The following is a 1,153,433-nucleotide window of genomic DNA, read 5'->3' as shown; positions in this document are numbered from 1 at the left end:
AATTTAGTGGCACAGAGCACAAGTGGTCAACAAAGGCTGTCAGGCATTCAGGTCACAACCACAGTTCGTGATGCAAGAGGACATACCCTGCAGAACGATGAACTGCAGGCTATGCATTGTGGTTCTGACGGCGCTCAGGGTCAAAGTATGGTGACAGGTTGTCAAGTCACAGATGATGCAGAAAGATGGACAGACACATAGTGGAAAGGTTCTGGCGAAGAACAAGAAAGCGTGGTATCGAGCAGTACGTGAAGGCCTGTGTACCTTGTGTACAAAGTGCTGATCTTAGTCATAAAAAAATCCATTTGCGAAGAATATCAGACGCATCTAAACCTTTCAGATGATTGGAATTGATGTCTTTAGAGCATTCGGTAGGACAACCACTAGAAATAAATGTGTACTAACAACACTGTGTATATTGGTCTGACTACTAGTTGTAGGAATGAATGCAGCACCGGTGTTAGTTGATCCGCCCTTTTCCAGTAAGATAGGAGCCAATGGGTAAACGGGTACAACTGAAGACACGAGAGGTATTAATAACTGCTGAGCGTGGAGACACACAGGCTCTTATGTTACTAGGTTACCTATAGGAGTGTCTGAAGAAAAACATCACCATTTGTCCAGCCAGAGAAAGCAGACTGATAAGCAGATTTGGTAAGCGCAACAGTTTGTAGGGAAAGCAGAAGCAATGGAATGTCAGAAGGAAATATTGACCAAATAATTTCATTTTCATAAGGTAAGACCGCACTGAATCTACTCAGTTTTTGAACTGGGAACTCTGATCACCAATTGCTTTCAGAATAGGAAACTTAAGGGCGTGGCGAAGTTCGAGTTATGTAATAGTAGTATTTTGGTGAACAGCACAACCGGTGAGATAGCTGAAACGATCTTCTACCTCCCAGCTACACTCATGGCGTTGTATTGGTCGAGAAGATGTTGAAATTACTGCCAGTACAAAATCTAACCCATTTTAACGCTACCCTAATTCCTGACCTCATATACTCTTTGGAAACACTAACAGCAACTCAGCAGCGGAAAATTTCCGTGGGACAAATGTATCGACGCAGTCAACAGTACCAAGAGAAGTGGTGTCAACATTGGTAACTGTAGACGTTCCAGCCACAAGTCTTGCTGTGTTTCTGATAGCATTCTGCATACTGTACTTCCGTCTCAGAAGTAGAAGTTTCGATTCTCCAGACCTACTGGCATATCAGATACCTGTAGAGAGGTTTATGGACATACTTGGGAAGCATAGTCTAAGAAAAACTTATAACTTTATGTTAGCAGGTAAGGAATGAAGTAGGAATAATATAGTGTAGGTTTGAAAAGGGTCGGAGACAGCTTGAGGACAGATGGCAACTCGACAATCGGACAGCCAGAAAAGGACGTCTGAGACCGTTGTAGTTGAGTAAATGATGTGTGTTCTACACTGTGTATACGTCAGTCTTTGAATTTCATCAGTATCTGACGGACGCAATGATACTGGTCGCGTCAGACCATATTATTTGATGAGAATTACGAGGCCCATCAACTGTACAGATGTTTTTCAGAGTATACACTGAAGTTATAAGAGGGTTGGAACTGAAAAAGTGGCAACTATTTATTCACAACCAATACTAAAAAGTTACGTGCTTGCACCTGTTATTGTCCTACAAAGTAGTCAACAGCGTTGTGTAGAACTTGTTGCCAGCGATGTGGAAGGCGTAGTACACCGTTAGCCGAGCCTGTTCTGTTGATGGTGCAGATGGAGCGGTCTGCTGCCTGCCGAATCTCTGGAACAGCTCTGAAGCGAATGCCACAGTCAGTGCATAGTATTACTGTCCGTTTTTGGAGCATCACCTGCGGCCAGCTTTGCGAAAGAAGCGGTGACACTTTTTTCGCAACCCACACATCATTTTGCACGACAGTGAGCGGGTCATGCAGCACAAGGTGTGGCTGCTCTGTTCTGTCGATGGGACTGGGAGGTACTGTACCATCCACCATACTCCCCGGACTTAAGTCACTGTGACTTTTATTTGATTCCGAAGATGAAGGAACCACTTCGTGGCATTCACTTCAAAATTGTTGAAGCGGTATTGAATAACATATTTCATGACAGGTGGATTGGTCGTCTAAGCACCGCATTGAGGTTGAGCATTTATTGCGTTAATGTGGTATTCACAGGTAACAGCATGCGTTCTCAGAAATGATAAGTTCACAAAGGTACATGTATCGCATTGGAACAACCGAAATAAAATGTTCAAACGTATCTACCTTCTGTATTTTAATTTAAAAAACCTACCTGTTACCCCCCCCCCCCCCCCCCCCAATGAACCGTGGACCTTACCGTTGGTGGGGAGGCTTGCGTGCCTCAGCGATACAGATGGCCGTACCGTAGGTGCAACCACAACGGAGAGGTATCTGTTGAGAGGCCAGACTAACGTGTGGTTCCTGAAGAGGGGCAGCAGCCTTTTCAGTAGTTGCAAGGGCAACAGTCTGGATGATTGACTGATCTGGCCTTGTAACAATAACCAAAACGGGCTTGCTATGCTGGTACTGCGAACGGCTGAAAGCAAGGGGAAACTACGGCCGTAAATTTTTCCCGACGGCATGCAGCTTTACTGTATGATTAAATGATGATGGCGTCCTCTTGGGTAAAATATTCCGGGGGTAAAATAGTCCCCCATTCGGATCTCCGGGCGGGGACTACTCAATAGGATGTCGTTATCAGGAGAAAGAAAACTGGCGTTTTACGAATCGGAGCGTGGAATGTCAGATCACTTAATCGGGCAGGTAGGTTAGAAAATTTAAAAAGGGAAATGGATAGTTTAAAGTTAGATATAGTGGGAATTAGTGAAGTTCGGCGGCAGGAGGAACAAGACTTCTGGTCAGGTGACTACAGGGTTATAAACACAAAATCAAATAGGGGTAATGCAGGAGTAGTTTTAATAATGAATAGGAAAATAGGAATGCGGGTAAGCTACTACAAACAGCATAGTGAACGCATTATTGTAGTCAAGATAGATACGAAGCCCGCACCTACTACAGTGGTACAAGTTTATATGCCAACTAGCTCTGCAGATGACGAAGAAATTGCTGCATCAAACCAGTCTCAGGACTGAAGACCACAACAACAACAACCTGTTACCAAATGTTTGTCTAAAATTGTGAGCCATATATTTGTGACTATTACAGCACCATCTACCACAAAGCGAAAAAGTGGTCCAACTAAAACATGCATATTTCTTTACGTACTACACGAATATGTAATAAAAAATGGGGGTTCCTATTTTTAAAAAAAACGCAGTTGATATCCGTTTGATCTATGGCCAACCATAGCGCCATCTGGTTTCCCCCTTCAAGCTAGACTAGTTTCGTTCTTTGTAGTTTTTTCGTTTGAGGCTTATTTCGTGAGATATTAGGCCCGGTCACGATCGATGGACCACCCTGTATACATTTGACGATGTTAGCGTTGACTATGTTTAGCACTTGATGACGCCATTATGGTTCCGGTATCTTAGGACATGTTTTTATAAAACAGATCTGAAGATGGTCATTACAGACCGAAACCGATAGTCTGATGATAAAAAATTTGTGGCAATAGACGTAAGGTAAAGGAAATTTATTACATAAGAGATCTATTTGGTGCAAAAAGTGGAACTTAATTCTAAATAACGAAAAGTGTGAAGTCATCCACATGAGCGCTAAAATTAATCCTTTAAAATTCAGTTATACGGTAAATCACACAAATCGAAAGGCTGTGAACTTACCTAAATACTTAGAGAGTACACTTACGAATAACTTAAACTGGAACTGCCACCTAGATATTGTGTGGGGAAAGCAAGCCAAAGACTGCGACTTATTGGCAGAACACTTAGAAAATGTAAAAAGATTCCACTAAACAACCCTCTTCTGGAGTACTGCGTGCGGTGTGGGAAGCACATCAGACAGGAATGACGGAGGACATCGAAAAAGTTGAAAAAAGTGTAGATCGTTTTGTATTATTGCGAAATAGGGGAGAGTGTGCCACTAATATGATACGCAAGAAGAACATACTGTAGAGCTATAAACCATCGGTATAACATTTGAAAAATGTCGTAGCTGTGTTAGGAAAGTACCAGAGCTCCATAAGCTAATAGAAACCACTGATGCTCAAATCGTTATAGGCACTCAAAGCTGGTTAAAGCATGAGATAAGTTCAGCCAAAATTTTTGCCAAGGACCTAACTGTTTTCAGAAAGGATATCCTAATTGTGTTGGCGGTGGCTTGTTTGTTGTTGTTAAAAGAAGTTTACGTTGTAGGGAAACTGAGGTAGATGGTTCCTGTGAGTTTGTTTGGGTAGAGGTCATTCTTGGCAACTGGAATAAAACAATAATTGCATGATTTTATCGACCTTCCGGCTGAGATGAAACAGTTGCTAAAAGTTTCAAAGAATACTAGAGTCTAATTTTAAACTTGTACCTGGTTCATAGCTGGTGGTGGCTTCAAATTACCATCAATATTGTTGGCGAAGATACATGTTCAAATCAGGAGGTATGCATAAAACACTATCGGAAATTGTTTTAAATGCATCAATTGAAAATAAGCAGACAAAAATTCGCTGGACGCCTTCCTGAGAGAAAGTCTACACTCCTTCCAAATTAACACTGAAAGTGGAGAACACATGTGGCTTGAATTCAAACAAACAGTATCGACAGCAATTGAGAGATTTATACCAAATAAATTAACAGAGCTGATCCTCCATAGTGCACAAAACAGGTTAGAGCACTGTTGCAGAAACAACGAAAAAAGCATGCCAAATTCAATCCAACGCAAAAACCCCAAGAGTGGCAATCTTTTACAGAAGCTCGAAATTTCACGTGGACTTCAATGCAAGATGTTTGTAATACACTATGTGATCAAAAGTATCCGGACACTCCCAAAAACGTACGTTTTCCATATTAGGTGCATAGTGCTGCCACCTGCAGCCAGATACTCCACATGAGCGACCTAAGTAGTCATTAGACATCGTGAGAGAGCAGACTAAAGGCTCCGCGAAACTTACGGACTTCGAACATGGTCAGGTGATTGGGTGTCACTTGTCTCACACGTCTGTGCGCGAGATTTGCACACTCTAGGTTCACTGTTCCCGCTGTGATACTGAAGTGGAAACGTGAAGGGACACGTAAGCACAAAAGTGTACAGGCCGACAGTTAAAGAGGGTCGAAATGTGTAAAGAGTGTAAACACTGGACTATTGAACAGTGGAAAAACCTTGTGTGGAGTGAATAATCACGGTTCACAATGTGGCGGTCCGTTGGCAGGGTGAGGGTGTGGCGAATGCCCGGTGAACATCTGCCAGCGTGTGTAGGGCCAACAGTAAAATTCGGGGGTGGTGGTGTTATGGTGTGGTCGTGATTTTCATGGAGGGGCTGGACGCCTTGTTGTTTTGCGAGGCACTATCACAGCACAAGCCTACATTGATGTTTTAAGCACCTTCTTGCTTCCCACCGTTGAAGAACATATTGGGGATGGCGATTTCATCTTTCAACACGATCGAGCACCTGTTCATAATGCACGGCCTGTGGCGGAGTGGTTACACGACAGTAACATCCCTGTAATGGACTGGCCTGCACAGAGTCCTGACCTGAATCCTACAGAACACCTTTGGGGTGTTTTGGTACGCCTATTTCGTGCCAGTCCCACCGATCGACATCGATATCTCTCCTCAGTGCAGCACTCCGTGATGAATGGGCTGCCATTCCGCAAGAAACCTTCCAGCAGCTGATTGAATGTGTGCCTGTGAGAGTGGGAGCTGTCATCAAGGCTAAGGGCGGGCCAACACCATACTGAATTCCAGCATTATCGTTGGAGGATGCCACGAACTTGTAAGTCATTTTCTGACAGGTACCCGGATACTTCTGATCAGATAGTGTATTTTCGACAACGAGACGTTGTCTCGAAACCTGGCAGAAAATCTAAAGATATTAATGTTACATGTAAAGTATGCTAGATGCAAGACACGATCATTGCCTTTCTGCTCGACAATACTATGGATGACAGTACCGCTAAAGACGAGTTACTTGACACATGCTTCCAAAATTTCTTCACCAAAGAGGACAAAGTAAATACTCCCAAATTAAGGACAGCTGCCAAGATGAGTAACGCAGAAGTAGATATCCTCGGAGTAGTGAAACAACTAAAGCACTTAAAAAAAGCAAGTCTCTCGGTCCATATTGTATACTGCTTAGGTACCTTTCAGGATATGCTGATGCAATAGCTCTGTACTTAACATTTCTATGCAACCACTCGATCGACGAAATACCCGTACCGAAAGACTGGGAAGCTGTACAGATCGCACTAATATTCAAGAATGGTAGTAGGAATAATCCACTACGTTGCAGGCCCTTACCATTAACGTTGATAAATGCTGTGTCGTCCGTGTAAGACACAGCCAGGGCAAATGCATCACAGGCACAAAGATAGGAGCTGGTGCCAGAGTCATAGAGACTCGCCACTTCGTGCGAGTTCCACCAGCTGCACGGGTGAAGTTGAGGATGCGGATATCGACTTCGGTTAGGCCAATTGCCGGCCGTGTACAATCCGCTAATGACCGGACGACCACGGACAGAAGCCTGCTCGGAAGACAGAAGAGCAGCTCTCGCCCACGTGGTTATAGGTTAGGGAACATCATTTAGTGAACCCTCGGAAGTGAATAGACAGTTGTCGTAAACTGAATTTGCTATGTACTGTGAAGTTTACCTACGATTATTTCATCTTAGTCGTTGAGGGTTTCTTTTTGTTGTGTGTTATACTAGCTCTAGTGTTGCAGACCTCCTTATTCGACAAGTCACAAAGATAAGTTAAACTTTTTAACTCATTTGTGTGACTTTGTTACTAATTTGTTGGAGTGATGTAGAACCTTTGTTCTCCTATCCTGTTACGTGATCCTGGGGCACGGCTGTGTAATAGTGGCAGGGAGCAATTGTATTAGCGGTGCACTGCACTAGAAGCCGTTTCACGAACTCACAAACTCGGGATTCCGTAACAACAGCGTCAACTCGGAATCCACAGCTGTAGCGGCGAGGCCTTTACAAAACTGTCGACGAGGGTTTACAAAACTTGCGACGAGGGTTTACAAAAATATGCAGCGGGAATTTTTGGAAGATACATTGAATTCGAGCATTATGAATTACCTCGAAGACAACGGTCTATTCACATATAGTCAAATGGGGATTTAGAAAACATCGTTCTTGTGCTACACAACTACATCTATATCAGCATCTACGTGATTACTCTTCTATTCACAGTTAAGTGCCTGGTAGAGGTTTCAATGAAGAACTATCTTCAAGTTGTCGCTCTACCGTTCCACTCTGGAACGGCGCGCGGGAAAGACGAGCACTTAAATTTTTCTGTACGAGCCCTGATTTCTCTTATTTTATGGTGATTATTATTGCTTCCTATGTAGGTGGATGCCAACAGAACGTTTTCGCAATCGGAGGAGAAAAGTGGTGATTGAAATTAAATGAGAAGATTCCGTCGCAACGAAAAACGCCTTTGTTTTAATGATTGGAACTAAAATTCACGTATCTTATCTGTGGCACTACCTCCCCAATCCGGGATAATACAAAAAGAGCCGCCCTTCTTTGATATTTTTCAATATCATCCGTCAGTCCCCCCTGATACGGATCCCACATCGCACAGAAATACTCCAGAATAGGGCGGACAAGTGCAGCGTAAGCAGTCTCTTTAGTAGATCTGTTGCACCTTCTAAGTGTTCTGCCAATGAATCGAAGTCTTTGGTTTGCTTTACCCACAATACTATCTGTGTGATCGTTCCAATTTAGGTTTTTTGTAATTGTAATCCTTAAGTATTTAGTTGAAAATACAGCCTTCAGATTTGCGCGACTTACCGCGTAATCGAAATTGAGCGGATTTCTTTTAGTACTCATGTGGCTTCACACTTTTCTTTATTCAGGGTCAATTGCCACTTTTCGTACCACGCAGATATCTTGCCTAAATCATTTTGCAATTCATTTTGGCCATCTGCTGACTTTACAAGACGGTAAATGACAGCATCATCTGCAAATAATCTAAGAAGGCTACTCAGATTGTCCCCAATGTCGTTAATATAGATCAGGAACAGTAGAGGGCCCATAACACTTCCTTGGGGAACGCTGGATTTCATTTATGTTTTACTCGATGACTTTCCGTCTATTACTACGAACTGTGACCTTTCTGACAGGAAATCACGAATCCATTCGCATAACTGAGGCGATATTCCGTTGGCATACAGTTTAGATAGAAGACGCTTGTGAGGAACGGTGTCGAAAGCCTTCTGAAAATCTAAAAATATGGAGTCAATTTGATAACTCCTGTCGATAGCACTCATTGCTTCATGAGTATAAAGAGCTAGTTGTGTTCCGCAACAACGATATTTTTTGAACCTGTGCTGACTATGTGTCAGTAAATCGTTTTCTTCGAAGTACTTCATAATTTTCGAATACAGCATATGTTCCAAAACCCTACTGCAAATCGACGTTAGTGATATCGGCCTGTAATACAGCGCATTACTCCTATTTTCCTTTTTGGGTATTGGTGTGACTTGAGCAACTTTCCAGTCTTTATGTACGGAACTTTCTGTGAGCGAGCGGTTGTATGTAAGTGCTAAATAAGAAGCTGTTGCATCTGCATACTCTGAAAGGAACCTGACTGGTATACGATCTGGACCGGAAGCCTTGCCTTTATTAAGTGATTTAAGCTGCTATGCTACACCAAGGATATCTACTTCTATGTTTCTCATCTTGGCAATTATTCTTGATTGGAAATTGGGAATATTTACTTATCTTCTTTGGTGAAGGAGTTTCGGAAAACCGTGTTAATAACTCTGCTTTGGTGGCACTGTCATCAGTGACTTCACCGTTGTTATCGCGCAGTGAAGGTATTGATTGCGTCCTGCCACTGGTGCGTTTTATATATGACCAGACTCTCTTTGGGTTTTCTGCCAGTTTCCGAGACAGAGTTTCGTTATGGAAATTGTTAAAACCTACTCTCATTGAAGCACGCGCTATATTTCGAACTTCTGCAAAACTTTGCCAATCTTGGGGATTTTGCGTTCTTTCAAATTTGGCATGCTTTTTTCGTTGCTTCAGCAAAAGCGATCTGACCCGCTTTGTGTACCATGGGGGAACAATACCATCACTTATTAAGCTATGTGGCGTATATCTCTGAATTTCCGTCGATACTATCTGTTTGAAATCATTCCACATCTTTTCTACGCTTACGTGAGAAGATCGGAAGGATTGGACCCTGCCTCTTAAAAAATCGTCAAGAGCATTTTTATCAGCTTTTTTGAATAGATGTAGTTTGCGTTTCTTTTTGATGATTGTGGGTGATACGGTATTGAGCCTAGCAGCAACTGCCTTGTCGTCGTTAATCTCTGTATTCGTCATAATAATCCCTATTAGTCCAGAGGTATGCTTTCGCAACCATTTACGCTTCGAGTAGGTTCATGAACTAATTGTTCAAAACAATTTTCTGAGAAAGCATTCAGTACAATTTCGGATGACGTTTTATGCCTGCCACCGGCTTTAAACGTATAATTTTTCAGCATATGGAGGGTAGATTGAAGTCGCCACCGACTATGATTATATGAGCGGGGTACTTATTTGAAACGAGACTCAAGTTTTCTTTGAACTGTTCAGCAACTACATATTCTGAGTCGGTGGGTCGGTAAAGCGATCCAATTAATAGTTAAGTGCGATTGTCAAGTATAACCTCTACCCATACTATTCCGCAGGAACTATCTACTTCAATTTCACTACCAGGCAAACTACTTCTGACATCAATAAACACTCCACCACCAACTGTATTTAATTATCCTTTCTGAACACTGTCAGATCGTTTGAAAAAATTTCCGCTGAACTTATTTCCGGCTTTAGCCATCTTTCTGCACCCATAACTATTTGAGCTTCAGTGCTTTCTATTAGGGCTTAGAACTCTGGTTCTTTCCCAACAAAGCTACGACAATTTACAACTACAATACCGATCGTTTCTACAACTACCTTACTGTGTATTACCTGCCCCATTTTAGATGGACGCCTTTCTATGGCGGACGCTTAAGCGGAACACGGAAACCCACCACTCGATGGCGCAAGTCAAGGAATCTGCAGCCTACACGGTCACAGAACCGCCTGAGCCTCTGATTCAAACCCTCCACTCGGCTCTGCACCAAAGGACCACAGTCGGTTCCGTCGACGATGCTGCAGATGGTGAGCTCCCCCTTAATCTCGGAAGCAAGACTGGTAGTCTTTACCGTCTCCATTAGCCGCTCGAAACCAGAGAGACTCTCCTCCGATCCAATGCGACACACGTCATTGGTACCGACTTGGGCTACCACCTGCAGTTAGCTACACCCTGTACTCTTCATGGCATCCGGAAGCACCCTTCCCACAACCGGAATGACTCCACACGGAGTGCACACTGGCTTCCTTCCCCTCCTTGGCAGCCATGTTCTCAATCGGCCCCACCCATTACGCGCCTAACGTTGGAGCTCCCGACTACCAGCAAACCCACCCTCTGTGAAGGCCCAGACCTTGCGGGCTGAGAAGCTTCCTCTGGAACAGGGTGGACGACTGCATCCGGCTCAGAGACTTCGTCAGCCACAGATAAAGCCCGAAACCTGTTCGTCAAACGAACTGGGGAGGCCCTACGATCGGCCCCTCGGAAAGTCTTTCGCCGCCTGCCAGACTTTGGGGAATGATCTCCCTCTCGACCACGGGTGAGGGGTCAACCTCAGTGCAGGCATCACTCGGGGTGGCCACAGGAGTGGATCGATCGGAGGACACGTGGGTCGTGCTCGACTTCGCCCCCATCCCCGCGTCCGACCCTCCACAGTAATGCTCCTTGGCAGCAGCCTCAAGCTGTGTGACGGAAGCCAACACTGCCTGGACCTGTGGTCGAAGGTTCACCAACTCAGCTCGCATCTGTACACAGCAATCACATTGGCTCTTTACTCGCAAGAAGCGCCGAGTGCTGTCGATAAAGAATACCAAATTGATTCAGTACATCTAGAGTTACAGAAGGCTTTTGACCCTGTTGCTCAGAAGTAGCTCCTAATCAAATTGCGTGCTTACGGAATATCGTCTCAGTTACGCGACTGGATTCCTGTCAGTGAGGTCACAGTTTCGTAGTACTTGACGGAAAGTCATCAAGTAAAGCAGAAGTGATATCTGACGTTCCCTAAGTTACTGTTATAAGGCGTCAGCTGTTGCTTATGTATATAAACGATTTAGGAGACATTCTGAGCTGACATCTTAGGTTATTTGCAGATGATGCTGTCGTTTATCATTTAGTAAAGTCATCAAAAGATCAAAATCATTTGCAAAACAATTTAAATAAGATATCAGTATGGTGCTCAAACTGGCAGTTGACCCTAAAAAATGAAAAATGTGGGGTCATCCATATGAGTGCTAAAAGGAATACGTTAAACTTCGGTTACACGAAAAATCAATAAAATTTGAAGGCCATAAATTCAACTAAACACCTTATAATCACGATAACGAACAACTCAGATTGGAAAGAAGACACAGAAAATGTTGTGGAGAAGGCGATCCAAAGACTGTGTTCTACTGGCAGAACACTTAGAAGATGCAACAGATCTACTAAAGAGACCGCCTACACTGAACTTGTCTGTCCTCTTTTCGAGTACTGCTGCGCGGTATGGGATCCTTGCGAGATAGGATTAACGGATTACGTCGAGAAATTTCAAAGATGGGCAAACGTTTGTATTACCGAGAAACAGGGAAGAGTGTGTCAAGAATATGATACAGATTTGGAGGGTTTTTCGTTGCAACGGGATCTTCTCACGAAATTTCAATCATCAACTTTCTCCCCCGAATGCGAAAATATTGTGTTGAGGTCGACCTACAAAGGGAGAAACGACCATCATAACAAAAAAGGGAAATCGGATACGAGAGTGGAATAAAAGAGAATTATTGTGACGGTGGTTAGGTGAATCCTCAGCCTGGCACTTAATTGTGACTTGTGGAGTAATCATGTAGTTGTAGATGTAGAATGTGGCGGCTAAAGGTGCCGTGCTCCTAAGCGCACAAGAGCCAGATGATCTTGTCTCACTTCAGAGACCTCATTTTTGCAACATCCTGAGCCTAGCAGTTTCCAGAAGGCAGACTTACCACAGGGGACGGGGCATTGCGCTACTGCGCTGCCCTTCGCTGTTAGCTCGCGAGGTGTCTCCTTGGTGTCAGTGGACTTCCCACTTCGAAAACAGCGCACAGTCGGATTCTGTCATTTTGGGTGCAAAAAAGGATGGCCCCTTCGCAGCGGAGCTTGACCTGCATATAGTATATTTGTACCAATCACACTATGTAGACTTTCACGGTCGTCGTCTTCAGTTAAAACTTCCGGGCTGAGAGGCCGTGGTCGATGTATAAAACTGTTTTCTGGTGCTTCGTCTCCGACTGCAGCAGACAGCTTTCGATGCAAAATGGCTCTTGGGAGCCCATGGTCGATGTATGAAACTGCTACTGAAAGGCCATGTTCAGTGTATAAAACTGCTCTGTGGCGTTTCCTCTCCAACTGTGGGAGGCATCTTCCGATGTAAAACGGCTACTGAGAGGCAGTGGTCGACGTATAAACTGCTACTGAGAGGCCGTGGTCGATGTTTAAAAACTCCTTTCCTGGCGTTTCCTCCCCAACTGCGGGACACGTCTTCCGAAGTGAAACGGCTGCTGAGAGGCCATGGCCCATGTATAGAACTGCTACTGAGAGGCCATGGTCGATGTATAAAACTGCTACTGAGATCCCATGGTCGATGTGTAGAACTGATTCCTGGCGTTTCGTCTCTAACTGCAGGAGACATCTTCTGAAGTGTAATGGCTACTGCAGTTCGAGACGAAACACCAGGTAGTAGTTTTATATATCTTCCCCGACCTATTAACTAGAAGTTTTATCTGAAAAAGATACTGCTCCCAACTTGTATGTGGATTCTCCTGCCAATGCCGTAGGGGCGGTGTCTGTCCTTTGAAAGGCAAAGCGGGGCCCCCTAATAGCCAGACACTGACTCACTCTTCGCCGTTCGGCTTGCCTGTGCTCAACATACAGTCGGTAGGATTCCCAATTGTGAAGTTCAATTACCTTCCACAGTAAGTAATTACTAGGAAAATTTGCTAGTCACATACGTCAGTCACTGACGTTAACTGGAACCATGCTTGTACTCTCATTGCTAGCTGGAAATTAATTTAGAGTGGCAAAGTTTATTAATTTAATGGAGTATGACTACGGTACGTGGCAGTTTTGACAAAAGCTGCCGGCAGGAGTGGCCGAGCGGTTCTAGGCGCTTCATCTGGAACCGCGCGACCGCTACGGTCGCAGGCTCGAATCCTGCCTCCGGCATGGATGTGTGTGATGCCCTTAGGTTAGTTAGGTTTAAATACTGCTCAGACCCATATGAACCACGTGACAAAAGATGTCGTGTAACGTCACCGTCAAGAGTTTCGAACTTTCAAGAAAGACCCAAAGAAACTGCTGTCTTGAACAGAGAGACAACAGCGGTCCTTCCTAACGGGGGAGCACGCACGCCTTCCCTTCGCTTCCCGTGCCACGAACAGGCCAATTAGGAGCTGATCGAGGGACAGACAGCCGGGCCCAGCTGTCTTCCCGTCGCGGAGCCCATCCGCGCCAGTTCTCCCGAACGCTTCCTGCGGAGCTGACGGACGGGCCCTGGGCAGCGACCAGATGCCTGCCTGCCTGCTTCCCAACTCCACCTAACAGGTGCTGCGCTGGATTCAATAAAGCGGGTCAAAGTTCGGCGGCGCGTGTCAAAGCTTCCTGTTGTCAAATTACGGGGCCCAAGCGCTCCTCGTGGAGACTTCGCTAATTCGGGTGGCGGGCAAACGAGGTTACCTGCCGCCTTCCGGCGCCGCCAGTTGTCTCAGCGGCTGACGGCTGCGCGATTAGGGCTGAGGGCGGCGGTGGGCAGCGGCTGGCTGGCCGGCTGCCTTCCGTGAGCAGCCAAATGAGGAGCCGATTACAGGAACTGCCCTTGTCGAGAGGAAAGTATGTGACAGGAGGGCGGCAAATATAAACCTTCTGATGTCGCCTTGTTCTCAATCACGTTTTACCTCCGCCTTCCTCGGCATACTTGTAACGTTCTTGACACATTGTAATGTTGGGTATTTTTTGTGTCAACTGTTCAGCAGCTTCGACTGAGACGGGTGTTACGGTTAATCAAGCAAAACCCCCAGTTGGGAAACGGGGCCAAAATTAGTTGTTTGCTGTCGAGTTGCAATTTACAGTTTCTTTATTGATTACTTCAACCATTAAAAGTCATTTCTTTACCACTTGACCAGGAACAGATCGAAAAAAGCTAGCAGCCATGAGTGCCTTTTCAAAACAATTTACTTTACAGTTAACGGCCTAGCCATTTTACTTAAAACCCGCTTCGATAAAGCATTTAATAACAAAATTAAAACTTTCCAAGTAATGAAACAAAAACACCAATTTGCATACAATTTCGCTACCGAACATGTAGGGAGCCACTTCTTTAAAATTTTGCCACAACAAGATATTAAATTACAATGGCTCGCTAACAGGGAGGCAGAACTAGCATTTTCAAAGGATGCCAAATAGATTAAAACAATAAAAGTAAAGATACAGTCATTCACCTTGAAAGGTGTATGCTTCGCCGGCGATGGGCGAGGCATGACAGAATCTCTGACCAGAGAGTAGTTTATTGTTAGTTGTTGCTTGTAGTCTGTCTGCGCTTCTCTGCGCGAGTCTGCAGTGGTAGTCAGTCGGATAGAGTAGTAGTGGGTCGGCTTTAGTAGCGAGTGGACAGGAGTAGTCGGCGGGAGTCGGCATGCGTCGGCTGTGTGCTCTGGTCGCGACTCTGGTCAGGACTCTGGAGGATGAGTATTGTTGTAGAAGGTAAAGAAGCAGCCTTGCGCATATTTAATAATGTATGTTAATTGTAATTCAATTTGTTCAGAAAAATGTCCCAATAATAATATTTTTATAAAGTAACTCTTTTAAAGAAAAGTAATCATTTCAATTTAAAGAATTTTTCCACTCTTTTGAAGAAAAAGCATTCATTTCAATTTAAAGAATTTTTCCTATGCATTCCTTCCAAGAACAGCAAAAAAAATATAGATAAGCCAGCATTGCACTAAGCTGTGTCGATAAATAAGAGCAGATATAGTTGCAGTTTTTATTGGGGTAAGAATTTTTGCTTTTGTTATTCAGAATACAGGGCCGAAGGTCAGCGCTGCTGTCCTTATAAAATTAACCAGATATTATTATTTCTGTTAGGAGGTTACATTTCGTTCATGGTTGATTATTCAATTAATATTATTGTGTGGTTCATGGACAATTTTCATTCCTTAATTTTTGTGGGGAGTTTAAGCTTGGCTCCATTTCACAATATTTATTTAACAAAATTACGTGTGGAGAGGGTACACTTGGCTCCATTTTGCATTATTTTTAAATATTATTTTTGTTGGGAGGTTACACATGGCTCCATTTCAAATAAACATTTATTAAAATATTGCGGGGAGGTTACAACCTTTTACAATGACTAACAATTTTAAAGCCACGTAATTTTTAAAAAACCACCAATGAAAGACAAACTTAACCTTTTTAATCAAATAGAGTAAATTACAACCATTTAACATTTTACAATAACTAACAACTTTAATACCATGTCCTGCCACCATAATGTCCTGGGATAGAAATAATTAACCGACCAGGTGTAAGGGCGGCCACAATTGTCTCCCGAAGGATGCTCGGGCTAGAAGCGGACTAACAGACCCACAACGCCTCACATTCAGCTATCACATCGGCCTCACGCGACGGCAGGGGAGGAGGAGGAATCAAATCAGGAACCATAATCCCTGCCCAAAATACACTTCCTCTCAGGCAGATCACTGTCTATAAATACACCGGAGACAGGGACAGGAAACCCGAACCCAGGAGGCCACAAGGCAGAAAAAATGTAATCTAAAACAATAATCCCTGCCCAAAAATACACTTCCTACCGGGCAGTACTAATAAGAAGCGGAAAATATCACTGTCTATAAATACACCGGCGACAGGGACAGGAAACCCGAACGCAGGAGGCCACAAGGCAGAAAAGACGCTGGTTGCACAAACCAAAATTCCTCAATTAACATCTAAACCTTTAACCAACTTAACTTGCAGTTTATCAGAGTAACAGCAGGTGAACTCCGATGCAAAGGTTCCTCACAACCGACATCTACATCTACATCCATACTCCGCAAGCCACCTGACGGTGTGTGGCGGAGGGTACCTTGAGTACCTCTATCGGTTCTCCCTTCTATTCCAGTCTCGTATTGTTCGTGGAAAGAAGGATTGTCGGTATGCCTATGTGTGGGCTCTAATCTCTCTGATTTTATCCTCATGGTCTCTTCGCGAGATATACGTAGGAGGGAGCAATATACTGCTTGACTCTTCGGTGAAGGTATGTTCTCGAAACTTTGACAAAAGCCCGTACCGAGCTACTGAGCGTCTCTCCTGCAGAGTCTTCCACTGGAGTTTATCTATCATCTCCGTAACGTTTTCGCGATTACTAAATGATCCTGTAACGAAGCGCGCTGCTCTCCGTTGGATCTTCTCTATATCTTCTATCAACCCTATCTGGTACGGATCCCACACTGCTGAGCAGTATTCAAGCAGTGGGCGAACAAGCGTACTGTAGATGTCGCCAGCGTACCCAACTGGGCACAGTCACGCAGCCACGCGCTCTGTCACCGGAGCCCTCGTCTTCTCTGCACCCACGACGGCGAAATACCACTCCTCAGGTTAGGCGAGTTACTAGTCCATCATTCCAGGCTCCACACGGAAAATTTACAGACGTCCGTTGCCGCTCCCACCAAGTAGTGACTCGGAACCACAGCCGTGGCCCCCGGGTGTTCACAGGAAGAGCTTACAGACTTGTCTCGCAACTCGTCCCACACGTCTCGCACTGCCAGGATGGACCACGCGGCTTCTCGGAACAACAGCCAACTCTCCACTGCCACGCCACGCCGCAGTGTCATCGTTCGTCATTCTCTAATTCCCGATTTTAAAAACCGACCGACCGACTCGTAGCCGCTAGGCAACCAACCGGCCATCCCCCCAAAGATCTTATTCCCTTACACAAGGCTAATAGGAAGCAACGACTCGAAGATCGATAGTACAAGACACGCCGCCAGAGGGGAATCGCAACAGAATCGTACTCAGCATAACTATAAATATGAAAGAATCAATTAACGATGGAATGGAAGTACTCAGAACAATCTTAACAGCGCGATATATGTTGAGAGCCGACACACGGCTTTTCTTGTGTTAACTGTTCTGCAGCTTCAACAAATTGTGTGAAATAACATTTCAGCTTCTATGACGTACGGCTTGAGGATGATCCGTCGTTCGAATCTGGCAGTAGTAAATCTCTGTATATAAAAGTCAGTGTACCGACTGACTGACTCACTGACTGACTCATAATCACCCAGCCCAAACCACTAAGGACAGAAAGTTGAAATTTGCGCAGGGTGTTGCTCATAAACTGCAGGCGTCGTCTAAGAAGGAATTCTTTTGAAATTCCAGCCATACGAGGGTGAAATATGGGATGAAAGGTTTATTTGTAAATATGTCGCCATTCAGACAATTTTGAAGCCAGACGTACGAAGTCTGACATTTGTTTTCTGGGTCAGAAATAAAGAAATGCATGTTTCAGCATTTCAGGATATTTAACCTCTATTGGAGCGAAATACCTGGTGAAATTTCTTTTTTTTCAAATAAATGATTACTAAAATCCTCCCAAAGTACTTTTGAAGCTAAACCTATTAAAATTGGTATTTGACTTCTTGGTTGAAAATAAAAAAATCACGGGTTTCAGTGTTTTTGGAAATTCAACCCCTAAGTGGATGAAATAAGGGATGAAATGTTTTATAAAAATATTTTCCCAAAGCACTTTTAAAGCTAAGTCTATTAAAATAGGCATTCTGCTTCTCGATTAGAAATAAAAGACAGTAGTTCACAATTTTTGGGTATTCAACCCGTATGGCGGTGGAGTGGGGGATGAAAGTTTTTATGAAAATAATTCATTGTGCAAGCATTTTTGACGCCAAATCTCTGAGAATTTGTATTTGGCTTCTCTGTTACAAACAAAAAAACACGCATTTCACTGTTTTCTGGAATTCCACCCCTAAGAGGATGAAAGAGACTTTGAAGTGTTTTATGTAAATGTTTCATTGTGAGAGCACTTTATCTGTTCAAATGGTTCAAATGGGTCTGAGCACTATGGGACTCAACTGCTGAGGTCATTAGTCCCCTAGAACTTAGAACTAGTTAAACCTAACTAACCTAAGGACATCACAAACATCCATGCCCGAGGCAGGATTCGAACCTGCAACCGTAGTGGTCTTGCGGTTCCAGACTGCAGCGCCTTTAACCGCACGGCCACTTCGGCCGGCCCTTTATCTGTTAAATCTTTGAAAATCGGTAGTTGACTTTCCGTTTGGAAATGAAAAAATTCGTGTTTTACTTTAGGGTGGAATTCACTGACTCATCATTACGTAGCTCAAACCGCTAAGGATAGAAACTTGAAATTTCTAGAGGGTGTTGATCTCACGCTGTAGGTGTCGTTTACTAATGGATTGTTCGAAATTACACTTCAAAGGAGATGAAATAAGGGATGAAAATCTTCTAGGAAATATGTAGCTGTTAAGACAATTCTGAAGCTAGGACTACGAAAATTGGTATTTGGTTTTTCAGTCAAAAATAATGTACGTACTACACGATTTTTGGAAATTCAATGACTAAGGGGGTAAACCAATGGGTGGGAGATTTTTTGAAAATAAATAAGTATAAACTATTGAAGCATTTTCATGGTACATCTATGAAAACTGGTATTTAATTTCTCGGTTGGAAACAAAAAAAAAGGTCTTTCATTGTTTTTGGAAATTCTACACCCTAAGGCAGAGAAATAGGGGACAAAAAGTTTTATGAAATTGATCATTATGAAAACCTTTTCAAAGATAAGTTTGTGAAAATTGGTGTTTAGCATCACAGTTAAAAGTAAAAAAAACATGTGTTTCATAATTTTTTTAAATTCAACCACCAATTGGGTGAAGTAGTGAATGAAAATTTTTAAGAAAATATTTCGTTGTAAAAAAAAGTTAAAAAAAAGCTAAATCCATGAAAGCTGGTATTTCACTTCTCAGTTAGATATAAAGAAATATGTGTTAGGGGACGGAAGTTTCTATCGAAATATCACACCAAGAACGTAAAAGACATGATTAACAAAAACATTCTACTCTAGCTACCAGAACCGCAGTTTGGTCAGAAGTACATTCGGAATAGACCATGACATAGAAGCCTTAATTTTCCTGAAAAGTTTAAAAGGTGTTGCAGTTTGTGAACTAAATCTAAGAAAACTATTTAACAGTCTCCACGACAAACTGAGTTTTTCAGAATTGCACGAAAAAGAAACGGCCCATTGATAAATTACTTTTTAAATCGGCTTAATGTATGTTTATAAAATTATTGCCACAAAAACGCAACGCAAACTAAGCAGCGGGCGCTAAGCTAATAAAATATAAAAAAAAGCATCCTTGCCCAATCGTTATTACAATAATATGTATGTTGACATCTGTCTGTTATAGAATCCTAGAACATATTCTCAGCTCAAATATAATAAGGTGTCTGGTATATAAGAACCATTTACACCCAACCAGCATAGATTTCGAAAACGTCAGAGATGAGATGCAGTACTCGCGGTTTTCTCACATGACGTTCTGAATGTCATCGACGAAGACAACCATGTTGATACAGTTATTCTTGACCCCCGAAATGTATTTGACTCAGTATAACACCTACTTTGATTAAATGAATTGTGAACGTGTAGGATATCAACGGAATTTGTGACTGGATTCAGATTTATTTACAGGGAGGGCGCTGTATGTTGCCTTGAATGGAGGGTGTGCTGGTTTCATGTTCTGTTCACGTTGTATATCAGCCGCCTGCTAGACAATATTAGTAGTAACCCCAGACTTTCTTGCAGGTAATACCGTTACCTATAGCTAATTACTGTCCAGAAAAAGTTGCACTGATTTTCAACCTGATTTTGATAAGATTCATAACGGTGCAATGATAGACAAATCGCTTGAAATGTACAGGAATGTAAAACTCTATCTTTCAAGTTATTCAGAAATATAGCATTATGTGACTGCAGCAGGCCTGTCAGTGAACCACAGTTGGAATCAGTCAACCCACGTAAATACCTTGTTGCAACAACTTGTGAATATATGAAATGCCATGATAATGTGGGCTCAGACTTCGGTTCATTGGTAGGCTGATAGTAAAAAGCAATCACCCTTCAAAGGTGGCTGCTTGGAAAACACTGGTGTGATCGAGCCTAGAAAATTGCCCAAGTGTGTGGGACTATGTTAAAGAGCACTAACAGGTGATCCTGAAAGTATACTGTGAAGGGCAGCGAGAATGACGGGACTGAGTGTTTACTCCTCACAGTGTGACAACGTTGTAGACATTTTATCCACATTCGTTCCTTTTCATTTTCGTAAGTGCGTTTATAACCTCTCCATTGAGCGCACCTAAACTTTAAACACAGTCACACACACACACACACACACACACACACACACACACATACACACACAGACTGTTTTATCCATGGTAGAGCGTCACGGGACTTCTGAAAAACATGAACTGGCAAAGGCATGACGATAGACGACAACTATCCTACTGAGGTACTTGCAAATTATGATTTGTGAAGATGTGGTTTGAGCCATCTGTCCATGCAAGCGAGCTATTTCCATCTCTTAGGTTGTAAAATAGTCAATCAGTTCACACTAGTACATCTGTTATTTTATTAAGCGAGTGGTTCTGTTACATTGTTAAATATTCTGTCAATTAATATTAATTGAACACTGTATGCAACTATTATTTTAATCAGCGAGTACTTCATGTGGCTGAAATAATCAGCTGCATAATTTTCACATTATGTGCCTATTACCACAAATAAAGTACTATACATATAATTATATTCCTGCATACAGTCAGTCTACGTTTTACGGTAGCATTATGGTTAATATATCTCTGAAGGCACTAGAACCTCAGTGGTAATGTAGATATATAGTACATTAAGCTAACGACGCCCCATACATACGTGTACCGTTTTGTACTCCACTGATTCTGAAGTGCATTGTATCCCTCAAGGGTCGCATTAAAATGAAAACAACGTGCATTCATCAGTAAGGTGCAGATTATTTCGTTTAGACGAAAGGCGTAAGTGCAAGTCAATACTAATTTGCACTTCAGTACTGTCAACGCTAGATCGCAAAGTTTTTATACAGGGTGTTACAAAAGGTACGGCCAAACTTTCAGGAAGCATTCCTCACAAAGAAAGCAAGAAAATATGTTATATGGACATGTGTCCGGAAACGCTTACTTTCCATGTTAGAGCTCATTTTATTACTTCTCTTCAGATCACATTAATCGTGGAATGGAAACACACAGCAACAGAACGTACCAGCGTGACTTCAAACACTTTGTTACAGGAAATGTTCAAAATGTTCTCCGTTAGCGAGGATACATGCATCCACCCTCCGTCGCATGGAATCCCTGATGCGCTGATGCAGCCCTGGAGAATGGCGTATTGTATCACAGTCGTCCACAATACGAGCACGAAGAGTCTCTACATTAGGTACCGGGGTTGCGTAGACAAGAGCTTTCAAATACCCCCATAAATGAAAGTCAAGAGGGTTGAGGTCAGGAGAGCGTGCAGGCCATGGAATTGGTCCGCCTCTACCAATCCATTGGTCACCGAATCTGTCGTCGAGAAGCGACTGAAATGTGCAGGAGCTCCATCGTGCATGAACCACATGTTGTGTCGTACTTGTAAAGGCACATGTTCTAGCAGCACAGGTAGAGTATCCTGTATGAAATCATGATAACGTGCTCCATTCAGCGTAGGTGGAAGAACATGGGGCCCAATCAAAACTTCATCAACAATGCCGGCCCATACGTTCACGGAAAATCTGTGTTGAAGACGTGATTGCACAATTGCGTGCGGATTCTCGTCAGCCCACACATGTTGATTGTAAAAATTTACAATTTGAACACATTGGAATGAAGCCTCATCCGTAAAGAGAACATCTGCACTGAAATGAGGATTGACGCATTGTTGGATGAACCATTCGCAGAAGTGTACCCGTGGAGGCCAATCAGCTGCTGATAGTGCCTGCACACGCTGTACATGTACGGAAACAACTGGTTCTCCCGTAGCACTCTCCATACAGTGGCGTGGTCAACGTTACCTTGTACAGCAGCAACTTCTATGACGCTGACGTTAGGGTTATCGTCAACTGAACGAAGAATTGCCTCGTTCATTGCAGGTGTCCTCGTCGTTCTAGGTCTTCCCCAGTCGCGAGTCATAGGCTGGAATGTTCCGTGCTCCCTAAGACGCCGATCAATTGCTTCGAACGTCTTCCTGTCGGGACACCTTCGTTCTGGAAATCTGTCTCGATACAAACGTACCGCGCCACGGCTATTGCCCCGTGCTAATCCATACCTCAAATGGGCATCTGCCAACTCCGCATTTGAAAACATTGCACTGACTGCAAAACCACGTTCGTGATGAACAATAACCTGTTGATGCTACGTACTGATGTGCTTGATGCTATTACTGTAGAGCAATGAGTCGCATGTCAACACAAGCACCGAAGTCAACATTACCTTCCTTCAATTGGGCCAACTGGCGGTGAATCGAGGAAGTACAGTACATACTGACGAAACTAAAATCATCTCTAACATGGAAAATAAGCGTTTCCGGGCACATATCCACAAAACATCTTTTCTTTAGTTGTGTGTGAGGAATGTTTCCTGAAAGTTTGGCCGTACCTTTTTGTAACACCCTGTATACATAGAAGGGAGGTTTATCGTATTTGGTGAATTTTAGTGTTGACAATACATATTTTACTAAATTATATTACAAAAGGTAACGCTGTGTGTGCATCACACTGAAGTTTTTCTTTACAGTAAACACACTGTCAGTCCTATTACCTTACGTGGAATGTTTTATTTTCACTTACCTAAAGCGAATTTTATGTTAATTAACGCCGTAAATTTTGAGTCGCAGAATAGTGGTTTTAAATGTTTTGTTCGAGTATATGACATATTCTTATTTGTGTTTCCGTGAGAATGTACAGCATGCAGCACTACATTGACAGTTAAATATGAAATACATTTCACGTCATCTCTCCTTTCCTATACAGGACACCTGACAATACTCTACTGACTGCAGCTGGTCGTAATAAAGGAGTACAAAGGACCTACAAAAAGTTTTGCACAGTCAGAGTCGTCTCAATTTTTTTTTTTTTTTTTTTTTTTTTAGGGGAAGAATGAAATTTTTTGTGAACATACTTGGAACATTTAGCTGGTATATGAAAGGATTTTTTTTTATTTACAGGTGAGCCATAATGGACCGTGAAGTAGATGTCAGGTTGCGACAACAGACGGTGATGGAGTTCCTCTTCAAGACCGGCGATGACTCTGCCACAGTGATTCACAGGAAGTTGCTCCCTGTTTATGGGGAGGGCACAGTGGATCGCAACAGTATCCAGCCGTGGTTGCAGATGTTTAAAGAAGGTGATTTCTCTCTACTGGACAATCCACGATGCGGTAGACCATCGACGGCAGTGAGTGCTGTGAGTAGGGTTCAAATGGCTCTGAGCACTATAGGACTTAACAGCTGAGGTCATCAGTCCCCTAGAACTTAGAACTACTTAAACCTAACTAACCTAAGGACATCACACACATCCATGCCCGAGGCAGGATTCGAACCTGCAACCGTTGTGGTCGTGCGGTTCCAGACTGAAGCGCGTAGACCCGCTCGGCCACACCGACCGGCGATGTAAATAAGGAGACCATTGGTCAAATCATCCAAAATGATATGTGTGTGACGACATTACAGCTTGCTGAAATGACTCGTTTGTCGTTTGGTTATGTGGTATCACTGGTACAGTCACTAGGGTACAGAAAAATCTGTGCACGTTGGGTGCCTAGGTTATTGACAAGAGAAATGAAGACGATGAGGAAGAATGTTGCGAGGGTCTCATGAAGACGTTTACTGAATAGTGGAAACAGTGTTTTGACGGCGTCATTACGCAGGAAGAAACTTGGTTGATTTTGTCCGAACCTGGGAGCAAAACCCAGTCCATGCTGTGGACTCATCTGGGTTCCCCTCGGAAGGAGAAACCAAGACTTTTGTGAACAGCCGGCCGAAAGGTGATGGCCTCCTTCTTCTAGGATCAATGTTGTATCATTTTCATTGACTTTTTGGAACCTGGCTCCATAATTAACCAGGACCGTTATTATTTGTTACTGGATAAGCTGCGACGTGCCATCAAGACCACCAGACCACAGCTTCAGGGTCAGCTCATCAGACTGCACCACGACAATGCCAAACCCCATGCAGCCCTTATGACGCAGGAGAAAATCAGGATAATGAGTTGGAAAATTGTTCTTCATCCTCCCTGTAGTCCGGACTTGGCTCCGTCTGATTTTTACCTCTTTGGTCGTCTGAAGGTTGTAAGAGGTATGCGCTGCCTGCGATATAGAATCGCTGACCAGAGAGCAGTGTTGACTGCAGTACGAACTGTGTAACTGTAGCAGTTAGTTGTGGCTAGTCGCGTGTATGGGATTGTCTGCGCTTGTCTGCAGTCTGATCTGGTCGGGAATCTGGAGATGGAGTATTATTGTATAAGGTAAAGAAGCAGCGTCGCGCATATCTAGTAATGTATCTGAACTGTCATCCAAATGTTTTTAAAAATGTCCTAATAATAATTTTGGTAATATAAAGTAATTTTTTTAAAAAAAAGAAGCATTCATTTAAAAAAAATCAGTTGCTTCCTTTCACAAATCACAAGTGTATAAGCCAGCATTGCACGGAGCTGTACCGAAAAATTTTTTAGGTAGGAGCAGATATATTCGCCGTTTTTTTATTGAGGTAAGAATTTTTGCTTTTTATTCAGAATGATCTTACAGGGCCACGACGCAGCACTGCTGTCGTCCAAATTTTACCAGGTTACTGAATTTATTTTTTTAATGAGGTTTAGGAATTTTTCTGTTTTGAGCTTACATTAAATGAGAAAAGAATTTTGTGGGTACATTAAATGTGAATGCATTTGTGCATGGAGATTATAAATGGGAACCAATTTTCTTCTGAGGCCACACAAAAATTAGAATCATCAACCAAACAATAATAGATAAAATTTTGTGGGGAGGTTCTACTTGGCGACTCCGGCCAGGATCGTATTTCTTTGTGAATCTCTGGGAAGTAGTCATATATCTGCTCTTATTTACTTAAACGTAGTTTGCATCTGGCGCAACGCATTTACTAATTTGTCACGCTTTCTTTCACAGATCATCGGCAATTTATTGCTCTTTGTTGTAATTGTGTTTGTTCCATTTTTGCTTTGTCTTTGTTTCATTTTTGTGCTTAATTTTGATTTTTGAAAAATGCCGCGAAAAACTGTTAACAGTACATCGCGATGTGTAATGAGTGAAATAGCCGACTTGAATAATTTGACCGATAATACTTGCGACACTCAGCGTAATAGTGATAATCCCCTAATTACAGATAATCAGTACATGCCGATCGCTAGTAATGATTTTCATCCTAATGCTGAACAAACAAATTCAATTACGTCCACAGTAAAGGTAACAGTTGATGACGTGGCACGTTCCGTTACAATGAACGCTGTCCAGCATGACACGCCTAATTTGCAAAATTTACGTAGCGAACAGATAATTGTTTCTCATGAAGATGAACAATGTAGTCAAAATACGTCAGATTTGTTTAATTCCGGTGTAGTGACCAACAGTGCACGTCCGATTGGCAAACCTTTTCAAGAATCACAGAATAACCAAATGGTTACACAAAACGTGACACATTCAAATACGCCATCACACAGTACAGAGAATAGAGTAGGTAATATTGGCTGGGATCAAGTTATGGCATTATTACTACAAATGAATGAAAATTTCGACAACAGCAACAACGTAATGAAAATCTCAAACAACTAATTAATGAAAGTTTCAAACAGCGGAATGAAATACTAGATAACCATTTCAAACAACTTAATGAAAATTTCGACAACCATTTAAAACAACTTACTGAATCGCGCAAACAACTTAACGAAAGTTTCAAACTGTCGAATGAAAAACACGACAACCTTAACGAACAGAACAAACAACTTAGTGAACAGATTACAGCCGTTTCCGTGCAATGTTATGACACTAAAGAACAACTACGTGACAAAATTGAGGCTTGTGCTAGGAACAGTAGTGAAGAAATTAGATCTGTTGCACAAGAATTAAATAATACACATGCAGCCACAACAGAATCACTTAGAGATGAAATTGATGCAGTCACTGAACAATGTTCAGAAAACACAACACAGATACGTGACGAGTTTAAATTAATGTCAGCAGAAGTTTCACGCACTCTTGATGCGAAAGTCGATAAGAAATGTGAACAATAGAACAGCCAAATTTACGAACGTTTTAAAGTGACAGAAATAAAAAATGTTTCAGTTTCTAACACGACACAGCATACGCCACATTCCGAACATTTGTCACACTCACACAGCCAGTATAACTTAAGTAATTTACAGAGAGTACGTGACTTAGACTCCGAACAGTCACAGACAAACAGATTGTTACACAATCCTGAACCTGCTAAAACATACAGAGACGGCAACGTTGATTATAAGCAATTTTTAACCGTAAAAAAATCTAAAGTATTTAAAAATGACAGAACACAGATTCACGCTTTGGACTTGATACGACATTTTGCTTTTGTATTTTCATCAGCTTGGCCTGTAGTGCAGAAACCAGAATTGGCATGGATACAGCAATTTGCTTTTGAATTTTCACCGGCATTGCCTGTAACGCAGAAACTAAAATTTATTTGTAGCGCGTAATGGACCTCAGGGGATTCGTTACGCTTCGATGAATTATGTGCCGTAGCGTGCACAGGGCCCTGAGCCGTAGTAGTGCTGTTTCATCTTTAGTTTTCTGCACTGCTGCCTTCTACTAGTCTTTATATCTATCAAAATAGCTCTTTAACTATCGGTCTATCTAGAATTAGGAATGAGTAAAGAAAACCTGATACGACAAATTTTACCGAAAGTGACAGTTCTCTTTAAACACTCCCGAAATGACAACTAACGCCGTAATTTTAATAATAGATAAAATTGTAATCATCAGTATGTACAACATTTTCAGCAATCGTCAAAATTATCGGAACCACATTTTGGTAACAATAGAGGTTTTTCCCAACAACAGCAACAAAACCAGCCGGTTAGCATACCTAACCAACAATGCAGTCTGCAAGGTCAACCAAGCTTTAATGTTTCGCCGCCTACACGTATAGCGTCAGCTCCAACAAATAGTAACACACAGCAACAAGGGAATCAGTACGTACAGAAAACACACCATTTCAATTCCTATCGCAATGCAACATATAGAAATGACTATCATGACAGACGTAAAAGTAATGTGCACAATTTTCAGCGTACGTTTAATAACAGTCGGCCTTACCAGCAGCAATATCATCCGCAACAACAAATTATCATGAATGAACCAGACAGTGGATATCATCCCGAACGTAATTCGTCAGGACGAAATAACAGAACAGTTCAAATAGTTGAAATGCCATAGCATCCTCCCGCAGATAATAGCACGTCAGATAGAATTTGACCAGATACAGTACAGGTTGCATCTTTCAACAACGTAAGCTCTACTTTTGACACGCAGAATGTTGTTCACGAAAATGTTATTACTTTTGACGCCATCCGACACACATTTTTGCATGAAAGACATTATCACAACGTATGTAGACGACATTCTTATTGCAGAAGCTAACTGGTCTGAACACAATCTGATTCTTGAACAACTGTTGCAAACTTTTCGTGCACGAGGACTCACAGTTAATCTCAGTAAATCGCACTTTGGCAAAACTTCTATAACATTTCTTGGACATGTAATTTCAGCAGAAGGCATTGCGCCCGACCCGGAAAAACTTCAAGCTTTACTTGACATTACTGTTCCTACGACGAAGAAACAACTACGCAGCTTTTTGGGTTTAATTAACTTTTTTCGTAAATTTATTCATTACTCTGCTTTAGACACCCCTAGATTATGTCAACTGACGGGTAAAAACACTATTTGGTCCTGGGATAGCCAAGCACATTCTGAATTTATGAACCTGAAACAAGCTTTGTTGAATGCACCACTTTTATCACATCCAGATCTTACTAGAAATTTTTCCATTGCCACCGACAGTTCTAACACGACTTTAGGCGTACACATTTTTCAGGAAATTGAAGAAGATGGTACTACAGTAATTAAAAACATCGCCTTTGCAAGTCGCATTCTGTCACCTGCTGAACGCAATTATTCTGTTATAGAACTTGAAACATTATGTGTTGTTTGGGCATTTACGAGATTTCGTCATTTTCTTTATGGAAGACACGCTACCGTTTACACAGATTATAGAGCTATACAGTTTTTACTTTCCGCTAAATTTACACGCGACAGATTAAGCAGATGGAAACTTTATTTACAGGAATTTAATTTTACAATTGTTCACATTCCCGGCACACAAAATATTGTAGCAGACGCACTATCCCGTTCTCTCAGCAACAATAAGCAAGACATCGCAACCAACTTCTGCAAAGCAAATTTCAGCGTCATGTACATTCAACAAGTTGCATTTGAAAATTTCATTTCGTCGTCATTACAAGACATAGCACAAGAGCAGGGTAAAGACAACGTATGGAAAGAAATTAAACACCTTTGGCAAGATAGGAATAATGTTACCATTAGAAACCATTACATTGTACGGAATAATATTCTGTTTCGCCCCTCTCACCCTGACAGCAACAATTAGTTATTATATATTCCTGACGAACTTGTTAACAAATTAATTTGGTATACTCATTTAAGTTACGCACATTACGGAGCCAGAAAATGTTTTCTTATACTGGGACAGAACTTTTATTTTACCAACATGGAGAAACGTATTCGACGAGTTTTAGCGTCATGTAAAATCTGCCAGAAAGCTAAGTCAGATACGACTTCACATATTCCTGCGTTACATCCCATTGTACCTGTTAAATTGAGACACATGGCTGCTGTAGATATTTTTGGTCCGATTCCCAGAACTAATAGAGGTTTTTGCTACATCTTTGTCGCTGTTGAACTCACTTCAAAATTTGTTACCTTCACTCCGTTACGCAAAGCTACTGCTAAAACTGTTTCGAAAGCATTTGTAAAACATTTTCTATTCCATGTAGGGCATGTATTGAAAGTAATTTCCGACAATGGATCACAGTTTCGATCTGCTATATGGACACGTATATTACGAGCTAGAAACATTTCTCCGATCTATATATCCAGGTACCATGCTTCTTCGAACCCTTGTGAACGACTAATGAAAGAAATTGGTAAACTGTGTAGAATATACTGCCATAAAAAACATATTGACTGGGACACACACATACTCTCATTCCAGATTGTAATTAATTCCATACCAAATGAATCTACTATGCTCTCTCCGACTGTTATACTGAAAAATGTTGTACCACCTAACAAAATTAAAGAATTAGTAACCTTTCCTACGTCTCGTTGACTATGACACCATGAAATAATTGACATTGCGCTGAACAACATCAAACGTGCCGCAGAGCGCCGGAGAAGACAGCAAAGACAGGTTTGTACACGCCATGACTTTCACATTGGACAGAAGATATTAGTACGCACACATTATTTATCCAACAGAAGAAAGAATAGGTGTAGTAAATTTGAGCTTCTATACGCAGGTCCATATCGAATTCGCAGCATTCCTCACCCCCAATGTAGTACACGTCGAAACTTTGAGAACCAGAAAAAGTAAAGGCAATCACCATGTCTCCAATATTAAGCCCTTTATTAAATGAATATACTTTATGATTTATCACAGTGTAATGCCATTTCCTGATTTTTATATGACCAATGGTGGAATTATATTTATGTGACTACTTAGTGATGATTATCGTATTTTTTCTTGGCAAGTGCCCGGCAAGGTAAGGTTAGCAGTTCGCTTTTCTTGTCGTTACGCATCAGACCGTGCACATTTTTCCAGATAAACTTACATATTTTATGACCACTTACGCAATTATATTTATATGAACACTTACTGATGATTATCATATTTTTTCTTGGCAAGTGCCCGGCAACGTAAGGTTGGCAGGTCGCTTTTCTTGTCGTTACACATTAGACCGTGCACATTTTCAATTCTTCATGTATGCATGATTGTTTTCCTGTTTTGTTTGTATGTACTATAAAATCTTTAAGATATAACAAACACCAGTTGACTTTGACATTTTTCCTTATGATATCTCAACATCGTGACTATTTTACATTTTTTTGGCTGCTACATTGTGATACTCTGTGTACATTTTTTGCACCTGCACACTGTCTATGTTTTTGACATATTACGATTTCTGTCATAGTATGCTGTATGCTCAATAAATATCACTAGAAACCAGTTTTTATTTAATAGGTATATGATTTAAATGCAAGACATTAATCATTGTTCATCATTTTCAGAAAGCAATAACGTGTAAAAGAAATTAATTAAACAAACCACAGTGGATTACTATGAAATGGGAATTCCGCCTTCGCAATGAACGAAAGAAGATGCAATACCTCGTCACAAAGAGTAAATGGATCAGAATTAACAAGTATTAACAAAAATATACTATACGTATCGTATGATAGCGGTCTTAACCAATTTTTTCTTTCAGAATCCGAGGCGATTGATGCAGGCTGTCAGACAGAACTACACATCTTAGTTTTAGTGATGAAATATGCTAGAAATAAGGAACTCTATACTACGAATAGTTGTAGGAAGTAAATGGTAATATGAATAATGAAGTGTCTTTTTGCAGATGATAATGAATGGTGATGAATAGTGATGAAGAATATGGTAATATGAATACTGAAGTTTTTCTTTACAGGTGATGATAATAATGAAGTTATGGTGATATGAATAATGATGTTTTTGTTTACAGGTGATGATAGTGATAAATTTTATAAGGCCACTAAACGCACCACTTTTAAGTTTTTCTTTTCAGATGAGGATAATGATGAAGTTTATATATTTACTGTTAGTTAAGAAATGCTATGTAGTTATTTAAGTATTTGTTGCAGTTCGTTTTGACAGTATGTCTTATGTCGCATGGTATGATGACTGAAGGTTTTGGAAAGGACAGCTAGAGAACATATATATTTAATACACATTTCATTACCTGTTAATTCGAAGTTCACTACTTTTCAGCATAATATGCGTTCCTTCTTTCAGCTTAATAGTCCATTTTGTATTTTTTTTTTTTCCAGGAGAAGCTATTCATGAAATTAATGTGCTATAAGCAGTTAGTCATTAAACCTGTTCTAGTACTTGCAACTTTTTACCCATTTGTGTGTGTTATTCATGAATGTGATCACATATACTCTATTTGTTTCATAACCTTGCTACAGCTGACTAATGACGAATGACGTTACCTATCCTCATTTGCAGCAATAAGTCAAGAGTAAATATTGTCATGCCCCAGCAATTAATTATCGATCCCAACGCAATGCATTGCTAGTATAAAAAAATGTATTAACAGTCCCAAATAATGCTACCAGTTTAAGAGAGTTCTGAGTAATACTGAATGATGTTTTTCTAATCACACCTTGAGTAATAGTTACAGTGTGTTACATTTTAAATATGTCATATGTCACTTGAATGATGAGTTCTGAGTAATAGTGAATGAAATGTTGTAATAATGCATACATGCTCTACACTCTTTAACTCCTGTTTTGTATGATGACTTCTGATGATTTGTAACTGGCCAATGAGTGCCAATAATTATTTTAAATATTTCGTATGTCACTTGAATGATGAAAAATGTTTTGTAATATTTAATACTTGCTATATGTTTAGTAACTGGCCAATGAATGCCACTGTTTCTTATATTTGTATTATGTCACCTACATGCTATTATATATGAATACCAGTAGCTTGATGCTACACTCATTAACTCCTGTTTTGAAGGATGACTTCTGATGATTTGTAACTGGCCAATGAGTGCCAATAATTATTTTAAATATGTCATATGTCACTTGAATGATGAAAAATGTTTTGTAATATTTAATACTTGCTATATGTTTAGTAACTGGCCAATGGATGCCACTGTTTCTTATATTTGTATTATGTCACTTACATGCTATATATATGAATACTAGTAGCTTGATGCTACACTCTTTAACTCCTGTTTTGAAGGATGACTTCTGATGGTTTGTAACTGGCCAATGAGTGCCTATGTTCACTATAATCAGATGACTTATGAACATTATTCTGTAATACTTCACACATAGTGCAGATATGTTCAGTAACTAGGCGATGAGTGCCACCAATTACTCAAATCAGTTGATAGACTAGTGTAATTCTCAATTATGACTGGCATAAGACTTAATGTCCTTCACCTTCTGACCTAATTACCAGGAATTACTGCAATATCCGCTTGTCCTGTCTATCCTCATGATCATGGAGCACTATATTTGGTTTTTGCACTAATTCTACGTTGTTGTACCTTACAAGGACGTTGTGTTGACACGACATGCTGTCCACCACCTTGAGCGATGGAGATGTTATTATGGTCCCACTGTTTGGTGTACCTAATGTACTACCAAAATGATAACATTGAATATTAATACGACATTTCAGTGTCTTGGCTACACTGATTAATACTTAAGGGAAGAGAACTTCAGATTGTCTCACTTGGTGTTGTGCTTCTGTAGAAAGATATGGACTTTCAGTGCAGCTACGTGCAACCTACTGTGCTACAACCATGATGCAATCTTTCCCTTTCCTATCCTAGTTCTTGTAAAATGGTAAAAAAATACTACAGTGCGTATGCACTTTATGTCATTTGTTAATATGATTTGTACTCATTGCGTATACATTTTGTGATTTCTTGATATGTTCTGTACTACAGTGCGTTTTCACTTTATGTCATTTGTTAATATGATTTGTACTCATTGCGTATACATTTTGTGATTTCTTGATATGTTCTGCACTACAGTGCATGTGCACTTTATGACGTTTGTTAATATGACTTGTACTCATTGCGTGTACATTTTGTGATTTCTTGATATGTTCTGTACTCAGCGCATGTGCAATATATTTAATTTCATGTTCTGCACTTATATATATGTATATATTCTGTGACTGTAAACTTAGTTAATTAAGAAAAATTTGTTGCTCATGGCAAGTCCAATTCACTCACCATCGCTGCCAAATTTTTGCCCCCCCAGTGGAGGGTTATGTAAGAGGTATGCGCTGCCTGCGATATAGAATCGCTGACCAGAGAGCAGTGATGACTGCAGTACGAACTGTGTAACTGTAGCAGTTAGTTGTGGCTAGTCGCGTGTATGGGATTGTCTGCGCTTGTCTGCAGTCTGATCTGGTCGGGAATCTGGAGATGGAGTATTATTGTATAAGGTAAAGAAGCAGTGTCGCGCATATCTAGTAATGTATTTGAACTGTCATCCAAATGTTTTTAAAAATGTCCTAATAATAATTTTGGTAATATAAAGTAATTTTTTTTTAAAAAAAGCATTCATTTAAAAAGAATCAGTTGCTTCCTTTCACAAATCACAGATGTATAAGCCAGCATTGCACGGAGCTGTGCCGAAAAAATTTTTTGGTAAGAGCAGATATATTCGCCGTTTTTTATTGAGGTAAGAATTTTTGCTTTTTATTCAGGATGATCTTACAGGGCCACGACGCAGCACTGCTGTCGTCCAAATTTTACCAGGTTACTGAATTTTTTTTTATGAGGTTTAGGAATTTTTCTGTTTTGAGCTTACATTAAATGAGAAAAGAATTTTGTGGGTACATTAAATGTGAATGCATTTGTGCACGGAGAGTATAAATGGGAACCAATTTTGTTCTGAGGTCACACAAAAATTAGAATCATCAACCAAACAATAATAGATAAAATTTTGTGGGGAGGTTACAAGGTCCACCTGCACGATAAACATTTGATAGTGAGAAAGACCTTACTTCCTGTGTCAAGCAATGGTGAAAAGCCAATCCCCAGAATTTTATCAAAGTGCATTTACATCATGAAAAGAACGTTAGGCCAGATACGTCACAGCTGATGTAGGCTACATTGAGTAGGCTCAATGTATAGTTAATATTCCAAGTATGTTCACAAAAAATTTCATTCTCCTATTGCAAAAAATTAAAAAAAGGAGACAACTGTGCAAAACTTTTTGAACACCCTTTGTATTTACTATCATATGCTGGCAGTGAACTGTGATGTTTCTAACCTACTTGCAAAGTTTCGAGTGCCATAATTAAATGAGGAAGTCACGAATACACTCCAGCCCCTATGTATCGCTCCCGTAAAGGTCATGAAGATTAGATTAGACTAATTACGAAGTTAAGAGAATCCTTTATGCAGTCATTCTTACCGCAACCCATACTCAAATGGGATTGGAAGATTACCTAATGCGTATTATAATGGGAATTATCCTCTGCCAGGCACTTCAGAACAGATGTATGCTGTACCCGGTGTCCAGACGAATATTTGATTCCTGGCCCTTCGAATACGAAGAGTAAATTATGTAGATATAGATTTTGCAGCCCAACAACGAAGAAAGATTTCTGTAAAGTACGTTTCTTACTGATATACGTATTTTTTTCAGAGATCGTCCAGGAAATAATTACCCGATAAATGTTGCAATTAGACATCAGGACAATTAATGTGTGCTGTCGTTTGTTAGAAGAAGAGCAAATTTCATTAGAAATGCTGATAACTCCACAAACCATCAGTCATTATATCGTACGACATCTACAACATCTATTACAATGGAAATAATCGAGTAATTATAAGCAACAGCTAACACTGCAAATTAACGGCGCATTGGGAAACAAATCCTTGCTCTCCACAAAAGTAGCATGAAAACCACATATTAAAATTGCATGAACGCTATTCAGTCGATTATAAATGACGTATTTTATATTTCACAAAGGAAATTTCTAGTAATTTCGCCGATATGAATTCGAAGAATGAAATTGAAACGGTCGTGGTAGACGACAAGATCATCAGACAATCTAGATTATAGCGATTGGGTGTACTAAGGGTTTTTATTAAACGATCTGGATCATCTCTGTGTACGTATTTCTGAATAATAACACACTGGTATAATTTGCAAAACATGTTATCCATTCGAATATCTTATAAATTTTGATAAAGTAGTTTGAGTGTATGTCAGTTGGCACCTTCAGTTAAATGTTTTCGCCGGTAGGCATGCTGCCCGACCACGATATTATTGCAAATGGCTCACCGTGGCCGTCGTCGGAAACACACAGTGACGATGCAGTAAACAAGTACAGTGGTGACCAAGAAAAACGCATCGCACTGTGACTGATTTCAAAACAGTTGTGCACATATTACCAAGTGTATGAGCGTGCGCTCGTGGAAAATCACATTAAAATTCGCGATAAACAGATCAAAGCGCGCTCACTGCCAGGTGCAATTATGTTGTGGTCTACTAATATATGACTGCGTAGTCATGTTGTTTACACGACAAATGTTTTGGCCGCTGTTACAAGTCGTTTTCATCTGGTTGACGTATTTACTGTAAATAACTTTAGCTCAATTTAATACTATATGTTAGTAAAAGTGTAATGTCGCGAACGCCAGTCGAAATATGAGTTGTAAAAATGGAAACTCTTAACTTTGAGGGTTTATTATTAAACATTATTTGATACATCCCCTTAGAAAAATTAATAAATTACTGTGCTGATAAACCTCTTACATTATTTGATTTTCAAACAGCTGAGCAGAACTGAATGTACTCAGACATTTCGCTCTTTACCTATTCTGATCAACACTAAACTGACACACAATATTTTTAGCGCAACGCAATCTGACTTTCAATAATCCCTACAAAAGAATGGCCCTGACTAACAATAACCTATACCTTTCACAAATCACTTACCTCACAAAAATCTTCATTACTCGAACTACTGCAATACAGCGAGCGCCACTACTGCCAGCTAAATAAAAGATTCATACTACTGAAGGCACTAACTACTGATAGGCATAGTTAGCAAATGAAAGATTTTGATAGAGAACAAACTATGTATTTACCTTAATAGTGTTCAAAGGTCATAATATATATAGCAGTTCATGACATCCAGTCTTACAAATTTACTGTCTCTGTCCTGATCATCCGCTCTCAAAACTCCGCCATCTAACTCCCCACATCCACCACTGCTGGCGGCTCACCTCCAACTGCACAACGCTACGCGCTGTTAACAGCCAACCGCTCAACACTACACTGGCGAATATTGAAACAATGCCGACCAGCCTCAGACTGCACACAGCACAGTCAGTGATTTTCATATAGAGCGCTACATGTCGTTACCAATATAAAAACCGAAACAGCCTACTTACATATTTAAATGAAAAATCATATGCATTCCTGTAAAAATAAAATTACGTAAACTGTACGTAAATGATAGAACTTATATGTTCTAAAAATCTTCAGAGTTAATGTAAGTGCCAGCAGTGATGTGGTGCAGAATTTACCGTCGATGCCCTCTTGTGTAGTAATAGTCCGCAAATATAGGGTATTCTTTTGATATACGAGTGTTCTTTTAGTGCCAATATGAGTGTGTCACTATCACGTTAATGATTATTATTTTTATTTATTTGGAGGGGCTGAGCCTGTAGACAGACACATTTTATATTCTAAGTGATTTTGTGGCTCATCACTGTGGTATTTGATATATGATTAACTCTCATGCGTTACTGGAAACGTTTTATGTGCATCGTATGTAGCTTAGAAGTTGGGTGATCAAGACTAAATAAATAAAGTTGGAGAAAAACAATGTCATAATATTAGCGCCCTTTTCCTAAATATCTACATCAACAGATAGGCTGTCATCCCTGTAACAGACGTCTAGGGACTGTAGAAGGGATTTACCAGCCAAAGGTTTACGAGGAACCCGTGTCCGGAATGTCCCGTTCGAATGTAACGTAAGTTTGCAAATAGGATCTCTTTCAGATTTCCCGCTTCACGCTACGCACACAGCGCTGGCAATGAGCTCCGACATTTGGGCCCTATAGAAGCCCAGGGCATGGGCCTTGCTTTTCGAGTACTCGTTGTGGAGTTGTGATCCAGTCTACATAACGAAGAACGTTCCCAACATAGTCGTCAGGTGCCACAGTCAACCCTCCTGTTTGTGAACGTACCGGTTTCTCGCAGCAGTTGTTGTCAGACGAAGATGATATGTGACGTCATGTGTGACGTCAAAATAGGGAATGAGGATATGCTCTTCCCAGTTTGTATGCGTACCGTGAAGCCGGAGATCTCAAAGCGATCCTATCTTCAGACTTACTTCATATCCAAGCCGTATAGCCGGAGCTGGTTGCTCATCAAAAACTTTATCTACTATGTTCCGTCTACATCTCGTAGAACCCTTCAATAGGAATTGTGAAAGACGTTAATATGTTCCTCAAGCAGTTGTACATGGCAGATGGTACATCATACCAGTATTACCCATTTCCTTTTCGTTTCCATTCGCGTATTCTGCGAGGGCAAAGTTAATTTATATGCCTCTTAATACGCACTAATATGTATTACATTATTATCGTACTAGCTGCGCAAGATATGTGTTGGCGGGAGCGTAATGGTCGCACAGTTTTTTTTCGGATACAAGTTCTGAAACATCTCTGCAGGGTTTTCGCGTGAACTACATCTTTTTTAAATGTTTTCAGACATATTATCGTTGTTGTGGTCTTCGGCCCGAAGACTGCTTGGTTGTAGCTCTCCATACTGCTCTATCCTGTGCAAGTCTCTTCATCCCCGAACAACGACTGTGACCTACATCCTTATGTGCTTAGTGTATTCATCTCTTAGACCCCCTCTACAGTTTTTACCCTCTGCACATCTCTCAAGTATTAAATTGATGATACCGTGATTTGCTCAGAATTTGTCCTATCCACCGATTCCTTTTTCTAGTCAAGTTCTGCCACAAATTTCTTTTCTCTCGAATTGTGTTCAGCACGTCCTCATTATTTACGTGCCCTACCCATTTGATCTTCGGCATTCTTCTGTAGCACCTAATTCCCAAAGCTTCTGTTGTATTCCTGTCCAAACTGTTTATCGTCCACATTTCCCTTCCATACATGGCTACACTCCATAAAAATACTTTCAGAAAAGACTTCCTGACCTTTAAATCTATGTCCAATGTTAATAAATTTCTCTTCTTGAGAAACACTTTTCTTGCCATTGCTAGTCCACATTTATATCCACTGTTCTTCGCCAATAGTTATTTTGCTGCTCAAATAACACAATTCATCTGCTACTTTAAGTGTCTAATTTTCTAATCTAATTTCCTCAGCATCACCTTACTCAATTCGACTACATTATCGTTGATTTGCTTTTATTGACGTTCATTTTATATCCACTTTTCAAAAGTCTGTAAGTACCGTTCATCTGCTATTCCAGGCCCTTTGCTTTGTCTATTTCTTTCTCCTGGAAAATTTATACTCTAAATTTTTCTTTGACTTACTGCTCAGTGTACAGACTGAATAACGTCGGGGATGGGCTACAACCATGTCTTACTCATTTCTCAAGCACTGCTTCCATTTCACGCCCCTCGAATCTCGTAAGTCCCGTCTGCTTTATTTACAAGTTGTAAATAGCCTTTCGCTTTCTGTATTTTACTTCTGCTATCTGCAATATTTGAAAGGGGGTATCCCAGTAAGATATAACTGCAGCCAATCTCCTTGGGTATTGTTTCATTTTGTATTATACCATGACCATTTCCGAGTCGCCTAGCGACTCATCATCATTTATCATGCTACAGGTACAAACTTCTACAAACAGTCATGAACAGTGTCGCTACGCGACTAGAAACCGACCACTGTCACAAAAAGCGACTGGCTGCGGTTATTCATCACAGTCGCAGTGTTCCGCATCCATAATGAATCATCTTTCGCCAAGGGTTTGCCATTTAAGTTCCCCGAGCATCACAGTTACACGTCTGTATGCGTTCTACGTACCTGTTATTGTCCTGGTAGTGCGTCTCTAAATTCGTTCCATGCCTGTCATCATTCACACTTGATAAAAACTCCAAACAATGGAATAATACCCTTGAATTGGTGATACTGGCGTCTTTTATACGATTTCCTTTACAACCACACTGCATTTTTATTGAACTTTCCCAACAAACCTAAGTCTACCATCTGCCATCCCTAATACTGATTTTTCACGATCTTCCCACTGCATATCGCTTCTTAGTGTCACACCTCAGTACCTACATGATGTAACATGCCCAACGTGTTCACCACTAATCTTGTAATCGGTCACTATACGGTGTTTTCCCTTTTCTGGAAGTATTAGGAACCATTTAGTCGGCAGAGTCAATGTCATGCAAAGAAGATGATGGCGGGAAATACAGATAGGTACAGATTAAGATTTACATGAAGCACGCAGGTACTCTTGCGGACGCGATTTATTAAAAACAAAGAATATCTTTACTAGTGTCGAACTGAGATATTCATTATCAGGTGTGTGTGGCTGTGCAGTATTTGTCTCTCCGACGTTCAGGAGAGACCTCAGTCTAACGTAATATACAGGGACAGTAAAATTTAGCGAGACCGATAAGGCGAAAATGGCGATTTTTAGTGAAGTAGCGCGAAATTTGCGATTTCACGAAATATGACGAAATTTGTCACTATTACGTACAATAAATGTTACATATCTGAGGATGACAGTTTAATAATTTACGTAACTGTTGGTTACTAAATGTTGAAACTGAATTTTTTTTCTCCTCAGTGGTAAGATTCGTGAACTGTCTTTAAATGAGAGTCCATTTCTGCGTGACAAAGTATCATGTGACTTCAAAAATAGCACTGAAATTGACAAAAAAGGAACAACGAAATTGTTAAAAAGACACCGAATTTGGTAAAAAATAGCATGACGTTGGCAGGAAATACCGAATTTGATAAAAAAATTACCTAAAATTGGGCAAAAGGAACACTAAATGTAGCAGCAAATGTAAGACAGAATCTGATGAAAACAATGGCAACACTGAATTTGGCAAAAAAGTAAAACCGTGGGAAAAAATTAACATTGGATGTGGCAAAAAAATAACATCTGATTTGGCAAAATACAACACCGAATATGGCAAAAAATAACTCGGAAACTAGCAAAAAATATCACCGACACTGAAAAAAATAAGCACCAAAAACTAAGAAACATAACAACGCAAATTGTAGAAAACAGCTAAACTGTCAAAATAGACCCGGTATTTGCAAAAGTAACAGCGAATTCGGCAAAAAATATCACCAAAATTGCCAAAAAACAGTGAAATAAACAAAAACGATTAGGCAACAGAAAAAGCACTGAACTGGCAAAAAATAGCACCGAAATTGGCAAAAAATACTGAAATAGGCAAAAAATAACACCGAACTCGGCACAAAATGACACCGAATTTGGCCATAAAATAAAAAGGTTTTTTGCTGTCGCTAATGACGTCATATGAAACTCTGAAAAAATAGTCAACAGTGCCATAGAAATGACGAAAGATTTCCGACGAAAGCAGCTAAAAACAAACTTAATTGTCATCTTAGGAAGTTGTTTATGTTCGTTGACACTACATCAGGCCCGATTAAAGTAAAATAGTAGTTTTTGTGGTATTGGTTCTCGCTGTAATGCACCACCTTTCGAAGAAAGATACGTAGAAAAATTGGCCAACATGTGGCAGTCAATCTAATTTAAATGAAAATAAAATTAACGTAAAAAGTAATCTGATTATGAATTGCCTTAATAAATGACGCTATTAACAGAGGATGGTGGCAGTTTCTTACCTTACATAACTGTTAACATGCAGCACCGGTCTCGCCAACTCAGTTTCCAACAAAATAGCAGATGCATAAAGACTTGTTCCGCCTTTCGGACGAAACGATCTCGCTCGATAATTCTCCACGAGCTGTATTGCGCAATAGCGGCGCTAAACTTGAAATCTGCTATTACAGTCCGTTCCCACGCTCGCTAATCTCGGCCAACACGGCCACGGAGATGCAATCAGAAGTTTCTCTGTCTGGCGGACTTTCTACAGCATTTGCATAGCGCTCGCGATCCATCCCCTTGACATTTGTTCCAGATGCTCCTGGAAGCGATGTGACGGGCCCCTGCCCGCGCCAAATGCACGCCTCGTTGCTTTCACAACACCTGTTTACCACTTCCCATCTGCGGGATTCAACTACCTGTCGGACGGAGGTCTCGGGGCAAACGGCTGGTGGCCGCACGATCGCCGCGAGTCGGCCGCCACTTACGGCTCGACAGCCCATTTAGATGCAAGCAGCAGCAGTGCTGCACGCGAACCCGGCTCCACGAAGAAAAACATTAAGCCGACAGTCATAAACAGTGGCTGGTGCAACAGAAACACCGCACGGAGTGCATGCCGCTCCTGAAATTGTTTCCCGATGTAGACTGGCTATGATTATCGAACGATTTTCGATCACTACGTGCTCGGGCCATACACACAAATTACATTACACTTTCCTAATTTGTATTATGGTTCAAATGGTTCAAATGGCTCTGAGCACTATGGGACTCAACTGCTGTGGTCATAAGTCCCCTAGAACTTAGAACTACTTAAACCTAACTAACCTAAGGACAGCACACAACACCCAGCCATCACGAGGCAGAGAAAATCTCTGACCCCGCCGGGAATCGAACCCGGGAACCCGGGCGTGGGAAGCAAGAACGCTACCGCACGACCACGAGATGCGGGCTAATTTGTATTACATATTGCAAACTTTGGGTAATTTCACATTCTGCACTATAAAACAATTGTACTTTTATCATACGTGTGCTTTCGCGTGTTAAGCCTAACTGAGGATTTTATTTTTCTGCACGATCATGCCGCCCGGAGTGGCCGTGCGGTTCTAGGCGCTACAGTCTGGACCCGAGCGACCGCTACGGTCGCAGGTTCGAATCCTGCTTCGGGCATGGATGTGTGTGATGTCCTTAGGTTAGTTAGGTTTAATTAGTTCTAAGTTCTAGGTCACTGATGACTTCAGAAGTTAAGTCGCATAGTGCTCAGCGCCATTTTTTGCACGGTCTTCCGACGACCAGGTGCACATTACCGTGTTCAAATGGTTCAAATGGCCCTGAGCACTATGGGACTCAACTTCAGAGGTCATCAGTCCCCTAGAACTTAGAACTACTTTAACCTAACTAACCTAAGGACATCACACACATCCATGCCCGAGGCAGGATTCGAACCTGCGACCGTAGCGGTCGCGCGGTTCCAGACTGTAGCGCCTAGAACCGCTCGGCATTACCATGTTATTATGGGTATTCGCTACCTAGGCCTCAAGCAGACTGCGTTATGCTGACGCAATCTGCAGAAAAATTGGTACAATTCAACAAAAAAACGCAGTGTACATTTTTCCGTCCTTTATTACTGACTGATTGGACGGAAATGAGATGTCTTGCCTATCCCTGTCTCTCTATCACATATAAAAACATTCTCACCTGCCAGTCTTCTGAACAGTGGGTACCTCAACCTTCCTCTCCTGCAGCATGTGTTTCTATTCTAAACTAGAAAACTCCGCCCGAACAGGCCATGAAGGTCCAAGGGTACCTACCGGCCGCCGTATCATCCTTCGCCCATAGGCCTCACTAGATTTGGACATGGAGGGGCATGTGGTCAGCACGCCTCTCTCTCGGCCGTATGTCAGTCTACGAGACCGGAACCGCTACTTGTCAATCAAGTAGCTCCTCAGTTTGCTTCACGAGGGCTGAGTGCATCCCACTCGCCAACAGCTCTCGGCAGAACGGATGGTCACTCATCCAAGTGCTAGCCAATCCCGACAGCGCTTAGCTTCAGTGATTTGATGAGAACCGGTGTTACCACTGCGGCAAGGCCGTTGGTAGTGTTTCTATTGCCGATATTAGTAACTTCATCAATGACGAGCAGGCGGAAAGTCATAGACCAGTAACAGACAGTGAAATGAACATAAATCGGTTATATTGATGCCAAAACACGATAATTGCCAGGTGGTCTTGCCACATGGAATGTAACTTGGTCAACCCGCAATTTTGCTATATGTGGAGAGCCACCGTCTAACAGTATTTTTTTTAATAGTATGTGTTTATTTTTGGCTTTGGGCATCAAAGACCATATAGTCAATAGTAACTACGTAAGTACGATATGAACGTAATTGCAGTTTCCACATTAGGACACAAAAAAAAAGAGTTCGATTTACAAACATGGGCATTTAATGTTCAATGAAAACACTAAAAGACGAACTCCAACCGACCACCAGTAGTTACAACAGTGCCAAAGTAACATCAGTGCAGTTTCCACAATGTAACAATGATAAGAGTGTCAAGTACAAAGATGGGTTCGTCTCACGTGATTAAGAAACGTAAAATTTCGACCAAGGGCTCGAGCTGAGCCAGTTCCGGAGCAGAATGACATACACTGCAACTTGTAATTGAGAGCTGGACATCGGCGTCTTTTACAAAGATAAGTTCTTAGCGCAAAGTAAAAACCCAAACAGATGACCAAGTTTTCGAACCGGACTGGTTGCACGGAAGGACAAGATGCACACAGCATACAGGTCAAAGATGCCTACTGCGGTATTTTAAATAATTCGCGAGGCAATATCTATATTTCTCAATACCTAGAGGTCTATACACTGAAATGAAAAAGAGACTGGTACACCAGCCTAACATCGTGTGGGCACCCGCGAGCACACAGAAGTGCCGCAGCACGACGTGGGATGGACTCGACTAATGTCTGAAGTATTGTTGGAGGGAACTGATACCATGAATCCTGCAGGGCTGACCATAAACATGTAAGAGTAGGAGGAGGTGGAGATCTCCTCTGAATAACACGTTGCAAGTCATTCCAGATATGCTCAATAATGATCATGCCTGGGGAGTTTTGTGGCCGCAGAACTGTTTAAACTCGAAAGAGTCTTCCTGGAGCCACTCTATAGCAATTCCGGGCGTGTGGGGTATCGCATTGTCCTGTTGGAGTTGCCTAAATCTGTCGGAATGCTCAATAGACATGAAGGGATGCAGGTGATCACACAGGATGCTTACGGACGTGACACCTGCCAGAGTCGAGTCTAGACGTATCAGGGGTCCCATACCACTCCAACTGCACCATTATAGAGCCTCCACCAGCTTGAAAGGCCCTTGCTGACATGCAGGGTCCATGGATTGATCAGTTCGTCTGCATAGCTGTACACGTCCATCCGTTCGATACAATTTGAAACGAGACTCTTCCGACCAAGCAAAGTGTTTCCAGTCATCAACAGTCCAATGTCGGTTTTGACGGGCCCAGGCGAGGCGTAAAGCTTTGTGTCCTGCAGTCATCAAGGGCACAGAGTGGGCCTTCGGTTCTGAAAGCTCGTATCGAAGATGTTTCGTTGAATGGTTCGCACGTTGACACTTATTGATGGCCCAGCATTGAAATCTGCAGCAATTTGTGGAAGTGTTGTACTTCTGTCACGTTGAACGATTCTCTTCAGTCGTCGTCGGTTCCGTTCTTGCAGGATCTTTTTACGACTGCAGCGATTTTGGAGATCTGATGTTTCACCGGATTCCTGATATTCACGGTACGCTCATGAAATGGTCGTACGGGAAAATAGCCACTTCATCACTACCTCAGAGTTGCTGCGTCGCATTGGTTGTACGCCGACTATAACACCACATTCACCTGAGCGTCCGAGTACCTCGTTCATGCTAGTGTGACGTTGTTCATATTCACAACCTCCATTGTTTCCTGATCCCAGTGTCCAGAAGCGAAAATTTTCAACCGGTAACACACGCGTCCCAGCGTCATGTGGGTGAGAGAGGTCACACGATGATTGCTAAGCTTCACTGATGTGAATCACAGTCGAGAAGACACTTTCGGTGGCCGGTCTCATGGTGCTGGGACAAGTGCCATTCACAGTTGCAGCCGTCTATCAGTAGTGCAGGTTCAAATGGCTCTGAGCACTATGGGACTTAACATCTGAGGTCATCAGTCCCCTAGAACTTAGAACTACTCAAACCTAACTAACCTAAGGACATCACACACATCCATTCCCGAGGCAGGATTCGAACCTGCGACCGTAGCGGTCGCGCGGTTCCAGACTGAAGCGCCTAGAACCGCTCGGCCACCTGCGGCCGGCTGCAGTGCAGGAAAATATATATTGTAGACACTGAGAAACTAAACAGAAACATGGTTAACTCGTCCAGTCTATAGAGAGAGTAATTACTGGGCAAACTGAGATGAAATCCGGGAAGTGAAAATCGCGAAAGCATGTTGCTAGCCATGAACAGTCATTTAACACCGACACATAGACAGGGGCAGCACAACAAAGTTTACCCCGTTAGCATCGATGTAATGGCAATGCTTATTCTTGCGGTGTATACTGCGTAACTGCATGATAACCATTTCCAAAGCTGCCACTTGTGCTCTGGCGTGAAACAACTTTACTAAAGCTGACTGGTCTACACAGCGTTGCGTCCAAAGTGATGGAATCCACCACACATACAATAGAACCGCTGCAGTTTCCGCACTACTACTAATAACAAAATGAAGCAAACCTAAGAAGAGGCAGCGGACGGTTCTGGAGAGGGTTTTGGGGGTGCTGCGCCAGGTCGTCGCCAGAGAGATGGAAGTGCTTCGCAGACTTGTTCACCTAACTTGTGAAAGAGGAACATACAAGAGCAAGTATAGCCACGAGCTCTGCACTCTGTATAAAGATCGACCTATTAGAACAGTTCCGAAATCGGCCACATTTATGTGGACAAGGCACGTGACAAGGATGAGTGATCCACTAATAGCTAAAAGGATATTACACTGAAATGAGAACTTCTTTCAGAGCTGGTATTATACTACGTATGGCCAAAGGAGTCCCTGAAAACTAGTGCCCGCATCTCGTGGTCGTGCGGTAGCGTTCTCGTTTCCCACGTCCGGGTTCCCGGGTTCGATTCCCGGCGGGGTCAGGGATTTTCTCTGCCTCGTGATGGCTGGGTGTTGTGACTGTCCTTAGGTTAGTTAGGTTTAAGTAGTTCTAAGTTCTAGGGGACTGATGACCATAGATGTTAAGTCCCATAGTGCTCAGAGCCATTTGAACCATTTGAACCTGAAAACTAGTAGCGCAGATGCCAGCTTTCGAACGACCGCCTCATCTGTGCCTGAAAGTCACAGTCGCCTAACATTGTGGCAACATTGAGACGTTATCACAGAAGCATAGACATAATCGCGTTGGGTAATTTTTTCGTGGCAAACGCGCGAAGCAACCGCACCAACCAGGGACGTTCCACTGCTGTATCGACTGTGACGCCCCAGAACAGCCGAACACCGCTTCAGTCGGCTACCAGCGGCCCTGCGAAACAACAGATTCTCCGAAGTGGCGAGTCCTCCTCGATCATGTCGCTGGCGCCACGTGCAGTTCCCCGCAGCGGCCACCTGCCGCCCCATTACGGGTAGGTGCGGAGGCTCGGGTTCTTTAACGAGCAGGCGTGTTGGTCGTTACGTCGCACCGCACCGGCGGCACGAGATCGTTCTGTAGCGTGATTACGTGCCTTCAATACGGGGCCGTGCAAGAACTGTAATGAAGAAAATTAGGCGAGGCGTCGTCACCAAATAAACGTACGGTACACTAGTGAACTGAGACGGAAAACAAGTACAGATGTGGCTCCCGTAACACCTCACACAACTATATTTCGGAAGGAAAGCACATATTTTTACAAATACGCAATGAGAATTGTACGAGTACTTTTCCTTACTCGTTACTAGTGACGGTACTATAGTCAGAGACATCTTCTCGAAGTATGGTAGTCGTAGATCTAGAAATGTAGTGTGGTAATATTGACTAGAATACACTGCTTGAAATTCTGAAGTTATCCTGAATAAAAATACATGGAGCAAACTTGCACTGAAACCAGACTGCAACTCTAAACGTACACGAACACAAAAGGGACCAATCTCTACATAGAGAAACCTGACATCTGGAAGTGGAATTTAAGTTCCAGGAGAAGAAATAAAAATGTCAAGCTTGAGCGATGATATTTCTTCTCTGTCGGACACGGCAAAGGACTTGTAAGATCAGCTGAACAAACTGGTTAATTCCTTGGGAAGAGGTTATAAGATGGAATCAACAAAAGTAAAACGTAGGGAATTGGGTGTAGCGCAATAAAATCTCGCAGTGCTGAGGGAATTAGGTTTGGGAGTAACACACTGGAAGGCTCTAATGGCTCTGAGCACTATGTGACTTAACTTCTGAAGTCATCAGTCCCCCAGAACTTAGAACTACTTAAACCTAACTAACCTAAGGACATCACACACATCCATGCCCGAAGCAGGACTCGAACCTGCGACCGCAGCGATCGCACGGTTCCAGACTGTAGCGCCTAGAATCGCTCGGCCACTCCGGCCGGCACATTAGAAGGAGTAGAGTGTTTTGCTACATGGTGAGCAACATAATAGCGATAGCTAAAGTACAGAGGATGCTAGATCCAGATGCATAAAAGCTAGAAGGGTGTTCCTTAACATAGCATTTACTAACGCTGAATATAAAATTACGTATTAGAATTGGTGTGGAACAAGGATTTAGTTTGACTGGCAAGCGTCTAGACCATGAAAATATTTAACAGAACTAAACAGTCTCTTTATTGGTCCCTGAAGATATTTAATACACCGAGCACACGTGAACAAAGAAGGCAACATCTCGTCACCAAATTTACTATTTCCTAACAGGAAGAACACTTGAAATATAATTTTACAATGATGCAGTTCAGACCCACAGGGAACGAATTCTCAGATTGGCCCTTTGAACAGTTAAGGCACAAATTGAACAGAGAGAAGGCACTTCGTAAAAAGTGCAAAACAATATTTTAAAGACAGCCAGAATCAGCCATAAATAACCTACATGGTGAAATTCTGATTCCTTTTAAAAATTGAGCAACAAGATCTTAAATACTGAACCTTTTAAGTTTAGCTCTAGATGATAAGAAGATCTTTAAAACAAAGAACCTTTAAAAAACCAAGCAACAAGTAAAATTTAAGAGTTGTGACCTTAACTGTAGGTAATGAACTCTTTAAGAACGTTTAAATAGCTTCGACTTACTGGAAAACTTCAACTTCATGAATTTAACTAAGCTAAATTTTACAGCAGACTCAATAGCTTAGTTCCTACACTGCAGCACACAAATGATATATAGCTAACAGCTTCGTACTTGCGAAAATGCACAACAGTTCACAATGAGGTAAAATACAAAGCTGAGTTCCTCAACGTCCAGTTCGTACTAAGATTCGTGTTCAACAAATTAGAAGTTAAGCAGAGAGCAAATGGCTCTCGGAAACTGATAATTAAGGCCACAATAGAATATATAAACGGTATTCAAAGTGACTCCATATTCAACGTGACTCCTTAGGGCAATAACTCGCGAGGGAAGTGTCCCGGAAAGGCGTCTCGTTTGCAGAGAAACAGCTCATGCATCGAACAAACGCGATGCTCACTATTAGCCAACAGCACCTGGTCGAACGATGCGTCTAGAGGCTTGGGTCAACAGTTTCCGCAAACGACCCCCTCATCTGCGGCCACCACACTGCAGAGTGTACCAGGTTACACCTCGTCCCAAAATAGTCAAGTTCGTTACATGTGCAATAGATGACTCAGCACGTAAGTAACAAGTGATGCCGGGTACGAGGATACACAGGCTGCCCGTCGCTGAGTGAGAATGAGGTCTGCCCATTTCACCTGGTAGACTAAGGCACCAGCGGTATAACGGCTGCACCTAGGCTCCTCACAGACTCGGCGCGTGACTCCATAGGAAAACATTGACTAATAGCGACAACAGGCCACAACCATGCAGGCAGAACTCCACTGTTTCGCTTCTCGTGTCAACTCCTCGCGAGTACGTCAGCTCACCGTTAGAAGCCTCGCCTAAATCCTTAGAAGGCGCCACCAGAGCGGCCGCTGTCAACTGTAAGTGAATGATAGGACACGTAAAATCAAATTGGGCTACCGTACTCGAGATCGAGTCAGCACCAAACTGCTCAAGGACGTTTTCTCTGAAAATATTTTATGAGAAATCTACACTTATACGTAAACAAACCTGAACGTTTGTAATCTCCCCCTTCCTTCCTAATTCCATCTATTGTCCACATTAGTCTTTTATGAAGGTTTGAGAGGAGCAAAGATTACAATAAGCTTTCTAGTTTACTTAGCTTGTCATGTTGAGTTGGCTCCAGTTCTTCTTGTCTAGGCGTCTGATTCTTGAAGCGGAAATTCTCACATTTTAGGTCCTCACGGCTGAACAGAACTGAATAAATTTGAAGACTGTTGTTGCAGAATTTTTCGTTTTGCATAAATATATTTTCTCACATGTTAGTATGTTATACAATCTTTTCATTTTCCACTATAACAAAGCCGAAATTACATTGTTCGCTCAAAAATACGTCCGATCACATCAGAGGCATGCTTAAGCCTCCCCCACTCTGCGTAAATAAAAACATTCCAAACGATTTACAATTTCTATTAACAAATGAATTTCTAGTATTTCCTGTCACATTATTACTTTCGATTATTATTTCATAAATGAATCCAGAAATAAACATAGTAACAAATACAGCATTTCGTATTTAATAATAGAAATTTCAAGTTTGCCAATAGATCTTAATTTCAGATGTTTCTAAAAAAAATAATTTTGGCTCTACATCCAGAGCTAGTACTCAAATGGTTCAAATGGCTCTAAGCACTATGGGACTTAACATCTGAGGTCATCAGTCTCCTAGATTTAGAACTGCATAAACCTAACTAACCTACAGACACCACACAAATCCATGCCCGAGGCAGGATTCGAACCTGCAACCGTAGCAGCAGGGCGGTTCCAGACTGAAGCGCCTAGAACCGCTCGGCCACAACGGCCGGCGAACCAGTACTCATCGATTATATCATCGAGACTAAAACACCTTATAATTAATTCATTCACATACATTTTAGCTCGAAGTGTAACAGACTGCGTATAAAATTATATGAAAGTTTTCAGAAAAGGACTGACATAATATTAACCAGTCCAAAATTCGAAAAAGAATACTGTTATCGACAACTGCAGTTGAGGAAAAGTAATGCTAGAGGAAAATGTCCTGTTACACGTTCAGCAGTACAGACAAGAGAAAAATTTAAGCTTTTAATGTGGCGCTATAGAAAAATGATGATGATTAGTAGGATAGACTAGTAACAAATAAAGAGGTACTGTACTGAAATAGAAACAAAAGCAATTTATGGCACAACTGCACTATAAGAGGGAACATCGTGAGGCATTAGGACCATTTAATTTGGAAATTAAAGCAGAGCAGAGAGCGAAAATTTCAGAGAGAGACTGAGGCTTTAACTTACAATTGGAATTGGATGTAGGTTGCGGCTGTTATGTAGAGGAGACTCGCACTTGGTGGACAAGGGTAGAGAATTGCATGAAAAGAGCCTTCAGGCCGAAGGGCACAACAACACAACACTGGTCCCTCACAACACGGCATATGTGGAAAACGTGTGTTTATTTCCAGAATATACAACGCAAGACCCGTGAGAGTTTGTTATTGTCAACTGCAAATTTGCCCTCATAGCAGTGCGTCTCCCTTCCATCTGACTTGTTGCTGCTCACTTCGCAGCAGCACTGCAGAACTTCGTAGTAAATACACAGCGTCTATTCATTTTCTCTACCTTGGATTTAATGAGTACGTCTCCATTTCGTTTCGCAGCGCTACGGCTAGGTGTCTAAAGAAGGTGATGAGTAGGCTTTCGTGCTCTGATGCTAGCGTCTCCGCACTGTATAGTGGGAAAGTGGTCCCGAGATCTGCCTCTGGCATGGCCGTCATGATTCTTTAACTTGAAAGGCGGCTCTGCTCTCTACAGGTATTCTGACAAACGTAAATCACACCAACTTCCATCACGCTTCTAGTACTTCGTCAGTCTTCAGCAGACGAAATACCTACTGAAGCAATGATACCCTGCTCGTGTAAGTATTTGTGCACAAGAACTACGTTCATCTGTATTAATAACCACTGTCGGAGAGAATGGCAGCGACTTGGGGAACTGCTGCATTCTTTCAAAGTTTTGGAGAGGCACAGCGGTGTTACTCATGGCGTTGTGGTTTGGTGAATCCATCGGGCATAGCTTCTTGTCATGTCATGTAATGATTGAGGAAACTCTACCGGCACAACAGTAATCAGGGATATCTTGCGTCCTCATGTGTTACCTCTCATGCGACAATATCATGTTGCCATTTTTCGAAAGGTCTGTCTTCATCCACACAAGCCTGTGTCTTTATGGAGTGTCTGCATGATGTTGAAGTACTGCGGCCGGCAAGATCCCCAGATGAATTTGTGTGGGACCGACACTGATGTCAATTCTGTTCCAGTTTCAGTATCCACTACACCAAGGATCAGTTACAACAGTTGTGGTCCAGCTTCCCTCAGGAGACGATACAACGTTTTCACCGTACCATTACCAACCGAATCGGTACATCTATCCAGGCCAGACGGGACGCAGCGTCATACCGATAAGTGCGCCCATATTGCTAAATACTTGTAAATTGGGCTTGAATTTGTAATCGCTGAAATAACATCACACAAGCCCTCAACATGTTAGGTGTTATATCGCCCCCTCCCCCTCCCCGTTCTGAGGCATTTGTCAGGCAATGTACACTCCAAGACAAAGAAAACGAGACACTACGAAGGAATTCTGCGAATGGGAGAGATCGGTAGAGGTGATGTACATGTACAGATAAACATATGACTACAATTGATGATTTAGTCAACACGAAGAGCTTCCCAAAATCAGGAAGTCAGTAACTCGTTGATCCACGTCTTTCAGCCAACACGAAGAGCTTCACAAACTGAGCAAGTTAGTAACTCGTTGATTCACCTCTGACCCTCACACAAGTATTTATTCGGCTTGGAACTGATTGATAGAGTTGTTGGATGTCCTCCTGAGGGGTAGAGTGCCAAATTCTGTCCAGTTGGGGCCTTAGATTGTCAAAATTTCGAGCTGGCTGGAGGGCTCTGCCCATAGTACTCCCAACGTTCTCAATTGGGGAGAGATCCGGCGCGCTTGCTAGTCAAAGTAGGGTTTGGCAAACACGAAGAAAAGCAGTAGGAACTCTATCCGTGTTCGGGCGGGTATTATCTTGTTGAAACGTGTGCCCAGGAAGACTTGTCATTAATAACAAAGGGTGTAAAATACCGTCGCCGTACCTCTGTGCCTTAAAGGTGCCACTGATGACAATCAAAGTGGTCCTGCTATTAAAAGAAATGGCACCTCAGACCACCACTCGTAGCTCTCGACCCTTATGGCGGCCTACAGTCGGGTTAGTATCCAGCCACTGTCCGGGACGTCTCCATGCACATCCTCGCTGGTTATCTGGGCTCATTTAGAAGGGGGTCTCATTCCTGAAGACATCTCTGCTCCAATCAATAAGATACCACGCCCTTGACGCGTCAGTAGACGCCCCCACAGCATTGGGCTACCAACCTGACCTTCGCCCGCCGTTTGGCACGACAGCTGCGAGTGATGGCCTGGAGTACCATCACTTTTCACAGCAGGACCCCTTCGGCTGTCATCCGCAGCACCGTTACAGCACAGCGATACGTCGACAATATTCTAGCCCCCGATTCTTGCCGTTTATGGTAAGCCATCCTGTCCGATTTCCCGCGTTCCTGCAGGCCACACACAGCTGTGAGTCGCGCAATGCTGGAACGTGGCCACAAAAATGCAAACGAACTTCTACTTCTTCATGAGAATGCAAAGCGTCACCCAAGTCTGCGCACCCGAAATGAGCTCACGAAATCTCATTGGAGTGGTGTTCCTCATCCACCGTATGTCGAGATCTCGGAACTTTCGAATTCCATCTGTTTGCCCCAATGAATGATGCACTTCGCGACAAGTAATACGTGGGTGGTGGGGAGATTAGTGATGCAGCAAGACGTTGGCCTTGTAATGGTTCTTTATTTACGTCACCATTACGGCACTCCAACCCCAGTTCTCGATATCAGTAATATCGTACTACTTTTCTGCGAAGTAACAGACATATTTTTCTGGCAATATTCACATTTGGTTTTATTAATGTATAGGTACTCCGATGTATCGATATATGAACAGTGATATCGTTCTTGTGTGTATTCATTTCTGTGAGACTGTCATAATCTTTGACTTACTTGTAACCGTTTTGGCGCGAATGCGCACAGACCAGTCTTTGCTTCACTTTGCAGACGTTAAGTTGTTATTTTGCTTTGTAAAAGAACAGTCAAGTTTTGTGTTTGGTTAAAGTGGAAACTAAATATATGAAGATTGATACAAAACTGTTTTCTTGATTATGTGACAATTAAGAAGAAGTATATGTGAATTTACAACAAGTTTAATAAAAATGTGGATCGTGAACACCAAGTCAAAAATTATTTCTACCTTACCACTGTTCTGATCTGGGATTGTTTGATCATTAAGAATTTCCTGAAAAACGCATTTGTTCGGTCTTCAAATATTGCTAAAATACAGATCTGGACCTTCTAGCAGTCAAAGTGGAATTACCCTAGAATCAATAAGATGAGCCATAACAACTTCGACGAAATCTACGTGGGAATCCATTCAAGATAAGTGCCAAAATTAATGATTTTTTTTTACAGTGACTTCATTATTTCCATTCTGACGATACCATCCGCAGTCAATAACTTTGTTGTTGCCCGATAAAGCGAACATATGCAGTGTGAGCAACATTATTAATCTGATTTCTAACCTACTTTGCAAGTGGTGGTATTGTTAGAGCCTCGATGTCGATCAGTATGGTGGTGCCATGCGGGCATACAGGTACTGCCAGTAACCTGGAGTAGGACTGCCGCATTGAATGAAAACTGTATTAAAAATAGGGGTTTGTAGTCAAAAGAGTGAAGAACAATCTGGTGTATTGTAATTCTGAATAAAACCAACTTGCCTTCAGAAAAAAACCTTGCATTTGTTATTTAATTATTTGGTTGCCTGTCTTAGTGTTTTACCCTGTACCAACTTACATGCAGTCGCCCCTACGAGATGCAAGACAATTCGCGAACGGAAGACTGTGATTCTTCGGGGAGGGGGAAGGGGCGGCCTCTCAGTTCTAACAGTAACACGAGTTGCAGCCTTCCTCACACACTGGCTTGTGGGGTATAAATGAAGATATAGCTTTCTGTGGTCCAGAAACACAATAAAAATCCGTTTATAATATGCAAACTGAAAACTGTGCGTAAGGTAACTTGAGCTGATGTATGTGCAGTATTAGACTCCCATTAGCGTACAATGTGATATTAATATGCGTAACTTTCGCCCTTTTTTGGGCTCAGCGCGCTCCGAGAGCCACTGTTGCACCCGAACCTCCTCTCTGGCGACCCTCCGCGGTTTCCGGCTCGAGTAAATCTCTTTTAATAGTCTATAAGAGCGGCGCGCATGGGTACCCCGGCTAAATGCGCGCGTTTTATTCGTATTTAAATGGCGCTCGCATGACGCGGCGGCTCATAACGCGCATCCCACGACCACGCCGGGGCCCGGACAGAAACAATTAGTCACGCTCGGGGATCCGGACACACAAAACAACGGGGGGCGCTCATTACTCGTGCGGCAGGGACAGCTTAATTGACTCATGCAATATGTATCAGCCGGCGCGGGTCGGCGCGGACATCTGTCTGCGAGGGCCGAGAGGAGGTGCCTGCCTGCCTCCGCAGGTAAACCGCCGGCCGTCTCATCTCGCTCGCGATGTGCACTCGTTACAGCGTCCGAGATGGGGCTCTCAGAGGACCAGACGAGTTGGGAAGACGAGAAATACGAGGCTGCAGAGAAGTTAGGCGCCGAATAGAATGAAACCGGTGTGACCTCGTTGCAACAGGCATTCTGTATTAGAAGTACTCAAGTACGACGTATTCCAGGGTTCTGCCGTAGGTCCTTTGATGCATATTACCAACCAGGACAAACGTACTGATACCGGAGTTCTTCAGCGGACCAGTAGCTTAAGCCTACAGGCGATGTTAGCTCGAGTATTCTACATCTACATCTACATTTATACTGCGCAAGCCAAGCAACAGTGTGTGGCAGAGGGCACTTTACGTGCCACTGTCATTACCTCCCTCTTCTGTTCCAGTCGCGTATGGTTCGCGGGAAGAACGACTGCCGGAAAGCCTCCGTGCGCGCTCGAGTCTCTCTAATTCTACATTCGTGATCTCCTCTGGAGGTATAAGTAGGGGGAAGCAATATATTCGATATCTCATCCAGAAACGCACCCTCTCGAAACCTGGACAGCAAGCTACACCGCGATGCAGAGCGCCTCTCTTGCAGAGTCTGCCACTTGAGTTCGCTAAACATCTCCGTAACGCTATCACGCTTACCAAATAACCCTGTGACGAAACGCGCCGCTCTTCTTTGGGTCTTCTCTATCTCCTCTGTCAACTCGACCTGGTACGGATCCCACACTGATGAGCAATACTCAAGTATAGGTCGAACGAGTGTTGTGTAAGCCACCTCCTCTGTTGATGGACTACATTTTCTAAGGACTCTCCCAATGAATCTCAACCTGGCACCCGCCTTACCAACAGTTAATTTTATATGATCATTCCACTTCAAATCGTTCCGTACGCATACTCCCAGATATTTTACAAAAGTAGCTGCTACCAGTGTTTGTTCCGCTATCATATAATCATACAATAAAGGATCCTTCTTTCTATGTATTCGCAATACATTACATTTGTCTATGTTAAGCGTCAGCTGCCACTCCCTGCACCAAGTGCCTATCCGCTGCTGATCTTCCTGCATTTCGCTGCAATTTTCTAATGCTGCAACTTCTCTGTATACTACAGCATCATCCGCGAAAAGCCGCATGGAACTTCCGACACTATCTACTAGGTCATTTATATATATTGTGAAAAGCAATGGTCCCATAACACTCCCCTGTGGCACGCCAGAGGTTACTTTAACGTCTGTAGACGTCTCTCTATTGAAAACAACATACTGTGTTCTGTTCGGTAAAAACTCTTCAATCCAGCCACACAGCTGGTCTGACATTCCGTAGGCTCTTACTTTGTGTATCAGGCGACAGTGCGGAACTGTATCGAACGCCTTCCGGAAGTCAAGGAAAATGGCATCTACCTGGGACACTGTATCTAATATTTTCTGGGTCTCATGAAATATTAAAACTAGTTGGGTCTTACACGATCGCTGTTTCCGGACTCCATGTTGATTCCTACAGAGTAGATTCTCGGTTTCTAGAAATGGCATGATACGCGAGCAAAAACCATGTTCCAAAATTCTACAACAGATCGATGTCAGAGATATAGGCCTATAGTTTTGCGCATCTGCTCGAGGACCCTTCTTGAAAACTGGAACTACCTGTGCTCTTTTCCAATCATTTGGAATCTTCCGTTCCTCTAGAGACTTCCGGTACACGGCTGTTAGAAGGGGGGAAGTTCTTTTTCGTACTCTGTGTAAATCGAACTGGTATCCCGTCAGATCCAGTGGACTTTCCTCTGTTGAGTGATTTCAGTTGCTTTTCTATTCCTTGGACTCTTATTTCGATGTCAGCCATTTTTTCGTTCGTGCGAGGATTTAGAGAGCAGTGCGGTCTTCCTCTATGAAACAGCTTTGGAAAAAGGTGATAGATTAATTCTGTCTGACTCTCCATCGTCACCGTCCACATAAAAATTCACTACTAAGGACTCCGTTCGACAGAGATCGAACTTTTCACGTGAGGAGGTCCTCGCCGAAGAATTACAACACCTACAGCGTGACAATTACTGAACTGTATGGAAAAAAACGTAAATTAGTTACAAACTATAGCGTGCACACATTTTTTTAACAGGTACACATCACTATAGATATTCAGATTTAAGTTATGACATGTTGCATGTTCGATATGCTTGCCATCATTGGCGATGATGTGGCGCAGACGAATACCGAAATTCTGCATGATTCGCTGAAGTGTCGGAACCTCGATGCTCTCGATGACCTCCTGAATGGTGGTTTTCAGCTCAGCAGTAGTTTTGCGGTTACTGCTGTCTTTAATATCGCCCCATAAAAAGTAGTCAAAACCGGAGAATATGGCGGCCAGTCGAGGCCCATGCCAGTGGCCTCTGGTAGCCCAGAGACAGAAAGCGGTCCCCTAAGTGCTCCTCCAGGACATCAAACACTCTTCTGTTTCGATGGCGTCGAGTTCCGTCTTGCATGAACCACATCTTGTAGAAATGAGGGTGACTCTGGATAATGGGGATGACACCATCTTCCAAAACCTTCACGTACCGTTTGGTAGTCACCTTACCGTCAAGTAATATCGCACCGATTATTCCGTGCCTGGACACTGCGCACCACACAGTCAGCCGCTGAGAGTGAAGAGACTATTCGATTGCGAAATGCTGACTCTCAGTCCCCCGAATCCACCAATTTTGCGTACTGACGAACGCTTCCAAATGAGTGTGAGCTTCGTCGCTAAACCAAACCATGCATGAGCATACTAATTCACCACGCATGCCCATATCAGTTCCCACCATACCCCGCGTCCAACCGTGCAGTACGAACGTCCTACCGCAAACCGTTTAGAATTTATGACGGTTTTATTTGATATAGCTCAATAACAGTCTCCCTGTATCTTATGCTGTTTCAGTATTATGGTTCAAATGGCTCTGAGCACAATGAGACTTAACTTCTGAGGTCATCAGTCCCCTAGAACTTACAACTATTTAATGCTAACTAACCTAAGGACATCACACACATCCATGCCCGAGGCAGGATTCGAACCTGCGACCGTAGCGCTCGTGCGGCTCCAGACTGTAGCGCCTAGAACCACTCGGCCACTTCGGCCGGCGTTACAGTATTAGAAATTATTGATTGGCGACTCCATAGTGTCCTGTGCACAACGACCGGATAATGTGTATACTTGAAAGGAGAGACAGCATTGGCCGTATGTTTTTGTTTATTATCGCAAAATCGATTTTCGGTCACTTAGTGACCATCTTCAGTGCTAGAAGTTAAAAATTTTTTCACATTACGATCAGAGAGTATAAAACAGAAAATCACAATTACATCTGCATATGAACATAACACTTGTTAGGAACATACCTGTAATACACTCCTGGAAATTGAAATAAGAACACCGTGAATTCATTGTCCCAGGAAGGGGAAACTTTATTGACACATTCCTGGGGTCAGATACATCACATGATCACACTGACAGAACCACAGGCACATAGACACAGGCAACAGAGCATGCACAATGTCGGCACTAGTACAGTGTATATCCACCTTTCGCAGCAATGCAGGCTGCTATTCTCCCATGGAGACGATCGTAGAGATGCTGGATGTAGTCCTGTGGAACGGCTTGCCATGCCATTTCCACCTGGCGCCTCAGTTGGACCAGCGTTCGTGCTGGACGTGCAGACCGCGTGAGACGACGCTTCATCCAGTCCCAAACATGCTCAATGGGGGACAGATCCGGAGATCTTGCTGGCCAGGGTAGTTGACCTACACCTTCTAGAGCACGTTGGGTGGCACGGGATACATGCGGACGTGCATTGTCCTGCTGGAACAGCAAGTTCCCTTGCCGGTCTAGGAATGGTAGAACGATGGGTTCGATGACGGTTTGGATGTACCGTGCACTATTCAGTGTCCCCTCGACGATCACCAGTGGTGTACGGCCAGTGTAGGAGATCGCTCCCCACACCATGATGCCGGGTGTTGGCCCTGTGTGCCTCGGTCGTATGCAGTCCTGATTGTGGCGCTCACCTGCACGGCGCCAAACACGCATACGACCATCATTGGCACCAAGGCAGAAGCGATTCTCATCGCTGAAGACGACACGTCTCCATTCGTCCCTCCATTCACGCCTGTCGCGACACCACTGGAGGCGGGCTGCACGACGTTGGGGCGTGAGCGGAAGACGGTCTAACGGTGTGCGGGACCGTAGCCCAGCTTCATGGAGACGGTTGCGAATGGTCCTCGCCGATACCCCAGGAGCAACAGTGTCCCTAATTTGCTGGGAAGTGGCGGTGCGGTCCCCTACGGCACTGCGTAGGATCCTACGGTCTTGGCGTGCATCCGTGCGTCGCTGCGGTCCGGTCCCAGGTCGACGGGCACGTGCACCTTCCGCCGACCACTGGCGACAACATCGATGTACTGTGGAGACCTCACGCCCCACGTGTTGAGCAATTCGGCGGTACGTCCACCCGGCCTCCCGCATGCCCACTATACGCCCTCGCTCAAAGTCCGTCAACTGCACATATGGTTCACGTCCACGCTGTCGCGGCATGCTACCAGTGTTAAAGACTGCAATGGAGCTCCGTATGCCACGGCAAACTGGCTGACACTGACGGCGGCGGTGCACAAATGCTGCGCAGCTAGCGCCATTCGACGGCCAACACCGCGGTTCCTGGTGTGTCCGCTGTGCCGTGCGTGTGATCATTGCTTGTACAGCCCTCTCGCAGTGTCCGGAGCAAGTATGGTGGGTCTGACACACCGGTGTCAATGTGTTCTTTTTTCCATTTCCAGGAGTGTATATAACTTAAATTAGTAAGCACTGGTGTCAATAAGCTTACGGCGATCACATAGACTGAGGTCGCTGTTTACATGCACTTGTTCAGCAGACGTCGGTGTGACGGGGCTTGACACGCCCTCTATGTGACATCCCCTACACCCCGGGATGCTATGTCTTCACGTGACACATGTCACATAGATGGCGTGTCAAGCCCCGTCACACCGAGGTCTGCTGAACAAGTGCATGTAAACAGCGACCTCAGTCTATGTGATCGCAGTAAGCTTATTGACACCAGTGCTTACTAATTTAAGTTATATATTACAGGTATGTTCCTAATAAGTGTTATGTTCATATGCAGATGTAATTGTGATTTTCTGTTTTATACTCTCTGATCGTAATGTGAAAAAAATTTTTAACTTCTAGCACTGAAGATGGTCACTAAGTGACCGAAAATCGATTTTGCGATAATAAACAAAAACATACGACCAATGCTGTCTCTCCTTTCAAGTATTAGAAATGATTGGTAGATTCCTAGGGATATATGGCGCCCAATCTGTTTCTTCCCCGTCAACAAGGATAAAGAGTCTTCTTTGTAATGTTAAAGACAATCTACGTCTCCGAAATCCGAATGGGTACTACTTTCCATGCGAATGTGGTCTGTCTCACGGAGGAAAGTCTGTCAGAACAGCTCAAGGGAGACGCAAGGACCATCAGTCACACACCTGTGTAAGACAACCCAACTGGCTGGCGGCGAGCACTGGCACGAAATCATGAAAGGAAATACAAGGAGCCCAATATCGTGAAGCAAGGCAAGGGGCACCACAAATAAAGTGGTCAGAGGTCTAATAAACAGGAACAGGGGGTTCATTTATAAAGGACAGGGGGCCAGCACTCAGTAGAATATCTCGTTGGACATCACATCCAAACGAGCTGGGACAAGCGGAGTGAATGTTCGTTTCAGTGAATGTGGGAGCGGGTTCTGAAAAACAAAAAAAGCACCCCGGGGTGTAGGGGATGTCGGAAATAGAACGCCCCTACAAACAGCGGCGTGAGACCGACAACAGTTTACAATCGGGTTGGAGTTCAGACAGCGTAACTCGCAATACCTGGTGAGGACGACTGGGTCGCGAGCCTAAAATGTAAACAAAAATTCGGCTGAACACTCGGAAGCACATCATTAATGTTAGCTCAACATCAACTTCAACGTACAGGATGTTGGACCATATGTCCGATCTATGCATTTCAGGACGTGATTCAAAGACGTGTAGTGAGACCTCTGATGTCTTCGCAGATAAACACTTCCTCATATACGCTCGACAGCACAGTGGATAAGAGTGGAAGATATTTTGTAAAATAAATTATTTTCTCAAGTCTGTTTTACGCTGTGCAGAACTTTTGAAATGACTATCGTAGTTCCATTTAGTCTACTGGACGACAGCTCTCCTTGAATATTGATAAATATTAGATAATATTCTAAAGAAGAAAAAGAACAGGACAAAAAACGAGGGCTATTCGGAAAGTCAGTTCTAATCGGTCGTGAAATGGCAACCATTGTGAAAATCAGTTGATGCTTTGCACAGATGTGTTGGGCGGTGTGTCTAGTATGCTCGTCGACCTCGTCACGTCGGTCCTTTCAATTCTGAGCGCACACCGAGCAGCTAAAAACGCCTAGAACATAGTGTCTCCCGCCAAGTACGAGGGGCTGGTGAAAAATTTCGCCTGAATTTATGCATTGCACATAACGCAACTGTCATGCGTTTCCTTCTTCGAGACAATTCTCAATACATTTTGTAGGGACAATGAAGATGCTCCTGCAGCGTTTTCGGTGGAAAGTGTTTGATTACCCACAATACAGCCCCCTAATTGGCTCCCTCTGAGTTTCGTCTCTGCTCACACGAACCGCTGGCTATGAAAACATTTTCGCACAGACAACGAACTGTGGGCCAGCGTAGATTGTTGGCGAAAGCACTGACGGCTGCCTTCTATGACGAGGGTACCGGGAAGTTGCTACTACGCTACGACAAATCTCTAAAGTCGGAGCGGCGACTATGTACTCGTATAAAAGTATCTCGAAGTTGTAGTTATCTGTCGGCCGGTGTGGTCGAGCGGCTCTAGGCACTTCAGTCTGGAACCGCGAGACCGCTACGGTCGCAGGTTCGAATCCTGCCTCGGGCATGGATGTGTGTGATGTCCTTAGGTTAGTTAGGTTTAAGTATTTCTTAGTTCTAGGGGACTGATGACCTCAGATGTTAAGTCCCATAGTGCTCAGAACCATTTGTAGTTGTCTGTTGCAAATAAAACATTTTTGGTTCCACAGCCGTTTCCATTTCGCGGCTGAACGGAACTTACTTTTCAAATACTCCTTGTATGATTATGAGGTTAGTGGATAGCTGCTAGATTCCGTATCTTTATTTTAATACAGCTATGACTGATACAGTGCTATGAACGTGATAAAAGAATCGTAGGATAGACGAATGGAATATTTCTCTTCGGAGGTTTCTACGGATGTCTACTGTATCTGAGAATAAGGTTAGATTTAACATCCAGCAGACGTCGATCTCACTTGGAAATGTGCAAGAGATCAAACTAGACAGGGTGGGGAACGTTGAAAGTTGGGATCTATACAAAGTGTCTTAGAGACATCAAGGAGAAAGTAAATCTGGATGCCCAAAAGGGCGCCTGAAGCGCTGTTGCCCCGGATACGAGTCAAGTAGCCTTCTTATGGTACCATCTCGCTCGGTGGTACTACTGGAAAGGGCACTGATAGAAAACCAAGTATGATAAATCTCATGAGGAATTAGAAGCAGAGCACACACTAAGAATAAATGAAGAGACCCATCCGTCACAATGACAGAAACAGTACAACAGAAACAAGCAAAAATTACAATCCCAATCACCTGACACTACGTAACATAGGATGACACGGCGGCCGGTTGACATCGAGTGGCCATCAGACCCTGATCGTGGAGTTCAGTTTTGTTAGTATCAAGTCAACAAGTGCGTCGCACCAAGGCTGGAGGCCAGATACCTGTCACTTACTTTCCAGCAAGATAAGCAAGCATGCGTCGCCAAACGTTTACAAGTCCGACCGGCAACAAAATCAGTTTATCCTTACCCAGACAGAATCTTAATTTCAGAACCAGAGAAATTAATATAACATTGTAGAAATGGTGGTGGTATACACCTATATTTCAAGGTAATTTTGTAAATTACACCCGGAAAATCATGCAGACTGCAGTTTAACGTGAAATGTTCATTGTACAATGTTGATATTTCATCAACGAAAAATCACAGAATTTTAGCCACTTTCAATATGACAGTAAAGGCCCCAGACAGAAACGGTATTTGACCTCTAAGTGTTTTTCTCCCTACTGAAATTTTTAGTAGCCTTTTGTAGTTTCTTCAGTTAATTCTAGAAAACCTGAATCGCGATACGCTAAAATTTTGTGGTGATTATGGGACGGATAAGAAAATGGAGCTAAGTTGCCTTTTTTTTCTTCAGAGGAAAGCTTTCATTAATTAATTGTTCCAAAGCCATTTCCTGTACCGATCTCATTTCAAGAAAGTTCTGTTACAAGTTACACAGCGTAAACTGAAAGATACACAGGAACGTTCTAGCCTAAGTGTATGTTGTCTAAAAAGGACCAGTGAGAAACTTTGATTTGCTTGAGGAGAAGTCAAAGCTACTCTATTGGGCACATCGGCACTCCACGAATGAATCAAGAACTTTGATCTTCTACGAAACTGATGAAGCCGACGACAACTAACACTACATACTTACAATGTTTTTATGCTTGGGCCCATGAGACAAACTGATCGTTTAACGAAATATTTGAAAAAGGTACGAGAACGTATTCACTAAGCTGCAGATAAAAATCTGTGACCTCTTTCTGGACCAGAGATTTAGTGAGTATTTTCCACGAAGAAAGGGAATGTTCCCCAGGAAGTCAGAACGCACATTGGGAACATTTTTCTTCGGAAACGCAGCTTACCTTTTGCAAACTGAAAATTCTTGCAACACCAGATAATGGAAAACAGGTGCATTCCATGTTCCTATGGTTCTCAGAAGCTCGGCTTCTCTAAATCACTGCCGACTGATAAAAAAAATGTGGTCAACAGGATGAGTTTTCATTCTAAGAATCTTTGACTAGTAGGGTCCAACATTCCCGTATCATGCTGTAGGATCAATATTCGACAGAAACGAAAGCCTTTTGAAAGTTTCGAGGTGTAGTCAAATAAAAACGAGGCAAATCGAAATAACTAAGTAAACTGTTTAGTATGTCAAAAGTAATTACCAGAACTATTAACACATTCATCTCACTGTGAGCCAAGACGGTCAGTGTCTTCGTGGAAAATGTGTACGGTTGCCTACCGTACCATCATAGTACCCAGACGTCCACCTCTTTGTCCGAAGCAAATTGACGGCCAAGAACGTCTTTCTTTAGGGCTCCAGAAATACGGAAATTGAATGGAGAGACTTCGAGACTACTCGTATATGATGGATGTATAAGCGATTCCCAGATAAACTTGTGCAATGGACTCGAAACAACCTTGGAAACATGCGGGCTGGCCAAAGACATTCGTGGCAGTAGATTTTCTTCAGAAGAAGGCAGTAGCAAAATTTATTACGTGAAGGCATACACTGTCTTGTCTCACCGTAGGATAAATATATTTACAGTTTCGTCGATTACTTTTGAAATAGTAAACAATTTCTTCACTTTTTCCATCTGTCTCTTTTTAATTTGATCGCCCCCTGTACTTGGCAAGATTTGCCATGACGCCATGGATCAACAGCAAGTGGACAGACTATATTATGGAGCATACAGTCTCAATCCCACATTATGATTTATTAATCACTGGTGTCTAATAGCAATCACCCATTATCGAGTTTCCGTCAAAAAACCAAAATCTAAGGTTACTGACAATCTTTCTACAAGAAAGCTGCTTACAAAATCGATTCCTTAAAATGTTTAAAACTTACATTTCCGATATTTGTCGTCAGTAACTTACAAGATGCAAGAGAGACTGTATACTACAACTTGTGTTGCAGTATACAGTAGCACTTTTTTCCTCTAAGAGAACTGTTTCCGTTCGTTCGCAGAAGATGTTCCGTATATGGACGACATCAGTTATCACTGTTGAAAAAGTGCATCTTTAGACGGTAATGACATACGAAATAAGTGCAGCATCAGGCGTACTCCTGGGAAGCGTGATAGAACCGCTACCGTTCGCAATGTGCAGAAATTATTTACTGAATAACGTTGTCAGTAGTCTGTAATTTTTAATCGATGTTGCTGTTGTGTAGGGGAATGTAACAGCCTCGATTTATCCTTAGAACTAGTTTGACAGTTTTTATATGTCGCCACTGAGTAACAGAACTCAGTAAGTGTCGATAAACGCAACACAGTGTCCAAGAACAATGGGGAATAACTGACAGTACCTATTACTACATTACTGGCGAACTTCTAAAACCGGTAACGTCTCTTAAAGCCTTTGGGATGACGTTACTAAACGTTATGATATTCCTTAACATTTGAAACAAACAGTCGTAAAGGAGTACGGGAAGTATATAGTATATTTAAACGAAGAGATATCTGGTTTTAACATTTCGTTGACGAGTAGGTTACATGAGACGGAGCAAAATCATGGATTAGTGCAGAATGGGAACGAAAATGCGCGGTGCCATTTTCGAAGGCAACATTTGCTTTAAGTAATTTTGTAAATTCAGGGAAAATGTATATTCAGATGACTGGATGACGAACTTAATCCGGTCCTTTCAAAAGAAAATCCTGTGCCTTGGCGACTGCGTCACCTCGCCTGTTGGCATAGTTTCTTGGTAGAATTCGGAACAAGTGCGGAAAGATTTGTGAAGAAAAATGTACACAACTGTGCGATGTGACCTGTTATACAGTAGTGCTCCAGTAGACTCCTTATAAAGTTAGGTAGACAGTAGACAAACAGAAGACGTCGAAGGAATTCACTGCTGGACCGCAGCGTTCAATATGGGCCTTACATATATTTAACAGAGACCTTCGGCGGTCTTAAATGGGAATCATATGACGAAAGATTACTTTCTCGCGAACCTGTTAGTAAAGGTTTGGAGAACAAACGTTTGTGGAAGATAGTGAGACAAATCTACTTCCACCATAATAATAAAACCAGTTTGACTAATATTTTATACACATAGTAAAAATTAGTCCCTATGAGTTAGTGCTTATGTCTGAGCAGACGACAACATATTTGTATTAGTCAGTAGAGGATTAATGGTGAACCCTAAGTGTCAACGTTCTCGTAAGGAAGAGAGATTGATTCTGGACACCACAAGATGGTGAGAAACTAACACAAACCAGCACTAGAATATGTTAACACTGTATCCGCATATTACCATCTCGTAGCTGGGTAATGTGAACATATCTATTTTTTTCCTCTTTAGGGTACAATTTCATGCGTTTTTCCTTTAGTAATTGGTGTAATTCCTATATCTTGGCTATTACGTGATATTTCTTTTCTTCCTGGTTTATCTGGAGCTTCTCTTAGGATCAATGTTTTTTTTCAGTTTGGTACAATTCGTCATGCTTGTTTTTTTTCACATCTATTTTCTTCCTCTCTCCCTACTGACCCGGCTATGGCGTTGAATTAGGTGTGATCGTCATACACATCTACGCTATTTCATGCAGGTAGAAGAGTCCATGAACGTAGAAGGGTCCTTGAACGGTCTTCTCACCACGCGCCCCTCCGTATCCGCATCCAGTGATGCCTGTGGACTGAGGATGACACAGCGGCCGGTAGGTTTGGGAGTTTACTTTCCGGAGTTTACTTTTTAGAGGGGTCCTTGTTTCCCACCAGAGTTATATTCAAAAGTCTTTCTGAATAGTTTTCTTTCAGAGTTATTAGTTAGCGAGCGCCATCACATCCCTTTTGTAACTATCATGCGGTGTGATGAATGTTTCTGGTGATGAAAAAGGCTAAGTTTCTATATTAATTGCAGTGTTCTATTTAATTTTTTTTAAACTGAAAATTCAGTGTGTCACACTTCGTGATCCAGAGGGACGGCTGTGACTTCCTTTTCCCTTGCTCAGGACATGCCCTTTGACTTTGAGTTTTGTTGTTAGCTACGTGTCGCACATAGCATTTGCAGCACCAGGTTTTACGGCGCCGCTGTGGACGTGTAAGCACTAAAGAAGAGTAAGATCATTTCTGAAGCCACCGGCCTTTCATTGTTGCACAGTGAAGGCTTACGATCACAAGAAAACTCTCTTAAAAAGTAGACGCACCCCTTTCAACATATCTCGCTTACATATCGTAACACTGATATAACAGAAATAAGGAGTAAAAGGACGGAGACAGTCTTTCATATGTCTGTTGATGTACTTGGTGTTAAAGAAAACGTGTTGAATATTTTGAGAGGTAATAGTACCTACGCAAACGTGGAAAAGAAGTCCAATAAACATGGCCCATAAACTGCGTACCTTACTACATATGAGCACTTTTCCATCTTCGCTACTTTAAATAAATAAATAGAAACACCTCTTCTACTGAACAAGTGTTCATAGCTCTTAAGGTACGAATTTTACAGCCTTTGTTTAAGGACATTTTTTTTCTTGTTTTGGTCCATACTACTTCCCAAAATATGGAAAGCAAAGAACTTACAGTAGGAGAGATTTGTTTTACAGTACCAGGGATGAACAAGTGCTCATAGCTCTTAAGGCACGCTTTTGGGGGCTCATCATTGTTAGTGTTGGTATTACCACTTCGCAAAATATTCGACACTTTTTCTTAACACCATGTATGTGCAAATGTAATTACAGCGGCTAATATGGTTACAAACAACCTCCCTGACGCATTTGCATGGGGGGGAGTGAGGGTGAACAGGTACATTCCGTCTGTCTGGATTTTTGACAGGCCATCGACGCTTTTCCACATTGTCTCATAGTAACTAAGATAGGATCATAATACAGAGTAATTTGGTAAACATGTGACAGCACAGAGGAATGTTTGATTACTATAATCCACGTGGTTATAATGGACAGTGAATGTTGTAAGTAAACAATGATAACATTGGGTTAGCCCAAGGAACCTCTAATGTTCTCAATATACATAAACGATTTATCAAATGGTCCAAATGGCTCTAAGCACTATGGGACTTAACATCTGAGGTCATCAGTCCCCTAGACTTAGAACTACTTAAACCTAACTAACCCAAGGACATCACACACATCCATGCCCGAGGCAGGATTCGAACCTGCGACCGTAGCAGCAGCGCGGTTCCGGACTGAAGCGCCTAGAACCGCTCGGCCACAGTAGCCGGCTAAAACGATTTATCGCGTAGCATCAGCAGCAATGAAAGATTGTTCATTGAAGATGTTGTTTGTTGTGTACTGGAAACTATCGTCGTTGGGCGAAAGTAAGAAACTGCAGGAAGGCTTGGACAAAATTTGCATTTGGTGTAATGAATGGTAGCTCTCCCAAAATGTATATCAACAAAGAGGAGGAACAGAAAATATCTGATTACAAGATAAGTGGTGAGCGTCTTAACCACGACAAATCGTATACTAAGAAGCACAACGGCACTTTATTGTGAATAGCAGAATATTCACGTAGATTTAGATGGAGATCAGTTGAAATCAGTTTTAGTGGAGACGAATGAAAGACTTGGGTTTGTCGGAAGGGTTCTGAGAAAATACAATGCATCTATAAGAGAAATTGCACACTAGACACTAATGCGACCAGCCATAGAATATTATTCGCATGTTCGGAGTCTTTATCAAGTAGACATTACAGCAGACACCGAGCGAGTTTCAGAGACACGCTATTTAGACCTTAGCATGTCGGTATGTCTAGCCGATGCGAGAGTATGGCAGAAATACTCGGGCAACTAAAATGAGAATCCATTGTGGAAGGGTGACGTAGTTTTCCCGAAACTGTTTTGAGTAAATTTAGAAACCCTGTATTTGAAGAAGACTGAGCCACAATTAAGCTGCCACCTTCGCAGACAGGTTGCCCATCTGATCTTGACCACAGCACATAACATACGTCCAGAAGCAAAGTAAATAAAATAACAGCCAAGCAGGTGTTTTTATCTGTCAGTGGGTCTTTAACCAATATGGTGCGAAACTCAGCTTGCCCTTTTCTCGCACGGTGCCCTACGAACAATGGATGGAGGTCAACAAGCACAGTCTATATTCCTAGATTTCTGGAAAGCGTTTGACTCGGTGCCCCACAGTAGACTGTTAACGAAAGTAGGAGTATACAGAATAGGTTCCCAGGCACAGACTTCTTAAGTGATAGCTCTAAGTATTTATTCCTCGATGGCGAGTGTTCATCAGAGACAAGCGTATCGTCAGGAGTGCTCGACGGAAGTGTGAGAGCACCACCCTTGTTACCTTTAAACATAAATGATCTGACGCTCAGGGTGAGCAGCAACCTGAGGCTGTTTGCTGATGCTGTTGTGGTGTACGGGAAGGTGTCGTCCTTGAGCAGCAGGAATTCTCAAGCTGGCGTGAAGAATAGCAACTTGCTCTAAATGTAGAAAAATGTGAGTTTAATGCAGAGTAAGGAGAAAAAAAAGTCGAGGCTTTAGAATGCAGCAATAGTTGTGTGCTGCTTGGCACAGTCACGTTTAACTATCTGCGCGCAAAGTTGCAGAGCGATATGAAATGTAACGCTCTACGGTCGCCGGTTCGAATCCTGCTTCGGGCATGGATGTGTGTGATGTCCTTAGGTTAGTTAGGTTTAATTAGTTCTAAGTTCTGGGCGACTGATGACCTCAGAAGTTAAGTCGCATAGTGCTCAGAGCTATTTTTGAAATGTAACGAGCACTCAAGGACGGTAGTTGGGAAAGCGGATGGACGATTCGGGTTCAGTGGGAGAATTTTAGGAAACTGTGGTTGATCTGCGAAGGAGTCTGCATACAGAACACTAGTGCGACCCAATGTTTAGTGCTGCTCGAGTGTTTGGGACCCGCACCAGGTCGGATTACCGGAAGACATCGAAGTAATTCAGAGGCACAGATACACACTGCTACATTTGTTGCCGGTATATTCGATCAACTGGCGAGTACTACGCAGATGCTTTGTGACCTGAAACGGAAATCTCGAAGAAGACGGTGTTCTTTTCGAGATACACTTTTAGAGAACCAACATTTGAATTTGCTTGCAGAAAGAACCCACTGTCTCCAACGTACATTTCGCGTATGGAGCCCGAATATAAGAGAAAGAGAAATTAGGTCTCGTACGGAGATGTATACATAATCGTTTTTCCCTCGCTCTGTTTGCGAGTGTGTAAGTAGGCTGTTTAGGTTTCTATGTTGGTAACGCCACGTAGCGCTCTGTATAAAAATCACTGACTGTGTTGTGAGCAGTCTGTGGTTGGTTGGACTCATAGTTGGAATATTGGCTTGCGTAGTGTTGCGCAGTTGGATGTGAACGGCGCGTAGCGTTGTGCAGTTGGAGGTGAGCCGCCAGAAGTGGTGGATGTGGAGAGAGAGATGCCAGAGTTTTGAGCGGACGATCTGGATGTGTGTCCGTCAGAAAAAGGAAATTTGTTTAATTGAATGTCTCAAAATTATATATATATATATATATATATATAATGACTTTTGAACGCTATTAAGGTAAATACAGTGTTTGTTCTCTATCAAAATCTTTCATTTGCTAACTATGCCTATCCGTAGTTAGTGCCTCCAGTAGTCGGAATCTTTTATTTAGCTGGCAGTATTGGAGCTCGCTGTATTGCAGTAGTTCGAGTAACGAAGAATTTTCTAAGGTAAGTGATTCATGAAAGGTATAGGTTATTGTTAATCAGGGCCATTCTTTTGTAGGGATTATTGAAAGTCAGATTCCGTTGCGCTAAAATGTTGTGTGTCAGTTAAGTGATGATCAGAACAAGTAAAGAGAGAAATGTCTGAGTAGGTTCAATTCTGTTCGGCTATTTGAAAATTAAATAACGTAAGAGGTTTACCAGCACAGTCATTCATAATTTTTCTAAGGGGACGTTTCAAGTGGAACAGGACAAAGAATGACTACTAGAGGTCTCAGGTCCCTCCGCAATGCACCTTACGGTCGCTTGAGGAACATGTATGTCGATGCAGATGTACTACGGTATTGCAGTACTTCTAAGCACTACAGTGTGTACAGTAAAGGTAGTTGCTATTTAAAAGCTCCATCTTCATCACTTTATTGTGTTAGAAGATAGGCATAGTGCTACCTAGGCAAAAGAACTCTGTAGGGAGCGATATCCGCACACGAAGCTACATTCCTGACGTATGTTACTCACCTTGTGACGGTTGAGGGAAACTGAAGTTTAAGCCCAAGTCAACGCACTCTTAGCAGACTTCCCACAGTCGAATAATGGGAATGTGAGTTCTTCTCAGACTATCGCTTATTTTTAAGTACAATATAAGAATAATGATTATGATTCGGATTTTAATCACGGACTGCCTTTATTGTAAACAGCTTATCGTTTGAAGAAACGCAGTACTGCGCAAAAAAAAAAAAAAAAAAAGAAAATGGTTCAAATGTCTGTGAGCACTATGGGACTTAACATCTGAGGTCATCACTCCCCTAGAACTTAGAACTACTTAAACTTAACTAACCTAAGGACATCACACACATCCATGCCAGAGGCAGGATTCGAACCTGCGACCGTAGCGGTCGCGCGGTTCCAGACTGAAGCGCCTAGAACCGCTCGGCCACGACGTACTGCACTACAGTATTCAATATCCCGCTGAATTTCCCTGCAAAATTATATCATTTTATGACACACAGATCAGGAGACATGACGGCATAAACAGTGAGATGCTTGAAAAACTGCCGCATCAGGCACGGCGTTTAAATTTACTACTTCTTCGCTACTAACTCTATTCGCAACACATTTCGCAGACAGTATACACACATGCCGCTGAATGTACCTGCTGCACAAATACGTCATTGTTCGACATTTAGTTCAAGAGATTGGACGTCATAAGCGCTGATATGCGTGAACAATGCCGCATCGTGCTTGAAGCTTTAATACATTTGTTCTTTACTGCTATCACACTCCTACAGTCGGGTCAACTTAAGGGAATCTTTGACACCTGGCAGCACTTTTGATAGCTTTCAGCTGCGAAGTGCAAACGTCTGTAGGTGACAACAATAGCCGTCTACAGAGCTATAAAGAGGCGTTCCCATAGAGACGGTTTCCAAAGTAGTGTTGTAGACACGCGAAGCAGCTGTACTTACACATTTGTACATTAGGCATATTTTTTATATGTCTGTTCCACATTCAAAGGTTTTTAAAAGAATACATGGAAATGAAATTTTTTCGATATTATAATACGAACATAGTTTATTTTTTGTTTCCGTTCGTAACGGAAAATTGGCAAAATCGATACCCAGACACTACCGGTTTTGTGAGTTAGTTGCAAATAAAGAAGCACTATTGCAGTTACTGTTCTGCAGGCCTACATTCTCCACAGCTGAATACACTAGTGGCCATTGAAATTGGTACACCAAGAAGAAATACAGATGATAAACGGGTATTCATTGGACAAATATATTATACTAGAACTGACATGTGATTACATGTTCACGCAATTTGGTGCATAGAAATTAGTACCCAGAACAACCACCTGTAGCAGTAATAACGGCCTTGATACGCCTGGGCACTGAGTCAAACAGAGCTTGGATGGCGCGTACAGGTACAGCTGCACATACAGTTTCAACACGATACCACAGTTCATCAAGAGTAGTCACGGCGTATTGTGACGAGCCAGTTGCTCGGCCACCATTGACCAGACGTTTTCAGTTGGTGACAGATCTGGGGAATGTGCTAGCCAGGGCAGCAGTCGAACATTTTCTGTATCCAGAAAGGGCCGTACAGGACCTGCAACATTCTGTCGTCCATTATCCTGCTGAAATGTAGGGTTTCACAGGGATCGAATGAAGGGTAGAGCCACGGGTCGTAACACATCTGAAACGTAACGTCCACTGTTCAAAGTGCCGTCATTGCGAACAAGAGGTGACCGAGACGTGTAATCAATGGCACCCCATATCATCACGCCGGGTGATACGCCAGTATGGCGATGACAAATACACGCTTCCAATATGCGTTCACCGCGATGTTGCCAAACATGGATGCGACCATCATGATGCTGTAAACAGAACCTGGATTCATCCCAAAAAATGACGTTTTGCCATTCGTGCACCCAGGTTCGTCATTGAGTTCACCATCGCAGGCGCTCCTGTCTGTGATGCAGCGTCAAGGGTAACCGCAGCCATGGTACATACTGCAGCAAACGTCGTCGAACTGTTCGTGCCGATGGTTGTTATCTTGCAAACGTCCCCATCTGTTGACTCAGGGATCGAGACGTGGCTGCACGATCCATTACAGCCGTGCGGATAAGATGCCTGTCATCTCGACTGCTAGTGATACGAGGCCGTTGGGATCCAGCACGGCGTTCCGTATTACCCTCCTGAACCCACCGATTCCATATTCTACTAACAGCAATTGGATCTCGACCAACGCTAGCAGCAATGTCGCGATACGATAAACCGCAATCGCGATAGTCTACAATCCGACCTTTATCAAAGTCGGAAACTTCATGGTACGCATTTCTCCTCCCTACACGAGGCATCACAACAACGTTTCACCAGGCAACACCGGTCAACTGCTGTTTGTGTATGAGAAATCGGTTGGAAACTTCCCTCATGTCAGCACGTTGTAGGTGTCGTCACCAGCGCCAACCTTGTGTGAATGCTCTGAAAAGCTAATCATTTGCATATCACAGCATCTTCTTCCTGTCGGTTAAATTTCGCGTCTGTAGCATGTCATCTTCGTCGTGTAGCAATTTTAATGGCCAGTAGTGTAATATCTCAATCTTGTTTTCAATTGTGTCCACTGTATTCACAGAAATCGTCACCTAAAGACAGTTGGCTGATTGACGGATGTACATTTTTCTTGTGTCTCCATTTCTTTACCGTCATTTCCAGCAAGTGGATGAGCTCAGTCACCCCGCGTTTCTGCGCTTGTACGAGTACACGAGAGTCCAAGTCAGATTTGTATTACGTTTCTAATAACGTCTTGCTTACGTAAATGGTACTCTGTGATAGTCTCTCAACAGGTGTCGAAAGAGGCGAAGTGGATTACTGAATAAAAGTGATAGGTTGCTAGTTAAAACGAACACATTGCAAGAAAGGCAATGATGGTTAATGTCTCCTTGGTAGCTAAACAGCTTTTTTTTAAAGACTTTTCTGGGGGAAAAGTTATGTAGGATTTGCAAGGTAAATGAAATATTTTGTATATCAAGTAGGGGTCGTGAGAGTAAGACAAGAGTCATTAGGGCACATTCGGATGAGTATACAAAGTTTTATTTGATCGTTCTGTATGTGAAGGGGATAGAAAAGGAACTCAGTAATGTTGGTATGGTGTATTCTCCGCCGGGCACTATATAATGTTTGTTTTGTGGAGTATGTGTAGATAGAGATGCATAAAATGATCCGTCAAAATAATCCTCCGCCGGCCCAACGTTTGCCACGGAAAGGACATTTAGGAGTGGTGCTGACCTCTGCAGCAGGGAGTGGAGACAGCAGAAGACGCGTCCTCTGCCAGAGAACTCTTAAGCTGCAGACGGCAGACCGGGCAGAGAGGAGCGTTATCATTCCAGAACGGCGAATGCTCGCCCCCGGAGATTACAAGGATGACCTAACGGAGCGGAGATTTATGGTGGCGCGGTCCCCATAACTCACGGCTGTCAGGCGGCAATTTGGAGGAGCTGCCATTACGGGGAGTTTTGCCGGACCCCCAACCCGTTGTGCGGGGAGACAATTGCAGGGTGCGCCTTCATATATCTGCGACGCGTCAACCGCTAATTGCGTGCCTCGTCGCCCGTTTACGTGTCGGCCCAAATTCTTCCCAGCCGACCCTCTTCTGCCCCGAGGCGCCTCTCCGTATCCTGTGCCGTCCACGAAAATTTCTGAATTTCATTTCCGCCGCAGGAGGGCACCAACTGTTCCTTCGGAACAGCTCAAAATCCGCTCACCGATTTAATAAGAGCTCACTATGCGCCCCAGATCACTAATGCTCACCGAGCGAGATGGCGAAGTGGTTAGCACACTGCACTCGTATTCGGAAGGACGGCGCTTCAAACCCGCGTCCGGCCATCCTATTTTAGGTTTTCCGTGATTTCCCTAAATCGCTCCAGGCAAATGCCGTGATGGTTCCCTTGAAAGGATACGGCCGACATCCTTCCCCATTGTGGGGCGGCGAATAGTTTGTAAAAAATAAATCTAATTGCTGTATAAATGCTTGCATGTTGAATCAGTTTCTGGCTTTTAGAATGTGGTTAATGCTGTCTTTCGCCGTTCTCAACACTAGCTCTCTATTTACTTTTTAGCACCCAGAAAGTGATTTAACAAAACGTGAAGCCAGTAATTAGAGATCCTAGTGCCCACTTCATCTGAGAATACCATTATAGCTGCAGCTTATCGCTCTGAGGAATTAGGAGATTGTCCGGGATTTTTAATCAAAAACGGTTTTCCAAAATAGTTGAGTATATTCTGAAATTCACTGATAAAAAACACAAGTATCCCTACAACCTAACTAACAGAGCAGTTCAGAGTCTAATGCGCTGATGCAACTATAAATGTCCGAATTAAATGTTAAAAAGAATGCTCGCCATGATTTGATGAAAATATTTCATCAAACGCCACGCTAAATATTTGGTAGAATGTCTGTCCCGCGACGGCACGTGAAAATACGACAATACGCAAACTGAAACTAGATAATGAAAATCATCCCAGAATTAACACTTCACTTGAAATGTTTTCATGGTTCCGCGTATCTCTAGTAACTTAATACGGCACCCGAGGCTGTTTGTAGCAGTGATACCGATGCGACGCGCCTCCCGACACAGATGGCGTGTCTGGAGAGAACTGGGCCTTGCTTCCGCGCGCAGCGTTCTTATTTATAAAGCCGCGGTGCTGACGGCTAAGGGAACGCCTGATCAAATCGGCTCTCCCGACTAGCCGCTGGGCTAGTAACGCACCACTTCAAGTTACGAAATAATTTATAGCTTCTTTTGCTGATGGCCGATGAAGCTCTTAATTTAAACGTGCATTCAGCACGCAGGTAAGTATTGATAATAAAATTTTGACGTGGCTAAGTTAAATATTTTGGGCGAGAGAATTAATTGAATTACACTGCATGCAGTAGATAACCTCTGAACTGGCCCTTTTGAGATCCGCTATCGCTATAATTTTATAGGTATTCAAAAGAAACTTTTCACATCTTCATAGTCATAGCGGACCTCCAACCTATTTAAATCTAAACATCCTAGCCTTGTCCGCCCCAGTAGCTGAGTGGTCAGCGTGACGGATTGCCGTCCTCTGGGCCCGGGTTCGATTCCCGGCTGGGTCGGAGATTTTCTCCGCTCAGGGACTGGGTGTTGTGTTGTGTTCATCATCATTTCATCCCCATCCGGCGTGCAGGTCGCCCAATGTGGCGCCGAATGTAATAAGACCTGCGATATGGCGGCCGGACCTGCCCCGCGAGGGGCCTCCCGGCCAATGACGCCAAACGCTCATCATCATCATCATCCTAGCCTTATTTATTAGCCTACTTAATCTATCTTGCTTCCTTCAGTTTTGAGACGAAAACCAGAAAATCATGAATTTCCACTAAAATCTTAATTTGTGAAATCCAAAGTACTGTTTTTATTAAATCATTATGAAAGATGAATCTAAATATAAATTTTGAAGTCTCTAGCTCTTTTCTGTTGCGCCAATGATTTTTTCAGAAAAACGTCCAAATTTCGAAAATGGCTGAAGTTATCGAACTGATATTTAACACACATTAATTTAGTATTATTCCTGACATGCTAGAAAAGTTTTAGGTCATTTGCTTGATTTTTAAGGTATTGCGCAACATTTATGACGTCATAGCTAGTTACAGCAGACTGGCTGGCACACAATGGAAACTGATGTGAATTTACTACAGCGTGAGTAGGCTGCTTCCCTACACCATCCTTCCCTAACGGGATGGGACCGATGACCTCGCTGTTTTGTCCCCTCCCCTAAATGCACCAACCACCATCACTAATGCTCGCTCCTGTGGTGGTGTTCTAACAGGACAAAGCCCTCCAACTGCTGTCGACGGAGGGGGTCTTTTATCCATAAGCATTAGCTGGCTAGAGGATGAGATGTTCTGGTGTAAAGTTCCCGATCTTCAGATTATGATTAAATTACCCTTCCGTCTCATGATCTGATGACAAAATACGTACAGGAAGGCCATACGGATATAAACAGTACGAAGTGTAGGAAGACCTGAAGATGATCAGCAGTTAGGTACATACTGGCAACAGATCCTCCAAATAAAATAAAAGTAATGTAATGCACGTGAATAGATGAAAGCATCAAACATCACCAAGGTACATATGAAACTTAATCTTCTCCCGGAGCATTCGATCTGGGAATCTCATTTTTCACGTAGTTTACCTCTACAACCAATAAATGTAACGTAGCATGCAGACACAAGAGTGAGACTGGAATGTGCACTTTCCCGTTGCGGTCTCGAGACCGTGATGCTGTTCCAACATTCGTTATTTTGTGGTTGTCGTGTAAATCATAAAATTAAAATTTTATGAGTTAGAAAATTGGCTATTGGCACAGTTTTGTAGATGGGAAGGTACGCTTTGTCCTGGGGAGAAGGCAAGTGATCTTGTATGCAAAATTTAGAGGAAGTTGGTAGACGCCCTAATTGGGTCGCGGGAAGCGATCGAATGCTTAGTTAGGCTAACGAAGGTCTCTACGAGTGCAAAAATTAACGAGCATTCCGTACATGGTCTGTCCTTAGGAAGGTTAGAAAATTATGGACTAAGAATTTTTCGACCAGGCAGCGACGTGTTGTGAAAGTACTATAAAAAATTCACTGTAACTTTCAGACTATGTTTCTGGAGAGTTGCACGGAATGGATACTTCAGAGTGATTCTGTGGTTCGAACTGCGCTGGCGAACTTTAACTTTCATGCGTGCCGGAATTTGATTCAGAACGATCGGATTATACATGTTCAAGTGTGGCATTCTCAACACTTTCGTGATAGTACTAACGCATTTTGGACAAATATAAGAGTTTGTGTTTCAAAGCGAGCAAAACTGCTGTTAATTTTTACTACTCTTCATTCAACAGATGTGATATTTACATTAGTTTGATCAGAGTACATCTACATCTACATCTACATCTACATGGTTACTCTGCAATTCACACTTAAGTGCCTGGCAGAGGGTTCATCGAACCATTTTCGTACTACTTCTCTATCATTCAGCTCTCGAAGGGCGCGTGGGAAAAAGGAACACCTAAATCTTTCCGTTCGAGCTCTGATTTCTCTTATCTTATTATGATGATCAGTTCTTCCTACGTAGGTGGGTGCCAACAAAATATTTACTCGTTCGGAAGAGAAAATTAGTGATTGAAATTTCGTAAATAGATCGCGCTCTAAAGAAAACCGCCTATGTTTCAGTGACTGCCACCTCAACTCGAATATTATATCAGTGACACTCTCATCTCTATTGCGCGAAACACGAAACGATTTGCCCTTCTTTGCACTTTTTCGATGTCCTCCGTCAATCCTACCTGGTATGGATCTCATACCGCGCAACAATATTCCAGCAGAGGACGGACAATTGTAATGTAGGTTGTCTCTTTAGTGGGTTTGTCGCATCTTCTGAGTGTTCTGCCGACAAAGCGCAGTCCTTGTTTCGCCTTCCCCACAATATTATATATGTGGTCTTTCCAATTTAAGTTGCTCACAATTGTAGTTCCTAGGTATTTAATCGAATTGACAACCCTTAGATTTGTGCGATTTATCGTTTACCCAAAATTTATCGGATTTCTTTTAGTACTCATGTGGATGACCTCTCCCTTTTCTTTGCTTTGTGCCAATTGCCACTTTTCGCACCATACAGCAATTCTCTCTAGATCATTTTGTAATTGGAACTGATCGTCTGATTATTTTACGAGACGGTAAATTACAGCGTAATCTGCAGACAATCTAAGGGGGTTGCTCATATTATCACCTAGATCATTTATGTAAATCAGAAAGAGCAGAGGGCCTATGACACTACCTTGCGGAACGCCAGATATCACTTCTGTTCTACTCGATGATTTACTGTCTGTCACTACGAACTGTGACCTGCCTGAGAGGAAATCACGAATCCAGTCACACAACTGAGACGTTAGTCCATATGCACGCCATTTGATTAATAGTCGCTTGTGAGGAACGGTATCAAAAGCCTTCTGGAGATCTAGGAATATGGAATCGATCTGAGATCCCTTGCCAACAGCACTCATTACTTCATGGGAATAAAGAGTTAGCTGTGTTGCATAAGAACGATATTGTCTGAATCCGTGTTGTTTATGTATCAATAAGTCATTTTCTTCAAGGTGATTCATAATGTTCGAGTACAGTATATGCTCCAGAATCCTACTGCAAATTAAGGTCAGTGATGTGGGTCTGTAATTCAATGGGTTACTCCCATTTCCTTTCTTCAATATCGGTGTGACCTGTGCTACTTTCCAGTCTTTAGGAACAGACCTTGCTATGATTGCTAAGAAAGGAGCTATTGTGTCTGCATAATCTGAGAGGAACCTGATTGGTATTCCAACTGGAGCGGAAGACTTGCCTTTCTTAAGTGATTTGAGTTATTTCGCAACACCTAAGGTATCTGCTTTTATGTGACTAATGCTAACAGCTGTTCTGGTTTCGAATTCTGGAATATTTACTTGGTCTTCTTTCGTGAAGGAATTATGGAAAACTGTATTTGGTAACTCCGCTTTAGTGGCACCATCATCGGTAACATTTCCATCGCTATCGCGCAGTGACGGTATTGACTGTTTTTTGCCACTGGTGTACTTTACATACGGCCAGAGTGTCTTTGGGTTTTCTACCATATTTTGAGACTATTTCATTGTGGAAACTATTAAAAGCATCTCGCATTGACGTCCGCACTAAATTTCGAGCTTCCGTCAAACTTAGCCAGTCTTGGGGATTTTGCGTTCTTCTCAATTTGGCATGCTTTCTTCGTTGCTTCTGCAACAGTGTTCTGACATGTTTTGTGTACCATGGTGTATCAGTCCCGTCTCTTATTAACTTATGGGGTATAGCTGTCGATACTGTATCTTTGAATTTGGGCCATATCTGGTCTACACTTACATAATTTACTTGGAAGGAATGTAGACTCTCTTTAGGAAGGCATCAAGCGAATATTTATCTGCTGTTTTAAATAGATGTATTTTGCGTTTATTCTTAATGGTTTTGGTTGATATGGTTTTGAGCCTCGCTACAATGACCTTGTGTTCATTAATCCCTGTATCCGTTATGAATCGTGCATTTTGTAGAAGAATATATGAAGTATCTGATAATAAACTGTGTTTCGCTTTGAAATCCTACGTCATTATCCTGCATCCTACTGAATAAACTTTGATGCAAACGTGGATATCATGGCCAGGCACGGTGTTATTTTTGTGGTAAGTTAGGCGGCATGTGTCGCACGCTTATGTGGAGCTGAATATGGTCTGAGAGAATATACATTTATTATAATAACTACAGTATCCATGCAAGGGCATCCATCCACTATTTTGCACTTTCGACCTGCCTAGATGAGTAGCTGAAATCAGTCATTATAAACTAGAATCTTGTTTTATAGTATTTGATAGACATTTGATAGACGCGGATCACACGCTACTGTTTTCGACTTCTTAGAAAGTCATTATCAGCTGCTTTGCATACATTACGTAGTAAATCATCAACTCAACAGGCCAGGAGGAGTGCCAATAATGTGAACATACCTGTGATTTGCTAATGGGTTCCTAAGAAGTCGGAATCGCTAATGAAAGTATTCGTGTGTTCCGAGTCGGTAAAATAGGATAAAAGAATCTCTTCACAAGAGAGTCACAAGTGTATCACAAACAGGCAGGATGCATCTACCAGTATTTGTCCAGAGTAATTGAAATCAGAATGACTACAAAGATCTAGCAGTTCGAACTAAAACTAGAATCAGATTCGTAGCAGAGGTCCTAATGAAAAGTAACTTATCAGTGAGACAGGTCGTTTACAGAATACTTGTTGGATCAACTAGGGAGTGTCTGTTGTGCGTCATCTGGAAACCGTACCAAACTGATGACAGCAACGACAAAGCTGTACGTTGTCTCTGAAAATGAAAAGCCGTCCTGATAGCTGATTCTCATATGAATTCCACGGGCTTAGTCCTTAGCACTCTATTATTATCATTTTGTGTCAGTGGCCCGTAGAATCCTCCTGTAAATACACTGAAGAGCCAAAGAAACTGGTACACCTGCCTAATATCCTGTACGGCACCCGCGAGCACGCAGAAGTGCCGCAACACGACGTGTCATGGACTCGACTAATGTCTGAAGTAGTGCTGGAGGGAGATGATGCCATGAATCCTGCAGCGCTGTCCATAAATCCTTAAGAGTACAAGGGGGCGGTGATCTCTTCTGTACAGCACGTTACAATGCATCCCAGATATCCAGAATGAGATTTTCACTCTACTGAGGAGTGTGCGCTGATATGAAACTTCCTGGCAGATTAAAACTTTGGAAGGTAGGAGACGAGGTACTGGTGGAAGTAAAGCTGTGAGGACGGGTCATGAGTCGTGTTTGGGTAGCTAAATTGGTATAGCACTTGCCAAAGGCAAAGGTCCCGAGTTCGAGTCTCGGTCCGGCATACAGTTTCAATCTGCTAGGAAGTTTCACCACTGATATGCTCAATAATATTCATGTGTGGGGAGTTTGGTGGCAAGCGGAAGCATCTAAACTCAAAAGAGTGTTCCTCGAACCACTCTGCAGCAATTCTGGACGTGTGGGCTGTCGCATTGTCCTGCTGGAATTGCCCAGTTCCGTCAGAATGCACAATGGATGCAGGTAGTCAGACAGGATGCTTACGTACGTGTCACCTGTCAGCGTCGTATCTAGAGGTATCAGGGGTCCCATATCACTCCCAATGCACGCGCCCCACACTATTACAGAGCCTCCACCAGCTTGAACAGTCCCCTGCTAACATGCAGGGTGCATGTATTCAGGAGGTTGTCCCCATACCTGTATACGTCCATCCACTCGATACAATTTGAAACGAGATTTGTCCGACCAGGCAACATGTTTCCAGTCAGCAACAATCCAATGTCGGTGTTGGCGGGCCCAGGTGAGGCGTACAGTTTTGTGTCGTGCTGTCATCAAGAGTACATGGGTGGGCCTTCAGCTCTGAAAGCACAAATCGATGATGTTTCGTTCCGTTGAGTGGTGCTGACACTTTTTGATGGCCCAGCATTGAAATCTGTAGCAATTTGCGTAAGGGTTACATTTCGGTCACGTTGAACGATTATCTTCTGTCGTGTTGGTCCCATTCTTGCAGGATCTTTTTCCGGCCGCAGCGCTGTCGAAGATTTGATGCTTTACCGGATTCTTGATATTCACGATACACTCGTGAAATGGTCGTACGGGAAAATCCCCACTTCATAGCTACGTTGGAGATGCTGCATCCTATCGCTCGTGCGCTGACTATAACACCACGTTAAAACTCACTTGAATATTGATAATCTGCCACTGTAGCAGCAGTAATCGATCTAACAAATGCGCCAGACACTTGTTGTCTTATATAGGCGTTGCCTACTGCAGCGCCGTCTTCTGCCTGTTTTCATATCTCTATATTTGAATATGCATGCCTATACCAGTTTATTTGGCACTTCAGTGTGCCATTTCCATGTCGATGACCTCTGGCTTTATAAGCTTGAGACCTGAAGGCACGAATACTTCCTTCTCCCAGGAATATAAACATAATTAGTGAAATCTCATTAATATTTGATTTTTAATTTGCTCTAATATAAAAAGAACACAATATTTATAAAATCCTGAATAGCGCTCATGAACAAGAATGCATGCAGCAGATTTATGCTGTTTGTATACGGGTACAGAGGTCTCAAATCGTCGTAATTTCATTACTACGTTTCATTTACATTACGGCAGTACATATTGTGAAACGTTCTTCTTGTCTGCAGCTGGTTAAGCGCGCGGTAGACAATCAATACGTTCACATTCCGTACAGTTCACTGCCTACACCCAGAGTGCAGCCACTGTACTTAGGTGCGGGACAATGGGACGACGTGCTAACGTCCTTGAAGAATTTATCGATCACCATAATTAAGGTGGTAACAGACGCGGTGAGAGCCGAATCCATAACAAACGGCAATAAATTTTCAACTATCAGCGGGAACGGACTGATACATTATTCCGATCAGATAAGTCGTGGCCGGCAATTAATCCAGCAGTCCATTCATGAGTTAACTGAGGTGCCTCCTGCTGTTTATTTAAATATTGGGAAGCCCGGTAAAAAGCAGCAGGCTGTCTGGGGGAAGAGGTGTGTGGAGGAGGGGGGGGGGTGGAGAAGGGAGAAGGGGGGAAGGTGGGAGGGGCACTTCTGGAACACGGCGAGCAGAGAGCGAGATGAGCATGACAAAGGCGGCACGCGTGATTGCGTTGTCAGCCGCCAGGGACGTACAAAGCGACTTCCTTGCGCCCTTATTGGTTCACCCGGACGAACTACACTCAAGTCGCATCTAATGGGTAGAGAATAGCGAAGAATTTGGAAAATGGAAATCATAGCCAGTGCTAAAGCTCTGCATAGCAATGACGTGAATATGTGGCAGCACTTTGAACCAAGTGTGGAGAAAATGTTGACTTGTCAGAGGAAGTACGTGAAATTGTAGAGTAAGGCTAGCCAATAGGCAGGGGGGAAACAGATAGGGATGATGAAAGTATGGATGGTTTACAATGTGACGACAATGATGTAGGCAAGTTATTTATTCATACATTTACGTGATCTGGCTTTAATCTCTCTTTTACACCTAACCAGACATTGTTAATAAGTTAACATTACAAATTGCATACTAATAATAAATGAAAAGCACCAGTTTGCTTTTGTTCTACAATATTATTTTTATTGCTAACAGGTTTTTGGCTTACAAGGCCATCTTCAGACATTTACTGAGTATTATCACCAAAGAAGTTAAATGTTAGCAGACAACATTGGAAGAGAAGTAACACATCTATAGTGAAGTAGAAACATACAGTGAGTAACGTCTTTGCAATGAAATAGTAAAATCCGAACAGTACATACATTGCATACTACATGAGAACTATATTATTATAATAATGGCAATAATAATACTGGTAATTGTAATAATAATAATGATAATAGAGGGAAGTCCCAAAACTGTACCCCATTTTGATTTTGAGTTTAAAAAAATAGAAAACAGTAAAAACTTATGTTTTAAACGTGTGCAATATTTATTTTAGAACGTTATGCACCATATCCATAAAAGAATATGCGTTAGAGAATATAATTAACAGTTATTATGAAAAAAATTTGTCCACAAAAACCTCACAATCAGCGAGTTGTAGAGTAATTGACAAAGCTAAATCCTTTCTAAAGACCATCAAAATAGTCCTGAAAAAAGTTGGAAAAAGGTATCAAATCAGAGAAAATATAATCTAATTTGCCACTAGGCATGATATAACATATTCCAGGTTACCTAATTTCTCTATTTTTCGTTTGCTGTACGTAAGAACTTTCTGTAGACTTTCTTTTTGGCAGTTTGATTTCGTGGCGTTCGAGAGGAAGATTAACCAGTTTTTTCCCAGCAGTTTCATCTCTGAAAGGGTATTCAGTGTTGTTTCTCTCTGCAAACTGGACTGTTGTTCTTCACACGACATTACGAGTTAGCCCACAGGAAGAAGCTTCCATACCCAGATGGTACGAAACCAGCTTTTCTTCAAAAGCTTCGCCCAAAATTGTAGGTCTGTCTCTTTTTCTTTTTACTGCTTCCTCAGGTGTACTGCATTTGATGTAGGATACCCTCGTTAGTGATCGTTGGAACATTAGAATGTTTACTCTCCTTCTTGCAACCCATTTTCTTTTTCTGCTGCATAAGTAGCGTTAGTCATTTTAGAAGGACTCCGCTTTCTTTGATCAACCCTTCCTATCACAGTCTTCAAATCTGCAATAGAATTCCAAGAGAATAATACTGTGTACTAGTAAATGAAAACGATAAAAGTGAAAAGGTAAGGAAGGGGTCCAGATTAAGCAACTGAAGGGGTTCCAGTTCATGCAACTAGAGCCTGCATTTTGTTAACTAAATAAATTGCTAAGCAAACATATAAATGAGATGCCTTAAATATTAACCCTGAATATTACCGTTCAAGAATGCGTATAGGTCCAAAGCCTTACCTGCCAATATCTAGGAGACATAAGGAAAAGTGCAGGACAATGTACACACTTTTGTCAAAACGTAATATCTAACAGATAAGTAACAACTGAATCGAGCGTCTAGTTGTCTGTGGTATGGAGTGGTAGAAGCCTAAACTACAATTTACCCTTGGTCTCACTAGAGTCCACGAGAGTGCAGAGCCAAGAGGCCAAGGGATCCGCGCTTTTGAGGCGGGGAGGGGAGGGTGGGGGGAAGTCCAGTTTTGGACATTTTCTCATAGTAATAACATTAACAATAGTAATAATAATAATAATGGTCTAATATAGAAATGTAATTTGAGACATGTCAGTCCTACTACACAGTATTAAGCAATATCCTCATTACGTTTTTGTCGTGTATAAATAAAGTCTTCAAAAAGAAATGTCTGGTAGCGCTTTGAACAAAGTGTGCAGAAAATGTTAACTTGTCAGAGGAAGCACATGAAACTATAGAGTAAGGTTAGCAGATAAGAAGGGAGGAAACAGATAGGGCTGATAATAGTTTACAACGTGACAGAGATACTGGTTCCTGGTTGGACTGTAGGAGAACAGCTGGGATATGCCAAAATGGAAATTGTGCCAATAATAACAAATAAAGTTGTAACATCTTGAATGGAGAATCGTTTTGTGTAACACGCAGGCCGCAGGGCAGTTTCTTCCAGAGGCGTATGGCTGCAGTGGTGAAAGATATGCAGAAATATTTGGTGCTAGGCGTAGATACGGCCAAGATATTAGACGTACCTGACGTGATACTGCAGCGATGGAACGACGATAGACTACGACACGGAAGGTTGAAGAGGAAACATTAATCGAAATACGGCGCAAAAGTGATCCTGTCAGTATTCTGGATCTATTCTATGTGTATACTCCGTAAGCCACCTTGCAGTGTGTGGCAGAGGGTAGTTCTGACACCACTATCTGGTCGTCCCATCTCCGTTCCATTCAAGAATTGGGAGTGGGAAGAGTGACTGTCGGTATACCTCTGTATGAGCTCTAATTTCTCGGACTTTCTCTTTGCTATCATTTCGCGAAACGTATGTGTAATATGTTGCCCGACTTTTCCCGGAAAGTACTCAATAGTAAACCTCTCCGCAACGCACAATGTCTCTTTTGCAGCGTCTGCTTTTGAATATCTCTGTAACGGTTCTGTGTCGACTGAACGATCCTATGACGAAACAAGCCTCTCTTCGCTGGATATCGTCTACCTCTTTTGTTACTCCCATTTGATAATGGTCTCAGATGACCGGTACTTGAGAATCGATCGAAAAAGTAAGGCACGTCTTTCTTGAATGCATTTATTTACTTAAGATTCTTTCTACAGTTCTCATCCTGGTAACTGCTTTTCCTACAGTTTATTTTAAGTAGTCATTCCATTTTAGGTCGCTTAGGATAGATCGTTCTATGCGTTTTACGGTAGCTAATGTTTCCAGGGATTTGTGTAATTGTACAGTAGTTCACGTCTTCGCCTATTCATTCTCTGTACGTTATATTTATGTACCTTCAACGCAAACTCTGAGACGTAATTTTAAACTGTGAGACATAATTTCATAATCGCTTATAAATTATTCACGAAAAGTCCATCGCGACAGTTAGCAGTAGACTCTTTGACCCTAATCCATACTGGTATCACATGAATCCCATTTCTTATACGTAAGATAAATTTATAACTCGAGTAGAATCAAACCATTGTTTATTCCTTTATGATTCCGTTGATACCATACAATCCTTCTGAAGCCGTATTTTAGGATTCCTGTAAGAAATCAAAATTCGAACGTTAAATTCATCACACCATATTTCCCTGCCATAAACTGAGGATTTATAACATATAAAATTAGAATAGGATAACAGGTTTCGTAGGAAACTATTCATTAGGTTGATTACAAAATTGTATCACATACTAGCAAAGGAATCCACGGTGCAACATTAAAATTAAATTAAACTAATGTTTTCAAAAGTAAAATTCATTCAGTTAGTGCTGGAGGACAATAGATCACGCTTTACTCATACGACCGTAACGCAAACTCTTCAGCTGAATTAATATTACTAAAACATTAATCATAATAGACTCCGTAGTTTCGAAAATATGACAGACTGGAAAAATCGAAGACCAGTTTTGGAAGCTGCACGAAAATTCTTTGAAGATGCGACATTTTACACATCTGTTCGCAGTGGTTTTAAATTTTCAAAAAAATTGCATTTATTTTGCTACAATTATTGAGCGTGTTGTGAAAAGAATAGTGGAATCAAGTACAGTTGATACCACATTAATATACATTCCGACTAATTGAATATGTAAAGGAACAGCTCTTTTAAGCTAGTACTTCCTCTTCACTATCCATAACATTGCATTCAAGTTTACCTCCCTTGTATAGCCTATCTAATTATATATTCCTTCCACGTTTCAACTTTCCCTTCTTTGCTTGGTACTTGCTTGTCATTTGAGCTCTTGATATTCATACAGCTGCTTATCTTTTCTCCAATGTTATCTTTAATTTCCATGTAGACACCATCTATCTCTTTCCTAGTCACCCATGCTTCTACAACCTTGCGTTTCTCGTCGAACCATTCTAATTCACTAACCTCCCAACTTCATTTTTAGACACCTGTATTTTCCTTTGCCCGCTTCTTTTGCTGCATTTTTATATTTTTATTCTTTCGCCAGTGAGGTTGAATATCCTCTGCCTTATTCAAGGATCTCTTCTGGACCTTCAGTTTTTGATCTTGTGTTTCCTACACACTCGCCTTCTGTTGTGCTCCTCGCCCCCGTTAACTAGTGCTCCCTTTGAAATTTTCAACAATCTCCATTTCTATAATTTATCTCGGTCCCACCCCCTTAATCTCTTACATGTCTGCAGTTTCTTCAGTTTAAATCTGTAGATCATAAGCAAAATATCATGTTCAGAGTCCACATGTGCCCCTGGAAAATATTTGCGGTTTAATACCTGATTTTGTAATTTCAGTTATTCCCATTATGTAATCGATGGAAAACCTTCAAGTATCTCCTGTTCCTTTACACGTATACAGTTCTCTTTTATAATTCTTAAACCGACTAATAGCAATGACTATAGCGTGCTCGATGCGAAATTCTACTGAGTGGTTGCCCCTTTCATTGTTCTCCCCCATTCTATGTTCTACTGTTCTTTTTTCTCCTCTTCCTTTTCCCGCTATCGAATTTTCGTCTCCCTTGACTACTTTAATAATTTATTTTGCTTCATTATATATGCTTTCAATCTGTTCATCTGCTGAGCTAGTAGGTATATAAACTTGGACTACTGTGGTGGGTGTTGGCTTTGTGTCTCTCTTGGGCACGATAATGCGTTCACTCTGCTGTTCGTCGTAGCTTACCATCATTCCTATTTTCTTGCTCACGACTATATCTAAACCTGATATTACCAGAACGGCATGTTCTTTCTGCCACCACGCTTCACTAATTTCTACAACATGTAACTTCATTCAGCCTGATTCCTTTTCTAAACTCTCTATCTTACCTACAACGTAAATGGATCGAACATCCTTTATGGAAATTATAGGAAGACCAAACGCTGATGACCTGACATTTGTTTGTCATAGTAACCATACCACTAAATCATAACATTAATAATCATGATAATGTATACGGAACTGAATACCAGAGGGAATCTTTAAGGCTACCAGTGTGAAAACGTTGTTCGTTTCACTCGTACGTTCTATTTTCCCCTAGGAAATGAAAGAAAAACGTACTGCATCCTAGTTAGTTCTGAAACAGCAGTCATGATGTTTGTGAGAGGATCTGCGATCTACAATAAATAGTTTTACTGTCCACCTCACAGAATTCTGTCCCTGCAGAATGGGGATGGTCAAAGAAACCGAAAGCCATTGCACTGGAAATCAGGCGGTGAAGAAACATCATCTGCGCCTCTTTTTTTTAGGTCCAAAAACATGTTAGAGGCTTCTAAGAAATGGTATCTTTTCGCTGGTTTACTTTCGTATTCTCTGTGGATGAAACTGTAACAGTAACGTAAAGAAATAAAGCTTCTGAACTCCGTACCTAGTATCAGTAATGTTTCTTTTTATTGGTAGTGAAACATATTTTCTTAAAATTGTAATTAATCAGTTACGTAACACGTAGTACAGTATACGCTGTATGATTCATACAATGAGAGGTGATACAGCTGAATGGTTTAGTAAAAGTTGTATGAATGACAATTTTTTAGTTTTGTACGGAAAAAAGACCAGTTCCAGATACTAAAATTTTTGAATGTATAGGAATAAATGCATTTAATAAAAACACACATCCATATAAATACAATCAAATGTCACCATCATGACACATGTTACATGACTAAGAAATAAGATCGAAATACCCTGATGAATATTACTTTCTCATCTTTACCGTGTATCACACACGCAAAATACAGATATGTTACCAATACATTTCTGAAACCTACGCACGATTGTATCGTAGTACAAACTTTAAATGCAGTATCTTCTGAACTACACTCTTTCCTGAGTGTCACCATATTGCTTCAAATACAGTCGTGCTAACATTTTCTCTTACAGTTCTTGCGTCTTTATCTTTCGCTTGAGTTCGAAGCTTTCAAAATCGAGTTCATTAGTTATACGTCTTGGATACTCGATGAAATCATCACATCCATACCACCATCAAAACAAACAGTATTTGATTTCTAATATCTGCTGACCCAGTAATGTTGGAAATCCACGCACTTCGTGTGCATCCGGAACACAATTGTTTGAACAACAGTTTCACTATGTTCTTTGAGTAGTTCAAGAATTTACGAAACGTTTCCATTGAAACTTCATCCATCAGGTAAAGATTTTGGATCTGTGCATTGCAATATATTGTCATTCTTCACAGACTCAAACTGAAATACGTTCAGTTCGTGATGTTCGCTGTCCTCAAGATTCTGTTACTCCAATATTTAGTTCCTTTCAAATTTTTCCCATCGTAATATTCACTTTATGCTAACGAAAGAAGAAAGGTGTGTGTTATCTCTTTGATGGTGTCCCCTGTATTAATCCAGACGTTTGTCCAAAACGCGCTTTTTGGGTGTACTATATCTGCAGAAATGCAAGCAACATTAAGATCAGACTCCCTTTCGGAAAACTTGCAACCGTGAGAGCCGCATCATCTGTATACCCCTGGCATGTCCTTCACAGCTATTTTCAGAGTCTGGATGTAAATCAAATTTTCAAACGTAGTTTTTGATACTAAACGCCTTAAATGTGTAATCACTTGTGGCTCACGGTAATTTACGGTACCATCTATTTCCTAGGGATCACAGGAATCTGCGGACACTGTTACATTTCGGAAAATTTTCAGTTTTGGGTACAGAGTGACTTAATTTTTTACAAGTTCCTTTTCCCGCTTCAGTTCATCTGCAGTAGGTAACGTAACTTGACTTTTATTATCTAAAATGCTTTAGCGTGTATAACGGTTTAAGACTTTCGCAATGACCACACTGCGAAGCATAGAATACGAAATCGTCTAATGATCTTGCAGCTGAGGTGAGAAACCGTCGTCAAACAATTCGGGAACGTCCTCTCCTACAGACAGTGCTGCGCGAACAAACGTAGGAATTAACCGCCGCCTCAATATTTTTTACTTCAATTCTTCCGAGGATCTTCCCTTGAACACCTCGTCACTCAATCTCGTTGGTACATGCTTTTCCAAGTCCATTGTTCACCGGCTTCTTGTAACATTGCAATCCTGACTCCAACCTTCAACTTCAAGTTTCTTTTCCAGAAGTCTAACAATGTTTACAATCAGACGGCGCAAATCTTTCCAAGTAACCTTTATAGAGTGTCCTCTTATGTTACGACACAGAGACATAATTTTTATTTTGTTTTAGAAATACAAGTTCCGCAGCTATTCTTAGTATATACTGTATTTATTTTTGATTTCTTTGCGACTATTTCATTAATAAAATCAAGTTTGCCTCCACGAAAAATAGTCCATCAGTTTCGGACCCGCAAACGGAATTCTTCTCCGCAAATATTGGAAAAGATCATGGAAGAAGTAACTTCTTTCATCGCACTTTTTTTTACACTAGGTTTGACATATGCAAGGAATGGAGCACCCTAGCAGAAAGTTAAATATCTTGTTTTAGCATCTTGTCTTTCAGTCAGTCTTTTAAAAATTTGTACATTTATGTCTAACGGGAACGAATTATGTTTGTTGATCACATCGCAATTTTACTCTGTGAACAAACTCATCAGGTCAGTTTAGAATGTATTTTGTAGTTTTATCAGGTCTGTTAAAACTAAAATTTATCGCTTCTGTAAAGCATGACGCTTAAATCAGAGTTCAGTACTGATAATTTTTTGTTTTCAAGAGCAGTTTTTCATGTTCTACTTCGTTTTCTTCTTCTTAGTCTCCCTCAGCATTTGTCCCGAAATATCTGCCCTTTTGGCTCTCTATCTTCACTTGGCTCGCTTTTGTGCTTGGTCCGGATGGAGGTCTGCTGTGTTTCCAAGAACATTTATTGCAGAAATATCTCTCAGTGCCATAAAACAGACGAAACGACTCAGACCTCTAGGTATTTGCTGCTCAAAAAAATTGTAGATTTTAAATTATTGCAGAAGTTCATATTTTCAGCAACACTAATCACTAATGCTGAATGTTAGCTTCGTGAGCAACGCAGAATTTTGAAGCTTTGAAGCAACTGCTTTCATTTTAGATGCCCTCAAATGAGCAATTTCATATTTGATGCATGAAAATAGGGTGACGTCACTGACTGATCATTGCTGTGACAATCTTACTTAAAGATGCTGACTTTGGTACTATACAGCCGAATCCATAGAGATATCAACGAACGTTCTGTTACAAAAACTGTTAGATTATTAATGATTGGGAAATTCAATATTTCCAGCAATATTGGCCATAGGTGCTATATGTTTGCTCCATGACAAATGCAGAATTTTTAAATTTTTTTAAATGTCCTCAAACGTGTGTTTTCGTAGTTGGTGCTGGTCAGTAAGGTGAGGCTATAAGCTGGTTACATTTGAACGGTCTTGCCTAAGGATTCTGACTTCGACAGAAACGATCAACCTAGATACGAGTCGTAATACTGGCCAAAAATAGTAAGCAGTTTTAATGTCCGAAAGTCAATTATTCAGTATTATAACTTTTCAAAATTGTATAAGTAACATAAAAGATAACTTACATTGAAAACCTGTCAGTTGGATGAACAGAAAGACTGAGATTTGAGGTTGGGTCTGGCCCACTCGTCTCGTATACGGTGGCTAAGGGATGCTGCGTTCTCGGTATGCTATACAACAGTTCAAGCAAATAACATTAGTAGTGTTATTTCTACAAAGCGGATTGACAATACTTAACTTTAATGTACAAAGGTGTCGGAAGCGATGAGCTGCAGGCAACATAAATCCAAGTCCTGGCTATACACTAGGTTCAAACAAGCAATGGATATGGATCGCTACAGTCCGTTACCGTAGCACTCTCTGCTAGGCCCTGCTAATACTCCCCTAATGTCCTGCCGATGGTGGCAGGAGCGGCGCTTATACTCACTTCTTTCAGGTGTCGCTCCTGTCGTGAAGTGGTCCTAATCAGCGCACCATTTGTCGACAACGTTTCACCGCCTTCTCTGATCTTGCGTTCTTCGATTTCGTTACGGCGCTTGTGGCTACGTCGGAACAAGTTCAAGACAACATTCAACGAACTCGGTACGTCTTTTCGGAGATTAAATGAAAGAAACTCATGAGGGAGACCTTTTGCAACCTGTAACAAATGTGCATCAGACTTTACTTTGTCAGTCTAGTTCAGAGCACAGAATAATTTCGTGTGGCTGATTGTCCTGGCTGTGAGCTTTTCTGCTGGAAGCCACTTCTGCGAGTTGGGTATGGGTGTTCCTAATTTACCGCAGGTATCCAGCCGAGGAAAAAGGACCAACAGTCTAACGTGGAATGCGAACCACGTGCCTTTTCTGGCGACTCATCACATCGTTGAGAGATGAAAGCTAGTTCAAAACGCAGACTGAAAAGTGCAGGGTCCGACCCGCATTCGATTACCTCTTTGTTTCCCAGTCTCTCCCGCAGGAGGTTCGAGTCCTCCCTCGGGCATGGGTGTTTGTGTTGTTCTTATCATAAGTTAGTTTAAGTAGTGTGTAAGTCTAGGGACCGATGACCTCAGCAGTTTGGTCCCTCAGGAATTCACACACATCTGAGCACACACATTTGTTTCCCGTGAAGCGCTTTACCATGATTTGGGCTGGGCGGACGTCACAAGACAGCCCTTCAAGTTCATCGTTGATTACTTCAACCATTTTTTTAATTTTGTACTGAGAGCAGCCAGCCCTCTGACCCAACACGCTGAGTTATTGAGCCGGTGCCACTAGACCACCAGACCCTAAGCCCAGAAGAAAAGCGGCTTAAGGTCGCTCCTGCATTACTAATGTCGAATACAGCTCGAGTAATTAAAAGACTTGCATTAAAACGAACACATGGTCCAATGATGCAATGTTTCAGAACGAAGGTGATAGTGGTCATTGTTAACGAGAAGTGTTACTTTACTTTGCGGTTGTGATACGTGGTTTCTAAACTATTACTCGTATAAAAACTAAGGATACTCAAAACTCCACGTCACTGTAACAAGAAACAAACATAAATATTGTTGTTATGTAAATCCAACTTTCATCATAAATCTCACATTGAGCTGTCATAACGAAAATCAATAAAGCCCCATACATCGTTAAATTTTATCCTTTGCAGCCATAGCAGCTACGCATTACTTGCAGTGTAACAGTTACTTTAAGAAATACATACCTTGAAAACAGTTCATGATTTATGGTTAATTATTTCAGGTTGTTTACTTCTTCATTCCGTTCCCTCAACACTGACTTTAACCCATTTTACACCTAAAAGTCCGAAACCTTCATGTGCAGAAGTAATTAGCAGCGAAATAAAGGGACGGAAGGTTATCTACAAATTATACAGAAAACAGATGGCAATTCTAAAGAGCTGTAGGAAGTGAACTCAGCAGTAGGCAAGAAGGCAGTGACACAGAGCTGTAGCCTGTCCCCAGTGCTTCTACATCTGTACACTTAGGAAGCAATACAGACAAGCAGCAAGATAATTTGAAAACTGCGTTAAACTTCAAGAAGAAAAAAATTAGAACTGAAAGGTCTTCGGATGACATTCTGTCAAAGATAGCACATTACTTGGGAGGCCAGAAGCAGGGAATGGATCATGTCTTGAAAAGAAGTCAATCTTGACCTAACGACCGTCGTGTCATCCTTAGCCAAAGGCGTCATTTGGATGCGGTATGAAGGGGCGTGGCATCAGCACACCGCTGTTCCACCGTTGCCGGCTTTGCGGATCTGGGAGTCTTTGTCCCTTCCAGTCCTCCCACGAAGGAAAAGCCCTGGCAGTACCAGCAACTGAACTCAGGTCCTCTGTATAACAGTCAGGCACGCTGACCACTTAGCCACTGAGGCGGGCGAAAAGAAGTGATTAGATGAACGTAATTACACGTGATACAGAGAACGTAAAAAAAGTGGAACGAGGGTGAATCAGTGTAATCGAATTAAGCCAGTTTATTTTCTCTCGGGGTCGTAGCAGGGTAGATGCCTTGTAATGACATTGTAATAATAGCATTGAACCAGAATGCTGCTATAATTGACGTTATTTTATTGCTGTAACAAGAGGGCTCTTTCAGCTCTGTTTTTACACCGTACATCATTACGATACATAGACAAATAAATAAACAAATTGAACACATCCGCATCGCTGGATTTGCTGTCAATCGCAGTTGTGAAAACTACAACAGTATATACCACGACAAAAGACCGAAGCTCACATTTTCCAACTTCATCACTCATAAGTAAAGTAAATGATTATTAAATAAAATTAGACTCCAATTGAAGTTTCCTATACGGCAATAAGATTATCAGACAGCGATAGCACCACGATGCAGTAACGATCTTAGTACGAACACACAGTCACAGAAAACTGTTATTAGTGATCATTCTACAACTGTTAACAAAGCATATATGTCTGCAGATAGCGTGAAGATGGCCACAGAGCTGAAATAGGCCTATTGCTACGGCAATAAAATAACATCAACTATAAGAGCATTGTGGTTCAGTACTACACTATGTGATCAAAAGTATCCGGACACCTGCCTGAAAATGACTTACAAGTTCGTGGCGCCCTCCATCGGTAATGCTGCAATTTAATATGGTGTTGGCGCACGCATGGCCTTGATAACAGCTTCCTCTCTCTTAGGCATACGTTAAGTTAGGTGCTGGAAGGATTCTTGGGGAATGGCAGCCCATTCTTCATGGTGTGCTGCACTGAGGAGAGGTATCGATGTAGGTCGGTGAGGCCTGGCACGAAGTCGGCGTTTCAAAACATCCCAAAGGTATTCTATAGGATTCAGGTCAGGACTCTGTGCAGGCCAGTCCATTGCAAGGATGTTATTATCGTGTAACCACTCCGCCATAGGCAGTGCATTATGAACAGACGCTCGATTGTGTTGAAAGATGCAATCGCCATCCTCGAATTGCTCTTCAACAGTGGGAAGCAATAATGTGCTTAAAACATCAACGTAGGCCTCTGCTGTGGTAGTGCCATGCAAAACAACAACGGTTGCAAGCTCCTTCATGAAAAACACGAACACACCATAAAACCACCGCCTCCGAATTTTTCTGTTGGCACTACGCACGCTGGCAGATGACGTTCAACGGGCATTCGCCATACCCACACGCTGCCATCTGATCGCACATTGTGTACCGTGATTCGTTACTCCTCACAATACTTTTCCACTGTTCAATCGTCCAATGAATACAGTCCTTAAACGAAGCGAGGCCTCGTTTGGCATTTACCGTCGTGATGTGTGGCTTATGAGCAGCCGCTCGACCATGAAATCCAAGTTTTCTCACCTCCCGCCTAACTGTCACAATACTTGCAGTTGATCCCGATGCTGTTTGGAATTCCTGTGTGATGGTCTGGATAGATGTCTGCCTATTACCCATTACAGCAGTCTTCAGCTGTGGGCGGTCTCTGTCAGTCAACAGACGAGGTCGGCCTGTGCGCTACTGTGCTGTACGTGAACCTTCACGTTTCCGCTCCACTATCACATCGGAAACAGTGGACCTAGGGATGTTTAGGAGTGTGGAAATATCGCGTACAGATTTATGACACAAGTGACACCCAATCACCTGACCACGTTCGAAGTCCGTGAGTTCTGTGTAGAGCCCCATTTTGCTCTCTTACGACGTCTAATGACTACTGAGGTCGCTGATATGGAGTACATGGCAGTAGGTGGCAGCACAATGCACCTAATATGAAAAACGGATGTTTTTGGCGATGTCCGGGTACTTTTGATCACATAGTGTATTGTTACGAACTGAGCCTGAGGACAATGAGGGGATCAGGTTAGGAAATAAGGCGCTGGAAGGGGAAGATAAATTTTGCAATTTGGCCCATGACAGCAGTAGGAGGATATAAAATCCTGTCTTGTAATAGCAATAAAAGCATTTCTGAAAATGTGAACTGTGTTATCATCTACGCGGGACATTTAATAAGTAATGCAGTACTTTTTTTCTGAAAGCAGGTTGATTCTGGTCAGGACTCCAGTACAGCAAAGTATTTCCCACCCTTCCGGCCACAAACTACTGCTCAACATAATCTCTGTACAACGCGGCGGCCTTACTCCACCTGACTGGGAGGCCCTGTATGTCAGCCTAGTACCACTCTGCTGGTCGACATTGAAGCCGACGTCTTGCTGCATTAGTAGTCTCCTCACCATCCACGTACTGCTTCCTGCGTAGTGCATCCTACATTGAGCCAACCAGATGGAAACTGGAAGGTGCGAATCTGGACTGTGTGATGGATGAGGAAGAAGTACATTGAAGTTGTGGGAGCTCCTCTCGGATGCACAAACTTCTGTGAGGCCTTGTGTTGTCGTGGAGAAGGAGTAGTTTGTATGAATTTCTGTAACGACGAACACACACCTTCGCACTTTGCAGGAGTCACAGCTGTGTGCGGTCGGCCGGCACGCGGGAGATGGGACAGGTCTGCGCGGCCTTGATGCTGTGATGACAGACGCCTCGCCCAACGACTCATCGTGCTTTTGTTCACTACCTCGTCTCCGTACACATTCTGCAAGGGCCTATGAATATCTACGGTGCTCTGGTTTTGGCCAAAAGAAACGCTATGACAACTCTTTGCTTGGAACGCAACTCCATTAAATTGCCATTTTGAAGGCTACCTATATCTCCAGCACCTATCGGAACTTCATTAAACTACAGGAGCTGAAATAGGATTATTCCATGATGTTCCACAACAAACTTCGAGATTTTTTAAGCAAAACTGGCCGAGAAAAATGTGATGCATCACTTATGGAACGCCCCTCCTAATATAGGTTTAAAAGTCACGAAATCTTTACGAAAATGTTTTTGAAATATGAGTTACGTAATTGTGTTGAAAATGGGCATATCAAGTTTGGGAGTAGCACAAGATGACTATAAGAAGCTATTGGTTGATAGGACATATCCTGTGACTTCAAGGAATAGTGAATTTGCTAGTGGATGGATATCTGGTGGCTAAAGATTGTATAGGGAGACCAACACTTCCTAGGATATGGGCTGCAGTAGCGATTCAACTATGGAAAGCTATGCACACGATAGATTAGCATGGAGAGATGCATGAAATCAGTCTGGAAAATGATAACTAAATCATCAACAATAATACTGATAAGTAGCTAGGATTAGTAGGTATAGTTGAATTCAGCCCGAAGCGTAAAAAATTATGGAAATATTAATAATCACCGTGTACTATTTATCCTATGCGTATACGTGCTGTGCTGCGACGTGTCCAGTACTGGAAAATGGAGCGGGCGCTGGACAGCCCTGGAGACGACAATGCTGACTGCTGGCCCTCAGACTGGCCAACGCAAACAACGAGGCGCCACGCCACGGTTTCCTAGGAAAGCGGCCGGCTTTTCTCCTGAAGATGACGAAGCCGTGCCGGCTGCTAATGGGAATTCCCGCCCTACAGGTGCCTCCGTAAGTCCGGGAGTTGCCGGTCAGACATACAGTCGTCCCAACTGCGACTCTCTTCTCTCTTCCGAAGCGGTGCTGCAGTAAACTGGAGCGAGGTTATTGCGAAAGTTATGGCTGCAGACATCATATCGAAAAGGTATTAAGGTATTGCAAACACCTAGAAACTTGACAAATACAAAACTGGAGCTCTTACAAGCTAAACTGCTGATAAGGCTTAAATCCATCACTAAGAAAAACGGCGGCGGCGGCCCTAACATCAATGAAATGTATGGCACCGTTTGTTAGAGTTCACATATCTTGAAAAGATATTGTTATTACCTCATACAGAGGGCAACAGCAAGTGCGACAATCTAAGGATGTGTGGAGTATAATGTATATTTTCTTTCCACAATACTGCGAATTTTATATTGCATGTAGCGACCCTCTCAGGATATTTCATCAAATGAAGGACAAATATTCATTGATGATGGAGTGTCCTCATATCTGTAATTATGCCAATCTGCTATTGAGAGTTGAACCCGGAGTGTGTTTTGTTAATAGCTCAGAGAAATAATAAAACATTTAGAACGATAACAGGAACTCAATTTAATAGACATCCAAATATCATCCACCCTGAAAAACGACATGAGCAGGATAACAAAATTACGGAATCGCGATAAACATTCTTAAGCTAATACATAAAGTAATCCATAAACAGCTGAAACACGCAACCTTCATATAATATGCTCTGAGAGTTGCAGAGGAGCACAACTTAACAAACCAGTGCCCATAACACAGGCACCCTTAGAGTGAGAAGTACGTTGGTCGTTCCACATCTACGTAATTACTCTGCTGTTCACAATAAAGTGCCTGGCAGAGGGTTCAATGAACCACCTTGTTGCTGTCTCTCTACCGTTCCACTCTCGAACGGCACGCCGGAAAAACGAGCACTTAAATTTTTATGTGGGAGCCCTGATTTCTCTTTTTTATCGTGATGATCATTTCTCCCTATGTAGGTGGGTGCCAACAGAATGTTTTTCTCAATCGGAGGAGAAAACTGGAGATTGAAATTTCATGAGAAGATCCCGTCGCAACGAAAATCGCCTTTGTTTTAATGATTGGCACTCCAATTCACGTATCATGCCTGTGACACTATCTCCCCTATTTCGCGATAATACAAAACGAGCTGCCCTTCTTTGTACTTTTTCGAAGTCATCCGTCAGTGCCACCTGATGCGGATCTCACACCGCACAGCAATACTCCAGAATAGGGCGTACAAGTGTAGTGTAAGCAGTCGCTTTGGTAGACCTGTTGCACCTTCTAAGTATTCTGCCAATGAATCGCAGTCTTTGGTTTGCTCTACCCACAATATTATCTATGTGATCGTTCCAAATTAGGTTATTTGTAGTTGTAATCCCTAAGTATTTAGTCGAATTTACAGCCCTCAGATTTGTGTGACTTATCGCGTAATAGAAATTTAGCAGACTTCTTTTAGCACTCATGTGAATAACTTTACCCTTTTCTTTATTCAGGATCAATTGCCACTTTCCGCATCATACAGATATCTTATCTAAATCATTTTGCAAGTCGTTTGTATCATCTGATGACTTTACAAGACGGTAAATGACAGCACCATCTGCAAACAATCTAAGACGGCTTCTCAGATTGTCGTTATTATGGATCAGGAACAATAGAGGACCTATTACACTTCCTTGGGGAACGCCCGATATTACTTCTGTTTTACTCGATGACTTTCCGTCTATTACTACGAACTGTGACCTTTCTGACGGGAAATCACGAAACCAATCGCACAACTGAGGCGATACTCCGTAGGCACGCAGTTTGGTTAGAAGACGCTTGTGAGGAACGGTGTCTAAAGCCTTCTGGAAATCTAAAAATATGGAATCAATTTGACATCCCCTGTCGATAGCACTTATTACTTCATCAGTATAAAGAGTTAGTTGTTACTTCAATTAGCAATGCAACACATTTTTTTTCCGAAAGCAAGTTGGTTTTTTTCAAGATTCATATGTATACCACATTATTCCTCATCCTTTTGGTTACACTATTTTTCAAAATAATGTCAGTTCAATGCCATGGCCTTACACCAACTTACTGGGAGAATCTGTATGTTCATATTACCACTGTACGGGTCGACGTCGGAGTCAATGTCTTGCTTTATCAATAAGCTGCCCATCATCTAATTACTGCTTCCCACAGAATGCATCCTTTATTGCGCCAGGGAGATAGAAGTCGGAAGGTGCAAGATCAAAATATACGGGAGTGGTGGGAGGGAAATTAGGAAGAACAATCCAATGCTATTTTGTAATCTCCTCTCTGATGCAGAATATCGTGTGAGGCCTTGCGTTTTCTCATGTTGTTGTGGTCTTCAGTCCTGAGACTGGTTTGATGCAGCTCTCCATGCTACTCTAACCTGTGCCAGCCTCTTCATCTCCCAGTACCTGCTGGAGCCCACATCCTTCTGAATCTGCTTAGTGTATTTATCTCTTGGTCTCCCTCTACGATTTTTACCCTCCACGCTGCCCTTGATGCCTCAGAACATGTCCTAACAACCGGTCCCTTCTTCTCGTCAAGTTGTGCCACAAACCCCTCTTCTCCCCAAAAATGGCTCTGAGCACTATGGGACTTAACATCTATGATCATCAGTCCCCTAGAACTTAGAACTACTTAAACCTAACTAACCCAAGGACAGCACACAACACCCAGTCATCACGAGGGAGAGAAAATCTCTGACCCCGCCGGGAATCGAACCCGGGAACCCGGGCGCGGCAAGCGAGAACGCTACCGCACGACCACGAGCTGCGGACTGTTCTCCCCCGTTCTATTCAATACCTCCTCATTAGTTATGTGATCTACCCATCTAATCTTCAGCATTCTTCTGTAGCACCAAATTTCGAAAGCTTCTATTCTCTTCTTGTCTAAACTACACTCCTGGAAATTGAAATAAGAACACCGTGAATTCATTGTCCCAGGAAGGGGAAACTTTATTGACACATTCCTGGGGTCAGATACATCACATGATCACACTGACAGAACCACAGGCACATAGACACAGGCAACAGAGCATGCACAATGTCGGCACTAGTACAGTGTATATCCACCTTTCGCAGCAATGCAGGCTGCTATTCTCCCATGGAGACGATCGTAGAGATGCTGGATGTAGTCCTGTGGAACGGCTTGCCATGCCATTTCCACCTGGCGCCTCAGTTGGACCAGCGTTCGTGCTGGACGTGCAGACCGCGTGAGACGACGCTTCATCCAGTCGCAAACATGCTCAATGGGGGGCAGATCCGGAGATCTTGCTGGCCAGGGTAGTTGACTTACACCTTCTAGAGCACGTTGGGTGGCACGGGATACATGCGGACGTGCATTGTCCTGTTGGAACAGCAAGTTCCCTTGCCGGTCTAGGAATGGTAGAACGATGGGTTCGATGACGGTTTGGATGTACCGTGCACTATTCAGTGTCCCCTCGACGATCACCAGTGGTGTACGGCCAGTGCAGGAGATCGCTTCCCACACCATGATGCCGGGTGTTGGCCCTGTGTGCCTCGGTCGTATGCAGTCCTGATTGTGGCGCTCACCTGCACGGCGCCAAACAGGCATACGACCATCATTGGCACCAAGGCAGAAGCGACTCTCATCGCTGAAGACGACACGTCTCCATTCGTCCCTCCATTCACGCCTGTCGCGACACCACTGGAGGCGGGCTGCACGATGTTGGGGCGTGAGCGGAAGACGGCCTAACGGTGTGCGGGACCGTAGACCAGCTTCATGGAGACGGTTGCGAATGGTCCTCGCCGATACCCCAGGAGCAACAGTGTCCCTAAATTGCTGGGAAGTGGCGGTGCGGTCCCCTACGGCACTGCGTAGGATCCTACGGTCTTGGCGTGCATTCGTGCGTCACTGCGGTCCGGTCCCAGGTCGACGGGCACGTGCACCTTCCGCCGACCACTGGCGACAACATCGATGTACTGTGGAGACCTCACGCCCCACGTGTTGAGCAATTCGGCGGTACGTCCACCCGGCCTCCCGCATGCCCACTATACGCCCTCGCTCAAAGTCCGTCAACTGCACATACGGTTCACGTCCACGCTGCCGCGGCATGCTACCAGTGTTAAAGACTGCGATGGAGCTCCGTATGCCACGGCAAACTGGCTGACACTGACGGCGGCGGTGCACAAATGCTGCGCAGCTAGCGCCATTCGACGGCCAACACCGCGGTTCCTGGTGTGTCCGCTGTGCCGTGCGTGTGATCATTGCTTGTACAGCCCTCTCGCAGTGTCCGGAGCAAGTATGGTGGGTCTGACACACCGGTGTCAATGTGTTCCTTTTTCCATTTCCAGCAGTGTATTTATCGTCCATGTTTCACTACCATATATGGCTACACTCCATACACATATTTTCAGAAACGACTTCCTGACACTTAAATCAATAATCGATGTTAACAAATTTCTCTTCTTGAGAAACGTTTTCCTTGCCATTGCCAGTCTACATTTTATATCCTCTCTACTTCGACCATCATCAGTTATTTTGCTCCCCAAATAGCAAAACTCCTTTACTACTTTAAGTGTCTCATTTCCTGATCTAATTCCCGCAGCATCAGCCGACTTAATTCGACTACATTCCATTATACTCGTATTGCTTTTGTTGATGTTCATCTTATATCCTCCTTTCAAGACGCTATCCATTCCGTTCAACTGCTCTTCCAAGTCCTCTGCTGCCTCTGACAGAATTACGTCATCGGTGAACCTCAAAGTTTTTATTTCTTCGCCATGGATTTTAATACCTACTCCGAACTTTTGTTTCGTTTCCTTTACTGCTTGCTCAATATACAGATTGAATAGCATCGGGGAGAGGCTACAACCCTGTCTCTCTCCCTTCCCAACCACTGCTTCCCTTTCATGCCCCTCGACTCTTATAACTGCCATCTGGTTTCTGTACAAATTGTAAATAGCCTTTCGCTCCCTGTATTTTACCCCTGCCACCGTCTCATGGAGAAGGAGAAATACGTTTGCATTTTTGTGGATACGGACACACTGAAGTCGTTCTTTAATTTCCTGAAGGTAGCACCATATGCTTCAGAGTTAATTGTTGCACCAAGTGACCGAGCGGTTCTAGGCGCTTCAGTCTGGAGCCGCGCGACCGCTACGGTCGCAGGTTCGACTCCTGCCTCGGGCATGGATGTGTGTGATGTCCTTAGGTTAGTTAGGTTTAAGTAGTTGTAAGTTCTAGGGGACTGATGACCTCAGATGTTAAGTCCCATAGTGCTCAGAGCCATTTGAACCATTTTTTTGTTGCACCAAGAGGGAGACAATCAAATAGAATAACACCTTCAGAGCCCCAGAAGTCGGCCGCTATGACTTTACCGGGTGAAGCTGTCGCTTTGAATTTTTTCTTCGCAGGAGAGATAGTGTGGTGCCACTCCATGGATTGTCGTTTGCAGTACCGTTCTAGGTGATGTATACATGCTTCATCGTCTTGACGATGTTCGACTAAAATTTCTCAATATAAGCCTCGTAACGCGCAAGCAAATCTGCAGAGATGGTCCCTCGTTGTTCTTTATAGTCTTCTGTTAGGCGACGCAGAACCCAGTTGGTACACACCTTTGACTGCCCCTGCTGGTGGACCAGTGTGTCAGCACTACTAGCAGAGCGCTCCACTTGAACAACAAGCTGTCTGGTTGTCATCCGTCGATCACATTAAATGAGAATGACCAACGTTCGCACATTGCAGAAGTCACAGCTGTGAGTGTGGCGGCTGGCACGCGGGAGATGGGACAGATTTGCGCGACCTTGTTGCTGCGATGACAGATCCGTCTCCCAACGACTCGCCATACTTTTGTTCACTGCCAGTTCTCCGTAGATATTCTGCAGGCACCTTCCAAAATTTGAAATGCTCTGGGTTTCCTCCAAAACAAAAAAAACTCAGTGGCGGCTTCCTGCTTGGAACGCACCCCAGTTACCAGTTACAGACGCCACTTTGAAATCTACGTAGGACACCGCCACCTATCGGAATTTCACGAAACCATAGGGGTGGAAGCGGGAATATTCCACGATGTTCCACAATAAATTCCTGATCTGTTCAAAGGAAACTGGCAAAGAAAGAAATGTGTTGCATCACTTACTTAAAGTCCTCGTAGTACGCATCAAAAAGAGTCACATTGACAAAATGCAAATCCCAAGCGCGATTCATAATATCTCGTTGCTGTTATTATTATTATTATCTGTTTACAGCAAACGTTAAATTAGTATTACACCCCGTTTTATTTTTCCCTACCCTCTTTTCCCCTCATCTGTCTGGGTTCTCCACCCCCCCCCCCTTCCCCCCGCCCATTTGCTTTAGGCCGTGGTGTGTTTATCTTCGTCTCTAATCTATGATGCAGTGTTTGAGTGTTCAGTGTTGTGTGCCCCCTTTTTAAAGTGTTGCGAACAGAAACCATACTGTGGCTGTGTTCTTTAATTGTGCCTGTGTACTTGCTGTGTATCTTCATTAGCGTCGTCAACCCCGTGTGTTTTTGTATTTTAACTTCCGAAACTTTCCGCCATTTTACTGTTTTTAACACAGCCACCGTTTTATCGCCTTTACATGTTGTTTGTAATCTTCCCATTATGTTTTTTAACTCTTCTATCGCCTGTAGAGCGGCGTATTATGCTGCTGTCAGCCGAATCGAAATTCAATAAAGGAAAAGAAATTATTATATATGTACATGTATCGGACGGGCGGTCTCGTCATGTTAGCTATATTATGAAGCATCTGATTTATTAAAATTGAAGAGTAATAGGAAGTATAAGAAATGCAGTCTTCTCATTGGCTTATTCGAAACATCCCAAGTTAAAGTTGTTAAGGTTCGAATTGAATTTTCTAAGTATCTGTACGGCTTGTGAAAATTTGCGCGGTGCAGCAAAGTTTTGTGTGTGTGTAAACTGCCTTCTTGTTGCCATAGATATACGACTAGCCAATACTGCCTTCGAAATTTATTTACTGCATTTTACAGACTCGGATCACACAAATACTTGCATTATCAATTTCCAAGTCTTAGCAAGTTTCTTTAGGTGCCGTGTTTAGAAGAGGAAGAAAACAGTGGAGAGTTAAATACTAGGAAATTAAATTGCGAATCAAGGTACCTGCTATCCACCTTGATACGTCACTTGGGGACTTGCATCGACTGAACAGGCCAATAGAGGCACTGTGGATGTAAATACATATGTGCCCTGATTTTTGGGACTGAAAACTGTTGTTAACTAGGTTGAAAAATGGTTCAAATGGCTCTGAGCACTATGGGACTTAAGATCTGAGGTCATCAGTCCCCTAGACTTAGAACTACCTAAACCTAACTAACCGAAGGACATCACACACATCCATGCCAGAGGCAGGATTCGAACCTGCGACCGTAGCGGTCGCGTGGTTCCGGACTGAAGCGTCTAGAACCACTCGGTCTGTTAACTACGTAACAGTACGTGGTTGGTAACACTTAAATCGCAGATATAAGGTTAAAAATAATCACAATATGAAAAGGATTGCAAGAGATAGTCTAGTCAGAGTAACACGATACAACGGTCTCTGTTGCACTAAGGAAAATTAAACTCTGTTTATAGAGCGACTCTCCTCTTTCTTGTTGAAGTTGTTGTCGTGCCCCTTAAGAAACTGGTGTGACAGCTCTCCTCAGCAGTGAGGACCTGCTGTTTATATTCGTCGATAATGGTAATGATCGATCGTCCGATCATTCCAACACAGAATTTTGCGTGTATTTAGGATACGCGATACACTCCTGACACTGTGAATGGACCCCTTATGTCCTTCGCCGATCTGATAACCTCTCTGATCTTCGTGGTCGGTTTAAAATAGCTGCGTTTGCACTGTATATGGCTGATTCTGTCCGTCATCCTGGAAATATGTGTAAGAAAAGCCATACCCACCCTTCCGTCTTCTTTTGGTCAATTCGCCGGATTTTAGGTACCGTGCCCCTTCTTTTATCTCTCACTGAGTACCCATTGTTAACCAGCATGCATTTCAGGTTTTCTATATCGTGTCCGGTGTGTTGCGGTTTCTGTGTCTGTCTCGCGCTAGTTATGAGAGGATTTATCATAGTTCGTTTCTAATTCGGGTGAAGAATGTAAGGTTGTGTAAGTATCGGTCGTTGTTTTTCTGTTTCCAATAAGCATTAGATGGCTGTTGGCCAAAGATGCCGAGAAGAGTGCCAATACACCAGACGTCAAAGAGTGGTCGTGAAGTCGTCAACCATTTCATAAGAACTTTTCATAAAATATAACGAAATGGAGTACATGCATCATTCTTCGTACGATGGAATGAAAGAAGTTTTGGTAGAAATGCTTGTACTTGCGATGTCTTCGAATTTTGTGCTGCTCACTTTCCAAATAAGAGATTTGTTGTTGTAGGGGAGGAGTCTTGCAACAGAGGGCATAATATGCGAACTGACCAGCTAAACAAGTATGGGCGTTGTGTTTAGAAGTTTCTAAATCAACGAAAGGGAGGGTTAAGCTATTTATGAAGCTGGTATGTAAGAATGTGTGGCCCCATTTGTGACAACCAGTTTCTTATTGCTCTAATGCACGGTGTCTGCTCCTTCGAAAGAACAGACACCTTGCAGATCCAGCAGCTGTGAAACACAAGGTGTGAATTGAAGGGGGATTACTGCTATCAGCTGCAGCGGGACATAAAGCGGAATAAGCGGCGACGAATGAAAATGTGTACCGGACCGGGATTCGACCCCGGGATCTCCTTCTTGCTAGGCAGTTGGGGTAACCACTGCACCGACCGGGACACAGTAAGCCTAGCAAGCAGGAGATCCCGGGTCCGAATGCCGCTCCGGTACACATTTTCATTCATCGCCCTTATTCCGCTTTATTTCCCGCTGCAGCTGATACCAGTGATCCCCTTTCTATTTACGTACAGTTTCTCCTTGTTTCATTTCCAACAATGTCGTCGGGTCCCAGCATAATAAGGTATCGGCAGTTCGTGTTAGGTGGCGGTCGACAGTACACGCGGGCTTCGTACACTGGCTCCTCACAACATCTACACTACTGCCCCTTAAAATTGCTACACCACGATGATGACGTGCTACAGACGCGAAATTTAACCGACAGGAAGAAGATGCTGTGATATGCAAATGATTAGCTTTTCAGAGCACTCGCACAAGGTTGGCGCCTGTGGCGTCACCTACAACGTGTTGCCGCTCCGGTACACATTTTCATTCATCACTCTTATTCCGCTTTATTTCCCGCTGCAGCTGATACCAGTGATCCCCTTTCTATTTACGTACAGTTTCTTCTTGTTTCATTTCCAACAATGTCGTCTGGTCCCAGCATAATAAGGTATCGGCAGTTCGTGTTAGGTGGCGGTCGACAGTACACGCGGGCTTCGTACACTGGCTCCTCGCAACATCTACACTACTGCCCCTTAAAATTGCTACACCACGATGATGACGTGCTACAGACGCGAAATTTAACCGACAGGAAGAAGATGCTGTGATATGCAAATGATTAGCTTTTCTGAGCACTCGCACAAGGTTGGCGCCTGTGGCGTCACCTACAACGTGTTGACATGAGGAAAGTTTCGAACCGATTACTCATACACAAACAGCAGCTGACCAGCGTTGCCTGGTGAAACGTTGTTGTGATGCCTCGTGTAAGGAGGAGAAATTGGTACCATCACGTTTCCGACTTTGATAAAGGTCGGATTGTAGCCTATCGCGATTGCGGTTTATCATATCGCGATATTGCTGCTCGCGTTGGTCGAGATCCAATGACTGTTAGCGGAATATGGAATCGGTGGGTTCATACGGGTAATACGGAACGCCGTGCTGCATCCCAACGGCCTCGTATCACTAGCAATCGAGACCACAGGCATCGTAACCGCATGGGTGTAACGGATCGTGCAGCCACGTCTCGATCCCTGAGTCAACAGATGGGGACGTCTGCAAGACAACAACCGTCTACACGAACAGTTCGACGACGTTTGCAGCAGCATGGACTATCAGCTCGGAGACCATGGCTGCGGTTACACTTGACGCTGCATCACAGACAGGAGCGCCCGCGATGGTGTACTCAACGACGAACCTGGGTGCACGAATGGCATTGGAATGAATCCAGGTTCTGTTTACAGCATCATGATGGTCGCATCTGTGTTTGGCGACAACGTGGTCAACGCACATTGGAAGCGTGTATTCGTCATCGCCATACTGGCGTGTCACTCAGCGTGATGGCATGGGGTGCCATTGGTTACACGTCTCGGTCACCTCTTACTCGCATTGAGGCACTTTGATCAGAGAGCGTTACATTTCAGTTGTGTTACGACCCGTTGCTCTGCCCTTCATTCGATGCCGGCGAAACCCTATATTTCAGCAGGATAATGCACGACCGCATGTTGCAGGTCCTGTACGGGCTTTTCTGGATACAGAAAATGTTCGATTGCTGCCCTGGCCAGCACAATCTCCAGATCTTTCACCAAGTGAAAAGGTCTGGTCAATGGTGGCCGAGCAACTGGCTCGTGACAATACGCCAGTCTCTACTCTTGATGAACTGTGGTATCGTGTTGAAGCTGCATGGGCAGTTGTAGCTGTACATGCCATCCAAGCTCTGTTTGACTCAATGCCCAGGCGTATCAAGGTCGTTATTACGGCCAGAGGTGGTTGTTGTGGGTAATGATTTTTCAGGATCTATGCACCCAAATTGCGTGAAAATGTAATCACATGTCAGTTCTAGTATAATATATTTGTCCAATGAACACCCGTTTAACATATGCATTTCTTCTTGGTGTAGCAATTTTTATGGCCAGTAGTGTAGGTCTGAGGATGGCCTGGACTGCCATTTTTATTAAAATATTTAAAGGTAAAATTTCATTATTTGCAGTCCTGTGTGTTGCATTTTTAGTAGCCAGTAGTGTAGTACGACATGACGTGTTGCCCACCATTCGACTTCGTAAGCTTCACGCTTATTTTGTAGCAATTATGTAAAATACGTGATAACCAAGATGTCACAAAGGCGGAAGAGTGAGAGAGGGAGGCTTGTAGGACGCGGGGAGCTGGGATCAGCTGGCGGGGCCCGGTGCCCCACATCGGCTGAGTTATAGCTAATCACGGCGCCTCCCCTCCGGCGAGCCCCTCCCACCCTCCGCACAGCCAATCTGTTCCTGCCGAGATGCCGGGGCGCGCCGCAGCGCCCTCCTTACCCTTGAGTAGCGCCGTGCGACCACAGAGCGATCTCCAGAAGGCCGCTGTGAGCTCCCACCTTACTTAGTGGCTGCTCCGACACCTGCGAGAGTCGCCTATTTAAGTGTCACAAAAATAATGAAAAAAATATTCTCGGCTCAGATCGTTTTATTTTATTTTATGTATTTTTTTTTTCAAAACATTCACCCTTAAAAGAACAGTCTTCAACGTGCGCTCGAATCAATTTCTGAAACATTTTACCTATTCTGGTGTTGGCACCACAAAAATGTGGCCTGTTTTATCCCCACCAAACCTCTCCCTACCTCCCTCCCCCCACCCGAGTCCTTTTGTATTCCCCTCCTCTGCCTTCCCCACTCCCTGTCGCGTCTGCCTGGCACCCCCCACCCCTCTTATGGGTCCTCATCCTCCATCGGCTCCTTTCCCGCCTCCTCCCCCTTCACTTTTCCTCTCCTTCCCCTCCCCCCCTTTTCATTTTCCCATCATCTGTCCAATTTTCCCCCCACCCGCTCTCGGCTGTGGTATGTCACATTTACCAACTTTTTAGTGCAGTGTTTCAGTGCCTGTACAGTGTTGTTCGTCTTTCTCGTGTTGCGAACAGAAACCATGCTGTCGCTAGGTGTGAATTTTATATCTTTTGCGAACAGAAACCAGACTGTCGCCGTGTTTTTTGATTGTCTGTCTATTGTTTTACCTGTCTGCTTCGTATGTATTTTATCATACCTATGTTCTTTGTTTTAAGTTCCACGATTTTTTTTCGCCATGTTATTCTTTAAGTCTCCGATTTTATCGACTGTTTTTTTATTATTTATTCTCTTCATCTTTTTAACAAAGTCTGTAGGCTGAAGAGCGGCATACTAAGCTGCTGCCAGCCCGCCCCCTTCGGGGGGAATTGAAATTCGATAAAGAAAAAAAAAATGTGGTTTTGGAAGTAGCACCTTCTCAGGTGTTCAAAACCAGTGTCCGCGTATTTTTTGTTTGACATAGAGGGGCATGAAAGGGAAGCAGTGGTTATGAAGGGAGTGAGACAGGGTTGTAGCCTATCCCCGACGTTATTCAATCTGTATATTGAGCAAGCAGTAAAGGAAACTAAAGAAAAATTCGGAGTAGAAATTAAAATCCATGGAGAAGAAATTAAAACTTTGAGGTTCGCCGATGACATTGTCATTCTGTCAGAGACAACAAAGGACCTGGAAGAGCAGCTGAACGGAATGGACAGCGTCTTGAAAGGAGGTTACAATATGAACATCAAGAAAAGCGAAACGAGGATAATGGGATGTAGTCGAATTAAATCGGGTGATGCTGAGGGTATTAGATTAGGAAATAAGATGCTTAAAATAGTAAATGAGTTTTGCCATTCGGGGAGCAAAATAACTGATGATGGTCGAAGGAGAGAGGATACAAAATGTAGACCGGCAATGGCAAGGAAAGCATTTCTGAAGAAGAGAAATTTGTTAACATCGAGTATAGATTTAAGTGTCAGGAGATCGTTTCTGAAAGTATTTGTATGGAGTGTAGCCATGTATGGAAGTGAAACATGGACGATAAATAGTTTGGACAAGAAGAGAATAGAAGCTTTCGAAATGTGGTGCTACAGAAGAATACTGAAGATAAGGTGGGTAGATCACGTAACTAATGAGGAGATATTGAATGGGACTTGGGTGAAGAGAAGTTTATGGCACAACTTGACTAGAAGAAGGGATCGGTTGGTAGGACAGGACCTGAGGCATCGAGGGATCATAAATTTAGCATTGGAGGGCAGCGTGGAGGGTAAAAATCGTAGAAGGAGACCGAGAGATGAATACACTAAACAGATTCAAAAAGATGTAGGCTGCAGTAGGTACTGGGAGATGAAGAAGCTTGCACAGGATAGAGTAGCATGGAGAGCCGCATCAAACCAGTCTCTGGACTGAAGACCACAGCAACGCGGACAAAATGCAGTCGCCAGACAATACACGGACGTGACAGAAGTCATGAGGTACATCCTAATACCGCGTAAGACCTCCTTTTACCTTCCATAGCGCAGCAGTTCGGCGTGGCAAGGACTCAACAAGTAGTTAAAAGTTCCATGCAGAAATAATGAGCCATGGTGCTTCTACAGCCGTCCAAAATCGCCGGTGCACGATGTCGTGCACGACCTGACCTATCGATTATGTCCCATAAATGTTCGATGGGATTCATGTCTGGCGATCTGGGTGGCCCAACCATTCATTCGAATTGTCCAAAATGTTCATCAAACTAATCGCGATCAGCCATGGCCCGGTGATTTGAAGCACTGTAAACCATAAAAACTCCATCGTTGAATGGCTGCAAACGGCCTCTAAGTAGCCGAACATAACAAGTTCCAGCCAGTGATCGGTTCACGAGGACCAGAGGATCCAGTTCCTCCTACATGAACACAGCCCACACCATACGGAGCTCTAGCACAGTGCTTTGTCGACGACTTGGGTCCATGCCTTCACAGGATCTGCCCGTACTGGATACCATCATCTCTTACCAACTGAAATCAGGACCCATCCGAGCAGGCTACGGTTTTCCAGTCGTCTGAGGTCCAACCGACATGGTCACGAGCCCAGGCGATGTCTTGCTCTTAGCGAAGGCACTCACGTCACTCCTCTGCCGCAATAGCCCATTAACGCCACATTTCGCCGCACTGTCGTAACTGATGCTTCCGTCGTACGTCCCAAATTGATTTCTGCCGTCATTTCAATCGTGTTGCTTGTCTGTTAGCACTGACAGCTCTACGCAAACACCGCTGTTCTTCGCCGTTAAGTAAAGGTCGTCGGCCAGTACACAGTCCATGACTCCATGGTGAGATGTAACGCTTGAAATTTTGGCAATCTTAGCACATTCTTCACACTGTGTATCTCGGAATACTGAATTCCCTAACGATTTCCGAAACGTAATGTCCCATGCGTCTAGCTCCAACTTCCATTCCGTGTTAAAAGCCTGTTAATTCGCGTCGTGTGGCCGTAATCAGATCCGTAACCTTTTCATACAAATCATTTGAGTAGAAATGACAGCCCCTCGAATGCACTGTACTTCGTGTAGACGATGCCACCGTCATTTATATATTTTCAGATCGCTAGCCAATGATTGTGGTGAGCTCAGTATAAATCATGTGTATTCGGACAATTAGAAATTAATTTGGTTTCTTCATATGTCAGACAGTAAATTGTTTGGCTTTCTTTATAACAAACTTCCTGGCAGATTAAAACTGTGTGTCCGACCGAGACTCGAACTCGGGACCTTTCCCTTTCGCGGGAAAGTGCTCTACCCTCTGAGCTACCGAAGCACGACTCACGCCCGGTCCTCACAGCTTTACTTCTGCCAGTATCTCGTCTCCTACCTTCTAAACTTTACAGCTTCTCTAAAGTTTGGAAGGTAGGAGACGAGATACTGGCAGAAGTAAAGCTATGAGGACGAGGCGTGAGTCGTGCTTCGGTAGCTCAGATGGTAGAGCACTTGCCCGCGAAAGGCAAAGGTCCCGAGTTCGAGTCTCGGACGGGCACAAAGTTTTAATCTGCCAGGAAGTTTCATATCAGCGCATACTCCGCTGCAGAGTGAAAATCTCATTCTGGATTTCTTTATAATAGTTTGCAATGTCATGATGAATAACGATGTGAAGTTCTCCTCATTTCAGTGATGGCTTGTGGCAAACAAATTGTTGCATACCATTGAGCATCAACGTTTCGTCGAACATCTGATTTTTAAAAGCAAGAGGGCTCAATTGTGTTTCGGGCATGAGATGAAATTATTTTTAAAAGATCATTACTATTATCACTATTTCGTAGGACTGTAATACTGATTACGTAAGTTACATACAATTACTTTTTTAAGGCCACTAGGATTAACGCACGGTGATACAATGTGAGGGAACTGACAACTTCTGAAACGAATGTATGAACAACATCATTCGCACATAGTCCATTCACTGCGCAAGTGCATTTTACCACGGGTGTACGGCAACACTACTGAGACGTATGCATCAGTTTTCTTAAATGTGTCACGAAAATTTCTTCTACGAGTTGTAAGTACACTGCAGTTTTACCATTGTTATTATTATTAGCGCTAGTAGGCATTCACAAAGCACTGATAAATTAAAATCTTCCATTTTCAGCCAATCAAGAAGTAATAAGTCCAGCAGTCAGGTGGTTTACAAATAACTGGCCCAGCCGCAGCGCGCGTATTTTAATTAGGGTGATTTTTAATGAGGGTTGGATGTGCGAAAGAATCAAATATCGCTACGGAGAGGTATGATGCAAAGGCAGCATGTTTAGCAGCAAGTTTCTACCCTCTATGTGTCTAGTTACAGGGTGACAATCATTGAACTATGCGAAAAAAATCGTCATAAATTCTGAACGGTTTGCGTTAGGACGTTCGAGCTGCACAGTTGGCAGCGGGGCATGATGGGGTTTAGTATGCGCTTTATGGTTTGGTTTAGCTTCATTTGGATGGGTCCGTCAGTAAGCAAAACTGGGCCATCTGGGGGACAGAACTCTCTTCTCCCTCAACAGGCGACTGTGAGGTGTCCAGTGTCAAGCCACGGAAAATCAGTGCGATGTTCCTTGATGGCATGATGACTACCAAACGTTATGTGAACGTTTTGGAAGATGATTTCATCGCCATTATCCAAAGTGACCCTGATTTCGACATGCAAGACGGAGCTCGAACCCATCGAAGCAGGACAGTGTTTGATGTTCTGGAGGAACACTCTGTCTCTCGGGTACCCAGAAGCCTCGATTGTCCACCATGTGCTCCGGATTTGAACACATGCGTCTCCTTTTCGTGGGACTATATTAAAGACAAGTTGTAGAGCAATAGCCCCAAAATAATTGCTGAGCCGAAAACAGCCATTCAGGAGGTCATCGGCAGCATCGATTTTCCGACGCTTCAGGGGTCATGCAGAATTTCACTATTCGTCTGCGCTTCATCATCGCCAGTGCTGGCAGGCATATCGGATATGTCATAGCCTAGATCCGAATATCTCTAGTGACGTTTACATATTGAATAAAGGGTGCGCAAACCGTAGTTTGTAACCAATTTACATTTTTTTTCATATAGCCCAATGATTGTCACTCTGTATCTTTCTCTTGTGAGAAAGAGCTGTAAGTAGCACACACGACGCACTGAGAGTTGCTTCATCATTCTGTGAAAGTAGGTTATTAGAAACAGTCAGTGCCAATTGTGTCACTGAATCATTAGTTCGTGGTCTGATAACAAGCCTACAAAAAAATAAATATAATTTACCTTTCGCCATTTGAAAGATGAAAGTATTCAAAGAAAATTCTTTTTCAATATAAAGTTTAGGTAGGCGCTGAGGCGCTAGTGTTGATACTGTTGTGAGGACTTACTTCAGTGTTTACATTATTCTTGGCCCGTAAGATTATTCCAAGTATGCAGTTGGATTCAAATATTTCTTCTCTTACAGCAGTGTTGTACGCCACCCTTTTCATGTATATATTCTAGTTAACAAACAGTGTCTTACTAATTTTAATGACGAACTAGAAATAACTTCGCTGGCATCGTCTCCGTCTTAGAAAGAGAGAGAGAGAGAGAGAGAGAGAGAGAGAGAGAGAGAGAGAGAGAGAGAGAGAGAGAAGACCGAAGATGAAGTGAGCCTCTGTCCTAATATCATCGTAGGTGGTGGAAAGTATATACTGAATCCCAGATACGACATCCCATTAACCTTGTCTTATGTCCTTTAGATACAGCATCCCAGACTTACCACAAGAATTCTCATCAGATGTTCAGAGTAACGGCAACGCCATCATGCGATCAAAACCGTTTTCTGTAAAAAACCATTTTTCGAGATAGATATTCTTCCAATTTGACAATGTTATATTTTATTCATTTGTCCTAACTTCCTTCAGGAAGAAATTACTGCCTTTTTTGGTTTTTGTGTCGCTGAGAAATGTGCTTTTGCTGGTATGTGACTGACATTAAACTTATGACAGAGAGGATAATGGTCGTTTACGTAAATGATCTGATATTGATGTGACGAACGAGAGACATAAATGCCAGTTTAGATAGAAATGATGTTTTTCAACGTATGTATGACTAGAAGGATCGAGTAGAGGACAATAAAACTAGCAAGTAAGCTGAGGTCCGGAAATCAATGGTTTCCCTAATGCGAGGTATTACGACTGAGTACATGAAGACCTTATAACAGAGTCCCCGAGGACTCAAGCTGCAGATATGAACTTGGGAATAAACACATTACAGCAAGTATTCCACATTAGAGAGCCTATATAGGCCAATGATCCGGGCTAGTTCCGAATGCACATCCACAATGTGGTACCCGAGTTCACGGACACAATATTAATAGTGTTAGAATTCGCCAAAGCTTTTGAATGTACCCGCACCAAAAAAAATAAAAAAACCAAAAGGTTCAAGTCGGGGGACTCTTGTTGTCGAAACTCTTTGTACCAGTATTAGATATATGAAATGACGGTAAAATCAAATGAGAGCAGTTTATCATTTTGTAAGTCAGGCCTCACCTGTCTTTAGAAATAAATGTAGCCTTAGACATTAAAAGCGTTGTATACATTGGCAACACTGCACTTGTGCATTCGTTGTATCGAGGAAACAATTGGTTTCTTGACCTGGGTTTATTAAGACTGCTTGCTTGTTTCATTTTCATTCACTTGCTCATTTTCTTTGTTACTGTAGTAGTCAAGCTCCCGGTACAGGATGTGAAAAAGGGTTTGGCCAAACTTTCAGGAAACATTACTGACATGTAGAAAATACGTTGTACGGACCTGGGTCCGGAAGGGCTTTACTTCCATGTTGGAGCTCATATTCTGCTTCTCTTCATAATCATATTAATCATGGAAACAACACACAGGGAAAGAGTAATGATACATGCGTCAACCAGCGTCTCACTGAATGCGTAATGTGCTGTCCCAGGAACTGCGCATAGTTCCACAGCTTTCCACAATACGGGCACCAACGCACTGCCCATCTTGAACCAGGGCTCAGTGAACAAGAATCTCAAATGCCCGCACACACAAAAACCTGTTGGATCCGGAGAACGTGGAGGTCAGAAAATTTGTTCACTTCTACCTATCCATCTGTCACAGGATTTGTTACTTAGAAGCCTACGAACATTAACGATGAAATGAGGAGTAGCTCCACTATGCATGAAGTACATGTTTAGTCGCACTCGCATAGTCACATATTCCAGCATAACAGGCAGAGTATTCTCTAAGTAAACATTGTTAGTTTCTCCTTTGAGCCTGGTTGGAAGAGGCATGAGGCCCTGACAATCATTCACCAACAGTGCCACCCCAAACGTTGACACAAAATATTTGTTAATGATGTATGTGGATGCACAATTTCGTGAGGATTCTCGGCAGCCCATAAATGCTCATTTCGAAAATTTACAATCTGACCACGTTGAAACGAAGCCTCATCTGTGATCAGCACATGAATGCTAACGTAGGGATTGACGCATTGTTGAAGGGACAATTCGCGGAGCTGCCCCCTTGCAGGCGAATCAGCTACGCATAGTGCCTGCTCACACCGTATATAGTACGGATACAGAAGTTTACTATGTAGTACTCTCCAGACAGTCATGTCGTCACACTACTTGTTGCAGCTAATGTCTTAATGCTGACTAGCGATGTATTGAACTGCATGAAGAATTTTCTCCTCCAGTTGAGGTGACCTTGTCCTTCTAGGTCTCCCCCAATTCGCCAGTGGTAGTCTTAAACGCTCCGTTATCCTTAAGACGACGATACATTGCATCAAACGCCCTCCTGCCGTGGTAAAGTCGTTGCTAACCTGCCAACTAAGCATTTGAGGAAACTTCCACTGTACTGTACTGGAAACCAAGTCCGTGATGAACACTAAACAGTTGATGTCACCTGCTTTATCAGTGCTTAATGAACACTCAGCAATTGATTCTACATGCGTACACAGTCGGTAATGAGCACTAAACTGTTAATGTTGCGTGCTTGATGTTAGTAGTGCAGTGAAGTAACTCACAAGTCAATACAAGCAATGGAGCTATTCGCTCACCAACGCAAGCAATGTAGTGAGTCACATGTCAACATTACATTCATTCGATTGGAACAACAAACAGTGGCGGTGAAACTAAGATTTACAACTTACTGTACATTCTAATCAAACGCAACCAAGAACACATCTTCAACATTTCACGTAAGAAAACTATGCATGTAATGCTGGTACGTTCTGTTTCTGTTTGCTTCCTGTGATTATGAAGAGAAGTAGAAAACGAGCTCTAAAATGCAGATAAAGCGTTTTCTGACCCATTTCCACGTAACATGCGATAAAGAGAGGAGAGATAACGCATGTTTCGAAAACATTGCCTAAATCTAACAAAATGGACATGTAGAAGTATAATTGCTTGCTAAATGTTTGGCACACATTCCTCGTCTTTGAAAGATCACTTCCGTAAATACATCAAGGAAACTGGAATTTTAAGCAGTATCTAAAAAGACTGTATTATGCCAGCTCTCCTCCTAGGATGGGTAAGACGGCACACCATGGGTAGGAGAGATACCTCAGGACTTACTTTCGAACAGGTTCTATTCCTTATAAACCCAAGTCTAGCCTACGGCTTTACAACGGGCTTAAGAAGCTTTTATTACAGTTTCAAGCAAATGGTAGTAATAAGAGTGTCAGAATAACACTCAACTACTACAAACACATGTGGTAACTGAAACAAACGTAAGAACTGAATAAAACTGTTCATAGGCAGGTAACTAAACAAAAGGAGAAGTTAGAAGACAGGAAGTATTGTTCTGCTTTTGTAAAACTGGACCTTCTGCTGCTTTTTCTTTTCATTTCTTCCACAAAGGCCACAAATGTTGTAGTAAATTGACAATCATCGCGCAGTCACCGTTTGCACACTACACATTGTAACCAATCAGCTTTAGATCGCCTTTGAGAGTTAAGTTTAAGACATGCTACAAATTCACCATCATCGAATTCCTCTGAGTCATTACAGTGTTGACCGCATTTCTCAAATCATCTTCACTCCAAAAAACTCGATTCGTTATCCGATTATAGGTTTTCGGTAAGATTTATTTAACCTGAAAGCACAAAAATGACTGTTTTAAACCAACTATATTATACCATAAGCGCGAAATTGCCGCACAGTAAACTGATACTCGTTTCAAATTTGCGTTTCCTCTCCTACTGCTTTCATGCGTCAACTGTCCTAAAGCGGCAGTGAAGAAGACCACCTTGCCTATCGGATGTAAAAATGTCAGACCAGCATTAAACACTCCACAAGCCGTTGCCATTCGCTTGCACTATATGGTTTTACGTTAATTTCTTTGCATGCCCATTATTTTCTTCCGCTTTTACGGCCTCATTGGCCCATTTCAGTCAATCATTTTCTGGTCATCTTCTTAAACAGGTTTTTTTTTCGAATTTGCCAGTATCTTTTCATTCGTTCGGATCTTTTTGTCGCTCCTCGTCTGTGAATACCCTTTCTATTGGCTGTCGTTTCGTTTAAATCTTATTTTTATGTATTTCAGTATCTTTAAATTTTCTGTTTTTTTTTTTTTTTTTTTTTTTTTTTTTTTTTTTTTTTTTTTTTTTTTTTGCAAATCGTCTGGTGTGAATTCTCTCTTCCATATCCTCCTGATTTTCTGTAACCGTCTTTCTTGTTGCCTCATGTTCCAAAGGTTTTCTGTAATCTTCCTTGGTTATCTGAATTCTGATGTCCTCATAATGCGGCCACAAAAAGAGATCCTTTGTTTTGTGTAATATCTGTAATTGAATCCACTTCATTTTTCACCACTTCATTTAGCACTATCTGCCATTGCCAATCTTTTTGTTATGCATATTCTATTTATTATTCTCTCTACTTTCAGGATTTTCTCGATTCTGTTTATGTGGGTAGCTTTGAAAAGGGTTTCACTGCCGTATGTCTACTCTGGTTGAACCATCGTCTTGTAATGTTTTAGTTCAGTTGCATGTTCATTATACGATGGTGAACTAGAACATCATGACCACCTATCTAATAGCCGGTAAGTCCACCTTTGGCACGGACAACACCGGCAACGGGTCGAGGCATGGAAGCAATGAGACCTAGGTAGGTCAGTGGAGGGAGTTGGCATCAGGTCTGCACACGGAAGTCACCTAATTTCCGTAAATTACGATGAGCGGGGCGATGAGCTCTAACGCGACGTTCAGTCACATCCCAGATGTGTTCGATCGGGTTCATATCTGGCGAGTTGGGGGGCCAGCACATCAACTGAAACTCATCACTGAGGCCCTCGAACCACTCCGTCATACACCTGGCCTTGTAACATGGCGCATTATCTTCTTGAAAAATGCCACTGTCGTCGGGAAACATGGTCGTCATGAAGGGATGTACGTGGTCAGTAACCAGTGTACGATACTCCTTGCCCGTCATGGTGCCTTGCACGAGCTCCACTAGACCCATGGATGCCGTCGTGAATGTTCCCCAGAGCATAATGGAGCTGCCGCCAGCTTGTCTCCGTTCCACAGCACCGGAGTCAGGAAGGTGTTCCCATGGAAGACGACGGATTCGCAGACTCCCATCGGCATGATGAGGAAGCTATCGGGATTCATCAGACCCTCCAACGCTCTGCCATTGCGCCAACGTCCAGTGCCGATGGTCACATCTCCATTTCAGTCGTAGTTGCCGATGTCGTGGTGTTAACATCGGTCCATGAATGGTTTGCCGAGCAACTGGCTCGTCACAATACGCCAGTCACTGCTGTTGATGAACTGTGGTATCGTGTTGAAGGTGCATGGGCAGCTGTACCCGTACACGCCATCCAAGCTCTGTTTGACTCAATGCCCAGGCGTATCAAGGCCGTTATTACGGCCAGAGGTGGTTGTTCTGGGTACTGATTTCTCAGTATCTATGCACCCAAATTGCGTGAAAATGTAATCACATGTCAGTTCTAGTATAATATATTTGTCCAGTGAATACTCGATTATCATCTACATTTCTTCGTGGTGTAGCAATTTTAATGGACAGTAGTGTATTTTTGTGGGTGATATGTATCTGAAGGAAAAGTATTAACTATGAGTCATAATAAAGTACAACAGTAATTGTGAAAGTCGGTAGTATTTCTATTTTTCAATGCGGGGTTACCACGCGATTTCAGTACGAAGACACTTTGCGCAGAACCCTGGGTACACGTATTCAGCATTTGAGGGTCCCGGTCTGTACTGGCTTGCTCGCACAGGCAGTGCCGCAGAAAAGCTGCCATTGCGGAGCGGAAATAAATAGAATGGGCCGGCCACGTTTGCGTCTGCAGGAGCGGCGGTCTGCCCGCGAGGTCAAACAGTGGCTGGCCCGTCTCGCTTTGATTACCGAAAATGAGTAAAGGACTGGAAACCGCCTCCTGATACTTTTAATCCTTAATGCGGTCGGGCCCGCGAGCCGGTGCACCCCTCCCCACGCGAAAACTTTGTGAAAACGCCAGCCGGAATCAAAGCACAGAGGGAGGGACGCTGAAACACATCCGCAGCGCGGCGCGGCGTGGCGCCGACGAAGTGGCCGCGGGCCAGGAGTCGGACACGAGTCCTCTGTAGTCGCTCCGGCTCGCTTCGCCTCGCCGTACTGTTCCTCTCCATTCGCTCGACTTGCAGGAATAATCTCTTAATGCCCTGGGCGGAATCCGGAGCCATCAAAAGTCCATCAGAGCCGAGAGCCGCGCGGCCGAGGGCAAAGAATAAATTTTAATAGGGGAAAAAGCGGGCGGACTCCGACACGCCGAGCCGCGCCGGCCCAAAGGCTCTGCGCGCGCGTTTGATGTTAGGAGCGGGCGGGCCGTGTCCTCTTGCTGATGGACTCTGGTCGTGTTCAGCCGCCGGGCTGGCAAGGTGAGACCTTCCCAGGCAAGTGGGAGGCTTCCGGTACACTGTCTGGTTGGCAATATATCGCTGTTCCCTACGGTGTAATAACAAGCAAGCACAAGAAATTCGATGTCTCGTTTCCATCAGAGCATTTCTGTCAAAAATTATTGCGCTGACTGAACTAATCGAGCCGCTTAAGCATGCGGTCACAGTAGCACTGACAACAGACATCAGAAGCTGTGGCCAGAGGTCGCCGGATGACGTCAACACCACGGCGTCCTAGCACTGCGTCCCACTTCCTTCGTCAGTTTTTGACTGGATCCAGGCCGGCCGGAGTGGCCCAGCGGTTCTAGGCGCTACAGTCTGGATCCACGCGACCGCTACGGTCGCAGGTTCGAATCCTGCCTCGGGAATGCATGTGTGTGATGTCAGGTTAGTTAGGTTTAAGTAGTTCAAATGGTTCAAATGGCTCTGAGCACTATGGGACTTAACATCTGAGGTCATCAGTCCGCTAGAACTTAGAACTACTTAAACCTAACTAACCTAAGGACATCACACACATCCATGCCCGAGGCAGGATTCGAAACTGCGACCGTAACGGTCGCGCCGTTCCAGACTGAAGCGCCTAGAACCGCTCGGCCACACCGGCCGGCCTTTAAGTAGTTCTAAGTTCTGGGGGACTGATGACCTCAGAAGTTAAGTCCCGTAGTGCTCAGAGCCATTTGAATCATTTTTGAACTGGATCCAGGATGTTTGGAGCACCTATACCTAGCTCTAAAAGAACGTTTGCGACTACTGTACGCTCTTGCCTCAGTAACTCGAATAGCCAGACAATTAGTACGAATTTATGAGCTCAAGAAAGGAACGTTCTGTTACATACTCGAAACGATCCATGATGACATTGAAAAGCAAGATTACAAGCACTCGGCACAACTTCAAACAAGTTTAGCAAAACAAGTGGTAGTGCCCTCTATGCGTTCTATAAATGCGAGAGTACCTGGAGCCTCAGAGGCAGTAGCCGGACGACCTCAGATGATGTCTCCCGAAGATGGAGACGAAACGTCAGGTGGTAATTTTATACATCGACCACGGCCTCTCAGCCCGGTAGTTTCAACTGAAAAAAACAAACATATCTCAATTAAACTTCACTAACTATCGTTCAGCATACTTGTGAAATACAAACGTAAATTTTATAATAAGATACGCTGAACAACAAAGGCAACGAAAACGGAAAACACATACATTACATTTGAAAACCACCTCTCATAGAAGAATCGCCACCCTATTGCTGTTATAATACAAGTGAGCAGTAATAATAGTGCGTAGGTATCTAATACCCACCTACCAAAACCCAAAAAATACCTACGGTGTAACATTAAGCATCAAAATCGACATACATCACCTTTCTCACTTGAACACAGTTTTTTGAGGCCTAACACTATCGATACACATTTTCCCTGTGTTGCAAATGACTTGCCGTATTAAGTATATAGTGCTGAAACTGTTAGACACCTACAGAACGTACATAATGCAAATAAGGTAACATTCAGTAGGTTATCATTAAATTTTGAAATTGTTCCAAACTTGTCGTTTCCCATAAAGTAGTGATTTCAGACCATAGTTTCCGACTTATATCCTTCTTATCTTATTTCTCGTCCTCAGGATTCCACAAACTTCACCTTCTTGGTCCTAAACTTCAAATTTCGCACAGTCCACCGTTTGCGTGTGAGAACGTCCCCCGATTCGACCAAAGAAAACGAACTCCTTTCAGATACACCGACTGTTGTCCAGAATCTGTACATACTGTAGCTGGGATCGGCTGCACAAGGACTGAGCACGTATTGGCATATTCATTTGAAAAGATCGGCCGTCGTCGGCCGATGTCGGTCGTTGGCGGAACGCCGCTACGTCTCTCTCACTGTGAGCACAGCCTATAACGTCGCGTGCGGGAGATCAATGCCCGTGTAGCCATAGGTACCTGGCAGTGGCAGAGTAGAGACCGCGCAGAATACCATGGCGAATAGTGTGCAGACGGCAGGGGGTAGTGCTGGCGGTTGCGGGCAGGCGATGTAGTGGAAACGCTGAGTGCTGGAGGGGAACTTCCGCTCATAACTGAAACCTGCACTTACATTTTTTGTAAATATTAAGTGAAGCGACTCAACACACATACACTTGCATGGTGGCCATCCAAAAAAGATGTGTCACCTCTTCTTTGGTTAGTATCCAAAAAGAATTCCGCCGAAAATGCTGCGATTTATTTTCGACTAGCTTGTCAATCATTTGTAGCTTTCAGAGAGGCGTCATGAGTGGCGAATTATGAGTAAAACTTACAGATTTCTCTTCCAGCAGTGTTAAAATTTGTTTATTTTGGCAAATCCACAGCGGAATTACACAGTCTCACTTCACTAACATATTGTTCACACGCAATTGCGAGAGAATTCTGAAACAGTGGTTTATTAAATGAGGAACTGAGGAAAGGCAAGGTCAGTAGCTTACGAAAAAGCACATCCTCAGTACAAAATAAACGTGTAAAGTCTTCACAATATGTGGTTCCAAAACTTATAGTATTTCTCGTTTCACCAGCTATCGATGGCCCTTAAAAATACATTATTTCTTCAAAAAAGTCGGTAGTTAGTAGAATAACACGATAGATAATGAATTGGAAATTTTTTGTAAGGTCTTATGGGACCAAACTGCTGAGGTCATTGGTCCCTAAGGTTACACACTATTTAATCTAACTTAATCTAACCACACACACCCATGCCCGATGGAGGACTCGAACCTCCGACAGGGCGAGCCGTGCAGACCGTGACAAGACGCCTCTGACCACGTGGCTGCCTCGAGCGGCAGATAATGAAATTTTGCATAATAACCATATGGCAAAATAATCTCCTCTTGTCGTGCTATCATTAGCCAAAATCTTATTTCTATTTCTCAAACTATTCATGAAATGCGAGGAATGTTGTGGATGTTTTACTCCGATTTTCTGCTGTCTGATGAGGAAAATGGTACAGCCCCGGGCATTAACACGTCAGAGATGTAACACCTGCTGTCCACATTACCGACTATGAGAACTAGAGGTTATCGTGCTGCGTACTGAATCGCCGCCCCCTGCCCTCCCCCCTATCTCTCCACCCACGTCCCCAGTACCATCACTCATGGTGCTGAGCGAATTATTCGAGATTCGAACGGTAACACGGTTATAAGAACCCTCCGCCAGTAAAAAAAATTAAATGTCTCTGCCTGATGACATTGGCAAGTAATTCAAAACCCACTGGCCACTGTGTTGTCCTGTGTCCTATGGAGGGAGGTGTTCAGCACACCTGTTTCACGCCGATAGTCGGATTCCCAGACCTCTCATCGAAGCAGCCCCTCGGTACGCATCACGAAGCCGAGTGCACACCCTCCTGTTCTGCCTTCAAGGAAAAATCCGTTGCAGTACTGGAAAATAAACGCGGGTCCTCCGCAAGGCGATCCAACCCCATTAACACTCAGCAGCGAAGACGGATCTTCTGTCCAACACTTAGTGTGAACTGCAGGGTAATCATATAGGCCTAAATGTGGAGTTGTTGCAATAACTGATTCTAGGGGTACGCTCTTCACCCTTATGATGGCTTTGAACTCTGCAGGCAACACTCTAGGGGAAGTGTATAAATGTCTGTGGAGGAGTGGCAGGCCATTCTTTCTCAAAAGCGGAAACTAGAGCAGGTGGTGATGTTGGACTCTGGGATCTGGAGCAAATATGACGTTGTACCTCATCCCAAAGATATTCCATGGGGTCCAGGTCGCGGCTCAGGGCAGGTTAGTATTCAGAAACTGTCATTGCATAGATGGGTACGCATCCGCTGCAAATTTATAGGCTCTGAGCACTATGGGACTCAACTGCTGTGGTCATAAGTCCCCTAGAACTTAGAACTACTTAAACCTAACTAACCTAAGGACAGCACACAACACCCAGCCATCACGAGGCAGAGAAAATCCCTGCCCCCGCCGGGAATCGAACCCGGGAACCCGGGCGTGGGAAGCGAGAACGCTACCGCACGACCACGACATGCGGGCAAATTTATTGAGGGAAGTCACTGTCCTAAGTAACTTTTACTTTTCAACTTTTATTTTTCAACTACACACATTATTTCATGCTCCAGTACTAGGTGATTTGGCCCCCTTGGGCATTTTCAAGCTACCTCCGTCACAGAGACTCTGGGCTGGCCAGTCCCTTTCAGGAGTGTTACTATCCACAACGCATTGCGTCAAAGATGCTGCTTTATGACTGTTTGCGTTGTCATGGTAATGCAAACAATCATCGTCTCCGCACTGTTCATCTACTGTACGCTCTACTGTAAAATGGTCGGCCGTAGTGGCCGAGCAGTTCTAGGCGCTTCTGTCTGGAACCACGAGACCGCTACGGTCGCAGGTTCGAATCCTGCCTCGGGCATGGATGTGTGTGATGTCCTTAGGTTAGTTATGTTTAAGTGGCTCTAAGTTCTAGGGGACTGATGACCTCAGATGTTAAGTCCCATAGTACTCAGAGCCATTTTTGAACTGTAAAATGAATAAGTCACTCCGCATTAAGCATTTTCTTAATCATAATAATGAGCCACATTCTAATCCCGAAGAACATCCACATATCGTCACACCACCTCCTTTGTGCTTCACTGTTGGCACTATACATGATGACAGGTAGCTTTCCCTGACATTCTCCAAAAACAAACCCTTCAATCGCGTTGCCACAGGGTATAGCCTGATTCATCACTCCAAACCGCTCGTTGCCAGTTACCTGCCGTCCAGTAGTGCCGCTCTTTACAGCAAGTCAAGCGTGACATAGCATTCACTGGCCACAGGAGTGTGTAGCCCACGAGGTGGACCCCGTCCTTTTTAGCTCCCTAAGCGCTGTCGCTGTACTACCTGTATTCCTGGTAGCACTTTGGAACGCACGAATCAGTCCTTTCTTTGATATCATGCGACTTTTTACAAGCGGCCTCCACAGTTCTTGACGGTCCCGGTAGGTCAGTACGTGAGACCTGCCTGATCTAGTTTTAGGTGTGGTTGTTCCTTCGCCTATCCACTTCACCGTCACATCACCAACAATCTACTTGGGTAGCTTTAGAATGGTTGAAATATCACTGATGGATCTGTTATTCAGGTGACATCCAGCGACTACTCCATGTTCGAAGTCTCAGAGTTCTCTTCAACGACCTAACCTGCTGTTGCTGCTGCTGTACTAGCAAAACGATACTTTCTCTATCCTTTTATATCGGTGGATCCGTCTCTCGTGACATCTAGTAGTCAGTTTGGCATTACATATGCTTGTCCGGATACTTTTGATCAGAGATTGTAAATTAGAGCTGCTGATAGCCTTGGAAGAGCAAGCCATGGCAATACTCTTCCATGTTGCGTGCAGAATGTACGAAACAGACGAAATAACCTCAGACTTCAAGAAGGATGTAATAATTCCATTTCCAAAGAACGAAAGTGCTGACACAGGTGAATATTAGGGAACTATCAATTTAATAAGTAGTGGTTACAAAATACTGACACGAATTTTTTAAAGAACAATGGAAAAAGTAATAGAAGCCGACCTCGGGGAAGATCACTTTGTATTCCTGAGAAATCTAGGAACACGCGAGACAATATTGACCCTTCGGCTTCTCTAATAAGATAGGTTAAGGAAAGAAAAGCCTATGTTTATAGCATCTGTGGGCCTAGAGAAAGCTGTTGACAATCTTTACTGGAACACACTCTTTGAAATTATGAAGGTAGCAAGTGTAAAATATACGGAGCGAAAGGCTATTTACAACTTGTCGAGGAACTAACGGCAGTTGCAAGAGTCAGCAGAACGAGAGGTTAAAAAAATGGCTCTGAGGACTATGGGACTTAACATCTGAGGTCATCAGTCCCCTAGAACTTAGAACTACTTAAACCTAACTAACCTAAGGACGTCACACACATCCATGCCCGAGGCAGGATTCGAACCTGCGAGCGTAGCGGTCGCGCGGTTCCAGACTGTAGCGCCTAGAACCGCTCGGCCACTCCGACCGGCCAGAACGAGAGCGAAACAGTGGTTGATAAGGGAGTGAGACAGGGTTGTAGCCTATCCCCGATGTTATTCAGTTTGTACATTGCCATACAATGAGCATGCAGTAAAGGAAACCAAAGAAAAATTTGTAGAAGGAATTGAAGTCCACGGTGAAGAAATAAAAACTTTGAGGTTGGCCAATGAAACTGTAATTGTGTCAGAGACGGCAAAGGACTGGGAAGAGCAGTTCAACGAAATGGACATTGTCTTGAAAGGGGTCTAAAGCTGAACATCAACAAAAGCAAAACAAGGATAATGCAGTCAAGTCGAATTGAATTAGGTGATGCTGGCGTAATTAGATTAGGAGACGAGACACTTAAAGCAGTAGACAAGTTTTGATATTTAGGCAGAGAAACAACTGATGAGGGCTGAAGTAGAGAGGATATAGAATGTTGACTGGCAATGGAAAGAAAAGCTTTGCTGAAGAAGAGAAATTTCTTAAAATCGAATTTGGATTTGAGTGTAAGAAGATGTTTCCTGAAGGTAGCCATGTTTGGAGGTGAATCATTGACGACAAACAGCTTAGACAAGAAAAGAATGCAGAATATTAGTTGGGAGATCATGTAATTAATGAGGAGGCATGAACAGAATTGGGGAAAAATACATTTGTAGGTCAAGTTGACTCGAAGGAGGGATCGGTCGATATGACTCGCTCTGAGACATCAAGGGATTACTAACGTAGTATTAGAGGGAGGTGTGGAGGGTTGTTGTTGTTGTGGTCTTCAGTCCTGAGACTGGTTTGATGGAGCTCTTCATGCCACTCTATCCTGTGCAAGCTTATTCATCTCCCAGTACCTACTGCAGCCTACATCTTTCTGAATCTGCTTAGTGTATTTATCTCTTGGTCTCCCTCTACGATTTTTACCCTCCACGCTGCCCTCCAATACTAATCTGGTAATCCCTTGATGCCTCAGAACATGTCCTACCAACCGATCCCTTCTTCTAGTCAAGTTGTGCCACGAACTCCTCTTCTCCGCAATCCTATTCAGTACCTCATCACTAGTTATGTGATCTACCCATCTAATCTTTAGCATCCTTCTGTAGCACCACATTCCGAAAGCCTCTATTCTCTTCTTGTCGATACTATTTATCGTCAATGTTTCACTTCCATACATGGCTACACTCCATACAAATACTTTCAGAAACGACTTCCTGACACTTAAATCTATACTCGATGTTAACAAATTTCTCTTCTTCAGAAACGCTTTCCTTGCCATTACCAGACTATATTCTATATCTACCTACTTCGACCATCATCAGCTTTTTTGCCCACCAAATAACAAAACTCCTTTACTACTTTAAGTGTCTCATTTCCTAATCTCATTCCCTCAGCATCACCAGACTTAATTCTACTACATTCCATTATCCTCGTTTTGCTTTTGTTAATGTTCATCTTATATCCTCCTTTCAAGACATTGTCCATTCCGTTCAACTGCTCTTCCAAGTTCTTTGCTGTCTCTGACATAATTACAATGTCATCGGCGAACCTCAAAGTTTTTATTTCTCCTCCATGGATTTTAATATCTACTTCGAATTTTTCTTTTGTTTCCTTCACTGCGTGCTCAGTATACAGATTGAACTACATCGGGGAGAGGCTACAACCCTGTCTCACTCCCTTACCAACCACTGCTTCCCTTTCATGTTCCTCGACTCTTATAACTGCCATCTGGTTTCTGTACAAATTGTAAACAGCCTTTCGGTCCCTATATTTTACCCCTGCCACCTTCAGAATTTGAAAGAGAGTATTCCAGTCGAAATTGTCAAAAGCTTTCTCTAAGACTACAAATGCTATAAACGTAAGTTTACCTTTTCTTAATCTAGCTTCTAAAATAAGTCGTAGGGTCAGTATTACCTCACGTGTTCCGATATTTATACGGAAACCAAACTGATCTTCCCTGAGGTCAGCTTCTACCAGCTATTCCATTCGTCTGTAAAGAATTCGCGTCAGTATTTTGCAGCCGTGCAAAGGAAGACCAAGAGTTGACTGCACTGAGCAGATTCGGAAGGATGTAGGTTGCCGTAGTTATTCGGAATGAAGACGCTTGCACAAGTTAGAGTAGCACGAAGAGCGGTATCAGACCAGGATTCGGACTGAAGACCACAAACAACAGCGTAAATATACAAAAGATACTGAAGTGAAACGGGCTATATTTGCAATTACTCGTCACTGCGTCCGTGGAAAGTTACAAGCTCGATCACAAGCTTGTCGGAAACATCAAGAGGCCGGTGAATCCGGGCCGAGTCCGCGCGCGGCATTTCGTAAAGGAGCAGGCCTGGTCGGGGTCCGCGCCCAGATCGCCAGCGGCGTCCTCTGCCGCTTGTTATCAAATGGAAATTTCGGGTCCTTTTGAGCAGCGGGACCAAAGGCTTGGGATACGCGCGATCCGTCGCCTGAGTGAGGGCCGGCGGCAGGTAGGAGGGACGGCCCTTTACAGCCGCCATAAACGGCGCCGTGCGGCGGTCCTCTCCAATAAACGGGCGACGAGCGAGGCCGGGCGGGCCCGCTGGAATGTCGAGCCTCGGTCTGCGACATCGCGAGCCGAGCCGGGCAGGCCGTAACTCGGGATCGCACTCCGCTGCTTCATTAGTGCCGACTGGGCCGCGTGTAATCAAAGCTAACTCGCTATAAAGCCCTTGTCAGGGGACGCCAGGACACCATTATTACGGTCCATGTTTTTCCTTTGCTCGTTCACCGTCGTTCACCGCATGCGCAGAGAAAGTAAATAGGCCAGACGGCTCTAAGTAAATGCTAGGAAGGCTGCGCGTGTTTTATGGAATAAGACGCGCATTAATACAGATATATACTGGGTGAGTCACGTAAGGCGTAACACTCCTTTTATTTGGTGAACGGTTCCAAGTATCGAAACAAGGTTTGCGACAAATTATAGCACGCTGTATGGGCACAATGAAGTACCAAAAAGCTGGTACACCTGCCTATTATCGTGTAAGGCCCCCGCGAGCACGCAGAAGTGCCGCAACATGGCGTGGCATGGACTCGACTAACATCTGAAGTAGCGCTGGTGGGAACTGATACCATGAATCCTACAGGGCTGTGCATACATCCGTAAGAGTACGACGGGGTGGAGATCTCTTCTGAAGAGCACGTTGCAAGGTGTTGTGGATTGGCAGGAGAGCCAACCCAGGAATACTAGAGGAAGCCGAAAGGCACGCGTTTTAGCTCACGCAGGCTGGCGTGAGGTCTGGAACAGGACAGGGAAATTAGACTTTAGAAAAACGGACGTGGCTGGTGGAATACTTAACTTTAATCCATTAATGGCGAACGTCGGTCTGACGGTACATGCATCACAATATTAATAGCAACTGATAATGGCGCCTTGCTAGTTCGTAGCAAATGACGTAGCTGCAGGCCATGCTAACTATCGTCTCGGCAAATGAGACCGTATTTTGTCAGTGAACCATCGCTAGCAAAGTCGGCTGTACAACTGGGGCCAGTGCTAGGAAGTCTCTCTAGACCTGACGTGTGGCGGCGCTCGGTCTGCAATCACTGATAATGGCGACACGCGGGTCCGACGTATACTAACGGACCGCGGCCGATTTTAAGGCTACCACCTAGCAAGTGTGGTGTCTGGCGGTGACACCAACAAGGCATCTCAGACATGCTCAGTAATGTTCAAGTCCGCGGAGTTTGGTGGCCAGCGGAAGTATCTAAATTCAGAAGAGTGTTCATCGAGCCACTCTGTAGCAATTCGGGACGTGTGGGGTGCGACACCCCTGCCCTGCTGGAATGGTCCAGGCCCGCAAGAATGCACAATAGACATGAATGGATGCAGGTGACCAGAGAGTATGGTTACGTACGCGTCACCTGTCACAGTCGTATGAAGACGCATCAGCGGTCCCAATTCACTCAAAATACACACACCCCACACCATTACAGAGCCTCCACCAGCTTGAACAGTCTCCTGCTGACATGCAGGGCCCATGGATTCATGAGATTGTCTCCATACACGTACAAACGAGACTCGTCCGACCAGGCAATATGTTTCCAGTCATCAACAGTCCAATGTTGGTGTTGACAGGCCAAGGAGAGGCGTAAAGCTTTGTGTCGTGCTGTCGTCAAGGGTTCACGTGTGGACCTTCGGCTCAGAAACCCCATATCAATGAAGTTTCATTGAATGGTTCGCACTCTGACACGTGTTCATGGCCCAGCTTTGAAATCTGTAGCAATTTGCGGAAGGGTTCCACTTATGTCACGTTGAAAGATTATCTTCAGTCGTCGTTGGTCCCGTTCTTGCACAATCTTTTTACGGCCACAGAGATGTAGAAGAGTTGATGTTTTACCGGATTCCTGATATTCGTGGTACACTCGTGAATCGGTCGTACGGAAAAATCCCCATTCCATCGCTACCTCGGAGATGCTGTGTCCCGTCGCTCGTGCGCCGACCATAAAACTACGTTCAAACTCGCTTAAAACTTCAAAACCTGTCATTGCAGCAGCGGTAACCGATTTAACAAATGCAGCAGACACTTGTTGTCTTATACAGGTTGGTCCATTCATCGTGACCGGGAAAAATATCTCACGAAATAAGCGTCAAATGAAAAAACTACAAAGAACGAAACTTGTCTAGCTTGAAGGGGGAAACCAGGTGGCGCTATGGTTGGTCCGCTAGATTGCGCTGCCGTAGGTCAAACTGATATCAACTGCGTTTTTTTTAAAATAGGAACCCCCATTTTTTATTACATATTCGTGTAGTACGTAAAGAAATGGACCAGCCTGTATAGGCGTTGCCGATCGCAGCGCCGTATTCTGCCTGTTTACATATCTTTGTATTTCAATACGCAGTTTCTGTGGCGCTTCGGTGTACGTTGGTGTGTGATAAAAAGTCTTAACTCTTGTGTCGATCTAGATACTGAAGCAAGTATACAAGCATCCAAAAGCGCTTGAAAAGACGAGTACAGTGTTAGAATGCTTGTTAATGTTGACGTTGAAACTTTTAGCAATAGAATCCGAGGGATGGTCTACAACTGGAATGCCAGGCGTACGGAATCGATTGTTGCGTTTGAAACGCGCTCATGTCAGGCTACGCCGTCGTACTAATACTTTCGAGTGTTTACTTGTCTGCACTGCAGAACGCAGAACCAGAAGGAACTGAGGTCATTTATTTGTCACCATTCCTTGCATGCAGACATGTACGCCCATGAGCTGAAGTTAGACATACCACTTTTAATTGGCGTATGGTGGTACGAGGCGTATTGTCAAGGATTGTGGGATCAGCTAGAGGCATGTCATTCTCATCTTGCATCGCCATAAATTGCACCCTTATCATCTGACCGTCTACCACTGCATCACGCACTCGTAGGACTTGATTTATTTCAAGAGTAGTATAGAATTTTGTTGGTTTACTCTGCATTAAATCTCCCCAGACCACCGATGCTTTCAATATAAACACAGCGGACAATAGCCAAAGTAACCCAACCCAACCGCAATCGTGTGAGGTAGCATCATTCTTCGTAAAAGTAAGGTTCGCTACTCCACCTACCCAAACTGCATGACCATCCAAAAGATTCTGATCTTACGAAGTACTGGAGAATGAGAGCACTTAGCGACTTGCAACAAAGTTTGCGGATAATTTCATACCGTTACGAAATTTTTCTCGCTGAAAACCCTATGAAATGATGAAAGGAAAAAGGTTTATCAACTTCTACTTTTCAGCTTTTCGTGGAGTAGAAGCACTGCACGAGGCCTGACGTTAGAATTCATCACTTCTTTACTATTCGACACATTTTGCAGACAGAATGCACATGTATCACTGGATCTAACTGAAAAATTATGTCATTGTATGACAGATAGTTCAGGAGATATGACGTCATAAATTTTGAGATGAATGAAAAACTACCGAATCATGCATGACTTTTAAATTTATTACTACGCAGGACAGTATCCACATATATATATATATATATATATATATATATATATATATATATATATATATATCACTATACGTCACATGGTTCAGGACATATGACGTCATAAGCAATGAGACGCTTGAAAAATGCCTCATCGTGTATGACGTTTAAGTTTATTACTTCGTTGGTGTTAATTCCATTAGAACCACATTTTACAGAAAGTATCCACATTGCCGCTAAAAGTACCTACAAAATTATGTCTTAGTAAGACACATAATCCAGGAGATATGACGTCATGAACATTAAAAACAAGATCAGACCATGCGTGCTAAGGGCGCGGATGTGCAGCTGTTAATAAACAGCTGGACAACGCCGGGTTTCTGTGCTAGTTGAACGCTAAACTTTGCCGACTTGTTTCAAGGGATGGGATGATCAAGGTAATATTATTTTTAACAGAAACAGGTAACTGACCTATTGAGAATTTTTACTTTGTACAATCACAGCTGTTTCTCATACCTGCTTAATATCAATTGCATATCTTAGCTGTGTGGCGGATGTGCAGGGGTTGCGACGTGCACGGTGCTCAGTGGGGCTGTTCTGCCTTGTGATGTGGTCGGCCAAAGCTCTGACGACGGGCATGCCTGGTCTCACCTTTCCATGCATTCCAGTGTCGGACCACTGTCGCATCCGAGTGCCCTACAACTCCGGATACTGCACTATTCGACCAGCCAGCCAGACGGAGACCCACAGTGAAGACCCTTTTGACAATAGTGTCTGACGCGAGTGCGAGGCCTGTCCGTCCCCACCACAGTGATCAGCCAACATCTGACGCTGTTCACGCATCTTGTACCGGGCGGTTATAACTAAACTTTGCCTATTTAACACGTTGTAACACGGAAACTACGAGGATCAAACTTGGTAGCAGTAATGTCAAGAACACAGGGAAGAGAAATAGTACAGAATCAGTTAACTGAAACATTTTTAACGTGCTGCTACAGCATATCATATCATTACACACTGGTTCCTTTGCCGCTACTACAGGGGCTTAATATGGCATCCATAAGTGTCCAAAGAGTCTGAAAGCGCAGGATTGTATTTTGCACAGCAGAACGAAGCAAGTCCATTGGTAAGCTTGTAGGGAAGCAGCCTACTCACGCCGTAATAAATTCGCATCAGTTTTTCCATTGTGTTCCAGCCAGTCCGCTGTAACTAGCTCTGACGTCATAAATGTTGCGCAATACTTTAAAAATCAAGTAAATAACCTGAAACGGTTCTGGCATGTCAGGAGTAATACTAAATCAACATGTGTTGAATGTCAGTTCAATAACTTGAACCATTTTCGAAATTTTGACGTTTTTCTGTAAAAATCATTGGCGCAACAGAAAAGAGCTAGAGACTTAAAAATTTATATTTAGATTCCTCTTTCATAATAATTTAATAGAAACAGTACTTTGGATCTCTCAAATTAAGATTTTAGTTGAAATTCATGATTTTCTAGTTTTTGTCTTAAAAATTAAGGAAGCAAGATAGATTAAGTAGGCTAATAAATAAGGCTAGGATGTTTATATTTAAGTAGAATGGAGACCCGTTATAACCATAAAGATGTGAGAAGTTTCATTTGAATAACTATAAAACTATAGCGATAGCGTATCTCCAAAGGGCAAGTTAAGAGCTCGTCTACTGCGTGCAGAGTAATTAAATTAATTCTCTCGCCCAAAATACTTAACTTAGCCACGTCAAACTTTTATTATGATTACTTACCTGTGTGTTGAATGCACATTTAAATTGAGAGCTTCATCAGCCATCAGCAAAAGGAGCTATGATTTATTCAATAACTTAATGTGGTGCATTACTAGCCCAGGGGCTAGTCGGGAGAGCCGATTTGATCAGGCGTTCCCTTAGCCGTCCGCACCGCAGCTTTATATATAAGAACGCTGCGCAAGGAAGGAAGGCCCCAGTTCTCTCCAGACGCTGAATAGCACACCATCTGTGCCGGGAGTCGCGTCGCGTCGGTATCATTGCTATAAGAAGCCTCGGATGCCGTATTAAGTTACTCGGGATACGCATAACTATGAAATCGTCTTCGAGTGAAGTGTAAATTCTGGGATGACTTTAATGATATATCTTCAGTTTGCGAATGTCGTATTATCACGTGCCGCCGCTGGACTGACATTCTACCATTATTTAGCGTGGCGTTTGATGAACCTAATTATCAAATTATGGCGAGCATTCATTTAAACAGTTAATTTGGACAGTTATAGTTGCATCAGCGCATTAGACTCTGAACTGCTCTGTTAGTCAGATTGTGTGGATTCTCTGTTAGTCAGATTGTGTGGATTCCTTTTTTTTGATATATGATTTTCAGAATATACTGAACTATTTTTAGAAAATCGTTTTTGATTATGAATCCCAGACAATCTCCTAATTTCTCAGAGCTTTAAGCTATAGCTATAAGTGTATTTCTCAGATGAAGTGGGCACTAGGAATTCCAATTACAGGCTTCACGTTTTGCTAATCACTTTCTGGTTGCCAATATTGTAGTTAGAGAGCCAGTGTTGAGAACGGCAAAACAACAGCATAAATAATAGGAACACTTATATAACAATTAATTCCACCCGCCGCCCCACATATGGTTAATCGGCCGGGAAGTGTTTCAACATTCAAACATTTATATAACAGTAAATTTTTCAACCAGCCACCCCACAAGCTGGCTACCTCTCTTGATATGCTCCGCTTCATACCAGCACATTTGTGAATCTTCCCCCGGTAAACCCTGTCGTACAGGTAGCCCCACAACCAGATATCACAGGGAATGAGATCAGGTGATCATGCCGGCCAAGCGTTATTATCAGCCGATCGTTTCCAAATGCGATTCGGAGAAGCAGGTGAATTTCACGAGGGATGTGTGGTGTGGGCCCATCTTGCATGAGAACTGTTGAGTTCAATGCGTCTCTCTCCTGCAGGGCGGGTATGACGTGCTGGCGAAGCATATCGCATTACCGCTGGCCAATCACACTGCACGTCTTTGTTCCTTGAGCGCCAACCTGTTCAAGAAAGACTGGGCCAATGATGAACGTAGACGTGAAGGCACGTTCACCATACACAGGAACTTAATGCACAGTGATTGGAGGTGAAGGTATCCACACTTGGAAATTCTGTGTGTTCACCTCACCCGTCAGAGAAAAATGAGTTTCGTCTGGCAATAGGATGGTCCAGGGCCAGCCATCCTCAACTTCAGTCCTTGCGAGAAAGTGCAGAGCAAAGTCAACACGTCCTTGTGCGTCCTGTGGTGCAAGGTGCTGGACGATATGGGTCTTGTACGGACACCATTTGAAAATGGTTCGAAGAACCTTCTGCACAGTGGACCACGGGATTTTATACTGTCATGACACAGCACGCGCACTGACTGACGATCGGGAAGCGTTGTCTGCCACAGCAAAAGCGATTTCACCAATCACTTGTGATGCAACCGGTCGTTGGCCTCTTTCTGGAGCGACGTCCAGTTCTCCAGTTGATTCGAACTTCTTCATCGTGCTCCACACAGCATACAGAGGAAGTGGACCCTCCGTAATCCTTTCAGCCGGCGATATTCTCGGAGTGCAGCTGAGTATTACTGTTGTTTTGATAACAGAGCGTCACCAATAATGGTTCAAATGGCTCTGAGCACTATGGGACTCAACTGCTGAGGTCATTAGTCCCCTAGAACTTAGAACTAGTTAAACCTAACTAACCTAAGGACATCACAAACATCCATGCCCGTGGCAGGATTCGAACCTGCGACCGTAGCGGTCTTGCGGTTCCAGACTGCAGCGCCTTTAACCGCACGGCCACTTCGGCCCGCCACCAATAATGCCCCGCTCCTTTTGTCCAAGCTCATGTTAACATGTCAACAAGTGCACTGCGACTGGTCAGGGGTGTGAGACTATGAATCACGATGACTGACCACGGCACCTGGTGGCCATTGGTGGAACTGTACGGTAGCGCTGTGATGCTTCGAAATCATGCACCCCATGCTTTGGACATTAATGCTACCATGTTTGGAATTCGTACGGTCATTAGTTTCCATGTTATAACGTGTTAAATAGGGAAAGTTTAATCATAACCTCCCGGCATATCCTACCAAGTCTGGTAGCAACAGTAAAGACGAACAACGCTAGTGCACCCTTTTTACCATTTAACCAGGAACAGAGAATTGCAACTCTAACATTTACACGTCCGCGGACGGTATGTACGTGTACGAAATTAGATTCACGTGTAACTATTTCTTCTGAATGATACACTTCTTTTTTTTTCAAGCTGTGTATATCATCCTTTTATTCAACCTTGCTTCCAGTGGTCAAGGCAGTTCAGTACTGCTGAACAATCAGCAATACACGGAACCACGAAACGACATACATTCTTCTTCATTTGACTTTACTCATACGACTTGTGGAGGCTCCAATGCGACTACATTGCTTCCTAAGTCAGATAGTTCCGAATGCCACCAATAGCCCTGGAGATCACCTCTCTCTTTCTTTAAGACTGATGTCGTTATAGCTTTGTTACTAACTTTGTGCGTCTTCGTAAACTCCCATGGGAGTTGTATTTCACAGTATAATTCAGCATATGATTATTCAATTGTATTCATAACGGATTTATGTATCACTGTGCAGTCTTTTGACGATTACTGAGACTTTCACTGTATTTTCAGGTCTTAGAGTGGACTGTTAGCTTTTTTTTTTTTTTTTTTAATATGCTTATTTCGCGTCATTAGCTGCTCGGTGGCTGGCGTTGTTGTACACGTGCTTGGCTCTGTCAACGTACATGTCCACGCAAACCACCTGTCAGAGTCCGCCCAGGATACGGTGGGCGATGGGCAGTGATTACTTTTCGTCCAAAAGAACTGGGCGAGTTCAGTTGTTTGCCCGGAAGGGGAGGCTGGCAGTGTTTGCCACCTTTCGGCCGGTCGACGGTAACAGAATCGAGGCGCAAGCCATGAAATCTTTCTCAAACGATTTTACAGGTACTATTCGGTAAAAAATTAAATTTTGCTTTACTTATGGTTTTGCATGTCAGGTTCATGATGATGTGACCATCATTTCGTTAATGGCCATGGTTATTGTGATATTTCAATGAAAGCAAGACACTGCGCGAAATTGGAAAAAGTTTGCAATGAAAGTCAGACGTCGCTACGATTTTGCGTGTGGTGCAAGTTACATAATATGTTGTTGCACCTGTAATTTTGCTAATACATTGAATTTTTCTTTAGGAATTGGGTGGAGGTCTCTATTTGGCACCAATCTCGAGAAAATTGATCTGATGTAAGTCACTCATCTGCTATCGCGCAAACGTTTCGACTGGTGGATGCAGGCTTGGACACGAAGCAGCACGGAATGACGTAGCTGTATCTGTGATCCAGCTAAGTACGACTTGACACCCAACTGGTTTGAGCCGTTGCTGTGTGCTAAATTTCGCGTCCTGTGTACAACCAAATCAACTACAAATCCAATAATGTGTTGTTCATACTGTGGCGTGCGCAGTATTCGTGGCTTGATTATGTGTTGTGCTATTTCAGCAAGATGAATAAAATAGTTACCTGTTATCAACGTCACAAGTCGTTTGATCTCAACATTGCTTTTCCCGGCTAATAACCGCCACTTTGCTAAAGAAATTTCCACCTGAGATTTGTGTAGCAATGTTGTTTGTAAAATAGTGTAAACCGCACTAAATTGCAAATCGTTTATAAACTTTAAAATCACCTCTGGAGAAAAGAGAACCACTTGTATGAATATCAAGAGCTCAGATGGAAACCCAGTTCTAAGCAAAGAAGGGAAAGCGGAAAGGTGGAAGGAGTATAAAGAGGGTCTATACAATGGCAATGTTCCTGAGGACAATATTATGGAAATGGAAGAGGATGAAGATGAAGATGAAATGGGAGATATGATACTGGATGAAGAGTTTGACAGAGCACTGAAAGACCTAAGTCGAAGCAAGGCCCCGGGAGTAACCAGAATTCTATTAGAACTACTGATAGCCTTGGGAGAGCCAGCCCTAACTCCATGATCTGGTGAGCAAGATGTATGAGACAGCCGAAATGCCCTCAGACTTCAAAAAGAATATAATAATTCCAATCCCGGAGAAAGCAGAGGTTAACAGATGTTATAATTACTGAACTATCAGTTTATTAAGCCACGCTGCAAAATACCAGCACGAATTCTTTACAGACGAATGTAAAAACTGGTAGAAGCCGACGTCGTGCAAGATCAGTTTGGATTCCGTAGAAATGTTGGAACACGTGAGGCAATACTGACCCTACGACTTATCTTAGAAAATAGATTAAGGAAAGGCAAACCTACGTTTCTAGCATTTGTAGTCTTAGAGAAAGCTTTTGACAATGTGGACTGGGATACTCTCTATCAAATTCTGAAGGTGGCAGGGATAAAATACAGGGAGCGAAAGGCTATTTACAATTTGTACAGAAACCAGATGGCAATTACATGAGTCGAGGGGCCATGAAAGGGAATCAGTGGTTGGGAAGGGATTGACACAGGGTTGTAGCCTATCTCCGATGTTATTCAATCTGTGTATTGAACAAGCAGTAAAGGAAACAAAAGAAAAATTTGAAGTAGGATTTAAAATCCATGGAGAATAAATTAAAACTTCGAGGTTCACCGATGACATTTTAATTCTGTCAGAGACAGCAAAGGACCTGGAAGAGCAGCTGAGCGGAATGGACAGTGTCTCGAAAGGAGGATATAAGATGAACATCAACAAAAGCAAAACGAGGATAATGGAACGTAGTCGAATTCAGTCGGGTGATGCTGAATGAATTAGATTAGGAAATGAGACACTTAAAGTAGTAAAGGAGTTTTGCTATTTGGGGAGCAAAATAACTGATGATGGTCGAAGTAGAGAAGATATAAAATGTAGACTGGCAATGGCAACGAAAGCGTTTGTGAAGAAGAGAAATTTGTTAACATCGAGTATAGATTTAAGTGTCAGGAAGTCGGTTTTGAAAATATTTGTATGGGATGTAGCCATGTATGGAAGTGAAACGTGGACGATAAATAGTTTAAGCAAAAAGAGAATAGAAGCTTTCGAAATGTGGTTCTACAGAAGAATGCTGAAGGTTAGGTGAATAGATCACATTACTAATGAGGAGCTCTTGAATAGAACTGAAGAGAGATTGGTGGCACAACTTTATCGGGATCGGTTGGTAGGACATATTCTGAGGCATCAAGAGATCACTAATTTAGTATTGCGGGTCAGCGTAAAAATCGTAGAGGGAGACCAAGAGATGAATACACTAACAGTTTCAGAAAGATGTAGGTTTCAGTAGGTACTGGGAGGTGAAGAAGCTTGCACAGAATAAAGTAGCATGGAGAGCTGCATCAAACAAGTCTCTGGACTGAAGACCACAAAAGCATTACTGTTATATGAGGTGGAAGCGTTTCTCTTTAGCAAAATGGACAGTTTATCACAAAATACTACAAGCGCATAACACTGACATATTTTCCCTGTTAAAATATTTCATGACAGCAGTGCGAAATAATCAGCCTTCATACATTAGCTGATAAGAATTTTTATAACGTAAAGTGCTATCTGCACTGTATTTATAGATTCAATCTAAGTAGAAATTATCTTTTCAAAGTAGGTTCTGTGCCACCAATGCACAATTATTGTAGTAAATATTTATAACCAACAACATTCGTGAGTGATTTCTATTGAGAACTGCAGCTGCAATATTTTACTAAGATGGAGGCTGACATGTGACAATCTCTTACCGATTGTCGCTTCCTGTTTCAGCACAAACGAATAATATATACTAAATCATTTTGCTTTAGCCTCACTATGCATTAACATTTGAAAATATTCTCAATGAAAATTGCTTATTACTTTTCTACCATTTACTAAAAAACTGCGCTGTAAATCACTAACGCTAAGGGCTGCGCTCCTTAGCAGCTGAGCGGAAAAATAAACACTCACATAGGGTGAGAATTACAATGGATTAAACTTTGAAATAAATAAAAATCATTTAACACCCAAAATAACTCTATTTTGAAAATATTAATTAACAACACATTACAGTTTCTTACAGACCTGGTGTTATATCAATCGCGTCCAGTCACTTGAATGGTACGAAGAAGAAGCGTCCTTGATCTACGATTATCACAGATAACAAAGATGATTTGCATTGTCTATTTTCGATTAACATTGTCTGAGATATTATTGACACAAATAATTAAATTATTACACAAATAATAATTATTTATTATTATTTTTAAGTTTCGATGAAGTCCTTTTGATTGATAACACGATAATGTTCGATCAAATTCCACACACAATTCTGTCGTGAAAATTTTTCTGAGTAAAATATAGTCGTGGTACAAAACTGCACATCTTCAATAAGTAAAATTTCCTTCTTTGATATCTGTCCTACTGTTGCGATTTTAATGGCCAGTAGTGTTTCAATCCCTACTAGATGTATTAAAATTTGTCCTTGGAGCGTAATCCAGTATAAAGCAAAGCTCCTCATCGATAAAACTCAATTAGCCAAACTTCGAAATTAGAATGGATTTATCGATTGGGATGGATATCGGTAGATGTGATGTACATGTACAGACAAACGAGTTATTACAATTTCAGAAAAATTGAATCATTTATTGAAGAGAATGAACTTAACAAATTGAGCAAGTCAATAAAGCGTAGGTCCACGTCTGGCCCCTATGCAAGCAGTTGTACAGCTTGGCACTGATTTGTATAGTTGTTGGATGTCCTCTTAAAGGATATGGTAGCAAATTCTATCCAATTGAACCGTCAGAGCGTCGAAATCCCGAGCTGGTTCGAGGGCTGTACCTGTAACACTCCAAACATTCTCAGCTGGGGTGATATCAGGTGACCTTGCTGGGCAAGGTAGGGTTAGGCAAGCATGAAAAAAAGCAGTAAAGAATCTCGCCGTGTGCAGGTAGGCATTGTCTTGCTGAAATGTAAGCCCAGGATGGCTTCCCAAAAAGGTAAACAAAACAGGGCGTTGAATGTCGTCGACGTACCGCTGTGCTGTGAAGGTGCAGCGGATGGCTACCAAAGGATTCCTGCCATGAAAAGAAGTGACACTGCAGAGCATTATTCCTGGTTGTCGGGTCTTATGGCAGGCGACTGTCCGGTTGGTACCCCACCGCTGACCAGGGCATCTCCAGACACATCTGTGTCCTGGAATCTAATTGACTGGAGTATAACTGTCTTCAGTGATGAGTCCCACTTCGAATTAAGCCCCGATGACCAGTGAAGACGGGTCTGGACACTTTCTGGACAGCAGTGAGGTAGCTACCTGACTGTCGCTCACCATACGAACTGACATCTAGGAGTGAAAGTCTCGAGTGCCATTCCTTTTCACAGGAGGACCCATTTGGCGGCAACCTTGCAGCACGGCGGTACGTCGACGATATTCTCCTCCTGGCAAGCCGTCCTAGGCTTACATTTCAGCAAGATAACGGCCGCCCACCCTCGGCGTGAGATTCTACTGCTTGTCTCCGTGCTTGCCAAACCCCACATTGGCCAGTAATGGCGCTCGGTGCCTCCCCAGTCGAGAACGTTAGGAGCAGTATGAGCAGGACCCTCCAGCCAGCTCTGGATTCTGACGATCAAACATGCGGATGCACTGTGTGGGGTGCTCGGAATATGCCCCATAGATATCACGATCAAATGCAGAGCTGCAAGGTAATGGTTCAAAGTGGGGAGACTAGATAAGGTACACTCAATAACCGGTGTGCCGATAGAGATGATACGTCACCTTACAAGTTGGCGCTTGGATACATGGCATGGTGAGTGGGATGCAAGTGATAAGGGACGTAGACTGCACGTCTTCCTCCCTGACATAAGGGAGCGGTTGAGAATGAGACATATCGATCCCAGCCGCTGTATGGTGAGTCTGAGGCAGACACCTACATGCACATGCGGGGAAGAAGGTTCCCCAGAACACACTGTCTTTTTCTGCGGGCAATACGCGAACAATAGACATACACTACACTTAGACTACACAGATACAGACATAGATATATACACCGCAATAAGAGACGAAGAACAATGGTCACAATTAAACGCACTGGCAAACAGTATTTCAAAAACAACACATGAAGAGTACATGCGGACACGACATTACATACATGCCTATGTGCAGCGTAACAACAATCTGCAAAGGGGGGACAGCGATACCCACAGTGACAGCGAAATTTTTGGCAATGAGTAGGAACTGGAGGAGGAAGCTGACATGTGACAGTAAATAAGCATAAGGTGCTGGCGATCTAGCCAAGGAATCACCAAATGCTTTACACGGATGGGCACTTAAAGTAGTTAATACATAGTATTAGCAATAAACAGAATAAGCAACATCATTTCTCCACTAATAACAATTTGTGTGTGTGTGTGTGTGTGTGTGTGTGTGTGTGTGTGTGTGTGTGTGTGTGCGTGTGTGTGTGTGACTGGCGGTCAATGGCTCGAAGAAACCATTCCGAGGTATTCACCGTCAGTCACATTCGGTGATGGTACTAACAAATCTGTATCCTATCTTCTTTTTATATTATTCTTAAAAAACAACAAAATTTTATTTATATTTCAACCTTACATTGTTGTTATTTTGAAAAGTATCATTCTTTGTAAATGCTGTAGATAAAAAAGAAAAGAAAACTGTAAAAAGATGAAAAACGAAAATTATAAGATGTATGACCTGTTTTAAACATCTGGTAAGAGGTCTATAATTTGGCAATAAATAAATAAATAAAATAAATCAAATACGCCAGTTGGTCAAGATTTGGCACGAAGAGGAAATCCAACAAGCCTGCCAATTAATACCAAGCCTAATAACTACATGCTTGAGACCAGAGATGGAACAACGCATCACTGGCTTGCTCAATTTATGAAGGTCTTTTTCTTAAATAAATCAATCCATTTTGCAAGTTTTCAGTAACAACATTTGCAGTAAGCGGCCTTGCATCATTGTGGTACAACATCCAGCCTGTTTCACGATATGCGGTCTTTCTTGCCTAATACAAACTTGGAATCTTTTTGGGAGATCCACGTGGTATTGTCTAATTATTGAGATGGGTAAAAGTAATTACTTATGCTTTCTTGGCGGTTGATGATGGAGATTTCTACATCAAGTTTTGCTATTTGCTCACAGGATCAAAATTATTTAGCCAAGTTTCATCAGCATTGATTACCTTTGAAAGAAACTCCAGATCTTCCTCTAACAACAACTTCAACAAAGTGCAAACCTGCATGCGAATGGCCTTTTCTTTGGGGATCAGCAGTCTTGGAACCCATCGTGCACAGATGTTAGATTTTGTCACCATAATGTGGGTAGCACACAGCACAATTTTCAGTACTTCAGAAAATGTTCGTAAGGTCATTCGTCGATCGTTTCTCACGATGACAGCAACCCTGCTGATGTTTTCTTCCTTGAGCAGTAACTTGGGCACTAGGTCTACCCTCCTTCGAAATTGATAGTCTTCACAGGTAAAACAATTTAAACATCTTCATGCTGTGCTACAGGGAAGAACGGATTCTCCCCAAGCCTCCTGCAACGATGTTTAGGACTCAGCTGAAGATGAGTTGAGACGAAAGAACAGTTTCAAAGCCGCATATACATCATGCGTCACCACTATTGCTGCTGTAGGCGATACGAAACATGTCTCAATTTGAAACTTCCTGGTAGACTAAAACTGTGCGTCGGACCGAGACTCGAACTCGAGGCCTTTGCCTTTCGCGGGCAAGTACTCAACAATCTGAGCAACCCAAGCACGACTCACGCCCCGTCCTCAAAGCTTTACTTCTGCCGGTACCTCGTCTCCTACCGTCCAAACTTTACAGAAGCTCTCCAGCGAACCTTGCACAACTAGCACTCCTGAAATGTCTGGAAATGTCTCAATTGGTTCGTCTCTCACAGGCTGGAACCAAGACCTGCAACTTACATCCTAAATAATTTGTTGAATGTATTCTAATCTCTGCCTTCTTCTGCAGTTTTTACCCTGTACAACTCCCTCTAGTACAGTGGAAGTTGATCCCTGATGTGTTAATATAAGCCAGCCGGTGTGGCCGTGCGGTTCTAGGCGCTTCAGTCTGGAACCGCGTGACCGCTACGGTCGCAGGTTCGGATCCTGCCTCGGGCTTGGATGTGTGTGATGTCCTTAGGTCAGTTAGATTTAAGTAGTTCTAAGTTCTAGGGGACTGATGACCACAGATCTTGAGTCCCATAGTGCTCACAGCCATTGTTAATATAACGTCCTACGATCCTGTCTCTTCTTCTTGTCAGTATTTTCCCTATACTCGTATTCTTTTCTTGAGCGAGTCTGCGGAAAACCTCCTCATTCCTTACCTTATCAGTTCACCTTATTTTCAACGTTCTTCAGCAGCACGGCATCTCAGAGGTTTCGGTTTCCTTCTGTTCTGGTTTTCCCGCAGTCCTTGATTCACTACCATACACTGCGGTGCTCCAAACGTACGTTCTCAGAGTTTTCTTCCTCAAATTAAGGCCTATGTTTGATACCAGTAGTCTTCTCTTGGCCACGAATGTCCTTTTTTGCCAGCCCAAGTACGCTTTTTATGTCCATTTTGCTCCATCAGTCATGGGTTACTTTGCTACCTAGATAACAGCATTCCTTCACTTCACCTACTTTTCCGGCCGCTGTGGCCCAGCGTTTCTAGCCGCTTCATCTACATCTACATCTACATTGATACTCCGCAAGCCACCCAACGGTGTGTGGCGGAGGGCACTTTACGTGCCACTGTTATTACCTCCCTTTCCTGTTCCAGTCGCGTATGGTTCGCGGGAAGAACGACTGTCTGAAAGCCTCCGTGCGCGCTCTAATCTCTCTAATTTTACATTCGTGATCTCCTCGGGAGGTATAAGTAGGGGGAAGCAATATATTCGATACCTCATCCAGAAACGCACCCTCTCGAAACCTGGCGAGCAAGCTACACCGCGATGCAGAGCGCCTCTCTTGCAGAGTCTGCCACTTGAGTTTATTAAACATCTCCGTAACGCTATCACGGTTACCAAATAACCCGGTGACGAAACGCGCCGCTCTTCTTTGGATCTTCTCTATCTCCTCCGTCAACCCGACCTGGTACGGATCCCACACTGATGAGCAATACTCAAGTATAGGTCGAACGAGTGTTTTGTAAGCCACCTCCTTTGTTGATGGACTACATTTTCTAAGGACTCTCCCAATGAATCTCAACCTGGTACCCGCCTTACCAACAATTAATTTTATATGATCATTCCACTTCAAATCGTTCCGTATGCAGACTCCCAGATATTTTACAGAAGTAACTGCTACCAGTGTTTGTTCCGCTATCATATAATCATACAATGAAGGATTCTTCTTTCTATGTATTCGCAATACATTACATTTGTCTATGTTAAGGGTCAGTTGCCACTCCCTGCACCAAGTGCCTATCCGCTGCAGATCTTCCTGTATTTCACTACAATTTTCTAATGCAGCAACTTCTCTGTATACTACAGCATCATCCGCGAAAAGCCGCATGGAACTTCCGACACTATCTACTAAGTCATTTATATATATTGTGAAAAGCAATGGTCCCATAACACTCCCCTGTGGCACGCCAGAGGTTACTTTAACGTCTGTAGACGTCTCTCCATTGATAACAACATGCTGTGTTCTGTTTGCTAAAAACTCTTCAATCCAGCCACACAGCTGGTCTGATATTCCGTAGGCTCTTACTTTGTTTATGAGGCGACAGTGCGGAACTGTATCGAACGCCTTCCGGAAGTCAAGAAAAATAGCATCTACCTGGGAGCCTGTATCTAATATTTTCTGGGTCTCATGAACAAATAAGGCGAGTTGGGTCTCACACGATCGCTGTTTCCGGAATCCATGTTGATTCCTACATAGTAGATTCTGGGTTTCCAGAAATGACATGATACGCGAGCAAAGAACATGTTCTAAAATTCTACAAGAGATCGACGTAAGAGATATAGGTCTATAGTTTTGCGCATCTGCTCGACGACCCTTCTTGAAGACTGGGACTATCTGTGCTCTTTTCCAATCATTTGGAACCCTCCGTTCCTCTAGAGACTTGCGGTACACGGCTGTTAGAAGGGGGGCAAGTTCTTTCGCGTACTCTGTGTAGAATCGAATTGGTATCCCGTCAGGTCCAGTGGACTTTCCTCTATTGAGTGATTCCAGTTGCTTTTCTATTCCTTGGACACTTATTTCGATGTCAGCCATTTTTTCGTTTGTGCGTGGATTTAGAGAAGGAACTGCAGTGCGGTCTTCCTCTGTGAAACAGCTTTGGAAAAAGGTGTTTAGTATTTCAGCTTTACGCGTGTCATCCTCTGTTTCAATGCCATCATCATCCCGTAGTGTCTGGATATGCTGTTTCGAGCCACTTACTGATTTAACGTAAGACCAGAACTTCCTAGGATTTTCTGTCAAGTCGGTACATAGAATTTTACTTTCGAATTCAATGAACGCTTCACGCATAGCCCTCCTTACGCTAACTTTGACATCGTTTAGCTTCTGTTTGTCTGAGAGGTTTTGGCTGCGTTTAAACTTGGAGTGGAGCTCTCTTTGCTTTCGCAGTAGCTTCCTAACTTTGTTGTTGTACCACGGTGGGTTTTTCCCGTCCCTCACAGTTTTACTCGGCACGTACCTGTCTAAAACGCATTTTACGATTGCCTTGAACTTTTTCCATAAACACTCAACATTGTCAGTGTCGGAGCAGAAATTTTCGTTTTGATCTGTTAGGTAGTCTGAAATCTGCCTTCTATTACTCTTGCTAAACAGATAAACCTTCCTCCCTTTTTTTATATTCCTATTAACTTCCATATTCAGGGATGCTGCAACGGCCTTATGATCACTGATTCCCTGTTCTGTACATACAGAGTCGAAAAGTTCGGGTCTGTTTGTTATCAGTAGGTCCAAGATGTTATCTCCACGAGTCGGTTCTCTGTTTAATTGCTCGAGGTAATTTTCGGATAGTGCACTCAGTATAATGTCACTCGATGCTCTGTCCCTACCACCCGTCCTAAACATCTGAGTGTCCCAGTCTATATCTGGTAAATTGAAATCTCCACCTAAGACTATAACATACTGAGAAAATTTATGTGAAATGTATTCCAAATTATCTCTCAGTTGTTCTGCCACTAATGCTGCTGAGTCGGGAGGTCGGTAAAAGGAGCCAATTATTAACCTAGTTCGGTTGTTTAGTGTAACCTCCACCCATAATAATTCACAGGAACTATCCACTTCTACTTCACTACACTTCATTCCGGAACCGCGCTGCTACGGTCGCAGGTTCGAATCCTGCCTCGGAGACGGATGTGTTTGATGTCCTTAGCCTAATTACGTTTAAGTAGTTCTCAGTCTAGGGGACTGATGACCTCAATTGTTAAGTCACGTAGTGCTTAGAGCCATTTGAACCATCTACTTCGTGGTCACCAATCCTGATTTAAGTTTATCGCTATTCTCATTTCTGAAACTTCTCGTTGCTTTCGTCTTTCTTCTCCTTACTCTCACTCCGTATTCTGTACTCATTAGATTGTTCACTCCTTTCAGCACATCCTGTAATTATTCATCATTTCCATTGAGGATAGCAGTGTTATCAGCGAATTTCGTCATTTATATCCTTTCACCATGAATTTTAATACCAGTCTTGAACTTTTCTTTTATTCCCGTCATCGCTTCTTCGATGTGCACATTGAACAGTAGTCTCGAAACACTACGCTCCTGTCTTGCACCCATTTTAACCTGAGCACTTCGTTCTTGGTCTAGCACTCTTATTGTTCCCTCTTAGTTCTTGTATATATTCTATACTGTCCGTCTTTTCTTACGGCTTAAACCCATTTTTCTCAGAATTATGAACATCTTGTGGCATTTTACATTGTCTGACACTTTTTCCAGATCAAAGTATCTTAAGAAAACTTGTTTAATTTTTTTGCTTCCATTGTCAACTGCAACGTCAGAACCGCCTCTCTGATGCCTTTACCTTTCCTAAAGTCAAATTGATCGTCTTCGACACGCTAAGCTAACAGAATATCTGCAGGATGAAATTCTAGTGGGACGAATTACGAGAATGATTTGATAAGTATGGAGAAAAAGCAGGGGAAAATGTTTGTTTCGTAATCGGTTCATATTTGAGGGATATGCACTTGGTCCAGCGATCCTCCATCTGATAAATAGGTTCTCTCAGATTCTACAAAATACTCGTTGAGCGCAACTATCAGTTTCATATTTGATGAAAGCTTCTTCCCAGCAAGCAATCGTTTAAAGTTAGGGAATATGAATAATTCACTTGGGGCTAAGCTTGGTGAAGAAAGTGCATGAGAAACCAATTCAGAGCCCAGCTCATGCACTGTCGTCATTGTTATCGCTGATGTGTAGGATAGTTCATCACGCTGGTGAAAGAGCACTTTTTTGCCTGCCATCCTTGGCCCTGTTTTCAGCCAGTGCAAGTTTCAAACGATCCAAAAATGAAGCATAAGAAGATCCAATTTTCCCTCTTGGCCTTTCCGGCGCTCTTTCATCAACCTTTGTCCATTGTTTTGACTGTCGTTTTGAATCTGGTGGCGAGTGATATATCCAGGTTTCATCAACAGTCGCAAATCGGTGCGATTAAATATCGCCGGACATTGTGCTGGAATTTTCTATCCAATGCACTTTTGGCCGACTGAGACCTCACACACAGTTTTTTTCATAGCCAATTCTCTGTGCAGGATATCATGCACTCGCTCAGTTGAGATGCTTCCAGTCTCAGAAATCTCACAAATTTTTATTCGGCGATCTTGCGTTACCATATCATGGTTTTCGTCAATGATTCCTACAATGGTGATCTCAATTGGACGGCCGAACTCGCTTCGTTTCCGGTGCTTGTCCGACCACGTTTAAATTCATTAACCCAGAATTAACTGGTCTTCAATGATGGCCGTACCGGAGCCATAATGGCATCATCAGATGCTAAACACGAAGTCAGTGCTAGCCTCGTCAAAACAAACACTCCGTCTTCAGGCCACAAGTGACCCATCGGCGCCATCCGACCGCCGTGTCATCCTCAGATGAGAATGCAGATAGGTGGGGCGTGTGGGCAACACGCCATTCTCCCGGTCGTTATGATGTTTTTTTCTGACCGGAGCCGCTACTGTTCGGTCGAATAGCTCCTCAGTGGGCATCACGAGCCTGAGTGCACCCCGAAAAATGTCAACAGCTCATGGCGCCCAGGATGGTCACCCATCCAAGTGCCAGCCATGCCCGACAGCGCTTAACTGCGGTGATCTGACCGGAACCGGTGTATCCATTGCGGCAAGGCCGTTGCCACCACCGTCATCACACATATGTAAATAATAGTATATGCAAGAGTCATCTTGCCAGCAGCACTGCTTTTCCAGTATATTAAGACATATTTTTACAAAACACACCTGAAGATGGTCATTGCAGACCGAAACCGGTAGTCTGATGACAAAAAATTTGTGACCAAAGAAATGAAGTAAAGGAAATTTATTCTATATTCGGCTCACTGTTCAACTCGCGACCATATCGCAGCTTGTGTTCACGGTATGTTGTTGACATTTTATATATAATCTTTGTTAAACTATCAAGTTTACCAACCACAAAGCAGCAACAATAATTTCCATTCCTTCATTGAAATTTACCAGAGTTATGAAATCATCCTCGTATTCGCCTCCCCCCCCCCCCCCCACCCCTCCACTCACTCACCCTCGCACCCCACCCCATACCTCCCTCCATTACCAAATTAACATTTCCTTGGTGAATCAGCAAATGTCCTATCATCTGAACCCTCATCCTCTTTTAATCAGCAGACGTCGAACACATCGTTAGCCTGTGTCTGAAACCTGCCTTACTGTTCGAGATTTCAGCAAGTTCGCTACCTTTCCTCGCAGGTGCACCGAATCTGGTTAGCATTTGCGACCTGGAGAAAGCCCGCGGAGTACGTAACAGGGGGAGCAATTGCGACTTCCGACGCTGCGCAGATTGCTGCCGGCGTGGTCTGGGAGCCGCCGGAGAGAGACCGAGCGGTGCCGAAGGCTGCGGCTCAAGCCGAGCCGATGCTTCGATAATTGCGGAGGCACAAGAATGTGCGGGGGCCAAATTGCACGGACGGCGGCCATATTTCTCCCGCTGTCAGCGCAAACAAGCAGTTAAGCGGCCGCGACCCTGCGCAGGTAACGTTACGCCAGAAAATTTAGAAAGCGCGCCTTTTCCACCCGGATAGCCAGCCGTCGCCGGCCCGCGCCGCGCTCTTTTAGACCTCTAGAGCATTATCGAAAGTCTGAATTGCCGTGATGAGACGCGTCGCCCGTTATTTGCGTTGATTTATTTGCGGCCGGCTGGCATCCGTAAGTGCGTATGAATATATTCATAGCGAGCTCAGACCAGTAGTTGTTTCGAAGAGCTTCTAATTCAGCAGACGTGGTAGTTCAATAATAATTAAAGTACAAGTCGTTTAAGGGCTATTATCTCCGACCTGCGCAAAGAGAAATTCTGTGTTGAGGTTTCTTGCACTTACCATAAGGACGTACCAGGATTTTGCCAAAGGGTGCAGGGAGGGGGGGGGGGGGTAGGGGTGCAAGAGGACCTTAAAATGCAAAATGGCTCACGTTTGTCATTTACTCTGAAAACACGTTTATTTATTTTGTAATTTTCTATATATAATTTGCTTTCGGGAAACCTTTATACAAACAGCGTTTGGTCTATAAAATAACTTTAAAATGTATAACATAAATTTAGTCGGCTTGGACGATTTCGAGCAACCCGCTGGAAAAATCTTTTAGGAGCGAACGAATTATAGTGTGTGCTGTAATCAGATACACTTCCGCTCCCACAAACTCCTTCCCATCAGTCCGTTTCGGAACTGGTTTTAATAATTGAGGAATGCTCGGGTCAGAAGATTGTGTGACATTTTGGCATTTGGGCTACAAATGACAGAATTTAGAGCAAATTTTTTAAAAAAATGCAGCCGTCACCGTTTGGGCCATATTTGTGTTGATTATCTCGATTTTTGGGTGACACAAGCAAATCCAAAAGCATTTTTAAGCACTGATTTCAGTTTAATGTTATTTGTAATGCTGTTTAACGCCCCGCTGCCTTGTTAAGTACCTAAATATTGTAGCCCCCAAGCTCTACCAGTGTCCAAATGGCAACTCCAGTACTAGCGTTGAACTGCCACGGGTAGTTACTTAGGCTGTTGTTGTACTTCGTAGACATTTTTAAATTACAATAACACAAGTGGAAAAATCAAAACAGGTTTTCATCTTCTTCCTTGTTACAAACTTCTTCATAATGATAAACTACCACAACAGCTGCAGCACAAAAGCGATAAATGGCAGCAGTTGTATTTAATTCAGCGGCACCGATCAACAAAACAACAACCGAGCTGAAGTAAGGCCAAGAATGTACAATATTACAGCAAATTCATCGATAACCTTGTTGATTATCGATAGTGATAACGCTTTTTCTTCGTCTGATCTTTCAATTTCACTGCACGGCATCCAGGTCGAGTGACGTTTCATTTAGACGATAGAGGGGTCCAGGCCCCCTCAACCTACCTCCCCCCCCCCCCCCCCCCCCCGCCCCTTTGGCTGGGCCCTTGTCATCAAATGTAACTGCAGCAAACAGAGCGAAATACACTCACTGCACACATTTCCTATGAAGATACAGTAGAGAACTAAGATCAGCATTTCATTTTTAAAACACGGTAAATGTCCTTAGGTGCACTAACTGTAACCGGTAAAAATCTTGTAAAATTACAGGAGGTGGACAAAAATATGGGAACAGAGGAAGAAATGCATTCTGGAACATATATGCCGATGCTAGACAAGCCTGCCGATTGTGTCGTTATGTTGGATCATGAACGGCGTCTGTGTAACGTCCTCAGTACACTGTGTTAGTCAGAACAGTCTTACATCTAGTAGTGAGTGCATTATGTCGGAGGTAAGTGAATTCGAACATGGGCAAATTGTTGGTGCTTGTGTAGTGGGTGCTTCGGTAACCAATATAGCCGAAGTTTTTTGTATTTCAGTAGGTAACGCATCAGAGATTTATACTACATACAGGGCCAGCGCAGAAACATCATGCGCTAAGTCACATCGGCGCACTGAATGATCGTGACGGACGGTCAATGAAGAGGATTTTGGCGACAAGTACAGACACGACAGCTGCAAAATTCACTGTAAAACTAAATGTCCCATTGACGAACTCAGTCAGTGCCAAAACAGGACGAAAGGTGCTCCGTAAGCAGGGAACTGCAGGGCGAGTGGTATTAAAAAACCAGCCATGAGTGATGTAAAGTCCTGTAAGAGTTAAACGTGACCATGCAGCAGTGGAAGAAAGTAATTTCGTAGGTTGTTTCTTATTTCACGTTGCTTCCAACTTATGGTCGAGTTACATTCCAAGAATAAAATATGGCAGAGGTTCGGTGATGATTTCGGCAACCATATTGTGTTAGTCGTTGAAGATGATTAGTTTAGTCGACATGAGGATGAATTTCACGTCTCTCCTGGCATCCACAGGCTGAGCGCGTGGTCACTATCGATCTCCATATCGTTACCTGAACTGGCCACTATTTTGCAGGAAGAAGTGTATAGGATTCCCTTGAAAACAATGCAGAAGCTTTATTTATCCATTTGGAGGCTAATTTGAATGCCAGCGGTTTCCCTACACCGTGATGTGTTGTGTTTGAGGAGTTCCCATAATTTTAACCACCCCTGTATTTTTAAAGAGTTAGTGATCCTTATTTCACTGTGTGGCTGCATCTAGCAATTCGTTATACACATTAAGAAAAACATTAAAACATGCTACGTTGACAGCTCTGTTCCTGATCATGGACCATTACCCCGAAACTGCACATGACGAGCGGTCGTTGGTTCAAATGGCTCTGAGCACTATGGGACTTCACTGCTGAGGTCATCAGTGCCCTATAACTTAGAACTACTTAAACCTAACTAACATAAGGATAACATACACATCCATGCCCGAGGCGGGATTCGAACCTGCGACCGTATCGGTCTCGCGGCTCCATACTGTAGCGCCTAGAACCGCTCGACCACTCGGCCGGCAGCGGTCGTTGAATTCAGTTTGTATTCACATAAATAAATGCACATTCGTGTACATAATAGACTTCCAGTTTTTTTCCCTTTGACGCATTCACTTAAAATAGTTCCCGTCCTACAGTTCCGATCAACGTTTTCGAATGATTCACTTGGTAGTACGGATAATGCCGTGGTTGGTAACCCGTCCGAAATATTCCTGTCTCGGACTTCCTCTGCCTCATTACCAGCTCTCCTTCTGTTTGATTGAAAACTACCTCACTTTGTGGGCTTCATTACTCGCTTACTCTGTCTAGAAAATGAAAAGAATAAATTAAACATCATGGATAATACTGAGGTAAAGAATTGAAAGAAAACCCCGAAAACAGCACTTTAGACGGGGTAATAGAAATATTCGCCATGAATAAGCAGATATAATTAAACAAACTCAATTAGAAGTTAAGTCTACCTATCCTATCTCCTTCCTAAATTCGACATTTCGTTTTCGTTATCAGTACGTGCTGACGGTAAATAGGAAGACACGAGGGAATAATTGAATTGCCACAATAGCACTATGTTACATACGGCAGCCGAAACTACGAGCCCGCGTGCGAGTGTGTGTGTGTGTGTGTGTGTGTGTGTGTGTGTGTGTGTGTGCGCGCGTGTGTGTGTAGATTCGATATAAACGACTTGTCTAATATAAGCGTTGACATTGACATTATTATTAGTGTTATTACTTAATTCTGAATTTATCTTCTATTAGGATAGATGAGTGTGCGTTGGAACACTTTTCAAACTTTAGTCAGTCCTGTAATATATTTTCTTATGCCCTTTTCAAGTGAAAGAATCGATTTTATGTCTGCTGCAGTCTTTTCCTGAAACTGCGGAAATGACTGGGAAAAAGTAAGATTTTTCCAAATGTCAAAATTTTTTCCAACGTACGATACGGTCATGCACCTGGGAAGAAACATTCCATTCTAATTCAAAAGTGTTGTACTCGAGAAAATTTAGTTAATACTATATTTAATAGTGTATGTGTTACATTATTACTCTACTAGGCACCAGTAATCGGTAAGTGAAATCATATTATGAAGTATTAAACGAGTTACAAGTGGGAAACAGTTTGAAACAAAAGCTATTGGCAACAAACACGCATTTCCTATTTCAATATAGGGAAACCGTTAAGACATTACGGAAATTCAGTCCATCTGTGAATATCACGTGCTCCATGGTGGAAGACCTTCCGTTTCGAGAAACGCGATAGCGCGCGACTGACGGCGGATTGCGAAACTAGTTTTAAAAAATATACAGAATTTTACTTACCAATAAACTCTGTATATGCAGAATTAACAATATCCTACAAATAGTTTTAATATGTTATACTGCAGTTTAATACGTAGAAGTCGTAATATTTAAAAATGCTACACAAGACACAACCTTATGTCTCACAACAATGAAAACAGTGGAAAATGCCAGAAATGTCAGAAAACCGCTTATGTCAGTTAGTAGTGTGCTGTCGTTCATGTTATTCTATAATCAGTAACTAGATTGAAACACTGACCAGGAAACTTAATGTGTTCCTGAGTACACTATCCTCTAGGTACAACACTCTTTCCGACATCTATGGTTAGCTACCTCGAATCAAAAGTAAGATATAAATCTGCTACCACAGTCATTAAAATGAGAAAAACTAAAGAAAAACACGAAAATGAATTTATTCGCATCCATACATGCTGCTCTTACTATGCCATCTATTTTAGAAACTTCTCCATTGCCCATTATCAATCACAAATTATATACCATTTTAAATTTTTACGTGCAACGTACTTCTTATTATCTCGAGTTTATACGGCACCATGGATTAAAATTTAAGAATTATACACACAGTGTCATTCCTTGAAGCTCTTGAACAGAATGTGCAACTTATATTCTTATAATATTATCACATCACGCTATTACATTTTCTTCATAGTAAATAGTTTTGACCAATTGTCATCTACTACCAGATCCTGGATATATATGCAAACAAGAACACAGAATTTATTATACTAAGAGAAAAGAGAAAATAAGTACTGCAATATGACCCCATTAAAACCAAAACCACTTATATTTAATTTTTTTAATAATTTGTTGGTGAATACCAGATATCAACACCTTTTAAAAGTATTACATCTGAACGAATATGTGGCACTACAAGCGTAAGTAGGATAAAGAAAGAACGTGTGTTACAACCACAATCACATTTACTTTCAGTCATAATATAACTTGCTTATAGAATGACATCGACAAGTTTCTGAGTTAGCAATCTACTCTCTTACTATTTATAGATCAGACAGGGTGTCTCTAACTGTCAATATATGTGCTAAGTCGCATTACAATCAAAACATTATGTACTTTCATTCTACATTATACTACAATTTACATGTATATTCCCCCAAGGAAACTGTACGCTAACAAACCAATCCGAAACTGTACAGTCTTTGTTTGTGAATTAGACTTTAGTGGCTTCTGTTAAACATATCAAAAAGTATTAAGTTATAAGGTACAGTATCTAGAAAATTGTCACAGCTTCAGTTCATATGTTCTAATGCAGTTATCAACTGAATAATCAGCCAATTTCATATTGAACAATACTGTCATTATATCAGAAACGAAACATTAGCGTGATATAAATGTGCTGCACAAAATTTAAACCTTCAAATATAAGTAACCGAATGGTTTATTAGCGGGCATGGTGCCTATAACACTTGTCACTGACTTGCTGAAATGCACCATGTGTCACGCACACTGTGCAGATACGTTGACTGATGGGTCATAGCCGCTAGCACATCACACGTATTGGGCACTATGCGTAAGTATATCTGTTGTATGCTTGTGATATATTACTTAATCTGCTTCTCCTGCTACGAAATGTATCTCACGTGTAACGTTACTTTCACATTAACACTTGACACTGGTACACTCTCCCTCACAAAATGTTGGGGTTTACGGCAGAGGCTGTGCTCGTTGAGGACTCACTACAGTTCGTCAGACTGTTAGGAGTGAACGAGATCCCGATCGTATCTCACTCTTTATGTGTACTATCGGCTCTCAATATCTCAACGGCGAGTAAAGCCAACAAATACATCCGATGAGCATAATACAGTAGGCGCTTGTGCTGCAGCGGTATGAACTTAGTTGTACATTCTGTGGGTACTTGCACAATGCGTCCCAGAAAACGAGTTGGTGGACCCTCTTGCGAAGCAAGCTCTGCACGATGTGCACTCGATGAACAGCGATAATAATCTAGTCTTTATAATTGTCAAATGGAATTTTGGACAAAATGTGATAAATATTTTGATTTTTTCCATCAGACTTGGCATACGGTGTTGCTAAACATTTTTAAGCTTTTGTTATCCTTTAATTGTATGACATTTGCTTCAGTACGTTAATATAACGTTTGGCTTGTGAAACTATGATGATATATACCATATTATAGCTTACCTAATGAACTTTAGCATTATTAGCTGACTCTAAGCTTAAAGCGCGTTTCAGTAAGTCATACGTCTTTACATGTTGTCTTTTTTTTATGGTTTTCACTAAATTTGTACAGTTTACCTGAATTATTGATATGTATTCACGTTTGCATGGTTTCGATGTTTTCACTGATGGAACTACTATAATCTAATTGCGTAATTAACAGTAGCTAACGAAGAAATAAGTAATTGAAAGCTTAGTTCATGCAATGGCCAGTTGACTTTGAGTGGATTATTACATCTTTTACTTGCTGGTAGGCTGACTATGTAGATAGTCATATGGAAGTCTAGAACCTCTAATATAAGCTCTTTGGCCAATTTAGTTCAGAGTGAGAGAACAGGAATAACGCAAGCATGTTTGATGTTTATGTGAGACGACTGTTAGACATGAGCAGCCGTTTTATAAATGAAACTTTACAAAGAGTTTTACTGGGTATTGCAATCGTGCAATGCATAGCTAAATACCTTTTTGTAAGTACCACCTTGTAAAAATATGTGACATTCAGCGTGTGAAGTACCTACCCATGAAGAATAATATTCTGTAAGATGCATTATATAATAATTCTACACACCCACCTGTTATTTGGTTACTCTCGTTTCGGTACAGGTGACCTAAGGGTGGTCAGACTCCTGTCTGAAATAGATCATCTTTAATAAAAACAAAGTGTTACAGCTGTGGATTGTGCAATCCAATTACATGCTTTTAAGGACTTACGATCAAATAAGGCAGAAGGGATAGACAACATTCACTCGGAGTAACTAAAATCTCTTAGGAAAGTGCCTGCCAAACGACTATTCCAGTTGGCATGCAGGATCTGTAAGACTGGATTCTCAACACCAGACTTCCGGTAAAATACCCACGCGATCCCGAAGATAGCCAGGACAGATAAGCGTAACGTCTACCGCACAATCAGCTTAACAGCTCATGAATCTACGTTAGTGAGGTACATATACGCACGAGCAATCCAATCTCAAACAAATGCTGTACTATAGAGAGAGACAGCACACTGGGGGATGAAACACACCATTCACCAGGACTTCACGGTAACTCGCTGGTCCTGCAATGACAGTGTAAACCAGAAGAAAAAGAAGAATAGCTCACTCCTCTCCAATAATATGTGAGCTATAGGTATTGACTGTCCGACTGTCACAAGACGAGTGTTATTATGTCATTGCTAACATTTCCTGAAGGGATCCACATGGAGCATGAGTATGTATTTTCAAAAAACATTATTTCAGCTCAGATAACAGCTACTGCTGGAGATATTGCATGGCACTGACTGTGTAACACACACAACATTCAGAACAACTGGTGATGTCCTAACACCTGAAAAAGCAAAGCCTAGCAGTGTATTTATATTTAGCTTAGCGGCAGTGGAAAATCTGGATCAAATACGGAAATACATTTGTTCAAGCCATCATATTGGTGTTTTGTTTAAGCGCAGTATACCACAGGAGTCTGAAGCTGTTGTCAAAGGATAATGTAAACCTTATTATCGCTTCCTAGCAGGAAAACCTGAAATTAAAAACACATTTATCAAGTGCATGCAGGAAATGACACGATATTCAATGAATTTATAACAATATGTTGGGATTGCTGTGTAAGGCCGCCAAGCAGAGACGCCTCTACATTCTACATTCTCAGCATGGTGTTGTGGAACCTGTAGAACAGCTTTCAGTCCTAACAAAACATAATTAGCAAGTTCAAATTTATTCATTCAGATTTACAGTCTGTGTCTTCTTCTCATCATCATTGTCTGACACTGTGTACCAGTGACACAGCTAAATTCTGCTGACTCCTGTTATTCTCTCAGCTGGCCACGCAGCTGATCCAGCAATCTGGTCAAACTCTTGTGGGCTGCCATCTGAAAGGTGAAGCTGTAATGTGAGATTATGCCCCTATGCTCTGTTAGAGCATCTCAGATCCCACTCTGGAAGATGACAGTGACTCACAGTGACCCATTGGGATCTCCTGCACTGCCAAATGTCATGTAGTCTGATGATTCTGGCCTCACTAGATTGCTGGGTCTTGTCATCTGAAAGTACCAGCAACAATGATCAGGAACAGGTGCACCAGATTGCCTTCTAACCCAACAGTGACAATGTTAGCCCAATAAGAATCACGACATGTACTGGTGTTGGAAGACCCTCAGTCTCCCCATCATCCATGTGGTAGGTGGTAGCCAATGTGAGCTCCCACGAGTGGCAGTTTGTAGTTATTTGGATGCATCATCTTGGGAACAGCAAGCAGTGTGTTAACCAGAAGTGATGGAGCATCTAATACACAGATGTTACTACAGCATATCAATCATCAAATCATGTTTTTTGATATGAACATCATCAATCCTAGTGACCAACTTAATTCAGAGCTGCAGAAATGTGGTGTTTATGGAGATGGGTGGGAGGCTATGGGGTGAGGCTCTTTTCATTATACCTAAATGCTACCTCTTTCTTTACTACTGGTCAGCAGCTCTCGCTCCACGGTGTTTGCTTAACAGCTTGTTATACACTATTTACTGTACTGTCAAGTCTCTGATGGGTGTTACTGCTTCAGAGGGATAGCTTGCTCTTCCATGTAACAATAGCTGACAAATGTATCTCTGCCTCTCTCTCTCTCTCTCTCTCAGTGGAGATCTTGCTGAATGTGTAATTTGTGGCCAGTGATTGGTACTGATGTAGCAACATGTGCTCATGTCCACAAACGATTTACAGTGTTGATTGTTTCTTTCCACTCCGTAGCTATATCACCACCAATGCCTGGTGTCGTCTGTAGCTGTGCTTTTCTACCCTGTGGCATAACAGTTGGAATTACACATAGTAAAAGTTTCTAGTTACTGATAAAACAAGAAAACTGGATGATGTCTCACACAGATGAAACTTCCAGGCCTTTGTTTCAAGGATTGTGTGTCAGTATATAACTGTGTGAATATATTGCATGCTATTTATAAGTTAACACACATGTCATGCACCAGTTCAGAGACAACGAAGCATGGGCCAAACTGATGCATCGATACAAAAATTGAAATAACATATCGATGTCTTAAAAGTTATACTATGGAAAATAAAAAATTAACAAATACCATAAATGCCATACTATAAAAATTGAAATGTTGGGATATGCTATGAAAATGGCAACCATATAAATCCATGAAATGGAAGAAGCATTAGAAGATATTAAAAAAACTCCTCTTGCAAACATTAAGGAAATATATTTTCAGGACGAAAGCTCTAGAACCATTCTGAAGTTAATCAGTGTGGTAAAGACCAAGGTTGACAGTAATGAAGGAATTTGAGACGCATAAAAAGACATGTTTAAGTTTGTGAGACTGTGTATGCTGAATACTATCTTGCAATCAGTTTAGTACACATCGGAATGTCTACAAAATGCAAAGACATCAGTGCATGGAAGGACATTCGTTGGAAACTACGATTTCTTTAATTGGGACGGTTTGAGAGAGTCAACCCTCTATGAGAAACATTTAAGCCCTTAACTGCAAGTCTTAAACGGCTCTCAAATATAATAGTTGGAGACAGAAGAGGAGGAGGAGGAGGAGGAGGAGGAGGAGGAGATGAAGAAGATGAAGGATATGTTATAATCGATTACATTATTATTCACAGTGTCAATGAAATAGATGTGACATATGTGGTCAATAAGGATAACCGCTTAAGCTGGGTAAGCATCCTATACGTTTTACCAAGCATGCACTACAGGATGAGGCCAAAGAATTTCGACGTACGCATAGTTTATTGAGTCTAATATTCTTAAAAATTTTGAACTCTGACAAGTATTTGCAAAAAGAGATAAAAACATATGTTGAAATATGACATGTGGCTAAGCACACGGGCCAAAAGAACACCCCAGATGGACGAATAAAAAAATCAAACACTAGGAAATACAAGATTACTATTAGACCTACATTAGCTTGTATACACAGCGCAGGTGAAGCTACTGACATTCAGCATAAAAGAATCAACAACCGATTTGGGGAGTATGTCTATTACGCTGAAACCATCGAAATAATAGAACAACTACGACTGCTTATGGCATCATATGCAACAAGGAATATATTTCACATGAATGAAAGCAAGTCAATCATTTTGGACCTTCAAGAAAGGTGCATTATTGAATAACAACTATGAAATGGTATGCTGAGATCTCCACAAAGCGTCTCGCAAAATATTCCTGGGAAGATATGTTAATATGGGGTTTAGATGATTTATGGTGGTTAGATCTCGAATAGGTCTATTTGAGGGACTATTCACGAGTGAATAAAGGTTTCAAATATATTTTAACAGCTATAGATACATATTCCAAATTTGTCTGCGCCCTATCTGTGAAAGCACAGACTGGAAATGAAACTGAAGGAATGTTTGAACAGTTCCAGAAGATGGGGTGAGATGTCCCTTCAAGCTCCTAGGGCCTGACTCAGATTAAAGGTGAATACAAGGTGAATACATACAAATGTAATAATTGACATTTCTTCTAGAGTAATAATCATTTATGCTTGCATCTATTTCTTATGGACTGTTCTTGTTTCTAGATGCTATTGATATGTAGAATTACTCATCATAAGCTATGACAACTTTCTTCATCATTAAATCTAAGGGATGGGCTCCAATTATAGACAAACATATATGTAAGGAATAATTGATATATGTTATACATTAATGAAAATTTGCACTTCCTTGCATTGCTTATGGGAAGTCCTTGTTTCTGGGTGCTATTGATAACAATATAGCCATGGGGGAGTGGGTTGATGCCACAGTTGCGAAGTTTGAGCAGAGTGATTCATTCTTTCTCCCATCCAGGCAATGATGCCTTTCTCCTGCATGAGGTCCCATGGATATACTCCTATCACAGATGGGTAGATACATTAAAGTAGTTATAATCCATTTTTTCTTCTAAAATAACAACTTTACATATACATACAGTCCTTGTGAGATTTTATTTCCTCTTCTTTCTTTGATAACGGCATCATTATTGAGGAAAAAATTGATCTGGATGCAATTCTAAGAGTAACACACCAATACATGAATAATGAGATCCACATTTATCAATACAGATACACACAAATTGCTATGTAAGTATCAGAAATTATAATTATTGACATGAGTATGATCGGTGTCTGAATCCATTACACACATGTGCACACACACACACACACACACACACACACACACACACACACACACACACACTCTCTCTCACACACACACACACACACACAGTCAACACACACAGTCACACACACACACACTTGATGCTCATCAACACTGTTGTTTCTACTTGTCTGCAAGAATTTTGGGACTGTCTGCAGGTCTGCTAGCTGCAAAAACTCTACGTTCTGAGCCATCATTGATTTGTGTGTTCTCATGCCTGGGCATTTCAGTGATGGCTTCACCTCACCTTGGCTTGCTGACGATGTGTTGACCGTGCCCTCGACATTCAGCTACACAGTAACTTCACTCTGGGCAATCTCCCTCACTTTGGCTTGGACCTAGATTTAGTAACACTGTGGATACCAACAATTCTCTGGCCCATTTGTTGAGAAGACCAGTTTAGTTGCATGCCAGCTTTAAATTACTCCATATTTGCAGGTGTATTTGTGGACCAGATCTCATATGCCCACATAGATAACACTTCTGAAGGCTATTTAGACTCTACCACTTTTGTAAAAGCATGTCTACCCATTTTGAAAAAGGAACTTCTGAAAGTCGTTAACGATCCGAAGTATTCCGCCATTTAGTGTAGTACAGTTCTATGCTGCGATCTCATGTACTCTCACAAAGAAAGTTGTAATGGTGTTGAAGAATAAACCACTGGCATAATTTGGGGAGGGAAATGATGTGATACTGCAGGGACCTCAATTGCAGAGTGTTCCTGAATTTGTACCTTGAGATCATACTGGATCAGTTTTCCAAAATGCAGGAAAGGAGGTCTGGTGAAGCATTCAGCTGTATACTACACCTGGACGTACATTCACATGTTTATGGACCAGTAACTGGGGGGTGCAGGTTTATGCCCATTCCAAAGGATATTGCCGCTAAACAGTCCTACATTAATTTCGAAAATCCAGATCAGGATGACGAATTTTGTTTCGTCTGGTCACTTCTAGCTTGCAGTAGAAATTATAGTGTTGATTCTGATCAAACATCTAATGGTAATGAGAATTGTAACTTCAAAGGCATCACATTCTCCATTAAACTTGAGGACACAACTGAATTTGAGTGGTAGATTTCAGGCAGACAAGTTGACGTTTATGGCCAGAAGGAAGAAGAAAGCAAGCTAGGCGACGAGCACAACTGAAACTTGTTGTACTGTTCCATATTTTCTCATTAAACTTCCGGTACAAGAGAATTAATAACGAGAGTTTTTTTTTACTCTGCAGCAATAAATCAGTCGGTAACAGTCAGGAGAGAATGGACCAAACGGCGTTTATTTATTTATTTATTTATTTATTTCATTTCATGTGTGCCACGTTTCCCTGTATCCTTTCCCTTGTGCGATCTGGGCTGCATGAATGAGAAATTATGTTAATTAGCAGAAAGCTTTAGTCAGACGTTGTAGCATTGCATGAGCAGAGTTGTCTTGTGGTAGGGTAGTACCAACCCCTAAACGCGAACAAGTTTGGCGAGGACAAAGCGAGCAAGTCAGGTTAGAGAGTTCACGAAGGCACGAGTATTAGCACTGTCAGGTTGGCGAACCACCACCTCCAGCCCTGCTTTTGAACGTGCAACAGTTCGGCAATGTGGCCCCCAGGCCACTGGTTCCTGGGTCTCAGCGCTGTGCAGACGTTGAGGACTTAGCTCTCGATTTTATGGTAATATTACCAAAGGTATTAGAACGTTACAAATCTGTTCGTTACTAAGCTCCAGATGTTGAAATCAAGAGTGAGATTACCGCGAAACTCCCATAAGGGAGTTTATAGTAGTAGTTTGTGTATGTATACTGTTTAAATATATGTGTATCTACGCACCATGTGCATCATGTAAACAGAATAGTTTTTAAGTTTTACCTGCCGCTAGCTGACCAAGATTGGTTAGTTTTTAAGTATATATAGTTCACAGTCCATCAGAATTTCCGTTTAACCTAGTGCGACTGTGAAATTCAACTGAAGTAAAAAATGTATCTCGAAATTTGTTTTTAGCGTAGATTTATAAAAAAACTGTAAATATTCTCAACCAGTGGTACTGCAATAAAACTGTGAAATATATTCTCAACCAGTGTTACCGTTGATAGAGATTTCTTTTCTTCCTAGTTATTAATAATAGTGTGTAAGTTAAAAGCATCTCTGCATTGAAATATCAGAGCCAAATTGTATCTCAAGAACTGAACTATTCCTCAGTAACTCAATTGTATCTCAAGAACTGGACTGAATCTCAAAAAATCAATTTGCGTCTGTGCGGACTGAAGAAATGAAAAAAATCGTTATCTTACATCTTTGTTATTCCCTAAAAAAAGAAGTATCCCGTATTGCATTGTGTATATAAAGGACGTACATGAAAACAATGACATTTGCTTTTCTGGAGGTGAATGCTACTAGGGAGGTGAAGTTCATGATGGTAGATAACATAATATACAGGGTGTCCCAGCTATCTTGTCCACCCAAAATATCTCTGGAACAATAACAGCTATTGGAAAACGACTTTCACCGGTACCAATGTGGGGCTAGGGCCCATTAATGTACATATTGGGAAACATTCTAAAACGAAAGCTTATGTGTTTTTTAACACAAACTTATATTTTTTTTTAAATGGACCTCCTATAGTTTTTCTTCAGAAATCCATAGCATGACAAAGCACATACACAATGGCGTTGATTGCATCGCAATAATCCCATTACATCCCGAGATATTGAGACGCGAAGTTGACGCTTGAAACACCCGACATGCGCTGCTGGCGCACGTCCTGAGGCTCAGGCGTGAACCCCACGCTGCCCGTAATCGCGATGTGATTGACATGTGTAATCACACCTCCATACTTATCAAGAGGGACACTTACTTGTCAATCACATCGCGATTACGGGCAGCATGGGGTTCACGCCTGAGCCTCAGGACGTGCGCTAGCAGCGCATGTCGGGTTTTTCTAGCGTCAACTTCGCGACTCAATATCTCGGGATGTAATGGGAATATTGCGATGCAATCAACGCCATTGTGTATGTGCTTTGTCATGCTATGGATTGCTGAAGAAAAACTGTAGGAGGTCCATTTAAAAAAACATAAGTTTGTGTTAAAAAAACATAAGCTTTCGTTTTAGAATGTTTCCAAATATGTACATTCATGGGCCCCAGTCGTACATTGATACCGGTGAAAGTCGTTTTCCAATAGCTGTTATTGTTCCAGAGATATTTTGGGTGGACAAGATAGCTGAGACAGCCTGTATATTATGGTTGCATGAGATTTTGTGTCTGTCATGTAGCACGAATTATTTTTAGAGAGCAAGATGCATGTGACCATGTCCACTTCCAAAGATAGATGCGAACATACCTAAAATTATGTGTCCTGTACTTGGAGAAAACCACAGAAATAGTATCTGGGTGAAACAATATACTATAGTACTACTACTGTGTACTAGCAAAGTGGGAACAGGGTGAAAGGAGATCATACACAGGTTGTGTGGTATAAATTTCGTTTATTTCTCACCCAACTTAAAAGTAATTTTGCATTTTCATAAGCGGATACAGCACTACTATTTTCATACATCTTCTTGAGTCGATAGAGAGCAGGACACCCATAGAATTCCAGGTCTTGAATAGCAGCAAACTTGAAGATTCGATGTGTCAATGCTATCTTCTCCTTCCACTTCATGTAGAGGATGGTATCCATGGTCGAATAATCGAAGCGACGTCACCATTTCTTTACAATACGTACCAGGATCATCGTAGTGAATTCTATGGGAGAAATGTGTTACCAAATTTGCAATCTTCCATGTTTCAGTGCACTTCACATCCTTGAAAGGCCTCGGTGATGCACTGTTTGCTGAGAATGGCATCTTCTGTGTGGAGAATGAATGCAACATCTTTAAATATGAACTCTCTATGCTAGGTGTTGCAATGTTTGCTGAGAATGTGTCTATTACACCTGCATCTTCTGTGTATACAATGAATGCAACATCTTTAAATATGAAGTGTCTATGACCATCATCAGAGAAACCCTGACCGTCTGCAGTGATGTTCACACCTTGAGATACCACTGTGGAATGCTCTGGGTGTGGCGCAACACCTGTTCATTTATACAGCTCGTTGCACAACACCAGTGAGCGGGCAGTAGTTAACCACACGGTCATGTAGGAGTAAAGCGTACGCTGCAGTCTGTTCCAGGAAATTTTCTGAAGTTTCAGATTGAATTTGCACATCTATAGGCCTGGATTTAATTATCTCGCTTTGATTTGAGCAGTTATTACAATGATTGGCACCAGGATCTTGGATTTGCATAGAGACATCCATTCTCTTCATAATATGAAGCACAGAATCTTACACACCTGTCATATGCTAGGCGGTATACATTTTCATCCCACTGCAAGTGTAAATTACCATACAGGTAGAATCAGAGTTCAGGCAGCCTCTAGTTTTAGTTAACCTGCTATTATAAGATTTGACGGAATCATTTGCTATATTCCCTCTTGTATTGTACTGAAACGCATGTATGACGAACCCGGGGGTCTCCAGCTGAGCGGAGGTTTTAATAAACCACGTTTGCTTGGAGTCAGTAGCACTGGGCACTCGGAAACCTCCCGTGAATGGAAAGATAACGTTAGAAATACACCAGAATTCAGAACTTTTAATGACTTTAAACGCTGCCCGTTCGATATAGCGATGTGTGGCATTCTCCACATCATTTTATTGATGGTGATCTCATTCTCCTCTTGAGCTCCTTGAATGCATGAGTAGTTATCTGTAGTAGCCCGTACCAGTATAAGCTCCTGTTCAGCATTCAGAACAATTCGCTGCATGTCCTCAAAGTATCCCAAAAGCAATTTAAAAGATATATATGCGGTAAATCTCCTGTACTCTTTCACTGGCTCGTCAATGAACCATCCAGCATTTTCTGAATCGTTAGAATCCTATAGAGAAGCACCGACATGTGTTTTAAAAGTTGATGTTATGCCTACATTGTGTGTATGATCAGCCTCGATCCCGGTAAGTTCATATCGTATCTCATGAAACAGGAACGATAAAGCAATACATGTATGGTACGATACCACTGTAGCAGCACCACCTCTTTTTGCAAATGATCCATCAAGATATATGGAACTCTTACGTGGGAGGCTTAAAGCGTTGGGGTGTTGGATGACAACCGTAATTTCATCGTTCTTGTTAAATGTGGCTGATGTGTAAAGTTAATGTGAGAAGTATTTCTCGTCATATTCTATTGGGCCAGTTGACCAGTTATATCGAACGACATCACTGTGGGGCTTTAACCGCACTGATATAAGAAACTCATAGTTTGCACATGTTATGATCTCCCTGTTCACTTATGAAGTGCCACGTTGCACGTTGTGCACTTTGGCTTTATACCTTACGCCCATCCTGTCTTTGTTAACAATGTGGGGCTGCTGTTATCCCTGACTGGTTGAATCGCGCTGCCGGCACTTCCTGTCCAGCAAGATATTGGTCACCGACTCTACATCCAACAGGTCCTGACTGGTTCAAGGGCCGCCACTGCATCGGGGTCTCTGCATGTTCAAGGTCACTGCTGGTATCGCTTTAGATGTAGCCGTACAATGACTTCCTCGCAGCAAAAATCGACAGCTTGATTCGCCTAACATACAACTCGCAGCTCCAGATAGTCCAAAGCTTGAAGAGTTACTGGGAGGTAAGTAGCACTGGTAGGGGACTCAACTATCTTGTACCCTGAATGAGATTCTCTCTCTGCAGCGGAATGTGCGCTGATATGAAACTTCCTGGCAGATTAAAACTGTGTGCCCGACCGAGACTCGAACTCGGGACCTTTGCCTTTCGCGGGCAAGTGCTCTACCATCTGAGCTACCGAAGCACGACTCACGCCCGGTACTCACAGCTTTAATTCTGCCAGTATCTCGCCTCCTACCTTCCAAACTTTACAGAAGCTCTTCTGCGAACCCTGCAGAACTAGCACTCCTGAAAGAAAGAATATAGCGGGACATGGCTTAGCCACAGACTGGGGGATGTTTCCAGTTTGAGATTTTCACTCTGCAGCGGAGTGTACGCTGATATGAAACTTCCTGGCAGATTAAAACTGTGTGACCGACCACGACTCGAACTCGGAACCTTTGCCTTTCGCGGGCAAGTGCTCTACCATCTGAGCTACCGAAGCACGACTCACGCCCGGTATTCACAGCTTTACTTCTGCCAGTTTCTCGCCTCCTACCTTCCAAACTTTACAGAAGCTCTCCTGCAAACCTTGCAGAACTAGCACTCCTGAAAGAAAGGATATAGCGGAGACATGGCTTAGGCACAACCTGGGGGATGTTTCCAGAATGAGATTTTCACTCTGCAGCGGAGTGTGCGCTGATATGAAACTTCCTGTCAGATTAAAACTGTGTGCCCGACCGCGACTCGAACTAGGGACCTTTGCCTTTCGCGGGCAAGTGCTCTACCATCAGAGCTACCAAAGCACGACTCACGACCGGTACTCACAGCTTTAACTTTAGCCAGTAACTCGCCTCCTACCTTTCAAACTTTATAGAAGCTCTCCTGCGAAACTTGCAGAACTAGCACTCCTGAAAGAAAGGATATAGCGGAGACAAGGCTTAGCCACAGCCTGGGGGATGTTTCCAGAATGAGATTTTCACTCTGCAGCGGAGTGTGCGCTGATATGAAACTTCCTGGCAGATTAAATCTGTGTACCCGACCAAGACTCGAACTCGGGACGTTTGCCTTTTGCGGGCTAGTGCTCTACCATCCGAGCTACCGAAGCACGACTCACGCCCGGTACTCACAGCTTTGCTTCTGCCAGTATCTCGCCGCCTACCTTCCATACTTTACAGAAGCTCTTCTGCAAACCCTGCAGAACTAGCAAGGCTGAAAGAAAGAATATAGCGGGACATGGCTTAGCCACGGACTGGGGGATGTTTCCAGTTTGAGATTTTCACTCTGCAGCGGAGTGTACGCTGATATGAAACTTCCAGGCAGATTAAAACTGTGTGCCCGACCAAGACTCGAACTCGGGACCTTTGCTTTTCGCGGGCAAGTGCTCTACCATCTGAGCTACCGAAGCACGACTCACGCCCGTTATTCACAGCTTTGCTTCTGCCAGTTACTCGCCACCTACCTTCCAAACTTTACAGAAGCTCTCCTGCGAACCTTGCAGAACTAGCACTCCTGAAAGAAAGGATATAGCGGGACATGGCTTAGCCACAGCCTGAGGGATGCTTCCAGAATGAGATTTCCACTCTGCAGCGGAGTGTGCGCTGATATGAAACTTCCTGGCAGATTAAAACTGTGTGCCCGACCGAGACTCGAACTCGGGAGCTTTGCCATTTGCGGGTGAGTGCTCTACCATCCTAGCTACCAAAGCACGACTCACGCCCGGTACTCACAGCTTTACTTTAGCCAGTATCTCGCCTCCTACCTTCCAAACTTTACAGAAGCTCTCCTGCGAAAATTGCAGAACTAGCACTCCTGAAAGAAAGGATATAGCGGAGACAAGGCTTAGCCACAGCCTGGGGGATGTTTCCAGAATGAGATTGTCACTCTGCAGCGGAGTGTGCGCTGATATGAAACTTCCTTGTAGATTAAAACTGTGTGCCCGACCGAGACTCGAACTCGGGACGTTTGCCTTTTGCGGGCTAGTGCTCTACCATCCGAGCTACCGAAGCACGACTCACGCCCGGTACTCACAGCTTTGCTTCTGCCAGTATCTCGATTAAACTGTGTGCCCGACCGAGACTCGAACTTGGGACCTTTGCCTTTTGCGGGCTAGTGCTCTACCATCCGAGCTACCGAAGCACGACTCACGCCCGGTACTCACAGCTTTGCTTCTGCCAGTATCTCGCCTCCTACCTTCCAAACTTTACAGAAGCTCTTCTGCGAACCCTGCAGAACTAGCACTCCTGAAAGAAAGAACATAGCGGGACATGGCTTAGCCACAGACTGGGGGATGTTTCCAGTTTGAGATTTTCACTCTGCAGCGGAGTGTACGCTGATATGAAACTTCCAGGCAGATTAAAACTGTGTGCCCGACCAAGACTCGAACTCGGGACCTTTGCCTTTCGCGGGCACGTGCTCTACCATCTGAGCTACCGAAGCACGACTCACTCCCGGTATTCACAGCTTTACTTCTGCCAGTATCTCGCCTCCTACCTTCCAAACTTTACATAAGCTCTCCTGAAAACCTTGCAGAACTAGCACTCCTGAAAGAAAGGATATAGCGGATACATGGCTTAGGCACAGCCTGGGGAATGTTTCCAGAATGAGATTTTCAGTCTGCAGCGGAGTGTGCGCTGATATGAAACTTCCTTGTAAATTAAAACTGTGTGCCCGACCGAGACTCGAACTCGGGACCTTTGCCTTTTGCGGGCTAGTGCTCTACCATCCGAGCTACTGAAGCACGACTCACGCCCGGTACTCACAGCTTTACTTCTGCCAGTATCTCGCCTCCTACCTTCCAAACTTTACAGAAGCTCTTCTGCGAACCCTGCAGAACTAGCACTCCTGAAAGAAAGGATATAGCGGGACATGGCTTAGCCACAGTCTGGGGGATGTTTCCAGTTTAAGATTTTCACTCTGCAGCGGAGTGTACGCTGATATGAAACTTCCTGGCAGATTAAAACTGTGTGCCCGACCAAGACTCGAACTCGGGACCTTTGCCTTTCGCGGGAAAGTGCTCTACCATCTTTTTTTTTTTTTCGCGGGCAAGTGCTCTACCATCTTTTTTTTTTCTTAGCTCCAGGCTGCAGCGCCTCTTTTTTTCGCGCAGACAAATGCTCTACCAACTTTTATTTTATTTCTTTAAATTTTTTTATTTATTTATTTTTTTGGGAGTGAGGGTTTTGATTTATTTATATATTGTATATGAAGAAGGTAGGAGAAACAGAAACCTTTATTATTCGCAAAATATACATATTACGTCCTGACACATGACAACTGTCCTGGAAGGAACCTTGCTGCCGTCCTACCATGCAGCATGAAATAACAATAAAATCAAAGTGGGGCCACCTCCGGCACCCTGAAGAATAGTATTTATGGATATGATAACAAAATTTGAAGTACATCCATTTGCTAATTGTTCAAGCCTGTGTTTTTCGTAGGTCGCATACTCGCATAGTGTTCTTAGTCGATCACATTACTTGGTCGGTTTCATAACGAAAGCACCGCCGCTCATCTTTGCGCACCCGGCACACCCCAAGTATATGGCGGGTCCGCAAAAACCGTTACTAGGAAATTGGCACACCAATCCTTGTACTTTTGTAACCGTAATAGTTTTGTGTGTCCATCTTGCAAGTATTGCCAGTAATCCAGGACGTTCAGTAAGTTTGTACGTGTGTCTCTATAGATGTAATGGTCCGTCATACCTGTGATCCACGCCACTGCGTTCGTCTTATGACGCGGAAAATACGTTTCCTCTGGAAAAAATAGTATGTCAGGAGAGACTGCTGTGTAGACAGTGCGCCGCATGAACGCTATTATCTTTCTTGCGAGAGTCCAGACAGCCAATGCCTCGTCGCAGACCAGCCGATGGTCGTCCGTATCCAGCACGCCGCATTGCTGAAACAAGGGCGAATCCGACAAATGTATTGCGTACTTTTTATCATTCGTAGGGTATTTTCGGATCACGACAATGTACCATGTTGATCTGACTGATGTAGGTAAGTGGGGGTGGTGGACCGTGCGCCACACCACGTGCCAATTAACAGCTGGATGTTTGCGTTCCACCCTATTCCGGGCGATCTGTCGAAGAAGCAGATGGTACACGTCCTTCGATGTCGACTGTCGGGTCGTCGGTGAACGCTCTCGAACGTAACTGTGTTCCACGATGAACGTGCGCACATACGTTAAAGGGGGCGATATATGGCCGACACTGACTGGAGGAAGATGCGATGTTGGTACGAGTTCTTCGATGATCGTCCCCGGAAGCGAGTGATTCCTGTTGCGCCACCGTTTGAGCATAGTATTAATATACATGGCACGCGCCTTCTCGTGCACGTTCACTAAACCAACGCTTCCCTCTCGCGCTGGGAGGGTAAGCGTGTTGCACTGTACCTTAAAGAGTTGTCCCAGGCACACATAGTACCCAAAAGCCGCTTGAAGCCTCATAGCCATCGTGCGCGTCAAGGGGAGAAGGTGTGTCAGGTGGCACATCATGGGCGCGAGATAAAGGTTGACGAGTAACACTCGCTGCAGCATATCCATCGACCGTAGGGCGTTTAGTCGTACTGCCGTGCGGACTCTGAGTAACAGTCTTCGGTAGTTGTCCGCAGCCGTTCTCGCTGTCTCCTTATGAAAGGTGATACCCCAACAGCGGAGGGTTTCCACCGCAGGTAAAGGTCCTTCCGTTCCTGGTTCTAGTCCACGCCCCACATGCATGAATTGTGATTTTCGGTAGTTGACTACACTTCCAGCTGCCATCCCATACGTCTGTAGCCAATCCAGTGCTGTTTGAGTCTCCCTCTCATTCCGTACGAGGAACACAATATCATCCGCGTATGCTCTGAATTTGAATGACAAATGCCGTAGGGAGATCCCGGTAAGACTGCGGCGAAGGCCTGCGAGGCACGGTTCTAAGGCGATCGCATAAAGGAGGATCGACGAGGGGCAACCCTGTCTCACTGATCTTAAGATCTTAAAATACTCAGTTCTCCCTCCGTTGACCACCATCGCTGATCTGGTGCCGTGCAACAGCCGCATCACAACATTGGTCAATAATGGCGAGACACCCATCCTGTTCATCACCGCCGTGAGGTACACATGATCCACGCGATCAAAAGCATGATCGAAATCTACTGCAACCATCGCCCCCCGGAGGCGGCATGCAGCCGCGAGGGCGACGACGTCACGATAGTCTCCCAAGGCTGTGTGGATATTACTGATGCCGCCAAGGCAAGTCTGATCGGCATGTATTCGATTCTCCAGCGACTTTTTGATACAACTTCCCAGGATGCGCATGAAGATCTTGTAGTCACTATTAAGGAGGGTCAAGGGGCGATAATCACAAGGCCGTTTGCCACCACGGGGTTTCGGTATCGGTATCATGAGCCCTTCCGTGAATTGAATGTGAACCGGTACTTCTTGCCAAAGAAGCTCATTAAACATACATAGCCACATCGGTGTCATAATGGTCACAAAGACACGGTAAAATTCCAACGGGAATCCGTCTGGACCTGGGGACTTGCTGCAAGCACCTCGTGTAATCGCTTCCTCCTACCATCTGAGCTACCGAAGCACGACTCACGACCGGTATTCACAGCTTTACTTCTGCCAGTATCTCGCCTCCTACCTTCCAAACTTTACAGAAGCTCTCCTGCCAACCTTGCAGAACTAGCACTCCTGAAAGAAAGGATATAGCGGAGACATGGCTTAGCCACAGCCTGGGGGATGTTTCCAGAATGAGATTTTCACTCTGCAGCGGAGTGTGCGCTGATATGAAACTTCCTGGCAGATTAAAACTGTGTGCCCGACCGAGACTCGAACTCGGGACCTTTGCCTTTCGCGGGCAGGTGCTCTACCATCCCCCAGGCTGTGGCTAAGCCATGTCTCCACTATATCCTTGGTCTCAGGAGTGCTAGTTCGGGAAGGTTCGCAGGAGAGCTTCTGTAAAGTTTGGAAGGTAGGAGGCGAGTTACTGGCAGAAGTAATGCTGTGAGTACCGGGCGTGAATCTTGCTTCGGTTGCTCAGATGGTAGAGCACTTGCCCGCGAAAGGCAAAGGTCCCGAGTTCGAGTCTCGGTCGGGCACACAGTTTTAATCTGCCAGGAAGTTTCATATCTTGTACTCTGTTCCTACTGATGGGAAGAATCCATAAATTGTATGAATCAGACTGTTGAAATAATAGTTTGTCGCGATGTTGCACTCGACACGGTTGTACTAACAAGTACTAGTCCGTTCTATATTTATTAGCATCGTTCTTCAAAACGTGTCCTTTTGTGAAACCCAATAGCCGTCCTATTGATCCTTTTTGGTTAAAGTCAATCATTGGACTCATTACCTTTATTTCAGATTTAACTGTATTGATCCCTGTTGTAAGTCTTCACTCCCCATTGCTTAAATCAATCGTTGGGAAATAATTCGCGCCTAATTTTGGCGATCGTTCTTTTAAAGTCAGAGTATACGACATTGCATCTTAAACTAGGCTGACAGGTAGATGCGTAGTGCATCTCCTTATGTATATGATTCTTCGAAAACAGTATAGAGACAATTATGCATTGATCTTGAAGCACGGCTGGAAGTGGATTGTTTCGCAGACAGGCTAGTGTTCTCTGTAGAAGCCAAATTTCACTTAAGTGACGAAGTGAAGAAGCATAATTTGAGTGTATGAGGCACACAAAACGCGAATGCAGTCATGGAGATGAGCGTGGTTCTTCGAAACGTAATGCATTTTGTGCCATAACCAGCCACAGAGTCTTTGGTCCTTTCTTTTCCGTAGAATCTAGAGTAGTAGCTTTAACCAGCTTCGACATGCTTTCTCACTTGTTGTTGGCTCAGTTGTTAGAAGAGGTACCCGAATCCATTTTCCAAATGGATGGAGCCCCGCCACACTGACATAACCTCATACGTGATGATCTCAGCTAAGACTCTTATAACCTCAGCTGAACTTATGTAGGCATCACACTTTTCTTACGCATGGGTAACGATACGAGTGGAGATTTCTAATTAAATCTACTGAAGAATTCGTCGTAAATATGGGTGGCTGCTCGGGTGTGAACTGCACTAACCTCGGCGAAAATGGCTTTTGCATGCTTAGATTTCCAAGCAACTCCGAATGAAGGAAAAGATGGGCCATAAATTGCCACAGAGACAACAGGGAACTAGGACCTGGCGTTCAATTGTGTCTTGTAAACAAATGTTAATGAAAGTAGTTACAAACATGAAAAGAATTGTGTACTTTTGCGTTTCTTCCTCCAACGGAAAACTACGCTAAAGCACAAAATTTTTCGATAACTGACTGATATTCGCAATTGGCAAAGCGGAGAGGAATATACACTCCTGGAAATGGAAAAAAGAACACATTGACACCGGTGTGTCAGACCCACCATACTTGCTCCGGACACTGCGAGAAGGCTGTACAAGCAATGATCACACGCACGGCACAGCGGACACACCAGGAACCGCGGTGTTGGCCGTCGAATGGCGCTAGCTGCGCAGCATTTGTGCACTGCCGCCGTCAGTGTCAGCCAGTTTGCCGTGGCATACGGAGCTCCATCGCAGTCTTTAACACTGGTAGCATGCCGCGACAGCGTGGACGTGAACCGTATGTGCAGTTGACGGACTTTGAGCGAGGGCGTATAGTGGGCATGCGGCAGGCCGGGTGGACGTACAGCCGAATTGCTCAACACGTGGGGCGTGAGGTATCCACAGTACATAGATGTTGTCGCCAGTGGTCGGCGGAAGGTGCACGTGCCCGTCGACCTGGGACCGGACCGCAGCGACGCACGGATGCACGCCAAGACCGTAGGATCCTACGCAGTGCCGTAGGGGACCGCACCGCCACTTCCCAGCAAATTAGGGACACTGTTGCTCCTGGGGTATCGGCGAGGACCATTCGCAACCGTCTCCATGAAGCTGGGCTACGGTCCCGCACACCGTTAGGCCGTCTTCCGCTCACGCCCCAACATCGTGCAGCCCGCCTCCAGTGGTGTCGTGACAGGCGTGAATGGAGGGACGAATGGAGACGTGTCGTCTTCAGCGATGAGAGTCGCTTCTGCCTTGGTGCCAATGATGGTCGTATGCGTGTTTGGCGCCGTGCAGGTGAGCGCCACAATCAGGACTGCATACGACCGAGGCACACAGGGCCAACACCCGGCATCATGGTGTGGGGAGCGATCTCCTACACTGGCCGTACACCACTGGTGATCGTCGAGGGGACACTGAATAGTGCACGGTACATCCAAACCGTCATCGAACCCATCGTTCTACCATTCCTAGACCGGCAAGGGAACTTGCTGTTCCAACAGGACAATGCACGTCCGCATGTATCCCGTGCCACCCAACGTGCTCTAGAAGGTGTAAGTCAACTACCCTGGCCAGCAAGATCTCCGGATCTGTCCCCCATTGAGCATGTTTGGGACTGTATGAAGCGTCGTCTCACGCGGTCTGCACGTCCAGCACGAACGCTGGTCCAACTGAGGCGCCAGGTGGAAATGGCATGGCAAGCCGTTCCACAGGACTACATCCAGCATCTCTACGATCGTCTCCATGGGAGAATAGCAGCCTGCATTGCTGCGAAAGGTGGATATACACTGTACTAGTGCCGACATTGTGCATGCTCTGTTGCCTGTGTCTATGTGCCTGTGGTTCTGTCAGTGTGATCATGTGATGTATCTGACCCCAGGAATGTGTCAATAAAGTTTCCCCTTCCTGGGACAATGAATTCACGGTGTTCTTATTTCAATTTCCAGGAGTGTATATTGAGATGTATTTATACGTCCTCATCATAAACTTACATGCACAAACTGAATAATACATAACCCCATGTCTTATGTAGATACGGTGGGACGAGTGATCATTAATATATTTTTGTAGTGGATTGGTCATTGTAAGGGAACCTTCACAAGTAACATAGCCTTAGAAAAATGAAATTTTGAGCACAAGTCAACAAGAAACAAACTTTTTGTCTTACTTTTGTGCTAATGGTAACGACATTCAATAATAGCGTGAATTCTAGATACACACAAAATTTAGAGTTGGCACTTCGGGGGAGCGTTGGGGGGGGGGGGGGTATTTTGTTACTCAAGCCTCCCTGCTGAGCAAGAAGTAATGTAATTTAATGAAAAAATTGCATACAATGAAAGTTTTGGGTAATTGGCCTATATGAACATTCTTCCAGGGTTGTGTTCAGGCTTGGTACAATTCTGGGGTCTTCACGCATACAGTATATACAGTACCAAATATTTTATGAGAAATTTTATAAACACTTGCGTAAATAGGTTAACCATCCACAAATGCCGAATCCTCAGAGTTGTGAAAAACATGGCGGACTATTCAGCTGTAATCTCAACGAACGTCTTCCACAGAGTTGGACTTTCCGTGCTGGATCGAATGATGTACCGTTCATATTGAGGCCCCAGGTCGCGTGACCCTACACCAATGGGCTTTCTCTTGTATCGTTATTTTCGCAAGACTTAAAAGCAGCTAAGACACCGGATAGTCATCGCAGTTAACTCCATTGATAGGGCTCTATTGGAACGGGTCTGGCAGGAAATGCTGTACGGGGAAGACATCTGCCGTGTCACAAACTAACCCCTTATCGAACATCTGTGAATGTCCAGAGGAACTGTGAGAGTTAACCTTACAGTCTATATGTGTATTTCTGAAATATAGTCGTTACTGAAGTCACGAGTATACTCTTTATTTTCACATTTATTTTGAATCATCATGTACTGTGCCGTTCTTGGCCTCGCTCTTGGGTCAGTAATACTGAAAGTGTGAGACTGTGACGTAGGGACGGCGCTTATCGCTGAAACAAGCGGTTTTCTGTTGCATCTGTTCATTTCGTCTCGAGTTTAACCTGAAACATACAACCGCTCGAAAGAACCGTTTTCTGAAATGAGCGATTTTCGGTATTTTAGTGCTATACTTCTTGTAATAAACATAGACTTCGATCAAAGAGTGAAAACTTCTAACGAAGATGAAGGAGATAGGGTTGAGGATGCTGCAGAAATCGGTCTCTTTATCTCCAGCAAAGATTTCAAAGATGCGATTTTCGGTATTTTAGTGCTATACTTCTTGTAATAAACATAGACTTCGATCAAAGAGTGAAAACTTCTAACGAAGATGAAGGATATAGGGTTGAGGATGCTGCAGAAATCGGTCTCTTTATCTCCAGCAAAGATTTCAAAGGTGAAGGAGATAAGCACTGAGACAACAAGGACGAAAAGTCACAAGCTGGTGACTTCCTTGTATCGTCATTTTCGGATGGTATCAGTTTTTCAGCCTGAAACAACTAAAAAATTAAAGGTTCAGATGTTATACCAAGTTTACAACACGCCAATAAAATTTTAAATATATCAATCAAATTTACCTTCTGTTTCAAGAAACATTGTGGATGTTTTTTCCTCATATGGTGTCTCAAGTTTGTTGTGCCTCTTTTCCTTTTCAATCTTTTAAAGCAAATGCGGCATTGCACTTAATTGCTATCATACTTCATAAAATATTTCTAAACTAGGGATGGAACCATTCTGCAATACCACTGATGTCCAAGGATGACAGCGAGAAACCACCGTATAGACCACGTGGGTGTAACTCTTGCACCCTACATGTATACGCGAACCGTATGACAGACAACACCACACAACAACAGGTACATTAGTGTCTCTGCAATGCTGTACCGATATTAGCTCATGTGTTACTGCTAGTTTCTAGCTGTAGGCTTTGTCATTGAACCAGTACTGATCGCTTTTCGCAATTTCCATAATAATTCTGTATTTCGAAGCAATAGGAATTTTACGAATAAATATTACTAATTTTAAAAAAAACATAATTTTGGCAGTCGTGGTATTGCAAAGTTATATGCCGGTTTTCTATCCGACTGTTAGCAAAAAATTGGCCAGGTGTGAGCAGGACGCGCGCCGATGGCTCTGTACAAACTTAATAGTGATGTAGACAGTTCCTTCATTCCGGGATGCTATAATGGTTCAAATGGCTCTGAGCACTATGGGACTTAACTTCTGAGGTCATCAGTCCCCTAGAACTTAGAACTACTTAAACCTAACTAACCTAAGGACATCACACACATCCATGCCCGAGGCAGGATTCGAACCTGCGAGAGTAGTACTCACGCGGTTCCGGACTGAAGCGCCTAGAACCGCTCGGCCACCGCGGCCGGCGATGCTATAGTCTCGAGTACTTTTGCCTGTTATCGATATTGATACCGGCAGGACATCGGTCCCAGAGATTCCAAGATTTTCGAGAATGTTTTGATTTAAACAATGTAAATGCCACATGAAATCATGCTGGAGGCAGGTGAGCATTATTACAATAATCACAAGTTCTCCATCCATACTGACTGAGTCGCAATGGTAAAAATCAAACACGAAGAGGGGAATAACTAGTCTGAAAATGATTGTTTCGCGTAAAACTTGAAATACAACAATGTCTACATGCAGCAATCTCTCCTGGATATGTACTGATGGATAAATTCCGTCGACTTTTACCATTGCCACCCAGTCAGCCTGAATGAAGAACGACTGATTGTTTTAACTTCACGTTTGAATGCTTGATTAAAAATTACAAAAGAAATTTGTTTTCGTACGATTTAATTACGAATTAATATTTTTCCGATTTTTTTCTATTAGCTGTACTGTGGAACGTTGCTTCTTGACAAAACTTACGATGCAAGTTCAACAGTAAGTACCCCATATGTTTTGGTGAGTGAGTTTGCGAATACCAAAATATGCGACATAAATAGCCGTATCTTTTGGTTGCACTGACTTAGATGCTTATATTTATAACACGGCAAAGGGCCTATAGACCTTATTGAGTGATATAAGTTTCAACTCGGTACGTCTTCCCACTCCTGCGAGAAAAGTCTCGTAACAGACATACGAACAGACAGCTACTCTAAGAACAAACGACAATGTTTTTCGTGTGATACAATTATAAATTTACAGTTTTCGGATATTTTTCCTTTGGTCTTACTGTGAATCCTTGCTTCTTGCCGAATTTCAAGATTCTAAGCGAACCGGAAGTACGCTGTAGGTATTAATGAGTGAGTCGGCGAATACAAACTATGTGACGTAAATGGCACTATCTTTTGACTGCTCTGACTTAAAAGCCTCAATTCCTTACATCGCCAAGGGACCATTGACCTCAATATGTGACATAAATTTCAGTGTGACATGTCTACCTCTTCCTTTAAAGCAGAGATCTTAACCGACAGAAGGAAAGGGAGACAGTCCGACAACAAGTGGCAAAAAAAAAAGAAAAAAAATGTTCTTGTGATATAATTACAGATTTACAGTTTTCGAATTTTTTGATTGGTTCTATTGTCAAACCTTGGTTCTGGCTAAATTTCACTTTTATAGATGAACCAGAAGTTTAGGTTTTTGATGAGTGAGTTTGCGAGTATCGAAACGTGCGGCATAAATGGCCGTATCTTTTCTCTGCACTGACTTTGAAGCTCAAGTATTTTATACAGCCAAGAGAACGTGATACGCCGGTCCGTTCCTGAGAAAAGGATTTTTAACCAGTCGGACAGATGGACGGACAACAAAGCGTTCGTACAAGGGGGTGTGCGGACATTTGCCACGCCGGACATTTGCCACGATTTTACCTGCTCCGAAGGGTTGGGTCTCTTGTCTCCCCCTCCTCCTCCTCATCGCTGTCGCGCAGTAAAGGTACTTACTGAGCCTTTCTGCTGGTTTACTTAACATAGGACCAGAATCTCTTTGGATTTTCCGCCACATTTCTAGAGAGACTTACGTTGTGGAAACTATTAAATGCATCTCGCATTGAAGTCCGCACTAAATTTCGAGCCTCAGTAAAACTTCGCGAATCTTGGAGATTTTGCGTTCGTCTAAATTATACGTGCATTTTTCGGTGCTCCTGCAGCAGTTTTCTGTCGTGTTTTGTGTACCATGGGTGATCAGTTCCGTCTCTTATTAATTTATTTGGTATGAACCTCCCGAGTGCTGTTGACACTATTTCTTTGAACTTAAGCCATATATGGTCTTCACTTACATAGTTTGGAAGGATTGGAGACTGTCTCTTAGAAAGACGTCAACCGAATATTTAGCTGCTTTTGTAAATAGATATATTTCTCATTTAGTTTTAGTGAATTTCTTTGTTACGTAATTGAGTCTCGCTCGACTGTGTGTTCACTAATCCCTGTATCCGCCGTGTTGCTGAGGATTATTTGTGGCTAAGAGGTCAAGTGTGTTTTTGTAACCATTTACATTTTGAATGGCCTCGTGAAGTAATTGTTCAAAATAATTTTAAAAAAAGCATTTAGAACAATTACAGAAGTTGAGTAAAAATCTCTCAGTGTACATGCCGCGTCAGTTCAGGATAAAACTCCACGCTTTCGACCACTACCTCCATGGTCGTCGTCAGGGCTAAAACTGACTGTCGTGAACTATTTTTTTTTCTTTGTTGTATTTCAATTCCTCATCGGGGCGGGCTGGCAGCAACATATGCGCTGCTCTTCAGCTGAAAGACATAGGACAAACAATAGAAGACAATTAAAAATAACAAAGGAGAGAATATGGTGAACATAGATACAAAAAAGGGGGAACATCATGGAAGGCAATAGACAAAAAAACAGGGTGACCGTAAAATGGAGATAAAAAACTGTTAAAACTGTTTAAAAGTAGCACACACAAGAAGCCACACACTGCGAAAATTAAAAGAACACAAGGCACAGTATGACTGGAGCATAAAAGGTATCGACGGACGGCGTAGCACAGAACAATCACTGACGGCGAACCTCAAGGCAGTACACAATTAAAATCACACCTCTTGACGCACAGGAGAAACAGCACTAAACACAACACTAACGTGGCACACTGACGATGATCAAAACAGAGGATCTGCCAGGCGCAAGGAGATGAGGAAGACTGGAAGAAGGGAGGGAGGGGAAGAGATGGGGGAGATGAGCGGGGGGTGCGCTGAAGAGGGCCAGGTAGGAAGGGATGTGGGAAGGAAAGAGGCAAGTATAGGGTGCAGGGTCTCAGGGGTGGGGGGGACGGAGGAAAATCCGCTCTGGGAGGAGGAGGAAAGAGGAAAAGGGGGCCCTGGGGAGGGGGGGGGGGTGAAGAAGGCCAGGTTATAGTTGGAAGGAAGGGTAGATGTCACGGCGAAGTTCGTCATCCAGGAGGGGGAGGCGTTGGAAATTGCCCTGATGAAGGAGATGGAGGGTGTGGAGGTGGAGAGAGGGAGGGATACAGCGATAGAGGTGCGACAACGGGTGGGGTGTGGAGAGGAAGGAGGAAACCAGAGGGTGGGTGGGATCAAGCCTGCGGACAATGTAAAGGATGCAGAGATGTTGGAGGAACAGGAGGAGGTGGGGGAAGGGGATCACTTCATACAGGAGCCATGTGGGGGAAGGAAGGCGGATACGGAAGGCAAGGCGGAGTGCATGGTGTTCAAGGATTTGGAGGGCCTTGTAAAATCGGGTGGGGGTGGATATCCAGGCAACGCTGTCATAAGAGAAGATAGGACGGATGAGGGATTTGTAAGTGTGGAGGATGGTAGAAGGATGCAATCCCCATGTCCGGCCAGACTGGAGTTTCAGAAGGCGGAGGCGCTTTCTGCTGGATGGTCTGGAGGTGAGGGGTCCAGGTGAGGTGTCGGTTGATGGTGAGGCCAAGGTATTTCAGGGTGGGGGTGAGCTGGATGGGACGACCATAAAGGGTGAGGTAGAAATCATGGAGGCGAAAGGAGCGAGTGGTGCAGCCTATGATGATTGCCTGGGTTTTGGAGGGGTTGAGATGGAGGAAGCACTGGTTACACCAAGTGGTGAACTGGTGAAGGTGGGTTTGGAGGGTACGTTGAGACCGTTGAAGGGTAGGATAGAAAGCCAGGAAGGCGGTGTCATCAGCATACTGGAGAAGGTGGACAGGTGGGGGTGGCTTGGGCATATCAGCTGTATACAAGAGATAAAGAAGAAGATAGAGGACAGAACCCTGGGGGACGCCAGCCGTGGGACAAAAGATACGGGAGTTGGTGTTGTGGAGGGTGACATAGGAAGGACGGTGCGAGAGGAAGGAGGCGACCAGATGGACAAAATTGATAGGCAGGGCGTAGGTTTGGAGTTTAAAGAGGAGACCGGGATGCCATACACTGTCATAGGCATTTTGGAGGTCAAGGGAAACAAAAATGGCAGAGCGACGGGAGTTGATTTGGAGGGACAGAAGGTGAACAAGGTTGAGGAGTTGGTCTTCAGCAGACAAGGAGGGTCGGAAGCCACACGTCGTGAACTAGCGAGGTTCCCACTTTTATATGCAAAGGACGGCTTCTGATTGGCTGGAATACGTCATAGCAACAGCGATATGGCGCGTAGTGAAGTGGTGCCCTCTACTTCCGTAGATGTAGTTACTATCCCGCGTTGCTTGCAGCGCCATCCCTTGAATCAGGAGGTAAAGTGCGAGAAGTTTTTCTCTGCGATTTTTCTTTATCCAGTGCACTCTTCCAAGTGTTGCTAAGTGCATAGCCGTTGTCTCTGTTAAAGTTATCATCGCTAAGTCTAATTTCGACTGCTTCCCGGATCACAGAGTCCCAGTAATTCGATGCGTGGGCTATTACTCTGGTTTCTTCAAATAAAATCTTATGCTTGTTGAGCAGGCTATGTTCAGCCACCGCTGATTTTTCCAAATACCTGTATTTCAGGTGGCGTTGGTGCTCGATGCAGCGGTCGGAAACGGTTCTTACAGACTGGCCCACGTAATTCCCGGCACTCTTAAGCCGAGACTATCTTTGACTGGTCTCAATATTTCCTTAATTTTCCTAGGTGGTCGGAAAACTGGTTTTATTCCTTGCCTCTTCAGGACTCTGGCTATCTTGCTCGTTGTAGCACCGCAAAAAGGAAGCCGCGCTATGTGTTGGTCCTCTTCTTGTATGTGGCCGGCATCGTGTCTTACTTTCTTGGACAATACTGATTTAATTTCACCGGCAGAATAACCATACCTCTTGAAAACAGTCGTCAAATGGTTACTCTCGGGACGGAGGTGGTCCTTGTCGGAAATAGTCCTGGCTCTGTGTACTAAAGTATTCAGCATAGCTCTCTTCTGAGACGTATGATGGAAGCTATCGTTATGCAGATATAAGTCTGTATGGGTTGGCTTCCTGTACACAGAATGGCCCAGTCGTCCATCCGGCTTTCGCTCCACCAACACATCGAAAAAAGGTAACTTCCCTTCCTTCTCTACCTCCAATGTAAATTTTATGTTTGGATGTACACCATTCAAATGTTCGACGAACTGCTGCAGCGTGTCGCTGCCGTGCGGCCAGATTAAAAAAGTATCGTCGACGTATTTGTAGAAGCATGATGGGCGGAGGTGAGCACTGCTCAGCGCTCGTTCTTCAATGTCCTCCTTGAAAAAATTCGCTATTGCTGGTGACAGTGGCGAACTCATGACTGTTCCATCCGCCATTTCATAATAATTTCCACTGTATAAAAAGTAAGTGGTCGTCAAGGTATGCCGGAACAACTTCAGAATTTCTGAGGGGAAATGAGCAGCCAACAGTTGTAATGTGTCATCCACAGGTACTTTGGTGAACAGAGAAACCACGTCGAGGCTGACCATGATATCACTTGGGCCTGTCTTCATCTGTTTTATTACATCAACAAACATTTTTGAATTCTTAATATGATGTGGACAGTGACCATCTACAGGCGCCAACAATTTAGTTAAGTGCTTTGCCAGCTTGTACGTAGGAGAGCCAATAGCGCTAACAATCGGTCTCAACGGATGCAGTCGAATAACTCAGTTGTCTAAAATCAGCGTTATACAGAAATAAGTCAAAGTCGTTTTGTTTATGTAGGCCCTCATAGTAGCTCACGAAAATTAAAGAATGTAAGAACGCCATAAAGTAGAAATGCCGAATGAAAGCAGTAAGATATTTGCTTATATGACATATTTCGTTAGTATTTGCATGGGTAATTGGTGAATTTTAAATTGTAATTTCTTCCAATGCCATACTTGCGCATTATAAATAAGGTTATGAGGAATTGTGGCTGTTTCTGTGTGATTAGTGTCCTATATGCTGTTGCAAACGTCTCAGAAAAATAACCTGTCGTTATTCTTTCTCCTTTCTGTTATTAACAAAAAGAATTATTAATTTCGTAAATGTCATTCAAACCATTTTTTAAAAATAATAATGATGATGTGTATGTTTGTCACAGAGCAGTTATGGAGAAATAAATGCTGGAGTGTTTCATCGCTGTAAAGCGTCCTTGATGCTGTGCTAGTTCTTCTTCCATCCCTAAAACGTCTTAGCAAAACTATTCAGTGAGTAACACTCAAAAGCAGCTTGGATCGATCTAGCTAGAACAAAGTAATTTTGATGCTCTCTGGAAGTATACTGAACATTGGTGCTTGTTTCACATATACTGTCTGAGTTCTGAAACTTAAGTGTCAAGTATACTGTGGTTTCTCTTTCTCCAAGAAAATTATTCTTTGAGGGTAGGTTTTTCCGGTTTTAGCTTTGGGTGCTTTTTTTCACATAGAAGTATGTTTCTTCATTGGCTATTCATCTGAATGCTGAATTCTCGTATTTAAAGAATTCAGTGCTAAATTGTTTTCTCTTACGTTTGCTGTGGAAGTACCTGGCACAGCTGAGGCCAATTGTGCACGTTTTTTGTAACGTGTCTTTTAACTATCTGGCAAAATTTAAGATCTAGCAAGATTATAATTTAACATTCACCCCAAGTGCAGCCGAACGCGGTATACCACGTCGGTCAACTGAAACGATGCCCAGGCGCCGAACAAAGACCGGTAAAACTGGGGGTTGAGTGGGCGGGACTTGCTCCGAGTGAAATCCTAGCGCTAACGATTCCTGCAAGTGTGGCAAAGGTCCGGCGTGGCAAATGTCCGGCGTGGCAAGTGTCCAGCATTCGTACAAGGGTTCCGTTTCTCCTCACCGAGACCGAACAAATACCGAAAAGTACCGGTTATTCCACAATGCAATACCCTTATCGGTTTTAAGCGGCATGTTTTTCCCACCGTCGCTGTGAGGGTCACTTTAGAGTAAATGGCCGCAGCATCGGAGGCTGCGAGACGGGGTGGCTTCCGAGACCGCCGCAGTTCCAGCCGGCGCTGTGACAGGACGCGCCCCCGTGGCGGGGAGGGTGAGGGTTGGCAGGGCGCAGGGAGGGGGTAGCGGCCGGCAGGGAGGGGCGGGCGCCGCGCGCGACTGTCGACTGTCGCACAGTGCGCGCCTGACGTCAGAGCCGGCGCCAGCTCCAGCAGCACGTGGCCGCTGCCGCCGCCGCTCAACACGCCTACCTGTCACGCCGCCGACATGACGCCGCGACCGGCGACACTGCTCCGCCCACACCACCGCCTTCTGGACTCCAGAGCAGCGACAGTTAGTGTGGCGACTGCGACACGGCGTTTCGTGTGAAGTTAGCAGCTGACTCTGTAACTACGGCGGGCTCTTACCGCGACTGCACTGTTTCAATGACAAGCGGCGCCAAACAGAACTTTGATACATGCTTCCTCTCTATGCAACAATGGGGACAGGTAAGAAGATCCTCTTTATTCTTACCTTCATTTCTGACAACCAGTTGCCATTGTTATGCTGCTGCAACGTAACTTACTAGTTTGTTTACAACAAATAAAACGCCTTCAGCGTATCGTAATGTAGATACTTTTTAGCAACATACGCGTCTCATCATTGTATGTAGAAAGATTCTGAGTGAACACTCTAAATATTATTTAAGGTTGAAAAAAACTGCATTTTTGTTATATTTGCTTACCTCGAACCGGTTTTCGGCTTGCCGAGCCATCTTCACGAAACAAAGGAGTAGTGTCTTCAATTGTCTGAGAAACCAAACGTTTGAATCAAGGGTACTATCAACATAGGCACGGGATCGTTGGCCATGACGTTAGGTGACAAATGTCAAATCCCGTCGTCACTCGTATTATGCACCGAATATGTCGCCTTATTGGCTTCAAGTAGAAGACTTGCATCATGCAACCGAACTCCCCGAAAGGGGACACCCTGCAAAATATGCCACATTTACAAAGGCCTTAATGGCAGAAAGCTTTAAATGTGTGAATATTTTATTTGTGCCTATCGCGACTCAGCATCTCCGCTATATGGTGAGTAGCAACTTTCCTTCTCTGGTATTGCTACATTCCATCCTGGGTTTTCCACTGTTTGACATTTACAAGTTGGTTAGTATCAAACGCACAATACGTAATGAAAATAAACAAAATTAAAGTTCGTAAGCTGTAGGAAAATAACAAATCTTTTTAGAATTGTGACTGAAGACATAGTAAGTTCTGTTGCGGTACGAGTTTGTGCAGATGAGTGTCAACATTTTGACTGTGTTCTGGGACAGTGTGGGTGGCTGACTGCATCATGTGAAGCTTAAGAAGGGGATGTACTCAGCTGTAACTGATGATTCACAACTAGGGTGGTGGTGTGGAGGGGGGGGGGGGGGACTGAGCTAAATGCTTATTTACCTCAAGTGCTTCTAATAGATTAAATATTTTCCCCCCCTTTGTTGGACTTGATATCTACGGCTTCCCTTCAGCATATATTCTGCAGAAATGGAGGCTGACTTACGCAATCTCCGTTTACATTATAAATATTACACAATTGGTTGTGTAGTAGGCCTAGTGTCTATTATAAGCAAACATAATGTTTCAACCAAGATACTAAGTTTCTTTTACCATAAATCTGCGTAAGTTGATCATTCAGAGAAATATTTGCTTCTGCACAACCGTGACATAGCAAAGTAAGCAAACTAACGTGGTTTGAGGTGAGAAAATACTTCTGCGTGCCCGATGTGCATCATTATATGCGGCTAATGCTGCTGTCACATATCAGAGACTTGCAATTTAGCACAATAATTGTAAATGTCGCTAAAGTACGCTAATGTGTGATCTACGGTATTCTGCGCATTGTATTCACATTTCGTCGGTATAAGTAACTTATTAGATTATTTACAATATAGAAGGAGCCAAACAAGGTAGTAATAGTTATCAGCTACACAAAAAATTTCATAGCAAGTAAAATTCTTATCACTTCATCAACTTTATTGTTTTCACAGATTCTGACGTTCCTCTCCCTCCTTACAATTGACTTTGACAACAGGCAACACTGTGTGTAAGATACATCTGTTTTCCTTTTCAACTACAGTTGGTAATGACATTTTCACGTAATGAGACGTTGCTCTTTAACTGAAGATCAACAACTTGTTTCGCTCACAGAAATGGCAAACTCAATACATCGAGATTTTTGAAGCGATTTTACTCTGACATTAGCTTAAATTATTTCATTTACAGTTGCTAGAGCGAACTTTTGAACAACAAATAAAGATGTTCTAAATATGTGCTCCTTCCCGTCAAAATAGAAAATTTCCTTCTAAATTTCTGTCAGCTTTTCAATTGCAGTGACAAGAAAGTCGAGGCTGTATCTTTCATACTTGAAGATATCTCGGAGCGATGCGAACTGCTAACGACGTAGAGTCCCAGATGTCACCACTTGTACTATTATCTTGGGAAATATTTCGCTGTAAAGGACTCTTCTTGAACGTGCCGGATCATTTAATAAGCACTTATAAATACTGTGGAGAACAACACGTAAGCTGGCAGCCACGATTTCTGACAGCAGCAGCTCACCGCTGCATGTGTTCACATTATCCGTAACGTTTCTGCGCATGCGCGGTTCTCCAGAGAGCGGCGGATAGCTAATCACTGCTTCTGCGAAGCGCCACAGTCGAATGCCAGATGCACTCGACAGAAGCGAAGCGTTAGAGGAAGAACTATTAATCTAAAGAAATACGAAAGGAAGAGGACTGAAAATAACTACGATATCTCCTCACCCTATTACGATACACAAGGAGCACTTGATGAGCATATAGTGAATGTATACCGTAGTTATAAATGTCAAAACATCTCATTGTTCAAATGCTACTACTCGTATCATCATAGATTCCGCCAATCTCGACAGAATTTTCTGTCTCTTCCATTTTCTATATTTACAGTATTCAACACAACTCAAGAAAGGCAAAGGAATCGTAAAACCAACCGCAATTTCCTTTCACATGAGTGATTTCTTAGACCAGGTAACAATAGGAAGACAGTGATGCAACAAGTTGTAGCTCAGCTCATCCGAACTGTGCTGCCACATCGGAAAAAAGCAACAAGAATTCTGCTTTCTTGGTCTTCAGAATTTTTATTTTTCTCTTGATAAATTAAATAAACTTCTGTTCTATTTAGGAGTCATATAGGTCATTTGAAGCTAACTCAACGTCACAAAAGACCGTTAGAGGTAATTTCATAAAGAGTACTCGAGAGTCACGGGGTTTGAGAAATACGTCACAGCTGGCTATCCTGAGAAATGTCTTGTTATTTGTTCGTGGATGTAGGTCACCTTCAGAGTACGCAAGGAATACTCTTTCTAATGTGTTAACTCCGTGACTTCGAGGTAGCTTTGTTAAACAGAAGTCGTATGTTCGAAATCCATCTCAGCTATGTACGTGGCAAATGTGCCACTACTATGTGTGTATTCTGTGAATGTAGAATACAAAATAAAAATACGAACATCTTTTGCCATAAGTAAATTAATCTATTTATTGAATGAAGCTGAAGATTTAAACGATTTCAAAATTGATGTGCTCCCTATATGAACGAGTAAGCAAATAATATTTAAAAAGAATAACGACAATAGTAATTATAATAATAAAATGTCTCGGTGAGTACCTGAGGACCATTGACGTAGGTAAGATATCCATCTGCCAACTACAAAACCACTTTATTAGGGTCTGCACGAATTATCAGATGCACATCATGCAGTCGGGGGAAGTGCCCGATTAGTGGCAAAATACAGAATCCACATAGTGATCTTATTTGCTTTGTTTACTATTGCCACAATAACAATAAAAATAATAGTCATAATGTGTTGCCAAAATTATGAGTGTCTGCGCATTCATAGGTGCCATATCGGAACTAGTAAAATAATTTCTTAAGAAATGTTGATTATTTACCCGCACAAGCGCTGGTTCATGGATTCGTCTGTCGAATCTGGTAAAGACGGAGCAATATCCATTTCTTCGTCGTCAATTTTAAGGTATTTCCCTAATTTGCGACCTCAAAATTGGTGTAGCACTCTACATTTCTCGAAATTATCTACAACGCTGCTTACAATTGTGCCACGTGACGTCCTGTATTTCTGCGAGTCCTCGCGCTATTCGACCGCGGCGTTCTACAACAGAGACGCGTGTTTCCTGCCAGCGGTACAACGTTCTAAGCGTCGCTCCCTTCCGTTCGCACTTCTGTGCTGCGGTAGCAGCGGTGAAGTCTCCCAAAACGACGCGCCTGCTCCTGACATCTGGCGGCGTGTCGGAGAGTTGCCTAGATTCGCCCACATTCTTCACTCCTTGGCCCGGCCGCAGTCACTTCAGAAAAGGCGATCACGCAACTCACACACAGTAAACTAAGGCACAGTTTCAGGGCATCCGAAGTATCGTCACCATTAAATGACAGTGGGCTCACCAGAACAGACCAACAAAATTAGCTGATGTACTGTAACTAAAAGTCCTGGAGTGGCATGTTATTGTGATAAGTGTTTAATTTGGGCGAAAGAGTGAATTTTTAGAGTGTACTTAACACGACAGTGTGTTGCACTGTGTTGAATTCTGGCGGTGGCTGTGCTCAACTCTGATCACACAACCATAGAAATGCTTCTGGCAGTGTTTGTGGATTGCAAAGACTCAGAACCGCTTCATAGTTCGACAGTTCGTTCATTTTGTTTCCCCTGCTCCTTTGATCGTGTTGCATTCATAATACCAGTCCCTTGTGTAAATGCGTGTCATAGACGTTGTTATTTGTATTTGTAAATGTACTGTTTAAATCGACTAGTAGAACTCATTACGCCGGCCGCGGTGGCCGTGCGGTTCTGGCGCTGCAGTCCGGAACCGCGGGGCTGCTACGGTCGTAGGTTCGAAACCTGCCTCGGGCATGGGTGTCTGTGATGTCCTTAGGTTAGTTAGGTTTAAGTAGTTCTAAGTTCTGGGGGACTTATGCCCTAAGATGTTGAGTCCCATAGTGCTCAGAGCCATTTTTTGAGAACTCATTACGGATAACGCAGTTAAATGCCTCCATAACACACTGTAGCTGTGAATTTTTCAGTGTTTCTGGCAATGTTAGTCTCACTTAAGCATTGACACACTATGGATAGGTTTGCGTATGCAGTTGTAGCCGATGTTCACCACTTTCATGGAAAAGAGTACAACAATGCCAAGACGATTTGTTCTCAGCTTCGGTAAAGAATCGGGTGAGCATTATTGTGTGCTGCACTGTACAGAAACACTGTTGTTTCATCGCTACTTGTTTGGTCAGTTTTTACCTATTGTTTCTACACATATAACTGATGGTTAAATGAGTGTCATATTTCAAATCAAAAAGGCCGACGGTTCAGAGCTCATTCAATCCCAGAATTTCCTTCTGTCTCTTCCTCCTTGACGCTCATTCGTATTTCTGAAATATTCCAAGTTGTTGAGAGCTTCGGAGCCTACATCAAAATGCAGGTCGCAGTACGTCAAGACTGGAAGATATCACAACCAGTACGATGACGTCTAGATAAGCGCTACTGTCTTGTGTTGAAGACAGCTTCGTTATATTACCTTTTTTTTTACGCTTGATAATCTGTTTCTGTTCTCTGATTTCAAGAGTGAGCGTGAAGAGGCAAGAGGCCAGCTAAGTACGTTGTCAAGAGTGAGTGTCAAGCGTCCACCGAAAAGTTTTCTTCACAAGCAATACCTGTATTACACGCGGTTCCATCCGCGTGCAGGTATTCTGGGTTCATTAGTCACACGGGTAAATATGGTAAAAAAAACGAACTAGACATTTGGTAACCAACCACTGACCACTAGAGGTTTCTTGTGTACCAAAAGTCTCAACAATAACAAAGTAATGGAGTTTGTCGCTGGAGTACGGCTTCAGTCTGAGTATCTCGCGATATACAGGTTATTATTTTTGGTAAAACGTTTTTACCTGAGACCCTGCTGCCCCCCCCCCCCCCCCCCCGTGGTAATATATTAACGTTACGTAATTGATAAAAATTAACTAATCGTTAATTGTGTGGTGGTATAAATACACCAAGCCGTAGGACGTCCCTAGAATCACAATTCTGTAACATTGTTTTATGCGAGCCAAGTGCTATGGCTGCCGTTAGTCCCTTTACCAGATGAACTTGTACGTGGTTGTCCAGTGTTGATGCACAAAATCGGCAATTTCTGAAATTGCTTACCTGTGTTATAGAAAATGTGCCATGTGTGTGGACACACAGTTGGTGGCACCTCGTCAGACATCTCTCATCTACTTGCTGCGTCTAAGCTGCACCGTTCGTTACGGATTTGTTCTTCGATTATCGTGTGTTATCTAAAGAAAACCTTACATCATAGTTGATACACTAGTAGACCGTGCGTGGTGTCGTTATACTGTTATACTGGAACCAACAACGCTATGAATTGACTTGTGCCAGCATCTATTTACAAACGACGTCCATATGTTAACTATTGTACTTTCTGTAAAGGTTTCTTTATTTCAGTGGTGAAATCTTGTGCAGCGTTTGGTCGCATCGAAAGATATGTGAAAGGAACAAATATTTCGTTCATCGGGTAAAATTGTTTTTAGAACACAAAAAAGTTGCGAATATCTTTTTGAAAATTAGGATGTACGTTGGACCGCAGATCTAAACCCGATGAATGACACAGATTTAGAGACAGTAGAATGTTAATATCTAAATTCACTACAAGAGTTTTTCATTTAACCAATATTTTGTGCTTCTTAACTTGATATTATTTAGGTATCTGTACTGAATTAAACAAATGCCGTAAAACATAAACGTTTATTTTGTGTAAAAACCAGAATTATGGATAGACACGGATGTATTTTCATACAAAATTATTGTGAAGCACTTCACATGTGGTATTGAGGAATCGTCTCTAGCTTTCTGCCAAACTGATATTTCATCTTCTACTCCCGTCTATGCGGCGAACTCAATATTTCAAAGAGGAACAACAGCAGAAATTCGCTTAAGAAAAGTAATTCTACAACATTTCAAACTGTTCATTACCCCTATTTGGAAGGTAGAAGATAGGAACTGGCAGAATTGAAGCTGTGGGGAGGTCTGCTGAATCGTGCTTATTTAGCTCAGTCAGTAGAGCAGTTGCCCGCGAACGGCAAAGGTCCCGAGTTCGAGTCTCGGTCCGGTACACAGTTTTAATCTCCACGGAAGTTTGTTTGTTACCCTTCCGCCTGACAAAATATAAAAACGAAAACTGTCGCTTTTGTATTGAGTATTTCTGAGAAATTAGGTTAACTGCACTACTAAATACGTAATACTAAAACAACAAACCGTTAAGTTTTAAAATCAGTCTTACGAACGAGAAAACGGTAACTGAGAGGTCCGCTTTGTATAGTGCGAACTGACAATGACAGAGACTTTTCTTTTTCTCCTTCATCATGTAATTTAGATGTTGGTTTCAAGTCCTAACACAGTCGCAGATAAGGGGTGCGCAGTTATATCACCTATGACCTAAGAATAAAACATTCGTCAGTGTGCAGGTTGTTTTGATCGCCGCTGTTCTTCGCTAGACGTAGAGTTACTGGGTCTAGCACGACGATGGCTTCCTCTGTTATAAGAACATATTCAGACAGACAATTATACAGCCACCTAGAAATTAACGTGAAGTACGGGTCACCACGTTAAATGATATTTATCATATTTCAGAAAGAGAACAAGCAATCAAAATCATTTGTACAACAAACTTTCGTCTAAAAATTTTATAAACAGGAAATAAAATTTCTCTTCCTTTTACTACTACTCTTTGCCGCGCGGTATTAGCCGAGCGGTCTGCGGCGCTGCGGTCGTGGACTGTGCGGCTAGTCCCGGCGAAGGTTCGAGTCCTCCCTCAGGCATGGGTGTGTGTGTTTGTCCTTAGGATAATTTAGTTTAAGTAGTGTGTAAGCTTAGGGACTGATGACTTTAGCAGTTAAGTCCCATAAGATTTCACACACATTTGAACATTTGAACTACTACACTTTACTTAATTGAAGAATAACAAGAATCAATAAAAATCGTTAAGCGCTGTCATCAGTAATATCTGGATTGCCATTCAAGCTAGAGAGGAGGGTTTGCTGAACTACTTGTGTCTTTTGAGAGTCCTTTTAATACATTACACATAAAAGCTGCGTCAACTTGCGTTACTTCCACGCATTTTTACTTTAATAGAGTACATGGTTAATAATTAGACAGGAGAGTGAAATTAAATCGAGACAGATGGAAGAAAATAAATGAACTGTCTATTATTTTAAAAGTAATCGCCACAACTGTTAATTCACAGCCGGCCGGGGTGACCGAGCGGTTCTAGGCGCTACAGTCTGGAACCGCGCGACAGCTACGGACGTAGGTTCGAATCCTGCCTCGGGCATGGATGTGTGTGATGTCCTTAGGTTAGTTAGGTTTAAGCAGTTCTAAGTTCTAGGTGACTGATGACCTCAGAAATTAAGTCCCATAGTGCTCAGAGACATTTGAACCATTTTTTTTGTTAATTCACCTACCCTGCAGTGAGACAAGATCGTCAATACCTTCACGAAAGAAGTTTTTTCTGTTGCCGACGAAACCATCATTGTACCCAGGAATCCACCTCTTCGACCGAAGCAAATCAACGGCCTCGAATGTCCTTCTTCAGGGCTCCAAAATCATGGAAATCCCATGTGGACGGAGCGGGACTGTATGGAGTATGTGTAAGGGCTCCCCAGCGAAACTTCTGCCTCCTATTCGAAACAACCTTGGCAACATGTGGGCCCGCTCACGATCTTCTATACAGTCCCGATCTCACGCCATGCGATTTCAACATTTTTAGAGTCCTGAAGAAAGACTTTAACAGCTGTCGATTTCTTCGGACGAAGATGTGCACGCCTGGGTACAATCATGATTCCGTAGGCAACGATAAACATTTTCCCTTGAAGGCAATGACCGTCTTGTCTCACGGTGGAATAAATATATTAACAGTTATGGCGATTGCTTTTGAAATAATAAATAGTTTACTTAATCTTTTCCACCTGTCTCGTCTACATTTGACTGCCCCATAAATAAATTTAACAATTTTGCGCCTTTAAGGAATTTCAGCTGCTCTCGAAATTTGAATATTAACCAACCAATGTCGATTATTAAGTTCAGATTTATTAATCTTTTCTACAATTTTCCGGGAACTATCTGAGAGCAGTATTGACAGAAACATCATTCACTTTACATCTGCTATTAACAGAGCGCAGAAGACATTATTGGTTGTGACAAGTTTCGGAGAAAAATTATATTCCGGTTTATCTGCTGAAAATTTTAGTTCCTCTCGTATTCCTGCAATGACGATGAAATTAAGGAAATCTATGTCGATGTCGGATGTTTTCTGGCTCTTACTCGTTTACTTGAACAGGCTCTTATGTATGTTGTTAAACATTCAATAGTTAATATGATTCTCGATGTTATGTTTTCACGAAGTACGGTTTTTTTGGTTGTTTTTCAATCTTTTGTTCTCTAACTTTGCGATCATAACCATGCTTCAAGCGTGACGATATTACTAACTGAAAAAAATGGTTGCTGTGACATACATAATTTTCCTGTCATTAATTAATCAGTAGTTTAAATTCATTATAATAATTGTTAACTGTTTTCTTGTCAGTCGAAAGCTGACAAAATAATAAAAATCACTTACTGTGATTTTCATTTTAAAATTTTAAGTTGCTGTGTGAAGCAGCACATACGAGTCCGTTACTGCAGAATGAAAGTTATTTGGCGGCCCTTTCCCCGTTTTGTTGTAGTAGAGAATATAAATTTTATGACTAAATGTAGCCTTTGTAAACAACACCAAACGATTCCGTCGTCTATTAAGACTTTCATACTCCCAGTCCACTAGTGCAGTTCATTTTTTTTTTCATCTATACATCCTCATTTATTTTTTCCTGGTTCCAGAGGGAAGGAATTTCGAATCAGCCATTGCATTTTGCTATTAAATTATGGGCCTACGTGAAAGGAAGGGAAGAAAAAATGTTTTGCTGAAATGTGAATTTTGCGAGGAGCGTTCCACATCTCACATTGAACAGACACATTCTCTTGGTACGTCGGTGAATGTGTTTGTCTTATCCACTGGACATCCCCATGTGTGATTTCCAAAGAGGCTTAATTTGTTTCTGTTTTGATAATGTGGAAACGCAGCTGGTGCCGTTGACGTTGGCCATAGTGATATAGACTGGTCTGATATAGGTTTTCAACCGTTTTCCTAAATCACTTTAAGCTACACGATGATTCTTTCATAAAAGCCAAGGGATGATTTTTTCCTCCAACCACGTCGAATACGAGTTTGTGCTTATTCCCTAATGACCGAATCATGTGTGGGCAAAAAAGTTTAAATTATCCCTTTTTTACCAGTTAATAACTATTCTTTAAGCTGGCAGTCCAATTATCACATCAAAAATTAATTAAAATCCTCTTTGTAAGAACACCTCTACCGAAAAGCCCGCCTACGTTAAGTAAGCGTATAATATTAAAGTTCAGGGAGAAGAAACGAAAACTTTGAGGTTCGGGGATGACATAATTCTGTCAGAGACGGCAAAGGACTTGGAATAGCAGTTGAACGGAATGGATGGTAGTTTGAAAATATATTTTAAAATGAACATCAACAAAAGTAAAACAAGGGTGATTGTACGCAGTTAAATTAAATTAAGCGGCAATGAAAGAAACATATTAGGAAGGAAGATACCTAAAGTGGTACATCAGTTTTACTATTTGCGCACCGAAGCAGAGGAGACTGGCTATAGTAAAAAACGCATTTCTGATAAAAAACGAATTTGTTAACAATGAATATAAATTTGAGCGTTAAGAAGTCTTTTCTGAAGGTTTTTATCTGACGTGTAGCAGAGTTGTACGGAAGTGAAACGTCGGCTATAAGCACATCAGACAAGAAGAAAATAAGAACTCTCTAAATGTGGCGCTACAGGAGAATGCTGAAAATTAGATGGATGGATCGAATAACTAATGGTTCAAATGGCTCTTAGCACTATGGGGCTTAACATCTGAGGTCATCAGTCCCCTAGAACTTAGAACTACTTAAACCTAACTAACCTAAGGATATCACACACAACTATACCCAAGGCAGGATTCGAACCTGCGACCGTAGCGGTCGCGCGGTTCCATACTGAAGCGCCTAGAACGGCTCGGCCACAACGGTTGAGATAATAGTGCAGAGACGAAGAGGTTTGCAGAGGATAGACAAGTATGGAGAACTGCGTGAAACCTATCTGCAGGATGGAGACAACAACAACGAAAACAGCATTTCTCGCATATCCTGTTCTGCTGCAGACGAAGACAAAGGAAAGAAGAAGGTAGAGTGACGTTTCACGCTCCATCAGACACGTCATTAGAGAAGTAGTTCGGTTTGGTATTCTGCAGGAAAGAGGAAGAAAATTTTCTGTTTGCTTTCAAAAAGGATCATCGAGGCATTCGCCTTCACTGATTTAGAGACGCCACGTGAAACATAAATTTCTGTGACCGGACGTAATCGACCTCGTGCGCCACATTGCTAGGCAAAATAAGGTAAAAATGTTGTAAACTGGCTCTCACAGGGAACTTCGCAGTAGAAACGTCACTTTCACCTTTTTTAATAGCTGATTTTGGCTATCTTAACTTAAAATGCAAATTACTGCAACTAGTCACACTTATTATACTTTCCGCTCCCTTTTTATTATACTTCTGTCCTAGGAGGAATTAATTGAAATAAACTCATATGATGATGGAGGTGTAACATAGTGCAATGAGCAATAAATACGACAGCTTATTTGTATTTTTAACATGGTGCTTGCAACGGTCACAGTCAAGTATAACCTAAAATGTTCCCATTTAAAGTTTTGTGCACCTTGTTCACACATACGGTGGGCTATAGCACTCCTGAGTGATCGTCATCTTTCCACTTCCCAATAACCTTTCTCATACTGCAGTTGGTTTTCTGAACTTCTGTATTAGATGTCCTATTTTTTTCTTCTCTACAGGTGTCTAGGACAATGCTTGCTCTTATGCCCATTTCGTCCTCGATCTTCCAAGAAGACCCCTATTTTCCTTTTGGAATACAATTAATGCCTCCTGCAGCCACTAATCTATATCCAGGCATCCTTCGTAAACATTTTTATCATCTTACGATGTTTACAGTTATGTCACTCAGACCTGGTTCCACTTTAAGCTCTTAGATTCTACCAATGCTCTTCCTTCTGTCTAACAAGGTATTATATCCAATAGCATCTCTGAAAAATTTCATTTCTGCCATCTAAATTCGGGTCTCTGTACTCACTTCCATACGTGCGGTATATATCTGCGGAAGGTACACACACAAAAGACACGAGATGGTGGGGGCTAGTTATCCATGTCGCTTTTTTGGGTATGCATACCAATCTTGACAGGCAGCCAGCGTTGGTTAAAGACCTCCCACTACGGCTTAATCGAGAATGTCGTGGCCTGTAGCGACAAAGGTGCGTTTTAGGACTAGGGGCTGCGGTGTGACCACTGGCTGCTGTTGTGAACTGTGCGCTCATAGCCGACGAACAGCACTCCAAAGGCGTTACTAGTTAATTTATATAATTCAGTATAAAGTGAAGTGAAAAAAATGTGTGTGAAATCTTATGGGACTTAACTGCTAAGGTCATCAGTCCCTAAGCTTACACACTACTTAACCTAAATTATCTATCCTACGGACAAACACACACACCCATTCCCGAGGGAGGACTCGAACCTCCGCCGGGACCAGCCGCACAGTCCATGACTGCAGCGCTTGAGACCACTCGGCTAATCCCGCGGGGCAAAGTGAAGTGAGGTTCCAGTCAAACAAAGTGTGGTAGTGCCAACTCTTTCCGCCCGTGGTGGGGGAGACAGAAACAGAGAGAGAGAGAGATAGAGAGAGAGAGAGAGATAGAGAGAGAGGGGAGGGCGGTCAGAGCATCAGGGTACACTCCTGTTCTCTTATACACGTGCAGATCGGTCGCGAACTGTACGTCCGGAAAGACTCACTATGTAGGTCGCAACGTTACTTGATGACACTTATCACTCACTATACGTTGGCTATTATTTGTTCCTGGTGTAATCTGAGTGAATCTATGTCTCATCGAAATAAACCATGGGTCGTTCGAATTCCAATGCTTCGCAATAATGATGAAACGTACTGTGCCATTTTCACAGTTATTTTTGACCGTTAGTGTCATCTGCCACCTTTCAGAAATAAATTTCCCAAAGAGATTTTTTTCTACTAGTTTCTTCGCTAAACATGAAATCCGAAAGCAGTTCAATTTTCGCAGGCTAATATTCTTCGCATCTATCGCCGTAATTTTTGACTTACAGCATATTCATTACAGATCGTCAATGGAATACTTGTGGTCAGCCCCCTAATTTGTTTCTCTTTCGTACAGAGATTTCTCTCCCTCTCCTCTTTGCGTATTATCCCTCCTTATGTAGCCTGCACGTCATACTCTTCCTCAGTGTGAACATATTGCACCTGTAGATATTGTCTACTTCGTGACATGACGTTAACTGTAAGCTTTTCTCTTCGGAGGACATTTTAGCCTTTACATGCTTAACACTGCTAGGTAAATATAGTGCTCTACTTTGATTTGGAACGTGGTTGAATCTATTTGTGGAACCAATCTGACAGCTACCATAAAGGAGATTATCAATTAGCTTCTCGAGAATCATTCCTCCCGCGAAAGAGAATGATATGGAACACTTAAGGGTAACCTCACTGTTCCATTTTCAGTTTGTTCTGAGTACCTTTGTAACCGCGATGTTTCAAGCTATCTCGGCAGGTATAATAATCTACAGATATTCGAGATTTGCCACCGAGTTAATATTGTCTTTCTCAACAATATCGGGACAACATCCCTAGCTGTCTCCTTCTGTTATGACGTGTGTACTTGCTGCAGATCGTACGGTGACTGGACTAGAGATGGAAAAGAAAGCACCAGCGCCACACTGGTCTCAAGCAGATAATTAAATGAGTCTCGACGAAAACTGTAGAAGTGCACGTTTTTCCGTGGAAATTTAACAATAAAATAAATATTTCTTATTTTTTCAATGAATTGGCCACTGCCTGTTTGTCAACGCATACTACATGTCAGTGTTGTGATGTATTTCTCATCGTTGGATGCAATCTATTTTTTTTCATCAAGCCTTTCTAGTTTATAAGGACAGCTTGCTCGTCATGTGTTTTAGCGTAGTTGCCTTTTGATGAGTACTTACGTAATGCATAGTGTATTATTGAGGATGATGATTGTAGCGAGATGGAAACCAAGTGCCAGCACATTTCCAACTCCTCTAGAAAAAAGCCAATGGGGCAATACAGGCTATCGTCTAAAACTGGAAAAGGATACATCATAAAGTGTCGAGTGCCCTCAATGTTTGAGACACTGTGGTAAGGTTTGGAATTTGAACAACGATATTGGTGTAACGTCGTGCACCTCTCTTCCTCATCCAGACGTAAATAGACGATGACTTTTTTCATCCTCAAGATTCGAAATGATTACCTCCACATCTTACCCATCGCACACGCAAGCGTTAGCCTCCTCGGCCACGGAGGCGATATATGAAGATGAAATGAAACGCAGGAATATCAGCATCGCAGTGCAGGCGCAGAAACTACGGGATATTGTTAACAAGGAAGGCGATAGAGATGAGAATGCAGTATCAGTTAAACAGTAGGCAACAGTGCTTTAATCTAAAGGATTGGTTTGCTTGCATCTCATCACAAACCTTGTCAGTTCGACAGGGAAAATGCATCGGGTGAAGACTTAACAACGGGACACTCCTTTTGGCGCCCGGAAATAAGCGCTAGCATCGTCGAATAGCCCAGACAGTAATTTACCGAAGTCTGCGCTCTACTGACACGAAGGAGAGAGTTAGGGGATTATTGAAATATTGTGTAAAATTACAACATGAATTCGGCATCAAAATAGAAAACCTGGAGGCTATCCTAATAGGTAATCGTAGCTAAAGCGTGTGGCAGACTTCGGTTCATTGGTACGACGCTGAGACAATACAGTCAGTCTACAAAGGAGATTGTTTAAGAAACATTCGCCCGACTCATTCTACAGTATTGCTCAGTTTTGTGGGATTCGCATTAAACGGACCCGCAAATTACAGACCAGTATCTTTAACACTGGTTGTCTACAAAATTCTTGAACTAATTCTCATAGCCGGCCGCTGTGGCCGAGCGGTTCTAGGCGCTTCAGTCCGGAACCGCGCTGCTGCTATGGTCGCAGGTTCGAATCCTGCCTTGGGCATGGATGTGCGTGATGACCTTAGGTTAGTTAGGTTTAAGTAGTTCTAAGTCTAGGGGACTGATGACCTCAGATGTTAAGTCCCATAGTGCTTACAGCCGTTTGAACCCTATTCTCAGTTTTGAAATACTCGTAATAAATTTTCTTGAGACGGAAAAGCTTCTCTCCACAAATCAGCACGATTTTAGAAAGACTTGCCCTTTTTCTCACATGAGATCCTGCGAATCATTGATGAAGGGCAACAGGCGGATTCCATATTCCTAGATTTCCGTAAAGAATATGACACGCTGCTACACTGCCGATTCATTACGGAGGTACAAGCAGACGGAATACGTCCGAGGTACGTGAGTGGCTTCAGGACTTCTTAAGAAACGGGACACAGTGTGTTGTCCTCGACGAGGAGTGTTCGTCATAGACAAGGATATCATCAGGAGTGCCCTAGGAAAGTGTGATAGAACCACTGTTACTTTCTATATACCTAAGTAATCTGGCGGACAGGGCAAGCAGCTATCTACGGCTGTTTCCTAATGATGCTATGGTGTGTGGGAAGGTACCGTCGTCGAATGACTGTAGGATAATGTAAGATGACTTAGATACAGTTTCTAGATGGTGTGATGAATGGCAGCTAGCTCTAAATGTAGGAAAATGTGACTTAATGCGGGTATGTAGAAAAATCAAACCCGTAATGTTCCAATGAAACATTAGTAGAGTGCTGTTTGGCACAGTCGCGTCGGTTAAATATCTCGGTGCAACGTTGCAATGCAATATGAAATGGAACGAGCATGTAAGGATTGTAGTAAGGATAGTAGTAGGGAAAGCGAATGGTCATCTTTGGTTTATTGGGAGAATTTTAGGAAACTGTGGCGTTCAGGGCACTAGAGCGACTTAGTGTTGAGTATTGTTCGAGCGTTTGAGATCCGAACCAGGTAGAATTAAAGGAGGACGTCGAAGCAATTCAGAGACAGGCTGCTAGATTCGCTATCAGCAGGATCGAACAAGATGCAGGTACTACGTAGATGCTTCGGGAACTCAAACTGGACTCCCTGGACGACATTCTTTTCGTGGAGCAGTATTGAGAAAATTTAGCGAACCGGTATTTCAGGTGACTGTTGAGATATATTACCGCTGCTACGTACATTTCGCTTAATGACCATGAACATTAGAGAGATTAAGGATCGTACAGAGGCATACAGACAGTCGGTGTTCCCTCGCTCTCTTTGCGAGTGGAACAGAATAGGAGATGACCAGTAGTGGTACAGGGTATTCTCTGCCACGCACCATACTTTGGCTGCCGGAATATGTGTGTATATGTAAAAAAAGAGCAAAAGTCGATGCTGAATGTAAACAGAAAAGGGAAGAGCAGAGCAATAGAAGTTTTTGAAATGCAGTACTGCAGGAAAATACAGGAAATCAGATGGGTTAATTGGACAAGAAAGGAGCTGCTGAATCTGAGAAATAAAGAAATGTATGACTAAAATGACTTAAAAAACGGATAAGATGAGAGGACACACATCCTGAGGCATCAGTGAATCATCAGTTTCGTTATGTTTGTGTGTCTGGGGGGGGGGGGGGGGAGGTAAAAATTCTAAATATAGGCTAGGGCTTGTCTACGACGAGCATGTTAAAGTGGATTTAGGATGCGGTAGTTAATATAGAGCTCACCTCACAAAGGGCACATTAGCTTTTGGGAGTGAAGACTACGACAGTAAATTGTTTCCGGGTTCAAAGACGTACGATCTTCAAATACATCCTTGGTGATTTCGGTTCGCTTCTTCTTAAATGAAACGTGAAAACCCAGCACAGCATACCTTCAAGACAATGACATAGGTATATTGATATTAAAACGAAAAATATGACGCACGTCAACCTGAACTAGCTGTAACCGTTAAGGTCGGTTTCGTCTTACTCCTTTGAAAATTTTTCTGTTACGGATTCTGATCGACTTTTCGTACCTTAAAGTACGTCATTGTTTAGTAAATCAGCCTTCGCGTGGTCAGCACAAGTGATTGCACGTTTGTTTGGATCTCCGAAAAGTGTCACTAAAATAGTAGCACGAATGGTCTGGAAGACGCTTGAAGACACATGACAACCGTTCCGCGAAAGGCCCACTTACAAGGTTTCAAAAGCAAGCATTAAACAGAAATCTAGGTTCAAATGGTTCAAATGGCTCTGAGCACTATGGGACTTAACATCTGTGGTCATCAGTCCCCTAGAACTTAGAACTACTTAAACCTAACTAACCTAAGGACACCACACACATCCATGCCCGAGGCAGGATTCGAACCTGCGACCGCAGCAGTCGCGCGGTTCCGGACTGAGCGCCTAGAACCGCGAGACCACCGCGGCTGGCAGAAATCTAGGAATATAGTACAGCCCTCCATGTATCGCTCCCATAGCGACTGCGAATATGAGATCAAGCTAATTACATTGCATACAGAAGCACACGAGTGGCCTGTCTTCTCCCGCTAATTCAGCGAGTGGACCGTGAAGAAACCCTGATATGAGGTACTCTGGGGAAGTGTCATCTGCCATGCACCTCGCATTGACCTACAGAATATGGATGTGGACAGTTTAGTCGACAGAACGAACCGGCGACTGTGACTGGCTGCTGCACGCTCATTTATTGACGAAACGAAGGAGAAAGGAGTGGCATTGTTGACCGATGACAAGACGGTAGGTGCAAGCAAAATGTTGAACCTGAGTAAGGGGATGGTGTGAACTACGGCAATGGGGACGTGACACTACCGGATTGGGTTTAAGGCATCTGCCCCAAAGAAGAAGACGCAGTGTGCACACAACAAATATCCCACTGACGTTATGGACAGATATGTTGTCAGGCAGCAACTACTACCATACTACGAGTAATGCAGGGAAATACTTAGTCTGCGGAAACTACACCGGTTCTGTCGCACAGGACTGGACTTAAGTACTAGCAGGAGCCTCTGAGAAAAAAAAAATGTTGTGTCTGCAGTATTTCGTTTGGACATGTGCCAGAATAAATTAGCCAGCAAGTGCAATTTAGACGACATACTTTCATCAAACACATATTACATTAAATTTTTGCGAGGAAATGAAGCACTGAGATTAAGGCTGCCGGCTTGTTTAGTCGAAAGGTGGGTTCATTCACTGCGCCCTATGAATAAAAGTTGTTTACGTAGATAGTACGTGAGGTGCATTGTCAAACAAATTTTGCTATAACAGCATTGGCGTGTGTACGCACAGCGCCTCCATTTTAAGAGCACTGGTTTTTTTTTCACACCGCTGTGGAAGGTGGGGTGGGGGAAAGGGGGGGGGGGGGGCGATCTGACAGGTGTTCGAGGATCGGCCACGAGAGATATGAGGACATCGGAAATTCGCGGACACCACTGGTTCACAGAGAATTTACCTAGTTCGAACGGCAGGATACTCTGTCCCTTCCCCGACCCCCTCACAGCCAATTTATCTCCCTCTCCCCCATCTCTCAAAAGCTGTGTGAATGTTACGCTGGTCAAACACAAATCCCTGAGCTAACTTTTCTCCCGAAGCAGGGGCACAATACGATGGTGTTCAGCATGAAAAAGGCAAACTGTTCAAACAATAGTGCACGTTTTATAGTCTACAAGCAAGCAGAAAGAATTGTTTAGCCTCAGAAGATATCTCTAATAGCACTACACCTATGAAACAAAACAAAAACCTGTTTCCTAATACTGAATTTTTTGATCAGTATTTTAATACAAAATGACCTGGTAAAATATTTTCACGCAATATTAATTATATATAAAACGTACTATTGTAATTTACAATTTATTCTCTGGGACACTGCTTTCATTTTAAATATTAAAACACAGTTTTAGCTCCTCCAATTAATTCACAGCTGTATTCCACATTGCAGATCCGGAAAAGTGCTTTCACTTCGAACAATTGTACCATAACTGGCACTGTATTAAAATCCACGTGAGTCTCATCAAATTATCACAAATGATTTAGTAAGCTGGATATGCAGCTGTAGCAATACGTAAAATTAGTTACGTGCTGATCTAAATCTGTATGTAACTTATTTAAGACTTTTATCACTATCTGCTTTTCATCGGCATATAACTGTACAGTAGCACCGATCTTCGTGCCGTGTGAAATCATAATAACAAAACACACAAATATTTGTTTCTGTACTCTTCTTTAATTAACTAGGAACACTGTTGTGTGGCAGATATTCTCGCTTCGTAGGTTTTCGTGAAAACTATACTGCTGGTTTTTGCTATTTTACAGCACTGAACATCGCTCAAATGTCCTTCCTAGTCGTCAGAAATTTCAGTTACTGCTAATATTCTTTCAGCTGCAGTTTCTTCCCTAATTATCATGTTTTCTTTCTCTGTTCTGTCTCTTCATAATTGATAACTTCTCGTAAGCGAAAGAGACATCGGATTTAAGAGAACATATTAACGTGGATCCATATATTGTTAATAAATTGGCAACAAACGCTTCATCGTTCTTCTGCACCTCATCTCCTTAACATCGCGTTTCCCAGTGAAAATATTGACATCACTATCGGTGGTGTGGTGGTGGCTTTAGTGTGCTGAATGAGTGACAGTAGTATTGGTCATAAATACTGAACGTGTCGAGACGCCTTATGTACTGGCGGTGTCAGAAGAGATCCGGACACTACGATTTGTAAGCGGAGATTTGCGAATATTCGCCAGCTCGGGGAGGGCCGTCCCTATTTTCGATGGGTGGGTGCCCGAACTATCTGGCAAATGTTGTGTCCACAAAATCTCCCGCAAACACATTACCTCCGCGTCCGCATTTCTCCTGCATTCGAGGTGGCAGTTGATAAGACAGATCTACATCGAACCTTATTTGCATTTCTGACAATGTTTTAATGCACATAAATGAAACGAAAATATATTCTGTTTTTTAAAAAAAATATATGCCTGCAAACAGACTTATTGATGTTTCAGACTTTTTATATCTTTTTAAAACATTTAAAATGTAATAAGTGATGAGAATGTTAATGCTCCTATATTATAATTGTGATGCTTGTGGTGCATAAAAATGGATCATGTTCATGATGGTGGTGCGAAGATGGGTGCAACAATGGACAGTTGTGTAACCACAGAAATCAACAAACAGTTATTGAAGGGGAATATGGAGGAAAACGGAAGGATGAGGTGAGGTGGAGCGTTGTTGAGTGGGGATGGAATGTAGTGTGTAGATGCAGTGGCTTCACAACTGGGTGGTAGCAGTTGGTTGAAGTTCTGGCAGAGGAAGATGGGTAAGGCAAGCGGGATCACAGAGGTGGGGTATGGATATATGGCAAGTAACTTGGGGTGGGTAGGATGCTGTGTGCTGGGATTGGGTTTTGAGATTAATGTTTTGAATTTGAAGGTGGCATGCTGGTATTGGATGTGAGTGGTGAAAAGTAGATGGAGGTCAAAGGGGAGGCGGAATACTTGTCTAGCTAGGCTTTCGAGGGGTCTCTGCAATTTAGGGGAGGCAAAGATTGCGACGACGTCGCCTTCTTGTTTTTATTTCTTCCGACGCCCTGCGTTGTGATACTGGCTGAAAAATGGAGTGTGGAAATGAAACACTGACTACTTTAAATAATGCAGCCGACAGATGCACAGTTTCATTTCACAGTCTTTTACCTACACTGTTCACAACCTCCCCCCCCCCCCCCCCAATATTACACATTATATATATGGCCAGTGCCCTATTGCTTGAACTTTCCATAAACCTCATTAATAGTTGCAGGCAAAGCTCCGCAAAAGTTACTGCTAGAATAGTTTACTATTGAACATCAAAGAGCAGTGAAAACCTAACCACAGAGTTCTTCAAGAGTAACAAGGTACTTATGGAACAGTCCTGTCATTGTTTTCTCAATCACTGCCTAATTGTGTTACACTTATTTCACTGATGTATTGTTGCTGATCTAACCAACACAGGTTCCTCGTCTGAAATTCGACAGTGGACTGACAGTCTTGTGATCAAAAAGCGGGCCCTTATATATCCTCACAATAATAGGTAGTGAAACTGCACATTGTTCGAAGTTAAATTTACAGAAATTACAATTAAAACTTAACTCATTAAATTAACTAATACATCGAAAAATTGGTTCTTTTAACAGTTTCTTCTACTACAAGGGTTAAGCCGAATTATTTTTTTAAATCGTAAAATTAACAAATATCGTTACGCAAAAAATACTTTTGACAAAATTGTTAATTACTTAGCAATTAATCAAGGACTGGCTTTTCTAACATGTTTTCGAATAGAGCCAAATAAATACTTTGAGAATTAGTACAGAATTTATATTTGTTTATATGTCAATAATAGAATTTAAGTTATGAAACAATTACTGATTTTGCCCTATAATGAAAGATACTAACCAGGAATAGTCAAAATTATTAGAAAATCAATTACATACATAAAACTAAGCACAAAATTAGATCTGGTGTTATTTTCTTTAAAACTGAGGGCCAACCTTCCTCTTTTATGAAAATACAGATTACACTCGCATATATAATTGTAATTAGTTAAAACTGAAAAAAACGAATTAAGTACGCAGATGGCAAAACAAGAGGGAATATTGCTTCGTCACAAGATCCAGACAGTACTAGGTTTCCGGATGGTGGTATCTAAACAAACAATAACTCGCGGATTATTTATTATACAAATTATAGATTACGATGTTGCATAACGACAGTGTCAAAGTTCTTTTCCTCAATATACCTCCTGAGTAGATTTCAGTATGGCACTCTCTGGAAGCACAAGAAATATCCAGACGATATTCCACCTCGTTCCATGAAGGCTGGAGTATATTTGGTGTAATTGTTACCGTAACATTCCTTGCAGCATCCTTTACGCGGTTCTTGAGATGGTAAAGACATTCGATCGTAACATGGTAGACTACGTTTCTCATAAAACCCCATAAGACAAAATGTAATGGGGCTAAGTGTGGAGACTAAGCAGGCCAGGCCGTTGACCCACCTCTGCCCCGAGCATTTCTCTATTCAGAAAAGGCTGAAACTTGGCGTTGCTCCTTCCTGCTAGAATACGGTTTCACGTGTTAGTTGTTGGAGGACATATTATACGATCATATCCAGGTACAAACTGTCGCTTCTAAGAAGAAGAATGGTCCGATCACCATGTTACGAATTAACCCGTCTCACACGTTGACTTGCGGTGTGTCCCTCTCCAGGTGGTGCTTGGGCAGATTAGCGATTTACAGGTGAAGATAATGCTTCAAGGTTATGGCCAGGAGGTTTCGGGCTTTGTGTTGGACTACAATGATGTGTCTGTTTCATGTTGGTTCTACGTCAAGGGATAGTCGTAAATACTTTAGTGTGTAAGTGGAATGCAAAAATGCTAGTATGTGCAAGGTTAACTCCCCCTATCCCAGTTTTTCTGGCATGACACGACTGCGCTGCCTCCCTGGCCAGGTCTTCAGTTTCCATTCTGGTGTAATACGCCAGCTCTGCAGTCATGGACTGTGCGTCTGGTCCCGGCGGAGGTTCCAGTCCTCCCTTGGTCTTGGGTGTGTGTGTTTGTCCTTACGATAATTTAGGTTAAGTAGTGTGTAAGCTTAGGGACTGATGGCCTTAGCGGTTAATTCCGATAAGATTTCACACACATTTGAGCATTTGAATACGCCAGCTCCGCCTCGCTCATACGGCAGTGTGCGGATGCCGTCCGCAACGGCAAGCGCGCACGCACTGCGTTCGGCCACGACTGGAGACACGAGGCGGTAAGGGGAGGGCGTGCCCCTGGGCGCCCCTGGAGGCCCTTCGCCGGCGACACGCCCAGATGTCGCCGCTGATCGCGCGTCTGCTTGTTGCTGCCGCAGGTGAGGAGCGGGCGACACAGCTGGACGCGGCGCCGCGCGGGCGCATGCGCGGCGGCGGCCAATCAGCGTCCGAGCCGGCGGCCGGCCTCATGATGGAAGTGGTAAGTGCAAGTAGTGCGGCCGCTGGCCCTCCCACCGCCCTCCCCTCGCCGCCCCTTCCAGGCTGCGACGGTCCGCGGATCCCGGTCGCGGTCGCCCCCCCCCCCCCCTTCTGCCACGCTCGCGCGCGCCCGTGTGCGTGCGGCGCGCGTGTGTTGGCGCGTCCGTGAGTGCGCGCACGCGGTTGACAAATTATACGCGTGGCGCGGAGCGGAGGGGGCGACAGCCGCGGCTCGGGCAGTGTGCGCGTCGCCGGCTTCGGGCGCAGTCGGGGCCGCTCGGGCGCGATCGTGGCGGGCGCGCGGCTGCTCGCCTCCGCCAGCTGTGGCAGTAGTGAGGCGGCGCGCCGGTGACATGTGACGATGCTGATGCATAACAGCGCCGCGACGCTGGCCGCCGCCGCCGCCTCCGCCACGACTGCCGCCTCCCAGTGCCGCCCCCGGCTTCCGCCCACGCCCGGCGCCGCCCCCGCCCCGGCCTCGCGCCTAGCTCCGCTCAACGTGAGTCTGCTGGCCTCAGTGCCTGCCTGCGCCTTTGACTGTGTCTGTGTTTACGTCTCCAGCCCGCGTGTAGCTTTCGAGTCACAATGAACTAAGGCAAGCCGCCTTCAGCCGCTCGTATCTCCTTAGGAGAAGATCTTATACTCTCCTTGGACACTGAATGACTGACAGCTGTTCTTTAATTTTTTTACCTTTTTGCGTCACAAACTCAATTGAAAAGCACTTCACAATGCCGTGTCCGATTCCGACCAGCTAGTGGTCATCCTCATATTGACAATAGATAAATAAAGAAGTAAATTTCTACATAATATAAAAAAAAATCAATCCTGCCTACAGACACATGTTGCAAACGGTTTCCGTAGCGTTGTCAACAATACTGAAGGCAACAAGAGATGCACTTCGAGGTTTTTTAGGCTGACTGAAATACTCTTTGTTCTTTCAATAAGTTTAAATTAGCGTAACAATATTTACTTCTGCAGTTTTATGCTTATATTCACTAGAGGAATGTGAAACGAGTGATCAATAAAAAAAATTTAAAAACTCAAAACTTTTATCCCTTGCTCAGTATCAGCATTTACAATGAGGCGGAGGAAGAATGATGGTGGTTCGTAGGCACACGATGATGCTGATACATTTAACAAGAAAATTGTGGGACAGTAGTAATAATTACAAATATGCTGTGAGGAAATGATCCCATAACAGCTATCCATCCTGACAAACGTATTGTCACATAGACATCGGCGTAAACCTCATATTCAAGTTTGTTTGCGTGGCGTATTTACGAAACTAGTACCTCATATTTAATTTTACTAACGAACATTAACGAAGCTGATTATCACTCACCTCGAAACCAGTTACGGCATTGTGATTATGCTCTTGTAATTGTGTATTAAAAATATATAAAAAAATATGTATTCGTTTATTCTCCCCTAGGATTTCTTAAATTATGGCCACACAATTGGTATCGTTTTGAGTTTCGACTTATTTCGAGGTCATCATTAGAAGACCTGTTTAAAAATAAATAAAATGACAACTGAAACAAACTTATATACATACTTGAATGCGTTACACATTAACTCTCCAGCTGAACATGCACTTAGAGACGCTGATAACCTAAACATGTCTTCCCTCTCATTGTTGAAACTGAAGACTACAGTTGGCTAATTAATAGAATGAAACATAACTCCCAAATCGCAAACAAGATTAAAAATATTCGTCACATAAAACTGACTATTAGAGAAAGTCTTCTCTCACTGACAGCTTGTAGGACGAATATTATCTACTGGTGTAGAAAGGCTAGGCGTACACTAGAAATATAGATGAGGCTCGTCTTGATAACGTGGTAGTAAGTCGAAACATCAGAATGATCTGAGGTTCATATATCCAATAAAAACTTGTACATGAAAATAACTTGCAACTATTTCGTTTTGTATAAAATTGCACGCAACGAATCCGAACTCTACCGCTGTGCTTTCATACCAAGCTCGTCACTTAGTCTTGGGACGGATAGTTGGCGGTGATCTAATCTGTGTATATCCCCACTAGTTATGATGTGTACTTGTCGCAAGCTGCATCTTGCTTACGAATCGTGAACAAGCAATTACTCTGCTAGTTATTTCAACGAAACAAGTATGTCACGTGCTCCAGCAAGGGATGAGTTTATCGAGTACTTGCTTCATTTTATACATAAACTCGCCAGTTTCCCGAATGCCAACATTCTGCGCGTAGCCTGGCGCCTTAACTATGAGTATTATGTCTGAAAGTAGCGTGACAAAGGAGAAAAAGAGAAAAAACGCCCTAATACTTCCTTTTGTACCAAAATGTAGCGATCGAGTCCGAGCTCTCCCGTGTCACGTGGTCCGCGGAGGGGTATGTGTGCCGTGTTTTTGTTTTCATTGGCAAACAATCTTCCGTTTCTCTAATGCTACTATTATATGCATGCTCTGAAGGCTAATTTTGTTTATTGCATGTAAGAATGCTTTGACAAAAAAGAATACGTGAAAAACCTTCGCCAGTTCTTCCCTTTGTATCAAAATATACAGATAAAATCCGGACTCTACGTATACGCCTTCAACGACTAACTATGTTTATTTGCGTTGCCCTGCTATGTTCCATACTAATTTGCGCCATTCTTTGCACAGTTACTTTCGAGGATATATTGGAGTCATAACATTTACAAATGTGTGTCATACCAAAAATTGCGTTGTGTCTTTCCACAAGACATTCTCAATGAGTTCTCGTACTCTTTGTTGAAAACACTACTGATTCCTTCTTCCCTTTCCGCCCCTAAAGTTTCAATGGTACGACACTTACTGTTTGCACAGGAATGGACAACAAATAGTCAAAGATAAAACTTATTGGAACAACGATGCCGCTGTGCAGTAAACAACACATAAAAAATCGAAATGTTTCTTAGCCGGTTCTGTTTTTTCACTTGGTTTACTGATTGGAGTAACAAACCAAACGAACAACTTCGAACTAGCCACTGGAGACGAAGGTTTCCTTTATCAAAACACACACAGCGATCACTCTTGACTGACCACCGAAAAATTGTTGCATAGCTACTACTATAAATTGCCCCGCACACAATTTACATATCTTTTACTGTTGTATCAAAAACATATTTCATTTATTATGTCAAGAAGGTGAAACGAACTCGAAAAACTGTATCTGCCTCTCAAGTCCTCAACAACGGATAAATCAAATTTGGAAATCATTACAATATTTTTAGTAATTTAAATAAGAAACGATCAAAGCGAACGCTGGCGTAAAGCCAGTTAATGCTGAACGTAGTATTCGCTTGTGCTCATGAAAGATTAAATCCAAGTCGACATGAATGCAGCAATTAGCTTCCAGGAGAAACGCTTTTTCCTAGTACTAGTTCACACAAATTAGTTAGTAACATCGTTGTCACGGCTATACTCGAAACATAACATGCGACACGTATCTCAAATAAGTGATTAAATAATTTCCGTTACATATGCTGTAGATTAACAACATTTTTAAAGGCTACTTTAATTCGTTATTTAATACTTACTTGCTGTTTGTCTCCTGTTGTTATTGTCTCAGTCTCACAGTATTTGCCACGAGTTAATGTATTACACATGATAATCACACACAAAATCTGTAATTCTTGTTTACGTATGCAATTTTCACACTTTCGCTGTTGTAGTAGTAAAGAGGGAAATAAAATAGCATACATTTTTGTTAAATTGAATTTCTGTTGCTGACTGTGTTGTTTGTGTACTCAACGCAAAATCATTGTACAGTAATCGGAAAACGATTAATGTTTTCATTTTACTGTGTCAGAGTTGTACCTTATCACGAAACACAGTTAACGCACAGAATTACTCGTTAAAACAGACAAATCATACTGAGGGAATGAGGAAGACCGGGCACTGCCAACAACGTCACTGCAAAACAGTTACGCAGAAATTTATGCAAGCTACAAAGTGTCCATCCAGTCTGCAACAAATCTAGTGGAGTACTCTGATACTATAATGCTATCCTTACTTACGTGCCTTTTGCTAGGCGCTCCCCAATCCTCACTACAATTAGAGCAATTACCTACAGCTTACAACGAAACTCTACCAGTTACAAAGGACAGTCTCTATGGATTTCACAGGCTGCCGAGCTGCCGTGTACCCTACTAGAGCTTACACATTTGTCATTCAAAACTTACAGGAAATGCGGGTATCATTCGTGATTCAGTTGTGAAAGCCTAGACTGCATCACAGAACCATCATTTAGCAACATTTGTATGGCCCGTTGACTGTTAACAGGCGTAATTCGTTCGCCATACATCTCTCTCTAGGCATGTGCGCTAACGACTCTCGTCCGTCATGTTAGTGACTGTTTTCTTGTACCTCGGTCTGCGTTTCTTTTCGGCTAAACCTAACTCCTGCACCGCCCGCTGCGTGTTACTAAATAACAGTAAAACGCTATTTCAAAGCGGACTGGTTGTGAATGTAAGAAAATTCGCTGTGTCATTTGCACATGGAATAAAAAGTTCATTACTGTTTGTTTGGGAACGCTATTTCCGTCGGCTAGGTTATTTCAGCGGCATTTCAGCTGCTGGTGAATATTTCAATTGTTTGTCGGTAGCTGGAAAAGTACAGACTTGATATGCACGTCAGGAACATGAGAATTCAGTTGAGCGTCCTAGGGGAATATTTTATTTTAGACTACTGTCTTTATCTAGATCATCTGCATGCCTAACTTGTTCACCAGAATAGAAAGTGGGGCCTAACAAGGTTTCTAGAACTCTAGATAACATCAGATGGTCTTAAGGTCTGCTTCCAAGACTTAGATCTTGCAAGGAGCCTCTCGCAATAGTTTAAAGGGTTTTATGTCAGCGGAAAAGACGAGGAACGAATCTGATACGCGAGGGTAAATTTCTTCATCGTGATGACTCTCACTCACGAGACATCAACCATATGAGTATGCTGTCTCACTTTTTCTTTGCTGCTATCAGCCTCCTGAACGAAATTTACTTTTCTTTCATTTATCTCTCTTTTGAATTCATAGTGAAATGCACACTACTTTCAAGAATCCTCAAGAATTCTCTTTTTTACACGTTAAAATCTCTATCATCTCGTTCAGTCTATTCCTCCTATAAAATTATTAATATTCCTTATTACAACACAGATTGTATTGTTGGGCACAGTGATGTCTACTCCAGATTATTTCAGTGTTCCTCAGGAATGGGCTTGGTGACTTGAATGACTTTACGAGCTTTACTGATCTCAGAGCACTAATGATGACGCGGATGACTTCTGTGCTGTCGTCCCTCATTCGACTGACCTCTATGCTCAGATTTCAATTTTTTCTGAGCCACCTTATCACTAACGTTCTCATCACGAGGGCATCAGACGTAGGTTAAGACACACAATCTTTCACGTAGCTGAATTCTGTGCTGAAAACGATGTCCATTCCAAACGAAAGGTTCTTTTGGATGTTGTTTGTGTACAGTCAGAAGCTGTATGTCACCTGAAATGTCTGGGATTAACAACCATTTTAACTACATTTTTCTTTTCCATCTTGACTTAATTTTCCTCCGTTACATAGCCACAAAAAAGTGGAAATCAGATTTTTCTACAACGTCACATTTCCACCGGTTTTCTGTGACGCTTTTCTTGCTGCTCCAGAGGAGAATAAACTAATTCAGTAACTTGAAAGTCTCATTACAATTCACTGAGCTGTCGGCCTCTGCTTACTACTTAATATTTAGCGTAGTTTCATGGACTGGTAGAATTTGTTTTCAAATCAGTCTTTGGAACAGCGAGAAAGAAGTTGAAAGGAAGTAAGATCAATCAGCATCAAGGTTCGTATCTGAAGCATCTAATGTAACACCAAATTAATGTCCACATCCCGAAGATGGGTGTAAAAAATATCCAGAACTGACAAAGTGAAATAAAGTAGTATCAGAACTAAAATAACGATCTGTTGCTAGAGGTACACTCATCGGTAATATAAAAGATCTACACTAATCCATTATTCCAAATATCACAAAATTACTGGTTAACATACACATTACGGGAATATCAGTAGAGATTATCTCATTCCTTGAACATAACTATGTTGTATACAGCAGACAATACGAAGTTGCGGTATCTCAATGGTCTGTTGTATTGTACCCGTACGTCTTGAATCCAATGGAGGGATAACCGCAGTTAAATCGTCTTTTGAACAAGCAGACAATGCTTGTCAATGATATGATTTATTTTTAGTATTGTACAACGCCATAACATAGGCCTTTACGCACAGATTATTCTAACGAAGGAGAATTCCTCTTACCATAATGTATACTTTCTAACTAATAAAAAAAATACATGCGTAGGTAGGAACGGATTAAAAACGAACGAAACGTGTAATCAGAAATACATTCATTGCTTTTTTTCTCCGGTTAAAATTTTATTTAAAATTAAACTTGGCGTACTTAGTAGCTGGATGTGTTTCATACTGTGCTCTAGCACAAAACTTTTGTAACTTTATTAACTGCAGCATAAATCATCCGTTTCCAGTGCCCCTGTCTGAGGTGACGCATGACTGTAATTTCTTAAATAAGGATCTGATCTGCACTTGTGTTCATACAATATTTTTCATTTCTCACGTTGTGACGTATGCATACAAAAAATATAAACCGCATTTAATGTTGTTAATTTGTTTCTTCATTCGATATCATTTTCCTGCCTCTTATATTGGGATTGTAACCTTATTTTAGAAATTTTGATTTAATATTCAGTTGGCAACGGTATCACTATTCATTACTTTCAACAAGAAATGAGGAAGGATCATCGAACCGAAGAAAACTCCTAGGCGCTAATTTGCAGTCATCAGCAGACGCTGAAAACAATTATGACCATCCTTCGATTTTACACTTGTGTAAAAGGTCATTATAAAATTTGATGAAATACTGAAATAAAGCTGCCTCCAATTAATCGCCAAGAAAGAGAGAGAGTTTGAGAAAAGGCATTGGGGAAGGAGTGAATCCTTCAAATCGACAGAGATTGTTTGTCTAATAAATTTCTATGTTGTTGCATGTTTCTGTCTGATACATTACAGGCATTCAGTCAGTACCTGTTGGTAGGTAACTCATCGGTTTACACATATTATAATGTACAGCTCACGAATGTGCGTAGCTTGATGAGTTTTGACATATTTCTATGTATGCAGAATAAATTAGTAAAAGAAATCATACCAGAAACAAATTTCTTTTGCATTACTTAATTACCAGGCGGGTACTTAAGTATACTTGCTTAAGATGCCTGAACTTGTAGGTATCGACACAAACCATAAAACCCAAACGCTCTGAAAATGTAATAGGGAATTTAATTATAATAGCACTTTTCTGTGATGTAACACATTTAGGAGTACTACAACACATATTGTAATATTGGTTGATTTTGATTTTGTTTGTTATTTTATTTTTAATATAATTGCTGTTTTGTGTTATGACAAAGGTGACAGATGTCATGAGATATTTATAAATTTTTAAAAGAAATCAGTATCAAAACAATGAAAGTTGGTATCCAGGGGAGTCGGATTCTTCTTTACGAGAACAGCACTCTCTTAACAGGTTTGTTGTTGAGCCGTGTATTAGGAGTATTCTCTTCTTTAGAATTAATTTTTGTTAATTGCAATAAACATAGCACCGTCCTAAAGCGCTCGCTTATGACTGGGTTCTTTGCTGAGTGGATGCGTTATAGTCAGCCAGTTACCTCGTCTCTGGAGATTTGTTGAGACCATACTGCAAGAATCATGAGGTTGTTAACCACAGATACTTGTAATGTTCGTGGTTAATATGATTTATGACCCTCATATGAAGCTTTTGGACTAAAATATTCTTTGTGTCTCAACTGAGTTCCCCAAAATATGGTCCCTCATGGCGTTAGGGAACGAAGGCACGAAAGAAATGTAAACAAGCTACAGGACTGACTCAGGACAGTATTCTGATCTGACAGGTAACTGCCATTCAGCTTCTGCGGGAGGTCGTTAGTGTACACCATCGACGAGAGCTCCTTTCCTGTACCACGCCCCAGTTGCATTCTGCGTGATTAAGGAGAATGCCAGCATAAACAGATTCATGAGCAAGAAACTGTTGGTATAGTTAGAAGATGGACGAAAATTTGACTATCCAAAGGCTGTTTTAGTCCGCCATCACATATATTTTATGGTACATGAAGCTAGTTATCAGAAAATAACAATATCACACGTTAGTTGCATATGATGTGGCCCACAGTCTTCATTCTAACATCTACCCTACGATGCCAAAATCTTGGAGGCACATTACATTGGCTTCTCATATTTGATTGAAGAAAAAGTGCCGCTAAATTGGAAAAAAATATATTTCGAGACCCTTATATTTAACCTTGGAAAAAAACTGTTTCTGTTGTCTTCAGTTGCAAGGCTGCTTTGATGCAGGTTTCCACGCTACTGTATCCTGTGCAAGCGTCTTTATTTCTGAATAACGTCTGCAACCTATGTCCATTTGAACCTGCTTGCAGTATTGAAGCCTTGGTCCCCCTCTACAACAGGGCTGTCCAGCCTCTTAACTTACTTGGGCCACACTGTAAGAAGACGGGTATTTTTGGGCGAAACATAATGTATTATCGCGAAATATGGGAGAGAGTGTCACAGAAATGATGTAGGATTTGGGCTGGAAATCATTAAAAAAAAGGTGTTTTTCGTTGCGACGGAATCTTCACACGAAATTCCAATCACTAACTTTCTCTCCGAATGCGAAAATATTTTGTTGAGACCGACCTACATAGGGAGAAACGGTCACCACGATAAAAAAGGGGAAATCAGAGCTCGTACGGAAAGATATAGGTGTTTATTCTTTCCGCACGCTATACGAGATTGGAATAATACAGAATTGTGAAGGTGGTTCGATGAAGCCTCAGCCAGGCACTTAAATGTGATTTGCAGAGTATCCATGTAGATGTAGATGCAGATGAAATTAACACCAAGGAAAAAAAGAGCGGAAGGGACGAATTAGAGAACAGCATCGTGTGATGGGAGTTTCATTTTGAAAATATTCAATTTATCACAGCTTTACATAAATGGAATTTTATGACTTTTTTTATACCAGTCGTGTGATAGATGCTCACTTCTTGAGCCGCTGTGATACTTGCTTTGGGCCACATGTGGCCCGCGGGCCGTGGGTTGGACATCCCTTCTCTACAATGTCACCCCTCCCCCACAATGTCATCCATTACTACCAGCCTCATTACAGTTTAAGAGCTTCTATTCTCTTCTTGTCTCAACTGTTTGCAGTCCACGTTTTACAATCGTCACCCTGGCAGATACATTCAGAAAAGATTACCTACCATTTTAATTTATACTCGAAGTTAACGAACTTTTCTATTTGAGAAATCTTTTTATTTCTACTGACAATTGTCTGTATTTTATATCCTCTCTACTTCCAGAATCGTCAGATATTTTACTGCCCCAGTAGCACAACTCATCTATTACCTTTAGCATCTCATTTTCTAATCCGATTCCCTTAGAATCTCCTGTTTTAATTCGACTATATTCCGTTACTTTCCCCTTAGTTTCATTGGTGTTAATCTGATCTTTACAAGTCTTTTGCCGTCTCTTGCAAAATTAGAATGTCGTCGGCAAACCCGAAAGTTTTTATTTTTCCACCCTAAACTTAAATTTTCTTTCCAAATTTCTGCTTGGTTTCCTTTACTGCGTGCTCAGTTCACAGACTGAGTAACATGTGAGGTAGGCTTTAGCCCTGTCTCAGTGTTGCCTCAGTCTTGCAGTTTACAAGTACAGTTCTCACGGTACGTACTGAGTGTTTAAATGTCTAAGCCACTTCAAGTCACGTGCTGCAATCGTCATACGAAAGTGAGACACCCACGACGTATGACCACCAGCTGGTATGAAACACGCTGAGAACGTGTTGCAAGTCTCCTGCAAATATTCGTTAGAGACCGCTAGTTCCCTCGCCCCCTCGCAGCAGCGGCTGCAGCAGCTGGGAGGGTGGTTGCGGGGTCGATTGCAGCTGACCCCCTAAGGGTTTCCGGCATGAATGGAACGGAATAGATACACCTCCTTCGCGAGGTGAACTGAAGAGGTGCTTCTTTTTTATTTTTCGTCTTGAAAAGAAGCGTGTCGTGGATGTGGCGTGCGGTAGAAAGCTCGCGCCGGACAGACGGTCGCTGGTTTTTTTTCTTTATTTATTTTCTTTCTTCTCGTTTTTTCTTGCCGTTTTCAGAACGAAAACCGCGTCTTGTTATGACACGCAAGTGAGCTTAGTGTGTTTTACCTTCCGCGTGAGTAAAGACAGTATCCACTACTGACCGAGCGAGGTGGCGCAGTGGTTAGCACACTGGACCCGCACTCGGGAGGACGACGGTTCGATACCCCGTCGAGCCATACTGATTTAGGTTTTCCGTGATTTCCCTAAAGCGTTTCAGGAAAATGACGAGATGGTTCCTCTGACAGGGCACGGCCGACTTCCTTCTCCATCCTTCCGTAATACGATGGGACCGATGACCTCGCTGTTTGGTCCCTTCCCCCAAAATCAACCAACCACTACTGAAAATAAGGTCGTAGCGAAGAATACGTACTTTCTTGCTTCCGTTTCAGCTGACGATTAACTTGAAATTATATGTTGGCTATACCAGTATAAAGGCAGGACCACCAAGACTCTTATGTCACTCAAAACTGGTACAGAATATATTTCCTTTCCACGTGTATGAAAAGCTGATGGATTCCGCGAAAGTTTGGCACTGTAATTCGTTGTGTTATTGCATTTTATTTTATTTGGATGCCTCAAATATTTCTAAGTCCTCATAGAAGCAACCTATAGAAAAGGTGAGAAGGGAACTGCTGATTGGCTCAGTACCACTGGGATACTGCTGCGTCAAGAGTGGCGTAAACATCGCGTGTCAGTTGCCCCGGCGGCGTTGATTTCCGTGGAGGGTGGCAAAAGCATTCAAACAGCCGCAAAAACAGCACAAAAATCCACACATTCTACGTCTTTTTTGTCTCTAATTACCTTGGATCTACAAAAGTGGTTTTCCTTATACAGGTGGGCTATAGTGGCGCAAAAAAGTACCACAGGACTCTTACAAAAAAGTTGCTTGTTAATGAAGATGTGAGAAAGCGCTGATCTTCGTTTTCTTGAACCCCTGGTCACTAATGCATACATGAAATGAGATGATATAGGCTATTTTATTAACAAGTCAAAAGTGTGTAGCAGGTGTATGATAATGACCTGTCTACAAAGTAGAAACGAAATTACTGAATCCAAATCCGTGTGGCGGCGTGATTGTTTGTCAGTGTGTGCATTTTTTTCTGTTTTCGTTTTAGGTTTGGCTTCGCAGCCATACAGCGCTATATTTAAGACCTTAGCTATTTTAAATATACCCATCACGTTTCGAATCTGTATTATACACAGTGAGTACCGTAGATGTAACACCCCTTTTATTTTGTGAAAGTTTCTAGACGTCAAAACGATATTTTCAGCAATAGATGGTAAGGAGAAAGAACGTAGCTTTATGTCTTCTTAGCTCATGCATCAAAGAATGTTCAAATGTGTGTGAAATCTTATGTGACTTAACTGATAGGGTCATCAGTCCCTAAGCTTACACACTACTTAACCTAAATTATCCTAAGGACAAACACACACACCCATGCCCAAGGGAGGACTCGAACCTCCGCCGGGACCAGCCGCATAGTCCATGACTGCAGCGCCTTAGACCGCTTTTTTTTCTGTAATCTCATTTTGTTCGTTTTCGTTCGTTGTATCGGCTCGGGGTGGACGTCGCAAGACATCCGTTTCAGTTCGTCGTTGATCCATTAACTCAGTTTTTCTTTTTATTACAGAGGGCAGCTAATACTCTGATCGAACACGCTGAGTTACCGTGGGGGCTCCGCTCGGCTAATAACGCGCGGCACCTCATGTATCAACCGAATTATTAAAGGAAGTGTGGTTTTCTGTGTGGAACGATGTACTTAGTGTTCTAACAGTTGCTAACGTTGGTGTCGAAAAGTTTTGCAAACGCCATCCGGAAACCAGCTGCTCTGGAAACACAAGGCAGCCACGTTCGACTACTGAGACGTAAATACCGCCAACTCCGGCTGACGTTGCAGACTCCGCTGTTGTACGCAGCCAGAAAATCAGCCGAGGCCACTTAAGTAAAACGTATTTCCTCTCCGCCTTACATTGTACGGCGTATAGCTAGGGTCAATTACGATTTCTGTAAATGGAACCTTGTGCTAACTTTGAGGCATCAGGCTTAGTACAACTATTGAAAATTTGCGTACGGCCCCATGTTTAAGTGAACAGCTTTCGTGGAAATATGCAAACAGAGAAAAGGCCTGATACAACTACGAAGCTTGCCATGAGTGCCCCACTCTGTGGTGTTTACGCCGCAAAAACAGATTCTAGCCACCTTGCCTATTTCGAATATTTTTGTGAAAAAGTTTCAGCAACCATATGGACAAGTGTAGTGTCACTGTAAGACATTTCGAATGTCGGTCAAAAAAAGTATATCGCTACTTTGAAAGGATACCGTAATTGCTCCGGTATTTGGGTTGGTACAAAACTAAAGAGGATTAAACATGACCCGTAAATTCGGAAAGTTTCGAGAGGGGATTGCTAAAAAATAGAGAAACTTTAGAAAGGCGTTTTTAATGCTTCAGATGTTCTACATGGTCTCCCCTCACTTTAAGAAACGCGCAGGTCATTCATACAAGCCTGTAAAACATTCAGAAAAATCCTTCTTTGGGATGTTCTTGAACTCGCACGTGACATTTGCTTGAGTTGCTATCTCATCAAAGCGTTCGCCCTTCATATGAATTTCTGTACGTTATTGATTTTCTGGTAAATTCGTATTTATAACACCAAGTCTCGTCACCCGTGGTGATTCTCCCCCGAAAAGAACTGTTCGCGTTTTTTATTTCTATCAAGTCACTCCAGGCGTCCACGCGACGTTGATTTTGTTCGGCAGTCAGGGTTCGTGCGACAAACTCTGCACACACATTTTCTGTTCTCCAGAACATCCTGGAATGTGTCTTGCACACATGCTTTAGAGATACTGCTCCACAGCAATTTGTAGTACAACAATGCTTTCACGTACGACCGCACGTCCGCTACTTAATACTACCGGGCGAGACTTGACTGACGGTACGCACATCATTTTACATTTTGTTACTTCAGGCTGCCGCCTTGGTTACTGCGCTAACGTCGCTTGTATACGCTGGTATATAATCACTCTAGGAACTTTTTGGACGAACGGTGCACAACAAACTACGTCTTATTCTCTTTACTGTTGTTAGGAGCGGGTGGTTTGGAGATTAGCATAGCTGACTTTCGATCACGGTGCCCCCCTGTAACGTGTCTTTACCGCTTTGTATAGACGTAAGATGTAGATAGATAAAATACGAGATCATTTAAACTCTCAGATGGCTAGTACCATATAATGTCTGTGGTGTCAACGCCAGACACCACACTTGCTAGATGGTAGCCTTTAAATCGGCCGCGGTCCGTTAGTATACGTCGGACCCGCGTGTCGCCACTATCAGTGATTGCAGACCGAGCGCCGCCACACGGCAGGTCTAGAGAGACTTCCTAGCACTCGCCCCAGTTGTACAGCCGACTTTGCTAGCGATGGTTCACTGACAAATTACGCTCTCATTTGCCGAGACGATAGTTAGCTTAGCCTTCAGCTACGTCATTTGCTACGACCTAGCAAGGCGCCATTACCAGTTACTATTGATGCTGTAAAACATGTACCGTCAAGATAAATGTTCACCAATTATGGATTAAAGTTAAGTATTCCAGCAGCTACGTACATTTTTTGTTAGTATAATTCCCTTGTCCTGTTCCAGACCTCACGCCAGCCTGCGTGAGCTTAAACGCGTGCCTTTCGGCTTCCTCATAGTGGCTTGGCTGTCTTGCCAAGCCACAACAGTGTCAACCAGGAAATATGCCGCATCCATGTCCTACCAAATCAACAGTAACAATGATCAGATCATTAACATGTCCGTACCATACCACTAAAATAAAGATTGCATTCCTCTTCCATATACATGTAAAAAAAATAGAACCCTACCACGAGTGACAAAAAATTAAACTTTAAAACTTTCTCTTAATTGTATTTCCGTGTGTGTGTTCTTGAGTTTTGTATGTCTAAATGTAATAATCATCTTTTCCCACAAAAAGTCAAAATAATATACAAAACCTAATAAACAAACACTAAAGAGCTCAGTTAGAGGCACAGTCGCAAAAATAAACGGGCTCTGATAACAATAGGATCTGGCTAACACTGAAAACGATACATTTGTTTTCTAAAACATCAAATATGTAGTTTGTGAAGTTGTAATTGTTAATCTGCAAATAAGAGCAGATATACGTATCTGTTGGCGGAAGGACCGAGAGTTTCTCCGCTCGAGACTGGGTGCCTTCTCACGATTTCATCATTATCGACGCGAAAGTCGGCTAAGTGGCGTCAAATAAAAAGACTTGCAACAGACGGCCGAATATCCCAGATGGTGTCTCCTGGCCAATAATGCCTTACTCACATTTTTTCCTTACTATCATTTGCTGAAAACCGCATTTCGTTCGATATCTTGAATTATTCACGAAGTAAAGTTGGTGTTTGTGTGTGTGTCCCCATGTACAAGCGGTGCTCAATAAGTAATGCCACTTGTTTGTTCTCGCCCAATTTCTGTTGGTAACACGCGGAATTTGTTGTGAGACATCGTGGAATATTCCCGCTTCAGCCCTTATTCTTTCATTAAGTTCCAGTTGGTGGCAACGATACGCGTAACCTTCAAAATGTCGTCTGCAACGGAGGTGCGTTCAAAGCGGAGAGCTGTCACTGAGTTTCTTTCGGTGGAAAACCAGAGCCTCGCAGATATCCATCGGCTCTTGCAGAATGTATACGAAGAACTGGCAGTGAACAAAAGCACGGAGCGTCTGTCATAATCGCAGAAACCTATCCGATCTCCCTCGGACCGGCCGGCCAACATAGCTCTGTCTCCTGTAATGTTGAAACGTGAGGACACTCTCGGTCGAGGTGGTCGAAAAAATTTCAAAGTGGCTCTATGGGACTTAACATCTGAGGGCATCAGTCCCCTAGGCTTACAACTACTTAAACCTAACTAACCTAAGGACATCACACACATCCATGCCCGAGGCAGGATTCGAACCTGCGACCCTAGCAGCAGCGCGGTTCCTGACTGAAGCATCTAGAACCACTCGGCCACAGTGGCCGGCGGAGGTGGTCGACGGATGACAATCAAACACATCGCTACTCAACTGGATGTCTCTGTCGATAGTGCTCACACACTCGTCCACCAACTGGGGAACTCAAAGGTGTATACCGTCTGAGTTCCTCGCCGCCTAACGGAAGATCGAAAAGAGCGACAAACGACTCTCTGCAAGAAATTGTTTGCGTGTTACGAGGGTGATTGCGACAATTTTTTGTCGAACATCGTCACAGGCTATGAAACATGGGTTCCAGAATGAGATTTTCACTCTGCAGCGGAGTGTGCGCTGATATGAAACTTCCTGGCAGATTAAAACTGTGCGCCCGACCGAGACTCGAACTCGGGATCTTTGCCTTTCGCGGGCAAGAGCGCACTTGCCCGCGAAAGGCAAAGATCCCGAGTTCGAGTCTCGGTCGGGCGCACAGTTTTAATCTGCCAGGAAGTTTCATATCAGCGCACACTCCGCTGCAGAGTGAAAATCTCATTCTGGAAACATCCCCCAGGCTGTGGCTAAGCCATGTCTCCGCAGTATCCTTTCTTTCAGGAGTGCTAGTCCTGCAAGTTTCACAGGAGAGCTTCTGTAAAGTTTGGAAGGTAGGAGACGAGATACTGGCAGACGTAAAGCTGTGCGGACCGACGTGAGTCGTGCTTCGGTAGCTCAGATGGTAGAGCACTTGCCCGCGAAAGGCAAAGGTCCCGAGTTCGAGTCTCGGTCGGGCACACAGTTTTAATCTGCCAGGAAGTTTCAAATATGGGATCATCACTTCTAACCGGAAACAAAACTGCAGTCCACGGAGTGGCTTCACACAACTTCTCCCCCAAAGAAAAAGTTGAAAGCCTGGTAAGGACATAGTGATGTTCTTCCGGCACTCAAATGGGGTTATTCTGTTTCGTGTCCCTGTTCATGGTACGACGATCAACTCTGAAATGTATTGTGCTACCCTCAGGAAAATGAAGAAACGTCTTCACCGAGATCGTCGCCACAAAATTGCACACGATTTGCTCCTTCTCCTAACAACGCAAAGCCTCACACAGGCCTGCGAATCCGAGTGGAGGTCACAAAAATTCACTTCACTGCTCTTCGTCATCCGTCCTACAGCCTCGACCTCGCACCTTCTGTTTGGCCCAGTGAAGAATGCGCACCGCGTGAATCATTGCATCGATGATGGGGAGGGCATTGATGCCACAAGACATTCGCTCCGATGACGAGCAGTAGAGTGGTAGGACTCCAAGGGCACCCAGTAAGGTGAACGGACACAATGTCGAAAACCAGGATTTTCTAGCCAAAAGGGAGGGGGAGTAATATGATGTATTGGAAACTTGAATAAAATCGATCTGGTTTCAGAAAGAAAAGTATTGGATTACTTGTTCAACGCCTCCCATAAGTGTAAAGCGTATTCATTTTTATTTTAGTACATGTCAACATCTCTCTCTGCCTCTCTGGCTCTGTGCCTCTCTCTCTCTCTCTCTCTCTCTCTCTCTCTCTCTCTCTCTCTCTCTCTCCCTCTCTCTCTCTGTGTGTGTGTGTGTGTGTGTGTGTGTGTGTGTGTGTGTGTCTGTGTGTGTGTGTGTGTGTGAGAGAGAGAGAGAGAGAGAGAGAGAGAGAGGGAGGGAGAGAGAGAGAGAGAGAGAGAGAGAGAGAGAGACTAAGAGACTAAATGAGATGAGTACATTTTCTGTATCTGAGATTTAAAATATCGATGAGCAGCGAGCAGTCTGTGTGGCCACGCAACCAGAGTTTAAAAGACGAGAAAAGCAACAACAGAATATTAAGTTCGCTGCAACACGCGCACTGGAACCGTGTCACGTCTGTTCTGCCCTGTTTCGGAGCTGCCATAATTAACGCAGTCGACTCCAGGCGTAATTATATACAAAACTGCAACAGGCTCGCAACAAGGCTGGCGAGAGTTCATTAGTTTCGCAGCGCGCGTACGCACCGGGCGCCGATCGGCGACCCCTGGCGGGGCGACAACGGCGGCGGCGTCGGCTGCGGTGCGTGGCAGAGGGTTCGCAGCACGGCGCCGTAAATATCGGGGCCGGCGCGGTCGGCAATTAGGCCCGCCGCTCTGATTTATAGGCCGGCCGTGGTTCCCAGGCCGAGCGCGGCCGGCCGGGCCGAATTTATTTGTTAATTAGCCCTATTACGGCGGCTAATTTATTAAACGGCGTTACGTCGCGTCTTCTGAGCGGCGGCGGCCGAGAAGAGGCGAGGACGCTGCGAGGTTGGTTTGCTCGGCTGGTCGGGCCGGCGCGTCGCCTTGACACGCGGGCGTTCGCTTTGGTTTCGCCGCGTCACACGGCGCAGAATTCCTCGCCGGGAACGCCCTGTGGGGCACTGTGACGGCGGTACCTGTCGCTAACTCGACCTTCTACAATTCCGTCGACTCATCTGCTTCCTCCTCCTCGTCCTTCCCTCCTCCTCTTCCTTCTATCGTTCTCCCGGTGCTGTATGGGATCGGCATTAGGACTGTCGATATTTTTAAACACTCGGACTCGACGTAGATCGATATTTTATTAAACAGCGATATTTGACTTCTACTTGTCGAAGTGAATACAAGTATCGATATACGGACTGAAAAAGTCGATGTAACACGATATACACTAAATACATAGTTCTCAAACCGACAGTATATTTACACTGTGCTGTCGGTATATATATATATATATATCGTAGACGCAGATCGATATTTTAAAAACATCGATATATGACTTCTACTCGTCGAAAGTGAATATATATATATATATATATATATTAATATCAACAAGCGGTCTGCCTATCTCCCATAGTGCAAGAATTGAAAGGAAAACGATACGTGGGTACGCCTAGCGATAACTACTTTGCTAACAATGATAACTGCAAATAAATGGCAGAATTAAAGGTGTCCGATGGGACCGCCGTTGGGTTTCATTACATATCGCATGTCGACTTCCCTGGTTTTTCATTTCTGCCAACACCAGCAACCTGTAAGTTACAGTGTCAAAATTGCGTCGTGAAGCTAAGCGTTGCTGTTTCTTTTCGTAGCGCCGAGCGTCGACTACGTCAGCATTTCCCTTCACGAGTCTCCACCACACCGCAAAGACCTATTCCGTCATTTAAATTTTTACAATAATGACGGAACCTGAAGAAATGAATTGAAATTAGTACTGTGACCTGGACCTAGGTCTCCCTGATTACCAGGCAGGTATGCTAGCCATTACAAATGGTTCAAATGGCTCTGAGCACTATGGGACTTAACTGCTAAGGTCATCAGTCCCCTAGAACTTAGAACTACTTAAACCTAACTAAACTAAGGACATCACACACATCCATGCCCGAGGCAGGATTCGAACCTGCGACCCTAGCGGTTTCACGGTTCCATACTGTAGCGCCTAGAACCTCCCGGCCACCCTGGCCGGCTAGCCATTACACTACAACAGCATTGTAATTAACAGAGATGCACCAACCGTAGTCCAATGCCCTCCCTAAAGCAAACTTCAATTGACGTCTTCAGTTAATTTCGATTTAATTATACGAGGGTTATTCCAAAAGTAAGGTCCGATTTATTGCCAAATTGAAACCACAGTGAACATCAGAAATGTTTTACTTGTAACAATTAGCTACACCTTTCAGCTACTTCTCTACGTAGTCGCCGTTCTAACTTAGACTTTTGTCATAGCGTTGTATCAACTTTTCAATAGCCTCATCATAGAAGGCAGCCGCCAGTGCTTTCCGCCAATTCTCCACGCTGGCCTACACCTCGTTGTCTGTGTCAAAATGTTGTCTTCAAAGACAGCGGTTCATGTGACCAGAGATGAAACTCAGGGGGAGACAATTGCGGACTGTATTGTGGGTAATCTAACATTTCCATTTGAAAACGATGCAGGAGCATCTTCATTGCCCCTGCAGAAAGCGGCTGAGAATTGTCGTGAAGACGAAACAGCACGACAGTTATGTAATGTTGGCTGCATAGCTCCAGGCGAAATTTCTCACCAGGCCCTCGTACTTGGCGGCAGACACTATTTTCTAGACATCTTTACGCACTCACTGCGAGCTCAGAAATGAGAAGAGCGACGTGATGCTAACTGGGGTTATACTAGAGACACTACCCAACACATCTGTGCAAAGCTTTATCGGATTTTCATAGTCGTTTCCATTTCGCGACCGATCGGACCTTACTTTTGGAATAACCCTCGTATTACATTTAGATTTTTGTTCATCGTTTTCAGCAACTCTTGTTGAAAAATGCCAATGTTAAGAAATAGTACTCTAGTTGTGCTAAAATTGTTTTCTAACGCAACTGGTGCGCTATTTCTTCACATCGGAAATCTTGTTATTCCATTCACACCGCCACCCCTAGTGCTATCGCACTACGTATTTTGTGCCACGAATAATTGCTTCACACAGTCAAAGAGAAAGATTGGATGTGACCAAAGCTCAAAACATGGTAACAGTACTTCATACAGTGAAAGTAAAATTATGTTCTACTGCAATTTCAAAAGAACAAACTGTGATAAAAATAAAATAAAAATAGCGGTACTCAATACCGCCATTCTGATCTTGATGTATCGATACATCAGATAAAAATGCATCGCCGACGTTTGTCGATATCCATTGCTGAAAAATCGATACGTAGATATTTTATCAGCAGCCCTAGTCGACATTGTTATACTAGTTTTGGCAATATTAGCAACAGTATGTGGCCGGATGCCTTTACTGACGCCATTCCCCTCCCCCTCCCCTCGCTCTCACTAATACTGTTTTCGTGATCTTTATCCGAGATATGCGGGACGGTCAAGATAACAGAGACTCAGTGTTACACAGAACGTGACATTTGAAGCTATCTGAGAGCTGTTATTTCTTAATGCAAGGGCGGCGCTAGAGCGGGGTCACGCGATGTCGAGTGGCGATTTGGTAATCAGTGCTGCATTGTCAGTAGCCAATTTGATTCTTGTTGCGAATGTAGTTTTTCAGTCGAACAAAGAGTGTTTATCGTCAAAACTTTTTCGATCTAAATCGTTTTAAACGTTAAATAAAAGGGTCACGTTAAAATGTTCAGAGATAGCTGGTCCTCAAAACGTAGTGTCCAGCAACTGATCACTGAGATTAGAACGACAGGTTCAGTCACTAACGACAAACTTAACTGTGTTAAGAAAAATTTCTTCACTGCAAAATATAGAACTTGTTCACAAGAATGTGGTAAGAAGCCCAAGGAAGTCAACTAAACGTCTATCCTCCCAACTAAACATCAGACCAACGTCATGCCAGAACGTGTTGAAGCTGTTGCATATGGGAGCGTACAAATCAAGACTGATGCAAGCATTACAACCTAGGGATTACGCACAACGGCAACACTGTCGTGTATGGTTACTCACGCACGTCTCTGAGGGTTATCTGGATCAAGTCATTACTTCGCCTCACAGGAAGCAAGGTTCAAGTCATTACTTCGCCTCACAGGAAGCAAGGTTTCACCGTAGCATGTACGTGAACTCTCAAAACACATGCTACTTGTCAACAGACAGTCCCAGGGAACGCCAAAGATGCATCTGTATGTTTTGAAAGCAGGTTTGGTGAGCAGTTTCAGGCCAACGAATTGTAGGCCCCATTTTTTGTAAAACCACCATCAACGCTCAGGTGTATGTAGCGTTGCAATCATTCACAGAGCAGCTAATGGAGAAAAAAAAGCCGCAGTATGCGTTTTTCCAGCAAGATGGCGCTTGGCGCATACTTCACGGTTATCAATGTCATACGTTCATGAAGCTTTCGGAGAAGAACGTACAGTATTCGCAGGTTTACGGCCTCCCAAATTGCCGGATCTGTGAACCTGCGAGTTTTGTTCGTGGGGTAATTTAAAATGGCACTGAGCACTATGGGACTTAACATCTGAGGTCATCAGTCCCCTAGAACTTAGAACTACTTAAACCTAACTAACCTAATGACATCTCACACACCCATGCCCGAGGCAAGATTCGAACCTGCGACCGTAGCGGTCGCGCGGTTCCAGACTGACTCGCCTAGAACCGCTCGGCCACACAGGCCGGCGGTTAGTTAGGTTTAAGTAGTTATAAGTACTAGGGGACTGATGACCTCAGAAGTTAAGTCCCATAGTGCTCAGAGCCACTTGAACCAACTTTTTTATAATGTTTGAAAAGAGAGATCGTGAGTGCTTGGCACACTGTGGATCCTCTTCAACTCACAACTGCACTGCTACTCTAATAGTTTGGCGACATTCGCCATTAACGATACTCACCTTTTTGACCGTCGTATACACTGCGAATGTATCAATACTCTTACGAGAAATTTATCTGATTACTACAACGGCAGAACACAAATTGATTGGCTTCACGTGCTCTGGTAAACACAAGAATCGTACCTAAGTGTTTGCTTACATCTCGTATAACGGGGCAGATGTTTGTGGAACCTCTTCTCCTGACACCAGGGCTGCAATTAGCAGCTCTGTTAGCTTGTTGCTGTCCGGTTAAATCCCATACATGTTACGTCGTTGGAGATTCTTTGAAATGCCACAGAGAAAGGTATGTATTTCCTTTAGAAAAAAGTTAATGTAACTCGGCGACAGTAGACGGTAAGGATTACTTGCGAACGTTAGGAAATTTTCCATATTGTCCGTTACAGCTTAGCGAAAACCTCTCCTCGATACATTTGTTCGTTCTGGATATTTTTGGTGTGACCTGTCTTAGGTGCTCCATCCTGTTTATACATATGTCGTGAAAAGTAATTGTCCTATAAGTGTCCCTTAGGGCACCCACGAAGTTATATTTATGTCTGAAGATCTCTGTCCGTTGAGAACGACGTGCTGTGTTCTGCTTGCTAGAAATCTTCTATCTAATCACACTCACGAGAATCATCTCATTTTTTGGGTCTATGGAAGGAAAACTGAATCTAATGTAATCTAATCCATCTGATACACCATACGCTCATGTTTTGTTCATTAGACGGATGAGCGGAAATGTGTCTAATATCTGCTTCTTTATTACGGCATCTTACGTTTAACCGCATTAAAAGAGGACAGCCATGCATTTCACGAAGTGGAAATTTCGTTCAAGGGTTTCTGCAATTTCTTATGATAGTCCAATACCCTTCTCTTTGCTATAGACTGTAGCATCGTCAGCTAACAATCCTACATTGCTTCTGAGCGTATCTGATGCATCGGTTACGTGTGTTGAAAACGTTCTCTTTAATCCACCTTTCGTTAGCATCGACCCGTATTTCTTCCATTCTACATCATGCAGCTTCTGAGCCGATTTTGTGGCAGCTTTTGACGTGGACTGCGTTGAAAACTTTCGTTGTCAGCCTACTCTCTTTTGTTATTAAAAGGTGCCATTATAGTAACGTGGTTTTCATCCTCTGTGCCTGTCAATAAAAATCTTGATTTCACTTCTTCCTGCATGAAATATATTCTGCTTTTTCTCGTTCTAACATTTACATAATACAGCGTGTTTCAAAAAGAATGACTTTCAGAACTCCATGATTATTGATAAAAACATACCACAAACATTGGATGCATTGCAAAAGATTCAAAAAAATCTCAAACTTTTAGCTACGAAATTATAAATGCACTATGTGACCACCTGTAGCAGCACGAACAATATCTAGACGATGGCTAAATTCATCATAAACTATACATAATGTATCTGCTTTTATAGAAGTTATTACGGCTGTTTCTCTGTTCCTCACTTCTTGTATGTCAGGAGGTAAAGGAAGATGAACATACTTTCCTTCACACATCCCGGGAAGAATAAATATCATATGGTCACGTCTGGCGATCTTGGAGACCAAGAACGCAGAGTAGTGTCTCGGGATCCCGTGCGCCCTATCCAGCGTTGAGACAGAGTGCCTTTGAGAAACTGACGGATGTTGTAGTCTCAGTGTGGTGGAGTTCATCCTGTTGGAAAATGAAGTCATATGAGTCCTCCGGAAGCTGTCAAAAAGTCAATTCTGCGGCGTCTGAGCGCTGGATAGGTTGAACGAAACCCCAAGATGCTACTCTGCATTCTGGGCCCCCACGATCGCCAGACATGCATGCCATTTTTTCTGGTGGTGATATGTGGAGGGAAAGTGTGTTCATCTCCCCTTTACCTCGTGACATAGAAGAAGTGAAGAACAGATAAATAGCCATTTATCTATCTGTTTATTAATAGCCATTTAGCTATCATCTAGACGTTGATCGTTCTGCAGCTGGTGGACGCAGGGAACATTTGCAATAGCGTAGCTAAGACTTTATGATTTAGTGTGACTATTTTGCAATTCACCCCATGTCTGTTTGAATAGGTATGGAACTTCCTGGCAGATTAAAACTGTGTGCTGGACCGAGACTCGAACTCGGGACCTTTGCCTTTCGCGGGCGAGTGCTCTACCGACTGAGCTACCCAAGCACGACTCACGACCCGTCCTCACAGCTTTAATTCCGCCAGTACCTCGTCTCCTTTCATCCTGGAAATAGGTACGGAGTTTTGAAATCGTATCATTCTTGTTTATACACGCTGTAGTCTAAGATCAAGATCGAAAAGTTAGTTATTTCGTTCTACGTTTCATTGTAGAATCGCCTGCATAGTGCATAGGTATTTGAAGAAAAGTAAATACGGAAATGGCCCAACATTTGTCATCACTTCAAACTTATCCGTGCAATCACAACAACTTGCTTGTTCACTGCTGGATGCAAGGGCAACATTGCTCGCACATTTCTTACTACCTGTCTGCACAAGAATATTAATTTCCCTCGTAATACTGGTCCTTAACGACCCGCCCAGACAGCCGGGCGCTTAGAGCGGCCGCTTCCGGCCCACGGGGAGGCGCGCCGACCCCGTGTCGAATAATCCGCCTCACAGATTACAGACGAGGGCTGGTGCGCCAACTGGCCTAGGCGGTTTTCCACGTACATCGACGTAAATACCAGGCTTGGTTTCACGTCGCGCCCCAGATACAAGATGCGCAAACACTGCGCAAATCGGGCAAACGATGTTACATTTAACCATGCGATTAGCTACTCTAGATGCAGGCAGAAGGCGTACAGAGATTCCTCCGTGGGAGGGGGGGGGGGGGGGGATTAGTTCACTGTATCCTTAAAATGCCTTTGCGGAATGGCGATACCATCGCTACAGGTCTAAGGCGCTGCGGTCATGGACTGTGCGGCTGATCCCGGCGGAAGTTCGAGTCCTCCCTCGGGCATGAGTGTGTGTGTGTGTCGGTCCTTAGGATAATTTAGGTTAAGTAGTGTGTAAGCTTAGGGACTGATGACCTTAGCGGCTAAGCCCCATAAGATTTCACACACATTTGAACATTTGAACCATGGTAACAATAGCCTATACAGGGTGATAATTACTTAAACCGACAAACTCTGGCATGATGCACGGGATACCAAAGGAAATATTTTTCTCTAATCTTATAATGTCCTGTGAGCATTATTTAATCCGTTAGACGATTTAATCACTTCTCATTTGTAATGAATGATTAGTTGTCTAACGGTTCCGCCGGCCGTGGTGACAGTGCGCTTCTGGCGCTGCAGTCCGGAACCGCGGGACTGCTACGGTCGCAGGTTCGAATCCTGCCTCGGGAATGGGTGTGTGTGATGTCCTTAGGTTAGTTAGGTTTAAGTATTTCTAAGTTCTAGGGGACTTATGACCTAAGATGTTGAGTCCCATAGTGCTCAGAGTCATTTCAACCATCTAACGGTTCCTGTTTCTACGGTAGAGGAAAACTCCATTCTTCAGATGTAATAGCGATTTCACATTAACACTTAGTACGTTTTGACTCAGCAGAGAGCTTGTTTACTAATGGAGCGATACGTGTGGACTGAGTGAACTGGTATGGTTGGTGCTTACCACATAGCGATAGGGTCTTCTACAGCCACAATTCAGATGTCTGGAGTGAGTTTAATGAACCTGACACATATACTCGCGTACATCAAGTGCGGTGTTTCCGGTGACCATTTAACTGTGCCATATCTCCTACCTAGGCCGTTGAATTGCAGTCATTATCACAATTTCCTCGCCAGAGTTTTCCCGTGCCACTCGTTGCGTGACAGCGCATGTGCTTCCAGCACGACGGGGCGCCGCCACGTTTCAGTCATCCTGTGCGTCGATTCTTGAACCGCCAGTTTCCAGAAAAGTTAATTGGAAGAGGTGGTCCTTTACCATGGCCTGCTCGATCCCCTGATCTAAATCATCTGCACTTTTTTGTGCTAGGATAGACGCACGAGCTAGTTTACAAAATCGGTGTTGAATCAGAAGGGTATCCGCTTGTACGGATAGTAACAGCAGCAGAAGAAATTAAGGATACTCTGCACATCATATTTAAGTGCCTGGCTGAGGGCTCATCGAACCACCTTCACAACTCCTTATTATTCCAATATTGTATAGCACGCGGAATGAAACGAACACCTATATCTTTCCGTGCGAGCTCTGATTTCCCTTATTTTATCGTGTTGATCGTTTCTTTCTATATAGGTCGGCGTCAACAAAATAATTTCGCATTCGGAGGAGAAAGCTAGTGATTGGTATTCCGTGAGAACATCCCGTCGCAACGAAAAACGCCTTTCTTTTAATGCTGTCCAGCCGAAATCCCGTATCATTTCAGTGACGTTCTCTGCCCTATTTCGCGATAGTACAAAACGTGCCACCCTTCTTTGAACTTTTTCGATGCACTCCGTCAATCCCATCTGGTAAGGATCCCACACCGCGCAGCAGTATACTAAAAGTGGACGGACAAGCATAGTGTAGGCAGCCTCCTTAGTAGATCTGTTACATTTCCTAAGTGTCCTGCCATTTTAAAACGTAGTCTTTGGTTAGCCTTCCCCACAACATTTTCTATGTGTTCCTTCCAATCAACACAGAAAAATATAACATTAGAGAACTGTATTTGTTTCGATGTTCCGTGCAACCTCCCAGAGTTTGTAGTTAAAATAATTTTCACCCTGTATGCAGGTAAGGTTGGCTATCCGAGATATGGGAGAAGTTGCTTATCAATCCCGACGTGGCGTTAGGTGATTAAAGGGTTTAGGGAAGGAAGGGTGGACAGGTTCTTATCATCTGATATCTGGTTTCAGGGAAATAAGAGTTCGTACGAAACCCTAACGTAGCAGTTTGTGTACGCATCCTCAGACTGCATAAAAATACGTAATGTTACTAGATGCTTTTGTTTTTTAGTTAGTAAAAAGGGCAGCTCTTTTATTTTTGCTTAAATTTTTCTCTCCATTTACAGTACCTAGTAATCCATGAACACCAACATGCGGCCTTAATGCCGCCACAAATCTCGCGTCTCACCTCTGATTCCACAGCTTGTGCAAACAAATTGCCCGTACGTGGAAATCTGTAATAGGTACCGCAACTGCAAGAAAAAGTTACCGTCCTTTGACGTTTCTCTCCATGGGAATTTCTCCTGACCCTCAACGTCATCGCCTTCAACAACAACCAGTTTCCTGTACATACAGGAAGTAAATAAATAAAAAGGAACAAAAACAGGTTCTCGTAATTTCGTTGAAGAGATATGTCCTTTTCAGATGTTGTGCTGCCGACGAAAACGACGTAGTGTATGTAATTTCACGGAATCTATCTTTAATCTTTTTCTGTTTCTGGACATGTCATACTATGTAAGGAATGTGATCTTGCGATTGACTTAATTTCTCACTGGTGATGGAAGGAAGCAGTATCTGACAGCGGGGTTCGCTCTGTGACTCTTTCGCCGTGTTTTCCTAATTTCAAATACCAAACGCATCTGAAGTATGACGCAGTATATTTCTTCGGAATGTCTGTGAGATGAAACATACGAGTGTTGTACGCACTAGCTGTACGAACCTGGTAATTCCAGGAGGTTGTATTGTATTTGTCACGAGGTACACTGAAGAGACAGATGGAGTGGGAGGGGGGCGGGGGGGGGGGGGGGAGGGGAGAAACCAACAATGTGGAGCGTCACAGAAAGTTCCCTGGTTTCATACAACAATTTATCTTATGGAAGTCCACGCTGTTGTTTTTTCTGCATAGACCTGTATGTTATTAGGCCATTCAATAGACTGGCAGACATTATTATTCGGAAATGGAAACCGATGAGACCCACTTAATTTTAATTGCGAGAAGCTGCATACAGTAGAGAAATGGCCAGATAAAGTATCTCAAGGGAATTCGGGCCCTTAATTGAATAGTAATTATCTAAAGGATACCAGTTGCGTCCGATCGTTTGTGTGTGTAGCTTTCAACCTCGTCTGCTTTTTCTGCAACATAAGGAAATTACAACGTATATAGTATCAGTGGTAAGGAGACAGGGTAGCGGCTTAGATTAATGACGGAATTGACACACATAAAGAGGTGTTAATAACATTTATATCCAGGAAACAGTGCTTGCATACCTTGCGTGTGCACAGCTCAAGAGGTTCCGAACAAGACAGACATGATTTTACAGGAGGAAGATAAAAGAGAAGCGCTCCTCCATTTAATCTCAGTGGCTTTGGATTCACCACCCTTATTGCTTTTGGAAGGTTTGCTATGTTAAATGCAGTCTTTGAACTTTTAGCAATACGTTTACCACAAACCGGTTTTTGGCGTAAGTCATCCATTTCTTATTACACATCATTACCTAGGCACAAAAATTAGACCAAAACGGAAATAATAATATGAAATACTTCAAATCGTAATTCATCCTCTCGTCAGGGTACACACGAAGCTATGAAGAGTCACAGCTAACACGACAGTCACTGTAACACTCTATTACATTTGACGTTTTATGGATGTCCATTTTATTGCGAAGACCAGGGACTTCAGATGTTGATATATGTGAGAAAAAGTACCACCAAAGCTATATCTTGAGAATGTCTTTATTCTGTCACACGACTAGTTTCGGTGTCACATTACCGCCATCATCAGATCGCACTACTGCCAAAAAAGTATTTGGTTTCCTCGGCGCATTTGCTGTGGGATCCTTGCCACTAGCACAAGCAGGCTAGTCTTAATCAGCTTCATGCATTGTAGACAACATGGTGTCGAGTATAGCCTCCTGATGAACGAAATAAAATATTCTTTTAGCAATGGTGGGGCCTGAGGATGGCGGCAAAGTGCCGCCGGAACTAGTCGCGTGACAGAATAAAAATGTATGTTTTTTCTCACATATATTTAAGTTATTTGTGAGAACTGTAAATATCAGCACCAAAAGCAGAGGTCACTAGGCACGGAGCACAGACTCGGGTTGGGGACAACAGGATAGCAAACTGGACGTGCCCATTCAGAGGAACCATCCTGGCATTCACCTTAAGCGTTTTACAGAAACGACGGGAAACCTAAATTTGAATGGCCCGACTGGTAGTCGAACCTCCGACGCTCCTAATACGAACCCAGTGTCTCGTCACGGCGCCACCACAGTTGATACCGGCATTCTGGAACGTAGCTGAGGCTGTGAGCAACCTGTACCTTATAGAAGACCTCTTTTCCGCACGCGTGGTGCAGCCTATGCGAACTATACAGGGATCGCTTGTCTTACGTTTGAGTAGTCCCGTGTATAAGCTGTTGGAATAGTCTGCCGGACCACTTTATTTTTAAATGTAATGGATGTACGCCTGCAGAGCTGAGTCGTCAACGCGGCGGATCGCCATGCGAGGAGCCCCGAGTTCGATTCCTGGCCGAGTACTTGATTTTCTCCGCTCCGGGCTTGGGCGTTGTGTTGTCTTCGTCATCCTTTCGTCCTCATCGACAGGAAAGTCGTCGAAGCGGCGTCAACTAAAAAGGCTTGCACCAGGCGAATGGTCTACCCGCAGGTGGGACTCCTGGCCTTACCCACCCGCCTTATTAGGAATGGAGTGGATGATGCTGGCTTGTCCGTTAACGGCACTGGCTAAACCATTGCAAAATACCGTGACTGCCGATCCCGCGAGTTATAATAGAACTTTACCTAAATGTTAACATAGTTCACATTGTTTTTGTTCTGACACCAACACAATCTCAGTAAGGCACGTACGGAATGTCTGATGTACGAGACAGGTGTAGGGCCTAACTGCTATGACTGACTTCAACACCACACTTAGCAGGCAGGCTAATTGCAGATAAAATACAACAAATAAGAAACAAGTAACGGATTTCGACACAGAGAGAGCATACACCACTCTGTTGTGAACTTTCTCAGAACAGTATTCTGGCCAACAGGATTATTTTTTAGCATTGACAAATTTCGGTATCAGTGTGCGAAAATTTTAAGCATCGAATATGTTGATCGCTACTACTGCTGAGATTATATTTTCTACGTTTCCGTCATCAGATAAGACGTACAACTATCTGTCAGCCACCGTTTAAAATATTTCTCCAACCACACTTACTTGAGATTACAAAATAAGATGTTTCATGCGGAACATTTAAATTATTTAATGATAGTTGAATAACTGTAAGTTGTCACAGAGGACGAAATACGATGATTATCGCTTGCCATAAACTGATAAAAGGACGGAATATATGTCAACGTTGAGTACTAGAGGCAGCCGAGAACGCTACTTAATTTGTTCGTCGATGATGTAGCCCTGGCAATCAGACTGCAAACGAAACTTATTATTTTGTGCTCAAGAGCCTTACAAACAGAAATGCTCCTTGAAATGAACACGCATCTAACAATCATTGCCGGCCGGAGTGGCCGTACGGTTCTAGGCGCTACAGTCTGGAACCGCGCTGCCGCTACGGTCGCAGGTTCGAATCCTGGCTCGGGCATGGATGTGTGTGATGTCCTTAGGTTAGTTAGGTTTAAGTAGTTCTAAGTTCTAGGCGACTGATGACCTCAGAAGTTAAGTCGCATAGTGCTCAGAGCCATTTGAACCATTTGAACAATCATCCTGTTGAAAAGATCGTCTATCTAATCCGGGAAGACAGCAGTGTGCCACAGCGTTCAGGAAATGTATTCAGAACTGAGTTAACAAAACCACTTATCGTAATAGTTACATTATTTATCATTCACCTGTGGTGATAGTGCGCCAATACCAGTGCAAATGCAGGCTAGTACCAAACAGAATAAAGTTTCAGCGGAAACTGTTGCGCTTTCGTTATCATGAAAGCATGCGTTGGGTGCGATGTGGACCCGGCTTTATTTTGCCATCTGAACTATGCATTATTCTAATATTAACTGGGAACTTTGTATTTTATAATTTTCAAGCAAAGTAAGCTGTTTCCCACTTGAAATAATTTATCCGCCGTCGAATAAGAGATGAGATTGTCCATGATACGAAATCAGTTCGAAGACGAGGAGGCAACAAATTACGTTTCTAACACTAGCTGAAGCCGACTGTAATGATACTATGTGAGAGCAGGACAAGAGTAAAACCATTATTTAATTTATTTACCGTGTCAAGGATGTCAGATGACCCACTACCTGGCTATCCCTCAGGTTTGTCATTCATTCACTCCCCTATATTTTGGTAAGCTACGTACAACGCTTTACACGTAGCAACTAAAATATTCAAAAATGGTTGTATGCCGTGTTTATCATCATCTGAATTATTTTATGAATTGCCAGAGAACTGTTTGTGCCGGCCATTTAGGTCTTTGGCTGACTATTCATCGACTTTGACCACCTCACTGACTGCAGTCGTGTGCTCGTCCGGAACTCGAATTGGAACTTTTATGTTTCGCTCTGGTGGCTGAACGTTCACCTAGAATGCCGAATATTCTACGCACGGCACCGACAATTTTGGTAAGTAGACCGGGATCAAGATTTCGACATCACAACGATCATTTTCACTACAAAAGAGCGGTAAAATGTTATTTGTGTTTGAAGACAAGCAGAGTATCTCGGAGAGGTAACACTGTTATCTGAAGTGCGATGCTGTAGAAGGATGTTAGTATTCAATTAGCCGTAAAGATAAAGGATGGGGGGTTAGTTTTTACCGTCGCTTTGACCGCAAGGTCATTAAGCTCGGAGTAGTGAGGGATGGGGAAGGAAATCTGCTCGCCATTTGAGAGGAACAACCCCGAAATTCGTCTTATGTGGTTTAGGGAAACCACAAAGTGGATAGTTGGGCTGAGATTTTAAACGCCGTACTCCCGAATGCGAGACCAGTGCCTTAGGTCAGCGTCACCTCGCTCCGTGAATAAAGGTGAGGCATGAGTAGAAGAATAAACAGACAAAATGAAGTAAAACTTGAAAGCTTACGACCAAAAGGTAGCAGAGTGATATGGAACTAGTTTAACTAACGAATCATAAACGCTGATATACTTTTCTTGAAAGCTGATAAGTTGCAGTTACGATCTAAGAAATTTCATACTGTCACCTACATAGATGTTGCAACCGTAGGCTACACATGTTGAGCTCTTGTTGGAGTGCGAAAATATTTTTTGTTGTGACATCTTCAAAGAGCAGTCTACAGAGTTCCTTATATGAGACGCACGTCTACAATTAGAAGATACCTACGAAAGTTTCTAATTTTACGGATTCAACGCCTTCCATCCCTGAGTGAAGAGCTTGGTTCATGTATCTTTACATATAGAGCGTCATTTTCGTTAAAATCCAAACTTTTCGGAAAGCTTACGACATTTTCACGTCAGAAATCAGAAAGCATAATGTCGTTTCGTCCTGGCAGTTTTACTACCGAGTACTGAGTAGTTTAATAAGCACACAGTAGTATTCAACGTTCAGAAAAAAACGAAACACAGTGTGTGCAAAGTTCTGTTGAAAATTTTTAGTGATTTTTAAACGTAAGAGACAGTTATTTGAAAACTGTGTATTTTTTCACGCATTAACATTGAAATATTGCTCTTAAGAGACGCCAGAAATCTTCCATTCAAAACAGGACCTTCCACACGAAATCCACAGGATGGCACACTATGTAGCTGGGCTGGCGTAGTATTTCCGGTGCCATTATTCACAGGGTCACGATCGTCCATTACGAGGGATTCATTAAACACATCAAATAAATTATGTGACTACTAGCAAGACAATCCCTCAAATCCTACGTTTCCATCCATTTAATGAATCCTTTCCTTGCACAAGAGACAGTAAACAATTTCGATTTTAGGATAAAATACTATAATTGCATCTTGTAATTTCTTTCAATTTCGAAACTTTAAATATTTTACCAAGTGTTAAAGCGTCTCCCGCTGTCAAAGAACGAACAATAGTGTCGTTTATAGAATTACTTTCTCCTGATATTTGGAAGTACTGAAGTACATACAGCAATAAGAGTTGACAGTTGTAAGCGAGACATATATGTTTTGTGGAGTCATGCATTTCCGTATGGAACATACGAAAAGAATCTTTTAACACTATAAGAAGAAGTCAAAACTGTTGAGCTAGCTCGAATTATCAGTGTGTTCTTTAAACTATCAGGCCTTTAAATGTATTTGTAAAGTCATTCGAAGTTTTACAGAAAAGCTTCACTAATTCTTTAAACTTAAACTGACTGCAGCTATTTGAAATGAAACAGTTACGTGCAAATAAAAGTAACTCATACAATGGGCAACTGGGCGAAACAGAATGTTAAAAATTAAGGGGGAGAAGCAACGAAAACCAAAAATCTAGAAGATGAACAAAATGTATGTATGCACAGGATTATGGCAGAACTTATTTTCTGTTGATATGTATTTTGTTTTATTACTTTACCACTTTACTGTAGACAGATTTATTGCAGTGTGAGCGTGACACATGTAAATTCTGTAGAGGCTAGGCTCCGTACTCATGTCGTCCACGCCGTATTCACTTTTGTTGCCAACTACTTCTCGTTTTCTCCACTACACCTTCTGTAGATATCTTTACCTGCGAAATCGTTCTGATGTAAGTACAGTTCAGTAAAACCGGAAATTACCAGAAAGTGGTTCCTGGTACAAAGATAAAGTACAATATAAAAGCACATGCCTCATTTATCTGTGTTTATAAGCTTCTATATATAAAACAAGTGTTTATTAATTCCTTTAGTTCATGCTATCAGCCGGCCGCGGTGGCCGTGCGGTTCTAAGCACTTCAGTCCGGAACCGCGTGACTGCTACGGTCGCAGGTTCGAATCCTGCCTCGGGCATGGATGTGTGTGATGTCCTTAGGTTAGTTAGGTTTAAGTAGTTCTAAGTTCTAGGGGACTGATGACCTCAGATGTTGAGTCCCATAGTGCTCAGAGCCATTTGAAACATTTTTTTTCATGCTATCACGCCTTGTGTAACTGATATTTGACATACTTTTGACATCACAGAAATTTGCTTTTTACATTACAAAAGTATCATGAGGGTATACAGTACTTAAAAAAACTGTCTCTTTTTTTCTGCATTATCAGCTGCATACCTTCGTTAACTTAAATCGAAGGAGCTCGTTGGCTCTTGCTTTCTTTTGCTGTTATTCTTTGTTTGCTTCTACTGACTTTTTTGTAACTTCTGTTATTTGCTTTGGAGGCTTATGTTTTGCTATTATATAAAGCTACTATGTATCTGATATTAGTAAGTGCTTTCTGTGGTTACTGAATTCTAAGCATATTTTACGTTAGTTCAGTGTTGTGCCAGTCTCGTGCTGTGGAGTGAGATACTGTGAATCGGAGACAACGGACTGAGGGAGAGGGATTACGAAAGTGGTGTGTGAAAACGGAAAGAGGGGATGTAAAAGGTGGGAGACGGGATGGGGTGCCATCCTGTTGAGAGAAGCGCCATAGGAGAATGAAAGAAAAAAAGTGAACTACCTGCGAATGCTGGTCACTCGTTAGCATTGAAACCTGTTAATAAGCTTACGGAAAACGCGATACAGGAACATACTGATGAGCTTCACCAGTGTTTCAACAATTACGCAGTGAAATACTCGGCACTACAGAGTGAGGAAAGGAAACGGAATTTATTGGGGAGAAAGGAAGCTTGTGCTATAGCTTAGCGAAAATATGGGAGCATTTGAGAAGACACACCCTGAAGCATAGAGAAATAGTGAATTTAGTAATGGAGGGAAGTGTGGCGGGCATAAATTACAGAATAGGGTCAAGTTTAGACTGCAGTTCGAACTTTTCATTTGAGGAAGGTGAACATCTCTGAAGATACCTGCACAGGTTAGAATAGCGTTGAACTAAAGACCACAATAACAATATCCCTCAGCTCTTCGGTTATCATATAAGTACCTGTGGAGAAATATTTTCTTGTTCATCCGCCCATTAACCTGTTTTTTAATTAATATTGTCACTGCCTACAGAAATAAATTGTGTTCGCCAACCCGACGTTAACGCAATATCTTTTCTGGTCCTGTAGCTGAAAACTACGTCGTGTAGTATGATGCAAATATTTATGTGTTGAATTATGTTACTTTGGCTCCAGTGGATGCTATAAACCCCCTTCAAATGGCTCAAATGGCTCTGACAAGGGAACCTCCCCATCGCACCCCTCTCAGATTTAGTTATAAGTTGGCACAGTGGATAGGCCTTGAAAAACTGAACACAGATCAATCGAGAAAACAGGAAGAAGTTGTGTGGAGCTATGAAAGAAATAAGCACAATATACAAACTGAGTAGCCCATGCGCAAGATACGCAACATCAAGGATAATCTGAGCTCAGTAGCGCCGTGGTCCGGTGGTTAGCGTGAGCAGCTGCAGAATGAAAGGTCCTGGATTTAAGTCTTCCCTCGAGTGAAAAGTTTAATTTGTTATTTTCAGACAATTATCAAAGTTCAGGTGCTCACATATAGTCAACTTCGCTCTCCAAAATTCCAGGACATGTTCAGATTTGCTTGGACATATGCAGAATTTGAAAACATTAAAAACATATGTTTTGACAGAGCACAGGGAAAACTGTGCGACTGGGAAACTGTTGCATTCATTTGTTACAGTTTATGTGACAAACTCTTATGTTTTCATGACTTTTTTGGGAGTGATTATGACATCCACAAGAAAATCTAAATCGGGCAAGGTAGAAGAATCTTTTCACCCTGTCATGTGACGCACATGCCGTCACTAGTGTCGTATTGAATATAACAGACGTGTTTTCCTGTGGAGGAATCGGTTGACCTATGACCTTGCGATCAAATGTTTTCGGTTCCTATTGGAGAGGCACGTCCTTTCGTCTACTAGTCGCACGGTTTTGCGGTGCGGCCGCAAAACACGGATACTAAACTTATTACAGTGAAGAGAGACGTCAATGAACGAGCGGACAGATCTTAACTTCGCGAAAATAAAGAAAGTAAAAATTTTCGCTCGAGATAAAACTTGAACCAAGGACCTTTCGTTCCGCAGTTGCTTACGCTAACCACGAGACCACGGCGCTACTGAGCCCACACTCTCCTTGATGTTGCCTATCTTCCGAATGGACTTCTCAGTTTGTATATTTTGCTTATTTTTTTCATAGTTCCACACAACTTCTTCCTGTTTTCTCGATTGATCTGTGTTCAGTTTTTCAAGGCCTATCCACTGTGTCAACTTAAAACTAAACCTGAGGGGGTTGCGATGGGGAGGTTCCCTTGTGAGCACTATGGGACTTAACTTCTGAGGTCCCCTAGAACTTAGAAATACTTAAACCTAACTAACCTAAGGGCATCACACACATCCATGCGCGAGGCAGGATTTGAACCTGCGACCGTAGCGGTCGAACGTTTCCAGACTATAGCGCTTAGAACCGCTCGGCCACCCCGGCCGGCTTGATCTCGTTTCCAGTGTATTTGTAAGCTATGCTTTTGGTGAGTACGATATCATGTGTGCAGATGCGCATTTCGATATGTTATTGAGACGGTAATACCACGACATCAGTTGCTGTATTACTATTGTTATGAAAAAATAAATGCAGTCGCTGTAAGACTGTATTACTGCACTTTCACAAAAGTTTACAACGTCTGATAGCTGATAGCAGCAGACTGTGCTTTCATTCCATTAACGTTTTGAGCTATAATAGTTTTGAATGGCTGGAAACAACAGGATTTTAGGTGTTGCTCATTACTTGTACATGTTTATGACTCTTTATTGTCCGGTATGCTTACAGAAATATTATTTTATGAGTGTAGCTTTGACACTTGACAATGGAGTTAAGTGTAACACGACATTTCTTTTGCCGTTATCTTGTGATTCCTCCTCGGGGTATCAAACGAGTAAAGTGGTCGATGGATGGCGAAGATTCGGCAAGTTTCTTACTTGCCATTTTCTGTGGCAATGATAACTTGCCGAAACGTAACTACACAGCGATACGGTCTTACGATTTATCACGGTTTTCAAAATTCTTAGTGATCACAGTGTTTAAAAGTTCGTTACAAATCATTGGAGTCAATGTAAGAAAATTCAACATATGTTTTGAATCATTAATGGATTGCCAAGGATAACCAAGGAAAAATAATTTTAATATCAATCAGAGTTCATACAGGTTACCGTGATAACGAAATTATGATGACTTAACAAACGAGAATATTACGATGTGTACAAGGTAATGCTGTCCCTTATACTGACTTCATTCTATTCATTGAAACACGAACGTAAATGTTATGTACTACCTCCTTACTGACGACACGAAACTATAGAAATAATTTTAAGGTCCTATGCTCCGTTGTAACTAATCACTCCAACGAAGCCACGCTTTGATTCCTCGAATCTCAATTGACGCTATAATATAACCGTCATCAGGATGCACTCAGGTCACGCTTGCTATCCAAGATACCCCCACAGAATAAAAGTTATCGTCGGACCTTATTGCCTCGAAGAAACTTTTCAAACAGTAGACTCCTAGTACATTACTGTAAATGAATAACAATAAATTAGGAAGCAGTTAGGTGAAACATACAAAAAGCTTAGGAAATAAGGAGTCATATTCCCCAGTTCAGCAAGCGTTCACCATTACAGTATTTGTAAAAACTATATCCTGCTCCTCATTTGGGAAAAAACATCGATTCACAAATTAAATTATGAGACGACATTAATGAGATGTAACAAACTGCTGGTCATTGTACGAGGTGTGTTCATCAAGTAACTCGGAATTAGCACTACACACGGAATTTTTATGTGATTGTGCCGTTAAACATGTCTGAAAAGTGTATGTTGTCAACTGACAAAGAGGTTACTTGTGTGTGTAAATGCGCGTAAAACCATGGTTAGCGAATGGTATGAGCGTTCTGAGGAAGAGTGTGAAGACGTTGAAGATGACGAGCGTGTTCGTCGCCCCAGCATGTCATCAACCAACGAAATAGTGGAGAAAGTTAAAGAAATGATCACGAGCGATCATCGAATCACAATTAGAAAAGTCGCTGATGAGCTGAATATCTGTCGGGTGATGCCATGAAAATTTTTCGGGTCCTTTTGTGCATGAAATGTATGACAGCAAAACTTGTTCAAAAATTGTTGAATTTTGAACAAAAACAGTGACGATTGCAAGTTGGTCAGTGGTCGCTAGATGAAGTCAACAACGAAGCAGAACTACTGAAACGTGCCATAAAAGGTTATGAAACATGTATTTACAGATATAATGTGGAAAGTTAGACTCAGTCACTTCAGTGGAACCATTCAGGATCGCCAAGACCGAAATAAGCTCTGCGTGTGCCGTCAAATACGAAGTTCATCGTCATTGCGTTCTTCGATTGTAACGCCATATTGCACCCTGAGCTCTTGTCGTAACATCGAACCATTAGGAAGTAGTTTGAGTGGAACAATCCGAAAATGAAAGTCCGGATCTGTAGCGAAAGAATTCATTGCTTTTGCAGCACGATAACTTACTTGATCACAGTTCGTTTCTAGTTTGTGAATTTTTGGTCAAAAACAGTACTGTAAGGATAATCATCATGTATGGACCCCATGTGACATTTTCCTGTTCACAAACTAAAGAAAACCTAAAAGGTCTTACTGTAAAGAGTATAGACAACAATAAAAACGCATCGGTAAGAGACCTAAAATCTGTCCCAAAGATCGATTTCCGGGAGTATTTCGGTGACTGAAAAAAACGCTGGCATAAGTGTCTAGTATATAATGGTGTCTATACTGAAGGAGGTAGCTGATGTAGATAAATATATAAAAGTCTTTAAAAACTTAAGTTACTTCTTGAACCTCGGAAGACTTAGCACTCTATGTTACTTGATACATATCTGCAATTGTTGTCAAGAGTTTGGTTTTTTGTATGCCCTAATTGAAAGACTTCATGTTGACTGCCTCTTGGTATAATGAACAGAAAAAAATATGCAGTTACGTTTGTCGAAGTCATTTATACAGTAATTATTGATTTAGAAGCAGGTTCCTCGATTTCAAGGCCCCATGCAAGCGGTACACGTCACGTTAGTTAAAAAAATAATAAATACAGTAAACTGAATTACTATTCTGGTGGTATCAACCGTGGAAACTGGTCAATGTCGTGCAGCGTTTTAGCAAGTTTCTTACTTTCCAGAAGACAGCAAGAGTAGAAAACGTATCAAAACGTCGCTTCGCATCGAGAATTTTCTCGGGCGATATCCCGGGAAGAATTCGTCAATGAAATTCACACAATACCATCACAAATACAATAATACAAAACCAATTATCGATACACTCATTAAATCCATATAAACAAATAGAGGCAATAAAATTCAGTTATATAAAGTGACTTGTACATCGATCCATAAAATAATAGGAAATGAATTTCAAACGGTTGCTGAAAAGACTCTCTTTACGGTTTAACTGCCAAAACGATGTGCTGAAAAGACTGCGACGCGTTCTACAATGATTTGCCGAGTGATACGTAGATACAGCTGTAGAAGTTGTGCGCCATTTTTTCTTATCAAAACACCCTTCATACCTCGTTAGAGTAGGTGCAGATGTGCATCAAAATACTCAGGTATTAAGTCACAAAAACAGTACGAAAGTTATCTGAAAAAGCCTACAATACAACCTGCAGACTCACATCACTTTCATAGATAGTAAGAAGGCTTTCGATAGCGTGAACAGAAGCAAGCTTTGTAAAATTGTGGTAAAACAAGGGTACCCGAAACGTTTAATGCAAATAATAATGAGATGGTGCCATAATAAATATCTAAAAACAAGTGCGACAAGGGTGTAGCCTTACCCCTTTTACATTTAGTATGTACTTAGACGATGTTGTTAGACAGTGAAAACGGGAGGTTTAAAAAAAGGCGTCAGATTAGTATCAGAACACTCATAATTCAATACTCTGCTCTCTGCTGATGACCAAATCACTATTCAGAAAACATAAAATGACATCCAGTCTGCAACACATCGCGTAAGTCAAATATGTTAGAAATTTAATTTGAAAATTTCAGAAAAAAAACTAAAGTAATGGCCTTCAAAGTGAAATTACCTGTACGCTCCTAAGTAATCGGAAATGAACAGTCAGTAGAGTAGGTTTTACATTTTCAGCTGTTAGACTCCGATATTAATTATGAATTTGAAACCCACGTCACTAATAAATAAATTCCAAATGATATGTGGAACATTACGCAGAACACTGTGTCACATAAGAAGGAAGAACACAAAACTAAAATTTTACAAAGGAATTGCTACTCGTACTTTAACATATGGAAGCGAGTCGTGGACATTAATTAAGAAACAACAGACGGGTACAATCGCCTGAAATATTTTTAACGAAAGAGATCGAATACAAAACAATATTATAAAAGAGCTTAATGCATTCCGATTAAATGAAAATAGGCAAGGATGTACAAAATGGGAACACTATAAATAAAGGAAGACAGTAGTTAAACAAGTAACTGCAAAAAGTACCCCAGATGCTGTTAATCTAATGGTTCAACAGGAAATAATAAACGGTCAAATAGTTCTAAGTTTTTAGGTGATCATATTGATGAAAACTTAAACAGTAAAAATCACATACGTAGTAGACCTCTGAATACGTTTAGGTTCGTCTATTTTTGCCATGAAAATAACTGCCAACATGGGGAATATAGAAGTCAGCAAGTTAACATATTTTGCATATTTTCGATCATTAATGTCTAATGGGGTAGTACTCTGAGTTAACTTATAACTTAGGCAAAAAGTGTTCATTGCAGAAAAGAAAAGTAATAGTTTCATTCACAAAGAAAATGAAAACCGTCGAAGGGATCGTAATATAAAAGCCCACGAAAGAACGTGTGGTTGCTATGAGAGGGCTCAAGCCCTAAATTCGCCGATAGAGGCGCACGGCCGCACACCCAGGTGACGACAGAGAGAGGTTGTGCATGAGTCAGCCTCCCACTGCACTTAGTCGTATTGAAAACGGAGAAATGGCGGCCTCAAAACAAATACAGGAAGGCGTGCAGGGAACGTAAATTCATCAAAGAATGGTCCAAGTATATGGAGAGCACTGCACGTCAGTTTTAAGGTTCAAGGCGTGATACAAGCGATTCGAGGAAGGAGCGGATGTTGTTGGCCGATAACACATGATATGGAAAGCCGCTCCGCGTTTCCGATAGCACTGATGGCAGGTGGATGCCCTCGTTGTTGAAGACCGGCGAGCTACGATGGCAGCCACTATTTCAGCGTCGGAATTGCAACCAAGATTCAGTTGTTTCAGTATACCTGTGCCATTCATCGATAAATTTCCGTTCCTTCCGCTGCAAGGAAAAACACTACGCGCCTTTGCTCTTGTTTTGACGCCTCAGTTTCTTAGTTTCCAGCTCTACGGAGTGCAGTGGACGGTTGGCAAGTACGTGAGCTTGCTCTGTTGTCGCGGGGGTGTGCTACCACGTCTCTGACGGCGAGTTTGGAATCCCAAGGCATTTTTAGAGACGAAACCTTTTTCCGTAGGCAACGGCATTATGATGCCTTCAGCGGTTTTCATTTCACAGCCTCAAGCTCGTTTTATTTTGAATAACACTAATACTTAGAACTATGCGTGGGATTCAGTCAAGCAATTTGCATGGATGTTTTTAACCTGCTCCGCATACTGACCACAACGTCACAGTAGATTTATGAAATTTGGTATCAGCAACCCATCTGAGTTGGAGAGTGACAGATATATTCACAAGTACAACAGTACCAGTAAAAATTATTGTCTGCGTTACCTTTTAATAAACTGAACTTTGGCACAGAAAAGGGATGAATGTGCAGCAATATAATTCTGAAAAACTACACACGGAGTGTGTGTGTGTGTGTGTTTGTGTGTGCGTTTGTGTGAGTGTGTGTGTGCGTGCTGTACGTTTTTTTTCTGTTAGTACGTCCCACATCAGAAAGTTTATCGTCGGTGTGATCCATGGAACAAGTGACTAACAAATTAACTATTTATAAACCAATAACACATACGAGACATATAAGACAGGGCAAGAAATGGCTTTAGAGGAAACTGAACACGTTGTAAGAAGAAGGACAACCCCAAGTTGATGCCGTCTTTTTTTACTTCTCGGTGGCGTTTGATATAGTTCTGCACTGCGGCTTAATAAATAAAAGACCAAAGTACGCAATATTAGATCAACTGTGCGATTCGATCGAAGAGTTTGTTGCCAACAGAAAAGAGCATGATATTGAATGGAGAGAAATCTTCAGAATTAAAATAAAGTTCAGACGTGTTCCAAGTAAGGGTTACAGGACCGTGACTTTTCGCAATTAATGTAAATGATGAAGTAAAGAACTGATGCTGTTGTGTGCAGAGAAGTCGCAGCGCTAGAAAACTGTAGCGAAATGCAGGGAGACTCAGAGAGGATCGACGTTTAGTGCAAGGAGTAGCAATTGACCCTCAATATAGAGAAATGTGACGTACTGCGTTCACATAGACAGAAATACCCGTTATTGTATAATTACACGATTGCAGAACAATGACCGGAAACAGCAACTTGCATAAAATATCTAGTAGTACGCGCACGGAGTGACTTGAAATGGGACGACCACACAAAATTAATAGAGAGTAAGGCAGATGCCAGACTGGGATACACTGAAAAAGTCGTCAGGAAATGTAGTCCATTAATGAAGGAAGTAGTTTACAAAACACTGCTTCGACCCGTACTGGAATATTGCTCGTCAGTATGGAATTCGTGTCGGACGGGACTGTAGAGGAAGTACAAAAGATCCAAAGAAGAGTAGTACGTCTCGTTACAGGTTCAGTTAGTAAGTGAGAAGGCGTCACGAGATGCTCAGCCGACTCTAGTGGCAAACGCCGCAGGAGAGGCGCTCTGCACCACGGAGTGGTCTACTGTCAAAGTTTCGTGAGCCGCGCTGGGCAGCCGCGCGGTCTCAGGCGCCTCTTCACGGTCCGCGCGGCTCCCCCCGTCGGAGGTTCGAGTCCTCTCTCGGGCATGGGTTTGTGTGTTGTCCTTAGCAAAAAAATGGTTCAAATGGCTCTGAGCACTATGGGTCTTGTGGTGGCACCGCCAGACACCACACTTGCTAGGTGGTAGCCTTTAAATCGGCCGCGGTCCGTTAGTATACGTCGGACCTGTGTGTCGCCACTGTCAGTGACTGCAGACCGAGCGCCGCCACACGCCAGGTCTAGAGAGACTTCCTAGCACTCGCCCAGTTGTACAACCGACTTTGCTAGCGATGGTTCACTGACAAATTACGCTCTCATTTGCCGAGACGATAGTTAGCATAGCCTTCAGCTACGTCATTTGCTACGACCTAGCAAGGCGCCATTACCAGTTACTATTGATACAGTGAATAATGTACCGTCAAGAACGACGTTCACCATTAATAGATTAAAGTTAAGTATTCCACCAGCTACGTCCGTTTTTTCTAAATTCTAATTTCCTTGTCTTGTTCCAGACCTCACGCCAGCCTGCGTGAGCTAAAACGCGTGCCTTTCGGCTTCCTCTAGTAACCCGGTGTTGGCTCTCCTGCCAACCACAACAGGTCTTAACTTCTGAGGTCATGAGTCCCCTAGAACTTAGAACTACTTAAACCTAACTAACCTAAGGACATCACACACATCCATGCCCGAGGCAGGATTCGAACCTGCGACCGTAAAGGTCGCGCGGGCGCCAGACTGTAGCGCCTAGAACCGCCCGTCCACTCCGGCCGGCTGTCCTTAGCGTTAGTTTAAGTTAGATTAAGTAGTGTGTGAGCTAACGGACCGATGGCCTCTGCAGGTTGGTCCCATAAGACCTCGCCACAAATTTCCAAATTTTCCAAAGTTTCGAGAGCGTACTTTCCTAGAACAGATTGCGTACATCTCGCGAAATGACCAAGAAGATAAAATTAGAGATTCGTTGCTTACCAGCAACCTTTCTACACGCGAACCATACGCGCCTGGAATAGGAAGAGTGACGGGGAGTGAGGCTGTTGCACAAGGTACCCTTCACCACACACCGAAAAATGGCTTGCAGAATATAGGTGCAGATGCAGATGTAGACGTAGACGTAAATATTATGGGTACGCAAAGACCATGTTACTGTTTTCAAAGAAGGCCAACAAATACGAAATCTCAGGGTCACAAATTTCATAATTCTTCAAGGAAAAAAAGAGTCGAGTGAAGGCGTATTTTTGAGTCAACTGTTTAAACTGAAGATTAAGTTTTAACTGTCATTTCGTAATCGCTATTATAACTACGAAAGTACGTCTGTTCTTGCCTCTAATTGTGCTGCCGCAGAGCCACACGTGTTCTATGCGGAATCGCCTTGCGGCCTTCGGTTCACTCGGCTTAGGCACAAAGGTGTGAAGCCCCGGCCGGCGGTCGCAGCCGCCGCCGGATTTGCGGCCGTGTTTGTCCCGGTGTTTGTGTTTGTGTTTGTGCAGCAATCAGTCGATAATCAATACGGAGCGGCCGGCACCACGCCACCACCCCCGCATGTAACGATAGCACCCATTACAGGCGCCGTTAATTGTTTTAATCAGCGGCGGCATCGACATCAAATCAGTTTTCCAGCCACCCCGCCATTTTTAAATTCACCCCCACCCCCACCTGCCTCCTCCCCTGAAAAAAAAAGCGGCGAGAAAAAAAAATGAGAAGGGGACGAAAAAATTACGGGCACGGATGGCGAGGGGAAAAATTTAGCTATCCTAATTATTCAATGAATTTATTGTAACGTAACACTGAACGTCGGATTCGAAAACTGTCGGTTTTAAAAACATGACGCGAAACAATACGCTGTACCCCCGCGCTGTAAGGCCGCGTCTGTCATTTGTTTCGCCCTCACCCCGCCACTCTAGCGCAACAGCATACACTCACTCACACGTACGCACACACACACACACACACACACACACACACACACACACACACACACATTTTAACTAACACCGGCCGCACCGGAGCGGCTTAATAATTTATGGAGCTTATCTCTGTCGACGAACAAATTGTTGAGCGTGTCGGGCTGCAAACAGCAGATTCGCTGTCATTGCAAAAAAATAAAGTTCAGTGGGACGGGTGGGGGAGGCAGGGAGAACAGTAGCGATGAAAAGTGTGTTTATGTAAATAATCCATCGCTCGGGCGCGGCGGGCTGACGAGTGCCGCTCCGTATTAATGACGTTGTCGTTCGCCCTGCGAACGCTCTGCACCGTTTGCTATCAGACAGATTTTCGACATGAAAGCAGCAAATAATTTCGGCAAATAATTTATTTTTCATCGGCTCTCCGCCAGACAGACAACAAGTGCCAAATTACGCATCAGTTCTCATTAAACTGCCGATCGTCCGGCATTCGGTCAGAATAATAAATGTTATTCTATACCTCTGCTCGTATTTGCGAAACGAGGAACTGAAACACGTTGGGTATAACGTAACAGGGATTTTAATCGACTTCTCCTACACCTCGTGAACACACTTTCAGCTGTCACTTTTCTTCTAAAGCGCAGAACGGTGTTCGTTGAGACATTATGTGCTTTGTGATGCTACTGATTCCAGGACGAAATCAGTGTACTACGTCTAAGAGTAAAACCTAGCTCAGAGTGGCCGCGCGGTTTAAGGCGTCATGTCACGGACTGCGCGGCGACTCCCTCGGAGGTTCGAGTCCTCCCTCGGACATGGGTGTATATGTTGGTTGGGTTGTTTGGGGGAAGAGACCAAACAGCGAGTTCATCAGTCTCATCGGATTAGGGAAGGACGGGGAAGGAAGTCGGCCGTGCCCTTTCAGAGGAACCATCCCGGCATTTACCTGGAGCGATTTAGGGAAATCACGGAAAACCTAAATCAGAATGCCAGAATGAGATTTTCACTCTGCAGCGGAGTGTGCGCTGATATGAACCTTCCTGGCAGATTAAAACTGTGTGCCCGACCGAGACTCGAACTCGGGAGTCCCGAGTTCGAGACTCGGTCGGGCACACAGTTTTAATCTGCCAGGAAGTTTCATATCAGCGCACACTCCGCTGCAGAGTGAAAATCTCATTCTGGAAACATCCCCCAGGCTGTGGCTAAGCCATGTCTCCGCTATATCCTTTCTTTCAGGAGTGCTAGTTCTGCAAGGTTCGCAGAAGAACTTCTGTAAAGTTTGGAAGGTAGGAGACGAGATACTGGCAGAAGTAAAGCTGTGGGTACCGGGCGTGAGTCGTGCTTCGGTAGCTCAGTTGGTAGAGCACTTGCCCGCGAAAGGCAAAGGTCCCGAGTTCGAGTCTCGGTCGGGCACACAGTTTTAATCTTCCAGGAAGTTTCTAAATCAGAATGGCCGGACACGGGATTGAACCGTCGTCCTTCCGAATGCGAGTCCTGTGTGCTAACCACTGCGCCACCTCGCTCGGTCGGTGTATATGTTCTTCTTAGCATTAGTTAGTTTAAGTTAGTTTAAGTAGTGTGTAAGTCTAGGGACCGATGACCTAAGCAGTTTGGCCCCTTAGGAATTCACACACATTTGAATAATTTTTAAAACCTAGCTGCAAGTGTTAGAACGTTTTGTAAATGTTTGTGAAGTGTTTATCTGAGGCGGACGACGGTATCAGGCTGGTATTTTTGAGACGTTCCATGCCCTCTTTTGCATGTCGTCTCTCATTTTCATCAATGTTATTAATGTTCTATGTCATCGCACGGTGGTAACAGACCGAATAAGATTATTGTAATGAGAGTATTTGTACTGAGAGCTCAAAAATGCTTTTCATTTGATTCCTATGCATGTTGGGTTACTTCCCTGTGTGGCCTGTGCGAGGCGAGCATCACAGGACGCGGCGCACTGCATTTCCGGTCGGAGACTGCACTTCCCCGAATTCTGAGAGATTCGCACAATGGGCTTAAGCGCCTGGCGGAACGACTGACGTCGGTCGAGTTTCGCCTATTGTATGCAGGGCCAAAGGACCTGCGAGACATCTGAGTGTCGCCGCAGTATATGTGTTTACCGTTAAGGCGAATCCGGAACGAAGACTCCTGGCACCGACTGACTGCATTGTCCTCTTGATTCTGAGATACTTGTGGATCGTGCCCTGCTGGGTGCGACTGTCTGGCGCCGGATGGCCGGTGGTCTAGGCAGGTTGTTTTCGTAGCCTGTCAAACGGCAAGTTCAGTGCCCTCAGCTGAATAGCAGAGGCATGATTGGTCAACTTAAACTGAGGCTAGTTGACGTCATAATGCCCTGTTCGAAATTGGCGCGAATGGTGTTCTGAAACAGTGTGGGGGAATTTTGGAATGGCTGATTCGCGGTTTTCTAGGAGAGTAGGGAGTCGAGCAATGTTGACTTTGCTCTTGTGTTGCGCGGGCGCAGGGGATTCGGGATCTGATCTTCGTCAGAGTCGAACGGTCTTAAGACTTAGTCGCATCTTTTCGGCAGAACTTAGAATTTTCGGACAGCCTTCGAGGCCAGGGGTTGAAACAGAGTTGCTGCACACCACAAATCGGCGCCTATATCATCAGAAAGCTGCCTGCCGACGACCTGCTACAAATTTCAGGATTAGTAAAGTATTTTGCGGCTCCGGCATTGTAGGACCTATCAATTTTATACTGAAGTCCTGAACAGCAAGCGCGCTCGCTTTTCCACAAGTCCACCTTGCTTGTTCTCCATGTGATCCCATGTGAGCTTTCGCTACTAATCGCGATACTGCGATATAGTCGAGAGAGTAATATTTGATTGATTAGGACCTCCAGTCATTATGGGCTCTGAGCACTGTGGGACTTAACATCTATGGTCATCAGTCCCCTAGAACTTAGAACTACTTAAACCTAACTAACCTAAGGACAGCACACAACACCCAGCCATCACGAGGCAGAGAAAATCCCTGACCCCGCCGGGAATCGAACCCGGGAACCCGGGCGTGGGAAGCGAGAACGCTACCGCACGACCACGAGATGCGGGCTCCAGTCATTATCATCAAGCTATTGCATCACAGAAAGTAGGAGCCCTTGTTGTCGAGCCAAATCTTATTCGTGTAATAGTTCAGGATACCCTATCCTTCAATCTACTGTTTGTGTCGATAATCATGTGCCTTTATGTTCTGATGTATAATAAATCTCATTATAATATTTAACCTGCATATCATTTCTCAGATATATGCAGAATTTCACTTTCTGTTGTTTATTATGAGAAAGTTCTCTTTTTTTCTCTGTGAGTAGATTTTTTTATTAACTTATTCTGAGTGTGGACTCCTTATTTTACCTAGCTGGGTCCACCATCAATTCCTTTCGTTACCGTTGTGCGCATAATTAATTAGGTCGTAAGTAAGGAGGGTGTCGAGAGCTTGTCTCGTTCTCATGCAAAATTCGTCCGAGTTAAAGAGGTACAAACCCTTCTGCACCCCGGCACCTCGCAGTTTATCTAGTGGGATGTGGAGAACCGCCGAAAAACCCTATAAACGCTTCCCAATTTAGCAGCCCTCCTCGTTCATTAGATTTAGGTCGAGCCTGAAGGAGAGTGACTGTCACAAAGAGTACTTACTTGGCTTACGAATGGTTCATTTACCAGTTTCTCGCGAATCGAACAATTACTCCTAAAAAGTGAGATTTCACGGTGTTATTTTATTAAGGCAACGGGATGCACAACCTTGCTTGGTGGAAAATCTCTCTCTCTCTCTCCGGATGTGCAGCAAAGTGATCCAGTCACCGCACGCTGCCCTTGTCCGCAAAATGGTTCGTAATCGAGCCGTTCTCCGTTGGCGAAACGCTGACGCCGGAGTACGTAGAAAGCAGTAGAAAGCCGTGCGTCGTGTCCAAACCGCAAACCCAATCAAATAATTGGGTGGAGTCCATTTCGGAACCAATTCCGGAGTAATGGTAATAAAAGAAGAATGGCTGGCGACCTGTGCGATGGCGCGCGCCCGTGCGGTCTGTCGGACGGCAGACCACAAAGCGGACTGCACCGTGCACCGACAGTCGCCACTTGGGCCGCCCGCGGAGTCACGTCTGCCGGCTGTGGCTGCCACCGCGCAGAGCTGTGTTGTGTTGTGCTCTGCCCTCGCCGTCACCTCTGGAGCGCCTGCGGGTGCTCGACGGGTGCGAAGCGCCGTCCTGTCGGCAAGGGGCCCGCACTTTCATTCGTGTACAACAGCTGTCCACGATTACTGGAACTTCTAGCACCGCTTTCACGACTGTCTACATCCACACTGGCACGAATTCCTTAAAAGGGTCTGCCTCGTAATGACTGGGTGTTGTGTGATGTCCTTAGGTTAGTTAGGTTTAAGTAGTTCTAATTTCTAGGGGACTGATGACCATAGATGTTAAGTCCCATAGTGCTCAGAGCCAACCTTAAAAGGGTTGGAAGAACTGATGTAGGCACACCTCAGAGAAGGTCACTTTGGATTCAAGAGAGCCGCGTGGGATTAGCCGAGCGGTCTTAGGCGCTGCAGTCATGGACTGTGCGGCTGGACCCGCCGGAGGTTCGGGTCCTCCCTCGGGCATGGGTGTGTGTGTTTGTCCTTAGGATAACTTAGATTAAGTAGTGTGTAAGCTTAGGGACTGATGACCTTAGCAGTTAAGTCCCATAAGATTTCACACACATTTGAACATTTTTTGAACATTCAAGAGAAATACGAGGTCTGTTGAGAAAATTTCGGAACATTCGGAATTTCGCACCAATGGCGTATTGGAGCGAAATGTGGCATTCCTGTACACGCATGTGTTTAATGTGTAACTGCCGGACGTTTCTTTGTTGTACGTAGTCCGCAGCTCGTGGTCTAGTGACTTGCGTTGCTGCCTCTGGATCACGGGGTCCTGGGTTCGATCCCCGGCCGGGTGGGTGATTTTCTCTTCCCGGTGACTGAGTCTTTCCGTTGTCCTCATCATTTTATCATCATCATCATTCGTGACAGTGGCTAGATTGGACTGTGAAAAAAAATGGAGTGAGTAAAAATTTGGACTTTGTACGGATGCTGATGACCACGCAGTTGAGCGCTCCACAAAACAACATCATTATCATTCTCCTATGTCTGTTAGTTATTGTTCGGTGCCGTATTAATTAGAACGTTGTGTCGCACATTTTGCCAATTTCGATAGGGCAGAGTTAGAGGAGCAACGCGTCTGCATTAAATGAGTGAAACTCAAGAAAACGTTTATAGAAACACACCAAATGATGGAGAAAGCCCGCCCGGTTGGCCGTGCGGTCTAACACACGTCTTTCCAGGCGGGAAGGAGCGCCGGTCCCCGGCACGAATCCTCCCGGCGGATTTGTGTCGAGGTCCGGTGAATCGGCCAGTCTGTGGATGGTTTTTAGGCGGTTTTCCATCTGCCTCGGCGAATGCGGGCTGGTTCCCCTTATTCCGCCTCAGTTACACTATGTCGGCGATTGCTGCGCAAACAAATTCTCCACGTACGCGCACACCACCATTACTCTAACACGCAAACATAGGCGTCATACGCGTCTGGTGTGAGACGTTCCCTGAAGGGGGGGGGGGGCGAGGGCGGGGGGGGGGGGGGTGTCCACCGGGGACCGAACCGCACAATAACCCTGGGTTTGGTGTGGGGCGGCGGAGGGGTGAAGTGGACTGCGGTAGTCGTCGTGGGGTTGTGGACCACTGCGGCTGCGGCGGGGACGGAGCCTCTCCGTCGTTTCTAGGTCCCCGGTTAACATACAATACAATACAAATGATGCAGAAAGCCTACGGTGATGAACGCTTAAGCCGTACTCGGTGTTACGAACGGTTCACACGGTTTCTAATGGCCGGACGGAAGTTAAAGTCAAGCCTTGTTGAGGACGCCCTTCGGCGTCAACCGACGACGCTCACGTCATTAACGTCTACGAAACTGTCAGTGCCAGTCGAAGACCGGCATTCCGAAAGAGTGCAGGACAATGTAACATTTCAGTTGGATCATGTCATGAAATCCTGACACATCATCTTGGAATGCATCGTGTTACAGCCAAGGTTGTCCCACTGCTCACAAGTTATGACCAGAAAGACGTTCCCCTCGCAACCTGTGAAGAGCTTTTCGATCGCGAAAAAGAGAACGAGATGTTCCCTAAGAGAATCATGGCTGGTGATGGGACTTGCATGTACGGTTATGATGTAGAGACTAAAGTTCAATCTTCACAATGGGTTTGAAAAGTTTCTCCAAGGCCAGAAGAAGCCCTTCAGGTCAGGTCAAATGTCAAAGCCCTGCTGATAGTTTACTTTAAGGACAAGTTCATCATGAATTCTTGCCACGGGGACAAACTGTTAATCGACGGTGCTATCGGGACATGTTGCGACGCGTACGAAAAAATGTGAGAAGGAAGCGGCCTGAAATGTGCCTAGACAATTCATTGCTCTTGCATCACGATGACGCACCTGCACATCCATCCCTGCTGGTGCGTGACTAGCTCACGAAAAACGAAATCACTGTTCTGCCTCATCCTCCGTATTCTCCAGACCGGATCTCTGCGGACCTTTTTTTCATTTCCGCAGTTGAAAATTCTGTTGAATGGACGAAGATTTGCAACGATACACGAGATAAAAGAGAATCCGCAGACGGCGATTCGAGCGATCCAGCAAGAGGCGTACCAAGACTGTTTCCAGAAGTGGAAACGGTGTTGGAAGCTGTGTATCAGTTGTGGAGGAAAGTATTTCGAAGGAGACCATACACAATAAGTAAAACGTAAGCGTAGCAAAACTTTGTGGGCAAATTTCCGGAATTTTCTGAACACAGCTCGTATAGGGACTGCGAGGCAGTACTGACCCCTTCTACTTGTTGTAGAAGTCAGATTCCAGAAAGACAATCCTACGTTTATGGCATTTGTAAAATTAGTGAAAGCTTTTCACGATGTTAACTGTGTAAAGCAAGGCAAAGCAAAGCTCCGTGTTGTGGCTTTGGTGGGCCAGTCGCACCGACCGACCGCCACGTCATCCTGTGTCGCTATTGGTTGCTGTATGGAGGGGCGCGGAGAATAGGCAGTCGTTGTCGGCTTCCTTGACCTTAGAGCCGGCACCTCTCACACAGGTAGCTCCTCAGTTGGTATTAACAGGCTGGGTGCACCTCGTTCCAGTTCTCCCACCGGGAGTCGAACTCAGGCCGTCCGAATAACAGCCTGACTCGATGACGACTGACCCTCGCAGGCGGACTTCACTCTGCGTGCTCCTCCGTTACTGTCCTCTCGCTGGGTAAAATTCCGGTCCTACTCCTATCGTGCGCCGTGCATAATGAGAGAGATCACGAACTTTGGTTGGTGTTAGGACCCTGCACTTTCAGGTTCGAGAAAGGTCTGTGACGTTCGCAGGCTAACAAACAAGTCATCGGTTCCGTTTCATTTCTTCTTGACGGTACGTGTCTCCTTTAAAGACCATGATGTGTCTGTAACTTGTGTGAGTATGAATTTCTAAGGGACCAAACTGCTGAGGTCATCGGTCCCTAGACGCACACACTACTTAACCAAACGTATGCTAAAAACCACACACACACACCCATGCCCCAGGGAGGACTCGAGTCTCTGGCGTGAGGGACCGCGTAATCCGTGACATGGTGCCTCAAACCGCGCGGTCACTGAGCGCGGCTCACTAACTTGGTAACAAGCTACACGTAATATAACGATACTATACCGGAGGAAGTAACATGCGAAGATTGCTACACGAAGGTCATTGCAAAAGTCATGACATATACTTTTTATCTCTAAAATGCTAACTAAATAAAAACTCTGAAACATACAAACATTGTATGTCGAGAGATAAATGAACACACAGACACACACCAGCACTGAGATATAGCACGAGAAAAAGACAAAAAAATGTTTGTCTTTGCAAACGTGTTTAACTATAATTTCAATCGTACACAGGAGTACAAGTAATTATTCATGTAATGCTGGTCAAACACCGGCTTTCGCTCGATAGCTGGCGGCTGTCTTCGAGTACCTTCCAGGTCAGATTATTTAGCATCTCGATGACGCTCTCCCATGGCTGAAACAATCTTGTGACTATTCGTTACGCCCTGCTTTCTGTACTCTGAATATCCCCTGTTAGTCCTAGATGGTAAGTGTCCCACACACTTGGGCAATATTTTAGGACGGACTGCACCAGCGTGTTGTAAGCAGTCCTCTTTTGAACTGATATAATTTCCTGGGCGCCCCTGTGTGTTCCACCAGAGGCCACTGTTGAAGACGGAGCCAGTTTGCTATATCCAGGGAAGAAGGTTTCTTCCAGTGTGGCCAGTCTGTCTCTCACCCTGCTAAATGGTTTATGTGCGGAAGCTACACGACTGGTTTAAGGCATTGTGAGTCTACATGATGACTAGTACTTCCCATAGGCCTACACATTGAAATGAAGCTTCTGAAAGTATTGTTAGAATGCAGCACCTTGCAGAAATTGCTGTCAGCGCTAGCAGGATGCTGCCAGTGTAAGTGCCTGCATTTTGCTCTGGAAGCTGACTGAAAGGCTGGAACGCGAAAATAATTTCATGGAGCGGTTTTGCAGCTCGCGAAAGAGGGGACCCGGCCAGAAGCCCTCGTGAGGTTGAAGTGACCCCTCTGGGGGCGGGGCCGGCCGCTGTGGCCGAGCGGTTCTAGGCGCTTCAGTCTGGAACCGCGCGACTGCTACGGTCGCAGGTTCGAATCCTGCCTCGGGCATGGATGTGTGTGATGTCCTCAGGTTGGTTAGGTTTAAGTAGTTCTAAGTTCTAGGAGACTGGTGACCTCAAATGTTAAGTCCCATAGTGCTCAGAGCCATTTGAACCATTGGGGGCGGAACTCGTGTTTTATGCTGGTTACCATTTCGGAGGAGGGAATGATCAGTGAGGTTTCTTAGCCTTCAAAGCATTCGAAATCACTGTCTCCTGTGCGGACGGAATTCTGCTTAGGCACTTCCCTGTTTTTCACGGCGAATGTTGCGGTTTATCGAACGTGTACTTGCTCCATAGAGGAGGCGTCGTGTCAGAGTTGTGCAGGCATTAGCTAGCTGGAAATGAGTCTGGATGATAATTATGAACGAGGCCTGGGTTAATTGGAATAAATGTTTTCATTTATTTCCCTCGAGTTTGGTGTGCAGTTTTTATGTGACTCTCCCCGTATTGCCTTTGAACTCTATTCTTGATTTTATGTTGTGGAAATTATCGGCGACAGTGGCTAGTAGCGGGCTAGACGCGCTGTGTATGCGGCGTGTATTTTCCAGTCCGATGGTCGGATGTTCAAATATTCCTGATAATAGTTGGACAGTAGAGCTGTAATTATTGACTTTAGAGTTGTGAGAAGTTTAAAGCTGTGAGAAGTTCAGTAGCGCCCTGCTGGTAAAACCGAGGCTGCCGACCCTTATTTAGACTGGCTGGATAATGTGCCAGTGCAGAGAATTAACCAGCGTCTGTCAATAAACGTTGCAGATTAAATATGCGGAATAATATGTTGCGTAAATTGTCTTGCGTGCCACACATATCCATACCACGGTAGCACCACGAAAGGAACGTTCCACGTGTTTCCAGTATCGCACCAATGAACCGAAGTCTACTGTGCTTTAGCTACCAAAAAGTTAATGGGGTCATTACCTTTCTTACACGTAAAATTATTAGGTATCTGTATGAATTCACAGATTCTAGTTGTGGCTTTCTGATATTGTACTCAAGGAGATTCTTCGTCTATGAGTTTTGTTACATACATATTTTATATTTCTCAACATTTATGATAATTTGCCTGTCTTTGCACCCCTTTGAAATCTTATCAAAATTTGAATCAAAATTCATGCAGCTTTCTTTGAGATTGTACTTCATTACAGGTGACTGCATCATCTGTGAAACGTCTGAGGTTTCTATAAATATAGTCTGCCATGTCATTAATATACTATGTGGACAGCAGAGGCCACAAAACACATCCCTGATGCAGTTATTTCTCCATATGTCAATGACTCTTCATAACATTAACTGAATTTTCCGTCGGTGCTTGGGAGAACATGACAGTAATATTAAATTATTTTTTTTGCAAAAGAATAATATGTAAATACACCGAGTCGTTTTTGTATCTTCTGTACAGATAGTATATGTTTAAGGCGCACATGACGTTCGTGTGTGTTTGCGATATTTATTTGCACCTGAAGGTGACCTGAGAAGCCGGCAGCCGGTTCGTGAATTAAAAAAAAAAAAAACAGTTTTTCAGAACATTAGGAAGTGTTTTCCTTTTTATTATGACTCTCCATGACCTGCACCCTCCCTACCAGTATGTCATCAGTCTAGTCACAAATTTCCTTTGATACTCCATATGGTCGAACTTTCTTTGAAAAGCGCTGGTGTGGTAACAACTCAAATAATTTTGTGAAGCCAATAAATACTGCATCTAGCTGACTGCCTTGCTCCCATGACCCATGTTTTTCGACTCTATCCTGATTGACATGGAGGATGCCATTCTACTGGAGATATCTCATTACATTTGAGCTCGGAATATGTTCTAAGTGTCTACAAGAGATAGGTATGAAAGGCGTGTATAGTAGTTTTCATTATCGTCACAGCTATCTTTCTTGTAGGTGATGTGGTTCGTACGTTCTCCCACGACTAGGCACAGTATTTTGTAAGAGGTGTGTGGAGCACTATGGTGAAAAGAGGGAATTATCTCTTAGAGTGAAAGCTGCTTCAGTTGATCTACGCAGTCCAACTGCCAAATATAGCCATTAACTGCGATCTCCGTTATTTTACTGACAGTGCGTTTTAAGCAATCAAAACAAAGGTCAGTAAAATCTAATTGAACGTTGTGGATAGTGTCAGAAGATGTTATGACATGAACATCAAAAAACGTAAAACATAGTTGATGGGTTGTTGTAGAATTAAATGGCTCTGAGCACTATGGGACTCAACTGCTGAGGTCATTAGTCCCCTAGAACTTAGAACTAGTTAAACCTAACTAACCTAAGGACATCACAAACATCCATGCCCGAGGCAGGATTCGAACCTGCGACCGTAGCGGTCTTGCGGTTCCAGATTGCAGCGCCTTTAACCGCACGGCCACTTCGGCCGGCTAGAATTAAATCACCGAGCGAAGTGACGCCGTAGACTTGCAGTTGGGACGACAGCGGTTCAGTTTTCGTCTGGCAATAAGATTTATGTTTTCCATCGTTTTCGTACCGCGCTTGATGCTAATCTCCGTATGTTTACTTTGTCTGCCGGAAGCGTTAGACAGGGTCCGACGAAATGGCTAGAGGGAAGCGAGCCGGTGACCCTCGCGTTGCCAGTTAGCACGCGGCAATACAATGATCTGAATCACAATTTTTATCAAACATTTTTACTTTTCTGTTGTTTTGCCTTCTGCTCCAAAGATAACACGACATGGTTGCTTATGCATCGAAAACGCCGATGCGACAGTGTTTTTCACATGACAGGCACTACGAATGAGGAGAACATTTCTACATCTGTATTCGGAAGTACCTATTTGGTGTGAGACGGAGGGTACTTAACGTGTCATAGTTATTTCCCTCCCGCTCACCTCTTCCAGTCGCGAATGGTTCGTGGGCAGTACAACAATCGTTGGTAAACCTCTCTGTCACTTGGAATCTCCCCGATTTCACGCATATAGTCTTTTCTCGAGATTTTAAGAGGAAGGAATACAGGGTAATTATAAACTCCGTGAAACATTTACAAAATCTGCTCGTGTAAATAGTAAATAGTTAAAGCAAACCTGAGAGATGATATAGTACTTTTTTTTTTACCGGCAGGTCAGTTTGGAAAATTGCTGATAGGTCGCCACCATCGTATTTGCTGAAACTGTGGGCGAACCGTGCTACTGACAATGATGTTACCTACATCGATTGGCTGCTATTTTGGCTCGTGCCACGACTGATGGCAGGGATTTCATCTTTCAACAAAATGATGCCACATCTCATTTCCCATTTCCAAAACTGTGTACGAGATTACGTGAGACGTTGCCACATCGCTGAATAGACCGTGTTGCGGTCGTTGACCTGGCGCTGATCAAGAAGTTACCACGGTCGCCGAACAAGAAACCCTGACATTTTTCTCATGTGGGTTACATCAACGATGGCGTGTATGTTTCACCTCGACTATAGAACCTCGAAGACTTGCGACACCGCACCATAGCATCCACATCTACAGGAACACTACGAGATTACACTGCAATTCATAGCTAACTGCCTGGCAGAGGGTTCATCGAATCACCACCACGCTATTTCTATACCGTTCCACTCTCGAACAGCGCGTGGGAAAACGAACACTTAAATATTTCCGTGAAAGTTCTGATTTCTCTTATTTTATTACGATAATCATTTCTCCCTATGTAGGCGGGCGCCGACAAAATATTTTCACACTCTAAGGACAAAGTTGGTGACAAATATCATGAGAGGATCCTGCCGCAACGGAAACGTCTTTGTTTTAACGATTGCCATCCCAACTCGCGTATCATACCCGTGACAGTCTCTCCCGTATTTCGCTACAATAGAAAACGAGCCGCCCTGTTTAGTCTTCGATATCCTCCGTTGGTCCTAATCGGCGCGGATTCCACACAGCACAGCTATCCCTAAGTATGTATTCGAATTGACAGCTTTTAGATTTGTGTGATTTATCGTGTAACCGAAATTTAGCGGATTCCTTTTAGTACTCACGTGGATGACTTCAGGACTTCCACTATTTAGAGTCAACTGCTATGTTTTGATCATCCGATAACTTTACAAGACGGTAAATGTCAGCGTCATCTGCAAGTAATCTTAGATGGCTGCTCGTATTGACTCCAAAATCGTTTATGTAGCTCGGGAACGGCAGGGGCCCTATATCACTTCCTTGGGGAATGCCACGTTTTACTTCTGTTTTACTCGACGACTTTCCGTCAATTAATACAAACTGTGACCTTTCTGACAGGAAATTACGAAGCCAGTCGCAAAGTTGAGATTAGGGACACCATTTGATTAGAACTAGCTTATGAGAAACTTTGTTAAAAGCCTTCTGGAAATCTAAAAAGACTCAGTTTGACATCCCCTGTCGGTAGCACTCATTACTTCGTGAGAATAAAGAGGTAGTTGTGTTTCACAAGAACTCAAATCCAAATGTGTAAGAATTCCTAAGGGACCAAACTGCTGAGGTCATCGGTCCCTAGACATACACACTACTTAAACTAACTTACGCTAATAAGAACAACACACTCACCCAAGCCCGAGGGAGGACTCGAACTTCCGGTGGGAGGGGCCGCGTCACAAGAACAATATTTTCTGAACCCATGTTAGTTGTTTGTCACTTAAACGTTTTCTTCGAGGTAATTCGTAATATTCAAACACAAAATCCTATTGCAAATCGACGTTAGCGATGCGGGTCTCTAATTTAACGGATTACTCCTATTTTCTTTCTTAGGTATTGGTGTGACATATGCAACTTTTCAGTCTTTAAGTACGGATCTTTCGACGAGCGAGCTGTTGTAATATGATTGCTGAGTAGCTATTGTATCAGCATACTCTGAAATGATACCTGACTGGAATACAGTCTGGGCCGGGGCCTCGCTTATATTAAGTGATTTAAGCAGGTTCGCTATACTGAAGATATCTAATTTTAGGTTACTCATATTTTCAGTTGTTCTTGATTCCAATCCTGGAATATTTCCTTCGTGTCCTTAGGTGAAGGAATTTCGGAAAACTGTGTTTAGGAACTCTGCTTTAGTGACACTACCAGCAGTAACATCGCCATTGTTATCTCGCAGTGCAGGTATTGACTGCATCTTGGCGGTGGTGTGCTTCACATACGACTTGAATATCTTTGGGTTTTCTGCCAAATTTCGAAACAGAGTTCTTACAGGAAACTGTCAAAAGCATCTCGCTTTGAAGTTCGCGGTAAATTTCGAACTTCTGTAAAACTTCTCCAACCGCAGAAGCGGTTTTTACCGTCACTGCTGATACGCTGTATCAGGTGTGGGCAGAATTGGACTGCCGATTAGATGTGTGCCGTGCGTCGAAGCATAGACACGCGGAGCGTTCATAAGCATTTTTACAAAATATAGCAACTTGGAGAATGTCTTCCACATACTGCATCGTTTGGTACGTAGTTCTTGGCCGTTTTTTTAATGTTTCATGGCCTTGAGAATTACATTGTATATTGGTTGACCCTTCTAGAAACCTACGCTCCCGGAATTTTAACAGTGGACCATACGGTGAAACAATATACTGTCCTTGTACTAGCGTCTGCCGCTGCAATTGTATAACGTGCTGCCGGACTGACGAGTACCTTTCAGTTACCGGTCTGACAAGAGTTCTCGGAAATAACTTTTGCGTGGGTATCTACACTTTCCAGTTTATCTCACAAGGGGAGCACTAGACCAGTTAAACAAAGCGCTATCAAAGTGAGGTACATTTGCATGGGATAATCTCTACGACGCAGTTCCATGCTTTTCTTTCATCTACAAAGATTTGATCGTAAAGTGTTTGATAAATCTGCCTTCCCTATGAATCAATAACACACAAATTTTTCCTGTCCCACGTACAGAAGAAATTTTAAAAATTCTTCTTACAGCAATGTAGTGAACTTTCCTGATTTTGCACGGGTCAAAATTATCTTTTTTAATTGGTGAGTCAGCTAGTCAATTCTTTTTTTGAAGAATACAACGAACTTCCCGAATGGTACGAATGCATGGTCTTGTATACATGCATCGTTCTTGAATGCGTAAGAAAACATAAGGGGATATCTTCCCTGACGCAGTTATAGTACACTGTGCTGTGAAGGAATGACAAATTCAATTCAAATCTATTTTCCGTACAGGGACGGTTTTCGTTGCTTGTTCCGAAGGGGGTCTGCTGGACATTTGTTGGTACCGGCAGTCGGTTTCACCGGTGTTAATTACATAATCGAGATCAAAATTAGGGATGAGTACTCTCCTGTGTCAATTATTCAAAATGACAGTCACATCGCATTATTTATTTTGCCGCCAACCGGTGTCAACCCTCGATGGGGTCATCTTCAGGGCAATTTACACCATTTCGTGCACAGGCATGTTGACGACTCCAGCGAGCGACGAAATTGTGTAAATTGCCCTGAAGATGACCCCATCGCGGGTTGAAACTGGTTGGCGGCAAAATAAATAATGCGATTGTGACTGTCATTTTCATTAATTGACTATAAGTAAATTAATGGCTGTTATCTCCACACAACTAAGTTATCTAAAAACTCTCGTGTGTGCTTGGAATTTTTCTGCTACTGCTAATACTTCGTCCATAGTCGCGAACTCTTTGGAGCTATGTAAATATTTGGAATCTCAATTACGAACTACAAACGGAATGTACATCTGAAGAAAGTGTGCCGTAATGATCATTTTATTAATGAAATTACTACGGCGAAAACGACTACTTTTGAATAATTTTGCACTGCATACACTAATTAATGATAATCTGCACGCTGAAATTGAAGGAAGAGATTTTAATCCACACCGCCTGCGTGGTAGCCGTAAATCTTAGCCGCTGGGCTGCGCTCTATTAGTTGATTGACGTTATGGATATGGGGAGTATGCATGAAACTTCTAACATCGATTTTCTGGGATCAGGGAGCCGCCGCCCGAAAAGCGTCTAGCCAGGCATCAAGGACAGGCCGCTCTACAAAATACCCAGGATTGAACAAAATCCGTGATTAACAGGTCTGGCGGCCCCATTATCAGCCTAGCGCATGTACTACCTGCGCAGTCATGTTTTAAGATTTTGAAATAACTGCGATTAGTTTTATGTGGCCGTTCCACTTTAAGTCGCTCCGTTCGTATGCTCCTAAATATTTAATGAATGCGACAGCTTTCCGTGATTATATGGCTATCGTGTAGGCCTAACAATGAAATGTATCTTTCTACCTATTAAATGTTTGTAAGTCGAGAGTCAGCTAGCAATGCCTTTACCAAGCGTCAATCCTCTGCAAGTGTTCCAGCTTCTCTCTACAACTTTCCAGCAATGTTACTTCTCCGTATACAACAGCATCATCAGCGAAAAGGCTTAAGGCCGCAAGACTCCAATGTTATCCAACAGATCAGGCCATTTATACAGAAATATTGTATACATAGTAGTGTACAAATTAACGCTTGTAATTAATGACCTTCATTGAGTCATCCAAGCAGTCTGATTCGCATGAATCGCTTCGCCAGCTGATCACTGCGTCTACGTCTGAGGTGCTAACGCGAAGCTTCAGTTTTCGGTAGCTTCTCTCCTGCGATAATTAGTTCTGGTTCCTGTCCGCAGAGCGTTGGGAGTGTGTTGCCTGGCGCAGTCGGTTGGCTCGTTGTCGACCCTCTTCGTTTGTTTATTTTTTGGTTTCCCCTGCCTTGTGACCACAATCTGTGCAATGAACTCGACCGTGGCGTCTACAGTTCCGATCCGGTTGGCACGGGGAGGGGGGGGAACAGTCGGGATCGGTTTAAAGAGTTGCCGGCCGCCACTGAGTGCAAGATCGCGCAGCGACTGGACGGTCAGCCACCAGTATTTAAGATGCATTCGGCAACCGCGGTTCTCAAACCCCCCAGATTAGATGAGGTAAATTGTGGAGTCTTTCGTTCAACAAAGCTCTTGGTAATGTCCTCCCACATCTTGGTCCAAATGAACTGGAGCACGGTTACTGGTCGACGAGGCGTTAAATTCTAACTTCATAAGGGTGTCCCCAGATGTATGTGTGCATCTCGAAAACTTCGAAAGAATGATTCACGATAGTCTCTTCAGGAACAAGGAAAATGCTGATCAGCTCTTTTGGGACGAAGTAGTTCTACTCTTCACAGTGATGCAGTTTGTAGTAGATTCACTCCCTATCAATTCACAACTTTCACATTCTTGACATACTGCGAACAGGATACTTTTCTTCTCTTTTGCTTTGGGTTTATCTCTCTTTCAGCTCTTCCCTTTTCATGTATTTTAGTAATTTTGAAAAAGCTGCCGTATTGGCTCTATGTAGTATTTAGAGTTATACTGAACACCATTGTACCGGGTGGTTATAATTAAACGGACAGTGTTCCAAGTGCTGCAGTGCGAGTTGCGTATATTGCAGTACGCTGAAACATCGTAGGTACATTTACTAATAGATGCGCTCACGGAGTATGCTGAAAAAGTTAATTATTGCACTTTCTGTCGGTTTGACGCCAGCATGCCGTTTTTCGCTTGGGGACACTTCTTGATTTCTTTTATGAAGTGACTGTTGGTGTAAACGGTTAAGATGGCTGAAGTTCGTTCGTAACTCAGTGGCTGTTCACAAGAAAGATCGTGCACTGCTGGTAGTATTGTTTTAACAGAACAGCAGCAATAACGGAGCTGCACTGCGGGAATATCGCCGATGGAAACAACTGCGAAGAAGTCCCATTTCAATAAATGGGCTAAAGAATATGATCAATAAACCTGAAGGCACAGGTGAATTAGGTGGTACATGAGAGAGAGGGGGGAGGCCAATCCCCATGGCATCTGATGAAGGAGTTGCCCTAGCTATAGCTACATTGCAGCCAGAACTCGAGTTATGTCACGGGAATTCTCTCTTCCCTGGTCAATATTTCAAAATAGTTGGCGGTGCATTTTACGCTGTGTAATGCACCTCTTTCTCCGGGGGACCAATATTAATTATTTTCAGTAGTAGTATATTAAGCTACAAATTATCATTTTAAACCTGTGTGGTCTCCCTGGTGTGCCTGGTCGACCACTAGTACCCGTCACGCTCTTTATACTAACAACAGAATACATACAGGGTTGAAGACATGGAGAAAGATAGGTATCACCACAATTTGAATTTAGAGTAATAAAACTTTCTTACCTTTATTGGTCGTTGTTGCACGCTCGTCGTCCAGTGATGAATCTCGCCATCCGCTATTTGTTAAATCAATTTGAGGTCCAGGGTGTGTATTCTGGTGCGTAAGAACTGGCACATAGTTAAACTTCCAACTTCTATTTCATAAATGCTGATCATTACGATATTCAATAATTTTCAATGTAACAGCTTTTCCAATACATCATTTCGTTCCCTCTATCCTTGACCTTCTCAAAGAATGCGTATTACAAGACATCTCATCACCGACTGCCCATTGTCTCTATACCCGCCAACAACTGGCTCCTATTCACAGAGCTTACAAACTGTGCAGTACTGCCAACCTTGGTTGTATATCGATATTTTACACATCGCACGTATACAAATATGAAAAACATAGTATGAAAAATGAAAAGTGTTTATAATATAGTTATGTGGCAATATACCTCATTATTGTCGTCATATTAACAGTTTTGTAGCAAAATAATAATATTTCACTTTATATTTACGTAGTTAAAGTTCACTTGCTCCTTCAAGTTGATTGATGGCACCACACACCTCGCCAGCTGGTGGTATCGGTAGTTTCAGTAGTCCATTATATTACAACTGGTATCCCTACAAGATTCAGAATGAGCACCAAATTAACTCCGTGACTTTGCCCTTCGTTTTTTGGCACGCATGGAACGCATAATGCCAGCTTTGCAAGAGCGCAGTTGTGTCTACACCACCATTTTCACGCAAGTTGGGGCGACAGCACATGTCACTTCCCAGGTGAAAGATTTGCTTTGAGAAACCTTCTGTAACGACCGCACCATCTCTAAGCAATTTCAAGACGTGTGGCTTTCCACTTGACTCAACCTAAATCCATAGGACTTCTGGTTGTGGGGATATCTGGAAGATCGTGTTTATCAGGGATATATCCAGACTGTTCCTGATCTGAAGACAGCATACGATGATATATTACTCTTATTACACCGCATATGCTTGTCGACCACGCCATGTTACGGATGCAGCATGTTGCTAAGACGGGAGATAGTGTTCTAATTTGTGACTATATCCTAGTAAACGTGTCAGAACTACGGTTATCATGTGGTTGATCGTTCCTCCTTTTTTCCTACATCCACACCACCTGCTGACTTCTTATAGTGCATACGTATTTTAACCTGGCGGCAGAAAGTGGAACTACTATTTTTTCAGCAAATTCCGCGAGTGCACCTATTGATGAGCGTACCTACGATGTTTCAGCAGCCTGCGATGTATACAGCCCGCGCTGGAGCACTCGGGAAGTCGACCGTTTAATTATAACCACCCGGTATTAGCGTCAAGATCGACACCCAAGAGCGGTAAATCTACGTGGACAGTCTAGATCAGCACTCGAGCTTCAAGGAGATTTTCTAAATTTAGAGCCTCCTACGCTGTCACTTCTTATTTTTGGAACGCAATTCATATTTGAAATGGACAACAATGTCGTTGTTGGAGGATCGTAAGCAACTGCAGAGAGACTTGCACAAAATTTTCACTTTGCGTATCGTACGGTAGCTCTCTTTAAACGTTTATAAATAGAAGAGAGTCCCTACAACTAAGAGAAATAACCCCGATAGTACGTGAATAATGTGGAATATATTCAGCACAGGACATATTATAAGTGTACAGTCATAATAAAAAGAAGCGGTAGGGAATAGGACCATAATGTAGAATCAATATTACGGAAGGTGAATGGAAGACTGATTTGTTAATAACGATTCTAGGAATGAACAGTGAAACTATAAAAGAATTTGCACACAAGACGGTAGTGCGACCAATTACAGAATTAAGTTCCAGTGTTTGGAGTCCTTGTCAAGTTACCACGACAATAAACACCGAACGAATTTAGAATCGCGCTACTAGAAACCTAAAAGAGATGCTGTAGTGTCTTACGTGGGGTTCTTTCGAAGAATGGTGACGTCATTCTCACAAAACCCGACTGGGTAAGTTTAAAGAAACTATATTCGAAGAGGGCGGTGCGACAAATCTGCTGCCATCATCGCTTACAGCTTGCAGGGATCGCGAGATTATTGTTACAGAGATTTTTTCTTCACAATTGGAATGTGAAAGCATGTCGCTAATGTCAGTTCGGTATACCGTCCGGTGTGAACTGTGCCGTGGCCTGTGGAGTACACAGGATGTTTCAAAATTCATGTTCAAGGTTCCTAAACATTGTAGAGGGTTTTCCGTGATAAAGTTCTAACAAGGTATCCAGGTCTGAAGATGTACTGTTTGGATTTAAAATACATTTGTAGATCGAATCACATTCAAACCTCCCACTCCAGAGGAAGCACACCGTGGGGACTAACAGCTCTCACCTGTGTTTTCTACAAGAGCCAATGGCATGAACAGTGTTTCGAGTGCTCGTCATCGGATTCCCTTTTGCTTGATGAAGGACGTCCTGTTCGAAGTAGAGGGTGCGGCGTGTTCGTGGAGCACGACAACCAACCTTCCTACTTGCGAATGTACCATTTTCTCACATCCGTTTCGGCGGTCTGACAAAAATTGTATGTGATGTTATAATTACAACGGCGACTGCCAATGACGCCCTCTTCTTCGCTTGTGTGTTTATCACGAAGCAGGAGAACTGAAACCTATCCGATATTCAAACTTTATTGTATCCATATGGTACATTTTTGGACATGGGTTCCTAATCAGAACGGGATGAGCTTCTGGCCACCCTCTACCACTAACATTTCCAAACCCAATAATTAATAATCCCACCCAATTAAAATATGGGTTAGAGGCCAAGGAAACGACGCAGATCGGGATGGCTCTTAGATTCTTGAATGCGTCTGTTACCTAATGCATTTGCCTTTTCATCCACGGCTGCGAAAGGGCACTTTAAAATTTTAAGGAGTCACATCAGAGTGTTAAGAGTAAATGCAGATATTTCTATTGGTGACGGAGGACGGTGTAATAAACTACATTACGTCAGTATTTGCGTCATTTGTAGACAAATTGGTACAAGTACACTATGTGATCAAAACTAACCGGACACATAGCTGAAAATGACTTACAAGTTCGTGGCGTCCTCCATCGGTAATGTAAGAATTCGGTGTGGTGTTGGCCCACTCTTAGCGTTGATGACAGCTTCCACTCTCGCAGGCGTACGTTCAATCGGGTGCTGGAAGGTTTCTTGCGGAATGGAAGCCCATTATTCACGGAGTGCTGCTCTGAGGAGGGCTATCGATGGCGGTCAGTGAGGTCTGGCACGAAGTCGGCGTTCCAAAACATCTTAATGGTGTTCAGTAGGATTCAGGTCAGGACTCTGTGCAGGCCAGTCCATTACAGGGCTGTTATGGTCGTGTAACCACTCCGCCATTGGCCGTGCATTATGAACATTTGCTTGATCGTGTTGAAAGAAGCAATCGCCATCCCCGAATTGCTCGTCAACAGCGGAAAGCAAGAAGGTGCTCAAAAAATGGTTCAAATGGCTCTGAGCACTATGGGACTTAAAATCTGAGGTCATCAGTCTCCTAGAACTTAGAACTACTTAAACCTAACTATCCTAAGGACACCTCACAATCCATGCCCAAGGCAGGATTCGAACCTGCGACCGTAGCGGTGGCGCGGTTCCAGACTGAAGCTGCTAGAGACGCTCGGCCACACTGGCCGGCGAAGGTGCTCAAAACATCAATGTAGGCCCGTTCTGTGATAGTGCCACGCAAAACAACATGGGGTGCAAGCCACCTTCATGAAAAACACGACCACACCGCCTCCGAATTTTCTGTTGGCACCACACACATTGGCAGATGACGTTCACCGGGCATTCGCCATACCCACACCCTGCCATAGGATCACCACATTGTGTACCGTGATTCTTCACTCCACACAATGTTTTTCCACTGTTCAGTCGTCCAATGCTTACGCTCCTTACACTAAGCGAATCATTGTTTGGCATTTACCAGCGTGACGTGTAGCTTATGAGCAGCCGCTGGACCATGAAATCTTAACGGTCATATTACTTGCAGTGGATCCTGATGCAGTTTGGAATTCCCGTGAGATGGTCTGGATAGATGTCTGCCTATTACACATTACGACCCTCTTCAACAGTTGGCGGTCTCTGTCAGTCAACAGACGCGGTCGGCCTGTACGCTTTTGTGCTGTACGTGTCGCTTCACGTTTCCACTTCTCTATCACATCTGATACAAGTGACATCCAATCACCAGATCACGTTCGAAGTCCTTGAGTTCCGCGGAGCGCCCCATTCTGCTCTCTCACGATGTCTAATGACTACTGAGGCCGCTGCTATGGATTACCTGGCAGTACAATGCACCTAATGTGAATATCGTGTGTTTTTGTGGGTTTCCTGGTACTTTTCATCACATAGTGTATATGTGGCAAGAGGAAGCCATTAACGCTCATTTTCCGCTGGGCACCAGCTCAGGTGTTGTGTGGATGCGTGGACGCAATACTTCTGGTGTGTACTGACAGTAGTAGACCGGTCATTGGTGTAGTATGGCCGTGCAGAAAACATCAGGTCGTAAAGCTCGTGACGTGTTTGTGGGACAACTGTTCAAAACAGAGAAAAAACAACCAAGACACTGATGCATTCACATATTAAGGTACTACACATAAAAATACCTGCGCTTGTAGCTGCTATACCCTGTACCTTAGACACAACACTGGAGCAGGTTTATAATTTTTCACATCTTGGAAGCATCTTGTCCGAATGGTGTATATGTAAACAGGATCTTGATAAAAGAATTGGGACTGCCCAGGCAGCATTCGGACAGCTCATACTCAAAGTCTTCATACATTAAGACCTAAAGTTCCATACCAAACTAATGATACACAGAGCTGCTATCATTTCTATGCTGCTCTGTCGCTGTGATATCAAAAAATTCAACCAACAAAGAAAGAGATACATCAACTGGGAGAAGTAGGTGACACACTCTGTGGTTCTCAAGAAAGCGCATCTAAACAGCAGCCATCATTGCCTAGCAACTTAGATTGTTAGGTGATGTTCACCGTAAGAGTGATAACACGCTTCGCCGCCAAATCCTTTATGGTGAAATCTGGTCTGGCAACAGACCTCGTGGGTCTCCTCCTGAGTACTTTTAGGATAAGCTGATGCACACCATGAGTGTGACTGGTATAAGTATAAAAACGTGGGAAGAATGTTCTGTGGACGATCTACCATGGGAGAATACATCCACCACTGCCAGCTTGTTTGAAGGAGAACGCTGCAGACACGGAGAGGCCATGTGTAAAGCAGGGCGGTCCGTTATTTAAAACCCCGCCCTCCTCAAACCATTCAGCGCGATTTGTCTGGCCACAAGTTTTATGCCTCGATTGGTCTGTTTAGTCACCGGAAACACATTCATAAACTGAGCTGATATGCTCTCTCTGTGCAGGAAGAATTTATACATACTCGGAACCGAGTTGCAGCAGATGAGGGGGTGACAGGGTATTTCAAAGTTCATGCGTCAATCGTCTAGAGTGTTAGATGCATATGGGGAACTATTTTTGCTAGAGATAAAATGTTCTCTGATGTTTCGCGACGACGCCTGGCATCTTTTGGTATGGTCTTTGTCCTGACGAGGCAATGGTGCGTAGGCCTTGTGTGTTGCCTGTAATCGAGTCATCTAGTCCGTGCGATGGAGGATAGGCCCAGAAAAATTAAAGTTCCTGATTGGCTTTTAAACTATCGTACTTCGCACAGAGCATAGAAACATTCGTATCTTATTGAAACTCACTCCACCAACTTACTAAGTTAGGTAGTATGAGATACCCAGTTCGGTGAAGTCTCGTCGTCCCAAGGCCGGCGTATACTGTGCTAAAGGATGCCTAGCGTCGCTTTACTGGGAAACGTTATGTAGCATTTTGTCACTGACAAAAGCTATTCTCTATGACGTGATTTATCAACTTAAGACTTTGAAACATCCTGCATAACTGTAATGGCGCCCTCAAACGAATGTACTTTTTAGACTAATTATAATTGTTCGTTTACCTTATTCGCTTATTATTATATAAATTTGGTTTTTTGTGATGTAGTGTGTTTCTTTTATTTTGTATTTAAGTCCCAAAAGTCCTTTTTGTATCATTATATGACGTGATTATATCTGGTGACTTACCCTTTGCTTGATACTAATGGGGAATGAAGTTGGGAAAATAAAGACACGGAACAAGTGTGAGGCATTCGTACTCCAAAGTTTCCGTACAAACTTAGTTCATCGTTTCTGGGGCCTCCAGGAGTTTTGCTGTTATCGATAATGGCAAGGTATCGGTACCAGGACTTTCGAGAATATGTTAATTTAAAGTTTTAAGTTAATTTTTTGTGAAATTTCTCTTTTGCTATTGTAATTCTCCATTTCTTTTATTAATTCTGAAGTTATATTAACATGCTTTGCTAACAGGCAACTGCAGATACGTTGACTTCATCTGCTCTCGTTCCCGTTCCGACTCTTGGTATGACCTGACGGAAGTATCCAGAGAAGAGAACGGTACAGCATACAATAGTGCTATTGTTGTTACGCAAATGCCGAATGGATATTTTGTGGGATATCAGAATCTCATCTCAAACAATGGAGGTGCAACCCTGCATCGGTTGCCATATTACTTTGCTTTGAAACATCATAGGTGCTGTACATGTGATAGGCACAGACTGTCGGGGATAGTTTGTATCTAGGATGAGCCTTTGTTTTGCGGTGGTTGGGCAGCCTTACGTCTAACACCATTAGACGGCCAAGGCATTCTTTTCACAGCGGTAGGGTACTTCACTTCCTCGAAGTTCTGACTATTAACAAGATACATTCCTCGTGAATCACTCTACCTATGAACTGAAACCAGATCAAAATCCCTACATCAGTTCCTGAGATTTTTGGCACATATCCAGTACAGTGTATGTTTCTGATGGAAAAAATATATTTTATGTGATATAATTACGACTTAACAGCTAGAGCAGTCATAATGCAGTGAACGGCTTATCGTCGTTATTGTCCCTTTGTTGAGTGTTACCTAAAATGGTATGGTGATACGAAGAAACCTTGCGTCTGGAGACGGAGTGTGCAATTAAAACGAGCTGATCCTTGACGACTATAATTGTGATGGTAAGTTTAACGTGACTGTGTGACTTACGTACGTGATTGTATTTTAAGTCAACCATGAAGCGATTTTTAAGCCAGGAAGCTTCTTCTGTCTCCAGAAACATGAACTAACATCCTGTCGCACGTACGATGAAAGCTACTTACAGTTCGACTCTACAGTAGAGGCAGGTACAGAAATCGATGTTAGTCCAATTTCCCAATGTGCTGTATTCTCAGAAATGTTTTCAAATCAAAGCATGAAACTGTGGGGACGTAGAACCATTGGCTCTACCCCTCAATAATACTGCTGCCCTACTGCAGCAAGAACAGCTGTATCTTTGCCAGATCAGTTCTTTGTAGTACGCGCTCTTTGCTAAACGCATTGTCTGTGCGCTGCGAGAATAAAAGTATTAATAGTGAGAGGAGTGCGAGTGATTATCGTCGCAATTACCACAACTGCTCCCCACTACCTACAAAGCCTTCTTTATTAAAACGTGAACAAAGTTTTAAGCACTCTGAGTTAGTTCGTAAACATAAACTCTTCTTTCAAAGGAAATCTGCGTTTCGTAAAAAAGAATCTATATGCACCACAAATTTTATGAATACGAGGTGCATTCAAGTTCTAAGGCCTCCGATTTTTTTATTCCAGACTGGAAAGAGATAGAAACATGCGCATTGTTTTAAAATGAGGCCGCGTTCATTGTCAATACGTCCCAGAGATGGCAGCACCGTACGGCAGATGGAATTTTACCGCCAGCGGCGAGAATGAGAACTGTTTTAAATACTTAAAATGGCGACGTTTTCCTTACTTGAACAGCGTGCAATCATTCGTTTTCTGAATTTGCGTGGTGTGAAACCAATTGAAATTCATCGACAGTTGAAGGAGACATGTGGTGATGGAGTTATGGATGTGTTGAAAGTGCGTTCGTGGGTGCGACAGTTTAATGAAGGCAGAACATCGTGTGACAACAAACCGAAACAACCTCGGGCTCGCACAAGCCGGTCTGACGACATGATCCAGAAAGCGGAGAGAATTGTTTTGGGGGATCGCCCAATGACTGTTGAACAGATCGCCTCCAGAGTTGGCATTTCTGTGGGTTCTGTGCACACAATCCTGCATGACGACCTGAAAATGCGGAAAGTGTCATCCAGGTGGGTGCCACGAATGCTGACGGACGACCACATGGCTGCCCGTGTGGCATGTTGCCAAGCAATGTTGACGCCCAACGACAGCATGAATGGGACTTTCCTTTCGTCGGTTGTGGCAATGGATGAGACGTGGATGCCATTTTTCAATCCAGAAACAAAGCGCCAGTCAGCTCAATGGAAGCACACAGATTCACCGCCACCAAAAAAATTTCGGGTAACCGCCAGTGCTGAAAAAATGATGGTGTCCATGTTCTGGGACAGCGAGGGCGTAATCCTTACCCATTGCGTTCCAAAGGGCACTACGGTAACAGGTGCACCCTACGAAAATGTTTTGAAGAACAAATTCCTTCCTGCACTGCAACAAAAACGTCCGGGAAGGGCTGCGTGTGTGCTGTTTCACCAAGACAACGTACCCGCACATCGAGCTAACGTTGCGCAACAGTTTCTTCGTGGTAACAACTTTGAAGTGATTCCTCATGCTCCCTACTCACCTGACCTGGCTTCTAGTGACTTTTGGCTTTTTCCAACAATGAAAGACACTCTCCGTGGCCGCACATTCACCAGCCGTGCTGCTATTGCCTCAGCGATTTTCCAGTGGTCAAAACAGACTCCTAAAGAAGCCTTCGCTGCTGCCATGGAATCATGGCGTCAGCGTTGTGAAAAATGTGTACTACTGCAGGGCGATTACGTCGAGAAGTAACGCCAGTTTCATCGATTTCGGGTGAGTAGTTAATTAGAAAAAAAATCGGAGGCCTTAGAACTTGAATGCACCTCGTACTGATACTAACTTGACAACAGCGTCATATCTCGCTGGTTTTAGAACTGCAAACGAAAGCAAACCTCACACGACTGGTGAGTCTCTCGTACTGCCCGGGGCTGAAGGCACGGTCTAAGCTGTTTTGGGGAAAAAAGCTGGCAGAGAGACATTAAAAGTTCCGTTGCCGAAAAATACGGTGAAAAGGAGAAGTGAAGACATATAATTGCGTAGGCCGGCCGGTGTGGCCGTGCGGTTCTAAGCGCTTCAGTTTGGAACCGCGTGACCGCTACTGTCGCAGGTTCGAATCCTACTTCGGGCATGGATGTGTGTGATGTCCTTAGGTTAGTTAGATTTAAGTAGTTCTAAGTTCTAGGAGACTGATGACCTCAGAAGTTAAGTCCCATAGTGCTCAGAGCCATTTGAACAAACCATAATTGCGTAGGCTTCCGCGGCTAGAGTCAGTGGGTGTGGTACCGCGTCATAATGTATTAAACTACTGCTGCTGGAGAAAAACCAACGTTTCAGCCATGGCTGTAGCGGCCTTCTTCGGGGTCTACTGGCCAAGATATGTCTTCTATTACTGAAGAAACGTTGTTATTACAGCTCCAAGAGTGCAGTTATTTCGCTCTTCATATAAGTACCACATGCGAAACCAAATTTTTTCTGTGTGTCATGTTCGGCACGCCACAGAAACTGAATACGTGTTGTCAACACTGAGCAAAATAGGAAAAGTCATTCCCCTGTACAGTTCCCTACCCCTGCGCTAGTTGTCGCACAAACTTGTGCAACTCCTCCCCCCCCCCCTTCCCATCCCCCACTCTGGGTTTATTAAAAGCGACGAGCTACATTGGTACGCCCAAATATCTTAACCCTAGTTGTGTACACCTCTGAAATTGTCAAATGAATTGTGCACCAACGTCACATGACCCTCAATTATTTTCTGGAGAAATTGCCTGAGTATAGGATATTTTAGAATGAAATTAGACTCCCACATATTAAACGCATTTTATTTCACCTCACTCATGTAATTTTTCAATCACTGTTAGTATTAATGCATCCAAAATTCGTGGAAGCTTTCCAGTGATGAAACCTGACAGTGGTTCAGATGTAAAGACTTCGTTTGCAGCTCGATTACATGAAGACGCTATTCATTTAACGAAACGCCCATATTACAAACATATTTTGAGGTGTTCTCAAATATTCATAAATCTGTTTATTCATTTTCCACGCTCTTGCTATACGGACTACAATGTTTTCGGCAACTGGCCAGTCTCTTCTTTTAAGGACAGCTGTGTTCCAGCAGTGACAATTCTTACCACGAACAACTGTATTTTCTTTACCGCTGTCTGAAGATTCGGCAGACTGATCAGTTTCGCCATGATCCATATCTCCTGCGGGAGCATCAGCTTCAGAACCACTTTCATCAGAAGAGTCACTTGCGTCTCTTTCACGTACAGAATCTTCCAAAATGTCATTCCCACATCCCATTTTCACATAAATCTACAACACACTCGGTGACAGAACAGATACGCGATGTTTACTCCAGAGCCACAGTGACCCTTCAGACAACATTTCTGTCAAATTAATTAAAGAACAGCGTCTCACAACGTGATACATCCACTGTCTACCAGGTCTCACTCAATAATGAATTTACATTGGTGGCAATGGGCTGTGTATGTTCTGTGGTGCATGCGTAATAACAAACAAAAAACTGCAGGGTCGGACTGATTAAATGTCAAGTGGTATGCAGTGACCAAATGTCTAGGAACCACTGCTGCAAGGATCCCGGTTCACCAATTCACGCTACGGTCGCAGGTTCGAATCCTGCCTCGGGCATGGATGTGTGTGATGTCCTTAGTTAGATTTAAGTAGTTCTAAGTTCTAGGGGACTGATGACCTGAGATGTTAAGTCCCATTGTGCTCAGAGCCATTTGAACCATTTTACCAATTCATGTGTGGAACCCTAAAAAAAGGACCGCTGCAGCCGACTGACCACGGAGGCAGCGTAGCCGCCACGTATTTGGCAGTCTCGTTCTGGACTCGCGCTGAGCGCGACTAAACAGGGATCTGTTTACGGTGCGTGTCTGTGATAAGGATTCGTTCGCCTGAGTTCGCCGGGCAGACAGGGGAGAGGATATCTGGTTTTTGCGCGGCGCAGTAATCTTCGCGCACAGCCGTGGGAAGGCGAGGCGAGAAACGCTCGCCGGATCCGCTCAATTTCCGCGTCGCGTCCGCCGCCCATCCTCGTCCTTTTTGCGCGGGACCCCGACCGCCGCCGGCACATTGTTGCCAACTCCTGTACCGACAAAAGCGGCGCGGCGCGGCGCCATTAACTGAATTAGCGAATAAAGAGTTGCAGCGCCCGGCAGATAAATTTCAGGCATAACCTTAACAAGTTGTGCCGGCGTCGGCCTCTCTTTCCCGCTCCAGCCTCCTCCTTGCCTCCACTTCCCCTCCCCCCCTATTCCGCCGCCTCCGCCGCACTGTTTTATTACTGGGTGGCGCTCGTTAATTGTTCTGGCCGGTGCTAGCATCTTGCGCGGTGTCTCGGGACCGGGAGGGGCGCCGGGAACAAAGAATGCGAGCGCTGCCGTAAATTTCTGGAGCCGGCCCACCGCTCGCCGCTGATGTTGCCGCCGGCCTCGCCTCGCCCTGCCCCTGCTTTTCCTCCCTCCCTCCCCTCCGCCCTCCCCCCCCCCCCCCCCCCCCCCAGTAGGCAGGAAGAAGAGCCGAGTGCAGAAACAGCGAAAACAGGGCCGGGTGGCAGCGGGGCGTGCCGTCGTGGCGCCGACAGCTCGCGCGGAGCTCGGGACAAGCGAGCGAGCGACGCCGGCGTCTGCTCGACCACTGGAGGAGACAGAGAAATTCAGAGAGGGGAAGAAAGGGGCAGCGAGTAAAAGGGGCGTTGCCTCACAGCATGTGCTCGGGTCAGTACCCTCTCATAATCTTCGAACCTGTCCAAACGGACACCTTGCGTCTGTCGGGACGCTTACTGGCAATCCTCCTTAGTTGGCAGTTTGCAGTGAGAGGGCTGAACTGCTCCCACCAACAGTACATCAGTGGTCAGACGCAGACCCCAGGTTGAATTTTGACGATGGGATTACAAATTCTTTCTGACGTAACTGTCACACATAGTTCCCTCTTTCTGTCACAATTTTTCGTTTATTTTATTGGGAGTGCTGGACATACACTACTGGCACATTAAAATCGCTACACCACGAAGATCTGCCACAGACGCGAAATTTAACCGACAGGAAGAAGATGCTGTGATATGCAAATGATTGGCTTTTCAGAGCATTCACACAAGGTTGGCGCCGGTGGCGACACCTACAACGTGCTGACATAAGGAACGTTTCCAACCGATTTCTCATACACAAACAGCAGTAGACGGGCGTTGCCTGGTGAAATGTTGTTGTGATGCCTCGTGTAAGGAGGAGAAATAAGTACCATCACGTTTCCGACTTTGATAAAGGTCGGATTGTAGCCTATCGCGATTGCGGTTTATCGTATCGCGACATTGCTGCTCGCGTTGGTCGAGAACCAATGACTGTTAGCAGAATATGGAATCGGTGGGTCCATGAGGGTAATACGGAACACCGTGCTGGATCCCAACGGCCTCGCATCACTAGCAGTCGAGGTGACAGGCATCTTATCCCCATTGCTGAAACGGATCGTGCAGCCACGTCTCGATCCCTGAGTCAACAGATGGGGACGTTTGCAAGACAACAACCATCTGCACCATCAGTTCGACGACGTTTGCAGTAGCATGGACTATCAGCTCTGAGACAATGGCTGCGGTTACCCTTGACGCTGCATCACAGGCAGGAGCGCCGGCGATGGTGTGCTCAATGTCGAACCAGGTTGCACGAATGGCAAAACATTTTTTCGGGTGAATCTAGGTTCTGTTTACAGCATCAGGATGATAGCGTCCGTGTTTGGCGACATCGCGGTGAACGGACACTGGAAGCGTGTATTCGTCATCGCCATACTGACGTATTACCAGGCGTGATGGTATGGGGTGCCATTAGTTACTCGTCTCGGTCACCTCTTGTTCGCATTGACGGCACTTTGAACAGTTCAGATGTGTTACGACCCGTGGCTCTACCCTTCATTCGATCCCTGCGAAACTCTACATTCCTGCAGGTCCTGTACGGGTCTTTCTGGATACAGAAAATGTTCGACTGCTGTCCTGGCCAGCACATTCTCCATATCTCTCACCAATTGAAAACGTCTGGTCAATGGAGGCCTAGCAACTAGCTTATCACAATACGCCAGCTACTACTCTTGATGAACTGTGGTATCGTGTTGAAGCTGCATGGGCAGCTGTACCTGTGCACGCAATCCAAGCTCTGTTTGACTCAATGCGCAGGCGTATCAAGGCCGTTATTATGGCCAGAGGTACCTTTTCTGGGTACTGATTTCTCAGGATCTATGCACCCAAATTGCGTGAAAATGTAATCACATGTCAGTTCTAGTATAATATATTTGTCCAATGAATACCCGTTTATCATCTGCATTTCTTCTTGGTGCAGCAATTTTAATGGCCAGTAGTGTATTTACCAAGGAGGAATCTGTTGCATTTTGTTCCTGGGCAGGCGCAGTCTCAGGATCCTGTTTGTCGGCAGAGACGAGCCTCTCCAAGGAGATGGGCAGTTTTACCGAAAGTGAGGCTGTGGACTACTCCACGCTTTTGTGGGCAGCGCCGGCACTTGTCCTTGATGAGGGCAGAGTGTGGGGCCCTGCCCACTCGTCTCGTGTTGGGTGCCTAAAGGATGCTGCGTTCTCTACACAACAATTCAAGCAAATCACATTAACAGCTTTTATTACAATAAAGAATGAATGTCGGGACCTCTTTGTTCTTATCTCGTGTTTTCTACTGAAAATCTGGTGCTTGTACTCTTGTTAACTTTACTATTACATAGATCACCTAGACTTTTTTTTTTAAATTGGTCCTTTCCGCAACAAATAATTTACTTGGTCTTTCTGCTGCCACTGCTTGATCTGCTGCATTTCATTATTTAACAAAAACATGCGAAACCTATTATTCATGCTGAGTGCAGTGCATGTTCTGTATGGCGGCTCCTGCTGTTGCTGCAGCTGCTGCTGCTTACTACAACTACATATAATTCAAGAGAAAGGGTTTGGTCAAATCTAAACTCGATAAATGATAACCAAGACAATTAATTCCTTTTTTCAAAAACTATATTCTGAAAGCGATTCTTTCTCATTCAATTAACAGAACGCTAGAAGCTCTTTGAACAATCGCTTCGTATGTAAATCTGCCTTCAGTGGCATTAAAGTAATATTACAAATTAATCAAACTCTTGAGACAGACTGATATACTTCTCAATTAAATACATAGTGAAACAATTCCCTGGCAATTACAAAAGAAATCAATGACAAAAATCAATACTTAATCTATTCGCCTAACAATGTTTTCCCTTAAGAATTCAGCTCCTATCATTATCAAAATTACCGTCTGCTGCTACGCACATACACAAACCCTTTTCTTTACATTAATAAGCGCTCTGCAAATTATAAAAAATATCAACTCAGTACCAAATCCTGTGTCGCTGCTGGCGGACACGGCAGTACGGCAGCTCGGCGACGACCCTCGCCCAACACACGTGCGCACCACTGCAGGCAGGCTCCTACACTGGCTTCCAAACTGCTACAATTTAATCCGTGCGCTGCAAAGCGCGACAACAATATCTTAGATTCCAGAGCTTGCGTATGCGCGCTGTAGCCAACTTCTAGATCTTATGAGAGTATTGCCAACTCTCAAGAAGATAGACAATACTCAACTTTCAATTTACAATGGTGTCTGTCACAAGCGGTAGGCGACATGCAAACAGTCAAAGTATTTAGCTGTGTACGAGGTCAAGGTAAGCAACTGATACGGGTCACACGTCACTGCTATCGTAGTGCACTCCCAGTTCTGTCCGTGTGCTGTCCGGCCGAGGCTGGCAGAAACGGCGCTTATATTCTCTTCGGCTAGAGGGCGCTCCTATCGCGGCGCGGACTTCGTCAGCATGCTATTGACTGACGTCGTCTCATCGCTTTCTTGCTCTTGCGATCTTCGTCTTCGTGCCGGCGCTTGTCGATACGCCGGAACACAGACAGTGGTGTCTGCCACTGTATATCCAGAAAATAGCTGAAGTATGACATTTTTGCATTTTATGCGCGAAGATAAAAGGAAAAATAGCGCGACGGCACCCGCACAGTGTGAGAAAGTTCGTTGACTTTCCTCCAAATATTTTGATGTAGCCAATCAAATGTGTTGGCCAATGGCCTTGACGCAGTGGTAACACCGGTTCCCGTCAGATACCCGAAGCTAAGCCCTGTCGGGCTGAGCTAGCACTGGGACGGGTGATCACTCGGTCTGCCGAGGACTGTTGGCCAGCGGCGTGCACTCAGCTCTTGTGAGGCAAACTAAGGAGCTACTTGACTGATAAATGGTGGCTCCGGTCTCATAAACTGACATACGGCGGAAAGAGTGGTGTGCTTACCACATTCCCCTCCGTATCCGCACCCAGTGACGCCTGTAGGCTGAGGATGACACGGCGGCCGGTCGGTACCGTTCGGCCTCCGTGGTCTCTTCTGACGGAGTTTAGTTTTTAATCGAATGTGTTGTCCCTGCCATCGCGCTTATCATGAAGAAGCCAACATCTGGGCAGACACGGCTCCGTGCTGGTATTAACCTCGTGTTTGTTCCATCTGTCACAATGGGTGCAGCACTGAATCGTCCCCTTCGTCTAGAGTTTTGGCTGAGGATGACATGGCGGCCGATCGGTACCGTTCGGCCTCCCTGGTCTCTTCTGACGGAGTTTAGTTTTTAATCGATTGTGTTGTCCCTACCATAGCGCTTATCACGAGAAAGCCAACAACTGGGCAGAAACGACTCCATGCTGGTTTTAACCTCGTGTTTGTTCCATCTGTCACAATGGCTGCAGCACTGAATCGTCCCCTTCGTCTAGAGTTTTTCAGAAGGTAGAGAGTTGAGGAAAGAGAACTCAGTTGCTGGGTAGTCACATCCTAGTCACTGTCTGGTTCTACTGGCTGCATACTCTGCTAGTTTTGGGGTAATGTATCACAAACCGTAGTAACATGATCCTATTCTGAGCAGCTCACTTGTTGTGATACTCGAACTGAGTTGGCGATTTGACTTTTGATTTGCGATTTTGTCTCATTAACTTTGAATTTGTGACCTCCCCTTATAAGGATATCTTTAGATACAGAAGAAACAGTCTTGGTTCCAAGAGATACGTTTATTTAATCTGAACGCATGTGAAGTGATGTTATTGATAAGGATATCTTGTTGCAATTTTTCCATGTTATCTTCTATATAATTTCATATATCCCCTATAGTATTAGCGTCACTGTGTGTAAATTCAATCAAAATTTTAGAGAACTTTGCTCTCTGTCAACCTTTTGTGACCTGCGTCCATCAATTAGAAAAAATAAAAACCTGCTGCAAACATGCTTGACTTAAATTACAAGGTTCTTTATTGTCCTGCAACTTTTTTATCGTTAGGTGACCCACTAATAACAACTATAGCCTGTTGCGCACCGACGTTTGTTGTTCTCACTGGACGCTGTTATCGTCTTGCACAGTACTCAATCCCAACGATCAGTTACTTATTATGTAGTGAAGGTAACGAGCAGTACAGACGCTCGCCTTGTACAGTTACAGATTTCTTTATTGCTAGGGAGAGCTGGGTCGATTTCCTGCAGGATAATAACTTTGTGGAGTGTTATTTCAGGATAATTTTCCTAACGACCTTGCAGTATTCAAACCTAATAAGCACCAACGATTTTAAGCAACGTCGTATCATAAGGCCGGTCAAGTATGGACTGCCCTCCCAATGAGAGAGGATCAAACATGCAACTTTCATGATACTTTCTTACCCCCCACCCTTCCCCAACGACACAAACATGACTTGCCATCAGGTCTGAGCAGTACCGAGTTGTTCCTGCGGAGGTTAGAACACTTGCGCGGAGAAACATTTCTGTGGAGTCTTGGACTCTTGTTGCAAAGTCAACAAAGAGGACAGCAAAAAACCTCGTTGTGGCCACAGACTAATTTGTAGCTTAGCCCGACGTCTAGGTTAGTTTGGAAGGCGATTAGTTGTGAGTTGTCGATGCCAACGAAAGTGAAAGTAAAATACTACCTGAAGTATCTCGGGCTCCGCTGAAATGTCAACACATTCCATTTCTGCACAGCTATCATTCCGCATAATTATCACAAACTATGCCCCTAACATAACATACGACGCTGCGAACGCCTCTACTTTCCCGTCGACCTATCCCTTGGCTCATTCGTGTACTTGCAAAAAATGACTCTGAGCACTATGGGACTTAACATCTGTGGTCATCAGTCCCCTAGAACTTAGAGCTACTTAAACCTCACCAACCTAAGGACATCACACACACCCATGGCCGAGGCACGATTCGAACCTGCGACCGTAGCAGTCACGCGGTTCCAGACTGAAGCGCCTTGAACCGCACGGCCACACCGGCAAGCGTATACTTGCATACGAACGACACGTTCCTGTGGCCATGACTAGGAGGCAAAGCGAAACCGACTGTCCTGGGAAATTTGACAAAAAAGTTACATGGATTAAACTTTAAGCTCAGTGGTTAGCAAAGAACCTCAATACTTCCGAATCCTTAGCGTCTCAATTTCATTTGCGCCAGTATAAGAATAAAAACATAGTACATAAGTACACCTTTCCAGTGGTATTGCGACACCAGATGCTTTAGCAATCTCGCTGGGGCAAAGTATACTTTCTATACACTTGGATTCAACAAATGATAACCGTCTCATCCACTAAACACTGCCATCCGGCTACCTATTTGGCTCCACAACTTTACATCGTAATTTTATGAATTAGCCACCGACATATTATTCTTGAATCCTTCTTTATTTACACAGCAGATCGTCCAATCTAAACTTCGGTCGGCCAAAATCACTGACTAGAGGGACAAGAAAATTACGTATATTTGCCACCTTTTTGCTTGGTTCCTCCACTGTCGCGTTTCATAGCGGGTATCATTCTTCAAAAATCAAAAGCCTTCGGTTAAATAGCATATTTGCTTCACCACCCATTTATTCACATTTGAGATCCTATAGTACTACCTGATGAGATGTAAGCAGACATCCATTAGTACACTTGGAAATGGGGTAAATCGCCATTCGCCCCTATGGCGTCTTGAACTCCCCTAGGAACAATTTCAGTAAGGTGCCTGAATGACTGCAGTGGAATGGCCGTCTCTTTTCCTGAAGAGTCAAAACCAGAGACGGTAGTGATGTTGGACGCTGGGGTCTCGAGCCAAGTCTACGTCCTGATTGAATCCAAAGTGTTCCATTGGATTTAAGTCGGGACCGTGCATGCCATCCCATTACAGGAATGTTATTGTCCACGAAATATAGCCTCGTGGACGCTGCTTTATTAAATTCTGCATTGTCGAGCTGATACAGCCATCGTTTTCAAACTTTCCCTCTGCTGTACTCAGCATACAATACTGAAAACGTGTTTAAACCCTTTCACACTTAGCATTTTCTGAAGCGCAATTTGGGGAACACACCCTAACCACGAAAAACTCTCCAAAACCTTTACATCTGCTCCACTTCTCCACTGTTGACACAACACACGAAGGCAGGTAGCGACCTTCAGGCAATCCCCAAACCCAAAAATTGCCATCGGACTAACACAGGGTATAGCGAGATTCATCATTTCAAATCATTATTTGCCAGCCATCCACTGTCAGTGTCCGCAGCGCGTGGTGTAGTATCTTTAGCGTTGCTGCCTCTGGATCACAGGGTCCCTGGTTAGATTCCCGGCCGGCTTGAGGATTTTCTCTGGCCGGGATTGGGTGCTTGTGTCCTCCTCCTTCTCCTCCTCCTCCTCATCATCATCATTGTTATCATCATTCGTGACAGCGGCTAGATTGGACTGTACGAAAAACTGGGTTTTTGTACGGGCGCTGATGACCGTGCAGTTGAGCGCCCAACAAGGCAAAGATTATCATCATCATCCACTGTTAGTGGCGTCTCTCTGTACGCCACCTCCAGCGTCTCTTAGCATTGGGTACATAAATGTGTGCATTATGAGGACCTATTCGACCCCGTACCGCGTTCTTTTATAACTTCATTCGCATTTTCACTGTGATAGGAGGACCGCTGATACCGCTTCACAACTCAGGAGTGGTTTCTTCCGCTGACTTCATGCGACTTTTACAGCTAGCCCCCACAATTCTCTACGGTCCCTGCCCTCAAGTAGGTGAAGTCTGAATGGTATTTGATTAGTTGTAGTTAGTCCTTCGCGTTTCCACTTCACTGTCATGTCACCAACAATCGACGTGGGTAGCTTTTCAATGATTGAAATGAGTCCGACGGATTCAATACTCAGGTGACATTCAAAATGGTTCAAATGGCTCTGAGCACTATGCGATTTAACTTCTCAGGTCATCAGTCGCCTAGAACTTAGAACTAATTAAACCTAACTAACCTAAGGACATCACACACATCCATGCCCTAGGCAGGATTGGAACCTGCGACCGTAGCGGTCGCTCGGTTCCAGACTGCATCGCCTAGAACCGCACGGCCATTCCGGCCGGCCAAGTGACATTCAACTCTTCTGGTTGTTACTGCATCTCTGCTATCATCACAATACACTCTGCCGCCTTTTGTACCCAGGGGTCAGCCTCTCGTGACATCTAGTGATCAATAACACACTGCATAATGTCGTCCAGATACTTTTGTCACATAGTGTACACATGAACCTGCTAACAGTATTTGAGTGTTCGTCTCATTCTACAGCTTTTACTCTCCCTTCTCATCTCAAACATACCCTCTGTTTCCTCCATTTCCATAGCAGCTAGTTTCCTCAGTATCTATCAACTTGCCGTTCTTTCATTAAATTTGCGCAATAAAGTCTTTTTTTCCTCCTGATTTAATCCAAGAACTCATCATCACTTACTCGATGGAGTCGTCTTATCTTTAGCGATCTTCTGAAACAGCACACTCCACAAAGTTTCCATTCGTTTATTGCTTATCACCATCGTGTCACTTCCATGTATTTCTACACTTCAAACAGTAACTCTATAGCAACAAAATTTTTATTCCATGTTTTCAGAAAATCTTTTCTTACCGTTGTTAGTCTACATTTTATACATTCCTCACTTCTGAAGTCGTCTTACTGCTGCTCCAATAACAAAACTCGGCTACCACTTTCAGCGTCTATCTTCGTAGCCTGATTTTCCCCAGCAATACACTCGCATCACTCTCGTTTACCTTTAGTGACATTCGTCTTCTAACTCCTCTACAAGACCCTGCTTAATACATTAAACTGATCTTACAAATCTTATGACATATATGACTGAATACCTTCGGCAAACCTCAACGGTATTATTTCTTCTGCCTGAGCTTGCATTTCTTTTCAGATTTCTTGTTAGTTCTGTTTTGCTCCTTGCTCATTGTGCCGGCCGCGGTGGTCTAGCGGTTCTAGGCGCACAGTCCGTAACCGCGCGACCGCTACGGTCGCAGGTTCGAATCCTGCCTCGGGCATGGATGTGTGTGATGTCCTTAGGTTAGTTAGGTCTAAGTAGTTCCAAGTTCTAGGGGACTGATGACCACAGATGTTAAGTCCCATAGTGCTCAGAGCCATTTTTGCTCATTGTACAGAATGAGTAAAATGAGGGATACGCTGCAACTGTGTTTCACTCTCTTCTCTTACGTATCGTTTTCCACCCATGTTTCTCAAAAATGGTTCAGATAGCTCTGAGCACTATGGGACTTAACAGCTGAGGTCATCAGTCCCCTACAACTTCGAACTACTTAAACCTAACTAACCTAAGGACATGCCCGAGGCAGGACTCGAACCTGCGGCCGTAGCGGTGGCGCCGTTCCAGAATGAAGCGTCTAGAACCGCTCGGCTACCACGGCCGGCTTTATCCATGTTTCTCTGCTCTTATAAATACTAACTGAATAATCTTCATCCGCGAAGATGGAGCTAGCGAAACCATTTCTCGAGCATTAGTCGGGCGTCTTAGAATGTTAGCAACAGGAGTTAATAGAGCTGGTAACGTTTTCATTTGGTCAGATCGAGAAAGTCACAAAGTTGTTCAGCCGACTCCAGTGTCAGACAACATAGCACAGCCACCATGCATCACGAGAATGTTGATTACCAAAATTACAAACAGTACAGACAAGCAACATATACTGGTCCCTCGCGAATAAACCACGAGATTAAAAGCACAGGATTAAGAACTTATAAAGAGGAAAATCCATTAGGAATTAGAAAAGGAAAGGAGAAACTGATAGTGATACTCCAAGTACTTTTCGCCGCAGACCGTAAAGTAATTACGGAGAGTAGATGTGACGTGGGGCGCTCAGAATAAAGAAAACTCTTACCTCAGCTCTCTGTAATTGGCCGCCGTGTCCAGATGGACGGCACAGCAAACTAGTCATTAAAGCTTCATAGGCTTTTGAGGGCGGAGGTATGCCCGCTGTTTCGATTAGACTCGCCCGTGCGACTATCGACGTGACATTTGGAAAACGTCGCAGCGGCGCGCGCGGCATCGCGACGTATCGCGACGTCCATTTTTAAAGCAGCCGCGTAGCCACGGCGACCGAGTTTGTCAACAATGCGGCCTCCTCCCTGGCCCCCCTTAACGACGGTACACAATACACAGCACAGCTCGGCACTCTCACGTCGCAGCACAAGTACAGCGATATTCACCCTGCAGTAGCGCACCACAGCTAGGGACACGGTGTCTACCGAAACCTATCACTGCTTTATTCACCAATACTGTCTTAAGAAAAGTATATATTGAAAAAGTATCGATTTCTAGAAGTATCGATCCTTACCTTTGGTACAAAGATTGTAGTACCTGTAGACCGCTGAAAAGCTCTCTGGTTTACAGGTGGAAGGCTGTGTTAAAATACAGCGACGTTTCGAACAGGGTCTTCGCCAGTATGTAGGTGTCTTTTAACATTGCCTCCCATCTGGAAACCAAAGAGCGTTCCATAAATATCATACGTATTTGTAGCGATTTTAAATCGGCTCCAATCTCTCTACGAGGTGCATTCAAGTTCTAAGGCCTCCGATTTCTTTTCTAATTAACTACTCACCCGAAATCGATGAAACTGGCGTTACTTCTCGGCGTAATCACCCTGCAGACGTACACATTTTTCACAACGCTGACGCCATGATTCCATGGCAGCTGCGAAGGCTTCTTGAGGAGTCTGTTTTGACCACTGGAAAATCGCTGAGGCAATAGCAACACGGCTGGGGAATGTGCGGCCACGGAGAGTGTCTTTCATTGTTGGAAAAAGCCAAAAGTCACTAGGAGCCAGGTCAGGTCAGTAAGGAGCATGAGGAATCACTTCAAAGTTGTTATCACGAAGAAACTGTTGCGTAACGTTAGCTCGATGTGCGGGTGCGTTGTCTTGGTGAAACAGCACACGCGCAGCCCTTCCCGGACATTTTTGTTGCAGTGCAGGTAGGAATTTGTTCTTCAAAACATTTTCGTAGGATGTACCTGTTACCGTAGTGCCCTTTGGAACGCAATGGGTAAGGATTACGCCCTCGCTGTCCCAGAACATGGACACCATCATTTTTTCAGCACTGGCGGTTACCCGAAATTTTTTTGATGGCGGTGAATCTGTGTGCTTCCATTGAGCTGACTGGCGCTTTGTTTCTGGATTGAAAAATGGCATCCAAGTCTCATCCATTGTCACAACTGACGAAAAGAAAGTCCCATTCATGCTGTAGTTGCGCGTCAACATTGCTTGGCAACATGCCGTCAGCATTCGTGGCACCCACCTGGATGACACTTTTCGCATTTTCAGATCGTCATGCAGGATTGTGTGCACAGAACCCACAGAAATGCCAACTCTGGAGGCGATCTGTTCAACAGTCATTCGGCGATCCCCCAAAACAATTCTCTCCACTTTCTCGATCATGTCGTCAGACCGGCTTGTGCGAGCCCGAGGTTGTTTCGGTTTATTGTTACACGATGTTCTGCCTTCATTAAACTATCGCACCCACGAACGCACTTTCGACACATCCATAACTCCATCACCACATGTCTCCTTCAACTGTCGATGAATTTCAGTTGGTTTCACACCACGCAAATTCAGAAAACGAATGACTGCACGCTGTTCAAGTAAGGAAAAAGTCGCCATTTTAAGTATTTAAAATAGTTCTCATTCTCGCCGCTGGCGGTAAAATTCCATCTGCTGTACGGTGCTGCCATCTCTGGGACGTATTGACAATGAACGAGGCCTCATTTTAAAACAATGCGCATGTTTCTATCTCTTTCCAGTCGGGAGAAAAAAATCGGAGGCCTTAGAACTTGAATGCACCTCGTACCTCTTTTTTTTGTTTTGTTTTAATCTCTTTATAACAGAGATTGTCCATTACTACAATTTCTAAAGAGAACATTACTAGTGTTAAATCAAAGGGTGTTTTTATATCCAGTACAGATCACAATGTTTAAATTTTGTACTGTCGTTTCTGTGGAAATCCGTTGGCCTTTGAAAATACACGATCGGAAGGCACTGACTTTGCTCTAATTGTCAGGAACTCATCGATTAGCTTATACAGCTGCGGGGCCAAATCTTGCTTTTATGCCGGCCGCTGGGGCTCAGTTTGAAGCGGGACTCGTCACAGAAGGCAGTTCTACTCAGTTCAATGAGTTTCAACGCCGGAGAAGTGTCTGGAAACGCACCGGACAGCGGTGGAATACCAACCTGAGTATTGCCACCGAAAAGCCCCGACAGTCAGGAGCGATGGTCCGGGGTTCCCCTTCTTTTGATAGCAAGACCGCTTTGCTTGTTATCCGCGGCACCCTTAAAGAACAGCGGGGAGCGGTACGTCGACAATATTGTACGCTCCGTTTTGTTGCCCTTCATGGCAAGCCATCCTGGGCTTACATTTCAGCAAGTAATGTCCAGCCACACACGGCGAGAGTTTCAATTGTTTGTTTTCATGCTTACCAAACCCTACCTTGGCAAGCAACGTCGCCGATCTCTCCTCAAATGAGAACATTTGCCGCATTACGGCCAGGACCCTCCAACCTGTTGAGGATTTTGACGATCTGACGCGCCAATTGGACAGAATTTGGCACGATATCCCTAAGGAAGACATCCAACGACTCTCTCAGTCAAGCTGAATACCTGCCTGCATAATGGACAGAGGTGGACCAAAGCGGTATTGGCTTGCTCAATGTGTGAAGCTATTGCTCTTGAATAAATCATCCAATTTTTTTAAGATTCTAATCGCTTGTTTCTCCGTTCATGTAATCACATTTAACGATTTCTGCCTGATTCGGATAATTCCTTTGTGGTGCGTTCTTTGTCTTGGAGTGTATATCCCTGAATTGACGAGCTGATAGTGCAACTGGCAAAAGTATTTCCTGAATAAAGGACCGCCAAAGTTAGATACATATTAGTGGTTCGTGTTTCTGTGTGAAAAATATAGTCAAAAGTGTTTATTTATGACGAACTTCAGGGTTCTGTACACATCTACATCTACATCTACATGTAGTACCAACTGAAATCGGGACTGCCGGCCGTAGTGGCCGTGCGGTTCTAGGCGCTACAGTCTGGAGCCGAGCGACCGCTACGGTCGCAGGTTCGAATCCTGCCTCCGGCATGGATGTGTGTGATGTCCTTAGGTTAGTTAGGTTTAATTAGTTCTAAGTTCTGGGCGACTGATGACCTCCGAAGTTAAGTCGCATAGTGCTCAGAGCCAGAGCCAAATCGGGACTCATCCGAAAAGGCCACTGTGTTGCAGTCGCCTAGGGTCTGACAGATATGGTCACGAATGCAGGAGATGCGCTGCAGGCTATGTCGTGCTGTTAACAATGGCACTCGCGTCGGTCGTGTGCTGACACAGTCCATGAAGGCCAAATTTCGCCGCACTGTCCTAACAGATACCTTCGTCGTACGTCCCACATTTTTTCTGCAGTTAGTTCGTGCAGTGGTGGTTGTCTGTTGGCACTGACATCTACGTCCATACTCCGCAAGCCACCTGACGGCATGTGGCGGAGGGTACCTTGAGTACCTCTATCGGTTCTCCCTTCTATTCCAGTCTCGTATTGTTCGTGGAAAGAAGGATTGTCGGTATGCCTCTGTGTGAGCTCTAATCTCTATGATTTTATCCTCATGGTCTCTTCGCGAGATATACGTAGGAGGGAGGAATATACTGCTTGGCTCCACGGTGAAGGTATGTTCTCGAAACTTCAACAAAAGCCCGTAGCGAGCTACTAGGTACCGTATTTACTCGAATCTAAGCCGCACTTTTTCTCCGGTTTTTGTAATCCAAAAAACCGCCTGCGCCTTAGAATCGAGTGCAAAGTAAATGGAAGTTCTGAAAAATGTTGGTAGGTGCCGCGAGAACTAACTTCTGCCGTCGAATATATGTAGCGCTACACAGGCATGCTCTGTAGGCACAAAGATAAATACTGGCGCCAAAACCTCTGCGTCAGTAAATAATTTTTTTTTTTTAAAAAAAGGTGTAAGACGAGCTTTTTTCTCCGCCCCGAGTTTCGACCACTGCATTTTCATACATTATCCAACGAAGTAAATACAAATTCCGAGTTGTTCATCTTCGAATGTAGCAGCATTTCAATGTACTACGAAAATCCGACTGGCAAGACTATTTGGGATGTTTGTCAATATGGCCAACTCTACGTTCTGAATTTTTTCCTACCTGTGAGAAGAGATGGTTGCTAATAGGAACTTCTATGAATTGCGAATCACATGCAGTATTTTCTTCAACATAAGAATAATACGGATATAAACATTTTGCCATGTATTCTTTCGTGTTTACTGTTATCTCATTTAAATCCTGTCTACCTAATAACCTACGAAACTAGTGTGAGACAGCAGCAAGTGCGGAAGAATATACATATCATGTCATGTTTATATTCGTATTATTCTGATGCCTAATAGTGATACAATCAGAAATGAAGCACGGCAATTAACTAGATTTTTAAATCTAAGATGACTAATTTCTGTGCAGAATGTAATGTACAAAAGAGGCGTCTGCAAAGATTTTCAAACTGAGAAAAATTTTAGCTAAACTGTCGTTCAGAACATCTATCATACGCAGTCTATTATTTGGTTCTTATTGATCATTATCAAAGAAAGCAGCAGTATAATTAACAACAAATAGCAGTCTCTTGCCATTGTTTCGCTAATGAGACAATTCCTTTCTTTTTTTTATTGTAAGCGGCGGTAGCGCGCACATAAGCAAGCCATGCCGCGAGCGGCGACAGGTTGTAACTATCAGAATGCGACAAACAATACATGACACAGTACAATAATGCATTTTCAGCCTAGAGTGAAGTAAACACCTACAACAAAGAGAACGGCACTTATCAGATCAAAGAAAAATAAGCAACCCATTCAAACCAGACGAAGCACGCCTGACGCATAGCAATGGCTACCTGGTAAAGCTTAACTGCTAAGCTTACGACTCGAACCAAACTACTGTAGCTGTATCGTCATTTATTCTACCAAAATTGTGTCTCATATTACAATAGACCAACTTTGTTTCGATTTGGAGGTGCGGCCTAAAACTTTACTCTCCCCTTGAATTTCGAGTCTCATTTTCAGGTGCGGCTTAAATTCGGGAAATTTTTTTTTCCTTGATTTCGAGTCTCATTTTTCAGGTGCGGCTTAGATTCGAGTGCGGCTTAGATCAAGTAAATACGGTAAGCGTCTGTCCTGCAGAGTCTTCCACCGGAGTTTATCTATCATCTCCGTGACGCTTTCGCGATTACTAAATGATCCTGTAAAGAAGCGCGCTGCTCTCCGTTGGATCTTCTCTATCTCTTCTATCAATCCTATCTGGTACGGATCCCACACTGGTGAGCAATATTCAAGCAGTGGGCGAACAAGTGTACTGTAACCTACTTTCTTTGTTTTCGGGCTGCATTTCCTTAGGATTCTTCCAATGAATCTCAGTCAGGCATCTGCTTTACCGACGATCAATTTTATATGATCATTCCATTTTAAATCTCTCCTAACGCGTACTCCCAGATAATTTATGGAATTAACTGCTTCCAGTTGCTGACCTGCTATATTGTAACTAAATGATAAGGGATATCTCTTTTTATGTATCCGCAGCACATAACACTGTAACACATTCAAAATAAAACCAAAACAAACAACTACCTGCATCCAGCTGGTACACCTGTATCAAGATACCGCTGTTTTCCACTTGATGATGAGGGTATAGACTCTTTAATCACGTCGTGGGAGAAAATAAAAAGTGACTAACAAGGAAAAAGGGTTTTACTTGAACTTTCGTCGTCAAAATAATTGTAGTTTCCTTAAAAAACAGATAAAACAGTTCAACGTGGACGACATAAGATGATGTTACTGTTGCTGTAACTTTCCCTGCAGCTCGTGCCCCAACTAGTTCTAGTGCTCCTGCAGTGTCACGAGAATTGTCACTCCCATGGTCAACAGTACAGGAAGCTTTTCGGTATATATTACACACTGCTAACCGCACAAGATCCAGACGCTCCAGCAACTGAAACCCTATGACCCGCAGGAACGTTCTGAATTTGCTGTTCTGTTTCTGTGGCGGATCCAAGTTGATGACATGTGGCCGACCAATACACTGTCAAGTGGCGAGGCACATTTTACACTACTGGGTGCAAGGAATACAGCGAACTGTTGAATCTGGGGTGCTGTTGAACTGCATGTTGTGCGTGAAGAACCACTACAGTCGTCGTATGTGACTATGTGGTGTGGATTCACCTTTATTCTCGGTCCGTTCTTCTTTGATGTGAATACCCCCAGAGAGCTCGCCCGGTGTACCGTGACATCTGCACATTATCAAAATCTCCTTGTACAGCAAGTAATTCCTGCTTTGGAAGAACGCAAATGTGTGAAAACAACTCTTTTAATACAAGATGGGTCAACACCTCATGTCTCTCGCCCAGTGAAAGATCCTTCCCTTATCTGCAGAGGTTTTCCAGTGCATGACCTGCAAGATCATCTGCTCTGAATCCGTGTGATATTTGGCTCTGGGGATACGTAAAAGAACGCGTTTACCAGAAACACGTTCGGTTTCTACCTGGCCAGTAAACAGGAACATGTTGCTCAGATTTAACTGGAACTGTTGATCACTTCGTTTTATGAATGCATTACCTCGCTGACGTCTCCGGTGCTCATACTGAACAAATGGCTTAATCAGCGGTTAATAATAAAATCATCATTATGGCTTTCTCACTTGTTTGACCTTTCTTGCCCACCACCTGTTCCTAAGCCATTACATATGGAAACATTTGTAGACGTCTTCCTTGCGTTCACAGCGCCATATTTGCGCCTGGTGGCCAAATTTGGAAGTAATATTTTTCCAGCGTAAATCGTTTCCACATTGTCTCATTAGTATATCTCATAAGTTTTTCTACAGTACGATAATTGCAGCCCACACTGCACCTCAGTGACCAGTTATACTTTATGACCACCTGGTACATCCATTACTTTAAAACAGGGCCTATTTAAACATGCATAAAATATAAATATATAAGTAACTTAAGAGGATAAACATAACGCTATTGCACTAGTTTCAGAAAACTGCTTAACTGAAGCTTTGTTAAATATAGCAGCAATTCTTTCGTCCGCCATTTCACTTATTATTATTATTATTATTATTATGTAGTATTCTGCCTAGTGGTAGGTCCAAGTCTTCGTACGGAGAATTTCTGATCCCACTGTTCCCTGTCTTCAGCTTCTTCCTTCAATCTGTTGTATCTCCTTCCTTCTTTCATGTCGTCCAGATGTTGAATTCTTCTTCTTCCTCGTCCTACGTTTCCTCTGAGTTTCCCTTCGATGACAACATGTATGAATCCCTCGTGTCTAAGTACATGTCCAATCCAGTTGGCCTTTCTCTGAAGAACTGTACACAGAATACTTCTCTTCTCTCCCACTCTTTGCAATACATCGTCATTTTTTATGTGATCTGTCCACTTGATCTTTTCTATTCTCCTCCATCACCACATTTCAAAGCTCACTAAGTATTATTTCTCCTTCTTTCCCCTTGTCCATGTCTCTGCTCCATACAGTGCAATGCTCCAAATGTAGCACTTTATCAGTTTTTTCCTCAATGCCAAACTCAACTTGCTGGTGAGCAGAGTCCTCTTCTTGTTGAAAGCAGCTTTGGCCATTTCGATTCTTGCTCGGATTTCGTTGGTGCAGTGGGGATCCTTTGTGATAAAACTTTCCAGGTACTTGAACTGATTCACATTTTCCAGTTCCCGATTGTCAACAGTACTGATTTTATTCTAAATGAAGTCCAGGCATTGGCTTACATCCTAAAATTTATCATCACAGAGTGCAGAACTACGCAGGAAATCGCCTGTACTTCATTTACTCTTCTGAGATACAGACTTCAGCGTAACAAGTGTGCGCTTAGAACACTAACGTGTCAAATGTCAGTTCTACCAATTGAATCTCAGCCCCTTAATTCTTCCTAATATAATAAGTACAATTTTGTTATTTTGTGCCCTTGCTTGTGTTGGTGTTTTAACGACCAGCATGATAGACCCCGTTTAGTAAGTTCTCACATTCCACCCTCTCTTTCGGCGGTCGCCTCACAAGCGCTGAGAACTTTGTGGCTGGGACAATACTAAGGCTTCAGTCTCACTGTGCGGGCCCACTACCCGGAGCGGCAAGTTGCGCGACGCCCCAGAGATAATTAATTATTATTCTTCGACGTGAAGTTGTCCGCATGTCTGGCCTTCCAGAAAGGGGTGGTGGGACCTGGGGGCGGCAGACCGGGGGCGCGGGCACTGGCGGCAGATGATGTTAATAAATATTCACAAGGGCACAGGAAGCGGGCGGCTTCATTAGCGGCCCCGCCGATGGCTCGCGAGATGACGCGGGGGCGGACAGCGGCGGAGAGGCTGTCTGGGGTCGGGAGGGGGGCGGAGGGGGCGGGGGAGGCAGGGGCGGCTCTGCAAGGGGTGGCGCTCGGCGCTTCCAGACTACGTCTCTGGCTGTTACTCCGCGAGTCCGGTACCGAGCACCGCATAGACTATTTTCAAAATTGCTCCTCTGTGCTGTTAGAAGTTTTTGCGTCGTCATAGACCTATCAACATCTTTCGAGTTCTGATTTTGTCTATTATAAACCCTTTTGTTAAAGCCTCCGACTGTAAAAATAGTAGGTTTGTTTGTAAATAGCTTTTCTGCTACCTGCCCCGATTTTCTGTCATTCATATTTTACACGACGCCTTTCGGGAAATGATTCCCGTTTTCAAGTACGTTTCCGCTGTGTACTACACCATTTTACGTAATGTTTTTGATGTGTGAGGTTTTGTTTTGTTTTTCCGATTATACTGCAAAGTATAAAAAACGCGCAGTTTTAGCTAATCATCGAATTTTTATATATAGCTAGTGATGAAATTTGGAAGAAATTATACTAATTGTTGTTGTTGTGGTCTTCAGTCCTGAGACTGGTTTGATGCAGCTCTCCATGCTACTCTATCCTGTGCAAGCTTCTTCATCTCCCAGTACCTACTGCAATCTACATCCTTCTGAATCTGCTTAGTGTATTGATCTCTTGGTCTCCCTCTACGATTTTTACCCTCCACGCTGCCCTCCAGTGCTAAATTTGTGATCCATTGATGCCTTAAAACATGTCCTACCAACCGATCCCTTCTTCTAGTCAAGTTGTGCCACAAACTTCTCTTCTCCCCAATCCTATTCAATACCTCCTCATTAGTTACGTGATCTACCCACCTTATCTTCAGCATTCTTCTGTAGCACCACATTTCGAAAGCTTCTATTCTCTTCTTGTCCAAAATGGTTATCGTCCATGTTTCACTTCCATACATGGCTACACTCCATACAAATACTTTCAGAAACGACTTCTTGACAGTTAAATCTATACTCGATATTAACAAATTTCTCTTCTTCAGAAACGCTTTCCTTGCCATTGCCAGTCTACATTTTATATCCTCTCTACTTCGACCATCATCAGTTATTTTACTCCCTAAATAGCAAAACTCCTTTACTACTTTAAGTGTCTCATTTCCTAATCTAATCCCCTCAGCATCACCCGATTTAATTTGACTACATTCCATTATCCTCGTTTTGATTTTGTTGATGTTCATCTTATATCCTCCTTTCAAGACACTGTCCATTCCGTTCAACTGCTCTTCCAAGTCCTTTGCTGTCTCTGACAGAATTACAATGTCATCGGCGAACCTCAAAGTTTTTATTTCTTCTCCATGGATTTTAATACCTACTCCGAATTTTTCTTTTGTTTCCTTTACTGCTTGCTCAATATACAGATTGAATAACATCGGGGAGAGGCTACAACCGTGTCTCACTCCTTTCCCAACCACTGCTTCCCTTTCATGCCCCTCGACTCTTATAACTGCCATCTGGTTTCTGTACAAATTGTAATTATACTAATAGTTTTCATATATTCTATTTGTGCAGAGTCTCAAACAAGTTAAACGTCTCACACAATTTTCCGTTCAGACACACAAATAATGCCCATTGTAAAATAAACTATAAGCAAATTATGACCCAGATTGTTAAGATAAATACCCTCTGTACAGAAGAATATCATACTCTCTCGAAGACCTGTAATATTATCTCTGACGACTACATCTAAAAACATCTTTGTAGCTCTTTAGGTAGGCTTTTCTCGATGCGTACTGTGCACAGCAAATCGTACGTGGTGTTTGAAATGTGTGAGATTCTGCACAAGTGTACCGTAAGAAAACTGACATACTGAAATACTGACAATAGAAGAACTTTAATTAGTGAAATATGGTGAATGCTGTGTTCTTTGACTTTTCGAAGGCATTTAATATAGACCAACACTGTCATTTAGTGACCGAAATACCAGCGTAAACAATCTCACACCAGATTTATATCTAGATTCACGACGTGCTTGCAGCTAGAGGTTAAGACGTCGCTCTCAGCGGCGGAAAATCTATAGATGAAAATATAAAACTGTAACTACAAGTTCCTCAAAATTCCGCCACTAACCGCATATAAAAATCGCTATCTAACTAAAAACTGAGCGTATTTTATATTTTTTCTGTAAAGTGAGCAAAACAAAGCCGAAAGTCACACAGCAAAAACATTACGTAAAAATGGCATAGTACACAGAGAAAATGCACTTGGAAATGGCAATAATTTCCCGAAACACGTCGGTTTTGAAATCAATAATGATTACACGTGGCGTACAGAGACAGTGCAAGATATATTTACATCTACATCTATACTCCGCTAGACACCTTGTGGTGTTTGGCAGCCGTTACTTGTGGTAACATTAGTTATTTCTCCTAGTTCCTTTTCCATTCGCGAAGGGCGTGTAGGAAGAATGTCTGATGGTAAACGTCCGTATCAGCTCTGATTTCTCAAATTTTTTCGTTGTGGTCATTTCGCTAGATATATGAGGCGGCAAGTAATGTGTTTCCCGTGTCTTCCCTGTAGCTACTCTCTCGGAATTACTATTGTAAACCCCTCCGTGATACACGGCGCCTCTCTTGTAGCGCCCGGTAGTGGAATACTTTGAGCATCTCAGTAAAGCTCTCACGCCATCTAAACGATCCCGTGAAGAAACGCGCAACTCTTTGTTGTATTTTCTCAATCTCTTCTGGTAATCTTGCTTGGTAAGAGACCCAGGCGATGTGCAGGAATCAAGACTAGGTCGAGCCAATGTTCTGTGAGCCATTTCTTTTGCGGATGAATTACATTTCCTTGAGACTCTTCCAATGAATATCATCTTGGCATCTACTTTTCCTATAATGCCTTTTATGTGGTCACTCCACCTAAAGGTCGCTCCGGATGGCTATTGCTAGCTATTTTACTTTAGTTACAGTTTCCGGTGACTTGTCATCGGAAGTGTAAGCACAGAGTAGTGAATTTCTTCGTCTACGTATGCGCAATACGCTACATTGATTTACGTTATGCGTCAGCTGTCAGTCGCTGCAACAGTCATCAATTCTCTGCTGGTCTTCCTGCAATTCGCTACTGTCTTCTAGCGTCGCTACCTTGTTTTAAGACAACCGCACCGTCTCCGAAGAGCCTTACGGAACTTCTGCTGATGGTAAACAGTAATAGTGATATCCCACTTCCTCGGGGTACCCCTGAAAAATTTTTTGCTTCCATAGAGTTTGCTTCCATGAGAGCGACGTCTTAACCACTAGCTGCAAGAACATCCTGAATACAGATACAAATCTGGTCTTATAATGTTTAAGCGCGTATTTCACTCACTAAATGACACTGTTGGCCTATATCAAATGCCTTCCAATAGTCAAAGGACACAGCGTTCTTCATATTTTATGAATTAAAGTCTTTCTATAGTCAGTACTTCAGTTTTTACTTTGAGTACGTATTTCAGAGCGAAACCGGACCGTATGGTTTCAAGATTCACACGACGTTCCCTGTCATGACGAGGCGAAGGTGTCGCACCGTTATTGTGTGAACGTTAAAACACACAAGGGCTAGTAAAAACAAACTGTAGATCTATAAAATAATCTGCATATTGCGAGAATGTGCTTCACTGTTTACAACTGCGTAATTTCTCTAAGTTGTTTGGTCTTGTTACTGAATGTTTATCGTCAACAAACATAAGTATAGAAACATAGAAGATTAGTATCTTATAGCACCAAAGATATTTCCTTAAAGTAATTTTGCTCCACAGATATGATAAAATTTAGAAACATGATTGCTGTCAAAGACTATAATTTTCTTAATAGTGGCATAAATAATGCAAATTATAAATAAAAGACGTATGTAGTGATTTTGTAACATTTTTTTTCATCGAGTCGATATTTGAAATAAGATGAAATGCAAAGGTGTGCAAAAATTAAGAACGAAAGTAGCTCTCACATGATGTATCACAGCCAAGTAATATAGCTCGATGAAGCTTGGAGCGTACATAGAAAGAACTGCTACGGTGCACGATGAAACGTACAGAAGTGACAGTTTTGTTCAAAAAATTAACTAGTATGGAGTCCCCGCGATTCATGATGGTCTCCTGGGCATTTCGAAGGGCCCGCATCTCGTGGTCGTGTGGTAGCGTTCTCGCTTCCCACGCCCGGTGTCCCGGGTTCGATTCCCGGCGGGGTCAGGGATTTTCTGTGCCTCGTGATGGCTGGGTGTTGTGTGCTGTCCTTAGGTTAGTTAGGTTTACGTAGTTCTAAGTTCTAGGGGACTGATGACCATAGATGTTAAGTCCTATAGTGCTCAGAGCCATTTGACCCATTTCGAAGGACGGGACATGGTTGTGGTGTGTGATCACCAGGGACTGCAGTGCATGCTCTACAAAGTGCTCCCCTGCTAACCAGAAAGATGGTAAGGAGTAAAGTGTTACATAAAAGATGCTCGGTGAGTGAACTGTGTTCAAAGTTTTGGGTATCAGACCGCCCACGCAACTTATGCTTCCCCACACCAAAACCTCTGGACCACCAAAACTATCATGTGGGAAAATGCTGAGCATACGGTGAGAGTTGGGAACACTAATGCGACCACGAACGCAGTCTAAAATGATAGTTTTGGTTGCCCAGGTGTTATGGTGTAGCGAGGCATAATGTTGCACTTGCGTACTGACCTCCATTCTTAGAATACGGTACGCTTACCGTTCAACGTTATTGTGACACACCGTACTCCTACCGATGTGCGTCTTTTCGGGGACGCATTCAGTCCTTACTTTATATTTATTGATGACAGTGCGCGACAGCAGCTAACAGTACGGGTGAGTTGGTCTTGGAACGAACGGATATTCGGCAAATAGACTGGACTGCCCTTTCCCCAGACTTCAAATTCATCTAGCACAGGTGGGATGCGTTGCGGAGACGTATTTGCAAAACGTCCAAATGCCCAAAACAACCATCCAGCAGTTTCCAGTCGCTCTGGTGGACGAATGGAATGCCCTACCACAACAACCCGTCACCAACCTACTGGCCAGCATGGCAGAACGTTGCAAAGCGTGCACTGCTGTTCGTGCTGATCACACCCACTCCTAAGAACCTCGTGTGTCGCCTCTTATAATGCCCAGTGGACCATCATCAGTTGCGATGACTTCAGTGTAATTATCGTCTTTGAATAAAAGGGTCGTTTCTGCAAGTTTCATTGCGTATTTATTTCTCTTACCTTCTCTACTAAACAGTAGCAGTTCCTCCTAAGTAAGTACAAGTTTCATTGAGCTGTTTCACTTGGCAGTGGCACATCATGCGGAAGCTACACTACTGGCCATTAAAATTGCTACACCAAGAATAAATGCATATGATTAACGGGTATTCATTGGACAAATATATTGTACTAGAACTGACATGTGATTACATTCTCACGCAATTTGGGTTCATAGATCCTGAGAAATCAGTACCCAGAATAACCACCTCTGGCCGTCATAACGGCCTCGATACGCCTGGGCATTGAGTCAGACTGACCTTGGATGGCGTGTACAGGTACAGCTGCCCATGCAGCTTCAACACGATACCACAGTTCATCAAGAGTAGTGACTGGCGTATTGTGACGAGTCAGTTGTTGGGCCACCATTGACCAAACGTTTTCAATTGGTGAGAGATCTGGAGAATGTGCTGCCCAGGGCAGCAGTCGAACATTTTCTTTATCCAGAAAGGCCCGTACAGGAACTGCAACATGCGGTCGTGCATTATCCTGCTGAAACGTAGGGTTTCGCAGGGATCGAATGAAGGGTAGAGCCACTGGTCGTAACACATCTGAAATGTAGCGTTCACTGTTCAAAGTGCCGTCAATGCGAACAAGAGGTGACCGAGACGCGTAACCAATGGCACCTCATACCATCCCGCCGGGTGATACGCCAATATGGCGATGACGAATACACGTTTCCAGTGACCGTTCACTGCGATGTCGCCAAACACGGATGCGACCATCATGATGCTGTACACAGGACCAGGATACATCCGAAAAAAATGACATTTTGATATTCGCCTGCAAACGTCGTCGAACTGTTCGTGCAGATGATTGTTGTCTTGCAAACGTCCCCATCTGTTGACTCACGGATCGAGATGTGGCTGCACGATCCGCTACAGCCATGCGGATAAGATGCCTGTCATATCGCCTGCTAGTGATACGAGTCCGTTGGGATCCAGCACGGCATTCCGTATTACCCTCCTGAAACCACCAATTCCATATTCTGCTAACAGTCATTGGATCTCGACCAACGCGAGCAGCAATGTCACGATACGATAAACCGCAGTCGCGATAGGCTACAATCCGACCTTTATCAAAGTCGGAAACGTGATGGTACGCATTTCTCCTCCTTACACGAGGCATCACAACAACGTTTCACCAGGCAACGCCGGTCAAACGCTGTTTGTGTATGAGAAATCGGTTGGAAACTTTCCTCTTGTAAGCACGTTGTAGGTGTCGCCACAGGCGCCAACCTTGTGTGAATGCTCTGAAAAGCTAATAATTTGCGTATCACAGCATCTTCTTCCTGTCGGTTAAATTTCGCGTCTGTAGCACGTCATCTTCGTGGTGTAGCAATTTTAATGACCAGTGGTGTACTTTCTTCCATGCCTTTTGTGTACCAGCGCATGAGCTTTTCGTGGAAGCGATCCATCAAGCCAGTCTTTTTGAAATTATCGATAACTCCGGTGTACTCACTGTGTCTTTTTGTTCAAAAACGTGACTTCGGTGCGTAAAATTCTGCCTGAAATTTCTAAATATTCTGTGATCAGCACGTTTCTCTATTTATTCGGGTCTGTTTCAAGATGTCCGAATTAGGAAGAAACATTTCGATGATATCGAGAGTGCAGCATAACAGAGACATTATGACTCTAATACACAGCTTGATCGTACAGCGTCAGTCGAAAGTAAAAGCAGGTGGCCGAATCATTGGCGAGTTGCTGGGAAAATACAGGCAGCCAACAAAACAATCGTACAACCAATTCAAAATTATTGCTGAAGTGTATGGGATCTACACTGCATCGGACTACCGTGGTATATTAAACGTATACAAATAAGGAAGGTGCGAATGGTGACAGGTTTGTTTGGATCACGTGGGAGGGTCACGGAGATGTTGGTAACCCTGATGTGTAAAAATCAGTTCCCACGCCCTGGTTTCCGGGTTCGATTCCCGGCGGGGTCAGGGATTTTCTCTGCCTCGTGATGACTGGGTGTTGTGTGCTGTCCTTAGGTTAGTTAGGTTTAAGTAGTTCTAGGGGACTGATGACCATAGATGTTAAGTCCCATAGTGCTCAGAGCCATTTTGTAAAAATCAGCAATTCGGGAAGTGGTTTCAAAGTATCAAGATGTATCTAGAAATTTATTTCAACCCTCTACATACCGCTCCTTGAGGACGGCGAAGGGAAAAACACACCAAGTACGGGCATGGACGAACTTAGGCAGTCATCCTTTACGTACTCCAATGCGATTAATGCTGGAAGAATCCCAAATACGTGGTGGAGTGATCCTCGGCGTTCTACAGTAGTGGTAGGGAATAGATGTCGTTTCGTTTAGTGCCACGCAAAGTGAATGTAAAGTTTTTGATGCTAACTTTTGGATAGGAATCATCTGCATCCTGTGAGATAAACGGCGAGTCAAACCACGGGAATAAAGGCATTGCGAGAATTCTGATTGATTTATACAAAAAAACTGGTTATTCCAAGTACGATATCATATACCAGTATTGATTAATGTGATAAACATTGATATTAACTGAAAGTGACCGTGGATCCGTAAAACCATTTTAATAAATAAAATTGTTAAAAATATTTCGCACTGGCGACCTCTGTAGGTATGCAACGAATTATTTTCAGGATATTTGAGATACAGTAAACCGTCAGCCGGCCGCGGTGGTCTCGCGGTTCTAGGCGCGCAGTCCGGAACCGTGCGACTGCTACGGTCGCAGGTTCGAATCCTGCCTCGGGCATGGATGTGTGTGATGTCCTTAGGTTAGTTAGGTTTAAGTAGTTCTAAGTTCTAGGGGACTGATGACCACAGCAGTTGAGTCCCATAGTGCTCAGAGCCATTTATCCAGTAAACCGTCACGAGCGCATTGTCTGAAATGTGCAGTAAGCTGTTCAGCTGAATTTATATAAACTGTACATACTCCATTATATTCTCGATCAAAGGTTGGTGTCTGAGCATAAAACGTGTACAGCGGCATGGCTAGAAATAATTGTTTTGCGATGTCATTGTAAGCACTCCCATCTCCAACGTCCGATTGCCAAAAGTATTTTTAAAAAGGATGACGAAACTGTTGCGCTATGGAAGCCTCAACGTGAACGGAAAATAAGTGACGTTTGGCAAGATGCTTTCAATCGATGTTAACATTACTGATGACAGTGTCACTAAAGCGGAGTTCCCAATTACTGTTTTCCGAAATTCCTCCACCGAAGAAGAAAAAGAAGAAGAACTAGAAAATATTCCGGAACTGGAATCAAGAACTGCTGCCGACATGAGTAACGTAGAAGTAGATACCCTTGGAGCAGCGAAGCAGCTCAAATCACCTTACAAAGGCAAAGCCTCTGGTTCATACTGAGCTCTATACTTCGCTATCGTATACAACAGTACGGTTGACGAAAGATCCGAACGTAAAGACTACAAGGTTGGACAGATCACATCAATATCAAGAAAGGGAACAGGAGTAATCTGCTAAATTACAGACCCATATCACTGACGTCTATTTGCAGAGAAGCTTTTGGAACTTGTACTTTCTACGAACATGATGAATTTTCTGGAAGGAAACGATCTATTCTCAGTCTTGAATTATTTTCAAGTACGTATCTTAAGCTTCCATTGTAATAGTACATCTAGACAGGTTACGATTGTTAGCCGATACAATCAAACAGATCTTTCTGTTTGTGTCGACTAATAGACTTAAGGGGGGTTGGACGTCAAACGGGCCGACTTGGAGCAGGAGAGGCACCACAAGGCATTTTATTTTCTACTGTCTATACTTTTACAAATAAATTCATAAAACTTTGTCAGCATGACCAGGAAGGATTCAGGGTTCACACTCATAGCAGTTGAAGTTGAAAAACATAACAAAATATTTTTTTTACATGTGAATTTTCATCATTTTTTCACTTACTATTGGCTGCATTGTTGCTATAGGTACATTTTTCTTCACAAGTAAGAGAGATTGTTTGATGAATTTTGCACAGCACACAAACCATACTTGCAGGTGTATGAACCTCTAGAATTTTCCAAATCTATACAAAACTATGGAAAAAATATAATAATTAACTACAAAATTTGATTTTTTTCTAAACATAAAGCATAAAACGTAACAGCTCATTCATAATTTCATAAATTAAATAGAATCTAGAGTTTCAGACACCTGTAAGTATGGTTTGTATGCTGTGTAAAATTTATCGTACAGTCTCTCTTACTTGTGAAGAAAAGTGTACCTATAGCAACAAATGCAGCCATTAGTAAGTGAAAAAATGATGAAATTTCACATGTAAAAAAAATTATTTTGTTATGTTTTTGAACTTCCGCTGCTGTGAGTGTGAATCCTGAATCCTTCCTGGTCATACTGACAAAGTTTATGAATTTATTTGTAAAAGTAAAGGCACTGGAAATTAAAATGTCCTGTGGTGATTCTCCTGCTCCAAGTCGGCCCGTTTGACATCCTACCCCCCTTAACACATACTCAGTACGGATTAACAAAATATAGTTCTTTCGTAACACAACTGGCTCTTTATTGTCATAAAAGTATGAGTGCTATAGAAAGAGGGTCTCAAATTGATTCCATGTTTCCAAATTTCCGGAAGGCGTTTCTTACAAGGGACTCCTAACCAAATTGCGGGGCTATGGACTACCGTCGCAGGTGTGCGACTAGGTTCGGGATGTCCGGTCACAAAAAGTTCGCAGTTCATAGTAACTGAAGGAAAGTCATCGAGCAAAACGGAAGTGATATATAGCGTTCCCCAAGGAAGAAATATGGGCCCTCTGATGTTCTTAATATTCAGGGTGTCCCATTTATCTTGACCACCCTAAATAACTGATTGTCCAGATACAAATTACAAAATGTTTCAAGCAAATGTTCTTTAGCCGTCAGGGGGCATCACTCAGCATGACTGCCTTCGTTGTAGATTTGTTTTTTACAGAGATATGAACAGTGGTACGACCTTTTTAAATGGAACCCTGTATTTTTTAATCGGTAGTTCATTTCCCCTTCTAAAGACCTATTCAAAAATGTATCACAGTGTACCATTCACTGAAACACAACTTTATTAATTACATAACACAACCCATTGACTTTGAGCCGGGGATCACAAACTCGTTCACTTGCTGGAGTTGTCAGAAAACAAATGAAAACCAAGTAAAAACATAACACAAAATTAAGTTTGTCTCTTCTGTACCATTGCCCAGGAGTAGAGCATTCAAAGGTCTCAAAGTTGTGACCCGGGACACCGATACACTGTGCACTCGTTGAATGAAAGAATTATTTACTGCTTCCAGTGTTGCCTGCTGAAAGAATTACAAGCAATCACGATACGTTCCTGCATGTCCTCTGGAGTTGTTGGAATATCGCAATAGACAACGTCTTTAACGCATCCCCAAAGAAAAATGTCCAGAGGATTTAAATCAGGAGACGTAGCGGGCCAAGTAACTGTCCCTCCTCGGCCAATCCATCTGGCAGGATACCTTCGGTTCAGAACACGACGTGCACGCAAGGCATTATGTGCTGGACATCCATCCTGTTGATAGCACATAAGCATTCTAGTTCTTAGCGGCACTTCATCCAGAAGAGAAGGAAGAATTCGTCTGAGGAAGTTGGCATACACTGTGCCGTTTAGACTACCATTGATGAAATAAGGGCCAGTAGTTGTTGTACCAAGCATCCCACATCAGAAGTTAACTCTCCATTGACGCAGGTGTCCCACCTGTCTAAGCCATCGTGAGTTGTCGCTGGACCAATAATGCATTTTCTTGCAGTTACCTGTCCTTTGTTTGAGAAGGAACATTCATCGGCAAATAGAACATTGGAGAAGAAGTTAAGGTTGGCGAGGATTTGCTGCTGCGCTCACTGACAGAACTGTATACGATTCTGGAAATCATGAAATCATTCCTTTACAATTCTTGATGTAGGTGTACATGGTAAGGATGGAATCGGTGACGTGTAAGAATGCGATGTACACTGGTTTTAGGAATGACAATCTCGTGTTCAAGCTGTCGTGTACTCACATGTGGATTCATATCAATGGAAACGAGAACAGTAACTTCGGCAGCTTCGTTTGTGCGAATGCTACGACGATTACGTGGTCGTGGGTACAAACTTCCCTTTTCCTGAGACGTCGCAACAAGACAAGAAAACATCCGTCGGGAAATTGGGCTTTTGTCAGGATATCGCTCTCTATTCATTTCCGCTGCCTGCGTAGCATTTCGTCTACCTTCAACAACAATAACAATATAAGAAACGTTATGTCGATACATTTTGTAGGAAGGACTGCCTTTACTATATGCCTGCTCTACACAGCACTATTTAAAAGGACTAAACTACTGTACTAAACGTACCCGTACATAAGAAAACAATATTGCAATTACTGTTCTGCTAACTTTCATTCCATAATAGATGAGTAGCATTTCTATCTTCTCTTCGTTGGTGTACATTCTACTCACACAACTCTTCAACTGACGATAGCTGATGGAATGATGGGTGTGCATTCTACTCATGTTCACATTTGTCCTCTGTCAATGTCAGCACGTGGATGTGTTCCATTACCCCGAGTACCGGCACTAATCGCTGGGAGTGTTAACGTCCATGTTGTGTTATGTAATTAATAACGTTGTGTTTCAGTGAATGGTACACTGTGATACATTTTTGAATAGGTCTTTAGGAGAGGAAATGAATTAGCGAATAAAAAATATAGGGTGCCGTTTAAAAATGTCATACCGCTGTTCATATCTTTGTAAAAAACAAAGCTACAACGAAGGCAATCATGCTGTTTCATGTCCCACTGATGGCTAAAGAACATTTGCTTGAAACATTTTGTAATTTGCATCTGGACAAACAGTTATTTATGGTGGTCACGATAAATGGGACACCCTGTATATAAACGACTTACGAGTCAATCTGAGCAGTTCGCTTACATTGTTTTCAGATGATGCTGTTGTCTACATCTAGTAAAAGTAGTAAAAGATCAAAACGAATTGCAGAATGTATTAAACAAGCTATCTGTTTGGTGCGAAAACTCTCAGTTGAGTCTAAGAAAATATGATGGGTAAGGTCACCCACATGAATACTAAAAGTAATCCGTAAAATTTCGGCTAAACAATGAATCAGACAAATCTAAAGACTGTCAAGTCATTTAAATAGCTATGGATTACAATTACCAACAACTTAAATTACAACAGTCACCTAAATAAACGTAGTAGGGAAGGCGGAACACTTAGCATATCCCGTAAACCTCAAACACACACACACACACACACACACTTAGCGTATCCAACAGGTCTACTAAAAAGAAGTCTATGGTATGTTAGTCCACCCGCAGAGTATTGCTGTACAGTATGGGATCCTTACTGTATAAGACTGACGGAGGGCTTCGAAAAAAAGTTCAAAAAAGGGCAGCTCGTTATTTACTGTCGCGAAAATGGGATGGGAATGTCACGGATATTACACGCAAGTTGGAGTGGCAATCATTAAACAAACGCGTTTTTATTTGCAGCGACATCTTCTCACGATTTTTTGACGTTCTCCTGCTTGGAGAGAAATAGTAGTGGTAACACAATAATGGAAATTAGAATTCAGACGAGAAGATCGAAGTGTTCGCTTTTCCTGCGCTGTTTGAGAATGGAACGCTAGAGAACTAGTAGGCCTACGAAAGCGATTGGACGAACATTCTATCAGACACTGAAGTGTGATTTGCAGAGTAGTCACGTGGAAGCAGATGTAGATGTATAGTCCTAATTTGGCTACAAGAAGATAAACTTGTCAATAAAACCAATTTATTCTTTCCGAACTACAAGAACGTGTCGAAAAGAAAGCTGAAAGTGCAGACATGTGAAGCCTGCATAAAACATTATCATCTCAAAAATTAATGATTTGCAATAAAGGAATTTTCTTTCGACAAACTCAACTCAAAATCTGACACATTTGATAGATTATTACAAATACCTCTTAAATATACCCGATCACATACTCATTAAAATGAATGGTCACACTTCTTACAGAAAAACCTCCTCCTTCGTTCACAGTGACATTTATCGGACAACAGCGTATTTTATTACTAAATCAGGAATGGCAGTTTGGAGATTTGTCGCTCGACACGTGGCCAGGTCAAGGGTGCAATTTCTGCCTCTCAGCGTGTTTAATTGCCGAAATTCTGTCCTCTCCTCATTACATCGCCGTAGTTACTTCCTCGCTTCAATTAAAGGCGCAGGCAACAACAAATTGGCCATTAAAATAGTCACAGCTTGTCACAGCTAATTCAGAATCATTATCTCGGTTATTACCAACCTTACAAAGAGTTTCTTCTAATGAACAGACAATATTAACAGTCTCGCTCACAGGTAAAATTTAGCTTAAGAGGAGAAATAATTCATCGGTTGCTATGATCAAGCAAAGAAAACTTGACACACATCTGAGTTATGCATAGTCACTATCACTGCTCGTTAACGTATAACCTGTGTTTCGGACGTTACATTAGTAACAGCACATGCGTAAGCTTGTCAGTGTCGACGAAATGCGAGACTGTAGTTTATTCTAATTGTAAGTTCTTACACTGTAACCTTTAATTTCACGATTTGCCAGTCATTTTTTACTGTCTAACTAGAGAGCACAGCAAAGTCGATCTAGCTATAATTGAAATGTTTCTCAGGTGAACTTACCATCTGTTTGACTAAAATGCACATTCTGTGCACGGTCCCCAAGTTAAAATGCTTGCATATTAATGTCCTGATGGAAATATATATCACAGATTCCTACGTTCTTTAATAGCCTCAGACTTTTGTTGCGATATTTGACATTTTAGTTGAGGCACCCTCTTTTTTTTTAAGATTTTAGAAGCCATGAGAACTATCTTATAATACTTTGTAGTCAATTGTTATTTTATTTCTGTTTTAAACGTACTGAAGATTAAGAGTGTGTTTTACCAGATATGTCCCACTTTTACGAGTATTTACAAAGCATCATTAGTAATGATGCTGCAAATATAGCAGACGCAAAAAATTTCTTCAATATAATATTAATGAAGCTCCAAATAGTGTTAAATTTTGTATTTTGTACAGTTTACGTAGGTTGAGATGAATGTAGAAACGTGTTCTGTGTATTAAATTGATTAAAGAGAAAGATATATAACAGCTACTTCGGAAACGGTCATCCATTCACACATATTATTGACGCGCCATCAGGTATTTCCAAGTGGCCTATATCATATGCTCGGGATATTGTATGCTCAACCAATTAGTACACTGGGGCAAGTTTGCTGTTTGTTACGTGCTACCTTTGTCGTGTCGCTATTTTAATGGCATGTGGTCTATACATCATTCTTCGATGACGCAGTTCAGAATGTACTTAACATATTTGCAGATATGTCGTGGTGTAAATCAAACAGTATTCATTTCTCTTTCAAAATACATGCGTGTCGTTCTTGTATCACGTTCCTTTCACACATCTTCATCCTGTTTTTCAACTTATCTAAAGGACTTTCCATTTATTAGCGACGATATGCTCAGCACCTGGATCCGTGCAAGAGAGAGAATATTTTATCCTTACCAAATCCAGCCCTATAAAGAACATACTGTCTCTTGCAGATTTTAAAGATATCTTTTCTTTTGCTGGAGAATTATCTCCGATTTATTTTTCTGGCACTGACCAACAACAAGGTGAAAATAAAAATTGGGCTTAACTTCGATTTAGTGTTGTATAATTATTTCTATAATTAGCGCTAGTCCTTCTGAAAGCCGTTTTATAGTAGTCAGGCTGCTTTTAATTTATTCGACCCTGCCCGTTCCATGAGGCAACCAAATGCCGCCGTCCTCTATTGTGTGCTTCAGTAAGTTATAATGAATGATGAGTGGGCATTGTGGAGTTGGGGGAGTTACTTTCCAATTACTGCCAGCCTCCTCTCAGATGTTTCGCGAGATTCTAATGTCTCTTGCTTTCCGATCGGTTAAATCAGAATGACAATGGGTGAGTGATCGTAAGCCTAAATGTTCGGAAATACATAAGTGGGAATGGGTTCCTAAATACAGCCAAAACGAGGCTGGGTATGCATGTACAACTACTGCCATTAAATACAGCCCTTTCTCCAACTCAGCTCTGAGTGTAAATAGGTGGTTATTTTGATAAACGTAACGCATAACACCATGAGCCTGAAATGGGAGGAGTCCTCACTCTTAATAAAAAATAAAATAATTACTAAAACAGTAATATGGTCAACAGTCCACTGCGGGTAGTTTCGCTGGTAACTTATTAATAACTCATTCAGTAGTTCTTGTAATTCCGATATACACTCGCGTTTACTGTTGCATGAATGAAAGCAAAAATTTCCCGTCCGACTCAAACTTACGTGACGTAAGTAACTGCTGCTGATCACCTTTCGGTTTTTCCAATAATTTTTCATTTGATCACAGTGCTGTTGTTTCAGAGCTTCACAGTACTTTTCTCCGTTTCTTTTTATTTCTCTGGTGGTGGTGGTTACTTAATAACTCTCTTTTGAAACATATCTCTGTTCAGAATTCAGTGTTCTTCAATCTGCTTCTCTTCTTCGTATCACTCCTAATTTCTTGGTGCCACTTGCACCAGAGTGATTTTTCCCGGTTGACATTTGAAAAAACTCTCCTGCATATCTTGTTTTCATTCAACAGAACCACTTGTTTATAAGACGTCGTTCTGGCTCTGAGCACTATGGGACTTAACATCTGAGGTCATCAGTCCCCTAGAACTTAGAACTACTTAAACCTAACTAACCTAAGGACATCACACACATCCATGCCCCAGGCAGGATTCGAACCTGCGACCGTAGCGGTCACGCGATTCCAGACTGAAGCGCCTAGAACCGCACGGCCACAAAGACGTCGTTCTACTTACTTTTAATTGTCCAACTTTCTTGCTCATGTCTTCATTACTCCTGAATTCACCGTTGTGTTTTAATGGGCTCAAATAATTTTCCTAGGTTTTTCCTCCCTTTGTCTTTCATGTTATCCAGTTCTTCCCTCTTAGTCAGATCCAGGCTTTTGGCTGCATGCAAATATTCTGGTTTTATTACTGTTGTTTTGCTTGAGAAGAGTTAATAACTTTGTTTCAAGAAAAAAAGGAAACACACAATTCCTACCAAAAACTAGTGCTATAATTTGGATTATAATTACTGTAACTCAAAAACACTCACACGGGAATGCCAATGTGTATGATGCAGTAATTACCAGAGCACGCTCGCACTGTGTAATCTGACCAGGACTGTTAAAATAACTTCTCTGAGTAACATATGAAACAATAATCCACTGAGAATGACGACGGAAAGCCATAGCTCAACATACAAGGCAACAGAAAGAAGATTAAGTAGGTAAAATCACCGATAAACAAAGCAAAACAAAGCAAGTTAAAAGACACTTAAAAACTTGTAGGAAACGAATTAAAACTATTTTAGGGGAAATTATTCAGTTCTGACTTCTAACTTAAGGTCTTAAGTAGATACTTATAATATGTTGTTATTGCATTAACCCAATGACAGTCGTTCGTAATAAGGTACAGATATAGCGTCTCATCGCAGGTAATAATGACCTGAGGATAATGACAGGCACTACCTACAAAATGACAACACAGTGTCATTATTATTTAAGCAACGCGTGTACTGGGATTGGCTTTTACATGCTAGACGGTCTAAACGATGTTCCCACAAACTGTCGACCTCTTGATTACGGTGGCGTCGGGTGATGATCATCTTAAACAATCTAAGGGGCACTCGTGAAGATCTGTCTGGTTCGGCGCAAGGTAGTTCTGCCCGGTAGGAACGTCTGCCAGTCAGCATCTGGCTCGCTGCTACCCACGGAGGTGACTTAGTTGTAAGGAGAATACTGAAAGAATCAGAATTATTCTTGCGAGCCTCGCAACCGGTGGCAAGTAGCAGCGAAAACTTTGTACCTTTTCCAGACCAGTCCACATAACTCTTTCAGCAGCCTAGCCACCACGGTCGACTGCTGTGTGTATTCACTACAGCAGAAAAAGTTGAAAATTTACCCTCATCGGGTATGGCGACGTAGAGTATTTTTTGGAACTGCGGCAGTATGGTGCTAACATGTGCTCGTAAGGGGTGAACCGTATCAAGAACTCAACACCGAAATCTACAGACGAGGCTACGTCACACTGTCAAGAGGAAGTGCCATCGGAATTTTTCGAAGTGTGTGTTCTTGCTCCACAACAACGTTACACATAATTCTGTGCCGGACACAGTCACACATCTGCTTGTTTGTCTTATCAAATTTCGCCCCAACCTCTCGAATTCTCATGAAATGACACCTAGTGACTTTATTCTCTTTCCTCAGATGAAGGCTGCGTGGCAAGCATTTTCAAAATGACGACGAGATGATTTTTGAGATTGAAAGTTTAATCAACAAGTGTTTCCGCAAAGTCGCGAATATGTACGGAAGGACTAAGGCTGTTTACCAAAAACTGGGGACAAAAATCAGGAAACTAATGATTGTGAGTTCATGCATAAGAGGGACGTTCAATAAGTAACGAACACATTTTATCTTGTCGGCCACTTACGGTTGAAAAAGACAGGAATTTTAGTGTGGAACATCGTGGAATATTCACGCTTCAGCCCCTATCCCGACCAGAACAACGGAAAGATTCAAAAGCGCTTGCAGAAGAGATATGGAGACCTAGCAGTGAACAAAAGAACGGCGAGACGTTGGTGGGCGATCCGTCAGTAGTCATTGCAAAAAGGTCGTGCAGAACTATCCGATCTCCCGCGTGCCGGTTCGTTGGTTGGTTTGATGTTTATAGGGACCAAATTACACTGCTGGCCATTAACATTGCTACACAACGAAGATGACGAGCAACAGACAAAAAATTTTCACCGACAGGAAGAAGATGCTGTGATATGCAAATGATTAGCTTTTCAGAGCATTCACACAAGGTTGCCACCGATGGCGACACCTACAACGTGCTGACACGAGGAAATTTTCCCACCGATTTCTCATATGCAAACAGCAGTTGACCGGTGTTGCCTAGTGAAACGTTATGATGCCTCGTGTAGGGAGGAGAAACGCGTACCATCGCGTTTCCTACTTTGATAAATGTCGGATTGCAGCCTATCGCGGTTGCGGTTTATCGTATCGCGACATTGGTGCTTGCGTTGGTCGAGATCCAATGACTGTTAGCAGAATATGGAATTGGTGGGCTCAGGAGGGTAATACGGAACGCCTTGCTGGATCCCAAAGGCCTCGTATCACTAGTAGTTGAGATGACAGGCATCGTATCCGCATGGCTGTAACGGATCGTGCAGCCACGTCTCGATCCCTGAGTCAACAGATGGGGACGTTTGCAAGACAACAATCACCCGCCCGAACAGTTCGACGACGTTAGCAGCAGCATGGAGTATAAGCTCGGAGACCACGGCTGCGGTTACCCTTGACGCTGCATCACAGACAGGAGCGCCTACGATGGTGTACTCTACGACGAACCTGGTTGCACGAATGGCAAAACGTCATTTTTTCGGATGAATCCAGGTTCTGTTTACAGCATAATGATGGTAGCATCCGTGTTTGGCGACATCGCTGTGAACGCACATTGGAAGCGTGTATTCGTCGTCGCCATACTGGCGTATCACCCGGCTTGATGGTATCGGGTGCCATTGGTTACACGTCTAGGTCACCTCTTGTTCCCATTGACGGCGCTCTGAACAGTGGACGTTAAATTTCAGATGTGTTACGACCCGTGGCTCTATCCTTCATTCAATCCCTGCGAAACCCTACATTTCAGCAGGATAATGCACGACCGCATGTTGTAGGTCCTGTAAGGGCCTTTCTGGATACAGAAAATGTTCGACTGCTGCCCTGGCGAGCACATTCTCCAGATCTCTCATCAATTGAAAACGTCTGGTCAATGGTGGCCGAGCATCTGGCTCGTCACAATACGCCAGTCACTACTCTTGATGAACTGTGTTATCGTGTTGAAGCTGCATGGTCAGCTGTGGTTGTTCTGTGTACTGATTTCTCAGGATCTATGCACCCAAATTGCGTGAAAATGTAAGCACATGTCAGTTCTAGTATAATATATATGTCCAATGATTACCTGTGTATCATCTGCATTTCTTCTTGGTGCAGCAATTAGAATGGCCACTAGTGTACATGGTCATCGGTCCCCCGCGTGCCGGCCGGCCGCACATAGGCTGGTTGTGAGTCATCGGTCCCCCGCGTGCCGGCCGGCCGCACATAGGCTGGTTGTGACTCCAGCAGTGCTACCTCCAGGAAACTGAGGATATGACTTCAGCGTGTTCGTCGCCACAAAAATTCGAACGAACTTCTCGTTCTCCGTGACATCGCAAGGCCTCACACCAAGGTTGCGCACCCGAGAGGAGCTCACAAAAAGTCATCCGACTATTCTTCCTACGGATCTCACGCCTTCCAATTTTAATCTGGTCCAATGGAGGGTGCACTCCGCGAGAACTAGAACGTCAATGATGACGTGGGTATGGATGCAGCAAGACGTTGGCTCTCGCTTGACCTGTGGAATGGTACCATGCAGGCGTACATGCATTTCCAGTAAAGCAGGTTAAGACCATCGTATTGAACAGAGCTATGTTGAAGAAGGTTTTTTTAGCCAAAAGAGTGGGGCAATAATATGGTGTAATGGTATCCTGAATAAAACCAACCTGCCTCAAAAAAAAAAAAAAAAAAAAAAAAAAAAGTCTATTGCATCACTTATTGAAGGCCCCTCGTAAGAACCTGTTATCTTGGTTTTCAGGTGCAAATTTTTATTAAAAATGAAACTCCTCCAGCTGTACTTAAGATTTCATATTTATTTGGCTATATCTGGAGGAGTTTCGTGTGTGTGAAATCTTATTGGACTTAACTGCTAAGATCATCAGTCCCTAAGCTTACACAATACTTAACCTAAATTATCCTAAGGACAAACACACACACTCTTGCCCGAGGGAGGACTCGAACCTCCGCCGGGACCAGGAGGAGTTTCGTTTTTAATAAAAATTATACCAGCTGATGTCCCACCATCATCCAATTTAAATATGGATGTACGAAGTTCAAGTGTAAACGTGAGAGCAGGTGAAAGTAACCCTTTTGTGCAACGTGTTTACGTTGTAAAATGGGGCGGTATTGAAAATGGTACACATTTTTGTTCCAAGTGCATTTTTTCGATACATTTAATAGGAAGTGTTCTTGGGTATTTTTGTATGCTCTATATGTTTTTAGTATAATTTACTTTGATGTATATAAACACCGACGTCAAAATTTACTGTTGTTCGATTTTTGTTACGCAAGCTGAACAATATAGCTGTGAGGTTATCGAGTTTGATGGTTTAATTTAATATCTGCTTTGCGAGAGCCAGCCCTGACAAAACTCTACCATCTGGTAAGCAAGATGTGTGAGACAGGCGAAATACCCTCAGACTTCAAGAAGAATATAATAATTCCAAACCCAAAGAAAGCAGGTGCTGACAGATGTGAAAATTACCGAACTATCAGTTTAATAAGCCACGGCTGCAAAATACTAACACGAAGTCTTTACAGACGAATGGAAAAACTGGTAGAAGCCGACTTCGGGGAAGATCAGTTAGGATTCCGTAGAAATGTTGGAACACGTGAGGCAATACTGACCCTACGATTTATCTTAGAGAATAGATTAAGGAAAGGCAAGCCTACGTTTCTAGCATTTGTAGACTTAGGGAAAGCTTTTGACAATGTTGATTGGAATATTCTCTTTCAAATTCTGAAGGTGGCAGTGGTAAAATACAGGGAGCGAAAGGGTATTTACAATTTGTACAGAAACCAGATGGCAGTTATATGAGTCGAGGGGCATGAAAGGGAAGCAGTGGTTGGGAAGGGAGTGAGACAGGGATGTAGCTTATCCCCGATGTTATTCAATCTGTATATTGAGCAAGCAGTAAAGGAAACAAAAGAAAAATTCGGAGTAGGAATTAAAATCCATGGAGAAGAAATAAAAACTTTGAAGTTCGCCGATGACATTGTAATTCTGTCAGACACAGCAAAGGTCCTGGAAAAGCAACTGAACGGAATGGGCAGTGTCTTGAAAGGAGGATACAAGATGAACATCAACAAAATCAAAACGAGGATAATGGAATGTAGTCGAATTAAATCAGGTGGTGCTGCGGGAATTCGATTAGGAAATGAGAGGCTTAAAGTAGTAAAGGAGTTTTGCTATTTGGGGAGCAAAATAACTGATGATGGTCGAAGTAGAGAGGATATAAAATGTAGACTGGCAATGGCAAGGAAAACATTTCTGAAGAAGAGAAATTTGTTAACATCGAGTGTAGATTTAAGCGTAAGGAAGTCGTTTCTGAAAGTATGTGTATGGAGTGTAGCCATGTATGGAAGTGAAACGTGGACGATAAATAGTTTGGACAAGAAGAGAATAGAAGCTTTCGAAATGTGGTGCTACAGAAGAATGCTGAAGATTAGATGGGTAGATCACATAACTAATGAGGAGGTATTGAACAGAATTGGGGAGAGGAGAAATTTGTGGCGCGGCTTGAGTAGAAGAAGGGATCGGTTGGTAGGACATATTCTAAGGCATCAAGGGATCACCAATTTAGTATTGAAGGGCAGCGTGGAGTGTAAAAATCGTAGAGGGAGACCAAGAGATGAATACACTAAAGAGATTCAGAAGGATGTAGGTTGCAGTAGGTACTGGGAGATGAAGAAGCCTGGACAGGATAGAGTAGCATGGAGAGCTGCATCAAACTAGTCTCAGGACTGAAGACCACAACAACAACAACAGATGTAAAGAATAAAGTCCCCAGTGCGGTGTATGTCTTCATGTTCAGGCTAATTTCAGGAACAACTGTAGATATATGGATACGGCTTTCTCTAATAAATAGACTGATCCACGAGAGAAGTTCGTGGATACAGGTGACAGCGAAAGGCCACTCGACTGCAGCGCCACTTTGGTGCGACCTGCCGTTACTGGGAGGGCAGCGTGTGATACTAACGACCTCGTTACTGACTTGCGGTGCGGGTGGTGTCAGACAGTAAGTAGGTAACAAGACGTTTTCTGGTACAGAGTTTGTGTTTAAGGGGCTTGAAGGGAAGTGCAGGGAAAGATCGCAAGGAAAATGTACTCGTAGCTCGCTCCAGACTGGCGCTCGAGTCAGGCGGATGGGTGGCGCACTAGCCCGCAGCTCCCGTCACTGCCGCGAGATGCCACTACAGGCGTCAGTTACATACTTAACATTTAACAGTCGAGAAATCTAAGAATTCTCCTGGTGTGCACTGCTTAAATCTTTTAACCGTTAACGTCCCATCTGCGGTCTCATAGACTGCTAGCATTTACTGTTACTCCGTTTCTAATGCGAAGGGGTGCTGTAGGAGAACACAGCCTTGTCTAGTTGTTCTTCCCCAAAGCTGCTGTACATCCTTTGTCAGTAGTCACATGAATGTGTCGCGGACCTACACTATTACTACTTCTTTCGTGTTAGCGGTCTCTGAAACCGCGTCTGAGACTTTGCGTTATGGATTCAGTAGCCAAGTCTTCTCCTGCTGACTTTGAAGATACTGTCTTAAAAAGGTTTGAGGTCAGTTTAGGAAGCGATGTTGGATTAAACAGTGCAGTGAAATTTAAAGCGAATGTAGTTCAGAACAGGAACAGCGTGAAAGGGAAGATGAATTTGTTTTACCACCTGTGGATTCCTTGAACGAAACAGATGATCAAAGTGATAAAGACAGAAGTTTAGAGGCTGAATCTTTAGCGAAGATCCTGCTACAAATTTTGTTGAGACAAATATGGCTGGCCGTCAAAGCCAATCGCATTATTTTTGCTCATGTTGGACATAATCGGGTTGGATTCGTTTGTCCTTAACAGTTCCTACAAAGATGATTTTTAGGGGAGCCATTTTAATTTTCTGAAGAAGCTTGCAAACTCATTGCCGACACCACAGATAAAAAGCGAGTCAACCGGTGTCACATACCCTGTGAACTTCGTGTAACCATTCACCGTGTTTCGAATGTAGCAGAACCATGAGTAAAAGTTATGGCAGAAAGACTGGAAAAACACAGAACATGAGCCACCTGCGATTCGAAAAAGAAAAGAAAGACGCTTTAAATTTGTCATTATTGCAAGAAGCAATTCCAACTGTATTTGTCTACAAAAATTTCCAACGAGCCCAACGAAAACCCCTGAGAAGGAAACTAAAAACCTGAGAAGTATAGTGCAATTTTCATTTGTGATATGTTTTATGGGAAGCATTTTGTATTTTTGTTGTCACATGCATAATAAACAATAAAAATATAGCAAAAAGTAAAATTTAGAGTGAAGGTATTTGAGTTTTCCTAACATTAACATTGTCGTGTAATATTGTAGTCATTTTGTGCAGTATTTTGTTTAAATGCATATTTTACTAAAAATAAACTTAAATATTTATTTGGATCTATTTTTGTAGTATTAACATAGCCTTTCACATAAAAACGGAACTGTTTCAACGAAAAATGAATATTTTGTGGCTGTTTAAATGTTTCAGTTTGTCAGACCCAACTGGGACAGTGTGTGGAAAAAAAAGACACTTGATCTGGGAAGATAAGTGTCAAGTTTTATGAAAGTGATGATATTCACTTATCTAATGCTGTTCTTTGAATTTTAATCTTAACACTACGCAGTGGCCCGTAAACATACCGCTATGTTAGACAAGTCATCCAACTATCGATAACTTTGTATTACCTGTGCGAATCTGGGGCATCTCGCTAGTAGCATGCAGTTTAGGGTCTAGTCTTTCCATTTTTTCCGACGTCTTGTGGCACGAGGTAACACAGCCTTTTCTAACATGACTTCTAATATCACAACTTCCTACGCTCACCTAATAAAGTGGTACACACAACAGTGACAGGACAGTTGCATTGGTTTCATTCTGTAATTGTAAGTGGAAACCAACGATGTTTGCCTCATTGTCTGTATCAAATGACTAAATTTGTAAGTTTTATGCTCACGCTCTTCATCCGATGACTCTAACGTTAGTTCGGACAGAACATATCATAGTATTTATTTTAACAAGTGTAAAATAATGATGATCTGCTATACTACGAGTTGAAACGATTTTTTCAAATGAATTGTAAAGAGAGCAAAAAAATTTTTTTTTAAAATTAACACCTTTAAGAACCTTCATGAATACATCTCTCCCGAACGAATGCATTGAAAACTAAATTTTTCGTCCAGAATAATGATTTAATGGTAAGTGAAACATATTTTGGAATTCAACAACATTCCAAAGCTTTATGAACATTTTTTTCTTTCGAGTGAATGAATTTTTTCACGATATTTCCGCCATTTTTGATTTGCCATTTTAAATTTTGAGAAAGAAACTATGAAAACCCTCATATTATTACTATTAGCAAGTTTTCCAAGCTATCAGTGATCTTCTCTGCTGATGTCATAATGCTTTGCCAGGATTTTCTATCTTGGCATTTAATTTTCCAATCCGTCACATGTAACATTTTCGTAACTTGTCCGATGTTGTCTAAGTAGCCTAGCATTCGTTTTCCAAGGGGTTCTTCTATCTTGATGATGCTTTGCGCATACTTGATAGATGTTCCTTTCTTGTGGAACTCAAAGTGCTTTCCAGTTCAACTAAGTCACTGTCTTTTGTTTTGGATACAATTTCTGGTGCTCCACATAGATCACACAACTGTCCGTTCTTTAATCTTCTTCATTCCGCTGTGTTCTTAACTTGAGTCCGGCCAGATATCTTCCTCAAAATTTTCCTTTCAGAGATTCTTAATTTGCCTTGTTAATTTTAATATCCATTTCTCACAAGCGTATGTAAGAACAGATGTCATACGAGTTTTGTGTATGCGAATCTTTGAGTCTTATGTAATAAGTTTAGTTCGAAAACGTCCAGTATTTCGAAATAACATGTAGTGGCGTTTTATATTCGATTATTTATTTCTTATTTGACATTGCTATCTGTAGTTAGCAATGTTCCAAGATAAGTAAACTGAATTGATGTTTGGATTTTCTCTGCACCAATTTTAAAGATACGCTCGCAGGTCGAATCCTGCATCGGGCATGGATGTATGTGATGTCCTTAGATTTCAAATGGTTCAAATGACTCTGAGCACTATGGGACTTAACGTCGGAGGTCATCAGTCCCCTAGAACTTAGAACTACTTAAACCTAACTAATCTAAGGACATCACACGCATCCATGCCCGAGGCAGGATTCGAACCTGCGACCTAGCGGTCGCGCGGTCCCAGAGTCAAGCGCCTAGAACCGCTCGGCCACACCGGCCGGCTCCTTAGGTTTAAGTAGTTCTAAGTCTAGCGGACTGATGACCTCAGATGTTAAGTCCCATAGTGCTTAGAACCATTTGAACCATATGAAACCTTCCTTCTCCTGAAACGGAAGATGTGTATCCCAATTGTCTGCGCGTAGCGTTACTCGTATGGAAGTGAGCGAAAGTTTTCTAAATGTTGGCGAATCGTGTAACTGAGGTGGGATCTGGGTACCAGTCCGCTCTTGACCTAGTGTAATGTGGAAAACCGCCGAAAAAGCACAGCCAGGCGGGCCGCTACATCGATCCTAATCGTTAGCCCGCTTAAGTGGATTGGATCGGGGACGATACACTCGCCGGTGCCGGAAGCGGCGCTGTAACACGCACTGCTTTCCGGGCTTGTTCTCGTAAGTTTTGAATGTCATCTGAATACTCCATTGTGTGAAAGCTGTACTCTACTTTTGTTCCAAGTTGTGATAATTGCGTGTCACCAATGATCTGCTTCATAACGAGGTTGAAAAGTCACGTGACAAAGCGTCCTCATGATTGACTTTAGAAATATTCCTTACAAGGGCCCATACCAATTTTTATTTCAGTCCGAACTTCTTTCTGATTTTTATCCGCCTTTTCTGCGCAGTGAGTCACTGTGCATCACCAAGTTTCTTTATCACTGCTAGATTTATTCGAGCTGATTATTAAAACCTTTTGATTACCCCTTGTAGGTGTGTTTCAACTCAAGCTCTTAACAGTAGTTAAGCTGTACGTCTTTGGAGAAGCGCAATTCCTGCTGCGCCTGGCCAGCCCCTACTAGCGCGGCTAATGCCGCGTACCGCCGACAGGGCCCGTCATTACTGCATGATACTCAGCAGGGCCCCACAGTGCCCTCAGGGAGGGCAGCAGGTAGGTTGGGGGAGGGGGGGTGGGGGGTGGGGCGGAGGGGCGTCTAATACGCGTATCAGATGCGGCGCCCGGGCTGCTAAATCAGGCCGACCGACTGTCATTAGCGGGAACACTGGCGAGCAGCGAGTAATCCCGCGGATTAGCACCGCGGCCGTAAAGCCGGCTCCTATCGCGGCCGCGCCATCTTAATAACACGGCGCGCGACAGTTGACGACGCGCAACCCGGAAGTTACGCCTCCGGCGGACGCTGGCCCCAATGCGTGCCGCGCCATCGATACACGCTAATGATAGGGCAACATCTGTGTTACCGCGAGATGCCATCGGACGTGTCACGTTATAAATTCGGGCCCAGATAGGGCTGGATTAGTGTCTTCGTTACGTGCGCGCCGCAGTACATCTGCGAAATTATAGGGTGGGGACTCCTCGTTCCAGGGTCACGGTCGCCGCAGGGATAGCACACCGGAAGGGGCTCGGTGTAGCTTCCTGGACGACAGGGCAGCCAACTGAAACGTATCGCCGTACTCGCAGGACAGAACGTTCCTTGCGACCTCTCTGATTTTCACGGAGCGACTGGTTAATTGTGTGCTTTCGCGTGTTCAGTGGAGATAATGATTCCATCTTTATTCACGATGTTCCGACGCCCAAGCTACTTTATGGCCCGTAGAGCTCAAACGCCGTCAGGCAATAGAATATTGTAGTGGCTGTGTTGTTCAGAATTGCGATGCGGTGTTTCTTCGGACATGCATGCTTGTCCGAAGGAACAGGCAAACTAGTGGCTACAGCCGTTATGAAATACATAAATAGATGAAATGTATTCGCAGTTGTGAATACGGGCAACCATCGGTAGTGTGGTGGAATGACGACGGTGAAAATATGTGCCGGACCGGGACTCGAACCCGGATTTCCCGTTAATCGCGAGCTGTCGCCTGACCACTTAGGCTATCCGAGTACGGCTCACAGTAAGACCAAAACTTCCATATCTCGTCAAACATGGGTCTATAACCTACACTCGTACATCCAGTATGCATACTCACGATGCGATGTAGTCGTTGTAATTCTGAACAACACAGGCACAGCAATATCGTATTGATTCGCCGGCACCGGACAAGTGACATTCATGTTAAAATGTCATCCCCTGTACGATAATATAGATAACGAATTTACGAGTCCCGATTGTATTAAGCACATGGTTGACGACATACACTACTGGCCATTACAATTGCTACACCAAGATGAAATGCAGATGATGAACCGGTATTCAATGGACAAATACATTATACTAGAACTAACATGTGATAATATTTTCACTCAGTTTGGGTGCATAGATCCTGAGAAATCAGTACCCAGAACAACCACCTTTGGCAGTAATAACGGCCTTGATACGCCTGGGCATTGAGTCAAACAGAGCTTGGATGGCGTGTACGGGGACAGCTGCCCATGCAGCTTCAACACGATACCACAGTTCATCAAGAGTAATGACTGGGGTATTGTGACGAGCCAGTTGCTCGGCCACGATTGACCAGTCGTTTTTAGTTGGTGAGAGATCTGAAGAATGTGCTCGTCAGGGCAGCAGTCGAACATTTTCTGTATCCAGAAAGGCCCGTACTGGACCTGCAACATGCGGTCGTGCATTATCCTGCTGAAATGTAGGGTTTCGCAGGGATCGAATGAAGGGTAGAGCCACGGGTCGTTACACATCTGAAATGTAACGTCCACTGTTCAAAGTGCCGTCAATGCGAACACGGGGTGACCGAGACGTGTAACCAATGGCACCCCATACCATCACGCCGGGTGATTCGCCAGTATGGCGATGACGAACACACGCTTCCAATGTGCGTTCACCGCGATGGCGCCAAGCACGGATGCGACCATCATGATGCTGTAAACAGAACCTGGATTCATCCGAAAAAATGACGTTTTGCCATTCATTCATCCTGGTTGGTCGTTGAGTACACCATCTCAGGCGCTCCTGTGTATCCGCAGCCATGGTCTCCGAGCTGAAAGTCCATGCTGCTGCAAACGTCGTCGAACTGTTCGTGAGGGTGGTTGTTGTCTTGCAAACGTCCCCATCTGTTGACTCAGGGATGGAGACGTGGCTGCACGATCCGTTACAGCCATGCGGATAAGATGCCAGTCATCTCTACTGCTAGTGATACGACGCCATTGGGATCCAGCACGGCGTTCCGCATTACCCTCCTGAACCCACCGTTTCCATATTCTGCTAACAGTCATTGGATCTCGACCAACGTGAGCAGCAATGTCGCGATACGATAAACTGTGAAACGTTCCCTTAGAATAATTAATGAATGACTGTGCTGCAAAACCTCTTATGTTATTTGCTTTTCAAACAGCTGAGCAAAACTGAACGTACTCAGACATTACTCTCTTTATTTATTCTGATGAACACTAAACTGACACACAATATTTTTAGTGCAACGCAATCTGACTTTCAACAATCCCCACAAAAGACTGGCCCTAACTGACATTAACCTATACCTTTCATAAATCACTTACCCCACAAAAATCTTCGTTACTCGAACTACTGCAATACAGCGAGCGCCACTACTTCCTGCTTAATAAAAGATTCTAACTACTGAAGTCACTAACTACTGATAGGCATAGTTAGCAAATGAAAGATTTTGATAGAGAACAAACAATGTATTTACCTTAATAGTGTTCAAAAGTCATAATAAATATCAGTTCATGACATCCAGTCTTACAAATTTACTGTCTCTGATGGACACACGTCCAGATCATCCGCTCTCAAAACTCCGCCGGATCTCTCCCCATATCCACCACTTCTGGCGGCTCACCTCCAACTGCGCAACGCTACGCGTTGTTAACAGCCAACTGGCCAACACTACAATAGAGAATATTTCAACAATGTCAACCTGCCACAGACTGCACACAACACAGCCTGTGATTTTCATACAGAGCGCTACGTGGCGTTACCAATATAAAAACCTAAAAAACGTGATGATACGCATTTCTCCTCCATACACGAGGCACCACAACAACGTTTCACCAGGCAACGCCGGTCAACTGCTGTTTGTGTGTGAGAAATCGGTTGGAAACTTTCCTCATGTCAGCACGTTGTAGGTGTTGCCATCAGCGCCAACCTTTTGTGAATGCTCTGAAAAGCTAATCATTTGCATTTGACAGCATCTTCTTCCTTTCGGTTAAATTTCGCGTCTGTATCACGTCATCTTCGTGGTGTAGCAATTTTAATGTCCAGTAGTGTAACTGTAAGAATTACGTACACTAAAATGTCAAGGAAAGGAAACAGTATGAAAGAAAGAAAACACTACAGGGGACTGGGGCAGACAACGGCTACCTGACATATTGCCGCCAGCAGTAAACAAGTGACTGCTAGCCGAACTCTTCCGATTTCTACCGATTCAGGAGTGAGGAGCTGATCGGCCCACTTACAGTTAACACACTGAAGAACGACCTCGCCTTCAGTAACAAAGAGACCCGGTGTTGTCCGTGCAAGTATAGCGTGCGTCGTTGACGTCTGAGGTGGAGGCAGAGTTCCCACCCACCCACACCCACACCCACACACACACACACACACACACACACACACACACAGTTACTGCAGCTGACACGTGGAGTGGCGCGTCCTTGCCGAACGTCTCTCCGGCCCGTGGCGCTAACCGCCGGCGGATACTGGGCTGCGCGTGGTGAGGTGTTCGTCTGGCGCCGGCGCCTGTTTGGCACGTCTGGTCGGCCGCGGAGGACCAAGGGCGGCGCGGCGGCGGCGGTGGGAATGTGCAGCTGCAGCCGGTCGCGTGCTCCACGCTCCACGCTCCACGGCCCAGGCGGCCTCTCGCTAACTGGTCGCGCCCGGCGGAGAAGAGAGTGACGCGGCCGCCCCCGCACCGGTTCTCCGGCGCCGCACACCTGGCCGCTGGAGCAGCCACGTCTGCTCCTGGTGGCGCTCCAGAAGCGCCTACTGCCAAATAGAGAGAGAGAGCAGCTGCGGGCAAAAAAAAAAAAAAAAAAAAAAAAAAAAAAAAAAAAAAAAAATAATAATAATAATAATAATAAAAAAATAAAAATAAAAAAATGCCACAGTCGTAACATAGGGAAGACATAAACTACTGGCCATTAAAATTGCTACACCACGAAGATGACGTGCTACAGACGCGAAATTTAACCGACGGGAAGAAGATGCTGTGATATGCAAATGATTAGCTTTTCAGAGCATTCACACAAGGTTGGCGCTGGTGGTGACACCTACAACGTGCTGATATGAGGAAAGTTTCCAACAGATTTCTCATACACAAACAGCAGTTGACCGGCGTTGCCTGGTGAAACGTTGTTGTGATGCCTCGTGTAAGGGGGAGGAATGCGTACCATCACGTTTCCGACTTTAATAAGGGTCGGATTGCAGCCTATCTCGATTGCAGTTATCGTATCGCGACATTGCTGCTCGTGTTGGTCGAGATCCAATGACTGTCAGCAGAATACGGAATCGGTGGGTTCAGGAGGGTAATACGGAACGCCGTGCTGGATCCCAACGGCCTCGTATCACTAGCAGTCGACATGACAGGCATCTCATCCGCAGGGCTGTAACGGATCGTGCAGCCGCGTCTCGATCCCTGAGCCAACAGATGGGGACATTTGTAAGACAACAACCATCTCCACGAACAGTTCGACGACGTTTGCAGTAGCATGGACTCTCAGCTCGCAGACCACGGCTGCGATTACCCTCGATGCTGCATCACAGGCAGGAGCGCCTGCGATGGTGTACTCAACGACGAACCTGGGTGCACGAATGGCAAAACGTCATTTTTTCGGATGAATCCAGGTTCTGTTTACAGCATCATGATGGTCGCATCCGTGTTTGGCGACATCGCGGTGAACGGTCATTGGAAGCATGTATTCCTCATCGCCATACTGGCGTATCACCCGGCGTGATAGTATGGGTTGCCATTGCTTACACGTCTCGCTCACCTCTTGTTCGCATTGACGGCACATTGAACAGTGGATGTTACATTTCAATTGTATTACGACCCCTCCAAAACCCTACATTTCAGCAGGATAATGCACGCCCCCATGTTGAAGGACCTGTACGGGCCTTTCTGGATACGGAAAATGTTCGACTGCTGCCCTGGCCAGCACATTCTCCAGATCTCTCACCAATCGAAAACGTCTGGTCAATGGTGGCCGATCAACTGGCTCGTCTCAATACGCCAGTCATTACTCTTGATGAACTGTGGTATCGTGTTGAAGCTGCATGGGCAGCTGTACCTGTACACGCCATCCAAGCTCTGTTTGACTCAATGCGCAGGCGTATCAAGGCCGTTATTACTGCCAGACGTGGTTGTTCTGCGTACTGATTTCTCAGGATCTATGCACCCAAACTGCGTGAAAATGTCAGTTCTAGTACAATATATTTGTCCAATGAAACCAGTTTATCATCTGCATCTCTTCTTGGTGTAGTAATTTTAATGACCATTAGTGTATGTGTTGAGCGATGGTGACGGACGGTCATTGATGAAGATTGTCATGAAATGTACCAGGACCAGTGGAGAACCGAACCTCACATTCGCGAACTCTACCAGCACCAAAGCAACATGAAGGGAGCTGCAGAACCAGAGAAATGCAGGGCAGTCGTAAGACTTGGCTTATGAAGCGATGGGAGAAACTCATTTGGTCATATGACTCTTGTTTCAAACTGTTTCTAAAGTTCTGGCCGAGTTTACGTCCCAAGAATGAAACATATCGGGGGTTCGGTGATGACTGGGGTAGCCGCATCGTGGTGGTCCGTGAGCCCGATGGTTTCTCTGCAGAGTCAATTCACTCCCAAGGATTATTTGACCTTTTGGAGCTGATCAGGTCCATCCCAAAATACAATGTTTCTTCCCCAGAGGTGATACTGCGTTTCAAGTCGGCAGGGCCGTTTTTCACACATATCTCATCGTTGTGGACTGGTTTTGTGAGCACGAGGATGAACTACCGCATCTCCCCTGCCCATTACAGTCACCAGATCTCAACATTATTGAGATTTCGTGATCTACTGTGAAGGGAAGGGTTCATGAGTGCTATTCGGCTCCAACGCCGTTCGCTGAACTGCCACATTTTGCAGGAACAATAGTATAAGATTCTCTTCGAAATAATCATACATGGCCTATCTGGCATTCATTTGGCATATTCGCAGACAACTGGAAACTGTTTTGGATGCCAACAATTTTCGTAGTATTAGGCATGGGACTGTGTTCTGTTTGTGGTGTTTCCGTGTCTTTGTCCACCACATGTGAGTACATGATCGCTAAGAGATGCGCCTAACGTTGTTGGAAAGTTTCAAATGGATATCACAACATAGTATGCCCAAAAGACATGTTCGGGCAGCTTATTGTCATATTGTGGACTTTGGGAGGGATCGAATCATTGGCGCCTACATATACATACGGTGCATGGTGAAGGTATTGCTGCTAGTTATTCCCCTTTCTGTACCATTCGTAAATGTAGCGAAGAAAGAACGACAATTTTGATCCGTACGAGCTCTTATTTCTTTTATCTTGTCATCGCAGTCCTTAAACTACACTTGTTTCTACTCGTTCCATCGTGTATTTACCGCAGGAATAATGACGGGTTAAGGGGACGGTATGTACTGGAAAGGCGAATATTTATTTATTGCATTCCATTGTAGCCCGGAGCAGGCTTAACCGTTTCAGATGTGGTGTGGGAAGAAGTGCTTCGATTCTTCATAAATGGGGTTGGCTGGTCACCCCATATTGTGACCGTGCTGACGTTCCACAAACAATGAAGCATATAGAAGTGGATTGCCCCCTCTGTGCCTTCCCTGTAAATCTAAGGGATTCGAACCTGGTTACTTCCGAAGTGGTGGATTGGATCAATGGCTTAGGTATAAATATCTAAACTGTATTTTAATGTGTCTGCGGTACTGTATTTTATGCATTATTGTGATCATAGCCTGTTACCTATTATTTAAACATAGGCTTATTTATTCTCACACTAGTTACGCAATGTACACTGGTGTACAAAATTAAAGCAACATACCTCTATTTCCCCGTCCTGTGTCTAATTCACGATGTTATCATACAAACTGTTAACCATATGTCAGTACGATGGTGTTTCGCACAGTAGATGGCATTCCGGTCAACGGACAGCTATCGCAATGATGACGTCGGAGCACCTATGAAACGAGTTAGTTTTTGTTAGGTAGCCCCACATCTACAATCGCTGTGTACACAGTCATAGACAGTGCAGTACGTTACAAGAAGATGCCTGACCGTCTCTCTGCGGTGGAAGGCCATAGAAAGAAAGAAAGCAGGGCAGCGGCAAACTGATTTGCCTCGATGGCTTAATGTGAATCGTTCTGTTGTTTCTCGGATGTGGCGACAGTTTATATGGACCGAAACTGTATCCCGAAGACCAGGGCAGGGCCGAAACGTGGCACTTCAGAAGAGAGGATCGTTATTTGGCTGTAAGGGCCTAACAGTACCGCCTTAATACTGCACGGCAACTGACATGTGAGCTCGCAGCATCCACTGGACGTGTTGTATCGAGGCAAACGGTGTGCAGAAGGCAGAGTGGCCTTTATTGTCGGAGTCATCTGTTATGTCTACCTCTGACGCGTCTTCACAGAAGGGAATGTCTAGACTAGAGTCATCAACGTGCCACTTCGACGGTCCAATGTTGTTTTCACAGATGAGCCTCGATTTAGTCTGGAGTGTGATTCTCGATGGATTCGCATCTGGAGGGAACGTGGAACACGGTTCAGGGGCCCAACCATTGTGGAAAGAGACCGAGATCGAGTAGGATACCTATTGGTGTGGGCAGGAAGTATGTTTACCATTCGAACCTCTCTTTATGAAATTGTACAGGTGAAACAAAAAGGTTTAACTGCTGTCAGGTACCATAACGAGATCCTGGGACCTCAACTGCGGTTGCTGGGAGGTGCTGTCGGCCCAGACGTCGTACTGATGGACGATAACGCTCGATCTCATGGAGCACGGGTGGTTGATGTTTTCATAGAAACGGAAGATATTGCATGCATGGCGTGGCGTGCTCGCTCTCCCAATTTGAATCCCGTAGAGACTTGTCTGGCATGCACTGGGCAGACGGCTTGCATCATGTCAGCATCCACCGACAACTCTCCAAGACTGCGAGCAGCTCTACGGGTAGAATGGGCGTTATTGCCTCAACATGAGACTGATGACAGCATTCACAGCATGCTCCGCCTTTGTCAGGCCTGTGTTGCTGCCATACTGAGCACGTTAACCAGTTGTCGGAATGTGTGTGCAAAACCGTGAAGTTGGAAAAGACGAAGAATATATATTTTTTGTCTTCCGTTATGCACGTTGCAGTCGTTTGCATTCTGTATTCTTTACATTGTTTCTGCTTTACTATCACGTGTTTATTCTGTTTTGTTGCAAAATAAACGCAACCTTGCAAAAGTCTTTTTGTTGCTTTAATTTTGGACACCAGTGTACATTAGTCTTTAATTTTATCCTACACATAATATCTCCCATCACCATAACTATTTCTGCTGTTATTATTAATAAGAATAATAACTATCTCTGCTATGAATAAAAACTACACCTACTAACAAGAGTATATCTATTACTGTTATAATAACTTCAGGTCTTATCTGTCACACCCCACAGTGCACTCCATCACTCCCCGATACATAGACACGCACTGCCGGTTCCTTGAGCCTTGGAGGGCGTTGTGGTCGCATATGCCTCTTCTATTCCTTGTTGCTTCCCAGGCTGCAGGGAAGGATTTCCCTTTTCCAAGGGAGCATCGTTGTTGCTGGCAATGAGCGCAACGATATCCCGACCCACGTCACCCCAGTTCTGGTTGCTTGGCTGGCGAGACACGGCCCACAATTGTATTTTCTCTCTGGTGTTGTTACGATGGCTGCGCATACGGTGTTGGCAGTTCTTCTGCTGGAACTGTTGACCTCAGCTGCCTTCGCTGCGTTGCTTTTCGATCTTCGCTCACAACCTCTCCCGCAATAAACTGGGATTGGTTGAAAAGATCACGCGTCACCCAAGCCTTGCTTGAAATAGCATCGGCAGTGTTGTCCAAGCTCTGCCATTCTGTTTCGCAAAGCAGTATCTCCCTGCCACCGAGTATTTTATTCTTATTCACTTGCTGCCGATCAGTATCAGCAACATCGGCATACAGTAGACATCCCAAGATGGTATCTTCTGAAGTACCTTCGTCACCACAGGCACACTCGGAGGTCTGTCTTCTGCAGTTGGAGGCGAAGAGGTGGCGTAGGGCCTTTGACCAGTCAAGAAGTGGGTCGGGCCTCTTGTGGAATTCAGGTGCTTCATTCTCAGTCTCTATTTTATATTTAGCAGAAAGCAATAGGTGCGTCTCGCTTTTTCAGTACCGTTCCGTCGCTTCTGTCGTAGGTACAAGTTCTGATTTTGAATTTGCTGGGAATGGGGCACATGTCAATAATATATCAAGATCCTTCGTGCCATCGTTACTGTTACGGGTGGAGGATCTGATTTTAAATTTGCTGGGGAACATCGATAACATATCAAGATTATTCACTTATTACTGGTTCTTGAATTTCTGAAAGTAGGCTTTCTCTGGATAACTGGCGTCCAGTTTTGAGTGTCTGCCAACTGAAACCTTTTCGTGACGCTCTCCCGTGAGTGAAACAAACCTGTGACCATTTGTGGCGCCCTTCTTTGTGTAAATTTCCCCCTTTGTCCTATTTGGTACAAGTCCCAGCCGCTTCGGCAATAATATCAGAGAGTCGAACAACTGATTTGTTAGCAGGCTCCGTTGGAGACAGACTGTTTTTACCCATCCGTCCCCGTAGCTCAGTGGACAGCATGGCTGGCTATGCGGAGGACGCGAGTTTTTTGCCAGTACTTCCAGCGATCTTTCCGTAGTTAGAGCACGGGAACCGGGTACCTTTAGATGACAGCTGAGGAGCTGCTTGAGTGCAGAGTAGCGACTCCAACGTACAGAAAGCGGAGAACGGCCGGGAGATCGATGTACTGATCCTAGGCCACTCCGTACCGCATCCAATGACGTCATTGGCACAAGGTGACACGGCGGTCGGTCGGTCCCGACTGGCCCATCAGTGCCAGAACGCGGTGCTCTGCTTGCTGGTTTTGACATTTTTCCGGCATCCTGCCAATGAACCGGCATTAGCCATCTGCCTTACTTACAGTTTCCGCGTGGCTTGCCCCGTCGGAAGTTCGAGTCCTCCCTCGGGTCCTTAGCGTAAATTAGTTTAAGTTAGATTAATTAGTTTGTAAGCTTAGGAACCGATGACCTCTGCAGTTTGGTCCAATAAGACCCTACCATGAATTTCCAAAAAAATTACTTACGGGTGAACTTATGTAAACAGTCCTGTTCATTCGCTGCACCCAGGCAGCTGAACGAGCCGATTACAGTTCGTCCGCCTCGGTGGCTGTGGGTTCAGCGTCCCGGATTGCTAATCGAAGGGGTAGATTGTTAATCGAAGGGGTACGGTTTCGAGTCCTGGCCAGATCGGAGATTGGGCGTTGTGTTGTCCTTACTTTCCTATCATCATCACTGACAAGGAAGTAGCCTCAAACACACTGTCGTTTCGACGTTCCACTGTTCAGACGGCTGCATGGGCCTAAACCGAAATCCAATAAATTGAAAAAAAAAGTTACAATTGTGACTGATGATTTGGGGTTAGGATACTGCTTTCCTGCGTTCTATGAAATGCTCAGTTTTACATATCAGCGCATTTCAAACAAGTTGTCAATCTTTGTGTTACTTTCAAATCGTATCAAGGTCTGCTTAAATATTTTTGCAGTTTTGTTTTTCCAAATAGCACTAGATTAGAGGTAACTGCATCATCTGTAGTTTGCCAGCAACTTTGACAGCAGGACAAGGTTTGATTCACAAGACGCCACAGTTGACAGACTGCATTATAATGCCTTGCTTGGAGACCGATGGAAGGAAGATGATCTTGAAAGGTATAGGGTGTGCAGTCCAGTAAGTCGCAGGAGCAGAAGTTGCCAGGAAAAAAAACCGTGGTTGTAGGAAGTATGTCTTAGAGAATCTTCTAGGCAGGATATTGGTAGAAGAAGCAACTGCAGGGTTCGAGATACAGGAAATGATACAATCTCTAGGACCCTCACCTACGGAAAGACAGAAAAAAATTCACTTATCAAAGAAAAATCGCGAAACAATCGTATTTTTTCGGAAGTTATTTCATTTAGACGCCCAGTTTGGCGCCTCATCAATGCCATCTTCTGACGCATGTGCACTACTTGTATAGACAGTCAGATATATCGTTACATGCATAACTGGAGCCATCAGTATCTCGTTTCCGCGAACTCGTTTGTGGAGTGTTTACTTCGAGATTGATCAAAACGCAGCCTCAGTTACAGACTGCTGTTGTTTTTATTAATGGCGTTAGAATGCAAAGCTTCCACAAATAGGTCTTCGCCGTTTCCCAAATGCTACAACTGACAGCCTTCAAGAGCACCTGCGTCATGGAAATTTCCACATGCGTGGCAGACGGGGCCATCGCTGTGTACCTAACCAACTACCCTCATTTTCGCGTTTGAGCTTTTTCAAGGTAGTCCATTTCCCGGGATCATTACCGCATACAAGACGAGAATGAACCGAAACATGTGCATAAATTTAAACCCCCAAGGTCTCGTCGGCACCCGGCGTTAGCGTCTTTCAAGCTAACGAGAAAGGGTTCACGTCTAAGAGGACGCTAATGCACGGTCGGGAACAGACTTTCATTTGCCAACGCAAATGAGCAGACGTCAGCGCCTGTTGAACAAGCTGTTGAGAAAATTACGGAAGAACGAGAGAGAGCGCCAGCATTTACAAACAAGTGAAACGATTTTTTAATTTTATTTTATTTATTTATCCTGATCGCATAAGGTCCTTCAGTTCCCTGCTATCGGAGCAGAGGTTTATACATGCAATACTTTTACATCACAGGTACTTAAGAAATGGCAAGTTTAACATATAGTAATGAAACGTTATTATTAGAACTAAAAATAATTTAAACGTTACTAGTGCGAATAACAATACAGACTAAGCACTAATAGAGTTAATGCTTCAAATGGCTCTAAGTACTAAGGGACTCAACATCGGAGGTCATCAGTCCCCTAGACTTAGAACTACGTAAACCTAACTAGCCCGTGGTCTAGGGGTGCCGGCATGGTAGCTCAGCGTGTTTGGAGAGAGGGTTACGTACCCTCTGTAGTAATAAAACTGAGTTAATCGATCATCAACGAACTTAATCGGATGTCTTACGACGTCCGCCCCGAGTAGATACAACGAACAAACGCGGACAAAATGAGAATTAAAAAAAAAAAAAGGGGTAGCGTATTTGATTCATAATCAAAACGTCTTCGGTCCCGGGTTCGATCCCCGCCACTGCCTAAATTTTGATAAATAATCAGCATTGGCGGCCGAAGACTTCCGGCATAAGAAGTCAGCCTCATTCTGCCAACGGCCTTGTCAAAGAGGGAGGAGGAGCGGATAGAGGTTCAGGGCACTCCCTTGTCCTAGGGGCGGGAAATTGCCCCTAAAGGCGGAAGAATCAGCAATGATCAACGACATGAGGATGCAGAAGGCAATGGAAACCACTGCATTAAAGACACGTAACGTGTATCCACAGGACATGTGGCCTGTAATTGAAGAAGTGTCATGATGATCTCTCCATTGGCAAAAGATTCTGGAATAGTCCCCCATTCGGATCTACGGGAGGAGACTGCCAAGGGGGAGGTTACCATGAGAAAAAGATTGAATTATCAACGAAAGGATAACGTTCTACGAGTCGGGGCGTGGATTGTCAGAAGCTTGAACGTGGTAGGGAAACTAGAAAATCTGAAAAGGAAAATGCAAAGGCTCAATCTAGATATAGTAGGGGTCAGTGAAGTGAAGTGGAAGGAAGACAAGGATTTCTGGTCAGATGAGTATCGGGTAATATCAACAGCAGCAGAAAATGGTATAACAGGTGTAGGATTCGTTATGAATAGGAAGGTAGGGCAGAGGATGTGTTACTGTGAACAGTTCAGTGACCGGGTTGTACTAATCAGAATCGACAGCAGACCAACACCGACAACGAAAGTTCCGGTATATATGCCAACGTCGCAAGCTGAAGATGAACAGATACAGAAAGTGTATGAGGATATTGAAAGGGTAATGCAGTATGTAAAGGGGGACGAAAATCTAATAGTCATGGGCGACTGAAATGCAGTTGTAGGGGAAGGAGTAGAAGAAAAGGTTACAGGAGAATATGGCCTTGGGACAAGGAATGAAAGAGGAGAAAGACTAATTGACTTCTGTAACAAGTTTCAGCTAGTAATAGCGAATACCCTGTTCAAGAATCACAAGAGGAGGAGGTGTACTTTCAATTAGATTACATCATGGTCAGACAGAGATTCCGAAATCAGATACTGGACTGTAAGGCGTACCCAGGAGCTGATATAGACTCAGATCACAATATAGTAGTGATGAAGAGTGGGCTGAAGTTCAAGACATTAGTCAGGAAGAATCAATACGCAAAGACGTGGGATACGGAAGTACTAAGGAATGACGAGATACGTTTGAAGTTCTCTAACGCTATAGATACAGCAATAAGGAATAGCGCAGTAGGCAGTACAGTTGAAGAGGAATGGACATCTCTAAAAAGAGTCATCACAGAGGTTGGGAAGGAGAACATATGTACAAAGACGGTAGCTGCGAAGAAACCATGGGTAACAGAAGAAATACTTCACAACTGAAGTATGATGAAAGGAGGAAGTACAAACATATTCCGGGAAAATCAGGAATACAGAAGTACAAGTCGCTGAGGAATGAAATAAATAGGAAGAGCAGGGAAGCTAAGACGAAATGGCTGCAGGAAAAATGTGAAGACATCGAAAAAGATATGATTGTCGGAAGGACAGACTCTGCATACAGGAAAGTCAAAACAACCTTTGTTGACATTAAAAGCAACGGTGGTAACATTAAGAGTGCTACGGGAATTCCACTGTTAAATGCAGAGGAGAGAGCAGATAGGTGGAAAGAATACATTGAAAGCCTCTATGATGGTGAAGATTTGTCTGATGTGATAGAAGAAGAAACAGGAGTCGATTTAGAAGAGATAGGGGATCCAGTATTAGAATCGTAATTTAAAAGAGCTTTGGAGGACTTACGGTCAAATAAGGCAGAAGGAATGGATAACATTCCATCAGAATTTCTAAAATCATTGGGGGAGGTGGCAACAAAACGACTATACACGTTGGTGTGTAGAATATATGAGTCTGGCGACATACCATCTGACTTTTGGAAAAGCATCAACCACACAGTTCCGAAAACGGCAAGAGCTGACAAGTGCGAGAATCATCGCACAATCAGCTTAACAGCTCATGCATCGAAGTTGCTTACAAGAATAATATACAGAAGAATGGAAAAGAAACTTGAGAATGCGCTAGGTGACGATCAGTTTGGCTTTAGGAAAAGTAAAGGGACGAGAGAGGCAATTCTGACGTTACGGCTAATAATGGAAGCAAGGCTAAAGAAAAATCAAGACACTTTCATAGGATTTGTCGACCTGGAAACAGCGTTCGACAATATAAAATGGTGCAAGCTGTTCGAGATTCTGAAAAAAGTAGGGGTAAGCTATAGGGAGAGACGGGTCATATACAATATGTACAACAACCAAGAGGGAATAATAAGAGTGGACGATCAAGAACGAAGTGCTCGTATTAAGAAGGGTGTAAGACAAGGCTGTAGCCTTTCGCCCCTACTCTTCAATCTGTACATCGAGGAAGCAATGGTGGAAATAAAAGAAAGGTTCAGGAGTGGAATTAAAATACAAGGTGAAAGGATATCAATGATACGATTCGCTGATGACATTGCTATCCTGAGTGAAAGTGAAGAAGAATTAAATGATCTGCTGAACGGAATGAACAGTCTAATGAGTACACAGTATGGTTTGAGAGTAAATCGGAGAAAGACGAAGGTAATGAGAAGTAGTAGAAATGAGAACAGCAAGAAACTTAACATCAGGATTGATGGTCACGAAGTCAATGAAGTTAAGGAATTCTGCTACCTAGGCAGTAAAATAACCAATGACGGACGGAGCAAGGAGGACATCAAAAGCAGACTCACTATGGTAAAAAAGGCATTTCTGGCCAAGAGAAGTCTACTATTATCAAATATCGGCCTTAATTTGAGGAAGAAATTTCTGAGGATGTACGTCTGGAGTACAACATTGTATGATAGTGAAACATGGACTGTGGGAGAACCGGAACAGAAGAGAATCGAAGCATTTGAGATGTGGTGCTATAGACGAATGTTGAAAATTAGGTGGACTGATAAGGTAAGGAATGAGGAGGTTCTACGCAGAATCGGAGAGGAAAGGAATACGTGGAAAACACTGATAAGGAGAAGGGACAGGATGATGATGATAATAATAATAATAATAATAATTGTATGTGTAAATGCACCTACCTGCGAGAAATCAGAAGTGAGATGCAAGAGATGAAGATCAAAGAATGTGAAACCCTTAACAGAGGTACGTTCCGAAAGAGGTTTCAGATCCTCATCTCCGGAGAAGATGAAAACAAAACTAGAGAAAAGTGATCAGAAGTTCTGAAACAACAGCGCTGTGATCAAATGGAAAAACCGGAAGTTAAATCAGAATTAGTTATTTACGTGGTCCATAGGAGGCCCAGACTGGTTTAAAAAATAGTGATCTTACCGGACACGAAATGTATTTCTAGGTGTACAAAAGTGTTACTTCATAACATAGGGAGCACTAGATGAGAGAAATTTAAGTGTACTGCACTAGTTAAGAGCTTAGGGAATCGAGGATGGTCCGTCGACATAAAGGGTGCACAATTATATGAGGAGTGTCCGGTTGGAAAGAAATTCCAACTAACTATATTGAAGTAAGGGGTGCATACATTTTATAGGCAGACATTTTTTTTCACAAGACTTGTCATTAATTATCTGTTGAAACTGGAGATGTCTTGTTGTCCTCGGATATAGTGAGGGAGATCATTTCCTGTTTTTGTTCCTACTACTGAAAAGGACTTAGCATTGGCTGAGTGATGGAATGGGACAGAATGGATCCTGCTCTGATGGAAATGAGTGTTTCTTTTGTGTTGTTCAGACAACATCCTTAAGATAGGGGAGAGATGTGAGGGAGTATATACCTTGGTACGATTAAGTCGGAAGAGAAGACAGAGTGTGGGGCAGTCTCTGCACTTGTCTGAATATAGCCAGGGTGAAATGTAATTTAAGAAGTCGAACGTCACAAACATCTCGTACACAGCCTTTCATCACAAGTTCCGAGCACCGTGATCATTTCTGAGAAAGACCTTGCTGAATAACATAGCAGTAATCGATAATTGGAAATAGAGCCATCTGTATAACTTATCTATTTAAGTCAAAAGGAAAGAACTTTTAACATATGTGTAGCGGACAGGGAGATAGTGGGGACTTCTGAGACACTGTATTTACGTGTTGAGCGCAGTTACCATTTACACAGTAGAACTACTATTACTACTACTAGCAGTAGTAGTAGTTTATTCATCTGTATGTCGCTTTTGCAAGGGTATTGGACATGTCTTGGTATTACAGTTTGAGAACAACACAAGTTTAATAATTCATATACACCGGCACTCGTTCAACAGCCCTAAAAATCAGTTCATATATGGCCACAGCAGAAAGCCAAGTCAATCTTTTCCGTGAGTCAGAAGCAGTCATTACCTGAAGCAGTCAGGGACAGCCTGGTCGTCTAGAGCAGTGCCACCGCTGAGCCTACAGAATTAACTTTGACGCTGCTGCAGTAAGTTGCCGAAGAGACTGTACAAATTCGAGGGAGGACAATAGAGTTTCCGAGAAGTATCCGGCAACAGTTGTTATCAAGCGTTTTCTATCTATTGAAGAAGAACAAACAATGCAGAGTTTGTCTCTAATAGCAACGAGAAGTAATTGATCTTTTCTGCATGTCGGAATATAAAGAGAAAAAAGTGCTTTCTCGCACTGGTCCCTGGCGTGGAAAAGATATCTAATAGCATAAGTCACAATGAATGATAGCTGATATTTTCTCTGCGTCAGAATATAGGAAGGAACAAGCGCTGCCTCATAACTGACTCCTAGTGTGAACAAGGTTGCGTTGCGTAGATCACGAGTAATAGTCAACATTTTCTGCCCCATAATAAACTTAGGAACAAATGCTTCTCACACTTGTCTCCAGTTGTGTTTAAGGTGTCTGATTGTGTACTGTTGGAACGAGTTGCAAGCAAAGTTCCTGGCTCAGATAGAGCAAGGGGTAACTCAGAAACTGTGAGTTACTGGAAATACCTACATACAGTGTGGTCAGAAAATGTCTAAAACCTTTGTAGGGATGTTGCAGGGCAGGTTGTACTGAGATATGAATGTTACAAAAAAAAAAAAAAAAAAAAAAAAAAAAATTGATACGTTGCTCCGTTTCCGAGTTATTTAGCATTGAAGTAAGCCAATCAGGTCGTCGCGCGCGTAAATTCAAGTTTCAGCTAACGAGACAAAGCACTCGTTGGGCAACACCTCCCCTGGCAGGCCGGTTGAATGTGAGCGCGCGACGCCCCGATTGGCTAAATTCTATGCTAAATAGCTCAGAAACGGAGCAACTTATCGAATTTCTTTCTTAACATTTATGTCTCACTACAACCTGCCCTGTAACATCCCTACAAGCATTTCACACATTTTCTGACCACCCTGTATATATTAGCAGGATGTACTCATTTGCGTAGATATACAGCCACTTAAGACTCCGCTTCGAATAGGGTTGAACTAATGAGAAAATAAATCGTTCTTTGATTGAATCCTTAAGTTTTGGGGTTCTTGCCGGCCGCTGTGGCCGAGGGGTTGTAGGCGCTACAGTCTGGAACCGCGTGACCGCTACGGTCGCAGGTTCGAATCCTGCCTCGGGCATGGATGTGTTGCTGTACTCAGGTTAGTCAGGTTTAAGTGGATCGGTTGGTAGGACATGTTCTGAGGCATCAAGGGATCACCAATTTAGTATTGGGGGGCAGCGTGGAGGGTAAAAATCGTAGAGGGAGACCAAGAGATGAATACACTAAGCAGATTCAGAAGGATGTAGGTTGCATTAGGTACTGGGAGATGAGGAAGCTTGCACAGGAAAGAGTAGCATGGAGAGCTGCATCAAACCAGTCTCAGGACTGAAGACAACAACAACAACAAGTCTAGGGGACTGCAGACCCCAGATGTTAAGTCCCATAGTGCCTAGAGCCATTTTTTTTGTTTGCGTTGTCATTCACTTCCCACAAATTACTTCTCTCCGTTCCAAACTCACTTGCGCTAAGCATGCGAAGCAACTTTCTCCGTGTCACTTCGTTATAGGTGACTTGCTAGACCTCGCCCGACATTGTTATCAACGTCTTGATTGCACTGTGTAGGCCACACCTTCGACCAGGCTGGTGATGAGACTTGTGCTAGGAGGCGACGGTACTACACGGTCCAGTCACATTAGTGAGACCACCACCTATGTTCGGCGTCGACGTCCAGTAACCACTCACAGATGGCAGGTGGCAACAGTGGCAGTGTCAGGGCACATTAAGTGTGTCGGGAGTGGGGAGGGAGGGGTGCTTAAAACAATGCAGTCGATGTCTTAATGTGAAAACTGGGCGATATATCTGACGTCCAAAAGAGTGTGATCACTGACTTTTGGGGAAACAGAGAAGCATTTCCGAAACGGCAAAGTTTCTAAACCTGACGTGACGCCGTGGTTAAAGCATACAGTGCATGGATATTCAAAACCAGTGCCGTGGCAACTTTGGTCCACTGCGGGCTATTGATCACAGGGGTAAGTGAAGGCTGCAAAGATGTGAGATGTGTTCGGAGGAATAGGCGTGCAACTGTTGAGTAAATGACCGCCCAGATGGACGAAGGGGCTACCAACAGTGTCTATTCATCGACCCGCCGGCCGGAGTGACCGAGCGGTTCTAGGCGCTTCAGTCTGGAACCGCGCGACCGCTACGGTCGCAGGTTTGAATCCTGCCTCGGGCCTGGATGTGTGTGATGTCCTTAGGTTAGTTAGGTTTAAGTAGTTCTAAGTTCTAGGGGACTGTTGACCTCAGATATTGAGTCATATAGTGCTCAGAGCCATTTGAACCATTCGACCGTTCAAGGAACGTTGCTGCGATGGGCCTCCGAAGCAGGCGCCTTGTTCATGCGCCCATGCTGAATGCTTTCATCGGCGACGAAAACTGTAATTTGAACCCGAGTACCGGAACTGGGCGTCCACTGAGAGACGACAGGTTGCTTTTCAGATGAATGACATTTTATGCTCAACCCGAAACATGGTCGTTGGCGTGTACGGCGTGAAATATCGGAAGCGGAGGGCATTCCCCGGGTTATTTCGTCATCCTTAAAGGTACAGTGGATCAACACAGATTTGTAACTATCCTCTGGTGCCTTGTACACCGCTACATGCGGTTTGTTTTTGCACATCATGAAGGCACCAGTGGTTCAAATGGCTCTGAGCACTATAGGACTTAACATCTGAGGTCATCAGTCCCCTAGAACTATGTAAACCTAACTAACCTAAGGACATCACACACATCCATACCCGAGGCAGGATTCGAACCTACGACCGTAGCAGCCGCGTGGTTCTGGACTGAAGCACCTAGAACCGCACTGTCACAGCGGTCGGCATGAAGGCATCTACCAGTAGGACAATGAAAGGTGTCACACAGTTCACAGTGTACGTACATGGTTCGAAGAGCACCTGTATGAGTTTATGGTACTTCTCTGGCCACGAATTTCCCGCGATTTAAACCCAGTGGAGAACCTGTGGGACCACCTCGATCGGACTGTTTGCGCCACGGATCCTCAACTGAGAAACGTAGCACATGATCTGGAGTCGACATGGCTCCACATGCTGTCGGTACCTTCCAGAACATCAGTGACTGTCTTCCTGCACGTGTCGCAGCGATCAGCGCTGCAGAAGGTGATTATTCAGCCTTTCGACAGACGGCCAGTTAATGTGACTGGACGGTATGTTTCGGTATAGAAATCGAGTGCCCTGTATGAAGGAGGTGGTGTTTTTGTAGAGTATTCCAGAAGTCCAGAGCATGTGGTCCTCCTTTATAAACCTAATTGTGTCCTGTAGCACTGAAGATCAAGAGATTCCGAAAGTGCGTTCCCGTTCTCGGGCGTTGGTTTCTGGTTGAGCCGTTTCCAGTTGTCTATGTGAGTGTTGGCGCGGGCGCCATTGAGACATCTTGAGAAACAAGGAAATTCTAAGAAAGCGGAGAAGGGGAGGTATCGCCACTACCTGTGGATCTAGCGCCTCAGCATGGGCGTCCATTTCGGTCGCGAAGTACGGTGATCGGCCCAGTACGGTTTCCTGGCGTATAAAGAGTGCAAGCAGCACAGTCCTATTCCAGGATATGTTCAACGACAGCACTGTCGAGTGCGACACGCGCCCGGGTGCGTGCAGGAACGCGCGTGACTTGCCCACGCGTGGCTCGTACTGTGGCTCGACGCTTATGGCCAGTTGGCTAGCCTGCTCCTGACGCGACAGACGGCGCGCGCACCCTGATAAACGGCACCGGACTTATTCTCCGTTTGTGTGCCGCAGCCATAATGAGATGCCTGCGCGCATAACAGACGAGGTGTCGCAACGAAGCCGGTCGCGGCCGAGCAGACGGGGGTCGCCCAGTGACTAACCGTGCCGCCGTATCTGCCGCATATCAAACGCGGACTGCGGGCGGCCGTTTGTCCGGCGTGGACACTCCCAGCGCACGGCGAGAGACGCGGGTGATCGATGAGAGATAGGAACAGGTTTACAAGCGTGTCAAGGAAACGCCCGGCCCCGGCTGCGTGGCTGTGTGTCTCTCTCTCTGCACATCCGCCTTCCACCAGCCTCATTTGTCTGCGTTGTGCGCTCGGTAAAGGCAGCTGCGCCAGCAGGTAGCGAGGTGGGGACGCTCCAGTGTGTGGTAAGTGCTACAGTAGGGACTCTGAGTTGCAGTAGACGTCGAGGCCTGATGCATTTTTCTTGCAAAGATGAGAGTATTTCAGCATACATATCCTGTGAAGTGACTCGTTCCACATGATTCCGGTAAAAGAATCGTTCACATAGTCTATGGAACATGTAACTAACTAGCTGATGGTCTTATCCTCGACACGTATTATGTTCGAGTATAATGACTTTCCTGGAGACTAGAATTCTGCACTGTAGGAATCAGCATGGGTTTCGAAAAAGACGGTCGTGTGAAACCCAGCTCGCGCTATTCGTCCACGAGACTCAGAGGGCCATAGACACGGGTTCACAGGTAGATGCCGTGTTTCTTGACTTCCGCAAGGCGTTCGATACAGTTCCCCACAGTCGTTTAATGAACAAAGTAAGAGCATGTGGACCATCAGACCAATTGTGTGATTGGACTGAAGAGTTCCTAGATAACAGAACGCCGCATGTCATTCTCAATGGAGATAAGTCTTCCGAAGTAAGAGTGATTTCAGGTGTGCCGCAGGGGAGTGTCATTGGACCGTTGCTATTCACGATATACATAAATGACCTTGTGGATGACATCGGAAGTTCACTGAGGCTTTTTGCAGATGATGCTGTGGTGTATCGAGAGGTTGTAACAATGGAAAATTGTACTGAAATGCAGGAGGATTTGCTGCGAATTGACGCATGGTGCAGGGAATGGCAATTGAATCTCAATGTAGACAAGTGTAATGTGCTGCTAATACATAGAAAGATAGATCCGTTATCATTTAGCTACAAAATAGCAGGTCAGCAACTGGAAGCAGTTAATTCCATAAATTATCTGGGAGTGCGCATTAGGAGTGATTTAAAATGGAATGATCATATAAAGTTGATCGTCGGTAAAGCAGATGCCAGACTCAGATTCATTGGAAGAATCCTAAGGAAATGCAATCCGAAAACAAAGGAAGTAGGTTACAGTACGCTTGTTCGCCCACTGCTTGAATACTGCTCAGCTGTGTGGGATCCGCACCAGATAGGGTTGATAGAAGAGATAGAGAATATCCAACGGAGAGCATCGCGCTTCGTTACAGGATCATTTAGTAATCGTGAAAGCGTTACGGAGATGATAGATAAACTCCAGTGGAAGACTCTGCAGGAGAGGCGCTCAGTAGCTCGGTACGGGCTTTTGTTAAAGTTTCTAGAACATACCTTCACCGAAGAGTCAAGCAGTATATTGCTCCCTCCTACGTATATCTCGCGAAGAGACCATGAGGATAAAATCAGAGAGATTAGAGCCCACACAGAAGCATACCGACAATCCTTCTTTCCACGTACAATACGAGACTGGAATAGAAGGGAGAACCGATAGAGGTACTCGAGGTACCCTCCGCCACACATCGTCAGGTGGCTTGCGGAGTATGGATATAGATGTAGATGTAGAATTTAGGACATGCCATATTGACTATGCTGTTATTGCAGTATGCTATTTCAAAGGCCCGACGCTGTAGTGCCTCGAGAATTTCGACGCAAGTTCTAGAGACCTTCGGCTTTCCAGCGTCTCGAACACCCGGTATTTTACGTACGAGAGTGAGAAACGGGAGAGTGTCTACCTCGCGCCGGTTTTCTGTGTGCGCAGGGTGGACGTGTGTCAAGAGAATACGGCAGTAGTGACGGTCGATCGGCGTGGGCAAGTGGTTGCCTCGCTCGTAACAGACGTTACATAACCAGTACTAGGAGTAAGCGCGCCTTACTCCGTGACGGTGCAACGTCAGTCATTATTGTGAACAGTTGATTTGTGTAAAAGAAATACTCTTACTTACTTACTTACTGACTTTCCAGAGCTGCGGATGGTGGACTTGAGAGAACCTTGAGATATTTTTGGAACTGTATTTGTTGTAAAAGTAATTAATAGTTTCTGACGAACTGCGAGTCATTGGACTTACGAAATATGATTCATTTATGTGAAAACTGTTACGTGGTGTTCTGTTTGCGAAAGTGAAATATAGTAGGATTGATTTAAAAGTATGTGGAGTGTACGCAATAATTTTAAGAGTAGAGAAAATTTCTCCAAACAATATCATATCTTCGGAGAATAAGTTGGGCATATCGTCGCAGCCGACTATCCTGAAAAGAAGATCGGCAAAGCACCTCCAAGTAAGTCCAATGACGAAGGGGACGTGTGAGTCATGCACACCAGCACCACATTGCTTCCTCTAGTCGCCGGGAACCACCAGAACGTCTAGTAGTATCTTGTCTGAAGGGAATGGTGCATTACAGATTTGTCACTAACGCGTCACCCGCGTAAATAAATGTCACTTAATGAGGCATCAACGATATAAGACTTCAAGCAGTGCCATGACAGGCGACGCAAAAGACGAAAAATAGGTGTCTTCAGCGGACGCTAGTGGATGAAGAAGTTGATTACAGAGTCGAAGCAGGTAGGATCTCGTCCGGCTACATGCTTTTTATTCGTCTTATCGTTCTAAACACATTCTTGGAGTTTGTTACGAATGTAACAGAAGTATGTTTTGCAGTATTCGATGTCATTTACATTTCCGCCTGATCAGAAAACTAAGGATGAAATAAATATTTGGCTGTTTATTTCAGAATATTTGCCGATTCCCGATTGTGGTGGTACGCAGCAACCTAAGGGGACAGCTTAAATTTCTGTAAGTGAAACGAGCAGCAATAAAATTCACATTCTTTCTTGTCATGGCGTCTCCGAAGATGTCGAAGACACAAGTACAACAGATATCGTTAGTGGAATTATACTCCTCTTTGTAAGAGAAGTACGTGAGGCTCTAACGTCCAGCGTAAGTTTCCCGGTCGTTCCGATGATTTTTGGCGTGAAAACATCAATTCCCCAACAGAACTTTCTCGTGTGACAAAACACGGTGTCACATCTGAATCGCTAATAAGTACGACAGTAGTAACGCGTTAAGTAATGGTTGAGCTCACAACGGATGGATCGTGACCATATGTGTTCAAATGGCTCTGAGCACTATGCGACTTAATTTCTGAGGTCATCAGTCCCCTAGAACTTAGAACTAATTAAACCTAACTAACCTAAGGACATCACACACATCCATGCCCGAGGCAGAATTCGAACCTGCGACCGTAGCGGTCGTTCGGTTCCAGACTGTAGCGCCTAGAACCGCACGGCCACTCCAGCCGGCACCATATGTGTTTGTCGTACAGTATTTATTTTATCTGTGACGTCGTCGTACCAGTATAGGCGCAGGCGTCTAATATTTTAGAATAAACGTTAAGTAGAGTTATAAAATAATGTGGCGGGAAAACGCCTTTAGCTAGGACACTAATTCCGGTCTCACTGCGAAGAGCTTGCAGAGCACTATTGGGATCCAAAGTGAGACAAATTTTAAAAGCTTTTATTTTTGTGGGGGTTCACAGCTTCAACGTGTTTTGAGAATGAAGACATGGTCCAAGTGTGCTGTATTCTTTCTACTATCTTTGTCATTGTTAGCCTTGAATCATTTTCAAATACGTATCTTAAGCTTCCAACTTCATTTTACATTGTAATTTATCGCTAGTACATGTGGACAGGTTAAGACTATTAGCTGATACAATCAAAAAGATCTTTCTGTTTGTGTCGACTAATGGATTTAACCATGTACTATATTGTCTTTTTTCTGTGCGACATACAAAAGTAAGACGTGTTCCTATCCACATGCACCAGCAGAAAATAAAGCTGGAAGCTTAATATACGTGCTTGAAAACGACCCAAGGTTGATAATGGTACAACGTTATGACTAATATCTATGTTAGAGCAGCAACTATGTTCATTAGTAGTTGGAAAGGTAGTTAAATGTTGTAAATCTAATTGTAGCATGAAGGGCGCCAAAAAATCCATTCCTTTCCCTGAACTTGGCTGGCAACCACAGGCGTTTCAACTCTTCTCTACGACCATTGTGGAGTTGCCTCCCCATCGAGCGTCATCGCGCCCGTTTGGGGCACAGTGCGACAGGAATTTTTGTTCTCGTGTACCGGTTGGAACCATTAGGGACTGTTGAAAACCATTAGACGAAAATTTCAACGTGATCTGAAGCAGCGGTAGGCGTTTATCCTTTTCCAACGCTCTTACTTTGTGTCCTCCTGTGGCTTGATCACGCGAGAGATGCGCCATGGACGCATGCGTGATTAAAACGGCAGGGAGCGTCTCTGGCAACGTTGCGACAATGGACTCTATTGATTATTCTTCATTTTTCGCTTATTCTGAATTTTCCTTCTTCTTTATCGCAGTTTCTCAGCTCTATTAACTCCAGCTCTATATTTGGCTCTTCCCGTTCCATTTCAATGACTTCTGTTACAATTTCGTAGTTTACAGTTGACGTTCACTGAAGTTTTATACTGTGGCTGTAAAAGCAACTATTTAATTCTGTATTGCATGACTTCGGTGACGTTGAGACATATAACATTTACAAAGTATTCGTTACTCCAGAATAAACTGTACTGTTCTGTAACTTCCTGGCAGATAAAAGGGAGGCTTTGAGGCTGGTTCTCAGGTTCCACTCTCCGACACACACTTTTAATTCGCTACGAAGTTTTTAGTCGTTGCCTGTTACTTTCGTTTCTGAATGTCATTGGAAATAGAAGTTTTTTCCTCTCCTGCGTATCATTCCATGACTGAGTATGGTAGTCCACACTAATAACATTTTCCTTTACATAAGTGCTCTTAAAATGTCATTTACTTCGTTTACGCTACATGGTTACTGTTCTGCACACTGAGAAAACATTCTAAGTTATTTCTGATATGAACTCATATGAATAGCATGAGTCGTTTGTAGCTGAACGAATCTTTCTATTCAGCTCTCATCACAAGTCAGTATTACAACAGAGCAGAACACTTTGTAAGTAACGGAGACAGATGTAATTAGGTGATATCAGAGACATACGGTTCTCGCACTATGTAGTCAAGCTATTCATTGCTTCCACACGGCCTTTGAATTGACAGGCATAGAATGTGAAACATCTGGGAGTGTGGAAATCGAGACATACAGATTCTACCGGCTCGACTCTAGCCGATCACTAAAAGCATGCGTGAAAGAAAACGTGCCGAATGACAAAGAGTGTTCAGTAACCTGTGCCACAACCGTCTTCGCCCGCTGAGAATAGAAAATTTGAGTAAATCGAAAATTACTGAGACGAACGAACTGCATGGGTTGAAGAAGACACTTGAGAAACGAAACGTGTCAGGCAGTACGTAAACGGTAAAACATTTGCTACTCAGTAATGAACACAGTACCTCTAATGTACTGTCCGGTGGAGCACTGAAGTGGAACACACGGTCAGCCATCTAGCTGTAGATTTTCCTTATCTTTTCTTTATACATTAAGAGAATGCTAGAATGGATGATCTGATACAACATAACTGCTAAGTTTCTGTCCCATATTTTTCGAATCCGAGTTTCTTCTCCAACTGTAAAATACATTCACATTTACACTCCGCAAGTTCTAGCCTACTGTGCGACGGAGAATACTCCAGATACCGATCGTAAATGGGGCGCGAGATGTTAAGTATGTCGAAGATAAAACAACCTCGCTCCGTTAGCAACACTTTGTGGTCATTCTGTTTTCCGCTCGCTCGATCTTCCGATCACGTGGCGGGCGTGATTAATTGTCACAGCTCTAGTTCTTGCTTGACACTGTTGTGAGTATCTTCTCGTTATTGCCTGAGCTGCTCAGGTAAAGTAGGCCATATCTGCGAATGAAATTAACTGAGCCGCATATCATTACTCTTTCCTCAAGGGAGTTTTGTGAAATTATTCGTGACCAGTTCACGACACCCGATACTCCTACGGTGTTCAGAAGTTGATAGCAAAATAACGGTCTCTAATTCTAAGCGTAACCGTAAGCCTTCATTTCGAACTACGGAAGTGGGTGTAAGCATTTTGTAGAACTGTCCGAAACAAAATCTGAGTGGTGGTAATTGCAACAGGCAGGTTCAAATGGTTCAAATGACTCTGTGCACTATGGGACAGAACATCTGAGGTTATCAGTCGCCTAGAATATAGAACTACTTAAACCTAACTAACCTAAGGACATCACACACATCCATGCCCGAGGCAGGATTCGAACCTGCGACCGTAGCGGTCGCTCGGTTCCAACACTGAAGCGCCTAGAACCGCTCGGCCACACCGGCCGGCGCAACAGGCAGGTGTGAAAGTAGACAGGTACTAAATCCTTTGTACATTATACCTGATTGCATTTCATGTGATCAAGCGTTGCTTCCAGCTGATAAAGAGAACTGGATTAAGTGTCACGAGTAATTGCTCAAAAAAGTTTTGGCTGGCGAATTTCATCTGACACTGTATTTTAGTTATCATGTGAATAGCGGAGTAATCACGTTCGGACTATCGAAATCACACATCGTCCATGAAATTCATCTTCATAATTAAAGCGAAGGTATCTAGCTATTTCACGTAGTATAATGTCCGCCCCCGGTAGCTGAGTGGTCAGCGCAAGAGAATGTCAATCCAAAGGGCCCGGGTTCGATTCCCGGCTGGGCCGGAGATTTTCTCCGATCAGGGACTGGGTGTTGTGTTGTCCTAATCATCATTATTTCATCCCCATCGACACGTAAGTCGCCGCAATGGCGTCAAATTGAAAGATTTGCACCAGGCGAACGGTCTACCCGACGGGAGGCCCTCGTCGTACGACATATATACGTCGTATAATTATGGATCCTATGTTATTTGAATGCAGACGTTTATTTTCGAAATTTAAAGAACGTCTATTTCAGTTAAAGTAACGTGGAATGCTGTAATGCTGTTTCCATCGAAATGGAGCTACGTGCTATGCGTATAGCCAGTCATTGTCTCGCATTCATGAATCCTTTACAGATCAACGCACAATACGCACAGGTCTGTTCGGTCGCCGGACATATCTGGTTAAGGTACGTCTTTGCAGGGACTTTATTAAGGACAAGTGTCCAAGAAAAATCCCAAAAGCCGTACACCTGCTGAAGTAAAGTATTTGCCGTACGACGAAACGATCGCCGGCCGGTGTGGCCGAGAGGTTCTAGGCGCTTCAGTCTGGAACCGCGCGACCGCTACGGTCGCAGGTTCGAATCCTGCCTCGGGCATGGATGTGTGTGATGTCCTTAGGTTAGTTAGGTTTAAGTAGTTCTACGTTTTAGGGGATTGATGACCTCAGATGTTAAGTCCCATAGTGCTCAGAGCCATTTGAACCATTAGAATTTGTGATGAAATGATCGGTTACAATTTGCGCCTTGCTTGGTCGATTTGGCGGAAGGGATCAAACAGCGAAGTCACCGGTCCCATCGAATTAGAGAGGGATGGGGAAAGAAGTCGGCTGTGCCCTGTCAAAGGAACCATCCCGGCATTTGACTGAAGTGATTTAGGGAAATCACGGAAAACATGTATTTTGCTCGAGTATCATGTCGTTTTTGGAAACCCAGAATCTACTATGTAGGAATCAACATGGATTCCGGAAACAGCGATCGTGTGAGACCCAACTCGCTTTATTTGTTCATGAGACCCAGAAAATATTAGATACAGGCTCCCAGGTAGATGCTATTTTTCTTGACTTCCGGAAGGCGTTCGATACAGTTCCGCACTGTCGCCTGATAAACAAAGTAAGAGCCTACGGAATATCAGACCAGCTGTGTGGCTGGATTGAAGAGTTTTTAGCAAACAGAACACAGCATGTTGTTATCAATGGAGAGACGTCTACAGACGTTAAAGTAACCTCTGGCGTGCCACAGGGGAGTGTTATGGGACCATCGCTTTTCACAATATATATCAATGACCTACTAGATAGTGTCGGAAGTTCCATGCGGCTTTTCGCGGATGATGCTGTAGTATACAGAGAAGTTGCTGCATTAGAAAATTGTAGCGAAATGCAGGAAGATCTGCAGCGGATAGGCACTTGGTGCAGGGAGTGGCAACTGTCCCTTAACATAGACAAATGTAATGTATTGCGAATACATAGAAAGAAGGATCCTTTATTGTATGATTATATGATAGCGGAACAAACACTGGTAGCAGTTACTTCTGTAAAATATCTGGGAGAATGCGTGCGGAACGATTTGAAGTGGAATGATCATATAAAATTAATTGTTGGTAAGGCGGGTACCAGGTTGAGATTCATTGGGAGAGTGCTTAGAAAATGTAGTCCATCAACAAAGGAGGTGGCTTACAAAACGCTCGTTCGACCTATACTTGAGTATTGCTCATCAGTGTGGGATCCGTACCAGATCGGTTTGACGGAGGAGATAGAAAAGATCCAAAGAGGAGCGGCGCGTTTCGTCACAGGGTTATTTGGTAAACGTGATAGCGTTACGGAGATGTTTAATAAACTCAAGTGGCAGACTCTGCAAGAGAGGCGCTCTGCATCGCGGTGTAGATTGCTCGCCAGGTTTCGAGTGGGTGCGTTTCTGGATGAGGTATCGAATATATTGCTTCCCCTACTTATTCCTCCCGAGGAGATCACGAATGTAAAATTAGAGAGATTGGAGCGCGAACGGAGGCTTTCAGACAGTCGTTCTTCCCGCGAACCATACGCGACTGGAACAGCAAAGGGAGGTAATGACAGTGGCACGTAAAGTGCCCTCCGCCACACACCGTTGGGTGGCTTGCGGAGTATAAATGTAGATGTAGATGTAGAAAACGTAAATCATGATGGCTGGTTTGTACCGTCGTCCTGTCGAACGAGAGTCAAGTGTGCTAACCACTGCGCCACCTCTGTCGCTCACACTTTGCTCGCATAAAACAACTAGTAGGAAACACATACACCACATTAAGTTTCACTGAGAGAACCAAGGAAATGTAATTCATCCATGAAAACCAAGCGAGGTGGCGCAGTGGTTAGCACACTGGACTCGCATTCGGGAGGACGACGGTTAAATCCCGTCTCCAGCCATCCTGATTTAGGTTTTCCGTGATTTCCCTAAATCGCTCCAGGCAAATGCCGGGATGGTTCCTTTGAAAGGGCACGGCCGACTTCCTTCCCCGTCCTTCCCTAATCCGATGAGACCGATGACCTCGCAGTTAGGTCTCTTCCCCCAAAACAACCAACCAACAACATCCATGAAAGAAATGGGTTACAAAACACGTATTCGACCGGCTCTTGAGAACCTTCGCCGTATGGGAACGATGGAATAGATAGAGTGGATCGAACGAGAGTGGCGCGTTTCCTCACAGGATCGTTTAATCGGCACGAGATCACTACACAGATGTTCATAAAACACCAATGGCAGACGCTACAAGAGAGGCTTTATGCATCGCAGTGACGCCGTTCCTCACAAGCGACTTCTAATCAAGCTGCGGGCCTATGGGGTATCGTCTCAGTTGTGCGACTGGATTCGTGATTTCCTGTCAGGAAGGTCGCAGTTCGTAGTAATAGACGGCAAATCATCGAGTAAAACTGAAGTGATATCAGGTGTTCCCCAGGGAAGCGTCCTGGGACCTCTGCTGTTCCTGATCTATATAAATGACCCGGGTGACAATCTGAGCAGTTCTCTTAGGTTGTTCGCAGATGATGCTGTAATTTACCGTCTAGTAAGGTCATCCAAAGACCAGTATCAGTTGCAAGGCGATTTAGAAAAGATTACTGTATGGTGTGGTAGGTGGCAGTTGGCGCTAAATAACAAAAAGTGTGAGGTGATGCACATGAGTTCCACAAGAAATCCGCTGGAATTCGATTACTCGATAAATAGTACAATTCTCACGGCTGTCAATTCAACTAAGTACCTGGGTTTTAAAATTACGAACAACTTCAGTTGGAAAGACCACACAGATAATATTGTGGGAAAGGCGAGCCAAAGGTTGCGTTTCATTAGCAGGACACTTAGAAGAAGATGTGCACTAAAGAGACAGCTTACACTATACTCGTTCGTCCTCTGTTAGAATATTGCTGCGCGGTGTGGGATCCTTACCAGGTGGGATTGACGGAGGACATCGAAAGCGTGCAAAAAAGGGCAGAGAGTGTGGAAGATACGATACGCGAGTTGGGATGGAAGTCATTAAAGCAAAGACGTTTTTCGTCGCGGTGAGATCTATTTACGATATTTCAGTCGCCAACTTTCTCTTCCGAATGCGAAAATATTTTGTTGAGCCCAACCTACATAGCTAGGTACATAGGTAGGAATGATCACCAAACTAAAATAAGAGAAATCAGAGCTCGAACAGAAAGGTTTAGGTGTTCGTTCTTCCCGCGCGCTGTTCGGGAGTGGAATGATAGAGAGATAGTATGATTGTGGTTCGATGAACCCTCTGCCAAGCACTTAAATGTGAATTGCAGAGTAATCATGTAGATGTAGCTGTAGATGTAGATGTAGAGAGTTTTACTGCTGAAATTCCGAACTTCCATTCCAAGAAGAATCGGACAGCATATTACTTCCTCCTAGATACCTCTCGCTAAATGAACACGACGAGGAAATAGGTACAATTAGATATGACACGGAGCTATAGCGACAATCATCTTTTTCCACGCGCCTTTCGTCAATTGAACAGGTTCTGAATAAAATAATGTTTTGCTATTACTGAATCCCGCTCTAATTGGCGTGCGGCGGCTTTTAACTTCAAACTGGAGGAACAGTATATATATATTTTTTTAGCGACATCATATTCGCCGTTCACTGTGGAAGTTATTTATTCCACTATAGCAGTTTCAGCTTTTGGACCATTTTCGTGCGGTGCTGCAAAAGATTTTGCTTCATTGCATGTCAGACTTGAAAATTCTCCTACATGTATACACGCTACAGTCAAAAATAGGCCTTTTCACTGTGGATATACAGCAACCGTGAAATGATGTAATTTACGTGAAATGTCACCAGTGTTACCATCGTTCACATAAATCGCTACACATCTACTTTCTAACATACTGTGAAGGATGTTAACATTAGTGACATGTCACGTAATTTACATCATTCCACGACGTACAGAGTTTCGCTCTCGTCTTTTGTTACCTTTGACTGCGGAAATGCATATTTTTAACGATGACATTTATAAATATTGGAGAATGTCAAACGTAAATCTTTTGCATTACCACTGGAAAATAGCCCAAAGGCCGAAACTGCTGTTGTGAAATAAATAACTTTTACAGACAACGGCGAATATATACATCTACATCCACATCTACATGGATACTCTGATATCACATTTAAGTGCCTGGCAGAGGTTTCATCGAACCACCTTCACAATTCTCTATTATTCCAATCTCGTATAGCGCGCGGAAAGAATGAACACCTATATCTTTCCGTACGAGCTCTGATTTCCCTTATTTTATCTTGGTGATCGTTCCTCCCTATGTAGGTCGGTGTCAACAAAATATTTTCGCATTCGGAGAAGAAATTTGGGGATTGGAATTTCGTGAGAAGATTCCGTCGCAACGAAAATGGCCTTTCTTTTAATAATGTCCAGCCCAATTCCTGTATAATTTCTGTGACACTCTCTCGATAATATTTCGCGATAATACAAAACGTGCTGCCTTTCTTTGAACTTTTTGGATGTACTCCGTCAGTCCTACCTGGTAAGGATCCCACACCGCGCAGCAGTATTCTAAAAGAGGACGGACAAGCGTCTTTGGTTAGCCTTCCCCACAACATTTTCTATGTGTTCCTTCCAATTTAAGTTGTTCGTAATTGTAATAACTAGGTATTTAGTTGAATTTACGGCTTTGAGATTAGACTGATTTATCGTGTAACCGAAATTTACCGAGTTCCTTTTAGCACTCATGTGGATGACCTCCACTTTTCGTTATTTAGGGTCAACTGCCACTTTTCGCACCATTCAGATATATTGTCTACATCGTTTTGCAGTTTGTTTTGGTCTTCCGATGACTTTATTAGTCGATAAACGACAGCGTCAACTGCAAATAACCGAAGACGACTGCTGAGATTGCCTCCAAAATCGTTAATATAAATAAAGAATAGTGAAGGGCCTATAACACTACCTTGGGGAACGCCAGAAATCACTTCTATTTTACTCGATGACTTTCCGTAAATTACTACGAACTGTGACCTCTCTGACAGGAAATATTATTTCCTTTAAAAAATGCTGCATGACTGTGAATGCTGACCATGACAAGTCGAACAGTAGATTGTTGACGAGACGACACGTAAAACCACGATCTTCCGTCCTTCATCTGACGTTGTATAGTATTAGGGGTCTAATCAAAATGACAAAAATTGATTCCTATACGAGTACTTCTGAGGTTTTAGATGCATACTTCTGTTAATAATTGTAGAATAACATACGATATGAAATTAATAATTTGCAAGCTAGACTATCATGAAAAGAGAGGGCTCCACAGAAATGAATATTATTATGTGACGTGAATCTCAGTGGTTCAATGGTTATGTACGACACGACAAATTGAAAAGATACGAATTCGAACCTCCGTTACTCGTCAGATTTTAAGCTGTCATTTAATACTTCTTCCACATCTGGAAATGTCTGTTGATGCGTAAAATTACGAACTGCACCGCCCGAGTCCACATCAAAATGTAGGTCCCCCTATAACTGGCTGGGTAAGTCAGTTCATAAGCTCGGAGGAATTTAATGCCATAGCTCCTCCAAGCGGACCATGCTTAATAAAATATTGGGGTAGATCACAGCTTTATTCAATACACTGTCTGAGTTCTGAGGCGATGTATAGATTCCAAGTGTCACCTCCAGTACATGCTGTTGTTCTACAGCAGCTGAGGTCAGTTCTGTGATGAATGTCATTCTGCACTTGAGCCCTTCTGTTTGTTGGTCCATATGAACAGAAAAGATATGAGGCTTCTAGATAGGACCTGATGTTAACACTTCGCGCCAAGGCGGACTCAAAAGGGTAATCGATTGAACATATTCTCAAGAGATATGTTTCAGTATCTCCGTCGAGTCCCAATCAAACCTTTAATTTCTCCTTTATTAGTGAGGAACTCCGCCTTCTAGCCTACGTTCTTGGGGAATCACACTCGTACATGTTTCTTAAATCAAAAGAAAGGGATAGACTTAAGAGAGACAGCTACATCGTTCGCTAGAGAAGCTACAAGACTCTTACATACAGAGAGCACCGTCACCTAGCAACAATCGCTTGTCGTGTTGGAAAGAACTCCCAGACGTTAGACGCGGCATTCGTGCTGTTTTGGACATTACGATGCCATGAACATTGGGCAGGGAACGGCGCTAAAGTCCAACAGCAGCTGATTCAGCAATGTGGACAGAAGAGAAGACGAATGTGATCTAGAAAAGTACTTTTCACAAATACCTATACATACCAAAATACTTAGGTAACAGGAATAACGAGCTATTATTGATCATTAACTGTTGAAATTGCACGAGATAGTTTTCCAAACGTAAATGTTACTTTTTACAGTATTATTATCGCCGAAATGTAATCGCCGGATCTTCATACATAAATAACGAGCGATTGTAGTGAAAATATTAACTGTTTAAATATGTGTTAAGCTGATAGGATACCAATATTTATCGTATAAGCGAATTCACACAAATTATTCCTATCAGACTGTTATTTTTTTCAAACAAATCTTGCCACAGTACTGGAAACATCTGAAACAATTCTGTTCATTTATTTTATCTGTTTGCAGGCTTGATGCAACTTCCGGATGCTTGGTCCCTGACTCGGCAACTGTATTACGGCACCAGTTACCCGGATATTGCATATTTTCGTTCCCGAAAGGCGGAGTATGCTTCACGATCGTGATGCTAGCCCATTAAACCAGAAGCAAGCGTCAGACATAAAACTTCCCGGCAGGCTAAGCCGTACGACACGGGTCCTTGAGAGACTTTCATCTGAACTTGGTGGTCCTTAAGCTGACGTCATGCTCACGAGCACACAGACGCCATCCTTTCTCTTCAGTGACGACATCAATAAATATGCTTGCCTGCTGCAGAACGTATACGGCAATCAGGTACGAAAGTGCTAAAATTTAACACCTAGATCCAACTCTCTTTACGACACTACGAGTTATCAGTTTTAAGAGGGATGTACGCAAAACTGGTCAAAAATGTTGTTTTCGGCCAGCATTTAGCTCTACGGCAAGTTAGAAATTATGTCTCCAGTTTTCAGAGTTTAATTCGTATTGAATATGATGTAAAAGCCATCTTTTTCAACGAATGTGTAGTGCCACGCTCCCTTTTCCTACACAGCTCTGCACTTACAGTATTTGTCATGTTTTATTATTTCCTGCGGTCAGAGAAGCGTCTGAAGGGTACAGAAGGCGGTGAAGCAATTTACGATGAGTTATCTTTGTATGCCGTTAGCTCTCTTTGCCTGTTGTTACTGTCTCTGATGTGCAAATATAAACACTTATTGTTCTGTTGTTACTGCAAGAAGCAAATGTGTCTGCAAACTTTTCGACTGAATTACCGTTTAAAATGCCAAGATATAGCAGTAAGGTTTTTAAGAAAGAGGAAAACAGCCGTCATTTACGTTAAAAAACTGTTTCAGCAGGCTACTGAAGGGGATTGATAATATCCGTATTGCTACTTACGTCAGTGAAGGATATTGCCAAAAGGGCACGCCAAAAGAATCAGATTAGAAGAAAAGAATCGGACTAGAAGAAAAGAAGACCAAATGTATGGTTGTGGCAAACTTTAAGGCACTTGTTTATGACCTCAATCCTAATAAAACCGTACCAGTTTGCTTTTGTTCAACAATATGACTTTCATTATCTTAACCGGTTTCCGGCTTACAAGGCCATCTTCAGACATTTACTGAGTATTGTAACAATGGCCTTGTAAGTATTGTAACAATACTCAGTAAATGTCTGAAGAAGGACTTGTAAGCCGGAAACCGGTTAAGACAATAGAAGTAATATTGTAGAACAAAGTCAGGCTGGTGCTTTTCACTTACTATAATGTTGTTCTACCAACAATCGACGCAAGACTCTGTAAACATAATAAAATCGTCTTTCTGCATTTCCCGCAACTTACGTTTTTCAGTGTATAGGAAATGTTTTTCCGCTAAATCATAGCAGGTTAAGAGGTGAAATTTGCTAAATAGTGTAACACAACTTTCAATGGTACAAAATTTTTCATAGCGCGTTACTGTAAGATTTACTTAAAATTTTGTAAAACAAAAATTGCTATGTATCGTACACATAAATTTAAAAATTGATTGTGGGAGTTCTAATAATAATACTGAAAAACTGGTGCACAGATTTGTTAATCTAATCACTAAGAATAACAACATGCGTAAAGTTTGGTTCAATTATCTCTCGAACAGCAAAAGTTACGTTAGGCTATACCTACCTTTGAATTTTCTCATTCGTCCCCCTTAGGACCGCATACTATTTCGACGTCTGCGTTATCTGTGTTCTTCAGGTGTTAGTCTCAATGATCTCCGATGTCCTTGCAGTCTAGACTCCAGTCTTCAGTGAAACTGAGGAAACCTCAAAAATCATTATTGTACGTGTCCTTACTCTCCAAGCCAACGGCTTTGCCGCAGTGGTCACACCGGTTCCTGTCAAATCACCGAAATTAAGCGCTGTCGGGCTGGGCTAGCACTTGGATTTAGGCAGGTTGAACATTTTGTGATATTTCAGCTTACACTTGTGAAGGCCTATAAGGGCTAAATCATTACTGTGTGAAGTAAAGGAGAAGTAACTTACAGTCAAATGGCGGAAATTTCTCCCAAAAAAGAAATATAAGAGCAGTCGTAATGATACACGACAGTCGTCAATGCGTGTCATACATCCCGCTTCTGCCCTCATTAGGTGGTAGAAAACGGATGAATGATGCAGAAGCCGTTCATAGGTGGCAATGCGTGGGACAAACATACATCCGCATCTGTATTCCGGAAGCTACCTTACGGTGTGTGACAGAACTTACTCCAGATACCACTGTCATTTGCTCCCTCCTCCTTTCCCGGTTCCATTCGCTAGTGGTGGACGATTCAGATATTCTCGTCGTTCTGATTGCTCGAGATATACGTCTAAGAAGGTATTATGTAGACTGAACCTGTTTCGAACGCGCGCTCTCGGATTTCCTATTCACTTAACGACCCCTGTAGAACACGACGATTGCTGCACTTGTAAACGCTATGAATGAGTTTTTTAATACGTGTTTCACGTGGTTTAAAATATTCAGTGGTTTGTGTTTCAATATTTATGACAACTGAAATGTTTTAAGTAATTTCTCTAACACATGATTGCTTACGGCCGAAACCGGTAGTACTAATAAAATCCAGTTCAGTGCCATGAGTTTTTTGTAACTAGAAATTGTACAGTTGTCATTGACTCTTCGAATAGTAATGGATCTCGCCATCTATTTATGCGCAAAATTTTGCGTTTGTTTACGTTCAGACGCAGCTCCCAATCCACACACCAATTGATCCTCCCACAAATCTACCTGCATTTCGAAACAGTCTTGTTCTATGGACATCATGATCTTCAGACAGCCTCACTGGCTTACAACATTATCCCTAAGTAATTACTCGCGTCCTGAGGAGAAATCACTGACTCAAGCTTGTACGATAGCACTCGACTCGGAGGTAAGCCTCTTAGAATTCTGGTAGTGGGTGAAATTTTAACTGCCAGTATTTGACCAACATGGGAGGGAGAGGTGCTGGCGTAAAGTTCCTGATGGCCAGTTCTTGCGCCAGTGTCCTGGATTAAATGTCAGTCCTCTCCACAGCATCTCATGAATTGAGGGCATGTGACACCATCGATAGTGGTCCGTCCGTTGGATGGGAACGTTAAACTCTACGGCCCCCTTCGTACTACTCGAGAGAAGTTGGCTGTGTGCTTGCTCCGGATTTTACTCTCTTCCTTCTCTCATCATCATCATCACACAACACAAACATAACAATACACAAAACTATACATGGATCCATTACACTCACCACCACTAACCAAATAGACTTAAGACACGCCTCTCATCTACCCTCCTGGAAAGAGGCCAACGCGCGCGGAGGAAAAGCATTCTTTCCGACAGGCAGCTGAACACACGCCGTGACATATGACGTTTACATTCTTACCTAAATAATTTCTATGTGTTGTAAAAAGCAACGGCCCCGTAACACTCTCTTTGGATGCTCCTGAAATTACCCTAATGTTTGTCGACTTCGTTCCACTGAATCCTGTCTGCTAGAAAGTCTCGAATCCTGTCACAAATCTGATCCGATACTCGTCACGGTCCGGATTACGTGGAATTCATTCAAGATTCAGGACACAAAAAAATCTCTAGATGTGCAAAGCCAAGTAGGTGCCAATAAGTGACACAAAAGTATGGCGGAATACAGTGTTAGGGAGTAGTTGCTGATCTGTCTTTCGTGTTGTATTGCTGTGGCCGAAGAAACTTTTCGGCAAGACTCAGTATCGCCAAGAGCACCTCCGAAGATGTCCAACGTAGCTCTGGACGAAACGTAAGGAACCGAATAGTTTCTTCGTCCACGGAAATACAGCCCGGAAGGCTCGTCAGCAACTACAACATCCGTTCGTGAAAGTCTTCATTGTTTGAATGCTAGGGAAGTCAAAACTGCTTCAGAGAACGTTATTGTTTGCGTAATGTTGAAAATAGACTTGCCGTTAGTGACTTGTACGTGTGTCGTTGTGATATTGACGAGAAGGCTGACATTCCGTCGACGTCAAGGTCTCTAGCGACTGAGCGCTAGATCGCTTTTGGGAAGTTTATGAAAGGAAAGTGGCCATGTCATTTTCAAAGTATCGATCCAGGCATTTGCTTTCAGCTGTTTAGGGAAACCATTACAGAAGTTTATTCGATGGCCGGACGTAGAACTGAGGTTCTGTCCTCTCCAATGTGAGTCCAGCTGCAAGCTGTCGGTTTTCCATGTAGAAAGGCTACGTGACAAGTATATTGTACAAAGGGCACTGACCACGTGTCTTGATTGATGTGTCGCCGCTGACGTCTGTGGGTGACTGCGACAACACGTACTTACGTGGAGTTTATGCCACTGTCCAGAAACTGAAAAAAATAAACGATAAATACACCGGAAATGTAATGAGGTGGAATCGAAAGAAAGATTATTACCCTTACACATGGTAGGCAAATTAAACATAGCTGGAAGATATCTATGCGACTAACGTGGAACTGGTCGTTGCTGATGAACAGGAGAACTGTCCATCACAGAAAATGCTTCAGGCCGTAATTTCGATGTACCAGTCGGTTGATGTTACATATCTACGCATGCCCATCTTCCACAAGCTCTGTCCCGAATACTTATGTCATTATGTTTGAGTAAGTGAGAGGAGCAGACGTGTTTAGAGACATGTTGAATGGAACACAAAAATGGTGCTCACGATAGTGCAGAACGTTTTCGTTGCCGAATGTTATGCGAAACGCAGTTCGTGGAAAACATGTGCGGAGCTGTTTGCGCAAGAGTTGAAGACTGAAAATATTTCGCAAAATCTCCAACAAAACCTGCAGTCCGATACTTAGCGGTAAAATGGCGCATAACAGTCTGTGTAGCAAACAAAAATTGTAAGTATACGAGAATATGAAGAGCAGATAAATGAAACCTGAATACCCGCCACAACGTAACGATGGAATGGTTCAATTGAAAAGCAATCACCACACGCGTTAAGGAATTTATTCCACTGAGAGACAAGGTGATAAATTCCTGTTTTGAGAACACAAGAAAATCTCTAGATGTTCAAGGCCAAGTAGGTACCAATAAGTGACACTAAGTATGGCGGAATACAGTGCTAGGTAATAGTTGCTGATGAGTCTGCCGATCGCTTCCCACGCCCGGGTTCCCGGGTTCGATTCCCGGCGGGGTCAGGGATTTTCTCTGCCTCGTGATGACTGGGTGTTGTGTGCTGTCCTTAGGTTAGTTAGGTTTAAGTAGCTCTAAGTTCTAGGGGACTGATGACCATAGATGTTAAGTCCCATGGTGCTCAGAGCCATTTGAACCACTTTTGAGTCTGCCGAGCTGTACTCCCGTGGCCGAAAAACGCGGTCGGCGGCGGCCGTATCCACAACCGCTCCCACCTTAGCGCTTCCTCCTAGTACTGAAATCGATGTCCACGCATGTATTTCTTCAGATTGCCCAATATGTGAAAATCACACTGTGAAACACCGGCACTGAACGGGGGATGCTGCAGTGTTTCCCAACCAAATCTCTGAAGCGTAGCCTTAGTCCGATTGCAGTGTGTGGAGGCGGTCGTTATGCGTCCAACAGAATGATTCCGTCCTACAGCCCGAATGCAAACGGCAAAGCCAACAGCAGAAACACCCCTCGTCTCCCCCTAAAAAGAAATCCAAAGCTTTTCGCAAAAGTTCCGGTTAGGTTATGATGACCTTTTTTGACTACAGGGACCATCTGTTCCTCGAGCGTGAACCAAAATTAGTACGCAGCGCTGTGAAGGCACACTTTGCGGAAACTGCGACGCGCCATAAAGTCAAAACGCCCAGGAATGCTATGGGACAGAATCACCTTGTTGCGAGGTAACGCCCGTCCCGACACTGCCAATCGGACGAAGCCTCGCTTCAGCGATTTGGTTACAAAACACTGCAGCATCCTCCGTACATCTCGTATCTTCCACCGGGTGATTTCCTCGTCTTTGGCGGCCTGAAGAAAGGCATACGTGAAGGTCGGTTTCAGTCGGACGAGGAAGTGAAAGATTGAGTGCGATTGTGGGTTGTGGAAACGTCAGCGACCGACTGCTCTCTGCAAAACAAGAACTGATTGTCTCGTCTCCCAGTGGAATAAAGGTCTTTGCGTGTGTGGCAGTTATGTTTTAATGTAAACATTCGATCTTCCTGTTGTGGCGGGTGTGTGGTTTTCATTTGAGTGCCCCTTACAGTTCGAATGCAAGAAAGTGTTCCTCCAATGAGTGGCTCGGCCAGTTTCCTTTTTCCCATTGGGTGTGTAGTGCGTTCAGTCAAGGACATACCTAATAAATTACGTGTGCCAAGCGGCAACAGATTCGAATACTGCGCCAAGCAAGCAATAAAATTACGACATGGGATATTAACACAGCTGTTATATAGGTTCAGCCTATCTCTGACGATGCATCTGAAGCATGAACATGTAAATGAAAAAAAGCAGAATCTACTTTGTCTAGCCTGCGGGCCAGCCAAAGAGTGCCCTGACCTTTGTGCATTTCCGGGATCTTTCTCAGGCTCCCCAAACAGCTTCGGTTTGAAGATACTTGCCAGAGACATTAGCGCCAGCGTTCATGTCGAAAATTCTCTTTGATGCTACCGAGTTATCTGCTTCTGTGGTCAGGCTATGGAAAGAGACACTATTACTATGCATAAACGTGAACATCACAAAGTGCGACGACACGGGCGCCTCCCACAGTGTGCTCCACCTGCGTTTTCTCACTCCGTCGTACAGACTACGCCGTCTGACCGGGAACGGTGTGACTGGTATATAGCCGGCCGGAGTAGCCGTGCGGTTCTAGGCGCTACAGTCTGGAACCGAGTGACCGCTACGGTCGCAGGTTCGAATCCTGCCTCGGGCATGGATGTGTGTGATGTCGTTAGGTTTAATTAGTTCTAAGTTCTAGGCGACCGATGACCTCAGAAATTAAGTCACTCAGAGCCATTTTTTGACTGGTATAATTATTGAAGCAAGGTGCTTATGTTTAAGTTGCTTAGTTTCTACCTGACAAGTCTTTACTAGAGGTCATGGTACTATTTAACTACCGAGCGAGGTGGTGCAGTGGTTAGCACACTGGACTCGCATTCGGGAGGACGACGGTTCAATCCCGTCTCCGGCCATCCTGATTTAGGTTTTCCGTGCTTTCCCTAAATCGTTTCAGGCGAATGCCGAGATGGTTCCTTTGAAAGGGCACGGCGATTTCCTTCCCAATCCTTCCCTAACCCGAGCTTGCGCTCCGTCTCTAATGACCTCGTTGTCGAGGACGTTAAACACTAACCATCACCACCACTATTTAACTCTCTTTGCTGATATGATAAATGAAACGACCTGACCCCCTGCAAATTCACTCTGTACGTCAAGGACAGCAGAAAGCATACTACTTAGCAACAGATACGCGCTACACTCGAGAATCTGGTTGCGTAATCAGGCGCTGCCGTCTGAAGATAAAGACTGGACACCACTGTTCAAGGAATCAGTTTTATTTGCTTGTCGTAGGAAAGAATAGCTGTATTGTTTTCACGCATTTGCAGATTCGCGACGAGATAAGTATATACTGTAGGCAGTAACAGGTGTTACTTTCACGTGCTCACTTCAAAGAATTGTAAAATCAGTGCGAATAATACACAACGCTTGAAACAACCGTAAGTCAACTCTATATTTTCTGAAGCCCACATGTACTGTAATGTCTTTTATTATACTTCTTGTTGCTGTTTCGTAAGATTTCCTTTCTTCTTGTCTTACTTGGATTAAGGAAGTGACTATAATAGAGCTAAAAAAAATCTTTTTCATATTCCACTCACGAACCAAATAAAACTTTCCGTTTAGCCGAGAAATTAGGTCTGTTGGTAAATGTTAAACCCCCTTACACTTTAATTGCTTCTTGGCCCCTTTGCAGAATCTTTCTTTTCATGACAACTGTTAAGCCCTTTATCTGAATGCGAAAAGATTTGTCCATCACGCCTATAAAAATCGGTCATCTAATCCAGTAGTAATACACGAAATCCTGTAAAATTGCCGCTCACATTTTATAAGGTGTCTGCAGAATTTGTAGGACTCAGTATTAAGTTGTGATGGGAAAAGCTCTATACAGTGAAACGCAGTGAATTCGACACAGCCCGAAGTACTGGTTTGTTCCTGTCTTTTCAACAGCAGATTTTCATCTAACGTTATTTCTTACTTCATCCTGGAAGGAAGGAATATTACGGTTTAATCTCCCGTCGAACTTTCCTCCTGATATTCTAGTTTCTGCGTGATTGTAATTTTCAGCGCTCATGCGAAGTGGCGATATACTTGACTGTTGGGAGTAATAAGTATTTAGGTAACATTGAAAGAAAAAAACTATCTATAGTTCTTTCAGTGAAAGCTGAATTTCGGACTTTCCTGTCACATTTTTAACGAGGAACGCAAGTTTATAGATTACCAGCAGTAGCAGGCTGCCCTGATCCTCACGCGATGGAAATCCTTTGATGAAGTTTCGCTGCTGTGCAGTGTACCAAAAGCCTCTTAAGCGATATCGAGGTAGCTGATACGAAGGTCAAAATCAGGACAAATTCTAGTAGGTCTACAGTGTGTGTATCCGTGTATGGGGTTGAATTGCGGGATGGCTGTCGGTTGCATTCTGTGAAGTATGATTGTTCGTATAAGGTTCGTTAGTTGGAAGAAACTGCCTGCAGATTACAATTCGGATTAACAAGGTAGCTGCTGCTCGTAAATAATAAGAATTCCCATACGATTTGTCTTCTAAGTTTTTTCATAGTAAGCAAGCAAACTGTTCCACAATGATGAACCAGCTTTCACGGAAATACAACTTTCTGCTGCTGCTCTAACATGTCTCTGTCTTACAACAGTCCATACATCTCTCTCTGTTACCACCGATTCCACAAGAGTCACCAATATAGCAAAAGAAAATGGTTCAAATGGCTCTGAGCACTATGGTACTTAACATCTGAGGTCATCAGTCCCATAGAACTCAGAACTACTTAAACCTAACTAACCTAAGGACATCACACACATCCATGCTCGAGGCAGGATTCGAACCTGCGACCGCAGTGGTCACGTGGTTCCAGACGGAAGCGCCTAGAAACGCTCAGTCACAACGGTCGGCTATAACATAACGTCTCTTTCCTCCAAGCTCGAAGCGGCAGAACAGAATTACTAAAATTGTAAGTAAAGAGTCTATGCGTTTACATACCTGTTGACGAAAGTATTTAAATTTACTTTAGTTTTTACATGTATATAGCACAAAATTTATTAAAAACACTATTGCAAATAATTTATAAAATTAACATATTTCTGTTCTTTTATTAATTCACTAAAATTTTTCACGTTATATCAAATTGAAGCAATAGTTCACAAAGTATATTGCTCGCAAAAAACTGATTTGCACAAAGTTATTATTTTTTTAATAAACGAAGTGATCTATATCTATCAGTATAGATGGGTTACTATTACAGAAATGTCGATTTGGATTTAACGTTTCTTCAATAACGAGATCAGTACAGACTGACCATATATGGATAGGGGAAGCAAATTGGCAGTGAATTTTTCAAAAGAATCATCCCGTCTTTTTCCTTAAGAGACGTACAAAAGCCGCTGAAACTCCACATCTGAACTGTCAGCCGAGGTTTTGAACCATCCGCCTCCCGAATGCGCGTCCGTTTTCTTATCACAGCGCCATATCGTTCGGCATGCCTTGACGAACCAATCAGATGTGTGCAGATTTCATATTACCCTACGACTGTTGATACGAGACTCTTAAATACTATATTTCCCAAATCCATTAAAAACTAGTCCTAGAATTTTGATGTTTCCCTTATAGGTGACAAAGACGACCATCTATTAGTTTGATGAGCTATATTGTGGAAGCAATTTAACCGAATCCGCCAAAAGAAACTTGCTTTGTCTACCTTGGGGTTGTTACCTCCTGCATCGCAAGCGCACTTCGATCAGATGGGCTGCAGCGCGACCAGAAAAGAAATATTTAGCGTCACATGGACAGTGTTAAACTTGTACCTAGAGGATGGTCAATGTGGGTGGAACGACCAGTGTAAAACAAAAACAGTGAATAAACAGAAATTTAAACTTAATTAGTATATGGGAGAGGGCGAAAATGTGTGAGGTTATGTTATCAACATAGAGGCCATTTTCGGACACGCCATCTTGGGTGCAAATGATAATTTTCGAATGGAAAGGGAGTTATGTGAAATATCACAAAGACACAGAATTATATACCAGAAACCATGGCTTTTTTCATTTGAGCATAGCTTCATTCACCGTAGTCCTTTCTACAAAACAGGGATGTCAGCACATTCCGTCTTCGCACAAGCGCCACTCCGCACAGCTGTCAGAAACGCACTGACGAGGAGAACACGGCAAGTGCCAACAGCCGATTCCCCAGAACTTCGCTCAGTGGAAGAGAAGTCAAAGTAAGGGAGCACGTGTCCCGGCTTATCCGTGGATACCCGACCGTTTCTGAAAAAACGACGGTCAAAGTTTTCGAGGTACTTTATCTGTTTTTCACACAGCGATATCTTCAGACGAAATGTGACTCAGTCGTTAGCATCGCGGTATATTAATTTTGCATCCCATGTTGGAAGCCCGATTATTGCTCTCATCCACTGGACTCGCATTCGGGAGGACGACGGTTCAATCCCGCGTCCGGCCATCCTGATTAAGGTTTTCCGTGATTTCCTTAAATCGCTCCAGGCAAATGCCGGGATGGTTCCTTCTAAAGGGCACGGCCGACTTCCTTCACCATCCTTCCCTAATCCGATGAGACCGATGACCTAGCTGTTTGGTCTCTTTCCTGCAAAACAACCCAACCCATTGTTCTCATCTATTTTATTTTATTTTATTGCCTTTTTTTACGTACTCATGTATGTAGAGGGTTACTGCACAAGTGTTCTTATCAAATTAGGGGATACAAGGGCGTTATACTAATTGTAAAAGTACAACTGGATACCACAATAAGTGTCGCAAATTTACTGTATAATATTATGTGTGTGTGATATGTTGAGGGTTTACAATCTTTTTAAATTGTCATATTTTGATATTTCATTCTCATATCAATTCATCCATTAATTCTTATATATATATATATATATATATATATATATATATATATATATATATATTCATGTATTAGTTCTTCAGGAAGATGTGATGCTTTCCTTTGGATGATACCGATTATAGAAATATTTCAAACAGATATTCCGAAAACCATGAGCATCGTGCAGTGGTAGATTTGCCACAGTGACATTTCTTCGTATGACTCTCATTGAGAAAGAAACGGCATTAATACTGGAGAAAATTTCGCGCGTTGGCAATAATTCTGCGGCAAAGAATGCGCAACGGATCACTTTCCCGAAAACTGGCTCAATCAAGATACAAGACAAATCAAGATACACTTCAGGAAATTAACCGAAAACAATTTCAAATAATTTTCTGATTTTTTAAAAAAGTCGTTCATCTGACATACACCCAGTAGACGAGTAAGGGCAACGTTGTGTCAGTCTACACCGGAAAACATTCATGTAGTAATAATAATAATGGGCGCATGGCATTGGTGGCCGGGAGACCCCTCACGGGGCGGTTCGGCCGTCGCTGCAAAAGGCCTTTAACGCCACTACGGCGACTTGCGAATGAATGAGGATAAAATGATGACGAAAGACACACAACACCCAGTCATCTCGAGGCAGTGAAAATCCCTGACCCCGCCGGGAATCGAACCCGGGACCTCGCGTGCGGGAAGCGGGAACGCTATCGCAAGACCACGAGCTGCGGACCGTGTAGTAAACTCGTACGGACATAGGTAAAATCGAAAATAAAGGTAATAGTCAAGGCTCGAACACCGGGTGTAAAGTTAGGAAGCGGCGACGCCAACCACAGTGCCATCATTGGGCATGAGGATATCACACGGCAAAAGACACTTGAAGCACCTGGAACATACCTCGAAAGCTTTGACCGTCGTTTTTTCAGAAACGGTCGAGTATCTACGGATAAGCTGAGACACGTTCAGAAATGGTTCAAATGTCTCTGAGCACTATGGGACTTAATTTCTGAGGTCATCTGTCCCCTAGATCTTGTTGTTGTTGTTGTTGTGGTCTTCAGTCCTGAGACTAGTTTGATGCAGCTCTCCATGCAGTAAAGCTGCATGCCCTCGGGAAAAATTAGGGCTGTACTTTCCCCTTGCTTTCAGCCGTTCGCAGTACCAGAACAGCAAGGCCATTTTGGTTAGTTATACAAGGCCAGATCAGTCAATCATCCAGACTGTTGCCCTCGCAACTACTGAAAAGGCTGCTGCCCCTCTTCAGGAACCACACGTTTGTCTGTGGGCGCTGATGACCACGCTGTTTAGCTCCCGTAAACCTCAAACACACACACACGTTTGTCTGGCCTCTCAACAGATACCCCTCCGTTGTGGTTGCACCTATGGTACGGCTATCTGTATCGTTGAGGCACGCAAGCCTCCCCACCAACGACAAGGTCCATGGTTCATGGGGGGCCCCTAGATCTTAGAACTACTTAAACCTAACTAATCTAAGTACATCACACACATCCATGTCCGAGGCAGGATTGGAACCTGCTACCGTAGCGGTGGCGCGCTTCCCGACTGAAGCGCCTAGAACCGCTCGGCCATAGCGGCTGAGACACGTGTTTTCTTGATTTGACCCCTCTTACGTTGAGCAAGGTTGGAAATCGAATTACGGCACTTGCCGTGATCTCCTCGTGAAGTGACTCCACGGGCTGGCCAGCAGGTGTCAGCGAGCCTCCGCCACCAATATGAGGCCAAGGGCGGCGGTGTGTTTTGTTGCAGTGGGCGTCGGTCGCCTCGTGGTTTTTGCGCTCAGACGCGTGCACCACCGCCGCCACCACCACCACCGGCGCCTTCCCGGCCCCCATCACCACCAGCACCACCACCACCACCACCGCCAGCAGCACCAGTGGCGGACCGGTCGCGCCCAGCGTTTGCACGGTAAACCACGCCAGCAGCCTTCTGTTTTCCTAATGCGGCTGCCTAGAGTACCACTTCTGCGTCCGTCACTGAAAAGCTCCAGAATTGTATACAGCCGGACGTTCCTCTACCCCACAACCCCTTTCTATCGTCAATGGCGTACTGTTCCCGCCAGTGCTCCAAGTCCATTGCGTGCTCTACGAAGAGAAAGCTTTTGACAATGTTGACTGGAATAATCTCTTTCAAATTCTGAAGGTGGCAGGGGTAAAATACAGGGAGCGAAAGGCTATTTACAATTTGTACAGAAACCAGATGGCAGTTATAGGAGTCGAGGGACATGAAAGGGAAGCAGTGGTTGGGAAGGGAATGAGACGAGGTTGGAGCCTCTCCCCGATGCTATTCAATCTGTATATTGAGCAAGCAGTAAAGGAAACAAACGAAAAGTTCGGAGTAGGTATTAAAATCCATGGAGAAGAAATAAAAACTTTGAGGTTTGCCGATGACATTGTTATTCTGTCAGAGACAGCAAAGGACTTGGAAGAGCAGTTGAACGGAATGGACAGTGTCTTGAAAGGAGGGTATAAGACGAACATTAACAAAAGCGAAACGAGGAGAATGGAATGTAGTCGAATTAAATCGGGTGATGCTGAGGGAATTAGATTAGGAAATGAGACACTTAAAGTAGTAAAGGAGTTTTGCTATTTGGGGAGCAAAATAACTGATGATGGTCGAAGTAGAGAGGATATAAAATGTAGACTGGCAATGGCAAGGAAAGCGTTTCTGAAGAAGAGAAATTTGTTAACATCGAGTATTGATTTCTCAGGAAGTCGTTTCTGAAAGTATTTGTATGGAGTGTAGCCATGTGTGGAAGTGAAACATGGACGATAAATTGTTTGGACAAGATGAGAATAGAAGCTTTCGGAATGTGGTGCTACAGAAGAATGCTGAAGATTAGATTGGTAGATCACATAACTAATGAGGAGGTATTGAATAGAATTGGGGAGAAGAGGAGTTCGTGGCACAACTTGACTAGAAGAAGGGATCGGTTGGTAGGACATGTTCTGAGGCATCAAGGGATCACAAATTTAGTACTGGAGGGCAGGGTGGAGGGTAAAAATCGTAGAGGGAGACCAAGAGACAAATACACTAGGCAGTTTCAGAAGGATGTAGGCTGCAGTAGGTACTGGGAGATGAAGAAGCTTGCACAGGATAGGGTAGCATGGAGAGCTGCATCAGACCAGTCTCAGGACTGAAGACCACAACAACAACAATAACGAAGAAGAGCAGTGGAGAAGTTACGGAGCTCGACAAATATTAATCCAGTCTTCCGCTATTTCTGAAGAATTACAGTAACGCGGCAGAGTGCGAAAAATACAGTACTTGATTCCCGCTATAAAAAGAAATGTGAATTTAGTTATGAGTGAAGGACGGACAGTTTGTATTGACGATGTTTGAGGGCATCGGAGATGAAGCATTAGCTTAGTTTAAGAACGTTTGGGAAAGAGACGGTCTCGACCATTAGAGGAAACTATCGTGGCGTTCGCCTTAACTCACTTAGGGAAACCGAGGGCAACATACAGGGAACGACCGGCATTGCATTTCAACACAGTTACCATTGTAAGTCCGGGCCGGCTGCTGTGGTCAAGCGGTTCTAGGCGCTTCAGTCCGCATGGATGTGTGTGATGTCCTTAAAGGTTAGTTAGGTTTAAATAGTTCAAAGTTCTAGGGGACTGATTGCCTCAGATGTTAAGTCCCATAGCGCTTAGAGCCATTCGAACCATTTGAACCATTGAAAGTCCAGGAGAAACTTGAGAGCTGCTAAGTACTGGGTGGCACAGCCTCCCTTTAAGGGGTAAGACGTAGACTAAGAGCAGAGAAACGCGCATCAGATGATCATCAATCTTTCGTCTACTTTTCGCGGCGGAAGTCATATCTTTGTTTACGGTGCTCATCAATAACAAATATGTTAATGTTGTTTATTATATTACTTCACATTTGCCTGGGGCATTGGCATCCTTTACTTACACACTTATTCCGCGGCTACGCGGAAGTGGTTGTTTCGATCATCTATTCGACGATTCTGGAAAAACTTCCAATATCTAAGGTCGAATAAATTAGTCTTTATTGTTGACAACCGGTTTCGACAATTATAACTGACGTCTTCTGGTCTTAAAAAAGTTACAAAACGTGTTCTATTGTGAGTTAGTACCCCACGCCCTGTTGTCATTATGGCGGACAAAATACTGCACATTGTATACAGGTCTGTCGACAGTAAAACCATTTACAGTTAAAAAGCACCTTGTTCTCATGGCCATGTTCGCGTACGTAGCACACACGGGGGCTTGTTAGTTCTTAAAACGCACATTATTACATCTATTTATGTTTGAGCGAATTGTAACATACATCGTGGTTCCACCCTTAGGCAAAATATGCGGTGCATCTTACTGTATATCGTGCGTTGTAAGAATTAACAAGCCTCTGTAAGCGCGAGTATGCCGATGTACACGAGGCGCTTTTAGTTCTAACTGGTTTTATTGTCGACAAACATACTTATAATGCACAATATTTTATCCACCGTAATGACAACGTGACATGTTGTACTAACTCACAATGGAACTTGTTCTTATAAAAAGCTCTTTTTTAAGAGCGGAAGATGACAGTTCAACTGTCGAAACCGCTTGTCAACAATAAAGATTAAAGTATGCGATCTTGGCCATTTAAAGTTTTTCCGAGTCAAATACAGATCGCTCCTTCTCAGCAGAAGACAATTCAATAACATCCTAAGATTTGTTTGATGCAGATTCTCTTCTCTGACCCTTGCCAGCTATCTCCATAACTCTGTATGACACATTAAACTATGGTCTGCGTTGTACACTCATATTATTGTCTGCCCTTGCGATTCTCTACTTCCACCATCCGCTCAACTACGGTTTTCAGCATTGAATCGTATCTAATATCTGCTCATCCATTCCAAATCTTCCAAAATTATGTTCGCTATTACGCAGCTTTCCCCGTAGACTTTCTGCACGACATCAACATTCCTTACTCCATCAGTCCAACTGCTATTCAACAAGTTTCTGTATCACTGTATTTAACAGGCTTCTGCTCACTTCATATCTGTGTTCCCACCGTCCACGTTTCGCAGCAATACGGAGCAAAGCTCGAAACCTTGCCTTCGGAGAACCTTTTTCTCACCTCAAGGCTTATAAACGTTTTCGGGTGTTACTCGCCAGTTTTCTGAACTGTTTCATGAATCTTCTTTCTTCATCTGTTCTACTTCCAAGATAGCGCAATTTATGCACCAGTTTAACAGCCACTTGATCAAGTTTCAAATTTATTCGTGTAACGGGAAACAATCACACCTCGATGAAGTATTAACTTAAGAAGGATCTTACGTGTAAATTTAAGCCCAGTTAAGAATATTAAACCGTCTAAACGTAGGTATCTCAACAGTTTCTTTACCCTTGTTTGTAATGCTAATGGTAACCTTTCTTCCATTGCGTTTAAGGTTTTTTGTAGCTAATTATATTCTTGCTTTGCTCAATCTCATGCTCTCCTTCCGCTCTATCTTTCTTCTTTCTCTTATTAATATTTTATTAATTTTATTCTAAAATACTTGCGTAGTTTAATGTGGTGGTGGACTCTAGGGCTGTACAAAACTGAAAATAAGGTAACAATTTTGTTAATTCAGTATGTACTTTATTATTATTACACACTTTTGCCCTTAAGATAGTGTTTGAACTTGACTGTTGCACTTAGTCAATTTTTTTCTTCTTTCCTCTTCTTTTCTTCTCCAAGTCTCTTCATTCTTTGACTTTGTTCCTGTTTCATCTGTCCGTATTTTCCCTGTTTTCTTCCTTTCTTTTACTTCAGATTTCGTGTTCATAATATTTTTTGTGAAATTACCTCTTTCATTTATCAATTAGCTATTGATTGCTATTAGTTTTAGATCTTCTTCTATTTCTTGAAACCACCTGTTTTTATTATTGAGTTACTTGAGACATGAAAAATGCTCTTCGTGAGTCTCCTGTTGTTGTTAGTTCTACGTACATGTCCACTGAATGTTAGTCGGCGTTTTCTGATCGTATCTGTGTCCGTGTGTCCGTATAATTCTTTTGTCTCTTTATCCATTTATCAACTCTACATACTGCTCCAAAATTTTTTCTGACGATTTTGCGTTCTGTTTCTTCTGTGTCTGTAATAGGGTACCTGCGGCCCCAACTGTGATCGTTTCTGAAGCGTAGAGTCCTTCTGATAGTACAATTATATTGTAGTGCCTGACGTTTGGCTGTCTTGGTGGTTTCTTTTGTTGTAGTGCATCCATGTGAGTTGGCTCTGAAGTATTTCTGTTCCTTCTATGCTGCCTGCCTTGTTTTATCCTCTTATCTGTATATACTCTTCTAGATACTTACACTTTTTCGCTCTTTTAATCTTTCTGTATTTTGGTGCATGGCTTTTGTGTTAACGTTCTCCCAATCCGTGTATTGCGTTATTTCACGTGACTTACGTAGACCTGATTTGGCGGAGACTGCTTCTTGTGTTCAATAATAATAATCGTCAAGAGACAAAGGCGTTCATGACATTAGCTGCTAGTGGTCAGTGATCTAAATCAATGGGGAACGTGGAAGAATTGTGCCAGTTCGGGATTCGAACCCGGGTCTCCTGCATATCAGACGGATCCACTGACCACTACGCAATCCGGACACAGTGGTAATCGCAACCGCACGGAATACCCTAGTACGCCTGCCGTTGGACCTAAATTCTCAAGTTATCCGTACTCTAGTGATGTAGTGCCCCTTGCCCATTGTCTCCATTACTCGCGGCATTTTGCCGATTCCCGTAAGAGGTCGATCTTGGCGTGCATCTGCACTGAAGTGATCAGTTGGTGGTCCTCCCCTTAATTGTATATGAGGTGTCTCTTCTTTCGGACATGTCCGCAGCCACTATGAGTCAGGACACAATGGAATTAGCTGGTAGTAGGCATTGATTTGTATCAATAGGGAAAGTTGAAAATCTGCTCCGGATTGGGATTCGAAACCAGGTCCCCTACTTGCTAGGCAGAGGCGCTGACCACTACGCCATCGAGACATAGTGGTCATCTCAACTGTATGGACTAGCGTAGCACAGCTCCCGTCAGATCAGATTCTCAATAGTGGTCAAGGGGCATTACATTAGTGGCGTGTGGATAAGTTGAGAATTGGTGTCTGACGAGAGGCGCGCTGGGGTAGACTGTTCAGTTTCGATGACCACTGTGTGTGGATGGCGCAGTGATCAGCGGATCTGCTTAGTAAGCAGGGGACCTGGCTTCGAATTCCAGTCCGGAGCAAATTTTCAACTTTCCCCGTTGATTTATATGAAAGCCCATTAGCAGCTAACGCTATTAATTTGCTTGTATCCTGATTCATAGAGGCTACGAGGCGAAAATGTGTCTGTTGTTTCAAGAACCGCGTCAAGACTGCTCTCTGCCGGCAGCATTGTGTAGCGGTGCGCAGCAAAGAAATGGCATTGTGCTGGTAGGAGGGCTCTCACCATTGGTTGAACGGTTTTTAACCCCCAAGGTGAGAGATGAGGAAAGGGGAAGCAGTAACCACAGTTTAAGAAAGCTCGGACGAAAATTAAGACACAACGGCCCCGATGGCCGAACACGACCACTGCGTTAAAAGCACCAAACAGGTTTCCCTAGGACGGGGGAAGCGGTGCCGGGGCGAGACGGCCGGTAGCTCCATGTAGCACGACTCCAACATCCAAATATATTCACAGAGCTGACGGGCGGAGCATTCCCCATACCGTGTTAGAGAGGCCAGAAGGGAGAACAAAGGCCAGGAAGGAAGGACAGGAAGCGGCAACGCCGGCGGACAGGGTGACACCTCGCACCGGCACCCATTTCGCGAACGTACGGGAGGGGGGGAAGGGGGGAGAGGAAAAAGAAAAACACCGAAAATCTCCGACCGCGGAGATTACGGCGCAGCGACGCGCCGCGCGCGCGGCCATAAAATCGATAATGTAATACAAAATCCCGACGGAGCGGTCGGTGCAGCAGCGAGTGGAGGGTAGAGGGAGAGAGAAAGAGAGAGAGAGAGAAAAAGAGAGGAGGAGAGAGCGCATATTTCAGCGGGCTGGCCATCAATTACGCGCGTGGAAGACGCGTCAGCGGGTGTATATTTAGCGCTGTTTTATCACTGGCCGGCGAGCCGGGTTTTACGGCGCGGACCTGTTTACATACACATTCCGTGCCATAACTCGGCAGGAACGCCGACTCGCCACTTCTCTCCCCGTGCCCCGCGTCTCGCCCCGTCTTTCCTCCTCCTTCCTTTTTGCCGCTCCTCCGCCTTTTCTCTCGCGCCTGGCGACGCACGCGTAACGACCCGCTCGGGCGGCGCCTGCGGAAGAGACCGGTGCGCGGCCGACAGATTTGCGTCTTCGGCGATTTTTCGCACATGTTGCCGCGGACGGACAAAACATTCGTTCCGCCGCCGGCTCGCGCGCGGCTCGCGTTTACTGCTGAGCGCGACTAACTCTGCCCTCGACGCCCGCACACTCTCCAAATGTTTTTCTAAGACGTGACGCGGCCGCGACATTCGGAACGAGTCACCGATTTCATACAATGGGGGCTTTCACGACCGGTTATCTTAGCCGCTGGCGGTTCTTCCAGGCTGTACGGTAGTGGCCCGTGAAACTTTTTTTGTTCCTGAAGTTTCGTCCCGAGCTGCGTTCGGCATCTTCAGAAGTGATCCTGATTCCGCTGAGTCCTGCTGACTGACATATTGGATGTCAGAGAGCGACACAAATACCGTGAAAAAGGAAGGTGATTTGCAGAGATAATTCTTGCCAAAGATAATTGTCAAAGGTAAAACTTAACCACCTGACTATCATCTGTCGAAGACAAAACTCATCAACCGATTCTATAGAGCGTCTGTCCATACATCACCAACGAGGCGAACACGGCAAGTGCCATAAGCCGATATCCGACGGTCAAAGTTTTCGAGGTACTTTATGTGCCTTTTAGCGGGTAAATCGTTCAGCAGGAGTGGTGGTGCAGTGGCTTCACACTTTTGTGCCCCGTGTTCGAAACCCGAACATAACTTTTTTTGTTTGTCTTTTATTTACCTATGTCCGTCGTAGGTAACTACACGGATGTCTTCCAAAGCACACGGGAATAACGTTGACCATATTTGTCTATTAGTTGCATATCCGATGGATGATTGTAAACAAAAATGAAAGAATGAGAAAATTATTTTAAATTGTTTCCGGTGAATTTGCTGTAGTCTATCTCGATTCGTAGTCAGCTGCGAACACCCGTTTTCGGAAATGGTCTATTATGCGTGGCTTGCCATCAAATTATTGTTAGCGCGTGAAATCTCCGCGAATGTTAACAACATTACTTTTCCGAGTGAGACGCATACGAAGAAATGTCACTGTGGCAAACCTGTGATCGCGCGATGCCCGGGGCGTTCAAATTTTTGCGTTCTGTTCTGAATGTTCATGTGACTTATATCATCCAAGAGAATGCACTGAATCTTCTTGAAGAATAAGCGTAAGAAAAAATATAAGAGTTAATATAAGAATTATATAAGACTGGAATATAAGAATAAGAGAGTTTAAACAGCTTCTAACTCCTGAAAGCACCATACACACGTATATTATATCGTAAATGTATGATACTTACTATGAAACCCATTTGTACTATTACTATTAATACAGGGTGGTTATTACTAAAATTTCCCTACTTAACACGTTATAATACGGAAATTAATTACTGTACAAATGCCGAACTTAGTAGCAGTAACGTCGAGAGTAAGGGGTGCATGATTTCCATGCGTCACAGCGCTACCGTCCATTTCCAACTATGGCCACCAGGTGCCATGATCGGTCATAGTGATGCACGGTCTCACACACCTGACCAGTCGCAGTGCACTTGTTGACGTGTCAACATGAGCTTCGATATAAGGAGCTGGGCATTATTGGTGAAGCCCTATTATCAAAACCACAGTAATGTTGCAGATGCACTTAAAAAATGGTTCAAATGGCTCTGAGCACTATGGGACTTAACATCTGAGGTCACCAGTCCCCTAGAACTTAGAACTACTTCAATCTAACTAACCTAAGGACTTCACACACATCCATGCCCGAAGTGGGATTCGAACCTGTGACCGTAGCTGTCTCGCGGTTTCAGACTGTAGATCGTAGAAACGCTCGGCCACACCGGCCGGCGGCTGCACTTCAAGAATATCGCAGGCTGAACGGATTACAGAAGGGTCGTCTTTCTCCACCTGCTGTGCGGAACTTGATGAAGAAGATCGAATCAACAGAAGTCTGCGTCGCTCCGGGAAGAGGCCAATGACCTGTTGGTAAAATCGCTGTTGCTATGCCAGACAACGCTGCGCGCAGTTCCCGATCGTCATGCAGTGCGTGTCCCGTGTCACGACAGTTGAACATCCCGTGATCCGCTGTATAGAATATGCTTCGAACCATTCTCAAATGGTATCTGTACTAGATCCATATCGTTGAGTAGACTGCACCACAGGATGCACAACAAAGTGTTGACTTCGCTCTCCACTTTCTCGCAAGGATTGCAGTTGACGAGTTCTGGCACTCGACCATCCTATGGACACGCGGGTGAGGTGAACACACAGAATCGCCGAGTGCGAGGATCTTCACCTCCAGCCACTGTGCATGAAGTTCCTCTGTACGGTGAACGTGCCATCGTACGGTGTAGCTTCACGGCTACGTTCATCATTGGCCCATTCCTTTTCGAACTGTTTGGCGCTCGAGGACCAAAGATGTGCAGCATGACTGGCCAGAGTTACTGCGATATGCTTCCCCAGCATGTCATACCCGCCCTACAGGAGAGAAACGCATTGAACTCAACACTTTTCGTGCAAGATGGGGCCCCAACGCACATCGCTCGTGAAGCCGATCGTTTCCAAATGCTTGACCAGCACGATCACCTGATCTCACGCCCTGTGATTTCTGGTTGTGGGTCTACCTGAAGGACATCCACACATTCGCTCTTTGAAGCGCAGCATATCAAGAGAGGTAGCCAGGACACCTACGGACGTGCTTCATACTGCTGTGCAGAATGCAATCCTGCGCTTTCAGTATCTTCTGGACACTGATGGGCGCAATATTGAGTCCTTTTTGTAGCAGTAACGGTAACGGTATCTATAGGTATGATGTACGGTAGCAGCACATTGAAAGTGTTTCAGTTGAACTGATTGTGCATTATTTCTCTTTCCCATGTTCTTGACATTAATGCTACCAAGTTAATAGGGGAAGATTCATTACAACCACCCGACATTACGGCTTTGGATCCTGTAACTTGGTAAGAAACATTAGTGTAGTAGCCTTCTGCGGACAGGGTAGACCAATGAAATAAATAAATAAAACAATAATTGGGTTTCCAACACAGGGTGCAAAAACGAGAAACCGCGTCTCGTGCTATTGCGCCAGCGTTTCGGCTGAGACTATTGCTCGCCAAGAGGCATCTAAATTACATCTAAAACTCAGAAACGTTGGAGTATCTGCGGATAAACCGAGACAGGTGTTCGTTCATTTTGACTCCTCCTCCACTGAAGTTTCTGGGGCATCGGGTAATGGCAATTGACATATTTTCCTCGTAATCTTCAGAGCTTCTTCTTTTCTGTTAAAATTATGTCTGTGTTTATGTATTTTGGTGGGTTATCCATGCAGGGTGGTCAGAAACTGTCTGAAAAGATTGTAAGGGTGCTGCAGGGGAGGTTGTGCTGAGAAATAATTCTTAAGAAAAAAAAATTCTGTACGTTGCACCGTTTCCGAGTTCTTTAGCACTGAAGTTAGCCAATCAGGTCGTCGCGCGATCGAGTCCAAGCAGCCTGACAGAGACAGTGTCGCCAAACTTGTTTTTCATTTGGTTTCCTAAACCGAATAAACGTAGCTTTTGCTTACCAAGGTTCAATTTATCACTTCCGAAAAAGGTATATTTTTACTGGCATTTGAGCAAGAGGTACCTTACGGACTCACAGATGTCTCTGAAGTACCGCATTTTGGCGCATGCAAGTGCTTGACTTTGCTCGCGCAACAACCTGATTGGCTAACTTCAGTGCTAAGTAACTCGGAAATGGTACAACGTATCGAATTTTTTCCCTAACAATTATTTCTCAGCACAACCTCCCCCGAAACACCTTTACATGGTTTTCGGACTGTTTCTGATCACCCCGTATTGCCATAGATAAAGTTCGTCACTGTAGATTAAATTCTCGTTTTAGAAAACTTCACTTCATGATTAGTCAGGCCTGGTGGTCCAGCGATAAAACCCGTTCCAGGTAACTGAGATGCTCCGGGATCGAATGGCGGTCGGTCTTTGGATTTCTCACGCTGCGTTTTAATCTAGCCTTCACCTATTAACGATGTGAGGAACGACATGTGGCTCGGATTCCACGTTACACTACAAGTCCGCTTTCCCTGGTTTGTTAACCGGGCTAGGTTAGGGACACGCAAGTCGCCGAAGTGGTGTCCGTAGAAAGACTTGAACCAGGCCACCACACGAAATTACTGCTATTATTCTTATTCTTATTATATTATGTCATGATTTCCTGACCAAAGAGCTTGTTCTGCTACACCTGATTTTATCTATTTTCTCTATTTCGAAAATACATTCATGTTCCTTCAGGCGTGTATTCACGCTTCTCTTTGTGGTTCCTGCGCAGACCTCACCATACGTACACGGAATTTTATATACCCTGCACGCTAACAGTGGAAGCCGTCTAGGTTTCCAGGTCCTGGAAACAAACAACAAAAAAAGTCAAGCACTCAGATCTCCACTTTCACTTCAGATGTTTATCTTTGAAGATTTTCATTGCTTTTTCCATGAAGAGGTTAAGGAAATATGGTAATATTGAGTATAGTTGTCTTATCCAATTCGTGATTTTAGCTTCACATTTTTCTCTACTAATCTGTTTTCTCACACGTAGGGTTTTCCATCTGTTAGCATACAATTCCTCCTTCATCCCTTGGTAAATTGGTATCTTTCAAGATCATAAAGAGTTTCTGACAACCACAACATAAAAATTTTTGCGAGACCAATTACAGGTATCACAGTCCCCATCGTCTCCATCAAACTCGGTGTTTGCAGAGACGTGACTTGCAACGCTCGTGGAACAGCATAACGTTTTAGAACTAGTGAGAGAAACGCAGTTTTGGCACATGCTGTTCGCACAAGAGATAAATACTAGATAACAGGTAAAGATGAGTGAACCACCTCAATAAATACTGCTGTGCATGGCGTGTCTGCTGACCCGTAGCTGATGTCCACAGTTTGGTTTCAAGGTAACAACAGTCTTCGTAATAACTTTACGGTGTAGGGCTACTGTTATAGACCAGAGTACAAGATCTACCCATACGATGCGAAAACATATACTGAGGATAGGAGTAAGTCGACGGCTCACATTACAGCAAACGTTGCACATTAAATTTCACTACTTCAAAATGAACTCTTGGTTTGATTTGGCTAGAACTAGCTAGTCACAATGGAACAAAGTATAGTTTGTTTCAAGGGTAAACAGACATGCAACTACATGTTTATCCTTCGTTAAGTACATAATGAACCCAATAAAAATAATGTTCGCTTTAGCTATTATCGTACGGTTTCTGGTACCGATTTTACATGTAAATGAATAACGACAATGCCTCCGAAACGGGTCGAGTTTGGCTAAATACATACGATAACCCTGTTGGGAGAGAATGAACTCACAAATTGTGATTATGGTTCCGCATCAGCTGTAGATTATTTCAGAACAAATGAACATTTCTGTCGGACCGGAACTCGAACCCGGATTCTCCTCTTGTCGCGAGCGGCCGCCTTAGTGTGCTGCGAGACGTGAGTAAACAGTAAGCCATTCTGAATTAATTAGTAGTGTGAAGGAGCGTGTTAGCGTTTCTCGGAGACGGTTTCGTCATAGTAAGAAATTTACACTACTGGCCATTAAAATTGCTATACCAAGTAGAAATGCAAATGATAAACGGGTATTCATTCGACAAATATATTATACTAGACTGACGTGTGATTACATTTGCACGCCATTTGGGTGCATAGATCCTGAGAAATCAGTACTCAGAACAACCACCTCTGCCCGTAATAACGGCCTTGATACGCCTGCGAATGGAGTCAAACAGAGCTTGGATGACGTGTGCAGGTAAAGCTCCCCATGCAGCTTCAACACGATACCACAGTTCATCAAGAGTAGTGACTGGCGTATTGTGACGAGCCAGTTGCTCGGCCACCATTGACCAGACTTTTTCAGTTGGTGAGAGATTTGGAGAATGTGCTGGCCAGGGCAGCAGTCGAACATTTCTGTATCCGGAAGGGCCCGTACAGGACCTGCAACATGCGGTCGTGCATTATCCTGCTGAAATGTAGCGTTTCGCAGGGATCGAATGAAGGGTAGAGCCACGGGTCTTAACACATCTGAAATGTAACGTCCACTGTTCAAAATGCTGTCAATGCGAACAAGAGGTGACCGAGACGTGTAACCAATGGCACCCCATACCATCACGCCGGGTGATACGCCAATATGGCGATGACGAATACACGCTTCCAATGTGCGTTCACCGCGATGTCGCCAAACACGGATGCGATCATCATGATGCTGTAAACAGAACCGGGATTCAACCAAAAAAGTGACGTTTTGCCATTCGTGCACGCAGGTTCGTCGTTGAGGACACCATCGCAGGCGCTCCTGTCTGTGATGCAGTGACAAAGGTAACCGCAGCCACGGTCTCCGAGCTGATAGTTCATGCTGCTGCAAACGTCGTCGAACTGTTCGGGCAGATGTTTGTTGTCTTCCAAACGTACCCATCTGTTGAATCAGGGATCGAGACTTTACAGCCATGCGGATCAGATGCCTGTCATCTCGACTGCTAGTGATACGAGGCTGTTGGGATCCAGCAAGGCGTTCCGTATTATCCTCCTGAACCCATTCCATATTCTACTAACAGTCATTGGATCTCGACCAACGCGAGCAGTAGTGTCGCGATACGATAAACCGCAATCGCGATAGGCTACAATCTGTCCTTTATCAAAGTCGGAAACGTGATGGTACGCATTTCTCCTCCTTACACGAGGCATCACAACAACGTTTCACCAGGCAACGCCAGTCAACTGCTGTTTGTTTATGAGGAATCGGTTGGAAACTTTACTCATGTCAGCACGTTGTAGGTGTCGCCACCGGTGCCAACCCTGTGCGAATGCTCTGAAAAGCTAATCATTTGCATAGCACAGTATCTTCTTCCTGTCGGTTAAATTTCGCGTCTGTAGCACGTCATCTTCGTGGTGTAGCAATTTTAATGGCCAGTAGTCTATTATTGTCATCATAACACTTTGCGAATATTTTTACATGGTATAATCTACAATCATATTAAAGACAAGACTGTGAAAAGTCAAGTCCTTACGTGTTATCCGTTACGGCTACTATATAAAGAACAAAAGCCATCACCCAGACGACCGTGACATTCAAGTACCGTTGTTCGTTCGTCATTGTTCTCGGGTCATCTGGAATGTGTACACGCGGTGATGGACCCTCCTCTGGAAAGTTGTTACAGCAATTACGACGTTCGCTAGAGCGACCGGCAGTGCCGCGAGCTTCGGACGCGTTACACAATGTACACACGGCGGCGCAGCCTTAAAACAAACAGCGCCCTCCCCGGATGAAGCAGCTCCTTATGAGAGGGTAGCCGCGGCAATGACAAAGGCAAACACCGCCACAGGTCCTCCTCTGTGTCGCCGCGGCTGTTACGAGGACGCTGTCTTCAGGCGACGCCACCAGGATAAAGAAAAGGCCCCTCGCATGACTTGGAACCGCACCCCCTCTCCCAGGACCTCAGCTGACGAGTCACAGCTCGAGAAGTGCCCATCTCTTGTGACGTAACGACCGTGAACATCGTGGGAATGTACCGTCGTCATACTGGATCATAAGGTACAAACCATTCTCCCAGCCCCTTAAAAAAAAAACAACTTCTGAAATAGAACTCGCCTCCCACCTCGCCAGGCAGACAGACTGATCAGTTCGCTATCAGTCTGGAGGAAGCCAGCATATGCAGTGGGTACTGACTAGACAAAAGTGCACCCAGAATCATGTATTACCAAATTTTCTCCAGGCTGCTAACATGGGTTACCTTCCTCTAGCTCAGATCAACATCTATATAAATACTCCACAAGTAACTATACGGTGCGTGGCCGAGGGTATCTTATACTGCTGCTACTACCCATTACGTTTCCCGTTCCACTCGCAAGTAACAGCGGGGAGAACACGACTGTTAATGTGCCTCCGTAGGATCCCTAATTTTCTTATATTATCTTTGAGGTAATTACGAGAAATGTACTTTGGCAGAAGTAGAATCATTCTGGAGTCATAACAATTCAGTTTTGTTAGTTATTAGAAGTTAGTAACGAACATATACTTCGTTAGATGGGCAACAAATAGGTAAACATACCAAAAAAGGTGAAACACGTAATGGAGGCACAATATTTACGCTGTGAGAAGAAGTGTACGACCAAATAGTTGTATCGAGTGACAAAAGAATAAAAGCCCACCACAAAAAAGAGTGAGTAACTTGGTGAACAGTGTAAGGAAGGCGAGAACACAAAGATGTAATTATATGGCAGTGATAAAAGTGGTAGTGCGACGTCCACACCAGATGTAAGTCAACGTAGATCAGCAAATCGTAAGTAATTACTTTTCTTTTTTTTTCAAAAAATCGCGAAGTCAACTGTTTGATAATCTATGACTAACAAAACTGCATCGTTATAGATCCCACTGATGATGCCTTAGATCAGGAGAAGGCGAACCATGTATGGAATAAAAAAAACAACTAGCAGCAGGAAAAGACAGTTTGATTTGCAAAACAAGTATTTATATGCTTGCTGCGGAGGATGGGCACACAAACAAACTTGTTATTCTGGAGTCAGCTTCAAATGCCGGTTCCCAAAATTTTCTCAGTAGCTTTTGCTCCCTCCAGGGATGCCCATTGAAGTTCACGAAGCATCCCTGTAATACAGACGCGCTGATAGAACCCACCAGTAGCACATCCATCGGCTCGCCACTGATTTGCTTCGATGCCGTCCTGTAATCCGACTCGATCGGTATCCCAGACACACGAGCAGCACTTAAGAATGGGTCTATAAGCTGCCTCCTTTGTAAATAAAAGGCAAAACGCGTATGGGATAAATAAAGTAACTAGCAGCAGGAAAAGGCAATTTTCTTTACAAATAAAGTATTTATATGCTTGCTGCGGAGGATGGGCACACAAACATACTTGTTATTGTGGAGTCGGCTTCAAATGCCGGTTCCCAAAATTTTCTCAGTAACTTTTGTTCCCTCCAGGGATGCCCATTGAAGTTCACGAAGCATCCCTGTAATACTGACGCGCTGATAGAACCCACCAGTAGCACATCCATCGGCTCGCCACTGATTTGCTTCGATGCCGTCCTGTAATCTGACTCGATCGGTATCCCAGACACTCGAGCAGCACTTAAGAATGGGTCTATAAGCTGCCTCCTTTGTAAATAAAAGGCAAAACGCGTATGGGATACATAAAGTAACTAGCAGCAGGAAAAGGCAATTTTATTTACAAATAAAGTATTTATATGCTTGCTGCGGAGGATGGGAACTCAAACAAACTTGTTATTCTGGAGTCAGCTTCAAATGCCGGTTCCCAAAATTTTCTCAGTAGCTTTTGTTCCCTCCAGGGATGCCCATTGAAGTTCACGAAGCATCCCTGTAATACTGACGCGCTGATAGAACCCACCAGTACCACATCCATCGGCTCGCCACTGATTTACTTCGATGCTGTCCTGAAATCCGACTCGATGAGTATCCCAGACACTCGAGCAGCACTTAAGAATGGGTCAATAAGCTGCCTCATTTGTAAATAAAAGGCAAAACGCGTATGGGATAAATAAAGTAACTAGCAGCAGGAAAAGGCAATTTTCTTTACAAATAAGGTATTTATATGCCTGCTGCGGAGGATGCGCACACAAACAAACTTGTTATTCAGGAGTCAGCTTCAAATGCCGGTTCCCAATATTTTCTCAGTAGCTTTTGCTCCCTCCAGGGATGCCCATTGAAGTTCACGAAGCATCCCTGTAATACTGAAGTGCTGATAGAACCCACCAGTAGCACATCCATCGGCTCGCCACTGATTTGCTTCGATGCCGTCCTGTAATCCGACTCGATGGGTATCCCAGACACTCGAGCAGCACTTAAGAATGGGTCTATAAGCTGCCTCATTTGTAAATAAATGGCAAAACGCGTATGGGATAAATAAAGTAACTAGCAGCAGGAAAAGGCAATTTTATTTACAAATAAAGTATTTATATGCTTGCTGCGGAGGATGGGCACACAAACAAACTTGTTATTCTGGAGTCAGCTTCAAATTCCGGTTCCCAAAATTTTCTCAGTAGCTTTTGTTCCCTCCAGGGATGCCCATTGAAGTTCACGAAGCATCCCTGTAATACTGACGTGCTGATAGAACCCACCAGTAGCACATCCATCGGCTCGCCACTGATTTGCTTCAATGCCGTCCTGTAATCCGACTCGATGGGTATCCCAGACACTCGAGCAACACTTAAGAATGGGTCTATAAGCTGCCTCCTTTGTAAATAAAAGGCCAAACGCGTATGGGATAAATAAAGTAACTAGCAGCAGGAAAAGGCAATTTTGTTTACAAATAAAGTATTTATATGCTTGCTGCGGAGGATGCGCACACAAACAAACTTGTTATTCAGGAGTCAGCTTCAAATGCCGGTTCCCAAAATTTTCTCAGTAGCTTTTGCTCCCTCCAGGGATGCCCATTGAAGTTCACGAAGCATCCCTGTAATACTGACGTGCTGATAGAACCCACCAGTAGCACATCCATCGGCTCGCCACTGATTTGCTTCGATGCCGTCCTGTAATCCGACTCGATGGGTATCCCAGACACTCGAGCAGCACTTAAGAATGGGTCTATAAGCTGCCTCATTTGTAAATAAAAGGCAAAACGCGTATGGGATAAATAAAGTAACTAGCAGCAGGAAAAGGCAATTTTATTTACAAATAAAGTATTTATATGCTTGCTGCGGAGGATGGGCACACAAACAAACTTTTTATTCTGGAGTCAGCTTCAAATTCCGGTTCCCAAAATTTTCTCAGTAGCTTTTGTTCCCTCCAGGGATGCCCATTGAAGTTCACGAAGCATCCCTGTAATACTGACGCGCTGATAGAAACCACCAGTAGCACATCCATCGGCTCGCCACTGATTTGCTTCGATGCCGTCCTGTAATCCGACTCGATGGGTATCCCAGACACTCGAGCAGCACTTAAGAATGGGTCAATAAGCTGCCTCATTTGTAAATAAAAGGCAAAACGCGTATGGGATAAATAAAGTAACTAGCAGCAGGAAAAGGCAATTTTCTTTACAAATAAAGTATTTATATGCTTGCTGCGGAGGATGCGCACACAAACAAACTTGTTGTTCATGAGTCAGCTTCAAATGCCGGTTCCCAAAATTTTCTCAGTAGCTTTTGCTCCCTCCAGGGATGCCCATTGAAGTTCACGAAGCATCCCTGTAATACTGACGTGCTGATAGAACCCACCAGTAGCAAATCCATCGGCTCGCCACTGATTTGCTTCGATGCCGTCCTGTAATCCGACTCGATGGGTATCCCAGACACTCGAGCAGCACTTAAGAATGGGTCTATAAGCTGCCTTATTTGTAAATAAAAGGCAAAACGCGTATGGGATAAATAAAGTAACTAGCAGCAGGAAAAGGCAATTTTATTTACAAATAAAGTATTTATATGCTTGCTGCGGAGGATGGGCACACAAACAAACTTTTTATTCTGGAGTCAGCTTCAAATGCCGGTTCCCAAAATTTTCTCAGAAGCTTTTGTTCCCTCCAGGGATGCCCATTGAAGTTCACGAAGCATCTCTGTAATACTGACGTGCTGATAGAACCCACCAGTAGCACATCCATCGGCTCGCCACTGATTTGCTTCGATGCCGTCCTGTAATCCGACTCGATGGGTATCCCAGACACTCGAGCAGCACTTAAGAATGGGTCAATAAGCTGCCTCATTTGTAAATAAAAGGCAAAACGCGTATGGGATAAATAAAGTAACTAGCAGCAGGAAAAGGCAATTTTCTTTACAAATAAAGTATTTATATGCTTGCTGCGGAGGATGGGCACACAAACAAACTTGTTATTCTGGAGTCAGCTTCAAATTCCGGTTCCCAAAATTTTCTCAGTAGCTTTTGCTCCCTCCAGGGATGCCCATTGAAGTTCACGAAGCATCCCTGTAATACTGACGTGCTGATAGAACCCACCAGTAGCACATCCATCGGCTCGCCACTGATTTGCTTCGATGCCGTCCTGTAATCCGACTCGATGGGTATCCCAGACACTCGAGCAGCACTTAAGAATGGGTCAATAAGCTGCCTCATTTGTAAATAAAAGGCAAAACGCGTATGGGATAAATAAAGTAACTAGCAGCAGGAAAAGGCAATTTTCTTTACAAATAAAGTATTTATATGCTTGCTGCGGAGGATGCGCACACAAACAAACTTGTTGTTCAGGAGTCAGCTTCAAATGCCGGTTCCCAAAATTTTCTCAGTAGCTTTTGCTCCCTCCAGGGATGCCCATTGAAGTTCACGAAGCATCCCTGTAATACTGACGTGCTGATAGAACCCACCAGTAGCACATCCATCGGCTCGCCACTGATTTGCTTCGATGCCGTCCTGTAATCCGACTCGATGGGTATCCCAGACACTCGAGCAGCACTTAAGAATGGGTCTATAAGCTGCCTCATTTGTAAATAAAAGGCAAAACGCGTATGGAATAAATAAAGTAACTAGCAGCAGGAAAAGGCAAATTTATTTACAAATAAAGTATTTATATGCTTGCTGCGGAGGATGGGCACACAAACAAACTTTTTATTCTGGAGTCAGCTTCAAATGCCGGTTCCCAAAATTTTCTCAGAAGCTTTTGTTCCCTCCAGGGATGCCCATTGAAGTTTACGAAGCATCTCTGTAATACTGACGTGCTGATAGAACCCACCAGTAGCACATCCATCGGCTCGCCACTGATTTGCTTCGATGCCGTCCTGTAATCCGACTCGATGGGTATCCCAGACACTCGAGCAGCACTTAAGAATGGGTCTATAAGCTGCCTCATTTGTAAATAAAAGGCAAAACGCGTATGGGATAAATAAAGTAACTAGCAGCAGGAAAAGGCAATTTTATTTACAAATAAAGTATTTATATGCTTGCTGCGGGGGATGGGCACAAAAACAAACTTTTTATTCTGGAGTCAGCTTCAAATGCCGGTTCCCAAAATTTTCTCAGTAGCTTTTGTTCCCTCCATGGATGCCCATTGAAGTTCACGAAGCATCTCTGTAATACTGACGTGCTGATAGAACCCACCAGTAGCACATCCATCGGCTCGCCACTGATTTGCTTCGATGCCGTCCTGTAATCCGACTCGATGGGTATCCCAGACACTCGAGCAGCACTTAAGAATGGGTCAATAAGCTCCCTCATTTGTAAATAAAAGGCCAAACGCGTATGGGATAAATAAAGTAACTAGCAGCAGGAAAAGGCAATTTTCTTTACAAATAAAGTATTTATATGCTTGCTGCGGAGGATGCGCACACAAACAAACATGTTATTCAGGAGTCAGCTGCAAATGCCGGTTCCCAAAATTTTCTCAGTAGCTTTTGCTCCCTCCAGGGATGCCCATTGAAGTTCACGAAGCATCCCTGTAATACTGACGTGCTGATAGAACCCACCAGTAGCACATCCATCGGCTCGCCACTGATTTGCTTCGATGCCGTCCTGTAATCCGACTCTATGGGTATCCCAGACTCTCGAGCAGCACTTAAGAATGGGTCTATAAGCTGCCTCATTTGTAAATAAAAGGCAAAACGCGTATGGGATAAATAAAGTAACTAGCAGCAGGAAAAGGCAATTTTATTTACAAATAAAGTATTTATATGCTTGCTGCGGAGGATGGGCACACAAACAAACTTGTTATTCTGGAGTCAGCTTCAAATGCCGGTTCCCAAAATTTTCTCAGTAGCTTTTGTTCCCTCCAGGGATGCCCATTGAAGTTCACGAAGCATCCCTGTAATACTGACGCGCTGATAGAACCCACCAGTAGCACATCCATCGGCTCGCCACTGATTTGCTTCGATGCCGTCCTGTAATCCGACTCGATGGGTATCCCAGACACTCGAGCAGCACTTAAGAATGGGTCAATAAGCTGCCTCATTTGTAAATAAAAAGCAAAACGCGTATGGGATAAATAAAGTAACTAGCAGGAGGAAAAGGCAATTTTCTTTACAAATAAAGTATTTATATGCTTCCTGCGGAGGATGCGCACACAAACAAACTTGTTGTTCAGGAGTCAGCTTCAAATGCCGGTTCCCAAAATTTTCTCAGTAGCTTTTCCTCCCTCCAGGGATGCCCATTGAAGTTCACGAAGCATCCCTGTAATACTGACGTGCTGATAGAACCCACCAGTAGCACATCCATCGGCTCGCCACTGATTTGCTTCGATGCCGTCCTGTAATCCGACTCGATGGGTATCCCAGACACTCGAGCAGCACTTAAGAATGGGTCTATAAGCTGCCTCATTTGTAAATAAAAGGCAAAACGCGTATGGGATAAATAAAGTAACTAGCAGCAGGAAAAGGCAAATTTATTTACAAATAAAGTATTTATATGCTTGCTGCGGAGGATGGGCACACAAACAAACTTTTTATTCTGGAGTCAGCTTCAAATGCCGGTTCCCAAAATTTTCTCAGAAGCTTTTGTTCCCTCCAGGGATGCCCATTGAAGTTTACGAAGCATCTCTGTAATACTGACGTGCTGATAGAACCCACCAGTAGCACATCCATCGGCTCGCCACTGATTTGCTTCGATGCCGTCCTGTAATCCGACTCGATGGGTATCCCAGACACTCGAGCAGCACTTAAGAATGGGTCTATAAGCTGCCTCATTTATAAATAAAAGGCAAAACGCGTATGGGATAAATAAAGTAACTAGCAGCAGGAAAAGGCAATTTTATTTACAAATAAAGTATTTATATGCTTGCTGCGGGGGATGGGCACAAAAACAAACTTTTTATTCTGGAGTCAGCTTCAAATGCCGGTTCCCAAAATTTTCTCAGTAGCTTTTGTTCCCTCCATGGATGCCCATTGAAGTTCACGAAGCATCTCTGTAATACTGACGTGCTGATAGAACCCACCAGTAGCACATCCATCGGCTCGCCACTGATTTGCTTCGATGCCGTCCTGTAATCCGACTCGATGGGTATCCCAGACTCTCGAGCAGCACTTAAGAATGGGTCTATAAGCTGCCTCATTTGTAAATAAAAGGCAAAACGTGTATGGGATAAATAAAGTAACTAGCAGCAGGAAAAGGCAATTTTATTTACAAATAAAGTATTTATATGCTTGCTGCGGAGGATGGGTACACAAACAAACTTGTTATTCTGGAGTCAGCTTCAAATGCCGGTTCCCAAAATTTTCTCAGTAGCTTTTGTTCCCTCCAGGGATGCCCATTGAAGTTCACGAAGCATCCCTGTAATACTGACGCGCTGATAGAACCCACCAGTAGCACATCCATCGGCTCGCCACTGATTTGCTTCGATGCCGTCCTGTAATCCGACTCGATGGGTATCCCAGACACTCGAGCAGCACTTAAGAATGGGTCAATAAGCTGCCTCATTTGTAAATAAAAAGCAAAACGCGTATGGGATAAATAAAGTAACTAGCAGGAGGAAAAGGCAATTTTCTTTACAAATAAAGTATTTATATGCTTCCTGCGGAGGATGCGCACACAAACAAACTTGTTGTTCAGGAGTCAGCTTCAAATGCCGGTTCCCAAAATTTTCTCAGAAGCTTTTGTTCCCTCCAGGGATGCCCATTGAAGTTCACGAAGCATCTCTGTAATACTGACGTGCAGATAGAACCCACCAGTAGCACATCCATCGGCTCGCAACTGATTTGCTTCGATGCCGTCCTGTAATCCGACTCGATGGGTATCCCAGACACTCGAGCAGCACTTAAGAATGGGTCTATAAGCTGCCTCATTTGTAAATAAAAGGCAAAACGTGTATGGGATAAATAAAGTAACTAGCAGCAGGAAAAGGCAATTTTATTTACAAATAAAGTATTTATATGCTTGCTGCAGAGGATGCGCACACAAACAAACTTGTTGTTCAGGAGTCAGCTTCAAATGCCGGTTCCCAAAATTTTCTCAGTAGCTTTTGCTCCCTCCAGGGATGCCCATTGAAGTTCACGAAGCATCCCTGTAATACTGACGTGCTGATAGAACCCACCAGTAGCACATCCATCGGCTCGCCACTGATTTGCTTCGATGCCGTCCCGTAATCCGACTCGATGGGTATCCCAGACACTCGAGCAGCACTTAAGAATGGGTCTATAAGCTGCCTCATTTGTAAATAAAAGGCAAAACGCGTATGGGATAAATAAAGTAACTAGCAGCAGGAAAAGGCAATTTTATTTACAAATAAAGTATTTATATGCTTGCTGCGGAGGATGGGCACACAAACAAACTTTTTATTCTGGAGTCAGCTTCAAATGCAGGTTCCCAAAATTTTCTCAGAAGCTTTTGTTCCCTCCAGGGATGCCCATTGAAGTTCACGAAGCATCTCTGTAATACTGACGTGCTGATAGAACCCACCAGTAGCACATCCATCGGCTCGCCACTGATTTGCTTCGATGCCGTCCTGTAATCCGACTCGATGGGTATCCCAGACACTCGAGCAGCACTTAAGAATGGGTCAATAAGCTGTCTCATTTGTAAATAAAAGGCAAAACGCGTATGGGATAAATAAAGTAACTAGCAGCAGGAAAAGGCAATTTTCTTTACAAATAAAGTATTTATAGGCTTGCTGCGGAGGATGCGCACACAAACAAACTTGTTATTCAGGAGTCAGCTTCAAATGCCGGTTCCCAAAATTTTCTCAGTAGCTTTTGCTCCCTCCAGGGATGCCCATTGAAGTTCACGAAGCATCCCTGTAATACTGACGTGCTGATAGAACCCACCAGTAGCACATCCATCGGCTCGCCACTGATTTGCTTCGATGCCGTCCTGTAATCCGACTCGATGGGTATCCCAGACACTCGAGCAGCACTTAAGAATGGGTCAATAAGCTGCCTCATTTGTAAATAAAAGGCAAAACGCGTATGGGATAAATAAAGTAACTAGCAGCAGGAAAAGGCAATTTTCTTTACAAATAAAGTATTTATATGCTTGCTGCGGAGGATGGGCACACAAACAAACTTGTTATTCTGGAGTCAGCTTCAAATTCCGGTTCCCAAAATTTTCTCAGTAGCTTTTGTTCCCTCCAGGGATGCCCATTGAAGTTCACGAAGCATCCCTGTAATACTGATGCGCTGATAGAACCCACCAGTAGCACATCCATCGGCTCGCCACTGATTTGCTTGGATGCCGTCCTGTAATCCGACTCGATGGGTATCCCAGACACTCGAGCAGCACTTAAGAATGGGTCTATAAGCTGCCTCTTTTGTAAATAAAAGGCAAAACGCGTATGGGATAAATAAAGTAACTAGCAGCAGGAAAAAGCAATTTTATTTACAAATAAAGTATTTATATGCTTGCTGCAGAGGATGGGCACACAAACAAACTTGTTATTCTGGAGTCAGCTTCAAATGCCGGTTCCCAAAATTTTCTCAGTAGCTTTTGTTCCCTCCGGGGATGCCCATTGAGTTCACGAAGCATCACTGTAATACTGATGCGCTGATAGAACCCACCAGTAGCACATCCATCGGCTCGCCACTGATATGCTTCGATGCCGTCCTGTAATCCGACTCGATGGGTATCTCAGACACTCGAGCAGCACTTAAGAATGGGTCAATAAGCTGCCTCCTTTGTAAATAAAAGCAAAACGCGTATGGGATAAATAAAGTAACTAGCAGCAGGGAAAGGCAATTTTATTTACAAATAAAGTATTTATATGCTTGCTGCGGAGGATGGGCACACAAACAAACTTGTTATTGTGGAGTCAGCTTCAAATGCCGGTTCCCAAAATTTTCTCAGTAGCTTTTGTTCGCTCCAGGGATGCCCATTGAAGTTCACGAAGCATCCCTGTAATACTGACGCGCTGACAGAACCCGCCAGTAGCACATCCATCGGCTCGCCACTGATTTGCTTCGATGCCATCCTGTAATCCGACTCGATGGGTATCCCAGACACTCGAGCAGCACTTAAGAATGGGTCTATAAGCTGCCTCCTTTGTAAATAAAGGCAAAACGCATATGGGATAAATAAAGTAACTAGCAGCAGGAAAAGGCAATTTTATTTACAAATAAAGTATTTATATGCTTGCTGCGGAGGATGGGCACAAAAACAAACTTGTTATTCTGGAGTCAGCTTCAAGTGTCGGTTCCCAAAATTTTCTCAGTAGCTTTTGTTCGCTCCAGGGATGCCCATTGAAGTTCACGAAGCATCCATGTAATACTGACGCGCTGATAGAACCCGCCAGTAGCACATCCATCGGCTCGCCACTGATTTGCTTCGATGCCGTCCTCTATTCCCACTCGATGGGTATCCCAGACACTCGAGCAGCACTTAAGAATGGGTCTATAAGCTGCCTCCTTTGTAAATAAAAGGCAAAACGCGTATGGGATAAATAAAGTAACTAGCAGCAGGAAAAGGCAATTTTATTTACAAATAAAGTATTTATATGCTTGCTGCGGAGGATGGGCACACAAACAAACTTGTTATTCTGGAGTCAGCTTCAAATGCCGGTTCCCAAAATTTTCTCAGTAGCTTTTGTTCGCTCCATGGATGCCCATTGAAGTTCACAAAGCATCCCTGTAATACTGATGCGCTGATAGAACCCACCAGTAGCACATCCATCGGCTCGCCACTGATTTGCTTCGATGCCGTCCTGTAATCCGACTCGATCGGTATCCCAGACACTCGAGCAGCACTTAAGAATGGGTCTATAAGCTTCCTCCTTTGTAAATAAAAGGCAAAACGCGTATGGGATGAATAAAGTAACTAGCAGCAGGAAAAGGCAATTTTATTTACAAATAAAGTATTTATATGCTTGCTGCGGAGGATGGGCACACAAACAAACTTGTTATTGTGGAGTCAGCTTCAAATGCCGGTTCCCAAAATTTTCTCAGTAGCTTTTGTTCGCTCCAGGGATGCCCATTGAAGTTCACGAAGCATCCCTGTAATACTGATACGCTGATAGAACCCACCAGTAGCACATCCATCGGCTCGCCACTGATTTGCTTCGATGCCGTCCTGTAATCCGACTCGATGGGTATCCCAGACACTCGAGCAGCACTTAAGAATGGGTCTATAAGCTGCCTCCTTTGTAAATAAAAGACAAAACGCGTATGGGATAAATAAAGTAACTAGCAGCAGGAAAAGGCAATTTTATTTACAAATAAAGTATTTATATGCTTGCTGCAGAGGATGGGCACACAAGCAAACTTGTTATTCTGGAGTCAGCTTCAAATGCCGGTTCCCAAAATTTTCTCAGTAGCTTTTGTTCCCTCCGGGGATGCCCATTGAAGTTCACGAAGCATCACTGTAATACTGACGCGCTGATAGAACCCACCAGTAGCACATCCATCGGCTCGCCACTGATTTGCTTCGATGCTGTCCTGTAATCCGACTCGATCGGTATCCCAGACACTCGAGCAGCACTTAAGAATGGGTCTATAAGCTGCCTCCTTTGTAAATAAAAGGCAAAACGCGTATGGGATAAATAAAGTAACTAGCAGCAGGAAAAGGCAATTTTATTTACAAATAAAGTATTTATATGCTTGCTGCAGAGGATGGGCACACAAACAAACTTGTTATTGTGGAGTCAGCTTCAAATGCCGGTTCCCAAAATTTTCTCAGTAGCTTTTGTTCGCTCCAGGGATGCCCATTGAAGTTCACGAAGCATCCCTGTAATACTGATGCGCTGATAGAACCCACCAGTAGCACATCCATCGGCTCGCCACTGATTTGCTTCGATGCCGTCCTGTAATCCGACTCGATCGGTATCCCAGACACTCGTGCAGCACTTAAGAATGGGTCTATAAGCTGCCTCCTTTGTAAATAAAAGGCAAAACGCGTATGGGATAAATAAAGTAACTAGCAGCAGGAAAAGGCAATTTTATTTACAAATAAAGTATTTATATGCTTGCTGCAGAGGATGGGCACACAAACAAACTTGTTATTGTGGAGTCAGCTTCAAATGCCGGTTCCCAAAATTTTCTCAGTAGCTTTTGTTCGCTCCAGGGATGCCCATTGAAGTTCACGAAGCATCTCTGTAATACTGATGCGCTGATAGAACCTACCGGCCGGCCGGAGTCGCCGTGCGGATCTAGGCGCTACAGTATGGAGCTGAGCGACCGCTCCGTTTGCAGGTTCGAATCCTGCCTCAGGCATGGATGTGTGTTATGTCCTTAGGTTAGGTAGGTTTAATTAGTTCTAAGTTCTAGGCGACTGATGACTTCAGAAGTTGAGTAGCATAGTGCTCAGCGCCATTTGAACCATTTGAAGAACCTACCGGAAACACATCCATCGGCTCGCCACTGATTTGCTTCGATGCCGTCCTGTAATCCGACTCGATCGGTATCCCAGACACTCGAGCAGCACTTAAGAATGGGTCTATAAGCTGCCTCCTTTGTAAATAAAAGGCAAAACGCGTATGGGATGAATAAAGTAACTAGCAGCAGGAAAAGGCAATTTTATTTACAAATAAAGTATTTATATGCTTGCTGCGGAGGATGGGCACACAAACAAACTTGTTATTGTGGAGTCAGCTTCAAATGCCGGTTCCCAAAATTTTCTCAGTAGCTTTTGTTCGCTCCAGGGATGCCCATTGAAGTTCACGAAGCATCACTGTAATACCGACGCGCTGATAGAACCCACCAGTAGCACATCCATCGGCTCGCCACTGATTTGCTTCGATGCCGTCCTGTAATCCGACTCGATCGGTATCCCAGACACTCGAGCAGCACTTAAGAATGGGTCTATAAGCTGCCTCCTTTGTAAATAAAAGGCAAAACGCGTATGGGATAAATAAAGTAACTAGCAGCAGGAAAAGGCAATTTTATTTACAAATAAAGTATTTATATGCTTGCTGCAGAGGATGGGCACACAAACAAACTTGTTATTGTGGAGTCAGCTTCAAATGCCGGTTCCCAAAATTTTCTCAGTAGCTTTTGTTCGCTCCAGGGATGCCCATTGAAGTTCACGAAGCATCCCTGTAATACTGATGCGCTGATAGAACCCACCAGTAGCACATCCATCGGCTCGCCACTGATTTGCTTCGATGCCGTCCTGTAATCCGACTCGATCGGTATCCCAGACACTCGAGCAGCACTTAAGAATGGGTCTATAAGCTGCCTCCTTTGTAAATAAAAGGCAAAACGCGTATGGGATAAATAAAGTAACTAGCAGCAGGAAAAGGCAATTTTATTTACAAATAAAGTATTTATATGCTTGCTGCAGAGGATGGGTACACAAACAAACTTGTTATTGTGGAGTCAGCTTCAAATGCCGGTTCCCAAAATTTTCTCAGTAGCTTTTGTTCGCTCCAGGGATGCCCATTGAAGTTCACGAAGCATCTCTGTAATACTGATGCGCTGATAGAACCTACCGGCCGGCCGGAGTCGCCGTGCGGATCTAGGCGCTACAGTATGGAGCTGAGCGACCGCTCCGTTTGCAGGTTCGAATCCTGCCTCAGGCATGGATGTTTGTTATGTCCTTAGGTTAGGTAGGTTTAATTAGTTCTAAGTTCTAGGCGACTGATGACCTCAGAAGTTGAGTAGCATAGTGCTCAGCGCCATTTGAACCATTTGAAGAACCTACCGGTAACACATCCATCGGCTCGCCACTGATTTGCTTCGATGCCGTCCTGTAATCCGACTCGATCGGTTACCCAAACACTCGAGCAGCACTTAAGAATGGGTCTATAAGCTGCCTCCTTTGTAAATAAAAGGCCAAACGCGTATGGGATATATAAAGTAACTAGCAGCAGGAAAAGGCAATTTTATTTACAAATAAAGTATTTATATGCTTGCTGCGGAGGATGGGCACACAAACAAACTTGTTATTCTGGAGTCAGCTTCAAATGCCGGTTCCCAAAATTTTCTCAGAAGCTTTTGTTCCCTCCAGGGATGCCCATTGAAGTTTACGAAGCATCCCTGTAATACTGACGCGCTGATAGAACCCACCAGTAGCACATCCATCGGCTCGCCACTGATTTGCTTCGATGCCGTCCTGTAATCCGACTCGATCGGTATCCCAGACACTCGAGCAGCACTTAAGAATGGGTCTATAAGCTGCCTCCTTTGTAAATAAAAGGCAAAACGCGTATGGGATAAATAAAGTAACTAGCAGCAGGAAAAGGCAATTTTATTTACAAATAAAGTATTTATATGCTTGCTGCGGAGGATGGGCACACAAACAAACTTGTTATTCCGGAGTCAGCTTCAAATGCCGGTTCCCAAAATTTTCTCAGTAGCTTTTGTTCCCTCCAGGGATGCCCATTGAAGTTCACGAAACATCCCTGTAATACTGATGCGCTGATAGAACCTACCGGCCTGCCAGAGTAGCCTTGCGGTTCTAGGCGCTACAGTGTGGAGTCGAGCGACCGCTCCGGTCGCAGGTTCGAATCCTGCCTCGGGCATGGATGTGTGTTATGTCCTTATGTTAGTTAGGTTTAATTAGTTCTAAGTTCTAGGCGCCTGATGACCTCAGAAATTAAGACGCATAGTGCTCAGAGCCATTTGAACCATTTGAGGAACCTACCGGTAACACATCCATCGGCTCGCCACTGATTTGCTTCGATGCCGTCCTGTAATCCGACCCGATCGGTAAACCAAACACTCGAGCAGCACTTAAGAATGGGTCTATAAGCTGCCTCCTTTGTAAATTAACCACACTTTACTGGAATTCTCCCAATAACCCGAAGACGACAATTCACCCGCCCTACTACGGCCCTTACGTCGTGGTTCCACTTCATATCACTTTGCAACGTTACACCCAGATAATTAATTGACTTCACTGTGTCAAGCGGCACGCTACCAATGCTTTATTCGGACACAATGGGGTTTGTTTGTTCTACTCTTGTGTATGAATTTACGTTTCCTCTACATTTAGGGCAAGCTGCCATTCGCCACACCAGCTAGAAATTTATGAAATTGTGAATATGAACAACCACCAACTGTAGCTGTACGACAATGACGTCAATGAAAAATTGTGCCCGGACCGGGAGTCGAACCCGAATTTCCCGCTTATCGCGGCGGATAAATAAGATATTACAGTGCCTTTATTATTTCGAACTACGATGCAAAGTTCCTTCCGATATGCATGCATGTTACTGAAAATAACGTAGGTACTGCAGTATCGTAACTATAAATTTTGTCTAAGTCATTTTGTATTCTCCCACAGTCACTCAACGATGACATCTTCCCGCACACCACAGCGGCATCAGATAAGAGCTGTCTGTCAGATCATTTATGTGTATAGAGAATAATAGCCGTCCTACCGCACTTCCCTGGGACACTTTTGACGATACCCAGGTCTCTGATGAACACTCGCCGTCTAGGACAATGTACTTGTATCTATTACTTAAGAAGTACTTAAGCCACTGCCATATCTGGGAACCTATTCCGCATTCTCCTACCTTCGGTAACAGTCTGCAGTTGGGCACCGTGTCAGATGCTTTTCGGAAATCTAGGAAAACGAAACCTGCCTCTTGTCCTTCATCTACAGTTCGCAGGATATCACACAAAAAGAAGGGCAAGCTCAGTTTCGCTAAAACTGTGCTGATTCGTGGACAGAAGCTTTCCCATTTCAAGGAGATTTATTATAGTGGAAGTGCGCATACATTCAAGAACTCTGCGGCAAACCGATGTTGAGTATATTGGTCTGTAATCAAGCGGGTCTTCTCTTTTGCCCGTATTACATACGGGGGTCCCCTGCAATTTTTTCCAGTTGGTTGGGACTTGGCGATGAATGCGGGCTAAGCAAGGCACCAATGCCGTAGACTACTTTCTATAAAACAGAATTGGGAACCTACGAGGATCTGCCGACTCACTTGTTTTCAACTCTTTCAGCTGCTTGTGTACGCCAGGGATGCCTATTACTATGTCCTCCGTACGGGAGCCTGTGTGACGGTCAGACGATGGATATGTTTCTACGATCCACCAAAGTGAACGATTTTTTAAACGCGAAATTGAAAACTTCGGTTTCGTATTGCTGTCTTCTATTGCCACAGGAAACTGGTCAGCCCGCTTAGCAATTTTACGTAGGACCAGAGCTTTCTCGGGTTCTAACAAGATCTTTAGCCAAGTTATGACAGTGGACATTGTTGTATACTATGCGCCTTTTTTGAAAGGACCAGACTTCAAATTCAGGAATAATTTTTGCTTATACGTGAAATCGCGAAAGCTCGAGAATACTTCGCCCTAAATGAGTTCGTGAACTCTTCCGTAGAACGTACCTTGGTATACTTCGGGAAACTTCATTTGTAAGCATTTACTCTGCTCAAAACCAAAGGCTCTCTGAATATCTCCGAACGTATATGAACTTAAAATCAAGGCGAACGAGAAATGGAAGAATGAGATCTAAGAAACGGCAACAATCTGATTTCTCTTATTTTATTACGACGGTTTTCTCTCTCTAGGAATTCAACAATTGTGTTTTCACATTCGGAACTGCTTTACGTGGAATAGCGTTATATGTCGCAGATAAGTGGGAATTGTATAAAGTCAGTTTGAAATTTTTCAGGTAACAGAGCAAATGTTTTTCACAGTTCTGCCTCTTGTGATTGTGTTGGTGGTATTGTATGGAATTGGAGGCCTAGAAACGACGGAGAGGCTTCACCCCCGTCGTAGCCCTCAGTGGTTCACAACCCCACGACAGGCTACAGCAGTCCACTCACCCCACTGCCGCCTCACACCGAACCCAGGGTTATTGTGCAGTTTGGCCCCTAGGGGACCCCCCACCCCGGGAACGACTCACATCAGACGAGTGTAACCCCAATGTTTGCTTGGTAGAGTAATTATGGTGTACACGTACGTGAAGAAAGTGTTTGGACAGCAGTAGCCGACATAGTGTAACTGAGGAACCAGTCCGCATTCGCCGAGGCAGATGGAAAACCGCCTTCAAAACAATCCTCAGACTGGCCGGCACACCGGACATCGACACTAATCCTCCGGGCAGATTTGTGCCGGGGACCGGTACGCCTTCCTGCTCGGGAAGCAGCGCGTTAGACGGCACTGCTAAACGGCCGGGCTCGCCTGTTGTGATTAGTTTAACCTGTGCAAACTGCCAAAAATCACAGGTGCAAGTTTTTTCCGAATGCATGTTCGAAGGTTTGTGAAGGTTTACACTATGTGATCAAAAGTATCCGGTCACCTGGCTGAAAATTACTTACTAGTTCGTAGAGCCCTCCACCGGAAACGCTAGAATTCAGTATGGTGTTGGCCTACCCTTAGCCTTGATGACAGCTTCTTCTCTCGCAGGAATACATTTCGCCAGGTGCTGGATGGTTTCTTGGGGAGTGGTAGCCCTCTCTTCATGGAGTGCTGCACTCAGGAGAGGTGTCAATGTCGGTCAGCGAGGCCTGCACGAAGTCGGCCTTCCAAAACAACCCAAAGGTATTCTATAGGATACAGATTAGGACTCCATGCAGGCCAGTCCATTACAGGGATGTTATTGTCGTGTAACCACTCCGCCACAGGTCGTGCATTAAGAACAGGTGCTCGATCGTGTTGAAAGATGCAATACCGAATTGCTCTTCAACAGTAGGAAGCAAGAAGGTTCTTAAATCATCAATGTAGGCCTTAGTCCAGGCAAAAAAACGAGTGGTGAAAGCCCCCTCCAAAAACACGAAGGGGTGAAAAGCCCTCCATGGAAAACACGACCACACCGTAATATCACCGCCTCCGAATTGTTCTGTTGGCACTACACACGCTAGCATATGATGTTCACTGGGCATTCGCCATACCCACACCCTGCCATTGGATCGCCACATTGTGTACCGTGATTTGTCACTCCACACGTTTTTCCGTTGTTCAATCGTCGAATGCTTACGCTTCTTACACCAAGCGAGGCCTGGTTTGGCATTTATTGGCGAGATGTGTGGCTAATGAGCAGCCGCTCGACCATGAAATCCAAGTTTTCTCACCTCCTGCCTAACTGTCTTATTACTTGCAGTGGATCCTGATGCATTTTGGAATTCCTGTGCGATGGTCTGGATAAATGTCTGCCTATTACACATTACGACCCTCTTCGACTGTCGGCGGTCTCTGTCAGTCCACAGATGAAGTCGGCCTTTACGATTTTGTGTTGTACGTGTCCCTTCACTTATGCACTTCACTGTCACATCGGAAACAGTGGACCCAGGGATGTTAAGGAGTGTGGGAATCTCGAGTACAGACGTATTACGCAAGTGACACCCAATCACCTGACCACGTTCGAAGTCCATGAGTTCCGCGGAGCGCCCCATTCTGCTCTCTCACGGTGTCGAATAACTACTGAGGTCGCTGATATGCAGTACCTGGCAGTAGGTGGCAGCACAATGCACCTAATATGAAAAAACCTATGTTTTTGGTGGTGTTCGGATACTTTTCATCACATAGTGTATGTTGGTGTATGGAACTATTCGGTAGCATGAGTTTAATTATTTAATTGTAACTTACGTTTCTTTTGTGGGAACTAACATGTGTCTGAAGGTGTGACTGTCGACTTGCGTCTGTTTAACTGTTTTAATGTCTCATTTCTTTGTTGCAAGGGTTTCAGAGCATTTGGAAGTGGGCTGTTAAGAAGTTACGGGGGATTTTCTGAGGGCAGAAACCTCTTAATCCAGTCTGGCAGATTCAAGCGGAGTTCACGAAACGTATTTAAACAGTTGAGCACATCTAATAGTTTTACATGTGTATCTAGGTAATAACATTTATTATTTACTATGTTGCACAGTGGATTTGCTTGCATCGCTTAATCGTCTGGAACACTTTAAGGGCGACCACACGAGCGACAGAAGTAGTTCAGTTTTTAATTGCAGTTTAGTCGGGGCTGCTAAAACATTTACAGTATTACGGTCGGTTTCTGCCAGCTTAGCGAGCCATTATCACACAATTTCTCGTATTCATTACGACTTGCATCAGTGCCAATTCATTTAATATATATATTACCGTGTAGGTCGGGTCCGACCGAAACAAATATTTTGTACTACCTCGGCTGAACTGCAAATAAAGTTGTTCCCAACGTGATCCTCGCTGCCTACCCACCACACATACTGCGTCTGAAACTGCTGGATGCGACAGAAGCGACGTCAGCACGAACGAGGTTGTTCAGAGGGCGACCGGTTCCTTTCTCCCGCTGGAAGACGTTTACGGTCCTGAAGGAATGTAAACGTAATGTCGACTGCACTGGATGACACTCCAGAGTGCCTCAGTTTCTGTTATTGCTCTCGTTATAAAGAGCTTTCGAGCTTTTATGACGCTGTAAACGGGGAAGCGGTTCCAATATCTGTGTTGAGTACATCAAAACTCATGCACGATGCAGGCACAAAGAGCTCGGTGTTCGAGAAAAACTACGCAACAGCAGCAATGTGGGGCACACTTTTAATTCAACAAGGGCTTTTCGTTACACCTTATACTGCGCCGCATTGTAAAAAGTCATTTTTGGAAACAATTTGCAGGCTTTGACAAAGATATTATACGTTATATCCTTTCTCACATGACTCCTTATCTACCTTGGAGGACGTTTCAAAAACTGTGATGTGTGCATACTGATAAAGGACCTAAACACATCCATATAATAAACAGTTATAGCGCAGCTACAAATTTTACAGGAAATCATGTTACGCAATTCTAAACAAATAACAATGATTTATTGACACCAAAGGCCGAGGTGAAGGGCACAGACTACATTTATGAGAAATTCGTAGTCATAGGGACGAATGGAACGTGAGGTGGTACCAGCACGTGGATAAGTTATGCAGACATCTCAGTTATGCTTCCTTTGCACTTAGAGATTCCCTCACGCTTCTGACCTGCAGGTGAGCAGGACAGTGTATTTTGCACACTATTACTCGATGCTGTCCTGTGGGGAAATCTTCTGGGGAAATACAGCTAAGGTAAAAAAAGTATTTTTTTTTCGGAAATATGCGGTAACAATATTACGTAAAATCGGTAATCGTACTTCTCACAGGAACTTCTGGCATTTGTGGTTGGTACCAAGAACAAATTTAGGATAAACTGAGAAATTCACAACAGTCCTACGCAAAGTAAAAGTAATTTTCTTATAGACCTTGCGTCTCACGCTAGGATTCAGGATAGATCATTATTTTCTGGATGTAAAGATTTTAGCAGACGGCCGAATGTGTCAGGCACAGAACTGGATATGACCAGACATTCAAAAATAAACTAGTTAAGCCAGTCTTTCCATAATCTGTCATATTATTGTGATTCAAGTTTTTCAATTAATTTTTAGCCTCGAGTGCTCCTTTTTCGTTATTCTAAATAATTCTGAAGTTTCATTGGCATCCCTTGGAGTTGCAAGATCACGAAACGTGGTACAAAGTAACGTATTCACTCACGCAATCATGCCAGCGCAATCACTCAAGAATTACTACGTGCTACTAAGTATTCCACATTGAAGTTCATGTAACGATAGCCCCGTTACAGTTATTCTGCACAGACGGACGACTAGTCTATCAGGAAATAATGATACACACCAACACAAGACTTTTAATTGACGTAAAAGATTTCTGAGTATCGTAACGTGTCATAATACGAAAAAACTGTACTGGAGAAACCAACTTTTCGGCCACAGTTACACTGGCCTTCTTCTGAGTCTACTGATGTTAAGTTACGTCATGCTCAGTGACCAGCAGTGAAAAAAATGGAAGGTGCTCTACGCAGCTAAGACACATGAGCGGACCCAGAAGAATGACACTGTAACCGTGGCCGAAACGTTGGTTTCTCCAGTATAGGTCTTTTTTCTCTGTGTGACGCGTTACGATACACACAAAACTATTATGTCAACTAACTCTGGCCGCTGACGCCCATGCAATTATACAGAACTTTTCTTTGGAGAGAGTTTAATTAGTGGTTAAGTTCACAAACTGGTCGGTTCCTGGCTGAACATAACCCTGACTTGTTACCACTGCAGGCTTGACACTGTAGCTGCTGTCGGCGTCTGAAATCTTTTAAACGATCATTTCCACGCTCACTTAAATTGTAGTGGAGTGGTTTTTTCCTGATCCCTACAACCTTCGTACATCACTGAACTCCTTCAGCACGCTCGTTACGTATTACAACCAGTACCACTCTATGTATTATTTTCGATAGAAACTCAGTCTTGGACTAATTCACAGCTCTACGCACTTCGGCCGCTATCAGTTCGAAATTTCAGACACACTTGCCCACTAGCGAGACAATCGCAAGTAAGGGCGTTTCCACACAAGCAGAACATATTGTGTTAAATATTCTCATTTTAAATCACTAACGTAGTCTTAGCTTTCAAATGAATTAACATTTCCTTAGACGAGGACATGTTAAATGTTGCCCCTTTATGGGCGATCGTCTGTACATTCCGTTTGTTACTGGATGCGGTATTCTTTTTTCCACTTGTATAATCTTGATCATTTTTGGGTTCACATAAAATGGATCCGTGTATAGGAACATTAAACAAGCCAGTGAAACCAAATCTTGTACGAAAACACACTCCCATCTGCGTATACAAAACCTTAACAAGATCTTCAATATTTTGCTCTTGTCTCCTGTGTGAAGTAAACAAAGGTTATTTTTCAGCACGGTTCTTATCAGACATCTTTTTTATATTAATCTGGTCACAAAGTGACTTCGTTACAAGTAAGAAAATTCGCAAATCGGTTGTGATTGGAATGAAAATTGAGTTTTTCAATTTTAACAAAGGTCTTATTGAAGGATAATAATAAAAACTTCTCTATTACTTCTCATTGGCTTGAATTTCGATTCATTCCCTCCATCTCTCTCTCTCTCTCTCCTATTTAATGTATCTAAAACTGCTTTTTCTCAGTTGAAAGCAGGCGTTGACAGATGTGAAAATTAGCGAACTATCAGTTTAATAAGTCACGGCTGCAAAATACTAACGCGAATTCTGTACAGACGAATGGAAAAACTGGTAGAAGCCGACCTTGGGGAAGATCAGTTTGGATTCCGTAGCAATATGAGAACACGTGAGGCAATACTGACACTACGACTTATCTTAGAAGCTAGATTAAGAAAAGGCAAACCTACGTTTCTAGTATTTGTAGACTTGGAGAAAGCTTTTGACAATGTTGACTGGAATAATCTCTGTCAAATTCTAAAGGTGGCAGGGTTAAAATACAGGGAGCGAAAGGCTATTTACAATTTGTACAGAAACCAGATGACAGTTATAAGAGTCGAGGGACATGAAAGCGAAGCAGTGGTTGGGAAGGGAGTGAGACAGGGTTGTAGCCTCTCCCCGATGTTATTCAATCTGTATATTGAGCAAGCAGTAAAGGAAACAAAAGAAAAATTCGGAGTAGGTATTAAAATCCATGGAGAAGAAATAAAAACTTTCAGGTTCGACGATGACATTGTAATTCTGTCAGAGACAGCAAAGGACTTGGAAGAGCAGTTGAACGGAATGGACAGTGTCTTGAAGGGAGGATATAAAATGAACATCAACAAAAGCAAAACGAGGATAATGGAATGTAGTCGAATTAAGTCGGGCGACGCTGAGGGAATTAGATTAGGAAATGAGACACTTAAAATAGTAAAGGAGTTTTCGATTTCCTGACATTTAGATCTATACTGGATGTTAAGAAATTTCTCTTCTTCAGAAACGCTTTCCTTGCTATTGCCAGTCTACATTTTATATCCTCTCTACTTCGACCATCATCAGTTACTTTGCTTCCTAGAAGATTAGATGGGTAGATCACGTAACTAATGAGGAAGAATTGAATAGGATTGGGGAGAAGAGGAATTTGTGGCACAACTTGACGAGAAGAAGGGATCGGTTGGTAGGACATGTTCTGAGGCATCAAGGGATCACCAATTTAGTATTGGAGGGCAGCGTGGAGGGTAAAAATCGTAGAGGGAGACCAAGAGATGAATAAACTAAACAGATTCAGAGGGATGTAGGTTGCAGTAGGTACTGGGAGATGAAGAAGCTTGCACAGGATAGAGTAGCACGGAGAGCTGCATCAAACCAGTCTCAGGACTGAAGACGACCACAACAACAACAGTTGAACTGCCTGTTGTAAGTGTCGGTGAAGGGACCAACCGTAGTCTCCCATCGTATCTGCATTTCTGCGGTACTAATATCATATTTCAATCAGTTTGATGTCTTGACGAATGCCCTTGCCTTGGAACTCACTGACAACAACTAAATTTACAAACAAAAGATCAATGTGACTATTCTATATGCAAATTTTGGGCGTCATCCTACAGCGTAACTTCTTTAGCTTTCCCAACATTGTAACTACAACCGAAATATAGTGTGACTCGTTTTAGTTATCTTGGAATTTCGTAAAATGTTTTCTCTCAGTCATAATTTTTGATTCAAAGTCGGAATTCAACACAATCTTTTGTACCTCAGGTGCAACAATCACGTATTCTTTCAATTTAGCTTCTGATGGATGACAAACCTTCTCGCAGACGTTCCTGAAAGATTCTCCGTGTAAGGCTTCCACAAACTGTTTCATCAGGGCCGTTTTGATGTGTAGCAGCGGTACTAGAATTATTGTCGGATACACGAGAAAGTGTTCGTGGCTAAAGTTCCTCTCTCCTGGCTTCAAAGTTTTTTCTGTAGCCAAGTTTATTCTTAAGACCGCTTGCATTTCCCTTGCATTACTAACGCATACATTAATTGTATTATCAATTGAGATAGCGAATGCAAGATTCACAGCCTAAATGAAATCGCTAAAAATAATTTATTATCGTTTTGACTGCTGATAGTAAAAAGTCGCTGGTGATACAACTTCTTTGTTATCATATTTATTAGTTTTCAGCACACTAAAACCTACAATAATAAGCAACTCTCATTAAACAAATATTTTGTCGTTGGCCTGTGTAATCTCCCGAAATCTGTATGCTTAAAGCTGCCCAATAGAAATTACTTTTGTTTATTTATTTAATGCCGAAGAGAATGATTATCTGAACGTAAATACTTTGTCATTGAGAACGACACAAGATCTAAAAATAATATTCTGCTTAAAACTGTCACATAATTAGACAACTCGCGATACTAATCAGCCAATAAATAAATTTTAACTAATCTCTATTGGACAATATATACAGCCACTGCACAATGTGTACAAGACATTCATTTGGCTTTGATAGAGGAAAGTATGTTATTGTGGAATTTCTGTTTAGTGGAGTTAAAATCTTCCACGTTGTGTTATGAATTGATAACCATTCGGAAGAGTCCAGTGTGACCAAATTTAATAAAACAATAAAAAACAGAGGCTAACAGAACAAGATTATTTAGCAAAAATGTTGCTTACAAATGGTGACGTATAGCGCTGTATTGGCACTGAAGATTCAATTTCAGCTGTAGCTGCACCATGAATATATGTCAGATGTTGTGAATGGCAATTCAATAGGTGAGCAACTTAAATTGAAGTACAGTGCGTATGCCCTGCAGTATTCGCTTGTTGACCTCTTCACTATGGTTGTTTTTTTGCCGAAGGTATCTACTTCGAAAAAGTTCTCTCTCTTAAAACAAGAATAACAAAAAGGAATTGCTAAGAGCAATTGCCTCGAGTGTACTCTTGTGCCGTATTCCAGGTGACCGCTTCTCGACCTTAGTTAGTTATATGTTCCATGTGTCATTTGAACGGTTCTTTCATTAAACTGATGTGTAACGAACCCTTTTACAGGATGTATACATGGTGTTAACAATAATGAACACATTAATTCTTCTGTCCTGCTCATGCCTCTATAATTAAAAACTATATTTTAAAACAAGGGCTAACAGTTTTTAAATAGAAATTCGTCCAAGGAAAACAAGTTGTCGTCTAGGACTAATGATTAAGGTTAGATTTAAAGCTTGCTTTGACACCTGTCAGGTATTTTACGGTAGTGGACAAATGACCAAAAATTTTGTTGTTGCATATTGAACGTCTTTCTGAACCATAGACAGCTTTAATAATGGGAGTAAAGATCATTTTTTTTTTAGAGTTCTTCTCAGACAGTGATGGCTTATTTGTGACGAATTACTGAACCCCACATGTTGTTCTTACTGCTTACTTTTGTGCAATCAATACTTTTCTTTTTCTAATCGATGGGTTACCTCAGAAAATTATTTCGTAAGATCTTACTGAGTGGAAACATATAGAATATGTCAGGAGATGATTCGTTTGTTCCCAAGAGTAGTAATCGCACGAAGAGCAAACATAGCTTAACTTGTTTGAGACACTCAGTAATATACTTGTTCCACCTTAAATTTTCATTAGTGTAGAGACCTAAAAATCTTGAGCATTCTGTCCTACTTACTGACTACAGCTTATGTAGTACAGAACTGAATGTACCGTGTTTTCTCAAAACGGAATGGTAGTCCATTTAAGAGATATCACTTGCTAATTCTATATAAAAAAATCATTAACAATCTATTCTGTTGCTCTCCCTCTAATACTATTTATTATAACACTACTATCGTCTGCAAAAATACCAATTCATCTTGAACGTTGACTGGAAGATCATTCGCACATACAGGGTGTCCCAGGAGGAATGCTCAGTGTTCAAGGATAAGACAGGAACGATCATTCGAAGCAAAAATGTCCAGTAAATATGAGCTCTAGAAAGCATACCTTAAGAGCTACGAGCGCTTGTTCAGTAGAAGGGATGTGTTTCACCGTAGCGAAGATGAAGAAGTGCTCTAGGTATGCATTTTAGAGCCTATGATTACTGGACTTTCTTGCTTAGAATGATCGTTGCTGTCATATACCTGAATAGTGATCGTTCCTCCAAGGATAAGCTGTGAAAGAAATAAGAACGGACCCAAAACTGAACACAGTGGGGCTCCCTTTATAGTTTCTCCGCAGATACTGTAATTTTCTTCGTATCCAACGTTGTCTGAAATATTCAGAACAACTTGCTACATTCTGTTTGCTACGTACACACATCAAAAAATGATTGCATCACCTCGTTTCCGAGACTTCCGGAACCTGTACAGAAAATTGGAATAGAGATCAACATAAACATCATTTCCGTCCTTTTTATTGCTCATGAAAACTACACATTGCATGTTGTACCACCATACAGCGAGACCTTCAGAGGTGATGCTACCTTCAATACCCAGTAGCACGTACTCTTGCGTTGATACATGCCTGTATTCGTCGTGGCATACTATCCACAAGTTCATCAAGGTACTGTTGGTCCAGATTGACCCACTCCTCAAAGGCGATTCGGCGTAGATCCGTCAGAGTGGTTAGTGGGTCACGTCGGCTATAAACAGCCCTTTTCAACCTATCCCAGGTATGTTCGATAGGGTTCATGTCTGGAGAACATGCAGGCCACTCTAATCGAGCGAAGTCGTTATCCTGAAGGAAGTCATTCACGTGCACGGTGGGGGCGTGAATTGTTGTCCATGAAGACGAATGCCTCGCCAATAAGCTGCCGATATGGTTGTACCATTGGTCGGAGGATGGCATTCACGTATCGTACAGCCGTTAAGGCGCCTTTCATGACTACCAGCGGCGTACTTCAGCCCCACATAATGCTACCCCAAAACATCATGGAAACTGCACCTTGCTGCACTCGCTGGACAGTGTGCCTAAGGCGTTCAGCCTGATCGGGTTGCCTCCAAACATGTCTCCGATGATTGTTTGGTTGAAGGTATATGCGACACTCATCGGTGAAGAGAACGTGATGCCAATCGTGAGCAGTCCATTCGGCATGTTGTTGGACCCATCTGTGCCGCGCTGCATGGTGTCGTGCTTGAAAAGATGGACCTCGCCATCGACGTCGTGAGTGAGGTTGCGCATCATGCAGCCTATTGCGCACAGTTTGAGTCGTAACAGGACGTCCTGTGGCTGCACGAAAAGCTTTATTCAACATGGTGGCGTTGCTATCAGGGTTCCTCCGAGCCATAATCCGTAGGTAGTAGTCATCCACTGCAGTAGCAGCCCTTGGCCACCCTGAGCGAGGCATGTCATCGACAGTTCCTGTCTCTCTGTATCTCCTCCATGTCCGAACAACATCGCTTTGGTTCACTCCGAAACGCCTGGACACTTCCCTTTTTGAGAGTCCTTCCTGGCACAAAGTGACAATGCGGACGCGATCGAACCACGGTACTGAGAGTCTAGGCATGTTTGAAGTACAGACAACAGGAGCCGTGTACCTCCTTCCTGGTGGAATGACTGGAACTGATCGGGTGTCGGACCCTTTCCGTCTAATAGGTGCTGCTCATGCATGGTTGTTTACAACTTTGGGCGGAATTAGTGACATCTCTGAACAGTCAAAAGGTCTGTGTCTGTGATACAATATCCACAGTCAACGTCTATCTTCAGGAGTTCTGGGGAACTGGGTGATGCACAACCTTTTTTGATGTTTGTATGATTCAAACCAGTTATGTAAAAAGCCAACAGTCCTATAAAAGTTTCTATAAAAAGGGAAACTGGTTCAGTGGGTAACCCGTCGAAACCTGAACACAGATCAAGAATGAAAACGGGATGAAGTTGTGCTGAAATGTGAAAAAAGAAGCAATATTGAAACAGTGAACAATGCAACCTGAAGATGTGTAACATCGAGCGAATTGTAAAAATTACGGTGTCGTGGTTGTCTGGTTACAGTGATGCGCTACAAAGCAGGATATCCGTGTTCAAATCTTCCACGTGCCCCACTTTTATTTTTTTTTTTTTTTTTGACAAAATAAGAATTTGCCGTCCGGTCATTGACAAGTCTGTTCTCCTCTGGTAGACTTGACAAATGTCACACTATACTTCGGTTATACAATACGAGTCATGTGGTAAGAATATATTACCGCCGCAAATAAATTTGCTGAATAGTGAGAGGAGGCGAGATACCGCAGAGACCTCTCACAGAAATGAAAACAACAAATAAACGTGTGTGACAACGTTACAATAAAGGAAATCAAGAGTCAAAACTTCCAAAACAGAATGCAATATTCATAAAATATGGGACGTGTGCAAGACACATACGAGGTCTCTTCCTTACACCTCGCTGTTGCAAATGGACGTTACACCACGACACAGACACAGATCTGAATATAGCGAACAGACGCGTCAATGACCAGACGTACAGTTGATAATTTTCTGAGAAAAAATATCGGGGGTACGAGGAACATTTAAACACGAATCTCCCCCTTCGCAGTTCAAAATGGTTCAAATGGCTCTGAGCACTATGGGACTTAACTACTGTGGTCATCAGTCCACTAGAACTTAGAACTACTTAAACCTAACTAACCTAAGGACATCACACACATCCAGGCCCGAGGCCGGATTCAAACCTGCGACCGCAGCGGTCACGCGGTTCCAGACTGTAGCGCCTTTAACCGCACGGCCACTCCGGCCGGCCCCCCTTCGCACTCCAACACCGTGACCACATAACTACACTCAAGAGCCAAAGAAACTATTACACCTGCCTAATTTCGTGTAGGCCCGCCGCGAGCACGCGAAACTGGCGCAACACGACGTGTCATGGACTTGACTAATGTCTGAAGTAGTGCCGGAGGAAATTGACACCGTGAACCCTGCAGTGTTCTCCATAAATCCGTAGAGTACGATGGGGTGGAGATCTCTTCTGGAGAGCACGTTCAAGGCATCCCAGATATGCTCAATAATGTTCATATCTGGGGAGTCTGGGGGCCAGCGGAAGTGTTTAATCACAGAAGAATGTACCTGAAGCCACACTGTAGCAGTTCTGGACGTGTGGGGTGTCGCATTGTCCTGCTAGAATTGCCAAAATCCGTCGGAATGCACAACTGACATTGAAGTATGCAGGTGATGAGACAGGATATTTATGTACGTGTCACCTGTCAGAGACGTATTTAGACGTTTCAGGGGTCCCAAATCATTCCGACTGCGCACGCCACACACCATTACAGAGCCTCCACCAGCTTTAGCAGTCCCCTGCTGACATGGAGACTCCATGGATTCATGAGGTTGTCTCCATACCCGTACACAGCCACCCGCTTTGTACAACATGAAATGAGACACGTCCGACTACGCCACATGTTTCCAGTGATCAACAGTCCAAAGTCGGTGTCGACGGGCTTTCTGTCGTGCAGTCATCAAGGGCACACGAGTGGGCCTCCGGCTCCGAAAGCCCATATCGATGACGTTTCGTTGAATGGTTCGCACGCTGGCACTTGCTGATGGTCCAGCACTGAAATCTGCAGCAGTTTGAGGAACGGCTGCACTTTTGTCACGCTGAACATTTCTTTTCGGCCGTCGTTGATCTCGTTCTTGTAGGATCGTTTTCCGACCGCAGTGATGTCGGAGATTTGATGTTTCAGCGGATTCCTGATATTCATGGTACACTCGTGAATTGGTCGTACGGGAAAATTCCCATTTCATCGCTACCTCGGAGATGCTGTGTTATATCGCTCGTGAGCCAACTATAACACCACGTTCAAACTCACTTAAATCTTGATAATAGGGCATTGTAACAGTAGTAACCGGTCTAACAACTCCGTCAGACACTTATTGTCTTATATAGGCGTTGCCGACAGCTGCCTTGTATTCTGCCTGTTTACATATATCTGTATTTGAATATTCATGCGTATATCAGTTTCTTTGGTACTTCAGTTTATGACGCCGTGGCTAACAAAAATTCACTCGACGTTGCACATCTTAAGCTTGGATCGTTCACTGTTTCGATTTTTCTTATTTTTTCACAGTTCAGTACACCTTCTTGTTTCCATAATCTGTGTTCAATTGTTGTCGTACTATCGTCTGGGCCGTGTTACCACTAAATCTGAGGGAGGTGCGTTGGGGAGTTTCTCTTGAAAGAGTGTTAACGTGCTCTCCAGCAACTGAACGCCGTGCAAATATCACAAAAAATACCAAATAGTCATGCCTTATTATTCAAGGCTATTAATATTTGGTGGGTGAATGTATAAACAACGGCCTGAGTTGATGGGTTTGTCTGACAGTACGCCCAGTGAGGGACATAGTAAGCGGGACACGCCATTATCGTCGCACTCGGCGGACTGGCAGCTCCAACGGCAATTCATTTCGCCGGTAATTTCTGTGTCGTGTGGTTGTTTCCCCGTTGGTGGCGTCACGCGAGGACACAGCCGATGTGACAGTCGCTGGCGGGAGAGAGACGCCGTGCGTTGAGCGGTCTGCCACTCACAGCCGCAGGGACCGGCGGGGAACAAGGTATTCCTTGAGCGACGTGGATGTGTGGGGAAAATGTTGCTGTATTTTCACTCACCACCTGTGTTTAGGAGCTGAAGAGCAGACAGTCGGTCACTGGTCACTGAAGTTGGCACCTTCAACTGTTTTCAAATCGCTCATTTCTGACAGTGTATAATCTGATATTTCATTGTCGTACATTTTAGTCTATGTTTTGGTCCGTTTTGCAAACTGTAATCTGGATAAAATACGACACACACACACAAGAAACTGAACTTGTTGTTCATTTCATTAACAGCTGCACAGCAATCACTGACGATGGCAACAATAATGCTCATAACAACGTAAAACGCCGTTTCTGAACCTCACTTCAGGAGCTGTATCAACTGTAGCGTTTTAAGTAAATGGAGACAGTGAAAGGTGTCAGGCAAATCCAACACCTTCCATGAAAACCCTGACATGATAAGCAAATCCAGTAGTATGTCACATAGCTCCGAATAAATCGTGACATTAAATTAACCAAAGTAATACGAGTAACGAGTGAGCAAACGGAATACCACAGACTAACACAAGAATGCTTAAATGCATGTCATACCTTCCCACTGTGAGACAGACGCAGTTCCGAGGGGAGAAACGAGAACAGAAGCCGAGAGCAGATCTGTGTTAAGCTAGAAGGCCCTACGATAAGGGACAGACACCCACGTCGCCAGCTAACCGCTAGGACCACCCCCCAGCCCATGATAAAAGCTAGAGCCCTCCAGAAGAACAGTATAGATCTTACGATAACACTAATAGGACCACACCAGCTGCAAGTTTTAGCGTGAGACTTTTTCGCGTCTCTGTTACGTTGCAAACTTTAAAAACATTGCCCCACCACGGAAAGTATAACGTTTCTCATTGGATAGACAGAATTTTTGTAGGCGGAGCTTAAGGTTAACATTGAGACCCTGATTGGTCAGATGAAAGCACAGCCAGATAGTTTTTTTACACCAACTTCGGCAAATTGTAGTAAGGAGAAGCTAGGAGAGAGTTGCTTCCAAGACGGCGAGGTGAGTGGAGCTGTGCTGCCCGCCGCCCCCTGACGAACACCGACAAGGTAACGAACACACGCGATGCTGCATAACAGCGCATAAAGCTTCACTCAGAACTGCCGAAGTCTCATCTGTTACACCCCCTTTTTGCTTAATACTAGTGTCGATCGTCAATTAAAGCTCATGGTGTTCACATTTACCACTTGAAGTAAAAATCTGAAACGCGATGATTTTTCTGTTATATAGTTATTGAGAAGCCACATCAGCCACTGTAATATACGACAAGTTAGATAAGTAATTAAAGATAATTGAGGGTCACTGTAGACCATTTTGATAGTTTTCTCTCTTGTGAAACTTAATTTAAACATAGATTATAGATGTGATATGGCATTGCAGAACTTGGAAACCCACTCAGGGAATATTCGTTCATATTTTTGTTGAACGCAGTTGGTTTTTATCATCCTGTATTAAAACATTTCCTTTTATCAATAGTGCAATTTATAAACAATGTTTTGTGAGTAGAATAAAATTTCCAATGGTAAACTTAACTGCTTTTTCGATGTTATTTTACCAGCTAGCTAAAAATAGGAAAGCCTTGAATCCCTTCACTAAATTTAGTTAGTATTAAGATTCTTTTACAGGGAGTGCAGTGGTGCCGACACTGAAATCATTAAGTATTTGGTTATATCATCGCTACTGTCACTGAACTCTTCTGAACTCTACATGACATGTGTGGTCTGGCGTCTCCTTACCAGCAACAGGTCCCAGGTTCAAACCAGTCAGTTCCCTAAAAAACACGCTCAGAGCGTCGTTGCGCGAAAGTGGTAGGGAGACACGATATAGAACAAACAGACACCACGCAGAATGTTAGAACAGGTGACAGAAAGGCAGACTGCATCTCCCCCAGTTTATTTAACTTGGTATTAGGAAAGGTTCTAGACAGAAAATCATCCTTTGAATAGGTTTAAATTTAAGTAGTTAATTAAGAGCGTTTGCCGATGAATTTTGCCATTATAATGGTGGAGGTAGATGAAGCAAGAAGAACAGTTAGACATTTTTTGTAGCCAACAATCAACAGCATGTATACAGAGTGAAAATTACGAAAACGGACAAACTGCAGGGATGGGTGCCTGGCTGGAAATGGAGGGAAAAAGGTCCTATGTGTGTCCTGCATAACAAACGCTACTATCCCTACCACATGTAACGAGTACAAGTATTATCAGCAGCAGATTTTCCTCTATGAGGAGGATTTCATTAATGGTTTTTGCACCAGACCATCACAATTATAGCATTTCTTTCAGCAGTCCTCTTTACCGACGAAGCAACATTTACCAGAACTGGCATCATCAATCTGCATAATCGTCATATGTGAGCTACAGACACGGCATATGGTGAGAGGAACTTTCATTCGCCAGCGTCATGTACCATGGCAACGATGCATTTCCGGATACATGTTCATAGAGCCCTTTTCCTCCATTTCCAGTGAGTAATCCGTCCATGCAGTTGTCAGTTTTACTAACGTTCACCCTGTATATTTAAAAAAAAATGCGTGACTGTTTAGCTGTATTCAGTTTCATACATTTGTACCGAACAGTTCTGATTCTGAACTACCGCCAAGAGAAACAGAAAAACGAAGGACTGCTACATGTTGTACAACATGCTACAGGTGAATGCCATATTATATTTTAAGTTAGAATACATATCAAACGCTCACAGTTTGGCTGACGTAATTGGGAGAGACATACTCTGTCTCAGTTGAGTGAGCGCCACTGAGAGCGTTTGGTATGTGTCCTACCTTAAACTATAGTGTGGCATCCGCTTGTCGTCGTATGACATATGGAAGTCATATTGTTTTTATATTTTCCGGGACTATAGTTTAGAACCGAAACCGATAGGAATAAATGTATGAAATTCAGTACAGCAGAGCTGTCATGTATTTCTTCAAAAAGAGCAATGAAAGTGTTAATAGACGAAGCACAGGATGTAAGTGTGAGGATCAATGAAACTCAGACAGAGTGCACGATTGTAACAAGAAACAGTGAAGAAGAAACGGAGGGACCAGTGACAATAGAAGATATGGAATTTAAGGAGAATTAGGACCTTCAAATACCTACGAAGCCCTTTTCGTTCCAGCAAGAGCATGAAGAAGGAGATGAGAGTAAAATATTCGAAAAGGAGTCGATTCTCAGTGGACATACTATACAGCAGGAAACTGCCAACGGGAACAACAAAACTCAGTATGAACGAGTACAAGACAATTTTACAACCGGTCCTGAGAAATAAGATGGGAAAAAATTATGACCTTCGGGAAAAAAGATCTTAAGAAAAATCCTTGTGAGTCGATTCTCAGTGGACAACATATACAGCAGGAAACTGCCTACGGGAACAAAAAAACTCAGTGTGTACGAGTACAAGACAATTTTACAACCGGTCCTGTGAAATAAGATGGGAAAAAATTATGACCTTCGGGAAAAAGGATGTTAAGAAAAATCCTTGTATCTGTGTCAGAACTTTTAAAAGAAGGAAAAACATAGAAATCGACACTCTGTTAAATGAACCAGATGTGATAGATGTAATAAAGAGCAGAAGAACTGTATGACTCATATGTGTACTGAGAGGAGAAGAAGGGATAGTGAAGGCAATATTAAAAGGGAAGCCGGAAGGTACAAAATCTCTTGGTTGACCAAAACTGATGTGGATGTAGAGAGTGAAGGACAATATGGAGACTCTTGGACGCCCCACGGCAGCTTAGTGACGCAGTGAGGACTTGATTCGTGTGGCTGATTCAGCAGTAGTAGTAGCAGTCGCAGTAGCAATGGTAATAGTAGTTTTTTTCGGGGTGTATGGAAACTGTGCTCAGATTGCTCCTCGCATATTTTTATTCTTGCAAAATCTCTATCCTTGTCTTGGCACGCCTTTAAATCTACCGAGGCAGGTGGCGGAGTCATAAGACACTAGACCCGTGTTCGCGGGAACAGCAGTTAAAGTCGCAGGATAGTTCTCCAGATTTAGGTCGTCAGTGGTTTGCCTGGTTCGCTTAAGGCAAGTGACGGGACGGTTTCTTTAAAAAGGAGACAACCGATAATTCCTCCCAAATCAGAGCTTCTGTTACGAATCCAGTGACTTCGTAAAGAAAGTATTTTTCTGTTCAGGCTTTTCTTTTATTCCGAAACAAACTCTTCATTTTAACATTTAGCGAGTAGCTAATTTCTTCTCCTTCTTCGCAATAAAAAGTTTTATGTTCACAGCATTTTATATTCACACATAATGTATGCTGGCACAGTGACGAAAACCACTTAATCGTTGCAGTATTTCGATTGTACATACAGACTTTATACCTATCATAGTAGAGCCCACACATACCATGACTGTGCGAAACTTTTAATTTGGTCCCCATCACGTATGTTTTTCTTCCCCACAACTGTTGTGTGGAACATAACGTGCCCAAAGCATGACTAAAAAGTACAAAATTATCCTGATCCCATATTGATTCCTGACCCAGTACATATACTGTCGAAAATTTGTGCTTGTGAATTTTTAATAGTTTTAATAGTTGTGACAATAGTAGTAACATTTGTAACGAAAAACGTGGGGCGCATGCAATATGTAACTGATGCATGAGTAGCTCACCTCCCTGTGTCTATTGCATGCGCCCACGATTTTCATTATAAATCTTATATGTATTGTCATAGCCATTAATAATTGACAACCACAAATTTTCGGGACTATATGTTAGGCGTTAGAAACCTATATGGGACTAGGAGAAATTATTCTACACTTTTAGTCCGATTTAAAAACGTCTTATAATACAAATTTATTTTTATGTAGTTAATTGTTTTCTACTTTTTAGTTTTGTGTGTGAATTTCTCAATAATTGTAAATATTTTGATGAGATTTTAGCTTTCTACCTGCAGCTTCATCTGTAAATAAATATGTGACATATATTGCATACATCTTCTCCTCTTTCCCTCTGTCTGCTCTTGTATCGCTTGCAATGCATTCTGCTAGTACCTGCTCAATACGCCAGCTTTGGAGGAGTTGAGATATCAGGCTTGACCAACCATTTTCAGTCTTATGCCCACCTCTGCCTAACATACCCACAAGAAGGTCAGTTAACGTAGCATTCTCATCCACTTCTGAGATATGTTTAAAATTTCAATGCTCTAGCTCATTGCGAAGTTAGTTTGGGATCATATGCAAAATTTATACTGAACAGTTAGACAAGAAAGCGACCTAACAAAACCGTGTTATAATCGCTAATATTGCTACAAAGTATATTGCGGCATGTAGTGTACAGTGGCTTTTTGTAGCTTTATATCTAGCTGAAATCTCGAAGTAAACTGCTGAAGAACAAGTACATTGCAGGTTGGTGGTTCAGGAAGGCGTAATTCTGACGAGTCAGCAGCGAGTAGGTCGTATGTGGTAGGTGCACCCCCCCCCCCCCTCCCCACCTCTCCACTCACAGCCCGGTAAAGTTTCCGGTGGCTATCGGCGCAGTGGTTAACCAGTGGGATGCCCGCAGTCCCATGTGGTGGTCGGCGGTGGAATTGGAGGGGGAAGAGGGGCATGGAGAATAGGGAGGCAGATCAGGATACGCCAACAGACGGGGAACTGGAGAGAAGCACGAGACGGCTGACTGGACACGCACCGCCGATTTCTCCGCGGTTTTAATCAACTTGCAGACAAACAGCGAACGGCTGAAACAGAGCTGGATGCAGCCGCTCGCGCGCCGAGGCCAGCAAGCGGAACGGAAGCGGAAAAAAAAAGAGCGACTAAGCCGCGCGGGTCTCCGGTCGCGTTATTCACCGTCATACTCCCGCGGCGCCGGCGGCCGCTCCATAATACATGGGGCGTGCGCACGACAGCCAAATCACACTGGCTGCCTTCTTGCGGCCCCGCTGGAAAGAGCACCGCGCCGCACTACAACCCCCCCTTCATTTCGCCGGCCGGCACTGTTCGCCCCTGCCGCGTAGGCAACCGCGCGCTACCGCTCCCCCGTCGCACTCTAATTAACACGTATAACATTTTCATCGCCGGCGCATACGACCTGGCTCTCCCTCGCCCACCGCCATCTCTCGCTCTCACACACTCCTCCTCCTTTTTTTAACGAGAGAAAAATAACGAATGCCCTGCGCCCCCGTCTCGGCGAGACCGCTGCGTGGTTTTTAAAACAAACACACGGTCTCCCGTGGCAGCCGCCGTGGAGTAATGCCACCTCTATGGCACCGTACAGGCTTGCCGTCCCCTTCTCTCTTTTCTCCGCCCCCGTGCTCTCTCTTTTTAATTAAAAACCCATTGCCAATTGCAGATCATTAGCAGTTCTTTGCCGGCGGAGTGAGTGACCCTTCAACCGCAAGTCAAAGCGGGCCGAAGTCCCCCCCCCCCCCCTCTCTCTCGCTTTTCGTCTGTTTCTTTTTTCTCAGTTTTTTTTTCATCCTGTGGGGGAGAGAATAAAAAGCAGTCCTGGATTAACCGCAGGCCTGGCCGCACACGGCCGCCTGCAGGAAGTCAGAATTTTCGACTGCCTTCCTGGAATTCAATCTCCCGCGCTAATGTGGCGTGATACTTCAGCGCCGGCGAGCAGAATTCTTACCATAGGCTGTTGTCTCTTGTCGAAGTGTGTGCAAGTTCAAGAAATCTCCCCACTCCTCACTACAAACTACAAAACCTGAATGACCAAAAGTTGCGGGAAGGGTTGTCCAGTGTGAAGTGAGCGTGGCAACATCCTAGCAGTATCACAGCCATTAAATTCCCATGACTTTTCGTCACACAGCGTATTTGCCTACCATCTCACGACTGGTTAAATTTGACGTAGTGGTAAATAGCAATAGCAGCTGGTCAGATTATAGTACCTAGCACACAATTTAATTTGCACGTTGGAATTTACTTACAACTTGTTTCGGATGTCAAGCATCAATTTTCAAGTTTCAAATAGTGTTGAAGCAACCATTTCATCACAATGACCTCCAATTAACTGCACATACGATCCAGGCCTATTCTGATGCACTAGTGTCCCCACTGAGAATCAATAGGCGATAAAGAACGCCCTGCTGCAGCATAAATAAATTGGGAGACGTGAAATGTGCAAATTATTCCATCGATTGCACTTAGTACAATGTTTTCATTACTTAGAATGTAATAGCAAAATACGAGTACGATACACAGTATAATGTACTACAATTGGTATTCTTGGAGGTATGTATCGTCTATGCAACTAAATGAAGGAACGTTTCGCCTCTTTTGTTTGGGAAGCATCATCAGTGGCAAAACGTGTATGGCAAGAAACAAACTGCCTTCATTTAGTTGCATAAACGTTACATGCCTCCACGAATTAAGAGCAACTAAAGGAAAAGACAGAAAACAAATAAAAATGACGATACAATTGGAAATTTGGCGATATTTTATAAAGCATAATGGGGTAAAGGGGAGGGGGTGGGGGACTGACGTTGAGCTGATAGATGACGAAGTGGTGACTTGATCACTATTTGAAACTTGAAAATGGGTGTTTTACGCGAAAAACCCAGCGTTAATAAAGTTTACGGTGCAAGTGAGGGACTGCATTGGAATCACATCCATAGCAGAAGCTTAGAAATAAAATTAATAGTATGGAGAATATTCTGATTCTGTCTTTCCGCAATCTTCTTCATACGTAAAATATTGTCAAGAGAAAAGTTGTAGAACGTAATAAAACACATAGGATACATTTAACACATTTTATTGTCAGTCAAAGTTGTTTATGAAAATATGGCATTGGTGTTCGATATTGATGAAAAATTAACAATTCCAATATGCAGTTTACTTGCACATGCTGAGAAGTGTTATCGTATTCTTTTTATGAACCGTTAAGAGTAGCGAAAGTCTCGCTGTATCCTGAGTCCACCAAGTGCAATGTCTTGAGGATAAGGCCCCTCAAAATATTTAAAGCGTACAAGGGAAATTTATATCATGATTTCAACACGAAGGTCCATGGAATGAATTATATCAAACATTCAGTAATCATTTTTCATGTAGGGAGTCCTACTGTCAGTGATATCACAGTGGATAGGGTGATGGTCAGGTGCACACTGAGGGAAAAACGAGAATCGAATTATGTTCCACGAAATAAAAATTTATCAGCTTGTAAGCTCTCTTTTCTTAACTTTACCATCACTTACCAAAACAAAACGGATTTACTGATATGGATCCTTGAAGCGAGGTGGTTTTCCCAAAAAATATCATCATCAATAGGGAATCTTTACCCAGAGGAAATAATTCATGGATGCACTTTGGAACGAAATGAGCTGTAAGATTCGTAACATCCAAGCATTTACACTGACTAACAAGAAGCTACAGGAAGAGGGTACACACGATTTTTACACCAATAAAATCATTACAGGTGGAACAAACGGGGGGGGGGGGGGGGGGGCAGAAACCAAGTTGCTCTGCTGGATAAAATTTCGATAATTTTTGGGAAATCCCAAACTACCAACATCTCCCTGGCCTGCAAGTATTCATAACGATGAAGAAATTGCGTTGAAGACAACAGGATGGTACTATTTTGAATGGTCCACCACTTTAAATTCGATTCATCAAAACATAGAAAAATTGATAAAAATTGGCACTCAAAAATTTGGATGTCGATCCATGTATTCGTTTTACCCAACTACGAACACTCTGATTAACTGTTAGAATGAGGATTTCATACGTGATATCAAACTCGTATAGCGCATGCAGACAGCAAAGCAACGAAGCTTAGAAAATCATGACTGGACCCCGGGCCTAAGATCATTTATTCTCTTTGTCATAGAGTTTAAATAACGCAGTCATTACCTGTATTGAACGGTGAACTCATTAACGGATCATAACGGAAAAAGAACTTATTCTAGATGAGCTAGTATAAGCATGTCTTGCGCACCAAGCTTACACAGTCACATTGCTGCCCCTCAACATTTTAGAACTCCACCTTAGCTGGCATGTGAACAGCGCATCATGACAGAGTGGGGATATTTACGGCAAAATGTTCAGGAGTTGCCAACCGCCTAACCATTCTGGTGAAAGCTAGTAAAAAGCCAAAAAGGTCGTCACATTCTTCCTTCTTAAGTTTACAGGCAAAGTTTGGACAGAGAAAGCAGTGGAAATTTCAGCAGCTTCCCAATTTGGTTTCTGCTCGACGAGTTGCAAGCCCTGCTTAAAAAAAATAATAAAAAATAAAAAAGACACAAGTTGTCACGTTGTCCATGGCCATCTAAGGCTACAAACCAGGTGTGAAAACAAAGTTCAGTAGAAAGTTACCCAACCTCTGCAAAGAAAGAATAAGATGGAACTACCCTGTTTCTCTACTTCCAAGTGCACATCTAACTACTCACACACCTACACATTACAGATCTTATTCATGGTGGGTATTATGGTAGGAGGCTGATAGTGGCTGCTGATGTGAAATATAGAAAAATAAAGTCAATAAACTAAGGTTCCCAACACAGTCTTTCTCACAGCTATGATGTATACAAATCAAACGGCAGAAAGTAATCTCCTAGACTAATTGAAACTGCATTAAGTATTCCAGATGACATTTATATGAGAGGGGAAGAGACAGTACATTTTCAATAATTCAAATTTCACATTCATGATGATATACAAAGGTTCAGCTGAATAGGTCGCTACAGCCGAATTCATTTCCATTTGTTGATGACCTCTCTATCATGTTGAGAAACAATGATAACCTACTAACAGCTGCCCTTGTGGCTAAGAAAACATGTTTTGAATTTAACATGAAAATATCAAATTGTAAAACTACGGTCTTAGAAAAACTCATTTCCAAAACAGAATTGTTGTTAACTACCAAAAAAAGGAAACAAACATGTAAAGCACTTTAATTTTTTTTAGTTATGAAATGGATTATGGGTATTATAACCATGGGCCAAATAAAAGGAACTATGTATGTGAAACAATCGATAAGTACCTAAAACCTAAACACAAAAAGAAACACGCGCAATATTTTGTCCGTTGGATGTTATCCTCTAGGTTCCCTCATAGAAGTGAGTCATTGTAATTCAACAAGAAACAACGAAGATATTCCAAACTCAGAAAGGAATTTTCTAAGAACTCGAGACGATATAAAACCTAACAGAATCAGAAATAAAGAAATTAAGGCCCAACTTCGGGTGCACAAGGAAAAAAATAGAAGACAAAAGGACTGAAAAAGCGGAAAAGGAGACTCCATTAAAAGGATTAAGGTGAGAAGTGAAAGAGTATAAGTAGATGAAGAAATTATCTTATCCAAACTACAGTATATTAATAGGTCCCACTGCGAAGAATACACTATGTGACCAAAAGTATATGGACACCTGGCTGAACTTACAAGTTCGTGGCGCCCTCCATCGGTATTGCTGGAATTCAATATGGTGTTGGCCCACCCTTAGCCTTGAAGACAGCTTCAACTCTCGAAGGGATACGTTCAATCAGGTGCCGGAAGGTTTGTTGGGGAATGGTAGTCCATTCTTCTCGGAGGACTGCACTGAGGAGAGGTATCGATGTCGGTAGGTGAGGCCTCGCAAGAAGTCGGCGTTCCAAAACACCCCAAAGCTATTCTATAGGATTCAGGCTAGGACTCTGTGCAGGCCAGTCCATTACACGGATGTCGTGCAGCCACTCCGCATTATGAACATGTGCTCGATTGTGTTGAAAGATGCAGTCGCCATCCCCGAATTGCTCTTCAACAGTGGGAAGCAACAAGGTGCTAGAAACATCATTGTAGGCCTGTGCTGTGATAGTGCCACGCAAAATAACAAGGAGTGCAAGCCCCCTCCATGAAAAACACGACCACACCATAACACCACCGCCTCCGAATTTTACTGTTGGCACTACACACGCTGGCAGATGTTCATCGGGCATTCGCCATACCCACACCCTGCAATCGGATCGCCACACTGTATACCGTGAATCGTCACTGCACACAACGTTTTTCCATTGTTCAGTTGTCCAATGTTTACGCTCCTTACACCAACCGAGGCGTCGTTTGGCATTTACCGTCGTGATGTGTGGCTTATGAACAGCCGCTCGGCTATGAAATCCAAGTTTTCTCACCTCCCTCCTAACTGCCATAGTACTTGCAGTGGATCCTGATGCAGTTTGGAACTCCTGTGTGATGGTCTGGATAGATGTCTGACATTACGGCCCTCTTCTACTGTCGGAGGTCTCTGTCAGTCCACAGACGAGGTCGGCCTGTACGGTTTTGTGCTGTACGTGTCCCTTCACTTTTCCACTTCACTATCACATCGGAAACAGTGGACCTAGGGATGTTTAGGAGTGTAGAAATCCCGCGTACGGACGTATGACGTAAGTGACACCCAATCATCTGACCACGTTCGAAGTCCGTGAGTTCCGCTGAGCGCCCCATTCTGCCCTCTCACTACGTCTATTGACTACACAGGTCGCTGATACGGAGTACCTGGCAGTAGGTGACAGCACAATGCATCTAATATGAAAAACGTGTGTTTTTGGCGGTGTCGGGATATTTTGATCACGTAGTGTATTACCACCAGTACCCCCAACAGTCATATTTCTCTTTCTACGTTACAACTTACAGTCCTGAAAATCTTCAATTCTGAGAAATGTGTTTCTAATTTTCGAATATCTTTTAACCTGAAATTTACGTCTGTTATTTCATTTCGCAGTAGCAGACAACAGGAAGTAATCACTCCTGGGTGACTCCCACACATATTTCACAGAACTTTGAGGTTGCTTAGTCGACCTGCCACTGACACATGGAAGAAGACCGACGCTAATTAGTTTTAAGTTTCTTAATTTGTTGTTAATAATTTTTGTCACTTGAGATACCATTCTCATTTATAGACCGCAAGTTATAATTAGATAACTCATATTTCTTAACAATTGTTGTTGTCCTTTGCCTACAGGATAGCATTAGTTGTAGGTGGCCGTTCCCGACAGGTGTCAATGTTACCAGCTATCAGTTTAATAAGTAATGTGTCCAAAATTACAAAGAATCACTGACCGAAGAATCGAAAGACTGGTGTAAGCCGAACTCGAAGGCTACGTAAAGCGAGAAGTAATGGACAAGGGAGTGAGACAGGGTTGTAGCCTACTACGTCTATTGTTCAAAAAGTACGCAGAGCAAGCAGGACAGGCAGCCGAAAGAAATTTAGAAACGAAATGATAATCTAAGGAGAGCAAAAGAATCTTTAACGTTTGCCGATTGCATTGTTATTCAGAGACGGCTAATATCTGAGAGTATCAAATGAACAGAATCGATTGATAATGTAAGATGGACATCACAAGAGCAATGTAGCGTAATATGATTATATTCGGTGATGCTGAAGGAATTACGTTAGGAAATGATATGTCTATGTATTAGACGAATTTTACTGTTTGAGCAACAAAACAACTGAGGATGCGCGAAACAAATTGGATATAAAAAACGTAGACTCGTAGTAGCTAAAAAGCGTGTCAGAATAGAGAAATATTCAACATCAAACAGCAATAGGAGTCTTACGAAGCCTTTTCTGAATGTATTTATCAAGAGTATAGCTTTATACGGATGTAAATCGAGGCCGATAAGGAGTATAGACAAGAAGGGAATAGAAGCTTTTGAAATATGGTGCTTCAAAACAATGCTGAAGATTAAATGAATATATCTCTGCTGCATATTGACTAAAAGAAAGAATCGATAAATATAGCCTACCCTGGGGCATCAGCGTCAGTTTGGTATTGGTGGAGAAAGGTTTGGGGTAATACTTGTAGGAGAGACCAAAGGTTCAGTTCAGTAAGTAATTTCAAGAATATGTAGATTACAACAGAAATGCAGGAACGAACAGGCTTGCAGAGGACGGACTAGCACTGAGAGCTGCATCAAAACAGTCTTCAGACTGAAGACGACGACAACAGCTCAGTTTGTAACGGTTTTTGAATAGAAGCAGTTCGAGTGGTGAGAAGTTTAGCTTCTACAAAGTCATCTCAGATCAGATAAAGTGTCTGTTCAGTTTTAGGATCCGAAGACTTTTATCGTGCGATCAACGAAGAGGTTCAGAAGAGGGGCATAAGATCTTGTTGGACAGCGATGGGAAAAGACATGAGTCATTTCCTTTCGAAAGGACAATCCGAGCCTTGGCCTTAAGAGATTCAGGGATAAGCGCGGAAAACCGATCAGGACAGGATGCAAGTGTCTTCGTCACGATGCCACTTCACTCGATTAGACAATTCAGGCAACAAGTTTGGCTTATTCTGCCCTATTTGTCCTTGCACCAGTATTAAACATGTGGGACAACCGCTTAATGAAGTATTACAGGAGAAAAAGTACGTACTTTTTCCGTTTAAATTTATAATCTCACGAGACAGGCAGTTAGGAAACAGTTGTTAGCGTTGACTGACTTACCTTACACGTGGCCAGGTCCTTAACGATCATATTCCTGCTGGTCAAGCGTCGTCCATCCCTTTCTGTAGAGTGCATTGGTTGTCCTTCCTGAGTTGATTTTCGTCCCGGCTACGCCATCTCGGATGTTGAGTTGCCTTCTAGTTCTGGGTTTTCGTCTTCCTCTCATTCCAGCTGTTGTCCTAGAGAGTGCTGTTGTAGGTAGTCTTTTCTCGGACATTCCTGCCATGTAGACAACCTAGCTCAACCCTCTCTTCCTCCGCACTTGACGGTATTACGGCGTTTGTGAAACTCCTGTAGGTCTTCATTTCTTACATTATTCTCCATTTTATGTCATTTCCATCGATTACGGGTGCTAAAAATGTATGTTATCATACTTATGTCGAATGTTAATGTTTTCTATATCTTTCTTTTTATATGAGAGCGGTGTGCTGACCACACGCCCCTCCTGTCCGCATCCTCAACTGAGGATGACACGGTGGTCGGATGGTCCCGATGGGCCACTTGTGGCCTGAAGACGCAGTGCTTTTTCTTTTTACATAATAAAGCTTCACGTCTGTCTGATATTATTGGTTAATTGGCTGACTGATATTGGCCAATTCTTGAAGTTCGTGATAAGCGGTATTTTACTGAAAATAGTGACACAGCTGTAAAGTATTCTGTCAGCTGTTGCTAGACGGGCATATGTTTCTGTAGCCGTTCTGCTGTGTTTATTAAAAACGTTCCCTAAGTGCCTGAAGAAATCAATTCTTTTGCAAATCATATATGACCGTAAGTGGATCCATTACTTTTTAGCAGATATTGCCTTCTCTTCATTAACACGCAGCCCTCTTTTATTAACCATTTTATTAATAGCCTTCCATCGTTTTGATTAAGGGGCTCCGGAAAGGCTCAAAAATCATGAAAAGTTCAATTTTTACTTTTTTGCGTTTTCTGAATCTGCAGACTATTACCTTTTAATAGATATATAATTTATTCAATTCCGAAGACTACAACTATTTTTAAATTTTTTTTTGCAATGTGTTCTACATGGGCGTGACCCACTGTGGCGCTGTTAAACTGCTGTCAAATGGTGTTATTATTAACGTCCGTGTTCATCAGGTACATTTTAGTGATGTGAGATAAAGTATGTGTTGTGGCTAACCTGTGATGGTTCATTATATATCGCTGGTGTAATTGTCGATTGTTTCATGTTTATTTACTCTGTCGTTATCTCGAAAATATTCGTAATTAATTCTGTTTCTTGAGTCTCTGTTTTGTTGAAGTATAATAATGAGTAAAAGTAAAGTTATTAGAATTCCTCTGAAGGCTTTTAAGAAAAGGAGAAATGTTGGAAAGCCAAAGGTATGTGTTATTACTGTAAACAATAAAGACGATAACCAAGTGAGTGAACCTAACCTCTCAAGTACACCTGCCCATAGCAGTCACAGTGGGAAAGAAAATACTTCACAGAAGAAGCTTGGTTCAATGAGTGAAAACTATGAATGTTTTATGGGCGAATCGGATGTGAATGAAATATTTGATATGTCGGTTCTCAAAGGAATTTTTTCAAACTGTGTAAGATGTATTCATTGTAGTGAATTTGGTCTGGAACTCTCCATAATAAAGCACGTAGGACTTGCTAGTGAAATACAACTGAAATGTGATAAGTGTTCATACACGACCACCTTTTGGAACAGTGTTGCAGTAACTGCAACTGGAGAAAATGGTAGCAAAATCTACGAACACAATAACGAGCGATGCTTGCTTTAACAAGGAACGCCTTCGGGCTGCAGACAGGGCTGTAAAGAGTCTAGAAATACAAGCAAGAGTAAACAGGAGGAGGAACAAGAGGAAGCTGGAGGAGGAGTTTGCAGAGGATGAAGATAATCCATCCTATGGACCTGGAATGCGCTAAAAAGTTAATCCAATCTTTGTCGCTCGATTCCCAAAACTTTTTATTTTCTCGTACTAATTACATGTTTTCTAAGGATCTTCCAAACATATTTGTTTCAAACTTTCAGTAAATGTTACACAATACCTTCTGCATAATTTAACACAGCCTTTTTCCAAAAAACTGTATATTTTTGAATATATAAATAAAAAATTGCAAAAAAATGTTGTGAATTTTCATTACAATTGAAAAAAAATCATCTTAAATAACTGAACTAAAATTTTGTAAAATCCCTGTGTTAAGTTGTAGCCCATACTCCAATAAGTAATCTGTAAAAAGTTCAACTTCCTACCTCAAATACTTTGTGAGGAAAGATGTAATTTATAAGCGTTATTTTAACATTGCAAGTATAGGGCGTTCCGGAGCCCCTTAACTCAGTTTTGTAACTAATTATTAATTCTACATCGTCCGCATAGGCATCTCAAATAATGTCCACGGACTGACACTTCAGGGGGAAAAAAATACCGTAGCAGAGTAAGACAGAGAATTCTGGTAGGCGCCAAAGGCTGCGAGCGTGCAAGGGCAACTTTAACGCTCCGTAAATCATGTGCCTTCAGCGCAAACGACTAACAGATCCTCCAGTTCTTCAGTTAGACTGCTTATTTGTTTCACAACGTAGATTTTCTTAAGAACGACGCATTTCGCTCGCAACACATATTTCCACGCACAACTGCATCTGAAATTCTCCAGGCTGACACTGACAAAGAGGCATGGGTCAGGAGATTGTCTCGCGCCTATTTGCCCAGTCAGATTAATGTAGCGCGACTTGAAAGAGGCTCCAGATCTCGGTAATTCGTTTCTAGAGACTATTCCTGAACTCGCGGTCAGTGTTGCCATTCTGTACGGTAACAAACCAGACCGGCCGAAATGCCAAGTCGCTTATTTGCACTTCACTACTGGAATTTCGTGGACAGCAAGGCGCTCGTGAAAGTTCTATCCACTGGACAGAAAGTTATCATCGTATGAGAAGACCACAGTGGAATCTAAATTTAACTGTAGCCAATTTATTCATATTGGCCCAGATACTGTAAACAGTCTACTGCAGCTATAGTATATCAATATGTTTCATAATAAATACTGTTGCATTATCTATATCATTTCATAGCTGTTCAGACAGTACCATGTTTCATCAGTTTAGCGAAAGACTTTCTTTACCTTTGCACATGGGTGGCTGGAAAAACGGTACTACCATAAAGTGGTATGCAACGTACACCAGAATGATCTGAAGTGAACCAAATGCTTGGATATGCAAGAGAGTAGTATATCAGCGCAAGCGCACTATATAGGGTGGATTAAAGCTATCTGCATTATTTTTTAAAAGAGTAAAGCTCTGTTTGACTGTGTATTACTATCTTTATATTTTGTATTATCCAGATTTCGGCTTTTATGTCATTATCAAGTACAATGCTAATGGATAATTAAATCACTGGAGACAGGACTCTCGTGGATATGATGGAGTGCGTAGCAGAATATTAAAGTAGTGTGCTGCACATGTTAGACCTCTGTTTAGCCATATTTGTAATTTTCCCTTTAGGAATGGTCAGTTTCCTGAGCGATTAAAGCACTCAGTAGTAAAACCGCTTCATAAAAAGGGAGAAAGGGATAATGTAGACAATTTTAGATCAATATCTACGCCATAAATGTTTGCTGAAGTTTTGAAAAGGCTGTGTACGTAAGGATACTTGATCATTTTATATCAACGATTTGCTATCAAATGCACAGTTCGGCCTTAAAAGTCATTTAACAACTGAAAATGATATATTCACTTTTCTCTGTCAGGTACATGATGGGTTGAACAAAAGGTTTCGAACACGAGGCATTTTTTTTTATTTAACTAAGGCGTTTGATTGTGTTGATCACAAAATATTTCTCTATAAGTTGGACCATTACGGAATACGAGGAGTAGCTCACAATTGGTTCACCTCTTACTTTAGCAACAGACAGCAAAAGGTCATTATTCACAGTGTTGAGAATGGCTGTGATGTGGGGTCTGAGTGGGGTATGGTGAAGTGGGGGGTGCCCCAGGGATCAGTGTTGGGTCCACTCCTGTTTATTATTTATATAAATGATTTGCCCTCTAGTATTACGGGTAACTCTAGACTGTTTTTGGTTGCTGATGACACTAGCTTGGTAATAAAGGATGTTGTGTGCAACATTGGCTCGGTTTCAAATAGTGCAGTTCATGACATAAGTTCATGACTTGTAGAAAATAAACTAACGCTAAATCACAGAAAGACTCAGTTTTTACAGTTTCTAACACAAAATTCTACAAAATCTAACATTTTAATATCACAGAATAGGCATATGATTAGTGAACCTGAACAGTTCAAATTTCTAGGTATTCAGATAGACAGTGAACTGTCGTGGAAATCCCAAGTTCAAGGTCTTGTTCAAACACTTAATGCTGCCATTTTTACGATTCGAACGGTATCTGAAGTGAGTGATTGTTCAACACGAAAATTAGTCTACTTCATTTTTCATTCGCTTATGTCGTATGGTATTATATTATTGTACTATATTTTATATATTATAAATCCGATGGATTTATATACCTGAAGTATTTATTCCAATGCATGTGTTCGACACCTCAAAACAAACATCTCCAAATCCTTTAAAATTTATTCTGTAATAATGTTGTTACTATTTATATTCCTTGTACTTTGTGATAATGTTTTCTCTTCTGCTATACGATCCCTGCACCCAATAGTATCCAGTTGCCATATTTGTTTACAAAATATGACAGTATATTTTGCGATCTGTTACGGCAGTGAAAGGAATCTGTGACCACTGGAGGTATCCCATTTTCTTATTTTATGTTTGCCGTTAGATAGACTTTCAATTTTTTGCAAAAAGAAACTCAAATCTATGTTCTGATGTAATGTATTGTTTCTCCACTAGACAGTGCCACAAGTTTCTCCAAAAAATTGTAACACAATACACACACAAATGTCATACTAATAAATGTAAATCCACCTGATGATGGAGGTTTAAACCTTTGAAACACGTCGTGGAGGTAAATAAACAGTGACTGGTAACACTAAACTTGTTTCACTTAATGACATTTTTATTGCTATGTCCTAAAATTCCGTAGAATATATTTATGACAGTGACAAATGAATAAAAACTAAAAATAACACTACATTATGAAACTGTAAGTATTAACTTAGGATAGAATGTGTGAGATCCCACTACGAGTGCATTTCAAATGCAAAGACCTCGCTGATACACATGCATCCATTCGTCTTTGCTTGGCTTACTGATTACTAAACCAAGTGGTTGACTGACTGTACGGAAGCATCTCGGGATTAAATTTAAGTCATTGCTTTTAGCCTTTCTGCTATATTATTCATTTCTGATTACTGATCTGTTCTAGTGTAATCTAAATCCGTTTATTGTTCTGTGTGTGTGGTTAGTGTATTTAAGTTCTACCTGTATCCGGTTTAACATGACTGTTGTTCGCATAGTGCAGCACAGGTACGATTTCTGCACCTATAACATACATTACATACTATCTAGTGGTACTAATACAGCTATTACAAGTTTAACGTGTCCATTTAGGACACAGACTGGCACGGCTACAGCTAATTGTCTTAATGTCTTCTGTTTACAGGCAGTTAGCCGTCAATCCGACAGCTTTTAATGTGATGTTGAGTGCTCCAGTTTTTCTGCATTGCGTTGCTGATTAATTATCAGTTATTACTGTTGGAATCTGCGTTTTGGCTCCTTTCTATATCGGATACTTCCTGTGGGTCAGGTTCATCGGTCTGGTTTGCCTATACAGCCTAGTTACTCTTTATTCGTCGGGTCTGACCTTGCCTTATATTCACTAGGCCACATTGCGCGTCCCGGCTAGGTTATTATTTGTTATGCTTTTAATACATGACTTGAGCATATACTTGCCTCGACTATTTTTCTTGAAAATGGTGAGGACAATTTATTTTTGCAGATGTTTTGTCATCATGTTTTATCTACACTTAACGCTTAATCGGAAGATGCCTTGAATTAGGTGAAACGCGCGTCATTCATGAATAAATGAACAGTAGTTTCAACGTCGTAAACATGACTCTTTTCTTCTTCTCAATTTTATTGAGTCTTTGTGGTCTACTTTGGAGTAAAAGGTGCGTGATAGCCATCCACCTCCATCATCATTACCTGACTTTGTCACTATTTTGCAGGAAGAACGGTAAAGGGTCCCCTTGAAAACCATATAGAACCTGTGTTTACCAATTCTGAGACGACGGGAAGTTTTGAGTGCCAACGGTTTTCCTACACCGTATTAGGCATCCTAATGCTTTATGTTTTCGGTGTTTCATATTTTTCCCAACACCTGTATAAGCTGGAGAGTGCATGACTACCGACAGTATTACTTTGTTCCCTGACACATGTGCACTCGACGGAAGTGCTTCGGGTGAGTGTACCGTGCCTTGGCCGGGATCAGCATGGCGCATTTTCACCGCTTCCAGATTTCGGGGAAAAGGAGTAAACTCTACGGCCTATGACACTGTGTTCCCATATACGCTGCCACGCATTCACTTTCCACTGTTGTATTTGGCGTCTGTTGATTAAGTCTTCCCCCTGATTTCCATTAGTTTGTCTGGTCTGCCGATCTTCAATCAGTACAACTCAGCATGTTGATGTCGATCGGGTATATTCTGAGCACCACACACTGTACTTACACTGATGGGGTGGCACACGGTCAGTGCAACTTCTTGATCGCCACGGATTGTCAGTACGGCAGCCTTTATTTCGGCTTCCCGGTTGCAGCAGCGGAAAGAAGGGCGCCGACTGTGGTCCGCCCATCGACAACACGTGACACAAGAGTGGTACCACATCATCGTATGAGACCGGTCCCATTTCTACGTACAGCATCAAGAAGAACATCGTGAAGAAGTAGTTCGTTTGCATATCTGTGATGACGAACTCGCTGAAGTCGTTTGTTCAGTTTCCCAAGGGCAGCACAATACAGTTTAGAGTTCATCGTTGCACCAAGAGGGAGGACATCAAAACAGTTCACAGTCCAAAAGACCGTCGCCGTGATTTTACAGGTTGAGGTTGCGGCTTTACTTTTTCTTTGGAGGAAAGGTAGCACGGCACGGGTTCGAAATGATGAACACAAGTTTCATTCCCTGCGACAATGTGAGACAAAAAATTGATACGATCAGCCTCGTAACGCGCAAGCAGTTCCGACAGACGGTCCTTCGTTGATCTTCATGGTTTTCTGTTAGGCGTGATGATCCCAGCGGCCACACACCTCTGAGTATCCCAACCGGTGGACGAGTGTGTCAGCATTTCGAATAGATCGGTCCAGTTGTGCAGAGGCGTGTTTAATTGGGATCCATCGATCACTTTGAATGAGAGTGTCCGCACGTTCCAACAATGCAGGTGCCACAGCTGTGTGAAGCTGGCCGTCACGCGGGCATCGGACTGGTTTGCGTGACGTGGTTGTATGTGTGACATACGCCTCGCACAAGGACTCACCGAGCTTTTGTTCACTATCGTGCTTCCGTAGACATTCTGCAAGCGGTTATGAATATCTGTGATGGTCTGGTTTTCAGTCAAAAGAAAGGCAATAACAACTCTCCGCTTGGGTCGCACCTTTTGCCCAGACACCACTTTGAAGGTTACATATAGCGCCGAAACCGATCGGAACTTCATGAAACTACAGGGTCTGAATCGGGGATATTCTCCAATGTCCCACAACAAATTCCGCATTTTTGCAACCGAAATTGGACATATTTATGATTATACTATTTTGCTTTACATATTGTACATATTGACCTTGTAGACATATATGACGCTTTCTTTTTTTCTAAGAAGTAATAATAATTAAAATTCCTAGTTACACTTTTATAATTATCAGCTTAAGAATTTTGTTAAGGTTTTTATGTAAATGGCTCTGCATTCACTTACGTCAAAAACTTCCCAGCTTCAGTTTCGAAAATTCAGAGTAGATATATTTATCAGTCCGCAATTCGGAGAAATTTTTAAAGTCAGTCCGGTTCAGTGAACATTAAAAAGCAATACTCTAAAAAGTTACGACTGGTTTCGTGGGAAAATTCAAAGCACAAGATTTCAACGAACTTGCAGGTGATGTGTTGCACACGTACGAGTATGTGAAACGTAGCACGTCACTAAAAATGTAATTTTGGAATCGACTCTTGGATTTCTTCCTAGAAAATCGTAGTGGTGTGTGGATGAGAGCGGTGATCTCTCTCTTTTGGGTATTTCAAAAATGGAGCGTAGATGCAAGGGATAACGGAATGCTCCCATGATAAGCAGTAACTGACGGAAAATGAAGAGGATCGCTCTTTGATAACAATGCCTATGGAACGAAAAAAGAGGTGCATAAGGTATTTGAGATTATTTCTTCTTTTTTCACTGCTTTTCATAACTTCCTCTAATGTACATACAATAAATATCACCAGTTCGAAACGTAGTCCAAACAATAAAGCTAGACTTATTTTCCGGTTTCCAGGTTCTGTGAGCTACAAACATTAGGAAAACAAATTTTACTCACATTAACGTTTTCAAGATCTGTAGACGAGTGCGATCTGATGATTGACACAGTAACTGGCATTTCCCCGTAACGTAAATAAATGTAAGGAGTTTCACATAAGAGGTCGAATAGATCCACTACTGTTCGATTTTTATTATTGGCGACACAACACTGTAATCAGTAATAATTGTAAAATATCTAGAAATAATCGTTCAGAGCAACATAAAGAGAAAGACCACATAACCAACTGTAGGAAAAGCAGATGGTAGAGTGGGATTTATTGGAAGAACCTTGAGGAAATGCAAACCATCGACAACATAATGCCTTAACACAGATGCTACAAGAGAGACGTAGGGCATCACAGGGAGGTTTCTTACAGATATTCCAAAAAGATACATTCCAAGAAGAATTGGGTACCATATTAGTGCCACCCACATGCGATCGCGAAATTACCACGGAGATAAAATGCGAGAAATTCAGAGCTCACACGTAGGTTTATCAACAAGCATTCTTCGCATGCACCATTTTACAATGGAACACGGCCGGTGACTCACGTGCAAAGGTTTCCGACGTGATTAGGGCCGCACGACGGGAACTAACAAACTTTGAACGTGGAATGGTAGTTGGAGTAGACGCATGGGACGTTCCATTTCGGAAATTGCTAGCGAATTCAAAATTCCGAGACCCACAGTTTCAACAATTTTCCGAGGATAGCAAATTTCAGGCATTACCTCTCACCATGGACAACGCAGTGACGACAGCCTTCATTTAACGACCTAGAACAGCGACGTTTTCGTAGGAGTGTCAGTGCTAACAGACAAGCACACAACGTGAAATAACCTCAGAAATCAATGTGGCGCGTACTACGGACGTATTCGTTACGATAGTGGGGCGAAATTTCGGATTAATGGACTATGGCAGCAGACGATCGACAAGAGTGCCTTTGCTAACAACACGACATCGTCTCCTGGGCTTGTGACCATGTCGGTTGGACCCCAGACGACTGGAAAACCGCGGCTGGATCAGATGAGTCCCGATTTCAGTTGGTAAGAGTTGATGGTACGGTTAGAGTGTGGCGCAGACCCCACGAAGCCACGGATCCAAGTTGTCAACAAGACACAGTGCGAGCTGGTGGTGACTCTGTAACGGTGTGGTCTGTGTACATGGAATGGACTGGATCCTGTGGTCCAACTCAACCGGTCATTGACTGGAAATGGTTAAGTTCGGCTACTTGGAGACCATTTGCTGCCATTCACGGACTTCATGCTCACAAACAACGACAGAATTTTTATGGATGACAATGCGCCATGTCACGGAGCGACAGTTGTTGACGTTTGGTTTGAAGAACGTTCTGGAGACTTCGAGCGAATCCTTTGGCTACCCATTGGATGTATATGGGACATAACCGAGAGGCTAGTTCGTGCACCAAATGCTGCACTGGTAGCACTTTGGCAATTGTGGACGGCTGCAGAGGCAACGTGACTCCGTACTTCTGCAGGCACTTCCAGTCACTTGTTGAGTCCACGCTCTACGTCGGGCAAAAGGAGGTCCGACATGATATTAGGAGGTAACCCAAGACTTTGTCACCTCATTGTACATTGTAAGGTGTAAATGTATACTGATGAAGTTGTTTTGCTCTGTAGGTAAGAAAAAAAAAGCAGGACTTTTAGTGACCGCTGGAGCAGCTCTGGAGAGCTTGTTGCGTGGGTGGCTGTTTTGACGGAACGAGGCGGCGTCCCACTCGTTCTGAAGCAGAAAGTCAGTGGTGATGATCTGTCGGCGGCCACGAGGCAGTTTGTTGATTCTGCGGGCGCGCGCCACCTCGGTTTGGTTCGAGCGGAGCTGCTGCTGCGGAACACGACTCGCCGTGCCGCCCCCAGGTCGCCGACCTCACGTGCTCTGCCGCTGCGAAAACAAAACAAAGCCCCGCGGACATTAGTTGCCACTGACAGGGCATCCGGCGTCTCGGCCGGACACGGCGGATTTAAACGACCTGCTGCGACCTGCAGAGCCACAGACCGCACTGGCGAACGCCTCGAACGGACGCTACCAAACGAATATCCCAGTATTTCCATGTCTGTAGGATGCGTTTGAAAAAAAAAAGTTTTATTTCCAGAATTAACCAAAACATTATTTATTTATTAGTTGGTACTCATTTTTGACCCGCTACGTAGTTACTACAGCAGGTGTTAAGCCAATTATTATTATATCTATTATTATTTTAACTTAATACACATGTATTCTGCTCTGCAAAATTGTATCTTCCTATGTTACGTTTATATCTTATTACCAGGGTCGTTCCGATAGTCATTGTTTTTGAAAGAGAATATGGTACACCAGATGACACAGACAAACACCATGTGAATCCACACCCGTTGCTAGTTCAACGGCGGAAGCGAAGTCAGCGCAGGAACGATGACGCGTGTACAGAGCGTTGAAGAAGAGAGACTAGCTGCAAACCGGCGTGCAGGGCGTTATTCGAGTACACGTCACGATGTCAGATGGACGTGGCCGCCAATAGAAGCGCGTCTTGGTGTCAGGTATGAATGGACACATGATACCAGTGTGTCGGTCAGTCATGAACGCCTACAGACCGCGTACGGTAAACAGGTCATGTCTCGTAAAGAGGTTGCATGTTCAGAGAAATATTTTCACTTGTTTCCTGCCTTGAGAGTCGTACTGTCGTGATATCACTTCCAAACCAATGCTAAGAGGAAGCAGGCTGTGCGACAGTTCCTTGTATCGCAGGGCAGCGAGTCTTACTAAAATGGTTTCTTCAAAGCCAGCCGCTGTGGTCGACCGGTTCTAAGCGCTTCAGTCCGGAACAACGCGGCTGCTACGGTCACAGGTTCGAATCCTGCTTCGTGCATGAATGTGTATGATGTCCTTAGGTTAGTTAGGTTTAAGTAGTTCTAAGTGTAGGGGACTGATGACCTCAGATGTGCTTAGAGCCATTTGAACCATTTGTTTCTTCAACTGATTGCACTCTTCCACAAATGTCTCAATGTTGGTGGCGACTATGTCAGAAAATAGTGCAAATTGTATAGTTTAAACAAAATTTCAGAACAATTGGATCAGTTATTCAAGAGAAAGAAACAGCTTCACAAATTGACCAAGTCAGCAACGCGCTGGTCTACTTCTGGCCCTTGTGCAACCAAAAATTCGGTTTGGCAGTAATTGATGGAATTGCTTGATCGCTTCCTGAAGGATATCGTGCCAAATTCTGTCCAATTGGTGCCTTAGATCGTCAAAATCTCGAGCTGGTTGAAGAACCCTGCCCATAATTCCCGAAACGGTCTCAGCTGGGGACAGATTCGGTGACCTTGCAAACCAAGTTAGTGTTTGGCAAGCACGAAGGAAGCGGTATAAAACGTCACCGTGTGCGGGCGGCCATTATCTTGCTGAAATATAAGACCACAATGGTTTGCCATAAAGGGAAACGAAACAGAGCGCAGAATATCGTTGACGTGTCGCTGTATTGCCTTGCTGTAGTGATATCGCGGACGACCAGACCTTCACTCCTGGTTGTCGGCAGATATGGCGGGCGACAGTCAGGTTGGTATCCCAGCTACCCAGACACGTCTTCACTTGTCATCATGGCTCTATTCGAAGCGGGACTCGTCTTTGAAGACAACTCCACTGCAATCAATGAGGTTGCATGCCGAAGACATGTCTGGAGAACCCTCGGACAGCGATGGGACACCATCGCCTGCCATATGGGTCGACAGCCGGCCGCGATGGCCGAGCGGTTCTAGGCACTTCAGTCTGGAACCGCGCGACTGCTACCGTCACAGGTTCGAGTCCTGCCTCGGGCATGGATGTGTGAGGTCCTTAGGTTAGTTAGGTTTAAGTAGTTCTAAGTTCTCGGGGACTGATGACCTCAGATGTTAAGTCCCATAGTGCTCAGAGCCATTTGAACCATATGGGTCGACAACTAGGAGTGATGGTGTGGGATGCCATTTCTTTGGTTGTCATCCGTGACAATCTTACAGCGCAGCGGTACGTTCAAGATATTCTACACCCCGTTTTGTTTCCCTTCCTAGAAAGCCATCAGGGGCTTACATTTCATCGAGATAATGAGTGCCTGAACATGGCGAGAGTTTGCACCGCTTGTCTTCGTGCTTGCCAAAACCTGCCCTGGCCAGCAGGGTCGCCGGATCAGTCCCCGGTTGAGGACCTTTGGAGCATTATGGGCAGGGCCCCCCAAGCACAGCAGGATTTTGACCATCTAACGGGGCAGTTGAACATAATTTGGGAGAACATCCAAAAACTCTGTCAATCAGTGCCAACCTCCGTAACTGCTTGCACAAGGGCCAAATGTTGACCAACACGCTAGTGACGCGCTCGATTTGTACTTTCTCTTCAATAAGTCAGTTAACATTTGTGAAATTGTAATCATCTGTTTGTCTGCACATGTACATCGCATCTACCAATCTCCGTCCAGTTCGGATGATTCCTTCATGGTGCGTCGTTTTTCTTCCTTCGAGTGTATGTTACCTTTTTAGTACATTATTACTGAGATAGAAATACACTCTACGCTAAATCTGTGTTGATGTAATAAAATTTTCTATACTCAAATGTTACGAATATGGCATTAGTAAAATTCTTTGCCATTTATTTTCTAGTATTATTATAACCAATTACTACATTTCTGTGACAATGTCTCCCTTACGCAAAGCGCATGTAAAGCTGTGCGCGTGTTAACCATTTCGTGGCTGACGAGTTACGTATTTCCCACTAATGTAATCCGCATATTTGATCATTAGGATGTCCATATCTCATACCTGTTTACTGCTAGATTGTAGTGCGATGCTTTTAGAAGTAGCAAAAATTCTACGGACAGTGAGGTGGAAATGCACAAGGCTATGAGCAATCAAATGTGTGCCGGCCGAAGTGGCCGCGCGGTTCTGGCGTTGCAGTCTGGAACCGCGAGACCGCTACGGTCGCAGGTTCGAATCCTGCCTCGGGCATGGATGTGTGTGATGTCCTTAGGTTAGTTAGGTTTAACTAGTTCTAAGTTCTAGGGGCTAATGACCTCAGCAGTTGAGTCCCATAGTGCTCAGAGCCATTTTTTGAATCAAATGTGTTAGAGTGTGTTTATAGTGAGTCCGTTTCACGAAAATCAGATGAAATCACCATCTTCTCCGTTTAAAGAATGCCTGAAGTAGCTAATCGCGTGTTCTTACACGCTATAGACGATTCATGTGATTTGTACATAACTTATATGTAGTTGGGCGTATATTTCCCAGAAAACTTTACTGATTGTACGAAACTTTGCTGTGTGGTATGGCAAAGCATTCTTCAAATGTTATATTGATAACTTTTGTGCGATATTTCATATTTTTCAGTGTCAGTCGAAAAAATTTCGTGTCGCACTGATTGGTTAATTTTTTCCCGTAATTGTCATCCCTATAAAAACATTCTAGAGTTATAAATTTAACTCTATAGATCCTAGGTTCACATGAAAACATGGACCTAGTTACGTTCGTGTCCCACTTGACTAATTTTCAAAATCAATCAGCTTAAAAGTTTTTTGATATTGAAAATGTACTATCGCAAAGGAAGACTGTTTTTGACCTTTTAATTTTCAAATATATGCTAAATGAATTCGAATTATAAAATAGTTAATTCACCTGTCACTCTAGTTTCATTCTCTAACCACTGCAGTCAGCCCATGTTGTACTATTGCAGTGAAAAGTGAGGCAAGCAGATGACGTTTTGTACCTCTGGCATACTCCCAGGAATTCCCATCCTCATCTTCTCTCCTCGCAGTGCTTCGCTTCGTTGTCAGTTCACCCCAAACTACATCCTCTTGTGACCAGGTCCCCTCCTCCTTAGGCTTCGGAGAAAGAATCTTCGGAACTAATCCTCAATAGATCACCAAGAGCATGACGGATTGGTGCCCGAGACGACCAAGAGAGAGAAGATTACGCGTTAGGTAAATATGACGCCAATGATGATGATACAAATATGCATAATCGTTTTCGAATTTGTCGAGCTGGAGAAACCGTTCGACTATATCAAATGGTGCAAGATTATCGAAATTCTGAGGAAAACAGGGATAAACTATAGGCAGGGACGGATAATATCTGACTTATAGAAGAGCTAAGTGGAAGACCAAGAACGTAGCGCTCGAATTAAAACTGGCGTAAGACAATGATGCAGTCTTTCGCCCCTACTGTTCAATCTATACATGGAAGAAGCGATGCTGGAAATAAAAGAAAGGTTCAAGAGTATAATTAAAAATTAAAAGTGATAGGATATCAATGATAAGTTTCGTTGACGACATTGCTATCATCAATGAAAGTGAAGGAGAATTACAGGATCTGTCGAATGGAATGGTCTAATCAGTAGAGATTATGGATTGAGAGTAAATCGAAGAAAAAGGAAAGTAATGAGGAGTAGCAGACACGAGAATAGCGATAGACTTGACGCCAGGATTGATGGGCACGAATTAGATGAAGTTAAGGAGTTCTTCTACCTAAGCAGCAAAATAACCCGTGTCACACGCAGCAAGGAGGACATCAAAAGCAGGCCAGACCTGGCAAAGAGGGTATTCCTGGCCAAGGGAATTCTGTTAGTATCAGACACAGGGCTCAATTTGAGGAAGAAAGTTCAGAAATTGTCCCTTTGGAGTATAGCACTAAATGGTAGTGATACATGGATGTGAAGAAATCTGTACAGAAGACAATCGAAGCATTTGAGATGTGGTGAAACAAACAAATGTTTAAAATTAGGTGGACTGCTAAGATAAGGAATGAGGAGATTCTGCGCAGAACCGGAGGGGAAAGGAGTATGTGGAAAACACTGACAAGAAGAAGGGACAGGACTACAGGACATCTGTTACGACGTCAGGGAATAGCTTCGATGGTACTAGAGGGAGGTGGAGAGGGTATAAACTGTAAAAACTGTAGAGGAAGACAGAGATTGGAAAACAGCCAGCAAATAACTGAGGACGTAGGTTGCCATGGGTACTGTGAGATGAAGAGGCTCGCATAGGAGAGCAATTGGTGGTGGGCGCACCAAACCAGTGAGGAAATTGATGAGTAAAAAAAAAATCAGTATAAAGTTTAGAATAAACTGATAGATCCTCGTACACTGAACAATCTGTACTAGTGATTCCGTCGCTCATCAGAAAGTGAAGCAGTTTTTTTTTTTTTTTTTTTTTTTTTTTCCAGCTTGCTCTAACAATATGGGCACGGCAGTTTGTCGCTGGCTGAATATTACCGCCAGTGCCATATGACCTACATTGAATGAAAGAAGTTTTCTCTCTCGCGTTACAAATATCATAGAAATAGCTAAGTAAAACTGTCATGGACTTAGAGGTTGCTTTGACAATCACAGTCCTTACTACGTATCGACCTGTTGTTAAATGGTAGGCCTCTGCCTTCCTGCGACCCTTGCACTGAGCCAAGCAATCAGTAACAGGAGGAACTTTTGTTTACCATGGGCTCCCAACCACTATGCAGCTAGGCATTTTTTACATTACAGACATCGCTAGAATTGAAAGAACTGATAATTGAAAGACAGAAATCCTAGAACGGTCAAGGGATCCAACCCAGACCTCTGAATCCGTATCCTGCCAGCAAACCAGCTTTTACTTTTTCGAAAATCTCGTAACTACTGTTCACAGTTACGGCTGAGAGGACGTTTAATGACAAATTGTCTACTTTATAGGCTAAAATACCTGAAAAAAACTGTAAAATACACAAACTCTCGAAAATTCAGCTCATTATTCTTTTTTCCTCTGCAACACCAGTATTAATGATTGGGACACTGAATCAATAGCTAACGAAAAAAAATGCGTAAGGTCGTTTCCACACCGGCTTTCTTTATGTAGCACAAAATAAATCAGTAACTACAGAGGCATGCTCTGGTGCAGGAGTGTATTTTTAGAGACCATAAAACGGTTCCCCTTAACGTGGTGAAAAGTCGGTATACAAGATGAAGCAGAACTCCACCGGAAAACTTTCACAGATTGTTCAATAATAGCTTCTAAATATTTTTGTAAAAGGGACCCATGGCTTCCGGCGACTCGCTACAGAGTAAAAATTGAGTTATGATTTATTCGTTTTGTTACCGCAGTCGCCTTTTTTTCTGTGAAAATGCCTTCATAGCTATGAAAAGTCTGCAACATGCAATGATAAATCTGTACAACACAAAATAATACAACAGAATAACACAACAACCCTCAGGAATATGCAGAAATACTGCGATGTGGTTGGCGTTGCTGTGGGCACAGTTCGGTAGAGGGTCACTGTACTGCTCTTCCGTGAACCTGCTGACGACGTGGACATCGGACAGTTCTTGGTCATTAGGCCTATTCATACTGCTTTGTCTCAGTGTTAATGTTATTTGCTAATGCTGCCGGAAAAGTAGACCCGAGCAGCGGTGAATGCGTGCGGGGCAAAAAGTGAAGTTACACAGTTCTACGACTAATGTTGTCCATTTAAGGATCGGTGGTAGCGATCGTCAAGCTAATCGTTATAAATATTTCGGCATACAACCACTAATATTAGTAACATAATCCACAGCAACGCGTTTCAGGAGTCAAACTCCCATCATCTGGCTGTATACGTTAAGCGTACACAAAATGCACTTCAAAAGGACTGAGGGTTAAAATACAAAAATAAATCAAATTACTCGGACATGAAATCCAAATCTTACTTTAAAAATGGCAACTCCAGGTTTCGTTATCCGCTTATCCATGTTACCACACATCCTCCAAAGCGTTGCTTCCCTAAGGCCGTAAACGCCGGTCAAGTCATCTGCCTCGTAAGCATTTGCACGGCAATGGCAGGTTCCACTGATCCATCAGCCGTTCCATGACACTCCAAAAATGTTACAAAGGACATGGAAAGACAACATCTTAATGGTTGGCTGTGTCAAATCGATCACATTTACCGTACTAATGCCAACCTCAAAAAAGATCTAAGGAAACCATTGAAGATGGCATTACCATTCTCACCAGCTTGTATACTAAGTACATCATCGATCTTAACCCGCTGAATTGCTAATTCAAGTTCCTCAACCAGGTCGAGTTCCTTCCTTATCCACATATCACACCCCTTAAGTCCTCTTCTATTCCTTTCAGGTATTATATATATATGTTTGGTAACTACGGATTTGCAGTAGTTGCCCAGTCTAAAAACATCTGCATGCCCTCTGATCTTGGTGAAAATTTACTGCGTGTTTGTCCTATGTGTTTCACTTCACACGATGCACACACTATTTTGCACACGCCTGTCTGTTCAAATTTACTTGTGCTGTTGAAGAGGACTTAGAGGTGATGCATGTGGGAAAGAAAAGAAAGAAACTTGACCTGCTTGAGGAACTACAAACCTGGTTAAGCTTGATAATGTACTTAAATACACAAATTGGCTGAACTGGTAATGCCTTCCTCAATGTTTTTTTAGATCTTTTTTAAGGTTGGTGATAATACCATAAATGTGACCGATTTGACACATTAACCATTAGCACGGTGTCTCTCCATACTCTTTGTAACATCTCTGGAATGTTATGGAACGGCTGGTGGATCAGTATAGTCTCTCAGAGCCGTACTCATGTTTACGAATTAGTGGTGCACGGAGAGGCAGCTGATGTGACCGCTGTTTACCGCCTTACTGAACCAACGCTTGGGAGGATAAGCGGAACAGGGAATCTAGTGTTGCCATTTTTAAAGTAAGCCTTGGACTACCTGTCAGAATAATTTTATTTGTTTTTATATTTTGACCTTGAGTGCTTTAGAAGCGCATTTTGTGTAGGATGATCTTAGACAGCCAAGTGATGAGAGCTCGACTCCCGAAATTCATTGTTGCGGATTGTGTTCCTAATACCAGTGGTTGGATGCACAAATAATCACGAAAGTAGCCTTCACTTTCGTCAACGGCAAGTATCGTGAATAAATGGAAAAACCTCACTTCCAAACATTACAAACAGCTCATACTAGTGACGTTTGCGCTGTTGTGCAGTACAGATGCTCTGATTATATGGCGGCAAGAAACCAAACGAAATGCAATGACTCTGTAACGAGCGGCCGGATGCTGTAAGTCCTTTACATCAAAATTATGAGAAGGTATTCTAGAGCAGTCTCTGAAAGCTTGTCAGTGGAGTTCTGGTTCACTCTGTATCTGGCACTTTCCGTGAGTCCAGAAAGACCGAGACATGTGAAATACGAATGTCCACAAAACAGCCCTTGAAAGACGATCTGTGTATTCTGCACTCGTATTCGGGAGGATGGCGGTTGAAACTCGCGTCTGGCCATCCTGATTTAGGTTTTCCATGATTCCCCTAAATCGCTTAAGGCAAATGGCGGGATGGTTCCTCTGAAATGGCGGGGCCGACTTCCTTCCCCATTCTTCCCTAATCCGATGAGATCGATGACTTCGCTGTCTGGTTCCCTCCCCCCCCCCCCCCCCCCCAGCAAGCAACCAACCAACTTCACGAGCTGCAGATGAGTGGCACCATGATAAACGAAATCGCAGTCGTCTGTTTAATACGCCGTCTGAGCAACTGCCTGAAGTAATTTAAAAAAGCAGTGGAGCCTCAGGACGGAATTAGAACCGCATTCCTAATCGGTTTGAGTGCAGTTGTTAACCACTCAGCCACCTCGCCGGGTAAACGTCAAAATTGCAAACACTAATTCAACAGCACAGTGGTTATGTACAAGGTAGGGAGCGTACACTTTTTCTTACCGACCAATAGAAACTGAGTGGTAGTTTTAGCTTAGACTGAGAGCGGTAAAAATACTTGGTTTTACAGCCACTGTGATGATTCAATAAAGGCTGTGTACGCTAGATCCAGTCACATGCAGAACAGCTGCGGTTGTCGTAAGGTAGTTAGCCGGGCCAGTAGTAATCGTTTGGAAGCTAATCAGCTGTTTTTACGCCAAAGCGAGGTAAAACTCAGGAAGCACTAATTGAGGAACACCTGCCACGGACCGGCAGCGGCAAAATAACTCCCGCGCCAGACGTCAGCGGACCCCGGGACCTCACTGTGTGCCACGAAGCGACTACCGCGCACTGAATTCGATCTCACGGATGTCGACTCTGGCTACCAACTGTACTCACTCTGAACTTCGAAGAATGCATCGATTCTCTCTTAATCGCTTTTAGGTCACCCGTTTCTCTTCTACTATATGTGCGTACTTGTCGCACCCAAACACCTTGTTGTTGTTGTTGTGGTCTTCAGTCCAGAGACTGGTTTGGTGCAGCTCTCCATGTTACCTCTATCCTGTGCAAGCTGCTTCATCTCCCAGTACGTACTGCAGCCTACATCCTTCTGAATCTGCTTAGTGTATTCATCTCTTGGTCTCTCTCTACGATTTTTACCCTCCACGCTACCCTCCAATACTAAATTGCTGATCCCTTAATGCCTCTGAACATGTCCTACCAACCGATCCCTTCTTCTAGTCAAGTTGTGCCACAAACTCCTCTTCTCCCCAATTCTATTCAATACCTCCTCATTAGTTATGTGATCTGACCATCTAATCTTCAGCATTCTTCTGTAGCACCACATTTCACAAGCTTCTATTCTCTTCTTGTCTAAACTATTTATCGTCCATGTTTCACTTCCATATATGGCTACACTCCATACAAACACTTTCAGAAACGACTTCCTGACACTTAAATCAATACTCGACGTTAACAAATTTCTCTTCTTCAGAAACGCTTTCCTTGCCATTGCCAGTCTACATTTTATATCCTCTCTACTTCGACCATCATCAGTTATTTTGCTCCCAAAATAGCAAAATTCCTTTACTACTTTAAGTGTCTCATTTCCTAATCTAATACCCTCAGCATCACCCGACTTAATTCGACTACATTCCATTATCCTTGATTTGCTTTTGTTGATCTTCATCTTATACCCTCCTTTCAAGACCCTGTCCATTCCGTTCAACTGCTCTTGCAAGTCCTTTGCTGTCTCTGACAGAATTACAATGTCATCGGCGAACCTTAAAGTTTGTATTTCTTCTCCATGGATTTTAATACCTACTCCGATATTTTCTTTTATTTCCTTAGTAATTATGTAAGTCTGCAGGGTTTCTGGCCGTTACCACTGAAGATGAAATCTGCTATGTTGGTAAGGTGCGTCATGTTCCTCTTTAGTCTCTTCTACACGATCGACGTTTCGACTCCTCTGCCGGGATATCTGCAGTGTTCAGCAACCGTAAATATCAAAAGATCCTGAAGTGGTCGAAAGGTCTATCTTGTAGAAGAAACTGAAGGGGAACATCACGAGGCCTAACATTCTGGAAGATGTAGAGGGAAATCTGTCTGAGCTACAACTACGCACCACCTAACCACACCTCCTGCGTGGGCGGGATCAACTTTGTATCTTCATATAGGAACTCCCCATTATCATGGCATATTCCATTTCTACACCAAAAACTAAGTACGGTTTACTCAAACCTTTGTTTCCCAATCGTGGCAGATGTCGTTGTAATCCACAAATATTGACTGTACCTGTTGCTGCAATTAAGAAACGAGGCATTTGATTCTACATTTCATTTGCGATGTGAACGCAAACATTTCTGTTCCAACAGTTGATGCTTATGTCGCAAATTTACTTTAGTGATGGAAATTTGATTTTGCAGTAGAGTATGGTTAGCCGTTTCAGTGTCTGGTTCGAAAGTAAGTTTAGCGAGTAGCAACGACGTGGATGTAACAGTTTTCTTTCTGTTGCCTCTCACCACTGCGGTGCTTGATTTCGGTTGAGTTCCCTTCCCCCGCACCACTAGCTTGCTTGATTTCGATGAGTCCCCTTGCCTCTCACCTTTGCTGTGCTTGAGTTCGGTGAGTATCTCTGGTAGGCTCCCCTGTCACTATCACTTCACGGCTGTTTTACCTCATTACAATGGTTGTCGTTCGTATTCCGCCGGTAGCAGCGTAGCGGACAGTGGCAGAGTTACGGCGTGTGGACGCAAACACACACCGGTAACAGTCACCCAGATGGCGGTGTTCGATGGCGTCCACCGACATCAGGCGTTCCAACGGCTTGGGGGCTCAGGAAACAGAAGAAGCACAAGCAGCTTGTAACTAACCACGTTACTACGGCTTATTCCTTATTATTGGGAATGGAAATACTTATTGCTTATGAAATCAACGTGAGAAGAATAGGGTCGCCACCGACTCAAACCATACAACTAATCAAAGATTTGGTCGAGTCGGAAAATAAATTAATTTGATCACAGACCAAAAACTCACAAAAATGCATACGTTGTGAGGTCGCTCACAGCGGATACGATGTAATTAATAGTATTGCCCGTGCGCTGTTCACGACAATCAAACATTTAAAATAAAATAGAAAATGCATGAACACTGCATAAGATCAGCTCCCAGCAACACACCTGAAAATATTACTTAATCTAAAGCATTTGTTATAAAATACAAGAGGAGACTAATCACTGGACCTGTGCATAAGGAAACGCATTGGATGTGCTAATGGGAAAGCTACGAGGTGAGTGGCTTAGGCGCAAAAACGTAATCTCGGAACACAAGAGAAAATTGTAGATAAAATCATTTATTCCTAAACTAAGGATGTGAGGCATGTACACGATTCCTGATAACACGTGGTTTGTGGAGGCACAATTTCTAGGTATAGTGCCAAATTCCAACAATATCACATCATACAATCATGTTAACATTTTCTAAAACAAACATGCGATCGGACAGTTAGTGATGCCGGTAGCCCAACAACTATAATGTTCTACCACGTGGTTGGCTCCCCACGGACGAAAGACACGGAAAGCAAGGAAAATTTACGAGAAGGCAAGGCTCTAAATATTTAGAAAGGTGAAAGCTTATACAGGCACAGCTAAAGGCAAACAGACATTCATACAGAAGCGAGTGCTCACTTCTTATCGACACCTTTGTGTGGCGCTCTTCCGGCGGATCCAAGTCTGCTACAGAAATTTGCTAAAAGAAAAATCTGCCAAAGTTTTGCATTCCTTGCTGCGACAAGGCAAACCAATCTTCCAGATTTGAAAAGCGAGACCAAAGGCTAGCAGCTCTCCCCTCGTCAAGTAACAACGCGCCACGCTGTCAGTCTAACTCACCCTTCTTCGACTGGAGCACAGCTGTGGACGCTTCCCGTACCGGCGGCAGACTGCCTCCCGCTTCTCCAGCCTCTTCCACGCTCCGCGTGGACCGGAAAACCCCAAGATGCCATTTCTGCCACCAACCTAACGCAGATGGATTTCTCACAAGTAGCGGAAACCTCTTTGCCTACTTGACCACTACGAGAGTTGGCTATTCTGTGCAACTGCTGCTGAATCTGTACGACTATCGCAGACTTTCTGCAGCAGACTACGCCACCGTCTAGCAACGTGACACACAACCACATTCATTCAATCACACTACTATGAGAGTAAAGAGAATAGAGAAACAAGGAAAAGAAAGAGAAATGGTAATGAAAATGGGCTACCGGACTAATGAAAGGTGGCTACAGGACCCTTTCAAGCTTATTTGGCAGAAATGTCAATGTCTAGCCACATTATTTGTACTGTGCAATCACATTTGCAATACTAAAGTAAATTTCTGATATAAATATCAACCGTTAGAAGTCAAAGGTTTACATTTGCATCGTAAATGAAAGGTAAAATCAAATGCGCCGGTTCTTAATTGCAAAAACAGACGCGCCTGATATTTGTCGTTTAAAGCGCTATCTAGTACGAATGGAGAACAGTTGTTCGAGTGAACTGTACGTCTTTTCTGACGTATAATAAAAAAAATGGTTCAAATGTCTATGAGCACTATGGGACTTAACATCTGAGGTCATCAGTCCCCTAGAACTTAGAACTACTTAAACCTAACTAACCTAAGGACATCACACACATCCATGCCCGAGGCAGGATACAAACCTGCGACCGTACAGGTCTCGCGGTTCCAGACTGTAGCGCCTAGAACCGCTCGGCCACTCCGGCCGGCCGACTTATAATCCGAACATGCAAGAAAAACGAGGGATTTCCCGTTTGGAAATAGAAAATTGACCCCGTCCGCGCAGAACGGGTGGCTAGGAGGCGGCCAGTTGTAGCTCTTTACTAATATTTTCACTGAAAACATTTTTTTTTTTCGTTACAATGCTTCGTTTTAGAGATATTTAGTTGTCTCAAGTTAAAACAAAGACACTGTATGTAGAAAGAGGGAGGGTAGGGGGGGGGGGCGAGTAGGAGAAAGGGAGGGAAGAGAGTATCAGCACGATACTCGAGCATCTTCCATATCACAGCCGTATGTAAGGACTCCTGGTCATCCTCCAGCAATGAGCACTCGAGGCCTTGGGATCTGACCACCACTGAGGCGGCCGCACCTGCCGCAGAGGCAGTGCGGAAGCCAGGAGTGGTGGTAACTGGAGGCGCGCGCTCCCACGTGTGACGCCGCGTCCACTTCCGCACGGTGTTACAGCTTTCCGCGACTGCGCGCTAACTTTCTGTACACAAAACGCAGCTGGCAATCAACGCCGTACTGCCGTGTCTGGGGGTGGGACCGCAGGCACTGATGACAGCCTCGGCGACGTAACAGCACAGCAGACAGGCCGTGTTTCTGGTGGCAGACGCGGAAGCTGCGTGTTTACTGAGGGCCTGGCGGCGAGTCGTTAAGTCGCTGTACGGCCACTTTCGGTTTCCTCATTGCAGCTTCCAGAATGACCATCTCCTTAAACGATTGCTTGTAGCACTGCAGACTTTGTAGCAAACATACGGACAAGCCACGTGCATAAAGAGAACCACGGTTACTACTTCCTCGTGAGCGGTCTTAGGGTCTCCGTAATATTTAATGGCATATCCACTATCCTACTTTTAGCACCCCCGGCTAGCCGAGTGGGCTAACGCGCTGCTCCCCAAGCGGGAAGGCGTACCGGTCCCCGGCACGAATCTGCCAGGTGCATTAGTGTCGAGGTCTGGTGTGCCGGCCAGCCTGTCGATGGTTTTTAAGGAGGTTTACCATCTGCCTCGGAGAATGCAGGCTGGTTCCCCTTATTCCGCCTTAGTTACACTACGTTGGCGATCGCTGCGCAAACACTGTCTCCACGTACGCGTACACCATAATTACTCTACCACACGGAATTTGGGGTTACACTTGTCTGGTATGCGACGTTCCCGGGGGTGGGGAGGGGAGGGGGGGGGGGGTTCGGGGGACCACTGGGGGCCGAACCGCACAATAACCCTGGGTCCGGTGTCGGGCGGCAGTGGGGTGAGTGGACTGCTGTAGCCTGTTGTGAACCACTGAGGGCTACGGCGAGGACGAAGCCACTCCGTCGTTTCCAGGTCGCCGGTTTGATACACATACCCACACACACCCTACTTGTTGTATTTTAGAGAGGTAGGACGTCAAACGGGCTGACTTGGAACAGGAGAGGCACCACAGGACATTTTAATTTCTGCTGTCTATACTTTTACAAATACATTCATAAAACTTTGTCAGCACGACCAGGAATGATTCAGGGTTCACACTCATAGCAGTGGAAGTTCAGATACATGACAAATTAATTTTTTTGTATGTGAAATTTCATCATTTTTCACTTACTATTGGCTGCATTTGTTGCTATAGGCACACTTTTCTTCATAAGTGAAAGAGATTCTTCGACGAATTTTCTACAGCGTGCAAAATATACTTACAGGTGTATGAAACTCTAGAATTTTCCGAATCTATTAAAAACTGTCGTAAAAATTGAGATAATTGACTATAAAATTAGAGTTTTTTTAAACATGAAGTTTAAAATGTAACAGCTCATTCATTTTTTCATAAAGTAAATAAATTCTAGAGTTTCATACACCTGTAAGTATGGTTTGTATGCTGTGCAAAATTTGTCGAAGAATCTCTTTTATTTACGAAGAAAAGTGTACCTATAGGAACAAATGCAGCCAATAGTAAGTGAAAAAATGATGAAATTTCACATGTAAAACAAATTTATTTTGCTGTCTTTTTGAACTTCCACTGGAATGAGTGTGAATTCTGAATCCTTCCTCGTCAAGCTGACCTAGTTTTATGAATTTATTTGTAAAAGTATAGGCAGTGGAAATTACAAAGTCCTGTGGTGTCTCTCCTGCTCCAAGTCAGTCCGTCTGACGTCCTACTCCCCTTAAGAAAGTTGAGCGCAGTTCGGAAAGATGTTATTTATACATTCATTCTCTTGACAACGAAAGTTAGTGTGCTTATTGTCGGAGTTATTTTCAAGTGCGCCAGACAAAATATTTGTAACCCCCTTAAAACACCAATCTGGACGCTTCCGAGCGCTCTAGATAATACCACGCGGAGATGTGAGCCTCCGCCGCTGAGGTACGGTATGGAAGTGAAGTTGTGTGTACACGCCATCGAGTGTACGGAATCAGTACTGCAAGATGGACCGATGTAGGGATGAGGCAGAATGGTCGAAAGGAGATACCTCGTTAGGACGTGCCTATGTCCACGCCGTGTATGAAGTTGCTCTATCTGGCACACCACTCGTCGCCGTGTACACTCTAAGTAAAACAAAAGACGCACTACGAATGAGTTTACGAATGGGACGGAAATCGGTACACGTACAGGCAAATAAATGATTACAATTTCACAAAAGAATGGGTAATTTAGTCATGAGAAAGAGTTCAAGGATGGATTCGAACCACTATGGGGGGTTGGGTTGTTTGGGGAAAGACACCAAACAGCGCGGTCATCGGTCTCATTAGATTAGGGAAGGATGGGGAAGGAAGTTTGCCTTGTCGTTTCAAAGGTGCCATCCCGCCATTTGCCAAAAGCGATTTAGGGAAATCACGGAAAACCTAAATCAGGACGGCCGGGCGCGGGATTTAATCGTCGTCCTCCCGAATGCGAGTCCAGTGTGCTAACCGCTGCTCCACCTCGCTCGGTCGAGAAAGAGTTTCACAAATTGAGTGAGTTTATAATGTGTTTGTCTACCTATCGCACTCATGCAAGCAGGTATTCGACTTGGCATTGATTGGCAGAGTGGTTGGATGTCCTCCTGATCGATATCGTGCCAAATTCTGTCCAGTTGGCTCGTTAGGTTATCAAAATGTAGAGCTGGCTGTAGGGCGCTGCCCATAATGCCCGAAACGTTCTCAATTGGCGAGAGATAAGGCAACCTTTGTAGCTAAGGTAGTGTTGGGCAAGCACAAACACAAGCTGTAGAAACTGTCTGCGTGTGTGGGCGAACGTTATGTTGCTGAAACGTAAGCCTCAGTTTGCTTGCCATGAAGGGCAACAAAACGGGGCGTAGAATATCGTCGACGTCCCATTGTGCCGTATGGGTGCCGTAGATAAGAATCAAACGGAAATGACACCCCAGATCACCATTTCTGGTTCTCTGACTGTAATGTGGTGATATTCAGACTCGTATTCCAACGCTGCCCGGAGCGTCGCCAGACCCGTCTTCGGTTTGGAGTATCATTGACTGGAGTAGAATTGTCTTCAGTAATGAGTCCCGCTTCGAAGTGAGCCTTGGTGACGGCCGAAGACGCTTCTGGACCGCAGTGGGATACCAACCTACTGTCGCCCGCCATACGGCTCGACAGCTGGGAGCCATGGTCCGGGGTTCCAATTCATTTCATAGCAGGACCCCTTTGGTTGTCATCCGCGACAACCTTACAGCACAGCGGTACATCGACGACATTCTACGCCCCTTTTGTTGCCCCTCATGGAAAGCAGTCCTAGGCTTACATTTACGCGGCGAGCTTTTCTACCGCTTTGCTTCCTGTTTGTCATACCATACCTTGGCCAAGAAGGTCTCCAGGTCTCTTCTGTGAGAACCTGTGGAGCGTTATGGGCAGGGTTTTCCAACCAGCTCGAGACGACCTAACGTGGCAATTGGACAGAATTTGTCACTATATCCCTGAAGAGGGCATCCAACCACTCTGTCATTCAGTGCCAAATCAAATAAATGCATGCATAAGGGCCAGAGTTGGACCAGCGCGTTATTGACTTGCTCAATTTATGAAGCTCTTTGTTTTGAATAAATGATACAATTTTTCTGGAAATTTAATTATTTGTTTGTGTGTACATGTACATCACATCTACCGACTTCCTTTCCATTCGGAAAATTCCTTCGTAGTGCGTCGTTGTTTTTGCTTTAGAATTAACACAGCTTAAGATCAGTGATCTTAAAAAGATCCCAACCGAAAGAGAGTGGAGACGAGTGTCACATATTGTCAATAACAATCGGTTTGAAACCCTACAGGTATTGCTGTTGTCATTGAATGCCGGTCCATCTCAACCTGTGTCTGAACTGTGTGGGTGGAACTGCTTCGAGTGGACCTTTGTAGTCTGAAACCTTGCAAAAGTACGTACGTCAAACATAAAGCTGCACGTCTTGAGTGGAAGAAAGAACACGGAAACTAGGTAGCAGCTGACTGGAACTTCTAATGTGGCTGGCGAGTAGAGAGTTTCCCCATTTCAAATGAAGCAAGACATCGAGTGCACCGACGGTCCAGTGAAGTGTTCAGACTATAGTGGTGGGTGTAGTTAAAGCCAGAGCTGATTCTGTTAAATTCTGAGTGTGTTTGTCATACCATGACTTGCACCCAATCATTCAGGTTGCCCTGAAGGTTAGCCATGATGTTTATTTCAGCATTCTCGGTCACCAAGAGCTGTCCTTTCTTCTACATTCTTATACGTGCTGTGAACGATTCCGTCCTCCCAGATGACAACAGCCGTGTTGACAAAGCTGCATACATACGTGTTTTCTTTGACGAGTACTCTGACGTCTTATCGTGTCTCGACTGGGCCGCTAAATCACCCAATATTATTCTGATGGAAAATGTTGGGGAGTATTTCGGACAGCAGGTGAAATTTAGCATTCTACATCACGCAGTGATCTTGTCATCAATACTGTGCTTCAGCTGGATATAGAGTACCTGAAGAAAATTGTGAACTCTTTTGATCGCCGATCTGAGGCCACTGCTAAAAATACAGTAATGTCACAAGAGGGCCGAGCTCCTTTTTGCGTGGTGTGCCTGTCATTGATATCAACCCTATCTCTGCGCCGGATGTACATTATCTGTCCAAAAGTATCCAGACACCTATTAATCGAATTTAACATGAGGTTTGCTCATTCTTTGCCGTTATTACAGCTTTAACTCTGCTGTGGGCATTTTCAGTTAAAACTCAGAATGTCTGCGGAAGACTGGCAGCTCATTCAAAATCAAGAGCCTAAACTAGAGAAATTTTTTATGTCCATCCTTGGGAGTGGAGGTTTGAGGGATTTCGGCCGTCCATTTATGTAATAACATTGAACACCTACAGCCGTCCTTAGGGTGTTATTTTTTATGTGGCTGACAGTTTTGGTGCTTCAGTACACGACTCCATCAGTGGCCGATATCTAAAACTAGTTTTGGAAGAAACGACATTTTGTCTATGGAGTGCGTGATTGATTATTCTGTAAAATTTTGTTTTGTTTATTTACAGACGCAGTTACGTGTTTATGACACAGTCGTAACCGGCTTCGGCCACACAATGACCATCTTCAGATTCTAAAACAATACAAAAGAAAATTTATATTAAAACCTAAAAAAAAGTGCAACATTTAGTCAGGCTTATTAGTAATGCAACTGAATTTATGCGAAATACATATAGTTGATACCTATAGGCGGCATACGCTGAACACAGGTTCATGCATTGTCACTCTAGCTATAAAATGTAAAACACCAGTCTTATATAGATGTAAAATTTTTTTAGATTTTGTTCACCCTCTTTGCGCTAGATGCGTGCGTCCTCCATAAGATAGTCTTAATTTTTCAAAAGCCTAAAATATACAATTTACTCTTAATATTTACATTAAATGTACATAAAATTTAAGATTACAGAACAGATCGTTAAATAAGTAAAATAACATTTCAGAACAAGGAGAAAACATTGCTATGGATGAAAATAGTAGTAGCACTCGTCGAGTGTATTTCTGACGCCCGATGGCGCTGTATTTCCGGCTATTGCCTGTTTATGCTGTCGTCCATTAGTACGACAGGGACCACACGGGCAGGACGACGGGTGTAGTGCTCTGCTGCAGGTGGATGGCACGCTCCTCCGCCTTAAAGGTTGTTGACATCTGCTGCGGCCCGCACAAGACAGTGCAATACTCGACCGCGGGAAGGTCCCATCCTCACTTGAAGCACGTATGTAATAAAAACGACTCGCTCAGATGAACAGATCGTCGTAAATGTTGAAATATGCGTCTGTTGCAAATTCATTCTGTTCATTGAGGAGTGTGTCAGGTTCTCTGCGTCTCGTAACATACATCTCCAGTTGTTCTAAAATGTCTAATCGTTTACTTTTTGTAACTTCATGTAGAATTTGAAGCTGTTCGTCGATGTTACCAATATTATGACCGTCCTCTTGCATGTGTAAGCCAAGCGCTGTCCTATTACTGGGATACGTGTGTTCTTTAAACCTTACATCAAAGGACCTGCCTGTCTGTCCGATATAGGTTTTTTCGCATTCATGACATGATATTTTGTAGATCCCCGATTTTCTATATTTATTACTTTTCCGTGGCAAGTTATGACGCAGTAGTCTTTTTAAATTATCAGAAGTTTTAAATGCAATTTTTGTTTTAGAATCTGAAGATGGTCATTGTATGGCCGAAACCGGTTGTGACTGTGTCATAAACGTGTGATTGCGTCTATTAGTAAACAAAAAAAATTACAATCTAAAACTGGTTTTCGTAGGCTACCTGTAACAACGATGTCGTGTCTCTACTAATTGACAGTTTGAGACAAAACATCGTTGTTACAGACAGTCTGCGAAAATCAGTCCATATACTGATGGAATCGTGTATACGACTGCACTGAATGCCCACGGCACCAGTGAAGATGGTGTACTGAACCACCGAAACTGGTAGCCATATAATAAACAGCTTCGTAAGGACCGCTGTAGGTTGTCCATTTTATTACGTAAACTAGAGAATGTTGTGACGTTGAACACTGGCGTGTGGAGCGAAATCAACTCTCTAACTCATCCCGAAGGTGTTTCACTGCCGCGCGGGATTGGCCGAGCGGTCCAAGGCGCAGCAGTCATGGACTGTGCGGCTGGTCCCGGCGGAGGTTCGAGTCCTCCATCGGGCGTGGGTGGGTGTGTTTGTTCTTAGGATAATTTAGGTTAACTAGTGTGTAAGCTTAAGGACTGATGACCTTAGCAGTTAAGTCCCATAATATTTCACACGCTTTTTTTATGTTCCATTGGGTTCACGTCGAGACTCTAGCTAGTACAGTCTGTTTCAGGAACGTTGCTGCCCACAGACAACTGCCTCACAGATGTCCTCTATGACAGGGCTGATACAATAAATCATCGTCCCCTAACAGTTTCTCTACCGTACGCAGTCCAGAATGACATACAACGCAATCATATCCTCCCGCATTTAGCGTTTTCCTAAACGCACTAAGGGGACCACATCCTAACTACGAAAGACACACCCATGCTGTGTAACCAATCTCCTTCATACTTCAATGTTGGCGTTACACATGACATCAGGTAAAGTTCATCAGGCGTTCGTCCAACCAAATTCGAACAACCCAAACACTTCCATCCGATTTCCAGACGGTACAGCGTAATTTATCACTTCAGATCACTCCTATACTTCCACCCACTGTTCAGTGGCATCCCTGTTTAAAGCACCTTGGGAATGGATGACGGTCCCTACCAGACAATACACGGCGTCGGTATACCTGCGGTTCTTCCTTCGAGTTGACGCTCACAATGAGACCGCCAACAGTCGACTTGTTCAGCATTAGAAGGCTTGAAATGACCCTGATAGACTTGTTACTCATGTTGAAACCTTCCCCTCACGTCTATATCTCTTTTGTTATGCAACCTTCCCTTCTACAATAACCTATGAAACCTTCCCGTAGGATTTCTATCTCTTGCTTAATAATAACAAATGAAATCTTCCCTTTGAAATTAATTCTCTTTCTCAATCTTCAAATACAAATTTAAATGCTGCTTATTAAAAGTGATTTTCGATTATTTCGACAAAACTTAGAATGTGTCGTCGGCGTGGCCCTCAGTCGTTACCTGCAATAACCCAAAACTGTTCCTTACCTTTTTTACTGTTACTGGATCGCCATGTGACTGCTACATCGAACTGCGACATGAATATACTTAATCTGTTTTACTACACTCTATTAGCTGCTGGTGGGCTGTCATAATAAGTGGCTGTATTTATTACCAAAGCTGACGTTATTCTTTAATAGCAAAGCTGACGATAATCTTTAATTAATTTGACTGCAGTTACGTAATTCATAGTTAAACTTTTTCTTGACAACAATAAGATTTTGCCAAGTTTTACGTTGATGGTTTTTGGGATGGATTATAATCAGTAATGCAATATTGCTGGCAAAAATTAATTATAGTCTGAATGAAATGATTTTACAAACGTTCAAATGGGACTTTCTTTTTACAATAATCTTACAACTAGCATTGAACAAGCATATCTTCAGTAGTCTTATTTATTTATTTATTTATTTATTGATTTGTTTAACCTGGCAAGATTAGGGCCATCAGGCCCTCTCTTACATCTAACCAGGCATTCTACTTATTTTACATTCATATGTTTTAGTAGGCATGTTAAACTACATCTAGTACAAAAAGTGAAATAAACAATTTGAAAGGTACACCTGGAAAAATACATACATATAGAGTTTATATTCTTAGGTCACAAGTACTGTTATAATTAGACATTATTGAAGAGACAGATTTTAGATAGGAGTGCCGGCAGCACGGAGTATGAGGGAGACTCATGGTGAAGGGAGGAGAAGAATAGAGACATGATGAAACATAATTAAGGAAATATAAAGGAAAAGAAGATTGCGTGGCTAATAGAGAAAGATGAAGAGGAAGGCATCTCAGGAGCAAGATAGGAGACGCTAGCTTTGCTATTTGACAGATGAGGGGATTGTCCTTGTACATTAATTTTGTGGAGAACTTTGTGAGGATGATAGTAGGAAATGCTTCAACTTCTTCTTAAAAGCAGCAGGAGATCGAATTTTGCGCAAGGTAAGGGGCAGTTTGTTCCATAGGCGGACAGCGGCAACTGAGAAGGAGTTTGCAAAAGTTTTTGTTTTGTGAGTGGGCACAGTTAGGATACCAAATAAGAGTGACCTCGTGTTTCGATTATGATGACATGACAGGTTTTTAATCTCTGAAGCAAGGTACTGGGGTGCTTGCGCGATGAGGAGTCGGTGGAGTAGACATAGAGTGTGGTAGTCACGCAATTTGTCCGGCCGCAGCCACCCTAGCTCGGAGTATGAAGCACTAACATGATCATATCGGCGAATGTTGCAGGTGTAACGCACACAGGCATTCATGGTTAGCTCTAGCCGTCTTTTGTTTTCACTACTCGTGCCTTGTTGAATCACATCACAATAGTGGAGGTTCGGTAGAACGAGTGCTTGCACGAGCTGGCGTTTCAAGTCCTGTGGAAATATGTTCCGAAACTTTTTGAGAGCATAGAGACAAGCAGACGTCTTTCGGCACACTGCGACTGTATTCTCCGCCCAGTTGAGATGCTCATCCAAAGTTACACCCAAGTTCTTCACTGTTTTCTGATATGGTATTGGAGTACCGTCGAGCAGAATAGGAGGTAGCCGTTCGCGGAAATCTGAACTTATTAATTTCTGATGGGCTATTAAGATTACTTGCGTCTTTTTTGCATTTAGTTTAAGCCCCAGGTTTTTCGCCCATCTCACTACTGAAGACAGATCATCATTCATCTGAGCGATTGCAGTGTTTACATCTTCAGGTCTGACGCTTAGGTAGAGCTGGAGGTCGTCGGCATAGAAATGATATTTACAGGAGGACAGAACCGACGAAATATCGTTGAAATATAAAGAAAACAAAAGTGGTCCTAAGACTGATCCTTGTGGCACTCCCGAGGAAACATGTTTCCAGGAAGATTTTTCATTTACGCAGACAACACATTGCTGTCTGTCTTTTAAGTAGCTTTCAAACCATCTCATTGCACTATCAGAGAAATTAAGCTGTTGCATTTTTCTGAGCAATATGTCAAAGTTAACAGTGTCAAAAGCTTTGCTGAAGTCCAGTAGCGTCAATATTGTTGCCTTTCGATTGTCGATGGCATATTTCAGGTCATCAGTTACTTTAATTAGAGCAGTGTTTGTGCTGTGATGTTTACGGAAACCGGATTGAAATTTGTCATATAGGCTGAATTCATGCAAGTGTTCAGTGATTTGGTCATGAACAATATATTCAAGTGCTTTGGAAACAGCAGGCAGTATGCTAATTGGTCGGTAATCACTAGGCAGTTGCGGGTTTTCGATCTTAGGGATGGGTCGAATTAGGCTTCTTTTCCATGCAGTAGGATATATTCCGTTCACGAGGGAAAAATTAAATATGTCAGTTAAGACAGGTACTAAGATATCGGCAACATTCTTAATCATGGTTATACCGATACTGTCGTTGCCTATTGCATCAGAAGAGATTCTCATTATTGCTTTTCTTGCCGTATTTGTTGTTACATGTTTTAGATGGAAGGTATCGTTGTTAGTTATCCTGTTTGGGGATTCTTGTGGACGGTAATTATCAGCTGTGCTGGTATTCAGAGGTGCAGAGAAGAATTCATTTAATTCGTTAGCAGACACATGAAAAGTAGTTTCCGATTTTGCCTTTCCGACCCCCAAGCTACGGAGATTCTTCCATAGAGTCGTGGGCGTCAGATCGCTACATACAAGGGAGCGAGCGTGCCTGATTTTAGCATTGCGAATGCATTGTTTCACTCTGTTCCGTAGCTTTCTGTATTCTTCGAAACGCTCGGGTTTCGGATCTGCCTTGAAACGCCTGTGGGCAGCATCCCTATTAGTCATCATTTGAGTTTCTCAAAAAAATAATTCAATAATATTAGTTCCTCTTATGATAATAGTTAGCTGATGTCTCTGTACATCCGTTTATAATCTCTTGTAAATCATAGCTGGTAGCCGGCAGGCACACCGCTCCTCTCAGCCTCTCGCTTCAGACCTGCTACCCACTCGCTTCACTTCTCGCTTACTACTGACTTCCTACGAACGCTAAAGTGCGATCTCTCCCGCCAACAATGCTTTCTGGTGCAAACAATCCCTGCTACCGTTACAAAATGTATCAATGCGCGGTCTTTCCCGCTCTTTTCTTAAAATGTATCCATACGCGATCTCTCCCGCCCTTTTTAAAATTACATCAATGTGCGGTCTCTCCTGCCAACAATACTTTGGTGCAGACATTCCCTGCGACCACAGTTATTACCAGCATGACAAATATTAATTATTCCTACTTAATCCTATTAATAAAATATAAACATCTTTTATAAATTGTGGTCTGACAATATACAATAGAAATATACACCTCTTACAGTGTGACTGACAATAACTAGGCCACGTCTGAAGTCACTCAGCTGCCCTGACGGATCCATTCCGCTGATACTGCTCCTCTACTGTTAACACAATACTTCCCGCCCCCTTTTGTACTGTCAGGTCCGCTTCTCGTTACATTCGGTGGTGAATGGCATGAGCCCCCTCTCATATTTCTATCTTACTCTGAGTAATTCGATTTTCCTCTTTAATTGCATGCGGTGAAAAGTTGCTATTCCTTCACACGCGGACTTCCCACGCAGCGTCTCTCGTCACCCGGGTGGTCCGGTGACAGGCGAGTTCTGCTGAGCTTGAAAGGGTTAAGCCGACGGGTGTGAGGGAGTCGAGTGGATGCTTTCCAGACGCCGACATTGTCATAAGACCGGGAGCGACACGCCCAGAGGGGCCAGAAGGGGCGGCTGGGCTAGAGATTCCGTTACTTCGCAAAAACTTAGTGAAAACACTTTCTGGCGGGCTACCAGCGAGGCGTGGGGATGACTTGTGTTCCCAGGCAGTCTTGGCCGACAAATTCCCGCGTTTTCTGCAAAATCGTAACTGTGATTGGATTGCTCAGGGCATAGCTCCGAGACGTAGCAAAATCGGCGCAGACATTGGCGCCAAGAATATCCATTGGTGGAATGGTAGTGCTTTGGCAATAGAGTGGAATTTTCCACCGGGTTTCGAGTTGCTGATTGGAACGTTTAACCACGGCTACTGTCGTGGGGGCGGGAATGTTGTGTGTTCCGTTTGTACGGGTGCTCTTGAGAGAGTCGGCTCTCGCCTTTCGGTCGGAGTAGGTTACAAGACTGACCTCTCGCAGCTTTGGACAGCCTGCCTTCCGTTGGCTGTCTAATATCCTTTTTTTTTAATTGTAACTCGTTGACGAAGTTGCTGAAGTTTCGACTTCAACGTAACTTTCCGAGTACAGTTGGCAGTTGAGCGATCTGCGTACAAGCGGCCTATGTTGTCTGTCTTGAGCAGTTTTGGCTAAAATTGACTGTATCGGAGTTACTATGTGACTTCGCTTGTTAAAATCAATCACTGTACCGTCAGTGATTGTGTGGCGGGCCTTCTTCGTCTCCCTCAGAGGCGCATTTGTATTGCTAGGAAGTCTTTAGTCTGGAACAACCAGACCAGGATAATTTGTTTCGGGCTATACTCGCGACATTACCATCACCACGACGGGACGTCGAAGCAACCAGCCATCGCCTCCGGTACGCCAGATCGTGTTCTTGCAGTTAAGAAGATAGCTTGGTAATGTATGTCTGCAGCATCGGCAGAGTAGGGATTTTGCTAGGTGATAATCAGAGTTCAGCAGAGCGCGCCTGTTCGTCTTTTCTAACTTTGTTCTGTCTTGGGTGTTCATTGTCTGAGTTCTCACTACTGTAGCAGCAATTAATGTTGGGCTGGCTGTGTGTTTCTCTTAAGGTTTGAGTTGCAAGGAATTGGCTCCACATACCACTTCGTCATAAATGTCACAATCTAGTTTATGGACAACTTCACCTTCACAGCATTTATTTGAGTATCCAATTTGATACAGTTTGATGTATTGTAAATGTTTCACGTGTTTTGTTTATTATTTTGAGTTTAGTCATAATAAATGAAATTGTTATTTTGGACAGAACTTTCATTCTGTTAATCGGTAGAGCAACCCTTTCATTTCTCACTACCTCAATGAAACTTTCCTTTATTTAATTAATTTCTATCAAATGAAATTATTGCAGGTGCCAAACTCTTTTCTACTCCACTTGCAGGGTCGATTACAGTCAGTTCGCCTTTCTTCTTAATCCATGTGCAACAGCAAAAGTCGGAGTTAGAATAGGGGGGGGGGGGCTTAGAGCATCATTTACATATGAAGATTCTAGAAGAATTTAGTGGTAAATACACTGCTCGCCCCGGCACCTCGCATAGTAGTCTCCGTATACTTTTGATCAGACAGTGTACAGCTTTCTGCACACTGCGCCGAGTGAGACATCAGTGCTGAGAACTACGTGCGACTCGCAGCGGCGCATACTGGGACGGTCGCTACAAAGTCCGCAGCGGAAGCTCTGTCGCAGCGCGGACAGCTAATTACGCTGAGCGCCGCTGCGCTGGCGTGACGGAGCGTGCGTGACACGGCACGAGTGCGACCGCGGAGTCACCGCTGACAGGCTAGCAGGAGCGGCGAGTCGAGGCGACAGCGGCGTGGGTGGCCGTCGGCACATCATGACAAATGGCCGGCGCGCCCGTCATCCCAGTTACAGAGACACCGTGGGACCACTTGCTGCATGAGTCGTCTCAAATTACACGGACGTCTTTGTGGCTCGCTGAGGGAGCCTTCCTCCACTCAGCTCCTACAGATGTTCTCACTTCTGCATGACGTCTCTAAAACTCTACGGATGACCACTTCTGTTCGCTCGAAAGTCGCCTTTTATAGGATGTCTCTACTACACAGGCGTGACAAAACTCATGAGTTAGCGATAAGCACATACACAGATGGCGGTATTATCGCCTACGTAATGTATAAAACGGCAGCGCACTGGCGGAGTAGTCATTTGTACTCAGGTGATTCGTGTGGAATGGTTTCCAACGTGATTGTGGCCCTACGATGGGAGTTAATAGACTTTGAACGCGGAATGGTAGTTGGAGCCTGATGCATGGGTCATCATTAGGGAATTCAGCATTCAGAGATCCATAGTTTCGACAGTGTGCAGAGAATACCAAATGTCAGACATTACCTCTCATCACGGGCAAAGCACTGGCCGACGGCCTTCACTTAACGACCGAGGGCATTGGCGTATGAGCTGATGATGCTGTGGTATATCGAGAGGTTGTAACACTGGAAAATTGTACTGAATTGTAGGAGGATCTGCAACGAACTGACGCATGCTGCAGCGAATGGCAATCGAATCTCAATGTAGACAAGTGTAATCTGCTGCGAGTACATACAAAGAAGAACCCCATATCATTTAGCTACAATACAGCAGGTCAGCAACTGGAAGCAGTTAATTCCATAAATTATCTGGGAGTAGGCATTAGGAGTGATCTAAAATGGAATGATCATATAAAGTTGATCGTTGGTAAAGCAGATGCCAGACTGAGATTCATTGGAAGAATCCTAAGGAAATGCAATCCGAAAACAAAGGAAGTAGGTTACAGCACATTTGTTCGCCCACTGCTTGAATATTGCTCACCAGTGTCGGATCCTTACCAGATAGGGTTGATAGAGGAGATAGAGAAGATCCAACGGAGAGCATCGCGCTTCGTTACAGGATCATTTAGTAATCGTGAAAGCGTTACGGAGATGACAGATAAACTCCAGTGGAAGACTTTGCAGTAGAGACGCTCACTAGCTCGGTACGGGCTTTTGTTGAAGTTTCGAGAACATACCTTCACCGAGGAGTCAAGCAGTATATTGCTCCCTCCAACGTACCGGGTGATCAAAAAGTCAGTATAAATTTGAAAACTTAATAAACCACGGAATAATGTAGATAGAGAAGTAACAATTGACACACATGCTTAGAATGACATGGGGTTTTATTAGAACCAAAAAAACAAAGTTTACAAAATGACGCGTGAAAGATCTCTTGCGCGCGTCGTTCGGTGATGATCGTGTGCTCAGCGGTCACTTTCCTCAAGCTTGGCCTCCCAGGTCCCCAGACCTCAGTCCATGCAATTATTGGCTTTGGGGTTTCCTGAAGTCGCAAGTGTATCGTGATCAACCGACATCTTTAGGGATGCTGAAAGACAACATCCGACGCCAGTGCCTCACCATAACTCCGGACATGCTTTACAGTGCTGTTCACAACATTATTCCTCGACTACAGCTATTGTTGAGGAATGATGGTGGACATATTGAGCATTTCCTGTAAAGAACATCGTCTTTGCTTTGTCTTACTTTGTTATGCTAATTATTGCTATTCTGATCAAATAAAGCCCCATCGGTCGGACATTTTTTGAACATTTTATTTTTTTGGTTCTGATAAAACCCCATGTCATTCCAAGCACGTGTGTCAATTTGTACCTCTCTATCTACATTATTCCGTGATGTATTCAGTTTTCAGATTTATACTGACTTTTTGATCACCCGGTATATCTCGCGAAGAGACCATGAGGATAAAATCAGAGAGATTAGAACCCACACAGAGGCATACCGACAATGTTTCTTTCCACTAACAATACGAGACTGGAATAGAAGGGGGAACCGATAGAGGTACTCAAAGTACCCTCCGCTACACGCCGTCAGGTGGCTTGCGGAGTATGGACGTAGATGTCAGTGCCAACAGACAACCACCACTGCACGAACTAACCGCAGAAAAAATGTGGGACGTACGACGAAGGTATCCGTTTGGACAGTGCGGCGAAATTTGGCCTTCATGGACTGTGTCAGCACACGACCGAAGCGAGTGCCATTGTTAACAGCACTACATAGCCTGCAGTGCCTCTCCTGCATTCGTGACCATATCTGTTGGACCCTAGACGACTGCAAAACCGTGGCCTGGTCAGATGAGTCCCGATTTCAGTTGGTACGCGCTGATGATAGGGTTCGATATGGCGCAGATCCCACGAAGCCAAGGACCCAAGTTGTCAACAAGGAACTGTGCAAGTTCGTGGTGGGACCGTAGTAGCCTGGACCGTGTTTACATGGAATGGACTGCATCCTCTGGTCCAACCGAACCGATCATAGACTAAAAGTGAATTTGATCTGTTACCTGGAGACCATTTGCATCCATTTGCGACAGAATTTTTGTAGATGACAACGCGCCATATTACTGGGCCACAATTGTTCGCGATTGGTTTGAAGAACATTCTGGACAATTCGAGCGAATGGTTTGGCCATCTAGATCAACCGTCATGAATCCCATGGAACGCTTACCGGACATAATCGAGAAGGCAGTTCGTGCACAAAATCCTGCACCGTCAACACTTTCGCAATCGTGAACGGCTACAAATGGAGCAACGCTCAGCGTTTCCGCGTGGGACGTCCAGGGACGTGTTGAGTCCATGCTACGTCGAACAGCTGCAGTAAGCTGGGCAAAAGGTTGTTCGATTCGATATTAGGAGAGATCCCACGACTTTAAAATGTGTGTGTGAAATCTTATGGGACTTAACTGCTAAGGTCATCAGTCCCTAAGCTTACACACTACTTAACCTAAATTATCCTAAGGACAAACAGACACACACCCATGCCCGAGGGAGGACTCGAACCTCCGCCGGGACCAGCCGCTCAGCCCATGACTGCCCCGCCCTAGACCGCTCGGTTAATCCCTCGCGGCGCCCCACGACTTTTGTCACTCAGTATAAGTTGCCAGGCGCAATTTGTCACTTGTATCGGCAGACACAAGCGATTTCATTTGTGAAATCGTGTAAATGGAGCCAATCCGAAGAAAGTCTGATCATCACAGGTTTCATACGACGTCTAACGTCGTCACAGAGCGCCTGTTTGTGTAACTTTACGACCAATTGTTTTTTTTGTAGTGCCGTTCTTAGTGCCACACATGGTACTCCAGCGCAGCATTTACCGACAAATTTTTTAATGACTGTTGCTATCCACGGCTGATGAGTACTTTCTCCCCACAGCGGCTGCCATAAATGGGCCATCTTCAAGCATCATGGCTGTAACTGGTGTGACAGTTCCCCGACCCTCTCTGAGATACGCGTAATCACTTACTGGGTCATATCAGTTGCTCGTTTGCCTGATCGAAAGGGGACTACACCTCTTAAGAACTCTGTCATAGTTCGGTCCACTGACTCCATATACGACAAACAACTTATCACGAATCATCTTGGCGTTTCTTTGTTTCAAAAATAGCAGACGGTTCAAATGGCTCTGAGCACTATGGGACTTAACATCCATGGTCATCAGTCCCATAGAACTTAGAACTACTTAAACCTAACTAACCTAATGACAGCACACAACACCCAGCCATCACGAGGCAGAGAAAATCCCTGACCCCGCCGGGAATCGAACCCGGGAACCCGGGCGTGGGAAGCGAGAACGAAACAGCAGACGAATGACCGCTTTAACTAACGTCTTCTCGCGGCGTTGCATCGTCATCACCACCACCATCATCATCATCATCATAATTAACCAGTGGAGATTTACTGCTCTACAAAAGCATCCTCTAGACGCATTGCAGTCTACAACTACACGCATCTACATGACCCCTGCATGTTTTCTGATGCCACACACCCATCTTCCCCTAGGCAGTCGTCCCGGTATTTTCTTACCTTTTGGAATCCGCTGAAGAACTTCCTTGATCGTTTTCCTGGCTACATGTCCCACCCAACTCCTTTCCATTTCCATCACTGTCATTATTACGTATTTCACTTGACTGTTCCCTGAACTGTTTCTTTGATTTCGTGTCCCCCCTAGGACATTCCAACACGCATTTTCCCACAGCAATCTGAGCAGCTTTTTTCGCATTGTACGACGCTTATCAATAAATTGAACTACCCGGAAGATATGATCGAACGTCAGTTCAACGTCGTACACATCATCGGCGGGTACGTAAATGATTAGAGGTGCAATTCGATACAACAGGTAGAACTGTCACCAGAGTGCATTGGTGTAGTTCGCGTTCAATGTTTTATCGGGACTGGTAGGTTACATACGGGCCACGGACAGCGTCGGATGTTGAGTGAACACTTTGAAGCACTCCGAAACGGCGCGTACTAATGTGAGGCAGCGTCTTCAACACCTGTCAGAGTTTCAGAAGGGCCTCATTGCGAGTTTTCATTTGGCTGGCAGTTCACTTCGTCCAATATCCCGATTTGAGGGCTTTCGGATGTGACAGTGGCTCGATGTTGGACTGCATAGGAAAGTGAGGGGAGACACACTCGTCGCCAAGTTCCCTATCACCCACGTCTGGCTATCAAGAGGGTTGATCACTGCTCCGTCTGGAGTGGTGCCATGAGCAGAAAGCACGGACTGCTGATGAATGGCGTCGCATTGTGTTCCGCGACGCACCACGATTCTGTACTACCGCGGGTGACCATTGTAAGTAAGTGTGGCGGCAACGTGGGAACAGGTCCCATTTTTACAATACTTTGGAAAGGCACAGCGGTTTACTTCTGGTGTCGTAGTGTGGGGAACCATCTTTTATGACTTCAGGTCATGGCTGGGAGTGATTGAGGGAACTTTGACGGTACAGCGGTACGTCACTGATATCGTACATTCTCGTATGCTACCTCCCATGAGACACTAAACTGATGCCATTTTTAAGAGGGCTGTGCTCGTCCGCACATGGCACGTGTCTCCATGAACTGCCTGCGTGATGTTGAGAAACTCCCATGGCCAGCAAGACCCCAGAGTACGACACCGATGGAACACGTGTGAGAACAGCTCTGACGTCAATTCCATTCCAGTGACAGTGTTATCAAGCAGCGGTTACAACGATTACAGGCCAGCTTGCCCCAAGAGAGGATACTCTCTCCTGTGAGGATCCTACAGCTGTCGCCGCATCCCACATATTTATCGCCATCGGTTTCCCCCTTCCCATTCTTCTTCTGTTTTGTTTTTTTCTCACAGCCTTCTTAATCCCAACCAACTCTCTTTCTTCTCTGATGATCGTATATCAAGTTATTTATTTGCCATGTGTCATCCGTAATTCACTCCGTATGTTCATACCAGGCGAAGCGCCGTCCTTCCATCTGTGATGCTTTCTTGAGTCCGGTGATTTTCATAATCGTTGTATTTCTTACGTGATCTTACCGAGATATTCTACACGATCTTCTGAGATAGTCCATTTCTACAAATGTCAATTTTTTTATATATTTTTTTCCAGTGAGCTTCCAACGCTCGCATACAAAGGTCGCTATAGGTTCCCCAATGCTTATCTTAGATGACCATAAGAGAGCGTTTAACTTCTAGATCGCTGACTTCCAATGGAATATCCGTTACTGTATTTCCCTATTACTGGCTCCATCTTCCAATACGATGCTACCCTAATATTTAAATTTTTTACGCGCCTTGTTGTGCTGGACCTGTACCTACACTTTCTCCGCTGCACAGACATTCAGTTTTCTTTTTTAATTTACTTCCAGTCCAACCTTATCATTTCTTTTAACCATTTCCTTACAATAAAGTAGATATCAACTCATTTACTGGCCATCGCTAGCCGATCACATGAGTAGAACAATGCAACAAATATTGATCCCTTGTTGTCTGAATTCCCTTTCCTGCACATTTTCTACTACGCAAGCCTAATGACTTCTGGATGTCTATTTTAAAAATTGCAGAAGATAAGCAGCACCCCTATTTAATACTTCTGTAACTGCAAAAGGCTGCGAGAAATTTTATTCTCCACTTTGATTACAAACATTGCAGACTTGTATACGTTGCACATACTTTACCACATGTTTTCAGTCCCAGCTCCCTCCTCAAGACCACTTTCTTCAGCGACACTGTGTCATACGCCTTCTCGAGGTATATGTACAGTAAAATGTTATTTAGACTCCTTTTCAGTCTCTTTGCCAAAAGCTGGCTTAAAATAAAAATATTGTCATTACGAGATCTTCCCTTCTGGACTCCACTTTGCTCTTCTACGTCCATCAACAAGCCCTTTAGTCTGCCTTTCAGGAACCCATCATGCAACTTACCAACAGAGACTGTAACACTGACTCCAAGGTAACCTTCTTACTACCTTTCTTATAAATTGAACTTAGATGTGGCAAATTCCATTCCTTGTGTACTTCTTCTCTCTCTATCATGAATGTATTAAACAGACTCTTCAAATGTACGTAGAACAGATTCGGTCGACATTTCACTAACTTTACTGGTATGTTACAAGGTCCAGGAAGTTTTCCATTTTCCATTATTTTCTTAGATCTTCCAACTTCTGCTGTAGTTACTGGGCCTACATTTCCCACAAATAGTTCATTTCCGAGATCCAGTTCTACGTCTTTATACCCGGTTTTCTGTCGCATTAACAGTGTCTTGAAATGATGTTCCCATTCTCTGATGCCAGCAGCTGTTATATTTGTCCTGTATTTCACATTTCTTAAATTCTTCGCTGTTTTCCAGACTTCTGCCACTTATGCGTCCCCCATATTTTACCTTCCCGCATCTCTTTTCCGACATCTCATTTTTCCTATTGGTAGTTCCTTTTTTGGCATCCCTGTTTATAACAATACACTTTTTTTCTATCATCAGGGTCTCTCGTTTTCAGGCATCCTTTACATATTTTCTGGTTCACTTTTATGTTTTCCCCACTGTTCTTCACACACCGATCTGGGCTTTGTTTTCCTTCTTCACCTTTTTGATTCAGCGATACACATGCATTCTCGTGAATGCATCTCTGAATTTGTTAATGTTTCTCTTCAGGGTTTCCACCTTCATCAAAACTTTGAAACTTGCTAACTACTCTCAGTTTATAAAGATATTTCCCACTTTCATCTTTGAGACTGTTTACATTATATTTAACAACACCCAAAGTTTTAATAGCGTTCCTCGTGAAACTCGCCTTTGGTTTCGCTATGAGTGACATTTGCTAGGACATACGCATCCACTAATGTGCACTCATGTCCAGACCGAAAAAGTCCACAGTCACACTGCTTTCACTTATTTTTTACCACCCCTTAACGCTATTCTTACGATTGTTGTGGGTCACGAATGACACATCTCTCTTGGCTCTCTCATCCTTCCCGATACCTCTGTACAAATGGATATCATCTCCGATCATTTCATTTCCCTTCCCCTTTTTCCCACTTCTGTTAATACCTAACATCCATCTTTAACGTTTCCAGCTCCTGGAAAAACTCCATTTCCCTTGTATTCAAACCTGTACGCTGCATGTTGACGTAAACAAAGTTCCTTTCCGTAGCCATATTCGTCTCAGCAATATTCCATTTTTCATCCGAGGATTCTGACAGATGTTTTGACCATTGTATCTGTGTATCACGAATGATGGGAAATTGGCCCAACGATTCTACCCCTTCCCTGGAAGACTAGACAATATTTTGGGTTGCCATGGCCTAGACAGGCTGTCTTTCCCGGCTTTTGAGCTGTGGCTGCCAAATTAGATAGGGCAGTACATGATGGAGGAAAGATGAGTCGTTGTGAGATGCACTTAGACTGGTACCTCCGCAGAAGCCTGGACGGAATGGGTGGTCCAGCCAGCACATACGGCGCCGCTGGCATAGCCCTCCGCTTCAACAGAACACACAAACTCTCGCGCTTACTTGCACGGACAATGTTTCGGTAAGGTTGTGTCTCCTGAGAGGTTACGACGGCTTTAAAACACCCTTCCTAATCGAATACGTGGATGCATCCAAGCCTGCGGGGGAAGGATGGGGGACGCAGCGTCAACGTCATACTGCTACGTAGGCTCATTCTGCTTAGTTCTTCGTAAATTTGACTCGATTTTTTATCAGGCAGTTTAATTCCATATTCCGGTGCCATAATTTGAAACCGAATCACTCAGTACAGATTTACTCGTTTGTTTACTTACGTTGCTCACAATCTCTTCGTTTTCTTCAACTAGCTCAAATAAAAAGGCTTGTCAAATATTTTATGACTTCACTGCAAACTTGTACCATTTATTTTCCCAGCTAGGGGCTACAAATGGCAGCGAATACTACTCCCCTTCCTCTCTTAGGAAAAAATTATCTTTGCACATGCAACGCACAGTCCGCAGCTCGTGGTCGTGCGGTAGCGTTCTCACTTCCCGCGCCCAGGTACCCGGGTTCGATTCCCGGCGGGGTCAGGGATTTTCTCTGCCTCGTGATGACTGGGTGTTGTGTGATGTCCTTAGGTTAGTTAGGTTTAAGTAGTTCTAAGTTCTAAGGGACTGATGACCATAGATGTTAAGTCCCATAGTGCTCAAAGCCATTTTACAACGCACATCTTCTTCCTCCACACACATACCAGTTTGAAGAAAATCAGAACGTGCCAGCAGTTGTTATTGGTTAGCAGCAAGTGTGTAGTCATGAAATCTCAAAACTATTTCGCCATTCGCACCAATTCTCCTTGCAACTGAAAAAGATTGGTGACTCTGGATTTTAAAATCAGACAGCAGCGCCGAATCTTCAATTAGCGTTCTTTGTCGTGTTACTAGGCAATGACAAAACATGTTCAGTGTGAATACAGAGAAAGAATTCGTATATAACTGGACATTTTATGCCTGACAGCAAATTAACATGTACAGGTCTCATGCAAACTATACTGCGGCACAATCAGTTAATGACATTATATGCAGTAGGTACTTATTGTAAAGTGGTAGCGTTAGCAGTCTACTTTAGGTGACTAACGAACTCAGTTTTTCAGTAGCTTTGAATTTTAGTTTTTGGGAAATTCTACCGAGTTTCGACTTCCCCTCCCCCATACGCAAGATTAGTACGAGGTTTCCCCCCCCCCCCCCCCCCCCCGCCTCCCCCACCTCTTCCTGATCAAATCCTGAATACGCACTTGGTTGCTTATGCATAATTTTTGCTTTGTAACAGATTTTTATGTCTTCCTGCTTTGTTTCGTTGTCATTTTGTTACTGGCGTTCTACTGCTTTAGAGGCAGTCAGTACTACGTAACGAGAGAAACTATGATCATTCACACATAATCCATTAACACGTATTACTTCTTCGTCTCATTATAATAGTTTAAACGTAAAGCGTGGCGAAATTTAACTGTCAACCCTAAATACCCAAGTGACTGCTCTAGAAGGCTAAGTTTAAGAGTTTCTGTATGTAAGGGAAGTAGCAGACAAGGTGCTAGAGTCAACAGTTCTAGAATATTGTTCCAGCATTTTGAATCTCTAGGAAGTAAGCGAGAAGTGTTTTTACAGCTCAGTAGTCAAAAACCATAAGACAGATAGTTTCCTGATTTTTCTCTTTCACTTACCACTTCTTTCACTTCTGGTCAGAGGATTGCAATGGTGTACCACCTCCAGCAGGAACACACCTAGTAAAGCAATGTGGTACTGATATCAATCGTCTCGTTGAGAACTGCGTTAACTATAGACATCCAAAGCGCTACTACACTCGTGCTCATAAATTAATGATACTTGCAGAATGTGGTGCCACACAATGTGTCACTACACAATACTGGCTCTAATAGCGCAGGCACATAGGGAACACACGCGACACAGATCTGTAAGTCCACAGTGTTGGTGATAAGTTGAGAAAACCGTCCCGAAACACATGTGCTACAACACGCCACTGTTTCCTGCGCATGTACCCCAACATCAATGTGGGATAAGATCACCATGCAAACGTGCACAGGCCGCTCAACGGGTTGGCACGCGCTGGATCAGGTGGTCGAGCAGCTGCTGGGGTGTATGACCTTCAATTCTTGCACCAGTGCCTGTCAGAGCTCCTGAAGTATCCTAGGGATACGAAGACGTGCAGCGGTACGTCGACCAAGACAATCCCAGACGTAATCGATGGGGTTTAGGTCTGGAGAACAGGTAGGCCACTCCATTTGCCTGATATCTTTTGTTTCAAGGTATTCGTCCGCGATGGCAGCTCGGTGGGGCCGTGGGTTATCAGCCATCAGGAGGAAGGTGGTACCCACTGCACCCCTGAAAAGGCGGACTTGCTGGTGCAAAATGAAGTCCCGATACACCTGACCTGTTACAGTTCCTCTGTCAAAGACATGCAGGGATGTACGTGCAACAATCATAATCCCATCCCACACCATCAAACCATGACCTCCATACAAGTCCCTTTCAAGGACAGTTAGGTGTTGGTATTTGGTTCCTGGTTTACGCCAGACGAAAACCCGGCAAGAATCACTGTTCAGACTATACCTGGACTCGTCCGTGGGCATAACCTGTGACCACTGTTCCAATGACTATGTCCTGTGTTCTTGACACCAGGCTTTACGGGCTCTCCTGTGACCAGGGATCAGTGGAATGCACCTTCCAGGTCTCTGGGCGAATAAACCACGTCTGTTCAGTCGTCTGTAGATTGTGTGTCTGGAGACAACTGTTCCAGTGGCTGCGTTAGGGTCCCGAGCAAGGCTACCTGCAGTACTCCGTGGCCGTCTGCGGGCACTGATGGTGAGATACCGGTCTTCTTGTGGTGTTGTACACTGTGGACGTCCCGTACTGTAGCGCCTGGACACATTTCCTGTCTGCTGGAATCTTTGCCATAGTCTTGAGATCACACTTTGTGGTACAGGGAGGACCCGTGCTACGACCTGCTGTGTTTGACCAGCCTCCAGTCTCCCTAGTATACTACCCCTCGTAACCTCGTCGTTATGTGTTCTTTCCATTTTCAACACACAGTCACCATTAGCACGTCTGAAAACGTCTGCACACTTACTCGCTGCACCGTACTCTGACATGCACCAACACACCTCTCAGTGTGTGGACTGCTGCCAGCGCCACCGTGCGACGACCGCAGGTCAAATGCACTGCATGGTCATACCCCGAGGTGATTTAAACCCGCAAACCACCCACCAGAGCCCTGTTTCAAATGTCTCAGCAGTATCCTTAATTTATGAGCGTGAGTGTAGTATCGTACTAGGATGGTACAGCCCATACGGAAGTGTAATAGAAATGCTCTGAAACTTATAAGAATCGTAGGAAGAAAGACGCAGTTCTCCAGAAATCCTCTTCGGGAAATTTAAGAACTGGTATTCAAGAACGATAGGGCGATGGGTGTGACGTCATAAGCGCGTGACTGCGTGTGAGATCGCTCTCTAAGTTTTCATCTATTTTTAGGTTTCAGATATATATTTTAACTGTTTTTGTGATAATATTTACTATATAAGTGACTTATTAGTGGTTTCTTCATTCACCTCTGCATTTCTTGTGTTGTGGCCTGATATTTGTGAGTGTTTCGTATCGAGCAACTTAACCTCTTACCCGTGTTTACATTCCGCGCTGACCAGTTGCAGCTGTAGCGGCGCATCGAAAGCTAAGTACTAATTAATTGTTTGTGTATAGTAGTTTATTTAGGAACTTTAGTAGTCTTCAACCGGTGTTCTTGGTGTTTTCCGGTGAAATAACTTCAGAAGAAATTTTTGCGAACTGCTTTCAGTTTCGTTACTGTCATTAGACGTTTGATTTTCTTTCTGTGTTAGTATTTTGTTATATTCTCATTTGTTGTTGATTAATACTGTCAATAATAGTAGTTACTTCCCTTGTACAGCAAGTTTGTCATTATTGTAGTCAGTATTTAACATCTTCTTATTGTAGTAGCGGAACTTAGATAAAGTTGTTTTCTTGTTTCAATAATTGTAAAATTTTACCATGAGTGAGAAGTGTGGGCTTTGCCGTAGGTTCGTGAGTAGTGGATTGCGGTGTGAGACTTGTTCGAAGTATTTTCACTGGGGGGAATGCAGTGGGGAAGCCAGTGGGCATTCTGGTGAGATCCTCTCCTGGAACTGCAGGTTATGTAGCAAGAGTAAGTTGATAGAGGAGCAGGAGCGTAAGATCTGTGCCCTTCAGGTGCAGTTGAAAAACGCACAGGAGGAGCTAGATAGGATGAGGAGGGAGAAGGGGGTTGGGGAATGGGAGCTGGCTGTTGGCAAGAGATCTGCTAGGAGAAGGAGATTTTCAGATAGTTTTACTATTGGTGTTTGTAATAGATATGACCAACTGTCAGAGTCTAGTGGAGAGGAATCTCTAGTAGCTGTAGATGTAGGAAGTATGCAGCAGACCTCAGCAGTTACGGTGGCTAGGACAGTTGCAAAGTCTAAGAGAAAGAAGAAGGTTCTGCTGTTAGGTAGTTCTCATGGTAGAGGTGTAGGCCAGCAGTTGCAGGAAGTTTTGGGGAGTGAGTACCAGGTCACCAGCATTGTGAAGCCTAATGCAGGATTGGCTCAGGTGACTTTTAACATAGGGGGGTTATGTAGGGATTTTACTAAAGAGGATCAGGTAGTGATTGTGGGTGGGGCTGGTAATAGTATTGATAGGGATGGGGAGTATGACATAGACCGTGACCTGGAAAAGATAGCCACTCAGACTGGCAACACGAATGTGCATTTCGTGGAACTGTTTCAGCGTCACGATCGGCCTCATCTTAATACAGCCGTCAGGCGTAATAACATGAGACTTGGGGGTGCGCTGATGACAGAAGGCATGAGTCACATTTCAGTGGTGTCGGTGGAGTCTATCAGTAGGACGGGTTTCACTAGACATGGCCTGCACCTCAACAGGTATGGGAAGGGGAGGTTGGCAAAACTTATAGCTGACAGCATAGGTGGGGGTGGTGGGATCACTCATGGGAAAATTCCGGTAGTTGTGGGTGTTAAAGCTGTACCTTTTTTAGATTGAAGTCAGCTGATAGGTATTCCTGCTTAAGGGAAGTCTCTCTAACAAAGAAACCACTCTCTACAAAGCTTGGGTATCCGATTAATGAGGGAATTAGTATATTTCATCAAAATATACAAGGTATTAGAGATAAAGTTAGTGAACTGCTTATAGATGTTGACTCTGAAATTATTGGTATATCTGAACACTTCTTAAATAAGGAGATAATTCAGAGGCTTCCTTTACCAGGATACAGGTTGGCTGGCAGCTTTTCTAGGAGCTCTTTGCGGTGTGGGGGAGTAGCCATGTATGTGAAAAACGGTATCCCATTTGAGTCAATTGATGTTTCAAAGTACTGCACTGAAAAGGTGTTTGAATGTTGTGCAGGTGTGGTTAAATTTAGTGGAGCTAAACTTCTTACTGTTGTTATTTATAGATCCCCAGACTCCGATTTCACAACATTTTTGCTAAAGCTAGAGGAGGTTCTTGGTTCACTTTATAGGAAATACAAAAAGTTAGTTATATGTGGTGACTTCAATATTAATTGTATAAGTGATTGTGCAAGGAAAAGGATGCTGGTAGACCTCCTTAATTCATACAATCTTATGCAAACCGTATTCTTTCCAACGAGAGTGCAAGGGAACAGTAGAACAACCATAGACAATATTTTTGTTCATTCGTCATTATTAGAAGGGCATTCTGTTAGCAAAAAGGTGAATGGCCTTTCAGATCATGATGCACAAATTTTAAGTCTAAAAGTTTTTTGTGCTGCAACACATGTTAAATATAGTTACCAACGTTTTAGGAAAGCTGATCCAGTTGCTGTACAGACTTTTGTAAACCTTATCAAGGAACAAGAGTGGCAAGATGTTTATAGTGCTGATACAGTAGACGATAAATATAATGCTTTCCTCAAGACTTTTCTCGTGCTCTTTGAAAGTTGCTTTCCGTTAGAACGTTCAAAACAGGGTACTAGCACAAACAGGCAGCCTGGGTGGCTGACTAAAGGGATAAGAATATCTTGTAGAACAAAGTGGCAATTATATCAAAACGTTAGAATCAGTCAAAATCTAAATGCAGCAGCCCATTACAAACAGTATTGTAAGGTGCTTAAAAAAGTTATTAGGAAGGCAAAAAGTATGTGGTATGCAGATAGAATAGCTAAGTCTCAGGATAAAATTAAAACCATATGGTCAGTCGTAAAGGAAGTGGCTGGTCTGCAGAGACAGGTCGAGAATATAGAATCAGTGCGTAGTGGGGATGTCCGTGTTACTGATAAGTCGCATATATGTACAGTACTTAATAACCACTTTCTGAATATAGCAGGTGAACTAAATAGAAACCTAGTCCCAACAGGGAATCATATAGCGCTCTTAGAAAAAAGTGTTCCGAGACTGTTACCTGAAATGCTCCTCCATGATACTGACAAGAGGGAGATTGAGTTAATAATTAAATCACTAAAGACCAAGAACTCTCATGGATATGACGGGGTATCTAGCAGAATACTGAAGTATTGTTCCACGTATGTTAGCTCAGTACTTAGCCATATCTGTAACTTTTCCTTTAGGAGTGGTCGGTTTCCTGACCGATTAAAGTACTCGGTAGTGAAGCCACTTTATAAAAAGGGAGACAGGGATAATGTTGACAATTATAGACCTATTTCTATGCCATCGGTGTTTGCTAAAGTTATTGAGAGGGTTGTATATACAAGGTTACTGCAGCATTTAAATTCACATAATTTGCTGTCAAATGTACAGTTTGGTTTTAGAAACGGTTTAACAACTGAAAATGCTATAGTCTCTTTTCTCTGTGAGGTTTTGGACGGATTAAATAAAAGGTTGCGAACGTTAGGTGTTTTCTTTGATTTAACGAAGGCTTTTGACTGTGTTGACCACAAAATATTACTGCAGAAGTTGGAACATTATGGAGTAAGGGGAGTAGCTTACAATTGGTTCGCCTCCTACTTTAAGAACAGAAAGCAGAAGGTAATCCTCCGCAATATTGAGAGTGGTAATGATGTTCAGTCCCAATGGGGCACTGTTAAATGGGGCGTTCCCCAAGGGTCGGTGCTGGGGCCACTGCTGTTCCTTATTTATGTAAATGATATGCCTTCTAGTATTACAGGTGATTCAAAAATATTTCTGTTTGCTGATGACACCACCTTGGTAGTGAAGGATCTTGTGTGTAATATTGAAACATTATCAAATAATGTAGTTCATGATATAAGTTCGTGGCTTGTGGAAAATAATTTGATGCTAAATCACAGTAAGACTCAGTTTTTACAGTTTCTAACCCACAATTCAACAAGAACTGACATTTTAATCAGACAGGATGGGCATGTTATAAGCGAGACGGAACAGTTCAAGTTCCTAGGCGTACAGATAGATAGTAAGCTGTTGTGGAAAGCCCATGTTCAGGATCTTGTTCAGAAACTAAATGCCGCTTTATTTACCATTAGAACAGTATCTGAAATAAGTGACATTTCAACACGAAAAGTAGTATACTTCGCATATTTTCATACGCTTATGTCATATGGTATTATTTTTTGGGGTAATTCTTCTGATTCAAAAAGGGTATTTTTGGCTCAAAAACGGGCTGTTCGAGCTATGTATGGTGTAAGTTCGAAAACCTCTTGTCGACCCCTATTCAATAGTCTGGGAATTTTGACATTGCCCTCACAGTATGTATTTTCTTTAATGTCGTTTGTTGTTAGCAATATTAGCTTATTCCCAAGAGTTAGCAGCTTTCACTCAGTTAATACTCGGCAGAAATCAAATCTGCATGTGGAATGCACTTCCTTGACTCTTGTGCAGAAAGGAGTGCAGTATTCTGCTGCATCCATTTTCAATAAGCTACCACAAGAACTCAAAAATCTTAGCAGTAGCCCAAACACTTTTAAGTCTAAACTGAAGAGTTTCCTCATGGTTCACTCCTTCTATTCTGTCGAGGAGCTCCTGGAAGAGATACAAAATTAAGCAAATTCCAGTGTACATTTATGATTTTCTTTATTTAAACTAACGACTTGTCGCCTGAATATGTTTCTTATATTTCATTTTATCTGTTTCTACAATCGTGTTATAATTTCATGTATTGACTCGTTCCATGACCATGGAGACTTCTCCTAAATGTGGTCCCACGGAACAATAAATAAATAAATAAATAAATAAATAAAAATCATTTTGCTGTGGCCATCGTATATGATGCAACCATTGTATATCTTACATAAAATTTAACTTGCTCAGTGCACAAATGGAACAGGACAGAAAACCGATAATTTTGGTATGAAGAGCCCTCAGCCATGGACTGTACAGTGGCTGGGGGAGTACACTCAGGGTGATTCAACTGGCCCTCCCTACGGGTTTTATGCAACACACGGCGCCTTCAAAATCCACGCATAAGATTCTCATATTCTCTCATTCACTATGCACAAATAATTAGTTATGCAGGAAAAAATGAAAAGGACGTTTTTGCTGTAAATTTAATGCAGTTCAATTATGTAATGGGATGCGTTTTTGCTAGGAGCTGTAGTCTTTGAATTATTTCAGAAGAACGTACAAAAGTGACCAGCAACATGTTTTTCTTGAGTAATCGTGGCCTGCAGTGAAAACGTATCCCATCACAACATTTAACTTCATTAAATTTCCTACAAAAAGGTCTTGTTCATACACTACTGGCCATTAAAATTGCTACACCAAGAAGAAATGCAGATGATAAAGGGTATTCATTAAACAAATATATTATACTAGAACTGACATGTGATTACATTTTCACGTAATTTGGTTGCATAGACCCTTAGAAATCAGTACCCAGAACAACCACATCTGGCCGTAATAACGGCCTTGAAACGCCTGGGCATTGAGTCAAACAGAGCTTGGATGGCGTGTACAGGTATAGCTGCCTATGCAGCTTCAACACGTTACCACAGTTCATCAAGAGTAGTGACTGGCGTATTGTGACGAGCCAGTTGCTCGGCCACCACAGACGTTTTCAATTGGTGAAAGATCTGGAGAATATGCTGGCCAGGGCAGCAGTCGAACATTTTCTGTGTCCAGAAAGGCCCGTACAGGACCTGCAACAGGCGGCCGTGCATTATCCTGCTGAAATGTAAAGTTTCGCAGAGATCAAATGAAGGGTAGAGCCACGGGTCACAACACATCTGAAATATAACGTCCACTGTTCAAAGTGCCGTCAATGCGAACAAGACGTGACCGAGAGATGTAACCAGTGGCACCCCATACCATCACGCCGGGTGATACGCCAGTATGGCGATGACGAATAAATGCTTCCAATGTGCGTTCACCGCGATGTCGCCAAAAACGGATGCGACCATCATGATGCTGTAAACAGAACCTGGATTCATCCGAAAAAATGACGTTTTGCCATTCGTGCACCCAGGTTCGTCGTCGAGTACACCATCACAGGCGCTCCTGACTGTGATGCAGCGTCAAGGGTAACCGCAGCCACGGTCTCCAAGCTGATAGTCCATGCTGCTGCAAACGTCGTCGAACTGTTCATGTAGATGGTTGTTGTCTTGCAAACGTCCTCGTATGTTGACTCAGGGATCGAGACGTGACTGCACAATCAGTTACAGCCATGCGGATAAGATGCCTGTCATCTCGACTGCTAGTGATACGAGGCAGTTGGGACCCAGAACGGCCTTCCGTATTACCCTCCTGAACCCACCGATTCCATATTCTGCTAACGACCATTGGATATCGACCAAAGCGAGCAGCAATGTCGCGATACGATAAACCGCAATCGCGATAGGCTACAATCCGACCTTTATCAAAGTCGGAAACGTGATGGTACTTATTTATCCCCCTTACACGAGGCATCACAACAACGTTTCACCAGGCAACGCCGGTCAACTGCTGTTTGTGTGTGAGAAATCGGTTGGAAACTTTCCTCATCTCAGCACGTTGTAGGTGTCGCCACCGGCGCCAACCTTGTGTGAATGCTCTGGAAAGCTTATCATTTGCATATCACAGCATCTCCTTCTTGTCGATTAAATTTCGCGTCTGTAGCTCGTCATCTTCGTGGTGTATCAATTTTAATGGCCAGTAGAGTATATGCAGTGGCACGAATAGTTTGTGTGTAGTGATCCAGAGGATATGAAAATCTCGTGCGTGGTTTTTGAAGGCATTGCGGGTTGTATAATGCCCACACGTGAGTGCAGCTGAATCACCCTATAAGTAGACACAGATTTTTCATCAGTGATCTTTCTCACCACTCCTCATGCACTATGATAGTCATAGAGCTAGGTGATCCACCGACAGTATGGCAAAGGTGATAGATGAAAAAAGGAGTTTCCAGGATTCCGTACAGCAGTAAGGGTCAGGACGACTCCTCGGCCAAGCCAGCCATGTCGGCCACGCGTCCGGGGAGAGAGAGAGAGAGAGAGAGAGACGGGCGTCGTTAGGAGGACGCAAAGTGGCGCGTGTTTATTAAACACGGGGGCTCAGCAGTTTACACGCTGCGTGCCGCGCACTTCATTAGTGCGGCCGGAACGCTCCGTGTATTTCTGTTGCGCGCAGAAGTCGCGACTTGACGAAGGTCGCCCCTACACGTGGGCCAAGCCGACGTCTGCTCCGCATAGGTGTGCGAGAGCCGAGCTCCGCACGGAAGTAGTACCACTCTTGGCACAACGAGAGACTGTCTCTTCGTTGCTCTCTTAAATCAGCGGTTATACCCATTGGCGTTACTGTAGTCCGATTACAATTAGTTGTTAGTGGATGTCTGTCACTTGCTGCTACAGTGTTGCCGTATCAGCTGCGGGATTTCGCTCGTTTACAGGCGAAATTGGCGGTGACTTAATTTACCCACGATATGTTGGCGAAAATACATGCTTAATTCCGGAGATACTCATGAAATATAATCCGAAATCGTGATAAACGCATTCTCTGAAAATTATTTCGAGCAGTTAGTTCATGATCCCACGCGAATAGTAAACGGGTGTGAAAACACACTTGACCTTTTAGCAACAATCAATACTGAGTTAATAACGAGCATAAAAACCGATTCAGGGATTAGTGAACACAGGGTTGTCGTAGAGAGACTGAATATTGTACGCCCTAAATCCCCCAAAAATAAACGAAAAATACACCTATCCAAAAAGCAGATAAAAATTCACTTGATGCCTTCCTGAGAGACAATCTTCAGTCCTTCCAAATTGACAATGTAAGTGCAGACCAGATGTGGCTTCAATTCAAAGAAATAGTATCCGTGGCAGTTGAGAGATTTAAAGCAAATAAATTAACAAACGACGGAGCTGAACCTCCTTGGTACACAAAACGGGTTAGAACACTGTTGCAGAAACAACGAAACAAACATGCCAAATTTAAACAGACGAGAAATCCCCAAGATTGGCGATCCTTTACAGAAGCTCGAAATTTAGGGCGGACTTCAATCCGAGATGCTTATATAAGTTTGCATGACGAAACTTTGTCTCGAAACCTGGCAGAAAATCCAAAGGGATTCTGGTCGTATATGAAGTATGCTAGCGGCAAGACACAATCAGTGCCTTCTCTGCGCGATAGCAATGGAGATACTATCGACGACATTGCTGCCAACGCAAAGTTATTAAACATAGCCTTTCGAAATTCCTTCACCAAAGAAGACGAAGTAAATATTATAGAATTAGAGTGAAGAACAGCTGTCAACGTGAGTAACGCAGCAATAGATACCCTCGGAGTAGTGAAGCAACTTAAATAACTTAACAAAAGCAAGTCTTCCGGTATAGATTTATACCAGTCAGGTTCCTTTCAGAATATCCTGACACAATAGCTCCATAGTTAACAATAATATACAATCGTTCGCTCGAAGAAAGATCCGTACCCAAAGACTGCAAAGTTGCACAGGTCACACCAATATTCAAGAAAGGTAGTAGGAGTAATCCACTAAATTACAGGCCCATATCATTAACGTCGATATGCAGCAGGATTCTGGAACATGTACTGTGTTAGAACTTTATGAAATACCTCAAAGGAAACCTCTATTCACACACAGTCAACACGGATTTAGAAAACATAGTTATTGCGAAACACAATTAGCTCTTTACTCGCACGAAGTGTTAGGTGTTACTGACAAGGGATTTCCAATTGTTCCGTGTTTCTGGATTTCCGGACGGCATTTGACACTGTACTACACAAGCGGCTTGCGGTGAAATTGCGTGCTTATGGAATATCATCTCAGTTATGTGACTGGATTTGTGATTTCTTGTCAGAGAGGTACACAGTTCGTAGTAACTGACGGAAAATCATCGAGTAAAACAGAAGTGATTTCTGGCGTTCACCAAGATAGTGTTATAAGCCCTTTGCTGTTCTTTAGCTATATAAACGATTTGGGAGACAATCTGAGCAGCCGTCTTAGGTTGTTTGCAGATGACGCTATCGTTCATCGACTAGTAAAGTCATTAGAAGATCAAAACAAATTCCAAAATCGTTTAGAAAAGATATCTGTATGGTGCGAAAATTGGAAAATCACCCTAAATAATGAAAAGTGTGAGGTTATCCTCATGAGTGCTAAAAGGAATCCGTTAACTTAGGTTACACGATAAATCAGTCAAATCTAAAGGCAGTAAATTCCACTAAATATCTAGAAACTACAATTACGAAGAACTTAAACTGGAAGGAACACATAGAAAATGTTGTGAGGAACCCTAACCAAAGACTGCGTTTTATTGGCAGAACACTTACAGAATGTAACAGATCTACTAAAGAGACTGCCTAAATTACGCTTGTCAGTCCTCTTTCAGAATACCGCTGCGCGGTGTGTGTTCTCACCAGATAGGACTGACGGAGTACATCGAAAAAATTCAAAGGAGGGCAGTACGTTTTGTATTATCGCGAAACAGGGAGGGAGTGTCATTGAAATGATACAGGATTTGGGGTGGACATCGTTCAAACAAAGGGGTTTTTCGTTGCGGCAGAATCTTCTCAAGAAATTTCAGTCACCAACTTTCTCCTCCGAATGCGAAAATATATTGTTTTCACCGACCTACATAGGGAGAAACGATCACCGTGATGAAATAAGGGAAATCAGAGCTCGCACGGATAGATATAGATGTTCGTTTTTTCCGCGCGCTATACGGTTGCGAAAACGCACTTGACCGTTAACTTAGGTTACACGATAAATCGATCAACTCTAAAGGCCGTAAATTCAACTAAATACCTAGGAATTGTGAAGGTGGTTCAATGAAATCTAGAAATTAAGAAGCCGACCCAGAAAATAAGCGGAATAAGTGCCAGGAAAACGAAAAGGAAGATATGCGAGGGGCGTCAGAAGCAAAGGGATACAAGTGACATTCCCCGGAAAAAATTAGGGAAGTGCAGCTAGAGGACGGTAAGGCATGTAAAATTATTGTGGCAAAAGGATAAAAAGTGAAGCCCCGCTGTGTGCTGCTCCCTCATAAATGACAAGAAAGCTGGTTACAAGACGTCAAAAAACAGTTGGCACCAAAGAGACACATGTGCTCTTGTGTCTAACAAAACCTGACAGAAAAGGCAAAAGTCCTACGACTGTCATCTTGTCACCTCTGTACAACCAGTCACCAAAGCTCAAGCTTCATAAATATAAAAATCATCTGACTCGCTTCCATTTGTCCAGCCTATCCATCATGAATTCTTCCGTTCGCTTCCAAATGAAGAATGACAGTCTAGAAGAGCAACTAGGAACGACCCGCACCAGGTGATGATAAAGACTTTCTGGAATCAGATTATGAACAGACTGTTTCTTATTTTGTTTTATTTAAATACTGTATCAAGAAAGGTATTATATTCATTTAGGATTTACCGATTTTTAATTATTCATTTTTTTCATTAACAGTACAGTGTAACCCACCGCCTTGAAATGTAAGGTGGGACGGATGCTTCTAAATCCAACAGCAAACACTTCTCATTCTTACAATCTTATTGGTATACAGCTGTCAATGATTTTTTAAATAATATAAAGAACGTAAGTTATAAGTGAAAGCCGTTCTTGTACCTCTGACAGTGGAATACATGTACTGATACTGTTGTTACTAAGGTTTTAGGTTAGACAACTTTCAGAGATGGTTACATGGACTGAAACAAGGAAAAAATGTCCTGTAAACATGGACTCTAAAATGCATACCCGTGGAGCTATGAATACTTGTTCATCTTTGTTAGTGTGAAACACATCTGCTCTGCGCTGTCGAAAAAGTCCTCATAGCTCTTAACGTATGCGTTTTAGAGCCCTTGTTTATTGGACATTTTTTCTTGTTTTGAACCACACTACCACCTCCCAAAGGTGCCTACCCTACAATCGTAGCAACAACAGTTCCAGTGCACGTATCCACTGTTAGAGGTATGAGAACGGTTTTCGCTTGTAACTTTCGACTCGTTCGTTTCAGGTGCAGGAACCTTTACCTCAAATTGATTTAGTTACCCTTCTTCATCAACCTAGAATGTCTGTAACATCATCACGGAGTAACCCTATATATACAAAGGTTGGAGAAAAATTGTCTCACGAAATTTTAATCCTGGATAGCTGATGCCAGTAGGAACCAAAATTACTAATGTGATTCTTGAGTTTCTCCCGGCGTATTTGATAATAAAAATATCCACGGGTGTACTGCCGGTCTACAGTGTCCAATGGGCACAATATTTCGGCGATCATACATGTCGCCATCATCAGGTGAACTGACGGACTGAGCTCCTGTGAACGTGCCGGTACGGAGATCCGTACGCTATGGCTGCTCAGGGGGAAGAAACACCGGGTCGGAACTGTGTTTTGTCCTTCGAATAAAACTCGTGCACTGATGGGGAGCGCCAAAGATGACCTCGGTTTGAGGAAGGCCGGAGTGTACCAGATTCCGTGTCAATGTGGCAAGTCGTATATTGGTCAGACAATGCGTACCGTCGAGGATCGAAGCCGTGAACACCAGAGGCACACTCGACTGATGTATCCGAGCAAGTCGGCGGTCGCTGAACATTGTTTGTCGGAAAATCACGCTATGTAATATGAACGCACGAGGATTCTGGTACAGACGTTGAGATACTGGGACAGCGTTGTTAGAGAGGCCATCGAAATTCGCACCAATGACGACCTCATAAACCGCGACTGTGGCTGTAATCTTAGCAAGGCTTGGGAACCAACTATTGGGTTAATCATCAGTAAATCGAGCAAACGTATAGTTGTGACGACCACGGCGGACACAGCCATCACACCGACATCATCTCAGCCGCCGTTGCAATCTGTTCCACCGCGCGACCGTGGCGCGGGGCGCGGACGGCGGAGGGAGTGCACCGCGGGCGAAGGGTATTAAAATCGGCCGCCGCCGCGACCGAACCCAGTTCCCCCTGAGCAGCCACAGCGTACGGATCTCCGTACCGGCATGTTCACAGGAGCTTAGTCCGTCAGTTCACCTGATGATGGCGACATGTATGATCGCCGAAATATTGTGCCCGTTGGACACTGTAGACCGGCAATACACCCGTGTATATTTTGATAAATATTACTAATGTTATGTAGATCGACAACGCACCATTTTGAAACTACGGGAACTTGGTGCCATACGCTGCGATTGGCCGTGGGATTGCCCTGTTGCCGTTCGTCGTTTGACGTACAGCGGTATGGTTGTCGGTCACTGCCCCGTCACTGCCCCAACGTGACACGCACATATGTCGAATAGGTCTTAAGGCAATCCCACAGCCAATCGGAGCGCGTGGCGCCAAGCTTGGTTCAAAAAATGGTTCAAATGGCTCTGAGCACTATGGGACTTAACTTCAGAGGTCATCAGTCCCCTAGAACTTAGAACTACTTAAACCTAACTAACCTAAGCACATCACACACATCCATTCCCGAGGCAGGATACGAACCTGCGACCGTAGCGGTCACGCGGTTCCAGACTGAAGCGCCTAGAACCGCACGGCCACACCGGCCGGCGGCGCCAAGTTTCCGTAGCTTAAAAATGGTGCGTTGTAGACCTATACAACATTAGTAATTCTCGTTCCTACTGGCATCAGCTATCCAGGGTTACAATTTCGTGACATAATTTTTGTCTACCCTGTATAAATTTACATGCGCCAGCCCCTGTAACTTTGATGCTTTGTAGCGTCGTTGGACGACGTTTCTGGACACGGGTTCCCGTTCAAAACATTATGTACTCACTCCCCTTAACAAGTCCTGAAAGTTTGTAATGGGAATTTCCGAACACCCTGTCTGCCAGGACTGCGTTTCACCTAATCCCTTCTCGTATCATCAATATGCCATACAAATATAACACTACACTAAAAATGAATCCATTACACTCATCTACATTCTAGAGATATACATCTGACACACCTCCCACACATCCGCATGGAAAGGGGGCCAATGGGCGGAGAGGCAGAACACACTTCCCGCTAGACGGTTGAACTAGCCCTCTAAGATTTCCCAGCCAATACTGCCATACGACGTTTACGGTTTTCAAATAAACTGCAAACTGAAAAAAATCTGTAACCTTCCAATCAACAGTAAAGATCGTTTGTTAAATTGTCTTCTTGGTCGTTTTTTGAACTCAGCTGTTTGCAAGGAAGTGAAAGGTACACATGTCAATAATGTTTTTTGTATGGTACTATTCAAAACACGGAACCACTACAAGGTGTCTATTGGTTATGAAAAACTAGTGAAAGTCAACAAGTGGTTGTGAAAGTGATTAAAAAGTAATGAAATTGTGTGAGTGGTCACGAATTTTGTAAGTTAGATGCGGTTCTAGGAGGGAGTAGCAATTTTTGCTACCCCAGAAATGTCATATCGAGCAGTCCATTTAATGAAAAATATTGTATGTCCATCTGCACAAGCCATGTTGCACACCGTCTGCTACTGCGATTGGGAATCTAGATGGTAGACATCCGGTTTCGCAGGAACGGTCGCGGTTTTCACATAAACATCCCGGTTTTTAGTCGAGAAACAAAATTTGTTCTATAATATTTTTCATTTAATTAAATAATAGTGAAAAACAAATTTAAACAAATTTCTTAGCAGTAGATCGTATATATGTATATATATATATTGGCCGCATTTGGTCTAACTCGTATTATGTCTACAGAAAGAGTAAGAGATATATTGAAAAGAAAAGCAGGCATTACCTATCGTCGGCTCTAACTTGTCCACCTTTCCCTCTGTGGCTCTCGGGGCAAGTAAAAACAAAACCACAGGAGGTATGAAGGAGCATCAAGTAATTTAACTATTTGTCCCAACGGGACTACACCCATATGAAAGTTAATTTTCTGAAGGATGTGAGCGATGCGACGCGTGTTAGCAGTGCTTATTGAATTTTGTTTGTCATGTATGCATGCTTGCCCTAACAGTCTGAAAACTTAAATTTTAGTACGAAATGCATAATTTGTATTTCATTATTGAGTAGTGATATTACATAGTTGTAGGATTAACCCATAATGCCTAAGTACCTAGTAAGTGACTAAACATTGCTAAAAATATATCAGGTCTATTATAATAAAAAGTATACATCAGTCATCTTTTATTTCTAAGGAAAATAATTTTATTTATGGGTATTGTATCTATATTTTCCTTTCCTATTCACTAAATGAAGATACGTTCTGCCTGTGGGTTTTCAGCTGCTGTATCGTCTGCGAAGGACGGTGTCAGCTATTTGCACGTAAATATAAATTCGTATGGGTCGGTTTTCGATACACTGCATGTCCCAAAATACCATCCTCTTTGCACCGTACCAGTGTACTCAGAACTCTGGTACACAAAGCACACGTTACTGCTGACAAGAGCAGTCTGGAGGACGAGCTTCTACACCTGGTAACAGTTTTTGAAGTCAACGGGTACTCTCCACAGCAGATACGTAAGGCACTGCAAATGAAATCAACATTGGGCACAAGGAAAACAGAGGAAGACACGGAAAGTTTTAACTCCATGGCTTCCCTACCATACATGGGAAGCCTTTCGTCAAAAATAGGACGGATCATCAGTAAACACAAAGTTAAACTGATTTTTCGCCCTCCACCAAAGACTGCAGCACTCCTCGGTTCCGTTAAAGATGACCTGGTGCTTCGGAAGCCTGGGGTTTATAAGACCCTCTGCGAGTGCGGCCGTTCATACATCGGACAGACGACACGTACAGTTCAGTAGAGATGCACAGAGCACCGCTGGTGCACCCGTCTGTTACAACCTAATGAATCTGAGGTAGCGGAGCACTGCATTGTCACTGGGCACTCTATGGTGAACGATAATGCCGAAATTTTAGCCTCTGGGACTCAGTAGTGAAAGAAGCGATTGGAATTCGGTTGGCGACGAATTTAATTAATAGAGATACAGGCTTCAGCTCGGACAAGTCATGGAATCCGGCAATTTCTGTAATCAAATCACAAACACGTCGCGACGGTACGGCTCTTCGTGACACATCGATCACCGTGTGGATCGACTGCGCAGCCATAGATTTAATTCCATTGCATGTGTAACACCTCTTTGTCGCCTATCAACGTCTCTGGCGCCTTGTATATCTTTGCTAGCATATGCAGTGGTTCGGTCCTCGAGTTTAAAAGGACGGAGCAAATTTGGTTCAAATGCCTCTGAGCACTATGGGACAACTTCTGAGGTCATCAGTCCCCTAGAACTTAGAACTACTTAAACCTAACTAACCTGCGGTCATCACACACATCCATGCCCGAGGCAGGATTCGAACCTGCGACCGTAGCGGTCGCGCGGTTCCAGACTGAAGCGCCTAGAACCATTCGGCCACTCCGGAGTGTTAGTCACCTCGGCCCACTCCGAAGATGGGTGGACGGTATTCAGCCGAAATGTTAGAAGAATAAGCTGAATACATGCGGCTGCACGCCCGAAATTTTATGGAACAATGTTTTCGCCGTGAAAACATGAAGATGCACAGTTGACATAAATTTTGTACTTTCATAGTAGTTACTGTCTTCAGAAAAATTGTAAGTTTTTCACTACATTACTATATTAAAACAATTTGTATTTTAACTGGTGTAACTATAAATACATCCGAAAACAGTCAAGTTGATTGCTTTAACAGGATTTGATGCACGGTATATCCCAAGTCGTGTTTAGTTAAATTAGTCGTTTTGCATACAGTTTATGTAATATGAGAATTATTACATACAGCTTTCATTTCAACCAGCATTCAGTTTCATTACAAAAAGTTTTCGTCGTTCAGTCACTCATATTTTCGAGAGGTCATGAATTTAACCAAAGAGGTAATGGAAAAGTTATGAAAAAGCTTGAGTTTGATCCTCCTAAAATCAGTAGACAACCTGAGCAAACTGTCGGAAGTGATACTGCTTGCAAAAGTAATGGGATTCCTTTTTTAATTTTTTCATTGCCAGTCAATGCAAAGTCTTAACAGACACGTACTGTTTACGCTTTCCTTGCATTTTCACACTTTTCATAGTGAGAGTGGTCTGTCAAACAACCAAAAACTAGAAACAAGCATATCTGCACCAGGGGGAGCACCGTCATAGGAAACTGTTCTTCAGCACAGTCCATGTCATTAGTAGACACAAACTTCCTTCAGACACGCCTGAAGTTGCTCAAACATCTGTTGATGATTCTCCATCCAAAATAAGACGCTACGTTCATCCTACCAAAAAATGATCAAAGTAATGAATTTCTGTTGACACCATGTGTAAACCTACTATCATTAGTAAGAGTTGGTGTGCTACTGGGTAAAATGCTTTTCAGAAGTCAAGCAATACTGCATCTACCCATCTGCTTTGACTCATGGCTTTGCACGTAGCACGTGAGAAAAGGGGTTTCGCATCGGTCGATGTTTGTGGAGAACACGCTGGTTGGCACGAATTAGGTCATTCTGTTCAATCAGGCGTGCTGTATAATTAACTCGATAACTTAAGCTTCTGCTTACATTAATGTGTGCTCTGCGTCTGCGACAGAAACAGGAATCCAGTTATTTCGTACAGCGAAAGGCAGTGTTATTTAGAGAGACAGGAACCGATGAAATTAGACTTGATCTGTGTAGTTCCCCGAAGGAACGAGCGTCTTGCTCGCTGGAGGCACCGAGGTGGGCCTCGTCTCATCCTTGTGGGACGAGTTTAGGTAGTTGCTCGCTCGGAGCATGCCGTGAAACTTTTACAAGTTCCGCAAAACGTGTTTTAAAAATTCCGCCGGGACTGCAGGCCTCATCAGCATAATGGCGAAGCATGTTGCGCTCCCTCCACCGCCGATTCCCTAATTAATTAAAAACATCGGGCGCCGTATAAATTTGCATGCATTATAAAGCGATGCAGTAGCGCAAATTTATTCCCTTCTTAGGTCGCACACTTCGCGCTGGAAGCACAACGCGAAGTATAGTGCGCAAAGCACGACTTTAATTGGACAAATCCCGGTCCGAATGATGTTTTCTAGACGGGGCATTCTTCAAGATACAGTGAACCACTTACATGTTACCTGTGAAAATATTCAGAGGTAGCACAGTATGTCTAATGAAATCAAATAACAAAAAGGGCGTAATGTTAGGACGGGCGAGTACATCCACTGCCCACACACGCGTAGCAAATCAGAGCGATGCGGTATTAATACAACTGGATGAGCTTCAAAAATTTATTTCGTAAATTTCGCGGTCTTTTCCGCATTGCAAAGCAAATGAGAGGTTTCCTTCTTCCAACCTGTATTTTTAGAAGAGAAACTGGAGTTATCGTTTTGGTTTTTATCTCGGAAAGATTATCCCCTTTCGCAGCAAATATAGAGTTTAAACAACGAGCCAGACGTATTCGCGAGATCTTTTCCTCTTCAGCATTTTTTTTTTTGCAAAATAAACGGAAGTCGCCCGCCGGGCTGTCTACTTGAGCCGCGGAAGGTGAACTCTTCCAAGAACTGGGATTTCAAAATAAATATCGCCAGAGACACATTATTTTTAAAGTTAAGCGTATTTCCTTTCCCGTGCGATAAAGTCAAATATTTAAGTCTCCGCCTCTGTAGAATTAAATCTCTTAGGTAAACGCCCGATTACCGTTTGACCTCAAATAAAACTTATATCGAAAGCAGACAAGCGCAGAGGAGAGATATTATTTCCCGTGAGTTGATGTAATCTGGAGGAATTTCTCTTTGTCGATACAAATCTTCTTGTGGACCTTGAGCTGCTACGCAGTTCTTACAGCATCGGTCTCCGAGCCGTTCATCTCGCCAGTGGACAAGGGTAGTACATTATTGTTTGCAAAATTATTCGCCGTATACATACACTCTAATTTTGTAATTTCAAAATCGATTTCGGAGAAGCTTGTGTAAACAGAGAGTTATATGTCAGCGAAATAGCTCGTTGTGTATGTTTCACCTACCTATGCTAAACAATGACTGTATACCAACAACAGTTGGTGATGCAGAGGCTCGAATGGGTTTATTAATTGACCGTGGAATGCGTTGGCAGTCTCTGACTCTCCGAATATAAACACCACACTACATATGCACATGCGGCTGTGTCCCAGCTGATCGTAAAGAACAGACAGGACATATCTAAATTACAGGTACTGTAAAATTAGAATATACAAAGGGGAGACGCATGTAAACGTTGTAAAACGGTAATACGGTCGCCAGACTAATTAGGCAATGAAATGATCGTAGCGGAGTAACACAAAACTAGTATTTAATTTGCACGCAGTATTTGATTTTACGATAAACCTTCGCTATACTGGAAAAAAAGAGACATAGTAATTGAAGCACTGAAAAATGATTCTGTAAGGCGCAGACAAGATTCAATTTGGCCATCAAACAGATGTCATTGATGTGGTTGTAGTGGTGCATATCTTCAATTCGGAGACTGGTTTGATGCACCTCTCAACTTTACTCCATACAAGCCCCTTCATCTTAGAATAACTGCAACCTGCATCCGTTTGAATCTGCTTACTGTGTTCATCTCTACAGTTTTTATCACCCACACTTCCCTCCAATACTCCTTGATGTCTCAGAATGTGTCCTATCAGTCGAGCTCTTCTTTTAATCAAGTTGTGGTGCAAATTTCTTTCCTCCCCAGCTCCGTTCAGTGTTATTTCTAAATTGTCGTTAACACTTAATGCATTGTGCAGTATAGTGATACTGTATGCAGCGTGGTAGCAAAGGCGTAGCCGAACGACAACGTAAATTATAGATAGTCAGCGACCCGACCCGGCTTCGGACGGGTAGCACTAAGTATTTACGGCCAGACGACTGGGTTATATAATATGTAGTGAAGCTTATGAATCCTTCTCGTAAATCAGTCTGTGTGTTAGTGAAAACCGTGTGAAAATTACTGTAGTAACTAGTGATATTATCAATCACATACAGACTGAAGAACTCAGGTGGAGACACTAATTTAACAGTATGTATAGCTGCTAATCAAGTTTCGCTGATCTCTGAATTTGTGGCGCTTTTGCGACTAGATACGGAATCCTCTGTAACTGAGTAACTCGTAGCTCCCATCATTGCCACGAGATGTCACTTCAAACGCCAGTTAAAAAAAGAAAAAAAAATACATATACACCGCTGAAGAAAAATTAGTACACTTGGAAAACGATGTCTATTTTGATCCGATGATGGCATATGTCACCGGCGTCTGGGAGATAGTATATGTACTGATAATGATGTCAACGTCGTCCACCTACAGACAGCATAGTGGGATAGTTGCCATAGTGCCAACTGTGTTTACCCTTTAGTAAGGAATGCTCACAGCCAGAAGACGGAGTGGTGCAAACGTTTGAAGCAAGCAGCCACCAGTCCACGGAGACGCACTCGTGCTTCCGACAGCCAACTGAGCGAGTTTGAAAGAGGCCTTCAAAACGTAAGTTGGACTTGGTGTGCCAGTTGTGCAACGGTGTTGGTATCAGTGGTCACGCGAACATTCTCACACCCGCAGTCGAGGTTCTGGACGTCAATGGAGCACTGGCGCCCGCCATTATCGTCGTACTGTGAGGGCAGCCGTGGCAGAGAGTACAGCTACCACAACGGAGGTAAGAGAGCTTGTGAGCCCAGACGTGTCAACAGAAACTGTTGCGAACAGGTTATTAGCAATGGGACTACTGGCACGCACACCTCTATCCTGTATTGCTCTCACGCCACACCTTTAGCCGGCCTCTGTGGCTGAGTGGTTCTAGGCGCTTCAGTCGGGAACCACGCTGCTTCTACTGTTGCAGGTTCGAATCCTGCCTCGGGTATGGCTGTGTCTGATGTCCTTAGGTTAGTTAGGTTTAAGTAGTTCTTAGTTCTAGGGGACTGATGTTAAGTCCCACAGTGGTCAGAGCCATTTGAACCATTTTTAGCCGCACCATCGAGGTGCATGGCTCGACTGGTGTATCAGAGGATTACTTGCAAGACGGAATGGCACGCCGTGGTGTCCAGCAGTGAAAGCAGACTCTGCCTCCACTCAAGTGACGGTCCTTTGCACGTACGAAACAGACCTGTAGAGCACTATCTCGTACTTGTGAAAACTGTACCAGAATCCGTACAATACGCCCTGAGATTAGCCTGAACATACAGACAGAAACCGTGGTGTGGAACTTTAATTTATAATATGTGCAAATCCAGAAGACAGGGCGACGGAAAAAGGAATAAAATACATGACAATTACTGTAGGTAAATTAAGAAAAAAAGAAAAAAACAAGAAATTATAAAAAGAATTTAAAAAATAAATAAATAAAAAAGTTGTTATATTAACTTAATTATGTTGTTAAATTAACTAAATTATGTCATGTATTGGAAAATTTGACTCGTTCCACATCATTACGAAATATCGTATTCATGATCCATGGAACTAGTATTAATCTAATCTAATCTGATCTAATCTAATCTAATCTAACGAAAACATTACTTATTTTCGTTATAGTTTAAACGCCAGAAGGCTCGTGTTGCAAATATCAGATGTTATTCTTAAGGGAGTCTTTTAAAAACCAGTTCGAAAACTGCAAGAGTCTAACTCAGAATTTAATTGTAACTGTGACCAGGGAGAGGTCATCAACCATTACGAATGAAGAAGTTGATTGTAAATAAGACAGTAAATTTTTAAATAAACGTCAGTGTAAGTGTTGGCTGAACATTGACCCACAGAAACACACGCCTAGTTTTGGTACTCACTTTGCACTGATGACGAGAGGCTGCAGTCAGCTCTCTTGGCGAAGAATGTTCTGACACGAGTGACACGGGTGCCAGAATTTTCCTCTAAAGCGTGCGACAGGAGATTAGGCACCGTAATGGGACAGGATCATGAGAGCTGTCTCAGCCGTACCTTCACGAACTTACACCACGCTCCCTGACCACCTGCGTCAAGAATCATTTACGAGGTGCGATCAGTAAGTAGTGCAATACGTTTTTTCTCGGCCAGTAACGGTTGAAAAAAATGCGGAATTTGCTGAGGGATATCTAGAGATATTCCCACTACAGCTCCTATAGTACCATGAACTTCCGGTAGATGGCGGCACTATACGAAATCCTCAAAATGTCGCCTGTAAAGGAGGTGCGTTCGAGGCTGAGAGATGAAATTGAGTTGCTTTTTTTGACGGAAAACCAGAGCATCGCAGATATTCATATGCGCTCGCGGTATGTATACGGAGACATACCGGTAAACAAGAGCACGGTGAGTCGTTGGGCTAGGCGTCGTTATCATTGCAAAAATTTCGTGCAAACGTCTCCGGTCTCTCGCCTGCAGGTCGGCCGCATACAGCTGCGACTCCTGCAATGTTGTAACGTGCAGAGGTCATCGACGGATCACAATCAAACACCTTACAGCACAGTTTGACACCTCCGTTGGGAACGGTGACACACTCGATCACCAGTTGAAACATTCGAATGCGTGTGCCTGCTCGGATCCTCGCCGCTCACAGAAGACTATAAAGAACAACGAACGACCATGTGTGGGAAATTTCTTGCTAGCTCCGCGGCTGTTAGCAATTTTTTTTTTACTTTTGAATGCATTATGGGAACAGCAGTGATCAATGTCTTGTAAATAATTACTATTAAAAACAGTCTTGATCACGATTTATTTTATAAGGTGACCGGTTTCGACCACTACTGTGGTCATCTTCAGACCATTGAGTGGGAACCCCTTTCTGTTGGAGAATCTCCAACAGAAAGGGGTCCCCACTCAATGGTCTGAAGATGACCACAGTAGTGGTCGAAACCGGTCACCTTATAAAATAAATCGTGATCAAGACTGTTTTTAATAGTAATAATTTTTTTTTTTGTCGAACGTCGTAACAGACGATGAAACATGGGTTCATATCTTAGAATCGCAAACAAAACGGAAATCCATAAAGTGGCGCCATCTCCTGCGGAGAGAAAGTTCAAAGTCGCACACTTAGCCAGTAAAGCTATGGCGTCAGTCTCCTGGGACTCTGAAGGGATTATTCTGTTTGGCCGTCCTCGCTCCTGGTGCAGCGATCGACTACGAAGTGCATTGTGCTAGCCTCCGGATATAGAAGAAACGACTTCAGCGTGTTTGTCGCTAGAAAAATGCCAACGAACTACTCCTTTCCTGTGAGAACGCAAGGCCTCACAGAAATCTGCACACACAAGAGGAGCTCCCAAAACTTCATAGGACTGTTCTTCCACATCCGCCCCACCACCCGGACCAATTGTGTGATTGGATTGAAGCGTTCCTAGATTACAGAACGCAGCGTATCATTATCAATGGAGAGAAGTCTTCCGAAGTAAGAGTGATTTCAGGTGTGCCGCAGGGGAGTGTCGTAGGACCGTTGCTATTCACAATATGTATAAATGACCTTGTGGATAACATCGGAAGTTCAATCAGGCTTTTTTCGGATGATGCTGTAGTATATCGAGATGTTGTAAGAATGGAAAATTGTACTGAAATGCAGGAGGATCTGCAACGAATTGACGCATGGTGCACGGAACAACAATTGAATCTCAATGTAGACAAGTGTAATGTGCTGCGAATACATAGAAAGAAAGATCCTTTATCATTTAGCTACAATATAGCAGGTCAGCAACTTGAAGCAGTTAATTCCATAAATTATCTGGGCGTAGGCATTAGGGGTGATTTAAAATGGAACGACCATATAAAATTAATCGACGGTAAAGCAGATGCAAAACTGAGGTACGCTGGAAGAATCCTAAGGAAATGCAGTCCGAAAACAAAGGAAGTAGGTTACAGTGCACTTGTTCGCCCACTGCTTGAATACTGCTCACCGGTGTGGGATCCATACCACATAGGGTTGACAGAAGAGATAGAGAAAATCCAACGGAGAGCAGCGCGCTTCGTTACAGAACCATTTAGTAATCGCGAAAGCGTTAAGGAGATGATAGATATACTCCAGTGGAAGACCCTGTAAGAGAGACGCCCATTAGTTCGGTACGGGCTTTTGTTGAAGTTTCGAGAACATACCTTCACCGACGAGTTAAGCAGTATGTTGCTCCCTCCTACGAATATCTCGCGTAGTGGCCATGAGGATAAAATCAGAGAGATTAGAGCCCACACAGAGGCATACCGACAATCTTTCTTTCCACGAACAATACGAGACTGGAATAGAAGGGAGAACCGATAGAGGTACTCAAGGTACCCTCCGCCACACACCGTCAGGTGGCTTGCGGAGTATGGATGTAGATGTAGATGTAGATCCTGCATCTTCCGACTTCCGTCTCTTTCGCATAATGCTGGATGCACTCCTCAGAAGCAGTACGTGGACAGTGATTATGTTGTCGCCAAAAGAGGGGGGTAATATGATGTATTGGAATCCTGAATAAAACCAATCTGCTTCCAGAAAAAAAATGTGTTGCGTTACTTACTAACGCCCCTCATACAGTGAGGGCTAAGATACAAGAATTTAGCCGAACGGTCTAAGGCGCTGCAGTCGTGGACTTTGCGGCTCGTCCCGGCGGAGGTTCGATTCCTCCCTCGTTCATGAGTGTGTGTGTTTGTCCTTAGGATAATTTAGGTTAAGTATGTGTAAGCTTAGGGACTGATGACCTCAGGAGTTAAGTCCCATAAGATTTCACACACATTTGACTTTTTTTTTTTTACAAGAATTTCAGAGCACATCGTATAGTGTACGTTCAGCATGGGTCTGTAGCAGACAACTGCTCCGCGTTCCTATGTTGACACAAAGACAACCTCGATGACAACTGAAGAGAGCACGGGATCATCGAGAATGGACCGTGGATGAATTTAAAGTTGTCGTCTGGTCGGATAACTCGCGTTTCTTGCTACATTAGTTCGATGGTCGTGTTCAGATAGGCCCTTATCCAGGCGAACTGCTCCTCGAAACGTGCACCTCACCACGGGGTCAGCGCTGTGCTATGGAGACGTTCACCTGCGCTTCCACAGGACCTGTGGCAGTACTCTAAGGCACTGTGACAGTTGCTGACTACGTGAACATTATTGCCAAACGCCTGCGTCCCTTCGGGGTCGACGATTTCCCCGACAGCATGGCAGTGAACTGACGTTGATGTACTGGCCACCAAATAGCACCCTATGGAACACACCTGGGATGCTATCAGTCACGAGTTCCGCGCCCATAAAAAAAACCGGCCCATAATTTACTGGAACTGCGTGGCCTATGCGCAGATATCTGGCGCGACCATACGTCCGGACACATAACAAGGTATAGTCGAATTCATGCTACGCAGAATCGCTTCTGTATTCCGTTCTAAAGGTGGACAAACATGTTATTAAGTGGGCGGTCCTAACATTTATGCTCACCAATATGTACAGGTATTAGGAGTATAAGTGCCGATCTTTTTATTGGTGAATGAGAACAGTATATTGAACGACACTGCGTCAGTATTAACTTCATTTTCAGACTAATAACTGTAGCTATCATGAGTAGTATGCTTTACTTTGGCTTGTATCTCTAAGTCCATGTGACAAGATCAAGTCATTAATCCTTATTTTCCCCTGGTCAACAGCTTAGGTGTTGAAGTGTGGATACTTGGAAGCAAAACAGGTAGTCTACACTGACAGTCATAGTCCGATTAGTCGTGCAGTTATGACTGTGCAGAACACATCAGGTAGTAAAAAATGTGATGTGTTTGCAGGAAGACCGCAAGACACAGAGACAATGCAACTAAGGCTCTGATGTGGGTAGATGTTAAAGTACCAATAATGACAAAATCTACATATATTCCCCAACACCCAGCATATACTGTATAGGGTGGTTCTGCTGCCCCCTTGGTTCAGTGTTATGCAGCCCACAAAGCTTTCAAAACTGCACACAAGATTATCATATCCTCTCACTTGCTATGCCCAAACTATGAGTCCTACATAAGAAATGAGCAGCAGATTTTTGAGGAAAATTTAATGTAGTTAAATTTTGTGCTGTGATACATTTTCGCTGGAGGCAACGACTTTCGAGTTATTCAGGAAATATGCGTATGAAGCTCACATTTGCACGTTTATCGTGAATAATTCGAGCCGGCCGCTGTGACCGAGCCGTTCTAGGCGAGTCAGTCCGGAACCGCGCTGCTGCTACGGTCGCAGGTTCGAATCCTGCCTCGGGCATGGGTGTGTGTGATGTCCTTACGTTAGTTAGGTTTAAGTAGTTCTAAGTCTAGGGGACTGATGACCTCAGATGTTAAGTCACATAGTGGTTAGAGCCATTTGAACCATTCTTGAACAATTCGAAAGCTATTGTCTCTGGCGAAAACGTATCCCGGCATAAAATTTAACTACATCAATTTCCTACAAAAAAGTCTTGTCCTTTCCTCCGTAGGACTAAAAGTTAGGGCACAGCAAGAGAGCGAATGTGAAAATCTTGTGCGTGCCATTTGAAGACATTGTGGGTTGCATAGAATCCAGTGGCAGGGGCAGTTGATTCTATATGTATGTTAGAGGACGAATGCTGGGCTGGCAGAGTGTAGGTGTACTAATAGGGACTAGTTCCAACTGTGGTTGGTGCTTTACGGAAGGTGCAGATGTAAGTCTCTTCCGATTTACGTCTATCTTTAATACTGTTGTGATGTTTAAAGCTTTCCCAGCGTACTGATTGTTCCATAAAAACACGGGAGAACTGCCGGATGCCAGTAACGTCCTGCCACGATATTTCGGCGCAGTAGTAGTACAGTGATACTCACCTGAAGATGGCCAGAAGACTCTGCACCGAAATATCATGGCAGGACGTTACTGACATCCGGCAGTTCTCCCGTGTTTTTATTTTAATACTGTTCATTGATGGGGCGCCACCGCGACAGTAGCAAGTAACGTTGACAAGAAACCGCAGGGACATCTTTATTGGATTTCGCAACGTTAGCATAGCTAGATGGCAGGACCTCGGGTGATCTGAGTGGGCTGCCGGAGCGACTACGGAGCCATCGTCCGGTGCCGGTGGAGCTGACGTCCAGGCTGGGGGCACGATGCCTCCGGAGCTGCTGACCCTTGCCAGCCGCCGATTGGCATTTAATTAGCCGTCCGTCAGCCGGCAGCGCGGCGCGCCGTGCGGATGATCCGCTCCCACCCCCTCTACCTCCCCCTCCCCCAACACACCCCGGCCCCAGCCGGCGGATCGTCCCAGATCGATGTTTTCCAGAGAGCGGCGCTGGCTCTGGACGAGCCACAGGTGACGCCGCGACGCGGAGCTAATGCAGCGTCCAGTCTGTACTCTCTCACTCGACGCGCTTAAAATGGATCCCCTTTACTGTTCTTAATTATTTTAGACTATCGCCGTCAAATATGGAACATACATTATTTGAGAAACACTTTCAGGACACCTACTAGTGGAACTTCCGATCACTTGGAAATGGAAATGAAGTCCCATGCTTCTTTACAGAGCGTAGGGGAACGATGCGGGAGACCCGCACCGCCTTACTAGGCAAGGTCCTAATGGAGGTGGTTTGCCGTTGCCTTCCTCCGACCGTAATGGGGATGAATGATGATGATGAAGACGACACAACAACACCCAGTCATCTCGAGGCAGGAAAAATTCCGATCACTTAGCATGCTGTTAATCAGTCGAGCCATTGTTCTGCAGGGTATGATGCGGAGAAATTTGTAGGGAAGGCCTTATCTAAAAATTTCTCCTCATCATACCCTGCAGAACAATGGCTCGACTGATAAGTAATGTCGTGTGACGAGGGCCTCCCGTCGGGTAGACCGCTCGCCTGGTGCAAGTCTTTCAACTTGACGCCACGTCGGCGACTTGCGCGTCGATGGGGATGAAATGATGATGGTTAAGACAACACAACACCCAGTCCCTGAGCGGAGAAAATCTCCGACCCAGCCGGAAATCGAACCGGGCCCTTAGGATTGACAGTCTGTCACGCTGACCACTTAGCTACTGGGGGCGGACGCTCGACTGATTAAAAGCATGCTAAGTGGTCGGAAGTTCCAGGTAATCACTGGAAGCAACATAAGTAAGGAGAGGAATCTGAACAATGGATTGCCTCAAGGATGAGTTCTCTCACCATTACTGTTCAACCTATATCTATCTGATCTACCTGACACTTCGTCCAGAAAATACTGCTGTGCCGATGACCTGGCTCTAGCCGTAAAACACCGAGAAATGAAGACAACAGAAGAGATTCTAGCCAATGACCTGTCTGCATTAGATAATTACTTCAGAATCTGGAGACTCCAACCCAGTGTGAGTAAAACAGAAGTGTGTTGCTTCCATCTAAATAACCGGTTGGCGAACGTAAAACTGGAAGTAAGTTTCAGAGGCAGAATTCTTCGTCATAATTGGAACCCAAAATATCTTGGTGTCATCCTAGATGGTACACTATGCTTCAAACAACACCTTCTTAACTTAGCTCAAAAGTTGAGGACTCGATACAACATCCTCCATAAGCTATGCGAAACTACCTGGGGATCTTCAGCAACCACCCTGCGATCTTCAGCTCTGGGCTTGGTATACTGAAGTGCTGAGTATTGTGCACCTGTTTGGACAAACAGTCATCATACAAGGCTTGTTGATACCCAGCTGAATAAGACAATGCGCATAATATCTGGCGCAATCAGATCTACTCCAGTTTATTGGCTTCCTAATCTACGCAGAAGTACTGCCCTTTTGAGAGAATTCCACAAGATCTCCAGGAATTCTAACCTACCCGTGCACAGCGACCTGCCGCTTTTAAATCGCAGGAGACTGAAATCACGCCATCCAACTCTGTGCGATGCTGCTGACATGGTTGCTAAGGCTGGCTCTGAGCACTATGGGACCCAACATCTATGGTCATCAGTCCCCTAGAACTTAGAACTACTTAAACCTAACTAACGTAAGGACAACACATACATCCATGCCCGAGGCAGGTTTCGAACCTGGGACCGTAGCGGTCACGCGGTTCCAGACTGAAGCGCCTAGAACCGCACGGCCACATCGGCCGGCGGTTGCTAAGGTTTTCAACCTCTTGAAGAATGGAAAGGTCGGTGGGAAACAGTGACAAATGTGCACCTGCATAACATCTTCTCAGGTGCTAAACTTCCAAGTGGATTCGACCTACCACGCAAGACCTGGACTACTCTCAACAGAATCCGTACCGGCAATGGCCGATGCAGGGATGCTCTCTTTAAGTGGAAGAAGCTGCCTGATCCAGTCTGTGACTGCGGGGCTCCATACCAGACTGTTCACCACATTGTCAGTGAATGCAGGATTCCAGCCTATCACGGCGCCAAAGAGGTCTTCCTGCTAGCAACTCCAGATGCAGTGCGCTAGATTGAAGGACTGGATATTCAGTTGTAAAGACAAACAAGTTTCTTGTGTGTTAATATGTACATATGTATATGTAATTTAATTTCATGATATGTGTGTATTAGCATACGCTAAATAAAGTGGACATTAATTTAGAGCGCTTCCACCTTTCGCCGTTGCGACGGCTGGAATTCTTCTGGGAACACTTTCAGTGAGCAGTTGTCTGAATGTCTATGGATGAATGGCAGCCTACTCATCCTCAAGAGCCGAAACCAGAAAAGGTTGACAATGGGATCTGGAGCGAAGTCGACATTCTGACTCATTACAGAGGTGTTCCATTGGTTTCAGGTCGGGACCCTGGACAGGCTAGCCCTTTTCAGAAATGTTATTGTCCACAAATCGTTGCCTCAAAGATACGGCTTTATGAGAGTTTGCACTGTCATGATGAAACAAACGGTCATCATCTCCGGACTGTCCCTCTACTGTACACATACACAGTGGCGTAAATGGTGTTCATAGCCCTCGTAATGACCGTGTTCTTAAGCACAGTAAAGAGACCACGCCCTAACCAAGAAAAACACCTCCACATTCTGACACCACCTACTCTGTATTTCCCTACAATGACAGCAAGTAACTTTCTCCAGGCATTCGCCAAACCCAGACCCCTTCATTGGAATCCTACACGGATTCATCACTCAAAATCACCAGTTTCCGGTCATCCATTATCCAGGCACTGTCTCTAACTACAACTTTCTCTCAGAATTTTTGTAATCCTTGCTAGAACATACGATTACACAACAGTTCCACACTTACAGAAAACTGCATGAATTTTACTTCCAAAGACGTCAGACAGATTTGAACGTTTCAGAACCATCAGTCTGACTAGTCATGAATTCAGAATACTAACAAGAATTACAGAAGAATAGAAAAACTTAATGAAGCTAAAATCGGGGAAGATCAATTTGGGTTCCGGAGAAATGAAAGATCACGAAGCAGTAGGCTTACTGACCCTTGGACTTATTTTAGAATATACGTTTAAGAACGGCAAATCTACTTTTATGGAACTCGTTAATTTAAAGAAAGCGTTTGACATTACTGACTGAAACCCATCCGTAGAAATTCTGAAGGTAACGAGGATAAAATGAAGTAAGCGCTGAAGGTAACGAGGATAAAATGAAGTAAGCGAAAAGTTATCTACAACTTGTACAAAAACCACATTGCAGTGATGAGAATCGTGGGATATGAAAAGGAAGGAGTAGTGGAGAAAGGGTCAAGACAGAACTGTAGTCTATTTTCCACGTGATAGAAGGTTGTAGCCTATCCCGATGTTTTTCAGTTTTTAAACTGAGCAAGCAATGACGAGAAAAGAAGGAGAAACTTAAAAATTAAACTTAAGTTCAGAGAAAAGATAAAAAACACTTAAAGTTTGCCGATGGGATTGTAACGCAGGAAAGGACGGCAAAGGACATGGAAGATAAAATAAATGTCGTATGACTAGGGCCTCCCGTCAGATAGGCCGTTCGCCGGGTGCAAGTCTTTCGATTTGACGCCACTTCGGCGACTTGCGCGTCGATGGCGATGAAATGATGATGATTAGGACAACACAACACCCAGCCCTGGGCGGAAAAACTCTACGACCCAGCCGGGAATGGAACCCGGGCCCTTAGGATTGACATTCTATAGCGCTGACCACTCAGCTGCAGGGGGCGGACATAAGGAAGATTATTTCGACGGACTGAATTTTAACTTGAAAGGAGGATGAAGTTAGATGAATACAGAGTAAGTAAAGTAAATGTAATGAAATATATTCAAATCAACTCAGATGCAGGTTAGTAATACCAATGAAGTCCTTTCTAGAAAAGATTTTTTTTACATCAATACAAGTTTGGTAGGCAGGCTTTACGGAACGTATTTGTCTTACTTTGGCCTTGTACTGAAAGGAGAGGTGGGAGATAAATGGTTCAAACAAGAAAAGAATCGAAGCTTCCGAAATGTGTTACAAGAGTATGCTGAAGATTTGATGACTAGAACGGCTCATTAATGAAGAGGTACGAAGTCGAAATGGGGTGAAAGGAAATTTATGCCACAGCTTTTATTCGCGTATACATTTCCGCAGCACTGTTCGTGTGAAATCCAGCTTGCTGTGTCCGTTCATGATATCCTGAAGGTGGCAGATGGCGTTACAAGGTTGATGGCGCACTTTCATGACTTCCAAACAGTTACAGAAGAACTTGAGTGTAGCGTTGTCTCTGAACCTCGCTGCAATTTTTTAACGTAGACAAACCGTATGTGACAGAAAATATCCTAGTGGTGACTGGAGATGAAACCCTGAACTCTTAGAGTTGTAGTTTTTGACAGTTACTCCGCTTTTTCTTTTTTCCTAAATACTTTTCAATATCAGTGTTCACCCGAAAAGTAGACCAAGCTAATTGCGATGTGATCCATAGTACAACGCAGATTTCATAGTTCATTTTAGGCAAATATCACGCGAGCTGGTAAAGGGACAGAGCGGATTGCTAATGGTAATATTCCAGTTTCTTCCCTTGCCTCACGACCAAATGAAACATCCCAGAACCCCTGATGTTAAATGCATAATTTAACTATTTTCACTTTATTCACGGTATAGCGTGTCCGAGAGTCAAAATTGAAGCTCTAATGCATGTTTGAGTATTTTCATCTACATCTACATACATACTCCGCAATCCACCATACGGTGCGTGGCGGAGGGTACCTCGTACCACAACTAGCATCTTCTCTCCCTGTTCCACTCCCAAACAGAACGAGGGAAAAATGACTGCCTATATGCCTCTGTACGAGCTCTAATTTTTCTTATCTTATCTTTGCGGTCTTTCCGCGAAATGTAAGTTGGCGGCAGGAAAATTGTACTGCAGTCAGCCTCAAATGCTAGTTCTCTAAATTTCCTCAGCAACGATTCACGAAAAGAACGCCTCCTTTCCTCTAGAGACTCCCACCCGATTTCATGAATCATTTCCGTAACACTCGCGTGATGATCAAACCTACCAGTAACAAATCTAGCAGCCCGTCTCTGAATTGCTTCTATGCCCTCCCCCAATCCGACATGATAGGGATCCCAAACGATCGAGCAGTACTCAAGAATAGGTCGTATTAGTGTTTTATAAGCGGTCTCCTTTACAGATGAACCACATCTTCCCAAAATTCTACCAATGAACCGAAGACGACTATCCGCCTTCCCCACAACTGCCATTACATGCTTGTCCCACTTCATATCGCTCTGCAATGTTACGCCCAAATATTTAATCGACGCGACTGTGTGAAGCGCTACACTACTAATGGAGTATTCAAACATTACAGGATTCTTTTTCCTATTCATCTGCATTAATTGACATTTATCTATACTTAGAGTTAGCTGCAATTCTTTACGCCAATTACAAATCCTATCCAAGTCATCTTGTATCCTCCTACAGTCACTCAGCGACGACACCTTCCTGTACACCACAGCATCATCAGCAAACAGCCGCACATTACTATCCACCCTATCCATAAGATCATTTATGTAGATAGAAAACAACAGCGGACCTACGACACTTCCCTGGGGCACTCCAGCTGATACCATCACCTCCGATGTACACTCACCATCGAGGACAACGTTCCGAGCCACTCACATACTTGGGAACCAATCGCATATGCTCGTACCTTAGTTAAGAGTCTGCAGTGGGGCACCGAGTCAAACGCTTTCCCGAAGTCAAAGAATATGGCATCCGTCTGTTACCGTTCATCCATGGTTCGCAAGATATCATGCAAAAAAGGGCGAGTTGCGTTTCGCAGGAGCGATGCTTTCTAAAGCCGTGCTGATGCATGGACAGCAACTTCTCTTTCTCAATGAAATTCATTATATTCGAACTGAGAAGCTTTTGTCCTCGTTCAAATCAAGTAAAAGCTGTTTTTATTTTGTACTTTTCTTCCTTTTTTGTCTCCAGGCATTGTTTAGTAAAGAAAACGGAGGTCACTTACTAGTAACGACGCAATTCCGATCGCTTGCTAAAGAGATGCACATCAACTTTCCGCTATCATATGCCCTTGCAGCTACCCAGTGAACCAGAAAGCCATACTATATGTAGTTGTAATAACACTCTGGAAATGAAAGTACTGGTTTCTAGCGGAGAGTTCGTTACTGAGCAGATTTGTCTTGGCCCCAGACACAAACAACGGCCCACATATTTCCTTTGGGCTACCAGCAAAAGAGACGTGGTTTGCCTTTACACTGAATACTGGTGCGCTAACAGTACTGCTAGTACTTTTTTATCCCCCTTCCTTCAAAGTAGCACCAATTTTTCGCCAGCCTTGTGGCCCCTCAGCGCACGAACACTGTGACAAACACGTCGGAGCAGTAAATCACAACGCTTAATTAAAACTTCGAGACAAATGTATTTACCGTGGGAGTGGCCGGCCGCGAACGATGACGTCACGGTACGTATTGCAATCGCGGTACAGGGGCCGCTGAGGACGTAAATCACGCCTACGGCTCCTGCGCGAGGCACTCTTTTCACCCGACGCAGCCGCGTAAACACGCGAATGCCAAACGTAACGCGGCAGCACTAGGGACGAGGCGGAAAGCAAAGTGCCACGACACGGCGGGACGCGAGACTCGGGCAGTTTAATTATTATTAACGTCAGACTGCCGCGTGGGCGTAGGCTTTGCCGGCTATTACTGCGGCGGCGCCGCAACCCGTCGGCGGTGGCCGTGTAAACTCCCCTCCTCCCCGCGAATTAACAATGCTAATTTGGAGAAGTCTCTCCCTTGGCGCTGTTGACACACAAGATGGCGCGCCGCACGCCATTACCGCTTAATTGGGGCCGCAGTCGTTAAAAGACTGCAGCGGGCCGCGGACACCCTGTCTCCCATGGCTGCTGACGTCACACGCAGCGAGTGGAACTCGCGGTTCGGGATACACTCTCTTTGTTGAGGACAGTCATCATATTAGACAGGTCGTGCAGCTCCCGTGATTACTCTTCTCAGTAGGGACAGATTACTTCCGATGTTCCACAGGCTTCAGTTCCGAGACCCATTTTTCGATACTTTCCATTCTCTAGGTAGAGCAGACTGTTCTAGTAATGACCCATTAAGAGTCCAGAATGTTTCAGCCAAATACTATAATAGCTGGTAGCGGGACAGAGATAGCCCCAATGAAGAATATACAGTGTGACTTTTATTAAATTGTTCAAATGGCTCTGAGCACTATGGGACTCAACTGCTGTGGTCATTAGTCCCCTAGAACTTAGAACTACTTAAACCTAACGAACCTAAGGACATCACACATACCCATGCCCGAGGCAGGATTCGAACCTGCGACCGTAGCAGCAGCGCGGCTCCGGACTGAAGCGCCTAGAACCGCACGGCCACCGCGGCCGGCGATTTTTATTAACGTTTAAAAAAAAACAAAAGAGACTTAGATGACACCGAGACACGTAATCTAAGACACATAGGTCGCAAATGTCGGGTAACACCCCAAAAATGGATGAGAAATGTTGAAAATGTGACGTCATCAGATGACGTACCACTTCTTACATGCAGCGGTTGGGCTCGGGCGTGAAGGAGTTATAGACCGATGCAATTGCATTCGAACAAACACTTCTGATTTGAAACACCTTTTGTAAATTGGTCTGTTCTGAAAGTAGAAGTTACAAAGCTTTTGTCCTCGTTGTAATCAAGTAAAAGGTGTTCTTATTTTGCATTTTTTTCCTTTTTTGTCTGAAGGGATTGTTTAGTAAAGAAAACGGAGGTCATTTACTGGTGACGACGCAATTCGGAAACTTATACTCATTAACCTGTGACGAAATACGGCAGCGGGGGCCAACAATAAATATTACCTCAATGTTAATACACAACTGTCTAACGCAATGAAGAAAATACTGCCTGCCAGATGCAAGACTCGAACCGTGAACCCCAAACCCTAAAGTCGCGCATGAAGGCCCTGATAAACACTGATGTGACTGCTTCACTGGGGTTATGGCGATTAGGTGGTGCGACAGACCAATAGGCTCAAGTGCTTAAAGCGTGGCGAGGTGCCTCATCTGGTGATGTCACATGTTCAATATTTGTCATCCACATTTCTCTACATCTGCGACGCCAAGGGGCTTATACTATACCAATCTTCTCAGCGGCATCCACGTCGCTTCGGAGGTTTTTAAACGTTAATAAAAATCACCCTCTACATGGCAGAGTGTTTCCAGTTCTGGCGTCTGCCATTCGACTAAGGACATCCTCTCAAAAACCTCTGTCAGAACTATTTTCAGTTTTAATTCCGGGGCAGTATGTCCAAGGGATGTGTGTGCAGAGTAATCTTTGATGTCTATCTGAATGCACAGGGATTTTACGATGATTTGGCCATTGCCCTTTTACTCTACTTCTACATCTACATCTTTATCTACATCTATATCTATACTCTGCAAACTATCGTGAGGTGCATGGCAGAGGGTACATCCCAGTGTCCCAGTTACAAGGGTTTCTTCCCGTTTCATTCGCGTATGGAGCGCGGGAAGATGATTGTTTGAATGCCTCTTTGCGTGCAGTAATTATTTTAGTCTTATCCTTACGGTTCCTTTGTGAGCGATACGTAGGTGATCTTAGTATAATCCTAGAGCCATCATTTAACACCGGTTCTTGAAACTTTGTTAACAGATTTTCTCTGTATAGTTTACGTCCATTTTCAAGAGCCTTCCAGTTCAGTTCTTTCAGTATCTGTGTAATACTCTCCCACGGATCAAGCAAACCTGTGATCATTCGTGCTGCCCTTCTCTACATATGTTCAATATCCCGTTTTAGTCCTATTTGGTATGGGTCTCACACACTTAAGCAATATTCTAGAGTCGGTCGCACGAGAGATTTATAATCAATCTCCTTTGTAGACCGACTGCTCTTCCCCAGTGTTCTACCAATAAACCGACGCCTACCACCTGCTTTACTCACGACCGAATCTGTGTGGTCATTCCATTTCATATCCCTACAATATGTTACACCCAGGTATTTGTATGATTGGCTGATTTCAACAGCGACTCATTGGTGTTATAGTCACAGCATACTACGTTTTTTCGTTTTGTGAAGTGTACAGTTTTACATCTCTGGGCATTTAAAGCAAGTTGCTAATTTTTGCACCTCTTTGAAATCTTATCCATCTATGACTGAATATATATGCAACTTCTTTCAGACAGTATTTCATTATAGATAAATGCATCATCTGCCAAAAATTTGAGGTTAATATTAGTATTGTCTGCATGGTCATTAATATACAACATGAACATAAGCGTCCCAACACACTTCCCTGAGGCACACCTAAAGTTTCTTCTACATCTGACGATGACCCTCCATCCGAGGTAACAAGCTGCGTCCGCCCTACCAAAAAGTCCTCAAAGTTCGCAGGAGAGCTTCTGTAAAGTTTGGAAGGTAGGAGACGAGATACTGGCAGAAGTAAAGCTGTGAGTACCGGGTGTGAGTCGTGCTTCGGTAGCTCAGTTGGTAGAGCACTTGCCCGCGAAAGGCAAAGGTCCCGAGTTCGAGTCTCGATCGGGCACACAGTTTTAATCTGCCAGGAAGTTTCATATCAGCGCACACTCCGCTGCAGAGTGAAAATCTCATTCTGGAGTCCTCAAACCAGTCACAAATTTCATTTGATACCCCATGTGATCGTACTTTTAACAATAAGCGCAGGTGAGGTACAGAGCCAAATGCTTTTCAGAAATCAAGAAAACTGCACCTATCTGATTGAGTTCTGATAACAGTAAGTCATTTTTATTAATCTGTAATCGCTTATTATGAGGAATTGTAAGGCAAAGCGATGATGAGTTAAACTATTCAACTATTCTCCTGGTTGTGTCTCATACGGACGCATTTAGGTCCTCTATCAGCATATTTATAGCGATAGCAAACATCTCAAAATTTTCAAGAATCTCAAAATTTTCAAAATTTTCAGCATTCCGAGGGGTAAGGATATGATGAAAAATGTCTTAAGACATTCAGATTATTTCCAAAAATGGAAAGATAAATTTTCTACTTCTTGAGGTGCAATGAGTAATTGTTTCACTTTGTATTTGGATGATGGGAAGCAAAGGGTCATATTATCTAGATCGTACAGCTGCACTCATGAATCTTTTTCCACTTGGGCACAGATTACTACTGACGTTCCACAAGAGTCAGTTCTGCTACCAATCATTTTCATGCTATACATAAATGAATTTCTGTCTTACACTGATGAAGCAAAATTAGCATCTTCGCTAATGATGGAAGAATCATGATTCAGCTGATCAGAGATACACCAACAGGTGGAACAAAAGTCATATATGCAGAAGTATTAGTGGTTACTTCTAGGAATGAGGTCTGTCACGTAAGTGATTCTTCCGTCGCTTCTTTGTATCACAACTTCACAATTATACATGAAAAGGGAAACTAACAGTTCAAACTTTCTGGGTTTGTATACTGATCAGAACTTGAATTGGACATGACGTATTATATATGCTCTCAATCGTTTGAGGTCAGTAACATTTGCTCTATGTGTAAATGCTGATATATCCGAATGAAACGTCACGAAATTAACTTATATGGAATATTTACATATATTTTTTATTGTATAGAACTATTTTCTGGGGTAATTCTACTCATACACACGAGGTATTCATTGCAAAGAAATTTGTTGTAATGATAATACCTGGTTCCCGTATTTGCACTTCATGGAACAGGTCTTTAAAAATTAGGCACAGAAACAGGAGAATCGAAATACATTTAATCTCTTGTGAAGTTTGTTGTGAAGGAACAGTCACAATTTGAAAATAATAGTGGCGTTCATAAATATATCACCAGGAAGAAATATAGCTGGACTACTCACAGTTTAACTTTACTGTTGTACAGACAGCAGCAAAGTATGCAGACATAACAAAAAAAAAAAAATGGTCCCTTCTCTCCATTATGAGTTAACGGTGCCCGCAGATAATGAAAGTTATGTAAACAAATTGAAATCATTTCCATTCGACAACTCCTTTTACCCCATAATGCATTTCCAAATAGCTAGTGTATATGTGGCTGAGCTGCACTTATCAAATGTAGTTGTAGATTAAGATTTAAAAAAAGAATAGATTCAACTACGTCAATTTTGTTGTTGATTAAAACTTACAAAAAAGACGAAGAATAGATTCAATTATGTGTAAAAAGTTGTTGCGAATATAAGCCATAGAACAAACAAAGAGCTAAGCTATACTAAAGTAAACGAAATGGTCTTGTTGTTACCTCTTTACACGAACACTTTCTGCTGTTTAGGACTGGTCACCATTTTTTTTTCCTTTCTGTGACCTGTATGATCTACAGGGCGGCTCAGCATGTTCTTTATAACTTTACTAGTTCGTTACCGTCGGAGACCGCTTACTTACTTTAGGTGACCTCATTGCCCACTCCTACAGCAAGGGTGAAAATTCATCAGAACTGTCAAAAAGCAGGAAACGACACCTAATGGCCTTCGAATAGCACACTAACACCAGTCGTCTTTGGCTAATGTGAATCACAAATTCAAACTGTTTTGTGTGTGTGTGTGCGCGCGATGTGATTTCAAAAATATAGCCCAGTATTAGAGTGTGTATAAATCTCACAGTCATATGCAAACACGTTCCAGATGTGTTATGGGAAGAAACCCCCTCCCGGTCGTCGTAAACAAGCAGTGTGGGTGTGAAGCATCGTTCTGACTGCCCAAGGACAGGAGAGCCTCGCAGGAGCTTTGATTGCCTAAAGCGAACGCTCACCGAGTCCTTCATAATTATTTAGAGTTGTTCTGTAGGTTGCATTGAAACGTAATGATAAGTCGTAAGTTGTGCAAATAGAATGTCCACTTTATTATAAAACAAGTCGCCAATCTTCCATCTGAAGATCACGACGATAATAATTAAGGCAACCATCCTAATAAGATCAGACGCTCAATATTTATTGCTAAATATGAGTACTGCGCAATAATATAGACAGCGTGCGGCCGGTACTGACGTTCTGCGCATTATATTGAAGCAGACTGTAAGCTTTAAAAATATTGGCACTAACTCAGTATACTGAGCAATATATTGTTCTGTTAAGGCCAGTATTGCGCAATAAACAGCAGTTCCTGCCGAGATCAAAAGAATCTCTATACGCTCCGAAAGAATTTCTGCAAAGGAATGAAAACAGTAAATGACAAATAAGGGAGTGTGTTGGAGGATGTAAAGGCTGTCCATGAATTACCCTCATACATTAAGACTTCAGCGACTTTAGAACTATACTAGATATTAACAAATGTTTCTTTTCCCCTCCAGGTGAGCAACTTTGATACAAAATTGAGCTTAAAAATCTGATGCAACGTAGACGCCACAGTAGAAAGCTCAGTGCGTGGGCTGGTTCATACGGACCACGACACCCCGACCTCACACAACAGAAATCTTCCTGTGGGTTTCTGTAACGGACCTGATGTACCGAACCAAGGCTAGAGACCTATAGGACTTAAAGTCACGCATTCGCAGTGTTTTTGAACATGTCACCATGAAATCTTGAATCGTACGTGGAGAGAAATGTAATTCCGACTAGGCATTACCCGTGCCTCTAAGGGTGCACAGATTGATGTGAATGAATGAGGAAACAAAACTTTATGAGTTATCTTATGACATTTTGAAAACCACTTGATAATTTCTAGCATAGTTTTAAAGGTATTAAAGTGTTAACTTGTAATTTACGAACAACCTATATATAAAAGCACCATGTTGTTTATGAGAAATGAAATTCAGAATGAGATTTTCACTCTGCAGCGGAGTGTGCGCTGATATGAAACTTCCTGGCAGATTAAAACTGTGTGCCCGACCGAGACTCGAACTCTGGACCTTTGCCTTTCGCGGGCAAGTGCTCTACCATCTGAGCTACCGAAGCACGACTCACGCCCGGTCCTCACAGCTTTACTTCTGCCAGTAGAGCACTTGCCCGCGAAAGGCAAAGGTCCCGAGTTCGAGTCTCGGTCGGGCACACAGTTTTAATCTGCCAGGAAGTTTCAGAAATGAAATTATTAATTGTTTAGAAAATCTCGTTTCCTACAATAGCAAAAGAAACTTACAATTATGGTGTCATGACAGTAAGCAGAATTTTTTTGATTTTTAGCGTTTTCTGAATTGGCCAATAAGATAAGGTCAGAAGTTCAGTGAGCATACATGATCTTTATTTCCTGCAACAGTTGTCACACCTCGAACATAATATCATGCGATCTTTTCATCAATAATTAATAAATAACTGTTTCATTTGTATGCTGCAGTAGTTGTAATAGTGAAATACACAGAAAACTACGCAAGTACACGATTTAATCACGCAGTTTACTTGTCTAATGCAATTAGTTGGTGCTGTAATTTACAAGTGTATGCTCCAATGAATGAGCCCCTGGTCTGTTGAAATGTTTACTGGAAGCTTTTCGGACGTTTCGGAAATTCTGCACAATTTCTGCTTGCGTTCTGCAAGGTAAGGAGCCCAATGGCAATACGTGCGTGTTTCATATCCTCGAGCGCCGACATGTTCGTTATTACGAAGGCAGAGCCCAAAGTGACGCATCCTGGGCACAAATATTGCGCAGTAATATTGTGACTTTCTCGGCCGCCCAATTCCGCGCCATGTGTTGGCACAGTCTTATTGTGCAGTAAATACTGAATAGCATGTGAAGGCCCCTTAACTGACATCAGTGTCCGGGGGATGTTAAGCTATATTTCTCTACCATCACTCCTGAAATTTTAGTTGCAACTGAAACTGGAATTGTCGATCAAAACAAAACGCTGCGCTTTATTTCCTTGTAGTTACATAGGGTGATTACAATAAAAGTTCCAGTTTCAAAACGCTGTTAAAAGAGAATCACTGCCCAAAGTGACGTCAAATTTGAACGTAACATTATTAAAGAAAGGGGAAACATGGAAATAACTTCGAAGTGCATGGAGAAAATAATTACGAAATTCGAAAGGACAGAGCCGGCCGCGGTGGTCTCGCGGTTAAGGCGCTCAGTCCAGAACCGCGCGACTGCTACGGTCGCAGGTTCGAATCCTGCCTCGGGCATGGATGTGTGTGATGTCCTTAGGTTAGTTAGGTTTAAGTAGTTCTAAGTTCTAGGGGACTGATGACCACAGATGTTAAGTCCCATAGTGCTCAGAGCCATTTGAACCGTTTTTCGAAAGGACAGATTATTTTGAAGTGCACTGTGGAAGAGGGAGGAAAACAATTGATCCGACGTCACTAGAAAATATGGCCACAGCGCTACAGGAACACTCGAGCTGTAATGAACAAGCGTACAGCGCACGGAGAGTTGCCAAAACTTTGAACATCCCTGTGAAAACGATGCATAAAATACTACGAAATGTTATGCATTGCTATCCATACGAAACTACACATGTCCCAGAGTTGCTCCATACTGATCTGCCATTGAGACAAACGTTCGCTCTAGAATTCCTCGCTCGCATGAAAATGGACAGTGTATGGCCATAGAACATTTTGTGGACAGACGAATCCCTTTTCCATCTCCAAAGACATGTCAAAAGACAGAATTGCAGAATAAAGGTTACGGAAAAGCCCCTCGCTTATCAGTCCGTACCTCTTCATTCTGCAGAGATAACTGTGTGGCGTGGCTTGAGGGCATCGTTTACGTAAGGGCATGGTTTTTCGAGGAGATGAGTTCTGTCGGTGTTGTTACCTGTACCCTCACTGGTATATGCTATGAGAGTAAGTTGCCCACCAGCGTCATTCCAACACTTCCACAGCGTGGGTGTGTAGTTAGGATGATTTTTAAGCAGTGATGCAGCTGCTGCAGAGGCATTTCGAAAATGCTAGAATAATCAGCCGTCAATTCCTTGCAGCCTGGCCGTCCAAATCACCTGTCCTTAATCCGTGTTACTTCTGGCTGTGTGTCTACCTGAAAGACATTGTGTTCAGTGCTCCGATTACAAACGTAGCTGAATTGAAGGCACGCATCGTGCAACACGTTCTGAACGTGACCCTTTGGACACTCCGATCTGTTGCGGAACATGTTGTTCCTCGATGTCAACTAGTGGTAGAATACGGAGGGCAACATATTGAACATGTCTTGCACCAATCTCATGAAAGGTAAAAACCAATTTCATTGGCGCTTTTTATGCGTTTTTTCGTCTCACACAGTTAAAAACCGGTTTCATTGTTGGTTTTTATGAGTTTTTTTTGGCCTCAGGACAATTAAAAATCGATGTAGTTGTTGCTTTATGTTCTACTTATGGCCTCGGGACTCTTATAATCTGATTTTTTCCATCCAGTGTGGTACGACGTTGCCGTGTGGATGGGCCTACCTAAGTAACAGTGCCACAGCTGTTGAATGCCATACTCCTGCAATCATGCACATTGCACTGTGCGGCTGGTTTGTAGTCCGACTCACAACACAGCTGTCGTATTGCGATTCATCTGTCATTTGTAGGAGGGTACAAGATGACTTGGACAGGATTTGTGATTGGTGTAAAGAATTGCAGCTAACTCTAAATATAGATAAATGTCAATTAATGCAGATGAATAGGAAAAAGAATCCCGTAAGTTTGAATACTCCATTAGTAGTGTAGCGCTTCACACAGTCACGTAGATCAAATATTTGGGCGTAACATTGCAGAGCGATATGAAGTGGAACAAGCACGCAATGGCAGTTGTGGGGAAGGCGGATAGTCGTCTTCGGTTCATTGGTAGAATTTTGGGAAGATGTGGTTCATCTGTAAAGGAGACCGCTTATAAAACACTAATACGACCTATTCTTGAGTACTGCTCGAGCGTTTGGGATCCCTATCAGGTCGGATTGGGGGATCGCATAGAAGCAATTCAGAGGCGGGCTGCTAGATTTGTTACTGGTAGGTTTGATCATCACGCGAGTGTTGCGGAAATGATTCAGGAACTCGGATGGGAGTCTCTAGAGGAAAGGAGGCGTTCTTTTCGTGAATCGCTACTGAGGAATTTTAGAGAATCAGCATTTGAGGCTGACTGCAGTATAATTTTCCTGCCGCCAACTTACATTTCGCGGAAAGACCACAAAGATAAGATAAGAAAGATTAGGGCTCGTACAGAGGCATATAGGCAGTCATTTTTCCCTCGTTCTGTTTGGGATTGGAACAGGCAGAGAAGATGCTAGTTGTGGTACGAGGTACCCTCCGCCACGCACCGTATGGTGGATTGCGGAGTATGTATGTAGATTTAGCTGTAGATTTGTAGCTGAACCCATTTACGATGTAACGCTTACAGTACGATCTAGCTGAAAATTTTTTTCCTTAACGTTCTCCCCTTCTGAGATAACATTTCGTTCAAACTTGACGTCATTCTGAGCAGCGGTTCTTTTTTTACAGCGTTTTAAAACTGAAACTTTCATTATGATGACCCTGTATATTACATCTAGGTTACAGCGCATCTTGCAAAATCATACACAACCTCTGCTCAAATAACTTAGCAGATACACAACCCCGGCAGCTTTGCTGACCTATGAGTAACAGCTGAAATTAACAGTTTTGCAATAAGACCTGAGCACAGACAAGTAAGTGGCTCAAGGTTTTGACAATAACAGCTGTACGCACAAGTCTCTTTCGCCGCCTGCCGCTGCATCACGTTTGCTACTGAAATTGGCCATGTGGATTGCTACCTGCAGTGTCTACGTGACGTGACGTGGGTGAAACGACTGCCTCTTTCTGGCTATAATCCCAAAGCGCCGACTCTGTAGGTTACCACTAGTTTTCTGAGCGATAGAGCGGTACGTATTCAGTTTCCTCCGACTTTCATTTTACATTATGTCTTCAAAAATTGAAATAACTGTCTTTTACTTCAGTTTAGACATATTTATGCCGTAAGCACACTAAAGAGAAACGAAAAGGCCGCTGACTTTTTGCACACCTGTCTGTATCTTAGACACAAGGTTACACTTCAGATGAGTTTCGCTAACAAGAGACGCCGAAATGAAAAGAGCAAATAGGTAACTCAGATTTGTTATGGCCTAAGCTTTAACAGCACTTGAGTGGCCAGTTCTGCTTCTAGGTACATAAGACTTTTCACATCATCTAACGATTCTCCATTTGCAGCATATCTGCATTTTCTTTTCTTGGTGCAAATGAAAATTCATGTCCTGCCTGGATTCCAACAAGTATGTCATGTTCATCGCTACCACTCGTCTTAACCTTTAGGCTACATGAACATGCTCCCCGGTTTTAGAAGTAATGTAGGAACTGTCAGTGACATTGAAAAGTTTTGGCCATGCCTGGATACGTGCTCTTGTAGCCCAATAGCTGACGCGAATGTTCACAGTAAACTGAAGATCCAGGTTCGAGTACTATGAGGAAAAATTTTTTCATTACATCCCGGGCATTCATTACATTGGAGCTGATCATTTTTTGAGTTTGCCACACAGTTATCCTTTCATACAACTGCGTTCCATTCAATAGATACTCATCGATTCTTCCCACTCTTTGTCAGTGAAAGTAATGAAGATAAACACAGTGTATGTAAGACGTACCACGCCATAAAAATGGTTCAAATGGCTCTGAGCATCATGGGACTTAACATCTGAGGTCATCAGTCCCCTAGAACTTAGAACTACTTAAACCTACTAACCTAAGGCACCATGTATACGAAAAATGACGTATCTTACAGTTGATAAACCAGGACAATAAATATGTTAAGTGGGGTTCCACAGTAATAGGTACTACGTGAAACTCTTAATGTATACACACACTGACCGCTACTGGATGAACTACTTTTGTTGGACAACCAGTTTCGGTTTTCCAGATCCTCTTCAAATACAAAAATATCACCAAAGTGTGCAAAGACTGTAAATTTACGTTAAATGTTGAGAAAAGTAACAGAGTGGACTTCAGGCAAAGTACAACCTTCTATCTTTGACTGCAGTATCAGTGAAACACAATTGAAATGAGACAATTTTATCACATTTGTAGGGGAAAGGTTTCGTGGGTGCATGAAGCAGAATAATCACATCCGCCCAGTTTTAGGTTTGACAGGTGGCAGACTTGGGCTCGTTTTCAATACAGAGGGCCGAGCGTTGACACCTCTGCAAGAAGTCAAGATAGCTGTTGTACACCTGTGAAGCGTCTTCGACGCAGGTGAAACATTATTAAGAGTTCAGTCATTTATTCACAGTGTTTACAAGTCGTCGTCATTCCGCATCAGCCTCGACTGTTGCTCATTGGACTGTATTTTGGATTCTAGCTGACGTTTGTTGAGTGAGCTCAATGTCTGCACGCCCAGGAGAAGACGTCAACAGCGCCGGCACCGGCGTCACTGCCGTTGCCGCAGACAGGTGCGATCATTGCCCGTCATGAAGTGATTCTCCTACTGGCAACTGGATTGTCCTCGGCACCATTCCGAATTCTGTGATGATCCTTGCTGACCCGTCTGCGATGTACCTTGAGTGGTTATCATGTGGTCAGTTGATCTCCTCCCTACCTACCCCTGGTACGGTTCAACACCTGGAGGTGCCTGAGTGCTGAATATGAACGAAGACCCCAGGAGCTCCTGTTGATGGCTTCCACACTAAGGTTCCTCTCTGGCAACACTCTGTAGTGTGGTGTTGTCAGAAGACAGTCTGTTTCTCCGTCATTAGACGGTAGGTGGCAAGCAGCATGAAGTTCATCAGGTGAAGGCCATCAGCTTGAGTACATCTTTGGCTAGTTCATATCCCGTGTTGGAGCATGTGGGACGTAGTTTTACGGCAGTATTGTAATACACTACTGGCTATTAAAATTGCTACACCACAAATATGACGTGCTACAGACGCGAAATTTAACCGACAGGAAGAAGATGCTCTGATATGCAAATGATTAACTTTTCAGAGCCTTCACACAAGGCTGGCGCCGGTGGCGACACCTACAACGTGCTGACATGAGCAAAGTTTCCAACCGATTTCTCATACACAAACAGCAGTTGACCGGCGTTGCCCGGTGAAACGTTGTGTGATGCCTCGTGTAAGGAGGAGATATGCGTACCATCACGTTTGCGACTTTGATAAAGGTCAGATTGTAGCCTATCACGATTGCGGTTTATCGTATCGCGACACTGCTGCTCGCGTTGGTCGAGATCCAATGACTGATAGCAGAATATGGAATGGGTTCAGGAGGTTAATGCGGAACGCCGTGATGGATCCCGACGGCCTCGTATCACTAGCAGTCGAGATGACAGGCATCTTATCTGCATGGCTGTAACGGTTCGTGCAGCCACGTCTCGATCCCTGAGTCAACAGATGGGGACGTTTGCAAGACGACAACCATCTGCACGAACAGTTCGACGACGTTTGCAGCAGCATGGACTATCAGCTCGGAGACCATGGCTACGGTTACCCTTGAAGCTGCATCAGAGACAGGAGCGCCTGAGATGCTGTCCTCAACGACGAACCTGGGTGCACGAATGGCAAAACGTCATTTTTTCGTATGAATCCAGGTTCTGTTTACAGCATCATGATGGTCGCATCCGTGTTTGGCGACATCGCGGTGATCGCACATTGGAAGCGTGTATTCATCATCGCCATACTGGCTTATCACCCGGCATGATGGTATGGGGTGTCAGTGGTTACACGTCTTGGTCACCTCTTGTTCACAGATTGACGGCATTTTGAACAGTGGACGTTACATTTCAGATGTATTACGACCCGTGGCTCTACCCTTCATTCGATACATGCCAAACCCTACATTTCATCAGGATAATGCATGACCGCTTGTTGCAGATCCTGTACGGGCCTTTCTGGATACAGAAAATGTTCGACTGCTGCCCTGGCCAGCACATTCTCCAGATCTCTCACTAACTGAAAACGTCTGGTCAATGGTGGCCGAGCAACTGGCTCGTCACAATACGCCAGTCACTACTCTTGATGAACTGTGGTATCGTGTTGAAGCTGCATCGGCAGCTGTACCTGCACACGCCATCCAAGCTCTGTTTGAGTCAATGCCGAGGCATATCAAGGCCGTTATTACGGCAAGAGGTGGTTGTTCTGGGTACTGATTTCTCAGGATCTATGCACCCAAATTTCTTGAAAATGTAATCATATGTCAGTTCTAGTATAATATATTTGTCCAATGAATACCCGTTTATCATCTGCATTTCTTGTTGTTGTAGCAATTGTAATGACCAGTAGTGTATTACTATGTATATCATCTACCCCAATGATGAAAGTTGGAGACCTGGGATATTTAAAGGGAGTTAGTGCGAGAATATGACGCAAGGCTCAGTTCATGTGTTCTCCTTATTCTGCTGTATTCACTTACCGACCAGTTAAAAGCTGTGTCAGTTCTTCGCTATATGCCCTTGTGAAAGGAAAGAGTTTCTTGCAAACATCTCTTACAAGATAATGAATACGTCTGTCCCACTTCCTTAGGTTTTCTGTCAGAATCTCCTTTCTGCTGAGTGCTTATCGTCACTCGACAGACAGTATTATGATGTGTCGGTGACCTGACCCACTTGTGGCGTTCTGGCTCACTTCCTGCTTCCACCTTTGTCTCTGGTATTACTTTAGTTTGCCTGTGGCAACGTGACTGAGTTTCAATAACATTTTTTGGTTATAGCAATTACTATTCTTTGCCATAACAGCAGAAGACTGGAAAAATACGGTCAGTCTGCCAATGAGAATATCTACAAGACACTTGTGCCTCACATTCAGAAATACCGCCAGAGTGTGTGGAGCGCGTATCAAATACGACCACAGGCGATACTGAACATATACTACCGTAAGAGGAGCAGCACGACTGGTCACAGGACGGTCTGAATGAAGAAGATTTAGCAGTCGCATGCGCTGGAATGTGGCTACAAGCCATAACGGATGCAATTGGAATGTCGGCTAGTTAACAAACAAACAAACAAAAAGTCACCAGTCTTCAGACTGAAGAAAACAACAACGATGACGACGACAGCAATCAACGTGTCCCTACCGGTACTGCACTCAAAGAGGCGGGAAGTTAAATTATAACTGAACAGGATGTTTGTTTTATCTTGAGACAATTAAATGTCTCGAAAACAATGCATTGTAGGAGAAAAATGTTGTAGATGAAAACTTAATACGAAAGATGACAGCCGTCTGTGCTACAACAGCCACTGTCTTAACCCCAGCCCCCAGCAAGGGCGAGGTTAACTCTTTTCAAATGGGAACCCTCATTTTTATTGCATATTCGGACACCACGCCAAAATATACGTACGTATTACTCAAACCATTCTTTTCAATTCGTGGTAGATAGCGCTGTAATCGACAAATATCAAGTGTGTGTTTTTGCAATTAAGAACCGAAGCCTTTGATTCCACATTTCATTTACGATGTAAATATAAACCTTTGTGTTCCAACGGTTGATATTTACTTTAGAAAATGTATTTAGTGTTGTAAATTTGACGGTACACTACGATATTGCTAGCAGTTTCAATGTCTGTTTAGAAACTATGTTTAGCGTGATCCACGAAAAATGACATGCCTGTAATAGAACCATAAAGAGCTTTTTATTGATGATTTAATCTCGATGGGTCCTTTTTCCCATAGTGCCTCATCCCCCGTACTATTCGCCCGAATGCTCTGCCAGTTATTATTGGTTGACCCGTTCCCCTCTTCATGGGGATGGATTTTGGATTTTGTGAGATGGAACGTTGGGGGCATCTCCAAGTATTCACCTGCGTGACAATGATGAAAGTACTTTTTATTTGAGTTTATTTTTATTAGCTCTCCTTGATTATTTTTTAAATGTATAGATTACAGGGATGCTTTCCTTTCTATGTAGAAGCACCTTAAGATGGCGCATTAACGCAGTGAAACTGGTCATGATTATATCATCAATTAACAGTTGTCTGCTGTTTTACTCAGGTTCGGTTTACCATCACTTCCAACGGCTGTCTCTTCCCATATTATAAAGCCGTATGTGGATATAATAATTTTTTGCTCCCATCGGGGTGCTTTGACATTGGTGAGTCCCCTTGCCTCTCATCACAGGAGTGATTGATTTCGATGAGTCCCCCTGTCTCTCACCATTGGAGTGCATGATTTCGGTGAGTATTCATGGCAGGTGCCACCTGACATTCAACCATATTAAAACTGTTGTTCGTATTCTGCCGCGAGAGTCACGGCGTTTGGATGGAAACACACACCGAAATCAGGCACCCTGATGGTGGGGTCCCAGGACGGCCACCGAAATCGAACATTCCGATGATTTCTAAATTCACCACAATCAACCCCGTGGGGAAGAAAAAGACACGTTTCACAAGTAGGTTATTAGCCAAAAATGTCACTGTCTAGACTTATTATTTGTGCTTCACATTTACATTTGCACACTGAAGTAACACAAAAATCGACCGTTAGAATACAAACGTTTACCTTTATGTCGTAAATTAAACGTGTAATTAATTGCGTCGGTTCTTAATTTTAAAAAAAAACATGCACAGATCATATTTGTCAATTACAGGGCCATCTACCACGAAAGGGAAACAATGGTTTAAGTAAATCATAGGTATTTTCTTGGCGGAGAATCCGAACCCTGCCCATGCGGGAGGGAGTGGTTAAGAGGTTGTCAGTTATATCACTCACAGATGTCCCCTTTTATCTTAAACTGTCGTTTTCGAGATATTTAATTGTCTCAAGTTAAAACAAACGCTCTGTACTTCTATTTCATCTCAGCCCGTGTTCAAATCCAATTTTACCCTGGTTTTTTCTCTTTAGTTTTTGTTGTTGTGGAAGTATGTGACAGCAATAGTTTTGTGAATCATGAAATACATTGGAATTACTGACAAAGTAAATATGGTAACTATTATAATCTTATTAAAATAGATTCTATCTTCAGTTATTAATGGTAACAGATAATGAAAAACATATAAATTCTAGTAATTCAAATCCTTTATACGATGGACTGCTCGTCGATGAAATCAGAATACTGACTTGTTGACTAAAAGTAATTTTACTAAAGTGTTCGCCATTCTGACAACCCTGCGGCGCATATTTTTACCGACGGGTGAAGAATTATATTCGCTCATTGGAGATGTTCCCGATTTCCATCTCACGGCAGAGGAAAATCATAGCAGAAGCTAGGCAATTAAAATACACGCCTTGATCATCATCTCGCTCAAACTTTCGAGACAATGTCTCGATAGGCATTGTGGTTTTCCGCAAGGCGAGTTCTTTAGCGACATTAATGAGGTTTATTTCCGTAAGGATACTCACACTAAAAAACGTGACTGTAGCATGTCTGTCTTTCCCCATTGCTCGTAGTGCTCCGAATTTTTATGCTTTGAATTTTTTAAACAGATTTCGCAATGGGGAAAGCAGCGTTACTCTTGAATTTTGTATAAAATCAAAAATCAAAGCGAAAATTGAAATAATAGAATTTACGTATTTTTCATTTCAATTTACTGTTGATGATATAAGACGGTGTAAGTTTTCTGACCGTAAAATCTCTTTTTATAAGATTTAAAATAGTTATTACTTTTGTTGATAATTCCATTGCATTTCACGATGTCACAAAAGTATTGATGTCGTCTACTGCTGAAACAACTAAATATCTTAAAAAATACAAAGTTGAGTTTGAACAAGGGTTGCAAAAATTCGAAATTGTACTGTAGAATGAAGGCTTTCACGACCGGGTGACATGGCTTTTGATATACTTTCCGGGATGTGAGGTCGTGGTCCAAGAACTTTTCTGCTCCTTACGTTTCGTCCAGGACTGCGCTGGACTTCATCAGAGACGCTGCCCCGCTGCGTCTTGCCGACTGACTGGTCGGGTGTCTGAGAGCGACTTATATATTGTGAGAAAGGGGGGCGTTGTTCAGGTGACACGTGATGAGCAGTGATAATCCATAGCAAAGATAAGGTTGACTATCGATTACCACCTTGTCAAAGATAAAAATTGTTAGCAATTTTGTAGAGCCACTGTCCATATATCGCTAAGTTTCATAGCCTCCTCTTTCCTATTAAAATTATCGTGATGTTTATAAATTTCGATAGCTTCTCTATATAGCCGTGGATAGTAATTCAATATTTCTTCTGTTATCCAAGGATTTCTACTAGCCCTCGTCCTTTTACCTACTTGATCCTCTGCTGCCTTCACTACTTCATCCCTCAAAGCTACCCATTCTTCTTCTACTGTATTTCTTTCCCCCATTCCTGTCAATTGTTCCCTTATGCTCTCCCTGAAACTCTCTGCAACCTCTGGTTCTTTCAGTTTATCCAGGTCCCATCTCCTTAAATTCCCACCTTTTTGCAGTTTCTTCAGTTTTAATCTACAGGTCATAACCAATAGATTGTGGTCAGAGTCCACATTTGCCCCTGGAAATGTCTTACAATTTAAAACCTGGTTCCTAAATCTCTGTCTTACCATTATATAATCTACCTGATACCTTTTAGTATCTCCAGGGTTCTTCCATGTATACAACCTTCTTTCATGATTCTTAAACCAAGTGTTAGCTATGATTATGTTGTGCTCTGTGCAAAATTCTACCAGGCGGCTTCCTCTTTCATTTCTTAGCCCCAATCCATATTGACCTACTATGTTTCCTTCTCTCCCTTTTCCTACACTCGAATTCCAGTCACCCATGACTATTAAATTTTCGTCTCCCTTCACTATCTGAATAATTTCTTTTATTTCATCATACATTTCTTCAATTTCTTCATCATCTGCAGAACTAGTTGGCATATAAACTTGTACTACTGTAGTAGGTGTGGGCTTCGTATCTACCTTGGCCACAATAATGCGTTCACTATGCTGTTTGTAGTAGCTTACCCGCATTCCTATTTTCCTATTCATTATTAAACCTACTCCTGCATTACCCCTATGTGATTTTGTGTTTATAACCCTGTAGTCACCTGACCAGAAGTCTTGTTCCTCCTGCCACCGAACTTCACTAATTCCCACTATATCTAACTTTAACCTATCCATTTCCCTTTTTAAATGTTCTAACCTACCTGCCCGATTAAGGGATCTGACATTCCACGCTCCGATCCGTAGAACGCCAGTTTTCTTTCTCCTGATAACGACATCCTCTTGAGTAGTCCCCGCCCGGAGATCCGAATGGGGGACTATTTTACCTCCGGAATATTTTACCCAAGAGGACGCCATCATCATTTAATCATACAGTAAAGCAACATCAATATAAATATAAAAAAGATGGTTGGAAATAAGCAGAACCAAACACTGCATTGATTCATTTTTTAAAAATTAAACTCTATGTTTCCAGAAACGATTGCAAGTCTCAGACATGTATGATGTATTTGTGCAGACTGAAGCAACGAATGAAAATTTGTACCAAGGCCGGGATTCGAACAAGGGTCTCCTGCTCACTTTTTTTTAATTAGTTTGTCACATAAACTGAAAATAAAAAATTATACTTTTCACTGGAGAGAAGACATTTTTTTAAATCTTTTTTTTTTCTCCTATGTCAGGCTTACCACCTTTGCTGACATACATTTTGTTGTACTACCGCATAAATAGTGTCTACAGTGTCCATATGTTGACAAATAGTGGCTAATAAGAAAATTAATTAACTAAGGAAATGAATAAAACTGAAAATGCCCAAATGAAAGACATGAAGACATTGCGGATAGTACAAATACAAAGGAAACATGCTCCTGTAGCAATGAAATGAAATTCGTGTCGGGGGCGACACCTGCTCATGACACGACGTTCGATAGAGCAAGAGAGCCATCTATCGGCTCGTTCTCCAAACGTTGGTGTAGGACTGGGTCGTCTTCTCGAAATTAACTAAGGGTCTGTAAGTGTGATCGATGTCTATCTCGGCTTCTTCGTCTATCTCATCTCTCACCCGTCACACCCCATCTGGCCGGCGGGTCGGTAAATGTAAGTCGCAAGTAATTAGCGAGGTCTTGCCCATATTTCTTATGCTGTTGCAGCTTCGTATGTCCATCCAGGAGAAAATGCCAAAAATCAAGTTTGTCCTTTTCCGATTCGTTATACACGTAGCCCACCACCATTCCCCGTACCCATGGCACTGCATTTTTTTTTTTTTTTTGGACCGGAAAATAAGATTCTTGGGGGGAAAAAAAGCGTGTCTGACGAAATTGTGTGAGGGGCGGAGCGTAACAGGAACGCCAATATCTGTTGTGCTAAGTGCCACACTGGAGCCGTCCCACTACATGCTAAACGATGTTCATCAGTGTCCACTGTTGAGCAGCCTAAACATAGTGGAGTGTCTGCCAAATGAATCGCGTGCCGCCGTTGATTCGTTGCGAACTTCCTATTTACCACCACATACCATGTTGAGCGTACCGACGTTGGCAGGTAAACGTTCCGTATAACGCGCCATATCTGTCGCCAGTTCTTGTCTGGGAACTTCTTTTCCAGGGTATTCCTGGGGCACCGGCGCAGGAAGATTTGGTATACATCTCGCGTCGTCGGTAGTCGTGTTGTTGGGAAGGAATCTCTGACGCAGCTAAGCTCCAAAAAACAAAAAGACTTGAAATGTGACAGCTTCGGTGAAATATGGCCCACATTGACTGGGGGCAGCATTGAAGTGGGCGCTAGTACATCGGCCAACGCACCCGAGATATTGCGTAATTGACCGCGCCACTGTCGGAAAATCGTACTGTCGAATAACGCCCGTGCCTTTGCATATACGTTCACTATACCCTCTCCAGGTGGTAGCGTAAGCGTTGTGTATCGGATCTTAAACAGGTTCCGAAAGTTGCTTGTATCCGTGATGTCATTGTGCGCGTTAAAGGCAGGACATGCGCTACGTGAGAGAGTCTCGGTGCTAGGTATACGTTAACATAGGTCACCCTCTGAATCATATCCAACCCTCTTAATTTCTGTAATAGCATCATTGTCCGCATCAGCTTCAATATGCGTCAGTAGTTATCCGCTGCTGTCCGCTGCACATCCGTGTGGAACGTAATACCTAAAAATTTTATGGTCTTAACTAACATGAGCGGGCCTTCCTCCCCCGGTTGTAATCCTCGACCGACATTCATGCAGCGTGATTTCTGTAGATTAAGCATGCTTCCTGCCGCCATCCCGTATCGCTGTATCCATGCCAACGCCGTACGTACTTCGTCGCCTGTCCTTGCCACCAGCATCACATCGTCAGTATAAGCGCGGCAGTGAAACGTCAGTTGTGGCAACGGCACTCCCTCCAACCGTCTTCGGAGACCATATAGACAGGGTTCCAAAGCCATTGCATACAAAAGTATCGAAAGGGGGCAACCTTGACGAACTGACCTTGAAATAAAAATGTAGTCAGTGCCCCGCCCATTCATCGAGACCTTTGATCGCACGCCGTGTAACAGTCGCATGATCACGAGAATGAAGGCCTGTGGGATTCCCAATCTGCTCATCACCGCATGCAAAAAGGTATGATCCACTCTGTCGAACGCATGATCGAAGTCAATAGCGACATGCCGCTGCTAATGCGATGATATCTCGGTAGTCACCGAGCGCCATATGTACGTTACTCTTACCGCCGAGGCAAGTTTGATCTATGAGGAATCTATGAGAAATTGAAGACCGCAGGTGAGCCCCAAGGATGCGCGCGAAAATCTTATAGGCGCAGTTCAAGAGAGTGAGTGGTCTATAATCTCCTGGCCTTCTGCCACCGCGTGGTTTGGGTATTGGGATGATGATACCCTCCGTGAATTCGGCAGGTATCTCAGTCTGCGGTAACAGGAGTTCGTTGTACATCTGAATCCAGGTCCGTCCCATGAGGTATGCAAAGGCGCGGTAAAATTCAATTGGGAAGCCGTCCTGTCCTGGGGACTTGGTCGGAGCCCCCCTGGCAATTGCATCTGTCAGCTCGTCCTCTGTTATCGTTGTGATGAAAGTCTCTGCGTCCAGTGGTGGTCCTCTATCTGGCATTTCCGAGATGACATCATGTAGTGTCTCGTGGTTCACTTGTACAGGTCCATATAACTGGCGGAAATAGTCAGTAAACACATGCGCAATATCACGCTGGTTCATAACTTGCTGGCCAGTTTCAGAGATTAGTTCCCTGATCAATGTCCTGCGTCGTCGTTGGTGTTCACGTACTACGTGGTGCATGGAGAGGGTTTCGGCAGCAACTGTGTCCGCCAATCTCGCCCGGACCATTATACCTTCCAATCTTAGTCTCGTCAGCTGTAATAACTTGGCTTTTATCCTGCGCATGGCCGTGTGCCTTTCCGGCGATGGTTGTTGGGTCATCAGCTCCCTCAGGGCTGTAAAATAAAAATCAGCCGTCGTGCGTTCCACTGCGATTTCTCCTGCCCGTATCGTATCAACGTTCTCCGTAACGTTGGTTTTGCGCATTTGATCCACCACTGGAGAACCGAGGTGTATGCTCGTTGGCGGCGAACGCAGGTCTCCCAGGCCGCCTCTATCGACCGGCGACATGCAGTGTCACGTAAAAGTGCACAATTCATTTTCCAGTGACCCATACTCCGCCATATCTTCTGACGCGTTAGTGAAATCGTACAGACGTACGCCATATGATCCGTAAAAGCCACTGGCCAGATTTCGGCATCCAGTATAGCCGTTTGTAGAGCTCGAGTCACATACACTCTATCAAGTCTACTCGCCGAGTGTCCCGCTACAAACGTATAACCCGGTCTGTCGCCATGCTGCAGCTCCCAGGTATCCAGTAGCGCCATTTCGGTAATCAACGCACGCAGTTCCATGCATGGCACATAATGAGGTACTTGGTCCTTTTTGTCGACGACACAATTAAAGTCGCCGCCCACTATATAGTTATCATAGCGTCCAGCGAACAACGGAGCTATCTCTTCGGTTTAAAAGGTCGCCCTTTCTCTTCGTTTTGTGGAGCCAGATGGCGCGTATAAATTGATGAAACGAACCCCGTCGACAGTGATCGCTATGCCACGTGCCGAAGGGAGAGACATGACGTCCTCCAGTCCTATTCCTTCCCTGGTGAGAATCGCCACACCGCATCCACTTTCATCGCGCACTGAATAATGTGCCTCGTAGCCATAGAACACTGGCAGCGATGTGAAACGCACTTCTTGTAGGAGTACAATATCCACGTCCGCAGCGCGTAACATATCTTTCAGCATTTGAATTTTAATCGGTGTCCGAATGCCATTAATGTTTATCGCTAAAATGCGGTACGCCTGGCGTGTGTTCATCAGTTGTAGGGCGGTGTCATCAAGCGTCTATCTGCACCCCCGGCGCTCCTCACCACACTAAGTTGTTCAACATTTCCCGACCCCTCCCGGCCTATGGCCAGGAATATCCTCAATCGTCGCGTTCGTATTTTCATTCTGTTCCTGTTGGTCCATTTCTTGCGCCCAGTCCCCCAGAATATTTCCGGAACTGGTCGAAGGATGGGAGACAACGTTGTCACCGCTCTGATGTTGGACAATTGTCATCTCCACTTCTGCCTTTCGGTCACCAGAAGGAGAGTTCAAGTTATCGTCGCTGTGCAATTCCTGCATCGTGATCTCGGTATCTGTTGAACCCACTGGTCGCAGGTCAATACTGTCGTTGTCGTCCACTGTCCCCCCGGGACTATGGCTATCGTCAGCAAAAGTCAGTCGACGCTTCTTTCTTCTCTTCGGCGAACGCTGTTTCCGTTGCCTTGCTTCCGCATCGGCTGTTTGGGTTGCGTATCCTCCGTCTTGGGCCTGGCCTATCACGCTCTCGGTGGAAGCACTGGCAGCCACCACGGATGAGCCTGGAGCGGCCGTCAGCTGCATCTCTTGTGTGGTGTCCTGTGTCTGCTGTGGTTGAACCGGTGGTCGGAGTTCCAGTCCGTTGGTGTCCATGTTCTCTATAGGGGGCAGCTGCTGGTGCCCATCGGAAATCTCCCTCACGTCGCCTCTCAGGGCTTCCATAAAGGTCAACGGTAAGACAGTCATCTGTTGTGGTGCCTCAACGTCATCCCGTGGGGTTTGCATTAAACGTCGCTGGAGGCATTCCGAGCGGACGTGCCCTTTTTTCCCGCACCCCGAGCAAGTGCGAGGTTGCCCATCATAGATTATAATCGCTCGACAACCTCCTATGTACAAATAAAGAGGGGACGTGCTTTCGCAGTTCTATCCGTATTTGTCGCACCCCATTTAAAACGGGGTACGTGGTAAAACTCGTCCATTTTTCGGCCATATGGGATAGAACTGTACCGTATGGTCGAACGGCGTCGGTAACAAGTTCAGACGGGACCTCAAACGGAAGTTCGAAGACTCGTATAGTGCGGATCCCCATTCCCACGTGATCGACCGTAACCGCACCAACATTCCCGTCGGCATGACAGAAACGATACCCGTTCGGTGATCGTTGTAGAAGTCTTTCGCAAGCAGCCTCGTCAACAAGCTTGACACAGACGACACTTGAAACGATCGATAAATTGATTCCAATTGATTCCCACGATTTCCTGTGGATCGATTTTTACCTCTTCTCTTAAGAAACGTTCAATCTCGTGTGCCTTTGGTCGTGTATAGTCGTTCGCAAAACTGAACTTCAAAGTCGTTTTTCTGTACGAGTGTGCCATCTCGTTCTAGCCTTACAACATCGCACACGCGAAGCTGCTCCGGCGTAAACAAAGGCGCGCGCACCACAGCGCGGCCGGCAGGCAACGCGGTCGGCACTGTGTCACTGCCGAAGGCAGACTGCTCACTAGACGGACGCGCTAACCACTACACCACCCTGACACAGTGGGTTTGCACTACTGCACGTACTACCCTAGCACGCCTCCCTCCTCGATTCACGCCTCAGTTCGTCTCGTATTTCGCCTAATCTGGAGCATTGTTTTTTGATTTGGTGAGAAACGTAGAAAAAACGTGAGTTTCAGTTGCTTGAAAATTAACACAGTATTATAAATAATCTGTCACTCTAAAGTTAGAAGATCTAATTTTTTATTGTCTGATGCTTCATTAGGTCCCAAACAATTATTAAAACATTGGATCACTTATGTTGCTTGAGTACCGACACCACGATGCGTCTCAAGTTTATATATATATATATATACAGGGTGTTACAAAAAGGTACGGCCAAACTTTCAGGAAACATTCCTCACACACAAATAAAGATGTTATGTGGACATGTGCCCGGAAACGCTTAATTTCCATGTTAGTGCTCATTTTAGTTTCGTTAGTATGTACTGTACTTCCTCGATTCACCGCCAGTTGGCCCAATTGAAGGAAGGTAATGTTGACTTCGTTGCTTGTGTTGACATGCGACTCATTGCTCTACAGTACTAGCAACAAGCACATCAGTACGTAGCATCAACAGGTTAGTGTTCATCACGAACGTGGCTTTGCAGTCAGTGCAATGTTTACAAATGCGGAGTTGGCAGATGCCCATTTGATGTATGGATTAGCACGGGGCAATAGCCGTGGAGCGGTACGTTTGTATCGAGACTGATTTCCAGAACGAAGGTGTCCCGACAGGAAGACGTTCGAAGCAATTGATCGGCGTCTTAGGGAGCACGGAATATTCCAGCCTATGACTCGCGACTGGGGAAGACCTAGAACGACGAGGACACCTGCAATGGACGAGGCAATTCTTCGTGCAGTTGACGATAACCCTAATGTCAGCGTCAGAGAAGTTGCTGCTGTACAAGGTAACGTTGACCACGACACTGTATGGAGAGTGCTACGGGAGAACCAGTTGTTTCCGTATCATGTACAGCGTGTGCAGGCACTATCAGCAGCTGATTGGCCTCCACGGGTACACTTCTGCGAATGGTTCATCCAACAATGTGTCAATCTTCATTTCAGTACAAATGTTCCCTTTACGGATGAGGCTTGATTCCAACGTGATCAAATTGTAAATTTTCACAATCAACATGTGTGGGCTGACGAGAATCCGTACGCAGTTGTGCAATCACGTCATCAACACAGATTTTCTGTAAACGTTTGGGCAGGAATTGTTGGTGATGTCTTGATTGGGCTCCATGTTCTTCCACCTACGCTCAATGGAGCACGTTATCATGATTTCATACGGGATACTCTACCTGTGCTGCTAGAACATGTGCCTTTACAAGTACGACACAACATGTGGTTCATGCACGATGGAGTTCCTGCACATTTCAGTCGAAGTGTTCGTACGCTTCTCAACAACAGATTCGGTGACCGATGGATTGGTAGAGGCGGACCAATTCCATGTCCTCCACGCTCTCCTGACCTCAACCCTCTTGACTTTCATTCATGGGGGCATTTGAAAGCTATTGTCTACGCAACCCCGGTACCAAATGTAGAGACTTTTCGTGCTCGTATTGTAGACGGCTGTGATACAATACGCCATTCTCCAGGGCTGCATCAACGCATCAGGGATTCCATGCGACGGAGGGTGGATGCATGATTCCTTGCTATCGGAGGACAGGTCATCGCATATCCCTGTCCAACCAGGAATGTATTTTTTGTGGTACCCTCTTGGGATCGCTGTTTTCGCAGAGCTAATGACCGCTCCCACAAACCTGTCATAGCTCTTGCTGGTTGGAGGGGTCCAGCTCAAGGTATAATCAAGTTGTACAGAGAATTTTGTCCAGTCAGCTTTTGTAAAATTCCACCTTGGTCGAGGGTAAGACCATATTATCGGGATGGATATACCGATATTAACAAGCACAGGGCGGTGCTGGCTATGAGGGAAGTCCGTCAGGACCCTTCTAGAGGCTGTCAGTGGTTTATCGTTTGTATCCCTCGAAACAAAGCACAGATCCGGGTTATAGTCGCAGTTCCATGCGGCTGATCTGAATGTCCCTCGGTCCTTGGCATCAAAGACCAGATATGTATTTTGTTCCTCGGACCAATCGACCAGCATGTCTCCATTACTATCATTCGTACTATATTTTCTCATTTCGTGGTGACTATTATAGTGGCACCACTTGGGGCTCCACAGCATCTACCTTAAGAACATCCGCACTTGGCTTGGTGTATCCAGTGTCAGAATAGTGTGCCCCAGTGTGGCTCAACAGCAAACACACGCACACGGCAGATAGCCAACTTAATGCAACAATGCGTATTATATCAGGCACAATCGGGCCAACTCCTACAGTGTGGCTGCCCGTTCTCAGTAACATAGCCCCTCCTAACCTGCGTCGTGAACACGCTCTGGTTAGAGAATTTCGAAAAATCATGACCAACCCTCAATTACAAATCCATGAAGATACTCACGACATCCAAAGAAACCAACTCCGGTCTAGGCATCCTCCACTAAAGACCGCACAGGCTCTGCACCAAACCAACTTTAAAATAAATGACCGATGGAAAGAGGAATGGGAGAGCAGAACAGCAGTAAACTGCCACAGTATGCCATGCATCATTAGTAAACCGAAAGGATTTGATTGCCCTCGAAAAGTTTGGTCAACTCTTAATCGCATCAGAACCAACTGTGGGAGATGCGCCGACTCCTTACACAGATGGGGTAAACTTCCTTCGACCGCTTGCGACTGTGGCGCTGAGAGACAGACGGTCAAACACATCGTGCAGGAATGCCCACTAAGGGCATACGAGCGTGACCCACGGGATTTCCTAATGGCGACCCAAGAGGCAATCGACTATACATTATCTATGCTGGACGTCTGCTTGTGATTGCTCTTCTGTGAGTGTAAATTTACAATTGGCGGTGTCCTTATATACAAATTGTTATTTATTGCTCTGTTTATACATATGTGACTTTTTTTTAAATCGTGTTGTTTCTCTAATTTTTTACTGTGATGTTATGAGCTATACACTAAATAAATAAATAAACGGAAGACATTTTGAACATCTCCTGTAACAAAGTGATTGAAGTCACGCTGGTACGTTCTGTTGCTGTGTGTTTCCATTCCATGATTAATGTGATTTGAAGAGAAGTAATAAAATGAGCTCTAACATGGAAAGTAAGCGTTTCCGGACACATGTCCACATAACGTATTTTCTTTCTTTGTGTGTGAGGAATGCTTCCTGAAAGTTTGGCCGTACCTTTTTGTAACACCCAATATATATATCCACTAGATGACCCATGCAAGCCGTCATCTGCAGCTTTATGTTTTCTGCATACGTTAGTGCAAGAAGGGTACCCTTGACACTGCTGTCGAAAAAGGAAAGTGTGTGTACAAGTGAACCTCCACCAACCTGTACCGCCATCTCCGTGCGCTTTCCTCCTGGTTCCCGTCTGATAACGTCGCGTGGCCGTTTTTAGTTCAGGTCAGATCTCACAGAGAAACAGGCGACAACTGCAGTGTACTCCAGAGAAGACTACAACGATATGATACGGACCTGTGTGGAGACGCACCGCAATCCAGCTGAGGCCCGAAGGCTGTATTCACAACGCTTTCCAACGCGACGTCTGTCTTCTACGCATGTCTTTAGACGTAGAGAGATGGGTTTAAGAACCGAGGGAGGTTTCCAGGTACAGTGTGTCTTGGAAAGACCAATCCGCGACGCACCTGTTGTTGACCGTAACGTTGTTGAGTATTATGGAGGTCTTCGGTGCAAAGGCTTCTGCAGGAACGAAAATGGCATACCTTTAAGTTGCACCTGCACTAAGAGGTATATGGAAATGATCTCCAAAATCGGTTATCGTTCTGCAGAGGTCTCGTAAATAAATTAGCCCTAAATCCGGATTTCATCGGGAACATTTTATGGTAAGATGAATGATATTACGCCAATGGCACCTCGGTCGATATACACAATCGACATTACTGGGCCCCTGCAAATCCTCACTGGTAAAGGCCACGTCACATATGTAACTGTAAAATGTTTGTTTTCAAGCGTTGGTCTTACGTTTAGCAGGGTCTCCTCTCTGTTAGTGTGGAGACTGTTCTGATTAGGCAAATCTTTCGGAGTCTGTGGTACACAGGATTATTCAAGAAAATCTATGTTCTCAGTTTTGCGTGGAAAATGGTTACGGATAAGTAAAAAATATTTACTTATTTCATAAAATTTTATTCGCTAAAACTAAAACTCTCCCTCTCTGCCCATAGCGTGGGGATTGACAGAGAGGAATTAGAGTTTTACAAATATTGACCCAAATAATAATGGGTCAACATTTGTAAATCTCTACTCTCTCTCTCTCAAACCCCACCCTATGGGGAGAGTTTTAGTTTTAGCGAATTAAAATTGACGAAGTAAATAGGCATTTTCCACGCGAAACAGAACACGTGGATTTTCTTGAATTACAGCGCCAACTACCGAGAATCAAAACAAATGTTTAAGACAAAATGTACGTAGTTTTTTATGTAGAATCTGATTCTGCAATAAAAATGGGGGTTCCCATTTGAAATTTTAAAGTTGCCTCCCACCCCACCCCCAGGGGGCTGGGGTGGTGGGCTGATTTTAACACCAGCATATGTCTCCCTCGAATTTGGATTCTACACATTTTTTCGTGTGAAGCTTATTTTTAGAGTTATTCTGGTTTGTCAACTTAAAATTTACACCCTATATGTATACTACAAGAACACACTGTAACAGAGCTGTATGCTGAATGCTGACATGAGTTACCGTCTGGAGAATAAAAAGCTGGAAAGCACTGTCGTCACAAAGTAATTCCTCAGTCACGAAGTTGTCCAGTTTTACGGTACTGGTATTGACAGGAATTACACCTCCGCGAGGAGTGCAGATGTCGGAGAGGAACGTGGGGGACGAACGCGGATGAGCATCGAGAGAGCGTCGCCGGCAGATTGGAATACGAGAACGGGAGTGGGAAGCGGGGAGAGGAGTGATCGACAGGAGGACGCGGAAGGGCAGAAAGAGCAGCGGCGGCGCCCGGGCGGGCATTAATCTGGGCTGGCCCTGTGCTGTCACTGCGCCGCCATCCATCTCGCGAGCGGGCGGCCGGGCCGGGTGTTTGCATCTGTCGGGAGGCGCGCAATAAATCAGGCCGAGGAGACAGACGCCCCGATGCCTAATGGAGACTGCGGGCCCGCCGCGAGCCGCCCACTCGACCAGAGTGGCCGCCCGCCTCCGTCCGGAATTAAACGCCGGCAGGCCGGACCACTCGCGCCGAGCCCCGGCCGGCTGTGTACGGCGCGCGACGCCTCCGACCGTCACCTTTCCACTCTTTTGTCTTCTGACTACTTTGATCCCGTCCGCCACGAATTCCTCCCCTGTCCCAACCTCTTCATCTCAAAGCGGCACTTTGCGCTAAAAATCCTCAGTTACTCGTCAGATATACAGTGTCCACAATGTTCCACCATCATTTAAAAGAAATGATCGTAACTTCGAAACCACACTGCCGGAAAAAAAAATAGTACACCCTTTTAGAGATTTTCCGGGCAACGGCCTTGCCGCAGTGGATACACCGGTTCCCGTGAGATCACCGAAGTTAAGCGCTGTCGCGCGTGGTCGGCACTTGGATGGGTGACCATCCAGGCCGCCATGCGCTGTTGCCATTTTTCGGGGTGCACTCAGCCTCGTTGTGCCAATATAGTGGGAGTTAGTAAAGTTCGGTAGCAGGAGGAGCAAGACTTCTGGTCAGGTGACTACAGTGTTATAAACACAAAATCAAATTGGGGTAATGCAGGAGCAGGTTTAATAATGAATAGGAAAATAGGAATGCGAGTAAGCTACTACAAACAGCAAAGTGAACGCATTATTGTGGCCAGGATAGATACGAAGCCCACGCCTACCACAGTAGTACAAGTTTATATACCAACTAGCTCCGCAAATGACGAAGAGATTGATGAAATATATGATGAGATAAAAGAAATTTTTCAGGTAGTGTAGGGAGACGAAAATTTAGTAGTCATGGGGGACTGGAATTTGGCAGTAGGAAAATGGAGAGAAGGAAACGCAGTAGGTGACTATGGATTGGGGGTAAGAAATGAAAGAGGAAGCCGCCTGGTAGAATTTTGCACAGAGCACAACTTAATCGTAGCTAACACTTGGTTCAAGAATCATAAAAGAAGCTTGTACACATGGAAGAAGCCTAGAGATACTGACAGGTTTCAGATAGATTATATAATGGTAAGACAGAGATTTAGGAACCATGTTTTAAATTGTAAGACATTTCCAGGGGCAGATGTGGACTCTGACCACAATCTATTGGTTAAGAACTGAAGATTAAAACTGAAGAAACTGCTAAAAGGTGGGAAATTAAGGAGATGGGACGTGGATAAACTGACTAAACCAGAGGTTGTACAGAGTTTCAGGGAGAGCATAAGGGAACAATTGACAGGGGTGGGGGAAAGAAATACAGTAGAAGAACAATGGTTAGCTTTGAGGGACGAAGTAGTGAAGGCAGCAGAGGGTCAAGTAGGTAAAAAGACGAGAGCTAGTAGAAATGCTTGGGACACAAATGTCTCAAAAATGAGATCGACAGGAAGTGCAAAATGGCTTGTCAGGGAAGGCTAGAGAACAAATGTAAGGATGTAGACGCTTATCTCACTAGGGGCAAGATAGATACTGCCTACAGGAAAATTAAAGACGGTTGGAGAAGAGAGAAGCACTTGTATGAATATCAAGAGCTCAGACGGAAACCCAGTTCTAAGCAAAGAAGGGAAAGCAGAAAGGTGGAAGGAGTATATAGAGGGTCTACACAAGGGCGATGTACTTGAGGACGATATTATTGAAATGGAAGAGATTGTAGATGAAGATGAAATGGGAGATATGATACTGCGTGAAGAGTTTGAGAGAGCTCTGAAAGACCTAAGTCAAAACAAGGCCCCGGTGGTAGACAATATTCCATTAGAACTACTGTCAACCTTGGGAGAGCCAGTACTGACAAAACTCTACCATCTGGTGAGCAAGCTGTATGAGACAGGCGAAATACCCTCAGACTTCAAGAAGAACATAATAATTCCAATCCCAAAGAAACCAGGTGTTGACAGATGTGAAAATTACCGAACCGTCAGTTTAATAAGCCACGGCTGCAAAATAGTAACACTAATTCTTTACAGACGAATGGAAAAACTAGTAGAAGCTGACCTCGGGGTAGATCAGTCAGGATTCCGTAGAAATATTGGAACACGTAAGGCAATATTGACCCTACGACTTATCTTAGCAGCTAGATTAAGGAAAGACAAACCAACGTTTCTAGCATTTGTAGACCTAGAGAAAGCTTTTGACAGTCTTGACTGGAATACCCTCTTTCAAATTCTGAAGGTGGCAGGGGTAAAATACAGGGAGCGAAAGGCTATTTACAATTTGTACAGAAACCAGATGGCAGTTATAAGAGTCGAGGGGCATGAAGGGAAAGCAGTGGTTGGGAAGGGAGTGAGACATAGTTTTAGCCTCTCTCTGATGTTGTTCAACCTGTATATTGAGCAAGCAATGAAGGAAATAAAAGAAAAATTCGGAGTAGGTATTAAAATCCATGGAGAAGAAATAAAAACTTTGTGGTTCGCCGATGATATTGTAATTCTGTCAGAGACAGCAAAGGACTTGGAAGAGCAGTTGAATTGAATGGATAATGTCTTGAAAGGAGGATATAAGATGAACATCAACAAAAGCAAAACGAAGATAATGGAATGTAGTCGAATTAAGTCGGGTGATGCTGAGGGAATTAGATTAGGAAATGAGACACTTAAAGTAGTAAAGGAGTTTTGCTATTTGGGGAGCAAAATAACTGATGCTGGTCGAAGTAGAGAAGATATAAAATGTAGACTGGCAATGGCAAGGAAAGAGTTTCTGGAGAAGAGAAATTTGTTATCTTCAAGTATAGATTTAAGTGTCAGAAGTCGTTTCTGAAAGTATTTGTATGGAGTGTATCCATGTATGGAAGTGAAACATGGACGATAAATAGTTTGGAGAAGAAGAGAATAGAAGCTTTCGAAATGTGGTGCTACAGAAGAATGCTGAAGATTAGATGGGTTGATCACACAACTAGTGAGGCGGTATTGAATAGGATAGGGGAGAAGAGAAGTTTGTGGCAAACTTGACTAGAAGAAGGGATCGATTGGTAGGACATGTTCTGAGGCATCAAGGGATCACCAATTTAGTATTGGAGGGCATCGCGGAGGGTAGAAATCGTAGAGGGACACCAAGAGATGAATACACTAAGCAGATTCAGAAGGATGTTGGTTGCATAGGGTACTGGGAGATGGAAAAGCTTTACAGGATAGAGTAGCATGGAGAGCTGCATCAAACCAGTCTCATGACTGAAGACCGCAACAACAAGAATACAGTGTCCAAAATGTTCCACTATCATTTTAAAAAAAAATCGTAACTTCGAAACCACACTGCCGGAAAAAAAATTTGTACATCCTTTTAGAGGTTTCCATTTCACTCAACAGTTGTTGTTGCCGTAGTGCATATGGAATACATGAAATGATTACATTTACTGCTCAATAGTACAAGCGGTTTTGAGGTACCAAGTATCGACCAGTGTTTTGAGGTACCTAGTATCGACTATTGCTTGAACACCCATATTGTTACATGGTTTAGCCTCCAGGCTTGGATGAATGCCCTCTATGTGACAGCGCTCACCAGATCTACGTTGTACACGCGTACGACCATGACTTAAGTGCAGTCAGAGTCTTCTTCCATTGCTGAAAACCACAGTGCGCCATTCCAACTTTAAGTGATCCTCTAACGGAACCAGTCGAGCCGTGCATGTCTATGCTGTGGCGTGGGAGGAAGACAGAATAGAGGTGTGTGTGCCAGTAGTCCCACTGGTAGTAACCTGTTGGCAACAGTTTGTGTTGAGACGTCTGGGTTCACAAACCCTCTTATCTGTTCTTTCGTATCTGTACGATCTGCCCCTGCTGCCCTTACATTATGAAGATCCTGGCGAGCATCTGTGCTGTATGGACGTCCAGAATCTCGTCTACAAGTGTGAATATGTTCACATGACCACTGATACCAGCGTCGTTGTACAACTGACGCAACACTTCCAATCTGTGTGGTAACTCTTCGAAAGGATCATCACGCCACTCGGACGACCACAATTTGAACCCCTGTAAACTTGCTCAGTTTGCTGTAGGAAGCACAAGTGCATCTCTGTGGCATAGTTGCCTGCTTGCTTCACGTGTTTCCACCACACTGAGCCTTCTGGCTGTGAGAATTCCCTATTTAAGGATCGTCATAGATGGTCCTCTGGTGGCTTTGCCACTAAACTATCTGTTGGTGGACGACGTCGAAAATATTATCAGTACATATACTATCCCCCAGATGGCAAATGCCGTCATCTGATATTTCCCGACGTACTACTTTTTTTTCAGCAGTGTATTAGATACAGAGAATGGTGTTTTATTGTAAAACGTTTGATAGCTCTCATAGTTTCTCTTTTCGTTATGTCAGATTTTCAATGTGTGCTCCACTCGTAGCTCGTAGTACATTATGGCGACTTTCGAGTTCTGCCCATGTATGGGTCGTGTTTTCGAAGAGCACTCTCCCAGGATGTACAGAGACGCTGCTTTAGTTCATCGGCTGACCACAACCTCTTGGATACCGTTTTCTAACTTATTTGGGTACCACCATCGACATATTCAGAAACTCATTTCTGGCTACCAACCCCTCGACCATTTCCAAAGTGGACACTCATTATATTTCGAACTGCTAGCAGTCCCCAAATGTCGGGACATTTGACATCACGTGTAGCCTTACGTAGAACAGGTCATGGCGCCAGTAAAAATCAGAACGTGTCACGAAAATTGGACTTCTGCCATCAATAGTCTTCCCTTACTGCCTTAACACTGTACATTCCTCTCGAGCGCCGTGAAAGTTACTCCCCGGTGCTTCAACACATTCCACAAATAAAATTTTCGAAGGGAAAATAATTTCCAAGTAAGCGGAAAGGAACAACAAAGTAAGGTTTGATGTAAATAAAAAAATACTGTACTGGTTACGTTTTTTCACGCATAGCACGACGATTGTCAGGAGTTTGTTCCCATCTTCAGGTCACCCCCTTATATTAGTATCGTAGGTGACTTTTGCATGCATGCAGTTCTGCTTCTCTTGCCATGCAGTCGTCTTTTCATGGTTTTAGTGCAATACGAAAATCGAAAGATATAGTTCTTGAATTTTTTTACTTGCTAATGTTACAAAATACTAAGGACTTGTTAAGAACATTCAATAGACAAGACCGCATAGATATTTCTCTATTTAAGACAACTGGCATCGGCAGACCTTCCTACCATCTTCATGTCTTATAAAATCTCTTTCTTACGAAACGCGTTCTTTTTAAGATGAACCTCACGACAAGTTGTCATGTGGATAAAAAGCAGTACATTATAAAACGCTACTCATAACTAAAAAATTTAAAAACATAAAGCACCTTGTGCAAATAACTGTGTACATATATATACCGCCCACAGATTATTGTTAGGTCAAAAAAACATAGTACACAGTAGCACATCTGTTTACATAAGCTGGATATATTCTAAACATTGAAAATCCACCTTCAATGTTTGGAATGGATCGAGATTATGTAAGCAGATGTGCTACTGTGTACTGTGTCTTTATGACGTAAAAATAATGTGTGCAGTGTATATATGGCATAGCCATTCACTCAAGGTGCTTCATGTTTTTGAATTTTTTGGTTATGGCAAACCTTTTATAACGTACTGTTCTTTTATCCATATGACAACTTGGCCCGGTGTCCAACTTAAAATCAACACTATACAACAACAAAAAATTTTAAGATCAGAATATCACAGCAAAGTCCGTCGAAGACAGTTGCCTTAAGTAAGGAAATATTTATGCGCTTTTGGCTTTTCAAGGTTTTTAGGAAGTAAAACAGATCGCAACTTTTGTGTTCTCAAAATGAGAAAATTCAGGCATAGTAATAACTACTTTGTTAAGGTTTAACTGCAGTCGGAAAATGTAGATTTATGGGTTGCTTGTAAGTAAATATGCGAAAATACTATCTATGTATCCCGACTGTTCGATTACAGTAAAACCATGGAAATACTACTACAGGACAAGACAAAGAGAACAACACATACGCTAACATTAGATACAATACTAATATTAACTCGCACAGTATTGAAACATGGGATTAAATTTCAGAAACATGTCTTGCTGTGCGTTGAAAAACGGTACTGGTGAAACGTTTTGTTACTTCAATACTTACTGACACACTTGAAGACGATAGAAAAACTTCATTTTTGATCAATGAAAATAAAATGAGGATATTACACTACTGACCATTAAAATTGCTACACCGCGAAGATGACGTGCTACAGACGCGAAATTTAACCGACAAGAAGGGGATTCTGTGATATGCAAATGATTAGCTTTTCAGAGCATTCACACAAGGTTGGCACCGGTGGCGACACCTACAACGAGCTGACACGAGGAAAGTTTCCAACTGATTTCTCATACACAAACAGCAGTTGACCGGCGTTGGTGAAACGTTGATGTGATTCCTCGTGTAAGGAGGATAAATGCGTACCATCACGTTTCCGACTTTGATAGAGGTCGGATTGTAGCCTATCACGATTGCGGTTTATCGTATAGCGACATTGCTGCTCGCGTTGGTCGAGATACAATGACTGTTAGCAGAATATGCAATCGGTGTGTTCAGGAGGGTAATACGGAACGCCGTGCTGGATCTCAACGGCCTCGTATCACTAGCAGCAGAGATGACAGGCATCTTATGTGCATGGCTGTAACGGATCGTGCAGCCACGTCTCGATCCCTGAGTCAACAGATGGGGACGTCTGCAAGACAAGAAGCATCTACACGAACAGTTCGAGGACTTTTGCAACAGCATGGACTATCAGCTCGGAGACCATGGCAGCGGTTACCCTTGACGCTGCATCACAGATAGGCGTGCCTGCAATGGTGTACTGAACGGCGAAAGTGGGTGCACGAATGGCAAAACGTCATTTTTTCGGATCAATGCTGGTTCTGTTTACAACATCATGAAGGTCACATCCGTGTTTGGCGACATCGCGGTGAACGCAAATTGGAAGCGTGTATTCGTGATCGCCATACGGGCGTATCACCCGGCGTGATGGTATGTGGCGCCATTGGTTATACGTCTCGGTCACCTATTGTTCGCATTGACGGCATTTCAGAAGTGTTACGGCCCGTGGCTCTACCCTTCATTCGATCCATGCGAAACCCTACATTTCAGCAGGATAATGCACGAACGCATGTTGCAGGTCCTGTACGGGCCTTTCTGGATACAGAAAATGTTCGACTGCTGCCCTGGCCAGCACATTCTCCAGATCTCTCACCAACTGAAAACGTCTGGTAAATGGTGGCCGAGCAACTGGCTCGTCACATTACGCCAGTCACTACTCTTGATGAACTGTGGTATCGTGTTGAAGCTACATGGGCAGCTGTACCTGTACACGCCATCCAAGCTCTGTGTGACTCAATGCCCAGGCGTATCAAGGCCGTTATTACGGCCAGAGGTGGTTGGTTGTTCTGGGTACTGATTTCTCAGGATCTATGCACTCAAATTATGTGGAAATGTAATCACATGTCAGTTCTAGTATAATATTTTTGTCCAATGAATACCCGTTTTTCATCTGTATTTTTTCTTGGTTTAGCAATTTTAATGGCCAGTAGTGTATCTTCTGCTGAAGACGAGGTCCTGTGTTCGATTCTCGGCCCTGTACACCGTTTTAATCTGCCAGAAACGTTCGAAACAGCACTCAGTCCACTGCAGAGTGGAGAGAAGACTGGATATTTAATGTCTGCACACAGTGTACACGGACGTAGCTAAAGCGTTTGATCGATCGTTCACCATTTCCTGCATCGTGTAAAACACGCCTAAACAAGTTTCGAATTGCAGCCGGCGGGGGGCATGAGCGTTCCATTTGCTTACACGCGCTGCCGCCAGTCTGGCAGCGGGTCGCGAAGGCAGGCGCTCGCCGAGATGTGTTTTTAATGAAGCTGCGCTCCACTCCTCTTGTGACGTGCGGGCCCTCGTGGCAGTGTCTGCCAGCCCAGCACGCGGGTAGACTCCGTCACAGGGCCGACGCGGGAGCTCGGCCAAGGTGCACCTCACCTAGCCACGGCAGCATCATTAAGTTGCCTCATCGCCAATGACACCGAGCGCGGTGCCTCGATGTAGAAGGGACTACACTCCTCTTCTGAATAAACGTCTACTCACACTCCACGTCATGAAACGGAACAGTACGCCGATAACACTCCACCATGTAATGGGAATGGTGGCTGGCATCAGCAGAGACTGTCAACGCAACGCAACGAAATGGGATGGAGCGGATGGCCAATGTCAAAAAGTCTTGGAAAGGAAGTTTTAGCTCTGTGACTGGTGCACTGAGAGTAGCGTCAACTTTTCACATCGGAAGTTTAGGGCATTTGTGTCTTCTTGATATTGATTTTATTTAAAAGTTGAAAAACCCACTATTGATGTTTATTGATGTTCCTCAACATTTATTTTATACTTCATTGTAAGCCAGATTTCAGCTTTTAGACCATCATCAGACAACTCAAGATTGAACGGACAGTACTCACAATATCAGACACATCTGCACCGAAGAGCCAGAGAAACTGCCTGATATCGTGTAGCGCCCTCGAGAGCACGCAGAAGTGCCACAACACGACGTGCAATGGACTCGACTAATGTCAGAAGTTAGTACTGGAGGGAACTGACACCCTGAATCGTACAGGGCTGTCGATAAATCCGTAAGAGTACAAGGGTGTGGAGATTTCCTCTCAACAGCACGTTGCAAGGCAACCAGATATGTTCAATAATGCTCATATCTGGGGAGTCTGGTGGCCAGCGGAAGTGTTTAAACTCAGAAGAGTGTTCCTGGAGCCACTCTGTAGCAGTTTAGGACATGTGGAGTATCGCATTGTCCTGCTGGAATTGCCCAAGTCCGTCGGGATGCACAATGGACATGAATGGATGCAGGTTATCAGGCAGGATTCTTACGCACGAGTCACATGTCAGAGTAGTATCTAGGCGTATCAGGGATCCCATATCACTCCAACTGCACACGCCTCACACCATTACAGAGCTTTCACAGGTTGAAACAGTCCCCTGCTAACATGCAGGGTCCATGGATTCATGAGGTTGTCTCCAGATCCGTACACGTCCACCCGCTCGATATAATTTGAGAAGAAACTCGTCCGACCAGGTAACATGTTTCGAGTCATCAACAGTCCAATGTCGGTGCTGACGGGCCTAGGCTAAGCGTAAAGCATTGTGTCGTGCAGGCATCAATGGTATACGAGTGGGCCTTCCCCTCCGAAAGACCATGTCGATGATGTTTCGTTGAATTGTTCTCGCGCTGACACTTTGTTGATGGCCCAGCATTTATATCTGCAGAAATTTGCGGACGGGTTCCACTTCTGACACGTTGAAAGATTCTCTTCAGTCGTCGTTGGTGCCGTTCTTGCAGGACCTCTTTCCGGCATCAGCGATGTCGGAGATTTAATGTTTTACCCGATTCCTGATATTCACGGTGCACTCGTGAAAATCTCCACTTCATCGCTACCTCGAAGATGCTGTGTGCCATCGCTCGTGCGCCGGCTAAAACACCACGCTCAAACTCACTTAAATATTGATAACCTGCGATTGTAGCGGCAGTTACCGATCTAATAACTGGGACAGACACGTGTTGTCTTATAAAGGCGTTGTTGATCTCAACACCGTATTCTGCCCGTTTACATGCATCTGTATTTGAATACGCATGCTTATAGCAGTTTCTTTGGAGCTTCAGTGTATTTGTATAAAGATGGATATTTCGAAAGATATATGACCATTTTACGACTGTATGTACGGAAAACACGTATTCCTATGCTTCAGTTTTATATGTGTAAAAACAAATAAACTTTCTCTAATGATGCACTAAATGTTTTAAACTGTGACAATATAAGTATAAATCCCTCAACTCACAGACTGACTGATGTAATCCTTTGATACTGAACGTGTTGTTACAGATTTTGGTTAACGTGTCTCAACTATAAACCAACTAATAAACTGTCGTTAAGCATATTGATAAGGACCATTATTGAAGTAGACGCAAAGTAAGTATGAACAAATAAACTGGGTCGTGGTCGGCTGGAATCTATGTCTTAATTCCTGACGGGTATTTTCGTTCTGTTATTGCAACTACAAGAAAATTAGTTTTTTTTTCCAGGCGTGTTTCGCTCTGTTGAGGTAAAGCATCATCAGTGGTCTGTAGTTAAAGATATTTACAATTTGCTTTGACACTGAAGATCTTTGGTTTTGACCTGGTGCAGTGTTCCTCGCTGACCGCACGAGGGCAGTAGTGTGTTAGGGAGAAACTAAAGCAAGAGAGAGTGCACGACCGTCCAGCATTGTGCTCTGAGAGTCACGACAGTAGTCGATCGACACGGCAATGCATGGTCTACCAGTAATCACTTACTGTAGGTCAGTTCTTTGACTGTGCATTCCTACAAAAGAATTTTCTGGTGAAGAGGTCCCTTAGGGCCTTGGATTCCTACCTTTAACTTGTATAAGGGTTCTGTGAAATGAGAGGCTTGGAACAGCAATGGTGGTACTGCACCACTGCCATTGCTTCTGTGAGGATTTCTGTCTGAAGCTCCTAACAGCGTTGGCCGATGATTCCTACTTCCGCATTATCGTGATATAACTACTGGTACAGTGTTAGCGTCTGCTGATCCGCTCCGTGCGTCTTTGAGCCTTTCGGATTACTTGTTAACTAGAAACGAACTTAAGCTGCGTGTACGGACGCTAAACTCACATTTGTTTGGCAACGGGCTGAGATCCGTAGAAGAACGATTAAATTTTTTCTTGGGGTTTGGCAGAGTTCTGCTTGATTATACTTACTAGTTGTGAAGGTTCTAGTTGAAATGTTGTTCGAGATTGTCTTATTGTATTCAGTTGCTGTTTTAGAGAGACCTGTTAATTGTGTGTGTGTGTGTGTGTGTGTGTGTGTGTGTGTGTGTGTGTGTAATTGAAATTTTAGTGTGTTGTAGTACCTAGAACTTTTCCCGTCATTATTTATCGCTGTGAAGCTGCTGTTCCCTTTACCTGTGACAAAGAGACTGATGTGGTAGCGGCGAGCAGCATCTTGCATTCTGTTCTGTAGAGGCTGATCCTGCATTCGATTATTTCTTTTCCTTTTTACGTTATTCAAATTAAAGAATTTCCGTGTAGTAAATCATGCATCTAACCTTGTCAGATTTTAAGTCATTTGGAGTTAAGTTTGTTCCTTTCTTTTACTGACTGAAATTAACGTAGAAATTAGGATTTGTTTTGGAGGTTTATAATATGAGCGCTGTTTTTTGAAACTTGCCACTCAGAATTGTTGTAACAAAATTTCTCTTGAACTTAAATCCTCACGCTGCCTCAGGTCATCCTGGACTTCAAATTCAGTGCACATAAATTTGAGTCAGTTAGTTTCAGATATATAGTATGGATTTGAAGCTGTTTCTCTTTAAGCATTATTTTACTAGCATCGCATCTGATTTAAAAGAAAAAAAGATAACGTTTATGATATACTTTAACGTAATTCGATTTTAGTAGTGCTAAAGTGCAAAATTTCCTTGTAACACGTCTCTGGGTTAAAATAAATGTTTTGTAAAAGATTGTACTCTGGGGAAACACAACACGCTACTTCAAGGCAACCTTAGATTTTGCTTTGCTTACCCTAGATAATAAATTAAAATTTCTCATTAACTTTTTACTACATTCAAAGACTAAAAGTAGGTCTATAATAATATGACGCTAAAACAGTACAACAAATGAATACTGGGACAGACTACTGTGTTATATGGGGAGAATTACTGGTGACTGTTACGATCAGGCTATAGGGGAAGGGGCAGAAGGGAGGAAAGAATCAGTGCATTGTGGGGAATGGAGGCTAGTTGTACTACTTTAATCGAGAATATAGTTTTTATCCATGTAAAATAGAAGCACTACAATTAGTGTTTTTCGTATGTATAGATGTAAAATGGCCACTGTGCAGATAACAATGTCTCTCGTGCTGTGTAGAGTGTCTAATCAGCCTTTAGTTGTCTCATGATGGCGAAGAAAGATAAAAGCCGCTTCAAAACGAAATATAAAATTGATATTGTGAAATATTAATACTGGGGATTTAAATTTTTGATACGGCTATGTTCCTGCACGTACCGACGGAAAATTTCACAAACTTTATTGTATTGTTTTATTTGTTTTAGTGGGGCTTTTTAGAGGTTCCATGCAGAAGATTTCTCTTGTCAATTTTTTCCACACATGGTGACAGTATCTGAGGGCGAAAAGTGATTTCGGTTTTAAAACACCTGGATAAGGAAAAAGCCTTCACAGTGCATACATAACAACGAAAATACATGAAATAACTGTCTTTACTATCCTTTTTTTACACTGAAAACATCAGCTCCACTGAAGGGAAAACATGTAGTAGTTTTTGACGTTATTTGCCTTTTAGAAAGAAAACAAAACACAACGAGTAAGTTGATGCGTTTTAAACAATGAATTGCCACAACTCTATCGAAGGAGAAAAATGTCTCAAGTGAATAAACAGCGAGGTTTTGAAGTGTTTGGGCGACACGTTCCTTTTTCCTTAAAAAAATTACCGTAATGTTGGAAATTTTACCACAGGACATAAGTCAAGAACAACGGTTACTATTTTTGTTTTGGCCATTAATAAACTGTATTATCATTTCTAGTTCCTTATTTTGATACAATACTCCGACTTTTTGTATCGTGGATTGTGCCTTATCGCCATGCATTGAGAGTTCGATACTAGGCTAAACGAAGGGACATAGCGCTAAAAATTCCGCCTACAATTTGGCCACATTAAGTTGAGCATTTGCACAGATTGTACCAGTAGCGGAGGCAGTCGGTGCCGCTTGCAAGAGACGAGGAGCGTTCCATTCTGATTTACACTTTATTTTATGTATATGCCACCTACGTCGTAGCTTCGGCAGGCTCACCTCGAACCACTTTTCTTGGAGTCCGTCGTACTCACCGCAGGACAGCTGCTCGCAGTTCCTGGACGCATGTGAACTGGTTACCGCACACATGTTTCTACAGAGGCCCGAATACGTGGTATCCACAAGGGGCAAACTTAGAATGCTGTGGGCGCGGCAGTACCTGGAACCCCATGTCAGCGAGGCAGTCGTGGTTGTCCAACTAGCATAGAGACAAGCGTTGTCGTGTTGCTAGCGCACTCCTTTCTCCCATTTTCCTAGCCATGTCGTTCGAAACGAGCCGCGCAACCTCCGAAGAGTCTCCACAAACGCCGTGCTCTTAATGGTGGTCCAGAAAGTCAATGAGTTTTATTCCACCTTTGTCCCAAGAGGTTGTCTCCATGTGTTTTTGCTCACTGAAGGCGCTGTAGAGAGCTTCCTATGCTGGTGTCTGTCTGTCTTCTTCTACTACAGTGATTGGGATTTGGTGTCCGGCTCACGGTAGTGGAGCCAAGTCTCTTCGGCAGTCATGAGTTTGGCCATGAGACCTTCTGGATGCTGACTGGGGCGATGAAGGGATCAGTACGCACGTCCTTGCACTGTTGTGTTTGTGCTGCATTCAGGAATTCGGTGACCTATCTGGTGGACATCTTCCAGAGTTCAATATGCGGTGCAGACTGCTTCTGACCTGTGGGCGCCTCCAGTACCGCGAATGTGGTGCACCTGTTCTCCTGAACATGCTTTCCGACTCTTGAAATGTTGACTGATCACCACAGCCACTTTCCTTTCAGAACAATTTCCTTGCTCCGTCGATGTGCGGTCACCTGTTCAGCCATCCACCCATTTATACATGGCTCCTCCTGACAGAGCGCTATCACCACACACTGCCACCAATCGCCTGTGAGTATTCGCAGAAACCACGTCATCCAGCGCTGTCTTTGATGGTCACACTCCATCTCGTCCGCTGACGTAATGACAGCAGCGGGGAAAACTGTGTTGCACTGTGCAAGGACTACACTTCTACTGATTGTCCTGCCATCTATGGATGGACCAAAGTACAACATACTTACAGCTGTAATGTTGCGTCACATGGTACATACTGAATGATGGGAAGCAATAAAGTGTAAATAAGTACTGAATCGTCTACTATTCATTTGTCTTGGAACACTGCCAACATTCCCGCGTGTGTCACGTCTCCTTTCGTTTAAGCACAGTACACGAGCAATATGTGTGCCAGCACTGTGACAAGAAGACAGTGGAAACTTTCCCTCGCGGCTCATGTGCCCTCGGCAGTCGTGATGCGGGGGTTAAACACAACCCGTACCGATTCAGACAGCCACTGCGCGAATCGTCGACTTATCGCGGCGAAACAGTAGTGTGATCATACTTGTTTTGATGCTGACCTTACTTTACGTTCCGAAATGACGTACAAAATAAATCGAATGACCTTTGGGGATTCTGAATAAGGTTTTCAACGATTTTCCCACCTCACACCGATTACTGAAATGATTCCTGGAACCAGGCAGGAAAGATATTCCTCTCTCTCTTTCTCTCTATCCTTCATTCTGTTCATCTTACTGAAAGTTGGTGCACAATCCGTAAGCACCTTATTCTGTTCATCTAACCTATCTTCCCGCCTTCGTTATCGACCTCTGTGCAAATTACTCGGCTTGTGCTGCTGTGCCCCACGACTATGACCGCCGAAGGTCAAGGCAAGTAACCGCAGTTGTAGTGTTGTCTTTTAGTTCTCTATTAATTCCCAATACTATCGCTACGGGCTGTTTACTACGTGTCAGCAATGTACTACACTTGAAGAAGGTGACATTAGCCGTTAAACGGAATGGCACATCCTCTCGAAAAAGACTACCGGCACGGAGTGGGAAAAATGAGACAAAAGTTGCCAACGCAGCGCAATTTCAGCGATGTTAAGTAATGTTTACGTGTCAGTCGAGATGAAACTGTGATGATTCGGCTGTCTTTTCGCACGACGCAATACTGTTTTTGAAAGAAACTTTCTGTTCGGACTAATAACCGTTATAATACTCTCGTTACCTTCTCAATCCTTCTTAAGATAGTATATCATTCCGTAACGTAGTAACAGCTGCATCCATACCATGGTGGATCAGTTGAGAGCTTCCTAGTAATTTTCGCGGAAGTTTCGCCTGTTAGTAGAGACGTGTTTCTCCGGCAGCCTGGATCGTTTGTGACGTATCACAGTACCTATGACGACGCGAGTACTATTACAGTTCCAACTGCAGGCAGGGCAGGGAAGGTGGTGGTGGACTGATATATTTTAACTGTGAGCGATACTTTGACTAAGAGATACTTAAAAATGTTTATCCTCTGTTCCCCGTTCATTGAGACACTTTTATTTAGAGAAAATCCTATCTTGTAGTAATTCACTTCATATAAATCAAGCCTATGGGTAAAACAGTATTTGTTTTGTCTCTGTCAATAAGAATTCCACTCACATCTACGCCGGCCGGAGTGGCCGAGAGGTTCCAGGCGCTTCAGTCTGGAACCGCGCGACCGCTACGGTCGCAGGTTCGAATCCTGCCTCGGGCATGGATGTGTGTGACGTCCTTAGGTTAGTTATGTTTAAGTAGTTCTAAGTTCTAGGGGACTGATCACCTCAGATGTGAAGTCCCATAGTACTCAGAGCCACTTTTGAACTCCCCCAGTCTCTGCCTCATTTTATACTGGCAGATGCGCCTCTCGTGCCATCTGGTAGTCGATTCCGCATTACACGGCGGTTTCCGGGTACTTTTGACCTGATAGTGTACTGTCCCTTGTAATTGGTAATAGTAACACGGACTGGAACTGGAAAGATTAGCGCTGGACATATTAATGGCGAATGCGAGACAGCGGTTAGACATCGCGGACGTGTTGTTTGCCGCCGCAGGATTTACAACAGGAGAAGCTGTGGCGGCGGCCGCACACGCCCGCGACACGCACGGCTACGTGTCCTAATAGACGCCTCGGAAACACCGCGGCAGCAGTCGGCATTCCTACACACCGGCGGCGAGCGCTACGCCCCACTGTTTACGGGCCGCAGATCGGAGAGCCGGTAATAGTCCGGGCCGTCCCTTTTCGCCGTCGCCTTTGCACTTGACAATCTCCCGGACGCTCCACCCCCGCGAGTAATGACGGTCGTTACCGGTGGCCGCAATCTGCGGGCCCCGCTTGTCCCACCTGCGCCCCCGCCGCCGCCGCCTCCGCCTCCGCCGCCGACGCTCGCTCGGCTAACTCTCTAATTGGCGCTTCACGGCGCTGCCCGCCGCGGTAATTGCGTGCCGGCCGGTGTGTTCTCGGATGGCCTCGGTGCACGCACACGCTAATCGCCGTGCCGCACTGCTCTTCCTCCTCGCCTTTCTCCCTCTCCTCCTCCTCCTCCTGCCTTTTCTTTCCGCCGTCTTTCCCTTCCGCGCGCTGCTGGGACGGCCGCCCCGCCGGCTCGCGGTAAAAGGCTTCAATAACCGAAATTAAAAGCGGGCGAGGCTGGACGCCTCTTGCGCTTCCGTACGGGCAATCGCTTCGGTATTGCTACCTTAGTCCGGGACCGAAATGTGGCACTTTGCGATGACGTAATGTGGGAGGGTCACGTCGCCCTTCCTGAAATTGTCTTTTGTAGGGAATGCAATGAGCCATTGTGGCACTTTCGCAACGGAGTCACGACTGCTGGCTGACGAACAACGTTTGACCGGCGCACTGACTCGGAAATTAGAGATACCTGAAGGAATTCGTGTCAGTTTATACGCTGAAAACGGCGCGGAATTAACGCAATTCCTAGTGCATATCTGCGGAGAATCGCTTGCGCAGCGAGTAGTCCCGTGTCACTGGAAAAGAGCAGAAATCACCTTTTTTTACGACAAGGATACAAGTTCGGGTTGCACAGAATTATCATGCAGGTGCCGCTGACGTTCGTCAGTTGCTGCAGCCCCGAGTATAGTCTACGCCCGATCAACCAGTATGGATTCTGCTAAAATCGTAGCATATTTTATTCACACACGACAACTTGCAAACAACAGAAGCAGCTGAATAGTTAGATTCTCTCTCCCTGGACATTCCAAACTCTATCACATCGTCCACTCAAATGGTTGAAATGGCTCTAAGCACTATGGGACTTAACATCTGAGGTCATCAGTCCCCTAGAGTTAGAACTACTCAAACCTAACCAACCTAAGGACTTGACACACTTCCATGCCCGAATAGGATTCGAACCTGCGACCGCAGCAGCCGCATGGTTCTGGACTGAAGGGTCTACAACCGGTCGACCACAGCGGCCGGCCCATCGTCCACTACTAACCAAGATTCGATCACATGGAGTATCTTCATGTTTACACGGTATCTCTCCTAAGAGATGGCCGGCCGCAGTGGCCAAGCGGTTCCAGGCGCTGCAGTCTGGAACTGCGCGACCCCTACGGTCGCAGGTTCGAATTCTGCCTCGGGCATGGATGTGTGTGATGTCCAAAGGTTAGTTAGGTTTAAGTAGTTATAAGTTCTAGGGGACTGATGACCACAGCAGTTAAGTCCCATAGTGCTCAGAGCCATTTAAACCATCCTAAGAGATGTGAGGCTCATTTTCTCTGATTTTTCGGCAGATATTTGCAAACTTTTTTTTGCAACGTGTAGCTGTAGGCCTAGTCAACCCAAACACCTGGTCACCAAATCATGCAATTCCCAATGTCGATAGAGATCGCCGGTGCGTTTCCCATAGCAAGCAAAATGATTTTTAAAGTGGAATTTTACATGCCTATTCAATAGAGTGGTTCCACATTATTCTAGGGCGATATTAGTTTGATCGATATGTAGTAACATGGACTGCCATACCCTTTTAAATACTCCCTGACGGGTCCGACCAGTTCTGCAGGCTTCCACGTCACGTCGATGGAGAGCACCGCCCCAGCCCGCGCTGACTGCTACTGTTGTACAGCAGCGCTGCTCGTTGGCTGCTGGAGTACTGGCTGTTCTTCGCGTTTTACTGTTCCTGTTAACAGATACTGATGCAAAGAATTAGGCATCAGACTACTTTGAGACCACTCCACTGAATGAGTACGTAAAATATCACTTTGAAAATTATTTTGTTTGCAACGGGAAACGAAACAGACACCTTCCGTCGACGCTGGGCTTCATATGAAAAAGTGATGAGTACTATTTGTCTGGCCTCACTCCACCTGCGCGTTGCAAAAACAAAGCTGCAAATATCTGCCGAAACATCAGAGAAAGTGCTCCTGACGACCCGTAGGACAGACACACGGTATACGTTATGGGCTCGAGGATAATTCTACGAGGTGTTTCTAAAATACTCGAACAAACTTTGGGGTCAGGTTCGTTTCACCAAAAGAAAAACGTTCATATAAACTCATGTTCGAAAATCCTTCGTTTTCCGAGTTATTAATGAAAGTTTACAATGTAAGTGATTGGAGCTGATCAACATATAAACTCATAATGAATGCTCGAAATGTTTTCCACTTTTTACTTTTAAACAAGTATCCACACAACGAATCATGGTCTGTCACACCCTTTTAAATACTCCCCGACGGGTTCGAGCGGTTTTGCAGGTTTCCATGAGAAAGAGTTTCTACGCTGGTCAAAACAATTAGGGGATCAGTTGAGATATCTAGGTTCTGAAGTATTATCATCGGCAGAATGAACTAAAAGGGTTAGACGTTTTTCTGTCGGTTCTACGGAGTGGGGACAACATTACGGTCACTGAGATAGTGGTAACAACGGTAAGCTGCTGAAGAGGAGGTTGGTGTTGACCTGTGTCTACTCTACCAAACGAACTACACAAGCAATTGTGTTCGGATAGTGTAGCGAGCAGGTAGTGCAATGCAACAACAACGTGACTTACCCGAAGCTATTTTATGGAGAGCCACAGGACGGTTGGAAGCGGGACAGAGACAGAGGGAGGTGGCAGCTGCTATTTGAGTGCCGCAAAGTGTAATTTCCAGGACCTGGACGCGATTTCAGACAACAGGAACCGTTAAAAGAAGGCAAGGCCAAGGTCACCCACGAGTAACATGAGCAAGAGATGACCGTTGTCTCCGGTTAACAGCCAGTCGAGACAGGAGGCTGAAGGCAACTCAGCTGAAACGCACCCTCCAGGCACCAACAGGACGCGCAGTATCAACACGAACAGTCCGAAATCACCTTCGGGAATGTGGCCACGACGCACGAAGGCTTATGGTGTGTGTCAAATTAAAACCACGACACCATTTAGCCTGCAGAAACTGGGCGGAGGAACATTAGGATTGGAGTCGTAACGAATGGTGCCGGGTGCTGTTCACAGATTTAGTCAAGATTTTGTGTTCAGCCGGACAATCGTCTTTCCCCCATATAGAGAGAACGTGGAACTCGGAACAATCATGATTATGTGCAGGAAACATCACCATATCATGCTGGTAGACGAATGGTGTGGGCAGGAGTCAGTATTGGCGGATGTACGGACCGCTGTGCCGTTCAGAATGGCGCTTTGACTGCTCAGAGATATAGAGACGAGATCCTTCGACCTTTTGTTGTGCCCTACGCTGGTGCCACAGGAGATGGGTTCCTTCTGGTGGGCGATAATGCTCGTCCCCACAGAGCTGCACTGGTGGACAATGTGATTGAAGCTGATGATATTGAACGAATGGAGTGGCCACCGTATTTAAACCCGATTGAGCATGTCAGGGAAGCACTTGGCAGACGCTTTGCAGCCAGACCAGCACTTCCCACAACGCTTGCAGAGCTGGATGTTGCACTCATAGAAGAATGGCCAAATATCCCTCAAGAGCTGATTGATCGTCTTTCCCCCATATAGACAGAATGTGGAACTCGGAACAATCATGATTATGTGCAGGAAACATCACCATATCATGCTGGTAGACTAATGGTGTGGGCAGGAGTCAGTATTGGCGGATGTACGGACCGCTGTGCCATTCAGAATGGCGCTTTGACTGTTCAGAGATATAGAGACGAGATCCTTCGACCTTTTGTTGTGCCCTACGCTGGTGCCACAGGAGATGGGTTCCTTCTGGTGGGCGATAATGCTCGTCCCCACAGAGCTGCACTGGTGAACAATGTGATTGAAGCTGATAATATTGAACGAATGGAGTGGCCACCGTATTTAAACCCGATTGAGCATGTCAGGGAAGCACTTGGCAGACGCATTGCAGCCAGACCAGTACCTCCCACAACGCTTGCAGAGCTGGATGTTGCACTCATAGAAGAATGGCCAAATATCCTTCAAGAGCTGATTGACAACCTCATACTGTCCATGCCACGCAGGTGTGTAACTGTACTGGCCGTCCGAGGTGATCACACGCCATGTTAGAGGGCAACGAGAATGTTTTTTTCACTATTATGGTAGCCCCATGGTGCCTCGCTCTACGTAAACGCCATGTAAACCTCACGTAAAGAGTTGAGACAGCAAAATATCGTACTGCATCACACACAGATTACTATTGTAATCGATATCTGAATGAAATACATTACCATATATCCACTGTGTATACCTCACCTGATACCCTAATTGTTTTGAGCAGTGTGCATCCGGGTTGTCCTTTGCACAGACAAATCATTTTAAGTGCCACCAGCACTGAGGTGGCGTGAACGCGCAGGCCATGGAACTGGTCTGCTCTACCTATCCACCTGTCATGGTCGATACCAGCCAGTGCATCCACAACACTGAAAGTGAAATGTGCTACAGCTCCATCAAGCATAAACATGTTTGTTCTTATCTGCAGGGGCACATCTTCTGGTAGGTCTTGGAGGATATTCTGTAAAAAAGCCCTGTACAGAGCACCAAGAAGACTTCTCGGAGAACGTATGGCCCTACAGACAGTCGGACAATGTATGGCCCTACAGACAGTCACCTACAATTGCAGTCCAGCCATTAATCTTGAACTGGTGCTGACGTCTAGCCTGTACTGAAGCATGAGAAGCCGGCTGCTGTGGTCGAGCGGTTCTAGGCGCTTCAGTCCGGAACCGATCTGGTGCTACGGTCGCAGGTTCGGATCCTGCCTCGGGAATGGATGTGTGTGATGTCCTTGGATTAGTTAGGCTTAAGTAGTTCTAAATCTAGGGGACTGATGACTTCAGATGTTAACTCCCATAGTGCTTAGAACCATTTGAAGCGTGAGGACTGCAATCGGTCCAAATGTGGTGGTTTTGGAAATTTCTTATTCCATCTCTTACAAACGTTGCCTCGTCTGTAAACAAAACTGAAGAGACAAACAACGGACTGGCAGTTTATGCAACAACCAATCGGCTAATGTTCTCCCGTGGTGGGTGTTTGGGAGGCGTAAGGCCCTGCTCGCGTTGAAGATGATACGGATACATGAGTAGCTCGCGAAATATCCTCCATGGTCTACTTGGAGATGTGCCACATGCCAGAATCAACTGTCTTGCGCTGATACCTGGCTCTTCTTCGATAGCGCGTACAACGTGCTCAGCCTGGTGAGGCGCACAAGCAATATGTGGTCTTCCTCGATCAATACGTCTGTGGTGCTATGGATCCTCTCTAGGCAGTGCGACGATACGCGGCACCAAAGCTTCGATGACTGTATTGTCTTGGGTCTGGAAGCGCCGTCTGATACAGAAATGCCTCTCGTCCGCTACAATTCGCGTGGCCGTACATAAAACACGTCTCCTGCTCGCAAACTTTCAGTTAACTCAGTGCCTGTATGGAATGGGGGGGGGGGGGGGGAAATGAGGTAAGAAATGTTGTGGAAACTACCAGGGATGAATTTATTTGCCAGTAATACGCAGCTACAAAAAATTTTAGTCAAATGGACAAGAGGTATTCCTTTTCAAAATTACAAACTCCAAACTGACAAAGAGAAACGTGGAAGGCTTTATAGTACAATTAATTTTCCTCAAAAGATCATGAGATAATCTTGTTCAAGTTACTGAGAGAAATTTCAAAATGATAACCGGAAACACAGAAGGCCTTTTAACATTAAATAAATAGAATTTTGTTGATCAAAAGTATTGAAGAAAATTCGAAAACAGGATAACAAAATTCGCAGAAGACAGTGCGATTTACGTACAATCGCTATTTGGCAAGACTGCGCAGAAGACGTTTTATTGCATTAGAGAACAATATACTCATACAATTTTTAGTCAAAGTGTATCCGCAATAACAAAACAATGTGGCAAAAACGCGAGAAGATTAAAAGAAAACGCAAGGTCTGACAGCTGGAGGCTCTCGATTAAGTGGAAGGCACTGTTTTTCAATTACAACTGTGAAAAGGATACTATTTTAAAATAAATATACATGCAAGACAATTTCGCTGAAATGCGAGCCTACCCGAATTGCGCAGAAGCCAACTTATAGCGTTAACTAATTGTGTTATGAACACAACGAATAAAACAGAAATACCAAAGCTGGCGAAACGCGAAGTTTCAGCGAGCTTACGGTTACACTCCTTACAGAATCAAGAGCAAACAATGAAATTAATTTTATTTGAACTGCAAAGACGTTCAAAATCCAGTCATCATAGATTGCTTCCGCTTACTGGTGACAATTCAGAAATAACAGTGAACTACTTGGCTCCAAGCCAATAGCCTTTCACGAGTTTATCGGCTGTTGTAACATCAGATTAATTGCGATTGAATGGCCAAGCAGCCAACCCCTCAAAACAGCAGTAATTACGGGCGCGGCAACAGTGACCAGTATCACAATAAACAACGCACAGCGCAAGTCTATAGTGCAGTCTCTCTTCTTTTTTTATCTCCATGCGATGAACTAAACTTTTGTTATACACAAGAGAACGTTTCGATAACAGTTCTTTTTTACTCTTTCTCGTAAATTTTGTGGTCACCGCAAGCGCTTCTCAGAGTGGCGACGACCTTCGGCACGCAGACGTTGGTGGCCAGATACACACGGCTGTGCTCGCTCCGGAGGAACGCCATGCGTTGCCCGCGTTATTCAGCCACATTAAACAAAAGTACACACGCTCCTGCTCCAACAACAAACACAATATACATACAGCACACTTCTTTGATCATTAAACAGAAAAAGGGATCATGCATACAGTCGGCTACAATAAGCTGTTGTCTGTAAAATTTTGGGACACAACACGGTTTATTAGCTCTAAGTTTTTTATGTGACGATTCTGTATGAAATGTGTAGCTTCTGGAATGGAAAAAGTAGCAAGCCCTGGCAAAAAACAAAGCACACTTGTTCATGGGAGTTTATGGTACTGGCTACCACGCAATGTGGATGAAGCGGCCTGCAGCGTAGCAGCCATGCATTTTCGAACATACAGAGTTTGGACGAAATATGCGAACACTGCTAGAAATGCATGCTTGAACATCAATACATACGCTAGTCAGGCCTGGAGGTTGTGCTGTTGTTTTCGATTACGAACGGAATTTGTTCAGGATCCTCAATATGTTGCAAGCGGTAGTCGTGGTTAGAACAGCGTTCCGTGTAGCTCTGAGTGCATATGTCGGAGCTAAGTGAATTCGAACGTGGTCAACTTGATGGTGTTCGTATGGTGGGTGCATCCGTGATCAAAGTAATCGAAGCATTTGATGTTTCAAGAGGCATCATATTTAAGATTTATGACGCATACACGGAAAGCAGCAAATATGATCAGGTAAGCTACAACGAGTGTGTGTTGACTCATCGTGACAGGCGGTCATTGAAGGGGACTGTGATGAAAAATAAGAGGACGACAGCTGCAAAAGTCACTGCAGAACTGAATGTCGCATTCGCAAACACTGTCAGCGTTAAAACAACACTAAGGGAGTTCAAGGAGCTGGGAATTGCGAAGGGGAGGTGGAATTCAAGAACCACGCATCAGTGGCACAAATGTTCGTAACAGGAAAACATGGTGCCGAAGCCATACAACCTGGACAGTGGAGCAATGGAAGAATGCCCCCCTTCTTGCAGCGGTGTACCGTAGGTGTCTATAAGAGCGTAGCGTTCCAAAGGATAGGAAAAGGGCACAGGTCATCCCCGTTTTCAAGAAGGGACGTCGAACAGATGTGCAGAACTATAGACCTATATCTCTAACATCGGTCAGTTGTAGAATTTTGGAACATGTATTATGTTCGAGTATAATGACTTTTCTGGAGACTAGAAATCTACTCTGTAGGAATCAGCATGGGTTTCGAAAAAGACGATCGTGTGAAACCCAGCTCGCGCTATTCGTCCACGAGACTCAGAGGGCCATAGACACGAGTTCCCAGGTAGATGCCGTGTTTCTTGACTTCCGCAAGGCGTTCGATACAGTTCCCCACAGTCGTTTAATGAACAAAGTTAGAGCATATGGACTATCAGAGCAATTGTGTGATTGGTTTGACGAGTTCGTAGATAACAGAACGCAGCATGTCATTCTCAATGGATAGAAGTCTTCGGAAGTAAGAGTGATTTAAGGTGTGCCGCAGGGGAGTGTCATAGGACCGTTGCTATTCACGATATACATAAATGACCTTGTGTGTGACATCGGAAGTTCACTGAGGCATTTTGCGGATGATGCTGTGGTATATCATGAGGTTGTAACAATGGAAAATTGCACTGAAATGCAGGAGCATCTGCAGCGAATTAACGCATGGTGCAGGGAATGGCAGTTCAGTCTCAATATAGACAAGTGTAATGTGCTGCGAATACATAGAAAGAAAGATCCCATATCATTTAGCTACAATATAGCAAGTCAGCAACTGGAAGCAGTTAATTCCATAAATTACCTGGGAGTAGGCATTAGGAGTGATTTAAAATGGAATGATGATATCAAGTTGATCGTCGGTAAAGCAGATTCCAGACTGAGATTCATTAGAAGAATCCTAAGGAAATGCAATCCGAAAACAAAGGATGTAGGTTGCAGTACGCTTGTTCACCCACTGCTTGAATACTGCTCAGCAGTGTGGGATCCGTACCAGATAGGGTTGATAGAAGAGATAGAGAAGATCCAACGGAGAGCAGCGCGTTTCGTTACAGGATCATTTAGTAATCGCAAAAGCGTTACGGAGATGATAGATAAACTCCAGTGGAAGACTCTGCAGGAGAGACGCTCAGTAGCTCGGTACGGGCTTTTGTTGAAGTTTCTAGAACATACCTTCGCCGAGGAGTCAGGCAGTACATTGCTCCCTCCTGCGTATATCTCGCGAAGAGACCATGAGGATAGAATCAGAGAAATTAGAGCCCACACAGAGGCATACCGACAATCCTTCTTTCCACGAGCAATACGAGACTGGAATAGAAGGGAGAACCGCTAGAGGTAGTCAAGGTACACTCCGCCACACACCGTCAGGTGGCTTGCGGAGTATGGATGTAGATGTAGATGTCATTTTGTCAGATCAATCTTGTTTCACATTGTTTCCAACTTCTGGCAGAGTTTACTTCCCAAGAGTAAAACTTGGCGGGGTTAGGTGATGATCTGAACAGCGATTCTACGGGCCCCATGGTTACTCTAAAAATCGCGTTACTGTCAAGGATTATGTGACCAGTTTCGCGGATCAGGTCTACCACACGGTACAATGCTTGTTCCCCAATGCTGATGCTATGTTCCAGAACGATAGGACCTCTATTCACACATCTCGTGTCGTCGAGGACTAGTTTTGTCAGCACCAGGACCAGTTTTGACATCTTCCCTGTTCACCAGTCACCAGATAACAATGTTGTTCAACCTCTGTGATATGCTTTGGAATGAAGGGTGCATGATCGCTATTCAACTCCATCATTGTTAACTGAATCTGTCCACCTCTGTAGCGTAGCGAATACGTTACCCACTACCACGCAGCGGGCCAAGGTTAGATTACCGGCAGGGGACTGGGTGTTGTGTGTCCTTCATTATCATTCACTCGCAAGTCGCCGATGTGGCGTCACCTAAGAAGGACTTCTAATACGGCGGCCGAACTCCCCCGCATGAGGCCTCGTGGCCAACAATGCCATACGATCATTTCCATTTTTCTTTTACTTCTTGCCACTATTTTGCAAGAAGAATTGTATAAGATTCCCTCGAAAACCATACAGGATCTGTATTTAGGCATTCTAAGACGAGTGGAAGCTGGTATGATGGCCAATAAGTTTTCTACGCCGTATTAAGCATTGTTTGTTGTGAGATTTTTGCCCACCCTCTTTATGTCTTTGTTTCCTGTTCTCTTTGGTAAGCGTCTGACCCATTTTGTTCCCATTGTTGAAACTCGACCTGTCAGTTGCCTAGAAACGTTCGCTCGATAGAAGTCATGCTAGAAACTATCTGCTTTAACTGCCTTCAGTTATTTGAGTTAATTCGACAAGTATTCGAGCGCGCGTAATTCCCGAACCGGTCCGGTGGCTAGATAGCGCCAACTCGCGACACGTATGTGGTCTTTATTCTATGTGTGGCACTGCCTTACTCAGTCTTAAATTTTAGTGATGCTAAGTCTCCTCCTGCCACGTCAACAACAGATCTCTGTGGATTGCGGTATTCTAGTCTGCGAAAGCGCTGACAATACAGAAGAAATGGACGGAGCTCAGGAGGTTATGAACCACCTGGAGTGCAGCGGAAAAATTACTGTTACAACAGGACATCAAGGAGACAGCCATGACTGATCTAAGTGAAGGAAATCACTCCGAAAACGGCAGATCGAAGATGCTGTCGCTTAACGGAGTGCAAAATCAAGGAACTCGGAGGTAAGAGAGGATTCACTAATCGTTTCCAAATATTCTTTATCCAACAACCAGGACGTAATGGAGACCAGGCGCCTAGTCCCGTACAAAACGCTAGTCGTGCTAAAGTATTTTATATGCACCGGGTGATCAAAAAGTCAGTATAAATTTGAAAACTGAATAAATCACGGAATAATGTAGATAGAGAGGTACAAATTGACACACATGTTTGGAATGACATGAGGTTTTATTAGAACAAAAAAATACAAACGTTCAAAAAATGTCCGACAGATGGCGCTTCATCTGGTCAGAACATCAATAATTAGAATAACAAAGTAAGACAAAGCAAAAATGATGTTCTTTACAGGAAATGCTCAATATGTCCACCATCATTCCTCAACAATAGCTGAACAGCACTGTAAAGCATGTCCGGAGTTATGGTGTGGCATTGGCGTCGGATGTTGTCTTTCAGCATCCCTAGAGATGTCGGTCGATCACGATACACTTGCGACTTCAGGTAACCCCAAAGCCAATAATAGCACGGACTGACGTCTGGGGACCTGGGAGGCCAAGCATGACGAAAGTGGCGGCTGAGCACACGATCGTCACCAAACGACGCGCGCAAGAGATCTTTCACGCGTCTAGCAATATGGGGTGGAGCGCCATCCTACATAAACATTGTACGTTCCAGCAGGTGTTTATCAGACAGGCTGGGGATGATGCGATTCTGTAACATACCGGCGTACCTCTCACCCGTCACGGTAGCAGTTTTGCTGTCCAGTGCCATCTGTCGGACATTTTGTGAACTTTGTTTCTTTTTTTTGTGCTAATAAAACCCGATGACATTCCAAGCATGTGTCAATTTTTACCCCTCTATCTACATTATTCCGTGGTTTATTAAGTTTTCAAATTTATACTGACTTTTTGATCACCCTGTACATTTACAGCGTCAGAGGTAAGGTCCATATGGAAGAAAAATAATGTTGTTCTGCTTTGAGTGCGCAGTCTGATGATATTGTCAATCTCCTGAAAATGGCTTCGTAGACAAAATTATACAGCAATGGAAAAAAGGAAGTTTTATTTTGTACAATAACAGGTAGAATGGTAAAATGTGATCAATCTTACTATAGTAGTACTCAGAAATTTGTCCAATAACAGGGCCCGAAAACTAAATTTGAGGGGAATTACACAAAAAGTATTGTATCTCAAAGCATTTATAGGTATCTACACAATATTTTTAACTTAGATTGCTCTGATGTAGAAATAGCAAGTATATTTCACAAGCTTACGCTAAGTACATGGTTACTGATTTGCTTATTAATGCTACAGTCTTCAGTCAACTATTTGAAATTAAACTCTTCTTATGACAAAATACAATGTTTTCAAGGAGTTATTTACAAGAAAAAATTATGTCATATAGCAAGAATGTTGAGTTTTCACTGCAAATTAAAATTTGAAGCAGAAAGCGTCAGACCTTCTATACAACAAAAACAGTAATACTCCTCAAGTGGAGAAAAGAAACAAACATCATAAAACCCCGGCATATAGGATCACGTCTATGATTTTGTGATACTGCAGATCAGTGCTAGGTATGGCGGAGTATTTTGCAGTAGATACAAAGTAGGCACCGCCAAGATTTCATGAGAGGGCAAGCGCCCATTCTTCCATTCCCCCCCCCCCCCCCCTTCTCCCTCGTTCCTTGCGGACTTATGAATCAGACCATTTGTAATGGCCATGGAGCAGGTTGCAATCAATATGTCATGGATAACACTCTTTGAACCTAGGTCCGTAGTTGATAAGCATTTTTAAATGATTCTGTTTCACCAGCAACAGTCTTTTTGGTTTATTTTATCTACTGTCGCACAGTTTAATGCGCCAGTTCGGAATTGCTGAGTGTAGAAAGCATCAGAATATGCCATGGCACGTGTTGCCATGTAGATCTTTTGCAGTACCTCACCCAATGAGCAGTATATGAATGCGACCAGGGTACGTATAGCATCGAAACCGCATGGTAGATTGTAATTACAAAGAGCTCTAAATAGGCCGCTTCCTGAAGTTTTGCATACACGAAATAAGGCCACGGAAATGACGCAAAGATTGCTATTCGCACTGGGGTCGGGGGTCTAGAACAGTGGTTTACGACCTTTCTGAGACCATTATCCCTGAGTACAATGATATATTGCTTAGAAACCCTCCAGCCCCCCTCCTCCCCCCCCCCCTTCTCTCACCACAATTATCAACAGTAACGCCTAACTGAAATTTAAAATGACAAATAATTTTGGAACGCTTTTATTTTTTAAATGACGAAAGGTATATGATATTTAGTATTTGTAAGTGATCCGTTAAACCACTAATTAATCGGTCAGTGAGACAATTGGTACATCTTGTTTCTAGTAACATTTGGTTTTTCTTTTGGAATTATGAGGCAGTTCTGAGTGAATGCTACCTACAAATCCTCAGAAAAGAATGCTAACAACTCACATTGACGATAGTCAGGTGGTACAATAAATGCTTCCTCAACACAACTCTCCCTCGCGAGAACTGCTTCATTCACACCCTTCATCCTCATTAAAAAAAATTAAAATCTGAACTCTGTATTTACTGCTTATAAACCACTTGGTTGCTGGACTACTTACTTCTGAACCGGCAGAAACTGGAAGACTTCAGACTACCAATGTTTTGTGTGTGAACACTGCCACTGATAATAATAATAATAATAATAATAATAATAATAATACATATTGGATAACCACAGTGACTCCATAGAAGCGATGGAAAAAACAGATGCCTATAAATATCTAGGATACAGACAAAAAATAGGAATAGATGACACAAATACTAAAGAAGAACTAAAAGAAAAATATAGACAAAGACTAACAAAAATACTGAAAACAGAATTGACAGCAACAAACAAGACAAAAGCTATAAATAATTATGCTATACCAATATTGACCTACTCATTTGGAGTAGTGAAATGGAGTAACACAGACCTAGAAGCACTCAATACACTTACACGATCACAATGCCACAATTATAGAATACATCACATACATTCAGCAACTGAAAGATTCACATTAAGCAGAAAGGAAGGAGGAAGGGGATTCATTGAGATAAAAAACCTACATTATGGACAGGTAGACAATTTAAGAAAATTCTTTCTAGAACGAGCAGAAACTAGCAAAATACACAAAGCAATAACTCATATAAATACATCGGCTACACCACTGCAATTTCATAACCACTTCTACAACCCTTTAGATCACATAACATCAACAGATACGAAGAAAGTAAATTGGAAAAAGAAAACACTACGTGGCAAGCAACCATATCATCTAACACAGTCACACATCGATCAAGACACATCCAACACATGTCTAAGAAAAGGCAATATATACAGTCAGACGGAAGGATTCATGATTGCAATACAGGATCAAACAATAAACACCAGATATTACAGCAAGCATATTATTAAAGATCCCAATACCACAACAGATAAATGCAGACTTTGCAAACAACAAATAGAAACAGTAGATCACATCACAAGCGGATGTACAATACTAGCAAATACAGAATACCCCAGAAGACATGACAATGTAGCAAAAATAATACATCAACAACTTGCCATAAAACATAAAGTAAAACAACACGTTCCCACATACAAGTATGCACCACAAAATGTACTGTAGAATGATGAATACATATTATACTGGAACAGAACCATTATAACAGATAAAACAACACCACATAACAAACCTGACATCATACTCACCAATAAAAAGAAGAAATTAACACAACTAATCGAAATATCCATACCCAATACAACAAATATACAGAAGAAAACAGGAGAAAAAATAGAAAAATACATCCAACTGGCTGAGGAAGTCAAGGATATGTGGCATCAGGATAAAGTTGACATTATACCGATTATACTATCAACTACAGGAGTCATACCGCACAATATCCACCAGTACATCAACGCAATACAGCTACATCCAAACGTATATATACAACTACAGAAATCCGTAATTATTGATACATGCTCAATAACCCGAAAGTTCCTAAATGCAATGTAACATATACCGTACAGTTAAAAGGAAGTCACGCTTGATCAAGGTCCGCGTCACTTTTATTTTTGACCAGACATAACGTCTGAGAAAAGAAAGAATAATAATAATAATAATAATCTGTAGGCCCTACAGCAGTACAGTACCCATTATGCAGGTACTATCGTGTTGTGCTGTCAATTAGTTCGTTTATTGTTGTGTCGTTAGTAATGAAGCAATTTCTGCTCTATTACGAAAGCTGCTGCAATTCGAAGAATGCATTTTCATGAGATATTTGAATATATGTGACGCACATGTCCAACTTTACTATCTTAGGCCCATGGTGCAGAGTATAAAGTAAGTGCAGAGTACAAGTGTGGGTGTGTAGTGGGTGGACTGTGCGGCGATGTTGATACATTGCTTTCAGAATATGTAACCACCACCACATTGTGTCACACATTATTGCTAGTATTTGAAAAAAAGTAAGTATTGGTGACTTATGTAATCGGTATCAAATTTTTTACAAAATAATCGTATTAGTAGTGATCTTTAAAAAGTAATTTAGTTTAGTGTCTGCAACACTATTAAACTCTTATGCTTATACTTTTTCTTTTTTCCTTTAGTACGTACTGTGTATCGCGGTATCCGTCACAGGTATAGCGCCTTCCTACGACACCAGTACCCAATTTATATTCTTTCCGATAACGATTTCTGTTTATAATCTGCGACTGAACATCAGAGCTGTAACGCAATATTTCTTTTGCCGCAGCAAGAAAGTTTCGTAAAAAAACCTGTTTTATTTTTGTTTCAAAACGTGGCCAAGATTATGACGCCATACTGTTTATCTCGGGTGACGCGTATTGCGCTGATGCAGTCTCCTGGATCCGATGAATAAAGCTTGCGTATTCACTTCATCTCAATTGATATGTCGGACCTTGTTTGGATTTCCTGTAACAAGGGCGTAACACGCAGCTAAAATTTTAATTATGTTCAGCTAAATCTACTTTAAATAATTTTTCTGTAATAAAATTGGTAGATACTGGCGACAAACCAAAGATTATGTTTATCTCGGTGGCTTTTTGTTGCAGGTCATAAATTCCGTCAGGTCTAACGATTACGCTTCCGTAAAATTCAGACTTAGAGTCTTACTTTAATCCGATAAATTCAGTTAAACATCCAGTAAAATTGACTCTACGGGTTCGTTCATCAATTTATAAATTCATAAATACTTCACGACTGTGTAGCCAGAGAAAAAATTACTACACTTCTTCATGTTTTATTGCAGTCGTAACTTGTACAGTTGACATATCGCAGACGTTAGCAGTTTGACATCAAAGTACAGACCGCTCCATCTAGTTTCATTTTCCAGTTAATTACACTGTTGTAATTAATTCGTAACGAATACCAAAGGGTTGCAACACTAGGCGGTGAGATACTCTTCACGTCGCTGGCCTTTTCTGTAACTACAATAGTGCTCGGCCTGTTGCCCCTTTTGGCAGCGACAATGACCGTGCCTACGTTATATTGCAGCTATTGTCTCTTAGGGCAGCGACAACCACGGAGCCTATGCCATGTTCCAGCATTCGCGTTGTCATCATGCAACATAAGAAATACTTATGTACCAACAATAATAACAAATAACATCGTCTCAAACAAAGTTTGACTTGTTTGCATTATGATTCAGTAACTATGAGTAGTGGCAAAAAAGTTATGAGACTGCCAACAGGACGAGCAACTGGTCACGCTGTGTTTTTCTACTTGTGTACAACTGTGTTTATCCCTTCCAGATGCTTAGTTCGTGTTTCAGCTGCGTATAACCATCACGTGAACTATTTTAGAGCGCCATCAGTGAAGGTGTGTTTCTGTTGTGTTACGAAAATGGCACAGTGGAATTTAGAGCAAGTTTATACCATCTAGTTTTGTATTAAACTTGGAGAATACGCGAGTGTGACCTCTGAAAAGTTAGACCAGGTCTATGGGGAACATTCCTTATGAAGAGCACAAATTTTTAAATGGTTCAAATGGCTCTAAGCACTATACTTAAACCTAATTAACCAAAGGACATCACACACGCCAATGCTCGAGGCAAGATTCGAACCTGCGAGCGTAGCAGCAGCGCGGTTCCGGACTGAAGGGCCTAGAGTCGCGCGGCCACAGCGGCCGGCACACAAATTTTTAGGCTGGCACAAATCATATTTGGAAGGCTGAGAATACATTGGAGATGAACTTCGTTTAGAGAGGCCTTCAGCTTCAAAAAGCGACGAAAACGTCGAACGTGTTCGTGCTCTTGTGAAACCAGACCGACGTTTAACTGCAAGTATGAAAAGTGATCTGTTAATCTTGAACGTTTTCACCGTACGTCAAATTTTTACCGAATTTTAGCAGATGCGAGAGGTTTGTGCCTCATTGACCTTTTTGAGAGGATCGCCAATGGCCACGAATGGTTCAGTCGTGAGATCACAGGTGATGAATCCTAGATTTCCGAGTACGATGCCTGAAACAAAGCGGCGAAGTGAGGAGTGGCACACTGAGACATCTCCTCGACCGAAACAATCTCGATGAGCAAATCAAAGTTCGAAACAATGCTGATTTGCTTGTTTGACTGTAAGCGAATCGTGCATAAGACATTTGCTCCTCCAAGACCAACAGTTAACCAAGTGTTTTACAAAGATGTCTCTGAAAGGCTAATGAAGAATATGAATAGAGTGGATGCTGCATCATGACCACGTTCCATTTCACAAGGCCACTTCCATCACGGAATGGTTGGCCTCACAAAGCATTCGTATCGTTCCCTATTCACCTGAACTCAGACCTTGTGACTTTTTACTTTACCCAAAATTGAAAAATGTCTTAAAAGGGCGACATTTCTCAATTCAGGAGAACATTCAAAAGAATGTGAACTATATGTTAAAGCCTCAACCAGCTGAAGCCTTTCAGAGCTCCTACCAAGTCTGGGAACGACTCCACCGGTGCATGGTTGCCGAATTGAACTACATTTATAGAAACGATATTGTTGTTTGGAAAACAAATAAAATACTTAGTACACAGTATAATCTCAATACCCTTCTCACACATCTCGTATACTATCATGTCTCCAAACCTGTACACGTTGGTCGTTGAAATTACTGTTGAGGCAGCGGTTAAATTTAGTTTCGCCGTATCGTTCACTACGTCGCTGTTCAAAAGCGACGATTTTTGGTTTATCTACATCGAGCACTTCAGTTTACCGCTGAAAACGAGTTCAATTATGATTTATTGCTTGTTGCGTAGGTAACAAATGTATTTCTCCGGAAAACGGAAGGAAGTTCCATCAGCTCAATCACCCCCCCCCCACCCCCCCCGCCCTCGGCACCGATACGATACCGACGCGAACGCAAGATGCTTTTCGCTACGCGATCGTTTCAGCCGCGCTCTCTAAAGTCGGCACGACCGGTTCTCCCCTTTGGGCAGTGTTCGTTATTTCCGGCAATAACCTCTGCTGTGTCGCTGCCTGCCGCTGGACAGTTCGGCCAATCCCTCCCCCCGTTGTCGTTGTTTTTCCTCACCCCTAATACGAGGCTTTAATGCGCTGGGGGGATTCACTGTTTCCTCTCCTTCCCGGTGTTTATTTATTTATTCGGGGGTGATGGATCGCCGTCTCCACTCACAGCCGGTCCTCCGCGTTTCCGTAACTCTTTTTTTTTTTTTAATTTTTGCTGCTCGCCTTTTTTCCGAATTTCCGGGTCACCCCCTGAGCTGATGGCCGAAGAGTGCCTTTTAGCGATAAGCCGAGCCTAATTGCGAGCGAGGCGACAGCAGGGTCCGCGGATTTGCAGAGCGCATCGATTCGCCCGGCGCAAAATCGCCGGCTGTTTGCTGGCGGGAATAAAAAACACGGGCCAGGAGGGCGCGGACAAAAGCCGAGCGCGTCGCCTCTGCCGTCTGCGCTGCAACTGGGGATTCCCCGCGCGGCACCCGATCACAACAGTCGGCGATTAATCCGGAAACAACAGCGACGCGTATCGATAGTCTGTCGCTGGTGAGCTGCGCCTCGCCTCTCGAATATTGTAAAAAAAAAAGAAAAATGTTACACTGTTTGAGGAATTAGGCGGGCATTTGTCAAGAGACCGCTTTGGGTCAACTGCTCTGCACAGCTTGTGAAATGCCTCATTTTTGCCCGTTTATTTTTTACCGAGCTGTAGCGCTAACCTGCCAGTCTGCATCGTTGTTTGTCCACTTTCCCGCTTTCTGCCAGTGTTTAGATTTCAGAGTAGGATCTGTACGCTCAAAAGTGTTGTTGTGACAGGCACGGACGTGTTCTACGGTTTCGAAAGTCCTAACTTCTGTAAATCCTATTGCAAGGTCTTCTACTAACGCTCGGTCACAATACTACCTCACATCTGGTGTCGAAGGGGAATAATTGATGCCTACAATGACCTCATAACTTAGATGTTCTATTGCGTTGCTGGACGACGATTCTGGAGAGATGTACGTTTCTCCAAGGCCTGTCGGTATCGTTTCCTTGCACCCTGCGTATGAAAGACTTACCACTGCATGTAGGCTGTTCCAACTTCGGATAGTAAACTCATCAATAAAAGTTTAGCATCACCTCAGTTCCGAGAGTTCCGGAATATGTACAGAAAATTAGAAGAGAGATCAACATAAATATTATTTCCGCCCTTTTTACTGCACTTGAAAATCACATATTGCATGTTGTACCACCATACAGCGATACCTTCAGTGGTGCTGGTCCAGACTGCTGTACACACCGCTACCTCTAATACCCGGTAGCACATCCTCTTGCATTGATGCATGTCTGTATTCGTCGTGGCATACTATACACAAGTTCTTCAAGGCACTGTTGGTCCAGTTTGTCCCAGTATTTGGTCCATGTCCGAACAACATCGCTTTGGTTCACTCCGAGACGCCTGGACACTTCCTTTGTTGAGAGCTCTTCCTGGAACAAATTAATAATGCGGACGCGATTGAACCGCGGTATTGACCGTCTAGGCATAGTGGAACTAAAGACAACATGAGCCGTGTACCTCCTTCCTGTTGAATGACTGGAACTGATCGGCTGTCGGACCCCCTCCGTCTAATACGCGCTGCTCATGCATGGTTCTTTACATCTTTGGGCGTGTTTAGTTACATCCCTCACCAGTCAAAGGTACTGTGTCTGTGGTACGACATCCACAGTCAACGTCTATCTTCAGGAGTTGTGGGAATCGAGCGATGCAAAACTTTTCTTGATGTGTGTATAACTACAAATGTCACTGATTCAAGTATATAGCCGAATAATAATAACAATAATAATAATAATAATAATAATAATAATAATAATTTACGAGGATGTAAAGAGCAACTGATAATAGATGCAAAGGTGACATATCAAGCTAAAACTAAACAATGGTCGCTACACTACGCATACATTGATTACCAAAAAGCTTTTGATAGTGTTCCCCACTCAAGGTTACTACAAGTATTGGAAATATACAAAGTAGATCCTAAACTGATACAGTTCCTAAACATAGTAATGAAAAATTGGAAAACCACACTTAATATCCAAACAAATTCAAATAATATCACATCACAGCCAATACAGATTAAGCGTGGAATATACCAAGGAGACTCATTAAGTCCTTTCTGGTTCTGCCTTGCTCTGAACCCACTATCCAACATGCTAAATAATACGAATTATGGATACAATATTACTGGAACATACCCACACAAAATCACACATTTGCTATACATGGATGATCTAAAACTACTAGCAGCAACAAATAAACAACTCAACCAATTACTAAAGATAACAGAAGTATTCAGCAATGATATAAATATGGCTTTTGGAACAGACAAATGTAAGAAAAACAGCATAGTCAAGGGAAAACACACTAAACAAGAAGATTACATATTGGATAACCACAGCGACTGCATAGAAGCGATGAAAAAAACAGATGCCTATAAATATCTAGAATACAGACAAAAAATAGGAATAGATAATACAAATATTGAAGGAGAACTAAATGAAAAATATAGACAAAGACTGAAAAACAAAAACTGAAAACAGAATTGACAGCAAGAAACAAGACAGAAGCTATAAATACTTATGCTATACCAATATTGACCTACTCATTTGGAGTAGTGAAATGGAGTAACACAGACCTAGAAGCACTCAATACACTTACACGATCACAATGCCACAAATATAGAATACATCACATACATTCAGCAACTGAAAGATTCACATTAAGCAGAAAGGAGGAAGGGGATTTATCGACATAAAAAACCTACATTATGGACAGGTAGACAGTTTAAGAAAATTTTTTCTAGAACGAGCAGAAACTAGCAAAATACACAAAGCAATCACTCATATAAATACATCGGCTACACCACTGCAATTTCATAACCACTTCTACAACCCTTTAGATCACATAACATCAACAGATACGAAGAAAGTAAATCGGAAAAAGAAAACACCACATGGCAAGCAGCCGTATCGTCTAACACAGCCACACATCGATCAAGACGCATCCAACACATGGCTAAGAAAAGGCAATATATACAGTGAGACGGAAGGATTCATGATTGCAATACAGGATCAAACAATAAACACCAGACATTACAGCAAGCATATTATTAAAGATCCCAATACCACAACAGATAATGGGCCTCAGACGCTGATCTCTGGAGCGATGTCGATGTTCTCACCATCCCAAAGGTCTTCCGTTGGGTTCAGGTAGGTTTCTGGACAGGCCAGCCCATTTCAGCAACATTACTGTCCACAAAACGTGGCCTCACAACTGCTGCTTTATGAAAGGGTGCATCGTCATGGCGATACTAACAATCACTGTCTCCGATTTGCTACATGCTTGTACCCAGCGCATAGTGCCGTAAAATGTATTGATATCATTCAGCGTTTATCATTTTCGTAAGTGGCGATAAGGTGGACCAGAGTAGGACTGTTGATATTTTTGACAGTATGAGGAATCCGATACATCAGTATTTAAAAAAAATCATTATCGGCCCTCGATACATCGAAAAATAATCAATTTGTCTATATATAGAAGATAAATATATGGACATACTGGTCTATAAAAGTATCGGCTGCACATTGTAAATATAACGAAGGGTTTAGAGCTGTATATTTATGTGTTGATTTATTACTATTATGTTCCCTTAGAGCACGAACTGAGAGGAAAGCAATGTACATTCTCGCTTGGCGACAACCACTTTGCTAACAATGGTAACTGCATGTAAGCGGCGCAAAAACGGTGTCCGTCGTTCGGTTTCGTCACATAGTGCATCTGTGCGGAACACGTTACGACCACTTCCCTGTTTTTCTTCATCCTGCCAATGCTAGCGACCTAGCAGTTGTAGAGCGAAAATTGTGTGATGAAGTTAAACGCAGCAGTTTCTCTCGATAGTGCCGAGTGATGATTACGTCAACACTTCCGCCCAGACGTCTCCGCCCACCGCAAAGACTGATGTTGTCATTTAGATCTTTGTTATCATTTTCAGCAACTATTTTTGATGAATGCTGATGTGAAGAATTAGCACCCTAGCTGCGATAAAAAACTTTTTATTTTACTTTTTAAATTTATTTATTTATTTTTACCGGAACGGATTTACTATTTCTTTTCATCGGGAATCTTGTTATTTCATTCACACAACCATATCCAAGTGCAATCGTACCTCTTTCTGTCACCTCTACTTTCGTCACACAGTCAAAGAGAAAGACTACACGTGATGATAGCTCAAAAAGTAGTAAGATTCCTTCACACAGTGAAAGTAAAATTATGTTCTACTGCAATTTCAAACGAATAATTTCAAATTGTTAACAGAAAAGAAAAAAAATTCCTTGACGTCTATATTTATGTGCTGCCCCATGACTCTGCTGTCAATATCATTATTCTTGGCTTGTGTGTAACTTCTGTGTTTTTTCTTACAGTAAATGTGGTTTTTTTCGTATCCAGGGTGTAATTACAAAGCTAATAAAATGTTTTCTTGCCTTTAAAATAATATTTTTCATCAGGTTATGGGCCCAGCACGCTTCCACAATATTTGAAATGAGCGTATGTCTGTAAAGAAACATGACTGCTAGCGGCGATTATAAGGTCAGCATTGATAAGCTTGAAGGACCTGACGACTGGGCCAAATGGAAATGGCATATTTCTATGGTGCTACGTTCATATGGACTAGAAGATATTATTAACGGTACACGTGAACGTGTAGAGTTGCCGCAAGGTGCGACAAGTGAACAAATAGAAGCGTATGTGGAATGGCACAAGGACGACGCAAAGACAGTAAGTCTTATAGCAAGTGCGCTAAGTAAACCTGTTGCAGAACTCGTCTTAACGTGCAAGAATGCTAAAGAAATCTGGGAAAAATTACGCGCCCGATTTCAACGTAGCAGTACTCAGCGTTTGAATATGTTGATTGAAACATTTTTCCGTGTGAAACGTGATGAATCGCAAGATATTAGTGCACATGTGGCCAAACTGCAGAAGTTATTTGTGGACCTGAACGATGAATTATCAAAACATGAAGAAAATACGCTATCTGAAAGAATCTTAAATGGTCGAATTTTGTCTACACTGGGAAAAGACTACGACAATTTTAAGGATCTCTGGGATACGATACCGACAGAAAAGCAAAGCTTGAATTTATTGATTGAAAAACTCTGTACTATTGAACTGCGTGAACAAGACGTTAATGGAAGTGCAGCTTTTGTCGTTTCTAAAACAAGAAAACGGCAAACAAGTAATCAGCAAGTAAAGATGACGAAGTCACAATTAAAACAGAAGTTTCCGTGTAATAAATCCAAACAATTAGGTCACTGGGCAGCAGAGTGTCCACAGAACACTCGTGACAGCAGTAAAAGAAAAGAGAAGAAGCGAGACAGTGAACACGCTGCATTTACTTTATACGCTATGGGTGTGTGTACCAGTAATCACAGTGACCCAAATAAATTGTATTGCGACAGTGGCGCTACAAATCATATCACTCCCAACAAACAGTATTTTGTTTCGTATAGTGAATTTGATGTTCCTCAAGTAATTTCATTGGGAAAACAAAATGTGAAAATGTGTGCGTACGGTCAAGGAACAGTTTACATCCAAATCCGACGAAACAATAAATGGTACAATGCTAGAATGGACAATGTTTTATACGTCCCTGATGCAAGTGCTAATCTGTTCTCTGTGAGAGCCATTGCCTGCAGAGGCCACAGTACTAATTTTAGTTATAATAATGTCTGTGTTCGAAAACAAGTCAGTGGCAATATTGTTATGACAGGTTATGTGAAAAATGGACTTTATGTGTTGAACATGCGTGTTGTTAGAAATGCAAAAATGAATCGTATGAGCTTGATGACTTCATCCGAAACATTGCAAGTGTACCATGAAAGGTTTGGTCATCAGAATAAACAACATGTGAAGAATATTTTAAAAGGAATGAACATTAATGTGGATGATGCCAAGAGTGAATTTTGTGACGGCTGTGCGGTTGGAAAGATGCATAGGCTGCCATTCAAAACACGAGCAATACGCGCTACCAGTACTGGTGAATTAATCCACGCGGATGTAAATGGACCAATGAGCACGAAATCTTTTGGAGGCAAGCATTATTATGTATGTTTCAAAGACGATTGTAGTAAATGTCGTCGAATTTTCTTTTTAAGACACAAAAGTGAAGTGTGTACTGTGCTTAAGCAGTTTTTAAATGAAGCACGAACTAATGGACATGTTGTCAAACAATTTAGATGTGATGGTGGCAAAGAATTTAACAATAAGAATGTCAGTGAACTGCTTGCAGACAGGGGAATAGAGCTACTGATTCCTCCTCCTTACACTCCTGAACAAAATGGTGTGGCTGAACGGGAAAATAGGACCATTGTTGAAGCTGCCCGGTCAATGCTAAATCCGAGTAAATTACCTAAAGGGTTGTGGGCAGACGCATGTAACACAGCAGTCTACCTAATAAATCGTACTGGAAAATCTTCAGTTGAAAATAAAACCCCTTACGAACTATGGTTTAATCGACCAGTAGGACGACTTGATCATCTCAGAATTTTTGGTACAGGCTGCTATGTTCACATTAACAAACAATTCCGTTCCAAGTTTGATGATAAGGCAGTTTTTGGACGACTTGTTGGATATGTTAATGACAAAGATGGGTTCAGAGTTTGGATTCCATCTAAAAGAAAAGTGGTGTTGAGTCACGATGTAAAATTTAAGCCCGAAATTGTTTGTGATTTACATAGTGATCATGTTGAATTTGAAGTCCCTCGGGAAGAATTTAATGATCCGAATTCATCTAAAGATGACCAATGTAAATCTCCTAGGCTGTACACTTCTGGAGGAAGCCAAACTCAAGAAAAAATTGGCACTCTCGATTCTAGAGAAAGTCAAGAGTCGAGTGAATTTGAAGAAAATAAAGAATTAACAGAATTTCTAAAAGCAGAAGCTGCTGAATCTTCTAATGAAGAGAAACAGAAGAATAAAAGACAACGAAGAAAACCAACCTGGATGGAAAGTGGTGAATTTTGTATGGCAACAAAAGTTGATGCACTCGGATACAAAGATCCAAACTGTTTTTCAGAAATATTGCAGTCAAACGAGAAGGAAGAATGGATGCAAGCTATTAGTGAAGAACTTCAATCACTTAAGGAAAACAATACCTGGGTGCTGGTTGACCGTCCGAAGAATGCCAACGTATTGCAAAACCGCTGGGTTGTACGGCGAAAGGTCGCAGTCAATGGAGGTACTCGCTTTAAAGCCAGATTGGTTGCAAAAGGCTGTATTCAGAAAGCAGGAATTGATTATGACGACGCCTTTAGCCCTGTGGCACGTTATGACACCATACGAACTCTGTTGGCTGTAGCTGCTTCAAAGAAAATGCTGCTAGAACAATTCGATGTAAAGACAGCTTTTTTGAATGGAATACTTGAAGATGAAGTATATGTGGAACAACCAGAAGGTTTCGAAGATGGTACAGGCCGAGTATGTTGCTTAAAAAAAGGTCTTTATATGTTGAAGCAAGCGCCACGTTGCTGGAACAAACGTTTTGTTGAGTTCATGAAGAAAGCTGGTTTTTCAAACAGTGATGCAGACCCATGCCTATTTTATCGTAGACAAAATGGAAATAGCCTTTATGTGGCAATCTACGTTGATGATGGCCTGATTGTCGGCAGTAACAAGAAAGAAATTTCTGTTTTTATGGATGTTTTACAACATGAATTCGAAATAACAACTGGCAATCTTGACAATTTTCTTGGCATAAAAATAAAGCAATATGAAGATGGAGCAATAATGATAAGTCAAGAGAAATACACAGAAGAAATTCTGCAAAGATTTCGAATGGCAGAATGCAATACAATCTCAGCTCCTATTGGACGTGAGGACAATAATCAAAACGAAGAAGTTTCGTCATCTGTACCCTACCGTGAAGCAATTGGTTGTCTCATGTACCTTTCAACAGTAACTCGTCCAGACATCACTTTTGCAGTCAATAAAGCTGCTCGAGCTATGGAGAAACCAACCACCGAAGACTGGAATTGAGTAAAGCGCATTTTCCGGTATTTGAAAGGGACCTTAAATTTTGAAATTGTATATAATAAAAAAGAAGAGTTAAAGATTTACGCTGATGCAGATTTTTCAGGTGATAACCGGACAAGGCGCTCAACAACTGGAATTCTTGCAAAGTACGCAGGTGGTGCAGTGTCATGGACAAGTCAGTTGCAGAAAGTGGTGGCCACATCCACAACCGAGGCGGAAATAATTGCAGCTAGTGAAGGAGCAAAAGAGTTAGTTTGGTTACGTCGTCTGCTATCAGAATTAGTGGAAATGTCGGGGCAGCCTCCAGTTCTTTACATTGACAATGCTAGTGCATTGAAGTTGGCAAAAAATCCAGAATATCATCGACGTTCTAAACATATAGAGGTCCGACATTTCTATGTTCGTGAAAGATATCTGAACGGTGAGATTTTCTTGGAACACATTGATGGACACAACCAGTTGGCAGATATTTTGACGAAACCTCTTGAACGAGTTCGATTTAATTTTCTATGTTCAGAAATTGGCACGCAAGAGACAAAGCAATAATTTCATGATTTTTTCTTTTGGAGGAAGTGTTAAAAGAAAAGAAAAAAAATTCCTTGACGTCTATATTTATGTGCTGCTCCATGACTCTGCTGTCAATATCTTTATTCTTGGCTTGTGTGTAACTTCTGTGTTTTTTCTTACAGTAAATGTGTTTTTTTTTCGTATCCAGGGTGTAATTACAAAGCTAATAAAATGTTTTCTTGCCTTTAAAATAATATTTTTCATCACAAATATTTACTGAAAATAGCGAAAAAAATACAGTATAAAATGAAAATACCTGCGCTCGTAATTGCCATTTCGATATCGATATATCGTAGGAAAAAATATCGCCTATTCACATCGATGATTTTTGGAAGAACATCGGTATATCGATATTTTATCAATAGCCCTAGAACAGAGCCAAATCGCGAAAACAGTTCCATACCGGAATACCACCTCTTCGGTACTTCACTGTAGGCACTACACAAGATGGCAGGTAAAATTATTCTGGAATTCGCCGAACTCATACCCTCCGATCGAAGTGCAACAAGTACAGCGCGATTCATCCCAGCAAATCGCTCGTTTCCAGTCTCTGTTTTCCAGCTGCGTCAGTCTGTGCACCACCTCAGGCGTCGCTTAGCATTCGTTATACGAATGTGGGGCTTATGGGGAGCTGCTCCACCATAAAACCCCATTCTTTTAACTCACTCCAGTCAGTGAATGAAAATTAGGGGAAAAAATCGTGTACTCGCAAATTCTTGTGCAGTGTTACGTGGGAGAGCCATCAACAACACACTAAATATCTTGGCAGATGTGGTATGAGCGTGGGGGTGGGGTGGACTTGAAGGGTACCTATTTTATCTGTTTCTCGAATAACTCGAAAACTGCGGCTTCTGGTGAAAATGTTTCCCAGTACTAAACTAAACCACATTGCGTTTCCTGGAAAAAAGTTTAATTATTTTTTTCTAGGGCTAATAGCTTTCGCGTTGCAGGGGACGAAAAATCGCATATGATTATGAATAGTATCTTAATAGTGTAAAATTAATGTTTATTGTTAAATGAAGTGGATTAAGAACAAATATTAAATATGTGCACCACATCCAAGTGCAACGTACGCTCGATCTGCTCCTCGTGACCTGTGCCTTTTCGGCCTTTGACCTTCATGCTCCTCACGCTTCCAGTGAGGACACGGTATTCCGGCAGTACATGGAGGTTTCTCGTGTGTTGCAGGCCATCCGCTGCACGGTCGCTAACTGCTCCTGCGAGTGCTTCACGCCCGGCAAGATGAACATCCGTTACTGCGACACCTGTGGACACAGCTGGGTGCCCCACGGTAAGTACCGCACATACCACTGCTCTCACAGCCTCCAAACAGGCAGCCAGCCCTGGGTATACTCTTCTATATGAGCGCTGGGGGCCGAAACGTAATAACAACTTAGTTTCTGCTCCAGAGCATTATTAATATTTGGATAGTTTCCAGTACCAAGGCTTAGCTCCTTACGTGTATCGTGATAACAAAAGACATTATGTCAGAAGTGAAACGTTTGACTGTTATTGTCCTCAGACAAGTGATGTACTTTTGTGGCCGTGATTATTTGTTCAAAATAATGTTAAGTGTAAGCAACACTCTGATGACCGCAGGATAACTGAGAACCTTTGTTGAACATTAACGCCAATGTCATTGCAGCGGAAGCATTACGCCTTCCAGATGTCATAAGCAGGATGTTTGTTGTCAGACTGCCCGAATATTGGAAAATTTGTGATTAGCTTGTTGACAAATGCCTAAACATACAAACAGAAATGTCACAGCACTCGCATTTTATATTCTTTGCAAAAATCACTTGAAACTCCACTGTAACTGCACAACTTAACCCTTTCTAAAGAAATAGCCTATGTTAGTAATTAAATTTGTGAATTTTAGGGGATATCTTAATTTTGATCTTCTGCTATTGGAGTAGATACTTCGTTACTTGAAACGAAACGCTGACCCTATATTACTGCTCCCTCTTTCGCCAAAATGAAGAACTCTTACGTCCAAACACTTCTCTTGCTCTTACGACTGTCGTCTCTGACTTTTTTCTTGTCAGTCTGTGGTCGCAACAAGGCGACAGCACATTAGCTTCAGCGTTATTGACAATGGAGTTCCTGGATAATATTACCCCGAGAAACAAAGCTGCCGCCAATGGACACGAAAATTGACACTTGTATTCACTAAATTTCCTCATAGGGCAGGTTTCGTACTTCCACGGTTGCAAAGCAAATCTCATTTCTGTTACTTTTCAGTAAGATTTCCCCAGCATGTCAGTCATCAATATTTAGTTTGATCCATTTATTCTTCCACTCGTAACTATGTTACATTTGAGACAAAGTATTCCATCTATAAAGAACGGAAACCAACATCTGACTCACACCGAACTAAATGTGGGGTCCGAATCAGATTACATAAATTCAATAGACTATGTTCAGTTCTCGCTTAAATTTAAAAATTTACACGTCATCTGAAAACCAATAGGGAACAGGAGGAGGGTGAAACTAAACGTCAATTTCAAATGAAAAATTACCTTTTATTGGAAGAACTAAAACCTATTACTATATAGAATGGAAGAGAGAAATGGGTTGGAGGTGGAAAGAGGAAGCAAAGGCTCTGGAGGAGAAAATCAATAACAATTTTGTCACTCGAACAGGCCTCATGTTCGGACCTAGCTTGTGTTCTCCCTGGTTCTTGAGCCTTCTCTGAGAATATCTTTCACCTACGAGAAGTAGAGAGTGTCCATAAATTATCTTTACAACTTAAAACTTTAATACCGTTAAAACTACACAAGACATTAACAAACGGTTTTCGACATGTGATGAGACAAATCATGAAGTTTTGTCTCCTCATTCATTCACATCAATGGATTCGCCCTTAGTGGCACGAATAATGAATGTCTAGTCAGGATTCCATTTCTCTCCACGTACCATTCAGGATCTGTACGGTGACATCTTCAAATGCATTGCAAATGCGTGCCTTCAAGTCTTGTAGGTCTTTATTCTTGGTTCGGTACACCAGATCCTTTATGAGACGCCACAGGAAGAAGACACGGGATCGTGGCGGCCATCGAACTGCACCATCTCGCCCAATCCTCTTATCCGCAACATTTTCATCCAGAAATTGACAGACATTTAGGGACCAGTGGAGTGGTGCCCCATACTGCTGGAATATGACATCAGGTTGCAAGTATTCCAACGGTGGCTCAGCAACTCTTGTTACTTGTCTGGGTAAACACCACCGTTGACGGCAGACTCGATGAAAGAGAACCGACCAATGATACAATTGTGCATCAGTCAGTACCAAATACTGACATTGAGACTGTCTCTTTCCACTTCATGTGTAACATGAGGTTGCTGTGAATCCCGTATACGAACGTTATGACTGTTCAGTTGGCGAACAGATGAAACATAGCCTCGTCCGAAAAACAAATCTTTTCCAAAACGTCATTGTTTGCCTCAATTTTGCCTAGAATACCCACTGCAAACTGTTCGCGCTGAGGTTTGTCCGTAGGCTTTAATGCCTGAAGCAGCTACACATTGTAGGAACATAGCCGTAACTTATTAAGAAAGACACTGTGCACTGTTGAACGCCTCACTTGCAACTTCTGGCCGCCGTAAGCACCGATTTTGTCGGACTACTTGCAAACTCCTGCCGCACCTTGTGCACGTTGGCGTCTGAAACAGGTGGGCCACCCACCCCATTTTTATAGAGAACACTATTGTTTCCATAAATAACGTATGCCAAGCCCGAATAGTTGCTCGGGACGGAGGTTGCCTTTCATACCGTATTCGAGAAGTTTCGTTGCAGTTGAGTATCGGTCATCGTCTGCATGAACGAAATCACACATTGAGCTTTCTCCTGTGGCGTCCACATTTTATCAGGTTTTCAGTTTCATTTTAGCGTCAAAAGGTAAAAGAAAACTTTCAGCTATCTTATCACATGTTGAAAACTACTTGCGGTGTTAGTACAGTTTTGAAGTCTTTAAAATCTTAAGTTGTAAAGATAGTTTATGAACACCCTGTACTTCTTTCTTTCCTACTTTGTTACAAATGACGGACGACCAGACATAGGCCTTGTCGCTTTCACTGTATTGTGTATTACATTACAGTATACTAAACAATAATGAAAAATAAAATGTTTCCTTTGTGTGATTTACAACCATGCTGCCTTCTAGCAACCGCTTGAGCGAATTGCGACAGATCTTCAAGCTACGGGCTCGTAGAAAAGTTTATATCGCCCAGTCTCTCTGTATTTGGTTTACTTGGAAATATTGGTGATTGTAGCAAGTGTCATATGTATACGTAAGTCTGCAGACTGTCGCGGCCGTTGACACTGAAAGTAAAATCTTCTACGCCCTTATGTCGGATCATGTTCCCCTTCAGCTGCTTCTACACGACCGAAGTTTCGATCCGCCCGCTGGGATTTTCTTCAGGTTTTTCTGTTGTCCTGTCTGTGTTCAGCTAAGTGAGTACACTGTAAGATCGTGAAGATGATCCCAGCAGAGAAGAAACGGAAGCGGAACATAGTGCGACGTAACTACCTAGAAGATTATATCGTACTTATGTCAGGTTCGCCAGGTGATAGCTGCAGTAACGGTAGTGCTGTGTAGGTACCTTTATGTCGCCAGATTATATTATCCAGAAGAACGGTATCCAGGCGGTTACGTTAAAATTAGGAACATATTGGCGGCACTGGCAGATTTTATCTCAAATATACACTCCTGGAAATTGAAATAAGAACACCGTGAATTCATTGTCCCAGGAAGGGGAAACTTTATTGACACATTCCTGGGGTCAGATACATCACATGATCACACTGACAGAACCACAGGCACATAGACACAGGCAACAGGGCATGCACAATGTCGGCACTAGTACAGTGTATATCCACCTTTCGCAGCAATGCAGGCTGCTATTCTCCCATGGAGACGATCGTAGAGATGCTGGATGTAGTCCTGTGGAACGGCTTGCCATGCCATTTCCACCTGGCGCCTCAGTTGGACCAGCGATCGTGCTGGACGTGCAGACCGCGTGAGACGACGCTTCATCCAGTCCCAAACATGCTCAATGGGGGACAGATCCGGAGATCTTGCTGGCCAGGGTAGTTGACTTACACCTTCTAGAGCACGTTGGGTGGCACGGGATACACGCGGACGTGCATTGTCCTGTTGGAACAGCAAGTTCCCTTGCCGGTCTAGGAATGGTAGAACGATGGGTTCGATGACGGTTTGGATGTACCGTGCACTATTCAGTGTCCCCTCGACGATCATCAGTGGTGTACGGCCAGTGTAGGAGATCGCTCCCCACACCATGATGCCGGGTGTTGGCCCTGTGTGCCTCGGTCGTATGCAGTCCTGATTGTGGCGTTCACCTGCACGGCGCCAAACACGCATACGACCATCATTGGCACCAAGGCAGAAGCGACTCTCATCGCTGAAGACGACACGTCTCCATTCGTCCCTCCATTCACGCCTGTCGCGACACCACTGGAGGCGGGCTGCACGATGTTGGGGCGTGAGCGGAAGACGGCCTAACGGTGTGCGGGACCGTAGCCCAGCCTCATGGAGACGGTTGCGAATGGTCCTCGCCGATACCCCAGGAGCAACAGTGTCCCTAATTTGCTGGGAAGTGGCGGTGCGGTCCCCTACGGCACTGCGTAGGATCCTACGGTCTTGGCGTGCATCCGTGCGTCGCTGCGGTCCGGTCCCAGGTCGACGGGCACGTGCACCTTCCGCCGACCACTGGCGACAACATCGATGTACTGTGGAGACCTCACGCCCCACGTGTTGAGCAATTCGGCGGTACGTCCACCCGGCCTCCCGCATGCCCACTATACGCCCTCGCTCAAAGTCCGTCAACTGCACATACGGTTCACGTCCACGCTGTCGCGGCATGCAACCAGTGTTAAAGACTGCGATGGAGCTCCGTATGCCACGGCAAACTGGCTGACACTGACGGCGGCGGTGCACAAATGCTGCGCAGCTAGCGCCATTCGACGGCCAACACCGCGGTTCCTGGTGTGTCCGCTGTGCCGTGCGTGTGATCATTGCTTGTACAGCCCTCTCGCAGTGTCCGGAGCAAGTATGGTGGGTCTGACACACCGGTGTCAATGTGTTCTTTTTTCCATTTCCAGGAGTGTATAAAAAATTCTACGATGGATTTTAGAGATGTTTACTCACCAAGAGAGAGTGTACAGATTGTCTTTTGCTTTAGAAAAATCAACATATTACAATCTCCGACATAGATTACAGTCAAAACTTATTCATCGAACTTCAGTGTTCGCTCCAGCGTACTGAAATGTTTGTACTATTCCAGAGTGCACTATCGTCTGCACCAGCATCTATAGTGGTGCTTTATTGATCGCTATACTATGTTTAGTGTATGATACTCGGTATCATTTCCATTTGTGTCCTACCTGTTGCGTTCACGAGCGATGCGTGAACAAGCTCCTGCACTGTTTCAATGTTGAAGTACTTGTGCTTTATGTAACCAAGAACTCGTGACGCATTATTCGACTAATCTCTGAGTCAAATTACGTTTCCATGACTAATCACACATTGAATTTTCCCTGTAACCCTCGCATGCAGAAGAAACACATGTACTGCACAGGGGCAGCTCTTCTCCACTTAGGCGTCCTGTGGTAGTACGAGTTACGTACTGATAAATAAGTAGAGCTCCAAAACTGATAGAAAGAGTATATTATACGACGCGTCACACACAAATGAGATTATGTTCACCAAAAGAATTATAACTTTATGATGAATCTAACACCGGAACCGTCGTAAACACGGAGCTTAGCGCTCTTTGAAAGAAATCTATCAAGGAACGAAGGAAGAATGCCTTTACTTGAATGACTATAAGGCTATTCAACCACCTCATCAACTTCGATGTGTTGTAGCGCAAAATTTCCTAAAGTAAGTTAAAAACTATAAAACTTTATTCAGGAGCTTCAGCCAAAAATGACTTTTACTTCCACTTAGCGTAACGAAAGTGCGACCGTGTTAATGTCCCGCTAAACCGTCTTAACCAGGTAAGTCACGAGCTGTTGCCACTCTTTGTGTGTTGAAAACCTCCTACAGTGCCGCGATATGCTTTTGATTCTACTCTCCCTCTGATAATCTGACTAGTGTTCACAATTAACTGTTAATAAGGCTGGTTGTAGCCTGGATCATCTTCGTTACGCATCACACAGTAACTATACAAATTTATGCCTCAAAGATATGCCCACAAAATATGTAAACAAAAAAAGGGAAAAAGTCAAAAAAATAAAAGACAGATTTACTGAAGTACCCTCACAAACAATATTTAGTGGGCATGTGTATTTGCAACGCTGTTTCACAACGTCGATTCAAACACAAAGCACTAATATCCCAGTGGTAGAAACATAGTAATCTTCATTCGTATCAGCAAAAATACACGTTATTCACATGCTCGCATTCGTACGGAACTGAACACGCATCATAGTAATCAGAATGAATGATGTCAATTACACAGGTGCAATATAGTGGCCTAAAACAAGTGTTATATTCGAACTACAAACTGCCAGGTACAACATAGTGTGATTCTGATTAAAAATTTTAGCCATCAAACAATCGATCAAGTATCTGATAGCTGTTTCATTAGATATGCAATTTAACTATGCGTTCCATAATGGTTCACGCTTTTTACTGTTATCCAGGCCATACGAACAGATGAAAGGCATCGAAAATCAATTCAAACAGAAGCACAAGGTAAATGTTCACTGCACTCGCTATATTCTGAGATTAAGCGTGTATGAAGTTACGAAGTGCCCAATTTAAAAACTGAGCAGACTCTAACAGAACTAAAGCTGTTTACTGACATACTATCATTGCTTTGTTGTCATAGGAAATGCTTCCGGCGGCTCCAGTTTCGTCAGTAAGTGAATCTTCACTTGCTCAGTCATCTCGGGCGTTGTCCAGTTCTCCTGTTACCATTTTGCACCTACAGATTATTCTCTTGATATTGGTAAGGGAGAGAAAGATATGGACAGAGAGAGAGAGAGAGAGAGAGAGAGAGAGAGAGAGAGGAAAGAAGGAGATGTTCACACAAAGACAGAGTGGAGAGAGGAAGAGACGAACACAGATAAAGAAGAAAAAAGGAGATGAACAGCGACAGGGAAGGCTTAAAGGAAATGGACAGAGAGAAGGGGGAGGAAAAGATGCGTGGAATCTACGTACGTTACATACGCTTGTGTGGGCAAAGATGCGTGTAATAGGCAGTGTGTATATTGGCGCTAACCAATTTTCGCACCCTCGGACGCCACAGCTCGATGCGTTGTATATTAACAGCACAAAAAGTCTAACAAATGTTTGTCCCGTGCATATTTTCGGTAGAAAATGGAGTGGAAGGAAGGCAATTAGGCGAAACTGCAACCGCAGTGGATACAGTTTTGGTTTCGAAAATTTTAATTCGAGAGCTCAATTCTGGGTCTTGGCGTAACCGTGTTATTAAATAATTTTTATCTGCCCAATTATGGTGTAGTACACTGTTCCATAAACGATACAAATCCTACAAGTACCTTTTTTTTTTAAAAAAAACATTGAAAGTAACAAGTGTTGGTCATACATGCTGAAATATTCACAATCAGTCCATTTAATGTAAACATAGTCCACATAATTATGAAGCCGTCACCGGCTTGCAGAATGCCTTGTTGATAATCTGGGTCCCATGACTTCGTGGGGTCTGCGCCACATTCGAAACCTACCACCAGTTCCCACAAGGGAACCTCCCCATCGCACCCCACACAGATTTAGTTATAAGTTGGCACAGTGGATAGGCCTTGAAAAACTGAACACAGATCAATCGAGAAAACAGGAAGAAGTTGTGTAGAGCTATGAAAAAAATAAGCAAAATATAGAAACTGAGTAGTCAATGCCGAACATATACAACATCAAGGATAATGAGAGCCTAAGAGCCCCGTGGTACCGTGGCTAGCATGAGCGGCTGCGGAACGAGGGATCCTTGGTTCAAATCCACCCTCGAGCGAAAAGTTCAGTCTGCTTTCGGCTGCGGTGGGGCGAGGACGTCCGCTGCGCCCCGCCGTGCGCGACCGTGAGCGCTTGCTTGTGTTTACCTTCTCACGGCGTGAGTTGTATTTGTTCCAAGTTCAGTGCGACTATGGCACACACATGGCGCCACGATACGATCAAAATTACTTTCCAACCAGATCGCGCGCGTCCTCGAGCCTATGAAATAGAATAGTTCATACGCGACGATCTACTTTTAGATCCGGCGACTGTCGTCGGAACACATTTTTCTATAACGGCGAGCGTGGTTTATGTTAAAATGACCAGTGCAGACGTCTGCGCGACAGTGGTTTCTAAATACTCGAACTCTCTCAGATTCAAACATTCTGACGGGAATATCGGTGCAGTGACGGTGGATCATGCAGGCATGGGCCTAAGGACTGTACGGGTTTTTGAGCTCCCCTTCGAGGTCCCTGAGGAAGTTATCAAGGACGCCTTCCGACCATATGGCAATGTTATCAGCCACGTTGCAGAAAAGTGGCAAACTTTCTCGACGTATAAGGTCTACAATGGTGTGCGCCAAATTAAACTTGAGCTCAAGAAACATGTGCCGTCCTATTTGAACATCGGTGGCTGTCGTGCAATCATCATGTACGACGGTCAACCGCGTACCTGTTCCGGATGTGGGCAGGAAGGCCATGTTCGATCGAGCTGCTTACAACGTAGAATTACGCAGATACCAGTGGGAGACTCCGTTTCCCCGACGGGGACGACAATCCTGCCCCTCACGTACGCTCAGACGACGATGCGCACCATAGTTGAGGACGAAACGGGCGATCAGACACATCCATCGACGTCAGCAGTACCAAGGGAGGAAGAGGAAGGACCCTCGGTGCCAACCCATATGTCGCCCCCTCCACAGCAACAGCAGCAGCAACAGTCCCACGGACTCCAGACGCAGCATAACATTCAGAACGCGATGGACGTGGACGCGAACATTGTCCCGACCGCGGCTCTCCTAGCGGAAGGTGATGCGACGCTGGATTGCCTCCCACATTCGGATACGGATGTCCACGTTCGAAAGCAACGTTCGTCTCGACGACGCTAGCGACGTCGGCGGACCCCTTCTGACGATTGCCTCCTACACACGGCCGGTCAAGAAGATGACATCTCATCCGACGGCATGGATGCTGCGCCTGCTGAGGATCTAAGTGGTGTAGACGGTTCACTTGCCCGTACTACGAGTGCCCAGTTACTTCTTGCACCACAGATGCAGCAGGTCGCGTCGATGGACGGCGCTCCGTCCACCTCTTCCAAAGACGACGTGCGTGAGAGAGATTTAGGTGCCGATCAGCTACACAGCATCGTGTTGCACCCACTGTGGTCGGACGATGTTGAGGAACTTCCTGAAGAGGGCACGGGTGACAGGGGAGGGGGTGGCGTTGGGGATGCCATTCCTAGCGTGAAAGAATCATAACGGGTTTGGTGGGTCCGGCATCTCTTGCGGTTAGCTTTGATTGCCATGGCGTCTACCCTAGGTGAAGAGGCTAGGCAGCACACCTTTCGCCTTGCCACAATCAATATCAACGCGATAAGGGCACCACACAAACTGACAATGCTACAACGCATGCTTGATGCGGCGGACATCGACGTGGCCCTCTTACAGGAAGTATGTGTCGCTAGTTTCCCTGACTTCTACGGATATACCACCCACATCTCCCACGCCTCTTCTACCGATTGTGGTGTGGCTGTTCTGTTACGGGACGGTTTGGTGGCTACGGACGTACTGTACTTACCGAGTGCAAGAGCCGTGGCAGTAACTGTCAACGGTGCACGACGCATCAATGTATATGTCCCTTCAGGATCAGGGAGACGGAGAGATCGGGCCCGCTTTTTTTCGGAAGATATTACGCGTCTATTTATGGGCCGCGTAGACGATATGGTGATCGGAGGAGATTTTAACTGTACATTATCTCCGTCTGATCAGCAGCCACATCACGTCCCGTGTGCGGAATTGGAAATGCTAGTGCGTGACCTCCACCTGATCGACACGTGGCGCCACATCCATGGCCCAGCTCCTGGTTACACCCACTATACAAGTCGGTTAGACAGGATTTACGTCACACGCACCCTTTCGACGGCGACGAGAGGAGCAGGGCTCTGGCCCACTGCATTCACCGACCACACAGCCTATATTTGCACCATTGCCCTCCAACCTGCACGTGTGTGGCGCAGCAGGCCCCCTTGGGAAACTGAACGTCGCCCATCTGGACGAGCCGGCATGTAAAGGTGCTATCGAAGAGTCGTGGAACGCGTTCTTACAGCATCGTGGTCGTTACCGATCGACCCTCAGTTGGTGGATTGAATGTGCGAAACCTGCTCTTAGGCACACCTTTATGGCTTACGGCCGGGAAGCGGCGGCATGGAGGAGGAACACGGAAAACTTTTATTACACCGTCCTACGGGAATGTCTTGCTATGGAGCTCTCACCTGACAGGCAGATCATAGTCAATCGCGCGAAAGCGCATCTCGTCTCCTTAGCACGCCATCATTTACAAGGCGCTGTTAGACGGTCGCGTGCTCCATACATGATACAATCAGAAAGGCAATCTATGCACCACGTGCTCCTAGAACGCAGGAGGCGCCGTGTAGGGCACTGGTAACCCACATGATGACGGACGACGGACGACACGTGGCAGAACAAGCAGATATAGCAGAAGCCTTCTATGGGCATTACGCTCAACTTTATTCAGCAGAGCTCCCTGATATGGCGACGGTAGACACCGTTTCAGCACATGTCCACAGACAGTTCCACCAGTCATGGTACCGACTTTACTGGGAGAAGTGACAGAAGAGGAAGTGCTCGATGCCATTGGTAAAGGTGCTCCCCATAAATCATCAGGAATCGATGGATTACCATTAGAGTTCTATCGAGCATTTAAACAACTGTTGGTACCGTGTTGGGTTGAAATTTGTCAGGAATTGATGTCCCCGGGTATAACATTGCCTGCACCGTTCTTGGAAGGTCTGATTGTCCCCATCCATAAGCCGAAGGGACGGAATCATGTCCGCGATTATCGCCCCTTAACGTTATTGAACAGCGACTTCAAGATCTTTTCGAGGCTGCTATCAGAACTTCCTGTCCAGCGATCAGATGTCCTTGGGGGGGACCAAACAACATCAGAACTGCGTTATGTCGTTACAGAGATCTCATCTCCCTTGCACGGGTGAGACGTTTGCCGGCAGCCCTGGCGTCTATCGACTTTAGCCAGGCTTTTGACCGTGTGGGCCACACTTTCCTCACGGTCGTTCTACGGCGCATGGAACACTCCGACCCCTTTATCACAGTGCTGACACGCCTTCTGCATGGGGCTACTTCTCGAGTTCTTCTTAATGGAAGACTGACGGCACCCATGCCGATCCGTAAGACAGGGATGTCCATTATCAGCATTGTTAGTTGCATTGGCCTTAGAACCCTTGTTGTGTGGTCTCCGAGACAGGCTCACTGGGATACAGTTTGGCGGCTCCATCTATCGCTGCACCGCATATGCGGATGATTTGATGATCGCCATACGAGGAGCTGACGATATGGCCGCGGCGTTGGACTGGATTGCAACCTACGGTACAGCTTCTGGTAGCCAAATCAACGTTGACAAGGCTGTCGCCTTGAGCATCGGGATTGGGCTGCCGCAGGAACACATTGCCCCCTTGAGCTTCAGTGATACTGTCCGCTGCTTGGGCTTAGATTTCATGAACGACATGCGACGCGCGACGACGCTCAGTTGTCGACGCCTTCTTAACCAAATTAGGGCCGGAATTGGAAATCAGCGCTTGCGATCCCTCAACATCGTTCAGCGGGCGTATTATGCCAATGTATACCTTGCGTCCCGCATACCGCATGTCGCCCAAACGCTACCCATTCCGAAACCCTTGGCTCGCAGCATTATGGCAGCGCTGGGGTACTTCGTCACCGCTGGTATGTTACTGAAGATCAGATACGTATTTCTTACCCTCCCCAAGGAAAAAGGTGGTCTCGGCCTAGTTAACGTCCATGATAGGGCCATTGCCCTCTATGTTAGCTCACATTTATGTCTGCTGCGCCGTTGTCCTACGAGCCTCACGAGTCTGCTTCTGACGGCGCTACGACCTGCTTCACTAAGAGCGCCGGTGCCACTACAGGACATCCCAGCGCCCCTCTTTTATATAGGACGTTTCTATTTAGAACAAAGTTATTGCAGTGTAGCGCTCACGACACCACAAATGGCCACAACTCGACGCCTATATCATGACATGCGGCAACGCCGCCCCCTAAATGTGGTCGAACTAAAATATCCTGACGTACGGTGGCGCGTGGTGTGGAAGACTGTACACGATGCCATGCTTGATTCCGATGTTGTTTCCCAATGGTACGTAGTCGTTAATGGGAAGCTGGTGACGCAAGAACGTCTCTACAATATCCACATGGCAGAATCTCCCAATTGTGTGGGTTGTAAAACAGTAGATTCTGACGAGCACCACCTCAGCTGTGGAGAGGCGGAACCGGTTTGGCACCTAGTGAGGCAGATGCTGGCTTATCTCTTGCGAGTTAGGCCGGAGCATATATCTGCACGCACGTTATTGTTTCCGGATGAGACATTTTACCCCAAGACTCGAACCAACTCCGTCACCTGGATATTTCGACATGCGGTCCATTACCTCTGTCGTGACGGACACAAGAATTTCCTTGACTTGTGGCTCTATTTGCAAGAAAGACATCATGCTATTTCCGGGCATACCAGATATCGACAGTGCTTCGCAAACTACCTATGGAGTGCCTTTCACAGCCCGCCGTGCAGTTGGAATGTTCCAAGCAGTGGCAGATAAGGTCAGAACGAACTGCAAACGAGCATATATTGAACAATCTTTATCAGTGGGCGCAGTCGCTGGGAAGCCTAACTACGACGTGGTAGCTTTCTTTTCATGTTATTTATGTTTCATATCTTCGATGGTGCCCTCATTCTCTTTTAGTTTTCCAGGCTTGATTAACTATGACTGTTCGCACATTGATATCTATATACACGAAAAAGATTAAAAAAAGTGGGCAGGAGAACTGCGTTCGAATCCAAATAAATACACAAGAACAAAATAAGAACAAAATGACCAACAGATAAAATAAAATAAAGTATTATACCCTTTCCTTTCACCTTTTATTTTTTTATAAAAAGTTCAGAGGCATATTTAATTTTTGTTCGTTGGCGGAACCTGAAGTGGTGGCGAACGGACGTCCTAGTTTGCTTTAGGATAAAAGTGGCGGTGGCAATAGCTTTGTTTTTGTTTTTAGGCTATATAGGTTTTTGGGGTTAGTATGGGTGATAGGGGTCAACGCCTGAAGTGGAAGAGGTAATTTTCTTTCTTTATTAAAAAAAAAAGTTTACTTTCTTTATTTTAGCATAGTTATGATCTGTCCGTTCCGTTCGTTCATTGACGTCTCTGTTCACTGTATTAAGTTTAGTGTCTGTGTTTTGCGACTGCACCGCAAAACCGTGCCATTAGTAGACGAAAGGACGTGCCTCTCCAATGAGAACCGAAAACATTTGATCGCAAGGTCATAGGTCAACCGATTCCTCCACTGGAAAACACGTCTGACATATTCCATACGACACTGGTGACGGCATGTGCGACACATGACAGGAATATGTTGTCTACCCACCTAACTTGTACACTTGGCGAATGGGTAAAACGTTCTTCTACCTTGCCCGATTTAGGTTTTCTTGTGGATGTGATAATCACTCCCAAAAAAGTGATGAAAACATAAGAGTTTGTCACATAAACTGCAACAAATGAATGCAACAGCTTCACAGTCGCACAGTTCTCCCTGTGCTCTGTCAAGACATATGTTTTTAACGATTTCAAATTTTTCCGTGTGTAGACCGTCAAATCCTGCATATGTCCAAGCACATCTGAACATTTCCTGGAATTTTGGAGATCGAAGTTGATTATGTGTGAGTGCCTGAACTTTGATAATTGTCCGAAAATAAAAAATTAAACTTTTTACTCGAGGGAAGACTTAAACCAAGGACCTCTCATTCCATAGCCGCTCACGCTAACCACGGGACCACGGCGCTCCTGAGCTCGTATTATTCTTGATGTCGCCTATGTTGCGCATGGACTACTCAGTTTGTATATTTTGCTTATTTTTTTTCATAGATCCACACAACTTCTTCCTGTTTTCTCGATTGATCTGTGTTCAGATTTTCAAGGCCTATCCACTGTGCCAACTTATAACTAAATCTGAGGGGGGTGCGATGGGGAGGTTCCCTCGTCAGCAACTGAAATGGGGACACACGTCGCCCGGCCACGGTCTTCCAGTCGTCTAGCGTCCAGCTGATGTGGTCACAATGTCGTGCGGTTAACAAAGCTACTCGCATCGGTCGTCTGCTACCGTGAACGCCAAATTTCGCCGCAGTGTCGTAACGGGTACGTTCGTCGTACGTCCTACATTGATTTGTGGGCTATTTCACGCAGTGTTGCTTGTCTTTTAGCACTGACAACTCTACGCAAACGCCGCCGGTGTCAGAAGTTAAGTGAAGGCCGTTGGCCCCTGCCTTGGCCGTGGTGAGAGTTCATGCCTGAAATTCGGTATTCTCGGCACAATGTTGATGTCGGCCGGCCGCGGTGGTCTAGCGGTTCTAGGCGCGCAGTCCGGAGCCGCGCGACTGCTACGGTCACAGGTTCGAATCCTACCTCGGGCATGGATGTGTGTGATGTTCTTAGGTTAGTTAGGTTTAAGTAGTTCTAAGTTCTAGGGGACTGATGACCACAGTTGTTTAGTCCCATAGTGCTCAGAGCCATTTGAACCATTTTGTTGATGTCGGAATATTGAATTCCCTAACGATTTCCGAAATGGAATGTCCCATGCATCTTGCTCGAACTACCGTTCCACGTTCGAAGTCTGTTAATTCCCGTCGAACCGCCATAACCACGTCTGCAACCGTTCCGCAAGAATCATCTGAGTACCAATGACAGCTTACCCAATCCACTGCCCTTTTATACCTTGAGTACGCGATTCTGTTTCTAGGTGTGTACATCGCGATTCCATGACTTGTCATCCCAGTATATAGCAAAATTTATAGTGAAATATAAAAAATATAAATACGGAAATTTACACTGCATAATTCCACTTATTTTACATAATTACGCAAGCGGTTTGTTAGTCGTTCTGTACGTGGGTCCACACACGAGGAAAACATAGAATTTCGTTGGCCAATGTTGTTTAGCACACCAGCTGGCGCGGGCTAGTAGAGCAGCATTACTGGTGTACACTCGTGGTGGGCGGTTGCTGCGGCCGTAGCAGACCTCTTGTCGCCAGCAGGGACGCGGCGCCGCCCGAGCATGGCCGCCTGCCACGCCGTAATCGGATGAGGCCTCATTAACAACACGTCCGACCCAGCGGCGCGGGCTCTGATGCGCCGACAAGCCGATTCCGACCCCGTCAATACTGGCATTCCGAATTCGATATCACACACGGACGCACACACACACACACACACACACACACACACACACACACGGGCGCGCACGCTGAATACGCCTGCTGGTCCCTGCGACAGCGCAGCATCAACACTGCCCTTTCGCATTGACAAAGACGCCTCAAATGTCCACACTGCCGTCAGTGAGATCGTAACACTTTACAGTTGCCGAAAACTTTGCATTACCACAGGACGATCACGTCGCACTGGCGATGTGATAAAACTTACGACACGTGTAGACAACTAGATCAGCTTGACAGCTGTAATGCATGTGATGAGCTTGCATCACTTTTCATTTTTGGGCTACCTCTAATTAAGCATTCAATAGCCGCTTGAAGAGTACACCTTCGGAAGTTTACTTTTTGCAGGACACCACCTGTCGCATTCAGTTTCTCTTATTGAGCGGTTTCGATCTTTAATTTAATAACAGCATCATCAGAATCTCTGGAATTTACAATTTAAAGTACACTGAAATGTAATCAGTGAACTTATATACCTCATGCTACACTACTGGCTATTAAAATTGCTACACCAAGAAGAAATGCAGATGATAAACGGGTATTCATTGGACAAATATACTAGAACTGACATGTGATTACATTTTCGCGCAGTTTAGGTGCATAGATCCTGAGAAATCAGTACCCAGAACAACCACCTCTGGCCGTAATAACGGCCTTGATACGCCTGGGCATTGAGTCAAACAGAGCTTGGATGGCGTGTACAGGTACAGCTGCCCATGCAGCTTCAATGCGTTACCACAGTTCATCAAGAGTAGTGACTGGCGTATTGTGACGAGCCAGTTGCTCTGCCACCACTGACCAGACGTTTCCAATTGGTGAGAGATCTGGAGAATGTGCTGGCCAAGGCAGCAGTCGAACATTTCCTGTATCCAGAAATCCCATACAGGACCTGCAACATGCGGTCGTGCATCATCCTGCTGAAATGTAGGGTTTCGCAGGGATCGAATGAAGGGTTGAGCCACGGGTCACAACACATCAGAAATGTAACGTCCACTGTTAACAGTGCCGTCAATGCGAACAAGAGGTGACCGAGACGTGTAACCAATGCACCCCATACCATCACGCCGGGTGATACGTCAGTATGGCCATGACGAATACACGCTTCCAATGTGCGTTCACCGCGATGTCGCCAAACACGGATGCGACCATCATGATGCTGTAAACAGAACCTGGATTCATCCGAAAAAATGATGTTTTGCCATTCGTGCACCTATGTTCGTCGTTGAGTACACCATCGCAGGCGCTCCTATCTGTGATGCAGCGTCAAGGGTAACCGCATCCATAGTCTCCGAGCTGATAGTCCATGCTGCAACAAACGTCGTCGATCTGTTCGCACAGATGGTTGTTGTCTTGCAAACGTCCCCATCTGTTGACTCAGTGATCGAGACGTGTATGCACAATCCGTTACAGCCGTGCGGATAAGATGCCTTTCATCTCGACTGCTAGTGATACGAGGCCGTTGGGATCTAGCACGGCTTCCGTATTACTCTCCTGAACCCACAGGTTCCATATTATGCTAACGGTAATTGGATCTCGACCAACGCGAGCAGCAATGTCGCGATACGGTAAACCGCAATCGCGATAGGCTACAATCCGACCTTTATTAAAGTCGGAAACGTGATGGTACGCATTTCTCCTCCTTACACTAATGTACTTCGTACTGTAAATTCCAGAGACTCTGATGATGCCCTTGTTAAATTAAAGAGCGATATCGATCAGTAACACATGCTGTCTTAATTTTCTATTCTTTAATATCTGTGTAACTAATTTTCTGATTGTTGTTACGAGATTTACTTCCTTCCAGTGTTAACTTTTGAAAAACGTTTTATGTTAAATTACCGGTTCTTGATGAGGGAACCTTAGAATTGCATTCGACAGGAAAAAGAGGAAGGAAGTCCCCCCACTGGCTGTGAGGTGAAAACGCTAGAAAGGAAAAGATGGATATGAGCGAGCACGCCGGTAGCAGGACGATACTACAATAGACTGTTGTCAGACGTTCAGGTGGGCATAACCGGAGTGGAGAGCGAAGTTAAGTTATCTCCAAGTTATCTTAAAGAAACCTCGCGTGGAATCGTTTTCTGAAGATAGCAACCTGGCATACGAGGTGTGGCTACAAAAAAACCGGACTAGTACTGGTGAAACAATAAAACGAATGCAATAACGCTGAAAGTCGCGTGGCCTGTCACGTGACTCTCGCTCCGCCTACTGCTCGAGTGTCATCTGCCTCCTGCACTCAGTCTGCCCGTGGCGTCTGTTTTAAGTAGTTGACGTTTTGTCTGTGCGTCGGAAAATGTTGAGTGTACAGAAAGAACAGCGTGTTAACATCAAATTTTGTTTCAAACTAGGAAAATCTGCAAGTGAAACGTTTGTAATGTTACAACAAGTGTACGGCGATGATTGTTTATCGCGAACACAAGTGTTTGAGTGGTTTAAACGATTTAAAGATGGCCGCGAAGACACCAGTGATGACACTCGCACTGGCAGACGATTGTCAGCAAAAACTGATGCAAACATTGAAAAAATCGGTAAACTTGTTCGACAAGATCGCCGTTTAACAATCAGAGCAGTGTCTGAGTTAACAGGAGTTGACAAGGAAAGTGTTAGGCAGATTCTTCATGAAAGTTTCAACATGAACAAAGTGTGTTCAAAAATTGTTCCAAAGTGTCTCCAATTGAACAGAAGGAACGCCGAAGAATGATTTGTTCTGACATCCTGGAAAACATTGAAAGTGATCCCACCTTCTTACAAAATGTTATTACTTGCGATGAATCGTGGTTTTTTACTTACGATCCCGAAACTAAACTCCAATCGATGCATTGGAAAACTCCTGGTTCTCCACGACAAAAAAAAGCACGAATGTCAAAATCGAAATTCAAGGCAATGATGATTGTTTTTTTTTTTGACATCAAAGGGATTGTGCACATTGATTGGGTACCAGAGGGACAAACAGTGAATCAGCATTACTACATTAGCGTCCTGGCTACCCTACGTGAGTGAGTACGGAGAAAACGGAACGATTTGTGGAGAAAAAAGCCATGGATCCTTCACCAAGACAATGCCCCAGCTCACAGTGCGTTGTCAGTGAAGACGTTTTTGGCAAAACACAACATTCCCATCTTAGATCATCCACCCTACTCACCTGATTTGGCCCCCTGTGACCTTTTTCTTTTCCCTAAGGTCAAGTCAGCTTTGAAAGGAACTAGATTTGAGACTGTTGAAGCAGTAAAAGAAAAAGCGACGGAAGTAATGTATGGACTTACCGAAAATGATCTGCAGCATTGCTATGAACAGTGGAAAATTCGTATGGAGCGGTGTAGAGACCGAGGAGGAGAGTACATTGAAGGAGATAACATGAAATTGTAAATAATTGTAAATAAATGTTTTTTCCAGCATCAGTCCGGTTTTTTTTTCTAGCCGCACCTCGTATAGTGGATTCCACTGAATTATTTTTACTTCGCCAAGAGGAGGCTTTATAAAGCATATTGTTTGCAGATCACGGTAGCGTAATACTGTACAGCATCGCCGCCGTTGTACCTCATCTCTTCAACACTTCTAGGCAGCGTAAGGGTTTAGAAAGTACGAGATCTATATTTTTTTTTTTTCAAGTCCCGATCGGTCGCGAAATTAAAACCACTGTGAAAGTCCGATGAAGCCTGGTGCAAATGTGTTGCGCAGAGTCTTTAATAAGCTCGTCGCTCACGTCACGTTGCACTTGTCAGTTCTGAGCCTACAGTGAACGCGTAAACATTCCTAGAACAACAGGGTCTCCCGCCTAGTGGGGAGTATGCTGATGGGTACAATGCAGCCGAAATTAATTCGCGAACCAGTGATGTGCACGGCGAAGTTTTTGTGAGCGGCAACAAAGTGTCGCAATGGTGCTGGAACTTTGAAGCAGGCTGTACAGAAGTCCATGATGTCAGTGCCAGCGGCCAGGAAAAGATGCGATTCTCAGTCGGTAATCTTGTTCAGTGAGTGGATCAAGCGAAAAGTGTCGGTTCAAAATTTCTCTCCGAGTGATTCATTTCCTGAAATTTCAAGGTCAGCTCTCTATGCATTCGTCAGGGAGAGATTTCACTAGCGCAAACTATGTTCGAGATTGGTTGCCAAGGTATTGTCCGACAATCACAAAACACAGCGAACAGGCGCCGTCTTAATGTTTCTCCAGGTCCACCATGATGAAGAAGATTTTTCTTTAACAAAACTGTCACATGAAACGAGACATAGGTCCATTTCGAAAGTGAATAAACAGAAGAGCAATCCGAACAGTGGGTACATTCTCATTCCCCGAGTAAACCAAAGAAGTGCAAGTGAACCTTCTCCATCAGAAAGTGTATGGCTACTGCGTTCAGGGACTGAAAACGAGTTTTGTTAGTGGGATTCTTGGAAAGTGGCACGATCATCGATGCGGCGTCACACAACGCGACTCTTCAACGTCCACGACGGGAGACAAGCGAAGCGGAATGTTGGCATCATTCATGACAATGCGCGGCCGCGAACTGCAGCTTCAACAAAACCGCTGCTGAAACGTTTTCGATGGGAAGTGTTTGATGACCCACCACACAGCCCGATTTGTCATCCTGTGATTTTGGTCTCTTTGTTCACGCATACCGCTGGCTATGAGGACAGCGTTTTCGCACAGACAACAAGCTGCAGATCACCGTATAGAATTGTTTGGAAGCATAGACGGCTGCTTCTATGACGAGGGTGTTGGAAAGTTGGTACCGCGCTTTTTTTTTTTTTTTTAAGTCAGAGCGTCGAACACAAAGAGAATTAGTTGGAAGGTGCAGCTAAATGTTGCAAATAAAACAGTTTCGATTTTCACTGTGGTTTCCATTGCGCGACCCATCGGACCTTGAACAAAAAATCCTCGGACGATTGCATGAATGGGTGGTTTCATGGCATTTGTTTCATAGAAGTGTGAATTTAAACCTACGTCACGTTACCTACGTTACGATCCTGTTCCTAGTCCATTAATATTTTCGTGTGATCACATAAGCAAAGATAATTACTCGAATAGTTAATAACATTAATTGCTAAAGTATTTAAAGTTCTTAGTGAAATTAGTTTTTCAGCCTGACAGAGAATGCAATCTTCATCTGCTTCACGTGCTTTGAATGTTAAACAACTGCATAAAATACTGATTAAAGTGGCTTGCTTCTGATTGAATAAGTGTTAAAAATTTATTCTATGTCTCATACAGTTTTGGATTTAATAAGGGGTTTATCAAGTGTCTTGCATGCCATAACAGTTTAAGGACAGCCAGTTCCCAATTTTCTCGATCCTGTGTAGACCAGTAATTAAGCTTTCATCAAAGAGTATTGTGTTCATATTCTGTATGTTTGTTCATGGAGAGAGTGATTCTTTTAAGTGTTGTTGTTGACCATAACAATTTTAGGATGCCTGTGTGCTAGACACTGTTTTTCTCAGCAGCCAATTGGCTCCTATTAAAGAGCACGATGTTTATCAAACTGGTCGGCTGGTAAACGTTAGCGCGACATGATATGTTGCTTTAATGATATATAACGATAGGCAACTTCCTGATGGAAGTAGCGATTGATGTTGCTAGTATGTTCTGATCAGTTTTCATTTTCATTTTACACTGTGAACGTAAAGGAAGCTTAAAGCTTAAATTTGGTTTCTAAAGTTTGAAACTTATTAATAGCTATACTGAAATTATTTGCCCGATTTGGATTGGCGGCAGTTTTCATTCATTTCCCTATTTACTACTACTGCCTGAACAAACTGTTATTCGTTCGTTATCCCTTTTTACGAGTAATGCAAGGCTCTGTGAGGGAACGAAGTTCACAGTTCGATTGTTTTTAACGCCTTAGACACATGGACACACGGTCGCGGTTAATTAATCCTGCAAACAGTAACATTTACTTATTTTGCAATTAGTAACTTAATCCGCAGAGCTATACGTGCTGTTACAATGGCGGAAACTGTGCAATGGTTACATATAGGTAGTGTTACAAGATGTTCCGAGTTTTAGGGGTATCATGCCCGTACCGCATAGACCTTAAGCGGAACGTTAAATGTTCCCACATTTTGGGACTACTAAAATTTCGAAATGTAATGCGTAATCACTTCAAATAGGATAGGAGGTACATGAAAGTTTTGAAATGGGTTTCTTAACGCGTCGAAGGCGGTAACTAAGAACGTTGAAAGTTATTTACCACCGCTCGCTCACAGAAAGTTCCGCACCTAAAGACTGGAAAGTTGCTCAAGTCACACCAATATCCAAAACGGGAAATAGGAGTAATCCGCTGAATTACAGGCCCATATCACTAAAGTCGATTTGCAGTAGGGTTCTGCAACATACACTGTGTTCGAACATTATGAATTACCTAGAAGAAAACGTTTTATTAACACATAGTCGGCATGGATTCAGAAAATATCGTTTTTTCGAAACACAACTAGCTCTTTATACTCGAGAAGTAATGAGTGCTATCGACAGGGGATGTCAAACTGATTCCATATTTTTAGATTCCAGAAGGCTTCTAACCACACTGCGTGCCTATCGAATATCGCCTCAGTTGTGCGACTGGATTCGTGATTTCCTTTCAGAAAGGTCACTTCGTAGTGTCGGCCGGTGTGGCCGAGCGGCTCTACGCGCTTCAGTGTGGAACCACGCGACCGCTACGGTCGCAGGTTCGAATCCTGCCTCGGGCATGGATGTTTGTTATGTCCTTAGGTTAGTTAGGTTTAAGTAGTTCTAAGTTCTAGGGGACTGATGACCACAGAAGTTAAGTCCCATAGTGCTCGGAGCCATTTGAACAGATCGTAGTAATAGGCGGAAAGTCATCGAGTAAAACAAAAGTAATATCCGACGTTCCCGAAGGCAGTGTTATAGGCCCTCTATTGTTCCTGATCTATATTAATGAGATAGGAGAGAATCTGAGTAGCCCTCTTATATTGTTTGCAGATGATACTGGCATTTACCGTCTGGTAAAGTCATTAGATGACCAAACCGAATTGCAAAATGATTTAGATAAGATATCTGTATGGCGCGAAAAGTGGCAATTGACCCTGAATAAAGAAAAGTGTGAAATTATTCACGTGAATACTAAAAGAAATCCGCTAAATTTCGATTACGTGATAAGTCACACAAATCTGTAGGTTGTAAATTCAGCTAAATAATTAGGGATTACAATTACAAATACCCTAAATTGGAACGATAACATAGATAATGTTGTGGGTAGAGCCAACCAAAGATTGCGGTTCATTGGCAGCACACACAGAGGGTGCAACAGATCTACTAAAGGGACTGCTTACACCACGCTTGTCGGCCCTATTCTGGAGTATTGCTGTGCAGTGTGGGATCAGCATCACATGGGACTGACGGATGACATCGAAAAAGTACAAAGAAGGGCAGCTCGTTTTGTATTATCGCGAAGTAGGGAAGATAGTGCCACAGACATGATACGTGAATTGGAGTGGCTATCATTAAAACAAATGCGTTTATTGTTGCAACGGGATCTTCTCATGATTTCTCAATCACCAATTTTCTTCTCTTATTGCGAAAACGTTCTACTGGCACCGACTTACATAGGGAGAAATGATCATCACGATAAAATAAGAGAAATCAGGCCTCCCATAGAAAAACTTAAGTGCTTGTTTTTCCCGTGCGTCGTTCGAGAGAGGAACAGTAGAGAGACAGCTTGAAAGTAGTTCATTGAACCCTCTGCCAGACACTTTATTGTGGATAGCAGAGTAACCACGTAGATGTAAACGGTGCGTCAGGCAGTCGCGATGGACTAACGGCACGCCTCAACGCATTCCGCCACTGTACGTTTCTAAAACATTCAGTCGCTTGGCTTCGTTGTTGTACTATTCCCGCCACACGGTTGTTTTCTGAAGAGTGTGTCGACGACTGCCCCCTCTCGTCCGCTGGCAGTCTACGATATCTCTTGTCGCACCAGTTAGTAATTCCATCCCATGACAGTGACCGCCCATCGCGCCTGTCCACTTGTTCGTTTCGTGCTTAAGTTTGCAGTCAGAAACGAAGAGCTGAAAGCAGGCGACTTTTAGGTGTGTGCACAACGCCCATTGACATTCTCTAACCACTCAGTCAGTCGAAATACGGCTGGTAAGCAAATTGTAGGAATTGTATCTATTTCGAAGCACTGTAAATACGAAGAATTTGAATGAAGCTACATGCTACACACGTGGATGCTATAACTACACTAACAGTTTTAACATCATCCCATCTAACGTTTCAAAGTTTCATTACTACTCTTAAGAAACGCAAAACATGCAGTTCTTATTGTGCATGTGTTTAACACTTTACTGGACATTTTTGTGTTGAGAGTTTTTTGAAGACAAGCTTATGGGTCAAACATGTCAGGAAGACTAAAGAAAAACCCGATTTTATTATTTTCAAAAAAAAAAAAAAAAAAAAAAAAATTACTACCAGTGTAAAGGTGGTACTTTCGATGAACATAACAATACTTTGGCCGGCCGCTGTGGCCGAGAGGTTCTAGCCGCTTCAGTCCGGAACCGCGTTGCTGCTACGGTCGCAGGTTCGAAACCTGCCTCGGGCATGGATGTGTGTTATGTCTTTAGGTCAGTTAGGTTTAAGTAGTTCTAAGTCTAGATGACCTCAGATGTTAAGTCCCATAGTGCTTGGAGCCATTTGAACCATAACAATACTTTGAATACAATTTTACCGAAGTAACAACCTTGTTCACAATATATATTTAGGTAATGATTGGAAATTCAAACCTATTTTTAATATCCAGACTTTTACGTCCTCATCTGCCCAATGTTTCACACGACCAGGCCATACGTCCCGATTTTTGCATTTTGAATTTGGCAACACTTTGCTTCCCGTCGTGTAACTATGAAGAATAGTCACCTAATTTCCGATATCACCCCTAAAAACTTTAGTTATGTAATTGGTTTTCGTTTCTTTATCGGTACATGTCAGTAGTCCCGGTGCACCTTGTAATCCCCGCATCACACTACCGCAGCATGCCGCTTTAGGACCAAAACAAAATAGCGAATCCTATTGACAAAGCGGAGTGTCGTGCGGTAACTTCTACATCTGCATCGACATACATATTCTGCAAGCCAGTGTATGGTGCATGGCTAGTCATTTCCTTTTCTGCTCCACTCGCCAACAGAGAGAGGGAAAAACGATTGCCTACATGGCCCCGTATTAGCCGTAATTTCTCTTACCTTATCTTCGTGGTTCTTACGCGAAATAGACGTTGGCAGCAATAGAATCGTTCTGGAGCCAGCTGTTCTCTAAATTTTCTCACTAGTGTTTCGCGAAAAGAACATCGCCTTTCCTCCAGGAATTCGCATCTGCGTTCGCGAAACATCTCCATAATACTTGAGCGTTGAAGGAATCTACCGATATCAAATCCAGCAGTCCGCCTCTCAATTGCTTCGTATCTTCCTTTAATCCGACCTGATCAGTATTCCAGATAATCCAACAGTATACAAGAAAGGGTTGGATTAGAGTTCAGTACGTGGCCTCCTTTACACTTTTATAAAATTCTCCGAATCAACACAAGTCGACCATCCGCCTTCCCTACTATCGCCCTTATCTGCTTGTTCCATTTCTTATCGCTTACCAACGTTACGCCTGAGTATTTAACCGACATGACTGTGTCAAGCGGCACATCACTAATGCTGTATCCGAACATAACGGGACTGTTTCTGCTACTCATATGTTTTAACTTACATTTTTCTACGTTTAGAACAAGGAGCCATCCACCTCACCAACTAGAAATTCTGTCCAGGTCACCTTGTATCCTCCAACAGTCGTTCAACGAGGACACCGTACTGTCCACCACAGCATCATCAGTAAACAGCCGCAGATTTCTGCTAGCCCTCTCCGTCTGACCATTTACGTACATAGAGAACAGACAATTTGTTTAAATGGTGCATCCATGTCAGATAAATTCAAATGTGTTGAATCGTAATCTTTTAGAGTTAGATCCCCGCAATCAACAAAATTTCAACACACATTCTGCAAGACTATGCTACACAGTGAAATATGGTGGAAAGGTAGGGGAAATCTGTGTTAGACATTAAAGCACAAAAGGAAACATTCATATATGATAAATAAACATATTGTGTGAAAACATGCTCTGCCTCGGTAGAAAGTTAGTGGAACGAACGTGAAACTGAACAGAAAAAGAAAAAAAAAACAGGTTTCGAGCTTAAGTATCACGAACCTCAATTCAAAAGAACAGCTGACACAATACAAGAGCTGTTTGGTTATCACTGCTCCGTTCTTCAGCGTAAATCGTATGTCAACAGATCATTTATAGGTTGGATAAGTTAAGAATGCAAAGAACAGTATCTAAGTCGGCTGCACAGTGGCACGAGTTCGTAGTAATGCACAGTAGATAAGAATGGAACAGAACATGTAAACAAAATTCTTGCACTAGTTTGTAACACGCAAAATCTGATTGAAAAAGAGTCTGGACGACAGTTTTCTTCAAACATCGCTCTTACACACAATTTTATGTTAACGATGTGTAATTTTCAGTACTTTAAAAATACCGACAACCAGGCGCACATAATACTAAACTGAATTATTATTTTGAAATAAAAACGCCAAAAGCTCACTTTCCTCCGAAGGATTGGGCAGTGCAGCAGTGCAGCTGCGGATACAATATCGAACGAGAAGTAACGATACTTTATGTATGATTAGCATCGTGAGAAAAGTACCGAAACCCAATTATAGATACCTTCAGTTGTCGATAATTACCTTACATAAAGAGATTAAATTAGGTCTTCCACCTGAATCCAGTCTCTCCATCTCTGTTTTTAAAGTCTGTTAACAAAAGAGAAAGAGAGAGAGAGAGAGAGAGAGAGAGAGAGAGAGAGAGAGAGAGAGAGAGAGAGAGAGAGAGAGAGAGAGAGAGGTCGACTTTCACAAGTATTGAATAGTAATCGGAACAAAATTCATGCATTGGTTATATTTTCATTACAATTTTTAAAATTTATTACTTCAAATAACAGTTTACCAACAGCTGAGTAGTTCCCAAAAATAAAGAAATTAAATCTTACTAAGTTCTCCATGTGTCCTACGTTCAGTGATTCAAAATAGTATTGCATCCAGCTGTTTCGCTGATAATCTGTTACGAGACTTTGAAAATAAACGTTCGTAGGGAACTGATATCGCTGTAACTCCCACGTACTTGTTGAGTAGCTTCTGCATCTGCGGGAATAAAATGCTGAAACTACCAAGTCGAATCCTGGAAACAGGAGCATTCCAATTAAACCAAGTCCGAACGAAACGTTGCGAAGGTTAACGAAGCGTGGCAGCAAATGTTTCCGTACATTCACTCTGTCCCTCGCGAGCACGACGCACACCGCTCGAGCAATCGTTGACCTGTTGGTGCCAGCGCGTTCAGTTGTGTACAACGTTGGAACGGAGTCATATGGCCAAAATTTTGGGTAAATAACCAAAATTTAACGAATCGTTACTGCGATCATTCGATACGATATCTGATAACAAGTGATACTTGATCCTGTCCGCTCCCGGTAGCTGAGTGGTCAGCGCGACAGACTGTCAATCCTCAGGTCCCGGGTTCGATTCCCGGCTGAGTCGGAGATTTTCTCCGTTCAGGGACTGGGTGTTGTGTTGTCCTAAGCATCATCATTTCATCCCCATCGACGCGCAAGTCGCCGATGTGGCGTCAAATCGAAAGACTTGCACCAGGCGAGCGGCCTACCCGACGGGAGGCCCTCGTCACACGACGTTTCATTTCATACTTGATCCTAGGTTTCAGGAAAAAAGAGTCCAGTAAATGAGCACCAATATCGGTACTGAGAAGTATCGACATTGCTCGATTTCCCTAGCTACGCATGTTATATCGCTTAACCGTGTCCGGAAACGGTAGCGGCTACTTAAAAACATCTGACCCACTGGACGCTGCAGGGGAGTTGCGAGTCGGCGATGTGACCCCGTCGGTGCAGAGTGGAGGGAAGCGACGGGCCGCGCCCTGTGAGACTGATGTACGGCGTGACAGGCCTCCATTACTCGGCTGTAACTCACGTGCGAGCCAGCCGATACGGTTGCAGGCAAATTCCCACTGGGGTAGGCAGCGCACACTACATCGTAACTCGCGGGCCCCTGTCATAACCGGCGCAGCCGTAAATCGAAGTGGATACTTTTCCAGCACAAAGTAGTGTGACGCGTGCTGCCAAAAGGCGGATTTTTTAATAAGACACTTTAGGGAATCTCCTAGCGAAATTAAGAACGAATTTCCCAGCGACCGTGTTGCGACCCGTTCTCGTAGTGTTTGCTGCGAAGACTAACAAGCTACTACATGAAACTTCCTGGCAGATTACAGCTGTGTGCCGGACGGAGACTCGAACTCGGGACCTATGCCTTTTCCGGGCAAGTGCTCTACCATCTGAGCTACTCAAGCACGACTCACGCTCTGTCCTCACAGCCTTACTTCTACCAGTGCCTCGTCTCCTACTTTCCAAACTTTACAGAAGCTTGGGTATCTCAGATGGTAGAGCACTTGCCCGCGAGACGTAAAGGTCCCGAGTTCGAGTCTCGGTCCGGCACACAGTTTTAATCTACCAGGAAGTTTCATATCAGCGCACACTCCGCTGCAGAGTGAAAATCTCACTGAAGCTACTACATCTTTACATGCATAGGAGAACAAGTAGTGGACTCCCAGGAACATTATGCGTCGTCCTCCACCTTTGGTCGGAAACTCGGAACAGTCAGTCTAGAGAATTACCTCCCCATCCGTAGGCTGCGTACAACGCAAACGGCTTCGTTGGGAGTGGAACCGTGAAAGGGAAGCATGAACTGCTGACGAATGCGTTGCATTGTGTTCAGTGGCGAATCGCGGTTCTGCACCATCCATCGTTGGTCAGTATGGAGGCGATCTGGCGATAAGTCGATTTTATACATCTATATCCATACTCCGCAAGTCACCTTATGGTGTGTGGCGGAGGCTACGTTGAGTACCTCTATCGGTTCTCCCTTCTATTCCAGTCTCGTATTGTTCGTGGAAAGAAAGATTGTCGGTATGCCTATGTGTGGGCCCTAATCTCTCTGATTTTATCCTCATAGTCGCTTCGCGACGTATACGTAGGAGGGAGCAATATATTGCTTGGCTCCCTCCTGGGTGAAGGTATGTTCTCGAAACTTCAACAAAAGCCCGTACTGAGCTACTGAGCGTCTCTCTTGCAGAGTCTTCCACTGGAGTTTATCTATCATCTCCGTAACGCTTTGGCGATTACTAAATGATCCTGTGACGAAGCGTGCTGCTCTCCGTTGGATCTTCTCCATCTCTTCTACCAACCCTGTCTGGTAAGGGTCCCACACCAGTGAGTAGTATTAAGCAGTGGGCGAACAAATGTACTGTAACCTACTTCCTTTGTTTTCGGACTGGATTTCCTTAGGATTCTTCCGATGAATGTCAGACTGGCATCTGCTTTACCGACGATTAATTTTATATGGTCATTCCATTTTAGATCACTCCTAATGCCTACTCCCAGATAATTTCTGGAATTAACTGCTTCCAGTTGCTGACCTACGGTATTGTAGCTAAATGATAAGGAATCTTTCTTTCTATATTCGCAGCAGATTACACATGTCTACACTGAGATTCAATTGCCATCCCTGCACCATACGTCAATTCGTTGCAGATCCTCCTGCATTTCAGTATAATTTTCCACTGTTACAACCTCTCGATGTACTACAGTATCGTCCACAAAAAGCTTCAGTGAACTTCCGATGTTATCCACAAGGTCATATATATATATATATATATATATATATATATATATATATATATATATATATATATTGTGAATAGCAACGGTCCTACGACACTCCCCTGCGGCACACCTGAAATCATTTTTATGAATGTTTTGAAGAGGTACATCAGTGTTTCTCCTGAAGTCAATGTGTGGGAAGCCATCTGGTTATGATCGAGGGAATTCTGATGACAACGGTACGTTACGGACCTCCGGCCTCCTCCAGGGTTACATCTCATGGAAAATGTGGTGCCATTTTCCAAGAGGACAATTCCCGTCCACACAGGGCACGTGTCTATATGAATTGTGTGTGTGACGTTGAGATAGTCCCATGGCCAGCAAGGCCCCGAGATCTGTGTGAAACATCATGTGTGGGACCAGCTCGGATAACTAGTTCGCCCCCCGGTGTCATTATCCAGGATACTAAGGAAGCCAATGCCCAGGATTTCAAGGAGAGTCTATAGCAATTGTGGACCAGGTAGCCTCAGGATAGGATGCAACAACATTACGAGACCCTTTCCATCCGAATCAGTGCATGCATTCAAGCAATGCCATATTGTTAAGTGTGCTCATACTGCCAAGTACTCTGCAAATTTGACGTGAGTTTATGATCACTGAAACAACTTCACATAACCTCTCAACCTGTGGAGTTTCATTTCATTCCCTCCTCGTCTTCGGAGTGCTTCCCTTTTTTTCAGTTTTTGTATATTAATGTCTTTTATATGTTCCGAAAAGAGATGAAAAGTCACTGAGACAAGTCCTTGAGCACCAGGTTGTATGTGATATGTTATCTCTAGAATATTTTACGGAGTAAGGGCATGTGACACTGCCTAATGGTTGTTTTCTCATTGGTTGCGACTTACAAGCTTAATGCTCACCTTGGAGTCACAGAAGGAACTGTATGCTGGCATCGACGTTTTGACTCTTCCTTCTGCCTTGGCCTGATTAACTTACAAAAATATTACACACATCCATTTACGAATTTCTGAGTGATAGCAATAGGAAACAAACCGAGTTACAGTGGTGGCCATTAAAATCGCAGTACGATGAAGGTGGCATGCAACAAAAGGTCAAATTGCCATGAGGTGTAGGCCCTACTAAAGCTTCGATGTGCAAATGATTAGAACTGCAGTACGACAGCACAGAGCCCGTAGGAATAACGCCATTTGCTTTCCTCTTCCTAACGTTTATATCATCTACTGATGACGTTTGCTTTTTTCAGGATTTAGCAAACTTTCTTTTGTTATTTGACATTATGCCAGGAAGGCATTCCTGGTGTCATAGTTGTCAAGATAACCTAAGGAATTGAAGTTTACGCCGTCTGTCTGTGAATCGTTTCAATTTTGTTCTTGTGAGTCAGCTTATGTTATTTGTAGGTGTCTCGTATTCTCTGAGGCGGAATTCGGGGACTAGCTTAGTATTTGCCTAAACGATCTTGGGAAACAGCCTAACGACGACACTGTGCAAGCCCATAGGGTTTAATCTGCGTCACGGATTCGATCAGGTGGTTATACACAACCATATACATAGAATTCTCCATCTCTTCGCAGTCTGTGCCTAACCGAACTGTCGGCCGCTAAACTGGTGCGTGTGAAGGGCCCGTAAGCACAACACGGAGCAGGTTATTCAGTTAGCTTCATCATCACGCCATTTGTTCTTTTGAACATGCGGCAGACTGCAGTTGTCCGTGAGTAACAAAATCTGCACTCTGTGTACAGAATACTTAGAAACGGTCTGACAAGCTTGTAAGGGTGTTGCAGGGTAGTTTGTGCTGAGAACTAGTCGTTCACACAACAATTCGATACGTCACACCGTTCGCGAGTTAAATAACATTGAAATTAGACAATCAGGCCATTGCGCGTTCAAATTCAAGCGGCATATATGCAACATACATAGTATTCAGAATATGCACATAAAAGATGATTTAAATATATTTTAACATTGAAATAAATTAGCGAAAACAATTTGAAAAACATGTCTTCAGTAATACTTTATTTCACGAAGTGGTAAGACTATTTACGAAATATAGACACTTAGAGCTTGTGAATACCCCTGAAGACATGCATGATGATGTTTGTATACTAAGTTCATATTCAGTGCATTTTGTAAAGTTACGCCTCGTGTTGCATGTGTGCAACATTGGGATGAAATAGGTGAAGAAGTATAATTTTATGTTAAAGGTGCAACACAGTAAGACAGGCAGTATAGTTATAAACTGTGTATATGTCTAGAGGCAGTGCTCACAAGTTATCCGGACTGTATTTATCCAGTATTTGATAATTAGAACACATGGCAGTTATGAGCGATCTTTACGCATAGTTTCAAACCTTTTCGAAACTCTCTTCCTGGCTGACGCCCCCCCCCCCCCCTCCCATAGCTGCCTAGTAAGCATGAGACCCTGGTTCAGGTCCTGGCCTTGGCACAAATTTTAATTCATTGCTTCAGCTTCTATCCTTATAGAATAAGTGAAATAATATCATCATTTGTTACATTTTCGCTGTGCACGCTGTAGGACTTAAGTATCAGGCACCATGTTCTAATGTCTTGCTATTTCATTACTAGCTCTTAACACACCTTGCAGACAGTGTCCACGTATGCCTTTCAGTGTACGTACGAAATTATAACACTGTGGGTCTCATAGTTCGGGATATTACACGTCATAAACATGCAGGTGACTGAAAAATTAGCTTTCCGTTAAACGGAGATGTTTTATACACAGGTACTCGATTCTTTATAGAATCTGGACGGGTGAGAGTTTATTGGTTTAAAGCTAAACATGCATTCCCGAAGTGGGGCTGGAACCGAAGAAGAAGCGGTGATGGTTCGAGTCCACGTTGACCTGCTTCTTGTCTGTCGACATAAATGTTAAGTCAGAAACACCTTCACTCGTCTGTATTTCCATTTTTTTCTTACGACTTTCGTCTTTATATTACGCCATCTCCGGACCCCTGTGTAAGACAACAACAATAAGAGTTGTGGAGCGGCACGTTACTTTTTACCGCCCTGCCAGTGTCCAGCAATGTTCATTTGTATAGCTAAAAGCTGTAGTAGAAAATACTAGACCACTAGTGTCTATTGCAGGTCGCAACATACATAGAATTGTCCAGTAAACGGGTTGTGGCTAGCTGCTGAAATAAAAGTTTTAACTTGGCAATGTAAATTTTCAGGTGTATTTTTACGACAAAGATCACAGTTAATACTGCCAAGTCCGTACTAAGTGGCCACACTATGTAAAGTTTACACGCACACCACAATCACACACGTAGCCAGTTTATGGTATTTACACCCATTACCGAAGTTAATAGAGTTCACCGGATCGTTTAGTTATGAAAATGCTCGCTCAAATGTTGTGCGCTCTGCTCTACACGTAATACCTGTTCCTGTCTTAGATCGCACAACACGCAATGCAGTTTTAACTAACAGTCAAAAGCAATAATTCTGATATTTCGTCCGAAATTCCACACGACTTGCACTATACCGTTCACTTAAATACACTTTGTACTACTTCGCGAACTCATAATTAGCATTTTTCCGCGATTTTACAGTACTGTCGTCGGAGCTGCTTTCAATGAGATGTTACTAGTTCGAACCCTCAGCCCCGACCCCCCTAGATCACACTAAAGGCTTTGTTCCCAGCATAGATTGGCGCGAGGCTGCATTTTTTTGATTGGCTGATATCACAAACAGCAAATCAGGTTGCAGTATTATCCCGCGCTAACCCGCGCTTTACTTCAATGACGAATCATAGTAAAACATTTCTTTCTATGGCAATTGCTAAATAAATAAATTTAGAAAAGTATCAAATATAAAATTACTCCTTCTGAAATTACCGATTAATTTGTGTTCTACTCACGATTTATTAGTACCATAAACTGACTGCACATTTAATTATATTAAATCCCCTGTATAGTTTAACTGGTACTTCGTGAAAAAACAAAACAATTTTCATTTACTTCTGTTCTTCTTCACTCATACAACACTCACACTGCTAATTACTACACATATAAAACAATTATAATTACGCAAATACATTGAATATTAGTCAAACGTAACTTTACATCATTGTTTTGACTACGACTGCTAGCACTGTCGGTCAACTGCTGACCTCTGCCGCCTACTAGTACAACTACGTGCAGCTCTGTAACTCACGTCCATGTCAGTTGGTGACATCTGTCGATGACTCATCTCTATAACGATATCGTCCTAACAAGTGACAGGAGCGATGCGAAGGCGCTACGCCTCACAGTATAAACCATATAAGACGTGTAAAATTTAAGAAATCGAAATCAAAATATACGCAATGTTGTATTTCTGTTATGTAGTTTACACTATTATTATTTTTGTCTTCGCATAGGGGCCTGAAGATAGCGCAGTATAACGCCGAAACTACTGGAAAAAGAATTGGAAGTATAGACGGCTGAAAGTTATACAGGGTGTTACAAAAAGGTACGGCCAAACTTTCAGGAAACATTCCTCACACACAAATAAAGAAAAGATATGTGGACATGTGTCCGGAAACGCTTAAATTCCATGTTAGAGCTCATTTTAGTTGCGTCAGTATGTACTGTACTCCCTCGATTCACCGCCAGTTGGCCCAATTGAAGGAAGGTAATGTTGACTTCGGTGCTTGTGTTGACGTGCGACTCATTGCTCTACAGTACAGGCATTGTTGGTGATGTCTTGATTGGGCCCCACGTTCTTCCACCTACGCTCAATGGAGCACGTTATCATGATTTCATACGGGATACTCTACCTGTGCTGCTAGAACGTGTGCCTTTACAAGTACGACACAAGATGTGGTTCATGCACGATGGAGCTCCTGCACATTTCAGTCGAAGTGTTCGTACGCTTCTCGACAACAGATTCGGTGACCGATGGACTGGTAGAGGCGGACCAATTCCATGGCCTCCACGCTCTCCTGACCTCAACCCTCTTGACTTTCATTTATGGGGGAATTTGAAAGCTCTTGTCTACGCAACCCCGGTGCCAAATGTAGAGACTCTTCATGCTCGTATTGTGGACGGCTGTGATACAATACGCCATTCTCCAGGGCTGCATCAACGCATCAGGGATTCCATGCGACGGAGGGTGGATCCACGTATCCTCGCTAACGGAGGACATTTTGAACATTTCCTGTAACAAAGTGTTTGAAGTCACGCTGGTACGTTCTGTTGCTGTGTGTTTCCATTCCATGATTAATGTGATTTGAAGAGAAGTAATAAAATGAGTTCTAACATGGAAAGTAAGCGTTTCCGGACACATGTCCACATAACATATTTTCTGTCTTTGTGTGTGAGGAATGTTTCCTGAAAGTTTGGCCGTACCTTTTTGTAACACCCTGTATTGAACAAGCTGAGGTCCAGCAACCATTCTGCATAAAAATGGGCGTTCCTTTGGTGTCGACATTGTGTTTACGGGAACTCGGGGATGGAGGAAGAGATCGTCCACGTTGCATCTCGAAACACGAATTCCAGCATTCGCCAATAGTGACTTAAGGAAATCACAGAAATGGTGAATATCGTTGACTGTATGGAGACACTCTCCAGCTACTTCCGAATCTGAGGCCGGTGTCTTGCCACTACACTACTTTGCTTCCTTTGGTGAGAGAAGGTCGTTCGCTCAGGTGTTGACCCGTGCGCATATACAGGAAACCGGGCGCGAACCTCAGAGGTGTAAACAGACGAGCGCGGCCTCGCGCCCGCAGAGGGGTGCAGATAACTCACTCCGGGGTGACGGCGCTTTTACGTCCGGACTTTACGGCCGCGGCTGACGACCTGGCAGGCCGGCGACAAGGCGGACCGCCGCGCCGGTGTAAACAGTTGCTGGGAGGCGGCGGCGGCGCGGCGGTCGTGTTTAGCGCGCGAGTCGCGGAGCGAGCTGTTATTGTCACTCGGGCCCTCCCGCGCCGTCATTTACGCCCCGTCCAAAATACTGTGGAGTAAACGCCGCCCTTGTCCAATTTGCTGTGTTAAGACAGCGCGCCGTCTCCTTTTAGCCCGGCGCGTCCCAGTGCAGCGCGCTCGGCTGCCCGACGTGTAAACAAGGCGAGGCGCCGGCCGCAGCTGACGAGGGCAGAGCGTCGGCTGGCCGAGCGCCAGGGCGCCGCTGCGGCGGCGGAGCGGCTGACGGCTGACCGCCGGCGCTCGCTCGGCACCGGCCACAGTGCGCCTTCAGGGCAGGTGTTGGGCAAAATTGGAAAAAACACTGGAATTGTGGCTGCAAATATGTTCCGAAAACGTTTGTTTTGGATTCTGCGCCTGCCACGCCCCCTCTCTCTATCCTATAATCCACACCTTTTCTATGCTAGAAATCTTTTGTGCGTTAATTTTTCGTTCACGCTATCGAAACGAAGAGCAGATAAGTCTAGATCGCTGTGAGAAATAATATCTTTGCTTGTTCCATTGTTTATAACGTAGTTTTTTGAATAGTATGTGTTTTTGAATAGTATGTGCTAGAAACTTATTTCAGTTTTTTGTTTTGTCTGTATCAACCTGTTTTGATCGAAATGGGTAGTAACACTGGCTACATATTTAAAAAAGTGTGGATATGTCTGATTTCACGTGTAAAAGATACAAGAAACTTAAATAACAGTGCTACAGATGCTGCTCCTAAATGTGAAGAACAATTTTCGGAAAAGTCACTGAGTTCATCGAAGAAAAATATTAGTAAATGAACTGATGATGCTGTGTTCAGTGCCAAAGACGAATTTTCCAGTTGATATGGAAAATATCGAGTGGATATGGACGTCATGGCACATGACGTGGATATGGTTTTATAAATGTTAATCCACGTTTCAGATCCGATGATGGCACCTTCAGAGTGCTGAAACCGGTCATCTAGTAAACGATATTGAAGCGATCGTGGCTTTTCAATTATTTTAAAAAACAGAGTGATCGCCCCACGACACACCATGTGTTCACTGCAAAATATATTATATGTTCTTACCTCCACCTTTCTAGCTGCGGAATTCACCCACGGTCACAATATTGCTGTCTAAATCTGCAAATTGGATCGAACCAATGCCCTTTGGAACAGAGCAGTTTTATTTCGATTAATTTGTGCGTTTTCTCTTACTGAGGAATCATACAGTAGTATTAATGTGGTGACCGTATTCTATACAGTGATTTCAGCTAGTCATAGAGGCGCAGTCCGTACCATGAGTAATTAACTGATGTCAGGTATAGAGCGAAAGGTAGAAGATATAATAGCTACAGTTTGTACAGACGCAAGAGACATGAAAACCTTGTTCTCCGTATAAGTCAGCAGTCATAAACAGGCAGGCAGAAGTTAAATTTCTTACCCGATGAGAGCGATAGATTAAAAATGAAGTATATAGCGCCGGCTAGAGGGCCTGTACTCTCACCTGACATGCCCCATATCCGGCATATTTGGACTACTAGTAGTTATGGAACCGTATGTGGCTGTGAAGTCCAAGAGAAGACACCCAACAAACTGTACTCTCGTGCCCCAATGACGCCCGAGTTGTTTGATACGTAACGGATATACTCCATCCAGAAAAAATAAACATCTTCATAACAATGTTACATACCATTCATTTCTAATAAAGCACAGTAAATCTAAGTGCAAAAATAGGTGAAAAAATCCCATGTGGTACTGCAGGCCAGTAACACGGAGGCGTCGATCAATACATAATCGCCGATAATGACGATAACATACAGATCAGCAAATAAGACTGGTCCGACCTTCGGCCTGTCCGGTTCACTGAATTGGCGCATAGTATCTGGAGCGATACAGTAGCTCTACGGGGGGAGGGAGGGAGGGAGGAGAAATATGAGATGCTGACACCCCCAATATCAAAAGATACCGTAGGAATCGAATAAAGCAATAAGTAGAAGACTCCGTCCTCATCTTTATAAATTTGTACCTAATTCGATGAGAATAGCATAGACCTACTTACTAGGCGAAATTTAATTTCATTTGAATAACTAGGGCCGTAATTTGTTCCAGCTGTAAATTACTCTAAGTTAGGTCACTGATTATATATGTCTAAGTAGTTTCGTAGGCAGTAGACCGCCCAAAACCCCGTGGTAAGGACGTTCCATTGGCGCGCTAAGGGGTGGAATGAACCTAGTGATTGTGATAGTACATTAAAATAACTCTAACAGTAGAAGGCACCAGTGTAACGTAAGAGAAGTAGCTACTGTTTCATAAAGGACCCCTCGCACATCCTAAACGAGGAGTTTCAATGTTCGTCATACATGTAAATAAATTTGGCAAATCCTTAGTGGACTATTAGCCAACAGCAATTAGCGCGGTCACTAGAGCCGTGCAAAGCTCGTGAAGAATTAATAACATAATTATCTCGGGTTTCCAACGGCGTCAAGTGTTAAGTACCCACGAGCCTTCGGACGATGCTCCTCGGGCACTGTAAACTTGTAACTGACTGTCGCGTCCTTGCTGCTTCCGTGCATGTGTGGATGTCCTGTAGCCTGTGACGCTACTGGTGCGCAGTCGAGCGCCATACAAGAAGCGACAGCAAGATTTCGAGTTAACGATAACGCAAAAATAATACGAAATTAGCGGGTCTTAGCAAAATCACGCAATATCGTTGTTCTTTACGAAATGTCGCGAAATTCGACATTTCCCAAGGAAAAATTCGCAAATCTGTGGACGGCAGTTTACTAATAATCGTAACTAATAGTTACTGAATTTTGAAATTGGATTTCGACATCTGTTTCCACAAGGCTAAGGTTTGCTTACAATCTTAACATGTCTGTTCATTTCTTGAGTAATGAACTACAGCTCTACATGTGACGTCAAACTAAATTTTGTTTGTTCAAGAGGGGACTAATTATCAGATAGAAACGTGCCTCCTTAAAAAAAGTTCGTATAACGTTTATTACGTCAAGACTGCTCCGTCATTAAAAATGGTTCAAATGGCTCTGAGCACTATGGGACTTAACATCTGTGGTCATCAGTCCCCTAGAACTTAGAACTACTTAAACCTGAGGACATCACACACATCCATGCCCGAGGCAGGATTCGAACCTGCGACCGTAGCAGTCGCGCGGTTCCGGACTGAGCGCCTTAACCGCGAGACCACCGCGGCCGGCGCTCCGTCATTACAACATTCACATAAACGGTTTCGGCAACTTATTGCCATCTTCAGTTGTTATAATTAATCTACAAACAGTTTCGTTATAACATAAATTTAAGCTGTATGCATTTCCGAATATCATGAAGTGGCATAAAATACGTAAACGAAATATGCGTCGCCTCAAGATGAGAGAGACAGTCTGTTGTAAAACACTTCAAATTGCAAGATTAACTGCGTTGCCAGTCTCACAAGTTATGAAGTAAACAGAACCACAGCATAACTGCTCGATGAATAGCGTAACACAATACACATTTTCATCGCGAATCCAATAATTTAAGCAAATAAATTAAAAGCTGTGGCTTTTGTAGAGCTTTCAAAGAAGGTTGCTTGTGAGAATCACAGAATATTCAACCTACAAACTGCCTCAGGTTCTATGTGAGAAACATAGAACATTCAACCTGTAAACTGCGTTTGGATCTATGTTTCTTCCTTCTTTTATAATTTATTTTGCGATACCAGGAAATGAGAGAGACTGAAGAAATTGAAGGTTGCTGCAGTTATCGATGATTTCGATTATGAGATACGTAGAGAATATTCGCGATGACTGTAGGGACGTCATGACAATACATTGCCAGAAAATTTTACAGTTGTACATTGGAATTACGCTGCTAAAATAAACGGTACCCTCATTTCCCCAGTATTCGTGCAGATTAAGAATTGTACTGCAAGATAAATAAGAATAAGTTTTAAAAAAATATATAACTAACGTTAATCATGCTATTATGAAGATGAGATAGGAAACAGCATTGCATGGACCTCAAAATGTGGATCAAAAATTTAACATCGTGAGGTGAAATTATAGAAACTAAGGAACTGAAAGTTCTTAATGCGACAGTTCTTTGGCTCCGAGCTAGGAAACGCCCCAATACTATCCGTAATGAAAATAGGTGCGGAGTCAGAAATACGATGAATAAAAATATGCCCTACCCGCCATTATTAACGACTATAAACATAGTTTCTTACGCTGAGGGTTAAAACATTCATGCTCCGTTGATGTTCAGCAGTCGGAGAGAGACACTGTTTACGGAACAGAGAATTTCGTTTAATCAAGAGCCAGTTATCTTGCAGTATATAAACAAGATCTAATGGATCTCGAGAGGATTACCCGAAGAACGAAAGGGGGCAGAGACTGGCATAGGCTTGCCTGTGTACCTCGCTCCCTCCGGGCTAAGACAAGGGGAGCGACTTTGTCTTCCGGGGTAAATAAAGGATAAACTTTCTAAATGAGAGAAACCTGGCGTAAGAAATAAACATTTGCATGCCCTCAGTGCAGCTCCTGTATGCAGATTTGAACGTGTAGCTCGTTTACTTTAGTTTTTACTTGATTACCTGGCTATAAAACTAAACAGTCAAACATATCGGGAGTGGAAGCTAGGGAATGGTGGCTAGAGAACCACATTCATTCCAGTCTTATAGCTAGAAGAGTTCATTGTCAACTGGTAAGTTATGCGATTACAGTGTGCAGAATAAACATAGGTAACGTAAACATCTGGTTTGGAAAATCGCTGTTGAAGTCTCATAACAGTAAAACTAATCTAGTGCTATTGTAGCAAATACGAATCACGTGATCACCTTGCAGGAGCAGCCGTGTTTCGTCTACTGTCGACGGATTTCACCAGATACTTCCTTCAAATTCATTTCTGTCGGTACCACAGCCGCTATGAATCTGGAAAACATCGAAACCGTGGTTCAACCGGGGCTGCAAGCTTTTCTAAAAATAATAAAAGAAATATATTTTAGGTGCTTCACGACTAGCCTGTTTCGACCTAGGGCTGTTTTCAAATTATGCCTAAAACGTAACGAATATAAATAGAATCTGAAGAAACACAAATCAACATATAACTTGTTACGTCAGATATATATTATAGGTCGAAACAAAATTTTGTTGATAAGCAACTTTGAATACGCTATGGTCATATGTATAAACGAGAAGGTCAACGATAATAGGCCTATAAGACCGATACATGTCCGTAAATGCACTTCTAAGGATCTGTAATGACAATTCATATAATTCACTTCCACTTCCTGATTTATTGTATATTTCTGACATAATAACTTGTACCTTAATTTACTCCTGTATATATTAGCCACGTTTTTAAATAGCATATCACATGAAAATGGTCTCGTAGGTCGTGATTTACCAAAAAGGTCTTGATTTTTGACTAACTTTACGTCCTCTCATAGCCATTGTTTTAATTTCTAGTGTTTATTACTTATGTACGCTCTTACTTTTTGTCGTCGTGTACTCGAATCCCGTACGGTTTTGGCCCACATTGCTTTTACCTATGAGAACCCAGTGACGAACATTTCTTTCTAGCCTGCTTTCGGCACTTTGTTTAGGTGTATGCGTCTCGTAAGTCAGGGCACTTGGAATCACCTCCGTTCTTTTCCTTATTCATTTATATGCTCTCATATCTCTTCCACTTACCGTAAAATATGTATATCTTTTGCCGCGTATATCCTTTCCCTGCGTTTGCAATTGTATCTGGGTTTTTAAATACCTCCTTCTGCATAAGGCAGTTATTTCTGTTTTCTATTTACTCAAACATCTTTGGGCGATTGTGTGTCAACTTCTGAGGATCTGTACATTTGTTTTGATTGTTCTCCTGAAATTACACTAATTTTCAAAGTGTCTTTCTACAGGACAGCTTGCATTTATGGGTTTATGTTTATTTGTTTGTTTGACAGCTCGTCATCTGCATAGTAGTCAGAGGAATTTACTTAGAGAGTTATTAATTCTTATACACGTTTCCGAGAGTAATAGTGGAGACATGTGCTTACGTTTTTGGTCATTTTGGGTAACCTTCTTGTGTTTTGTTGTTTTGACTGTAACGGCATATACTTTGCACACCTTTTACACTTTGTCCTCATCTGGTATCACATGTTTTCATACACTGAACGAGATTTGGAAGTACACTTCTGCCAACATACTCCCAAATTTCGTCCATTCTATGAAAACGCGTGACACAAGATACGGGAAAAGTGTAAACAATGTAAAAAGACAGTGTATGTAATTCGATTTCGACAAATCTGCTGTTGCCGAACACAGCCTCAGGAACAAACGTAGGATTACTATCCCATGCACCTACGTATTCGGATTCTGTCATCAAAGATGCCATTAGATGAGATTGTGTAACAGCTAGTTTAACCGAGAAGTGGCTACAGCCTCAGTGGTTCAAGGAAGCGGCTGCTTGGCGTTGAAAGGCAAGAGAGAAATAAGTTGTGTCATCCACCATCTAACGAATTCATCACCATCACCAATATCCTTCAGTCATAGACACCGACACAGTCCGCGGTAGCATTTAGACTTTTCATGACCTAGTGACGTCTCCACGACCACAACGAGAAAATTCGAGAAATTAGAGCTAATACAACGGCTCGCCGACAATCATTCTTCCCACGCGCCACTCTAAGAGTGCAACGCGGCCGGTGGAGGAGGGGGGGGGGGATTCATTTAGCGGAACCAGAAGTATCCTCCACCACACATCATCACGTGGCTTGAGGAGTACATAATTGTAACAATAATATTAGTATAATTACCAGTGCAACGGGTAAGTCGGGTATATTAACATACAAGCACAGTGGTAAGTGAGAATCCCAGGATCGGCTCGGCTGGATGTACAAATCACGTTGTTGGAGTGGGGTAAACTCATGGAAATTGATGAAGTTTGGAATCGTTTCAGATGTCTACAAAAGATGGGGTTGATAATCACAAAGAATGGCTGTTTATTTAGGTTTGTGAAACACGCCAATGCCGTAGATATTCACATGGCATAACGTAAAGGTACTAAGATACGCACACGATGCACAAAAAATCATATTTAGAGCTAATATAAGAAGATCAACAGAATGACTGCAAAATAACCCACCTGCGGAACACAGTTACTCAGAACTACCATTAATTTCTAGATTCTAATATGGCAGATTATTTAGTCTTAACAATGTATCATAATATTTAATTATTGAAAGGTCCTTTAACAGAGACAGCAGAACAAGGAATGAAGGACACAAAGGTGCTGTCATGAGCATGTCTAGCCTCGTGTTCCAGACGGATGTGAAACGTATATGTTAGGTTAAAGACAATATGTATTACTCGCACATAGCCAAGCGTACTAGGCTGCTGCAGGTGATATTAAATGTCATAAACAGTGACAATTAAACCTATTGGTGCGCAAATGGGGAGAACACTGGAAAATTACTAATGTGGTACATTGGTAGCCAAACCGGTTTAAAATCTGTGAATGGGAAACGAAAAAGACTTTTTTACGCATATTTGTTGTCATCCTTCACATAATTTCAATTATTACAAAAAGGATTACAGCATTACTTGATAGGTATAAAACAAGGGTCACGTGACATGCATTGCTCAACAAGACTAGGTCCAACACTCACAAAAACACCACAACCTTCCATGAAATGACCAACTTAGATGGCTGAAGGCGCTAACATTTAATCGGTTCTGCGTGAATTTAATCTGATCATGGTACCACGTGGCCCTCCCATAACAGAAGACAATATAGAACGAGAGATTTCCGTAAACCTCGTGAACAAATACACGTATGAATTAGTTATTAAGTGATCCACGAGAGAGAGAGAACAGTGAAGGATAAAAGCACGTGCTAGCATTTTATAACGGACAAAGACCTCTATACTAAACTGCACTCAGCACATAAAAATGAAAGACATTAAAACGAAATCGCGAAACACTTTCTATTGAGCTGTACAGCTGAAAGAGTCAGTTTAAGGTCCGCTACACAGCGAAAAAAGTGGTCCAACTACAACATTCATATTTCTTTGCGTACTACACGAATATGTAATAAAAAATGGGGGTTCCCGTTAAAAAAAACGCAGTTGATATTCGTTTGACCTACGGCAGCGCCATATAGCGCGCCAACCATAGCGTCATCTGGTTTACCCCCTCAAGCTAGACAAGTTTCGTTCTTTGTAGTTTTTTCGTTTGACGCTTATTTCGTGAGATATTTTGCCCGGTCACGATCAATGGACCACCCTGTATATACTCACATAAAGAAGCTGTCCAATTAAAGCAAATATAGTAAAGTCAACTTAATAAAAAAATAATAGTGAACCCATGCTTCATCTACGTCCGAAGCTGGTTCACCGTGTACTAAAGAGCAGAGAAACCTGTTAATAATGTGAACACCTACTTCGTCATTAGCTCACCGCTCAGCCAAATATACGACGGTGCTTTCATAAGTTCGGCCACCGGTATTTGAGAGGAAGCATACCGTTCGCATTGGCCCCCGAGAGCACAGTTGGGTTTTTGTCCTAGAGGAACCCCGACAGCAGCTGTCCACTTGAAGTTCTGAGGTCGCCCTGGAACATATATATATGTATACACCTTGCCAACCACGCTGATCCTGCCAAAGCTTTATGAGCGAGTGTATTTATTAAACAGCGGCACACGAGCGCGGCCATTATGAAACCCAGGGCAGAGATGATCCGGTCTTGAAATTAAAGGCTTTTAGCCAGTCAACGCAAATGAGAATCCGTCCCCGGCAACGGGGCTCCTACCTTTAATTGGCCGCCATTTTTCAATTTCCATCTCCCGCAACTATAGATCATAATGAAAGCCACTCTCGGATTTGCGCGGGTTGACCGAGGGGGGAGGAATTAAAGGAGCGTGCAGCGCCGTCCACGGAGCGATGCCAATTACGGAACTCTGCAGGGACGCGGAAGGCCAGCTCGGTTTCAATGCGCTGCTCAACGATGTGAGCGCGCGCCGCCTCCGAAACCTGCTGCGATTCTGCGGGACGCTGCCACTACCGAGGCCCTGACGCCGCCCTTCCACTGTCAGACCGTGCACACTGAAATGTTACTGTCAATTCCGTAACACGAGAGTTGTCAGTTCAGAATTTCCGAGCGTTTTCACAACAAGCAAATTACACGAGACGTTACTCTTCCGTCTTAGTAACGAGCCTCTGAAAGAAAGATGAGTTGGAAAATGTGTTTGTTTATTTGTAACCATTTGATTAATATCCTTCCCTGCGAATCCTTCAGAATTACTGCCGGCTGGAGTGACCGTGCGGTTCTAGCCGCTACAGCCTGGAGCCGAACGACCGCTACGGTCGCAGGTTCGAATACTACCTCGGGCATGGATGTGTGTGATGTCCGTAGGTTAGTTAGGTTTAATTAGTTCTTAGTTCTAGGGAACTGATGACCGTAGAAGTTAAGTCCCATAGTGCTCAGAGCCATTAGAACCATTTGAAACCATTAATGCCACTCCTGAATCTTTAAATCCCCCTGCGGGTTCGGGGGTTAGAATCGGCCCGCGGTATTCCTGCCTGTCGTAAGAGGCGACTAAAAGGAGTCTCAAACGTTTCGGCCTTATGTGATGGTCCCCTCTCGGGTTTGACCTCCATCTATCTAAATTATTCCGAAGAGCGAGCCAATTGGGGAAGGGCACCTTACATGGTGCACTGTATCCTTCGTGCAATTAGACCTATTGCCGTCTTTCTCGTCGTTGCGATGGTGTCCCGCTCGTTTTCGATCTCATGGGCGATTACCACGCTGCACTCTGCAGTGTTTCTTTTAACTGTGACGACGACCTTGGCCATTTTTGCACCTAAGATCCAGCACGGTAGCCAGTCCGTTGTGGTGGGGTCGCCATGTACCCTCTTGGTTGTAGCCCCCTGACAACACAGGGATCGCTCTACTGATGCCTGCGCCGTTCACTCCCCACGTATGCCAAGGAGTAGATGCCCATCTCCCTGGGGCATCGGGACTCCCGGCAATGGCCATCCTGCCAGGTGGCCTTTGCTGTGGCTGGGTGGCGCCCGTGGGGAGGGCCCTTGGTCGGAGTAGGTGGCATCAGGGCGGATGACCCGCAATGAAGCGTGGTACATCATCTGTCGCTGGCGGCCAGCCGCCAGCAGTCTCTAAGCGTTCTCGGGCTCAATTTAATGCTGAAAAGTACAATCCGAAAACGTTCCCCTCTCTGGCCACGCCGTGGGAGGAACGTAAATCTCAGGATGGCAGTAGCACTTATTCGCCCCGATTCTTAGTTTGTACGAGAGCTGATGGGGAGTCTTTTCTCTCAACAAAGCCTCAGTTCTTCGTCGAGCATTTAGAGGACAAGTTTGGGGAGGTGGAGGGCTTGTCAAAAATGCGCTCTGGATCGGTCCTGATCCACACGGCATCCTCTGCCCAGTCACGACGGTTACTTGCTTGTGATAAGTGGGGGGATGTTGCTGTTACGATCACACCGCATAAGAGTTTAAATATGGTCCAGGGAGTTATTTACCATAAGGACCTTCTTTTGCAGTCTGATGACGAGCTGCGCGCCAACTTAGAGCGCAGAGGTGTACATTTCGTCCGGCGCGTTCATCGGGGTCCGAAGGAAAATCAGATAGCTACCGGTGCCTTCATCTTGGCCTTCGAGGGTGATACGTTACCGGAAAAGGTCAAGGTGATGGTCTACCGATGTGACGTCAGGCCCTATATTCCTCCCCCGATGCGGTGCTTCAAGTGCTGGAAGTTTGGCCATATGTCTTCCCGCTGCACTTCCAGCCTCACATGTCGAGATTGCGGACGCCCGTCTCATCCCGATACTCCATGTGCCCCGCCTCCCATCTGTGTCAACTGCGGGGAGCACCATTCACCTTGCTCGCCAGACTGCAGAATCTTCCAGAAAGAACGCAAAATCATGGAATATAAGACCCTGGACCGACTGACTTATACTGAAGCCAAGCGGAAATACGACCGATTACATCCCGTGCGAATGACGTCATCCTACGCCGCCGCTACGACACCTGTGCCCGCCCCATCAGTTTCACGACTTCCAGCCAGCTCGATGACCAGTAAGACTCCTCCTGCCCCCTTGCCAGTGGGGGGCTCTACCCACTGGGTTGCTCCTGCGCCACCTACCTCAGGGGCAACACCATCCCCCCCATCAGGGACGTCCGTCCCTGCTTCTAAGCCGGAGAAGTGTCCAACTTCTTCGGCTTCTCACGCTCGCAAGGGGTCCCTCGGGTCCCTCCCTTCCCAGGTTTCCACCAGTGGGAAGGCTGACGACCGCCAGTGGCGTAAGTGCCCGCAATCAGCTGGTCGACGGGCTTCACGATCCTCCTCAGTCCCGGAGACTGAATCGGTGAAGCCCTCCCAGCCAGTTAAACCCAAGGAGCAGCGTGAGAAATCAAAGAAGAAGAGCTCTAAGCCCAAGGAACTCGCGGTGGCAGCCACCCCACCGCCACCTTACAGCTCTGCGTCTGAGGACGAGGTGGAGATCCTGGCGTCCGCTGAGGACCTAGAACTCGCCGGTCCCTCAGACGCCATGGATAACACTAGCACGGGTGCTCAATCGGAGGCAGCAGGTGACCCAGCGGCGTAATCTGCCTTCCCCGTCCTGTCACGCCTTTCTCAGCCATGGACAATACCATCCTCCAGTGGAACTGCAGCGGTTTCTTCCACCATTTAGCTGAGCTCCGCCAACTTCTCAGCCTTCGCCCTTTCTTCTGCATTGCTCTCCAGGAAACTTGGTTTCCGGCGATGCGAACCCCCGCCCTCCGTGGCTATCGGGGTTATTACAAGAACCGAGCAGCTTATGAAAGGGTGTCTGGTGGCGTCTGCATTTATGTCCTTCACACTCTGCACAGCGAATCTGTCCCTCTCCAGACGCCTTTCGAGGCTGTCGCTGTACGCGTGTGGACGCCACAGGCTGTTACCGTCTGCAGTCTTTACATTCCACCGGATGGTGATGTCTCGCAGCATGTCCTGGCTGCACTGGTCGCCCAATTGCCGCCACCTTTCTTGCTATTGGGCGACTTCAACGCTCATAACCCTCTGTGGGGTGGGTCAGTGGCAACAGGTCGAGGCGCCATCATTGAGCATTTATTGTCGCAGCTCGATCTCTCGCTGTTAAATGATGGTGCCTTCACACACTTCAGTGTGGCGCATGGCACCTACTCCGCCATTGACCTTTCAATCTGTAGCCATAGCCTCTTACCGTCTGTCCAATGGAGTGTGCATGACGACCTGTGTGGTAGTGACCATTTTCCGATCTTTTTGTCACTACCACAGCGCCACTCTTCTGGGCGCCCTAGCAGATGGGCTATGAATAAGGCTGACTGGGACTTGTTCTCCTCCACTGCCGCTTTTGAGCCTCTCTCTACCGATGACATTGATGCGGTGGTTCAATCGGTCACCACCGGCATCGTTACTGCCGCCGAATCTGCCATTCCCCATTCCTGTGGGTCCCCTCGGCGGAAGGCTGTGCCTTGGTGGTCGCCTGAGATCGCTGAAGCGATTAAAGATCGCCGGCGGGCGCTCCAGCGTCACAAGCGACATCCCTCCCTCGACCACCTTATCGCCTTCAAACGGCTGCGTGCGCGGGCCCGCCTCCTTATCCGCCAAGGCAAGAAGGAGTGCTGGGAGCGGTATGTGTCCACCATTGGCCTCCATGTCACTCCCTCGCAGGTCTGGGCCAAGATTCGACGCGTCTACGGCTATCGGCCACCTGCCAGCGTCCCTGCGCTCTCACTGAATGGAGCAGTTTGTACTGACTCCGACGTCATTGCCAATCGCTTAGCAGAGCATTTTGCTATGAGTTCCGCTTCTGCGAATTACCCCCAGGCCTTCCGCTCCATTAAAGAGCGGATGGAACGTCGGAGCCTTTCGTTTCGCACCAACCACCCAGAATCTTACAATGCTCCATTTAGTGAGTGGGAATTTCGCAGTGCCCTCGCTGCTTGCCCTGATACCGCTCCTGGGCCAGATGGCATCCACTGTCAGATGCTGAAACACCTTTCAGTGGACTGCCAGCGGCGCCTTCTCGATCTTTACAACCGTCTTTGGGTCGAGGGGGAGTTTCCGTCGCAGTGGCGGGAAGGCATTGTCATCCCCGTTTTGAAGCCTGGAAAGAACCCTCTGGAGGTGGACAGCTACCGTCCCATTAGCCTCACCAACGTTCTTTGCAAGTTGCTTGAACGGATGGTGAGCCGGCGCTTGCATTGGGTACTGGAGTCTCGGGGCCTTCTGGCTCCATCTCAAGGTGGGTTCCGTAAAGGCCGCTCCGCCGCCGACAATCTGGTGAGCCTGGAGTCGGCCATCCGTACTGCCTTTTCCCGCCGTCAGCACCTGGTCGCTGTCTTTTTCGACATGCGGAAGGCGTACGATACGACATGGCGTCATCACATTCTTTCTACGCTTCATGGATGGGGTCTTCGGGGTCCTCTGCCGATTTTTATCCGCAATTTTCTGTCGTGTCGTACCTTCCGCGTGCAAGTCGCGGCCTCGTATAGTTCCTCCCACGTCCAGGAGAACGGTGTGCCACAGGGCTCTGTTTTAAGTGTCTGTCTGTTTTTAATAGCCATTAACGGGCTTGCTGCGGCCGTGGGAAATTCTGTCTCCGCTTCCCTGTATGCTGACGACTTCTGCCTTTATTATAGCTCTACTGGCATTGCAGCTGTTGAACGTCAGCTACAGGGCGCTATCCGTAAGGCGCAGTCTTGGGCTGTAGCGCATGGTTTTCAGTTTTCGGCAGCCAAGACCTGCGTTATGCATTTCTGCCGGCGCCGAACTGTCCATCCTGAGCCGCGGCTTTTTCTTGCCGACGAACTCCTTGCTGTGGTGGAGACCCACAGGTTTTTGGGGGTGGTTTTCGATGCCCGGTTGACTTGGCTGCCTCATATCCGGCAGCTGAAACAGACGTGTTGGCGGCATCTAAACGCTCTGAGATGCTTGAGCAACACTCGCTGGGGCGCCGACCGCGCTACACTGTTGCGGCTCTACCAGGCGTTAATCCAGTCCCGTCTGGATTATGGGAGCCTGGCTTATGGCTCAGCCTCCCCATCTGCGTTACGGGTGCTGGACCCGATTCTCCACAGTGGTATCCGCCTTGCCACTGGTGCTTTCCGCACCAGCCCTGTGGACAGCGTACTAGTGGAGGCAGGTGTACCTCCACTGCGGTTCCGACGCCAACGTTTGCTGGCCGCTTATGCTGCCCATGTTCTCAGCTCGCCCGGGCATCCAAACTATCGCCTCCTGTTCCCGCGGTCGGTCGTCCGTCTGCCAGAACGTCGGCCCCGGTCTGGTTGTACCATAGCGGTCCGCGTCAAAGAGCTTCTCTCTGGGCTCCAGGGTTTCACTGTTCCACCTCCTTTCCGGGCTACTTTGCATACACCCCCATGGTGTGTTCGTCGCCCTAGCCTTCGGCTCGACCTGGCACAGGGCCCTAAGGACTCAGTCCCTCCAGAGGCCTTCCGGCGCCGCTTTTATTCCATCCTGGCCATGTATCAGGGCTCTGGTGTTGTTTACACTGACGGTTCGATGGTTGCTGGTCGTGTCGGATATGCGCTCACTCTAGGGGACCTTTCCGAACAACGTTCCTTGCCGGATGGCTGCAGCGTTTACACTGCTGAACTGGTCGCCATCTTTCGTGCCCTAGAGTATGTCCGCTCCTGCTCAGGTGAGTCCTTCGTTATCTGTAGCGATTCCCTGAGCGGTTTACGAGCTCTCGACCAGTGTTTCCCTCGTTCTCGTCTGGTGATGGCTATCCACGAGTCTCTGCATACTCTCGCCCGTTGCGGCCGCTCTGTGGTCTTTGTGTGGACCCCCGGTCATGTCGGTATCCCGGGTAACGAACATGTTGACCGCCTGGCGAAAGAGGCCACCAGCAAGCCATCTCTGGATGTTGGCCTCCCAGAGACTGATTTGCGGGCAGTCTTCCGCCGCAAAATCTTGGCGCTATGGGACAATGAATGGCGCGAACTGACACTGCGCAATAAACTCCGTGCTGTCAAGGAGACGACGGCTGTGTGGCGGTCATCCCTGCGAGCCACTCGCAGGGACTCAGTAGTTCTTTGCCGGCTCCGCATTGGCCACTCCCGGCTGACACACAGTTATTTACTGCGCCGGGAGGACCCTCCTCTATGTCGCTGTGGGGCAGCTTTGACAGTGGCCCACATTTTGCTGGCCTGCCCCCTTTTAGCTGTGGTCCGGCAGACATTTGCGCTGCCTGCTACGCTCCCTGCCCTTTTAACAGACGACTCCACTATGGCTGACTTAGTTTTACGTTTTATTCGGGCAGGGGGATTTTATCATTTAATCTGAGTGTTTCTGTTTTATTTTTGTTTTGTATCGACTCTGGCCTTTGGCCTATGATTTTACACTGATTTTTTAATATGTTTCTAAGTGGTTGGCTTTTCCTTTTTTATTTGTATGGTCGGCCAACCACCGTTTATCTCTATGTGGTTTTCGTTCGTTTCGTTTTGTCTTGTCTTTGTCTCAGTCTCTCCTCTCCTGTTCTGTATCGTCTGTGATCTCTTCTGTTCCTCGTTTTTGTTCTCTGTGGGTGTTCTATGTCTTTGGAAAAAGGGACCGATGACCATGGCAGTCTGGTCCCTTTAATCCCCCAAACCAACCAACCAACCTGAATCTTTAAAGAACAAAACACGTTCAGACGTCTGATTACTTTAAAGATGAGTTGTTGTGTTAAATATTTCACTTAAACATGGAAAACATGTATGGATGAAGGAGCAAAACCCTAATTATGTTAGTTTTATTGATTTCAAACAGCTCACCTAAAGACTATTGACAAAATTTAGAAAATGTCCAACTTTATGTTTGAAGTTTGTTGGAAACCGCTAGGTGCTCTTATTATCAAACACTGGATGAGTACTAATTTGTACTCCGTCAGATACCCTCCATTTTATGTCAATACTTTTGTTATTGCGAGAAACCTTTAACTTAATATTACAGAGGAATGAGATTGACAAATATTAAGATAAAGCAAGTTATTACTAGCCAAGTAAGAGTGCTTCAGTATCCTAGAAGTACGAGATGTCATCAAGAGGTGGAAACACACATTACTGCAGCGATGGTGGCAGACAATAGAAGGGGAAAGTTATGATGCGGCGAACTAGGTAAAGGAATGAGAAAAGGGTTGGCAAATGCTTTGACTGGAATGTGGCACACTATGGGGCAGAAACATAGATACAGAGGCAAGAGAGGGGAAAAAGATTAGAAGCATTTGAGATGTGGATATGGAGGAGAATGGAGAGGATACGATGGATGGAAACAGTGAGGAACAAAAGAGTGTTGGAAGGATTTGGTGAGAGGAGGAGACTGCTGCAGTTTTTAAAAGAAAGCAAGAACTTGAAACGTCCCCTTAGAAAAAATAATGAATTACCTATTCTGATCAACACTAAACTGACAGCCAATAATTTTAGCGCAATGCAATTTGAGTTTCAATAATCCCTACAAGGACAATGGCGTTGACTAACATTAACCTATACCTGTCATGAATCACTTACCTCACAAAAATCTTCGTTACTCGAACTACTGCAATACAGCGAGCGCCACTACTGCCAGCTAAATAAAAGATTCAAACTACTGAAGGCACTAACTACTGATAGGCATAGTTAGCAAATGAAAGATTTTGATAGAGAACAAACAATATATTTACCTTAATACTGTTCAAAAGTCATTATACACTCCTGGAAATGGAAAAAAGAACACATTGATACCGGTGTGTCAGACCCACCATACTTGCTCCGGACACTGCGAGAGGGCTGTACAAGCAATGATCACACGCACGGCACAGCGGACACACCAGGAACCGCGGTGTTTGCCGTCGAATGGCGCTAGCTGCGCAGCATTTGTGCACCGCCGCCGTCAGTGTCAGCCAGTTTGCCGTGGCATACGGAGCTCCATCGCAGTCTTTAACACTGGTAGCATGCCGCGACAGCGTGGACGTGAACCGTATGTGCAGTTGACGGACTTTGAGCGAGGACGTATAGTGGGCATGCGGGAGGCCGGGTGGACGTACCGCCGAATTGCTCAACACGTGGGGCGTGAGGTCTCCACAGTACATCGATGTTGTCGCCAGTGGTCGGCGGAAGGTGCACGTGCCCGTCGACCTGGGACCGGACCGCAGCGACGCACGGATGCACGCCAAGACCGTAGGATCCTATGCAGTGCCGTAGGGGACCGCACCGCCACTTCCCAGCAAGTTAGGGACACTGTTGCTCCTGGGGTATCGGCGAGGACCATTCGCAACCGTCTCCATGAAGCTGGGCTATGCTCCGGCACACCGTTAGGCCGTCTTCCGCTCACGCCCCAACATCGTGCAGCCCGCCTCCAGTGGTGTCGCGACAGGCGTGAATGGAGGGACGAATGGAGACGTGTCGTCTTCAGCGATGAGAGTCGCTTCTGCCTTGGTGCCAATGATGGTCGTATGCGTGTTTGTCGCCGTGCAGGTGAGCGCCACAATCAGGACTGCATACGACCGAGGCACACAGGGCCAACACCCGGCATCATGGTGTGGGGAGCGATCTCCTACATGGCCGTACACCACTGGTGATCGTCGAGGGGACACTGAATAGTGCACGGTACATCCAAACCGTCATCGAACCCATCGTTCTACCATTCCTAGACCGGCAAGGGAACTTGCTGTTCCAACAGGACAATGCACGTCCGCATGTATCCCGTGCCACCCAACGTGCTCTAGAAGGTGTAAGTCAACTACCCTGGCCAGCAAGATCTCCGGATCTGTCCCCCATTGAGCATGTTTGGGACTGGATGAAGCGTCGTCTCACGCGGTCTGCACGTCCAGCACGAACGCTGGTCCAACTGAGGCGCCAGGTGGAAATGGCATGGCAAGCCGTTCCACAGGACTACATCCAGCATCTCTACGATCGTCTCCATGGGAGAATAGCAGCCTGCATTGCTGCGAAAGGTGGATATACACTGTACTAGTGCCGACATTGTGCATGCTCTGTTGCCTGTGTCTATGTGCCTGTGATTCTGTCAGTGTGATCATGTGATGTATCTGACCCCAGGAATGGGTCAATAAAGTTTCCCCTTCCTGGGACAATGAATTCACGGTGTTCTTATTTCAGTTTCCAGGAGTGTATATATATCAGTCCATGATATCCAATATTACAAATTTACTCTTTCTGATGGACACACGTCAAGATCGTCCGCTCTCAAAATTCCGCCATCTCTCTCCCCACATCCACCACTGCTGGCGGCTCGCCTCCAACTGCGCAACGCTACGCGCTGTTAACAGCCAACTGCCTAACACTACAATAGCATATACTGCGACAATGCAAACCAATCACAGCCTTCACACAGCACAGTCAGTGATTTTCACATAGAGCGCTGGGACATTCGTTTAGAAGGCCAAGAAGGAGGTTTTTGTTCGCAGTATTATAAATAAGTGTAATAAATGGATATTAACGTAAGAACAAATAAATGTTTCTGTAGCGTAAATGTACAAAGTGTGAAATCAAAGGAGCTGCATTTTGGCAGTAGCGATGTAGTTGCATAATGCGCATTCTGCTGATCACACTGAGCAGATCTCCGGCTGCTGTGACGTGGGCGGTTCGAGGTCTGTCAGGCGGACAGACTGCGCAGGTGGCGACGCCACAGCTGAGACGCACGCCTACTGCACGTTCCACAAAACGGCGGGTAATTAATGGGACGCGCCGAGCTATCGCGGCCCGCGAAGCGCAATTACGGCGGCCTAAATACGCCGGCGCTCTCGATTACGGCTGTGCCGCGCCTGTCTGCAGAGGGCTCTCCAGGGCGCGGATCGCGGATCGCGGACCGGCGGCCGTTGTTCACCGCCCGCTCACCGGCCGTCGAGGGCCCTCGGCGTCACTCACTGTCGATGACGCGCCGCCGGGTACAGTCAAAGCGCCAGCAGCGCTGTTCGACATAAATGTATCCACTGGCCCAGCACCGTTCCGCGCGGAGGATCATCGGCTCACTCGTTTCCGAGTCGCGAGAGCCCTGAGTGGTCATTCGAACAGAGAGCATCGTTCTACCAGTCAGTCCAGTGTTTGCGTACAAATTACGCAGACAGCTGAAGGACGATAGCGCTGCAACGTGTACGGCAGCAGTCGGGCATAGCTCCGCAGTGTATCTACTCTGTTCAAACTCTTCTTTCCTTTATGGGAATTCGTGTCGTCCTATTTTGGAAGCAGCTGCCTTTTCTAAATGGCGTCTTACGTTGTCTATTCAATAGTTCGCTTCCCCTCTTCAAGACCTGTTCAAGTAACTCGTCCACTTGCGGGAGCTGAGGGTACCCACATGGAAGCACGCACATGGAAGCACGAAGATAATGCGCAGCAGTCGTTATTGTTCTTATAACTTACATTCTCCATATGTTGTTGTTGTTGTAGTCTTCAGTCCTGAGACTGGTTTGATGCAGCTCTCCATGCTACTCTATCCTGTGCAAGCTTCTTCATCTCCCAGTACGAACTGCAGCCTACATCCTTCTGAAGCTGCTTAGTGTATTCATCTCTTGGTCTCCCTCTACGATTTTTACCCTCCACGCTGCCCTCCAATACTAAATTGGTGATCCCTTGATGCCTCAGAACATGTCCTACCAACCGATCACTTCTTTTAGTCAAGTTGTGCCACAAATTTCTCTTCTCCCCAATTCTATTCAATACCTCCTCATTAGTTATGTGATCTACCCATCAAATCTTCAGCATTCTTCTGTAGCACCACGTTTCGAAAGCTTCTAGTCTCTTCTTGTCCAAACTATTTATCGTCCATGTTTCACTTCCATACGTGGCTACACTCCATACAAATACTTTCAGAAACGACTTCCTGACTCTTAAATCTATACTCGATGTTATCAAATTTCTCTTCTTCAGAAAGGCTTTCCTTGGCATTGCCAGTCTACATATCCTCTCTACTTCGACCATCATCAGTTATTTTGCTCCCCAAATAGCAAAACTCCTTTACTCCTTTAAGCGTCTCATTTCCTAATCTAATTCCTTTAGCATCACCCGATTTAATTCGACTACATTCCATTATCCTCGTTTTGCTTTAGCTGATGTTCATCTTATATCCTCCCTTCAAGACACTGTCCATTCCGATCAACTGCTCTTCCAAGTCCTTTGCTGTCTCTGACAGAATTACAGTGTCATCGGCGAACCTTAAAGTTTTTATTTCTCCTCCATGGATTTTAATACCTACTCCGATTTTTTTTTGTTTCCTTTACTGCTTGCTCAATATACATATTGAATAACATTGGAGAGAGGCTACAACCCTGTATCACTCCCTTCCCAACCACTGTTTCCCTTTCATGTCCCTCGACTCTTATAGCTGCCATCTGGTTTCTGTACAAATTGTAAATAGCCTTTCGCTCCCTGTATTTTACCCCTACCGCCTTCAGAATTGTCCATAGATGAATGAAATTCCTACCTTCCTTTCGTCGTTCATTGTATTTGCGCAAACTTTCAACTGAAGGCTGTTCACTGGTAGTCCTATTTCTTATCCCATCCGACGTTGAACTCTGTCTTCAAGAAAACTATCGCCATCGGGTCAACAAATTCCGACTCATTCCCTGCATCTGAAAAAACTGTTACCGTGTTTTATTCCCGAGACCTGCAACAGTTCCATCCCAAGACTCCCCAAAGATTATTTCTATACTTCTCCTGTTCGTCTGAAAAAATTTTTTGACGTAATTTATTCCCGAGACCTGCAACTGTTCCATACCAAGGCTCCCCAAAGATTGTTTCTATACTTTGCCTGTTTGTCAAATTATATTAATCACCAGAATGCTTCAGTAGTTGCTTTACAATTAGCACATTAGTATGTCACGATAAACAAAACAGTTTAGTTTCTCAGTAACAAACAACGCCGTGTGAATCTTCAACAAAATGTCATCTACTTTGAATATCTCGATTACGACAGGTTAATATCTATTACCGTGAATCCGACATATCAGGAAGCTAGTTCAGCAAAACTAACCGCTGGGTAACCAGTCCCAGTCCAGAAAGACGCTTACGATTTTTTCGATGACATAGGCACCTTCCAACGTCGTAGTTCCACTGAAAGAAGAGATGTGTAGCACTTAGCTTCGCTTAGTCACAACCAAATACCTCATTCACGGTAATATCCATTACTGTGAAACCGATAAACGACATGTATGTGTTCAGAATGGTTCAAATGGCTCTGAGGACTTCTCAGGTCATCAGTCCCCTAGGTCTTAGAACTACTTAAACCTAACTAACCTAAGGACATCACACACATCCATGCTCGAGGCAGAATTCGAACCTGCGACCGTGGCGGTCACGCGGTTCCAGACTGAAGCGCCTAGAACCGCTCAGCCACACCGGCCGGCATGTACACTCCTGGAAATTGAAATAAGAACACCGTGAATTCATTGTCCCAGGAAGGGGAAACTTTATTGACACATTCCTGGGGTCAGATAAATCACATGATCACACTGACAGAACCACAGGCACATAGACACAGGCAACAGAGCATGCACAATGTCGGCGCTAGTACAGTGTATATCCACCTTTCGCAGCAATACAGGCTGCTATTCTCCCATGGAGACGATCGTAGAGATGCTGGATGTAGTCCTGTGGAACGGCTTACCATGCCATTTCCACCTGGCGCCTCAGTTGGACCAGCGTTCGTGCTGGACGTGCAGACCGCGTGAGACGACGCTTCATCCAGTCCCAAACATGCTCAATGGGGGACAGATCCGGAGATCTTGCTGGCCAGGGTAGTTGACTTACACTTTCTAGAGCAAGTTGGGTGGCACGGGATACATGCGGACGTGCATTGTCCTGTTGGAACAGCAAGTTCTCTTGCCGGTCTAGGAATGGTAGAACGATGTGTTCGATGACGGTTTGGATGTACCGTGCACTATTCAGTGTCCCCTCGACGATCACCAGTGGTGTACGGCCAGTGTAGGAGATCGCTCCCCACACCATGATGCCGGGTGTTGGCCCTGTGTGCCTCGGTCGTATGCAGTCCTAATTGTGGCGCTCACCTGCACGGCGCCAAACACGCATACGACCATCATTGGCACCAAGGCTGAAGCGACTCTCATCGCTGAAGACGACACGTCTCCATTCGTCCCTCTATTCACGCCTGTCGGGACACCACTGGAGGCGGGCTGCACGATGTTGGGGCGTGAGCGGAAGACGGCCTAACGGTGTGCGGGACCGTAGCCCAGCTTCATGGAGACGGTTGCGAATGGTCCTCGCCGATACCCCAGGAGCAACAGTGTCCCTAATTTGCTGGGAAGTGGCGGTGCGGTCCCCTACGGCACTGCGTAGGATCCTACGGTCTTGGCGTGCATCCGTGCGTCGCTGCGGTCCGGTCCAGGTCGATGGGCACGTGCACCTTCCGCCGACCACTGGCGACAACATCGATGTACTGTGGAGACCTCACGCCCCACGTGTTGAGCAATTCGGCGGTACGTCCACCCGGCCTCCCGCATGCACACTATACGCCCTCGCTCAAAGTCGGTCAACTGCACATACGGTTCACGTCCACGCTGTCGCGGCATGCTACCAGTGTTAAAGACTGCGATGGAGCTCCGTATGCCACGGCAAACTGGCTGACACTGACGGCGGCGGTGCACAAATGCTGCGCAGCTAGCGCCATTCGACGGCCAACACCGCGGTTCCTGCTGTGTCCGCTGTGCCGTGCGTGTGATCATTGCTTGTACAGCCCTCTCGCAGTGTCCGGAGCAAGTATGGTGGGTCTGACACACCGGTGTCAATATGTTCTTTTTTCCATTTCCAGGAGTGTATGTGTTGATGGTACTGCTACACTTGAAGAGTTTGATACTGACTAAACACCCGAAGTTGTGGTATCACAAAATAAAGATTAAAAGTGTTGAAAATTAATCTGCGCAACTTCTGAATATGCGTATTTTTATCACCATACGCGCTCTGCTTTTTTGTTTATTTTTTTAAGTTCTTTATGCACGTAGTCTGCAGCTATTCCTGTTTTTGACACTCCTGTTTCTACCTTTATTTAGCTGCGGTTTGCAGCACTTTACATACCGTAACGTGCGGCACGACAAAATCTACCACCGCTAGTGTTCGGTTACGTATTCCTGGCTTTTATAGAGAGGTGTTCAGCCAGGAATACGTAAATAAGCACTACAACTGTGTTGCTATAGCCGGCCGACGTGGCCGAGCGGTTCTGGCGCTGCAGTCTGGAGCCGCGAGACCGCTACGGTCGCAGGTTCGAATCCTGCCTCGGGCATAGATGTGTGTGATGTCCTTAGGTTAGTTAGGTTTAACTAGTTCTAAGTTCTAGGGGACTAATGACCTCAGCAGTTGAGTCCCATAGTGCTCAGAGCCATTTTTTTTGTGTTGCTATATTATGCCGTATTGCCCATCGATAAATGTGCAGTGCTGCAAACCATAACGAGATTACGCCAGAAACAGCAGTGCTAAACACAGAACTACCTGAAAAATGTGCAAGGTGATAACACTTCCAGATGTAAGCGGAAATCGAAAAAAAAAATGTTACCGTCACAGAAGATGTTTATATGAATAAAACTAAACGCGTATGGTGATACAAATACGCATTTTTAGCAGTTACATTGACGGATTTTAAATAATGAAAGAATACCTATGGCCACACAAATATACGAGTAAAACTGAACACAAATGTTGGTTACTAATTCCGCCATTTCTGACACCATGTCGTAATTTTTAAAACAGTGCTCAGTGCTTCTCCACGCTGTAGCTGCCGTACAATGCCAGCATTCGGAGATGCGGCTCGAGCAAAGCGTGACGTATTTTCGGTATGCCCCGACGCCTCGCGAGTGAAAAGCAACGATTCATACGCGTGCTGGAGGACGTCTCACGCGAGCGGCAGCCGTTGTGTAACACGGGGGAAAGGAGCGACCGCCAGATGCTCATTCGCAACACCGTCACGGGCGGCATTGTGCGCTACAAAACGGGCTAAAAGTTGGGCGAGAAATGCCCGGACAAAATAGTAAGTTGTTCGCCCCTCACGCTTCACTCTTTTTTCCCGACCCGCCCCTTAAAGGACGCCGGTCGGGTGCTAATAGAGACGCAAATGGAAGCGACATATTGACACACGCGAGGAGCTGGGTCGGCAGCCATTAGTGAGCCCCACTTTCCCGGCGCTAAGTGCATTTCATTAGCGAACAAAAACTTGCTCCGCAGCCGCCTCGCCGCCGCCGTCGCCGCCGCTTCTGCCGCTGGCGCCCTCTCGCGGCGTCGTGTTGCAACTGTCTGTCACGTCACCGCGAGATGAACCCGTCTCGCTCCCTTGACCGCCTCCATGCACTGCCCCAGCAACCGGCTTCCTCTGCGGAACAAGTACAGGAGACTGGTATGCCTGCGGTGATCCGTACGTCGTCTGACGCGAAGAATGCCTCACTTTGTAATCCTTCTTCTCGCTTCCACAGGAGCTGGAAAGTGGAAGGAAGCCTAGAATTGGACGTCCCGCCGACGATGAGAGCATCGGGGACGGAGCTTAATCTCGGATTCGGGAAGGATCTATTTGGAGGCGATCAGTCTTCTGACTGAGTGCATGCGGCCCACCGCGACAGTCCATTTGTGACAACCTCTTCACCTCAGAGAAGTCCGCACCCAGTAGCTGAGTGGTCAGCCGGCACGGTAGCTTAGCGTGTTCGGTCAGAGGGATAGCTGCCCTCTGTAATAAAAAAACTTGAGTTAATGGATCAACAACGAACTGAAACGGGTGTCTTTCGACGTCCGCCCACAGCAGATACAACGAACGAAAACGAACAAAATGAGATTAAAAAAAAAAAAAAGTGGTCAGCGCGTCAGAATGAGAATCCTAAGGGCCCGGGTTCGATTCCCGGCTGAGAATTTCTCCGCTCAGGGACTGGGTGTTGTGTTGCCCTAATCATCATCATTTCATCCCCATTGACGCGCAAGTCGTTAAAGTGGCGTCAAATCGAAAGACTTGCAACCGGCGAAGGGTCTCCCTGACGGGAGGTCCTAGTCACACGACGACATCTCAGAGAAGCACTTGCACTTACCTTCTTCAGTTATTTGTCGACTGTATTCCAATCTCTGTCTTTCTCTACAATTCCACCCTCTACAGGGTGAGTCAGGAGGAAAGGTACATACCATGAGGTAGGCTGTCGATAAAATATCGATATATCTATATAAAGGTGTTTTTACAAAAGCTATCAATATACATCGGCAATATGTTTTTCAAACCCTTCAGACTTCAAGAAGAATATAATAATTCCAATCCCAAAGAAATCAGGTGTTCACAAATGTGAAAATTACCGAACTATTAGTTTAATAAGTCACGGCTGCAAAATACTAACACGAATTCTTTACAGACGAATGGATAAACTGGTAGAAGCTGGCCATGGGGAAGATCAGTTTGGATTCCGTAGAAATGTTCGAACACCTGAGCAACACTGACCCTACGACGTATCTTAGAAGATAGATTAAGGAATGGTAAACCTACGTTTCTAGCATTTAAAGACTTAGAGAAAGCTTTTGACAATGTTGACTGGAATACTCTCTTTCCAATTCTGAAGGTGGCAGGGGTAAAATACAGGGAGCGAAAGGCTACTTACAATTTGTACAGAAACCAGATGGCAGTTATAAGAGTCGAGGGACATAAAAGGGAAGCAGTTGTTCGGAATGGAGTGAGACAGGGTTGTAGCCTCTCCCCGGTGTTATTGAATCCGTATATTGAGCAAGCAGTAAAGGAAACAAAAGAAATATTCGGAGTAGGAATTAAAATCCATGGAGAAAAAATAAAAACTTTGAGGTTCGCCGATGACATTGTAATGATGTCAGCCAGCCGTTGTGGCCTAGCGGTTCTAGGCGCTTCAGTCCGGAACTGCGCTGCTGCTACGATCGCACGTTCGAATCCTGCCTCGGGCATGGATGTGTGTGATGTCCTTAGGTTAGTTAGGTTTAAGTAGTTCTAAGTTCTGGGGGACTGATGACCTCAGATGTCATGTCCCATAGTGCTTAGAGCCATTTTGTAATTATGTCGGAGACAGCAAAGGACTCGGAAGAGAGGTTGAAAGGAGGATATAAGATGAACATCAACAAAAGCAAAACTAGGATAATGGAATGTAGTCGAATTAAGTCGGGTGATGCTGAGGGAATTAGATTAGGACATGAGACACGTAAAGTAGTAAAGGAGTTCTGTTATTTGGGGAGCAAATAACTGATGATGGTCGAAGCACAGAGGATATAAATTGTAGACTGGCAATGGCAAGGAAAGAGTTTCTGAAGAAGAGAAATTTGTTATCTTCGAGTATAGATTTAAGTGTCAGGAAGTCGTTTCTGAAAGTATTTGCATGGAGTGTAGCCATGCATGGGAGTGAAACGTGGACGACAAATAGTTTGGACAAGAAGACAATAGAAGCTTTCGAAACGTGGTGCTACAGAAGAATGCTGAAGATTAGACGGGTAGATCACATAACTAATGAGGAGGTATTGAATAGAATTGGGGAGAGGAGGTGTTTGTGGCTCTGAGCACTATGGGACTTAACATCTGAGGTCATGAGTCCCCTAGAACTTAGAACTACTTAAACCTAACTAACCTAAGGACATCACACACATCCATGCCCGAGGCAGGATTCGAACCTGCGACCGTAGAGGTCGCGCGTTTCCAGACTGAAGCGCCTTTAACCGCGTAGCCACAATGGCCGGCGAGGTATTTGTCGCACAACTTGACTAGAAGAAGGGATCGGTTGGTAGGACGTGTTCTGAGGCATCAAGAGATCAGCAATTTAGTACAGGAGGGTGGAGGGTAGTGTGGAGGGTAAAAATCGTAGAGGGAGACCAAGAGACAAATACACTGAGCAGATGCAGAAGGATGTAGGTTGCAGTAGGTACTGGGAGATGAAGAGGCTTGCACAGGAGAGAGAAGCATGGAGAGTTACATCAAACCAGTCTCATGACTGAACACCACAACAACAAACAAGCGACAGGTTTTTCACCGATGTATCGACATCGAAATGGCAAAATCGAGTGTCGATATGTATATTTTATATTACAAGATTTTAAACATGGCTGCAGCAGCAACTGTTAAAATTCTTCACAATAAAGGATGGCAGCCAAAAACAGTTGCAGGATAGAATTTTTTTATTAAAATTCTTGACCAAGGTTTCGGTACATATAAATATACCTTCATCAGAAGTACATTTCCTGAATAGAAAGACACATTTATTAGAAAAGCCATATCAACGAAAGTGAGAAACAGAAGCTTAAATAACGGTGAAATTGCTAAAGTAATACAGGCACACAATCTTTAGTACTTACTAAAATTACATCATGCACTGGAGAATAATGAAACAATTATGCCAAAAGGCGTCGTTAGTAATTAAAATATCATCTCCATTTGTACGACATGTGTAATGGGTACAGGATCAAAGCGAACAGTTTAACAATGTTACTTCGCCTATGAACTGTTGAGACACGAGTGTGAAGGCACTAAGGTAGATTGTTTCGCCGAGAGAGGGCACTTGCATGTGCCAGACTCGCGCATATTACAATCCATGAATACATACATAAGCGCATCAAAATTATTAAAGGTTGTGTTAATTCAAACTTTGTCTTAATAAATAAAGCGTATCACGCCAATTAAAGACATTTATGTAAACTAGAAATATAGAACCAAATTTACCTGTGTCCTAGTGTCAAACGGATAAAGCTTGTGGTTGGAACATCTAACGAGAGAGGGCACTACTGTAATGCGCGAGAGTCTCGCGTAACGTAGGCAGTGAAATACATACTAGCGAAACGACCAAAATGTTATAATAAAACGAAACCATCTATCTGTATGAATAAAACATAGTAGTCATTTAACTACACATACACATTGAAATTCATAATTAACAAACATCACAATATGTAGATCCCAACAAGATAGGAAAAGCGCATTTCACCGGCATCAACAAGCAAGAAAATAACTCCTAGTCAGCCAGACTATACTACATTAAGGCAATGAGGGGTTTGAAACTGTCTAAAAAATTTTTGTTTCGATGCTGCACCTGTTCATTAAGAACAAAACCATCTTTTAGAGACAGATGCTTGAAAATCTCTAATTCTTCGAGCAGGTCTAGTTTGTCACCTTTATCAGCTTCATGAAGCAGCTCTACGTCGTCCAGTTCTCTTGGCGTGTGCTGTAAGAGCCATAGATGTTCAGCAAAAGTGGAATTATATACGTTTTCCCCATTTTTACCTAACTTGTGTTCTTTATACCTAACTTTAATGGGTCTACCTGTCTGCCCTATGTAATAGTTTGGGCAGTCGTTACAAGTAATTTTGTATACACCGGACTTAGTGCTGAGTTCTTCTCGTGCTCCAATATTATGAATTACTCTACGTTTGAGGCTATTATTTACGGAAAAAGCAATTTTTTTATATTACATTTTTTTTTTTTCAAAATTTCTGTGATTATTTGAACTTGTTCGTTTGCAATTGTAGTAGAACATAATTTTACTTTCACTGTGTAAAGGAGTCTTACTATTGTTGAGCTTCCATCACGTCCAATCTTTCTCTTTGACTGTGTGAAGGAAGTACATGTGGCACAGAAGAGGAACTCCCATTGCAATGGGGGTTGGCGGTGTGAGTGGAGTAACAAGATTTCCGATGTGAAGAAACAGCACTCCAGTTACGTTCAAAAAAAAAAATTTTATGTGACTAGTGTGCTATTTCTTTACGTCGGCATCTTGAAAAACAGTTACTGAAAATAATGAAAAATACCTAAATAACAAGATCGGTATTTCCGGTGGGCGGAGACGTGTGAGGGGGAAATGCTGACTAAAGCAGCGCTCGGCGCTACCAGCAAAACTGCAGCGTTTAGTTTCACCACGCAGTTTGGACACTACAGCTGCTAGGGCACTGGCGGGGGTTGGCAGAAATGGAAGAAAAAAACGGGGAAGTCGACATGAAGTGTTCCGGACAAGTGCGATATGTGACGAAACCGAGCGACGGACTTATTGGTCACCTTTTATGGTGCCACTTACATGCAGTTACCATTGTTAGCAAAGTAGTTATCTCCAAGCATGAATATGCATCTTTCTTCCTTTCAATTCTTGTTCCAAGGGGGACAGGCAGGCTCCTTGCTTGTTGATGTACAGAATATCTAACAATAAATCGGTACTCAAATATACAGCTCTAAAATCGGCAGTATATTTACAGTGTGCAGCCGATATTTTTATAGACAGGTACATCGATACTTTTTCCGTCGATATACCGATACTACTTACCGATATCTCGAGAGCCGATAGTGATAAATTTTAAATAACGATATATGGCATCCCTGATATTTTTAAAAATATCAACAGTCTTACTTTGAGGGTGACTCGGAACAAAAAACGGACCGTTTTAGTGAGCACTTCGCCTGATGCGACCAGTCCTGCAAGTATACACCTTGTTTACCTCACGCCTCAGTAGTGTGGTTGCACCAATGTACTACAGTGTTGGTACGTGTACAGTCAAAACAGTACGGGTCAGTATAGTGATAATGCCAAAGATCTTCACACATGCGGTGTACGGTGACATGATCTTTGTCTATGCGTTTTGCAATGGGAATACCAGTTCCGCTGTTCGCGGATACAAACGACGATTTCCAAATCGCAGAGCTCCGGATAGCAAAGTATTTAGCAGGGTGTTTGAAAGATTGCGTGAGTATGGTACGCTTCCTAGGATACATGGCGAATCTGAATGTTGCCTCCAATAAGATCCTAGTGAATTTACAATCTTGAAATGATATAACGCGGATCCCCAACTATCAGCCATAGAAGTATTGCTGCACAGTTTGACATTCAACAATCAAGAATGATACGAACAGTACGTGAGTAGGGTCTGCATTCATATCATCGGAAGTGTGTGTGCAACATCTGCACGTAGGAGATGACGAATACGAAACTAACTCTGTCAGTGGATCATTGCTAATGAACGCTTTATTCCACGTATTCTATTCATTGATCAGTCAACATTTACATGCCCTCCCGCCGGAGGTTCGAGCCCTCCCTCGGGCATGGGTGTGTGTGTTGTTCTTACAAGGGAACCTCCCCATCGCACCCCCCTCAGATTTAGTTATAAGTTGGCACAGTGGATAGGCCTTGAAAAACTGAACACAGATCAACCGAGAAAACAGGAAGAAGTTGTGTGGAACTGAAGAAAATAATCAAAATATACAAACTGAGTAGTCCATGTACAAGATAGGCAACATCAAGGATTGTGGAGCTCAGGAGCGCCGTGGTCCCGTGGTTAGCGTGAGCAGCTGGGAAAGGAGAGGTCCTTGGTTCAAGTCTTCCCTCAAGCGAAAAGTTTATTTTCCTTATTTTCACAAAGTTATGATCTGTTCGTTCGTTCACTGACGTCTCTGTTCACTGTAATAAGTTTAGTGTCTGTGTTTTGCGAACGCACCGCAAAACCGTGCGATTATTATTGATGTCGCTAGCTATAATTGCTGGATTCGTATTGCCCACGGAATACACCTCACGTATTTAATGCACTCTCGTCCACAGTAGCGAGCAGTCAACTGCCAGCCAGGAAGCCTCGTAAGCAGGAATACTCTCTCTTCCGTGCGCTGTAGTCGAGTGACGTCGTGTGTTTCGATGTTTGTTTAGGTGTTGCGCTCCATACTGCGGCGCAGTTACATCGCATCGGACGGACAGATAATAATTGTCTGAAAATAAATAATTAAAGTTTTCACACGAGGGAAGACTTGAACCAAGGACCTCTCGATCCGTAGCTGCTCACGCTAACCACGGGACCACGGTGCTCCTGAGCTTATACTGTCTTTGATGTTGTCTATCTTGCGCATGGACTACTCAGTTTGTATATTTTGATTATTTTCTTCAGTTCCACACAACTTCTTCCTGTTTTCTCGATTGGTCTGTGTTCAGTTTTACAAGGCCTATCCATTGTGCCAACTTATAACTAAATCTGACGGGGGTGCGATGGGGAGGTTCCCTTGTTAGCCTAAGTTAGTGTTTAAGTAGAGTGTAAGTCTATGGCCCGATGACCTCAGCAGTTTGGTCCATTAGGAATTCACACACAACATTTACAAGCAACGGAATCAATAACACGCTCAACTCTCACATACGGACAGATAAAAGTCTGCACGCTACTGCGGAAACAAATTTTCAACGTCGGTTCTCAATTAATGTATGGTGCGATATTATTGCGGTTCAGTTGTTTCAGATAACCATCATAATGGAGTACGCTATCTCTATTTCCTTCAAAACGTGTTACAAGATCATTCGGAGGATTTTCCTTTGGCAACACGACGTCGTTTATACTTTCAGTACGACAGAGCTCCTGCACATTCCGTACGGCCAGTGACACAACACCTCACTGTAAAGTGTCCTCGGCGCTTTACCGGTCACCACTGAGTGATTCCCTGGCCACTGCGGTCATCCGACCTTATTCTATCACATTACTGTTTGTGGGCAGAAAGGATGCAAAGGGGAACTTCTCGCACGTATTGTAAATACGTGTGCTCAAGTAAAGGACCGCGCGAATAAGCTAAGATTAGCACCACAGCACCTGTCTACAAGAGCTGAGAAATGCATTGCAATTGACGGAGAACTTTTAGAACATCTTTTCTGAGGAAATTTACACAATTACACGAAACATTACATCATATTCTTTCATTTATTATCATCTGCATTTGTCCTATTCCCCACTGTTTTGATTAGTTTCCTCGGAAACTATTAAGGGAAGGGACATACGTTCATATGACTTTTTTGTTCAGAACCACTATTACTATGACCCCTGAAGCATGTACCTTGCATCCTGGCTCACACTGAATAGCTCCCTGTAGTGTAACGGAAATTATTCCCTAATGTGCCAACACATGTCCTCTCAATCTGTCCCTTCTTCATGTCAGTGTGCTCCGTATTTTACTTTCCTCTCTGAGTCTGCGGAGAACCACCTCATTTATTATCTTAACAGTCCACCTAATTTTAACATCAGCACCACATCTCAAACGCTTCGATTCTCTTCTTTCTCCCAAAGTCCGTGTTTCACTTCTATACAATGTTGTGCTCCAAACATACGCTCTGATGAATTTCTTTCCCAAATTAAGTCAGGTGTTTGATAGTAGACTGCTTTTGGGCAGGAATGCCCACTTCATCTGTTCCAGCCTGCTTTCTACACTCCTGGAAATTGAAATAAGAACACCGTGAATTCATTGTCCCAGGAAGGGGAAACTTTATTGGCACATTCCTGTGGTCAGATACATCACATGATCACACTGACAGAACCACAGGCACATAGACACAGGCAACAGAGCATGCACAATGTCGGCACTAGTACAGTGTATATCCACCTTTCGCAGCAATGCAGGCTGCTATTCTCCCATGGAGACGATCGTAGAGATGCTGGATGTAGTCCTGTGGAACGGCTTGCCATGCCATTTCCACCTGGCGCCTCAGTTGGACCCGCGTTCGTGCTGGACGTGCAGACCGCGTGAGACGACGCTTCATCCAGTCCCAAACATGCTCAATGGGGGACAGATCAGGAGATCTTGCTGGCCAGGGTAGTTGACTTACACCTTCTAGAGCACGTTGGGTGGCACGGGATACATGCGGACGTGCATTGTCCTGTTGGAACAGTGAGTTCCCTTGCCGGTCTAGGAATGGTAGAACGATGGGTTCGATGACGGTTTGGATGTACCGTGCACTATTCAGTGTCCCCTCGACGATCACCAGTGGTGTACGGCCAGTGTAGGAGATCGCTCCCCACACCATGATGCCGGGTGTTGGCCCTGTGTGTCTCGGTCGTATGAAGTCCTGATTGTGGCGCTCACCTGCACGGCGCCAAACACGCATACGACCATCATTGGCACCAAGGCAGAAGCGACTCTCATCGCTGAAGACGACACGTCTCCATTCGTCCCTCCATTCACGCCTGTCGCGACACCACTGGAGGCGGGCTGCACGATGTTGGGGCGTGAGCGGAAGACGACCTAACGGTGTGCGGGACCGTAGCCCAGCTTCATGGAGACGGTTGCGAATGGTCCTCGCCGATACCCCAGGAGCAACAGTGTCCCTAATTTGCTGGGAAGTGGCGGTACGGTCCCCTACGGCACTGCGTAGGATCCTACGGTCTTGGCGTACATCGATGTACTGTGGAGACCTCACGCCCCACGCGTTGAGCAATTCGGCGGTACGTCCACCCGGCCTCCCGCATGCCCACTATACGCCCTCGCTCAAAGTCCGTCAACTGCACATACGGTTCACGTCCAGGCTGTCGCCGCATGCTACCAGTGTTAAAGACTGCGATGGAGCTCCGTATGCCACGGCAAACTGGCTGACACTGACGGCGGCGGTGCACAAATGCTGCGCAGCTAGCGCCATTCGACGGCCAACACCGCGGTTCCTGCTGTGTCCGCTGTGCCGTGCGTGTGATCATTGCTTGTACAGCCCTCTCGCAGTGTCCGGAGCAAGTATGGTGGGTCTGACACACCGGTGTCAGTGTGTTCTTTTTTCCATTTCCAGGAGTGTATGTCCTCCTTGCCTCGTACCTCTTGTGTTATTTTGCTTCAAATGCAGTAATATTCCTTTACTTCATTTCATGATCAACAGTTTTGGTGTTACGTCTATCGCTAATCTCATCTGAGCTACTCCTCATATCTTTGGTCTTAGGTTTACCCTGATTCTACATTATCTACTCATTACACTGTTCATTATCGTCAATAGGTCAGATAATACTTCTTCGCTTTCACTGTGGATAGCAATGTCATCAGCGAATATTACCAACGATGCCTTTACACCTTCTTCATTTCCATCATTACGTATTCTACGTACAGGTTGAATAATAGTGCCAAAAGACCTCATGCCTGTCTCGTAGCCTTTTTGAACCGAGCTTTAAGTTCTGGGTCGTCCTCTGTTAGCACTCCCTCTTGTGTACATATTATATATTAACCGTTTTCCCCTATAATTTACTTCTATCTCTTTCAGAATTTTTAACACTGAACACCATTGCACAATATCGATTGCTTTTCCTAGATGGGCAAACCTCATGAACGTTTTATGATTCTTCTTAAGGTTTCTCAGCTAACTTGAAACAACGCACTAAGGGTTGTCGTGCAATAGTATGTAGAGTGTGATGTCGTACTCTTCTTTTATCAGGTATCACATTAGTTTAGAATCTGTTCTTTACCCTACATTACTCGGACTCATTAGGGACACAAAATCTGCCGCAGATCTTTGAACTACTTTAGCCACATTCTTCACTGGTTTGCGTAGAGCACTAGAAAAGCTAACTGATTCAGTCTCCAGCCGAAAACAGTGCATTTACTGTTACGCAACCCCATTGGGCATGATAATCTTAAGTATTCCTAATTGGTGTGCAAGATAACGTCGAAAGGGTGTTTGCTGTTGACAGGGTTGTATACATGAAGACTGTTACTAGAAAATTGTTGATAAATGCGAGGAGTCATGCAGATATTTGGTACTTGAAGCTTTGATTGACAGATGATCACCAACGCATCACCGTTCGACCGTCGTGATCGATCACAACAGTCAAATACCTCTGACTGTTCATCCGAAACGATAATGCGTGGAACGATCGCAGACGTGTAGTTGTGTAGTTAGATGACAGACAGATACGTTGGAAGGAAAGTGCGAAAATGTAACTGTTCTTAAAAAGGTCGATTACAACTCTTCCGCACGAAGTATTACTGAGTATTTATTAGTCTGAGACCGTTACCAACTTGGAGTTTGGAACAGACAGCAGAGATTCAGAGAAGAATTGTGTTATTCGTCAGTGAGACATTAATTCTTTGCAAGGCTGTCTGTCATGCTGAGGAAGATCTAACGGGTGTTTTGTATCCGGTTTCCAGATTAGCTTTTTTGTCTTAAGTAGTAAACTGTAATGAATTGTTAAAAATGATCAGTACTTTGTATTAGATGTCTAACAAAATTCAGCGATCTCAGTCTTTCTTTTTTCAATTTCTGACGTAAGTTTCCAGCAGCTTCACTAACGCTGCATCCGTAAAAATCTTGAATCTATAATAAATATTCATACGTTCCCGAAAAATATTTCGTCTTTGCCTATCCGTGACACTCGTGGAAATTGTTGTCAGCGGTACAAATTAGCTATCTCTCATAATGTTGATGATACCTTTCTGCTTGTACAGCCGATATTCTGTCAGATCGCAACCCTTCCCCTGGCTGGGGCCAATTAAGAGCTGATCCTCTTCCAGGGAGACAAAGAAATTCCTCATGGTTGCCTCCCCTTCTCGTCCTCAATAACTTTATAAGACGACTCAAGGGGATCTTGAGACTCACGACACTCTGCATCAAAGCGCAGTTTCATAATTAGCTGCAGAGAATCATTATCCCCTCTGCTCGGCAACATCAGACAGAAATAACTGACAAAGTCAGAACCGTTCCCAAAGGCTTAACGTTATTAAAGACACTCCGCCATCGAGACGACGTGAGTGGCAGTTCAAAATCTCCACAAAATGTGATGAAGGACAAAACTGCTATTTTCTTAATAGTGACAGAAGTCCTCTCAAAAGCACCTGAATCACCAAATAAGAAATACAGTGCCTCGCTATTTTATTGTAACTAACTGTGACGGTACTTGCTACGTTTGGCAACCGAGACTGTGGAATAATTATTTATTTGTATTTTCTGCTACCAGTCACTTGTATTTGCTTTATGTTTACTTTAACGTAACGCAACTCGTTCTGGGCATGTTCTGCCCATCTTCAGGCGTTAATGCATACGAAAAATTGTTACTTCAAAATTTATGATCTTAAACTAGATTAACCTACAACATGTTGTTTACTGCTCGCTGCTGGAGTGGCAGTTGTGGTATTTTGAGGGTGGAGGGAGGGCAGAGTTTGGCCAGAATTCGATGTTCAGTGATGTCGTCTCTTGGTGTGGAGCTGTGCTTCGTTGTTTATTGTGATTGACACCACAGCTAGCGTGAGATGGTGATAGTTTTCGACCGTTACTATGTTACGAAAATCATGTTGCACACTGTTCTATGTGACGTCTGTTCACTTACGACTTTTGTGTCTCAAAACTTAGATTTTCGTCCTCGGTACACTGGTGGAACTGTTGCGTGATATTACACTTAATACTAATTATTTTGTCTCTGTTTTTTGACGTATTTCACTGCAAAGAATTTTCTATGTGCATGTAAACGGTGGACACTTAATACAATATGGCGGACTTTTCACACGTGGATGAGTTCGATTATCGCATTTTACAGCTATTTTCACGATACTGAAAGTGACTAGTAGCAGCAAATACAAATAATCATTATTCCACTCAGTCCCGTTTCAGAAAAGTAACCAATATGGCAACAATTAATTATGATTCAACTGGCCAAGTTTTCACATTTTTTCGTGCATACAGAAATATCAGATGAAAGTTGCTTAAAACATGTTCTTGACATAAAATTCCACAAAGCATGTCTATATGAAATCATGGTACCTACATATGTCGATATTAAGACAAGCCTCAGCACATCTTGCTAAAACCAGAGATGAGCACTCTAAGGTGTGAAATAAAACAACCTTATAAAAAGAAAGAACACCTCAATCGATTACCTTACTGGATCCATTTGGAATTAATGTTAACGGAACATCCAGCACAGATCCAATTACTCCAAGATATCCTTGGAAACAATAAAAGGCAATTACAAAAATAGCATTCATCCGTGGAAGCTTGACAGTTTGAGAAAGAAAAGCAAGCTGCCTGTAAATATATACATAAATAGGAAATTAACTCCGACAATTTTTCCCAAGAGATGTAAGTATAACTTACCTCCAGTTCAGTCAGACTTAAATGGCACTGCTAAATAAGGTCATAAAGCATACTTCAAATCCAAACAACAATCACAATAATGTGAAAGTCACCTTGTGCTGCCTAAAGATAACTGCTGATATTTCAACACTTTAAAAAATGGCTCTGAGCACTATGGGACTTAACATCTATGGTCATCAGCCCCTAGAACTTAGAGCTACTTAAACCTAACTAACCTAAGGACAGCACACAACACCCAATCATCATGAGGCAGAGAAAATCCGTGACCCCGCCGGGAAACGAACCCGGGAACCCGGGCGCGGGAAGCGAGAACGCTACCGCACGACCACGAGCTGCGGACAGTTCAACACTTAATAACACTTTACAAACAATACTAGGCCCCAAGGCTAGTAAAATTGTACAAAAACATATAGCTACCAAAGCAACAAAAACAAATAATTTTGAAATAAATGTGCTTAAATCCCTCAATAACAATCTGCAAAATATAATGCCCCAACAGTAAAATCTGATAAAGTTTCCACAACAAGTATTATGTTTAAGGATAATTTCTTGCAGATTATTACATGTACGAAGTTCAGTTTGATACGATACAAAAGTTCCAGGCTAAAATAAGAAAATGCTTGCAACAACAGTAACTTCCTTCCACTAAGAATGAAATACAAGGTGTTATTGTAATGAGTCCCAAAGTCCCTTGACTCAGAGCACAGTATAAAACTCATACGACCAACACACCAGTCAGGCCAATCGTGAACTCAAGCAGTAGCCTAGCCTACAAATTAAGGAGATAACGAAATAAATTGTCTGTTGAAAAATATATATTTGGAAACTCGTATTCCATAAATAACAGTTATCAGCTTATTAATAGAATGAGTAACCTGATAGTACCACCTCAAGCTAAGTTTTTATCCTTAGTGCGACTACTTAACTATATGTTAACGTGCTTGCCCACCATGCAGCGGGCCCGGGTTCGATTCCCGGCCGGGTAGGAGATTTTCTCCACTCAGGGACTGGATGTTGTGTTGTCCTCGTCCTCACCTCATCATCACCGACGCGCAAGCTGCCCTATGTGACGTCATCTGAAACACGACTTGCACCCTGTGGTCGAACTTCCCCGGATGGGGTCTCCCGGCCAATAATGCCACACAATCACTTATTTCATTTTTTATCCTTAGTCGTTGTTAACCGTTACAGCAGAACACCAGTTAATGAAACGGCTGAAAAAGTAAGAAAGACCCTATTGAAAAAGAAGACACAGAGCAGAGAAGAAATAATAGAGATTATACACGAATTGAATTTAGTACCCTTACATAAGTACTTCTCTTTCAACAACAAAATTTACAGGCAAGGCTTAGGGCTAGCAATGGGAAGTGACCTAATATCAGAAATATTTATCAAACATGGAGAATAAAATACTGATACAAAAAGGTATCATCACAAACAAAGTTAAATTCTATAAGAGGTATGTGGATGACATCTTCATTTTGTTTGGTGGTACAGATGATGAAGTAACAGACCTTTTTAATAAAGTCAATAGTCTGCATAAAAGTATCCAATTCACCCTTAAGTTTTACGAAAACAACATCATGCGTTTTGTTGACATGAAAATATCAAAACAGAACCAAAAGATGGTCTTCAGTATTTACTGAAAACCTACTGATAGAGACACCACGATACAAAACTCCTTTACACATCCTGCTTCCTACTAAAAAGATGTTTATAGGTCATTGCTATACAGAACTCACAAATTTCCGTTTCAACATACATGACTCTAACAACAAACAGAAACCATGAACGCGATAGCAGTCCACACCATGGGTATGATCCTTCACTTATTAATACCGTGTCACACCAGATAAAAATAAACTAAAAAAAGAACTCCAAAGTGCACTCTCAAGTGACAGCATCCCTGCAGTGAAATATGTAAAAAATGCCTTACCTTGGAAGAATGTCTGACGAATTAGCAAGCCTATTCAAAAACACAGATGTAAAAATCAGCGTCAGCACTAGGTAAGTATGAAGCTTATTCACACTATAAAAACAGATGGCTACAGATTTTGATGCATCTGGCATTGACAAGATTACGTGCAGCTCACGCAACAGATACTATATAGTCCAAACAGGCAGAAACTTCTGAATTCGATTTAAATAACGGATAGACTGCTACAAACTGGATAAAACTAACAAATCAGCAGTAAAGACACAGGCTACCCTCTGAAAGTCCAAGGCAACCTTGAAATTTTGCACAAAATCGGAAAGAGTAAAAGAATGGATATCCTGGAAGAAATGCAAATTTCCATTCATAATAAAAAATATGGAGACAATATTCTTAATAAGATAATCAAATTCAAAAACTCGCCGGCCGTTGTGGCCGAGCGGCTGTAGGCGCTTCAGTCTGGAACAGCGCGACCGCTACGGTCGCGGGTTCGAATCCTGCCTCGGGAATGGATGTGTGTGATGTCCTTAGCTTAGTTAGGTTTAAGTAGTTTCAAGTTCTAGGTGACTGATGACCTCAGATGTTAAGTCCCATAGTGCTTAGAACCATCTGAATCATTTTTGAACAATTTTTTTTTTCAAAAACTCAAATTTCTTCAGTATTCTTAAGCCAGTTCCAGTGCAATAAATTTAAGATGTCAGTATGAAACGAACGAGTACCACACTTTCAGTACCACGAATATCACTGTAAAATACGATAATAGATACTCATGCACATATTACAAGGCCGCCTTATTGTATTGAGTGTAGATTGTTTACATGTATGTAAAAATTTTTGCGATGAATTAGACAAAAAACAGCATAGAAATAAATAGTACTAACTGTAACGTCACACAACAGCTCCACCAGAATATGAAGGAGGAAAAACGAAGTTTTAAGTTGCCAAACTCGCAAGGAAACAACTGTCGTAGTATAGTAAAAGTATATCACACGATTTTCGCACCCTGATCCGAAACTATCTGCGTCCCATACAGGCTGTGGTGTTTGGTTGGTAGGTTTGGGGTATCATCATCATCATCATCATCATCATCATCATCATCACCATCATCAGTGTTCTGCCAAAAGGCAGATTTTCAAATGGTAGTTCTCCAAGCTGTTTGGTCTTCTGCCGTCCTCTTCAGGTCTGCATAATTTCTTCTTCCCGTTATGTTGTCTATCATCTTGTATCTCCTCCTTCCTCTCAGTCTTCTCCCACAAACCAATCCCTCTAAAGCATGTGCTAGGACTTCTCAATGAATGTCCCAACCAATTCTTTTTCCTTTCTCTTACAACCTTCAGCAGACATCTTCTCTCACCAACCCTTTCCAATACTCTTTCATTACTCACTCTTTCCATCCAGCTGATTCTCTACCTTCTCCTTCACATCCACATCTCAAATGATTCTAATCTTTTTTCATCCTCTCGTCTCAGCGTCCATGTTTCTGCCCCATATAGTGCCACACCCCAGGAACCAAACTAAGGGTCATCAGTCCCATTTTCCTCATGCAAACAAGTCTCAAGGTACAACAAATCCGAAAAGGAGTTGGGGATAGTAAAAGGGCGTGAAACTAACGCGGACCCACACCGAAAGAGACAATGAAAGAAGCGACCCAAAACGGGAAAACGTGCACCAAAATGAAAAGTTGAGGAAGGTTTTAAAATCATATAGCAGATGGCCTAAAATGAACATACACAGTTAGCTGCAACAATGTTCATCTTATGGGCGTAATGCAACATGTGGGCAAGCTGCAGTGGTATGGGACTTCGGTGAACTTAACTCTGGATTCCATCACGCCAAGGCCTTCAACAAAATAAGTAGGTGGGCTTCCTCGCAAAGAATGCAATGCGCAACGGCCATTTTCTTATCTCCAATTTCAAAATATCCTACTAGGTTTCTAACTCGAGGTGTGGACACATCGCAGGGTTACCTGAAATTTGGCGGCTGGTTAAGTATTAGTTTTCACAGTACCAGCTCCTTTATTACCTTAGCTGCTTATTTGTTCCCCCACATAGTCCCACTGTTTGTTACATTATAATTAACTAATGCCCTGTTGCAAATAAATTGGTAACTCTGGAATATCACAAAAATTACTATTGTGCAACAAGATCAGCAACAGGGTGTATTACCTAGAAAAGAAGGATTTAAGTTTTGGTGTTATTCGTGTCCACGTCAGAGCAGCGATTGAATTTCCCTAACCAAACATTATCAACTGACAGAACTTCCGCACAAGTTACGATGACGCTTTCATACCATAAGCCACAGTAAAAATTCATCAACATATAAGTTAAATAAATTTATTACCACGTACCAACAAAAGCATCTTAGAATTAATAAAACAGATAGCTGCAGAGTGTCTACCCATCTAATCCTAGATACGCATCCATTTGCCAAACTTACTGTTCAGCCAGTCTCGTGGATCACCCAGAGCGCGACCGTCCTCTGTCAGATCTCAGACAAGAGTGATGTCCTGCCAAAAGACTTTAGCAGGTTGGCGTCAACATGGCATTTAAATGCACGATTTTTGAGTTTACTCAATTAGCGCTTCTCTGATTCCCCACCAGAAGTCAGGGCACTTCCGCTTCTTGGAAACATTGATTTGTTATGTATTTTCATAAAATATGCATCGCTCAGTGATAAGACTTTTTATTGTTGAAACTTCTGATAACTTCAGCTCACTCACTGCACGAGTAATTCGTAATTCAGAATTCGCTATTTCACTCGATAGCCTCCTCCCTGTTTTCTCTATTTACCCAAAATCTCTCTCTACTCAAGGATGGGGGAGGGAGAGTGACACCCGTTCTATAACGACTCCTTCGAGGAGGACTGTGCCTGTCGAGGAACGCAGCTTTATCTTCCCGGACAGACGAACCTCTACCCCCCCCCCCCCCCTCCCCCAGCCAAACACGCTGCATAGAAAGGAGGCTGAGAACCTGCTGTCCCTATAAAATGGTGGTCAAGGGATTGGACATATGGCAGACGCCACGTAATGACAATAATCAGATGTGCGCTTCCGTCACGGAAACTTCACCAGTGAACTGCGGAATACGCCTCAGAAGATCCCCAACGTGTCTATGATACACCAAATCATAGGTTGGTGTGAATCGCATACTTGATACTGCGAGTGATATCGCGATCGCCAAGTAACTTGGAGCAAGAGACTAAGGAAGCTCCAGCTTGCCATTATTACAGCCATGATTCACAAATCATAAAAAGTCTAGTAACTTACAAAACCACCATAGGCTTCATAGCAAATTAGTGTAATTTTAAAGTTGTCTGCCTTTCTTTTTCAACAGTGAGAGAATTTTTTTGATGGATGTCACTATGACGTGTTCTGGCGACGTGCTATCAGCGGCTGTGTATTCTGTGTTTACTTACATATATTTGTTTCCATTATCAGACATACCACTTTCACAAAACGGTACATGTAAAACAAAATGAAAAAAATGCTTAAACAGTGTAAAGGTAGCAGTAGCACCAAGAAATTAGAAATACTTAAGCAAACAGAAGAGAAAACAAGAGGACTGCAAATTTCCTTCGAATAAACAGTGGTAATGACAAACAAAAGGACCGAACCAGAAATAAATTTTAGGATCGATTAAAGAAAATGAAGAAATGGGGAAAAGGAAACCATAAACGCGATAGCAGTCCACACCATGGATATGATCCTTCACTTATTAATACAGTGTCACACCAGATAAAAATAAACTAAAAAAAAAGAACTCCAAAGTGCACTCTCAAGTGACAGCATCCCTGCAGTGAAATATGTAAAAAATGCCTTCCCTTGGAAGAATGTCTGACGAATTAGCAAACGTATTCAAAAACACAGATGTAAAAATCAGCGTCAGCACTACGTAAGTATGAAGCTTATTCACACTATAAAAACCGATGGCTACAGATTTTGATTCATCTGGCATTGACAAGATTACGTGCAGCTCACGCAACAGATACCATATAGTCCAAACAGGCAGAAACTTCTGAATTCGATTTAAATAACGGATAGACTGCTACAAACTGGATAAAAGTAACAAATCAGCAGTAAAGACACAGGCTACCCTCTGAAAGTCCAAGGCAACCTTGAAATTTTGCACAAAATCGGAAAGAGTAAAAGAATGGATATCATGGAAGAAATGCAAATTTCCATTCATAATAAAAAATATGGAGACAATATTCTTAATAAGATAACCAAATTCAAAAACTCGCCGGCCGTTGTGGCCGAGCGGTTCTAGGCGCTTCAGTCTGGAACCGCGTGACCGCTGCGGTCGCAGGTTCGAATCCTGCCACGGGCATGGATGTGTGTGAAGTCCTTAGGTTTAAGTAGCTCTAAGTTCTAGACGACTGCTGACCTCAGAAGTTAAGTCCCATAGTGCTCAGAGCCATTTGAACCCAGTTCCGTAGTTAAGTTACAAAGAAGGCATGGGTACAATACCTGCGAGTACTAACAAGGGTAAATAATAATCTATGAAGAAGAAATATGTATTTTTGTTGTTTCATGCTTCCTGGAGATGGACACCATAGCACTGTATTTTACGAGGGCCGTTAAATAAGTAAAGCGACACATTTATTTCTCTGAAAGCAGGTTGGTTATATTCAGAATTTCAATACACTGTACTATTCCCCCTCTCTTTTGGCCTCAAAACACTGTTTATCCACACAATCTCTGTTCAGTACGACGACCTTACGCCACCTTACTGGGATGCCCTTTATGCCTGCGTGGTACCACTCTACTGGTCGACGTCGGACCTAACATTCTGCTCCATCAGTAATCTCCCTGTCATCCACGTACTGCTTTCCGCACAGTGCATCCTTCATTGAGCCAAACAGATGGAAGACGGAAGGTTCAAGATCCGGGCTGTGAGAAGAACAATACACTGAGGGTTTGTAAGCTCCTCTCGAGCCACACTTATGGGAGGACTCGTGTTGTCATGGAGAAGAACTTCGTTTGCATTTTTGTGGAGACGGACAAGCTGCAGTCGCTTCGTCAGTGCCCTGAGGGAACCACAATACGCTTCTGAGTCGATCGTTGCACCATAAGGGAGGACGTCAAACAGAATAATCCCTTCAGAGTCCCAGAAGGCTACCGTCATGACTTTGCCGCCTGGGGTTGCGGCTTTGAATTTTTCTTTCAGAGGAGAGGTGGCGTGGCTTCACTCCATGGACTGCCGTTTTGTTTCCGGTTCGGAGTGATGAACCGATATTTCACTGTCTGTGACGAAGTTCGACAAAAAATTTTTGCGATCAACCTCTTAACGCGTAAGCAATTCTGTGCAGATGGTCCGTCGGCCAGCACGTGGGCGACCGAAGAGGTTTGCGTGAAGACAAACGCCTCGCCCAACGATTCACCGTGCTTTTGTTTGCTGCCTGGTCTTTGTTAACATTCTGCAAGCAACTATGAATATCTGCGATGATTTAGTTTTCCGAAAAAAAAACCTCAATCGGTGGTTGTAAGACGCCATTATGAAGGCTACATATAGTCCCGCCACCTGTCGGAACTTCACGAAACTCTAGAGGGTAAAGCGGGAATATTCAACGATGGTGCACAACAAATTCTGCACTGTTTCAACCGAAACTGACTGAGGAAAAATAAAATATTCCGTTTCTTGCTGAATGCACCTCGTTCATTACAATAGCAGCAGGCAGAAAAAAAATTGTATTGCTTTTCGCCGTTTAGTCGACTGACGCCTTAGCCTCTCTTTCACTCATATAGTCTAGGGTAGACTTATGAAACCACCTGCAGAGGCCGCCGAGACGTTCGCAAGGCATACTGCGGTGCTACACCATTATTATTCACAACACGTCAAGCGCAGACGCTCTTGTAACCGTCCCGCGTGTCGTCTTTAACATTTTGTAGCGCGTCTCTGACGGACGAATGCGAGGTCGTCGACGAACCAAAAGGACTGGAGCGGCGAGACGAGGAGAGAATATCTGTCAAAAGGTAGCGAACCTCATTATGGGCATGGAGGCTGGCGCGGTGCCCCGACAAAAATCGTACGCACGGAGTCGACTCGTCGGGTGTGAGAGGATGCAGCGAGATTAGACCATTACGTGCGGGGCAGTGACGGCGCGTCATCGGCAGCGGCAGCTAATGGGATCTGTCTCTGGTTTCAAGCGCGCCCGCCTCATCGCCTATTCACCTGCAGCCGCTGCCGCAGCCATTGTCTCTGGCTCCGCCCCCTCATCAATATGGAACACTTTAAAAAGTCGTGAGTGGCTTTTATTGGTCCCGCCTGGGACAGACGCGTCCAGCGGAACCGCCGGACTCAGCGGCTAGGTGCGAGGTCCCACAGGGATCACTCTTATGTCGTTACATTTCGAGAAGGTGCTCTACAAGGCAGCATCGAACAGATCGCATATCCATTGCCATCATCATACCTAAATCATCGGTGTAATCATTCTCTAAAGTTCATGAACTGTCTCACCATCACCACGTCAGGGCTGTGTACCCTTACACGTAATACACTGAAGCGCCAAAGGTGTAGGCATCCATATTCAAATACAGAGTAAACTGGCAGAAAACGACACTGCTATCGTCAACATCTATATAACACAACAAGTGTCTGGCGCAGTTGTTAGATCGGTTACTGCTGCTACAATGGCAGGGTATCAAAATTTGAGTGAGTTTGAACATGGTGTTATATTCGAGGCACGAGAGATGGGACACATCATCTTCGAAGTAGCGATGAAGTGAGGAATTTCCGGTACGACCACTTCACTAGTTTACCGTGAATATCAGGAAAAAGGTCCTGCAAGAACGGGACCAACGACAACTGAATAAAATGTTTGAACGTGACAGAAGTGCAACCCTTCCGCAAATTGCTGCAGATTTCAATGGTGATCATCAGCAAGTGTCGGCGTGCAAACCATTCAACGAAACATCATCGATATGATGTGATTCTTCAGTTTCTCCCGGCGTATTTCTTGCTCAAACAGTGCACGGGTGTACTGCCGGTCCATAGTGGACAACGGGCAGAATGTTTCGGCGATCAGACATGTCGCCATCGTCAGGTGTGCTGACGATGGCACATGTCTGATCGCCGAAATACTGTGCCCGTTGGACACTATGGACCGGCAGTACACCCGTGTACTCTTCGAGCATCATCGTAATGGGCTTTCTGAACCGAAGGCCCACTCGTGTACCCTTGATGCATGCACCAAACGAAGCTTTACACCTCGCCTGGGCCCATCAATACCGACACTGAACTTTTGATGATTGGAAACATGTGTATCATTTCAAATTCTATCGAGCGTATGGACGTGTACGGGTATGGAGACAACCTCATGAATCTGTGGACCCTGCTTGTCAGCAGGGGACTGTTTAAGCTGTTGAAGGCTCTGTAATGGTGTTGGGCGCGTGCAGCAGGAGTGATATGGGACCCCTGAAAGGTCTTGATACGACTCTGAAAACTGATACGAACGTAAAAATCCTGTCTGATCACCTGCATCCACTCATGTCCACTGTGCATTCCGACGGACTTGGACAATTCCAGCGGGACAATGCGACACCCCACAAGCCCAGAATTGCTACAGAGTGGCTCTAGAAACATTCAGAAGAGTTTTAACACTTCCGCTGGCCACTCAATTCCCCAGACATAACATTATAGAGCATATCTGGGATGCCTTTCACCGTGCTGTTCAGAAGTGACCTGCACCGTCTCGTACTCTTATGGATTTGTGGAGAGCCCTGCAGGATTGATGGTGTCAGTTACCTCCAGTAATACTTCAGACATTAGTCGAGTCCACGTCACGTCGTGTTGCGGCACTTCTGCTTGCTCGTGGGGACTCTAGACGATATTAGGCAGGTGTGTCAGTTTCTTTGGCTCTTCAGTGTAGTTCTGTGTGATGTTGTTTATATTTTTTATTTTTATTTTTTCATATGGAGTCTGGTTATCGATAGTTGGTACTTGGCAATAGGTCAACTACAATGAGATGATAAAAGTCATGGAATACCTCATAACGTCGTGGTGGCTCTCATTGTGCCCAGCACTGCAGTAAAAAGTCGTTGGAATTCCCTGCACAAATACTAAACCATGCTGCCTCTAAAGCCGTCCTTAAGTGGGAAAGTGTTAAATAAATAAATATCGTGTGACTAGGGCCTCCCGTCGGGGAGACCGTTCGGCGGTTGCAAGTCTTTCAATGTGACGCCACTTCGGCGACTTGCGCGTCGATGGAGAAGAAATGATGATGATTAGGACAACACAACACCCATTCCTTGAGCGGAGAAAATCTCCGACCCAGCCGGGAATCGACCCCGGGCCGTGCTGACCATTCAGCTACCGCGGGCGGACGGGAAACTGTTGCCGGTAGAGGATTTTGCGCAATAACAGACCTCTCGATAACATCCGACAAATGTCCAATGCGATTCATGTCTGGTGACCTGCGTGGCGAAACCATTCTCTCTATTTGTCCAGAATGTTCGTCAGCCCAATCGCAAATAGGTGTGACCCGGTGAGATGACACATTGGGATCCATAAAAATTCCGTTGCTCTTTGGGAACACAAAGTCCATGAATGGCTGCAAATTGTCTCCAAGTAGCGGAACATAACCGCTTCCAGTCAAAGATCGGGGCAGTTGGACCAGAGGACCCTAGTCCATTTTATGTAAACAAAGCCCGCACCGTTATAATGTTGCCATTAGCTTCCACAGTGACTTGTTGACAACTCGGTTCCATAGCTACGTGTACTCTGCGTCATTCTCGGGCTATACGATCAGCTCTTACCAGCAGAAATCGAATCTGACCGGGATACGGTTTTCCGGTCGTATAGGGTTCAACCGATATTTTCACAAGCCCAGGTAATGCACTGCAGGCGATGTCGTGTTGTTAGCAAAGGTACTCGCGTCGATCGTCTGCCGCCGCGGCCCAGTAGTGTCAAATTTCTCTTCACAGTTCAAACGGATACGTTCATTGCACGTGTCACATTGGTTTCTGCGGTTATTTCACGCAGAGTTGCTTGTCTGCTAGCGCTGACGAATCTACGTAAACGCTGCTGTCCTCGGTCGTTAAGTGAAGGCCGTCGATCACTGCATTGTCCGTGGTGAGAGGTAATGCCTGAAATGTGGTTTTCTGGGCACACTCCTGATAGTCTGAATCTCAGAACATGGAATTCCCTAACGATTTCCGAAAGGGAATGTCCCATGCTGCTAGCTCCAACAACCATTCCGCGTTCAAAGTCTTAATTCCCGGCGTGCGGCCATAAATGCGGGTGAAGCATCTTCAAATCACTCACCTGATTACAAATGACAGCTTCGCCAGGGCACTGCCCTTTTACGTATTTATTTATTTCATTTATTTATTGATTTATTTATCCGGACAAGATTAGGCCCATCAGACCCTCTCTTACATTCAACCAGGCATTCTGCTTATTTTACCTTCATATTTTACTAGTAGGCGTGTTAAACTACATCTAGTACCAAAAGTGAAATAAACAATTACGAAGGTATACTTGGAAAAATGCATATACATGCAGTTTCCATTCTTAGATGATAAATACTGCTATAATTAGTCATTATGATGGAGACAGATTTCAGACAGGAGTGCTAGGAGCAGGGGGGTATGAGGGAAACTGATGGTGAAGGGTGGAGAAGAATATGGAGATGATGAAACACAGTTAAGGAAATATAAAGGAAAAGAAGATTGCATGACTAATGGAGGTAGCTGAAGAGGAAGGGGAGAAAGGAGCAAGACAGGAGACACTAGCTTTGCTATTTTACAGAGGGGAGGATTGGCCTTGTACATTAATTTTGTGGAAAACGTTATGAGGATGATAGTAGGAAATGCTTCAACATCTTCTTCAAAGCAGCAGGGGACTGAATTTTGCGTATAGTAAGGAGAAATTTGTTCCAGAGGCGGAAAGCGGCAACAGAGAAGGAGTTGGCAAATGTTTTTGTTTTGTGAGTGGGCACAGTTAGGATACCAAATAACAGTAACCTCGTGTTTTGATTATGATGGCGTGAAAGGTGTTTAATCTCTGAAGAAAGGTAGTGGGGTGCTTGCGCAACGAGGAGCCGGTGAAATAGGCACACTGTGTTGTAGTCACGCAATTTGTCCGGCCGCAGCCACCCTTGCTGTGTGTATGAAGTACTAACATGATCATATCGGCAAATGTTGAAGGTGTAGCGCACGCAGACATTCATGGTTATTTCTAACCGTTTTTTTTTTTTTTTTTTTCACTGCTCATGCCTTGCTGAATTACATCACAATAGTGGAGGTTTGGTAGAACGAATGCTTGCACGAGCTGGCGTTTCACGTCCTGTGGAAAGACGTTCCGAAACTTTTTGAGAGCATAGAGACAAGCGGACGTCTTCCGGCACGCTGTGACTGTATTCTCTTCCCAGCTGAGACGCTCATCCAAAGTTACACCCAGGTTCTTAACTATTTTCTGATATGGTAATGGAATACCGTCGAGCGGAATAGGACGCGGCCGTTCGCGGAAATCTGAACATATTAATTTCTGACGAGCTATTAAGATTACTTGTGTCTGTTTTGCATTTAACTTAAGTCCCAGGCTTTTCGCCCATGTCAACACTGAAGACAGATCATCATTCATCTGAGCGATCGCAGTGTTCATATCTTCAGGTCTGGCGCTTAGGCAAGGCTGGAATTTGTCGGCATAGAAATGATACTTACAGGAGGACAGAACCGACGAAATATCATTGACATATAAGGAAAGCAAAAGTGGCCCTTAGACTGATCCTTGTGGCACTCCTGAGGAGACATGTTTCCAGGAATGTCTGTCATTTATACAGACAACACATTGCTGTATGTCTTTTAAGTAGCTTTCAAACTACCTCATTGCGCTATCTGAGAAATTAAGCTGTCGCATTTTTCTGAACAATATGTCAAAGTTAACAGTGTCAAAAGCTTTCCTGAAGTCGAGTAGCGTCAATATTGTTGCCTTTCAGCTGTCGATGGCATATTTGAGGTCATCAGTTAAGTAGAGCAGTGTTTGTGCATTGGTGTTTACGGAAACCGGATTGAAATTAGTCATATAGGTTGAATTCATGCAGGTGTTCAGTGATTTGATCATGAACAATATATTCACGTGCTTTGTAAACAGCAGGTAGTATGCTAATTAGTCGGTAGTCACTGGTCAGTTGTGGGTTTTCGATCTTCGGGATGTGTCGCATTATGCTTCTTTCCCATGTGTAAGTAGGTTGTTCGGGTTTTTGTGTTGGTAACACCACGTAGTGCTCTGCATGAAAATCACTGACTGTGCTGTGTGCAGTCTGTGGTTGGTTGGCATTGTTTAAATATTCGTTATTGTAGTGTTGGGCAGTTGGATGTGAACAGCGCATAGCGTCGCGCGGTTGGAGGTGAGCCGCAAGCAGTGGTGGATGTGAGGAGACAGATGGCGGAATTTTGAGAGCGGACGATCTGGACCTGTTTCCATCAGAAAGAGTAAATTTGCAATATTGGATATCATGAACAATACCTACCAGTAGTTAGTGCTTTCAGTAGTTAGAATCTTTTATGTAGCTGGCAGTATTGGCGCTCGCTGTATTGCAGTAGTTCGAGTAACGAAGATTTTTATGAGGTAAGTGATTCATGAAAGGTATAGGTTATTGTTAGTCAGGGCCATTCATTTGTAGGGATTATTGAGAGTCAGTTTGCGTTGCGCTAAAAATATTGTCTGTCAGTTTTGTGTTGATCAGAATAAGTAAAGAGAGAAATGTCTGAGTACGTTCAGTTTTGCTCAGCTGTTTGAAAATCAAATAACGTAAGGGGTTCATCAGCACAATCAATCATAATTTTTTCTAAGAGGAGGTTTCACATGCAGTGGGGTATATTTCGTTCACGTGGGAAAAATTAAATATGTCAGTTAAGACAGGTACTAAAATATAAGCAACATTCTTAATAATGGTTATACTGATACTGTCATTGCCTATCGCATCATAACTGATTCTCATTACTGCTTTTCTTGCCTGATTTATTGTTACGTGTCTTAGTGGAAGGTATCGTAGTTAGTCATCCAGTTAGGGGATTCTTGTGGATGCTTATTATCAGCCGTAGGTGTATTCAGAGGTGCAGAAAAGAATTCATTTAATTAGTCAACTGAGACATGAAAAGTAGTTTCCGATTTTGCCTTTCCGACCACCGAGCTACGGAGATTCTTCCACAGAGTCGTGGGCGTCAGATCGCTGCATACAAGGGAGCGAGCGTGCCTGATTTTAGCATTGCGAATGCATTGTTTCACTTTGTTTAGTAGCTTTCTATATTCTTCGAAACGCTCGGATTTCCGATCTGCCTTGAAACGCCTGTGGGCAGCATCCCTGTCATTCATCATTTGACTTAATTCAGTTGTCAGGCATGGAGCAGGAGATTTTCTTAACCGGATTGTGCATACAGGTGCATGTTTGCCATAGAGGGCAGTGAGTTTATCACCAAGTTCATTAATTTTGCCTTCCATTGTAGGTTCTCTGATTATCTGATGCCATGAGATTTCTGAGCAATCAGCTGTTAGAGCGTCGAGATCAGTACGTTTCATATTCCTACAAGTTATATAGCGCGATTTGATCTTTGGGGACTGCACAGAGTAGGTCAGGAATATTACAGCATGTCCTGAGAGGCCTGGGGTCGAGGTTTGACCAACATCTCTGACTTTTTCAGTCTTTTTCGTTGCGATTACGTCTATAAGAGTATGACTGTGCGCCGTGTGGTGTGAAGGTTGTAACAACTTGTGTGCGCGATGCTACCGCCATCTGTATATGCGCACATCGCTATCCTATGATTTCTAATCTCAGTGTAATACCCCGCTGTTGATAAGATACGAAAAGTATGCCAGCGACTGGCAATAATGGGCCATAGAGAAGGAATACTAGTGCTGAGACTCTACGTGCTTCCTCGGTGGTTTGTGTACTGCTGGGCCTTACTGAGGGGGCGGTGAGAGAGGCCCGTGGCAGTGGCGCAGGCAGAGGGGGGTGGGGTGGAAAAACTGGAAAAGATACTGAAGAAGGAAAGAGGGCTTAACAATCAACCGGAAGAGATACGTTAAGTTATCATAGTTTCGTGCTCCTACAGGGTGACAATTAATGAACTATATGGAACGACGAATGGAAAAACTGGTAGAAGCCTACCTCGGGGAAGATCAGTTTGGATTCTGTAGAAATGTTCGAACACGTGTGGCAATACTGACCCTAAGACTTACCTTACAGAATAGATTAGGGGAAGGCAAACCTACATTTCTAGCATTGGTAGACTTAGAGAAAGCTTTTGACAATGCTGATTGGAACACTCTCTTTCAAATTCTGAAGGTGGAAAGGGTGAAATACAGGGAGCGAAGGGCTATTTACAATTTGTACAGAAACCAGATGGCAGTTATAAAGGTCGAGGGGCATGAAAGGGAGGCAGTGGTTGGGAAGGGAGTGAGACAGGGTTGTAGCCTATACCCGATGTTATTCAATCTGTATATTGAGCAAGCAGTAAAGGAAACAAAAGAAAAATTCGGAGTAGGTATTAAAATCCATGGAGAAGATATAAAAACTTTGAGGTTTGCCGATGTCATTGTAATTCTGTCAGAGACAGCAAAGGACTTTGAAGAGCAGTTGAACGGAATTGACAATGTCTTGAAAGGAGGATATAAGATGAACAACAACAAAAGCAAAACGAGGATAATGGAATGCAATCGATTTAAATCGGGTGGTGCTGCGGGCATTAGATTAGGAAATGAGACGCTTTAAGTGGTAAAAGTGTTTTCCTATTTGGGGAGCAAAATAACTGATTATGGTCGAAGTAGAGAGGATATAAAATGTAGACTGGCAATGGCAAGGAAATCGTTTCTGAAGAAGAGAAATTTGTTAACATCGAGTATAGATTCAAGTGTCAGGAAGTCGTTTCTGAAAGTATTTGTATGGAGTGTAGCCATGCATGGAAGTGAAACGTGGACGATAAATACTTTGGACAAGAAGTGAATAGAAGCTTTTGAAATATGGTGCTACAGAAGAATGCTGAAGATTAGATGGGTGGATCAGATAACTAATGAGGAGGTATTGAATAGGATTGGGGAGAAGAGAAGCTTGTGGCACAACCTGACTATAAGAAGGGATCGGTTGGTAGGACATGTTCTGAGGCATCACAAATTTGGTCTGGAGGGCAGCGTGGAGGGCAAAAATCGTAGAGGGAGACCAAGAAATGAATACACTAAGCAGATTCAGAAGGATGTAGGTTGCAGTAGTTACTGGGAGATGAAAAAGCTTGCACAGGATAGAGTAGCATGGAGAGTTGCATCAAACCAGTCTGAAGACCACAACAACAAACAACAGTGGAAAGAAAACGTAAATTAGTTGCAAACTACGGCGTGCACACACTTTAGTCAAGATGTAAACGTCACTACAGATAGTCTAATTTAGATCATCGCATATTCGATATGTCTGCCTTCATTGATGACGAGTGGCAGACGAATAGCGAAATTCTGAATGATTCGCTGAAGTGTCGGAACATCGATGTTGTCGACGACTCCCGAATGGGTGTTTTCAGATCAACAATGGTTTTTGGGTTATTGCTGAACTCCTTGTCTTTAATATAGCGCCACAAAAAGGAGTCGCATATACTCAGACCCGGAGAATATGGCGGCCAATCGAGGCCCATGCCAGCGGACTCTGGGTACAGCAGAGCCAGAATGCGGTCCTCAATGCTCCTTTAGGACGTTGAAACTCTCCTACTTCGATGGGGTCGAGCTCCATCTTGGATGAACCAAATCTCGTCGAAATGAGGGTCACTTTGTATAATGGTGGTGAAATCATCTTCCAAAACTTCACGTACCGTTCGGTATTCACCGTGCGATCAAGGAATATCGTGTCACCCGTTGCGGGTGAAGAGACTTCTCGATCGCGAAATGTAGACTCTCAGTCCCTCAAATATGACAATGATACTTATTGACGAACCCGTCCAAATGAAAGTGTGCCTCAATAAGGCGCATGTGCATACCAATTCCCATGACGCCCCGCGGCCAACAGTGCAGTTTGAACGACCTAATGCAAACCGTTCAGAAGTTATGGCGATTTTATTTCATATAGTTCAATAATTGTCATCCTGTACCTTCCGCGTGCGAGAGAAGCGTTTCCCTCGACTTCAGACGCGCTATCATTGTGTTATTTCTCCAGTGTCATTTCATGTATGTTGCATCATAAAGAAACAACTATCGAACAGCGCTCTATCGCTAACATTCTTATGCGGCAACTTACCTCTTGGTTCACACCGCTGCTGCCTACTCAGTTCGCTCAAGTTCAACATCGAAGTTCTTGCTTCAGCTTAGCTACAGTATTGTACGATCTGCAACGTAGTCGTGCTGTCTGGCCGAAGGCTTCCGATTTCACCCGATTTATGTCGACTGAGGACTGGAGCGAAACGCGACAGTGGAGGAAGAAATCAGAAGAGATAGAGGTGATATATAATTTTCTAGCTCCTCCAGCCAGCATTTTTGTTCTGAGTCTCAAGATTCTCACTGCATTCAAATAACTTAGGCCTTAGGGGAATGCAGCCGAGTTAACGTCCTAGACAGCCATCGGTATTTCAACAGGAAACACTCCACCCTCAAGGCGTAAAGGAGACGAGAGATCGCAGTAAATTGCAACCGGATCCAGTAATCCTGGATTTTTGTTAATCTCCCTACAAAATTATAAAATTCGCTAAATCTGTAGAACAAATTACCGAAATGTTTCATAGGTTGTTGGTTCGGGAGGGGAGCGGGGGGGGAGGGGAGGGGAGGGTGGAGGGATAGAGCGCAGCTTTGACAGTTCTACCAGGGGCGCAGGATCATCTCGGCACACCTCTGGTTTACCTGAGCCAGAGTATCCAGACGCCTTCTAAAGTACATTAATATGGGGTGCGGGCAGCCTTCACCTTTCAAAAATGGTTCAAATGGCTCTGAGCACTATGGGACTCAACATCTTAGGTCATAAGTCCCCTAGAACTTAGAACTACTTAAACCTAACCAACCTAAGGACATCACACACACCCATGCCCGAGGCAGGATTCGAACCTGCGACCGTAGCAGTCCCGCGGTTCCGGACTGCAGCGCCAGAACCACTAGACCACCGCGGCCGGCCCTTCACCTTTATGAAGGTTTGAACTCTGCTGCGCGACACTTTCAGTGGGGTGTGTGAAACGACTATTCAGAAATGGCACTCTTTTCACCTTCAAGGGCCGAAAGCGGAGAAGGCGGTGAAGTCGGACGCTGCCGTCTGGAGCGAAGCCGACATTCTGAGTCAGCCCGAAGATATTTCATTGAGTAATGAAAGAGCGAACGAGCTGACTGCAACAGGGTGACCCCTACCGACAATCGCATAAACCGCCATCTTTCTGATGGCGCCAAGATAGACGCTCATTTTTGATGTGAAAGTTGAAATCCAGACCAAGCTTGAACTTTCATTCAGAAGATACAGTCACGTGAATTACACTAACGCTTTGGAAACAACCAGTACGATTTTGAGGCTCAAAGTACCATAAATTGTCTACATCCAAGCCTTAAAATAAATGATATAAAACGCAAGATTGTCATCCTCAGCAAGTCAACCAGCGCAACTATGGCAGCTGATAATGCGTCACTACACCCATTCCAACATGAAGACTTCTGTTTCAGATCTGCCACACACAGACCGGTCACACTACCGATAACGAGTTTAGGGAAACAGAAAGATAATTTACACCTTTTGACAAAAGCTGGTCGCTAACTATTACAAACTGAAGAAAACAGATAAACTATACAGCAGAATAAAATTACACTGTCAAGTCACATTAAAGTAACCACTTCTCAAAAGCACGAATAACCCACCTTCTGCAGTGCGGATACCTGGGAGACGTGCAAGAACACAGTCGATGAGATTCTGGAAGGTATTGAGAGTATGTGAAGCCTCGCCTACCCCAGTGGCGCAGCCATTTGCACTAGGTTTCTCGGTTGAGGATTCGTGGCGCTAACAACCCGATGGAGGTGGCCCCATAATTTCTCGGTTGGTTTTAAATCCGCAGAGTTTGGTAGCTTGGACAGTACAGTAAACTCATCCTGGTGCTGTTCGGTTCACGCACGTGAACTGCGAGCTGTGTGACACGTTGCAGGCCGGCCGATGTGGACGTGCGGTTCTAGGCGCTGCAGTCTGGAACAGCGAGACCGCGGTCGCAGGTTCGAATCCTGCCTCGGGCATGGATGTGTGTGATGTCCTTAGGTTAGTTAGATTTAAGTAGTTCTACGTTCTAGGGGACTGATGACCTCAGCTGTTAAGTCCCATAGTGCTCAGAGACATTTGAACCATTTGAACTGTTGCATCGGCGCCGGTTCCGGGCAGCGCCATCCACGATATAATTTAATCATGGCGACACGCAAACAGTTTAAAGTTTATCCGCTTCGGAAATGCTTCCACCCTTGGCCCGAAAGTCAATGATCATGACCTTTGGCACGTCAGATAAAATTTTGCGCTTCCGCAATACATGTATTTTCCGTGTCCACCCAATATGTTTCCTCCACTGCTAATGCTACCTTCTGCCGTCTGTGAGTGGTTATTGCACATTAACGTCGGATATAGTCGATGGTCATATTAATGTGATTGGACCGTGTAGAAATACCAGAATTCGAGAGGCACGCGGAAGGCAGCGTGGAAGGTGATGTCGTAGTTATTTTGGTTTATGATGTGGTCTTCTGGTTTGATGCAGTTCTCTACGCTAGTCTCTCCTTTGGAAGTTTCTTCACCCTTGCTCTGCATAACATGCTTACTACACGTGAGCGGTGGTCTACGTCTACAATTTTTATCACCCATACCTCCTTCCATTACCAAACTGACGACTCCTTGAAGCATCAGGATATTCCTATTAAGTGACCCTTCTTAGTTAAATTGTGCCATAAACATCTTTTCCGCCAGTTACATTCAGTTGCTTCTCATTAGCTAACCGATCAACCCATCTAATCTTCATCATTCTTATGTAACACCACGTTTTAAAATCTTGTATCTTTTCTTGTCTGAATTGTTTATTATCTACATTTCACTTTCGAGCAAAAGACCTTTAACACTTATATTCGTCGCTAGCAAATTTCTGTGTTTCAGAAACGATTCTCTAGGAGCTTGAAGCTTTCCGAGATAATGGAAATATTTAATAAGAAAGAAAAAAAAACCCTTAGCAACACAAACTTCACATCAGACAAATTAGGCCCCGGGCTACTTCGAAGTAAAGAGTAACCTACCCTTTTCAACAACATGGCCGCGCGGGATTAGTCGAGCGGTCTAAGGCGCTGCAGTCATGGACGGTGCGGCTGGTCCCGGTGGAAGTTCGTGTCCTCCCTCGGGCATGGGTGTGTGTTTGTCCTTAGGATAATTTAGGTTAAGTAGTGTGTAAGCTTAGGGACTAGTGACCTTAGCAGTTAAGTCCCATAAGATTTCACACACATTTGAACATTTTGAACAACATGGATGTACAGTGTAAAATATGCAAGTTGTATATCTTGGGTAAGGTGGATGGAGTTTTACAACACAATATATACAGCAGGCGGCGGATACGAAGGCTGAAAAAACTGAAGCGTGATGACTATCTCAGAAGGCTAATTCCTGGGTGTTGATCAGTACAGAATAGTTTATGATTTCTGCAGATGGTAAGAAACTGTAAACTACTTCATAGACTCGATCTACATCTACATCTACATCTACATGATTACCCTGCAATTCACATTTAAGTGCTTGGCAGAGGGTTCATCGAACCACAATCATACTATCTCCCTACCATTCCACTCCCGAACAGCGCGCGGGAAAAACGAACACATAAACCTTTCTGTTCGAGCTCTGTTTTCTCTTATTTTATTTTGATGAGCATTCCTACCTATGTAGGTTGGGCTCAACAAAATATTTTCGCATTCGGAAGAGAAAGTTGGTGACTGAAATTTCGTAAGTAGATCTCGCCGCGACGAAAAACGTCTTTGCTTTAATGACTTCCATCCCAACTCGCGTATCGTATCTGCCACACTCTCTCCCCTATTACGTGATTATACAAAACGAGCTGCCCTTTTTTGCACGCTTTCGATGTCCTTCGTCAATCCCACCTGGTAACGATCCCACACCGCGCAACAATATTCTAACAGAGGACGAACGAGTGTAGTGTAAGCTGTCTCTCTAGTGGACTTGTTGCATCTTCTAAGTGTCCTGCCAATGAAACGCAACCTTTGGCTCGCCTTCCCCACAATATTATCTATGTGGTCTTTCCAACTGAAGTTATTCGTAATTTTTACACCCAGGTACTTAGTTGAATTGACAGCCTTGAGAATTGTACTATTTATCGAGTAATCGAATTCCAACGGATTTCTTTTGGAACTCATGTGGATCACCTCACACTTTTTGTTATTTAGCGCCAACTGCCACCTACCACACCATACAGCAATCTTTTCTAAATCGCTTTGCAACTGATACTGGTCTTCGGATGACCTTACTAGACGGTAAATTACAGCATCATCTGCGAACAACCTAAGAGAACTGCTCAGATTGTCACCCAGGTCATTTATATAGATCAGGAAGAGCAGAGGTCCCAGGACGCTTCCCTGGAGAACACCTGATATCACTTCAGTTTTACTCGATGATTTGCCGTCTATTACTACGAACTGCATCCTTCCTGACAGGAAATCACGAATCCAGTCGCACAACTGAGACGATACCCCATAGGCCCGCAGCTTGATTAGAAGTCGCTTGTGAGGAATGGTGTCAAAAGCTTTCCGGAAATCTAGAAATACGGAATCAACTTGAGATCCCCTGTCGATAGCGGCCATTACTTTGTGCGAATAAAGAGCTAGCTGCGTTGCACAAGAACGATGTTTTCTGAAACCATGCTGATTACGTATCAATAGATCGTTCCCTTCGAGGTGAAATATTGGGTATTGAAAGGATAAAACCTGATTACGTACTGCATAAATAGGGCGAGTTCAGCACAGTAACCTTTGTTTCATATTTCAGAGTCTATTGTGGTGATAAAGAGTAAGTTGGTCTTCAGGTTCAGCGACACTGTGAAGGCAGCGCGTGGACGCGCCGGGAGTCGCGCCAGCTGAGCTGCGGTCACGTCCCGCGGCAGTCCGGCCCTCACGGAAGCTCATTAAGATGGCCGCCCGGCACAAAGACACGGCGACCCCCCGCTGCCCGCGCCAGATAAATCACCTCCGTGGCTGCCGTAACACCGTAACAGGTTCCAGCTGCAGCGCTGCCGGCCGTGCGTGGACACAGCCAGCCAGCGCTAACGAGTCCCGTGGCGCGATGTCGGCAGACGACGCTCTCTGCAGGGCACTCCGTAATGCTGCTGCAGACGCCTGACCAGCGCCCTAGGAAGCAACTCCATCACTGTACTCGGTCCATCTTCCCCTATGCTGGAGAAAGCCCACGACGGAGGATTTAATTCAGACTATAATTTCTGTATCCGAGCCGTGAAGTTTTCGTAGGTTCTGAGCGAAGGAGCAGAGCTTCAAGATCGTTTGGGTTCGTGACTGCACAAGAATCATTCTTTTTATCTGAGCTTGACGGCTATTTAACGAGGTTTGAGGGCAGTTTGCTGGAGCGGATCCAGAGGGGAATGGGAGTCACTGGGGACATGATTCCCACCCTCAGCCCCCTCTCCCCCCCCCCCCCAAAAAAAATCAAATCCACGGTACTAATTTCTGATCTCATCATCGTCATCATCATCATCTTATTATTATTATTATTACTATACTAAAACATTACCAAATCTATCTGCTACCTATCTTCTGCTTCTATACATATATAAATTAAAGTGCCTCACTGCGGTTTCTGTGTGTATATTTGGGCTAACTCAGCAACTGCTGTAGAAGCTTTGATACGGTTTTCACTAATAGACTGGTGACAAACAAGGTTTGTGTGAATGATTTATCAATATTTCGCGAACACTGGATAAATTATTATGAATTAAAGTCCCCCGCCACCATGGATGTGATGGCATTGCCATCTGGAGGTGAACAGCAGAATTGGTTGGAATCAGCCATACATATTATAGTGTATAAAATTAATATTTGATCATCAGCTGCTTTTATTCTTAACCCAAATATCAACCGGTTTCAGTCTTGGACCATTTCTCATGGATAAGGGTTAAAATGGTTTAAGCCACCAGATTTCATTAGTCGTTACTTAAATAATGTATACTGCACACCATGAATATCAATGTATGATACAGGATTGTTTAAAAAAATATGTTAAACATATGTGAGATATATCTGATATGTGTGCGTGTGAGCAAAGCCAGGGGTAAAAAGTGCATCCTAAAGCCCTGGAACGACTCAATTAAATTTGGTACGCATACTACCCACAATCTGGAAAGAAATACTGTAGGGGTAAAAACCACCAGCCTCCTATAGGAGTTCGAGTGATAACCTGGAGAGAGACGAGAGGACGAGAAGATGAGGCAGGGAGGGGAAGGAGGAGACACGCACAGATAGGAGGAGGAGGTGATGGACAGAGATAGTGGAGGGAAAATGGACAGGGAGAGAGGGGGGGAGAGGAAAGAGACAGCAAAGATAGCGGGAGGAAGAGATATGCAGAGAAATTAGGGGGAGGAAATTAACAGACAGAGGTGGACGAGGAAATGTATAGCGAAAGTTAAGAGGAGGAGATGGACAGAGAGAGGGGAGAGGATGAGAAGCATGTATAAAGGAAAGGGGGATGGTGAAAAAAGAGAGAAGGAGGAGAAGGTGAACAGACAGAGGAGGAGAAGGAGACATAAAATGAGGGGAGAAGGAATGGAAATATAGAGGGGAAGAGGATATGGAAAGAGGGGAAAAGACCATATGGACAGAGGTGGAGGGGAAAAGTGAGAGAGAAGGCAGGAGCACATGGACTGAGAGAGGGTCAGGAGGAGATGGACAGAGACCCTTTTTTTCTCTCTTCTAGCACAGAACATGATATTTTCTTTTTACAGCTAGTGCATCTGAGCTCCTAGATTAGGTGTGAATGTACATACCTACAGTGCTGCTCAGTGTGTAAAACTGGATGTATAATCAGCAAACCATCATGCGTCCTCGTCCACAGAGAAACGTTTGAGTACTGTTATGATTATTATAGTGCACCAAAGGAAGGAGTGGGTCCACTGTTGCAATGTTTATACTGTGCTTTAATCTGCATGTATGGTGTGTTGACCGGCTCTTTTTTTCATCTTGTTAAGGGCAATACAAGGAAGCGACAGAGAAATAATTGGATCAATCTTTCAGAATTCTTATGCTATACAAACAACGTTGTATACCCCGCCGCAAGGGAAAATAAAGCCATGTAACTGATGAAGTCACGATATTTCTCGTCGCGCTTGATAACGTTAGATCTGTTGGTTAAGTTGATTTGCAGAGAATTATTCCAATGAAACCGGGAGAAATTTGTAATGAATGAAATTCCCATACAACCAGTTTACAGGAGGGGGCAACTCCACTTTTTGCACCTCCTCCATCATCTCCCGCCCTTGCGGACACCTCAGCGACGGGCCTTGCTCCCCCGCCCCCCCCCCCCCCCCCAATCTCGCCACTTATGTCCTGCTACTTCACGCCATCATCTCAACTGTCGAAATTTGCTGAACACGTGAGGCCTTGCGGCTAATCAGTTCCTTGATGGCTGATTGATTTTTTCTCCCCTTCATTTGTATCTGCATTTACTCAGGCCTGTTTCCAGGTAACAATGGCTTGTTTGGCCTGGAAGAATCATTCCTAACTTAATTTCAAACTACCGGTAATGATCCGAAAAGCCATGGACCAGCACAATCTTCTGCAAAACATTTATCTTGCATTAGAAACTTGCCCCACTGACCCGCAATGATTATACTTGAGGGACAATACACACCATTCCCCTACGGGCTGTAAACATATGGTGTACCCAACTTTTGAAAAGTCCTTAGAAATGCCCGTCAATGTTAGCACTCATCTCTATGACAATTCTGTCGCACAACAGTTAATGAACTTTAAAAAGAGCGCTCTGGACTGGTACCTGGATCAATAATTCCTGCTTGGGAAAACTGCACCTGCTGTGATGCGTTAAGATCCGAGCGGAGTATTACTTTACACTCACAACCAAAGATATTTCCTTTCCCGGAAACGAAGAGGGAAGATGAGTTGCTTCCGTAAGTGAAGCATACCTCGCCTGCAAAACAAATACCTATTTATACAGGATAATGCTCACCGCTTTTGCAGAACTTTGTAGACAGTCCCAGTCTCACAGAGTCCCCCAAGATGTCAGCGGAGACTTTCGTGGATGTTATATTGTAAATAAATCCACCAAGAGTTCGTAGCATTATACAGCTCCATGTAGAGTAGTACACAAAAGGAATGTTTATTTCCTCGGTAATTAGTTTGTAAACGTAGTGCTGAGTGTTCGGAAGACTGAGTGTTGATCCGTTTCAGGGAGCAGTAACGAACACGAGGTATTTGTGAATGGAGAGCAGGGTTCCACCGTAAGACAATTTATTACTCTGTCTGCATTTGTGTTCAAGCCATAAAAAAAGGAACAAAAATAAAATAAACTAGGAACACTGACGTTACCTATAAAAGTGCTATAGTTCGAACAAAACAGCTCTGCAATTGGCAGATTGCAGAGGTACGAAGAAGTTGGCCGAGTGTAGTCAGCCACCCTTGACGAGACTCCAGGTGCTCGTAAGGAAAAGGCAACATAGTGAGCACCCGTCGCTCGAGAAGGAACTACGCACGATTGGCTGTCGCACGTCCAGTACCACTCTACATGAGAAGACGTGAATTACAAAGTTTTTGTTCAAATTTTCAAATGTGCGTGAAATCTTATGGGACTTAACTGCTAAGGTCACGAGTCCTTAAGCTTACACACTACTTAACCTAAATTATCCTAAGGACAAAAACACATACCCATGCCCGAGGGAGGACTCGAACCTCCGCCGGGACCCGCCGCACAGTCCATGACTCCAGCGTCTTAGACCGAAAGTTTTTGCAATCGAAGTGCAACTGGAATGGAAAGTCGTTCTCATGCTCCGGTATGCCGTCGGTGTTTTAATTTGCCAATGTTGTGGCAGCTGGTGTAATGAAACGCAGAAAGGACCAAACAATGTTACCGCTCCCTCCTGTTCATCAACGCCCCTCCCACAAAGCATAGGTCACCAAATCGCGCGCGAGCAGGTAAAGCGGCGGCTAATTTAGGGTTAAAAAGTCGGGCGGAACACGTCGGCGAGGGAACACACAAGGGAGCCGAGCGTGTGCGGTCTGCCGTCCAAGCAAGGCCATTGTTCGCGCGCTGACGTGCGTCCTATCTTTGCGGCAAGTCCTACAGTAAATACGGAGCCTCGGTGGCGAGCGGCGAGGAACGCAAAAATCGCACAAAAGCGCCTTTGTCGGCGCGGGCGTGTGAGCCTTTGTGAGCCGAGGGTCAGGGAGCGCCTGCCCACAACCGGGACACTCTTGGCCGCCAGTCGTGCGTTTGCTTACCCTTCCTCGCTGCGACTGAAAAGCGCTTCCGGCAGCCGCGGAGGAGTCCTCAGCTAAAACAGGCAGCTACAGCTGACTGCTGTACGAATACCTCAAGGGACCTTCCTTTTGTTGCTCGCCTTCGTCAGAAGTCATTTCTATTCACGATATTTACATTATGTGGATGTCTGTACCTGTCTGTCTATCCCTCTCGATATAATGTTTAGTGTAGTCGTTGACACTGTAGAGTCTTGTACTTTGGCAACCAAGGAGAGGATGTTGTTAGGTGACCGTTATCCTCTTTCTACACTACTGGCCATGAAAATTGCTACACCACGAAGATGACGTGCTACTGATACGAAATTTACCCGACAGGAAGTAGATGCTGTGATATGCAAATTACCTTTTCAGAGCATTCACACAAGGTTGGCGCCGGTGGCGACACCTACAACGTGCTGACATGAGGAAAGATTCCAACCGATTTCTCATACACAAAAAGCAGTTGACCGCCGTTGCCTGGTGAAACGTTGTTGTGATGCCTCGTGTAAGGAGGAGAAATGCGTACCATCACGTTTCCGACTTTGACAAAGGTCGGATTGTAGCCTATCGCGATTGAGGTTTATCGTATCACGACATTGCTGCTCGCGTTGGTCGAGATCCAATGACTGTTAGCATAATATGGAATCGGTGGATTCAGGAGGGTAATACGGAACGCCGTGCTGGATCCCAACGGCCTCGTATCACTAGCAGTCGAGATGACAGGCATCTTATCCGCATGGCTCGAACAGATTGTGCAGCCACGTCTAGATCCCAGAGTCAACAGATGGGGACTTTTGCGAGACAACAACCATCTGCACGAATAGTTCGACGACGTTTGCAGCAGCATGGACTATCAGCTCGGAGACCATGGCTCCGGTTACCCTTGACGCTGTTTCACAGACAGGAGTGCCTGCGATGGTGTACTCAACGACGAACCTGGGTGCACGAATGGCAAAACGTCATTTTTTCGGATGAATCCAGGTTCTGTTTACAGCATCATGATGGTCGCATCCGTGTTTGGCGACATCACGGTGAACGCACATTGGAAGCGTGCATTCGTCATCGCCATACTGGCGTATCACCCGGCGTGATGGTATGGGGTGCCATTGGTTACACGTCTCGGTCACCTCTTGTTCGCATTGACGGCACTTTGAACATTGGACGTTACATTTCAGATGTGTTACGACCCGTGGCTCTACCCTTCATTCGATCCGTGCGAAACCCTACATTTCAGTAGGATAATGCACGACTGCATGTTGCAGGCCCTGCACGGGCCTTTCTGGACACAGAAAATGTTAGACTGCTGCCCTGGCCAGCACATTCTCCAGATCTCTCACCAACTGAAAACGTCTGGTCAATGGTGGCCGAGCAAGTGGCTTGTCACAATACGCCAGTCACTACTCTTGATGAACTGTGATATCGTGTTGAGGCTGCATGGGCAGCTGTACCTGTACACGCCATCCAAGCTCTGTTTGACTCAATGCCCAGGCGTATCAACGCCGTTATTACGACCTGAGGTGGTGGTTCTGAGTACCGATTTCTCAGGATCTATGCACCCAAATTGCGTGAAAATGTAATCACATGTCAGTTCTAGTATAATATATTTGTTCAATGAATACCCGTTTATCATCTGCATTTCTTCTTGGTGTAGCAATTTTAATGGCCAGTAGTGTACAACACAAACTGCACACATGTATTAACAGGGTTCCTTATTTACCGTAACAGAAAGCTACTTTTCTTTGAACTAGCCCATGTGTTGCAGTAAAGCTCTTCCGTAATGGTCCACTTTAACCTCACTGCTGGTATACGTCCCGCTATAAACACTACACTCTCGTAGTCGGTGATGTGAACTGACAGACGCCAACTAGAATAGTGACTGACTGTGTACTCCGTTTCACTGCGGCGATCTATATGCTGGCTGTCGAGAGGGTGTTGGTGGGTCGTTGCTTGTGAGTCTGTCTTTGGCCTCCCTCCTGATAGGCATGCGCGATTCAGCGCCTATTATCGATCTTCTTGAAACCTCTTTGCCCACCCGTTTGCTGGCGACAGCTTACACCAGCTCATAATGGTGAGTCATAAAGCATGATTGCTATCCATCATGATATTAAAGCTGCCAGGTAGCGTTGCGACCACGTGATGCGAGAAGGCATTGATGCAGTGTATATACAACGTAACGCGAATCCAGTGCGGGTGTATATGGACCGACACGTAGACAAAGGATGAGTGTGGCATTATTGTCTCTCCGACAGGCATGTGATAAATACGAAAACGTGAACTAGGGGTACGTTATTACCAAATGCATCCCGACAGGACCAACGTGCTCTTACTCTTTTATTGGCTACCGAAGGGCAAACACCAGCAGACGTTCATCGGATAATGAAGAATGTGTATGGGCGGCATGTCTGTCGAAAACCACCGTTATGAACGGTGCTCTTAATAAGGCACGAACCAGTACAGCGAATGAAACACAGAAGTTAGGCGAACTCAAGTGGGAGACACACGAGCACCCGCCCTACAGTCGTGACCTCTCCCCATGCGATTATCACGCGATAGATTACTTAAAAAAGGCATTGCAGGGACGACGATTACAGTCTACCGACGACACGAAACAGGAAGGAACGGTCTTCTTGACGCAGCAGGACACGCTGTCTTATTAAACATGTATCGTCGACCTAGTGAGTCGGTGGGATGATTTCTTCTGTGTTCACAGCTATTTTGTGTGATTAGCGTACCGATTGTGGACTGTGCGACCGTCGAACAGTAACTTTCTGACCGCCCCTTGTATGTAAGAGGAGCAGAGACGAATGAAGAGAGATTCTAGCGACGGTACCGGCTCCAGTTGGGGAAATCTCTGTGTCATAAGCGACCTTGACGAAGAGTTCGCAGGCAGGAGGGGGCAGTGCTACTCTATTGGGGACAGTCGCTCAGTTCCCTTGGGACCTGTGCTAGTAATCGAAAACACCGTGACAGATACAGACAACGTAGACAATATTACATACCACTTGCATCCTTTAATGCTTGATGTCTTCATCAACGGCGATGGCAACTTCCAGCAGGACAACTGTCTGTGTCACAAGGCCAGAATCGGTGCTACAGTGGTTTCAGTAGCGCGGCAGACAACTCACGTTGATGTCTTGGACACAAGATTCGCTTGATCTGAACTCGATCAAACGCCCACATGTTGCTAGCCCGTAATTTACGGAAATATTGCGCGATCCGTCCGCAGACATCTGGTTTCACATGCCTATAGTAACATATCAAGGAAGGATTTGTAGAATCCATGCCAAGCATAATCAACGCTCTTTGTTTTCCATACGATCAGCAACATGCTATAACGCAGGTGGTCATAACGTTTTGCCTCATCAGTGTATCTATCGACTTCGTCTACTTATTTCCCTCTTCTTGTTACAAACAGCATGCCTTGTTCCCTGGAACTCGTATTGTCTATTTTGTTCTGATTTTATTTCCTTGTAACTTTGACACAACAAGTCTTTCAATGTTTTTCTTCTTGCCTCCCCCCCCCCCTTCCTCACCCGATGGTTTTCTCTGTCAAAACTTTGTTTTAGAGTGTTGTTGCTGTTGTGATTTTCATTCCGAGGACCGCTTTGATGCAGCTCTCTGCGCTAGCTCATTCTGCCCTAGGCTTTTAAGCCTCGCGGAGTGGCCGCGTGGTTTGAGGCCCCATGTCACGGATTCCGTGACCTCCCGCCGGAGGTTCGAGTCCTCCCGCGGGCATGGATGTGTGTTGTTCGTAGCATAAGTCAGTTAAAGTACTGTGTAAGTCTAGGGACCAATGACCGCTGCAGTTTGGTCCCTTAGGAATTCACACACATTTGAACATTTTTTAAACTTTTCATCTCCACATAAGTTCTGCATCCTACCTCCATTTGAACCTGCTCACTGTGGTCTTCCTCTATAATCTCCAATCCCCCCCCCCCCACACACACACAAACACCTCCCTCCACTTCCAAAGTTACGATTCCTTGATGTCTGAAGATTTGTTCATCAACCGATCACTTTACCACTTCTTTTCGTCGAGTTGTCCCCTAAATTTCTTTTCTCGCCGAATTCGTCCAGTACTGTTCATTCGCTACTCGATATACCCATGAACCTAACTAATCCTCAGCATTCTCCTGTAGTGCCACATTTTAAAAGCTTCTACTCCCTTCTTGCCTGGCACGCTTATCGTCGATGTATCGCTTTCATACTTGGACAAAATATGTGTTAAAAACTTATTGTGTCGAAATGAAGTTCTAAAGTCATTGTTTTACCTTTTGGGAAGTTTCTACAAATTTTCTTTGTTCGCTGGTGTCTTTCAAAACATTGACTTCATTTCATTTCAGTTTGCTGCCATTGTTGGTGCCAAATCTGGTTGGATAGTGAGGAGAGAGAAAGTAACAGCTAGTTAAAAAAAATTAATAACACACAAATGGCTATAGAACTCAGGTGTGGGGGGGGGGGGCGGGGGCAACAGGATGCCATCACATTATTTTCTCAGTACAGCCAGAATGGAAAGAATGTGTACGTACAACTGAATAAGTGCAGTTCACGTGTAGGCAAACACGTTTGGCCTTAATTTTTTTGAAGATTCTTCAGTAGTCTGGAATAAATGCACTCTTACATGCAGCACAGTATTTGCTGGTGGTGTACTACGTGTCTGATTCCTATTTCACTGGTGAAGCTACATGGCACAACAGAATTAAAGTGTCTCTATTATCAGACCACATCATTTTCTTTAGTTGCGCCGCAGAAGTGCGAAATTTCGCTCAAAGGTGCCTACGCCCTTCCTCTGTAATGGTGCAAGGGTGTGGCTCTCTATGACGTCATCTTCGGGCTCGGCCACGCTTCAAACAGTCCAGAGGGTTTCCGACCTCGCCGGTGTGCAGACATAGGTGGATGTGTGGCCTCAGTACAGACACAATTTGAGAACGCCCAACTAAGGTCCGTAGTTGGCACTGAGGGTGTTGGCGAATTGGAAGTCTTCCCGAATGCGAGCCGAGTGTGTTAATTACTACGCCACATCGCTCGGTTGACACAATGATATGGTACCAATACTTTGTTGCTGACTAGCCGGTAAAGACTACATGATATTTTATTATGAGCTTGTGCTTCTTCTTCTTCTTTTTCTTCTTCTGTCGAATGGGCCAGCTGGGGACCACGAAATTCAACTTTTCAGCCTGGTGGGGGATTTGCACAGTGATCCCGCATTCTCTGGCTACGTTTCTCCTTTCTGTCCTTTGTCCAAAGGGCGCCGGTCTTTTTACGGGGTGATCTGTCCTGAAACCCCTTTTCCTTCAGTATCCTTCTGAGAAGAACATTTTAAAATTACACTAATATGATGTTGAAAAATTTTAGGTACAGGTGTACAACAAATGCTATGCACCGTGTACTACACAATTTCGCAACTCAAAGTAGTCTGCCATTTTAGCTTCCTTTCCTCTAAAGGAGGAAGATCATTGGAAACAAAGCACTAACTCGCTTAGATAAGGGTGATAAAGAAATTCAACATGCTACATTGGCCTTCGTCTGAATTAATAAAGATAGCCTGATTTCGTTTCGAACCCGAGCTCTCCTCTCTCTCATATACATACGTACACTGAAGAGCAAAAGAAACTGGTACACCTGGCTAATATTGTGTAGGGCCCCCACGAGCACCCAGAAGTGCCGCAACATGACGTGGCATGGACTCGACTAGTGTCTGAAGTAGTGCTGGAGGGAACTGAAACCATGAATGCTCCTGGGCTGTTCCATAAATCCGTAAGCGTACGAGGGGGTGGAGATCTCTTCTGAACAGCACGTTGCAGTGCATCCCATATATGCTCAATGATGTTCATGTCTGGGGAGTTTGGTGGCAAGCGGAAGTGTGCAAACTCAGAAGGGCGTTCCTGGAACCACTCTGTAGCAATTATGGGTGCCGCATTGTCCTGCTGGAATTGTTCAAGTTCGTCGGAAAGCACAATGGACATGAGTGGATGCAGGTGATCAGACGGGATGCTTACGTACATGTTACCTGTCGGAGTCGTATCTAGACTTATCAGGCTTCCCATAAACTCCAAATGTACATGCCCAATACCATTAATTATAGAGCCTCCACCAGCTTGAACAGTCCCCTACCGACATGCAGGGTCCATGGATTGTCGGAGATTTGCTGTTTTACCGGATTCCTGATATTCACGGTACACATGTGAAATATTCGTACGGGAAAATACCCACTTCATCGCTAACTCGTAGATGCTGTGTCCCATGGCCTGTGCACCGACTATCGCACCACATTCAAACTCACTTAAATCTTGATAACCTGGCATTGCAAGCGCAGTAACCGAGCTAACAACTTCACCAGACACTTGTTTTATATAGGCGTTGCAGATCGCAACGCCGATTTTGCCTGTATGCATATCTGTGTATTTGAATACGCATGCCTATATCAGTTTCTTTGGCGCTTCAGTGTATATGCTCAAAACATTTAACACTGTACTGTAGTCGCGCTACTTTCTGTAGCCGTTGAGTATACGGCTCCTCAAAAGAAAATCTCGTATATTGCTGCCATTACGTGTAAAACGAGGTTTTGAAGAACGATATTATTTTTTTATCGTTAAACCCGAGCAGTGCAGCAGGAATGCCCGAGTCTGGTAGGAGCGCTGAGGCGGATGGGCGTAACAATAGGGGAATGTGTGTCTGTGTGTGTGTGAGAGAGAGAGAGAGAGAGAGAGAGAGAGAGAGAGAGAGAGAGAGAGGGAGTGCTCGTGCAATAACGCAGGACAACGGGCGCTGCGCGGCGGCGCGTGTGATCAGTCGCGCGGAAAGCCAGCCAGTATGCACATGATTAAATTTCCACATAATTGTTGGCACGCGCCGGGACGCGCCGCGGTCGTTTTGTCAGACGGGCCGGTCCCTGTCCCCCGCCCTCGGCGGCCAAGTATCACTGCCGGCCGGCGCCGCCTCCGGCCCCCCGTTTGTCTACCCGTCAGACTCCCTCATCTCGTCTCTCCTCGCGTTGGCTGCTGTCCCGACTGCTAAACTTCTGCGCCTCGGGGGCCGGGGATGGCCCCAACTTGGCCGTTCCCGGAATAATTCTGACAGTTGTGGACGCAGTTCCAAAATTAGCGGATATTGGATGCAGGAATCCTGCCGACGCGGAAGAAGCGTCCCTGCCGCTGAGCGACTCGTGGCGCTTCAAACGATAGTTCAGAGCACTGCGATCATTCAGACAGAGCGGTGGGTCTGAATCATCAACAATTGGACTACAGAGGGAAGTTTGGCCGTCTCTGCGAGAGAATTATGTGAGTGTCGAATCATGCTTTTAATACTTGATCTGTTCCATGCGGGTTGGGTATATGTTTTCACCGACTAGTCACTAAAAAATATATATATACTAGGTATCTAAAAAAACGGTCCGCCCGCATCTACATCTGTAGACGGTCTCCGGAAGCTCGTTACAGAGTGATTATGTGATTACGATTTATTCGGTTTGTTACCTCCGTCACTTCTGTTCCCGTGAAAATACCTTCACAACAGTGGAGAAGCATGGAATACGCAATGTAAATGTCGTGTGACTACGGCCTCTCGTCGGGTAGACCGTTCGTCGGGTGCTAGTCTTTCGATTTGCGCGTCGATGGGGATGAAATGATGATGATTAGGACAACGCAACACTCAGTCCTTCAGTGGAGAAAATCTCCGACCCAGCCGGGAATCGAACCAAGGCCCTGAGGATTGACATTCTGTCACGCTGACCACTCAGCTACCAGGGGCGGACGCAATACGCAATAACCGAAACGTATGAGACACAACACAGAGTAATGCATCAACCCTCAGATGCTAAAGTCAGGTGATGTGGTAGCCGTGCGTCCCTTGTGCCAAAATATTTGAACTACTCCTGGAAGTTTGTCCGTGGAGTTGTGGTCATCTTCTGTGTGTTATATATTGCTGAAGCCACCTTATGGTCTGTGGAGAGGTGTACTACTGTCACTTTCCCACGTGCCTGTTCCAATATAAGTCCCATAGTGCTTAGAGCCATTTGAACCTGTTACAATAACGAATGGTGCGTGGGCAGAACAACTATTGCTACGAATCAGTGTGATCTCGAATTCCCTAATTTTACCTCATGGCCATTTCGCGAGATATACGTAGGACATCACCATGTAGTACAGTTCACTAACAAAATTTAAAAGAGTAAACTACACTGCTACGAGATTATGCGACGAAAAACGGCCGAAATAGCAGTCCGTTGGAAACCACACACAAAAGAAAAAGAGGAAGAGCACGTACAGAACGAAAAATCAGGTTGAGGAGGATGTGAAACGAAGAAATTTGAAACAAAATTTATACAAGGTTCAAATGGCTCTAAGCACTATTGGACTTAACATCTGAGGTCATGTCATTAGACCGAGCGAGGTGGCGCAGTGGTTAGACACTGGACTCGCATTCGGGAGGACGACGGTTCAATCCCGCGTCCGGCCATCCTGATTTAGGTTTTCCGTGATTTCCCTAAATCACTCCAGGCAAATGCCGGGCTGGTTCCTCTGAAAGGGCACGGCCGACTTCCTTCCCCATCCTTCCCTAATCCGATGAGACCGATGACCACGCTGTCTGGTCTCCTTCCCCAAACCAACCAACCAACCATGTCATTAGAACTACTTAAATCTAACTAACCTAAGGGCATCATACACATCCATGCCCGAGGCAGGATTCGAACCTACGACCGTAGCAGCAGCGCGTTTCCGGACTGAAGAGCCTAGAACTGCTCCGCCACAGCGGCGACTTTATAGAAGGACCAAGGGGCATACTTACGAGATGTCGGGAAAATGGTCTACGGAACTGAAAACTATTCGCAAAAAAAACTACACCTTGATGCCCAACGCCTCTCTTTCAGAGGCTGCCATTGGAGTTCGATGAGCATATGCATGACGTTTTCTTACAAGACAAAGTGATGTTACAGCAGTTTGTTTCAGCGACCTGCAAACACGGGATCGACGAAAGAGTTCACGTGTGAACAGCCGTGTGTTAGTGACCAACGGGCACAGTATTTCGCCAAACGACCACGTTGCCATCATCAGGTGCGCTAACGAACTGACCGCCGAGGCGCCGGCGTCGGTGTTTTATCTACCTCCCCCCCCCCTCCCCCTCCCCTCCAGGTGTTCTGAACGCGGTCCTCGCCCAGGTGCGGAGCGCCCAGTATCCGTTCCTTCGGCGGTTCGCGCCCAGGGGCGCGTGCTGGCGGCGTCTTCTTAGTACCTCTGCCTGTTCTCGAAGTCAGTTCGTCGTGGGATGTGTTCTTTCTCCTTTTAATCATATTCAAAACGGGTCCCCGTACCTTACTAAGGTTGTAACCATGTAGCCGCCTTCTCTACTGATCAGCGGTTCTCGTACTCGAATATCGATAGATACTGTAATGACACAGTCCCAGTGTAAGTAGGCTGTTTAGGTTTTTTTATTGGTAACGCCACCTCTGTATGAAAATCACTGGCTGTGCTGTGTGCAGTCTGTGGCTGCTTTGCATTGTTGTAATACTCGCCATTGTAGTGTTAGGCAGCTGGCTGTGAACAGCGCGTACCATTGCGCAGTTGGAGGTGAGCCGCCAGCAGTGGTGGATGTGGGGAGAGAGATGGCGGAGATTTATAATTTGTCATGAACTGCTATATTTATACATGATGATATCAAGGTAAATACATTGTTTGTTCTCTACTAATATCTTTCATTTGCTGACTATCCCTATCAGTAGTTAGTGCCTTCCATAGTTTGAATCTTTTATTTAGCTGGCAGTAGTGGCGCTCGCTGTATTGCAGTAGCTTGAGTAGCGAAGATTTTTGTGAGGTAAGTGATTTGTGAAAGGTATAGTTTAATGTTAGTCAGGGCCATTCTTTTGTAGGGATTTTTGAAAGTCAGATTGCGTTGCGCTAAAAAAAAAAATATTGTGTATCAGTTTAAGGACAGTCGTGTATAATTGTTCAAAGGGGACGTTTCATACCAGTATTTGGACGCCTGTGTCAGAACCTTAGTCTGGTCGTAATTCATTCTGTTTAATTCTGAGAGGCGATGTTCAGCAACAGCCGACTTGTTTGGCTGCTGCAGTCTGGTGTGCCGTCGATGTTCTTGGCAACGACCTTCGATAATATGCACCGTTTGACCGATGTAAGTCATGTCACATACACAGGAGATCTGGTAGACTCCCGATTTCCGTAGTCCGAGATCGTCCTTGACATTATCAAGCAGTGCCTGTGTCTTAATTGGTGGGTGAAAGACAGTCTTCACTCGATGTTTTTGAAGAATTCGACCTAAATTTTCCGATAAAGTGCCACAGAACGGTTTAAATGCAACGCCCCATCTTCCGCCCACTTGAAAGGGGAGGGGGGGGGAGATATAAGCCACGGCGGTCAGTTCGTCAGCGCACCTGACGATGGCAACGTGGTCGCTTGCCGAAATATTGTGCCCGTTGGTCACAAACACCCGGCTGTTCACACGTGAACTCTTTCGTCATGAAGTACGCCGGGAGAAATTGAAGAATCAGAAACACAGGAATATCCCCAACAAGAACAAAGAGAAGCATTAGATTCCACACAACTATTACGGCCTATATGGAGAAGCGGAGCATTCCGACGAGTAGAAGATGGCACTTGAAACCAGCGTACAAAAATCTGGACCCATTGGAGGCATAAACCACACTTTTGACTTGTTAGTTCTGCACGAGTCACTACTGTATCTGCCGCAACGTCGTGCCAAGATGATTTGACAAACACAGGCAAAATTGCCCCCCCTCCCCCCCCATGAACCATGGACCTTGCTGTTGGTGGGGAGTCTTGCTAGCCTCAGTGATACAGATGGCCGTACCGTAGGTGCAACCACAACGGAGGGGTATCTGTTGAGGGGCCAGACAAACGAGTGGTTCCTGAAGAGGGGCAGCAGCCTTTTCAGTAGTTGCAGGGGCAACAGTCTGGGTGACTGACTGATCTGGTCTTTTAACACTAACCAAAACGACCTTGCTGTGCTGGTAATGCGAACGGCTGAAAGCAAGGGGAAGCTACAGCCGTAATTTTTCCCGAGGGCATGCAGCTTTACTGTATGGTTAAATGATGATGGCGTTCTCTTGGGTAAAATATTCCGGAGGTAAAATAGTCCCCCATTCGGATCTCCGGGCGGGGACTACTCAAGAGGACCTTGTTATCAGTAGAAAGAAAACTGGCGTTCTACGGATCGGAGCGTGGAATGTCAGATTCCTTAATCGAGCAGGTAGGTTAGAAAATTTAAAAAGGGAAATGGATAGGTTAAAGTTAGATATAGTGGGAATTAGTGAAGTTCGGTGGCAGAAGGAACAAGACTTTTGGTCAGGTGAATACAGAGTTATAAATAAAAAATCAAATACAGGTAATGCAGGAGTAGGTTTAATAATGAATAAAATAAATAGGCGTGCGGGTAAGCTACTACAAACAGCATAGTGAACGTATTATAGTGGCCAAGATAGACACGAAGCCAACGACTACTACAGTAGTACAAGTTTATATGCCAACTAGCTCTTCAGATGATGAAGAAATTGATGAAATGTATGATGAGATAAAAGAAATTATTCAGATACTGAAGGGCGAAGAAAATTTAATAGTCATGGGTGACTGGAATTCGAGTGCAGGAAAAGGGAGAGAAGGAAACATAGTAGGTGAATATGGATTGGGGGTAAGAAATGAAAGAGGAAGCCGTCTGGTATAACATTGCACAGAGCATAACTTAATCAAAGCTAACACTTGGTTCAAGAACCATAAAAGAAGGTTGTATACATGGAAGAATCCCGGAGATACTAAAAGGTATCAGATAGATAATGTAATGGTAAGACAGAGATTTAGGAACCAGATTTTAAATTGTAAGACATTTCCAGGGGCAGATATGGACTCTGACCACAATCTATTGGTTATGAACTGCAGATTAAAATGGAAGAAACTGCAAAAAGGTGGGAATTTAAGGAGATGGGACCTGGATAAACTGAAAGAACCAGAGGTTGTACAGAGTTTCAGGGAGAGCATAGGGGAACAATTGACAGCAGTGGGGGAAAGAAGTACAGTAGAAGAAGAATGGGTAGCTCTGAGGGATGAAGTAGTGAAGGCAGCAGAGGATCACGTAGGTAAAAAGACGAGGGCTAGTAGAAGTCCTTGGGTAACAGAAGAGATACTGAATTTGAATGATGAAAGGAGAAAATACAAAAATGCAGTAAGTGAAGCAGGCAAAAAGGAATACAAACGTCTCAAAAATGAGATCGACAGGAAGTGCAAAGTGGATTAGCATGGATGGCTAGAGGACAAATCTGAGGATGTGGAGGCTTATCTCACTAGGGGTAAGATAGATACTGCCTACAGGAAAATTAAAGAGACCTTTGGGGAAAAGAGAACCACTTGTATGAATATCAAGAGCTCAGATGGAAACCCAGTTCTAACCAAAGAAGTGAAAGCAGAAAGCTGGAAGGAGTATATAGAGGGTCTATGCAAGGCCGATGTACTTGAGGACAATATTATAGAAATGGAAGAGAATGTAGATGAAGAGGACTGAAAGACCTGAGCCGAAACAAGGCCCCGGTAGTAGACAACATTCCATTAGAACTACTGATGGCCTTGGGAGAGCCAGTCCTAACAAAACTCTACCATCTGGTGAGCAAGATGTATGAGACAGGCGAAGTACCCTCAGACTTCAAGAGGAATATAATAATTCAAATCCCAAAGAAAGCAGGTGTTGACAGATATGAAAATTACTGAACTATCAGTTTAATAAGCCACGGCTGCAAAACACTAACACAAATTCTTTACAGACGAATGGAAAAACTGATAGAAGCCGACCTCGGGGAAGATCAGTATAGATTCCGTAGAAATGTTGGAACACGTGAGGCAATACTGACCCTACGACTTGTCTTAGAAAATAGATCAAGGAAAGGCAAACCAACGTTTCTAGCATTTGTAGACTTAGAGAAAGCTTTTGACAATGTTGACTGGAATACTCTCTTTCAAATTCTGAAGGTGGCAGGGGTAAAATACAGGGAGCGAAAAGCTATTTACAATTTGTACACAAACCAGATGGCAGTCATGAGAGTCGAGGGGCATGAAAGGGAAGCAGTGGTTGGGAAGGGAGTGAGAAAGGGTTGTAGCCTCTCCCAATGTTATTCAATCTGTATATTGAGCAAGCAGTAAAGGAAACAAAAGAAAAATTCGGAATAGGTATTAAAATCCATGGAGAAGAAATAAAAACTTTGAGGTTCGCCGATGACATTGTAATTCTGTCAGAGACAGCAAAGGACTTGGAAGAGCAGTTGAACGGAATGGACAGTGTCTTGAAAGGAGAATATAAGATGAACATCAACAAAAGCAAAACGAGGATAATGGAATGTAGTCGAATTAAGTTGGACGTTGCTGAGGGAATTAGATTAGGAAATGAGACACTTAAAGTAGTAAAGAAGTTTTGCTATTTGGGGAGCAAAATAACTGATGATGGTCGAAGTAGAGAAGATATAAAATGTAGACTGGCAATGGCAAGGAAAGCGTTTCTGAAGAAGAGAAATCTGTTAACATCGAGTATAGATTTAAGTGTCAGGAAGTCGTTTCTGAAAGTATGAAGTGTAGCCATGTATGGAAGTGAAACATGGACGATAAATAGTTTGGACAGGAAGAGAATAGAAGCTTTCGAAATGTGGTGCTGCAGATGAATGCTGAAGATTAGATGGGTAGATCACATAACTAATGAGGAGGTATTGAATAGAATTGGGGGGAAGAGGAGTTTGTGGCACAACTTGACGAGAAGAAGAGACCGGTTGGTAGGACATGTTCTGAGGCATCAAGGGATCACAAATTTAGCATTGGAGGGCAGCGTGGAGGGTAAAAATCGTAGAGGGAGACCAAGAGATAAATACACTAAGCAGATTCAGAAGGATGTAGGTTGCAGTAGGTACTGGGCGATGTGGAAACTTGCACAGGATAGGGTAGCATGGAGAGCTGCAACAAACCAGTCTCAGGACTGAAGACCACAACAACAACAACAACAACAGGCAAAATTGGGCTCTAGATGTTTATCCAGATGGTCGGCAGTCTATGGTGTCGTGGTCTTTCCGACCGTGGACTCCACGACCCGTGATGGTAACAGCCTTCCGACCAAAAATATTTTACTCGTGGATATGTCGACCACTTTAGTTTTAAGAATTTCCTTTCACTCTGTTTCCATGCTTAGAACAGACTATGCACATAGTATGAGGGACCCTGAAAAAGTAAATTACACATTATTATGGAAGGCCAAGTATCTTTTTTTTCTATTCGACACACAACTTTGAAATGACTGTGGCGCATTTCACTTCTTTCCATCTTATTCCCTGAGACTCTGCCATCAACTGTCGTTCGTTTCCGCTGTTTTGTTACAGAGCGATTGGAGTACAGCTGCTTGAACGTCCTCATCGCTAGAAAATTTGCGATTACTCTAAATCAGTTTCTTGATTGTCTGGGCCGACTTGAACAAACTGCTGGTACTGTTTGACCACGTCTGGATGCGACATTGCATTCGGTCCATATACTGCCAGAATTTTAATTTAGTAGTTTTTCCCCACAAGAATCGTAGTGTCCCACGTTCTTCAACTTCGGAGTACATTGCTAATTGCAGCGTCATTTCACTTCCGCACTGTGATGCACTTTCACTTGTACCGCTGCACGATAGGGTCTCCAGGAAACCCGGAACTGTCTTCTGACAGCCGGCCGAAGTGGCCGTGCGGTTAAAGGCGCTGCAGTCTGGAACCGCAAGACCGCTACGGTCGCAGGTTCGAATCCTGCCTCGGACATGGATGTTTGTGATGTCCTTAGGTTAGTTAGGTTTAAGTAGTTCTACGTTCTAGGGGACTGATGACCTCAGCTGTTAAGTCCCATAGTGCTCAGAGCCATTTGAACCATTTGAACTGTTGCATCGGCGCCGGTTCCGGGCAGCGCCATCCACGATATAATAAAGGGGACAAATTTCCGGTCACAATCCGCAATCATCATGGATATTTTTTGAATAAAAGCGACTAGCTCGCTAAATAAAATGTGTTTATTTATCACGACGTTTCGTCATCTGCCATTATCAGATATAAAAAAACTTTGAACTTTCTAAACAAGGATCAGTGTCAATTTTAAAATTTTTACCTAACCAGGGAGTCAGATGTTGTCAGAAGCCCAAGGGGTCATCTCTACTAAATAAAGGCTGCGTGATACGGTCATAGTCTGGTGCTACTCTTACATCTTCTCCTGTGATTTCTGAAGATATTTCACAAAGATACGAGAGATGCTTTACCTGTAAATAGATTCACAGGTTGAGGGTCTAACTCCTTGACTCGTTAGAAATATTTGCCCATTGATGAGTCCATAAATGGATTTAAAGCCTACCTTCATCGCTCTAAGGAAACCGGAATGACGTACAAGCTTCCCCCGAGGGGAACAGACATATAGCCAGAATTCTAGCAATGAGAGAGGCACTCTGTATGCATTGTATAATACAATCGATTTCTGATAGTAAGAGGCTCGCGCAGTGCCCTCGAAAAAGTAGAACATCAGTCTTTAAACTTTAAAACAAAGTATTAACCCTTTGATATAAAAAGCACTCCGTCTTCAGGCCACGAGTGGCCTACCGGGACCATCCGACCGCCGTGTCATCCGCCGAGGAAGATGCGGATAGTAGGGGCGTGTGGTCAGCAAACCACTCTCCCGGTCGTAAGATGGTATCCTTGACCGAAGCCGCTACTATTCCATCGAGCAGCTCCTCAATTGACCATCACGAGGCTGAGTGCACCCCGAAAAATGGCAACAGCGCATGGCGGCTGAATGGTCACCCATCCAACGGCCGGCCACGCCCAACAGCGCTTAACTTCGGTGATCGCACGGGAACCGTTGTATCCACTGCGGCAAGGCCGTTGTCATTAACCCTTTGATATACAGTAACTAATTTGTCAGTTTATCAAGTTACACCAAAGACTGCAGCTTTTCTGATCGGAAACACCACCGTACGAAACAGGGTGATCGGAAGTGCTACGGTATCTGTGGCACCTATAACAGGGCCGGAAACGGCACCATCGGAGAATTCACGTAGTTCCGTCTACGAAGGCAGATTGCATCAAGAAAAAAAAAAGAAAGGGTTTTTGGCATATTGCCGAGAGTGTTTTCTGAATTGTTCCTCTTATGAGAAGGCGTTGACGGTAAAATGGAGTACAAGCCATGTGCAATTGTGTTCCCCTCTTCGCGGATTAAATACGAACGCGGAGCCAAGTGGTGTTCTGTTAACGACTCGCAGCTCATTAAGGATCATTCACAGAAGAGTATCATCGTACGGGAACGTAGTTGCGTTTCCGGTTCCTCAATGTGTTTGTGTAACTGGATCTGGAATTCAATTAATTTAAAACGGAGCGGCTCCACGTGAAAGGTCTTTACGTATTCATGACTCTGCCGAGGCGTCAGCAATACATCGCAGACCTGTGGGCAGAGCGCATACCGGCGGAACTTGTGGTCGCAGCCGGCGGACAGCGGTGACGCTACAATTAGAAGCTCGTGGCGGCGGCCCTAGACTTGCGTGATAGGCCACGCCGCGGGCAGATATACGCGTTGCTCGGCCGGCCACAACTCACACAGTAGGACGGCGGGGGAACCCCCTCCTGGCGCGCGGTACGTATGGCCGCGCAGGGATTTAAATAAAAGCGCCGTTTGTGCGCTTGTAAACAAATGCGCGCACATCAGTATGCTGGCGAGCGAGGAGGCAGGAACCAGTCGTGGTCGGCAGGGATTCTGCGAGGGAGACGCGCCTAGGGGCCTGAGGATCGTGTTATGGACGCGAGGTGGCGTACGAGCAGAGTGGAGTGGCCAGTCTCCACCTTGCGTGCCAATTTATTCACTGTTCCCTCTAAATCACTTAGTGGACCCACAAACCGGACGGTTCATCCTTTTGGAAACTTGCTATATAGTGCAGTATTCACCAAATTACGGGGGACGTTCAATATGCAACACATGTTTTCTCGGTCAATTTCGGGTAAAAATATACGGAATTTGTTGTGAGACTTCGTAGGATATTCCTGCATCACCCTCTATAGTATTATGAACTTCCGATAGATCGCGCGTTATAAGTAGTCGTCAAAATGGCGGCCTTAATGGTGGTGCGTTCCAAGCAGAGAGCTGTCACTGAGGTTTCTTTCTTTTTTTTTGGCGGAAAACTGTTGCAGATATTCTTAGGTGCTAGCATAATGTCTGTGGGGTCCTGGCAGTGAACAAAACCACGGTGGGTCGTTGGGCGAGGAGTCCATCATCATCGCAACAAGGTCTCGCGAACCTGTCCGATCTTCTGCGTGCCGGTCGCACACAGCTGTGACTCCTGCTATGTCGGGACGTGCGGACACACTCATTCGAGGTGGTCGATGAATCACAATCAAACACGTCTCTGCATAGATGGACCCTCTGTTAGTGGTGCCGACACACTCATACACCAGTTAGGATACTCAAAGCCTAACACAAGACCATAAAGAGCAACGAAGGACAATCTGTGCGGAACTGCTTGCGTGTTACAAGGCTAATCGCGAAACTTTTTTATCGAACATTGTCACAGGTGATGAAATGTGGTCTCATCATTCAGAACCGGAAACGAAACGGCAATTCGTGGAGTGGCGCAGCACACCCTCTCGTCCGAAGAAAAGTTCAAACGCGTACCCTCAGCTAGTGAAGTCACGGCGAAGGTCTTATGCGGCTCTGAATAGGTTCTACTGTTCGATGTCCTCCCCCATGGTGCAACGATCAACTTCGAAGTGTACTGTGCTACCATTAGGAAAATCAGGAAGAGACTTCACCGTGTTCGACACTATAAACACGCAAACTTCTCCTCGCCCATTTTCTCCATGGCAACGCAAGACCTCAACCAAGTATGCACATCCGAGATGAGCTCAGAAAACTTCATTGGACTGTTCTTCCTCATCCACCCTACAGCCGGAATCTTCTATTGGTTTGGCTCAATCAAGGATGCATTCCGCGGGAAGCAGTACGTGGATGACTGGAAGGTCATCGATGTAGCAAGACGTTGGCTCCGACGTCGACCAGCGGAGTGGTACCACGTGGGCGTGCAGGTCCTCCCAATAAGGTGTCGTAAGGCCGTCGCACTGAAAGGGGATTATGCTGAAAAATAGGTTTCTGTAGCGAGAAGAGTGGGGAATAACATTATGTATTGGAATCCTGAGTATAACCAACCTGCTTTCAGAAGAAAAAAAAAGTGTCGCATTGCTTATTGAACGGTCCCCGTAGTTTGGCACCCAACAGGGGGATAGCACCATGCGAAACCCTTATTACAAAACTCAGTTGCTGTATGGAGATGGCGTACTTGCATAGGGCAGTGTTGGACTCAAACACAAATAATGTTGAAAACACCATGAGAAACGATCAAAAATCATTTATTAAAATAATATGTACTATAATAATCATCATCATCTTTGATTTCATAACAGGACTGGAGCTGATGTAAACCTTCTGTACATTGGTCTAACATGTCCGCCCCGGTAGCTGAGTGATCAGCGCGACGGAATCCCATGCCAAGGAGCCCGGGTTCGATTCCCGGCAGGGTTGGAGGTTTTCTCCACTCAGGGACTGGGTGTTGTGTTGTTCAAATCATCATCATCATTATCTCATCCTCATCGACATGCAAGTCGAAGTGGCGTCAACTCAAAAGACTTACACCAAGCGATCGGTCTACCAGACGGGAGGCCCTAACCATACGACATTTCATTTCATTGGTCTAACATAAATCAGTGAACAATAATTAATCTAATTTTCGTCCAGTGTTGACTGCTGTCGGAGACAGTATCTTAGTCAGCCTCCATTAACAGATAAACATTGTAATGGCTCAAATGGCTCTGAGCAATATGGGACTTAACATCTTCGGTAATCAGTCCCCTAGAACGTAGAACTACTTAAACCTAACTAACCTAAGGACATCACACACATCCATGCCCGAGGCAGGATTCGAACCTGCGACCGTAGCAGCCCCGCGGTTCCGGACTGAAGCGCCTAGAACCGCACGTCCACTGCGGCCGGCCTAAACATTGTAATATTCGGCGATGATTGCGGCAATGTAACGATGGTTCTTGAAAATTGCTGATGACTCGTTGATGACTGGCCGAGTGAATGTTGCAGCCCTTGAGTCTGCAGTTGGTGAAGGATGTTCAACTGGAACTATTTGACAGGCGAAGGACGCAGTACATGGTTTCAGCGCTTCCTGGCGCGGAAGACGTAACTGACGTCGGAAAGATCAGACTATTTGTAAGCCGTGTGGCGGAATCATAATGGTTCTTGTTGTAGGCGCCATTTGTGTGACGACTGATCATAACTATGTGGCGCCATGCTGGAGACTGCCTGGTTCGTGTCACCCTCTGTGCGTTAACACGTCTACCGCATCAGACGGCAGAAACAGCATCTAGCGTAGCGCGTAGATGTGTTACCTTGAATACAAAGCTGTTTAATTAAGCGTACGTATGAACTACTAAAAGAAGCTTCAACAGGCAACTCACCGAACACAAGACCAAATGTTGTTTTGGAAACAGGGATAAATCGACAGTAGCTAATCATTCCCTTGCGCAAGGGAACGACCAAATTCTTTTCTCCAATATTATAGTTCTATCAAGGTTTAATCATGACAATGATAGCATGTTGAGAGAGGCCTTAGGAATTCAAAAGCACAAAATAAATTTTAAGAAATAGGGAGGATTGGAATCAGACAAGTTGTGAGCTTCAGTGCTATACATTGTGGTTCCGTGATGATGATCAAAACTTTCAGGGATGATGGAGGAGGGTAAATGTATCACTTTCAGGTTACGGACACTGGCCAGGTAACGACCGATTGAAAGTTGTAAGCTAAAATCGCTCTGATACCTCTGACAGTGGGGTACATGTACCGGTCCTGTTGTTGCGAACACTCGAATGTAGGCAACTTTTAGAGATGGTAGTATGGACCAAAACAAAGAAAATAGTCTTGTGACCAAGGGGTCTAAAATGCATACTTAAACAGTTATGAGCACTTGTTCATCTTCATGAAACAAGTCTCTTCTACACAAGCTTGTTGGTTTCCATATTTTTGGAGGATCTAGTATGGACCAAAATAAGGCATCAAAGTCGAGTAAATATGGGCTCTAAGATGTATCTCTTAAGAGCTACCTACAGACACTTCTCCGTAGAAGAGATGTTTTTCACAATATATACCTCTTATGGTACGCATTTTGGACCCCACGTTTACTAGACCTTTCTTCTTGTTTTGGTCCATACTACCACCTTTGAAAGTTGACTAATCTACAGTCTTAGCAAAAACAGTACCGGTACATGTCTTGCAGTGTCAGAGGTTTTCTCGCTTATACCTTCCCAGTCTTTCGCTTCCGGACCAGTGTCCCTCAACTCAAATGGATACATCACACGTCACCGCAACTTGGCGATCTTGGCGGGTTGACTTCGTCAAGACCACATCGTTTCGTGGATACAATCGGTTTGGAGGGTTCAGCTTGTTTTGAGTTTGTAGTCTCTGATGATTTATTTATTTTATTTACACGTCAAGTTCCGTAGGACCAATTGAGGATCAAATCTCCAAGGTTATGGAACGTGTCAGTACATGAAATTAAAACATTAAAGTAATAACAGATAGAAATAAAATGTTTATGAACCCGAAAAAAGTCAAGCCGTAAGTTTAAGTAATCGCAGTCAACAATACAACAAGAATCAGCTTCATTTTTCAAGGAACTCCTCGACAGAAAAGTAGGAGCGACCCAGGAGGAAACTCTTCAATTTCGATTTGAAAGCGCGTGGATTACTGCTAAGATTTTTGAATTATTGTGGTGGCTTACTGAAAATGGACGCAGCAGTATGCTACACACCTTTCTGCACAAGAGTTAAGGAAATGCGATCCAAATGCAGGTTTCATTTCTGCCGCATATTAACTGAATGAAACCTGCTTATTCTTGGGAACAATCTAATATTGTTAACAAGAAATGTCAATAAGTAATATACTTATTGAGAGGCCAATGTCAAAATACCCAGACTCGTGAACAGGGGTCGACAAGAGGTTCGTGAACTTACACCATTTATTGCCAACACCGCCCATTTCTGAGCTAAAAATATCCTTTTAGAATGCGATGAATTCCCGCAAAATATATTGCCATGCGACATAAGCGAATCAAAATAAGCAAATCAGACTAACTTTTGTGTCAAACGATCACCAACTTCAGATACCGTTCGAATGGTAAAAATGGCAGCGTTAAGTCTTTGAAAAAGACCCTGAACGTGGGCTTTGCGCGACAGTTTACTATCTCTCTGAACACTAGAAAATTGAGCTGTTCAGTTTCACTAATCATATGACCATTCTGTGAAATTAAAACTTTAGGTTTTTTTTAAATTGTTTGTTGGAAACTGTAAGAACTGTGTCTTATTGTGATTTAGCATTAGTTTATTTTCTACAGGCCATGAACTTATGCCATATTCCGTAATGGCCCAACTTCTGGAGCAATATTTTGTGATCAACACAATCAAACGCCTTAGTTAAATCAGAAAAATGCCTCGAAACCTCTTGTTTAACCCATCCAGTACCTCACAGAGAAAACAGAATATAGAATTTTCAACTGATAAACGACTTCTAAAGCCGAACAGTCGATCTGATAGCAAATAGTGTGATATAAAATGATCAGTTATCCTTACATCCACAGCCATTTCAATAACTTCAGCAAACACTGAAGGCATAGAAATAGGTCTAAAACTATCTACATTATCCCTTTCTCCCTTTTTATAAAACGGCTTTACTACAGCGTACTGTAACCGTTCAGGAAACTGACCATTCCTAAAGGAAAAATTACAAATATGGCTAAATACAGGTCTAACATGTGCAGCACAGTAATTTAATGTTCTGCAAGGCACTTCATTATATCCATGTGAGTCCTGAGTCTTCAGTGATTTAATTATTGACTGGATCTGCCTCTTGTCTGTATCACAGAGGAGTATTCCAGACATCAATCTCGGAAAGGCATTTACCAAAAACGTTATATGATTCCCTGTGGAAACTAAATTTTTATTTAATTCACCAGCAATGCTCAGGAAATGATTGTTAAATACTGTACATTTACCTGATTTATCGGTAACAGAAATATTTTTACTACGAGCTGACGTTATATCGTCGACCTTGTGCTGCTGCCCAGACACTTCCTTCACAACTGACCATATGGTTTTAACTTTATCCTGTGAATTAGCTATTCTATTTGCATACCACACACTCTCTGCCTTCCTAATAACATTTTAAGCACCTTACAGGACTGTTTGTAATGGGCTACTTTAGCTTGATTGTGACTACCTCTAACATTTTGATATAATTCCCGCTTTGTTCTACATGATATTCTTATCCCACTAGACAGCCTTTCACTGCTGATGTCTCCAGCTTTAGGAGACGAAACGTTAGCCACAGAAACATGCCTGATGTCAATGTAACAAAAATCAGGAAGAGTCAACTGTTTGCAGGCACATGTATGCAGTCTTGATACAATTCCAAATGCCCGCGCCGCAGTACCGTTTGACGCCAGTTATTCACTTTCACCATCATGAAGTCGTATACTATATGTCAATGAATTATAGGCCTACAACATGTCGTCATATAGTGGAAAGAGTATGTGACTATCTGTAATGTAATTCATTTATATACTTACTATTTCATTATGTTCGAAGTTCATAAGTGGAATTCTTATATACACTGGTGACCAAAATTAAAGCAGAGAACGGAAATTTTGCAAGTTTTCGTTTATTCTGCCACAAAACAGTATAAACGGGTGATAATAAAGTACAAACCATGTAAAGAATACAACTGCAACATACATAATGGTAGACAAAAATGTTCTCCGTCTTTTTCAACTTAGCGGATTTGCACACACACTCCGACAACTGGTTAATGTGCTCAGTATAGGTTGTGACTATCTCTGTCAGCAGTTCAGATCTGACGATGACGGGGCATGCTGTGAATGATTTCATCCATCTCATGTTGATGCAATAGCACCCATTGTTCCTACAAAGTTGCTAGTAAGTCTTGGAGAGTGTTTGGTGGATGCTGTCGTGATGTAACCTGTCTCCCTAGCGCAACCTAGACATGCTATATGGGATTCAAACTGGGAGATGTGGCAGATCACGCCATGCGTGCGATGTCTTCCTTTTCCAAGAAGACACCAACCATTCGTTCTCTATGAAGTCGAGCATTATCGTTCATCAAAAAGGAATTCTGGGTCCACAGCACCTCGCAACAACCGGACTTGAGGCAACAAGGTCTCGTCACGATGCCTGACAGCTGTTAAACCTTGCCGATTCACCCGTACAATTTCATGAAGAGGTATTCGAGTGGTCAACTTTATCCCTGATCACACGATTAAGGATCGTCCTCAATATCGTTCTCTTTCCACTATCTTTGGGTCCCAAAAGTGTGTTCCGCGTTCCCTGCTTCCACGAATCCGTCGAAAATCACTCTCCAGACCAAATCCGTACTTATCTGTGAAAAGAATATTGGCGCTCTGTTCGACCGCCCAGGTGGTGTGTTAACGACGTGCACTTCTGTGAAGACGCGTCGGAAATACACATGAAGCAGGTCTCCTACAATAAAGGTCACCTTGCCGAAGCCTCCTGCACATCGTTTGCCTCGATAAAACACGTGCGGAGGATGCTGCCAGGTCAGATGGCAGTTGCCGTGCAGTACTAAGGTGGTACCTTCGTGATCTTACAGCCAAATAGCGGTCCTCTCTTTTTGATGTCATATTTGGTCAACACTGCCCTGGTCTTCAGAATACAGTTTCTATTTCTGTGAACTGTCGTCGCATCCCAAATGCAACAGAATGATTCACATTAAGCCACCGGTCGACATCAGTCCTGCTTCCATTCTTCCTATGGCCCACCACCGCAGAGAGTCTGGTAAGTGCAGAGAGTCTGTGCCTTACTGCACCGTCCGTGACTGTGTACACAGCGATATTTGATGTAGGACTGTCCGGAAAACATTGCCCCATTTGACAGTTGTCCTGATGTCAGTTGATCGAAATGCCATCTTCCGTGCAGAACACGTCCGTACGGTCATCTATTATATAATTATATCGTGAGTTATACACAGAATGTGGAAATAGTGGTTTGTTGTTTTAATTTTGGACATCAGTGTAGTATACAATGACGAAGCTGTTATTGGATTGATCACATCTGAAGGTGGCAATCAGTTGACGAAGACGTTAATGCAAACATTCTGCTAAGGTTTCTTCACGTAACAAATTATTACGTAAAGATTCTATAATTTCAGTTCTTGTAGTAGCGGTTTACCACCTGAAAGAAAAAATGTGAATACTGCTGATCGAAGTGCGATCACACTTTGACCATAGGCTGAATGAACAGCAGTTAAATTTCCACGGTTACTTGTTGCTCTGAACCACAGAATGCACTTTGCGGAGTGTACATAAGCCAGAGATATAAAGTCGACGACATGGTGGTCAAACGGCCAGGCTGAGGAAGAAGCATTTTCTGTTATGTGGCGAAGAAGACGTTGACATTAAAGATATGGTATTGGACTTCGTCTTCATACGATACGGCGTTGTTATTACACTGAGCGCCGGTAGGTGGTGGTGGTGGTGGTGGTGGTGGTTGGGGGGGGGGGGGGAGATATATACTTGTAGTCTCACGTAGGTAGTGGCTACTGTTTTTCAATTTTTATAAATCGGCATGGAAGGAATGATAGTGCCTACCGATGTTCTGTACCAAACATCAGAAGCACAATTCCCAATTATAAATTCAGATGTAGAGTCTGGTTGAAACTAGTGGGCACCTCTAATTTAAGGTCCAAAGTGGTGACATAGTCGTGGCACGTGATGCCTGCAGGCAGCAGCCACAGCACGCAATCTGATAAATAACGTCCGGAAGGAGAGAAAATAGCTAGAAAGTCTGTATCTCTTACAAAATAACGTAAAAAAATAGGAATTCCCGCATGATAAGATCTCTATAGCGTCTCTAAAGAGGTCAAGAACTCATTTTTAATTCTATTTATGAATGGAACTACACTAACCTTTTTAAATTGCTTTCAGTTTACTCTCTCTGTAAAAAGTTTCAATCGTATTACGTGGAAAACTATTGAACTCATAGGAGTACGTGTATTTTTATTCGTTGATTACCATAACATCTTGTTCAGCAAGGGATTTTTGCGAAGTTACGTCTGTTGCATTTGCTATGTAAAAACTTCGGGAAACAGCGTTATTTGGATTTTTCTTTTTTCAACAGTTAACGCGTAACATGTATGAAGTTTAAAATCTCTGTCTCCTTCAAATATCACGTAAAAATTATGAAATCCACGTACGCTAATATCTCTGTAGTTGCTGGAAGTGAAACGTAGAAGGTAAATAGTTCTGACAAGAAGAGAATAGAGGCTTTTGCAATATGTCGCTACAGAGCAATGATGAAGATCTGTTGAGTAGATCATAAAACGAGGGAGGAGTAAAGAACAGAACTGGGGCGAAAAGAAATTTGTGGCAGAACTTGACTAAAAGGAGGGACCGGTTGATGGGACACATTGTTAGATATCTAGTAGTCACCAATTTAGTGTTGGATGGCAGTCTGGAGGCTAAAAATTATAGAGGGAGACCAAGGGATTAATACAGTAGGAAAGTTCAAAAGCACGTACGTAGCAGAGGTTGTTCAAAGATGGAGAGGCTTGCACAGAATAGAGCAGCGTAGGGAGCTACATAAAATCTTCAGACTGAAGACAAGAACAATTTCTGTGAGTAGTTAATAAATGTTTTAATTTTAATTGGCGCCAGAGATATTTGTAAGGAAAAATAGTCGAAATTTTCGTTTCCTGGGAAGTTTCCTACTTGAGAACTGGCAGGCACTACACTTCCCGCAGCAGAAGTGGTAACTGAGTGGGAGCCAATAATGGTAGTACAGCTGTACTGGTGTGTTGGTAGTAGAATCAGACCAGTGCGCTATTTGTCAAATGCCAGCTACTTTAAATCTGTCTATAACTCGGGACTGATTGTTCACATCGCAATACTTGGAACACCTGGGCAACTATCCTACCAAAAATAAACTTCGCGCTGCAGTCATGGACTGTGCGCCAGGTCCCGGCGGAAGTTCGAGTCCTCCCTCGGGCATGGGTGTGTGTGTTTGTCCTTAGGATAATTTAGGTTAAGTAGTGTGTAAGCGTAGGGACTGATGACCTTAACAGTGAAGTTCCATAAGATTTCACACACATTTGAACATTTGAAATAAACTTCCTTATCCTCACTAGTAGGTTTATCTACGTGATAACTGTTGCCGCAGGAATACAGAAGCGATGCATATCGTGTCGTACCTCTCTTAAGTTTGGGAGGGAATGGCAGCAGTGTGTGCACCGCCCGTGTGGGGCGGCATTCAACAAGTGCGGTGGGGCGGCAAATGTCAGCTCGCCCCCACAACAGGCGACAAGGGCGGCCGGCCCAGGACGTTAAGGGCCCCAGGAGGCGCTCCCTGCACACTTTTATTCTTCCGGGGCACATTCCGCCGGAAATGTTTTGACACATTTCCCGCCCTAGCACGACGAATCCCCTCAACCAACAGCGCGTGTTTCGAAGACAACAAAGGTGTAACCAGGAGGCCGGCCGGGGTGGCCGAGCGGTTCTAGGCGCTACAGTCTGGAACCGCGCGACCGCTACGGTCGCAGGTTCGAATCCTGCCTCGGGCATGAATGTGTGTGATGTCCTTAGGCTAGTTAGGCTTAAGTAGTTCTGAGTTCTAGGGGACTGATGACCTCAGAAGTAAGTCCCGTAGTGCTCAGAGCCATTTGAACCATTTTTGTAACCAGGAGCTGATCATGTTCTTTCCTGTGGATTTTCTAGGAGCTCCGTTAGTGACTACATCTCCACAACCAATAGGGAGATTGATTTTAATTAAACTTACCGGAGTCAGAAGATGAAAACAGCCGCGCTTTAACGCACTGCTGCAAATAAACTGTTTTTTCGAAACCTCGTAAAAATTTCTCTTGTTGCGAGGCAGAAGTTTGATATTAAGCTCGAAGGCGATTGCAACCTCTTTTGTAGTTGTGCGGAAGCACTGGACCCTACCACCTCACCCTCGGGCTCAGCGACGCTTCAAACAGTAAGGTGTCGGAAAAAAGAGGCCAGAGCTTAGAATTTCACGTGAGATATTGGCACCAAATGTCACCAAAGTTCCAACGCCACACGATGGTAAGGTCGTCACACCCCTTCTTACATACATTTCACACTTTTCGACGCCTCTGCGTTGAAAGTCAGAACTGCGAATTACGAGGTATTCTTACTGGGCTGGGGACAAGGAAAACTTTTCGGGCACATCGCAGCTCAGTATCGACACAAAATGGCCTCAGGGAGTGGCAGAAACAGCGCCAGTGAAACTGGCCCTTCCACTGGGACGTTGATTCTCACACATTTCTCTGTTTAAAACAAAGAGTTTGCAATGCGATGGGCTATAGGAACACGTTCTTTATAACCTCTGACAGTGCTGATAACCCCACCCCTCAGATGATTCAGCCTCCTCTTAGGATGTCGTGGGTGCAACAATATTGAATATGGTCTCACCCCTTTTAAGTGTACTGGACGCACAAATTTTGCACCGGAGTGCACAGTGGAACCACTAGAGCACGCTCCAAACCAGCAAAGGTTGTTTATGCTTTTCCAACGCTCCTGTTTCGTATCCTCGTCTGGCGCGATTACATGGTGGCGAAGAGGGGGTGCGACATTGACACACGAGTGAATAAAACAGCGAATGGTTACTATAAGAGCTGCCACCCCCCACCCCAGTTCGGCAACGGCCTTGGCGTGGCTGCGCTCCTTTGTTGAGTACTTTAAAAATGTTCCCGTACAGAGACTGCCAGTCACTGATTCCTAGCCGCCAGGGTGACAGGGTTCTGTTTCGATACCCCTTAGATTTCTCATGCAGTCACCAGGTGCTAGTTCAGAGACACGGCGACACTCAGTTCGCGAGTGTCGAAACGGTCGCCTGTCAAACCGGTGCCTAGGAGGAGACAGTGAATGGCTGTGTCTGTACAGGTACATAAGTAAGGTGTTCAACACAGTTGCTCGGGCGATAGCTATGGTGAGCTTCTGAGAGCTGTCTCTCTTTCACATGTGTCAACACCTTGTTGTCTGAAGCGTGGATGAGCCCGAGGGTGATGTCACAGGGTGCCGCGCTTTTGAACTACTAAAGGGAATGATTACAGGTGCCTTTGAGTCAAACTTCAAACTTTTGTGCTGCAGTGTACACAATTACGGGATTTCGAAAAAGTAACTCTTTAACTGCGTTGTTAAATTGTAGTTTCGCAGTAAAGTGAGCGGTCCGATTGCTTTCTGTCGGACCTCGTATAACTCCATAGTGTACTTCCGGGTGTAATGTCTGTTTCTGCACAACGCTTCGACGACAAAGCTAGTCGATAAAACAATCCCGCAAAACAACCTTCAAGTATCGCTCGTACGTCATTCCTCTGCAATAGCTCGAAGCTTGCCTCAGAGCTAGCTGACGGGCCTTTAAGGCCTTTAATGGTCAGTGCCATTAAATGCCTTGTCTCAACGAGACAGAGCAAAACAGTTGGTGCCTTCATCCGACAGATGTGTGCACAATCTGATTAGCACGGTCTTAAGATCCACATGCCGCTGTGCGTTAACTGAGGTGCCGTGTTCCAGAAAGTCAGTGAGCAGCGGTTCCTTGCACTTAAAGAGATTGTGGCATCATGACTTTCTTGCCTGTTTCGCTTTGGCAGTTGTCCCTGAGCGTAAAAAAATATAGGTCTACTGTACTGAGAAAAAAATTGGAGTAGAAACTCACTTCTATGCGATTAAAGTATTTGCTACAAATTACTGGAAACAGTAACTACCGTGAAAGGGTTAGGTGAAATTGTCCAAAGCGACCTGAAGTGAAATGAACACATCAAACAAGCTGTAGTAAAAGCAGATGCCAGGCTGAGATTTATTGGAAGAATCTTTATAAGAGACAAAGAAATGGAACGAAGAACGGTGCGTTTGGTTGAGGGATGGTTTAGTCGTCACGACAGCGTTGGGGAGATGTTCAACAAACTCCGGTGGCAGGCGCTATAAGAGAGGTGTTGTGCATCGCGGAGAGACTGCTGTTAAAATTCTGGAACCGTAAGTTCCAGGAAAAGTCGGGCAACATGTTATTTAACCCCTCATATGTCCTGCGAAATGGCCACAGCGTGTAAGTCGGTCAAATCAGAGCTGATACGAAGGTTAATCGACTATCAGTCTTCCCACGCCCCATTCACGAATCGTGCAGGGGGGGAGGGGGGGAGTAATAGATAGTGGCATCAGAAGTACTGTCCACCACATATCACAAGAACAAGATGTAGATGTAGGTTATCCGTGGTGAAATGAGAGACGACTGATACAAAAGTCTCAGGACCAAATAGTGGTCGAAACTTCAAACTTTTGGTTTTGCAATTTGTCACTTTGACCGCGGAGCAATAAAATCAACATCAGTACTGACCGCCAGTTCTTCTGTAGAAATCGCTTGTGATATCGTCGCTACTTTCACACAGCTGTTTACTTAGGCAGAACATTTGACGACTGCCCTTGAGCTAGTTAATTAATTAATTAGTTACCATCCATTGATAATTGGAACGACTTTTTTATCGAAATGATGTTGAATGAGTTTTTTACGGGACATGCAGATTAGTTTTAACAAGAGTAGTTTTAATACCAATTACCATAATATTTTGCAGACATACTGATACAACTGATCTTCAAACGAAGTTTCTTTTTTGAAGCCAACAGCGCTTAAACGATAATTCGTCCATGGATCAGAAAGGGTTGTCCAGAAGAAAATACTTTAGGGCAGACTTAAAATTGTCTTTGATACCTATAAGGCATATTATGTCGTTGGATAACCGATCAACAATTTTAGTTGATTCATACTGAATCCTTTAAGCCACTGAGAGCTTTAACAGTGGGTAACGAAGTAAATATTTTCTTCTAGTGTTGTAGGTATGGACATCGTTACTCTTCTCAAATTGTGATGGATCATTTATGACGAATTTCATCACCGAATATACACGAAGGGGGTATCAAAACTCTCGAGATTAACACTGATTACAAGAAAGTACTTTTTATATCTACGTTTACACCCTATAATATTAAAAATAGTCGCCCGCGTTTCTGCCACTGCTAAAATGTTTCCTCGAAGTCTTCTGTTGGAAACTTTCAGGCAACTTTTGGAATTCACGCCCGAACTCTGCATTAGTGGCGAAACGGTGACCTTCAACGTTTAGTCAGCCATAGTGATCGACATGAAGAACGGGCCATCCACAGCACGCTGACGGAGGTCCTGGGAGCCTGCTGCTGAGTTAGCAGCTTGAGAACGTACTTGGCAGCGACACGTCGCATGTTGAAGTCACATCAGCACTGACTGTACTGTTCCGTACGACACACCTACAACGGCAGTTATGGATTGTTCACTGACGACATCCACACAGAAGCTGCACCTGCTGGCACGCTACGGAGCTAGTCTCGGAACTTGACACCCCCTCGTACATAATGTAAAGGACTTGTTACGATGTCTAAATAGTTGAAGAAGTATCTGAACAAAAAGAACCATTATTGTTTCATTATACGATTGCAGAACAATTATTGCTAGTAGACACACCCATAAAATATGTAGGAGTCGTCCGCAGCTCGTGGTCGTGCGGTAGCGTTCTCGCTTCCCACGGCCGGGTTCCCGGGTTCGATTCCCGGCGGGGTCAGGGATTTTCTCTGCCTCGTGATGACTGGGTGTTGTGTGCTGTCCTTAGGTTAGTTAGGTTTAAGTAGTTCTAAGTTCTAGGGGACTGATGACCATAGATGTTAAGTCCCATAGTGCTCAGAGCCATTTATGTAGGAGTATGAACACGGGGCGATGTACAGAGGAGCGACAACATAAAGTTAGGATGTTTGTGTCACTCTGACACAATATTTCGGCCACGTAACTCGTTGATCTTGACAAGATCCTCCAATACGGCAGTCTCAGGTAGCACTTGAAGAAGGCAACGAGTTACGTGGCAGAAATATTGTGCCAGAGCGACACAAACATCCGGCAGTAGACCCGATTATTCCACATGTCAGGATCTCGCCGGGAAAGCCTGAAGAGTTAGAACATAAAGCTAATTAGCAGCCGGCCGGTGTGGCCGTGCGGTTCTTGTCGCTTCAGTCTGGAACCGCGTGACCGCTACGGTCGCAGGTTCGAATCCTGCCTCGGACATGGATGTGTGTGATGTCCTTAGGTTAGTTAGGTTTAAGTAGTTCTGAGTTCTAGGGGGCTGTTGACCACAGATGTTAAGTCCCATAATTCTCAGAGCCATTTGAACCATGTGTCATGCTAATTAGCATGTAAGGCAGACGCAAGATTGTGATTCGTTGTAAGAATCTTCAGGAAGTACCACTTAACCACTAAGGAAGTATCTTACAAACCCTTCGTTCTCTCGATTTTTGATGTTATTCGGCAGTATGGGATTCGTACCAGATGGGATTGATAGAGGGATCAGAGAAGATCCGAAGAAGAGCAGCACGTTTCGTTACGAACTCGTGTAGTAAGCGCGAAAACGTGACGAAGATGTTCAGCCAATTGCAGTGGCAGACGCTGCAAGAGGGCCGTTCTGCATTACACTGTACTTCACTGTTGTTAAGTCCCGAGAGTGGACGTTCTTAGAAGAGCAACCAATACATTGCATCCTCCCACTCACATCTGGGGAAAAGACCATGAAGAATGATTAGTGAATTCCGGATTTCCTGGAAATAAATCATGACTTGTACAGAAAAGAGGGAAAGTGATAGTGGTGTACCAAGCACCTTCCACCACTCACCATAAGGTGGCTTGCAGAGTGTAGATGTACTTGTGGACGTAGAATATGATTGTGGATGATATTATTCTCACTGATCTCTTCAGTAGAAGCAATATTTTAGTTCTAAGTGATGCGTTACTCCAGAAAACAGTTCCATAAGACATTACTGAGTGAAAATATAAAAGAAATATGTTAGGGGGCTGATTTGCTTGTTCAAAGGACTAGCGATTATACGAAAAACGAAAGTACCTGAACTTGACAAGTTGAGTAGTTTGATATTACATTCCCTCCAGTTCAAGTTTTCATCTGTGTGTAGACCCAAAAATCTGGAGCTGTCTTCCTTGTTTACTGCCTCACGTTCACGTGCTGTATCTATTGTTGGCATGACTGTTTGTTGCAAAGAACCAAATCTAATGCATTGTCTCGAAAGGGATTAGAAAATTGTAGAGAAATGCAGGAAGATCTGCAGCGGATAGGCACTTGGTGCAGGGAGTGGCAACTGACCCTCAACATAGACAAATGTAATGTATTGTGAATACATAGAAAGAAGGATCCTTTATTGTATGATTATATGATAGCGGAACAAACACTGGTAGCAGTTACTTCTGTAAAATATCTGGGAGTATGCGTGCGAAACAATTTGAAGTGGAATGATCATATAAAATTAATTGTTGGTAAGGCGGGTACCAGGTTGAGATTCATTGGGAGAGTGCTTAGAAAATGTAGTCCATCAACAAAGGAGGTGGCTTACAAAACACTGGTTCGACCTATATTTAAGTATTGCTCATCAGTGTGGGATCCGTACCAGATCGGGTTGACGGAGGAGATAGAGAAGATCCAAAGAAGAGCGGCGCGTTTCATCACAGGGTTATTTGGTAAGCGTGATAGCGTTACGGAAATGCTTAGCAAACTCAAGTGGCAGACTCTGCAAGAGAGGCGCTCTGAATCGCGGTGTAGCTTGCTCGCCAGGTTTCGACAGTGTGCGTTTCTGGATGAGGTATCGAATATATTGCTTCCCCCTACTTATACCTCCAGAGGAGATCACGAATGTAAAATTAGAGAGATTCGAGTGCGCACGGAGGCTTTCCGGCAGTCGTTCTTCCCGCGAACCATACGCGACTGAAACAGAAACGGGAGGTAATGACAGTGGCACGTAAAGTGCCCTCCGCCACACACCGTTGGGTGGCTTGCTGAGTATAAATGTAGATGTAGATGTAGATGTAGAGAATCCATTGTTAGAGGACTGCTCAGTAATTCTTTGAGAAACATCATTAATAACTTTCTCTGTCGCTTTCTGTCCAATGGGTTTTATGACAATACTTCCATCGTCGGCAAAAATTAGCAATTCTGCTTGATGAATGGTTATGTCAGGTCGTTGGCATAGCGTAATAAATAGGAGTGGACCCAAAATTGAACCCTGTGGTAGTCTTTTCGTAATATCTTCCTACTGACTAAAATTTTCTCTTCTTCCATCACTGAATTATTCACCACACCTTTTTCACATTCTGCCTCGGGCATGAATGTGTGTATTGTCCTTAGTGTATGTTTCTTTAAGTTAGGGTAAGTAGCGTTAAGCCTAGGGACTGATGACCTCAGCAGTTTGGTCCCTTAGGAACTTACCACCAACATTTTTTTCACATTCTGTTTATTAATTACTATACAAATCAGTCATCTACGAAGCCATCAATGCCACGATAGTTAAGTTTTTCTGGGAGAGTCGTACAATCAATGCGTTCTAAAGTCGTAGAAAGACCATTAAAAAATACCAACCGACAGGGGGAACAAGACACAATCCAGCTACCGTCTGCGGCGCTCAGACACCGGGCAACTGTCTGGCAACGACCGAGTGCCGCTATGGAGATGTCAGGAAGACTATAAGAGAGGGAACACTGGATGGCAAGCCGCTGTCAGGGCACGCCCAGCACACGACCGCGCCATAGCTTCTGCAGTTTACGGTCGGCGCTCTGCGGTTGCAAACCGCTGGCGACGCAGCAGACGGGAAGCGGACCTGCATTCCTCCTCCTCGTTACAGCGACCACCTGATGGCGGGTCTCGAGATACAAGTTCACTACACTCAAACTGTTTCAAAGCAAGAAGCTTTTCCTCCTGAGGGTATGGAGAAGCTATCGGAGTAGTTAAAGCATCTACTTGCATTGGAGAGGACGGCAGTTCAAAATACACATCATGCCACCCACATTTAAGTTTTCTCGCGTTTCGCTTAATTGCTTAAGGAAAATGCCATATCCACTAGATTGTCGAACATTTACTAGAAGCGATAACACCCATCAAGCAGCCTACAACAAAGACTACGTAGTAAATGTTCCAGAATGCATTGTGCATTTATGGGTGCTCCTTGCCAGTAACTGAACCCTAACTACATTCAGATGTTCCATGGGATTCTATCGTCCTCTACACTCCAAACGACACAATCAATATCTTAAATGCACGACAGCAATGGTAATGTTACCGATGACAGAGCCACTGAATCGTAGTTACTAAACACGAGCTGCGCGGGTCAGCCGCGCGGTCCGGGGCGTCTTGTCACGGTCCGGGCGGCTCCCCCGGGCGGAGGTTCGAGTTCTACCTCGGACATGTGTGTGTGTGTGTGTGTGTGTGTGTGTGTGTGTGTGTGTGTGTGTGTGTGTGTGTGTGTGTGTGTGAAATAATAAACACTTTACTGACATTTGTTCCATTTGCCTCGTTTTCATTTGACTGCCCCTTATACTTCAAGGACGCACGTTCCTAGAAGAAGTCAACCAATATGCGAAGGGCGTTCAGTAAGTAATACAGCATTTTTTTCTGCCAGTTCCGGCTGAAAAATTCGGAATTTATTGTTGGACATCGTTGAATATTCCCGCTTCAGTCCATACAGTTTCATGAATTTCCGATAGTTGGGAGCGCTATTAAGTGGCCTTCAAAATGGAAGTGTTTTGTTGACATACAGGATGCATCGAAAAGAATCATCCGATTTGGCACGTCTATATTTCTGAAACTAATAAACATAGACAATGAAATCTGTTTTTTGATGAACGGGAAACTTAAAAAGGTTTTTTTTCAGACCTTTTCATAGATGTTCAATATGCCCCCTGAGATGCACGGCATATGCCAATGCGGTATTTAAATTGTTCCCACACTGCGGCGAGCATGTCGTGAGTTACAGCTTCCACAGTAGAAATCCGTTCGCCGTGCAACTCGACACCTCAACATGCCCTCGATGTCCGTCTGGCGTGTGACATTCATTCACCTACGGAATGTGGCTCCACAACACTGGCATGTGGAAGTGCGGGAATTTTTAAGTTAAAGCATTGCTGAACGATGGATCGGTCGCACTGCACCAAATAATCCAGCCTTGCATTACTGGCCTCCAACGTCACCAGACCTCGCAACGACCGAGTGCCGCTGTGTCTGAACGCCGTAGACGGTAGCTGGATTGTATCTTGTTCCCCCTGTCGGTTGGTATTTTTTAATGGTCTTTCTACGACTTTAGAACGCATTGATTATACGACTCTCCCAGAAAAACTTGACTATCGTGGAATTGATGGCTTCGTAGATCGTACTTAACAAACAGAATGTGAAAAAAATTTTGTGATGTCTCAGTTCATTCATTGTTGTTGGTAACGGAGGCACATAAACAGAATCTTTTAAAAACCCCTCATATCCGGTGACGTTGGAGGCCAGTAATGCAAGGCTGGATTATTTGGTGCAATGCGACCGATCCATCGTTCAGCAATTCTTTGACTTAAAAATTCCCGCACTTCCACATGCCAGTGTTGTGGAGCCACATTCCGTAGGTGAATTAATGCCACACGCCAGACGGACATCGGGGGCATGTTGAGCTGTCGAGTTGCACGGCGAACGGATTTCTGCTGGCTCCTTGTGAAACTATGACGATGGGTTCGAGGTCTATGTCAGACAGTCGGGGACGGTCCAGCGATTTGCCTTTACACAAACAACCTCTTTCTCGGAACTGTTCATGCCCTCGTCTAATGCTCTGTGCTGTAAGACGATTCACACTATACCTAGTACGAAAGTGACGCTGATCCGTTGTTACTGACCCGCAGTGCGCAAAACGTACAACACAAAACACTTTCTGTTGTTCCCACACTGCTACTACCTAGCGGGAACAATGTAAAACTCGAGAGTTTGCTTTTTCCAGCAGTACGTTGTTCGCGCACATATCTCAAGTAACATAGTAGTTATGATTCCTTCAAATCGGATGATTCTTTTTGATACACCATGTACGGCAGCAGCGACTAGCACTGGGTGACGCAGTTGCGTTCCGAGCAAAGAACTTTAGGCGCAAAACCAGAGCATCACAGATAATCATAGGCGCGTGGAGAAAGTCTACAGAGACCTGGCAATGAGTCGTTGGGCGAGGCGTTATCATCGCAGCAAGATCTCGTAAACCTGTCTGATCTCCCACGTTCCGGCCCACCGCACACAGTTGTGACTATTGCAGTGTTGGAACGTTCGTACACTCTCACTCGAAATGGTAGACGGATCACAGACATTGCGCTGCCCAACTGGACGTCTCTGTTGGTGGTGCAGACCCACTCATCCACCAGTTGGGTTCCTGGCCGCCTAACAGAAGACCATAAAGAGCAAAGTAAGACCATCTGTGCGGAATTACTTGAGTGTTACTAGGTCCAGGTCGTGTGGAGTCATCAGTTGGTCGGTTTTAGGGGAGCGGTGCTGACCGTCAGAGCACCACGGCTATCAGAGAACACAGCAGCGCAGATGGAACAAACCAGAGCTGGAGCCTGTCCGCGATTATAATGGGACCGGAAGCAACAGTGGCTCACAAGGAGACGGCACGACCATGGTGTCGGGGATTTATCCGAAATTTTGTGTAGTGAAAGAGGACCCCTAACACCTCACGTGGTTAAAATATTAGGACGCACTACCCGGAAAATCCCGGGAAAAATCGATCCAAAGTTTCTTAGGTGCCTTATAAGTATAAAATGTCAACAGGTTGCCGACCCTGTGTCTGACCCAGATGTTTAGGGCTCCGACTCTTACGTCAGAGGTCTGGCGTTCGATTCCTCCTCTGGCACCTTTTTTTACTCCACCAGTTATTCAGAAAGTTTCCCAAACCTACATTATCTTTAACAAATTAGTTACATTATTGAATAAAAATTATTTTCTTTTTGTCCAACAACACAATTCATGGCGTTGGGTTTTCCATTTTTCATTGTAAAGTATATGATGACAAACATTGGGTTTTTAATCAGAATAACATAGTCGATTGGAAAACATTCAATTTTTATACATATAATAATTACAAACAAGAACCGCAGTGGTAATTATCGTAAAAACAAACAAAGAAATAATTTTTGCTACATCTTGCGCAACATATAAAAGCAGATTTTTTTACAACCACAGGGCGTTTGCAATAAATCTGTACAAAAACATGCCCCATGAACATTTACGAAAATGTTTTGAGTTTCTGATAATTTTGAGGCAAACCAGGCATATTGAATCATGTCTCGGAATATTGGTGACGATAATAGATGATGAATTATAGAAAGAATTTTTATACAATCTTCCCGGGAATTAATTTAACGATTCTCCTGTAACAGTGCGCTGTAATTTTGCAAGCACCAGATGAAAAAAAAGTGCCGGAGGAGGAGGAATCGAACCCGAGACCTCTGGCGCAAGGGTCCGAGCGCTAACCATGTAGACCAGACGGCAGCTCAGCCAAGGACTAACATCTTATACTCATAAGGCACCTAAGAAACTTTGGATCAATTTTTCTCGTGATTTTCCGAGTAGTGCGTCCTAACATTTTAAACACGAGAGGTGTTAGGGGTCCTCTTTCATCACACAAAATTGCGGACAAATCCCGGACCCCACGGACGTGCCGTCTCCTTGTCAGAGCTGCGCTGAGGGAATCAGGAATGATTCGTTGACTTACAGTAGCAGCGACTGGCGCTGGGTGGCTGCGACAGCGTGCAGATTATTCTCGAGTTGTAGACAGTGTCCGTGAGGCCTTTCACAACTCCAAGTGACTGTGCAGTGGGGTTCTCCATGATTGTCGGGCGGGGTCAGTTTGCTCCTTTTCCCCACTATACGCACGCACCATGTGTGTGCGGTGGCTGCCAAACTGTTTTTCATCTAGCTACATACGCAACTCCACTATAGTCGTGGCTCCGAGTAGTCTCCAACATCTAAATGTTGATTTTTACTTGCTCGTTTACACACCAGTTATCGTCTAGACTACCCTTTACTTAGAATGAACTTTTGAATTCTTTTTGAGTACACGCTGTATTAATGAAATATGTAAAAAAAAATTGGAAATTTGTGGTAAGGTCTTATGGGACCACACTGCTGAGGTCATCGATTCCTAAGCTTACGACCTACTTATTCGAATTTAAACTAACTTACGGTAAGGATAACACAGACCCATGCCCGAGGGAGGACTCGAACCTCTGACGGGGGGAGCCACGGATTAAATATTTGTGTGATATTGTTACTCGAAATCGGGTGCTTGCCTTTCACCGACAGTTAACCAGCAGTTGCGCTATCCGAGCACGCATCATAGTCCAACGCAGAACTTCTGCTTCTTGCAGGCTTCTCCCGATTCCTTCTGCATTCGAGTCCTGGCGCAGCACTCAGTTTTAGCTTGCGTTATGTTATCAATGAAATATACACTCATCTAAGAGTAGCACAGTTCCAACTCAGTTGCAAACTTGAGGCTGTGGATGGGCGAGATTCCCTGCAGTATCCATACCCAATGAAGCACCTTCTCTAGATTGTCGCACAGATGACAAAATGGCAGATATCGAAATAGACGACAGAGGGATAGAAAAACAATTAAAATCGCTCAAAAGAGGAAAGGTCGCTGCACCTGATGGGATACCAGTTCGATTTTGCACAGAGTACGCGAAGGAACTTGCCCCCTTATTGCAGCGGTGTACCGTAGGTCTCTAGAAGAGCGTAGCGTTCCAAAGGATTGGAAAAGGGCACAGGTCATCCCCGTTTTCAAGAAGGGACGTCGAACAGATGTTCAGAAGTATAGACCTATATGTCTAACGTCGATCAGCTGTAGAATTTTGGAACACGTATTATGTTCGAGTATAATGACTTTTCTGGAAACTAGAAATCTACTCTGTACGAATAGACACGGGTTCCCAGGTAGATGCCGTGTTTCTTGACTTCCGCAAGGCGTTCGATACAATTCCCCACAGTCGCTTAATGAACAAAGTAAGAGGATATGGACTATCAGACCAATTGTATGATTGGATTGAAGAGTTCCTAGATAACAGAACGCAGCATGTCATTCTCAATGGAGAGAAGTCTTCCGAAGTGAGAGTTGTTTCAGGCGTGCCGTAGGGGAGTGTCGTAGGACCGTTGCTATTCACAGTATACATAAATGACCTTGTGGATGACATCGGAAGTTCACTGAGGCTATACGCGGATGATGCTGTGGTGCATCGAGAGGTTGTAACAATGGAAAATTGTATTGAAATGCAGGAGGATCTGCAGCGAATTGACGCATCGTGTAGGGAATGGCAATTGAATCTCATTGTAGACAAGTGTAATGTGCTGCGTATACAGAGAAAGAAAGATCCCTTATCATTTAGATACAATATAGCAGGTCAGCAACTGGAAGCAGTTAATTCCATAAATTATCTGGGAGTGCGCATTAGGAGTGATTTAAAATGGAATGATCATATAAAGTTGATCGTCGGTAAAGCAGATGCCAGACTGAGATTCATTGGAAGAGTCCTAAGGAAATGCAATCCGAAAACAAAGGAAGTAGGTTACAGTACGCTTGTTCGCCCACTGCTTGAATACTGCTCAGCAGTGTGGGATCCGTGCCAGATAGGGTTGATAGAAGAGATAGAGAAGATCCAACGGAGAGAAGCGCGTTTAGTTACAGGATCATTTAGTAATCGCGAAAGCGTTACGGAGATGATAGATAAACTCCAGTGGAAGACTGCAGGAGAGACGCTCAGTAGCTCGGTATGGGCTTTTGTTGAAGTTTCGAGAACATTCCTTCACCGAGGAGTCAAGCAGTATATTGCTCCTTCCTACGTATATCTCACGAAGAGACAATGAGGATAAAATCAGAGAGATTAGAGCCCACACAGAGGCATACCGACAGTGCTTCTTTCCACGAACAATACGAGACTGGAATAGAAGGGAGAACCGATAGAGGTACTCAAGGCACCGTCCGCCACACACCGTCATGTGGCTTGCGGAGTATGGATGTAGATGTAGGTGTAGCACATATTTCACATAATTACGGAGTCGCTCTCCCAAGTTAAAAAGAAATATGAAGATTTTTCTTATTCTTCTTTTAGAGACACAAGCTGCGACATAGTTTCGAATGATAAGAGTGATCCAGGAAGTATATAATTTACAAAGAGATGGTATCTGTTTTTTCGGACACTCTTGTGGGAATACAGTTAGAAGCGAGCAAGTGTATTAATTGACAGAAGTCGGTACTCTGTAGCGCTCAGCATATGGAGATTTGGGTCGGATGGAGGACCTGCTCGAATAGCCGAAGCGTTTAAGGCGAACGATCGCGTGAGGCGGGAAATCCTAGTTCGACTCCCGGCCCGGCACAAATTTTCATCTGTTGCCGGTGGGTTCGGTCAGTGCCGCGCTTCAGTTAAATGTTGGACACTTCTTTCATAGTGTACAATGTGTTTCTTGTATCTCACTCTGTGGTAATGATATTTTTGTCATCAGACTGTCGATTTTTCTCTGTTTAAAATACATCTAGGCTTTATTATAGTAGGATATGTTTCAAACAGATCTGAAGATAGTCACCACTGACCGATACCGATCGTCTGAGGACAAAACTCTTTTGTGACCATAGACTGCAGTAAAAGAAAGAGATCTTACAAACATCCTATTAGCGATTTCCTGACATAGTAATACTCCCAGAAAGTCTCAAATTGGCGCACACTCGGCTGCAGAATGACACTCGGCTGCAGAATGACACTCGGCTGCAGAATGAAAATTAAGTCTGGATACAATCCCAAAGGCTGTGGCTATTCCTTTGGCTGTTTCTAAGCTGTTCCTCCGAAAATCCTGTCTTCCCGGAATGCTAGTCCTGCAAGGTATGTAAAAGAACTTCTGCAAAGTTTAGGAGGTGGGAGAAGAGGTATTGGCGAAATTAGCGATACGAATTAAGGTCGTGAGTCGTCTGTGGGTAGCTTGGATGGCAGAGCAACTGCTCGCGAGAAGCAAACATCTCAGATTCGTGGTTCGCCGTACAGTTTTAATCTGACAGAAAATTTGTTATTTACCGTACACTCCGCTGCAGTCTGGAATCTATTTTCACACTGAAAAAGCCTAGTTGTGCGCGTCGTGGTTGTAGTTTATTTTGACAAGTTACATCCTTTAAACCGGCTCTTCCATGAAGCGATAGTTTGTACTCAGATTCTTGTCATGCCTCATGTTTCCTTCTACTGGTTTGAAACCCTATAACCAGAGGTTGTGCCACAAGATATGGAAGAGTAACGCTACTGGAAAGAGAGGCACGGGAGAGGGGAGTTTCGGTTGAGGAGGAGGAGACATATTATCCTCGCACAAAAATGTGTATCACAAGAACATGTATATCATTTGGTTGTAGTTTAATAATGTGCTTGCAGGAGATCAACAAAGTTGTTGAATCGATTTATATCCACCCTATTTCGACGGTCCACCATCTTCAGGTGCTACGGGTTTTTGTGTGTACTCGCTGTCTGGACTCCAGCCAGACGGTGAACTATTGTTATTGGTGTTGTGCCTCTTTTTGTAGCCTAGTTCGACTTTCTATGCACGCTACACTCTTTGATGTCAATTTAATTTTCAGAACCCGCACTGTCTTAAAAACTTGGCGTCTACACAGCGATACTGGTCACACTTATTTCATCTCATGATTATATTCGACGCAGTGAAATTCGAACACAATGCGACACACATCCAGCTTTCGGAAATCTACGACTTCTTTCACATTACGATGAAGACTATCTGCTGTTGCCGAAAGGAGAGAAATACGCTGGATATCGCGATTCCGCAGGTGACCACCGGTCTTTGTGGACATTGGGCTAAATTAAGACAGGTAGCCAAGTCTTGCCTTCTCAGTTTCTTTCTCTGTCTCAGCCTCCTCCTTAGGCGTTGTTAATTTTGACTGCAGGGGCCGCTCAGTTTATAGATCTGACTCTTTTGTCTTACAATGTTTGAGCTTTAGGCACCACAGCGTTTAGTACCGAATTTCTTTGTGGCGATTGGTGAAGGGCACGAGAAGTGGAGTTCAGGGCGCGAGTTTGTTGCTGCTGCTGCTGCTGTGGTCTTCACTCCGAAAACTGACTCTACACGCTCCTCTATCGTGCACAAGATTCATCATCTCCGGAGAACTACTTCAACCTACATACATTTGAACTTGCTTGGTGTATTCATCCTTTTGTCTCCGCCACCCACTTCCCTTAATTACTACACTGGCGATCCCTAATTACTTCATGATACATCCTATCAAGCAGTCCCTTCTTTTAACCAAACTGTGTCATCCAATTCTTTTTTCCTCAGAACGATTCAGTAGCTCCTCATTTGTTGTTCGATGTATACTTAATATTCAGCATTATTCAGTGACACCTCATTTCAGAAGCTTCTACTCGCTTCTTGTCTCAACTGCATATTGTTCACGTTTCACTTTCGTACATAATTGCATTCCTGACTAATACATTCCATTCGTAAATGACTTCTAGAAATGATTTCTTGCTATAGCCAGTCTTCATTTTGTATCCTCCCTAGCTTGGCCATTGACAATTATTTTGCTGCCCAAATAGTAAATATCGTCTACAACTTTGAGTGTCTCATTTCTTAATCTAATTCCTTCAGCATCGTCTCATTTAATTCGACTATATTCCATTAGCGTTGTTTCACCTTTGATGATATCCATGTTATAATCTCTTTTCAAGACACTGTCCGTTCCATTCAGCTGATCGTCAAAGTCCACAGCAGTCTGTGTCAGAATTACATTGTCGTTGGTAAACCGCCGGCCGCGGTGGTCTCGCGGTTCTAGGCGCTCAGTCCGGAGCCGCGCGACTGCTACGGTCGCAGGTTCGAATCCTGCCTCGGGCATGGATGTGTGTGATGTCCTTAGGTTAGTTAGGTTTAAGTAGTTCTAAGTTCTAGGGGACTGATGACCACAGATTTAAGTCCCATAGTGCTCAGGGCCATTTGAACCATTGGTAAACCACAAAGTTTTTATTTCTTCTCCCTGAACTTTAATTTTCTTTCCCAATCTCTCACTGGTTTTCTTGATTCCTTGCTCAAGATACAGAGTCAATAACATTGGGCATCGGCTACAACACTCTCATTTCTTTCTCAATAACTTTCTTTCATGTCCTTAGACTCTTTTCTTTCATGTCCTTCGACTCTTTTCTTTCATGTCCTTCGACTCTTTATAACTTGTAGCCTAGTCGCTCCTCCCTCTCGTATTCTTAAGTGAATTTGTCTTGTTACCTTTTTCGTCTACACCAAATTAAAACATATCGGTATATGACGCTAGGAAATAACGACTGTACAAGGTCTTTAGGGCTTTGTGATTCATATCCTTAGCAGACCTAACTTTGTGTTTCTGCAAATTTATAGTCTAAACGTACCATCTACATATGTCAAACGTACCTCACTTATCCACAGGACAACTGCCTGCACGTTACACACCAGCCTGTAAATTCTGAGTACGAGCGTACCACGAAATTAATCCTTTGGGAAGAGGACAACCTCGTAAATAAAGCACAGACAAATGTGGTAAAATCTAGATACATTTTCGAGACCCAGTGTCCTCCAGTTACTTATGCGTAGATTCGTTACAGCAGTGCTACAAAGTTCCAGCTGCTTCGATCAGAATTCACGGTGGACTCGTGAAAGTAACTTTTACCTCTAAGCCCGAAACAACCGATATGCAAAACAAGTTACTTGCACCAGAAGGCACAGTAATAATCTATCACCATTTTACTCCTTTGAAACTCTACCTGCCATGTTGGTTTTAATGCCACACACAGCTAGGATGGTTTTGGAAATACTGGCACTTTCGCTTTCAAAGCAAAATTACTAATTTTTACCTGTCGCAGCTAAATGGTCAGCAGCGACGACAAATCCGTAACATTTATACAGCACACAGTGGAGCAGTAATGACGCCAACTTAGCTGCAGCGTAGCAATGGCGTCGCAACTGGCAAAGCCTTTGCGCACTGCCTAACACCTTCTAAGTCCATGAGTATTTTTTTTTAAAAACAAAGACTTATAATCAGGAAACAAATGCATTTCCTACAAATGCATTTCCTGACAAAATTATATGTCTAATATGCTCGAAGACAAAGCTTATTTTGCCATAACTGCGGAACCGCCTCTCGATCCGTCTGCTCGTTTCAGACCCCCTGCCTCTTTCTCCTCGAACAATGGTGTCGTCCTGTCTGCTGCCCTACCAGGGCGAAAATTACGTCACACTACTACCTTTAAAAACTGTGCATGTCTTTTTTATATTAGAATACCTTCCGACGATATCTCCCAACGAGACCCTTTCAGAATGATATATGCCAGAGTTTTACCTATTCTCTTAACTATTACAGTCCCTAACGTAATCAGGGTCTCCTATCTCTCTCCCTTTCCATGTTACTGTGGACTCATCCAACCGTTCGGAAAGAAGGGGTTGCCGCTGCTGCGAACTACGTAGTATTTGTGGTTTAGGACACATTTCGTACCCATCCGCCAGCCTTAGAATCTTCAAGAAGAGGTGGCTGCGCCCGCGCGCCGCTGGCTTGCGTTTCTCAGTGAACACCGCCACGTTCCTTGGCACTGGCGGAGCCCGCTCCCGTGGCTCACACCTGAATTGAGATCGACCAGCTAAATTAAAACGTAAATATCTCGCGATCCGCTTATCGGATAGGGTTGCGGTTTTCACCTACATTATTCTAATAAAATTAAAATTCTCTATATGGCTGGACATACTTCTACTTCCCCAGTTCTTCTATAATTATTTCAATTCACACAATAATGGACGAGGAGTACAATGAGACTGCACTGTGAACAGCCGTACCATTGCCACATCTCAAACTGCAGTCTGGTTTCTGTACAAGTTCTAACATTCCGTTCCCTTTATTCTATCCCTATTATTTTCAGACTTCCGAAATCGGCATTCGAATGTCTGCCTGGCACAAATTTCCGTTCTTACCCAGTATACTGAAAGTTCAACATTTGTGTCCTCTTTGCATTGGGATATTTTATTATTTCTTCCTTCGTATGCCATATGCTAATGTAACCTAACACAATGAATGAGAACTATCTAATCTGTGAAGTCCACTATACTGCAGTGCCCATGTTTTTTCGATGTACATACAAGCATGTTGAAACGTCCCCTTAGAAAAATTTATGAATGACTGTGCTGGAAAACCTCTTACGTTGTTTGCTTTTCAAACAGCTGAGCAAAACTGAACGTACTCAGACATTTCTCTCTTTACTTATTCTGATCATCACTAAACTGACACACAATATTTTTGGCGCAACGCAATCTGACTTTCAAAACTTCCTACAAAAGAATGGCCCTGACTAACAATAACCTATAGCTATCATGAATCACTTACCTCACAAAAATCTTCGTTACTCAAACTACTGCAATACAGCGAGCGCCACTACTGCCAGCTAAATAAAAGATTCAAACTACTGAAGGCACTAACTACTGATAGGCATAGTTAGCAAATGAAAGATTTTGATAGAGAACAAACAATGTATTTACCTTATTAGTGTTCAAAAGTCATAATATATATATATATCGGTTAGTGACATCCAGTCTTACAAATTTATTCTCTCTGTACAGATCATCCGCTCTCAAACATCCGCCATTTCTCTCCCAACATCCGCCACTGCTGGCGGCTCACCTCCAACTGCGCAACGCTACGCCCTGTTAACAGCCAACTGCCCAACACTACGATAGCAGATTCCAACAATGCAAACCGGCCACAGACTGCACACAGCACAGCCAGTGATTTTCATATAGAGCGCTACATGGCGTTACCAACATATAAACCTAAACAGCCTACTTACAATGTCGGAACAACAGGTACTGCTGTGATCGACAGGTGTAAGTAATACACGAAATGTATTGGCAGTTCTGTGTATGACTAGACTCCAGCCGCAGACTGCATTGGTGACACGTAAAATTTGTTTCAGACCAGGGCTTGAACCTAGATTTCCCACTTTATGTGAGTGGCTGCTTTAACCGATTCGGGCATCGAAGCACGCCTCCAGGAGTGGCCCAAACTTCCGTATGTCACGGCGTAGCCACGTCCTGTACTCGCACAATTGTTGTGGTTCACACACAGGGAGAGACCTATGGTTATTGTCGCGACCTTGTGTTGACATCTGACACTACATTGCAGTGCCTGTGTTTTTACTATGAACTCTGCAACGTCCTTCATACATGCATGCATGCAGTGACAATAAAGACAACCTATGCGGAAATCGCAGCAGTTGAGCGAGCGCAGGTCGTAGACACGCAGTGACATACGGAAGTCCATATGAATGCATGGCTTGTTCCTTTGGTCATGTCCGAAAGGACAGACATCACGCATTCATGTAATTTGATTGGCCTAGCTGAGGAATGGTTCCACCTTCTTCAGAGCGATTGCACAAATACGTCCGATGTCCTGTGGGAATCTCAGAGAGCGGATATGGAGGAAATGGACAGGAACCGTGGGCAGGTTGTGCTCGGTGGGAATGTGAGGCGTGTGGGGACAGTCCCTGCAGTTTCGATAGCGTCGTGTTCCGGATAGCGCAGTGGTTAACGCACCTGCCTAGTAAGTAGTAGATCCCGGGTTCGAATCCCTGTCCGGTCCACATTTTCATTCGTCGCCGTTGATTCCGCGTGATTTCCCGATGCAGCTGACAGCAGTGATCCCCTCGCTTTCCTTTCCTTTCTTCCCCTCTCCACCTTCAATTTACATATAGTATGAAAGTTTGGATCAGTCCTGGAGGCGTGCTCGGATGGCCGAGGCGCTTAAGGTAACCACTCACGTAAAGAGGGAAATACGAGTTCAACTCCCGGTCCGGCACAAATTTTCGTTGTCACCAATATATTGTGCATTTGGACTCTAACAACATTCGCAATTGTAAACGTATCTCTTGGTCTTCTATAAAGTTCAGTTTGGACTGCTGTATCTAATAGCTTTGAGTTTCGTTTCTGAGAATTGAATATCACCTACACATTCAGCGGCTACTGTCCGACGATCACTCGTTTACGGTGGCTCACTGCAAAGACGGCAACTGATGATAGGCATCGCTTGGCGCTATCTGTACACCAACGGTTGGCGGCGCAAAGTGGGCGAAATGGAAGTGGTGAACCACAACTGACTAACTGGACCAGTGTAGCTGCCCATCTGCATTTGTCCGCAAGCGGTGGAATAACCTCGCATCTGCGATCTCTTTGGCGAAAGCAGAGAGTAGTTGAAGGTATCAATAACCTCTGCAGAGGCCGACGTAAGTAGCGGTGGACGGAGGGACCATTTGAATGTCTCGTGGCGGAAGTATAAATTGGGCTTCAGTTTACGAGCGCCATCTGTGTGGCGACAGATCGGGAGTGAGTGGCGCCTGGTGTGTAGAGCGCCTGATGTTGGCACCCTATGTAGTAACTGCTGCGTGCTACTGAACAGAACGCGCTCTTGTGAGAGATCGATTAAAATAACGACATATTCATAGCGTTTACTTGATCATCGAACGCCGGCTTTGGACAGAGAACTCACCGAGTGAAATGCGCCATTGTAATGTTGATGCACTAAATTGTTCTGAAAGCGGTGCTGATATTCAAGACAGTAAAAGCGGGTTAAAAGCTGTGAGCTATCTGAGGTAGTTAACCTTGCATTACTGAGCAACTGTTTTTTATCAGGTATCCAGTCTAGCTAACCAAATGCCCAACCAGACTAACATTATTTATAATCTTTTAGTAGTGATCTTACGATAACCGGTGATATATGAATGAAAAGACAATTTAAATAAAAAGAAATAAATCACATTATAATTGGACATTTATTTTAACACTGATCATTGTTCCGTTAAAATTTCAGCATATTAAACTTGATTCATAACTAAACTCGTGCCTTATTTAGGATTGTGAAAATGTGAGTTTGTAATCTTACGGAACACATCAAATATGGAGCCAAGATTGGGAGACTGCATACAACACTGCATTCATAAAATAACACACGAAGAACGTCGAAACATATGCAAGAGGACACTAACCACAACCAACCGATTCAATTTTCACCCAAGGAAGTTACGTTCGTAGCACAATCCTGTCCGTCATGAAATTACCACACACTGGTATACTAAATTCATACTAACTCTCTGTGCAATGTTCCCGAAAAGAATAGCTGAGGGCTACGTTGATGGTTACACTACATGCTTCACGTGGTCAACTTGGTTTAGACAAAAAGTGTAACTCCTCAATAATTTTGATAATTAAAATAAATTACATCGAAACACAAATTACAAAAGTAAAACCTCAAACTCGTTACTATCGTCTTACTATTAACCTGATGGGTCAAACAATTGTATAAGCACGTGGTACTGGTCTCTCAAAGTACACCCCACGTGGGTTGAACATAAAGAAAAGTTGCTATATTGAAAAAATATTGTCAAGACGAGATATTATAATCCCACGCACATTTGCATTTAAGATTGATGATCTTAGTTATAGTTACGTATCATCAACACGTGGTTCCACTTTACTCGCAAAGTAGTGATAAAGCAACTACTAGAAGATATTCTGAACTTCACACTTGAATTACACTGCGTTGCAATTTAAGATCACATATTTTAGATCTAAACCTGAAATAAAGGTGATTAAATTTTCAGTTAGGCTGAACTTAAGAAATCCATTGTCCTACGGATTTAGCAGAGACGTGCTTAGCTGGAGATCTTACCTCTTCAGATGTTCGCCGCAGACCGACTGGCCTGGGCCCCTACCAAGGGTGCTTAACAGATACAAACGGAAGTGACCAGAGAGGCAGCTTCCTATACCAACACGACAAGGGACGGACAGGACCATACTAAGAATAGAAACCTCTCTACTTTTAGAAAGGGTAGATACCTGTTGCAACGTTGGTCCTACTGTTCTCTTGCAGGCAGGCTTGTCTGCTAACATCAAGCATGCAACTAGAAATACATTCCGTATGAGAGTGTGTGACATGAATTACATATAACTGTGTTTTAAAGTGTAGTAGTGTGACAGATCGTTCTTGTTTATGTGTGAAAGTAACACGTTCCACTGCTCAGTCTCCTCCCAGATGGAGTCTGAAACACCACAGTAAATTTAGAAGTGGAATGTATGCCGTAAATGACAACAGTTTTAAGAAATTAACATGAAAGGAATCCAACAGAGACCTTTCATCATGGTTAGGACACTGGACTCGCGTCCGGCCATCCTGATTTAGGTTTTCCCTGAATCCCTTCAATCATTTTAGGCAAATGCCAGGATGGTTCCTTTGAAGGGACACGGCCGACTTGCTTCCCCAATCCCGACTCCCTTCCCTAATCCGACGGGACCGATGACCTCGGTGTTTGGTCCCCTCCCTCAAATCAACCAACCGACCAACGGAGAACCTATAGGACGGTAACGCCGCACATTAGCGTTTAGGTTGGTTTAGAATGCAGTGGCTGGCGTGCTGACATTTACTACGCCGGACATTTGCCACGATTTTACCTGCTCCGATGGGTTGAGTCCCTTGTCTCCCCCTCCTCCTGCACCTCCTCCTCACTCGCCGCCCGACCCGCAGTGAAGGTACTTACTGAGCCTTTCCGCTGCTTTTCTTAACATTGGACCAGAATCTCTATGGATTTTTCGCCACTTTTCTAGAGAGAGTTTCGTTGTAGAAACTATTAAATGCATCTCGCATTAAAATCTACACCAAATTTCGAGCCACAGTAAAACTTCACCAATCTTGGAGATTTTGCGCTCGTCTAAATTATACGTGCCTTTTTCGGTGCACCTACAGCAGCTTTCTGTCGTGTTTTGTGTACCATGGGGGATCATTTACGTCTGATATTAATTTATTTTGTATGAATCTCTTGAGTGCTGTTGATACCATTTCTTTGAACTTAAGCCACATATGGTCTTTACTTACATAGTTTGGAAGGATTGGAGACTGTCTCTTAGAAAGACGTCAACCGATTTTTTAGTGGCTTTTATAAATATATACAGTTCACGTTTAGTTTTGGTGAATTTCTTTGTCACGGAATAGAGCCTCGCTACGACTGTGTGTTCACTAATTCCTGTACCCGTCATGGTCTTCACTTACATAGTTTGGAAGAATTGGAGACTGTCTCTTAGAAAGACGTCAACCGATTTTTTAGTGGCTTTTATAATTATATATAGTTCGCGTTTAGTTTTGGTGAATTTCTTTGTCACGGAATAGAGCCTCGCTACGACTGTATGTTCAGTAATTCCTGTACCCGTCATGATGCTCAGGATTATTTGTGGCTAAGAGGTCAAGTGTGTTTTCGTAACCATTTACAATTTGAATGGCCTCGTGAACTAATTGTTCAAAATAATTCTATAAAAAGCATGTAGAACAATTACGCAAGTTTTTTCTATCTATAGTATGGTCTGAAAATGTATTTTTGTCAACATACGGAAGATAGGTTGAAGTCACTGCCAACTATAATTGTATGAGTAGCGTACCTATTTGCGATGTGACTCGAGTTTTCTTTGAAATGTTCAGCAACTGTTTCATCTGAGACCGGGGGTCGGTAAAAAGTGCCAGTTATTAGTTTATTCCGGTTGTCGAATATAACCTCTGTCCATGCTAAGTCATAGGAACTATCTGCTTCAATGTCGCTTGTGAGCTGGAACACACATTACATAATTTTTCCCTAAGTTGTGCTTCTTATTTCTGTTGTAGTGCAGATCATTACAATTACGGCTTTTCCCTCCAAAACCTAGGATGCTTTCTCTGTGACCCTGTAGATACCAGAGCTAAAAAAAATGGTTCAAATGGCTCTGAGCACTATGGGACTTAACATCTATGGTCATCAGTCCCCTAGAACTTAGAACTACTTAAACCTAACTAACCTAAGGACAGCGCACAACACCCAGCCATCACGAGGCAGAGAAAATCCATGACCCCGCCGGGAATCGAACCCGGGAACCCGGGCGTGGGAAGCGAGAACGCTACCGCACGACCACGAGATGCGGGCCCAGAGCTGAACAATGTAGAACAACAACATACGGTACAAGCATAGCATTCTGTATTACATCATTACCTTATTTCTAACATTTTAAAATTGTGCGTCGACTTTAGATGACATGTCAATCATAGATGTTCTTATCTCTGTTTATGAACGTACTTTCAGTCATGTTTTGAACATTGTCCCGCTACACTTTATTAACTGATGTTTCGCCGCAAGAGATATCGGATTTTAGAGATTAAATTAATATGGAGTATGTCGCTCTTCTTTTCAAACATTCACATACCCATTTCTTCTTTCCTTATTGTCTTTTGGGCATGCAGTTGTAGCAATTAAGGCACAAATGCTGTGATCAAAAAGAAATTATTAGCGTACATTCACATTGTCTTTACAGCGTTCCTTTCTTGTTGTTTCCATGGCGATGGACTGTTTCTATCGCAATCAGTAAGAGTGAAAGGAAGCTACCGTACAGATGTTGTTGTTGTGGTCTTCAGTCCTGAGACTGGTTTGATGCAGCTCTCCATGCTACCCTATCCTGTGCAAACTTCTTCATCTCCCAGTACTTACTGCAGCCTACATCCTTCTGAATCTGCTTAGTGTATTCATTTCTTGGTCTCCCTCTACGATTTTTATCCTCCACGCTGCCCTCCAGTCCTAAATTTGTGATACCTTGATGCCTCAGAACATGTCCTACTAACCGGTCCCTTCTTTTTGTCAAGTTGTGCCACAAACTCCTCTTCTCCCCGATTCTGTGCAATACTTCATCATCAGTTATGTGATCTACCCATCTAATCTTCAGCATTCTTCTATAGCACCACATTTCGAAAGCTTCTACTCTCTTTTTGTCCAAACTATTTATCGTCCATGTTTCACTTCCATACAAATACTTTCAGAAACGAATTCCTGACGCTTAAATCTATACTCGAAGTTAACAAATTTCTCTTCTTCAGAAACGCCTTCCTTGCCATTGCCAGTCTACATTTTATATCTTCTCTACTTCGACCATCATCAGTTATTTTGCTCCCCGAATAGCAAAACTCCTTTACTACTTTAAGTGCCTCATTTCCTAATCTAATTCCCTCAGCATCACTCGACTTAATTCGACTACATTCCATTATCCTCGTTTTGCTTTTGTTGATGTTCATGTTATATCCTCCTTTCAAGACACTGTCCATTCCGTTCAGTTCCGTTCAACTGCTCTTCCAACCGTAGAGATAGAGGGCACTATATTTATACTTGGCAGAACTAATTACATACTGACATAATCGTCGGAATGGCTTTCATTTCCCAAAAGATATAAATATATCGGTTTCGGAAAAGAAGCTCTGTATTTCGCTAAGATGTCGAAGAAGAAGGTCCCTTACGTACTTTTTGTATCGAGTAAGATGTGGAGACGGCGGTTTGAACGCGGATAGAAGTACGAGGAAGGGCGTCCCTTAGCTGAGGGATCGCTACCTGGCGAAGGGGCAAGTGTGGCAAATGTTCAGCGTGGCAAATGTCCGACATTCGCAGTGGCTACCACACTCATTTGGCCGCCCTCAGACGCCGCGAACTCGCTGAGCAGGACGCTCACTCTACAGCGTCCCCTTCGGCCCTGGACAGGGTGAGCAGTAACGCCACATCCGACGCGGCTGGGCGCCGCCTTGCGGAACAAAGACTGCCGGCCGTCGCTACGGGTTATGAAATTTAAAAATTCAGCGCGCCCTTCTCAATTACGGGGACGACGAGGAGCAGGTTTTCCAAACAGTCCGTGGCCAGGCCAGGGCAGGGCAGGGTAAACATGCGTCATCGCGGTCCGCTTAATTAACCGCGTCTGCCGGCCAGCAGCCGTCTGCGGCCCGGCCGAGACACTTGCATATTAAAAACGCGCACACACCGCGCCGCGGCCTTATTACTTGGCTCGGCGGACGCCCTGGTCCCTAGAAAAGCCACGAGGGAACAGGTCCGCTACCGGTTCCAGGGGCCGCGAGCTGCAATTCCAGACTCGAGGTTAGTGCGTCACAACGCTCATATTTCCTGAACCTGGCTTCCTGCGATGGTAAGATGATGATATCCAGCTACTCTTTTTTTTATCCCAGTGAACGTGGTAACTAACGAAAAAATACCATCTTGACCCTTCCTCTGCTACAGACGCGCTGCTTCCATTTCCGTGCTGAGGCGGCTTTTTTTATGGCTGTACTGCTCGCCAAATGCTGGGCGTGTGCTGAGACACGGCGTTCTGTCCGATATGAAATACTTTTCATTCGATTTTTCGAAACAACTATTACGTGTAAAACTTCGACTTTTGCACACTGAAACGTCCCCTTAGAGAAATTTATGAATGACTGTGGTGATAAACCCCTTACATTATTTGCTTTCCAAACAGCTGAGCAAAACTGAACGTACTCAGACATTACTCTCTTTACTTATTCTCATCAACACTAAACTGACACACAATATTTTTAGCACAACGCAGTCTGACTTTTAATAATCCCTACAAAAGAATGGCCCTGACTAACAATAACCTATACCTTTCATGAATCACTTACCTCACAAAAATCTTCGTTACTCAAACTACTGCAATACAGCGAGCGCCAATACTGCCAGCTAAATAAAACATTCTAACTACTGAAGTCACTAACTACTGATAGGCATAGTTAGCAAATGAAAGATTTTTATAAATATCAAGCAATGTATTTACCTTAATAGTCTTCAAACGTCATATATATATATATATAATCAGTTCATGACATCCAGTCTTACAAATTTACTGTCTCTGATGGACACACGTCCAGATCATCCGCTCTCAAAACTCCGCCATCTCCTTACCCACATCCACCACTGCTGGCGGTTCACCTCCAACTGCACAACGCTACGCGCTGTTAACAGTCAACTGCCCAACACTACAATAGCGACTATTTCAACAATGCCCACCAGCCACAGACTGCACACAGCACAGCCAGTGCTTTTCATACACAGCGCTAGGTGACGTTACCAACATAAAAACCTAAACAGCCTACTTACATAGCCCCCATGCTCCCCACAAAAAAAATTTACGAATTTTTTTGGGCAGTGGCCAATACAGATTTGAAAAAAATTTTCATAATTACAATAACAAACATATCAAATGCACACAGTTATTGATACAATGTTGGTCAAAAGCTAAAATCACAGTCCATAAAGACAGTCCTGATCATTCATCACAGTAAAATTGCATTGTTTTTCTCACAGTCTGAGCAGTAAAAGAAAATGCACACGGAAGTAGTGGATTTCCATGCAGTCTTGAAGAAGTAGTGTTGTCCTTCTAACAGAAAGGCAGTCCTGACTCTTGACATGCAGATAGGTAATGGGCCACAACAGAGCAAACCCACAGCAGAGTCAGTCGAAGTTTTGAAGAATATTGGTAGGTAGGTCATCACAGAGCAGACCCACTGTAGTCCTGGTAGAGATTATGGTATTGGTAGCCCACCAGAGGTGCAGACCCGCTGCAGTCCTTGTAGCAATAATGGTACTGGTGGGTCAACAAAGGTGCAGGCCCACTGCAGTCCTTGTAGAAATAATGGTATTGGTGGGTCATCAAAGATGCAGACCCACTGTAGTCCTTGTAGAGACGGCCAGCAGCCATCTTTTGCGACTGTGCAGTTGCACAATCACCATTAAAGAGTCATGCAGACAATATAGCAAGTCCATAAACCACCACTTGTGCACTCACAAACTGTTAATGCCCACCAGCCACAAACTGCACACAGCACAGCCAGTGATTTTCATACAGAGCGCTAGGTGACGTTACCAACATAAAAACCTAAACAACCTACTTACAACACCTTACAGTCTATCTTCACTCGATAAAGAACTGAAATACTTTTCGTTATCCGCCGTACTTACTGCACTGCATCAAATTAAGTAAAACATTGCATGATTTTGCAGAGATGAAAAAGCCTCGCATGAACTTCGCTTATGAGTAATTTTAGCCCATACACTGCACTCAATGAAATGTACATAAGATACCCAAATTTTATTTAAAATCGAGGGCAAAAGGGTTTCGCATTTAGTTGTCGAATTAATGGGTCTTAAATCCGAAGGGCAGACGCGCGCGACACGCCCATTCGCGTCCTTGCGCATCGCATATCATGTGGTGATGATAATCGTCATAATTCGAAGGAATTCCAGATACCGAAACGAGTTTTTCTTTTTTTTTTTTTAAATGACAGCAAGAAATGGGGCATATATATATTGTATTATAAATACTCGAAACTTTTTTAATTCACCGAGATATGCAAGAAAGCCACGCGGAGTCGCCGCGCGGATGGAGAAGTCGTATCACGGATTGCGCGGCCTTTCCCGACGGAGGTTCGAGTCCTCCCTCGGACATGGGTGTATGTGTTGTTCTTAGCGTTAGTTAGTCTAAGTAGTGTGTAAGTCTAGGGACCGATGACCTCAGCAGTTTGCTCCCTTAGGAATGCACACACATTTGAACATTTTCATACAGGTAACTCGCCGCAGCAGGTCGGCCACCCAGGACGCGTTCAGACGTCTACAGCACTGCTGGAAAACCCCAGCAGCACACCCACACACGCCTCCAGAGCACCTGGGGAATGGCACAGCATGACGTACATACACTGCCGCAGCAGCAAGGGTTAAGAACCATGTGCAGCATACCATTTATGAGATTGTTCTGAACGATTATTTTCTAAATAAAATATTATCTCTCTTTAGTTTATTTATTTAGTTTTTGAGCGTTGCTTTTAGTCTCGATACCGCCATATAGAAACCAGTAAGGGCCGTATTTTCACATAGCTAAACGGAGTTGAATACAACTGCGATTAAACATTCGCTTTCTAATTCGTAATGCACTTTATGCATAAAATAACACGTGAAATTAAATGTAGCGTTTAAAAACCGGACAAGTGCGAGTAGCACTGACGTTCTTCGGGTTCTGTACGAACTTAATTACTTAAACAGATAATAATAATAATAATAATAATAATAATAATAATGATAATAATAATTCCGTGTGGCTCAATGACCTGGTGTGCTACGCTTTCCACTGGCTGTCACATGAGTGATTTACGCATCCCTGACCTACCCCAGTTATACAACCGGGCAAAGAGGACCCATAGTTTAACATGGAACCCGGACGCTGTGCTATTTGTGGCGACTCTTGACATCACATCCGAGATCCGATTCCGTAACTTCTCGGTGTATAGGCACACTAAACCACCAGGCCTGACATCTGTGTAAGAAATTCGTCTATAGGTTTCCATGAATGAGTTCGCGAGTAGAAAAGTATGTACATGTATGATTTATTTACACCACCAAGGTAAAGTAAATCCTAGTATTTCACATAAATTGCAACTTAAAAACCTCTATCCGTTCCTGGGAAAAGAGGGTCTTTACAGACAGACAACGAATGCCCAAAAATATTTATTTTATGTGATGTAATAACAAATCTGAAATATTTGGATATTTTCATTCACTTTTACTGTGAAACCTTGTTTCTTGCCCTATCTTATGGCTCTCGGTCAACGGGACGCAGCACACTGGTTTTTCCTGGTCGATTTTTTCGAGTATCAAAATGTGTCGCATAAGTGTCCGTGTCTCTGGATTGCATTGACAAATAAGCTGAAATTTTTTACACCGCCAAGGGACTGTAGACTTTAGTACCTGACATAAGTTTCAACTGGAAACCTCTATCTTTTCATGAGAAAAGGGGGTCTTAACAGCTGGACAGGCAGACAGACACACGGACAACAAAGTGATCGTGTTGAGTTCCATTTTTAGCTACTCAAGTGGAGCTCTAAAAATTAATATTTTTTCTTCGTTTTCTATCCGTTTCTAGGTGTCCATACTGATGAGAATTTAAACTAGGAAAGACACATTTTCTCACTCCTACAACAACTTACTTCAGGCACATTTGCACTTCGACTGATTGTAAATCCTGGGAAGAGATAAATCAGTAAATTGACAAATTTTGCGTACTTTCATTCAATGATGTCTTACGGAATATTGTTCTGGAGTAACTCATCTTTAAGAAAGAAAATCTTCATTGTTCAGAAAAGTATTGTGTTAATGGTGTGTGGTACCCACCCACTGCCGTCTTTTAGACATCTGTTTCAAGGGGTTACGAAATCTCAGTATTGCTTCCCAGTAGATTTACTCCTTCACGAAGTTTATTGTAAATGACATACTGCAGTTCAAACGAAACGATAAAGAACGTAATTACAATTCCAGAAGAAAAAATGATATTCCTTAAATACGATATAATATTAAAGTGTCTTTAGAAAAAAAAAGTACACAAAGCTGCAATCGAAAGTTTTTATCACTTACTCAATGACGTCTGACCGACAGTAAAGTTAAGTTTGTAAATAAATTGAAAAAGGTTCTCTTTGACAACTCTTTCTATTCCGCTGAAGAATTTGTAATTTTGTAATGTGCAAGATGTGATGGAAACATTTATCCACAACCGAACGAAAAAAAAAGATGATCAACTGTAGCCATATTTACATATGAATGCCCGAGGTGAATGTAAAATGATTCACTACGCATCAGTAAAATTAATCGTACTAATGATTCACGGAACATGAAACTAACTACTTTTACTATTCATCAGACTACGATGACTACCCATAGCGATTGGGGGGAGGGGGGGGATAAAAGGAGAATGACACAGAAGCTTAACTCAGGAACGTCTGAATCAAATTTAATCTAATTTTTTGTATACTTCATTATTTGCACTAAAATTCCGGGGAAGGGGGACTGGGGTAACAGTGTAACATACACCGGCCACATCTAGGGATGGGAGGTGGAAGTGAAGACATATGAAACATAAATATATTCGATAGCGACCGATATTGGTATCCAGTTCATAGTTTTCGGTGTCGCTACAGTTACTGGTAACAGTCACGATGATGTTTCAACCTTACAATGGCTCTGAGCACTATGGGACTCAACTGCTATGGTCATAAGTCCCCTAGAACTTAGAACTACTTAAACCTAACTAACCTAAGGACAGCACACAACACCCAGCCATCACGAGGCAGAGAAAATCCCTGACCCCGCCGGGAATCGAACCCGGAAACCCGGGCGTGGGAAGCGAGAACGCTACCGCACGACCACGAGATGCGGGCTCAACCTTACAGTTGCGGGTAGAGGAGAGGGGTACAAATACAGTGACATATCAGCATCTCTCTGCAACGCCAGTAACAGTTTTTATCGAAACTGGCACACATTACTTGCTATCTGTAAAAATGTACTGTGGCTGTAAGACGGACCTAGCACACCTATAGCTAAAGATTTGTGGTGAGAACGGTTGACATAAAAGCGTAACTCAAGAACGTCTCCAGCGCTACCAAACCAATTTTAGTATGTACCTGACTGATCATTTGTATAAAAATACTGCAACTACCGCCAGAGGAGGGGATTGGGAAGAGAAGGGTGACCTTTAGAAACGTCCGAAAGTGACGTGGTGGTATTTCTTTCCTGCATTTAGTTGAATGTATTGATTTAGAAGTATCAAGCACCATATGCCTCTTATTTCCGTCGTTCACAGCCTCGGCATTCGCGAAACATTCTTCTCTTGTGCCAGTTGTGCCTCATAATGACTCCACACAATTGTACCACACTTTAGAATTGATCGCACTACCTTCTTGTATGCCACATGCTTTACATATGCGTTGCAGCCTCCCAGGACCCTTTCAGCTCTTGAGTCCTCCATTTAACTCCGGTAACAGTGATTTCACGTGATGTTCCTGTTTCATATCCCTTTCTGTTCCTAAGTGCTGGTAAGTTGTGACGCGCTCAACACTCATTATCTTTTTGCGTACTGTCGGGTTCATTTTCTTTGTTACGTAAATTTTCTTACATTTATCTACATTTAACGAGAACTGTCTGTAGACAACAACATCGTCAGCGAACAAATATGTGATAGCTTTCGATCTCGCAGAAGTATGTTCAGTTAGGTGCTGGAAGGTTTCTTGGAGAATGGCAGCCCATTCTTCACGGAGTGCTGCACTGAGGAGAGGTATCTATGTCGGTTGGTGAGGCTTAGCAGGAAGTCGGCGTTCCAAAATATCCCAAAGGAGTTCTATAGGATTAAGGTCAAAATTCTGAGCTGGTCAGTCCATTACAGGGATGTTATTTTCGTGTAACCACTCCACCACAGGCCGAGCATTATGAACAGGTGCTCGATCGTGTTGAAAGACGCAATCGCCATCCCTGAATTGCTCTTCAACAGTGGGAAGCTGTTCATCGTCCTTCATTTACGAATGTTATGTAATACTTCATGTTACATCTCGTAACAATGGCCGTCTTTAAGCAGGTGGTCAGCAAAAGCAGTCTCCTTTAAGTGTCCAACTTCTATGATGTTCCTGTAAGTGGGTGAATATTGCTCTGCCGGACTGAACTACATAGAATTTACCACAGTTACAAATGATTTTGTATATTACACCCTTTTACAAAGATGAAATGCTGTGTTTACCATTGGGCAATAAGTGTCTATATGGGACTGTGCACCATTTATTGCTTTCTTGAGGTGGCGGGTCGAGAATGAGTTAAAGAAGAGAGCAATCCTGTTGTTTCTGCTTTTTGTGCATCACGGAGTTCAGCAAGGTAAAAAGACAGCCACTGTTTGATGCTATTTGTCTGATTACTTTTATTCCATTCAGAAATTGTCTTCACTCGTGGGGACGGATATTATGTGATGTATCATTGAATGAAAGGCAGCGTATTTATAGGTCACTGGGCGTTGAGAATTGGCTGGCATTACAATATCTGTGATGGTACGTTTCCTATAAATCTTGAAAGTATGAATATGATGACTGATGTCTACAGTTAGATGTAAATACTTTATTTAGTTACCCCTAAACTCCAATGTGAATTTTGAACTGTTGTATTTAGAATTTAGCTGACTGAGGAATTTTTGAAGTTGTCTCGTAGTACTTGTCAATAAGCACAATGCGTCATCCACATTCCTAAACCAGTATCCAACCTTGGAACAGAGCGGGTTATTTTCGAAAAAACTGTTTTTCAAAGTCCATGAAGATTTCAACAGGGACTGAACTGACAGGGGATCCCAAAGCTAGACCGATCAACTGTTTTATATCCTGCCATTGAAACGGAAATAACATTATGTTACTTGTGACAATATGTTTAATTCCTGGTTTATCTAGTAAGTCTGTGAAAATTTTTAGGCACTCCTGTGCGGGAATACTATTGAATAAGTTGGTGAAATCAAAAATACTGGCCTAGCACTGTGAGAGATTTGGGTGTCTTTCAACTTGTTCAATAAGTCAACTAACTTGAGAACACCATCACTTGGTTTAAATTAGATTTTCATCTTCATCAGGTCATTTAACTCCCTGGATAATTTGTAACATGGAGCTGAGAATTTAGACACGACAGGATGAATTGGAATACTATCTTTATGGAATTTACTTTACTTTGTAAAATAACAGCTGCTTCACCTACCTTTTTAATCTCACTAGTATATCCTAGGTATTTGTAATGTAGAACCTGTTAAAGACAAGATTATTTGTTCAAACATTCCTTGAAACATGCCAGCTGTGTTTATTGTTCAGTTTATTTTCTTCTAACAATTACTGTAGTAATTTGTTTCATAGTTAAGTAGTTATTGATCACATATTTTATCTTAGTTAAATAATCTTAATTGCATTTTCACTGAAATGAATCCTCTTTTTCATTCCTAAATATGACGTTAACCATTTTCACCTTTTTAAGTGGAGATACTCTGTACATGCACTAGTTTAAAATCTTTGGTCCTATAAAACAGGGCCCGCATCTCGTGGTCGTGCGGTAGCGTTCTCGCTTCCCACGCCCGGGTTCCCGGGTTCGATTCCCGGCGGGGTCAGGGATTTTCTCTGCCTCGTGATGGCTGGGTGTTGTGTGCTGTCCTTAGGTTAGTTAGGTTTAAGTAGTTCTAAGTCCTAGGGGACTTATGACCACAGCAGTTGAGTCCCATAGTGCTCAGAGCCTTTATAAAACAGGTGTCTCCAAACCTTTTAGTTCGCGGGCCACATTGACTCCTCCACGAAGTCATAAGGGCCAAGATCTACCTAGTGGGATTAAAGCACCCCAGCACTCCATGATCACCGTAATGTAAGGCTAAAGGAAAAATGAAATCGCAAAAATCTAAGGTTGTGGCAATAGCTAGCACTGAAACGAACTACGATTTTTAATTAGTTACATAATTTTGATTGGTGGACGTACGTGACCGAAATTCTGGCGTATTTTATTCTGGCGAATTTCACCGACAAAAAAGTATATCATTGCACATTCTATATGTATTTTACAACGTAATCAAAAGAAAGTGAAACCTCGCTTAAGAAGCATCTTCCATAATGATTGATTACTAAGGCTAGTCGCCGGCCGCGGTGGTCTAGCGGTTCTGGCGCTGCAGTCCGGAACCGCGGGACTGCTACGGTCGCAGGTTCGAATCCTGCCTCGGGCATGGGTGTGTGTGATGTCCTTAGGTTAGTTAGGTTTAAGTAGTTCTAAGTTCTAGGGGACTTATGACCTAAGATGTTGAGTCCCATAGTGCTCAGAGCCATTTGAACTAAGGCTAGTCGCCGAAGTGGCGTCCATTCGAAAGACTTGCACCAGACTCGTGAGTAGAATAAAACGCTAAGAATTTTTTTACTTAAAATTTTTTCGCCAAACTAGTCTGTTAACCGTTAGTTCTGTTTTTTCCACACTATCGCACGGAGAATGGTCTGTCTGTTTATTGTGGATAGCCACAAGTTTAACTACGACCTTCCGCTTTGTAAAGATAGAGCACCGATAATGTCGCGGTGTATTGGTCGCGATCGGCCTCGAAGCTCAATTGTTGGCAGTGTAGGTACCACCTCAAATATTTGGCGGGCCGGATACCGGGGATGTCCGGCCAGCAGGGGTGTCCAGTTTGGAGACCCCTGCTATAAAACATTTCACAACACCACATATTTGTCTTTGTAGCTGATGATGGCGTAACAGCCGAAAACCGTTTTGTGAAATACTTAATGTAGAATATTATGCCACTGTTGCGTGCGTTTCATTCATAATACTTAGTTACACTGAGAATGTCACAGGCCCTGTTGACACTCTTGCGACACAACCCTTCAGATGAAAGTGGCTTCGTGGGTGGAAGAATGAAAAGGAGGCAGAAGTGAGCCACGGCCAACTACGCACAAGGCGTCGACATGCGAACCGAACGAGATCGGCGGCCTCAGTCGCGAGCCCTGTGGGGCGCCCTCCCTGAAGAGACGCCCCAGCATTAGCATCACAATTGATGGCGTCCCGCTCAGTCTCAGAGGCCGGAAGCTCGCGGGGAAATAATCTACCGATGACACAGCAAGGCGGTTGAAAATCCACGAAGCGCGACATCTAGGGAGAGGGGGATCGAAGTGTTTCTCCGTCATGAGCCAGACATCGTCCTACGAGCCACTGAGACTGAACTTCGCGTTACTTGATCTGTTACGTCCGCATATACTCTTGCGACATTTGTTGCCAATTGTTTCTTTTTAATCTACGTTTTGACCAGCTGGGCTCACATAACAGCTTCACTTCCTCTTCGTTAGTAGCTGTTTTCTATTCATCCAGCATTCCTTCATCTTCTCCCTATATTGTCTTTTCCTTTCTCTGTCCATGTTTTTCCTTATCCGTTATTGATTCTTCCTTGAAATCTTTCTGAATTTAGTATTTTATTCCTAAAAATTTTCTTTGTTTTTTCCGGTTCTACAATTTGATTTCTATTTCATTAATTATTTTTGTAATCCATTCTATTGTTGGTTTATTCATGAATACAGCAATATTTTGTTCGCTAGCCTCTTCTCATTCATTCGGTAGAGATTTCGAAACAGATTAGCCTAAAATTCTGCATTAATTCTTATAGTATATTTTGGTAATCTAGTTACTCGTCATTCTCCTACCAACTGCACTTTGTACATCGCCAAAGATTTTTCTAATACTACGTCTTCCACGTATTTCTATTTCGTACAGTTTATACATGGTTTCTGGGCTAGTGGCATACACAAACAAATCTTTCTAACGAAAGAACTCGATATTTTATGTAGTTGCGCAAATACACTATTGATAGATACATTCTCCAAGTGCTATTATCACCATTTCAGGGGCAGCACTGAGTCGCACGGCGCATGCCCGACAATGGCAGGGCACACCTATCTCGACATATTGGCGAATTATGCAGTTCAACAGGTGCCTCCCGACGTCATTTTCTGGCAAGAACGTGCACTACCCCTCCCCCCAATCTATCACGAGGATGCTACCACGTATCTACTTGGATGTTCGGTCGGAAGAGGGGGGGGGGGGAGCCATTGTCTGGACCCCTCGGTCTCCCGATCTGACTCCGCTGGATTTCAGTGCATGGGGTTTTATCAAGAGCGTCGTTTACAGAACAAGGGTTCGACATCTTGTAGATTTGAGACATCTGATCTACGCCCCAGTAGACGTCGTGACACCTGTCATGCTTATGAACATGTGGCGAGAAGTGGAATACAGTTTTGATATTTGTCGAGCTACAAGTGTTGCCCACATTGAACTACACCAACATGAATAAAAAATCTTTGAGCTCTTGTTTTCAATGTTGGACAGATTAAGTTAAAAACCTTAATAGGTACTGAAACATAAACAAATGTTGTTGTGTATCTCTAGCTCGGACACATTATAGTTTTCTGTTAAGCAGTCACATGTATATCAATATTATGCTCTTATCATTGCAATAAAGTGTTTAAGTCTTGTGTTTCTAAAGATGCATTTCGTACTGTAGATATTTTTTGTTAAACTGTATGTGCTCTTTCCACTTTACTCTTACGTCTACTGCATATTTTTCTAGTCCCTTCTACTATATTGTTTCTTCAAGATATTTAACTTCACTAATTTGTTGTATTTTACCTACGCACATGCGTGTTTCTTTCAAGTTTTGGACATTTTTTATGTATTGCAGAAACTATCTGCCAAGGCTACTCTGTTTACCGTAATTCTATTCGATTTCCTTCCTAGACTTTTTGATTCAATTTTGAGTTTTTTTTAACTCTGTACTCCACCGCCTCACTCGATAGCCTTCCCTTTGTTTCCACTCTTCGGCCATGTCTCGTCAGATCCCAGGGCTTCCTGATCTTTCCTGACTCCATCCTGCCACGTCATGTTTGACCAAGCAAGGATTTTCCTTCCTTGTAACTTATGTTCTAGCACCCATTTTAGCGCACTTTCTTCCATTCTCAGTATACATCCCATCCATTCAGTTCTCCTGCTCCGTATTTCTGGGGTCACAGCTGACGGTGGAGGGCATGGGTTTTCTGTTTACTATTTTTTCCTTCTGAAATTTTCGTTCTCAACCACTGCTCCATTTTTATTGTTATTGTAATGTTTTCGAGGCAATAATTCTACTCTCGATCTCCTTGCCCAATGTCCATGTCTCTCCTCCCTACGCTAAGTCGGAAAGCACAACTGTTTTGTAAATACGAAGTTTCGACATTCTCGTTAACAGATTACCAAAGAACAGTCTATTAAATGCAAATATACATCTCTCTACAGACTTTGTAAGTTCCATTATTTCCTCCTCCATATTATTATTTGAATTAACGCTGCTTCCTGGGTATCTGAGGGATCCAGTCTTCTTTGTTTTAAGACTACATTTCTTAAGTAATAATCGAATGAATACAAACCTTTCGATGACAGCTCGGTGCAGTTGAAGATTTACAGTAAGAGAATTCTAATAGTCTTGAAACACCCCCTTTTGAAAAATTATCGAATTACTGTGCTGATAAACCTCTTACGTCATTTGATTTTGAAACAGCTGAGCAGAACTGAATGCACTCAGACATTTCTCTCTTTACATATTCTGATCAACACTAAACTGACACACAGTATTTTTAGCGCAAGGAAATCTGACTTTCAATAATCTCTGCAAAAGAATGCCCCTGACTAACAATAACCTGTACCTTTCATGAATCACTTACCTCACAAAAATCTTCGTCACTCGAACTACTGCAATACAGCGTGCGCCAATACTGCCACTTAAATGAAGGATTCTAACTACTGAAGGCACTAACTATTGATAGGTATAGTTAGCAAATGAAATATTTTGATAGAGAATAGAGAACAAACAATGTATCTACCTTTATAATGTTCACTCTTTCTGATGGACGCACGTCCAGATTGTCCGCTCTCAAAATTCTGCCATCTCTCCCCCCACATCCACCATTGCTGGCGGCTCACCTCCAACTGCGCAACGCTACGCGCTATTCACATCCAGCTGCCCAACACTACAATAGCGAATATTCCAACAATGCAAACCAGCCACAGACTTCACACAGCACAGTCAGTGATTTTCATATAGAGCGCTACGTGGCGTTACCAACATAAAAACCTAAACAACCTACTTACAGTCTGAGAACTGAGTTAGCTGGTTTGATGCAGCTCTCTATGTTACTCTATCCTGTGCAAGCTTCTTCAACTCCCAGTACCTACTGCAACCTACATCCTTCTGAATCTGCTTAGTGTATTCATCTCTTGGTCTCCCTCTACGATTTTTACCCACCACGCTTCCCTCCAATACTAAATTGGTTATCCCTTGATGCCTGAGAAAATGTTCTACCAATCGATCCCTTCTTCTAGTCAAGTTGTGCCACAAATTCCTCTTCTCCCCAATTCTATTCAGTACCTCCTCATTAGTTATGTGATCTACCCATCTAACCTTCAGCATCCATCTGTAGCACCACATTTCGAAAGCTTCTATTCTCTTTTGTCTAAACTATTTATCGTCCACGTTCCACTTCCATACATGGCTACAATCCATACAAATACTTTCAGAAACGATTTCCTGACAATCCTATACTCCATGTTAACAAATTTCTCTTCTTCAGAAACGCTTTCCTTGCCATTGCCAGTCTACATTTGATATCCTCTCTACTTCGACCATCATCAGTTATTTTGCTCCCCAAATAGCAAAACTCCTTTACTACTTTAAGCGTCTCATTTCCTAATCTAATACCCTCAGCATCACCCGATTTAAATCGACTACATTCCATTACCCTCGTTTTGCTTTTGTTGATGTTCATCTTATATCCTCCTTTCAACACACTGTCCATTCCGTTTAGCAGCTCTTCCAGATCCTTTGCTGTCTCCAACAGAATTACAATGTCATCGGCGAATCTCAAAGTTTTAATTTCTTCTCCATGGATTTTAATTCCTACTCCGAATTTTTCTTTTGTTTTCTTTACTGCTTGCTCAATATACAGATTGCATAACATTGGGGATAGGCTGCAATCCTTTCTCACTCCGTTCCCAACCACTGTTTCCGTTTCATGCCATTCCACTCTTATAACTGCCATCTGGTTTCTGTACAAATTGTAAATGGCCTTTCGCTCCCTGTATTTTACCCCTGCCACCTTCAGAATTTGAAAGAGAGTATTCCAGTTAACATTGTCAAAAGCTTTCTGTAAGTCTACAAATGTTAGAAACGTAGGTTTGCCTTTCCTCAATCTATTTTCTAAGACAAGTCGTAGGTTCAGTATTGCCTCACGTGTTGCAACATTTCTACGGAATTTGAAACGATCTTCCCCGAGGTCGGCTTCTATCAGTTTTTCCATTCGTCTGTAAAGAATTCGTGTTAGTATATTGCAGACCGAGGCTTATTAAACTGATAGTTCAGTAATTTTCACATCTGTCAACACCTGCTTTCTTTGAGATTGGAATTATTATATTCTTCTTGAAGTCTGAGGGTATTTCGCCTGTCTCATACATCTTGCTCACTAGATGGTAGAGTTTTGTTAGGACTGGCTCTCCCAAGGCTATCAGTAGTTCTAATGGAATGTTGTCTACTACCGGGGCCTTGTTTCGACTCAGGTCTTTTAGTGCTCTGTCAAACTCTTCACTCAGTATCATATCTCCCATTTCATCTTCATCTACATCCTCTTCCATTTCCATAATATTGTCCTCAAGAACATCGCCCTTACATAGATCCTCTATATACTCCTTCCACCTTCCTGCTTTCCCTTCTTTGCTTAGAACTGGGTTTGCATCTGAGCTCTTGATATTCATGCAAGTGGTTCTCTTTTCTCCAAAGGTCTCTTTAATTTTCCTGTAGGCAGTATCTATCTTACCCCTAGTGATATACGCCTCTACATCCTTACATTTGTCCTCTAGCTATCCATGCTTAGCGTTTTTGCACTTTCTGTATCTAATTTTTGAGACGTTTGTATTCCTTTTTGCCTGCTTCATTTACTGCATTTTTTTTATTTTCTTCCTTCATTAATTAAATTCAGTATCTCTTTTGCTACCCGTGGATTTCTATTTGCCATCGTCTTTTTACCTACTTGATCCTCTGCTGCCTTCACTATTTTGTCGCTCAAAGCTACCCATTCTTCTTCTACTGTATTTCTTTCCCCCATTCTTGGCAATCGTTCCCTAATGCTTTCCATGAAACTCTCTACAATCTCTGGTTCTGTCAGTTTATCCAGGTCCCATCTGCTTAAATTTCCTCCTTTTTGCAGTTTCTTTAGTTTGAATCTACAGTTCATAACAACTAGATCGTGGTCAGAGTCCACATCTGCCCCTGGAAATGTCTTAGAATTTAAAACCTGGTTCCTCAATCTCTGTCTTACCATTATATAATCTACCTGAAACCTGTCAGTATCTCCAGGCCTAAGAAACAGGAAAATGTAAATTACATGAGGATGCAGTGCCTCGTTGATGTCGATATTAAGACAAAGGTTTTTCCCTTTGCAGGCGAGATCTTATTACGAAATTTCCGATTTTCTACTCTGAATGTGAAAATACTGTGTTGACGCCCACCTACACAGAGAGAAATCAGGGCTCGCTTGGAAAGATTTAAGCGTTCGAGAATGAAACGATATAGAAATAGAATGAAAGTTGTTCAATGGGCCCTCTGGCAAGTACTTAAGTGTGAATTGTAGAGTAGTCGTGTAGATCTAGATGTCATTAGACATGGAACAATTATGCTTAGGTTACACCACGACAAGGCAATAAATCGGCAATGTTATTTTCGAAAGAACCACCCCCGTCAATAGCTTCACTTTGATTTAGAAAAACTACCGAAAACTGGAAATTTGGGGAAGTAACAGTGGCATCCAAAGCAACCGCCGCTACAAACTGTGAGGTGGATTGCGGAGCATATACGTAGATGTAAATGCAGTAGGAAATACAGTTGAAGTCACCACTTTAAAACAAGCGTGGTATTTGCTGGAACCATTTGTTAACGCACCGTTGAGGTTTATCTTTACCAAATCGTGCACGTTTCACCAGTGTTATGCCGTACATATAGCCTCTCTCATTGTAACGGAAATAATTCTGTGGTTTCATTCTATTTCTTTCACTTTCTAGGCTAGAAACGTAAAATTATTTCCCTGGTCGGCTACGCAAATAAAAATTAAAGAAACATTGTCATCGGGATTGGTAAAGGGAGCCAACTCGGACCAACTTCGAGAACGCGTTCCGCTGCTCATTACTGTGGGCGCTGCGCGGTGCGCGGTGCGGCGGGCACAACTTTTGTTTTAGAGACAAGCACACTCAGCTCTTGCTTTTCCCCAACTTTCTTACGAGAATGTTTATTACGCTTTAATAACGCCCTCCTCATACTTTATACCAACTTCAGGCCCTGGTCTCCCCTTCAGTGGTTCCTCAAAGCGGCTGTAATTTTAATTAAGGCCCAACATTTCATATTTCGGTTTTATTATCTAATAGCATGGAATGTCCAAAGTTAAGGAAGTCGATGAAATCGTTAAGCTTCGAGATCTTCGAAATCGCCCTGGAACAAGTTGTTGTTGCGTGTGCACCGCACATCTTATTTCTTCACAGAACAAAGCCTTAATAGTAGACGGAAGTACTGGCACGCGAACTCAGCTATTGTAATTAGTGGTAAAAAATGTATACTTCACACTGGTTTAGTAGTGCCTCTATGAATATGATGGCCAATTATTACTAGTGGCTTCAATTCCTACGACGATGAAGTGTAGGTAACACGGGAAAGGAAGGTGGTAATGGAATTTCTAGAGGTGGTAATTTACTGCTCTTTCGTCTATATCGTCTTATGTTGGGACCCATTTTTCTAATAAATTATCAAATTATTATTTGATAAAAGAAAATCCTAATTCAGCCTCGAGCAAGCCATCTGCCCCTATCTCATCTGGAGATCACTCAGTTGTCTTACGGTGGGTGTCCCAAGTTGCAGCGCCAATATGTGAAAATAGTGCATCCTTCCAGCTGATGACGACGTGTCCTACGAGTGCGGCACAAGATCCGGGCCACTTGCTCACATGCTGTAACAACCTCGCACAACACGAGACTTGATCGACGCAAATAAAAAAAGCCATAGATGTCGCTACAATCTGGAAATGCTGATCGGACTCGTAAATGGATGAAGTAGATTTTAGAAGTTAGCATGTTGATGGCTTCATTCAGCCCTTGACATACAAAGCCTGATTCGTCGAAGTTTTGTACCAAGCTTGGGCCTTATAAGGGCCACAAGCCTGTTTTCTTAGTTTCTCAACGAATTAATGCAGATATTTTCTCAGATTAGGCTCTTGGGACGTGTAAAAATATATTTAAATTAAATAAACATTGATGGCGTGCTGCTTTATCATCAAACGTGATAAACTGAAAGTTATACGCAAGTTGATTCCATGCCATTGCAGCAGTAAGAACTGGACAAGGAATATTTTCGTCTCGTGCCCACATTTTATAAATTGGTTCCATTCGGCAACGAATCTCTCCAGCAATCGGTAGCACGTCAAAAAACGCTCTCAGTTTGATATAATCTGCGGCTGACCAAATTATCATCCCATTTGGAGCAACATTTGCGTTGTAAAGTTGAACAAACATGACAATTCAGAATTGGTAAAAGTGCATATAGTACTCGTATCTACAATTTGGTAATCGAAGAACATGTTACAAACTTCAGGAAGCGTCGGTTGAAGATCACTTGCATGCATAGGCCATGGAGATCCACTGAAAACGTCCTACAGACGGCGAGGAGTTCAAAAATGGCTCTAAGCACTACGGGACTTGGCATCTGAGGGCATCAATTCCCTAGACTTAAAACTACTTAAACCTAACTAACCTAAGGACATCACACACATCCATGCCCGAGGTAGTAGTCGAACCTGCGACCGTAGCAACAGCGCGGTTCTGGACTGAAGCGCCTCGAACCGCTCGGCCACTGGGGCCGGTGGCGAGGAGTCTTTGCGGGCACAGAAATAGTCCATTTTCGTCCTGACTGTGTAATAAACTCATTATCTTTACGAAAATTCCCATCAGAATTTTCGCTGGCTATGTCACTTTCTCCTGGACTCACTTCATCTTCTGATTTTCATGGATCTTGTTATGGAATAAAGTCGTCAGATATGCTCAAGACACCTTTCGAGTCGCTGAGATAACATTCATCGAGCGTCCAAAGAATGGCGTCATATCATACTTGATTGAAAATCGATATTGCTATCAATAAACCATCAATATTACGGCCAATGCAGACCTTTCTTCTAATTTCACGTATTTGGTCTTTGTGCACACAGCACTCCATGGAGTCGCCAATCATTATCAGACTTCATTGCGGGCCATTTTCATAAATTTAAACCTTTCTCTTTAAGAAAAAAGAAAAGACAAAAAAGTCTATAGAAATCTGTAACTTAGTGTTACAAGTGGAGTCCTTCCAGGGCCCCACGAGCGTTTTTATTTATTTTTAACAAAGGCTTCATAGAGCTAATTACGTGATATAAACCTTAAACAGATAGATGCAGGACACAGATAATAGCCGGCCGTTGTGGCCGAGCGGTTCTAGGCGCTTCAGTCCGGAACCGCGCGACCGCTACGGTCGCAGGTTCGAATCCTGAATGGGGCATGGACCTGAGTGATGCCCTTAGGTTAGTTAGGTTTGAGTAGTTCTAAGTTCTAAGGGACTGATGACCTCAGATGGTAAGTCCCATAGTAGTGCTCAGAGGCATTTGAACCTAGTTTCTTTTTTAACACAGATAATACGAAGAATATATTGCTTCTCAAAGTTGCAGCGGTATCACTAAAAATCACTCTCTGGGGTCCCTAGAGGATGTTAATTTATGACTACGTTTGGGATTATTGTTCTGCGTGTGTGTGTGTGTGTGTGTGTGTATGTGTGTGTGTGTGTGTGTGTGTGTGTGTGTGCGCGTGCGTGTAATATTTAACTGCTTCGGTCTCAGCGGAAAATGTAAATAACCGAGTCATCCCAACGTCACGTAACTACTTGTGTTAGTTGATGGCTATTCATGCGCAATACTATACCCCCACATCATAGATATTTCCTGCTGTGAGTAAACAGGAACACGAGCACCCGCGCGTCGTTGTGGATGCAGCCTCAGTGGCCGGTTGCAGCCGCGACTGGAGACACACACACACACACACACACACACACACACACACACACACACACAGTGGTCCGCTATAGAACCGCCGCGCCGCCGGCGCCCCGTGGCCCAGAGACTGCCGCTCCCGGCTGTCGGAGCAGCAAATGTTAACGTCTGCCGGGGGCGCGCGTCATCAGGGGAAGGCGAGACGAGGCCAGGGGAGGACGCCGCTGTCATTCCCCCTACCCTGGCCCTCCCCGTCTGTCGCCTGCCCTTCCTTTTTTATACTGACGTCCCCTCCACAGCCGCACGAGTTATTTGTTGCAAGGAGCTAAACTGAGCGTTTAAGCGATTCACGAGTCCCTTGCCGACAATAAAGCTTTTTTCGGTGCTGTCTCGCCAGCAGAAGGCGGCAGAATAGGGGCGTCACTGTCGCATCAGCACCCGGCAGCGTCTTAATCCAACGTCTTAACTCTGTCCCGTGCACCAACGAACGTCACGGGCTTACCGAACCGACGTAGGAGTGCAAAACAATATTCAAAAACAGAGACAAACCTGTGTCCCTTTTAGACCACACACAAACACCCACCGATAATCCCCCCGATCCCATTTTTTCAAGAATCGAACTCCTGAAACGTCCTGGCAGATTAAAAATGTGGGCCGGACCGAGACTCGAACTCGGGACCCGTGGCTTTCGCGGGCAAGCGCTCTACCAACTGAGCCACCCAAGCACGACTCACGCCCCGTCCTCACAGCTTTACTTCCGCCAGTACCTCGTCTCCTACCTTCCAAACTTTACAGAAGCTCTCCTGCGAACCTTGCCGAACTAGCACTCTTGAAAGAAAGGATATTGCGGAGACAAGGCTTAGACACAGCCTGGGAGATGTTTCCAGAATGAGATTTTCATTCTGCAGCGGAGTGTGCGCTGATATGAAACTTCCTGATATTTCGTGCTTGGGTGGCTCAGTTGGTAGAGCGCTTGCCCGCGAAAGGTAAAGGTCACGAGTTCGAGTTTCGTCCGGCACAAAGTTTTAATCTGCCAGGAAGTTTCATATCAGCGCACACTCCGCTGCAGAGCGAAAATCTCATTCTGGAATCGAACTCCTATCCACAAAATAGTTTGAAATGTCTGATTACTTCACATATGACTTAATGAGTTAAACATTTAACATTAAGCATGTAACGGAGAAAAAGTTTAGAATAGATTCGGAATTGCGTTTAAAGTCTGCTGGGCATCGCTAAGTGCTGTCATTATCCAACACTGGATCAATACAGTGCGGGTAATTAGCGCTTAGTTTTAAGCACAAGCTCATTTCTCAAGCATCTTAGTGTTTACGACTTCATATCTGCTGAACAATGTATCGTACAACGATATAATTTTATGGCATACGTGGTATATGTGGATCCTGTCTGCAAAATGTATTGCGAATAGAGTAAGTAGTAAAGAAGTAATAAATTGAAACATCGTGCCTGCTGTCGAAGATACAGGAAGCGATAAACTTTTTTTCCTTTCCTTATTGTATGGGAAGTGTCAGAGAGAAAAAGTTTCGTAAATGTTTGATTTTATGTGCACAGTTTGTCTGAAGCCGCTAAGCGCTCTCATTCTGAAGTACCGGACGAAAGTAGGTTGGATCATTTGCGCGGCCTGAGTTAAGCTGCCTCATGACATGTAGCCAGTTTGTCACTGTAATACTCGTCTTACGGTGTTAAATGTTTTACAGTAAGATTTTACCTCTCCATGTGCAGGTTATGACAGTATTTTGAATTTTTAAATTCTGTTCATAATTATACGAAACATGGAAATTCTAATTTACGCTGCCCCGGGAAAGTGTTAAATGGCCCTCCTGTAAATTTGAGCATGCACCGGTTTAACAGTTCGGCAGGCCTATCTCCGCTGTGCTCAGCTTTGAAAAGAATACTGTAGTCGTGAGAAGGGCGGAATAAGGCCGAGTCCCCGTCATTTCGTGATTTTAGAAGAAGTGCTAACAGAAGTAGTTCTTTCTAACAACTGAATGCTTTCAATACCGTAAACCGCGTATACTTTGACCTATTTTCAGATTCAAATCTGATTATCATGACTGTTTTTTAAGTTCTGTGATATTCGTGATAGTGAATATAGGGGCTTTTATGAAAGGACTGTATGCTAATTAGTACAATACATATTATAAAATGTAGAGGAAGTAATGGAAAAAAGTGTAGGTGGTCAAAGTTAGAACGGATGTCCGGCCACAACAGTGAACTACCGTTCCATTTGCGGTCGATATTTCAAAAACATGACGAAACTTTCACCACCCAGAAATAAATACACTGATCTAAAGTTTTATTGTGTGTTTTAAGAAGTCTCACAAAACATGATATCCAGTACCCTACACAGATCAAACTATGTGATACATCATCAAAATTATAAATATGATGAAAGTTGTTAAGATGGAGCACGACACGCATAGCTCCAAATTTAGCTGAGCAGTATACCTTCAACTTCATCCATTTTAAACCTATATCCTCGTTTCGAAACTTCCGGTCCATCAAGAACTAAGTGGGAAATCCGGGTTCGTGTCCCGGTCCCGTACAAATTTTCACTGTCGTCATTCCATTATGCAGCGGAAGGTTGTCCATATTCACAACTGCGAATACATACAATACATTTCATATCGGCTGTAGTCGCCGCAGTGCCGAAGCTGCCAACCGGCCTGCTCACGTATTTATACCTTTGCGCCTTACGCCCTGCACTGACTCACGTCTCATCGAGGGAATACATCTTACGTTCCTGATTTCTCATTGATTAAATATGATGCAGTTAATGCAACCAGCACACATAAATTTCGTCTGCGCCGTTTTTTCTTCTTTTAAGTTAAGCACTAACGTAGGACACTTCAAATTTCACAAGGAATTGTATGCAGTTTTAAAAACACTTACAACTCAACTTTAAAAAAAGTTCCTTTATATTTCTGTAAGATATAATGAAGAAGAGCAAACTTGCATGTATTGCATTTCTAGGTTTATGGAATTAACTGATAGTAAAATTCTGAAGGTTGCAGGGACGAATCAGAAGAAAGTGATTTCCAACTTACCAAGAAACCAGACTGCGGTTATAAGACTCGGAGATAAGTTGAGAAGTGACTGGGAGAGGATTATCGCCTATTCCCGATATTATTCATAGTTTACATTGAGAGGGAATTAAAGTCAGGGAGCAAGAAATAATATCTTTATGGTTTGTCAACGACATTTTAATTCCGTCAAAGATGGTAAACGACTAGAAATAAAGGAATGGATAATATCTTGAACAGAAGATATGAAGTGAACATCAAGACATCACGAAATATAATATATGAGTAATGGAGTATAGTAAAATTAAATCAACTCAAGTCAGGAAATGAGGACACTGAAAGTAACAGGTGACTTCAATTGCCTGGGCAGTAAGATAACTAGGCGGCTGAAAAGGAGAAGATATGAAATGCTGACTGGCAACAGCAATAAAACCACTTCGGAGAACAAGAGATATTTTAGTATAGAACGTAAATTTAAGAAGTAGGAATCACATTTCGACCTCTCTAACCGTTGCATAAATTTCTAGTCACCACCCTGCACATGTCGCGAATTTGCTACCACGGTACTATCAGAGACGATCTAATACCGAAGCATACCGGAGTGATTTATGTGCCGACAGAGATGCTCCGAAGAGACTTTGGATGTCTTGGCAATTAACTGATGGCACCGAGTTTGTTAAGATTAACACTTTCTGATGTCTTGGATATTAATCATAGTGAAAATTTGATCTGAAGATGGTTTTTAAACCACAGAAACCTGTTATAATCTTGATGTTAATGGGTCGTATAGCGCTCAAGAATATTAAAATTTATTAGACAGAATAGAGATCGTTGTATCTTCTTCGCCTGAGGATGTCAGGTTTTACATCTTTCAGGTATATGTTAATGTCACGTTTTTTTCCATAGTTTTGACCAGTAATAACTCCTGTAACGATGTTGTTGTTTTTGTTATCTTCAGTCCGAAGACTCTTTTGATGCAGCTCACCGTGCTACTCTTATTCTGTGCAAGCCTCTTCACCTGCGAATAACTACTGCAACTTGCATCCTTCTAAATGTGCTTACTGTGTTCACCTCTTGGTCTCCCTCTACAGCTTTTAACACCTTCCAATACCAAAATTGTTATCTTTTGATGTCTCAGAATGTGTCCTATCCCAACAGACCCCTTCTTCTAGTCACGTTGGGCCACAAATTTCTTTTCTTCCCAATTCTATTCGGGACATCCTCTTCAGTTACATGATCTACCCACATAAACTTCAGCTTTTTCTGTACATCACATTTCCAAAGCTTCTACTCTGTCCTTGTCTAAACTCTTTATCGCCCACGTTTCACTTCTTTACATGACTACACTCCATACAAATGCCTTTAGAAAAGACTTCCTAACACTTAAATCTATGCTCGCTGTTAACAAATTTCTCTTCTTTCGAAACGCTTTTCTTGCCATTGCCAGTCTGCGTTTTATATCCTCTCTCCTTCGGCCATCATCAGTAAGTTTGCTGCCCAAGTAACAAAACCCATCCACTATTTTACGTTTCTCGCTTCGTAATGTAATTGCCTCAGCATCTCCTGATTTAATTCTACTTCATTCTCCCATCCTTGTTTTTCTTTTGTTGACGTTCATTTTATATCCTCCTTTTAAGACACTGACCATTTCGTTCAATTGCTCTTCAAGTCCAAGATTACAGTGTGAGCAGAAAATCTCAGTGTTTTTATTTCTTCTCCCTCAACTTTAATTCCTATTCTAAATTTTTGTTTTGTTTCCTTTACTGCTTGGTCAATGTACAGATTGAATGACATCGGGGATAGGCAGCAGCCCCGTCTCACTCTCTTCTCAACCATGCTTCTCTATCTTGCCGCTCGACTCTTATAACTGCCTCTGGTTTCTGTACAAGTTGTAAACAGATGTTCACTCTCTGTGTTTTGCCCCTGCTACCTTCGGAGCTCAAAAGAGAGCATTCCAGTCAGTATTGTCAAAACCTTACTCTAACGCCGGCCGGAGTGGCCGTGCGGTTCTAGGCGCTACAGTCTGGAACCGCTAGACCGCTGCTGTCGCAGGTTCGAATCCTGCCTCGGGCATGGATGTGTGTGATGTTCTTAGGTTAGGGGACGGATGACCTTAGAAGTTGAGTCCCATAGTGCTCAGAGCCATGTTGTTCCTTACTCTAAGTCTACAGATGCTATAAACGTAGATTTGTGTTTACTTAACCTATCTTCTAAGATGATTCGTAGGGTCAGAACTGTATCGCGTGTTCCTACATTTCCCCAGAATCGAAACCGATTTTCCCCGAGGTCGCCTTCTACCAGTTTTTCCATTCTTCGCACCTGTAACAATATGGAATACTTGTCCTTAAACACCGTGTGATAGTAGCAGTCCTAAATAATTGAAAAAAAATGGCAGTGGCGATCGATAAAGTAGCCGCTTTGTTTTGCATCATCCGACCGCGTTCTACGATGCTGTGCTATAGGGATTCTAATGTGTACCGGGACTGAAGATATGTACCCCAGAAAGAAAAGTTACGTAATTTTATTTTGCAAATGTGGTACTTAAAACTTCATGACTACCCTTCATTTAACTATATTGTATGGTTCAAATGGCTCTGAGCACTATGGGACTCAACATCTGAGGTCATCAGTCCCCTAGAAGTTAGAACTACTTAAACCTAACTAACCTAAAGACATCACACACATCCATGCCCGAGGCAGGATTCGAACCTTCGACCGTAGTGGTCGCGCGGTTCCAGACTGTAGCGCCTAGAACCGCTCGGTCACAGCGGCCGGCTGACCATATTGTACCCGAACTTATCAGTGCAGCACTTGTTTTTGAATGTGCAGAATACTGTAAGCTAAGGTTTCGTTGAGGAAAGAAAGACGCATTCGGTTAGCTGGTCTCGGAAGTAAAAGCGCGGCCGTTTACCCGTGAGGGGATAATTTTACCGAGAAAGCGTCGTGGTCAGCCACGGTAATTAGTGGACTGCAAAGACGGTCGGAGTCCGACATAATGAAGAAACTTAACATCTGTCACTGACTACTCCGCACAATGGCAAAGGTTCCGAAAGGGGAAGTGAAGGCGATGTAAACAAAAGCTGGGAAGGGAACAATGATAGCTGCGCCGAGCTCCGACGAAAATCATACACCGAGCTGGCTCGCTATGCGGGGTGGCTTCAATGCGAGGCGGGACCGTGCGTACGCGGTAATTAGGATACGCAGTCAAGCGCCGGTTGCGGCCCCGAAATTACTGGCACGCCAGCGCGGTGTCGCGCACCTGTCGCAGTAGGTGTCCCCGCCAGCGAGCGGGCGGCGGCGACAGCAGTTGCGCGCCAGCTCGGCTCCAGTTGTTGCGGGAGGCACAGGTGCAGCGCCGAGGAGCGCCCGAAGCCGTCGGCAGACAAACAGGCGGAGGAGGGGACGGAGGAACGACCCGCTGCTCTAATTACAGCCGCGGCCCGCGAAAACAAATGCGGCCGGCGGAAACGACGAACTCGAAAATTAGCCTACGTGTCAACAGAATGTCCGCCATCTGTTTCCGCCGAGGGGCCCTCCTCGAGAGGGTGGGCCGACAGCGTTTCGTGCGCCGCGCGGACCTCGGGGGCACACAAGGCGAGACCGCAACATCCTGCGACAAAAGCGGAGCTTCCGCGTCTGCCGTAATTGGCGCTTGCGGTGGAAGGCCAGCGAGGACTCGGCAAGTTCGCCACTGTCGTCGGCGCGGCCAGACCGCAGCGGCGCGCGTGGGGACCCGGCCGCAGCTGGGCCGCTCGGTCACGCAGGCGCCGTCCCTGTTGTCGCTCGCGGGGAGGCGACGCGCCGCTGACGGCCGCGGTCGCTCTTCGCCCACCTGGCGACCGACCACTGACGGCTTCTGTTGCCGTCTGTAGCTGTTGTTAGCCGACTAACGAGGCGGAGTGGAACTCCGCCACCCACCTATTTAGGCGTACTGAAACGTTCCTTCGCTTCGTCTCGAACCGGGGTCGGATTTACGCATAGGTCACGTAGGCCCTGGGGTAGGGCGCAAGTAGATCTCAGTGCAGAGAAGACCTTGCAGTTTGGTCCACTTTCACTTCTTTCATACTTACTTGTTCTGTAGGTCACCTCCGGAATATCACTTTGAAAAGGAACTAAAAAAATGTTGTAATTTAATCTCAAAGATACAAGAAGAAAATCTGTTCGACTGTCATACCAGAGGAATACTCTAAAAAACTTTTTTTTATTATTGAGAGACAAAGGACTAATTTCGAGATTCTTTTATTACTTCTAGTATTAACTACCTTTTGTTCTGACGTGCTAGCGTAAAGACGTACTGAATAGTTTCATGTCCATCAAGCCTAAATCCCATACCAATGGAGTACAAATTATTCTGTTAATTCGAGAAGGCGAATTTTAGATGGAGGCGACGATCTTTACGACGGCGCTGCTCAACAATAGAGGTACGTGATCGTGCTCACTACTTTCCTTTGGTGGCCGCTAAGATTAATTTCGATGTGTTTTTGCCGAGACATTCAGAACCTGCGATCTTCCTTTTCGTATAAAAATAGGAGTCCGACGGAAAAAGAAATATTCTTAAATTTAAATAACTGCAATTTTTTTACCCAGGCCACGGGGAATGATAGAAAGTACGTGCCTCTACCCTGATTGTACGTTCGCAATCTCCGAGTGTGTTACGACGTAATTATTTTACACAAAAAAATTTAAGATAGATCTTTCTCATCAGATCGCAACCACTCGTACGCGAATGTACGTACCCTCTGAATGTATCTAGTCAGTCGTGCGCATGGTTCTAAAGCTTTCCTGTTAATATTCTGTGGATTGCATCTCCGCAATTAATTTTTGTTTATGCCGCAAATCGCACTTCACGCGAAGTATTTATTACGTCAGTTTCAGGCTCCATTTAATGTCAAAAAATTCCGAAGTACGGCTGACTAAGCAAACCGCTACAATAATTTCATATCTCTACAACTACAATAACAAAAAAACAATTAAAAAACAAAAAACAATAACAGAGAGGGTACGTTACAACTTTCTCAAATCAGTACGACTTAATTGTAATACACACTGAGGTAGCTAACGTGATGGACTAACGATACGCACATACAGGGTGCGTCAAAAATATGTATACACACTTTGAAGCGTCATAGAAAATTTATTTCACGTTCTACAATGTTAAATTTCTGGAAATGGAAAGCTAAAAGTCTAATTGGAAAAATAAATGTACTTTGAAAATGTGATTAATGTTCAAACTGGTGGCCTTCAGCATCAATACATTTCTGAGTACGAGTCACCACTGATTCCATACATCGTATCTAAGTGTACAATGAGATTTATGCGCACACCGCTTGAATCTCATTCAAAAGTGTGTCCAGGTTACGTGGTTTACGTTTGTACACCTCATCTTTTACTGTGCCCCATAAGAAGAAATCCAGCGGCGTGAGGTCTGGAGAGCGTGCAGGAAACTCGATTGGTCCCCTGCGTCCTCTTCACTGGCCTGGCACATTGTGATCCAGGTACGCTCGTACGTCCCAATGATAGTGCAGCGTGACACCATCTTGTTGGAAATAAAACTCATCATTACCGTATAATGTACGAATGGCAGGGAATATGGAGTCAACAATGCTTGCATGCTTGCTAGGTACGTTTCTCCAGTAACAGTACCTTCAAAACGGAAAGGCCCAATGAGTCCCCTTGCAGACAACCCACACCACACATTTACACCCGGCAAAGTCACAGCCTTTTCAACTGTAGTGTGAGGATTATCTTCAGCCCAGCACACACAATTGTGCCTATTGACAGTTCCATTGAGTTTGAATTGGGCTTCATCCGACCAAATTATGCTACCCGTAAATCCCGGTTCACGTCTCAACATCTCCTGAACCCATTCACAAAATTCTAACCTTCGATCTGGATCGTCGTCAATTAGCTGTTGCACCAGCCTTGGAATGTACACAAGTAACTTGCCTTTCTTCAGAATGCGTAGCACACTACTAGCACTTACATTACTCTCACGTGCCGCTTGCCTTGAAGATTTTTGAGGCGAACGCTGAAACAGTTCCAAGACCGCAGTTGTGGAATCAGCACTTGTAGCTGTACGAGGTCGCCCTGATCGACCTTTATGCACTTCAAACACTGTTCCATGAATTTCGAATTTGTCTCGCAGACGTGTAATTGTTAACCTTGAAGGTGGCTCTGTACCATAGTCACTTCCCCACTGTCTTCGAACCGCAACTACATTCTCATACTTCCAGTACCACTTAATTATCTGCATGCGCAAGTCAAAGCTCAAACACACGTCAGCCATGTTGCAGTTACTTAGTTGCCACTGCTGCCACCTGTTGAAGAAACATAACATTACTTTCTCACAGATATTTAACCTTGTAGAAAGGGAAATAAATGGTCTATGACAGTTCAAAGTGTGTATACATTTTTTTGACGCACCCTGTATATAGATGGCAATAGTATCGCCTATACAAGTATAAAACGGCAGTGCATTATAGAGCTGTTACTTGTGATCACGTGATTTATGTGAAAAGCTTTTCGACCTGATTATGGTCGCTGGACGGAAATTAACGGACTTTGGACGCGGACTGTTGCAGTTGGAGCTATAAGCATGGGACATTTCACTTCGGAAATACTTAGTAAATTCAATATTCCGTGCTGCATTCTGTCAAGAATGTGCCGAGAACACGAAATTTCAGACATTTCCTCTCGTCACGGACAGCTCAGTCGCCGACGGCCTTCATTTAACGATTGAGAGCAGTGGCGTTTGGGTACAGTTGTCAGTGCTAACAAACAAACAACACTGCTGGAAATAATCTCAGAAATCAATGTGGAACATAGGACGAACGTACCCTTTAAGATAGTGCGGCGTAATTCGGTGTTAATGTGCCTTGGCAGCGGACTACCAAGGCGGGTGCCTTTGCTAAAAGCATGACGTCACTTGCAGCGCCTCTCCTGAACTCGTGACCATGACGGTTGGAGCCTAGACGACTGGAAAACCGTGGCCGCCTCAGATGAGACCCAGTTTCAGTTGATGGTAGGGTTCGAATGTGGAGCACACTCCATGAAGCCATTGACCCAAGTTATCAACAAGCCACTGTGCAAGCTGGCGGTGCCTCCGTAATGGTGTGGACTGTGTAACATGGAATGGACTGGGTCCTTTGGTCCCACTGAATCGATAATTGACTAGAAATGATTAGATTCGTCCATTTGCAGCCATCGATGGACTTCATGTTCCCTAACAATGATAGAAGTTTTATAGATAATAATACACCATGCCACCGGGCCACAATTTTTCGCGACTGGTTTTGATGAACGTTCTGGAAAATTCGAACGAACGAAAAACTGTACTTTCAGTATTAGAAGGTTTTCGAGCGTTTCTGAGTCCGAGGGTTACTTGTTTTTCTAGGTCAGATCGGTAGCGAATCTGAAACCACAGTGAGAATCCGATCAATTTTGCGCAAATGTGTTGCGAAGAGTCTCTAGTGTGCCCACCAATCGCGTCACGTCTCACTTGTGGGCTCTGAGTGCACAGTGAATACGTAAATATGTCTAGGAGAATGAAGTTTCACACATAACGTAGCTGTCATGAGAGACATTGCGGTAATGGTGCAGTAACTTTTGAAGCGGGACGTACAGACGTTCATGGTGCAGGTGGACAGCAAAGGAAGAACGTCAACCGGTGACCTTGTTCAGCTAGATGATCAGGCGATTCGACTAATTCATCACTTAGGGCAAATCAGAACAAGCGAAGAGGAACGTTGTCATTATGCATTTTCCTACTTCATGACAATGCTCAGCTGCACATTGCAGCCGCAGCTAAGAGGCTCCTGCAGCGTTTTTTTGGCAGGTATTCGATCACTCACCATACAGCCCGGACTCGGCCGCCTATGATCTTCAGTTCCCCGGTTACATGAACGGCTAGCTATTAGGACATCAGCTTGGCACAGGCACTGAGCTGCAGACCCGAATACAGAATTGGCGGGAAGCACAGTCGGTGACGAAGGTATTGGAAAGTTGGTGTCACGCTAAAACAGTTGTGTAAGTCGGAGCGGCGACAATGCAGGGAAGTAGTTGGCAGGTGTAGCTAAATGTTGAAAAGGAAACATTTTTTATTTTCACTGTGGTTTACAGTTCGCGACCTGTCGGACCTTGGAAAAAACAGCCCTCATATAAGTAATTTGAGGTCCATTATCGAAGTCGCTGCCAGCTAAGTCAGTAGCAATGTTATCTTAATAATTTCAAGACCACTGCTCAGATTTTCGCTGTTGACAACTTTGTTTATTTAAATTATATATTTACTATCAAATGGTTATGTTAATTAACAAATATTGTATCGTATTTTGAACAAAAATGTATATTGTTTTTAATTGTAATTGTATGAAAATAAAATCTTATGCAGAGAACGAAATGCCTTATTTATTTACATATTCCAAAAGCTCCTTTAGAGGGTGCTATGAATCAGTTTTGGCTTTGCTTCTTTGTATTTAATTTTCTTTCATCGCACACTTCCTTCGTCCCTCGAGAGCGTCGTTCCGTTTCTTCCTGGGTCGCTCCCTTCCATTAGGTGGTGTCTTTCATACCAGAAATGCTATCTTTCGTGTTGGTTCCCTAAGACGTATTGTGTTTTTGTATTATGTCCATTCCAATTCTAGTGTTTTTCATATCTTCGTTAATTTCAGTGAGCCATTTTGGAGTGGATTTGTAGCTGTTTAGTTAGTTGAAGATGTGCTTGGTTAGTCTTATTATTGGTTCAAATGGCTCTGAGCACTATGGGACTTAACTGCTGAGGTCATCAGTCCCCTAGAACTTAGAACTACTTAAACCTAACTAACCTAAGGACATCACACACATCCATGAACGAGGCAGGATTCGAACCTGCAACCGTAGAGGTCGCGCGGTTCCAGACTGTAGCGCCTAGAACCGCTCGGCCACTCCGGCCGGCTAGTCTTATTATTGTTTCAGTATACGTGTCCATTAAACTGCAGCCCTCTTTTCTACATTACATCCGTTACCTTTTCCATTTCCAAACAGAGTACACAGATCTTATATTTGTATTTAGCATTACTATTAATTCTAAGTTCAAGTATTTTATTTACAATTCTCATTTCTACTATTTTCCAGCATTTTAAGAGCCCAGCACCTGGTTAGTTCAAGCTTTTCTCAAGCATACTGTGTTTAATTCCTTACCGCTGTTTGATACTGTCTTCGTTTCGTGTTCGAGGCCCCTGGCTTGGGTCGACACAGGGGACTTGAAATGTCTTATTTTTAAATGAAAACTTATGTATATCTTAGCACTGTATAGGATCTATTAATGAAAGAAATTCTATTTTTTTCTTTAATGTTCCGCCTTTCAATATCAAGTCTTTATTTATTGTGAATACTGTCATTTTCATGCCATTACTAATTAAAAATATGATACGTTGTTCCTTTATTCGTATTCACATGTGTTAATAAACAGGATATAGAATTTAAATAAAAGTAGAAAACATGTTCCTATAAGCGATAATCGAATATATGTCACATTATTTGTATTTGACATAACACTAATACAGTTTTCTGAATTCCTTTGTCTAGAGATTTACGTCGTGCTACTTTACGAAATTGATATTAGAGCACTAACCTCGCTATATATATATGAAGAAAATTAGCGTGCAGGAGTCGTAACATGCCCTATGGCTTTCCTTTGCTTAAAAAAAATTGCAATTTGAGACCGTGCGATGCAAGCCAGCAGCACTGACGTTAGCGCAGGTAGAATGCCATCTTTCTTCGCCGCGGCCCTAGAGGGGGCACTTGGCGGACGGACCATCCACCCTTGAGTTCTCTGGTCGCACCTTCTGTTTAGATTTACATACATACTTCACAAACCGCTGTATAATGTAGAGTAGATCGTACCAATAATTAAGATTTTATTTCCTATTTCATTTATGTACTGAGCGAGGGGAAACTCCTATCTGTCTCGTTGTTGTTGTTGTGGTTTTCAGTCCAGGGACTAGTTTGATGCAGCTCTCCATGCTACTCTATCCTGTGCAAGCTTCTTCATCTTCCAGTACCTACTGCAACCTACATACTTCTGAATCTGTTTAGTGTATTCATCTCTTGGCCTCCCTCTACGATTTTTACCCTCAACGCTGCCTTCGAATACTAAATTGGTGATCCCTTGATGCCTCACAATATGTCCTACCAAGCGATCCCTTCTTCTAATCAAGTTGTGCCACAAATTTCTCCTCTCCCAAGTTCTATTCAATACCTCCTCGATAGTTATGTGATCTACCTATCTAATCTTCAGCATTCTTCTGTTGCACCACACTCCGAAATCTTCTATTATCTTCTTGTCTAAACTATTTGTTGCCCACGTTTCACTACCATACATGGCTAGACTCCATACAAATACTTCCAGAAACGACTTCCTGACTTCAGAAACGCTTTCCTTGTCACTGCCAGTCTACATTTTATATACTCTCTACTTCGACCATCATCAGTTATTTTGCTCCCCAAGTAGCAAAACTAATTTCCTAATCTAATTCCCGCAGCATCACCAGATTTAATTTGACTACATTCCATTATCTGTCTCATTATGAACACTAAATCGTGACTGTGGTGGTCTAGCGGACAGAGCAGTTGACTCCGGTCCTGAAGGTCCCCCTCTTGGATCCTAGACAGAGGCGGTGACTTTTCCTCGTTCCAGTCCCTCGAGAACGGCCACAGGTCCACTCAGTCTACCATCATAGAGTACCGGGTACCTCTGTCGGAAATAAAAGGCGGTCCGGGCGAAGGGTCCGCCACGTCCGCCTTCTAGGGCCACGGCGAAGAAAGGCTGCATTCTACCTGAAGTTAGGGCAATAGCTTGCGCCATAGACTTTATCTTTACCTTTTGTGCCGTAATCCCTCTTATCTCATTCTCACGACGCCAACGTGAGATGTATGATGGTCACAGCGTGCTGGTCGGACAGTCTTCTTGGAATACAGGTTTTCGCGAGAACTACATAGTGCTTCTTCCACGTGATTTCCATTTAATTTCCCAAAGCACTTATCTTAAACTTCACTACGAGCTATATGAGTACTAGCAGTGCGTCTTTGAGCCAGCTGGTGTGGCCGAGAGGTTCTAGGCGCTTCAGTCTGGAACCGCGCGACCACTACCGTCGCAGGTTTGAATCCTGCCTCTGGCATGGAGGTGTGTGATGTCTTTAGGTTAGTTAGGTTTAAGTAGTTCTAAGTTCTAGGGACTGATGACCTCAGATGTTAAGTCCCATAGTGCTCAGAGCCATTTGAACCTTTTGAATGCGTCTTTGAATTCGATGTCTGCTGCTATCCCTACTTGGTAAGGACCCGTAATACCGGGTGGTTATAACTAAAGAGCGGCTACTGACTAAGCTCCATTGTGCGTTGTAATTATCGTGGGACACTGAAACGTGGGCTGATCTTATAATGCAGAACAGATTTACGCTGGAAAAATTAGCCCCAGTTTTGGCCACTAGGTGCAAATTTGTCGCTGTGCGCTGTTTTTATGACCGCATGACATCCACGCTGTTATTTGACATGACAGAATGTGTGTGATCAATCTGGCTATCGAAAAGAGAAATCGTGCGCTGTTAGTGAGATTGTTTCATGTGAACGCAGACTGAAAAGTCTGAGGAGAGGCCGGATTTCAAAAAATTGTTTGAATAAGATGATAATGCAGTTTGAAAACACGGGGGAGCTAGGTGTGACACCTGAAAGAGGAAGGCGTCTTACGCCGGAGGAAGCTACTGACGAGGTTGCCGCTGCTGTAGCTGACCCTGCAGCACGTGTCCCGGGCAGTGCTAGTACTCCTGCAGTGTCACGAGAATTTCCAGTCCCATGGTCAACAGTACCGAACGTTTTGCGGTTTATTTTGCAGTGGTATTGAAACGTCCCCTTAGAACAATTATACATGACTGTGCTTAAACTGACACATAATATTTTTAGCGCAACGCAGTCTGACTTTTAAAAATCCCTACAAAAGAATGGCCCTGACTAACATTAAGCTATACCTTTCACAAATCACTTACCTCACAAAAATCTTAAGTTTTCCTGAGTTTTTGCAAGTTGCGTAACTTAATCGGTAGATGCAACTGAGTCAATTTTAGCTTGCAAGGTGTCGTGATTTTCATGAACAATAGTTTGCAGTTCTTTTATGGCTGCTTCGTGATTCTGTAATGCATTTTCATGACGCAAAAAAATAGGTTGGAAATGCTCACAAATTTGTGTTTTTACGTAATTACAGACTTTTTGACATTTCGATTCAATGTTATGTAACTCAGTAGTTAAATCTTCACGTGTTTGTTCAAGTGTGGTGTCTAACTTCCGAAGATTTTGTTCCATTGTGTCTAACTGTTGCTGTGTTTGTCTCTGGTGTTGTTCCATTGTGTCTAACTTTTGAAGCTTCTGCTGTGTTTGTCTCTGATTTTGTTCCATTTGTTGCATTAATTGCAATAATAATGCATTAGTGTCTGGAGTGTGTTTCTCTATGCTTTTTGGCAGTGCATTTTCACCGGCAACATTCACGTTTTGACAAGCAGAAAATGTGTCTTGACTCATTTGAGAAAATGGTGAGGACCCAAAACTTGAGTCTACAGTATTTGCAATATTGTGTTCTGTCATTTCGGATTCCTGAGGTGAGCTGTTGCCGACCGATCGATCGATAATGCTTCCCTGTTCACTAATTGTTTCACTGCCTACACCATTATTTGCAGCCCGCTCCATTTCCCTATGCACAATTACCAAGTCACTACTTTGAACATTAGTTAATTCATTATTCTGCGGCGCTAACACACTGCTTCCGTCTTCACTGTCATTTCTCAGTTTACTTTTAAGCCTAATATTACGTTTTTCACACGCCATTATTGTCACAATATTTCACACGACAACACAGAAAAGCACAATTTGAAGAGCAAAATAACAAAACACATTAACATAGCATTGAAAATAATATCTAGTTAATTGCAAGCGCAGCTGCGAAATACTTGTTGCAAATCTACATGCATGCCACAACTGTTTACAACAATGAAAAACTACAACTACAAAGGAAATTCTCTCTATAATTATGCGCTAGCAATAAACAAAAGCTACACTAATTACACAAACTACAAGAAACAAATCAGAAGATTCCAGTGGGGTATCCTCGGCTAAGGGTCGACATATGAAACGTCCCCTTAGAACAATTATACATGACTGCGCTTAAACTGACACAATTTTTTAGCGCAACGCGATCTGACTTTTAAAAATCCCTACAAAAGAATGGCCTCGACTAACATTAAGCTATACCTTTCACAAATCACTTACCTCACAAAAATCTTCGTTACTCGAACTACTGCAATACAGCGAGCGCCACTACTGCCAGCTAAATAAAAGATTCAAACTACGGAAGGCTCTAACTACTGATAGGCATAGTTAGCAAATGAAAGATTTTAATAGAGAACAAACAATGTATTTACCTTAATAGTCATAATATATATAGCAGTTCATGACATCCAGTCTTACAAATTTCAAAACTCCGCCATCTCTCTCCCCACATCCACCACTGCTGGCGGCTCACCTCCAACTGCGCAACGCTACGCGCTGTTCACATCCAGCTGCCGCTGCCCAACACTACAAGGGCAGACAACAATGCAAACTAGCCACAGACTGCACACAGCACAGCCAGTGATTTTCATACAGAGCGCTACGTGGCGTTACCAATATAAAAACCTAAACAGCCTACTTACAGTATCCGTGCAAGATTCAGACGGTGCAGCAACTGAAAACACATGATTGGCAGCAACGTTATAAATTCTGGCACGGATCGAAGTTGAGGACATGTGTCCGGCCAGTATTCTGTGAAGTGATGAGATAGGTTTTACTCTACAGGGTGCAATGAATACATAAATTGCCGAATTAGGGATATTGTTAAACCACATATTGCGCACGAAGAGCCACTGCACTCGCCATACGTGACTGTGTGGTGTGGATTCACAAGCATCTTTATTCTCGGTCCGTTCTTATCTGAAGAGAATACACCCAGAGGGACTGTTAGCAGTACCGTGACGTCTGCACGTTATGGAGAGGTCCGTGTACAGCATGTAATTCGCGCTTTGGAACAGAATAACTCTGTGGAAACCACTGATTTCATACAACACCTCATACCGCTCGCCCCCTGAAAGATCTGCTTAATGGAACCTACCACGAACGTGTTATCTCAGTAAGTTTTCCGGAAGCATAATCTGCAAGATCATCTGATCTTAATCCATGTAACTATCTTTAAAAGAGTCCGTTTACCTGGGACACGTGCAGTCTCTATGTGATCTGAAGGCTCAGATTCAAGCGGAACTGCTGCGAAAAACTGTTGAGCACGTCGTTTTAAGGATGCAGCATATCTTTGACGTCTCCGGTGCTCTGATCGAAAGAACTGTGTAGGCGGTGGTTAATAATAACATCAGCATTATACGTTATTCTACTGTTTGAACTTTTCTGCCCACGTCTCGTTCCTGGTCCATTAGATATGGAAACATTTCCATACGTCTTTCTTCCACTCACAGCGCCAGATTTACACCTGGTGGCCACATTTGGAACTACTTTTTTCCAGCGTAAATAGGTTCCGTACTAACGCATTCCAATATGTAGCAAGTTTTGTTGCCATACAACAATTATAACCCACATTGGACCTCTGTGAATAGCTGAAATTTAATTACAGCCAGTCGTTACTAGGACAATACTTTAGAAATCTACGCCCTGACAGCTGTGTAGTTGTGTTTAGCATCGCTTAGTGTATATGTTGACACTGGTTCGGTTGTTAGTTGCCTTCACTGCGCATCTTACCGACTACTCTTTATTAAAAAGTAGTCTATGCATTACGATGAGCTGCGGTAAGGAACCAAGTGGTGCACAAAACAGGAAACAAACTACTGAACTAAAGAATGGCAGATACCGTGTAAGCCAAAATATTTGGTGAATATTTTTCTAAGTGTGAAAATGCAGATCTGAAACGCCTACCCAGGTAGTAGTGAAATCAACATTCAAGTTGAAATTTTAACAACATTTTATGATATCGTTAACGACGGTGAAATGTTTGTATCGTCACTGGTGGCAGTGTCAGGAGTGCAAGTGACTCGTTGTTCGTGCTGGTGCTGAAGTGGCTTTAAAGTCCGGGCCTGTAGTGGTAATAGGGAACGCCCAACGAAGGTAGAGTCACTGTCAAGGCAAGTTATGAAGAGTGTTACGGAAGTCTAAAACAAGTGAGTGATGGTGTGGTGGGGGGAAGGAGGGACGGTGGGACAGGGGAGATGGGGAAGGTGATGCGGGAAAGTCTCTGGTCTAGGGTGCCGCTGCCGCTGTCTGGAAAGCCTGCTCTGCTCTAAGCTTCCGTAGTGTCGTGCGAAGTCCTACACGAGCGGCTTTCTGGTCAAAATGTATTACTACTTGTTGGTGCGCTTCACACGCGAGAATGTAAAACAGCCGCCAGTTATGATGACTGTGGGTCAGCGCTGACTGTGCCGACAATCGATATGTAAAAGCCTTAGAATACTACAGACTGCACACTCACTGGACAGGAACTGTGTCGTCATTTGCTAATTGACATTATTAAACATCTAAATATTGGTACTGTATTAATCATAATTATTCGTCAGGGATTAGGCTCGGACAGGAGTGCAAATGGGTTTATATGCGTTCACACGCAAAGTGTCAGACAATCAAAGAATTACCGAAGACAATATTCACCAATTTCTAGACAAAGTTGAGTCGTCAAAACAGGCATGTGCCTCGCAACGGAAAGGAAACTCAAACATAATCTGGAACACGGTGCATGAGGTGAATGGCGATCGGCTAAGGAGCAAGTCCTGCCTCATCTAAATTTAGTGAAATTGTTGTGTCCTGCCCACTCGTCTAATATATGGTGCCTAGGAACCATGCTTTCTCGGATCGCTAGTCAACAACTCAAGCGAATTGTATTAATAAAGTTTATTACAAAAGGAAACGATTTCAATACTTAACTTTGTGAAATACAGAGGTATCGCAGGCAATAGGCGACAGACAGATAGGAAGTCTCTTCAGAGTATACCACTCCTAATACAAGTGAAACAGTAGAAGTTCTAAGTCGCTGCTGTAGCGTTCGTAGAACGCCTCATCTTCAACTCTCGGTGCGGTCAGGCGGAGCGACGCGTTTATGTTCTCTTCGCCTAGAGGCCGCTGCTGGTTCGGTGTCGTAAGAGAGCCTGTATACAGAGAGAGTGGCCATAGGTGAAGTTGCCCGTGATTGGTTGATTAGCTTTGGCGCCATTTTTCTGGCTAACGTCCCTCGCGCTTCCTATGTTCGACGTGATTTTGAGTTGAACTGCAGTTCAGAGGACTTATGGAAACGATTAAAAGGTATTTGAATTATTGAGAGACTTGTTATGCGCTGTGCATGCATGTTCGATTTAGTTGTATATCGTTTTTAGTACGTAATTAGCGTATGCGATCTTAAATACGAGTTAAATAATGAAGCGTTTTGTGATGAAGTCGGTAGGCCTACATACTTGAAATAAACACGTTAGTAATTGTACAATATTGTTTTTGACATCTGTAATTCGTTGTGCAGACGTTCTTAAACGATGCCAGGTTGTGCTGCATTTGGTTGTTCCAATAGAGGCGAAGGTGGATTTCGCATGTTAGACATTATTTTGGTTTCATTATTATTGCCTGACTGTTGACGCAGGCAAGTTGTAAGCGCGTTTTCCGCAGTTGTCGTGGTTGCTGAAGCATTATTCGTAGTAAATAATTGTAGGCACTCTTAAAGACAGTTTTTAATAGGCCTACTTACTGTGGGGGTAGAAGGGATACGGTAGTTTTCTTGTTATATTTGGTGGTTATTACAGTGCCTACATTTAACATTACCTGATTTTTGTAACCTTTTTCGTTCGGTATATACGAGAGATTCAAAAAATGGCTCTAAGAAAGTCGTAATTACTTGTGACATGCAAAAAGTTTGAAGACATGACAAGAAGTACTAATACGTCTCACACTTTTTGCATGTCCCAAGTAAACAACTGCTTACGACTTTCATTCATCTGACGTAATACAGGTACGTTAAATCTCATGCGCTTCCGATACAAAACAAATGCTATACACTGTATTTTTTATTTACGTTACTTTCATTGCAATATGTCTACTAAACTAACTTTAAAGGAGATAAATGCAAGTAACGAATAATTTTTACAGCCACTGTATCAAATTTTCCTGTGCTGTACATAGTAGGCTACTATGAGTACATTATAGCTGTAAAGAAAGGTATTTAACGAATGATTTCGCCATATTGCTTTGTGCTTTTGATTCGGTGAGTGTGTACTCCACTACTCCACTACTGGCCATACAAAAGTCCCGCCCGCAGTTTAGCAGAAAAATGGCCGCCGTATCGTCCGGTTGGCCGCTCTCCATATACAGGCTCTCTAGGTGTCGTCCTAGAGAGGGGCCGGTCAGCGTGCTATTGCCTGACGTCGCCTCACAGACCCCTCTGCTCTAACGTTTTTGACCGTCGGGCCGGCGCTTGACTTTACGTCGGAACAGAAATGATAACAAAATTAAAGCTCGCGAGAAAGCCACACTGCGTGCAACGAATAACTTTACACTTAACGGAGTGTTCCTAACACGAAAAACCAAAGCCATCTCTCGTCCAAAATCATCCTCTAAGTGCACACAAAAGGAGCTCAACATACCACGTCCACAGAGACTTTGTTGTGACTCGACTCCTCAGCGATCTGTTAATTTCCGTCCTGAAACCAACCTGCTTTGTCTCTGAGTAGAGGTCGTAAAACATGGAGGAGGCGAACAACCTAAATTCTTACTGGTGCAAGGAATCTCCTCCAGTCAGAGGACAGCGGAGATGATGCCTGTTTAGCCGTTCTGAAAGATTTCCATCGGTTCTAGTTCTAAACTTTGAGCGAACGTGTCCTTGGCACGTGTATCTGAGAAAGCCAATCGCAAGAGAGTCCATTACGAAAACTTGCACAGATATTGCTCCTATGTCCCTCCTTAGTGGCACCTAAAGCCAGCTTTGAAATTTCGAGTGCTGTTTCCAGGTCTCTGCTGCAAAGCTAAATCATGAAAGTCCACCTGAATTTTTTCAGCTGCACGCGTCTGTAATAACACCTACAGCCATTCAGTCCAGTGATCATCCTTGTTTACAACAAATAGTCACCGGTACGTGGTAATGGAAATGGAAATGCCGTGTAGTTAGCGCCTCCCGTTGGGTAGACCGTTCGCCTGGTGCAAGTCTTTCGAGTTGACGCCACTTCGGCGACTTGCGTGTCGATGGGGATGAAATGATGCTGAAAGACACACAACACCCAGTCATCACGAGGCAGAGAATATCCCTGGCCGAACGGAATGACAAACGTAATGCAGATGTAATTAAAAACCACATTCAATTTCGGTTCCCAGTGCGATTTCCCTTCCTAGTGTGGTGAAAGGAAGAGGCATAGGCAAAGAGACGACACTCTCCAGAGATTGATGAAACCACTAAACTATAAGACCATAATATTTATATGAAAGGGGGACTGACTGCCCCCTATCATTGCTTCCCACTTGGGTTAGAAAAATCACGCAGTACCTCTTATTACCGTTAGCATGTTATGACGGGGCCATGGGATTCTTTTATATTAATCGTCGTCTTTTCTGCATCTAATTGTGATTGCAAGACCACAAGAAGGAAACAGACTTTTGTGATCAGCATTAAAATTTCCATACTGACCCTCTATAGTGTGCAAATGCTATCAAAGATATAAATTTTCTCAAGAGATCGTAGGATTTTGACATTATTTACAAAGAAATCTGGGAGTTTCTCGAAGCTGAAGATCTGCCCTCACTCGGCCACACATGCAATTCACAGTATTCTAAATCGTAGCATTGTGTCACTGCAAGTAAAATTTGTTACAAATATTTATTCTCCCAGAAGTAGGGTCTGGGACCACAGCTATTAACTTCGATTACCATTTTCAAGCCACTGTTAAGAAATAATTAAAATTCTTCCATTGTTAACAATGAAATAATAAAATTAAAATATGCTCATTATAAATAAAAACTTCTTAGGATCGGTACCCTCCCCTGATTTTGGGATGACGGTGAGGGGACGTGATGACTGAGAAACAATAGGTACTTTTACATTTGCTTTTATTTCGTGGTTTTTTGTGTTACTTTATTACAATGTTGTGTGTTACATTTCTTAACTTTTTATTCCGCACGCTAAATTGCGAGAACGCCAGATGACGTGTACCCATCAATAGCACGGGGAAGTGAGCAGTTCGCCTCGCGCATCTAGACATGGCTGTGTATTTACGAAGACTGTTTATTTATTTAGGAGGGGAGGGGCAGCTTTCAAGTTTTTAACTTCTTCACTGACTACCCCTTTTTTAAAAAAGAAATCCTTATTGCAATACATAATAATTATACAAAATAACCTACCACCTTAATGATTAGTGCGTCCTAATGTTAATGCAGTGTTGTATGTTATTTGCAGCTATTGCAGTTAATTTGTAAACTACAGACAGTGTGAAAGTGCAGGTTAATGGGGAAAATTACGATTTTGTTAAACTATACACTACTATCTACTTGTTAGTAATCCTAACTGCCTGCAGCGTTACAGATGTGTCAGTACAGATATGAACCTACTACAAGGCCTTGATCATAGAGCTAATCCCGATGAGCGTGCCCCTGACACGGGGCAGGTCAAAACTACCAGTCGCTGCAGGTTCCTATTTTAGTATCTACTACTAATCCTACTAACTACGAAGTAACCTACGTCAAATCCGGTGCTGTCATAATCGTGAGTAGGTGTACCCCAGTCCCCCTAGCCCTGCACGTGGCGGATTCCAACTAACGAATCGACCTGTCCACGCACAGGCGGTACAGGATTAGGGTACTAGGACACGTTCAGTATTTGGTTCTAATCGCGGAAGTCTCTCAGGTATGCAGTCAGAACTTTACGTGATACCTCATTTGCCAGGTTATTCAAAGTTTCAAAAGTCTCTTCGTCTCTTAGTATGTCGAATGTGTTATTGTTTCGTAGTTGTTGTCTTAATGTAACTGCTACATCATCGAAAGGGGGGAACTCGTAAACCACATGGTCGGGAGTACCCTCCTATGCGCCACAGTCACACTCAGGTGTAGCCCTTTTCCCAAACCGGCATAGATATGTCGGGTAGGGCCCATGACCGGTGAGAAAATGAATTAGACCCCGAGTTGGTTCGAAGTACCTCACGCCTAACCTTTCTTTAACACTTGGCAAGAGTCTGAAGGTTCTTCTGTCAGAATCTTCCATTTCCCGTGATTCCTGCCGTAAGTCCTCACCCCTCCTCGTTATGTCTCCCTAGTCCCTAGCCTGAACTCCCAGAATATTTTCTATTTTCATGTCGTTCCCTTTCTTAGCCCAGTACCATGCTGCTTGCTCTCGAATTTTAATATCCAGAAAGAGCCCCATTATCACTAACAGGGCACCACCTGGAGATGTTCTATAAGCCCCCCACACAGATCTTAACAGCATGTTCCTTTGCACTTTTCTCACTGTCATGGCAGGCACCACCCCTATCCTATTTTTTGACAGAGAGATACTTTTGTCAGAAACATGCGCTGGCTCCACCAAGTGGTCGCTCCTTGTTTGGACATTGTCCCGCGATGTTTTTCTTGGCCTCTGGCTCCATGCTTCAGACATCCCCCGTCACCTAAGGCACAAAACGGCCGTAGCCCTCAGGTGGCAGGCATCTTCTATCGCCGTCGGATCTACATCTGGTGGTAACTTAACAGGCTGTGGGAAACTCGAGTGCATCTCCAAAGAAAATCGCGTACAAGATACTTGTGTGCGCTCCAGAATTTGGAGCCCTAGCAAGTAGACACGACAATAAACTCTGGACGAATTGAGAGGCGCACTGGTGGGTTCACAGCAGGTTCGTATAGCTCATGCGTGAGTGTGGCAGAAATGCTGAAGGATATGAAGTGGAAATCCTTGGAATAAAGGTGACGTAATTCTAACGAAACCCTGCTGAGTAAATTTAGAGATGCTGCACTCCGAGGAGACTCTGCGACCGTAACGCTGCCATAGTCGCATACCTCACTTACGATTGACATGAGTAAGATGAGAGAGGTTAGGTAGCACGCAGTGGGACATAGACAGTCTTTTTCCCTTGCTCAGAGCGCGGATTCAACAGGACAGAAAATCGATAAAAAAAATTAACTAAACTCTGTCCGAACAGGGCTCGGAAGGCCCAACGGTACGGATCTACAGCCGTGTCATCCTCAGCCCATAGGCGTCACTGTATGTGGATATGGAGGGATATGTTGTCAGCACACCACAGTCCTGACTGTTGTCAGCTTTCGTGCCCTGAGCCGCTACTTCTTAACGAAACAAGCTCCTCAAATGCCCTCACAAGGGCTGAGTGCACCCCGCTTGCCAACAGCGCTCGGTAGACACGGCTGGTCGGGTCACCCATCCAGTAGTTAGCCAAGCCCAAATACGTTTAACGTCGGCGATCTGACAAGAACCGGTGTCACTACTGCGGTAAGACCGTTCGCAGAAAATTAATAATGTTGATAAGAAGCAGTATCTAAAGAGTATATGCGCGGACATGAAAAAATAAAGCCGGATTTTTGCCAGATTTCCCGGTTAAAAATACACTTTTTCCAAGGTGAAAATACAGTTTTTCCACGTTAAGTGACAATATACTTTCCCTCGACGCTGTAAAATTTATCAGTCTTTCGAATAGTGAAGGTTTTACAAACCGGCATACAAGTTCCCAGCACTTTAGGAAACAAAACGCAGCTAGAAACAACACGTTTTTTAAACATCCGTTATGCGCAGCAACGTTTTCAGCGCATATTTTCGTATTACGAAAGTATAAACACAAATTCCACCAAATACAGCACAATAGCTTTTCGAAGCAATGAAATCTAGATTGCGATATCCTTTTGTCAGCCAGTTACAGTTCATGTCACACGATCTCGCCAGCCAATGACAGCAGATATTCAGAGCGATATGACATGTAATGTAGTCAGATAATAATAATATCATTGGTAAGTAGGGCGAACCCACAAATAACGCAAGTTAATGTTTTAAATTAGCATGCATACATATAGCGACAAGAAAGGCTAATTTTTTACATATAACTCTTATCGTCAAAAGGTTTTTGCTGTTTTTCCGAGTGTGTTTTTAGGCAGAGTCCTAACAGCACAGCTTAAATTGCAGCAGAGGAATATTTCTGACACGCACGATTATAAATTTCACTTCTGGGCACCGAACATTTCTTAGGTTACATGGATTAATACATGTTCCGTCAACTTTTACGTAAAAAGTTGAGTTACGTGTGAAATTGCTCAAGAACTCACTTTGCTGCTTTTTTTTTTCGAAAGATGGTTATACTTTTGTCAACTTATTGCATAATTTTTAATCTATGAAAGAATTAAAAGAAATATGACAAGCTAATCTTCAAACTTGGTCATTTTTAGCGTGTGTTACTGTTTAAGATATGAAACACAAAGGTGCCAATAAAATTTTAAGTAATGTCATAAATGGCTGGTCTTCAGGGCCTGAATTTTTTCTAAGTGTCTGGTACTCAGTGTTAAATTTTGAATGAGACTCTAACGCTCCGTAATTTAAGAAATTCATCGCAAATTCTCGCACGTAACATAATTCATCTTGCTTAAAATATCCACAATATTTGACCACCACCTGTTTGAGATGTTAACAGTTGTGACGTCACCCTCATCGAAACGAGGAGAAACGAGAAAGGCGCATCGAAGTATTGCATAGTCTGTGACACATTTTGCTGTCTGCAGACGCTTGTGTATGCACTGTGTTTTGTTGTTGTAAATGGCGCATTTTCTTGGCAACTGAAGTTTATTTCGGTGTTATTCTCTCTTTTACGTTTTACTCAAAAATGGTTCAAATGGCTCTGAGCATTGTGGAACTTTACTGCTGAGGTCATCAGTCCCCTAGAACTTAGAACTACTTAAACCTAACTAACCTAAGGACATCACACACACCCATGCCCCATTCAGGATTCGAACCTGCGACCGTAGCGGTCGCGCGGTTCCGGACTGAAGTGCCTAGAACCGCTCGGCCACTCAGGCCGGCTACATTTTATTGCTTCAGTATTATTCTGAGTAGCGGGCTAAAGTAAAATTCTTTGTTAGAGTATCGGTTCTTATCAGTCAAAATTACAAAACCTAAAACAATGAACAATCCCCGGAATGCTACAAAATTCCAGCGTTTTCCCCGGATTATCTGCCGGATGAAAAATTACCAGGTTTTTCCCGGACTTTTCAGTTGCCCAGGGGCGTATACGCCCTAATCCACCATGCTCTGTACACTGGCTTGTGGAGTACGTACATGTAGATGTTACAAGATCCCCTCGCTTCTAAACTGATACTGTTACTACTCAGCTTCGCCGCGAGTCCGTAGAGGGTGGTATATGTGACGTACAGTATAACTGGCCAGCATTTCCACCCGGAATTTGCGAGTGTAAGCCGGACCTTCCTTGATCCGCCATGGTGGGTCGTGTCGTCGGATTTCTTCCTACCTGTGCGCGGTGCAGCACTAGTGAATGTCGTCCCGTGCAGATTCTTCATTGGATTCTTCCGGATGCCAGTTTGTGAGATTGAGTTCCATGCCTGTTGCACTTGATCGGTCAATACAGGGACAGTTAATGCTTTTTGCGGATGACGCTGGAGTTGTCCTCCGATGATGTCCTACATGCGCTCGAATGGAGATATATTTACTGATCGAGCAGGCCAAGGCAACATGTCAACACTCATAGAGCACGTTGCGTTACATCAGTGTTATGTGGGCGAGAGTTATCCTGTTAGAAAACACCTCCTGGAATGTTTTGCAGTGAGGGTGCGTGGGATAACGGCGATAGTGCTCCTGCTGCCATGGGAAATCGCGCCTCGGACTACTGTCTCAGGTTTTGGTGCAGTGTGTCTAGCACGCAGACAGGTTGGATGCAGGTCCTCAACTGTCCTCTTCCTAACCAACACTGACACTGAGGCAAACCAGCTTTAATCAGAGAACACGACAATCCTTCCCCCCCCAATGACACCTAGCTTCATGCTACTGAATTGGCAAATGATGGTGGTTTGGCGTCGGAGGAATAGAAGCTACAGCGCGTCTCGCTCGAAGCTGTCCTTCAAGTAACTGAGTTGTAACAGATCGTTGTGTCACTGTGGTGCCAACTGCTCCTCGAATTGCTGCTGCAGATGCAGTACGATGGGCTACCGCCGTACGCCGAACACGATGGTCTGCCCTCTCGGAAGTGCCACACGACTGCTCGAAGCTCGGTCTCCTTGCACCGTACATCTCCGTCACTACCACTACTAGCAATTACGTTCAGTGGCTTACATTTCTCCCAAGTGTTTCTGCAGTATTGCAGAAGGCACAACCAGCTTCTCGTGCCCTAGTATACCATCTAGTTCAGAGTCAGTGAGGTGTTGATATTGGCGTCTTTGTCGCCCTAGCCGCGTGGAATTAGCCGAGCGCTGCAGTCATGGACTGTGCGGCTGGTCCCGGCGGAGGTTCGAGTCCCCCCTCGGGCATGGGTGTGTGTGTTTGTCCTTAGGATAATTTAGGTTAAGTAGTGTGTAAGCTTAGGGGCTGACGACGCCGGCTGCGGTGGCCGTGCGGTTCTAGGCACTTCAGTCCGGAACCGCGTGACTGCTACGGTCGCAGGTTCGAATCCTGCCTCAGGCATGGATGTGTCTGATGTCCTTAGGTTAGTTAGGTTTAAGTAGTTCTAAGTTCTAGGGGACTGGCGACCTCAGATGTTGAGTCCCATAGTGCTCAGAGCCATTTGAACCATTTTTTGACTGACGACCTTAGCAGTTAAGTCCCATAATATTTCACACACATCTGCACATTTTGTCGCCTTAGAGGCGTTTTTCACTAACATGAACTCACCACGTTCAGTCTCAAAATTAAGTAAGTCTCATGACCGTTACAGTGTGCATTTAAAGCAAGCCTGATTAACATTCTCATAGTGGCGCTACAAACTCCACTCTTATCCACCTGGCGCAAAATTGGAATAGGCCTCATCTTTCAGCTGTAGAAACAAGCTTAGCAACTTTCTTCTATGAAGCACAACTTCTTCTTCCTGTTGCGGTTTTTTTTTCCTTTAGTGTATTTGTCATTGCGTTGAATCGTCGATTTGTGGTAAACGCCTTCACGCCTTCGGAGTGGGGAAAGGATTCCACAAGGAATGAGACCAAAGAAGACGCCTTCCCAGTAGGAGTTGAGGAAAGAGCAGGGAGGAAGCCACACTTGTGTCCCCGTCCGCTGTGGAGTCAAATTCTGGATGAAACTCGAGCAGCCCCTGGGGTGAGGGGGCAGCGGGAACCGAAGAGAGCGACGCCGAGGCGGGACACGCCGGGCCTGCCTCGTATTTGTAGTTATAAACAGATTTCCGGCTCCAAATTATGTGTATTTAAGTAACTCAAGATGAAACTGAGCGCAGCAATTAAGCAGAATTTTCTGGCCGGCACGGCGGACGGCGGCCGGGCGCGAGCGTAGCTTTACAATTACGCGAGGCGGGCGTATTTCACGGTTCATTATCCGAGCCGGAGCCGCCACCGGAGGCTGCCTGCACACGCGTGGAGCGGCCCGGCCCAGCCCGCAGGGGAGCCAGCGCGGGCCAAGGTAAATATTGACTCGGGTTTGCTGCCGCCGCCGAGTCTTCAAATACCTCGCCAGGTAGCGGCGGCGGCCGCGGCGTCCGCGGCTTGACCGCAGGGCCGGCCGGCAGCGCACACAGCAGGAGTTGTGCCAAATCGAGCAAATACGGCGGGAGGAAGGCGGCCAGGTAGGAAGGCGCCCAGACGTCCAAACACATCCGCCGGCTCCGGTGCGCCTACCGCAATTTGCATTCACCCCCAGCGGCAATACAGCCGCCGTCTCGCAAGGGGCTTGTGCTGGTGGCAGCGCCGCTCTCCCGTATGTACTCGCCTGTGATCGGCTCATCTCCGGCTCATTTTATGAGTGTATAATGACGCCTGGCGTTTCTCCACTATGTAAACGTCTCTGATTGGCACATCATCTGTGCTTCGGCGAGTGTATAAGGATGAAGTTTTATGCAATCGATAGCTTCACACAAAGCTGAATCGAATATCACCTAACGTAAAGATTGGATAAAGTTGTGCTAAGTAATTCAAACAAACTTTTAACAGTAGAAAATTTTAGCGGCCGGGTATAGGTCCCACAGGGTTCAATTTTGGGTCCACTCCTATTCCCGACGTACGTGAATGACCTCCCATACAGCATTCAACAAAGAAAATTGGTACCTGTTGCACACGATACTTGTGTTATAACAAAACCATAAGACAGAAAGCAACAGAAGAGTTTGTAAATGATGTTTTCCACAGTTATGTGGTTCTCAGAAAGGAACTCTACCTTGATTTTGTAGGGGAAAAGAAGCAGACGGTGTTCAATTCTGTACAAAAATTATAGTCTTACTGATAACTGACGTAGCACATCAGCAGGAGTTAGTAAGTAGGGTAGAATGCTCCGATTCTTTTTATATACTTACTGACGAAAACTTGAACTGAAAGAAGCATACTACAGAGTTTCTCAAAAAAAAATTCATCTACTTTTGATCTTCGTATAATTGCTTATCATGGGAACAAACGAATTAACCTCCTTACATATTTTGCGTGTTTCCCGTCAGTAACATCTAATTCATCAATTAGAAAGAAAGTATTTATTGGACAAAAGAGGACAGTGAGAATACGCGATGTTCACCCATGGACGACATGCTACCTCTTCAAGGAGCTTGCCATTTTAAGTTCTCAGTCACAATACCGATATTCGCCAACGAAATTCGTCGTAAATAATTCATCAGAATTTGAGAACAGTAAAAACATATGCTGTAACCTGACTCGTTTCACATAATTTAGGTAAAATATTCTTTCAAATAAACTAGAAAACGTGTAACTAATGGCTTATGGTGTCGTTATAGCTGCTCTCCAGTACATACAGATCTCTGATCAGAATATGCACTGATTCTTTGGGTAGTGCGCGGATATGCACACTTGCCTTTGGAAAGTATGACGGCAATTGGTCAGTCCTCTATGCTCCCATATTCTCACTAGTATATATCCACGAGCAGCTCCCAAATTCTATTCTGTGCAATACGCTTCTGGCTACGGAGTTCTCTCTCGATAATACTTCACAGCATTACGCTACAGCGTTGATACAACCGTTATCTCACAAGCCGCTTGAGCTGTTAACACGACCGATCAGTTGATCTTCAGGTTCTTTTCCTTTTGCACAGTGACGTCTGTGTTGCTGAAATGACCTTTCTCCTGATGTAAAGGTCTGTGAGTGGCATATCTGCTGGTACCTTGGCGAGTGTATAACGACTGGTCTGCTGAAGTTACGGCTGCTCCCTAGCAAGTAAACGTCTCTGATTCGGACGTCTTCCAGCTTTTGGGAACTATTCTACCTCATCAAAAGTATATGAACACACCTATGTAATGCGGAATTGAGAACTGCATCACAAGAGGCGGACGCGGCAGTATAAAAGGAGACGGGAGGGATTCTGCTCTCAGTATAGATGCAGTAAAAGCAGAATGGATTGGCGAGAAAAACTCGACCACATCCGGCGTAGAGTACTCACTGGAAGTCACCTGAGTAGCAGAGACGTTTCAGTACTGCTGAATTTTCCCTGTTGGTAGTCTCATCGTGAAGTGGAAACGCGTAAGAACAATCACAGCTAAACCAGAACCAGGCAGGCCTCACGTGCTGACGGATAGGGACCGCCAAACATTGGGGAGGGTGGTTGTAAAACATCGCATGGAATCAGCGGAACCAATCACTCGTGAGTTCCAATGTCCAGTTAGCGCGAAGAGTGCGCGTAGGGAGTTAAAAAAATAGTGGAGTACAGTGGTCGAGCAGCTCCTCGTAAACTGCAAATTTCTTTAGTCAGTGCTAAGTGAAGAGCGAAGCCACCGGACTGTGGGTGACTGGGAACAACTGATATGGAGTGATGAGTGACTCTGTACCCTGTGGCAATCCGGCGGAATTGATCGGGTTTGGCGAATGACTGGAGCAAGTTACTTGCTATATTTTTTAATGCCAACAGTGACGTACACAAAAGGTGGTGTTACGGAGTGGGATTGTTTTTCGTATTTAGGGTGTTGTCCCCTTATTGAGATTAAGAGAACGCTCAGTGTGGAAACATATGAACATTTTTTTTAACAGCATCTTGTACTACGTACAGGAGAGGAACATTTCGGACGCAGTGATTGTATCAGCATGACAATGCATTTCGTCATATAGCAGAATCTATAAGGCAATCGTTAGTGGACAGTAACATTTCTCAAATGGGCTGGTCCGCCCAGATTCCAGACTTAATCAATTGGAAAACCTTCGGATTGAGTTACAACCCTAACTTCGCTCCGCACGCTAGCGTCCAACATGACAAATGTAGACCTCTCACTGGAAGTCCCCCAGCCGAGATCAAGCAATCGAAAAACCGAAGTGTAAACACAACTAATATTAATGTGCACTACTTGGTGTTCAGATACTTTTTATGGGACAGTGTATGCACCGACGGCAGCGGTGACCCGCCTCCATTTTCCAGTATGTACACGCCTGTTAGGCTAATTTATTATGGCAACTGTCCAACCTAACTGCAGCCATATTATCACTAATAATTTCTCCACATGGAACTCCAAGGTCCTAATCAGATTAATACACTTCAGTTGATACCAGTGGAAAAAAGCTTCTATCGGAGGACAAAAAAGAATGGTATGTTTCAGTTTATCAAAAGACTGTGACTGAAAAGTGGGGTACCAGCTGTCTCCATCCTACCTTCCTCAGCACCTTTAAAAATTTTCCCAAAAGTTTTGGCGTACGAACATAGTCTCACTCTTTTTAACCTGCAACTCACATCTCACTTCCACAAGCTCCGCTAACTATCTCTCACTGACTAGTGCGTCGCTGTAAGTCGCTCATACCTATCCTCTCCCATTTTCCCATTCTCATTCACTCATTCAGCACAACTCATTGTCATTATCTCTTTGTGTACCTCTGTAACTGTCTCCTGTCGGACAACCACTGACTCCTCCTTTCTGTACTACTACTACTACTGACTCCTCTCATTGTCACTGTCTCTCTCTTACTGTTACTATCTTATTCATTCCTTCCCACTGATGCGCGCTCTCTCTCTCTCTCTGTCTCTGTCTCTCTCTCTCTCTCTCTCTCTCTCTCTCTCTCTCTCTCTCTCTCTCTCTCTCTCTCTCTCTCTCGTTGGCACTGTCATCGACTGTCTCTCATTATCACTGGCTCCTACCCACTTCCACTTTCTCCTTCTCTTTATTCATGTATAACTGGCACTGTGTCCTTCACTCCTTTCCTAGCACTGTTTTTTCACTATCAATTATGTTCAACTGCCACTCTGTCCCTTCTCTTTCTATCTCATTCCCATTGCCTCCTTCCCTCTTTCAGTACCACAGTATTTACTACTCTTCCGTTTCTTTCCCGTTGCCACTGACTCCTCGTCTCTCCGCACAAAAAAAAAAAGCAAATATGTTCGCTTTCCAAAATTTACTTGAAAAAATTGTGAAGGTGCCGAGGAAGCTAGAATTAGGTATCTCGTACCCCGCTTTTCAATCAGAGTCTCTTAAACAGGAGGCAGGAGCATATTCTCCCTTTCATGCTCGGATTGCAGCATTTTTGCTCTGGTTACATTGTTGCCACTGCTACAGTATGGTATGTCACTCATGTGAAAAGATCTTCATGGGGGGACTAAATTTTGATAACTTACTTATGTGAAATAGAAATAGTACAGAAATAATTTTACACCTCAGACCGTATCTCACGCAAACAAAAATTTCCATGTGCTTCAGTACAACAACACTGGGTTCCCACAACCGTTCAGATGGTAAAGGAGACACGTTAAAGAATCCTTCTCCATGCTACGTCACTTTAAAAAATGCTTTTTCGCCTCACACAGGATTTTACGAGGGTGTTTTAGTTGCAAGTAGGGTAATTTTGAACCACTCTACGTCTGTATGTCAAAAAAATTTTGAAGTTCGTTCGAGCACGGGACCTGAGGAATACATCGTAAAAACTACAGCCATTTGCTGTCCATTGCCGTCTTGTAGCCCACGGCTTGATTTTGGTACCCAAAAAACACTGTTTTCTGTGTGTTTCTCGACAACGGATAAAAAATTTTGGGAGCGGGAAGATGTCACATTTACATAAATTTCGAGGCAATATGCAAAATTTGAGCAACTTCTTACTATTATTTACGTTTTACGTGCGTATCGCACGTGTAGAAGTAGGGCAACTTTGAACCTCTGTATCTCAGAAATTGTTAAAGAGACCAAGCAAATTCTCGTGATTATTCGAGATAGGGATCTTAGAAAGCTGCGGTAAAAATTTCAGTTACTTGCTGTGCACGGTTGTTTTGGTATCTGCGGCTCAGCTTTGGAACCCAGATACCATGATTTTCGGGTTCTCTCAGGAACCGTCCACAAACTAAACAGTGGCTACATATGCCCCTTAAGGAGCACCTTAGACGACTTCTAATGCCACAAGAAGAAACTGATTTACCCCATCTGTCTAAGTTAGAGGAAGTGTGAAACATGCGAAGTTTCACCCTGTACTGCAGGCTAGTTACAGTAACAAGCTCCTTCTGTTGAGGATACAGATAGTCCCTAGCCCAAGGGATATCCAAAATACCTGACCCTACCTTTCCCTCACCAATAGGAACTGAGTTATTCGCGCAGCAAAAATCCCCTTTTTATGCGAGGGCGTTTGGAAACCTATTATACTAAGGCGGCAAAAAAGTCATAGGATAACGATATTCAAACATACATATGGTCATAGTATCGCATACACAAGGTATAAAAGGGTGGTGGTTTGGCAGACGTGTCATTTGTACTCAGTTGATTCACGTTAAAAGATTTTCGACTCATTATGGCCGCACGGCGGAAATTAACAAACTTTGAACGTGGAATGATAGATGGAGCTAGTCTAATGGGAGATTCCATTTCAAAAATCGTTAGGAAATCCAATATTCCGAGATCCACAGTGTCAACAGTATGCCGAGAATACCAAATTTCGCGCATTGCCTGTCACTACAGACAGTGTAGTGGTCGACGGCCTCCACAGCGACGTAGAATTGTCAGCGATAACAGAGTAGCAACACTGCGAGAAATAAGCCCAGAAATCAGTGTGGGACGTACGACGGACGTATCAGGTAGGACAGTGTGGCGAAATTTGGCGTTAATGGGATATGGCAGCAGAAGAACAACGCGAGTGCCTTTGCTAACACCACAGCATCGCCTGCAGCGTCTCTCCTCTGATCGAACCACAATCATACTATCTCTCTACCATTCCACTCCCGAACAGCGCGCGGAAAAACACCTAAACCTTTATGTTCGAGCTCTGATTTCTCTTATTTTATTTTGATGATCATTCCTACCTATGTAGGTTGGGCTCAACAAAATATTTTCGCATTCGGAAGACAAAGTTGGTGACTGAAATTTCGTAAATAGATCTCGCCGCGACGAAAACCCTCTTTGCTTTAATGACTTCCATCTCAACTCGCGTATCATATCTGCCACACTCTCTCCCCTATTACGTGATAATACAAAACGAGCCGCCCTTTTTTGCACCCTTTCGATGTCCTCCGTCAATCTCACCTGGTAAGGATCCCACACCGCGCAGCAATAGTCTAACAGAGGACGAACGAGTGTAGTGTAAGCTGTCTCTTTAGTGGACTTGTTGCATCTTCTAAGTGTCCTGCCAATAAAACGCAACCTTTGGCTCGCCTTCCCCACAATATTATCTATGTGGTCTTTCCAACTGAAGTTGTTCGTAATTTTAACACCTAGGTACTTAGTTGAATTGACAGCCTTGAGAATTGTACTATTTATCGAGTAATCGAATTCCAACGGATTTCTTTTGGAACTCATGTGGATCACCTCACACTTTTCGTTATTTGGCGTCAACTGCCACCTGCCACACCATACAGCAATCATTTCTAAATCGCTTTGCAACTAATACTGGTCTTCGGATGACCTTACTAGACGGTGAATTGCAGCATCATCTTCGAACAACCTAAGAGAACTGCTCAGATTGTCACCCAGGTCATTTATATAGATCAGGAACAGCAGAGGTCCCAGGACGCTTCCCTGGGGAACACCTGATATCACTTCGGTTTTACTCGATGATTTGCCGTCTATTACTACGAACTGCGACCTTCATGACATGAAATCACGAATCCAGTCGCACAACTGAGACGATACCCCACAGGCCCGCAGCTTTATTAGAAGTCACTTGTGAGGAACGTGCCAAAAGCTTTCCGGAAATCTAGAAATACGGAATCAACTTGAGATCCTCTGTCGATAGCGACCATTACTTCGTGCGAATAAAGAGCCAGCTGCGTTGCACAAGAACGATGTTTTCTGAAACCATGCTGATTACGTATCAACAGATCGTTCCCTTCGAGGTAATTCATAATGTCTGAATACAGTATATGCTCCAAAACCCTACTGCAAACCGGCGTCAATGATATAGGTCTGTAGTTCGATGGATTACTCCTACTACCCTTCTGAAACACTGGTGCGACCTGCGCAATTTTTCAATCTGTAGGTACAGATCTATCGGAGAGCGAGCGGTTGTATATGATTGCTAAGTAGGGAGCTATTGTATGAAGCATAATCTGAAAGGAACCTAATCGGACCTGAAGACTTGCCCGTATCAAGCGATTTGAGTTGCTTCGCAACCCCTGAGGTATCTACTTCTAAGAAACTCATGCCAGCAGCTGTTCGTGTTTCAAATTCTGGAATATTCCATTCGTCTTCCCTGATGAAGGAATTTCGTAAAACTGTGTTCAATAGCTCCGCTTTAGCGGCACAGTCGTCGGTAACCGTACCATCGGCACTGCGCAGCAAAGGTATTGACTGCGTCTTGCCGCTTGTGTAATTTACATACGACCAGAATTTCCTTATCCCGAGAATTTGACTGCATATATCCCCCCCCCCCCCCCCCCCCCCTTTGGTGATACAACAGCAGCAATCTCACCGTCAAGCGGGCGATACGTATATTTTCTGCTTAATAGGTACGCCTCAGTAGCAGTGTTGTTCTGATAGTTACGTTAAACATGGCCCACGCGTGGTCGGCACCGCACACGGCCGCACATCCGCCGCCAGGCCGCCGCCCGTGGCTCACGTCTGCCGCCGCCTGTTTGCCGGACGTGCGCACGGAGCGACGTGCCGCGGCGCTCGGCGCCTACGTGCTCGAGATGCGGCCGCGATAGGGCGGGCCGGACAGGTGCGATCCGAGTCGGCGGGAAGCGACGGGCCGCGAGGCGCCGACTGTTTTCACGGCCAGCGCTCATTGCTGTTATTTGGGCAGCGGCGGGCGCGTAATGACGCCGACACGGCGACGACAAGGCTTAATTATTTCATTCCGGGCAGGAAGCTATAAAATTATCCGGCGCGCGCCGCCCCTGTCACGCGCCTCTCCCTAAGACCCACCACCGCACCAGCCGGTGGCACCTCCCCGCACCGCTCGTGTGTGTTCGCCGCAGCATTACCTGCTCCCAGAGTTTGTTTACAAGTCCGAGATAAGCAGAGCTATTAGGGACAACTTGCAAGTGCCATTTTGCACCACAGATATAGCGCACTACTTCCACGAGCACGGAAACAATCTGTCCGTCCGTTGGTAAACGTCCGTAGGTCGATTCTGAGCGACATGCACTTGACGTTATGGAATTAAAGCAGCCACGACCCAACAATCACCAGTCTACTGCCCAGACAACAGGGACACTAAAGTCAACACCTTTAGAATGGCTTCATGTACTCTCAAACATCACTCCGCCTAAAATCCGTAGACAGCAGGCAACAATTCAGAAATGGCAAAAAATAAATCATGCAGATAAGGCAAGAGTACTACCGATACACCAAGTACTAGATGACCACTGTCGATATCGCCTTAAATCAAGAGCGCCAATATGGGAAGACAGAACACTTGCCCAAGGAAATACCTCTGACTGCCACAAATCCTGGAAAACCAAGTGGAACAATAGTGACATTAACCGACACAATGTAGAGGACCCCAGCCAACAACTCATAAGAATGCAGCTTCCTCGTAAAATCTGGTGCCAGCTTAACCGCGTGAGAACTGGACACGCGAGAACTAAATACATGCTGTACAAATGAGGCACGAATGACAACCCAATGTGTGACTATGAAACTGATGAACAAACATTACATCATCTAGTGCAAGATTGCCCACTGCGAAGATTCTGTGGTGACTGGAGAGACTTCGTGGAGGCCAGCCTGCTGCGATTAAAAGCTGTCACATTTGGACATAACTTTTTGACGAATTGTAGCTGTGATTATATTTCAACTTTGTTCAGATTTAATAATGACTTGTTTGTTTTGTTTATATTACTATGTATGTGTGTATACGTATATTTGTATTTATATGTTATGTAAATTTACAATGTCAATACCGCACTTGCACTGGTAAAGCCATACGATAAATAAATAATAACAACTGCTCCTCTTTTTTACTTTTTCTTTCATGTATTTAGCGTACTTTGTCAAAAGTAGAAACAAGAATAGGCAATGTAGGCTCTAGTAAAAAATGTGAGTGAAGCAGGATTATATTACGAGTGAAAAAATAAAAGTTACTGTTGTAATATTTTATTATATTTATTATTATATAAATTGGTTTGAGGTTTTACGCCATCGTTGGATACAAAGAGAAGTCTGTATGCAGACTGAAGCAACGAATGTAAATTTGTACCAAAGCGGGGTTCGAATTCGGCGCTGGTAAAAATTTTCATTCGTCGCTTCAGTCTGATGTATACAGGCATAGATATTTGAGACTTGAAAACGTCTCTGGAACCTTATACGCAGGGTGAATCACAGAAAACTTAGACCACAAGTATTGCGGAAATGGAAAGTGCTACTGATGTGCGGTTTTCACAGAGTGGATTGGTAGTCAGTGGTTCATATTGTTAGACAATAAACAGAGCTTAATAGTAATTAGAATAAGTACTTTTCTGCGAACATACACTTTTTAAATCTAACAATGCCTGTTGACATTCACAGACAAAGTAGAGTAAATTAGAATGTCAGTGGTGTTTTTTGCAGGATTCTAGTGCGAAAGGTTTACGAGATATCGTATTGTGCCAAGTTTCAACACCAACAACAGTTTGTTCCGTTCAACTTGCGTAGTTGTTAGGTACGATGTTGTTATGTTTGATTACAGTGTGCTTGTGTGTCCCTTGAGTGCTCTGCGACTTTCTAGCCGGTTACTGTTTTACAGCAATAGGTCGTGAGTGTGACGATGGGTTTTACCAATGCAGAAAAACCAGATATGTTCATGGTATACAGAGAGTGTAGGAAGAAAGCAGTTCGTTCGTGTACGGTATATGCAGTAAGACACCAACCATGTCGGCAATTATTTATTAACCTCTTCAACCAGTTACATGAGTATGGTAGTGTAGCTTACGTAGCAGAAGGAAACAAATGACGGCAGGAGAGGGGGAAATTAATGTTGTTTCTGCTGTTACAATGTCCGTGGTTAGCTCACTCGCAGTCCCACGAGGAAGTGGCCGGAGTCATGCTATTCTCTCTACATCGATATGGGTTCCATCCCTGTCATATCTCTCTCCATCAAGAGCTGCATCGAAATGATTATGAGAATCATGTTAGCTTATGTACATGGGCATTAAGACAGGATACTCCAAATGTATCACGTTCATTGAAAAAGTCACATTTACCAATCATGGTCAGGTAAACCGCCGAAACATGCACTATTGGTCTGTTGGCAAACCCCGTTGGCTTCAGGTGGAACGTCAGCGTCCATGGATTGTGAACGTGTGGTTTGAGCTCTGCAGTCTAGGAGGAATCTGTGGTACCAACATGATGGCTGTCCAGCCCATGGTGCACAAAGTACTACAGAATGAGTGAATTTTTTCCAAACCGTTTGATTGGACACAGAATGCCTTACCTTGGCCGGCCCGTCCCCAATATTTGGCGCCTTTAGACATTTTTCTGTGGGGAAAGGTGTCTACAAGGGGATACCAACTACACCCGATGGTATGCAACGACGCATTTCTCCAGCCTGCAAGGACAGCTCCGCTGAAATGGTAGCACGTGTGCAGAAGTCGTTCCATACCAGGCTTGAAGCGTGTGGTCATTCTGAATAGAAGCAGTGATGGCCAACCGACTCTTTACTGGTCAGAATCCGTGTAACTACTTTATACATTTGTGTTGTTCTTTACCGTGTGTTATCACATGTGTCGCACAAATGTCGGTGTGAGAACTTTTCAAAACACGATATGCCGTAAACGACACCCACTAGAACCATATAACAAACAACAGTGACATTCTGTTTTACCCTACTTCTAGTTTCTTAATATCAATAGGCATGGTTAAATTTAAAATGTGTATGTTTGTACAAAAAATACACTTTCTAAGTATAAGTTCGGTCTGTTGATTGGCTAACAATAGGAGCTACTGGCTACAAATCCATTCTGTGAAAACGACACATTAGAATCAGTTTTCTATTTTCTCAATATTTACGGTGAAAGTTTTAAGTGATTCACCCTGTACTTTCATTTGTTTTTTATGTACACTACTGACCATAAAAATTGCTGCACCAAGAAGAAATGCAGATGATAATCGGGTATTCATTGGACAAACATATTATGCTAGAACTGACATGTGATTACATTTTCACGCAATTTGGATGCATAGATCCTGAGAAATCAGTACCGGCAACAACCACCTCTGGCCGTAATAACGGCCTTGATACGTCTGGACATTGAGTCAAACAGAGCTTGGATAGCGTGTACAGGTACAGCTGCCCATGCAGCTTCAACACGATACCACAGTTCATCAAGAGTAGTGACTGGCGTATTGTGACGAGCCAGTTGCTCGGCCACCATTGACTAGACGTTTTCAATTGGTGATAGATCTGGAGAATGTGCTGGCCAGGGCAGCAGTCGAACATTTTCTGTATCCAGAAAGGCCCGCACAGGACCTGCAACATGCGGTCGTGCATTATCCTGCTGAAATGTAGTGATTCGCAGGGATCTAATGAAGGGTAGAGCCACGGGTCGTAATACATCCGAAATGTAACGTTCACTGTTCAAAGTGTTGTCAATGCGAACAAGAGGTGACCGCCACGTGTAACCAATGGCACCCCACACCATCACGCCGGGTGATAAGCCAGTATAGCGATGACGATTACACGCTTACAATGTGCGCTCACCGCGATGTCGCCAAACACAGATGCGACCATCATGATGCTGTAAACAGAACTTGGGTTCATCCGAAAAAATGACGTTTTGCCATTCGTGCACCCAGGTTCGTCGTTGAGTACACCATCGCAGATGCTCCTGCCTGTGATGCAGTGTCAAGGGTAACCGCAGCCATGGTCTCCGAGCTGATAGTCCATGCTGCTGCAAACGTCGTCGAACTGTTCGTGCAGATGGTTGTTGTCTTGCAAACGTCCCCATCTGTTGACTCCGAGATCGACACTTGGCTGCACGATCCGTTATAGCCATGCGGATAAGATGCCTGTCATGTCGACTTCTAGTGATACGAGGCCGGGATCCAGCACGGCGTTCCGTATTACCCTCCTGAACCCACAGATTCCATATTCTGCTAACAGTCATTGGATCTCGACCAACGCGAGCAGCAATGTCACGATACGATAAACCGCAGTCGTGATAGGCTACAATCCGACCTTTATCAAAGTCGGAAACGTGATGTTATGCATTTCTCCTGCTTACACGAGGCATCACAACAACGTTTCACCAGGCAACGCCGCTCAACTGCTGTTTGTGTATGAGAAATCGGTTGGAAACTTTCCTCATGTCAGCACCTTGTCTGTGTCTCCACCGGCGCCAACCTTGTGTGAATGCTCTGATAAGCTAATCATTTGCATATCACAGCATCTTCTACCTGTCGGTTAAATTTCGCGTCTGTAGCACGTCATCTTCGTGGTGTAGCAATTAATGGCCAGTAGTGTATTAAGGATTTCACCAATATGGGAGTGTAACCATTGCTTGTTGCTGTTTGTTTGATTGTTTTTAATTCGGTTTGGAAGTAGTCACCACTGATGTAGGTGGATATTGGGCGACGTATCACCAAATGAAAAGCATAATGTTTATCGGTCACTTTGTGGTGTTGAGAACTGACAAGTATCACAGTGTCAATTTTGGTGGGCTTTCAGTAAAACCTTTAAGTGTGAACGCGAACCGTAATACAATGTCTAAATAATTTACGGGGTTACCTTCGAACTTCACTGTGAGTTTATGTTGTATTGAATTTAGCTGTTGGAGGACTCTTTGAAGTTTTCTTATAGTTCTTTGACGTGCTTAAGGCAGCATACAATCTTGGATGAGAGAGGGTTATTTTCCAAGAAACGTTTTTTCAAAATCGTCCATGAAGGTTTTTGTAACACTGGGCGAACCCTTAGCTAGACCATCCAACTGCTTGTAGTTTCGTTCTTAATGCATAAAAATTCTACCTACTACTAACGGAAAAGTCAATTAATAAAGCAGACTATTTATAGTTTCTACACAATTAAAATAATTAAATAAATTCGTTGCTACGGTCGTTTTCGGCAGCAAGTAGATAAATATTTGTTTCATTAATTCAAACGCGTTTTTGTATTCTTGGGCCGTTTCGTCTTTTATATAGAAGGCATCTTTGTTGCTTCTCTTCCTCTTGCCTAAGGCAGTCTTTTTACGTGTGATACATACAGATTCGGAACAGTTAATTTCATAATTTTTACATGAATAAAATGTTGCGTCCAATTACTCCTGTGTCCTGCCAAAATCTACGTTTGCTCTTATCGTGTAATAGGGCAGAGGACGAACCAACACCACAAACTCTCGTTTCAAGAAAGTGGCAAATTCTTGTAAATAAAATGTAAGTACGTCCTGTTATCTCTGTGACCAGATGAAAGGAAACAGGCTTTGACAGGACACAGGAGTAACTGCAAGTAATCTTTTCTTTATGTAAAAATTATGGTGCGAACTGTTTCTGATCTGTAACTATCAGACATAAAAAACTATATAATGATAGAAAAATCAAGTCGGAAGGTGCGTGTAATATAAAAAGCAACACGCACCTTGAAAGTAAATCAATATTATGTGCAAGCAAGAAAGACGTTTGAATTTTTAAATCGAATATGAGTGAAGTTTGTAAATCCTTTAATATGGTGTGAGTAGTTCGTAGCAATTCCTAAGTAAGGACGCTGCGTACGATGCTATCTGGTTACCGAGTTGTGCTCGTCCGTAAAAATTCCGTTACCTGCAGAATCCAATGGATCGAGAACTGCTTTCCAATGCTACACACCTACACTTTCACCTCTGTGCCTTGTCGCACAACGTATACACTTGACACTTTGCACACAGCAGGTGCAGCAACATCAGCAGGCATTATTAAAATGGCCAAGCTCGCAATCGGCTCTCAACGTGGTATAAAGAAAACACAGTCGAGATAAGACTGGATGTCATACAATTATCCATTGACAAGACACTATCAGTTTGCTTTCACGATGCACAGGTTAAGTCCTAAACTAATTATTTATCTAAAGTAGCAACGCCATGAGCTGATACTTCAGCTGTAGTAACAAAGCCAACTGAACAAGGTAACTGATGTGCAACATGCCACCAACGTTATAGATTACTACACAGAAATCTATCAGTGGCGAAGACTGGCATATCCGCTACTCACCACGACCCAGGCACAAGTGTTTTCCAGACTCACTCGCCCCTAGAAAAGGCTGGCACCCTGTGTTTGTATCATGCAGTCATGGTCAGTAACTTCCTTCGCGCTACTTCAGCGTTTTATATTATTTTTATATTAACTGTGGCTTTGAAAAGGTAATAAATCTCTTCGGATAACTTAACAGAAGACTGACCCTCTTTGCCTTTATCTACTGAATGTAATAATCATTATTCGTAATAAACTGGACATACACAATTCAAATGCAGGGCTGTGATTCGTCTATTTCGTTTCCTGCCGGATACTAGCTATTTTGGACGGGGAATGACGGGTTGGACTGCTGCCCATCATTTGGACAGGTGCTGGGAGACGTTACCTGCTTTCATGGCATTTTTCAGTCTCTGGAACTTCACCTCGTAACCTGCTTTCCGGAAATTTACAAAGGACTACTGTGTCTCCTCACCCGCATCGAGCTTCGCGGGCCGTTTCCTGCGGGCCTGCTTTAGATCGCCAATTTGGACGTTCTCACTGCACCCGAAATTAAACAGGCTATCTCCTATTTTCTTCCTCCATTCCATTGCCGTTCGGATGCGTATCTTGCTACACAGAAACACATTTTCTGACCGCAATGTACGTGATGTGGCCTTGTGAACTATATGTCTGTCCTCTCCGGCTCTAGTCAGGTAGGCATGGCGCTGAGTATGGCCTTCTTCTGCTTACCTACTTTAAGCTATTGCGCAAATCAAAGCATGCAGTATTCTTAATGCCAATTTGATGTTTCTTTCGCGCCTCCCTCATCGAGTTCGGCGTGAATGGGTAGCAGTGTAGGTACCCTCTTAAAAGCGGGCACAGTGCACTCCCACGCCGTCGCAGTGAACACCTCGGCAGAGGGCAAGCTACCACGGGTGGGTGACGCAGAGGCCGGAAGAGTTTTCCCCGAGTCACTCGGCTAATGGCGCTCGCACTCGGCCTGACGGCGGGTGGGCGGCAAGTGTCGCACGCGCTGCGCACCGCCCACCGACATCTTCTCCCAACTTACGCCAGCCTCTACCCAGGACTCCTAGCTCCGCCTTTATTTCCTTTTCCTGTGATATACTACGCTATTCTACCTGAAAAATAACCACACTGGGCAATAAAAGTTCGTCACCTCTAGGTCACAATAAGCTAAGACCGCATACCAACATGATAATGGCCTCAGTTCTGAAAGACAGAGTTTCCTACACCTTCTCCAGTTGCTCCATAAAGTCCTGAGGCCACTCACTGGTGGTTGTATCCCGCAGAGCTAAAAAAGTTGCAGGGGTGGTGATTCTTACATTTTATCAACTTTTCCCAGTAGAACCAAACAGTTACTGTGTTTTTGACGTAGGGTCACTTAGCCACCTAGTCGAGGTGCGATAGGTTGCCTAACTGTTCGTCGAAACAGAAACGTATCCATGCAGCCTCCTGCACATGGCTATTATCGTTTTGGAAGCCGGGAATTTACACAGTGTGAAGATGTTCAAATACGAGTAACATTTGGTCATTTAAAATTTTCAAATAAACATCCTCGTTCGCGATCACGGTAACCTGAATGAGAAGCTGGCGTTGTGTCAGAGGAGACTGTTGTACCTAGAAACACTTTTCAGGCTTTCACCTCTAGCCGTACATGTAATTGGAATGCTAGTGATCGCTTTATGTGTGGTGAAGTCTACTCCGCAAATTTCAAAAATGGAAAGGTAAGTTTTTTCGAAACGTGAAAATCTGTTCCAAGGTAAAACATCTTCATGTACAAGAGGCGGCGTTGGATAAGTAATATACGACATATTTTTTCCTCGGTTAATTTCGGTTGTTGTGGGACATCGCGGTGTATTCCCACTACAGCCGCTGGGGTTAGATAACCAAATACTATGCAGAATTTTAGGACGTAAAAAGATACTATTTTCAATACAAACTTGTGTATTTGTAAATGGACACCTCATATTATTTCACGTACCATCAATGGCGCGAAAAATCACAAAAATAATGGCGTCGGTTTCATCGCAATACGTCAATTACATCCCAAGGAATTTCGAAGCGAAGTTAACCTTTGAAATAAATGAAGCGCACAGCTAGCGCAGGTCATGAGACCCAAGCGTGCACCTCACACTGCCGGTAATCGTGATGTGATTGACGTACTACATCAGTGGAGTGTTAATGTATGGTGTGGTATTGTATGGCAACACATCATTGGGCCATATTTCATTGATGGCACTCCTAAAGGGGCTAGTTTAGCCCATTCTTGAGCTGTACCTTACTTGAGTCGGTCCACTTCTTACAATGTGTCAAATAATGCGGTATCAGAAGGATGGATGTCCTGCGCATAATGTTATTGTTGCGAAATGACAAATAGAGGTACAATTAGTGGGAACACACTTGGTTTCACGTTTCTGATCCTCGTAAGTTCTGAAATACGTTGCTTGTAAAGGATAGCAACGACGTCACAGTTTCTGACGTAATGCATCGCATTTAGTACTGTGCTCAGAGCAGGGGTTGCGTGAACTGTCGCCTGTATCCTGCCGAAAACATACCAATATCACCACGGCACGCTCTACCTTCAGCGTACAACCGTCTCCTAATCTGGTCTGCTGAACAGCTCATACACTGCAATGTAATTCACATACGTTGCCACATTAAAACCTCTTTTCTTGTGACTTATTAAATATGCCGTCATCTAGTCGATATGCCGGCCTTCAGTAATGAAGAAAAACTAGATATTTTAAGTTATGGCAAATGCAACAGAAATGCAACCGCAGCTGTGACATTGTATGCTGAACGCTACCCAGATCGGCGGTGTCCGTCACGTCGAACCACTGGCAACATCTGCAAGACTCTCAGGGAAACAGGAAGTTTGGCTCCCACAAAAGGTCGACGTACAACGCCAGCGACTGGCAATGGAAACGAAATATCTGTTCTGGCTGCTGTAGCGCACAATCCTCTGGTGGGTGTACGAGAAACTGCACGAGGTGTAGGAATAAGCCACAGCAGTGTGTGCAGAATCTTACATCGGCATCGGTTTCATCCGTTCCATATCTCACTGCACCAAGAACTGTACGGGAATGACTTTGAATCCCGCAATGCATTCTGTCGCTTTGCACTTCAGCAGCAAATCAACAGTATTCCTAAGCAATACGTTGTTTACGGACGAGGCTTCATTTACAAATCATGTTAATGTGAATCTGCGGAACATGCACTACTGGCCCGTGCAAAATCCCCACTGGATTCGCTAAGTTGCTCATCAACGACAGTGGCGTGTCAATGTTTGGTGCTGTATTATTGCTAACTGAATTATAGGTCCCTATTTTTACCGTGAAACATTGAATGGACAGCGATATGCATCATTTCTTCAACGCACACTTGCGCTCCTCATGGAGGATCTAGGATTGGAAGCTGGTCTATCAATGTGGTTCCAACATGATGGATGTCCCGCACACAATGTGAAAGTTGCCAGAGACGTTCTAGATGCGACATTTCCAAATAGGTGGATGGGGCGGGGAGGTACTGTGCGATGGCCAGCACGGTCCCCCGACTTGAAGCCATTAGACTTTCTTCTCTGAGGCGCAGTGAGAGAGAGTGTATCAAAAATCCCCAACGACAGCAGAGGATATGCAACATCCTATTACTGCGGCGCGTGCGGCAATATCTGTAGAAACTCTACCATCTGTGCAACACTCTCTCGTTACCCGTCTGTATTGATGCAGACGGAGGGCACTTCGAACATCCGTTGGCGTGACACAATTTCAATGGTCAATATGTGGGTGTATTTTGTATGCTGCATGTAATTCACAATAATACAGTTTCTGTGGGTGATAGGACACTAGTAAATGTGTTTAGCAAAGTGAATTCAAGTGTGTTTTCTCAAATTGTAGCTCTAGTTGTCATTTCGCTTGAATAAAAATACAGTTATAAGTTGAAAAACGTAACTTTGCGTTGAACGTGCTACTTGTTGATTTCTGTGGATTGTGCATACCTTCCCATTGTATGAATCCCTGACACAGGCAGCGTGGCTTGAGTATCAGGACGTGCGCTAGCTGTGTGCTTCATTATTTCAAGCGTCAGCTTCGCTTCGCAATTTCTCGGGATGTAATTGACGTATTGCAATGCAACCAGTGTCGTTATTTTTGTGATTTTTCATGCTATTGATTGCATACGAAATAATGCGGGGTGTCTATTTAAAACTACACAAGTTTGTGTTGAAAATAGTGTTTGTTTACGTTTTAAAATTTCGCATAGTATTTGGTTTCCTAAGCCCCTGCCTTACGTTCATGCTGGTGAAAACTGTTTTTGAATATTGATTGTTGTTCCAGAGATATTTGAGGTGGCAGAGTTAGGTGAGACACCCTATATATTGTGAACAGTAACGGTCCTATCACTCTTCGATGTGGTACTCCGGATATTACCTTTAAATCTATCGATTCCGTTAGGAGCGACGTGTTGAGTTCTATCTGCAAGGAAGTCTTGAAACCAATCGAGGGCCTGCTTCGATACTCCGTAAGCTCATATTTTTTTCATTAAACGGTAATGCGGGTCGGTGTCAGATGCCTTACTGAAATCAAGGAACACGGCATCAGCCTGAGCGCCGTTGTACACTGCGCTGTGGATCTCATGGAGGAACAGAGCGAGCTGAGTTTCGGAGGATCTCTGTTTGCGAAATCCATGTTGATTTTAATAGAGGAGATGTTCGTTTTCCAAAAAGCGTAATAATTCTTGAGCATAAAACATGTTCCATAATTCTACAACAGATTGACGTCAATGATGTAAGTCTATAATTGGGTGGATCCATCCTACGGCCTTTCTTAAAAACGGAAAAGACTTGCGCTTTTTTCCAGTCGCTAGGTACCTTTCGTTGCTCAAGCCATCTACGATAAATTACTGCTAGAATGGGGGCAAGCTCTTTTGCATAATCTTTATAGTATCTTATAGGTATCTCATCTGGTCCTGAAGCCTTTCCAATATTAAGCGATTGTAGCTGCTTTTCAATTCCGCGAGCGGTTGTCTCAATATCTACCATTTCGATGTTTGCACCACGATTGAATGGAGGGACAATGCTAGGACCTTCCGCGATGAAACAACTTCGGAATACCGAATTCAGTATTTCGGCATTTTCTCGGTTATCTTCCGTTTCGGTGCCGGTGGGGTCACTGAGAGAATGAATACATGATTTTGACCCACTTACTGATTTTACATACGACCAAAATCTCTCAGGGGTTTTACTCAGGTCGTCTGACAACGTCTTACTTTCGAAATCATTGAACGCTTCTCTCTTTGTTCCCCTTACGCTTATTTTCGCTTCGTTCAGCTTTTGTTTGTCAGCTACGTTTTCACTTCTCTTGAATCTGAGATGAGGTGCTCTTTGTTTACGCAGCGCTTTTCTAACACGGCTATTAAACCGTGGTGGACCTTTCCCATCCCTTAAAACCTTGCTCAGAACATACTTGTCTAGGGCATATTCAACGATGCCTTTGAATTTTTTCCGATTTTCTCCACATCTTCGTTGTCATCACCGAATATCAGATGCTGACTGCTGAGATATTCTGAAATTTGTATTCTGTCACCCTTGCTGAGCAAATATATCTTCCTACTTTTCTTAACATTCCTCGTAGGACGCGTAGTCATAGATGCTATCACGGCGCTATAATCAACGATACCTTCCTCTACGTTAACAGATTCGATTAGCTCAGGTCTGTTTGTTGCCAGGAGGTCTAAGAAGTTACTCTCGCGAGAAGGTTCTCTATCTGCTCAAGGTAATTTTCAGACAAGACATCCAGAACAATGCCACACTATTCCCTGTTTCTGGCGACTGTTTTGGTGGCACAACACTCCCAATCTATAACTGGCAAGTTGAAGTAACCCCCTGTGACAACGGCATGATCAGGAAAATTACTAATGATATTCTGTAGCCGGCCGCGGTGGTCTAGCGGTTCTAGGCGCTCAGTCGGGAACCGCGCGACTGCTACGGTCGCAGGTTCGAATCCTGCCTCGGGCATGGATGTGTGTGATGTCCTTAGGTTAGTTAGGTTTAAGTAGCTCCAAGTTCTAGGGGACTGATGACCACAGATCTTAAGTCCCATAGTGCTCAGAGCCATTTGATATTCTGTAAGCTCTGTCATTGACTTTCTTTTGGCGGAAAATCAGATCACCGCTGACATTCATAGGCGCTTGCAGAATGTGTACGGAGGTCTGGCAGCGAATAAAAGCACGGCTAGCTGGAGGAAGAGACGCCTGTCATCATTGTAACAAGGTCGCGCAAACCTGCCCGAAGTCCAGCGAGCCGGCCGGCAGGTCCAACACAGCTGTGACTCGTGCAATACACGAACGTGCGGACACTTTGATTCGAGGTGATCGATGGATCACAAACAAAAACGTCGTTGCACAACTGGACCTCTCTGTTGGTTGTGCTGACGCCCACCAGTTGGGGTATTCAAAGGTGAGTGACCGCTGGTTTCCTCGCCGCCTAACATACGCCCCTAAGGATAAGCCCCGCATCTAAGCGGGAATGCCTCCACGTTACGAGGCTGACCGTGACAATTTTTTGTCCAACATCGTCACAGGAGAAGAAACGTGGGTTCATCACTTCGAACCGCAAACAAAATGGCAATCCATGGAGTAGCGCCGCATCACTTTTTCTTCCTCATAACCTGCCTTTCATTACTATCGCAACAAATAGCATACTCAGTCACAGACGCGCGGTCTCAGGCGCTGCAGTCATGGACTGTGCGGCTGGTCCCGGCGGAGGTTCGAGTCCTCCCTCGGCCATGGGTGCGTGTGTTTGTCCTTAGGATAATTTAGGTTAAGTAGCGTGGCAGCTTAGGGACTGATGACCTTAGCAGTTAAGTCCCATAAGATTTCACACACATTTGAACATTTTGAACTCAGTCACAGTCTACCGACGGACTGTTCACAGTTATTGCAAAAACTAACAAATAAGTAGCAACTATACGACAGTAATGCCAGATCTCGCCAAAGAAACTTCTTGTGACCTGCCATACGTCTTCGGAAGCCGTATGCAGATCTCGGGAACTACCTACTCTGAGAACGGTGCTCGTTAGAGAGACTCCCGAGCAGTAGTCGTGTCGTTCCCAGGAGCGTGCGATTCGCAGCTGCTTCCGTTCCGCGTCCCAGAACAACGCCAAGGTCACAACTACGAGCTGTGCAGTTCTCTCCTGTAGTGAGTTTAGTCAGCCTAGTTGGACAATGATGTTGATTCTTCCTCGGCAGCACCAGCATGATCGCTGCGGCGTGATTGCAAATGTGCGCTACCACTGAGGACTTAAAACTGTTTAATTCCTCTTAAGAAGAAAATAAGTGAACTTACTGGGCCGGCCGGTGTGGCCGAACGGTTCTAGGCGCTTCAGTCTGGAGCCGCGCGAGCGCTACGGTTGCAGTTTCGAATCCTGCCTCGGGCATGGATGTGTGTGATGTCCTTAGGTTAGTTAGGTTTAAGTAGTTCTAAGTTCTAGGGGACTGATGACATCAGATATTAAGTCCCTTAGCGCTCAGAGCCATTTGAACCATTTTTTTTTTTTTAACTTACTGGTCTTTGGAAGCGATTGTATATATCTAGAACCATTTCCATTCTTTAAGGGTTTAAATTTAAGGAGACAGTGCTACATTTTCTTATTTCATAGTGTAATATAAAATCTACTAAATAACATACACCTGTCAACGCTAATTACATACCACTGGAAAAATGTGATGTAGCATACTAGCGCCAGATCAGTATTTCCGGTAATTTTGTATTCGCAATATCTGTGGTCCAATGTAAAAAGACTGCAGTAAACAGTTGTCTTAAGGAGTGTTTCAACCGAGTTTCTTTCTCCTATCTATCAAACCGTATAGATTTAGTTCGTAACTGCTTCCATAGTGGTGGTGGTTTTTGGGGGAAGGAGACCAGACAGCGAGGTCATCGGTCTCATCGGATTAGGGAAGGACGGGGAAGGAAGTCGGCCGTGCCCTTTGAAAGGAACCATCCCGGCATTTACCTGGAGCCATTTAGGGAAATCACGGAAAACCTAAATCAGGATGGCCGGACGCGGGATTGAACCGTCGTCCTCCCGAATGCGAGTCCAGTGTCTAACCACTGCGCCACCTCGCTCGGTCTGCTTCCATACTTCGCGTGTTTGCTATTTTAGTAAATTTCTTTGTTACTAACGCTGAATAATTATCTGATTAAAAAGGAATAAGATAAAGACGTTGAGGCGAGTAAGTAAAAGCTGCAATGCAAAAACGTTTCTGCAATGACCGTCCGTCTGAATAGTTGCGTAGCGTTCACGAAAATCACCGGCGAAAAGATTTTCGCAGGTTTTAAACAGAGCAGTATAAACGTAAAGTCAAGCACTCTTTTTATTTGCGTCACACACTACAGCTTTTAAATACATAGAACTTGAAATACGAAACTGTATAGCAGATTGTGAGAAAAGCAGCTGAATAGCGCCCTAAAATAAAGAATCAGCTCTTACCCTAACTACTACTTCCTCCGAATAGAAAATTCTTAAAGGTATTTAAAGTTAATTCTTTCAGCTTATCAGTCGCATTACGACAGATCGCACTGCTGAAATATAATTTCCTATGACATTTTCGTTACTGATAAGATCGGAAACTTTATTACCTCAAAAATGCTTGTTTTATTTATGTCCTTTTACTGTCTGTGTTGTCGTGTATTTATATTAACTAACATTATCTTGACAAATAAATATATTTAAATGTACGGCACGCAGGTGTTTAACAGCTTTCTTTGTAACAGATGAATTCAGCCTCGCCTGAAATGCTTTCGACAGAAGCAAACATATCATTGCAGAGATGGTGTGTCCTATTTAAAATCAATGTTATAATTACCATCTGCTCAGTATAAATATATCAAAACATATCCAAACATAGACTTTTTTGCTGAGAAGAAACCAAAGAAAAGATGTAGATATCGTTTCTTCATGTATACATTGTTAAAAGTTATTACGTCACAAATAAAAAACATTGATTGTAGGCACAAGAACAGAATGAAAATATTTTTATAAGGGTTGACATGGTCAAGAATCCGAAAAAGTGATCTTAATTTTCAGTATAAACTTTATTTGTCTACATCACTAGTTCCTAAAATCAGTATTTAGACGAATATATGTTATAATGAATAAAATTATTATTATATAGTTCCAAATCAGTTCTAAAAGAGTATAAAGAAAAAGAACAATAATAGTGACATCTCAGATCCAGTAGCGTACACATGTGGAACCTAATAACAACACAGAGTAGCATATTCGTGCGGCTCATAAATAAGGAATAAATAAGAAATGAAGGTAGTACACAGACTTGCCAAAGAAACGGTACTGGCGCGCGTATTGAAATACAGAGATATGTAAACAGGTAGAATATGGCGCTGCGGTCGGCAATGCCTATATAAGTCAACAAGTGTCTCGAGCAGTTGCGAGATCGGTTACTGCTTTTACAATGGCAGATCATTTCAAGATTTAACTGAGTTTGAACGTAGTGTCATAGTCGGCGCACGAGCGACGGAACACAGCATCTCCGAGGTAGCAGTGAAGTGGGGGATTTTCCTGCACGCCCATTTCACGAGTGTACCGTTAATGTCAGGAATCCGGAAATACACCAGATCTCCGACATTGCTGAGGCCGGAAAAAGATCCTGCAAGAACGGGACCAACGACTACTGAAGACAATCGGTCAACGTGACAGAAGTGGAACCCTTCCGCAAATTGCTCCAGATTTCAATGCTGAACCATCAACAAGTGTCACCGTCGAACCATTCAATGAAACATCATAGACACGAGCTTTACGAGCGGAAGGCCCACTCGTGTACCCTTGATGACTGCACGACACAAAGCTTTACGCCTCACCTGGGACGGTCAACACCAACATTGGACTGTTGATGACTGGAAACATGTTGCCTGGTCAGACGAGTCTCTTTTCAGATTGTATCGAGTGGATGGACGTGTACGGGTGTGGAGACAACCTCATGAGTCCATGGACCCTGCATGTCAGCAGGGATCTGTTCAATCTAGTGGAGGCTCTGTAATGGTATGGGGCATTTGCAGTTGTTCCAAGATGGCCGCCGAGTAAGTGACGCCAGAAACCATTTCGAGAAAGTTAAGTGATTTAGACAGGAATATAATTTAGTTTAACGCTGACAACAAATTAAATACAAGCATTAGTGTATCGTTTAGTCTTGCCGTTAAAGGTTTGACTTTTCTTTGCGTATTTTTTCAGAAAACACGAAAAGATCGTAACTTCGCGAAGTCGCGCTTAGGCTTAAATTTTGTAAACGTGTTTGTTTCTTGTTTCAAGGTAATTTAACTAGTTTCTCGGTAACAAATAAGTAAACTACCGTAAATAGCGTATAACTTCATTGTTTTAATACAGGTTTCAGAAAAACAGCGTAACTTTATGTCAGAAACTTGCCTATATACATTTGTTTATAGGCCTATTCTCGTAACGTTTTTGGAGAATCAAAGTTAAAGTATCTCGTTTAATTGTCCTTTTTTCATTCCATCGAGTGAAATATATAATAAATAGCGTATACCTTCGTTGTTTTAATACAGATCTCAGAAAAACAGCGGAATTTTAAATCAGAAACTTGCTTATATACATTTGTGAATAGGCTTAATTCTTGTAACGTCTTTTTTGATTTTCGGTAATTTAATTGATTTATTCTAGCTAAAGTATTATTTTTGCCATGAGTGAGAAGTGCCTGACTTGCCATAGAATTGTTAGTTCCGGGGTTTGGTGTGATGGATGCAGTAGTTTTTTTCACTGGGGGGACTGCAGTGGCGTGGGTGTTGGGAAAGCGGATCAGGCTCATCAGTGGTTATGTAGGATTTGCAGCAGAGATAGGAAGATAGTGGAACAGGAGGAGAAAATTGCTGCCCTTCAGGCTGAGCTAGATCAGGCTAGGGAAGATCTGGACAGGTTAAGGAGGGAGAAGGGCAAAGAGAGGTGGGAAGTGGCAACAGGTAGCAGAAGGAACAGGCCTAGAACTAAGTCTGACAGTTTTGTGGTGAATGTCAAAAATAAGTTTGACCTGTTGCTTCAGTTAGAAACTGATGAGCCTCAAGCAGAGGTAGGTGTAGACAGGACACAACAAACTTTCAATAGGAAATTGAAAAAGAATGTAGGAAAGTCATCGAAAAGGAAGAAAGTTTTGTTGTTAGGCAGTTCTCATGCCAGAGGTGTAGGCCAACTTCTGCAGGAGGAATTAGGACCAGAATACCAGGTCACAAATTTTTTCAAACCAAGTGCTAGTCTGGATCAGGTGACAGAGGATTTAGGTTCACTCTGTAAGGGATTTACCAGGGAAGACACCGTGGTTATTGTGGGAGGGCCAGGGAACAGCATCGACAGAGATCCTGGGTACAGTATAGAGTGTGACCTGGTAAAGATTGCGTCGGCATCGAGACACACCAATCTTGAATTTGTATCTGTCCTGAGACGCCATGACCGGCCTCATTCGAACTCTTCTGTTGGGAGAGTTAATTTGGAGTTGGAACGGCTGCTTGGGTCGGGTGCAGGGGCTCATATTGGTGTGGTTCCTGTTGATTATCTCAGTAGGTGGGACTATACCAGGCACGGCCTACATCTCAACAGGAAAGGGAAGGGGAAACTGGCTGGGGTAATAGCAGGAAATTTAAGGGGGGGAGGCACTGCCATGAATGGCAAAATACCAGTGGTTACAGGTGTTGGAGCAGCACCTTTTTTGGGATAGGTAAGACAGAAAGCTGTCAAGTTCTACGAGAGGTCAGGATTGAAACAAATCTTCAGTTTAGGAAAGAAATTAAACAGCACAATTCTAGCACATTGGATCACCAATCACAGCTATCAATTATAAATTTTCACCAATCACCAGAAATTTTATATCCACCAAGTTGTATCTCAGTCCTAGGTAATTGCATTGACGAACTAAAGTCACCCAACCCAATTGACATAATCTGCCTCTCTGAACACCATGTGACCACTGGTATAGGAACTAGGCGTAAGCACAATGAGAAACTCAGACAGGAGAGTACTGCAAATGTTAGAATAAGGAAAGGTTCTCATAAAAGTATAATTAAAAATAATGTAAGTATATTTCATCAAAATATTGGGAGTTTAAAGAATAAAGTAGATGAGCTTCTGGTTTGTTTAGAAGATTTAGAAGCTGAGAATGAAATAGATATACTATGCCTGTCTCAGCATCACATTGTTACTGATATGGATAAGGTAAATGGAAGTGGTTATAAGCTCTCTGCACATGTAATGAGAGAAAATATGGAGAAAGGAGGAGTTGCCATATACGTCAAAAGTTATCATTGTGCAAAAAGTATAGAAACAAAAAAGTTTTGTGTAGAGAAACATATAGAAGCATGTGCCTGTGAGCTTAAATTAAATAAAGGCACATTTATAATTGTAACTGTATATAGGTCCCCATCAGGGAATTTTCATCTATTTCTGAAAAATTTGGACTCCTTGTTGTGCTATCTGTCAGACAGGGGGAAGCAAATTATTATTTGTGGGGACTTCAATGTAGATTCTCTGAAGGAGAGTAATAGGAAAAATGACCTTGAAGTATTACTCGATTCTCAATTTGACACCCGTTATTGATTTTCCTACTCGGGTGGTAAAGGATAGCAGCTCACTGATAGATAACTTCTTTATAGACCAAGATAAGTTTAACCAGATAAATGCTCAGCCTGTTGAGAATGGTCTTTCTGATCATGGTGCACAGCTAGTTACAATATATGACATAGCTCCATTCAGCAATACTAAACAGTCCTCCAAAGTAGTACGTTCAGTCAACGATTTAACAATTGCAAATTTCAGGGAAAGCCTACAGCAGTTAGACTGGGATGAGGTGTACCGTGAACCTGATGCCAATTTAAAATATAATTTATTTCATGACATTTTTGTAAATGCATTTGAAAACTGCTTCCCCAAGAAAATAGTTAAATATACTCGTAAGAAACCTTGTAACAAACCATGGCTTACTAAGGGTATAAAAATATCTTGTAACCGGAAAAGGGAAATGTATCTGACCGCAAGAAAGAGTAGTGACCCAGAAACTATCAAAAATTATAAAAACTGCTGTGTTATATTAAGAAAAGTTATTAAAAAATCCAGGAGTATGTGTATCATGTCTGAAATCAGCAACTCTGATAATAAAGTTAAAACAATTTGGAATATTATTAAAAGAGAAACAGGTCAACCAAGAGCAGAGGAAGAAAGTATTACCATCAAATTGAATGAAAACTTTACGAACAAAAAGTCAGAAGTTGAAAATATTTTTAATAATCATTTTCTAATGTTGTGGATATAGTAGGATCCAGGTGTTCATTAGAAGATGCTAGGCTGTTAATGGAAGAGGCCATACCTATGCAATTTGATACAATTGAGATCTCACCCACTTCTCCCTCTGAAATTAGGAAAATAATAAACTTTCTTAAAAGCAAAAACTCACATGGAATTTTGATGGCATTTCCAGCAAAATACTAAAAGCTTGTTCTCAACAGATAAGTAAGATTCTCAGCCACCTGTGTAATAGCTCTCTGGAACAGGGCATTTTCCCTGATAGACTGAAATATGCTATTGTTATACCTTTGCATAAAAAGGGGGATAGATCTGATGTCAACAATTACCATCCAATCTCCCTTCTAACAGCTTTATCCAAAATTTTTGAGAAAGTGATGTATTCAAGAGTAGCTTCACATATCTGTAAAAATGAAGTACTAACAAAATGTCAGTTTGGTTTCCAGAAAGGTTTTTCAACAGAAAATGCCATATATGCTTTCACCAGTCAAATTTTGAATGATCTGAATAACCGAACACCACCCATTGGGATTTTTTGTGATCTCTCAAAGGCTTTTGATTGTGTAAATCATGAAATTCTGCTAGACAAGATCAAGTATTGTGGCATGAGTGGGACAGTGCACAAATGGTTTAATTCGTACCTAACTGGAAGAGTGCAGAAAGTTGAAATAAGCAGTTCTCGTAACATGCAAAGATCAGCACATTCCTCAAACTGGGGAACTATCAAGAATGGGGTTCCACAAGGGTCAGTCTTGGGTCCTTTGTTGTTCTTATTATATATTAATGACTTGCCATTCTATATTCATGAAGAGGCAAAGTTAGTTCTCTTCGCTGATGATACAAGTATAGTAATCACACCTGAGAAACAAGAATTAACTGATGAAATTGTCAATACTGTCTTTCAGAAAATTACTAAGTGGTTCCTTGTAAACGGACTCTCACTGAATTTTGATAAGACACAGTACATACAGTTCCGTACAGTGAATGGTATGACGCCATTAATAAATATAGACCTTAATCAGAAGCATATAGCTAAGGTAGAATATTCCAAATTTTTAGGTATGTCCATTGATGAGAGATTAAATTGGAAGAAACACATTGATGCTCTGCTGAAACGTTTGAGTTCAGATACTTATGCAATAAGGGTCATTGCAAATTTTGGTGATAAACATCTTAGTAAATTAGCTTACTACGCCTATTTTCACTCATTGCTTTCATATGGCATCATATTTTGGGGTAATTCATCACTGAGGAATAAAGTATTTATTGCACAAAAGCGTGTAGCCAGAATAATAGCTGGAGACCACCCAAGATCATCCTGCAGACATTTATTTAAGGATCTAGGGATATTCACAGTAGCTTCTCAGTATATATACTCTCTTATGAAATTTGTTATTAACAACCAAACCCAATTCAAAAGTAATAGCAGTGTGCATAACTACAATACTGGGAGAAAGGACGATCTTCACTATTCAAGATTAAATCTAACTTTGGCACAGAAAGGGGTGAATTATACTGGCACTAAAGTATTTGGTCACTTACCAAGTAGTATCAAAAGTCTGACAGATAACCAACAAGTATTTAAGAAGAAATTTAAAGAATTTCTGAATGACAACTACTTCTACTCCATGGAGGAATTTTTAGATATAAATTAAGAAAAAAAAGAAAAAAAAACAAAAATATTAAAAAATTAAAAAAATAAAAAAAATAAAAATAAAAATAAAGAAAAACAAAAAACCCAAAAAAATAAAGTTGTTATATTAACTTAAGTATGTTGTTAAATTAACCTAATTATGTCATGTATTGGAAAATTCGACTCGTTCCACATCATTACGAAATATCGTATTCATGATCCATGGAACTAGTATTAATCTAATCTAATCTAATCTAATCTGATATGGGACGCCTGATACGTCTAGGTACGACTGCGCAGGTGACACGTACGTAAGCATCCTATCTGATCACCTGCAGCCACTCACGTCCATTGTGCTTTCCGACGGACTTGGGCAATTCCGGCAGGACAATGCGACACCCCACACGTCTAGAATTGCTACACAGTGGCTCCTGGGACACACTTCTGCATTTAAACACTTGCGGTGGCCGCCAAACTCCCCAGACATGAACATTATTGAGCACAGCTGGGATGCCTTGCAGTATGCTGTTCCAGGATTGATGGTGTCAGTTCCCACCAGCACTGCTTCCTAAATTAGTCGAGTCCATGCCACGTCGTGTTGCAGCACTTCTGCGTACTCGCAGAGGTCCTATAAGATCTTTGTCTCATAAGTGTAGTATTACACGATACAAAGTGGCACCTAAGTCATATGACAAGTATGGCAAATATTTTTCTAAGGTAGTTTTATTGCAATCTAGATGCTAGAAACTCGTGTACAGAAGCTGTTTTTCATGGCAAGTCGTCTGGAATATCGGTAAGAAGTGAAATTACTTGAGAAGTCCTCGTATCAGAGGCGTATGGAAAGCACCGGCTGAGAACGGGGACACGCAAGCAGCGACGGCGGGCAGACGAGGCCAGCGGCCCCTGGCGTGCTCCCTCCCTCCCTCCCCCCCCCCCTCCCTCTGGTGCTCTATAGAGGTCGGTGATTTATAGGAACGCGGCGCCCCTAGCGGCGGCAGAGGGCCTGACAAACAGGGCACCGCGCAGCGCCGAGACACGGCCGCCTGGCACGCAGGGCTTTGTGCGCTGCAGACATCTTGCTCCGGCACCCACAACAGACCGTGCCGTGTAGGAGGGCTCCCCCTGCTACCAGCCCCTGTTCACGTCGTTAATGTACGGGACTCAATGAAACCATCTCCAGTTCGTCGTTGCTGCCCCAGCCACTGCCGCCGAGGCAAGTGTCTCGTGTAGGCAGTTCTTCCCCTGCTTGATCACAGTTCACTCCACTGGTGTTCGATTGCTTGTAGTTAACGGAGACGTGACCTCCACAAGCAAAGTATACACTATCTCGTCAAAAGTACCCGGACAACACGAACCGCGCATGGTGGGGCAGTGGGCAGCACCCTAGACTCGAATTCACGAGGACGACGGTTCAAAGCCGCTCCCAGTTGTCCTGATTTAGATTTGCCGTGATTTCCCGACATCACTTCAGGCAAATGCCACGATGGTTCCTTTGGAAGGTCACGGCCGACTTCCTTCCCTTATCCGATGGGATCGATGACCTCGCTGTTTGGTCCCTTCCCCCAAATCAACCAACCAACACCTCCATGTGGTACGTAACTGCCCAATAGATGTCACGAGAAGCGAGCCCATCCATTATAGAAGGAGGCGAGGAGTTTTGTGCTGTCAGTGAAGAAGCAACAGCAGCAGAATGGATCGCCCTGGAAAGCTCAGTGACATCGATCGCGAATGTCACCAGAGTAACAAATCCATCAGGAACGTTTCGGCCCCTGTAAAGGAGACCAAATCGACTCTTGGTGAATATGACTGAAGTGGAAACGCGAAGGAAAAAATCACAGATAAAACAAGACCAGGCAAACCTCAAATACTGAGAGACAAGGACCACGGAACATTGCGATTGTTCCTTATAAAAAATCGCAAGAAATAGTTGGCAGGAGTTCGAAAGGGCTACCAGCCCAGTTGGAGCAATAACTGTGAGTAGGAAGTTAAAGAGAGTGGGATGTATGGTCGAAGTGTAGAATTTTGTTTCGTGATGCTCTGCCAGTCTGCCTCGGACAGTTTCGCAACACACAACTTCATTTCATCTGTAGAACTCTATGTACCTGGTATGTGTCTTTTACTTGTATATAATTTATGGATATTTTTGTTATGCGCCATGTCATTGCTGTTTCTCTTGTTACATGACTATGTACCACCGTTTCAGAGATATCTGACGATGGGTTATCCCAAAATACGCAATATTAAAAGCATTTGCGCAGTACTGTTCCAGTGCCATTCTTCCTTTACGACTTCTTGTCGCATCTCCTAAACACCTTCTCATCTTACAAGAGAACCACATGGCAGTCGATTTTTTGAAATTTTTTGTGTTGGTGGTACGTGAAGTAGTGAACTCAGACACTAATACTCCAAAATAGTTCGATACAAATTTCAAAAATTCTAGAGGACCACTTGGCAATCAAATTTTTGCAATTTTTTGTATTCGCGGTACGTGAAGTAATGAACTCAAACAACAGTACTCCACAATAGTTCGATGCAAATTCCAAAAATTCTAGAGAAAATTAACTTTGCAGTTTTCCGATAGTGTTTAATATGCTAAACCAACGTCGATTTTACAAAGAGTACTCTACAGCAATGGCCCCTTACCTAGCTTGCATTTATTGCAAATCTGCCATCTGCCCCCCAAGACAATGACGCATGCGATTTAAAAAAAGGGTAGATGACTCCTGTTGTGGTGGAGTAGCACACCGGTCGGCAAAGGGGTTGCACGAAGATAGATAATAGGCGTTGAATCAAGCTTCCCGAAATATCATGCCTTTTGGAGGGCGCTACCCGGCTGAAAAGCCCAGAAATTTTCAAGAAATTAAATTCTTTTTTCATCCCTACGTATTTCAATATTCATTAAACATTTAATATTCATTGAACATGCATCTTTGTTTAAAAATTTTTGAGAGCTTGGAAACGAACCTGTGCCTCACACGTAGGTGAGCATTCTACCGCATAGCCTGACGAGAAAAGCTGACCTAGCTTTGGCATATGAAAGACGGTCGGAAAACTATTAAGTCGACAGTTGCATCGAACTGCTTGTTATGATTGATGTTTAGTTCTGAACTCCACTTACCATAAATATAAAAAAAATGCAGAAGTCCTATTGGCATGTAGTCTCCTTATTAGTAGCGCAAACCTGTCTTCCTTCTCCATATAAAGACGCAGCCTGGCCTGGGAGATCGATCTGACGATAATTACGATTTTAGTTTGTGGGGCCCTCAGTGGCGTGGTTATTAGTGCCCGTACAGATTCCCAACCTCTCCACTTTCCAGTCCCGACATTTCCTGAATGATGATGAAATGATGAGGATAGTACAAACGTTCAGCCCCCGGGTGGAGAAAATTCCCGACCCCGCCGGGAATCGAACCGAGGACCACGTAAACCAGGGGCAGCGACGATAGCCACTAGACCACGAGCTGCGGGCGAGATTCCGATATGGTGGTGTTTACATCGAAATAGCGGATTTCTCAAGTCTTATCGTTCATCTTTAGCACATTTGCCCGATACTTTTGTAAAAAATATCAACGCCAACGCTGACGAACGTTATAGCTCAGTACCCGGGTTTCAAAAAGAACATATAGTTACGGCCCAACTGGAGTAAAAGAAAGGATCGCTTCTTGGGGCACATTTACAGACGTCACGAACAAAAAAAATGGCTTTGAGCACTATGGGACTTAACATCTGAGGTCATCAGTCCCTAGAACTTAGAACTATTTAAACCTAACTAACCTAAGGACATCACATACATCCACGCCCGAGGCAGGATTCGAACCTGCGACCGTAGCGGTAGCGCGGTTCCAGACTGACGAGCCTAGAACCGCTCGGCCACATCGGCCGGCCGTCACGAACACACTGAAGAGAGAGACCAACGCTCGGCTTCAGTAAGCAGGTTCCAATGACTGTACGTTGGAGTAGTTAGAGATGAAGAGGCTTTTATATAATTGTTTAGTATGCAGAGATACATCAAGTATGTCCTCGGACTGAAAACCACAGAACAGTTAGAACAATAAAAAGGCACTGGATCGAACTAAGAAGAAAAGGATGTTACGCCACAACTTTACTAAGAGAAGGGATTCGTCGACAGGTATTAAAGAACATGTTTAATTAAACTTGAGTAAGTCAAAAATAGCTGTTAAGTGATTATTAACGACCGGTTTCGCTGCGTTGAAGCAGGATCTTCAAGTTGTTAGTAATGCCACATAGACCGGGGCACGGAGACGTGGGAAGGAGGGGAGTCGTTAATAAACCGTGACTTAACAGCTGTTTGCGGTTTCCTCAAGTTCAATTTACGATGAATTTCAACGGCTGTGGTTGCCCATTTTATGAAGCTGTATGCATTAAACAACAGCTAATTTTGTAGTGGGGGGAGGTATGTGTGTATCTGTAGGGGAAGGGGGCGGGGTAAATTACAGCAGGAATCTGCTAAGGATAGATCACTACAGTTATCACGTTGCAGTGGATGTAGGTTGCAGTTGTTACGCACATTAAGATTAGATTAGTACTCGTTCCATAGTTCATGAATACGACACTTCGTAATGATGTGGAACGTGTGAAATGATCGTATGGCACTGCTGGCCGAGAGAACACTTCTAGTTTTTTCATCTGACTACAGCAAGTCTTTCAGTTCGAGGACAATGCGGTGAATTGTGCGTCTTTGTGACGAATATGACATCAAATGATCAAGACAACATAAACACCCAGTCCCCCAGCGAAGAAAATTTCTGATCCTGCCGGGAATCTAACCTGTGACTCCGCGGTCAACGCAGAAATGAAGAAGCTTGCACAGGATGGACTAGAGTTGGACGCTCCATCAGATCAGTAATCGGACGGAGGACAAAAGACGACAATACTTACTCTCGTTTCCAGAGTCTCGGTGAAGTCCTCCGACACAGAGCCGCTGCGCCTACAGTTGAGAACCCGGCGGTGCGGGCTGCGAGGCTAGCGGAACCTCGAGTGTCGCCACGGCGGCCCGCTTGTTACGCTATGTAAATGCGGCCCAGGAAGCCGCAGACGTGATACTAGCCTCGGCCGCGGGGGTCCCTGCGGGCCGGGCGCTGCGGAGGGAGATGAATGGCAAAAGGGATAATAAGAACGCGGCAGCAGCGGGTCACAATGTTAATGGAAAGAGCCGCAGCCCGGGGCTACGCGAGTCCGCGGTCCTCTGGCGTACAGCCTCCACTGGGCCAGCCAGCGAGTCTCTGACGTAGTCGTAGGAGCAGGGGGTGGCCTCACTTCTGTGACTATAGAAATTCCTCAGAGCACGATTTTTTTGTTTATTATTGTTTAATTCCATCACTCTACGAGCGGCGTTCAATAAGTAACGCAACACATTTTTCTCGGCAATTTTCGGTTGAAAAAATAAAAAAAAGTTCAAATGTTGAGGTCATCGGTGCCTAGACTTACACACTACTTAAACTAACTTATGCTAAGAACAACATACACACCCATGCCCGAGGGAGGACTCGAACCTCCGGCGGGAGAGGCCGCGCAATCCGTGACATGACGCCTCAAACCGCGCAGCTATTACGCGCTGCGCCTTGATGAAAACATGCCGAATTTGTTGTGGGGCATTGTTGAATATTCCTGCTTCGGCATCTGTTGTTTCATGAAGTTCCGACATGTGGCGGCGCTGTACGTGGCCTTCAAAATGGCCTCCGTAACAGAGGTGCGTTCCAAGCAGAGATCTGTGATTCAGTTTCTTTTAGCGGAAAACCAGAGCATCGCAGGTATATGGGCGCATGCTGAATGTCTACACAGACCTGGCAATGAACAAAATTTACGTTAGTATGGTCAGTAAACGTTACTTCGTCAGTAAAGAGCACACGCTGGGAAAACGTAGGGGCGTCTCTCAGTTGCTGAAGGACAAACCGACAAAATTCCGTGCGATGTTCTAAATCACGGTCGTCGACATTCTGATACAGTGACAGATGACAGGCATGGAAATTCTGTCGGTGCAGGGTGCGAATGACATCCTGGCTGATTCCATATTCCTTGGCAATACGTCTCGTACCACTGTGTGGATTCACCAGAGTCTTATCCAGAACAGCTTCTTCGCGTTCTCTATGAGTTGCATTCTTCCTTCTTGTCCTCTTTATGAAGTTCAAGCAGCCTGTCCACACTAGCTTCTTAATAATTCGTGCAACTGCCTGGCGTGTCGGACGATGGCACGTTTTTTACGACATTCATGGATTTTTTTTCGACTTTCTACGAAACTCTTCCTCCGCTGTGCGTTAATTGTGGCTCCGTGTTCCAGAAAGTCAATGAGAAGAAGGCCCTTCAAGCCAAAGGTCATCATGACTTTCCTGGACATTGTGTCCCTGTTGTTTGCACTAAGCTACAGAAGTTCCGCTGCGAAGCCCAGGCACTTCCTCCACTCAGTCGCGGTCTCACCCCATGCCATTTCCATGTTTCTGGAGATCTGAAGAACGACATTTGTGGCCGTAGATTTAGTTTGGACGAAGAGGTGACACGCCTGAGTAAGATAATGGCTCCCTAGCCAACCAAAAACATCTTTCCATGACGGCATTGACCGCCTTATCTCACAGTATTAACAGCTATGGTGGCTCTCTCGTTTTCCTTTGACTGACCTTATATAATCGTAACTGGAATAAAATAATATATACTTTATTCCAGTTAACGATCACAATTTTTTTTAAATATCTCACTGTTAATTTCGGTTCGTAATGACCATCGTCAGATCTGAGAGCACACACATTTTGTTAATCACATCGAGTCGGCGTATGTACAAGGGCGTACTGAGAAGTAATGTCTCTGAATTTCTTACGTGAAAACTCTTAAGGCTTTTTAAGTGAACAAACGTTATTAACATTCCATAGCTTTATTGGAGAATTGTCCACGGATTTATTTCTCAACATAATCGTCTTGACGACGAACACATTTCTTCTTGTGAGAGACCAGTTTGTTGGAACCGTCACTGTAGAATATCTGACATCGCTGACGGAGCCATAATCTCGCCTCTGCCTCCAGCAGACAGTCCCCAATCGCGACTGAGTGGGATCGGAGACAGTGGATTCAGAGCGTCGTATTGTTGCAGATGGCGCAGCGCCAGTGTGTGGTCTATCATCCTCATGCTGAAGGAAAGAGTGCTGCCTGTGTGCCATGTGTGGATGTACTATTCTCGTCAGGATCTCGATTACAGCACGCTGTTTCTCTCCCACCGACACAGTTACGTTACACACCGCCATGTTACACGCTACAAATTCGGATCCCTCTAGCGACAGGGGGCTGCAAATATGCAGTCATGAAGAATAAAGATGTGAAATGTTAACATCGTTTGTTTCATTTAAAAAGCTCGAAGAGGTGACACACAAAAAATTTGGAGGCATTACTTTTCAGCATACCTAAAAACAGTAGTATCACAATAATGAGCTAAACCAGCGTCATCACGTACACAGAAAATTTCAGTAGGCCTACCACACACATGAAGTGGAAATAGATATGAGTTTCTACATAAGACTCTGCAGTTTCTGCATAGTCAGTAAATGTATTACAACTGTGCTTGTGATGCTTAAATTTTATACGCATAATACGAATTTTGTTTGGCTCATTATTGCGACTATACCATTTTCACATCCGCCGATTCGATGTGGTTAAGAAACTGTGTGTACTCATGTCTGGAGACGGTCCACATCTTTATTCTTCATGACTGTATATTTGCAGCCCCCTGCCGCTAGAGGGCTGCGAATTTTACCGTGGAACATGGCGGTGTGTAACGTAACTGTGTACGAAATTTTTTGTCATCAATAACTGAAATAAAAAAATACAAAAATATCTTTCTGAATAACTGGCAACACTTTGCTGAAACTATGTTGCAAGTCATGACACGAGCATTTCTTGCAGTGGCGTTGGGTGAAGTGAGGGGGGGGGGGGGGGGAGGGGGCCATGTGGAAGTTTACTTCGGGCACCACTCGCTAGTTACAACGCCGGGGAGTAAGTATCTGTTATACACTGAAGCGCCAAAGGAACTGTTGTAGGCATGCTTATTCAAATGCAGATACATGTAAACAGGCAGAATACGGAGAATACGGTGCACTGGTTGACAACGCCTGTACAAGGCAAGTGTCTGGCGTAGTTTTCAGAAAGGTTACTGCTCCTAAAATGGCAGGTTATCAAGATTTAAGTGAGCTTGAACGTGGTGTTATAATCTGCGCACAACCGACGGGACACAGCATCTCCGAGATAACGATGGAATGGAGATTTTCCCATACGACCATTCCACAAGTGTACCGTGAATTCCGGTAAAAAACATCAAATCTCCGACATCGCTGCGGCCGGAAAAAAACCCTGCAAGAACAGGACCAACGACGACTGAAGAGAATCGTCCAACGTGAGAGAAGTGGAACCCTTCTGCAAGTTGCTGCATATTTCAATGCTGGGCCAAAAACAAGTGTCAGCGTGCCAAACATTCAATGAAACATCATCGATAAGGGGTTTCGGAGCCGAAGGCCCGCACGTGTACCCTTGATGACTGCACGGTTCAAAGCTTTACGTCTCGCCTGGGCCCGTCAGCCTGGACATTCGACTGCTTATGACTAGAAACATGTTGTCTGGTCGGACGAGTCTCGTTTCAAATCGTATCGAGCGCATGGACGTGTACTGCTATGGAGACAACCTCATGAATCTATGGACCTGCGTGTCATCAGTGGACTGTTCAAGCTGGTGGAGATGGTGGAGACTGTGTAATCGTGTGGGGCGTGTGCAGTTGGAGTGATATGGGACCACTGGTGTGTCTAGAAACGACTCTGACAGGTGACATGTACGTAAGCATCCTGTCTGATCACCTGCATCCATTCATGTCCGTTGTGCATTCCGACGGACTTGCACAATTCCAGCAGGACAATGCGACACTCCACACGTCCCGAATTCCTACAGAGTGGCTCCAGGAATACTCTTCTGTGCTTATACACTTCGGCTGCCCACCAAACTCCCCAGACATGAACACTATTGAGCATATCTGGGATGCCTTGCAACGTGCTGTTCAGAAGAGATCTCCACCCCGTCGTACTCTTACGGAGCTATGGTTAGCCCTGCAGAATTCATGGGTCAATACCCTCCAGCACTCCTTCAGACATTATTCGAGTCCATGTCACGTCGTGTTGCAGCATTTCTGCGTGCTCTCGGGGACCTTACATGATATTAGGCAGTTGTACCAGTTTCTTTGGCTGTTCAGTGTTAAATTATTTAGGTTTTTAATAGTTTTGAACTTTATATTGGAAGAAATTTTGCTGCGATTCCTCGACCCCTCCCATTCCACGAAAATAATTTGTCTTCGTCCTCGCCGTATCCTCTCTCTAATTTCCCCATCCCAAGCCGGACTCCCCCATCCTCACCCAATCTCCCCCTCACCTGAGACCCTGTGATAGATGGCCGATCTCCTACTCCGGCACACACTTGAGCAACATCGACCTGCTGGCTTGCGAGACACCAAACCCTTGTCTTATTTCCACCTGCCACAAAACCTTCTTCAGTACATCAGTCAGTGAGTCTTCATGTGCCTGCGGACTTATCTGAAAGCATTTGTCCCCTTCATCCCCGCGTTATCGAATATGATACCCCCAGGATTTCTACTTTTTTCTTTCTCGCGTACGCAGTTGTACTTTTTCCACCCTGTGGTATGATGTACAATAGACATTACGCTTGCGTCAGATCACTTGTTCGTCGTTCTTTCTATCTTCCTGATGTGGCAGCACTGATTGGAAACTTCGGAGTCTGCGACTGCACAGTATGTCTGGGCGAAATAAAGACACAACTTTTTCTAATTATATGTTTTACATGCTTTAATATCGTGTAAAACCTGTACAGACGTCCCTCAGTTAGTAACGAACTACAAATTAACGTTATAATGGATTTATAAGCTTCAAACCTTTGGGTATCACATATGATGCCTTGGGACTCAAGGCCGATGTTGTTTAGTGGTTATATTTCTTTGCATTTGATTCTGAGATTTGGCTGCCGAAGATATCATTCAATTTGTTATCACAATTAATCTAGACGAGTCTGACACAGAGATTGATCAATCTGATGATGTCGCTTTGATGCAGTGCATCAGAAGAAGAAACAGTGCCTCTTGGTCAAATTCGAGGACGAATCGACTTCTCGAAACATAAAAACGAGTAGCAATAGGTATTAAAATAATTATTGTCTTCCTCGAGACAGTTTAATTAAAAATTTTTGTTTAAATATTTTGATTTTTTTTTACTTACTGTTGTTGAAAGTGTTGGTACTAAGTTTTTCCTTCGACCTGTCTTAAAATCTACAGCGAATTTGAACAATATGTGTAATATTTATGTTTTTTTTAAATTATAAAGCAGTCCGCAGCTTGTGGTCTTGCGGTAGCGTTCTCGCTTCCCGCGCACGGGGTCCCGGGTTCGATTCCCGGCGGGGTCAGATTTTTCTCTGCCTCGTGATGACTGGGTGTTGTGTGTTCATCTTCATTGGCTCGCAAGTCGCCGAAGTGGCGTCAACTAAAAAGGACTTGCAATACGGCGGCCGAACGTCCCCGCATGGTGCCTCCCGGCCAACAATTCCGTACGAACATTTCATTTCATTTATAATAAAGCAACATGAAACTGCATAGTTGGGTGTATAATTGTCCTGCTTAAGTTCCAAGGTATCATATATGGTACCATCCACAAAAAATTCACTATGGCTTCAAAAATTTTTTAGGGTCATTCAATGTTAACTAGCATTAACAGAAATGCAGTTATCACAAATGTAGTTCATTTGCACTTTTAATGTGCGCTCGGGATTGAAGAGGTTATACGGAGAAGCTGAGGAATTCCACAGAGTCCCACTTCCACTCCTCCGTGCTCCGTCAAATCCTGTCCCAGGCAACGACGCAATCGAGTCTGAAGTTGGTGGCCGTGAAAGAAGCAGCACTGCCAATTCTTCGGAGCACGAGTGGGGTGCCTTCCTTCTGCATGAAAAAGGCCCGCGAAGGAATCTGGCAGCACTCGTAGCGGCTTAAGTCCGAGCCGAGCTGAGGCTGGAGTGCCCGGAGAGAGGGATAGAAAGAAAGAAAGAAAGGAAGAAAGAAAGAAAGAAAGAAATGGAGGCAGAGCGAAAGCGAGAAGGAGCCGGACCCTCGGATGCTCCCCAGATATTACCGGCGAGCGGGCCACGAGAACAATGTGTCAGAACAAAGCCCGGCGAGGTTTTTTGTTTGGCCGCTTTTGTTGTTGTCGGGCGGCGTGTAATACCGGCACTTGGCCCGTCTGGGTCCGGCCGCGGGTGACGCCAAGTGCCGTGGAGAATCGTGACGCGGGAACGTCTCTAATGTATTACTTAATAGCTGCGTCCGCAGTTTGGGGCCCGGCCAGATGCGATGATACACGATTCACGCTCGTGACAACGCGCGCCCGTCACGGACACTCGCGTGCACGTGCGCATGCGCGATCGTCCACGGCTCGGTCGTACCGCCGGCATCCGTCGTGCCCGAGCAGCGCTACTTCCTCGGACTGCCGAGGTCGCCAGTCAAAACCTGTGAAGTACAACTTGAAAGTAAGCCGTTACTGTGTATCCATTTTCGCTAATCCTTTGTGATACCACGTCAAATTATTAGTTTACGTAGCAGACATAATGGCTGAACGTAAGAGTTTTACACCCATAAGTTTGTTGGTGCTGCTACTGTTATTGGTTCAAATGGCTCTGAGCACTATGGGATTTAACATCTGAGGTCATCAGTCCCCTAGAACTTAGAGCTACTTAAACCCAACTAACCTAAGGACATCACACACATCCATGCCCGAGGCAGGATTCGGACCTGCGACCGTAGCGTTCGCGCGGTTCCAGACTGAAGCTCCTAGAACCGCTCGGCCACACCGGCCGGCTACTGTTATTGTTGTGGTCTTCAGTCAGAAGACTGATTTGATGCATTTCTCCATGCTAACCTATCCTGTGGATGCCTCTTCATCTCCACACAACTACCTCATCCTACATCCATTTGTACCTGCTTGCTATATTCCAGCGTTCAGCGTTGGTCAGGATGTGTCCTACCAACACATCCTTTCTCTTAGACTGTACTATGAATCTTTTTTTTCCCAATTTGATTCGGCACTACTTTTTTTATTCGATATAGCCATCCAATTTGCAGCATTCTTTCATAGAAACACACTTCAAAAGTTTCACTTTAACCAATGAATTTATCCAATGACAAAAGTCTTCGCTACTAAACAACTTCCTCTAGCTTGCCGCGAGTACCTACCTCAAAAAGCCAATTATAGATTAAACATAAGTGCCAAGAGCTATAATGACCAACATCCCCTCAAAAAAGTCATTTTTGAGGCTCACAACCTGATCCCGAGCTAATTTGTGATAGACGACCAAAAAACAGAGAGGGTGAATTCAACCATGTGGAAATACCGACTTTTTCATAAACGAAAACGGCATACCGAAACACTGAATAACACTCTACACTGACTAAAAAGCTGATGAAAGACAACTTAATAAAGTTCTGCAAACAAATGGCAATACAACCTAGACCTTATAAAAGTGATACTGTGACAAAAACAACGAAAAATACGAACTGCGGAAATGAGGTTCTTCGGAAGTGCAGCTGACCGTACAGTACCTGATATGATCAGGAACACAACAATCAGACAAGAACTAGAACTTAAAAGCGCAGATGTACAGATGAAGGACTATAGGAATTAACAGACAGATGGTGCCACGAGGATTAATGAAAACAGAAGGCCTAAAATAGTTCAAAATTCAAATGGTTCAAATGGCTCTGAGCGCTATGGGATTTAACATCTGTGGTCATCAGTCCCCTAGAACTTAGAACTACTTAAACCTAACTAACCTAAGGACAGTACACACATCCATGCCCGAGGCAGGATTCGAACCTGCGACCGTAGCAGTCACGCGGTTCCGGACTAAGCGCCTAGAACCACTAGACCACCGCGGCCGGCCCTAAAATAGTGATTTACCATCGACCAATAGGGAAAAGATTATTAGATAGGCCAAGAAAGAGCTGGAGAAATCAAATAGAAAGTAATCGTTGACAACACTGACATTGAACAAGAGGATGTAACAAGCGAATTCCTAACACTTGAAGAGATAAGAATAAGACGAAGAATAGAGTCCTAACGTAGGAATACTTTTCAACGAAATCTGTACAACCACTCATCACCAATCTCAGTTGTTGAAACGAGTGCATTTGGTGTAGAAAAGCGGAGGGAACTTTGAACATTTGTCATGAGTTAAGGATTTGAGATCTCTATAAGCGTCGTCGTTCATGAATACCCCAAACATGAGGACTTTTTCAAGCATTTTATATTGTAAATTACAGCTCGTTGTCTTAATAGTTAAGTGCCACATTACGAATCCAAAGGACTCATTTCGATCCTACACACGCCCTAGAAATTTTATCTTTCACTTGTGACTCGTTTCACTTCTGGCAATGCCGATCTCCATCGTGATTTGAATTCCTCGATAAACTGTTGGTATGTCTATAACTGGCTGGGTAAGTCACTTCAAAGGTCGGAGGAAGGCAACTGCACACCACTTACAGCAGGACCGTACCAGGGATAGAAAACCTTCGATTTTATGCAGCTTTACGTTCAGTTCTTCTGTTCTGTGTTTGCAAGAAAATCTTGACATAATTTCCACTTTGGGAATGCAGGCTTCCTCGGCGAATTTCATTGATGAAATCTTTTCGGATTATCGGCCTAATCCTACAGAAACGTTCGACGAGTTTCCTACTCGTCCTCTTAGGAGAAGGAATCTGCAGTCCAGTGATTATAAAGGAAATAAGTGGGCGGTAACCAGACACTCCGTTTGAAGATGGCGAGTAGGAGGCTGTCGAAACGTTGCTACCAGTAGTCATAACGCGACAAAATTTCATCGATTTGCACCTTATACAAGAGATTGCTTATGTTTCTTTTACCCACATTTGTGCGCCTAGTTTTACATAGCATGTTACTGGTAGTCAACAAGTTTCTTTCAGTGTATATACTGTAGCACATGGAATGACAGCAGGAAAATAGTGCTCTCCTGGTCAAATTAAACAAAGTGCACGTGCAACTTAAAACATCGATGGGTTTAATAAATCGGTAAACAACAGCATCAGAAAGCATGATAGGCTGTATAAACTATGGTGCACTCGAAACTTGGGTGCACTCAGCCTCGTGATGCCAATTGAGGAGCTACTCGACCGAATAGTAGCGGCTCCGGTCAAAGAAAACCATCATCACGACCGGGAGATCGGTGTGCTGACCACACGCCCCTCCTATCCGCATCCTCATCTGAGGATGATACGGCGGTCGGATAGTCCTGATGGGCGACTTGTGGCCTGAAGACGGAGTACTGCTACTCGAAACTTCCAGTACAAAATAGTTGTCAGCGTTATGTGAGACTGAACAATAATCAAAAACACACTGAAGATAATATATGAAATGCTTTCAGCTATGCAACCATTCAACCAGCTCAAGTTCGTGCACTGTGTTCAAAAGTATCTTGACACTCCTGTGTAATATGGGACTGACCACTAGATGTCACGAGAGGCGCGGATCCACCAGTGCAAAAGGAGGTAGGGAGTTTTGTTTCGTCGTTTAGGGAAAGCAACATCAGCAGACTGGGTAAGTCAGGAGAGCTCTGGGACTTCGAACATGGCGTAGTCAGTAGATGACGAGAAACAAATTCATCGAGGACATCCCAACCCTCCTGAGGCTGCCCGAGTCGACCTTTGGTGATGTAACAGTGAACCGAAATGAGAAGGAACAACCACAGTTAAAGCAAGACCACGCAAACCTCATGCACCGACGGATAGCATTGCCGAAGACTGTTCAAAAAAATTGCATGGAATCACTGAAAACAATCACTCGTGAGTTCCAAAGCGCTACCAGTTAGCACAGGACTGCGCCTGAAGATTTAATAAGTATTGCGTAGAATAAGCCAAACATTTAAGTAAAAAAAAAAAAAAATGGCTCAGAACACTATGAGACTTAACATCTGAGGTCATCAGTCCCCTAGAACTTAGAACTACTTAAACCTAACTAACCTAAGGACATCACACACATCCATGCCCGAGGCAGGATTCGAACCTGCGACCGTAGCAGTTGCGCGGTTCCAAACTGTAGCGCCTAGAGCCGCTCGGCCACCCCGGCCGGCTAAGTATGGGAAAAACAGTGAGTCTGGTGGAATTGCAGTTTGTTTTTGCAAACTTCAATACGCAAACACGGAGGAAGGGCGACAAGAGCTTCTAATCTCAGCAAGACTATTATTTCAGAACCATGTTAAGCACTTCGGATTTGTTAGTCACTTCCTCGCGTGTTTCTCTTGCGTTTTTGTCGTTGTAGGAGTGAGTGTCACGTCTTTTAGTACGGGCCACGTGCGATACCGTGGCAGAGAGCAGCTGTCCTGTGGCGCCTTTGGGAGTGGGCGGGTCGCAGCAGCCAATGCGGCGGCGCTGCTGTCGCCGGCGGTGTCACCGCAGCTGCCGCCAGCCGGTGACAATTGTCCCCTCCGCCTCCCTCTGTCACCTCATTGGTCGCCCTCGTGGGGCGCCCAGCCAACCACACCACCTCCGTTTCGGATCCTCCCACAGACGGGGACATCCGTTCGGCAACCGAACTCAACTTGCCCCTTAAGCGGAACCGACACAATCAATTACACTACGCAATTCTCGTGTGCTTCAAAATATGTATGGAAAACTTACTCGCAGTAATAAAATCCAGCTAATGCCTATTCTTATTGTGCATGCTTCGATGGAGAGTCATCGACAGATGGAGTAACTTTGGGAGCCACAGCGGGGAGGTGGGATCTTTACTGTTCGTGTTGCACATTATTGACCTCGCAGAAATATGAACAGTAACCTCAGATTACGCAGTTGTCTATTATGAAGTACGATCTGAATAAAAAGGCAGCACAAATATTGCGTCCGAACTGGACAAGATTTCGAAGTGCTGCAATATCGTTCCTGTAAAACACAAATATCTCTTTGTTGTAGCGAGTGCTAACGACAGGGGATGCCAAACTGATTCTATATTTTTAGATTTCCAGAAGGCTTTTGACACCGTTCCTCGTAAGCAGCTTCTAATCGAAATGCTTGGCAATGGAGTCTCGTCTCAGTTGTATGACTGGATCCGTTATTTCCTGTCAGAAAGGCCACAGTCCGTAAGAACTGACGGGAAGTCATCTAGTACAACAGAAATAGTATCTGGAGTTCCCCGAGGAAGCTGTTATAGGACCACTGACCTTACTGATCTACATCGACGATTTAGGAGACAATCTGAGCAGCCCTCGTAGATTTTTTTTAGATGCTGCTGTCATTTACCGTCCTGTGAAGTCATCAGATGATCAAAAACAACTGCAAAAGGATTTAGACTAGATATCTGTATGGTGCGATTAGTACAAGTTGGCTCTAAATAATGGAAAGTTTGAAGTCATCCACATGAGTACTGAAATGAATCCGCTAAAATTCGGTTACACGATAAATAACGCAAATCTAAAGGCTATAAATTCAGCTAAATACGTAGGGATTACAGTTACGAATAACTTAAATGGAAACGATAACACAGAAATGTTCTGGGGAAAGCAGACCTAAGACTGTGATTTATTGTCAGAACACTTCGAAAATGCAACAGGTCTACTAAGGAAACTGCTTACACTACGCTTGTCCACTCCCTTCTGGAGTACTGTTGCGTGGTGTCGAACCCGCTTCAGGTAGGACTGACGGAGGACATCGAAAAAGTCCCAAGAAGGGCAGCTAGCTTTTATTATCATGATATAGGGAGAAAGCGCCACGGATATTACACGTGAAATATGTTGGCAATCAGTAAAACAAAGCTGTTTTTCGTTCCGTCAGGGTCTTCTCATGGAATTTCAATCAGCAACTTTCTCATCTGATTGAAAAAATATTTGTTGGCACCAACGTACGTACTGGAAAATGATCAAAATAATAAAATAAGAAAAACTGGAGCTCGCACGGAAAATTTACCTGATCTTTTTACCGACGCGCTGTTCGAGAGTGAAATGGGGTGGTTCGATGAACCCTCTGCCAGGCACTTAATTATGAATCAGGCAATGATCATGTATATAAAGATGTAGATTCTGAGATTGGTAACTTGTTTGAAATTTTTAAAATCGTAAAATTGTGCGCTTCGCAAAGGGAAAAAGACGTAGTGTCCTATGACAACAGTATCAGCGAGTCACAGTTAGAATCTGTCAATTCATTACACATAAGTTAGATAGGGTGCAACACTTTGTAGGGACTTGATTTACAGTGATCACATAGGCTCAGCTTTAGGAAAAGCAGGTAGAAGGCTTCGGGTTATTGGCGGAATACTAGGGAAATGCAGTGGGTTTACAAAGGATATCGCTTAAAAATCACACGTGTGAATAATCCTATAATAACGTAGGCCTATTGTTGAAGTATGTGTGAACCGCGCCAAATAGGACCAACGTCGGGTATTTGAACCTGTACAGATAATAGCGGCACGAATGGTCACAGGTTTGTTTGACGCGTGGAAGAGTATAACAGAGATGCTGAAGAATGTGAAATGACATACGTAAACTATCCCGAGAAAGCCTCTTTACAAAGTTCCAAGAACCAGCTTTAGTGGTTTGCAGAATACGGCGGTAGACGTACATTTCGATGTCACAGCATTATCATAGCTTTTACATAAAAACCTTCAGTGCGATGTCAACACGCCAGAAACGTGTATCTGCGGGAGTTATACGGCATTCTTAGTTACATTACGCCAAACTGTGGTGGGATATATATGGAATTACGATATATTATAGAGCCTACAGATTCCTGTAAAAATTTATATCTTATCTGTAAATCACGTCATATAGAAAATGTGTTACATACAAAAGAAATAATCTAAATGAGAGGCTGAATTCGAACGCTGCAGTACTTGTCTTGAAAAGGGCCTATGACTTGAATATAATCTGATTATTCTGACAGCTTTGGTAATGAGGATGAGATAGAGGAACACCTGGACGTCAGAAACGAAGCAGTTTTTGAAGTCACTCTTGGAAATTGGTGGCATTGGCCATGTATAAGGATGCCAAATATATCTGCCAGAAAGGTTATGTGGAGTGAATTCGCCATGTTGATTAACACAGAAAATGTAAAAGAAAAACGCGAATACTACGCAGTTGTTCTCGCTCAACTAGATGCAAGATTGTTGAAGGAGAGCTCTAGACTCCGAAGGAAAATTACGATGTAAAGTACTTAGTCGATGCAAAAAAAAAAAAAAATAGGATATCTGAAATACGAGTTGTCGGAACATTGGCTCTACTCAACAGAATTACTATCATTGCCATGTATTGCATCCAAATAAAGTTGCATCTCTGAAAAGTTTTGAATCCGATGAAAGTTTATGCTGCGCATGGCTCTGTTTTTTGGAGATCTTTCACTACTGCATTTCAGAGACTGAATGCTCTCCCTGAAGAGAGATTCTGAAGATGTAGCCCCCGATCGGACTCTGTAAAGGAAACTTGGCTGTAGAGTAAATTTACTCCCCAAAACTGTGGGAAACAATTGCGGAGCAAATGCAAGTACACTATGCAATGCTGCAATTTCACTTGTGTACACAGTTTCTCAACAGCATCAAGACAGATGCGCGAGTGAATTAGACCTTGAGGACCATTACTGGAACGTCGGATGTACTCCCATTCAGTGATTGCTTGTTCTATCCGTGCTTGTCATCCGGATGTTAGAAGAAAACCTGCCATGGTGCAAATTCCTAAAACAGAAGTTCATAACGACTTGCTTTCCGAATCCACCAGCTATAGTCTACGCCTAAAGGAACGTAAGCCACTTTGAGCCGATTTTCAGGTCACACTTTTTTAGATTTCGCTGAGAAGTGGGTAGCATTGGAACAAACATCCACACCTGAAGACTCACCTGTTCACCTATTTTGAAACCCAACGACGAAGGATGTAGGGTTTGATTTCACCCGTGACCGACCGGTGCGAGGGAGATGTGGCTCCGTCTTCAATAAGTGGAGTACGTGTGACTGTGGAGCTGAGGAATAGACAGTAGCAAATGTCGTGGAGAACTGCCTATCCCTATGCTTTTAAGGAAGACTTGAAAGACTGACATGAAGTGGTGCGATCTGCTTGTGAAACTGAAACATTAATCCGTACATATATTTTGTATGTATGTGTGTATATTCTATAACGCAGTACGATAATAATAATAATAATAATAATAATAATAATAATAATAATAATAATAATAATAATAATAACATTGGACTGAAAGTAACCTGCCTTGATGTGCAGCTCTTTAAAAAATACAAAAAAACAATCTTCTGGAAAGAATAACCAATAAAACTAGTCTTCAAATTTCAGCTGAAAAAAGTCGTGTCAAATATAAAAAATACACCAAATTACGTAGAAAACAAATCAGTAAAGTAGAGTTGGTTAATAAATTTAAATATTTTGGGGAAATTAAACAGCAGAATGGCGTAGGAAAGTTTGCAATAGATGTAAGAGTTAATAAAACGGATAGAGCATAAACTTAACTGAAAATATTTCACAACAAGTGGTGCATCTCAAGAAATAATAAAGTTAAACACTATACCAATTTGTAACATGAGAATGTGTTATGTATGTCAGTGCTTTACAGTGCACTATGTAAACTGGACAGAATAGAGATTCTCGAATGACAGATTGTTAAAAAAATAATAGGTGTGATGTAAACTACAGGTAGTTGGAAAATGAGAAGTAATGGGGAGATCTACCAAAATAGAGAAAATATCAGAAGTAATGGTTATACGAAGTGCTAACCTCTATCCAAACAAAGATTCCTGTATTTCTGGAGAAAAGAAGTCAACAGCACCATTATTTTAAAAAAAGCCGAAATGACACCAATGACTGCGACCGTAGCGGTCTTGCGGTTCCAGACCGCAGCGCCTTTAACCGCACGGCCACTTCGACCGGCCTATATTGGACTGAAAGAGTATTTTGTCAGGAAATAACTGCTGATTTGACCTAAACATGACAGCCGTTGATTGCCACCTGCATGAACTTTCATCTTGTTGTTGTATTTTTATTTGTACGATGGCACTACCACGCGTGGCATCTCCAAAAACGGAGTGATGTATCACTCGGACTTTTGACACAAAACTGACGTTCCGCCTCAGACTTTATTGTTGTTCAACCGGATGACAGGCACCAGCCCCGCCAGCGAATAGCGACCAGCGCGGGAGCAAAAGGCGGTTCCTCCCCTCCGGCCAGCACCGAGGCAAATATTTCGGTCGAGTGGCCCGGACAACCCCTTGAGGCCTCGCGGCTCACTAATAACGCGGAAAGGCGCCATCTTTGTTAGCGCGTCATCCGGCCCGATTGGCGCGCCCACTGTCAGCCTCTTTGTTTGGCGACAAAGGGAGAGGCTGAGCTGGCATCCTGTTGACAGGGGGCGCCCACCCAATCTCAAAAAAGTTCATAAGGGAAGGGGACGGAGAGAGTGGTAAAAATGGGGTTAGAGTGCGCTCCGCCGTGAGAATATGGACCCGGGGGGACGCGCGCGGCCACTTAACCCAGTGGCAGGGGGGACCGAGAGAAGAGACGGGATGGGAAGGGAAGCGGCGAGCGGAACAGCTGCCGGCCCATTGTGCTGTCGCGGGCCGGCGACAGCCAATGACGGAAGGGAAAGAGCAGTCCTGTTGTCATTGTGCGCCGTGGGCGGCGACAATGGCCCGGCGACAAGCTTCGCTGCTGGCGCGGCGCACGCGATGCAGAGCGACGAGTAGCGTTCTAACTGTGCGCTGCCTGCCGTGGCGACGCGGGGGAGCGGTCTGCACGCCAAGCACTGTGCGACATCCACTGCCCTACATCCTGGAACTGCGTTCCTGCACGCTTCCGTAATATGGTCCTGAACCATTGTTAACACTGACCACCGGCGGTTTCACCCTTTCTTGTTTTCTTTCTACTTGTACGCTCAGGTGTTTCTACGAATGTAGTCCAGTGTAGCAGTCCCTTAAAGCATTCAAAGAAACAGTCAGCACAGAGATTCGACGACACGTTTTTTTCCGTAGTGATCATTTTCAGGAGGTTATTGACGGTAAAAGTAAAAATATATGTATATTCAGAATGTGCAACGAATGAATATTTGTACCAAAACCCCGGTCTCCCACCTACTAGGAGGGTGCGCTAACCACTACGCCACCCTGGCACAGTGGCTTTGCACGGACTACCCTAGTATGCCTCCCTCCTCAATCCAAATTCCCAATCACGCCTCAGCTCCAGGCATAGGTGCTTTAATCAAATGAAACTGTATGGTTCCAGGGATCTTTTATATATTCAGACTACCGCAACAAATGGCTCTGAGCACTATGGGACTCAACTGCTGAGGTCATTAGTCCCCTAGAACTTAGAACTAGTTAAACCTAACTAACCTAAGGACATCACAAACATCCATGCCCGAGGCAGGATTCGAACCTGCGACCGTAGCGGTCTTGCGGTTCCAGACTGCAGCGCCTTTAACCGCACGGCCACTTCGGCCGGCTACCGCAACACATGAGCTCAGTATTCGAACCCGGGTCTCCTGCTCACTGGGCAGATTCACTAACCACTACGTCACCCTGCTATTACGCATCACAGATGTTTGAGGCTTGAAAAGGTCTCTGAAACCGTATAGCCTTATTTGATTAAATCACGTATAGCTTGTCTGTTTTTCAGGCAGGATACCCTTTTTCTTTCGACACTGAGATGCTATTCCAGCACATCGGAGAGCCTCTGCAATGTTATTCGAGTTTAGGGGAAATGCCTTCCGCACTCAGACGTGAGTGGGAATTTGGCCTGAGGAGAGAGGCGTGTTAGAGTAGTCCGTGCAGTTTACACAGACACTGTGCCAGGGTGGCGTGGAGACCCGCCTTCGAATCCCGATCTTGGTACTAATTTTCATTCGTTGCTTCAGCTTGCATATATACATCAAGAATGTTTCAAGACTTGAAATGATCTCTGGAACAATGTAGGTTCACTTGATGAAATTAAGAATATCTAAAGTTATTGTAATGTAATTTTGAGATTGTGCTACTGCCGTTATGAGTTTTTCTACGTGAAACCACTAGAGTAGTATGTACTTCTGGTATAATTTTATTAAACTTTGGGTCCATTTTTACTTGCTATTTAGGACTATAGTTCGTTTAGGCATTATGCATTCATAAAAGTTTCTAACTCTTCGATTGTGTCACGAATAAATGGCCGGCCGCTGGTGGCCGAGCGGTTCTGGCGCTACAGTCTGGAACCGCGCGACCGCTACGGTCGCAGGTTCGAATCCTGCCTCGGGCATGGATGTGTGTGTTGTCCTTAGGTTAGTTAGGTTTGTTCTAAGTTCTAGGGGACTTATGACCTCAGCAGTTGAGTCCCATAGTGCTCAGAGCCATTTGAACCATTTTTGAACGAATAAATGCGAAATTGCTTTCAAGCATGTACCATGAAAGGATGGGTGGTTGAAAACCGAATGTCCAATGATTCCAAGTGAAATCGCAAATTTAAAACGATTGTTTACTTTTCACCAATTTGTTCTTGTATTCGTTGCGTACTATAATAATTAAGTTTAATTTTGTAAAAAATTTTAAAATTATTTTCGAAAGTAAAGCCACCTCCTTAAAATAATTTATTATTTATTTTTTGCCAATTTCCTCTTGTAAATGTTGGTTACCATGATGATAAAGGTCAAGTTTGTGAAAATTTTAATTTTATTTGCTGTTGGGATTCAAAGTGTTAAGGCAGAAAACAACATTACGAAAGGTAAAGGCACTATGGAGGCAGTTCTGACGTTGCTCTTGATAAATGAGACAAGACTTACGAAAAGTCCAAACACGTTCGTAGTTTTTATCCAACTAGAGAAGATTTCAACAATGTGAGATGGTGCAAGATGTCCAAAACTCTCAGAAGAATGGATGTACGCTATAGAGGAAGATGAGTAATACACAAAATGTTTGAGAGCGATAAGAATAGAATACAAAGAACTAAGTGCTTCGATTAAAAACGTTGTAAGGCAGGGATGTGATCTACTGCTCAGCCTATACATCCAAGAAGAAATGAGAAAATAAAAGAAAGATTCAGAGACGGAATAAAAATTAAGGGCGAAATAACAAAAATGCTAAAATTTGCTGGTGACGGCGCTATCCCTAGTGAAAACGAGGAAGAATTGTAGGGCACAGTGATAGGAAGAAACAGTCTACTGAGCACAGAATATGGATCAAGAGTAAGCCGAAGAAAGGCGAAAGTATTGAGAAGCAGCAGATGAGTGAGAAATTTAACGTTGATTTGAGGACCACGGAGAAGATGAAATGAAAGAATTCCGCAATCTTGAAAGCAATGGCGACCGTAGCAAGCAGAACATGAAAATCCGATTGGCACACGCAAAGTGGGCATTCCGGGCCAAAAATTGTCCACTGGTACCAAAAATTGTCCTTAATGTGACGTGGAGATTTCTGAGACTTTACATTGGCAACACAGCATTGCGTGGGAGTGAATAGTGTACTGTGGGGAAGCCAGAAAGAAGAGAGTCATAGCGTTTCATATGTGGTGCTACAGGAGGATACTGAAAATTAAGTGTGTGGCCGGGAGGTTATATTCTCCTACAGTGTCTACTCACCTTGCGGTGAACTACCCCTTTTGCAGAACTCATGCCTGATCCCTTAGAAAACAACTGATTTCTCTCGACTGGCTCTGAGCACTATGGGACTTAACATCTGTGGTCATCAGTCCCCCAGAACTTAGGACTACTTAAACCTAACTAACCTAAGGACATCACACACATCCATACCCGAGGCAGGATTCGAACCTGCGACCGTAGCAGTCGCGCGGTTCCGGACTGCGCGCCTAGAACCGCTAGACCTCTCGACTGGATGACCTGTAATAGAACCAGTGGCACTAACTATCTAAAGGTGGCTTTAAATTTTTTCCTAGTTCTACGTTTACTGAGTTACTGACTGAAAGTAATGTTTTCGAATGAAAATTAAACTATGATCTCACTTCTTTGTTTTAAACAACCGCCAAATCAGTGCTAGAATAAGGTTTTTTCCACCTTAACATTCACATGCGAACCGAGTCATTCGAAATAACTAGGTTATAGTAGTTATCCGATTGTATTACAGACAAATACACAAACGGATGTTCTGTGTTTCTGAATGCTTGCATTAGTATTTCACAAATCGATCACTCAGAATGTTTATTTGACGCCCACGACTTGTATAATGTATCACACGGATTTTAGGTATTCAAAAGTAACAGCTGACACATAAAAATCGAAATTTTGCTCGTTTGTCTTTCTCAACTGTCTGTGGTTACTTTATAACACGCCACGGTCACGTTTAACTCATAGTTCTGCAAAATGATTACGCCTTTTCAGGGATCCTAATACGTACGTCCTATCATCATGATGACTCAACTCCAAATCCCTTCTGGGCTTTATAAAGCAATTCTCTAGCCCATATACAGTAAGAAATGAAGAAGTTCATTGCAGAAGCAAATATGATGGAAACACTGAGAAGGAACGTAGGCTCCCTCAAGAGGCAAGATGGGGATGGGATGAATAGGGGTTCTTGTCCCCCAGCCCTCCCTGAAACATGAAGCACAGAACTTTTATTCGTTACAAAATTGTCATACACCATGGATAATCATAAATTCCCGGAAATATAAGTTTTTTTGTGTGACCTATGAAATTTAGTTCTTGCAGCATGACTCGTCTATGAACTTATCAATTCATTCCTATAAAAATTGCGGTTCTAGAATCAATCCTTGTAACCTTGCAAAAATCTATAGGTAACCATGAAAAGAAAATGACGGTACTCCCTTAACTTTTAAAGTACACTATTGTTGTTGCTTTGGTCTTCAGTCCTGAGACTGGTTCGATGCAGCTTTCCATGCTACTCTATCCTGTGCAAGCTTTTTCATCTCCCAGTACTTACTGCAACTTATATCCTTCTGAATCTGCTTAATGTATTCATCTCTTGGTCTCCCTCTACGATTTTTGCCCTCCACGCTGCCCTCCGATGCTAAATTTGTGACCCCTTGATGCCTCAGAACATGCCATACCAACGGGTCCCTTCTTCTTGTCAAGTTGTGCCACAAACTTCTCTTTTTCCCATATTCTATTCAATACCTCCTCATTAGTTACGTGATCTACCCATCTAATCTTGAGCATTCTTCTGTAGCACCACATTTCGAGAGCTTCTATTCTCTTCCTGTCCAAACTATTTATCGTCCATGTTTCACTTCCATACATGGCTACACTCCATACAAATACTTTCAGAAACGACTTCCTGACACTCAAATCTATACTCGATGGTAACAGATTCCTCTTCTTCAGAAATGCTTTCCTTACCATTGCCAGTCTACATTTTATATCCTCTCTACTTCGACCATCGTCAGTTATTTTTCTCCCCAAATAGCAAAACTCTAAGTGTCTCATTTCCTAATCTAATTCCCTCAGCATCACCCGACTTAATTCGACTACATTCCATTATCCTCGTTTTGGTTTTGTTGATGTTCATGTTATACCCTCCTTTCAAGACACTGTCCATTACGTTCAACTGCTCTTCCAAGTCCTTTGCTGTCTCTGACAGAATTACACTGCCATCGGCGAACCTGAAAGTTTTTATTTCTTCTCCATGGATTTTAATACCTACTCCGAACTTTTCTTTTGTTTCCTTTACTTCTTGCTCAATATACAGATTGAATAGCATCGGAGAGAGGCTACAACCCTGTCTCACTCCCTTCCCAACCACTGCTTCCCTTTCATGCCCCTCAACTCTTGTAACTGCCATTTGGTTTCTATAAAAATTGTAAATAGCCTTTCGCTCCCTATATTTTACCCCTGCCACCTTCAGAATTTGAAAGATTATTCCAGTCAACATTGTCAAAAGCTTTCTCTAAGTCTACAAATGCTAGAAAAGTAGGTTTGTCTTTCCTTAAAGTTTCTTCTAAGATAAGGCGTAAGGTCAATATTGCCTCACGTGTTCCAACATTTCTACGGAATCCAAACTGATCTTCTCCGAGGTCAACTTCTACCAGTTTTTCCACTCGTCTGTAAGGAATTCGCGTTAGTATTTTGCAGCTGTGACTTATTAAACTGATAGTTCGGTAATTTTCGCCTCTGTGAACACCTGCTTTCTTTGGGATTGGAATTATTATATTATTCTTGAAGTCTGACGGTATTTCGCCTGTCTCTTACATCTTGCTCACCAGATGGTAGAGTTTTCTCATGACTGACTCTCCCAAGGCGGTCAGTAGTTCTAATGGAATGTTGTCTATTAAAACGAGGATGACATTAGGCACAACGCTTCAGCCGTGCAGAGAAACAGATCAGAACACCTTTTCCGTTTCCCTGTGTTGTTTATACTTCACTAATAACAGACTAGCTAGCAGCTGTACACCTGGACAGCAGGCGCACCTGGACGGAGAGCTACTACTTATACCTGGGCCTGGCTCGTGATTTCTGCCTGGGGCGAGAACAATAGACCGGGGCAGAAGCGTCAACTGTCTGCCTATCGGCACAACGCGAGGATGGGCCAGTTGTATGGGGGGATCGAGAGCAGGCCATTGATTGAGGGCACGGGGAAGTGGCCAGCAGCTGCGCCGCGCCGCGGCTGTCCTGCCATCTGTTGGACGCTTTACCAACTCGTTGCTACCGGCCAATATGGCAGTAGCTTCTTGCTAAGTTCACGGGCAGGAACTACAGGTCTTTTCGGTTTTCTTGTATGGATGTTCGCGCAGATTGTTGCTTGCCGAAAGTGAAGGAGTTGTTTTTACATTTAACTTGTAACTAATTTGTCTCAAGCAATGTCGTGATTGTTTCAGTTGAACTTACTGACTTTTCGATTCTTCATAAAGAAGTGTATTTACGGAAGGATATAGCCGATGTCAATGTTCATGCACGGGAAAACAGGCGCGGGACCGGCGTTCAGTTTGCGATGTGGGTCTCAGTCTGTTAATGAGTTGGCGTGTTTTCACAATATATTTTATTAGTGATTTGCAATTTTCTACATTTGCTGTTGAAGTATTTTTTTGCGGTCTGTGACGCCACTAGGCAATCTGCATGAGCTAACACTTAGTATTGTGTGTTAAATACAGCTTGTAATTTTCTCAGACAGTTTGATATTTTCGAGACTCTTGTTTCTCACGCTGTTTCACTCTACAAAATTTGGCTGAAACATTTGCAAATTGATGTACGTAAAACTGAACATGTTTTTAGCAAATTGTTCTCTAGGCGATGCGATAAGGGAGGTCATGTCCCACAAGAACCCCACCCCCCTTATTCTCCCACTCTCCTTGAATCTGCCATCCCGTAAAGCATAATCATCAGGCATCTGGTGTAGATAAACGCACAAATCAGGTAATAATAAAAGTTACGAAACTTAAGGCGTTCACGCACAGTACTGAAAGAAAAGGAAAAGGGTGATGCAACCGAAACTTCTCTTGAACAGAATCACAGTTAATGTGAGATAAACCTACTGTACCTTTAAAGGACCACTTGTCACTTTGGAACACTATAGCTCTTTCAGACCTGAACTTTTTCTGGAGGAAAGAATATTTTTCTTTGTGCTGTAACGCTATAAAGAGATTTTTAATGATTTTAGATGCAACATTTACACAAAAATACGTACGTTTTCAAAACAGACTTTTCAAAATTGACGACTTTCTACGGTATAAAATAATTTTGAAATATTCACTCTTGTAATAAATAAATTGACCATTCAATAATTATGGTTCAAATGGCTCTGAGCACTATGGGACTCATCTGCTGAGGTCATTAGTCCCCTAGAACTGAGAACTAGTTAAACCTAACTAACCTAAGGACATCACACACATCCATGCCCGAGGCAGGAGTCGAACCTGCGACCGTAGCGGTCTCGCGGTTCCAGACTGCAGCGCCAGAACCACGCGGCCACTTCGGCCGGCTTGAATAATTACAATGCAATATAACAGTAATAATAATACTCATGGAGACAGTGGAATGTAACTAATAAACCACTTCCATGCATTCTGGCGGTCACAAGCTGTTGCTCAGTACTACAGTGACTTGACCGAGTGAGGTGGCGCAGTGGCTAGCACACTGGACTAGCATTCGGGAGGACGATGGTTCAATCCTGCGTCCGGCCATCCTGATTTAGGTTTTCCGTGATTTTCCTACATTGCTCCAGGCAAATGCCGGGGTGGTTCCTTCCCCGTCCTTCCCTAATCTGATGAGACCGATGACGTCGCTGTTTGAAAAATTTCATGTACGCAACTGTGGCCAGTGGGTCTGAAAGTGTGTCAAACTGGTAGGCCTACCAGGTTGACTTGCGACTCTTTACCGCTGACGTTAAGCAATGGTAGCGAAGTGGTTTGTGTGAGCCAGTCGGTTGTATGCGTACGTGGGAGACATGACAGAACGTGTTACTTGTAATGCTGCCAGCTAAATTTTTAATGGTGCTTTACCAGTTCAATTTTTCAGTTGTTTATGGTTGTCGTTTGAGTGCGAGTCGTTTTTGTAGTAATAAAATATTAATTTTTATCGTATATTAAGATGGGGAATGGTGGTGGTGTGGCATTTACGTGACTTAGTTAGCTATTGCTAGCTTTTATTTTTCGGTTTGTTACTCTTTCTTTGCGTACCTCGTGCACCAAGAAGTTGTTTTTAACCCGAAAATTGCAATAAGAAAGAAATGTATCAGACGAATCAAAATATGTTTTGTAAGACACTGAATATATTTCGAAAATATGAGAAGCGAAACACGACTGGCAACCACACAGCCTTCCATTTGCTCGCAAAGACGAAATTTAGGCTATACGCTCATAAGTTAGCAATAGGTATTTTTAGCATTGTGGCACAGTATCCTCCCTATTTCCCCAGTAGTCCGTTAGCCTAAGGAAGAAAAGTCATATGCACCATCGATTTGTGATACGTGTAAACTTGATTCCGCGTGTTATTGTTGTTAACAGTAGGTTGTGTGTATCGTGTTGACATATACTGAGAAGTCTTCAAAAATGGTTCAAATGGCTCTGAGCACTATGGGACTTAACTTCTGTGGTCATCAGTCCCCTAGAACTTAGAACTACTTAAACCTAACCTAAGGACATCACACCCATCCATGCCCGAGGCAGGATTCGAACCTGCGACCGTAGAAGTCCCGTGGTTTCGGACTGCGCGCCTAGAACCACTAGACCACCGCGGCCGGCTACTGAGAAGTCTGAATTAGTTAGGAAAACTGCCAGAAAACCATAATCTGCCTGGGTGGTCTACAAGACTATCTGCCTTTAATACGGCTTACGGATTTAACTCGGGTAAGGCTTGCCTACAGTACTCGTAAGTTAAAGCAAATAGTCAATTTATAACGCGGCTGTGGGAATTTGTATTTAATTATCCTGCTTAATTAACAGATGTGAGCTTTAGCTTATAGGACTATCCAGCGCCGTGTCTGCAGGTTTACAAAGTTATCTTATTTTTGCACGTTTCGTGAATTTCGAAATTGGTATTTTAAATGGAGAAAAATTGATTCTTGTTGTTATGTTAAACAGAAGGTTGACGAAGACAAGACTACTGATTGGATTTACAGCCACATTTCATAGCATAATGGCAAAATATGATCACATGGCAAATAATAATAATAATAATAATAATAATACTAATAATAATAATTTCATAACCACTTCTACAACCCTTTAGATCACGTAACATCAACAGATACGAAGAAAGTAAATTGGAAAAAGAAAACACTTCATGGCAAGCACCCGTATCATCTAACACAGCCACACATCGATCAAGACGCATCCAACACATGGCTAAGAAAAGGCAATATATACAGTGAGACAGAAGGATTCATGATTGCAATACAGGATCAAACAAACACCAGGTATTACAGCAAGCATATTATTAAAGATCCCAATACCACAACGGATAAATGCAGACTTTGTAAACAACAAATAGTAACAGTAGATCACATCACAAGCGGATGTACAATACTAGCAAATACAGAATACCCCAGAAGACACGACAATGTCGCAAAAACAATACATCAACAGCTTGCCTTACAACATAAACTTTTAAAACAACACGTTCCTACATACAAGTATACACCACAAAATGTACTGGAGAATGATGAATACAAATTATACTGGAACAGAACCATTATAACAGATAAAACAACGCCACATAACAAACCTGACATCATACTCACCAATAAAAAGAAGAAATTAACACAACTAATCGAAATATCCATACCCAATACAACAAATATACGAAAGAAAACAGGAGAAAAAATTGAAAAATACATCCAATTGGCTGAGGAAGTCAAGGACATGTGGCATCAGGATAAAGTTGACATTATACCAATTATACTATCAACTACTGGAGTCATACCACACAATATCCACCAGTACATCAATGCAATACAGCTACATCCAAACATATATATATACAACTACAGAAATCCGTAATTATTGATACATGTTCAATTACCCGAAAGTTCCTAAATGCAATATAACACATACCGTACAGTTAAAAGGAAGTGACGCTTGATCATGGTCCGCGTCACTCCATTTTTAACCGGACCTAACGTCTGAGAAAGTGAAGGAAATAATAATAATAATAATAATAATAATAATAATAATAACAGCCCTGACAAATAAAGAAAATTACTAAGAAATGGCCACATATTTTTCATAACACTTAAATTTTCCGGAACCCGAAAAGAGATTGCCGAAAATACATCCAGAAAATCCGTCACCACCAACTCAAGAAGAGGTTCATTCATACATCAAGAAACTTAAAACCAACAAAGCATCAGGGAAGGAAGGAACTGTAGCTGAAATCTTGAAAAATTTGGCAAACCAAAAAAATTCCGTATGACTGAAAATTACTCCATCCACTACATAAAAAGGCAACAAATCAGATGTATACAACTCTAAGGTGAACCTCCCTCTTACCTGTCACAAATACTATCAGCTTGTCTCTTGAATAGAGCACAAAAGCAATTGGAACCAAAATCATCAGAATATCAAGCAGGATTCAGAGCGAACAGATCATGCCCAGAAAAAAATTTTAACTTAAAAACCGTACTCAATATGCGAGGCTTCCTACAAAAAAGCTCTACGTACATACTAGAGCTCTAGAAGGTACATTTGTGGATTTCAAAAAGGCGTTCGACTCGACAGACAGGCCTAACTATTCCAACGTTCAAAAGAGAGGACTAGATTCTAAAATACGAACACTGTCACGAAATCTAAAGCAAAATTTATGGGGGAAATCTCAGCGTCCTTTGACATTGAAACAGGTGTGAAGCAAGGAGATGGACACTCCCCTATTCTCTTCAAAGGCGACCTAGACAGGATTATCGAAGAATGTGACAAAGAAATGAAGAAACTAGGTTTTGGATGGCAATCCTACTGGGATTTCCCAAAAACAACCTCGGCATATCATATCTCGCGTTTGCGAAAGACCTGGCGATACTTTTAGAGGGTGAAGTGACTCCTGTGAAAGAGCTCGAGATATTTAAAGAACGTGCAGGCAAAGTAGGTTTACATCTCCCATTAGAGAAAACTTAATTCATATGTTCAAAGAAGAAAATCAAGTGCCTGGGAAAAAAGGGGGAAAAAAAACGTAAAATCAACAGGATCCCACACTTTAAATGCCTCTGAGAATTCATTGAACCGACAGGCTTCGAAAAATTCTCACAGCAAAATCGCCTCCAAAAAGCCAAAGAAGCATCAAAGTTCTAAACCTCTTCAGCAAAAAATCTATATCAAGACAGACAAAAATTTTACACTACATCACACTCATAAAACCAACACCATCTTCGCAAGCGAAACACAGACCCATTTTAAGAGCAACATACACCCAAGACGGTGGCAGGCTACAATCAATGAAAAGAAAAGAAAGGTCTACAAACATCGAAAATATTAAGGAAAGGCGAATTAAATTCTGGTTTCTCAATAGACTACCAGGAATGCGTTTAACAAGGACAATAGCAGACTGTAACATCACTTCACCTTGGCTGAACGAAATTCAGAAAGACCTCAAAAACGTTAACATAAGACCACCCGACATTTTAGAAAGACACACCTTCGGACTCAAAGTATGCAAATGGGAAGCTACATCTGAGCAACTAAAACGAAAATAGTAAATACGAACGTGGTCGGCAGTACATCAAGAAGCCTTCTCGGAAAGAATGTTAAGTAAACTGGAACAAGAAGAGGAACCTGAAGATAAGCTAACTGAGCTATTTGGATAACGTCTTCCGTTCATCAGGAGAAATCGCTATAATAATAATAATAATAATAATAATAATAATAATAACGCATTCGTGCACACTTGTATTCAGTCTATTAATACTAATTACGAGTAGTGTTGCTAACGAAATCTACTACATTGCTGCAACACCTGAAAGATTTTCATAAAGCGACTTTGTATTATTTTAAGTGACAAACTTGCTACTGCTTTAGGGTAACAGGTCGTAGAATAAAAGGAAGTGAACTCATCACGTTGTCTTTTAAAGAATTTGTGTCGGAAAGCCGCTGATAAACTAAGCTGGTTCGATCGATTGTTGACGTGGAAAACGCGTGTTTTAATGACATACCTGAGGCAATTTTATGTCTCGTCATACAGGAAAATAAATTCTCTGCCATCCCTAATATATTGCCAACGCAAGTACGACACGCCATGCTTTTCTTCCGGATATCACGTTTTCACATCACTGCATTCCAAGCACACATGCGCCGCCATATTGCCAACCAGCCACAGATTACTACTATTCAACGCTTTTACAATAAATAACGTCTTTGCTTATCCAGCGCTTTTCTGTTGCAGACGTAAAAAAATATTTACATGTTCACTGTATTTTCTAATGTGTTTGTATTGTTTAACTTTATATAAAATGTATCCCAAAAAATAAAAGAAATGCAATTACAATGTGGCTCAGAACGAAAATGAAAACATTAATACAAACAGTTCCGGATGCCACCAGCAGATGACACTATGTGTCAGGTCTACAACACGTAGATGCTCATGTTCAAATATTTCAAATAACTCATTTAAATTTTTCTAGATAAAAGGAAGAAAGTATGTCATTTATTACTATATGGAATGTTGGTGTATTTTAAATGTGTATTGTCGTCTAGGTTTCACTGTCTTTACAACCTTCATTTAACCCTCTCAATGATAATTTTTTCGGCGTGAAAGGCATTAATTTATCTTTTTTTCGTCAATGTCGTCGTCAAAAATGACAATATGCAAAAAATACATCTCGACGTTTTGTTTTCAAACGCGGAGAGGGGTGGGACGGTTGTCTCCGCCTGTTACAACACGGAGGGAGCTCCATAAGCAGAGAATTACAGGGAGTGCTGGATTTCCAAAGACATTCATCAGCGATGCAAATACCCGTAATAGGAAGACGTAGTGCCGAAGCCATAAAATCTGGACTGTGCAGCAATGGTAGAACGTCATTTGTCCGGGCGAGTCTTGTTTCACACTGTTTACAACTTCTGCCGGAGTTTCGTGTCGAGATGAGAACACGGCGAGTGTCTGATGACGATTTGCGCAGCTATATCGTTGTGTTCCATGGACCCCAAGGCTATTCGGTGAGGTCACATTACTACCAACAATTACGTAAAAATTTTTGCTGATGAGACCCATCAGTCGTACAGTGGTTGTTCCCCAATGGTAATGCTGTGTTCCAAGGTGAGAGAACCCTGTCTCACAGAGCTTGCTTTGCCCAGGACTGATTTGTGAGTAAGAGGATGAATTTTCGCAACTCCTCTGACTGGCACAGTCAACATATCTCATTGTTATTCAACCTTTGTGGTCGAGTTAGGAGAGAAGGACACGCCATTGTGTCTACGTGCACTATCGTTACCCGAACGTGCTGCTATTTGATTGGAAGAACGGTATAAGATAGTCTTTGAAACAATACGGGGCCTGCGTTTATCCACTCTGATGCGACTGGAAGTTGTTTTGATTGCCAGATGTTTTCCTACATTGTAATAGGCATGGTTAAGGGTTGTATTTTTCTCGTTACCGTGTAGTTGCCCATCCCTATATGGCTGTGTCTCATATTTCTGGAAGACACAGCACACACAAACTTTGGTCTTAAGCGTCCCCTGGCAATGAATTGATTTCTGTTTTGTACTGCACCATGTCACAGTCCCGTCTCTTTTGCTTCTCTTTATGATATACGAGTAGCATTCAAAGTGTCCACATAGCTTACCACGGTTAGTATTGACTCGTCTGTAGAAAACTTACAAGCTCACAAATACACATGTCGCAGCGACTGAACACTACGGAAACTTTGCAAAGGGTGACTGTTCAAGTGGTCATCACCGAAGTGACCGAGAACTCTCAACTTGCCTTGACTTAGTGAGCAGCTAGTTTCCAGAAATACTGAGCTCAAATGTCACAGTTTTTTCTATGGGCGAAAATTTCGCTGGGCACAGTTTTTATGCGTCTGGCTACAAAGGATTTTGTGTTGATACAGCCGGCGTAACGATATGCTTTCGAAATGTATGTTTTCTGAAATTATTATTAGCATCACATCATTATGTACGTGACCAAAAGGAAATGCCGCTGTGATGTACGAGACGACTGAAGCTCCGTGTCAGTGATGGACACCCACCATGTCTCGCACCATACGTGGCCGAGACTCACGGCCGGATAAGCCCTAATGGCGGGTACCGCTGCGGCCCGGGGCAGTCGCATGACGTCACCAGCTTTCCCAGACGTATTTCAATAGGCGGCGCGTGTGTGTGCGCGCGCCCCTGGAACAATGAGGAGGGGCAGGTGATGAACTCTGGCATCAGAGAGCGGCTGCCCGCCTAATGGGACCCGCTGCCTGCCGGACAGTAATTGGGGGGTGTCCGCCCGCCCCCGCGCCGACCGATGCCGAGGCCGTTCTTCACGGCTATTGGGTCCGTTTGCTGCCAAGTAGCAGTGTGCAGGCGGCGCCAGCAGCAGTGCGCTCGTCACAGAAGGAGAAACAAACGCGCTAGGAAAATTCACATGACGCAACTCAAAGGCCGGTGAGGTCCATGTACTTGTCTGCAGCGGTAGAGACATGGACTCCAAAACAGAACTAAAAGAGGTCGGATGCGCACCGTACTAAAAGGGCGCGTCAATGAAGCTCGCCGATTTGAAAGTGATATCGGTATCCACGGGACAGCATGGTTAGGCACCATTTCCATACCCAACAGGAGGATCCCCTTAGTGTCAATATATCAAAGATCAAAGAATGAATATTATACACTGTCTCCTGCTTAGGAAGACTTAGCAAATTGGTTGCTTCTTGAACCGTGAATTTACCTTCAAAAACCTTTTCTTAAGAATTTACTTTATTTACTAGCGATTCATCAAGAACATTAACACATTTAATCACACTATGTGAGCGTGGAAGTAGTTGCCAGTGGGTAACTGATGAAAACAAATCAAGTTTCTTTCAACAAATGGAAATTTTATTCCTAAAGTCCCCCCCTTTTTTTGTGAAACAGATTTAAAATTATAATCAGAAAACGTCCTCTAAACATCAAGTTACAATTTATTGAGAGGCAGTATGAGCTTTCGGGCTGAGAACCTTGCCGCTCCCTTTTGACATGGCCGTAGTCACGACCGCTCACAACAACCTCTGAAAGACTACACTGGTGCAAATCTGCAACACACCAGATTACTTTAAACTAAAAATTTTAACAACTCACACAAGCACATAAACTATGCACCCCGTAGGAGGGATGTAAATGGTATATAAAGTTGCCACCCTTCCACCGTAAGACCTTTTAAAATCAAATTGCACAATGTGGGACAAACTTTGTACAGCTGCTACGGGAGAGTTCAGTCTCATATTTAAGGCAGTTTCTGCGAAAACTTTAATAATTACCACTGAAAAAATGCTCCTGTTTTTACCGACCTGCTGAATGTCGTTAGCAAAAAAGGTAATTGGCAGAGAGAGAGTTCCATGTTTCAAGAATGAAGCTCCCACTTTCAGACGCGTTAGTATGAAAAATTGCGTATACTTCACATGGACGAATACTCACAATCACAAACCTCTGAAGTTCCAATTCGTATACGAAATAAATACAACCCTTTATTTCACCTTAGAGACACGTTTTTCGACTGGCGCCAAAAAGAATTGGACGAATGAAGTTTATCAGGTGTTGGAAATCAGAGTTCGGTAAAAGGCGATTGGTGCACATAAAGGATAAAATCATAAAAGAAATTTCGTGCTGACTTGAATATACGAGGGACTTTCAGTAAGTAATGGAACACATTTTTTTTTCTGAAATCAGGTTCGTTGTAGTCTAGATTTCAGTACACCATATTATTTCCCACTCCTTTGATTACAAAACCCTATCTCTCAACATAATCTCCGTTCAATGCGACGTCCTTACGCCATCTTACGTGGAGGACCTGTACGCCTGCAAAGTTGGAGCCAAAGTCTTGCTGTATCAGTAACCTCCCCATCATCCACCTACCGTTTCCCGCAAAGTGCGCCCAACATGGTACCAAACAGGTGCATTCGGAAGGTGCGAGATCCGGGCTGCAGGGTCGATGAGAAAGAACGGTTCAACGAATTTCTGTGAGCTGCTCTGGTGTGCGCAGACTTGTATGAGGCCATGCGTTGTCGTGGAAAAGATCGTTTCATTTTTGTGGCGACGAACACGCTGAACTGGTTTTTTCAATTTCCTGAAGCGTATCACAGTACACTTCAGAGGTGATCGCTGCACCATGCAGCAGGACATCAAACAGAATAACCCTTTCAGAGTCCCACAAGGCCGTTGCCACAAGTTTACCGACTGACAGTGTGGCTTTATTCGGAGGAGATGTGGTGTGAAGCCACTCGATGGACTGCCATTTTGTTTCCGGACTGAAGTGATGAGGTCATGTTTCATCGCCTGTGACGATTTGCGACAAAGATTGTCACGGACTGCCTCGTAACGTGCAAGTAATTCTACACAGATGGTCCTTCGTTGCTCTTTATAGTTTCCTGTTAGGTGGTGATGAACCTAGCGGGAACACACCTTTGAGTAGCCCAACTGGTGGACGATTCGGACGAGTGAGTCAGCGTTACCAACAGAGCCGTCCAGCTGAGTAGTGATGTGTCTGATTGTGATCCGTCAGTCTCCTCGAATGAGAGTGTCCGCGCGTTCCAATGTTGCAAGACTCAATGCTGTGAATGGGCGGCAGTCACGCGAGAGATCAGACAAGTTTGGGCGACCTTGCAGCGGTGCTGAGAGACCCCAGCGACCCACCGTGCTTTGTTTACTGTCAGATCTCCGTGGACATTCTGCAAGCTCCTATGAATCTGTGATGCTCTGGTTTTGCGCCTAAATAAACTCATTGACAGCTTTCCGGAATGTACCTCCTTTACAGGCGCCATTTCGAAGGCTGCGTATAGCGTAAGCACCTATGTAAACTTCATGAAAATCTGCGAGGTGCCGGGGATATCAGTGTGCCTAACACTAAATTCTTCTAGAATCTTCATATGGAAATGATGCTCTAAGCCCCCCCTTTTATAACTCCGATTTTTGCTGTTGCACATGGATTAAGAAGAAACGCGAGCTGACTGTAATCGACCCTGCAAGTGGAGTAGAAAAGAGTTTGTCACCTGAAATAATTTAACTTGATAGAAATTAATTTGATAAAGGAAAGTTTCATTAACGTTGTGAGAAATGAAAGGGTTGCTCCACCGATCAACAGAATGAAAGTTCTGTCCAAAATAACCATTTGATCTATTATGACTAAACTCAAAATAATAAACAAAACACATGAAACATTTACACTACGTCAAATTGGATACTCAAATAAATGTTGTGAAAATGAAGTTGTCCATAAACTAGATTGCGACATTTATGACCAAGTGGTATGTGGAGCCAATTCCTTGCAACTCAAATCTTAATAGAAACACCCAGCCAGCCCAACAATAATTGCTGCTACAGTAGTGAGAACTCAGACAATGAACACCCAAGACAGAACCACGTTAGAAAAGACGGGAACAGACGCGCTCTGCTGAGCTCTGATTGTCACGTAGCAAAATTTTCTCATCTGTCGGTGCTGCGGACATACATTACCAAGCTGTCTTCTTAACTGCAAGGACACGATCTGGCATACTGGAGGCGATGGCTGGTTGTTTCGATGTCCAGTCGTGGTAATGATAATGTCGCGAGTATAGCCCGAAACAAATTATTCTGGTCTGGTTGTTCCAGACTAAAGACTTCCTAGCAACACAAATGCGTCTCTGAGGGAGACGAAGAAGGCTCACTACACTATCACTGACGGTACAGTGATTCATTTTAACAAGAGAAGTCACACCGTAACTCCGATACAGTCAACTTTAGCCAAAACTGCTTAAGACGGACAACATAGGCCGCTTGTACACAGAACGCTCAATTGCCAACTGTACTCGGAAAGTTACGTTGAAGTCGAAACTTCAGCAACTTCATCATACAGTTAGATTTAAATGAAAGTATATTAGACAGCCAACAGAAGGCAGGCTGTCCAGAGCAGCGAGAGCTCAGTCTTGTAACCTACTCCGACCGAAAGGCGAGAGCCGACTCTCTCAAGAGCACCTGTACAAGCTGAACACAGAACATTCCCGCCCCCACGACAGTGGCCGTGGTTAAACGTTCCAATCAGCAACTCGAAAACCGGTGGAAAATTCCACTCTATTGCCGAAGCACTACTATTCCACCAATGGAGATACTTGGCTCCAATTTCTGCGCCGATTTTGCTACGTCACGGATCTATCCCATGAGCAAGCCAATCACAGTTATGATTTTGCAGGAAACGCAGGAATTTGCCCGCCAAGACTGCCTGGGAAGACAAGTCATTCCCACGCTTCGCTGGTAGCCCGTCAGAAAGTGTTTTCACTAAGTTTCTGCGAAGTAACGGAATTTCTAGCCCCAGCAGCTCCTTCAGGCCCCTGTGGGCGTGTCGCCTCCGCTCTTGTGTCAATGTCGGCGTCTGAACAGCATCCACTCGACTCCCTTACACCCGTCTGCATAACCCTTTCGAGATCAGAAGAACCCGCCTGTCACCGGACCACCCGGGTGACGAGAGACGCTGCGTGGGAAGTCCGCGTGTGAAGCCATAGCAACTTTTCACCATATGCAATTACAGAGGAAAATATTCAAATCTGCTGAGTTCTCAATACTAGCTTTGTAATGACAATACTCGGCCATACTTCCCCAAATCGAATTACTCAGAGAAAGATATACATATGAGAGGGGGCAAGTCACTGTATGCATCTAAAGGCATGCCACCTCTCAAATCTAGGGCTGAAGCGGCAATATTCCACGACGTCCCATAACAAATTTCAAATTATTTCAACATAAATTGGCCGAAAAAAAAAGTGTTTCGTTACTTATTGAACGCCCCTCGTAGAACATTGTTAAAGACGCAGGTGTTTCGGCTGTGTGTCTCATCCCCTTCTGGTGGGCGGTAGGTGACCGTTTTGGGGCTCCAAAGTGCTAAAAGCTGGCAGTCTGCTGTCACGACTGCTCCCCCTCCTGATGAGGTCATGGTAACCTCTCCAGGGTCGTCATAATGGTGGCAGGCGGGTGGTTTCCTTGTAGCCAACACGCCGCCTGTTGGATTCAATAAGGGTGGGCCAGCCGTATCACCGCCCTGAGTTCCCCAGGTGAAAGGGGATGCGGCCCGGCAGCTGGCAACAGCCCCGCGTCCGTGCCATCTGGCGGTTCATGCGAGGAAACAGTCGCATGCCGCTCTCCCATCGGGTTGTTCAGTACGTCTTGTCACTTGTCATGACTAGTTCAGATCAGCACATAAAAAAACACAGTGTAAACATTCCGAAATTTTAAGCTTCATTTTATTTTCGACGCTTTTCGAAAGTTGTGCTCTATTATCAGTTGACAGTTGCATTGTCTAGCTCAGATGCTTCGCTCTTGGAAGACGAACGATGTCAAAGTATCTGCAGTCATGTGCGTATTCGCTACAGTTTCCCCGAGAGCATTGAATTTGAACTTGATTTGAATTTCAACCAAATCGTTAGTTGATTATTTGAATGTTAGGTGGATCATAACTGATAACTCTGCAAGAGAAGTGAAGCGAGACAGTTTTACAGCTTCTCGTCGGAAAATACGCTTCATACTGACCGTTTATGCATTTGACGAACATATGTCTTCACGGATACAGTGCCTTTAAAGTAACAATGTTCATTGTCATTCTCTTATTTACTTAAACCCACAAAGAAACACACACACACACACACACACACACACACACACACACACACACACACACACACACACACGAAATTACTACATATATAGAAATTCTTCTATGCAGTCGGAGCAGTTAAGCCGCTATGATTTTAGTTCGTGTTTGAGGTTAATTGTACTTCCCGTTAAACTGAAACTTCCTGGCAGATTAAAACTGTGTTCCGGACCGAGACTCGAACTCGGGACGTTTGCCTTTCGCGGGCAAGTGCTCTACCAACTGAGCTACCCAAGCACGACTCACGCCCCCTCCCCACAGCTTCACTTCTGTCAGTACCTCGTCTCCTACCTTCCAAACTTTGCAGAAGCTCTCCTGCGAACCTTGCAGAACTAGCGCTCCTGAAAGAAAGGGTATTGCGGAGAAAAGGCTTAGACATGCCGCACACTCCGCTGCAGAGTGAAAATCTCATTCTTTCCCGTTAAATTGTTTACGTCACTGAGTAGTGATCAAGGGTTTTTATGAGTAATTACCTCACTCCTTTCTGTGACATATTAAGAATGAGGGACACGTAGCGTAAATAATTTTCTTTTTTCTAGTATTGTATATATCAGTGTTGTTTTCGAAGTGTGATTCATTGTTGCTAACATACTTCGTGAGGGAGGAAATGTACCTGAGGCTGTTGTCAGTACACCCACCTGTTCAAAAAGCTGTCTACAATCGATCCTTTATTACACGCTTCTGTGCAACAAATACTATTTTCTTCAGCGACGAGTTGCCCCTGAATATGATTCCATGAAACGCTAGTGATTTAAAACAGACAAGTAAGTCAATTTTTTTATATTTTCATCTCCAAAGTCTGGAATTCTCAGTAACGTGAAGTTGCAGAAATAAGACGTTTAAGATCTGTGACATGGGTCCTCTAGTTCAGATTCTTATCAATAAAACACCTAATAAATTAAAATATTCTGTTTCATTTATTGATTTACTCTCACGGGTTACTCATAATGGTGCGGACAGTCCTTGTGCGGTACAGAGCTGCATGTGCAGTGTTTTACTTACATTCAGTGACGGGCTGTTTGCATATAGCCACTTGCTAATTTTCAAGAAAATGGTATTTATACTTTCATGTGATGAAGTTATTCCATTAGGCTTGATTATAATACTTGGATCGTCAGCAAAGAGATCTGTTTGTGCTTCTCACATAGGTGACAGAACATTATTTATATACAGGGTGAACATCAACAAAACCGACAAACTGCAGGGACGGATTCCTGACTCGAAATGGAGGGAGCCTTTGAACTTGTGTATCTTGGAAACAGATAAAGAAACCAAGAAAATTTTCAAAGTTGTTCGAGATCGGGATCTTGGGAATAGGCCTGTACTGTAAAAATTTCAGTCATTTGGTGTGCGTAGCTGTATTGTAATTCTGGGCTAGTTTTCGGTGGGCTAGTAACGGCGAAAATATACGATTACTACAAAACCCCTTTTGTGTGTTTTTCCGAGTAACCTCCCATGAACTAATGTTTCCTCCAAAGGTTCCATCGAGCCCACCGTAGACCATATCAAATGCGAGAACCAACCGATTTGCTCCAAGTGTGTAAGCAGGAGTAAGCGTGTGATGGTGGTGGAAATGGTAGTGTGGTAAGTTCTTATGTGACCAAACTGCTAAGGTCAGCTGCGCGCGGTTAGCCGAGCGGTCTTGGGCGCTGCAGTCATGGACTGTGCGGTTGGCCCAAGCGGAGGTTCGAGTCCTCTCTCGGGCATGGGTGTATGTGTTTGTCCTTAGGATCATTTAGGTTAAGTAGTGTGTAAGCTTAGGGACTGATGACCTTAGCAGTTAAGTCCCATAAGATTTCACGCACATTTGAACATTTTACTAATGTCATCGGTTCCTAGACTTATACACTACTTAATCAAACTTAGACCAACTTACGCAAAGGATAGCACACACACCCATGGCAGAGGGAGGACTCGAATCTCCGATGGGGGAACCCACGTGAACCGTGGCAAAGTACTCAAGACCGCGCGACACTTTGCGCGGCTGTGATATTCATATTTTTACCGTTTACTGTAGGACGGTGACACTTCTGTTGGGTATACAAATGACCCATAGCCCAAGGGCTATCGAAAATACTTGACCCTACCTTTTTATCACCAATAGAACACGAAGTATGAGCACCGGAAAATCCCGTTTCTATGCTCGGAGTTTTGGAACTTTCAGGAAAGCATGCTGTCGCAAGCATACTGATTTACCACAGATACTGGGAAACACTTGCCATTAAGGAAAACTCAAAAATGGTTCAAATGGCTCTGAGCACTATGGGACTCAACTGCTGAGGTCATTAGTCCCCTAGAACTTAGAACTAGTTAAACCTAACTAACCTAAGGACATCACAAACATCCATGCCCGAGGCAGGATTCGAACCTGCGACCGTAGCGGTCTTGCGGTTCCAGACTGCAGCGCCTTTAACCGCACGGCCACTTCGGTCGGCTAAGGAAAACTCACTCGCTATCGCAGGAGCATATTAGGCTCTAACCAAAAGCCTTGTAGAAGTATTATACAGTGACCAGCCCATCATCTCCAGCCTAAATAAAGCCCCCTTCCGCCGCATAGCGGATACTGACTCTGGGATCCATAGCAACGAAAGGACAACTGTGGCCAGCAATGGCACATTACAAAACAGGTATTGGAAATCACTCATCGTATTCAGCACGTATACTGCCCCTCGTTCCCCTAGATACTTTGAAACGGCTCTAGCATCCAAAGGAGGCACGAGGACGATCCCAAGATGCCGTATGTTTCAGAGTTTGGATTGTCGCGAGTCTTTGTTACTCCGTGTTGCAGTTTGCACGAGCTGTAGTGTAGCTACTTCTTGCCATATGATCAAAGAGTAGTTCACCGCTTACATGACGATCAGTGATTAACGCCACTACTGTGTATATTCGTAATGTAAATTAGTGTGCCGTGTAATGCCTCTTGTGTGTGTGTGTGTGCAGCGCTGGACAAGCTGGGAGGCAGGCAGCAGGCGCCGGCGCTGCCCGTGGAGCCGGTGCAGGCGAACGCGGCCTTCGACATCGCGAGCCTCGTGCTGTACGGCTGCCAGGCGCTGCCCATCAGGCTCAAGATCCTGCTGGACAGGCTCTTCTCCGTGCTGCGCCGCGACGAGGTGCTACACGTGCTCGCCGGCTTCGGCTGGACGCACGAGGACTACGCCAGGGGATACATCCTGCAGGTACGTTGCGCAGAGTACGCCGCACACCGGACACTAGGTATCAGTCACCACCAGCAGACAACCCGCCTCCACAGCCGACGTCGCTAACGCACGCCTGTGCGGTGGCGCTCGACTAGGAGCTAAGCCTGTCCGAATCCTGCTGGCGAATAAAACTTTCACTGCCACTGTGTGACAGCTAGGGCGGAAGAGGTGGTGACATAAAGTTTCTGATCACCAGCCTTTGTACTAACGTCTTGGGTTAAGTGCTAAACCACTCCGTAGCGTCTCATGAAGTGATTACTCGTACCACTGTTGATATCCGTCCTTCATATGGGGAACGTTTAAGCTCGCAGGTGGTCTTGGTGCTGTTGGAGGCGAGTATGCTGAGTGTTTGCACAGAGTTTCGTCCTTTTCCGTCCCTCACCCCCACCGTACTACAGACACATGACACTGCGCTGTACACTGGGATGACAATAGTCACGGGACAGCTATATGCACGTACCACCTACACAAGAAATAAAAGGGCAGTGCACTGGTGCAGCTGTCACTTGTACTAAGATGACTCTTGTGATATGGTGTCCGACTTGATTAAAGGCGCTCAACAGGAGTTAACAAACTTTGGAGGCGGAATGATAGCTCGAGCTGGACGCATGGGAACATCCCAAAGATGTTCGGATTCACATGCGGTTCCTCTTCATCGAAATGTCTCGGCTCAAACTCGTCTAGGGGTTGAACCGCACGTGTCTCATTACACGCCCTAAATTAGACACTTGTGACCCTTTGGTTAAATTACCTGGCTGATGGAAAGTTTGCGAGATACAAAGTTAACATGACATATAAATACAGTAATAATAATATCTGGAACTGAATTAACGACCCATAAATTATGTAGGCCACACAGTTGCGATTTGGTTAGAATAATGTTTATTCAGAAAGCAAACTAATAACGAAAGTGGTCGTAGAGTTACTGTTACACTCGAGCGTATATCCATCTGACACAGTTCGACCAGTCTCAATCCCATCTCGAATTACAAGTTCGATACTCCCCCTCGTCAACTATACGAAAAGTTAGAGTTCACGCCAGGCGCGCGGCTGCTCACCACTCAGAGACTAAGTCCCGCGATACCACGCAACGCGAAAATTTTTAAGTCGTTTGAGTTCCTAGCTGCCTAAAGACCGACCGTCCGCTTTCGCGTCTCAATACGAAATGTACCCTTTGGTGTCTCCAGCCAAACTGTCCCTTTTCGCGTCTCCATCCGAACTGTCCCCTTTGGTGTCTCGATTAGAACTGTCCCTCTCTGTCCGTCTCCGGCCGCGTTTTCCCGAGCACCGAATATCCTCGCTCAGTTCCCTTTCCTGAAGCCGTCCATCTGATTGGCTACAGCTTGTTCTACATTGTTTTACATGTTAACATATATTAATAATTAAAGCTTGATTACTTTCACGTTCTAAATAAAGTAACAATAATATCCATTCTTAAATTCTTTTACGTAAAACCAATAGAACTTCCTTCTAAATTTTGAATGTCACGGCCAGTAGCCTTGAACCAATGTGCTTGCTGATAAAGAAATACAGAACAAAAGTAACTGTTATACACTAAACTTTACAACAAATATCCTATTACCTAGTGATACAATAAGGTGTCATGCTGTCATCGTTCAATGTGTTTTGTGCGGAGGAAATGATGATGTGTTGCTTAACTGAAAATACTGATAACTTAAATTTACTATATCTTTTAAACACATAACGTTACAGAGTTGATATTTACAACATTTGTCATTTTAATGATGCGCTTCTATTTGAAATGTCGATCGTTAAGATCGATTCAAGCGTTCAGATTTTAGCATTCAGGTCTTTGTTACAAAACTTGTTAATTTTTCTTTAAGAATAAAATTTTAACTACTATAGATATGATCAATATTCAAATTTTACTGGTATCACCATGAAAATTTATGAAGGATGGTAGATTAAAACTACTGTGGCTTCATTCCGTGCATTACTACAGAATTAAATAGCTTTCATAAATGTTTGGTCCGCAGCTCGTGGTCGTGCGGTAGCGTTCTCGCTTCCCACGCCCGGGTTCCCGGGTTCGATACCCGGCGGGGTCAGGGATTTTCTCTGCCTCGTGATGACTGGGTGTTGTGTGATGTCCTTAGGTTAGTTAGGTTTAAGTAGTTCTAAGTTATAGGGGACTGATGACCATAGTGCACAGAGCCATTTTTTTTTCATAAATGTTTCCCTTTATAGCCGCACATTTAACAATGCTACGTTTCCTCGTCCACAAAAACCCTTCTACTGGGTTTCCCTATGACGTAGGTTCTCGTCTGTCTCACTCGCACACTACAGCGCTTAGGCCTCTACAGACAATAGAGCCCTGTGAGTTTCCCCATTTCATGGTGAATCTGCGCCCTTTGTAGCATGTGGTCCTGAACGACAGTGTTCGATTCACAATTCCTGTAGGCTGACTCTTTCGGACATATTTTTAAGTGAGAGCGCAATGCTCGTTAACTCATAGAATTCAATATATCGAGATAGTTGTGTCAAGAGTGTGCCGAGAATACCAAATTTCAGGCATTAGCTGTCATCACCGACAACGCAATGGCCGACGAACTTCACTTAACGAGTGAGAGCAGCGGCGTCCGCGTTAAGTTGTCAGTGCTAAAGTAGAAACAACACCGCGAGAAATAACCGCAGAAATTAATGTGCGACGTACGACGAACTTATCTAGTAGGACAGTGCGACGAAATTCGGTGTTAATGGGCCTTGGTAGAAGATGACCTTTGCTAACGCCACGACGTCACCTGCAGCGCCTCTCCTGGGCTCTTGACCATATCCGTTGGACCATACAAAAATAGAAAACTGTGGTCTGGTCAGATAAGTTTTGTTGGTAAGAGCTGATAGTGGGCTTCGAGTGTGGCACAGACCCCACGAAGCCATGGACATAAGGGACTGTGCAAGCTGGTGGTGGCTCCGTAGTGTGTAGACTGTGTTTACAAGGAATGGACTGGGTCCTCTGTTCCAAGTGGACCGATCATTGACTGGAAATGCTTTTGTTCGGCTGCTAGTACATCACTTGCAGCCATCCATGGATTTTATGTTCCCAAACATCGATGTCTTGTCACCGGGTCACAACTGTTCGCGATTAGTTTGAATAGTATTTTGGACAATACGAGCGAATGATTCGCCCGCCCAGATCGCCCGAAATAAATCCCACAGAACATGTTCGGGAGAAAATAGTCAGGTCAGTCCGCGCACGGAATCTTACATCGGCAACACTTTCACAGTTACACGGGCAGCATGGCTCAATATTTCTGCAGGGGACTTCCAACGATTTGTTGAGTCCAAGCCACGTCGAGCTCCTGCAGTAGCCGGGCAAAAGTACGTCCGGTACGATACTAAGGAGGTACTCAATTACTTCGGTCACCTCAGGGTACACGCATCCATCGCACTTCCACACACTCTACAAGTATAAATACGACACAACTTTCACATATCCGTAAGTAAAGGAGTAAAGTGCACGGGGGAAGAACATCCTTTCCGACAGTCAACTGAACCCACCTCACGGGCTACCAGCCCACAATGCCATACAATATTTACGGTTACATTTTACCAGAAAACAATGTGTCAATAATGTGCAACAACGCTTGTAGCCCCTATAATAGCCTCAGTTTTCCAAGGAAGGAAGTCCACAAGTTTCTTCTGGTACGCTATAGCTAGCTCAAGCCACTCGTTGGTGTTTCGCTCCCGAAGAGCTACAAAACTGCGAAGAAGCTGATAGCTGCGTATCACTTGCCGCTCCAAATCGTGGCAGACATTTTCTATTGGACTGCGAAGAGTTGACTTTGTGGGCCAGGAGAGGTGCTCGTCAAACCATGAACGTAGGTGTGAAGTCCTGTGATCACAACTGCTGTCATCTTGGAGAACGGAAGATTCTACGCATAATATCGCTAGCAGCTCATTTGCAATTTTTCAAAAAACTCATGGCACTGAAATGCATTAACTGGATTTTACTAGTAGTACCGGTTTCGGCCGTGACCTATCATCTGGTATAAAAATCAATTAAAACATTTCGTAGCGATGTTTGTACTTTAGCTTGGAGTACTAATACTCTGTATAATAAAAACACCCATCTTATCTGGTAGCTGCCTTAAACTCAATCATCTGAATCTTTAAAACTGCAACGGGTTCATCGAGCAACAAAACACCTTTTGCCCAGAAACCAGTGAGCATGACCTCTTGGACGACAGATAAATCACTCAGTTTCCGCAGTACGACAATGGTCGGACTGTTTTCCGCGTCTGCTGCCTACTGCTGCACATGACGAAAACAGATCGATCCTCGACTGCCGGTGGAGTCCAGGCTGGGCAGCCATGCCTCCACGACTGAGGTGAATGAAGACAGTGAGTAGACCTAAAGGATGGGCATCTTGATAGCTTCTGGTAACGATGTCCTGGCGAGCTGGTGAGTTTGACGTCGTCAAACAGGTGTGCCCATCGGTTGGTGTTGAGGCGTTGACACTTTGATCAGGGCAGAGGATGAGACGACTGGGTGGCTGGGCTGTGTTCGTAGCCTTACACGTAACAGAGGAATTTGAGAGACCCAGAGAAGATTGGCCATAGCAAAGTGTCGTGGTAGATGCAGTGCGAGGTGCCGTTGGAGGCGGGCGAAGTGCGGCTCTGCCGTGTTGCCCCAGACCACTGCCGCATACTCGAAGATCGGTCGGATTAGCGTGACATAGGGGGTCATTCCAAGATGCAGCGGGAGAGTTGACCTGTGGATCCAGGAATGGGGAGAGTTGGGCCGGGTCACCCCTGGCCTTTCTGACGATGTCATCCAAGTGTCGCCTCCTTGCCAGTGTCTTGTCCAACGCCACTCCCAGGTATGCCACAGAGGGGTGTCTCAGGGGACGGCAGTCCCTCTGACCGTGGGACGTGATAGGTCTGCTGAGCGTCTGTCTTTGTGTCTTTGGAGCAGGATCTCCATTTCCTTATGCTGTGACTGAGTGCATCCAACACTCCCTGCAGTCTTCGCTGGAGTATGGCTGCTTTCCGCTTACCCCCGACAAGATTCGTATGCCCTCCCACGCTAGTGCTGTCACCGACCGTCTGTGAGTGGTTATTCCAAGTTGGCGTCGAACACATGCAATAGTCACGTTATTGACTGGATCGTGTAATAAAGTATTTAATTTACATGGATTTTTATTTTCCGTTTGTAGACTCGCACAAAAATTCATGTAAGCGATGTGTAAAAGTCTTATGTCTATGAATATATTTATTAAAATTCAGAAGATTTTTCAGAAAGCTCGTCTAAGGCTTAGACCACATTTAAATAAAACCAAATAAAATAACTAGCTAGTTTCAGTAAGGTAAGTAGTAACTATCTCCAGATCTAAAAAAATATCGCCTTCAAGAAACCTCTTCACAAAATAAGTATATGAGATAAAAAGTTTGACGAAGGTACTACTCTGGTAAATCGCTGTCTATAAAACTGAACCTACATCACAGTCGATTTCACAGTGCTGCTTGACAATTTTTTTTTTTATACTTTTAAAGCAACTTGCCGTGCATATTCAGAGTGTGGGTAGGATCAGGACTGTATCTACCAGTGGTAATACTCACGCTGTGACATGCGTTGTTGTACGTCTGACCTCTGTATCTGCGCAGTGAGTGTGCTAATATGTGCAAACTTATCTTACCACTTAGCGCGCAAATGGACAAAACGTCTTAACTGTCTTCTCAAGCCCAGGGTGTCAAACACACATTCTAATTAAATATTACCCTGGCCTGTAAGGCAGCTAATATCAGTTTGGATCGTAACAAAATCATTAGAAATGCTGCTGTCACGTACCTAGAATGCATGAATTAATAAAAGTGAAAGTTGGGGTCTATTCTCGAAAGACAACACAGCTATTCCCTTTTTTTATTCTATATATAATTTCTCAACTGTTGCTTTCAGGGGTCAAGTGATAAACTTAATCATTTTCAATTTCCTTTAACACTCAGTAAAAAAAAATTAATTCTTGGACATATTGAAATGCCACTTATTGAAATCGTTATCTCTACACATGGAAATTTTATATCACAGGAAAGAATCATTATTAAAAATCTTCATCCGCTCATTTAAATGTATGTTGTCATAGCTGGTCAATGCACTGAGTAAGTGGAGAATAAATTTACTTTTTGAACCAATAAAAAAATCTCTCATGTACTCAATGTGAGAGTAGGTTAGTATCTTGGCTTTCGATATTCAATGGTCAAAGCGTATGCAAGTTGGAATGGGCAAAATCTAGGCTCAATATTTGCTGTGGCCCAATGCGCGATGGTATTTTACCAAGCCGCATATACAACGGCGTTGTCTCTGTGCTGGATCCGAAACGCTAATTCACTACTCTGGCCTTAACTGAATTCACTCAGTTGCAGCTTTCCTGCCATCCGTACAAAGTTAATCTTTCCCTCGTCGAAATAATGGCTATTACACGCTCGCTATGGGTTGGAGCAACGTGCACAATTTCTTTCCCGCAAAATTCCTGCATTAATAATTAACTACCGCTTTGCTATCTGTCGCATGATACGTGAAGCTTATCGTCCTCACTTCGCAGAAAGCAAAACTCTCAATGCCCTCGATTATTTCCACACACTTATGCGGTCTCCTGCGAGATGAGAGAGAGATATAGAAATTTTAGTTCTCAAAATGCTTTTATATAATGGGGATCTCCCCACCGTGTCGCGTCTGCCTCGCCAAGTATGACTTCAGCCAATCATCGTCTCGCTAGAGGTGAATACATTTTTATTTTTCTTGACGGATCGCAGCCTAGCCCTGTTAATGACGTGCAGTCACTTACCCTCAGTCCCAGCCTTATTTACATTAAAAGGAAAAATGTATTGTTGTGGCCTTATCCTTTTCTACGCTGAAGCTTGCCGTTCTCTTGCTAAATGGGATTTTTACGATATCATTAACCACTGGCTTGGTTCGTCTCCTAAATGCGTTTCTTTAACTTGTTTGTTCATGCCAGTCCATTTATTGGTAGATATTGTTTTGTTAGTTTTCGGTACATGAGATTAACTGCAATTGCCTTTTGTTGATGTAATATAATTATTATTTCCTGAGGATCTCATACTGTATCGTCCTGTCGTTATGGATCAAGCTCATGTAAGGTCCGTAAAATCCAGATGCCTTACAGCGTTCGTGTTGAAAGCACCAAGTTCAGAGCTCAGAAGTTAAAGTGAGGTGTAAGGTGGGCAGATGATGTCACATTGGCACCAAATTTCATCACAGTTTTGCACAACACCACTTCGGACGTGTACACGATGGAAAGGCTGGCACATCCCTTCCTACCCACATTTCGCTACTTCTTTTGGCACCTCCGTGATGGACGTCAGAATCGTGACTCCCAGCGTTGAAATCGGGCAGTTTTCAGGTGGGTGGCCAAGGAAAACATTGCAGACATACTGAAACTCAAAATCCACGCGAAAAGTTATCAGGAGGTGGCACAATGCGTGTCAATGATACTAACCCCTCCATCGGGGCATTCATTCCAACACATTTCGCGGTCTAAAATGACAGTTCGCAGTGCGATGTGCAACAGAACGACGTTCTTAACGAAGTTCGACGCTGCTGAAACGCCCTCGATGACTCAATCCATGTATAAGGAGAGCGTAGGGCTACAACCACATTGGACTCGATCGGACCCTTTTGGAGTGTAGCGCGACTGCGAAGTTTTGCTCTGTTTTACAAGGTGGTACCACAAGGGACCATTCAAAAACATTCGACGAAATTTGAACGTGATGTGAAGCAATAAAAGGTATTTATCCTTTTTCAGCCATCCTCCATCACGCCCTCTTGCGTCTTGTTGATTGGGGATGGGGGTGGGTTGCAACATGGACACATGCGTGAATAAAACGGCAAAGCGTCTCTCTAAAATCCGTCAATTTTGCAAAACCCTCGGTGCCATCTCTCCAAAACCCGCCAGTTGTGCAACATCCTCGGTGCCACTGGTGGACCTTTGTTGAGTACTTTGAAAATGTAGGTGTGCAAAGACGTCGACAGCTAGTGAGTTGACTGGCGCTCCACTGCAACTGACAGGTAGGCAGTCCCTATGACACACCTTAGATCAGTGGTTCCCAACCCTTCGTAGACCATTACCGCTGAGTGCAATTAGGCACCACGTAGTACCCCCACCCTTCCCCCATTCCCTCACCCAACCTGACGTATGTTGCTCTTCCTCCTCTCCCCCACATTGTCACCTACGTTAGAACCTAAATAAACTGTAAAATGGAAGACTTTTCTTGGAACAAGTTTGTTTTGAAAATGATGAAGATATTTAGTTTGTGTGTGTGTGTGTGTGTGTGTGTGTGTGTGGTGTGTGTGTCAATGAATGACGAAGGAATTCTCAGATAAGAAAGCTTACTACGCACAGTTAGGGTAGACACTAGTTACAAAATATATTTCCCCTGCATTACTCCTCTTCATTTGGCACTTCCTTGACTTGCACACTTAACCCCATTTAAAATAAACCGTGTTAAAACGTGTACACCGCAAATATTGTTCATAAATCACTTGGTTGCTGCAGTCCTTACTTCAGAACTGGAAAAAATTGCTATTAATGCTTTATGTCTGACCACTGTCACTAATAGCAATAGTAATAATAACAATGATAAAACTGTGTGCAGCAGTATAGTAGCCCATGTGTAGTTACTGCGTTGTCACACTACCAATTAATTCATTTATCTCTTTCGGAGCGAGTATTGAACCAATGTCTGGATTACTGCACGTACTATTTACAAATTGGAGGAGAAATTTCCTGAGATATTTAGCATTTGTTACGTATATGTATCACTTTTATCATCAGCGATGAATGGGAGAAGGGACAACATATATGTGTAGTGGGTGGACCATGTGAAGAACTTGTGATCTCCATGGCCTTAATGGTACTAATTGAGAAAAAGTAATTATTGATAACTTATATAATCAGTATTAGAGTCTTACAAAACTGTGAAAATAATTTAGTTTCATGACTGAAACAGAATCGAACCATTACCATTCACCCCTCAGAAAATTTCATTTTACCTCTAAGAGGGTAATTACCTCCAGGTTGGGAGGCACTGCCTTAGATTCTTCTGCATGGTGGCAAGCAGGCGCTAGAGCAGCAACCAGATTTTACTCATAAACTATGTGTTGTAAAGTCATATAATTTTTAAAGGCTCTTAAGTTGTACATGTGTATGCTATATGCAAAATGGGTTCCGAATAGAATTAGTAGTAAAGAAGTAATTGATTAAAACTCCATGCTTGACGCTAAAGATTTGTGGCATGAACAACCATGATGTAGTAAACTATAAATTGTTTTCATTTCATTATTTTATGGGTCCTTAAGTGACGAAAGGTTTAATCTAAGTTCTGAAATTATGTTTAAAGTTTGCTCTCAAATACTTTATCAAGATAATGTGAGTAATCTTAGCTCTATTTTAAAAAGAAAAGCTAGTTCCTCTCATATCTCAAATCTTACAGCGTCATATCTCCCGCACCATAGCTCGTTCTGTGGTATTATTTTGCGAGGACATTCTTTGTTACATACGGATGCTGTCTGCAAAATGTGTTGCTAATAGAGTTAGCAATAAAGAAGTAATAAATCAAAAAGTAATGCCTGACGCTGAAGTCTTACTTCAAGACCAGCGAAAATATACTTAGGGATAAACTTTTATCTTGCTTTACCTTTAGGGACTGGGCACCAGTGAGGAGAAGTTTCGATGAATTATGTGTTAAGTCGCCACTATTCTCAGATACTGCATGAATGTAGTCTGGGTAATTTGCGCACCTGCCTCAAGACATACTGAAAAAATATAGCGCTTGGATCTCGGCGTGCTATTGCTCATCCAGATTCAAGACGAAAGTTTATCTAGCAGAATCAGATCGGGTGTATTTTGAAAACACGTGTTTGATAACGAGGAGCTGGCAACACTATCATATCGTGCAGTACATCGGAATGTACGGATGAACATGTGTCACCCCGAGCCACCGTACCATCCCCCGTGGCTCAAAGAGTAGACTGCTTGGACATCAAACCCATATCCACCACAGAGGTATGGTTCGAATTCTAGGCAAGTTCAATTTTTGTTTTTCGGACTTCCGTTCCCTAGTTCTCATAGTTTATAGGCAGGATATTATTTTGTCACATGACAATATCGTATGACGTGATAGTGGGATCCTTTACATTGGTAGCATTTGTCTAATAAATGCACAGTGTACAACCACAACTGGTCCTGTTAAGTTCGCGTAGAGCGGCTTCCCGCTGGAGTGCTAAACGGTGCATACGTCGATATGCTTTTGACGTTGGGTGCACACGATGACCAAGCAGCCGCTGCTGCTCGTGCGTATGTAGCACGGCGTCCTCAAAGGCGCGATCCAGATAAGAATTTTTTCGTTCCCTTGTGCAACACCTCCGGGAAACCGGTAATATTCGTCCACAAGTAATGGACAGAGGTCATTCAAGAACCAGACGTACTCCAAAACCAAGAACACAATTCTTGAAACGTTTCACGAATCACGTCGGCGAAGTACCCACGATATTACAAGGTTGTTCCAGATGTCTCAAACACCGCTTATTGAAGTGTTGCACCGTGAGGATCTGCACCCTTATCATTACGCATTAGCTTAATACTAGAGGCCACATGACCGCATTCAACGAGTACAGTTTTGTGAATAGCTTTTGCACCAAGTGGAAGATAACGAACATTTAATGAATAACACGATGTGGACTGAAGAATCTAGCTTCTCTCTTGACGGTATTTTCAGCCTCCACAAAAGGCATTACTGGGCGGAAGACAATCCTCTCTCTATGAAGATAAGCCTTGACGTCAAACGTACAGAACGGAATTATTGTGTATTGCATAACGTGCTATCTAGTGTAGCCTATCTGTTGTGTTTCTTTTGCTTTATTTGTATCACGAACGAAACAGTGTGATCATTTACGTCAGTAAGAAGATCAAGTTATGTCTTGAAGTTTAAAAAACTTAACAGTAGAGAGAAAAAAATACAATAGATACCGCATTGTGGAGGTGTAAGTTGATAAATATTTTGTTATAAATGAAATGTTTGGCGCGAACGTCACTATAACATCGGCGAGGCTGCATTTCACCAATAATGAAGTGAAATACTGAAAATAAAATGTTTACTGCCGCTGAAAGCTGTTAGGTAGGTTATCTGCAACTGGATTCGTGTGACCGTTTTACACATTTAGTAATTTAGATACGTACACTGATAACATTTCTACATATACATCTACATCAACATCTACGGCTACATGGATACTCTGCAAATCACATTTAAGTGCCTGGCAGAGGGTTCATCTAACCACATTCATAATCCTCTATTATTCCAATCTCGTATAAGAATGAATACCTATATCTTTCTGTACGACCTCTGATTTCCCTTATTTTATCTTGGTGATCGTTCCTCCCTATGTAAGTCGGTGTCAACAAAATATTTCCCCATTCGGAGGACAAATTTGGTGATTGGAATTTCGTGAGAAGATTCCGTCGCAACGAAAAACGCTTTTGCTTTAATGACGTCCAGCCCAAATCCTGTATCATTTCAGTGACACTCTCTCCCATGTTTCGCGATAATACAAAACGTGCTGCCTTTCTTTGAACTTTTTAGATGTACTCCGTCAGTCCTATCTGGTAAGGATCCCACACCGCGCAGCAGTATTCTAAAAGAGGACGGACAAGGGTAGTGTAGGCAGTCTCCTTAGTAGGTCTGTTAAATTTTCTAAGTGTCCTGCCAATAAAACCCAGTCTTTGGTTAGCCTTCCCCACAACAGGTTCTATGTGTTCCTGCCAATTTAAGTTGCTCGTAATTGTAAGACCTAGGTAATTAGTTGAATTTACAGCTCTTAGATTAGACTGATTTATCGTGTTACCGAAATTAACAAATTCCTTTTAGCACTCATGTGAATGACCTCACACTTTTCGTTATTTAGGGTCAACTGTCACTTTCCGCACCATTCGGACATTTTTTTTTTTCTAAATCGTTTTGCAGTTTGTTTTGATCTTCTGATAACTTTATTAGTCGATAAACGACAGTGTCATCTGCAAACAACCGAAGACGGCTGCTCAGACTGTCTCCCAAATCGTTTATATAGATAAGGATCAGCAAAGGGCCTGTAACACTACTTTGAGCAACGCCAGAAATCACTTCTGTTTTACTCGATGATTTTCCGCCAATTACTACGAACTGTGACCTCTCTGGCAGGAAATCACAAATCCATTCACATAACTGTGACGATATTCCATAGACACGCAATTTCACTAAGAGCAGCTTGCGTGGTAAAGTGTTAAAAGCCTTCAGGAAATCCAGAAATTCGAAATCGATCTGAAATCCCTTGTCTATAGGACTCAACAGTTCATGTGAATGAAGAGCTAGTTGTGTTTCACAGAAACGATGTTTTCTAAACCCATATTGACTGTGTCTCAATAGACCGTTTTCTTCGAGGTAATTCATGATGTTCGAACACAATATATGTACGGAACCCAACTCCCCTGGCGCAGAACCGCCAAGTATCTTGGCGTAACCTTGGACTCTCGTCTTACGTGGAAACCCCACATAGACGAGGTCCATAGGAAGGTCTGCGCCAGAATGTCCATCCTGTACCCAATCCTCAACTCATCCAGCTCCCTTTCCTGCTCAGTAGGAGTGAACGTGTACCAGGCCCTGATCCGGCCAGTCATGGAATACGCGTGTCCTGTCTGGGGATACGCGGCGAAGCAGCACCTGGACAAACTCCAGAGGCTGCAGAACCGCGCCCTCAGGAGGGCACTGCGTTTACCCCTTGGATTCCCTATCGACGATTTGCATGCCGCTGCGGAAATCCCACTCCTGAGAGAGCGTTTTCAAGACCTGGCAAGGGCCTTCTATGAAGGTACTTCCAGGTCGGGAAACGCCCTCATCCACTCCCTAGGTCGGTATGACATGTCCCGCGATAAACACAATCGCCCCATGACGATCTTCGACGACTAAGTCGAAGAGAAAAATCCCAATATCCATTCCCAAATCCTGCTCCTACCCAAATTGCTACAAATATCTCGCCAAACCTCAGGCAAGTACCAGACTCAAACAGAACAATCATCACAGTTCACAGACACCAATAAGAAATACAGAAATAATCACACACACAAGTACACAGGAGAGTAAAAGCCGAAAGGCTACAAACTCCCCCTCACACTTCCCCAAAGAGGGGAAAGTACTAGATGAAAGCAGCCAGCCAGCACACAATATATGTTCCAAAATCCTGCTGCATGTCGATGTTAACGATATGGGCCTGTAATTTAGTGGATTACTCCTTCTACCTTTCTTGAATATTGGTCTGACCTGTGCAACTTTCCAATCTTTGGGTACGGATCTTTCGTCGAGCGAAGGGATGTATATGACTGTTAAGTGTGGAGCTAATGCATCAGCCTACTCCGAAAGGAACCAAATTCGTATACAGTCTGCAACAGACGACTTGCTTTTATTAGGTGATTTAAGTTGCTTCACTATCCCGAGGATATTGACTTCTACGTTACTCATGTTGGCAGCTGTTGTCGATTCGAATTCTGGAATATTTACTTCGTCTTCTTTTGTGAAGGCATTTCGGAAGGTTGTGTTCAGTACCTCTACTATGTCAGCATTGTCTTCGATAGTCTCTCCACTGCTATCGCGCAGAGAAGGCACTGATTGTTTATTGCCGCTAACATATTTCACATGCGACCAGAACCTCTTTGGATGTTCTGCCAGGTTTCGAGACAAAGTTTCGTTGCGGAAACTGTTATAAGCATCTCGCATTGAAATCCGCGCTAAATTTCGAGCTTGTGTAAATGATCGCAAATCTTGGGGATTTTGCATCTGTTTAAATTTGGCATGTTTGTTTCGTTGTTTCTGCAACAGTGATCTAACCCGTTTTGTGTACCAAGGAAGATCAGCTCCGTCGTTTGTTAATTTATTTAGTATAAATCTCTCAATTGCTGCCGATACTATTTCTTTGCATTTAAGCCACATCTGGTCTACACTTATATTCTTAATTTGGAATGAGTGAAGATTGTCTCTCAGGAAGGCGTCAAGTGAATTTTTATCTGCTTTTTTGAATAGGTATCTTTTTCGCTTATTTTTCGAGGATTTCGTGATTTCAGTATTCAATCTCGCTACGACAATCCTGTGTTCACTAATCCCTGAATCGGTTTTGATGCTCGATATTAATTCAGGATTATTTGTTGCTAAGAGGTTAAGTGTGTTTTCACAACCGTTTACTATTCGCATGGGCTCATGCACTAACTGCTCGAAATAATTTTCAGAGAATGCGTTTAGCACAATTTCGGATGATATTTTATGCGTACCTCCTGAATTAAACATGTATTTTCTCCAACATATAGAGGGAAAATTAAAGTCATCACCAACTATTATCGTATGAGTCGGGTACGTGTTTGAAATCAAACTCAAGTTTTCTTTGAACCTTTCTGCAACTGTATCATCTGAATTGGGAGGTCGGTAAAATGATCCAATTATTATTTTATTCCAGTTGCCCACATGACCTCTGCCCATACTAACTCACAGGAAGTATCTACTTCTATTTTGGGACAAGTTAAACTACTTCTAATATCAAAGAACAGGCCACCGCCAACCGTGTTTAGGCTATCCTTTCGGAACACCGTTAGGTTTTTTGTGAAAATTTCGGCTGAACATATATACGACTTTAGCCAGCTTTCAGTGCCTATAAAGATTTGAGCATCAGTGCTTTCTATTAGCGCGTGGAGGTCTGGTACTTTCCCAACACAATTTACAACTGTTGTACCAATGTTTCCTGTATCTACGTTCTTCCCGTGTTCAGCGTGCACCCTTTGTGACTGAAGCACTTCTTGTGTTTTTCCGAGACCCTCTAACCTAAAAAACCGCCTAGTCAATGCCACACAGCCAATGCTACCCGTGTAGCCGCCTCCTGCGTTTAGTGGACATCTGACCTACTCAGCGGAACGCGATACCCAACCACCCTTTGGTGCAAGTCGAGGAATCAGTAGCCTACATGGTAGCAGAACCGTCTGAGCCTCTGATTCAGATCCTCCACTCGGTTCTGTACCAGAGGTCCGCAATCGGTCCTGTCGATTATGTTGTAAATGGTCAGCTCTGCTTTCATCTTACAAGCAAGACTGGCAGCCTTTACCGCTTCTGTTAGCCGCTTTCAGGTAAATTTTGGGTTGCCTTCACCATATCCGGTTCCTTTACTCAACCGCTTCTAGTTGCGTATGTGTGTCATCTCTATTAGCCTTGTCAGCGGTTCCCAGCCTGAGAGTAATTACCCCCCGAGGGGTAAAATGAAAATTTCTGGCTTTGCGGAGTGGCCCCGCGGTTTGAGACGCCATGTCACGGATAGTGCGGAGGCTCTATTCGTCCCTCGGGCATGGGTGTGTGTGTTGTTCTTAGCGTAAGTTAGTTTAAGTAGTGTGTTTGTCTAGGGACCGATGGCCTCAGCAGTTTGGTCCCACAGGAATTCACACACATTTTAACATTTTTGAAAATTTCTGAGGGATGAAAACAGCAGTGTTCAACTGAATTTTGGTCTAGAGACTAAATAATCTGTAAAAACCATTTCTCTTGTCGCTACTTCGTGATACTATAACACTGATAACACTGATACTATAACACTGATTTCCAGAAATACGTTTTTTTAATTACTATCATTAACTATGACAGAATGTGGTGGAGATTACAGCTTCTGAAACGTATCTATGAACAAAAGTTTCCTCACATACTCCATCTACTACATACATGCACCTTGCTACGCTTCTACAACAGTAAAACTGAGACATACACATCACATATAGTTGTAGATAGTTCCCGCAACAGACCAGGAATTGCTTCTTTATTCTAACGTCTCTGAGCACTATGCGACTTAACTGCTTAGGTCATTAGTCCCCTAGAACTTAGAACTACTTAAACCTAACTAACCTAAGGACATCACACACATCCGTGCCCGAGGCAGGATTCGAACCTCCGACAGTAGCGGTTGCGCGGTTCCAGACTGTAGCGCCTAGAACCGCTCGGCCACACCGGCCGGCTTCTTCTTTATTCACTTCGTAACATCAAACGAACTAATTAACAGTGTAACACAACAGTAACTACTCCACTACTGGTACTGTAGGGTCTGCATTGTATTACTGTTATTATTATTATTTACGGCAGTCTGAAGAAACTGCAAAAAGGTGGGAATTTAAGGAGATGGGACCTGGATAAACCGAAAGAACCAGAGGTTGTACAGAGTTTCAGGGAGAGCATAAGAGAACACTTGACAGGAATGGGGGAAAGAAATACAGTAGAAGAGGAATGGGTAGCATTGAGGGATGAAATAGTGATGGCAGCGGAGGATCAAATAGGTAAAAAGATGAGGGCTGTTAGAAACCCTTGGGTAACAGAAGAAATATTGAATTTAATTGATGAAAGGAGAAAATATAAAAATGCAGTAAATGAAGCAGGCAAAAAGGAATACATACGTCTCAAAAATGATATCGACAGGAAGCGCAAAATGGCTAAGCAGGATGGCTAGAGGACAAATGTTAGGATGTAGAGGCTTATCTCACTAGGGGTAAGAGAGATACTTCCTACAGGAAAATTAAAAAGACCTTTGGAGAAAGGAGAACCACTTGTATGAATATCAAGTGCTCAGATGGGAACCCAGTTCTAAGCAAAGAAGGGAAAGCAGAAAGGTGGAAGGAGTATATAGGGGGTCTATACAGGGGCGATGTTCTTGAGGACAATATTATGGAAATGGAAGAGGATGTAGATGAAGATGAAATGGGAGATATGATACTGCGTGAAGAGTTTGACAGAGCACTGAAAGACCTGAGTCGAAACAAGGCCCCCTGAGTAGACAACATTCCATTAGAACCACTGATAGCCTTGGGAGAGCCAGTCCTGAGAAAACTCTATCATCTGGTGAGAAAGATGTACGAGACAGGCGAAATACCCTCAGACTTCAAGAAGAATATAATAATTCCAATCCCAAAGAAAGCAGGTGTTGACAGATGTGAAAATTACCGAACTATAAGTTCAATAAGTCACAGCTGCAAAATACTGACGCAAATTCTTTACAGACGAATGGAAAAACTGATAGAAGTTGACCTCGGGGAAGATCAATTTGGATTCCGTAGAAATATTGGAACACGTGAGGCAATACTGACCTTACGACTTATCTTAGAAGAAAGATTAAGGAATGACAAACCTACGTTTCTAGCATTTGTAGACTTAGAGAAAGCTTTTGACAACGTTGATTGGAATACTCTCAAATTCTGAAGGTGGCAGGGGTAAAATACAGGGAGCGAAAAGCTATTTACAATTTGTACAGAATGCAGATGGCAGTTATAAGAGTCGAGGGACATGAAAGGGAAGCAGTGGTTGGGAAGGGAGTGAGACATGGTTGTAGAATCTCCCCGGTTTCATTCAATCTCTATATTGAGCAAGCAGTGAAGGAAACAAAAGAAAAATTCGGAGTAGGTATTAAAATCCATGGAGAAGAAATAAAAACTTTGAGGTTCGCCGATGACATTGTAATTCTGTCAGAGACAGCAAAGGACTTGGAAGAGCAGTTGAACGGAATGGACAGTGTCTTGAAAGGAGGATATAAGATGAACATCAACAAAAGCAAAACGAGGATAATGGAATGTAGTCGAATGAAGTCGGGTGATGCTGAGGCAATTAGACTAGGAAATGAGACACTTAAAGTAGTAAAGGAGTTTTGAAATTTGGGGGAGCAAAATAGCTGATGATGGTCGAAGTAGAGAGGATATAAAATGTAGGCTGGGAATGGCAAGGAAAGCATTTCTGAAGAAGAGAAATTTGTTAACATCGAGTATAGGTTTAAGTGTCAGTAAGTCGTTTTTGAAAGTAGTTGTATGGAGTGTAGCCATGTATGGAAGTGAAACATGGACGATAAATAGTTTGGACAAGAAGAGAATAGAAGCTTTCGAAATGTGGTGCTACAGAAGAATGCTGAAGATTAAATGGGTAGATCACATAACTAATGAGGAAGTACTGAATAGGATTGGGGAGAAGAGAAGTTCGTGGCACAACTTGACTAGAAGAAGGGATCGGTTGGTAGGACATGTTCTGAGGCATCAAGGGATCACCAGTTTAGTATTGGAGGGCATCGTGGAGGGTAAAAATCGTAGAGGGAGATCGAGAGACGAATACACTAAGCAGATTCAGAAGGACGTAGGTTGCAGTAGGTATTGGGAGATGAAGAAGGTTGCACAGCATAGAGTAGCATGGAGAGCTGCATCAAACCAGTCTCAGGACTGAAGACCACAACAACAACAACGGCAGTCTTCCGACACAAAGCACTTAACCGTGAAGTTACCCAATTTCTGCCACTTCAGAAGTACAGAGTCAAGCAATCGAGTGATTTTCAAACAAATCTAGTGCACGTATAATAATTTGGTTGGTATTAAATAGGGGTGCAGGGTGTGGGTGAAGCAAGTGTCACTAGGGAGAGAAGTAGTGCTCGGAAACCGTGCTTTATAACAAGTGTCTGCCCTTAATGTGGATAGTTAGCTGTCTCTTCCGATATGGAGTTGTAGGTAGGACTGAAAATTACTTCATCGTTGTAGAAAAAAAGCGGTATTAGAAATAAGAAGTACGAATTGCCTCATTGACATTAGTTGATGGTTTAAAGAAACAGCTGCAAACACTAAGTATCATTTATCTTTCATCATCTAGAAATGGAACTGTTCAAAGTAAGATTAATTAGGCGCTTATGCTGATGGCTTATGGTTTTGGTGTGGAGAGCAGGGAGAGGGGAAGAGGGGGCTACTAGCTAATATCGTGTTGCGCTAGGGGGTAATGATCTCAGAAGGAGTGGGAAACAATGGTCTGGAGACTGGAGACTGCGCCTCTCCAGCCAGCAGGCTGTTGTAACGACGCCAGGAAACCGACGCCGGCGTCGAGGCGAGCCGGCCCGGGTCGGGACGTCGACCGCGGTGGCCCCACCACACATCTGGCGGGCCGGCCGGCCGCTAATTCGTTCCGCCGTCGCAGTTTGTCTGGTGGTCCCATTAGGCGACGACTGATGGCGCTATAAATCGGCGCCTCTCCGCAGGACGCAAACACACGCAGGCGCGCGCGCCCGGCCTGTATTCCGAGCCAGACGAAAATATCCCGGCGCCGTCACCGGCGCGGGCAGCCGGTGCTCGGAATCGCGGCCGTGGGACTGCTAGGCACCGCTTATACGGCGGTCCTCTGACCTAGGCACGCGAAACAGCGGACGGTTAAAACCGATACCGGATTTTTTGTCCTGAGTAGCCGGTATTTCTCGTTATTTGTTTGGCCTCGGTTTAACAGGTTTTTTTTTCATTTTTATTTATACTGAAGTACCAAAGACTGGTGTAGGCATGCGTATTCAAATACAGAGATACGTAAACTGGCAAAATATGGTGCTGCGGTCGGCAATGCCTATGTAAGACAACAAGTGTCTCGCGCAGTTCCATGATCGGTTACCGGTAGTACAATGGCACGTTATCAAGATTTAAGTCAGTTTGAATGTGGTGTTATAGTCGGCGCGCTAGCGATGGGACACAGCATCTCCGAGGTAGCGATGAAGTGGGGATTTTCCCGCACGACGATTCCACGAGTGTACCGTGAACATCAGAAATCCCGTAAAACAGCAGATCTTCGACATCGCTGCGGTCGGAAAAGGGAATAGGATGAGAGGGACAGAGAAAGGAAGTGGATGAGATAAATGGGAAGAGCAGAAGGAGGAGGTGAACAAAAAGAGGAGGTGGTGGAGGCGGATAGATAGAGAGATGAGTGGAGGTGATGGACAGAGACAGGGGGGATGGGCAGAAAGAGGAGGGAGAAGAGGTGGATAAAGAGAGGGGATAATTAGAGAGATGAGGGAGGCGCGGTGCATAGAAAGAGTGGGAAGGAGGAGATGGACAGAGAGTGGAGGGAGGAGGAAATGGAAAAAAAAATGTTCAAAAGTGTGTGAAATCTTATGGGACTTAACTGCTAAGGTCATCAGTCCCTAAGCTTACACACTACTTAACCTAAATTATCCTAAGGACAAACACGCACACACAAGCCCAAGGGAGGACTCGAACCTCCGCCGGGACCAGCCGCACAGTCCATGACTGCAGCGCCTTAAACCGCTCTGCTAATCCCGCGCGGCTGAGGAAATGGATTAACAGAAGACCAGAATAAGTAAATAACCGAGCAACGCTGGGTTTCGCAGCTAGTTCCCTAATAAAATAAATGTAGTATCACAATTGGTAAAATGTAAATTATCCAAATAATGAAATAGATTCGTCTGTCCATGTTTCGCGTTGTCCCGCCTCCAAAGCCTTGGTTGCCGGCAATGCTAATGTGATGCTCTCGATTCGGACTCGGAAGTATCCTCTTCTTATGCAGATGGTGTAAGTTTCAGTTGGAGTGTGTGGCTGGCAAGAGGACGACCCACATATCTCTTTGAATAAGTATCGTATCGCGCTCGGGGTAGCATTGCTGTCTCGAAAAGCGGGTGTATGACTTAACTAATATAGATAGGAGAAATGTAGGAAGACTGGTATTTGATCAAAGATTGGAGTAAAGTTTGCTAGTTGACCTTACGTAAGCAAATGTAATGCCCATAAATATGCAAAAAATGATGAAAACGATGCTGTTTAGAAAGTCATCACATGAATCTACACTATCTGATCAAAAGTATCCTGCCACACCCACTTAATGCGGAACTGAGCTCTAGATATCTCGAGAGCGGACCCGCCAGAATAAAAAGAGTGCGTTGTTTGTAGAGAAGCAGTAGGAGCAGAATGGGTAGGTCGGTGCAGGGTAGAGGCAAGAAGAACAGAACTTCTGGTCAGGTGAATACAGAGATATCAAAATAAGGTTAACGCAGGAGTGGGTGTAATTATGAAGAAGGAAATAGGAATGTAGTGGAGCCACTATGAACAGCACAATGAACATATCGTCGTAAACAAGACAGACACCTACTCAACACCCACCAAAAAAATACAGGTTTATATTCCTACTAGATCCGCATGCGATGAACAGAGTGGAAGGAATTAATTACGTCGTTACGGGAGACGAAAATTTAATTGCGGTGGGGATCTAGACTTCGACAAAATTAAAAGGAAGAGAAGGTAAAATAGTGGCAGAAATTGGCGTCGAGTAAACGGAAGAAAGGAGAAGGCGTCTGGTATTTTCATAGAGCGTGAACTAATCATTACCAACATTTGATTTAAGAATCACGAAAGAATACTGTGTATGTAGAAGAGACCTGGGACCACCAAAAAGTATGAAATGGATTATATAATGATTTGACAGATAATTCGAAATCAGATTTTAAACTGCAAACAGTTTCCATTAGCACATGTGAACTTTTGCTATAGTTTAATGGAGATGAACTGGATATTAATACTGAATAAATTACAGAAAGGTAGAAAATTAAGGAGATGGGGTGTATCTAAGTGACAAATGTAAAATGAACTAGGCAAAATAGGGATGTAGGGGTAAAAAAAAAAGTGGAAAAATAGTGCGAAATGTCAAAATAGGTATGAGTAGAGAGAGTATGCAAAATTCTATGCGTATGGGAAAGATAGATACCGCTTACAGGAAAATTAAGGAGATCTTTGAAATGAAGAGAGGCAACTGTATGAATTTAGGAGCTCAGATGGCAGCAGTACTATGAAAAGAGGGAAAGGCTGAACGAAGAAATATATAGAAGGGCTATACAAAGGAAACGAACTCGAAGAAAATTTTATGGAAGGGAGAGAGAAAATAAGTGATAATGAAATGGGAAGTTAACAATGCGAGAAGAGTTTGAAAGACCTTAATCGGAAAACTCCGTATAGTGGAGGACCTTCCCTCAGAATTTCTGAGATCCGTGGGAGAACATACCATGACAAAATTATTCCATTTAGTATGAAAGATTTGCGAGACAGGCGAAACGACCTAATGTAATAATTCAAATTCCAAAGAAGCCAGGAAGTGACAAGTGTGAATATTAGTTATCAATTTAGTAAGTAATCGTAGCAAAATACTGGCACGACTAATTATAGTAGAATGGGAAGACCGCTAGAATGCAACCTCGTGGATGATCAGTTTAGGTTATGAAAAAATGTATAAACATGTGAGGCAATACTGGGGATTACGACTTACCTGAGAAGATGGTTTAGAGAAGAGTAAACTTACGTCTGTAACATTTTTATATTTAGAGAAAGCTTTTGACAGTGTTGTCTCGAATATACTCTCTGAAATTCTGAAGATAGCAGAGAAAAAATACAGGGAGCGAATGATTATATACAACTTGTACAGAAACCATATTGTAGTCATAAGAGTCCAACGGCATGAAAGGGAAGCAGCTGTTGAGAATGGAATGAGACAGATTTGTAGCCTACACCTGATGTTATTCAGTATGTACAATCAGCTAGTTATATAGGAAAGCAAGGATAAATTTTTAAGAGAAAAGAATATTGGCAAGTTCTGTAAGATTTGGAAACCATTCTTGGAAATGAAGGCAACAAAAACAGTGACTGTGATGGTGAAATAAGAGATACTCGTATATGGGTTTTACGGAAGCATACCGAGAGTCTTTCTGTCCATGATGACAGGCTGTGTACTTCGCAAAAGCAAGTGGACACACGTGATATTATGATTGCAGCTATCAGCTGTCTAAGTTGAGACTTGCCCGTAGCTTGCGGTAATGACGTTGTAGCTGCTGACAGTCGTGGATGCGATTATTTCTTCGGTCAGCTCCAAGTTCAGACGTGCGATTACTATACCAGACGAAAATGACGTAGCGACGATGGAAATTCATCGCAAGCAGATTAGGCATCGTTGGTGGCAGAATTTTCTGTGAATTCTTCTCTCATGACGAAGACTACCGTGAAAGGGTGCCTTTCAAAATTGTAAGTTTAAGAAGCTGATATGGCAGTGCACTTTGGAGAAGCTGTTTCTTAAATTTACTGGTTTCACCAGTGAAAATCCCAAGGAACCATTCCGATAGCCAGCCACGGTGGCCGAGCGGTTCTAGGCCCTCAGTCCGGAACCGCGCGACTGCTGCGGTCGCAGGTTCGAATCCTGCCTCGGGCATGGATGTGTGTGATGTCCTTAGGTTAGTTAGGTTTAAGTAGTTCTAAGTTCTAGGGGACTGATGACCACAGATGTTAAGTCCCATAGTGCTCAGAGCCATTTGAACCATTTGAACCATTCCGATCAACAGGTAGGTGTTACCCAGTTTAGGAAGTCCGTTGACCCACGAGAATGACGCCGATATACTACGCTCCGATCATGAAGTGTTACACGGCTAGCTGTTTCATCGTGTACATCTACATCTAGGACCAAGCTACCCACAGGTGTGCAGCTTGAGGTACCTCGTATTACCACTGTCACTTCTTCCTTTTCCTGTCCCAATCACGAATAGTGCTCGGGAACAAGGACTATTGGTAAGCTTTCATGTGGGCCAGAATCTCCTCATTTATGCTTTACTTTCTGTTCGAGTGATATACATGGGAGGAAGCAGTATATTGGTTGACACTTGTAGGAATGTAAGCTCAGCTAATTTTGACAGTAAATCTCATCACGATGCACAACGCCTCTCTCGTAACGTCCACCAGTGGAATTGGGTGAGCATCTTCGTGACGCTTTCGCGTTTGTAGAATGAACCCGTAACGAAACATGCTGCTCTTCATGAGTCCTGTCTGGTTCGGATCCAAGACTGACGAGCAGTATTCAAGGATCGGTCAAACGAGGGTTTCGTAAGCTCCCTTCTTCGTGAGTGGACTAGAATTCTTGAAGATTCTTCCAGTGACTCTGAACCTGACATCTGTCTCACCTACTGTTAGTTCTATGCAGTACTTCCACTTGTAATGTCTCCTTATAGATACTCTCAGATATTTAATAGCTTGACTGCTACCAATGACAGCTTGGAAATCGTGTAATCATCCGATAACAGGTCCTTCCTCCTATTCATGCGGTTTACGTTACATTTGTTTATCATGGTGGTCAACATCAAACATTGATTCTCGGCCGTTCTCTATGTATTTCGCGACAATTTTCTAGCGTTGCGACTTCTCTTTGTACTACAGTATCCCCCAAGAACATCCTCATGGAACTTCCGACGATATCCACTGGGTCACATGTGGCGTCTGTCCTAAGGGTCGTCAGGCGCAATTTCTCTGTTTTTTCGACACATATTTCCAATTTCATGTTTAGAATCTGCAGCTGGAGTAAGTCCAAACAGATACTGCTCGTCACACGGTTCATGCGATGCCCAGTGTAAGGGGAAAGCGTCGGTTTTGTCACCTGTGACAACCAAAATTACTTTTAAAGTGTAGTTTTGCGGCCCATTCGATAGAGTGTTCCAAAACTGGTGTAGTGCGATATTCGTTTTATCAGTATCTATTAACAGGGACAGTAAAACAAGAACATTAACCAATACCCCAGCGGCGACTCAAGTGCCGACCTGCTCCAAAGTGACGGCTGCTGCACGCATCAGCTCTACGCAGACGCTGCTGCAGTAGGGGTTATTCTTCCTGTTTTACCATTACTGTTGATATATAACGATAAAACGAATATCGCACAAAACTAATTTCGGACCACTCTATCGAATGGGCACGTAAAATTCCGCTTTAAAAATCATTTTGTTTATAATAAGAAACAAACCGACGCTTTCTGTCGCCGCATGGGAGACGTGATGATCAGTATTTGTTTCGGCTGACTCCTGGTACACCTTCCAAAAAATAAATTGAAAGTATCTGCCGAAAGACCACATACAATGCGCCTCACGGTTGTTAGGAGAACACCTAGTATATTAGTGCATACTAAAGATCCTAAAACACTCTCTTCCAACATGCCCGAATTTACTATGACGTCTGAATATTTCCTGCGTTAAGAATAACATGCCGTTTGTATTTGCTAGGAACTCTTCAACCTAATCGAAAAGCTGATCTGAAATTCTTTATGCGAGTATTTTATTTGGAAATTTGTGGTAAGTTCCTATGGGACCAAACTGCTGAAGTCATCGGTCCCTAGGCTTACACACTACTTAATCTGACTTAGACTAACTGACGCTAAGGACAACACACACACCCATGCCAGAGGGCGGGCTCGAACCTCCGACGAGGTGAGCCGCGCGAACCGTGGCAAGACGCCCTACACCGCGCGGCTACCCCGCGCGGCGTATTTTATTCATCAGGTGACCGTACGAAGCTGTATCGAAAGTCTTCTGGGAGTCAAGGAACACAGGTGCAATCGAGGCTGCAGTATCATCTGCTATCTGCGTTTCGTGCTGAAAAGTAATGTTGCGAGCTTTTTTTTGTTTTTTTTATTCTGTTCTCAACATTGCTCCGTATTTTGAATTCTGTTCTCAATATCAGTTGAGTTATGACATGCCACGCGCACTACTAGTTCTACTTCCCCGCTTCGCTGAGGGAAACTGCAAGCCCTCTGCAACTAGAGGACTGCGAATTTTAGCGTGCAGCTTGGCGTCCTGGTGACGTAACGATGTCGGTGCCTGACGAACACCGTGTTGTAATCGAGTTTCTAACTGCGTAGAGCTTCGTACACACGTGGGGCATCCTCTCCTTCATCACGTCAATGCCAGATCACACACGAGGCTGCGACATCTGTCAGCCATCCGAGTCCTTAGGCTCACCGACATCGGTCATCTTCCACACTGCCCCGTTTGGTCCCATCCCATTTTAATCTGTTTCAGAAACTTGAAGGACACATTCTAGGAGTTCACCTTGATACTGATGAAGTGGTGCCAGCAGAGGTGAGTATGTGGCTCTGTCAAGTCAGACATGGCACAGTGACAACATCAATAAAGTGGTCTCTCGTTAGGTGAATTATGTTAAGAAATAAATGTGTAGACACGAAAAATAAAGGCATAGAATGTTGATAACACTTGTTTTATTTACAAAGCTTTCCAAGTTTTCGTATAAAAAATTCAGAGGCATCAATTTGCAATACGCCCTTGTACAAAGAGAGTTAGGTCTCACACGATCGTTGTTTGTGGAATCCGTGTTGGTTCCTACAGAGGGGAATCCAGAAAGAAGAGCATAAAACTTATTCTAAATTTATACAACATGCTGACCTAAAAATGTAGGCTTATAGATCTGGTTGTGTGTGTCGACGAACCATTTTTTGAAGACGGGAATAAGCTGTGCATTTTTAATCACTACGAACGTTGCAGTGAACATGTAAGTTAGGGTAGATTGCTGCTAGAAGAGGAGCAAGTTGTTTCGCATACTCTATGTAGAAGCTCACAGGTATCCCGTCCGGTGCCGTGCGGCTTTCCTCTGTTGAGCGACTTTAGACGATTTTCCGCCCTAAAGTCACTTATTCCGACACTTGTCATTTTGACGTTCATGTGTCGGTTTAAAGGAAAAATCTCAGTGCGATCTGACTGAAAGAGTTTCGGATAAACAAGTGTAGTATTTCGTCTTTCTCTCAGTCATTCTTGGTTTCAAAAATGGTTCAAATGGCTCTGAGCACTATGAGTCTTAACATCTGAGGTCATCAGTCCCCTAGACTTAGAACTACTTAAACCTAACTAACCTAAGGACAGCACAGACATCCATGCCCGAGGCAGGATTCGAATCTGCGACCGGAGCGGTCGCGCGGTTCCAGACTAAAGCGCCTAGAACCGCTCGGCCATATCGGCCGGCTTTCCTGGTTTCGATGACAATGATGCCACTGAGAGTCTTGACAGATAGCTTTGATCGATTATCGGTTTTAACATAGATATAAACTTTCCTTTTTCATGGTATTTGTACGGAGCCTTCAAGGTGGAAAGACCACATAAAACTAATGATAGGTTAGGCAGATGTCAGAATCAGATTCGAAGCAACAATACTCAGTAGGTGTTGTCCACCCTCGAAGGAGGCAGTTTACGAAACGACGCTGGACCAATACTTCAGCAATCGTCCTCAGTCTACAATCATTTCCAGGTCTGATTCACAAAACAGGGAAGATCCAAAGATGGGCAGCGTGTTTCTTCACAGTTTCGCTTAAAAGCGGAGATGTATCACGGCGATGCCCATCCAGTTTTAGCGGCAGACGGTACAAGGGAGGCTTTGTGCGTTGCGGTGTAGTCTAGTGTTAAAAATTCGGGAGCGTACGTTTCTGGCAGAGGTAAGCGAGATATTGGTTCCTGATACATACATGCCTTGATAAGACCACGAAAATCACGGTAAGACGAGTTGTGGAGTATATATGTAGACGTAGTAGATGTTCCAAGACAAGTGGAGAAAAACCTCCTCCGCCAAGTGTTTCGCATAATGACTACGGGGATAAAATTAGGGGAATTAGGTCTTCTACTGTGTTGTTGCGATGCATCATCCGGGAGTGGAACAGAGGTACGGAAAAATTATACTTGCTGAATATGAAGCTCCGTCACATAGCTTACGCTTCTTAACAGAGTATTGGTGCAGTGTAGAAACGAAATAAAGTGCCTCGAGATGGTAATCTAACACGTGAGCTAGGATTTTGCAACAGCGAACTTAGGAGAAAAAAGAGGTTGGGAAGCTTAACAAGACACACGGATCGGGCACTTAAAGAAATAGCGGTTGATCCTTGGTTCTCGGAGAATTTGTGTGGTAGAAGTGATCCTAGCTGGGAAAAAGAAAAAAAAGAGCCGTTTTCTTTGTTGCTTTGGTGAGGTGTTCTCGGGGCGATTCTCAGCCTGATGCAAATGAGCTGTGAAGGTGCGCACGCTACGTTCGGCCAAGGACACTAGAGGGAAACTATGACTGCGAAAACGGCCGTATCTATAACAACTAGATCCGGATTTGCAGGTGCACATCTGCGGTGCCCGGTTTTACGACCTGATACGATTTGCATATCGCACGTGAGTCACCCATCCCCTTGACATTTGCGGCCGGCCGGCCACGTCGCTCCGTGATCGCGCCGCAGCGCCGCTTCCTGTCATAAGCCGGCCGCATTTCTCACGCCCGCTTCCGCTCCCACGACCCGCGTACTCGTTCGTTATTCCTTTTACCCTGGGAGGCGTCGCGTACCGGCGGCCCTCTCTGATCCTCAGCCTGAATGGAGAAAAAAACCAGTCCTTCATTTGAATCTGTAATTGAAATCTAATGGGCGTACCCGAAAATTGGAAATGTGGCCGACGCACCGCGGTAGTGAGCGATCCCTAAACAAGGTGTATAAGAGGCTTCTGGATGCTCCTGGTGTTAAAGACCGCAATGTAGGTAAGTGGCGGGCGACAGGAGTTTCTGGTGCAAGTCTTTTCCTTACTTCATGACGTGTTAAGGAAAGAAACTACACTACTGGCCATTAAAATTGCTACACCACGAAGATGACGTGCTACAGACGAGAAATTTAACCGACAGGAAGAAGATGCTGTGATATGCAAATGATAGTTTTTCAGAGCAGTCACATTACGTTGGCGCCGGTGGCGACACCTACAACGTGCTGACATGAGGAAAGTTTCCAACCGATTTTTCATACACAAACAGCAGTTGACCGGCGTTGCCTGGTGAATGTTGTGATGCCTCGTGTAAGGAGAAGAAATGCGTACCATCACGTTTCCGTCTTTGATAAAGGTCGGATTGTAACCCATCGCGATTGCGGTTTATCGTATCTCGACATTGCTGCTAGCGTTGGTCGAGATCCAATGAGTGTTAGCAGAATATGGAATTGGTGGGTTCAGGAGGGTAATACAGAACGCCGTGCTGGATCCCAACGGCCTCGTATCACTAGCAGTCGAGATGACAGGCATTTATCCGCATGGCTGTAACGGATCGTGCAGACACGTCTCGATCCCTGAGTCAACAGATGGGGACGTTTGCAAGACAACAACCATCTGCACGAACAGTTGTACGACGTTTGCACCAGCATGGACTATCAGCTCGGAGACCGGAGCGGTTACCTTTGACGTTGCATCACAGACAGGAGCGCCTGCGATGGTGTACTCGACAATGAACCTGGTTGCACGAATGGCAAAACGTAATTTTTTTGGATGAATCCAGGTTCTGTTTACAGGAATGATAGTCGCATTCGTGTGTGGCGACATCGCGGTGGACGTACATTGGAAGCATGTGTTCGTCATCGCCATACTGGCGTATCACCCGACGTGATGGTATGGGGTGCCATTGGTTACACGTCTCGGTCATCTCTTGTTCGCATTGAAGGCACTTTGAACAGTAACGTTGCATTTCAGATGTGTTACGACCCGTGGTTCAACCATTCATTCGATCCCTGCGAAACCCTACATTTCAGCAGGATAATGCACGATCGCATGTTGCAGGTCCTGTACGGGCGTTTCTGGATACAGAAAATGTTCGACTGCTGCCCTGGCCAGCACATTCTCCAGATCTCTCACCAACTGAAAACCTCTGGTCAATGGTGGCCGAGCAACTGGCTCGTCACAGTACGCCAGTCACTACTCTTGATGAACTGTGGTATCGTGTTGAAGCTGCATGGTCAGCTGTACCTGTACACGCCATCCACGGTCTGTTTGACTCAATCCCCAAGCGTATCAAGGCCGTTATTACGGCCAGAGGTGGTTGTTCTGGGTACTGATTTCTCAGGATCTATGCACCCAAATTGCGTGAAAACGTAATCACATGTCAGTTCTGGTACAATATATTTGACCAATGAATACCCGTTTATCATCTGCATTTCTTCTTGGTGTAGCAGTTTTAATGGCCAGTAGTGTAAGTGACCGCTGAAGTTGGGTAGCGATTTCGCGCGATTACAGGTGTATGAGAAGCTAAGAAGGAGTCTCGTATCGTTTTAATTACATAATTAATCCAGGAATTGGCATATGTTTACATTTTCCGGTAATACAAGATTATATATTTTCCGGTAAACCAACATTATGCAAGACATTTAATTTCCACTCTCCATCTTTGACTTTTTGTCAGCAAATTTATTTTAGTATTTCTTCTTCTAATTCATGTCTGAATTCCTTCTATCCATGTAGCCGGTGATCGTCCTCATTTCTTCCTTCCTGGAAGTTCTCATTCAACTTTCCGTTGTAATAGTCTCTCCTCTGATATCCTTTCCGTATATTCACATGACATAAACTGTTTTCATTCCCCAAAATCAGTAGTGGAACTTGTGACATCCATTTTCTTCCTGATCATTTCGTGTCTGGCCCTTTTCCGTCCCGATGAACCCTGCAGACTCTCTCCAAAAATCCATGACATTTTACATCACTATTTTCTTTATTGAGATTTGAATGTCCGTACTTCTGGTCCACATGTCATAATGATTGTAATACTTACTGAAGATCTTGTCCTTTAGTTGCCATTATAATCTACTGATGCTGTAACATGACATTTAATGTTACAGTAATGACCTTTCCAGCATTTCTTCTTGAATCAGTTTCCTTATGTTGTTTACTACATTGTGCCATTTTTGCTCCTAGATATTTGTATTATTCAGAAAATATAATAGTTCTCATAATTCTGCTGGTCTCAAATCTTGATTATTTCCCCGTGTTACCACGTATTTAATTTTATTCGTGTTGACCTGAAGCCTCATTTTTTTTATAATCCTCCATTAATTTTCTGGTGACGTATTCAATGTCTGTTTCATCTAGTGCCAAAATTAAAAAATGGTTCAAATGGCTCTGAGCACTATGAGACTCAACTTCTGAGGTCATTAGTCCCCTAGAACTTAGAACTAGTTAAACCTAAGTAACCTAAGGACATCACACACATCCATGCCCGAGGCAGGATTCGAACCTGCGACCGTAGCGGTCTCGCTGTTCCAGACTGCAGCGCCTAGAACCGCACGGCCACTTCGGCCGGCTGTGTGCCAAAATTAGCTGGCCATCAGCAAATTGTAATGAATATGCTCTGATTAGCCAGAACATTATGACCACCGACTTACTATCGATATAAAATATGCCAGTCGATAGCAGCGTCACATGACGATGAATGACTGCTAGTCAGACGCACGTACGGTGCATGTAATATCAGTGAGCGTCCTGTCTGTGTGTCGAAAGGGGAAGGCGCGCGATCTCTCTGAATTTGACCGAGGTCAGATTTGTGATGGCAAGCAGGCTCGCCACGAGCACTTCGGAAACTGCTCTACTTGTCGGGTATTCGAGCAGTGCTGTGGCGAGTGTCTTCAATACGTGGCGAAACTAAGGTGAAACCACGTGCAGGCATCTTGGGGTTGGCCGGCCACCCCTGATCACACATGTCGGACGCCGTAGACTGGGCAGTCTGCTGACACAGGACAAACGGCGAATTGTGCCGGAACTGACATCAGACTTTAATGCTGGGCAGAGCACAAGTGAGTCTGAACACAAGGTGCACCGAACACGCCTAGCGACGGGCCTCCGCAGTCGACGAACCATGCATGTGCCAATGTTAAAACCACGACATCCGCAACTGCGAATAAAGTGTTCTCTTGACCATTGGATGTGGACGTTGACTCAGTGGCAGAGCGTTGCATGGTCTGATGAATCACGATGCTTTCTTCCTCATGCCGATGGGAAGGCGCGATCCGTCGTCTACTAGGGGAACGGCTCCTTGACAAGTGTACTGCTGGGCCGAGACAAGCTGGCGGTGGCTCCATTATGCTCTGGGAAACATTCACGTCAACATCCATGAGTCTAACGGAGCTCGTGTAAAGCACCATGACGGCCAAGGACTATCGTACACCGGTTGCAGACCAATTACACCCCATCATGACGATCATGTTTCCCGACGACAGTGACACTTTTCAACAAGATGATTCGCCATGTCACAAGACTGGGAGTGAGATGGAGTGGTTCGAGGAACACAGTTTCGAGTTCTAACTGATGTGCTGGTCTCCCAGAGCGCCAGATCTCAGCCCTGTTTTACTCGACTGGGATGTGACTGGCCGTGGCGTCAGAGCTCATCGTCCTCCTCCTCCGAATTTACGGGAATTGCATGACTTGTATGTGCAGATGTGGTGCCAACTCCCTCCAGAGGTTCTAGGCGCTACAGTCTGGAACCGCGCGACCGCTACGGCCGCAGGTTCGAATCCTGCCTCGGGCACGGATGTGTGTGGTGTCCTTAGGTTAGTTAGGTTTAAGTAGTTTCAAGTTCTAGGGGACGTATGACCTCAGCAGTTGAGTTCCATAGTGCTCAGTGCCATTTCAACCCTCCAGCGACCTGCCAAGGCCTCATTGCTTCCATGTCACGAATGGTCGCCTATGTTATCCGTGCCAAAGGTAGACATGCCGGTTGTTAGGTAGGTGGTCGTATTATTCTAGCTGATCAGTGTGCACTGAGGTGGCTGAAGATGTGGGATAGCGATATGCCCAGCGACGGATGGTGGTGGTATCACGAACACAAGAAATAAAAGTGGAGTGCATTGGCGGATCTGTCATTTGTTCTCAGGTGATCCGTGTGAAAAGATCTACAACGTGATTGTGGCCGCACTATGGGAATTAACAGTCTCTGATCGAGGAATGCTAGTCGGAGCTAAACGTATGGGACATTCAGTTTCGAAAATCGTCAGAGAATTCAGTACTCCGAGATCCACAGTGTCAAGAGTGTGCCGAAAATACCAAGTTTCAAACATTACTTCTCACCACGGAAAACGCAGTGGCCGACGGCCTTTACCTAACTACCGAGAACAGCGGCGTTTGCTTCAAGCTGTCAGGTCCAACAGACAAGCAACACTGCGTGAAACAACCACAGAAATGCATGTGGGACGTACGACAGTGCGGTGACATTTGGTGTTAATGGGCTGTGGAAGCGGGCGAGCGACACAAGTGCCTCGGCTAACAGCACGATACCTCTTGCAGCGTGTCTTTTGGGCTTGGTTTGAACCTAGACGATTGAAAAACCGTGACCTGGTCAGATGAGTCCCGATTTCAATTGGTAGGAGCTGATGGCAGGGTTCGAATGTGGTGCAGACCCCGCAAAGCTATGGGCTCAATTTGTCAACAAGGCACTGTGCGAGCTAGTTATGGTTCCATTTGGTGTGGGCTGTGTTTACATGGAATGGACTTGGTCCCCTGGTACAACTGAACAGATCATTGACTGGAAATGCTTACGTTCGGCTACGGGAGAACATTTGCAGCCATTCATGGACTTCACGTTCCCAAACAACGATGGAATTGCTAACAGGTCACAGTTGTTCGTGATTGCTCTGAATAATATTCTGGACAATCCGAAAGAATGATTTGGCCGACAAGATCTCCCTACCTAAAGCCCATACAACATTTATGGGACGTAATCGAGATGTCTGTTCGTTCACAATATCCTGCACCGGCAACACTTACACAATTGTGGACGGCTTTAAGGCGGAATGAGTCAATACTACGGTATATTGATAAGTTTCACTTATGGACCGTCTGACAGCAACTGAATAAAACACAATTTTAGTGCCATACGCGTTTCGCCTTTATTTTCTGCAAGGCATCATCAGTGGCAGGTTGCGTAGACAGTTTCTTACATATTACGCTCCTGTTGCATTTTTGGTGTTGTTATTCTTTCTATGAGAGCCAATTTGCTGTTTTTTCCACATTCCACAGCACTATGCACTGAACGCTTGTTTTAATGCAATGTTTTGGTTTCTGTTGCCGACTGTCAAAAAGTCGGCAACAGAAACCAAAACATTGCATTAAAACAAGCGTTCAGTGCATAGTGCTGTGGAATGTGGAAAAAACAGCAAATTGGCTCTCATAGAAAGAATAACAACACCAAAAATGCAACAGGAGCGTAATATGTAAGAAACTGTCTACGCAACCTGCCACTGATGATGCCTTGCAGAAAATAAAGGCGAAACGCGTATGGCACTAAAATTGTGTTTTATTCAGTTGCTGTCAGACGGTCCATAAGTGAAACTTATCAATATACCGTAGTATTACGCGCAACTGAGGAGGACAGGACCACAAAAGTTGGGAATGAGTCAATGTTTCTGCAGGGGACTTCGAACGACTTGTCGAGTCCGTGCCACGTAGAGTTCCTGCACTACACCGGGCAGAGGTAGCTCAGACACGATGTTAGGAGGTATTCCATGACTATTGTCACGTCACTGTATTGTAATCTGCTATCATTTACTGGGATTCCTGGGTTCGTACGTGTTTTCTTCCAATTTTCCAACACTTAATAAAGGGGTAAAAATATCTTGTAAACAGAAAAGGGAAATGTATTTTTCAGTTAGGAGGAGTAATGATCCCATACTTAACAATAATTTACAAACGTTCGCCCGACTAAAGATCCGTACCCAAAGATTGAAAAGTTGGACAGGTCACACCAACATTCAAGAAAGGTTGTAGGAGTAATCCACTAAATTACTGCCCATATTATTAACGTCGATATGCAGCAGGATTTTGGAACATATATTGTGTTCGAACATTATGAGTTACCTCGACGAGAACGGTTTATTGACACAAAGTCAACACAGATTTAAAGAACTCGTTCTTGTGAAAGATAACTAGCTCTTCAATCATACGAATTGCTGACTTCTATTGACAAGGGAATTCAAATTGATTCTGTATTTCAAGATGTCCAGAAGGCTTTTGACACACTACCACACAAGCGGCTTGAAGTGAAATTGCATGCTTATGGAATATAGTCTCAGTTATATGACTGGAATCTCGATTTTCTGTCAGGAGGGTCACATTTCGTAGTAATTGACGGAAAGTCATCGAGTAAAACACATGTGATTTCCGGCGTTCCCCAAGATAGTGTTATAGGCCCTTTGCTGTTTCTTACGTATATAAACGATTTAGGAGACAATCTGAGCAGGCGTCTTAGTTTCTCTGCAGATGACGCTGTCGTTTATTGACTAGTAAAGTCATTACAAGATCAAAACAAATTGCAAAACGTTTTATAAAAGATTCCTGTATCACGCAAAAATTGGCAATTGACCCTAAATAACGAATAAAGTGAGGTCACCCGCATGAGCCCTAAAAGGAATCCGTCAAACTTAAGTCACGGGATAAATCAGTCAAATCTAAAGGCCGCAAATTGAACTACATACCTACGAATTACAATTACGAAAAACTTAAACTGGAATGAAAACATAGTAAATATTGCGGGGAAGGCTAACCAAAGACTTCGGTTTATTGGCAGGACACTTAGAAAATGTAACAGACCTACTAAGGAGACTGCCTACACTACGGTTGTCCGTCCTCTTTTAGAATACTGCTGCGCAGTGTGGGATCCTTACCAGATAGGACTGACGGAGTACATCGGGAATGTTCAAAGAACGGCAGCACGTTTTGTGTTATCGCGAAATGGGGGAGAGAGTGTCACTAAAACGATACAGTATTTGGGGAGGACGTCATTAAAACAAAGGCGTTTTTCGTTGCGGCAGAATCTTCTCACGAAATTTCAATCACCAGTTGTCTCCTAGGAATTCGAAGGTATTTTGTTGACGCCAAGCTACATAGCGAGAAACGATCATCATAATAAAATAAGAGAAATTAGAGCTCGCATGGAATGACGTAGGTATTCGTTTTTTGCGCGTGCTGTACGAGACTGGAATAACAGAGAATAATTGTGAAGGTGGTTCGATGAACCGTCTGCGGGACACTTAAATGTTATTTGCAGAGTATCCATGTGGATGTAGATGTAGAAGAGCTTGAGATAAGATTTTTTATCCTAGGTGTAGTAACGGAATTCCTTTGTAATTATTGATGTCTATTTTGTCCCCTAATTTGTGAAATGGTTGAAGTAACGCAACCTCCTAGTTCTCTGGAATTATTTTAGTGTCCCAGGTCTTACCTAGTTTTCTTTTGTAACTGCGACAACTAGATCTCCACTCACCTGAGGCTTTGTTTGTTCTGTTTCAGTTGTTTGATGCATCATTTAATCATACCGATGCTTGGATGTTTTGAATCGATGTGATACCAGTATGCCACATTTACTGAGGAAAACTTCCTTCATGTGTGCCAATCCACTTCTGATATCTTTCATGCTCGGTTATCCTGTACTGTCTTATTTTATACACTGGAGAATTTTTCCACTACTTCTGCAAATGTATTGTTCCCAGGTGTGAGGCAAAACAAGCCGTCATTTTCCTTTCTAATACTCTTCATCAACTTCGTCTTTGCTTTTCTTGTCGTTAAGCCAAACTCTGTGTTAAGTATGCTTCCTATAAACTCTGTGTTAAGTATGTTTCCTATAAAAGCGACGAGAGAAAAGTATCGCTTTCTCAATGACAACCAGTTTCGGACCAGACAGTAATATCTGTTGTCAGGGATTGCAGGTCCATCTCAACCAGTTTTCGAGATAGCATTGCGATGGGAACTGTATTCAATGAACATCAGGCGCCGAGAAGTTTGCAAAACGTCATTGGCACTTCGGCACTTACAATGAGCAAACAACACATAAATTCGACAGCAGCTGATTGTGAGCGTGTATTGTGCTCAGACGAATCGCCGTTCCGCCTCTTTTCAAGTCATGGAAGGCGTCAAGTGCCCTGATTGTCCAGTGACGCGCTAAACCCGTAGAGTGTGGATAGTGCAGTTCAGGCCAGGCACTGTGATATTTGTAGGGGTGTTTTTTTTTCGTATCGTGGCTTGTGCCTCCTCTCACAAACTATTTAGTGATTATATTTCCAGTGACTTATCAAATTTATAGATGCTTGTCATCTTGCATAAAACTGAAAGTAGTCATACCCATGTCGACAAATTATTATGAACCATGTACGGTACTTACATGGTTTCATTTTGGCTTCATTGTCTTCTTCAGGGTATAAATGCTTTCTCGAGTTATTCATATACAAAGAACTACCTACAAGTCTTCATTTCGGTGACCCACGTAGGTCCCACGCATAAATAATAAGAGTTGTATTAAGTTTTTATCTCCTTTATTTTTCCATAGTCAACAAGCAAACAGTTTCATAATAATTAACCAACTTTCACAGAAATACAACTACCTGTGACAGCACAAACATGCCTCTTACAATCGACTACACATGTTTTTCTAATACTATATTTCTTCCCGCCAAGCGCGAGGTGGAAGAATAGACTCTTTACTTACAACTGTAGTATCTCTAATCATTTACATAGCTGGCGATGAAGGTATTAACATTTACTTTATACAAGTTTTTACAAAATTTAGTGGAAATGTTATCGTAAATAAGCATAAAATTAACATATCTGTGTTTTTGTTAAATAAGTACAATATTGTTGAATTCATATCAAATTAAAGCAATAGTTCACAAAGTATATTGTTTATATAGAAACCGATTAACATCAACTTATTATTTTTTATAAATGAAGTAATCGATTCCTAACATGAATTATACGTGAGTACATCACACTACACGAACTATGACTACTGTATGTACAAGTACCAAACCTTTTCTGCAAAGTTCACTGCGACAAAGTACGGCTCCTTCTCCTTCAGCGCTGCGGCTAGCAGGGCTGAGGGGGGGGGGGAGGGGGGGAGGGGTGGAGGGAGATGAAAAATGAAGGCTGCAGCCGGAAGTCGCTACAGCTGTACAGTTGCCTTGTCAGATAACAAGCAGTTTACTGACGATATCACTTCTGTTAAGTTAGATTCAGGGTCCACTTTAGGAGTACTATGGCGTCTACACATTTTTCAAAAAAGAAAAAGTGTGTAACCTCCCCGCAAAATATTTAAAAGGAATGTAATGACAATACTTAACAGAAATGGGAGCCGAGTGTAACCTCCCCACAAAAATTTAAAAGAATGAACAATATTATTTAAGGATGCTAATGGACACTACTCTAAGCGTAACCTGCCCACAATGAAATGTACTGACAATGGCAACAAAAAATGTGAAATTCGCAATCTGACTCAAATATAAATTCCTCATGAAAAATTAAAGTCCATTCAGTGATAAGAAAATTTAATTAAACCGAAATGTCGGTCTTTGGCCCTGTGTAAAACAATCAGAATTAAAGTCTTACCTCAGAATAAATGGATGTCGCATTTCTGCTCTTGTTGTTGCGCACCGCTTGGAGGAACTGCATTGCAAATAATAATATTCTCTTTTTTTTGTGATTTTAGTGAAATTTTTCTTCAAAAGAAGCGGAATGAAATGGGAAGTGCAACGAAATCTTTAGTTCAATAAAAAATTAAATTTTTGAGAAAATGCTTTTGAAATAAAAATTATTATTGGGGGACTTGTTGGAGAATAATTACAATAAATAAAATTTTTCATTATCTAATGATTATATTAATTAACAGTATACCTTATTCACCATCTTGACCAGTGTTGCCGACCGCTCTCCATGACGACTATTGGCGTACTGCACGCGACGACTACTGACTGAGTACTGCCCTCAACTAGACAGAGCTACAGACTCGCAACGACTGCTGACCGACTACTGCTCTGCATAGCGACAACTAACTAACTGCTCGCAACACTCGCGCGGTCAAGCGCATACTCTCTGGTCACAGATGCTACAATGCCTCGCCATCGCTGCTATGTTACATACGTGTTTCATAACCCTCCACTGGGGGGGCAAAAATTTGGCAGCGATGGTGAGTCATTTGGACTTGCCAAGCGCGGCAAAATTTTTCATTAATTAACAAAATCCTACAACTTACAGAATATTTAAATGTTGTGCACACGCACTAAGTACAAAATATATCAGACAAAGACAAAATGTGAATACTAAACATAGTAGCAAATCAGAAAAATGTATATACAAATTTTTTGACAGATAACAAAGTGCACAGGCACTGAAAAAATTCTTTAGCATATTCAGAACAAATAAACAGACTGGCAAAATATTATGTTGACAAGTGACATGAATGCACATGCACTGTAGTTCAGAAAATAAAAAAATGTATATACAATATAAAAGACAAGAGTGTACATATACTGTACTTCAGAACAAATCGAAAAACGTCTTTAGCATTTTCGCAATAAATGACAAAAAATCATGTCCAAAGTGCACATGCACTGAAAAAATGTCTTTAGCATTTTCACAACAAATAAACATAATGGCAAAAAAAAAAAATCATGTCGACCAGTGCCACAAGTGTACTCGCACTGGAATTCAACAAATCGAAAAAAAATGTATAACCTACGAACAGAAATGATGTTACCAAAAAAAATGATTTTCATTATGTGACAAGAATTAGGATAGGAAAGGGAAGGATTGCATCATGGTTGTAGCACTTTAGATTGCACACAGCTGTTCTGAAAGTCCATATCTTTCCACAGAAGTACAACACCAAGTGACACAACTTGAAGTTCTTTTCCCATCAGAATTTATCAGTGTAGCCAAGACACTGAACTATCGTAGTAATGTTCCATGTTTTCATTTTGGCAGTACATTACGTACACCAAACAGTGGGACCATAATAATGTCTTCATCGCTCACGGTGGTGGACAGCATGTCGTGTCAACACCACGCTCTTACAAGGCACACCCACGTAGAATTAGTGCAAAACCAAAGATAGTGCTCCATGATCACTAGGATAAACAGGACAAATGGACATTGCAGTAATTCAGGGTAGTCAGCTTATGAGGTGAAGGACATCAAGTCACATAATATTGACAATTACAGTCTTCATGAGTAGTTTGTGGCATTCATAGCCTAGTTATTGAACATTTCTGTACCAAGTATGTAGTATTACAGAAAAATGTTCATTAATTGTTTTACATAGAATCAGTAGCCTTCTTTTCCTGGTTACAAAGTATTATGAAATAATCGCATTCTTTTCAGTTACAGAGTATAATTAAGAATCATTAACCTTCTCCTAATTACAGTTAATTAATCATTTGTCATTCTAATAATAATCATTAGCCTTTTCCTAATTACAGTTAATTAATCATTTGTCGTTAATTAATCATTTGTCTAATTACAGTTAATTAATTAATCATTTGTCATTCCAATAAAAATCATTAGCCTTTTCCTAATTACAGTTGATTAATCATTTGTCGTTAATTAATCATTTGTCTAATTACAGATAATTAATTAATCATTTGTCATTCCAATATAGTAAGAATTATTAGCCTTAATTAATTACAAAGCATTATTAAACAGTACCATAGTTAATTAATTATGTGTCATTACAATCTATTAAGAATCACTAGCTGGCATCATGGGTAATCGTATTACAATAAACAGTGGCGGTCCTTGGCCAGTTACAAAGTATATTTAGTAAGACAGAATAATGTTCATCAGAAGCCTTAATTGAAAAGGAGAGTCAATTATTGGCCTAGCATTAACATAATACATTGAGTGATACAAATTATTGGCACTCATTGGCCATTAACCAAAACATGAAAACTCAACATGGGAAAAAAAAGGGCTAATTAATGGCATAATTAATAACAATTCTTCAAGTGACATTAATTATTGGCACTCAGTGGCCAGCAAGTATTGAATAGAATCATCATTCAGTATTATTCAGATTATTACGAAGTCATAATCAGTTAATTACAGTCAAATCATTAATAATCACAGGCATTATAAGTAGTATCATTACAATAAACAGTGTTCCTCCTTCAGTAGTATTCAGATCATTACAAAGTCATTATTAAAATCAGTTAATTACAGTCAAATCATTAATAATCACAGGCATTATAAGTAGTATCATTACAATAAACAATGTTCCTCCTTCAGTAGTATTCAGATCATTACAAAGTCATTATTAAAATCAGTTAATTACAGTCAAATCATTAGTAATCACAGGCATTATAAGTAGTATCATTACAATAAACAGTGGCAGTTATTAGCTAGTGACAAAGCATTATTTTGAATATAGTCTCATTAAGAGGTCATTACTCAAGTGACATGCTATTCAGAGTTGATCAGTATTATTCAGAATTATCATAAACTAGTGACATTATGTGGGACTCGTAATACATTTTTTTGGTAGCAATGCATTGCGTTGGGATCGATAATTAATTGCTGAAACATAACACTATTTGCTTTTGACCTATTGCAGCAAATGAGGATAGGTAACGTCATTCGTCATGAGTCAGCTGTAGCAAGATTATGTAACAAGGCAGTACATGTGATCACATTTATAAACGATAGACACAAATGGGTAAAAATATAAAAATGCAAGTACTAGAACAGGTATAATAAGTAACAGGTTTAGTAAGTATCATGAAAAAAACTTCTCCTGGAAAAATTACAAAAACGGATTATTGACCTGAAAGAAGAAACGCACACTATGCTGAAAAGTAGTGAACTTCGAATTAACAGGTAGTGAAATGTGTATAAAATATGTTCCATAGCTGTCCTTTCCAAAACTTTCTGTCATCCTACTATGCAATATAACACCTGCTGTCAAAGCAAACTGCAACAAATACTTAAATAACTACGTAGCATAAATACATAACTTCAACACTATCCTCATCTGTAAAGAAAAAACTTCATTATCCATATCATCATAACTTCACTATTATCATCATCTGTAAAGAAAAACTTCATTATTCATAACATCATATCCTTCATCATTATTCATCAGTATTCATTATCATCTGCAAAAAATCACTTCATTACTCATTACATAACTATTCCTTATCTCTAGCATATTTCATCACTAAAACTAAGATGTGTAGTTCAGTCTGACAGCCTGCATCAATCACCTTGTATTCTGAAAGAAAAAATTAGTTAAGACTGCTATTCTGTGATGAGTATAGTATATTCTTGTTAATGTTTGTTAATCCTGATCCCTTTACTCTTCCTCATAAAGTTATTGCATCTCCTTTCGTTTATTCCGTAGGTGAAATTCCCATTTATGTTAAATTTATTTCTTAGAATCATCATTCCTTTCTGAAATTGATGAACAAAGATTAATGTCCTGCATTTAAATCATATACCCACTAGATAATGACTGGTTTATGGTAACATAATTAACCATACAGTATAACATGACAGAAAACGTAATATGTCAAAGACGTTGACAGTGTTCAGATGCAAAAATGTACACAGAATAATACAATGCAGCAGCAAAAAAAATGTGAAACAGTCACGATGTTGAGATGTCATAAGGCAAAAAAAATGTCAAAGTCGACTGGTGTGTGTTATATCTTAACTATTTCACAGTGCATACAAACAAAACTGGAGTACAATCATACACACAAAAAAAAGTGGAAAATGTGCACGGTCTGATGTGTAACGACAAGAAAAGCGACCTGCTAACCTTACCTTGCCGGGCACTTGCCAAGAAAAAATACGATAATCATCAGTAATTAGTCACGTGAAATAATTGCATTAGTAAATGGCATCATAGTGTGTTGAATCATACAGTGGTTTCACTCAATAAACGGTTTAATGTTTGAGATATGGTGATTGCCTTTCGATTTTCTGGTTCTCAAAGTTTCGACGTGTACAACATTGGGGTGAGGGATGCTGCGAATCCGATATGGACCTGCGTATAGAAGTTCAAATTTACTGCACTTACCTTTTAATTTACTGGATAAATAGTGTGTACGTACTAATATCTTCTGTCCAACGTGAAAGTCGCGGCGTGTACAAACCTGTTTTTGCTGTCTTCTCCGGCGCTCTGCGGCACGTTTGATGTTGTTCAGCGCAATGTTAATTATTTCGTGGTGTCGTAATCGACGAGATGTAGGAAATGTTATTAATTCTTTAATTTTGTTAGGTGGTTCAGCATTTTTCAGTATAACGGACGGAGATAGCATAGTGGATTCATTTGGAATGGAATTAATTACATCTTGGAATGAGAATATGTGTGTGTCCCAATCAATATGTCTTTTGTGGCAGTATATTCGGCACAGTTTACCAATTTCTTTCATTAATCTTTCACAGGGGTTCGAAGAAGCGTGATACTTGGATATATAGATCGGAGAAATGTTTCTGGCTCGTAACATGCGTGTCCATACGCTACTACGAAATTGAGATCCATTGTCAGAAATTACTTTCATCACATGCCCTACATGAAACAGAAAATGTTTTACAAATGCTTTCGAAATAGTTTTAGCAGTAGCTTTGCGTAATGGAGTGAAAGTAACAAATTTTGAAGTGAGCTCAACAGCGACAAAAATGTAGCAAAAACCTCTGTTAGTTCTCGGAATCGGACCAAAAATGTCTACTGCGGCCATGTGTCTTAATTTAACAGGTATAATGGGATATAATGGAGGAATATGTGAAGTGGTGTCTGATTTAGCTTTCTGGCAAATTTTACAAGACGCTAAAACTCGTCGTATACGTTTCTCCATGTTGGCAAAATAACAGTTCTGTCTCAGTATAAGAAAACATTTTCGAGCTCCGTAATGTGCGTAGCTTAAATGAGTGTACCAAATTAATTTGTTGACCAGTTCGTCAGGAATGCATAATAACCAATTGTTGCTGTCTGGATGAGAGCGGCGAAACAGAATGTCATTGCGTACAGTGTAGTGATTTCTAATCGTAACATTTTTCCTATCTTGCCAAAGGTTTTTAATTTCTTTCCACACATTGTCTTTATTTTGCTCTTGTGCTATGTCCTGTAATGACGATGAAATAAAATTTTCAAATGCTACTTGCTGAATGTACATGACACTGAAATTTGTTTTGCAGAAGTTGGTTGCTACGTCTTGCTGATTGTTGCCGAGAGAACGCGATAGTGCGTCTGCTATAACATTTTGTGTGCCGGGAATGTGAACTATTGTAAAATTAAATTCCTGTAAATATAGTTTCCATCTGCTCAATCTGTCGTGAGTAAATTTAGCTGAAAGCAAAAATTGTATTGCTCTGTGGTCTGTGTAGACGGTGGTATGTCTGCCATGAAGAAAGTGCCGAAATCTCGTAAAAGCCCATACAACACATAATGTTTCAAGTTCTGTAACGGAGTAATTTCGTTCAGCAGGTGACAGAATGCGGCTTGCAAATGCGATGTTTTTGATTACAATTGAACCATCTTCTTCAATTTCCTGGAAAATATGTACGCCTAAGACGGTGTTGGAACTGTCGGTGGCAATGGAAAAATTTCTAGTAACATCTGGGTGCGATAATAGTGGTGCATTCAACAAAGCATGTTTCAGGTTCATGAATTCAGAGTGTGCTTGCTTATCCCAAGACCAAATAGTGTTTTTACCTGTTAATTGACATAATCTAGACGTGTCTAAAGCGGAGTGATGAATAAATTTGCGAAAAAAGTTAATTACATCTACATCTACATCTATACTCCGCGAGCCACCTTACGGTGTGTGGCGGAGGGTACTTATTGTACCACTATCTGATCCCCCCTTCCCTGTTCCATTCACGAATTGTGCGTGGGAAGAACGACTGCTTGTAAGTCTCCGTATTTGCTCTAATTTCTCGGATCTTTTCGTTGTGATCATTACGCGAGATATATGTGGGCGGTAGTAATATGTTGCCCATCTCTTCCCGGAATGTGCTCTCTCGTAATTTCGATAATAAACCTCTCCGTATTGCGTAACGCCTTTCTTGAAGTGTCCGCCACTGGAGCTTGTTCAGCATCTCCGTAACGCTCTCGCGCTGACTAAATGTCCCCATGACGAATCGCGCTGCTTTTCGCTGGATCATGTCTATCTCTTCTATTAATCCAACCTGGTAAGGGTCCCATACTGATGAGCAATACTCAAGAATCGGACGAACAAGCGTTTTGTAAGCTACTTCTTTCGTCGATGAGTCACATTTTCTTAGAATTCTTCCTATGAATCTCAACCTGGCGCCTGCTTTTCCCACTATTTGTTTTATGTGATCATTCCACTTCAGATCGCTCCGGATAGTAACTCCTAAGTATTTTACGGTCGTTACCGCTTCCAATGATTTACCACCTATGGCATAATCGTACTGGAATGGATTTCTGCCCCTATGTATGCGCATTATATTACATTTATCTACGTTTAGGGAAAGCTGCCAGCTGTCGCACCATGCATTAATCCTCTGCAGGTCCTCCTGGAGTACGTACGAGTCTTCTGATGTTGCTACTTTCTTGTAGACAACCGTGTCATCTGCAAATAGCCTCACGGAGCTACCGATGTTGTCAACTAAGTCATTTATGTATATTGTAAACAATAAAGGTCCTATCACGCTTCCCTGCGGTACTCCCGAAATTACCTCTACATCTGCAGATTTTGAACCGTTAAGAATGACATGTTGTGTTCTTTCTTCTAGGAAATCCTGAATCCAATCACAAACCTGGTCCGATATTCCGTAAGCTCGTATTTTTTTCACTAAACGTAAGTGCGGAACCGTATCAAATGCCTTCCTGAAGTCCAGGAATACGGCATCAATCTGCTCGCCAGTGTCTACGGCACTGTGAATTTCTTGGGCAAATAGAGCGAGCTGAGTTTCACATGATCTCTGTTTGCGGAATCCATGTTGGTTATGATGAAGGAGATTTGTATTATCTAAGAACGTCATAATACGAGAACACAAAACATGTTCCATTATTCTACAACAGATTGACGTAAGCGAAATAGGCCTATAATTATTCGCATCTGATTTATGACCCTTCTTGAAAATGGGAACGACCTGCGCTTTCTTCCAGTCGCTAGGTACTTTACGTTCTTCCAGCGATCTACGATAAATTGCTGATAGAAAGGGGGCAAGTTCTTTAGCATAATCACTGTAGAATCTTAAGGGTATCTCGTCTGGTCCGGATGCTTTTCCGCTACTAAGTGATAGCAGTTGTTTTTCAATTCCGATATCGTTTATTTCAATATTTTCCATTTTGGCGTCCGTGCGACGGCTGAAGTCAGGGACAGTGTTACGATTTTCCGCAGTGAAACAGTTTCGGAACACTGAATTCAGTATTTCTGCCTTTCTTCGGTCGTCCTCTGTTTCGGTGCCATCGTGGTCAACGAGTGACTGAATAGGGGATTTAGATCCGCTTACCGATTTTACATATGACCAAAACTTTTTAGGGTTCTTGTTTAGATTGTTTGCCAATGTTTTATGTTCGAATTCGTTGAATGCTTCTCTCATTGCTCTCTTTACGCTCTTTTTCGCTTCGTTCAGCTTTTCCTTATCAGCTATGATTCGACTACTCTTAAACGTATGATGAAGCTTTCTTTGTTTCCGTAGTACCTTTCGTACATGATTGTTATACCACGGTGGATCTTTCCCCTCGCTTTGGACCTTAGTCGGTACGAACTTATCTAAGGCGTACTGGACGATGTTTCTGAATTTTTTCCATTTTTGTTCCACATCCTCTTCCTCAGAAATGAACGTTTGATGGTGGTCACTCAGATATTCTGCGATTTGTGCCCTATCACTCTTGTTAAGCAAATATATTTTCCTTCCTTTCTTGGCATTTCTTATTACACTTGTAGTCATTGATGCAACCACTGACTTATGATCACTGATACCCTCTTCTACATTCACGGAGTCGAAAAGTTCCGGTCTATTTGTTGCTATGAGGTCTAAAACGTTAGCTTCACGAGTTGGTTCTCTAACTATCTGCTCGAAGTAATTCTCGGACAAGGCAGTCAGGATAATGTCACAAGAGTCTCTGTCCCTGGCTCCAGTTCTGATTGTGTGACTATCCCATTCTATACCTGGTAGATTGAAGTCTCCCCCTATTACAATAGTATGATCACGAAACTTCTTCACGACGTTCTGCAGGTTCTCTCTGAGGCGCTCAACTACTACGGTTGCTGATGCAGGTGGTCTATAGAAGCATCCGACTATCATATCTGACCCACCTTTGATACTTAACTTAACCCAGATTATTTCACATTCGCATTCGCTAATAACTTCACTGGATATTATTGAATTCTTTACTGCTATAAATACTCCTCCACCATTGGCGTTTATCCTATCCTTGCGGTATATATTCCATTCTGTGTCTAGGATTTCGTTACTGTTCACTTCCGGTTTTAACCAACTTTCCGTTCCTAATACTATATGCGCACTATTTCCTTCAATAAGAGATACTAATTCAGGAACCTTGCCCTGGATACTCCTGCAGTTTACCAATATTACGTTGACTTTTCCTGTTTTTGGTCTCTGAGGACGGACGTTCTTTATCAACGATGATAATGTCCTCTCTGGTAAGCCGTCAGGTATTTTATCGTTTCGCCCAAGGGGGGGTCCCTCTAACCTAAAAAACCCCCGTGTGCACGCCACACGTACTCTGCTACCCTAGTAGCTGCTTCCGGTGTGTAGTGCACGCCTGACCTGTCTAGGGGGGCCCTACAGTTCTCCACCCAATAACGGAGGTCGATGAATTTGCAACCATTATAGTCGCAGAGTCGTCTGAGCCTCTGGTTTAGACCCTCCACACGGCTCCAAACCAGAGGACCGCGATCGACTCTGGGCACTATGCTGCAGATATTAAGCTCAGCTTGCACTCCGCGTGCGATGCTGGTTGTCTTCACCAAATCAGCCAGCCGCCGGAAGGAACCAAGGATGGCCTCAGAACCCAAGCGGCAGGCGTCATTCGTTCCGACATGTGCTACTATCTGCAGCCGGTCACACCCAGTGCGTTCAATAGCTGCCGGAAGGGCCTCCTCCACATTACGGACGAGACCCCCCGGCAAGCACACCGAGTGCACACTGGCATTCTTCCCCGACCTACCCGCTATTTTCCTAAGGGGCTCCATAACCCGCCTAACGTTGGAGCTCCCTATAACTAATAGGCCCGCCCTCTGTGACTGTCGGGACCTTGCCGGAGAATCGGCCACTGGCCCAACAGGCGAGGCATCCTGTGGTGGCTCGGAAACGATGTCATCACCACTAGGAAGCACCCCGTACCTGTTGGAAAGGGGTAAGGCAGCTGCCACGCGGCCAGATCCCACCTTTGCCTTTCGGCCAGGCACGCGCGAGCCCACCACTGTCCGCCATTCACCCTGGAGTGATGGCTGACCGGTAAGATGCTCACTGCCGGAAGACGCAGCGACATCAGGGGTTCCATGTGATTCCAAGGCCACCGAAGTAGGCATAGGTCTCACCACAGTTGCCCCAACGCCACTACGAGCCGACGCCTGCGCCTCGAGCTCGATGAGCCTAACAGACAAAGCCTCCACCTGCCCCCGAAGAGTGGCCAATTCTCCTTGCGTCCGCTCACAACAACCACAGTCCCTACACATGACTATGTTTACCCTACAAGCGAACGGTGTACTCGCCTTATTAGCAGCAGGAAATCGAAGTGCTCTCTCACTGACGGTCTAACCGACACTGAGCTGTTCTAACCAAACAAACAAAAGCCTGTACGATACGAGGGTCGATAGCAACGGCGATACTGTACACTACACTGTTATTAAAATAAACGGTTGTGTCTAGTAGGCACTCAAACACGCAAGAAATTACAAAAATAAAATAGTAACTACCCAGATAACTGAAAATAAGTTGTACCTGTTTGAAGCTCGCAAAAATGTGTAACAAGCGAACGGTGTACTCGCCTTATTAGCAGCAGGAAATCGAAGTGCTCTCTCACTGACGGTCTAACCGACACTGAGCTGTTCTAACCAAACAAACAAAAGCCTGTACGATACGAGGGTCGATAGCAACGGCGATACTGTACACTACACTGTTATTAAAATAAACGGTTGTGTCTAGTAGGCACTCAAACACGCAAGAAATTACAAAAATAAAATAGTAACTACCCAGATAACTGAAAATAAGTTGTACCTGTTTGAAGCTCGCAAAAATGTGTAACAAGCGAACGGTGTACTCGCCTTATTAGCAGCAGGAAATCGAAGTGCTCTCTCACTGACGGTCTAAGCCCAAAAAACTGCGTAATTGCTTTTTTGTTGTAGGAACAGTAATGTCACGTAGAGCTTGAAGTTTTTCCGGATCAGGTGCAATGCCTTCTGCTGAAATTACGTGTCCAAGAAATTTTATGGAAGTTTTGCCAAAGTGCGATTTACTGAGGTTAACTGTAAGTCCTTGTGCATGAAAAGTTTGTAACAGTTGTTCAAGAATCAGATTGTGTTCAGACCAGTTAGCTTCTGCGATAAGAATGTCGTCTACATACGTCGTAATTCTGTCTTTAAGTTCTGTCGGAAGTATTGTGTTCAAACCGCGAATAAAAGCTGCAGAAGAAATAGTTAAGCCGAACGGTAGTTTGCAAAATTGATAACAGTCGCCGAAACAGAGAAAAGCTGTATATTTTCTGCAATTCGGATGAAGTTGAATTTGCCAAAATCCCGATTTCAAATCTAGTGTAGAATAAATAGCTGTACCGTGAAATTTCTGTAGAAGTTCCTCTAATGTCTGTGGTCGATCTGTTTCATTAATAATAATGTCATTAATGTGACGTGAATCAAGTACAAGGCGAAGTGAGCCATCTTTTTTCTTAACAATATGCAGCGGGTTTATGTACGGACTAACTGCTGGTTCAATAATTCCTTGATCAAGCATATCCTGCAATTCTTTTTTAACTTGTTCTCTGTGGATATATGGAATGGGATAATGCTTTGCTTTAAATGTGTCGTGCTGTTTCACTTGAAATTCATACATAAATCCGGACATAGTACCAGGAATGTTGTCAAAAACTGGAGCTTGCTTTAAAAGAATCTTGTGTAACTGCGTTCGTTCGTCGTCTGTACTTGCACTGCTTTGTCTAACTTTATCGGAAATCATTTGTATTACGTCGTAGTCCATTTCGTCTGGAGTATTATAGTTGTGTACGTACGTATCCGTTAACAATGTGGGATTACAGTCTATGTCACGTGTTGCGGAAATGACCTCTGTGCGGTTGATTGTTTGTTCTTCCGCAGATAATGAGTGCTGAAATTCTAAAGCAAGTTGTACATTTTCATCCTTTAACATTAAATAAGAATTCTGAAAATCAATGACTGCGTCGTGTTGTACCAGAAAATTCGTGCCTAAAATAATGTCTGTTGTCAATAAAGGAACAATCCAAAAATTAGAGTGGAAAGTATGACCTCCAATACAAAATGATAAATGCGTCTGTAGTTTAACGTCTACTCCTTTACTCGGTACCGCTCCTTTCACTTTTGTTTTGCCTAATGGTAATGTCGGATACGTATTCTCTTTGTTGCACTCATTAAAAGTCTCTTCATTTATTACTGATATTGGTGATCCGGAATCAATTACTGCTGAAAATTTCGAAGAACCAATTTTGATTTCAATAACGGGATGTGAAATAGTTTTCTGAACAACTGGTCTTTCCTGTAAAAGAGTGTCTCTGATATTGTCAAAAGTAATTACATTTTCGTGAACAACATTTTGCGTGTCAAAGGTAGTGCTTGTGTTATTAGAAGATGCGTCCTGTGCAGTATCTAGTCAGATTCTATCTGACGTGTTATTGTTACTAGGAGGATTCTGTGGCATTTCTACTATTTGAACTGTTCTATTACTTCTTCCAGACGTGTTACGCTCTGGATGGTACCTACTGTCGGGTTCATTCATGAGAATATGTTCTTGCTATGATTTTGCTGTTGGTGAGACCGACTGTTATTATATGTACGCTGATAATTCTGCTCATCGTTTTTACGTCTGTCGTGATAGTCATTCCTATACGGTGCATTACGATAGGCATTGAAATACTGTCTTCTCTGTACGTAATTGTTTCCTTGCTGCCGCGCGTTACTATTTGTTGGATCTTGGACTATATGCGCACGCGGCGGAACATTAAAGCCTGGTTGACCTTGTGCATTACATTGTTGGTTATGTATTCCAACCGGCTGACTCTCATGCTGTTGTGGTGGAAAACGTCTATTGTTACCAAAATGTGTTTCCTGTTGCTGAAAATTTTGACGATATTGATAATCTGAATTCTGTCTGGGATTTAAGTCCTGATAGTTGTCGTTCCTAAGGCGTCTGTTACTTTCCCTATTGAAATTACGTCCCTGATCATAATTGTAGTACTGTTGTTGACCTTGGTTGTTACACGAAAAGTTTTTGTTTACAAAAGAATAATCGGATTGCTGTACCTCCAAGAGCTGTAAAAGATCTCTGAATGCTGAAATATTTTCTTTTTGCTGACCTGTTAGAAGTGACACTCGTAATGACCGTGGTAATTTGGAAATGCATAATTGTATAAGTGCGGATTCACTGTACGGCTCACTCAGGTATTGGTTTTGTTGTACCATGTGCTCAAAAAATTGCGTCACACTGGGAAATTTTGAGTTCTCGTAATTCGGCAAACTAATTAACTGATCTTTAATTCCGCGCTGTGTCGTCTTCGACCAGTACGCTGACAGAAAAGCATTCTGAAACTCTTCTACTGAATAGCATTGCCTCGCGATCGGTCTCATACGAGTTGCCGGTTCGCCTTCCAAAAAACTGCAAATAAATTCAAGTTTATGTGTTACAGGCCAAGTCGGTGGAAGAGCAAAGCTAAACTGTTGAATCCAATCCAGTGGGTGAATCTGCGTTCTATCGTTTTTGAAAACCTTAAACTTTCTCACTGACAGAAAATGTTTGTAGTCGAAATTATCATCTCTGTGTGATGGAACAGGTTCAGGATCGTAAGAGAATCTATTGAACTGTGGTTGATCGGAATCTAAGTCCCGTACTCTCTGTAGATTACCCAAATTATACGCGCTGCGTGAGTCTGACACATGTTCATAAAGTGGCGTCTGTTGTGGCATGTTATTAACTGAAATGTTTTTCATCTCTGTTACTTCTTGTTGTAAATTTGACAACTTCCTACGTAACGTGTTGTTAGACGAATCGATCTCATTAATTGCCTGCTGTAAATTTTGAAATTCAGGTGTTTGGTTAAATGAAACCGGTGCAGTATCGTCTGATTTATTGTCATTAGTATTTTCGATAACTTCAACACGACTGGCCAATTCATCACATCTTTCAGTCAGTATTTTAACCTGATCGTCGGTTTTAGAATCAGACGCATTAATCTGTTTTTGCAACTTGCGCGTAGTTTCGCTCAGTTTTTTAACATCAGCTTTGATAACATCACAATCCTGTGTTAGATCTAATTGTTCGAATCTATCTGTCACTGTTTGAATATTTACTGTGTGTGTATCTGTTTTTGATTTAAGGTCAGAAATTTCATCCCGTAATTCCGCGTTCAATTGTTCTATGGTATTAATTTTGTCGGACACTGTAGTAATATTATTGTCTACATACGTCTTCGCTTTCGCGAATATTTTACGTTTGTCCTCTTGTCTTTGTGCAGTGATTGTTTCCATGACTTGTCGTTTTACTTTGTTTTGATCCTGAATAAATCTGCGGAAACGCGTATCACTGTTCTGTATGTGCTGATTGAAGCGCTCGTTAATCTGAGTGTTCTGCTGTTCGAATTTCGCGTCTATCTTTGCGTCCATAGTGCGCGAAAGTTCTACCGTCATTGCTCTAAACTCGTCCCGTAATTGTGCAGCTTTTTCAGAGCATTGTTTAGCGACTCCGCTAATTTCGTCTCTGAGTGTATCTGTTGCGGCTGTTTGCATTTCTCTTAATTCCTGCGCAACAGACTTAATTTCTTCGCTATTTTTTTGTGAACAAGCCTCAATTTCCACGCGCAACTGTTCCTTAGTGTCATGGCACTGCGCGGCAACGGCTCTAATTTGTTCACTAAGCTGTTTGAGACTTTCGTCATTATTGTCAAGTTTCTCATTTAAGTGTTTGTTATCTTCCCTAAGTTGTCTAAAATCTTCACTTTGTTTTTCATTCTATTGTTTGAAATTGTTGTCTATTTTCTCACTTTGCTGCTGTAGCAAACTTCACATAATTCGTACCAAGTCAAAACTAGCGTTTATATTCTCTGTGCTGTTTAGTGATGGATCTGGAATTGTCTCGTTTTCTGTAACCATTTGGTTATTCTGAGATTTACAAGAACGTTTATCAGTCGGATGTACATTGTCAGACACTGTTCCGGAAAAAAATAAATCCGTCCTACTTTGTGTGATCTGTTCATTTTCATTAGACAAATTTGTCTGTTCGTCACCTGAATTTAGTAAATCGGTTGTGTTAGGCTGGGCAGCGCTCATTACAAGAGAGCGTCCCGCGTCATCGATTGTCGTCAAATCAACAGAGGACATAACCGAGTTCGTTTGTTCATTATTAAGACAAAAGTCATCATTAGTGGTTGGAATACACTGATTGTTAGTGAACGCAGGATTGTCATCATCACACTGCGTGTCACATGTCCTATCGGTAAAGTTGTTTAAATCGGTAGTTTCGTTCGTAATACCTCGCGATACACTATTCACCGTCTTTCGCGGCATTTTTACAGTAGTCACAATTATTCAAAAACAAATAAGCACAAATGCTAAAGCAACACACAAATACAACAAAGCAACAAATTGCCGTTGACCTGTAGAAAGAAAGTCACAAGTTAATAAAAGCGTAGCGCCAAATCCTAATTATATCTAAGCAAACAAGAGCAGATATCTGACTGTCGCTCAAAAGACTCTCAACGAAATACGATCCTGGACTGGGTGTCGCCAAGTGTAACCTCCCCGCAAAATATTTAAAAGGAATGTAATGACAATACTTAATAGAAATGGGAGCCGAGTGTAACCTCCCCACAAAAATTTAAAAGAATGAACAATATTATTTAAGGATGCTAATGGACACTACTCTAAGCGTAACCTGCCCACAATGAAATGTACTGACAATGGCAACAAAAAATGTGAAATTCGCAATCTGACTCAAATATAAATTCCTCATGAAAAATTAAAGTCCATTCAGTGATAAGAAAATTTAATTAAACCGAAATGTCGGTCTTTGGCCCTGTGTAAAACAATCAGAATTAAAGTCTTACCTCAGAATAAATGGATGTCACATTTCTGCTCTTGTTGTTGCGCACCGCTTGGAGGAACTGCATTGCAAATAATAATATTCTCTTTTTTTTTGTGATTTTAGTGAAATTTTTCTTCAAAAGAAGCGGAATGAAATGGGAAGTGCAACGAAATCTTTAGTTCAATAAAAAATTAAATTTTTGAGAAAATGCTTTTGAAATAAAAATTATTATTGGGGGACTTGTTGGAGAATAATTACAATAAATAAAATTTTTCATTATCTAATGATTATATTAATTAACAGTATACCTTATTCACCATCTTGACCAGTGTTGCCGACCGCTCTCCATGACGACTATTGGCGTACTGCACGCGACGACTACTGACTGAGTACTGCCCTCAACTAGACAGAGCTACAGACTCGCAACGACTGCTGACCGACTACTGCTCTGCATAGCGACAACTAACTAACTGCTCGCAACACTCGCGCGGTCAAGCGCATACTCTCTGGTCACAGATGCTACAATGCCTCGCCATCGCTGCTATGTTACATACGTGTTTCAAGTGGAGAATGCGCTTGTTCAGTGCCAAATTGGAGCTGTCTTACTTTTCGTATCGCTTAAAGGCCAAGAAAATGACTTAATATCCTATCGCACTATTATGAGCTGGAAAAACACTTAGTGGAACGTCCTTATAAAACCAGTGACCAAGACGATATGGTGCACTTGTTTTCTGATGAACGACGATGAATTCTGGCTATACATAAGGCGGCCATATGGAAATAAAACTGAGCTTAGTGTAAGCAGAATCCTGAGAAAATATTTTAATGTTGACATCACAAATTATTTGAATTCTTAATGCAATGTGACAATCATGTGGCAGACTGATGGTATCAAACAAAACTTAATCCTGTGGAAAAACCAGCTTCAAGTTCATTACATGAAACATTTCCCATAATTCGAGGCAGTTTCTTGTGGATCTGACATGATTAAATACGTTTCAGTAACTGAAACATTTCATCATGAGTCCTCAAAGAAATTGCAAGATATTACACAACTGAAGATGGTTTTTGATTTATTTGTTAGACTATTTTGGCTTTTCACTGCTAATATACCTCATTACTTCCGACTTGAGGTGACATATGTAGAGTGGAGCATCCACCTCAACGACCTGTTTGTCCCATTCAGGAATTTATGCGACTTACATGAAATTTTATTCTAAGAGCACAATCCTTGACTGCGCAGACAAGCTGCTACAGTTATTCAATATTTATTTCAACAGTATGTGTCAATGTGGTATTAGTGTTTTTATCCAGGGTATATTTCACATGTGGTACTTGAGTAAAGCTCCGGGCTATCGGCATAGAAGTGGTATTTGCAGGAAGATGTAGTAACATTAGTATATATTGTGGTGGGTAATCCACCTTAATCAGCCAATTGCTGTTTAACAGGAGGGCTGGACCACATAAGCAACATTCGCAGTTTATAACAACAACACTTTTATTAAATTTCTTTGGCCAAATAAAATATTAAAATTCAAAATCTTTACAAGCACGGGCAACAACTCTATTCAAACAACAACATTAGTCTTTAACCGAGCATTAAGTGACTTGCAAGTTAATTAAATTCTGTACACAATAAAGGAGACTACAATAATGAGATAAAGTTTAACCAATAATGGATATCACAATTTTTTTAACACCAAGAAAATACCAACAGATACACACCTTTGTGACATATGTTCAAAATACGTGACGTCACATAGGCACGGGCAAATTCAAGTAGCAGAAGGGGGGCCCACTGGACCCAGACCAGAGGCGGCTAGACCCAGAACCCACAGCAAGTGGCCGAGCCGGACAGGGCGCCGCGCACAGTACACTATAACACACAAATCTTTTATAAAACCTTTACAGACCCAAATCGGGGCCGCACGACTCGATTCGGGTAATATGGCCGAGTCCAGTTCCCACACTACAAGCCAGGTTCGGTTTTGCAAACGTGTCAAACACACCACAACCTCTGCATCGTGTCCCGGCCTGCTCAACCACGCTCGCCTCTGATTCTCTCGCGCCGCGCGGCTTTCCGGCTGTCCTCTTCGTAGCCCCCACGCCCGACGCTGACAAAAGCCACGTCAAACGGCCGAACCCAAAGATCACACCATGCCGACCCGATAGATCAATCGATACGGGCTGGCACGGCTCGGATATCACACGTTCCTGGTTGCATGCCTGGCGCCTTTGCCATTAGCCGCAGTGTGCACGTCAGCCCCTCGCCGTGCCCTCGTCTCCAGCGCCAGCGCCTGCGCGACGTGCGGCAGGGTGCGACGTGGGCGGCTCGCGCGCGCCGGCAGGACCGCTGCCTGTTGGCGGTGACTACAGCCAGGCTAGCGTGGCCGTGGCTCGTTAGCGGCCATTGTCGCTGCTGGCCCTGTTCAATGGGCCGAGGGCGAGCCGCCTACACTAGCTGGCTCCTCTTCACTGCCCTGAAACGAGTTTGTCCGGAACTGGAACAACACTGGCGCCTGCAGCGGTTCTTTTCACCCACTGCTGTTAATCATTGCCACGATTAAGATCCCAGTCTTTTGTTACAAATCCCTTTTTTTCAAACGCAATCTCCGTTCAGTGTGATTGCCGTACTCTACCTTACTGGGAGGGTCTGTATGTCCGCATGGTACCACTCTACTGGTCGACGTTGGAGCCAACGTCCTGCTGCAGCAATAACTTCCCCATTATCCACGTACCGCTTCTCGCGGAGTTTATCCATCGTTGGGCCAAACAGATGGAAGTCGGGAGGTGCGAGATCCAGGCTGTAGGGTGGTTGAAGAAGAACTGTTCAGTAGAGTTTTGTGATCTCCTCGAGGTTGCACAGACTTGTGTGAGGCCGTGCGTTGTCACGGACAAGGAGAATTGCGTTTGCATTCTTGTGGTAACGAGCACTCTGAAGTCGTACCTTTCCTGAGGTCAGCACAATATACTTTAGGGATGATCGTTGCATTACGAGAGTTGTTGTTGTTGTGGTCTTCAGTCCTGAGACTGGTTTGATGCAGCTCTCCATGCTACCCTATCCTGTGCAAGCTTCTTCATCTCCCAGTACCTACTGCAGCCTACGTCCTTCTGAATCTGCTTAGTGTACTCATCTCTTGCTCTCCCTCTACGATTTTTACCCTCCGCGCTGCCCTCCAATGCTAAATTTGTGATCCCTTCATGCCTCAGAACATGTCCTACTAACCGGTCACTTCTTTTTGTCAAGTTGTGCCACAAGCTTCTCTTCTCCCCAATACTATTCAATACTTCATCATTAGTTATGTGATCTACCTATCTAATCTTTAGCATTCTTCTGTAGCACCACATTTCGAAAGCTTCTATTCTTTTCTTGTCCAAACTATTTATCGTCCATGTTTCACTTCCATACATGGCTACACTCCATACAAATACTTTCAGAAACGACTTCCTGACACTTAAATCTGTACTCGATGTTAACAAATTCCTCTTCTTCAGAAACGCTTTCCTTTCCATTGCCAGTCTACATTTTATATCTTCTCTACTCCAACCATCATCAGTTATTTTCCTCCCCAAATAGCAAGACTCCTTTACTACTTTAAGGGTCTCATTTCCTAATCTAATTCCCTCAGCATCACCTGACTTAATTCGACTACATTCCATTATCCTCGTTTTGCTTTTATTGATGTTCATCTTATATCCTCCTTTCAAGACACTGTCCATTCCGTTCAACTGCTCTTCCAAGTCCTTTGCTGTCTCTGACAGAATTACAATATCATCGGTGAACCTCAAAGTTTTTATTTATTATTTATTAATTGTTTTATTTATTATGAGAGAAAACATCAAATAAATAACCACTTCAGAGTCGCAGAAGAACGTCGCCATCATTTTATCGGCTAATGGTGAGGCTTTGGTCTTTTGCTTCTTAGGAGAGGTCATGTAGCGTCACTCTAAGGATTGCCATTATGTTTCCGGTTAGAAGTGATGAACCCATGTTTTATCGCCAGTGACGTTGTCCGACAAAACAGTGTCACGATCAGCCTCGAACCGTGCAAGGAATTCCGCACAGAAGCCCTTTCGTTGTTCCTTACGGTCGTCCGCTAGGCGGCGAGAAAGCCAGCGGACTCACAGCTTTGAGTACAAGAACTGGAGGGCGAGTGAGTCAGCACTACCGACAGAGACGTCCAGTGGGAAGAGGAGTTTGATTATGATCTGTCCATCACCTCGAATGAGGGTGCCCGCCCGTTCCAACACTGCAGGTTCAAAATGGCTCTGAGAACTATGGGAGTCAGTCCCCTAGAACTTAGAACTACTTAAACCTAACTAACCTAAGGACATCACACACATCCATGCCCGAGGCAGGATTCGAACCTGTGACCGTAGTGATCGCGCGGTTCCAGAATGTGGCGCCTAGAACCGCTCGGCCACCCCGACCGGCAAAACAACACTGCAGGTGTCACAGATTTGTGCGGCTGGTCGGCATGCGGGAGATCGGGCAGGTTTGCGCGATCTTGTTGGGATGATGACATCCTCCTCGTCCAGCGACTCCCCGTGGATCTCTTCACTGCCAGGTCTCCGTAGACATTCTTGAGGAGCCCATGAATGCTTGCGATACTCTAGTTTTCCGCCAAAAGAAATTCGATGACAACTCTCTGCTTGGTACGCATCTCTGTTAGAGACGCCATTTTGAAGGCTACTTACAGCGCCGCCACTTGCCGGAACTTTGTCACTTGTAGCACAACAAATTCCGCATTTCTTCTATCGACAATGGACGCAAAATGTTTGTTGCACTAGTTATTGAACACCCCTGTTAAGTATTTGAGACTGTTAAAGTTGCAGTCCTCGTATAAGGTCACTCGGGACTGGTGAATACTGAAGCCAGCGCCGCCTGACGGTCGAGCAGAAGCCTTCGGCGGCGCGGCGCGGCGCGGCGTGACCGCTGGGCGCGCAGCTCCCCGACATCCGGCGGCGCTTCTTTCCGGGATGAGGGCCAAGCCGCGATTCCCGGACGGAATAAGGAGGGAAAGAAGGGATTTGCCGCGGCCGCGGCGGCCGGAAGCCCGCTGCATAATGGAGCCGCCTACCTCCACCTCCGGCCTGCAACCTACGCCAGTCTAGCCAGCCGCCCAGAGCCACGTCCCCGAACGGATTTTCTTCCCCGCCTTAGCCGCGGCGTCTGGGGCTGCCCCTCTTCTCTTCCGTGCACCGCTCGAAACGTTGCCGTATTCCACGCCTCGCAGCTACCGTAGCGTCACGCAAAGTCACGCTCATGGCGGTGTGTAGTACACACTATATATGTAAGTGACCTAGTAGATAGTGTCGGAAGTTCCATGCGGCTTTTCGCGGATGATACTGTAGTATGCAGAGAAGTTGCAGCATTAGAAAATTGCAGCGAAATGCAGGAACATCTGCAGCGGATAGGCACTTGGTGCAGGGAGTGGCAACTGACCCTTAACATAGACAAATGTAATGTATTGCGAATACATGGAAAGAAGGATCCTTTATTGTATGATTATACAATAGCGGAACAAACACTGGTAGCAGTTACTTCTGTAAAATATCTGGGAGTATGCGTACGAAATTGGAATGATCACATAAAATTAATTGTTGGTAAGGCGGGTGCCAGGTTGAGATTCATTGGGAGAGTCCTTAGAAAATGTAGTCCATCAACAAAGGAGGTGGCTTACAAAACACTCGTTCAACCTATACACGAATATTGGTCATCAGTGTGGGATCCGGGCCAGGTCAGGTTGATAGAAGAGATAGAGAAGATCCAAAGAAGAGCGGCGCGTTTCGTCACAGGGTTATTTGGTAAGCGTGATAGCGTTACGGAGATGTTTAGCAAACTCAAGTGGCAGACTCTGCAAGAGAGGCGCTCCGCATCGCGGTCTAGCTTGCTCGCCAGGTTTCGAGAGGGTGCGTTTCTGGATGAGGTATCGAATATATTGCTTCCCCCTACTTACACCTCCCGAGGAGATCACGAATTTTAATTTACGGAGATTCGAACGCGCACGGAGGCCTTCCGGCAGTCATTCTTCCCGCGAACCATACTCGACTGGAACAGGAAAGGGAGGTAATGCAGTGGCACGTAAAGTGCCCTCCGTCACACACCGTTCGGTGGCTTGCGGAGTATAAATGTAGATGTAGATGAAGACACGAATTTCGCGACGTCGTGCTTAGTGGATTTAATTGGAAAATTTTACTGGCAGTCCTGTGTTAATAAAATGTTCCGGACCATTAAGTAGTGGTCGAATGGATTTCACCTTAAAACCCAACGTTTCGTCCCCGTCTTCGGAGGAAATTTTCACACCCTGGCTCGCTGCTACTCCAGCAAAACTGCGCTTCTGCGTGCTTCCACACAGTCGTGTGACGTCACATGTTTTGAATACGCGATCGGAAGTGGTCATTGTCGACTGGCGTAGTTTGCTGTTGCTATCACCCTATGGCCGGCCGGTGTGGCCGAGCTGTTCTAGACGCTACAGTCTGGAACCGCGTGACCGCTACGGTCGCAGGTTCGAATCCTGCCTCGGGCATGGATGTGTGTGATGTCCTTAGGTTAGTTACGTTTAAGTAGTTCTAAGTTCTAGGGGACTGATGACCTCAGAAGTTAAGTCCCATAGTGTTCAGAGCCATCTGAACCATTTATCACCCCATAGTGGAAGACTGGAACAGAGATTTTTCCACAGAGGAATCCAGATGTCATTCAATTTCTTACCCTCCTCTTTCGTACTGAATTTCCTGGGGTGTTTTATAATTTCTATGGCCTTAGCTTTTCATGGTATCCTCTTGTGACTGCCAGTACTAGTGTTCTACCGGAATCGTTGCGATTGGGCCCATGGCTGCAATGGGATGGGGCGAAACGTTGGGTTTTAAGGTGAAATCCATTCGACCACGGAATAATAGCCCGGAACTTTTTATTAACTGTGACATTTCCGGCCTTGAAAGTTAACATTTTACAGTGCTGCATTAATCCACTGATCTTTTACGCTTTGAGATCAGTCTAATTAAGGGTCGTCTCGCCTAAACTGCTCACTATTTTAATGCCAATAGCCAATTATCTGTTACTAATACAACTACTTTCGGAAAGATTCCGAGGTCGCACCGCTGGACTGGAATGCGTGTACCGCTAACAGTTCATACACCGACTAGACACTAGCAACTCGTGTTGATAATCACCAAAACAACAAAACAGGAGTACAAGGAACGAAGAAAGGAAGAAGATAACTGATTTACATCCTGTTTGCAACGGGAACATTAGAGAGGGAGCACAAGTCGGATTAGGGAAGCAACCGCTCTGACATTTGCCTTAGGCTATTTACGAAAATGACGGAAAACCTGCACTCACGAGACAAAAGTCAGGAAATAGTGGTATGCACAAATACAGACAGTGGTAGTAGCGCGTACACGAGGTATAAAAGAGTACGCCTTGGCGGAGCAGTTGTTTGTATTCAGGTGATGCATGTGAAAAGGTTTCCGACTTGATTATGGCCGTACGACTGGAAGTAGCAGACTTTGAACGCGAAATGGTAGTTGCAGCTAGATACATGGGACACTCCATTTCGAAAATGCTTAGAGGATTAAATATTCGGAGATCTCCAAGAAGCCGAACGTAACCATTTCCAGTCAGTGATCGGTTCAGTCGGATCCGAGAACCCAGTCCTTTCCACCAGCTTGCACAGTCCCTTAGTCACTTGTTGAAAACTTGGGACCATGGCTCCGGGAGGTCGGCACCATACTCGAACCCTACAATGAGCTCTTACCAAATGCTTCATCAAAGCACTGTCGGTCCAGATTGCCCCATTCCCCAAAGGCGATTCGGTGTAGATCCCTCAGAGTGGGCCGGCCGGAGAGGCCGAGCGGTTCTAGGCGCTACAGTCTGTCACCGCGCGACCGCTACGATCGCAGGTTCGAATCCTGCCTCGGGCATGGATGTGTGTGATGTCCTTAGGTTAGTTAGGTTTAAGTAGTTCTAAGTTCTAGGGGACTGATGACCTCAGCAGTTAAGTCCCATAGTGCTCAGAGCCATTTGAACCATTTGAACCTCAGAGTGGTTGGTGGGTCACGTCGGACATAAACAGCCCGTTTCAATCTATCCCACGCATGTTCGATAGGTTTCATGTCTGGCGAACATGCTGGCCACTCTAGTCGAGTGATGCCGTTATGCTGAAGGAAGTCATTCACAAGATGTTCACGATGGGGGCGCGAACTATCGTCCATGAAGACGAATGCCTCGCCAGTATGCTGCCGATATGGTTCCATTATTGGTCGGAGGATGGCATTCACGTATCGTACAGCCGTTACGGAGCCTTCCATGACCACCAGCGGCGTATGCCGGCCCCACATAATGCGACCCCAAAAAAGCAGAAAATCTTTGAAATCACTTCTGAGATACCGGTTAGAATACAGTTTGATTTGTTAGCTGAAATAGAAGAGTCAAAACCAGTTTTAGAGAAAAGTAGAGAACACATGACTTGCAGGAACAACTTTGAGTCTAATTCAATAGAAAAATCAAGCAGAAAGAAGAGAGTCTTGCAAGTAGGGAGCAGTCACGGGAGGGGTGTAGACCAAATGCTATAGGCGTAGCTGTGTATTGAACACCAGGTCACAAGCATCGTGAGACCCGGCGCCAAGCTTAGCCCAGTGCAGATACTTTGACGGATGGCGTCAGGTACCCATAGCAGGAAAGGATCTGGCTGGCAACTTAGAATTCTAGCATTAGAGGTGTCCTGGAGGAAACTGGAGCAGCAGCAGCACACAACCGTGTCGAGTCCGTAGAGGTTTTAGAGTGCCACGAAGAGACCTAAGTTAAAGCGGCTGTCAGTCGTGTACACAAGGATCTGAGTGCGTGGCTTTTATCTGAAACGAAGTCTCTTGTGTGTGCTGTGCCTGCTGCTGCAATTTTGAAATGGGGATACGCAAATAATGGCCTGCACGTGAATAGGATGGGGGCGACGGATTATCACAGTACCTTGCAGAAAATGTAAGGGGGCTACAAGCACGCACGATAAAATCCATGTGATTAGTGTCAGAGTCAGATTACAGACATACAGTTTTGAAAGACATTATAACAGAACAGGAACATAATATGTGTAACAGTTTCTAGGAAAGTAAAATTAATTTGTTTCATCAACATACACTCCTGGAAATTGAAATAAGAACACCGTGAATTCATTGTCCCAGGAAGGGGAAACTTTATTGACACATTCCTGGGGTCAGATACATCACATGATCACACTGACAGAACCACAGGCACATAGATACAGGCAACAGAGCATGGACAATGTCGGCACTAGTACAGTGTATATCCGCCTTTCGCAGCAATGCAGGCTGCTATTCTCCCATGGAGACGATCGTAGAGATGCTGGATGTAGTCCTGTGGAACGGCTTGCCATGCCATTTCCACCTGGCGCCTCAGTTGGACCAGCGTTCGTGCTGGACGTGCAGACCGCGTGAGACGACGCTTCATCCAGTCCCAAACATGCTCAATGGGGGACAGATCCGGAGATCTTGCTGGCCAGGGTAGTTGACTTACACCTTCTAGAGCACGTTGGGTGGCACGGGATACATGCGGACGTGCACTGTCCTGTTGGAACAGCAAGTTCCCTTGCCGGTCTAGGAATGGTAGAACGATGGGTTCGATGACGGTTTGGATGTACCGTGCACTATTCAGTGTCCCCTCGACGATCACCAGTGGCGTACGGCCAGTGTAGGAGATCGCTCCCCACACCATGATGCCGGGTGTTGGCCCTGTGTGCCTCGGTCGTATGCAGTCCTGATTGTGGCGCTCACCTGCACGGCGCCAAACACGCATACGACCATCATTGGCACCAAGGCAGAAGCGACTCTCATCGCTGAAGACGACACGTCTCCATTCGTCCCTCCATTCACGCCTGTCCCGACACCACTGGAGGCGGGCTGCACGATGTTGGCGCGTGAGCGGAAGGCGGCCTAACGGTGTGCGGGACCGTAGCCCAGCTTCATGGAGACGGTTGCGAATGGTCCTCGCCGATACCCCAGGAGCAACAGTGTCCCTAATTTGCTGGGAAGTGGCGGTGCGGTCCGCTACGGCACTGCGTAGGATCCTACGGTCTTGGCGTGCATCCGTGCGTCGCTGCGGTCCGGTCCCAGGTCGACGGGCACGTGCACCTTCCGCCGACCACTGGCGACAACATCGATGTACTGTGGAGACCTCACGCCCCACGTGTTGAGCAATTCGGCGGTACGTCCACCCGGCCTCCCGCATGCCCACTATACGCCCTCGCTCAAAGTCCGTCAACTGCACATACGGTTCACGTCCACGCTGTCGCGGCATGGTACCAGTGTTAAAGACTGCGATGGAGCTCCGTATGCCACGGCAAGCTGGCTGACACTGACGGCGGCGGTGCACAAATGCTGCGCAGCTAGCGCCATTCGACGGCCAACACCGCGGTTCCTGGTGTGTCCGCTGTGCCGTGCGTGTGATCATTGCTTGTACAGCCCTCTCACAGTGTCCGGAGCAAGTATGGTGGGTCTGACACACCGGTGTCAATGTGTTCTTTTTTCCATTTCCAGGAGTGTATTTCTAGGTTGAAAAACGAGATAGATGAGCTTCTTATATGTCTAGAAGATGTGGAAAATTCTGAAGTGATTGATGTTCTATGTCTCTCTGAACACCATGTAACCACAAGCGTGCTGAAGTTAAATATCAGGCCTTATAGACTAGCATCATTTTTGTGTGGAGTGAATAGGAAAAAGGATGAGTTGTGACATATGTAAAAGTGGAACATAAATCTAAAACTTTGAAACAAATAGTTTTTGTGCAGCTAAGAACCTAGAAGCTTGTGCTTGTGAGTCATTACTGCAGAATACTTCTCTGGTAATTGTTAGTCTATATAACTACTGTAGGAAACTTTCAGTTATTTATGAGAAATATAGATCCATTATTGAGTTACCTGTCAGCCAAGGAGAAACAGTAGCTAGGGCGCTTAATCCAATTTCGGTAGTCCGTTTTCCAGTTCGTGTGCAACAAAATATTAGGACTCCGACTGATAACCGTTTTATAGACAGTGGTCGGGCTGAAGCAATTAACGTGTATCCAGATGCGAGACATGCATGCTAGAACATAAATGCTGATGCTACCCATGCCTGCAGCACGTGCTGACGTGTTTGACCACGGCCGGCACACGCGCAAGGCGTGGTCAGAGCTCAGTTCTCTGCAGTTTTGAGTGCATTATGTTGGAGCTATGTGAATGCGAACGTGGACAAATTATTGGTGCTCGTGTGGTAGATGCTTCTGTGAGCGAAAAACACCGCATATCGGGAATTCCGAAAACGTCACACGTTAAAGCCGTTGGCACACGACACGAGATAGCTAAAGCTGACGTTGCGTTTTACGAGTTTTGTGACGTCACTTGCTAGTGTTTCACGTTGAGGAGCCAGTTTGTCCAGCGAAACACAAAATAATTTCAGCGATATTTAAGAGCCGTGCCATTTAAATCTAACCAATAGGAAGAAAGAACGCTATCTACGTCACAAGCAGAAAGAAGGACGCGCTACTGCATTTGTCGTTTTCAGTAGAGCCCATATTCGATGCGTTTTATGTTATATGTTAAACCCTATGAATGTATGCTGTTTCTAAGCAACTAAATTAAACAAAACTCCGTCCGAAGAGGCCTCGGAAGGCCCATCGTTACTGAGCTACTGCCGTCTCATCCGCGGCCTTTAAGCGTCACTGGATCAGGATATGGAGGGGCGTGTGGTCAGCACACCGCTCTCCGGGCCGTTCTCAGTTTTCGAGACCGGAGCCGCTAATTCTCAGTCAAGTAGCTCCTCAGTTTGCCTCACAAGGGCTGAGTGCACCCCGCTTAACAACAGCCCTCGGCACATCGGACGGTCACCCATCAAAGTGCTAGCCAAGCCCGACAGCGCTTAACTTCGGTGATCTGACGGGAACCGGTGTTGTCACTCCGGCAAGGCAACAGCGCATTGAATGTCTCAAGAACGAATCGTTGTTGGTATGATTTGTTGTAATAAAACGACTGGAAGCTTCATATTGATGGTTAAAGAATTTTCGTATTTAGTTATTTTCGCGTTATGACTCCCTTGTTACGAGAGTAAGCCGTTTTAAGGCAACGACGCATTGAAGATCAATGAAAACCTGTTGTTCTCGTTAGGATTTGTTATAATTAAATATCAACTAACAACATTTTGACGGCGATTAGAGCCTTTAGAACAGTATAACATGAAATACAAGGTCGCTAGTAGTTGTGGCCCAGTTGTAACCTCCCCACAAAATTAAAAAAAAAAATAAAAAGAATAATATTCACATTTAGTGTAACCTCAAACAGAAAAAATTCCTAAACTTCTCAACAGTAAAAATTATAATTATGTGGTTCACATTCAGTGTAACGTCCCAACAAAATAATTTCCGTAACCTGGTAATAATACAATGTACCAAACCTCTCAATTAAATTGTTCCTCACTTATAACTTTTCAATAATTGACTGTGAATTTAACCTGGTAAATTTTGGATGTCAGCAGTGTTGAGTCATGGCCCTGAAAGATCATTCTAAGTAAAAATGAGAAAAATTCTTACCTCAATGAAGTCGCCGGATAACGCATATATATCTGCTCTTACAATAAATTTTTCTGGCACAGCCCTGTGCAATACTCGCCGATAGATTTGTCATTTATGAAAGGAATCAACTGATTTTTCTTTTGCAACAATCGGGATGATCATGGATTGGAGAAATTAGTAAATTCTTTAAATTGAAATGAATCGTTGTTAAAAGTTACTTTTTATGAGAAAGATTATTATTACGAGATTTTTAAAACATTTACATAGGATCTGAGATAACATTACTACATATGCGCGAGGCTGCTTTTTACCTTATACAATAATACTCAGGCTCCGACATCGCTGCACCGCGACCGGCCCAGCCAACACGATACACCAGACCAGACCAGAGCAGACTGCAGACTAGCAACAGCTTACTGCTACAGCTACACAGTTCCTACTGCAGTCAACACTGCTCTCTGGTCAGAGATTCTCTTATATCTTGCATATCGCAGGCAGCGTATGAGCAATACATCGAAATTACATCTGCTCGGACCTCTTACACAGTATAGTATAGTTGGTTGAGACGCGACGTTCCGGAACTGGGATTAAGTTAGCGGAGAGTATGCGTTATGCTTCATACAAAGAAAGTTATCATTTTCGCGTTTTCTAAATAATTGTGGGGCTTTCCGATGATAGCAATAGAAATTATTTTTATTATTTTGAGCTTTTCCTCATTACAGAGGCTTATCTCCAACATAATAATTTACCTGGAAATGACAATACAAACAATAAACGTTCTTAAACTATACTCTCAAAATATTTCTCCAGGTGTTTCGATCTTGCGTGTCCTCTTCCTCTGCGCCCATTCTCCTCATTGTGTGCTGTACATTTTGGAGCCAGGTGGTCACAGGTCGTCCTCTTCTTCTTCTCCCCTCCGGTTCCCACTCCAGTATCAATTTTGGTATTCTGGCTTCCTCCATTCGTCGTACATGCCCGTACCACTGTAATTTCTTCCTATCCATTACGTCATATACTCTTTCTTTTATTTCCATTCTCCTTATTACTTCGGTGTTCCTTATCTTTTCTTTCCTGGAGATTCTTGCCAATCTTCGCCAAAAGTCCATCTCTAGAGCTTGTAATTTTTTAATGTGCTTCATGTTAATTGTCCAGGTCTCCGTTCCATACAGAACCACACTCTCTAATATGGATTTGTATATTAATTTTTTAGTTCTGCTCATTACATTCCTGCTCCATAAGACTGAGTTAAGCATCCCAATGACCCTCCGTCCGCTACTAATTCTTTTATTGATTTCTGAGTCTGATTTTCCCTCGATTTCTAAAATGGATCTCAAATAACAGAAAGTGTTTATCTTTTTGATTTTCTTTCCTTCAATGTATAGCTCATCTGAATCATTAGTCAAGTATTCTGTTTTTTGGTAATTAATCTTCAAACCCCAAGTTTTGTATGCTACTGCTAGTTGATTGCACATATAGTTAGCATCCTCCCCATCTTGTGCTACGACTACTTGATCATCAGCAAATAATAAATGATGTAGGTAAACTCCATCTCTTATTTCTAATCCCATACTATTACATTTACGAGACCATGTTCTAAGGCTAATATCTATATAGATTTTAAATAATGATGGTGACACGGGACAGCCCTGTAAAAGGCCTTTGGTTGTTCTAAATTTCTGTGAAAGTTTATTACCAACTTTCACTTGGCAAATGTTATCTTTATACATCTGTTGTATTATTTTAATCAAGGAAAGGTTTATGTTTGCCATATGTAGTGCTCTCCAAAGTAATATTCTTGGAACAGTATCATACGCTTTTTCTAGATCTACGAAAATTAATCCTATACTTTTTGATTTTTCCCTATGTTTCTCCAAAATCTGTCGTAATGTGAAAATATGGTCTACACATGATCTCCCAGCCGTGAATCCACATTGTTCTTCTTGGGTTCTAAAATTTTTTTCCAGTTTGTTTTTAATTACTTTCGCAAAAATTCTCATTAATGTGTTTGTAACACAAATTCCTCGATAGTTTGAACAAATTTTGCGATCCCCTTTCTTAAATATTGTATTAATGTAACCTAGCTTCATTTCGTTGGGTATTGAATCTCCATGTATCATTTTGTCGAAGAGCTGTGTTATCAGTTTCACAATTTTGTCACCACCATATTTCAGAGACTCCAGATTGATATTGCCTGGTCCCGATGATTTACCATTCTTTCCTGTTCTCAACGCCTGAAGTACTTCACTTTCTAAAATATGGATCTCATCATCTTCATGTCCTTTATGAAATAGAAATAGAAATAATTTCTGTAATAATTGACGTTACGTTACGTAAATGTAAACGAGCTCTCTGTCAGGAATGAGTGACATTTTATTAGGTGATGTCCTTACTGAGTGAACACACATTTTTCGCTTTCGTCTTATTACATGTTCGCTGATACATAGCCGAACAGAGGAAGGCTCTGCCCAGTTTTTGACATCCGATCAAGAAGACGACATCGACTACTTAGTGCTCATGTGGAACACATGTCTTAAATGGAATTATACTTTTCAACTAGTTCAGGAAAAGAGTTTAGTAAATTTGTGCATCGGTTGTAATTATGCAGCACATTCCTGTGGCTATGAATTGTATAAAGTTGAGTAAATCTTTTTATCATTCCATGAAAAAAAGCGAACTGATATTTCATGTGTTATAGTCCCAATCAAGTACGACCTAGAGCAAAGATCCCACAATTACCCGCAGACGACTGAAGTTTGGTAAGGCCATAACATTAGGCATGGCACGGTGTTGTGTTTCTCGTGTTTCCGTGTCTTTGTCGAACCCCTGTACATCACCCATGTTCCCTTAGCCACGTGACAGGGCCACACGCCTGTCGCCCCGCACTCAGCGAGAGCCTCCCGCGTGATGGCGGCTGAGACACCTGCAGGCCGCGTGCACAGCGTCAGGCGGGAAACGAACGCCGCCCGCGCGGGTTCTCCAGGACGATGCGGTGTCCCAGCAGTGATGTTGCTTGCAGGAGACGCACGGCGCGACGCTGGAGCGCTGGCACATCTGCAGCGCCGAGGAGGAGCCGCTGGTGCTGCGCCAGTTCCTGCGCTTCGGCGAGACGCGCGCCATCGCGCTGCAGCTGCTGGCCGCCGCCGCAGCCGCCGCCTCGGCGCCGCCGCCACCGCCCCCGCCGCCCCCGCAGCGCCGGCCCCCGGGCCGCCCCCGCCGGCCCAGCCCGCCGTCGCGGCCGCCGCTGACGCCGCCCCACCCCGCCGGCGCGCCGCCGCTGCACAAGTTCAGCTTCCTCAAGCTGCCGCCTCCACCGCCCCCGCAACTGCATCCGCCCCCACCCGTGGTCTCTAGCAGCAGCTCGAACGGACCGCTGCCGAGGTCGCCGCCGGGGGCCAGCTCCGTGAGCGTCTCACCACTTAACAGGTATTTCCAGAATATTTTCTCCAGACACTGCAACACAGTTTTCATACCGGGTGATCAAAAAGTCAGTATAAATTTGAAAACTGATTAAATCACGGAATAATGTAGATAGAGAGGTACAAATTGACACACATGCTTGGAATGACATGGGGTTTTATTAGAACCAAAAAAATACAAAAGTTCAAAAAACGTCCGACAGATGGCGCTTCATCTGATCAGAATAGCAATTATTAGCATAACAAAGTAAGACAAAGTAAAGATTATGTTCTTCACAGGAAATGCTCAATATGTCCACCGTCATTCCTCAACAATAGCTGTTGTCGACGAAAAATGTTGTGAAGAGCGCTGTAAAGCATGTCCGGTGTTATGGTGAGGCATTGGCGTCGGATGTTGTTCAAATGGCTCTGAGCACTATGGGACTTAACGTCTGAGATCATCAGTCCCCTAGAACTTAGAACTACTTACACCTAACTAACCTAAGGACATCACACACATCCATGCCCGAGGCAGGATTTGAACCTGCGACCGTAGCGGTCGCGCGGTTCCAGACTGTAGCGCCTAGAACCGCTCGGCCACTCCGGCCGGCCGGATGTTGTCTTTCAACATCCCTAGAAATGTCGGTCGATCACGATACACTTGCGACTTCAGGTAACCTTAAAGCCAATAATCGCACGGACTGAGGTCTGGAGACCTGGGAGGCCAAGCATGACGAAAGTGGCGGCTAAGCACACGATCATCACCAAATGACGCGCGCAAGAGATCTTTCACGCTTCTGGCAATATGGGGTTGAGCGCCATCCTGTATAAACATCGTACGTTCCAGCAGGTGTTAATCAGTCAGCCTGGGGATGATGCGATTCTGTAAAATATCGGCGTACCTCTCACCCGTCACGATAGCAGTTTTGCTGTCCAGCGCCATCTGTCGGACATTTTGTGACCTTGGTTTTTTTTTTTTTTGTTCTAATAGAACCCCATGTCATTCCAAGCATGTGTGTCAATTTTTACCTCTCTATCTACATTATTCCCTGGTTTATTACGTTTTCGAATTTATATTTTTTGATCACCCGGTATATAAAACAAACAAAAAAATACGACGCCACTCCAAAAATTTATCCGAATGGGACGGAAATCGGTAGATGTGACGTACATATGCATAAAAACAAATGATTACAATTTCAGAAAAGCTGGATGATTTATTCAAGAGAAAGAGCTCCAAAAACTGACCAAGACTATAACGCATCGGTCGACCTCTGGTCCTCATTCAAGTTGTTGGGCTTCGCTTTGAATGATAGAGTTGTTGGATGTCCTCCTGAGTGATATCACTGTCATATCGTCAGTGTTCCGCAGTGGTTTGAGTGCCCCGCCCATAATGCTCCAAACGTTCTCAGTTCTGGAGAGATTAGGCGACCTTGCTGGCCAAAGTAGGGTTTGGCAAGCACGAAAAGAGGCAGTAGGAACACTCGACGTACGTGGGCTGCCGTTATCTTGCTGAAGTGCACTCTCATGATGGCTTGCAATGAAGGGCAACAAAGCTGGACGTGTAATATCGGTGACGAATCACTGTACTGCAGGGGTACCGCGGATGACGACCAAGGGAGTCCTGCTATGAAATGAAATGGCGGGACGTCACTCATGGCTGTCGGGCCGTATGGCTGCTGACAGACAGGTTGGTATTCCACCGCTGTCCGGGGGGTCTCCAGACTCGTCTTCGCCGGTCATAGGGGCTCAGTTACAAGCGGAACTCATCGCTGAAAACAATGTTGCTCCAGTCGATGAGATTGAAGGTCGAATGTGCCCGACACCATTGCAAATGGACTTGCTAGCGTACGAACGGAAAAATGGCTGGCATCGAAATAAGTGCCCAAGGAATAGAAAAGCAACTGAAATCACTCAACAGAGGAATGTCCAGTGGACCTGATGGGATAGCAATTCGATTCTACACATAGTACGCGAAAGAACTTGCCCCACTTCTAACAGCCGTGTACCGCAACTCTCTAGAGGAACGGAAGGTGCCAAATGATTGGAAAAGAGGACAGATAGTCCCAATTTTCAAGATGGGTCGTAGAGCAGATGCGCAAAACTATAGGCCTATATCTCTGACATCGATCTGTTGCAGAATTTTAGAACATGTTTTATGCTCGCGTATCATGTCATTTCTGGAAACTCAGAATCTACTCGGTAGGAACCAACATGGATTCCGGAAACAGCGATCGTGCGAGACCCAATTCACTTTATTTGTTCATGAGACCCAGAAAATATTAAATACAGGCTCTCAGGTAGATGCCATTTTCCTTGACTTCCGTAAAGCGTTCGATACAGTTCCGCACTGTCGCCTAAAAAAAAAAAAAAAGGAAGAGCCTACGGAATATCAGACCAGCTGTGTGGCTGGATTGAAAAGCTTTTAGCAAACAGAACACAGCACGTTGTTCTCAATGGAGAGGCGTCTACAGACGTTAAAGTAACCTCTGGCGTGCCACAGGGGAGTGTTAAGGGACCATTGCTTTTCACAATATATATAAATGACCTAGTAGATAGTGTCGGACGTTCCATGCGGCTTTTCGCGGATGATGCTGTAGTATACAGAGAAGTTGCAGCATTAGAAAATTGAAGCGAAATGCAGGATGATCTGCAGCGGATAGGCACTTGGTGAAGGGAGTGGCAACTGACCCTTAACATAGACAAATGTAATGTATTGCGAATACGTAGAAAGAAGGATCCTATATTGTATGATTATATGATAGCGGAACAAACACTGGTAGCAGTTACTTCTGTAAAATATCTGGGAGTATGAGTACGGAAGTGGAATGATCATATAAAACTAATTATTGGTAAGGCGGGTACTAGGTTGAGATTCATTGGGAGAGTCCATAGAAAATGTAATCCATCAACAAAGGAGGTGGCTCACGAAACACTCGTTCGACCTATACTTGAGTATTGCTCATCAGTGTGGGATCCGTACCAGGTCGGGTTGACAGAGGAAATAGAGAAGATGCAAAGAAGAGCGGCGCGTTTCGTCACAGGGTTATTTGGTAAGCGTGATAGCGTTACGGAGATGTTTAGCAAACTCAAGTGGCAGACTCTGCAAGAGAGGCGCTCTGCATCGCGGTGTAGCTTGCTGTCCAGGTTTCGAGAGGGTGCGTTTCTGGGTGAGGTATCGAAAATATTGCTTCCCCCTACTTATAACTCCCGAGGAGCCACGAATGTAAAATTAGAGAGATTCGAGCGCGCATGGAGGCTTTCCGGCAGTCGTTCTTCCCGCGAACCATACTCGACTGGAACGGGAAAGGGAGGTAATGACAGCGACACGTAAAGTGCCCTCCGCCACACACCGTTGGGTGGCTTGCGGAGTATAAATGTAGATGTAGACGTAGCAGTAACTGCTAGTTGGCTCAAGAAGCTCAGTCCCCTTTCTGTGAGCCATGGTCACTGAAGCAGCAGTTGCACGTCGGATCGATTTAAATGATGAACCCGGAGAATTGAGTGCTCGGTCATCGCATCCTTCGGTCTCTCTAGGAGGATCACTTCCTTCTTAACGTTGGGTTTAGCCATGGTTCACTCATTCCAGCCAACATCGTCGAATAGTGGCATCGCTTCTACTCTGATGTCGACTGATTCGCCGAATACTCCAACCGACTTCTTTGAGACCAACTACACGTCCTGTGTCAAATGCTGGCATCCGAGTATGTTGTCACGCTCATGTATGCGAGGCATAGTTACTGTCCAACTGAGTACACTGAATGAAATTCCCAAAGACTTTGTGCCCTGGTACCGATATTTCCCCCGTTTACTGTCGTTGCCAGCTGCGCGGTGAAATTGCGCTGCACATCACACATTTATCCAACGGCCTCGAAAGTTTTACATTTTTCGTCGATACCTGTATGAATACCAGTTTGTTACCAATTTGCGTAGCTTCCACGTTTTTTTTTCTTAGAGTATATATACAAAATAACGAAAGTTTTGCAGTACCTCTTTATTTCCAAATTAATTGCCCATAAAATCAAAACTGGCTCCGATATTTGGGCATATATTTATTTGCAATGTGTCCAGATCACTAAATAAGAAAAAAATAAATAAAGCAAACATTTTGTGTGAAGTAGAAAATTAGTCTGTTCCCCATTGGGAGGGGAGGGGAGAGGGGGTTCATAGCACTCCTGTGCAGCATTAATGTCTGGAGGAACGTCCTCTTGTTCGGATGTAGGCTTGAAGCCGTCGTGGAATACCATCTATGAGATCACCAAACAAGCTCTGGTCCAAATTGTCCCACTCTTCAGCGGATTCTGCCTAAGCAGTGCAGTCCAAAAACAGGTCGTTTGAATCGATCCCACCACATATTCGGTTGCAACCATGTCCTTGGGACAGGCAGACTACTCGATCCTGGTGATGGTAGCATGCTGAAGAAACGTGTTCAAGGCAACAACACGATAAGCAAGCTGGTTAGCATCCATCCAGATGAAACTGCCACCAAAGTGTTTGCGACAGGCTGCAGAATCTCTTGCTCGTACCGTAGAGCAGTGAGATTGCCCTCAGCAACCACATAACACCCCATGTGATGCCATCCCTGAGCACCATTCCACTACCACATTGTTGCACATGTGGAACACGGTATTGGAGGCGTTCGATTTTACCTTGTTGCTTCCAAACATGTTGTCTGCGATTATCAAGGGTACAAACAGTCCGAGTTTCACCCATAAACAACACCGACGCACAACCTGGCGGTCATGATTTCTTCTTCATCTTTAACGGAATCCATGGTGTTATGCTGTACGATGTGGTGTCTCAACATTGTAGTCCCGAATGGATATTCCCATCGTGCAATAGTCTCTTAATAGTTGGATGCGATACATGACATCCTGTAGTAGCCTCTTTCAACGCCAAATTTAGTTCTGAACCATCCAATCTACGGTTCCTTCAACTCAGAAGTCTTAGATATCGACCATCCTGATCACCGGTCAACTACAGACGGTCTGCACCTTGTAAGTCTCCGACACTGCCTACCAATTAGAACTGATTCCACGCCTGCATCGTATCACTCTGACTCTCGTGCACTCGTCGAACAACTTCCCTTGTTGACAAGCCTTCTGAGCGCAACGTGATGATGCTGACCCTATTACTGGTCACGATTGTCCTACGTGACATGATGGATGCTTACTCTACTATTCCAGAGACGTCTCCAGTACGTCTCTACTCGTGCTTTACTTTCAATTGAAACGCTACAATCCGTTCGAGTGCAACATTCTCCCCGTAGGAAGCTATCATGGTAACTTGTATAAAGTATGTTCACAAACGACGTCAGGGATGACCTTCCGATTGGGACAAGATCAGTCACACTAGCAGCACACCTGCCCGCCATATCGGGGGACACAAAACTTTTGTTTATGTAAGTACTTAGAGAAACGACATAGTGACACCAGCAGAAGCCGTTGTCAGTAGTATTTATTTCCTGACAAGTAATTTCTATCAATCGTCGATCTTCAAGTCACGGTTTATAGATCGATGAGACATGTTTATTGTTCCACAGATGCATTAGTAAGGAAATCCTCCAAGATGTAGACATGTCATAAAAAGAGAGGGCTTAATACACGTTTACAATAGAAATTTAAGAAAATAAAAATACATGTGTTAATGGTCCGTCCGCAGTTCTAAGTGAAACATTCGTTATGGATGGGAAGTAAGAAAAATAAATCTCAAACATATTTTCAGTAGTAACAAAAATTTGCCAAAACTTATGAAAATTTGTAACACACTAAGTTTCGTATGACAATCTTTAGTCTAATATAGCCACGCAATAACAAATAGAAAATCTGTTTAGGACTCTCATTTACAGTGAACACATTACTGCACTAGAAATGTGTGGAAGTCAGACATTACGTAACATTCGTGGTATTTGATATTATTGATAATATCTACATCGAATGGTTTAAATGGTTCACACGGCTCTGAGCATCTGAGGTCATCAGTGCCCTAGAACTTAGAACTACTTAAACCTAACTAACTTAGGACATCACACATATCCCTGCCCGAGGCAGGATTCAAACCTGCGACAGTAGCGGTTGGGCGGTTCCACACTGCAGCGCCTAGAACCGCTCATCCACATCGGCCTTCTGCTATAAAAATCGTAATGTAGTAGGAGGAGTCGGCCACCAGTAAATTCTTTAGGCTACCAGAACGTTTAAAGTGAACCGAGTTGGTAATTAAATTTTTTGTGTCTTCTGGCAGATTATTGAAATTGTGTCTTCCTGAGTAATGGACGCCTTCCTGGACCGCAGTAAGTGTCATCGATTTTTATGAAGTTTATTCTTACTTCTAGTACTGAGGTGTTGGTTTGAAGAAGGGATACATTGTTTATAACCATTTTCATTAATACACTGCCGCTACATGGAGTTCAAGAAACGGTTTGCAGCGTCTGTCACAATTTCTCGTGTCTGTTACTTGGCATACGTTTCAACACTTAGTAAATACACCTGATGATTCCTGAAAAAGGTATTATGTTATGAGATAACAAGGTATACACATTTATATGTTTGTTATAGTTTGACATTAACTTTAAAATGAGAATATGTCTCACGTTTATTGACTTGTTCGACGCTTTGATTATCATCTCATTACGAATAATGGAAGCACCAATAGCGTATCTATTAGTTTGTAAATCTATACTAAGTAATTTTTGTTTTTATGGCATGTTCTATGTAAGTAATGTCGTGGACCTTGTGGTGTTGTATCTCAGCTGCCCACCACTTCCACCAGCAAAAGGAACCCCACGAAGTCGATGCCAAATTGTATGGCCTTGGAAGTATCTGACTAGATCATACTCGTAATCGTGAATCCAGCAGCCACTTCGAACATTGATTAATAGAATCTAATCGTAAGGGTGTAGGCGAAGAGGAAGGGCGATAACGCGATCATAAAAATGAGAATGGGGCAAATTCGATTTCTTAGTTGCGACATATTCTGTCTGCAGTATTTAAAAAGCAAAAGAAAACAAATATTAAGCACTGAAATCACTACGAAAGATTACAAGTTCACTTGTTACAAGTGACAGGTAAAATAGAAGTTACAAAAACGTAATCTATGAATGAGGGACTGTGGATCATGATGGCGTTGTACCTGTCCTGTAGGCCGCAGCATCTCGCCGTGTTGTGCCGACGTTGGCGGTCGGTTGTCCACGAGCTCCTCTGTGATGAACGCGTCCGTCACATGTTTACTGCCCCAGGACACCAAGCAGAGTGAGGCTGAGTGACCCAGCTGGGTCCTATTTAAAATCTCGCTCCCAGCAAGGAAACAGCAGATCGCTAGAGCGGGCACTATTTTCTGTTGCCAGCCTATAAAGCTGTTCCTACAAAAAGCTACGTCTGTCTTACAAGCGAGTTCTGAGACAGCTCTCCAGATCTGATGAGTATGCCTGATGTCAACTCCCAACAGTCTTTCAGGAATGTAATCCTGCGCTCTTGACGTCCTTATTCAAACCAGGAAGCTTCTCTGGCGGTCACCGCCATCTTGGTGACCACCAGATATTTCAGTTTGAAAGACGTCGCCTTAAAAATGACCTGGACCAAAATTGCTCCTATACAGAGGGTATGACGTTAAATAGTTTCTCTCTTTTCTCTCGCCTCGGGGATGTGCAGAAAATCGGGAATAGTAGTATTTGCTTTAATTAATAGCTTAATTTCCTAATAAAATAAATGTAGTACAGTTTTACAATCAGCGGCATAAATAACATATCTATCTGTCTAAGTTAATGTATATGGTGGCTGTTTTTTTAACTTAAAATGTTTGTGTTTCAATCTTTCAAGAACAGATTTTCAAAACGCACTACATAAAGGCGAGGCGGGGCCGTGTATAAGATACTTGCTCTTCCCATCACAAGTCCTGTGCGTTAACCAGTTCGCTTGACCTGCCATGAGGGAGGGGGGGGGGGGGGGGAAGGGAGATGCGGATCTGAGCCAAAATTAGACACTGTGTCCCAGATGAATGTCTCAGTCTTAGAAAAGAAAGTACCTCAGTTCAAGGCTTGTTGGATCACAATATTTAGTCGTCACTAGTTACTATTCAGCATGGTCCTAAATGGACTGCGACATACTTATCTGTGCCGTTAACGGATTCCAACGATCCGTATTTAAAGGTTGTATTCCATTGCCTCATTAATTCATTCACCGTTAACAGTCAATACACCGCCTCTATATGATTTCTAGACACCAATAATCTCCAAAACGTCAAAATACGATATCAGTTCAAAGTCGCAAACAATGGCACACTTAAATTTTTCCCAAAAACAAATGTAATTAAAAAATGGTTCAAATGGCTCTGAGCACTATGGGACTTAACATCTGAGGTCATCAGTCCCCTAGAACTTAGAACTACTTCAACCTAACTAACCTAAGGACATCACACACATCCATACCCGAAGCATGATTCGGACCTGCGACCGTAACGGTCGCGCGATTCCAGACCGTAGCGCCTAGAACCGCTCGCCCACCAAGGTCGGCCAAATGTAATTCAATCGCTTCAGTTACATGCCCGCTTCTTCCATAAAATTTCAATTTCTCCTAGTTTATAACTGCACGATACTGTCTACTTCCTACCAGTGACCTGTACACACTCTAAAGTACACAAACAAAAGGAAAACCGTTGAGTATACCAAACCCTCACACAGAAAACGACATCGCAAATTATTTGAATGTTCCATACTGGAATCAATATAGTGTGGATCACAATGGATCATTAACGTCAGTAAAAGCCGGGAAACGTAGCTTCTCTACAAAGTGACCACGACCTCAACACCCAGCACAGGTGTTACCAGATGAGCCACAGGCGAACAAATGATTTCAACTTTCATTACACATTTCCTGTTCTCACTAAGGTTATTCTTCTCCAATGTGCAGCTTCGTGCAAGGACTTCTTACATGTTTCCTCTCAACAGGTCCTGGAAAATAAATGTTTCAATGAGAGACTAACTAGCCCTCACACGAGCCCAGTAAGCGCCAAACATAGACCACTGCACGCTGGAAACTTCTCTGGCGTTACAAGCAGAAAAGAGGACGACCTCCACCACGGCCATGAATGATAAGCATACAAGACAAAAAAAAATCATCACCCAGGGGATATCACCCTAAAACCATGTAACATCGTCTTTAGTCTTTATGTCCCCAATTCGGCATGTATGGGAGTCCACAAGTCTTTTCACTTATACACGTGCATCTGAGGCCACTCATCGATGTTGGAGCCAAGAGAGCTACCAATTTGCGGGGATTGTTGATTGCTGCGTTTCACCCATTTTTAACAGTCCGAGACATTTTCTATGGGATTATCATCGGGTAATTTAGTGACCAGTAGCGGAACGATAAAATGCCTGAGAGTTCGTCAAACCAAGGACGTAGTTCTGCAGCCTTGTGCACGCGGCACTAATCATCTTCGAAGACGCGAGTGGCCACAGCCACAGTCATGAAGATCTAGGTGATTGAGGCAACACTTATCCAGAGAATATTTTGAAATAAACATCCTGGTTCGTGTTTACAGTTGCCTGAATGAGTGGGGCCAAGTCATGGTACGAAAAACATCTCGAAAATACCACAGAACCACTTGTACCTTGAACTACACCCTCCACATTCTGCAGGTTAAGCTCCTTATTGCGCCGTCGGTGTACTCCAACCCTTGTATCAACTGGAAAAGGGAAAATTAAGAATCGTTTGACCACACTCCAATCCTACAGTCAGCTGTTATCCAGTTTATTTTTTGTATACTGTCGTGACTTAAGTCAACGGTGAACGATCACATGATCGTCTACTACCGTATCAACAGCATCTAAAATAATTCAAAGCGAACAGCCTCCTAGTTTCATGACGGAGTGACTAACATTTTGGATTCTGAGTTTTTGTCAAAAAAAATTCAAATGTGTGTGAAATATTATGGGACTTAACTGCTAAGGTCATTAGTCCCTAAACTTACACACTACTTAACTGAATTATTGAAAGGACAAACACACACACCCATGCCCGAGGGAGGACTGTAACCTCCGCCGGGACCAGCCGCACAGTCCATGACTGCAGCGCCTTAGACCGCTCGGCTAGTCCCGCGCGGCTTTTGTCAAACTGATAAAACCTCTTTGAGTGATGGACCAAGCGGTGGCGTCGTCTTGCCGCATCGTTTCTGTAAGTTTCGTACCCATTATCTTCAGATGAAGCCACTATCAGTTACACAAGCTTGGAGACGACAGTGGAGGAAAAACGAGTAAGGTTGTGAACTCCATCACGTCAGGAAGAACAGTAATCCTAAGTAGATTTCACTGTCGGTCCTTTCAATCTATTTGTGTTCAGGAAGTGAGCGTATGTAAGACTTCCGCTCGCAGCTCTTTATGAGAACAGGTGGATCGCATGTCCAAAATTCGGCGTGATGTGGAATAATAAAGTCAGATGCAAACATAAAAACTTGTGGTGTGCGTGCACTTCCGCTTAAATGCGGAAGCAAGAGTGTGGATTATCGTGACAATTTAACAGTGCACGTCATAGTTGTAGGTGGAAATTTACAACGTCAGAAACACGTCGCCAAAGATATGACAGATCATCAGGCGTCTTCTAAAAATTCATCTTGCAGAAAATAATTCGCTGTCGTGGCTCCGCTGACGATATGGCTGTTTGAAACTGCTACAGGAATGTGCAGGCTACTTTCCAGGAATGAGTACACATATTTTTAAGGGGTCCCATAAATTTATTCCGCAGCTCGAACGCTTACTGCAATTCTTTTCGCAGTTGCTGATTCGCCATCACATCCTGTCAAACACTTCCAGCTGACTGCAAAATGTTACATCTTCACCTAAATGAATGCTCTGTTCTATCTTACCGTCTGAACGCAGACCATGAACTTCGTGTTGAATGGCAAAGTATTACAGTTAAATATCCTCAGCAGAAAATATGCCTTTGTTCAGGCCACGAACAGTGAAGCTTGGCTCACGACCGCTCTCGGCTACGGGCGCCACCAAACTGCTTGACAAGCTGCAGCGGAGCCAGTGTCCTTCAATTCGGAGGCAATATTTTACGTAATAATAGGATTTAAGCGATACTGCACCAGGCCGATTAGCCTTAAATGTGACGTGTGATACATATCGCGACTGTTAACTTCTAGTGAAGTGCTGAACAGCGTGTTCCTTCCGGCAGACTGCAGAGCATGCAGCCGTTCGACTTCCGGAAGCTGGCGAGTCCTCCGGAGGCGGCGAGCGGCCGCCGCCGCCTGTCAGACGCGGTCAGCCCCCCGGTGCCGGCGTCGATGTCTGCGTCAGCGCCGCCCCCCGGCCTGGTGGGTCTGGGCGCGCTGGCGCTGCACCCCGCGGCCTGCGGCGGCTTGCCGACGCTGCCCCCGCTGCCGCCCCCTCCGCCTCCACCTCTGCCTCCTCCGCCCCCACCGGCGGACACCAAGTCCCCGGCGGCGGCGGACGTGTTGAGCAGCGGGGGCGGCAGCAGCGAGTTCGGCTCGGGCACCGACGACGAGGAGGACAGCGCGCACAGCGCCCTCAACCTCAGCCGCGACGGGCTCTACCGGCGCCCCGGCCCGCCCCCGCTGGCGCCGCCCCCACCGCCCCCACCTTCACTGCCTCCGGGGCTGCCCCACGGCCTACCGCCCCTGACGCAGCTGCCCCCGGGGGCGACGCCCAGGAGGGGCGTGCCGGGCCGGCGACACTGGGGCGGTGACCCCCACCTGCCCATCAACCTTGGCACTCAGCTCATCAACCCCGCCACCGGCAAGAAGCGCGTCCAGTGCAACGTCTGCCTCAAGACCTTCTGCGACAAGGGCGCGCTCAAGATCCACTTCTCAGCGGTCCACCTTCGCGAGATGCACAAGTGCACGGTACGTATCCTCTAGGCAACTGCTTGCGACCTCTCGTACGATAAGTCTTTCAGTGTTTTTCTTCATTGTATTTCGTACCATTGATGCGGTAAAGTTCATATCAGCACCACGAAAGAAGGTTCTCATTTATAACAGTCTCGACATAAGAGTTAATAAAGCTTGACATTTTACACGAAATGACATATCTCCCACTCATGGATGAGCTAGCGGATACAGTGATTGAGGAACCCCACTTGTGCCTAAAGAAGCACTATTAGTTTTTCCATATTCGGAGGATGCTGATTCTATAGCCGTATGTTCAGTTAATTACTATAAGCTGCTCCAGTTATTAATAGAACTTTATTAAGTCCACGACCAGCTTCGGCCTTTACATCAGGCTATTTCCAAGTGGAGCGGAAAAGTGTGCTGTAGAGAAGCAATGTCAAATGATGGATTCTGTGGAACAGTTCCTCTTATTCATCGGCTCCATGTCGCCATGAAATGGCTGCCACGTAGGTGACTCTTTAAGCGAAGGAAACCCACAGTGGGTGCCAGGTCGACTGAACAAGGAGGTTGGAACAACACTCATACCCAAAATAGCCACCTGGCTCACTGTCAGACTCTACTAATCTTCAGGAAACGAACGTTCCTCGACAGTGTATCGCTGCGTTGCTAGTCGACGTTCTTCCGCAATCTTCTCAGAAGACTGTCATTAAGTTTTACTGTACCTGCTCTTACTGTCATAAAGAGCCTATGATGACAATCAGCAAAAACACCCGCTCTTATTTTCCACCTGACTTCCGTGTCTTTGTACACTTATCCGGAGGTGATGCTGAGTATTTTTACGACTTACTCTGCTGCCTAGTCTCGAGGTCATAGCGATGCACACAAAACGCATCAAAAGCGATAAATGATCGAGACAAGTCGTCAGGAAGACAAACTGTATAACTGCGTGATCCGGCCTCGAGGAACGCACACTGCTGACACGCCCCCTTGTCGTCCCCTGCCAGTGGCGTCATCGGCCACGGTATGGATGAGCATGTGATCAACGCATCTCTCTGCCGGCAGTTGTCAACTTTCTGAACTGTGTAACTGCTACTCAATAGATTTCGCGAGGCAAATTGCATCCTATTCCACTACTCTCACCAAAGAAATATGCCTGAGAGTAGAAGGAATAAAACTTTTCGCGTGACAGCCAGACACTGACCACTCAGTAACGAATTGAGGCTGCAACAGTTCGGCACAGTTTGTGCTGAGATACATGGGAGCGTAACAGTCATTGGCAGATACATTTCGCAAATCGCGAAGCTCGTGAATGACGTATGTCGCTTATCTATGATTAACCGCAGTTTCTCCACTAGTGGAGGGAAGTGACTGTCTTGAGGCACCGAGACTTCCGTTCTTGGAAGCTTCCAGAATACTTGGAGGTTACGTCTTGTGGCATTTTACCACCTCATTTGTCCACATTGCCACAACTCAGGTCTAACTTAACCAAAGTGCCATACCGTCAAGCTTCGCGTCAATGTACAGTAACCAGCTCAGCACTAACCTGACTGACAGTACTCCTTTTCAAAAATGAGAAATCATTCAGAGAGGGAAAGAAACACATATGCACACGTATCCAGACAATCTCCTCCCCCTCCCTCTGCCCCACCTATCTCTCTCTCTCTCTCTCTCTCTCTCTCTCTCTCTCTCTCACACACACACACACACACACACACACACACACACACAAACAGAGAGAGAGAGAGAGAGAGAGAGAGAGGGAGAGAGAGAGAGAGCAATAGGGCGAAGGAAAATGAAAAGCAGGCGAGCGAAAGAGTGGAGGAGCAGAGGGAGGTACATAAAGTGCCATTTCTCTCCAACATGTGTCCAGTATGTTATCCACCTGGGAGACCAGTAGAAAGACTGATAGCTAAAGAGGTAAATATTACACACTGCTCCACACAGCTGGTAACTACAAGTGTAGGTAACTAAATTGGTGTTCAGTATTCTGTATGAGAGCTTGAGGTTCTCGACATCCATTTGATATTCCCAAAAGTAACGGAGACCCATTCATAAAAGCCGGTAACTGCGGCAGCTACGGCTTCATCCACTGGGTCGTACTCTAGAGGCTAACCACTGTACGTGTCGCCCGCAGGTGGACGGCTGCAACATGATGTTCAGCTCGCGGAGGTCTCGCAACCGGCACAGCGCCAACCCCAACCCCAAGCTGCACTCGCCGCACCTGCGCCGCAAGATCTCGCCGCACGACGGCCGCTCGGCGCACGCTCACGCGCACGGCCACGGCCTGCTCGTGCATCCGCCGCCCCCGCCGCCCCCGCACGCGCCGCCCGGCGCGCTGCCGCTGGGGCCTGTCTTCTCCCCGTTCCCGATGCTCGGGCCCGCCGCGCACCTGCCCAAGCACAGCCTCGACCTCACCATGCACAGGTGCGTACCTCAAAACGTAACACCAAGTCACATTCAACTGGTCGGTCGCTCGTAGCTCACCACCACATATGGCTAGAGCATACTGAACGCAAGGAAAGTACACTATCTGATCAAAATTGTCCGGGCGTCTATTAGAGGACACACCATGCCGATATGACGATTTCACCTCTGCTGGGAACACTTTCAGTGAAGTGACTGAATGTTTCCGGAGGAATGGCAGCCCATTCTTCCTCAAGAGTCGAAACCAGATAAGGTACTTCCGTTGGACGTTGGGGTGTGGAGTTAAGTGGACGTTTTAAGTTATTCCAAGGTTGTTCTGTTGTGTTTACGGTGGGAGACTGGACAGGGCAATCCATATCAGTAATGTCATTGTCCACAAACCAATGCCTCACAGATGCTGCTTTATGACAGAGTGCATCAAGGGATCACCAATTTAGTATTGGAGGGCAGCGTAGAGGGTAAAAATCGTAGAGGGAGACCAAGAGATGAATACACTAAGCAGATTCAGAAGGATGTAAGTTGCAGTAGGTACTGGGAGATGAAGAAGCTTGCACAGGATAGAGTAGCATGGAGAGCTGCATCAAACCAGTCTCAGGACTGAAGACCACAACTACTACAACAACATTATCATGCTGATACGAGCATCGTCTCTGAATTATTCCTTTACTGTACGCAGTACACACTATTCTGAAACGTATTCACATCCTCCTCCGTATGGTACATGTTTTCTTAAGCGCGAAAAGTGGAAGACAGCCTAATCACCAAGAAGATACCCATACCGTTCCCTCCGCACTTCACTGTTGGGACTGCACATTCTAACAATACCACCACTTGCAAAGTAGGTTAGAAATCAGATTAATAATGTTGCTCACGCAGCATATGGTCGCTTTATTGTGCAACAAAAAAGTTATTGACTGTGGATGGTATCGTCAGAATGGAAATAATGAAGTCATTGTAAAAAAGTCATTAATTTTGGCACTTCTCTTGAATGGATTCACGCGTAGATTTCGTCGAAATTTTTAACGATCAAACAAAGGCAAATCAAAACGATGGTATGGTAGAGATAATTTTTGATTTGGTGTTCACGATCCACATTTTTATTAAACTTCTTGTCAATTCACATGTACTTCTTGTTAATTGTCAAATCATCAAGAAAACAGTTTTGTATCAATGTTCATATATTTAATTTCCATTTTAACCAAACACAAGACTTGACTGTTCTTTTACAAAGCGAAATAACAACTTAACTTGTGAAAAGTGAAACAAAGACTGCTCTGTGCGCATTCGCGCCAAAAACGGTTACAAGTAAGTCAAAGATTATGACAGTCCCACAGAAATGAATACACACAAGAACCATATCACTGTAATATATCGATACATCGGAGTACCTATACATTAATAAAACCAAATGTGAATATTGTCACAAAAATATGTCTGTTACTTCGCAGAAAACTAGTACGATAGTGCTGGTATCGGGAACTGGGGTTGGAGTGCCGTGATGGTCACGTAAATAAAGAACCATTACAACATGATGGCAGGTAAAATTCTCCAGGCTTCTTCAAACACAAACCCTTCCATGTCAGGTATCACGTGATTTGTCACTATAAATCACCCGTTTCCAGTCATGCACTGTGCAGTGACGTTGCTCTTTAACGCCACCTCAAAATTCGCTTAGTTTTTATTACAAAAATAAATGGCTTGTGAGGAGCTGCTCGAACTGAACTGCTGGACTGCTGCTGGTAGCACTTCGGAACTCACGAGTAATTACTTCCGCTCATTTCATGCGATTTTTTAGAAACCCTTTTTCGCAGCGCTCTTTGATCGCTGTCCGTTTGTACTGGCCTGGTCTCGGTTTAGCCGCGGTTGTCCCTTCGGGTTTCTATTTCCCAATTACCAGCAGTCGTCCTCAGTAGCTCGAGAACGGTTAAAATGTCCTTGATGGATCTGTTACTCAGGTGACGTACAATGCCTAGTTCATGTTCCAAGTGACGAGATCTCCTGATAGAACCATTCAGCTGTTAGTGCTTCTCTGCTGACAACGTTACATGCCCCGCCTTCTATTGCGCTGGCGGGCAGCCTCTCGTGACATCTGGTGGTCAAACTCACATTACGTTGGGATCCTGGATATTTTTGATCAGATAATATACACTACTGGCCATTAAAATTGCTACACCAAGAATAAATGCTGATGACAAACGGGTATTCATTGGACAAATATATTATACTAGAACTGACTTGTGATTACATTTTCACGCAATATGGGTGCATTTTTGATGCGGCCGCCACGAATTACTTTCCTGAGCTAACCTCTTCATGTCAGAGGAGTAGCACTTGCAACCTACGTCCTCAATTATTTGCTTGACGTATTCCAATCTCTGTCTTCCTCTACAGTTTTTGCCCTCTACAGCTTCCTCTAGTACCATGGAAGTCATTCCCTCATATCTTAGCAGATGTCCTATCATCCTGTCCCTTCTCCTTATCAGTGTTTTCCACGTATTCCTTTCCTCTCCGATTCTGCATAGAACCTCCTCATTCCTTACCTTATCAGTCCACCCAATTTTCAACATTCGTCTATAGCACCACATCTCAATTGCTTCGATTCTCTTCTGTTCCGGTTTTCCCACAGTCCATGTTTCACTACCATACAATGCTGTACTCCAGACGTACATCCTCAGAAATTTCTTCCTCAAATTAAGGCCGGTATTTGATATTAGTAGACTTCTCTTGGCCAGAAATGCCTTTTTTGCCATAGCGAGTCTGCTTTTAATGTCCTCCTTGCTCCGTCCGGCATTGGTTATTTTACTGCCTAGGTAGCAGAATTCCTTAACTTCATTGACTTCGACCATCAATCCTGATGTTAAGTTTCTCGCTGTTCTCATTTCTACTACTTCTTATTACCTTCGTCTTTCTCCGATTTACTCTCAAACCATACTGTGAACTCATTAGACTGTTCATTCCGTTCAGCAGATCATTTAATTCTTCTTCACTTTCACTCAGGATAGCAATGTCATCAGCGAATCGTATCATTGATATCCTTTCAACTTGTATTTTAATTCCACTCATGAACTTTTCTTTTACTTCCCTCATTGCTTCCTCGATGTACAGATTGAAGAGTAGGGGCGAAAGGCTACAGCCTTGTCTTACACCCTTCTTAATACGAGCACTTCGTTCTTGATCGTCCACTTTTATTATTCCCTCTTGGTTGTTGTACATATTGTCTATGACCCGTCTCTCCCTATAGCTTACCCCTACTTTTTTCAGAATCTCGAACAGCTTGCACCATTTTATATTGTCGAACGCTTTTTCCAGGTCGACAAATCCTATGAAAGTGTCTTGATTTTTCTTTAGCCTTGCTTCCATTATTAGCCGTAACGTCAGAATTGCCTCTCTCGTCCCTTTACTTTTCCTAAAGCCAAACTGATCGTCACCTAGCGCATTCTCAATTTTCTTTTCCATTCTTCTGTATATTATTCTTGTAAGCAGCTTCGAGGCATGAGCTGTTAAGCTGATTGTGCGATAATTCTCGCACTTGTCAGCTCTTGCCGCCTTCGGAATTGTGTGGATGATGCTTTTCCGAAAGTCAGATGGTATGTCGCCAGACTCATATATTCTACACACCAACGTGAATAGTCGTTTTGTTGCCACTCCCCCCAATGATTTTAGAAATTCTGATGGAATGTTATCTGTCCCTTCTGCCTTATTTGACCGTAAGTCCTCCAAAGCTCTTTTAAATTCCGATTCTAATAGTGGATCCCCTATCTCTTCTAAATCGACTCCTGTTTCTTCGTCTATCACATCAGGCAAATCTTCACCCTCATAGAGGCTTTCAATGTATTCTTTCCACCTATATGCTCTCTCCTCTGCATTTAACAGTGGAATTCCCGTTGCACTCTTAATGTTACCACCGTTGCTTTTAATGTCACCAAAGGTTGTTTTGACTTTCCAGTATGCTGAGTCTGTCCTTCCGACAATCATATCTTTTTCGATGTCTTCACATTTTTCCTGCAGCCATTTCGTCTTAGCTTCCTATTTATTTCATTCCTCAGCGACTTGTATTTCTGTATTCCTGATTTTCCCGGAACATGTTTGTACTTCCTCCTTTCATCAATCTACTGAAGTATTTCTTCTGTTACCCATGATTTCTTCGCAGCTACCTTCTTTGTACCTATGTTTTCCTTCCCAACTTCTGTGATGGCCCTTTTTAGATATGTCCATTCCTCTTCAACTGTACTGCATACTGCGCTATTCCTTATTGCTGTATCTATAGCGTTAGAGAACTTCAAACGTATCTCGTCATTCCTTAGTACTTCCGTATCCCACTTCTTTGCGTATTGATTCTTCCTGACTAATGTCTTGAACTTCAGCCTACTCTTCATCACTACTATATTGTGATCTGGGTCTATATCTGCTCCTGGGTACACCTTACAGTCCAGTACCTGATTTCGGAATCTCTGTCTGACCATGATGTAATCTAATTGAAATCTTCCCGTATCTCCCGGCCTTTTCCAAGTATACCTCCTCCTCTTGTGATTCTTGAACAGGGTATTAGCTATTACTAGCTGAAACTTGTTACAGAACTCAATTAGTCTTTCTCCTCTTTCTTTCCTTGTCCCAAACCCATATTCTCCTGTAACCTTTTCTTCTACTCCTTTCCCTACAGCTGCATTCCAGTCGCCCATGACTACTAGATTTTCGTCCCCCTTTACATACTGCATTACCCTTTCAACATCCTCATACACTTTCTCTATCTGTTAATATTCAGTTTGCGACGTCGGCATGTATACCTGAACTATCGTTGTCGGTGTTGGTCTGCTGTCGATTCTGATTAGAACAACCTGGTCACTGAACTGTTCACAGTAACACACCCTCTGCCCTACCTTCCTATTCATAGCGAATCCTACACCTGGTATACCATTTTCTGCTGCTGTTGATATTACCCGATACTCATCCGACAAGAAATCCTTGCCTTCCTTCCACTTCACTTCACTGACCCCTACTATATCTAGATTGAGCCTTTGCATTTCCCTTTCCAGATTTTCTAGTTTTCCTACCACGTTCAAGCTTCTGACATTCCACGCCCCAACTCGTAGAACGTTATTCTTTCGTTGATTATTCAAACTTTTTCTCATGGTAACCTCCCCCTTGGCAGTCCCCTCCCGGAGATCCGAATGGGGGACTATTACGGAATCCTTTGCCAATGGAGATACTTCTTCAATTACAGGCCACATGTCCTGTGGATACACGTTACGTGTCTTTAATGCAGTGGTTTCCATTGCCTTCTGCATCCTCATGCCGTTGATCATTGCTGATTCTTCCGCCTTTAGGGACAATATCCCACCCCTAGGACAGGAGAGTGCCCTGAACCTCTATCCGGTCCTCCGCCCTCTTTGACAAGGCCGTTGGCAGAATGAGGCTGACTTCTTATGGCGGATGTCTTCGGCCGCCAATGCTGATTATTTATGAAAATTTAGGCAGTGGCGGGGATCGAACCCGGGACCGAAGACTTTTTGATTATGAATCGAAGACGCTGCCCCTAGACCACGGGTACTTGTGCATAGATCCTGAGAAATCAGTACCCAGAGCGACCACCTCTGGCCGTGATACGCCTGGGCATTGAGTCAAACAGAGCTTGGATGGCGTGTACGGGTACAGCTGCCCATGCAGCTTCAACACGATACCACAGTTCACCAAGAGTAGTGACTGGCGTATTGTGGCGAGCCAATTTCTCGGCCACCATTGACCAGACGTTTTCATTGCTGAGAGATCTGGAGAATTTACTGGCCAGGGCAGCAGTCGAACATTTTCTGTATCCAGAAAGGCCCGTACAGAACCTGCAACATGCGGTCGTGCATTAGCCTGCTGAAATGTAGGGTTTCGCAGGGATCGAATGAAGGGTAGAGCCACGGTCGTAACACATCTGAAATGTAACGTCCACTGTTCAAAGTGCCGTCAGTGCGAACAAGGGGTGACCGAGACGTGTAACCAATGGCACCCCATACTATCACGCCAGGTGAAACGCCAGTATGGCGATGACGAATACACGCTTCCAATGTGCCTCACCGCGATGTCGCCAAACACGGATGTGACCATCATGATGCTGTAAGCAGAACCTGGATTCATCCGAAAAAATGACGTCTTGCCATTCGTGCACCCAGGTTCGTCGTTGAGTACACCATCGCAGGCGCTCCTGTCTATGATGCAGCGTCAAGGCTAACCGCAGCCATGGTCTCCAAGCTGATAGTCCATGCTGCTGCAAACGTCGTCGAATTGTTCGTGCAGATGGTTGTTGTCTTTCAAGCGTCCCCATCAGATGACTCAGGGATCGAGACGTGGCTGCACGATCCGTTACAGCCATGCGGATAAGATGCCTGTCATCTCGACTGCTAGTGATACGAGGCCGTTGAGATGTAGCACGGCGTTCCGTATTACCCTCCTGAACCCACCGATTCCATATTCTGTTAACAGTCATTGGATCTCGACCAATGCGAGCATCAATGTCGCGATACGATAAACCGCAATCGCGATAGACTACAATCCGTTTGTAACGTCGTGATGGTACGCATTTCTTCTCCTTACAAGAGGCATCACAAGAACGTTTCATCAGGCAGCGCCGGTCAACTGGTGTTTGTGTATGAGAAATCGGTTGGAAACTTTCCTCATGTCAGCACGTTGTAAGTGTCACCACCGGCGCCAACCTTGTGTGAATGCTATGAAAAGCTAATCATTTGCAAATAACAGCATCTCCTTCCTGTCGGTTAAATTTGGCGTCTATAGCACGTCATCTTTGTGGTGGAGCAATTTTACTGGCCAGTAGTGTATCTATTCCTTGCCCATCAATTACACTGCAGCTGGTTTTCTCAGGGTCACTTTCCCCTCCGATATCCTCCTCATTCACGGGCCACTGTACAGCCATCTTCGTACTTCCTCTCCGATAATTTGTTACATGTATCATCAACATGAAGAACTGATGCGTTATGAATGTACAGTAATCCCGCCTTACTGAGTGTCTGAACATTTAAACAGCGCGTCGGCACCAGCAGTGTGAACTGAGGCGTTGATGCCGGAGCTGGGTTCTGTCGCCAGCACGGGCGGGACTATGGTAGTGGGCGTTGGAACCCGCTTACGTATCGAGACTGTGGTGGAAGGGAATGTAGAATAGCGTCAGGTAAAGTGTCGAAATGCCTTTTGTGTTGTAACTTTTGTGGCATTGCGCTTGAATGTTGTGAAGATTCGGAGGAAGTAGTTCCATGGAAGTATGTATCCAGTAATAAGTGAATATTTACGTCGCCTGCAATGTTTATAAACATACTATCACAAACCGCTAGCGAAATATTGGTGTCCGCATCACTGGGGAATTAAAGTGACACTGTGCCCCTAGTTTATAAATATGTTAACTGATAATATGACGCAATTATTTATAGAATTTACTGTGGTACTTGGTCGCGAAATATACTGAACTCGATCGTCCAACAACGACAGATTGCAACCTACCTACTATCGAAGTGTGTTTGACCGATATACACTCCTGGAAATTGAAATAAGAACACCGTGAATTCATTGTCCGAGGAAGGGGAAACTTTATTGACACATTCCTGGGGTCAGATACATCACATGATCACACTGACAGAACCACAGGCACATAGACACAGGCAACAGAGCATGCACAATGTCGGCACTAGTACAGTGTATATCCACCTTTCGCAGCAATGCAGGCTGCTATTCTCCCATGGAGACGATCGTAGAGATGCTGGATGTAGTCCTGTGGAACGGCTTGCCATGCCATTTCCACCTGGCGCCTCAGTTGGACCAGCGTTCGTGCTGGACGTGCAGACCGCGTGAGACGACGCTTCATCCAGTCCCTAACATGCTCAATGGGGGACAGATCCGGAGATCTTGCTGGCCAGGGTAGTTGACTTACACCTTCTAGAGCACGTTGGGTGGCACGGGATACATGCGGACGTGCATTGTCCTGTTGGAACAGCAAGTTCCCTTGCCGGTCTAGGAATGGTAGAACGATGGGTTCGATGACGGTTTGGATGTACCGTGCACTATTCAGTGTCCCCTCGACGATCACCAGTGGTGTACGGCCAGTGTAGGAGATCGCTCCCCACACCATGATGCCGGGTGTTGGCCCTGTGTGCCTCGGTAGTATGCAGTCCTGATTGTGGCGCTCACCTGCACGGCGCCAAACACGCATACGACCATCATTGGCACCAAGGCAGAAGCGACTCTCATCGCTGAAGACGACACGTCTCCATTCGTCCCTCCATTCGCGCCTGTCGCGACACCACTGGAGGCGGGCTGCACGATGTTGGGGCGTGAGCGGACGACGGCCTAACGGTGTGCGGGACCGTAGCCCAGCTTCATGGAGACGGTTGCGAATGGTCCTCGCCGATACCCCAGGAGCAACAGTGTCCCTAATTTGCTGGGAAGTGGCGGTGCGGTCCCCTACGGCACTGCGTAGGATCCTACGGTCTTGGCGTGCATCCGTGCGTCGCTGCGGTCCGGTCCCAGGTCGACGGGCACGTTCACCTTCCGCCGACCACTGGCGACAACATCGATGTACTGTGGAGACCTCACGCCCCACGTGTTGAGCAATTCGGCGGTACGTCCACCCGGCCTCCCGCATGCCCACTATACGCCCTCGCTCAAAGTCCGTCAACTGCACATACGGTTCACGTCCACGCTGTCGCGGCATGCTACCAGTGTTAAAGACTGCGATGGAGCTCCGTATGCCACGGCAAACTGGCTGACACTGACGGCGGCGGTGCACAAATGCTGCGCAGCTAGCGCCATTCGACGGCCAACACCGCGGTTCCTGGTGTGTGATCATTGCTTGTACAGCCCTCTCGCAGTGTCCGGAGCAAGTATGGTGGGTCTGACACACCGGTGTCAATGTGTTCTTTTTTCCATTTCCAGGAGTGTAAAATGGTGGTGTGTTCTGTGTGGACATACATAGAACTGCACTACGCATTTCATTTCGGGAAGTGACTGTACGGGTATAGGCAGCGCTGTAGAATACCTTAACAAAACAATGTCGAAACACAACGAACAGCGCTTACAACCTTACATACCGATTGTTTCCACACGTGTCCAGCTCTCGGATTCACATATCTGGATGATAATTGTATGGTTCACAGCAGGCTAAACGAAAGCTATTTTAAACAGATTAATTAATTAACACCCCCCTCTCCCGCCCCTCATGAACCATGGACCTTGGCGTTGGTGGGGAGGCTTGCGTGGCTCAGTGAGACAGATAGCTGTAACGTAGTTCCAACCACGACGGAGGCGTATCTGTTGAGAGGCCAGACAAACGTGTGGTTCCTGAAGAGGTGCAACAGCCTTTTCAGTAGCTGCAGGGGCAACAGTCTGGACGATTGACTGACCTGGGGTTGTAACACTAACCAAAACGGCCTTGCTGTGCTGATACTGTGAACGGCTGAAAGCAAGGGGAAACTACAGACGTAATTTTTCCCCAGGGCCTGCATCTTTTCTGAATGGTTAGATGATGATGGCGTAAGTAAAGTAGCCCCCATTCGGATCTCCGGGCGTGGTTTACTCAGGAGAACGTCGTTATTAGGAGAAGGAAAAAAGGCGTTCTACGGATCGGAGCGTGGAATGTCAGATCCCTTAATGAGGCAGGTAGGTTAGAAAATTTAAAAAGGGAAATGAATAGGTTAATGTTAGATACGGTGGGAATTAGTGAAGTTCTGTGGCAGGAAGAACAAAACTTCTGGTCAGGTGAATACTGGGTTATAAATACAAAATCAAATAGGAATAATGCAGGAGTAGGTTTAATAATGAATAACAAAGTAGGAACACGGGTAACCTACTACGAACAGCATAGTGAACGCATTATTGTAGCCAACACTGACACGAAGCCCACGCCTAAGCCTACCACAATAGTACAAGTTTATATGCCAACTAACTCCTCAGATGATGAAGCGACTGAAGAAATGTATGATGCGACAAAAGAAATTACTCATAAAGTGGAGGCAGACGAAAATTTTAAGTCATGGGGGACTGGAATTCAATAATAGGAAAAGCAAGAGAAGGAAAAGTAGCAGGTGAATATGCAATGGGGGTAAGGAATGAAAGCGGAAGCCGCTTGGTAGAATTTTGCACAGAGCATAACTTAATCATAGCTAACACTTGGTTTAAGAAACATGAAAGAAGGTTGTATACGTGGAAGAGGCCAGGAGACACTGGAAGGTTTCGGATAGATTATATAATGGTAAGACAGACATTTAGGATACAGGTTTTAACTTGTAAAATATTTCCAGGGGCAGATGTGGAGTCGGACCGTAATTTATTGGTTATGAACTGAAGAAACTGCAAAAAGGTGGAAACTTAAGGAGATGGGACCTGGATAAACTGGAAGAACCAGAGGTTGTAGAGAGTTTCAGAGCATTAGGGAGCGATTGACAAGAACGGGGGAAAGAAATACGGTAGAAGAAGCGTGGGTAGCTTTGAGAGATGGAATAGTGAAGGCAGCAGAGGATCAAGTAGGTAAAAAGACGAGGGGCAGTAGAAATCCTTGGGTAACAGAAGATAAATTGAATTTAATAGGAGATAGACATGAAGTGCAAAATGGCTAAGCATGGATGGCTACGGGGAAAATGTAAGGATGTAGAAGCATATATCACTAGAAGTATGATAGATGCCACTTACAGGAAAATTAAAGCGGTCTTTGGAGAAAAGAGAACCATTTGTATGAATATCAACAGCTTAAATGGAAAAAGTTCTAAGGGAACAAGAGAAAGCAGAAAGGTGGAAGGCGTACATAGAGGGTCTGAACAACGGCAATGTACTTTAGGGGAATATTATGGAAATGGTAGAGGACGCAGACATACATGAAATGGGAGATATGATACTGCGTGAAGAATTTGACACAGAACTGAAAGACCTAAGTCGAAACAAGGCCCCGGGAGTAGACAACATTTCTTTAGAAATATTGATAGCCATAGGAGAGCCCGCCATGACAAAACTCTTCCATCTGGTGAGAAAGATATATGAGTCAGGCAAAATACCCTCAGACTTCAAGACGAATATAATAATTTCAACCCCAAAGAAATTAGGTATTGACAGGTGTAAAAACTGGCGAACTTCAGTTTATTAAGTCACGACTCCGAAATACTAACGAGAATTCCTTACGAACGAATGGAAAAACTGGTGGAATCAGACCTCAGGGAAGATCAGTTTGGATTCCGTAGAAACTTTGGAACACGCGACGCTATACGGACCTACCTTAGAAGGTAGATTAAGGGAAGCCAAACCTACGTTTCTTGCATTTGTAGACTTAGAGAAAGCTTTTGACAATTTCGACTGGAATACTCTCTTTCCAATACTGAAGATGGCAGGGGTAAAATGCGGGGAGCGAAAGGCTATTTACAATTTGTACAGAAACCAGATGGCAGTTATAAGAGTCGAGGGGCATGAAAGGGAAGCAGTGGTAAGGGAAGGGAATGAGACAGGATTGTAGCCTATCCCCGATGTTATTCAATCTGTATATTGACCAAGCAGTAAAGGAAAAAAGGAAAATTTGGTGTAGGAATTAAAATCCACAGAGAAGAAATAAAAACTTTGAGGTTTGCCGATATTGTGATTCTGTCAGAGTCAGCAAAGGACCTGGAAGAGCAGCTGAACGGAATAAACAGTGTCTTGAAAGGAGGATGCAAGAGGAACATCAACAAAGCAAAACGAGGATAGTGGAATGTAGTCGAATTAAATCGGGTTATGCTGAGATTATTAGATTAGGAAATGAGACGCTTAAAGTAGTTAATAAGTTTTGGTATATGGGGAGTAAAATAACTGATGATGGTCGAAGTAGAGAGGATATAAAATGTAGACTGGCAATGGCAAGCAAAGCGTTTCTGAAGAAGAGAAATTTGTTAACATCGAGTATAGATTTAAGTGTCAGGAAGTCGTTTCTGAAAGTTTTTGTATGGAGTGTAGCCATGTATGGAAGTGAAACGTGGATGAAAAATAGTTTAGACAATAGAACCTTTCGAAATGTTGTGCTACAGAAGAATGCTGAAGATTAGGTGGGTCGATCACGTAACTAATGAGGAGGTGCAAAACAAAATTGGGGGGAAGAGGAATTTATCACACAACTTGACTGTAAGCAGGGATCTGTTGGTCGGACACGTTCTGAAGCATCAAGGGATCACCAGTTTAGTATTGGAGGGAAGCATGGAGGGTAAAAATCGTAGAGAGAGACCAAGGGATGAGTACACTAAACAGATTCAGAAGGATGTAGGTTGCAGTAGTTACTCAGAAATGAAGAAGCCTGCACAGGATAGAGTAGCATGAAGAGCTGCATGAAATAAGTCTCTGGATTGAAGACCACGACAACAACAACAATTAAAGAAAATGTACACTAGAGTGAGGAAAACATTATTATTGTTGCTAATAGGAGTTGTGGACATATATTGGAGCAAAATAAGTTACGAAGAATATTTATGTATACGGAATAAGTGCTCTGTCACCCAATGTTTCTCACAATTTCGCCACAGGTTCGAAGAAAGCAGACGCCACGACTTCGGCAGCAGTACGCTGGGATCGCCTCCTGAAGACACAGGTTTGCGACTCAGCGACCACTTGCCGTTGCCAGACGACCTCTCAGACGACGGCTACGACGATGAGGACGACGGAATCGTCGTCGACGGAGGACCAGACGACGACGACGACACGGACGAGAGGGAAAGTACGGACGTAGAGCCGCAGAACTTGACCCAGGGTCACGAGGACTCCCAGCCAGAGGCGGACGGCCTCAGCGGAGACGAGCAGCTGCAGGCGACGGAGGCCAAGCGTCCCAGGCTCGGTGGCGACGTGGAAGCGGACGCCGAGGACGAGCCTTCTGCCAGCAACCAGGGTGAGGCGAGCAACGATGACTCGCTGAGCGCCGTCGAGGCTCACAACGCGAAGGACGCCGGCGAGGGCGCGGCCGGCGCGTCAAAGAACCCGAGGACGCGGAAGAACCGCAACCCGACGCGATTCGCACTGCCCGCACAAACGGACAGCAACCACGTGTCCTGCGACGAGGACTCGTCTGCAGACTCGCCATTCGCGTCAGCGCCACCTGCGAATGATAACGGCGCTGACGACGAGGAACCAGCAAGGGCGTCGGGGGCAACGCATCGTACAGACGGAGCAGATCCTTCTCCAGAAGCTACTGCCCATACTGAAAGTGACGGAGTTGTTGAGAAGTTACCTGATGACAGAAGTTCGGAGAATGGTCCTGTAGACTGCACGAAGCAAAGCAGTGCGGTAGACTCTGGTGAAGTCTGCGGTAATGGGGAGGTGGAAGGAGGGAATGCAGAAGAAACTGGTAACCGTGAACTTCACTGTCATGCCGAGAAAGAGCGAAGCACTCTCCAGGACTGTGAAAGAAACGCTGGGGAGGAACAGGCTACTAGGAAAGATGATGATAAGGGTGGGCCAGTTGGGTGTATAAAGGCGGAGCGGGGAGAAGAAAGGGAAGAACAAGAGGAAGAGGACTGCCACAGCGGTGAAGGGTCGATGTCGTCGTCTACTGCACTGCAGCGTCTCGAATGCCTTTCGCAAGGCCCGTTTTGTGGGCCGGAGCTCAACTTCTCCGGGTGTCCTTCGAGCCCAGCGAGATCTCAAGGCTCTTCCTCCAACGATTCGCCGGGAGAGGACGCTCACTACTTCTACCCGGAGACTGGCAGCTTCATAGGCCCCATGGACGTCCCCATCGACAAAGACAACCCCCGCCGCTGTACCGCCTGTGGGAAGATCTTCCAGAACCACTTCGGGGTGAAGACGCACTTCCAGAACGTGCACCTGAAGCTAATGCACAAGTGCACTGTGGAAGGGTGCAACGCCGCGTTCCCGTCGAAGCGCAGCAGAGACAGGCACAGTGCCAACCTCAACCTGCACCGCAAGCTGCTGTCGACGTCGGCGGACAGCCCCGGCGGATCGTCGCCATCGGCATCTGCGGCCGCGGCTGCGGCAGCGGCGTCCTTCTTCATGGACAAGTCCTCCCCGCTCGCGGCGTCGCTGGTGGCCAACCCGTCGCTGCACGGCGAGTTCCTGGCGCGCCTGTACGCCGAGTCGCACGCGCTGCCGCTCAACCTGGAGGCGGCGTTCAAGGGACTGCCACCGCTGGGCCACGGGGGCGGCCCGCCCCCGCAGCAGCTGGTCGAGCATATGCTGCTCAACGGCGACCGCCTCGGGCCACCCCCGCAGCAGCAGCAGCAGCAGCCACCGCTGATGTTGCCGCCACTAGGCTTCCCGGGCTTCTCCGGACACCTGCTGGCTGCGGCCGCCGGCGTCAACGGAGACGCCGGCGACGGCGGCGCGGCGGCCGCGTCGATGTCTGCGTCTCCGTCGGCCGGCGGCTGGAGCCTGGAGGACGACCCGCCGGCGGCGGACTGCGACGGCCGCTTCCCGTGCGCCTTCTGCGGGCAGCCCCTGGCGGACGCGTCGGCGCTCAAGGACCACTACGAGTGCCGGCACGCTGTGGAGCTGGCGCGCTGCGGCACCTGCGGCAAGCTCTTCACGTCCGGCGAACGCCTCCGGCAGCACGCGGACGCTGCCCACGGCGCCGCCGGGCCTGCGGGGGCGGCGGCGCGGCTGGCGGCCTGCTCGTGACCCCCCAACCCCACCCCCACCCCGACGTCGACCCGCGCCGCCCTCGCGCCGCCCTGGTGGTAGCCGGCGCGCCCTACCTTGTGCAATAGCCGCTCGCTTCCCCTGCTGCAGTACACTACACAGTGGCCACGCTCCGCAGCACAGACTGGATCCGAACGAACTGAACACCGTGCTCTCCGGCCGGTGGCAACTCACGTGTGGAAGACGGTGCAAACAGACTAGAAAGGTTTAATAACCATTTGTATACGATATAAGATATAATAAAGCAAGTACTTATTATCTATCCTTAACGACATTTTCCATTAATTATAAATCAGAGAAATTACTCGCCACCGTTGTGGCACTCGTTCATATCGAAATACTTAACGAGATTTTAAGATCCGTATGTAGATTATACTATTATTCCACGAATAAAATCTATTTATATCTGTTTTTCTGTCCAAATAACATCCTTTAGTTGAAATACTCCACATCACTCAATCCATTGGAACATTCAGTTTTTATTCATCTACACACATACTCCGTAAGCCACCATTATGTTGGGTACCCTGTACCAGAACTAGTGAGCGACCTGACTTTAGGTTTTTGTTATGATACGCATCTGAAACAGTACATTTGCAAGCAGACCATTTGTACAGGGTAAGTCATCTAAGGCGTTGACTTCGACTAATACAGAACCCTCTCACCAATAGCTGGTACAGTAGTGTTTATGTTCTGTATTCCCCGAGATATTTAACCAAATGTTTTTCTTTTTAATTGCAACTGTATACTCTTTTTTCACAATACAGGAGAACCCCTGGAATGACATGCGAAGTGGCATATTAAGGCTTTTTAGCGGAACGTTGGAGTAAAAGAGGCAGCCTGCGTACTAAATAGAAACCCTTTCGATGCTTCACTTTGAAAGCGACCTGACTTAGCTGTTTCGGTTAAAATTCATTGTAGTTGAGCCGTTAACGACGAATTACACGGTGAACTTCGCACTGATTGTAACTGCTATGAAGTAGGTGAAAGTTCTAATTAGTACTGACACATATTGTTAATAAATTGAACAGTAGGCCTATATGATAAGAATGCTTTTTTAAATGCTGCATCGATTCGATGTTATTTAAAAACTCTTCGAGACACTCCGGATGGAAACAGTGCTCAATGAAAGAAACCGAAATTGTGTAGGGTAATGTACGTTCTTAAAAATTCGTGTCTGTTTGATAATTCGGTAAAAAATAATTTTGTCTATACTAACTGTTTTGAAATTTTTGACCCGCCAGGATAGCCGAGAGCGCTAACGCGATACTTCCTGGACTCGGGTAGGCGCGCCGGCCCCGGGTCGAATCCGCCCAGTGGATTAACGACGAGGACCGATGTGCCAGCCAGCCTGGATGTGGTTTTTAGGCGGTTTTCCACATCCCGCTAAGTGAATACCAGGCTGGTCCCCACGTTCCGCCTCAGTTACACGGCTCGCAGACATCTGAACACTTTCGCACTATTCGATGGATTACACTCGACACAGACAGTTGGGGTACTCTGATTCCGTCCCAGTGGGCACGGGGTGGCGGCAGGAAGGGCTTCCGGCCACCCCTTAAAGATTAACATACCAAATCCGATTAACGATGGCTGACCCTGCGTAACTGCGGGATAAGGTTGGTTGGTTGGTTTGGGGAAGGAGACCAGACAGCGTGGTCATCGGTCTCATCGGATTAGGGAAGGATGGGGAAGGAACTCGGCCGTGCCCTTTCAGAGGAACCATCCCGGCATTTGCCTGGAGCGATTTAGGGAAATCACGGAAAACCTAAATCAGGATGGCCGGCGGGATAAGGCTCAAGCGATAGATAGATAGCTGCTTTGAAATTTTTGTTTTGTTTTTTCTCTTTTGGCTGTAGACATTACGGTTTTTAAATTAGGTATGCTGTTTTCTTTCTAAAATGTCTTAAAATGAATACATTTATACATTTTCCCCACTCAATATAACATTTGTGCTTGTCGGTGGGTTGCGACACCGCACCAGAGTTAACTTGGCGTCGCTACAGTATTTATTCCAGTGACAGCATGTCAGTTGTGTCTTATAAATGAGGGATGAAATGAAATGTGGTGTTCAGGACGCTTTCTGATCGCTGTCAGCTGCGTATATATAGCGGGATAACCTACAAACGAGTGGATATCCTCTTAAGTACATAAATATTTCAAAGCGGGATATTTGGCAGTGCCTTGTCAAAAGATTGTCTTATGTAAAATCTAAATCGAAAGAGAGACTTTTTCCACGAGTGCAGTCTTAAAAGAATTACCCGTGCGTTGACTATCCCACAAAACGTTATATTTCATCCCTTAAACGTTGCACAGTATGCCACTGCTAATGATATTTTTTGATAATCACAAACTCCACGCAACGCATATAAAAATCTGTCCCAATATGTCTTCATTTATGTCCGACAAAAGATCGTATTCCGTCTGAAGTTCACCAGTGACTTCGCTTTTGAAAGCCTGCCTAAAACCGCATTCTACATCACAGACATGTGATGCACAGATATCGAGAAACGGGCTGGTACGGTAGTTCTGCGGTTGGTTATTCAGTTTAGTACAGACGCAGATTTATCGAGAATATTTCCGTCACTGAGGGGCAGCCCACCTTATCGTCATCCCGCAGCTTTGTCTCGAAGTCCTATCATCCCACACACCAGGTGCGCATCAGACAACTGTGCGGTGGTACGTCCATCCACGCTGCATCTGTGTTAATGGGCATTTTACATTGCCGTAAATGAATCTCGAGCAGCACTGAGCTGTGAAAAACTGAAGTACGACGGCGAATAAGAGACACAAGGACGCTGAACTGTGTTGTGGACAGCGAGTGCATTGGCTCAATGGATACGTTTTCAAAAATGGTTCAAATGGCTCTAAGCACTATGGGACTTACAATCTGAGGTCATCAGTCCCCTAGAACGTAGAACTACTTAAACCTAACTAACCTAAGGACGTCACACACACCCATGCCCAAGGCAGGATTCGAACCTGCGACCGTAGCAGCAGCGCGGTTCCGGACTGAAGCACCTAGAACAGCTCGGCCGCAGCGGCCGGCGATGCGTTTTCTTATGAACAAAGTACACGTTCCATGTTACACACTTCTGTATTAGTCTGCAGGTATTTCAAGGGTAATACACTCTCAAAGCTAACAAACTGAATTAGCTATTCTGGTCGAGCTACTACAAACAAAGTATTACCAAAATGCGGAGTGTTTTTTCATACGAACGTTGAGTAAAGCGGCAGAAGCAAGTTGCTTCGAAAACACTAACGCAAATAATTATTCTATATTTCGTTATTTCGTACAGTGATGTGTACAAGTCACTTCATAAACAGCTATACATTGTGGTACATGGGATGGTGATTATAGCACGTGGAAAGAGACTTATGTGTCTTGAAGACCTAGAAATTCAATGAAGATCTTGCATTCTAATTCTTAGATTCATTCTGCCACTTCTAGAGTTATGTATATACGAGGATAAGTCAACTATTATCCTAAATTATGTTATATTTTTGTTTATTTTGGTAGCACTGTTGTTTTACGTTGATGACGCATGCTTTGTTTATTTGTTTTTATATTTTTGCAATTTTCAAGCTGCTAGGTTAGTTTCGTCATCGCTGCAGTGCTGTTAATCATTGCTGCTCCGCTGTGTATTTGCACCAAAGAAGAGCAACGTTCAGTGAGCCTTTTTTGTGGTCGGAAGGCGTATCAGGCGCCGAAAGTCAACGAAGACTTTCAGTACAGAACGGGAACAGTGTTTTGCAACAACAGAGTGTCTACGAATGGATTGGAAAATTCCGAAATGGTCGCACAAGTGTTATGCACGATGAAGGAGCCGGACGACCGTTTACCGCCACAAATGAAGAAAGCATTGAGCGTTCATGCGAAATGATTCTTTTAGACAGACGATTAACTGTTGACGAAGTCACATATCGTCTGCAAATCAGTCACCGTTCTGCTTACGAAATCATACACAAGAGACTTGGATTTCATACAGTTTGTGCAAGATGGGTCCTAAAACTCACACAGTTGAATAAATAAACGCGCTTGGACATCGGCAAAAAACATTTGGATCCCTATGGTAACGAAAGGGACAACTTCTTAGACTGGATAATTACTGGTGACGAAACAGGGATCATCAGTACGAGCCGGAGAGTAAACGGTAGTGTGTGGAATGGAAACATCCAAACTCGCTGTGCAAGAAAAACTTCAAGACCCAACTATCTGCAGGAAAACTGATGCTTACGGTTGGGACGCTCAAGGTCCAGTACTGGAACATTATGGGGAAAGGGGTGCAACAGTGTACGTTACAGTGAGATGCTTACTGCGAGGCTAAAGGCTGCAATTCGAAGCAAACGCCGAGGATAGCTGTCAGAAGGTGTCGTGTTGTTGCACGGCTATGCCCGTCCGCATACGGCTGCCCACGCTGCTGAAACGCTCCAGAAACTCATATTTGAAGTACTGGATCATCCTCCATATAGTCAATTGCGTAAAACAGTAGAACTCAAAATTGCGCTCCAAAGCGACAAATATTTTTGTACAATATTTTTTTCTGTTCGTCGTCTATTGAATGTGATAATTTCGGGCAGACTACGGGTTGTAGATTTCCAACACATTAAAACTGTGTGCCCGATCACTTTGCAACGGCAAGCACTCTAAAAATGGTTCAAATGTCTCTGAGCACTATGCGAGTTCACTGCTGTGATCATCAGTCCCCTAGATCGTAGAACTACTTAAACCTAACTAACCTAAGACATCACACACATCCATGCCCGAGGAAGGATTCGAACCTGCGACCGTAGCGGTCACGCGGTTCTAAACTGTAGCGCCTAGAACCGCTCGGCCACTCCGGCCGGCTAAGCACTCTATTTTAAATAGCGATGTGGCACAAAATCTTAGTGTGTTGGGAAGTTTGGTTACTCCCCTACACAGTGATAAATTCATTACAGTGTCAACTTTGGTATTACACTGTAGTGTTCAACCCCAAGTCACCGAGAACAGGAAACTTCTGCAGTTCCTTAGAAGAAGAATTTACAAAACTCTAGGACAACACATTTCTCCTGAAACTTCTAATAAATTCTTCTCCGAGCAGAGACTCCTCAATTCATTACTCATGTGCATTCTTTTTTGACATTTCTTATGATACGTTTTTAACGTATCTAAAAATCTGAAAATAAATATGAAATTGTCATTCCAATCGATACGTGCCACATGTAAGAACTGTCAGTGTATTAATTACTTTCTTAACAGATAGACATGAGGATGCATGTGATGCTTTTCTAAATGTGTCCTTGTTGTGGACATAAAGGCGAATCAGCAGTTTCTTAAGAAGCAGAATTTACTCACGTTCGTGAAACATCATTCAACAGGGTGATTCAAGAATAAATGTACATGCTTCGTGGATTTAATGTACGCGACAAAATAAGATTAAAATTTTAAATGTTTTATTTCAGAGTTACGCATTAGAATTGGGATAAAAAGTGGAACACAAACAATACAAAATTAATTCTTCTCAGAAAGCAACGACACGAAGGGACCAGAAATTCAACACAACTACGTACTGCAGGTTTATGCCATAACATGTTCAAAACGACATCCATGTAGATTAAGACAGTGACGAGCTCGACGTGTTACCGTTCTCGGAATGTTGCAGGCTCCGTCCATCTTATTCTGCATAGTTGCACAGCCATTTTCAGTTCGCTGCTGTAGTTGTGCTTCATTCCCAGTTGCAACACCATACATAAGGTCCCTGTTATGGTCCCAGAGGTAGATACCCAGGGGCTTAATATCCGGAACTGGTGGACCAAGCAGCTGATCCTGCATGGCCTGTTCACTTTTCGGGATAAGTAACACTGAGATAACATCTTGTGTCCCGACTGAAATGTGAGGAAGCACCGTCGTGCTTGAACCATAAGCTGGTTCGTGTAGCGGTTGGAGCATCGTGAACAGACCATACAGTTCATGTTCCAAAAACTGTCTATACACTCTGTCAGTCAGGCACTGTGGAATAACATGTGGTTCGAGTAACTGATTGTCCGCTATACCACACCAAGCTTTCACTGCTAAACGAAGTTGATATCCTCGTACTGTGGTTACACGAGGATTCTCGTAGCCCACACGTGCATGTCATGAACGTACACCATACCCGCACCAGTAAAGAGGCTCCATCCCTGAACACTACCCGACGATCGAACAGTGGATTAGCTGTAGGAGGCTCGAGTAAGTATTGACAGAAATTCTGACGTCTAGGTTAGTCTACAGGTGTCAGCTACGGTACCTTTTGCAGTCGAAATGGGTGGAATTGCTGTCCTCGTAGCAGGCATCAGTTGATTGAGAAACCTCCACAGTGGCATTTATATGGTGGGTTCTTACGGTCGGAGCTTCATCTACAATTTCCAGGATGTTCTGAACAAACACTCCATCCAGTTGTCGCCAGCCTGTCTGTAGTCACCACCATTGCCACATTCCCTTAAACACCTGTCCACGGCTGTGAAAATCTGGTAGTTTAGTACTCTTCTGTGTGGAAACATTTCTGTGTAACGTCGTCTTGCTGCTCGTGCATTGCCTTCTGTTGCGCCGTAAAGGAGGTGCACACCGGCGTATTCACCTTCTGAGTACGTCCATATTACCACAAAGAACGATTTCTCTCTGTGACCTACCGACGGAATGAATGTACATACAGTACGTTTGAAATGTGTAATAGTAGTGACACACCAAAATCACAATAGTAATATGTTGTAGTTGCTATATATTTTATTACAATCAAAAGCATTATAAAATCACAATCGCAATAATACAGGAGACTGCCTTACAAGGCCAGATTACTTGGACCAGTAACAAGTAAATTTCTTTAACCGGGACAAGACCCATAAAACTTGAAATCTGAATATGATACTCAGGTAAAGCTTTACTTAAACAGTACAAATGTCCATACATTTTCCATCAGAACTCTCACTACTTCCAATCAGCTGAGGAACAGATTAAGGCTAAGAACACAGATATTTTAAGGTTTGGCTAGCCAGCTTTCCTAAACAAACAATATTCAAATGACTAAAACAGTTAAGGAGGTGCGTCATTTTGACCAAACCAATCTTAAAATTTACTTACTCAGTTGATTAATCAACAATATTCTTAAAATGGTTACAACTAGAACATGACCATATGACAATACTCCTAAAATGAGGTTGCTTCAATATTGCGTGAGAATTAGCGGTAGACGCGAGCAGACCAAGGATTCAAATCAATACGAGAGATCCACGAGACATGAAATGACATAGAAGCGTACTCGACTTTGCACTGCAATTGAACTTCAGATGCTCTAATTCTCCGCCGGAAAGATGGAATCACGCAACAGTGACAACATAACCCTAGATGTAAAGGCGAGGACAGGGCCTTAAATATCTCTCGGCCCCGGTGGTGCTCTGTTCCCAGTATGCTCGCGTCGACCGCTACCAGTTATCTGTAACACAACACACATAAACGGCAGAAGATATTCAGAGACATAAACTACACAATCTTATCTAGAGAACAGGTGATCAATACAACTGAATAGAAACAAATTAGCCTCCGTGAGTTACTTGGCCAGTGCCAACCCTTAAACTTTGATTAATAAATTCGTCAAAAATCTTGCCCTAAAGTTAAGATGACAAGAATAATCTCGGCGCACATTTACACGCCAAACTACCAAATGAATCACAAGGTAGGATAGAGGACGTCTCTCGGCGTGTCTTGAAACGCCAGAGCCGGACTTACTCACTACTCGTTGCACTTCTAGCTACGTCTTCAACCACGCTTCATGTCGGTTGATTGGGCGTAGCTACACTTCCTCAACTGCCATCAAGACAGTTAGTCACGACACCGAGGTACGTGATAAACAACTAAAACAATTCCAAAGGATTTTTAGTACACTGGCATATTCAACTAAGCGGCACACAACCCACCGAAGCTACTCGACGACTCCAATTCAATCGGCCGGCGTAGCTTATAACAGACTCAAAGGAGCTTGTCCTTCCGACTTCGAGAAAAACCAAATCACCATGGGCGGTGGATATGCACTCACGACTCAACACGCCGTAGCCGCTGACCACGCTCCTTCGTTGTCTGACTCGTCCTCTTCCGTCCTGCCTACGTACACCGTTCCACATGACTCTCGCTCACCGCCGATACCGACGCACCTCCCCAGCAGAGCGCGCGCGCTGCCGTTAAATCCCGTCGCCAAAGGTGAGTAGAAGACAAACAAGCATCGAAGTCGACTCAAAGATCAAAATGGCGATCGATGGAAACTGGCGCCAGAAACGCGCCAGCTCAACGTTTAAAATAAGTTGCTACTTTTGACGGTTCAGTAGGGAGCGAGTGGAGGGATGCGTCGTTGCCAGCATGTGCTGTGTCGTCAGTTGGTGACCACAGCATAGCGCCAGTCCCGTTGGGCGCGGAATATGGCACGGTCGCTTGACTGATTGAACAGCAGGCCGGACGATCTGCGATCTTTCTGAAACTTTTTTTAAAAAAAAAAAACTATTAGGATGTAAACTCTCATTCTCGCACATTTTATAGTTTAACTCATCAGCTTCGTGATGATTTACCTATCATTCCGTTAATGGTCATAGTCATCACGATGTTTCAATAATAGGTATACTAATGCAAGAAATTCTTAGTTTGCAGTGAAAACAAGGTGTCACCACGAATTTGTGTTTGATGTGTGTGTGGTTAGATGTTGCTGTGGATTAAATGTAGGTAATATATTAAATTACTCTTGAAACTTTGAAGGAACCAGATGTCTGTTTCCAATCTCGAGAAAATGGAATGTATGTAAAGCACTCTGTCACGAAATCGTGCGTCAGTGAAAAAGCTAGAATGAAATATTCATAAATTTTTCGTATCTTATAAATGTTTTGAAATATCGAAACAAGATTTAGGCAAATGACAGCGCGCAAAGACGAGAGTGTTTTTCCATATGATTAATATGCAAAACTTACATGTCTATCGCGATATTAAAGAGACCAGAGATGTTTTCAATCAAATAATGTAATTATTGAGGGCCATCAGTAGCTGGTAAAACGAGAACTACTGTGGGTTTTGTAACACTAAAGTGATCATGTTACATGTTTCATTTTATACTGAAAATGGTCTGTTTTGTAAACTGCTGACCTGACTTGCACTCAGTTGAATTACACACTATTTCAGGATTCTGTCGCAATTTCAACTGCATTGCAATGTTAGTGGCACGAATATTTCTAAACTCTGCTGTGCTCTTTCAAAAGAAGCAGATTTTAACATAGCAACAAGAGAGTTTACATATTCCTCAGAACTCGTCACAGTCCTTCACGAATGGCTCCTCAACTACCTTGCTGGTAAGGCTGACAACTCAAGACCAGTCCTGTCGTGTAACATTTGCAGTGGCTTCTTTCGTCAGCATTTCATCTTCAATGACCGTAAACTTCTTGCTGTTTTTTGCTACATTACTCTTCACCTAGGCCATATACTCTCAGTCGGATTTAAATGAGCATGATACGGAGGATACCGTTAGCCAATTCCTCGACCTGGTAGCGTGGAGTTTTGACTTGTACAACACTACAACTTCCATCAACTTAGCCTTATACGCGCTGCTTTAAAATTTGTCTCATGGAACATTTCTTTGTACCCAGAGCAAAATATCAGCTTTCCTCCACTCCACTGTTGGAGCTTTATCACAACCGTATGGTACAGGGTTTGTCCATCACTGTTGTCGAATTCAGAGGAATGTTTTGCAGCAGAACAGCCGGAGGGTATGTTCTTGGACGACACTTTTAGTGCAAATCTCGTCTTCAGATGTACTGCACTATTGTAATTAATGCAAAGCTAGTACAAAACATTTGTTCACAATACCTGACCGCTACAGAACATTTCAGTGCGAGAAAATACAATTTTACAAAGAGAGCTGACAAACGTTGATGCATCTAACGCGTGTCACTACGTGATACTGTTTACTCATGGTGTGGCAACAGCGGAACTTTACAAGCCGAACCACTGGCGGCGTGGTAGGGGAAGCCGGCTCGCCATTGGTGTTACCTAGGCAACGGCGTCTCGTTCCCCTCCAGCCAGCCAAACATCAAAAGTCGCAACTAATTTTAAACGCACTATAGTACGTTTTGTGCCGCTATACAACAGCGCGAAAGAGCACAACGCACGACACCGAAATAAAGTAAACAAAGGCATTTCGTACCAGAATTAAACGAGTAGTGTAGAGGGGTGTAAAAAGCATCAGCCGATATGCAGCAGTACACGACACGCCAAAAGACTGTACTGGCCCATAACGTAATGCCCACCACAAATGACATTGCGCATCACAATTCGAAAATCAAGCAATTTCTGACAAAACTTTATTTAACATTTTGTCTTCTTTTGACGCATACATTAGCTACACCCACGAAGTGTGTACAGTTACTTTTGAATCACCCTGAATAGGCGGCTGTCTCTCTCACTGGATCTTATATCAAACAGCGTGCTGTGTAAAATAATACATCTATGAGTTTCATGTAACATTACAAAGATTTGTGTCCTTACAACAAAAACTAAGAGCGGCGATTCACATAGTTTATCATTACTGTACTTTAACTATTTAAGAGTAAGAGTTTTTCACTCGCTTCTATGCTCTATTGTTTATTTGTCCCACTGCTCTCTATTTCGTCCTTCCTTCTTGTTATCAGAATATACCTAATTCGGAAATGTTGCAGCGTTGTTATACTCGAAGTATATCGACAATGAAGCCGATCGTAGTACTTCATTATCTGACTGACGAAGCCATGTACTGCATTGTATATTAATCGGACAATGTAGCAGAATTGATAGAATGCTGCCCACATACAGCGTGAATGCGAACGATGTCAATAAACAGATATTTTCGGTCAGTGGGACTGTCTGGATGTTGGAACATGTGGAGCCTCTCTAGTTGCTCTGCTGAGTTGTATGAGCGCTGTTCCCATCAGGTAACTAATAGAGTTCTGATTCGTAATCAGCATATTTTAATTTCTAAGCAAGTTTCACTTCAGTGTTCGTTGCACTAATGGGAGAAAATTTGTTTCGCAGCAACTCAAAGAATGACGATGAGCCACTTTTCGTCGTAACATGCCGCTCTTCGTCGTAACATCTCTCGCAGGGGTTATTAGACCAGTGTGGTATGAAAGAAATAGTCTGTTATATCGGTCTGGATTGAAGTACTTCGTCGCTCAGTAACGATGAAACTTTTTGAACAGAGGTAATGTATCATATTCTGTCTAACTAATTGAACTGAGGTTACGGTTTAAAATAAGAATGTTCGATAGAACTGTGACTGCGCTGTACTTTCAGCTGCTGAAAACTAAAGTTTACGCTGTTGTGGGTGCAATATTTAAAACACGAATAACCAAAATCATTAAGCTTGTAAGAGGTATGTGCTGCCTGCGATATGTAAGCTATAACAGAATCTGAGACCAAAGAGCAGTGTTGACTGCAGTACGAACTGTGTAGCAGTAGCAGTAAGTTGTTGCTAGCGAGCAGTCGCCTGTCTGCGCTTGTCAGTCCTGTCTGGTGTATCATGTTAGCTGGGCCGGTCGCGGTGCAGCGATGCCGGAGCCTGAGTATTATTGTATAAGGTAAAAAAAGCAGCCTCGCGCGTATCTAGTAATACACTCCTGGAAATTGAAATAAGAACACCGTGAATTCATTGTCCCAGGAAGGGGAAACTTTATTGACACATTCCTGGGGTCAGATACATCACATGATCACACTGACAGAACCACAGGCACATAGACACAGGCAACAGAGCATGCACAATGTCGGCACTAGTACAGTGTATATCCACGTTTCGCAGCAATGCAGGCTGCTATTCTCCCATGGAGACGATCGTAGAGATGCTGGATGTAGTCCTGTGGAACGGCTTGCCATGCCATTTCCACCTGGCGCCTCAGTTGGACCAGCGTTCGTGCTGGACGTGCAGACCGCGTGAGACGACGCTTCATCCAGTCCCAAACATGCTCAATGGGGGACAGATCCGGAGATCTTGCTGGCCAGGGTAGTTGACTTACACCTTCTAGAGGACGTTGGGTGGCACGGGATACATGCGGACGTGCATTGTCCTGTTGGAACAGCAAGTTCCCTTGCCGGTCTAGGAATGGTAGAACGATGGGTTCGATGACGGTTTGGATGTACCGTGCAGTATTCAGTGTCCCCTCGACGATCACCAGTGGTGTACGGCCAGTGTAGAAGATCGCTCCCCACACCATGATGCCGGGTGTTGGCCCTGTGTGCCTCGGTCGTATGCAGTCCTGATTGTGGCGCTCACCTGCACGGCGCCAAACACGCATACGACCATCATTGGCACCAAGGCAGAAGCGACTCTCATCGCTGAAGACGACACGTCTCCATTCGTCCCTCCATTCACGCCTGTCGCGACACCACTGGGGGCGGGCTGCACGATGTTGGGGCGTGAGCGGAAGACGGCCTAACGGTGTGCGGGACTGTAGCCCAGCTTCATGGAGACGGTTGCGAATGGTCCTCGCCGATACCCCAGGAGCAACAGTGTCCCTAATTTGCTGGGAAGTGGCGGTGCGGTCCCCTACGGCACTGCGTAGGATCCTACGGTCTTGGCGTGCATCCGTGCGTCGCTGCGGTCCGGTCCCAGGTCGACGGGCACGTGCACCTTCCGCCGACCACTGGCGACAACATCGATGTACTGTGGAGACCTCACGCCCCACGTGTTGAGCAATTCGGCGGTACGTCCACCCGGCCTCCCGCATGCCCACTATACGCCCTCGCTCAAAGTCCGTCAACTGCACATACGGTTCACGTCCACGCTGTCGCGGCATGCTACCAGTGTTAAAGACTGCGATGGAGCTCCGTATGCCACGGCAAACTGGCTGACACTGACGGCGGCGGTGCACAAATGCTGCGCAGCTAGCGCCATTCGACGGCCAACACCGCGGTTCCTGGTGTGTCCGCTGTGCCGTGCGTGTGATCATTGCTTGTACAGCCCTCTCGCAGTGTCCGGAGCAAGTATGGTGGGTCTGACACACCGGTGTCAATGTGTTCTTTTTTCCATTTCCAGGAGTGTATTATGTAAACTCACATGTAAATCTTTTAAAAATGTCCTAATAATAATCTTTGTCTAATTTCTAACAAGCATTCATTTCAATTTAAAGAATTTAATTTTTTTTTCCTTTGTCTAATTTCTAACAAGCATTCATTTCAATTTAAAGAATTTAATTTTTTTTTCTTTGTCTAATTTCTAACAAGCATTCATTTCAATTTAAAGAATTTAATATTTTTTTTAATGCATGATCATTCCGATTGCTGCAGGAGAAAAATCATTTGCTTCCTTTCATAAATAACAAATGTATAGGCCAGCATTGCACAGAGCTGTGCCGGTAAAGAGCTATTGTAAGAGCAGATAGTTGCCGACTTTATCGAGGTGAGAATTTTGGCTTTTTATTCAGAATGATCTTACAGGGCCATGACGCAGCACTGCTGTCGTACAAATTTTACCAGGTTACTTAATTTATTTTTTATTACGAGGTTTAGGAATTTTTCTGTTTCGAGCTTATATTGAATGAGAAAAGAATTTTGTGGGTACATTAAATGGGAACCAATTTTGTTCAGAGGTTACACAAAAAATTGAATCATATTATTATTATTATTAATAAAAATTTTTTGTGAGGTTACACAAAAAATAGAATCATTAACCAAATAATATTTAAAAATATTTCGTGTGGGGAGGTTACAAGCTGACTCCATCTGACATACTATCTTTAGATTTACAGGTGATCGAGATTAGCAGGGAGTCGTTGCTATAAAACTGAAAAACAGAATATAGGTAAAATCCAAGGCCGCCCATACCCTGGAACAAGAGGGCCATGCAACCACCTACCGTAGCTCTCAGCGAACGAGGCGAGGGGGCCATGCAGCTCCCTGCCCTAGCTCTCAGGAAAAGGCAAAAACATAGTGCAATGATAGGTTTTTCTTTCAAGAAAAGGATTTAAAAGTCGGTATTACGCAGATTTTTAGCAAGGTCGGAACTGGAACTTTTTTATGGCCGTTCGGGCACCTTTGTTAACATCTGTAACAGAAAAACAGTCAGCAACAGATAATTTTTGTCACAAGTGTCTCACGTTCAGTGGAAGAACAGACGGTGACGCAACCAGCCCCGCGGAAGAATACTGGAGGAAATGTCGACGTCTAAAATAAACCCTTACGCCCAAACAGTTTAGGATCCCTATACGTAACAGTCAGACTGAGATGAAAGAATGACCGGTGCCTGTTTCTCACGCACCTGTAGTTAACCCCCTGGATATTCCTTCCCCATTCACTGACACTGCCGATAACTACACAGGAATTCATCCCCAAATATAACAACCGTAAGTACGGACGCGAAAGTGTCACTCGTAAATAACGATGCCAACGTTTTGGTGAATACTGCCTATTTCTCACCCCACATTAACAAATTTGGAGTGCGCTGTTCAGAGTCTGTATTTATTTATTTATTTTTCATAATTACAGCCTATTATCTTAATAGTTAAAATAAACCATACAAGTAACATTTCCTTGGATAGTAATAAATCATGTATTAATTATTTATTTCTGATATTTAATATTTTTTTAAAAAAAGATAAAAAACTATGACTACTTCTACTACTACAGAACTACATTAAAACCCTTAACCAATTACGCAGATACGAGGGTTGGAACTTTAGGAGTGGCAACTGTTTATTTACAGCTCGTACAAAATAGATACATGTTTCAAAGATTTACTGATCTTAAAAGTAATCACCAGCATTGTGTATAACCCGTTGCCAGCGATGTGGAAGTCGTGGGATACTCTTAGCAGTGCAGGTTGTGTTGACAGTGCGAGCGGCGCGGTCTATTGCCCGACTAATTTGTAGCAGTTGTGAAGCGAATGGCGTGAAGTGTTTCCTTCAGTTTAGAAATCGAGTTGAACTCACGAGGGCTTAAGTCAGGGGAGTGCAGTAGGTGGTATAGCACTTAGCAGCCCCATCAGTCAAACAAATCAGTAACAGCTTGCACTATACGTGCTTAAGCATTGTCCTGCAAATTGATGGTCAGGTCCTGCAGAAAGTGCTATCACTTCTGTCTCTAACCTGGTCGTAGGTTGTGTTCCAAAAATGAACAGCATAGAGACAGAAGTGATGACACGTTATGCAGGACCTGACCATCATTTTGCAGGACAATGCTCTAGCACGTACAGAGCAAACTGTTACTGATTTGTTTGACTGATGGGGCTGCTAAGTTCTATACCACCTACTGCACTCCCCTTACTTAAGCCCTCGTAAGTTCAACTCGATTTCTAAACTGAAGGAAACACTTTCCAGCTTTCGCTTCAGAACTGCTACAAATTCGCCGGGCAATCGACTGCTCCACTCGAACTGTCAACACAACTGGCACTGCTAAGAGTATCCAACGACTTCCACATCGCTGGCAACAGTTTATACACAATGTTGATGACTACTTTGAAGGTCAGTAAATGTTTGAAACAGGTATCTATTGTGTACGAGGTGTAAATAAACAGTTGCCACTATTAAAGTTCGAACAATTGTACTAATCTACTACAAGCACAACAGAATTTTTTGTCTGTTTGTTCGTTTGTTTTGGTACATTTAACTTACAGATGGTTGTCTCTGCTACTGTATCCGTCCTCATACTACCCCGGTCAACAGCCATAATCTGCTGGATTCCTTGGGCGTCGGGTAGCTCGTCAGCAGCGTTTCCACAATAGCAAGTAATTCCACCCATCACCGTTACTTCTTAAAGTCTGCACTTCCACGATCATTTGCACCAACACAATGTAGATTCTTGGGACAGTATTTCATTCGGTCGCCGACGTACTAGTTATGTTCTCTCCATCTAGAGAGTATATTGTCTAACCTGGATGGCAGCATGCTGACTCATGGCTGAATACCTCGTGAGGTTTCCCTTGGCCTTTCTGGATACTGCGGCTCCAGTATCGTTGAAGAAGCGCCAGGTCGACTCGCTCCTTAGTGCTGCTTTGGGATCCCATATCCTGACGTCCGTTATCCGCTGCATCTTCATAGAGTGCACATTCCCAAAATATGTGTCCTGGTGTACCCATATTGCGGCAGGCGCAGCTTTCATTCATCTGTCTTCTGATTTTGTATACATAGGTGGCATTATGTCCATGGACAGTTAGGTATTATATCAATCCACTCGATGGTTTAAGAAATCTCATTTTTAATCTCTTTTCTATTTAGGGAGAAATTCATATTTTCTCCTGTCAGTGTCTGAAATGTCCCATTCATTTCGCCACTATTATAATATGCGGGTTTTATTGCCTTTTGCGAATTGGCTTCAGTTCCAGGCACCCTTCGTACTTCCATCGGATTGCCCTTCTCCTAATTTTCAAATCCAGTGGCCATATTCCTAAGATTACTAAAAAGTATTATTCATGGTAGTGCAGTAGCCGCCCTTTAATCTCAGTAGAACGTCTTGTTAAACAATTCCCTCTACTAAGACTGGCTTTACTAGCTGCCGTCTATCCGTCTATGCCTCCAAACACACGCATCACATCCTACGACTGATGCTAATATAGATTAGTGGTATACTCTGATTGTTTTCAAGGGATGCTGAAATAACCTTTTTGCAATAGTTATAATTTTATTCATCGCGTTTGTATCTTTTCGGCCTGCTTCACCACATGATCTTCAAAGTTACGACGTTCGTCCAGAAATAACCCTAGATATGCCGTTACTGCACTTATCCTAATCGTTGCGTCATTTAGTCTTACTTTAGGGTTTCTCATTAGGTTCTCTTTCAGCAGGAGGTATGTTTTCTTTCTGAGGTCCCAGTGACAATTTAACACTTCGACACAGGCCTTCAATTTCGTGAAGGGCCGCATAACATTTGTATTCTATAATTCTTCTGGAGTCACCTCTTACGACCAACAGCATGTTCTCTCCAAATGCCATCAGTCCGTTTATGTTACCGCTGTCATATAACTTTTGTAGTATGGGCTCCAGCGCCACATCCCGAAACTGCGAATCACACATTGACCCCTGCGGACAGCCTTTTGTTGTTTTCTTCTTTATTTTATTTTCCTGGGCACGTTAAAGAAGCACATCGCCCGTGGCAATAATCTCTCAGGCAATCATACTGCGCTTCTGGACGCTCCAAATCGCTAAGGCGACCGTACGTTATCGAAAGCGCCAGCAATATCAATCATCATCGCTAGAGTGTACGTAGAATGAGTATCTGTCGCTACCGAAATCGCCTTATTAATTACTTCTTCAGCTGACTTGCCTCTTCTAAACCCGTACTGGTGAGAATTCATCTCGTGTGGCAATCTGTGATCTTGTAATCTTAAGCATAACAGTTTTTCAAATATCTTGCCGAGAACGTTCAAAAGACATATTTTTCAGTAATATTTGGCTATCATCGGATCCTTATTATTACCACTTCAGCGTTCTTGCACGGTGCAGGGACCCTTATTTGCAAGAGACACTCATTGTAGAGATCGCACAAGTAACTATCTAGTTGTTTATTTAAGGCTTGTATTACTTCGGTAGCGATACCGTTCGATCCTGGAGATTTTATTCTTTTTTAAGTCTTAAAAGTATTTGCATAATTTGTTATTGTGCGAAGGGGTACGGAAGTTTATTGTTTCTGTATTCTTCCCATAACATTTTCCGTAACCTAAGCTGATCATTCGTCTCACTTTCTTCTCCGCCTTCGGGAAATAGTGTTTCCATTAGAAGGACAGCTGACTGATTCCAGCTTTCTGTTACCGTCCCATCAGTCCTTTCGAGCGTGGATAAGACTATTGGTGGTCGTATTTTCTCGCAGACTACTTTATATGGATCGGATCTTAAGTTAGCCTCTACGATTTATTCCCATCGTTCCATTTTCTGCAGCAACGTCGACAGGACTGACTGCGGACCTTCGGTACAGAGTCGAGTGGAGGGTCTGAATCAGAGGCTGAGACGGTTCTGCGACCGTGTGGGCTGCAGATTCCTCGACTTGCGCCATAGGATGGTAGGGTTTCGGGTTTCGCTGGACAGGTCAGGAGTCAACTACACACAGCAGGCGGCTACACGGGCAGAACGGGTTCTGTGGCGTGGACTGGGCGTTTTTTTTAGGTTAGATGGTCTCGGGCAAGTACAGAAAGGGCAACAGCATTAAAGGGTGCGGGGCAAAGTCAGGACATGCGGGGACCAAGCAGCAATCGGTATTGTAATTGTAAACTGTCAAAGCTGCATTGGTATAGTACCGGAACTTCAAGCGCTGATAGAAAGCACCGAAGCTGAAATCGTTATAGGTACGGAAAGCTGGCTGAAGCCAGAGATAAAGTCTGCCGAAATTTTTACAAAGGCACAGACGATGTTTAGAAAGGATAGATTGCATGCAACCGGAGGTGGCGTGTTTGTCGCTGTTAGTAGTAGTTTATCCTGTAGTGAAATAGAAGTGGATAGTTCCTGTGAATTATTATGGGTGGAGGTTATACTCAACAACCGAGCTAGGTTAATAATTGCCTCCTTTCACCGACCTCCCGATTCAGCAACATTAGTGACGGAACAACTGAGAGAAAATCTGGAATACATTTCATATAAATTTACTCAGCTTGTTATAGTCTTAGATGGAGACTTCAATTTACCAGATATAGACTGGGACACTCAGATGTTTAGGACGGGTGATAGGGACAGAGCATCGAGTTACATTATACTGAGTGCACTATCCGAAAATTACCTCGAGCAATTAAACAGAGGTGCGACTCGTGGAGATAACATCTCCGACCTACTGATAACAAACAGACCAGAACTTTTCGACTCTGTAAGCGCAGAACTGGGAATCAGTGATCATAAGGCCGTTGCAGCATCTCTGAATATGGAAGTAAATAGGAATATAAAAAAAGGGAGGAAGGTTTATCTTGCTAGCAAGAGTAATAGGAGGAAGATTTCAGACTACCTAAGAGATCACAACGAAAATTTCTGTTCCGACTCTGACAATGTTGAGTGTTTAAGGAAAAAGTTCAAAGCTATCGTAAAATGCGTTTTAGACAGGTACGTGCCGAGTAAAACTGTGAGGGACGGGAGAAACCCACCGTGGTTCAACAACAAAGTTAGGAAACTACTGCGAAAGCAAAGAGAGCTTCACTGCAAATTTAAACGCAGCCAAAACCTATCAGACAAACAGAAGCTAAACGATGTCAAAGTCAGCGTAAGGATGGCTACGCGTGAAGCGTTCAGTGAATTCGAAAGTAAAATTCTATGTACCGACTTGACAGAAAATCCTAGGAAGTTCTGGTCTTACGTTAAATCAGTAAGTGGATCGAAATATCATATTCAGACACTCTGGGATGATAATGACATTGAAACAGAGGATGAAACGCGTATAGCTCAAATAATAAACACCTTTTTCCAAACCTGTTTCACAGAGGAAGACCGCACTGCAGTTCCCTCTCTAAATCCTCGCACGAACGAAAAAATGGCTGACATCGAAATAAGTGTCGAAGGAATAGAGAAGCAACTGAAATCACTCAACAGAGGAAAGTCCACTGGACCTGCCGGGATACCAATTCGATTCTACACAGAGTACGAGAAAGAACTTGCCCCCCTTCTAACAGCCGTGTACCGCAAGTCTCTAGAGGAACGAAAGGTTCCAAATGATTGGAAAAGAGCACAGGTAGTTCCAGTTTTCAAGAAGGGTGGTCGAACAGATGCGCAAAACTAAGGGCCTATATCTCTGACATCGATCTGTTGTAGAATCTTATAACACGTTCTTTGCTCTCGTATCATGTCACTTCTAGAAACCCAGAATCTACTCTGTAGGAATCAACATGGATTCCGGAAACAGCGATCGTGTGAAACCCAACTCGCTTTATTTGTTCATGAGACCCAGAAAATATTAGATACAGACTCCCAGGTAGATGCCATTTTCCTTGACTTCTGGAAGGCGTTCGATACAATTCCGCACCGTCGCCTGAAAAAAAGTAAGAGCCTACGGAATATCAGACCGGCTGTGTGGCTGGATTGAAGAGTTTTTAACAAAGAGAACACAGTATGTTGTTCTCAATGGAGAGACGTTTACAGACGTTGAAGTAACCTCTGGCGTGCCACAGGGGAGTGTTATGGGACCATTGCTTTTCAAAATACACTCCTGGAAATGGAAAAAAGAACACATTGACACCGGTGTGTCAGACCCACCGTACTTGCTCCGGACACTGCGAGAGGGCTGTACAAGCAATGATCACACGCACGGCACAGCGGACACACCAGGAACCGCGGTGTTGGCCGTCGAATGGCGCTAGCTGCGCAGCATTTGTGCACCGCCGCCGTCAGTGTCAGCCAGTTTGCCGTGGCATACGGAGCTCCATCGCAGTCTTTAACACTGGTAGCATGCCGCGACAGCGTGGACGTGAACCGTATGTGCAGTTGACGGACTTTGAGCGAGGGCGTATAGTGGGCATGCGAGAGGCCGGGTGGACGTACCCCCGAATTGCTCAATACATGGGGCGTGAGGTCTCCACAGTACATCGATGTTGTCGCCAGTGGTCGGCGGAAGGTGCACGTGCCCGTCGACCTGGGACCGGACCGCAGCGACGCACGGATGCACACCAAGACCGTAGGATCCTACGCAGTGCCGTAGGGGACCGCACCGCCACTTCCCAGCAAATTAGGGACACTGTTGCTCCTGGGCTATCGGCGAGGACCATTCGCAACCGTCTCCATGAAGCTGGGCTACGGTCCCGCACACCGTTAGGCCGTCTTCCGCTCACGCCCCAACATCGTGCAGCCCGCCTCCAGTGGTGTCGCGACAGGCGTGAATGGAGGGACGAATGGAGACGTGTCGTCTTCAGCGATGAGAGTCGCTTCTGCCTTGGTGCCAATGATGGTCGTATGCGTGTTTGGCGCCGTGCAGGTGAGCGCCACAATCAGGACTGCATACGACCGAGGCACACAGGGCCAACACCCGGCATCATGGTGTGGGGAGCGATCTCCTACACTGGCCGGACACCACTGGTGACCGTCGAGGGGACACTGAATAGTGCACGGTACATCCAAACCGTCATCGAACCCATCGTTCTACCATTCCTAGACCGGCAAGGGAACTTGCTGTTCCAACAGGACAGTGCACGTCCGCATGTATCCCGTGCCACCCAACGTGCTCTAGAAGGTGTAAGTCAACTACCCTGGCCAGCAAGATCTCCGGATCTGTCCCCCATTGAGCATGTTTGGGACTGGATGAAGCGTCGTCTCACGCGGTCTGCACGTCCAGCACGAACGCTGGTCCAACTGAGGCGCCAGGTGGAAATGGCATGGCAAGCCGTTCCACAGGACTACATCCAGCATCTCTACGATCGTCTCCATGGGAGAATAGCAGCCTGCATTGCTGCGAAAGGTGGATATACACTGTACTAGTGCCGACATTGTGCATGCTCTGTTGCCTGTGTCTATGTGCCTGTGGTTCTGTCAGTGTGATCATGTGATGTATCTGACCCCAGTAATGTGTCAATAAAGTTTCCCCTTCCTGGGACAATGAATGCACGGTGTTCTTATTTCAATTTCCAGGAGTGTATATATAAATGACTTAGTAGATAGTGTCGGAAGTTCCATGCGGCTTTTCGCGGATGATGCTGTAGTATACAGAGAAGTTGCAGCATTAGAAAATTGCAGCGAAGTGCGGGAAGTTCTGCAGCGAACAGGCATTAGGTGCAGGGAATGGCAACTGACCCTTAACATAGACAAATGTAATGTGTTGCGAATACATAGAAAGAAGAATTTCTTTATTGTATGATTATATGATAGCAGAACAAACTTATGTAGCAGTTACTTCTGTAAAATATCTGGAAGGATGCGTACGGAACGATTTGAAGTGGAATGATCATATAAAATTAATTGTTGGTAAGGCGGGTGCCAAGTTGAGATTCATTGGGAGAGTTCTTAGAAAATGTAGTCCATCAACAAAGCAGGTGGCTTACAAAACACTCGTTCGACCTATACTTGAGTATTGCTCATCAGTGCGGGATCCGTACCAGGTCGGTTTGACGGGGGAGATAGAGAAGATCCAAAGCAGAGCGGCGCGTTTCGTCACAGGGTTATCTGGTAAGCGTGGTAGCGCTACGGAGATGTTTAGCAAACTTATGTGGCAGACTCTGCAAGAGAGGCGTTCTGCATCGTGGTGTAGCTTACGTCCAGGTTTCGAGAGGGTGCGTTTCTGGATGAGGTATCGAATATATTGCTTCCCTCTACTTATACCTCCCGAGGAGGTCACGAGTGTAAAATTAGAGAGATTCGGGTGCGCACGGAGGCTTTCCGGCAGTCGTTCTTCCCGCGAACCATACGCGACTGGGACAGGAAAGGGAGGTAAAGACAGTGGCACGTAAAGTGCACTCCGCCACACACCATTGGGTGGCTTGCGGAGTATAAATGTAGATGTAGACTTAGATTTTTGTTTTTCACAGTACTTACTTAAAACGTTGTTTGACATACCTGTATCTAAGCAACCTTCGGACTCTTTCTTCTTGCTCTGGTAATGCTTCCTGGCTTTTCTTGTTTCGCATCTTAATTTCCACAGCGCTTCAGTTCATGTGCAAGGTAATTCTTTAGAATGATCTCTGCTGACAGATATAGATGCCTCAATTGCTCTTTGTATAGCCACTGTCAATTCTTGTGCCTTTAACATCTACATTATCACCCAGCGATGGACTTCTGGACACTGAAACACTCTTCTTAGTTCTTCCCAGTTAGCGCCTTTGATGTTATAGCTGGTCCTTATGCTCACGCTCTCAGAGTCTGAAATATCCTATAGTTTGGAGTGAAGTAATGCAGGATAATTATAAAGCGCACGAAACATTCCAAAAACAATGGTACAGATAAATGGCCAAAGACAACAAATGACTCACTGTGTAAAGGCAAATTCCATAGTGTTTTTACTATTTCTATAAATGTGTTGTACAGGCCGGGGGTGTGACCTCTACTATGACGGAGGGAACGGCTATGCGAAGATCAGGAAGTAACGCCACTTCTTTCGACGGGACGTGGGCGAGAAATGTGGTGGTGACTGGGAGCGAATGGCGGACCGCTAGTAAGAGATCACTGAGTGAATTAGACTGTACTAGCGTTAGGTACGGAGGTGTGATCTCTGCTAGAGGTGAGTCCGGCTATCCCGGAATGACGTAGTGAGCCGTGGGGTTCAACATGCCATCCTCAGCAGGTACGCATGAGCAGAGGTGTGCGTATAAGGCGCGTCACCCGCTGGAGTCAGTAGGGCGACAGTAGCCGGCAAAAACTTCCCCTTTGTATGAATTTAATCCACGAATGAGCGACTTCATCTGACTACAGTTAACGAAATATGAAGCAGTAAGCAAACTTTCAAAGTCCAACGGAATACGTCAATGGGCTTTCGACATAAATTAAAGGAAGAAAAATTGCAACCAAAATCTCCAAGCGTCCTGATAAAACCGATCTGTGTGAATGTGTCTCTTCTTCTGTAGGAAATTCTGGAAACCTCCCCCAGGCTGTGGCTAAGCCATGTCTCCGCAGTATCCTTTCTTTCAGGAGTGCTAGTTCTGCAAGTTTCGCAGGAGAGCTTCTGTAAAGTTTGGAAGGTAGGAGACGAGATACTGGCAGAAGTAAAGCTGTGAGTACCGGGCGTGAGTCGTGCTTCGGTAGCTCAGATGGTAGAGCACTTGCCCGCGAAAGGCAAAGGGCCCGAGTTCGAGTCTCGGTCGGGCACACAGTTTTAATCTGCCAGGAAGTTTCATATCAGCGCACACTCCGCTGCAGAGTGAAAATCTCATTCTGGAAACCAGTCCTTAGGTTAGTTAGGTTTAAGTAGTTCTAAGTTCTAGGGGACTGATGATCACAGATGTTAAGTCCCATAGTGCTCAGAGCCATTTGAACTTTTTTTTCTGTAGGAAAGGTATACACCATGCAGATCCAGCTGCTCTTTGTATATCCTAATGCCTAATGACAAGAAACTGATTCACTGTCTCGATATATTTATTGTTGCAACGGATGTCTTGAAGTTCTCTGCTACTTGCACGTATCATGTTTGGCTGAGCCATTGCAAACAAAAGAAGAAGATGCTATGTCTGCTGACGGTAGTTTACTTTAAGTACCTTTTCTGGGACCAGCTATTAGTATGAACAAACGACAAGTGAGCACGTGTGCTCATGAGCTTGAAAATTCGTACGATAGAAAAGTGACTTCAGGAGGAAAAAAATTCGTGAGATGTTGTGAATTAACTTCAAGTATTATTGAGAATATAGGCACGAAAATTCTTCAACAACAAATATAATAGTCCTCTCGTGAATCACATGGGTTTACATTACCAAACATTCACAAAAGCATAAAAATAACCTCATACGCTTTATAATCCCCGTAATACCATTTAGAGAGTGAGCAAGTAACGCTAAAGACGACATATATCCTCGGATCATTCACTGAAAAATAGTGATCCTCGCATATTCTAACAGAGAGACGACCTGAACTAATACTTAACGTTGCTTATATGGATGCAAATTGCAAAAACACTTGCAGCAGCGCTTGAAAAATCATCTACAATTGTATTACGGCAATGCAATGCAACTGAGCAACGATCTCACCAATACTCGTAGACGCTGCAGATTAGTAATGCCCATCTCAAGTAATTCACAAGACAAAATCATTAACATCACAAATAGTCAGTAGGCAATAAGTTGCCAAACGCGTTCGGTGCAGATGAAGTAAACAGGAAGTGTGCTTTGTCAAGACACACGTTACCAACTGAACTTGAAACTCAGCGCCCAGAGGCCTGATTGGCTAATGAGAAAACCTGATGACATGCTACTCTCTATTCAACGAAAGATGAGATTTCCGTAGCAAAAGAAAACATGTAGTGTAAACCATTTGAGTCATGCGAATAGTGCCAAATTTGTACACTGATAATAATACGAAAGATGTTTATAACATTGGGTAAATAATTCCGTTGCCGTGAAAAGATCTTAAGTCACACTTGTTATTTATTTATTCAGTTATATGTGAGCTCATACCTAATAATTTAAGTAACACACTGCACATTACAAGCTTTCACCGTAATACCATTGCACATTACAAGCTTCGGTTCATTTCTAGAATTTTGGGAAGATGTGGTTCATCTGTAAAGGAGAGCGCTTATAAAACACTAATACGACCTATTCTTGAGTACTGCTCGAGAGGTTGGGATCCCCTTCAGGTCGGATTGAGGGAGGACATAGAAGCAATTCAGAGGCGAGATGCTACATTTGTTACTGGTAGGTTTGATCATCACGCGAGTGCTACGGAAATGCTTCAGGAAGTCGGGTGGGAGTCTCTAGAGGAAAGGAGGCGTTCTTTTCGTGAATCGCTACTGAGGAAATTTAGAGAACCAGCATTTGAGGCTGACTGCAGTACAATTTTACTGCCGCTAACTTACATTTATCGGAAAGACCGCAAAAATAAGATAAGAAAGATTAGGGCTCGTATAGGGGCATATAGGCAGTCATTTTTCCCTCGTTCTGTTTGGGAGTGGAACAGGGAGAGAAGATGATAGTTATGGTACGAGGTACCCTCCGCCACGCACCGTATGGTGGATTGCGGAGTATGTATGTAGATGTAGATGAAGCTCTACCTTAATACCATTTCACACATCAGCCAAATGTGACCCGAAGGATGTGGTGGACTATTACCATATTTCTTAACGGCTCCATATTAACGTATTAAACCGAGAGTTCCACCCACACCTGTTCCGGAGTTGCAACTGCGAGTTTGCATATAGCTACTGGTATGGTCCACTGCCAAACGGTCTGTCGTAATGACACATCGGAAATTGCTTTCGGACAGTAAGAATCCAGAAGTGATCAAATAACGTGTTCAGACGGTACACATCCTCCGAAGAAACACTGCTGACGACAGCACAGTAAACGGTTCATACTACCGACAATTGGACGAGGAATTGCCGATCCATATGGAGAAAGGTACAACAGGTAGATACAAAACAACAGAGATACTACGTGTCACAAAATTAAAGTTTAATGCACACAACTAGCAAGATGTTCAGATAGAACCAATACTTGTAATTCTTTGATTATGGTGTCCTATGAGCAAACAATGTACTCTGTTCATTCGGAGTCAAGAATACATGAAACTCTGTTCAGATCCTCCTCGCCCTGTCTCTGTCCACCTCCTCCTCCTCCATACTCTTTCTGTCCCTCTCCTCCTTCCCTCTCTTCTTGTCCATTTCATCCTCTCCCCCCCCCTTTCTTTGTCTACAACCTCCTCTCCCTCTCTGTCTGTCCACCTTCTCGTCGCTCCTTTCTTCGTCCGCCTCAACTTCCCCCTGTCACTATTCACCTCCCCCTCCCCCCTGTGCTTAGCTGTGCTTATCTGCACCTGTAGCCCTTGCAATGCATACAGATACTACCTGAATAACACATCTGCTCCTTTCTCTACCTGCTTTCTCTGTCCATCTCATTTTATTCCCTCTCTGCTGTCCATCAGCTCCTACTGCCCCTTTTCTCTGACTACCTCATCCTTCCCCCTCTATTACTATCCATCTCCTCCCCTTGTCTCTGCTTAGTCGTGGCCATCTGCATATGTTTGACCCTGAAAGGCATGCTGATAATACGTGCACAATCCCTCATGTCAAGCAGGGCAGCCTGCATATCAGGGTTAGAAAAAACCTTTTCTGTTCCTACGGGGAGTTGGGAGATTCCATCCCCAAACAATGTACTCTGTTCATTTGGAGTCAAGAATACATGAAACTCTGTTCATATCCTCCTCACCCTGTCTCTGTCCACCTCCTCCTACTCTATACTCTTTCTGTCCCTCTCCTCCTTCCCTCTCTTCTTGTCCAGCTCATCCTCTCCCCCCCCCCTCTATCTCTCATATCCCTGCTTACCCTTGGATGTGCTGAATAATGATGGCTTAGAATTTTTAATGTCGAAACTCTTAAGGCTTTTTAAGTAAAGCAAACGTCATTAACATTTGACATCTTCAGTCTTCGTGCCAAATATACATTTCTCAAAAGAGTTACCATGGCAATGAACACATTTCTCGCAACAAGAGATTAGTTTGTTGATACTATCACTGTAAAATGTTTGAAATTCTTGATGGGGCCACAATTTTACCTCTGCTTGCACCACTTCATCACCATCAAAGTGAAGCCTTTGAAACAGTTCTTCATGTTTTGGAAACAGATGAAAATCGGGTGGTGCCAGGTCTGGACTGTTTGGAGGATGATCAGTGACATAAGACTCAAGGTGTCAGATTGTTGCTGATGTCAGAGTGCTTGAGTGTGATCTGGCTTGTCATGCTGAACGAGAGGGTGCTCTACATGTGTACTAACTCTTCGAATTTGTACTTTCAATTTTCTGCGGGTCTCTTACACGCAGACAGTTCGTTACACACTGCCAGGTAACATAGTACAATTCTGTGTCCTCTAGCGGCAGGTGGCTACAAATATCTAGACATGATTAATAAGTATGTAGAATTATAATATTTGTGTTATTTAAAAAGCTTTAGGAGTTTTCACATAAAAATTTGGAGGCATTAGTTTTCATCACACCCTCGTAGCCCTGGTCACGAAGTAATACATCAGCAGAACCGAAAAATCGTGTGATAGAATTTTGCCCTTAAGTGCACTATGAAGAAAAGCTCTCACCTTAAATTCCTGGATGTAGCTGGTTAGAAGTGGCCACACTGGCATACCACAAGACCAGGGCGTCTGAAACTTAATAAACAGAACCAGGTTAGTTGCAAATGGGGGCCTCGCAAAGAACTAGTGTACAGCTAGTTCCACGGTCTGTGGCAGGGAGACCGTTGTATGCTCATCCGGATGGCCAAGCGGACTGCAGCCTTAACTGCCCAGTTACCTGGTTGTTCAGCAGTGCTCTGCCCTCAGAGTACACGATACGGATATGTTTTTACTATGTAGCCAAAGAGTGGTTTTCTGAATGACGAGAACATTGCTTAGAGAAACTTGAAACCATGCTAATGACAAACAATTCGCGTAGTGATATCTAACACGATAGGCGTTATTAGCTGACATATTTCACATGCGGTGAACTATACAAGGTGGTCCATTGATCGTGACTATTACAGCGCCATCTATCACAAAGCCAAAAAAGTGGTCCAACTAAAACATTCATATTTCTTTACGTACTACACGAATATGTAATAAAAATGGAGGTTCCTATTTTAAAAAACGCAGTTGGTATCCGCTTGACCTATGGCAGCGCCATCTAGCGGACCAACCATAGCGCCATCTGGTTTCCCCCTTCAAGCTAGATGAGTTTCGTTCTTTGTAGTTTTTTCGTTTGCTGCTTATTTCGTGAGATATTTGGCCCGATCACTATCAATGGAACAGTGGACGTTTTACAGACACGAAAGGGCGCTTGTCATTCACGATATTTAAAATAATACATAGCAAAATATTCGCTAACATTTAAAATCAATGAGTTGCCAGTAGTTTAAAACAAACACCGTACTGTAACACTTATCTGGAGTGACGTCTATTTAGGAGTATTAATAGGGAGAGAGAAAGGTTGCCCCTTTGACGTAGTTTAAGTGATAATGTATTGGATTTTGGGGATAGATGTAGTGCGGGAAGATGGTAGTACAGAAACGCCAAACCTGGTTCCACCAGGGTGTAAACAGGTTGAGGTGGAACTAGAGAGAGTTTTGGAATTTCTGGATGACAGGATAGAGGGCGATGGCAGTGTCAGAGGTGATGGTTATGCATGTCAGCAGTCTAAAGGATATACTTGGAGTGGAGACAGTACAGAGAATTGGGACACACCTGTGGCAGAATAGAAGATACTGGAATTAGTGTTGTGAATAGTGAGAAAAGATATACGGTTCGATAGAAAGAAACCAGTTACGTGGTCATAATTAATTGGAAGGGCCATACGAGGTCATATGCTTTCACTATGTCATCTCCGCCCGAACAGGCCATGAGGGCCCAACGGTACCAAGCTGCCGCCGTGTCGTCCTCAGCCCACAAGCGTCACAGGATGCCGATATGGAGGGGCATGTGGTCACGACACCGCTCCCCCGGCCGCATGTCTGTTTACGTGACCGAAGCCGCTACTTCTCAGTCAGGTAGCTCGTCAGTTTGACTCACAAGGGCTGAGTGCACCCCGCTTGCCAACAACGCTCGGCAGACCGGATAGCCACCCATCCAACTGCTAGTCCAGCCCGACAGCGCTTAACTTCGGTGATCTGACGGGAACCGGCGTTACCACTTCGGCAAGGCCGCTGGTAGGTCAAGGGATACAGATTAGATAAGATTAGATTTACTTTCATTCCAACTGATCTGTAGTGAGGAGGTCCTCCAGGATGTAGAACATGTTAGAAAAACAACAATACATGACAAATATTTACAAGTCAAACAAATAAGCTAATGTACCATTCCACAGGTCCCAAGTGGAATGATCGTCATTTTTTAATGAACAGTATGTGAAAGTATCATTTTACAAATACTAATGCACTGAATTTAAAATAAAAAAGTTTTCTATTTATTTATAAGGTAATAAGCGTGTAATACAACTACTATAATACTTATTTACAATGAACACATTATTGCACTGAAATGGTGCAGAAGTTAGATTGTACTTGCACATACACACACACACACACACACACACACACACACACACACACACACACACACACACACACAGACACACACACACACACACACACACACGCACACACACACAAACTTATTTACAATGAATACATTACTGCACTGAAATTGTGCAGAAGATATATATACAGAAATCAGGTGGTTCTACTGAGAAATTCATCAATGTAGTAGAAGGAGTTGGCCATCAATAAATCCTTTAGGCTTCTCTTAAAGTGAATTTCATTGGTTGTTAAGCTTTTTATGACTGCTGGCAAGTTATTGAAAGTGTGTGTTCCTGAATAATGCACTCCTTTTTGTACAATACTAAGTGACTTTAAATCCTTGTGAAGATTATTCTTATTTGTAGTATTGATTCCATGAATTGAGCTGTTGGTTTGAAAAAGTGATATATTTTCAATGACAAATTTCATTAAAGAATAAATACAGGGTGTTACAAAAAGGTACGGCCAAACTTTCAGGAAACATTCCTCACACACAAAGAAAGAAAATATGTTATGTGGACATGTGTCCGGAAACGCTTACTTTCCATGTTAGAGCTCATTTTATTACTTGTCTTCAAATCACATTAATCATGGAATGGAAACACACAGCAACAGAACGTAGCAGCGTGACTTCAAACACTTTGTTACAGGAAATGTTCAAAATGTCCTCCGTTAATGAGGATACATGCATCCACCCTCCGTCGCATGGAATCCCTGATGCGCTGATGCAGCCCTGGAGAATGGCGTATTGTATCACAGCCGTCCACAATACGAGCACGAAGAGTCTCTACATTTGGTACCGGGGTTCCGTAGACAAGAGCTTTCAAATGCCCCTATAAATGAAAGTAAAGAGGGCTGAGGTCAGGAGAGTGTGGAGGCCATGGAATTGGTCCGCCTCTACCAATCCATCGGTCACCGAATCTGTTGTTGAGAAGTGCACGAGCACTTCGACTGAAATGTGCAGGAGCTCCATCGTGCATGAACCACATGTTGTGTCGTACTTGTAAAGGCACATGTTCTAGCAGCACAGGTAGAGTATCCCGTATGAAATCATGGCAGTGAGTCGAGGAAGTACAGTACATACTGATGAAACTAAAATGAGCTCTAACACGGAAATTAAGCGTTTCCGGACACATGTCCACATAACGTCTTTTCTTTATTTGTGTGTGAGGAATGTTTCCTGAAAGTTTGGCCGTACCTTTTTGTAACACCCTGTATATTGGGAAGCAGTAGTTAGCATTCCTAGTTCCCTAAACAGGCTTCTGCGGGATGGAGGAGGAGGAGATTTAGTGTTTAACGTCCCGGCGACAACGAGGTCATTAGAGACGGAGCGCAAGCTCAGGTTAGGGAAGGATGGGGAAGGAAATCGGCCGTGCCCTTTCAAAGGATCCATCCCGGCATTTGCCTGAAGCGATTTAGGAAATCACGGAAAACCTAAATCAGGATGGCCGAAGACGGGATTGAACCGTCGTCCTCCCGAATGCGAGTCCAGTGGCTAACCACTGCGCCACCTCGCTCGGTATCCTGCGGGATGTTCTTGAGTTCACACCACATATAACTCTTACTGCACGTTTTTTTGCCCAGAAAACTTTAGCTTGGCTTGATGAATTACCCCAAAAAATAATCCCATATGACATTATGGAATGAAAGTAAGCATAGTATGCCAGCTTTGTCATTTTATATCCCATATGTCTGACACAATTCGCATTGCAAATAGAGATTTGTTAAGACGCTTCAGCAGTTCTGTAGTGTGCTCCTCCCAGTTGAATTTATTATCAAGCTGTAATCCTAAGAATTTAACACTGTCCACTTCTTCTATCTGCTTGTCATCGTATGTTAGGCATATACTCGTGGGACACCCGTTAAAAGTTCTCAACTGCATGTAGTGTGTTTTTTAAAAGTTTAGTGACAAAGAATTGGCTAGAAACCAGTGATTAATGTCCACAAATATTTTATTAACTGATCTTCCTAAGACTACTCTTGATTTGCAATTTATTGCAATGTTTGTATCATCGGCAAACAAAACGAACTTGGCATCTGGTAATGTAACTGATGAAAGGTCATTGATATACACAAGAAAAAGTAAGGGCCCTAAAATGGAACCTTGTGGGACCCCACATGTAATTAGTTCCCAGTTGGATGATGCCTTATAGCTTGATACATGTCCCTTTCCTAATAACACCCTTTGTTTCCTGCCAGAGATGTAAGATTTCAACCATTTTGCGGTATTAAACTTATGGAATAGGGGATGGTCAGGTACAAGAGTTAGCCGTAGCGACAGAAACTGGGACGGAACCCACACTGGTTTATAGGTAGGGATAGGTGCTGGTTTAGATGGTTGTCGAAGTGTTTAGAGAAATGCAGTTAAGGACCTTTACGCTGGTTACCGCAGACAACATTCCATTAGAACTACTGACGGCCTTGGGAGAGCCAGTCCTGACAAAACTCTACCATCTGGTGAGCAAGATGTATGAGACAGGCGAAATACCCTCAGACTACAAGAAGAATATAACAATTCCAATCCCAAAGAAAGCAGGTGTTGACCGATGTGAAAATTACCGACCTATCAGTTTAATAAGTCACAGCTGCAAAATACTAACGCGAATTCTTTACAGGCGTATGGAAAAACTGGTAGAAGCCGACTTCGGGGAAGATCAGTTTGAATTCCGTAGAAATGCTGGAACACGTGAGGCAATACTGACCTTACGACTTATCTTAGAAGAAAGATTAAGGAAAGCCAAACCTACGTTTCTAGCATTTATAGACTTAGAGAAAGCTTTTGACAATGTCGATTGGAATACTCTTTTTCAAATTCTAAAGGTGGCAGGGGTAAAATACAGGAAGCGAAAGGCTATTTACAATTTTTACAGAAAGCAGATGGCAGTTATGAGAGTCGAGGGGCATGAAAGGGAGGCAGTGGTTGGGAAGGAAGTGAGACAGGGTTGTAGCCTCTCCCCGATGTTATTCAATCTGTATGTTGAGCAAGCAATAAAGAAAACAAAGGAGAAGTCCGGAGTAGGTATTAAAATCCATGGAGAAGAAATAAAAACTTTGAGGTTCGCCGATGACATTGTAATTCTGTCAGAGACAGCAAAGGACTTGGAAGAGCAATTGAACGGAATGGACAGTGTCTTGAAAGAGGGTATAAGATGAACATCAACAAAAGCAAAACGAGGATAATGGAATGTGGTCAAATTAGGAAATGAGACACTTAAAGTAGTAAAGGAGTTTTGCTATTTGGGTAGCAAAATAACTGATGATGGTCGAAGTAGAGAAGATATAAAATGTAGGCTGGCAATGGCAAGGAAAGCGTTTCTGAAGAAGAGAAATTTGTTAACATCGAGTATAGATTTAAGTGTCAGGAAGTCGTTTCTGAAAGTATTTGTATGGAGTGTAGCCATGTATGGAAGTGAAACATGGGCGATAAATAGTTTGGACAAGAAGAGAATAGAAGCTTTCGACATGTGGTGCTACAGAAGAATGCTGAAGATTAGATGGGTAGATCACATAACTAATGATGAAGTATTGAATAGAATTGGGGAGAAGAGGAGTATGTGGCGCCGGCCGCGGTGGTCTCGCGGTTCTAGGCGCGCAGTCCGGAACCGTGCCACTGCTACGGTCGCAGGTTCGAATCCTGCCTCGGGCATGGATGTGTGTGATGTCCTTAGGTTAGTTAGGTTTAAGTAGTTCTAAGTTCTAGGGGACTGATGACCACAGCAGTTGAGTCCCATAGTGCTCAGACCCCTTTGAACCCCTTTTGAGTATGTGGCACAACTTGGCAAAAAAGAAGGGACCGGTTGGTAGGACATGTTCTGAGGCATCAAGGGATCACAAATTTAGCTTTGGAGGGCAGCGTGGAGGGTAAAAATCGTAGAGGGAGACCAAGAGATGAATACGCTATGCAGATTAAGAAGGATGTGGGTTGTAGTAAGTACTGGGAGATGAAGAAGCTTGCACAGGATAGGGTAGCATGGAGAGCTGCATCATACCAATCTCAGGACTGAAAACCACAACAACAACAACAACCGCAGAAAAGGTAAGCTGGTAAATGGGTAGCTCGAGGTGGGAACACGTTTCGGATCTACCACTTGTGCAGTTGAGCGCCGGCCGAAGCAGTCGGCAGCGCCGCCGCCGCCGTGTCGCGGCGCTAGGCACTGCGGTCGCCGGCGCGCCTCTATTCCTGGAGCGCTATTTGCGCGCGGGCCGATCCCGCCGCTTATCTGACATCTCGCGGCAGGCGGGCGCTGCCGCCTGACTCAGCGCTGCATCTGCATCTACGGCCGCATTACTCATCCCCCACTCTGCCTAGAGTTTATTACGGGGCCCCCGTCGCACAGGTCTGTGTTGCAGTGCCTCCACCTGAGAGTACGACAGCTCGAAGGGCTTGGCACAGTTGTCCTGTCGTAACTCAAGAGAGGACAGACACTTGCATAAGTACCGCGACTGTTTTATTTTCGACAGACGACATATTTGCTAAAGGGAAACACTGATGAGCCGGAACCTTATGACCACTGCCCACGGCGAAATTGACTCGCTGGTGACCTTGCAGGCACGTGACGCAGCAAGAAAAATGTATACCATTGCAACTGGATTTTACGTAGCTCGTGCAATCGAATACCAAATTTGGTTTAATGCGTACTATGCCCCAACAGAGCAAATAGTCCTGGCACGGAAAAGCCACGTATAACACTACCGTCCGTCTGCTACTGCTATACCGTAACATCAAAGGTGGAGGCAGTTTGTATAATGAAATTATATTTATTCAAGCAGCTATAGTATAAAAAAGCAGAGCAGTGTTACCCTCTGAGAGGAATTTTGTTACGTTGACCGTGTTGTACCTAACGGAGGTGACTTATCGGAAGTGGAAGTCAAAATTACGTAAATATTTAAACAGTAACAAACAATGTTTTACCTATTCACACTGTTCAAAGAATAAAGAAAACGGTCGCCAGCCTAATTAGGCAACAGAATGATTGACATTCTCGTTCAAGAACTGAAAATAAGTAACTTCAATGGGCAAACACAGCCTACACTTTTGTCACTCGAGAGTGCAATGAACTCTGACACCTGCGTATGTTCACGGTAAGGTTGGATCTCGCAGAGCGGAACAAACTATTTGCATAAATACAACAGATAACCATACACACTATTACTTTCCGGGCTTATTGAAAATGAATGTTCTTTATAGCATTACTATTGATATTCACTGTAATATCATAAATTGGACATAGGTTTAGTATTACTTTTCAAACATTTTCCTATCTGACAAAAAATTGTAAATGCAGTTCACTGCAAAAATATGATCTGGTCATAGGTTAAGTCTCTCTCAGCTAAATACTTTTCTGTGTAGAATGAAAGTTAAATGTATTTCACTAACAAACAATTTGTCACTGAATTTTGAACAAAAAAGTTACTATTTTCATAGATAGTGATCTTTCTATTAATTGTTATTAATCATGAGCATAAGGGATAAACTATGAATCCTACTACACTATTAATATGTGCTTTCAATACACAAGAGGAACCAAATATTGTTCAGAATTTGACTTGAATAGCAAGAGTAATTAAAACTTTCTATAATTAAGTAACTTTGTGCCTTCGAACTACAGGGTTATTACAAATGATTGAAGCGATTTCACAGCTCTACAATAACTTTATTAATTGAGATATTTTCACAATGCTTTGTACACACATACAAAAACTCAGAAAGCTTTTTTAGGCATTCACAAATGTTCGATATGCGCCCCTTTAGTGATTCGGCAGACATCAAGCCGATAATCAAGTTCCTCCCACACTCGGCACAGCATGTCCCCATCAATGAGTTCGAAAGCATCGTTGATGCGAGCTCGCAGTTCTGGCACGTTTCTTGGTAGAGGAGGTTTAAACACTGAATCTTTCACATAACTCCACAGAAAGAAATCGCATGGGGCTAAGTCGGTAGAGCGTGGAGGCCATGACATGAATTGCTGATCATGATCTCCACCACGACCAATCCATCGGTTTTCCAATCTCCTGTTTAAGAAATGCCGAACATCATGATGGAAGTGCGGTGGAGCACCATCCTGTTGAAAGATGAAGTCGGCGCTGTCGGTTTCCAGTTGTGGCATGAGCCAGTTTTCCAGCATGTCCAGATACACGTGTTCTGTAACGTTTTTTTCGCAGAAGAAAAAGGGGCCGTAAACTTTAAACCGTGAGATTGCACAAAACACGTTAACTTTTGGTGAATTGCGAATTTGCTGCACGAATGCGTGAGGATTCTCTACCGCCTAGATTCGCACATTGTGTCTGTTCACTTCACCATTAAGAAAAAATGTTGCTTCATCACTGAAAACAAGTTTCGCACTGAACGCATTCTCTTCCATGAGCTGTTGCAACCGCGCCGAAAATTCAAAGCGTTTGACTTTGTCATCGGGTGTCAGGGCTTGTAGCAATTGTAAACGGTAAGGCTTCTGCTTTAGCCTTTTCCGTAAGATTTTCCAAACCGTCGGCTGTGGTACGTTTAGCTCCCTGCTTGCTGCATTCGTCGACTTCCGCGGGCTACGCGTGAAACTTGCCCGCACGCGTTCAACCGTTTCTTCGCTCACTGCAGGACGACCCGTTGATTTCCCCTTACAGAGGCATCCAGAAGCTTTAAACTGCGCATACCTTCGCCGAATGGAGTTAGCAGTTGGTGGATCTTTGTTGAACTTCGTCCTGAAGTGTCGTTGCACTGTTATGACTGACCGATATGAGTGCATTTCAACCACGACATACGCTTTCTCGGCTCCTGTCGTCATTTTGTCTCACTGCGCTCTCGAGCGCTCTGGTGGCAGAAACCTGAAGTGCGGCTTCAGCCGAACAAAACTTTATGAGTTTTTCTACGTATCTGTAGTGTGTCGTGACCATATGTCAATGAATGGCGCTACAGTGAATTTATGAAATCGCTTCAATCATTTGTAATAGCCCTGTACTTTCAATGGAGGGGGGCCCTTAATATTGACCACTGTAGCAGGGCAACCTAAACACACTTTCAATACTCTACAGAAACAAGTACTTAGCAGGCATGAACATATAACTCTCAACAGTTGCAGTTCTGAACTTCTACTGCAGTGAAACATAAATTTGAGATATTTGTAAGATCCTTTCAACAAACGATATTAATTTTAACACACTCTATTGCCATATTAATTTTAATATGCCTTCAATAAAGGACACTCGGTGAACACTTTAGTGTGGTTCAAAATGGCTCAAATGGCTCTGAGCACTATGGTACTCAACTGCTGAGGTCATCAGTCCCATATAACTTAGAACTACTTAAACCTAACTAACCTAAGGACATCACACACATCCATGCCCGAGGCAGGATTCGAACCTGCGATCGTAGCGGTCGCGCGGTTCCAGACTGTAGCGCCTAGAACCGCTCGGCCACTCCGGCCCGCGCTGGTTTCCACAAAACCTTTTACCTAAATGTCAGGATGGTTCTTACAGAAACAGCACAGCCGTGCCGTGTACAAGGTTAGAATGGTTCAAATGGCTCTGAGCACTATGGGACTTAACATCTGACGTCATCAGTCCTCTACACTTAAAACTACGTAAACGTGACTAGCCTAAGGACATCACACACATCCATGCCCGAGGCAGGATTCGAACCTGCGATCGTAGCGGTCGCGCGGTTCCAGACTGTAGCGCCTAGAACCGCTCGGCCACTCCGTCCGGCTCTTTAGCGTGGGAGGGACTCTCAGTGGATATGTGACTGAGGATAAATCACGGTAGGTACAAGAGTTCAGTCAATTTTTTACCTTATATTTGGGTACACTATAACATCCTATGAGCTGATCCTTCACGGTGCATTACTATAGTGTTCCATTACAGTGACTGCGCAATGTGGTGGCGATTGCATATGGTAGGTGGATTTGCAGGTAGAATTGCTGGACTCTGTCATTTCTTGGTGGCGATGATAGATACCAGTTCCACAATAGTTCCAGCTCTTTATCCATCCATCCGAGGCATTGGAAAGCGGCAAGGAAAGCCTCTCTCGCCACCAGCTCAAGACACCACTTTTGCATGAGCAGTTGACAGTTCGGTAGCTCGTTCCCGACTGACTCTTGCTTCCACCTTTGCTACAATTTGCGCGCGCTACACGCTTCCATTCGCGAGGGGAGCCACAACACCTTTTACACACAAAATAACTAAGAATCCTAAGTGAAGGTCAGCAGTTTACATAACAGCAACCATACATATTAAATAAAACAGAACCTTTGCACATATTGCCATTTCTATAAAAAATTATTTAAACAAAATTATTCAACCTCAGAGATAACCAAAGAGGTTATATGAGAAAGACAAAACATCATTTGCTCATATTGTGCATATTACAGAGATTACACTTCATTACAGTATCGAATTAATCGTATACTAATTACAGAAGTTCAACGATGGGATGTTGAACAAAATAGAAAGGTAAATGAATCAACAAAATGTATGTAGTGTCTAAGCTATGGTGTTACAAGTGTAAAAGCGGAGGAGAGGTGGTTGAGAAATTATTCTAGCGACAATACGGGCCACAGTTTGGGAAATTCACTGACATAAGAGACTTCGGACAAGGCTACAGTGTTACGGCTCAACATCAAGGAACGAGCATCTTGGAAGGAGCCAAGCTGGTCAGCTGTTCACGTGCTCCTGTCGTGATCATCTATGGAAAGTGGTTGAACGACGGAGAAACCACGAGTAGGCGACGTGGTGCTGGACGCCCACCCCTCATCTCAGTACGTGGATGTCGGAGGTTTGCTCTCTCCGTAAAGCGGAACCGCCAGCGATGACGACAGTGTGCAGTGCTGGTGCAGGCACAAATGTGTCACAGCACATCGTTCCGCGCACATTGTTGAATATGGGAATCCGCAGAGGCCTAGTCTCATGTTGACCTAGTGACGCCGTCAGTTACGTTTGCAGTGGGAACGTGATCGTGGCGCCTCAACCGTGAATCTAGGGAAACTCGTCGCCTGGCCATATGAATCAAGTTCCTCATTCTGTCAGGTCGACGGCAGTGTCCGGGTACGCCGTCATCTAGGCGCACTGCTGCTCGAAACACAAAACACTCCACGAACTCAGGTCGGTGGGGGCTGAATTATGCTGTGAGGGATACTTATGTGGCCTTTATCGGAACCGTAATAATATCGAATGCAACAACACAGCTGTCGGCAACGTTAACATTATAAATGTAATTAAACATTATCAGAGACTTTATTGGTCTCACACAGAACTGATGTTACGTACACAGACTGAAGTAACCAGTGAAAACTTGTGCCATGTCCAGGAATTGAACCCAGGTCTCCTGTTTACTAGGCAGGTGCGTTAGCCGCTATGCCACACTGCCACAGCGGCTCACACAACTGTACGAAATGCCCTGGCAAGCTTCCCTCCTTCATCCAAATTCACAGCAGCTAACGTACCTGCATATCAAGCAGGAGACCTGAGTTCAATTCCCGTCCTTGGTACGAACAGTCACTCGCCACTGCAGTCTATGTATATAACATCAGTTCAGTATGAGACCAGTAAAGTCTCTGAAACTGTGTCGTTTCCTGGGTTTCACGCTGGGTTATCATTTACATTCGATGCGGAGGTGCTATTCCAGAACACGGAGAGCCTTGGCAATGCTCTCCGTGTATAAGGGGGAATTTGAAAGTAGACAGCGGCGGCAATGGGAACTTGGACCGAGAAGGGAAGCGTGCCGGGGTAGTCCGTGCAGTTGTTTGACCTGCTGTGCCAGTGTGGCATAGTGGCTAACTCACACGCCTAGTAAATAGGAGACTCTGTTTTTGTACCCAACCCTTGGTACAAATTTTCACTCACGGCTTCAGTCTGTATACATAACAACTTTAACATCGTTACGAACCACCTGCATTACTTCACGCTTGATGTCTTCCCGACGGCGGTAGTATCTTCCATGTCGGTGACACAAGGCCAGAATCGTTCTGCAGTGGTTCCAGGAGTATTACAGCGAACTCTTGTTGATGTCTTGGCCCCCAAATTTCCCTGATGTGAATCTTATGCAATTCATCTGCGACGCTATCCGGAGCCACCTCCGCGCCCAAGAACCACCGGGCAGTAATTTGTGGGAAGTGCCAAAATAGGTCACCAATTATCCCTGCTCACGCATTCCGACTGCACCGATGCTAATGGTTCGCCGTCACCATACTAATGAAGATTCTGCATACTATCCCACAGATGACTGTTATGAACGTTGAAGATACCACTCAGCGTAAAGGATGCGTGACACAAATCCCAGAATCGAAGTTGCCTGGTGAAGGAACCAGTGGCAAAACTGCTCCCGACGTGGACAGTCTGTCACAAGTAAGCCCATCACATCCTGTAAGTTGTCATGAAGAATGTTCCACATGTCGTCTGGCTTACCGCGTACTCGCGGGCCAACTGCCTGGAACTGATACGGCGGTCGCCTTGTATAGTGTTAATCGCATTTTCCTCCAAGTCTGATGCCCGAACATTTCGGGAATTTCCTTCATAACTTTCTGCTTCCTGAAATGACCCTGTCTCAGACAAACGGTGAAACATTGTTAGAAACATTGAATGCTGTGGTTTTTGTCGGCGGGCACATGTCGCCTGATACAACCTTGCTGCCCGCCGCCACTTGCCTTACCGTAAATAAACACCATTTCGGCAAGCTCTCGATTTGAATACGGAACCATTGCGTACAGCGTTGTATCAGATCTACTAAAAGTGAATCAGCAAGAGAAATGCATTGAACACAACACTACCAATTACTATGGCAGAAGCGTGTGCTAGGCCATAACGTGTGAGGAACAGTACCACCCTCAGGAGGAACCCATGCATACTGTAACTGTGATTGCGTGGTACAGCACGTATTAGACCGCAGTCTCTGAAACAATGTATGAATGAATAAATGGTCTCTAGCATGGAAACCATGCATTTCGGGACTTAGATCGTTTTCGTTCCGTATCTTCTCATCGATGAATCCCTGAAGTTTGTACACAGTGGAAAAAAATCACCCTGCATAATTACACTCCATGTCCATTTGTCTACTTGTGTTTATGTGTTAGTGCTGTTTATGTGAAGGGTCATTATGTGGTAGCAATTTCTTTAGCAGACACCCTCCCGACCATCTCCAGTCCTGCGTGATTGTATAGTTTTGTCGCTTTGAAACTGACATTATGCTGGTGTTTTTACTCTCTCAGTTTTCATGTTGAATGGCTTTCCCCATATGTTATTATGTAAGTTGGTCCTGAAAAAATTGTCGAAATGGTCCTGCCTTGTTTCTTGTAATTCGTGTATCTGTCGTCGTTTGGCTCCAAGATATTGTTGCAGCCTGACTTCTTTTTTGTGTAACTTTTCCACGTTAAAGTATCGTCTTTAATCTCGGGGCCCTTCCTTAATTTTGTTAATTATGTCGACCATCGTTTTTGGAGAGAGAAGGGGACCAGGGGATGGACAGAGAGAGGGGAAAGAACGAGATGGACTGAGAGAAGATTGGAATAAATACATATCCGGCCAACGTCCAAGTAGGTACTCAGCTAGTTTCACATAAAAGGAAGCAGAGAATTTGTATTAATTTTTGCTGTATTAACGGAAGAAAGCGATGGAAAGCTTTATAAATATTAAATATTGTTTTTAGTGAGTGTTATATGAGTAACAAAAGCCTTTAAAACTGGTACGACGGTTTCGAAGAAGGGGGTGAGAACGTTGACGACGATGAACATCCTGGATGCTCCAGCAAGTCAGTCATGGAGAAAGTGAAAGGAACTATTACGAACGATAAGGAAAACACGATCAGAGAAGGCACTGGTGGTATTGGCGTATAAACTACCTCATGCTATCGGATGTGTTGGGTGTAATGCGTTGTCAGCAAAATGTATTCCAAAGTTGTTGAATTTAGAACAAAAACAGTGGCGAATGATAATTGATCAGGAGCTAGAAATTGTTAGAGGAAGTCAACAAAGATGCAGAACTACTGAAATCATGTAATAAATGGCGATGAAACATGCGTGTTACGATGATGCGATATGAAGTCGAAACTAACGATCAATCGTCCCAGTGTCACAATGGAAGCACTCTGGATCGCGAAGATAGAAAAGAACTAGACAAATTCTGTCAGATGCGAAGGTGTGCCACCCTGTTCTTTTGCTGGCTTCTCCTAGACCAGTTTTCTCTTACAAATACCACCTATTCTGTCCTTTTTTAACGTAAATAATAAGAAAAAGCTTCTGCCTCGTGTAACTGAGAGATTATTTCTCGCAACTTAGATCTGGCTAATATAAATCAGCTGTATGTCTGCACCTATTATATGCTTCTTTGTGGCAATTTTGGTCACAAATACACGTAATTATTTCAGATTATAGCTTTGTCTGATACTGCTGACCCGTCTAAATAAAGCAGATGCGGCCTTGCCCCGTAAAAACAACGTAACGTAACGTTAATACCATCTCCTGACATCTTCGAAATTTTTGTATCACTCACCCCGCTTCTTCTTTCGAAGTCATTGAATACGTGTTGCCATATTCTGCTAGTACAAGACCAGAGGAATTTACTTTGTGACACAATTACATCATGGTCAATAAACGGAATATTCTTTTACGGAATCTGAACTTCTCTTACACTTATATTAGTGAATTAGTTCGATAAGGATGGGTCGCTGACTTCATCTGGACCTGTTAGCTAAGCTACAAAAGACAGAGGTCCACCAGTTTTAGTCCACTAGCTACCTGCATCCGGAAACCAAGAGCTGGAATCCAAACCAAATTTTGAACATAACGAACAATCTTCACTGAAATTAAAATTTTTTTCTTTGCAGTATTAAAATGTGAAGATGTGGGACCCAGACACTAGTAACATCCAGTTACTTTTATTGGAAATGGTTGTTTCTGTATCTACACCTACATATATTCTCCGCAAGCCCCGCATGGTGCATAGCGGTGGCTACCTTGTACCACAACCACTCTTTACATTTCCTGTTTCATTTGCGAAAAGATGAAGGGAAAGATAACTGTCTGTACATGCGTCCATACGAACCCTAATATCTCTTATCTCATCTTTGTGGTCCTTACTCAAAATTTAAGTTGGAGGCTGTAGAATATTTCTGCAATCAGCTTCAAATGACGGTTCTCTAAATTGTCTCAGAATCGTTCCGCGAAAAGAACGTCGTTTTCCCTCCAGAGATTCCATTTGAGTTCACGAACCATCTCAGTAACACTCGCGCGTTGATAGATGCTACCGGTACAAATCTTGCAGACAGCCTCTGAAGTGTATTGATGCCTTCTTTTAAAACTAGCCAACTATTTTTTTCTACAAAAACATGTTGCAATCTGCTCTAAGCCCTACACCTGTACAAGCGATTTCCAGTGAAACGACACCCAAACCTAACCATGATAAAAAATGTAGACATACTTAACAATTGTAGATTAGTATCTCAACGTACAATGAAATTATTTTCCAACATATTCATCACAGCCACTTTAGAACTGATTAAACACAACTTCAGCAAACGTAACAAAATTTCTGACTTTAATATTAGAAAACTAATTGATAAGTTAGGATAAGTAAGTCATCACACTATTTTAAATTAAAATGTAGAACAAGCTGCAAGGTTTTCATGTTTTTCTTCCACTGTAAATATATTTTACCTTTACTGTACTGGCACAAAGACCACGCAGTACGAGTGGTGGATAAGATCCTTGGCTCTGTGTTTAATATAATCTTTGGTGCGCTTGGGCGCCTATCAATTATGCAACGCTAGTGCATTCTTATTAGAGGCGTAGCAGCGAGCAGCTGAGTTTTACCGAAGCAGATCCGATATTTGTGAATCTGGGAGAAATTATCTGCAATACTTTATTATGGAGGTGGAAAATTGTTTGGAAAGATATTTTGTTGACTGTATGGACGAAGAAGATTTTTGGAAGAATAAATCAAGGTAACCAACTCAAGAGCAGAAATAAATGTCTGTGTATCAGAGCTATTAACAGCAGAAAATCTTTGTCCCTTATATGACTAATAATGTTATTAGTGTTAATATAATCTCTTTGTTTTCATTATATCACAAAAAACGCAATTGGCTTAAATGCTTGTAATTTTTGTAATGAGTGAATTTCGTAATTCTTAGTATCTTGTTCTGTTGTACAGTCTTTCTTACAATAATCAAAGTTTAATATTTGAAGAACTCTTTTTTTTAAAGTAAAACCCACCTCCATCATTCATAGTAGAGTTTTAAGTATTTTGTCGAATATGCATTGCACCTCATGCCACACTCAGCCACAGACTGTTTCTGACCAGCAAAGAAAAATTTCCTGGTGAGAAGATTATTTTTCTTTGGTTGCGGCATTGCTAATTTGAATTTGCTTTCGAGAACGTCAGTATGCCAGACGCAAACAATAGCCTTCTTATGAGCAAACAGCACGTAGTCGGAATTTTGAAGTATTATGCTAAGTAATCAGATTGACACTGAACACTGAAGGTCATCTAAACTGTTATTTTTTTCCTAGTTGAGGAGCATTTTATTTTTTGAATAGTTCAAGTCAGACATTGCACTTCATGTTACGTAACTTTCACAAAGTATTATAGTATAGAGGTTCAGTTGAATAGTTTTCACTGAGTAAACAATTAGTTTCTCTTGGAATTTAAATGGATTCACTTCCATTTTTTCAAAATCAGCATTTCAATAAGATTACAGTTTTGTTTCACGACACTATTCACAAGCGCAATACAGGGATAACCAATAGTTAGTATTGCTCAGCAGCTGAATACGATATTTTAAGGACACGTTACGTGAGGAGAAAGGTTTTGAAAGCGAATATTCAGTATTTCATACACTATGTGATGAAAAGTGTCCGGAAACATGGCCGAAAATGACTTAAAAGTTCACGGCGCCCTCCATCCGTACCGCTTGAATTCAATATGGTGTTTGCCACCCTTAGCCTTGATAACAGCTTCCACTCTCGCAGGCATAAGATCAATCGGTTGCTGAAAGGTTTCTTGCGGAATGGCAGCCCATTCTTCACGGAGTGGTACACTGAGGAGACGTATCGATGTTGGTCGGTGAGGCCTGGCACGAAGTCGGCGTTCTGTAACATTCCACAGGATTTAGGTCAGGACTCTGTGCAGGGATGTTATTGTCGTGTAACCACTCCGCCACAGGTCGTGCATTATGAACAGGTGCTCGATCATGTTGAAAGATGGAATCGCCATCCCCGAACTGCTCTTCAACAGTGGTAAGCAAGAAGGTGCTTAAAACATGAATGTGGGCCTGTGCTGTGATTGTGCCACGCAAAACAACAAGGGGTGAAAGCCCCCTCCAAAAACAACAAGTGGTGAAAGCCCCCTCCATGAAAAATACGACCACACCATAATACTACCGATTTCGAATTGTATTGTTGGGACCACACACGCTGGCAGATGACGTTCAATAGGCATTCGGCATACTCACACCCTGCCATCGGATCGCCACATTGTGTACCATGAATTGTCACTACACACAACGTTCTTCCACTGTTCAATCGTCGAACGTTTACGCTCCTTACACTAAGAGAGGTGTAGTTTGGCATTTACCGGCTTATGAGCAGCCGGTCGACCATGAAAGTCAAGTTTTCTCACCCCCTGCCTAACTGTCATAGTACTTGCAGTGCATCCTGTTGCAGTTCGGAATACCTTTGTGATGGTTTAAATATATGTCTGTCTATTACTCATTACGACCCTCTTCAACTGTCGGCGGTCTCTGTCAGTCAACAGACGAGGTCGACCTGTACACTTTTGTGCAGTTCGTATTGTTTCACGTTTCCACTTCACTATCACATCGGAAACAGTGGACCTAGGGATGTTTAAGAGTGTGGAAATCTCGCGCATAGGCGTATGACACAAGTGACACCCAATCACCTGATCACGTCCGAAGTCCATGGGTTCCGCCGAGCGCCTCATTCTGCTCTCTCACGATGTGTTATGACTACGCTGATGTGGTGTACCTGGCAGCAGGTGGCATCACAATGCACCTAATATGAAAAACGTATGCTTTGGGGTGTCCGGATACTTTTGATCATATAGTGCATATAGATAAATAACGGAGAAAGGTTAAAATACATAAAGTGTAACGGTCTCGTCATAGAAGCAGCTTATGTCACTTGTTAGATGCGCCCCGCCATGAATTTACCACCTATTCCAACCTTTCCGTTTCAGAGTGGCATTTGCACATAACAACATCAATAAATTGTTGGACCAACCTCTGTCATCTCCTGTGGTTTTCTTTCTCTACAGCTTTCTTAAGTACAATATTGTAGTGTCTTTGTTGTTGAGAAGCGCAAAGGAATGTTCCTTCCAAAAATGGCTGTGAGCACTATGCGACTTAACTTCTGAGGTCATCAGTCGCCTAGAACTTAGAACTAATTAATCCTAACTAACCTAAGGACATCACACACATGCATGCCCTGTTCCTTCCAACATGCATGCATGTCCGAATGAACAGTCACTGAGGTGGTTATAGCCATTATAAAAAACATGAAATGTATTCGCAGTTGCGAATATGAGCAAGCATCAGCTGTGTAACACAATGATGACAATGAAAATTTGTGCCGGACTGGGAATCGAACAATGATTTCTCTCTTATCACGAGCCGTCGCCTTACCAATTTTTTTTATCTCATTTTGCTCTATATTGTTCCTTGAATTTGTTCGTGGCGGACGTCCCATGTCACCCATTCAAGTTGTTTGTTGATCCGTTCACTCAGTTTTTGTTATTACAGAGGGTAGCTAACCCTCTGACCGAACACGCTGAGCTACCGTGCCGGCACACCAATACGGTGTGCGTGCACGTTTCGCTGCCAGACCGAAACGTCGGCATGTCGTCAAGATGTGTCAACAACCTGCACTTTTACATCCATTATGTACGAGAGTTGTCCAGAATGTAAGTTCAGATCGGTCGTTAAATGGAAGCCTCAGTGAAAATCAGAAACATTTTATTTGCTGGAGTTGTTACACTTTCCAGCTACTTCCTACATAGTCGCCGCTCTGACTTAGACATTTGTCGGAGCGTTATACCAAATTTCCAATAACATCTTCATAGAAGGCAGCCGCGTGCTCTTTCCGGTAATTCTCTACACCGGTCTATGGGGTGTAGCCTGCGCCCAAGTGTTGTCTTCGTATCCAGCGTTTCGTGTGAACTGAGATGATACTCAGGACGAGCCAATTAGAGCTGTGTTGTGGGTGGTTGAACACTTCTCAACGAAAAGGCTGCAGGAGCGTCTTCACTGCCCCTGCAGAGTGCGGCTGAGAATTTCCATGAATAAGGAAGTGCGTGGCAGTTGTGTTAGGTGGGCTGCATTCATCAAGGTGAAGTCTCTCAGCGCCCCCCCCCCCCCTACTTGGCGGGAGACATCGTTGCTCTAGGCACCTTTACTCGCTCACAATGCGCTCACAACTGGAGAGAGCGTCTTGATACGATCGAAGGTCATACTAGAGACACTATCCTACACACCTGTGCAAAGCTCCATTGGGTTTTCACTGTGGTGTCCATTTCGCAACAGATCGGAACTTACTTTCTGGACAACCCTGGTATATATGCGAATTTCACTTCATTAACCCTCGATATCTCAAGGTTAAGCCTTTGCATTTCACTCTTCAGATTTTATAGCTTTCCTATCACATTCAAAATTCTGACTTTCCACACTTCGACTCGTAGAATGTTACCCCTGCTTTTTTTGGTACCTTCACCTCTGCAGGCATTTCCCAGATATCTGAATGGGGTACTAACCTGGAATGTTTTGCTAATGGAGAGATAATCATGAATTTTTTTCATTTACAAACAATTTCAGTGAACACACATCGTATGTCTTTAATATAGTGGTTTATATTGCCTTCCGCATAAACATGCCTTCATCAGTGTGTAAGAGGTATGTGCTGCCTGCGATATGTAAGCTATAAGAGAATCTGAGACCAAAGAGCAGTGTTGACTGCAGTACGAACTGTGTAGCAGTAGCAGTAAGTTGTTGCTAGCGAGCAGTCGCCTGTCCGCGCTTGTCAGTCCTGTCTGGTGTATCATGTTGGCTGGCCCGGTCGCGATGCAGCGATTCCGGAGCCTGAGTATTATTGTATAAGGTAAAAAAGCAGCCTCGCGCATATCTAGTAATATTATGTAAACTCACATGTAAATCTTTTAAAAATGTCCTAATAATAATCTTTGTCTAATTTCTAACAAGCATTCATTTCAATTTAGAGAATCTTTTTATTCAGAATGATCTTACAGGGCCGTGACGCAGCACTGCTGTCGTCCAAATTTTACCAGGTTACTGAATTTATTTTTTATTACAAGGTTTACGAATTTTTCTGTTTCGGGCTTATATTAAATGAGAAAAGAATTTTGTGGGTACATTAAATGGGAACCAATTTTGTTCTGACGTTACACAAAAAATAGAATCATATTATTATTATTATTATTATTATTAATTAAGTTTTTTTTGTGAGGTTACACAAAAATTAGAATCATCATATTCATATTATTTATTATATTATTATATTTTGTGGGGAGGTTACACTTGGCGACATCCTACCAGGATCGTATTTCTTTGTGAATCTCTGAGAAGTAGTCATATATCTGCTCTTATTTACTCAAATGTAGTTTGCATCTGGCGCAACGCATTTACAAACTTGTCACTTTTTCTTTCACAGATCATCGGCAATTTGTTGCTCTTTGTTGTACTTGTGTTTGTTCCATTTTTGCTTCGTCTTTGTTTCATTTTGTGCTTAATTTTGATTTGTGAAAAAATGCCGATAAAAACTGTCAATAGTACATAGCGATGTGCAATGAGTGAAATAGACAACTCGAATAATTTCACCGATAATACCAGCAACACTCAGTGTCTTAATGATAGTCGTCCAATTACAGATAATCAGTGTGTGCCGATCACTAGTAATGGTTTTATTCCAAATGATGAGCAAACAAATTCAATTGTGTCCTCTGTTAATTTAACGACAATTGATGACGAGGCACGTTCCGTTACAATGAACGCTGCCCAACTTGACACACCCGATTTACAAAATTTACGTAATGAACAGATAAATGTTTCTAACGAAGGTGAACAATGTACTCAAAGTACATTAGATTTATTTGATTCCGAAGTAGTGATCCACAGTGCACACCCGATTGGCAAACCTTTTCGAGAATCACAGAATGACCAAATGGTTACACAATACGTGACAATTGCAGGTACGCCATCAAACAGCACAGAGAATAGAGTAGGTAATATTGCCATGGATCAAGTTATGGCATTACTGCTACAACTTAATAAAAATCTCAAACAACAACTTAATGAAAACAATGAAAAACAAGACAACAATTACAAACAACTGAATGAAAAACTAGATAACAATTTCAAACAGTTGAATGAAAGTCTTAAACAGTCGAATTATAAACAAGACAACAATCACAAACAACTTAGTGAAAATCTCAAACAACAAATTAATGAAATTAATGAAAAACTAGACAACAATTCCAAACAGTTGAATGAAAAACTAGACAACAATTCCAAACAGCTTAGTGAACAGATTACAGCTGTTGCCATGCAATGGCATGATACTAAAAAACAATTACATGAGGAAATTAAGGCTTGTGCAAGGAACAGTAGTGAAGAAATTAGATCTGTGACACAAGAATTAAGTACTACACATGCAGCCACAACTAAAATACTTAGAGACGAAATTAGTGCAGCCGCTAAACAATGCTCTGAAAACGCAACACAGTTACGCGACGAGTTTAAATTAATGTCAGCAGAACTTTCACACACACTGGAAGCGAAAGTAGATACGAAATTTGAGCAACAGAACCGCCAAATTGACGAACGTTTTAATCACCACCTACAAAATAGTGAAACACGTTACCATAAATTTATACAGGAACAGAATAAACTAAAGCGACAAGTCATGGAAACAATTACTGCACAGAGACAGGAAGATAAGCGTAAATTGTTTACGAAAGCAAAAACATACGTAGACAACAATATTGCTACAGTATCAGACGAAATCAAACAGTTGAACACCGAATTGCATGATGAAATCTCCGATCTTAAAACAAAAACAGACACACACACATTAGACTTTCAGACAGTGACCAACAGACTTGAAAAGTTGGAACTAATACAGGATACCGATGCCATCAAAGCAGACGTTAAAAAATTGAACGAAACCACACGTAAAATACAAAAACAAATTAATGCTTGTGATAATAAAAACGATGATCAGGTAAAAGCACTGAATGAAAAATATGATGAATTGGCCAGTCGTGTTGATGTTATCGAAAATAATAATGACACCAAATCAGGTGATACGTCACCAGTTTCGCTTAATAAAACACCCGAATTCCAAAATTTACAGCAGACAATCAGTGAGATAGGTTCATCCAATAGTACCTTACGTAGAAAATTGTCAACTTTACAGCAAGAGGTAACAGAGATGAAAAATGTTTCAGCCTTTAACACGTCACAGCATATGCCACTTTCCGAACATTTGTCAGACTCACACAGCCAGTTTAATTTAGGTAATTTACAGAGAGTACGTGAGTTGGATTCCGAACGGTCACAGACAAATAGATTCTCATATAATCCTGAACCTGTTCAGACATATAGAGACGATAATTTTGATTTCAAGCATTTTCTATCCTTGAGAAAATTTAAAGTTTTTAAAAATGACAGAACACAGATTCACCCACTGGATTGGATACAACAATTTAGCTTTGCTTTTCCACCGACTTGGCCCGTAACACACAAACTTGAATTTATTTGCAGTTTTTTGGAAGGCGAACCGGCAACTCGTATGAGACCGATCGCGAGACAATGCTATTTGGTAGAAGAACTTCAGAATGCTTTTCTGTCAGCGTATTGGTCAAAGACGACACAGCGCGGAATCAAGGATCATTTAATTAGTTTACCGAATTATGAGAACTCAAGTTTTTCCACTATCACGCAATTTTTTGAACACATGGTACAACAAAACCAGTACTTAAGTGAGCCATACAGTGAATCTGCACTTATCCAATTATGTATTTCTAAATTACCACGATCATTAAGAGTATAACTTTTAGCAGGTCAGCAGAAAGAAAACATTTCGGCATTCAGAGATCTGTTACAGCTTTTGGAAGTTCAGCAATCAGATTATTCCTTTATAAACAAAAATTTTTCACATCATAACCAAGGACAACCAACATACAGTAATTACGATCAGTTACACTATTTCAATAGCAATGGTAATAGACGGTCCAGGAACGACAACCACCAGAACTTTAATAACAGACAAAATTTAAATTATCAGTATCGTCAAAATTATCAGCAACGGGAATCACATTTTGGAAACAATAGAGGTTTTTCCCAAAAACAGCAACGCAACCAGCCGGTTGGCGTGCCTGGCCAGCAATGTAATGTGTAAAGTCAACCAAGCTTTAATGTTTCGCCGCCTACGCGTATAGCGGTGGCTCCACCAAATAGCAACGCACCGCACAAGGAAATAGCTACGTACAGAAAACACATCATTTCAACTCATATTGCGATGCACCGTATAGAAATGACTATCATGACAGACGTAAAAGTAATGAGCACAATTTTCAGCGTACGTTTAATAACAGTCGGTCTTACCAGCAACAAAATCACCCGCAACAACAAATTATCATGAATGAACCAGACAGTAGATATCATCCCGAACGTAATACGTCAGGAAGAAATAACAGAACAGTACAAATAGTGGAAATGCCACAGCCTCCTCACGCAAATGATAGCACGTCAGATAGAATTTGACTAGATATATTACAGGTTGCATCTTCCAGCAACGCAAGCAATACTTTTGACACGCAGAATCTCGTTCACGAAAATGTTATTACTTTTGACGACATCCGAGACACTCTCTTGCAAGAAAGACCAGTTATTCAAAAAACCATTTCCCACCCTGTCATTGAGGTAAAGATTGGATCATCCAAATTTTCAGCAGTAATCGATTCTGGATCACCTATGTCAGTTATAAATGAGGAAACTTTCAACGAATGTAACAAAGAGAATACCTATCCTACGTTACCATTAGGCAAAACTAAAGTAAAAGGAGCAGTATCTGGTAAAGGAGTAGATGTAAAATTACAGACACACTTATCATTTTGTATTGCAGGTCATACGCTTCACTCAAATGTTTGGATTGTTCCCTTACTGACAACAGACGTTATTTTACGTACGAATTTTCTGGTACAACACGACGCAATTATTGACTTTCAAAACTCCTATTTAATGTTAAAGGATGAAAATGTACAACTGGCTTTAGAATTTCAGCACTCTTTATCTGTAGAAGAACAAACAATTAATCGTACAGAGGTCATTTCCGCATCACGTAACATAGACTGTCATTCCACATTGTTCACAGATACGTACGTACACAACTATAATACTCCAGACGTAGCCGACTATGACGTTATACAAATGATTTCTGATAAAGTTAAACAGAGCAGTGCAAATACAGACGACGAACGCACGCAACTACGCAAAATTCTTTTACAGCAAGGTCCAGTTTTTGACAACGTCTCTGGCACTATGTCCGGTTTTATGTATGAATTTCAAGCTAAACAGGACGACACGTTTAAAGCCATACATTATCCCATTCCGTATATTCACAGAGAACAAGTTAAGAAAGAATTGCAAGCTATGCTTGACCAAGGAATTATTGAACCGGCAGTTAGTCCGTACATAAACCCACTCCATATTGTTAAGAAAAAGGATGGTTCACTTGGTCTTGTACTTGATTCGCGTCACATCAACGACATTATTATTAATGAAACAGATCGCCCACAGACACTAGAAGAACTTCTACAGAAATTTCATGGTACTGCTATTTATTCCACGTTAGATTTGAAATCGGGATTTTGGCGAATTCAGCTCCATCCGAACTGCAGAAAGTACACAGCTTTTCTCTGTTTTGGTGACTGTTATCAGTTTTGTAAATTACCGTTCGGTTTAACTATTTCTTCAGCAACATTTATTCGCGGTTTGAATAGTATACTTCCGATAGAACTTAAAGACAGAATCACAACGTATGTAGACGACATTCTTATTGCAGAAGCTAACTGGTCTGAACACAATCTGATTGTTGAACAACTGTTACGAACTTTACGTGCACAAGGACTCACAGTTAACCTTAGCAAATCGCACTTTGGCAAAACTTCTATAAAATTTCTTGGACATGTAATTTCAGCAGAAGGCATTGCGCCTGACCCGGAAAAACTTCAAGCTTTACGTGACATTACTGTTCCTAAGACGAAGAAACAACTACGCAGCTTTCTGGGATTAATTAACTTTTTTCGTAAATTTATTCATTACTATGCTTTAGACACCCCTAGATTATGTCAGTTGACGGGTAAAAACACTATTTGGTCCTGGGATAGCCAAGCACATTCTGAATTTGTGAATCTGAAAGAAGCTTTGTTGAATGCACCACTTTTATCACATCCAGATCTTACTAGAAATTTTTCCATTGCTACCGACAGTTCTAACAACGCTTTAGGCATACACATTTTTCAGGAAACTGAAGAAGATAGTACTACAGTAATTAAAAACATCGCCTTTGCGAGTGGCGTTCTGTCACCAGCCGAACGCAATTATTCTGTTACAGAACTTGAAACATTATGTGTTGTATGGGCATTTACGAGATTTAGGCATTTTCTTTATGGAAGACACACTACCGTTTACACAGATCATAGAGCTATACAGTTTTTACTTTCCGCTAAATTTACACATGACAGATTAAGCAGATGGAAACTTTATTTACAAGAAATCAATTTTACAATTGTTCACATTCCCGGTACACAAAATATTGTAGCAGACGCACTATCCCGTTCTCTCAGGAACAATCAGCAAGACATCGCAACCAACTTCTGCCAAGCAAATTTCAGCGTCATGTATATTCAACAAGTTGCATTTGAAAATTTCATTTCGTCGTCATTACAAGACATAGCACAAGAGCAGAGTAAAGACAACGTATGGAAAGAAATAAAACACCTTTGGCAAGATAGGAATAATGTTACCATTAGAAACCATTACACTGTACGCAATAATATTCTGTTTCGCCGCTCTCACCCTGACAGCAACAACTGGTTACTATGCATTCCTGACGAGCTTGTTAACAAATTAATTTGGTGTACTCATTTAAGTTACGCACATTATGGAGCCAGAAAATGTTTTCTAATACTGAGACAGAACTGTTATTTTACCAACATGGAGAAACGTATTCGACGAGTTTTAGCGTCATGTAAAATCTGCCAGAAAGCTAAGTCAGACACGACTTCACATATTCCTCCGTTACATCCCATTGTACCTGTTAAACTGAGACACATGGCCGCTGTAGACATTTTTGTTCCGATTCCCAGAACTAATAGAGGTTTTTGCTACATCTTTGTCGCTGTTGAAGTCACTTCAAAATTTGTTACCTTCACTCCGTTATGCAAAGCTACCGCTAAATCTGTTTCAAAAGCATTTATAATACATTTTTTATTCCATGTAGGGCATGTATTGAAAGTAATTTCCGACAATGGACCACAATTTCGATCTGCTATATGGACACGTATGTTACGAACAAGAAACATTTCTCCGATCTATATGTCCAAGTATCATGCTTCTTCGAACCCTTGTGAACGATTAATGAGAGAAATTGGTAAACTGCGTAGAATATACTGCCATAAAAGACATATTGATTGGGACACACAAATACTCTCATTCCAGGATGTAATTAATTCCATACCAAATGAATCTACTATGCTATCTCCGACTGTTATACTGAAAAATGTTGAACCACCTAACAAAATTAAAGAATTAGTATCCTTTCCTACATCTCGTCGACTACGAAACCATGAAATAATTGACATTGCGCTGAAAAACATCAAACGTGCTCCAGAGCGCCGAAAAAGTCAGAAAAAACAGGTTTGTATACGTCATGACTTTCACATTGGACAGAAGATATTAGTACGTACACACTATTTATCGCCGGCCAGTGTAGACGAGCGGTTCTAGGCGCTTCAGTCTGGAACCGCAAGACCGCTACGGTCGCAGGTTCGAATCCTGCTTCGGGCATGGATGTGTGTGATGTCCTTAGGTTAGTTAGGTTTAAGTAGTTCTAAGTTCTAGGGGACTGATGACCTCAGATGTTAAGTCCCATAGTACTCTGAGCCATTTGAACCACTATTTATCCAACAAAGGAAAAAGTAGATGCAGTAAATTTGAGCTTCTATATGCAGGTCCACATCGAATTCGGAGCATTCCTCACCCCAATGTAGTACACGTCGAAACTCTGAGAACCAGAAAAAGTAAAGGCAATCACCATGTCTCCAATATTAAACCCTTTATTGAATGAACATACTTTATGATTTATCACACTGTAATGCCATTTCCTGATTTTTTATGACCACTTATGCAATTATATTAATGTGACTACTTACTGTTGATTATTATATTTTTTTCTTGGCAAGTGCCCAGCAAGGTAAGGTTAGCAGGTCGCTTTTCTTGTCGTTACACATGAGACCGTGCACTTTTTTCCAGATAAACTTACATATTTTATGAACATTTATGCAATTCTATCTAGTGACATATTAATTTTATCAAATTCTCTCTCCATTAAAGTCTTCAACTCTCGCGTCTATCAACTACACAACATACAAGCTGAACACAAAGAAAGTCATTTCTTGTCGTTATATATCAGACCGTGCACATTTTCCATTTTTTATGTATGTGTGATTGTTTTCCTGTTTCTTTGTATGCACTATGAAATCTTTAAGATATAACAAACACCATTTGACTTTGACGTTTTTGCCTTATGATATCTCAACATCGTGACTATTTTACATTTTTTTGCTACTACATTATGATACTCTGTGTGCATTTTTGCACGTGCACACTGTCTGTGTTTTTGACATATTACGTTTTCCGTCATGCTATGCTGTATGCTTAATTATATCACTAGAAACCAGTTTTTATTTAATGGGTATATGATTTAAATGGAAGACATTAATCATTGTTCAACATTTTCAGAAAGCAATAACGTGTAAAAGAAATAAATGAAACAAACCACAGTGGATTACTATGAAATGGGAATTTCACCTTCGGAATGAACGAAAGAAGATGCAATACCTCGTCACGAAGAGTAAATGGATCAGAATTAACAAACATTAACATGAATATACTATACACATCGTATGACAGCAGTCTTAACAAATTTTTTCCTTCAGAATACGAGGCGATTGATGCATGCTGTCAGACAGAACTACACATCTTAGTTTTAATGATGAAATATGCTAGAAATAAGAAACTCTATACTATGAATAGTTATATGAAGTAAATGGTAATATGTATAATGAATAATGAAGAGTCTTTTTGCAGATGATAATAAATGATGAAGAATAGTAATGAAGAATATGGTAATATGAATAATGAAGTTTTTCTTTGCAGGTGGTGATAATAATGAAGTTATGGTGATATGAATAATGAAGTTTTTGTTTACAGGTGATGATAGTGATAAATTTTATATGGCCACTAAAGTCACCACTTTTAATTTTTTCTTTGCAGATGAGAATAATGATGAAGTTTATATATTTACTGTTAGTTAAGAAATTCTATGTTGTTATTTAAGTATTTGTTGCAGTTCGTTTTGACAGTACGTCTTATGTCGCATGGTATAATGACTGAAGGTTTTGGAAAGGACAGCTAGAGTACATATATATATTGAGTACACATTTCATTACCTGTTAATTCGAAGTTCACTACTTTTCAGCATAATATGCGTTTCTTCTTTCAGCTTAATAATCCATTTTGTATTTTTTCTAGGAGAAGCTATTCACGAAATTAATATGCTATAAGCAGTTAATCATTACATCCGTTCTAGTACTTGCATTTTTTTTTTTTTTGCCCATTTGTGTGTGTCAATCATGAATGTAATCACATATACTCTACTTGTTTCACAACCTTGCTACAACTGACTCATGACGAATGACATTACCTATCCTCATTTGTAGCAATAAGTCAAAAGCAAATATTTTCATGCCCCAGCAATTTATTATCGATCCCAACGCAATGCATTGCTAGCAAAAAAAAAAAAATTTATTACCAGTCCCAAATAATGCTACCAGTTTAAGAGAATTCTGAGTAATACTGAATGAAGTTTTTTAGTCACAGACCTTGAATAATAGTTACAGTATGTTATATTTTCAATATGTCCTATGTCACTGGAATGCTCAGTTCTGAGTAATACTGAATGATGTTTTCTAATCACAGACCTTGAGTAATAGTTACTGTGTGTTACATTTTCAATATGTCTGGTCACTTGAATGATGAATTCAGAGTAATACTAAATGATGTTTTCTAGTCACAGACCTTGAATAATAGTTACAATATGTTACATTTTCAATATGTCCTATGTCACTGGAATGATCAGGTCTGAGTAATACTGAATGACGTTTTCTAGTCACAGACCTTAGTATGTTACATTTTCAATATGTCCTATGTCACTTGAATGATGAGTTCTAAGTAATACTGAATGATGCTTTGCAATAATGCATAAATACTATGCCAATAATTTCTGTAAATAATATTTTTGTTATACTCTATAAATGCTATGCCAATAATTAACTCTCATTTTGAATGATAACTTCTGAATAATACTGAATAAAGTTTTATAAAAATATAAGAATACTTTGTAACTAGCCAATGAGTGCCAATAATTATTTTAAATATGTCGTATGTCACTTGAATGACGAAAAATGTTTTGTACTATTCAATACTTGCTACATGTTTAGTAACTGGCCAATGAATGCCCTGTTTCTTATTTTAATTTTGTATTATGTCACCTACATGCTATTATATATGAATACCAGTACCTTGATGCTACATTCATTAGTTCCTGTTTTGAATGATGACTTCTGATGGTTTGTAACTGGCCAATGAGTGCCAATGATTACTATAACTAGATGAATTATGTAAATGGTATGCCATTAATTAACTCTTGCTTTGAATGATCACTTTTAAATAATGTGTAAAAATGGTTTGTAACTGGCCAATGAGCGCCAATGTTCACTGTAATCAGATGATTTATGAACATTAATACTTCATACATGGTACAGAAGTGTTCAGTAACTAGGCGATGAATGCCAACAATTAGTCAAATTGTTTGATAGACTAGTGTAATTCTCAATTATGACTAGCATGAGACTTAATGTCCTTCACCTTCTGACCTAATTACCGGAAATTACTGCAATATACGTTTGTCCTGTCTATCCTTATGATCATGGAGCACTATATTTGGTTTCAGCACTAGTTCTACGTTGGTAAATGAGTGTGGTGTTGACACATCATGGTGTCCACCACCTTGAACAATGGAGATGTTACTATAATTCCACTGTTTCGTGTACCTAATGTACTACCAAAATGATAACATGGAATATGAATACGACATTTCATTGTCTTTGCTACACTGATTAATACTTCAGGGAGGAGAACTTCAGATTCTCTCACTTGGTGTTGTGCTTCTGTAGAAAGATATGAACTTTCAGTGCAGCTACGTGCAACCTAATGTGCTACAACCATGATGCAATCCTTCCCTTTCCTATTCTAGATCTAGTAAAATGGTAACAAAAAAATACTACAGTGTGTATGCACTTTATGTCATTTGTTAATATGTTTTGTACTCATTGCGTATACATTTTGTCATTGCTTGATATGTTCTGTACTCAGTGCATGTGCACTCTATTTCATTTTATGTTCTGTAATTATATATATGTATATACTCTGTGACTGTAAACTTAGTTAATTAAGTAGATTATAGAAAAATTTGTTGCTCATGGCAAGTCCAATTGACTCACCATCGCTGCCAAATTTTTGCCCCCCCCCCCCCCCCCCACCCAATGGAGGGTTATGTAAGAGGTATGTGCTGCCTGCGATATGTAAGCTATAAGAGAATCTGAGACCAAAGAGCAGTGTTGACTGCAGTACGAACTGTGTAGTAGTAGCAGTAAGTTGTTGCTTGCGAGCAGTCGCCTGTCCGCGCTTGTCAGTCCTGTCTGGTGTATCACGTTGGCTGGCCCGGTCGCGGTGCAGCGATGCTGGAGCCTGAATATTATTGTATAAGGTAAATAAGCAGCCTCACGCATATCTAGTAATATTATGTAAACTCACATGTAAATCTTTTAAAAATGTCCTAATAATAATCTTTGTCTAATTTCTAACAAGCATTCATTTCAATTTAGAGAATTTAATATTTTTTTTAATGCATGATCATTCCGATTGTTGCAAAAGAAAAATTATTTGCTTCCTTTCATAAATAACAAATGTATAGGCCAGCATTGCACAGGGCTGTGCCGGAAAAGAGCTATCGTAAGAGTAGATAGTTGCCGACTTTATTGAGGTGAGAATTTTGGCTTTTTATTCAGAATGATCTTACAGGGCCATGACGCAGCACTTATAAAGGCACATTTGCATGCCGAGCGTGAGTTTCCTCGGAAACGCGAGATATTAATTAAATAAATAATCAGTGACAAATAAATAAAGCCTATGGCACACAACTGCAGCGCTGTGTCGCTGATAAAACAAAAAGTACATTTACGTTACTCGTATGTTTGATTAAGAAGAAAAAAGAGCCCTGGTTGAAGTGGTGCGAGAAGCACGTATTTTAGTTTATTGTCTGGCACACCGCCATATTTCATGATATAGAAAATTACTGCGAGTTGCAACCATACTAGGCACTCGATTCTGTAAAGAATTTATATTTATAAAAGTAAGTAGGATTATGAACTGTAGGCTTATTCATTGAATATATCTGATTTAACTAACTGTGTAATTTTTTGTTTAGTAGACAATCACCTCTGTACGACGTTTTGGCATGGCTGGCAAATTATTGTAATATTGAGATTTAGTTTATGAGTCCGCACCTACCGCAGCAGTCTTTGGAAACGATTTAATTACGAAGTCCGATTATTTCAGTTTTATTTCACGGTCAACTACGAGTAACATTGCCTTTACGAAAAAGCCATTGTCAAGCGTCTGATACCGAATAATCAAAACCTGACGACTCATAGGAGAGCCAATCATACAGATAAAAATAATTAATATTTTATTTTATTTTATTTTATTTTATTTATTTTATACACTGCTGTCGTCCAAATTTTACCAGGTTACTGAATTTATTTTTTATTATGAGGTTTAGGAATTTTTCTGTTTCGAGCTTATATTAAATGAGAAAAGAATTTTGTGGGTACATTAAATGGGAACCAATTTTGTTCAGAGGTTACACAAAAATTAGAATCATAATCATTATTATTATATTATTTTTTTGTGGGGAGGTTACAAGTGTTGATTCTTGAGCGTTTCAGGGGTTGTTTCTTTCACAGGAGGAAGAGGCTGTCTGATCATCAGCGACACGACCTACCCACCAAACTTTGTGCATTCTACTAGCGCATCACATTTCCAAAGCAGCTTTTCTTTTCTTGTCTGCACACGTCACGTGTTCATGTAAGGCTACACTTCAGAAAACTAATTTCACGCAAGACTTTCTAACAGATACATTTGTATTCGATGATAAAAAATTATCTTTTTCAAAGAATCTTTTCTTAAAATGTCAGTATGCTCTTTACTTTTTCTTCTGTTACTGCCAGTTACACTACTTGCCGAAACCTCTTCTACTGCTTGTAAGCACATTTCCTAATCTCATCTGATTTATTTGGACAATATTCCATTTGTCTTGTTTCCATTTTGTTGACGTTCATTGTATGACCTCATTTCAAGGCACTGTCTATTCCTCAAAACTGATCTATGAAATGCTATACCGTGTCCCACGGAATTATAACGTTATCAGACAACCTTGACGCACTTTTTTTTCTACCTAACATTTATTTCATTTTCTAGTCTTATCCTTGGCTTCCTTTACTGTCTACTTTATATACAGATTGTATAAATACAATAAATCCTTATACGATTCTGGACTACTGTTTCGCTTTCATGTTTTTCGACTATTGCAACTGCAGCGTACTTTCGGTACGAGCTGTAGATATTCTTCAGCTCCTTGTGTTTTGTTCCCGATATTCAAAGGGAGTGTGTTCCTGTCATTAGTCACACTGATCTAAATATACAAGTATTATAAATGTAGGCTTGTTTCTTCAGCCTAAACTTGGACAAAATATTAGTAATTCCCTTAAAAAAGTGCGTTGGAGCGCTGTAAGTGGTGTACAACTTGAACCAAGCGGTAATGATGCGGTCCACAGCTGACGCAAGTGATGGCAGTTATGTGATGCGTATGTGCCAATAACATGTGTGGAGTCAGTGGAGTAATAGGGAGAGACGTGGACAGGGCAGAATGGTAGAAAGAAGCATCGTTTTCGGACGTACTCGTGACCACACAATCAAAACAACCTGACCAGTTTATTGATGTATCGAAGCGGTTTGTCCAATGTTTTACGAGTCCCCGTCGTAAGGAGAGTGGTCGTAAAAGGACCTATAGGGACCGGAGACATTGGTCATGCCATGTCAATAACAATCGGTTTCTCTGCAAAACATTATTTTCATTCCTTAGGTATAAATGCATCACTAAGTTTTCATCTGTCTATATATTATAGATCAAGACTCATGTTTTAGAATGATTTCAAAAACATTGTTGCTTTATTAGGTAACAAAACAGGCAAAATAAAAAATGTGGCGAAGTTGTCCCAGTTTACAGTATGCATGTATGTACATATGCAAGTCTACGATCTCATCCCAAACCCTTGGATAGATTCAGCATAATATGGTACACAAACAACAAACTCCACAACAGGCAGCACTTCAGGGTTTATTACGTCCTAGCTAGAATACGAGCGCAGATATGGGTAGAACCACGCTTCTTTTGTTCAGCCACTGTGGTGCAGCTTTCCCTGCACGACAGGCGTGTGGGAATGGTATCATTCTCCCTTATCGACCTGCCTTACAGGATAACATACACGTGAGGGGTACGAAACAGTTTTTCAGCCCCAGACATGTAATCTGCCCTGCACAACAGACATGTTGTTTTGAAGTGGTATCAGGTTGTTTTATCTATCTGATTTGTATGGCAGCCTATATTTAAGGGGCAAGAGAAGGCTTTCAAGGCACTGATGTGTAGGCTGCCCGGCACAATAAGTGTGTTGTGGTAGTAGTATCAGCCCACTTTATTGACCTGCTTTGCTGGGGCTATAAATGCAGATTAGCATGGCTGAGGAGAGGAGACTAGAGATGAATAGTGAGAGAGGGGAGATGATTAGGTGGACAGAGAAAGAGGAGGAGAAGATGGACAGAGAGAGAAGAAGAAGGTGAGATGGACAATGAGAATGTACAGGTGCAAAAGGAAGAGGTGGGATGTATATGGGCAGACAAAAGAGGGAAGAAGATGTGATGAGAGAGAGGGGCAGAGGAAATGGCCAAAGAGAGGGAGAGGAGGAGAAGAAGAGAGAGAGAGAATGGGGAGGAGAAGAAGATAAGATAGAGATGGGAGTACGATTAGGAGAACGAGGGGGGAGAGGAGAACTATACAATATGTGTGGTGAATATGTACATGAGCAAAACTGCAGGGAAAAGGCTAGTTTCAAAGTATATCTCTCATAATAGCAAGTGTATACTAAGCACATGTAGGTAATTTTAATCTGCTCATTAATCGCCTTGAAGTTCTATTGGACCATTTGATATCAAAAAACAGAAAAATAATGGTTGTTAGTGATTTTAATGAAGAATATACATATATATAAAGATAATTTAAATAAAAAGGAATAAATCAGTTTATATTTGGAAATTTATTTTGACATTGATCATTGAAATTTCAGCATATTAAACTTGATTCATAACTAAACTGGTGTCTTATTTAGGATTGTGAAAATGTGAGTTTGTAATCTTACAGAACACATCAAATATGGAGCCAAGATTGGAGACTGCACACAACACTGCATTCATAAAAAAACACACGAAGAACGTTGTCGTATGACTATTAAAAGATTATAATTATTGTTAGTCTGGTTGGGAATTTGGTAAGCTAGACTGGATACCTGGTGAAACAGTTGCGCAGTAATGCAAGGTTAACTTCCTCAGTTAGCTCACAGCTTTTAACTCGCTTTTATGGTCTTGGACATCAGCATCGCTTTCAGAAGAAATTAAAGTAACAACATTACCACAGGGAATGATCAAAATGGTTCAAATCATATATTGCTATCAAGAAACAATGGGTTTCATTTGAAAAGACATATGTATTATGCTACCAGGCATCATCCAACTGGTACCAATCACATGTGGTGTACCATATGGTTCAATCTAAAGACCCTCACTCTTTGTTGTTGATATCAATGACTTCTTCATTAGCAAGAATACTAATTCAAGTTTCTGTTATGTGTAGATGATACAAACTTTGCAATAAATAGCTAATCAAGTACAGTCTTAGAATGATAGGTTGAAGAAATTTTCATGGAATTATTACGGGGTATCCAGGAGGAATGGTCAGTATTTGAGGATATGACAGGAACATTACAACGTCTGGTATACATGGGCTCTAAAATGCATACCTTAAGAACTATCAGCACTTCTTCATCTTCGATAATAAGAGGGAAATCTTTTCTACTGCAAGCCCTTTGCTTTACATATTTTGCAGTGAGGTAGTATAGAAGAAAACAAGAAACATTTGTCTTGTAAAAGTGGGCTCTAAAATGCATACCTCAGGAGCTATGAGCACTTGTTTAGAAGACGTGATGTGATTCACAGCGGCGAGGATGAACAAGTGCTCATAGCTTTTAAAGTATGCACTTTGGAGTCCATGTTTACTGAAAATTTTTTCTTGTTTTGGACTATATTACCACCTTTCAGAGTATGGAAAGCAAAGAGCTTGTAGTAGAAGAGATTTGTTTCACAGTAACGAAGACGAAAATGTGTTCACAGCTCTTATCCGTTTTAGACCTCATATTTACTGAAATTTTTTTCCTCGAATAATCATTCCTGTCATATGCTTGATTACTGATCATTCCTTCTAGGACTCCGTGTATGTGGTTCCTAGCCAATTCTTTATCACCAAACTTACAGACAAAACACTACATTCAAATAAGAACTTGCAAGAGACCCCCCCCCACTCCCCTTCCACTAAAATGCTTAAAATGTGACGGCTAGAGAACGGGAGAAGTTGAATGCGTGAAATTTTTCTGATTACAGCTTGATACTGAATTCAACTGGGAGGTGCGCAGAACAGTGCTGCTGAAGAGGCTAATCAAATCTTTATTTACAATTGGATTTTGTTAGCCACAGGTAATATAAAATTACTTCCATTCTATAATGCAAGTGGTGTCAGTTTTCAAGATAACTTATCAAGTCAAGCTAAAGTATTGCGAGCCCAAAAACGTTTAATACGAATTATTTGCGGTGTGAACTCGAGAACATCCTGCTGAGGCCTGTTTAAGGAACTGGTGGTACTAACTTCTGTTTCCCAATGTAATTATTTCTTTGTGAAATTTGTCATTAAAACACATTTCTTTTTTTAAAACAGCAGATCATTTTATGGAATCGGTACTAGAAATAAGAATGATCTTTTCAAAAATTTAATGTCATTTACCTCATTCCAGAAAGATGTCCATAATTCAGGAACACACATTTTCAACGACCATCCTATACCTGTAAATAGCTTATCTGTTAATAAAGTTCAGTTCAAGAGGAACCTAAATGACTTATTGGTGGCCAATACCTTCTACTCCATTGCCATATATGTAAGCACAACAGAATAATTCCTATATGTTATTAGTATTATCAAACAATACAAGTAGCGTGTACAGTCTGCCTTTTTCACAAATTTAGTGCAGTAATGTAATCAATGTCGCAAACGTCCTTAGGCGCAAGCTATTAATGCTATCTATTACACTGGAATAGACTTAACTTGTGATGCGGTTCGATGTCGACTGTTGTTTCCACAGCGACAAGTAAGCCGTTAATCATTAAAATCAGTTGGAAATCGTAATATGTACACATGTTTGGGCACCAGAACATTACGGACAGATATCCCCGTGATTCCAACACAACTCAGATTTGTGTACAACGGAGATCAACTAATAGATAATCAATATCGTCAGAGTGTCTGTAAATATCAATCCGCAACAAAAGTAAACACGTGATTTTTCTGTTTCAAGACGCATAGCTACAATAGCCTAAGTATTATCAAAGGCTCCGCAGAGCACTAAAACACTTACGTATTTTATGACAAGTCCGTTATTAACTTTAAATTAAAATATATTTAATATTTTTTGACTAATTCAGTACCCATGAGCGCCATTTCACTTGCGGTCTGTGGAAGGTACCTTAACATATCTTTTCCTTTGTTAACCTTTACAATGTATTCTTGTTTTCCGGTGTGTTCTACAGATCATTTGGAATGAAAAGTATATTTATTCGGAACTTAACCGGCAGTGGGTGGAAGGCAGTGTTCACGCCTCTGATAATACCGGTTGAACCGTGGAAATTATTTGGTCTGACCTTAAACTGACCTTCATTTATTAATGGTGTGAAGATTCACAAGGAAGGACGCATGCTTCGGATTGAGCGTTAAACTGTAAGATCCCTTTCCCCCTTGGAATTTATTACTGGGCTGGATTAGAGACACGCAAGTAACCGAAGTGGTGTCGAACTGAGAGACTTGCATCAGAGCGTTGAGCTGCTCGAAATTATTGTCGGTATTATTGTTATTCTTGAATCTGAGGGTATTTCGACCGTAGAATTATCTTGCATCTCGTCATGATTGGTACTCCCATGGATCTTAGTAATTCTGAGGGAATATCGTCCACTCCAGTTGAGTTATCTCTGTCGAAGTCGTCGTGCCACATTGCACTGACCATCTCATTTTCATCCACGTCTTCTGTTCTTTCCATATCATCTTCATTTTTCCTTCATTTACACTGAAATTCTGTGACTGCCTTTCACCTCTCGACCTTCACTACTTTGCTTAATACTTACTTGCCGTCTGAGCTGCTGATGTTATTAAAGCTGGTTTTGTAACCTTCCAAGCTTTCTTTAATTTTCGTCTTAGACTATAATAAATTAAAGTACAATTGAAGACAGGTAGATACGTAAGAGTAAAACCTCAATAATAACTGTACAACTTTTAATATGACAAATCCATTCCGAATTATATTGTGAAATGTTCTTCTAAAGAATGAATGCAAACTGAGTGAATAGAAGCTATCACAATGTTTGTCTAGCATGACCGGCTAAGCACTGGAAGTAGATAAATGAAGTAAATCAGGAGTAAACAGTTAATGTTTGCCACATTGTACAAAGGTAGCTACAACATATTGAGGGTAGAGTTGTATGGGAGGGTACGTTCTGACGCATGACGCAAGGAAAGAATGAACCAACATGAAAACTATCGGATGCCAATCCCACATGTCATGTTTGTCAACTGCTGGCTTGAGTTAACTACCGAAGGCCATAAATATGATTTATGGGGTCTGATGAAGGTAAGTTTCACCACATAAAAGGTAAAGCTGCAGTGGGTACAACCTAGATCTTTTGGTTAGCGATGGAAGAAAAAAGCCGGCATTAGTGGCCGAGCGGTTCTAGGCGCTTCAGTCTGGAACTGCGCGACCGCTACGGTCGCAGGTTCGAATCCTACCTCGGGCATGGGTGTGTGTGATGTCATTAGGTTAGTTAGGTTTAAGTAGTTCTAAGTGCTAGGGGACTGATGACCTCAGCAGTTAAGTCCCATAGAACTCAGCGCCACTTGAACCGTTTGAATTTGGAAGAAAAAAGAAAAAAATAATGGAATATTTTGACAATGTACGTGGAGCTCAGAAAGTTTTTGACGTCGGAAGGCATAAATATTTGTAACTTTGAGGAGAATTGTGATAAAATATTTATACACACAAGTAATTACAAATTCTACAAAAATTAGCTTATATTAAGGAAACGGCATCATTAGAGTTCAACTTTTCTGCAGAGACAGCTGTGGAGGAGGTGACAACCTCAAGAGAGTAACTAAAGTGGAAGGAAACCTGATATCAGTCTGTAGAATCATAGAGCACACAGCACTCGAACTACTCAATGTAATGTGTTGACCGATAAGCAACAAATATTAGCATCTAAGAACAGACACGAAGCTATGGTTAAAGGAGTAATGGCTTAACAAAAATCGAATATTGATCACATAATCTGGAAGAAGCTAACGGAACGTTCTGCGTAGAAAGGAAGATTACACAAGATAGGTAACGGCAGTAACAGTTCTGAGTCCCAACAGTTTCTGTCAACAACAAAATGAGTTGGAACTGTTGCAGCAATCTCCGAAATATGGACAGTTGGGAAAAGCGTAAGATACATGCCATAGAAAAAGGGTAAAATGGAAGTACATAGAAAGCTGGTGAAATGAAGATACAACGGAACAAACAGACGAGGTGAGAAGTTTATGGAACACTTTAATATGAAAAAATATAGGTTTTTGTGTGACACCTGCTACTGCATCCAGGAAAAACTAGGATCTAGAAGAAGCAGTAGGAGGAAGAAACTTTAATTCGGAACAAAGACTAGAACATGGAAAAAGTTGATGGGAATGCTGGACATATTAGGTACACGTAAATGGAAAATTCGACGGAGATACAGGACGGTATCTGAGGATCGAAAGAGTGATAACATAAATATAAGAGTAGGATGTGATGGTGGATAGTATACATAAATTCGTGTTTGTAGAGTGAAATGTCGCCGCTAATAGGAAGAAATTGTTTCCTGTCGGTGTTAACATCTCATCTGTTACTGAAATATAAAGGCTGTTTAGGAGTACACTTTCACGTATTCTGCCGCCTCTTATCTCCGAATCAAGAGGATGTCATCAACCAGCTGTGCTTGTTGCTCGAGAACATACTTTGAACGGTAATTTAAGCTGTCATAGCGTCATCAGTTGGAAACGAGTGTATCGCTCAGTCACGACTGCCGTCCATTAAAGTCATCGGCCGTATAATTTTCTCTCATTCGGAGTGATCTGTTAATTACGAACCGCTGGAAGGTAATTACCCGATGAGCTAATAGAGAAATGTGCTGGTTGTATTTATAAACTGCATTTATTTACTGAGTGGACGCAAACTTCAGGTTATGAGGCCTTGTGATGCGATTTACCTCTCTCTCTCTCTCTCTCTCTCTCTCTCTCTGTGTGTGTGTGGGTGCGTGTGTGTGTGTGTGTGTGTAGGAATGGTAAAATTACAGCAGATGTTGTACGTCAGTAGGCAAACGCGCGGATGTGTTACTCATTAACACTGACTGCTACTTCTCCAGCTGATGTTAAAATTATCGTAAGGAGATTTGCTACTGATTAGCATATTTTTAAATATTAAGGTGCTTTGCAATCCCTACATGTAATCTGCAGTACACGGCGCAACACATTTAAAGAGCCTCTTTTGCGAAACCACATAATTATCCCCCAAAACGACGCAGAAGTTTACAATTTGACTCAAAGATGTCTACAACCTTCCCCTTAATGATGCAAAAGCTTATCGCTCTGTACCCTCACCCTCGGGTTCGGCGACTCCTCAAGTAGCTAAGTATCGTCACACGCGAGAAAAAGGCCAGAGCTCAGAGGTTCATGTGAGGTGTAATATGGCTTGATGGTGCTACACTGGAACCAAATTTCACCACAGTTCTGCCCAACATCACCGTGGAAGTTTCACACCATAAGAGGCCCGTCACGCCACTTCTTACATTTCATCACTTCTTTTCACACATCCACAATGGAAGTCGGAACAGCACAGTCCACCTTTGAAATCATGCGGATTTCCTACGAGTGGCCATGGAAAACATTTTAGACGGACCACCACTCAGTATCGACCCGTGAAGGCCTCAGGGGATGGCATAAAGTGCGTCGCTGAAACCATACCTTCGCTTGTAGCCTGTTCCCAACACATTTCGCGGTCAAAAACGACAGCCTCCAATTCTATGAGAAACAGGAATACGTTCTTGCTAAGCTCTGACACTGATATCACCCCCCCGGACGATTAAACCCTTCTCTTAGGTCTTTGTGGGCGTGCAAACCCGTTGATCTTGATCGCATCCCTCTGGAGTGTAGCGCGACTGCAGTTTTTGCTCTGGTGTACAGAGTGAAACCACAAGCGATCGCTAAAAACCATTTGACGAAATATGAACGTGACCGAAACCGCATAGGTAAAGGGTGTTTGTGATCTGCTTTATCAGAACTCCTGTTTCGCTCTTTCCTGTGGCGTGATCGCCTGTGGGGAAGAGGTGGGTGCAACATTGACACGTGCGTGAATAAACCTGGATATATCAGTTTAAAGTGAGTTCGATTAAATATTGCACATCCATGGACTATAACGATAACTTAGTTGTCAATTCGCAATGACTCACTTGGTCCTGCATCGAGGTACGAAACTCCAAGTAGGCATGGCGGTTATAGTTGAAACAACTGGTACTCTGTTACATCTTTTTTTTCCCAACGCCAATTTAACCTGGGTGTCAAAACCGGTCAAAATAACTGGTTTCTGGAATACGGTTTTCGGTTTTTTATTCCAACTAGGCTCTTCCTGTAATAAATGTAGAAATCGAACAAAGACTAAAACATTTTTACTCCTTCAGTTTCAAGATACGTGGTATCAAACTATTAAATTAAATAGGCCAAGAAAACTTAGTCCATCCAACATTCACAGCTTTTGTGCAAAAGTGGTACAAAACTATCACCATTATCGATTCCAATCTTTTGAAACTCTTCACAAAAGTCATGTCACAATTCAGGATCGTACCACTGTTTGTGACTCGTCAATAGTCAGTGCAAAAGGGTGAGAACAGACTTTAATTTGTCCATTTTCAGAAGCTAGAAGCAGATAAAGGCATATTACTAGACACAAGCAACACATCTCATACTTTCTATTGCTATTGTAAACTTTAAATGAATAGTCAAGTTTTAAGTTTTTTCCTTGCATGGTGCCGCATGTTTGTTGTGACTCATTCCGTTGATAATATTTTAAAACAAATGGGGCATTCTACCTCACTGATACTTCCAGACAATGGATGGCACCATTCTGTAAGACAATTAATACTACTAATACTCGACGACAACAGCGAGAAGCTAGCATGCACACCAGATTGCAAAAGTCACATACATTGCATGTACACTCGTACCATTCAACAGGACAGTACTGTCTCAGCAATGCTATACCAATTCTTATGCCACATGTTTGTTGCTCCATTCTATCGGTATTTTCATTAAAACAGTATTAATCACTTTTCCGATTTTCTATGATAACTCAATATTTCGGAGGACTGGAAATTTTACCAATAAATATTACTCGTCTTTTTAAAAAGGGTTTTTAGAAATACAAATAAAGGTTACTCTTTTTTAAAAAAGGTTTATTTGAAATCCAAAAACTATAGAACGGCTGCTATGGCTAACTCATATTTTGACTTTTTACCCGGTTATTAGTAAAAAAATGAGAAACACATATATAACCGAGAACAAAGAGTGCCGAAAAATACCGGTTATTCGGAATTAAAATACCTGTATCGGTTTTAAGGTGTCGGTTTTTCCCACCCCCAGCTCGAAGCCGCTGGCTGCGGCTTTGCCGCCGGCTTCTCACGGATCGCGCAGACGTTTCGGCCGGCGTGCGGAGCGACACCATCAGCAGGGGCATCCGGTCCGCTCGCGGCCGCTCCGTCACGTACGGCAGACTCATTACGGCCGGCTGCGAGACAATACGGCACCGCGATAGGTAGCCCCTAATTACAGCAATAGCGAGCAGATGTCACGCCCGGCGTATCGCCGGCGCATCGCACCGCCCCTTCCATTACACCATGCAACGCGCTCAAATTCCACTTTAAAACGGTTTTTAATCGATGGATCTTAAAAGGGCCACGGGTCATTACGTCCTTCCCTGCTCCTCTCCGCTCTTTCTTTCATTCCTCCTCTTTTTATCCTTCTTTTTTCCCCCCTACAAAGCGTTCGTCTCTTTTTCTCTCTTTTGTAACTCGCTGTAAAATTATTACATCTCGGAGGGTTACACTTAACGTGCAAACCTCCTTCTTAGGACGCCGTGCTTTAATCTCGGGTAAGGGCGATTTCTTCTCGGCGTTACGGCCCATTAACTCGACTTTATCCATTGTCCGCCCTGCTCGGAAATCTATACGGCTACATACACAAACAATGCTGCTGTCCCTCGAGATAAAATTCCTCGTTCCTACGACACGGACGTTGGATGTCCGCCATTAGCCAAACCTACGCAAGCGTATAGTGGAAGGAATCTCTACTCCTGTTTCAGCCAACAGTGGTGTCGTCTTACATGTGTGTCCGACTATACTCAAACGAAAATGGATTTACATACTGCTTTTTAAGTCACACCAATGTGGAACCTAGTAGAGGAAGGCTAATTATTGTTTAAATTATAGAAACTGCGCATTAGTAATCCATGCTTCAAAAATTTGCTTGATATTATCAACGAAAGACTTAAAGATTAACCAGCGTTTAGACGACCAATTTCAATTTAGGAAAGGAAAAGGTTCAAATGATTCAAATGGCTCTGAGCACTATGGGACTTAACATCTGAGGTCATCATTCCCCTAGAACTTAGAACTACTTAAACCTAACTAACCTAAGGTCATCACACACATCCATGCCCGAGGCAGGATTCGAACCTGCGACCGTAGTGGTCGCGCTGTTCCAGACTAAAGCGCCTAGAACCGCTATGTCGCTCCTGCCGGCAAAGAAAAAGTAACCAGGAAAATTATGATGGCACCACGAATGACTTAAGAAATAAGAATGGAGGGAAAATGTATGCTGCATTTATTGACCTAGAGAAGGTTTTTAATGGCGTGGTCTGGAGGATACTGTTTGGAAAGCTGAATAAAATTGGAATAGACTGGAGAAATAAAAGATCGATTCTCAGCCTATACAAAAAGCAGGCTACAGAAAGAGACATCGATGGTACTCATAATGAGGCTAGGGAAATAAGAGGTGTCCTATAATGCTGTCCTCTCCACCCACATTTATTTAGTTTGTTCATAGAAACTACAGTAAAAGCAATGAAAAGCAGCAGAATAGGGAACGAAATCAATGATATACAAATACACTGTATTCGATTTGCTGATGATATAACAGTCCTAGCACATTCTGCAAAGAACCGCGTGACCGCTACGGTCGCAGGTTCGAATCCTGCCTCGGGCATGGATGGGTGTGATGTCATTAGGTTGGTTAGGTTTAAGTAGTTCTAAGTTCTAGGGGACTGAAGACCTCAGAAGCTAAGTCCCATAGTGCTCAGGAACCATTTTTGAACATTCTGCAAAGGACATGATCTACGTGCCAAAAATTTTGTCTGATGCTTTGGACAACCACAAACTAAAATAATCACAAACAAGACTAAAATAATAGTGATAGGTAAATAGAAAAGGCAAGTAAGAGCAAAAATTAAGATAGCGAATAAATTGCTAGAGCAAGTAAAGGAATTTTGCTACTTGGGAAGTATAATAAGAGACGAGAAAAGACTATAACGGTTATTAAAAGAAGAAGTGCAGTGACGAGAGAAGCCTTCTGAAATAACAGTAATTTATTAGTATACAACCACCCTAATAGAAAAACAAGAAAGAAAACCACCAAGACACTTATTTTGATCATTTTAAGCTACGAATACAAGAAAGCTAAGAATACAAGAAAAGAAAATAATAGAAGAAATAGATGTGTGTATATGAAGTAGAATCACAAAAACATCCTGGGCCGAAAGAAAATGTACTGAAAAACTACTAAACGAAATTGAAAAGAAAATGGCATTGATCATGATACAGAGAAGAAAACTAAGTTATTTGGACTCCCTATTATATATAACAGCTTAAAAAAAAATTTAGAAGGAAATCTCCTGGGAGGAAAAGGAAAAATCAAGGTGCAGGCCCAGAACATCCGTATTATGAACGTTATTAGGACAGCAACTCCAACTAGGTGCTACACTTGATGAGGGAGAGAGAAGCACCACGACGTAAGCAAGGCGTTATCTTTTGTGTCTGATGATGAGTGGGGAATAATTATTTGAGTCGGTAATGCAAACCCAACTCACGCTTTCCTCATATGATATTCTGAAAACCATGGATAAGGTTATCAGGTGGATGTAGTATTTTTTGATATCCGAAAAGTATTTGACACCCTACCATTCAAACGTTTGTTAAATTAAATACTATCATAACAGATATCAAATGAAATTTGTGTTGAGAGCTTCTTCTTAGGGAGTGACAGTATTTAATCTCGTATGGAGTGTGGTCGACAGATGTGTAAGTAATTTTAGGCGTACCTTACGGAAGGATGTTTGGGACCTTTGCTGATCGTACTGTACATTAAAGACCAGGCGGCGAAGGTAAGTAATTGATAAACTCAGTTGTTTAACAGACAGTTCACTTATCTAAATTGAAGTAGTATGTGAAGCAAGCTGCACAAACACCAGTAATATATTCACAAGTTTACAAAGTGGTATAGGGATTAGCAACTAGCTGCAAACACGTGGCAGCGTAAGACTTTGCGCTTCACAAACCATAGAATAGTGACACCTCTTGATTAGACTGTCAGTCAGTCAGAATTAGGATCAGTCAACTTATACAAAAAAACTGTGCATAACAGTTAATGGTAATACGAAACGGAATGATCACATAGGCTCCATAGTATGGAAAGCATGTGGCAAACTTCGGTTCATTGGCAGAATACTCGGAACATACTCTATTAGAAATAACTGTACAGCCCTTCTTACAATAATGCTGAAGGGCGTAGGTCCCTCACTAAATAGGAAAAATATGGGTACTGAACTATACAAAGAAGGATAGGACGTGTTAGGACGTACACTCCTGGAAATTGAAATAAGAACACCGTGAATTCATTGTCCCAGGAAGGGGAAACTTTATTGACACATTCCTGGGGTCAGATACATCACATGATCACACTGACAGAACCACAGGCACATAGACACAGGCAACAGAGCATGCACAATGTCGGCACTAGTACTGTGTATATCCACCTTTCGCAGCAATGCAGGCTGCTATTCTCCCATGGAGACGATCGTAGAGATGCTGGATGTAGTCCTGTGGAACGGCTTGCCATGCCATTTCCACCTGGCGCCTCAGCTGGACCAGCGTTCGTGCTGGACGTGCAGACCGCGTGAGACGACGCTTCATCCAGTCCCCAACATGCTCAATGGGGGACAGATCCGGAGATCTTGCTGGCCAGGGTAGTTGGCGTACACCTTCTAGAGCACGTTGGGTGGCACGGGATACATGCGGACGTGCATTGTCCTGTTGGAACAGCAAGTTCCCTTGCCGGTCTAGGAATGGTAGAACGATGGGTTCGATGACGGTTTGGATGTACCGTGCACTATTCAGTGTCCCCTCGACGATCACCAGTGGTGTACGGCCAGTGTAGGAGATCGCTCCCCACACCATGATGCCGGGTGTTGGCCCTGTGTGCCTCGGTCGTATGCAGTCCTGATTGTGGCGCTCACCTGCACGGCGCCAAACACGCATACGACCATCATTGGCACCAAGGCAGAAGCGACTCTCATCGCTGAAGACGACACGTCTCCATTCGTCCCTCCATTCACGCCTGTCGCGACACCACTGGAGGCGGGCTGCACGATGTTGGGGCGTGAGCGGAAGACGGCCTAACGGTGTGCGGGACCGTAGCCCAGCTTCATGGAGACGGTTGCGAATGGTCCTCGCCGATACCTCAGGAGCAACAGTGTCCCTAATTTGCTGGGAAGTGGCGGTGCGGTCCCCTACGGCACTGCGTAGGATCCTACGGTCTTGGCGTGCATCCGTGCGTCGCTGCGGTCCGGTCCCAGGTCGACGGGCACGTGCACCTTCCGCCGACCACTGGCGACAACATCGATGTACTGTGGAGACCTCACGCCCCACGTGTTGAGCAATTCGGCGGTACGTCCACTCGGTCTCGCGCATGCCCACTATACACCATCGCTCAAAGTCCGTCAACTGCACATACGGTTCACGTCCACGCTGTCGCGGCATGCTACCAGTGTTAAAGACTGCGATGGAGCTCCGTATGCCACGGCAAACTGGCTGACACTGACGGCGGCGGTGCACAAATGCTGCGCAGCTAGCGCCATTCGACGGCCAACACCGCAGTTCCTGGTGTGTCCGCTGTGCCGTGCGTGTGATCATTGCTTGTACAGCCCTCTCGCAGTGTCCGGAGCAAGTATGGTGGGTCTGACACACCGGTGTCAATGTGTTCTTTTTTTCCATTTCCAGGAGTGTATTTTTGTAAATCTTGGGATAGCGTCACGGAAAAGCTGAAAAACTTTGATTTAGAGGCTAGTGATATACGGTGAAAGCCTACTTACAGTGTTTCAAGAACCAATATTAAATGAATCTAGGAACATACTACAACCTCTTACGTATGGCTCCCGTGTTGCTTGCGAAGACAAGAAAAGACATACAGTATTTCCGTACATGCGTCTTCTAATAGGTAATGAGACAGCAACTGTTGTATTTGTTTGTAGCAACAGCTCCATCAGCTGTGTGTATTATTTTTATTTATTTTATTTGTTTGTAGTAGCAACAGCTCCATCAGCTGTGTGTATTATTTTTATTTAATCGCAGTCAGTGTCGGTGATACAATCCGCCATGTGCAAGCCGCTGTGCAACATAAGGTGACCTTGATTTTAACAGGCGTTTCACCATATCTTTAATAAGAGGGACAGAAATCAGTGGTATCCCCGGAGCTTACGTTTACGGTGAGTCTGGTTGCGGTTTATCGGCACAACTGCTCAGTTGTTGATTATATGCTGCCGGAGATTATATCGATCTCCATGACCGAAGAACACTGGTAATGATGCCGGTTTCGTTAGAGTGCCAATGGCTCAATTAATTTCTGTGTTGCCTCGCAGCATCAAGCACCACTAACAGTGTAGTTGCTGTCTTGGTTTAAGTGGTTACACAAACTGATCTCAATGGCTTCTTTGATGACAGAGTCTCAGTAGGTAGATGCATGCGATATTACTTCGATTTCATCATTCATAATCGTATGTTCGTTCACTAGTCTATGTTCCTGTGTCACAGATAACAACATAATCTCTGTAAGCATGTGGAAATTCTGTGACTTTGTGACGACTCCACGGTAAAGTTCGGCCATCTAAAGTATCAAGTAGCCTGCTGAAATCTAATCTCCTGAATATGACCACGAAGGAAGTCGTCGAAAGCTCTGTATTGAAAAATCTGACCCTGCAAGAATAGAGCGAATAAATTATCCAAGAACGTCTCCACGAAAAACTGTCTATTGATGGTGTTATGTTTACTACTTATACAACACACTTACATCAGAGCGCACAAACATAGTTAAACACTCATTCTTAAAACCGTTCCATACGTATATGGCACTACAAGAAACACTAGTATATTCTGCAACGGAAAGTACCCTCTTCCATGCTCTTCGCTATTGTTGGAAGATTGTTTTTGTAAATGTAGATGAACCCACGGTCTAGAAATTTTGAGAGTGGATTCATATTAAATAGAAGTTAGACTGTGTTTTGATACTTCAGGTGTTTGTTATACATTGTCTCCCATGCAACTGAGTGCAATGCACAGAACGTTCATGCAACCATGTGAAACTATCACAAAAGTCCTTTGCGACGTTGTTCAGTTCGTGTGTCACATTCGCATCTTCTTCGGGCTTGACATACCATCAAAGATCGATACTCCACTTTGCCATTTTGTGGTACAATCCTACTAATAACATCAACTCCTGTCACCGGTGACAATTTTTTTCCAGGAAAAAACCGTCCGCTTTTTTCATTGTCACGACAGACGTTAATGAGTCGTTTTTATTCGGGAATCAAGGTGTGCGGGACAAACTTCCTACGCACTTTCCTCTTTTTCACAACATTGCGGACACGTCTTGAACACCTGATATAGAGTGTTTTATTCTCTGATCCACTGCGATATGCAGCACAACAACGTTGACACAACACGGCCGCACATCCTCTACTTAACACCGCCTCCTCACAATTGACTGGTGGAAAGCACATCTGTCGTTTGCAGCTGTTAGTTCAAACTACCACCGTTGTTACTGCGCTGACGTCGCTTGTACGCCAGGAATGAAATCAATCTCGGAACTTCTTGGACGGAATGTACGCAACCACCCAGACGTATTTTTGGGAGATGAATGTAACTCAATCTTCTGTCTGGCCCTCTAGTTTGAGTGGATGTTTCGACAATTGCTGACAGTTGTCCAAGGAGCACGCATGCCCGTAATAATCATTACGAGACCGGTTAAAAGTGCTGCTGTATTTTGCAACACAAAGGTAACTCGATTGAAGCAGACCTGAAGGTGACGTAGTGTATCGTCGAAACAGGTAGCCTAAAAATAAAACCTAAATAACGGCGATTGGTTGTGTTTTATTGGATATTTTTGGGAAATCTCTGTCCCGACATCAGTATCCTCCTATCCGCATCCTCACCGAAGGATGACACGGCGGTCGGATGGTCCCGATGGGCCACTTGTGGCCTGAAGACGGAGTGCTTTTACTCCAGATGCAGCAGTCTATTCAGCTGATCATAATCATACAGCCATACTTGCACGTCATCGAAAATAGCCAATTTTCAGCAGGCAAGTTCATTACAATTAACAAAAACAGTAATGTAGATCTACGATTAACTCTTGATGCTCAAAGGAAGAAATGGTTCAAAATGGTTCAAATGGCTCTGAGCACTATGGGACTTAACATCTATGGTCATCAGTCCCCTAGAACTTAGAACTACTTAAACCTAACTAACCTAAGGACAGCACACAACACCCAGCCATCACGAGGCAGAGATAATCCCTGACCCCGCCGGGAATCGAACCCGGGAACCCGGACGTGGGAAGCGAGAACGCTACCGCACGACCACGAGATGCGGCCAAAGGAAGAAATAATTGAAGAAAATAGGAAAAAAACGGTTTTGAAATTCATCAGAACGCTGAATGGTTTAAGCACAGTAGATAAACTCGAAAATGATTGTAATCAGAGAACTAAGTGTGCTGCCATTAACACCAAAGACCTGTACAGAACCAACTTAAATGGAAATAATACGTTTTGAGAATGCAGTGGACAAGAATTCCAAAGTACATCCTGAGTTACAACTTTTCAGCAAATAAGACCTGTTGGGAAGAAAGAGGTCAAGGTGATTATACGAGAAGATGCTGTTCCTGGATAAACGCAGCAAATCAAAATAATATAAACAATCAATTTTGAACCTTTAAAGGACTCCTCTACATTCCTATACACCTTTCTAATTGCAATTTCTGTAAAAAAAGCTGTGTACTGCAATGTTATTGTTTGCGAGCGAAATCGTACGACGTGTGTGCAAGTCATGTGCCAGTTAACGATAATAGTGCATAAGTTTTTTGAAAATGCGCCCGGGACAACAACACTTATTCCAATATTTCGGTGGTGAACCTTACACACATCATCAACGGGAGTCGGTGATTGAGTTCCGAGTATCAAAACGTGCTTATTTACACGCTGAACACCTAAATCTATGCGATAGAAATATCATACTCTCCCCACAAATAAATTTACGTGGTCGTTACTTCTTAAATCACTCTGACGAAGCTCCTATATACACTGTCAGACAAAAAGTATCCGGACACCACTATGATATGCGGAATTGACACCAAGATGTCACAACGGGCGGACCCGCTAGTACAAAAGGGGGCCGGTAGTACTGTGTTGTCACCAGAGAAGTAGGAACAGCAGAATGTGGCGGTCAGGAGAGCCCACTGACTTCGAACGTGGAATAGTTCTTAGATGCTCCCAGAGTAACAGATGCGCTAGGCGAGTTTCACCCCTTCTAAAGCTGCTCATGCCGACTGTTGACGACGTGATTTTGAACTGTAAACGTGAAGGAACAATCAGAGCTAAATCAAGACCAGGAAGACCTTATGTACTGCCGGACATGCATGAAGTCACCGGAAGGAATCACTCGTGAGTTCCTAAGTGCTACCAGCTGTCCAGCTGCGACAATGACTGTGCGTACGGAGTTAAAAAGAATGGGATGAAATGGCCGAGCAACACTTTATAAGCCTCTCATTCATGTAGTCAGTGCTAAGCGAAGTTCCAAACAGCGACACCATTGGCCAGTGGATAAGAGGAAACGAGTGACGAAACACGCTACTATTACAACCTAATGGAAGGGTTTCGGTTTGGCTAATGGCCGGTGAACGTTACCTGTCATCATGTGTGGTGCCAACAGTGAAGCACGAAGGAGGTGGTGCTATGGCATTGAGGTGTTTCTCGTCGTTAGGGTGTCGTCACCTTATTGTGCTCAGGAAAATTCTAAATCCGGAACAATATGAAGCCAATTTAAAGCACTGTGTACGGTAGAGGAATAGTTCGGATACGATAGGTTTTTTTTTTTTATCAGTGTGACAATGCAACCTCCTAAATCAGTGACACTGAGAGTAACATTCCATAGACGAAGTGGCTTACCCGTGTATTATTCCTCCATTTGACTTGTGTGTGCTATTTACTATCTTGATATGTAAAACCAAATGTAATGCTTGCGTGTATTTTGTATTCTCTGAATTGGTTTACAAAACATACTGTCATGCAAAGCCAACTGTAATATTCTTACACTATACTGTTAATAATAAGCAATGTAACAAACAGAAATACAGTTACCTATCCGGACAGCAAAACCACAAAAAAAAGTGTAATAACCGTGTGTGTTAACCTAAGGAATAAGCATCAGACTTTAACTCGTTTCTTCAAATAAGTCATTAGTTCAGATGTATGGCAAATAACAGTAGTTAGACTACTATTCTGCATCGATAACAATATATGTGGTTGGTGGTACACTATTATTCGTCAGTCTAATTAGATAATGAAGCTGAGTAGGACAGCAGAAAAAATTGCAACTCCCTACTTACGTAACAGACTTCACTTTAGGTTTAGATAAAAGATGGATCAGCAATACAAGAAAACTTTAGCCGCTCGAAACAAAACTACAGTACCCAATTGCTTAAGCAAACAGACTGATTTCATGAAAGCAAAAGTAAATTTGGACCGGGGGGTTTCTACATCAACATATTTGGTACTCGACATTTCATTGGTTCACTATAAACTGTTTAACTTTACTATTTATCACCATTAATCGTCTACTTAGTATTTTATTTAATTAAAACGTAATGTGAAAACAGCAAACAATTTATCTAATGTGGTCTCTGAATCTGGCATAACCTTACGTAATCATTTTAACACAGAAAATAATAGCAATGTTAATTATGAAATTCTCAGTTATTCTTTCCATCAATTACTTCACTGATTAATCACTGATTTGCCAACAATATATTAAAGCTTTCACAGTCTTGGCTGACTACAGGTCACTCGGAATTTTCATGTACCAGGTTAGGATCCTGCTTGGTTTATGAGTGAGATAAATTACTAGGTGCACACAATTGTTAATTAGGATGATGGTTATTATTCTTAAAGCACATTTCAGCTTCCTGGCACGCACTACAATACATAGCTAAAGTGTCGTACCCTGTAAGCTGTGATCAGCGACGGTGGCGTTGGTGGCAACAACTGCATTAATATCAGAACGGTCAAGAGCAGTTATCCATGTCGGACTTATTTCCTCTTCGTAGCCATGATCCATCTTATAATCAACAGCCCGTTTTCTCCCCATACCAGGCCGTGATAAACTGCAGTTTCCAACCGAGGCAAGATGCAACAATATGGCGCACTCCAAACTACGCTGGCGCTGTACGTGGTCACTGACCACTGAATGACTTCGTTCGTGCCCGCCAAAAAATGGCTCTGAGTACTATGGGATTTAAATTCTGAGGTCATCAGTCCCCTAGAACTTAGAACTAGTTAAACCTACCTAACCTAAGGACATCACACACATCCATGCCCGAGGTAGGATTCGAACCTGCTACCGTAGCGGTCGCGCAATTCCAGACTGTAGCGCCTAGAACCGCTCGGCCACCCCTTCCGGCGCGCCCGCTAAACCGCGCCAAACGTTTCCGCTCCCACCTTTTTCTACTCTTACACAGCTTTCCGTTCCTGACGGAACTACTCCATCTTTCATACTACACATATCTCATACTATTACATACATAATTACATTATAGCACTTTCTTACATTTAATAATTATAACAAATATATATCTTTACAATATTTAAAATTAAATATTACACCCTCATTTAGCCGGCCGAAGTGGCCGTGCGGTTAAAGGCGCTGCAGTCTGGAACCGCAAGACCGCTACGGTCGCAGGTTCGAATCCTGCCTCGGGCATAGATGTTTGTGATGTCCTTAGGTTAGTTAGGTTTAACTAGTTCTAAGTTCTAGGGGACTAATGACCTTAGCAGTTGAGTCCCATAGTGCTCAGAGCCATTTGAACCATTTTTGAACACCCTCATTTGCCGAAACGATAGTTAGCATAGCCTTCAGCTACGTCATTTGCTACGACCTAGCAAGGCGCCATTACCAGTTACTATTGATACTTAATCATGTACAGTCAAGAGCGACGCTCATCATTAATGGATTAAAGTAAAGTATTCCACCAGCTACGTCCGTTTTTATAAAGTCTAATTTCCTTGCCCTGTTCCAGACCTCACGCCAGCCTGCGTGAGCTAAAACGCGTGCCTTTCGGCTTCCTCTAGTACCCGGTGTTGGCTCTCCTGCCAACCCACAACAGCTACCTTCTTTGTTTACGGTTCCTGAGGAAAACTCGGCTACCATTCCTCCACAGGCCAAATAAAGTGCCCCAAGAGAGTTCAAGCCACCATAAAGGCAAACAGTCGACATGACCCGTATAAATATCCATTAATAGATGTGCGGGTGCTTTAGATCAGATAGTCTGTTGTGTCTGAATCCAATGACTGGTCACAGATCACGTAGTCAAGTTACAAGTTTAAAGTTCCAGACTCGAATTATAAGTTGCAGGACTTATTTGGGGCTGTCTCATGAAGTCTCCTAGCAGACATTTCTAATTGGGATTTCCTCTGCCCCGCTCCTAGCCTGCTGGGACATTTGGCTGAAAGAGACCGCGGCTCTATGAAGGGCTGGATCTTAAACAGCCTGCTCTGCTCTTTGTAGAAGAGAATGGCAAGTACAGCACAGAAACGTTCGATACACTTTCACAGGTTGGAATGTGTCAGACTGACAATGAGGGGTACAGCAGTCCAGCATCTCATTTTTTAATATTTATACCAGCATTCAGAAGGCATCATTGGTTCTTAGTGCAATTCCATACACACCATCGCTGGGTATGTACACGATTAACGTTGCAACTGTCTGTGACAGGTACAACAGCAGCCAAAGTGCACTGCTGTTGTTTGTGTTTAGTGTTGTCATTAGGCCTGGTAGGGTATATAAAGGGAGTGAACAGCGCCAGATGCTGAATGATCACTATGGACACGGAGATGCCACGTAATCCCGTGAGACAGCGTTATCAGCATCTGACGGAGTAGGAAAGGGGTCTGATTTTGGGTCGATTGTGCATTATACAGATCTGTGGGGCATTCAGATGTGACAGTGGCCCTATGTTGGACCGTATGGCAATGTGAAGGCACGCATACCCCTCGTCAAGATTCCGGCAGATGCACGTCTGTCCACCACTAGGTGGGATCGCCATATTGTGCACCGAGCACATCGCAACTCCTTCACATCTGCGCCTACACCGCTAGTCGGAGTCTAGCAGCACGGACCACTCATACGTTGGCTGCCGTTAAGAGCACAACAGAAACAGCCACGTTTCGCGGGATGCCGCGATTGGGAAGCACGTGCTACCGGAATATGGTGTCACAGTGTTTTCAGCAAGGAACCGCTACCCCGGATGATCATCACTGGCAAGTATAACGGTAACCAGGCGACAGGTCTCATTCTTCCAATGTTTTGGAGAGAAATAGCTTCGTAGCTCCTGACGTCATGGTGTAGGCGGTCACTAGGTATGACTGCAGTCTCAGGTGAGAGTGCTGTAGTTCCATTTTTCAGCAGGACAATGCTCATTCCTAAAGAGCTCGTTTCTCCATGTTCCGGCTGCGTGAAATCGAGGTACTCTTGTGGTCAGCAAGATCCCCTGTTTTGAGACTGTTAGAATGTGTATGGGACGACATCAAGGTCCAGTTACAACAGCTGTGGATCAGTTTGTTTCAGGAAAGTATAAAACAGCTTTAAGAAACCTTTCCCAATCGAGACAAAGCGTGCATCCAGGACAGAAGTGGCCCAACGTCATACTGATAAACGTCCCTTTTTTGTTTAATTCTTTGCAACTCTGACTCAATTTCGTAATCACTAAAATAAAGTAACACTGTCTCAGTCTGTAGGTGTCATTGGACTTTCTTTGTTTTTTGTCAGACATTGTGTGGTGTCACCGCCAGACACCACACTTGCTAGGTGGTAGCCTTTAAATCGGCCGCGGTCCGTTTCTATACGTCGGACCCGCGTGTCATCACTATCAGTGATTGCAGACCGAGCGCCGCGACAATGCAGGTCTAGTCTAGAGACACTCCCTAGCACTCGTCCCAGTTGTACAGCCGACTTTGCTAGCGATGGTTCACTGACTACATGCGCTTTCGTCTGCAGAGACGACGGTTTAGCATAGCCTTCAGCTACGTCATTTGCTACGACCTAGCAAGGCGCCATATTCAGTTACTACGAATGTATTCTAAACAGATAATATTGTGAATCATGTACCGTCAAGAGCTACGTTCATCATTAATGGATTAAAGTTAAGTATCAAACTAATTACATCCGATTTCTGAATTCTAATTCCTTGTCGTGTTCCAGAGCTCACGTCGGTATAGTTCTTCCCTCCTCACGCCAGCCTGCGTGAGCAAAAGGCGTGCATTTCGGCCTCCACTCGTAACGCGGTGTTGGCTCTTCTGCCAACACAAAACATTGTACGTCAAAGACTAATACAAGTTCGAAATTAGAATTAATCTAATACCTTCAGCTGCTAACGGGCGTTGATATGTATCAACGGGGACAGGTGAAAATGTGTGCCCCGACCGGGACTCGAACCCAGTATCTGCTGCTTACGTGGCAGACGCTCTATCAACTCAGCCACCGAGGTCACAGAGGATAACGCGACTGCAGGGACTATCTCGCCCACGCCTCCCGCGAGACCCACATTCTCACCGTGTATGTCCACACACTATATTCGTAGTGTCCCAAGCCAACACACTCATTACTCGTGGAAGACATTCTTACCAAGTCCCGTAAGAGTTCGGAGAATGTGTGTGCATCCGCACAGAAGAAGAAGGTCATGGCCGGTGTTGCCAGAACTATATTCTTGTATGAATATGGTGTCTGTTATTTCGGACATGTCCGAGAGAACAGACACCATATCCATATAAATATAGTACAAGTTCTTCTCATACAGCAGAGCTGTCAGACTTACAAGCTACAGGCTTTAGATTATAGGTTGACGGGTTTCTTATGGTGGATTGCTATTGTTCTGTGCACGAAGACTTGGCAGTAGCGTAGGGTCTTTTGCCGCGTTCTTTTTATTTTGTACCAACTTATGTGATTCAGTTAGTTACCTACTTCATGGGTGAATCGCTATGGATCGAAGTTTTCCTTGGATCATGAAAAATTGAATAAAACAGAGCAAGTGAGAGAAGGCAACGCTGGGCGCTGGCTCAAAAAGTATTTCATAATCGGCCATGGCGGGAGAAACGGTGGTCAGTAATTTCAAGTTAGCTGATACGTCACCGCTTCCTGTGCAGATTGCAAGAGCCGGCGTGAGACACGCCTCCTCCGGCACGTCCCGCCGCTGTTTCAACATTCACCGGAATTACCACTCCGACCACAGCAGTGATTTGAGTTCTGCATGCCGATGCGGGAGGAAGCCGTAAAAAACCAGAGGGAAAGATAATGGGCCCGTGTGAGGCGAACTTGGCGCCGTATCTCGCGCGATCGCGGAAATTATCGGTCACAACGCGCCACCTGGCCGGCTCTGCTCGAGGAGTACGGGGTGCGGCAGCAGCTGTGCGGCTGTCCACCTGTTCCGCCAGGGACAGCGGCGCCTGCCGAGGCGTGGTTAGAAACTGTGCTGCACAGAACGTGTTTCGCGCAGTTACAAGTGTAGGTGCACGCATACAACACTGCCTAACACCATTGAACCGTCCTGTTATCATTCCGAGCAAGATGTTTAGTCCTGAAATTCTCGTTAACAAATAGTATAAAACTGCGTAACACCATTAAAACAGTTCAGTAGGCATTCTGAGTAAGATGTGTGTCCCTAAAATTAACATTAACGGATAATTATGATCTGGTAGGTTTTTTCAGTTGAGAGCTGGTATTTGTCTAGCTAGTGTCTTACTCTCCCGTGGGTTCATACTGAATCGCTCGCTCTACATGAAGTAATGTTGTCGCAGAATCACCATTAAAAGACAGTCCTGGTAGTTAGATTCTGACCAAAGTTTTCTGGAGGTGAGCAAGGTATGGAGTCGTAGAATTAACATTATCAGATAATTCTGATGCTCAGGTTCTGACCTGGAAGGTTTCCTTTGGTTATGGGCTGGTATTTGTCTGGAAAGTGACTCCTCCCTGGGTCATTCCTCGACAGCATACCCTACATTTATGGTAGGTAAAAGGTAAAATCCCGCATTCTCGTCCCAGACTGGCCAATCGGGCCCGACCGACCACCGTGTCATGCTCAGTCAATGACGTCATTGTAGGTGCTATGGAGAGTCATGTGCTCAGCTCACTCATCTGTAGGTCATTGTCGGGATTCTTGGTACTGGAACCCCTACTAATCGGTCTAGCAGCTCCTCAGTTGGCCTCATCAGGCTGAATCAACCCCATAGAAGTCAGTACTCCCAACCAGGAAAAATCCCTAGCAGTAACGGGAATCCAACCTGGGCTCCTCTAGAGGTAGTCAGTGCCCTAGTACGAATCAAGATTTTGTGAGCAGTTTTCCTTGATCAGGAGAATGTCGGAACTAGAAGCTTCCATGAGTAGGATGTATGTGAAAAAATGTCAGACACACACCAGCAATCACACCCACACACACAAACACAAACACACACACACACACACACACACACACACACACACACACACACACAAACAAACACACACACATACATACACTACTGGCCATTAAAACTGCTGCACCAAGAAGAAATGCAGATGATAAATGGGTATTCATTGGACAGATATATTATACTAGAACTGACATGTGATTACATTTTCACGCAATTTGGATGCATAGATACTGAGAAATCACTATCCAACAACCACCTCTGGCCGTAATAACGTCCTTGGTACGACTGGGCATTGGTCAAACAGAGCTAGGATGGCGTGTACAGGTACAGCTGCCCATGCAGCTTCAACACGATACCACAGTTCCTCAAGAGTAGTGACTGGCGCATTGTGACGAGCCAGTTGCTCGGCCACCATTGACCAGACGTTTTCAATTGGTGAGAAATCTGGAGAATGTGCTGGCCAGGGCAGCAGTCGAACATTTTCTGTATCCAGAAAGGCCCGTACAGGACCTGCAACATGCGGTCGTGCATTATCCTGCCCAAATGTAGGGTTTCGCAGGGATCGAATGAAGGGTGGAGCCACGGGTCGTAACACCGCTGAAATGTAACGTCCACTGTTCAAAGTGCCGTCAATGCGAACAAGAGGTGACCGAGACGTGTAACCAATGGCACCCCATACCATCACGCCAGGCGATACGCCAATATACACGCTTTGTAGTGTAACGACGCAAGTTTTGTATAAATGGTTTTCTTTTGATATATGACCATGTGCAGACTTCGTCACCTACGTCAGTTACAACACACTTCAAAATTATTTAAGTTCTTTTTAAATTGTCTCTAAATGGTTCTTGAACGAAATTGTAATTAAAACATCATCATTTGAGTCGTATGCGCAGAATTACGTCACTCAGTCCAATTGGTTTGCGTAAACTTTTTCAATTTAGATGTCGTTTTTTTCTCCTCAGAAATTGTATTAATGCACGTTATTTGATGTAATAAATATTAGAACCACATTGAATAAACTTTCGAGAGTCAAACTCGCGATGAACATTGTCAAAAATTAATAATCTTATCAAATATATTATTAATTCATTTACATGATTATTCATAAATAAATTCTCGGAACACGTATTTAAACTTTTGTAGCATCCTACATATAGACGTGAACCTGAGCCTTGATAAGACAGGACTGAACATTTACAACATGATTAAACTTTCTATGACGTCATTGTTGTACAAACATTACAAATTCTCAATTTTTTAATTTTTAGAAGCACGACGCAACAACTCGGTTTCAGGATCTTCTGTTGCTCTTTGGCTGTCGACCCGCGACGTATAGTGGCCAGCAATTTTCTCTCTCGTCCCGGCAGCGAAGATGCTGTCTCCGTTCGTTGCACCGCCCTCTCCGTACATAAAACATAAAAAATAAATACAAAACTGTAGATAATTCACAGCTATTACAAATGTTACAAAAATACATAAACAAAACAGTAAATTAAACTTATATTCACCTGCAAGCTGGGCTGACACTGGTGGATGGGGGACGCTTCAATTTCACGTCCCACTACAGCTTCCAATGTGCGTTCACCACGATGTCGCCAAACACGGATGCGACCATCACGAACTGTAAACAGAACCTTGATTCATCCGAAAAGATTATGTTTTGTCATTCGTGCACCCAGGTTCGTCGTCGAGTACACTATCGCAGGCACTATTGTCTGTGATGCAGCGTCAAGGGTAACCGCAGCCATGGTCTCCGTGCTGATAGTCCATGCTGCTGCAAACGTCGTCGAACTGTTCGTGCAGATAGTTGTTGTCTTGCAAACGTCCCCATCTGTTGACTCAGGTATCGAGACGTGGCTGCACGATCCGTTACAGCCATGCGGATAAGATTCCTGTCATCTCGACTGCTAGTGATACGAGGCCGTCGGGATCCAGCATGGCGTTCTGTATTATCCTCCTAAACCCACCGATTCCATATTCTGCTAAAAGTCATTGGATCTCGACCAACGCGAGCAGCAATGTCGTGATACGATAAACCGCAATCGCGATAGGCTACAATCCGACCTTTATCAAAGTCGGAAACGTGATGGTACGCATTCTCTTCCTTACACGAGGCATCGCAACAACGTTTCACCAGGCAACGCCGGTCAACTGCTGTTTGTGTATGAGAAATCGGTTGGAAACGTTCCTCATGGCAGCACGTTGTAGGTGTCGCCACCGGCGCCAACCTTGTGTGAATGCTCTGAAAAGCTAATCATTTGCATATCACAGCATCTTCTTCGTGTCGGCTAAATTTCGCGTCTGTAGCACGTCATCTTTGTGGTTTAGTAATTTTAATGGCCAGTACTGTACATACATACATTTTTGTTTGTATATGAGGCGATGGGTGTAACTGACTGACAGTAAATCCCCAAGTTCGAGGCAAGGTATTCGTGAGATTTCTCTTGGTTGCTTGGCAAATAGAGGAACTAGCCGTCCATTACCATTTAATACTAATTCGAAACACCTTTGTCCCACCATCATGTAGCCTGGTACTTGGTTAAAAAAAACGAAGTTTTATGAAGGACCTTATCTTCAACAGCGTGAACAATTAAAAACAAAATGTGGACGTCGATCGCATTGTCGCCAATCAGGAGAGGATGTTTGCACATGTAGTACTAGACATTGATTCTACGCTGAGGTGACGAAAGTCATGGCATACCTCCTAACATCGTGTCGGACTTTCTTTCGCCCGGCGTAGTGCAGCAACTCGACGTGGGATAGACTCAACAAGTTGTTGGAAGTCCCCTGCAAGTACACTACTGGCCATTAAAATTGCTACACCACTCAGATAACGTGCTACAGACGCGAAATTTAACAGACAGGAAGAAGATGCTGTGATACGCAAATAATTAGCTTTTCAGAGCATCAACACAAGGTTGGCGCCGGTAGTGACACCTACAACGTGCTGACATGAGGAAAGTTTCCAACCGATTTCTCATACACAAACAGCAGTTGACCGCCGTTGCCTGGTGACACGTTGTGGTGTTGCCTCGTGTAAGGAGGAGAAATGCGTACCATCACGTTACCGACTTTGATAACGATCACCTATCGCGATTGTGGTTTACCGTATCGTGACATTGCTGCTCGCGTTGGTCGAGATCCAGTGACTGTTAGCAGAATATGGAATCGGTGGGTTCAGGAGGGTAATACGGAAAGCCGTGCTGGATCCAAACGGCCTCGTATCACTAACAGTCGAGATGACAGGCATCTTATACGCATGGCTGTAACGGATCGTGCAACCATGTCTCGATCCCTGAGTCAAAAGATGGGGACGTTTGCAAGACAACAACCATTTTCACGAACAGTTCGACGACGTTTGCAGCAGCATGCACTATCAACTCGGAGACCATGGCTGCAGTTACAATTGACGCTGCATCACATACAGGAGCGCCTGCGATGGTATACTCAACTACGAACCTGGGTGCACGAATGGCAAAATGTCATTTTTTCGGATGCATCCAGGTTCTGTTTACAGCATCATGATGGTCGCATCCGTGTTTGACGACATCGCGGTGAACGCACATTGGAAGCGTGTATTCGTTATCGCCATACTGGCGTATCACCCGGCGTGATGGTATGGGGTGCCATTGGTTACACGTCTCGGTCACCCCTTGTTCGCACTGACGGCACTTTGAACAGTGGACGTTACATTTCAGATGTGTTACGACCCGTCGCTCTACCCTTCATTCGATCCCTGCAAAACCCTACATTTCAGCAGGATATCGCACGCGCCTTTCTGGATACAGAAAATGTTCGACTGCTGCCCTCGCTAGTACATTCTCCAGATCTCTGACCAATTGAAAACGTCTGGTCAATGGTGGCCGAACAACTGGCTCTTGACAATACGCCAGTCACTACTCTTGAGGAACTGTGGTATCGTGTTGAAGCTGCATGGGCAGTTGTACCTGTACACGCCATCCAAGCTCTGTTTGACTCAATGCCCAGGCGTATCAAGGCCGTTATTACCGCCAGAGATGGTTGTTCTGGGTACTGATTTCTGACGATCTATGCAACCAAATTGTCTGAAAATGTAGTCATGTGTCAGTTCTAGTATAATATATTTGTCCAATGAATACCCGTTTATCATCTGCATTTCTTCTTGGTGTAGCAATTTTGATGGCCGGTAGTGTACTAATTCGAAACACCTTTGCCACAGTATCATGTAGCCTGGTACTTGGATAAAAACGCGAATTTTTATAAAGGACCTGACCTTCAACAGCGTGAACAATTAAAAAGTAAATGTGAGTGTCGATCGCATTGCCGCCAGTTAGGAGTGGATGTTTTCACATGTAGTGTTAGACATTGATTCTCCACTGTGAGGACAAAAGTCTTGGAGTATCTCCTAATATCGTGTCGGACTTCCTTTTGCCCGGCGTAGTGTAGTAACACCACGTGGTATCGACTCAACAGGTTGTTGGAACTCCCCTGCAAGTACAATGAGCCATGCTGCCTTTATGGCCGTCCATAATTGCGAAACTGTTTCCGGTGCAGCGCTTTGTGCACGAACTGACCTCTCGATTATGTTTCGTAAATGTATTATGGGAATCATTTCGGGCGATCTAGGAGGCCAAATCATTCGCTCGATTTGTCCATAACGTTCTTCAACTACTCGCGGAGAATTGCGGCCCGGTGACATTGCGCTTTGTCTTCCATAAAATTCCCACCACTGTTTGAGAGCATGAAGTCCATGAACGGCTGCAAATGGATTCCAAGTAGCCAAACATAATCATTTACAATTAATGGTAGGTTGTGGAGCCACCGCCAGCTTCCACAGTGCCTTGTTGACATCTTGTGTCTGTGGCTTCGTATGGTCAGCGCTACACTCGAACCCTACCATCAGCTCTTAACAACCGAAATCGGGACTCATCTGACCAGGCCACGGTTTTCCAGTCGTCTAGGGCCAAACCGGTGTCGTAACGAACCCGGACTATTTGGTGCTGTTAGCAAAGGAATTCGCGTCGGTCGTCTGCTGCCGTAGCCTATTAAGGCCAAATTTCGACGCACTGTCCTAGAAGATACGTTCGTCGCAGGTCTCACATTGATTTTTGCGGTTATTTCACGCAGTGTGGCTTGTCTTGCTATCACTGACAACTCTGCGCAAACGTCGCTGCTCTCAGTCTTTAATGGCAGGTGTAGGGCAAAATTGCGAAAATATTCGAATTTTTTAATTAACAATTTATTAGACAGATTCTTTGTGAATAACATCGCAAAGTTTCATAATCTAATTCTGACTAGAAATATGTTTTATAAAAGTTAGTTTGTGCGTCTGCACTTGCACAGCCCCTCTGTCTACACTCCTGGAAATTGAAATAAGAACACCGTGAATTCATTGTCCCAGGAAGGGGAAACTTTATTGACACATTCCTGGGGTCAGATACATCACATGATCACACTGACAGAACCACAGGCACATAGACACAGGCAACAGAGCATGCACAATGTCAGCACTAGTACAGTGTATATCCACCTTTCGCAGCAATGCAGGCTGCTATTCTCCCATGGAGACGATCGTAGAGATGCTGGATGTAGTCCTGTGGAACGGCTTGCCATGCCATTTCCACCTGGCGCCTCAGTTGGACCAGCGTTCGTGCTGGACGTGCAGACCGCGTGAGACGACGCTTCATCCAGTCCCAAACATGCTCAATGGGGGACAGATCCGGAGATCTTGCTGGCCAGGGTAGTTGACTTACACCTTCTAGAGCACGTTGGGTGGCACGGGATACATGTGGACGTGCATTGACCTGTTGGAACAGCAAGTTCCCTTGCCGGTCTAGGAATGGTAGAACGATGGGTTCGATGACGGTTTGGATGTACCGTGCACTATTCAGTGTCCCCTCGACGATCACCAGTGGTGTACGGCCAGTGTAGGAGATCGCTCCCCACACCATGATGCCGGGTGTTAGCCCTGTGTGCCTCGGTCGTATGCAGTCCTGATTGTGGCGCTCACCTGCACGGCGCCAAACACGCATACGACCATCATTGGCACCAAGGCAGAAGCGACTCTCATCGCTGAAGACGACACGTCTCCATTCGTCCCTCCATTCACGCCTGTCGCGACACCACTGGAGCCGGGCTGCACGATGTTGGGGCGTGAGCGGAAGACGGCCCAACGGTGCGCGGGACCGTAGCCCAGCTTCATGGAGACGGTTGCGAATGGTTCTCGCCGATACCCCAGGAGCAACAGTGTCCCTAATTTGCTGGGAAGTGGCGGTGCGGTCCCCTACGGCACTGCGTAGGATCCTACGGTCTTGGCGTGCATCCGTGCGTCGCTGCGGTCCGGTCCCAGGTCGACGGGCACGTGCACCTTCCGCCGACCACTGGCGACAACATCGATGCACTGTGGAGACCTCACGCCCCACGTGTTGAGCAATTCGGCGGTACGTCCACCCGGCCTCCCGCATGCCCACTATACGCCCTCGCTCAAAGTCCGTCAACTGCACATACGGTTCACGTCCACGCTGTCGCGGCATGCTACCAGTGTTAAAGACTGCGATGGAGCTCCGTATGCCACGGCAAACTGGCTGACACTGACGGCGGCGGTGCACAAATGCTGCGCAGCTAGCGCCATTCGACGGCCAACACCGCGGTTCCTGGTGTGTCCGCTGTGCCGTGCGTGTGATCATTGCTTGTACAGCCCTCTCGCAGTGTCCGGAGCAAGTATGGTGGGTCTGACACACCGGTGTCAATGTGTTCTTTTTTCTATTTCCAGGAGTGTATATTGTGATTCACAGCTTCTCCACGCTGGAAACTTCTTGTGCGTTAATTTTTCTTTCACACAATCGAAACGAACAACAGATGAGTCTAGAAGGCTGTGAGACAGATTGTCTTTGCTTTTTCCATTGTTCAGAACGAGACTTTTTGATTAGTATGTGCTGAAAAACTTACTTCAGTTTTTAGTTTTGCTCGAAATGGGTCGTAATAGTGGACCCATATTCAAAAAACTTACGGGAAATTTAAGTAACAGTGTTACAGATGCTACTCCTAAGTGTGAAGAAAAATTTTTTACAAAGCCATTGAGTTCATTGAAGAAGAAAATCAGTGAAGGAATTAATGATGCTGTGTACAGTGCCAAAGACGTGTTTTCCAGCGGATTTAGGTTGATTGACTTGGAAATACTTGCCCATATGATTAATGTTTCATGTGCATATGGTAAGTGTGGTTCAAAGGGCCCTAGACTGTATGATGACAGTGACAGAATTGGCTTTGTAAGTAATATACATATTTTGTGTAAAGTTTGTAAATATGACGATCAGTTCAAGACTTCTGCTCTCCATGGGAAGATGTATGAGGCGAATAGAAGATTGTGTTCACCATGAGATGCTTAGGTGTTGGTTGAGAAGGCACAAATTTGTTTTGTGGCTTGATGAACGTGCCTGCACCCGTTACTAGAGTCCGTGATTACAACAGAACACTCCTCAGTGCTCTTGATGTTGAGTGCAAGGAGGACATGAAAGCAGCTGTTGAGGGAGCTGTAGATATTAACAATGAATGGGATGAACGGCACTGTGTACTGAAGGGAGGTGGGTGTGTCTCTTGTTAACGAACCTGGATGAAGAGGGGCCATAAATCAGTTTATGGTGAATCATCTGTCATTACTGTGGATACAGAAAAAATCCATTGACTTCTAAGTAATCAGCAAATATTACTCTGTGTAAAACAAAAAGAAAAATGATGGGACTGAAGAAGGAAGGTGGCAACAGGAACACAAGAAAGTGTGCAGCAAGAATTACCAGGGGTCAAGTGGTAGGATGGAACCAACTGAGATGAAACTAATATTCCAAAGAACAGTTGGACAATGTGGTTTTAGGTATGTGAAGTGTCTGGGCAATGGAGAACCCACTGCTTTTAAAGCTGTTTTAGAGAACTATCCCTGAGGCTCACAAATTAAAATTAAGAAATTGCAGTGTGTGGGGCATGTTCGAAAGCGAATGGAAGGTAGACTTCTTAGAGTGAAGAAACAAATGAAAGCTAAGAAATTAGAAGATGGAAATCCACTGGGAGGTTTCGACAGATTGACAGACAAGGAAATTTACATTTTACAAATATATTGCAGAAAAGCTATCAGGGATACATTACATAGTACGAAAACGATGCAGCAATACGTGTGGGCAATACCCTTTCACAAACTTTCCACAGACGATAATCCTCAATATTCCATTTGTGACGTATTGTGGAACAAATATCTTCAGGCAGAAGTCGGTGGAAAGCTACACACCCACAAACATCGTTCGACACTTGCTGTTTCAGATGTTATAAAACCAACCTTTAGGTAGTTATCCAATCCTGAACTGCTTAAAATATGTGTATAAGGGAAAACACAGCATACAAGTGAGAGCTACAATCACCTTTTGTCAGTAGATACGTAGGTAGAATTAAGTGGATCCATAAACTACGCTTCCGTCCAGGCGCGTTCACACTGAAGATACTCAGAAGCATCGGTGAAGCGCTACTGGTTAAAGTTTAGGCAGCAGAAGAAAAAATGCAAAAGTGGGTTAGGCAAAGGAGGCAGCGGAAGAGATTACTCCAGGAAGACGAGGAAGAGAGTAAGAATTGTGCATGTGGACAGTATTAGTCACTAGACGAAAGTGGTTGTAAATTCCTCGACCTACGCTATGAGGTGGAAGGTTGTAGGACGTCCCTAGATAGATCAGGGGTGCACTACACACAGGAAGCGGCTACATGGGTAGCACAGTACATTTGGATTGCACGTGGTTTTCTTTTTAGATTAGGTTCCTCCCCGAGTGAAAGAAATCGTTGTCCCGAAAAATTTCCAGTTCATGACACTGATGTGGGTGTGCCAACTGTAAAAATTGTTAGTTCGCCTAGACAGGTCCTTCCAAAGGATCTACATATGCTAAACCTCAATAAATTGTCGAAGTGTCTGTAGCAAGATCCCCGAGTTAGTCTCCGAAATAAACACTAGCAATGCCAATATTAAAGTAGCTACTGAAACCTGGTTGAAACCAGACATGAATAGCAGTGAAATTTTGAACTCGGATTGGACAATGTTTAGGAAGGATAGGACTGATGCTATGGGAGGTGGTGTGTTCATTTCAGTTAAAAGCTGTTTAAACGCAGTTAAGATCGATACTGGGTCGGACTGTGAAATAGTCTGGATGAAGTTGTCAATCAGACAAGGATTGATCATTGTATTTGGATGTTTTTATAGAACACCAGCATCCGCAACAAACGTCGCAGAACATTTCGGGGAGAGTCTTGAATACATAGGAAATAAATATCCAAATTATCCGTTAGTTATAGGTGGAGACTTTAATCTGGCACCCATTGATTGGGAAAATTACACGTTTATCACAGGGAGCAGAAGCAAAGACTCGTGTGAAATTATTCTAGGAGCACTCTCAACATACAAACTTGAGCAATTGGTTAGAAAACCAACTCGAGATGGGAACGTATCAGATATCTTGGCAACAAACAGACCTGATCTTTTTGAGGAAGTTAATCTAGAAGGAGGTTTTAGCGGCCATAATGTCGTTGTGGCTTCTATGTCAGTGGAAGTTGCAAAGAAACCAAAGAACCAGAGTAGAGTTTTCTTGTTTGGGAAAGCAAATAAAACTGTCATTAATGAATACCTTCATAGTCGGTTCCAAGTATTCGCCGTGGGACACAAAAGAAAAATGGTTCAAATAGCTTTGAGCACTATGAGACTTAACTTCTAAGAGCATCAGTTCCCTAAAGCTTAGAACCACTTAAACCTAACTAAGGACATCACACACATCCATGCCCGAGGCAGGATTCGAACCTGCGACCGTAGCGCTCATGCGGTTCCAGACTGTAGCGCCTGGAACCTCTCGGCCACACCGGCCGGCGCCGGACACAAAGATGTTGAGTATCTTTGGTCGGAATTTAAAGGTATTGTCCACCACGTGCTAGAGAAATATGTGCCTAGCTAAAATTTAGGGGAGGAAAACGATCCACCTTGGTTCCACAAACATATTAGGAAGTTGCTGAGACAGCAGAGACTTCAGCGCAGTCGTTTTAAACGTAGTCACTGCCTCGCTGACAAAAAGAAATTATGCGAAATGGAAGCAGCTGTCAAAAGGTCAATGAGAGATTCTTTTAACGAATTTGAAAGCAATATTTTATCTGCAGATTCTAAAAATAACCCCAAATAATTTTGGTCGTACGTAAAATCTATGAACGCAACAAATAATTCAGTACCTTCTCTTGCTGACAGTACGGGTAATGTAACTGACGATGATAAACAGAAGGCCGAAATTCTAAACCTAGCTTTCAAAAACTCGTTTACGGTAGAAGACTGCAGCACCATTCCCCCTTTCAATTATCGAACAAACGCAAGGATGGTAGGCGTAGTGTTTAGTGTATCTGGGACTGTAAGACATTTACGATCCTTAGACGCCAGGAAGGCATCTGGCCCAGACGGTATCCCCGTAAGATTATATGTTGACTATGCTACAAATATAGCACCATTCTTATTCACTATTTGTCAGAGATAATTGGAACAGCGGAAAGTTCCACGGGACTGTAAGAAGGCCCAGGTCACCGCAATCTATAAAAAGGGTAGAAAATCGGATGCACATAATTACCGACCAATTTCACTGACATCGATTTGTTGTAGAATCTTGGAACATACTTTGTGTTGAGACATAATGGTTCAAATGGCTCTGAGCACTATGCGACTTAACTTCTGAGGTCATCAGTCGCCTAGAACTTAGAACTAATTAAACCTAACTAACCTAAGGACATCACACACATCAATGCCCGAGGCAGGATTCGAACCTGCAACCGTAGCGGTCGCTCGGCTCCAGACTGTAGCGCCTAGAACCGCACGGCCACTCCGGCCGGCTCAGACATAATGGCTTTTCTAAATTCTGAGAAGCTCATCTGCAGAAACCAGCACGGTTTTAGGAAACAGGGGTCATGCGAGACACAGCTGCCCTCTTTGTGCATGATATACAACAGGCTCTAGATACCGGCTCCCAGGTTGATGCCATATTTCTCGACTTTCAAAAGGCGTTAGACTCAGCTCCGGACTGTCGCTTCGTCCAAAAAGTGCCCGCTTACGGTCTATCCGATGACATATGCGGTTGGATAGAAAGTTTTCTAACAGGCAGAGAGCAGTGTGTCGTCGTGAATGGGGTGACTGGTGACTTCAACAGAAACATGTGTAACTTCAGGTGTGCCCCAGGGCAGCGTAATAGGTCCCCTACTTTTTACGATTTACATAAACGATCTGGTTGATGGTATTGACAGCGGTATTAGATTGTTTGCCGATGGCGCTGTAGTCTACAGAAAAGTAGTATCACACGAAAGTTGTGAACAAATCAATGAGGATTTGCAGAAAATAAATGCATGGTGTAATGACTGGCAGTTATCTCTCAATATTAGTAAGTGTAACCTACTGCGTATAACAAGGCGAAAATCCCCATTAATGTACGAGTACAAAATAAATGCCCAGTCGTTGGAAGCGGTAACATCCGTCAAGTATGATCGAAATGATCTCAAATGGAATGATCAGATAGCACAAGTAACGGGCAAGGCGAACTCTATATTGTTGTTTATTGGTAGAATCCTGAGGCACCGCAGTACTTCAACAAATGAAATTGCTTACAATACGTTAGTTCGTCCTGTGAAAAATAGTTCAAATGGCTCTGATCATTATGGGACTTAACACCTGAGGTCATCAGTCCCCTAGAACTTAGAACTACTTAAACCTAACTAACCTAAGGATATCATACACATCCATGCCGGAGACAGGTTTCGAACCTACGAGCGTAGCGGTAGCACGGTTCTAGACTGAAGCGCCTACAACCGCTCGGCCACAGCGGCCGGCCTGTTCATCTGTATGGGACCCGTAACAGTTGGGTCTGATTCAAGAGACTGAGAAGGTGCAAAGAAGAGCGGCAAGATTCGTGACTGGTAGATTTAGCCATCGCGAGAGCGTTAGAAATCTCATAGAAAGTTTGAAGTGGGATACACTTGCAGATAGACGGCTCGCAAAACGGAAGGGGCTGCTCACTAAATTCCGAAATCCGATCTTCACCGAGGATGTAGAGCATATATTATTACCACCAACTTTCAAATCGCGCAATGATCACCATTTAAAGATAAGGGAAATTAGACTCGTTCTGTGGCGTTCAGATAGCAATGTCTTTGGCTCAAATTGTGCCCTCCGCCACACACCACTTGGTGGCTAGCGGAGTTTGTATGTAGATGTAGATGTGCAGATGTAGAGGTATAGCAATATTGTCACAAATTTAAATAAAAACTTTAAACGCGAATTGCCGTAAACTGACTTTTTTTGTGCTATATTTTACATTTGCTCAGGAACTTCAAAAGTTAACATCCTGAAATTTGGCATAGTCCTTAGCAATTATTTACTGAATAATCTTGTTTAGCACTTTTACGTTGTCTTTTCTCTGATAGAAGTTCTTCTTTAAAATTTGAGAAAAATAGAGGAGTCCCAGGTAAAGCAAAACTGAAAAATTAATTTCAAAGAAAGTGTGACCTTAAACAAAATTCAGTTCCATACGTCTTATTAGCCTCTTGTGCAGATTAGTTTACGAGAAAATGTACATTATTGAAACAACAGTAATTAAAAGTTCATATCGTTACAAAGTATATGTCGATGCGCATTTTCAAACGAAAATTGCGCAGAATGTCAAGATTTATGTTGTAAATAATAGTCTCAAGTGTTACTATTTTAGCTGTAATATTTTTGGAGATGTCCATGCTTCAGTACAAGAATGAATTTTGCCTTACGACTGTCTTTAAGTGAAGGCCGTCGGCCACTGCGTTGTCCGTGGTGAGAGGTAGTGTCTGAAATTTCGTATTCTTGGCGCATTCTTGACCCTCTGGATCACGGAATATTGAATTCCATAACGATTTACGAAGTGGAATGTCCCATATGTCTGGGTCCAGTTATCATTCCGCGTCCAGAATCTATTAATTTCCGTCATGTGGCCACAATCACGTTGGAAACGTTTTCACATGAATCGCTTGGGTGCAAATGACAGCTCCACCTGGTGTACGGCATACTACTGCTAGCTGTATTTGTGCATATCGCTGTCCAAGACTTTTGTGGCCACAGAGTGCTCTAACGCAAAAAATGCATCCGAACAGAATCTACATAAAACACAGAACGCTCACTGCACTGCTAGACGGAAAAATGATTCTCAGTCATCCTATACAGCAGCTGTACCGCTGAAGCGAAAACGGTCACTATCCCACAATAAGCTCTGTTCATTTTACATATTGTACCCCCCCCCCCCCCCCCACCGCCTTCGTTTTCGATGTGATATTCGGAAACTGCTAATTAAATAACTGTGAGTCAGCACCCGCTTTCCTACTTTCCTAGCCATTGTAGCAAACGCACGGCTGTGCAGTGGCGCTCGACACGGTGGTAAGCCTGTTCGAATCCTGATACTGGATGAAGTTTTCACTGACATTTTTTGCCCGACAAGGGAAGGAGAGGTGATGGATAAAGTCCCTGATTACCTGTCTTCGCTTCAGTGTGCTGGATTAAATTCCAAACCTCTCCGCAGTGTGTCATGAAGTCAGCGCATGCGACGCTGTTGATGCTGATCCGTGCGTCCGATGAGTACGTTAAGCTAGGCGGCGCCTGGTGCTGTTCGTGAGGCGCAGGCTATGTGCCGGCATCGGGTTTCACCCCCTCCCTTATATCACATCATCAACATCATCATCATCATCATCATCCAACACGAACATGACACTACACAACACACACACCATTATAGTCACCAACACTCAACATATACATTTACAATACACAGCTCTCGCAATTCTCGACAGAAAGGTGCCTCTGGGCGTGGAGGATAGTAAAAATTTTTCCAATTACGCCACTGAACCTGCCGCCTCGGCGTTTCCCACCCATTTATGCTCTACGACTTTTCTTCAGTGGAATCAATCGGAAACTTAGATCGCAGGGTGCATGGCGAATTTGGAGACGTTCGCAGCAAGTCAGGTATCTTTGCACTACGTTAGATATCTTCAGCCTGGTATCTTCACACTGTTTTCGAACGGATGCGCCAGTTGATGGCATGAAGGTTTCAGGGTTATCGACATGCTGCAAGGAGACACTTCCGACACCATTTTCAGGTCTGATCGTCTTCTTATCTCATTAACTTCAATAATACCACTACTTCTGCGTGTTTTGCCACTTCTATAGGCAATTCATTGGTCTTTTTTATTTCAGCCACGGCTGTAGTGGCCTTCGTTTGGGTCATCCAAAGGTTTTTGCTATGAACGAAGGACACCCTGGATTGTTTGTAAAGTACTAGTTTTATGCTTTCCTTTCGGTTATGAAGTTTGCGATTCTTATTATTTATGGAGTGAGTTTGTAACCCATGTGTTCTTTTCTTCACCATAGGTAACAAGTGCTTTTCGGCAGTTGATGCTCAAATCAGCATGTGTTTGACTCTACTAATATGAAAAGCAAGGTTCTCTCCGCTTTTTCACCTGCGAATCAATGCGCGAAATTTACTCGTGCTCGGTCAAGTTTCCCTGTTGCGTGGACTGTCTAGACTCTAGCATTTTGTTCCCATGCCTTCCCTCTTTATCAAAGCTTCTGTTGTCCGATTTAGTAATCGTGTGTTTGCAAAAGCATAGAAGAAAAGTTTGTATTTATGTTTTTAGCAGCTCCTGTCCTCTTCATTTGCAACTTCCCGTCCATGTGATTTACGGCATTGAAAATTGGTAACTGCTGGTGGTCCACTATGGCGCCGGTTCAGGGAATGCGCTAATATTATCCATTGTACATATCAGGCAGGTTGCTTCCTCAGCAAGCACGAATAAGTTTATTATCAAACGAGAGTAAAAATTACATATATTCCATTTTCACTGGAGTACTCAGCCAGCATGAATATGTTTCAAGGCGAACTGTAATACTAAAAAGTTATCAGACACTCCCCCCTCCTTTCATCATTAATATAATCTCGGACAATTTCACGCTTTTGAAGGGAAGCATTGGTGTTCATTAGGAAAGCGATGGGTAAAGATGGTTACCCATAATACTGACACAATCACGCCCTAACCCTGGGTCAGGCCATGGTTCTACAAAAATGGTTCAAATGGCTCTGAGCACTATGGGACTTAACATCTTAGATCATCAGTCCCCTAGAACTTAGAACTACTTAAACCTAACTAACCTAAGGACATCACACACATCCATGCCCGAGGCAGGATTCGAACCTGCGACCGTAGCGGTCGCGCGGTTCCAGACTGAAGCGCCTAGAACCGCTCGGCCACAACGGCCGGCCATGGTTCTATACGACGGTCCACAGCATCATCGGGTCAGTAACGTGGACGACGATTTATGTGATCAGATGGCATTCTTACGCTGTTGTCTCCCTCTTACACCCTAGCGATACCAAAATCGTCGTTTCTAGACATTGCGTGGTGTGAACAATAGTTCATAATTAGCCCCTCTACCTTGCACGTATTGCATTACGCAGTTCATAGCACACAGCTTTTGATGGTACAGCTTCCTATAGTTATATTTCATTCCATACGATACCTGAGATGGTGTTGTGATTTTCTGTCTGTATAAATCGGGCCCGACAGTAAGTAACTGCTGTGCTTGAGGGTTGAGGGAGGCTGGAATCGACTCGTTCCTTCTACCGATACCAGCAAGTCTGTGCGAAAGTATCTCCTGCTGGCTAAAAGACGTAACTGTGAATGCCGTACAGTACTGTCGGGAGATTCCACGGGGTGAGTTTAGCCACCCATTGAAAAGTGTGCTCTTCCTCTGCGCTCATCTAACCATTTCCTTGTAGATAACGTGAGAGTTACGTCGTCTGTATATTTCTGGATTGCAGGTGCCTGTAATGGATGCGCCTACAGTGTAGTGTTATGTTTGTCTTGTACTGTGATGATGAGGCAAGGGAGAGAGTGAAACCCGATGCCAGCACATAGTCCATTCTTCGCGAATACCATCAAATGGGCGGCCGAGCTTCATGTCTTCATCCTAGAGACGGTTTACTCTTAACACTGTGACATTGCCGGAATTTCATAAATCATTATGGAGAGATCTGGATTTTAATCCAGCACACTGGCACCAAGACTGGCGATCAGCAACTCTGCGACTCCATCCCTCCTCCCCACGCCGTCGAAATACTAGCAGTGGAAAGTTCAACCACCAACAAAATTCGAACCGGAGTACCTCCAAGTCTAAAGCCACCACACGGGCGTGCGTTAGGAACATCGGCTACGACGGCGGGTTATCTGTTTTGATACTTCATAACCTACAGGACATACAGTGAACATTTTTGTAAGAAATAGAAATTTACACCCATACAGATAAATACCCAGACGATCTCCTCAATGAAGAAACAAAATTTTAACACAAAAAATACCTCTAAAACTTTATTGAGGAGCAGGAGATTTGTGTTTAGCGTCCCGTCGACAATGAGGTCATTAGAGACGGAGGACAAGTTCCGAGCAGCGCGGGGCAGCCACCCGCTCTGAGGCGGCCTGCCACGGCTCGCGTGGCTCCCCCCGTCGGAGGTTCGAGTCCTCTCTCGGGCATGGGTGTGTGTGTTGTCCTTAAAGTAAGTTACTTTAAGTTAGATTAAGTAGTGTGTAAGTCTAGGGACTGATGACCTCAACGGTTTGGTCCCATAGGAGTTTACCACAAATTTCCAATTTCCAAGCTCCGATTAGGGAAGGATGGTGAAGAGAATCGACCGTGTCCTTTCAAAGAAAGCATTCCGGCGTTTGCCTGAAGCGAATTTGGGAAATCACGGAAAACCTAAATCAGGATGGCCGGACGCGGGTTTGAACCATCGTCCTCCCGAACGCGAGTCTAGTGTGCTTAACACTTCGCCACCTCGCTCGGTAGCTTTATTGGCATTATAAAAGGAAAGTGATAAATTATCGCAATAAATGCAAAACATCAGAGCACTTATTTATGTAAAAACAACAAAAAGTACTATCTCTGAAAAATTAAACTGAATCACTGACTCCCGTGAAACAGAATTCCCATTGTAAACGTAAGGCATCGCTGGAGCCGAAGCTGTCGAAGAAAGAGAAACACAGCTTTACAAGACTATGAAAATAAGAAGTAAACATACAAATAACATGATGACACCATAACAAAAAGACAAGCACATTTAAGCACATTTATGCTCATTTATGCTCCCAAAATGCCATAAAAACCACGTCATACCAGCTAAGACGTATGCACAAGGTTCCATATGTAGACAGAGACTAACATAGACATAGGGAACAACATTATAGCTTTTATACCATGTTCACAGGTACCCTTGAGAAAGGAAAAATGCCGAAACGAGCTTGTCGTGTAACTTGTATAGCTATGAGTAATAATAAACATAATGCAGGAAAAGCTGTACTTAAAATAAAATACGTTATTTTTTATAACTGTGTTCTGGAAATGTAATGGAACAGGAGAGCTTACTTTCGTTGGGAATGCTCTTACTGACTGAGCCATCGTGGCAAAACCCAAGACCCGCTATATTAATCTCAAGACAAAAATCGTAAGTTGCTTGCTAGCTACAAATGTTAAAGCTCTTTCCAAGGTTCTTACGTGGTAGAATACAACAAAACATTTCCATTTACATAACTCTAAGTACCATCCAGGAGCCTAAAGTCGATCAACATCAGCTTAATTGCAGTTAACTTTAGTTGAGATAGTACACATTTACAATAATCCACTTTCACAGCTTCAATTACGCGAGTAATTCTCTCCTACATTTCTAACTCTGGAGAGACAAGGGAAGCCGTAGGAGTAAAAGATTAGTTTCATTATCACCTCTATATTTACATAAACGTAATCAAAATTTGTGTCACTTACGATGATTCCATCGAAGCACAAGCGTCATATTCTGTTGCGGAGCAGCAAGATCAGTACACTCTTTCAACCTGTGAACCAGTTATTTCTAGCAGTTGTGAGGGGACCGGCTGTTTAACATGAAATCACTATTATTGGTAATTTGACATTTAAAGAAATATATAATGCGTCACTAAACATAATAGCGGATCACGCAGAGTACATTTTAGAGATCAGTCTGACATTTAACACTTGGATTAACAAATTGTGGAACCGGGAATTAACCTAATGGTGCGTTGCGATCACTGTATGTGAATTTATCCATCATTTTTGTTGAAATATATGAAGTGCACAAATATCATTTTTTCGTTCTGCGAATGATTGCAGATTCATTTAGTAATTTTCAGTTGATCTCATCATACAGTTCTACGTAAAGTTCATTGTGTGTTTCCTCTGTAGTTATACACAGAAAAAAGTAGTTGCCAGGGAATATCGGTCTTAGGACATACGGCGATAATTGCTCTACATCTCACCGTTTTTCCCACTAGAGTTGAGACACTTGCGATGCTGCAGAATCAACCTGGTGTGTGCCTGTATCACAAAAGCCTGTCATTTGGAATGGATCCAGTGCTTATAGTTTCGTGAAATAGGAATGTCTCGAGATGTAAAAAGAGACAGAATCAGCGAGAGCAAGGTAAACACAATAGGAACGATGCTCGAAAATATCCTTAAAATATCCCTTAGAAAACATGTTCTGCACGTCTCAATGTAAAGAATTCCAAAGAATGGATGAGAGACTGCCCACCATTAGAGGACCAAACCGAAGGTTGGACAAACGATCAAGATAGTTATACATATATCCTCAGTGGAATGAAAGTAAAATACTATAATGGATGAAACTAGGAAGTGTGGGTAGTGTACAGTGCTTATTATTTATTGCCTGGTTTACATATCACACGGTCATTACCATAAAATGGACTATGGTTTTTTAAAAGAAGAGTCTGCGTATTAAATCATTTACGATAGTAGAGTATAGCCAAAAAACATGATAGATGAGCAGCAATTTGATCTCTGTTATCCTTGTATGTGAGTCCGTATCCTGGAACAGTACATCCTCTTACAACGCCAAGGGCATAATCATAACGGGCAAAGAATTGGTCAACCCTATGGGACATGTCTGCCTCCATAGAGCTTGCTTGGTTGCTAAGCAGAGGTCTCAGGTTCGATTCCCGGTACTGATAGGGACTTTTCCGAGGTTTGAGAACTACAAGGGGATGCAGGTAGCCTCGTAAGGCTATCTGATAAGCTATTTGAGTAATAAATAGCTTCTCCAAGGTGAAGAAAGCCAACAACGACCGGGGCAACGGTGTGCTGAACTCACGCCCCTTTATGCACTACTGGCCATTAAAATTGCTACACCAAGAAAAAATGCAGATGATAAACGGGTATTCATTGGACAAATATTTTATACTAGAACTGACATGTGATTACATTCAATTAAGGAGCATAGACCCTGAGAAATTAGTACCCAGAACAACCACCTCTGGCCGTAATAACGGCCTTGATATGCCTGGGCGTTAAGTTAAACAGAGCTTGGATGGCGTGTGCAGGTAAAGCTGCCCATGCTGCTTCAACACGATACCACAGTTCATCAAGAGTAGTGACTGGCGTATTGTGACGAGCCAGTTGCTCGGCCACCACTGACCAGACGTTTCCAATTGATGAGTGATATGGAGAATGTGCTGGCCAGGGCAGCAGTCGAATATTTTCTGTATCCAGAAACGCTCGTACAGGACCTGCAGCATGCGGTCGTGCATTATCCTGCTGAAATATAGGGTTTCGCAGAGATCGAATGAAGGGTAGAGCCACAGGTCGTAACACATCTGAACTGTTCAGAGTGCCGTCAATGCGAACTAGAGGTGACCGAGACGTGTAACCAATAGCACGCCATACCATCACACCGGGTGATATGCCAGTATGGCGATGACGAATACACGCTTCCAATGTGCGTTCACCGCGATGTCGCCAAACGCGGGTGCGACCATCATGATGCTGTAAACAGAACCTGGATTCATCCGAAAAAATGTCGTTTTGCCATTTGTGCACCCAGGTTCGTCGTTGAGTACACCATCGCAGGCGCTCCTGTCTGTGTGCAGCGTCAAGGCTAACCGCAGCCATGATCTCCGAGCTGATAGTCCATGCTGCTGCAAGCGTCGTCGAACTGTTCGTGCAGATGGTTGTTGTCTTGCAAACGTCCCCATCTGTTGACTCGGGGATCGAGACGTGGCTGCACGATACGTTACAGCCATGCAGATAAGATACCTCTCACCTCGACTGCTATTGATACGCGGCCTTTGGGATGCAGCACGGCGTTCCGCATTACCCTCCTGAACCCCCGATTCCATATTCCGCTAACAGTCCTTGGATCTCGACCAATGCGAACAGCAATGTCGCGATACGATAAACCGCAATCGCGATAGGCCATAATCCGACCTTTATCAATGGGAAACGTGATGGTACGCATTTCTCCTCCTTACACGAGGCATCACACCAATGTTTCACCAGGCAACGCCGGTCAACTGCTGTCTGTGTATGAGAAATAGGTTGGAAACTTTCCTCATGTCAGTACGTTGTAGGTGTCGCCACCGGCGCCAATCTAGTGTGAATGCTCTGAAAAGCTAGTCATTCGTATATCACAACATCTTCTTCCTGTCCGTTAAATTTCGCGTCTGTAGCGCGTCATCTTCGTGATGTAGCAATTTTAATTGCCAGTAGTTTATATTAGTTCTCAGGCTAACTGTGTTGAGGAATAAATATGTAGACACGAAGAATAAAGACGTTGAATGTTAGTAAAGTTTGATTTACTATGATAGTAATGGAAGCCGAAGAAACGAATTAAAATTTGTGTCACGGCTTATATTCCTGGCTAGTAAGTAAGAGGACCCGAGTTCACGTCCCAGCCATGGCACAATTTTTAATTCATTTCTCCAGCTTCCATCATTATCGTAGGTAAAAGTGAGACCAAAATATCTCGAAGAAAGTCTAGTCACATTACATCTAAAGTTCATGTTTTTTAAAAAGCCTGAAGAGCTTGCACTCAAACAATTCAGAAGCATTACTTTTCAACACGTCGCCGTATGTTGAAATAGAACCAGTCGATCAACGTCATTCACGGCACTCCTATGAGCACGGACAAACACGACAGCTGCTTTCTGTCGATCCTGTTACGCTCCCACGTCGATACACTTCACTGCGCTGGCTGCACTCTATCGATTGGCGCCCCAATTCACTGACATTACTCAAGTCATCGATGGAGGATCACTTAACCACTGGCTACCATCTGCAGCACTCCAAAACGACCAGGGTGCTTTGTTAAGGATGTGATGACAAATATATCGTCGGGTGAGCTTACGGTGACGGCGTTAGAAGACAACAAAGTCAGAAGAGTGATGGAAACCCAAAAAGACAAACGGCTCAGTTCAAGCTTTCTGACATGTTATCACTGTGTGCAAGACCCACACAGACCCAGAACCTTTCCTTTTTCGTGTCAGTAGGAGGCGGGAGAGCCTCCATGAAGTTTGGAAAGTAGTAGAAACGAAACACAGAGGGTAGATATTGAGTCGTGCTTGGATAACTCAACGGACTATGAAGCGGCATGATGCCAGTTACGAGTAGCGGTTCAACACAGGATTTAAATCTACCAGGACGTTTCAAAATAAAGCTCACTAACCCCAGATTGGAAAAACCACAATAAAACTGTCGCAACTGTTACTAATGCAATGAAGATTAAAATTATTGCATCAAGTAATTACGTCATCAATTGAATGGTTTCTCAGGTTTTCAGATTTCTGTGGCCGTGTCTACGATATTGTGCATATTTAAAATTAAAGATGAAGTAAAATTCTGATATCTTACGATAACCACTTTTCCAAGAAACGTATTTCCTCCAAAATAAGTCACAATTGAGACAATACTCTGTGACGTACATTTTCGTGTAAATATCAAAAGTTCTAGGGGACTAATGACCTCAGCAGTTGAGTCCCATAGTGCTCAGAGCCATTTGAACCATCAGTCCCCTAGAACTTAGAACTACTTAAACCTAACTAACCTAAAGACATCACACACATCCACGCCCGAGGTAGGATTCGAACCTGCGACCGTAGCGGTCGTGCGGTTCCAGACTGTAGCGCCTAGAATCGCTCGGCCAGACCGGCCAGCCTGTAAATATCGCTGGGACCAATAAGGTAAACGTACGGTGTTGCAGCTGTGATATTTGTTATAAATTAATTTGAAGTCTAAATATTGTTGACTACTGTAAATACACAGTTAAATATTTTTTATTTATATACAGTATTTATGGATCAATTTACTCCTGCCAGACTATGACCATACGGTATTTTCTTATATTTAGGGCTAAATACTTCTGATTTTTTTCCCCAGTGCCTTCAATATAAAATGTTATTTAAGCCAGCTTGTATTTCGTACGAGTTTTAGCATTTTAAAGAGTAATCGTCTAAAGTGCAGTAGGTACAGCAAAAATAACTGCTGTTTCCTTTTGTTTCTGAGGGTGAGAATAATAGAGATAAGTATACAGGTAGGTAAATTCAGACTGCCTCCTGAGACAGCGAAGACTCTGAGGGATGAACTGTTAGAGAAATGAAAGTGAAGAACCAGTGGTTACTGGTGATGGAGAGAGAAGAAAAAGCGTGAGGTAAAAGATGACTGAAAAAAAGAAAACGAAAGGAATATTTATGTCAGAAGAAATGGAGATTTACCTCACCATTGAACAGAGAGTAAGTATGTAAAATGCCTGTTACAATCCTGGAAATGGAAAAAAGAACACATTGACACCGGTGTGTCAGACCCACCATACTTGCTCCGGACACTGCGAGAGGGCTGTACAAGCAATGATCACACGCACGGCACAGCGGACACACCAGGAACCGCGGTGTTGGCCGTCGAATGGCGCTAGCTGCGTAGCATTTGTGCACCGCCGCCGTCAGTGTCAGCCAGTTTGACGTGGCATACGGAGCTCCATCGCAGTCTTTAACACTGGTAGCATGCCGCGACAGCGTGGACGTGAACCGTATGTGCAGTTGACGGACTTTGAGCGAGGGCGTATAGTGGGCATGCGGGAGGCCGGGAGGACGTACCGCCGAATTGCTCAATACGTGGGGCGTGAGGTCTCCACAGTACATCGATGTTGTCGCCAGTGGTCGGCGGAAGGTGCTCGTGCCCGTCGACCTGGGACCGGACCGCAGCGACGCACGGATGCACGCCAAGACCGTAGGATCCTACGCAGTGCCGTAGGGAACCGCACCGCCACTTCCCAGCAAATTAGGGACACTGTTGCTCCTGGGGTATCGGCGAGGACCATTCGCAACCGTCTCCATGAAGCTGGGCTACGGTCCCGCACACCGTTAGGCCGTCTTCCGCTCACGCCCCAACATCGTGCAGCCCGCCTCCAGTGGTGTCGCGACAGGCGTGAATGGAGGGACGAATGGAGACGTGTCGTCTTCAGCGATGAGAGTCGCTTCTGCCTTGGTGCCAATGATGGTCGTATGCGTGTTTGGCGCCGTGCAGGTGAGCGCCACAATCAGGACTGCATACGACCGAGGCACACAGGGCCAACACCGGGCATCATGGTGTGGGGAGCGATCTCCTACACTGGCCGTACACCACTGGTGATCGTCGAGGGGACACTGAATAGTGCACGGTACATCCAAACCGTCATCGAACCCATCGTTCTACCATTCCTAGACCGGGAAGGGAACTTGCTGTTCCAACAGGACAATGCACGTCCGCATGTATCCCGTGCCACCCAACGTGCTCTAGAAGGTGTAAGTCAACTACCCTGGCCAGCAAGATCTCCGGATCTGTCCCCCATTGAGCATGTTTGGGACTGGATGAAGCGTCGTCTCACGCGGTCTGCACGTCCAGCACGAACGCTGGTCCAACTGAGGCGCCAGGTGGAAATGGCATGGCAAGCCGTTCCACAGGACTACATCCAGCATCTCTACGATCGTCTCCATGGGAGAATAGCAGCCTGCATTGCTGCGAAAGGTGGATTTACACTGTACTAGTGCCGACATTGTGCATGCTCTGTTGCCTGTGTCTATGTGCCTGTGGTTCTGTCAGTGTGATCATGTGATGTATCTGACCCCAGGAATGTGTCAATAAAGTTTCCCCTTCCTGGGACAATGAATTCACGGTGTTCTTATTTCAATTTCCAGGAGTGTATTTGTAGAAAAAAGGTTAATTTCTTGTTATTTAATTAGCACTTGAATACTGTACATTTAAAATGTTATCCGAAAAACTAAACGGAAAATCTATTACCGTAAGAAAGTTAGGTTGGTAGAACATGTCCTAATCATACGTGAGTAGCCAGTTTGCTACTGGAAGAAAAAATGGAGTAAGAGGTCTTACGGAGTACTAAATCTCACAGATAAATCGAGTTGCTTGATGTATCGAGTATATAGAGGTGATAAATAATTTGAAAGTATACTAAAACATTAGCAACAAAGATTAATGTTGTTGTTGAGTACTGTTCGTTTATGTCGAAGTGTTGCTTACTTGGTTGAACATAACAAATAGAGAAAAGTTGCAAGAAGCGTAACAGATTTTTCCGGGAGGAATGGCCATTAATTACAAATAGGAGAGGAGCGATCATTCGAAGCAAAAAGTCTAGGAAAGATGGGCTCTAAAATACATACCGTAAGAGCTTTGTAGACTTGTTCATTACAAGAGATTGTTTCGTAGTAACCAAGGTGAGAGAGTTCTCATAGCTTTTAAGTTATGCCCTTCAGAGACCGTGTTTACTACACATTTTTTTTTTCTTGTTTTGGTCCATCCTACCACCTCTTAAATTATGGAAAGCAAATATCTTGCCGGAGGAGAGATTTGTTTTACAGTATCGAAGATGAAAAAGTGCCAGCAACTCTTAAGGTACGCATGCTAGAATTTTTTGCTTCGAATGATCGTTTCTATGATATAGCTTAATATTGACCATTCCTCATCAGACTTGCCGTGTATCATCGTTTGGCAGTGAAGCTCTAATAGCAGTTATGTTTGCGGATGTTGTGGAAACATTTGTTGTTTCTAATGCATGAACTTGTTCCGCCACTTTTATGCAATCGTGAGTTTGTTCTTTTATTCAAGTCTAAAAATGGAAAAGAAATCTTTTAAGTCATCATCGTTTGGACGGGAATTAGGCGTAAAACGTTTCAAGTATGTTTGTGTTAATACTTTATTCCCTAGTATGCTGGATCTTGTAGGATCTTCGTTATATTATTGCATTATACAGGGTGAATCAAAAAGAATCATCAGATTTTAAAAAATCAGTCATAACTACTATGTTATTTGAGATATGTACGTGAACAACCTACTGTTGGAAAGAGCAAACTCTTGAGTTTTACGTGGTTCCCGCTAGGCAGCAGCAGTGTGCGTTCGCTTCAGTTCTAGTAATAATGGTGTCGGGGCAACAGAAAGATGTTTGTGTTCTACATTTTGAGCAGTGCGGTCAGTAGTAACTGTTCAGCGTGGCTTTCGCATTAGGTATGGTGTGGATCCTCCCACAGCACAGAGCATTAGACGATGGCATGAACAATTCCGAGAAGCGGGTTGTTTGTGTAAAGGCAAATCGCTGGACCGTCCCCGAGTGTCTGACGCAGACGTCGAATTCATCCGCCAGTTTCACAAGGAGTCCGCAGAAATCCGTTCGCCGTGCAGCTCGACAACTCAACATGCCCTCGATGTCAGTATGGCGTGTGTTGCGTCGGCGTTTACACATGAAACCATACAAAATTCAGCTACTGCAAGCTCTTCGTGAAAGTGAAGAACAACGTGTGGAGTTCTGCAATTTCATTCTTGGCGAGATGGACGAAACCGTTTTCTTTCACGCTTAGTGTTTAGTGACGAGACAACAATCCATTTAAATGGAAACGTGAATCGTCATAATGTGAAAATGGGGGGTGGGGGTACAGAACAACCACATGAAGTTGTACAACGTGATTAGGACTCTCCAATACTTAATGTGTTTTGAGAACTTTCGCGGGAAAAGGTGTGTGGTCCATTTTTCTTTGCTGAGAACGCTGTTACAGGAAGCACATATCTCGTCACGCTTGAGGGCTTTCTTTTCCAAAAGTTGGAGACTGATTCGAACGACTTCATTTGCCAACAGGAATTTTTAAATCAAAGGATCACTGAACGACAGATCGGTCGAACTGGACCAAATGATTCAGCCTTACATTACTGGTCGCCTAGGTCACCGGACCTGATTATGTGTGATTATTTGATGTGGGGGTTTACAGAAAACTTTTTGATGTACCTCCGTTACCAACGAGTGTGAAGGAACTCAGACATCGCATAACAGCGGCTGTGGAAGCTGTAACTCGATGCAAGCTCGCTGCAGTGTGGGAACAATTTGCCGTGCATTCGAAAGGGGTCTATTGAACATCTATTAAAAAGTGTGAAAAAAATCTGAGTTTTTTTTTTTTGTTTTAAAATCTTGTGGGACTTAACTGCTAAGGTCATCAGTCCCTAAGCTTACGCACTACTTACCCTAAACTATCCTAAGGACAAACACACACACACACACACACACACACACACCAATGCGCGAGGGAGGACTCGAATCTCCAGCGGGACCAGAAATTTGAGTTTCCCTTTCATCAAAAAACAAAATTCATTGTATATGTTTCTTAGTTTTAGAAAAATAGACATGCGAAACTGGGTGATTCTTTTTGATACACCCTGCATTTGTTGTCTCGGCAACTAACCTCCGTGTAACATCATTTAGTTGGAGATGGCACCCTATACAATACAGTAACAAAAGTCCAACAGAAGAATTATAGGGAATAAAGTGAAAACCATGAGAGTTATAAAACGTTTAAGGGCTGACTCTCGTTTTAATAATTGCAAACTGAGTTATGTTTTCAAAAATGGTTCAAATGGCTCTGAGCAATATGGCACTTAACTTCTGAGGTCATCAGTCCCCTAGAACTTAGAACTAAGGACATCACTTACATCCATGCCCCAGGCAGGATTCGAACCTGCGACCGTAGTGGTCACGCGGTTCCGGACTGAAGCGCCTAGAACCGCATGGCCGCACCGGCCGGCAGTTACGTTTTCATTTTAGAGAAGTAAATGAAGGTACCTAATGTGCCGAATTGTGTTTGGACGTTGAAAAAGACGGTTGTGTACATATTACGCGGACTTGAATTCGCCAAAAAAAAAAAAAAAAAAAAAAAAAAAAAAACTCGATAAACTCCAGTCCGGAGTACTGCAAGTAAGATGGTGTGCAACATGACCTTACTCTAAAATGCCGCGCGGGATTTGCAGAGCGGTCGAAGGCGCTGCAGCCATGGACTGTGCGGCTGGACCCGGAGGAGGCTCGAGTCCTCCCTCGGGCATGGGTGTGTGTGTTTGTCCTTAGGATAATTTAGGTTAAGTAGTGTAAGCTCAGGGACTGATGACCTTAATAGTCAAATCCCATAACATTTCACACACATTTGAACATTTTTTTTACTCTCGAATTTTCTAGAGTGAGCATTCTAATACAATTTAAGGTACATTTGTTCTGATGAATCTGATGCTAATATCAGAGAGCAATCGGCTAATGGAATAGAAGGGACGAGGGGAGATAATTCCAATTCACCATGTACCATTCGTTAGGCACCACACGATGGACTGAAGAGCACGAATGTAGACATAGCTGAATCATGTAATCCTTAACGTTCTAACGCACGTGGAAGTGCCACACAATTACGGCTACACGTCTACGTCGACGAACCCTCCGGCGACCGACAAAATACCGTTCCCGACGTCGAAACGCTGCTGTCGGTGAGATACCGAAAATATGGGCTTCGAGAGCGGCTGTTCCGGTGGCCGAGTGCCGGGGGCAGGCTCGGCCCGCTGATGCCCGGAAGCCGCGATCGACAGGCAGCCGTCAGGTGGTAGCGACAGCTGAAGGTCAGCCGTAATTGGAAGGCGCCGCGCCACGCCGCACCGCGCCGGCGGTAGCCGACCCGAGCAGACCAGAGCTGAGCTGGGCCGCCGCGGGCCAGCACGGCACGCCTGGTCCTCCAGCCTGCCTCGCGTGATCGCCCCGCCACCACCCTGGGTGGACCGGTGTTGCGTGGTCGTCACAGCTGGAACATATGGCGGCGGCGCGCGTCGCCGCCGGCACTGGACGTCCGATCACGGCGTTTGACAGCCGCAGGAAGGTAGCTTCTTGTGAACTAACCGACAGCACTCAACGATGGACGCTACCAATACGGCCGCTGAGAACCGCCAGTAATTGCCTGTCGGCTTCCGTCCCGAGTTCTTCGGCCGACGTTCGGTTGACGATTTTCCTGGCGTTTCGGCAGCACGAGTTGCTGGCATTGTCAAAGCTGAGCGAGATCGCGGTCCCAGATTGAACAGTCTTCATACCAACATAAAATATACTATGAAGGAAGAAAAGGACGAACGGCTACCCTTTCTAGGTGTGCTGGCTACGAGGAATGGCGAGAAAATAGGATACAATGTGTACCAAAAACTTACACAAACTCTCAAATTAAAACCCGAGCCACACACGACGAACATCTTCTATTATTACTCGTAATACATGTCTGCCTAAGAACAGGATTTTCAACCTATGCTTTTAAGTTGCCGATTATTGTCATTACTATCGTTCTTCTTACTCAACCTTAGTTTCAGTTGTTGTTGTTGTGGTCGTCAGTCCAGAGACTGTTTGATGAAATTCTCTATGGTACTCTATCCTGTCCCACCCTCTTAATCCTCGAGTAACTACTGCAAACTACACTACTGGCCATTAAAATTGCTACACCAAGAAGATGACGTGCTACAGACGCGAAATTTAATCGACTCCAAGAGGCCGCTGTGATATGCAAATGACTAGCTGCTCAGAGTATTCACACAACGTTGCCGCCGGTGGCGACGCCTATAACGTGCTGACACGAGGAAATTTACCAACCGATTTCTCATACACAAACAGCAGTTGACCGGCGTTGCCATGTGAAACGTTACAGTGATGCCTCGTGTAAGGAGGGGAAATGCGTACCATCACGTTTCCGACTTTGATAAAGGTCGGATTGTAGCCTAACGCGATTGCGGTTAATCGTATCGCGACATTGCTGCTCACGTTGATCGAGATCCAATATGGAATCGATAGGTTCTGGAGGGTAATACGGAACGCCGTGTTGGATCCCAACGGCCTCGTATCACTAGTAGTCGAGATGACAGGCATCTTATCGGCATGGCTGTAACGGATCGTCCAGTCACGTCTCGATCCCTGAATCAACAGATGGGGAAGTTTGCAAGACAACAACCATCTGCACGAACAGTTCGACGACGCTTGCAGCAGCATGGACTATCAGTTCAGAGACCATGGCTGCAATTACCCTTGACGCTGCATCACAGACAGGAGCGCCTGTAATGGTGTACTCAACGACGAACCTTGGTGCACGAGTGGCAAAACGTCATTTTTTCTGATAAATCCAGGCTCCGTTTACAGCATCATGATGGTCGCATCCGTGTTTGGCGACATTGCGGTGAACGCACATTGGAAGCGTGTATTCGTCATCGCCATACTGGCGTATCACACAGCGCGATGGTATGGGGTGCCGTTGGTTACACGTCTCGGTCACCTCTTTTTCGCACTGACGGCACTTTGTACCTTACATTTCAGATGTGTTACGACCCGTGGCTCTACCCTTCATTCTATCCCTATGAAACCCTACATTTCAGCAGGATAATGCGCGACCGCGTGTTGCAGGTCCTGTACGGGCCTTTCTGGATACAGAAAATATTCGACTGCTGCCCTGGCCAGCATATTTTCCAGATCTCTTACCAATTGAAAACGTCTGGTCAATGGTGGCCGAGTAACTGGCTCGTCGCAATGCGCCAGTCACTACTCTTGATGAACTGTGGTATCGTGTTGAAGGTGCATGGGCAGCTGTACCTGGAGACACCATCCAAGCTCTGTTTGAATCAATGCCCAGGCGTACTAAGGCCGTTATTACGGCCATGGGTGGTTGTTCTGGATACCGATTTCTCGGGATCTATGCACCCAAATTGCGTGAAAATGTACTCACATGTCAGTTCTAGTATAATATAATTGTCCAATGAATATCCGTTAATCATCTGCATTTTTTCTTGGCGTAGCAATTTTAATGGCCAGTAGTGTACATTCTTCTGAATCTGCTTACTGTATTCATCTTTTGGTCACCCTCTGCGATTTTTACCCTCCACGCTCCGCGACTATACTAAATTGGCGATCCATTGATGCCCCAGAATGTTTCCTACGAACTGATCCCTTCTTCTATTCAAGTTGTGCCTCAAATTTCTCTTCTCCCCAGTTCTATTCAGTACCTCCTCATTAGTTACGTGAACTACTTATCTAATCTTCAACATTTTTCTGTAGCACCACATTTAAAAACTTATATCGTCTTCTTGTCTAAACTGTCTATCGTCCATGTTTCACTTCCATACATGGCTACTCTCCACACAAATACTTTCAGAAAAGACTCTTGACACTTAAACCTATACTCGATGTTAATAAATGTCCTCTTCCTCAGAAACGCTCTCCGTGCCATCAACAGTCTACTTTTTGTATCCTCTCTACTTCGACCATGATCAGTTATTTTGCTGTCCAAATACCAAAACCTATATACTGGCTTAAGTGTCTGATTTCCTAATGTAATTCCCGCAGCATCACCTGTTTTTGTACTACTACATTCCATTATCCTCGTTTTGCTTTTGTTCATGTTCAGCTTGCATCCTCCTTTCAAGACACTGTCCATTCCGTTCAGCTACCCTTCAAAGTCCTCTGACAAAATTACAATGTCATCGGCAAACCTCAAGATTTTTATTTCTTCTTCCTGGATTTTCATTCCTGCTCCAAGTTTTTCTTCTGTTTCCTTTACTGTTTGCTCAATATACAGATTGAATAACATCAAGGATAGGCTACAAACCTGGCTCATTCCCTTCTCGGCTACTGCTTCCCTTTCGTTACTCTCGACTCTTATAACTGCCATCTGGTTTCTGTACAAACTGTAAATAAGCTTTCGGTCGCTGCATTTTAGCCATGCCACATCTAGCATTTGAAAGAGAGTGTTCCAGTCGACATTGTCAAAAGCTTTCTCTAAGTCTACAAATGCTATAAAACAGACTTGTCCTCTCTTAACCTATCTTCTAAATAAGTCGTAGGAACAGTATGCATTCCTTCGCGTGTTCCTACATTTGCACGAAATTCCAATTGATCTTCACAGAGGTTGTCTTCTACCAGTTTTCCCTTTTGTCTGTAAAGTATTTAGCAACCGTGACTTATTAAACTGATAGTTCGGTAATTTTCACATCTGTCAGCATCTGATTCCTTTGGAATGAGAATTATTATATTCTTCTTGAAATCTGAGGGTATTTCACCTGTCTCATACATGATGCTCATCAGATGCAAGAGTTTTGCCATGACTGGCTATCAGTGGATCTAACGGAAGGTTGTCTACTCCCAGGGTCTTCTTTCGACTTAGGCCTTTCAGTGCTCTGACAAATTCTTCACGCATTATCATATGTCCCATCTCATCTTCAACTACGTCGTCTTCCATTTCCATAATATTGCCCTCAATTACATTGCCCTTGTGCAGACTCTCTATATACTCCGTCCACCTCTCTGCTTTCCCTTCTTTACTTAGTGCTAGTTTGTCATCTGGGCTCTTTATATTCATACAGGTGGTTCTCTTTCCTCCAAAGGTCTCTTTAGCTTTCCTGTAGACAGCACTATCTTACCACTGCTGAAAGATGCTTTTACATCCTTACATTTCTTCTCTAGCCATTCCCGATTGATCCATTTTGCACTTTCTGTCGGTCTTTTTTTGAGATCTTTTTATTCCTTTTCGCCTGCCCCATTTACTGCATTTTTTTATTTTCTCCATTCATCACTAAAAATCGATATCTCCTGTGTTACCCAAGGATTTCTACTAGCCTTCGTCCGAGCATTGAAGCAAGCCAGTCAGGTCGTCTTGCGTGTATTTAAGCAGCCTGCCTGAGACCGCGTCTCTAAACTGGTTCTTCGCTTGCTTTCCTCAAATTGAACAAATGTAGCTTTTGCTCCCTTAGCTTACATTTATTACTTCCGCAAAACGGACATTTTAACTGCAATAAGCATTTGAACAAGTGGTATTTCATGGATCCACAAATGTCTGTACATTACCGAAATTTAGCTCATGCAGATGCTTGAATCTGCCGACTCAGTGACCTGACTGGCTAACTTCAATGCTAAACGGTGCAACGTATCGAATTCTTTTCGTACAAATTATTTCAGAACACAGCCTCCCCTGCCACACCCTTACAAGCTTTGTTTCTGAAATACATATTATTTTCTTCTAAGTCATCAGTCTTCTGGCTGGTTTGATGCAGTCGTCCACGAAACCTTCTCGTACGTCAACTTCTTCGTCTCAGAGTTGCATTTGCACCCTACGACCTAAATTAATTGCTGGATATATTGTCTCTTCCCCTACAGTTTTTACCTTCTACAGCTCCCTGTAGTACCATGAAGGTTATTCCTTGCTGTCTTAACAAATGACGTATCATTGTTCCTTCTTTTTGTCAGTATCTTCCACATGCTCGTTTCTTCGCCGATTTTGCGGAGAAGCTCCTCTCTGTTTACCTCATCAGTCCAACTAATTTCCAACATTCTTCTGTAACACCACATTTCAAACACTTCGATTATCTTCTGTTTTGCTATTCCCACTGTAACTGATACAAGATGTGAAAATAACTCAAATTATGAATAAAGTATGGAAACATGATAAAATTAATGGAATGCGTCAACAATATGCATGAAGTGATTGTGACAGGAAGTTATTAAGCTGTAGGTGATACACACTGAAAAAACAGAATTGCTAATATCTGCCGAAAGATACAAGAAATACGCGCTTGACGTCTCTTAGGAGGAACATCCTGTATGAATTTAGAGGAACAGTAAAAATCAATTGGAAACAATTCAGAAAGATACAGCCCGTAAGGGAAGTTGTGTGTTAATAATGAGGGAGCCGGCCGAAGTGGCCGTGCGGTTCTGGGAGCTACAGTCTGGAACCGCGAAACCGCTACGGTCGCAGGTTCGAATCCTGCCTCGGGCATGGATGTGTGTGATGTCCTTAGGTTAGTTAGGTTTAACTAGTTCTAAGTTCTAGGGGACTAATGACCTCAGAAGTTGAGTCCCATAGTGCTCAGAGCCATTTGAACCATTTGAACCAATAATGAGGGAGGGCGAGAGAGCCAATTTGAACCGTCAGGTTAGAGATACCTTGCTTGTTAAATAAAGTGTTTTTATTCCGTATTTGAGTTGTTCTGAATAACAGGTTACATACCACTTTCCTTCCTACAATAAATGGTCTGACTTACAAGGAGACGTCCCCTGCGGTGCGATCGACTTTTTGAAACTATTTATACGATGATGTAGGTTAACAGTAAGATCCCCTGTATTACACACTGCAGCCATTCACACTGGTGGGCCCTCATTTGCGAGTAACTGACGAAAAAAATTGGAATGTTGTGCCATACTCAGTAGCGATAAAAAAGTTGCGTAGTATGGTATGGTTATGTCTTGTAATGGATGGAAAAACAGCTTCACTTGTAGAGGTTATGGGTTCGAATCTAAAGTGAAATACATTTCATTTTGAAATTCTTAACAAAATGACTTTGATCATCATTTTCATTCAATTAACTGATTTAAATGCAATTTTTTAATTCCACTCCTTTGCCACATAATTTTGACAATATCAACTTCTTCATTTGTTCTTAATTTTCTTCCTATCATTCTTTATCCACTTGAAATCTTTGTTCATGGGTTTTAATTGATTTTATGTAGCCATTAATTTCGATTTAATTTCTTTTGTTTCATCACCCTGTTTTTTCGTAAGATTACTGTGTTAATTACATTTTTGTCATTTTGCTTGAATTTCGTTTTACTTATAAACCCGTCTTTCATTTTAATTTTCATCGACGTTGTTTTGTCCATGGTGCAGTAGGTACTTAGGTTATTTCTGAACTACTGTATGACGATCACCGTATAAAAAATGGCACATCTGGTAAGAAATATACTTTTTCACACCACTGCACGGATATAAATAGATTATTTCGTCTTCTGATTTTTAACTGATAGATTGGAATTTTCAAGTAATTGAATATTATAGTACATAAATATAATTAATTTCATATTCACGAAAATTCCGGTTGGAAAAAGAGTGATATAAAGAAGAATGAAGCTAATGAGAAAGTTCATACGATGATTAAACTTATGTGACAAATGAGTAGAAACAAAAAATTACATTCCAACCAATTACCTGAATAAAAATAATGATGAAAGTAATTTTGATAAAGATTGAAAAATGAGGAAAAAAATCTATACACTTAACGAGGTTCGAACACAGAGCCTGCTGTAGGTGAAGGTGTTATTCTGTCCATTATACCACGCAACCAGGCAATATAGTTCACCTTCTTTAATACTGTAAAGTTTCACACAAAATTCCGAAACTTTTTTCGTCAATTAGTCGCATGCGGGGGCCCACCATGGCGATTGGCTGCAGTGTGTGATATCTGGGATCTTAACCTACATAACCGTATAGATAGTTTCAAAAGGTAGATCACACAGCTGAGGACCTCTCCTTAGTGTGATTGATGATCTGATTCCGTTTAAATCGGACAAGAACTTCGCGTGTGACCGACGACGTACTTACGGTATATTATACCGCAGAGCAGGTACCAGTAACCGTACTCAGATATTACGCATATAGAACTGCAGATGAATTCTGAACCTGAAATCTCGAAATACAATGAGTTCTGTTCATTGGAACCATACTCTCATCATAATCGCAGCACGATCGACCATTCTAAACCGTTCGAACCCTCTCGCATGCTGATGATGCCGACGAGCAATGTTCACGTTTGCTTTGACTTTTCCACTTTATTTGTTATCTCGGTTATTATCTTAGACTGGTGTGGCTGAGCGAGGTGGCGCAGTGGTTAGCATACTGGACTTACATTCAGGAGGATGGAGGTTCAATCCACTTTCGACCATCCAGATTTAAGTTTTCCGAGATTGTTTTAAAACACTCCAGGCAAATTTTGGATTGGATCTTCATTCTAAGCACAATCCGAGCTGGTGCTCCGTCTCTAATGACATCGCTGTCGCTGGTGCGTTAAACCCTAATCTTCCTTCCCTCTCCTTAGAGTAGTGTGACACTGCTCCTCTGCAGCACAAGCACAAGGCGTTAGTACGAGCAGGAGTAAGAGATCTCCCCGCTATCTGTACAACTTGCTGCTGATAAGCTGTTACACACATTCTATTAGTTTGGCATTATTTCGGCCATACCTTGTTTGTACTATTTTCACAAAGGAAATGTACAATTTACAATATTCTTCTTCTTGCATGTATTAGACTTTAGACCTATTCTGTCTACATAAACTGTTTGCCTGTTTCTACATATGTCTGTCTACATTTCTTCATCACACTAGTTTATAAGCTGCAGCTGATTTTTAAGTTGAGAATTGACCAACTTTGGTAAGTTTTCGTAGCAGACTGAAGTCAACTGGTTTTACTTCCATCTCCTGTCGCTATGTTACGTGTCTTATATGGTTTGCTCTTATTTAACTTCCTGTCCATCTGAAGAACTTCATTTTGTCCTTTGTCTTACACAGAAAGTTCTTTTAGTGGTACCCAGAATTCACCATCATTAAGAAGTACTGAAACAGCCTACGTTTTACAAAATTATACTCATCTTTCCGGAGTGGTCCTATTTTTCACAGCTTATGGGCGGTGTAGCACAAGAATACATATTTAGATATTTTCATATCTTTATATGTATGGTGTCTGTTCTTTTGCACATGTTCTAAAGGACACAGACCACACATGTAATTACATATGATCTGACAGAAATTAATGATAATTCACTGCATACGCGCTCTTTGTCTGATTTTTTTCTGGGAATCAGCATGAGGCTGCGATCAGAATGTGTTAATGTTAGTTTAGAACCTGATGCCGACCTCGAAGTCGTGGCGGAAGAGACAAAATGAATGGCAGTGCACAAGGCGTGTTACAGCGGAAAAAAAAACAATATTTCAAATAACGACACAGGGTCACAGGGAGCATCTCTTGCGACTTATAGTATAGTTTGTGGAATACGGTCATCCTCCTACAGTGCAGGCCATGCAACTTTACACTGGTCCGTGCAGTGGATCAATAGCTCGATGCCGGCATGAAGCCGGTATTTGTTTTCGATATATGGGAGGAGAGAGATGTGGTAAAAATCTTATCGAGTTTTCTATTGGATGAAGTTAGTGGAGGTTTTATAGTTCGTAATTATTGCCTGTGGGATGGTACTGAATAACGATGATAGAATGTTGGGATGAGAGACGTGAATGGGCTTTGAGGGATGCAAATCTTTAGTACCTGTTTGTAGTTTGGAGAAGCACCACAATGCAGTAGCAAAATCCACGTCCTTCCCCCAGTTCCTGTACTGTCTTTTGTACTACTTCGTGTTGCGGGCGCAGGCTTCGTTTGGAGCTGATCTTACACATCGTGCACAGTTAGCAGAGCTACATGTTCCCGTTTCCATCGAATGGTCAAGACACAGTTCTGTCGCAGTAACTCAGCTGAGCCTGTTTCTACACAAGTTGCAGAAGGTGGAAGATATAGCTTTCTCCGACTTCTACTCAGTTCTGACTTACATTGGAACAACCACATGCGAAAAAGACGCAGAAATGGCAGCAGGCACTACCTAAAATTTTAATGTAGCCGATAGGTTCGAAAAAGGTGACTCGTTTCGAGATATGTGAGTGCCAGAAATATGACTCACTAGTGGCAGTAAACATTAGAGGACTTCTCCATAGGCTCCAACGCAGGTATGTGGTTGAATGGAAAGACTCGATTCCTAATCCCAGATAGTATTTCTACCAGAGAGTGAAACACTAGAGATCTGAAAAGCCCGTGCACATTTTGTACGACCTCAATCAGCACACCGTCTACTACTGTTTGTGATCCTTCTGAATCAACGTCCGCCTATACCTTGGCCTACAACCCACTGGATATATTGCAGAACCTCTGACATGGCGTAGGAACAGAGTGTATTACAAATACTGGAGAAATATCTAGCGGCGGTATAAGGGAGTTGCAAATACTGGTTTCATAACACGTTCCTTAGCCGAATCACTTTCAAAATTCCGTGATTTTATCACGAGGTTGCATCGTGGCCTACGTGTAACCGCACTGTTGGTCTGATAATATACACTTCTGCACAGTCCGCGCCTTTATTTAGTGTCGTGGTATTTGTCTGGAAAAACCAATTCATTCGAAGGTAACGCCATAAGTCGATTTAGAAAGGCAGTATAGCATTTAACATGAATACTTGTGTGCACCTGTATAACCAAGACCGATTATGATAGTAATATGGTCGTGTTTTTTTAACATATAGCGGTTTGTAAGAAGATTACGCATCTCTTTCTAAGACACAGTGGTCGCACTCGCAGGAAAAACTTATGAGACCTGTCCACTCATCGCTGTTTTTCTCTCAGTATTATTTCGTATCGCCAGCAATCAGTTATTGGCAGAGTATTATACTTAGTAGTAGGTGGTGCGTGATAGGTTCGCCTTGAGCATGAGGCTTATAAAGTATGTGTGCGTGTTCCGACATGTGCAAAGGAAATGACTATGTCTAGTAGTAAGGAAGGTATGGGTTTGACGTGGAATACTGTGATAGCTAAGAGGGAAGTATGTCAAGTCATAATAATGATACAGATATTTCTATTTCCAGAGCCACAGTAGTCAGCAGGGTGTATTTCCGATACTTTGCTCATTGTCGAATGTCGTCAAATTGAGACCGCGATCCTAACATTTAATTGTAAGTATAGCGATCAAATATTTTTGTGTCTGGATTCCTAGGATAATTCTGTCTTTGGGTGTGTGGCGCGACGGCGTTGGGCTGTGGCGGAAATGATTCATGTTTCCAGCTAACGGTAGGAACTATCCGAACGGAAAGGGATGCAGGAATGTAGCGGCCATAACCGTGTCGTCCTCTAGACGGCCGAATAGCGATCTAACACTTAATATGTGTTGGATGGCTTTCGTGATCGAGTGGAAATTTGAGAAGATTCAATATGGACGTGGACCATTATTTCCTCCCATATTAATTGTCCAGTTTACTACTTCTGCACATTCCGCGCCTCTATTTAGTTGAGAGGGCATCGACTGTGGTGTGTCTTGAGTGCATCTAGCAGGTGAAAGACGTGCGGAAGACACTATATCAGGTTCTCTAGGCATTAGAAACGCCTACGTTGACTTTGTAAATTATAGGGATGATTTCGAATCTGTTACATCACCGACATAGGTATTCACGAGTGGAAATATTAGATCTAAACCGGTCCGTATCAATAAGTCACCGTTTATAGCACATGTAACAAACAAAAGCTTTGCATAACGCTCTAACAGGCTTTTGTTTTTTTCGTAACAAACTCAATTTTGCCAGCTGAAACAATAGATTCGTCTTGCAGTGGTCCTCCTCCTGCTCCAAAGTGTTAGACAGGTACGGTGCTTAGCAACAGGTACTTAAAAGTGTAGTTAGACTACAACAGTTTTGCGGTTTCCCCATCCACCTGCTCGGATCTTGGACATGTTCCAGATGCTTGCGCAACGTCCAGCCGTGGCAGGTATAAAAGACGTAGCGAATCATACCTTATCACAGTCGATTCCTTTTCAGTCGGAGGGAAACGGCATTTTATCGACACTGTGCTGTCGGTTTGGAATTTATTGGAATATTGTGTTGCTGAAGAGCTATTCGCTAAAGGTAACAGTACACATTTGCATGCATATATTAAACTTGCAGATGCAAAGCTATTGAGTGATGTTAGGTCCGGTCTAGAATTTATGTTTGGAAGTATTAACGGAGTCTTTGATGTGCAAAAGTGTCGTAGTAGGAAGGTGGCATTGGCATATATTACTAAATCGGATTCTGACCCTATTTGTAATGTCAACGAATCAGCTCTTTCATTTAAAGCTGGTCTAACTATAACACATCGTGGACTTGTAATATTCGTGTCTAATGAGTTCAATATTGGAGACGAAGCATTAATATCCCGTCTTCGCGTTGTTCACGCCGATTGTCATATTCTTCATTGTTTGAATGTGAAACAGGAGATGGCGTCGGACAATTCGGACATGGACGAGGAAGCGGAAGCCATATATGTTTCGTCGGACGAAGATGAGGTTCCGGTATCGCCGTGCACGAATGAGGCGTTGGATACGCCGCCGTCGCCCGATGCTTAGTAGGCCATATTTCTCTCGTATGTGTAAATGGCGTACGGAGTACACGCAGTCGGATGGTGTTAGATTTGAGTATGGGAAAATGGGCAGTCAAGAGAAGAGCGACGACACTGCAAAGAATCTTGCAACGTTTAAACATTATGATATATCTGATGAATTTAAGTTTTTTGCTAATAAATATGCTGGTGTCATTATTAACAAAATTGTTACATATATATATAGAGTGAATGTAAGGATAGAAAGACTAACATTGGATGAACGAGCCAACAAAAAAATATTTGAAGATCAAGGAGCTCTGGAAAGGGTTAGGATTGCATGTAGTAATAAGCTAGGAGCATTTAGTCTTAAACCAGATAAATCTTCAGGTGTGCCCTGGAGGAAGTACAGTAGACGTCTTGCATATAAATATGTTACGTATTGTAAACCTATGCATAGAACGTGGTGACACAGACCCTGACTTGGCGATCTGAATATATAAAAGACACCACTGTGTGGTGGCTTGATGGGTGAGTATCGAAAATGCCACAAGGTTTCATGGAAGTGGTGAAATCGAAAAACCGAAAAGACGGTAGAACTTTTTTAAATTATAATTACATCTTTTTTTATTTTTTTTTGCAATGTGAGAATGACACCCAGCTGGTACGAGTGCAGACATATCATAGTTTTTTCATACACTCATAAGTGATAGACGGGTTATGCTGGTACTTGAACATAAAGGTACCGAGGATTATGTTCCGACTTACGTTTGTGGGAAGTAATCAAACTTCTATTCACATAAAAAACAAAAAATATTACATATGTCTATTCGTAATGGAAGGATAGATTGGACATGGTGATTTGTGATTTCAACGCACTGAGGAGTATATCCTAACGTAAGTGGTGATAGATTCATTTCGTAAACAGCTGCACAATATAGCAGTGCAAGTGTTCAACTGGACCTCCTATAGTGTACAAACAGGACAGGGGATACAGCTGTAACAATACGTTCCCTCATCGGCACCTCTAAGCGTACCCTCGCATTTTCCTTGTTGTTCTATCGATATTGATGTTGATTACAGTACACCAACCTGCATCGGTGATGTCTTTCCAAGCATTACGTCTGTGGGTGCGGTATTCGTTAGCACATAGTGCCGGACGGCTGTCATTCACGACACTTGTTTTAGAGAATCTTGGCAGGGTGCAGCACCTTCCAGAAGCTCTGATTTGAGGACTTTGTCAGATAATTTCCTATGACTGAGGACCATCGAGACATATAAGTGGCGTGAGTGTAGGCATACCATAATTTTTTTGGGCACTGTACAGATAAAAAGATAACTGCACTGTTTGTGTAATATGTGTGGCTCATGTTGTGGCATGACCAGAGAAAACGAGTGTGCGTCCTATCATGAGGGATGTATAGATTCAGCAGATCGATAACCACGAGGGAATGAGAGATTTTTATGTAGAAAATTATGTACCCCATAGATACGGAGATTTGTTCCAGAACCACATCTGTCGAGAGGAGACATTACCTGTTCATCGATCGATGTCAGACTTCAACAGCAATCGTAACATTTAATTGTAGTTAAACTGGTAAATATGTTCCCAGTTCCCAATAATCTAGTGAGTCTTCTATGTATTTGATGATCTGTAAACAAATTTTGCGGGATTTAACTGTCAGTGGAATGTGGCGATCACTACAATGTAGTCCTGTCACTGAAAGTCTTGTCTGCAGAAAACAATGGCAGACGGTGCTCCCACACTGCACACTGACAGCAGCAGCTGTTTGATGGGTACATTCAGTGACGGATGGGCTGTCTCATTAGAATGGTTCAAATGGTTCAAATGGCTCTGAGCACTATGGGACTTAACAGCTATGGTCATCAGTCCCCTAGAACTTAGAACTACCTAAACCTAACTAACCTAAGACATCACACACATCCATGCCCGAGGCAGGATTCGAACCTGCGACCGTAGCAGTCGCGCGGTTCCGGACTGCGTGCCTAGAACCGCGAGACCACCGTGGCCGGCTCTCATTAGGATCTCTAGGAACAATGCTCCCTGTGCTATTCTGGGAAGCACTGGAAGAGGTTTCTATAGCGCTACCTGTGACGTTAATGTCGATGGGTAGAGAGGTATTGCACCAGCAGTGGTGCCTAGGTGAACACGTATTCGACAGGAATTTCTCAGGTGTCAAGTATGAAAGAGATGCCACCGCCTCATGTTGTGGGACCAGAACGAACGCCTGGTGGCTCAGCAGCTGACAGCCGCATCGTGACTTTGTGTGGTTGCAACAATGCACTTCGAATCCTGGGGGCATGTGCGGGGTCGGCAGTGTCGGCGTCAGGCATCGGGTAGCAGGATGTGTTTTTTTCTAGCGATCTTTTCTTTAACCTATATTCCATCGACTTCACTGACCAATAGGAAGCTGCAAATTAGAAAAAACTACCCCATAGATATGAAGAATATCGACTTAATTAATTTGCATAATTTTTTTATCAACATTGTGTTAGTGGTACAATAGTTAAGGGGAAGATGTGTGTGAGTGGGTGACAGCAGGTTAAGGGCAGAAAGCTAGGTTAATTTGCATAATAATTATGTAAAACGCAGTACAATAGTTTAAGGGGGTAAGTGACAAAGAAGAATGCGCCAGAAATGGCGTTCAAAAGCATGTGAAAGTCTAAAAGTGTACCAGAAAATGGTGGGAGGACATAACTAGTTACTTAATTTTGTGTCAAAGGTGGCAGAATAGTTTAAGGAAATGGGGGTGACATGGAAAACCACTTAACAGAACAATAGGTTAAGTGCTGACAAAGGGCCAGATATTAGGTTAAGACACCTGGAGTACTGTGCTGAACATTAGGTTATTCAACATGTTTGCCTCATGTAATTACTTCTTACAAGACCTACACATTTCCAAACAGCAGGGAATGATGACCCCTTCCTCTCCACCAAACAGCCACCAATTTCCATACATTCCATACGCTGCTGTGAATCCCCTAAGTTGTTCAATAAACAATCGCCACATTGTCTAAATTGTTTAAACACTATTCCATAAACAGCAATCGATTTCTGGACGAATCCTTTAACTAAATAAATAAGCTATATTCAGTACACTGCCATTAATAATTACATAGTATTCTATACATTGTCTTAAGTGTTTAAACGATATTTCACACATTGCAAACATATTCCCTCCAAATGACCCATCAACTGAGTCTTTTTCCTGCCAATTTTCGGAAGGGTGGGTAGGAGGGTAGGGGGTTTACCAGAGGGTGAGAGGTTAATTAATTGATCAATTTAATTAAGTAGTCAATCAAACTGATAAGGGTGAGAGGGGCTATTCCAATGACTCAGACCTGAAAGTGTACCTGTAGCAGTGAGGGGAGAGGTTTCCTGAGGGGTGGGAGGGGGATAACAACGGGAAGGGGAGTAGAAGGGGGTGGGGAACAATAGGTTAAGGACCTGTCAACCAAAAGGAAGGATCCTTTTGGCAGGACAATAGGTTAAATACCTGTTAATCAAAGGAGAACAATAGGTAGAGTACCTGTCAATCAAAGGAGAACAATAGGTTTGCCCCTGAGTGCATACGTGCTCCTGATGTAGGCAACACACATTGACAAAATGTGCTGGCGTCCTTGTTGCCCTACTAGCCATGAAATCCAAGTTTTCTCACCTCCCACCTAACTGTCAAAGTACTTGAAGTGGATCCTGATGCAGTTTGGAATTCCTGTGTGATGGTCTGTTATAGATGTCTACTATTACAATTACGACCCTCTTCAACTGTCAGCAGTCTGTCAGTCAGCAGACGAGGCTGGCCTGTACACAATTGTGGTGTACATCTTCCTTCACATTTCCGCTCCACTAGCACATCAGGAAACAGTGGACCTAGGGATGTTTAGGCGTGTGGAAATCTCGCATACAGACATATGACGCAAGTGACACCCAATCATCTGACCACATTCGAAGTCCGTCAGTGGACTGCCCCATTCCGCTCTCTCACGATATCTAATGACTACTAAGGTCGCTGATATGGAGTGTCCTGGCAGTAGGTGACAGCACAATGCACACAATATGAAAACGTATGTTTTTGGGGGTGTCTGGACACTTTTGATCACATTGTGTATGTATCCCACTGTGAGAAAAGCTGGTGAGTACCTTAATGGGAAAGTGTTTGCATTTGCCTACCGAACCATGGTTGTACCCACGTTAGCAGGCGTTAGCAACAGAATGATCACGTCTGTCAACATTATAGGGTGATCAGGCTTGATGGAGAGCTATTTTTTCAGAGTGTGCTCATATCACTATGGATTCACAGTGACGTCATGTTCCAGAATGTCAAAGTATAGTGGGCCTTGGAGTTCAAAGAAAAAGGTAAGCTTCACTTTCCTGGATCTCGTGTGTTTGTTGTTTCGGCTACACCCCCAGGAGCTTCACTGGGAAGCCCTCACACATCCCCCATACAGCCCTGACCTCTCCCCAACCGCTTTACATATTTTTGGAGCCCTGAAGAAAGACATTCGTGGCCATCTTCTCATTTCCCGACAGCAAAATTGTTTCCATGTCGGCAATGAGCGTGTTTTCCCACAGTGAGACAAATGTATTGAAAGTTATGGCTGTTATTTCTAAAATAATAAACTGCTTACTTGCTTTTTTTGCCAGATGTCTTATTTTCATGTGACTGCCGTTATATTAAATTTCTACGAGAGCTACTCGAAAGTAAGGCCTATTCGGTCGTGAAATGAAAACCACAGAGAAAAACAAAAATGTTTCGTTTGTAACTATTAGTTACACCTTCCAGCTACTTCTCTATTTAATCACCTCCAACACTCTCGTCATACAAGGCAGCACCCTGTGGTTTATGCCAGTTATGTATGCTTATGTGCAGCTTGTTGTCCATGTCAAAACATTGTCTTCGTAGTAAGCGGGTCATATGAGCAGAGATGAAAATCAGAGGGATCCAAGTCTGGGCTGTATGGTGGGTGATCCGATTCTGCCCATCGGAAACGCTGTAGGAGCATCCCCATTGCACCTGTAGCGTGCTGCCGAGAATTGTCATGAAGAAGGAAATACATGACAGTTATGTTGTGTGGGTTGCGTGAAATCAGGCGGACTCTCTCACAGGCACTCACACTAGCAGGGAGACACTTTTCTCTAGGCGTCTTCAGCTGTTGACTGTGTGCTCATAACTGAAAATAACTACGTGAGCCATCGACAGGCGTACTAGAGAGACTATCCCAACACTTCTATGCAAAGCTTCATCGAGTTTTCACAGTGATTTCCATATCGCGACCCATCGGACATTCATACACATCTACACCTATGAGCCAAAATATTATGAGCACCTGTTTAATAGCGTCTTGTTCAAACACAGTACAACAAAGGACACGTTAGTATTGATCCATCCTGGAAACACAGTGATGCTCTGCTCACTGCAATCATAACTGAGGATGTCTTTGAGTCAACACAGGAACACATAGGGATCGTGTGATTTGGAGCTCCATGTTCAACAATGACCTTTGAACGACGTGCTCAGAAGCACTTGTGGGCGCACCAGCATTGTACTCTGCCGTCATATCTGCCGAAGATCGGTGCCTATCCTGGATTACACAGTGGGGGCCCCATCGATCTCCACATTATGTGATAAGACGTAGTCGTCCAATACCATATGGGCTACTCGTTATTTCACCATCCTTCAGCCCCTTTCGATAGGTGCTCATGACGGTGGTACGCCAACAGATGACCAGCTTTACCATGTCAGACATTCTTGTTTCCATCGGCAGTCCCACAACAATGTGCCCTTACTCAGAGTCGCTTACATTAGTGCATTTCCGCATTTGCGGGCCGTAGCTTCGCTATAATGAGTGCCCATGCATTTGTTTTCCGCTTACATTCTTTCCTTACTACGTTATGTGTCCGCATCACCACCTGGACGCTTCCAACTACACGGTGGGCAGTGGTCATAATTTTTTGGCTGACAGTGTACGTCTACATCAAGGGTAGGATCATTTAGTCCTTTTCGTCTCGAGCCGTAACATCATTAGACTTTTAAAGTTCTCTTCCCTCTTTGTTTACGTTGTTTTATGGCTTTAGTGATTCTTGCATTTGGAATACGGTCTACAGGTTTTTTTTTATCTTAACTGATATTGTTTTATTATGTCAGTTATGTTTTGCATATTCAGATCAGTTCATATGTCATCATTTCTCTTTTTATCCATGAAAGTGTGTCCAGCCACGTATCTAAGGAAGTTCATTTCACATGCGTCTGTTCTCTTTACATCTCTCTTCCTAAGAGTCCAGTTTTTGCAGCTTTAGAAGAGTGCTGGTATAGCCATGACCTTATACAACTTCAATACAGTGTCTGTGAGGGCTTTCTTCCTCAGTGCTCTGCGTAAAGTTCCACGGAAATAGTTAATAGATCCAACTTATTTTGTATTTCACTGTTCGCCATTTATGTAATACTGCACCATAAATATCAGAATGTTTTAAATTGATCTATGATCTGATGTAAATTTTAATCTTAACTCGCATGGGCTGGTGTCCTAAAAATGCCGGACTTTTTTACTTTGTGATGGAGTCGTTCAGATGGTATTCTCTGGCTATTTTACTTAAATTAAAGACAGCTTCTTGTAAGTCAATTTCAGTCTGACCAATAATTGCTTGGTCGTCAGCAGGAAGTAGTGCACAATGTAACGTAGCAAGCTATTACCAGATAACGTTCCGTACAGTATAGCACACAGCCATGTATCACGGTGGCTGCAGGACTATCTCTCTGATATGACTGACAACGCAGCTGGCGCTACCGGCCATGAGAACGGTCTCCAGTACCATCTAGTATTCTAGTAGGAACGTAAATTGATATCCCCTACGAATCTAAATAACCCATGGTGATTATCAGCCGATTTTTTTCAAATTTGGTACACAATCTTTTGTTATTAGGTAAAGGATCCTGTAAAAATTTCAGATTTTTATCTCATATAGTTCCGGAGATTGAGAAAATTACTTAAATGTCCAGAAATCGACACTTTCAAAACTCAGTTAGGAACAATAGAAGTTAGTCTTTTATTACCATCTAAAGTCATAGCAGAAGTATCAATATATAAAATCACTTCATTGAAATTTTTCTTTTCAAAACTTTAATTATGCTGCAATTTCGTAGTGTAAAACCATTCAAAATTATCTGCTAATTATTTTGTTGTGTATATACATGGGAATGAATGAGGGAGTGTGTGTGGGACATATGTAAAAACTTAATACTATTTTATATAAAAACGATGAAATTGAATCGTGGGAAAATAGTGTTGTAACTACGATGCTAATGACGTATGTTGAAGTGTGCTTGCTTTTGTAAGAGAGCGGCCAGAACAGAAGTCGGAAGTGGAATAAGTTTCTAAATCAATTTTAAGGTTACTTTGTATTTCGGTCTATTTTATTAAATTTTATATTATAAATTGGCATTGGAATGACGTAAATGATTTTCTGATCAGTGATTGGCTCAGTCAAGTTTTGCCGCGAGAATGATCTAGAAGGATCATTCTGATTGGTCATTCAAACCGTTAGTGAATCAGAATTAAGCTGTTCCCCCGCGTAGAAAGTTAAATAAGCATAGATTGGGGTGGCATCCAGAGAGTCGCTCACAAACCTTCATACGTGTAACATCACGCTAAATGTCGCCGAGAAAATAACTAGTAAAATGAAGAACTGTTGAGTTCATTGAGTTTAGAACTAGTCATAACTAAGGAGGTTTGAGTTACGAACATTTTGAGGAAAGTTTGAGGTTTCTGAGTTCATTTATTAAACAATTATGAGAGTGTGATATTTCGGTTTAGTGAAAATTCCGTGTGACATATTCCGTATTCTTTATGGAATATTTGAGCGAGAACTTCTAACTTTCAAGACCACTGATACGACCGAAGTTCCAACTCGCTATAGTAGTGGGTCAGTAACTGACAGATCAAACATTATGAGTCGTACTGGTAGGTATTCTGGCTGCTTTTCCGTGTGAACTTTTGGTGTATTGACTGTGAACTTTGAATGATAGAGCAGTTAAAATAGTACATTCGGACTTGATAGCAAATTTATGTGCTCCCTTAACAATAAACACCAGTTTACTAAAATTAACTGCATGTACCCACCACCCAAAATTTGTTAAAATGAACTTACAGGAACTGATTCGCAACTTGAGTTACGCGGCCTCTGTGTGGTAAGTATTAGGTCGTGGTTTCATCAGCGCTGCTTTACACGGCCCAGTGAGTATCTATTACTGCAGAGTGAAGGGACCTCGTAAGGAAGCCGTACTGAGGTAGGTGGACAATTAATAAGAGAGACAGTACGAACGAGCGATGACCACACAACCCCAACCCGCCGCAACTAGTGCCCATATTCTTCTATTTAAAATTTTCTATTGTCTGTGACCATGTTCTGCTTACATCGTCGATATAGATATTAACGATGGCTGGACGTGAAATGTCTGGAATTTTTGAAAACATTTTTTTTTCACTATCTGAAAGACAATTTTATCCCGTTTCAAAAAATGTATTATTTATCTACTTTTCAGTTGTTGATTTGGTCTTAAATGCTCTTTGAACAAATGTCTGCAAACTAGCCACGCTCAAACGACAGGGAAGGAATATCACCATAAACATTTCTTGCCTGCCACAGTCATGGTAACAAAAAAGCCAATATACAGGGATCTTGCAGATACAAAATTACTTAGCAAATGTCTACATGGCCGTACACAAAACCCTAATGAGAGTTTGAATAGCTGCGTGTGGCAACGAGTACCAACAACAGTGATTGTTGGATGGACAGTACTCAAAATGGGTGTGATGAATGCTGTCAACTGTTTCAATGAGAGTGTAATCAGCAGGACAAAAGTAATGGACCAATTAGGCATCCAGACAGGAAATAATATGATAGCTGCTCTGACTGCCATAGATCGTTAGCGACTAGTTGAAGCTGAAAGGACAGTGGAAGCCACCACTAAAGAGTCCAGAGTAAGGAAAAGGCTCCTGAAGAAGTCAACAGAGGATAAAGAAGCAGCTGGACAGCAAGATTATGCTGCTGGAATGTTCTGAAAGAGGCATACGGTGAGTCAAAAACACTGTGAACATTCTTTACTCGTTTTCTCGAAACTACATTTTCAGAACATTAAATACATATAACTTCACAATGGTTTTATCCATGTTCACCAAATTTCTTTCAAGTGAGGAATGGGATAGTATCTTTGTATTATGCATAATGAATTGCAAAAATGATCTATTTTTGTTATTCTGTATGCAGGGTGTTACAAAAAGGTACGGCCAAACTTTCAGGAAACATTCCTCACACACAAAGAAAGAAAACATGTTATGTGGACATGTGTCCGGAAACGCTTACTTTCCATGTTAGAGCTCATTTTATTACTTCTCTTCAAATCACATTAATCATGGAATGGAAACACACAGCAACAGAACGTACCAGCGTGACGTCAAACACTTTGTTACAGGAAATGTTCAAAATGTCCTCCTTTAGCGAGGATACATGCATCCACCCTCCGTCGCATGGAATCCCTGATGCGCTGATGCAGCACTAGAGAATGGCGTATTGTACCACAGCCGTCCACAATAAGATCACGAAGAGTCTCTACATTTGGTATCGGGGTTGTGTAGACAAGAGCTTTCAAATGCCCCCATAAATAAAAAGTCAAGAGGGTTGAGGTCAGGAGAGCGTGGAGGCCATGGAATTGGTCCGCCTCTACCAATCCATCGGTCACCGAATCTGTTGTTGAGAAGCGTACAAACACTTCGACTGAACTGTGCAGGAGCTCCACCGTGCATGAACTACATGTTGTGTCGTACTTGTAAACTCACATGTTCTAGCAGCACAGGTAGAGTATCCCGTATGAAATCATGGCGGTGAATCGAGGAAGTACAGTACATACTGACGAAACTAAAATGAGCTCTAACATGGAAATTAAGCGTTACCGGACACGTGTCCTCATAACATATTTTCTTTATTTGTTTGTAAGGAATATTTCCTGAACGTTTGGCCGTACCTTTTTGTAACACCCTTTATAATTTTAGTAGTGTTTTTTAGACAAAATAATAATGTGTTATAATAACGGTTTTTCTATTTCCTCAGATGCACTCCAAACTACAAAACGAGAGGCATTATGTGTTCCTATGAATGTTGACAGCAGCCTGCCACAGTTTTAATGCTATTAGACTGATGTTGCACCAGAAAATGGTACCAGAATGGGAACGTATATTATAAAAACATCTATTAAGAAAAATACTGTAATTCTTAAACTATAACAGATATTTCAATAAATTTACTTTTACAGCTTGAGTTAATGTCATTCATTGTTGGTAAAAAAAACCACAACTTCCTCCTTATTGTAGGTCAAGAGTAATGTGCACTGAGAGCGAGGTATAAAAGTGCTGCCCGTTCACATCCAGGACCCCGTAAGAGGAATGAGTGAGAGGGGACACCGTCGTCTAACTCCTTGGTTTGCTTCAGTCGTATTATGTCTGCTGCTTGACATTACAGGGTGTTTAAAAAATGACCCGTATATTTGAAACGGCAATAAAAACTAAACGAGCAGCGATAGAAATACACCGTTTGTTGCAATATGCTTGGGACAACAGTACATTTTCAGGCAGACAAACTTTCGAAATTACAGTAGTTACAATTTTCAACAACAGATGGCGCTGCGGTCTGGGAAACTCTATAGTACGATATTTTCCACATATCCACCATGCGTAGCAATAATATGGCGTAGTCTCTGAATGAAATTACCCGAAACCTTTGACAACGTGTCTGGCGGAATGGCTTCACATGCAGATGAGATGTACTGCTTCAGCTGTTCAATTGTTTCTGGATTCTGGCGGTACACCTGGTCTTCCAAGTGTCCCCACAGAAAGAAGTCACAGGGGTTCATGTCTAGCGAATAGGGAGGCCAATCCACGCCGCCTCCTGTATGTTTCGGATAGCCCAAAGCAATCACACGATCATCGAAATATTCATTCAGTAAATTAAAGACGTCGGCCGTGCGATGTGGCCGGGCACCATCTTGCATAAACCACGAGGTGTTCGCAGTGTCGTCTAAGGCAGTTTGTACCGCCACAAATTCACGAAGAATGTCCAGATAGCGTGATGCAGTAATCGTTTCGGATCTGAAAAATGGGCCAATGATTCCTTTGGAAGAAATGGCGGCCCAGACCAGTACTTTTTGAGGATGCAGGGACGATGGTGCAACATGGGGCTTTTCGGTTCCCCATATGCGCCAGTTCTGTTTATTGACGAAGCCGTCCAGGTAAAAATAAGCTTCGTCAGTAAAACAAATGCTGCCCACATGCATATCGCCGTCATCAATCCTGTGAACTATATCGTTAGCGAATGTCTCTCGTGCAGCAATGGTAGCGGCGCTGAGGGGTTGCCGCGTTTGAATTTTGTATGGATAGAGGTGTAAACTCTGGCGCATGAGACGATACGTGGACGTTGGCGTCATTTGAACCTCAGCTGCAACACGGCGAACGGAAACCCGAGGCCGCTGTTGGATCACCTGCTGCACTAGCTGCGCGTTGCCCTCTGTGGTTGCCGTACGCGGTCGCCCTACCTTTCCATCACGTTCATCCGTCACGTCTCCAGTCCGTTGAAATTTTTCAAACAGATCCTTTATTGTATCGCTTTTCGGTCCTTTGGTTACATTAAACCTCCGTTGAAAACTTCGTCTTGTTGCAACAACACTGTATTCTAGGCGGTGGAATTCCAACACCAGAAAAATCCTCTGTTCTAAGGAATAAACCATGTTGTCTACAGCACACTTGCACGTTGTGAACAGCACACGCTTACAGCAGAAAGACGACGTACAGAATGGCGCACCCACAGACTGCGTTGTCTTCTATATCTTTCACATCACTTGCAGCGCCATCTGTTGTTGAAAATTGTAACTACTGTAATTTCGAAAGTTTGTCTGCCTGAAAATGTACTGTTGTCCCAAGCATGTTGCAACAAACGGTGTATTTCTATCGCTGCTCGTTTAGTTTTTATTGCCGTTTCAAATATACCGATCATTTTTGAAACACCCTGTATAAACCCTTTACAGTTCTTATGAGATGGAATCCCTCTGGTTCTTAAAATTTCAAACAGTTTGTTTCGATTTACTTTATAGAGCACTTTTTCGTAGTCAATGTAGGCAAAAAAAAAAAAAAATAGAATTAACAACGTTTTTCTGTTAGTTGTGTCAGAAGGTACAGTTTCAGAGATTGGCAACAGTGTTCCAAGGCACCACGGTGTACAGTACTACAGGGAGCTGTAGGGGAAGACAGAGATTATGGTTCAAATGGCTCTGAGCACTATGCGACTTAACTTCTGAGGTCATCAGTCGCCTAGAACTTAGAACTAATTAAACCTAACTAACCTAAGGACATCACACACATCCATGCCCGAGGCAGGATTCGAACCTGCGACCGTAGCGGTCACGCGGTTCCAGACTGAAACGTCTAGAACCGCACGGCCTACAAATCGTTGAAGATGTTGTGAGCAAACGCTACTCTTGAGACGAAGAAGCTGTCACAAGAGAAGAGAGCCCCACCTAACCCGTCAGGCCCGTCAGGAGACTGGTGCCAACCACCCCTGTCCCCCCCCCCCCCCTGCCGGCATGTGTGGCCGTGCGGTTCTAGGTGCTTCAGTCCGGAACCGCGTGACCGCTACGTCGCAGGTTCGAATCCTGCCTCGGGCATGGATGTGTGTGATGTCCTTAGTTTAGTTAGGTTTAAGTAGTTCCAAGTTCTAGGGGACTGATGACCACAGATGTTAAGTCCCATAGTGCTCGGAGCCATTTGAACCATTTTTGAACCACCCCACCCCACCCCTGCTACCACAAGAAAACAGTTGACGCAATCGAACGCCTTAGTTAAGTCACAAATTGTTGCAGACACCGCAACTTTTGAGGCGTTGGATCCAGCTCTGAAGGGACAATGCCGCATGACGCAACAAGGACGCAACTCTGACTGGGAGGCCTTCGAGCTCGCTTAAGAGCCTCCCTCACTGAACGACATTGCAGGCTATAGGACCAAAACGAGCACGCTTTGCCTCGCCTCGCTTCGCCTCGCCCAAACAGAGGCACGGATTTCGGCCGGGCGGTAATGGCAAGCGGCAGGTGTGTGGTTAGGCTGGCCACCGCCCAATCAGGCGACGCGACCACGGGGGCGGCGCCGCCCACGGGTCCCGGTAACCACCGGCCGGCGACAGCGGCGCGGCTGCGTCCGCTCCGCTAATCACGGATGCGCGCCGGCCATTTCTAATGATATTCACAATTCCCTACCATTTTCTGTTATTAACCGCCGAACGGGAGCTACTGCTGCGTAACTCGCCCGCGCCGGAGATCAGAAACGGAAAAGGGCACTAAACAATTATACACCTGGCGGCAATCGTATATGGGAACGGCAGGCTGGCGGCGCGGGGGCAGGTGGATCGGAGAGGGGCGTGGCGGTCGTGCGTTTCGAAACGTCTGGACGGCCCGGCAAGTGCCGCCCGGCCGGCGTATTAATTGCACAAATAACACGGTACGGCGCCCGCGCGTAATGACATCGTTGTGCGTTCCCGGCGGCTGTAAGCACAGGGTAGCCGCCGGGAGGCAAAAACCGGGGCCTGCTGGCTGGATGGCTGGACACGCAAACAGCGGCCGGGCCGCCGGCACCAAGGACGCGTCCAGCGCTCCCAGGCGTTACCTGCCGGCCGGGCCGGGTAGCACACCACACGGGCCCGCCTCACCGAGACGTCGGGACCTCTTTTTGTGGGTTAATCTGTGAGCGGGCCCACCTCCGTAGCCAAGGCCGCCGTCGCACGCTCTGTCTGTCGGAATCCTGGCGGTTTAACATATTTCCGTGACCGGTATTGGGCTGGCATCGTGAGAAGACCTAGGTGGTATACTTTACCACAGATTTGACCATCACTTTCCTGGTTTAACACTCAGTTACTCGCAGTGTTCCCTAGAGAAAAAAGAAAGAGATGGAGCCCCTCCACGCCCACACCGGCATGATGGCCAACACAATAGGTCTACTGCCATTTCTGCATAAGGGTTAGTACTCACTAAAGTGAGGTGTCGCAGGATGTGGGTACTGCGATGTTTGCGTACGTCTGGTTAGGGTTAACCATTAATACGCGATCATCTGGAGATAGATTGGGTCGAAATCGAACGAAGGGTAGCGGTTTGAAGGGCAGAGGAAAAAAAGTGCCAAGGCAAGAGCCAAGGGAAAAAAACCTCTGCGATAGTTAGGTCGGGTGGTAAGAGCAGTAGCGGTTGTCTTGCTGCCTGCGATAGGTCGTGCAAGGATAGGCTTTGTTAGTAGTGGGTATCATGCATGTCGATACCTTGACGTTGTGAGGTTGTCCTGCCCGGCGGCTGGCGCTGGGTGCTGGTACAGAGTCCTCGTTCAGCGTCAGCAACCTGCAAAAGTTGGTTTCTTATCGATCTTGTGTCCGATAGGTCATATACCGGAAGCACAGTGTGAGGGAATGTCGGAGGATTGTTTGTGCGTCTGTCAGTCCCTAGAGAGAGTGCACGTGACTCTTTATATAGTGAGCAATTAATGCCATTACGGAGACCCTCTTCTCACTACTCGCTGGAACTTTTATCTTGTCCTTTAATTATATTTTCATTTACACTGAAATCGCTTGTAGCACATGAGCAGGTCAGTATAAAAAAATAGAATCCTCCAAATACTGCTGCTTCTTTGAGTTCCTCGTTCTCCAAGAACGATGACCATCACTGGCTTGATCTGTAGTTTGTCCACGCCTATTCTGAACACGGATTCAGGGATCAGTTCAAATCACTGGCATAAGTCATTTAGGCAGCATAATCTACGTCCTGGACCACGTCTTCCATCGGTCACTTCTTGGAGTACTAGTTGCAACACGTAGAGCGTGATTCTGTTATGATGTTACAGGCTTTCTGGCATCAAAAAAATGTTCAAATGTGTGTGAAATCTTATGGGACTTAACTGCTAAGGACATCAGTCCCTAAGCTTACACACTACTTAACCTAAATTATCATAATGACCAACACACACACCCATGCCCGAGGGAGGACTCAAACCTCCGCCAGGATCAGCCGCACAGTACATGACTGCAGCGCCCAAGACCGCTCGGCTCATCCCGCGTGGCTTTCCGGCATCATGAAGAGGAGTAAATGAATCTGTCTGAGGTAAGTGACTGTGAAACAGGTATACTATACTGAATAACTGTCCATAGCTCTTAAGGTACGCATTTTAGAACCCATATTTACTGGATTTTTTCTTGTTTTGATCCGTACTACCATCTACAATGTTACCTGTCTGGCAATCTTAAAAAGAACAGGACCGGTACATGTCCCTGCCAAATGTATCAGAACGATTTTGGCCTATAATTTTCGATCTGGTCGTTTACAGACCAGGTTCCTTATCTCAAATTGATACATTGCCTTTCTCCATCGTTTCGTTTGTAACATCATCACGGAATCTCCTTGTATTAGTTGTTGCTCATTATTTGGAAGAAGTATTATTGTTTTATTCTATTGATGGTACTAAGAATTTCTCAATATTTGTTTATACAGCATAGCATTGCCAAAATTAGGAGCATATCTGTCAATCGTACCTTTAATATCCTTCTATGCGCCCACGTATAAACACCTTCAATTTGTTACCTAATACTACGGTAAGTGTTCATGACTCAACACCATTATACTGGTTCTCAGAAAAACATTGTGGAACTGTCAGGAATATGCGTATCCAAAGGCAGTTTCCGAAATAAAAGAGGCAGTCAGAAAATGGTGAGGTATATTCTGTCGTTACGGTATACAACGGCGCGCCCCCAGAGTGGAATGACGGGCTATTAGCCCGTTAGGGTCGTCATCGATGGAGTCGTTTTGCAGTGGAACGTAATCCGAGAGCAGTTAGGAGAAAGAGGTGAGAACGTACGTCATGCTTAGCTGGAAGCCAAAGCCAGAGAGAGCACCAGACGTTCTGGCCGCTTCTAACAACCAGACGTGATTCCTCCCCCACACTCCTTAGTGCTCACTCAGAATCAGGATGCGCGCTCTTATTGTGCAGTGTATTACATATAAGACCAATCTGCTGAGACAATGATTCTACTTCACACGTATACCACCACTGAAGGGTGTTTGATTACTGCAAACGAAGATTTAAACAGAAAAAATTTATAATTAACTATAAAGTTTCCCATACCTCATCATAGACTGGCTGGGCGACCACCCACACACCATAGAGTAGGATAACGAACATCTTACAACGAAGTAATCAAGTGCGTATATCATTGCTAGTTACAACTTCCTTCATTTTCTGAAAAGAACTTTCGGCCTCTTCAGTTATGCAGTCAATTTCGTAAGAGAAGTCCCAGTTATCTTTCATCTGACACACCAAATATTTACATGATGAAACCCTTTCGATCTTCCCAGTGGCGACTGCAAGAGTGAGCCGAATTTCATCGCTGTTTCAAATGACAACCATCCATTTTGTCTTCTTGGCGTTTGAACGTAAACTCATGTAAATTTTCCTTCAGCAGCAATGATTAGATGTTCTTGCAAATCTCCAAGCCTGGTTGCCAGTAAGACTGTGTTATCAGCATATCTGCTGTTAATGATGATAATTCCATTAACCATCATTCCATGATACTTTCCGTGAAGAGAATCTCGGAAAGTCTTTTCGGAGTAGATGTTGAAAACCGATGGGGAGAGAATGCGGCCCTGGCGAACTCCTTACACAATCCATACTTCTTCAAAGACATGACCATCGACACACACACCAGCACTTTGGTTCTAGTACAGATCTCCAATGAATAGGATGTCACTACTATCCAGCACCAGTTCACTTGAGATATGGAGCAGTTGTCATGTTTAACGATATGAAAACTTTCATATTCAATGAAATTATTATAAACAAATGGCTCTGAGCACTATGGGACTTAACTTCTAAGGTCATCAGTCCCCTAGAACTTAGAACTACTTAAACCTAACTAACCTAAGGACATCACACACATCCATGCCCGAGGCAGGATTCGAACCTGCAACCGTAGCGGCCGCGCGGTTTCAGACTGTAGCGCCTTTAACCGCTTGGTCACCACGGCCGGCGTATTATAAACATCGACATAAGAATCACGACATCGTTGCATCAATACGAGAACACTGAATACCAACTCCCGAGTCCCGAAACCACTCCTGAATCCAAAATGAGATTCTCTAGTGTTCTCAGTACATTTACGGTATATTCTCCATTGTAAGGAATGACGTGAGGGCATGATCCATCACACATCTGTCTGTAGTAGTTGCAGCACTTTGCACTGGGCTTTTTGGGAAGTGATGCAAACACTGATTTGAACCAGTCGTATGGTATGATTCCGCTTGAACAAACTTGCCACCAAGGAAACAGACTGCTCGTCTTTTGAGCAGCTTTGGCACTTCAATGTGCATCTCGCTGGGTCCTGGAGTCTTTCTATTCTTTGATATTGTTATGGTATGTTCTACACCTTCTCTTTCGACGTGTGTACCTTCGCTTACTTTCTCCTGTTTTCTTACTGCTTCCTTACTTTCGAAGAATCTTCTGCTATCGGTATGTTGTTTCATCTTCCATCCAAGGCTTTCATTTCTTATTCTCTGTGTCCTTTAGTTTTGCTTCACTCACTCCATTCACTATTGATTTGAGTTGGTTTAGATGTCTTCGGCATTATTTATGTCTATTTTTGAATGTAAGTAATCTACGAGGGCAGTTCAATAAGTAATGCAACACCATTTTTTTTCTCGGCCAATTTTGGTTGAAAAAACCGGAAATTTCTTGTGGAATATTTTCAAACATTCCCGCTTCGTGTCGTATAGTTTCATTGACTTCCGACAGGTGGCAGTGCTGTACGGAGCTGTTAAAATGGCGCCTGTAACGGATGTGCGTTGCAAACAACGGGGAGTGATCGAGTTTCTTTTGGTGGAAAACCAGGGCATCTCAGATATTCATAGGCGCTTGCAGAATGTCTACGGTGATCTGGCAGTGGACAAAAGCACGGTGAGTCGTTGGGCAAAGCGTGTGTCATCATCGCCGCAAGGTCAAGCAAGACTGTCTGATCTCCCGCGTGTGGGCCGGCCGTGCACAGCTGTGACTCCTGCAATGGCGGAGCGTGCGAACACACTCGTTCGAGATGATCGACGGATCACCATCAAACAACTCAGTGCTCAAACTTGACATCTCTGTTGGTAGTGCTGTCACAATTGTTCACCAGTTGGGATATTCAAAGGTTTGTTCCCGCTGGGTCCCTCGTTGTCTAACCGAACACCATAAAGAGCAAAGGAGAACCATCTGTGCGGAATTGCTTGCTCGTCATGTGGCTGAGGGTGACAATTTCTTGTCAAAGATTGTTACAGGCGATGAAACATGGGTTCATCACTTCGAACCTGAAACAAAACGGCAATCAATGGAGTGGCGCCACACCCACTCCCCTACCAAGAAAAAGTTTAAAGCCATACCCTCAGCCGGTAAAGTCATGGTTACAGTCTTCTGGGACGCTGAAGGGGTTATTCTGTTCGATGTCCTTCCCCATGGTCAAACGATCAACTCTGAAGTGTATTGTGCTACTCTTCAGAAATTGAAGAAACGACTTCAGCGTGTTCGTAGGCACAAAAATCTGAACGAACTTCTCCTTCTTCATGACAACGCAAGACCTCACACAAGTCTTCGCACCAGAGAGGAGCTCACAAAACTTCAGTGGACCGTTCTTCCTCATGCACCCTACAGCCCCGATCTCGCACCGTCGGATTTCCATATGTTTGGCCCAATGAAGGACGCAATCCGTGGGAGGCACTACGCGGATGATGAAGAAGTTATTGATGCAGTACGACGTTGGCTCCGACATCGACCAGTGGAATGGTACCGTGCAAGCATACAGGCCCTCATTTCAAGGTGGCGTAAGGCCGTAGCATTGAATGGAGATTACGTTGAAAAATAGTGTTGTGTAGCTAAAAGATTGGGGAATAACCTGGTGTATTTCAATGCTGAATAAAACAACCCCTGTTTCAGAAAAAAATGTGTTGCATTACTTATTGAACTGCCCTCGTAATTTTGTACACAGTACCGTTTTAACTTCGTTCCTCTGTACCATATCTTGGAATTTATGGATTGCAGTTCGACTGCTTGACTGCACTAGGTACACATATTGCTGAAGAACTGAACTGGAATAAGCATATGACTGAACTGCTCAAACAAAAAGCTCAAATTTTGCTCATCGCATAACAAACGATCAACCTAATGTGTTTTGTATTTTTACACCTTTATATACTATGGAACAATTTTCTGTAGAAGGAATTTCGTGCTTTCACGACTTTAGGTTGGCATCAAAGAGGTGGGCTGAGAACAGTTGGGGGATAAAAATTATTTTATTTATAACCTCAATACTGCATTTAACAAAGATGGCATTTACGCTAGAAGTTTCCACAGTAGTTGAACAACGTTCAGAGATACGTGTTTACTTTCTGAAAGTGACTAACCGGCTAAAATCTTTTCTCGGATAATTTTACAGAATGGTTAAAGTTGTACGAACTGCGGAAGTTTTTATAAGTGAGCAGAACAGTTCAAAAACTGACGAAACTCAGTCTCCGACGAGCAACGTCGTGGCTGGCCAGTTGAAGTGTCAGCTCCTTCGCTTGAAACCCGCTTTATTGTTTGGAAAATCTGCGTGCAATATACAGTGCCTACAGCTCAGACTTGCTGATGAACAAAGTAAAGAAGGCACCAGTGAGAGGAAAACGTCACAGATCACAAAGCGAAGACGTGGTCGTGATACTGTTAGACGGCAATGATCGCTGTTACACCTCCCAGCTGACCCAAGAAACGATAGAAAAAGTTGGTTCGTTCAAATGGTTCAAATGGCTCTGAGCGCTATGGGACTTAACATCTGAGGTCATCAGTCTCCTAGAACTTAGAACTACTCAAACCTAACTAACGTAAGGACATCACACACATCCATGCCCGAGGCAGGATTCGAACCTGCGACCGTAGCGGTCGCGCGGTTCCAGACTGAAGCGCCTAGAACCGCTCGGCCACAACGGCCGGCAAAAGTTGGTTGGCAGACACTGCCTCACCTCCCTACAGTCCAGATCTGCTCCCTCAGATTTTTCATTTGTCTGTTCCACTCAAGGCGGTATTACGTGGAAAAATGTTCAGCAACAACGACGAACTGAAAGAGATTGTGGAAAAGTGGCTCAAACATCAGGCCAAAGACTTCCATCATGTATAAAAGACTAGTTCATGGTTGAGGCAAGTTTCTTAGTACTGGTGCTCATTATGTATAGAACTAGTAAAAGCATCATTTTGTAAAATACAGATTTTTTTTCTACATCACTTTGTCTCTTTAACTATTGAATGTTTCTCATATATATTCACTAATGAAATAATAACCTATGCTGAATTCTAAAATATTGGAGCATTGATGGTGGGAACACGGGGAATGAACAGAATCGAATAGTTTGAGATGTGCTGTTATGGCACTGTTCTGAAATTTAAGTAGTCTGATAAGAAAAGACGACAGAAAATAAATACGTGAACAACACTGGCTGCGAGAAGGGACAGAATGATACACAGGTATTAAGATATCAGAGTAAACTTTTATGGTACTCGAGGGAACACAGAGTTTAAAACAAGTAAGGGAAGACAGAGACTCTTGTTTATCCTAAGTAATTGACGACGTATCGTGTAAAAGATACCCACAGATAAAGAAGTTGGTACAGCCTAGGAAAACGTGGCGGGCCACATCAAGGCATCAAGAAACTTTCTTCCCACAATGATCATGGCAATATCAACCCTACACAGTACTCGGAATGAAGGTGTTTGATAGAACTCGGCACACATATTATTCCAACACGACACTGGCCTGATACTCTCTGCCTACACACAAACTCACGTACGTACAGTCAATTTTCGACTGCCCGGTTATCGACATGTCTTTCCCTCTCTCCCTCTCGTATAGCAGTTCTGTTTAGTATTGTCACTAGGGCTTTTGATAAAATCCCCTTATATCGATATTTTTCCAAAAAATATCGATATATACGTGCAATATTTTCCCCGATAAATCGGTATTTCTATATCAAAATGGCTATATCGAGTGCCAATATTTTTATTTTATATTATATATTTTTTCACAAATTTAAGTTAATATTTGAAGTTATTTTTTTGAAACAATAATAGAACAAAATTTTACTTTCACTGTGTGAAGGAATGTTAATACTTTTTGGGCTTTCATTACGTCCAATCTTTTTCTTTGATTATGTGAAGCAAGTATAGGTGGCACAAAAGAAGTCCGATTGCACAAGGGCAGGAGAGTGGTGGTGTGAATGGAATAACAAGATTTCCGATGTGAATAAGTAGCACACCAGCTGCGTTAAAAAACAGTTTTAACACAACTAGTATACTATTTCTGTACATTGGCATTCTTCAATAACAGTTGCCAAAAATGCCAAACTACAACTGCTAGGTCGCTGGCATTGGCAAAAATTATAAAGCAAGGAATTCGACATGAAGTGTTCCGGACAAATCTGATGTGTGACGAAACCGAACGACGGACCCATCGGACATCTTTTCTTGTGCAACTTAGCTGCAGTTACCATTGCTAGCAAAGTGGTTATCGCCAAGCGTGATAGTGCATCCTTTTCCTTTCAATTCTTGCTCTACGTGGGATAGGCAGGCTGTTAGTTTCTTGATTTACAGAATATCTAATAATAAATCAACACTCATGCATACAGCTCTAGAACCGGCAGTATATTTACAATGTGCAGCCGATATTTTTATAGGTAGGTACGTCGGTATTCAATTTGTCTTTTTTTTTGTTTTTTGGTCATCAGTCTACTGACTGGTTTGATGCGCCCCGCCACGAATTCCTTTCCTGTGATAACCTCTTCATCTCAGAGTAGCCCTTGCAACCTACGTCCTCAATTATTTGCTTGACGTATTCCAATCTTTGTCTTCCTCTACAGTTTTTGCCCTCTACAGCTCCCTTTAGTACCATGGAAGTCATTCCCTCACGTCTTAGCAGATGTCCTATCATCCTGTCCCTCCTTCTTATCAGTGTTTTCCACATACTCCTTTCCTCTCCGATTCTGCGTAGAACCTCCTCATTCCTTACCTTATCAGTCCACCTAATTTTCAACATTCGTCTATAGCACCACATCTCAAATGCTTCGATTCTCTTCTGTTCCGGTTTTCCCACAGTCCATGTTTCACTACCATACAATGCTGTACTCCAGACGTACATCCTCAGAAATTTCTTCCTCAAATTAAGGCCGGTATTATATTAGTAGACTTCTCTTGGCCAGAAATGCCTTTTTTGCCATAGCGAGTCTGCTTTTGATGTCCTCCTTGCTCCGTCCGTCATTGGTTATTTTACTGCCTAGGTAGCAGAATTCCTTAACTTCATTGACTTCATGACCATCAATCCTGATGTTAAGTTTCTCGCTGTTCTCATTTCTACTACTTCTCATTACCTTCGTCTTTCTCCGATTTACTCCCAAACCATACTGTGTACTCATTAGACTGTTCATTCCGTTCAGCAGATCATTTAATTGTTCTTCACTTTCACTCAGGATAGCAATGTCATCAGCGAATCGTATCATTGATATCCTTTCACCTTGTATTTTAATCCCACTCCTGAACCTTTATTTCCATCATTGCTTCCTCGATGTACAGATTGAAGAGTAGGGGCGAAAGGCTACAGCCTTGCCTTACACCCTTCTTAATACGAGCACTTCGTTCTTGATCATCCAGTCTTATTATTCCTTCTTGGTTGTTGTACATATTGTATATGACCCGTCTCTCCCTATAGCTTACCCCTACTTTTTTCAGAATCTCGAACAGCTTGCACCATTTTATATTGTCGAACGCTTTTTCCAGGTCAACAAGTCTTATGAAAGTGTCTTGATTTTTCTTTAGCCTTGCTTCCATTATTAGCCGTAACGTCAGAATTGCCTCTCTCGTCCCTTTACTTTTCCTAAAGCCAAACTGATCGTCACCTAGCGCATTCTCAATTTTCTTTTCCATTCTTCTGTATATTATTCTTGTAAGCAGCTTCGATGCATGAGCTGTTAAGCTGATTGTGCGATAATTCTCGCACTTGTCAGCTCTTGCCGTCTTCGGAATTGTGTGGATGATGCTTTTCCGAAAGTCAGATGGTATATCTCCAGACTCATATATTCTACACACCAACGTGAATGGTCGTTTTGTTACCACTTCCCCCAATGATTTTAGAAATTCTGATGGAACGTTATCTATCCCTTCTGCCTTATTTGACCGTAAGTCTTCCAAAGCTCTTTTAAATTCCGATTCTAATACTGGATCCCCTATCTCTTCTAAATCGACTCCTGTTTCTCCTTCTATCACATCAGACAAATCTTCACCCTCATAGAGGCTTTCAATGTATTCTTTCCACCTATTTGCTCTCTCCTCTGCATTTAACAGTGGAATTCCCGTTGCACTCTTAATGTTACCACGGTTGCTTTTAATGTCACCAAAGGTTGTTTTGACTTTCCTGTATGCTGAGTCTGTCCTTCCGACAATCGTATCTTTTTCGATGTCTTCACATTTTTCCTGCAGCCATTTCGTCTTAGCTTCCCTGCACTTCCTATTTATTTCATTCCTCAGCGACTTGTATTTCTGTATTCCTGATTTTCCCGGAACATGTTTGTACTTCATCCTTTCATCAATCAACTGAAGTATTTCTTCTGTTACCCATGGTTTCTTCGCAGCTACGTTCTTTGTACCTATGTTTTCCTTCCCAACTTCTGTGATGGCCCTTTTTAGAGATGTCCATTCCTCTTCAACTGTACTGCCTACTGCGCTATTCCTTATTGCTGTATCTATAGCGTTAGAGAACTTCAAACGTATCTCGTCATTCCTTAGTACTTCCGTATCCCACTTCTTTGCGTATTGATTCTTCCTGACTAATGTCTTGAACTTCAGCCTACTCTTCATCACTACTATATTGTGATCTGAGTCTATATCTGCTCCTGGGTACGCCTTACAATCCAGTATCTGATTTCGGAATCTCTGTCTGACCATGATGTAATCTAATTGAAATCTTCCCGTACCTCCCGGCCTTTTCCAAGTATACCTCCTCCTGTTGTGATTCTTGAACAGGGTATTCGCTATTACTAGCTGGAACTAGTTACAGAACTCAAATAGTCTTTCTCCTCTTTCATTCCTCGTCCCAAGCCCATATTCTCCTGTAACCTTTTCTTCTACTCCTTCCCCTACAACTGCATTCCAGTCGCCCATGACTATTAGATTTTCGTCCCCCTTTACATACTGCATTACCCTTTCAGTATCCTCATACACTTTCTCTATCTGTTCATCTTCAGCTTGCGACGTCGGCATGTATACCGGAACTATCGTTGTCGGTGTTGGTCTGCTGTCGATTCTGATTAGAACAACCCGGTCACTGAACTGTTCACAGTAACACACCCTCTGCCCTACCTTCCTATTCATAACGAATCCTACACCTGTTATACCATTTTCTGCTGCTGTTTATATTACCCGATACTCATCTGACCAGAAATCCTTGTCTTCCTTCCACTTCACTTCACTGACCCCTACTATATCTAGATTGAGCATTAGCATTTCCCTTTTCAGATTACAACGATATAAAGACATATCGCCATATCGATATATCGATACATTTGTTAGATATGTCAAAAGCAGCCAATTACAATCTGTTAGATATCGATATATCGGATTCCTGATATTATTAAAAATATCAACAGTTCTGTCAGTACCAAAATCTGCATAAAATTACAACACTGTACACTCAGAAATAAAAATGTTAGTAGTAAATACGTAGCATAACGTAATAACAGTGTCCTACCTTCGGATAGGAACAGGCTGACAAATAACACATCCCAGAATGAGATAGCATTCTCTTTATTATACGAACAACAGCAATACAAGAGAACTTCCGTACAAAAGGCATCCGTCGAACCATCCAAAGCACACTCTGAGTTCCAAAGATCACTTGTGTGAGACCTCAGTCGATAGCCACAGAACCATCCCGCCACTCGCTACCTTTCCCCTCCCCCCTCCTCCCCCCACCATTATTGTGAAGCCCAGGGATGGTGTCTGCAGCGATCCGACGATGCTGGAACAGTAACACTGTGTGGCAGCAGAGACAAAGTGAAGTCCGAGTCGTTGCAGACGTCGGGTCGAAGTTGTGTTCGTACCGGCTGGAACATGCGTACTTGGGAGTAATTATTGTGTCACCAAGTAATCAAGTAAAGATGATAGTCGTGAAGATGTACTGGAGGTCACTGAGTCCGGCCGCAGCTGTATGAGTCAGTTGTCGGAGCGGAGGCCGCAGGGTCAGCCTGCGAGGTGGATGTGTTAGACTCCTCAGAACAAGTGTTGGGCTGATGCAATGTTCTGGATGCAGTGATAATGAGGTAGACATCTGGTGATAGCCATAAGGTAATAGCGACCGAATCCACGTCATTCGGCACCTTACAGGTGCATATGAAGTGACAGGCGATGAATCCATCTTTGGCGTGCTGTTCTGGGTTTTGTCCCCCGATGACCAGAAAATTGCCAACTATTTCCTGACCTCAGATCGTAGGGCAAGAAGTTCTGGACATCAGGGCGTACCTCAAAATCGGTGAGAAAGTCAGTGTGTACTGTCACGCCACTCATCTGAGTGGCGGGGAATGTGAATGGCCAGTACGAAGGAAGAAGCATATCGTCGGCGGTCGAGTCCTCATGTAAGGCCAGAGCAGGCTTGAGACGGTTTACAGTCACTGTGGTAGGCTTGCCGTTCAGTAATATCTTGAAAATTTGTGCCCCTCGTTTAAGGAGTTTCTGTGGCGCTGTGAACGTGAACTGCAAAACCGACTAGACTGGGTCATCATGAAGCATAAAGAAGTCACAATCAGCCAGTATTTTCTGTACGAAAATTTTTGGCACACTGTGCGGGTTTGGAGGGTGGTGATGGAGCCGAACTATATGGCGTTATGCGCACGTGATGTGACGGGCGGATCCATGGCTGCGACAGGTGGTTGCTTAAGCACGAAATCAGTTGTTAAGGAGAGTGTTTCACCATAACGGACCTCTGCCAGAGAACCCTAAGCCCAGAGCACACACCTAACAGTACGGAAGGCAGGACTCTGGCGCATTGGCTCTCAGTGGCACATGAATGCCACTATTCGACGAGGCCGTCGCTATGTGGGTGGTGGTCAGATGCCCGACATTAATGGGTACCACAGTGAGGGCTAATTCGAATTGCCGTACTTGATCGATAGTTACAGACGCTGGGCATTCAAACCGAGAAACACAGGGGTGAATGAAATCCTTGGCTGTTGATTCTGCTACGTTGTCCCTGAGAGGAACGGCCCTTAGCTACCACGTTACATGGTGGACAACCGAAAGAATATAACAGTCACTGGACTCGGAGAGAGGTCTTACTAGATCGAGATGCACATATTCGAAACGTCCTTTTGGAATGTCGAACCGACCAAGAGGCTGCCGCATATGACGCCTCGCTTTACCCCGTTGACAGGCACGCAAATGCCTGTCCACTCTTCGTAATATTTCTTAACGTTCCGCCTCACAAAGCTGTCTGTGACGAGGCTTGTCGTTACGTAGAGGTTTGGACGTGACAAGTTGTGCAAATGTCGATGATGATCTTCTGAAGTGATTGAAGGACGAGGGGCGAGTTCGATTTTGTGACACATCACACAAGATCTGTCTACTCACGTCCAGTTTTGCCAGATGTTCAAGTTTGAGGTGAGTAGTTGGGTCGTGAAGAAAGTCTTGTAGTTGCTGGTCCTGCGGTCGTCTCAGTAGTTGTGTCCGTACTGAGTCAAAAGTCCACACACTAATGCACTAGACATATAAAAAGAAATAGCAAGAAATAAATAACAAGGGTGTGTGCATGAGCAAAAACAAAAATTAATCTGTAGCTTGCAGAGATCCTATCCCATTCTCGTCGGCAGCTGTTATATCGTAGTTCCGATACAACCACAGGAGATCTTACTCGTCGCCACTCCCAACTATTTATAGTGCGCTGAGGGAAACACTATGAGAGGAGAACGAGGAGAACACTGAAACTTATAATGATTAGTGACAAGAACACACACATTTATTGGCGAATACTGTTCTCTGCACAAATGGGCTCAGGCAGCAGACCCTGAAGTGCAACTACTATTCCAGAAGCTAAGGCTTTCTGTAGTAAATAGTTCTTGGCGCACTAGAATCTAGACTCGATAGAAGCAGACGATGCGGCGCAAAGTACACAGATAGAAGGGGGTCTTCTCGGTATATACATGCAAGCAGGTCAAGAGGAACTTTTTATCTGAAACCGGTATTGCCTCGGCGTATCACAAAACGCCCAAAGGACTAAGAGGAAGGACTGGACCTTATTAAAGTCAATAAACAGAAATACCAGTTGTCATAAACTTCAAGTGAGGACATATATACATCAAGCCCATTACTTGGCCTTCAATGCCCAAGCAAATGTAACAACCCTACAAATGGGAAAGACAATACCTTAAAAAAGGTAACTTTGCACATGAACTGTGAATAAGTGTATTTTGTATTAACAAATAGTTAAGAAATAACATTTATATCAATAAACTCACAGCCAGAGAACATTTATATGTAAATCCCATCAGTTTGCTTTAGTTAATAGCGAATGTATAACAACTTGGCCAATGAGATAGGCAATACCTTTTTATAGGAAATAGAAAACACTTCACGCCCAAAGGGCTATCGTAAGTACACTTCCAGAAAGTTTTAAAACCTTTCCCAGATATATTCTTTTGGTGGATTACATACCGTCAGTTCCAATGAACTACGACTTTTCTGATAGGAAATAACAAATCCAGTCGAACAACTGAGACGACACTACACACACACGTAATTTGAAGCCGCTTGTGGGGAACTGTCAAACGTTTTCTGGAAATCTAAAAATATGGAATCAAACTGAGATCTCCTGTCGTTCATTATTTCGTACCAAAAAGATACTTTCTGAATTCTTGCGCAAAAATAACTGTTTGTTTCTGTATGTTTCTTAATCTATCTGATTTCGGCGTGACAATTGTTGACCGGTATAAAGAAATTTGCGAGAAAAGTTTAAGACACTGAGGGAAGTTTCTCTGAGCAATTGCATAGCATCAAATCTAGTTCCTCGTTATAAAGTAATTTGAAGTTATTGTGGTAGAGAGATTACTGTGTAGGGCTCATCAATGTATGGATTTTGAAATTAGAAATTAATGAACAAATCGTTATTGTCTGACAGGTGTAACGCAATGTGCGTATGTACAGTATCCAGCCCTAACGGAACAAGTTAGAGGAGTAATGCAATAATGTCCCGAAGAAGCGATTCACATTTGTCATGATATTGCTCCACATCTGATAATTTCAGATCTGTTAAAGAAACTTTCAAGATAATCTAGACAGACTGTGTAACACGACAGGCCATCTCACACTCTCAACATTCAATAAGACGACGGCCCTTGTGCGCATAATAACCAATACCCACATGAATTTCTTAGAGTAACATTTTCTCTTTGTGGTAGAATTTCACAGTTTATACGCCGGATGTCCTTCTTAAGAGACTCATAACGGCCATTCCCCTTGCTATTTCAAGGGATATTTATAATTTAGTTCTGCGATATGTTGATGGAGTCAGCCCAAAAAAGTGCTTCTCATCACATGATACATGGGACGCTATGTAGCAAAGGAAGCGACCCCTTTCTTTCTAATTAAGAATTTCTTTTATAAATTGGATTTTTATGTGCCCATTCGATAGGTGGATCCGGTAGTTTTCTTCGTCTTTTTAATTCTAAAGCACAGGAAAATACAGTAGTTATTATCGTATTCATCATCGTGAGACACTAAAGGCAACGCCTTGTTGATGTAGCCATTTTTCTGTGTCCGTCGCCGTCTGTATCATCTGGTTGTAGTAACATTTCGTACAGTATGGATGTTAGGGGCTTGCCTCTATTTGTACCAAGGATTTATCTCTCCAAGATTTTTCTTGTGAAGCTGTTGTATCGAATTAGACCTCCAGTTATTATAGTTCCTCTTCTCTGCAACGTGTTAACCAAGCTTAGTATTTGTTCATTAGTCTTTCCTCCAGTCCAGGATGATTTTTTGTCTCTCCTCGATATCCAGTTTCTCATGTTCTTCTTCCTACAGCGTCCACACATCACACCCATGGCATAATATGTTCCAAATAAATGTGTTGGTGAATTTATTTCTTATTACTGTATTAAGATGACTGTTTGTTTATAATTTACTCTTTTTCTATGATTGTGTAGTTACTGCAATCCATCTTTTAATGTCCATTATATTCTGTAATCATCTGTTACTGTAACTCCAAAGTAGTACAATTCATTTTTAATTAGAATACATGTTTCGATCACTCTGGAACATCATATGATCTAAGTAGTCGCCACGCGTGGTAGTCGCGCTGTCCGAAGCGTCTTGTCACGGTCCACGCGACACTTTCCGTCTGAGGTTCGAGTCCTCCCTCGGGCATGGGTGTGTGTGTTGTCCATAGAGTTAGTTACTTCAATTTAGATTAAGTTGTATGTAAGCATAGGGATCGATGACCTCAGCAGTTTGGTCCCATAAGATCTTGCCACAAATTTCCAAAAATTTCTAAGTAGTTGCGTCAGCAACTCGTCTTGTCTACTCACAACCACATCTGATATGTGGTTCTGAGTAGATAACTACTTCGATCTGAATATGACCCAGAGTGAACGAAAATGTACTCTAATTAAAAATATGCAACTGAGGCGGAACAATAAATGAGAATCATCGTATGTATCTAAAGAGCAGCTAAATCTCTGAAGACAACTATGTCGACTTTAACAGTAGAATTCATTTACTTACATCAGCGTTTCATTTCCTACCTCAGTGTTTGGCCTTGCTTATCTGTACGATGTATCTACCACCATTATTTTAGAATTATTTGTATTTACTTTCAGTTTCCAGTAATCCAAGACGTCAGACAAAATTTCTAACATATGCTTTCTGATAAAAATATAAAGAAGTTTGCCGGACGGAGTGGCCGAGCGGTTATAGTCACTACAGTCCGGAGCCGCGCGTCCCATATGGCTCAGAGCCATAAAGGCGTTCCTATCCAATGCGGAATTGACCACTAGGTGTCTAGAGAGGTGGACCCGTCAGCATACAAGGAGGTGGGGAGTCCTGCGTTGTCAGCAGAGAAGGAGCAACAGCAGGGTGGGTCGATCGGGAGGGATCCGTCTCTTGGAATCTGGACCAGTCACCCGATGACATCTGAGTAACACATCCATTACGAAGATTTTAACACTCTTAAGGCCGCCCCATTCGACTACTGGTGATGTACATTACTGGCCACTAAAATTGCTACACCACGAAGATGACGTGCTACAGACGCGAAATTTAACCAACAGGAAGAAGATGCTGTGTTATGCAAATGATTAGCTTTTCAGAGAATTCACACATGGTTGGCGTCGGTGGCGACACCTACAACGTGCTGACATGAGGAAAGTTTCGAAAAGATTTCTCATACACAAACAGAAGCTGACCGGCGTTGCCTGGTGAAATGTTGTTGTGATGACTCGTGCAAGGAGGAGAAATGCGTACCATCACGTTTCCATCTTTGATAAAGGTCGGATTGTAGCCTTTCGCGAGTCCGGTTTATCGTATCGCGACATTGCTGCTTCCGTTGGTCGAAATCCAATGACTGTTAGCAGAATATGGAATCGGTAGGTTCAGAAGGGTAATACGGAACGACGTGCTGGATCCCAACGGCCTCGTATCACTAGCAGTCGACAGGACAGGCATCTTATCTGCATGGCTGTAACGGATCGTGAAGCCACTTCCCGATCCCTGAGTCAACAGATGGGGATGTTTGCAAGCCAACAAGCATCTGCACGAACAGTTCGACGACGTTTGCAGCAGCATGGACTATCAGCTCGGAGACCGTGGCTGCGGTTACCTTTGACGCTGCATCACAGACAGGAGATCCTGCGATGGTGTACTTAACAACGCACCTGGGTGCACGAATGGCAAAACGCCACTTTTTCGGATGAATCCAGATTCTGTTTACAGCATCATAATGGTAACATCCGTGTTTGGTGACATCGCGGTGAACGCACATCGGAAGCGTGTATTCGTCATCGCCATACTGGCGTATCACCCGGCGTGATGGTATGGGGTTGCCATTGGTTACACGTCTCGGTCACCTCTTGCTCGCATTGACGGCACTTTGAACAGTGGACGTTACATTTTACATGTGTTACGAACCGTGGCTCTACCCTTCATTCGATCCCTGCGAAACCCTACCTTTCAGCAGGATAATGCACGACCGCATGTTGCAGGTCCTGTACGGGCCTTTCTGGATACAGAAGATGTCCGACTGTTGGCCTCGCCAGCACATTCTCCAGATCTCTCACCAATTGAAAACGTCTGGTCCTGGTGGCCGAGCAACTGGCTCGTCACAATACGCCAGTCACTACTCTTGATGAACTGTGGTATCGTGTTGAAGCTGCATGGGTAGCCGTACCTGTACACGCCATCCAAGCTCTGTTTGGCTCAATGCCCAGGCGTATGAAGGCCCTTATTACGTCCAGAGGTGGTTGTTCTGGGTACTGATTTCTCAGGATCTATGCACCCAAATTGCGTGAAAACGTAATCACATGTGAGTTCTAGTATAACATATTTGTCCAATGAATACCCGTTTATCATCTGCATTTCTTCTTGGTGTAGCAATTTTAATAGCCAGCAGTGTATTTATGAAGTGGATATGTAAAGAAACAAACACAGTTAAAGGAAGACGATGCAGACCACATGTACTGACAGATACGGACTATCGAGCATTGAAGAGGGTGGCAGTGGTTTGTGGGAAATAACATTCCTGACATGGACTGGCCTATTCAGAGATCCGATCTAAATACACTGTAACAGTTCTGTGGATGAGTTAGAAAGTCGACTTCGCTCCAGATTCCAGCGTCCAGCTAGAACAATGACGGCACGTAGGGAGTTAAAAATAATGGGGTGGTACATTTTCTCATGGGTCACACATTTCTGTAGTCAGTGCTAAGCTGGGCTTAAATGGTGTGAAGGGTGACGTCAGTGGACAATGCATGACAGGAAGCGAGTGATCTGAGAACTGATGAACCACGGTATAACCTGTGGGAATCCGACGCAAGGGTGTGAGATTGACAGATGTCTGGAGAACGTTAGTTGTCCTCTTGTATAGTGCCGACATTGAAGTTTGCAGGAGCTGGTGCTACGGCGTGGGAGCGTTTTTCGTGGTCAGAGTGCCGTCCCCACAATGCGATTAAGGAACCGTTAAATGCGGAAGGATGTGGATACATTTCACAGCATCGTGAATTGCGTACAGTAGAGGAACACCATAGAGACTATGGTAGTTCGTATTAGCAGAACAATGCACGCTGTCATAAAGTAGAATTTTTGGAGCAGTCGTTTGTGGTCACTAACATTCTTAAAAAGGACTGGCTTGCTCGAAGTCCCGAGTTGAACAAAATAGTATATTTTTGGAGTGAGTTAGAATGTAAGAGTTCGCACCAGACCCTAACGTCCAACATCTCTACCACCTCTCGTATCGGTTTGTGAAATGCCGTGTGTGAGCCTGCGAAATCTGAGTCGATCTGGACGTATTAAGGGGCAAATCCATCCTTGAAGTTCAAATGATTAATGAAGTTATGCAACGGAATTAAACACAATTTGATAATAAAGTGGTCCAGGCACTGAATGCCAAGTACTGAGATTTCCATAATTCTTTATTCCGATTAACTTTATCAGAGGGGAACTAAATTTGTGGCAAACGCAAATGCCAATTTTATTACAAGTTATTGTGTGTGCTCCTGTTAATAGGAAAAATCACAAAAGTTAATTACCAAAATCAAGAACATTTAACTGATCCGTAAAACCGCTTGCGAGAGAGAAAACACTAAGAGTGCGGGAAGGATATCTAATGAGGGCATGTACGACAATGGTAAACCACTTCCTAAAATATTCATAACGTAATGGACCCGTGTGAATATAATGATCGTGTGATCGAGAGAAAGATGAAGAACTACACGTGCACTATGCCTGTCATTGTGAGCCTTCGTGAATTTACTGAGTTTAGCAAAACCCTAACTTTATTGCGGCCTAATCTGCCGAAGCTGTTGTACGATGTTATCACAACTGTGGGCAGACGTCATGACTGCAAACGCAGATGGAGGTCACAGGAATTTAGACTGTTACCAGTACAATTGCAGATGTCGTCTTTCCCTCTATCTGTCTCTAAGTCCAAGAATACAATGCGTATGAAACAAAGTGCGCACCGCACTGCCTATGTCTCAAGTCGAGCTTACAGAATTAGAAAGAGAAGTTAACTGAACACCGTGTCATCGGCGTCTTCTCTATGCCGGATTTCGTGCTAAAAACTTCTTCCGCCAGTAACAAGATTTCTCTACCTTTCGCCAATAGTATTTTTATTAGTTTGCAGCTTCGCTCCCACTACTGACTGTTTGGATCACAGCTTCCTGTCCGGTGTCTGTCAGTCCGCTCTGTTGTGTGAATTCTGGGCTCTGGGCCCCCGTCATGGACGCTTGTCTTTTCGAACGTTTCCCGTGGAAAATAATACAAAACGGTAGTTTGGTTTTCAAGAGTTGTCAGAACACTTCTTTAAACCTGTGGATGACGAAACTGTTCCCATCCCACAGTCGTGGCGTCAGAGAGTAGCTTTTGTCCCTGGTGGACATTCCGTCGGAATGTTTTATTTGCTTTCAGACCGGGAGGAAAGATAGGTATCTGGTGAAATGGATGGCTCTCCTCCCGTCTTTCGCGAATCCACGGAACACACAACAAAGCTCAAAGGACAGACCGAACAGTAAAGATTGTCGTTTCTTCGCTGCTATAATTCGCTACGGTGCGGTTTTAATGGGGCGAGTGGCGAGTCTGCTAGTATTGTTTTACAGCTAGTGGAAGCTGGCCCAAGCCGCATAGCGACGCCACACTGGCATGCACTTACTGAACACCTACCTCCTGTCTGATGACGCCTCTGTCTCGCCCTCAAGCTGTACGCTCTACTCACGGTGCATCTGTGTGCGGCTGATCTATCGGTCTGCTGTTCATACTCTCACCGCTCCCCAAAAATTGCGTTTCACAAACGGAATACAACATCTACGTAAGCCCATATTAATCCACGAAATTTCGGTACTGTAGCTGGGTTACGTCGACTTCTCGCCACCATATATCGGCTGGCAATCATTCAGCCATCTTCAGGTGAGTGTTCCCCACTGGAGATTTCTAGTTTATATTTCTAATTTTATACCAAAAAACCGTCGCGGAGACGCATGCGCAAATACGGCCGCTAGATGAGCGACGTCTTTCGAGTTTCGTTCCCTTTACGAATATCGCTCCCTCGATGGCGCAGAGGTTAATGTTTAATTGTGATAATACACGCGCGCTCTCTGGCTGAATGCGCGCAGGCGGGGTTAAAATTCACACGTGGAAACAATATTCATTGTCATTAGAACTGCCATTAGTCATAAAATGTTTTCTTTTTGAAGAAATTACAGAAATCACCTGGTCCGACGTCTTATCCAGCTGAAAGTCGCTATCATGATTAATAAGGTCTTCCGCGAATCGTATGCACACCATTTCCTTAATAACTGAGTCCCAGAAGGATCTCGTCGAAACCAAGATTACTGTGGTATAGTAATCCATGGAGTGTCCTGCGGAGATGTAATGCTCGGCTATGGCTGACTTACAGGCCTGTGAAAGGTGAGTGTGGCGATCATGTTCAATGCATCTTTCACGCAATGTGCGCGTTGTCTGACAAAAGTATGCTTTGCCATTCTGGCAATGTATTCTGTAGATTCCAGTCCTCCACAATACCAGATCGTTCTTTTCCGAACCGAGATGAGCACAAGTCTTTTCAGGTGAGCAGAGGATTAAGTGGTTCAAATGGCTCTGAGCACTATGGGACTTACCATCTTAGGTCATCAGTCCCCTAGAACTTAGAACTACTTAAACCTAACTATCCTAAGGACATCGCGCAAACATACGACATACGTAGCCACGAGATGGCACCAAATGTAGGGGCCAAGGGTGGCCCATGAACCCAGGCGACAGGCGTCATTTATGCCGACCTGAACCGCAATTTACAGCACGGCGCACCTTCTGCGCTCTGTCGCTGCTGCCACAGCTGTCTCGGAGTCTCGGAGGCTACATCCCCCGACTAACCCGCTATTTCCCTAAAGGACTGCTTCACCCGCGCGGCGTTGGAGCTTCCAAGACAAATGGTTCCACCATCTGTGCACTTTCGGACCTTTCAGGAAGATCAGCCCCATGGCTAAACAACGAAGCATCCTGTATTGGCAGTTTAAGCAGTGGGCAGTACCTGAAACCTGTTTCTAAGACGTAAGGGGACTGTGATCATTCCACCTTCATGGGATGGGGAAGGTTAAAAAATCGAGTACATGGGTATCGCATGCTTTAAGCCAAAATCACAAAAATGAACATGTCCGCTTGCTCTTCATCAATTGTCTAATGAGCAACATCGACGATTCCTATCCTGTATCGTTACTGGTGACGATAAATGGTGTCTGTACGCAAGCTTAAGGAAAAGAAAGGAATGGTTGAGCGCAAACAGAGTAGCAACTCCCCGTACGAAATCCAGCGCATCCGCAAAGGATAACGTTATGTAGCTGGTGAAACACAGATAGTGGTGTGGTATACCACCATAACGTCCACCCGCATTGTGCTAGATTCTTAAAGAACGCTGTACAGTATTTGGCCTGGGAAGTCATTCCGCACCCACCTTGTTTATCTGATAATGCGCTCTCAGATTTCCGCCTTTTTCTCTCTCTACTGAACAACCTTCGATGAACTTTCTTTCCGGATGGAAATGCGCTCCGAACAAGGCTCGACGAGTTCTTCTCCTCAAAACCAAACGATTTATACAGCTGCAAAATCGAAACGTTACACTCAGTCTACAAAACTTTCAAGGCCAGGCACGTTAGGAACTCTAGTACCACCTCGTACAATAGCTACTGTAAGCCAACCATTACCATGAGTAAAAGTATCGTTAATGTCAATACTAAAATTAAGTCTACAACCACAGAAAACACATGGTCCATCGACAAGTGCAGTAGCAGCAGTGTTCTTCAGACTATTCTTCTTCTTGTCTGCAGCAGATGTTGTGAATTCGATGTTTTCAATTGTTTTATAGACTGTTTGCCTGGAGCTGGTAGACTGTTGTAAATAGTGAAGGAGAATATATTGTTGAGGACTAAAGCTCTATTGTGTGTATCTGTTGTGAGTATTAAATTTATGGAAAAACGCTACGAACTTTTGCAACAACCCTATACGTAGCAAGAAATGACCGTCGTAACTAACTAACAGATAAGAGCGCGCATGTAAAGATTTTACTTTTCCCACGTGCTATTTGAGAGTGGAGCGGCTCAATGAATCCTCTGGAAGCACTTGCGTACTGCAGAATATTCGTGTGGATATAGATGAAACACGATTCTCAGACACGTGGTACACTCGACTTCCCTCGTTTCGGTTAAGTCATGGACTGTGCGGCTGGTCTCGGCGGAGATTCGAATCCTCCCTCAGGTATGGGTGTGTGTGTTTGTCCTTAGGATAATTTAGGTTACGTAGTATGTAAGCTTAGGGACTGATGACCTTAGCAGTTAAGTCCCATAAGATTTCACACACATTTGAACAGTTGTTTTCGCTTGGGTTAAATGATGACTGCGGCGTTGGGGAGGGCTTCTGGTCACAGACGTTTAAATTAATTAACAGACTCATGAGAAAGACTCCGTATGGTAGGAAATAGAAAGAGAGAGAGAGATAATGAAGTTACCTGCCTGCTAACAGAACCGAAAGCGGATTCTGAGCAGGACGTGGACACCTGGAGGAAGCTTTTCCACGGCCTTTGTTCGAAAGCAGCAATCGCAGAGTGATATTTGCGCTGTCGACCGAACGGCATAAAGACAGTGCTGGACCGAAACGCGGGACTCGCTAATCTACGATAGCCGGAGATTGAGCCGGAGCAAGCGAAGCGGTAATTAACGGAGGCGAGCGAGCGAACGAGCAATCACACGGGAAGGCCGCGGAGCCAGAGCGCGCTCCCACGGAGCCGGCAGGTAACAAACAAAAGAGGCGCGGCAGGTGCCGGCCCGGCCGGGCACGCCCCCGCCGGCATCAGTGGGGAACGCATCCTGCCGCTATCAGATGGGCAGGCTGGCCGGCCGCGCTGCAACGTATTAATTGCGGCGAAAATCATGTGTGCGCCGGGATGACTAAACGGCTCATAAACCAGACCCGAGCAGCTCGTGTTCGGACACGGAACGGCTTTATTACGGCAATCATCTTTCACTCGCTCACGGGTGCAAAACCAATACTACAATCAATTATCTGTTCGGCCCGCAAACAAACTCCTAACAAGGCTGCGAAATTACCTTCTAGTGCCGAAACATTTATATTCTTCTCTGGTGTTTACCGAGGTGTAGTCTTCGATTATTCACGGAACTGTCTCCCCCATGTGAATCTCTATTAATCACACAAGTTGCGTGGCTCGCAGGTGAAGAATATAGTCAGCGGATCTCCGATTTTGACCGCCATTTGCACGATTATAGAGCATAGTAACATGTAAACGATGGTGCTATAGTACAAAGCGCTTTTCAAGGGCTTTCGAGAAACTAAGGTTCAATGTTTTACGAGTCCACTGAACACTATGCGAGAGCGGCAACCGTCTAGCAGTGACATTAGCGCAACCGTCTAAGGCGCCAGACTCGGTGTTTGCCCGGTACTGAGCTCGAATGTGGTCATTTTTTTTTCTGATTTTCCATCTTTCACGTATTGTCCCATGGACTAGAACAATAATCATAATAATGGTAACAGTGATAGGGATGTGTGTGATGCTGGCAAATCATCGACGCCGAGTTTCATTTCATCATCGACGTCTACACATCGACGGCCGATAATAGTCGACCACAAAACGTCGAAGTTTGTAACATTAAAGACAATATATAAACACAAGTCTGCACGAATTAACCGTTAATTCGCGAGGTGACTTCTCTGTATCGTATACTATGAGGTGGGGTCTCTGGGACCCCTATGTTTAAACCGAGATTTAAGGCAAAAATCATTTGAAATTTTTAATTTATGCTATATAACATTTATTTTTATATATTTTAAGTGTTGTTTAAATGCTTCTAATTTATTTTATAGCACTGAACAAAGCCTGCTGCATTTTACTATTTATCACACAAAGGCACATAATTATGTGTGGTTCTTTTAAGTAGTACACATAAATGACTGTTAGAGTACTGAATTTTACATTCTAAACAATTATACAATATCTGTAGCAAATAAATTTAAAAAAAAACTAAATTCCAGGGTTTTAATTTGCGCTTAAAAATTCCAACCGACAGGTACAAAAAGAAATTCTGTCAAATTGATATTCATTGCTGGGAACTACATTTTTCTTATCACCACTCCGAACACATTTGATTTTAACAGTATTTCATTGAATGATACTATTGTTCAATAGCAGTACTCGATAATGTAAAATCGTCGTCTTTTTCGTTTATTACTTGATCTATATTACTGACACCTTCCCCCGTAGACCGACTAACAATATCTTCAAACTCGGGAAAGTTAAAAATGACACATTCGTGCCAACACATTTTGAGCTATACGGTACCGTAATGAAGGAAAGAGGTACGTAGTTCACAAGGTGCGGTCTAGGTGAGTCTAACACGTATCAGTAACACGTGTCAATAATAAACACAGAAGACGATAACGCAATCAATAACAAAACATGGTAGGCTTGCAAATTAAAGGAGGGTACGGGGAGTATAGAAGCATTCCACCAGAACTGGCCTCGGAGAGCGAGTTTGAACATTTTCGCGCGGTCTGAGAGACCACATGTCGTGAGTTACGGGTTACGGAGGAGATACATAACATAACTATTAACAACTCGGTGAAACTGAATGAAAGTGTGGAGCATATTGCCAGAGATCTCCCAGCCACGCACAGAAAGCTGGAGGCCGCAAGGTGTGAGGTGAGAGTGACTACAGCGCTAAATAGGGATGGATCCGCAACACGAGGCAGTTGAAGGAACGGGAAATGTCACTGTGGTGAAGTTCTTCTTTATGACATAGCCTGCAGACAAAATGTGCCTGACTTCACTCGGGGAAGAACCGCAGGGAAACTGGATAAAGGACGAAGTGTGACGAGTATGGCCCGGGAGTTTGTTATTGGTCACAGCACTATTTCACGTGCGTGTGGAGCGTTCCGAACCAAAGGATATGGTCGCCCACGGTCAACTACAGCAGCAGACGACGGCTACATTGTGCAGTGAGCACACACGTCAAACAGCGGCTGCAATTGCAAACACATTTAACACGACTGCAAGGTACGTTATCTCGAGAGTGACTGAATCTGGGTGGTCTCTTTGCCCATCGAGCATTTCACTGAGTTCCGTTGACACCCGTTCATCAGCGGCATCGTTTCCTATTGTGCCAAAAGCATTGTGAGTGACTGGACCAAGCAACGAGGTGTGAGGTCGTGTGGGAACACATAATGAACCAAAGAATATTGTCGAACATGACCGATTTGGTGGTGCAAGCCTTATGGTGTTGGGAGGCATAATGTTGCATGGGCGTATTCATCTACAAATCTTTGAACACTGCACACTCGCTTATCAACGTTATTGTCATACAGTACTCCTCCCCTATATGTGTCTTTTCAGTGGTGCATTCGACCATGATCTCATTTTTATGGATGATAAGGAACAACCGATTCGAACACCGTAGATGGAGAAGCTCCTGCAGCGAGAAGATAATCGGCGAATGGGTTGGCCTCCCAGTTGCTTCGACTTAAATCGCATCGAGCACGTGTGGGATGCAGCACTTCCATGTGCACCGACCACCATCCATCGGCTGTCAGCTGCACTGTTAGAGGAATGAAACGCCCTGCCACAGGAACACCTTACCCCCCTTGTGGTTAGCATTGGAGCACGGTGTAGAGCTTGCATTAGCTCCCGTGGTCATCACATATACTTTGAAGATCCCTGTCCCGCCTTTTGTAATGTCCATGGGATCACAAATCACGGTGACCTCAGTGTAATTATTGTCTGTGAATATACAGGGTGTTACAAAAAGGTACGGCCAAACTTTCAGGAAACATTCCTCACACACAAAGAAAGAAAATATGTTATGTGGACATGTGTCCGGAAACGCTTACTTTCCATGTTAGAGCTCATTTTATTACTTCTCTTCAAATCACATTAATCATGGAATGGAAACACACAGCAACAGAACGTACCAGCGTGACTTCAAACACTTTGTTGCAGGAAATGTTCAAAATGTCCTCCGATAGCGAGGATACATGCATCCACCCTCCGTCGCATGGAATCTCTGATGCGCTGATGCAGCCCTGGAAAATGGCGTATTGTATCACAGCCGTCCATAATACGAGCACGAAGAGTCTCTACATTTGGTACCGGTGTTGCGTAGACAAGAGCTTTCAAATGCCCCCATAAATGAAAGTCAAGAGGGTTGAGGTCAGGAGAGCGTGGAGGCCATGGAATTGGTCCGCCCCTACCAATCCATCGGTCACCGAATCTGTTGTTGAGAAGCGTACGAACACTTCGACTGAAATGTGCAGGAGCTCCATCGTGCATGAACCACATGTTGTGTCGTACTTGTAAAGGCACATGTTCTAGCAGCACAGGTAGAGTATCCCGTATGAAATCATGGCGGTGAATCGAGGAAGTACAGTACATACTGACGAAACTGAAATTAGTTCTAACATGGAAACTAAGCGTTTCCGGACGCATGTCCACATAACAACTTTTCTTTATTTGTGTGTGAGGAATGTTTCCTGAAAGTTTGGCCGTACCTTTTTGTAACACCCTGTATAATTTTATACTGTAGTAATGCTTTTTGTGTTTGGTCCAAGTTTCATCAAAATATTTTACTTGGCAATGACAAATAGAGCGAAAATTACTTTCGTCCTTGACTTTCGTAAACCAGTTTGTTGGTTAATTAGTAAATACGCAATAATTGACATTACATATCTCACAACGTTTGGCTACAGGTTGTAATGGTTCTGTATTAAATATTGGTAGTTACAATAATGATCTCCATACAAACAGCTTCTTCTTGTTCGATCCACTTTTAACGTAACACGGAATTCACCTGAATTTTTGTAATGCCTTTTCTATCATCGTAAATGAAAAAAAATGAAAAATTAAGTATAAACAACTCGCTGATGTTGCTCTTCTGCGCAGTGACGGGTCATTTCGTAATCAAGTTTAATGTCTATACAGAACCCGTGAAAATGGCTGAGTGCTAAAAGGTTTTATTTATGGCAATTATGATTCAAAGTAACTGACAGAGCACAAACATCTGAAAAACTCTTAATTGTGGACATTGTTAGTTTCCTTTATATAAGTACTTATTTTGATGTGGACCAAACTCAATCTTACGTAACAGAAACGGAAAATCTACTAGCGTAATTCAACCAATTTCGGCCTTCCCTTACAGTTTCACACTGTGCGGTATTCAGTATCGTGGAGGTTATTCCCTGATGTCTCAACAAATATCGTACCATCCTGTCCCTTCTTTCTGTCAATGACTTCCATATGTTCCCTTCTCTGCCGATTCTGCGGAGAACCTACTCATTCCTTATCTTATCAGCCCACAACATTTTAAATATCATTCTGTACAACATATCCAAAACGCATCTGTTTTCTTCTCTGGCTGTCCCAAAGCCCCTGATTCACTACCATACATTACTGTGTTCCAAATGTACGTTCACAGAAATTTGTTCCTCACATTAAGGCGATGTCAGATGCTCCCCGACGTCCCTTGGCCAGGAATGCTCTCTTTGTCTGTAATAATCTGCCTTTCGTGACCTCCTTGCTTCACCCGTCATGTGCTATTTTGCTTCCAAGTGTACAGAACTCCTTAGCTTCTTCCACTTCATAGTCCCCAATTTTGATGTTACCTTTATCGCTAATATCATTTCTTAGACACATCATTACTACCGTCATTCTTCTGTTGACTCTCAGTCCATGTTCTATTATGGACGGTCTAATGGGCATAGATTGTGAAACAAGAGAAAGCAACATTTACTGCAATTGAAAAACTTTCCTATCGACACGGGCACACTACTTGACACCACAAAAGCAAAAACTGAATGAACAACGAAAAGCGTCAGTCCAAGCTTAGTTACAACAACAGCCAATGCTTCTGCTTCATTTCGTTCAAAGATATTATTACAACCCTCTTTCGCTTGACCACGTTGGTCAGTGTCCCATTTGCGGGGAAAGGGAATTGGTTGTCTTCTTTCCTGCCTGCTGTGTTCAGAAAATTTTGATACCAGAAGTGGTCAAGTTCTTAATCAACAGTTCATAAACACTCAAGATACGGTTAGTGTTTCTGAAGTAGTCGTTAGTAGGACCTTGAATGCCGTCTGAAGAATAATCACAGGAGTCTCTGGAGTAAGATTCGGAAAAGCAATAACGAGACTCGGAAGCAATACTGGTGGATTTCAATTCTGACGCCATTTTATCCGGTTGCGTTGACGCCACTCCTCGCTTAAGAAGCGCAGCGTAGTAGCGCGGTATCTGGGACGACTGTGTTTTAGTCAATGGACTACTGAATTTGCAAGTAACTGCTTTTGTCCCCTAGCTCATTTAATTAACTTCAGTTACGTCCATTTGTTTACATAGGGGCTATCAGTCTACAACGAACTTGTAAACTTGTAACATTTTCCTACAAATAGGAACTGTTTTGTTGCGGTGTGCGATCGGTGTCTAGACCACACCTGATGGGACTAAACCAGTTGATGTAAATCCAGTCGAACTTGTATATTTCCACCATAGAACACTTTTTTAAAAATGTGGTGGCGTTTACGAAGATATTGGTCCCCATTTGGAACAGCAGCATCACTATTAAATGTTCACTTTCCAGGCACATCACAGCCAGTACAACAACCAATACAGGAACGTAATTTTGTTAAATTAATCTCACAAAAATTACACTCATTATCTCAAGAAATGGCTACAATAGGCATAATCGGGCAGCCAATAAACCACTGAGATTATCAGTTATTGTGCGTGATTAAGTACGTCACACCATCTCTGTACGGAGACGCAGACGTTGTCCCTTCTGTATTGTATACAGTAAAATAAAATTTTCAAATACGCGATTAACATACAAGTATTATTCAGAACAGACGAAGAACAGTGATTTCCCAACTTCACAAAACAAACTTTCAAATAATTTCAACGTATGAGAAACTTCATGATACATATTTTAACATATTAAATTTTTAGATGTGATTTAATATTTTAGTTCTGCGTCTGCTCCATACTCTTCAAACCATTGTGTAGTGTACGATTATGGCAGAGGGTACGTCAAATTCTTTCAGTTATTACTGATTTTTCCCGTTCCACTAACGTATGGAGAGTAGGAAGAATAACTACACACATTAAAGGAAGTTTTGCATCACTCCGTTTCCCAGATCTCCTGAAGATAGACGTTGACTATGGATATTGTATCACAGACACAGTCCGTTTGACTGTTCAGAGGTGTCACTAAACCCTCTCAAAGATCTAAACAACTATGCATGAGCAACGCCCATTAGACGGAGGGGGTCAAATAGCTGATCAGTTCCAGTCATTCCACCAGGGAGGACGTACACGGCTCGTGTTGTCTGTAATTCAACCATGGCTAGACGGTCAATATCGCGGTTCGATTGTGTCCACACTGTTACTTTGTCCCAGGGAGGGCTCTCAATGAAGGATGTGTCCAGGCGTCTCGGAGTGAACCAAAGCGATGTTGCTCGGACATGGAGGAGATACAGAGAGGAACCCTGACAGCAACGCCACCATGTTGAATAATGCTTTTCGTGCAGCTACAGGACGTCGTGTTATGACTCAAACTGTGCGCAATAGGCTGCGTGATGCGCAACTTCACTCCAAATGTCCATCGCGTGGTCCATTTTTGCAACCACGACCTAATGCAGTGCGGTAAAGATGGGGCCAACAACATGCCGAATGGACCGCTCAGTACTGGCATCACGTTCTCTTCACTGATGAGTGTCGCTTATGCCTTCAGCCAGACAATCGTCGGAAACTTCTTTGGAGGCAATCCGGTCAGGCTGAACGCCTCAGGCACACTGTCCAGCGAGTGCAGCAAGGTGGAGTTTGCCTGCTTTTTTGAGTGGCATTATGTGGAGCCAACGTACCCCGCTGGTTGTCATGGAAGGCGCCGTAACGGCTGTACGATACGTGAATGCCATCCTCCGACAGATAGTGCAACCATATCGGGAGCATATTGGCGAGGCATTCGTCTTCATGGACGACAATTCGGGGCCCCATCGTGCACTTCTTGTGAAAGACTTCTTCAGGATAAAGACGCCGCTCGACTAGAGTAACCAGCATGTTCTCCAGACATGAACCCTATCGAACATGCCTGGGATAGATTGAAAACGGCTGTTTATGGACGACGTGACCCACCAACCATTGTGAGGGATGTACGCCGTATTGCCGTTGAGGAGTGGGAAAATCTCGACCAACAGTGCCTTGACGAATTTGTGGATAGAATGCCACGTTGAATACAAGTATGCTACAGTGCCTTGATGAACTTGTGGTTAGTACGCCACGACGAATACAGCCAGGCATCAATGCAAGGGGACGTGTTAATGGGTATTAAAGGTACCGGTGTGTGCCGGCCGCGGTGGCCAAGCGGCGCTTCAGTCCGGAACCGCGCGACCACTACGGTCGCAGGTTCGAATCCTGCCTCGGGCATGGATGTGTGTGATGTCCTTAGGTTAGTTAGGTTCAAGTAGTTCTAAGTTCTAGGGGGCTGATGACCTCAGATGTTAAGTCCCATAGAGCACAGAACCAACCGGTTTGTACAACAATCTGGACACGACATCTGAAGGTCTCACTGTATGGTGGTACAGCATGCAAAGGGAACCCCCGTTGAGTCGGTGCAGTAGAGCGAGTACATACCGCTTGGAGAGACGCGGAGCAGGTGGTTCGTTAGCTACAGACAAAGAGGTTGTAACGCGCTTTGTCTTACACGCCAAAGCAGTGTACCAGTCAGTCATAGTACTTAGTGTTAGAAGCTGTTCCCTGCCAACTGTCTGAGGAATTTCTGATGCAAAGGGTGGTGGAAAACACAGGTTATATCTTGGAAAGCACTCGCCTTTGAAAACGGTATGGTCGATCCACGCCACCACTCACTCAGCCGGATTAAGTGGTGACTGTCCCCGTTGCCCGGAACGCGCAAACCGACGCTGGCGTTCACAATGAATACTATCAGTGGCAGAAAGGAGCAGCCCGGAAATTCCTACGCCGCCCGTGGAGGCAGCTGCCGATAAATATGAAGTATACGTCTTGGAGTGGTGACGTCACTGGAGACGCGTGGTGCTGGTGACCACGCGTGGTGCCACCGGCGGAGCTGGTCAGGTGGCTCGGCCGACTCGCGTGTGCGGCCAGCCGTGATAAGGAGGCGTCTGTCGCCCGCGGCCGTTCGTTTCCGCTCGTCTAAATGCAGATAAGAGGCGCCGCTGCCGGCAGCCTTAATTGCCTTTGCCGCCTGTTGGTACTCGCATTTACATGTTTATTGGGTGCGCCGAGCCTCGCTACGCCGTTCAGGAGACACCGCGACCTCAGACAGCCGGCGCATCCGTCCCACCGAGTCGCTGCCACAGGTTACCCTGCCAAAACGCCGTCTACCTGTCAGCCACACATTCATATCGGCGCCATCCCGGCACCAACGGATAATTTATCTCTATGCAGTTGACGGTACTAGTAAGTATGCCAATGGACATGAAATAAAGTATCCATCGCCTTGCTGTCGTGTACTTTCATCTTTTCATCCCGATACAGATATTTTTACGCTCTATACTTTTCGAGTGATTCTTTGATCAAAAACATCCGGACAGATCTTAGCGGACATTAATTTCGAGAGTGTTCACCCTTCGCCTTGAGCTCTGCTGGCAACACTTCCAATTAGGTGCCTGAATATCTGTGGAGGAATGGGAGCCGGTTTTCTTCAAGAAACGAAACGGGAGGTGGTAGTGTTGGGACCAGCACGCCCGGGTGAGGCCCCAGCTGGGTTCAGGATGGTCGTGGTAGATTCTCGGATGAGTCGGTAGGCGCAGTAACCAAAGAATCAATTGTGGGACTGTTTATTCCCTCCCGCGGCTTCTCCCGCCTTCCCAGGAGGCGTTGTGGAGTTGTCGGACGTCGTGATATTGCTGCTGCCCTGCCAGGCACTGAATATCGCCGTGTTGATGGTTGTCGAGATGACGGACGCTACTACCGATCAGTTGACTGCCGAGCCTGACCCGCCCTGAATAAGCCAGTGGTGGATCGGGGGCTGCGATGTTAGTGCAGCTCATGCCCCAGCCCGGTGTTGTGGTGACAATCTCCTGAGTGGCTCATCAGCGGCAGTGGTCGTCCTGGTCTCAAAGATGGCTCCTGACAGCTAAGTCATCCACTCTCAAAACTGTGAAGGAGATGGACCAGAGAACCGGAATACCCTTCCTCAAACTGTTACCTAGTGGTAATCAGAGAAGCGAGTGCGAACAAAGTGAACACCATCGATCCTTCTGATCGAGTCCCTACTGGCCTATCGGCTGGCGTATATATTACGGTTGGGGATGGGTTTTTGCTATTAGACGTCATTCGTAATGACCGAACCGTCCTCCTTTATTCCTAGCTGTCAGCATTCTCTTCCATTCCTACATTTGCTTAACGATTGATTGGTTTGGTACGTTAGCCCTCTTGGCAAATCCACAGTAAATGAAGTTGTGAAGCGAATCGTGCTTCTTGAATAATGTTACGGAGGTGCACCGAGGTTCTGTCATACTCTTCCAGCTGAATCACTCGCAGTCACACACTGCTTTGCTGAGCTTGCTGTTTCCGCCGGAATGCTCGCTGCACGCCATTCCTGTTGACATACTGGCCCCATTGAGTACGCAATACTCGTTCAGCGAACTTGGAAATTTTCTATCTTTCCAAACTGCACCGTTCTGCTGTGCAACAGTAGTCACGTTGCATTCTAGGGTCTGGAGCAAAGTCGACGTTCTAACTCATCCCAAAGGCGTTCCATTAGGTTCAGTTTTGGACTTGGGCAGAAATGCTACTGTTGCCTCACAGATACTGATTTTTGTCAGGGTGGCTTCTGAGTCTGATAAAGTAACTGTCCCCGAACTGTTCCTCCACTGTATTCAGTACACAATGCTGACAAATGTGTTCAAATCCTGGCACATTTAGCGTTTTCTGAAGGACGATAAGGGGATCATACCATAACCATTAAACCTCTGCCGTACTTCACTCCCGGTACTATACATTATGGCAGGCATATTCTCCGGGCATTAGCCAAACACAAACCCTTCCATTTAATTGCCATAGGGTACAACGTGATTCGTCACACCAAATCACTCGTTTAAAGTCATTCATTATGCAGTGGCGCTGCTATTTATACCATCTCAAGCGTCCCTTGGTATCGTCTACAGAAATCCGTAGCTTATGAGGAACAGCTCGGCCACTGCCGCCGTTCTATCTAACTCCCTGCGCACAGTCATCACGCCAGCTGTACTAGTAGTAGCGCTTTGCAACTCGCGAATGATTACTTCCGCTGATTTCATGCCATTATGTAGAAGTATCGTCTGCAAAGCTTGACGGTTCCCCTTCGTCAGTACATCAAGTCTGCCTGGTCGTGATCTAGCTGTCGTTGTTCTTTCTCGTTTCCACTTTACACTCACATCGCCGACAGTGGACCTGGGCAGCTTTAGAAGGGCTGAAAAGTCCCTGACGTGTTCTTTGCTTGGGTAACTACCTAACTGACTAATTAACATCTCATGACTAGTTCACGTACGAAGAAAATGAGCGCTCATGACCGACCCATTCTGCTGTTACTGCTTTTTTACGGGCAGTACTACCCGCCTCTTTCAATCCTTTCGGGTCTGCCACAAGTGACATCCGACAGACAGTCCACTCCTTATTACACAGGGGTCTCCGGATACTTTTGAGCAGATAGTTTACTTATAACAGAAGTCTATGATACTGAATGGTCCTAGTGATGATTTATTACACTCTTGTTATTCACCCAAAATGTTGGCTCCATGGCTCAGTTCCAACACTTCGACCACTGAACACGGAAGCACACTAGGGCAGTGATTGAAGGAACGGTGTGTGTGCAAACTAAAGACTGAATGTACGAAAACATCTGCGAAGCTTTGCCAGCCTTGTCAACGTTTCGTTCACAGTTCGTTCACTTGGAACTCCCTTGTTTTCACTATTCGGCTTATTTGTTGGTTTGGTGTTGTTGCGTAAAACAGTTGAAGAGGAAGAATTGCTGGATCTAAATTTCACCCACCAAAACTGAAACTTGGCAATCGCTCGATAAAATGAATAATAATGAAGTGAGGTGCAAAACCTGTTTGAAAAATTTGAAGTCTTCAGAAAACATTTCAAACATGGGAAAGTAGTTAAAACATTCCACCACGACACAAACGTAAAGTTATTTACTTAAAATTATAATAAGAGAATAGGCCATTACATGGGTGCTAGTATGAACACTTGACGACATGGATGGAAGACCACAAAACAAAAAAAATTTTTGAGGTAAATGAGTTTCGAAAATCACGGTATTAAAAAGCTGTCATACGAAATCATGTATTAGCAATGCGATTATGCCATGTTAAACTTGACGAAGTCACCTCAAACAATTTTATCACATTGGGAGTTATGGGCTGCTTTTCAGGGTTTGAATTACGCCCTTCTACCAAAAACTCCCATATTTTGTTCAACCAAAAAATAGATCACTCGGAAAAATTTCTGTATGTATGTATGTACCGCTCCTAAAGCATCGCCCTGAACTAAAGGAATATTTTTGTGTAGACAGTACATCCGAAGGACAGGTCAACACTGAAAATTTTAGTTCCCTAATTTTCAGTGCTGTGTTCAGGAGTATTTTTAAATTTCATTTTTCACACATTTAAATAATATTCGAATTTCCAAATTCTTAAATTATTAATGCGTCTGAATAGGAAGTTGTGTGCTAATTGCTTCATTAAACAAAAAATCAACGCAACAGTTCCAGTTTTTTATTGTTCGGAGTTGCGTCTGAGACTTTAATTGTTCAGCCATCTGAATAACAGACAAATGACAGTCAACGAGTACCTGCAAAGACCAGTGACTTCAGTGTTCTCCGACTGTTTGTTTTCAGTCACACAGTACTTTGTTCCAAGTGACGTAAGATGTTACCAGCGAAACGACTCGATAAAATATTGCCTTAGACAGACTGTACGGAAGAAGGAAGGAAAGTTAACGTAAGACTTAATTTATTTGCTTTTGATTACTAGTCAACTGTGTTTCTCATAATCTGTCCTTTAACTTAATTTTCAAGTCTCAAGTTCTAATAAAAATGTGGTCTGTAATAAAAAAAATTTAATGACTGGACTCTTGTCTCATTTCACGAAAAACCTCTAAAATTTCCCTCTTATAGTTAGATTTTAAAAACGGAGAAATTGGAGTAGATACAGAGTATCTAACCTTTTTTATCGAAGGTAAGTATCGATAGCTCAAGGTATCGCTACTTTTCTTTCTATATCTGGCTGATACTTTCCTTACAATACCACTTATGAATAAAGTTTTATGGCTTTTCGCTTGATACCCTGCCCCTAAGGGAGAGACACTCGTTGGGCGTCGTCTTGTTGACATTGCGAGTTGCCCAGGAATGACTCAGTAGGTCGCGTTGCAAGTGTAAGTAGATGAGTATGGAGTGGAACAGAGTTATATTGAGTAACAGTGAGGATTTGAATGTACTGAATATGTGCGATAGGTAAAAAGTGGAAATGAGAGGGAAACGTAAATACCACTCACGGAAAGGGCATTAGGCCTGCCCTGACAGGCCGACTTACGCCTACAAGGTAGTACGAGGAACGATCTAGGTTGGTGAGGCACAGCCAGTTGATAAATCGTCTTTTTTATTCACATACATCCTCCGTAAGCCTGAGAATGCTGAGTGGATCCCGTTCCAGGCATCCCTATCTCAGGAAAAATTCTGAAGATATACCGGAAATCGAATCCCGGTCTTTCCGCTACGAAGACAATAATGCTAACCTAATGAGGAGAAGAATATTAACTACGTACTTCGGAGGAAAAGATGTGAATAAGAATTTTTTTAATTGACTCGAGTGCTGTAGATCAATAATCGCTGGCCGCGGTGGTCTAGCGGTTCTAGGCGCTCAGTCCGGAGCCGCGCGACTGCTACGGTCGCAGGTTCGAATCCTGCCTCGGGCATGGATGTGTGTGATGTCCTTAGGTTAGTTAGGTTTAAGTAGTTCTGAGTTCTAGGGGACTGATGACCATAGATGTTAAGTCCCATAGTGCTCAGAGCCATTTGAACCATTTTTTTATCAATTATCGCGCTTGCGTAATAAGGAACAGTAATAGTGCTGTACGATGTTTGATTAAAGCGTTAGTAATTTTCATGGGGAATATTGCACACTGAAAGCAGTACTGTACAATAGTGAGGGGCTTTACTGCGGACTGAAAGTTAATATGATTGAAGCTTATGTCTGAATTCAGTAACTGTAATTGCAAGTGCTTCTCCTTAATAATTAAATATGAAACGAGCCATTCTATTTTTCGAATGCATGGTTTCGCAGTGATGTGTACTGATAAAATTCTATCGAGTTTCTAGTCGCGCCAGTGGTTTAAAATCCACGTCGACGACACGTTCGTTGCCAAATGTCATGGCCGCGAAAAGCTGGGAGAACTGTTTGACCACATCAGCGGTATCCACGACAACATTAAGTTCACGATGCAGATAGATACATGTAGTGTTTGACGTCCTCATCCACTCAGCCATAGTGTTTGACGGAAACCCACCCACATGTGCCAGTATCTGCACCATAATAGCCATCACCATCCGTCGCAGAAACGTTCCGTTCTGTGGACTTCAGTGCATCTTTCAGAAGATGTCTCAGACGCTGAAAAGTTGAAGAAATTGAGCCACTTACGGAAAGTATTTAAGGATAACGGCTACAACAACTGCTAGGCTTCGCAAGAAATTTTCCGAAAATACGCAACCAGAAGGGCTCCGAGGAAGACTCGAAGAAGTCTGCGATTTTGCCGTTCTGTGGGTCAATAGCAGGAAAGATTATCCGGCTTCTAAAAAGCCATAGCATCGATTCATTCCTTAGGGCTCCAACAAAATTGGACGACTCATGAGGCCTGTGAAAGACGGTATAGGCCACAGAACACCAAAAGTAAATAAAATTCCGTGTGCGTGTGGACAGTTTTATGCCTGACAGACTGCACGTACCAGTTCACTGCTATACTCACTGACGATGGTCATCCAGCGTAGTGCAGAAGCGTGATTCTTCGCTGAGCCCAACGCGATGCCATTCATCAACAACCCGTGCTTCACAGACAGGACATCACTCCAACGGCAACCTGTGCATGAACCAGTAATCCCTAAAGCGCCTTCGGTAACCTGAGAAATCAGTGGTAGAAAACGGACATCGTGTTTCATTCGCCGAGACGTCTGTAACTGCACAGATTAACTGTTTCCGGGATAGCGCAGTAAACAAGCAGTAAAAAAAGTTGTGAAAATACCCACAATAAAGACGGCAGCCTGTCGGTAAACACCGTTTGGAACCCGGTCATTGAATGCCTGAAGCGGGAGCGGCGAGCGCGCTGGAGTGAGCACCAGTGACGTCACAGAAGACAATGCGGTTATATTAGGACGGTGGTAGCAACCAAATGACAGTCGCCATTTTATAATGGCCAAGGAGTACACGGTTGAGAGCTCGTGGGTTTAAACCACTTGACGTGGTAAGAAGCTCGAGAGAATTTTATCAGGTTATTCTGTTAACTGTTAAAATTAACTGTGAGATTCGTAGTAGACCTCGCGTCAGTGATCTTAACCTTCCCTGGTTTACTTGCATGTGAATTCTTCATTACCTAACTAAATAATTTTTGATTACCGCCAATGACGGTCAAAAGACAGCGGAATTCGGTGGAAGTTTACCGACATCTACCGTCGTTTGAACCTGCTGCCGCATGTCATCCCCAACGTTATATGTTATAGTCGTTAACCAACTGACTGAGGGGAAGTCAACCCGAAAGTGCCTCTTTCATGTCCTGGTCGTGAGAAGAAGCATTTGCCTAAATGTTTCTTCGATATTGTATGGACCGAGGGTACCCAAAACTATTCGGAGTGATCTATCTGTGGGACAAAGACTTCAGGGCTGCCACCTTTCCGTTGCTGGTAATAGCAGATTTAGAAGACGAAAACACTGAAATATTAACTAACTTTTCCCATTTTCATTCACCAATGTCTTATGACGCCATGTTCTGGAAATGATGTTATTGTGGACAAAAGAGTTTGTTACAGACAAGCGTGTAGCAAGAATACAACCCCATACAGACAGCTATTTGAACCTTTGGGTAGAGTGCCAGCAGCCTGACACGCATTCATCTCACTTACGAAATTTGTTGTCAACAATCAATCACAGAGTGAAAACAACAGTAAAATTCATTACTATAACACTGGAAACAGTCATAATTTACAGTGTCATTTAGCCATAAAAATCTTTGACCATCTGCCCACTGATGTGAAGGATTAAAGATATGACACAATTAACTTCAAACACAAACTGAAATCGTATCTGCTAGGCAACTATTTCTACTCCGTACGATTTGTGGATGCGTAGTACAGTGGTTTGAGTGTGTGCGTGCGTGTGTGTGTGTGTGTGTGTGTGTGTGTGTGTGTGTGTGTGTGTGTGTGTTTAGAGAAAGAGAGAGAGAGAGAGAGAGAGAGAGAGACGTAGAAAGAATAATTGTATTCTCGTAAATAATATAAAGCGTTGTAAAAAGCATAAAATATGAAATCATATAAATGATCTACGTCTACGTGATTACTCTGCTATTCACAATAAAGTGCATGACAGAGGGTTCAATGAACCACCTTCAAGCTGTCTCAACCGTTCCATTCTCTAACGGAGCGCGGGAAAAACGAGCAATTACATTTTTCTGTGCGAGCCCTGATTTCTCGAATTTTATCGCGATGTTCACATCTCCCTATATAGGTGGGTGCCAACAGAATGTTTTCGCAATCTGAAGAAAAGACTGGTGATTGAAATTTCATGAGAAGATCCTGTCGCAACGAAGAACGCCTTTGTTTTAATGATAGCCACTCCAATTTACGTATCATGTCCGTGGCACTGGCTCAAAAGGTTCAAATGGCTCTGAGCACTATGGGACTTAACATCTGAGGTCATCAGTCCCCTAGAACTTAGAACTACTTAAACCTAACCAACTTGAGGACATCACACACATCAATGCCTGAGGCGGAATTCGAATCTGCGACCGTAGCGGTCACGCGGTTCCAGACTCAAGCGCCTAGAACCGCACGGCCACACCGGCCGGATTCCGTGGCACTATCTCCTCTATTTCGCGATAATACAAAACGAGCTGCCCTTCTTGGTACTTTTTCGATGTCATCCGTCAGTCCCACCTGATGCGGATCCCACACGTCACAGCAGAATAGGGCGGACAAGCATAGTGTATGCAGTCTCTTTAGTAGACCTGTTGGACCTTCTAAGTGTTCCACCAAAGAATCGCAGTCTTTGGTTTGCTCTTCCCACAACATTATCTATGTGATCGTTCCAATTTAGATTACTTGTAATTTTAATCCCGAAGTATTTAGTTGAATTTACAGCCTTCAGATTTATTTCTTTTAGTACTCATGTGAATAACTTCGCGCTTTTATTTATTGCCGGCCGCGGTGGTCTCGCGGTTCTAGGCGCGCAGTCCGGAGCCGCGCGACTGCTACGGTCGCAGGTTCGAATCCTGCCTCGGGCATGGATGTGTGTGATGTCCTTAGGTTAGTTAGGTTTAAGTAGTTCAAAGTTCTAGGGGACTGATGACCACAGCTGTTAAGTCCCATAGTGCTCAGAGCCATTTGAACCATTTTTTTTATTTATGCAGGGTCAATTGCCACTTTTTGCACCATACAGATATCTTATCTAAATCATTTTGCAATTCGTTTTGGTCATGTGATGACCTTACAAGACGGTAAACGACAGCATCATCTGCAAACAATCTAAGAGGGCTACTCAGATTGTCTACTATGTCGTTCATATAGATCAGGAACAATATAGGACCTATAACACTTCCTTCTGTTTTACTCGATGACTTTCCGCCTGGTACTGCGACCTGTGACCTTTCTGTTATGAAATCACGAATCCAGGAGATATTCTATAGGAACTCAGTTTGGTTAGAAGATGCTTGTGAGGAACGGTGTCGAAAGCCTTCTGGAAATCTAGAAATATGGAATCAATTTGACATCCCCTGCCGATAGGACTCATTACTTCATGAGTATAAGGAGCTAGTTGTGTTTCACAAGAACGATTTTTTCTGAGTCCGTGCTATCTGTCAATAAATGATCTGTCGATTAAATGTTTTTTATTCCAGTCTCTGATCACAGTATCAATTCTTTAGACGATGACCGGTTTCAGTCCGTAATGACCATCCTCAGATCCTTTTTACACCATGTCCTAAAGTTATAAGGCCATAATGGCATCGTCAAAACATATAAATATGATGATTATACTTATATGTTTTGACTGGAGTCGGCAGGACTCCACATTTCTGTCGGTTGCTTCTGGAACATCCCCGGCCCTCTTCTGCACGTCTCGCAGCTACCCGTGCTGCAGAAGGTGGTTATTTAGGATTTCGACAGGTGGTCAAGTTACTGTGGCTGGACACTGCAGAATGAAGTCTAATTCAACATAAAGAGAACGTTGTAAGAAACGTTCGACGAATTCTAAAACTGTTACCTGACAAACTGAGGAAAACGCCGTACGAAATTTTGATCTTGCTTCAAGAGAGTCACTTGGACCAAAACAAAGGACACGTGGCCTGTACCTTAACTACCGCGCTATATCGCTCAGTTCTATCCAATGACGTCCTCTGGCTGGGATGACGAGGAAAAATCACTAGTTATAGTGAAACCTAAATTTCAGTGGCTCATGATTTGGGATCTGGGATGGACTGATCTATTCGCTTATCTGTCTTCGGAGAGCAGGAGGCCACTGTTCGGTATCTATTGTAGCCGCTCACCTTATTTAGTTCAGTATAAATGCATTTAACAGCTTAACGTTAGTAGAATTTTCCGTCGGTACCTAGTAAAACATCGCAACAGTACTAAATAGGAAACACTTTCCTAATTATTTGCAAAACATTTTTTGTTTTGGCCACGAATTAGCTTTTGGCTTCTTAGGCCATCATCAAGCGACAAATGAATGTCTGATAGAATGACGTGCGGCTTACGCAGGTAGTAATTACGCGGAAGATACAAAAATGGCGACGTATAGAGTGTTTACAAAGGGAAGTACGAGAATTGTACTTTTATGTCATATAAAAATAGTTACAATTCACTAAATATGATAAATACATCTTTATGCGGATAACGGTGAATTTAACAAGAGATGAAAAATAAAGTTGAATTATAATTATAATGTAATATTTGTACAAACAAAAATTAATTCAACGAAGGGGAAAACGGAATTTCATTTTGGTCATTTTGTATTAAGCTGGCATTCTGTGTCATACGTTTGTTAACTTACAGACTTTCCAGTACGTCATATTTCTGCTTTTCTGAAAGAATGTAAAGCTTCACAGTCTACATCATATGAGTTTATGTTGATGCGTTAGGCAGACCTGTGGCAATTGGGTCATCTCAATATCCCAGAAGTAGCAGATTAAGAAAGAAACTTACAATCTTTGCCAAACATCTTTTTACAGGAAGCCGCACCATACGATGTAGAGCGTGAAGTTTTACCAGAAAAATGACCCTACTAGAAAGTCTGAAAATCAAGAAAAATAAGAAAAAGAAGGCCAGCTTAGTATTAACTGACCAAATTCAATTCCCTTTTTCCCATTCGTTAAATTATGCTTTAGTTGTAGAAATATTAGAATCCAATTGTAAAATCAGCTGTCTTTGTAATCTGTCCTTAAATGTAACTACCGTTACATCAAAAAACTTTATTTTTCTCTTTTAGCTAAACGTATTTCCGCGTGACATAAAAATACTCGTATAATACTTTTCTGTATAAAATGTCTGCATGTCATCATTTCCGCATCTTTTGTATGTTATGTGCAAACAATATCTGTATAAGCCGCAGGTCGTATTATGTGTGTTTGCGACATTCAGTTGTCACCTGACGGTCTGTATTACTAAATATTTAACCCGATTCATGGTTCACGGTTCATGGTGCACAATACTTCTTGCTTGTTGCTTACCTAACGGCTTCCAGGAACAACAAAATACAAATTTCAATACTTCAGAAAATTATTGATCGAATTTTAAAAAGTTAAAAATGCTACCATTATCTATTCATTAAGCCGTATGATGTTAGGTTAAATGTTCAACGCAGTAAGACATATGATATAGTTATTAAACGCGTACGTGTCATGAGGTTGCATAACTCATTACACGCCAATTAGGCAGACTATATTTATCTAGCATTTGAGAATGACAGTACCCAGCGACTTCCATCAAACTTTCTAGATAATTTTAAACCCTTATGAAACTTTTTCTCGCCAACAGCCCCTGCAAAATGATGATAGGACATACGTTTATCACTCAGTACGTTTTTCTTGTCATGCAGTAAAACCTCAGTATCGGTCACAACGTTTTAATTTATCCCTTGTATACTACTAATTCTATCGGCGACACATCTTTCGGACAGTACCATTGTGTGTCATATACGTAGCTCAGGAGACATGAAGTCAAAACACTGAGCTATGTGAAAAACTATCTTTTGCTTAAAACGGAGCGCAAATTGGCCGTACTACACTCATTCAGTATTTGATAATGAGAGCACTTATCAACTTCGAACATAGTTTCAAATTTTTTCTACACTTTTTCTCTCTTCAATGCTTAATGTCAAGATTTTAACATATTAACTCATTTCTAAGTAATCAGACGTTTGAAGTTGTAAATACAATGGAGTTGGATGCTTTAAAGAGTCGATATTTACTAACAGTCAAAGGCACCGAAAGCCGCTTCGTGTCCACATTAATACAATTTTGCAGAATAGAAGGGAATGTTTTCTATTTGATATTTAGTGGTTTATTTACCGGCAGAGTCGCAATATATTTCACAGCAATAACCAGTTTTAGCCGATATCGACAAATTATTAGCAGGCCAGTGGACTTCCGATTGTTGCAGAACTAATAAACACTAATGCCCCATAACACTGGATTTCAGTAGAAGACGCAGTTCTCGTTTTTTACGTAAATATCCAATAAAAGTTTAACGGAAACAGAAACGCAGTTCGGCTGCTAAGCTAAGGGAGCGAGCGAGATCCGGCCTACCTTTGTGATGTACGCGCTGCGACCTGTGTTTCTCGTGAGCCTCAAAGCACTGGCCGTCGTCAGCAGAAGAGAATCCATAAATGTCTGGTCTGCTGCAGACAATGAAAGCAGTCACTTTTCTTTTAATGCGTCTGAATTGGAATCTAAAGCGATAGAATTAAAGGTTATTTTTAGTGCATACGGGTCTACAAAAAGAAAACTGGCTTGTAAAATATTTCATGTTTCTTAAAAATATCCTCGTACAGAGACAGGCAACAACTGATTACTAGACGCCGGCATGACAAGCATACTTTTCGACACTCCTTAGACTTCGCACGCGGCCAGCAGGCATTATAGTTCAGCGATCTAGCGACACTCAGCTCAGGGGTGTCGAAATGGTTGCCTGACATGCGGGTCCTTGTAATCAGTGACTGTGAGTCTCTGTACGGGTACACGTATGAAGTACTTAACTAAAGTGCGCGGATGGCACCGAGGATGTTAGCGAACTAGAGGGTATCAGAGGGACCCTCTGCTGCTTTATTCACCCATGCTTCAATGTCACGTCATAGGAGGGCGCGAAACGGAAGGGCTAAAGAGCATAAAAACTCGTTGCTGCTTCGGATTATGTTCACATTTCGTCTAATGGTTCTGGGCGGTTCCTAGTGGTTCCCCTCCATATACCAAAGCAATAACTGCTTCCGCGGTACACTCGGGGATCACGTTCATTGTACTTGGAGTAGGGTTGTAGAATCTTCCGAGGGGAGTCATCGGAGTCAACAGTTGTCAGGAACGTCTTTCTGTAGCACATCGAACTGCGAACTGTCATTTTCCACCGAGGAATGTTTGGAAATCACTGCTCCAAGTGAAGGGATGTTTTTATTGATGCCCTTTATGCCACTCACTGTCTGTCGATACAGAGTGGCGGTGTGCCTGTAATATTTTCCGTGACCATTCGAAACAAACCGTCGAGATTCAACGCTTGACGAGGCCAAGAGAAGAGGTGAAATTTCGGTAAGATGGGATGTGATGTTCTTCCTACTATTTGACACACATACGGAGGCGTTGGGCAGAACTGTGAGGATAGTTGGTGAGAAAGTGATATCATTAAGCCACCTTACAACTCACTTAAAATTCTGAGCTCTGGTACTTTTTTTGCTGTTTAAAGCTTTGCGACCCAAATGATGACTTCCAGCACACCGCCCTTATGCAGAATGGGGCACATTGGTGTTCTATAATTGGTCTCCTTTACAGAAGAACTGTGAGGGACGGGAAAAACCCACCGTGGTTCAACAACAAAGTTAGGAAACTACTGCGAAAGCAAAGAGAGCTTCACTGCAAATTTAAACGCAGCCAAAACCTCTCAGACAAACATAAGCTAGACGATATCAAAGTTAGCGTAAGGAGGGCTATGCCTGAAGTGTTCAGTGAATTCGAAAGTAAAATTCTATGTACCGACTTGACAGAAAATCCTAGGAAGTTCTGGTCTTACGTTAAATCAGTAAGTGGATCGAAACAGCATATCCAGACAGTCTGTAATGATAATGGCATTGAAACAGAGGATGACACGCGTAAAGCTGAAATATTAAACATCTTTTTCCAAAGCTGTTTCACAGAGGAACACCGCACTGCAGTTCCTTCTCTAAATCCTCGCACGAATGAAAAAATGGCTAACATCGAAATAAGTGTCCAAGGAATAGAAAAGCAACTGAAATCACTCAACAGAGGAAAGTCCACTGGACCTGACGGGATACCAATTCGATTCTACACAGAGTACGCGAAAGAACTTGCCCCCCTTCTAAGAGCCGTGTACCGCAAGTCTCTAGAGGAACAGAAGGTTCCAAATGATTCGAAAAGATCACAGGTAGTTCTAGTTTTCAAGAAGGGTCGTCGAGCAGATGCGCAAAACTATAGGCCTATATCTCTGTCATCGATCTGTTGTAAAATTTTAGAACGTGTTTTTTGCTCGCGTAGCATGTCATTTCTAGAAGCCCAGAATCTACTGTGTAGGAATCAATATGGATTCCGGAAACAGCGATCGTAAAGTGCCCTCTGCCACACACCGTTGGGTGGCTTTCGGAGTATAAATGTAGATGTAGATGTAGATGAAGCATACTTTTCTAAAATTCGCCAAATAAACCGAAGTCGATCATTCGCCTTTCCTACTACCATCTTTAAAAGCTCGTTCCATTTCATATCGCTCTGCAACATTAAACCTAGATATTCAATCGACGTGGCTGTGTCAAGCAGCACACTTCTAATGCTGCTTTCGAAAATCATGGGATTGTCTTTCCTACTCATCTGCAATAACTTACATTTTTTTCTACATTTAGAGTAGGTTGCAATTCATCAGAAGAAGTATAAAAACTCTCTAAGTCATCTTGTATCCTAAAAAGTGACTTCACGGTAACACGCTCCGTACACCACAGCACCATGAGCAAACAGCAGCAGATGGCTGCTCACACAGTTGCTGCGATGATTCGTGCATACAGTTGCCTGTGGCACTCCTGACGAGATCCTCGTCTCTGATCAACAGTCACCGTCGCAGGCAAAATAGTGCGTTCTGTCACTTAAGAATCCTTCGAGCCACTGATATGTCTGTCAGCCTAGTACGTACCCTCGTACGTTCGTGAATAGTCAGCAGTGGGCCATCGTTCAAACGCGTTCCGGAATAATGTTGTTGTTGTGGTCTTCAGTCCTGAGACTGGTTTGATGCAGCCCCCCCCTGCTACTCTATCCTATACAAGCCTCTTCATCTCCCAGTACCTACTGCAACCTACATCATTCTGAGTCTACATCTACATCTACATTGATACTCCGCCAGCCACCCAACGGTGTGTGGCGGAGGGCACTTTACGTGCCACTGTCATTACCTCCCTTTCCTGTTCCAGTCGCGTATGGTTCGCGGGAAGAACGACTGTCTGAAAGCCTCCGTGCGCGCACTAATCTCTCTAATTTTACATTCGTGATCTCCTCTGGAGGTATATGTAGGGGGAAGCAATATATTAGATACCTCATCCAGAAACGCACCCTCTCGAAACCTGGCGAGCAAGCTACACCGCGATGCAGAGCGCCTCTCTTGCAGAGTCTGCCACTTGAGTTTATTAAACATCTCCGTAACGCTATCACGGTTACCAAATAACCCTGTGACGAAACGCGCCGCTCTTCTTTGGATCTTCTCTACCTCCTCCGTCACACCGATCTGGTACGGATCCCACACTGATGAGCAATACTCAAGTATAGGTCGACCGAGTGTTTTGTAAGCCACCTCCTTTGTTGATGGACTACATTTTCTAAGCACTCTCCCAATGAATCTCAACCTGGTACCCGCCTTACCAACAATTAATTTTATATGATCATTCCACTTCAAATCGTTCCGCACGCATACTCCCAGATATTTTACAGAAGTAACTGCTACCAGTGTTTGTTCCGCTATCATATAATCATACAATAAATGATCCTTCTTTCTATGTATTCCCAATACATTACATTTGTCTATGTTAAGGGTCAATTGCCACTCCCTGCACCAAGTGCCTATCCGCTACAGATCTTCCTGCATTTCGCTACAATTTTCTAATGCTGCAACTTCTCTGTATACTACAGCATCATCCGCGAAAAGCCGCATGGAACTTCCCACACTATCTATCTGCTTGGTGTGTTCATCTCTTGGTCTCCCTCTACGATTTTTACCCTCCACGCTGCCCTCCAGTACTAAATTGGTGATCCCGTGATATCTCAGAACATGTCCTACCAACCGCTCCCTTCTTCTAGTCAAGTTGTGCCACTAACGTCTCCCTAATCCTATTCAGTACCTCCTCATTAGTTATGTAATCTACTCATCTAATCTTCAGCTTTCTTCTGTAGCACCACATTTCGAAAGCTTCTATTTTCTTCTTGTCTAAAATATTTATCCTCCATGTTTCTCTTCCATACATGGCTACACTCCATACAATTACTTTCAGAAACGACTTCCTGCCACTCAAATCTATACTCGATGTTAATAAATTTCTCTTTCAGAAACGCTTTCCTTGCCATTGACAGTCTGCAATTTATATCCTGTCCACTTCGACCATCATCAGTTATTTTGCTCCCCAAATAGCAAAACTCCTTTACTACTTTAAGTGTCTCATTTCCTAATCTAATTCCCTCAGCATCACCCGACTTAATTCGACTACATTACATTATCCTCGTTTTGCTTTTGTTGATGTTCATCTTATATCCTCCTTTCAAGACACTATCCATTCCGTTCAACTGCTCTTCCAAGTCTTTTGCTGTCTCTGACAGAATTACAATGTCATCGGTGAACCTCAAAGATTTTATTTCTTCTCCATGGATTTTAATTCCTACTCCGAATTTTTCTTTTTTTTCCCTTAGTGCTTGCTCAATATACAGATTGAATAACATCGGGGAGAGGCTACAGCCCCGTCTCACTCTCTTCCCAACCACTACTTCCCTTTCATGCCCCTCGACTCTTATAAATGCCACCTGGTTTCTGTACAAATTGTAAATATCCTTTCGCTCCCTGTATTTTACCCCTGCCACCTTCAGAATTTGAAAGAGAGTATTCCAGTCAACATTGTCAAAAGCTTTCACTAAGTCTACAAATGCTTGAAACGTAGGTTTGCTTTTCCTTAATCTATCTTCTAAGATAAGTGATAGGGTCAGTACGTGTTCCAGTATTTCTACAGAATCCAAACTGATCCTCCCCGAGGTCGGCTTCTACCAGTTTTTCCCTTCGTTTGTAAAGAATTCGCGTTAGTATTTTGCAGCCGTGACTTATTAAACTGATAGTTCGGTAATTTCCACATCTGTCAACACCTGCTTTCTTTGGGATTGGAATTATTATATTCGTCTTGATGTCTGAGGGTATTTCGCCTGTCTAATACATCTTGCTCACCAGATGGTGGAGTTTTGTCAGGACTGGCTCTCCCAAGGCTGTCACTAGTTCTAATGAAATGTTGTCTACTCCCGGGGCTTTGTTTCGACTCAGGTCTTCCAGTGCTCTTTCTAGCTCTTCACGCAGCATCATACCTCCCATTTCATCTTCATCTACATCCTCTTCCGTTTCCATAATATTGTCCTCAAGTACATCGCCCTTGTATAGAACCTCTATATACTCCTTCCATCTTTCTGCGTTCCCTTCTTTGCTTAGAACTGGGTTTCCATCTGAGCTCTTGATATTCATACAAGTGGTTCTCTTTTCTCCAAAGGTCTCTTTAATTTCCCTGTAGGCACTATCTATCTTACCCCTAGCGAGATAAGCCTCTACATCCTTACATTTGTCCTCTAGCCATCCCTGCTTAGCCATTTTGCACTTCCTGTCGATCTCATTTTTGAGACGTTTGTATTCCTTTTTGCCTGCTTCAATTACTGCATTTTTATATTTTCTCCTTTCATCAATTAAATTCAGTATCTCTTCTGTTACCCGGAATTCTAGGAATATGGAATCTGAAGTTGGGTGACACTGCCTGAAATAGGTAATCAGATTACAGTAAAAAGTGATCGACGAAGTGAAGAAACAGTAATCTTTCCACAAATAAGGATCGTCGGTCACTACTTCCGACACGTATGTGCAATTCTGACAAAAACGCTGCCGTCTGCTTCCCCTGTGGATGGCAGAACCGGCGTCTGGGAGCCTGCACTGCGCAGGGACGCTGTAAAAGTCCTGCGCGGATAAACCGCAGGACTCCGTGCCAAGGAGCGTTCCATCGTCTCCATTACGGACTCGCAAGTGCGTCTAAATATCTCTTAACGGTGGCGAAATGCGATTTAATCGCACCGCGCGGAACGCCCTTCGTGTCTCGGATAGCTCCTCCAGGGCGGTGATTACACCTTGCAGCGGGACATTTGTAAGCCTACCGGACGGGGCCACGCCGGTGATGTCGGCGCAAGATGACGATCATTATGCAGGAATCGTTCTCGATGGCGAGCGTTATCGTCCGAGATAAGTGTCATCCACCGTCGACAGTAGAGCTGTCTGCCTAGCAGACACTGCCTGAACTGTGTATCACAAAATCACTGCAAGTTAACTGCCCCGCGTCACGCAGCCAGGAGATCCCTATAATTTGCGGTGTGAGATTAGCCCTTCAGAGTCCAAAGGGTGCCCAGCCTGTCACTTTGTTATCGCTTTCATGCTCCTCAGAAAACGAGACATACACGTACTTAAGTAGACCACATGTTCCCGCTTCATTTCACAAGCTGTGCTGTAGCACCGGTGCATCTGTACCAATTAGCATTCAGATGCCAACGAAGGTTACTCTCAAAAGGTTTTTGTGTAAAAAGACCCTTAGGTCAATGCAGATGATTTCATACGATTTGTTACTATAATTACTGTTACATGAAACATCTAGAAAACAACAAATGGAAAGTGTCTTCCAGTGTTAACAGGAAATTGGTTAGATTCTGAAAGAGTGTCCAGAGGGTAATATTCTAGTGCCGTTGTTTTCCTTAACGTATGTCAGTGATCGCACTCTAAAAATGATAAATGACATAGTTTATTTTATACGAATGAAAACAGGGTGCGTTCTAGGCTGTATGTTAATGTTCTAAATTTAATTCCTGGAATTACCTACTTTCGACTTAGTGCCATTTCCAGGCACATGTGCTAAGCTGAAATTAGCTAACCGCACAAATTAAATAAATAAAATTAATATACACCCTGCAACGGGTCGTATGTTCATTTATAAAATATTTAGAGGCTGTCGATCGATACAGGAAATAAATTTTAGTTTATTTTCTGTTTTCGCATGACATAGATGTCTATAATTAGAAATATCTCGTGCTTAAAAACAGTCGAATTCTTCGAAGTAGTGCAATGTATCCGTGAGCGTCACTCTAATCGTCTTCTGGCAAACGCCGCGCTATTTCGACGGAATTGTCCGTCTGGAAATCCTACTACACTATAGTAACGCAATCGCTTTGTAGGTCAGAGTGGTGTATAGTATTATTTAACACTCATGGCTTAACGTGCAAGAAGTCTAAACTCCTATACTTCATTTCCCTGTTAATGCTCATTACAGTCTGTAAAATTATGTAACAACGTAAAATTAGTTAAAAAATAAATTGTTGTGTACTAGGCTTAAAAACACGGAGTGAAGAATTTCCAGTCGATTGATGCATTCAGCATAGAAATCGGACGTATGGTTTGACTTCTTTGTAACTTTTAAAGGTAGAGACACAGCAAAATTCATGGGACAGCAATGTACACTTCTAGAATGAGATTTTCACTCTGCAGCGGAGTGTGCGCTGATATGAAATTTCCTGGCAGATTGAAACTGTGTGCCGGACCGAGACTCGAATTTGGGACCTGTTTTCGCGGGCAAGTGTTCTACCAACTGAGCTACCCAAGCACGCCTCACGACCCCTCTTCGAAGCTTCAATCCTGCTAGTACCTCGTCTCCTACCTTCCAAACTCCACAGAAGCATATCTCCGAATCTTGAAGAACTAGCACTTCTGAAAGATAAGTCCCGAGTTCGAATCTCGGTGCGGCACACTGCTTTAATCTACCAGGAAGTTTCATATCAGCACACACTCCACTGCAGAGTGAAAATCTAATTCTGGAAACATCACCTAGGCTTTGGCTAAGCCATGTCTCCGGAGTATTCTTTCTTCCAGGAGTGCTAGTTCTGCGAGGTTCGCAGAAGAGCTTCTGTGAAGTTTGGAAGGTAGGAGACGAGGTACTGGCAGAAGTAAAGCTGTGAGAAGGGAACGTGAGTCATGCTTGGGTAGCTCAGTTGGTAGAGCACTTGCCCGAGAGAAGCACAGCTTCTGAGTTCTAATCTCGGTGCGGCACACAGTTTTAATGTGCAAGATACACTTGTTTGCTGTTGTTCCAGAAGGTATGAGGAGAAACAGCCAGGCAGACTCTACCTGGATCACATGGAGGCTACACCATGGCGTCTCGAATCTACCTGTTTGCATACAGATACACTTCAGATGAAAAGAAAAATTATGACAATTTTAATGGTTGGGAACTTCTTCGGTACAAACGGATGCACTCGTCCAGGTCCCTGAAGTGGGAGATGACGTAAACTAGAACGTCGGCAATTGTACTGTTCAGAAAATAGATATACATAGTAAAATGCTCGTAATAGTGGGACCGAGTGAGGAAACGCGTTCGTCACGGGCTTTACTAATGTGTAAATAAGTAATTTGACTAGGTTACATAAGAAAACTGACGTATGTAATGTCACATACGTGGAACAATTGACATACATGAGTAACTGTCCCTTGGTCAAGGGAGATGGTTCAAAAATGGTTCAAATGGCTCTGAGCACTATAGGAGTTAACTTCTGAGGTCATCAGTCCCCTAGAACTTAGAACTACTTAAACCTAACTAACCTAAAAAACATTACACACGTCCATGCCCGAGTCAGGATTCGAACCTGCGACCGTACCGGTAACGCTTTTCCATACTAAAGCGCCTAAAACCGCTCGGCCACCCCGGCCGGCAAGAGAGATGGTGCCAAGGTCTGAACCATGTTTGGGCATGTGGCAGGTAGTGGTCGAACTTCGATGGCGTAATAAGCTGAAATGCTAGTTTAACTGGTACTGCCAAGTGAAGTATGTAAAATTGCGTAGGAAGTGAATGTGAATGGTAAGGGAATGTTTGACTTTTATGGTGACAATGTATACAGCATTAGGTGTGATTAGATAATGACGAACAAAGCTTACATCGCGCTACTGCGTCATTGTTCGTGATTGTGATGGTAAGAACGACTTTGCTAGCTTGCTGCACGATATTCTCAGCACTGTTTAGAGAAATGCTAATGGCTTTATGGTCACGACTGATTATGTAAACGTGACAGGAGTAGTGAACCCTCTCTTCAGTGGTGCCAAGGAGTATTTCAGCTTCAAGACGTTTGATAAGTAAGGTGCCACGCGACAGAATATTTTAACAGCCTTAGTTAAATGTCTGTGATTCATGCTGTCCTGTGGGCACAGCGAAATCATACACTGAGGTGACAGAAACCGTGGGATAGCGATATGCACTGCGTGGGATAACCGCAGAAATCAATGGGGGACGTACAACGAATTATCCGTTAGGACAGTGGCGCTCATGGGCTTTAGCAGCAGATAACAGACTGTAACTGCTGTGTTCGGATGCAGGCTGAGTTGGCATCCCTTCGCTCCCAGCTTCAGGCAGTGTTGGCTTCGGTCACACAGCTTGAGGCTGTTGCCAATGGGCATCACTGTGGGGGTCCGGATGGGGGTTTGTCGGGGACGGCCAGCTCGTCCCACGCATCCCCTGATCGGACTACGACTGTGGTTGCCCGGGATACTGCCCGCATTGAGGCTGATCCCTCACCTGTGGTAGAGTGGGAGGTCGTTTCAAGGTGTGGCAGGGGGCGAAAGACATTCCGGAGGGCTGAACGGAAAGCCTCTCCAGTTTGTCTGACGAACCGGTTTCAGGCTCTGTCTCAGGCTGATACTGATCTTCGGCCTGACATGGCTGCTTGTCCTGTTCCAGAGGTTGCCCCTCAGTCTGCAAGATCCGGGCAGTTGCAGAGGGTGGGCTTACTGGTAGTTGGGAGCTCCAACGTCAGGCGCGTAATGGGGCCCCTTAGGGAAATGGCAGCAAGAGAGGGGAAGAAAACCAATGTGCACTCCGTGTGCATACCGGGGGGAGTCATTCCAGATGTGGAAAGGGTCCTTCCGGATGCCATGAAGGGTACAGGGTGCACCCATCTGCAGGTGGTCGCTCATGTAGGCACCAATGTTTTGTGTCGCTATGGATCGGAGGAAATTCTCTCTGGCTTCCGGCGGCTATCTGATTTGGTGAAGACTGCCAGTCTCGCTAGCGGGATGAAAGCAGAGCTCACCATCTGCAGCATCGTCGACAGGACTGACTGCGGACCTTTGGTACAGAGCCGAGTGGAGGGTCTGAATCAGAGGCTGAGACGGTTCTGCGACCGTGTGGGCTGCAGATTCCTCGACTTGCGCCATAGGGTGGTGGGGTTTCGGGTTCCGCTGGATAGGTCAGGAGTCCACTACACGCAACAAGCGGCTACACGGGTAGCAGGGGTTGTGTGGCGTGGGCTGGGCGGTTTTTTAGGTTAGATGGCCTTGGGCAAGTACAGAAAGGGCAACAGCCTCAACGGGTGCGGGGCAAAGTCAGGACATGCGGGGACCAAGCAGCTATCGGTATTGTAATTGTCAACTGTCGAAGCTGCGTTGGTAAAGTACCGGAACTTCAAGCGCTGATAGAAAGCACCGAAGCTGAAATCGTTATAGGTACAGAAAGCTGGCTTAAGCCAGAGATAAATTCTGCCGAAATTTTTACAAAGGTACAGACGGTGTTTAGAAAGGATAGATTGCATGCAACCGGTGGTGGAGTGTTCGTCGCTGTTAGTAGTAGTTTATCCTGTAGTGAAGTAGAAGTGGATAGTTCCTGTGAATTATTATGGGTGGAGGTTACACTAAACAACCGAGCTAGGTTGATAATTGGCTCCTTTTACCGACCTCCCGACTCAGCAGCATTAGTGGCAGAACAACTAAGAGAAAATTTGGAATACATTTCACATAAATTTTCTCAGCATGTTATAGTCTTAGGTGGAGATTTCAATTTACCAGATATAGACTGGGACACTCAGATGTTTAGGACGGGTGGTAGGGACAGAGCATCGAGTGACATTATACTGAGTGCACTATCCGAAAATTACCTCGAGCAATTAAACAGAGAACCGACTCGTGGAGATAACATCTTGGACCTACTGATAACAAACAGACCCGAACTTTTCGACTATGTATGTACAGAACAGGGAATCAGTGATCATAAGGCCGTTGCAGCATCCCTGAATATGGAAGTTAATAGGAATATAAAAAAAGGGAGGAAGGTTTATCTGTTTGGCAAGAGTAATAGAAGGCAGATTTCAGACTACCTAACAGATCAAAACGAAAATTTCTGTTCCGACACTGACAATGTTGAGTGTTTATGGAAAAAGTTCAAGGCAATCGTAAAACGCGTTTTAGACAGGTACGTGCCGAGTAAAACTGTGAGGGACGGGAAAAACCCACCGTGGTACAACAACAAAGTTAGGAAACTACTGCCAAAGCAAAGAGAGCTCCACTCCAAGTTTAAACGCAGCCAAAACCTCTCAGACAAACAGAAGCTAAACGATGTCAAAGTTAGCGTAAGGAGGGCTATGCGTGAAGCGTTCATTGAATTCGAAAGTAAAATTCTATGTACCGACTTGACAGAAAATCCTAGGAAGTTCTGGTCTTACGTTAAATCAGTAAGTGGCTCGAAACAGCATATCCAGACACTACGGGATGATGATCCAGACAGTCTGTAATGATAATGGCATTGAAACAGAGGATGACACGCGTAAAGCTGAAATACTAAACGCCTTTTTCCAAAGCTGTTTCACAGAGGAAGACCGCACTGCAGTTCCTTCTCTAAATCCTCGTACAAATGAAAAAATGGCTGACATCGAAATAAGTGTCCAAGGAATAGAAAAGCAACTGGAATCACTCAATAGAGGAAAGTCCACTGGACCTGACGGGATACCAATTCGATTCTACACAGAGTACGCGAAAGAACTTGCCCCCCTTCTAACAGCCGTGTACCGCAAGACTCTAGAGGAACGGAGGGTTCCAAATGATTGGAAAAGAGCACAGATAGTCCCAGTCTTCAAGAAGGGTCGTCGAGCAGATGCACAAAACTATAGACCTTTATCTCTGACGTCGATCTCTTGTAGAATTTTAGAACATGTTTTTTGCTCGCGTATCATGTCATTTCTGGAAACCCAGAATCTACTATGTAGGAATCAACATGGATTCCGGAAACAGCGATCGTGTGAGACCCAACTCGCTTTATTTGTTCATGAGACCCAGAAAATATTAGATACAGGCTCCCAGGTAGATGCTATTTTTCTTGACTTCCGGAAGGCGTTCGATACAGTTCCGCACTGTCGCCTGATAAACAAAGTAAGAGCCTACGGAATATCAGACCAGCTGTGTGGCTGGATTGAAGAGTTTTTAGCAAACAGAACACAGCATGTTGTTATCAATGGAGAGACGTCTACAGACGTTAAAGTAACCTCTGGCGTGCCACAGGGGAGTGTTATGGGACCATTGCTTTTCACAATATATATAAATGACCTAGTAGATAGTGTCGGAAGTTCCATGCGGCTTTTCGCGGATGATGCTGTAGTATACAGAGAAGTTGCAGCGTTAGAAAATTGTAGCGAAATGCAGGAAGATCTGCAGCGGATAGGCACTTGGTGCAGGGAGTGGCAACTGACCCTCAACATAGACAAATGTAATGTATTGCGAATACATAGAAAGAAGGATCCTTTATTGTATGATTATATGATAGCGGAACAAACACTGGTAGCAGTTACTTCTGTAAAATATCTGGGAATATGCGTGCGGAACGATTTGAAGTGGAATGATCATATAAAATTAATTGTTGGTAAGGTCGGTACCAGGTTGAGATTCATTGGGAGAGTGCTTGGAAAATGTAGTCCATCAACAAAGGAGGTGGCTTACAAGACACTCGTTCGACCTATACTTGAGTATTGCTCATCAGTGTGGGATCCGTACCAGATCGGTCTGACGGAGGAGATAGAGAAGATCCAAAGAAGAGCGGCGCGTTTCGTCACAGGGTTATTTGGTAACCGTGATAGCGTTACGGAGATGTTTAATAAACTCAAGTGGCAGACTCTGCAAGAGAGGCGCTCTGCATCGCGGTGTAGCTTGCTTGCCAGGTTTCGAGAGGGTGCGTTTCTGGATGAGGTATCGAATATATTGCTTCCCCCTACTTACACCTCCCGAGGAGATCACGAATGTAAAATTAGAGACATTAGAGCGCGCACGGAGGCTTTCAGACAGTCGTTCTTCCCGCGAACCATACGCGAACAGGAAAGGGAGGTAATGACAGTGGCACGTAAAGTGCCCTCCGCCACACACCGTTGGGTGGCTTGCGGAGTATCAATGTAGATGTAGATGTAGATGTAGTGGCCGCACCTCTTCATGAATATGTTGGTTGGACAGGAAAACTGTGGCCTGATCAGATAAGTTCTGATCTCGGTTAGTAGGAGCTGATGGTAGGGTTCGAATGTGCTGCAACCGCCCCCCCCCCCCCCCCCCGCCATCCCTCACTGAAGCCATGGACCTAAGTTATCAACAAGGCACTGTGCATGCTGGTGGAGGTTCCATTATGGTGTGGGCTGCGTTTACATGGAATGGAATGGGTCATCTGGTCAAATTGAACAGGGCATTGACTGAAAATGGTTATGTTCGGATACTTGCAGACCATTTACAGCCGTTCATGGACTTAATGCTCCCAAACAACGATGGAATTTTTATGGTACCAGTAGCGCTTTCGCAATTATGGACGATTATAGAGGCAACATGGCTCAATATTTCTGCAGGGGACTTCCAACGAATGGTCGAGTCCATGCCACGTGGAGTAGTTGCACTCAGCCGGTAAAGAAGAGGTGTGACGTGGTATGAGGAGGTACGCATGACCTGTCACCTCAGCATAGAGAGTGCGGTGGGAAGAAGATTAATGCGAATCAGTGGCTACCGTAAAAGTTCATTGATTTCTCGTGTCACGCACATACTGATTACATCGAAGTTGGTATACTTAACTGGAAGAGGCAGAGCCTCACCAATATAGTATTTTTTATCGGACGAGTTTATTATTTACCTTCTTTTATCATCTGGGCAATCAACTGTTTGCCTGGCCTATTATTTAATTCAGAGTGTACGAATGTGGCACCAAAAGGTAGTCCTGCAGATGAATTGTGAAAGCTATACTGCAACTGAGCTCAGAGACTCGTCAACAAAACAGTTCGGTCTGAGTCAGAGAGTGACAGCAAGTTGTTCTAGCTTTGAGATGGACCACGAGAGAGTGCCGTTTAATATAGAGACCTTATTATAACTTCAGAAAACATCTCCAAAATTCGTACATAGGTGGAAGGGTACGGGTTAGAACAGTAGAAAATAGGGGGCAAATGACAGAAAGGATCACTCCCGGTCATACTACAGGTTCGATAACCGAAAGAACAGTATTTAACAGTTTTTCACTATTGCTGGAGCTAGATCCTGGGGAGGAAAGGGCTATAGGGCTTGTGATCGGCATTTACAGTGAGGCAATGGAAATGTTTATTTTGCAGACACAAAATACATTCCGTAACAGAAGCTGTTTTTCTCTGTTGTGCAGCTGTTCTCAGTACAAAGCAGGCTCATGGGTAAATGTGGCAACGATCTGAATTTAATGCCATTTTTGTGCAGACAACTGCTAAATGAGGAACCCATTTTTAATACATAAAATGTACAAAATCGCCATAATTCTGCAGAACTATTCAGATTTCTTACAGAGAGCTCTAGAAATGTAGAATATTTACCAAGAACTCTGAAAGAAATGTATATTTCTCGATGTCGGGTGCAAACTCCACATGATTTATTTTATGTCCTAAATCTGGCTCCCATAAACTATTATTTGCACAAAAGAATGTCATTTGGGTTTTCTGTAGAACTCTTGGGAAACTATTCAGAGATGTGCTCTTAATTTTTTCGCAAATCGGAAAATAATTTTTTGCAATATAAAATTTAACCGAGTTGTGTTTACTTCATGAAATCCTGCGAAACTCATCAGATTTGGTACAGGGAAATCTACAAGTATGGAAAATCCATAAGGAACTCTGAAACAAGAAATGTATGTAATTCAAAAGTTGGGCGACAGCTTCACACGACTCGCTATACCATAGGTTTTTCTGTTGACTGAATAGAAATCTCGTTTTTGTGTATCTGCTTCACATTTTTAAATCACCAACTTTTTACTCAACAGATTAAAAGATAATCAGCGGGCTTATTATTTGTTCACTGCCTTGTAATACATTGCACAAGCCACAATGAGGCCACACTGTTAATGCTATTCTCAAACACGGTATGAGTTGGTTAACGTTCGTTAGTAGTTGGAGATCTACTGTCAAAAATGGTCAAATGGCTCTAAACACTGTGGGACTTAACTAATCTAAGGACATCACACACATCCATGCCAAAGGCAGGATTCGAACCTGCGACCGTAGCAGCAGCGCTGTTCCGAACTGAAGCGCCTAGAACCGCTAGATCAGAGCAGCCGACTGCCTACTGTCAAACGATTGGCAGCTGCTGCGAACCAGTGTGTTGGAAGAGATCCCGAGAGTCGTGTACCTGTGACTCCTGTACCAGAGCTACCTTAAGTACTATCCTCTCCTGTGGATCCCGCCTCCTCTGCAGAAAGTACAGGTTCTGTCATTACCCGTCCACTTGATTGCTAGTGGTACAGGGTGGACGGGGACTCAGGGTGTACCGATTCCCCTAACCAACAAGTCTGATGTGCTGTCTCTCACTGAAACTGAGACAGTGGGACTCACTGCACCCTTTTTGGGAAAACCTGTTTTGCCAGCTGTCAGGCGGTAAACACAAAAGGCTGGGGGTCTATGAATCGTCGGCACTTCCAACGTACGGCGAAAGATAGTACCTCTTGGGGAAATGGCAGAAAGGAACAGGAAAGGACACCAGGTGCACTCAGTGTGTATGCCTGGGTGCCTCATTCAGCATATTGAAGAGGCTATTCTGGCAGCTATTGAGGGAACAGGGTGCAGCCAACTGCAGATTGTGGCGCACATTGTAACACATGATGCATGTCGTCTGTGCTCCAAGGTAATTC

General features: G+C 43.6%; 1 protein-coding gene, 1 non-coding gene and 2 pseudogenes across 2 annotated transcripts; 3 read left to right on the top strand and 1 right to left on the bottom strand.

The window, feature by feature from the left end:
* Positions 1-150,096: 150,096 nt before the first annotated feature.
* LOC126413690 (5S ribosomal RNA) lies at positions 150,097-150,214 on the bottom strand (annotated as a pseudogene).
* Positions 150,215-209,853: 59,639 nt separating this feature from the next.
* LOC126412894 (uncharacterized) lies at positions 209,854-955,678 on the top strand. The gene is made up of 11 exons (XM_050082784.1): positions 209,854-209,991; positions 375,025-375,183; positions 586,920-587,022; positions 857,136-857,371; positions 926,416-926,528; positions 926,715-926,822; positions 937,966-938,181; positions 938,254-938,653; positions 940,773-941,062; positions 953,578-955,357; positions 955,496-955,678. Exons 1-11 carry the CDS (start codon positions 209,854-209,856, stop codon positions 955,676-955,678), a joined length of 3,726 nt encoding a protein of 1,241 aa, XP_049938741.1.
* Trnaa-cgc (transfer RNA alanine (anticodon CGC)) lies at positions 369,256-369,328 on the top strand. The gene has a single exon. It is a non-coding gene; the product is annotated as a tRNA-Ala (tRNA).
* Positions 543,518-543,635, top strand: LOC126413580 (5S ribosomal RNA; annotated as a pseudogene).
* Positions 955,679-1,153,433: the final 197,755 nt, after the last annotated feature.

Source organism: Schistocerca serialis, chromosome 7 (assembly GCF_023864345.2).
Source record: "Schistocerca serialis cubense isolate TAMUIC-IGC-003099 chromosome 7, iqSchSeri2.2, whole genome shotgun sequence".
Taxonomy (NCBI): domain Eukaryota; kingdom Metazoa; phylum Arthropoda; class Insecta; order Orthoptera; family Acrididae; genus Schistocerca; species Schistocerca serialis.
Note: the sequence above shows the minus strand (reverse complement) of the source record. Positions and strands in the feature narration are given on the sequence as shown.

What these genes read in the sequence shown, in the direction of transcription:
- LOC126412894 (XM_050082784.1), top strand. Translation starts at nt 209,854, where the DNA reads ATGCTGATGCATAACAGCGCCGCGACGCTGGCCGCCGCCGCCGCCTCC. An exon ending in CCAGGGGATACATCCTGCAG is followed by an intron (nt 857,372 to 926,415) that starts GTACGTTGCGCA and finishes TGTTGCTTGCAG; the next exon opens with GAGACGCACGGCGCGACGCT. An exon ending in GCGAGATGCACAAGTGCACG is followed by an intron (nt 938,654 to 940,772) that starts GTACGTATCCTC and finishes TGTCGCCCGCAG; the next exon opens with GTGGACGGCTGCAACATGAT.